At 45.0% G+C, this 1,153,433-nt stretch overlaps 4 protein-coding genes and 3 long non-coding RNA genes across 8 annotated transcripts; 2 read left to right on the top strand and 5 right to left on the bottom strand.

Moving 5' to 3' along the window:
- Positions 1–41,878: 41,878 nt before the first annotated feature.
- Positions 41,879–136,649, bottom strand: LOC146812950 (killer cell lectin-like receptor subfamily F member 2). The gene is made up of 6 exons (XM_085619988.1): positions 136,579–136,649; positions 64,238–64,336; positions 58,694–58,768; positions 46,828–46,988; positions 42,593–42,705; positions 41,879–42,343 (listed from the first exon to the last, which is right to left on the bottom strand). The coding sequence occupies exons 1-6, from the start codon at positions 136,640–136,642 to the stop codon at positions 42,190–42,192; spliced, it is 666 nt and encodes a 221-aa protein (XP_085476114.1). The 5' UTR covers positions 136,643–136,649; the 3' UTR covers positions 41,879–42,189.
- A 71,525-nt stretch (positions 136,650–208,174) lies between these two features.
- Positions 208,175–710,262, bottom strand: LOC146812949 (uncharacterized). Of its 2 annotated transcripts, none has more exons than XM_085619987.1 (8): positions 710,104–710,262; positions 581,284–581,391; positions 553,303–553,410; positions 549,555–549,662; positions 527,140–527,247; positions 370,593–370,813; positions 341,984–342,066; positions 208,175–208,608 (listed from the first exon to the last, which is right to left on the bottom strand). In XM_085619987.1, the coding sequence occupies exons 1-8, from the start codon at positions 710,210–710,212 to the stop codon at positions 208,470–208,472; spliced, it is 984 nt and encodes a 327-aa protein (XP_085476113.1). In that variant the 5' UTR covers positions 710,213–710,262; the 3' UTR covers positions 208,175–208,469. The 2 variants fall into 2 exon arrangements, with proteins under 2 accessions (XP_085476113.1, XP_085476112.1); XM_085619986.1 differs by lacking the exon at positions 710,104–710,262 and adding an exon at positions 625,085–625,411.
- A 33,023-nt stretch (positions 710,263–743,285) lies between these two features.
- Positions 743,286–744,831, top strand: LOC146812948 (uncharacterized). Its single transcript, XM_085615234.1, has 2 exons — positions 743,286–743,435; positions 743,989–744,831. The coding sequence occupies exons 1-2, from the start codon at positions 743,286–743,288 to the stop codon at positions 744,829–744,831; spliced, it is 993 nt and encodes a 330-aa protein (XP_085471360.1).
- Positions 744,832–886,739: 141,908 nt separating this feature from the next.
- On the bottom strand, positions 886,740–992,495 carry LOC146812944 (uncharacterized). The gene is made up of 7 exons (XM_085619985.1): positions 992,387–992,495; positions 986,773–986,980; positions 975,503–975,610; positions 967,212–967,319; positions 947,686–947,903; positions 927,573–927,676; positions 886,740–888,473 (listed from the first exon to the last, which is right to left on the bottom strand). The coding sequence occupies exons 1-7, from the start codon at positions 992,405–992,407 to the stop codon at positions 888,332–888,334; spliced, it is 909 nt and encodes a 302-aa protein (XP_085476111.1). The 5' UTR covers positions 992,408–992,495; the 3' UTR covers positions 886,740–888,331.
- LOC146812947 (uncharacterized) lies at positions 892,451–893,204 on the bottom strand. Its single transcript, XR_014965995.1, has 3 exons — positions 893,111–893,204; positions 892,950–893,006; positions 892,451–892,869 (listed from the first exon to the last, which is right to left on the bottom strand). It is a non-coding gene; the product is annotated as an uncharacterized LOC146812947 (long non-coding RNA).
- On the bottom strand, positions 897,833–898,586 carry LOC146812946 (uncharacterized). The gene is made up of 3 exons (XR_014965994.1): positions 898,493–898,586; positions 898,332–898,388; positions 897,833–898,251 (listed from the first exon to the last, which is right to left on the bottom strand). It is a non-coding gene; the product is annotated as an uncharacterized LOC146812946 (long non-coding RNA).
- Positions 903,909–904,662, top strand: LOC146812945 (uncharacterized). Its single transcript, XR_014965993.1, has 3 exons — positions 903,909–904,002; positions 904,107–904,163; positions 904,244–904,662. It is a non-coding gene; the product is annotated as an uncharacterized LOC146812945 (long non-coding RNA).
- Positions 992,496–1,153,433: the final 160,938 nt, after the last annotated feature.

Raw genomic sequence — 1,153,433 nt, 5'->3', positions numbered from 1 at the left:
CAATATATTCTTCCAACCACTCCGTCTCCATCTCCGACACTGGCGCAGTCCCCACCACAAGATATAGGAGGTTTCCATGATATCATGGAGAAAGCGTCAAAACGATTTGACCTTCCACTACCAGTTCAGGAAGCCGAATGTTTCCTCTATGACTTCAAGGAGGATTCACGCAAATCTATTCGGTCCATACCAATAATCGCTCACATTTGGGAGGAAGGATTAAAAATAATGAGGAACCCGGCTTCAGTGGCTGCTTCAGTTCCTCGAATAGAGAAGAAATATAGAGCCCCAGAATCCTCTCCGGCCTGTTTGATTGGTCATCCGCGACCGGAATCGGTGGTGATGCAGGCCGCCCAAAGGAACTCTAAAAATCCGGTTTCTACGTCAGCAGTTACCCCGGACAAAGAGGGAAGACGAATGGATGGTGCAGGGAAGCGTTTTGCGGTGATGGCAGCGTTTTCCATAAAGGCCTCGAATGCGTTAGCCCTCATCAGCAGATTCAATAGGCAGATGTGGTGTGATATAGCACCTTTACTAGCTCATCTGCCAGAGGATAAAAAAGAAGAAGCGGCTGCTATTCTAAAGGATGGGGCTAGGGCGGCCTCGGAATCCATAGACATCGCTATGGATTTGTCCTCAGTGGCATTCAGACAAATGGCAGGTGCAGTGGCCCTGCGAAGACAAGGATGGCTGAAGGACACTTCTTTTAGACCAGAAGTACAAGCTAAAATAGTGGACATGCCATTTGACGGAGAGAACCTATTCGGAAAGCATGTAGATGATGCCCTCCAAAGTATTAAAACTGACACGGATACAGCGCGGGCGCTAGGATCTCTTCAACAGGGCAGGTTCCAGTCCTTTCGGAGAAGAGGATCCAGAGGACAATTCACGCAAAGAGCTTCTTTTCAATCAAATAGATATCAGCCATACAATCAGCAGGGATATCGCCAATACTCAAATAATCAGCAATTTCGTTCAACAAACACTTATCAGCAACATTCCAGAGGGAGATCATCTGCGAGAGGTAAATCGCAGCAATCCAATCGACGACAAAGACTTGGTCAACGCACCCGCCACTTGTCCGAGAAACAGCATTCATTACCTGACTTCATTTTATCCAGCTTGGCTGTCGATAACAACAGACAGATGGGTTTTGGATGTGATTCAACATGGCCATACCCTGGGGTTAGTACAAAAGCCTCCAAATCAGCCTCCTCTGCACAGGAGACAAGAACATCTATCAGCCCTCAAGGCAGAAGTTTTAGCGCTACTACAAAAGGAGGCGATAGAAGAAGTTCCGCAGCTTCAACGAGGGAAAGGCTTTTATTCACATTTCTTTCTCATAAAGAAAAAAGACACATCTAAATGGAGGCAGGTAATGGACCTGAGAGGTCTCAACAAATTCATCCAAAAGAAATCATTTCGAATGCTATCCCTGCAGGAAATACTCCTTCTGATTGGCAGAGGAGATTATTTGGCACCCCTGGACCTCTTAGATGCTTATTTTCACGTCCCAATCCATATAAATCACAGAAAATTTCTGCGCTTCATGGTGGCGGGGCGCCATTATCAATTCAAAGTATTGCCTTTCGGCCTAAAGTCGGCGCCAAGAATCTTTACAGAGTGTATGGCGCCAATAGCGGCGCATCTAAGACTTCAAGGTGGCCAAATTTTCCCTTATCTAGACGATTGGCTCATAAAAGGTGGTTTGTTCAGGGAAGCCCAACACTCTCTTCATGTTTGCATGAACCTTTTCAATCGCCTAGGTCTCAGAGTCAACCTAGAAAAATCACATCTCAGACCATCGCAGTCCCTTCAATTTCTGGGAGCTCTAATTTGCACGGAGGAGGCGAAGGCTTATCCTTCAGAGGACCGTATTCAAAAGATCATAAAGCTGACAACTCAATTGCAAATAAAAAAGTCCATTTCAGTAAGAACCTACAAATCATTGTTGGGGATGATGTCCTCTTGTATCCCCCTACTTCCAAATTGCAGACTCCATATGAGACCTATACAAGAACTGCTAGACAAGCAATGGATTCAGTCGCAGGGATCCTTCGAAGATCGAATAGTTATCACTCCTCAGATCCGAAAGGCCCTGTCATGGTGGAAGATCAGAGATCATTTAGCGGAAGGACTGACTTTCGAATCACAGAGCTACAGTTTCGTAATGATGACGGATGCTTCACTTCAAGGTTGGGGAGCGCATCTGCAGGAGCTCGAAATTCAGGGGCACTGGTCAAAGTGCAAAACGCAGCTCCATATCAACTTGCTGGAACTAAGGGCCGTGTTCTTGGGCCTAAAAGCATTTCTTCCCAGGATTCGCGGGTCAACAGTACTTGTGAAGACAGACAGCTCAACGTCCATGTTTTACCTTCTAAAACAAGGGGGTACAAAATCAAAAATATTGTCGAAGCAAGCACAAGAAATTTGGAAATGGCTTCTAGATCACAACATCTCGCTTCAATTACAACATGTTGCAGGGGTAGACAACACAAGAGCAGATATTCTGAGCAGATCGTCCGAGATTTCTCACGAGTGGGAACTGAACCAAAAGCAACTTCTCAAAGTTTTCAAGAGATGGGGCACTCCAAAGTTAGACCTATTCGCGGATCGCCCCAATTCGAAATGCAAAAACTTTGCAAGCAGGTTTCCGCAGAAAGGGTCGTGGGGCAATGCGCTACAGATGTGCTGGACGGGGATGTTTGCCTATGCATTTTCCCCCCTTTCCTCCAATATTGAAGGTCTTAAGAAAGATGAAATCAGAGCCGTGCCATCTGTTTCTGATTGCCCCAGCGTGGCCGAGACAAGCGTGGTTCTCGGAACTTCTCAGACTCTCAGTGACGCCCAGGATACAGTTTCCATTAGTGCAGGATCTGATAACTATGAACGGTGGACAGATACTGCATCCAAATTTGAAATCACTGAACTTGTCAGCATGGAACCTCACGAACATGAGTTCCAACTGTTAAAGATCCATCAGGAGTGCAGAGAGATTCTGTCACGATCTTGAGCAATCTCTACAAACAAAACATATTCGGCTATATGGAAAAGATTTTGTCATTGGTGTGCATCTAAGGATCTACATCCATTTCGAGTCTCTTCTGATCAGATTCTTCCATATCTGTTAACGTTGGCCAAATCTGGACTCTCTCATATGTCTATAAAAGTACACTTGGCCGCTATTTCAAGATACACAAGAGTTCCTGACCGACCATCTCTTTGGTCCCAAAGAGTTATTAAAGAATTTCTCAAAGGGCTTTTCAGAATGTTCCCTCCAGTTCAAAGACCAGTGGTTCCTTGGCAGGTTAATACGGTTCTTGCAGAGCTAATGAAACCGCCATTTGAGCCAATACATGAGGGGGAATTGCAATTCATCTCATGGAAGACAGCGTTGCTATTAGCGCTGACGTCGGCAAGGAGGGTCAGCGAGATCCAAGCTTTCTCAATTGCAGAACCATTCCTTCAATTCAGGCAGGACAGAGTGATTCTGAGGACGAACCCCAAATATATTCCTAAGGTCCCCTCCAGCTTTCATCTGAATGAACCGGTGGTTTTGCCTACATTTTTTAAAGACCCGTCAACATCTGCAGAAAGAGCTTTACACTCTTTGGACATTAAACGATGTCTGAAATTTTACATCGATAAGACGAAATCGTTCAGAAAGACAAATCAACTCTTTCTAGCTTTTGCTGGCCCCAAGAAAGGTATGGCACTTTACAGATCTAGTATCTCAAGGTGGATATCTTCAGCAATCTCCTTGTGTCATGTTAAAGCTGGAAAGCCTTTACAAGACAAAGTACGTGCGCATTCCACAAGGAAGATGGCAACTTCTACGGCTCTATTCGCAGGGGAGTCATTGCCAGACATTTGTAGGGCTGCGACATGGAAAAAGGCGCACACCTTTACTAGACACTATTGTCTGGACACGGCATGGAATTTCATGTTCTGTAAGGACGAGTTTTACATCCATGTGACAAGAGCACGTCTCAGAAGGCAGCATAAGATCTTAGTGCTTGCAACTGATTTTCAAATGTACAAGGAATTGAAGTAGGTTGCACTATTTAGATCCACTTAAATTCCAGCCCAGTTCCCTAGCTCTCTACCTTAGGTGCCTCCTGGCATGCTACTATTTAATTGAAACGACCTTTTCTAAATACACAATTTCTCTACCTCTGCTTGTTTTTGCTCAGAAATGCTGCATTTTAAAGGGGCCTGTCAGTTGGCTTTACAGATGATGATGACATTTGTTTATGGGACTGGTTCTTGTGGTGCGGCGGTCAAATGTTAACAATATGCCAAGATCGGCATGGGATTTAGAATGCTTTTCTTTTTGTAATGTCTACTCTGTCGGCATTTTGTAAAGTGCAAATTACACCATACCAGGAAATACTTGCTGTGAAATTGTGCAGAAATGTTTATTAAATTGGTTCACTAGCAGAAACGTTGAAGTGGTAGATCACACTTACTGACGAGATTGATAATGTGCGTGCAGCGGGGTGGATTCAGATGTATGCTCGATATTGCAGCGCACACACACACTGCATCGCTTCTGCTTTGAAAGTTACTGTGTCAGGCACAGCGGTGCTCATATCTTTTGGAGCCTGTGCTGCCGTTCTGCTGTGCAGGCTCGGAGCGTGTCACACATGGCCCTCTCTCAGGAGAGCTCCGTTAACCAGTGGGAGGCTGTACAAAGGGAGCAGTGGGACGTTTCAAACGTGGAACATTTCTGCAACTGCAGAAACCATCCAGGAAGCAGTACGGCGATACGGTGTCCAGTGCTAGCAAAAGCCGACAGAACACCTGTCACAAGCTAAAACGTGCACAGCACTGCAAAGCCATGAGCAGTGAGACAAAGCACACGAAGGCAAAGGAAGCGGCGGAGGCTTACCTTCAGCTGCACAATTCCAGCCTGCCTTGCCCAGTTCAGACAAAACCCCACCCTCCGCAGTTCCCCAACGGAAATAAAAACATGTTCTTCGTGGAGGGCATTCACGATCTGCTGACGTGACATCACTAACGTGATGAACGTCATGATGTCAATCTTTCAACATGCCTGGACCAGGGGTCCTTCATAAGAGAACTACCAGACAGCAACAGAGGAAGAGCAGGAATTAATTTTTAATAAATACTGGGCCATCTGCTGGAGGAGAAAAATTGCATAGACCCGGCCCTGTGAAATAAGTGCCGGTGCTGAGCACCGGCACAAATTAAGCACTGCATCCGGTCGAAGAATAGAGGGAGGAGGAGGCTACCACTGGCGTAAATCTTAACGGCCAAGTACAGCCATGTCCAGGGCGCCCGCACCAGCCAAAGATTTTCTGCCAACCGAGCATTGCTTTGGCGTACGCGATCTGGGCCGGCACTGCGAGAGGTACAGGAGCAGCTGCAAGAAGCCTCACTTCGACCTGGGACACAGAGATAATACGAACAGCAGGAGGGGTGCCAAGTGTGGTTTCGCCCAGGACGCTACCTGGCCAAAGGCCAGCTCTGCTCGCGGTCCAGCTTTACCCATTCGAAACCTAGTCCAGATTTTATCAGTGCTGCTGGCTAAAAAGCCTTGGCGGTCAGATGCGGGTGATCATTACATAGCCACATTTGGTAGCCATGGCGACATGAGTGGGGTTGGGCGAACTCTGTTTCCATTACTTTTCTTACTTTGCTGAATGAGGGATAGGCAGCTCAGCTGTTCGTGGCTGCTGTGGATGGTTGGGTGGTGGGGGGGTGTTAGCTACACTATTGTATCGCCTCACCAGCCGCAATTGGGAATGGGTACTAGATGACTGAGTCCATGGCACCGGAACATTATGTCCGAGACTTGGGTTTCAAGTCAACATCATTTGGATTCTGGGAGTTGTAGTCTCATACATGCCAGGAGTGCCACAGGCAGGGCTCGAGTCGGGGTACCACGCGGGTGGACGGCGTCCCCCCACTTATTTTACTGGGTTGTTACCGGGTGGACGCCGTACCCCCTGCCCAAAAGATGTAGCCGGTATCCGAGTCTGCACCTACGTGCGAATGAATGCCTTTCAAATGCACCCGAGGCTCAGAATAATCTCCCCTTCCACCTCGCGCCCTCCCCTTGCCAGCCTTTCTCAGAGCCAAGCCGAGGCGCCAAGGCTTCAAGGAGCTGCGCTATCAACACGCCGAGCATGTCACTTCTAGGGACCCCGACAGATGCCCGTACTGCCTACGGCCCGAGTCTGTAATAACCGTGTAATCCGAGGAATGGGTCCTGTGTATAGTGTGTTCTTGTGTTTTGAGTGACTGCCACTTACTGAAGTATTATACTTCTACTTGTATCTTGTATGTATTCACGCATTTCAGACGGAGACCAGCAAATTTCGTGACAATTCCTGTTGTGACGTCACTTCCGTTGACACAACCTAACTCGAGCGTCCCCCCACTTCTTTTTTAGGACTTGTGCCCTGGCCACAGGTGACCAGTTCGAGCTAGTTAGTCAACGACTTTTCATTCTGGGTTTTGTAGTTTGCTTCCTGCCACTGGACTTATAGTCTAAATGCCATCTCTGGCGGAGTTTCATGCAGGGCACGGGACTATTTAACAGCTGTAGGATTTTGTTTAATTTGAAGTGTAAACAGAGTATGTCCAGTTTTGCATTTGTTTGTAAAATGCAGAGACATCAGGTAGCCACAAAAGTACATATGCGTGCAGGGCTGGCTTTAGCACTGGTGGCACCCAGTGCGACAATGTTTGTTGGCGCCCTCCAATGACCACCTCCACCATGGATTCCCTCACCACCACCTTTTAGCAGTGCCTCTCGAGGCTCCATAACCACTCTTTCAGATGCATTTCATTAGTTATACAGTGCCACTCATACCAGTGTAGGGTGTCAGAGCACTATACATCACACACACATTACACAGAGACAATAGATCACATGTGTAAGTCCGCATATAGGAGATGTCACATAAGCCAGAGGAGTACAGGATGTAGGAGTGACATCTCATCCATACTGGTAGGCAGTATAGTTTAAGAGTGCTTGGTCTGGATAAGAATAGATTTCTACCCAAATGAACCCTTTTTACAACATTAATCTATGCTCTAATCTATACTTTGCAGTGTGTATGCAGTTCTATGATGGCAGTTAATACTTCACTGTTCTACATTAGGATTTTAACTTAGAAAATTGCAAGTAACAAAAGGATGTCTCTTAAAAAAGCAGTAACCTTTGACCTGTTCACATTATATACACTTTGTGATCTGCATAGTACACGTTCTCTGCACAAGGCATATTAATCCTCTGTGCTATTTTAAGATCAGTCAAAACCTCAGCTAGTCAAAACTCCAATCTCTCTCCAGGAAGAACATTAATCACTGAAGTTATCTTGACATTTTTATTGTTGCCTGGAAATTGCTGGAAGCAAGGAACACAGCAGCAGGTGCTTTTAAAACCCAAATAAACTTGCAAACATGGCGCCCCCTGAAGTAATCACCTGGTGCGGTAGCACTGGTCGCGTTGCCCTTGAGCCGGCCCTAGTTGCATGATAGGATTTGTAGTTTTGTTTTTACCATCATAAGAATGGGATTAGAAAACCCAGAAATAAATGTGTTGTGGGCTGAAATGTGAGGCTTGTAAGAAAGTTTCACACTGGCTCGAGCCACTTGACTTTGCACGTACTTCACAAGGAGCAAAGACTCTTAAAAACAGATGAAAAATCCCACAGAAAGTGATGTTTGCTGGAGTAAACCATTTTTGCACGGCAAACAAGGAGAAAAAAAAAATCAGCAGCAAAGACTTTTTCCAAGGAAAATTTTGCCCGGAGGTGAACTACTGGAGAAGTGACAAAGTGAAATTTCGGAAATGTTTAATGTATCCTGCAGATTTTCCGTTTGTTTTTATTGTGGTTGAGTAAGTGGGTGAAAACAAGAATGAATCAGCGGGCAGAGCAATGAATTTATATGTGCAAGGATGAGCTAGAGGGCTTGTATAATGACCTATTTATTGTGTGTCTGAACTCATCAGTAATTAAGGGATTCACTTTAGTTTATGAGCCAGCCTTATAGGCATTGCCAACGCTGGTTTCTTTTTTCTGAAGCACTCATGTCATGTCAGAAAACTTTATTCGATTGTAAGCAAACAATCATAAAAGTATACATAAAAATACATGTTATGTTATGAAGCATAAAACAGTGGTTAAAAAATACATAATGGCCAGAAATTTACAGAAAAATTCATTATAATATCATACTTTTCCTGTTAATAATCAATTTTTTCAAATATAAATTAATCGTGGCAACACAAAGATGATTGTCCAGGCGTTGAATCTCATAAAAAGCACGGCGACATTGTCGATGACCAATCATTCTTAGAAACGGCAATAATATAATTCGCCTATCATGATTGTAAAATTTGCAAAATAATACGATATGCATAGTACTTTGAGGGGATATTTCTTCACAAGGGCAGGGAGACAAATCATGAGACCAATCATTGATTGTGGGAAAACTAACCAATCTGTGGAAAACACCGAATCTAAAATGACACAGTAAAAATCGATCATAATTACCAGGAACATATATCAAATAGGGTTGAATATTAAAAGAAGTTAAAATTAATTCATGTTGTGAAACAGTGGGTTTTAAGACCTCCACAGCACATCTTTTTGATTCTAGAAAAGACAAGCCCACTTTTTTAAGGTCCTTCCGTGAGATTGCAGAGATAGTCAGGGGATTTACAAAGTAATCCAATTGACCAATATCAGATAGAAATTTTTTAACATAGCTCAGCCATGGTATCCTCATATGACCATCAGATTTTAGTACATCTGAAAGAATATCTCGATTAAGCTTGGGTTCTTCATTTGACCATATCCTGTGCCACAGTAATATGGGTTCTAGCTTAATGAGATCTGTTATAAAAGAAAGTCCCAGTTCAGTATGACAGATATAATTAGAGGAACTCTTAGGGACCGCGAGGATAAACTTCAGGAAGGTATTCTCAACTACCTGTAGCGGGATAGGATCCAAAAAGCCCCATATCCCACTACCATACATAGCGCCAGATACGCATTTAGCTTTGTAAATTTTAATTAACTCTGCAGGAGGTCGAATGCCTAATTTCCCTGCGAAGGACCTAAGGGCAGCAGTCGAGCGAATCATCGCTTGTTTTTTTGCAATCAATGCCTCGCCCCAAGAATCCTTTTGAGTAAATAAAATACCAAGGTAGGAAAATTGTTGCGTAAAAACCAACCGTTGACCTTCAATAAATATAGGCTTCTTTGATTTTACAATTCTACCACAGTGCATGATAAATGTCTTTGCAATATTTACTTTTAAGCCCAATTCTTTCATAAAAAGGGCAAAACTAGCAACCACGCGCTGTAGTCCCAGTTGAGTACGTGACATCAATACAGCATCGTCCGCATACATTAATAGCGGAATCGGACGGCCAGCGATGCGCGGGGGGTCAAAATTGTTATTGCACAAAGCTTTCTCCAAACCATTTATATACAAGTTAAAAAGGAAGGGAGCGAGGACGCATCCTTGCCTTACCCCGCTCCTGATTGGTATTTTACCTGTGCATTCCCCATTTTGGCCATAGCGTACAGACGCTGAAGCTTCACTATAAAAACATTTAAGAAAATAAATAATATTGTCATCAACCCCAATTTGTTACAGAAATAACCACAGTTTGGAATGAATCACACAATCAAAGGCGGCTGAGAGATCAACAAAAGCCACAAACAGATTCTCCCTCCTTGCCCTGGTGTATTTCCCGGTCAACATTAGGAAATTTAAGCCCTGTTCCACTGTTCCTAGTCCAATACGAAAACCATATTGTAGGTCAGATAAAATTGAATTGTCCTCGGCCCATAAGAGTAGACGATCCAGAATTATTCGTCCAGCTACTTTGGTAAATGAATCTAAAAGGGAAATGGGTCTATAACAGGCTGGATCATGCCGGTCCCCTTTTTTAAATATAGGAACAATTATGGATTCCACCCAAGTGGGCAAGAATTTTGACGCACAACAGGCATTTAGCACCTGAACCAGAAGGGGAGCCCACAAAGATATATCTGACTTGAATATATCTATAGGTACACCGTCAGGACCCGGGGCCTTCCCACCCTTGCTAGCATAAATCGCCTTTTCAACCTCAGGGAGAGTGAACTGCATAGCTCTCAAAGATGGAAAGTTCGAGGGATTGCAAGGGGTAGAAAACATTCTATCCCCCTTGTACACTTTTGAAAAGTGGTCAATCCACTCATCCTCGGAGATTGCTATTTCAAGGGAGGGACAGGACTCTTCTCTGAATAAGGGATTCCTGATGATCTTCCAAAAACTAGCGCTGTCATTACATACTGACGCCTGGTGCAATGCATCCCAGGATTCCTTCCTTATCTCCTCTTTCCTATCTTTAACAGCAAGTTTGTACTGTATCCTAAATTTACGTACATCTTCTGAACACCTAGGCTGTTTATGTAGTGCCTTCTTTAAAAGAGAGTACGCCTTGGTGCATCTAGAATGAAACCAACCACCCTTCTGAACTTTATTATGTCTACGTAGTCTCGTTAGTGAGGATCTAATCTCTTTACAAATTGACAAATAGGATGCTAATATATTTTCTGGGATAGCATCCACAGTTAGGCACGTTGCAAAATCAAGGGCACAGTTGGTAAATATTCTTTTGAGCGTGTTGGTTTGATCCACCTTGTCCCATTTAAGCGTAAAGCCATTGATAGAACCAATGGCAAGGTTTTCCCAGAGTATATCTTTGTTTAAACCTTTTTTTGGGGCAGACCTCTTTGGGATAAAGATAGAAAAACAAAGTGGAAAGTGATCGCTTAGTACGATATCAGATACGTAAAAAGTGACAATGCCACTAGCATACCTATTTGTAATAAATACAAAGTCAATCGTGGAGGTACAGCCACGCCCACAAAAAGTTGGGGGAAGATGAAATGGTGTTGGGCAAACCTCATTAATAAGGCCCAAATCGAATTGACCAATAAATTCATTAAATTGTTCTCCCAATACTGAATGGCTAAAATGAGACAAAGTCAAACCGTCATCTCTACCTATAGTACATCTATTGTCTGCCATCATATTGCATAAAGTGCAATTAAAATCTCCCACAAGGAGTATAAGCATATTAAATCCAAAGATTTTTTCCTGTGAGAGAATTACTTTAGCCATCATCTTACAAACATTGGAAACTTCCTCAGGAATGATATTATTATAAAAATTAATTAAGACGATCGGAGTGGAAAAGTCTAGGATCATTGTTAATGCCTGAAAGTGGGTATCTTTAACTAGCTCCGTTATCTTAACAAATTGCAATTTATTAGATATGTAGGTCGTCAACCCCCCCTTGGCCCTGCCGTGGAGGGTATCCACAGCAGGAGTATGGAACGTTTTAAACCCATTAAGATGTACCGGGTCCTTGCTCCATGTTTCTTGCAGACAAATACGATCTTGAGATTTTATAAAGTCTTGCCAGAGTGGATTGCCAATTTTAGATCTAATACCGGCAATGTTCCAGGAGCAAATATTACAAGGTATAAATCCAAGGGGGGGACAGACTGACGGAACCATGATGGAATCTACCAAAGGGGATAAAGATCCATTCTCATTCCTTTCCACTAATCCCGCTTCGGGTACGACCTGGCGGTCTACATTACCGTCAAACTCTGGTAAGCAACTGACTACCTCCGATTCACCCATGTTATTATTCATAGAATCACACCTGGGCTCTATAGTGATATTGGGGGTAGTTTGGGAGGGATAAGTTTGTTGTCAGTCGTTATTGTCTAAACCACTTAAAATGTCAAAGTGATTAAAAGTTGGTATGTTGTATCTTTCTCCTTCAAAATATCCCTGGTTATGAGGTTGTGAGCCAAGGCCCTGTGGAAAAGTGGATTTCCCTGATCAGTTATGTCCCCTATCTTGGACCCCAACGGTTCTATATGCATGTTACAAGTACATGTATGTTCTCTCCAGTTCCAGTTTCGAAGACGCAAACACATGTGCGTCCACCGTCAACATGTTCTCTGTCAGATCCGCCATCAATGGGCTGGATATTCGCTTCCTAAGTATGAAAGGCCACCGACTTTATATGGCTCAGTTACTCCATTTTTACAGTTCAGGCGAAGTAGGCCCGATTCTGTCCTCTAAGCCTTTCCCTGCTCTCTGTCTCTGACAAGCGTCAGCTTGAGCTCGCATCTGTATCCATGAACTTTGTCCCATTTCCTGTGCAGCTAACGGTGCCTGCCTCGGCCAGTTTTCGCCGGCCTGCCAAGAAGCTGTATTTCACCTTCGAATTATCTCCTTTGCTTTTCAGCCGATGCATTCCTGTCTAGTGATTTTAGGTAAACATTTCCTTTAGCTTCCGAGCAAGGGGCTTGGCCTCTCTGGGCTCATGCAAGTAATTCATAGCCCAGTTGCCATGGAAAGTTTTCTGCCTCCTGCATCTCACATAGACATTTAAACGTTTGTGCACGCACACAGTCAGTATAGACTAGATTCTGCCCGAAAGTCCTTCCTTGTGGATAACATAGTTCTTTAAACATAGGATGTTAGATATGATTTGGGATTAGGTTGACTTGACCCCCTAGACTTTTCGTCTCCACATGTAGAGCTAAATGTCAAGTCCCCTTCACCCCCTAGTTGCACGTCAATTACACGTCATGCTGCTGCGCGCGCATCTATGCCAAGTATTATCTTATAGATCCACCTATATATGATAACTCCAACCAATTATGTTTCTTTTTATTCCTTATTACGCCTAGTTTCGTTTACGTAATTACTATGTCACTTTTCATATCAATTGTTACGCCTCCTACATTCATTTCATTGTAATGTACTTACTATAAAAATGCATGTCTGTCAATAAAATATCGTACTTCACTTCCTGAACCTTTTCGGTGACGGAACCTGAAGGCCGCGACTCGAGTCGGCCATTTTTTGGAATAAAGCTCATTCAGAAACCTCTTATACCACGGATTCTGCCTCTTATTATTCTGAGCTATTTTGATTAAAGTTCCAGTATGAAATTCAGTTCGGTAAAGAAGAATTTATTTACCACATAATGGCGCCCGAACAGGGACACTTTCTCATCTCACGCGCCGGCAGTGCGTTGCAGGCCCGGTCTCCTGCCACAGCTGGACGGACCATAAACGCGTACCAGCAGGATTTTCCTGTAAGCTCCCTCCGGTCTAGCGGGGGCGACTGAGGCTGCGATCAACCCAGACGAGGCGGTGAGAAGCGCGAAGTATCCCGACCAGAGCCTAGCTGAGAGAGCAAGATCCGAGGTATACAGAGGCCCACCAGGTTTCCGAAGTCCCGATGTCCAGAGGGTCCGATGTCCGAAATCGAGTTCAGTTCCCGAGGCCTTTCGTTGTGAGCTACTCGGTGAGTACCATCGCCGGGGAGGCGTGTTGACGTGCACATAGGTTGTGCCGGTCAAGACGGATTTGGGTACACAAATCCGGTCTGCACTGTTTAGCAGTGTATATGTACGGTTTAGCCGTATATCAAGTATTCCGAAGTATCTAGTTATTGTCAAGAATTCTGCTTGGTGATTAGTTATGCAGACTGTCATCATTGTTGGTCATTTTTAGAAGGTTTAGTGTTTTATTTTTAACGTGTTAAAATGTCCTGCATATTGTGGTATGAATGATTGTTTTATTGTGCTTTGTTCATTATTGTGTTTTTCGTACTAAGTGTGTTCAAGATTAAGTATCAGATCAGTTGTGTTCAAGAGTAAGTACCAGATTAGTTGTCAATATGCCGCTCTTTTCGAAGTTAAGACAGATCACTACTAGAAAAGGGGTGCTTGAAGAGGCAGTTCCTATTCCTCCCAGGGACACTCCAGGGCATTTTATGTACCACAAACATGGCTTAGACGCCATATTATTCCTAGATCTATGGGTGGACTACACCAAAGAGTTACCAGAGAATCAGAGATGGCCCGTAGCTGGGACCTGGGACGCAGACTGTATCATGAAAGTAGAAGAAGAGTTGTGGAAGAAGAAAGCTAGACAGTCACAGAAAGACGCTATTGAATTATGGCGTAAAGAATCGCATAGGCGCACCGAAAAGGCGCTAAGACAGGAAGAGAGAAGTAAAGAAAGTGCAAATAAGGTTCGAGAGAAGCAGTTGATTGAAGAAGGTACACGAGTACAAGCAGAACAAACAGAGAGACAAAGAAATGCCCTTATGAAAGGGATGTATCCCCTTCTGGCCGAAGGATTGCCTCAAGCCACTGCGGCCATACCAAAAGACTTGCCACCCCCATTGTTTCCAATAAAGGTACATCCTAAAGGACATCCCAGAACCGCAGAAGATATTTTTCTTTCCTCATATTTAGATGATACAGTTCCCGAATATGCTAACCCCGCAATACATAGACCGGCTGCTGGGGGGGTTCAACGTCAAGATCAAGTTCCTGTCCCGGTACCACAGCAAGCTCCGACACAAGTCACGACACAAGCTTCGGCAAGCACATCTGCTTCCGCGTCTGTCCCCGCGACTGATTCTGCAGCCGTGTCTACACCTATAGTGGCTGTAGCACGTTCAACGAATCCTTTCACGTCTGACACCTCAGAGGGGGCTACTGGAGGTGCTACTAGCCTTCATTTTACGCCACCCAGGGGGAGTAAATTTTCTTTCCAAGAATCAGTACATACACGTACGCCCAAACTTGTAAATACCCGTATGCTTAAGGATCTTATGGTAGATTGTAGATATGATCCAGTGCCCGGTAAAGAGGACGAAATGGTCCTGGCATCGTTACGAATTAGACGAGCTGCATCATTTTTAGGGAGGCTACCAGGAATGGCTATGCATTTAGATAGCATATATCATTTTGTCCAAACAGGAAAAGATCCTGAATGCATTAATAGAGCTATGGAATATCAGAAAGTAGAGATACAGGGAGAATTGTTACGTTTTTTTGTAAATTGTGTGATCAGAAATCAAGACCGACCGGGGGTAGACCCGGAAATAATGCAAACTCTTACTAAATGGAGTCAGAATATATCCGATGGAAAGCATGATAGACAAGGAAGTATAGTAGCCATGTGCCGAAAAATTAGGAAAGAAGTAGAACACATACATGCAGAGAGATTGGAAACAGACGAGTTCGAGCAGGATGAAGAGTCCGAATCAGGAGACACAGGAAGACAGCCAGACACCATAGCCTATGTGGGCAGAGGAAGGTCCTGTAATAATACCGGAGGTTTTTCTGATCCGATACACTCTACACGTCCAACTATAATAAATATGAAATCTCCCGAGCGTTTGTTTCAAGCCGCAGATAAAATACTCCGGGAACGAAGGGGTTACCACCTCCTCGATTCTATGGACGAACAAGAATTAGCAAGGGCAGCCGTTCATTGGATGGACAGTCCCGGTAAATATGGTGATGTGACAGTCGCACACGCGTTTTTGAACCTCAGTCCAGATGAACAACGTTTAGCTGGGATTTATATGATCCAGCAACTTCTTATACAATATAAGAGCCAACATGCTGATCCTGGTCCCTTACCAGATATATTAACAGAACTACTTGCGGATAGATGGAGAGGTTCTAGTAACAAGTTAATTAAAGAAATCCTAATGTCACGTAAACAGTACGTTCTTTTTGTAAGTCCAGATCCTTTCGCGATCCCCAACAAAGAAGGAACACCGTACTACATGGATAGACAGAATCCCTTGCGAGAAGTGCACCCAATAAAGGGTGAAGACAATCACTTTCACCGTGTATTTGTTTACACACCCATATCAAAAATGGAATTATTAGAAATGAAGAAAGTAGTGCCCAGTCATGACAAAGACCCAGCGGGTTTCCACCGAGAAATTAAAGACATGTTACTGATGGGAGAGTACACCTTTCCCGATATTATGACGATATTAAAGGTGCTTTTGCCTGCTGGCATTTATGAAAAACTGAAAGAAAAAGAGTGGGAAGTGGGAGACCAAAAGATAGACTGGACAGCATTAGCAGAGGAGGAAAGGGCCCGAGCTGCAGGTTCAGGGCTCGGGGATAAAGTTAAAGCATTACCAGGTTTACTAGTACAGGTACTGCCACGTTTATTAACTACGAAAAAGGAAGATTGGGGTGCAATCACAGCCTGCAAACAAAAGCAAGATGAAGACACAAGCGATTATTATGCACGATTTGAAAAATGTTTTGGTATAAACAGTGGTATAAAAGCAAGCAGTGACTCATATCCACATTTGTTTGTGACTAAACTGGTGGAAAATGCATTACCTCCAGTGAAGAATAGAATATTGAAATTCGAGAGTACCTGGCAAAGTAACACTCCGTCACAAATGCTACAAATGTTACAGTATCATCACAATAGAATTAGGGATGAACAAGAACACGAGCATAGACGCATGAAGGATACTAAAATGAAAATGCTAGTTTCTCAGACAGTACCAGCGGATGGTCACAAAAAGGGTGCGACACATTCTGGAGATTCTGCAGTTCTTGTAAAAGGAACCTGCAATTACTGTAAACAACCAGGCCATTATGTACACGATTGTCAAGTCCTGAAACGTAATATAGCCTCAGGTATTGCAAAAGAGAGACCACGATTAGTTAGACAGGATCAGAATGAACAAGGAGCTACGCAGCATGGACAGTCCATGCCAGCTCAGCAACAGTCAATGCCAGCCTCACAGCAGCCCATACAGTTTGTGCCAGCTGCACCACCGTTACCCGCCGCTGCCACACAAATAACGTCACGACAATTGTACCAGAACGCACAGTATGAATACCCTGAGTATCAACGTTATGCATGAACCAGCCTAGAGAGGGAAGTTGACTTACCCCTTATCGAGATTCCAGTAGACCAAGAAGGACCTTATGTACATAGCGAATTATTAGGTCAAGACAGAAAATTCCTACTCGATACAGGGGCAAGTCGAACAACCATAAAACGTAGTGAAGTTCCAGGGGCACCCCTCTCAGGCTCTCAAAATGTTTCCCTTGGTTTTTCAGGAAAGCCTATTGTTAATGAAGTAACACAGCCACTTCCGCTTACGATTGGTCCCTTGACACGAACTACTGATTTATTGCTTACCAAATCATGCCCAGAAAACTTGTTAGGTATAAAGACATTGAAAGCCCTAGGGGCTATTATCTGTTGTTCTCCAGAAGGAGTAAGATTGTTTTTACGTGATTTTAAAGGTCACTTTGTATCCAGAGACATGGATTCCCGTTTACGGAACTTACCAGCACATCTATGGGCACAAGGCCCTACTGATGTTGGTTGCATGAACATTACACCATATCGAGTCACATTAAAGGAAGGAGTGGTATTGCCACGAATGCGGCAATACAAGTTACCGCAAGATGCTGTAGCGGCTTTACTGAAAATTATTGACGAGCTAGTTGCGCAAGGAGTGGTTGTAGAAACCAACTCCAATGTGTGTAATTCACCGATAATTCCGATTCTTAAACGAACTGATCCTATGGCCCCGCCAGTATATCGATTAGTTATTGATTTGCGTGAATTAAACAAATGCATTGTGCCACAATTTCCTGTGGTCCCTGATATCTCATCATTATTGACAGCTATTGATTCTCAAGCCACATTCTTTACTGTAATTGATCTCAAGAATGCCTTTTTCAGCGTCCCAATAGATCCGGAAAGCCAATATTTATTCGGATTTAGTTTGAATGGACGAAGCTTTAAATTCACCCGCGCTCCTCAAGGATTTACAGAAAGCCCCAGCATCTATAGCCAAGCACTGAAGCGAGAACTTGACAGTATACACATGCCAGTTGACACTGCACTGCTTCAATATGTCGATGATCTGCTGATCACCGCCCGAAGCGAACCCGAATGTGAAAAAGCCTCACTGACAGTTTTACATTTTCTAGCCGACAAAGGGCACAAGGTGTCTCCTTCTAAGCTGCAATTCTGTGTCCAGCGAGTTATCTATCTCGGTCACTCGCTGTCCAAGGAGGGAAGGCAGCTTACACCTGACCGCATTCAGTTAATTGCAAACATGCCAATACCACAGACACAAAAGGAAGTACGGGCTTTCATAGGCCTCACTTCATACTGTAGGCAGTGGATTCCTCAATATGCATTTCTAGCGAAACCACTCATTCAGTTGACAACACAGGAGGTAGCCACGTCGACTGTCCTCCCTTGGACTCAGGAACACACACTAGCTTTTGAGAGCTTAAAGAAAGCTCTATGTCAAGCACCTGTTCTAGCGACACCATGTTACAGCAAACATTTTACACTTTTTGTTACAGAGCGTGCAGGTACTGCCTTGTCAGTACTCACTCAAGAACAAGCGGAATCATGTAAGCCTTGTGCTTATTTCTCCAGTACATTGGATCCCGTAGCTCAGGCTTTGCCTGCGTGTCTGAAATCAGTGGCAGCAACAGCTTTAGCAATCAGACAAAGCGATGCCATAGTGTTAGGACATCCATTGATAGTACAAGTACCACATGCAGTAGAGGTTCTTGTGAATCGGACGCAAACACAACACTTGACCATAGCAAGACTTACTGGTTATGAACTGACATTGTTTCAGCCGCACATAGAAATCAGACGTTGTAATACATTGAATCCTGCTACACTTTTACCCGTAAGTGGAACAGACCCACTAGCTCATGATTGTGTTGAAGTTATTGAGATAAAGACGAAACCCAGACAAGACTTAACAGATGTTCCATTGTTAGATCCAGACCTGACTTTGTATGTAGACGGCTCATGCATGAGAACAAGTACAGGAAGTTTAGTGGCCGCGTACGCAGTCACCACAGACACTGAAGTTATTGAAACAAACTGCATAGATACTTTGTCAGCCCAAGCAGCAGAGCTTGTTGCTCTAACACAAGCCTGTATTCAAGCCACAGACAAGAAAGTCAACATATATACTGATTCACGTTATGCATTCGGAGTTGTACATGACTTCGGGGTGCTTTGGAGAGAGAGAGGTTATTTAACTTCTCATGGAACCCATATTCAGCATGGGTCCCTCATTCATGCTCTGTTAGATGCAATTCATTTACCGACTGCAATATCGATTATGAAATGTAAAGCACACACGAAGGTCACTGATATCATTTCACAAGGCAATGATTTAGCTGACAGGACAGCTAAACAGACTGCTCAGACTCGTACATCCGACATGACAAAGCCAATAGTTCAGACACCAACACAGTGTATGACGATTAAGGATCCCACACTTGACGTAATCGACATACAGACACATGCCACAGCAGAAGAAATAAAGAAATGGACTGAACTAGGAGGGATCCAGACAGATCAAGGATGGATGACGAAGGAGAAATCTGTGTGGTTTCTCCCTGATTCCTTGGTTCAAGTCATTATAGCTACAGTTCACAGTCCAGCACATTTAGGAGAGAAGGCTATGTTAGACAGCATTCAGCACATTTGGTTTAACAAACATTTACGAGCAGCTGCTAAACAAAAAGTTCGTACCTGTATGATATGTTGTCAGTTTAATCCAGGAAAGAGTGTCCCCGTAGAGCAGGGTGGATTTCAGCCTCCTGATCATCCTTTTGAAGTCCTCCAGATGGATTATATTCAGATGGAACGTTGTCGAGGATTCAAATATGTTCTCGTAGTTGTCTGCGCTCTCTCCCGTTGGACAGAGGCGTACCCTGTATCAGATTACACTGCCCCGACTACTGCCAAGCAGCTAGTTCGAGAATTCTTCCCACGGTACGGTTTACCACGTGTTGTATATTCAGATAACGGCCAACCTTTCTCATCCGAATTAATGAAACATGTTTCACTCTTGCTAGGATATGAGTGGAAATTCCATTGTGTCCGACACCCCGAGGCAGCAGGTCTCGTGGAACGACATAATCAACTTTTGAAAATCAGATTGTCTAAAATATGTCAGGAAAAAGGTGTTGACTGGATAGTAGCCTTACCAGTTGCACTATTTTACATGAGAATGGTAGCACACTCTCGAACAGGGCTATCCCCGTATGAGGTGGTCTTTGGCAGACCACCGAATATGTGGGGGACGCCTATACCACGTAAAATAACTGATGTTGACTGTAATATGCTGACAGATTACCTGGCTTCCTTGATGTCTGCACTACAATCTTGTCGTTCGCAGGTAGTCGCAGCCTTTCCTGACAACACTGAGGTGAAACCCCATGACGTGGTTCCCGGTGATTTTGTGCTCGTCAGGAACTTTGATCGGAAAACCCAGCTGGAGCCCAGGTGGAAACTTCCTAAGCTGGTCCTGCTGACAACGAGAACAGCTGTGAAGATCGAAGGGAGAAAAGGCTGGGTGCATTCCAGCCATATCAAGAAATTTCATGGACTTCCTCCTGACATGAACAGTCCTCCCCGTGTGTCTTCCCCCATTGACTCAAAGCTACCTTTGGCTGAGGCCAGTAGCACCGAACTCTATAAGCAAAAACTCAGGTACAGACCTAAACTGTCAGACGATTTGATTGTTTAAGTCCTCTCCAAGGTGAAGCGGTTGAATCTGTCCCGACATGTATCCCTTAGGTCTGAATCATGCAGAGTCCAGAACCATAATGAAACGACATGCTTACTGTAAATCACTGCGTAGCCACTGTATTGTGACTTTATTAATTTTGTTTTTCTTAAGTTTTATAATAGTTACTGCAAGTATATTATTGCATATGTATTATCCTGTTTCTAGACGTGCTTTCAATATAACTGATGAACATTCTTTTAGTGACTTACCCCCACATGAGTTGTCCTATAGACTTGCGCTGCGTAATAACACTTTCATTAGTATGTTACATCATTCTCATCAGACTAGTAATGCCACAAATTGCTGGGTGTGTGGTCGACTCCCTCCCTATCAGAATAACAAAGGAGTTCTGCCTTTCTTTCCACATCCGTTCACATATAATGGCACCTGTGGAGCATGGTTTAGTTTATTGAATTCCATAGATTCAAACACAGCAGTTTATCAACACCATTGGATATGGGGAAATCTGAATATAGTGTTATACAAAGTCTGTCACCCTGACAAGGAGGGTCACCCCAGTAGAACAGGAACTGATCTAGAAAATGAAGTGTATAGATTAGGTAATTTTACACCTAATCTCATGATTCTGAATGTCGAATCCGAAGTTGAGCTAATTTTGCCCACCATGTCAGTATTCCCAGTTAAAGGTGAATTATGTGTAAGAAAAGTTGGTTCCATACATATGGGCCATAGCAAATGTGTTACTACAGTAGAATATAGTGATCAAGGTAAATCTTCATTTAGGGCTTCTCGCCATTCCTACTTTATATGTGGTCAGACGGCATATATGCGTCTACCTCTAGATTGGGATGGTACCTGTTACATAGCATTTCTTTTGCCACCTGTTTTCTTAGCTCCTCATGATTATTATCGAAATACTCATTTAGTACACAATAGAGAGCGAAGAGATCTCCCAGTTGTCGATTATACTGAGACGGCATGGGACAAGTATGTAGATTTTAATAAAGGTATTTTTCCATATATAGGTACAATTTCAAATAGTAAGCTGATACGTAGACTAACCAAGACTCTTGAAGCTGTAGTGAATGAGACTATAGCCGCCCTAGGCAATCTGACAGAGGAACAATCAGTGATGAGGATTGTTGTCCTTCAAAATCGTCTTGTCCTTGACGTCATCCTGGCCGATAGGGGCGGAGCTTGTAGGGTCATCGGATCCAGCTGCTGCGTATTCATACCAGAAAATTCGCCATCTGTATATAAAGCTATAACCCGCCTTCATAAGATTGTGAGCCAGATACACGAAGATCCAGGCACTTGGACTTGGTCCGGGTGGTTTTGGAGTGTGATATCAGCCTGGGGATGGAGAGTTCTATCTTTCCTAGGTATTGGCCTTCTTATACTATTCAGTTGCTGCTTATGCCTGCAATGTGGACCAGCGATTTGTGGTTTGTGTGCCACATCGTGTATTCCGCATCAAGGTTTTCGTTCAAAAACACGGAAGAAGAAAGAAGAAGAAATGATGCTCCATGAGCAAATCGATGGATTAATGAAGATTGATGTTTCTTGACGGGCAAGTAGGGGACAAGGAGGGAATGTGGAAAAGTGGATTTCCCTGATCAGTTATGTCCCCTATCTTGGACCCCAACGGTTCTATATGCATGTTACAAGTACATGTATGTTCTCTCCAGTTCCAGTTTCGAAGACGCAAACACATGTGCGTCCACCGTCAACATGTTCTCTGTCAGATCCGCCATCAATGGGCTGGATATTCGCTTCCTAAGTATGAAAGGCCACCGACTTTATATGGCTCAGTTACTCCATTTTTACAGTTCAGGCGAAGTAGGCCCGATTCTGTCCTCTAAGCCTTTCCCTGCTCTCTGTCTCTGACAAGCGTCAGCTTGAGCTCGCATCTGTATCCATGAACTTTGTCCCATTTCCTGTGCAGCTAACGGTGCCTGCCTCGGCCAGTTTTCGCCGGCCTGCCAAGAAGCTGTATTTCACCTTCGAATTATCTCCTTTGCTTTTCAGCCGATGCATTCCTGTCTAGTGATTTTAGGTAAACATTTCCTTTAGCTTCCGAGCAAGGGGCTTGGCCTCTCTGGGCTCATGCAAGTAATTCATAGCCCAGTTGCCATGGAAAGTTTTCTGCCTCCTGCATCTCACATAGACATTTAAACGTTTGTGCACGCACACAGTCAGTATAGACTAGATTCTGCCCGAAAGTCCTTCCTTGTGGATAACATAGTTCTTTAAACATAGGATGTTAGATATGATTTGGGATTAGGTTGACTTGACCCCCTAGACTTTTCGTCTCCACATGTAGAGCTAAATGTCAAGTCCCCTTCACCCCCTAGTTGCACGTCAATTACACGTCATGCTGCTGCGCGCGCATCTATGCCAAGTATTATCTTATAGATCCACCTATATATGATAACTCCAACCAATTATGTTTCTTTTTATTCCTTATTACGCCTAGTTTCGTTTACGTAATTACTATGTCACTTTTCATATCAATTGTTACGCCTCCTACATTCATTTCATTGTAATGTACTTACTATAAAAATGCATGTCTGTCAATAAAATATCGTACTTCACTTCCTGAACCTTTTCGGTGACGGAACCTGAAGGCCGCGACTCGAGTCGGCCATTTTTTGGAATAAAGCTCATTCAGAAACCTCTTATACCACGGATTCTGCCTCTTATTATTCTGAGCTATTTTGATTAAAGTTCCAGTATGAAATTCAGTTCGGTAAAGAAGAATTTATTTACCACAGCCCCACGACCTCGCTTGACGTGCAAGGGGATAAAAGAAATCAAGGGGAACGATATTGACATAATCAGCGGCTAAGTGGCCAGTGTAACATTTTTCGAGAATGTGGTTTACCAGCAAGGGGGACCGGAATGATACGATCACGCAGTCCCCTCTCAGTGTTTTGTTGACGAACCAAGCCAGCTAACTCTTCTGACCATCTTAAAGTTTGAAAAGAGGGCAGTGTTCGACCCAAATTTAATGGACAAATAGTGGAGGGCCTTATTCCTCAGAGTTGACCAATGTTCGAAAGTGCCTGGGGCAAGTGATGGAACATTTGCTAGCACCACAGTATAGGGTCTAGCCTCGGGGGGTAAATTCAGCGTGGGTAGTAGTTTTCTCCCTGGTCTCTACAGCAGATCTTACGGTGGTTGAAACTGCATTAGAAGCTAGAATAGGAGCTTCCACGGTGTTAATTCCGTCTGGGCCAATAACGGTGGTACCAATAGGCTCCTTCTGCGCACAACCACCAGACATCGCTGCTGTTTTCGTAAGATTGCTATGTGCATCAAGCGGGGCTAATTGGGGTACAACCGGCTGTAGGGTACAGGGTACATTAACATTTGATACTTTTGAATTCCCTACCACATAAGTTTCCATATTGTTGACCCTAGCTTCAATATTTACTAATTTTGTCATAATAGGTGCAATCATATTAGTCAACAAGTCCTCCATTTTCCCCCAAAAACTCTCTCCTATAGACAGGTCACTCGTGCAATTATTGGGAGGGGCGACTGAGGTTTTATTCTTTTCCTTTTGTCCTTGTTCCACGTTAGTTTTACTGACAATTTTACAAGGTTTATTAGTTCTCTTTTTTAACATTTATTGGCAACGACCCTTCCTTATTACAGTGGTTTTGCTTACTCTTCGCCTTCTGGCCTCTAGTTGTCATTTGCGGCATATCAGTAAAGATACTTTGCACTGAGCCAGTAGAACAAGTTGGGCTTAAGAGTAATTCTGGGCCCAACTGTACTGGAGGGCCCTCGTGCATGGGTGGAATCTCAGGCGAATCATTTATGGAAAATATGGCCGGGGACAGAGAAAGCCTAGAATGAGTAGGCAGCAAGTCATCGTCTGGCTGCTGCTGGGGGGTTGCTAATTCCCCGGCTTCTTGTCGTGATATTGGTAGGCCAATAAATGATGGTACTAATAAGGAATCCTGTGACATAGTAGTATAGATCGATGCATTACTTACAGGTAAAGGAGGGGGCAGGCCTGCGGGGAGTGAAAGGCGCCTTTCAGTGCTCTCAATCGCCGATGCAACCGCCCCAATTGTTTTTTGGAGCATACGATCAATAGCAGTCAGAGTTGGCAATGATGTGTTATTTTGCCTCAAGTCACTATGGACGTGTGGGACCTTACGCTTCCCCATATCTAACACAGTGTAACAATATCAAGGCTAGTTAACACCTAATACAATAAATGGATAGAGATGCCACACCTACACAGATAATAATCGCGATCAGCACAATACATAGGCAATACAATATTGGAATAGTGGGTACTTGAATCAAGGGATGTGGCCCAGCCCTGCCTCCTCCTGCCCCAGACGGCCACAGACGGCCCGCCCTTTGCCCGGGCTTCGCCCGGCGCCACCCGCGCGCGTCCCGCGACGCGGAGGGAGCCGTTCGAATTTAGCGCCTCCGGGCGCGGAAGTGCTGACGGGTGGGGGCGGAGTCACCTTGAATCCTGGGAGCCGTAGTCCTGTGCTCCCAACGTGTGGCGGCAAACCTGCAGCAGCAGCGGCGGCGGGAAAAGATGACAGCGTCCGCCCCAAGACGAAAAATAGAGCGTTTGCCCCCTCGAGCTCCCCAGCAGTGTTCGGGTAAGGAGCCAGCCACTCGTAGAATTTTTCACCAGAGTCTCTGAAGCACTCAATGAGAGTGTGTGTTATATCCATTTACATTACACAAGCTCACGTTCATTTACTGGGCAGTGGCAGACTTGCTCACAATCAGAGGATATTGAGCCGTCGTTGGGACTCGAACCTGGCTCCTCAGTTCCAAAGTCAGCAGATCTGGCTATAAGGCCATGTCCTTTCCCCTCACAACCACTCACCATATTGCTCGTTTGTGTCCGCTTGAAAGAAAGTGATTGGGGAGAAGGAACAGAGGCACCTTATTTTTAGGTCTCGACTAGGCAGTGCTTGCGCTGTCTCGTTGAGACATGCAGTATACACCATGGTGTGGAAGCTTCATGGAAGCTCCGCCCATCATTTTCATTGGCTTGTGTCTTAAATGCTGCCTTCCGATTGGTTGTAGGTTTGTTAGTCCCTCCTTATGATGGACATGTCTTTATTTGTGTCACTGCACAGACTACTTTCTTACCCTGTCTCCACCCCCTTTCTCCCGCAGTCTGATGCCTTCTCGCGCCCCCACGCCAAAGCTCAAACCCTGTTCTCCAGCTACAAAGTCAGCAGTGTTATATGTTGAGTCACCTCCTCCCTTCAAGTCTCTGTACTATTTGTTTCAGTTGGTTTCAGATGCTACATTTGACCGTTTTTTTATTTTTTATTTATCTGTCTCGGCCCTCCACATGTGTTGTGTGTTTTTTATTTGTCTCTCCCAACCCCCTCCGAGATCGCCATTTATTTATGATTAGGTGATACAGCCCAGCTGATGCTCGAACCCTGCTCTCCAGCTCCAAAGTCGGCAGCTTTATATGTTAAGCCACCTCCTCGTTTCAAGACAGGCTCGTTTTCACATTGGTCCTGAGCAGGCACATGTTGATGTGACGGGCCAGCTTTGTTGACGTTTGGTGTCCAGGTCTGCGCGGTGACGTTTAAGTGAAGAGAGTTTATCTGCACTACAAATCAGCCACATTCAGCACCAAGCAACAGCGCGCGCCGCCTCAGACGACAAAACTCAACAAATCTCTGAATAATAGAAGCAACAACCATTCTGTGCAGGAAGAAGTTTCTTGGGCGACATGTTATCTACGGCTCCTCCCAATGTGGTTCCAATCAGGGCTTGAATGAATCACGCCAGAGTGGGAAACAGGAACCGGGCTGTTATTAGGTCTCGCCTAGCGTTGCAGCGCACATGCGCAACCCGCTCGGCGAGATTTATTGCTAATGAGGACTTTTAGAAAAGGGCTTGAAGCCCCGCCCCTCATTTCCATTGGCTGGCGTCACTGTTTATGCTAAACGGTGGCCTGCCATTGTAAATTCGCTTTCTGGGTTGCCTCCCTTTGCAGCCACGGCCCATATAGGGCGTGCTTCCGGGGCGGTGACGTGAGGGAGGGGCAGGGTGGGGGGATATAAAATGCGGCATTTGGCCGATTTCAGGTAAGTAACGAAAAAATAAATAAAAAGAATTTAGTTGCGTGCGCTGCATCGCCAAATGCACAGTACAGTGACATAAAATGATTTCATAGGTTCACAAAACTTGTTTAACTAGGGAAGCCGGGATTCGCACACAGCCAGGTTTACCAGTTTCACATAGCGCGGAGGCAGTGGATGGACATAGGTCCTCCCCCTTTCAAGGTGAAACCCCAGGACAATGCTTTAGGTCCAACTCACAAACAAAATGTAACAAGCATTTCCAATGCAATAGGTCTCGCAGTTACACGAGTTAAAGCTTTTGGCATTGTAAATGACAATGCCTTTTATTTATGTTTTTAAAACGAAAACAAATGGCATTGTTATGCGCAATGTCAATAGCTCAAACTCGCGTAAATGCGAGACCTATTGCATTGCAAATGCTTGTTTTCCTTCACAGAGAGGCCGGCCCTGCCGCCAGCTGGACAAAGACACCCGCCCACCAGACCCCCGGAGTGGGACCACTGGGCGGCAGGGGATGGAGCCAGGAACAGCATGAGGTAGCCATCTGCAGTCTGAAGTAAAGGGGACGCCCTTTGTGTTCAGCGGGGACTGAAACACATTAGAAAGCCCTCTGAAACATAACCCGGGGAGCAGTGTCTCTTCCCAAGTCAAGCAGCAATCACTAAAACGTGTTCATTTGGTTATCGCGTGGGTATACTAATTTGTAGGCAATGTGTGGTTATGGTAACTACATGCCTGTTTATTACACAAAAACCCCAGGGGGCGCGAAAATGTGCTGTATATGGGCTCATACATAACTGAGGCTCAAGTACAAAAATCATTCCACAATGCATCGGTTACAAGTCTGTCTCTAGTGCCATAAGGCAACCGAGGCCTCTTGCTCCGCTAGATAAGACTGAACTAACCCAATAACCTTGACGAGTACGTCTCACATGCGGCGTGCGTTTTAATGTAGAGGTAAAGGAGACCGTTACAAATCACACACTTCGATGCGCCCTTGAGGGAATGAAGTGCTATATAAATGAAAGCACAATGCAACGCTTCCAGTATTTCACATGATGAGTGGTGCAGCTAACTAAACAACACTGATGCAAAGTATACCTATGAAAAAGACGGCGTGACTTAACGACAACTGACAGGGAAAAAATGAAACTAACTGACTAGGACACAGAGGAGCTGCGGGCTCAGCTACAAGTTTGAGTATTCCTTCTGTTGGAGAGCATGGACTGAAGCTACTGACGTGGGCAGAACAAGACCCCCTCCCCCAAAACACACACCTCTTCCCTGAACAGGTGTGGGTGATTCCCGAAGGGCGCAGCGCAGCTCCTTACTTTTATTCCAGGAAGACACAAGGGCGAGGGGTTGCACATGCCTGGGGGAGGGTCCCAACTAAACAAACCTACTAGATACACACTACCGCTCATCGGAAATGGGGACCTGCCACGAGCAGCCAGAGTTTACACTTTAGTGTCAGAGAAAATGGAAATACAGTGAGACGGCTCACGAGGGCCACAAGTGGTTCAATTGCACCCCAGGCTTGGACAACACCCTGCCTGCCCCCGCGGCCCCTTCCCGATAGAAGGCACTTGTACTAGCAGATGCGAACATTAAAAAAAACACCCAAAAGACCAAAGGGGACGGGGGCCACACCACATAAAGGAGTGCTGTTTTCCATATGTCTATGACTGATTGACAAACACAAACGTTAAAGCAGGAAAAGCAAGCACAGCCCGTATCATTCCCTGGCCCTTGTGTGCGTGAGCAACTTTCAATCCCAGCTGTCTGTATGAACGTGACACGCAGCGCCGCACGTCCCTGAATGTAAAGGGGGAAGAAACTGGACTGCATACCTACTCAGGCAGGGACAAAGGAAACGTGATTGAGGACTAAAGTTTGGACAGATCAAACACCGTAACCAAAACTTCGTTCTGTGCTATGGATTGGATGCCGGAAAGCCAAGGTAAAACATCTTAAACAATTACTTAATTTTTGGAGCACATATTTAGCACTGTTAGAATTTCTTGGGAATGTCTCAGGTGTTAAATGTACACATAGCAGTTGGCGTATTGCATGTGTTCAATCTGTAGTCCCAATTTTAATGTTGCAAAGTATAGGCCAGAAATGTGTTGCAGTGGTTATGATTTGTTACAAAATATAGGCATGTTTTAAAAGAAAAAAATTGAGTTTAATATAGTGCAAACTAGACCTGAAGATATTGGGTAACACAGCACTTTACATGAGCACCAGTTGCGTTACATAAGGATGCATTGATTTTTGGTCGGCACGGGGAGATTAAGTGATTTGCCCCAAATCACAGGATGGTGAGCTTTCGTTGCCGAGACTCAAACCCAGTTCCCCAGCTTCCGCGTGGACCAATCTAGCCGTAAGGCTACATCATCTCCCCCAAGTAGTGATGTGAAATTCCATTTCCATTACAACTGTGCATTCAAACTTCCACTAAAAAGGGTTTAACATAGTTGCTTTATTTACAGGGCACTGCAGTAAACTGCAGATGTGTTGGCATTGTAGCCAATGCTCACTGGCGCCCAGAACGTAAATGTGTGCTGTAAAATAATTTGTGTCTCTGCGTCTACAATATCTTAGTTTGGTATGACCACGCGTCTAAAGCTATTTATCTAAGAGAAAACCTTGATATAAAATCACATTACAGCTCTAGATCTGCTTTTAACAGAGGGTTCCATCTTTGCGGTCTGCCTGTAGTGTGGGCTTAGTAAATATCTTTGAACATATCAAAGTTAAGCTATTTTTCTTTTCCACCTCCTGACAAGTGTGTAGCTCATCGTGATGCAATGAGCATGTGCTCTTTCCGTTGCCTTTACATTTCTTAAACCTTAGAGTTCAGTAAAAGCAGAGAGCAAAAGCAATAGTTCAGACCTAGGTATCTGTACAGGGCTGAAATCTAAACTACTGAGACTTTTCGAATGAATGGAAATTTGGTATCTAATGAGATGAAACTGGAAGAATTAAAGTGCTGTTAAATGTAAATAGTCCTGTGCCATAAAAAGTATGGGTTAACAATCTCTGTGGTGAGACACTCTGCAAAATTTCAAGTAGGCATTTAAATTGAACTGCATGTACCAGGATGCAAAGGGGCGAACTGTGCTGGGAGGTAGCAGTGTGCTCCCATCCCCCTTCAATCTCTGTGGGGCACTAAGACATCCTGGACGCTGGGCCTCGGTACTGCAGTACAGTGAATCGTATACTGTTCAACAATGCCAGGTGGCCAGGGTCGGACTGCGACAAAAATAGTTCTGAGCGCCAACATAAAAGAGTCTCTCTTTGTAAATCAGTTAGTTAAAAACGTGACCCATATTTGAAAATTGGGGAGGTTTTGAACTTCTAAAGACACGCTTATAAGTGTTTTGCAATGTAGGGGACACTACATGAATTTCAGCTGCTTGCTGCTGATGTCTGTTTTAATATTAGGGAAATAACAGTAAAACCCGGCTCACTAGACCATAAAACATGCCTACTAAACATGTTGTTTTGCTCTCTATATAAAATATTGTCTTTCCCACTCAAATCACGCTGTGTAACTGTAGCCAAATTCACTCGCATGTTTTCCTTCTCTGGCAATAATACTCTGGGGCTTTCTGTTCATCAGAAGCAATTGTCACAGGACAACCAGTTCCAAAGTCTTGAATGTGTTGTGGTGATTACCATCATCTGTGAATGTCACTGTGCTACGAATACATTTTAAGCCACGCGGCACATCAGCCGCACTGCGATACAACATGGCTCAACATATCCACAAAGTCAATAGCTCTCACTTAAGTGACACCTACGGACTTTGCAAATATGGGATGGAATATTGGGGCCCCCAAGACAACGTAGTCCCTTACACTATCAAGGTCATTTTCACACATGGCGGAACCAACGCCACATTCTGAACATCAGGGTTCTTTGGCCTGGGCACATGAAAAGATCTGGATATCGAATGAGTGCCCTTTCAGCGCTTGTGGCATTTTAGCAAAATGTATGTGAAAACTGTGCTTTAAAATGCGCTATTTCACCCCTTTCTTTTTAAAAGAAGCACCCCCTAGAATAGGTTTGATTACTCGCTTTCCTCACCTGCTACAATTGAGTGCACGTATTATGTCCCAGAACGTTTAAAGTTCCCAATACCACCATAATGAAGGCGGTATCTAAAATAGACATTTGTCCAAGCTCTGTTGTTATGCTAGTCATGCAGTTATTACAGACCTTCAGCGATGTCAACTGTTGTGATGGTAGTCATGTGACATGCCTTCCTGGAAGGAATCCGGGTCAACGGTTATATCTTGCTTCCTGTGATGTGATTAAGGTCAAAGAGTATGTGATGTCACTTCTGCTACCTCTTTTAGTATTTTGGTGAATTGACACCCGTGCCAATTCTGAGATTGTCATCGTAAATCATTTCTTTTCTGAGGTATGTCTGGAAGTATCTATTCTTAAATGTAGAAACCAAAGGTGAAACTATACCATTTACTGTTTGGTTGCGCAAGGTTATCGATCTATGATGGTCCACGCTGCAGTCATGAGTGTTTTGTAGCGCTCCATGCAAACGGAAGAGTCTGTAGGCGCTTTATCATTGGTGACTTAATGACACTCCTACTGGCCTCAGAAGAGTGCAAAGCTTCCTTTATGATATGCCTCAAACTTCGATCCTGCAGATTCCCAGGGACTCCAGAACCCCGTGGCATCCTAAAGGCTTTGATGACGCAGCCTGAAAATGGGACGAGTGGGCATACTTGCATGGGAGCCTGTCGGGCACTGGGGGGCAACACGGTCATCAAGGCCACCACTGTCTCAGACCCGTTAGGTATTAAAATCAGGTATTGAAAAAGGTCTCTATCGGGTATATTCACGTCCTTGACTTTACTGGCAAATAACACTGATCGATTTCTGAACAATTCATGTAAGAAAACATTAGAGTAATCCATGTCAGACATTAGTTTCTGTTTATATTTAACATGTTCTACCTTGTACCAAAATACCAGTTGGTTAGCACACTATAGAGAGCACAGAAGTATCCCAGACCTTGTTTTCATAGGCCACGCCCCCTTTTAGAGCTCCCCACTCACCCAATGTTTGCTTCCCACTTAAACGCATATTAAAAGGTAAAGAGCCCCCGATGAGAAGTGCTGTTGCTCACTATTCTGTACAGGATAGTATCACCAGTACACAGAAAGCGCTGGGCTGATGCCGGACACGCTCGCCCCCACCTGCCCCCTTCTCACCTGTCCCCTGCAATCTGAGCAGCAGCCTGGCATGTTCAGCAGCTCTGGCGTCCACTGTGGATGCGGTCGGGGTCCCCTCTGGGGGTACTGTCCCGAGGGCAGGGGCCGCAGACAAGGGCATGGTCTCCTCGGAGGGCACTGCCCCATGCCCTAGTGATGCACCCGGCGGGGACTGTGGGTACAAGGGTGGTAGATCCATCATCGTACCCGCTGCTGCCCCGGGCCTCGCTGCGTCAGCGGAGAGGGTCCCCTCGGAGCGCTGTTCCACGACTCCGGACACCGCACTGCTGCACAGGTGGTGGGTGCTGATGGTGCCCGGTCCTCGTCCACTCTTCTGTCTTGCACTCCACGTGACGTGCCTCCTTTTATACTGCCGATGCCAGAACCTCTCCCCCCCCCTCGCGCTGCCACATTTAGCCACACTGAAATGTGCCAACCTTCCCGCGGCCACTGAGATAGGTCGGGAAGCCGGCCGGCCGGCACTCAGTGTTCGAGCCCTTGCTCTTTACCAGCATGGAGGGCGGGGCCTCATCAACATGCGCAGAACGACCCACTGTCAGCACGGCTCAGCGTGAGGCTCGTCTCCCTCCATGTCTAGCGGCAGGCAGCGTGGGATTGGTAACGCGAGCATTCGGCAATGCCCGAGGGGCCGGTGTCAAGTTCCAGCTGTGGGCTGCTTTTTAGGTCTTGGCTAGCGAAGGCTGCGCTTGCGCAGTCTCGCTTGCGAGATTTAATGTTTAGGAGTGGGGCTTTAACCCGCCCCTTTTTTTTACCTCTTCTCCATTGGCTGGCCTCTGAAATGCTGGTCAGCCATTGGAGAAGAGGTTTGTCTCTCCAAACAAGCCCCGTCCTTTTCGGATTCGGGGGCGTGTTTTTTCGATTCTTTATGTTTTCTGGAATGTAAACATTCCAGACAATGGCAAGAGGAGAGAAAGAAAAAACACGCCCCCGATTCCGAAAACGACACTGTGTTTCTCCGAGGCATTTCTGCTTGACCTCGGAAAAAAGGCGGTGGTGTAACATTGGGAACTCGTGTGTGCACCTCTATTATTATTTTTTTATTGTCTTAATTTGTTCAAACTAGGTCGAACAATTGCCCTGAATTTCTAGGACCAGCTCTTTATTTTTGGTACCAAAAAGGCCTTTTGACTTCCAAACTTTAAAAAAAAAAAAGGTATTCCAGTGAATTTTATCAGAGACATAGAATGCAGCCTGCCCGGCTCCTCCACTTAGACTGGGCACGGAAGTGCGCGCGCTGCTCGGCAGACCACCCGCTGCTTGGGTCACATAAACACAAATGCAACATGTCGGCTGCATGGTTCCACTTCGATCCGCGAAGCCCGGCTTCAGTTCTCCCTGGACGGTCATCTTCCCTTTTCAATGACGCATTGCTTTGGAATGTGAAAGAATACACAAGGTCACCGGATTCATAGCCCACAGAAGCCCGTGCGTTTATCAGTAGGCACACCGGCTTGGCGCACAGCTCTGCACTCTTGTGTGAATATCGTGGGGTACCTGGGTGTCCCCCCAAACCCACCCCTGCCATGAAGCGTTAAACCAGGGGACCGGGCAGGACCGGACTGTCTCAATTAACAGGCCGGCTCCGCAGCAGGCTGACCTCTTTTATTCCGGGTCAGCGCGGCGGCATTCACAGGGATCTCTGCGCTTTTGCTGAAACTGTTAAGTTTAGAAGATGAAACGCGCAAAGGCCTGCCTGAGATATAATGACCTCGGCGTTGTGTCTGCTGCTCAAGGAAGTGACCCTGCCGTTTCGTATGTGCGAAGAAGTCACCGTGGTGTCGTGTATGTTCAAAGACCGGGCCAAGGCGGTTTTACTGCTCCATAAAATGTTCCCGCTCTTTCGAATGCATGGCTACTCGCTGCATCCATGGCTCGCGTTTCTCATTATTATTATCCTTCCTAAGTGTCCCCCCCACCCCCCACCCCCCACCAGGAACAGTATCTGACACACCAGTTTTGGTGCAGAAAACAAAGCTCCCTGCGTCCTCTGCCCACCCCTGGTGCCAGAGGTGCTATCGAAACCCTCGGCTGCACGTAACAAGCGGCACTTTATCTAATGAAGGATGTGAGATTCTGAGTAGAAACATCAGACAAAGATCTGTTAAAATGAGTTTGGGTAAAGTTTCCAGACTGAGCATGTCTCCGAGCTGAGATACTGTAGAGGGGGTGGCACGCGCTTCAGACAGAAGAAGACCACCATGATGTGTCTGCTGATCCCTTACCTAGCATTATTTTTATGGAGGGGGTGACGATGCTGCGTTCTGCAGTGCTAAGATGGACTATCGGCCGCCCACTAGCGCTTAGTATGTAACACAAACATTCCATGTACCTGAAGTAGCGCCTCCGCAGGGTCGATGCGCTCATATAAGCCGCGCAGAATGGCGAAGCCGCCCCTGTGCCCGTCCCAGAAAGGTGCCCCCTGTGCCCTGTTTAGGCGCCGAGACGACTGTGCCATGGCCAACTCTAGGACCCCGGGGCGGCTGCAGCGCGAGGTCGCGTCAAAAAGCTCATACCGTGAGAACTCTAAACACAAAACAGAACTTCGATGAGAATTAAACGGTAGGGAGATGATTCAGTTTCGTTGCAATTGCAAAAATATGTCTACATGAGTGATTTACTAATGAAAATAACAAAAACATCAGTATAAAAAAACACTACTGCCACTGTGAGGCAGGATTTAAAGAAGTATTGCTCTTGTCTGACTTTTTTATTGCATCTATTTCATATCACAGTGCCCCCATCCCCAGATTGCCTTGATGTCTTACATACAAAGAAACAATTACCGCAAAGCTGTCATTAATGCGCGCAGCAACCCAAACAATGGGGAATAGCTTATCCTAGTGACGCCAGCACAAGCACATGGGACGTTACACTCACAAGCCAGCTGAGGGAGTGCAGATGGCTCTGTGTGTGTGTGGGTGGCTCTGTGTGTGTGTGGGTGGCTCTGTGTGCGTGTGGGAGGCTCTGTGTGTGTGGCTCTGTGTGGGTGGCTTTTTTTGTAGGTGGCTCTATGCGTGGTGGCTTTGTCTGTGTGTGGGTAACTCTGTGTGTGTAGGTAGCTATGTGAGTGGCTCTGTGTGTGTGGGTGGCTTTGTGTGTGTGGCTCTGTGTGTGGGTGCAAATGCAATATGTCTCGCATTTGAGAGTGATTAAGCTATTGACATTGTAAATAACAATGCCGTTTCTTTAAATGTTTTAAAAACAAAAACAAAAATAATGTCATGAGCAATGCCAATAGCTCTAACTTTAACAATGCTGAGACCATTGCATTGTAAATGCTTGTTAGGTCTCGGCTAGCGAAGGCTGCGCTTGCGCAGTCTCGCTCGCGAGATTTAACGTTTTTAGGTATGGGGCTTGTTAGGTCTCGGCTAGCGAAGGCTGCGCTTGCGCAGTCTCGCTAGCGAGATTTAGTGATTTTAGGTATGGGGCTTGAACCCGCCCCTCTTCTCCATTGGCTGGCTTCCTAAACGGAGGCCAGCCGTTGGAGGAGAGGGGCGTCTGTCCATTTAAGCCCCGTCTTTTTCGGATTCGGGGGCGTGTTTTTTACTTTCTTTCTCTCCTCTGGAATGTAAACATTCCAGCCAATGTCAAGAGGAGAGAAAGAAAAACACGCCCCCGAATCCGAAAATGCCGCTGCGTTTCTCCGAGGCATTTCTGCTTGACCTCGGAGAAAGGCGGTGGTGTTCATGGCTCTGTGTCTGGGGGAGGAGTTACACCTTATTCCTTTGTGTGGCCTTTATCGCTTCGGGCCCATGGGAGCCTGCTCTGGTCAATGTCCAGCCAAGTTCAATTGTTAAACACCCATGAGTTGTCAGGGCCAGGATACTTCGCCTTTTGGGGATTCCCCTGCCGTGTCTTCCCCCGGGCTCTCCCCACAGAATGCCAACCCCAGCACTCCCGGTTCTGATAAGCCCCGGGCTTCCTTCCCGCCAGGACCGGCGGTTACACGTACCGGTATGGTGGCAGCGCTTGTGAACCGACCTCCTGCTTTTGCATCTGAGGGGGTCGCCCTTCCACCCTCGTGCGGTTCCCCATTCTTGTCAGGCTTTCGGGCCGGAGTCAGTCGCAGCTCTCTGTACGCCTCGTCACTTTGGAGCCTTGGAGTGCTTGAGAATGCAGTCCCCGGCCCAGCCGTCAAAATGCTCTCGCCGGGGCCAGTTTGCACGCTCCTTCCCAGATCCAACAGCTCCTCGAATGAGAGGGCAGCTCTCCGTGCTCTGACTTCTCGGTGTGAGTCTTCACCGCCAGAGGGAACGGACTTGGGTATGACACACCTCGGGTCTATGGTTCATGGGCCGTATGTCAGCTCGCCTGTACGAGGTCCCGAGCCGTCCTTCCGACCCCCTGTGCCGCCGTGAGGGCCCCGGGATCCCCCAACAGGGCAGTATAGTGCCTCAGCAGGGTCCGACTCTGTATGGTGCAACTCTACCCAATGATCAACTCCCATCATGCAGTTGCCAGAGCTGTTAGGATCAACTATTATATTGAAATTGGCATACCTTAAAACAAAAGGAGAGAGAACCTCCACAAATGTTGCTTGCCAAATAGTTACAAAGCCAAGAGGCTGGTAGACAAGAGACGCCAAAAGCACAAAATTGTTTGAGACACTGACTTTGCAATAGGGAATATCAAGGTTCTCCATGAGGCTGGTGAACTGTGATTTGTAGATAATCGCTAACCTGCCTCCCATTTTGTTTCAACTATCGCATTTAACTATACCATGGCCATCCAGAGAGCCATGTCGGTATAAGGTGTAGGATAATAATCAAGCCATGTCTCCGTTAAAAGATTACATTAAGTTTGTAATCAAGTATGATTTTAAACACTTCCAGACTATGTTTGGCAAGTGAGCAACAGTATAAACTAATGATTCGAAAAGCACCCTGTCTGCGAGGAAATTGTTTAATGAGTGTCAGATAGCCAGGATCCATACTTTCAATAATAACAACAGACTTTGAGTATTGATAGTGACTCTCTAGATGTGACAGACCAAGGCTGTACCGACACTCATTGGAAACCAGTGCCTTGCATTCCCACAGCTGAGCAGAGGTATAGATCAGCCGTGCTAATGGGTGAGGACCAGGATCCCTAAACCCTCTGCAGGATTTGCAATAAGCTGTCCGATTCAGGCTAATCCCAATCCGCCATTTTAGGAGAGCCATGATACAGGCCGCTGCCGATCTCTCACAATCCTGGGCACCCCAAGCACCAGAATGCAGCTTTCAATGCTACTGCCCCTGTCAGAGTGTTGCAGCAGTTATTGACAATGCATGTAGGGCATGCCAGCACCCATGGGTGTGTGTGTGGGTGGGTGGTTGTGTGTGTGGGTGGTTGTGTGGGTGGTTGTGTGTGTGTGTGGGTGGTTGTGGGTGTGTGGGGGTGGTTGTGTGTGTGAGTGGTTGTGTGTGTGTGGGTGGTTGTGTGTGGGTGTGTGTGGGTGGTTGTGTGTGTGTGGGTGGTTGTGTGTGGGTGTGGTTTTGTGTGTGGGTGGGTGGCTCTGTGGGTGGGTGGCTCTGTGTGTGTGTGGGTGGGTGGCCCTGTGTGGGTGCAAATGCAATAGGTCTTGCATTTGAGTGATTAAGCTATTGACATTGTAAATAACAATGCTGTTTCTTTAAATGTTTTAAAAGCAAAAACATAAACAAAAATAATGTCATGAGCAATGCCAATAGCTCTAACTTTAACAATGCCGAGACCATTGCATTGTAAATGCTTGTTTGAGAAGGGGGGGGCGGGGGGGGGGGGGGTTGGCGATTTGGCGGTTTCTGCTTTGTTCCGAATTTGGGAAACAGTTAATCACAGCTTTTTCGAGGCGAAAAGAGAACCAGGCATTGATACGGTCATTCATTCTGAATCCTGGGTTGCCCATTTTACCAAGCTTTATGCTGACCCTTATTCAGGAACTCAAGAGATCCCTGATGACAATATCTTACTTTGGGCCCCTTTATTGACAACTGTCCTTAGCGAAGCTCTAGTGACCGGCCCCCCACAGAACTGGTCCCATGCGACCATTGTAGGTATTTTTAAAAAGGACTCGAAAAATGAACCCCACTGCTATCGCCCTATCTCACTGATTAATTCCACTGCAAAGATTATAGGTTAAATTCTTTTAGACCGTTTGCAGCTTTGGGCCAAGGAACGTAACATACTTTTGGACCTTCAATTCAGCTTCCGTTCCGGCCTTGGCACAGTCAAGCAGTCCTTAAATCTATATCTGCTAATTGCCAAATAGACTGTGGCGAAGTGTGGCAAGTTGTATCTTGCTTTTATGGACTTGAGTTCTGCGTTTGACTCTGTAAATAGATCCTAATTTTGGGACATCACGATTGATATGGGAGTCGGTCTCTATAGCATCAACTTTCTCAGAGATCAGCTCAATGATGTCACTGCCAGCGTAAGGTACGGCCCAGGTGGGGAAGCCACGCCATCTTTCATCCTGGCTAGTGGTGTATGCCAGGGCTGTGTACTGTCTCCTTTTCTCTTTCCATTTACATAAAGAGCCTGGGGGATAAGCTGGTCAATCTCAGGGTTGATTTCCCTCGTGTAGGTGCTCAGAGCATTCCCACTTTAATTTATGCAGACAATACAGTCCTAATTGCTAGGACTGCAATTGGTCTGCAACATCTGCTTGACGGTTTTTGTGACTTTATGGCCAGTTTAGATCTCACGGTCAACCAAAACAAGACCCACATAATGATATTAAGGAAGGAAGAAGAATAATGCTTCATTTGTAGTGAACAACAAGAAGGTTGGCTCTGGTTCCACCTTTACCTACCTTGGCATCCCGTTTGACACTCAACTCTCATGGGGACCGCTGAAGACTAGTAGAGCTGCTGCCTTCTCCAAATCAGTGGAGGCCTTCCTTAACTGTGCCCGAAAACCTGGTCAGAAACCAATAAAAGAACTCTAGAATGTATACAAAGCCAAATACTGTGCTATTGCTTCTTATGGGGCAGGGGTGTGGGGCACTGAAGATCAGGGGCCCCTGGAAAAAATCAAGAATAGGTTTAACAAGAGTTTGTTTGCTGTCCCCCAAAGCCTTAGTTCCTTTGTTTGCCACACTGAGATAAGGATTGGTTGTATCAATAGCCTTATTAAAATTCAACCCCTCCTTTTGCGGCTTAGAATCAGGACAAATTACCAGACATCTTTAGGGTCCTTTTTATTTATCTGCAAACCTTACCCATAATCAAGATCTGCTTCTCCGCTGCCACTTACATTGATCGAGCTATTAAGCAGAGGGCTACAGGGGTTAAATGATATTTTATGAATTTTATGTGGTTTTTATGGATTTTATTTTATTCTTATGATAGATCATCATGCTCTTGATTGTAGTATCGACTCTCCTCAATATGTTTGACTTTCTGCTTAAGATAACCCAGGGGGATATAGCAGACCCTTAAAGACTTTTTCTTATATTACTCTTTTGCAGGCTTTGGTTCCTTTGGTTTTACCTGAGATTTGTGATATTCCATTTGACGATTGTTGCTGTATGATGATTTATTGGTTGTTATGAACTAGGATGAGTATTTTAATGTTTTAATTATACATATTGCTCTGCACTGTGCACTTTTATGGTCCAAATGAGCCGAAATGAAGTTGTTTTGATGATGATGACTGCCTCACCGACTCAACAGTGCAGTCACAGTGAACTGGTTTCCTTTCTGAATACTATGGTCTTGTGCCAGTGAATATTAAAATGTTTGGATATCTTTCCTATGGCATTGACTGTGAGCCTTGTCAAATACTTAGCTATACTTGCTTTTAAACATATTTCATTATTAATATATTGATATCTGAATTACCCTTCCCCTGCACCGTTATGCCATGTGTTTACAGGATGCTGCATGAAAGTGCCAGCACAGGGTCAGCATCAACCTAGAATTCCTACCTTGAGCATCTTACCAAGGGCTAGAACTGATGGAGCCCTTTTTCACAGTTCTGTCTTAAACAGTAACAGTTTCAAGAGTTTTGCTGAACGTTTTGAGGCAAAATGCAGTCACTCATGATGACTGACATTACAGACACTGTGGCTGTTCTGTGGGCTGATCCAAAAAGTGAATGCCATTTCCAACAACCTATGACTGAAGTAGACTAATCCAAAGCCCCTCCGTAGCTTTTCTTTTTTTAGATCTCGCCTGAGACACCTTATGTGCAAGACATTTTTTCTACCTACAAGGGGCTTTGAGGCCGCCCAATGCTTACTATTGGTTGGCTTCATTGTTACTTACATTTGCTTGCTTCACTTTGGTCAGCATGTATCTGCTTCACTTCTCCTTCTTGTGTTTGTCCCTTCCCTGGAGCAAGGCTCATGTACTGCTTCCCTGCCCAGTTTCATACCATTGCTCGGCCTTTCAGAACAACTTTTTTCTTGTTGTGAAGGCACTCCATAAGCATGAAAGTGCTTGCACTGTCCGTAGTGTTGCTTGCTCCCTTCCACTGAGTGTTATGTTGAGTACCCCCACTGTCCTCCCACCGTCACTCATGTTGCTCCCCTCCCAACATCCTCCCACTTTCCATTGTGTTGCTTGCCCCCTCCCTTCCACCGCCTGCTGTCTTTTGTGTTACTTTCCCTCCACCGTCCTCCCTCTATTCATCATGTTGCTTGCCTACTTCTGGTGTCCATTGTGTTGCTTGTCTCCTCCCACTGTCCATCATGTTTCTTGCCTCCTCCATTCCTCCCTCTGACCACCGTATTGCTTGCTCCTTCAGCTGTCCATAATGTTGCTTACCCCCACCTTCCTCCCTCTGCCCATCATGTTGCTTGCCTCCTTCTGCTGTCCGTTGTGTTGCTGTCCCCTTCCCTCCCTTCTCCATCTGTCCATCGTGTTGCTTGTCTCCTTCTGCTGTCCGTGGTGTTGCTGTCCCCTTCCCTCCCTTCTCCATCTGTCCATCGTGTTGCTTGCCTCCTTCTGCTGTCCGTTGTGTTGCTGTCCCCTTCCCTCCCTTCTCCATCTGTCCATTGTGTTGCTTGCCTCATTCTGCTGTCCGTGGTGTTGCTTGTCTCCTCTCACCCTCCTCCTATTGTCCCACTGTCCATCATTTTGCTTACACCCTTCCATCCTCCCCAATGTCTGTTTTGCTCCTTATATCTATCATGCTGTAAGTCATGTTTCTTGCCCCCTACCACCCTCCTCCAGCTCTCTGTCATATTGCTTGCCTGCTCCTTTCCTCTCTCTGACCACCGTATTGCTTGCTCCTTCCTTCATCCTTCTGCTGTCCATAATGTTGCTTTTCCCACCTTCCTACCTCTGTCCATCATGTTGCTTGCTTCCTTTTGCTGTCCATTGTGTTGCTTTCCCCCTCCCTCCCTTCTCCATCTGTCCATTATGTTGCTTGCCTCCTTTTGCTGTCCGTTGTGTTGCTTGACTCCTCAGCCTCCTCCCACTGTCCATTATGTTGCTTGCCCCATTCCACCCTCCTCCCGATGTTTGTTTTGTTCCTTGTCCCATGCATGCTGTATGTCATGTTTGTTGTCCCCTACCACCCTCCTCCAGCTCTCTGTCATGTGGCTTGCCTGCTCCTTTCCTCCTCTTACTGTTGGTTGTGTTACTTGCCCTGCCCAACCTCCTCCCGCTGTCCATGCTGGCCTCATCCCTACCCACCATAACAAAAGGAAAAAAAACATTCTGACACGGCCAGCGCTGGCCACATCATAGTGCTTTTTTCAAGAACTTTCAGCCATGCTACACAACAGTGGCGCTGCTGTGCAACATGGCTAAAAATATTGACAAAGCCAATAGCTCGCATAGGCAAGGCCCAATTTGACTGTTTCTTTGTAACTTTAGCTCTATCACACAGGCACAACCGTCACATCAGACGTAAGCGGCCATATTTTGTTAGATTAGTGTTAAAAATCTTACTTAAAAACTCTTGCTTTGAAGTGTTCATTTTTCAGTGTCCACATCTTGAGCAAAGTGTCATATGTAACAAATGCACTTATTTATTCAGTTCCTGAAAGTTTTCATAGCCAGGAATCCGTGCATAAGTCTTACCATGCAATAGATTGTTGCTATGGCATGCACAAAAGATAAGATCCTTGTTTCACATTTCTCAGAAAATCTAATGTCTTTTTTACACGACTTATGTGAGGAAACAACTTTATTTCTACGATCTGTTTTTTTCCTTAGTGAAAAAAATAAGAGGTTAAAAAAATAGGAAAGTTGGGACAGAGAGGATAAATTTGCTGAATTTTGTGAATGGTAATATTGATTTCCTTAAATCCAACTATTTTTCCTTTCGCTGAAGGATGAGGCGGGCGGTCTTTCGCTGGCCATCACTCAGGGGTGTGTCGGACCAGGGCCACATCCCAGGACAAGGCTCTGATTACTGCACGGATGCAAGGCTTTTCTGAAAGTGGTACTGTGGGAGCGTCCATCTTAAGGACTTCCGGGTCAATCACCGATGGCTGTTGTCCATGGGGACTTGGAACACAACTGCATTTCGTTCTGACAGACCCAGTTTAGCCTCCTGGAACAACTCTCGGAGTCAATCAACTTCCCTTTCATCACTCCACAGGTATCTTCATCGGAATCTTTTACCCATTCCCTGTGTGAGTAGAGAAGGGAAAAGGTCAGACAGAGCACCTGTGGTGAGATGGACCACCTTACTGCATAGAAGTATACGTGGATGCATTCACTTGCCCCAGTCCTCCCAATTTTTAGTACATGTCTCACTATGAATGTTCCTAGGGTTACCTGAATATCCCCAGTTCATATCATTTTGTTATTTCACTTTGTTTACATTACTGATCCCTACCAGGCCCCCCAATGTAGGTCCAGGAGGTCAGGAACTTACAGCTTGGGGTTCAGAGCGGTTCCGTTCACCCAGGTCCAGCGCCATCCTGGGGGTGCGTTGAAAAGTCCAATCCAGGCGTAGTTCTTGATTGTGGTCACATTGGAAATCCAGTCCTGCACAAAAATAAAAAGAGGACACGTGCTTGCAAACAGGGGTCATATTGTTTTCTATATTTATGACACAAGCACAAGTTTTCATCTGAGGAAAAAGGGCCTGACTTACACCCTCCACCAAACAGCAAATCCTGGCATAAACACAAGATGTGCCCCTTTGGAGCAGGTGTGGTTTTAAAGGCAGATACTCATATTCACAGCCGTCTAATGTCCAGAATCCATCCAAGTTAACTAATAGTGGTGGCAAAACCTTAAAGTTCCTGCCACCTCACCAGAGGGAAAATGTATTAGAATAAAGTGATGGATGTGATGTATTGCAGCCATCACTGTACCTCTCAATGTGACACCCTAAGTGTGGCAGGTATGCCCAGACATGGGTTCTGTGTTCACTTGTCCACTGGAGCCAAGCTGCACCAAACGGAAGTTCCCCAACTGGGGTAAAACCTGCCTTGGTTTGGTTATGTTCCAATTCAGAGGGCATGGCCTGGCAGTTTGGGATGGACTGTTTCTATTGGAGCAGGATTAAGGCTGATTTGCATTTGCCTGCATCTAATCTGAGGTGGCATGGTGTGCAAGAAAAGGAGATACAATGATGCGGCCTGTGTAATTACCAGTGGCACCCAATCATAATTTGTTCTATTCCTCAGTGCAACGCCCGAGGTGTTGCTACCATGCTTACTGTGCCTCTGGAGCCAAGCTGCAGCTAACTGAAAAGCCCCAACTAGGATGAAACCAGCCTTGGGGTGCTTGTGTTCCAAGTGAGAGAAGGTTTGGCCTGGCAGTTTTGGGTATGCCTGTTCCTCTTGGAGTAGGATCAAGGCTGATTTCAAAATGACAGGTTCCTGTCTGAGGTGGCATGGTAGGTAAAAGAATGAGGGATTGGAATGCATCCTAGAATTATTACCAGTGGCTGAGATTAAATCAAGCATTTCCCCCATCACTTTTTTGTATTCCCAAGCGTAAACAGGACCCTTAACATTTAATTTCCTAATGGTCCCGTTTCCCCTATGTCTTTTAAAATATCTTTAAGGGAAATCCATCTTATAAATTCTCTACCTTGCCACCATTTTCCAGTCTTCTGGCAGGGAAACGTCCAACACATCACCACTGGTATTGGGAAGCGGAAGGGGAGCACGTCTCTGCTAACGGTGGTGAAGCAGCATCGATCCCTCCGATTGTCATTTAAAGGAGATGTGGTTTAAATGCATCACCAAGGATTTTGCTGATGTCTAACAGGTTTGTTGGGCAATCATTAGTTTGTTTACTGCTCCCTTTTTCCTCTCATTCTATTTTTTGTTTCTTTTTTTGGTTGTTCCTTGTACCTCTTCTCCAACCTACTTGTTTAGGCATTGGATCTTCCTCACAGCTTTCTGCGAGAAGGCAAGGGTCTGCTCTGTACTCTGGCTCGGTCTTGTCAGCCGCTCCCTTGCCAATGGGGGGAATTCTCAGAAGCACAGAGGGTCCTGTGGTGAGGTGGAAGATGCAGTAGGCGGTGTTCTCCTTTGAGCCAAAAGACTGCTCCATCAGCACTCTGTGATGAGTGGGCGAGAGGCAGGCCTTGCGTTAACCAACATCTTTGGCTTTCACTGGGGCAATTTGAGGGTTGCTTTTTGGCTTTTTTTCCTGTCCTCATTCTTTCACAGTGTCTGGGCTCCTCAGAGCTTTGAGTGTGAGGCCTTGTAAGCTGGTGCTTCATCCAACCCAGCAATGTATTTAAAAGGGAGTAGCTGTTGGATCTCCTGTTGTATGAGGTCTCCACAGATGAGACTTCAGGGCTGCAGCACGCACACCGTATATACACTTGCAAGAGTGGGGCCTCTCTCCTTCAGCAATGCTGGGAAGAATAAGGTGGCATGTTGTGAGTTTTTCAATGATCACCTTTGGCATGTAGGCCAGGCAACATGGAACCCTATGGAGCGCACCACTGGCACGCTCTACTCCCACAGTGCAGAACTTTCAGAGCCATGTGAGTCCAAACAATGCAGACCTTTCATCAGTGCTTGTGTGATGTGTCCTGACAAGCAATGCAGCAGGATTGACACGGCCAGTGACACGTCCTATCACCGCAAGCTCTGCGGTGGCAAGTGGGGTTGGAATTCCTGAGCAGATTTACTGGCCCACACACCAGTTCTCTGGAATGGATGCATCAGCACAAGCCCACAAACCCCCCATTATGACACCCATTTCCAAAGCCGAAACTAGCGACTGATGCGTGCGTGTTTCAGCTCTGGGCCTTCATCAGGTCAGTGCATATAAACATTGAACAGTGGAATGTTGGCAGCCATGATGCTGAGTGAAAATGAGAGATAAATGCATAATGATAATTCATTCATCCAGTGAGCACAAAATACTTTAAAAAAAATGTTTTTCTTTTTGTAGAATAGCAAAACAAATGCATATAGATATTCAAAACCCAATTTATCTTTCTAGGAGAGTGAAGAGGTCTGGGGAGCGTCTCCTGATGAGTCCTCTCCTGCAAAGTATTTTGTAAAATGGAATAATAGAATATTTGCCAACTGGCCCTTGTCATGAAACGCTCCCCCAGCCATGGGTGGCTTTTTAAACCAATAGACTTGATTTATTCTGAAACACATTATAAGAAAGGCCAACAAGCCTATGCAGCAAAATGTAGTTTGCTGAAGAAAACCCAGAAAAGGGACAAAATAAAAAATAAGCTAATCTGGTTTATACATGAGGAACTCGGGGAACATTAGAGCTCTCTCATTGCCCGTGAACCCCAGCTGTCAGACACAAGTTCCTGACTAAGAGCTGCCATTTTCTTTGTATTAAAAACATAAAATCCAAGCTACACCAGCTTGATACGGGACAGTTTGAGAGCTCTGGCTTAGGATAAGCTTTACTTCAAAGCTTTACACTTGACTAATAGTTTATATAGACCTCAGCTGAAGTCAAGAACAAAATAAATCATGTTACAATAATATAATAATACATGTGTGCATATCAACACCTTCCTTCGCAACTGGGTACCTAAAAAACAACAATATACACATTTTGGAAAACACTCTAGAAAAAATTACATATCACAAATTTGCAAAACGCATGTAATCCCTTAACACATTTAAATATCATATAACATACCTGTGAGAATGGAGGATGAGAAACAAAGTGCAATGGTCCATTATGTGTTAGAATATAAAATTCAAGCTTTACTACGTTGGGAGGTTTTTTTATCTAATCCCAAATCAGCTTTAATTTCATGATATGTCAATACGAGCTAACATGCTTTGCATCTTTGTAACAAATGAAAGTTGTGATAATATCCAGCGAAGTAATCTGTACAGTAAAAAAAGAACTTTGTTTTCCTCGGACATCCTGAAGATGTGTTCGTCCTATGACAGTGGAAGAAAATCAACTCTTGACGTGGATGACGCATCTGAACCATCAGGTGATGGTAATCCCAATGCACACTTGATCCCAACTGCGATGCTCTATCAGCTCTCGACAGCAACCTCCACACAGAAGAAACACAGAAAGGGCAAAAAAGCATAACCCGATCACCCCACACCCTAGAAGCTCCATTACATTTCCTTGCAAGCATGATAACTTTCAGGATCTGCTTCATCATAAAGGCTGCCCCCTCCGGCACACCACCCCACCCAGCAGACAAGATCAGGACCACCGGTGCCAAATCCAACACACAGCCACAACATCTCAAGGCTTGAAAGAAAGAAATGCAAGAAGGGAAACACCACTAAACATGTCTTCTACTACAATGTGCCAAGGATTGTGAAATCCACCCTAACACAACCCAGGCAAACGCCCTCACTACTCCACCTCAGGAAGAGAGGGAAACCCTCCATGTCAAAAAACACCTCTTGGAGAAGTAACAACACCTATTGCTAGTCTACTTGGCACCACCAAAAAGAACTTCCCAATTGTAAGCAGGTTTTTCTTGCTCCTACTTTGTACTCAGTTGTTTTACAGCTATGCTCTACCTAAACTCACATACAAACACGCAGACGCCTTACCAGCTCCACCCGTTCCTGTTATGCTGAACCCGTAAGCTTTGCCTGGCCTTGCATCATGCCTCGCCAGCAATGCTTTGCTCGGTATCACTGCACCTTCCCAGTTCTGCATTGTCCAGGATCACTAATGCCTTACCAGCTCTTCCTGGTCACGTATTACTAGCAGGCGGGAGTCCAGGGAGGAGCAATGTTCATGGCTCTCGTTCCATGTTCTTATGTCGGTGATATTTGAGAATAAATAGCAGGTTCCACCGTGTTGACGCCAGTCTGATGGGCATAAAGCATGTTCGGATTCTGCTGATAGATGGCATGGAAAGACAGGTTAGTATGAATTTGATGGATATTGGTGAAAAAATGAATTTACTTTTCAGAAAAATTCCCAGTTTAAGGTACATTTACTATTCCCTGATGAGGGAATTTGGTCACAACATGTTTTTTCATTGCATGGCTACTTCTGTTGTTCTAAGACCAGTGTCCACATCAGTTAAAGCTGGTAAATGAAACTCAAACAAGCAAAAATATAAAAGGACATGCTCATCTAAATTTAATCTAAATACCTTTTGACATTTTTAATTTTCCGGTGAAAACTATGCTGTGGACATATGTGGATTTTCTCCTTTCTAATTTTTTGTACATATGGCACTTTTTAATAAGACTACATTAAGACATAGCTACCTACCACACTGTCATTGTTGGAAGTTGTATACTGTACTTTAACAATCAAGACTTCAAGTAGAAAACTGATCATTCAGTCGAGAGCAGTGCATAAATCTTTCTCCAGGTCCTGAGGACAACAAGGGGTTCATGGCAGACCCTGTTGAGGGCCTGCAGGTCTTCCTGACACTCACAGACCCTTGACTACATAAGTCCACCATCCTAAACCAAGACACCTTCAGTTTCCTGGACTTCAACGCTGTTGACCATGGTCAAGAAGCCAAGGCTTAATCCTATAGGAGGTGTAAAATCTGTTTAATGTAAAGTAAGTCACAAAACGTAGCACAGATATTAACGGTCAATGTTCAGCCAGAGGTGTGTCTTGTATCAGGGATTGGTCTTTATTACTCCAATATTGAACTAGAGATTTCAAGATAGAAAGAAATAAACAAGTCATACGTGTCCTTCATTTGCAAGTGTTGCGGCAAGGCCAATCAAAGTTTGTGTAGTATTAGAAAATATAGCGTGGAAACCTTTATGAAGAATGTTCATGACCCTTGACAACATTAGACATATTTTGGTCCCTTAGTAACCCTCTGAGCTCTCAATGAGGAAATATTTTAGATTACTAGAGAGTAAAACAACACAAAAGGCTAATGTAGCTGAAACAAGCAGACCAGTGGGAGTTAAATAAAATATTTGACTTTGACCCTGAAGAAGACCATCCCTTCCTGATTTAGGAATTTAAATATATATACACAAAAACAACTAAGGATAGAGCATTAGAGTTCTGGTAATTTTGTTAAGGTTTCATTATATAAGTAGAAACCAGTCTCTAAGTCAATGAATAAAATATGGAAGTGATCATTATATGATTTTTTTTATCATGTGCAGACTTTCTTTACTTGTACTGTGTTTTAAATTGAACTTTCAAGACAATGAAATCTTCTCAAAATTCATTCCTTGGTACAGACGTGTGTTGGCATCTATTTAGACGTTTTGGAAAGAACTTTTGAGCAAAATCCTATCCATACTATAAATGATAATTATGTTATGTGCGGCCTCTCACAATTTTTGAAGTCCCACCTAACATTTATGCCTGTTTATGGTTGGAGAGAAGTGGTTTTTGTCTTGTGCCCCATCGGGACCCAATTACAAAAGGGGGTGGTTTGTTAATGTGTTGTGGGAACGCACTATGTCGCAGCTTTTCACTGTTTCTACGCAGGTGACCTCTGTGACCTCGAATGTGCTTCTCTGGATCCCTATGAGGGTGGGTGCCATCAAAGACTGCAACCACCCTCTACATGAGTCAGGGGCTTCCTCAGATGCAAGGGCGGAGTGTGTTTGTAGCTGAATTGGCACAGCCTCGGGGCTCCTCCCACACTGTCTCAGCATCAGCATCCGACGCTTCCTTTTAAAGGGGGTGGGCAACAGCATAACAGCATCAGCCCTGTCAGGGAATCCCTGCATATTTCCTGGTACTATTTATGTCCAACTCAAGAACACATTGGGGATGTGGGAACGCACTGTCAGTGCACCATTTCATCCAGGTTGCGCAGTTAGTGCATCCCCATGGGCCTTTTTGCTAATGTGTTGCATATATAATATGGTGCCTAAATCAAGCAAAATACTGCCCTCATTTGTATTTGTGTGTGTATATGTGTATATATATATATATATATATGTGTGTGTATGTGTATATATATATATATATATATATATTTAAAAAAAACACAGATTTGAGGGACATTATAGTTAGTCTGACATTTCACTCGTACAAAACAAGAGAAATTTGGCCGTTATAGTTAGTTTAGCTAACTATGCGCCCCTGCATGGTCAGTGACATCACTGATGACATCTCAATTGACATTTCTGATGACATCACTTATGACATCATCGAGTCACTGGGAGTGTTTCTAAAAAGTTTAAGAATGTGATATATATATATGATAATTCAGTCAGTGTGTGACTAACTGTATACGTGAGTGATTATACGTGTCTGGGTGAATGCATTGGTGAGTAACTAATCTGTGTGAATGTCTGTATCAGTCTGTCAGTTGGTGTGTAAGTGGCTACATGGGTTGGTGAGTAGCTACATGAGTGTCTATATAGGTTAATGATTGGTTATCTGAGTACCTGTATGGGTCCCTAAGTGTCTGTGTGAGTGGGTGGGGGGTGTAACTCCCTGCATGGATGTGTGAGTGGGTAATTCAGTGGGTGTATGGGTTCATGAGTGCATCTGCGAGGGACTGTATGGGTGAGTAAGTGTGTGTATGGCTGTGTTTGTGAGCGAATGGATGTCTCAGTGGTGTATGTGTAAGTAACTACATATATGTGAGTGTTGGAGTATATAACTGACTATATGTGAGAGTGAGTGATTGTGAGTGGCTGTATGGATGAGTGTGTGCTTGTGTCAGTGATTGTAGAAGAGAGTAGGTATGTGTTAGTATCTGTATAAATAAGTGAGGTGGTGTGTGTATAACTGTATAGGTGAGTAAAAGGTATTGTTATTCATTCTTTGGGTGACCGAATAGGTGAGTAAGTAACTATGGGTGAGTGGTGGAGTGTGAGTGTCTGTATGGGTGTATGAGTGCATATAATAGTGGCTGTATTGATGAGTGACTGCGTGTATGAGTGACTATGGGTTAGTGAGTGGAAGTGTGTGTAGACCTATGAATCAGTGATTGGGTATGTACTAACTGGTATTGGTGTGTCTATGGTTTTGAGAATGGTAGTCTGTATTTTAGAGTAGGTGTATGAAAGGGGTATATTGGATGTGAGGAGGTGCTTCAGATATTAAGTGCATGATGTAATCTGTTATGTCATTTGAGATGTCATCAGTGATGTCAACAGTGATGTCACTGACCAGGTCATGAGTGATGTAATATGTGACGTCATCGGCAGTGCATTGTGCGGGCACGAGTTATAGTTAGCTCAACTAAGTATAATGGCCGAATTTCTTTGGTTTTGTATGAGTGAAATGTCAGACTAACTAAAACGTCCCTGAAACCTGTAGTTTTTTCAGTGAATTTCTAAGGATTTTTAAATGCTAATTACTAACTATAACGTCTCTGAAACCTATGGTTTTTTCAATGAATTTCTAAGGTTTTTTAAATGCTAATTTATAATTATAACATAGTAGTCACATTTGCAGAGTGGTGCAGAAAGGGGGCTGGGCCTCCAACCAGCGATCAGCAGTTCCGCTGTGTTGGACTTACAAGAGGTACCAGGAGGGCTACTTGGCCCCCAAAGTTCCTTTGGAGTAAAGTGGACTTCATCCCCCAGCCCGTAGTGTGTCAGGAGGCGCATTTGCAGAGTGGTGGAGAGAGGGGGCGTGGCCTTCGAAGATCTCTTAGCAATACCACTGTGTGGGACTTACTGGAGGTAACAGGAGAGGTAGTTGGCCTCTTACTACCTCCAGTAAGTCCCATACAGCAGGTTTGCTAAGTTTTCAAAGCAGGCCACGTCCCCTTTGCCCACCAGTCTGCAACGCGGTCCGTGGCATGCTCTTGGATGGTGATTAAATTCCCCTTTGCTGCTTGGGGTCGTTAGGGGCTGACTAGCCTACCTGACACCACAAATAATTCCCAGATAGACCACCAGGTACCTCCATCAAGCCTCACACAGCTGGATTGCTGAGACTGGACACAGGCCATGCCCCCTTTCTCCACCACTCTACAAACGCACCACCTGGCACACTGCTGCTCGGGGAATGAAGTCCACTTTAGTCCTGAGGTCCTCTGAACACAAGAGGACCTCATCGCCCCACCAGCAATGCACCAAGAGGCACGTTTGCAGAGTGGTATAAAAAGGGGGAGTGGCCTTGGCTCAGTCTCAGCAATCTAGCCTTGTGGGGCTTGCTGGAGGTACCTGGTGGGCTATTTGGCCCCTAAGGACCCTCAATATTCTAGGGGACCTAATCCCCCAACCCAGAATGTGACAGGAGGCGCGTTTGCAGAGTGGTGCAGGGAGGGGGTGAGGCATCTGGTGAGATGCCAGCTTCTGTTTTCTATTATTGTAAGAAGGTGGGCTGTGTGGCCCCACCCTCTTAGTATTTTGTGGGCCCTGGGGACCCCTTCCCTCAGGGCCTGAGACATTTTATTTTTGGGAAGGGGGCTGCGGTCCACCTCCAGAGGCCGATTTTGGCCCAGGGGACTCGATCCACCGGGGCATGGCCACATATGTTTATAATTTATTTTGTCATTAGCAATAAAAGGAGGGGGCCACGGGGCCCCCTTCTGAGGCCGTTATTGGCCCCAGAGACCCCATCCCCCAGGCTTAGCCTCATTTTTACCTTTTAATAAAAAAGAAATTAAATACAGGAGGGACGCCGCGTGGCCCCCCCTTCCGTGGGCCACCTTTAGCCCCGGGGACCCCATCCCCCTGGGCTTGGCCTCAACATTAGAGACCACGTGAGCCGGCATTGATTTTGGGCGAAGGGAGCTGCTGACATGCAGCTCCATTTGCCCAAAAGCCAAGCAAAAGCAGAGCGGCCCCCCTCTCTTCATGATTAAAGCCCCCGGGGGGGTGGTGGTCCCCAGGGCTGGGGGTCCACAATATACCCCCGCCCTTAATTTAAGTTTGCCTCAGGGAGGTGGTGGTCCTCGGGGCAGTGTGTGGAGGGGCAGGAGCCCCCTAGCCACTTTTTCTACAAATTTAAGCCCCAGGGAGGTGGCGGTCCAAGGGGATAGGGGGGCCCGTGAGGCCAACCCGGACATAACAATTAAAGCCTTGGGAAGGTGGCAGTCCCCGGGGCTGCGGGGGGGGGGGCATACACCCCGCATCTTATTAATCATGCCGGGGATATGGCAGTCCCCTGGGCTGCATGAGCCCCTGCATATATGTTCCTCATTGCCCCAGGTAACTGGCCCACCTGGGGGCTTATTATTATTTTTTAAGCTGGATTTGCACACCATAAGCGAATACCGCATGAACAAAAAAAATGCTTTTTTTGGCCCTGGGTGTCCCTGTGGGACCCCCTAAGCAGGCCTAGGGGGTCAGGGTGTTTCTACCCTGCCCCCTTATCTTGTTTTGTCACCTTTTTTCTCGTGACTCGGTTCTACAGAGTCACAAGATGGCTGCCAACACTTCTTGGTTTGAAGTGTTGGCAGCCAATCGGAGACAAGCTTGTGATCGGGAGGGTTCAGGGATCCACCGGGGTCACCAGATATATAATCTTTTATTTTTTAATTTCTCAGGAACTACTGAACGGATTTACACCATTTAAAGCAGAGTGCACTCTGGAAAAAGAGCAACCTCTCTGCCAAATTTGGTGTAATTCCGTTCAGCAGTTCGGGCTGTAGCCGCGCCTAAAGTTTCCTATGGAAATTAACATGGAGAAAACGAGTTTTGGGACCACCCTTCTTTCTCGGCCCCAACTTGACAAATCACCCAAAAACTTTCAAGACAGGAACTGACCGGAGCACCCTATTAGTTTTGAAAATTTTGCAAAGATTCGTCAACAGGCGCCAAAGAAAAAACACTTTTTGTATAGAAACAAGCTCCAAACTATAACTACCTACTGGCGGCCGCCAGTAGGTAATATATATATTCTCTGCAGGTGTACTTTCACTGTGACGTGGCTTTTGGAGTAGGGCCTGCATAGGTTTCTCTGGATGATTCTATGATATGAAATGGCCCTGTAAATACACACTAAAAATGTGCCCAAATGCTTGTGGCCCTAAAGGACTTTCATGAAACTGCATCATGTACAATTATTACATTAGCACTTTTTCCTATATTTGGGACAGGTGAACCTCATTCATTAGAGCCCTTTTGTGATTAGTAAAATATCTGGGTTGAAGCTCACCGCCCATATTTGTGTAAAATAACATCTCTGCCTAGAGAATAGGCTTGCTCGGTCCTACCTAAAATGCCAAAATAAAATAAAGAAATAATATTTCTTGAAGGCTTGGATTGATGAAGCCATTGGATATCAGACATTTCAACGTAACCATAAACAACGAAAACCAGTACATTGTGTTTTTTTCCTGTGCAAACATTTCCATCGACATTTAATGCAATTTAAAGTAAATAACATTTCTGTTTTTACAGATACACTGCTACATTGTTTTTGTATCTATATTGATTTTTGAGGTGAAGCAGTACGTTTCAATAAATCTGTAAGTTGTTTATGAAAAGGATTTTACGAGGTCTGCACCATCTCTGATGGCAAGCTTCTATTTCGAAACCATGGAGCAGAACGACAACCCAAATCCAGATGCACAGCTTAATCTTCCTTGCATAACAGAGATGCCACAAAATTCACCATGTTTCACAAATTTTTATTTTTCTCATTTTTATCCAAGGTTTGTCATTTTTCATTGCTTTTCCTCATGGCACATGAGGCGCTTACATCTTCACTATAATCTTAATGCTGCAGAAATGCCCATGCAGGCCTTATTCTGGAGCACGAAAGTGTGCATAAGTTATCCACAATCGTTGATCTTAAATACCCAATGCATTTTGGGCCTTTTTCGGCCCTTCGTCAGGGGTATCTACAAATTCAAAACACATGAATTTGATGGTGTTTACACCACTATGGCTTATTCAATGTTGCTCATAACAGCAAAGGTCTCACTTTTCACGTCACCCCGTAATAAACGTTTTTCTGCTAGAATCGCAGCCTAACGCTACCTCTACATAAATACCCAAGTCCTCTTCTCCCAGACACTACCCACCTTCCCTTGTTTTACCCCTCGGATCCACCCTCTACATCCTTTCACTAATCACTCCTTGCATCTATTTTGGACATTCTGAGGTTACTTTCCCAATCAGAAAGCTGAGCATTGTGTGGATGTTTCCAGGAATTAACACTGCCATCAGTTGGTTGGGATTTTTAGGTAAAGGCAAAGTTAATCTTTAATATCTATTCTTCGAATGAGCTATATTTTTGATGTTAACCAAAAGAAAAGTTGAGACATATTAATGTTCTAATTAAATTATTGTCCCCTTTTAGAAATGTGGGGGCTCTAGTTGGCAGAGTTATGCACCTTGTCCAAGTAGGGACCCTTCCTTCTAGTCAGGATAAGGGGATTGCACTTCTAAAATAACCCCTGCTCATCCGAGCCGTCAGGCTTAACTCTGAGGCAATGTGTAAAGGACTTGCACATAACACACAGTAATACAATTAAAACACTACAAAAGGACACCACACCAGTTTAAAAAAACATATCCCATATTTATCTGTGTAAAACAAGACAAAGCGATAAAAAAAATCCAGCATACAGTAATCCAAATACAAATATTGCAAGAATAACCTTAAAATACAGTTCCTTGAAGGCGATAGCTCCGTCCAGGTCTATCACGGCATCATGAACAAACAAATCCAACAGTTCTGGCTGACCGTGGCATCATGGGCTGGCAACGGCGCCAGGAAGACCTGCAAACAGTACCTTGTAAAAGCAGGGTGTTGTGGACCCGGCGATGAACTCAGAAGAAGGGATAGCGTCAGTTCAGGAGGTCTGTGCAGGAGTCGTTGGGCACTGTAAGTCACATATGGTGCAGATCGAACTCTGTGAAGTTGAAGCTAGAAGTGCCGGTGTCGGCAGGCGTCGGGGCTGTGGGACGTAGTAAAGCGGTGCAGCGTGAGGTGCCTTCATGTCATGGAGCAGTCAGCAGCTCGGTAGCAGCATCAGTGAGACCAGGGCTACAGTGTGAAGTTGGATGGTGCTCGTCGTAGTGCTGGCAAGTCATGATGGAAGCAGCGGCCTTGTTGCTAAAATGCTGTCGTAGGAACACAATCTGGAGTTGATGGCATTGGTAGGCCAATGCTTCAATGTGAGATGGAGGAGTGCATCAAGAAACTTCCAAGCAGTGCCCCCAGTCCACCGTGCAGACAGCGGCATCAATGTTGGCGTGGAGCATCAGGGATGTCAGGGAAGCGATGTGAAGCGAGCCCGTACAAAGTACAGTGCCCTAAGGACATGGTGCAAGCAGCGGCCTGTTGGTAGCGTCAGTCGGCATCAGCGGTGAGACCAGAGTTACGGCACTAAGAGGGGCCGTACTCTCTGCGGTGCCAACAGGTCACGGATCCGGTAGCAGCGTCGTTGATGGCATCAAGTTGCTTTTCCTTCTGTATCAACTGAAACACTCAATTCCAGAAATGGGTACCCAGTGGATGGTGAAGTCTTTGCTGTTCCTGAGACTTCTTGAACAGGGGGCAAGCTCTACCTCAAGCCCTTGGAGAAACTTTGGAAGAAAAGTTGCAGAAAGTTCTGTCCAGTCCTTTCACTGCCCAAGACTGAAGCATACACTGCAGGCCAACACAGCAAAGCACGCAACAAAGTGGTAGTTCCTCCTCACAGCTTCTCCAGCTCCTCTTCTTTGGAGGTTCCTCAGTCCAAAAGTTCTGGGGTCAAGTACCCAAGATTTATACCACTTTTCCTTTTGAAGATTTTGAAGATTTTAGGCAAAAAGTCTCCGAGTTCAATAGAAACGAGGTCTGTCCTCTTTAGTCCAGCTTCACTACAGGAGTTGGTGAAAGCTCCTCCCACCACTTTAAATGCAGAAAGGTCTATTCGGCCTGCCTAAGAGTCACTCAGGAAAGGCAGGACACACCTCAACCCCCCCTTGAGACTGTCTGGCGTGAATGCACATCCCAGCAGCTGTCACTCCAAAACCAAGCGCCTAATCCACAAACAGGCAGAGGCACTCATGATGGTTAAGTGAGAAAATGCCCACTTTCTAAAAGTGGATATGAAAAGTTGGGGGAGATTCAGTATGGAATGACAGAGGCTGGAATCTGGACTAAATTTTAACAATAATTGGTATACCTCTGACACCATTAATCACACGTTTTTTGTATCAGCTAGTCTATTTAATGACTGCGATTGGGAACATTTGTTTCATTTGCTTAAATCGTTTTGACAGTATAAACACTACTTCATCTCATATGGCACGTTATTATGTACAGTGACAGATATATACATTTATACAGTGACTTCGTGAAGTATCAAAAATACCATTGCAATGAATTTGAAAATACACAAAAAAAATCAATTTTACATATGAAACAATCAGGAAATCAATTTTTCATTAGTTGTATGTCCGATATAGATTATCTATAAGGACTTTTGGCTGGTTGGCTCCTGTAGTCCCGGCTATAGTTGCGGTCCTGGGCAGAGTCAATTTCAAGGCTCAGAGAGTTTGTGTGGGCATACTTTATTTATTTTAATATGTATGCTCAGAGGGGCACTGTTATAAAATCTTCTCCCCCACTACTGCTATTGATCTCTGCTTTTTTCGCCGACGCGTTTCGACCTTTGACAATGGGGACCTATATCTTGGTTCTGAGGTCGTCTTCAGGGCTGTTCTATAGTTGGGGTTCGGACTTGTCTCAGCTCTTCGAACATGTGTGAAGGCTTGTTTGTCTTTATCTTGCCGTTCCGCTGATGGGCTGCCGGCTCAAATGGTTGATTTTTGTTTTTTGCTCAGACTTGTTTCTCTCTGTTGCAATGTCGAGTTGCTGCTTAGATCGCTGGAGACTGCGGCGTTGATTTCACGGTCTCTGCTGCTCTCGCATTTCCGGCATTTTCGAATTGCTATGTTTTTGCTCGAATTTTTTTTGTGTATTTTCAAATTCATTGCAATGGTATTTTTGATACTTCACGAAGTCACTGTATAAATGTATATATCTGTCACTGTACATAATAACGTGCCATATGAGATGAAGTAGTGTTTATACTGTCAAAACGATTTAAGCAAATGAAACAAATGTTCCCAATCGCAGTCATTAAATAGACTAGCTGATACAAAAAACGTGTGATTAATGGTGTCAGAGGTATACCACTTTCTAAAAGTGGCATTTCCAAACACACAATTTAAGAACCACCTTTACTAAAAAGTGTGCTATTAAATTCTAAGTTCAGAGAGCCTAAATTCCATTTCTCTATCTTGTCCCAACTGAATAGTTACATATGTAAAGTGTTAAAGTGCAGCTCCAATGCTAGCCTACAGCACAGACAGCCTTTCAACTGTAAAAAACGAAATACACTGTATTTCACTATCGGGACATGTAAAACACAACAGTACATGTGCTACCTTTTATGTACACTGCACCCTGCCCATGGGGGTACCTTGGGCCTACCTGATGGGTGCCTTACATGTAAGAAAAGGGAAGCTTTGGGCCTGGCAAGTGGATGCACTTGCCAAGTCGATATGGCAGTTAAAAACTGTGTGCAGACACCACAGAGGCAGGACTGAGAATCCCATTACAAGGCTTCTGGTGTGGGTGGCACAATCAGTGCTGCATGCCCACAAGTAGCATTTGATTTACAAGCCCTGGGCACACAGGTGCACATTACTAGGGACTTAGAAGTAAATCATATAAGCCAATCATGGGCACTTCAATGCATAAACACAATTTATAGGGAGAGCATATGCATTTTAGCAGTGAATAGCAGTGGTAAAGTGCCCAGAGTCCGAAAAAACCAACAAAACCAAGGTCAAAAACAGGAGGACAAAAAGCAAAAAGCCTGGGGGTGAACCCGCTAAAAAGGCCAAGTCTAAAAATGTTGTATAGGTTATGAAGGAGACTATTAATCCTCAGATTCGTATTAGGCCACTGATTATTGGTTGTTTCTAAGGTGATACAAATAGGACTTTGTAAGTCTGCTTTGAGTTAATGTAAGTTTGTGTGATCTCATCCTGTCTGGATTCAAGTGAGTTATGTAAGCAGGTTGTTGGGTCATGGAGCAAGGGGCGAGGAGGCCAGGGGGAGTTGATGTCAGAGGAGTTGGTTAGGGAGAGCCAGCAGGGGAGGATGGGCGGCAGGTGATGGTAAGCTCGAAGTAAGGTAGTGGAGAGCTCAATCGATTGTCACACACTTTTATAGGGTTCTAAAAAAAGGATTGCTTACATTTAATACAGTAGTACATGGTTACTTGGAGCTGAACCAACCAGAACAACGCAAAAGTAGCACTTTTGCAATTGAATACAGTTGACAGGTTTCTCATAATTCTACTACATGGGGCTTCTCATGAGCAATCGCCTACACATGGAACCGCAAACGTTACTTAATATGTAATTCTCCCAGAAACAACTAGATTTGGCCTTGAGTAAATGCAATTTATTCAGAACAGTCTGTGAAAGTTGAGGTCTCTCTGCAAGGCATGTTGATTTTTTTATTCTAGTAAGGCATGAAATGCAAGTTCAGTCATGTGGTTCAATGCAGTGTTACAGTCAAAGATGATTTTTGAGGCCTAGTTTGCCTAACGTTAGCACAAGTACAAATTCTTCATGAAAGCAAAGCTTTGAATTCAGGAAAACAGAGACATCAACAGCACTCCTTTACAAAAAAACAATAATATAAATAATAAACACTTTTAAGAAACTAATGTTAGGTTTACCTGATGTTCTGTTCAAGTCATACATCCCTTCAATCCTTGCGATTATTTGTTGTTTTTCATGATGTAGCTTCCAGACTGATGCAGAAGTTGAGTCAAGAGAGAAAAAAAGGTAAACATAAGAAAGTTTAACTATCGTGGATGAGTGTGGAAGATGCAAAGCAGAGCTGCTCACTCAACAACCTTCTAGCAAGTTGAAATCTGACATTTCCAGACAAACATACGTCCCCCTCTTTTTAGGTCTTGCCTATTCTATCCCGCAGGGATGGATATGCGAGATTATAGTAAGCAGTCCGAACAGTCTACCTAGCTGCGGATCGCGTACAGTTCATGTGAACACAATCACGCGCATTGTCGACAACTGCCACAACCACGCACATTTTTTACAGCTTCCATTTTCTACCAGACACTTCGTGTGTGTGCGCCGCGCTCTCCCTCTGTTGCCACACACATTCAGCTCACCAGGCTGCACACCCCCTCACTCTCCATATGGTCGCACGCCTTTTCTTTGATCTCTGCCGCGCGTTCTCACAGGCTCCTCTCTTCCCACGCCTCTCTCCCCTTCCGTGTAGTTCCGCCCCGCCTTCTCTTTCTCGCATTTTTTTTTAGGCTTTGTGTGACTGACTACTTGACCTCGTGCCTATGAGTTTTGCATGCGTCGATTATATTTATTTACTTTGAATGTTTTTTTTTTCTATCCGCCTATACGTCTCTCCTCTTCCATGTAGTTCCCCTCCGCCTTTACTTTCTTGCATCTTTTTCTGATTTTCGGCTTTGTGCGACTGACTACTTGACCTTGTGCTTATGAGTTTTGCATGCGTCTATTATATTTATTTACTTTGAATGTTTTTTTTTAAATTAACTTTACGCACCCAAACACGTTCATTGTTTCCTTTCCTTCTTACATTCTTATGCGGAAAAAAAATCACTCTCTCCACAAACAGCACTTTTATCCTGGCTCGCCTCTCTGTGTTTTGCTGTCTGCCCTCGTCTTCAATATTTTCCAGCCTCTGTGTTCTGCTTTACGCATCCAAACACGTATTCTTTTGTCTGAGTTTCCTGCTTACATTCTCATGCAAAACAAACAAAAAAACACTCTCTCTACAAACAGCATTTGTATCCTTTTATTCTGCTTTGCCTCACACAATGCCCTACACACATTAGACCACACAAAATGCCACCTCACACACTTCCCTACACACATTAGACCCCCCAAACTGCCACCTCACATACTACCCTACACACATTAGACCCCACAAAATGCCAACTCGCACACTGCCCTACACACATTATCCCCCTCACACTCTGCACCCCCTCACCCTCAAATAAAGAAGAATACAGTTTACTTCTAAGGCACTGCAGTCATTTTCGTGAGCCAGTGTCAGATTGTGTACTTTTTTTCAATACTAATACAGCCTTTAAAGAAAATAGAAATACAGTTTACTGACAAGTCACTAACCAACACTGCCCCCTCACACAGACCACACACAATACCCCCTCACACAGACCACTCTCACTTACCCCTCCACACAGACCACTCACACTTACCCCTCCACACAGACCACACACACTGTCCCCTCACACAGACTACACACACTGCCCCTCACACAGACCACACACACACTGCCCCCTCACACAGACCTCACACACTGCCCCCTCACACAGACTACACACACTGCCCCCTCACACAGACTACACACACTGCCCCCTCTCACACAAACCACACACACTCACCCCTCCTCACACACTGCCCCCCACATACACTGCTCTCACACATTACCCACTCACAGTACTTTAGGTCACACACACTGCACCCTAACACCCCGCACACACACACAGCCCGCACCCTTACTCACTCACACTGTGCCCTCATACAATTCCCCCTCACACACTGCCCTCTTCCACACTGCCCCCTAGTTTGTACGATGTCAGTAGGTGCCTTTTCTAAATTTGAACAAAAACACAAACGTTACAGGATCAAAGCGTTTCTAAAATGCATCAGTAGATTTTTGGTTTTATTCATCGGTTAATGTCTATTGGTGCTTGGTGTTTTGTGCTTAAATTAGAATTTTTGTTTAACTTTATTTAACAAATGAACAAAGTTCACACTTCACCCCTCTCACACAGACCACAAACACTGCCCCCTCACGCATACCACTCACACTTACCCCTCCACACAGACCACTCACACTTACCCCTCCACACAGACCACACACACTGCCCCCTCACACAGACTACACACACTGCCCCCTCACAGAGACCACACACACTGCCCCCTCACACAGACCACACACACTGCCCCCTCACACAGGCTACACACACTGCCCCCTCTCACACAGACTACACACACTGATCCCTCCTCACACAAACCACATACACTGACCCCTCCTCACACACTGACCCCTTGACACTGCCCCCACATACACTGCTCTCACACATTACCCACTCACAGTACTTTAGATCACACACACTGCACCCCTACACCCCGCACACACACACAGCCCGCGCCCTTACACACTTACACTGTGCCCTCATACAATTCCCCCTCACACACTGCCCTCTTACACACTGCCCCTAGTTCATATGATGTCAGTTGGTGCCTTTTCTAAATTTTAACAAACAAAAACGTTACAGGATCAAAGCGTTTCTAAAACGCATCAGTAGATTTTTTTTTTTTCGTCGGTTAATGTCGATTGGTGCTAGGTGTTTTGTGCTTAAATTAGAAATATTGTTCAACTTTATTTAACAAATGAACAAAGTTCACGTGGACGTTGCGGTCTGAAAATGTTGTGGTGCGCGCGCGCCGCGCTCTCCCTCTGTTGCCACACGCATTCAGCTCACCAGGCTGCACACCCCCTCACTCTCCATATGGTTGCAAACCTTTTCTTTCATCTCTGCAGCGCGTTCTCACATGCTCCTCTCCGCCCACGCGTCTCTCCCCTTCCGTGTAGTTCTGCCCCGCCTTCTCTTTCTCGCAACTTTTCCGGAATCTCGGCTCTGTGTGACTTACTACTTGACCTCCTGCCTCTGTGCTTTGCATTCATCTCTTATATTTATTTACTTTTGATTGTGTGTTTTATTATTTTACTTTACGCACCCAAACACGTATGCTTTTGTATGACTTTCATTCTTTGCTTTCCTACTTACATTCTGATGAAGATCACTCTCTCCACTAACAGCACTTTTAGTCTGTTGTGCCTCGCTGTGTCTTGAGGTCTGCTCTCGCAAGTCGCTTGCAACTGGTCCTTCACATACATTGGCCCCTCGCACACAAACCACACACACTGCCCCCTCACACATAGCCCACACACTGCCCCCTCTCACGCAGACCACACACACTGCCCCCTCTCACACAGACCACACACACTGCCCCCCTCTCATACAGACCACACATACTGCCCCACTCTCACACAGACCACACACACTGCCCCCTCACACTCTGCACCCCCCTCACACTATGCACCCCCTCACACTCTGCAGCCCCTCACACTCTGCACCCCCCTCACACTCTGCACCTCCTCACACTGCACCCCCCTCACACTGCCCCACTGACACACTGCCCCTATACACTCTGCACCCTCACACATTACCCACTTACACTACTTTAGGCCACACACACTGCACCCTTACACCCCACACACACACACGCAGCCCGCACCCTTACACACTCAGTCTTTGCCCTTATACAATGCCCCCTCACACACTGCCCCCTATGTTGCACGATGTCAGTAGGTGCATTTTCACTTTTTAAAAAAAGTCACAAACGTTACAGGAACAAAACGTTTCCAAAACGCATTTTAAGCATTTTTTTTTGTTTTCGGTCAATGTTTGTCAGTGCTAAGTATTTGGTGCGAAAGTTAAAACTATTGGAATTGTAAATGACAAAGCTATTAATTTAGCTATTTTCAAAACCAACACACAAATACAAAATTTGGCATTTACAATACCAATAGCTCAAACGTTCCTAATGCGAGACCTATTGCATTGCAAATGCTTGTTAAAGACTAGTGATGCTCGGATCTTCTGAAAATGTGATGGATCACAGGGCACTGCTCACTGAATTGAGAGACAATGACAACTGGAGGTGTTGAAAAGCTTTGAGATCCCTTTCCCATGCATTGTGGAAATTAACAAGTGCTGAAGAGTTCTCAAAATAATATTTTGATGGGAGCAAGGAGAGCTGTACATCCTGCCCTACAGAAGATTTGAATGATGGGCCTAGCACTGTGAATCTGAACAGGCTGGGCCACCCCTTTTGGCTTTTGGAGGGTACTAATGAACAGACAGAAGGTAGGCCTTTTACTATCAGCATGTTTGTGCATATCTGCTAAATTTAACACTAAAATATGGGGAAGAAAAAGCCAACCCAACCATCTAACCCTGGTGTAAAAGGGGTCTCTTAGTCTCCCCCGATTATTTCGTATCTATCATCTGCTATGGGGGCAATCACTAGAGAAATTGAACTAGTGGAGAACCGTATTGATGCTGTTCACAAGCTGATTAGCGATCCTACCATCCTCCTGGGAATTCCACAGATGAGCTCTGATAGGGTACTTTTAATGTCACTCCAAGAAGAGAACCTTTATATGGCCCGCTTAATTTTGTCCCTGCTCAAATTGTTAACCCCTGTGTAGCGCAAGACTCCTACAACGTTATCCCTGTTGTGGATTTAGGCAGTTCCTTTCCGAGGTCACATAAACCTCCAGCACAGAAACACAAGCAAGAAGACGGCAAAACCCCCAGGACTGAAGTAAAGTCAAATAAGTGAAGGACCAACCCTGCCCCCCAACACTAAACCCAGCTGCTCATGAAGCTACCTCAGGGGCCAACTTTAGCAAGTCCAGCCTCTTCTTTTACCGTGGCTGGATTCCATATTTTTATGTCATGTACTCCTCAGTTATATTCACCAAGTATTGAGAATTAGGATAAAATGGAATGTCTTGACTCCACCTGACATATAATTCTCTTGCTTCAGTAATTTTCAAGTTGATCTGTCCTTTCTTGGTCAAGTGTGGGTTTTTATCTATTCAATGTTTTAAAATTCTCTAATGTATTATATTTGGTAAAAACCCTTTTTCTTGTAAATGTCATACTTGTTTTGGCAACAGAGTTAGCACTTTAATCACTATTAGCACTTTATGAGTTTTCTTTTTATACAATCTAAACTTGTGTTCTGTAAAATGTATTTGTCTTTTTATGTCTAACCTAGCCCAATAAAAGTTTTTGACTGACTGAATCTGAACTCAGATGCCATAGAAGAAGAAGAGCTTAAGGAAATGACAATCAAGATTTCTTAGTAGATTTGGTGCTATTGCACACAATTGAAGATAAGCAAGGTGAGAGAATGAAAAGAATGCTTTTATACATTGTACAGCCTTGACAGTATTAATGTGCTATTTTAATATGCTGAATATAATTTAGTCTGATCCTCTGAAGTTCCTAAAGTCCATTACCACTATTTTCTAGTATATTTAAAAGAGCCTTTGTTCAGCGAGAATAGCTTTGTGACCGAGGTATCTGTAACCTTTGAGCAGAGTCAGCACTTACTCCAGAGACCCAATCCCACAACAGCCAGCAACAGAAGGATGTTCAGAGCTCCTAATATCCACAGCGCTCCTCTGTGTGAACTGGGACCACATGGGACAGCTAGAAAGATAAAAGGGAGAGAAGATAACAAAAGGATGAAGCCTGGACCCTGTAAGTATCTGCAAGTCCACCATATTATGCTGCAGTCAGTGTTTTCAGATCTAGCTCCAGAGCTAGCACTGCAGTGACACAGACTCCAAATACTTGTTACAGTTACTGTGAAATAAACTTTGTAAACAATATCCGTGGATATCCGTGGATCTTAGCTGTAGGGACTATTCACAAAAGTTATTATGAGTATGTGCAGTAGTACTAAAGGCGCATATTTTTTCAAACTTATTAGAAAGGAAATTAACAGATTTCTAAAATGTATTGTACATACATTTTCAGTTGCGAACAAAAGTCCTTAAAACATTTATGAAAAATAAATGTGCATGAGTATCCTTCTCTTATAGTCTCCATTTTACGTGCAGGAAGAAATGATGTGCAAAAACATGATGTTATGTAGTGCATTATCAGAATTATCGTTCTGGAGAAAAGATTGCATTCATAACAAATGTTTGCATATTGAAATGTATGCAGGTTGTTTATTTTTGTAACCATCCTTATACCAGTACTCTGGCTCTCCCAAAACTCTGCATGGACAAATGTATTTAGTCTGCGGAGGGGGTGTGTAGCAGTATGTACTGGCAACCATTCTAAAACTCTGGCTGTCATGTTGAACCAAGAAGTAAATAAATAAAAAAAATAAACTCCGAACCAGAGAGTTGGAAAAGCTTACTCCAACTAAGAAACTTACATGGCATAGGAGCCACAAAAGATCTGCCTTTAAGTGGAGGAATCATTTAAAGTTGTCTTTTTTATTTTCGTTATTTTAAAATTCACAACAACATTAAGATGTATATTTCTTGCCTTCCCTTCCAACCAACGTAATTCAAGCATAAACGGGCCCTTCCTCAGGATCTCATGAGATCGGAAGAAATAGTATATAGAGGCTTAATTTAGATCTTGGTAGGACTACTGCCATCCCACCGCTGCGGCGGTCCCGTGAACTCCGTCAAGTTAAAGGAGTGCCAACAACCGTATTTAGATGTATTGTGGTTGAGCCTCAGACGGCCACAACAGAGTGCGCTTCCTAACCGTCAGGCTAGCGGGCCGACTCTATTGAGATGTCAATCCTGCTGGTGGTGTTCTGCTGGCAGATTGCTGATGGAGGGAAACCATTGCTGGGGCCGATGCACATTGTACAATGCAGTGGCTATGGAATAGAAGCAAGTAACACACACCATGTACCTTAGCCATATTTGTCCACCTGCATAGCACATCACACAACAACTACATATACACTATCATCCTTTGCTTTCCACCACAACACAACACAACATTTACATGCCAAATACACACATTGCCATACATCCATAACACAACACACCTACACTATTGACATTGCACTCACATACAACACAACCACAACATCCAACACAATTTCACACTCATCTACACATACACACTGAGACAAAAGCACAACTACACACATCACAACAACAACCACAACCAAACAACAAAACAGACCTGATTGTTGCCCACAGCAACACATCACGCAACTACACATATACTGCAAAGATCAGACCTACATGCAAGTGGCACACATACAAACACATCACCCACTCTAGGTTCTTCCACCTGAAGCAGTCATTCCACTCCCACCCCACCCGAGTAAAAGCTGTTGGGTGCCAGATATGTGCCCAAAAGATGCCCATACATGAAGAGGACACCCCTGGACTATAGGCAGGACACAAATGAAGGGCAACACAGCCAGGATGAATAGTACCATCCAAACAATTTTCACTGTCACATATGAGCTACATTGCCACGGAAAAAATAAAACATGACAGTAGTAGCATATGTCTGAAGACGTGAGCCCAACTGTCACACAGAGTGTCCCACATTGTGTATTGCAGTACAAGTCATTGTGTCATTGGAATGGAATTGCCGCTCCAGTGATATACATGTACTGACTTACATTCACAACTGAAACATTACACTTACAGACCACATTGCAAAGTGCACAAATGGACACAGCTGATTATTATGATGTGCTGTTTAATGTGGTGCAAGCATATTGTTAATGAATACGTACACCAAAATAATATTTGTGTATATAAGTTTTTTTAAATTCAGATGTGTCTCCAATATTGTCCGACACAAATGTTATGCAGACACATGCATGTCACAAGTTGTTCAGAAAAACAACACTGTGACATGCATATTACTACACTAATTCAGAGCTACTGTTCAATGCTAAAACAGCATTCAGTAGTAATATGTAATGCTTACCTTTGTGTCTGGCAAAGGCGTGGTCAGGTTCCCTCGGTGGGGCGTGGACCGCCAAGGTGGCGGATGGGTTTGCAGACTGAAAACCGACGGCGGGATCATTACCGCCAACATCTGAATCAGATCTATAGTCAAGAGAGTAAAGGCGTGATTTGATCTCGGTGGATGGAATACTCTGTCACAAACGTGACGGATATCCCGTTCGCCATATTACGATCACCATGGGATTTAATGGCATCGTAATACAGCGGACGGGATATCCCATCACATTTGTGACAGAGTATTGCCCTCCACCAAGATCTAAATCAGGCCCTGAGTGCGTTGCTCTGTGATTTAAATAGCCATGTTTTTTAATGTTACAAATTAATTGATAGAGTGTTCAAAATTACAAGATTCCCCAATTTCTACTCATCTTTCAAACACTTGAATAAATTGGATTATGGAAAAGAACATGGCAAACGTTACACTGCAATCAACGATGTTAAATACTCATTAGAACCATGGAAAAAGTATAAACCATTGTTTCCTATGATAGTGTGTTGCAGTACCTATGAGTGGCCATGTGTGATACTTTACATGCTATAACGTGTACTACTTGAGTACATTTGACGCTGGTTTGCTACTTTTGAGATCCTAGTAACTTTAGAAGTGTATTTTTTTAATTGTGCTGCCACTTTTCTTTTGCAAGTGTGTGCAAGTGTGTGTTTGTATTAGCCTGTTCCCCCATGCCCCTTCCTCTTGTTTCCCCTGATTCTTCTTGAATTTACAACTACAATGTATTCTTATGTATGTGGAGATCTCCCCCATCATGGTGGCTCTAGTTTTGTGAATTGCATTTTGTTGTATATGAGTAGAACTACTTTATGTACTGCAAAATGCAGTTTGTGAATTGGAACCAAATACTTCAGACACACATACGGTGTATCGAACACAAATGGTTCTGCACTCAACTACATAAGTGACTTAATAAGCAATGGGTATCATCGTCCGTAGTCCATCACAAGAGAAAGCGAAATGATATCTCCCAAATAAACCATTGCATGAGTCGTTCTTTTCTTTGAAAACCATCAACATTGTCAAAAATCCTTATATTATGAAAAGCCCTGTCATATTATAAGACAGTATAGTCTAACTCCCCTCCCCTTCTACAGAGGCGAACTGATTATACAGAAAAAGATGTCTGGGTTTACCAGCAGGCCCTGTGCCTTAGCATACACACATGAACGTTCTACAGCTCAGATACAGCCGTGATCTCAGGAAATATCTGTCTCTCTCTGTGTGATACTTTACTGTGCGTACCTATATGACAAGGTTCACATGTTCATAACCAACAGCTGCTTTCTGTGATGTATCTAGGTGCGAGTGCCTGACCAGAACAAAATACAAGGGACATTGTTGTTGACATTATCTGCTGTTTAGACTAAATCCCAGGAAAGAACAGAACGAAAAAACAAATGCAGGTTACATGTGAAAATATAATGTGGCACAGAAGCAAACGCGATTATGTAGTAACGTGTGCAAAGCTAATGTGGCCCATGTCATGCACAGTTAGGCTAACATAGGGATAACTACAATTAGCCCTGTATAAAACACAACACCCTCCCCTTGGTCAGGAAAGAAGCACGTAAGTGAATGACAGAATTTGAGAGATTAGCAAACTCAATGATTAGCACTTTAAATCAACAGCTTTTATGAACCAATAAATGACAATTTGAAAACAAAAGTATCCAATTAACTCATGTCAGAGGGATCCAGTATGTATGCAGCCATGGTAGAGGCAAAGGACTCCATGATGGGGTCCGCATCCACGTAGATAGCCAAGTCTGCGGCCCGGTTTATAAGTTCCAACAAACAAACATGATCCTCAGCTCCAACAGATGCAGATACTATCATCGGGCAACCTGCGTTGGTTTCAGTGAAATTCTCATTCAGCAATCGCTGTGCCGATGCACAGGAACTCCCGTTAGCCATTTGCTCTAGATTTGGATTTTGTAGAGGTCGCAAACACAAGAAACAGTCCTGATAATGGACAACTAAGGAACTCATCAGCAGTTCAAGATCCAAGGCAGCAGGCGTTTGTAGAGCCAGACATATATCCAGTGCCCATTAAAATTGCCACCAGTTGAAGTGAAGTACAGGTTGCACACAGGTGAAGTAAGCAGGGTGGAATGTTCACTGCACTTACTTCACCAGTGAATCCAATGCCTGTAACAGAATCATGCCAAAGAGCTGAAGCATGCCCTCAAGGTAGTACTGGAGCGATGCCAGGTCCAGGGTGGCTGCGGAAGAAGCCTCAATTACGGAACAGCAATAATAGGACAAGACAGCTGCAATTGAGTAACAGCAGTACTGAGAACCCACCGAACACGCTGGAAAAAATAGAGTGTATAAAACCTGGAATTGTCCAAAGATAGTTTGAAAAGAAGTGACGAGACCAGAGCCTACATGTTTTAAAAAATGGGCTACACCTGCGGTTTCACAAGCATTAAATATTGAATGTATCAGTTCCCTGAAATGCAGGGGAATGTTCGTATTTAGCAATTACTGTATTTCAATAGTAGTCCTGGCCACCTGCATTTTGAAGGTCTTGCGGGCAGATGTAAAAGCCACTTCTTGTTGAAACAATAATGCTTTGTGTCTGCTTAGCTTGTTGAAATCAGCCTTTAAAGTCAGAATGGAAAGCCACAACAAGCTATCTACCACTCTGTGCATATATGGGACTCCTGCCCACATACCTCAACCGTCCTGATTATGAAGCATGAGATAGCTTTCATTTGATAGTATGGTTTGAAGGGAAGAATTGCAGGAGCTGGTGTTCCTTTTAAATAACAAGCCAAATTAGGTGCCAAAACATTACAAGCGCCGTGGATGTTAACATGTTGACAAACAAGTGAATGACAGGCATTGAAGTCACACTCCTCTCCCGTAAGAAAAACGTCTCCATCAGCATGTTCATACCATAGGTAAATGTCAGGGACCATAGCTCATGAATATAGCTATCTATTGGAAAATGTTTTATGCAAGCTGTAAATTGAAACATGGATATGGACAATGATATAGGCAATGAAATAACCCTGTGTATTAACCATACCACTGAAGGCGTTTCGGCTACAGTGAATGGGATTTTTTCTAATCTCTCTAGATTTAGCATTGTGTATGTGGCGTCTTTCATAGCCATTGGCTGTTGTGTGTGTTAAATTAAATGACAGAAACAAAGCAGTACAATTCAAATAATGCCAGGGAACACTTCCATTTTTGAGTCCAACTTAACTACATTAGATCTGAGATGACTCTGACCATGAAAAAATGTTGACATATCATTCTGTACAATTTCAATAACAGACAACACAATGCTGTTCAAACTATAAATGCGAGATGATGACAAATTAATACTATTGTCTGGGGAACAACCTTTACAACGCAACTTTTACAACGCACTACACTTACAACGCATTTTTTACAACGCACAATCCATTACAACGCATGACATTACAACGCATGACACTACAACGCATTTTTAAAAACTACCTTTACAACGCATTCCATTACAACGCATACTACCATTACAATGCATACCATTACAACGCATAATATAGTAATTTTTACCCCTATACTATCCAACACTTACCCTACTGTTGCACCCCCTGGAGTTAGAATAGTAATTTTTACCCCTATACTATCCAACACTTACCCTACTGTTGCACCCCCTGGAGTTAGAGTAGTAATTTTTACCCCTATACTATCCAACACTTTCCCTACTGTTGCACCCCCTGGAGTTAGAATAGTAATTTTTACCCCTATACTATCCAACACTTACCCTACTGTTGCACCCCCTGGAGTTAGAATAGTACTTTTTACCCCTATACTATCCAACACTTACCCTACTGTTGCACCCCCTGGAGTTAGAATAGTAATTTTTACCCCTATACTATCCAACACTTTCCCTACTGTTGCACCCCCTGGAGTTAGAATAGTAATTTTTACCCCTATACTATCCAACACTTTCCCTACTGTTGCACCGCCTGGAGTTAGAATATTAATTTTTACCCCTATACTATCCAACACTTACCCTACTGTTGCACCCCCTGGAGTTAGAATAGTAATTTTTACCCCTATACTATCCAACACTTACCCTACTGTTGCACCCCCTGGAGTTAGAATAGTAATTTTTACCCCTATACTATCCAACACTTACCCTACTGTTGCACCCCCTGGAGTTAGAATAGTAATTTTTACCCCTATACTATCCAACACTCATCCTACTGTTGCACCCCCTGGAGTTAGAATAGTAATTTTTACCCCTATACTATCCAACACTTACCCTACTGTTGCACCCCTTGGAGTTAGAATAGTAATTTTTACCCCTATACTATCTAATACTTACCTTAAATGCAATTTAATATTATGCGTTGTAATGGTATGCGGTGTAAAGGTAGTATGCGTTGTAATGGAAATGCGTTGTAAAGGTAGTTTTTAAAAATGCGTTGTAGTGTCCTGCGTTGTTATGTCATGCGTTGTAATGGATTGTGCGTTGTAAAAAATGCGTTGTAAGTGCATGCGTTGTAAAAGTGTGCGTTGTAACGACATACATCCCTATTGTCTACTACAGCAAGTACTTTATTAAAATTATCTTGATCAATTAGTCTCAAACACAGAGGAGCTTCGATCTGTTATAATTTCCATATTTCATTGTAGGCTGCATATAAGATTCTTTTTAAACTAGAGGACTTGGGACCTAATAAAACATCTGATAAATTCATGTCCTCGGACAGAAGAGAAAGATGTTGCTTCACTGCAGACAGTGTGGAATGTTCTAACCATTGCTGGCATAGTTTACCCATTGAATAGTTGGCAATAGTATTCAAATGGGTTGGTTGGTTGGTTTGGTATACTTCATTGGAAACCGGAGGTGGAATTGAGAAAACAAGAATGACAACCATTAGTGTCTACCGGCCACAATAACCACCCACCAGGAGATGCAAATGATGAGTTAAATGTGCCATTTTGTATCATACTATTTAACTGTATTATTTGCGCAAGATTGTCAATTATCAAAATTGACAATTGAGGGGATTTGCAGAGGATTCTGTTTCTTAATTTTAGCCAATCCCAGACAAGAAGTTTCTTGGTCCATTTCAGAAAAATGTTTTGTGTGGGAATCAAACAGACCCGAAATAGAGTTTTTGTGCCCTGGACCTGACAGTGTCTTGGACCCCAATGGATTTCAGATCAATATTGTCTTTCCAATAATCATAACCCTTAAGGGCCAGATGTTCAACAAAGGAAGCTGCATATATCAGCTCAGTCTGACTGAGCATATACTTTTCCAACTGGGTGGGAAGTAGCTTAAAATAGTATGATGTTGGGTTTAAAAGGTCATAACTTGTAAAATATGTGTATTCATCAGTCTGTTTTTTCAAACTTCCCTGCAGTGGAGTCAGACAATGTTCCCACTATGTATAATTATAATGGAGACACTGTCCACTTGCTCTATGCAAAAAATGAAGTCCATAATGGTGGTAACAGAACATCTCAGAGTAATTTGCGGCATTAGTATCAACATCACAATCATCTGCTTTTAACTCCATTGCTATTACATCACCGACAGAAACTTTGACCACATATGGAATCTGCAGGGTCTCTGTAGGACCATATATATCGAATGAAACTTTATCCCAAACAATTCCATCAGTCATTGCAATAGCTGAAATGTTGACTAGGAACATGTCTAGTTTCATTTTCTGGGAGAAGGAAGGAGGAGCAAGCACCCCACCAACCAGTTCTGCAGCAGAGTGTTCTGGAAGGTAATGCCCATTGATTAAAAGAAAAAAAGACAGTCGCAAAATTAACTCACTTGAATAAAATAACCAAAGAGAAAAATTATCCGAATGTATTCCCAAGGAGGGACTAGAAAAGTGCGTGTAAACCAAGAAATTAAAACACAAATCCACACTGGGGGTGGATGCAGAACCGAAGACAATGAGGAACTGTCTGATGAGAAATAGTTTTGATCCCTATAGTACCCAGAGGAACTGAAATGGAAGAGAGGTGGTAGCAATTCAGCAGTTAGAGTTGAAAACTGTAACTCAGAAGGTTTTTCCAATGACAAATCAGTATAAATGACATCCATTGTGGAAGATGGAGAAGTAGAAACAGGAACAGAATCAACAGAAATCTCGAACTCCCCCTTCTCCCGGCAGCCGGGGAGAAATAGCAATGGTGGTGTTCATGGGTTGCAAAGGCAAGTCTCATGAAGGGCCACTTCTGGGTATAATCTAGAGTATTGACCATATGGTGTATCTTGACATGTTCAATTGAAACAACGTGGTTTTCTTTATGTCCTGGAAGTGGATTACAGTTCTTGTACCTGGATACCAAGGACTGGAACAGGAGCACGATTCGTTGGGCTGAATTTCTTCTTGAGGGCCACTTTTTCACAAACAAGGTCTCCAACTTTGAGAAGCCAACCGGAAACAGGAATCTGAGTGTCTGGGCTGGAGAAGAGAGCTGCAGGCAAATGCTCGTGAGCTAGGTAATCACAGAATGTTTGTAGACCCAGCAAGACTGTACAGTGGATATCTACATCGAAGGTTGCTGCTGCCACCACAACGTCTGGTTCATCAAGGTCTGAAACAAACATCTTGATGCCAAAGAGCATTTTTCACAGGGTCTGCCCATCTAGAAATCTTTTAGGGAGATTATTAAGTGCCAGTGGAACCACATAGAGATGATTCAACCAACCACACCCTGTACTTAATACTTTAGCCATTAAGGATTGCTTTAAGTCATGGTGCATTCTCTCCACAACAGAATAGCACTCAGGCTTTTATGGAGAAGAATAATGCACTTCCACACCCATTGACTTTATTGAATCATGGTATGCCTTAGAGGCGAAAGCTGGACCGTGGTCCAAGTGGAATGCGTGACAGGCATAAGTTCAGACAAAGGCTTGCAAATCTTTAATAACAGTTTGAGTGTCAGCCGAGCACTGTGGCCAGACCCAGAGTAATCTAGAGCAAGAATCAACTACAACCAAAATGAATTTGAGTATCAGAAATTAAAGGACAGTAATGAACTAAGTAAACACAGCCAAATGGCTTAATAGAAATAAACAAATGCATCTGAGCAGACGAGACCCAGTAGAACTTTTAAATCGACCGCAATGATCTATGTAAACAGCCAAATGGATGGGTAGAAATAAAAAAAATGCATCTGCAGCAGACGAGACACAGTAGAAATTTTAATTTGTTGACAAATGTCACAAAGTAAAACATATTTTTTAGTCTGTTTATATAAACCTTGCCACCAAAAACGTTGCCCTAAAGTTGTAACTTCTTCATGCGCGGCAACTATTAAAGAATGTCTGCGGTCTAGGTTGGGAATACAACGATTACCAACCCCAGATATAGCCACAAAGAGAACATTGTGTTAATTTAGAAAAATAAGAGAATTTAATTGGAAAACCATTAGGTAAAGGGGTGCCGGCCTGCAAAATATGCACAGCAGCCAAGGTGTCATTGTCAATGTGTATTTTGGAATGAGTAACTGCTGCTATTTTACAAGTGGCTTCTGCAGATTTGGCTGCCTCATCAACCAGAGAGTTCCCTACTGCGTGTGCTCCTGCACATTGTGACCCAATGTATGAATTACATGTATATGTGGCAAATTGTCTTTAAAGTCTGCCCCATTAACCCAAACCATGTTAGGCTTGAATGTGCTACCTTTTAAATCCTTAAAACCATTTTGTCGCCAAAAATGCAAAATAACATTAAATTATTCTATACAATAAAACTAATCGCACATTATGAGTGGTGGTTATTCGGAATTCATATGTTCAAGATCGAAAATCAAAGCTTTTAGTTCAGCCAACTATGCGGTACAGTCTCCTAGAGACTGAGTGTGAATGATAGTTGGTTGAAAAATGCCATCCAGCATAGTTCCTACAACGATAGTGCACGCCGCATAATATTGCTGCTTAGAACCTATAGCAGGTTGCGCTGAACCGTTGGTGTAGATAATACACTTATATTCATGAAGTGGGAGAAACGAAGTAGGAACAGGATAAACATGTTCATTCTGTAACAATTCCTGTGTCTGTAAAGATGGGACAAAGACAAAGTTGACATCAACTGCTGTTAATGATGTAACCCATTGAATCCACCCGGGATGAAGGTGTTTTGAATTGGGAGTGCTAACTTTTGTGACAGCCTCTAAAGCGGGCACAGGGAAATGAGAATAATTTGTTTACTTTGAGCCACAGGTTTTTCTTTAAGGATGGCAATTTGAACTTCAGTTAGTATTTTTTCAAAAGAAGCAAACTGCATTTCCGCCTGGGAATATGAATGTGATTTATTTGCAATAGGAACTGTATCTCCTTCATTTAGTGTGACATAGGTAAATCCAACAGAATCCGTAACAATCCGGATTACCAGATTTGTAGTACTTTTCACGCTTCAAGCAAATCAGATAAGATCTGAAAACCTCAGTGTGTTAAGGCATCCAGTCGGATCCAAAAGGTCTGGTCTCCATCAAAGCATACAGCAGTTTAATACATTGTGCATAGTCTGGAATGTACGTTCTTCCAAAACGTAAAAGGTGAAGCAAAGATTTTAGCTTTTTGAGTGTATTTGGGGGGTGCATCTGTGCACAACTTTCTAAAAAGTGGGGAGCTAAACCTGTACCCTTATTGTTCATAACCAAGGAAACAAATACTGAGAAAAGCAATGTGAGATTAAAAAAAATGTAACTTGTAACCAAGTTCAGCAAATCGTGAAATTATGTGATCTAGCTAAATGATCATTTAATTCATCTTCTGTCACGTATATTTCATCAACATAGGAGGAAGCATCAGGGTCAATCTCATGGAGAATAGATACAATTCGAGCTGCAAAAACCCAAGGGCTATTTCTGTACTCCATAGGTAAATGGTAGTATCGCCGCTGAGAACCAAGTGCGGTAAATGTGGACCAATCACAGCTCTCATGAACCAAATTGTGACTGAAAAAAACATTTGAAAAATCAAGGGTGGTTTAAAAATGTTTACGAATATTGTTAATAAGAGCTGTACTGTGTGTATTTTGGACAGCGAACATGAGAGCATGACTATTTAGATGTCAATAGTCTAAAACAATACAGTGAGACTGATCAGGTTTAGCAAGCGGAAAAAGAGGATTATTCATCTCAATTACTCCTTGGTATTCCAATTGAGTTAGAATGTCTTTAAAAACCGCTTTGTCTTCACATTTAATAGGATATTGAGGTTGAGGTTGTGGACTGGAACATATTGGTATTACACGGAAAGGAGAATCTTTATCCCATTCAGCTTGGTTTCGATATAAAGCAGGAGCTATGGCAAGGGGCCATTCTGAAGCGTGAGCCTGTTTAACTGCATCTGGAAGCAGATGCGAATATGAGGGGAGGATGAATAATAGGGGGTGGCCAATCTACCTCAGTCGAAAGAATGTCATAAGAAGAAGTTCAATTGTCCTAAAAGATAGCTTTAGCGGTGCGTTTAATATCACCTTTGATTTGAATATCTAGGTGATGGAGTCTGTCAGAGGGTGCAACTTGAGTGTCAGCGGTCTCTTCCGTGACAAACATTTCAGTTGCTTTTGCCTCCATAAGCTGGCAGAGTGTCTTGTGCACTGTAGTGACTTCTACCGCACTGTCAACAGCCACTGCCCAACTCCTGTCCAGGAGAAGGGTTCTCACCATCTTGGGCACACTTAGCTGTTACGGCTGCAACTTTCTTTTTCTGGAAAGTGGGTTTATAAGGAGGTGGTTGATCCTTCTTCTTTAGTTTCACTTCAGAAGTACTTTGTGTGCCCCGTTTTTGTTGCACATACTATCCTTGTCTATGATCGGATCACCCTCCTTTGTCGGAATATAGATCAGATTAGTCCTGAAAGAAACCAGGAGAATGGGGATGAGGAACCTGAAAATGATCAGGAGTTTTAATTTTAGAGTGGTTACGAAAATTATAACGTTCTGAGTATTTCGGGGGCGGTGTACCACCACAACATCTGCCCTTTTGTTGTTGTTGTTTAGATTGATCCAATTTTTTCTTGGGAAATGCATGAGTAGAACATGCATCTTTGTCAGACACTGGTTTTACAAAGTTAGAGACTGGTCCTTAAACTAGCTTCACCTTTAACATTAGAAAGAATAATTTCGGAGACAAACAGAACATTTCCCAGCAGTTTCATCCCTAAATCTAGGGCCGGAACTGCTCCATGTTCATTCTGTATTTATTTGAAGATGTTTGGCAGAACACCCATTGAGGGAGTGCCATAACAGAGTGTATATACTGTGGCAAACACAGTTCCCGGTGTTGCAGTCAGCTAAAGGAGGAACCAGACCATTAGGCAAACACATGGTTAAAATTCGAGGTTTATCCTGTGGACCGGTAAGGGGAAACATGAATCAACATGATCAATTTTCTGGGTTATCCAAAATGGAATGTCCTCACAATTAGATGGGCGTTTGCCATTAACTGAATTCACAATCAATGGACTAATAGCCTGTCCCTGCTTGAGCTTGGTGAGCCTGAGCAGGGTTGTCAGCCCTAGCTGGACCTGCTAAAAAGGCCTGGGAAACTAATTGCATTAAGCGTCTATATAAAAGAACAATCTGGTTATATAACACGTGTCAGCCAAATTTAGAGCAGCCAAATTTGGGTAAGGTGTAAAGCCTGCAAGAGTAGGCCAGGTGGCCCCGTCTATGGTTAAGGGGCCCATACAAACAATGCCATGGACTTGGGGAAGGGTGCCATTAAACCAAGTCTGGTGTTCTCAGACAGTGAGAGGAATTTCAATTAGTGCATAAGGACGATAAATGATTGGTGCAACAGCAGCAGTATAAGTATGTCACGTTTTTTCATTAGAGTCGTCAGCCGGAAAATTGACCTAGGAATAAAAGACTTCAAAGTGGTATGCTGCGTCTGCTTCAATCACAAAGACTACAGGAGCTCTTGCATTAGGGACTCCATGTTCATTTGAGTATTGTGTAACTGCCGGGAGGCAATTAGCTGCAATGGCTACAGCCACAATTTATAAGCAAAGGATTAAAAAAGGCAGCACAAAAGTGGGTAGAAACCTTTTAATATTCAACTTCAAAAACCAACAGAACTAGGTGGTCCCTACAAATTGTGGAGGATAAATCCCCAACACCACGGATGTTTCTGCAAGACGGTGCAAGGGTATTGTAGGCAAGCACAAGCTCTACTCAGAGCTCCCGCTGGTTGGATCCAAACCAATAACTGTCTGCACCATGTTGCAGGGATTCTGCTCAGGAACAGAGCTATGCTTGGGACCATAGAAAATCAGTAGATAGGCAGTGAGTCACCATAACACCTCAGTACCATGAGCCCGAGTATATAGTGTCCCACTTGCCCTCCTACTCATAACCAGAGGAATAAGTGAATTGAAACCCCAGAGCACAACACTCTCGACCCTCTTAGGGATTGCCATGATAGGACACCTTATTTTGCTCATACACTCATACAATAAGATATGAAAGAGATACGAAGGTAGTTTGAAATGTTTAATTAAAATACCACGTTCTGAAATGAAGTATCCGTGCCACAATTAAAAACAACTGCCTAGCAAAAATACCAGCAGCATTGTCAATAAACCATATTTTATGAAAAGCCCTATCATATTGTAAGACAGTATAGCCTAACCCCCCTCCCCTTCAACAGAAGAAAACCGATTATATAGCAAAGATCTCTGGGTCTAGCAGTGAACCCCATACCTTAGCATACATAGATGAACATTCTACATCTCTGATACAGCCATGATCTTTTCTCAGGAAATATCTGTCCCTGTCTGTGTGTTACATTACTGTGCATAACTATATGACAAGGGATCACATGTTCATAAACAACAGCTGCATTTCTGTGTTGTGTTTAGGTGCGAGTGCCTGACCAGCACAAAATAACAAGAGAAATTGTTGTTTCACCTTGTCTGCTGTCCATACTGAATTCTAGGAAAGAAAAGAATGAGAAAAGAACTGCAGGTTCTGAGTGAGAGTATAATGTGGCACAGAAGCAAATGTGATTATAAAGTAATGTGTTCAAAGCTAAAGAAGCCCCAGTCGTGCACAGTTAGGCTAACATAGGGAAAACTACCATATGCCCTATATAAAAAAAAATAAAAGTGGTTGAGTACAGGTCATCAACAACCCTCATCTCGGTTATGCACAGCAACACAACAGCTATGGCACAATGGGTCACTTCTCTCATACCTGTGCTGTGATCAACAAGGTACATTATGGGAATATGATAAAGGAGTCATGGATTTTCTTGGGCAGGGCAGATAAGGTAGATCTTTCTGAGGTGTGTTGCAAGAGTGGTGGTATAAGAGTATCTGCCTGGCTTTACTCGCATGAGGGAAGCTCTTTGGTACACAGATCTCATTCACCACACATATGATTGAGGTGCTTGTGATGTACCTCATAATGGTTGCAGACAGAATGTTTTGGATGGCTGGAAGCCTCAGCCCTGGTGAACTCTGAATCCATAAAATCCCTTTCATTTGTCTTAAGTTCCGGATATCCCCTGGTCTGAAGGCAAGGCAAACATTCCAGCACTACAGTCAACTGTAGGAGGGAAAGCAAGGGATGTTGCATTGTCAGAAGAGTTGGTATGATAAAAAAAGGAAACAAACAATATTCATGCCAAAGTAATTTTTTTAACTTTGTCAAATGTATACTTGTGCAAAACCAAAAAACTGTGACGATGAGATTACATTTGAGTAATGTATACCTTTACAACATAAAATGCATGATCCTTGCAAATGGTTCACAAATATCACATTTGCTACAAGCTTGTAGGAAGATCAAAAACACTCCTAAAATCGCTATATGTACTGCACATGCACCTCAGTACATTATCATTACATAATACATTTGGTAAAAGTTGTTAAAAAATAAATATGAAATGCTAACAACAATTGGCAACACATACGTGGTTTGCACCAGAATTTTGCTCAGAGGATGAAGATAAAATCTTCAGCCTTGCAAATAAGCTCTTTGATTCACAAAGAACAAGAGAAAAAGCCAGAGAAACAGCAAGTAAGATCCACCAAATGTGACAGAGTGGTAATACAAGTTGAAGAATCAAAGATAAGAGGTGAAAGTACTTACTATGATAAAGAGTGTCTGGTATAATAAAAGAAGGCAGTACAGATATGTGGGGAAGAAATATGTAATAAATTCCAGCAGACAGAAACACTCCACGTCGTGTATTTATTAGCCACAGCCTCAGCAGTCTCAAAGTAACTGACATACAAGGAATCTCTCACCTGAGAACCCACATAGGACATTCTACATTCCAGTGATGTAATGCTGGAATGTAGTGAACATGAGATCACCACAATATCTCCCTTCTTTACAATACATAAATGCAAAACAAATAACATAGTAAAACATTACATAAATATACTAGTCAATTAAATACAAACAATATAAGTATATAAATATAAAAGAATTTCAATCCCGAAATCTCAAGGGTTTAACAATATTCCGTCTACTACTCCTTCGTTCAGACAAAGGAAGAACAGAACGCTTAGACTCTGAAACATCAATGTCAGAAGAAGAAGATGAAAAAGGAACAACACGAGAATGCAAAGACAAATTAGATGGAAAAGAAAGATCACAAGGAGGGACATCATGAGAATGCAGATTCACAACCCTTCCTTTATTCCACCATTCATTCCTGCTGGTTCTCACTGCATTCCTGATCACAACTACAATTCTGACAGGAGGTTTACATTTTGACATCCCCTTAAGGACATTAAATGGGATCTTCGACCCGAACCCAATCTCCCACACACAAATCTCTTTTTATAGACTTTACTCTATGCACAGTGTCGTAGTGAAATGTTTCCACATTAGGTCTCACAACTTTATCCACATTTAACATATGTTTATTCTTGTTCTGACACTCTCGTAACCATGCAGGACACAACCTAGAAGCAGGTGGACGTCCTTGTAGCATTTCAAATGGCGAGAGACCAGAAACAGCATTAGGACATGATCGATGCGACCACAGCATTTCTTCAACTGCTTTGGACACGTCTATCTTGTTTTGAATTGCCCACTGTATACACTATGCCAATGTACGGTTCATTTTTTCTACTAGACCGTTGACTTGAGGATGATATAAAGCAACACATTTATGTTTGATTGCATTTGATTCAAGAAAACATTTCATTTATTTTGAAATAAATTGGACACCCTTGTCTGAGACAATTTCCTTTGGAAAACCTCTCAAAATGTTTTTTTTTTTTAAACTTGATAACACTAACTATGTTTGCCTCTTCGACAAATGTTACTTCCTACCATTTACTATAGTAGTCAACGACCACAATAGCGAATTTGAACTTTCGTGGAAGAACACCAAATGGACCAATGAAGTCTATGGCAAGTTTGGACCACACAAAATCAGGTAATTTGACATGTTGAAGGGGAACAGCTTTGGTTTTGAGACCTTTATCACTAGTGGCACAAATAACACATGCCTGAACACCAGCTATAATGGCAGCATACATCCCATGCCACCAATAACTGTCTCTGATTTTCCTTCTGGTTATGGTCTGGCATAAGTGTCCTTCAAGACCATACGCAATGATCCTATCTCTCAAAGAGACAGGTGAAATAAATTTGTCTCCCCGTACCAACATTCCATTTTCTTCTATTGACAATTCATCAGAAACTTTAAAATGAAGTTGTAAATCCTTGGTTAAGACTTTTTCTTTTGGCCAGCCATTCATTACATACTTTCTTACACTATCCAACTCAACAACTTTTAAAGATTCCGACAACCACTCTTGTTCTGTAAATGTAGTGTTGTGGCAAACATTAACACAGGCGATTAACCCCTTCAGTGCCCATGACGAGATGGTCTCGTCATGGGCCGCGGTTGCGCTGTGCCCATGACGAGACCATCTCGTCATGAACCCCGCCCGCTAATAGAAAGCCCGGCACAGGGCAGGGAAAGGGCGGGGTACGCAAGAGGTTAAGCACTCTTCACCATTTTCATCATTATTTTCTGGATAGTCAGTAAAACTTAACGGTGAACGAGATAAGTAATCGGCTCTTATGTTCTTACTGCCTGGGATGTATTCAATAACAAAATTATATTGTAACAGTTTAGAGCTTGACCTTGAATGTCAATTACTGCCTGGCGCCAGATTTCACATACATGGAGGAGAGCTAATTTAGCGTACTTATGATGTCATCTATTCTAGGTAGAGGGTGGGAATCAATCTAAATAACTTTGTTTAGACTTCTTAAGTCCACACACACTCTCAGTTGGCCGTTCTTCTTCCTGGCGATAACCAGTGGACTTAACCATAAAGATGATTCAATTGGTTCCATAACACCATCATCACACATTTTTTAAGAATCTTTGCCAAGTCTTCACGCACACTAAAAGGCACATTCCTCAACTTATGTTTCACAGGTGTGACATCATCTCGTACTTTAATCCACGATGCTTTGCACGCGTGGGTTCGTATCCCATGCTCGTCGCCAAATTGTGGTGAAGTAATATGTAATAAATTCCAGCAGACAGAAATACTTCACGTTGTGTATTTATTAGCCACAGCCTCAGCAGTCTCAAAGTAACTGACATACAAGGAATCTCTCAACTGAGAACCCACAGAGGACATTCTACATTCCAGTGATGTAATGCTGGAATGTAGTGAACATGAGATCACCACAAGATAGTTATAACAAATAATGAATGTAATAATCTGATTAAATAGAGCTGTGTTTACACTTGGAAAATGAATGAATGCGCAGAATTTAAAACAAAATAACTTCACAAAAAATCCCAACGTTTGCTAATCGTTTGAATGTAATTTTTCTTTAAATTGAAACTAGTTACATATACATACATACAAGCATGTGCAACGTGTACTGAGCATTGCAAATACATTAAAAATATAACTTAGTGAAGATTGGAACATATGGTAGTACTTTTGAAGCAAGTTCCAATGTAAAATGGCCACAGTGAAAGGGTGCTCCTACACGTTTGGCAACAGTTGAAAACACATTTAAGGCATGATTCGAAAATTACCCTGATTTTGGGGGAAAGAAGTCTAGAATAGGATAGCCAGTCTATCAATCAATCAATAAATACTTTATTCAGCTTATTTAAAACCATCAAACTATAAAAGATACCGTAGCTGCAGGCGTGTGATGTCCGTCTAGGTGCAATTGCAGACCGGAGTTCTTGACAAATGTGTGACTATGGCACATCCTATGGGGCCTTAGCAAACCATGGGTGGGGGTGACCAATCAGTCCCCTTGGCAACTGTAAGTTTTAATGAGTGTCTTGCATGAAGTGTGCATGTGCAATACCTTTCATTAATGAATTAGGCAGTTATTAGCTGGTTTCCCTGTAGATTGTTTAGGGGCATTCATTCTGGTCCTGTTGAAGGACACATGACATGTACCACGTGGGCAACCTGACGTGGCCGTAACATTTAGATGTGGAGATAGGACATAGAGGCTGTCATTACCCTAAGAACATCTCTGTTTTTGTACTACCAGTACTTTCATTTTCAAGCTTCTCATGATGAACATTAATAAACGAATTCTTATATAGTTACATCCTAAATAATATTAGCCTTATTATTTTCCCTTAAGCCTAGAACATGTAAGCACGCCCAGAACTCTGGTCAAGCCCACCCTAATGGTGAGTCATTCATAGGGTGAGGGTCCGATGATGAAGCATGCCACCAAATCTCAAGGGTTAGGAACCTTTGTACAAACCAAAGGTTTTTTCCTTTAATAAGTAGGGCCTTAAAGATAAGAATTATCTACAGGACTTCCTTCTATACTACATTACCTTTTTTGTTCTATACATACATTTGACTGGGAGATGGTAATGCTCAACCTCACTTTCTCCTTGCTCCAGGTTTTGATTCTGAGATGATTTGAAAACACACTTAAATACAACACACGTGAGGGTGAATGATAACATAAAAAAGATAGTCAATCAATCAAATCATGTATTCAGCTTATTTAAAACCATTACAGATGTGCAAACAAATCAAGCTAGCATTGTTAAAACTGTTGTCATAAAAAAATATAATAGTACATAAACACACAGTCTATCATCTAAGAAAAGAAAGAAAAATCATGTACTCCACACCTCATAACTGGCCAAAGAAACAATAAGCTATACCTTCCTCCTAATTCTAAGAGCAATTTGTTCGAAATTCATTATAGCCAGGCAGATGGTATGAGCAGAAATCTGGTGTAAGAAGATAGATGCGGGTCTACTTTGCCACATTTTTAAGGTGCAAAGAATTGGAAACAAATACCATTGCCTCAGGCCTGAATACAATTAGCAAAATAGCATCAAATGATGTCTGCTCTGACAGGACTGATTATCACAATGGAAAACTCTGAATATCTGCTACCCACGAGCCACACTTAAGAAACTAACATATGTACAACATTAAATCTAAAAAGGTTAAGATAAAATCTATGTTGTGAGTTAAACGCAAAAGAGGAAGTGATAGGGTTCCATAGAAGTTGAAGTCAATAGGATAGAATGCTCTCTTATCCAGGATATACAAAACTCTTTGGGAGCCCTTACATCCTCAAAATGCTTAAATAATAAATGCCTGAGAGTAGCTCTGGTGCAGGGCATTAAAGCAATCAGGATTACAAAAAGTGAAAGCTTAATCTGTGATGAGTAAAAATTGTAAAACTTGTGCTTCAAATTTCACGTGACAATTTCAGTTTTGATTTCAGTTTCAATTTCAGTTCAGTTACTGTTAAAAAAACTGATAAGTGGAAGTCACTCAGGTGTACAATTGACATTAACATAAAAGCTGATAGAGTTAAAGGAATGCTATAGTTAAAGCATATCATATCATTATAATATCTGTTTAAATTCAAGGAAATTCGGCAGGGAACCTCCCACCTTGTATAAGGGCGAGTGAGAAAAAATTAGGCCTGGGAGGGCTCATTCGACTAGTTATGAATAATGTTATCTCTTTTTGTCTTTGTTTCTTGCATTACTTTCCCAATTTTCATGCAGGCTAGATGGGGCTCGTAAACTTGAAAAAACCAAAAGACAGACCTACTTTGACATGCGCACTGGTTGCTTACATTTTTGCTATGTATCTCAAAATGGTTGAACTGATTTTCGCCGAACCAAAGTAAGCCACTGAGTAACCCAAAGTCCTATTTGCAGTGACAAATTGGTGACCATCCATTAAGTGGCTGTATATTTGGGGGCCCCCAATACTTATTAGGTCTGAATCTCCAACATTATCGGCACAAGCAGCTGGCTCTCCTCGAGAGGTTTTGCTAAATATGTTTGGAGCAGAAGAAGTTATTTTGGGTACAGACATTAGATTTCTCATGAAGTAAAGTGTCTAAGTTATCTACAGATGGGCAACTGCACCTCACTTTTATGAATATTTGAAGCAAAGGAGTAGAGTATTGAAGGAACATTCTTGATCATGTGGTACAAAATGTTAGAAAAATTAATTCACTTGAAGAAAGAAAAAAGAATCAGAGACACAATGAAGCATGAAACATTGTAATAAACTCACTGAATCGGAGGAAGGATGCACAATTAAAATGTTAATGGATAAATGAGAATAGAACATCCATGGTAGAGGATAATTATGATTTTGAAGCAAAATCATAAAAAAAACAAGGCAACATATAGGCATAAAATGATCTCTCTTAAAAAATAAAAGCGTTATGGTGGTGAAGCAGCAGAAACTCTTTGGTCCACTAGAAGGTCTGCATTGTGTAAGCTAGGTCACTCACAAATACATGCAAAAAGGAATTCAGTGTCAAGCCTGTTCCAATAGACACTGACTTTGTAAGATAAAATTTGAATTCATTGAGGCACAGACCCAGTGGGTGACTCTGGGTAATATGGTGGCTAAGCGAGACATCGCGCGCCTGTGGGGCTCCGCGGGACCCCCCACATTGGCTGCGTGGAAGGAGAACATGGACTGGAGTATGTTTAGGGAAAAGACAGTATATTGCGCTAGAGGGCGCCCTCGGAAGTGGCATGCCATTTGGGGGCGGTGGAACCAATATAGGGGGGGCATATGTCTTGCCCCTGATCTGGATCCCCCCAAGGAGCAGCTCTCTCCTTAGCATTCTTTCCAGCTCTGTACATATTTTTGATTGTTAATTGACTTATTGGGTCTCTGCTTTTCCCCTTTTCCTCTTATCACAGCACTGTGACTGATAGACGAGGGGGGTCCGGTCTCCCCTGAGGGGCAATCACCAGGTGCATTCAGTGTTTTTCGCCTTGCTTGGGTTTGGTTTGTGTTTGTGTTTATTTAAAATAGAACCTTTTTGCTTCTCCTTTCTGTGCACTGTGGACGCTCATTTGTACTGCTCTCTTGAAGCTGCCGAACCTCCGGGTTGTCGGCTGAATAGCTGTGTCCCTGATTTTTGATGAATAAAGGTTTTAAAAAAAAAATTTAAAAAAAAAAATTGAATTCATAGATGACTGTCTTTAACAAAATAACTGAAGAAGAGCTGAAACTAGAAAATATAGAAAATGTATAAAGTGATTTTTTACAATGTTGGATATTAATTGGATGAAACTACTTGTCCAAGAGTCCTCTATCAGGGAACATGTAAAATACTTGTGTTAGGGGGCAGACAAAAATGAAAAAGACGCTTCTGAGCGAGGCCGAGAGGACAAAATTAATTTACTAATCTTAATACTCTATCAATCTCGAATAGTAATTGAAAAAGAATATCTATTAGGTGACGTCTGTTCTTCTCACTTAAAGTTCTCTGGTTGTTTATCTGTTGAAGATAGATGTGGCTCAATAACTCGTGGTATTTAGAGCAACTGAACTAATACACACACATTACACATTTATCGCTATGGTGCCCACAGTAGGAAGAAAATAACACGAGAAAAAGTGATTGTTTACTGCCTCAAAGATTGCAATCATTTTACACAAGGACACAACCATCTTAATACACATGAGGCCAATTCAATGTGAATAAACGTAACCGTCTTACATCCTAGTTTAGATTAAACACTTTAAAAAAAGCAATTATATGTGGAATAAGCCATGGCATGGCATAAAGCGTGCATGCAGATATACAGAATATAATATGTCACTTATTATTGTTATCAGGACGGGGAGTAGCATCATGACCCACTCAAGGCTTTGCCTCTCATAGCACATACCCGACGCACCATCTCAACAATGGTAATAAATGTAGAGATTATACCATGGCAGACACCAATGTGTAGTTATGGTTCAGACACAATGAAAGTACATTTTTCATTTGCATATAACTTCTGCCCTGTGGACATGTTTGCCAATTAGCACAGTCGGCTAATGTCCAGCATGCTAAATGCAATGCCAATCTGTGCTGGGGAAAAAAGCTAAAGGGGCAGCAATGAATTGCGTTTTTTCATTTTTGCACTCATTAGGTCTCGCCTGGCGTAAGACTGCGCAGACATGCGCAGTCTCGCTGGCGGGATTTCATGTTTTGGTTAGATTTCTCTAGTGGGCTTTAAGCCCCGCCCCTTCTTTTCATTGGCTGGCGTCACCGTTTATGCTAAACGGTGGCCAGCCATTGGAAAGGAGCGTCTCGTACACTTTTCGCTTTTAAAACCGTCCCAGTTGGACTGGCTGCCCCGATTTACTGCTGGCGCAAAACGTTTTCTTATCTTTATGGGGCCAAACACATGGCCCCATAAAGATAAGAAACCAGTCATGCGAGTCAGTCCAACTGGGACGGCTCGCGAGCCAGTCCAACTGGGACGGCTCTAAAAGATCTCTTGTGCTCACGCTCTCTCTCTCCCGCGTTCCCTCCCTGTGGTGCTCACACTCTACCCTGTCTTGCAGGCGCTTCCCTGCGCTGGCAGTTCTCGGCTCAGGAGTGTCTTGGCTGCCCCGTGCCGTACCCCACACCGGCCCAGAGCTTCTACCCACCTCCCGCCTCAGCATCTCTGCGCCCCCTCCTTGCTTCTGCCTCAGCCCCACCTGTCTTGCAGAGAGGCAAGGTGGCCATTTTACTGGCGCCATCCATCAACCACGCGTGCCTGTAGGACCCCTTGCCTGATCTGACTGACTGACCTTTCACGTCCACTGGCGCTTGCCTGAGATGTGACCCACTCTTTCACGCTTCTAGAAGAACCACCCACCCATGTGACTGACTAATTATTTATTGATGTATGAATATGTATGTAGCGCAAACATTACCCAAAGATGCTATAGCGCTTTAATATAAAAATATTTCTTACATAGCAGTCACATATGGTGCAAATCCTACCAACAATAGTTACATGCCAATGCTTTTTCCTCTGTTGCGGCGCTAAAAAAAGCCAGCGGCGTTGCTATAGAAACGAGAACCCTATGTTGCAGGCGCGGAGGGTTGGGGGCGGGGGGAAGGCGTCAAACGCTGAGGTGTGTAATGAGAGACGGAGGACGACAGAAAGGAGTGGTACCTCTCTACCTCAACATCTACCAGGCTAGGGTCAGAGAACGGAGTGGAGGCCATTCGGTATGGGCTCTAACTCTGAGGTATGTAATGAGAGAGGCACTGTAAAAGTACCTACTGTACCTTGCTACTTGCAAACCGGGGATGCGCTTACTCATTCCTGGCCCCCTTGTCCCAGACCGAGACTGAGCCCCCAACTCACTAAAAATTAACCCAAGCTTTCCAGACCCATTTCCTGGGTAGGTATGAGGCAGAATGCTGTCTGGGGAGGGAAGGACACTAGGAAAGAGGGAAGTAGCTGCTGCTACCGGTCTGCTCCTCCGCACTTTCCTCTCGGCCTCATCAGCTGATTTGCTAGGAGGAGGCGGTGTTGCTTAATGAAACTTTAATTTTTTTCCCTTTTCCCACCACTGATTTCAGCCTAGATGCCTTCTCATGATTCTGACCTTGTGGTTAAGTTGCACTTTAACCTGAAATATCACATTTTAGATCACTAATGACTTTGGCCATTATTGACAGTCGAAAGATGCCCAAACTAGGGTGCCATGGTGCTGAAGGAAAGGGCATGAGTGAGGGATTAGGTGACTAACCACGTTTTGATGGTTTTTGGGGGGGAGAAGACAAGTAATTCGAGTCTGGTCTAATATTCAAAGTTCGAGCCAAAGTTTGGCAGAATGATAGAACAAGCATTGAAAATGCAATAGGCCTCGCCTTTTATTAAGTTAAGGCCATTTGCTTTGCTATATGATACCATTAGCAAAGCAAATGGCTTTAACTTAATAAAAGGCAAGGCCTATTGCATTTTCAATGCTTGTGTGGAATTTTGCTCACACATACAGCGAAAACTACTGAATAGATTTATGCCACCCATGGTATGAAATTAGAACTTTATGCAGAAAACATGATTTTGTTGGATTGGTGCAACTTCTTACTGTAGTTTTTAAGAATAAGTATTTTTTTTTAAGTTGCTGGGGGGGGGGCTTCAAAGGGTTAACACTTTCATAAACCTGTCCTGTTAAAAGGTGTCATTTGGTGATTTGTGACTCCTGGCAATGACGGAACAAGACTTCTGCAATGGAGAAAAAAAGTTTTAATAGTATTCTGAGGCTGCCTGGAGAGGTGTCGGACCCCAGGGCAATACTGAAGGGTACCCAGAAGTGAGTAGTATTAGAATACTTTATTTCAGTTGAACCATCAAGGTGTGCATACAATAATACAGCAAAATGTTCTAAAAAATAAATAAGTTGGTAATAAGATAGCTCATACCCATCAGTTTAAAAGTTTCCCCACTATGGGCCTGATTTTGATGTCTTTAAGAAAGCCCTTCGGATGACTCGGATCCATAGTGCTTTCCGAACGAATCGCACTCCGGGAGTCTGAGTGACCGATTTCGATGTGTCCATATAGTGACGGACTCGATTCGGTCGGACTCCCATTGAACTCAAAGGGAGCCTGTGTACCAAACATGTACACAGGCTCCCATTGCAAAAAGGGGTGGGTAGGGAAAAGCATGCACCCTGTGGGTGCCCGACACACTGTGCATGCAGGGAAAGGGGGGACCCATGGGTACACCCCGCAAATGATCTGGAGGGCCCGGGTGAAATGGGGACTGCCACGGCCCCCCGAAGTCAGATTCCCACAGCCTTTTTGTCTCGGCAAAACAGAGTCGGTATGGCTGTCAGAATTGATTATCGTACTCGCTTGTTGGGAAGCCGTCACCATTGAGCTGTACAAATCAGCTCCGAACGACTCGGACTGACTGATTCAGGTTTGGAACCGATTCGGTCAGCTGGATGGCTTCCTTGTATCACACTTGGTCATTCGGAACGGGGGATGATTCAGTCGGAAACGTACGCTCCAAATCGGAATTGCTTCTTCCGAATCCCGTTTGGAGCCCTTCCGAACACGATCGAAATCGGGCCCTATGAGTGTAACTATAAAAACTCACCAAATACACATTCAATTCCTCCAAATAATCAATTGATACAATGTAAAATGAGAGATTGGGTACAAGTAGTTGTTAGGGTATTAAAACCTCAATCAGATCTAAAAACATTGTAAATATACAAATATATGTAATCAGAAAGGGAGTGGAATCATAAAGCATTAATATACAGCATAATTCAAAGTACTTTTTCCTTTGAAATTTCACTCCACCTATGCCAAACAGCTTGCAAAAACTTACTGACAGCAAAGACAATAGCTGGGGTCAGGTCACTTTTTAAAGTTCTATGGGCCACTAGATGTCTCAACAAGCCCAAGGACTGGCATATTGGATGAATCCATTTACGATGAAACCCATGATATGCTGGACAAAAAAAATCAATATATGCTTCTCAGTCTCTGTATCCAAAGCACAAGCAGGACTGAGGCTTGTGGACAGGTCATTGTTCTATTTATCAGTCAAGGATCTCAATGGAAGAATGCTAAGGCGAAAACAAACATATCAACGTTTTTGCTAGTGGAGGAGATATAAAATCCAAGTATTGTTCAAAACAAGAGGCCACTTGCCCAAAGAATATTTTCAGATTGGCAATATCAGCTTGAGATATGACATTTGGCGCATCCCAAAGCCTGTTAAGACCCAGCCTCTAAAACCATTGTGAAATAAATTTGCGCCAGGAAACTGATTTTGCGCCCGTCAAGTTAGGGCACATATCTATAAGCACTTTAATCCAGTGTAGACCACAGGCGAACCCAGTACATTAGCGGTTTAAGCGCTGCCTGATCGTTAATTCTCTTCCATCCCAGTTCATGATATAATGGAATTAAAGGGGTGCTTTTAGGGACAGGGATCAATTTTCATGCAAATGTATTTTCAGCTACAGATAGTGGGTGCCCCTCTGCGTAGCTCCAGATCTCTGCACCATAAAGTGCATCGCCCTGTGCTTTAGTGCGATAGACCTCTAGGGCTGGTGAAACAAGGCATGAGATTGTTTGCTTTTGTAGCCTAATATTAGCATTAGATCTCTGCTTTACTAACATGGCGCTCCTAGTAGTTTGTCCTGTTCATTTAAAACTCTCCATTAACTTAACCCCAAGATAGTCAAAACTATGCACCATCTCTAGTGCCTCCCCACCCACATGGATGACATGATTTTCTGGACACGCCCATTCCAAACACCATATATCTTGTTTTCTTTACTTTAAGCTCTAGGCCCCTTGACCTATAAAACCCTTGAAATTTGTTAATTAGAATTTTGAAGACCCATCGGTTTTTTAGAAATAAGTAAGAAGTAAGTAATCATCTGCAAATAACAGAATAGGAATCTTCCTCGGGGGAATTATTTTTACAGTTCGTCAGTACATCCACTATGTTGTTCATATATAAAGTTAATAGTGTGGGTCCAAGAATGCACGCTCGACAGGGATGCATTACGTTAATTCACCCTGGCTGCAATACTGAAATTGAGCAAAATCTTTAGTGTGAAGTATAGTCATAAGCCGAATAAGAATGGTAGAGACACCCATGGTTGAGAGAGGTGTGTAAAGGTTAAGTCGCATGAAAATAAAAAAAATGACCCACAATTAGCGACTGTGTCATCTTTATCATTTTAGGTAGTGGATTTCACTGTATTTTTGTGAAAGAAACAGCAAAGAAAGGAAAAAAATAAATGATAATAACGGAATGGTATTATCATTTTATTTTGTTCTCCTACTACGGCAGTGCGTGAAGGGAGTGGGGCGGAGTTGCATGCAGGGGAGGAGTGGTAGAACACTCCTGTGCGCAATGACTATTTGGTCTGCCCTCTCGGGCCGCCAAAACCAGTCATACACACTTCCTTGTTCTCAATGCCGGCTGCATCACAGCCTGCATGGGGTACATGCTCACCCCTCCAGCCCCAGGCTAAACGCTATGGCACGGCGCTCAGACCAATCACAATGCTGCATTGCAGCATTGTGATTGGCTTATGGGTGGGAGCCTGGCTGCCTACTTCCTGCTCCGACCTGGAGTTAGACACAGGCAAGCAGGAGAGAAGACAAGGGACCCGGCAGCGAGGGCAACAAGGTAAGTTTTATATATTTGTTATATTTTTTAAAAAGCAGCCCACGCCCTCCTGCATGCCCACTACCCCCACAAGCGAGCCATGCCGGCTACCCCTGAGTAAATTTTTGGTCGCATCATTCGATCTGTGGAAAAAAATCAGATTCTGTAGGTAAAGGGATACACTATAATGAGGTAGAAACCAAAGGCATTGGAATTGCAAATAACATGATGAAAAAAATGCTGAAAATTGTCTGCAATTCCCTCCTCAAAGTGCAATTGGAAGCCGCCATTTTAAGCAATGCATTTGCACATCATTTCATAGAAAAATTATGACTTCAATAAGAGTCACAACTTTTACAAATGCATAAAAGAAAGAGGTGACAGACTGTGTCTGCTGGTGACATTTTAAATTTGTGGGCCGTAAGCTTAGGTATTGAACTTCAAGAAACAAGCAACCCTCGATCATCCAAGTGGTTCAGAAGGGTCCTACTAGAGAAAAAGAATTTATAAAAAGATCTGAACCATCTAGGAAAAGATATTCTGGTGCTCCTGGTGGAACTACTTTGGCATTATAGTTGTCTACATAAATAAAGTACAAATATACATTTTTGCTGAAGCAAAACGATACTGACCAATGCAAAAGGAATTGGAGTAAAGTAACACACACTCCTTTGTGCATGGACCAACTATGTAACCACCATGAGGTCATGGCCACAATGTGGAACAACACCCTTCCTCTCATGACACAAAAGGGAGTTTTACTATTTCTTCACATAGTTGCTAATGCTGCACTGCGCTACGTGAAAAGGAGAGAGGAGGAGAGGGCCCTATTCACTAAAATAAGGCACTCTCTTCCCCTCTCACAAGCACTGGAGCTGAAATTAGCTGCTGTGAGCCACGGAGACTCCTTTTTGCTATGGTGCAAACATGTCTTCATGAGTCTAGCAAAGGTTTTGTACTGGAAGGAACCCTTCCAGTACAAAATACTATGCACAGACTCACTTTAATCCATTTTCCCACTTTGTATGTGTCCTGTAAAGTGCAGCACACATGCAAAGTCAGAAAAAGGAGAAATGAAAGCATTTCTCCTTTCTTGCACCTTCTTGAAAAGGGCGAAGTTTTCTCTCGCTAAACCCAATTAACTTTATTTAGCGCTGGAAAGTAAATTGGGAAAAAAAGATTTTGCGCCGACAGGCCTCACTTTTTTATGGAAACAAGGCGCAAAATCTTAGTAAATATCCCATACAATGCACAATATAAGAGCGTCATTCTTTCGAAGTAAGTAATTCATATAAAATTCAGCTTAATTCTTGGATCCAGTCCTCACCACCAGACTCCTTGATTTCATTCTTCAAAAATATCAGCATTACCCTGACCCTTTGAGATGTCTGTTGTGTAGTGTTATACCAACAATGCCAATTTTTGCCAGGAAAGAGTAAAATTGAGTGGTGCTAAACATGGACATTTCAAGAAGTGCACACATTTTTGTATCCAATGAAGTTGTAGGCAATTAATATTCAATCTTAGTTGCATTTTTTAAATTTCTATGGTGTGGATATAAAACTCAGCGTTACCCTGATTTACTTAAGTTGAGATATATGTTAACACTGAGCATTTTCAAAGAACTAACTAACTAACTTGATGACATCTTGATTCGTTCTTCTAACAGGTATGATCTGTGCGTTTAATAACAAATACCCTAGTATTTTCAGCTTTACGATAAACACACCAGGACAAACTGTGGAACATCTCTGTGGTACTGGCTGTGCACATGGACCCACAGCAGTCAAACACCCTGAAAGAGGTGGAAATGAGTGAAGACTGCATTGATTCGCTCTACAAATATATGTTTTTTTGTAGAGAGGCATTGGACGAAAAAAAAGAAATTGAAAGTCGGATACCTCATTTTATTTTATGATTACAATTATTTTAAACATGCTAAGTATAGTTTATATGAAGCAGCTCACAATTTTGCGTTATGGCTGCTTCATGGAAGGGAAAGTTTACAGATAGCTTTTAAGACTGTTCGATAAACAATGTATCAGCTCTGAACGTATGCGCTGCAGCGCTTATGAGGAATTGACTAACAAACAAACTCGCCTAGCAGGGAGCTGCAGAGCGCATGCACTGCACCTGCTCTTCTGAATGAAGCATGTACACAGAACTGTATTCTTTTGTATCATTTGCAACTTACTGTCCCTCGGTAGGGCACTGAATACCTCCCCACACTGATAGCAAGTTACACCATGTAGGAGAGAAGCCTTCAAAATGTTTGTTCTGAGCCCCCTCCAAAGGTTTAGGGCAGAGATTTGGCGAGCGCGAAGGGCGGGGCTGATCGCAAGGGGTGGGGATTTTGAGATTGCTTCAGGGGTGCTTTTCTGTATATCGCAATCCTCACTAAATGTGAGGCTTATAAAGGAGCAGCAGCATAACATTTTTTTTTACCAAAACCGCTAATCTCATAGCAGAGGTGGGATGAGCTCCATGCACTCACGAGGCCCTATGCAACTCCACCTGCTGCACTAATAATAGCTGTGGCCCTGAGGGGCTGGCCATCTCCTCTTCTTCGTTCACCTCTTTTACCACCATATGTGAACATCACGTCAATTGTAACTGGCTCTCTTTCCCTTTCTGAAAAATAATGAGCAAGAGTATGTTGCCCCCTTCTTGCAGCAAGGGTGACATCTGCCTTAATATTACCAAGAGAATTGAGCCCACAAGCCTCCTTTTCAAGTAAGGCCACTGCACATGCTCACTAATGATGGCCACTGCACATGAAGCAAGCATGAATCCAACACGTGGGTTGATTGTGTGAATCTTTATTGCAGAGCACTGGATGGTTGGATAACTGCTTACAAGGAGTTGTACAATCTGATTGGTTGGGAGCACTTGAGTAGTCTTTGTGTACCAGAGCTGTGCCAGCATCTGATGAATAGTAAACTGACTGACCCCAGAAAGCTTGCTCAGGAACCGGACCGCTCAAAAGTACCAGGGTCCACAAGAGGTATGTTGGAAACCCAGCCAAGGGGGGCAGGGTCCCCAGCAGAAGAGTGAGACGGACAAGGGTAACTAAAAGGAGTATTCTAAAGGGCCCCAACATAGTTCCCAGGGCGAAGATTACCAGACCCCCAGTGGCAAGAAGCCCTGGCCCCCTAAAGGGAGGCCAGACAACAGGGGTCCCCGCAAGTGTTATAAATGTAAATGTAAATTTGATACTTGTATAGCGCACTACTCACTCGCAAGGGTCTCAAGGCGCTTGTACGAATACCGCTGTGGAACCCATCCTGGCTTTCCCTGTGAGGCGCCCACTCCTGGGCACCCCCAAGGTGGAGGCCAGGCATCCTTAGCGTTGTGGGGGCCGTTGTGGAGATTAAGCAAGCTATTGCCCAGAGTTGCAGAGTGGGACTCCATGATTGGAATAAGCACCGAGGCGAGAATGATCAGGTCCGTGGAATTTTTGAGCCCAAGACCCGCCGAGGCGGGGAATTGAACCCTGGTCCCGGCTAGACCTCTGCATCAGGGTCTGCCGCTCTAATCATTGAGCCACACTTCTCCACTCCACTGCATGTGGTCAGGAGGGTCACATGCAGGGTATCCCAAGGGCCCCAAGGCAGCACCAGCATCCACTGGTGCACCGTCACCAGGGTTAGTTGGTATAGAATTTGGGGAGGAGTTGGTTCCTAGTGTGAGGGGGAAGCCAGCTGTGATAACCCTTATCTCATTAGGCTATGGAGAGATGGTCCAGAAAATCTGTCTGCCAGATAACACTAAGAAGTACCTGCAGTGGGTGACCATCAATGGGAGGATGGCGGAGGCTCTGAGAGACACAGGAGCCAGTGTGACATCTGTGAGGTGTCAGTGGGTGTCTGAGGAGCAGGCAATCCCCAACTCGTGAGGCCCGATGCAACTCGACCTGCGGCATTAATGATAGCTGCGGACCTGAGTAGATACCTATCTCCTCTTCTTCTTTCACCCCTTTCTCACCATGCCTAACCATCACATCAATCTTGTAATAGGCTCTCTCTTCCACTACAGGTTTTAATTCAAGTAGTCCCTTGAAGCTTCATGGTGACACATATGTATTCTTCTTGAGCGGTAATTAATATGTGTGTCCATTAAAAAGGTGTGCCCTTTTAATAGACACACATAAATATTTTGCACAAGATATAGGGGCTTATTTATGAGCCCTTGCGTCTCTTTGCGCTGCCGGTGTGTCACTTTTTGTGACGCACCATCAGGGTAAAAAATGCGCCCTGTTGCGTCATATTTACAAAGTGATGCATCTAGGTAGATGCTTCGCTTTGTAAACCCCTGCGCCACATTATACCTGCGCCAGGTATAGTGTATGCTGGGTGGGCGTTCTGACGCAAGTAAGCCTCGAAGAAGTGACGCAGTGAAATCTATGAGATTTCACTGCGTCACTTCTAGGACGCAAATGCGTCAATATCTCACCCCTGCCTCACAGCAGTCGTAACACTGATGCAGCCACATTTGAAATGGGACTTGCCCATGTGAAATGACCCATTAATGGAGTTGCTTCACTTTCGTGACACACTCCAGCAATGCGTCATTTTTGCGCTTACAGATATGTCAGAAATACTCACGTATTTGTAACTCCTTGCGACATGATGCATCATACTGTAAATATGACGCATCCAGCATGTTGCAAGGAGGGCGCAATGAAAAGTGATGCATCGCTGTTTTCACGCAGCGATCCGTCACTTTTCATAAATGAGTCCTATAGACTGGTTGCTTATTACTTACATTTGTGCTTTTAAGACACTATTTTGCAGCATCCTGCTGTACACGCGTAATACAATTTGAAAATAATGAAACTCGCAGGGCTTACTGTCACAGACTGGAACCTCATAGCCCTATAAATAAACAAGTCAACACTTTTTGGTTGAAGTGTTGGCAGTCATTCAAATCCCAGGACCAGACCAGGACTATTTGCAAACTAGTCACATTTGTAGATATAAAAGTTTAGATATCCTTTAACATCTCAAAAACTACTGAACAGATTTATAGCAAACAACAAAAGGCGTGATATTCTGACGTAAAACCACCTTTCTGACAAATTTGGTGTAATTCTGTCCAGCCGTTCGAGCTATGTATAAAGAGTCTATGGGAATTAACATGGGAAATGCACTTTTTTGCCCCCCATTTTTCTCAGCCCCCACCTAATGGATCACACCAAAACAACAAGACTCAACTTAACACTTTTTGGGGAAATTTTCATGAAGATTCATCAAACGGTGTGAAAGATATAGCCAAGTTAAAAAAAATCTTTAATGGCAACTAGATCCTAACTATAACTACCTACTGGTGAACACCAGTAGGTAAAATATCTATATATATATATATTCACTGAAAAAAACATAGGTTTTACAGACGTTATAGTTAGGAGTTAGCATTTAAAAAACCTTTGAAATTCACTAAAAAACCATAGGTTTCAGGGACGTTATAGTTAGTTGGACATTTGACTCATATAAAACCATAGAAATTGACCCGTTATAGTTAGTTGAGCTAACTATAACTCGCGCGCCCACAATGCACTGGTGATGACGTCACATATTACATCAATCATGACATGGTCAGTAGCATCACTGATGACATCACTGATGACATCTCAAATTACATCACTGATGACATCATCCAGTAAATGTGTCTTTCTGTAATGTTTAAATATTTTTCATATATATCTATGCCAAGGTGTATTGAAGAATGAGTGGATTTACAAGTGCCTGAAGGGATTATTTAGTAGGTGCATGACTGACTGTATAAGGGAGTGATTGAACGTGTCTTACTGAATGCATGGGTTAGTGACTAAACTGTGTGAAAGTCTGGATTAGTCTCTCAGTTGGTGTGTAAGCGGCTGCAGGGGTTGGTGAGTAGCTACATGAGTGTCTATATCAGTTATTGATTTGTTGGCTGAGTATCTGGCCAGAGTGTCTGTGTGGGTGGGTGGGGGGGTGTGACTCTGTGCATAGATGTCTGAGTGGGTGATTCACTGGTTGTATAGATTCAAAAGTGCATCTGGGAAGGGCTGTGTGGGTGAGTTAGTGTGTGTGGGTGTGATGGTGAGTGAATGAATGTCACAGTGGTATATGTGTGAGTAACTACATATGTTTTAAGGCAGTATATGTGAGTGTTGGAGTATATAAATGACTATACGTGAGAGTAAGTTATTTGAAGAGTGGGTGTATAAATGACTGTCTGCTTGTATAAGTGATTGCATAAGACAGTAAGTATGTGTTAGTATCAGCATAAATAAGTGATATGGTGTGTGTATAAATAAGGGAGTTGGTGTGTATAACTGTATACATGAGTAAATGGGTATGTGATTGATTCTTTGCATGACTGACTAGTGCTTGAGTAACTCTATGGATGAGTGGCAGAGTGTGATTGTATGTATTGGTGTATGAGTGCATATTATAGTACTGTATTGATGAGTAACTGCATGTATAAGTGACTGGATGTGTGTGTCGATCTAGGAAATAGTGGGTGGTATGTAGTATCTGGCATTGTTGTGTGTATGGTTTCAAAAATAGTAGTCTGTATTTTAAAGTGCGTGTATCAAAGTTTATATTAGGGCATCAGTATGTGCATCAGATTATCACGTGGATGATGTCATCAGTGATGCCATCAGTGATGTCATTTGAGTTGTCATCAGTGATGTCACTGACCATGTCATGAGTGATGTTATATTTGACGTCATCACCAGTGCATTGCGTGCGCGCGAGTTATAGTTAGCTCAACTAACTATAACGGGCGAATTTCTATGGTTTTATATGAGCTAAATGTCCCACTAACTATAACGTCCCTGAAACTTATGGTTTTTTAGTGAATTTGAAAGGTTTTTTAAATGCTAATTCCTAACTATAACGTCTGTAAAACCTATGGTTTTTTCAGTGAATTTCAAAAGTTTTTTAATTGTTAATGTCATATTTTAATATTTATAAAACCTGTATTTTTTCTAATTATTTTGTAATATTTTGGAACTCTATTATCCTTTTTTTAACTTACAAAATTATGTAATGTTTTATATCTTCCCCCAAAAATATGTATATCTTTTTTTTTTGAGAAACCTGGAGTCCTGTACCAGTAGTGTGCCAAGCTCCATCAGCACGCGAATCCTATCAGCCATATTGCTAAACTCGGAAATGATGCGCATTTCGTATCCGACGGGTTCGTGGCACCGCGTCCCACATAACATCATATACGTATGAGGTCACGCCAGCTGCTACTTTGGTATGCGACGGGTACGCAGTACCAAGCTGCGCGTTACTTCATGTACGTATGGGGTCATGCCCGCTGCACGTTGCGTATGCGACGAGTGCATGCTGCCAGGCCCCGTGTTACTTCATAGACATAAGGTGTCGCGCCGAGTACCCCATTCCCTCATTTTTTTTATGTCTCAAAACTATATCTAAATAAGTTTAAAGTGTATATGAGAGCAAGCGATAATCTAAAATATTTTAAACATTTATATATTCCTAACTGTAATAAACTTATATTATGGTAAACATATTTTCTCACAATCACGTCGGGTGCGGTCCCCTTGCGTGCTGGGTGTGCGATTGCCATGTGACCTTAAAAAAAAGCATTTGATTAGTTCATAACATTTCCCATTGTAGCAGTTGGAGAAAGCCACCCATTTTAGTCATTCTCTCTACAGCATTTGATGAGACACACCTCTTCTGCTTAGAGAGCTTTTTAGAAAACTTTTTGCTATGTACACATATCTTACACTACACACAACATGCAACCATCATCTTCGTCAATATTCATGGTCTGGGTCCCCAGCAGAAGAGTGAGGCGGACAAGGGTAACTAAAAGAAGATTTCTAAAGGGCCCCAACATAGTTCCCAGGGCGAAGATTACCAGACCCCCAGTGGCAAGAAGCCCTGGCCCCCTAATGGGAGGCCAGACAACAGGGGTCCCCGCAAGTGTTATGCATGTGGTCAGGAGGGTCACATGCAGGGTATCCCAAGGGCCCCAAGGCACCACCAGCACCCACTGGTGCACCGTCACCAGGGTTAGTTAGTATAGTATTTGGGGAGGAGTTGGTTCCTAGTGTGAGGGGGAAGCCAGCTGTGATAACCCTTATCTCATTAGGCTATGGAGAGATGGTCCAGAAAATCTGTCTGCCAGATAACACTAAGAAGCACCTGCAGTGGGTGACCATCAATGGGAGGATGGCGGAGGCTCTGAGAGACACAGGAGCCAGTGTGACATCTGTGAGGTGTCAGTGGGTGTCTGAGGAGCAGGCAATCCCCAACTCGTGAGGCCCGATGCAACTCCACCTGCGGCATTAATGATAGCTGCGGATCTGAGTAGATGCCTATCTCCTCTTCTTCTTTCAACCCTTTCTCACCATGCCTAACCATCACATCAATCTTGTAATAGGCTCTCTCTTCCACTACAGGTTTTAATTCAAGTAGTCCCTTGAAGCTTCATGGTGACATATATGTATTCTTCTTGAGCGGTAATTAATATGTGTGTCCATTAAAAAGGTGTGCCCTTTTAATGGACACACATAAATATTTTGCACATGATATAGGGGCTTATTTTTGAGCCCTTGCGTCTCTTTGCGCAGCTGGTGTGTCACTTTTTGTGACGCACCAGCAGGGTAAAAAATGCGCCCTGTTGCGTCATATTTACAAAGTGACGCATCTAGGTAGATGCTTCGCTTTGTAAACCCCTGCGCCACATTATACCTGCGCCAGGTATAATGTATGCTGGGTGGGCGTTCTGACGCAAGTAAGCCTCGGAGAAGTGACGCAGTGAAATCTATGAGATTTCACTGCGTCACTTCTAGGACGCAAATGCGTCAATATCTCACCCCTGCCTCACAGCAGTCGTAAGACTGATGCAGGCACATTTGAAATGGGACTTGCCCATGTGAAATGACCCATTAATGGAGTTGCTTCACTTTCGTGACACACTCCAGTAATGCGTCATTTTTGCGCTTCCAGATATGTCAGAAATACTTACGTATTTGTAACTCCTTGCGACATGATGCATCATACTGTAAATATGACGCATCCAGCATGTCGCAAGGAGGGCGCAATGAAAAGTGATGCATCGCTGTTTTCACGCAGCGATCCGTCACTTTTCATAAATGAGTCCCATAGTCTGGTTGCTTATTACTTAAATTTGTGCTTTTAAAACACTATTTTGCAGCATCCTGCTGTACACCGTGTAATACAATTTGAAAATAATGAAACTCGCAGTGCTTACTGTCACAGGCTGGAACTTCATAGCGCTATAAATAAACAAGTCTCTATTCTTCACTGCAACAACCAGGATTTAATGCTATGACTCTTTCATCACACACATCTCCAATGATCGCATTAGCCAAATAAGGTTTCATAACATGAAAGAGTACTTTACCCATTAATTACTTAACTTGCATTTAATTGGAGGTGTGTGTGTGTGTTATTTAATACACAGTTACCGAAATGCAGAAAAAAAGGCTTGGTTCCTATTTTTACGCTCATTAACCCTGACCCATGGCACTCAGTAGTAGGGTACCCAAACTCTTTTTATGCACTTTAACTGCTGCATGTAAATGTAGACAGCCATTCAACGCAATGTATGTATAAGAACCTCCTGCTACTTATACCTATTCCTAGGGCAGGGAAAATACTTGTCATTTTCCTCAAATGGACGAGAACTACAGGACATTACTACGATCACCAAAGTCTATGTGCAGAGATGTTTTTTCAACTCAGCAGTGCTGTGTTGCCCTACTCAAATTGAGAGTCATCATACTTCTCCTCAAGACCACATGTTCTTCACAATCAGGGACTCCTTCTCATTCCCGATCGTTTTCAAGACAGGTTGCCACATAGAACACTTCCCTCTGCCCCTCATTGAATAAGGTAGAGATTACAGTCCTAGATGGATGTGTATACCATCTACGTTACACATGAGCAACACATTTTTATCAGTGGACTATGTTTGCACTCCTTGCCTCCCTATATAAGTTGCCAGTTAGAATCATCAAAGCTTTTCAGTTGACACATTAATTGTGGCTTTCCTGATGAAGGTGCTGTAGTTGCTGTTATGTGCACAGAAATTACACAATAGGATCCATATATGATCAAAGCCACTTGCTTGTCTCCCATTTTTTAACATAAATGTTGCTTAAATTTTTTTCTTGACTTTTTGTACATTATTGATCTTTGTTCAATATTTAGACATTTATGATTTTTCGATGTAAACTTTATTGTAATTTTTTTTTTTGGGCCAAGTCAATTCATTCTGAATTATTATTTTGATATCAATCCCATTAATGCTGCAATATACATGAAATTAATGTGGATTTGGAATTGTTCATTGAGAGACTTGCATTTGATGGAGTTCATGCCTTGTTTCTTCTTGTTTTTAACTTTTGTTATGTAATACTACAGGCAGAATGTATCATATAAGAAACAATTCTTTCTGAATATTTTGTATTATTAAAAGTCTTTTTATACTGTCCATCAGTGATCACTTGGCTTTTTTCAGCATCATGTGACAATTATGCTATATAGTGTATATTAGAAGATTTATTGCCTAGGGAGTTATTATTCACAATTGGCAACCAGTCAACGCACCAGCCGCCCTTCCAGCCTAACTTCATTTACAAGTAACTAATTTGCGCCCTCCAGGGACAAACCAGCCACGGACACCCGGGAGTACACACCCAGAGTTTGATGCCCTCTGGTGTGATAGTTAGAAGGGTGTTGTGTATGTTATGAGCCTAAATTGGAAGTTTTTCAGATTGTGCATAAGGACCACTGGATTATTGTGTTATGAGATGTGGCGCAAGAGGGTGTGTTAGGATGAGGGTATGTGAGAGATGGATATGCAATGTATGATTACTAAGGACTGAAAGATATAGGCAGCTGCACAGAAACTCTGGTCATGAGGGCAGGTGGCTGTTCAATGTGCGTACACAAAAAAACTGGGGGTAATTAAAGAGAGCCCAGTAATCTATACAGAAACATGTGCCAGACAGTGATCATGTTGAATGAGTAAAATGATGACAAAAGGGTCTGAACGTGAATTGGGGACATGAGCATTAGCCATGCCCTTTTTTATAGGTGAGGGTACACTTTACTGTTGAACAAATGCATCCCACAAACAATGAAGATCAATTGAAGCTGGCAATCTGAGCGGAAAGCATGCAGTCTTTAAAAGGTCTGGAGTTAGGATTGGCTACAGGCCTTGTGTTGCTCGGTTGAGGCACCAGCATTGGGGTGGAGGAAGACCCTGCACCATGCCCCTATTCTCCACCACTCTCTGGGCTTCCTGGCACACTACTAGTTTTGGGATGACATCCCCTTGGATGCCGAGGGTCCTTGGGGGCAACAACTCCTTCTCTCACCTCCAATAAATCCCAAACAGCGGGATTGCTGGGAGGAATTGTAGGCCACGCCCCCTTTCTCGACCACTCTGCAAACCCATCCTCTGGAACACTACTGGTTGTGGGAAATAATCCATTTTAGTCCCAAGGCCTTCAGGAGTCTTCCCCAACCAGAAGCACACCAGGAGGCGTGGTTGCAGAGTGGTGGAGAAAGGGGGCTCGGCCTCCAAGTCCTCTCAGCAATCCCGCTGTCTGGGACTTACTGGAGGTAACAGAAGGGGTTCCTGGACCCCAAGGACCCTCAGCATCTAATTTGAATTGGCTCCCCAGCCACCACTGCGCCAGGAGGCGCATTTGCAGAATGGCGGTGGAGGGGTGCGGCCTCCAGCGACTTGCTGGAGTTTATTTTACAATTTATTTTCTACATTTTAAGGGACGGGGCTGCGTGACCCCCCTTCTCTGGCCCATTTTTGGCCCCGGGGGCCCCATCCCCCAGGGGCCAGCCTTTTGATTTACATATTATTATTTTATTTTAAAGGAGAAGGGTCAAGCGGCCCCCCTCCCAGGTCATTTACGGCCCCAGGGACCCCATACCCCGGGGCCTGCCCCTTTATTTATTTGAATAGAAAAAAAGAGGGAGGGGGGCTGCGCGGCTCCCTTCGTGGGCCTATTTCAGCCCTGGGACCCCATCCCCCAGGGAATAGCATTTCAGTTTTTAATTATGTATTTTTTCTCCTAAAGAGAGAGGGGCGGCGCAGCCCCCCTCCCTGGGCTGACTTCGGCCCTGGGAAACCCATCCGGGGACCCAGCCTTTTACAGATGGGGAGGGGGGCTGCAAGGCCCCCCTCCTTGGACCGAATTGGGCCCCCTGGACCCAGTGCCCAGGGGCCTGCCCATATAAAGTGGGTGCCTCCAGAACACCCACTCACCAATGGGATGCAGGGGGAGCCTGAAGACCCCTGCAGTCCCTGCCGGATCCCTGCCTCCTGCAAGAGGCAGCATTGCTTTTGAATCCAAAACAAAGTGTCTGTTTCCCGCTCCCTTCACAGCAGGCAGGGAAACAGACACTGCTCTGCTTTTAGCAAGCAAGAGCATTTTTGCACTTGCATGCTAAAATCAGAGAGCTTCCGCCAAGCCATTGCAAACTGCAATGTCCTGGGGTTGGAACCCCGGGAATTTGCTGGGTCGGCCCTGGGGGGATAGCGGTCCCCAGGGCCTTCTAGGGCTCCTCGAGTGTCAACTTTAGCCCCAGGAAGGTGGTGGTGCCCAGGGCTCTGGGGGTCGTGCACACCTAGAAGGGGGAAAAAGCCTCCCAGGATTGTTATGTGCAGAAAGGTGGCCCAGGTGCTCCCTGTATTTATTTGAAAAGACCTGCCTCGGGAAGTGGTGGTCCCCGGGGCTGCAGAAAAAGCCATAGGACCTCCCCCGCTTTATCTTAATTTCACATTTGTGCCCCGGGAAGGTTATTGTTTGTCGGATAGCACCGATTTGGTGAATGGCTGTTCGGGTCCACTCAGTAAACAAGAATTCTGGCTTTTGCCAGTTGGCGTCCATCTGGCTGCTGCATACAACATTGTGACAGGGCCCAGGGCCTGATTTTTATTGGAAGTCAGCGATGTGCATTGATGGGCCACTGTCAAAAGGACCCTAGTGAATTTCTACGTTTTTGTGAATGTTAAGTAATTTAAATTACTTTATGTTAATGCAACCACCGCTGCTCATGGCCTTTGGCTGTGTGCAGCAGAAGCTGGTTGCAGGGCCTGGCCTCAGACCAGGCCCTGCAGCATAACTCCTATAGGCAACCAAACCCACACCATGCATGGCCTTCATGCACCCCCCTCCTTATTTATAAAAATAACTATTCCCCTGGGGCCTGTCCCAACTGGGGTCAAAATTAGAAGCTTGTACGGCAGACTTCGGGTGCTAGATTTTTGCTTTTTTTTTTTTAAACATTCATGGCGAAATACACTAATATTTGCGAATTTCGCTGTGAATTGGAAAAAAGCCTTTTTGTCCTGGCAGGGCCCCAGGGGGATCCCTGGACCAAGGTTAGGGGCTCAGGTTATTCCTAACCTGCCACCTTTTCTTTTTTGTATGGTTTAAGCTGAGTTCCAAAATGGCTGCCAACACTTTTTGGTTGAAGTGTTGGCAGCTAATCAAATCCCAGGACCAGACCAGGACTATTTGCAAACTAGTCACATTTGTAGATATAAAAGTTTAGATATCCTTTAACATCTCAAAAACTGCTGAACAGATTTACAGCAAACAACAAAAGGCGTGATATTCTGACGTAAAACCACCTTTCTGACAAATTTGGTGTAATTCTGTCCAGCCGTTCGAGCTATGTATAAAGAGTCTATGGGAATTAACATGGGAAATGCACTTTTTTGCCCCCCATTTTTCTCAGCCCCCACCTAATGGATCACACCAAAACAACAAGTCTCAGCTTAACACTTTTTGGGGCTATTTTCATGAAGATTCATCAAACGGTGTGAAAGATATAGCCAAATTAAAATAAATCTTTAATGGCAACTAGATCCTAACTATAACTACCTACTGGTGAACGCCAGTAGGTAAAATATCTATATATATATATATTCACGGAAAAAAACATAGGTTTTACAGATGTTATAGTTAGGAATTAGCATTTAAAAAACCTTTGAAATTCACTAAAAAACCATAGGTTTCAGGGACGTTATAGTTAGTTGGACATTTGACTCATATAAAACCATAGAAATTGACCTGTTATAGTTAGTTGAGCTAACTATAACTCGCGCACCCACAATGCACCGGTGATGACGTCACATATTACATCACTCATGACATAGTCAGTAGCATCACTGATGACATCACTGATGACATCTCAAATTACATCACTGATGACATCATCCAGTAAATGTGTGTTTCTGTAATGTTTAAATATTTTTCATATATATCTATGCCAAGGTGTGTTGAAGAATGAGTGGACTTACAAGTGCCTGAAGGGATTATTTAGTAGGTGCATGACTGACTGTACAAGGGAGTGATTGAACGTGTCTTACTGAATGCATGGGTTAGTGACTAAACTGTGTGAAAGTCTGTATTAGTCTCTCAGTTGGTGTGTAAGCGGCTGCATGGGTTGGTGAGTAGCTACATGAGTGTCTATATCAGTTATTGATTTGTTGGCTGAGTATCTGGCCAGAGTGTCTGTGTGGGTGGGTGGGGGGGGTGACTCTGTGCATAGATGTCTGAGTGGGTGATTCACTGGTTGTATAGATTCAAAAGTGCATCTGGGAAGGGCTGTTTGGGTGAGTTAGTGTGTGTGGGTGTGTTGGTGAGTGAATGAATGTCTCAGTGGTATATGTGTGAGTAACTACATATGTTTTAAGGCAGTATATGTGAGTGTTGGAGTATATAAATGACTATACGTGAGAGTAAGTTATTTGAAGAGTGGGTGTATAAATGAGTGTCTGCTTGTATAAGTGATTGCATAAGACAGTAAGTATGTGTTAGTATCAGCATAAATAAGTGATGTGGTGTGTGTATAAATAAGGGAGTTGGTGTGTATAACTGTATACATGAGTAAATGGGTATGTGATTGATTCTTTGCATGACTTACTACGTGCATGAGAAACTCTATGGATGAGTGGTGGAGTGTGACTGTATGTATTGGTGTATGAGTGCATATTATAGTACTGTATTGATGAGTAACTGAATGTATAAGTGACTGGATGTGTGTGTAGACCTAGGAAATAGTGGGTGGTATGTAGTATCTGGCATTGTTGTGTGTATGGTTTCAAAAATAGTAGTCTGTATTTTAGAGTGCGTGTATCAAAGTTTATATTAGGGCATCAGTATGTGCATCAGATTATCACGTGGATGATGTCATCAGTGATGCCATCAGTGATGTCATTTGAGTTGTCATCAGTGATGTCACTGACCATGTCATGAGTGATGTTATATTTGACGTCATCACCAGTGCATTGCGTGCGCGCGAGTTATAGTTAGCTCAACTAACTATAACGGGCGAATTTCTATGGTTTTATTTGAGCTAAATGTCCCACTAACTATAACATCCCTGAAACCTATGTTTTTCTAGTGAATTTCAAAGGTTTTTTAAATGCTAATTCCTAACTATAACGTCTGTAAAACCTATGGTTTTTTCAGTGAATTTCAAAAGTTTTTTAATTGTTAATGTCATATTTTAATATTTATAAAACCTGTATTTTTTCTAATTATTTTGTAATATTTTGGAACTCTATTATCCTTTTTTTAACTTACAAAATTATGTAATGTTTTATATCTTCCCCCCAAAATATGTATATCTTTTTTTTTTTGTTGAAAAACCTGGAGTCCTGTATAGGTAGTGTGCCAAGCTCCATCAGCACGCGAATCCTATCAGCCATATTGCTAAACTCGTAAATGATGCGCATTTTGTATCCGCCGGGTTCGTGGCACCGCGTTCCGCATAACATCATATACGTATGAGGTCGCGCCAGCTGCTACTTTGGTATGCGACGGGTACGCAGTACCAAGCTGCGCATTACTTCATGTACATATGGGGTCGCGCCCGCTGCACGTTGCGTATGCGACGAGTGCATGCTGCCAGGCCCTGTGTTACGTCATAGACATATGGTGTCGCGCCGACTACTCCATTCCCTCATTTTTTTTATGTCTCAAAACTATATCTAAATAAGTTTAAAGTGTATATGAGAGCAAGCGATAATCTAAAACATTTTAAACATTTATATATTCCTAACTGTAATAAACTTATATTATGGTAAACATATTTTCTCAAAATCACGTCGGGTGCGGTCTCCTTGCGCGCTGGGTGCGCCATTGCCATGTGACCTTAAAAAAAAGCATTTGATTAGTTCATAACATTTCCCATTGTAGCAGTTGGAGAAAGCCACCCATTTTAGTCATTCTCTCTACAGCATTTGATGAGACACACCTCTTCTGCTTTGAGAGCTTTTTTGAAAACTTTTTGCTATGTACACATATCGTACACTACACACAACATGCAACCATCATCTTCGTCAATATTCATGGTCTGTAAAGTAGCCTTCCACCTGTGATAGCCATGCACCTAAAAGTTGCATAACCAAAATTTTCCCCACTGCCAGGTGTTACATGGTTGCATACACTGTCCACAGCACAATGTAATGTGGTACGGCCCAGGGGCAGAATTATGCATAGATAATGAACACACAGACACAGATAGATAGTGGAAGTGGGAACAGGCATGTGCGCTCGATTCCTTTTTATTGCCAGGGTCACATACCCAGTGACGTCTGTGCTGGATGCGTGTGGGATGAGTGTAAACCAGCATCAACTACAACAGTAATCATTGGATCACACACAGAGATTCAATAATAAAAGGGTCAATAGTTTGTGTTGCAGTAAGGTAGGGACAGTAGATGTGAAATAATACACAAAAGATTCTATCGTAAAAGAGCCATAACTTGTGGTATACTGAGATACAGGCAGTATATCTGAAATAATACACAAAAAGATTGTATAATAAAGGGTCCATCAGTTCTAGTGCACTCAGATAGCCACATCAAAAGCATTCAGCATGTGCACAGCCAGCGATGATGCGTGCTGCGGGCGGGCCGTACTAGGAGCAATGTCTGCTGCCTACAGGACTGCATCATCTGCAATAGTGACTCGATCTGAATTGTGAACGCTGCTGTCTACAGTGTAGGCCAGAGAGAGCGGTCAGCAAGGGCCCACAGCCACGTGGCGTTGACTTGAGCTGCCCAGTTTATAGTACACGAAGCAACAAAAAGCATATGCAGAGCCTGCGATGATGCGTATGCGTAGTGCGGACAGAGCGCACTGGAGCAATGTCTTTTGCCTACAGGACTGCGTCATCTACAATAGCGACTCAATCTGAATTGTGAACACTGCTGTCTGCAGTGTAGGCCAGAGAGAGCGGTCAACAAGGGCCCACAGCCACGTGGCGTTGACTTGAGCTGTCCTGTTTGTAGTACACGAAGCAACAAAAACCGTATGCGGAGCCTGCGATGATGTGTATGCGTAGTGCGGACAGAGCGCACTGGAGCAATGTCTTTTGCCTACAAGACTGTGTCATCTACAATAGCGACTCGATCTGAATTGTGAACACTGCTGTCTGCAGTGTAAATTGAAGGCAGTAGTCATCACAGACATCCATGAATACTTTTTCTCACTTCCTCTTCACAAAATACAACAACATAACTTACAAAAAATTCTGCAATAAATAAATCAAAACAATTCGAATTGCGATCCCTGCTGTCCACAGTATAGACTGTTACTCAGTGTTCTTTTCCACTACCAAGAAGAATTTGGTCATTGTACTAAACCTATAACTCATCTAAAAAAAAGTTCTTCAATACTAAAAGGATATTGTGTATATTTCAATAGACGTTGTAGTTAGTAGCCTACTGCATTCTGTAATTTAACAATCACCACTCGATCTGAATTGTGAGCCCTGCTGACCACAGTGTAGGCCAGAGGCAGTGGTCATTAACGCCTCACAGCCACGTGCCATTGGATTCGGAAGCACAGAGTTGGTTGCACCTGATCGGAGGGGGTACACAGAAATCATCACAGACTTCAACTTCTGACATCCTCAATCATAGAATCAAGACCCCATTTCACTGTTCGGACCTGCTGTACCGCAGTGTAATCCAGCGACTACAGTCAACCAAGCCCAATAATCATGTGCAGCAGTTAGCTACGGAAGCACAGAGTGTGATGCACCTCAACGGAGGGAGTTCTGTGAAAACAAAGCAGTAGGTAATATCAGACATCATCCATTGTGGGATCAAGACACCTTTCCACTGTTGGGACCCGGATTGGTTGCACCTGGTTGAAGGGAGTACCTTCATCTCCACTCTCAGATGCAGTTCTAACATTGTCCATTGTGGGATCAAGACACCGTTGGTACCTGTTGGACTATTGTGTTAGTAGTATACGGAGCACTCCACGGTGCTGAGCCTCTGGCTGGGTGCTGTCTGCCTGTGTTGCGGTAGCCAGCGTTGATCTCAGGAGCCTTCCCGGCTCGCAGACCTTGGCCCACGAGCTTCCGCCGGCATATGGTGGGCCCTCTTTAACATACGGCGGTGTCGAAAGGTGAACTGTGGGGCATATGTGCGTCGCAGCGTCCATGATGGTTTCTGGGTACCAGCAGGCTGAGAGCATCATTCACGCACCCACCTTCGCTCACGGCGTCAGCCTCGTGGCGGTGTAAGCTGCGCAGACCTGGCAGACACATTCGCCATTCCGGAAGAGAACCACACCCTGAGAAACTGGCCTTTTATTCATAGCCCTATGCTAGCCTTGCGTACGCCAAGCCAGCCCACTATGCTAAAGATTTGGGGGGGGGGGCTGGAGGGGGCACGTATGCGCTATGTTTTTGTAATCTTCCCTACTGACTGTACTATCATGGTTGCGCCCACTGTCCACTTCACTCAATAGACCATCAGTGTATGTTGACATGTACATCTCTGTGCTCTGCATACTCAAGTCTCTCCAGCACATCCCCTCAACACTTTGCATTGTATACTTTTATAATCGAGAATCACTTGCCACCTTCACACATGCTCCCCGCATTCTGCATTATGTGGCAGAGGTGCCATTCCATGTTTGGTTTGTGTACATGGCTAGCCACGGTTCCCACAGTACGTAGTGTTGTTGTGTCTGCTAAGTGTACATGTTGTTTGTCATGTTGTATGTGATTATATAAGGTAGCGCATTTATTCACGAGCAGTGGTTTCTCCCATTTACATATCGCTGTCTTAAGAGGATACAGACGTTTATCTCACAGGTGAAAATTGTGACAACAATGGCAGTCATTCATTACTATGCAAGAATGTCCAACTGCATGACGCTTCTAAGCTTACAGCCCCCAATCTTGCGTGCTTTCTTAAAAGCAATCCAACTCCCACCATCAGACCAACATTCACACAGCTTTCTAGCAACAGTTATCTGGTTCTTAATAACATGGACTGCTACGGCATGTTAGCTGGCATACCGTATGTCCTTACTGTTTCAAACCGAGTAACTTCCTGTGGCAATCTCTATTCCCACACACACAAAGTAACTCCCAAAGTTCAACTTGGTCTTCAATACCCACTTTGAGAACAGATTTCATTAAACTGAACAAACTGAAAGCACTTTTGTTTCAAACAGAAGTGTCCCTCACTTCTGCAAAAGAAATTTATCGACTGCAGATAGCACAAACTTCAAGTAAAATACAGTCCCTTTTAAATACGAACCTCCCATTACACTTTGTGAATTGTTACACAATTTTCAACACTTCTGACACTCAAGGTCTGGCACACCTTTTTAACATTATCTCCTTTCCAGGCTTTCAAACTGTTTTTGGTATAATACCAGACTTCATTCATTCGATCAACTCTGGAATAACAGGAACAGTGCCCATAATTCTCGCTCTGTTTGCAGCCATCCTACTACTATTTTTGCTTGTACAAAATGGCTGCGCTCCCTGTGATAACAATCATGTCCGACAGAATATGCCTCGACGCGAAGCTACATCAATACCGTGAATCAATGGAACAACTTTTCGGCTGCCTGCCTCTTTCTATTATGGGAGCCAATTACAACATGACATTTATTTACACATATGCACTCTGCGTGCAACCATCTTTTTATTGCAAAACTTGCCCATTCAACTGGCGAATGGATCTATGCCTTGCCAACATCCCAACAATCGCTCCCGATATCCAGCAGGTAATGGAGTATCTTGAAAACCATACACTTCATTGTTCAGGCAGTGGAGAAATTGCGGCTGCAACGCAAAAAGGTATCTTGGCGGAATGGGATTTCTGCGCAGCCGCAAAAGATCTCCTGCAACGTGCGACCTTTGACAACATCGCAGATTGCCTGCCAATTCAAATTGCCACTCCAACATTCGAGGAACATTACTGTCCCTTCAAGGATATAAATTGGATCGCTTTGCTTTTCTCACATGATGGCAACAATCGCCTCTTGGAACATTAGGCATCTCAAGCCGCTGAAGAACTTCCGGACTGCAATCTCCAAGACTTGTAAGAACTTCACATTATCCTTGGATTGATTTTTTCCAACTTTTTTTACTTTTTCTTATAAAATGTTTTAATACACTTCAATTGAACTATTTTTATATAATAACTTTCTAAGTATGCTCAGGCATTTGAACCCTGTTTTCATTATTGCCCCTTACGTCTCCAGCCTAACCAGGGATGGGTGATGTATGGCCTATGCAAATACGCTATTTACTTGCTAAATTAGCCTAAACCCGGCATCCATTTTGAAACCATGTCTATTCTTTGGGCACACGTCTCTCTGCCTGCCTGTTATCCACAAAGCCCTTTCACACAAACTAGCTCATCCTCAGCCTCTGCTCACGAGCTGGCGATCAAGATCAAAAAACACGATATTGTTTAGGAACTGGTTGGCACAGTGTGGTAATCGTGTCCTACCTTTACTTTCATTATAGAATTTACTCATTCATGTCGAATAGCTATTGTTTATGACACATGGAACTGTAACATGTAATGTGCAATTCACTGATGCAGGAGCTTAGGTTTGAATACAGCAGAAGCGGTTGAAGTTTGCCTCAGCTCAATGCCTTAGCTCTTGCACAAGAATGTTTTTTTGAAAGGGCTGAAGACAATAATGTATGGTTTGAAGAGAAGGGTACCAAATGTGCTTCTGAGAAGCACAATGTTTGTGTTCCTCCTCAAAGTTCCGATGTGAGTAGAACTATTACCAATTCTGACATGCACCAGATTGAATCTACTGTAGAAGAGATTGCTGACTGTTCTGCTGTTGATAATTTTGGGTTACAAAAAAGGAGTACCAGGGTACCTAAGATGTTTGATGACTACATTTTGGAATATTTTTGTTTTGTTTGTTTTCTTAAAGGATACATGTGGTAATCGTATCCTACCTTTATTTTCATTATAGAATTTAGAGTCATTCATGTCTAATAGGTACTGTTTATGTCACATGCAACTGTAACATGTAATGTGGAATTCACTGATGCAGGAGCTTTGGTTTGAATACAGCAGAAGCGGTTGGAGTTTGCCTCAGCTGGATGCCTTAGCTCTTGCACCAGTGGGTCCATTTATGGCACTTAGATAAAGACACTTTTTATATAACTTGCAGACTCCATTGCTTTATTACACACAGTCACTTTCTTAGACACACCTGATTTCACCATTTGTCTTCTATGGCATTGCAACATTCTGCATTATATTCTTCACAATTATGTCTTTATTCCTGCTCGCTAAAACACTGCATTCGAGTCTTCAGACCAGTAGGGGTGAGTAGTTCACTTCCCACTCCCTGCATAATATAAACGCCTACTAACACTACTTACACAGGTATGCTACAGCGGCCAGTATCCTACAGCACCCACAGCACATCACTTTACAGCAATCAGCTCATGGCTTAGGCTCACGGTATGATCCCCGAGTCTTCAGACTGGTAGGAGTGAGTAGTTTGCTTCCCACTCACACTAAAGTCTAAACGCATACTAACACCACTTGCACAGCTATGCTACAGAGGCCAGTATACTACAGTGCCCAGAGCACATCGGTTTACAGCAATCAGCTCCCGGTTTAGGCACACGGTTTCATCCCCAAGTGTACCGGCACCTCTCCTCACCTCACCTCAGCACCATCTCACTCTGCACAAAACAGTACTTTCACACCAATAGGGGTGAATACTTCGCTTCAAACTCCCTGTATAGCACACCCTAGCCACCCCACAGAGCTCACAGCACTCCTACCCTCCTCTTTCCTACTTTTTTCACCCTTTCTTCCCCTTACTCGCTTCAATTGAATCACAAAATGGCTGCCAAAACTTCCTAGTTGCAACCGTTCGCAGCCAATAACCAGCAAGCTTCTGCTTGTAACTTCTCAGCCAATCAGATGGCAGAATTCCCAAATATCGATATCTGTAAATTTCGATATATCTCCAAAACTACTGAACAGATTTACACCAAATAAAGAAAAGTGTGCTTTCTAGACTAAGACCCTTCTCCATGCCAAATTTGGGGTAATTCCGTTCACCCGTTCAACCTGTAGCCTTGTCTAAATTTTCCTATGGAAATTGCATGGAGAAAACACGTTTTGGGACCGCCCTTTTTTCTTTGCCCCCCCTTGACGAATCACCCCCAAACGTTCAACATAGAAGCTGATATGAACAAAGAATTAGTTTGGAAAATTTCATGAAGATTCATCAAACGACGCCATAGTTATAAGCAAAATAAAAAATGCTCTTCCTATGGAAACTTGGTCCTAACTATAACTACCTACTGGCGATCGCCACGTCCCGACACGTTTAGGGACCGCCCTTTTTTCTCAGCCCCCCCTTGACCAATCACTCCCAAACGTTCAGCATAGGAGCTGATATGAACAAAGAATTAGTTTGGAAAATTTCATGAAGATTCATCAAACGACGCCAAAGTTATAAGCAAAACAAAAAATGCTCTTCCTATGGAAACTTGGTCCTAACTATAACTACCTACTGGTGATCGGCAGTAAGTAATATAAATAAATATATAGGTAGTTATAGTTAGGACCTTGTTTCTATTCAAAAAGCATTTTTTCTTATGCCAATATCTTTGGCGCCGTTTGACGAATCTTTGCAAAATTTTCAAAACTAATGGTTCGCACAGGTCAGCTCCTGTCTTGAAAGTTTTGGGTTGGTTTGTAGAGTGTGGGCCGGGAAATGGTAATTTCCATAGGAACTTTAGACAAAACTACAGCCTGAACTGCTGAACGGAATTACATAAAATTTGGCAAAAAGGTAGGTCTTTGTTCAGAATACGTGCATCTTTTTAAATGGTGTAAATCCATTTAGTAGTTCCTGAGAAATTCAAAAAATAAAAATATCTATATCTGAGGGCCGAAGAGGATTCGCAAACCCTCCCGAGCACCAACTTGATTTTGATTTGCTGTCATTACTCCAAACCAAGAAGTGTTGGCAGCCATCTTGTGACTCGATAACACTTAGTCACAAGAAAACAATTTAAAAAAATAATAAAAAACAAGAAAAGGGGGCAGGTAAGAAATACCTTGACACCCTAGGCCTGCTCAGGGGGTCCCACAATGACACCCAGAGACAAGACAGCACTGGGTGTGCGAATAAGATCAAAAAAATAAAAAAAAACAAAGCACAGACTCCAGTGCTTTGTTTCTTTGAGCCCCCCGTGGGCCAGGACCCGGGGGCAATGAGAAAATTATGTGAGGGCCGGTGGCAGCCCTCCGCAGCCACGGGGACCACCACCTCCCCGGGGCTCTTTAATAAAACAATGCATGGGGAGGGCTCCTTCCCCCCCACTCTGCCCCGGGGAATGCCACCTCCCTCAGGGTTTACTTTAATAGGGCCTCCAATTAAATTATAGAAGTGTGAGGGGCTCCTGCCCTTTCCCACACTGCCACAGGACTGCCACCTCCTGGGGCACAAATTATGTTAATATGAGGTCCGTTACGGACCCCCGGCCCAGGGGACCCCCACCTCCCCGGGGCTGTGTCAATGTTGGAACCGGGGCTGCGCGGCCCCCCTCCTGGAGCCCTTCTTGGCCCTGGGGACCACCCCCCCCTAGGGCCGGCTCCTGCAATGTCCCGGCTATGGCAGCGATGAGGCCCTCTTGTGTCCTGAGGACCTCAGGACTAAAGTGGACTTCATCCTCCAAGCAGCAGTGCGCCAGGAGGTACGTTTGCAGAGTGGTGTAAAAAGGGGGCATGGCCTCAGACCGCTCTCAGCAATCCAGCTGTGTGGAGCTTACTAGAGTTAACAGGAGGGCTAGTTGTCCACCGGGGACCCTCAGGAGGCAAGGGGACTTCATCCCCTAATCAAGAGCGCGCCAGGAGGTGCGGTTGCAGAGTGGTTGAGAAAGGGGGTATGGCTTGTGTCCACCTCTCAGCAATCCCACTATCTGGGGCTTACTGGAGGTATTAGGTAGGCTAGTTGGTCCCTAAGGACTCCCATCAGCGAAGGGGACTTTAATCCCCATCAAAGAGCACACCAGGGGGCGCGTTTGCAGACTGGTGGTCATAATAGATGGGGCAGTTGGCCCCGAAGGTTGTCCTTTGGAGCCAACGACCCCTCCTGTTACCTCCAGTAAGTCCCACACAGTGCGATTGCTAAGAGGTCTTTGGAGGCCACGCCCTTCCTTTATCCACCATTCTGCAAATGCGCCTCCTGGCACACTACGGGTTGAGGGATTAAGTTCACTTTACTCCTGAGGGACTTTGGGGGCCAAGAAGCCCTCCTGGTACCTCCTGTAAGTCCTAACAGTGGAATTCCTGTGCGCTGGTTGAAGGCCCAGACCCCTTTCTCCACCACTCTGCAAACGCAACCAGTTGAAGAAGCATTTGCATTTGCGAGAGTTAGAGCTATTGGTGTTGTAAATGTAAAAGTGTTTTATTAATGTTTCTTCGTGTGGAGTGGATGTAGGTTGTGTGTACTGGAATTGTGTGGTATGCTATGCAGTGAAATTATCTGGATAGAAAGTATGTGGTATTTAGTGTATAGGAATTATGTAGAGTGGGATTATGTGTTATGGAGAGTAATTGTGTGGTATGATAGTCTGTGTTGTGGAGTTGTAAACTCAGGTTTAGTCTTCATCATTTCCATTGAAGCTAAACTATAAAATCAATGAGACAAAAAAAAAGAAGGAACCACTGACGAACACTTCTGGACCTAGTCAGAGGTATGAGCAGGGCCACTGGAATTATGCGACTGTTTGGCTGCACCGACTTTTGCACAATTATACATTTTCCATATTTGCTACATAATCCATCATCTGCTGCATAATCTGCAGATTTGAACAAAAAAAACCTTGTTTCTAGCTCAAATGGCTCAAATGTTACCAAAAATGCAGCAACAAGTGTTACAGCGTGGTGGAAGGCAAACCTAGAATACTCACCTGCTACTTATTGCTAAATGTGGGTATTAAATTGGTACTAATGGTGTGTAAACCACTCTTGCTTCTTTCTGCGCCTCTTTTGCCTCTTTCTGCATTTCTGTTGCTTCTTTCTGCACATTTTTTCTTTTTCTGTACTTCTTTTGCCTTGTTCTGCCCATCTCTTGCGCTTTCTGCACCTCTCTTGCCTCTTTCTGCAACTCTGTTGCCTCTTTCTGCACTTCACTTGCTTCTTTCTGTACCCTCTTACTTCTTTCTGCACCCTTCTTCCCTCTTTCTGCACCCCTATTGCCTCTTTCTGTACCCCTGTTCCCTCGTTCTGCACCTCTCCTGCCTGTGCCTGCACCTCTCTTGCCTCTTTCTGCACTTCTCTTGCCTCTTTCTGCACTTCTGTTGCTTCTTTCTGCACTTCTGTTGCCTCTTTCTGCACCACTCTTGCCTCTTTCTGCACCGCTGTTGCTTCTTTCTGCACTTATCTTGCTTCTTTCTGCACCCTTGTTGCTTCTTTCTGCAGCCCTCCTGCCTCTTTTTGTACCCTTCTTCCCTCTTTGGGCAACTCTCTTGCCTCTTTCTACACCTCTCTTCCCTCCTTCTGCACCCACTTGCCTCCTTGTGCACCTCTGTTCCTTCTTCGTGCACTTCACTTGCCTCTTTCTGCACTTCTCTTGCCTCTTTCTGCACCCCTCTTGTCTCTTTCTGCACTCCACTTGCCTCGTCCGGCACCTCTCTTGCCTCTTTCTGCACTTCTGTTGGTTCTTTTGCACTGCTTTTGCTTCTTTCCGCATCTCTCTTGCTTCTTTCTGCACCCCTCTTGCCTTTTTCTGCACCCTCTTCCCACTTTCTACACCTCTCTAGCCTCTTTCTGCACCCCGTTCCCCTCTTTCTGCAACTCTTTTGCCTGTTTCTGCAACTTTCTTGAATCTTTCTGCAGTTCTCTTGCTTCCTTCTATACCTCTCTTGCGTCTTTCTGCACCTCTCTTGCTTCTTTCTACACCTCACTTGCTCTTTTTTCACCCCTCTTGCCTCTTTCTGCACCTCTCTTTTTTCTTTCTGCACCTCTCTTGCCTCTTTCTTCACACCTGTTCCCTCTTGCTGCACCTTTCCTGTCTGTTTCTGCACCTCTCTTGTCGCTTTCTGTACCTCTGTTGTTTTTTCCGCACTTTTCTTGCCTATTTCTGTACCCTTTGCACCTCTTTCAGCACCTCTGTTGCTTATTTCCGCACTTCTGTTGGTTCTTTTGCACTGCTTTTGCTTCTTTCCGCATCTCTCTTGCTTCTTTCTGCACCCCTCTTGCCTTTTTCTGCACCCTCTTCCCACTTTCTACACCTCTCTAGCCTCTTTCTGCACCCCGTTCCCCTCTTTCTGCAACTCTTTTGCCTGTTTCTGCAACTTTCTTGAATCTTTCTGCAGTTCTCTTGCTTCCTTCTATACCTCTCTTGCGTCTTTCTGCACCTCTCTTGCTTCTTTCTACACCTCACTTGCTCTTTTTTCACCCCTCTTGCCTCTTTCTGCACCTCTCTTTTTTCTTTCTGCACCTCTCTTGCCTCTTTCTTCACACCTGTTCCCTCTTGCTGCACCTTTCCTGTCTGTTTCTGCACCTCTCTTGTCGCTTTCTGTACCTCTGTTGTTTTTTCCGCACTTTTCTTGCCTATTTCTGTACCCTTTGCACCTCTTTCAGCACCTCTGTTGCTTATTTCCGCACTTCTCTTCCTTCTTTCTGCACACCTCCTGCCTCTTTCTGTACTCCTCTAGCTTCTTTGTGCACCTCTCCTACCTCTTTCTGCACCCCTCTTTCCTCTTTTTGCACCTCTGTTGGTTCTTTCTGCACTGCTCTTGCTTCTTTATGCACCTCTTTTGCAAATTTCTACATCCCTCTTGCCTCTTTCTGTACACCTCTTCTGTATTTCTCCACCTCTCTTGCTTCTTTCTGTGCTTCTCTTGCTTCTTTATGCACTGTTCTAGCTTCTTTCTACATCTCTCTTGCAATTTTATGTATCCCTCTTACCTCTTTATGCAGCCCTGTTCTCTCTTTCTGCACCTTTCTTGCCTGTTTCTGCACTGCTCTTGCCTCTTTTGCCACCTCTGTTGCTTCTTTCTATATTTCTCTTACCTCTTTCTGCACCCCTTTTACCTCTGCACTTCTCTTGCTTCTTTCTACACCATTCTTCCCTTTTTCTGCACATCTCTTGCCTCTTTCTGCACATCTCTTGGTTCTTTCTGCACTGATCTTGACTCTTTCTGCACCATATTGCCTCCTTCTGCACCTCCTTTGCTTCTTTCTGCACTTCTCGCTCATCTTTCTGCACCCCTCTTGCTTCTTTCTGCACCTATGTTGTTTCTTTCTGCACTGCTCTTGCTTCTTTCTGCATTTCTCTAACCTCTTTCTGCACCTCTCTTGCCTTTTTCTGCAATTCTCTTGCCTCTTTCTGCACCCCTCTTGCCTCTTTCTGTACCTCTGTTGGTTCTTTCTGCACTGCACTTGCTTCTTTCTGTACCTCTGTTTAAAATGTCTGCAACCCTCTTGCCTCTTTCTTTACCTCTCTTGCCTCTGCACACCTGTTTCCTCTTTCTGCACCCCTTTTGCCCATTTCTGCAACTCTCTTGCCTCTTTCTGTACTTCTCTTGCTTCTTCCTACACCCTTCTTCCCTTTTTCTGCACATCTCTTGCCTCTTTCTGCACATCTCTTGGTTCTTTCTGCACTGCTCTTGCCTCTTTCTGCACCATCTTGCCTCCTTCTGCACCTCCTTTGCTTCTTTCTGCACCTCTCTCATCTTTCTGCACCCCTCTTGCCTCTTTCTGCACCTATGTTGCTTCTTTCTGCACTGCTCTTGCTTCTTTCTGCATTTCTCTAGCCTCTTTCTCCACCTTTCTTCCCTCTTTCTGCATTTCTCTTGCCTCTTTCTGCACCTCTGTTCCTTCTTTCTACACTTCTTTTGCTACTTTCTGTACCTATGTGGCATCCTTCTGCACTTCTTTTGCCTCTTTCTGCACCCCTCTTGCCTCTTTCTGCACCTCTGTTGCTTGTTTCTGCACTTCTATTGCTTATTTTTGCACCTCTCTTGCTTCTTTCTCCACCCCTGTTCCTTCTTTCTGCACCCTTATTCCCTCTTTCGTCACCTGTCTTGCCTCTTTCTGCACCCCTATTCCCTCTTTCTGAAACTCTCTTCTTTTTTCTGCAATTCTCTTGCTTTTTTCTGTACTTCTCTTGCCTGTTTCTATATTCAAATGGGAAGTGAAAGCTGTCAAGTTTAAAGGTCTGCATGCTCTTGTGACTGAGGAATATGTCTACCTGCACATGTATTCTCACATGTGTTATGCATCTGAAGATGGTAGCTTAAAAAGTGGGTAGCTTCTCTTATAGGTGGTCAAATCTTGCTAGTTCTGCTATGTCATTCGGTTGCACAGGCAGACATGTCTTATGTTTATATATGTTATAGAGTCCCTCAAATATACTATTGAACACCTATGTGCCTTGTATTGTGAGCAGAAAGAAATGCATATACCTTTTTTACACAAATTTACAGAGTATGCTGTTTGAAACACAGGTATTCAAGTGTTTTTATGTTTATTTTCATTTAACATGTCACTAGGTAAAAGCATACACGCATTCATACCTTGACAAACTTGGTCAGACTTGCAACAGTGATATGCTTAGGATTGTTGTTTTTTATTTGGTAGGCCTAACATTCTGAGCAGGTGATTAATAGTGAACCTTCAAGAAAAAAGTGAGGTTTAAGACATCTTTGGAGAAGGATTAGTGATTAGGGTACTTTGTATGAGTCTGTTGTAAGGTACAGTCAAGGTAGGCCTCTTTGTGCACCTATGTTGGTTCTTTCTGCACATCTCTTAGTTCTTTCTTCACCTTTCTTCCTCTTTCTGGACGTCTGTTGCCTCTTTCTACATTTCATTTGCTTCTTAATGCACATTTCTTCCTCTTTTTGCACCTCTCTTGCCTCTTTCTGCACTTGCTTCGTTCTGTGCCTTTCTTCCTCTTTCTGCACATGTCCTACCTATGTGGGCATAGTTAGAAATTAGCATTTAAAAAACCTTAGAAATTCACTAAAAAAAACATAGGTTTCAGGAACGTTATAGTTAGAAATGATCATTTTAAAAAAAACATAGAAATTCACTAGAAAAACCATGGGCTTCAGGGACGTTATAGTTAGAAATTAGGATTTAAAAAACCATAGAAATTCACTGAAAAAACCACAGTTTTCAGGGACGTTGTAGTTAGTTGGACATTTCACTTGTACAAAACCAGAGAAATTTGGCCGTTATAGTTAGCTGAGCTAAGTATAACTCACCACCCGCAATGCACTGCTGACAACATCACATATTACATCACTCATGACATGGTCAGTGACATCACTCATGACATCACCTTGGAACTTGTTATGATAAAACGTGCCCATATTCGTACCTACCGACTAATCTCTACTATGTCGCTCAGTGGTTTCTGATTCATTTATTGAGACAGTGTAATTTCTGTTTTCTCCTCATTTTCTTTGTTTTCTTTATTTAACTGAAAGCAATAAAAAGATTTTTTTTAAGCTAAAATGTATTCTAAGGAAAGTCAATATCAATTCTGTTGAGCTGGTTGTCAGTATCCTTCTGAGCTCGATTTACAACTCCATTTACATTAATAAACGTATGTTTACCAACAAAAATGGCACCATATATGCTTGCCAGGTATTCATATAAAGATACCCAGCAGGGGTAAACAGTTTTTCTCCTTCAGACTTATCTACTGCAATGCGTTCAATTCAGCAATAATAAACCCACCCAAGGGTGGGGAGTAGGTAGACCAGCATGGTTTACCTTGAGAGTCTTTTTATGGGCACACACAAATTCCTCTCTGAGTATTTCCCACTCTTGTAATGGTTGGCAATTTACTCCAATTAACTCCTCTGCCAGGATGAAAAGTGTACAGAACATCCCCAAGCTTCAAGGTGGTGGAAAGGAACAGGTTTCCATTTGGGAAAATTATTTCCCCCATTGAGATTTTATTTTTTCCAAAAAAAAGTATTTCCACAGAGGTCTTTGGAATTGTAACCTCTTTACATTTCCTCATTGGAGAAAGAGTCACCCTGAAAATGGTAGCTAAGATTCACATAACTGCGCCTCGAAACCTGGCAACACTTTTCAAATGTTCTACTGGTCACATTTGTAAATAACAAAAATTGGAAAATGTGCACCTGCTTGTAGGAATACTAATAGGAATGCAGAGTTACTTCCTTTTTGTGAATCAGGTCCTCTGACTTTTATCAATCACTGCCAGTCCCTGCGCCTGATTGATTTAATTATTTCTACGTAGGTATTAGGGGGGCATTAGAACCACACTCCCCGTGTTAAGTTTAGCACTCATCCTGTTTCAGTTACGAGTAACCCAGATAGTCTACTAACAAACAAGAAATTACCTAGTAAAATGTAATTTCCGGTTGGATTCTCCGAGAAATTCCTCATTTTGGGGCAGACCGTTTTTTACTTGCAGTTTTTTGTTTGTTGTAGCAGCTGTAACTCTCGGTGAAAGTAAAAAAAAACAATATAATTCAGATTAGAGATTGTAACTGTTGGGAAGCTGCTGGCAATCTGCCCAAACCACAAACTGCAGGAAGTCATCTTGCCGAGAATGTGAATATCACTTCTCAGTGTGGTTTTGGCCATTTTCACACTGTGATTTAGCGTGAACAAGCTGTGCTTTTTCTTTACACCCACACTGTCTGCCAACAGGTGAAATGCATTCTGTTCCTTTACATTTCAAAGTAGGTCAAGCATTTTTTGCTTGTGCCTTGTACTGCAAATCACTAAGAAATGTTTTATGGGAAAAAGTCACATTTTGTAGCTTCTTGTAAATTATTAGTCACTTGCAAAAAAGACTGCTATAATTTAGGTGGTTAAAATTGGAGTTCTTTGACCATATAGAGCATGGGTACTCACAAACATTTTCCCGGGGGCCGCAAAGTGTGCTCTTTGGTGTGACCGAGGGCTGCACTAATGCCAGCTGGAGTGGGGAAGCAGTGTAAACTGGGCGTAGTGGAAGCAAACAATGTATATCGAGTGGTTGAACTCAACTGCGCAAGTGAAACCCAAAAATCTTGGATGAATCCCGGCTTCTCCACTTGACCAAATTGTGTGACCCCGGGCAATTGTTTTATTTAATTTGAAATCTTAAATTTCGATCGTTTTTCTTCATTATCGCATATATGAGGACCTTAAAATACATGACTTCAGGATGTGTGCTGTGCAAAATCATCTCCTGTGCTTGGATGTAATCACTAATGGCAATGTTGTCAGGGTGGAGAAGGTGTGAAGGGAAAAGCATGAACGTTTTTAAATTCATGTATGAAAACCACTTAAAAAAATAGTTTTGAATGCACTGCTATAATTTGTTTTATTAAGTTGAAATTGTTCTACAGGTCAATGAAAAACACTTTTTGAATTTTGAAAAGACTCATATTTTTACATGTTTGCTGTCTTTAATAATGAAGGTGTTCCTAAATTTAAGGGCCTCGTTACTTTTGTCTAACTGACATTAACCATGAATGAATTCCTAAAAATGTTACCATTATTTTAATGTTAGTGCTGAGTCATGTAAACAGCAGCCCAGTGTTGCTGCTGCTCAGGGGGCCGCATGTAAAGGTCAGGAGGGCCACATGCAGCCCCCGGGCCGTACTTTGAGTATCATGGATATAGAGGAATATGGCAAAAGTACAAGTTAATTCATAAAGGCACAGAACTCGAAGGTGACTTGCAATATTTTGAAAATATACAGCACGGAGTACTTTATTGCTAATAATACATTGCCACACCATCATCCTTTCCACAAACAACTTAAATCATTGCTGCATGCACTTTAATATAAAAGTCATAGCATGTTTGCAAACATGAAGAATAAAAATAGAATCTCTAATGCAAAATAAAACATACCAAAAAATGTTTAGATATTTCTTGCTAAAATATATTAGAGTTAGCAGATTTAAGAATGTGCTGTAGCTCACAATGTGTGTAGAAACATACTGAGAGATTCTATTTTTTATATAATTACCTAAGGTGTATAAAAAAGAAACATGTTGCCATAACTATTTCTTTTCTGCCTATATAGAAAAATAGAGCAGAAAAAGGAAAATCCACTTTTCATTTTCGTTTTTTTTAAGGTGCACATTTAATTAAGCTCTATAAACTATTAGGCACATGCATCATCATAGGGTTTTGCGATTCCTTAATAGCGATTATTAAGGAATCGCAATTAAGGAATAGCAAAACCCTATGCATGTAGGAATCGCTAAAGAAATAGCGATTCCCACAAATTCCTTAATTGCGACTAGCAAATTGCGAGTCGCAATTAAGGAATGTCTTCCCATTCATTCCTATGGGCCTCCAGGCCCATAGGAATGAATTAGAGATTGCGGGAGCAATTTGCGAGTACCAGTAGGCACTCGCAAATTGCTCCCGCAATTTCGATGGTGCAAGGGTGTCCAAAGGACACCCTATTGCACCCATGTATGTTCACTCTGCACCAATGTTGCATACACACATGCTCTAAGGGCATGTGTGAGGGCAACATGAAACTTAGAAAAATGCAAATAAGTGCATTTTTCTAAGTTTTCGCAAATTACCATGAGGTCCAGCCTCATGGTAATTTGCTCACGCTAATAGCGTAATCGCTATTTTTTAAACTGTAATGCATTGCATTTAAGGAATCTCAATTAGGGATTCCTGAAATGCAATCGCTATTTAAGAAATCACAATAATTTGCGATTTCTTAAATTGCGAGTGGCAAGTTGTTTCATGCATCGCAAAAGCTATTTTTGCGATCGCAAACGGCCGATTTTTGCGATTCGCGCCGTTTGCGATCGCAAATAGCTTTGATGCATGTGCCTGAAAGTGCTTAAAAAGCAATGTATTAAATGTGTTCAATTTTTGTGTGATATTGGGAACTGTGCAATACTGGAAAATATTCACTTAGCAATTGGGCTTTTTAGTTGAAGACTGAAAGAGGTCACCTGGGGTTTTTAGAACCACAAAAGCAGCAAACAAGGATTTGTTTGTGGCCATTTTTCCTTCAGGGTTCCATTGCAGAGACACCATCCTTGGAGGTCAGCACTCTAGCAGTGGGACCACCAGTGACCCTCTCTAATTGGGATAACTACTTAAATCACACTATGCGGCTGTCCTGCAGTGGGTGCGGGCAGCAGGCGTGCAGCAGGCATGCCTAAGGTAAGACCGTCTGCGCTCGTCCGAACCTGGTTCACTCCTACCGCCAGGGAAACTGGCCCTCTTACCCCTTTCACTACTCATAGGAAGGTTTATGCACATGAGTTGCATGCTCGCCTTGAATCCTCAAGGTAGGAGCAATAAATGTAAATCCCTAAACCCTATCAGCATTACAGATTCTCAAGCCACGCTTTGTCAAGGTTCTAAGACTTTTTATTGAGAACCTAAACTTCTGACAAAACCCCCCAGCCCAGAGATAAACTCCAAAAACAACAGTATCTGTCACACAGAGATCAATGCAAGGTCCTTAATTAAAAATAAGGTACAATTCACCGAATTTCTTGACAATCATGGGATAGCTCTGTCATTTATCACAGAAACTTGGGCAGATGCCACACCAGGACCAGACCTGGTCACAGCTATACCTCAGGATACTCCCTGCTTAGACTTGACGTCAAACCAGGAAAGGGGGGCCGACTAATGGCCTGCCCCAGACTGTGAAGCACTTTCATCTAAAATAGAAATGTAAAAAAAATCAATCCTTCGATGCAATTCTTATTTATCATCCACCAGGCCAGAAGACCACTTTTAAGCAAACAATTTGCTCACTTTTAGAACCCTATCTCAAACTAACAGATATTATTATTCTAGGAGATTTTAAATTCCATTTGGATAAAGATACAGAACATTTAATTGACACAATGGCCAGCCTGAGTCTAACCCAACTGGTCCAAAAACCTACTCACAAAGCTGACCAGACCCTGGATGGGATTTTTTCTAATAATCAAGCTCTCTCCGCTATTGCCACACTTTCCCTGACTTGGTGAGATCGCAAGGTCGTCATGTTCAATTTTACAACTCGCAAACACACTACCCCTTCCCCCCAAAAAAAATTCCAGAATGAGCATGCAACTAACCGTAGCCTGGCACAAACTGGAATCATCATAGCTCAACCAGATCTTATCCAACACTCTTCCAAATGTGCTGGAGGACTTATAAAACACTACCACTGACTACACCAATTGACTGCTCTGCTATAGACCAATTAGCACCCCAAAGATCATTTAACTGCTACAGAAACAAGCGATCAGCCTCTTGGTTTTCGGGAGAGCTCAGGCAACAAAAACAACTCTGTCATACACTGATGACACACGAGTCATTGTTTCAATCTTCAGCATTTAGGTTTCACATGTGGAAAGAGGAAGTGGGGAGATGCATGAAGTAAAACTGCCTGAAATTAAATTCTGGCAAGATCGAGGTTGTACTTTTTTGTTAATGACCCCTCCTTCTGGTCCCTCATCTTGGGGCCGACACTTTTGACCCCTTTCAAGAAGGCCAGAAACCTGGGCGTCTTATTCAATGACAAACTGACGTTCGGAGCACAGGTGAATGCGCTCACTTCTTCACTTTAAGAACTGAAAAAAAGAAAATGCGTCCATTCATTCCCCTTGAACTCCAGAAAACAGTAAATATTACCCTGGTCTTGTAAAAAATGATTACTGTTCCACTCCTTATACTAACAGGCAACAAACATGGCTAAAAAAGCTGCGGACACTGCAGAATGCAGCCACTCGGGTGCCACTAGGGAGTCCCAGTCAGCCTCCCAGGCCCTACATAAACAACACTAGCTGCCCACCAAAAAACGTATCACCTTCAAAGCCCTGGCACAGGCCCTGAATATTTTAGAAAGAACCTTTAGTGGTTTACCCCCGCAGGATTCCCCAGTTTAAACTGGTCAACTGGGAAGGTACAAGTTTCACTGGTGGCACTGCTAAATTCTGGAACACCCTCCACTTTATCTAATATCACAGACCACCATGCTTACGTTTAGGAAAGACCTAAAAACTTGGCTTTTTACTGCTGAATCATACAACAATCTTGAATTATCTCCTTTCCTATTTATAACACTGTAACCTCCATGACTCCTCAGCACCAAGACATCTCATGGCATTTGTTGGTATGCTTGTACATTAACATTCAAATTAATCTGCCTTTCCCCTTGGCTGCTGGCTCCTTTCCCCTTGGCTGCTGGCTCCTTTCCCCTTGGCTGCTGGCTCTGGCAGCAGGCATTGTGACTCAGAACGTAACTGTCAACGGTTATTACTGCTGGAGAGCTGCAACATTTCTTTGAACAGGTGATTAGGTGTCTCACAAATTGCCTTGTGTGCAGCTTCCCATGTATTACTTTATAATGCTGTTAGTCTTTCTGTAGAAACATGTACATTAAATCCTCCACAAATAATGATTCAAGTTCTGGGCTTAGTTTTAGTGACATCCTTTGTATTAAGACAGTGGGGTTATCTACCTTCATCAATGTTTAGCATGTATTCCATGCATTAGTTTATTTTCTTCTTTATTTTTAGTCAGTTTTTGTGAGTGCTACACATCACTTTTGGCTGACTCAAAGCACTATAAGAAAAGAAGGTGGTACCATTGACTGTATAGGAGCTCAGGGAAGAGCAGGTCTGTGCTGCCCCTATGACAGAGTAAAGATACTGAATCCTGGGCAGTGGACGACCCGATGTGTCTCAAGAAACAGTTAGACTCGGATAGAAAACCCCAATATAGACATCCATCCATCAGATGAAGTGATAATAGTAACTTTTTTATATAGTGCCCACTATAAAAGTTTTATCATTTTAAAGCTCTGTGGTAAACAGTTATTGCCTGCTGACAGGGGTAAAGTAAGATTTCTAAGCACTGTGCCATCTAAGCAGCAGTGAACAGAGGCTACTTGAAACTTTCAGCAGAATCTCACAATTTCATTTAAATGCTAATTTATTCGATCTTGAACATTCATCTGGTTAGGTGTAGCTTTCGCTGTTTACATACTTATGGTGGACCTCACGCTTATCAGCATATTGTGTTGTACTCTGAATGAGGGCACATGTCCTTAAGGAGCATTGGCAAAGCCCATAGGTGTGGCCTTGCATAAGTATGCTGTTTTGAATTGCAAAGATTGTATTTATTTATTTTTTGGAAGCATATGCAACATCAAATAAAACAATAAAGTGTAAAACACAGGATAATAATGCCACCTAAATGTGGGAGAAATGGGCTTGCAATTCAAAATGGCAGGAGGTGGACATCTTCTGATGGAATTACACATAGTCTATCATTGTTTTACCAGGTGATCTCTTCTTCTTCACAACCTTCCCTGAAGCAGGACGCAACAGCTGCCAAACTAGACTCAACACATTCTCTGAAATCCATCATATTAGGGTTGTGTAAAATTTAGATTTGTGTAACTCCATTAAAGTTAGGTACCATTTTCAGAAATTCGCCTTGCAGTATATCTTATTTGAAAATTGAACGGGAGGACCTTCCTTGGCAAGTCACACGAAATCCCCACAAAGAGACTAGTTTGAGGAGAAAGTGTGTTGTTTTAATTTTTTTCTAGATCCTTATGAAATTGGGTTAGGTTTTTAAATTCAACCCCAGAACATTTCAAAGTCTGGGTCCTGGTGCAACCAGTTGTCTTTGCCTTTGTTTTGTCCTCCTGAATTATATGGGTTATCCAAAGCGATTTTTATGTAAATATGGTCCTTTCTCACTAAGAGCAAAATGGACAAATGCATGTTTCTGATGTGTAATTAAATATAAATTAAGGATGTATTTCTCTTAGAAGTTATTTAGGGCCCGATTCTGATTCTGTTTGGTAGGCCTCCAGATGGGTTCTGGAATGGGCAAATCCGATTCGGAGCCTATGTTTCTGACCGAATCATCCTCCGTTTCAAACGACCAAGTACGATGCGAAGATTTCAACTGAATCTTTTTTGAACCCAATCCTGTCAGTCTGAGATATTCGCAGACAAATCATGTCACACAATAGAGCCGGCTTCCGAACGAGCAAGTACGATTCACGATTCGGACAGCTGTATCGACTTGGTTTTGCCAAGACAAATTGGCTATGGGAACCAGACTTCGGGGGGATGTAGCAGGCCACCCTTCACCCAGGGCCCTCTGAATCCGTCCTGTGTCGGTGGGGTGCCCACCAAAGGGTGCAACCTTTTCCCCTCTCACTCCTTTTTGCTATGGGAGCCTGTGTACGCATTCAGTATACAGGCTCCCATAGAGTTCAATGGCAGTACGAGCGAACCGAGTCCGTCACTATACGGATGCATCGGAATCGGTTGCTCAGACTCCCGGAGCATGATTCGCTAGGTAAGCCCTCTTAATCCAAGTCATACAGAGGGCTTTCCTAACGAGATCCGAATCGGCCCCTTAGTCTTATCCTATTGCCTCACACCAACATATTAATGCAATTTAAGGCTTATTATCAATGACCACAGAATGACGTTTAGTAGAAATGTCCTTTTAACAATCTACCAATCTTCAGTGCGCCAGCCTGTGCTCCTGTTGACCTTCATCAGATGCCCTACATGACAACACAAATGTTTGAAATGTGCAATCTTGGAGTCAGGCAGCAGCTACAGTGGATCCTGGCACCAAAAGACCAAGTACTGCTTTAACAGGTCCCATCTTCTCAAAGCAGAACTGAAAGTAGCAACATTCCCCTTGACTTGAACATATGCAATGCTAAAACAATTTATAGTGCGCCAAACTAACCCCGAGGGAGACCCTTAATTTTAGTTAGGATATCACAGACGTAGTGAGCACTGAGAATCCTCCAAGGAACAGAAAGCTAGAACATCTAAGATTTTACATGCTTCTTAAACACAGGAAGGCTGAATGTTAACTGGAGATGCCGCGGGAGAGAATTTCTATGGTAGGTGGACAAGTTAAGAAAGGAATGGCCCCCCATTCTGGCGAGGGGAATGCACCTAGTATGCAGCAGGACTTGAATAGCAGCTCTTAAGGCACTAATTGTTCCATAAAAGAGATTTTACTCTGGAGGTAGGATGGACCAGAAGAGAAAAGGCCTTACGCACATTTAAAATAAGCTGGAAGTTGGTGCATTTACGTGCTGGCAATCAATGGATTATTCTCAATGTGGGACTTGATAGCGTTCTAGGGGGAAGGTTGCACATCATGTGGGCAGCAGTGTTATGGATAGTCTGCAGGTGAGTAAGAAGATAGCCAGCCTTTCCCGTGTCGAGGGCATTACCATAATGAAGACAGCTTGTGATCAGGACCTGCATAATGAATTGTGTGTGCGGCAGAATGCAATCCTGGGAGGCTCTTTCCTCTTTCTATGTGTGCAGCAGAATGCAATCCTGGGAGGCTTTTCCCTCTTTCTATTTGTGCGGCAGAATGCAATCCTGGGAGGCTTTTTCCTCTTTCTGTGTGTGCAGCAGAATGCAATCCTGGGAGGCTTAATCCTCTTTCCGTGTGTGCAGCAGAATGCAAACCTGGGAGGCTTTTTCCTCTTTCTGTGTGTGCTGCAGAATGCAATCCTGGGAGGCTTTTTCCTCTTTCTGTGTGTGCAGCAGAATGCAATCCTGGGAGGCTTTTTCCTCTTTCTGTGTGTGCAGCAGAATGCAATCCTGGGAGGCTTTTTCCTCTTTCTGTGTGTGCGGCAGAATGCAATCCTGGGAGGCTTTTTCCTCTTTCTGTGTGTGCGGCAGAATGCAATCCTGGGAGGCTTTTTCCTCTTTCTGTGTGTGCGGCAGAATGCAATCCTGGGAGGCTCTTTCCTCTTTCTATGTGTGCAGCAGAATGCAATCCTGGGAGGCTTTTTCCTCTTTCTGTGTGTGCAGCAGAATGCAATCCTGGGAGGCTTTTTCCTCTTTCTGTGTGTGCAGCAGAATGCAATCCTGGGAGGCTTAATCCTCTTTCCGTGTGTGCAGCAGAATGCAATCCTGGGAGGCTTTTTCCTCTTTCTGTGTGCGCAGTAGAATGCAATCCTGGGAGGCTTTTTCCTCTTTCTGTGTTTGCAGCAGAATGCAATCCTAGGAGGCTTTTTCCTCTTTCTGTGTGTGCAGCAGAATGCAATCCTGGGAGGCTTTTTCCTCTTTCTGTGTGCGCAGCAGAATGCAATCCTGGGAGGCTTTTTCCTCTTTCTGTGTGTGCAGCAGAATGCAATCCTGGGAGGCTTTTTCCTCTTTCTATGTGTGCAGCAGAATGAAATCCTAGGAGGCTTTTTCCTCTTTCTATTTGTGCAGCGGAATGCAATCCTGGGAGGCTTTTTCCTCTTTCTATGTGTGCAGCAGAATGCAATCCTGGGATGCTTTTCCCTCTTTCTATGTGTGCAGCAGAATGCAATCCTGGGAGGCTTTTTTCTCTTTCTATGTGTGCAGCAGAATGCAATCCTGGGAGGCTTTTTCCTCTTTCTATGAGTGCAGCAGAATGCAATCCTGGGAGGCTTTTTCCTCTTTCTATGTGTGCAGCAGAATGCAATCCTGGGAGGCTTTTTCCTCTTTCTATGTGTGCAGCAGAATGCAATCCTGGGATGCTTTTCCCTCTTTATATGTGTGCTGCAGAATGCAATCCCGGGAGGCTTTTCCCTCTTTCTATGTGTGCAGCAGAATGCAATCCTGGGAGGCTTTTTTCTCTTTCTATGTGTGCAGCAGAATGCAATCCTGGGAGGCTTTTTCCTCTTTCTATGTGTGCAGCAGAATGCAAGCCTGGGAGGCTTTTTCCTCTTTCTATGTGTTCAGCAGAATGCAATCCTGGGAGGCTTTTTCCTCTTTCTGTGTGCGCAGTAGAATGCAATCCTGGGAGGCTTTTTCCTCTTTCTGTGTGCGCAGCAGAATGCAATCCTGGGAGGCTTTTTCCTCTTTCTGTGTTTGCAGCAGAATGCAATCCTAGGAGGCTTTTTCCTCTTTCTGTGTGCGCAGCAGAATGCAATCCTGGGAGGCTTTTTCCTCTTTCTGTGTGTGCAGCAGAATGCAATCCTGGGAGGCTTTTTCCTCTTTCTGTGTGTGCAGCAGAATGCAATCCTGGGAGGCTTTTTCCTCTTTCCGTGTGTGCGGCAGAATGCAATCCTAGGAGGCTTTTTCCTCTTTCTGTGTGTGCGGCAGAATGCAATCCTGGGAGGCTTTTTCCTCTTTCTGTGTGTGCGGCAGAATGCAATCCTGGGAGGCTCTTTCCTCTTTCTATGTGTGCAGCAGAATGCAATCCTGGGAGGCTTTTTCCTCTTTCTGTGTGTGCAGCAGAATGCAATCCTGGGAGGCTTTTTCCTCTTTCTGTGTGTGCAGCAGAATGCAATCCTGGGAGGTTTAATCCTCTTTCCGTGTGTGCAGCAGAATGCAATCCTGGGAGGCTTTTTCCTCTTTCCGTGTGTGCAGCAGAATGCAATCCTGGAAGGCTTTTTGCTCTTTCTGTGTGTGCAGTAGAATGCAAACCTGGGAGGCTTTTTCCTCTTTCTGTGTGTGCTGCAGAATGCAATCCTGGGAGGCTTTTTCCTCTTTCTATGTGTGCTGCAGAATGCAATCCCGGGAGGCTTTTTCCTCTTTCTATGTGTGCAGCAGAATGCAATCCCGGGAGGCTTTTTCCTCTTTCTATGTGTGCAGCAGAATGCAATCCCGGGAGGCCTTTTCCTCTTTCTACGTGTGCAGCAGAATGCAATCCCAGGAGGATTTTAACTCTTTCTATGTGTGCAGCAGAATGCAATCCTGGGAGGCTTTTTCCTCTTTCTATGTGTGCAGCAGAATGCAATCCTAGGAGGCTTTTTCCTCTTTCTATGTGTGCAGCAGAATGCAATCCTGGGAGGCTTTTCCCTCTTTATATGTGTGCTGCAGAATGCAATCCCGGGAGGCTTTTCCCTCTTTCTATGTGTGCAGCAGAATGCAATCCTGGGAGGCTTTTTTCTCTTTCTATGTGTGCAGCAGAATGCAATCCTGGGAGGCTTTTTCCTCTTTCTATGTGTGCAGCAGAATGCAATCCTGGGAGGCTTTTTCCTCTTTCTGTGTGCGCAGTATAATGCAATCCTGGGAGGCTTTTTCCTCTTTCTGTGTGCGCAGTATAATGCAATCCTGGGAGGCTTTTTCCTCTTTCTGTGTGCGCAGCAGAATGCAATCCTGGGAGGCTTTTTCCTCTTTCTGTGTGTGCAGCAGAATGCAATCCTGGGAGGCTTTTTCCTCTTTCTGTGTGTGCAGCAGAATGCAATCCTGGGAGGCTTTTTCCTCTTTCCGTGTGTGCGGCAGAATGCAATCCTAGGAGGCTTTTTCCTCTTTCTGTGTGTGCGGCAGAATGCAATCCTGGGAGGCTCTTTCCTCTTTCCGTGTGTGCAGCAGAATGCAATCCTGGGAGGCTTTTTCCTCTTTCTGTGTGTGCGGCAGAATGCAATCCTGGGAGGCTTTTTCCTCTTTCTGTGTGTGCGGCAGAATGCAATCCTGGGAGGCTTAATCCTCTTTCCGTGTGTGCAGCAGAATGCAATCCTGGGAGGCTTTTTCCTCTTTCCGTGTGTGCAGCAGAAAGCAATCCTGGAAGGCTTTTTGCTCTTTCTGTGTGTGCAGTAGAATGCAAACCTGGGAGGCTTTTTCCTCTTTCTGTGTGTGCTGCAGAATGCAATCCTGGGAGGCTTTTTCCTCTTTCTGTGTGTGCAGCAGAATGCAATCCTGGGATGCTTTTTCCTCTTTCTGTGTGTGCAGCAGAATGTAATCCTGGGAGGCTTTTTCCTCTTTCTGTGTGTGCAGCAGAATGCAATCCTGGGAGGCTTTTTCCTCTTTCTATGTGTGCAGCAGAATGCAATCCTGGGAGGCTTTTTCCTCTTTCTGTGTGCGCAGCAGAATGTAATCCTGGGAGGCTTTTTCCTCTTTCTGTGTGCGCAGCAGAATGCAATCCTGGGAGGCTTTTTCCTCTTTCTGTGTTTGCAGCAGAATGCAATCCTAGGAGGCTTTTTCCTCTTTCTGTGTGTGCAGCAGAATGCAATCCTGGGAGGCTTTTTCCTCTTTCTGTGTGTGCAGCAGAATGCAATCCTGGGAGGCTTTTTCCTCTTTCTGTGTGTGCAGCAGAATGCAATCCTGGGAGGCTTTTTCCTCTTTCCGTGTGTGCGGCAGAATGCAATCCTAGGAGGCTTTTTCCTCTTTCTGTGTGTGCGGCAGAATGCAATCCTGGGAGGCTTTTTCCTCTTTCTGTGTGTGCGGCAGAATGCAATCCTGGGAGGCTCTTTCCTCTTTCTGTGTGTGCAGCAGAATGCAATCCTGGGAGGCTTTTTCCTCTTTCTGTGTGTGCAGTAGAATGCAATCCTGGGAGGCTTAATCCTCTTTCCGTGTGTGCAGCAGAATGCAATCCTGGGAGGCTTTTTCCTCTTTCCGTGTGTGCAGCAGAATGCAATCCTGGAAGGCTTTTTGCTCTTTCTGTGTGTGCAGTAGAATGCAAACCTGGGAGGCTTTTTCCTCTTTCTGTGTGTGCTGCAGAATGCAATCCTGGGAGGCTTTTTCCTCTTTCTGTGTGTGCAGCAGAATGCAATCCTGGGAGGCTTTTTCCTCTTTCTGTGTGTGCAGCAGAATGTAATCCTGGGAGGCTTTTTCCTCTTTCTGTGTGTGCAGCAGAATGCAATCCTGGGAGGCTTTTTCCTCTTTCTGTGTGTGCAGCAGAATGCAATCCTGGGAGGCTTTTTCCTGTGATTCAGGGAAGCACAGCAAGGTGACTCTCTGCACTGGCCTGCGACAAAAGCCCACAAATATGGGCCACAATGTTTGAGGAATAGGGCAGTATTCACACCTTAAAGTAGTCCTTCATTACTACCACAGCTACTACTCTTTGTGGTACTAGTAACACTTTATTATTTGTCGTAGCTCTACTATTCACATTGAATGCATGACTACTAGTTTTGCTATGACAGTACTGCTATGATGAGCATTATACAAGTAATACCTACTACATTTACAACTACTCCAGGTCACCGCCCCTCACTTAAGTACTCACATCCTCTGAAGAAACAAATGCCCAATTATAATAAATTTTTCAAGTTGAAATAAATAAATATTATTGGAGAATTTCAGAAGAATTTTCAAGGTTTCGGTTGTTTCCTAAATGTATACTTTACTAATCATGCACAAGGCTACATTTTGTTTGTTATATTTTTTCCCTGTAATATTTCTACACCTTACTTTGTCAAGTCTTTTTAAAGTTAAACTTTAAATGAGTCATTATAAAGCCTGTGGATTTGTTTCTCAAAGTCAGAAACAGGAAACCAGCGAAGCTAGTTCAATGATAAAGAAACATTTTACTTTGTAGTCTGTTAACATACACAGATCTGTCCTCTCGCACCGATAATACCCCTTCAAATTATTATGAGGATTCAATGTCCTCTCTAACCCCGAGTAAGATCCCTCCCCTCCTCCCCAAGATGTGCAGCCCTGCCTGATGTGAAGATGCAGCTCATGGAGATAAAGGGCCAGATTTTTAAAAAGGCGCGCAACGCAGCACAACCCCTAAAGAGGCTGCACTGCATTGCGTGACAGGGAGGGAGCAGGAGAGCGCCATATCTACAGAGATATGGCTTTATCCTCCCCTCTGCCTAGCGCTAGCGCTGATTTCAGCTGCCAAGAGCCACGCACACACCTCCGCACCATAGCACTAAGGTGTTTGTGTGAGTCTTGCAAAGGTTTTGTAAAGGAAGGGTATCCCTCCTGTACAAAATACCATGCATAGACAAGTTCAAACGTTTTTCCTATGTGTATGCATACAAAGTCGGAAAAGAAAGGAGACATAAAAACCTTTCTCCTGTTAGCTCCTCCTTGGAAGTGGAGTTAACTTCTAGTACTAAATCCTTTCTACAATTCTTTGTAGATAGGGTTTTGCATCAAAAGGCATGGGTGATTGCATGGGAATGCCCATGTACCACCCATGTAATGCCCTCTTGGCACTAAGTAAGGCAAAGCAGGCTTTGTGCTGCTTTGCGCTACTTTCAGGGTACTCTCCAGCTGAAAACAAGCTGTGTGCTATAAAGTAAATTCACACAAAACATGTGTGCCGGTTAGCATAAATTTTGTGACACTAACCCAGCGCAAAATGCTTGAAAATCTAACCCCTAAGTGTCTAAAAAACATCCTGCACCTTTCAGGCCACAGACAACACCTTGAATCAACATTGCAAGCAGTCACTGGCAGAGGCAGTAAAGGCACATTTAGCATCTGAAGAATAAAGGTGAGACGATAACAAGATCTCCTAGCACTGAGCACATCTTTACCTCCATCCCTTGGCCGCCTCCTCTCTTTGAAGTGCAGGCACGTGTACCCCTCCTCATCCTCCATGCTTGAAACTGACAGAGTTTGATGAAGGTCTGAGAGTAAATGGCTGCTGGGATCAGATAAACTATTTGAGTGTTGTTTGTGCAGGAAAGAGGAAACCACAGGTCTGATGGTGTAGGTGTCCAGCGCCTTCAGCCCTCTGACGTGCGGTGTCTCTTGGAGAGCTTTCACATGGGGGGTTATTAATAGCACCCCCACGCACTGCGGAAGTGCAGCATGACAGCCCCCTGCTGCTCCAATTATCACTTATGTGTAAGGGAGGCTTACCGCCCAATAACATTTGTGAAACTGGTGCAAGAAGTGATTTTTACCCAGAATTTTGCAATACTTTGTCTACAGCAACAAATTATGAACATAGGCAGCAGGAAATGGAAAGGATTAACAGATAAAACTGATCCACAGTAAACAAACATTTACACCACATCAGTTCCTGGTGCAGGATGCCAGCACCACCGGAAATATAAGGAACCCAGTGTGCCAGGAAACGCTGCCACAATTTAAAGTAGGTTGGCAGCTGACATAATGCATGTTATTAGTCCCTGGACAATTAGTATTTAATCTAAAACACATAGTAGGAAACAAACTGCAGACAGGATTGAGGATGCAAGTGCTTGTATCAGATACTGCAACACTTATCCTCCGAGTGTTGCTCTAAGTGTGCAACTAATAACTAATAACTCTGGAGATGGAACGTCTCGGTCACATTAACAGTGCAGATGAGGGTTCCTTAGGAGCCCCACTGAACTCACACACAGGGCTCGAGAGATGGACACCTAATGCCACCACAGAAGGGCAGTGCACAAGGGCCTAGGCAGAGACCACCCACACCATATTGGCAGTGGTGCCAGATGGACGGCAGGAAGAACAGCAGAGAGCGCAAGATGGGAGGCAGGAAGAACAGCAGAGTGCATGATGGGAGGCAGGCAGAGTAGCCGTGAGTGCAAGATGGGAGGCAAGAAGAACAGCAGAGAGTGCAAGATGGGAGGCAGGAAGAACAGCAGAGAGCGCAAGATGGGAGACAGGAAGAGTAGCCGAGAGTGCAAAATGGGAGGCAGGAAGAACAGCAGAGAGTGCAATATGGGATGCAGGAAGAACAGCAGAGAGTGTAAGATTGGAGGCAGGAAGAACAGAAGAGGGTGCAAGATGGGAGGCAGGAAGAATAGCAGAGAGTGAAAGATGGGAGGCAGGAAGAATAACAGAGAGTGCAAGATGGGAGGCGGGAGAGAGTGCAAGATGGAAGGCAGGAAGAATAATAGAGCGCAAGATGGGAGGCAGGAAGAAAAGCAAAGAGTGCAAGATGGGAGGCAGGAAGAACAGCAGAGAGTGCAAGATGGGAGGCAGGAAGAAAAGCAGAGAGTGCAAGATGGGAGGCAGGAAGAAAAGCAGAGAGTGCAAGATGGGAGGCAGGAAGAGTAGTCGAGAGTGAAAGATGGAAGGCAGGAAGAATAACAGAGTGCAAGATGGGAGGCAGGTAGAAAAGCAGAGAGTGCAAGATGGGAGGCAGGAAGAACAGCAGAGAGTGCAAGATGGGAGACAGGAAGAGTAGCCGAGAGTGCGAGATGGGAGGCAGGAAGAACAGCAGAGAGTGCAATATGGGATGCAGGAAGAACAGCAGAGAGTGTAAGATTGGAGGCAGGAAGAACAGAAGAGAGTGCAAGATGGGAGGCAGATAGAACAGCAGAGAGTGAAAGATGGGAGGCAGGAAGAAAATCAGAGAGCGCAAGATGGGAGGCAGGAAGAGTAGCCGAGAGTGAAAGATGGGAGGCAGGAAGAAAAGCAAAGAGCGTAAGATGGGAGGCAGGAAGAGTAGCCGAGATTGAAAGATGGGAGGCAGGAATAAAAGCAGAGAGTGCAAGATGGGAGGCAAGAAGAACAGCAGAGAGTGCAAGATGGGAGGCAGGAAGAAAAGCAGAGTGCAAGATGAGAGGCAGGAAGAATAGCAGAGAGTGCAAGATGGGAGGCAGGAAGAACAGCAGAGAGTGCAAGATGGGAAGCAGGAAGAAAAGCAGAGAGTGCAAGATGGGAGGCAAGAAGAACAGCAGAGAGTGCAATATGGGAGGCAGGAAGAAAAGCAGAGAGTGCAAGATGGGAGGCAGGAAGAACAGCAGAGAGTGCAAGATGGGAGGCAGGAAGGACAGCAGAGAGTGCAAGATGTGAGGCAGAAAAATAGCAGAGAGTGAAAGATGGGAGGCAGGAAGAATAACATAGAGTACAAGATGGGAGGCAGGAAGAGTAGCAGACATAGGAGGTGAACAGATCAAGATAAGGCGAAAGGGGGAAAGAGTGAAAAGGGCGGGATGATGCAGAATACTGAAATTTATTTTAGCAGAATCAGAAGAGAAAGGAATTTAATGGCCGAGAAAGATGTGGAGAAGCAAGACAAGTAAATAAAAAAACATTCACAAACTGTTTCAAAACAAAGGTTTCAATTATTTGCATCAGTGGGTCCTTTGGTACTTCATTAATTTGGCTACATGCTTTCCTTCTCAGCTGTTTGTAACCTGCAGAAATGTTTAAGGTGGCAAGTAAGTAATCAGGCTTGTCGTAATGGATGAGTTTGTTTGGCATACATATGGAAAGGAAGCACGGAGTCATTGGAACAAAACATTGCTTTACTGAAGAAGAAAAATGATAACATTAAATTTACGCACCAAATTCAAACACAGGTAATTGTATTCCTGAATGTCTTTTAATTACGATGAGTCCTACAAGTGTTAAGACTAACATGTTTATCAAAGCCACCGACAGAAACAACAGTTTACACTATCAAAGTTTCCACCAGCCAGCTCTGAAAAAGCACTTGCCATTTTCACAATTCCTAAGGCTGAAAAGAATCGTTTCTGACCCTCAAGACATGTCAACAATAAATCAGAAATCTAAAACTCGATCCAGACAAGTGGGTTATCAACCTGAAGTACTGGAACAGTCATTAAGCCGGGTAGATTGTTTGGAAAGGGATAACTTGCTAACCAAAATAACAAGCATTGGCATAGCCAATAGGTCTTGCCTTTGGGACCGTATAAGTGTTTAGCCGTGCAGCACATTATAGAGACAATAAACAAGACCGGCCATGCCTTAAATTTACAATGAATTTGCATTTATGTAGCACTGACGCCCCCTGACGAGGCGTTTAGGCGCTTTAGCATTAATCCAGAACCGGAAATTACTTGGTAATGCAGTAGTGAATGGTTATTCTTGTGCTGTCAAGGAAGCCGCTCCTTGCTCTTACTCCAGTTACTTGGTTGTAACATTAATGACTTCGGTATAATTAGTTGGGGGTATGTGCGAAGGAAATCATGGCTGGAGTGACTAAGCATATTGTTAGGATGTAGGGATTTATTTTCAGAGCGAGAGATTAAGGCATGCGGTGTACAGTGTACTCAGGGAGCATGCAGAAGGTGAAGGAGAGGGTCGTTGAAAAAAATAAAGGAGGGTTTAAATCAAGGTCAGATTATATACGTACATTGCGGACTGTGGTTATTGAGACGGTATGTGTTCTGTGGATGTATAAACAGAGTCCGATGTTTCCACCGTCCAGGTCGCAGGGGCCTCTTTTAGAACAAGGCGGGGGAGGGAAAAAGCGAAAGTCAACAAAAAAAAGTTGTCCGGTTCCAGCTGCACATGACCGCTCTGTGACCACTTTCCAGCCTTGCCAGGCAATTGATTTAGCTACATTTGTCTGAGAATTCATGGCAGAAAAACACGTTCTTTCTGTACAGCTGTGTTGTGCAGACGGACATCGCTTCCAGTGACGTAAAATGGCTTGTTGTGAAATGTCCCGGGTTTTGGCTTTAAAAGTCTGGGCACCCCACATACAGGATCTCAATGAATAACACTTATGAACTCCATGGTTATCATCAAAACCTGGCATGGATGTTACCCTCCTGGACCTAATCTGGATACAGACGTTAAGTTTGAGATTGCCAAGTCAAAACACGCATCTCTCAAAGAACTTCAACAATCACAGTAGAGGTTCACCCCTCCCCTCCTTGTTTTCTTTAATTACTAGCTGGACGGCCATTATTATCATTTACAGATGGCTATGAATGCTCCTCCCCTCCCTGAGCTCGGGGTGATGACAACAGTGGTACTTTTATGGTTTGTTTTAACAAAACCGAAATAAAGTTCTTATTGGTTGATTGATTGACAACAGTGGTCTGGTCTCAGTTCCAAGTTTTCAGCGGGAGAAACGGAATAAAAACTCCATTCGATTATTTCCAGGTGAGAATTCACAATCCAGAATGCACTGTCCCCTTGAGCAGCTCAGTGTTTAGTGTACGCAGTCTCCCTGAGTGATCACACATTCCGCAGATGCCGCCTCTGCATTTGGCAGGATGCTGATGAATTAATTGCTCGCCGCTGATATCTGTTCCGTTGTCCGTGCAGCATGTTTTGTGCCTTTTTATGGGACTGTTCCACCTGACAGGAAGAGACCAGAGAAACGCATTGAAGGCACCACAAAAATGCAGTGGCACACCATAACCCTGCATGAGCACGCGGACAGCACTGCACAAAAGAATGCACTGTAGTAGGCAAGCAGCACGCACTGACAGAAGCAGACCGAGTGTCACCTGCTTGCCGCTATCGGTGAGAGCCTAAATCAGGGCCACTGGAATTGTGCGACTGTGTGGCAGTGGCGTTTTTGCACTGCTAAGTCAAGAAGGTATGATGGGACGTCACCAGCAGGAGTCCCCTGCGTGATGCCACTGTGTATTATATGAGGCAGGTAACACAAATCCACACCATCGAGAAGTCTGTATACTTGATCTCAGAGAGTCTTTTAAGAGCTGACGGCACAACTACGTGTGGAATTAAAACAAGGTTTGCTCTTTAGCAGCACTAAAGAAAGGGAGAGATGGCGCTATACTTTTCGTACTAACGTGTGCATAATCAAGACTTTCAAGGACTGTAGTAGATTCACGCCTTGCCACAAACAGGCATTACAAACAGAAACAAGGCAATTAAAAATATATATATTTATCGCATCTGTGGCTTACAATACATGACAAACAGAGCATGAACAAGGCTGCGTCAACAACCGCACACAGCAACTGGAGGACAGACAGTCACTTGGCAGTAATAATATTAAACAAGCACCAGGAATGCAGCTGCAGCGTCCCGCGAGTGGTGCACGCGCGCTTGTGTGAAATCTGACACTTAACAGATGGCACACTGCGCTCCGCTGCTCATACCCGCAAGCCGTAGGCTGTGGGCGGATACATTCCCTGGGAAAGGTGGGACATGCGCCCGCCTTTGCCCAATTGCATGCTGTCTTTTTAGAAAGACGCATCCAAAGCCCAATACAAAAAATGCTTTAAAAAACACACACGCACTTAAAAACACATGCCCGAGTGTGTGAAAAGTTTAGAGTGATTCCAAGAGGTCGTTTTCCTAGAGCAACAGATGTGCACTGCCCTCGGCTCGACCTAGAAAGGAAGGAAAACAATAGAATGGTGTATGCTCTTAAATATTCTACCAAAGCTGGTGCCATTAAATCAATCGTCAATAAACGAAGGTAAATGTTGCAGAACAAACAGGATTTACAAGGATTATTCATGAACAAACCTTTGTTTTCCTACAGTAGCTCCAAAAACATTAAAGAGATTTTATCCAAAATACAAAACAGCGAGAACAAAAATATAAAGCAGCGCAGAGATGCTTTAATTGTGTACATTGCAACAATGTTATCCCAGGAAACGTGGTAACACAACACCCTAAAGGCACTACAATTTCCATTGAGACTTTCAGCGAACTGTGACATCAAGAACGTCATTTACGCACTAAATTAATGTCCATGTTGGAAAAACAGAGAGAAAAATCTAATTTCGTACCAGAGAGCACAAGAGTAACATCAGGAACATAACCAAAACTTCAAGTGTGGCCATGCATTGGGCAGAAGCTAACCACAAGGTGGCACAATCAAGGTTTCGAGTCCTTGAAGCCATCATATCAAAGGCGGGCATGGACAATCAAAAAACACTTTCACAGGCAGAGTTTTAAAGGATTAAGAAACTGGATACCATACAACCTGGTGGGATGAATGATAAGTTAGAATAAGCATGCTTCTTAAGATTACATTGCGTGCACAAGTATCCATAACGTTCCATTATTTAAATCTCAACAGGAGGGTATTTTGTTTATACAGGGTACGATTCAAATGTCTGATTTGATTTCACTGCTTACCTCACATGCTCATTTCATTTGTTTTAGTCATGTTTCAAGGTTCAATATAGATTTATACAGGTTATGGGTTGACTGGAAGCTCTTCTCGTAGTTTTTTACATTGTTAGGTGAAGGGACCTTTAAATTTCTCCAGGTTTTAAGGATGTATGCACGTGGTTCACGTCAATAGGTTTTAAATGAACACAGCAGCAAATTCTTCCACTTTCAAACAATGCAGCTGAGCAGCAGCAACAGAGCACACCATCCATGTCCACTCTCCACAGTATCAGTTTAGCACTCCGTTTGTCGCAATACGGTCACTATTCACTGTTTCTAGATACTCACACAGCTCTAGTAGCGGCGATATTCATCGCATGTGAAAATCATGAGGTTGTCACTGGATAGTAGGATTTTTTAACTTGACTAAAGCATGGCACGTATAACACGGGTGCTTGGGGTCTCTGTGAGATAGTAACTTTTTGACCAGCACACGCGGGCAAGATTGTTCCTAGGAGTTTGCACTAAATTATCATGCATAATATTTGGCACCAAAAGAATGGGGCTATGGTATTGTTTGCCCGCTCAGGAGGTATAATGCACAGACACAGTAATTTACATTTGCCGACATTCACTGGTATTGTGTATTGTAGCAATCTGCATTCATTGCGAAATAGATTTACAAAATTTCTTATTGTTTATTTGTACAGACCCCTGAAGAAAGATCTCATGGCCCAAAATGTATTGGGTCGAGTGAATAGTTTGGCATGACTGACAATGCTGGATATGTGGATGAAGACAAAAAACGTTAACATTTTCAAGTTGGAAGATGCCTAATACAAGGATGAATTAGGTTAAAAATTACCATAATCAAATAGAAAGATAAAGACAACAAAGTCTTGATATAATCGTTCTTGGAGTGATTTTACACATATAATGAAGGAAAGGTCAGAACCACAATGGCTCATAGTGAAGTGCAACCTGGGCAGGCAAGTGGGGATCCACTACCAGCATGGAGGACATATAGTTGAAAACCGGTGCAATATAGGGACACAACCTGGTCAGCACAGAGAGATAAGATTGGAGAAACTCATAAACACAAGAGTGGGCAGTTGGTACATTGTGTAGGATTATTGTTTGGCTTACAAGCTATTTTGAAATTAATTCTAGACTCCAGTGGAAGCAAATAAATGTTTCAGAACAGGGCAAGTGGTCAAACTTTCTGGACATGAGATGAGCCCTGGAATGTAGGATAGTGCGGACAGGCCAGAGTGTGGACAGACAGACACCCCTGAGGATGGCATTACCATAATTAATTCAAACTATAACTAGCACTTGTACCACTAGTCAGAATTCAAGTCTGGGGTTGTGTAAAGGAAGGTGTCACTGCAGGAGATTTTACAGTGTGATCGATCTCTGAGAACATAAAGATTGATTTATCCAAATTCCAGGTGACTTTCGTTCAATTTTTAGACGAGGTGGAAGCCATTGCATTTTAGTTCATTAAGCATTTCTTTGTTGAAGTTATGCTCTTGGGTTTTTCAAAGAAAAATGTATTTGGGTTTCTCAAGGTTTATTCTGAAGACATTTGATGCTGTCTAATCATACAGTCACTCTTGAGAATCTGTCAGGGTTTGGATATCTTTGTTGCAATTAGTTTCCAGGTCGATTTGGGTGTTGTGGGTGTATCTATGTATCATTAGAACCTTCAGTGACTCCATGTACAGACTGGACATCCTTTGTGCTGCTATAGAGCCCTGAGGGACACCATAAGTCACTGCAGTGGTTTGGAGATCAATGCACCCAGTCTAACCTGTTTACTTTTAGAGGAAATAAAAGTTGAACCATTTGTGGAAGTTGAGGGGACATGTGCCCTCCTTTGTCTAGTATGCTACACATATTGCCAAGTATTATAAGGCAGTAGTTTCTGTGCTGCATCCCCCATATTCGATCCATAAGTGAAGACGGTGCAAGAGACCTTCTCCAACTGAGTGGATGATTGAGACCCCTGTTTCTACGGGCGTCTCCGTGTTTTTAGGAAATAAAAGATCATGTGGCAAGTGATTTACCCATTAGCAGCTATATGCAATCAACCTTGAATTCTTGATGTGCTGTGCTAACAGTGTTACAACAAACAAATGATGGACGGAATGCTGACAATGCAGACATTCTCCCCCAGTCAAGAGATCTGGGTTAAATCCATCGTTCTTTTGCCCACTACGCCACCCCAGTTTAGACATGGCCATATGCAAATCAGTCTTGACCCTGTGCCTCATGGGAACAGTCCAGCCCAAACTGCCAAGCCATGTCTTCCCTGGACCGGAATCAAGCATCCTAGGACCGGTTTCTGGCTATCAGCCGTCATCAGCCAGGATAGCTTGACTCCAGTGGCGAAGTGAGCACGGGTCCCACGTCTGGGAATACCCATCCCACTTAGGGCGAAAAGCGTTACAACAAACAAATGATGGACGGAATGCTGACAATGCAGACATTCTCCCCCAGTCAAGAGATCTGGGTTAAATCCATTGTTCTTTTGCCCACTACACCACCCCAGTTTAGACATGGCCATATGCAAATCAGTCTTGACCCTGTGCCTCATGGGAACAGTCCAGCCCGAACTGCCAAGCCATGTCTTCCCTGGACCAGAATCAAGCATCCTAGGACCGGTTTCTGGCTATCAGCCGTCATCAGCCAGGATAGCTTGACTCCAGTGGCGTAGTGAGCACGGGTCCCACGTCTGGGAATACCCATCCCACTTAGGGCGAAAAGCGTTACAACAAACAAATGATGGACGGAATGCTGACAATGCAGACATTCTCCCCCAGTCAAGAGATCTGGGTTAAATCCATTGTTCTTTTGCCCACTACACCACCCCAGTTTAGATATGGCCATATGCAAATCAGTCTTGACCCTGTGCCTCATGGGAACAGTCCAGCCCGAACTGCCAAGCCATGTCTTCCCTGGACCGGAATCAAGCATCCTAGGACCGGTTTCTGGCTATCAGCCGTCATCAGCCAGGATAGCTTGACTCCAGTGGCGTAGTGAGCACGGGTCCCACGTCTGGGAATACCCATCCCACTTAGGGTGAAAAGCGTTACAACAAACAAATGATGGACGGAATGCTGACAATGCAGACATTCTCCCCCAGTCAAGAGATCTGGGTTAAATCCATTGTTCTTTTGCCCACTACACCACCCCAGTTTAGACATGGCCATATGCAAATCAGTCTTGACCCTGTGCCTCATGGGAACAGTCCAGCCCGAACTGCCAAGCCATGTCTTCCCTGGACCGGAATCAAGCATCCTAGGACCGGTTTCTGGCTATCAGCCGTCATCAGCCAGGATAGCTTGACTCCAGTGGCGTAGTGAGCACGGGTCCCACGTCTGGGAATACCCATCCCACTTAGGGCGAAAAGCGTTACAACAAACAAATGATGGACGGAATGCTGACAATGCAGACATTCTCCCCCAGTCAAGAGATCTGGGTTAAATCCATTGTTCTTTTGCCCACTACACCACCCCAGTTTAGACATGGCCATATGCAAATCAGTCTTAACCCTGTGCCTCATGGGAACAGTCCAGCCCGAACTGCCAAGCCATGTCTTCCCTGGACCGGAATTAAGCATCCTAGGACCGGTTTCTGGCTATCAGCCGTCATCAGCCAGGATAGCTTGACTCCAGTGGCGTAGTGAGCACGGGTCCCACGTCTGGGAATACCCATCCCACTTAGAGCGAAAAGCGTTACAACAAACAAATGATGGACGGAATGCTGACAATGCAGACATTCTCCCCCAGTCAAGAGATCTGGGTTAAATCCATTGTTCTTTTGCCCACTACACCACCCCAGTTTAGACATGGCCATATGCAAATCAGTCTTGACCCTGTGCCTCATGGGAACAGTCCAGCCCGAACTGCCAAGCCATGTCTTCCCTGGACCGGAATCAAGCATCCTAGGACCGGTTTCTGGCTATCAGCCGTCATCAGCCAGGATAGCTTGACTCCAGTGGCGTAGTGAGCACGGGTCCCACGTCTGGGAATACCCATCCCACTTAGGGCGAAAAGCGTTACAACAAACAAATGATGGACGCAATGCTGACAATGCAGACATTCTCCCCCAGTCAAGAGATCTGGGTTAAATCCATTGTTCTTTTGCCCACTACACCACCCCAGTTTAGACATGGCCATATGCAAATCAGTCTTGACTCTGTGCCTCATGGGAACAGTCCAGCCCGAACTGCCAAGCCATGTCTTCCCTGGACCGGAATCAAGCATCCTAGGACCGGTTTCTGGCTATCAGCCGTCATCAGCCAGGATAGCTTGACTCCAGTGGCGTAGTGAGCACGGGTCCCACGTCTGGGAATACCCATCCCACTTAGGGCGAAAAGCGTTGCAACAAACAAATGATGGACGGAATGCTGACAATGCAGACATTCTCCCCCAGTCAACAGATCTGGGTTAAATCCATTGTTCTTTTGCCCACTACACCACCCCAGTTTAGACATGGCCATATGCAAATCAGTCTTGACCCTGTGCCTCATGGGAACAGTCCAGCCCGAACTGCCAAGCCATGTCTTCCCTGGACCGGAATCAAGCATCCTAGGACCGGTTTCTGGCTATCAGCCGTCATCAGCCAGGATAGCTTGACTCCAGTGGCGTAGTGAGCACGGGTCCCACGTCTGGGAATACCCATCCCACTTAGGGCAAAAAGCGTTACAACAAATAAATGATGGACGGAATGCTGACAATGCAGACATTCTTCCCCAGTCAAGAGATCTGGGTTAAATCCATTGTTCTTTTGCCCACTGCACCACCCCAGTTTAGACATGGCCATATGCAAATCAGTCTTGATCCTGTGCCTCATGGGAACAGTCCAGCCCGAACTGCCAAGCCATGTCTTCCCTGGACCGGAATCAAGCATCCTAGGACCGGTTTCTGGCTATCAGCCGTCATCAGCCAGGATAGCTTGACTCCAGTGGCGTAGTGAGCACGGGTCCCACGTCTGGGAATACCCATCCCACTTAGGGCGAAAAGCGTTACAACAAACAAATGATGGACGGAATGCTGACAATGCAGACATTCTCCCCCAGTCAAGAGATCTGGGTTAAATCCATTGTTCTTTTGCCCACTACACCACCCCAGTTTAGACATGGCCATATGCAAATCAGTCTTGACCCTATGCCTCATGGGAACAGTCCAGCCCGAACTGCCAAGCCATGTCTTCCCTGGACCGGAATCAAGCATCCTAGGACCGGTTTCTGGCTATCAGCCGTCATCAGCCAGGATAGCTTGACCCCAGTGGCGTAGTGAGCACGGGTCCCACCTCTGGGAATACCCATCCCACTTAGGGCGAAAAGCGTTACAACAAACAAATGATGGACGGAATGCTGACAATGCAGACATTCTCCCCCAGTCAAGAGATCTGGGTTAAATCCATTGTTCTTTTGCCCACTACACCACCCCAGTTTAGACATGGCCATATGCAAATCAGTCTTGACCCTGTGCCTCATGGGAACAGTCCAGCCCGAACTGCCAAGCCATGTCTTCCCTGGACCGGAATCAAGCATCCTAGGACCGGTTTCTGGCTATCAGCCGTCATCAGCCAGGATAGCTTGACTCCAGTGGCGTAGTGAGCACGGGTCCCACGTCTGGGAATACCCATCCCACTTAGGGCGAAAAGCGTTACAACAAACAAATGATGGACGGAATGCTGACAATGCAGACATTCTCCCCCAGTCAAGAGATCTGGGTTTGTTAAATGGTAGCGGCAGTTTCAGTCGATAACCTTTCAAGTATTTGCCCGGCGGTAATTGCCTCTCATACCACTCGATAATTTACCAATGAAAGAGGCAGGCGCCGGAGACTGGAAGGCAGGAAACAGTTTTATTCCGTCAGAGCAGAACACATCAGATCAGACAGCAAGGTATCGTCACGAGGTGCTCTAACTGCATCTCTGAGACCTGGTCTCATACACCGGTTTATTGCTTTATTACATATGGTACATTCTTATTGAGGCTTTGATGTACGGAAAGACATTTCTTTGAACCCCCACTTCAAGCTCGTTCCCACACATATCTACAGTAGAAGATGGCTATCACGCAGCAGGGTATTTCGTCGATTCCCGGGGGTGTGTGCAACCGGCCGGGTCTCAGGGGGTAGGGGCTTTGATCTACTGTAATCCCTTTGGTGTGGGGTGTTTCCCTTACAGTAGGGGCAATAAACTGCACCCGCAGGGCTAGGTGATGGCCTGGGACCAGTTCGGACAATGGGGCGCAGAGGAAGGGGGTTATCAAAGGAGAGGCATGACCATGTATGGGTCGTCGGTCGGAAGTGGTTCCGTAGCAGGGTCGCGCAGAAGGAGAGGGTTTATGGCCTGTATGAGAGAGCGGGGGTGGCCGGCGCGCGGGGGATGCTTGCAGCGTCAGGGGAATGCGCTGGCGATTGACAATGAGCGGGGAGTGAGTGGGGTGCCTAAAATGGCTGCCGTGTGCTCGCTGTGCGTGGCGCTGAGGAGAGGCAAGATGGCGCAGATAATGTTCAGTTTGCAAGCTAAATTTCCACAGTCCTCCCTTTTAACATATCTCGCCAGCTTGCCTGGCCAATATTCACCTTTGTTAGCCTTTCAGTTATAGTATCGTCAATGTTCGTCATACATTTCTTAAAGATACAGAGTCTTTAGGGCAGGCAGGAGTAATCTGACACATTTGTACATTGTCTCATACAGTTTGATAAAGTAGGCGAGGAGGAAGTACATTCAAAATTACATTAGCTGCGCCGCATGTCAGGCCCAGGTGAGTTTGTTCGAGTATGAATAGGATACTGTCCCAGTGTATAGCCGGAAGTGATTGATGCAACATCATGAAAACTCAAATAGGAAGATAGTTAATAAAAAGGTGGTTGGGAGATGATTTTCAACTTAACATAGGTTCTTCTTTCCAGTGTCCTATTATAAAGAGCCATCACTGGTAAGCTCTTGTTGTTGTTCTTCTTTCGTTGGCACTGTTGAGCACCGGCGGTGGAGCTAAGGTCCAGCTCAAATCTGATTTCTCACGTGGCAGGGTGTGACCACTCACTGTTCTCTGATCACAGTCCTGTTCCTTAACACAGTTCACCATAGGTACTTTGAGACAGGGTACCTGCCTTTTGTTCTTCGGTAGTGGGTCAAAGTCATAATCCATATGAAAGAGGAAGAGAGAAGGGGGTGGCGTACTTCGGGATGCCGAGGGAAGAGGGGTGGCGTGGGATCGGATCAAAAATGCAGACCAAGGAGAGCAGAATCTTTCAGCACTGGGCCCATCAATCGGGCCCGACGGGTTGAGACTTCAGGCACGCTGGTTAGTGAGCAGGGGCCTCGATGTAGCCCCTCGCGCTTATCATTCTGATAATGGTGTCTCGTCTCACGCCCTTTTTTCTTTGCTTCGTAGCTTCCCCCTTGATCGATGTCATAGATGCTTTATGGTCCGCAGCTAGGCTGTGCGTCACGTCCGACCCTTCTCTTCCGATGGTTGCAGGTTATCTTTGAATGGGTTATAAGAAACGAAAGTCTTAGAGATTTTGGCAGGGAAGACATTTACATACTTCATCCTCTTTCCCAACCACCGAGTAGTTGCGGAATTGCTCTTATCTGTTACTGTATGATTGGTGTCTATTAACTCTGATGTTAATGTGCGTGTTACTAATCTATTAATTATTGCTGTGGTGCAGGTTTCTGTGGGTGTCCCTGTCCATCGTCTGGCCTTCTAGGTGTCGATTTCTGCGCCCTATAATCGTTGCAGGAAGCCTGACATCTGTCAACTTTCTGGTTTATTAAAAATTCGAACCGGCTTCTCCGGTAGAGACTCATTCATCTCAACACAAGGTTTGGTAATACACATCTTCCTCCGAGGACTACTAAGTTTGTGAAAAAGTAAGTGCGAGGTGCTACTGTCATGCGTTCACGAGTATCCTTTTCGGGGAGGAACATAAGCTAAGCATTATTTTTGCTGGGGACAATAGGTAACCCTGTATCAGTTTAGGCGATGGATTATTAGAAAATAGGGCCATCAGCCGTTTCGTTCGAAATACTCTGAGACGGCTAGTATAGGGCTGGGGTTATTTTTGGGAGAACAGGGTGCTTTAGACATTCTATTTCGGGCTAATTGGTCAGGGGTAATTCTGGGTGGTGGAGATGGTGTCCTTTAAAAACAAAAACCACTGACATATAGTACCCGTGTTGAGGGTCAGATTGGGGGACATCAGTCGTCTTACCTGTCCTTTCTTTCTCAGCCGATTAGGCTCAACATTTGCAAAAAGGAGAGGTAGTAAAGTGGTAAAGTATGGTCGTTTTGTTTCTGTCAATTTGTTCGAACACCACCGTGTTCAGGCCAATTATACACTTACCGAAGAGGTATGTGTCGTTAATTTATTCAAGAAGAAAGAGGGCAAGAAAGAGCCTTTTGTGAGGGAGGGGGAGAGAGAGAGAGAGAGAGAGAGAGAGACGTGTGCATCAAGTAGGCTATTTGGCATACATACGACACAAAACGAGAGAGAGAGACATGGGTAAGATAATAGGCCACTTGGTGCACACACAACATGGAGTAGCATGGGTTTGTTCCATGTAAGAAAACACAAGCGGGGAAAAGACATAAATTCGGTGATCACGTATACACAAATGCCGGATAGGGTGTGACAGTACATGCATCAAGACGGAGACTTAAGACGGAGACTCAGGGCTGCGTTGAGCATGGGGACCTCTCCTTTCCTGTCCTCTATTCCTATGCATGCTGCGTACCTTTAGTATTTTGTAGTTTATCTTAGGGGGTGTCTGACCCTTTATTCTCCTCCCTTTGATCGGTGGACGAGCACTTCAATCATACAGTGACGCTCTCTTCAAGTGACCCAAACATGAAATGCATACACATTCATGCCGTATAATCGTAGTACACACGCACAATCATATCATACAGTTTTTCATGTTCCCAATGGTGGTCTGTAATTTTACGCACTATCTCACAACGTTTGTCTATGTTTTCCCTGATATTGAACTCGGTGCGGTCCATGTCCACTCCACTCTTCAGTCGGAACTTCGTCGTGACCTATAGAGGGGAAAAAGAGGGGAGGGGAGGTGCAGTATTCAAAATACCCTAGCGCGTGCAGACACGAAAAGGTTCTACCTACCATGTACCAGGCTAGCCGCAGGAGTGGGTAATACCACAGACCTATTATTCTTTTTGTTCGAGGCAAAGATGCTCTAGTTCATTCATCTCCTAAATTCGGATTCCCTGGTCGTACATGCGTTTCTCAATCGGTCGTGTATTATGGTGCAAGATACCATACCTTGCGTGCGGCATATACCTTAAGTTTATAGTTGATTATTGATTTGACAATTCTTGGAAAAAGGACGGGCGTGATGGGTACAAATTCCGTTAAACAAAAAGATCTTAGGCAAATTGAGTCTGTAATATCTGTATTCTTTCGCTTGGGAGCAACAATCATTTATTCGAAAAGAAAAACCTTTAACAACCTAGATGATTAGTCATGACACTGATTCCGTAATTCCTTTTTAAGAAGCTCTTTATTTAAAACAATGTCAGTGTAGAAATACGGGCCTACAGCCGCTATAGGCCGGCCACGGTGTGAGAGGCGTCGAGCAACACGAGCAACATTATATTAACATAAAAATCGGTTCCCCCCCCCCCCCCATCATGTGTGCAAGCATCGCATATATATATATATGTATATTTCTTTTTAACAAAAATGTCACGTGACTGGAACGCCACAAGGAGTGGTAGGCCTTTCCTACATCGGCGCCATTTTGGGGCAGGGTCGGGCCAGTGTACAGTCTAAGTCTTTCCATGAATTAGCTGTTGAACCAGAATTCCTTTCGGTAGTTCGAGAACTTTCGTTAGCGTCAACTTTGCGTCAGCATGGCGTCACTGCAACCTTGTAGCAATGCCACGGTTCGTTCTTGGGGCGGGGCGGCAGGCGGGTTCTTCCGCCGACGCTTTACTTTCTCACTGCACCAAGCGGAGGCAAGGTGGCTGCCGCCCGGGGGCAAAGAGCAATGGCGGTGGTTTTGTCCTTACCGGAAGTCCGCGGGAGTCGAGTGTCAAATGACTCCAACCGATTCTGCAAGGCTGAGGGGAGCGTTCTGTCAAGGGTGGGGCCCATGCCCAAGCAAACAAGCTTTAGAGTCCAGAATTGTCTCACGGTGGGCCAGGCCTGGAACCGGAGGGGTCAACCGCCGGAGTCCAAGGGCAGCAGTAGCAGCAGCTCTTCGGTACGGCCATCGGAGAGGAGCCAACAGCAGCGACAGCAGCAGTTCAGATGGCATCGCCACCGGGGTGATTCCAGTAGCAGCGACGACAGCAGTTTGGATGGTATCGCCACCGGAGTGGGTCCCTGATTACTCGGCTGCGGGGGCCCACTCCCCGCGTCGGGTGCTAGCGGCAGTCCTGGTGAACCCTGTGCTTGGGTGGTTGCCTGGCGGCCGCGTGCAGGGGTGCCAGCTCAGCCGAACGGCGAATGAAGTGGCAGGGCGCAACTCAGCTGGCTGACGTGTGAAAGATGCGGTTGGGGTGCCCTCATCTTCTGGCGAGCCTCCACCTGGGGAGGCGGGGGAGGCCCGTCTGCGTCGCCTCCCCCTGCCAGGGCATCAGCCATTATTGAAGAAAGAAGAAGAGAACGAGAAGGATCCACACGATGTGGCAGGGTGCGACTCAGCAGGCTGATGAAAAAGACGGGTGGGGTGCCCTCATCTGCTGGTGAGCCTCCACTTGGGGAGGCGGGGGAGGCCCGTCCGCGTCGCCTCCCCCCCCCAGCAGGGCATCAGCCGTTATTAAGGAAAGAAGAAGAGAACGGGAAGGTCCGCACAGCGTGGCGGACCCTGCCTTGGCGCAGCCAGAACTTCGGCGCTTCGTGCAGCCTCCGGCCTATTCGCACAGTCATCCGTCACTGATGTAAATGGATTTTTGCATGGCTTTTATAGCCCAAAGTCAACTAAAAGGACCGCCCAAAACAGGCCAATGTTGCAACTTCGAGGAAGGAGAGGTGTGGATGGTGTCACGTGGACGTAAATGCTTTGGGATGCAGGTCGCAGCAGACTGTCATGTAAATAGTTGTTTAAAACATGTTTTAACCTGTTCATCGTTGTCGGAATGTTGTTATACCTATAAGTTATTAAAAATGTTTAACCATACTATTTTGTTGGAGCGTTGTACGTATCAGCGATCTAGTTAGTGTATTCGGAAAATGGCGTTGTTCGATTGCACGTGATCCTAATCAAGTTTGGTGACGTTGATGGTGGGTATCAACAAACTTCCGGTTGTGTCTATTGGGGTCCCTATTTTTGTTCAGTTCCAAAAGGGCCGGGCACTGGGATTTCCAGTGTCCGAACCCTTTACAGAACGCACATTGGTTCCCATCTAAGTCTCTCCGTCCGTTGTAGGGTGCAGGTGTATAGTCTCTAGGGGGTAGCTTTCTAGGGGCGGTTGGTTGGTAATTCTCTTTCGGGGGTTCCCTTCCTATGGTCACCCCTTGCAACTGTGCTATCATTACCCTCTCCTTTAGTTCCTTTTTCTTCTTCTCTGACGCCCTATCGTTCTCGTTCTTCTGGTTTTCGTAGTATTGGGCCATCTGGAGAATTGCTGCGGGTTTGGAGGCTGCCCAACTACTCTCGCTGGTCTGTAGTTTCTGGGAAACTTCTTGTGACAGACCCTTCACATAATTCTGGACAAAGAGGTGATGTCCGGTTGCGGTGGTCATGTCTTGGCCACTGTAATCGGAAAACACAGTCTCGAATCGGGAGAAGTATTCAGACACATCCTCCTGGGGTTTCTGGCGGCAAGCCGTCACTATCGACCAGTCTACCTTTCTTTCTGGGATTAGAGTCTTCAGCTTTTGTACAATCTTGTCTGGGAGCTCTAATATGGCTTTCGGGGGTTTCTGTCCTGGTTCTCGTTGTTTATCTATGGTATCGAGTTGTACCCAGGTATATCCGAACGGCTCAGCGTGGTCAACTTTCCGGATTTGTTTCCACACATCAGCCGGCAGGCATAGCCCAAAGAACAAGTCGATATCTGCTAACGTCATTATCGTTAAGCCTAAGGCTGTACCCAATTCAGTGTAGAAGGCAGTCGGGTTCTTTCTCAAGTCGGGTAGAGTCTTTCTAAAGGTCAAAATATCTTGCCGGTCCCACGGCTGGTAGACCCAGTTATATACAACCCTTCCCTTCGCATCTTGGTGGTTGATGTCGTCGTGTGTTCCCTGACCCCGTGGGGGGACCCAGTAGGGGGCAGCTTCTTTAATGGGCATCATGGCATCAGCCCTTCCTCCCTGGGGCTTAGTTGCTATGGGGGTTTCTGTTTTGGTGGTCTGTCCATGTTCTTTAAGGTGTCGGTAGACCTCGAGTGTACGAGTGAAGAGGTTCGTTACATCGCCCTCTCTTTCTTCCCCAATGTCTACCTTCCTATATAGGGCCGCTAAGCCTTCGGGACCTTTATCGTGGTATCTGTCCTCATATGCATTCAGGGCGTGATAACAGAGCCGTACGACGAAGTGTCGTCTGCGGCTGTCGGCATACGAGTTATACACGTCTGTTATATACTCCTCACTTTCTTTTCGCTCCACCAGCGTCCCTACTATCTTATCAATTCCTGCTCGTTCATCCTTAGTTAATCGATTCATTCTGGTGGACTCTTTCTTTCCCATCTCATGGTCATCTAGCGTTGTAGTCGACATTGGGTTCAGTACAAGAGGCTCAGCCGGCGCGGAGGCCGTGAGGGCCGAGGCCCCTGTACTGCTTTCGATCGTGTTCGGGGGTTGTGGGTGGTGCACTACTGACTGGGAGGGTGCATATGGAGGGGGCATGTAAATGATCGGGGGACCTAACAGTAATTCGTCATTCGTTCGCTGCTTGGAGGACAACTCAGGGTAGAGCAAAGAAGGGGTCCTAACAGCGTACTGGCCTGAGGTTTCGGGCTCCTGTCTTAGTTTAGTTTCCCTTCTCTCCTTTATGTCTTCTTCTAACCTTCTAGCGGCAAGGTGAGCTGCCTTTCGTAATTCCTTTTCTGCTTTTACTTCTTCCCTCTTTTTCCGTTGCGTTGCTTCTTTGCGCCACATGCCGATACTGTCAAGCATAGTAGGCGTAGTCTTATTGCTACGCAGAGCTATTTCTAGCGCTTCTATCTTATGGTCGTCGAAGGATCCCATCAGTGGCCACTGACTCTCGGGGTCCTTCTTGGTATATTTATGCCACAGCTTGCTATAAGCTACGGCGACTAGTCCATATTTAGTGAACATGTCCTTATTAGGGGTGCCTTCCAGTGGAGCCGGATGGTTCACCTCTAATAAGCGGTCCGGGCAGAACCAACTACCAATCAGTGGGGAGAAGATAGGCATGACGGGTTTCAACGGGGACAAAAGTCAGCACTACCTATCTTTTCACTGCTTGCAAAGACTAGACAGAATATCTCTATTTTCTTCGTTATTTGTAAGCAGAGAATACCTCCAAAGAACTATATAACTAGTGTTCGGACAATCAATCAATCAATCAATGGGGAGATAAAGATAGGCACGACGGGTTTCAACGGGGACAAAAGTCTGCGTTACCTACCCTTCACTATTTGCAAAGACTAGACAGAATATTCCTATTCTACGTTATTTGCAAACAGAGAATATCTCAAAAAGCACTATTCTTCAAAACAATCAATGTTCGGACAATCAATCAATGGGGAGATAAAGATAGGCACGACGGGTTTCAACGGGGACAAAAGTCTGCGTTACCTACCCTTCACTATCTGCAAAGGGAGAGAGAGAGAGAGTATTTCTACTCCTCCCCATTTGTAGACAGCGAATATCTCAAAGAGAACAATCAATGAGCAATACTAGTATTTCCAAAGCTTCAAACAATCAATCAATTATTTCGCAATTTGTCGTGTATCACGACCTTACCCGGACCGCGTGGACAGTTTCTCGTCTTCCGCCTCCAGCGCCCGATCGTCCTCTACTCTCCGTATTTGCCGCGGCACTCCTGATGTTTCCCAGTCAGGACCATAGATCACTCGAGAGAGGTCTGCTCGGAATCAGTGAAGTTCGGATGATCGGCTGCCAGACGAGGGTCTATTGGGCAGGAGCTCTCCCGATCGTTGCAGTCGTTCACTCTGTCGTCGGGACCTCTCCCACTGGATCCACGTGTCGCTGATGGGCCCCACGTTTGGGACGCCAATTGTTAAATGGTAGCGGCAGTTTCAGTCGATAACCTTTCAAGTATTTGCCCGGCGGTAATCGCCTCTCATACCACTCGATAATTTACCAATGAAAGAGGCAGGCGCCGGAGACTGGAAGGCAGGAAACAAAGTTTTATTCCGTCGGAGCAGAGCACATCAGATCAGACAGCAAGGTATCGTCACGAGGTGCTCTAACTGCATCTCTGAGACCTGGTCTCTTATACACCGGTTTATTGCTTTATTACATATGGTACATTCTTATTGAGGCTTTGATGTACGGAAAGACATTTCTTTGAACCCCCACTTCAAGCTCGTTCCCACACATATCTACAGTAGAAGATGGCTATCACGCAGCAGGGTATTTCGTCGATTCCCGGGGGTGTGTGCAACCGGCCGGGTCTCAGGGGGTAGGGGCTTTGATCTACTGTAATCCCTTTGGTGTGGGGTGTTTCCCTTACAGTAGGGGCAATAAACTGCACCCGCAGGGCTAGGTGATGGCCTGGGACCAGTTCGGACAATGGGGCGCAGAGGAAGGGGGTTATCAAAGGAGAGGCATGACCATGTATGGGTCGTCGGTCGGAAGTGGTTCCGTAGCAGGGTCGCGCAGAAGGAGAGGGTTTATGGCCTGTATGAGAGAGCGGGGGTGGCCGGCGCGCGGGGGATGCTTGCAGCGTCAGGGGAACGCGCTGGCAATTGACAATGAGCGGGGAGTGAGTGGGGTGCCTAAAATGGCTGCCGTGTGCTCGCTGTGCGTGGCGCTGAGGAGAGGCAAGATGGCGCCGATAATGTTCAGTTTGCAAGCTAAATTTCCACAGGTTAAATCCATTGTTCTTTTGCCCACTACACCACCCCAGTTTAGACATGGCCATATGCAAATCAGTCTTGACCCTGTGCCTCATGGGAACAGTCCAGCCCGAACTGCCAAGCCATGTCTTCCCTGGACCGGAATCAAGCATCCTAGGACCGGTTTCTGGCTATCAGCCGTCATCAGCCAGGATAGCTTGACTCTAGTGGCGTAGTGAGCACGGGTCACACGTCTGGGAATACCCATCCCACTTAGGGCGAAAAGCGTTACAACAAACAAATGATGGACGGAATGCTGACAATGCAGACATTCTCCCCCAGTCAAGAGATCTGGGTTAAATCCATTGTTCTTTTGCCCACTACACCACCCCAGTTTAGACATGGCCATATGCAAATCAGTCTTGACCCTGTGCCTCATGGGAACAGTCCAGCCCGAACTGCCAAGCCATGTCTTCCCTGGACCGGAATCAAGCTTCCTAGGACCGGTTTCTGGCTATCAGCCGTCATCAGCCAGGATAGCTTGACTCCAGTGGCGTAGTGAGCACGGGTCCCACATCTGGGAATACCCATCCCACTTAGGGCGAAAAGCGTTACAACAAACAAATGATGGACGGAATGCTGACAATGCAGACATTCTCCCCCAGTCAAGAGATCTGGGTTAAATCCATTGTTCTTTTGCCCACTACACCACCCCAGTTTAGACATGGCCATATGCAAATCAGTCTTGACCCTGTGCCTCATGGGAACAGTCCAGCCCGAACTGCCAAGCCATGTCTTCCCTGGACCGGAATCAAGCATCCTAGGACCGGTTTCTGGCTATCAGCCGTCATCAGCCAGGATAGCTTGACTCCAGTGGCGTAGTGAGCACGGGTCCCACGTCTGGGAATACCCATCCCACTTAGGGCGAAAAGCGTTACAACAAACAAATGATGGACGCAATGCTGACAATGCAGACATTCTCCCCCAGTCAAGAGATCTGGGTTAAATCCATTGTTCTTTTGCCCACTACACCACCCCAGTTTAGACATGGCCATATGCAAATCAGTCTTGACCCTGTGCCTCATGGGAACAGTCCAGCCCGAACTGCCAAGCCATGTCTTCCCTGGACCGGAATCAAGCATCCTAGGACCGGTTTCTGGCTATCAGCCGTCATCAGCCAGGATAGCTTGACTCCAGTGGCGTAGTGAGGCACAGGGTCAAGACTGATTTGCATATGGCCATGTCTAAACTGGGGTGGCGTAGTGGGCAAAAGAACGATGGATTTAACCCAGATCTCTTGACTGGGGGAGAATGTCTGCATTGTCAGCATTCCGTCCATCATTTGTTTGTTGTAACGCTTTTCGCCCTAAGTGGGATGGGTATTCCCAGACGTGGGACCCGTGCTCACTACGCCACTGGAGTCAAGCTATCCTGGCTGATGATGGCTGATAGCCAGAAACCGGTCCTAGGATGCTTGATTCCGGTCCAGGGAAGACATGGCTTGGCAGTTCGGGCTGGACTGTTCCCATGAGGCACAGGGTCAAGACTGATTTGCATATGGCCATGTCTAAACTGGGGTGGTGTAGTGGGCAAAAGAACAATTGATTTAACCCAGATCTCTTGACTGGGGGAGAATGTCTGCATTGTCAGCATTCCGTCCATCATTTGTTTGTTGTAGTGCTAACAGTGTTAGCTGCCACCCAACACAAGTCTGGAACTGAAGCTTAGGTTCCTGCATTTGCCATGGTCAACAGTACATATAAAAACCCATGTCCTGAAGATGATCTTACATATATCTTCACTATAAAGACCGAAACGTCGACTATTTGACCCATTTTCTTTGTAATTTGTGGCTTAGGAAAAGTTCTCTGTATAGCCAAATATGTTGTTCCTATCCAATATGAGAAATGGGTCATGGCAAAAGTATTCATGACAGAAAAAGAATTGCTTCGGTTTCTTTTGTCTTTTTGTGAACTGTAACAAATTCAATATAACTATTTACATAAAGCTCATTCTTTTTAAAGTATACACATTTGCATCATTTTTTGCTTGACTGAATATATTTCAGTTTATTGATTAAGTCCTTGGTTGAAGAATTAATTCATTTTCAACATTTATGTGTATTGAGCTACCATTTGGGTCTTAAGGTTAATTTATTTTGTTCAACTTTGTTTTGATACTCATTCCGAAAAGAATCACTTGCAGGCATCATTACCTGATCGTCTAGATTACTCAAGACTTCAAGGGTTTATTGGGTTGCCCATTTCTGTTTATAGCATCCCGAATGGAAGCTTGACTGGTCAGGGGCTAAAATATTGTTTTGTCAATGAGTGAGTATAAATATATTGTCACACGATTTCTCAAAGTTTATGTCCAGCATTGTGAGGTTAGTGATTGATCATAAATCTTTAAGACCGTTTGGTTCTGCCTTTGTGTTTTTAATAGCAGGGTGATGTGACCTGTCCTTAGTATGTCTGGGGTGATGCTCTCTTTGAATGATGTATATATTAGTTGGTCTCGAATCTTCAGTTGTGTAGCTTGGTCAGTAAGATTGGTGGGTGTTAGCTTCAAATTTTCTAACAAATATGACCAGCAGGGCACATGATAGAGACTAAAGAAGCAGTGGAAAGGGAGACAGATGTGGATTGGCAGGGGTAGTAAGTGAGAGAACACACAATGTTTTGTAAAATAACCAACATTTTTGTAGACTTTCAAATCAGAGAGAGAGAGAGAGAGTGTGTGTGAGATTTTGTCCATATGTATGTAAAACACCCTGGTGAAATCTGACACACACCTTACCATACCTGACTAAAAGCACCTGTACCGAACTATTTGCCAGAAAATAAATCTATTCGGGGGGTGGTGTAACACACCCAAACCCCCCCCCCCCGCACCCACACCCCTGCAAACCTTATGACAGAGATGAACTGTGCTCCACACAGCTGAATACATGAAACAATCCACCTAGAAATGGATTGTTTAGAGGTAGCTAGACCAGTTCGAACTGAGCCATAGTTTACAAATAGCTGGTCTCTTCTACGGATATCCTTAGTCTTGGCTAAAAAGAATTTCAAGACTCTCCTAACGTCAAGAGAATGCAGTGACCTCTCCGCAGGAGAAGATGGATTTTGAAAAAAATGTAGGTAATATAATAGTCTGGTTTACATGAAACTCCGACACAACTTTAGGAAGGAATTTAGGTTGCGTCCTCATAACTACCTTAGAGGAATGAAAGACTGTATAAGGTTCTTTACAACATAAAGCCTGAAGTTCGCTAACCCTGCGGGCAGACGTAATGGCCACAAGGAAAGCCATCTTCCAGGACAGATGCTGAAGAGTAGCCTTATGAATGGGTTCAAACGGTTCCTTCATTAGTCGTGAAAGGGCTACATTCAACTCCCAGGGAGGTGAGGGACGCCTGATGGGAGGAAAAACTTTCTTCAATCTTTCAAGAAAATCTCTGATGACTGGGATTTTAAAAAAGTTTGTGAAGGACATTTCCTATAGGCAGTCAAAGCTGTCAGATGAACTTTGATCACATAGAACTGAAGGCCAGATTGCGCCAAGTGTAACAAGTAAGGAAGGATGACATCTTCCTTACAGGAGGTAGGATCGAAGTCCTTAGAAGCACACCAGATGCAAAATTTCTTCCATTTATACACATAGGACGTGCGTGTAGATGGTGTCTTGGCCTCTTTCAGTATCTTCATACAGTCCTGATGGAGATTCAAATGTCCGTACTGTACTAGCTCAGGAGCCATGCCGCCAAATTCAACGACGAGAGGTTGGGGTGCACCATCTGTCCGCCGAACTTCGTTAGAAGGTCCGGCCTGCACAGCAGCTGGAGATGTGGCAGGAGAGACCGGCGGAGTAGGTCTGTGAACCACCACTGCCGGGGCCACTCTGGAGCAATGAGGATCATTTTGGCCAGTGATTGGGAGAGCTTGATCAGCACTGTCGGAATCGGTGGAATTGGCGGAAAGAAGTAGAGAAAGCCGCCTGATCAATTGATCCATGGGACATTCCCCAGAGTGCCTGGTTGGTAAAACATGGAGGCGAAGTCGCGGCATTTGCTGTTTTCTGCAGTAGCGAACAGATCGACTTCTGGAGTACCCCATCTGTCGAAAATGTCTTGCACCACTTCGTCATTTGAGACCCATTCGTGGTTTTCGTGAATGAGTCTGCTGAGCGAGTCGGCCTGAACATTCTGAACACCTGGAAGGTGAGTTGCCGTGATGGTCAGGTTTTCCTGAGACTGCACTCAAGATCTGGAGCCCCCCTGCTTGTTGAGGTAGAACATTGTTGTTGTTTTGTCCATCTGAACAAGCAGGGAGCTGAAGTGAAAAGACGGCTGGAATGCTTTCAGCGCCAAATGGACTGCTTGAAGTTCCAGGAAGTTGATGTGGTACTTGGTTTCTTTCAGAGTCCATGCACCCTGTATCTGCAGGTGGTCCAAATGCGCACCCCATCCGTGGAGAGAAGCATCTGTTACTATTGTTTGTGTGGGTATTGTGAGAAGTTGGCCTGATATGTAGTGCTCACTATTCTAGTGATCACTGTGTATCATTCCAAACGACCCTTATTGATGATTGGTTGTAAGTCAACCTTATAGACCAGCTATCCTAGTAGCATGGACAAGAGCAGTCTTTAGGCTAAACTCTAGAGGGCGTGTTAAGCCAGCTGTTCTACCACCACATTTACCCTTTGAACACCACGTGAAAGGACACCACACAAGTTGTTATGAAAATAAAGGATATTTATTTATAACAAGACTACCCTGGCTCTTTATGAGTCAGGGAGCTAAGCACACTACAAAACTCTTATGAAAATACTTCAAGTTGCACAATTTACACAAATGCCCGAGGGGCACGAGAAACCATATACGCTAACAGTGGAATGCGAATGGTTAGAGTCTAAAGTTACTGATTCCGGAAAGATCCGATCAGTGGGACTAAACGAAAAAGGAGCTGGACACTTGTAGGGCGAACCTGCGATGGAGCACCGAAATGCTCGAGTTACCTAGCCCAGAGGCTGCGGCTGCGTGAGGTTCAGCAAGATGTCGGGAGTCCTCGTTGTAGTCTCAGGAGCCTGAAAGAAGAAGTTGCTGGCAGGCGACCAGTGTCGATGTTCAGCGAGATCCAAGCCTGGATCGGTGATGAAGGAAACCTGAAAGCAGAGGGGACTCAGTTCTCAACCGCTAGCCAGCGATCGTGTGGGCCCCAGGATGGTACCGGATGAAGTCAACTCGACCAGGTGGGTGGATGACGTCGGACTCGGCTGTTCCTCGGACCAGGAGGCGCGGCGGCGACCAGGATGGAGGGCGAGCTGTCCCACGAAGGTGTCTGCTGTCGATGATGCTGGGCCCAGGAGTGGGGCCGCAGGTCTTGGCAGTGGCAAGCCCACGCGGTGGAGTCAAGATGGCGTCTGGAGTGGACCAGGAGGGTCCGAGGTACTCCTCTGTTGAAGGGGAGCAAGGGCCAGTCTGGAGCAACCAGACCAGTGATGAAAAACTGTCGGGGTGCGTCGTAAAGAGGGCCACAAGCCGGTCGGCGAGTGGCCGGACAACGCGGTGAACAGCAAGGAGCGGAAGGGCCCCCACGCAGATCTTGTGGATGCTGGGGAGGCAGGCTTCGGTGCTGGAGCTGCTCAGGGTTAGGGCTTCTCAAACCCTAGGTACACTCACTCGGGGGGTCCCTCGGTGGGCGTGCTAGATAAGCGGCGTGCAGGTTCTGAAGATGGCCGGTCCCGCAGGTCTCGTCACACCTACGAATCTCAGCTGGGCTGACGATGTAGGTAGAGGTCAGAGATGGCAGGGAAACCGGGTCTCGTCGAGCTGGGCAGTCTTGATCCGTGGGAGAGACGTACAGCAAACCGCAAGCGCTTAGGTGGTGCCTGCTGGTGCAGGGTGGCTACTCCTTAGCCACAAGGGAGAGTCTTCAGAAAACGTCAAGAGTTCCTTTCGTGGAAAGTAGTTCAAGATTCAGAATTATCCAATTTGGGAAGGGGACTCGCTCCTACCTTTATTCTAGGAAAAGGGCTTGGCAGTTCGGGCTGGACTGTTCCCATGAGGCACAGGGTCAAGACTGATTTGCATATGGCCATGTCTAAACTGGGGTGGTGTAGTGGGCAAAAGAACAATGGATGTAACCCAGATCTCTTGACTGGGGGAGAATGTCTGCATTGTCAGCATTCCGTCCATCATTTGTTTGTTGTAACGCTTTTCGCCCTAAGTGGGATGGGTATTCCCAGACATGGGACCCGTGCTCACTACGCCACTGGAGTCAAGCTATCCTGGCTGATGACGGCTGATAGCCAGAAACCGGTCCTAGGATGCTTGATTCCGGTCCAGGGAAGACATGGCTTGGCAGTTCGGGCTGGACTGTTCCCATGAGGCACAGGGTCAAGACTGATTTGCATACGGCCATGTCTAAACTGGGGTGGTGTAGTGGGCAAAAGAACAATGGATTTAACCCAGATCTCTTGACTGGGGGAGAATGTCTGCATTGTCAGCATTCCGTCCATCATTTGTTTGTTGTAGTGCTAACAGTGTTAGCTGCCACCCAACACAAGTCTGGAACTGAAGCTTAGGTTCCTGCATTTGCCATGGTCAACAGTACATATAAAAACCCATGTCCTGAAGATGATCTTACATATATCTTCACTATAAAGACCGAAACGTCGACTATTTGACCCATTTTCTTTGTAATTTGTGGCTTAGGAAAAGTTCTCTGTATAGCCAAATATGTTGTTCCTATCCAATATGAGAAATGGGTCATGGCAAAAGTATTCATGACAGAAAAAGAATTGCTTCGGTTTCTTTTGTCTTTTTGTGAACTGTAACAAATTCAATATAACTATTTACATAAAGCTCATTCTTTTTAAAGTATACACATTTGCATCATTTTTTGCTTGACTGAATATATTTCAGTTTATTGATTAAGTCCTTGGTTGAAGAATTAATTCATTTTCAACATTTATTTGTATTGAGCTACCATTTGGGTCTTAAGGTTAATTTATTTTGTTCAACTTTGTTTTGATACTCATTCCGAAAATAATCACTTGCAGGCATCATTACCTGATCGTCTAGATTACTCAAGACTTCAAGGGTTTATTGGGTTGCCCATTTCTGTTTATAGCATCCCGAATGGAAGCTTGACTGGTCAGGGGCTAAAATATTGTTTTGTCAATGAGTGAGTATAAATATATTGTCACACGATTTCTCAAAGTTTATGTCCAGCATTGTGAGGTTAGTGATTGATCATAAATCTTTAAGACCGTTTGGTTCTGCCTTTGTGTTTTTAATAGCAGGGTGATGTGACCTGTCCTTAGTATGACTGGGGTGATGCTCTCTTTGAATGATGTATATATTAGTTGGTCTCGAATCTTCAGTTGTGTAGCTTGGTCAGTAAGATTGGTGGGTGTTAGCTTCAAATTTTCTAACAAATATGACCAGCAGGGCACATGATAGAGACTAAAGAAGCAGTGGAAAGGGAGACAGATGTGGATTGGCAGGGGTAGTAAGTGAGAGAACACACAATGTTTTGTAAAATAACCAACATTTTTGTAGACTTTCAAATCAGAGAGAGAGAGAGAGTGTGTGTGAGATTTTGTCCATATGTATGTAAAACACCCTGGTGAAATCTGACACACACCTTACCATACCTGACTAAAAGCACCTGTACCGAACTATTTGCCAGAAAATAAATCTATTCGGGGGTGGTGTAACACACCCAAACCCCCCCCCCCCGCACCCACACCCCTGCAAACCTTATGACAGAGATGAACTGTGCTCCACACAGCTGAATACATGAAACAATCCACCTAGAAATGGATTGTTTAGAGGTGGCTAGACCAGTTCAAACTGAGCCATAGTTTACAAATAGCTGGTCTCTTCTACGGATATCCTTAGTCTTGGCTAAAAAGAATTTCAAGACTCTCCTAACGTCAAGAGAATGCAGTGACCTCTCCGCAGGAGAAGATGGATTTTGAAAAAAATGTAGGTAATATAATAGTCTGGTTTACATGAAACTCCGACACAACTTTAGGAAGGAATTTAGGTTGCGTCCTCATAACTACCTTAGAGGAATGAAAGACTGTATAAGGTTCTTTACAACATAAAGCCTGAAGTTCGCTAACCCTGCGGGCAGACGTAATGGCCACAAGGAAAGCCATCTTCCAGGACAGATCCTGAAGAGTAGCCTTATGAATGGGTTCAAACGGTTCCTTCATTAGTCGTGAAAGGACTACATTCAACTCCGAGGGAGGTGAGGGACGCCTGATGGGAGGAAAAACTTTCTTCAATCTTTCAAGAAAATCTCTGATGACTGGGATTTTAAAAAAGTTTGTGAAAGACATTTCCTATAGGCAGTCAAAGCTGTCAGATGAACTTTGATCACATAGAACTGAAGGCCAGATTGCGCTAAGTGTAACAAGTAAGGAAGGATGACATCTTCCTTACAGGAGGTAGGATCGAAGTCCTTAGAAGCACACCAGATGCAAAATTTCTTCCATTTATACACATAGGACGTGCGTGTAGATGGTGTCTTGGCCTCTTTCAGTATCTTCATACAGTCCTGATGGAGATTCAAATGTCCGTACTGTACTAGCTCAGGAGCCATGCCGCCAAATTCAACGACGAGAGGTTGGGGTGCACCATCTGTCCGCCGAACTTCGTCAGAAGGTCCGGTCTGCACAGCAGCTGGAGATGTGGCAGGAGAGACCGGCGGAGTAGGTCTGTGAACCACCACTGCCGGGGCCACTCTGGAGCAATGAGGATCATTTTGGCCAGTGATTGGGAGAGCTTGATCAGCACTGTCGGAATCGGTGGAATTGGCGGAAAGAAGTAGAGAAAGCCGCCTGACCAATTGATCCATGGGACATTCCCCAGAGTGCCTGGTTGGTAAAACATGGAGGCGAAGTCGCGGCATTTGCTGTTTTCTGCAGTAGCGAACAGATCGACTTCTGGAGTACCCCATCTGTCGAAAATGTCTTGCACCACTTCGTCATTTGAGACCCATTCGTGGTTTTCGTGAATGAGTCTGCTGAGCGAGTCGGCCTGAACATTCTGAACACCTGGAAGGTGAGTTGCCGTGATGGTCAGGTTTTCCTGAGACTGCACTCAAGATCTGGAGCCCCCCTGCTTGTTGAGGTAGAACATTGTTGTTGTTTTGTCCATCTGAACAAGCAGGGAGCTGAAGTGAAAAGACGGCTGGAATGCTTTCAGCGCCAAATGGACTGCTTGAAGTTCCAGGAAGTTGATGTGGTACTTGGTTTCTTTCAGAGTCCATGCACCCTGTATCTGCAGGTGGTCGAAATGCGCACCCCATCCGTGGAGAGAAGCATCTGTTACTATTGTTTGTGTGGGTATTGTGAGAAGTTGGCCTGATATGTAGTGCTCACTATTCTAGTGATCACTGTGTATCATTCCAAACGACCCTTATTGATGATTGGTTGTAAGTCAACCTTATAGACCAGCTATCCTAGTAGCATGGACAAGAGCAGTCTTTAGGCTAAACTCTAGAGGGCGTGTTAAGCCAGCTGTTCTACCACCACATTTACCCTTTGAACACCACGTGAAAGGACACCACACAAGTTGTTATGAAAATAAAGGATATTTATTTATAACAAGACTACCCTGGCTCTTTATGAGTCAGGGAGCTAAGCACACTACAAAACTCTTATGAAAATACTTCAAGTTGCACAATTTACACAAATGCCCGAGGGGCACGAGAAACCATATACGCTAACAGTGGAATGCGAATGGTTAGAGTCTAAAGTTACTGATTCCGGAAAGATCCGATCAGTGGGACTAAACGAAAAAGGAGCTGGACACTTGTAGGGCGAACCTGCGATGGAGCACCGAAATGCTCGAGTTACCTAGCCCAGAGGCTGCGGCTGCGTGAGGTTCAGCAAGATGTCGGGAGTCCTCGTTGTAGTCTCAGGAGCCTGAAAGAAGAAGTTGCTGGCAGGCGACCAGTGTCGATGTTCAGCGAGATCCAAGCCTGGATCGTTGATGAAGGAAACCTGAAAGCAGAGGGGACTCAGTTCTCAACCGCTAGCCAGCGATCGTGTGGGCCCCAGGATGGTACCGGATGAAGTCACCTCGACCAGGTGGGTGGATGACGTCGGACTCGGCTGTTCCTCGGACCAGGAGGCGCGGCGGCGACCAGGATGGAGGGCGAGCTGTCCCACGAAGGTGTCTGCTGTCGATGATGCTGGGCCCAGGAGTGGGGCCGCAGGTCTTGGCAGTGGCAAGCCCACGCGGTGGAGTCAAGATGGCGTCTGGAGTGGACCAGGAGGGTCCGAGGTACTCCTCTGTTGAAGGGGAGCAAGGGCCAGTCTGGAGCAACCAGACCAGTGATGAAAAACTGTCGGGGTGCGTCGTAAAGAGGGCCACAAGCCGGTCGGCGAGTGGCCGGACAACGCGGTGAACATCAAGGAGCGGAAGGGCCCCCACGCAGATCTCGTGGATGCTGGGGAGGCAGGCTTCGGTGCTGGAGCTGCTCAGGGTTAGGGCTTCTCAAACCCTAGGTACACTCACTCGGGGGGTCCCTCGGTGGGCGTGCTAGATAAGCGGCGTGCAGGTTCTGAAGATGGCCGGTCCCGCAGGTCTCGTCACACCTACGAATCTCAGCTGGGCTGACGATGTAGGTAGAGGTCAGAGATGGCAGGGAACCCGGGTCTTGTCGAGCTGGGCAGTCTTGATCCGTGGGAGAGACGTACAGCAAACCGCAAGCGCTTAGGTGGTGCCTGCTGGTGCAGGGTGGCTACTCCTTAGCCACAAGGGAGAGTCTTCAGAAAACGTCAAGAGTTCCTTTCGTGGAAAGTAGTTCAAGATTCAGAATTATCCAATTTGGGAAGGGGACTCGCTCCTACCTTTATTCTAGGAAAAGGGCTTGGCAGTTCGGGCTGGACTGTTCCCATGAGGCACAGGGTCAAGACTGATTTGCATATGGCCATGTCTAAACTGGGGTGGTGTAGTGGGCAAAAGAACAATGGATTTAACCCAGATCTCTTGACTGGGGGAGAATGTCTGCATTGTCAGCATTCCGTCCATCATTTGTTTGTTGTAACGCTTTTCGCCCTAAGTGGGATGGGTATTCCCAGACGTGGGACCCGTGCTCACTACGCCACTGGAGTCAAGCTATCCTGGCTGATGACGGCTGATAGCCAGAAACCGGTCCTAGGATGCTTGATTCCGGTCCAGGGAAGACATGGCTTGGCAGTTCGGGCTGGACTGTTCCCATGAGGCACAGGGTCAAGACTGATTTGCATACGGCCATGTCTAAACTGGGGTGGTGTAGTGGGCAAAAGAACAATGGATTTAACCCAGATCTCTTGACTGGGGGAGAATGTCTGCATTGTCAGCATTCCGTCCATCATTTGTTTGTTGTAGTGCTAACAGTGTTAGCTGCCACCCAACACAAGTCTGGAACTGAAGCTTAGGTTCCTGCATTTGCCATGGTCAACAGTACATATAAAAACCCATGTCCTGAAGATGATCTTACATATATCTTCACTATAAAGACCGAAACGTCGACTATTTGACCCATTTTCTTTGTAATTTGTGGCTTAGGAAAAGTTCTCTGTATAGCCAAATATGTTGTTCCTATCCAATATGAGAAATGGGTCATGGCAAAAGTATTCATGACAGAAAAAGAATTGCTTCGGTTTCTTTTGTCTTTTTGTGAACTGTAACAAATTCAATATAACTATTTACATAAAGCTCATTCTTTTTAAAGTATACACATTTGCATCATTTTTTGCTTGACTGAATATATTTCAGTTTATTGATTAAGTCATTGGTTGAAGAATTAATTCATTTTCAACATTTATTTGTATTGAGCTACCATTTGGGTCTTAAGGTTAATTTATTTTGTTCAACTTTGTTTTGATACTTATTCCGAAAAGAATCACTTGCAGGCATCATTACCTGATCGTCTAGATTACTCAAGACTTCAAGGGTTTATTGGGTTGCCCATTTCTGTTTATAGCATCCCGAATGGAAGCTTGACTGGTCAGGGGCTAAAATATTGTTTTGTCAATGAGTGAGTATAAATATATTGTCACACGATTTCTCAAAGTTTATGTCCAGCATTGTGAGGTTAGTGATTGATCATAAATCTTTAAGACCGTTTGGTTCTGCCTTTGTGTTTTTAATAGCAGGGTGATGTGACCTGTCCTTAGTATGTCTGGGGTGATGCTCTCTTTGAATGATGTATATATTAGTTGGTCTCGAATCTTCAGTTGTGTAGCTTGGTCAGTAAGATTGGTGGGTGTTAGCTTCAAATTTTCTAACAAATATGACCAGCAGGGCACATGATAGAGACTAAAGAAGCAGTGGAAAGGGAGACAGATGTGGATTGGCAGGGGTAGTAAGTGAGAGAACACACAATGTTTTGTAAAATAACCAACATTTTTGTAGACTTTCAAATCAGAGAGAGAGAGAGAGTGTGTGTGAGATTTTGTCCATATGTATGTAAAACACCCTGGTGAAATCTGACACACACCTTACCATACCTGACTAAAAGCACCTGTACCGAACTATTTGCCAGAAAATAAATCTATTCGGGGGGTGGTGTAACACACCCAAACCCCCCCCCCCCGCACCCACACCCCTGCAAACCTTATGACAGAGATGAACTGTGCTCCACACAGCTGAATACATGAAACAATCCACCTAGAAATGGATTGTTTAGAGGTGGCTAGACCAGTTCGAACTGAGCCATAGTTTACAAATAGCTGGTCTCTTCTATGGATATCCTTAGTCTTGGCTAAATAGAATTTCAAGACTCTCCTGACGCCAAGAGAATGCAGTGACCTCTCCGCAGGAGAAGATGGATTTTGAAAAAAATGTAGGTAATATAATAGTCTGGTTTACACGAAACTCCGACACAACTTTAGGAAGGAATTTAGGTTGCGTCCTCATAACTACCTTAGAGGAATGAAAGACTGTATAAGGTTCTTTACAACATAAAGCCTGAAGTTCGCTAACCCTGCGGGCAGACGTAATGGCCACAAGGAAAGCCATCTTCCAGGACAGATGCTGAAGAGTAGCCTTATGAATGGGTTCAAACGGTTCCTTCATTAGTCGTGAAAGGACTACATTCAACTCCCAGGGAGGTGAGGGACGCCTGATGGGAGGAAAAACTTTCTTCAATCTTTCAAGAAAATCTCTGATGACTGGGATTTTAAAAAAGTTTGTGAAGGACATTTCCTATAGGCAGTCAAAGCTGTCAGATGAACTTTGATCACATAGAACTGAAGGCCAGATTGCGCCAAGTGTAACAAGTAAGGAAGGATGACATCTTCCTTACAGGAGGTAGGATCGAAGTCCTTAGAAGCACACCAGATGCAAAATTTCTTCCATTTATACACATAGGGCGTGCGTGTAGATGGTGTCTTGGCCTCTTTCAGTATCTTCATACAGTCCTGATGGAGATTCAAATGTCCGTACTGTACTAGCTCAGGAGCCATGCCGCCAAATTCAACGACGAGAGGTTGGGGTGCACCATCTGTCCGCCGAACTTCGTCAGAAGGTCCGGCCTGCACAGCAGCTGGAGATGTGGCAGGAGAGACCGGCGGAGTAGGTCTGTGAACCACCACTGCCGGGGCCACTCTGGAGCAATGAGGATCATTTTGGCCAGTGATTGGGAGAGCTTGATCAGCACTGTCGGAATCGGTGGAATTGGCGGAAAGAAGTAGAGAAAGCCGCCTGATCAATTGATCCATGGGACATTCCCCAGAGTGCCTGGTTGGTAAAACATGGAGGCGAAGTCGCGGCATTTGCTGTTTTCTGCAGTAGCGAACAGATCGACTTCTGGAGTACCCCATCTGTCGAAAATGTCTTGCACCACTTCGTCATTTGAGACCCATTCGTGGTTTTCGTGAATGAGTCTGCTGAGCGAGTCGGCCTGAACATTCTGAACACCTGGAAGGTGAGTTGCCGTGATGGTCAGGTTTTCCTGAGACTGCACTCAAGATCTGGAGCCCCCCTGCTTGTTGAGGTAGAACATTGTTGTTGTTTTGTCCATCTGAACAAGCAGGGAGCTGAAGTGAAAAGACGGCTGGAATGCTTTCAGCGCCAAATGGACTGCTTGAAGTTCCAGGAAGTTGATGTGGTACTTGGTTTCTTTCAGAGTCCATGCACCCTGTATCTGCAGGTGGTCGAAATGCGCACCCCATCCGTGGAGAGAAGCATCTGTTACTATTGTTTGTGTGGGTATTGTGAGAAGTTGGCCTGATATGTAGTGCTCACTATTCTAGTGATCACTGTGTATCATTCCAAACGACCCTTATTGATGATTGGTTGTAAGTCAACCTTATAGACCAGCTATCCTAGTAGCATGGACAAGAGCAGTCTTTAGGCTAAACTCTAGAGGGCGTGTTAAGCCAGCTGTTCTACCACCACATTTACCCTTTGAACACCACGTGAAAGGACACCACACAAGTTGTTATGAAAATAAAGGATATTTATTTATAACAAGACTACCCTGGCTCTTTATGAGTCAGGGAGCTAAGCACACTACAAAACTCTTATGAAAATACTTCAAGTTGCACAATTTACACAAATGCCCGAGGGGCACGAGAAACCATATACGCTAACAGTGGAATGCGAATGGTTAGAGTCTAAAGTTACTGATTCCTGAAAGATCCGATCAGTGGGACTAAATGAAAAAGGAGCTGGACACTTGTAGGGCGAACCTGCGATGGAGCACCGAAATGCTCGAGTTACCTAGCCCAGAGGCTGCGGCTGCGTGAGGTTCAGCAAGATGTCGGGAGTCCTCGTTGTAGTCTCAGGAGCCTGAAAGAAGAAGTTGCTGGCAGGCGACCAGTGTCGATGTTCAGCGAGATCCAAGCCTGGATCGGTGATGAAGGAAACCTGAAAGCAGAGGGGACTCAGTTCTCAACCGCTAGCCAGCGATCATGTGGGCCCCAGGATGGTACCGGATGAAGTCACCTCGACCAGGTGGGTGGATGACGTCGGACTCGGCTGTACCTCGGACCAGGAGGCGCGGCGGCGACCAGGATGGAGGGCGAGCTGTCCCACGAAGGTGTCTGCTGTCGATGATGCTGGGCCCAGGAGTGGGGCCGCAGGTCTTGGCAGTGGCAAGCCCACGCGGTGGAGTCAAGATGGCGTCTGGAGTGGACCAGGAGGGTCCGAGGTACTCCTCTGTTGAAGGGGAGCAAGGGCCAGTCTGGAGCAACCAGACCAGTGATGAAAAACTGTCGGGGTGTGTCGTAAAGAGGGCCACAAGCCGGTCGGCGAGTGGCCGGACAATGCGGTGAACAGCAAGGAGCGGAAGGGCCCCCACGCAGATCTCGTGGATGCTGGGGAGGCAGGCTTCGGTGCTGGAGCTGCTCAGGGTTAGGGCTTCTCAAACCCTAGGTACACTCACTCGGGGGGTCCCTCGGTGGGCGTGCTAGATAAGCGGCGTGCAGGTTCTGAAGATGGCCGGTCCCGCAGGTCTCGTCACACCTACGAATCTCAGCTGGGCTGACGATGTAGGTAGAGGTCAGAGATGGCAGGGAACCCGGGTCTTGTCGAGCTGGGCAGTCTTGATCCGTGGGAGAGACGTACAGCAAACCGCAAGCGCTTAGGTGGTGCCTGCTGGTGCAGGGTGGCTACTCCTTAGCCACAAGGGAGAGTCTTCAGAAAACGTCAAGAGTTCCTTTCGTGGAAAGTAGTTCAAGATTCAGAATTATCCAATTTGGGAAGGGGACTCGCTCCTACCTTTATTCTAGGAAAAGGGGCTGGCCCGTGACTAGGTCCTACCTATGGGTGGGGCCAGGAGGGGGGTGGTTACACCCCTATCCTTTGTCCGGCTTCGCCCCAGCTCAGGGGCAGGGTTGCCCCCGAAACTGGTTTGAGCCGGGCTATGCACAGTGAGCACCGGGGTGCCACTTGCAATCACCTTCCTTTCAGCCCTGCCTACCTGGGATACACAAACCCTGTCTGGGATGGTGCTAACACCGCCCTTGACAGGAAACCCTTTGTCCAAGCTCCCCTCGCTGGAAGGTCTCCCAGCAGCAGGAGGTCAGACTTGTGTCTGGTGGCAGCATCCATTTTGTGATGCTGAGGCTTGAGTCAACTTTAACCGGGGTTTAAGGTTACTTCCATGTCGTGCCCCTCTAAAAGGGGGGAATGCTAACCCCGTCGCCAGAATTGGCGAGGGGTTCGTATTCCAATTCGTATGACACCGTACTCTACATGTGTGGGTGATGCGATGCCAGAGTTAGCAAATAACCGCAAGGATTATAATGCATTTTAAGGTAGTTGGCACGCGTCACCATGGAACGGCTATTAGGACTTGGTTCCGCAAGCCGTCGACGGGCTCAGCTCGCGCCAGAGCACCATCCCACATGATTCCCCGCACTCTGCCTTCAGGATTGATAAGGCCTGCCATAGGAGTGACTGATAGGAATCCATGTGTCCATTTTAGGGTTAGGTATAGGAATACTACACCTACAGCAACGGGTGATTACACCACCTTGCCCCAGCTGTCGTGCAGCCAGTTGTGTCAGATTTGGGCGGCCATCCAGGGGTGGAATAATACATGCTGCAGCCCCTGGTAGGCCCTGGGTACACCGATGCCCTGGATACCTGTGGTATGCTGGTACAGGGACTGATAAGGCGGCCCAGTTCCAATTAGTGGATGCACCTAATGTACATGTGTGTTAATTTCGAGAGAGAACAGCTAGGCTGTGGGTCTGATTGGCAGGCCCACAGCCAGGGAAAGTCGTAAACCAATGAAGCAAAAAGCAAAAAATCTGGGTGATCATAGGATTGCAGACCCTACTCTCCTACATGACCCCCCCCCAAACTTCGGGACAATAAGCTAACCTTGACCAGGTGAGTCTTCTTGCTCTAAGTGGAAATACCTGGAGAGCCCATCTGCATTGCCATGATCAGTGCCAGGTCTCTGCTCCACTGTGAAGTCCATCCCCTGTAGGGAAATGGACCACCTAAGTAGTTTGGGGTTTTCACCCTTCATTTGATTTAGCCACAAGAGGGGCTTATGGTCGGTCTGAATCTTGAAGTGAGTGACAAACAAGTATGGCCTCAACTTCTTCAGGGCCCAAACCACAGCAAAGGCCTCCCTCTCAATAGCTGACCAATTCTTCTCTCTGGGGGTCAGCCTCCTGCTAATGAAAGCTATGGGCTGGTCATGACCATCAAAATTCAGCTGAGATAGAACAGCTCCCACACCCAACTCCGAAGCGTCTGTTTGGACAATGAATGTTTTGGAGTAGTCTGGACTCTTTAGGATAGGCGCTGTGCACATGGCCTGCTTTAGGTCATCGAATGCCTTTTGACAGCTTGCTGTCCACTGAACTTTCTTTGGCATCTTTTAACTTGTCAGATCGTTTAGCGGGGTCACAATGGATCCATAATTTCTGACAAATTTCCGGTAATAACCAGTCAGGCCCAAGAAAGCTCGAACCTGAGTCTGGGTGGTTGGAGGAGCCCAGTCCTGGATGGCCTGTATTTTGCTCTCCAATGGCTGAACCTGGCCTCCACCTACAAGGTGGCCCAGGTATACAACCTGTGTCTGCCCTATCTGGCACTTAGTGGCCTTGATAGTGAGGCCTGCCTTTTGCAGGGCCTCTAACACTTTCCTCAGGTGGACCAGGTGATCCTCCCAGGTGGAGCTAAAGACAGCGATATCGTCCAGATACGCCGCACAGAAGTCGTCCAACCCAGTGAGAACTCGATTCACCAGCCTTTGGAAGGTGGCAGGTGCATTTTTCAAACCAAAGGGCATTACCACGAACTGATAATGCCCACCCGGGGTAGAAAATGCTGTTTTGGGCTTGGCCTCCTCAGCTAACCTAACTTGCCAATACCCAGCTGTCAGGTCAAATGTACTTAAGTAGTTGGCAGAAGCCAACCTGTCTATAAGTTCATCCGCTCTTGGTATTGGGTGGGCATCAGTCTTAGTGACTGCATTGAGGCCTCTGTAGTCCACGCAAAACCTCATCTCTTTCTTACCGCCCTGGGTGTGAGGTTTCGGCACGAGAACTACGGGACTAGCCCAGGGGCTGTCCGAGGGCTCAATGACTCCCAGCTCCAACATTTTCTGCACCTCTGTCTTGATGCAGTCTCTGACATGATCAGGCTCTCAATAGATTTTACTCTTTACGGGCAGACTGTCCCCAGTGTCGACCTCATGGGTACACCAATCGGTCTGACTGGGTGTCAGAGAGAACATATGTCGGAAGGATTGAAGAACCTGTTTACAATCCTTTTGTTGATGTCCAGAGAGGCTGCCACAAAAGACAACACCATCTACTGACCCATCGTCAGGGTTCTGAGAGAGCAGGTCCGGGAGAGGGTCACTCTCCTCCTCCTGTCCCTCATCTGTGGCCATGAGCAAGCCCATGCCCTCCCTGTCGACATATGCCTTGAGCCTGTTTACGTGGAGCACCCTGTGGGGGCTCCGGGGAGTTCCCAGGTCTACCAAGTAGGTGACCTCTCCCTTTTGCTCAATAATCGTGTGGGGCCCAGACCATTTGTCTTTGAGTGCTGCCGGGGCCACTGGCTCCAGCACCCACACCTTCTGTCCAGGCTGATACACAGTCAGGACAGCCTTTTGGTCGTGCCAAGCTTTTTGTAATTCTTGGCTCGCCTCAAGGTTTTTAGATGCCTTTTCCATGTACTCGGCCATCCGCGAGCGGAGACCGAGCACATAGTCCACTATTTCGATGCCGGCTTTCTGAGAGGTCTCTCCCATCCTTCCTTTACCAAACAACGGGGTCCCCTTACAGGATGTCCGAACAGAAGTTCAAAAGGGCTGTAGCCAACCCCCTTCTGCGGGACCTCTCTGTAGGCGAACAAGAGGCAGGGTATCAGAACATCCCATCTCTGCCGAAGCTTTTCAGGTAGTCCGTGAATCATCCCTTTTAGGGTCCTGTTGAATCTCTCAACAAGCCCATTGCATTGTGGGTGATAGGGTGTGGTGAATTTGTAGTTGACACCACACTCCTTCCACATTGAAGTCAGATATCCCGACATAAAGTTTGCACCTCTGTCTGAGACGACCTCCTTAGGGAAGCCCACCCTGGAGAACACTCCAACTAGGGCCCGTGCCACCACAGGTGCTGTAGTGGTCCTAAGGGGAATAGCTTCAGGATACCTGGTGGCGTGGTCCACCACCACCAGTATAAACTTGTGCCCTGATGCTGTCTGGGGTTCCATTGGTCCGACAATGTCGATCCCCACTCGTTCAAAGGGAACCCCCACCACCGGCAGTGGTATGAGGGGGGCCTTCGTCGTGCCACCTGACTTACCACTGGCTTGGCAAGTGACACAGGAGCGGCAAAACTCCTTCGTATCTTCGGACATGTGGGGCCAGTGAAAGTGTGGAACAATTCTGTCCCAAGTCTTATTCTGGCCTAAGTGACCTGCAAGGGGAATCTCGTGGGCCAAGGTGAGAAGGAAACCTCTCAGAGACAAGGGGATGACCAGCCTCCTGGTCGCGCCAGGTTTGGGGTCTCTTGCCTCGGAGTACAGGAGTCCATCGTCCCAGTACACTTTGTGGGTACCTGTGGCGTTCCCTGCAGCCTCAGCAGCCGCCTGCTGTCTGAGGGGTTCAAGTGAGGGGCAGTCTAACTGTGCCTTCCCCAGGTCTTCCCTGGAGGGTCCCCCTGAGCCCAGAAACTCAACCTGACCAGGTTCAAGCTCTTTTGGCTCAGTTTCCCTCAGTTCTTTAAGGTCAGCCTCCTCAGAGACTTGATCCACGACCTGGGGCAAGGGGGAAGGCGAGGCCTTACCCTTACTGCTCCTTTTCTTGGAAGGTGTCTGGTCCGTTCTTCCAGGATCCAGCACCTGTTCAGTGGGGCATCTTTTGGCCTGTGACCTGGTCACAGCAAGGACATGTGCTGGCAAGCCTAACATTTCCATGTGAGTCCTCTGCTCCACTTCTGACCATTGTGACGTTTCCAAATCATTGCCCAACAGACATTCTACGGGGAGGTCTGAACTAACCACAACTTTCTTTGGGCCACTTACCCCTCCCCAGGAGAAATCAACAACTGCCATACTGTGATTGGTAGTGACATTGCTGGCATTGGTCACTAGGTAATCGGTACCTAGCATGATCTGTCCGGGGTCCACAAAGTTAGGTGTCACCATCGTGACACTGGCACAAGTGTCCCTGTAGGCCTGAGCCACTTTTCCATTGATCAAAGGCGTCTGCCTGTATTTGCCCAAAGTATTGGGACTGGCATCAGGGGACATGTCCATATCCCCTGTACAGACAAGGACGGCCTGAGTGAGCATGCCGACTAAGTCGTCACCTCCCTCGGTTCCCAAGGTTAACCCAACTAATGCCTTGGGAGGCGCACTACCACTGCTGACTGTACTAGGGGGTGCAGGTGCCTTAGGGGCTGCAGTGGCAGGAGTTTGCCCTCCTTTCTTGGTGCACTCACTAAACCAGTGAGTCTTACTTTTACAGTATTGGCACCACCTTTTTGACTGGCCTTCTTGAGTCTTCTTCTTCTGTGAAGCCTGACCCCCACCCTCTTTGGTGTGTTGGGGACCTGTCGAAGACTTCTGGTCATTTTGTTCGTTCTTGTTACTACCCTTTTGGTCTGCTTTCTTCTGACCACCCTGGTTCTGAGCCTAGTTCTGCTTGACCCTTGTTCTGACCCATCTGTCTGCCTTCTTTCCCAATTCTTGGGGAGAGGTCAGATCCGAGTCGACAAGGTGCTGATGCAACAATTGGTTCTGACAGTTGTTTAAAATCTGTTCTCTCATGATAAGATTGTACAATCCTGTGTAATCAGTAACCTTGCTACCCAGCAACCAGCCTTCCAAAGCCTTAGTGGCACAATCGACAAAGTCAGTCCAATCCTGAGACTGAATTTTCTGGGTGTCCCTGAACAGCAACCTGTACTGTTCCGTGGTTAAGCCAAACCCATCAATCAGTGTATTCTTCAGGACTTGGTAGTTGTTTGCATCCTCAGCTCTAGTAGTGAGGAGCTTGTCTCGTCCTTTACCTTCAAAGGAGAGCCACAGTATAGCTGCCCACTGACTTGGGGGGACGCACTGGACAGTGCAGGCCCTCTCCAAAGCAGTTATCCACTTGTGGATGTCGTCCCCTTGTTTAAAGGGGGGCACTATTTTACTCAGGTGTCTAGTGTCTATACCCCTGTCTTTCTCTCTAATGATAATGCTGCCACCAGTGGGGTCTGACCCACTCAATTTCTGCTCTCGGGCAAAGGCAAGTCTTTCTTTGGCGAGGGCAAGTTCTTCCCGCTCGATCCTCAGATTGACTTCCCTCATCTTCGTTTCATGCTCCCTTCTCTGAGGGGACGTCATTCCTCTCTGAGAAGACGCCTGAGAGACATGTGTTCGAACAGATCTGTTAGAGCCTCTAGAGAGAGACCTAGCTCGTCCGTTCCCAAGGTTAGGCCTGCTTGAGCGTGGGCCCGGGGCTCCCCCAGTTCCATTCTCATGCCTGCTTAAGTTGGTCCTCGTTAGCCTGCTGACTACCACTGGACCTTTGTTTGCCTCGTCTCCTGATAATTCCTCCTCGTCTTCCTCCTCAGTATGGAGGTCGAGGTCTGGGTCACCAAGGGTTCCCTCTAAGGGAGGCATGTTCCCATCCTGATCAGGGGGGCCTGTGCTAGAGGCCCTCCTCGCATCATAAGTCTCTAAGAGACCTATCAGAAATGTGATGGTAGAGTTTGAACCCTGGTTTAGCTTCCTGGAGGCACACAGTTGTCTCATCTCCGTGAAGCTAAGAGCTGCATATCTTGACGTGACCTGTGGAGGGTCAACAACCACTAGGGGAGTCTCTGAAGACTCTCCGTGGTTAGACATGCTTTCTAGTGAGGTGTAAGTGATGCACCTACCTACACTATGTGTTTTCCTACTGATCCCTTGCTAAGAGTTGTAGTCAGGGTGTGCTAAGCCCTGTTACACTACAACAGCTGGTTCAGTAGAACTCAGAGTATTCTAAGTTAAGTTATATGTACCTGGGTACTTATGTGATCTTTCAACCGATGTTCTTAGGATACGTGGGTGGCAAAACACAGCAAGCTCAAATCCCAACCGCTGCTCACCAATGTGAGAAGTTGGCCTGATATGTAGTGCTCACTATTCTAGTGATCACTGTGTATCATTCCAAACGACCCTTATTGATGATTGGTTGTAAGTCAACCTTATAGACCAGCTATCCTAGTAGCATGGACAAGAGCAGTCTTTAGGCTAAACTCTAGAGGGCGTGTTAAGCCAGCTGTTCTACCACCACATTTACCCTTTGAACACCACGTGAAAGGACACCACACAAGTTGTTATGAAAATAAAGGATATTTATTTATAACAAGACTACCCTGGCTCTTTATGAGTCAGGGAGCTAAGCACACTACAAAACTCTTATGAAAATACTTCAAGTTGCACAATTTACACAAATGCCCGAGGGGCACGAGAAACCATATACGCTAACAGTGGAATGCGAATGGTTAGAGTCTAAAGTTACTGATTCCGGAAAGATCCGATCAGTGGGGCTAACCGCAAAAGGAGCTGGACACTTGTAGGGCGAACCTGCGATGGAGCACCGAAATGCTCGAGTTACCTAGCCCAGAGGCTGCGGCTGCGTGAGGTTCAGCAAGATGTCGGGAGTCCTCGTTGTAGTCTCATGAGCCTGAAAGAAGAAGTTGCTGGCAGGCGACCAGTGTCGATGTTCAGCGAGATCCAAGCCTGGATCGGTGATGAAGGAAACCTGAAAGCAGAGGGGACTCAGTTCTCAACCGCTAGCCAGCGATCGTGTGGGCCCCAGGATGGTACCGGATGAAGTCACCTCGACCAGGTGGGTGGATGACGTCGGACTCGGCTGTTCCTCGGACCAGGAGGCGCGGCGGCGACCAGGATGGAGGGCGAGCTGTCCCACGAAGGTGTCTGCTGTCGATGATGCTGGGCCCAGGAGTGGGGCCGCAGGTCTTGGCAGTGGCAAGCCCATGCGGTGGAGTCAAGATGGCGTCTGGAGTGGACCAGGAGGGTCCGAGGTACTCCTCTGTTGAAGGGGAGCAAGGGCCAGTCTGGAGCAACCAGACCAGTGATGAAAAACTGTCGGGGTGTGTCGTGAAGAGGGCCACAAGCCGGTCGGCGAGTGGCCGGACAACGCGGTGAACAGCAAGGAGCGGAAGGGCCCCCACGCAGATCTCGTGGATGCTGGGGAGGCAGGCTTCGGTGCTGGAGCTGCTCAGGGTTAGGGCTTCTCAAACCCTAGGTACACTCACTCGGGGGGTCCCTCGGTGGGCGTGCTAGATAAGCGGCGTGCAGGTTCTGAAGATGGCCGGTCCCGCAGGTCTCATCACACCTACGAATCTCAGCTGGGCTGACGATGTAGGTAGAGGTCAGAGATGGCAGGGAACCTGGGTCTCGTCGAGCTGGGCAGTCTTGATCCGTGGGAGAGACGTACAGCAAACCGCAAGCGCTTAGGTGGTGCCTGCTGGTGCAGGGTGGCTACTCCTTAGCCACAAGGAAGAGTCTTCAGAAAACGTCAAGAGTTCCTTTCGTGGAAAGTAGTTCAAGATTCAGAATTATCCAATTTGGGAAGGGGACTCGCTCCTACCTTTATTCTAGGAAAAGGGGCTGGCCCGTGACTAGGTCCTACCTATGGGTGGGGCCAGGAGGGGGGTGGTTACACCCCTATCCTTTGTCCGGCTTCGCCCCAGCTCAGGGGCAGGGTTGCCCCCGAAACTGGTTTGAGCCGGGCTATGCACAGTGAGCACCGGGGTGCCACTTGCAATCACCTTCCTTTCAGCCCTGCCTACCTGGGATACACAAACCCTGTCTGGGATGGTGCTAACACCGCCCTCGACAGGAAACCCTTTGTCCAAGCTCCCCTCGCTGGAAGGTCTCCCAGCAGCAGGAGGTCAGACTTGTGTCTGGTGGCAGCATCCATTTTGTGATGCTGAGGCTTGAGTCAACTTTAACCGGGGTTCAAGGTTACTTCCATGTCGTGCCCCTCTAAAAGGGGAGAATGCTAACCCCGTCGCCAGAATTGGCGAGGGGTTCGTATTCCAATTCGTATGACACCGTACTCGACATGTGTGGGTGATGCGATGCCAGAGTTAGCAAATAACCGCAAGGATTATAATGCATTTTAAGGTATTTGGCACGCGTCACCATGGAACGGCTATTAGGACTTGGTTCCGCAAGCCGTCGACGGGCTCAGCTCACGCCAGAGCACCATCCCACATGATTCCCCGCACTCTGCCTTCAGGATTGATAAGGCCTGCCATAGGAGTGACTGATAGGAATCCATGTGTCCATTTTAGGGTTAGGTATAGGAATACTACACCTACAGCAACGGGTGATTACACCACCTTGCCCCAGCTGTCGTGCAGCCAGTTGTGTCAGATTTGGGCGGCCATCCAGGGGTGGCATAATACATGCTGCAGCCCCTGGTAGGCCCTGGGTACACCGATGCCCTGGATACCTGTGGCATGCTGGTACAGGGACTGATAAGGCGGCCCAGTTCCAATTAGTGGATGCACCTAATGTACATGTGTGTTAATTTCGAGAGAGAACAGCTAGGCTGTGGGTCTGATTGGCAGGCCCACAGCCAGGGAAAGTCCTAAACCAATGAAGCAAAAAGCAAAAAATCTGGGTGATCATAGGATTGCAGACCCTACTCTCCTACAGGTATCTCCTTGTGGAAAGGAAACCCCCAGAGGAGATTGCGTGGAGAACACTACCATCGGATGGACTGACGAGCCTGCTGCGACAGTTGAATCCTGTCTTCCCAATCCCCCAGTGTCTGGTCCCACTGATCCTCCAGACATTCCTGCAGGGGTCTCATATGGAGGCAAGCATTTGGAGTAAGGAAGATGCATGACACCATCGAATCCAGGAGAGACGATGCTTTCCTCACCGTTGGTGTGGGCATGATCATAAGAGCTTGAGCCTTCCGAAGGATCGATAAGCGTCTCTCATCTGAAGGAGACACGTTTGCTGTGCGTGTGTTGATAGTAGCTCCTTGGTACTGAAGTTGAGACTTCGTGAGGTTGATGTGAAGTCCCAAACGAAGTAAGAGATTAGAAGTCCGATTGAAATGCAGTTGCGCTTCCTGAAACGTAGCTGCCTTGATCAACCAATCGTCCAGATATGGATAGACGAATATTTTGTTCCTCCTCAGATGCGCAGCCACCACTGCCATGTTCCTTTCTGATTTAGCGGGACGGGTTCTACAGCCCTTTTCTCTAGGAGGGTGTTGGCCTCCTTCTGCAACTCGCGCAGCATGTATCTTGATCGAGTTGGAGAGATTGATGGAGGACGGCTTATAAAACGTATCGAGTATCCACTGCGAACAATATTCAGAACCCAAATGTCCTGAGTTATTTTCTGCCACTCTGCCAGATGATCTTGAATACTGCCGCCCACCGGAGTGGACAACGGACGAGGGGGAAAAAACCCTTCAGGGCTTCGGACCAGCAGGAGCGTTGTTCCCCTGTCCAGACTGCTGGTCAGATCTTCCTCACTGTTGTCGTTTTTGAAATGGCTGAAAGGAGCACAGGAACTGCTGCTGTTGGTTGGACTGACCCTGAGACCGTTGGAACCTCTGAGAGGAATAACGCCTCTGGAAAGGACGGAAGGTCTTACGTTGTTCTTTAGGTTTCTCCAAACCTACAGCGTTCAACATCTCCTTTTCGGTCTTCATGCGGGCCATCTCGTGGTCCGCGTGGGAACCAAAGAGCGTTGTGCCAGAGAACGGGAGATTGGAGATTCGCTGCTGCGCCTCAGGCTTCAGTGATGTGAGACGAAGCTAAGCATGACGAGGTAGAGCGATACTATGGCAATACCCGTGGGCTGCCAGAAGTGAAGTATCCGCTGCAGCACTGATTACTTGGTTAGAGACCATCAGGCCCTCATTCACCATCTCCTGGAAATCTTCCCTCTTGTCCCTGGGTATGAGATCCACAAATTGCTGAAGGGACTCCCACAATGATCTATCGTAACGGCCCAGTAAAGGCCGTAGAGCTCGCTGCCTTCATGGAAGTTACAGCGGTGTTACAAACCTTTCTGCCCACTGTATCCAGCTTAAGGCTCTCTTTATCCGGTGGCACCGTGGAAGTCCGAGCTGTAGCATGCTGTTTCCGTGCAGCCACCACTATCACAGAGTCCGGAGTGGGGTCCAGTCGGAGGAAGGCAGGATCCGAATCAGGTGGACAATACTTCTTCTGCAACCTCGAGGATGCAGACTTTATAGAAGACTGCGTTAGGAACAGTTCCATAGCTGGTTCCTCCAGACCCAGCACCAACGGCAGCAACGGACGCGATGTCTGTCTCTTCTGCAGAGTCTCAAATATAACAGAGGTCGGCTGCACAGGGGTAGACAGGGGAATGCGGAGTTTAGTAGCCCCTCTGACCAGAACCTCCTGGAAGGTAGAAATGTCATCAACCGGTGACACCCTTTGGGGGGGAGAGTCCATAAGAGTAGGAGAGTACCTCCCTGTACTTATGGAAGATGTATTCCTTGTATGCCGGGACCGAGACCTCTCATAATGAGGACAACGTGATCTTGTGGAAGACCGGTGGTGTCTATGTGACCGATTTCTCGAACAAGACCATGTTCTTGCCGTCGAGGTTCCAGAGGGCGCGTGGGCCGAGGAACCACGGGCCCAGGTTGAGGCTGAGGTGGAGGAGGAGGCTGTGGTGGAGGAGGAATCACTGGTCGAAGCGGAGGAGGCGGAAGCGGAGGAGTAGCTGGAGGCGGATGTGGAGGAGGAGGACTTGGTGGTGACTGTGGTATTCCTGGTCGGACCACCGGTGGAAGCGGAGCAGGAGGCGACCTAGTTGGTGAGTAGGTATGTGAATTCTCCGAACTGGGAGACAAGACCAACCTCCTTCTTTTACGAGCGGACCGTGAGGAAGGGAGCCTGGATGCTCCATCAGTCCCCCTCGACATCGATCCACTGCTCAACGTCGAGCGTCGACATCGTCTGGAACGCAAAGTCCCTGTCGACGACAATAGGCTTACAACTGGGCCGGAACGGGACCTCGACGTAGAATGCAGGTATAGACGTCGACCTTCTTCTCTCCTCAATGTCAACTTTCTTGTAGAAGATTGCCTCCTTGACGTCGATCTTCGCGTTGTCGTCAATGGTGATCGGCGACGGCGCTTCGGCAGTGACCCCGCTTGTGAGACCCAGATCGACGCCGATGATGTCTCGACGGCGATGTTCGTTGTGTCGACGTCGAACGTGGGGAACCCCTCGGTGGCGATCTTGCCGTTTTTCTCCTCGACATTAATCGTCGGCATCGCTTCAATCCAGAGCCCTGGGTCGACAGAGAGCATATTGTAGTCATACCTGCTCTCGATGTCGTCCTCAACGTCGACCGGGAACGGCGTCGTTTTTCTTCCGTTTTTCCACTGGGGAGCCCCCCAGAGGTCGAAGCATGGGACTTGGTAGAGGACTTACCCTCTCCTTTCCCAGAGGCTGAAGAAGCTGCCTTCCGTCTCCTCTGCTCTATGCCTTGGAGCCAAATCTTCTCCCTGTCACGCAGGGTGTGCCTGGAAAAGGTCTAACAAATGGCACAGGTGTCAGGAACATGGGACACAGGCAAACACAGGATACAAACTCTGTGGGAATCCGACTTGGCCTTCTTCCTACCGCATTTAGGGCACTTTTCAAATAGAGATGGCATTTTGACAAAAAAACAGTAGGCATACTGCCAAAAAACCACAGCAGTAGTTAGCTAAAGGCCAAAGACGTCGAGTAAAACTGCTAAAGACCAGAAATAATCACAAATTTTTATGAAATACCAAAAAAGGTAGAGCTCAATGCTCCAGGGACCTGCTAGCAGGAGCCGGAAAAAAGAACTGAAAGTAAATGCCTCTAGCTGTGCCTCATGGGATACCTGGGGTCTCTGGAGACTCTTAAAGGCATGGGGCCCATTTGCAGACACATAATGGCAGCCTCTCGGGGCTTCTCTATCCATTCCTTTCATCTCTATCATGAAAAAGGAATGTTATGAAGGAGAAGTTTTCTATGTGTAAAACTCAGTAAATTACTAAACTTAAAGTTAAACTGGCTATCTTTTTCACTTCAAGATAAAGTACTGGCCAGTGTAGCCTAGTTTCTTAGGCAGCATTATTGTCTTTTTATCGCTTAAGTGTCCATGCAGGCCTTCCTGAAGAAAGGCAGAAGATGACAACTTAAGCAGATATATCTAATGAAGTGCTCCGGGGTCCACTTACATGGGCGGGACTATTCACATGATTATGACTATACACAGAAATCCCCTACAAGAGAATCATAGGTCCTCTTAATCTGTGGATTCTTCTGGAGTGGGAGGATCTGGCCTGCCTTGAGTGCTTCTGGGAAGATGTCTTAAATTAAGGAGGCATTAATAACGGTGAGCAGTGTAAGAGTTCTTTCTCAGAGGGTGCTTTGATGAAGGACAAGGTAAAGTCATCCTCTTTGTATGAGATGGTATTGAAGGAAACCAGTAGGTCAGTGAGATCTGTGGTTTTGTAGTATGACCAATGTAGGATGTTACACAAAGGCGTGAGTCCCACTTGGTGTTCCCTAATTGCTGTCTGAATATCTGTATTTTTTTCAGTGAAAGAATGGTTGATGGCATTGTACATGGCTCTTAAGTGTGAAATAGGAGGGTCAGGCATAGGGTTGATGCAGTGGTTGATTGATTGTCCTGAAGAAAGGAGCAGGTAGTTGGCAAGGTTAGCAGTGTAGAATGCTTTAGGAGTGGAGGGGGACCTGGTTTGTTTTGAGAACTTCTGGGAAGATGGGTTGAGTGAGGAAAGTGCTGACAATGGTGAATAGGTGTTAGAAAACATCCCTGGAGAGACTCTTGATGAAGAATGAGAGTGAGATTTCATCCTTATAGGAAGTGGCTTTGAGGGAGTTTAGTATGTCATGGAGATCTGCAAGAGATAGTACTTTAAAGGATGACCTTTGTCGGATTCTATGCACAGGAGGAAGTATAAAAGGAGAAGCATGCTGGTTGTTGTCTATGTGTTGTAGGTTAATGACCTTGCACTGATCCAGGCAGAGTGTTAATGCTGTGCTTTATGGCCTAGAATGGCCTAGAAGTGTACTGCTTCTGTTGGTGGCTTCCTAGATGGTGTTGGTATAATTGTTTGCTTAGGCTGATGTTGTTAGCTGGCTGTGTGTTACGTGCACAGGCTTCAATATCATGAGATCATTAAACATTCTTTTTTTGTTGTATTTTCTTTCCTGTTTGGGGATGAGCGTTTACGGTCTGTAAGGTCTTTTAAAGTAAAGGGCGTTGAAGACTTATAATAGCATTTGTGTGTTTTAGAAAGGATCAAACATTTTACAATAGGTTCATAATCATAAGAGAGCATACTCTAGTCAATATCCCTTGTACATCCTTCATTCGTTGCATCAGCAGCCACAGTCAAGAACAATAAATAACAATCGTCCCACTGTGCACAATCCTCATTCACCCTTAAACTCTCAATCAAGGAGTGCACAGTACTTCTCCACCATGAAGAATAGGGGCAAATTCGATACCTTACTTACTGCCCATCCTCCCACTTCATATACCCCCACCGCCACCCAACTCCATTCTGCTATTCAATGACTCTTCTTGGAGTTCATCGCAGATCTATAGACCATTCATATGCCCCTTATGAGATTTTCAGCCCACAAACAATTAAATCGTTGCCTCTGTTCAAAGAAACGTCTCTGCCTAATTAACCTAAGCAATCACTTCATTCCACCAGGAAATTTCCAATAATGTTTAAAACCTGCAGTCATTCTCGCTTTCCTGAGAAAATCAATCCAAACCCATCTTCCCCTTCTCTCATCCAGACACTTGCAGGTACTGAATTGCTCTTTGGTTTATTAGTTCCGGTTGATATTTGGAGGCGCGTGTACGCACAAGATCATGTTGCGGAATTGGGTGGTACATGGGATCAAATTAAAGGATGGGATCAGGAAAGAAAGCTAGGTGATAAGCCTATGGCAGAGATACTTGCTTTGCCAGGTCGCATTATCACGTATATGCATTCTCTTATTCGACCGAGGAAGGTTTATTGGGACAAGTTAACGGCTTGTCGCCAGAAGAAAGAGGTGTGTCTGATTTTTTCACTTGATTTGAAGATGTGTTTCTGGATTATAGTGGGCAGGATTTGTCGATTAAAGGAGGTGTCCGGTTGTTTGTTAATAGATCTGTTTCCAATTTGCTTCCGGAGGTTGCGATTCGATTGCAGGCTTCTGAAAGCACTTGGTCCACCTCTTCCCCTTCTGTCATTTTGAATATGGCGCAGTATTATGAGCATAGGGAAAATGAAGACAAGGAGAGGGCAGAGAAGAAGCACAAGGATTTGAAGACAAAGGTGTTGTTGCAGCAGGCTTCTAGAGGGAATGGTAGAGGACGTGGTGGTTGGCCCGTCAGCTTCCACGCACTAGCAGGCAACCGAATACTACGCCTTTAGGGACAAATCAGTGAGTGTATTGTAAAGAGGAGGGACACTGGCGTAGCGAGTGACTCATGTTGCTGCAGAAGGTGGTAGTCCATAGAGGACGAGGTTCTCGTGGACAGGGTCATGGAGCTAGTGGGGCAGACAGGGCTCAACATGCTGAGGCCTCACACGGTTGTTCTGATAATAATTACTTTGATGACCCTCGGGCGGACAGTATTAGCATGATGATTATGACACGGATGAGGTGACAGGAATGTCTTACAGTTCGGACAGCCAAGGACAGAATGAGGGACCAGTTCCGATGCTTGTAGATCAACGCGGTCCTTATGTTACTGCGTATTTGCATGGCTCAGCTAAGGAATGTTTAGTGGATAAAGGGGAAACAAACAGTTCTATTTCTCTTTTTTGATCCCTGGGGTGGCTCTGTCTGGCCATAATAATGTTTCAGTAGGTTTATCTGGTGTACCGGTTGTAAGCCCCATTTCAAGACCTCATGTATTGACAATTGGTCCTTTCACTGTGGATTCACCATTCTTGTTGACATCTTATTGTGGAGAAAATATGATGGGTTTGGATTTGTAGAAGAAATTGCATGCTACAATTTACTGTTCCCTGGCAGGTGTTTACATGACAATTGGTCCGGATGTGGTACGCGCTAACCGGTGTCTGTCCAAAGATGCGACCCTTCAGTTTCAATCCATGTTAAAGACAATGCTATTTTGCCTTGTATCCCAAAGTTTAAAATATCGCAGGCAGGAGAGCGAGCCTTATTGCAAATTGAACAGGATTTGATTGAGAAAGGAGTGGTTGAGGAGACGACTGATAATATTTGTAATATTCCTATTCTTCCCATTCTTAAAAGGACACCTTTGTGCTCCTCTGATGATCATAAAGATGTTTATCATTTTGTGATTGATTTGCGTGAAGTTAATTAAATAGTTGTTTCCCAGTTTCCTCTGGTCCCTGACATTACTACTCTTTTGACAATGATTCCTTCCACTGCCAAATTATTTTCTGTGATTGACTTGAAAAATGCATTCTTCAGTGTTCCTATCCATTCAGACAGCAGGTATTTTTTCGGTTTTACACTAGCTGGCAGAAGCTTTAGATTCTGTCGAGCTCCTCAGGGCTATACTGAGAGTCCAGGTAGCTATAGTGAAACTTGGACTCTCTTATGCTTCCTACAGGTAATATATTGCTTCAGTATGTTGACGATCTCCTTATCGATTCTGACACTGAACAAGGTTGCAGGGATAGTACAGTCAAATTGTTGTTGCATTTGGCACAGCACAGACATAAAGTTTCCTTTTCCAAATTTCAGTATTGTCGACAGGAGGACACCTATTTAGGTTACCTAATGTCGAAGGAGGGTAGGTGATTGACTACTGAGTGCATTAGTACCATTGTTAAAATGCCCATCCCGCAAACTCAGAAAGATGTGCATGCTTTCATAGGTATCACTTCCTACTGTCAGCAGTGGATACCTAGCTACTCGCTACTAATAAAACCCCTGCTTGCTGTAACATTAAAAGATGTGCATGAGCCGATGCCTGAATGTCAGCAGACTTTTGAGCAATTGAAAACTGCGCATTGTTCGGCTTCAGTACTTGGCACCCCAGCCTACACTAAACCATTGGTGTTATAGGTCCATGAGATGACCGTTTGCGCGCTTTCTGTTTTTACATAAAAATTTGGAGATAAGCAACAACCATGTGCTTATTTCTCTGCTGTTCTTCACCCCATCGCAAGAGCCCTTCCGAGCTGTCTAAGAGCAGTAGCAGCTGTCTCGATACGACAATCAGCTGGACTCTTGCTTGATACTGATCTCACAGTCATGGTGCCCCATCCTGTGGATACACTTTTGAATAAGACAAAGACACAGCACCTCACCAGTGCATGTCTGACGGGCTATGAATTAACATTGTTCGCTAAACATATCACGATCAAAAGATGTGCCACTCTGAATCCAGGCACGTTACTGCTCCTCCCTTCTGAAAAGAAAAAAATGAGAAACAGGATTGTATCTTCCGGACGGAAGAAGAGACGAAAAGACAGGTAAACTTGACTGATGTTCCCTTATTTGACCCGCAAGGGGAACTATATGTTGATGGCTCTTGATTCAAATTACCAGATGGCACTACAACTGCTTCTTATGCTATCACCACGTTGCGCACAGTCATAGATACATCACAAGTCCCTTATCAGTCAGCCCAAGCAGCTGAGTTAGCTGCCCTTATTCAAGCTTGTGAATTGAGCGATGGTCTGGTCATCAATAATTATAAGGACAGCCAGTATGCCTTCTGGGTCGCGCACAATTTTGGGCGACTCTGGGCTGAGAGAGGGTTGCTTACTTCCCATGGTACAAAGATCCAATATGGACACCTTATATTGAGGCTTTTGTCTACTTTGACAATCCCTAGCGCCCATAGGAAAATTACTGATGATGTAGGTAGGGGAAATGCTTTTGCTGATCACACAGCTAAGGAAATGGCACAGACTTAAATGAAGAGAATGTTTGTAGCAGGTCCCGCTAGGTGGGTGCGTGAAGTTACCATATTTGAGGATATGCTTGAGAACGTTAAAGAGATACAAAGTGAGGCTACAATAGCAGAATTAGCAATATGGCAAGAGAGTACGGCACAATTGAACGATGAGGGATGTTGGATTGATAAGTCAGGAAACAGATGGATGTTGCCAGACGCACATGTTCTCCCTGTGGTCACGATGGCCCATGCCCAGTCCATATCAGTGCTAAAGTTATTTGCAAGTTGTTAGACCATGTATGGCAGAATTATAACATTTCGTAAACAGCTGCACATTTAGTGAAATACGGTATGGTGTGCATGATGCACAATCCTGGAAAAGGTACCTCTACACCACCCAGTAATTTTGCACCACCCACTTTTCCTTTTGAGGTCCTTCTGATAGATTATATCAAATTAGTTGGGCTCAGATGTTTGCAACTTGTTTTTGTTCTTTGAGTCACAAGATCAGAGGGACTCTGCTTTTGGCTGTGAATGTTCATTGGAACTACCTCCCTTATTAGATTTTTTTCACCCAGCTAGTGAGAGCAGGTATAGATAGCGAGTAGGACAGAATAATTACCATGTGTGTAAAAAGTGAGAAATGTGAAGATAGCTGCAGCAAACACTAGATTCCTGAGAGGAGGGTGGGCACCTGAATCTACAGCACTACAAGCAACAAACAGATGCTTACAGGGTAAATAATATTTTATAGCATGAGTGGCTGTAAAAATACATGCTCTGCATCAAATGAAAAGCAGTAAGCCCCTAAGCAGTGAGTAGCCAGTGGATGGTTGAGGTCTGAAACAGTCTTGAGGACAGTATTACCAACTCTAACTTCCTGCCTTGCAAAAATGACCACACAATAATTCTTTGTAAATGTGTATGGAGTGGACCATTAGCGGTGCCCTGCATGCAGTTGGGAGTATGTCCTGGGGCAAGAAGGTAGGGTTCCTTTACATTTTAGTGTAACAGGTTTGGGTTCATTTAACAATCCACCTGGCAATGCCTGCTCTACAAATGGCTTGGCTTTTATGAGGCTGTGATAAGGCTAAAAAGAGTTGTTCAGTTTTGCGAAAGGACTTTGTCCTATATATATATATATAAAATACATGAGAGTATGCTTGACATCAAGTGTGTGGAGTGCTCTTTCAGCTTCGGAGTCAGGTCATGGAAAACAGACTGGGAGCTTGATTGTCTGGTTAAGGTAGAATGGGGAGACTTCCTTAGGTAAGAAAGTAGGATTGGTTATAAGAACCACACTGTTACTGTGGAGCTGGAAAAAAGGTTCCTGCAGTGAGGGTCAGTAGTTCAGTGATACGTCTAAGATGCATTATGGCTTATCAGAAAGGCATTTTATTCATTGATTGACAGGGCTCTGTTTTTTGCATAAAGTGCACTTATAGTGATTTTATATATGTACGATTTGATCCAACTGTATATACTTTAAATAAAACATTGTCTTAGCTATTCATTTGTCCCAACTAAGTTAATGTACAAACTAAAAAGAATAACGTAAATGTTTTCATTGTATCTTTAGGGTCAAAATGACCGAAATTGAGTATTTGATGATGATAAATGTATATCAGTGGAGGACGCCATTCAGCCATCAAGCAAACTATTCTTAGATAATGAAGTAAAAGCACAGATCCAACAGTCAACAATACATTATAAGATATTTCCAAAACAGATGTTTAGGGAATACTAGTATGCAATCTATAGGATATGTAGTTATTATTCAGTGAGATCAGGGGGGCTGCCATGAAACTGCTCAAAAAGAGACAACAGAACTGATAACACAATTCATTTAGGTGAGGAGACAATAACCTCTCTTGAATATTGTCACTCCGATATATTCTAGAACATGCACTTTCATGCTTAGTGTTATGCTTCATAATTAGGTTTCCTTTCTAGTTTGGCATTGCAGTGTGGGACACATACTTTGGTATGCATGACACAGAAAGGAGAACTATTCTAATGAGGAAAAGTAATAGATCTCATGTTACATGCAGCACCCTGCCTCCAATAGAAAATTGATGGAAGCATTGTAATAATTTTACTAGAACCTTAAACTGCATTCATCCTAAAGATCACAATGTACTCCAAGAAAGTGTGGCAACATCTACCTGCGTAAATGATAAGATGCTGACATGGCTTGCTCCCGCTTTCTGAAAAACACCTGATGGAGCAGGTAATACAAAATGTTGTATACCCCCCTATTTTGCATGTATATACTAATTAGAATAATCTATTAATTATAATACTATTAATGTGTTCGTGTGAAGTTTAATCAACATTACTAATGTACGAAATACACGTGGGATTTGCATTTTGCATGGCTAAAATGATTTGTAATTAACATATGTACGCATACTAATACTAGGAAAAATAGAATATCGCATGATGTATGTTGCTTTTGTGACGTTATCGTTATGTTGCACCCGATGACATCAATGGGTGAATATGAACGCTTTAAATGTCGCCATACGCTAGATAATTACAAGCACATAGGAGAATTAGTGAGGGTTTAACATTTTATTCATTATTTCTATGTATTAATTACTTTTTGTGTTTGTTTCACTTAAGTTGTCCTTTGGGCCTAAAACCAAGATGGCCGTTTAACGACACGACGAGATGGCCACCATTCCACGAGGTTTCGGGCAAAGTTCGCCTGCGCCAACCACATGTACCATTGGCCACGACATGACCTAGACTCGATGTGCCCAAGCAAGGTCACGACGGGAAGCCTGCCAAGTATCTCAACAAAAGACTTTTATAAAAACCGGATGGAACATGTAAAATGACAACCTCCTGAACTAAGTGAAACCTCACCGGACGATCCCAACCAACCAATGGGATAAGCCCAAATTCTCTAAAATGTATCTTTTAGACCTTCTTTTCATTATAAAAGTGACGTTAGAATAGAGGTCATCTCTCTTTCTCTGCTGCTTGCTCGTACTTCCACTTTTGCTGACGGAGACAACGGTGACACTACATGACGGCTGTGTTCCTGAATCTTTGACAGACTGAATTGCTGCCCAATTTCTTGATGAACTAAGGACTTCCTAAAATATATGGGCACTGATTGATACTTGCACGTCTCTGGTCCTTGAACAATTATTTGGGACTGTAGCGTGCTGACGACTAAAGTCGATGACTTAGAGGATGACTGATAGCCAGAATAGGTAAATATGGTGTTCTGTGATTTGTGTAATGATTAATAAATTTACTAGATGGAACTAAAATTCTTGCATTAATTAGATAAACAAAAATATTGATTAACAAGAAAATGTGTTTGGTCGTTTATTGAAAGAGGATAGATCAGGATCTTTGAATATGTTTTAGCTGGACTAAATCATCAATATCAATTCAACTAATTGATCCATTGGTCACGTGGGAGGAGTATCCTAATGTTTAGGTTTATGTGTAGTGATAAGGATATTAGTGCATAGAAGTGTAAATAATGTTCTCTATAGGTAATAAGTTATTCCTTTCATGTCAGTGCTTGGAACATTCATCTCTCCTGTAAGTGCAGACCAGTGAGAAGGGAAGTGTGAATGTTGGTGATATGGGCCCCACCAATGATTGTAAGAGTGAATGTGTTAATGTGATATTTGGTCTGTGACAAAGGGAGGATATTAGGTACGGGCTTTTATCCTGATTCCCGTTACCCAGGTTTCCGCGCTGCATCAGTTTTTCTGGTAGCAGGATGATGGTTATTATTGTTTTGGTTTGGTGATTATTGCTTGTACATTGCTTATTGATTATTGAATATTGATTGGTATTGGTTTATGTATTAACACTATGTGGAGTCGCGTCAGGTTCTATGTTGTTTTCACGACTTCTGGGATGTAAGAAGTCGGAAGTTTGTAACGGTTACGTAGCAGAGCAGACGTAAGCGCTGCTCTCGGGAAAGACGGAATTGTTGTTGCCCTGTAGGTACACGGGGAAAACATGTAACGATTGGAGTTGCACAACGCATTGTCTGGGTTCGATTTGGGGATATCGTCGTGTGTTGCCATTAGAAATACCTCTTGTATAAAAGAACTGTATGGTAGCGAAGGTCACCTGTGAAATTTTGGTCTAAGGTACCAGGAGTCCAGAAGGAGCTCTGATAACGCTTATCACTGGAAAGGTAATAGGTGTTCCCTAAGCTTGTTAGAAGGATAAAGTATAGGGAAGTGCTACTTTATTAACGTATGTCATAATTCTGTAGTAGGACAGACTGTTCGCTGTTGTCGGGAAAGACAGAATTCTGTGTGAATGTACTACATTTTCCGTATGAAAGTGCGTGAATGAAATAGCATTCGGATTAATTATGAAACTCTAGTTTTATTTCTCAGGAGCATTACGTCTCCAACTAGTTGTCTTATTTCTGGAGAAACAGTTAGCTGATGCTGGATAGAAGGGTGAAGTAGAGGGATGTGCTACTTTATCAACGGAAGTAATGATTCCGTAGTAGGGCAGAGGTAAGCGCTGCTCTCGGGAAAGACGGATTTCTTGTGAAAAAGGTCATTGACTGTTCTTTGGTTAGCGAAGCGGACAATGATGGTGTTTTTAGGTTGTTACTAACAGATTTGTGAATTGGAAGAACGTAAAAGCTTACCGAGATAATTTTGTAAAGGAGGGGTCAGCAGGAGCAGGAGCTGCGACAGCGAGAAAGGCGGACGTCAGAAAAGCCGCGCTGGGATTGGCTAGTCAGTGAGAAACGTAGACGTCCCTGATTACTGTGTTAGTGTATGCCGCACTAGGATTGGAGAAGTACAGGGTGACGTAGACGCTGCTGATTGGTGTGCAGGTGTGAGACGCGCTGGGATTGGAGAATTGCAAAAGTGACGTAGACGCTCCGGATTGGTGCGTTAGTGTGAGTCCCGCTACGATTGGTTAAAATAACAGAACAGTCATAAGGAAAAGTCTAGCGATACACGAAAGACGAAATTATGTATTATGATCCACCTGAAAAGGAGAAAAAGTCCTGGTTTGGGAAAAGCAAGAAATGGTTTAAAAAGGAAAAACCGATTGTGACTAGGGAAGGACAGTTGCTACCCCCGCCGAAATCGCCCGCATCCTTTATGGTTGCGAAATACGGATATCATACTTCTATTTGGTTAGAAAATTGGGTAAAATACACTAAGAACGACGGAGTTTTGGCATTTCCAGAGCATGGTTCATTTAATTTAGAGGTTTTGAGAAATTTGAGAGAAAGAATGATGAACCTAGAACCGAGACCTAGACCGACACAGTTTGAAGCATTGACCGAATGGGAAGATGAAATGCATGACAGAGAGAGACAGAGGAGTGGCGGAAGGTATAATTACCTGTTTGATAGATATGGTCATGACACTCATGATGAGAGAATGAGAAGGTGGCGGAATGCAAGTATGACTTTCAGTCTGTTTCCTGTGAGAACAGCTGAAGAAGTTGGAGGTAGAAAATGTACAGAAAAGAGACATAATATAGAATCAAGAGGGTATGGAGTGAATGAATCGGAGGATGATGTTCTTGATTACATGTTTTAAAAAAATCCACCTCCTTATCAACCAAGTGCCCCAATGAGAGAAACTTTATGAATCATTAAGACTGAACCAGATCCCCAAGAATTAGGGAAAAATAATGCCATCAGAGAGAGAGAAAATCAGATAATAAAATGAGTGGTGAAAATTCGGCAGAATTAGCAAAAACAACTTTAGAATTAACTGAAAAGATAAGAAAAATGACTATAAATGTAGAAGCTGTAACTATTCCAGTGACTATAGGCCCTGTGATGCCTATTTTTGATAAACAGAAAGATTGTGAACATTGTTTAACAGTTCCCTATAATAGCAATAAACAAACTGAGAAGCCGAAGAAGACTCTAAATGAAAATCCGTGGAGACAGACAATGAGCATGATCGAACCAAATGTTTCGAGTAACCCATTTATAGGTCCAAATGTCTCAGAAAGACATACAATAACAATGGAATCAGTATCAGAGACACAAAGGGACTCAGAACAAAGTAATTTAGAGAAACCAGTAGGTCCATCTTCAGAAGAATTGAGTGAATGGTTGAGAAGCTTGCAGAGAAAAGACAAAGAATCCCAATCAATAGATGTGGCCAAATTACGAATGGTACTGGAAGAGGTAATAGTAGGAACTATCCCTACAGAGAAATTAAAGACTTATCAGGATGAGGAGTTACTGTTTCTGTGCAAAAGTGTAATGTGGAGAGCAAAAAATCTGCGTGAAAGACTAGAACAAGAAGCAAATGAAATGGGTATAGAATAGATATTGAAAAGGTGAAGGCTTTACAAAAACCATATCGAATAGATTTTACTGAAAAAGATATTGAAAATTTGAGTACCACAGGACGGATAAGTCAGATTAAGGAGATATTTATTTTGTTGAGGAAATGGGGAGATGTAGATAAATGGAGAAGCAGGTGGTACCGAAAACGAGATGATGCCTCAGATAAAACATTTGCAGCATTCCCGGTGAGAAAAAAGGAAAAGGTAGTAACAGAATGCCCCATGAGAGAAATTCCAGGAGGAGGATATGTACACGTTCCATGGACTAGACAGGATATTTTGTCATTTACAAATGATTTCCCTCTACTACAAGAAAAGCCCGTCGAGTGGTATAGGCAAGTGGACAGATTTGTAAAGTTATCTAAAGTATTATGGATTGATCTGAATAGTCTATTTGACATAATAGTACCAGCAGATTTATGGACAGAGTGCAAACTTATGATAAATTGGCCAACACAGGAATACCCTAGGGATGCAAAGACAGGAGCCCCTGACCCAGACGTTATGAAGAAATATGAACAGGTTATTGCCTTTCTGAAAAATAAAGTACCTCCCAAAGAAACAGATTGGGTGAAAATTGACAGAACTCATCAGGAAAGTAAGGAGTCGGTACATGCCTATTACGAAAGGCTGATTTTAGCCTTTAAACAGTACAGTGGTGATGAAAATTTGAGTGAAAAGGATTTAAGTCATTTTGTATACAGATTTGTATATGGTCTACGTCCAGAAATTAGTGAGATGATCAAACAACATACTGTACACTGACAAAATAAGAAAATAGATGAAGTATTGAGACATGCAAAATATTTCAGTGATGCGATTGAAGCAAAACAGCGTAAATTAAAAGAGAAAGCTATGTGGGCACAAGTAAAAGTGGCAGAGAGGCAGGAAGGTCAGTTAGCGGAACAAGCGAATAATACAGGCCCCAGACGAAAATTAATTCCTGGGAAAGGTAGGGGAAATTTTAATATAGAAGAAGCTAAAAAGAAATTCCCATGTCATAATTGCGGTAGAGTAGGGCATTGGAAATCCAAGTGTAAATTTCCCCCAAGTACTAACAATGGAAATGCATCATTGAATCCACAGGTGCAGAATGAGGTGAGTGATCAACCGCAGCGACAGCAGCAGGTTGTTACCCAACAGAATCAGGCGCCAAAACCGCCTTTTCCACAAAGCAAAAACTCACAGAAATACAGTAATGAGACAGGATTCTACAACGAAGAACAGGTAACTAAGCTGCCGCGCGCAAGCGCTGTTTTGCAGTATTGGCTACAAAGCGATGAGAGCAATTCAGAAGAAGGTTATTGACGGTGCCGAGGGGAGGAAGAAGAGTGCGTACTTGGCGCAACTCTAGAAGTAGACCAGACAGGCCCATTTGTGGATGGGAAGATAAATAATGAAAATATTACTTTCCTAGTGATACTCGATCAACTGTTAGGTCAGCTGATGTTAAGAATCTTCCTCTCTCGGATGAAACGATCCAAGTAGTTGGTGTATCCAACAGACAGATTAAAACCTATCTTACAGAACCAGCGAAAGTTAGCATAGGGAAATTCTCTGAAATGCACCGCTTTGTTGTGTGCGACACAAGTCCTGTGAATTTGTTAGGTAGGGATTTGTTGTGCAAAATGAATTGCACTATATTCTGTACCCATGATGGGATAGCATTTGAAACCCCTGATGAAGTTGTGCTGTATAAAATGACTATGACAAACAGGGAAACTGAGATTACTGAAGCCTATTCTGTGTTTAACCCTGACGAATTACCTAAAGAATTAAAACAGACCATAAAAGCAGAAGTCTGGGATTTCACAGGAGAAGATGTGGGACTAATGAGAAATGTAGACCCAGTAAAAATAACAGTGAAGGAAGGAATAAGGTATCCAAATGTCCCTCAATATAAATTGACACCTGAGATAATTGAAGGAGTACTCCTGTGATTGAAAAGATGATCAAACAAGGCATTTTGAGAGAAATAATGAGTAGTCCATGTAATTCCCCGATTATGGGACTGAAAAAGCCTAATGGAAAGTTTAGGATAGTGCAAGATTTGAGAAAGATAAACTAAATTGTTGTATCATGTTGTCCCATTGTACCAAATCCATCTGTGATTTTGTATCAGATTCCCCATGATGCAGAATGGTGTACAGTGACTGATCTATGCCGTGCTTTCTTTTCCATTTCATTACACCATGACAGCCAGCAGATTTTTGCGTTTCATTTTGGCGAACGTATTTTGGCTTGGTGCCGAATTCCACAGGGGTATACAGAAAGCCCCTCAATATTTAATCAGATTTTGAAGAAATCCTTAGAGAGTCTAGAAATGCCCGAAAATTCAGTGTTAGTCCAATATATCGACTACCTTCTTGTGGCGTCGAAAACCCGTGAAGCTTGTGAAATAGACACTATAGCCTTGCTAAATCATCTGGCTGATGGAGGACTTAAAGTGTCACCATCAAAATGGCAATTTTGCAAGAAAGAAGTGCATTATTTGGGCCATAGTATTGAAAAAGGACTGAGAAAGATAACAATAGACAGAATCAGGATCATAAAAGGAATGAGAGCTCCCATGATCCAAAGAGTGGTGAGAATGTTTCTTGGAATGGTTGGATACTGTCGCCAATGGATAAGCAATTTCTCCCTGATTGCAAAGCCTTTGGTACGTTTGACGAGAAGTGATGTGAGAGATCCAATTGATTTGAACAAAGAGGAATTGGCAGCTTTTAAAAGATTGAGAGATGGTTTGTGTGAAGCGCCAGCATTAGGAATGCCTGATTATGAGAAGGAGTTTGAGTTGTATTGCAGTGAGAGAAATAGATGTGCACTTTCAGTGTTAATACAGAAGCATGGAAAGCTGAGGAGACCAATTGCATACTTCTCATCGATGCTAGACCCAGTAGCAGTAGTCTTACCTGGGTGCTTGAAAGCAGTGGCTGCTACCTGTCGGAGTTTGCAACAGAGTGAAGGAATTGTGATGGGATATCCTGTGAAAGTATTTGTACCTCATGATGTGGCAATCCTTTTAACAAGGAGTCGCACTCAGTACATGAGACATAGTCGGCTGACTAAGTATGAGAAAGTCATATTAGGTGCAACGAATGTGAGTCTTGTGAGATGCTTGAACGTGAATCCTTCAACGTTATTACCGGATGCTGAAAATGTCGAAGTCAGAGACGAAGCAGATCATGATTGTCTGGATGTACTCGATTTCTGTACCAAACCATGTCCTGACATAAAAGATGTACCATTACCAGAAAGTGATTTTGTGATGTTTGTAGATGGGTCTTGTTTGAGAACAGATGATGGAATGTTGAGTGCAGCATATGCAGTATGCACAATTGCAGCAGTAATGGAAGCATCCTACCTGAAATGAGTAAAATCGGCCCAAGTAGCTGAACTTGTTGCTTTGACTAGAGCATATAAGATTGGGAAGAGTGTGAGGGGGACCGTGATGACTGACAGCCAGTATGGATTTGGTGTGGTGCATGATTTCGGCCAAATATGGCTACAAAGAGGATTTTTGACATCAAGTGGAACTCCCATTAAGAATGCTGAGGTGGTTGGAAAATTGCTAGAGGCGATACAGCTGCCTAGGCAATTGGCGGTTGTGAAGTGTGCTGCACACAGTCAATCTGGCAATTACATTGCCATCGGCAACAGGTACGCCAATGACATGGCCCAATACTGTGCACGTAACCAGAATTTGATAAACAGGGCGAAGGAGAAAGAAGTGACTTCTTGCACCTTAATGTTTACTAACACTGTAGGTACCTGGGAAGAAGTAAGGCAATTGCAGGAAGAAGCAGGAGATGAGGAAATGAAACAGTGGGTAAAAGCAGGATGTGCACCAAGGGAAAAGGACAATGTGTGGGTCTATCGGGATGGAAGACCAGTTATGCCTGTTAGCATGATGTCTGCCATGGCACGGATGCATCATGGCCAGGGACACATAGGGAGAGATGCTATGATCAGGTCGTTCAAGCAGACCTTGTACAATGCAAAATTTAGACTTGTAGCAGAGAGTCTTTGTCAAAGATGCCTTATATGTCAGCAATACAACCCTGGAAGAAAGACAGTAGTGAGCCTGGGAACAATAGTTCGAGAAGGAGGGCCTTTTACCAGAATGCAAGTGGATTTCATTGAGATGCCTCCCTGCAACAGGTTGAGGTATGTTTTAGTTATGGTCTGTTTGTTTTCTATTTGGGCGGAAGCATTCCCAACAAGAAGAAATGATGGAATCACAGTGGCAAAATTACTTTTGAGGGAATTTATCCCTAGATTCGGGTTCCCAGTAACAATTGAATCAGACCGAGGAAGACATTTCCATAATAAGATCATAAAATTGATTTGTGAAGCATTGAATGTACGACAAAAACTACATTGTGCCTATAGCCCAGAGGCTTCTTGTGTGGTGGAACAAATGAATGGTACTATCAAAAACAGGATAGGGAAAATGTGTTTAGCCACAGATATGAAATGGCCTGATGTCTTGCCTCTAGTACTCATGACTATTAGATCAATTCCAGACAGAACTACAGGGTTGAGCCCCCATGAAATCATCACGGGTAGAGCAATGCGTCATGTGTTCATACCAGTCAACAAGCTGATGCCTATAACTGATGACATGGTGTTGGATTACTGTAAAAGCCTGGCTGACGCAGTTCATTCTGTGTTTCATCAGGTTGGAGCGGATGCCACCACCCTTGAAAAGAAGCAAGCCCATGATCTGAGCCCAGGGGGCAGGGTAAGAATCAAAGTACACAGAAGAAGAAACTGTCTGGGTCCAAGGTGGGGAAAACCACGACAAGTAATTTTGACCACAACAACAGCTGTGGAGTGTGCTGGACTGAAAAACTGGATTCATGCAAGTCATACATTGAGAATTCCAAATCCAGTGGATAGCCCAGAAAAAGTATATTTTGACGAATCAGAATCGAGTACTGAATCAGATGACGAAGAGACAAGAACAAATGAAAACCCTGAAAGGGGGGAATCAGAGTCAAATCTAACTTTCGTCCCCAGAAGTATTTGCTTGAGGAGAAGGCTACAGATTTCTGATAGCAGCTTAGACTCAGAGACTGAACAAGGAACTCAACGTTCAAGAAAAGAAAAAGACAGTGAAAAGGCAATTAAAGAAATTACTGAGAGAGCAGTTCCAGATGAAAGATTGAGAGAAATTCCACCTGAAATAACCAATTTAGATGGACAGGTGCCAGATACAGAGAGATGGAAAGCTTTCTGCGGAAGACCCCCGAGGAGGTGTAGGGAACTCCAACATCCAGATAGAGGTAGGGACAAGTAGTCTGCAGGAAGATTGCATGCTGGAGATTCGAGGAGGGACAGAAGTAGGGAAAACGAAAAAAAATGGTGGAAAAAAAAGCTGTTGAAAGTAAAAAGCAAGTTGAGACAGAGTCAGAGGAAAGCGAAGACGAAGTACCTGAAGGTCGAGTTCTAATAAAGAGAGCTTGGAGAAATGAAAAGAATGATAAAGGAAGTAAACTGAAAAGAGCAGCAAAAGACGAAGTTTGGCCGAATAAAATAAAAAGACTGAGATATCGACTGACACGAGTAAATTCACCAAGAGCTGAACAAGTAAATGAAGTAACAAGTCAAGAGAAATCCAAAGACGAAGAAATAGTTGTAATTAAAGAAAGCAAAAGAACGAGGAAACCTAACCAGAAGTATAAGTCGCCAGAATGGACTTATGTGGCCCTGCCTGAAGTAAAAGAAGAGGCGGATAGCCAAGGAAATCCAGAGGTGGCTGTACCGGAAGTGGTTGAGGAAGACGAGGAATCGGAAATCCTGAGAGTTATCTTATCCGATATTGGAGAAGAAACGGATGTTCAGGACATTCTGTACTCGGATCACAAAGGAAAGGTGAAAGATGATGAGATGTCAAACTGAATGAGACAAGAAAGCTGCTAATGGAAAGACAATAAAATACGGGAAAAAGACAAAACTGCTTAGAGCTTTGGGTTAGACAAACTAGTTGTGAAGTAGAAGAGGCTAAGTCAAAAGACACTGTTCATTTTAACAAAAATGGCAAACACATAGTAGAAAAGGTAGATGTATATTTTTGAAAAGATGGTGTAAAATGTGTTGTTGTACAGGATTACTAATGCTTCTGTGGAATATACTTGCTCTAATGATCTCATTTAAGGTTACTATAGATACCATAGAAGGACATAGTGAAAACAAAACTAATATAGAAAAGATTCAAAAGGTAGTTCCAACTAGAATAGATAGAAACTATTTGCATAAAGACAGGTCTATAACTGATTTTTCTAATAATGTATTTTCAAAATTATTGTATGAATATGTAAAGACAATGGATGTAAGGGACTGCTACCTTTGTATGCAGTTATCTGCATCGGAGGGAGTTACTTATCACCACCTTCCAGTAACTTATGGAATAACATGTAGTGTAATAGCTAGTTTATTTTACCAAACACGGAAGTTAGAATACTATTTTTCAGATGTAGATAACATATTTTCACAAGTACCATCAATTAACAAGCTAAACAAGGTAAAACCTGCAAAGGTATTAGGTGAATTTTTCTTAGAGACTAAAGAAGTAACATTAGAATATATATTTAGAAACAATTTGACATGCAGTTTAAAGAAAGGAGAAAAAACATTTTTGGATATGGTTGAAGAAAGGAGATTGAAAATGCAAAGGAAGGCATCTGAAGGAAAGGTGGAAAAGACAGTCTGGGATGTAGAAATGGAAAAACACTTGAAAGGAGAAGCTAGTCCAACTATGGCTTTAGATTGGCCTCAGAAAGGGAAATTGTGTATTAGAAGGAATCAAACTGTAATAATTACTTTGTAGGTAATAGTGAGTGCCATGATACATACCGAATCATGGGTGGATGGGGATTTAAAGGAGGAAATGATCCAGTTTTTCCTGGGTTATACTTTATTTGTGGGAACAAGGCGTATTTTCGTTTGCCAGACCATTGGTATGGTACATGTTATGAAGGCCTGGTTTTCCCGAAGATTTTTCATATGGGAAGAGGAGAGGATGGTGTACATAACTTAGGTAGTTATTTAGCACGTAGGAAGAGAGAATCTTGGTCAGAAATTGTGGGTGATATCTTTGGAGCATTGATACCAGCAGTGGGAATATCTCTGAATGCAAACAAAATTAGAAGACTATCAACAGTAGTGGATCGCTTGTCAACAAGCACCGCTGGAGGATTTTTATTGGTAAACACTGAAATGGTTGCCATGCGTGCCATGGTAATGCAAAATCGACTTGCCCTTGATATATTATTAGCAAAGGAGGGTGAAGTCTGTGGAATGCTGAAAGTTCAACATTGTTGTACTTACATTCCAGACGAAAGTAAAGATTTGAAAATTTATATTAAAAATATAACAACTGCATGACAAAATTGCACCACTGGAGGTTGAAGGTGTTTGGGAAAAAATTGTAAAGAAAATATCTGCTATCAAAAATTTCTTAGTAATGCTAGGTAGTACCTTTTTAGGTAACATTTTACTTCCATTAACATGTGTGATTTTCGTAGTGTTAATATTAAGATTAGGATGTCTTTGTCATAAAAAGAAGAAAATTCAGAAAAGGTTAAAAAAGAGAAAATCTAAGGAGAGAAGATAAGAAACAAGAGAGGGAATTTGAAGAAATAGAACTAGAAGAAGTTAAGGAAAATATGTATAAGACAGCAAAAAGAGAAGAGATTGGGGAGACCGAGTTGTGAATAAAAGCAAGAACTCACTTCGACTCCATGAAAAGTAATACAAAATTTTAATGGTGTGGTGATAAAATCACCAAAGGGGGGATTGATGGAGCGGGTAATACAAAATTTTGTATACCCCCCCTATTTTGCATGTTTATACTAATTAGAATAATCTATTAATTATAATAGTATTAATGTGTTTGAGTGAAGTTTAATCAACATTACTAATGTACGAAATACACGTGGGATTTGCATTTTGCATGGCTAAAATGATTTGTAATTAACATATGTACGCATACTAATACTAGGAAAAATAGAATATCGCATGATATATGTTGCTTTTGTGATGTTATCGTAATGTTGCACCCGATGACATCAATGGGTGAATATGAACGCTTTAAATGTCACCATACGCTAGATAATTACAACCACATAGGGGAATTAGTGAGGGTTTAAAATGTTATTCATTATTTTTATGTATTAATTACTTTTTGTGTTTGTTTCACTAAAGTTGTCCTTTGGGCCTAAAACCAAGATGGCCGCTTTAACGACACGACGAGATGGCCACCATTCCACGAGGTTTCGGGCAAAGTACGCCTGCGCCAACCACATGTACCATTGGCCTCGACATGACCTAGACTCGATGTGCCCAAGCAAGGTCACGACGGGAAGCCTGCCAAGTATCTCGACAAAAGACTTTTATAAAAACCGGATGGAACATGTAAAATGACTTAACCTCCTGAACTATGTGAAACCTCACCGGACGATCCCAACCAACCAATGGGATAAGCCCAAATTCTCTAAAATGCATCTTTTAGACCTTATTTTCATTATAAAAGTGACGTTAGACTAGAGAGGTCATCTCTCTTTCTCTGCTGCTTGCTCGTACTTTCACTTTTGCTGACAGACGACGGTGACGCTACATGACGGCTGTGTTCCTGAATCTTTGACAGACTGAATTACTGCCCAATTTCTTGATGAACTAAGGACTTCCTAGAATCTATGGGCACTGATCGATACTTGCACGTCTCTGGTCCTTGACCCAATCTTTGTGACTGTAGTGTGCTGATGACTTAAGTCGATGACTTCGAGGACGACTGATAGCCAGAATAGGTAAATATGGTGTTCTGTGATTTGCGTAATGATTAATAAATTTACTAGATGGAACTAAAATTCTTGCATTAATTAGATAAACAAAAATATTGATTAACAAGAAAATGTGTTTGGTCGTTTATTTAAAGAGGATAGATCAGGATCTTTGAGTATGTTTTAGCTGGACTAAATCATCAATATCAATTCAACTAATTGATCCATTGGTCACGTGGGAGGAGTATCTTAATGTTTAGGTTTATGATGTGCAGTGATAAGGATATTAGTGCATAGAAGTGTAAATAATTTTCTCTCTATAGGTAATAAGGTATTCCTTTCATGTCAGCGCTTGGAACATTCATCTCTCCTGTAAATGCAGACCAGTGAGAAGCGAAGTGTGAATGTTGGTGATATGGGCCCCACCAATGATTGTAAGACTGAATGTGTTCATGTGATATTTGGTTTGTGATGAAGGGAGGATATTAGGTACGGGGTTTTATCCTGATTCCCGTTACCCAGGTTTCCGCGCTGCATTACACCCATAAGTCAAGCTGGACCCTTCCTTTCCTGTAAAGGCCAATGTCATACAATAAATATCTCAAACACCTACACTTATAGGGCTCTGCTCCTCCAGAGTCTTGAAAACCCACAAAATTGTCTACCAAATGCATTGTGCTCAATTAATTACCAATCAATAAACAGGCAATCAATCAGACCTACTGGCATTGTTGCTAGTGTGTGTGAAGTGTTAATGCGGTCAGTATTGTAAGATTACTCCCATGTAAAGGATGAGTGCTGTCTGTATTGTGTGACTAATAGTGTGTCGTCGTTATTTTGCTCTTTCACTATGAGGGCTTTAAATGATCCAGTCGTGTTTTCACTGAAACCTTGGCTAAAAGCATGCTGTGTCTTTAGTCTAAGGCCTAATTTAGAGTTTGGCATCGGGGTTAGTCTGTCACAAACGTGACGGGTATTACAATTCCATTATAGCCTATGCAACTTCTAATTCGATGGACAGGATATCTGTTGAGTTTGTGATGGAGTAACCCCCTCCCCCAAACTCAAAATCAATCTCTTAATCTTGAAAACACTGCAGCAATTATTCACACTGGAGCCATCTTTGTCCCTTTGTGAGCTTTGATGGGCTGCTTTCTTAAATGAGGATGGCTAAATATTGGGGGTCCCTAGGGCCCAGCTATCCTTAAGGTTACTTTTTAGAACTTGTCCATTCACCAACGCTCTGCACAGTCAACGACCTCCATTTCCAGCAGCTGCTCTACCCTGCTGACGTCAGTTCCAGTTCACCAGCCAGGAGGCCACCCAAACTCTTGCACGTGGGCACACCTATACAGCATGTGCAGTAAGGTAACCATCACACACCAGGACATGTGTTATACAGTGAGCTGTACATGAGCACCTTGTTCACCACCAGGCTGGATCAATAAACATTGTACGCGCAGATGAGCAACTACTCATACATGCATCAAAAACTGCAATACTTGAGCACTAGACAAACCAGTGTAGCACAGCATACAGTACACCCACTGCTAGGTACGCTGTATCCTGTGTAACACTGACTGGGCGGATGGAAGACCAGTAGAGGTCAGAACAATACATAATGTGATGACCAGTTGGAAAGAGGCCAACAACCACCAACCACCAGAGTGCAATGGCCATTTGTTTACTGCAAAATGAACCATCCTTGAGTCCCTTCCATAAGCTGCCATGCCATTATATTTGGATGCAATAATAAGAAAATATGAGATGCAGGGCAAGGACTTTAAAGACAAATTCTTCAAACAAATGTCACTCAAATATATTTGTGAGACACAAACCTGTGTGTATGTAAACAATGTTTAGCATTTTTTTTTTAAACTAAATTAAGTTCTGCAACCGTGTAGCTTTGTATTCGACCTTACATTTATTTTCCTCAAAATAATTCAGAGTGCAGTTCGGGATCCCAACAAATTCTTTATTTTAAAATACCACTATATATACAAAACATCTCTGTGCAATATCATTTAAAAGAATAGAACTTTTATGAGAACAACATAACAAAATATGTGGATATAAATATAAAGCAATGACACTTGCAATTATTCACTTCTTGATTGGCTTCAGGTATCCGTTCTGTTGTAGACCGGAAAAAGTGCAGTCAAAGAGGTAAAATTGTTTATTAGACTTAATGTACATTAACAGTGACCGATACCTGCAGCTAAAACCATTCGTATTGCTTTTGGGAGCCTGGAATGGGCCTAATTGTCTCTCTTGTAGGAGTGTGGTGGTTAGTAGTTGTGCTGGTAACGTCATTGGCAGCGCATGCGGGGGCAATGGGTCGTGCAAGTTGCATCCACCCCCTGACCATGGGCCTGGCATTGTTTATTTTGTTACAAATTAAGCACTGGCCACGGCTAATGTGGGAGGTACTCCTCTGTAAGATTATTCCCAGCACTTGAAATAACATCTCTCACAAAGTCTTTCATGTTGCCTTTGGTTATGCGAGTCCTGGCTTTGCATAGTTGTTGTGTGGGATTGCGGTCATTTTTTTTTTGCAACTTTATTTTGCAACGATAACTGCTCTTTAACTGTTTCTTTCAGAGAAAGTCATTTTTAAACCCACGGTTCGATGTTAAAGCCAGAGTTGCAGCTCTTGCATGGCCGGATCAGGTGTTAGTCGCCCACTAAACGCGGTTTCTTCACAGGGAGCGCTGGTTTGGAGCAGATCCCGCGCCGTTTAAGTAAACACTTGCCCCAGCTTGGACCCTCGTGATTCAGATACGGGCAACTTGACTTTTCATTTACGTTATTCCTAAAACAAAAAAATAAAAAGTCAGATTTTTAGCTGAATATTCCAATTATTCACCAAACTTTATTCGTTTGCAGAAATAAATGAAATGTACATGTGCATTTGCAGCCTGAGGTTATACCTCCCTGTCGATGCCTGCGCGTCATGGCAGGTTCATGTGCATTTGCAGCCTGAGGTTATACCTCCCTGTCGATGCCTGCGCGTCATGGCAGGTTCATGTGCATTTGCAGCCTGAGGTTATACCTCCCTGTCGATGCCTGCGCGTCATGGCAGGTTCATGTGCATTTGCAGCCTGAGGTTATACCTCCCTGTCGATGCCTGCGCGTCATGGCAGGTTCATGTGCATTTGCAGCCTGAGGTTATACCTCCCTGTCGATGCCTGCGCGTCATGGCAGGTTCATGTGCATTTGCAGCCTGAGGTTATACCTCCCTGTCGATGCCTGCGCGTCATGGCAGGTTCATGTGCATTTGCAGCCTGAGGTTCTACCTCCCTGTCGATGCCTGCGCGTCATGGCAGGTTCATGTGCATTTGCAGCCTGAGGTTATACCTCCCTGTCGATGCCTGCGCGTCATGGCAGGTTCATGTGCATTTGCAGCCTGAGGTTATACCTCCCTGTCGATGCCTGCGCGTCATGGCAGGTTCATGTGCATTTGCAGCCTGAGGTTATACCTCCCTGTCGATGCCTGCGCGTCATGGCAGGTTCATGTGCATTTGCAGCCTGAGGTTCTACCTCCCTGTCGATGCCTGCGCGTCATGGCAGGTTCATGCGCATTTGCAGCCTGAGGTTCTACCTCCCTGACGATACCTGCGCGTCATGGCAGGTTCATGTGCATTTGCAGCCTGAGGTTCTACCTCCCTGTCGATGCCTGCGCGTCATGGCAGGTTCATGTGCATTTGCAGCCTGAGGTTCTACCTCCCTGACGATACCTGCGCGTCATGGCAGGTTCATGTGCATTTGCAGCCTGAGGTTATACCTCCCTGTCGATGCCTGCGCGTCATGGCAGGTTCATGCGCATTTGCAGCCTGAGGTTCTACCTCCCTGTCGATGCCTGCACGTCATGGCAGGTTCATGTGCATTTGCAGCCTGAGGTTATACCTCCCTGTCGATGCCTGCGCGTCATGGCAGGTTCATGTGCATTTGCAGCCTGAGGTTATACCTCCCTGTCGATGCCTGCGCGTCATGGCAGGTTCATGTGCATTTGCAGCCTGAGGTTATACCTCCCTGTCGATGCCTGCGCGTCATGGCAGGTTCATGCGCATTTGCAGCCTGAGGTTCTACCTCCCTGTCGATGCCTGCGCGTCATGGCAGGTTCATGCGCATTTGCAGCCTGAGGTTCTACCTCCCTGACGATACCTGCGCGTCATGGCAGGTTCATGTGCATTTGCAGCCTGAGGTTCTACCTCCCTGACGATACCTGCACGTCATGGCAGGTTCATGTGCATTTGCAGCCTGAGGTTCTACCTCCCTGTCGATGCCTGCGCGTCATGGCAGGTTCATGCGCATTTGCAGCCTGAGGTTATACCTCCCTGTCGATGCCTGCGCGTCATGGCAGGTTCATGTGCATTTGCAGCCTGAGGTTCTACCTCCCTGTCGATGCCTGCGCGTCATGGCAGGTTCATGCGCATTTGCAGCCTGAGGTTATACCTCCCTGTCGATGCCTGCGCGTCATGGCAGGTTCATGTGCATTTGCAGCCTGAGGTTCTACCTCCCTGACGATACCTGCACGTCATGGCAGGTTCATGTGCATTTGCAGCCTGAGGTTCTACCTCCCTGTCGATGCCTGCGCGTCATGGCAGGTTCATGCGCATTTGCAGCCTGAGGTTATACCTCCCTGTCGATGCCTGCGCGTCATGGCAGGTTCATGTGCATTTGCAGCCTGAGGTTCTACCTCCCTGTCGATGCCTGCGCGTCATGGCAGGTTCATGTGCATTTGCAGCCTGAGGTTATACCTCCCTGTCGATGCCTGCGCGTCATGGCAGGTTCATGCGGGGAATAAGAGACCCCGCAATACAGAGGATAATCAACATTAAACAGGGAATCAACCAGTGGCTGCGGGGACCCGGACTGTCCGACCGTGCCATGGGTGGCCATAGTCTGGGCACCAGAGGTCCATGGGTTCCCACACTGCACAGGCGGACCCGCAGAGGCCATCAGTTCCTGTAAAAGAGTCTTTCTTGGCTGTTCTTTGGAAGAAGGGCGGGGCATCAAGGCAGCCTTTTTGAACAAGCATTTGCAATGCAATAGGTCTCGCATTTACACGAGTTTAAGTTATTGGCATTGTAAATGACAATGTTTTATTTATGTTTCAAAAACCAAAACACAAATAAAAGGCATTGTCATTTACAATGCCTATAGCTCAAACTCCCATAAATGTGAGACCTGTTGCATTGCAAATGCTTTTTTAGAGATTATGACCAAGCTCCCTACAAAGCAGTCGCACGTCATCTTGTGTTTTGTTAATTCGTTCTTGAATGTTTATTAATTATAGTACACAAAATGGCAGCAAAGTTGATGTACAGATCTGTGTCATTGAGAACTTTCACTCGACTCCGGCCCACCAGCTGAATTCTCTGGATGGGGCAACCTGTCCTCTGCGGTCTTAATCCTTTTATACTCTTGGAATATATCTTGATGTAAACTTAAGCTTTCAAACACAGTTGGAATTTATTTCAAAGTCATTTTTGGTTCAACTTACAATTTTGTGGATAGTTTACCTCCTTTTCCTGATTTTATTCCAAAATAAATTACATCTCATTCATTTGAACTGTCGCACTTACAGGCGAGAGAGATGGTTAGTAGTTGTTTTGGCAGCAATGACAGGGGTGATGGATGGTGCAAGCTGCAGTGGCCTCCTGGTCAGGGCCCTTTACACATTAAGCACTGGAGGAAGGCCAAGAATTCTAGCGTCTGATACGAAATGTTTCTCTGACTCCCTTTTCGCTGCCCCTTGCCCGGACGTTGGCAGATGCTGCAATCCAGTTAATGTTTACTGCCACTCTCTGTGTGCCCTGGGTACAATCACTTCGGAGTCGGTTTACTAGCCTGCCTTACATTTTCCTTTGACACACTCTTGAGTGAAGGGCATTGATTTCCTGTCCATCTACAGATGGACCTCCCTGGCTAGTCTGTCTTCCCATCTTGCACAGGTTCCCTCTTACCCACTGATGTGAGAATGTCATGGATTTTGAGCAACGTGAACTCTACGATCTGGTCAAATGGATGGTGTGTGAAGAGTACAAGCCACAAAGTACCCGAGTTTAGGCCACCTTACCCTGCCCATGAGTAAACTGATCTGTAGGCTGTCATTGATCAACTGTAATATCAATATATGTCCTGAGAAATGGCCACACATTAGTAAGAGGATGAGCAGTGAGAGTGTAGTACACCTCGATAGGTAACTCTAGACATTGACCTTTTGGGGTCTCCAGACAGTGAAGTAGAAAAGAAAGACTCTCCATCACGGTTGTATACATCTTATAACCTATAGCGTTTGCTACCACACTTTACTGTTTCTAAGCACTTTGGATTACAAGTGTTGTTGCAGCTCAATCTGATGGTGCTCGGTTTTCCCATCTTGGGGAATATAGGCAATGGTTAGCCTTGCTGAGTTTTAAGCTCGTAACGTGAATTTGATGTCACGGCATATGCGAACAGCGAGCTCTCAGTTCACTCAGCCATATGTTCCTGGCAGTATGCATGTGCGATACTCGGACGCATTTGCGACCACGTCGGCACTTCCTAAATCCTCAAAAGCACATTTTAAAAAAAATGAATTCTTTCTCTTTCACGCTATCTGCGCATTCCACCATTACAATATTTTGACATGCCATTTTAGAACTGCCTGTCCATTGCAACATGCAGCAGACGAACGCTCACTTACCTCTGCTCTGTTTCTGCAGCTTGGTACGTACAACACAACACAGTGTGCACCGGCTCCATGCGTCCCTTATATATAGGGCCCTCGAAGCAGACAAAAGGCCTCCATTTCACCCGACGGGGTGAATAGACAGTTATTTCTATCTACAATGCGGTCAGCAGCAGCAGTCTTTGTTTCCAGGGCATGGTGGCTGTTTCTCTTTGGGACGCAGGTTGACTGTGTATTGTTAGCGCGCAGAAGATTCAGGCGACGTGGTGTCACACCGTCGTTCACATATGAAATGGAACATGGCTGTAAAAGTCGCAGAGAAAATGCGAGCACTGTGCCTTTGTATACATTTCACTCAGTGAGTGTCCTGTTACTGACATAAGCCGCGCCAGAGAAAAACAAGCATTGGCATAGCCAATAGGTCTCGCTTTTGGGACCTTATAAGTGTTTAGCCACGCAACAGTTCATGTTGTTGCACCAAGGATATTGTGCTGCATAACTAAATACTTAAAGGTCCCAAAAGCGAGACCTATTGGCTATGCCAATGCTTGTTCTGCTGATGGGGTCCTAGCTATTATTGTCGCCTGCACCACACCTGCTGCTGCATGTTGATGATATATGTTTGCAACAAACATACCAAATGTTTGAGTCAAGTTTACAGTTGTTTATGAGGTAGAGATGAACAAAGTGATATTGGAAATTTGGCAAACTATTTTGGGGTATATGAACATTACTACCCTGCTTACAGCACTTTCTTCAAGTTTCTACCACAAGATTTCTTGATTTTTGGACATCGCGTTACTATCATTAAGAGAAAGACCTACGGAAACGGAGTGGTCTCAGGTCATATGCGACGCCTTCAGTCAGTCCTGGTTTTCATCCTACAGCACTTCGGTTTTAAGACCATACCGGAGTAGAAGAATGGAAACGACATGTCCCAGGTGTAGTGTTCAGGGGCGGCAGGCCTGTACAGGGGGAGGCCTAGGGGCAGGGGGACTACTGGGACACAAAGGACACAACAGCCGGGGTTACTGTAGTGGGCCGAAGACCCCGAGCGGTCTCGCGCCCTTTTATTTATACCGTCGGGCGTGCCCGCCCTCCGGGTGCGTGGGTGCGTGAACAGCGTGCTGGAACGGGCCGGGTGGCTCCGTTACCACATCCCTCCAATCTTTCAGATACAGAGATTATTTATCGCCAAACCGTTCAGTTCTTGTGCACACCACGCAAAGACTCTAAGTCTCTTACTTGGGGCCGGGTTTGGCCTAAGTCCATACGGCCGACTCCGTGGAACATCTCCTCGGCCTGTTCCTCCTGCCCCACAGCCACTGGGCGCCTCGGCCTCGGCGGAGGGCCCGCTTTCTCGATCGCCCGCCCCGGGCAGTGAGGTTGCGCTCTGCGATGGGCTCGCCGGCGTTCCTGGTGAGCCGCACCCATCCGGGGCCTCAAACTCTTCGTCCTCCTGGTCGGTCTCAGGGGCGCCAGATGATATGCGTTTGAACCAGGACGCATTTCGCGTTACTGTCCGCGCCCCTCTCCTGGCGGACACCATGGTGCCCCGCACTCCCGTCACTTCCCACACCTCCGGTTCGAACGGGGTACGATACTTCCAATTCGGGTACCGGTCTTTCAGGATGACCCCGTCTCCCACCTGGAGACTCCTCGCCCGGGCTCTTCTCTTCTGACTGGCCTTCTCGTTGGAGGTCCGCCTTCTCCCTTGCGCCGCCTCTGGGTCTAGCGGCGTGGGCTGCCACACATGACTCGCCGGGATATTGTCTCTGGGGGCCTTCTTGAACAGGAGGTGTGCTGGCGCACACCTGGTCGTACAGTGGGGGGTCCGCCGGTAAGCACTTAGGAACTGTGAGAGGCACTGCTCCGCATCTTCTCCTTGCTCGACTCCGATTCTCAGTGCTCTGTTCATCGTGCGCATGAAGCGCTCCACCTCCCCATTCGCCTGGGGCCACTGCGGGGTAATCTTCCTGTGGCTGACCCCTCGAGCCGCGAGGTATTCCTGGAACTCTCGCCCTTGGAACGGGGGCCCGTTGTCCGACCGGACTTCCTCAGGTAGGCCCATCATGGCAAATATGCGATCCAGCGCCGCCCGCACCTGGTTGAATGCCGTCGATGACACCACTTCCACCCCCGGGAACTTGGAGTGTGAATCCACCACCACTAAGGTGTGTCGCCCATCCGGGAACGAACCAAAGTCTATACTCAACTTGGACCAGGGTTCCAGACAGGGGTCCTCCGTGACCACTGGGTGAGGCGTCGGCTCCCCCCCCGTGATGTTGCACGAGTGACAGTTGCGGATGGCCTCCTCAACCAGCACGTCCATCCGAGGGAACCACACCTTGCTCCGCAGCCTTGCCTTGGTCTTGGAGATGCCTTGATGCCCTTGATGCGCCAGCCTGACCACCTCTCCTTGGAGACTCCTCGGAATGACGAGCGTCGCACCTCGCAGGACCACGCCATGCGGCCCCTCGCTGAGTTCACTCCGCGCATTCCACACCTGCTGTCTATACACTTTCTCCTCTTCGGTGAGGGCTTGCACCCCATCCAGGAAGTTCCGCCAGTGGTGGGTCGCCAGCGTGCGCTTCACTTTCGCGAGGCAGTCGTCCAGCTCCGTGGCCTTGCCGATGTCTTCCAACGTGAGCGCCACAGGGCATGCAGCTTGCGACACCAGTCGGACGAACTCCTCCGTTTCCGCCTCATCCGCCTGATCAGGGTGCACCTGTTCCGGGTGGCGGGACAGGAAGTCCGCTGGGTTGCTGGCCCCGGGTCGAAACACGACCTCGAATCGGTACGCTTGTAACTGGACCGCCCATCTCTCGATCCTTGGGGGCCCTAGCCTCGCCGTGCCGGCAAAGAGCGGAACCAGGGGCTTGTGGTCGGTGACCACCCGGAAGTCGTGACCATAAAGGTAGAGATGGAAGTGTTGACAGGCCCACTTGATGGCCAGCGCCTCCCGCTCAATCTGCGCGTACCTCATCTCCGTAGCTGTCAGAGCCCTGCTGGCATACGCGGTCGGGACCCATTCCTTCGCCTCCGTCTCCGTCTCCTGCATCAGGACTGCGCCCAGCCCCACGGGGCTCGCGTCCACCACCACCTCTGTCCGCCGATGGGGTCTGAAATACGCCATCACCTTGTCATCGATCAGCGCATCCTTGACCGCCTGGAACGCCATATCTTCCTTAGCCGCCCAGGTCCACGGATGACCACTCTTTGTGAGAAGCCGGAGCGGCTCCGACAGGGACGCCAGATTGGGAATAAACCTCCCGCAGTAGGTTGCCATCCCTAGGAAGCTCCTGACCTCGGTGGCAGATGTGGGCCTCGGGGCAGCGCGGATCGCTACCGCTTTCTTCGGATCCACTCTCAGGCCTTCCCTCGAGAAGATGTAGCCGAAGAACTCGACCGACTCCTGGTAGAAGGAGCACTTGGCCTCATGCAGGGTGAGGCCACTATCCGCTAGCCGCTGCAGCGTGTCTCGCAGATGCCGATGGTGTTCTTCCAGAGTCCGCGAGAACACCAGGATGTCGTCACTTAGGTTGATGACTCCCTGGAGACCCGAGAGCGTCTCCCTTATGGCGTTTTGAAACACTTTGGCCGCCGACGAGATTCCGAAGCTCAAGCGTTTATACCTCCGCAGGCCAACGTGGGTGGAGAAGGTGGTTATGTTGCGGCTGTCGGGGTGGAGTTCAAGCTGGTGGTACCCCGCGTTGAGGTCCAGTTTCGTGAACCACTGCGCGCCGTTGAGGTCGGCCACAATATCGTCCATGGTGGGCGTGAGGTGCCTTTCGCGCTTGACTGCCTTGTTTGGGAGGCGCATGTCTACACACAGTCGGATGGCGCCCGGCTGCTTGGGTTTGGGCGCCACGACCAGGGGGGACACCCACGGGGTCGGACCCGATACCTTCTCAATCACCCCCAAGTCTTCCAATTTTTGTAACTCCTCTTCTACCCGTGGTCGCAGGAGGAACGGTATTCTCCGGTGACGCAGCGCCATGGGCCGGACTGTCGGGTCCACGTGTAGTTTGAACTGCTTCCCGCGTAGGCATCCTAGACCTTGAAACAACATCGGAAAGTCCTTCAGTATCTCCCTTGCATGCAGGTCATGCACCTGATTCGCGAAGAACACTAACGCCAGATCTTCGGCGGTGTGGCAGCTCAGCAGGGTGCCCCTCTTGCCTTCCGCCACGTGGAATGTCGTGGCCAGCTTCCGGCCTTCGCTGATGACTTCAACGTCGATCACCCCTCGCAGGGACAGTGGCCGGTCACTGTCATACGTGTAGATTTGGGCTTTAGAGGGTCTCAGGGGTGGGCGTGGCGACAACCTCTCATACTGGCAGCTGTCCATGACGTTCACCGACGCCCCCGTGTCGATGAGAGCACTCACCGGGGACCCGGCCACCATGATGTCACACATGGGCGGCGGTCTTCTCTTCGTGCCTTCCCGGCCTACGAACGACACGAAGAACACTTCCTCTTCTTCTTCCCCATCTCCATCGAACTGTGGCTTGGAGTTTTCGCGCAGGGCGGCGGATTCTTCCACTGTCAGTTGGTGTACGCGCGCCGCAGCCCCACGTGGGCCGGAAGCACCTCCGCGCCCCCTGCGGCCACTCCTGCAGACCTTCGCAAAGTGGTTCGCTCGGCCGCACTTCAGGCATGTTTGTCCCATTGCGACGCACCGGCCGCCAGGACCAGGATGTTGTCGAGGGAGATGCCTGGCTCCCGCAGGATGAGACGCCGCAGCGGGACCGACCTGCACCCTTGAATGAGTTGAGCCCGGATCTCTGCCCTCTGGTCTGGCAGCTCACAGGACAGGGAGAGTTTCCGCAGGCGTGCATAGAAGACGTCAATGCTTTCATTTTCTTCCTGTCGCGCCTGGCGAAGCTTAAACCACTCAAAATCGGGGTTCGTTTGGGGATCAAAATGGCGGTTCAGGGCCCTTATGGCGCCCGCATAGTCGTCGTCGTTCCCCCGGTCCGGTAGAGTTTCGAAGAGGTCATACAGTTCTTCACCCCCGTAGCACATGAGGAGAGATCTCTTGACCGTGTTGTCCGTTTCCCGCACTCCGACAAAGTAGTGCTCCAGCCGTCCGATCCATGATCGCCACCGCACCGCCGCCGTGGAGGGGTCTGACAGTTCGCTGAACGGCGGCAGCGGGGCCACCGCACTGTGTCCAGGCGCGGCGGCCGCGGGCTGCGCGGCGGCCGCGGGCTGCGCGGCTGCCTGCTGAGGCTGCTGCGCCGTGCTACTTCCGCTGGTGGCAGGGGTCGACATGCTCGTCACCTCTCACTGTGCTCCTCCCCCGATCGTGGCTGCTTGGCTGGTGTCCAGGCGAGACCTTTTCCCCTGCTGGTGCTGCGCGTGGGCGAGACCTGTGCTGCTGATGGTGCTGCGCGTGGGCGAGACCTGTGCTGCTGATGGTGCTGCCCGTAGGCGAGACCTGCTGGTGCTGCGCGTGGGCGAGACCTGCTGATGGTGCTGCTGTTCGTAGGCGAGACCTGCTTCTCCACCTCTTTTTTTTTTTTGACGCTTTATTGTCCTGGTTTCCCTCAGGCACCGCTGAGGACGCCCTCTGCAGCAACCGGCTGTCGGGGCCTTCACCGGCAGATCCAAAGCCAGCTACGACACCCGGACGCCCAGGCAGCTCACGAGGGTCGATTCCCCCCCTCCGACGGAGCTCACCTGCCGAGCACCGGCTTCGAGACCTCGAGCGCGAGGACGCGCGCGGCGAGGTCCTCCCTGTTCCGCCTCCGCGGAGAGCGCCGGGCACCCCCAGGCAAGTGTGTGGAGCGCCGGAGAGGCGAGGCGCGGGTAGGCTCCGCCCTCGTCGCCAATGTAGTGTTCAGGGGCGGCAGACCTGTACAGGGGGAGGCCTAGGGGCAGGGGGACTACTGGGACACAAAGGACACAACAGCCGGGGTTACTGTAGTGGGCCGAAGACCCCGAGCGGTCTCGCGCCCTTTTATTTATACCGTCGGGCGTGCCCGCCCTCCGGGTGCGTGAACAGCGTGCTGGAACGGGCCGGGTGGCTCCGTTACCACACCAGGATGCTGGGCGGCGGAAGCTAAATAGCCAGGACTGGATTGGCGAAGGTGCGACACGTGACTTGACAGCTAAGCTTTAAGTACTGTCGACCGAAACGTGTGGGGATTTGGATGTCAGTTGTTTGTAGGGACCTGGGAGAAACGGGGAACAACCTTTACAACGCAACTTTTACAACGCACTACCTTTACAACGCATTTTTTACAACGCACAATCCATTACAACGCATGACATTACAACGCAGGACACTACAACGCATTTCTATATACTACCTTTACAACACATTCCATTACAACGCATACTACCATTACAACGCATACCATTACAACGCATAATATAGTAATATACTATCCAACACTTACCCTACTGTTGCACCCCCTGGAGTTAGAATAGTAATTTTTACCCCTATACTATCCAACACTTACCCTACTGTTGCACCCCCTGGAGTTAGAATAGTAATTTTTACCCCTATACTATCCAACACTTACCCTACTGTTGCACCCCCTGGAGTTAGAATAGTAATTTTTACCCCTATACTATCCAACACTTTCCCTACTGTTGCACCCCCTGGAGTTAGAATAGTAATTTTTACCCCTATACTATCCAACACTTACCCTACTGTTGCACCCCCTGGAGTTAGAATAGTAATTTTTACCCCTATACTATCCAACACTTACCCTACTGTTGCACCCCCTGGAGTTAGAATAGTAATTTTTACCCCTATACTATCCAACACTTACCCTACTGTTGCACCCCCTGGAGTTAGAATAGTAATTTTTACCCCTATACTATCCAACACTTTCCCTACTGTTGCACCCCCTGGAGTTAGAATAGTAATTTTTACCCCTATACTATCCAACACTTACCCTACTGTTGCACCCCCTGGAGTTAGAATAGTAATTTTTACCCCTATACTATCCAACACTTTCCCTACTGTTGCACCCCCTGGAGTTACAATAGTAATTTTTACCCCTATACTATCCAACACTTACCCTACTGTTGCACCCCCTGGAGTTAGAATAGTAATTTTTACCCCTATACTCTCCAACACTTACCCTACTGTTGCACCCCCTGGAGTTAGAATAGTAATTTTTACCCCTATACTATCCAACACTTACCCTACTGTTGCACCCCCTGGAGTTAGAATAGTAATTTTTACCCCTATACTATCCAACACTTTCCCTACTGTTGCACCCCCTGGAGTTAGAATAGTAATTTTTACCCCTATACTATCCAACACTTTCCCTACTGTTGCACCCCCTGGAGTTAGATTAGTAATTTTTACCCCTATACTATCCAACACTTACCCTACTGTTGCACCCCCTGGAGTTAGAATAGTAATTTTTACCCCTATACTATCTAATACTTACCTTAAATGCAATTTAATATTATGCGTTGTAATGGTATGCGTTGTAAAGGTAGTATGCGTTGTAATGGATATGCGTTGTAAAGGTAGTTTTTAAAAATGCGTTGTAGTGTACTGCGTTGTAATGTCATGCGTTGTAATGGATTGTGCGTTGTAAAAAATGCGTTGTAAAGGTATGCGTTGTAATAGTATGCGTTGTAACGTCATACATCCGGGAGAAACACATAGTGGTAGAGCCAGGAAAATATGGAGAGAGTATAATACACTTCTTATTGTGGGAGTAAATGTTTATCCTTATTGTGGGAGTATATGCAACTCTTTATGGTGGGGATAAAAACTAATTTATTGTGGGAACAAATACACCGCTTTATCGTTGGAATAAGTGTATATATATCCTTATTCTGGGATTATACACTAGCCTTATCGCAGGAATAAATACATGTCTTTATTGTAGGAATAAATGTATGTCCTTATTCTGGTAGTAGATACAAGCCTTATTGCGGGAATAAACACGTCTTTGTAGTAGGAATAAACGCTTTCCCTCAATAAACACATTTATTGGGTGGCAAACTACTGTCCTACATAGAATCCAAAAATGCACTTCCAGTACCACTCCAAACTCTAAGAAATGTATTGTAGCAAGATCTTAAAGTGATACCCCGCAGCACTTGGAACCCCAAAGACGGAGGCACTCGGTAAAAACTAAAGAAATAAACATTTTATAATTCACAAAAAAACAGAGACGTCACCCATCCATACACCTATGACACTGCAAAGATCTCACAAGATGTAATTCGTTTTACTTTCACACATGCCTCCCCATATCAACTAAACACTGATCAGATGCCACAAATAAGGGCTTGTAAATACCCCCACAATTACGGTATTGCTTTGGGGTGAGCACACGCTGCCGAGGCATTGTAACATGGAATAAACGTGTTTTGCTTCAGATGGCGGTCATATTAATTTCAAATACATGCAAAAAATGTCACCTTTCCGGAAAAGCACTTTATAGTTTCTGGCTGGCTTGACCCTGGGGCGAACTATCTTCCTAATATATGGCGTCAGTTCACCAAAGTGCAGAGAGGGGGTGGGCGGGATGTCTGCCTCTCCGATCGGCAGCCGTCTGCCCTTTCTGTTCCTGCTGCTGTCGCCATGACTGCTGAGAACAAAGGGCGCAAGGGCAGTGCCAGCCAGGGGTACCCAAGAGCAAGCCAAGGGTAACAGCTACCACTAATTGTCACCCATGCCCCTGGTACCTGACTGGAGGAGGCTGGCACACGCTGCCCAGGAGCCTGGCACGAGGCCGCGCTCCATTTCGCCAGCCTGGTTTTAATCTCTTAATACCAAAGTGGATTACAGCGGATTAACTCTAATGAAAGTATTTTTTCGCTTTTCAAGGCTCGCCTTTAATCAGTAGGGCCTTGGCACTGCCAGGCAGCGAGTCTGCATGCTACTGTAACAACCACGCCTCGACTGGGTTTTCTATGCTTTATTTAGTAAGGGTATTTATAGCGCTGAGCCCTCGGGCATCGGAGCACTGTACGCACGTGGACCTCAATTTAAAGAAATGCCAGATGTAGTGAAAGTGAAACTAAACACCCTTCGACCAATGATGATATTATAAGGATGGCCCCTATGCCACCCGTAATTCCTTTTTGGCTGTCTGTTCATGAGTAGGCCTGGGCGGTAAATTCCGTTCCGCTCGCGGAATTTGCGTAATTTCGCGTTCCGCGGAGAACGCAAAATTGCTCAAAAGTCTGGTTTCCGCGATTTCGCGAAATTTTTGCCTGTTCGCGTTCTCAAAATGCGTGTTCGCAAGATATTTCTCCCCGAGCATGCAAACAGCAATTGTGAACAGGAAAAAAGCATCGCGAACAAGCAATTCCGCGTGTTCGCGGAATTACTGCGTGTTCGCGGAGATTTTTTACCGTTTCGCGGAGATTTGCGTAACGCAATTACGCAAATTCCGCCCACCCCTATTCATGAGCTCCCCCAAGACAAGGGATGGCAAAGACACTGGCACGGGTATTAAAAGACAAGCCGTAGTTATTACCAAGACTGCCCCTTATTGACAAACCGGTACCTAATAATACAGAAAAACACAGTATTGACAAAAAATCAGGTGTTCCATCAATTGCCTTTAAAAAAAACCTTTGGTGTTGGGGTGTCCAAAATTGGTGCAGGAGGGTTGGATCAATGCCAGATTATCAGAATAACCACTGACTTTGTCAAGGATTTACATTTTGGGTTCATTGCATGTAAATACACTTTATGTCGAGAGAGCCAGGAAAATATGGAGAGGTCTGTCGTTACACCTGTGGTGGAGAAAGAAACATACAGAAAGGTGGAGGGAAAGAGATCAAGACAGGAGACAGAAAAGGAAAAAAAGTAGTGGAGGTTAAACGGAGAAACTAACTTCGACACCTCGTCAGGGGTAGTAAGCCCGGCCTAGATAAATACAATTTACAACTCTCTCTGAATAAGAAGGGGAAGGGGGAAAGGGAAAGGATTCAGAGTGGTGCAAAAGGAGAGACGCCATCAGAAGGAAGATGGGTCATGGGGAGGCGATAGAGTGAATATAAGGGGGTGTGTAAGGACAAATGAAGTGGAGGTGAAGGGTAGGAAGATGGGTAGAACGGAAAAGATGGGGACGGTGGGGAATAAGGAAGAGAGAGTGCGAATATGAGAAGAAGCATAGAGACCTGGAGTATAGACAATGGAGGGATGAAGTAAGGACTGGGGTGCAGGGAGGGACAGACCGTGAAAATTAAAAGCGAGAAAGGCCGGAGAGAGGAGGGAAAGTAAGATGGCGAAAATATCGACGGGAAGTTAGCAGAGAATGACGTGTAGAAACAAATGGAAGGGATGGGAGCAGAGAAAGAAACGAGGAAGGAACCGGATGAGAATGCGGAAGGGGAAGAATAACCGAAGGGAAAGAAAATGAGGATAATGGGGGTGGAAAGAGTGGAGGTGGAAAGAACAAAACGTGATGAAGTAGAAAGGTGAGGAATAAGAATGGAGTGATTATTGAGGCAACTTTAATTGGTAAGGACACAGGGAACAAGCGGCCGCGAAAGTGAAAGTGATCGCGATCGCGATCAAACAACAAAGTGGCCATGTGGCCGGAAAGTGAAAGCAAATGGTGATCAGGCTGCCAAATGGTGCGCGCGCCCGGCGCACATGCACTGTATTTGGAGGCCTGAAATCACTCGTTTGCACTTCCAGATCCCCCATTTACAAAAGCTCTCGCGAGAGCAGCGCTAAAGCGCTGTCTCAGACGAGACCTAACTAGTCTTCAAGCCGGAAGTCAGGCACCCTTGCCCGGGACGTGGGCTGGGCCTGCTCCGGCAAAAACAGAAATCGGCGTGCCGTGCTAACGCGGGGCTCCCATGTTGAAGGGAGAGCCCCGCGGTGGCGGCCGGAGTGAAGAGAAGCCCCGGGTCCCAGGAGGGGGCCCGGGTGAAGAATGCGGTGGCAGAGGATGACCACAGCAGCGCGGGGCTCCCAGGAGTGCAGGGAAGCCCCGCAAAACAAGTACTGCAGCCGCAAGGAGGAGCCCCCATCCGGAAGAGCAGCTTACACCATCACTCCACACCCATCCATCACAGATGTCAGAGGACATGTGACCCTGTCAATAAAAGGGGCCGGGCGCACGTACCCTGAGCTAGTTCCACATACCAAGTCACAGTGTCTGTCTAATCATTATATGTGCATGAGGGCCTACACCACCCCTTTACATAGAGGACAGAAGCACACTACAAATTTGCACCAGTTTCATAAGTCTGCCTATCTAGGGGAACATTGTCAGGGCTTCAATATTTAAGCTGCACTCTAGCTGCTGAACTATTTTCCAACTTGTTGTGTACACTAGTCTTTTCAGAACTGGCTTTAGGATCCAGTCGTTAGATATATATATATATATATATACAGCTCCCAAAACTCTCGTTTATCGAACAGAGTTAAGCACTCACAGGAGGGTTTCCGTATCGATTATTCTTTTATTTCGGCAGAAATCAAATAGCAAGACAGACGCGTTTCGAATAAATCTTCATCAGTGTCTCATTGATGAGACCGCGCGCCTACTTTAAATACACATTACGTCATGTATTGCGCGACAGCGTGAACAGATTCACAAAACAACAACAGAAACAAAGGATGGCTAAAGTCCCACGCTCTCCATTACTAGTGGGGCGGCCATCTTGAAGTGATAGATTCACACATCTAATGTCCATACAATATAAGTCTCTTAATCCAAGGAGCCATTATGCAAGCAATAATCATGTTTGAAATACGTAATTTGGATCCTATCACACCAACCTTTTACCAATTGCCAAAAATCCACAAAAACATCAATGATCCGCCTGGGAGGCCCATTGTTTCCTCCAAAGGAAGCCTAACCGAGAATATGTCTGTGTACATTGATTCTTTCCTTTTCCCACTGGGTTTGAAGCTCAAATCATATATCAAGGACACTACTGACTTTATCATGCAGACTAATAAGATCAAGTGGGAACCTACCTACCAATTAATTGCTTTGGACATCACTAGCCTGTACACATGCATTGAACACAGTCAAGGGCTAGAGGCAGTAGCCCACTTTTTAGCTAAAAGACCTTTGAAATTTTCGGAGCACAACATCATGCTTTTGGAATTTATCCAATTTTGCCTGTCCAATAATATTTTTCTATTCCAAGAACAACTTTATAGACAGTTATCCGGGACTGCCATGGGGACCTGCTTCGCCCCCAGCTATGCGAACCTTTTTGTAGGCTGGTGGGAGGAGCAGGTCGCCCTTAGCAATCATATGAGCAAATGGACCAACTATGTGATAGCATGGTACAGGTACATAGACGACCTCTTTCTGGTATGGGGGGGGTCGCCAGAAGAGGCTCAGATCTTCATATCCGACCTTAACAATAATCAACTAAATCTCAGGTTCACATTCGAGATCAGCTCCCTAACGGTGAATTATTTGGACCTCAAGGTGTTTGCCAGGGATGGTGTCCTTGAAACTGAGCTATATAGGAAGCCTACTGCGGGTAATTCTATCTTGCACGCCCACAGTAATCATCCATCCACACTCATTCACAGTATCCCGTACGGCGAGCTTCTCCGCCTGAAACGCAATTGCTCAAGAGAAGCTGACTTTGAAAAAGCAGCAATTCAAAGTATAAAAAGATTCCAGGTTAGGGGCTATAACTATGAAGACTTGATCTCTACACTCAACAAAGTGAGAAAAATACCCAGAAAACAACTATTGACATATAAAAAACCAGTCAACAGGAATACAGCTGAGCATGATGGCAAATTCCGTTTAATAACCACCTTTTCGGATGATGCCAATAAACTGAGGAGGATATTCAGAAAAAGCTGGCATATCCTCCAAATTGACACAGTCATCGGGAAGGATATTCCGAAAGTACCAATGATCACTTTTCGGAAATCGAGATCACTCCGTGATAAATTGGTACAGAGTCATCTATTACCATTGTCACAACCTACAGGCACACTCAAGGCTCTGCACGGATTCTTCCCTTGTGGGAAGTGCAGAGCCTGCAGGAACTGTAAAAGAGTTTTCACATACAACATTCCAGGGGTCAGGCAACCAAGGCGTATAGATAAATTTATCACTTGCTCTACCACTCATGTAGTATATTGTCTCATTTGCCCGTGTGGGCTTAAATACATCGGCAGCACTATCAACAGCGTTAAAATGCGCATTTTAGAACATCAGCGCGCAATCAATAAGAATGACACCAATTACCCTGTAGCTAGGCATTTTGCCATTATGCACCACAGCAATAGGGACCTTCTACAGTACTTTGGTCTGGATCATGTACCCGCGAATATTAGGGGCGGTGATAGGGTCCAAAGATTACGTAGATTAGAATCCCGCTACATCATAGATCTGTACACAAAGGCCCCACACGGTCTTAATAGTGGGGAAGAATTGAATGTACACCTGGGCAGATGAGCATACTACAGGCCACTCGTGGTGGTATGATTCTGGTTTTATGAATACAGGCGATAACATACTTTGAATGATTATGAACTAAGCCGAAAACAAGAATGCATAAATGTGTGTGGTTGTCGAGCCATTCCTTGGCCAGTCAAAAATATTGGAGACCCCTGCAATTTCATAGCATTGATATTAGGAATTTTGGAAATCCGTTTAATTCCCTACATGTGATGCTCCCATTTGTTACACTGTCTCCACTTCTCTATTAGTTGTCTATCTCGCACCTTTTTTTCCCTTTCTTTTCTCTCCTTCCCCCTTTTTTTCTGTCCATTCTCCGTCTCTTTTAATAACAGGGAGCAATAGCCAATACATGGCGTTATACCGACTTCCACACATGTGAATGTTATATACTATTTACATGACGAATCGTTGATTACAATTTATTTCATTGTTCAGCAATATTTTATGAACTATTTCAAACATGATTATTGCTTGCATAATGGCTCCTTGGATTAAGAGACTTATATTGTATGGACATTAGATGTGTGAATCTATCACTTCAAGATGGCCGCCCCACTAGTAATGGAGAGCGTGGGACTTTAGCCATCCTTTGTTTCTGTTGTTGTTTTGTGAATCTGTTCATGCTGTCGCGCAATACATGACGTAATGTGTATTTAAAGTAGGCGCGCGGTCTCATCAATGAGACACTGATGAAGATTTATTCGAAACGCGTCTGTCTTGCTATTTGATTTCTGCCGAAATAAAAGAATAATCGATACGGAAACCCTCCTGTGAGTGCTTAACTCTGTTCGATAAACGAGTTTTGGGAGCTGCATTTTTACGTGGGGCACCGCCACGCTATAGCACCCGCCTGCGAGTGACCTGGCTGCTGGTGCAACTTTGGGAGCTTATATATATATATATATATATATATATATATATATAATCTTTTTTTTCTGGAGTTTTATATAGCGCAAACTCGACCGAAAGGTATCGGAGCATTTCACATGAGCTCCAGTTGCGTTACAGATGGACACATTAATTTTTGTTAGGCACAGGGAGATTCATTGATTTGCCAAGAATCACAGGAAGTTGAACGTCCCTGCTGAGACTCAAAACAGGTTGTCGAGCTTCGCGGTCGAGCGCTATAGCCATTAGGCCACATCCTCATTAATGACTTAAAGGGGGAGGGAGCACGCAGTCGCATATACCAGAACACAATTCACCCAGATGCATTGTGGTAAATGAAGTGCATGATAAAACTGATGTTAGCACAGCCACTGCTGGGTATTTCTAGACACGTTTTAAAGGATATTTACAGTTAAGAACACTTAAAATTTTGGGGTGCTGGCAAAGCTGCTCACATTCTTCACAGTTTGACTTTCCTGCACTAGAAATAAAAACAGAAGCCTCCCAAATATCCTCTTTAGAGGGATTCTTTCAAATTTTCCACATTTGCATGATGACAAAACTGTCTCAGATTTTAGGATTTTCAGTTTGTAAGAACTGTATAGGGAGACTTTATCTGTTGTGGGCAGTTTTAACAACCAGGTCTCCCTGCACAACTCTAAGGATCTCCAAAGTCCTTTCAGCAGCACGTCCGTTAACTGGACTGCAATGAAATGGCCGGTGGGCTCCTCTTGCTTGGCTATACTCAGGCTCTTCATCCCCTGTGACTTCTCGGGTGGCTTACAACTGCCCTAAACAAGGTAGATGCAATATGCCAGAATTTGAAAAAAATGTTGCTTGAAGTCTAGATATGCACCATATCTAGCCTTAAGTTTAATACAGAAAGAGCTCAATATTCATGCAGGCATGTGGAAACCCCAGAACACAATATTCAACCATTCAGCTATTTTTCCAGTGTCGTTGTCTAATTTTTGCTATGAAACCTACATCAGAGAAAAAAAGTGTTTGTGACACCCCTTTCTCTTGGCCCCCACTTGACTGATTACCTTGCACATTTCCAGGAAGGAGCTGAGGTGGATGAAAGTTTTCCCCCAAAGTTTCTTGAAGATTCGTCAAACATCACCTAAACATTGCCTTTGTTGTAAGCATTCCACATTATATCTAATTCATCATTCAAGACTTTAAAAATAGTATTAGTCAGCGAAAGTTTTGTGGTTCAATTTGTGCAAACGCAGCTAGACAATAAATATAAAATATTAATTTAGTCAATAAAACCATGTAAAATGCATCTAATACTCCCCAAGTGCCTACTCTGTGGTCTTCATTGTAGCACGGTTTCACTTTTCTAAAAAGTCTTAACTCTTCAGAATTAATAATGGAATGCATGTGCAAAACATTTTTTTATAACATTAGTAAAAGAGAAATTCATAAGAGATTATATATAAAAAAAAATCTGTCAATTCATTCATTCATTCATAAAACTTTATTTCGGCTATTACGGCCATAAAAGCACATACATATACACCACCACTTAAAACTAATATCAAGAAAGAATACAATGTCGTAGGAACCACTTATTATAAAATAGTACAAGCATAGATAGCAGTAATAATCACTCATTGGGAAACAGGGGAATAAAATGATAATCATCACTATAGGAAATATAATCAGTGCAACCCAATCATTAAAAATATAAATTAAACTAAAAAAGTTAAAAGGAAATTCACATCCTATGTTTTTATATAAAACCCAAGTCACAATAGCAGCCAATTAAAAGCAGGTCTTAATAGATCTTGCATCAGTTGTTTGATAAAGTATCTACGCTTACAGGCTAGGTTTTTGCCAAAACTAGGGTCACAATAGTTGTCAAGTGGGAGCGGGTAATACTAATTCTCACATCGATTTTTCAATAGATACCTTCGCTTACACCACATTGCAAAAAGAAACTTAGAAATTGCAACAACAAAAACCGGGTTAGTATCAGATTTTAAAACCCTGTAGGATTCCTTATAATTTCTAATTCCTAGGTTCCTACAAAAAAATCTGTTGATAATCCATCCTTCCCTGCTTGTTGATTGATGATATATCAAGAGCAATTCTAATATCCTATTATTATCCTATTATAAATTGTATACATACAAGGAAGATCTACATAGTATTTACTAATTTCTTTCGACAATTCCCCAGAGTTACTGTTTCTTACTCTTTTTTTCTCCCTTAATTTTTCAAATTTTTAACAATCCATCTTGACTCTGCTCTTCAGAGGATCAGTTCACGATCCCCTCCTTTTGGATTCAGCAAAATTTGCTGGATACCAAAGAAACATAACTTGCTCATATCTCCATTGTGCTTCTCCCAGATGTGTTTTGCAATCACATGTACTGCCAATATATTTTTTACCGCAAACAGTTCTATTGTACCCCACTTACAGGCTTTACATTTTTTACATTTATAGAAGCCAAATTTCTGTGGGGGGGTAACCAGTTTGATGTGCGTCTCCGATTGGTCATAAAACTCCAGACTGAAATATCTCCAAGCATTTAGATCTTTCAATATTTTATATTTGGTTGGCTCGAAAGGTGCAATTTAAGGTCTTTATCCTGTTCTAAAATCCTCCATTTATTTTTGATCAATGCCCCTACCAAGGTATTAAAGCATATTTTGTTTCATTTACGGCAAAATTCATGAGTATTTGCAAATTTTGCCAGGAAATTAAAAAACAATTCTCCCACGCTTGTTTTTTATGAAGCCCCCAAGTAGGCCAGGCACAATGGAATAAAAAAAAATGGAGGGGCGCATGGGACCCCCCAGGGCTTTTTTATGCCCTGGGGACCACCACCTCCCCGGGGCTACATATAAATATATGGGTGGCCCGTGTGGACTCCCCTCTGGCCTGGGGGACCACCACCTTCCACCTTCCAAGGAATTTTCCTGAAAAATCAGTATGAAGCCCTATGGACCACCACCTACCCTGGACAAAAACCAAAATAAGTGTGGGGGGCCGCACAGACCCTTAACAGTTCAGGGACCCTCACCTTCCTGAGGCCATTTAACTTTTTATAAAGGGGAGAGGGACTGCAGGCCCCCTCCTGGGCCATATATGGCCCCAGGTACCACCACATCCCCGGTGATGGCCCGTGCAAAAAAGAGGAGGGTGGTCAGTTGGCCCCCCCTTCTGGAGCCATTAATGGCCCTGCGTACCCTTGTCCCCCCCCACCACCCCCCAGGATTGCTCCTGCAATCTTCTGAGGTGGCCACCCTTGGAGATAGCTGTTTGCTTTTAAAACATAACGCCGCACCCAGCAAGCAGCATTAAAACTGCTCCTGCTTGATGGGAGCAGAGATTTAATCTCTTTCCCTGCCCACTGTCATGCGGGCAGGGAAAGAGATGAAAAGATTGCTCCTACAATCAGGGAGCTACATTTTTAGCAGCTCCCTATGTGCGGTAGCAATGCCGGCTCCCACAGGAGGTGGGGAGCCCTCTGGGAGTGCAGGGGTTTTGACGCACTCCCGTTACCCCTGGTTTAGGTTGACATGGAGTTTAGAGCTCATCAGTCGGTCAGTCATCAGTATGAAGTTTGGAAACATAAGGAATAATCTTGGTAGCATTAATAAATACATTGAACAATAAGCTAGCAAAAAAGTGTGTTCACGCCTCACCAAGAACCTGCTACCAAAACCAACTGGACAATAAATAAATAAATAATACACAATTGCATAAGCCAAGAACATGACACGGTGCCACTTTTTCAAAGTGGATCAATGCAATGCTACATTCACATGCTGGATACACACATGTATGTATAGAAGGTATGGGAAACTTTTTTGGGTAGCTGTCGCGCATTATAAATTTAAAAACTAAATTAAACTAAGGCAAGGCATTTTTCTATTTTGATACTATGTTGAGTGCTTGGCGATGGGGATTATATTTTGTGGGGGGGGTTTTAAGCTTGTTTCTTTAAAATGGATCAGTGTTTAAAAAATGTTCAATATGCAGTCAAAGGTCAAACAAATGTACAAGGCATTAGTAGGATCCAGATGTGTACCCAGGCAAACCTAAAGTTTGAACAAATTAAAAGTATACACATTTTGCAATCTCAGGCAGTACAGGAGGTCAATAATGCCCTTGAAACGTATTGAGGCAACATCAAAATTGCCTATCACAAAATGTTTTGGGCCCTTGCCTGTTGCGGGTACTTGGGCTTCCCACACGAGTGAAGCACCATTTTTATCGGGAGACCTGGGGGAACGTTGGGTGGTAGGAAATTTGTGTCAGCCCAGTGATGCCACAACTTTCCCACACAAAAACTGTGTGGAAAAAGTGATTTTTTTCAGCTAAATTTGAGGTTTGCAGGGGATTCTGGGTAAGAAAACGTTGGGGGATCCACGCAAGCCATACCTCCCTAGCATCCCCCCGGGTGTCTAGTTTTCAGAAATGTGTGGGTTTGGTAGATTTCCCTAGATAGCCGCCGAGCTCGGGGCCAAAAACTCATGGGATCCCCCCTTGAAAACCAGGTTGGTTTGTGATAGGTAATTTTGATGTCGCCTCACTAGATTTTGGGACCCTGCCCGTCGTGGGTCCTTAACCCACCCACGAGAGTGAGGTACCATTTCTATTGGGATACTTGGAGAAAGGCGGGGTAGTAAATTTTTTTTTTTTTTCGGCAGCGTGAACATTTTGGCACAAAAATGCAAGGAAAATGTAACAGACACATTTAGAGGTTTGCAGGACATTGTGGGTAAGATAACTTGTTGGGATCCACAAGAGAGACATCACCATGTACTCCCATGGGTGTTTAGTTTACGACGATATCTACAGTAGGTAGGTTATTCTTAGATGGAATGTACACCTTGGCAGAGAGACAAAAAAGACAAAGATTACTGCACAGCCATCTATTCCTCAAGCACACACACATACTGGTTGGATTTGGCATGAGGGCGAGTGATGGTTCAGTATATAAAATTTTAAGAACAAGAGATTTCACAAAAATGAAATGCACAGTCAATAATTGAAAGGACACAAAACTGAACCAGTGACTCGCAGCTCGTGAGCTGTAAAGCCACGTCAAGGCCCCAACCGCTTTACAGGCCATTCACACACCTTTCATACGTGGTACACACAAGACCATGCACACCACCAGGAACGAAACCAACACATTACAATATTCTCAAAAAGGGACAAAGTACACCCTGCTTGAGAAAGACCGAAACGACAAATATTTCTGCACAACCACCTATTCCTCAAGCACACAGACATACTGGTTGGATTTGGCACGAGGATGAGTGATGGTTCAGTATATACAGTTGTATTAACCGGAGATTTCACAAATATGAAATGCACTGTTAATAATTGGAAAGACGAGAAACTGAACCATTGACTCACAGCTCGTGAGCAGTAAAGCCACAACAAGGCACCAACCTCTTTACAGGCCATTCATACACCTTTCATATGTGTGACACATACAAAACCATTCACACAGCCAGCCGCAGGCCCAGCACATTACAACACTCCCACCAGCAGACAGCGCCATTCAAGGGACCATCACTTTCACACGCCCACATTCCTGACACAGCAACCACACCAGCTCACGGATTGCGTGGAGTGGTGTTTGGCTAGCAGTGTGTGTAGTGACCATCAGCAAGTCACTACTCACACACCGCCAGCCAAGCGCCAGTCAACGTACACCGCCACCGAGCGCTAGTCCATACACACCGCCAGTCAAGCGCCAGTCCAGGCATACCGCCAGCCAAGCACCAGTCCAGGCACACCGCCAGCCAAGCGCCAATCCAAGCACACTGCCAGCCAAGCACCAATCCAGGCACACAGCTAGCCAAGCGCCAGTCCACACACATTGCCAGCCAAGCGCCAGTCCACTCACACCGCCAGCCAAGCACCAGTCCACACACACCACTAGCCAAGCGCCAGTCCACACACACCGCCAGCCAAGCGCCAGTCCACGCACACCGCCAGCCAAGCGCCAGTCCAAACACACCACCAGACAAGCGCCAGTCCCCACACACCACCAGCCATGTTGCTTCCATTACACACAAAACAAAATCCCTGGTGCCTAGTGGGGTTTTCTGCACCCCCCTCCCGGGGGCAGAAAGGCCAAAGAAATGGGCAGATCTGCCCCCGGGGGGGAGGGGGGGGCAGAAAACACAAAATAAATATGCCCTGTGGAGACCCTTGCCCAAGAGGTCGCTTACATTTAAATTTTAAAGAACTCCCTGGTGTCTAGTGGGGAATCCTGCCCCTCCTGGGGGCAGAAAGGCCAAATAAACAGGCCGATCTGCCCCCAGGGGGGGCAGAATACACATTAAAAAAATATGCCCCCTGAAAGCGACCCTTGCCCAAGGGGTTACTTCCATATTATTTTTTTTAAATATCCCTGGCTCTAGTGGGTTTTCTGCCCCCCCTGGGGCCAGAAATGCCATAAAACCCGGGTGATCTGTCCCCAGGGGGGCAGCAGGAAAGTCTTTAAAATAATTTGCCCCTTGAGGAAGCGACCCTTGCCCAAGGGGTCGCTTCGTTTACATACAAAACACATCCCTGGTGTCTAGTGGGGACATTCCTGCTGCACGATCGTGACGCTGTGCGCGATCGTGCAGCAGGAATGCCCTGCATTGAGACATCAGGGGAGAGGAAACACACTTTCCTCTCCCCCGATGCCTCAATGTACAACAAATCCCCCCCCCCCACCGGAAAAGCAAACACTCACCTTGCTGTCTGGAAGAAAATGGCTTCCTGATGACGTCGGCGCGCGCTGTTCGCGCTGATGTTATGAGACTGCCCGGGGTGAGTCGGGGGTGGCAGCGGAAACTCTCCCGCTGCCATCCCCATCTGTGGGGGCTAGATCGGCTGCCCACGGGGGGAGCGCCAGCGCTTCCTCCATGGGTGGGTGCCATGACGGAGCGGTTCCGTCATGAGCACACGCAGACGGTGGCTCATGATGGAACCGCTCCGTCATGAGCATGCAAAGGGTTAAGAATCCTAGGAGACTTCAAACACCCTCAAAGCCCACCATGGGGACAATTTCAATCCTTAGACATGATGGAGGCAGGTAAAAGTACAATGTCACAGGATAGGAATTTTGTTGGAGTTTGAAAGGTCAAAAAGGAGTTATGGAAGTGTATGGTGAATGAGGTACATTTGCAAAAACAGTGTATAAAAATGTATGCACTCTAAATATACACTTGTACACACCTAAGTAGGGTGGATGGGACATTTGCCATTTTTTGCGAAGGTATTGCTCCGCCAAAAGCTAAAGAACCCTCAAGGTTTTTTATTTGTTGATGTTGGGAGCAAGCTCACCACAAGTAGACATATGTAGAGCACAGCACCTGTAGTTTTGTAAATAACTGCTGTCATTCTTCCCGGGATCACTGCATCAGCTCCAACGCCATCACTTTTCCTTGCATAGGCAGCTGCCAGCACACACAGCTCCCTAACTGGAGAAGTCATTCATGTAGCCATTCACGACTGACAAACTAACAGTTTTGCCAGTGCACTCAGTTATGAACGGCTGGGTGCTGTCACGGCCACTGTGACATATTAGACACAGGCACTCACACATTCACACACACATTCAAAGACAGTCATGTGCACACATATTGCCCATACACAAAATACATGCAATGTGTATTTGCAAATTTGCACAATCGCCGCTGGTTGTATCTTTGCGATGGATAACAGATGCTTGTTATTACCCAACTCAGTTTATCAACCTCAGAAGGATGTAAGGCTGAGTGGACACACCATGAATCAAACACTTATCTGTAAACACACAAACAAGTGCACATGTACACAATCTAATATTTATATACATAAGCACCCTCATTTGCGCAAATATGCACTTGTGTGCACACTCGTGCACACATACTTTGAAGCACACAGGTTCACATACACAGATGTACATCCATAGATGCACACTTAAGTGCCCACTCTCACATGTACACACACTCATACATACGTACACCTGTGTGAATATATCTAATTGCACCCATCCTCACCTGCACATACACTCACTCTTACACACACACACACCCTGAAGACTTTTTGCTTACTGTGGCAGTTATAATTTGTCTGTGGGAGCAGAGCCGCAGTCCCCACCATTGTCCTGAGGTACCACAAGGCAGGCCCAAGCACCACTGCAGGAGAGCAATAGTATACCCAAGTTGTGCTACCTGACTGATAATAAATATTGGGGAAGTTCCACCTCACACACTCCCCATAAAAATATACTCTTGTGTGTCTTGTGTATGAAGGTATATATTCACTGGAAAAAAACAAAGGTTACAGGGACGTTAAAGTTAGGTAATAGAATTTTTTAAAAACTGAAATTCTCTAAAAAAAAAAAAACTTTGGTTACGGGGACTTTATAGCTAGGCTTACACGTTAAAGTTACAAAATCACAGCAATTCACCTGTTATAGTTAGCTCAAGTAACTAACTTGTGCCTTAAGGTAACTATAACTCATTCCCCTTCTGTTCACAGTTCTCATCAAAAATTACACTGCAAATGTTAGTGATATTATGAATGATGTTATCAAAGATGTCATGAGTAATATAATATCTGGGGTAATTGGTAGTATGTGGCGAGGGCGCAAGTTATAGTTACCTTAGGGAACGAGTTAGTTACCTGAGCTATCCATAACTATAATAGGTGAATTTGTATGGTTTTGTACGTTTAAAATGTGAACCTAACTATAAAGTCGCTGTAACCTTTGATTTTTTAAGTGAATTTCTATGTTTTTTTAAATCCTATCTCCAAACTTTAACGTCTCTGTAACCTTTGGTTTAACCTTTTTTTTGTGTTAGTTTCTATGTTTTTTTAACGTAAAGTAATTTTAATTACTATAGGTTAATCCAACCACCACCACACTGAAGGCAGTGCACAGCAGGGGTTGGCCCCAGGGCCTGCGGCTCCCCACTATAACCACCGACCCCTGCTCATACATGACCTTTGGCCGTGCACAGGGGGCTTGGCTGCAGGGTCTGGCATGCACCCATGCCCAGTAGCAAACCCCCCTATAACCACCAAACCTTGTGACACTCACAGCCTTTTGTCATGCACATGTGGGTTGCCAACAGTGCCTGGCCTGCGGTGAACCCCTCTATAACCACTCGATCCCGCGCCACCCATGGCCTTGGGCCGTGCGTGGCAGAGGTTGGCCGCAGAGCCTGGCCATGGCCTTTTGCTGTGCATGGCAGATGTTGGCCTGCGTCTAAACCCCCTATAAGCAACCAACCGTCCTATAACCACCCAACCCAGGGCATCTGCTATGTTAATATGTGTAAATTAATTCCCTTGAGGTTTCATTTCTGTGAAACAAGCATCAGTGCCAGAATGGATCTTAACCTGCATATTTATCCAAAAAGAGTTCACAGTTTAGCACAAAATGTCTACCCAACTGCAGTATTTTCTACTAACTAATTAGTAAGTGCTACCTGGTGAGTAAATGTATAATGCACATTCTAAACTATCGCTGTGTAAAGAACCACCTTATTTGTCTGCAGTGACCATGTGTCGTGTAAATTTAACAATTTTACGTGCAACAAGTGTCTTCATATTGAAATCTGTGCCAACATGAATCCTCCTATAGAGATGACGGAAAAACTAGAACAAGTTTAATCTCCACCAAACAAGGGTACTTTCTATTAATTATATGAAGCAAGGGCTTCTTTGTTTGGCGGAGATGTGCTATCAATACATGGCCAAATGAGCATGCTTTGCGGTCATTTTGGCTATCTGCATACTCGCAGTAGTAAAAAAGATGAACTATGTATTTCAGATCAGGAGTTGAAGTTGGGAGGATCGGTTAACTGAGGCACTTTCTACATTGCCCTGGGGAAAACCACCTCCCAGTTGAAGCTCCTGTAGTTTACAGAAGCAGAGCTTCAACTGGGAAAATGTTTCTTTATACTGATTGGTCATTGCCCCGTAGAGGTGGGGGTCCCCAGGGTGGGGGGGGCCGCGCTGCCCCAGCATATCTAATAGACATTACCCCGGGAGGTCGGCAGGGACACTGGCCCCGGGGAAATGGCAGAGACATTGGCCCCGGTGAGGTGGCAGGGACATTGCCACAGGGAGATGGTGGTGCCCTGGGTGGTGGGGGACTAAGCAGCCCCGCATACCTAATGGACACTGCCCAAGGAGGTGGCGGTCCCGAGGGTGCAGGGGACTTCGGGTCCCGCATATCGAACAGACATTGCCCTGGGAAGATGCTGATCCAGAGGGCATGGAGGGCCATGCGGCTCCCCTGCATACCTAATGGACATTTCCCCAGGGAGTTGGTGGGGCCGTACACCCCTGCTCACTATATTAACATAGTCCTGGGGAGGTTGTGGTCTCTGGGGAAGGTCTACAGGATGCCCTCATATTTATTTAGAAGTTAGCACCAGGGAGGTGGTGTTCATGTGGCTTCATTAATCCCTATGAGTGTTGTAATATGTGAGGTCATAAGTACTGCATTCTGGGGGCATAAGCAATAGTTAGCTCAGGTTACTATAACTGAGGAATTTCACTGGTTTTGCATGAGTGAAATCTCAGCCCAACTATAATGTCCCTATAACCTTTGTTTTTTTGGTGAATTTCTAAGGTGTTTTTAATTCTATTAACTAACTACAACATCCCTGTAACCTCAGTTTTTTCTTTTGATTTCTAAGGTTTTTCAAATTCTATTTCCTAACTATAACATCACTGTAACCTTTGTTTTTTTAAAGTGAATTTGTATGGTTGTTTAACTAGTAGTCGCATTTGCAGCGTGGTGGAGAAAGGGGTCAGTACCTCTGACCAGCTGTAAGGGACTTACTGGAGGTAATAAAAAGGCTGCTTGGCCCCCAAGGTCCCTCAGCAGCCAAGGGAACTCCATCTCCCAAGCAATAGCGCACCAGCAGGTACGTTTGCAGAGTGGTGGAGAAAGGGGGCATGGCCTCTGAAATCCTTACAGCAATCCTGCTCTGTGGGACTTAATGGAGGTAACAGGAGGAGTAGTTGGCTCCCAAGGACCCTCTGAAGCAAGAGGACTTCATCCTTCAACCAGCAGTGCACCAGGATGTGAGTTTGCAGAGTGGTGGAGAAAGGGGACGTGGCCTCTGTTAACCTCTCAGCAATCCCACTGTGTGGGGCTTACTGGAGGTAACAGGAAGTCTTGTTGGACCTCACGGACCCTCCACATCCAATATGGCTTCATCCCCCTAACCAGTAGTGTGCTAGGAGGCGTGTTTCCAGAGTGGGAGAGACAGGGGACAGGGCCTCCAGTGACTTGCTTGGGGAAGAGGTTCTTTTTTAAATGTTTTTTAAGGGAGGTGGGCTGCATGGCCCCCTCACCAGGCCGATTGTGGACCCGGGACCCCATCCCCCTGAGCCCAGTCTCTAGTGTGAGTGCCCGGGATCCACCCAGGGCACCCAGACACTTTTTTGGGGACCGCTGTGGGAGCCTGAATGCCCCGGCAGTCTCTGCCAGCTCCCCACATCCTGCAGGAGCAGACACTGCTTTTGGACATAGGGCGCTGCTAGACATGCGGCTCCCTCTGTCCAAAAGCAATTCTGATCCGCTTCTAGTAAGCAAGAGAATTTTTTTATGCTCTTGCTTACTAGAAGAGGAGCAGACTTTGCTATGGTTTGGTGGGAGTGGTCTGGGCACCCCTCAAATCATTATAAAACATGCCCCCCAGATTGGCCCACCCAGGGGCTTAATGAAAAAGCTGTGCAGAAGCCTGTGCTTTTTTTTACATTTTGCAGTGAATTCATTGACCCGTCTGAATGTGTATATTTTTTTTTAAAATGCTTCCCTGTAGGACCCCTGGAAGGTCAAGGTATTACTACCCTGCCCCTTTTCTTTATTTTTTACTTTTTTTGTGGAACTCTGCTTCAAGCCGAGTCCCAAGATGGCTGCCAACAGTTCCTGGTTGTGTTTGCAGGCTGGGCTGGGATGTAGGACCTGCCCCTCCGACAGAGAAGAGGTTGCCCTGAGCAGCACCCAAAGAAGTGAAACACAGACTTAGAATGTCTGTATATCACCACTGACTCAGCCAGTCCTGTGCAACCACAATAATTTGATACTGGTCATGGTAGAGCTTCCCCAGTACTCAGGGAATCAAAGGGACACAGGGGAAAGCATAGTGTAGAGGAAAATGCCTTTTCAAAACAAAACACTTTCTCGAAAGATCCCTGCAATGGAAAGTGTAAAACAGCAGACACTGCACACTTTTGCATGTGGTAAAGAGGTCAGCCAGATTGGTGCCCCAAGTGCAAAGATGCTCTGTATCACCTTATGGAGGAGCTCCACTTGTAGTAAAACTGGCGCTGGAAGGAGGGGTGCTGCGGCACTCCTTAAATCACTATGCTGGAGATCAGGAGGTGAAAAAGCTATTAAGGAGACTTAAAAATGTGTTCCATCTTGTCACATGTGATGTGATTTCAAATCAGATGTCAAATGGAGTCCATTCTAATTGCTTCTAATTCTTTAACATGGAGATTAATGTTTCCTTTTCATTCTCTGAATGTAAAATTAAAGGAATTTCTAAAGTGAACTCTCTGGGGCACAGAGAGCAAAAAACAGAGGCAGAATGATGTCAGTTTTATTCTAACACAACAAAATTTAAATACCTGAAATGTAACTGTACAAATATTTCAAAATAAAATCAGGAGTTCGGAAAGCGCAAATAATTCTTAAGTGTGATGTAAACAGAGGATTTTATATAATCAAAACAAATGAAGATGCATTACTTGGTGATGTGCAAATGATAAATATTTGCAGAGAATAGATTTTCACACGTTGTTCGTGCACTATAAAACTTTATCAGTAAAACTGGCCTTCAGAGCATATTTTTGTCAATTGTAATGGCCAATATGCTGTCTGCAAATGAAAGTGAGCTACCACACTTTGCTTTCGTAGTATATATGCGACACTGTACTCCAGAGTTCATCTCCAGCAACATACCACAGCCTTACCACGTTTGTATGATGTTACAATGCATTCCGTTGCCACGCATGCCTTTACCATGCATGTGTTACAACTTTAATGCCATTACCTCACATAACCTTTACCATGAATATACCTTTACCATGCAAACCTATACAACAAATTTCATTTTAACATGACTGTTAAGGGCATATTCAGGGCAAGGGTTTCCCCTGACCCCTGCTGTGAATCCTAAAACCGGCCCCTTGTGCCCCTCCCCTCTTCGGCCCCCAGTCCTTTTTAAAACAAAAATACCCTTTCTCTGCTCTGAGCCCTAGAAGTGTAGCCTGTGCAACCCCCGGCTCCCTGCCCTTCTAAAAATAATACCCCTCCCCTGAGCCCTATCAGCGGATCATTACTTGACCTCCCCTGGTCCCCAGCCCTTCTAAAAACCACCCCTCCCCTGAGCCCTAGAAGTGGACCCCTGCACGACCCCCACCCTCTAGCCCTTCTAAGAACTACCCCTCTCCTTCCCTGAGCCCTGAAAGGAGACCCCTGACCAACTCCCCCTATAAAAAAGTTAATTAACTTAATAAAATAAAAAAATAAAAAATGAATAATAAATACAATTAATAAAAAATCCCCCTTACCTCTCCATGGCGTCATCTCGCCAGCTCTTCTGAGGCACGGCACACGTCGTAATGAGGAAGCGTAAGTGTCTTCCTTTTCCTCTAACGACACTGATAGCCTTCACCACCCTTACCACACATATACAATTACCACACATACCTTTACAACATAATTTGTTATAAAGGCATGTGTAGTAAAGGATATGTGTGGCAACTATACACCCCCCACACATATACCTCTACCATTCATACCTTTACAGCGTAATTCATTGTAAATGCATGCATTGTAAAGGCTATGCGTGGCAATGGTGCATGCATTGTAACACATTCATGGTTAAGAATATGTGTGGAAACCGCTGCATTTTAATGGCAGTTTCCCTTACCACTCTTCTGCTGAGTGGGCATGGTTTATTAGCTATATTTATTCTTTGCGACGCTTTAATTGGTCACAATTCCTGACTACAGTAAAGTCACACTGATGACAGCACGCCCACTCTAAAAATTGATGCTCGGCGAAATTACACAGAGTCTGCCCTCATATTCAGTTAGCCTGGCACATGGTTGACGACCAGTCAGATCTTGTGCACATGTGCCCTGGAACACAGTCTCAGTACTTCTTTGCAAAGGAGATAACCTATGCTGCTATGCTTGTCCACTCGCCAATCGCCTGCAGTTCAAGCATTTAAAAAAAAATGTTTTATCTGAAGTACATAATACTTGGAGTTCAAATATGTTGATATGTAATTCTTGTCCCTCCGAGAACAGAGGACTCTGATCACTAACTCCTCTAGATAGGCACCCCACTCAAAGGTGGCGGAATTCCATCACCCCTGTGCCGACTGCTGGTGGTTCTCTGAGATCAGTCACAGTGTCTTGGTGGACCCTGATAATGTTAGTCAAAATAGCTCTATACTCACACCATTGCAGATAGAGGCACCACTAGACAGCCATCATATGCCAGTGTGCTTGAATGACCAAAAGAATACAGGAAGCCGGTGGATCCAGCAAGTGGAGAACCTTTCCAACTGGAATAGGAGCTAGCTCTAGAAAAATCTGAATTATATCCCGTCCACGGGGTAGTAGGAAAGGCTCTGAGGGATGTAGTGTCCGGTACAGGTCTCAAAAACAGGAAGCCCTGGGGGCTTCAGCTGTGACTGAATATTGATGGAGAGTCCCAAGTCAAACAGGGAAGCTGTGGAGTTGAGCTGCTATAAGCTCAAATAGAGCAGGCAATCATTCTGGGACAGGAATACTGAAACCCCAACTTGTGCAGAAACCATTGCCATCACATTGGTGAAGACCATGGGTGGCAATATTAATCCGAACAGAAAGGCCACAAAGTAGTAATGGTTAGAACATTCAATATAATGCTGCTACCTATTGTGCAATTACAGGATCAGTATGTGGAAGTATGTGTCCTACAAGTTGAGGAATACCACTCAGTCTTCCAACAGCAGTGCCAGAAATACCTGAGGAACTAGGGACAGTATCTTCAATTTCGCCTTGCAAAGGAATAGATCAGAATCAGGCCACTTGAGCAAGAGGCAGTAACAACAAGAGTAATGTCCCTCTCCAATCTCCTACTTTGGGTCCAACTCCATTGTCCCCTTTTGCAGTAGCAGTGGCAAATCCTGCTGAAGAATGCGGGTATTTTCGCCTGACTGGAAGGTTGGAAGTGGTGAATAGCAGTTAACAAGAAATGCTCCTTTAGCTGTAATGGGAGCCCAGTATACATGATCAAGACTAATTTGTCTTGTCATATATTTACTATGTAATGTACCTCTGTCCATTTTCTAGAAATTTAACTCTGTTCAGCATCCTTCTTTATTCTCTGAATGAATATTGTGGAAGTCCTCTTTACGTAATCCCTTATATTTTTGATGTGGGGACTCACTGGATTGTTTTCTGACACAAGTTACAGTGAACAATACGTCACCAGTCATGTTTACTGTAGTAGGGAATCAATGCCCTCCATGTGGAACTGTATATGTGTGTGTATATATTACCTACTGGCGGTCGCCAGTAGGTAGTTATAGTTTGGACCTTGTTTCTATTCAAAAAGTGTTTTTTCTTTTGCCAATATCTTTGGCGCCGTTTGACGAATCTTCACAAAATTTCCCAAATTAATGACCAACTCAGGTCAGCTCCTGTCTTGAAAGTTTGGGGGGATTCATCAAGCGGGGCCCAGAGAAAAGGGGGGTCCCAAAACATGTTTTCCACATGTCAATTTCCATAGGAAACTTTAGACACAGCTACAGCCCAAACTGCTGAATGGAATTACACCAAATTTGGCAAAAAGGAAGCTCTTGGTTCAGAAAGCACCCCTTTTTTTAAGTGGTTTAAATCCGTTCAGTAGTTCCTGAGGAATTTAAAAAATATAAAAAATAGATATCTGAGCACCGAGGAGGATTCGCAAACCCTCCCGAGCACAAACTTAATTCTGATTGGCTGTCAACACTCCAAATCAGGAAGTGTTGGCAGCCATCTTGTGACTAGGTAACCGAGTCACAAGAAAACGGTTTAAAAATGATAGAAAACAAGAAAAGGGGGCAGGGTAGAAACACCTTGACAACTAGGCCTGCTCAAGGGGTCCCACAAGGACCCCTAGGGCCAAGAAAATATATATATATATCTTTTTTTTTTTTTAAGAATCGGCTGAATTCGCACTGGGTGCGCGACTCTGGGTGAAAAAATACAAAGAAAATCAAGCACGGGCTCCCGCGCTTCGCTTTCTATAAGCCCCCGGGGGCAATGTGCAATTAATTAGCGGGGGCCCGTGGGGGTCCCTGCAGCCCCGGGGACCACCATCTCCCTATGGCTTTTTATTTAAAATGCATGGGGACTCCTCCCCCACTCTGCCCCTGGGACCGCCACCTCCCAGGGGCATTGCTATTTTAAGGGGGGGCCTCGTGGGCCCCCCAAGCCCCGGGGACCACCACCTACCCGGGGCTACATGATTGAAATGAGGGGGGGCAAGCGGCCCCCTGCAACCCCTGGGACCACCACCTCCCCGGGGCACTGTTTATTAAAATGCTGGGGTCCGTAGCAGCCCCCCCCGGCCTCAGGGACCAAAACCTTCCCGGGCTTTAAACAGGTAGAAGGGGGCTGCACAGCCACCTCCTGGAGCCCTAAATGGCCCTGGGGACTGCCACCCCCCAGGGCTGGCTCCTGCAATGTCCCCGGATGCCTACCCCAGAGACATTGCCGTTTGGTATGGCAAACTCTGCTTCGCTTCATGGAAGCGAGAACAGAAAACCTGCTCTCGCTTTCATGAAGTGAAGCAGATTGCTTTTGGGCAAGGGGAGCTGCATGTCAGCAGCTCCCCTTGCCGAAAAGCGATGCCGGCTCCCGCAGGAGGCTGGGAGCTGGGTGGGACCGTGGGGGCATAGGGGCTAGCCCCGCAGTCCCCAGCTTGAGGGCTGGCCTCAGGGGATGGGGTACCAGGGGCCAGAAGTGGCCCGGCAGGGGGCTACTCGGCCCCCTTCCCTTTTAATTTAATTTTTATTAAAAAAATACGGAAGGCCTGCCCGGGGGATGGGGTCCTCGGGCCATAATTGGTCTCAGGAGGGGGGGCACAAAAAAGGAGGCTGGCATGGCCCTGGGGGATGGGGCACCCGGGGCCCAAGAAATACTAAAAGAAGGGGGGGCCACACAGCCCCCTCTTCTAAAAATATTTTTTTAAGGAAAAGCCAGAATCTTGCCAGAAGCCCCGCCTCCTCCCTGCACCACTCTGCAAAAGCGTCCCCTGGCACGTTCTAAGTTGGTTGATTAAGTCCCCTTAGATCCTGAGGGTCCCTGGGGGCCAACTAATCCACCAGGTATCTCCAGTAAGCCCCACACAGTGGGATTGCTGAGAAGTGGTCCGAGGCCACGCCCCTTTTTACATCACTCTGCAAATGTGCCTATTGGTGCACTGCTGGGGGGGTGATGAGGTCCTCTTGTGTCCAGAGGACCTCAGGACACAAGTGGAGTTCATCCCCCGAGCAGCAGTGCGCCAGGAAGTGTGTTTGCAGAGTGGTGTAGAAAGGGGGCATGGCCTCGGACCACTCTTAGCAATCCAGCTGTGTGGGGCTTACTGGAGGTACCTGGTAGACTAGCTGGCACCCAGGAACACTCAGGAATGAAGGGGACTTAATCCCTCAACTCAGAATGTACCAGGAGGCGTGTTTGCAGAGTGGTGGACAAAGGGGGCGTGGCCTGTGTCCACCTATCAGCAATCCCACTATCTGGGGCATACTGGAGGTATCAGGTAGGTTAGTTGGCCCCTAACAACCCCCAGCAACGAAGGGGACTTTAATCCCAACCACGAGCGCACCAGGGAGTGCGTTTGCAGAGTGGTGGGAAAGGGGGCATGGAATGCTATGACAACCTAGCAATCCCACTGTGTGGGACTTACTGGAGATACTAATAGGGGATTGCTGGCCCCCAAGGACGTCCTTTGGAGCCGACTACTCCTCCTCTTACCTCCAGTAAGTCCCACACAGTGGGATTGCTAAGAGGTCTTTGGAGGCCAAGTCCCCTTTCTCCACCACTCTGCAAATGCACCTCCTGGCACACTATGGGTTGGGGGATGACGCCCACATAACTCCTGAGGGACTTTGGGGGCCAAGAAGCCCTCCCGGTACCTCCTGTAAGTCCTAAGCAGCGGAATTTTTAAACATTGGTCAGAGGCCTAGTCCCCTTTCTGCACCATTCTGCAAATGCAACTACTACGTTATAGTTAGAAATTAGCATTTAAAAAACCTTGGAAATTCACTGAAGAAAACATAGGTTTCAGGGACGTTCTAGGTAGAAATCAGCATTTAAAAAACCTTTGAAATTCACTGAAAAAAAACATAGGTTTCAGGGACGTTATAGTTAGTTGTACATTTCACTTGTACAAAACCAGTGAAATTTCACTGTTAGTTCAGCTAACTATAACTTGCTCCCCCGCAATGCACTGCTGATGACATCACATATTACATCATTCATGACATGATCAGTGACATCCCTGATGACATCACTGATGACATCTCAAATGACATCATCCAGTGACTGTTTCTGTAAATTTTAAAAATGTTTATATATATATATATATATATATATATATATATATACACACACACCAAGGTGCAGTGAAGAATGAGTGGGTGTATAAGTGTCTGAATGAATGATTTAGTAGGTATGTGACTGCCTGTATAAGTGAGTGATTAAATGTGTCTTACTGAATGCATGGGTTAGTGACTAAACTATGTGAATGTCTGTATCAATCTGTCAGTTGGTGTGTAAGCAGCTGCATGGGTTGGGGAGTAGCTATATGAGTGTCTATATGGGTTATTGATTGGTCATCCGAGTATCTGTATGGATGCCCGAGTGTCTGTGTGGGTGGGTGGGGATTGTGTGACTGTGCATAGATGTGTGAGTGGGTGATTCACTGGGTATATGGGATCAAGAGTGCATCCGTGAAAGGCTTTATGGGTGGGTGAGTGTGTGTATGGGTGTGTTGGTAAGGGAATGGATGTCTCAGTGGTACATGTGTGAGTAACTACATATGTAAAAGGCAGTATATGGGAGTGTTGGAGTATATAAATGACTATATGTAAGAGTGAGTGTGTGTGAGAGTGGCTGTATGGATGAGTGTGTGCTTGTATCAGTGATAGTGTAGGAGAGTAAGTATGTGTTAGTATCTGTATGAATAAGTAATGTGGTGTGTGTATAACTGTATAGGTCAGTAAATGGGAGTGTGATTGATTCTTTGCATGACTGACTAGGTGTGTGTGAGTTACTCTATGGATGAGTGGTGGTATGAGAGTGTCTGTATAGGTGTATGAGTGCATATGATAGTGCTGTATTGATGAGTGACTGCATGCATGAATGACTGTATGGGTAAATGAGTGGATATGTGTGTAGACCTAGGAATCAATGAGTGGGTATGTAGTAATTGGTATTGGTGTGTCTATAATTTCGAAAATGGTAGTCTGTGTTTTAGAGTGGGTGTATCAAAGGTTATATTAGGGTGTGAGGAGGTGCATCAGATTATCACGTGGATGATGTCATCAGTGATGTCTCTGACCATGTCATGAGTGATGTAATATATGACGTCATCAGCAGTGCATTGCGGGGCCGCAAGTTATTGTTAGCTCAACTAACTAGAACGGCTGAATTTCTCTGGTTTTGTATGAGTGAAATGTCCAAATAACTACAACGTCCCTGAAATCTGTGTTTTTTCAGTGAATTTTTAAGGTTTTTTAAATGATAATTTGTAACTATAACGTCCCTGAAACCTATGTTTTTTTCAGTGAATTTCTAAGTTTTTTTAAATGATAATCTGTAACTATAACGTCCCTGAAACCTATGTTTTTTTCAGTGAATTTCAAAGGTTTTTTAAATGCTAATTTCTAACTATTCCTACAGAGGTAGGACATGTGTAGAAAGAGGAAGAAATGCACAGAAAGCAGCACGAGAATTGCAGAAAGAGGCAACAGAGGTGCAGAAAGAGGCCTTGTTGCAAAGTCATCCTGTGCCCCCAACTTTTTGCTGACTGGTACTGGTGTTAACTGACTGACTAACTAACCAGACCCGGAGCCAGTGCTATCCTGACACACTTAGAATACAGTGAAAACACCTATATACACTAGGGTACACTATGGGTTGGGGACACCTGTAATTGGCATGACCTCCCCTGTAAGGCCCTAGTACATAATAGGGGAGGGAGATTAAAATTACCTCAAACTCAGAGGTGCAGAAAGAGGTAAGAGAAGTGCAGAACGAAGCAACAGGGGTGCCGAAAGAGGCAAGAGAGGTGCAGAAACAGGCAAGAAAGGTACAGAAAGGGGAGGAGCCAAGATGGCGACCGAGACGGCTGCGTAGATTCCCGGCTCCGTGAGCCTCCGCACCCCGCACGGATATCCTGCAAGAGATCCTTATTCTGCGCCACGAGATTGTGTTCGTAAGCGAAAGTGGCAACCGATCGAGTGACTCTGAGGTTTCTGACTGCCATACAACCGGAGAAATCAGCGATCGAACTTGCGGCCCGTGCGGTCCCGAAGCCGGGACCTCGAGTGGGCACCTTGGCCGGGTGGCAGTGGAACAACAACGGCCTGTGGTGACTGGGTGGAGCCGGTCCACCGGAGTGGAGCTCCCCTCGGCCTGCGTTTTGCCGTGGCCGCTCCCCCCTACTGAGCACTGCGGATTGAGGGCATGCCCGGGTGTGCGATTTCCGGATTCTGTGGCGTTTGGCCCTGCCTTTGATGGTGAGCTGCCTGGGCGCCGTCCCTGGCCCGCCTTGATCCTTGCGGGCTGATCCCGGCTTTTCGCGGGAGATGGTCCGTGGCGGAGACGACTGTTGCCTGTGACCGCGCAACGACTGGATCTGTGTCTGTCCCGGGATCCCTGTTTTCAGCGACGTGGCCCCTGAGGCGTTGTTCCCTGGGTCCTGGCCCCTATGCGAGTCGGGCCTTCCCAGCGGCCATTTTGTCATCATGCAGCCGGCCATCCTGTCCGCTGGGACGCAGCGGGACTGGGGGTGTGAGACTTTCGGGAGTGTGGCGGAGCGATCGGAGAGAGCCGCTCTGGGGTATGGCGACCTCCTGGAGGCCCTGGGTGCCCTTCATTACTCCTTAGTCCATGGCGCCGGGGTCCTGGGGGGGAAGCTAGATGGTGTGGTAACAGCGTTGGGACAGTGGCGGCATGCTGGTCCACGGGTACGCAGTGACTCTCCACACTGCACCCGAGAGGAGGATGTTGCGGCCCCTTCCGCGATTAGTGCACAGCCGGACACTTCGGACAATATGCTACCGTGTGGTCGGTTAACTGTGAACTTCCTCTGTTCCGGAGGTATTGGACCTGTGCGGAAGATGGTGGCCTTGGCCCGTGCGAGGTCTCCGGCGGCCCAGGGACGCTTCCAACAACGTGTATCCCCTTTGGCTGCTCCAGCCTATCTGGTCCTTGTGGGCAGTGCATATCATGGGGCAGCACGGGAAAAGATGCCCCTCCATGAAGCGGTCCGTGCGGATGCTCAGAGACTCCCACCCCACCTGTGTGCGACGTTTCCCGACTGTTTTTGGACACTCCTGTACCTTGGGACATTGGACATGGTGCTGGGTCAAGGGGCAGGTATGGGCAGCTTCGCAAAAAGCGGTCAAGGCTGAGGCTGATCCTCTGAGGGTGGTCACTTCATGGATAGGCGGACTCATGGTTGTGCGCTCCTGGGGTCATTCGAACAGTTGGTGTGTAATGCTTCCCATTCCCCCCCCCCTCCCCTATGTTTGTTGATATGATCGGTTTGGTACCGCTAATTGTTTGTTGGGGGGAGACTTCACCGTGCGGGAGGGAGAAGCCGGGGTTATGTTTTGATGGCCCTCCTCCAATTTATTACATTTTCTCCGCTCACCCGTCTGGGGGGGCCCTTTCTTACTCTCTTTTTCCCTGTCTCTTCTATATTTCGGGTCTAGTTCCAGGGCGACAGGCACACTGCTGGGGGGTGGGGCCATACTCATTCGCAGAGGTGCAGGGTGGTGGGATGGGGGAGGGGACTCTTTCGTCTCTATCTTTTTTTCCATGGCCTCTTCTTTCTTCATTGTTTCCTTTTGCTTTCTTTTTCTGGGATCAGTGCGATACACCACCCTGATTGTGAATCGTTTGCTTTTCATGTGTGCCACAGTTTCTGGGGGGTTCGCTGGGCTTTAGGTACGGGGACCAGTAGGCGCAACTATTTTTGATGTTTCTCCCCATCCGTACTTTCTCGCGCCTGCGCCATCGCCTCACTGTATTGCTGCTTATTGTTTGTCTCTTATCCTGGCCCTTCTCGCTGTTGGCAAATTGTCTGGCACCTGATCCTACTCTTTTGTTTCATCATAAAATGAAAAACCCTTTCTCTCCTGGTGTCCTACCTACGCGGCTTTTTGGCCGGACTATATTGGACTGCAGACTTCGCTCTCCGAGGTGCCGCCTGTATTGACATTCGCTTTTATTATCCTGATTGTTTAGCGGCCGGCCCCGGGGGGTTGTAGGCCCATACGTGTAAATGACTGAATCATCAATAAAGGTTTTTCAAAAAAAAAAAAAAAAAAAAAAAAAAAAAAGAAAGGTACAGAAAGAACCAACAGAGGTGCAAAAAGAGGTAAGAGGTACAGAAAGAGGCTGGAGGGGTGCTGAAAAAAAGAAGAGAAGTGCAGAAAGAGGCAAGATAATGCAGAAAGAAGCAAAAAGGTGGAGAAATAGGGACGAGGGTGCAGAAAAAGGCAAGAGGGATACAGAAATTTGAAAAAGAGGTGCAGAAACAAGCAAGAGAAGTGCAGAAAGAAGCAAGAGAATTGCTGAAAGAAGCAGCAGAGGTGTAGAAAGAAGCAAGAGAAGTGCAGAAAGAGACAAGTGAGGTGCAGAAAGAACCGAGAGCATTGCAGAAAGAATGAACAGAGGTGCAAAAAGAGGCAAGAGGGGTGCAGAAAAAGGTAGGAGGGGTGCACAAAGAGGCAAGGAAGGTAAAGATAGAGGCCAGAGGGGTGCTAAAAGAAGGAAGAGAAGTGCAGAAAGAGGCAAGAGAATTGCTGAAAGAAGCAACAGAGGTGTAGAAAGAAGCAAGAGAAGTGCAGAAAGAAGTACGTGAGGTGCAGAAAAAAGCAAGAGCAGTGCAGAAAGAACCAACAGAGGTGCTGAAAGAGGCGTGAAGGGTGCAGAAAGAGCAAGAGAAGTCCAGAAAGAGTCCAGAGGCACAGAAAGAGGCAAGAGAGGTACAGAAAGAGGCAAAAGGGGTGCATAAAGTACCAACAGAGGTGCAGAAAGAGGAAGAAAGGTGCAGATAGATGCAACAGAAATGCAGAAAGAGGCAAAAGATGCACAGAAAGAGATGTTTGTGCACCATTAGTTCCAATTTAACACCCACGTTTAGCAAGAAGTAACACGTGACCATTCCAGCCTTGCAAAGGTCCTTCCACCATGCTGTAGCATGTAACACGTGAAGCTACATTTTTGGGAACATTTGAGCCGTTTGAGCTAGAAACAAGGCTTTTTTGTTCAAATCTGCAATTAGGCAGCAGATGATGGAATATTTGGCAAATGCGGAAAATGTTTAATTATGTGCCAATTCGTGCAGCCGAACAGTCACATAATTCCAGTGCCCTGCTCATACCTCAGACTAGGTCCAGAAGTGCTCCTCAGTGGTTCCTTCTTTTTTTGTGTCTCATTGAGTTTATACTTTAGCTTCTATAGAAACGAGGAAGACTAAACCTGAGGTTACCACTCTACAACACAGACTACAATAACACATAATTACTCTTCATAATACATATTCCCACTCTACATAATTCCTATACACTAAATACCACATACTTTCTATCCACATACTTTCTATCCACATAATTCCACTACACACAACATACATCCACTACACCAAAACACATTAGTAAAAACTTTCACATTTACAACGCCAATAGCTCTAACTCTCGCAAATGCAAAACCTATTACATTGCAAATGCTCCTTTCACTAGTAGTCACGTTTGCAGAGAGGTGGAGAAAGGGGGCTCGGCCTCCTACTAGCGCTCAGGAATTCATACATAGAACTTACTTGTCCGTTTTGCGCTCCACTGTTCCCCGACTAGAGGTTTCACGATGATGACGACCTGACAGCCCATTTGCATGGAGTCTGCCCTGCGGTCTTTGGTGCATATATATATTTTTTTCCGATTAGCGGGCGCCATTTGCTAACCACTATTTTGATTAGTTATCTGTTCGCAGCTATGCATTTATTGATTGACATCTAAGCGCTTCTTGCCCGCATCACTCTAGCAGTTACCATTGGAACTAGTTTGCTGCATAAAAGCACTAAACACCTATTCTTAGGCCTTTCCCTGTGGACTTGACTTATTGGCAATAGACTGCTGGTTGTTTACCTTATTCTGGCTTTAGACCAACATTTTTAATCTGAATGAAGCCCGGCATTGTTGATTAAATTATGGCCTTAAGTAAAATGTTGTTGTCTCTGAAGAAGGAGCTTTCAGAACTACATGGGATCTCCGAAACGCGCGTCGGCGCTTTTTCTTTTTTTGTTTATTGTTTTTGTTTTTTACTGTATTGTGTCATTCATTGTTCTGTTGAGTCCTCTTTTGTTAACTATTCATGTGGCTTGTCTCATGTATTGACTTGGATGAGTAATTACATTTCTTGACTGGCTCCCTTATCAATCTGCTTGCTGGGCCTAGAACATGTTTTTCTTTAAATGTTTGTGTTACATTTTGTGTTTTATGTATGAAAATGAACAAAAATTGGATATGTAAATATATTTTTGATAAATAAATGAAAAAAAAATATTTTATAAAACTTACTCTTGGTCTGTGGGTATATTTAATTTAATGGACTAATAGCCTTCAGTTGATGTATTAGTATGAGGGAAGTTCTTTTGTCTTTTTATTTGAACTTACAGGAGGAACCAGGAGGGCTTCTTGGCCCCCAAAGTCACTTAGGAGTAAACTGGACTTCATCCCCCATCCCGTAGTATGCCTGGAGCTGCATTTGCAGAGTGGTGAAGAAATGGGCCGTGGCCTCTGAAGAAGTCTTAGCAATCCTACTGCGTGGGACTTACTGGAAGTAACAAGAGGGGTAGTTGGCCCCAAAGGACATCCTTGGGGGCCACCTACCCCTCCTATTACCTCTAGAAAGTACCATACAGCTGGATTGTTAAGTTCTCATAACAGGCCACGCACCCTTTGCCCACTACTCTGCAAACGTTCTCCCTGGCGCACTCTTGGATGGGGATTGAAGCCCCTTTGCTGCTGGGGGTCCTTAGGGGCCAACTAGCCTACCTCTTACATCCAGTAAGCCCCACACAGTGGGATTGATGAGAGGTGGACACAGGCTACGCCCCCTTTCTCCACCACTCTGCAAACGCGCCTCCTGGCGTGCTCTTGGTTGGGGGATGAAGTCCCTTTTCTCATGAGGGTCCCTGGGGGCCAACTAGCCCACAAGGTACCTCTAGTAAGCCTCACACAGTGGGATTGCTGAGAGGTGGTCCTCTTTTTACAACACTCTGCAAACGTGGCTCCTGGCGCACTGCTGCTCGGGGGATAAAGTCCACTTGTATACTGAGGTCCTCAGGACACAAGAGGACCTCATCCGTCTAGGTCCACTCTCTCTCCGCAGCTCTGCTGCGCAGTCTCTTGCCTCCAGACCCGACCTCCTTCTTGGGAGGTTCGAGGCTGCTGTCCACTCCTGCGCCTGCTGCCCGCTCCAACTGTGACCAAACTGCCTGCAACCATCGTAACCTTTCTCAGCCATTTTTTTTCTTAATGTTCCCTGTTGTGCCACTGTTATTGTGTCCATCTGTGTCTTGCTCTAATTCCATTTATATATTCACTGAAAAAACCATAGGTTTCAGGGGCGTTATAGTTAGTTGGACATTTCACTCGTAGAAAACCAAAGAAATTCCCCCGTTATAGTTAGTTCAGCTAACTATAACTCGCGCCCCCGCAATGCACTGCTGATGACGTCACATATTACATCACTCATGACATGGTCAGTGATATCACTGATGACATCACTGATGACATCTCAAATGACATCACTGATGACATTACTAAAGACATCATCCATGTGATAATATGATGCATCGTCTCACACCCTAATATAACCTTTGATACACCCACTCTAAATTACAGACTGCTATTCTCAAAACCATAGACACTCCAACACCAATAACTACATACCCACGCACTGATTCTTAGGTTTGCATATACATCCACTTACTCACCTGTACAGTCACTCATACTTATGGTCACTCAGTACAGGACCATCATATACACTAATACACCTATATAGACACTCGCACACCGCCACTCATACAACTAGTCAGTCATGCAAATAATTAATCACACTGCCATTTACTCACCTATACAGTTATACACACACCAGCTCAATTACTCATACAAATACTAGCACATTCTTACGCTCTTATACAATCACTGATACAAGCACACACTCATCCATACAGTCACTCTCACAATCACACACTCACACTTATGGCCATTTATATATTCCAACACACATACATACTGCCTTTCACATATGTAGTTACTCACACATTTACCACTGAGATATACATTCACTCACTAACACCATACACACACTCACCCAACCATACAGTCCATCACAGATGCACTTTTGAAACCATGCACCCAGTGAATCACCCACTCACACATCTATGCACAGTCACACACACCCCCCACCCACACAAACACTCAGGCACCCATACAGATACTCAGACAATCAATAACCCATATAGAGACTCATGTAGCTATTCGCAAACCCATGCGGCCGCTTACACACCAACAGACAGACGGATACAGACATTCACACAGTTTAGCCACTAACCCATGCATTCAGTGAGATACATTTAATCACTCACTTATAGAGTCAGTCAAGCACCTACTAAATTATCCGTTCAGACATTTATACACCCACTCATTCTTCAATACGCCTTTCCCTATATATATTAGACATATTTGAAATTTTACAGAAACACAGTCACTGGATGATGTCATCAGTGATGCCATTTGAGATGTCATCAGTAATGTCACTGACTATGTCATGAGTGATGTAATATGTGACGTCATCAGTAGCGCATTGTGGGGGCGCGAGTTATAGTTAGCTGAACTAACTATAACGGGGGAATTTCTTTGGTTTTGTACGAGTGAAATGTCCAACTAACTATAACGCCCCTGAAACCTATTTTTTTTCAGTGTATGTCTAAGGTTTTTTAAATGCTAATTTCTAACTATAACATGCCTGAAACCTATGGTTTTTTCAGTGAATATATACCTACATACATACATATATATATACATACATATATATACACACACACACTTATACGTACATATATATGTATATTTATGTGAATATATACACACATATATACATACACACTATACACACACATATATCACATTAAAATAACAGCGATTATGTTATCGTCTTCATCTATGTTTTCTTATAGTGACAAAAGCTTTTCTCTATTGGACAGGACACTGCAACTAAGTGTGCTTTTATTAGCGTGTATTAATGTGTATTATTCATTGATTTTTTTTCTGTGTGTTGGTTTTTGTTACAATGTATTGCAATGTATTTCCTTGTCACAAGCCTTACAGTAGATATACACAAATCCTCACATAAGTGTGTGTGTGTGTGTATGTATAGACGGATAGACAGACAGATAGAAAGTTAGAAAGATAGATAGATAGACAGACAGACAGAAAGATTGGGATAGGCAGTTATACATATATTCCCACGTCGGTGTGCTGAATATATTTGATTTGGTTTGAAAAAAAATTTGTTTGCAAAGATAAAGATACCCACAAGGGCTGTTTATTGTATTGAAATAATTCGTCCAGTCCGTGCACATTTATGTGTGGGAAAAGTGGCGTGTTCTGCAAAAACAATGTCTGGTCTGTAATTTGAAGTAAGCGGCAGGCCTGGAATCAATAGTTCAGTGGACTCTGACCCCACCCTCTGAAACGGATCAGATTCAGCCAGAGCTGCTGGGCTCTGGTCTCGATTAATGTTTCAGCAAAGTGATGAATTCATTTCTTCCCATAGCGCTATCAGCAAACCGAATTAAAAGGCAAAAAATACCCCGCTGCACACAATGATGCCGATCATCAACTTATCTATTTCACTGATATTTCTTTTCAAACCTAGCTGCATTTCAAATGCCCGAAATGTTGCCAATGAAACCAAATGGATGCACAACAAGCATTTGCAATGCAATAGGTCTCGCATTTACTACAGTTGAGCTATTGGCATTGTAGATTACAATGCCTTTTATCAATGTGTTGGTTTTTTAAACAAATAAATAAAAGGCATTGTCATTTACAATGCCAATAGCATAAACTCTCGCAAATGCGAGACCTACTGCATTGTAAATGCTTGTTCAATGGGGAGCCAAACTCTGCAAACTATAAAGAGGACGACATGAGACAAAAAGGCATGCACATGTATTTCCCCAGTGAAAATGTTATTTAGTTTCATATGTGTACTCCTTTAGAGCTCCGTGGCAATTACGAGGACGGCGCCGAATCTCAAGTGCTTCTAAGGTACTAGTTATGACATTCTCTGTATTGCTACAGATGCCCTTCCAATACTCTCGAGCATTTGCGAGGGACTTCACCCAGAAATTAGACAAGCATAAGAACAGGTAATGGAGATTGTTAGAATGAACACGCATCCATCTGGCAAGAGACCTCGAAACAATGAACAGCTGCAAAGAAACACCAAGCATTCAGATATCTGACAAAATCCAAGGCAACCCTTCAAGCAGGCAAGTCATATCTCCAGAATGTAGATGAAGTAACTTATTGGAAAATTTAGGTTATTACTGCCATTTGCTTTAATAATAAAACAAAGACATCCTATTCAAGCACAAACACACAGTCTATTCAGAATAAAGGGCTTAGATTTATAAGTTAACAATTTGCAATAATGACATGGTTTTGCAGGCAAGTGTCCAGCAAACAGAAGTATTTGAGGTTGGTCTTTGAATTGAAAACAACCAAAGAGAGAACGAGCAATAAACTGATTTTCCGAATTGGAATCTATAATATAGCAATGTAAAAAAAAAAATGGCGAGGAACAGAGGACAAGCCTAGCCAAGTCGTTACAATTTTTTTTTTACTGCAAGAACCCTGTACAATTTTTTTTTTAAATGGTGCTGCCTACAGTTGCCATATGTTTGCAACACATTTTAAATTTAAAAAACATGAGCCACACCAAAAAGTTTTAATAGATCAGGTGATTGCCAAAAGGGAGGTGAGCTTAAAACGGGTATTGAGGCCCATTTTAATGCACATCACAGAAAAATAAGATACTTCTTGGCGAAAAGATACGGTAATATGGACTGTGATTTACTATAACCAGAAGACAGTTTAAACACACAAGGATGTCTAAAAATAAATGAACATGAAATAGAAAACAAAATTATTATTAAAGTAAAGTACTCGCACACTAGAGTTGGCACCGAAGTGCACACTTCAAATGGCCTCATAAAACAGGGATGTGGGCTGGCTCTAGCCCTATTTACTCTCTTTGTGATAGACCTCCCAGATTCCCTGAACAAATAAAATCAGATCCACTAAAGTTAGCTCAAATTCACCTACCTATAGTCAATCAATCAAAATCAGCTTTATTCGAATAAAATTCATGAAAGCATCCGAACAATAAGCATTCCATTAACGATACAAAAATGTATGCGCCTCAACAGTTGCAAATACAGATATCTCTCAGAACATTTAGACAAGATTAAAAATAATAAAATATAAAAATCATTTAAAAACTATATACAAAATTATTAGGGTAGAATATAGTCATATAAGATGCAGTCCAGTATGTTACACAGTACAATAATCAATAAAGTGCTAAATGCAAGTTACGCCTAGTACTACTGGTCCCAACAATCTTTTCTTCCACATTGTCCACGCCCAGCCCAAATATTTAGCAACAGTAATAGAAACAAATGGTAAAGTGCTAGTGAAAATTATTCTAAGTGCCACAGTGCTACTTTTTGTCCCCAGGGATTTACACATTGTACTTAACCAAACTCTTCTGGGAACTGAATACGCATGGGTGGCAAGATGGCCGCCGACTGCCCGTAGGAAGCGGCAGTCCCTAGACCTGCTCCCGATGATTTCTGTTTGAGAAACACTGATGTGATGGAATCTCAATTGGAAAGCTGGAGATTAAGGGGGAGTGAACTGAGTTAAAGAAACCGAGTGGACACTATAGAGAAGAGATGCTCTGGGAGCCAAATATCTTCACATCATGGCTGATTAAGAGATTGGGTGAGAAGCGAACTACACGAAGCAAGTTGACGGTGCTGATAAAGCTGGTGGCCAACTGTGTCTCAGAATATCACCCAAAGGGCAGAAGCGACCTCAGTCGTGACAGACGTAACATGGCTCCGAAATTACAGAGGGCTGTGAAGGAGGTTGTAGGAAGACAAGAGCTACAGGGGAGTGATTCTGATATACCAGCCGCAAACCTAAGAGCCAAAAATCACCGGAAGGGACAGGCGCGAAAAGAGGCTGCTAGACAGCGCGAGGAGGAGCGCTTGGCCGCAAGCGAGAGGCGAAGACAGGACCGGGAGGTCGAACACAGGAGGAAGGCGTTGCCTGGGAAAGGAGCAGCTAACAGAGTTACGAGTGGCGAGAGGCAGAAAGATAGCTCCTTTCGACAGTCGACACTATATGAATCTTTTACCTTGGTTCACCCGGAGTTAACTTTGGTAACTGCACCTGTCGACGAACTTGTAGAAGGGGAAGTTGCAGGAGAGATGTCGGCGGTAACGGCGGCTCAACTGGAGGCCCCAGCAGCGCCTGTAGCTGTGGAAGGTATGCCGGTGCCAGCAGTTGCTCCGTTACTGGCTGTAACAGAAGTTACAGAGCTGGTCAATAACACTCCTCTCATAGGAGGAGTAGGCGGGGGTGACGTGATCGACGTGCAAGCTGTCAACGCGCTGTCAGACTGGGTGGAGATCCAAACACCGGCACTGACAACAGCTGCTGCAGCGGATGTCAGGGGAGCAGGAGAATCGCCCGGTGAGGTCGATCTATTAGTGGCAACAAAATCTTCGGAGGTGGAAATAAACTTGCTGGAGGGTGGCCCCAGGCGGGATATCAGGCAAATAGATGGAAGTGAAGGACGGAAAGAGGAGACGGAGACGGAGGGCTGGAAGGATGGAGCGCCCGTCACAAATAATAATCAGTCTGGCTATGAAGAGAATGGGACAACTCCTAAGAATCAAGACACATTGTTTAATTCCCATGAGAAGCAAAGGAAAGAGGATGACGGTAAAAACGGTAAAAACGGTGGGAATAGTGGCGCTATGGCCACTACACAGAGAGATGTTCAAGCTGTGAGTAGTTCTACAATTCATGATAATTTAACTAACGGGGATTGCGTGATTAACCAGGCACAGTCAGCAAATGGTTGCGCATTAGTCGTAAGGAGTAAATCCACGAGAGACACCCATGCTGGAAAGAAAGGTTTTAGAGATACTCAGTTGAGATCTACGGGCTCACCTAGCGACGAGTGTTTTTACACAGGTGTTGATGAAAAGGATGGGGGACTAGAGGATACAGGTTCCAGTTCTGATTCATCTACAGACTTCTCAGTGGAGAGCTGCTCAGAGGAGTTAGACTCAGAGGCCTCGGAGATGTCAGAGGCAATGGTGGGCAAAAATTCTGCTTCAGGGAAGATTCACGCAGCGAAGTCAAAGTCAAAGGCAATTTCCAATAGATCAAGGGGGGGGCCACGAAGGAGAGCAAAAAAGTTGGGGTATCCGCCACAAGGAGGTATTGCAAAGAGGTTAGTGTGGGAGGCATCAGCTACCTCACAATCGATGTTGGAGGGGGCCTCAGGCGGGAAACAACTACACCCAATCCAGGAAAAAGCCGGAGGGCAAACTGCTGGTCAAATGGAGGGGCACACGGATAAGTTTGAGCTGTTACTTACAACTCTGAAACATATTCAGGGAGAGGCTCGTCTGGAGAGCAAAAGGGCAAAACATGCGAATAAAAAAATCCAGTCTTCGCTTTGCAAGGTCGATAAGCTATATGAAGAAGTAACTAATAGACTTGACGAGGTTGAAGAGAGAACTGGCAAAGTGGAGGAGGAGGTGGTGATGCTGCAAGAGTTTAGACAAAAACAGGAGAAAACAGCACTGGATGTCCTCTGGAAGCTAGAAGATCTTGAGAATAGGCAGAGGCGCAATAATATAAGAATTCTTGGTGTGGAGGAAGGGAGGGAAGAGGGATACATGCGGGCTTTTGTGGTGGAGTTGTTGAAAGGTGCATTCCCGGAGATGGATAATTGGGATTGGGACAAGGAGGTGCAGCGTGCACATAGATTCCCGCTGGTCCAGAGGAAGAATAATTCAGGAGCCAAATCGAGAGCCATATTAGTTTACGTGGGGAGCTACCTACTGAGGGAGGAGATAATCATGAAAGCCAAACCAATGAAGAAACGAACATATAAAGATATCTCCTTCTTTGCCCGCCCAGATTTTTGCCACAAAACAGTTGAGAGAAGATGGCAAATGAGGCAACTTATTACACCGTTTCAGAACATTGGGTGTGAAGCGTATTTGATGTTCCCATCACGCCTTAAAGTTATCATTAACGGTCAGACCAGGGTGTTCTTTTCAGAAATTGTGGCGCAGGAATATTTAACTTTTTTGAAGGAAGAGAAGGGGCGAAGGGGGGAAAGGGAACAAAACAGGCAAAGTGATCGAGTTGCAGCTATTAGGAACACAGAACGCCTGACATAGTGTCATTCTTTGTGGTATAGTAATATTCCCAAAAAATGGAATGGGGGAAAAAAAAAAAAAGTTGTTAAGAGCAAAAAGAAATGAAATGAAATGAAATGGAAAGAGGGGAGATTAGATTTGACTACAAAAAATGGGGTCATCACATCAGTAATATGAAGGTTTATGAGGCGTGGGCAGGTTGGGGGTGCTTCCTTGGAGGGCCGGCTGTCACATTTAGATCGGGATCGACCTAGTTGCCAGTAAGGGGGGGGGTGGGGAGGGGAGAGTGGGTTGGGGCACTTAGGGGGGAACAAGGCACGGTGCGCATCGAACAGGTAGAGCTAAAGAAAGTGAGGCAAAACAGGCAAGGAGGATATAATGAGAGGGTAAGAAAGTTATCAGTAGGTTCAGCAGGCTCAAGTAACTGGAAAAAGGCGGGTGTTTGCGTACAGAGGGAGGCTGATCTAGGGGGGGTGAGTCAGGAAGCAAAAAAAGATAATTCAAGGAAAGAGAAAGAAATGAGAGAGGATGCGAGTAACGATATCCATGGGTTCTCATGGGTTTTAGGTGTGTAACGTGGAATGTGTGTGGGCTAAATGAGGCGCAAAAAAGAATGAGAATTTCCATTGCTTTAAGGCAAATGAATGTTAATCTGGTTTTCATACAGGAGACACATATAATGGACACGCAGGTGTACCTGTTGAATCAGCTGGGATTTTACTTATTGGTGAGCTCCAAACAGGGGGTGAAGAAGAGAGGGGTAGCTATCCTTGCTAGGAATAGGAATACTGTGGTAAGGAAGAAAGCGCAGGATCAGTGGGGAAGGTGGGCTATGGTAGAGTGTCTTTTGGATGGGGTTTGGACCACGCTTATATCAGTATATGGGTCCACGGAAGATGATCCGGAAATCTTTCAATTTCTAGATGTAGAATTGGCTACTTGGGCCCCTAGAGTTATTATAGCAGGGGATTTTAATATTAACAGGTCAGATGGGTTAGGGCAAGGCTCCTTTGGTAAATATAAAGGAAGGAAGAAAAGAGTGAGTCGTGCATTGGAAAACTTAATTGTAAATAATGCCCTAATAGACGTTTGGGGGACTAAACGGATGGCTGACAAGGGGTACACATTTAATTCAGCCCCGCATCAAGTGTGTGTCAGGTTGGATTATTTTTTGGTCCCTAGCTCTGATGTTTCGAATGTACAGATAGGTAAATTACCAAGGCTATTTAGCGATCATAACCCATTAATACTCACTATTTTAAGTAAAACAAATGAGAGACAGCGCACTAATTGGACGTTTGAAAGGGGATTGTTAAAAGATGAGGGCTATGTAGGACACATGACTAGGTGGATTAAAGATTTCTTCCTGATTAATAGAGGTAGTGCGGCAGAGGGGGTGGTCTGGGATGCCTTTAAGGCAGGAATCCGAGGCGAGACAGCGAGTTTCAGCTCCTATAAACAGAAGCAAGAACGTTCTAGGGGCGAGGAGGCAAGGGTAAAAGTGATTGAGGCAGAGGCAGAACTAGAAAGTTGTCTCTTGAATGGTATTCAAATTGACAATGCATGGAATGAGCTACTCAAGGTTAAAGGGGAGGCTGAAAGGGATGTGGCTATCAAAGCGGCAGAATTGTTCACATCAAAAAGGGAGAAGTGTTATGAGTGTAGTGAATCCGTAGGCAGGCATCTTGCCGTTCGGGCAAGACAACAAGAGTCTGTGGGAATAATAAGGGAGATAAGGGATACTGCGGGCAGGCTACATACGGATTCGGAGGAAATTAGAGACGTATTCAGGAGCTTTTATGAGAAGCTATATACTGAGGATCTCGGGGGTTTTGATAAACGGGCTTTTAATGAGTATTTTGAAGGGATACCTGGGGCAGCATTGGAGGAGGAGGTTTCGGAGTGCTTGGAGGGGACATTGCAACTAGAAGAAATAAAAGAGGCAGTCTGGAATTTGCCGGCGGGTAAGGCAGCAGGACCGGATCAAATCCCGGTTGAGTTTTATCGGGTTTTCTGGGGGGCACTGAAGGAGGTTATAACAAATATAATGCAACAGGCGCAAGCAGGATCCTCAATCCCTGCATCATGGGGGGGTGCGGTGATTGTGTTAATACTTAAAGGGAAACCTCCGGAGGAGCCTGGGTCTTACAGACCAATCACTTTAATGAACTCCGATGCTAAAGTATTTTTTAAGGCACTGGCAACAAGACTAGCAGGAGTGATTGCGAACATTGTGAGCAGAATGCAACATGGCTTCATTCCAGGAAGGGGGACAACTCATCATATTCGTAAAGTGATTACGCTATTTGATGCGATGGAAGTTGCAGGAGACCCGATGGCTGTTATGCTTTTGGATGCGGAAAAAGCATTCGATCGGGTCTCCTGGGGCTATTTATGGGGGGCTTTGGAAAGGTCCGGTGTAAAGCAGGGATTTATCAAATTAATTAAGGCCTTGTATCTGAATCCTGTTGCCTCCGTTCGGGTTAATGCAGGGTGTACCAGGCAATTCCAAATAAGTCGCGGAACAAGGCAGGGGTGTCCTTGCTCGCCATTGTTGTTTGCCATCTACATTGATTCATTTATACGGCGAGTCGAGGCATGTGGTTTGGTTAGCGCTCTCCCTACTTTAACTGGGCAGTGTAAAGTTTTAGCCTATGCTGACGATGTTGCAGTGGTCACACCAACACCAACGGAGTCCATTAATCAAATTGAAATTGAGGCCACAAAATTTGGGTATATATCGGGGTATAGGTTGAACACGGGAAAAACTCAAATAATTAAAAATAGATTTGCTATCTGTACTGATAATCGTGTTACTCGCTCAGGAACATATTTAGGAATCTCAATATCGGCTGATTTGGATTCCTTAGTGGAAAGGAATATTGCTCCATTAATGGGAAAAGTAGAAAACGACCTGGACAGATTGGAGAATCTGCATTTGAGTTTAGTGGGGAGGACAAATATAATTAAAATGCTAATTCTCCCTAAATTTCTATATTTATTTAGGGCAATCCCCTTGCTGTTTGATGCTAGGTGGTTCAAAAAGATAGAACACATGCTTAATAGATTTATTTGGGGAAAAGGGAAGACACGAAGGGCACTTAGATTCATGACATTGCCAAAGGAAAGGGGAGGGTGGGCAGTACCCGATTTAAAACTGTATTATTGGGCTGCAACGTTCCAAAATATGCTAGGGCTGGTGGGGGGTGCGGAGGTTGAAGGGGGTAGCGATCTAGGCACGGTTGCAATATTTGGATTGGTTTTGGGTATGGAGGTAGAAACTGTGTTTCTAAAATTCACGGAGGCCAGCTATTACAAGCGAACAAAATTTAAGACTCTTATGGCAGCATTTGCAGTCTGGAAAGCATTTCGGAAAAGGGCAGGCCTGGGGAGGTTTAACCGCTACACTAGACTCAAAGATAACCCTAATATTCCTGAAGAGATCTTCGCGGACTCGGTGTTTACAGAGTGGGTAGGTAAGGGGGTGAAGAGCATAGGGGACGTTATGGGGGACTCAAGTGTTTGCCAATTTTTAGAAATCCAGAATAGGTACAATTTGCAAAATAATCACTTCTTTAAGTTTTTGCAAATCAGGAGTTTGATGAGTAAAGTGGGCGGATCTTTGGGGTTTGGTAAAGATTCGGTAATGGAATTGATACGAATAGGGAAAGAGTGCACGATTAAACGATTTTACTCTGAATTAATGAAAGGGAAGCAGGATGATTTAGTGAAATGGAGTGATAAGTGGAAGGATAGTCTGAGTGTTAGACAGGATTGTTTTGAGTTATCCCTGGAAGAGGGGCACAGACTTCTGTGTTCTGCATCACTGCAGGCACAGCATTATAAAACGCTGTATCATCTGTACTACACCCCATCTAAATTAGCTCAGTGGGGAGGAACTGTAGGAATAAATTGTTTCAGATGTGGAAGCGATGAGGCAGATTTAGAACATGTGTTTGCTACATGCCCTCATTTACACTCGTTAAAGAAGGACATTGGGAATTTCATAAAGACTGTACTAGGAATAAATAATTTTTCGTTAACTCCCGCAATTATTCTATTAGGCATAAATGAGGAGGAAGGAGGGATGCAGTCAGGGGGGGGGAGTTCTTGTTTGTAGCGGTAGCAGTCCTTAGATTGTGCTTAGCCACTGCATGGCTAGACCCTCTACCGCCTACATATCATCAATGGCTTGCTAAACTGCTCTCTATGTATCATCTGGAGAAAGAGAAATACGCTAGGAAAGGTAAAAATGGGAGGAAATTGGGCAGGGTAATTTGGGATCCCATCACTCGATGGAAGGAAGGGAATTTTTAATTTAGTTTAACGAATTAAATAGGTCTGGTAATATGTGTTTATATATTTTCTTTGCTGTCTAGAAGTTGTACAGATTGTACTCTGTTAGAGTGGGGGATACTGTTTACGGCAATTAATGAATTAAATATTTTTGCCCTTTTCGTATTTATTGTAGATGGGATATCTCACTGCTGTTATCTCTCTCTTTTGAAATAGCGCACTGTGCCTTGTACATAAATGTCAAAATATTTAATAAAAAGATTTAAAAAAAAAAAAAAAGGGGAACTGAATACGCGGAGCAGACAAAAAGAAAGTGTGGAATGGTTTCCTTTTGAGTCCCACATGCCAGGCAGATATCACCATCTCCACTGGCCCACCTGCTGGTGAGTGATCTTAGGGGCAGGGACCCAGCTCTCAACTGGAAATAGAGCTTGGAAGCGTCCTTCCATTGTGGAAGGATTTGCTTTAATCCATGTATGCTGTGCTATTAATTCCCAATATTTCCCCTTTAGTATCTCTTTAGCAGGGAATAAAGTTGTTTTGGGGTTTTCCCACAGCCCCTGCATTCCCATTTCCTTCAACATGTTGGCCAGTTCCCTGAGCCAGTGTACCTTATGGAATTAGTCTGCTTTTATGACATCCAAGAATCCTAGAGCATAATGGGCAAGCTCCGGAGTAGTCCAGAGCCTGCGCCAAATACAAAATGGGACGAAGTCTCGCCAAATCTGCAATGTCCTTTCTACCCAGATCGTATTTCAGCGGCTTCATGGGAGTGCTTTTCGGGAGACCTATGATATTGCGTAAAAACTTATTTTCAGCTATAGTAAGAGTGGTTAACTTCTCGAACCCCCCATAGCTCAGCGCCATAGAGAGCCGAGCTTAAAGCCTTAGCCTCGTAGACTTGGAGAACTGGCTTAATTGGCTTAGTCAATGAGTTCTTGTGCTCTAGGTGCAGAACCCCTGCATGTTGACAATGTTTTAATGCTGCCAGTTCAATGTGCTTTCCCCATTTAGCGCCCTTATCAACATGGATGCCCAGATAAGTAAAATCTCTGACCATTTCCACTCTTTGGCCATTCATAAAAAAGTTACCCCTAAAATGACAGTGCGGATTAAATGCCATAAGCTTGGTTTTTGCTACATTAACTTCCAGCCCGTAGTCCTCACAAAACCTCTCAAAAATCATCAGAGCATGCTGAAGTCCACTCGGGGTTTTTGATAAAATAAGCATGTCATCCGCAAACATTAAAATTGAGGTTTTTACACCTGCCAGAGTAGGAGCATCAGTACTAATCAGGTTCATTCGATCAATCATGCCATTAATATAGAGTGTGAAAAGTGTGGGGGCCAAGACACATCCTTGGCGCACTCCTCGTTCAACCGGGAATTTAGGTGTTACTTTTCCATACCCTCCCCACTGAATACTGGCGTAGTTTCCCTCGTGCAGCCTCATGACCAGAGTTAATATTTCAACCGGCATACCCAGCTTCTTTAGTACTGCTCATAACTGAGTCCTGGGTATGAGGTCGAAGGCAGCTCGTAGATCGATAAAGGCCGCATAAATGCTGCCTTTGCCCAGCAGCACTGTCTTCCAGTGTATGAGTGTAAATCGAAATACCTGATCAATTGTACTGGTTGATTTACGAAAGCCCGCCTGGAAGAGAGATAAGATGTTTTCCTCTTCTGCCCAATCTAATATTTTATTCAGAAGCATTCTCCCTATTACTTTTTGTATTGTATCTATCAGGCTAATGGGCCTATAGTTCCCCGGCTGAGTTCTATCCCCCTTCTTGAATACAGGAATTATCACTGCCCCTTTCCAAGACTTCGGGACTGGTGCAACTAATGCCACAGCGTTGGCTAACTTTTCAATATATTTTGCCCAGCATTTCTTATCATGGAAGAAGACATCTGCGGGGACACCATCAGGCCCTGGAGCTCTCCCATTAGCCACAGAATTAAGGGCCATCATTACATCGTTGTTATCAAAAGGGGGGCTCGCATATAAAATGTAATTAAGATCCTTAATAGTGGCAGCTAAGGGGGTGCGTGCATATTGGGGGCTGAAGTAGTCCAACCAGCCTTCTTGGGTCACATAATTTGCCGGGGATTCAGGGCGACCTCCCCCACCCCACTTAACAATGTCCCAAAACAGCCTTGTATCTTTTATCCCACTTGCTTCCTTTAGATCCTGCCAATGCTGCTCATCCCATGCTTTCTTGGCCTCTTGTATACATCTTTTATATTCCTGCCGAGCCAGTTTTACCACTTTAGGATCCCTACTTCTGATAGCAGTACCTAGGGCTATTCTTGTAGTTCTACATGCAACATTATACCACCCTGGCCTATGCACGGTGCGTTGTTTACCTTCTTTGTTAAATGTGGGCTTAAGAAAATGGGCCCTAATTGCAGCAAATAAGTTTACGTGCAGGTCAGTTATCTTATCCAATTCTCTGGGATTACCAGCTACAATATCTAGATTTAATGTGGCTCTGTCTAGTTCCTTGCTAATACTAGTTTCTGCCTTTATGTTAGTCATAACTTGTGGCCATTTAAGCCTCCTCATATCATTGGTGGATATACTTTCAGGAAGTGTCTGATCGTTTCTCCTAGGACCTGAATGCTTTTGACTCCACCAGTGGTGTACCACACAAAGGGGGTTATGATCACTCTCCAATTTAGCCTCCACCTTCATATCTACTACCATGCACCAGATGTTCATGCTACAAAGAACGTAATCAATCCTACTGTTGTGGCGCCCATTGTCAAATGTCTTTGCCCCATGGCCATCACCTGGAGTTCTTCCATTCAAGGCTCTCTGTCGTCTCTCAGAAAAGATTGCATTAATCTGGATTATACTATCGGACCATTTAGAGACTGGTTCAAGATCCAACTTTGGTATTCCCCCATTGGCTATCCTCATCACCCCCATAGTACCAGTCCGTGATTATGAGTGGTTCGAAGGTCATGTTTAGATCACCAGCAATTAACACGTTTTTATCGCTTGAATGTAGCCCAAGCAGAGAGTCCAAGGCGACTAGAACCTGCGATTTCCTACCCCCATAGCCTCTGTCACATAAGTTATAGATATTTAGACTACCCCCTTGGCCCAGGGTTAATCTAATTAGCTGGATATCACAGTTCTTGGTGGATATTTCTTTGGCCTCAGTAAAGAGCTCTTGCTTAACCCAAATGGTTAAGCCTCCTTTTGGACGCCCTTTGGTTCCCTTTAGTGCAGGGATTTAAAAATTCAAATACCCCAAAAGAAATTGGGGTTCACAAGACCAAGACTCTTGGAAGAGGCATACATCATAATTATTAATGTAGGTGACCCACTCGGGAGATTGCAATCTTGCACTAAGCCCTGCGATGTTCCATGAGATTAGTTCCCCCCCCCCCCCCCGAAGCCGAAGCCTGGGTCAGTTGTGTATTAATGTTAATGGGATCATATTCGAAAGTGAGGCCTTTTAACCCTTGCTCTAAGTTTTGATGTATATGCAGCAAGGAAGGTGTCATCCCTACTGGTGAAACTGTCAGACTACTGTTGAGGTGTTGACAGACCCCTTTCATTTCCCCACTAGCATTCCCCTCCTCGCAGATTGGTACAGCAATAGGCCCAGTTAATTCATTTTGAGTGTTAACATAAATCGTATCACAAACTCCTGCCTTCGGCACTGTAAGGAGTCAATCTACAGTTTCTAGCCCTGAAGCTTCCCATCTGAATCGATAGTTTTGTGGGGAGCAAAAGCGGGATTTAGTAAACAAAAATGGGGGAGTCTCTCAGTTGGATATTAGAATGCTTTGGCGGGCTAGATCTAAACTCTAATTGGAATAGGTTCTCTGCTAATTCTTCTGGCGATAGTGTTAGCTCGATAACATCAAATTTCTCTGAGGATATACCAAGCCTCACAGATTTAAGAATGTCCTCTCTTATGATTGACCGACACCCTCTTACATGGCATAACCAGTGAATAGCTTTATTCGTTAATGAGTCCACCCCCTCTCCTTTGCTAGTTCCCCCTATGTCTAACTTAGGGACATTAGTCAGATAGATTTTGTTAGAGGTGGGTATACAGATTTTTGACACATCTCCGCTTGGGGACATTCGGGTTGATTTGAACTTCTCCACACGAATGCCACTAGAGGATCCATGTTAAGACACCCCCCCCCTCTAGAATGGTCTATGACGTGGTTAGTTACCATTCCTTTGGTGTTTGTAGCTGATGTACCAACCCTGTTCTGATAAGCACAAGGTGGATTGCGTTTTAGAGTCATAGGCCGAGTGCCTTTCACAGTGTTTTGAGTAATAACTTTTTCCATGGTTGTGTGATTTATCCCTTCAGCTAAAATGGGAGGAGGGGGAGTCGTTGTAACTTCCACGTTGTTAAGTGCAGGAACCATGGATTTATTCCCAGTGGATATGGTTGGTGGAAAACTCATTTTCTTATTATGTGTAATACTTGGACAAGCCACTGGGTCATCCTCTAGTGTAGGTTTTACCAATAAAGTCAAGTTCATGATCATGTGTTTCATATCCACAATTTCGTCTCTCAATAGGGTGACTCATTTAATTAAGTCATTGGCTATTCCCTCACCAAGGGTGCTTGTGGGACTAAAGCTTTTGGGAACATGGCTCATCTCTGTGTTTTGCGATGTAATGCCACCTGAGCAATTGTTCTGCAATTCCAGGCCAACAGAATCTTCTCTCTCTAAGTCTGCCAACACTGTGAATCTGTTAGAGCATGGTATTAGATCAGTATCGATAGTAGTTTGATTGCTACTGCTACCACTTAATTGACTGTTGGCTTTATCAATAGTGCCACTTCGCTTAGGCCCTTGAATAGAGGACATAACCCCCCTTTGTTTGTTAGCAGATGTGACCAATACTTTTTGTTTGGAACGGAAGATTTCAGGAATAGTGGCGATTAAATAGGTCATATGTTCAGGAACCAGCCCTTTTACCTTTACTTGGGAAGTAAGCCCGTCCAGGTTTACACTTTTGTCACTGGTTAGAATCTCATAGCAATCGTCAACTATGTTGTCGATACGATCAAGAACACAATTTGATCCTGCATGCTTAAGAACCCTTTTGACTTTCTTCTTTTTGATTTGTTTGCAAGGGTTGACTAAATCAGACCCTTCCACACCCGCTTCCATGAATTTGCACTTACCCATCCTACAATGAATAACGCTACAGATATGATTGTAGATAACCTGATGGAGGGGGGAGTGCTGCACAGACCTAACTTAACACCTTGAATACTGTAATTTGTCAGCCATCAGAATTATATCACAAAATATATAAACAAAGTTATAAACAGTACTGGCTTTTCACTAGTGTACTTTTGTTTTCTACCATCCAACACAGTCTATAAAAGAGTCATAAAATGGGTATCATGAATTAATGAATCTGGGGCAAATTACCCCTCCGAGTTCGCTCTTCGCGTTTTGTTCCTGTAAACTCACCAACTAATGCCGCCTTCGATATTAATCCTCTTATTTAGGTGCGTAAATGTAGATAAAGTTAGGGGGATGGCCCAGCCCAGCCTGCTCCGGCCTCCGACGGCCACAGACGGCCCGCCCTTTGCCCGGGCTTCACTCGGTGCGTGCCCGCACGTGGTTCCCGCGAAGCGGGAGCCGCGTTTGAATTTAAGCGCCTCCGGGCGCGTTTGAAGTGGCGCCAGTTGTAGGCAGGGCAAGGCAGTATGGGAGCGGCAGTCTTCCCCAGGCACCAGCAGGTCCAACCAATGGCAGTTCCCGCGAAGCGGGAGCCGCGTTTGAATTTAAGCGCCTCCGGGTGCGTTTGAAGTGGCGGCAGGTGTAGGCAGGGCAAGGCAGTATGGGAGCGGCAGTCTTCCCCAGGCACCAGCAGGTCCAACCAATGGCGGTTCTCGCGAACCAGGAGCCGCGTTTGAATTTAAACGCCTCCGGGCACGTTTGAAGTGGCGGCAGGTGTAGGCAAGGCAAGGCAGTATGGGAGCGGCAGTCTCCCCCAGGCACCAGCAGGTCCAACCAATGGCAGATCAATAACAGATCATTGATGCTGGGCTTGATTTACATAGAGTCTGTATATGTTGTTGGAATGTGGTCACTTTAAGGGCGAAGGACACGCTCACCGGAAGAGGAGGCCCTGAAGGTAGCAGAGTCAACTTGCTCCATTGTGTCACATCTCATGAGCTTGGCATCATCCAAAACGTGTAAAATGCCCAATAGTCTACAGATAAGGGCAATCCACCTCTTTCTTGGAGTCCGATAATCTGAGTTGCGTTTAGTTTTCCCGCACTTGAACGAAGGTTAAGCTCAATTCTACCTATAGTAAAATAAGCGGATGACACCTTTCTAATAATAAAAACCCGATTAGCTTACAAAGATTAGTGAACAAACCTGGAGCCTACTTCATCAACAAAAAACTGGAAACTAATCGAGAGAATTCCAAAACTGTAGAAAATAGGTTAAAAAAAATAAAAGTGCCGCATGGTTCATCAACAATGAAAATGTTCAAAATGTAAGATGATACAAATACTCGGGCATCATGTTTGACCAAAAGACTTCTTGAAAGCAAAGGCCTTAATGCACGATTTTAAACAGCTATACTCCAAATCATATGGTCCTCCCTTTGAACCACTTATGAAAATCTGTATAAGCAAGTTAGAAAAAGCTTTACAATTATAGACTGGGCGCACTAACAAGTGGCAACCTGACAATCGCAAAAATCTACAGAAATATTTTATAATTACCACTAAACTCTTCCCAATGGCACATCAGGCTGGAATGTGTGCTTCAAAATCAGTCAATCAAAACAACTGACATTTGTCAAATTAATGCAGAAAATGAAAGAAATCCCAAAACCGAATCACTAGGCTACTACACCTGGTTGGAAATATCCAACACTACTAGCCTCCAAAACAAAATCCATGGGTTGAGTTACCATACACCTCATGAAGCCTTCTGGACTTTACAACCCATTAAAAAATGGTAAACAAAATGCCAAAAAAGAGTCTCTTCATTGAAGGCAGAATTTTATTAAGCAAACATTTCCATGTATGCTCTACTATAAATACACACAAGCTGCTTTTACCTCAGGGTTATCTGTGATAAACCTTTGCAGCCAGAGTAAAACTGAAATGTATGCTCCGTTGATTCAGTATATTTCCAACAAAGGACAAATCTTTACCATAGAAGTCTAAAGACCATGGCTCCAGTTGCTGATCCTGCAGTTACAAACTAGAATCAGTGTTAAATTTGTTATACACATGCGTCAAAATCAGAGATGACAGAATTTACATTCTTAAACCATTCTTTGACTGGATGTATATCAGAACTGGCCACCACGTTGTGACTGCATACCTAGATGGCACCAATATTCAGCTCAATTGCAAGTTTACTACATTTCTTACAACACTGGAAAAGAAAATATCCATAACTGATATTCTACCAGAATGAATTCTAGATTCCCGCTGCAGATCCTGCAGTAAACATTTAGACTCAGCATCACATCTTTCATGAACATGCCCCGAATGTAGGATCAACAGAATTATTCTTCTCAAAGTACTATCTCAATTTAGGACTGCACGCTTGGGTGGCTCTAACAAAGTTGAACTACAGGTTTCCTAAATTTATTATTGTATAGATAAAAGAATCAATACACACATTCCACCAGAACTAACTTTTTTATGCATTTAATTTATGCATGGTTTTAAAACACTAAAGATTTTGTTAATATAACAATAAATGCTTACTCCCTGCACCGCTCTTTAGGTGGTTATCCATACATGATCAGGCTAAATTGGCTTCAATCAGACTGAAGACCGCCAATGGCCACTGTATCATGTTTTATACTGTGGTAGACAAAAGCAAAAGGTGAATGGCAGCTGAACAGAACAATGGAGAGTGCCATATACAATTTTTTTTTTTTTTAGAAGACGCTTCTAGGCTAGCTATTAAAGGAAGCATCGGCAGAGCCGATAGGTCTGGCATTGGCTGCCAACTTTTGGTTTTGTCAATGCTTGTGAATGTTTTTGTACCACTGTACATGGGGACCACATTTTATGTTTTTAAGTGGATGTTTTAGTCAGCAGAATGCCATCACTTGCAGAAAGGTAAGTCAGTGCCTTAAGTGGAATGTACATGTGCCCAATGCTGCATGCTGAGGTGAGCAGAACACAAATGTTAAAGACACACTGATAGATCAATGGATGAAGGGAGCTGGCAGAAAGCTCCTATAAATAAGTATATTATATAAATAACCCTAATTAAAAACAAAAGGTCATGCCTTACATTGAACATAAAAAAAAAAAACAATCTTCTAAGATTCCCGACTACATTTTGTTCCATGACTTCTAACATTTTTGGCATTGAGGACACTTCTATAATGAAACATCACAAAAAACAGTATTTCCCCTTTGAATGACCCAATCCTCAGTGAGAGTTAAGTGAGATAGCGTCAAAGGTGCACATACAAGTTTTCCCTAAGATATCTGGGACTTCAATTGTCTTTTTAAAACAATCACTAAATCTCTTCTTTCAATAAGCAACTCAATTTTCAATGATTACTATCGAACGGGACCGCAAAGAATGGTATTTATACTGTGGAATTAAAGCGAGTGGGGACATGATTTTTACCGAGAGCTTACACGGTAGTCTGGTCCCCAAGAGAATATCTGAAAGAGGTTAACTGTTAGGCACTGCTTGCTTCACAATCATTTTATTTTAAACTTTCAACACCTTCAACAAAAATTGTATTGTTGGAAACAGGCTGTGAATACAACACTCAAACTCATCCAACCTTACAGGACGTCTGGACCACAAAGGTTTCTGAAAAATTATGTATTTACTGTATGTGCCCCACAAGCCGCTATACAAGCCATAAAATCGCAGAGCACAACATATGCATTAAGTCCTGAATGGGATGCGGGCTGGGCAGTAGTTCTCAGTACATGCGTGTGATCCTGCCATACTTCCATAGTCCTTTTATCAAATAGGTTGATGCGAGGAGAAAGCTCTTTAAAGAGAGGAGGTGGGCTTCTTGTAATTCAGTAAGATAAAACCCTGCCTCCTTTGAGGTGGGACAATAGGTCTTAATTTGTTAATGAGGCCTTCACTAGGGTGAACAGTGATAGCTGGTGCCAAATCGCCTTCATCTTTTGGGCAATATGTGTCTTGCAGACAAAATCGATGTCAACATGGAAGTCAAGGGGCTTGGCCACACAGAGGTGAGGAAAGCAGTCCGAGATTATATGTTGACAACCAATCATGTACTAGTTGATGCTTGGCCCTGTATGCAAAGAGGAAGAACTATTGAGCTACAGACACATTTTCTCCTTTAATTTAGAAGAGGTCTTCAATAGAGTGGGGCATTGACTATGCACTGGTGGATGCCGATGACTGTGTCGATTAGGAAGGTATCTCAAATACTTCCAGCTAACATTTCAAAAGTACTGGTGAGACGATCTACCAGTGTAGTATGCCACATGATATGGAGGTGGACTCTGAAGATAAAGTATGCCTGGACAAAAGTGTTCTTTATCAGCTAAAATGCAAACTTCTCTAGGACGTGGCTTTCGGAGCCCATCAAGATGAGAGGTTGTTGAACACAGCTGGGTAGCAGACAGTCTCATGTCCTCGAGCAGTCCAAAAGGATGACCAGACAGGAAATTCCTCAGTCAGGAAAGCTCTGTCAGTTACATAAAAGGTGGACATTTCTGTGCTGCCCTGTAGCCTGGCATGCTATTGATATCTGTGAAGGGGGTTGCTGGATTTGATTTTCATTTCCAGTTTGGTGATGTTGCTCTTTTTCATAATATTTTCAAAGACAGGGAGATAGGTGAGCGGGAGATAGTTTGATAGGTCATAGACATCCACGGTGAGGTTTTGTTTCCCATCAAGGTTAGGATCTGCCTTGATTGTCTGTGCAGAAGGCACTGATGATGCGGAGCACTGCCACCGATTCTGGATTCAGATGGGTCATCGTCATCGGTCATGACTTTTAGGGATTGGAGGATACTGCTGAAGGCATCAATAGAAAGGATGATGAAGATGGTCCAATCATGTAAATTGTGGAGGGGAGAGAAGCAGGTAACAGTATGGATGTTGAATAGTTCAAAATTTTCTATCTGCCACCTGATCTTCATTAACTCGCTGATGAAGAATTAGTTGACTGCTGTGAATTTTCTTTGGTGTGGATGGAAGTAGACCTCTGGTGGGATTCACAATGTATCTGAATGTCTTGCTCTGTTTTGACTGTGGTGTATGGAGAGGGTCAAGGGCAGTGCCCCATGCGGTCAACCAGTTGGGGGGTTGCAGATAATGTGCATCAGAGCAGTCGAACTAGAGGGTTTTTCCTCTGGAGTTTGATGGGAGAGCAGCAGGCTTGGAATTTTGGCATGTCTTAGAAGGGTTCTTCTTCGTTGATTCAGAGAGGAAGATGGTGCAGTCAGAAATAGTGGGGGTGTGGAACACCTCAGAAGGCAAAAGACTAGAAGGAGGTGTGGGCTCGAAGTCACAAACTGGTCCCTCACAATGCCTTGTGGAAAACTCATTGCTGCTCTTCTCTCTTAGGATGGACTGATTTTTAAGAGATACAACAAGAAAATGAAAGGCTTGTTACTTGAAGAGAAAGGCAGACTCAAGAATTTGACTCTGATGCCTAGCACTACCTTCTGTAGAGACAAACTGGTGCTCCATTCATTTTTTGATGATTAGGCGCTCCATCGTATGATTTATTACCACTGCAGGCAAATACAGTTTTAACTGTATACTTTGATCCCTTGAATGTTCTGTTGCACTATGTCCATTCCTGTCAGAAGCAGGTAGTATATTCTACACTGTCATCCGTTATGCCAATGTACCAATTATCGATCATACCCCCATTGGTGTGCACCAAAGCATGACAACCTTAGAAATGAAAACATACCATGAAGTTAAGAAATGGCTGCTGTCATTTAAAGGAAATTTAAGACCTATTATCATTGAAAAAGTCAAAGAGTGTGCATTCAGGCATTTTATTAGTTTATTAGCAGTTTTCTATGACATTTATAACACCCAATGGTTGCAGAGTGCTTTAAAAGATTAAGCGATAAAGTTCCACAACACAAATTTACTTCAAGAGAGATTAGATGACATGCAGTCAAATTTTTAGGGCCTGCTTCCAGTTGACTTGACTGCTGTTTTGAGAGAAGCTGAATGCAGTTTAGGAATTGCTAGAAGGGAGCTACCGGAGTCCAGTCTCTATAGCAAAAGGGATTTAATTATTTGATTGAAAGCTGGTTCTGTGAAACACTTGACTAGACAGCAGTTCAAATCATTTCTCAGCCACTGGGTGAACATGTGCCCTGAAAGTTATGTTTTATTTCGAGGAAGAGGCAGAAAGATTTGATGTACTCCAAAATTAGTGGGTTACAGTTTAATAACAAATGTTTTAGCCTTGTTTAGATGGAGCTAGAGCAATGGGGGAGAGAGTTTTAGAAACTCTTTTGAATGGATTAAGCTTAAAGGTGGAGGTGCAAAATCAAAGATTAAATGTCAAACAGAAAAGGAGCCACGAGTTCAACACAGTAGGGCCATGTTAGCATAAAAGTGATATGAGATGGTAAGAGCGACAGTGAGAACTGGAGCCTCCATGTATACAATGAATTGTGTGGGAGAGAGATAACAGAACAGGTGGTTGTCTTTCTTAGAGAACACATTTAAAAATCAAGAACCATGCTAAGAATACTATGTTGGCCCCAGGCCAATTTTGCCTGTCTTGGATATACTCTAAAGCCCCATAACTGAATTTATAGCATAACGGTACTTTCAGCCCCACTGCCTGCATTCATTGTGGACTCATCTCAAAATTAACTTCTAACCAGCCGTCTGTGTATGTATGCAGTATTGCCATAAATCAGGGGTGCTGGTTATGATAGATTTGTAAACAATGCAGTTGTTTAGAAAGTGATGCGGGCCGTAAAGGGGGCTTTGATCATATTTCTTCATGCCCTGGTTGAGATGTGCACAGGTATGCTGAATGCCCATAAGGGATACTAGTGTGGAGTCTGGGAGGCCATGAAGCAGGGTAATTCCAGGTGCAAGAGTACAAGGGCTTGAACAGCAGTCCTAAAGTCGCTGTGCGGAAGAAAAGGACTGATTTTCTTTAGAAGAGACAGCTGGTTCCAAGCCACCTTTTTTTCCCAGCAATTTGCTACTTGAGTGGGGAGGTTGATGCCCAGGAAGAATCCAAGTAACTTAGCATTCAGGTAAAGCTGGTGTTAGAGGCCACCATGGTTCATGTGATCGAGCCAGGTTTGCACTGTATCTAATTTATAAATGTTATCAAATACCAGGATTTCTGTCTTGGTTGGATTGACCTTTCGGTAGACTATGGACACCCAGTTCTGGATGCTGTGCAAGCAGTGCTTGAGGCGTGGGATGCCTGAAGCAGAGGTGACTTTCAAGAAGACTTATGCATCATCGGCATATTGGGGAATATTGAGGCGATCTGTGACAAAAACACCAAGCAGCCCAATGAGACAGTATGGATCCCTGGGTACTCCACAAGTGATAGGGAACTTTTGAGACCTGGATGTGCCCATAAGAGCAAACTGGTGTCTGTTACTGACATAACCACATGGATGCTGCCCTGATAGTGGCATTGGCGTTTTTTGTGGCAGATATGGTATCGGACTGTAAATATTATAGAATGTTTTACACAAAGTTTAATGAAAATTGTGTATATAGGCAATAAATAATTCCATAAAAAAATTCATACTTTGCAAATCAGTTACTACCACTAGCTTTTGGAGCCTAATGTTAATATATCATCATATTTCATCCCACTTGCAAATAATTTGTTTCTGGCGTTGCTGTACATGAAGTTTGGGCAACTCCCAGGGTCACCAAAAGGGTATCCCTAAAGAAATATTTTGAAGGCACTGTGCTGAAGTAATAGAAACAGGTGAAAATACCTTGTTAAGTTGACCAAAGCTAACTATGTTAGAAACTAAATATATGGATCTTTACCTGATTAGAGAAAAGACAGTGTTAAGTTAAAGTACTTATTAGAAAGGCATGTGCCTGAAAATCAAAGATATTATTTACCTCTTTTTGTATTATACAAATGAACTTTAAGATTTGTGTTCTTTAACTTGGCTATATGTTTCGTGGTTTGGATTTACTGTGTACTAAAACAGTTTAATCATTTATTTTTATTGTCAAATGGTCTTAAACAAATTCCATTGCATGTGGTACACATACTCCAGGTCGTCTGTGCACACACACAAGCCACACACACAAAGGCTTAGGTCCCTGCAGAAGACAGTGAATACCTTTCATAGAAAGACACACGTAACAGTGCTGATCACTCAAGCAAAGAGTTATATAGTGAAAATGAGAGATTCAAAAGTCCTATCTGGACATATATAATGCATTGGCTTTGCGTGCCATGAATAAGAACACCCTGTGAGTGGAATGATACTGCTCAAACACCAATGTATCTGTCACAATAGGCCTGCACTAGACTATAGGGATTAACACGACCTGTGGATGAGCTTAACAACGAGGGATGAATTTTAAAAAGAGGTTAGAAAAGTGTTCTCTTCTACATGAAGGTTTCCAGCCACTTTCTAAGCAAGACAATGACGTTTTGTAAATTACACTGAGCTCACCTCCAATGACAACCCGCACAACATGATTCAATTCCTCCGGGCTGCTCTTTATAGTACATGACTACATACTCCAAAGCTTATCTTAAATAGAATCCATACCTCACACTACAAGGAAAGTTAACACTACCTTCGCAGCTTTCAGCAACAACCAAGCTCTGGCATATAAAACGACTGCACCCATATTTCCGAAGTTTAAAACATTTTTCCACCCCCTCCCCTGCTAACTGCTGATCTTACAAATGCTACAAATGTTGGAAATTGTATTTGCTTCTACAAAGCAATAGTGAAAACATAGTGTTGTTATTTTGCTTGAAGTGCTCTCTCTCTCGCATAACCAACCTTATTTTTGCATTACTAAAACAGATTACTACAAAGTGTGCTTTATGGATTGCATTTGGAAATAGCATGTTCAACAATGTTCGAATTTAATAGACTACCGAAGTGATGAGCCTGATTTCTGCTGTTACTGTAAGAATGCAGTTCTGTTTAAATGCCAATAAATTTGATTACAAAAAAAAACCAATGTTCGAATTTAACTGCTTGGTGCAAAATTAAGAGGTTCCTAAACGTGTTGGTAGTAACACACTGGTGTCATTACATTAAATACCGCCATACTTCATCCAGTTTTTAACTGCCCCCGAAGATTGACGTCCAAAAGAGTGGTGATTAGGTTCTTTATTGCATGAAAGCATAGCCTCTCTGCACTCTCGCTGGCCATCCAAACCCAAAAACGTTCATACAGTTCCATCTACAAGCTGGCACTTGTTTTGCCATGCCTTACAAATAGCGCCCACCCACCGCCAATGATGGTGGCAGCATGTCTAACAAATATCCCACTCTCTCATTGGTGGCACTAAGTCCAAATTACCGTCTGCCTTCATCATATTGGACACCACAAGATAAGGGAATGAGGTGGTCTTGTGAAGCTACAGTGGTACCTGCAGTCCAGCCCTACAGGCAGATCCAGGCAACCACCAGTGAAAGCTGAAATAACTTGATGGATGCAGGAAAACCGTTTGCATATAAAACCTTTAGTGAACCTTAACATTGAATAATGGTATTGATTTTACACACATGACTGCTTCAAACCCACACGTTCACCCAAAGCCAAGTCACCTGAACACAAGCATCGTTCTCATAGAGTACACTGTATATTAAAAAACAAATGAGACGGCTGTGTACCAGCTCCTTCTAAACAAAGTGAAACTGCATCACCCACAAAGCGGGAACTGATGTTCAAGCAATCATACTATCGCTGCTGAATGATGGCAATGCCCTGTGGCCTCTTAACACTCCGCACTAGAGCCTGTCAAGGGAATCCTAGACACAGCAGCACATCTCCTTCGTGGTTTGAAAAAATATGATCACATCACGACCATCCTGGTGGAACTCCACTGCTTCTCTTACCGGCCCATACCATCTTTAAAACCAGCTGTATAATTTACAAAGCCATCATCTCTTTTGGTATTCTGCACACGTGCAGCCAGAACACCATAAACAAGTGACAGTTTATAAAGACATTAATATCTCCTACCTATAAGAAGGACTTTTCTTTTTTTAATTATGGTTATTGGTAGGGGGCTACCCCATGCCTAAGCGTTGTAACAGGGGCTACTATCTCGCTTTTTATTGCCACTGAATGTAACTGAATTGTGGCAGGATAGAACGCTGAAACAAAATTACCAGGACTCGAACTTGTGATCTAAAGTTCACCACCGACTTCAGCAGAGAGCGTTTAACTGAGATATCCTGCTGACATCTTGTTAGAGTGATGGGGCCCCGCTGGAAGGTGCGCTTATGAAGGGGACTAAAGGGCAGATTACACAAAAATTGCTAGGGACACAAAATCACACGTTATGTAGGATACGTGTGCAGACAATCCAGGATCGGGTGATCAAACGTGGCACATTAAAAACAAAGAACTAATAAAAAAAAAGTCGCTTAAAGCCAAAGCGGGAAAGGGAAGTGTACCGAACAGACACCCTTGTACCGCTTTGATGAAGTAAAAAAACGCTGGTGGAAAGCCATAGCGGGAGGGGGAATTGCACGGAAGACACAAGGCCGTCATTGCAAATAAAAATAAGCACAAGCGAAGCAGGCTGCCGGCAGCAGGGGGAGGAGTGCACGCTCGCCGCACAGGGGAAGAGCGCACGCGTGCCTCGCGGGGGAGGAGAGGGGGCTGCGCGATTCCCTTGCGAGAGCGATAATTGCTACCATATGTCGGCGCTCGCTCCCGCAAGGGAATCTCCACACGTATACGAGTTGCCATTGAAGGCGATGGAACGCATGCACGTTTTAGCCTGAAAAAGGCAATCGATGGCTTCAGGTCTCTTTCCTAAGCAGAGCATGCGCGCTGCGTAGGCGAGACCTAAAAAGGAGGGCTCCCGCATAAGGTAAGCTCACAGTAGCTACAAGGAGATAGATATTCAAGCCCCCCAGCATTGAGTTTGTGGGTTTGGGGTTGTCTCTTAGAGTTTAAACTTTATGCAGCTCCGTAACTGGAGTGATTTAGTTATTCATTAATACAATTTAAAAAACATAATATATTTTCGTGAATAAATGAATGCTGTGTATTGATACAGCAGTTTTTTTCATAATTAAAAACGAAGCGATTTCAATAGTTTTTAATTCCCCCTTTAAAGTAGCCCCTGACTCAGGTGAGGTGTAATGCATATACAGTATGCTGTATAGGTTTACTGCCGATTGCAGAGCTGAGACTAGGTTTTTTCTGGGTGTTTTGTATTTTTAAAGTCAGTTCAAAATCTGATTAAAAACAATGTTGTCAGCTAAACATCAGATATCCATATTCCTTGTGTCAAAACGTTGGTGGTTGTGTGTGGATCTGGGAGGCGTGTCTTTATACCGTGTCTTTCTTTGTGCTTTTGTGGGCTACAACATTCTTTATATGTTTTATTGATTATTTTTACAGCTCGTTTTCGCATCACTTATTCCCCTTCTTCATCTTGATAATAACACTACGACCATTTTAGTACCAATTAAATGAATTTTTTTTCTCCAGAAAGCTGACATTTCAGAGCTTAAAAGTTAATGTCTTGCTTCGAGGATGTCACATCTTGCCTTTTTAGGTCTCGCCTAGCTATTGCGTTTACGCAATCGCAATGCGAGACTATAGTAAGAGGGGCATTTCAAAGTGCTCCCAAAAGTAGATTGCATGGTGAGCATGCGCACAATCACATGCATCGTGCCGCCATGCAATCCGTTTGGGGAAGCGCTTCAGCCCACTGGCGCGTGCATGTGTAGCCACAGCCTCGGCATCATACTTCAAAGGGTCCGCTTCCCCGCCTGGAATGCGCTTCCCCGCCCCCGCCACAGCATGCCGAGAGCCTGCACTGATAATTAGCCTTTCCATGCAGGCTCTTCTTACTAGTTTACAATTCTTCAGAAATCACCGTAATAAATGACAATTCGAAACCATTATGCTTCCCTACACCGCCTGAAGGGGGCTTCCATCATTTATGTTCTTTTTAATTTTAACGTTTAACGCCACAAAGTTTACTAATAAATACTATTTTTCACCACCCAGAGCAAATTCAGCAGTGTTTTACCTCCTTTCAAATGATAGAATCTGTAGCACATTACCTTCAGGAAGCTTGAAGGACGACTTACTAAGTAACGATTTCTTGGTTTAAACAAAACATTTTTTTCTAAGCAATAGAACTCTTCTCTCTTGCCTAGCACACACACACACCCCTCAAGTAGACTTTTTGCATTTTTACCTGGAAATTAAAAACTTGTCGTCAAGCTGAAGTTTATGTGCTCTAGCAGCAGCGGAAATGTAAGAAAAAAAGCCCCATTTTGACTCAAAAAGAGATGTGCAGCATTCATGTAGGAGGCCAACTCATGATCTTAAACAAGTGTCATCTAGGCCACCCTGCAATCACACACTGTAGACTGTCAATGCAGGCGGTGATGAGGCACAAGTCAAAGAAAAAACTAAAAGCTCTGCAAGACACTAATGGTAGAGAAGTCAGTACCAACACTTGCCGCTCCGATAACGTCACAATTAGAAGATAAATCCTGTTAAATCGATCTGGCCTCCTCTTAAGCAGCATTCCGACCAATATTATTAAAGACTTGTATCTTAAAGATACTTTCGTGGAACAATGACTCATCTCATTTGTGAATAAATAAAACCATGAATGGTTACTTGACAGTACTACATTTAAAAAACAATGACGTCATTTGTAAGTGTACGGCTAATTAACTGCGTGTAGATTTTGAGCTCAATAGGTCTTACCAGAAACCTTATTCGATATCCCAAAATAATTTATCAATGTGCCGGGTATGTTACTGGCCACAGCAATGACTTTTTATACAGGGCAGACATAGCCACACAGAAGCAACACCTCATTAACTAGAATCTTGGGCGCACAGGTACAATCTTCTGCTCTATAATTCTCTTTGCTCAGGGTCTCAAACTCAGATGTACCATTTTTCCCATGCTCGCAGAGAAATGTGTGTGGGGGTAGGAGGATGCAGAGGACTGTAATTTTTCCCAGTCTTTCTCTCCAACTTTTGCCCGTAGTAATTCTGATCTCTTCAGGGACATGTAAGTCTTAATGAGAGGGAGGAGGGAACACACATCAGGAGGCAGAATAAACTAAACCGGGGAAGAGAAAGTTGCAATATGCCAAAGAATATTACAACATCATCCGGCAAAAAGATTGAATTGAGGCATAAGCAAGGTGCTAATAACCATCTTATGTGAGGTCAGGATATCTTGTGGCCGTGCCAAAGCTTTCCGATATGGGATTCAAGGTTAGTTAGCATAAAGCTCCAAATGCATGCATGTACCCTTGATGTACATAACTGGGCCAATGGTGAGCAACATCACTGGGCCTGGCTTTAAGGGCCACCAGTGGGACAACCTGAATGCAGATGGGAGGAGAGGGCATTCACTATCAACACAACAAAGTGTAAAAACAGCATATAAATGCTAGGTTATTAAAGGAAGAGACGGGAAATCCCAATTGCCCTGCAATGTTACAATTTACTTAAGTCACCATCCAAACTAAAATATTCCAAAATCCACAGTGCAAATATATGCGCTATGTTTGATGGAGAGCAGCATTTTAGTACAATGAATAATTGGTAACAGCACAAAGGGTCTGTACTGTGCTGTATCTTTATTTCAAACAGTTCTTGTAAAAAACTATTAAAACATTCCATAACATTTGTCCTAATAACACTGTCATTCAAATTATTCATAAGGTCAGTACGGATAGTTTAGTATTATTGCCATGCACTGTAGAGGGACAAACAGATCCTTTATGTCTACGACTGTAGTCAATATAGTTTATCACAAGTTCTTAATCTGATGGCAGAAATGGACACCCAGAGATATTGCTGCCTCCCACCTATTACACCAAAGGCTATGACATTTAGATATAGAGGTCCTCAACAGGATAAAATCCTTCATAGAAACAGGCCTCTAATTGTCTCCCTTTCACCATTCATGTTTTCAAAAGGTGTTCCAAGACCACACAATTGCACCTTTACAATACAATATTTAACATCTCAAAATCAACTTCTCAAAACACAAATACTCAAACGTGGATCATGGCAAAATTATAACTTCTTAGCCCAGGAAACGTGGCAGCCACCTACAACTTTGACTAGTGAAAAACTTTGAAGTGATTACGGACTCCTGTCTTTCTCTTCAATCCCAAACTAACTAGGTGACGAAAAATTAATTCTCCACAACGAAAAATCTATGACAAGTAAAAAACAATATAGGGATCTCACATTGGGCACTGACATCACAGGCAAATGTAATTGTCAAACTACAAAGAATATAGAACAATGAAGCTAGACAAGTCTACAACCAAAACAGACAGGACCATCTTACTATTTTAGACTTGTACACCACGGCCAGGCTAATATCTTTTGAAGCGCCAATGTATCATATGGTGTGAGATCAGGCTGTAAAATGGTTTTTACAACAAAAACAAACAAGAAACCTCAGATTAGGAATTGCTTCCAATGCGTTAATTCCTATATACCATAAAACCTGCATAGAAGGAAATGGTTTCTCAATACACATACAAATTATGGCATAAACTGCCATTGAGAAATATTCTCAATAATAGTCTTTAATCTTAAGAGCCATAAAATCCCAACTATTTCAATAAACTAGAGTCAAGGAGCACTAAGGTCACAATTTACACTACTTTCGTACCTATCCTCACATGGCTTTACTTTTCCAACAGATTTAAGACCAGCTTGCAAGCTGCAGAGTCATATTACAATCTATCCTTCCAAAGCACCAAAGTGCATTACAACACGTGGGAAATGCAGCAAACACACATTTACAACACACTACAACATGCAAAGGCCCAAAAAAAACTACTGCAGTCTGTCCTTTTTTGGACCTATATGCTATAAGGTATTGTATATGTAACACTGACAGCAACGCACTGAGGCACGCCACACACAGGTGCATGCTAAGCACTGCTGCACGCCAAACAATACTACACGCCATGCACTGCTGCACGGCATGCACAGCTCCAAAAAAACACACTAATGCATGCCACGCTCTGCCCCAACACTATAATTACACTGCACTAAATGTAACATACACTCCAAATAACTCAGTGCCACATAATTACACACCACATTGTTACACTTCACTAGAGGCAACATACACTCCAAATACAACTCATAATTACATGCCAAATAATTACACTGCACTCAATGCAACATACACTGCAAATGCCACTTACTGCCACATAATTACACGCCACATATTTACACGCCACTGAATTCAACATACACCCCAAATACCACTCAGGGCCACATAATTACACAACACATAATTGCATTGCACTCGATGCAACATACACTCCGAATGCCACTCAGAGCCACATAATTATATGCCACATAACTACAATGCACTCAATACAACAGACACTCCAAAAACCAATCAGTGCCACATAGTTACACACCACATTACACAGCGCTCAATGCCACATACACTTCAAATACCACTCAGCGCCAATTAATTACAATGCAAACAATGCAAGACACTCAAAATAACACTCAATGCCACATAATTACACGTCACTAAAATCAACATACACTCCACACAAAACCACTCAGTGCCACATAATTAGATTCTACATAATTACACTCTATCACCCTCACTCTCTATCTATCTATCTATCTTATCTATCTATCTTATCTATCGGACTATTGCACTCTATCTATCTATCGCATCACCACAGCATCACTCAAGGGCACCACTACATCACTGTGCGCTACCACAGCATCAATTAACGCCACAGCATCACTCGACACCACTACAACATCACTCACCGCCACCACAGTATCAATCTGTACAACCATTCAACAACAACTGGCTCTAATATGTTCTCTCAATATTTAGGCTTTATTACAAATGGCACAAAAAAAATGATAATATTTAACTTCTGTTCTTGGATTTTAGGCGCAATTAAATACACTAAACATAATCTTCACAAGAGTTATTAACAAACGTTTAAACGATTGCCATTATAATTTACATTAACTTTTATTTAAGTATTAATTATTTGCAAAAATTAAAAGGCATTGTTATTTGTAATATCAATACATCTAAGTCACGTAAATACAACACATATTGCATCACAAATTCTATAGGTGTCACATTTGCAACAGTTAAAACTATTGACAATGTACATGAGAAAGCTAGTAATTTCAATATTTTCAATACCAACACATAAATAAAAAATTAGTCAATTTACAATAGAAAAAGCTCAAACTTTCCTAATGCGAGACCTATTGCATTGCAAATGCTTGTTGTCAATTTACGCTTCTTGTATTTTTACTTTGTATTCCATCGTAAAGTGTCCGTAAGATTTGCTTTTGAGCACTTCCTTTAGATCTAACAAACTCGGCACACAGTCTGAAACCTTTTGGCATAAAGGATATATAGTCTTGTACGTGGAAGGGAGGCCAGAATTGTAACCAAGCTGCCCCAGAAGTTCCGAAAGTCAATGCGAAGCCGGAACTTAAATGCCTACATAATTTTATATTTGAAAGAAGAAATTGGAAGGTACTAGAACCAGAAAATAAAGGTTATATAAAGTATAGATAGGCGACTGTTTCCTGCTATTGAGGGAAGGCACTACAAATATATGAAGAGTCTTGGACACCTAAGTGCTTCTCTCTGGCTTATTTTTCTAGTGTAACAATCTATAAACACGTCATCATCCCTGTGCTGAGGTCTAGCGCCACTGTCTTTACCATAAATATTATTATTTTTTGTGCAGCCCTACACATGAAAATAGAAATGGTACTAGGTACGCCAGATCTAGAGGGAAGTGCACAAAGACGACGGAGGTCCTGGCAGTGGCGATAGTGGTGGACCCTATGCAGTGGTTCGTGGAGTCTGGGCGAGGGCGGCGTCCGCGCGACAAGAGGGGAGCCCGCTCTTGCGGCGACTTCGGAACCTGGGGCGGGCGAGTGACATGGCGCTACACTGTGCACTGCTGGAGTCGGTCTATTTAAAGGAGTTTTGGGTAATAAAAAGTCACAGTAATGAGCACTGCCAGATATCTTTGTCGGGCTAATACGAGTTAATTAAGCTGGTTAACATTTTAACAGCGACACTATTACAGCTGGGAGTAGAAAGTGATTAGCCGATGATGTGCGTGTCTCTGTGGAAGCAATCAATGTCGGATCTCCACTGAAACCCGTCCTGTGCGAGGCCACTGCTTCATACGCGGGAGCCCAGGTAACAACACACACCCCTGCCACTCTATGGCGCTCACTAAACCAGGAAGTTGATGCTCTATGAACTCCGTGGCAAGTTAACGCGGGGAATAGTTTCTAACGCTTCTGTTTACATCTCACATAAGTGCGCAAGGAAAGACACTAGCTCCAGCAACAGCGGGTTGCGGCGTGTTGCATTATTTGTAACTAGTGGGCCCCAGCAGGCTTTGTTTCAGCTGAGGCTGCCTGTCAAGATGGAATCTCTGGACACCTTTTGCCTTGGCTGCTCTGTCGTGCCCGAGATCACAGCCGTGTCAGGGTGTATGCCTCAGAGAGGGAACCGCTGCAGCGTGGCCAGGCTTGCAAGGCACGAGCAGAGCTCCCTTTCTGATGGTCCCCCACTGGCCAGAGCCCGGCCTGCGAGCGCTAAAGCTTCTAATCCTTCAATTGTGTGAATTTTTCAATAGATCTCTCGAAGCAATCTCAAGCCGCCTGACCCCTGACAGACGCCGATCCCTTCATGCTTGTGGCACCCTGCACTTCAGTTGTGGAGATAGATCTCTGCCTGCACCTCCAGATGATAACCTGGCTACTTATTATGTGTACACGGACCCGACTCTTTCATGGCCGAAAGGTAGAGGCGGACATAAAAGCATGCAATCCAATTCAGAGCAGCAAAGTCCAAGGCATCGCATTTTAATGATTTCCAATTGGTTTATTGTGGTGCCGCTGTGGTGGAGTGTTACCCGTCACGTGTGGCGTAAACAAAGCCCCCCATTACAATAAAAACATTGCCCCTGGGACTTGACCAACCTGGGGGCTAAATAATACCAAAGCGCACTTTTTTTTTTTTTTCGTAGCCGGATTCGCGCACCCACCGCAAATTCGGCCAATTTTTCTTTTTTTTTTTAAATGCTTTTTTGGGCCCTTGGGGTCCTTGTGGGACCCCCTGAGCAGGCCTTGGGGGTCAGGGTGTTTCTACCCTGCCCCCTTTTCTTGTTTTGCTCCTTTGTTTTTAGGTCTCGCTAGAGCCAGCGCGCATGCGCTGGTCTGCGAGACATTTAGTAACTGGCTTTTAAAAGTGCTACCAAAGCCTTTTGCCGGACACCAGCGTGCGGTCACGAACGTGAACGTGCACAGGCCATCTGGCTTTTGTAATGGCTCATTAAACCATGCTCCTCCACCCCCTCTCTCTCTGCCTTGCACTGCCCGTCTTTGCCTCTCTCGCCATCAGTCCCCACCCCCCCCTTCCTTCACCCGCTCTCATCCCAAGCAGCTGGATTCCGTCATGAGCATCGGTTGAGCTGTGCTCATGACGGAACCGCTCCGTCATGAGCACAGCCCCTGGGGGAAGCGCTGGCGCTCCCCCCCTGGGGCATCGATCTTGCCCCCACAGAGGGGGATGGCAGCAGAGGACTTTCCGCTGCCACCCCCGAGCCCCCCCACGCTTCCCCATGAAGTCAGCGCGCACAGCGCGCGCCGACGTCATCAGGAAGCGTTGGACGCGCTGGAATTCATTTCTTCCAGCGCGTCCAACGGAGGAGGAGGTAAGTTTTGCTGGCTGGTGGAGCCGCAGGGGTGATTTTGGTAACGATTGAGGCATCAGGGAGAGGAAAGAGTATTTTCTCTCCCCTGATGTCTCGATACAGGGCATTCCTGCAGCACGATCGCGCACAGCATCGCGATCGTGCTGCAGGAATGCCCCCACTAGGCACCAGCTATGCTTTTGTGTTGAAAAGGAAGAGACCCCTTGGGCAGATCGGTTTCATTTTGTTGCCGTTTCCGCTCCCAGGGGGGGCAGAAAAGTCCACTAGACACCAGGGATGTCTTTGTTGCGTGAAGGAAGCGACCCCTTGAGCAAGGGTCGCTTCCAGGGGCCCAATAATGTTGTTAAGACTTTTCTGCCCCCCCTGGGGGCAGATCAGTCGTTTATGTAGACGTTTCTGCTCCCAGGGTTGGCAGAAAAGCCCACTAGACACCTGGGATGTGTTTTTTGCGTAAAGAAAGCGACCCCTTGGGCAAGGGTTGCTTCCTGGGGGCCCAAATTTTTTTCAAGACTTTTTTGCCCCCCCTGGGGGCAGATCGGTCTTTTGTGTAGCCCTTTCTGGTCCCGGGGGGGGGGGCAGAAAAGCCCACTAGACACCAGGGAATTAGTTTAAATAAATATGGAAGTGACCCCTTGGGCAAGGGTCGCTTCCAGGGTGCAATTTTTTATAATATGTATTTGGCCCACCCGCCCCGGGACAGAGTAGCCCTTTTTTTTTCCTGCTGTTTTCTGCCCCACCTGGCACACAACCCGATTGACCATTTGGGTAGTAACATAGCATGTTATAATGTTTATAGTTATATTTTTTGTGAATTGCAATTGCAATGTTTTTTTTAAACTTTTTTGTTCTAGGTGAAGGCTTTTGCTCTTTCCAGTTTGCCGTTTTGTTACTGGTAGTTCTGCTGTTTGTGTAGTTAGGTAGGTTTTTTTTGTACAATGTAAATGTGTTTGATTTCTCTGCATGAATGTTTTTTGCAAATGGTGTAATAATAGCAGTATGTTTGGTTTTTGAGTGTCAAAAACTGTTTGCATTTGTGCTCGATGTGTATTTTGTTGTCTTGTGAGTAATTTGTTTTTTTTTCTTCTTTCTAGTTGGATATCGTTGGTTTTTGCTGTGTCACTGCAGAGTAGGTTCTGGTGAGTGTAGCTGTCTCTTGTAATTGAATTCTATAGTTTTTGAGTGCATTGATCTTTGTGATAAAGGTACACATTTCTTTACTTACTTGGTTTACACATTGTTGGTTGTTGTTGACTTGTTTGTGCAGTCTTCTATCTTAGTAAGTATAATGGCTAGCCGCAGGATTACTGCTCAGCAGGTTGTTGGTTTGCTTTTTGAGTCTTCCTCTGACCATGGTTCAGAGACTGACTCTGCATCCGAGGGAGAGGAGGCAGGGAACGATTCTGGCAGTGAGTTGTCTCTCCATATGGAGTCATCGGATGATGAAGATACTCTTAGTGCAGATGAAGTGCCTGTGTTAGAGGAGGAGACTGATGTGCCGATAGTGCGGCAAAAGGCATCTGGGCTGCAGCCTGGGGCTGCAAGGCTTCCCGTTGGTGTAGCGCGGCAAGAGGCTTCTGGGCTGCAGCCTGCGGCTGCAAGGCTTCCCGTTGGTGTAGTGCGGCAAGAGGCATCTGGGCTGCAGGCTGGGGCAGCAAGGTTTCCTTTTGAAATTGATGACCTCTGGGTTGCCGCTGGCATGGTGCAGCCGGCATTGCCAGACTTTACTGGTGTTCCAGGGTGTAGAGTGAATACTGAAATTTTTTTGCCAATAATTTTTTTTCAGATGTTTATGGATGATGTGTTTTTGGCAGAGATTGTTGAGCAGACTAATTTGTATGCCGAACAGTTTTTGAGGGACAACAGTGCCAGTCTTAAGCCACACTCTAGAGCTACCCGGTGGACTCCCAAAAATCTTGAAGAGATGAAGAAGTTCTTGGGTTTAACTTTTTTGATGGGCTTACTAAGGAAGCCATCAATGTCTTCATATTGGTCTACTAGTCCCTTGATGCCAACTGCTATTTTTCCGGCAGTCATGAGTTGTGACAGGTATTTGCTTCTGCTTCGGATGATGCATTTTGTTGATAATGGTTTAGCGTTGCCACGAGATCACCCTGAGTGTGACCGTCTTTTTAAGATTAGGCCTGTCCTTGATCACTTTGTTGATCGATTTTCTTAGATCTATGCTCCTGGGAAAGAAATTGCAGTGGATGAGTCTTTGGTGTTGTTCAAGGGCCGCTTGGTTTTTAGGCAATATATTCCTAGTAAGAGGGCACGCTATGGAATTAAGCTCTATATGCTGTGTGACAGTAGGACTGGATAGGTCTCTAATTTCAGGGTGTACACCGGTAAGGAATCCAGGATTAACCCCCCTGGTTGTCCGTCCAGGAGTGACTGAGAAAATTGTTTGGGAACTTGGTAGAGGAATTTTTAACAAAGGCCACCATTTATATGTAGATAAACTTCTACACTGGTGTGCGGTTGTTCAGGGAATTGGCCAAAGTGGACACTGTTGCTTGTGGCACAATCCGCTCTAACCGTAAAGGTTTCCCAAAAGAACTGGTTTGTCAAAAGCTTGTGCGGGGACAGTGCAGTGCGTTGCGTTGCGAGGAGCTTCTTGCTGTGAAGTTTTCAGACAGGAGAGATGTCTACATTATGACTACCATCCACGATGAAAGCACTGCACCTGTGACTGTTTGGGGTCAGGTCGCTGAAGTGCGCAAACCTGTGTGCATTTTAGAATATAATAGGCACATGGGTGGTGTTGACAGAGTAGATCAGAGGTTGGAACCTTACGCTGCTCTTCGTAAGGCTTACAATTGGTACAAGAAGTTGGCTATCCATCTTTTCCACTTGGCAATGTTTAATGCTTTTGTTGTGTTCCAGGATTCTTGCCCTGAGTCAAAGATGACTTTTGCTAAGTTTCAGGAGTCTGTAATAGGCAGCCTTGTTGTAGTGGAACAGGCAAGTGTTCCTAGAGTTGGAGTGGTGGAGGATGTTGCTAGATTGGGAGATCGCCACTTTCCTGATCACATTCCTCCCACACCCTCAAAAGATTTTCCCAGTAGGAGATGTAGAGTCTGTTGGCGAAGAGGTATGCGGAAGGAGATTCGTATGTACTGCCCCGACTGTCCTTCTAAACCTGGGCTGTGTGTCCCGGCTTGTTTTAGAGCGTACCACACGCAAAATAATTTTTGGGAGCATTCATGAGTGGTAAAGTGAACTGCCTAGTCTGTATTCTTTTGAAAATTTGATTCTGTTTCAAGGTTGGCGTTAGTGCAATGTATTTAGTTGGTGATTTTGTGTTTGTAGATTTGTATCTATTTGCGATTTGTTTGTGTTTTTATTTTTGTCTTTAAAAATCCTAAATGTGATGGCGGTGTGTGTAGGCTGGTGCTTGGCTGTTGGTGTGTGTGGACTGGCACTTGCTTGGCGGTGTGCGTGGAATGGTGCTTGGCTGGCGGTGTGCGTGGACTGGTACTTGGCTGGCGGTGTGCGTGGACTGGCGGTGTGCGTGGACTGGTGCTTGGCTGGTGGTGTGCGTGGACTGGAGCTTGGCTGGCGGTGTGCGTGGAATGGTGCTTGGCTGGCGTGTGCGTGGACTGGAGCTTGTCTGGTGGTGTGCGTGGACTGGTGCTTGCCTGGCGGTGTGCGTGGACTGGAGCTTGGCTGGCGGTGTGCGTGGATTGGCGATTGGCTGCCGGTGTGCCTGGACTGGCGATTGGCTGGCGGTGTGCCTGGACTGGCGATTGGCTAGCGGTGTGCCTGGACTGGCGATTGGCTAGCGGTGTGCCTGGACTGGCGATTGGCTAGCGGTGTGCATGGACTGGCGCTCGGCTAGCGGTGTGTGTGAACTGGCGCTCGGCTGGCTGTGTGTGAGTAGTGACTTGCTGCTGGTCACTATACACACTGCTAGCTGAGTGCCACTCCACGCAATCCATCAGCTTGTGTAGTTGCTGTGTCAGGAATGTGGGCGTGTGAAAGTGATGGGCCCTTGAATGGCGCTGTGTGCTGGTGTGAGTTTTGTTATGTGATGGGCCCGCGGCTGGCCGTGTGAATGGTTTTGTATGTCTCACACGTATGAAAGGTGTATGAATGGCCTGTAAAGAGGTTGGTGCCTTGTCGTGGGTTTACAGCTCACGAGCTGTGAGTCAATGGTTCAGTTTCTCGCCCTTTCAATTATTAACCGTGCTTTTCATTTTTGTGAAATCACTTGCTAATACAATTGTATATACTGAACCATCACTCACCCTCGTGCCAAATCCAACCAGTATGTGTGTGTGCTTGAGGATTAGATGGCTGTGCAGTAATATTTGTCTTTCTGAAGCAGGGTGTACCTTGTCCCTTTTTGTGAATTTTGTAATGTGTTTTGCTTTTGTGCCTGGTGGTGCGAATGGTCTTGTTTGTATCATGTATGAAAGGTGTGTGAATGGCCTGTAAAGTGGTTGGTGCCTTGACGTGGCTTTACAGCTCACAAGCTGCGAGTCATTGGTTTGTTTTTTTGTGAATTTAATTGACAGTGCATTTCATTTTTGTGAAATCTCTTGTTAATAAAATTTAATACACTGAACCATGACTCGCCCTCGTGCCAAATCCAACCAGTATGTGTCTGTTTGAGGAATAGAGGGTTGTGCAGGAATCTTTGTCTTTAGTTTCTCTGCCAAGGTGTACTTTCCATGCAAGAATAACCCACCAACTGTAGATATTGTTGAAAACCCTTGGGAGTTCATGGTGATGTCTCTTGTGAATTCAAAAAGTTTTTTTATCCCCAATGTCCTGCAAACCTCCAAATGTCTGCCACATTTTCATTGCAATATTGTTCCAAAATTCTCACGCTGTAGAAACAAACCAATAATTATGTCTAAACTATCTGGTTTTGGAAAGGGGGTCATTTGGGTTTTTGGCCCGGTGCTTGTCGGACATCTAGGGAAACCTACCAAACCCATGCATTTCTGAAAACTAGACACCCGGCGGCTTCCAGGGAGATATGGCTTGCGTGGATCCCCCAACGTTTCCTTACCCAGAATCCCCTGCAAACCTCAATTTCAGCTGAAAAAAAAAAATCACTTTTTTCACACATTTTGGTGTGGGAAAGTTGTGGCATCACCGGGCTCACACAAATTTACCACCACCCAGCGTTCCCCCAGGTCTCCCAGTAAAAATGGTGTCTCACTTGTGTGGGAGGCCCAAGTACCTGCGGCAGGCAAGGGCCCAAAACGTAGTGAGGCGACATCAAAATGGCCTATCGCAAAACCACCTGGTTTTGCAAGGGGGGGGGGGTCACTTGGGTTTTTGGCCCGGTGCTCGGCGGTCATCTAGGGAAACCTACCAAACCCATGCATTTCTGAAAACTAGACACCCGGCGGCTTCCAGGGAGATATGGCTTGCGTGGATCCCCCAACGTTTCCTTACCCAGAATCCCCTGCAAACCTCAATTTTAGCTGAAAAAATCACTTTTTTCACACATATTGGTGTGGGAAAGTTGTGGCATCACCGGGCTCACACAAATTTACCACCACCCCGCGTTCCCTCAGGTCTCCTGGTAAAAATGGTGCCTCACTTGTGTGGGAGGCCCAAGTACCAGTGGCAGGCAAGGGCCCAAAACGTAGTGAGGCGACATCAAAATGGCCTATCGCAAAACCACATGCTTTTGCAAGGGGGGTCACTTGGGTTTTTGGCCCGGTGCTCGGCGGCCATCTAGGGAAACCTACCAAACCCACACATTTCTGAAAACTAGACACCCGGCGGCTTCCAGGGATGTATGACTTGCATGGATCCCCCAATGTTTCCTTACCCAGAATCCCCTGCAAACCTCAATTTTAGCTGAAAAAAAATCACTTTTTTCACACATTTTGGTGTGGGAAAGTTGTGGCATCACTGGGCTCACACAAATTTACCACCACCCAGCGTTCCCCCAGATCTCCTGGTAAAAATGGTGCCTCACGTGTGTGGGAGGCCCAAGTACCCGCGGCAGGCAAGGGCCCAAAACGTTGTGAGGCGAAATCCACATTGCCTATCAAAAAATTGATAGGCCGACCCGCACAAGTGAGGTACCATTTTTCTCGTAGGACTTTGGGGAATGCGGGGTGGGTGGAAATGTATGGATCCACGCAGATTCCAGAACTTTCCACCACAGAAATGTGGGGAAAAAGTGTTTTTTTTGTCAATTTTTAGGTTTGCAAGGGATTCTGGGTAACAGATCATGGTGGGAGGCAGTCAAGTCACCCCATCCTGGATTCCCCTGGGTGTCTAGTTTTCAAAAATGTATAGGTTTGCTAGATTTCCCTAGGTGCCGGCAGAGCTAGGGTTCAAAAACTACAGCTAGACTCTTCGCAAAAAATGTGTAAATTTTCAGTGTGAAAATATGGTGTGTTCACCTTAGGTTTTGAGCCACTTCCTGTTGTGGGCACTAGGCCTACCCACACAAGTGAGGTACCATTTTTAATCGGGAGACTTAGTGTAGTTCAGATTTGTAAAGCAACTGTTATTACCTATTGATTTTTGATGCATTTCTCCCTTCCAAATGAAAGACATTGTGTAAAAAAAAAAGTCATTTTGAAAAAGGACCAATAATTGTCATGCAAGTATGAGTATTCCCAATTTCGAAAATGTGCAAATATGCACTGTTTCTAAACTCTGTAATTTGTTCCCATTTCAGAAATACATAGGTGTCTTTCATACCAATTTTTCCATGTATACATTTTCAAACTATAATTGCTATATACCCGGAACAAAAAAAAAAAACATTTCAAAATGCAGCTCAGTTTTTTACTCTGGGTTCGTTGGGCTCTTGGTGAACCTACAAGTCCTATATATCCCCACAACCAGGAAGGTCCAGCGGATGTAACGGTACATTGCTTTCAAAGAGATGTCATAATTAGAAGAAGTTACAGGTGAAAACGTTGACACGAAAGGCTGCTTTTTTCAACTAATTTTTCCTATATTTAACTGTTAGTTTCTATAAAGAAACCTTGATGGATCTACACAAATGACCCCTTGCTGAATTCAGAATTTTGTCTACTTTTCAAATATATAGCTTTCCAGGATACATTATTGCTTTTCTACCCATTTCTACCATTATCTGGAAGGAGGTTGAAAGCACAAAAAATTGCAAAAATAGGGGTTACTCCCTTTCCAGCCAGAAAAGAACAGTAGGAATAATGGCAAAACAGAATATTTGAAGAAACAAACTACAACTCCCAGCAGCCATTGGGCTGGAACTACTAAATACCACTGCACAGGTGTAAGTATGTTATCCGTCATCGTCCTTTCACAGGGGTACTTGATGATGCAAGTGCTTCGCCTTGCTTCGGAGCAACGTACCCACCAGCCTCAGCTGGGCTGGTGGGTACGTTGCTCCGAAGCAAGGCGAAGCACTTGCATCATCAAATACTTCATTTCAGGGTCTGTTTAGACAGACAGCCCCATTTCGGAAGCACCCCGTCCTTTTAAGATTTTCTAAAATCATTTTTTGAAATAGATATCTAAAAAACAGAGTGCCTTTCTTCCAATCACACAATAATCACAGGGGTACCCCAACGCATTGTGTTCCCTAGTGTATGTAGGTGTTTTAACTGTATTCTAAGTGTCTTTTAGCATAGCACTGGCTCTAGGACTGGTTAGAGTCAGTTACCACCAGTACCCATCGGAAAAAGTTCAGGTTACAGGGTGATTTTGCAACAAGGAGTCTTTCTGCTCCTCGGTTTGTTCTTTCTGCACGTCTTTCTTCTTCCTGCACTTTTCTTCATCTTTGAGGACTTCTGTTGCTTCTTTCTGAATTTGTTTTTCTTCTTTCTGTGTGTTGTTTCTTCTTTCTTCACATGTCCTACCTCTGTAGGCATAGTTAGAAACTGGCATTTAAGAACCCTTTGAAATTAACTGAAAAAAAAGGAATATGCTACTTACCAGTATGCATCTGTTCTTGGCATGTAGAGCTGCAGAGTTGTACACTTAGCATAGATCGCCATCTGGTGTTGGGCCCGGATGTTTGCAGTTTGTTTTTGTTCTTTGGAAGTCACGAGTTCGGTGACTCCTCCTTCGGTCCGTACTGCGCATGGGCTTCGGCTCCATCCTCAGATTGTTTTTCGCCAACAGGGAAATGATGGAGCGTAGTAATAACAGTGAGAAACCCATGTGTGTTGTATCTAAATAAGATGGACTGGAACGGATACAGGTAGCCGGGGAGGCGGGTGGGCATGTACAACTCTGCAGCTCTACATGCCAAGAACAGATGCATACTGGTAAGTAGCATATTCCGTTCGAGGCATATGAGCTGCAGATTGTACACTTAGCATAGATTATATAGCAGTACCCAACCTTAGCGGCGACCGTTGTATCCGTTGCAGCGGTTTGAAAAAGTGTCTTTAGTACAGCCTGGCCCACACTAGATTGTTGCTTGGAATGCACGTCTACACAGTAATGTTTTGTGAAGGTGTGCGGTGTTGACCATGTGGCTGCTTTGCAGATGTCATCTAAGGGTATGTTCCCTAGAAAAGCCATAGAAGCCCCTAATTTTCTACTAGAGTGGGCTTTAGGTGGAACAGATAATGTTCTTTTTGCCTTTTGATAGCAAATTTGTATGCACTTTACAATCCACCTAGCTATCCCTGATTTAGAGATGGGGTTGCCTTTATGTGGTGGAGAGAAGGAAACAAACAATTGTTTAGTTTTCCTGAAAGGTTGTGTTCTCTGTATGTAGTACAGTAAAGCCGACTTAACATTAAATGTGTGTAGGGCCCTTTCCGCAACAGATTGAGGTTGCGAGAAAAAGACAGGTAATTCCACCGATTGATTGAGATGGAAGGGGGAAATGATCTTGGGCAGAAACTTCGGATTTGTACGAAGTATGACCTTGCTGTGATGTATTTGTAAGAAGGGTTCCTGTATAGTGAACGCTTGTATTTCACCAACCCTTCTAAGGGAAGTGATAGCTACGAGGAAAGCTGTTTTCCAGGTGAGGAACTGTAGCTCACATTTATGCATTGGTTCGAAGGGCGGACCCATTAGCCTTGTAAGAACTACATTTAGATTCCATACAGGGGAAGGTGGTGCCCTGGGAGGAATTACTTGTTTAAGGCCTTCCATAAAGGCTTTAATAGCGGGCACTCTGAACAGTGATAAATGCTGTCTGTTTTGTAGATAAGCAGCAATCGCTGCTAGGTGTAGGCGTATGGATGAATATGCCAGGTTACACCTGTGAAGATGGAGCAGATAGCATATGATGTGCTGTATGGATGCATCTAAAGGGTTGATTGTATTGTTACGGCAGTAAACCACAAATCTCTTCCACTTTGCGGCATAGCATGCTCGAGTGGTAGGACGTCTGGCTTCCTTGATAATGTTCATGCAATCAGGGGGAAGGTTAAGGTACCCAAATTCTAAGATTTCAGGAGCCAGATCGCAAGGTTGAGCTGAGCTGGGTCCGGGTGCCTGATTTCTCCATGGTTCTGAGTTAGGAGGCATGGGGACAGGTGCAGTTTTTGATGTGGTACCACCGAGAGCTGTAGTAGTGTGGTGTACCACAGCTGCATGGCCCATGTTGGAGCTACCAGAATGAGTGTGAGGGAGTGCTGTTGTAGCTTCCTTACCACTAATGGAATTAGCGGGAGAGGTGGAAAGGCGTATGCAAATTTGCCTGACCAGTTCATCCATATCGCATTGCCTTTGGACAATGGGTGTGGGTATCTGGCGGCGAAGCTTGGGCATTTTTTGTTTTCGTGGGTGGCGAAGAGGTCTATCTGAGGATGCCCCCACTTTTGGAAGAATGGGCGAAGAACCTGTGGATGCAGTTCCCATTCGTGTAGTTGTTGCGTTTGTCTGCTGAGCAGATCTGCCATGGTGTTTTGTACGCCTGGAACATGCTGTGCCAGGAGAAAGATGTTTTGAGGAATTGCCCATCTCCATATGCTCTGGGCTAAGTGGGAGAGCTGGGGAGAGTGTGTCCCCCCCCTGTTTTTGGATATAATACATTGCAGTCATATTGTCTGTGCGAATGAGTACTGCTTTGGCCGAAATCTGTTTTTGAAAATATTTTAGGGCTAGAAAGATCGCCAAGAGCTCCAGATGGTTGATGTGGAGCGACTTTTGCTGTGGCGTCCATAGACCTTGCATTGTGAGGTGTAAGAGGTGCGCTCCCCAGTCGGAGAGCGATGCGTCCGCTGTTAGAATCACCTGAGGAACCGGGTCCAGGAACGGCCGCCCTTTGGAAAGGTTTGTGGTGTTCCACCACTGCAGAGAGTGATGGGTGCGGCCGTCCACCAACACCAGATCCGTCAGCTGTCCCTGGGCCTGGTTCCACTGTCGTGCTAGGCACTCTTGGAGTGGACGCATGTGGAGTCTTGCATGGGGCACTATGAAAATGCAAGATGCCATCATCCCTATGAGCTTCATAAACACTCTTGCTGGAAGAGAGTGTTGAGGAAGGAACGTTGGGCGCAAGGCTTGTATGCTTGCGATTTTGGCTGAGTTTGGATAGGCAATACCTTTGGAGGTCTCTATAGTGGCCCCGAGATATTGCTTTGTGAGAGATGGTAGGAGGTGGGACTTTTGGTAGTTCACCGTGAAGCCTAGCTGGTAGAGCAGTTGAATGGTGCTGTTGGTATGTTGCACACATTGGTTGTAGGACGCGGCTTTTATGAGCCAGTCGTCTAAGTAAGGGAAGACGTGAATATGTTGACGTCTGAGGTGTGCTGCTACAACTGCTAGGCATTTGGTAAACACCCGTGGTGCGGTGGTGACCCCGAAGGGGAGAACTGTGAACTGGTAATGTTGACCGTCCACCACAAACCTGAGGTACTTCCTGTGAGAAGGGTGTATTGGAATGTGAAAGTATGCGTCTTTCAGATCCAAGGTAGTGAGAAAGTCTCCCTGACAGAGGAGCGGGAGGACTTGTTGTAGGGTGACCATGTGGAAATGGTCGGAATGTATGTATGCATTTAGAGGCCGGAGGTCCAGAATGGGCCTCAGGGTCCCGTCTTTCTTCGGTATTAGGAAATACAGAGAGTAGACCCCTAGATTTTGCTGATTGATGGGGACCTGCTCTATAGCGTGTTTTTGGAGGAGGGAGAGCACCTCCTGTTTGAGCAGTGTGGAATGTTCTTGAGACATTGGACGGTGCCTTGGTGGGATATTGGGTGGGGTAGATGTTAGCTCGAGACAGTACCCTGACCGAATAATTTGGGTCACCCATTTGTCCGATGTTATGGATTCCCATGCGTGGATAAAGTTTTGTAGTCTGCCCCCGACCGGAGTGGGATGGTCTGGGGGGAGCGGAGGGAAGTCATTGTGCGGGCGGGGTGGCAGAACGGGTGGTGTTAGTTTTGCCCCTGCCCTTATTGTTGTTGCCTCTGTAACCACCCCTTTGGTAGCCCTTTGAAAAGGTATTTTGAGGAGGAGACTTGTAGGAGGTAGAGGCGCTATCGGTCGAGTAGCCTCTGCCTGTGCTACGAAAGGATGAGCGTCGAAAGGAGCGTTTAGGGGTCTGCGATTGTAATGCCCCCATAGACTTTGCTGTGTCTGTGTCCTTTTTCATTTTTTCTAATGCTTCGTCTACCTTTGGCCCGAACAGATTTTGTTGGTCAAAGGGGTGATTTAGTATGGATGCCTGGACTTCAGGCTTGAACCCGGAGATCCTGAGCCAGGCATGACGACGAAGCAGGACACTAGTATTTATGGCTCTAGAAGCAGTGTCGGCTGCATCGAGGGCACATTTAATGGAGGTGTTAGTAATTAGCTTACCCTCCTGTATCAGGTCATGAGCTTTGCGTTTGTGTTTTTCTGGGAGGTGCTGTATAAGAGCCTCAAGCTCATCCTAGTGTGCTCTGTCATAGCGCGCAAGCAGTGCTTGTGGATGTGCAATGCGCCAGATGTTCGCGGCTTGTGAGGCGGTGCGTTTGCCAGATGCATCTAGAAGTTTGGATTCCTTATCTGGCGGTGGGGCCTCTCCTGAGGACTGGGAGTTAGACCGCTTTCTAGCTGTGGACACAACTGGGGAATCTAAGGGAGCAGGGCCCTTAATGTATGTAGGGTCTGTGGGTGCCGCCTTATACTTTTTTCCTATTCTAGGGTTTAAGACCCTGGCCCTGACAGGGTCTTTGAACACCTCTGCAGCATGCTTGGTGACACCCTTAAGCATGGGCAAGATAGCTGTGGACTTATCCTGAATATCAAATGTATCCAGTAAGAAGTCATCTTCCACTGGTTCACTATGCATTTCCACCCCATGGTAGTGTGCTGCTCTCTGCACTAAGTGGTGAAAACCTAATGAGTCCTCTGGGGGAGACGGCCTGGATGGGTATAGGTCGTCCTGAGGCACATCCGGTAGGTCAGGGTTTTGGTAATCTTCCCATGGGTCTGGGGTCCCCAGTGGAGTGGGGTCCATTGGGGCGTCCGCCGGGTCATAATCTGGATCCCCGTAATCCGGATCTGGGGACGGGGTTGGGGAATGATGAGGCAAGGGTGGCGGGGACCTGGGAGGGAGAGGGGGTGGAAGAGGTGGAGGAGGGGGAGGGGGAGGTAGTGGGGAGGGCACTCTGAGAGGAGAAGTAGCAGAGTCCTTCCGCTTGGGCGGTGGAGGAGGAGCCGGTGTGTCAAGACGTCTTTTCTTGACAACTAAAGTCAATAGCCCAGTCTTTGGATCCTTAAATAAGGTCTTTTGTAAAGGATCTGGTGTAAAGAGGTCCAGTGGCACCGAATCGTCCACTGGCGCCGATGTTTTCGGAGCCGAGGATTTTGATGGTTTCTCTGCGCCATGCCTTTTTGGAACCTCCGTTTTTTTCGGCGTCGAAGTAGTTTTCGGCGCCAGAGCGTCAGTGCCGAGGGATTTGTGTTTGTGTTTTGTCGGCACCGAGAGTCCAGGCTTCGGCACCGATGGCTTCGGAGTCAGGCTGGGCGTCACTTTCTTCGGTGCCGGACGGTGTTTATCGGCACCAGGCGTCGGCTGGCTCGAGCCCGAGCTGCCGTGAGACTTGTGAGGCTTCGACACCGGGCCCGAAGGTGGGGTGATAGAAGCTGTGTGCTTGGTTTTACCCAGGCCTGCAGGCGAGGGTGTAACCTGAGTCTCTCTGGTTTTGGGCGCGGGGGTGGGAGGGGATAGAGTACTCACGACCCTCTGCGCCGGTGTGATGTCCTCCACGTCGGAGTCGTCGGCCTCGGAAGCGCTGACGACGTCTTCCTCCTGCTCGGTGTGTTGTTGCCCCGAAGCTCCGGTGCCGTCTCCGAAGATGTCCGGTGGAGCCGCGGTCGATGAGTGCGCCATGGTGCATCGAGCTCTTCGATCCCGGATGGTCTTTTTTGAGCGAAAAGACTTACAGGCGGGGCAGTCTGTAGCCTAGTGTTCTGGAGAGAGGCAAAGGTTACACACCTGATGGAGGTCGGTGTGGGGAAATTTAGACCCACATTTTGGGCACTTTTTGAACGGAGTCCTTTCCATCGGCCGGGACCGGAGTCGAGGAGGGCCCGAAGGCCGGTGCCGATGTGCGGAATGGAGAAAAGTGCCGCTTCGAGAGATGAAGATAGAGGAAGAAACTCGAAGAACGAGGATTTTCCGTCGAGGCTGGAACCGTACAAGTTCGAAGCCGGAGCACGAAGTATCACATCCGAGCCCGATGGCGGAAAAAAACAATCTGAGGATGGAGCCGAAGCCCATGCGCAGTACGGACCGAAGGAGGAGTCACCGAACTCGTGACTTCCAAAGACTGTCCAAAGAACAAAAACAAACTGCAAACATCCGGGCCCAACACCAGATGGCGATCTATGCTAAGTCTACAATCTGCAGCTCATATGCCTTGAACCATAGGTTTCAGGCACGTTATACTTAAAAATTTGCATTTAAACAACCTTTGAAATTCACAGAAAAAAACATAGGTTTCAGGCACGTTATAGTTAGAAATTAGCATTTAAAAAACCTTCGAAATTCTCACTGAAAAAAACAGGTTTCAGGGGCGTTATAGTTAGTTGGACATTTCACTCGTACAAAACCATAGAAATTCCCCCGTTATAATTAGTTCAGCTAACTATAATTTGCGCACCCGCAATGCACTGCTGATGACGTCACATATTACACATATTACATCACTCATGATATGGTCAGTGACATCACTCATGACATCTCAAATGAGATAACGCCCCTGAAACCTATATTTTTTCAGTGATATATATATATATATATATATTCACTGAAAAAACCATAGGTTTCACACATGTTATAGTTAGCGGAAATTTTACTGATAAAAAACCAATGAAATTGCCCCGTTATAGTTAGTGCTGGCAACTATAACTCACGCGACCGCAATCCTCTGCTGATGCTAATACTGTATTTAGACACTTATTTGCCCATGTCTTCTTCCATACATTTTTAGCTATACATATATTACAAATATTTTTTTTTATAAAGACACATATGTCATCAGCAGAAGATTGCGGTCGCGTGAGTTATAGTTGCCAGCACTAACTATAACGGGGCAATTTCATTGGTTTTTTATCAGTAAAATTTCCGCTAACTATAACATGTGTGAAACCTTTGGTTTTTTCAGTGAATTTGCAAGGTTTTTTAAATGCTAATTCCTAACTATAACGTGTGTGAAACCTATGGTTTTTTCAGTGAATTTGTACGGTTTTTTAAATGCTAAGTTACATTACGCCATTCGAGGCGTGCGCGCCCACTTAACGCAGTTCGTTCCGTGCACGGTTTTTATCAACTTTAATAAGCCCTGTACATTTGGTGGCCTTCGGCCACCAAAAGCACAGGGGGTGGGGGCAATGTGGATAGTGTTTTTTTTTTTTTCGATTTTATAATTTCAAGTTTTTTTTCAACAAAAATAAGCCCTGTACATTTGGTGGCCTGCCGCCACCAAAAGTACAGGGGGTGGGGAAAGTGTTGATAGTGTTTTGAGATTCTATAAGCACAGTTCATTTGGTGGCCTGCAGCCACCAAAAGCACAGGGGGTGGGGTAAGTGTGGATAGTGTTTTTTTTTTTCTATTTCATTACCGTACGCGTACGGTAAGCGTACGGTAAGCGTACTCGGCGAAATTGCCGAAAAAAAAATATAACCGTTTTTGCTCTTTGGGGATGTTTGGGGACTCCCTCAACATGACTGTGTGGGAGGGAGTTGTCAAAACTGCCCCGTAACATGTTTTTGGGCATCAAGTTTGATAAATAACTCTCAATGCGAGAGACAAAATGGCGGACGCCGCTTCCTGGTTTCGGCCGATTCGAATGTTTACTAAGATCTAAGAGCCAATCAGAATCGCGCTCGCGCACGCCACCGTACGCGTACGGTAAGCGTACGGTAAGCGTACCGTAAGCGGGCTCAGATATATATATTGATTTAAAGGCTATTTTCTCAGAATCTACTGAACAGATTTACACCAAACATACAAAAGGCACTTCCTTCACCTAGGGACTACCTCTCTGCCAAATTTCTAGTAATTCTGTTCAGCCGTTCGGGCTGTAGCTCATTCTAAAGGTCCTATGGAAAAATGCATGGGAAAAACGCGTTTTGGGACCCCCCTTTTATCTCAGCCCCCGCTTGACGAATCCCCGCGAGACTTTCAGGGTAGGAGCGGAGCGTAGCGCCCCACCTATTTTGAGAAATTCGCGAGGATTCGTCGACCGGCGCCAAAGTTATTCAAAATAGAATGTTGAGGTTTTCCTATGGAAACGTGGTCCTAACTATAACTACCTACTGGCGACCGCCAGTAGGTAATATATATATATATATATATATATATATATATATATATATATATATATTTATTACCTACTGGCAGTCGCCAGTAGGTAGTTAATAGTTAGGACCTATTTCCGATAGAAAATCCCCAACATTCTATTTGGAATAACGTTGGCGCCGATTGACGAATCTTCGGCAAATTTTCCAAACTTTTCGCCAGCTCCGGTCCGCTCCTATCCTGAAAATTTAACAGTGATTCGTCAATCGGGGGCTGAGAAAAAGGGGGGTCCCGTAACGCGTTTTCCCCATGCATTTTCCCATAGGACCTGTTGACGTAGCTACAGCCCAAACTGCTGAACGGAATTACACCAAATTTGGCAAAGAGGTAGTCCTGAGTAGTTCAGACTCATGCCTTTTGCTTAAACGGTGTAAATCCGTTCAGTAGTTCCTGAGAAAATTAGAGTTAAACAGATAGATATATCTGGGCGGAGCCTAACCACACATCTCATCGTGAGATCTGATTGGCTGTCAGTACTTCATCCAAGAAGTGTTGGCAGCCATCTTGGGACCAATATACATGATAGCACCTCATTAAAAAGCATTGCAGTTAATAGAAGGTTTTAAGACTTTAGTTACATTATAAATCATTTGTTGATGGTACCATATTCATTCTAGGAATTGTGGTGTGTTCTAAGGTGATTTTACCATGTGAAAAAGCCTTCTGCTGTGATATCATGAATCATGTTAGAGAGAAAACTATTTTCTCAAGCTTTTCCCACAGAGGTTTGGAAGGTGATCTATAAGCTAAACTGAGAGCATATTTTCTGTAAATTCACATTATCTTTCTCAGTCATGTGAGAATGAAGTCTGACTTTCTCAGTAAAACATGTACATCCAACAAGGGCAGAGACTGTCAATTGATTCCTTTGTGTTCTACTGCAGCTTCCCAGAGTGTTCTAAAGAACAACTATGTTGCCGTTACCACTTGTAAGGCCACTGCGCTCAATCCACAGGAGCGACGAGAATGCCCCACACTCCCAAAGCCCTTCCCTGGGTGAGCCCTAGGCAAAAGAAAACACACCCACAGGAGAACCCTCGGAGATGTGGGGCGGAAATGTGAAGGCAGCTACACTTCGGAACCCCCAGTTGGTTGTAGTCTGAAGGAACAGGATGGCACAACCTACAGAGACGTTAAAGATATCAGTCCCTCCCTACGTTAGAGACCCACCCACCTCGGTTAATTACTAAATGCTGGCGTTATGTCTGATACACAAAAACAATGTCCCTTACCAACTGACATCTCCTTTAGGCATAGGGTGATCTGGAGGACACAGCAGGCATCCGCAGGTAAGACTTCTAACAGCGTGCACAAAGGAACCACCAGCGTGGACTTGAAACAGGCATCAAAAGGTAAGCCTCTAACAGAGTGCACAAGGAACAACCAGCGTGAGTTTAAACAAAAAAGGCAACACTGCCCCACTAACAATATAACTGGATGCCTCTGAGGGTACTGCGCCACAACAGTGTTTAACAACAATAGAATCTAAGTAGGGCTAAGGGAAAATAGACCCTGCTGATTTCACACACAAGAGGGAAACATAAATACACAGGAAACTCCTGCAAATCTGGAGAGCACAACACTCGCTGTACTATTTCAGTGGCAAGGTCAAAAGAAACGCGACCACAATCTGGGTAAGATTACAGTCGGCTAATTTTTAGGCTAATTTTAGGAACAGTGAACACCAAAACTGCGCTCTCCTATGTCTGTACAGAGAACGGGGAGAAGACGCCGAAGCACGGCAGAGGGAGAGATCAAAGGCTCACCAGGAAGGCGGGGCGGCAGACAAACGCGGGTCTCCAAAGCAACCCGGTTCGTAAAGTCATCGCCGTAAATTCTCACTGAAGGGGAAAGCCTCACCCAATCATACACGGGACCAAACGAGGGCGAAGGCAGCACAAGAACCAACAGGAACAACAACTTCTCAGGAATCAGAGGGGGCCTGGACTAGGGTCGGAACTCCGAAAGCCAAGCACCGGCTTCGAGTTACATCCGGGTTTATATGGAGGCAACTAACGAGACTCCACCTCCTCAAGGGACCGTCATAAAATTATGTATCAGCAAAAGGCCAGCAACCGATTCTTTACTTGCCAGTCGATCCCCAAAAAAGAACCGCGCAAGAACCTCTACCTCTAACAGTTCTCCCACCCAAAGGCCGACTGACAGGGCGAGGTTTAGTAGGATGGAGGGCATGAAACCTTCGGACCAAAACAGGGGCATGTACATTTTCAGCCGGTTCCCAAGAGCGATCTTCAGGCGAATAGCCCACCCAGTCGATTAAATACTGTAATTTACCCCTATATCTACGGGAATCCAGGACTCGCTTTACTTCGTATTCCGTGTCCCCACCCACTAGGATAGGAGGAGGAGGCTGTTCAGGATTCAGAGAGGGTTTGTATGCTTTGAGTAAGGAGGTGTGGAATACAGGATGAATCTGCATGTCTTCGGGTAATTCAAGTTTAATGGACACAGGAGTGATAATCTTTATGATTTTATACGGACCCACATAACGAGGTTGTAATTTTTTAGGACCCGCTAACCTTAAATTCTTGGTGGACAACCAAACCTGATCGCCTACTTGATAATCGGGAGCAGGTTTGCGATGTTTGTCAGATTATGTCTTCATAGCTTCCTTGGTCTTTTGTAATTCTCTGGTGGCAGTTTCCCATATCTCCAATAGGGTGTCATGATGTTGTTGGACAGCAGGAATATGATCTAAATGACTGGGTACTGAGAAAGGAAGAATTCTAGGATGATGTGCATGTGCAAAAAAGAAGGGAGATATCCCTGTAGAGGAATGTGTAGAATTGTTGTATGCGAATTCAGCTAAGGACAGGGCCTGTACCCAATTGGACGTGATAGAGGCTAGTAAGCATCTAAGGAATTGTTCCAGTGTCTGATTGGTTCTCTCGGTTTGCCCATCAGTCTGGGGATGATAGGCTGTAGACAATCTGTGATCTATGCCTAATGTTGAACATAATCATTGCCAGAAACGGGAAATGATTTGTACTCCTCTATCAGTGATTATCACCGACGGTATTCCATGTAACTTCACTATGTGGTCAATAAACACTTGTGCTAATTCCTTGGAGGACGGCAATTTCCTTAAAGGAATAAAGTGAGCCATCTTGGTGAACAAGTCTACTACCACTAGAATAGTGGTGTAACCCTGCACAGGAGGCAAATCAGTAATAAAATCCATACTAAGGGTATGCCACGGAACTGAAAGTATGGGGATAGGCTGTAACAATCCTGCAGGAGCAGTGCGTGATGTTTTTTGTCTGGCACACACAGGACAGGGGGAAACATAAGCCAGCACATCTTGATTTAAACCTTTCCACCAAAACCACCTCTGACAAAGCTGTATGGTCTTTTCACCCCCAGGATGACCTGTTAATGAGTTATCATGACACCATTTGATGATTTGTTGTTGCAGAGGTGTTACAGGCACATAGATCTTACTATCGTGCAGATATAATCCATCTTTGATCGTGTTTTGAGGCTCTTTCATCCATTCTATTGGTGATATATTTTCATAAGCTGTCATCAAGTTAGTTAAAAAACAAGTGGTTGTGGGAACCCTATCACTGACTCCCACAATCTTATGGCAAGGAATGAGAGGAGGGGGTTCACAATTCACAATTCTTTTGTCAGCTCCCAAACGAGAAAGTGCATTCGCTTTCCCTTGTTGTGGTCCGGGACGATAGGTAATTACAAAATCATATTCACTGAAAAATAAAACCCATCTCATTTGTCTTGGTGTTAAGGCTTTAGCGGATTTGAAGAACTGTAAGTTACGATGATCTGTGTAAATTGTCACTGTATGTGGAGAACCCAATAAATAATGTCTCCATTCTTGAAAAGCAAGTTTTATAGCCAGGAGTTCCCTTTCTCCTATAGTATAATTCTGTTCCGCAGGGAGAAGGGTTTTAGAAAAATATGCAACAGGATGTAATCTACCTGTTGCGGGATTTCGTTGAGATAAGACACCACCTACTGCATATTGGGACGCGGCAGCCTCTACATAGTAAGGTTGTGTGCTGTCGGCATGCCTAATGATAGGCGCTATAGTGAACCTACTCTTTAGCTGAGAGAATTCCTCTTCCGCCTCAGCAGACCAATGAAAGATAGCACCTTTACGTAACAATTTGGTGATGGGAGCAATCAGGTCTGAAAAATGATCAATAAAGCGTCTATAAAAATTCGCAAATCCTATGAAGGATTGGACCTCCTTTACAGCAGAGGGACTAGGCCAATGGATCAATGCCTCTATCTTTTTGGGATCCATATGTATTCCTTCAGGGGAAATGACGAATCCTAAAAAGTCTACTTTCTTTGTGTGGAAGGTGCTTTTATCCAATTTCGCGAATAAATGGTTTTCCTTCAATTTTAGCAAGATCTTTTTCACATGTTCCTCATGTTCTTGTTCTGAATTAGAAAAAATCAGGATATCATCTATGTACACTATTACGAAGAGATCCAAATATTCACGCAGTATGTCGTTTATGAAAAATTGAAAGGCAGCGGGGGCATTGCAAAGACCAAAAGGCATGACGCAGTATTCGAAGAGACCGAATTTAGTTCTAAAAGCGGTCTTCCATTCATCTCCCTCCTTGACTCGTATCAAGTGATACGCCCCTCTTAGATCGAGTTTGGTAAATATTGTGGCTCCTCTCACTTGATCCAATAGGACCGAAATGAGGGGTAACGGATATTTATTTTTGATGGTTACTTTGTTTAAGGCGCGATAATCTAGGCACGCTCTTAACCCTCCTTCACGTTTAGGGATGAAGAAGAGAGGGGATGACACAGGAGAGGTGGAGTGTCTGATAAACCCCTTCTCTAACATCTCCGAGATGTATTGTTGGAGATATTCTGTCTCAGGTTCAGTTAAGGCATATACGCGACTCACTGGCAAATTGGCCCCAGGAATTAAATCAATTCTGCAATCATAACTCCTATGGGGAGGTAAGGCCGAAGCCTTTTCCACGTCAAAAACTTCACGAAATTCACTATACATGGTAGGGAGGCCCCTTTCGGCTGCTTCTATTACACAACACAAAGGGGTATCCCACTCCTGGGCTTCTTGATAGCAATGTAGCATGCAATATGCAGATTTCAAAGTGATTTTCCTTGCATTCCAATCAATATGTGGATTATGAACCTGTAACCAAGGCACCCCAAGGATTGCCCCGAAATTGGGGGTGGCAATTAGATCGAATACTATGTTCTCTGAATGCCCATTGTTACAAACCATGGTCAAAGCAGGAGTGTGGTACGCTATTAACCCAGAGGACAATTCAGTTCCATCCACCGCTCGAATGGGCTCCGGTTTGCTCTTAGGAATAAAAGGTATTTTCAATGTCTGAGCCAAATGTATGTCAAGAAAGTTACCTGTAGCGCCTGAGTCTAGCAGAATGGGTAGTGTCTTGCGACCCTGTGCAGAGACTATCAAAGTAACAGAGATAGTAAAATGGCGAGCTACAGGAGCCGTAACGCTAGCTATGTCAAAGGAGACCCTTGTTTGTGAACAACTTGGAAAAACGGTCTCTCTATTCTCCAAGTTCCCTAGTTTCCCTCATGGTACTCAGATTCCTGACAAAGGGCCACCACCTTAGAACTGGGACAGGTCTTGGCAGGACAACTTCTGGCATAATAACCACTTTTGCCACAATATAAACAAAGATTTTGCTTTTGTCGTCTCTCTTTTTCTTCGCTAGTCAATGGATTTCTCATACCGCCGATTTGCATCGGTTCACTTGTTTCTTTCTGGTCTTTAATTTCCTTTTTCTCTCCCCTAACCACCCAAAAGCGAGCTGGGGTTCCTCTACATTTATCTCCTTTCCGTTCTGATACCCTGTGATTCAGTTTGAAAACTAAATCTATGAAGGCATTACATTCTTCAGGTGGATCTACTATGTGGGAAAGAAGATCTTTCAGATCGTCATTTAATCCTCTATAGAATAAGGATGTCCTTTTGTCCTCTGGCCATTGTGTCTCAATTATTAGTCTATTGAACTCTGTTGCATAAGTGATTAGATCTTTGTTCCCTTGTTTCAAGTTAAGTAACTCACTGTCACTAGCTTGTACATAGGCATGCCGAGCAAATTACCTTTTCAACTTATCTTTAAACAGTGTAAAATTATACAAAAGAGGGTCATTACTCTCCACTAAAGGAACAGCCCAATTTGTCGCATTACCTCCTAAATAGGAAATCACAAAGGCTACTTTAGCAGCATCGTCGGGGAACGCCGAAGCCTTACAAAGAAAATGAAGTTGACATTGATTAAGAAAAACGTTAAATTTCGCGCTATCACCGTAAAACCTTTCAGGGACTGCCAACGGGACAGGAATCTGTGTCTGTACGGACACCTGAATAGCTTGGGGATTGACTGTACTAGTCCCTGGATTTTCTACTGAGGCAGAAGGAAGCGTAAAGCGAGCAGGTTGTATGTATGTGCGCTTATATGTTTGTGGTGTTTCTCCTACCACTCTATCGCCGTGCCGATACCTTTCTAACTCGGTGTGAAGATGTAGATTATCACCTCTAAGTCTCCCTACTTCTCTTTGGAGATCTATAATAGCTACCCCCAACTCCTCTACCGTGGGACTATGCAACTGAGTCTCTGGGGAGGGAGTAGCCCCTTCAGGATTCATCGTCGCTCGGGTGGAATGAATTCGTGGGCTTGGCTTTCTGTTGCCGTTACCACTTGTAAGGCCACTGCGCTCAATCCACAGGAGCGACGAGAATGCCCCACACTCCCAAAGCCCTTCCCTGGGTGAGCCCTAGGCAAAAGAAAACACACCCACAGGAGAACCCTCGGAGATGTGGGGCGGAAATGTGAAGGCAGCTACACTTCGGAACCCCCAGTTGGTTGTAGTCTGAAGGAACAGGATGGCACAACCTACAGAGGAAAGAATGAAGAGACGTTAAAGATATCAGTCCCTCCCTACGTTAGAGACCCACCCACCTCGGTTAATTACTAAATGCTGGCGTTATGTCTGATACACAAAAACAATGTCCCTTACCAACTGACATCTCTTTTAGCCATAGGGTGATCTGGAGGACACAGCAGGCATCCGCAGGTAAGACTTCTAACAGCGTGCACAAAGGAACCACCAGCGTGGACTTGAAACAGGCATCAAAAGGTAAGCCTCTAACAGAGTGCACAAGGAACAACCAGCGTGGGTTTAAACAAAAAAGGCAACACTGCCCCACTAACAATATAACTGGATGCCTCTGAGGGTACTGCGCCACAACAGTGTTTAACAACAATAGAATCTAAGTAGGGCTAAGGGAAAATAGACCCTGCTGATTTCACACACAAGAGGGAAACATAAATACACAGGAAACTCCTGCAAATCTGGAGAGCACAACACTCGCTGTACTATTTCAGTGGCAAGGTCAAAAGAAACGCGACCACAATCTGGGTAAGATTACAGTCGGCTAATTTTTAGGCTAATTTTAGGAACAGTGAACGCCAAAACTGCGCTCTCCTATGTCTGTACAGAGAACGGGGAGAAGATGCCGAAGCACGGCAGAGGGAGAGATCAAAGGCTCACCAGGAAGGCGGGGCGGCAGACAAACGCGGGTCTCCAAAGCAACCCGGTTCGTAAAGTCATCGCCGTAAATTCTCACTGAAGGGGAAAGCCTCACCCAATCATACACGGGACCAAACGAGGGCGAAGGCAGCACAAGAACCAACAGGAACAACAACTTCTCAGGAATCAAAGGGGGCGTGGACTAGGGTCGGAACTCCGAAAGCCAAGCACCGCCTTCGAGTTACATCCGGGTTTATATGGAGGCAACTAACGAGACTCCACCTCCTCAAGGGACCGTCATAAAATTATGTATCAGCAAAAGGCCAGCAACCGATTCTTTACTTGCCAGTCGATCCCCAAAAAAGAACCGCGCAAGAACCTCTACCTCTAACAAACTACAGCGCTAACAGTCCTACTTATGACAAACTTTTTGCACACCTGAAGCCATCTTGATTGGAATAAAGTGGTAACTCTTAACATTTTAATTAAAAAGGAACAAAATGAGGGGGTTCATTTTGCCATAGAAAGTATGATTAGTGCTGCAGAAAGAAAAATTAGGGCACATTGAGTGACTTCTCAAATCCTCTTCTATTTCATTAAAAAATTCTGACATGCAGACTGAAACATTGTTGTGTCTTTAGCTTAACTTAGTTGTGCTCTTCCTTCTCCCCTCCCTTCCTCCCCTCACCCGCGCGCTCCCTTCCTTGCATGTGGCTGTTCACCAGCTGGAATGTTGACAGCTGAACGTTCTATTATGACAGTTAAGACAGTTGCTGATGAGTTGGTAGGCACATTTGCCATTCGCACTGAGCCTCCTGGTTTGGTGTTTCGTCCTTGTAACTTATTAAATATCTTATCTTCAAGCTGTCATCTGATGAGTCTTCTTTACAATTTGGCGACGAGGTATTTGGACGGCACACAGAAGAACCCACGTGATTGAATATTTACACGGAACTTGGAAACAAATTTAAAAAAAATAAAGAACATTGAGAAGTAATAACGGGACTGTGAGATTTGAAGACCGTTTTGCTTTGAAACAAAGTTCAACAGTATTTACGGCAAGTTGAATTGATTTGAGGTGCGAAAGGAGGCGGTGCGTAAAAGATAAGTGCAGCGGATAAATGGATGTTACATTAGTTGTACTTATACTGGAGTCTGTGATGGTGAACTTGTAAAAGTAAAGTTAAAATCGAAATAAGAAGGAATCTTGGTTGTGGCGGCTTGGCGGAATTGGAAAATTAAATGAAGCGGGTAAAGCACTTCTAGCGAAGGTGAATCTAACGTCTAGTGTTGTACAGGAGTCGGATGTTATCGATGCCCAGCGGATTAAAATACGAGCCTTGCAGCCTGCCGCAATACCACAGGTGACTTTGTGTAATATTCTGAGGGTACTAACCTTGTCGAAGTGGAAAAAAAAGGGTTGACAGGATTCTTCCTCAGATGTTGTGGCACAGTCGTTTGGAAGCGTCGTTGACGTAATAGACTAGCGACGCCATCTTGTGGATGTGTCGTTCTAGTTTATTTGCCGCTTTCACGTACAGGAAGTGTGCGTGCGGCCATCTTTAAAAAAAAAAAAAAAGGTAAACAAAGCGCCGGCTGGCGTTAACTCAACGGAGCCTTTATTTTTAACTCTGGTGAAAGTATAAACAAACCCATCCTTGGACAAGGGATATTCAGGTACTCATGCTGACTTTTAGGAGGCGTTAATGAAAAAGAAGGTGAAGGTGAGAAGTGCATTGTGTTAAAAGTGATAACCCGGTTGGATTTATAACAAGGAATTGTGGAACTATTTAAGGTCCTTAGGCCTTGTGGCTTTTCAGTAAACACATATTCGTGCACACAGTTTTATGATGGCTTCTGGGAACATATACAATTTGCAGCCTCCACAAGCCTTTTTGAAAGGTACTGGGGTACCACCAGTGAAATGGGAGGAATGGAAAGAATATTTTTGTAACTACATTTCTACGTTTGATAAAGATGATGAACCACTCAAACAAGAGGAGAAGAAAAAAAATATTGTTACACTGTTTGGGTGCTGGAGGGCTTAAGGTGTACAACAATATTACGAAAAAAACGAGAGTTGGGGAAGAGAGAAATGTGTATGATGATGCAATGGAAGACTTGGATGGTTATTATAAACCAACGGTTTGTGTCGCAGTACACAGATATAAATTTTACAGAAGGAAACAAGGTAAGGATGAAAGCATAGATGACTACGTTTCTGCGTTAAAGAACTTGGCGCTCTCATGCAAATTTGAAAACATGCACGATGACTTAATTAGAGATCAGATAGTAATGTGTGCTGCCATTTCAAATATACAGGACGCTTTATGGGCTAAAGGAGAGAAACCTCTTCAACAGGTTATTGATATTGTTAAGAAGGCAGAACTGACTGGTTGTTGTGCTAAGGAGGTTATTAATGAGAGCAAGTGCAAAGCTGATGAAGCCAGTGTAGTGGCGAAAGTAAGTGGAACCAAGAAAGCTTACAAAAACAAAGTGAAGGACGTACAAAATTTCAAAGGGAACGTTAGTACGTATGAACAATTAAAATGCTGCCGTTGTGGTAGCAGTAAGCATTTGGCTAACGATTGGAAGTGCCCGGCAAGGAACAACAAATGTACTCAATGCGGTATCATTGGTCATTTTCAAAAAGCTTGCAAAAGGAAAATTAAAGAAAAGGTGAAATTTGTTGAGGATGAGGAGGAGAGTGAGCAAGACTCCTCGGATGACTCGGACTACAACTTGTGTGTACTAAATGTAACGGAGGTAACTGTAAGAGGAGGAAGAGAAATGCAAAAAAAAAGGAACCCATGTGCTTAGTTGAAATAGGAGGTGTTAATATTGAAATAGTTGCGGATTCTGGTTCGCCCTGCACGATAATTAATCAGGATGTGTGGAGAGAGAAATTTAGAGCAAAAGTTGGGAAGCATTTGGAAAAACCAGATATCTCACTTAAAACATTCACGGGCGAACCAATTGAGCTTATGGGTTTCAAGGAACTTATATTTACATTTAAGGAGAGGAAAACTGGCAGCAAGTAGTATGTCTCTGCCACTGGCCCTTCAGTGCTTGGATGGAGGGACCAGGGTAAACTAGGGATTACACTCAACCCGAACAGTGCTGAGCCTGTACTTGTCACGCAACAGGAGGTGTTGCCTGGTAGTAACCTTGTTAACAGGTTCCCAAAAGTTTTTAATGGGAAAATTGGTAAATTAAAGGGGTTTCAACACAAAATAAAACTCAAAGAGGATGCTGTCCCCTGTTTGCATAAAGTAAGACAAATCCCATTAACACTAAGGGAAGAGGTAAGATCAGAAATTAATAAGCTACTTGAGGCAAAGATAATTGAAAATAAAGAATCTTCTGAATGGGTCACACCTCTGGTGGTTGCTAGGAGGCCCAATGGAAAATTGAGATTGTGCATAGATTTGCGCGACCTCAATAAAAATATTCTTATTGACCAATACCCCCTACCAAGAATTAATGAGATGTTGTCTCTTACAAAAGGTATGACTGTATTTTTGACTATAGACCTTGCTGCTGCTTACCACCAGGTGCCTTTGCATCCCGAAAGCAAACACCTCACCACCTTTTTATCACCATTCGGTTGTTTCAGGTTCAAAAGGGTACCGTTTGGTTTAGCGTCGGCAGCGGCATTATTCCAGAGACTAATGCATGAAATATTCAAAGGGGTCAAAAAGTTACTCATCTTTCAGGATGACATTCTAATTATGGGTAAAGACCAAACTGACCATGACAACAGGTTGGTGCAGGTACTTAAGATTTTGGAAAAAAACGGCTTGACGGCAGAGTACAAGAAGTGCAAGTTCAGCAATAAAACTGTCACTTACCTGGGTCTTGAGATTACTCAAGAAGGAATAAAACCTAAGAAAGAATTGCTTAAAGCTATCAAGGATGCCCCAGTTCCACAAAATAAGGAAGAACTTCGAGTAGTACTCCCACTAGTCCCAAAAATGCTCTAAGTTCGTAAGGAATTTTTCAATGAAAACTTACAGCATTAGAACCCTTTTGAAAAATAACAAATTTGAATGGTCTCAAGACTACAAAGACAGTTTCAAGGGCCTTAAAAAGGAAATTTGTGACGCTCCACCTCTTAATGGGTTTGACACCAATCTTATATGTGTGGTCACTACAGATGCCAGTGGAAAGGGAATTGGTGCAGTCCTCACACAGGTCGAGAGCGATGGTAAGGAAGTCACCATTGCATTTTCTTACCGCTCTTTAACTTCAACTGAGGAGAAATACACAGTTATTGAGCGCGAAGCATTAGCTTGTTTGTGGGGGCTGGAACATTTCCGGCAGTACATTTGGGGAAAAGAGATCATTTTGCGTTGTGACCACAAACCATTAACAAAAGTACTTACAGTGAAAGGTTTATACAATGCTTCACCCAGGTTGGCAAGATTATCTATGAGACTGTTGGATTACAATTATGTGGTGCAATACTTGCCTGGAACCAAAAATGTGGTCGCGGATTTTCTAAGCAGGTTGCCTTTGCAGAATGTGGAAAAAAGGGTGAAGGAAGAATAACTCAGTGTTGCTAGCATCAACAAAGAATTCCCTAGCATACAAAAAGAAGAATGGGAAAAAAGAGTATCTGAAGGATGAAACGATGAAAGAGGTTAGTAAACTCAATGTTGTGGGATGGCCTAAGAAGAAATATCTTAAAAGAGAGCTAAGACCCTTCTGGGAATTGAGAAATGAGTTATCCGTGGAGAACGACCTTGTTTTAAGACAGGGAAAGGTAATACCTCCTATCACTTTAAGAGAAAGACTTGTCAATATTTGCCATGAGGGTCACTTAGGCATTAACAAAACAAAGAATTAAGAACTGGTATTGGTGGCCAGGGTGCAATATCCAAATTGAGAGAGCGGTGAGGAACTGTATACAATGCGAAAATTCAGATAAGACTCAAATGACTCTTAGACCCCCCTCTACAACCGTTGAAGTGTCCGAACATGCATTGGGAGAGAGTAGGAATTGATATAATGGGTCCTGTAAGATGGCAAGAGGAACATGTGCACGTACTGGTCTTAGTAGATCACTTTTCTAAATGGCCAGAAATAAAGATTTGCAGGAGGGTGGATGCTACGGACATAATCACATTTATGGACGGTATATTCACGAGAGAGGGTATACCGAAAACTATAGTAAGTGATAACGGAAGTCAATTCACGTCAGACATTTTCAAAAAATTCCTCGTCAGGAATGGTATTACGCACAAGACTACTTCCGTTTACCACCCTGCTGGCAATGGGGCCGTGGAAAGGCTTAATAGGGTGATAAAGGGCAACATCCAGTTAGCAAACAACAACGGAAAATGTTGGAGGAAGGAAGTGAACAAAATGATTTGGGGGTACAGGATCACTCCTGGGGAGAAGACTTTGATAAGTCCGTTTGAGATTATGAGAGGCAGGACACCCATCTCAAAAGATAATATAGGATGGCTCAAGGATGCAAAGAAATCTGAGTGGTCTGCGGAGACCGTTAGGAAGAGAATCCAAGAGGCACAAGATCTGAGTAAAGAAAAGTTTGACAGCAAGCATAATTGCAGAAAATCAACCTTAAAGAAGGTGCCAGAGTGAGAGTTAAAAGGAGTGGACACGTTGTCAAAGGTCAAAGTAGGTTTTCAGAGCCGTTACTAGTGGAAAAGGTGTTTTGTAACTCAGCGCTCCTCAGCGATGGCAAGGTTTGGCATGCCTCTGCGTTGTCGGTTTGTTCTAAGTTGGAAGTCGACCAAAAAGACACTATCGAAAGAAAAGAAAAGGATGTTGAGGATGAGAGGGTTGTGCTAGACAAGTACGGATGGCTGCGCCAAGAATCATCCGAATCTGACGGAGAAGGTGATAGCATATTTTCACCATCTATTAAGCACGGTACAAGGGGCCGTCAGGAACGTGACATCATTGAATCCATTGGTGAGATCAGTGAGCTGAGCACAAGTACCTCTGAGGAATCCCCTCGCAATAGTAGCGTTACTATTAACAAAAGAGGAGGACAGAAGGGCTTTTACAAGAGGTCCAGCATACATGCCCCGGATAGACTATAGTAGTGTTACCACATCGGTGGATGACCAAGACGTTGTGGAGCAAAGTGATGAGAAGAGTGATCCTGTCACAAGTGCTATAAGTAGCTCTTCAGAGTCAAGAGACGGCCAGGCATCTGGTGATGAACTGGTGTCGGAGAGAAACACCTTGGAGGAAGTGGCCAGCACCAGTAAATTTGGTCGTAGCTTGGTTAAACCCAGCACATACAAAGACTTTATATGCAACTAGTTACATATTCTTTTGGCTTGTATTCCATCCTTCCTTTCTTTCCCTTCTATCTGCTAATACATAAGGGAAGGAGATGTGTTGTGTCTTTAGCTTAACTTAGTTGTGCTCTTCCTTCTCCCCTCCCTTCCTCCACTCGCCCGCGCGCTCCCTTCCTTGCGCGTGGCTGTTCACCAGCTGGAATGTTGACAGCTGGACGTTCTATTATGACAGTTAAGACAGTTGCTGATGACAGTTGGTAGGCACATTTGCCATTCGCACTGAGCCTCCTGGTTTGGTGTGTCGTCCTTGTAACTTATTAAATATCTTATCTTCAAGCTGTCATCTGATGAGTCTTCTTTACAAACATGCATTTTCAATACCAGCAGCAGACTTCCCTGGTGAGCAGTAGCTTTACTACAGTGATCTAATGAGCAACTAGAGTGAAAGTATTTCCTACTGAGGAGACTGTAGTAAATGAGGAAATTAGGAAACTTCATAACAGATATGTCTCCCAAAATGGCCACCAGAGACAAAAGAGCCCAAATGTAGCACAAATATCACCCAGATGTAGCCCAAATATAGCCAAATGACAGAATGTCCCAGAGTGTTCTAACGAACTAGAGCGCCAACAGTCTTACTTATGACAAAAGTATGGCACACCTGAAGCCATCTTTTTTTTTTTTTTTTAAACTTTATTTATATTTTCCAGTGAAGAACATCACATTCATTAAATAAGCAAAACAGCATGCACATCATAGATTGGGCAAACATACAGCAAGTCATTACTATGAGAGTGGGCTTCGTTTCTCAATTGTTCAGAGATAGGGGCGAGCATATCCTGGGGGGTAATCCATCCATGTCAGTTATTCATATAGCATGTACATTCAAGGCGCAATGTACTCCCTGATCGCATTGAGGTTCCAAGTGTGCAGGTAGGTTGCCAACAAATACGCAGTGTAAGTCATATAGTGTTTTCCATCCCACTACCACAGTTAGATCCTGCCCACCTTATTGGGAGAGTATCTCACCATCCCCCGTCGACCCCTTAAGGCAGCATTATATGGGGGGAGTTCTACCATCATCTCCTGCAGCTATAGGGCTGTCCAAAGGGGAGCGTGTAGTGTGTGCCAATAAGTTATTCTTAAGAGGGCCCCATATATCTTTCGGTCTCGAGCTACGGGGCAGCGTCTCCGCATATATGGCGAGTTGGTCCTGACAATACACCATGTCCTCCATCCACTCCTTAAATTTAGGGGCCCGTCCTCTACCCCATCTGCATGCAACTCTGTGTTTTGCTAGCAATAATAAGAGTGTGACAAAACGGCGGCTCGCTTTGGGAATTTGCTTAGTATAACCAAGGAGCGCAATCAGGGGGTCACATACCATCGATAGGTCTACCATTTCAGAGAGTGCTGCAAAAACCTGTCCCCAATAGTCCATCACCCTCGGGCATTCCCAGGCCAAATGCAGGAACCCAGCTCCCTCCCCACCGCACCTGTCACAACCATCAGTGTCTCGCAGCCCATAGCGACACATCCTAGCCGGGATATAATACATACGCTGTAAATATTTGTGATGGATTATACGGAGCCTGGCACTAGCCAAGATTTCCGCAGTTTGTAGACAGCAGTATTGCCATTGTTCATTCGCAATATCCCTGCCCAAGTCAGCCACCCAGTGTACCCGTGCTTCACTACGAGGGCCCACACACTCCGTCCTGATCGTTCGATACATATTAGATACCAGGTGTCCAGGGCTCACGCCCTGTAGCATCTGGTGCAGCGGCTTGAGGGCCGCCGGCTCCCACGGGAAGCCGGGAATATGGCTCGCACCCCCTGTCGCAATCGTACGTATAAAAACAATTCCAAGGGAGTAGGTTGTATATCACCAAAAAATTGGGCTGACGTGCAAAAACTCCCATTGCAAAACAGATCACCCCAAGTTCGTCTGCGCACTCGGGTGCACAGTTGTCTAAACCCTTCTTCCTGTAGCAGTGAAAGCTGCGGATGATACGTCAGGGGAAGAGCTGTAGAGTATAAAGTCGAGACATCCAGAACCCTCATAATATATCGCCATGCGTCCACTGTGGTAGTAATGGTGGAGGGCTCAGTGCTTCGAGGGCAAATCTGTGCATATATCATTCCATCCAAAGGAATCGGGTCCGCTAGCCAGTGCTCCGCCGCAACCTGCGGCATGCACGCCGGCGGGTGTACCCAATAGTATGCATAGTGGGCTTGGGCACATGCATGATAAAGTTCAAAGTCCGGGATATCAAATCCCCCCTGCGCTGCAGGCCGCACAAGCACCGTCCATCGAACCCGCGCCCGTTTACCACCCCAAAATAGACGCATCAGCTCTGAGCGCAATGTTTTTTAAAAAACTCGCCACGGGTGATAAGGGAGGTTCAGAAAAAGGTATAAAAATTGCGGCAGTATCACCATTTTAATCAATGAGGCTCTGCCTGCCATGGAAAGGGGCAGGGCTATCCACTGCGTAATATTATCGGTGAGGCGATGTAGGGCGGTGCCATAATTAAGATGGATCATTTCTTCTCGATCTCCGGAAATTCAAATCCCCAAATATTTCAGCTCTGCATCACACCACGCAAGCGGGTAGTCCAGAGGGAACCTAACCACTGCCGGTGTCAGGGGAAAGAGTTGTGATTTTTCCCAGTTAATATGAATTCCAGAGAGTTTTCCAAAAGCTATGAATTCTCGCAATATAGGGTTCAGGTTATGCTGGGGGTCTCGTACATACAACATCAGGTCATCCGCATATAGCGAAATCAGTATTTGGCGCAGTGGGCAGCGGAGCACCCTGTCATTATGATGCTGTCAGAGCCTGCACGCCAGTGGTTCAATGGCAAGGGCAAATAACAGGGGGGACAGCGGGCATCCCTGTCTAGTCCCTCTAGTAATGCGGATAGCAGGCGACTTACGACCATTAATAAGTACCCTAGCAGTTGGCTGGTGATATAGCAGCTGCACCCAAGACACAAACCCCGGGGGAAAACCCATTCGGAACAGTATGGCAATAAGATAGTCCCATTCAACTGAGTCAAACGCTTTTGTAGCGTCTAAGAATATCGCTGCTAAGGGAACCTCAGGCGACACATTCTGGACTATTGAGAATAATGTACGGAGATTATGTGAGGTCGCCCTCCCAGGGATAAAACCTGCCTGATCTGGCAGTACCAGCTTATCAATCAAAAGGAGGACCCGGTTCGCTACGACTTTCACCAAGATTTTGGTGTCGCAGTTTAGAAGCGACATTGGCCTGTAGGAGGTACAGTACTGGGGCTCCTTGCCTGGCTTCAGAATAGACGTGCTCAAGGCCTCTCTCATAGAAGGGGGGAGCGTACCGCACTCCAAGGACTCTTCAAAGTTCTTTCAATATAGGGGCCATGATATCTATGCACCTGAAGCCATCTTGATTGGAATAAAGTGGTAACACTTAAAACATTTAATTTACATAGGAACAAAATGAGGGGGGTCCATTTTTCCATAGAAATTATGATTAGTGCTGCAGAAAGAAAAATTAGGGCACATTTTGACTTCTCAAATCTTCTTCTATTTCATAAAAAAATTCTGACATGCAGACTGAAACATGCACTTTGAATACCAGCAGCAGACTTCCCTGGTGAGCAGTAGCTTTACTACAGTGATCTAATGAGCAACTAGAGTGCTAACATTCAGAATTTATGGCAAATGTGTGACACACCTGAATGCTTTCTTGATGGAACCAAAGTAAAAAACTGAAAGTATTTCCTAATGAGGAGACTGCAGTAAATGAGGAAATTAGGAAACTTCATAACAAATAAATCTCCCAAGATGGCCACCAGAGACAAAAGAGCCCAAATGTAGCCCAAATATCACCCAGATGTAGCCCAATGACAGAAGTGTGCAAAACACTTACTTTTTTGTGTATTTGCACTTTTATATAGTGCAGACTTGTCAGGTATTGGAGTGCTTTACATGAGCATTGGTTACATCACACAAGATCAAATTCATTTTGGTTGTAGACATTTGACCAGAATCACAGAATGTTGAGCTGAAGCAGAAACTCCAACCTGGTTCCCCAGTTGCAAAGTTTGCAGCTCTGGAAGTAACACCACATCCTCTCCCCTAAGTGCAACATTTAATCAAGTGGTCAACTGGATAAAAAAACAAAGATTACAAATAATTTAAAAGTTCTTTGTCGCTATTTGAAAACTCTGAAAATATGTCCTCATTTTAGTTTTTAAGAGCACTAACCATAATTTTGATGTAAATAAGGCCCTCTCATATATGTAATTTCTAAAGGAAATGCTCTAGGTAATACAGTTTTGATTACATCAAGATGACGTCAGGCGTTCCACACTTTTGTAATAAATATAGAATGTTAGCAATCTAGTTGTTCATTGGGATACTGATGAGAGGCAGAGGCCAGAGGCATGGACTCTGAAAATTGAAGGCAGGTAGGAGAGTGCAGAGGCAACAATTTGACCACACTGGGCAGGCAGGAAGGGCAGTGGCAGCACAACAGACTATGGAGGGCAGTGGAAAGGGGGGCAGGGGCAACAAACCAACAATACAGGACTGGCAAGAGAGGCTGTGGCAATATAATAGACCATTGTGGGCAGACGGAAGAGGCAGTGGTAGTACAATCATACATGCCAACAGACCCATTTCAGCCAGGAAACATCCAGTATTTTTAAGCTCAAATGGGCTTTATTTGATCTGTCTCCTGTCTACAATCTCCTCTTTTTCAATGCAACTCAAAGGGGAAAATCAATATCCCAGGTTTTTTTTCAAAATCTGCCTCTTACCAAGTTCAAAATGTTTGCAAGTTTGGTACATTGGATCATGGTAGGCAGGAGGAATTGGGGTAGGGACATGGACTCGGATAACAGAGGACGGGAGGGACATGGAGAGGTGCACCAAACTGACCCTACAGGGCAGGCATCAGGGTTTGCAGCAGCACAATACACCACACAGGGCATGCGGGACAGGAGTGCAGCACAACACTCCATAGAAAGCAATAGGGATGGGACAGGACCATGCACATGGACAACAGAGAAAAGAGGGGAAAGAGGCAGTGGCAGCGAGCTGACCATAATGGACAGACAGGAGAGAAAGCTGCAGCATAACAGACCATAAAGTGCAGGAGGGACGGATCAGGGGCATTACAATGGAACAGACAAGCCAGCATGGAGGGAATAGGGGTTTGCACATGGAAACAGAGGGCTGGGGGCAAGGGGGCAGGAGTAGCAAGATGACCATGGAGGTCAGGCAGGATGGGCACTAGAAACAAGACACCATGGAGAGCAACAATGAGACTATGATGGCATACACACAGACCATGGAGGGAAGGTGGGAGGGGGTCAGGGGCAGCTAGCTGACCACACAGGGAAGGTGGGAGGGGCCATGGCAGCAAAGAAGACCATGCATGGCAAGCAGGAGGGTTAGTGGCAGAACAATGGCTATGATGGGCAAGAAGGAGGGTGCAGGGGCATGCACAAAAGACCATGGAGGATAGAAGGGAGGGTCAGGACCTGGGCACAGACAAGAGAGTTCAGGGGAAGGGGCCTCACAACCGCCCACGCGGGGCAGGAAGGAGGAGCAGTTGCAGCACAACAGACCAGGGAGGGCAGAAGGGTGTGGCAGTAAAATGGACCATGGAGGACAGGAGGAAGGGGATAGGGGCATGGCATGTGGACAGGCAGGGTGGAGGTGGCAGGGACAGGTTACAGTCATCTGACAATGCTAGGCAGGTGGGAGGGGAGTGGCAGCTCAACAGAACACTCAGAGTAGATAGGAGTGGCAGGTCCATGGAACATGGTGGGCAAAAAGGATGGAGCAGGGCATGCACAAAGACATCGGAGGGCAGGGGGAAGGAGAATAGGGGCGGCAAGCTGAGCACAGAGGCTAAGCAGGAGGTCAATGAAGGGCCATAGAATTGGGCAATGGAGGGCAGGAGGAGGGGACTGGTACATCATGCTAAATGGAGGGCAGTGGCAGCACATTAAACCATGCGTGGCACGAGGGAGGAGGCTAGTCCATGGATTCAGACAACAGAGGATAGGGAGGAGGTGGATGGGGCAGCAAGCTAACTGTTCAGAGAAGGTGGGTATTAGGAACTTTATTGTTTTTAAAATGTATGTCTGTGCAAACTAATTAAAATATGAACAAGTATGCAGCATAATCTCACTTTTATTCAGGAAGAAGAGGACGTTTGTGACTGTGACACTGGGCTCACTTGGCAGAAACACCCACTGACCCTCCACCCCCGATCGCAAAATGTAATGCCCATGAAAAGGGTAGGTGGACGCTGTTTTATATATAACATAGTCCTGAGAGCACTATTGAAAATGGAACTAGATATAGTATATGGTATAAACTATGCACCAAAAAGTGTGATATAAGATGAACCGGGGCGTGAAATATAATATGCAATACATTGTGCGCAATGACAGATTCATTGGAGAGCGCAAGATGGCACAGGCACTAGCGCGTGCTATGCGATATGCGCCTTCTAGTGTAATATGCACAGGGCAGTGTTGTGTAACCTAACTAGTCTCTAAAGTTGTAATATAAAATATGCGCTGGGGAGTGTAACATTGCATATGCACTGTGACAAAGATATGGATCCCAGATTGTAATATGTATGGCATAGCACTGTGCGTTATAACATAGGCATCGGCGAAGGCATGTTAGATGGGGCAATATAACCCGTGCGAAGGCAAGTGTTGCATAACATATTCACGGGGTGGTGTTACAGTGCACATTTGCTAGAGAGTGTCATAGCATACGCACTAGCTGGTGGAATACAACACAGAGGTGTGTGGCACTCGGGGGGCACTGGTGGGTGTAACACAGCATTGGGCTCAGCCAGGAGCACGCTGTGACTCTCAAGTGAGGTCCGTCTCCTTTCCAGAGAGTAAAATAAAAAAGTATTACACATCCGGTGGTGGATGTGTGTTTTATTAACGGTGAAGGGGGTTTCTTGCATAGTTTGGTCGAATTTTTATCGAATCCCCTTTGAATGGCTTGATGTGCGTGTGTATTAAATGTGCCCGTCAATAGCTACCCATGTTTGTATAAATAAATGACAAGGGTGTCTACTTGGAGAGTACCCACCGGCGGGGGCGCCGGGATTCGGCACGGTAGGGCGTCAGACACGTCAGAGCTTCACTAGTGGTGTAAATACATTCATTGTATGCATAGTCACCTTTTAATGAATATCACGCAAATCATCATGGTGATAGGTACATACGGTTTGTCCAGCATGTCCTAGGTGTTTATATAAATATATATATTTTTTAAAATAATAAAAAACAAAGGACGGCCTGGGGGATGGGGTCCCCGGGGCCATAAGTGGCCTGAGGAGGGGGGGGCAACGCAGCCCCCCTCCTAAAGAATAAAAAAAAAAAAAAAAAGCCCATGACCCTGGATTGGGGTCCCCGGGGCCGATTAAGGCCCTGGGAGGGAGCCACGCGGCCCCCTTCCAAATTTATTTTTTTCAACAAAAAAAATGAGGGTGCAGGCCCCGGGGGATGGGGTCCCCAGGACCAATAAATTAGAAAAAGAAGGGGGACCACACAGCCCTCCTTCTTAAAAAAATAAAATAACGGCATCGCGCCAGAGGCCACGCCCCCTACTTGCAGCACTCTGCAAACGCGCCCCCTGGCCAGTTGTAAGTTGGGGAATTCATTCCCCTTCAATACGGAGGGTCCCTGAGGGCCAACTAGCCCAACAGGTATCTCCAGTATGCGCCAGGGAACTGCGTTGCAGACAGGTGGTCTGAGGCCACGCCCCTTTTTACACCTCTATGCAACGCAGCTCTGTGGCACTTACTGGAGGTACCTAGTGGGCTAGTTTGACCCTAGGGACCCTTAGGATTCAAGGGAACTTAATCTCTCAACTTAGAGCGGTCTCAGGGCGTGTTTACACAGTGGTGAAGGGAGGGGACGGGGCCTGAGGTGACGTGTGCAAACACGCCCTGTGGCACGTTTTAAGTTGGGGAAATAATTCCCTTTCAATCCTGAGGGACCCTGGGGGCCAACTAGCCCACCAGGTGCTTCCAGTAAGCGCCACTGCTCTGCGTTGCAGAGAGGTGGTGCAGGCCGTGCCCCTTTTTACACCTCATTGCAATGGCGCTTACTGGACGTACCTAGTGGGCTATTTTGCCCCTAGGGACCCTCAGGATTCAAGGGAACTTAATCTCCCAACTTAAAACGGCCACAGGGTGTGTTTACACAGTGGGGAAGGGAGGGGACGGGGCCTGAGGTGACGTGTGCAAACACGCCCTGTGGCGCATTTTAAGAGGTAGTTTTTTTATCCCCTGCCCTATTTTATACTAGGGGCTTACAGAGGAGGTCATGCTAATCACAGAGGGACCCCAACACATAGTGTTCCCTAGTGTATGTAGGTGTTTTCACTGTATTCGGAGTGTCTTTTAACATAGCACTGGCTCTAGGACTGGTTAGTCAGACTCAGTTACCACTAGTATCGTCTGAAAAAGTTGAGGGTACAGGATGATTTTGCAACAAGGCTTCTTTCTGCTCTTCTGTTTGTTCTTTCTGCACGTTATCCTTCTTCCTGCACTTTTCTTCGTCTTTGAGGACTTCTGTTGCTTCTTTCTGCATTTCTTTTTTTCCCTTTCTGTGCGTTTTTTCTTCTTTCTTCACATGTCCCATCTCTGTAGACATAGTTAGAAATTAGCATTTAAAAAACCTTTGAAATTCACTGAAAAAACCATAGGTTTCAGGCACGTTATAGTTAGGAATTAGCATTTAAAAAACCTTAGAAATTCACTGAAGAAACCATAGGTTTCAGGGGTGTTCTAGTTAGCTGGACTTTTCACTAGTACAAAACCATTGAAATTCCCCCGTTATAGTTAGTTCAGCTAACTAGAACTCGCGTGCCCGCAATGCACTGCTGATGATGTCACATATTACATCACTCATGACATGGTCAGTGACATCACTGATGACATCATCTTTGTGATAGAGTGGCAGACCTCCTCTCCCCCTAATATAACCTTTGATACACACATTCAAAAATAGAAACTAAAATTTTCAAAACAATGGACATACCAATACCAGTTACAACAACCTATTCAGTAATTCTAAGATTCACATACATATCCACTCATTCACCAACAGTCCTATACAGTCACTCATACATGTACTCACTCATCATATGTACTCATACACCTATACATCCTGTTACACAACACCACTCATCCACAGAGTTACTCACACACAGTCACTCATGCTAATAAAGAATCAAACATCCATTTACTTGCATATACAGTTATACACACACCACCACAATTACTTCTACAGAAACTTACACATACTTAGGGGCATATCAACAAGGGCTTTATCTCTGTTTTTTGGCTTTAAAAGCCAAAAAAGCAGAAATAAAACTAGCACCCTATCAACAACAGGGTGCTAACACGCAAATTGTTAGCACCCTTTTACTCTACGCTTCCCCTTGCATCTCTAATGAGATGCAAAGGAGGCGTTCCAGAGTAAAATATTAGGAGAAATGTCGCTAAGCGACATTTCTCCTATTATCAAGAATATCGCTAACCCTGTTAGAGACAAAAAAAGCAGCGCTAACCGCGGTTAACGCTGCTTTTTTACGTCTGGTATTTTTCTGACTTAGCCATGATATCCTATGGAAGGAGGATATCATGGTTAAGTTTGTCTGTCCCTATCAACAAGCTAACGTGAGATTATCGCTGGGTTTCCAGCGATAATCTCACGTTAGCCACTTAGCGTGAGGATTTTTATCGCTATTGAGATAAGCGTTGCTAATAGCACGCTATCTCAGCGATAAAAAATCCACGCTAGCCGGCGATAATCATCCTAGCGCTAAGTGCGCTTAGCGATAATTATCGCCGGTTGTTGTTGATATGCCCCTTAGTCTTTTAAACTATCACTTATAGAAACACATACTTATTCATAAGGAACTCTTCCAATCTCTCACTCTCACATATACTCACTTATATACACCAATAGTCACATATACTAGTTTAAAACATATGTAGTTACTCATAAAGACACTATTGAGACAGTCATTCACTCACTAACACACCCATGTACACACTCATCCACCCATACAGTCCTGCACACATGCTGTCTTCAACACATACAGTGAGTGACTCATTCATGCACCTATGCACTACGTAATACCCCCCACCGAACCATACAGACACTCAGACACTCATACTGATAGTCAAAAAAACAACTAATAACCTATATAGACACTCATGTAGCTACTCACCAACCCATGCAGCAACTTATACACAAAGTGAGAGACTGATACAGATATTTACATATTTAAACATTACTCACTAAGCCATTTATTCACTAAGATACACTTAATCAGTCAGTTATACAATCAATTTTTCAAAAACAAATGATCCATTTAGACACTTATATACCCATTTACTCTTCCATCGACCTTGAGATATACATATATAAAACATGTGTAATTTTCAGAAAAACACATTCACTGGATGATGTCATCAGTGATGTCATCAGTGATGTCAGTGATGTCACTGACCATGTCATGAGTGATGTAATATGTGACGTCATCAGCAGTGTATTGTGGGCGCGCGAGTTATAGTTAGCTGAACTAACTATAACGGGGAATTTCAATGGTTTTGTACGAGTGAAAAGTCCAGCTAACTATAACGCCCCTGAAACCTATGGTTTCTTCAGTGAAATTCTAAGGTTTTTTAAATGCTAATTCCTAACTATAACGTGCCTGAAACCCATGTTTTTTTCAGTGAAAATATATATATATTATATATATACATACATACATACACACACACCTATATATACCCACTACATATGGGCAACTGCTGAAATACTTGACTGAGGTTTATTTCAAAGTTGCTTGGAGGGTCTGACTTAGGTTAGGTTAGGTTGGATATTGTCAGGTTTGAGTTTGTTCTTCAGGGTTACCTTTTTCTTGGATGGCTTTTATTTCCCTTATTGTATTTACAGATACACTACTTTTACTCAAATATCTTCAAACTCATTTGGAGTGATGACTGATTTATATTTGCTGGGGAGCATTGGACTTTATTTTCGTTGTTAGGGGATTTTCACTCTATTGAAGGTAACTGACCTACTCTAGTGTAGGTCACTCTGGTATTGGTGTTTTTGGAAAGGTTAGAGTCATGTACTGTTGTCGGGCTCTTCCTTTATTCTTCTACACAAGCTTCTTACATTGGGTTTTGTGATCATATTGTTTCTGTCTTTAGGTCTCTGGACATTGTAGTACTTGTGGAACTTAAAGTTATGGTTATTTACTCAACATAGTTGTACAATTCTAATTACTTTACTGGTATATGATTTATAATTTATGTTTGGTGTCTATCCCTGAGGAAGTCTGTAAAAGGCAAAAACACATGTTGGCTGGAGCAGAAAGTCAACTAAGTAAACAAACATCAATGGTGATCTATTCTTGGACTGTTGTTTTGAGGTACTAAAGGGTTTATTTCCATCAAAAGTCATGCCCATTAAACTTGCTTGAGCATCCTGCAAGACACCTGCTGATCAAAGCCAAGGGTGCCTTCTAAGCACAATGGAAAACCCCATAGCCCTGGCCACTGAACCCACTGTTTCGCAGTACACCCTCAGGTCCAGCTTTGCAGTGCAATGTCCACCCTGACCACCTCTGGAAAGTGGTGGTATGTTTTCCGGTAGGTACAATATCACGATCTATGCAATTTCCCACAAAGCAATAGTGTATCTTGTCAGCAAGCAAGTGTCATTCATAGATCATAATGCCATACTTCATGTGGAGGAAGACTTCTTCTCCATTGTTTCCAATTCTTTTTTGATTCGCTGTCAGGAAATGCATTAAGGAAAGAATCTGTATGCTACTTCATATATAATGAAACTTGCACTACCAAAGTTTCTAGCAAAGGATAAAAAGATAAGAAATCCAGATTCTCGGAGGTCGGCCAATGACTGAGTGATCGGTCTCTTCTGATGTGTCACCAAATTATGCCAAAATGGTACAATGATGCAGAGGCTTGATGGAGTCTGTCAAAAGACTGGATTTAGTTTCCTCCATTGCAAGAGGCAATCCCAGCATCTCTACAGACAGTTTAATGACTATGGTAAAAGAGGTCACCACTACAGAAAGTCATCGACTTGGGCATTCCATCTCAACCTTCAAAGAATTGTTGAGACCTCTAACATGGAGGGCAAAGAAAAAAGCTGGATCGGAGTTAGTGCGAGGAGGCAAATTGCCTGTTTTACTGCTCTTATTCTCATGTTCAAACTTGTTTTTTAAATGTGGTCAAGAGTCAGATCCAAAAAATATCATGCAACCTGTGCCAGTATTGACCTTTGGGTTAGAAAGCTCTCACTGGAGCAGTGTTAAGACTTCTATGTATATGGCCGAGGCCAAACAGAGGTGGCATAGTGAGCAAAAAAATGGATGCGGCCCCAAGTTATCAGTAGCTGAGATTAATTCAAGCATTTCATCCATCATTTTTTTTTGGGCAAGGGTGTGGGCTGAGAGTCCTCTCTGTACTGGGCCTTCTAGCTTAACCATTGCGTTTGGCGCCTCTAGCATTAGAACAGGCTCAGTCTGAAACATGGCTTATGAAACAGGGGATGGAGCTGGCATCTCAGTTGAAGTCACTGCTGGGACATGGGTGCCAGAGAAGTACCAACCAAGGCTAAAGGCATAACCTGAGGATGTCCACCGATAAATGGCTCTAGAGAAGGACCTACCAGCAGTATCTGAATCAGAGGCCTGAAGTGTCACAGAAAAGCATTATCAAAGCATGGACCGGTGTCAAACTGGTGCCCTGAACTCTAGATAAGCTGAACGAAAACTCTGCATTATAGTCAGGACCAGAGACTGTTCTGCTTGTGCAATGTCGACTAGCCCAGACTCAGAGGGAAACTCCAATTGGAGTGGGGAGGACCAGGGAGGGATTTTGCCTCTGAAGTGGGAACGGCATCCCGTTGTGGATTGGTTTTGCCTGTACCACTTCTTGCATTTCCTAATCTTGTCTTTTAAGAATATGGAGAAGGGTGATGACCTTGAATTTAGCCTCTATCTGGAAGTCAATTGGTGCCGAGCCTGGCACGTCATGTGCCATTTTGCCTACAGCTTCTCTACATTTGGAGTGTCCAAAATGAAAATCTGTCCATGATAACGGTGAAAGGGCCTAAACCCTGACTTTTTTGGTGTTGCCATCCTGCTTAAAATGACCCAAAAAAGAATTTCGTAAAAATACTTCAGGGAGAACAGCTCCGGAACTGCATCAAAGGACTTGGAGGAAAAAAGGGAGCTGATTAAAGGGCACTGGAGTCGACAATACAGATTGGGTGGAGTCATATCTAGGGTGGTAACTGATGGCAAGACCAACCACGGTGCGACCTGGAGATTAATTGGAAAATTTCTAGATCCAGTTTGGTGATAGGAAATATTCAAGAGTGGAAGAATTTCTCAGCATTAGTATATATCAGAAAGAAGACCAGGCTATAACAAGTAGTGCCAAGATACATAAAGGTGGCACTAGTATATCTGGAAGTAAAGAGGCAACTAAGGCTAAATGAAGGAGGGCCAACTGTACATTTTAGGGCATTTAATCATTGATTACATCTTCACCCTATTAGGAACCACTAAACATCAGGTTGTAGAATAAGTACTTATGAAGACAGAATCCATCAATTGTATAAAAATTGAATTGGTCTGAAGAATAAGGAAACATGTCAATAAGTGGGGGTATGGGATGCAGAAGAATCATAACATAACTACAAGATGTTACGCCGTTCTATTGGATCTGCTCATGCACGCAGGCACTGGCTCTGGAACCTTCAAAGGTGTGAACGGTGAACTTCAGTTGGAAATATAGCACATACCTGGCCAATCCCAGTGATTTATATGGACACAGCAATGCTACACCAGGGGGTGAAACATCAACACAAATGCATATACTGTATCAAATGTATAACCTAAAAGTGAATTGGATCAGAAACCAGAAATGTTATCTCTTGATGCAAGTCTGAACTATACTTGCCCATTTTGGAGCACACAAATGGAAAACATACCTAGTGTTCAAAGTACTGACATGAGGCGACACACCTTTGAATTGAATTGAGATTATATTTATAGATATGCTCGGACAGGCGATGGCTGCAGCGAATCCCGCTGGTCTGTAGCCACAGGTGACCAGGGAGCCCCTCCCCTCGGCTTGGAGGCAGCCGTTCGAGATGTCAGAGGTGGTTTCCCGCGCTTGGAGACAAGCCGTAATCAGCACTGCTCCCCCGATGTGCTTTTGAAATGGCTGTTTTGTCATTACGTGTCTGCAAAAAGATGTTCCTCCTTGATGCCTGTGAAAGTAAAGTCGGGGATGAATGAGTTATTTTTCTTTAGCGACTTGAAATGTCGCTTTAACGCTGGAACTTTTATCCTGAGACGGGCCAATTGAGCGTGCAGGAGCGAGGGGCTGCGAGGGGCAGCTTAGCCTAGCCAGTACTTATACCGCCTGTCTACTCCCTCTTCCCGGCGCATTTTCACCTGGAAGTCCGTTTTCTTCACTGTTTTCTCTGGCTTCATCGAGGAAAAGGAGTCTGCAAAGTTAAAGCTGCACATTGGTGAGTCTCCAGTCATCAATCTCCTAGCACTATGGTGCGCGTTCTTCTTGCTATTTGCTCTCTCCCTGTTTTCTGGGTACATTCTGTCAGGCATTGGGGGAAACAATCCACAGAAACCCCTCCCCCTTTTTTTTGGTAGAAAAATTAGAGACACAAAAGTAAGATCATTGCGTAATCTGGTAGGATGGGGAAAAACCTTAAATCTACGGTTACTGTCATTAGACCAGATGCAGCGACAAAAAGAAAGATGAAAACTCGCCTTGGGCAGACTAAGACAGCGCTAGCTGCAGCAAGACTTGAGAATAATCAGACTGCTACCATCTCCAGCCAAGAGAGTACCGATGAAGAGGGGCGTCTCTCAATAGAAGCCGACACACCCCCAAAAGGCTTAATATCTGCCACAGGCCTCGGCATTGGTTCCCCCTCTGAAAAGTCAGTTACCGCTTCAGTTTGTCAATCCCCACTGGGGGCCCCAGCCTAAAGAGTTCCCATTATTTAAAAAAAAAATTACACAGCATGTATCCGACATCCCAAGTGGGACATCTGGTAAAGACCAATATGCTGCAGGATCACCAGAGGTTGAGAGCACTCAGGCGACTGGATTGAATACCTCCACTCCTACATTAAAGCAAGGGAAGAGCGCGTCCCAAGCTCCTCTGCTGATTGCTGAACAATCTATCCTGAGACCCCCTAAACTAATGATGCCGTCTGCGTGTTTACCGGCAATAGCAGCCATCTCCCAGACCCCTGCCTCAACACTCCCCCTGCATGAAGGCTCAACTATTAATTTGGAAAGTGTGGGTGAAAACTCAACAGCAGCAAGTCCACGACTAACAATAGCCTTATTCGAGACTGTCACTGTGCGCCCAGTGGAAGTAGAAATGGGCAGCTGTTTGCCAGTTCCTGGCGAACAGGCAGGTCTCTTGTCTTCTTTGAATGATGCTCAACTTCCCTGTCAGCCTCCAGTTTCTGAAAATAAAGAAGCAAATATGTTTAAAATGGACATTAAGGTAATGCTCAATATGATTTTAGACGAAATCCGGGATTTAAAAAAATCACAAGAAACTGAGACGGCATCCATTCATCTTCGTCTGGATAAAATTGAAGAAGCAATGGCGGGTTTTCCAGCTAGAATTCAAGAGGCAGAGACAAGAATCTCTGATTTGGAAGATCAGATGAGTATTTTGTCCCTGAAAGTTAAAGATGGCGTCAAGGAAAAACGAGCTCTGGAAAATAAACTTGAGGAACTCGAAAATTATTCCAGGCGTACTAACCTCCGGTTCGTAGGGGTCCCGGAGGATAGCGAAGGAACACAACCTGTTCAGTGGGTAGAATCCTTCATTAAGCAGAAAATACTTCCAGGTTCTACGGACGATTTAACAATTACCAGGGCGCATAGGATACCATCCCATCCTCTTCCAAACTCTTTGACACCGCGTACCATTTTGATTAATTTTGCAGACTTCAGGGTCAAAGAGAGAATCCTGAGCAAGGCTATTGAACAAAGACAATTTTCGGTTAATGAGACATCAAAATGCCGAGTCTTCTCAGACATGTCAGCTCAAGCAGCCAGAAGACGAAAAGAGTTTGTTAAACTCCTTCATCTTTTTAAAGCTAAGGGGGCACAAGCCTCCATAGCACAACAATCTAAGCTAAAGGTTCTAGTAAGAGGAAGATTTCTTATGTTCTCATCGGTTGAAGAAGCACAGGAATTATTGAAAGAGCGTTCTCCCGGATAGAACACTTATTTGGTAGGGGGGGGGGATTTAAGAAATATAGGGGAAAGGCGGAGGGTAGGGCAGGTAGGGAACAGGAGGAATGGAAAAGAGGAGGAAGTAGGCATAGCAGGTGTAATAAGAAGAGTTAATTAAGGGGAAGGGGGTAAAAGGGAAGAATGAAAGGGAAACAAAAAGGGAAAAGGAACAGGGTGAAGAGAATGGTTGAAGGAAGAAAAAAAAAATAAAGGGGAAAGAGGGAATAAAGCAGTAGGAAAGAGAGGAAGAAGAAGAAGCAAAGGGAAAGAAAGAAAGGAAAATTAAATGGCTACTGTCTTCACTGGGGGGGGGTGCAAGGTCACACAGGGTGCATCAACTGGGCACCCCATGCGGTTTGGGAGGGAGAGATGTAGTAAGCGGGAATCTTCTACTTCTCTAGAGCGTAGGTGGGGGTCGGGTTGGCGGGGTTGGGTTAAAAATAATAAAATGAGCGGCAGCAGGGAAAATTGTATATTTGGTAAATTCAGGCAATTGAAAATCAGGAAAATCAGGAATGTTTTACAAAAGAATGGCTAATAAAGGTAATAAATGTACTATGATGTCAGTTAATGTAAACGGGATTTTAAATAAGCAGAAATATGGAGGACTGATAAGGTGGCTCACCTCCTTTCCCCCCATGTATTATTCCTACAAGAGACACATTTGAAAACAAACTCCCCTAAGTTATTTCTTCCCAGATGTTTCTCTCATGTGTTCTACGCTTCATCAGGCTTAGCAAAAAGAGGGGTTGCAGTTTATTTCTCCAGAAACTTCCCTTGGGAGTTTGGCCAGATTGAGAGAGACCCACAGGGAAGATGGATCTGGATTGTGGCTAAAATAAGCGGTACTATATTAAACTTTATAAATTATTATGGGCCCGTAGTAGATGAGATCTCCCAGATAATAAAAATAGCAGACTTAATAAGGGGCGTCCCAGGAAAAATAATCATGGGAGGTGATTTTAACTTTATTCAAGATATTAAGAAAGACACTTCCAACATAAATAAAAAAGAGCTAAAACCGCGTACTACGAAGGTGCTTGAAACTCTTAAAATGGAGCATCATCTTCATGACCCCTGGCGACATATGTATCCCTCTCATCTTAAATATACTTGCTATTCTCGTCAATTTCACTCCGCTTCTCGGATAGACTTTTTTCTGATATCCCAGTCTACAAAATGCCTTGGTTCAGAAATAGGGGCAAACTCCTTCTCTGATCACTCTTTTATTAAACTAGAGGTTGAAATCTTCGAACAAGCAACTTCTCGCTCCAGGTGGCAAATGGATCGGCGCTTAACGCAAGATCCCACTTGGGTTGCGAGTATGAGGATTTGGATATCTGAGTTTTTTACTCGTAATCAGGAGTCTGCAGGGGTTTTCGCAGTCTGGGGAGCATTTAAAGCAACATTGCGAGGCCAGCTAATAGCTTACTCTGCAGCCCAGAACAAACTACGCCGGGATAAAATTGATAAACTCCAATGGGCAGTAGAAAACACTCTTCAGCATCGAAATAATCCACAAGGCTCTACTAATGTGGAGTGTTTACTCGAGAGGGCTAAACAATCTCTTCGGGATTTTTTTCTAATGGAAGAGATCAATAGCAGCAAAACCTTTCAACAGAGGGTGTATGAGGAAAGCCAGATGGTAGGTAAATTGTTAGCTGGGGCGACGAAATTCAAACAGGAAGCGGCACTCGTGTCTGAGATTATTGATCCTCAAACTGGGAATATTACGGGTGAAAAGGAAGGAATAGATAAGGTTTTTATCGAGCATTATTTGAAACTGTATGCCACAAACTACGAGATACCCTCGGAGCAGATAAATAGATATTTTGAGGGAATTGTTTTGCCGTACCTTTCAGACGTTCGATTTGAGCAAATGGATCAACAGATTACGGAATTGGAGGTCTCGCAAGCAATAAAATCTATTGCAGGCGCCAAGGCGTGTGGAGCCGACGGCTTTCCTGCTGAACTCTATAAAATATTTTTAAATGAATTGACTCCCTTCCTGACAAAGCTGTTCAATGCTATTAAAAACGGTTCCGATGTTCCATCTGGTTTTAAAGAGTCCGTGATTGTCAGCTTTGTCAAGAAGGATAAAAATCCAAAGGACGTGAATTCCTACCGTCCCATTAGCTTGCTCAATGTGGACTATAAAATTCTGATGAAAATATGGCCTCAGCGGATTACACCAGCCGCTCAAGAGCTAGTTCACAGTGATCAATCTGGCTTTATAGCTGGCCGCTTCATGTCATCAAATACCGGATTTTTAATCCAAGCCCTTGATTATTTTACTTGCAATAAAATTCCGTCAATGTTTATGATGGTCGACGCCGAGAAGGCTTTTGACCTCGTAAACTGGGAGGCATTTACTGGGCTCAATAAATTTGGATTTCCGCTTTCTGTCATTCACATGCTAAGGAATATATATCAGGGGGCTGAAGCCAGAATCGTGGTGAATGCCGAACAGATTGGGACAGTATCCATCAGGCGGGGGACCAGGCAGGGTTGCCCCCTGTTCCCCCTATTGTTCACTTTTTTTATTGAGCCACTGGCAATTAGAATTCGTGGAAATCCCGAAATTAGACCGCCCATAGATGGGATGGAGAAACTGAAACTCTTCGCGGATGATATTATTCTTTATTTGCTTCCCGATAAATCTAATCTAGAGCGGCTTTTAGCCGAGTTCACTAGCTTTGAATCTATAGGGGGGTACAAAATTAATCAAAATAAAACAGAAATCATCACATTAAATATCAATGATAATTCTTTTTTACCACCCATTCTGCAAAAACAAGCATCTAAGTCAGCCCCCATACGATATTTGGGTATTTTCATCTCTAAATCAATAGATCAACTGTTTCTACTGAATTATACTGCCATGCTGATAAAAATAAAAAACCTGCTGGATAAATGGTCAGTACTTCCTTTGACAGTGATAGGACGTGTGGCACAGATAAAAATGTCCATCCTCCCTCTTCTGGTGTTTCTCTTCAGTAACGTCCCTCTAAAAATTAATGCAAGCTATTTTAAAGAAATAGACTCTTTATTTAGGAACTTTATATGGGCTAAGAAGGCTCCTAGGGTGAAACTTGAAGTGTTGCAATTGGAGGTTGATAAATGGGGGCTAGCACTTCCAAAAATCCGTACTTATTACGAGGCTGCGATCCTCGATATAGTAGCTCGTTTACTGGATCTTAATAACTTAGAAGATCATTTCTTTCTAAATCGGATGGTTCAGGAGGCAGGTGAACAACTTCCTACTTTCCTAAAAATTATTAAATTGCCAAAAAACACTAGATATAAGACACTACGTGATCTGTCATCTAGACTCCAATTGTTATTTAAACAGCATACTTTTCAAGGTTGGGTTTATTTAACGCTCCAGGAATGCAAGACCCTAGGTTTATTACTTCATCCCTCACGAATCTCGAAATGGAGGGAGATTGGTATTGAGGAACTGGGTCATTTCTATACGAATAATAAGGTAATCTCGTGGCAGGAGGTCCAAATCAAGCTTATAGATCAAACTATACCTAATTTCCTTGACTATTTGCAAGTCATCAATTTTCTGAAAAAGACCAATTTCCCCACCCCTTCTGCGACGATCAATTTGGCTTCCCTGCTCTACAAAACCAAAGTAACAGGCATAGGCAAATGGTACACTTTGCTCCGGAAGGATAGTGAGATCCCTATCCTACATCTGTTTTTGGGGAAGGTTGAGCGGGAAACGGGGTGTGCATTGTCCGGTCAAGAATGGCAACTTCAAGCCCGGCTTGGCCATAAGGCTCTGAGAGCGGCTAATTTTAAACGGATGGCTTTTTTAAATAGATGGCTAGCATACTATACCCCCAAGACCCTGAGTAAACGATATCCAGATGTGGAAAATAGATGCTTTCGTTGTCAGGCCGAGGAGGAAGGAAATTGGCTTTACATTTTTTACACCTGTCCTAATCTTAATGAATTCTGGAGAAATATCTTTACAGCTATAAGTCAGGCCCTCCAAAAGCCGGTAGATCCAGAAGTCGAAATTGCTTTATTCGGAATCTCCAGAGTTAAACCAGGATTGACCAAACATGTAGACGTATATGTAATGATTTGTTCAGTGATGGCACGTTCCTCAACTCTTCAAAATTGGAGGTCGCTAGAGATCCCCTCTTTTATGAAATGGGTCAATAAAATGAAGCGTACGAGGAGATTTGAGGAAGCGTATGCTATGAGGGTGGGAGCAACAAGTACATTTCTTAAGATCTGGCAGTTATTTGACAATGGTACTATGTACACTCTTTAAGTAGACTCCTTCCAGCATTCAATATTTTAAAACATTGCTTCACTGTAGTAAAAGAACTTCTATGTATAGGACTAGCATGAAAGAGGGTTTAAGGTTTTACGATAATGCAACTATGGATGTTATTTAGCACTGTGTATTGATTTAACAGGGAGTTTCTATTATGCAGCAAATATTGTTATAAAACTCATCTGTATTATATTGCGATATTCTTTGTAAGTATTACGTTTTATGGTCTCAGGTGGTAGATTATAAGGATTATGATTGATTTATATATGGAGAATTTTTTCCAGATTGTTTGTTACCATTCCTGTTCTGCTCAATAAAAAAAAAATTAAAAAAAGAGATTATATTTATAGAGCGCATCTATCACTCCGCGAGGAGTATCTTGGCGCTAATGTTGTACAGTGGTGAGAAAACAAGATGTAGGTTTGCTAAGAGTAATTAGATCAGAGAGAAACAATCATCCGAAATGCCATAGATCCAGGTTTTAAGATCTTTCCTGAATGATAGTTCAGTGTTGCAGAGTTTAATCTGGGCTGGCAGTGTATTCCATGCTCTGGCACCCAAAAAGACTAGGGTTCTTGCGCCCTTTAGTTTATATCTGAAGTTGGGCAGTTGAAGAAGATTTGCCGAAGAAGATCTGAGCGGCCTAGTAGTAGTATATGGAATAAAGCGTGCCGACAAAAATTTGGGGCCAACCCTCATCTTTGCCCTAAACGTAACAAGAAGAATCTTAAAGAGAATTCTTTTAGGGACCGGGAGCCAATGGAGTTTATTCAAGGCAGCGGAAGCTGAGGAGTTTCTGGGGAGTTTGAGTACCAGACGAGCTGCGGCATGTTGTACTACCTGGAGCTTCTTTAAAACTGACTTATTGACTCCAGCCAGTAGCCCATTACAGTAGTCAATACGCGAGAGTATCAGGGCCACAGCCACAGACTTTCTTGCAGATAGTGGAAGAAACCTGATTTTTTTTTTTAGGGTTTTGATTAAGCTAAAACACATTCCTGCAACCACCTTAGTATGGGGTAGAAAAGAGAGGGAGTTATCAAATTGGACTCCTAGGTTCCTGACAACCTTCACAACCTCAGTTGGTGGGGTTGCTCCATTGGGCCACCACTTAGACGGGTGAAAGGAAGTATCCGTGCCTATAGGAAGAATTTCCGTTTTATCAGTATTACACTTCAAATGATTAGTCGACATCCATTGAAGAACCTCAGTCAGACAGAGTTTGAAATTCATTTCAGCCTGCGTAGAATCGTTCTCCAAAGAAATAATTAATTGGGTGTCATCTGCATATGACAAAACCTCAATCCCGAAGGAATTAATCAGGGTAATGAGGGGAGCTATATAGACATTGAAGAGTAATGGACTTAGGGAAGATCCCTGAGGGACTCCTGCAGTGATCGGTCGTTCAGAAGAGAGGAAGGGGCCTAGAGTGACAGCCTGTCTCCGTGAGGTCAGGAAGGATTTAATCCACCTCAACACCATACCTGAGATGCCGCTGCATTCGAGACGCCTCAAAAGAATGTCATGGGAGATCGTGTCGAATGAAGCTGACAAATCCAACAAAATCAAGACTCCCTTCCTGCCTCTATCTGCAATCATTTTCAGGGAGTCGGAAACTTCAATAAGGGCTGACTCAGTGGAGTGTTTGGGCCGAAATCCAGCTTGGCATGGATGAAGAATATTTTGCTCTTCAAAAAATTTTGTAAGCTCCTTTAAGACAAAGGTTTCCGTAATTTTGCCCAAAATTGGAAGGAGTAAGATGGGACGAAGATTGGAGACCACTGCCGAGTCAATATGTCGTTTTTTTTTTAAGTTGTTTGACCAGTGCCAACTTCCAGTCAGCTGGGACAACGCCCGTACTAAGAGACGAATTAACAATCTGATTGATCATGGGATTTACTACCTCTGACAATTTGTGAAGGACTGATGGAGGGCAGGCATCCAATGGAGACCCTGATTTGATTTTTTCCATGGCCAAAAGAGTCATATCCAGCGAGACCAGTTCAAATATGGCGATGGAAGCTAGGCTATTCTTCAGAGGAGGGTCAGGGATGGGGTTGTGGCGTGGAAAATCTTTCTGGATTTTAAGGATTTTTTTCTCGAAAAACAGGGAGATCTGATCACATAGCGACTGAGAAGCAGGAAGCTCCCTTTGTTCCGCAATCGGTGTGGTAAAGGACTTCACAATTTGAAAAATCAATTTCTGATTGTCTTTGGCTGTGTTAATTTTTCTTGTAAAAAAAACCTTTTTTGCCAGTTGAACCTGGGAAAAGTACGCTTTTCTACCTTCCCTAAACATTTTTTCTTGTTTCTCCACATATCCCTTTCTCCACTGTCGCTCCAGTTGCCTGCAATGCAGTCGTGCTTGAGCCAATTGGGGCGTAAACCAGGGAGTATTTAGATTTTTAGGTTTTAGCGGCTTGCTCTTTGTGTCCGAGGGCGTGAGAGCCTTGCCGATGTTGGTTAGCCAGGGCTGAAAAAGGCGAGAGTCTATATCAGTTTTGCCTGTCAGAGTAGGAGCAAGATTTTTAGCCACCATCAATAGATTGGGATTTTTAACAATCTGTGCCCATAAAGGCCCCTGCCGCGGTTTGTTAATACTATCTGTGTCTTCGGAGGCATTGTGATTCTAAGGGGAATGAAGGAGTGATCAGACCAGATTAAGGGGAAGGGGTGTCCGCGGTAAGCCAAGATAAATTCGAGCAGACCCCATCAAGAGTAAGGCCTGCCCGATGTGTAGGACCATTCACTATTTGCTGTAGCGAAAATAAGTCTAGGATTTGAAAAAAAAATTCTATTCCAGGTTCAGAGTTATCCTCTAAGTGAAGGTTAAAGTACCTAAGAGCGTGAAATTAGCATATTTGAGCGTAAAGTGACTTAAGGAATCATTAGGTGAATTGATGAATTTAGTGCTTTAACCAGGAGGCCGGTAAATAAGGGCACCTGAAAAGCATGAGTTGGCATTCAAAGAGAGACAGAAACCTAGACTTTCAGCTTCTAACATCGCATCCAATTCAAAAAAGGTGCAGGTAAGTGAGTCACGTAAAATGATGGCCAACGCGCCACCCCTACCCACCGATCGGTCCTTCCTGTGTATAAGAAAACCTGGTGGGACGGCGTCCGCAATATCCGGTCTACTCCAGTCCTTAAGCCAGGTCTCCGTCACAAATAGAATATCTAGTTGAGAGTCTAAATATGAGGTCTCTGATGTCTTGACTGTTTGCCCATGGATCGTGCATTAATGAGACCTCCCATGATGAGACCCCCGTACTTAACATTGCCAGACCTGGGATATACGTTCTGATTCGAAACTCCAGTTGTGGGAGCAAACGGGAGGTCAGACAGGCATCTACAACAAGAGCAAGCTCCATGAATGAAGTCAGGGGATATAAGATGTTGGCAAGGAGAGTTCGAATTTAGGCTCTTTAAAACCTTCGCCTGATAGGTTCTCCCGCTAAGTAGGACAGTGCGTCCCGTCTTTGTCTCGTCCTTGGCGCGGACGGGCACAGACGGACTTGCCTTTGGTGCGCCACCGACGCGCCCGCTGCGCACGTCCACTGCGCGTCCTGCCCAGCATGTATTTAAGTAGCTGGCTGGCACGTAAATCCCCAGTCTCTGCCCTTCCTGGAGGGGCGACCAACAAAAACACTGGTTGGCTGAGACGTGGGAGGGAGTGTCCGCATCCCTCCAATCGAATGGCAGCAAGGCCGGCGTTGGACCGGGGAAGCGGAGGCAAGGTAAACTCAGAGGTAAAGTGACAGATTCGTCAAATTCACTTAGAACAGAACATTAAAAGTGGTTAAAAGAAAGAACATTCCAATTAAAAACGGCAGATGTACGAGTAGTTTTTCCTAATAAAAGTGCAAATTAACATCCCAATATGTGCAAAATAGCAAACGGACAGTGTCTCCTCAAGACTTGTTCCTCCCTGATCGGCAGCAAACGGCAAGCACAGTATTCAATTTTTAAAAGCCCACAGGATGAGGGATTTCCTCACCGTATACGACCACCTTCATAGTCGAATTCCTTCATCTGGCCAATCCAGAGATCATGTTCCCCTTTGTTAGCAAGTATGAAATCCTTAAAAAAAAACAAAAGAAAAAGTTGCAGTTTCATATAATAAGGGATACATTCTGTCTTTGTGTATTTATTTAGTGTATCTTTTTTTAATAATGTACTATGTCAAGCACTTGTATGCATGGTGGATTAAAGTTTTACAACATAGCATATTAGAAAACAAGTGGCAATGAAAAAGCAGATCGTAAAACGTGAATAAAGTCACCAAAGCAGTAGTAACTAGCCAGTTGTCAAGGTCCAGGCAGGTAAATGTACAATAGACATGGTCTGATCTGGTGAAGCCCTATAGAAGGGGGTCCTGGCGATCCCTTGTAAATAAATACCAGCATTTGTAAAGCGCACAGCTACCTCCAGAGAGGTGTGCCGGCGCTGTGGGCCGTCGGGATGATTAAGCGAGCTATTGCCCAGAGTCACAAGGTGCTGGGTTAACCTGCCACCGGCGCAGGGGACTGAACCGTGAGCCCCAGTGTTCCAGAGTCATTATAGAGATTGCTGTTACTTTTCAGATAATGCCATGGGGGAGCATTCCCCATACTTGGTGCACTGCAAGCGTATGACTGAGGGTGGAGGACTTTCTGCACCTTGTGGTGTGCAACCAACACCTAAACTACTGCAGAAAAAGCATCTGAACAATATGTGTGAAATGTTCAACTGTTCACACCGATTAGCTGAAACTTTGAACTGCCCAACTCAGTGTAAAAGTATGTTTGCTTAGGGGCTTATAAATCCTACTTATTGTGATGCTCATGAGACAAATGTAGTCAACTGTCATGCAGAGGCCAGTCACAGAATCCTCCACAGGTACCACCACAGGACCTTAATAAAGCTCGAATATACTTTGATGCAAACATCACTGATGATCCCACAAGCCTCCAAAAATGTACTGTTTCTAATTAGTTCTGTTTTATCACGTTTTAGGCGATCATGTCAAAGTTGCCAAGGCTAGTGCTGCCTTAAGTACCCTTTTATAGGCTTCATAAAAACATCACTTGACATTAAACTTGAAATGGCAGAAAGAGTCACTCTAAATTTAACTAAAACGCCCTAGACACATTTATCCCTAAGCGAGTAAACCTTTGCTCGCGGACAGAGAGAGACATCCTTTGACATTGGTCTCTAAAGACAACATGAGGGGCTCTTTCATAAAAGAGTTAAGAACCACCATGGGCAGATCATAAAAATAATGAACTTGCCTGCATAATGTGAACAACTAACATTGGGGAACTGGCTGTAGATACCCAGCTCGCCCTATAGGGGAATTTGTAAATCACTGAATTTAAAAATGAGATTTCTCAGGTGCCCATTTACCTCATAGGGTGCTCTAGCAGAAGCCATAATGAGATGGGGAAATTCAGAAGTTTTTTATTTTTTACAATTTATGGAATTGAATTACAGTCACACTAAGGTTATACAAGTCACAGTGCCATCAACGTAAGGGCACACTCCATCATACACTCTCAGACCATTCAAAATCAAAGCTATTTTAAAGTTTAAAATAGTAACCCTCAGCATAAATCAGGAAACTACATTGACACCTCCTGGATCGCAAGAAGAACTCCATGTATAGAAAAGAACATGCAGAGCTAAAAAAGCAAACCCTATAAATTAAATAATGTACAAAAACCAGTCCTCAAAAGACTCACTAGTTGACTCCTAGCAATCTGATGTTTCATTTCGAAGCACCCGAGCATCTGGCCTCAGCGACAATACAGGGAATGTTCAGCATACTAAAAGTACACTTGTTCACTCCACCTTATCCATCATTTACAAATATTGAATCAGCATTGCCACCACCTTCTTGGAAACTGTTTTTTACTTATTCTTAGAAATACCATCTTTCTTTTTAAACTCTCTGGGCGGACATCAGGAAATAAAAGCAAACATTGTTCTTCAAAACAACTTAAGTCTCTTGCTACATTGAGTCTCATCCTTGTGACCACATACATCAGTCCACACCATCACTCAAGATTAGACCCCTTTTATGGTAAGCACTCCTGAGCCCAGGGTGAGGCTTGGTCTTTGGCAGGCCACAGAGGAGTGAAAACACACCTCCAACTACCTTCACCAGCTCCTCTGGGAGGGATGGGCTCAGGAGACCAAATATTTACCAACTGGCTTCCTGTTTCAAGTTCTTTGGAGTCGCCATCCTTGCATCCATCTTGGTGATGTTTTCTAGCACACATACCCTGAACTAACCAGTTTCAATCATGACCTCCACCGTGATAGTCTTGAATTGCTCCACTACAGAATTGCTGTCCTTACCTTCTGTGCTCACCGTTCACACACCTGGAGTAAACCTACACTGTGTCTCAATGGCTGCAAAAACAGTTTTATTGATGCTGGTCTTGCAGGCAGGTGAGGAAACTTTTAATCAAATTGGAGAGCCCTCTATCTTACCCCTGGACTCTGAGGAGCCCCATCCTAGGTTAGCCAGTGTTTTGAGAAAGATTAAATTGTGTTCCTTCCAACATCCACCCGACCAAGGAGCTGTCCCTTACATCTGTTCATAAAGTCTTCATCCGCTCCCAGGCATAAGAGATAGTGTCAGGCCCCTGCCCCAGATCCCTGGACCACCCAAATCAGCAACATCTCCATGCTTGTAAAAGAAGCCTATGGCCCAGAAGGAACACAGGTCAGGAGAACATGAACACACCCATAGATCTCGGTATTCTAGGGTTGGAGCCGTTCCTGGTTCTCCAAGGTTCACTGTATTGCTGTTTGGCCTCTTGGATAGCTGCAGCATGTCAGGTCTGTGTTCTGCAAAGGAGATTTCATTGCAGCATCCAGAACCTGCAGGTCCAGCAGGAGGGCAGCGTGCAAGACCTCTGTCATCATGTGGCAATGGTTGCCCAGTACAAACTTGAGGCTAAATGGATATGTCCATCTTTATATGACTCCACTATGCTGAAGTTTCATGGAGATCACCCTGAATTCAGCTCAGCAATGAGTTACTGGTGTGAAATCTTAGTAGATGGTGCAAGACTGGTCCTGCCTTTTACAAGACTGCTTGTTTCTCTGAGTAAGAGAAGTTTAATAAGAACATCCCTGGGTCTCTGTTGGGATGATCTCCTGGGACCCTTGCAATTGATCACGTCTACAGAAACCTCCAGGTGATTGTCTACAAGCATGGAGGATAGCATTCACATAAATGCACCGAGATTGGCATCCAGGACCTAGTCGCTTAAGCTGCCAATAACTAGATTCTCTCGTCAAGTGATTTGTTAGGGCCACCAGCTTGCTGAAGGCTTCCTTCAGCTGCATTTTCAGCAATAAGCCTCTGGCTCTGGTAGACCGTCCACCCTGACTTCAGTATCCAGCACCCTCTGGTCCACTGATTTAATGCCTGTGGTGGTGCAGCCGCTAGGACCGACTCCCGTACAGCAAAAGCAGGCCCACTGCCTCACCTTGCAATGCGCTCTGTGGGACACTGGGATTCACTGCCCTCCTGTGGTTTCAATCCAGTGAGAGAGCCCTCATCTGTGCTCCATTTCAAACAGCATTACTTCAGGCCACACCATGCAATGCAGCCTCTGAGAAGCAGCCCCAGCCCGACTGCCAAAGAGCTGGAATCACCCAAGGAGGTCCCAGTAGCCCTCCAGGCGCTCAGTCCTATTATCATTCAATGGCAGCATATAGGTATAGGTTTTATTATGGAAATACCCGCTGGGTAGGACTAGCTCCTACTCCATCTTGGCTACACCAACCCCTTTTTAATAGAGTGAGGCTGAGCTTTGAATGTTGACACCGATATTGGGCTGACATCAAGTTCCAAGATCCATCATATCTGTAAAGGATAATTTTACAGAATTTATTGGACCACCTTAAGGATTCAAGACTGGACAATGACAGATATGTGGTACTGAATTTGTGACAACTGAAGTGAGAATTTGATGAAGTTTTAAAGTGCTTTTGTTGAGACCACTGGAACAGGCTGTGTCTTTGGATATGGTCTAGAAGATATCTGGATCACACTGTGTGATGATGTTTAGAACTGAATGTTCAAGTCATGATGCAATGGAGCTATGGTTAAGTCAATGTTCTAAATTGAACCAGTAATGGTGTAATGCTGGAGGTTGTTACATGAAGATTTAGGTCAGTAAAGATCCTGTTTCTAACTTTGGATTTGGACTTATTTACTACATATTGGCGACAAGCGATCTTGTGCAGGGAACAAGTAAGCAACCTTCATCCCTGGAACGACACTGATTTGGGAATTAGTGCTATCGAAACGATTTTTGCTATTTTACACAACTGTAAGTTATTAATGGCAAAGACAATTTATAATTGTTACTGGAACACTGCAGGCAACGTTTAATTAGAAGATTTGGTGGTAATTGATGCTTGTATGAAGCTATTGACATCCGAGAAGAAAGAAGTAAACCGACGTTTATGCAAGGTGAATATGCTGTCCTGTTCGTGCGTAAACACAAAACACGGCGATTGATAACTATACGCGGATTCACTTTCACTAAAGATATATATTTCAATTTGGAGAGTTATTGGAGAAATATAGAAAAGCTAACGAGTTTCATATGGCGGATGATGGTGCTGTCTTGTCCGTATACGATTTTGGGAACAAGTTTGGCGCTTGATGACTACACGCGTATGTACTCTTTAAATATATTTCAAATTTGAGGCGAAGAAAGTACAGTTCTGTGTCATTGAGGCAGGGAAGTTGCGGAGCAGTGCGATTCAGGCCGTATTTGAAAGTAAACACGGCGAGGAGTCACGGAGTAGCGCGATTCAAGCCGTGTTCGAAAGTAAACACGGCGCATGGTAACGGTGCGCGTGTTCGCTACAATATTGTCGATTTACTACGATACTTGGAGCTTTCATGCATATTGGCTAAAAATTGAATAATTTTAACCTAACCTTACCTTATCTTCGGAACTTCGAGCGCGACGTTGTGAAGGATCAGTGAAATTCAAGGAGAACTTGTTTGAGAGTGCAAGGTTCGTGGAAACAGCAAAAGGACTAACGCGAAGAACCAAAATAGTAGAGAAACTGAGAAAGGACTTACGTGCAAAGTGCAAAGTGGAAAGGAAACTAAAGAAAGCCTATAAAAGAAGTGGTGAAAACAGTTGGACAGAAATTCAAGTTGGAGTGGTTTCAGTGACTATTGTGGTTGGTTGTTTTAGTTAATTATTTTAATTAATTGCTTTAATTGATTGTTTTAGTTAATTATTTCAACCAATTACTTTAGTTATATTTTTGTTTCTGTTCAAATTTGGAAAATGTCTGACGATTCTATGTCAGCTCCACCGAAATTTTTGCCTGTGCCTGGTGAACCCATTATCCCATGGAAAAGATGGAAAAATATATTTTTCACTTATTTATTAGCCATTGGTGGAGATAAGTATGGGCCTGTCAGGAGGCAAGCCATATTATTGCATCATTTAGGCGTAGAGGGGAGGCGGATTTATGATGATTTGCCAGAAATTTATTTGGGGATGGGCAGCCAGTAAACATTTATGAAATGTCATTGCAGATGCTGGAAAAACACTTCATGCCAAAAATTAATGTTGTGTTTGAAAGACATAAGTTTTTTTCCAGAGGACACAAATCTGATGAGGGCGTTGTGTCTTATGTAGCAACTCTTCGAGGATTGGCTGTCACGTGTGAATTCCAAACATTGTGTGATTGGTTAATTAGAGATCAAATAGTCAGATGCACGAATAATAAGAGGGTTAAAGAAAAATTACTATCAAATCCTACTTTGGAAGAGGCCATCCAAATTGCTAGAAGCATGGAAGATACAGACCATTGGATTAAGGAGATAGATAGAGAAAAAAAAAATTCAGAGAGTTCATCAACAGTGATAGGAAAATAAATAGCAGCTGAAGTAAAAGATATGAAAAAAGAGGTTAAGAAAACAATATACAAGGGCTATGGAAATGTACCGATGAGACCGGTAGAGAGAAGGCCAGTAATCTGCTACAGGTGTGGGTGTCCTGGGAATATAAGTTCAAGTTTTGCATGCGGAGCTAGGAATGCTACGTGCAGGTCTTGTGGAAAAAGGGGTCATTTAGCTAAAGCATGTAGGTCTAAAGGGAGTGTTCCGACAACAAGTGTGAAAGAAATAGAAAACGAAGAGGAACATTGTGGAGAGATATTTTTAACTGTTGATGGAATTGAACTAGGTAATTGCCAATTGATGGAGACAGGTGAGAAAGATAATGTAGAAGTGGTTTCGAAAGTCAGTAAAAATCAAATGAACTTAAAAATGGAAAGTACAGAGAAACTGGAAAAACCACATTGTGAAATTGGGGAAAGGTATTGTGAAATTATTCGTGGAGTTTATTCACTCTTATTTTGAAAGATACTTTTTTTTTAGAGAACTTAGGTGGAGAAATGAGTGAACTTACAACTCCTGATGTGAAGGCAGTAGGATACGGGGGTTCTAAAATCAACATTTTGGGAATGCAGTGGACAAGCATTATTTTTGAGAAGAGAGGAGTGTATGGAAGGGTCTATGTCACGGAAGAGGGATCTAATTTGCTTGGGTGGAGACACCAGAAAGATTTGAGCATAATCTTAAATCCTAATGCGCCAGAACCGGTAATGACAGTGGAAAACAATGTTGGGGATGAGTCTCATAAAGGAAATGCAAAAGATGATTGGGGTGAAAAGATAATGAATAAGTACTCCAAAGTGTTTGCTGAAAATCTTGGAATGTTGAAGGGTTTCACGCACAAAATTGTTTTGAAAAATAATGCAAAACCTGTGGTACATAAAGTAAGGTCTGTACCTTATATGATGAAGGAAGCCTTGCAAAAAGAATTGGAAAAATTATTGCAAGCCAAGATTATTGAACCGATTGAGTCAGAGTGGTTATCTCTGATTGTCGTAGCCCCTAAGGAGGGAAATAATATTCGTTTGTGTATTGACTTACGAGACCTAAACAAAAACATATGGGTAGATAGGCAACCTTTGCCCAATATTGGAGAAATGTTAAGTATGATGGGTGGGGGTTGTGTTTTCAGTGTTCTGGATATGTCATCGGCGTACCATCAGATAAATTTACATCCAGATTCACGACATCTGACCTCATTTGTGACATCACTAGGGGCGTTTCGTTATCGGAGGATGCCATTTGGTTTGGCATCGGCTTCTGCAGTTTTTCAGAGGGTGATGCAGAACATATTTAAGGGTTTGGAGAGAGTGATGTGTTTCCAGGACGATATCTTGATAGTGGAGAGGTCACGCAAAGAACATGATGAGATTATGGAGGAGGTTTTACGTAGAGTTGAGAAGTGTGGATTGACGATAAAGAAAGAGAAATGTCAAGTCAGAATGGGAATGGTTAATTATCTTGGGCATCAAATATCGGCGGAAGGTATAAAACCTAAAAATAGTATTGTGAAAGCAGTTAAAGATGCACCTTCTCCGACCAATAAAGAGCAGTTGAAATCTTTTCTGGGATTGGCAGAATATTGCTCAAAGTTTGTTCCCAATTTTAGTGAGATAGTGGAACCTATGAGACTTTTGTTGAAAAAAGGAGTTGTTTTTGATTGGAACTTGGATTGTGAAAGAGCATTTGGGGATTTGAAGTCTTATCTCGCAGGTGCACCAGCATTGGGGCATTTTGATTATAAAAAAAGAACTATTTTGGTTAGTGATGCGAGTAATGTGGGGATTGGAGCTGTATTGTTACAGGTGTCTGATGGGGAAGAGAAGATTATAGGGTTTGCTTCCAGGAGATTGCAAGGTGCGGAGAGAAGTTATTCCACAATTGAGAAAGAAGCGCTTACTTGTTGTTGGGGTATAGCGCATTATAGGTATTATCTGTGGCGTATACCTTTTGTACTTAAGACAGACCACAAACCTTTAATTCACTTATTCAAGGGTGGTCGGGGTTTGGATGGTAGTGTGACTCCCCGCATTTCTAGGTGGTTGACATCGGTATCGGATTACAATTTTATTGTAGAGTATGTGCGGGGAAACAGGGATGTGTTGGCTGATTGTCTCTCCAGGATGCCAGTGGAAGATGATTCTGGTATTTTAGATGTGGGTGTGGAGGAATTGGTTGTAGAGGTTGATGGTGAATTTGCCATAAGCCAAGATGAATGGAAGGAAGCGGTGGAGAAAGATGAGGAATATAAAGGATTGAGAGAAGTCATCATGAATTGCTGGGGTGAGTCTGATGTGTTGCATAAGTACAAACAATATTTACAAGTCAAAGATGAATTGAGTCTGCAAGGTGATAGGATTTTGCGTAGAAGCAGGATTATTCCGCCAAATGTGTTGAGACTTAAAATACTAAAAATTGTACATGAGGGACATCTTGGAAGAAGTTTGACCAAGCGGAGATTGAGAGAGTCGTTTTGGTGGCCAGGAATGGACAAGGATGTGGAAGGTTTGGTGAAAGAATGCTATGTGTGCAGTAATAGTGACAAGATTAAGATTACTAGGAATCCTCCTTTGAAGTGCATGGAGCACCCAATGAAACCATGGGAAAAAGTAGGGTTAGATATTTTAGGCCCGGTTGATAGATTGGGTGGTAATAATCGATACTTGGTGGTGTTGGTAGATTACCATAGTAAATGGTTCACGTGTAAATCCATGAGTGATGTGACTTCAAGGAATGTAATAACATTTTTGAAGGAAGTTTTTTTTGAAGAAGGGGTGCCAAAGACGCTTCTGACTGATAATGGTGTTCAGTTGGTTTCATCAGAAATGGAGAACTATTTGAGTAATATTGGAGTCTGCCATAAAAAGGTTGCTTTGTTCCATCCTCAGGCGAATGGGTTGGTGGAGAGAGTAAATCGAACTATTATGGAATCTATTCAACTTTCATTGGCAAATGGTTTGTCTTGGAAAGATGAGTTGCGGAGAATGATGTGGGGTCATAGGATTACTCCTCACACAGTGACAGGAGTTTCTCCTTTTGTCGCATTAAGGGGAAGGGAGCCTGGAACAAAAGAGTCCCCAATGTGGTTGCAAGATAAAAAACAAATTTGGATTGATAGAGAAGGAATGAGGTTAAGGGTGCAAGAAAGTCAAAAGCGAAATAAAGTGGAGTATGATCAAAGAAAGGCGGTTAAGGAATTGGTCTTTAATAAAGGTGACTGGGGGGTGGTAAGGAAGTTTGGATTTATAAAGAAAGGTGAAAGCAAATTTTCTCAACCATGTAAAATAATATCGGTGGAAGGTTCTGTGGTTTTTCTTGATGATGGAAAGAAAAGGAGTGTGGGGGATTTATGTAAAGTATCCCATTTATGAAATCTTATGAATGTGGTTTTGTTATAGTATTTCAAATGTTAGCAAAGAAAAATATGTATGTTCATTTGTAAATTGCATTGTTTAATTGTCTATAGGGGGGAGATATGTGATGATGTTTAGAACTGAATGTTCAAGTCATGATGCAATGGAGCTATGGTTAAGTCAATGTTCTAAATTGAACCAGTAATGGTGTAATGCTGGAGGTTGTTACATGAAGATTTATGTCAGTAAAGATCCTGTTTCTAACTTTGGATTTGGACTTATTTACTACACACTGCTGTTGGGATCCAGGCAGGTGGGATAGAATGTGGAAGGCTGATTGGACGGTGGTGTGCTGTTGGTCACTAGTGGAGTACTACACCTGGAATAAATTTGTCATTGTGCTCCAATGATCTGCTGTTGTGGCTTCCTTTTAGAGGAGGCGAGGTGGTCCAGGACCTGCATGACCTGTGTGGACCACTAGCTTCCCGCTTTCCTCTCTGTTCTTCATGCTGTTCATCAATGCTGTCCCAGGGCGTTGAGGAACTTCGATTTCCGATCGCGATCGAAGCGACCCGCCATCTTGTGCTCCGCCGCCATTTTGTGTTGCCATCACTCAGGCAGCACGGCGAACAAAGTCTATTCTGCTTTTTCTGCAGTCTCGTGTCGCAATGGTCTCTCTGCCTCTATTTGCAAAGCTGGTGTTAGGTTTAGCCGAGTACACTAATCCCTGTCTGGTTTTTCTAATCCCCGTCTCAACTATCTGTTGGTTCACACTATTCTTTTCCGACTTTATCTTATCGTCTTGCCTTCACTGTCCTCTGCTAGCATTCTCTCGTTTCACAACTGTCCTCCAACACACACAAACGTATCTCATCACCTGCAAGTTTGTTACAAATCCGTTAATAAATTAGTTTGAGGGAGGGGCGACAAACACAGTTGGAGGAGAGGTTTCTTCGAGTCATCCAACACTTTTGTTTTCAAATCTCTCCTATTGGTTCTGTCCTATTTTCCAACTTTCCTTATTGGCTCTTTCTTGTATTTGCTGGGTGTATACTTGGTTAATGTATATGTTATCTATATGGTATAAAAGTTTGTGCGCCACAGAGTGAAGTGGCAGTCTCCTGAGAACCTACCTTGTGTACTTCTGGGACAACTGTACTAGCTGCAGCTAATAAATCTGATCTTCTAACGCCTAACAGAGTGTCCCGTGTCTCTGTGTAGCTGAGCAGGAGAAACCCAGGAGATTAAGGCGTACCCTGCGCCGCCAGGCCCAAAAGGTTCTTGTTCTTCAACTGGCGCCCAACGTCGGGCGGCTTCAGTGATACCGGTTCTGCCTGAAGGTCGTGAGGAACCCCGCAAGAAAATTCCAGAGGGTTCGCGAGCCACATCAAGCGACCCCTGTATGTCGAAAGTGGTCCGAAGGTCTTTGGCAGTGCGGTTACTCCTTTCTGACGGCTACTAACAACCGCTGCCCTGACTGCCGCCCTGCCTTGGCCCTTTCTTTGATGATGTATGGTAAGGCGAGACGATAGACGGGCCTCTGTTGGTGTAAGAAGACGTCCTTAGTTAAGTATCTTCGTGGGTCGCGCCCACAATTTTTGTCCTTTGTTTTCTTAGTATTTGTAGTCCTTAGTCTTCGACTATTGCAATAGACGAAACCGAGGGTAAGTGCATTTGTGCTGCGTAAACTGAGTTTTACTCCCTTGAAGTTTGTGAACAGTCAGGTAAAATCGTGAGACGCCTGGTCTGACTAAGTTTGGAAAATTTGGTTGCTTTGGTTTTAATAGGGATTCCCGACTTGAGGACTCGTCTGATTCCTTCGGTTGGAACTCCCACATATGAGCTCTACTCGAAACATGGTATTGGCCCCATTTCCTTTAACGAGGCATGGACCCGATACACGAAGAAAGATGGTGTTCTAAAATGGCCAGAAAATGGTAGCTTTGATCCCGATGTGCTAGATAATTTGGAAGCAGTCCTATTCAAAAGAAAAGCCCGGCCGGCAATATTTGACTCTTTCCGCCTTTGGCGTAAGGAAGCTAAACAGAAACAAATTAAGCAAGCAAAACGAGTTAGGAAAGCACAGGGTATGACAATTATACAGGCTGCTCAACAATTTAAAGATGATGAAATTGATAAAGTAACTGAAATTTCAAAGAGACAGCATCGCATGGCGATAGATAAATGCTATCCGGTGTTGCCTGTTTCCCCTTCTGAAAATAAGAAAGATATAGAAGAAGATCCCCTAATGTCCCATTAATTGAGGTTGCCTCCGCCCTATGCACAAAGTGCTAATGCACCCCAATTATTACATCCTGCTCAGCCGCCAGCGGTACCTCCGCCTGTTCCGGCTCTTCCGCATTTGCCTCCTCCAGTATTACTGCCTCTGCCAGTGTTACCAGTAACCTCAACTTCTTTACCCTCATCTGCTGATCTTAGACTTCCTTTGCCTTCTGCTCCTCCTCCAATTATCGATTCTCCTCCTGTCAGTTCTCCTAATACTTTGTCTCCAATTCTTATGTCTAATTCTCCGTCTGTGCGTAAACGTCTCACAGACACTGTCACGGGTATTCTATCTCCTTTCTTTGGAGCTTTAAGTGTGTCTCCGGCTTTTGTTCGAAGACAGTCTCGTAGTCAGTTCCCAGATTTTGAAGAACGAGAAAGGTTAGACTCTCTCGCACGTAAATGGATCAAGAAGGGTGCTCAATACAGCGTGTCCGATATTATGCCTACTTTCTCACAATGGAATGCGCCCACGCAGAGATATGTTTTTAATGCAATGTGCGATACTCATCAAAGAATGGGAAAATGGGAATTCGAGTTTGATCCCACAAGACCTGTTAGATGTTCAGGCTGATTCTGATAAAGGACTTGTTGTGGGATCTAAGGTTGAGAAAGCTGTAAGGACACTTATTTCTTATAGATCCATATTGTTCTCTCAAGCTTTTCTTGATTCTGATCCGTCGGTTAGGTTGACACTGAAAAACTATCCCATGAGAGAGGTTCCTCCAGTATGGAAGGATGAGGTTGCAGCAGTAGGTGCTAATGCAGCTTTTCCTGCTCATTTTCAGCGTATATGGGTACATGTTCCATGGAAACGATCTGAAGTCTTGGCCCTAAAGCAGACTTTACCAGATCCTCGTAAGAACCCTGCAGGTTATTACAAAGAACTATCACAGACAGTTGATGCTTGCATCATGAATTTAGCTGATATCGATATGTTAATGAGAAATGTAGTCCCACAGACAATATGGGCTAAGATTCATAAAGAGAATCACGTACAGGAATTAGGTGCCACTTGGGATGTTATAACTACCACAGATAGAGACCAAGTGGGTGGTGCAAAGCCTGAAGCTTTGATTTCGGAACTCCCTGGTAGGATTATTACATTAATGAAAACTATGATGCCTGCATTGAGAGTTAACTGGGATAAATTAGCAGCATGTAAGCAAAAGAAAGATGAAAGTGTCTCTGACTTCTTCACTCGTTTCGAGGAGACATTTATCGATCACAGTGGTCAAGATATGGCTACAGAACGTGGACAGCGATTATTTGTGGACAAATTCGTATTTAATTTGCTTCCCGAGCTGTCACACAAATTAAAAGACTCTGAAAGTTCATGGGCTGTTTCTTCTTCTGCTCAGATATTGGCTACTGCACAATATTACGAAAACAGAGATAAAGAAGAGAAGGAAAAGCAAGAGAAAAAGACGAAAGAATTAAAAACAAAGGTTCTCTTGCAACAAGCCTATCCTCCTCGCTATGTTCAGCCTCAGTTTCAACAGCCTCCGCAGTTTCAAAGGTTGTATCAAAAACCTGAGTCGTACATTCCGCGACCTTTGTTAGGACCTAATCAATGTGCCTATTGTAGAGAAGAAGGTCATTTTAAGAATAGTTGTCCGGTTTTATTGCAACGCAATGGAGCATTATCTGCTCCAGAGGTCGTGCTGGCCTCCAGTCAGCAAACAGAGGTAGAGGTCGAGGTGTGTTGACTCAAGAACAGCGTGCCCTTCCTTCTCCCAATTCTGTGAACTATTTAGATCAGCAAAATGTTAGGTCTACTCAGTATTATATTGAAGATCATTATATTGAAAACGGAAATGAGAGTCTTCACACTAACTAGGACAGCCATGGACAAAGTAAGGGAGTTGTGTCGTTTCCAGTAGATCAGAATGGACCTTATGTTAACGTCACTACGATGGGTGTTTCAGAGCCATTTCTTCTAGATACTGGGGCGATGAGAAGTTCTATCATTCATTCTAAACTCCCTGGGGCACCTTTGTCTGGCTTAACAAATGTTTCTGTAGGATTCTCTGGCGCCCCTGTTCGTAACCCAGTTTCTTGTCCTTTGCCTATTACAATTGGCCCTTATGACTTAGAAGCTCCACTTCTCTTGATGAATGGTTGCGGTGAGAATCTGTTGGTCTTAGATCTATTGAAAAGAATGTATGCTACGATATATTGTTCTCCTTCTGGTGTACATCTTACTTTAGGACAGAAACTGATTTCTCCAATGTATTTGTCCAAAGATCAGTTTCCACCTGAATTGCTTTCTCTTCCAGCAACGCTTTGGGCCACGGGTCCGAACGATGTGGGTTGTCTTGAGATTCCACCTTATGTTGTCAATCTTAAGCCTAATGTTGAATTGCCGCGTATCCCGCAGTACAAGATTTCCACTGAAGGTGAAAAAGCGCTTTTTGAAATCATTCATGACTTAATTCAGAAGGGTATGGTTGACGAAACAAGAGGTAACACATGCAATAGTCCTATTCTTCCTGTTCTTAAACGCACTGATCCTTCTCAGCCACCTGTATATCGTTTTGTGATTGATCTCCGGGAGGTAAACAAAATTGTCGTGCCACAGTTTCCCGTAGTATCGGATATCACTGCTTTGTTGACAATGATACCTTCTACAGCAACCTGGTTTTCTGTTATCGATCTAAAGAATGCCTTCTTTAGTATTCCCATTGCAGAAGAGAGTAGGGACATTTTTGGCTTCTCTCTTTGAGGTCGAAGCTTCCGGTTTAAGCGCGCACCTCAAGGCTATTGTGAAAGTCCCTCTATCTACAGCCAAGCTTTAAAAAGTTATCTTGATACTTTTCATTTGCCGTCTGGTGCTGCTCTCATCCAATATATGGATGACTTGTTAATAGCTGCTGATTCAGAAGAGATTTGCAAAAATGTCACTGTTGCATTGTTAAGCCATTTGTTTGATCTGAATCATAAGGTTTCACCCTCCAAACTACAGTATGTTCTTAGAGAGGTTACCTACTTGGGTCATCTCCTATCAAAGGAGGGACGACGATTAACGCCAGAACGAATTCAGGCGATTACGCAAATGTCTGTGCCATCCACACAAAGGGAGGTACGTGCCTTTCTGAGTATCAGCTCTTATTGTAGGCAATGGATCCCTAACATCTCTCTGATAGCTAAACCTCTGTTGGCCCTCACTTTAAAAGATACGCCTCACCCCCTTCCATGGACTGATGAGTGCCAAAAGAGTTTTGCCGATTTGCGTACTGCTCTGTGTTCCGCTCCTGTATTGGGTACCCCTATTTACAGTAAACCTTTTACGCTTTATGTTCGCGAGAGAGAAGGTTGTGCGTTGTCAGTTTTAACACAGCGATTCGGAGACAAGCAGCGACCATGTGCATATTTTTCGTCTACGTTAGACCCAGTAGCTAAAGCATTGCCCAGTTGCCTCAAAGCGACAGCAGCAGCAGCAATTTCTATTTGACAGTCTGCTGGAGTAGTGTTGGATAACACTCTCATTGTCATGGTACCACATGCAGTGGATACCTTACTAAATAGAACGAAAACGCAGCATCTTACGAGCGCTCGTCTAACTGGATACGAGCTGACACTGTTGACTAGTCACGTACACATCAAACGATGTAATACCCTAAATCCAGCCACTCTGTTGCCCCTTCCAGAAGAGAGAAGTATTGAGGAGCAACATGATTGTTTCTTTCGTACTGAAGAAGAGACGAAAGGAAGAATTGACCTAAAAGACACACCGTTGGAGAATCCGGATGGAACTCCATGGGTAGATGGTTCTTGTTTTAGAATGCCTAATGGAGATACAGTTTCAGCCTATGCTGTAACTACTTTGCATACAGTTGTGGAAACTGCACGTATTAGGCATAATTCAGCTCAAGCAGCAGAACTGATAGCTTTAACAAGAGCGTGTGTATTGTCGAAAGGGAAGAGAGTGAACGTGTACACCGACAGCTAATATGCCTTTGGTGTAGCGTTCAATTTTGGGCGTCTTTGGAAGGAAAGGGGATTTCTCACTTCACATGGCACCAAAATACAACATGGTCAGTTAGTGACTGAACTCTTTGAATCACTTGCCTTACCCACCCAAATAGCGATTGTGAAGTGTAGTGCACACAAAACGATTACAGATGATGTTGGTCGAGGAAATGCATTTGCAGACAAAGTAGCGAAAGAGACAGCGAGAGATGCAACAAGTCGAATGTATGTGGCGGGTCCTGCAAATTGGGTTAGAGAGAGAGGAATGTATGAGGATACAGTGGAAAGTGTACGAGCGATTCAGAAAGAGGCTTCAGAGAAAGAGTTGAGCATGTGGAGAGAAAGTACAGGAATGTTAGATGAGATGGGTTGTTGGGTAGAATTATCTGAACACCAACGTTGGCTGTTACCAGATGCCTATGTGCTCCCAGTGGTTACTATGGCTCCTGGTCCAGCCCACTTAAGTGCGAAAGGTATATGCAAACTTCTGGCTCCAGTGTGGCAAAAAGACGAAATCCCAAAATGTGCAGACAATGTAGTAAAACTTTGCTCCTCCAACATATCCATTTGAGGTGTTGCAGATCGATTATATTCATATGGAACGATGCAACAACCTCAAATATGTTCTGATGGTAGTATTTGCCTTTTCAAGATGGATAGAAGCATACCCTCTAAAAGACAACACAGCTTTATCCACAGCTAAAATCCTACTGAAAGAATTTTTCCCTAGGTTTGGTTTGCCGCGCATTGTCTGGAGTGACAATGGGAGCGAATTTGTTGGCCAAGTCATGCAAAAAGTTTGTGCGGGTCTTGGTATCAAACAAAAGTTCCATGCGGCAAATCATCCACAATCAGCGGGTTTAGTAGAATGCTACAACGGTACATTGAAGTTGAAGTTAGCAAAGGTTCAGGCTAGTACAGGACTCAATTGGCCCGATGCTTTACCATTAGCTCTACTGTCCACCAGAACTGCAGTACACTCTCGTTTGGGACTTAGCCCTTACGAAGTAGTTGTTGGACGCCCGGCTAACGTATGGGGAGTCCCTCGCCCTAAGAAATACTCAGACTTGCCATATCCAATGTTGATTGACTACCTGCATGATCTCACGACTAAATTGCGTATTCTCCATCAACAGGTTCAAAGTGCTTTACCAGAGACTTCCACAGACCCAGGTCATTCCATCCGACCAGGTGACTGGGTTTGCACCAAAAATTTCCAAAGAACGAGAAATTTGGAGCCCAGATGGAGGGAGCCCCGAATGGTTTTGCTCACCACGAGAACAGCAGTTAAAGTCGAGGGAAAGAAAAATTGAATTCACGGTGTCCATTGTGAGAAAGTGCCTTTGCCTCTACCCTTTGATCAGTGGGTTCGTAGGGGTGTTGGTGACACAAAGTGAAAAAGTTCCACGATTCATACCTTTCAGTGATGCACACCTGAAAGAGGACGACGACATTCTACAGGAAGCAATACCATCGCATCGTCGATTAGATACAACCAATCCACGAACATTGTTTCAAAATCAAAGCGCTCCTGGAAAGGAACGATACAACCTGAGACCTAGACAAAAGAACACTTAAGATTTTTTTCTCTCGTGTAGTATTCTGTCCCGGTTGCAGGGTCACGGTAGGAGTCTTAATTGTGACCTGAGTAGTGGCAATAGGCCTGCAGGACTTGCAGTGTCATAGGACGGCAGATAATCATAATTGAGTGATCGAGGAAAATTGCCGTGAGCATCCATTAGAAAGATGGAAACTACACTAGGCAAAAGAGAGAGAAAGAATGAAATGAAGAAAGAATCCTGTAAACTAATGTACAGTCATTTTAATATAACTTTATGTGTTATTATAATATTGTGTATTGTTTTGGCGTTTATAGGTTGGATTATTTATGCACTGCAGCAAAAAGTTGTCTCTCCTTCTTCCTCTTTGTCTTCTTCTACTGTCTCTCCATATCTCTTTCATACTCTTCCTCAACATGAACTCATTAGAAGAACTGAATACTACAACAATTCCTTTGTCCAGTTGTTACATCAACACCAGTTAGTGGTCAATACGACTGATTGTTGGGTGTGTGGACTTATGCCACATACCACAGAGAAAGGAATGCCATATTTAGTTCTCCCGTTCTCTTATGAGGGTTCTGCTTGGGCTTATTTTGTTATTTTCTCTAATGCCTACCAAAGTAAGTTCAAACGCTCCATTAATTCTCACATTGGTGGTCCAGACTTTAGTCATAGCTCATTAATTAAGGGAATGGTAGCTATGGCTAAAATCATGGAAAATAGTAAGATTTCCATTGATGAAAGAAAAGCGTATACAAACTGGAACGTTACCCATTATATCACTAGTCTTAGTGATAAAGTCAAACAAAGAAAATCTCCACCAATCTGGACGATTCCTCATCAGGGAAATTTCTGTCTGCAGATTAATGATCGCTCCTCTGACACCATACAAAGAAATAACTGTTCTCACACGTACGTTTATTCCTCTCAGAACTCGCCTCCTCTAGTGCCATCTCAGGGCACGTATTTTATCTGCCACAATAGAGCTTACACATGGTTACCCACGGATTTTTCTGGTACCTGCTATATAGCTTTCCTTCTTCCCCCAACGTACACCGCTTCTGCAAACTATCATTGAAACAGATATGGCAGAGGGATTATTGATTCGAAAGACACAGCAGGACAAGAGGGAGGAGATTTCCTCAAAGGATTTCTTCCTTTTTGGGGTCCAATGGCCAACAGCAGAAATATAAGGCAACTAGTCGGTGTCGTAGAGATCACAAGAGACGTCACTGTAGGAGCCTTAAGTAATATCACGGCAGAACTACAGGCGGACCGTCTTATGACCTTACAAAATCTAGTTGCCTTAGATTTTGTTCTTGCAGATCGTGGTGGAGTGTGCAAATTGATCGGGTCAAGTTGCTGTATTTTCATACCTAATGACGCTCTGACAGTATACCAAGCTATCTCCAAGTTGCATATAATCTCTGAGTCGATTCACCAGGACGAAGGAGATTGGTCCTTTTCGGATTGGTTTTGGGGACTACTGTCCAAATGGGGTTGGAAAGCATTGACATTTCTCAGAATAATTTTTACCATTATTTTCTCCTGTTGCCTTTGTATGCACTGTGGTCCCGCCATCTGTGACCTATGTGCTACTATGTGCATCCCCAAGCCCAAATCGCCAAGAACAGAAAACATAAGAATGATGTTACAGCAACAGCTCGATGACCTCATGGCTATCGACGTTGACTCAGATTAACATGAGTCTATCTTGCCTGAGTTCTGGCAAAAGGAGGGTCTGAGGAACTTCGATTCCCGATCGCAATCGAAGCGACCTGCCATCTTGTGCTCCGCCGCCATTTTGTGTTGCCATCACTCAGGCAGCACGGCGAACAAAGTCTATTCTGCTTTTTCTGCAGTCTCGTGTCGCAATGGTCTCTCTGCCTCTATTTGCAAAGCTGGTGTTAGGTTTAGCCGAGTACACTAATCCCTGTCTGGTTTTTCTAATCCCCGTCTCAACTATCTGTTGGTTCACACTATTCTTTACCGACTTTATCTTATCGTCTGGCCTTCACTGTCCTCTGCTAGCATTCTCTCGTTTCACAACTGTCCTCCAACACACACAAACGTATCTCGCCACCTGCAAGTTTGTTACAAATCCGTTAATAAATTAGTTTGAGGGAGGGGTGACAAACACAGTTGGAGGAGAGGTTTCTTCAAGTCATCTGACACTTTTGTTTTCAAATCTCTCCTATTGGTTCTGTCCTATTTTCCAACTTTCCTTATTGGCTCTTTCTTGTATTTGCTGGGTGTATACTTGGTTAATGTATATGTTAAGTATATGGTATCAAAGTTTGTGCGCCACAGAGTGAAGTGGCAGTCTCCTGAGAACCTACCTTGTGTACTTCTGGGACAACTGTACTAGCTGCAGCTAATAAATCTGATCATCTAACGCCTAATAGAGTGTCCCGTGTCTCTGTGTAGCTGAGCAGGAGAAACCCAGGAGATTAAGGCGTACCCTGCGCCGCCAGGCCCAAAAGGTTCTGGTTCTTCAACATATGACTGCAACTGGTGTCCTGCAGACAAGCCAGGGCAGTCTTATGTCTTCAGTAGAAATAGTGGACAAGTATACCTCAGTCATTAAACAACTTGGTAGCCTTGGTAAGGATCGAGTGGAGGGTCAACAAAGATGTTGTTCTTCTTAGGGTCATTTCGTGGAATGTGCATGGTTGGTCCAGTTCCAAAAAGTTGCTTCTGGATACAGCAGCATATGTTCAAGTAGCCCCAGAACTTACATGTGAGAAGGGTCTTTTACACAGGCTGAGACAATTGTTGGTGCCTTGTGCCATTAGGAAGGTGTTAGAGGTAGACCATAAAGGACACATAGGCATCTGAATGAGGAAAATGCAGAGAGCATGAGGACTTTTGGTGGCAAGAAGTGAATAAACATTAGAATGATTTGTGAAGGGTTATGCAGACTTGCAAAATGAGTGATAAAATCCATGTAACTCAACCTTTTCCTCTAGGTTCGATGGACGCACCTTCCTTGCCTTGGTCAAAGTTGGCTTTAGACATAGGTGGGTGAAGGTTCCAAATTTGCCAGTTAAAATTAATTATGTCATAGTGACCCAAATTCAGATTTGTTAGAAGCATAAACACCACTTCTATAATTCAGTTCCTGCAAAGAGTCTTAATAAGAAACAGTTTCCTTAACAAAATTGTAACTGGCAACTGTACCGATTTAGGGGCTCATTAGGATGGCGGACGGACTCAAGTCCGTCTGCCATCCTGTTGTAAACCTGGACCGTCTGTTATGCATGCGGCGGTCAAGCACACCGGATCAGGATGCGACCGCCACCATGGCAGTCAGATCCTGCATTTTAAAACTGCAGTGGTTGCTGCTAACAGCAGCACCTGCCGCGATGCTAAAATGCCATGTTTTGCATTTCACAGCACTACGTGGCAGGCACCACACGGTGCCTGCTACGTAGTGCTGTGAAATGTAGGGGGGTACCATGGGTACCCCCCAAGTGCACCCTTGCCTCCCCAACACAAGGGGTCCCTGCAATGTGCCTCCAAACCCAATCCCCACCAGTCTTTCCATGGCGGTGGAACCGCCAGGGAAAGGCTGTCTACAGCCAACATCGTATTCTGGCGGACGGCTCCTGCTAGGCACCGCCTCCATTTTACTGATGAAGACCGCTCCGCCAGGCAATCATAAGGATTGCTTGTGGCGGTTCCGTGGCAGACGGTCTTTGCGACTGCCACAGTCGCAGTGAGATTCCCCCCGCCATCCTAATTTCACGGAGGAAAATCGCGGTCGGGGGACGGAAAGACCACTACCGCATGGCTGGCGGTGGCGGTCCTTCCTCCATCCTAATGAGCCCCTTAGTGTCGGAGGAAATGAAGGAATTTTTTAGATGCACATGGTAACAAGCATCCCTTTCGCATTTCAAGAGAAACTGGTTCAGCTACCTAGCAAATTAAGTTGGAGGCCAGTTGTGGAAGATATCTTGTGGGCTTACAAGAAGACTTCCATGTGTCCACTTGGAACCAGCTACGTGTCACCAGCAGAAGTCAAAAAGTGATATCCGAGACTAGTAGAGTATGGAGGGAGCAAAGCACAGTTGACTCTTCATTTTTGTCTGGTGTGATTGATGTAAGAGAGTACAGAGCGAGTACGTGAGGCATCAGAGGAAAACTGATTTGAGAAATATTGAGGTGGGTGGTTAGGCCAGAATTAAGAAATAAAACCAAAACTGCGCATTTTATGGTGAAAGATGGCTCCATAAATTCTGGTCCTGTGAAGGTAGTATTATTAATGCTTTGTGTAGTACATTCTGAGGATGGCAGAGTCTGGAATAAAGACAGAATTGCACTCATACATCAGGGGTAAGTGTATTTTTTTCATGCTTGTTTTGGTGTGGCGCTCCCGCAAGGAAACATGTGCAAGTTACATGAATCACGCACACAAAGGAAAGATGGGTTCATGTACGGGCAGTTAGCAGCGTCTTGTTTATTAGTGTCTACTTTTGGATGTCCATGTTATTATTTCTTAGGATTTCATACTTGATTTGTGAATTGTTTTTTGTGCACTTTGTCTTGATTAAGTTGTTTCAAGACTAATTTATTTTGCTTTATTCATTAGGAAGAGGTGTTGGGATCCAGCCAGGTGGAGTAAAATGTGGAAGACTGGTTTCCCTGGGTTTCCAAGTGTCAGTTGGAGGGAGCTGCGCTTTTGGTCACTTGGAATAAACCCAGCACTTACCTTCAACTATCCGGTGTTGCGTCTTCCTTTTAATTTGTTTTAGAAAAACATATGGAAGTTGTTGCAAAGATTACCAGCTATGTGTGTAATGTCAAATCAGAAGACTATACATATTGTTCCATGAAACAGGTTGGAATTATCTGTGCAACTTAGTGAAAAAGTCCATGGTTTTGCATTATACAAGTTTGACAATGTACATACACCTACATTTGAATAAGAACTTTGTTGGGGAGGTCCAAAGATTTAACAATTGTATAATGTGTCTTGTACTCCATTGTGGAAGAAAATATGAAATGTGTATAGTAATTTTAGTTTTTTAAATATTGTATATGTTATTCATGAACAGATATCAGAAGGTACAGAAAATTACAAAATCTTACATCATCCACACAGAGGACCAGCACAGATTTGCGATTCCTGGAGAGGGAACACACATCACCTAAACTGTGTTTAACATACCTGCCATACTGCCACACCCTGAATTCAGCATGGCGCTGGGTGAGAAGCGGACCCAGAAAGGTAAACACAAATGGCGGGCTTATAGTGTACAGCTGGTGAGAGGGCAGTTGCCACAGCCAAGTCAAACATGTTAAGTCTGGCAGCAGTAGAGGTGTGCAAGACAGCACATTTATAGAGCCAGCTGACCTAGAGCTGAGCCACCTGTGTGGTTTGGTTATAAAAGCTAGGACATAACAACAAACAATGAAAAATATTGTTTGATTAAATTGGCACTACCCCAAAAACAAGCACGTCCCACCCAGTTTCAGACCTAGCCATTTCTGAGAGATACAAGGGGTGGGAAAGAGCAGTCTAACTGCTCCCATTATAGTTTTAAAGGCGGGAGACACTCGAGAATCCTGCATTTAAATTGGTGCAGTTTGGGCCTCATAAATTGGCTGCTCTCCCTCTATAGGTGAAGTTGCGGGGCCAATAGCAGAAGCTTAATTGAACAGCAGGCAACCTGTACACTGTACCCCCACTTCACTGAGGTGTTCAATTTACAAACAGATCCACAGGTAACTAGTCTTCTGGGACCAAAAATAATTAGTGCACGAGGATTCCCCCTCTGTACCTCATCAGTGTTGTGTTGGGATTGTTTCCATAACCAGGAGAAGGGGATTTCACTTTCCCATTGAGATGGAGGATCAGCAAACTGAATTCCTGTATATAGGCTTCAGCCTACCAGCGCCGGAAGGTTAATTTGTTCTCATTTGGGCCATCACTACTAGTTTCCCAAGGTACTCTTGAGTTTGATGTTTGGAGTCTCTAGTTAGCCTACAGGGTCTCCAAGAATGTTATTCCCACCATATTTGTGTCACATAATTAACAGTCAGAACAATGTCTACATAGTTTCTTACGGGTACACTGTGCATGGTCTTGTTATATTTGAACACAATTTGGATAGAGCTGACCCACAACTCCTGGTATTTTTCTCAATCATAGCTGTCAAATAATTGTGATACCAAAATTCCAAGAGCCTGAAGCAAGATTGACCACATTACTGTTCACAAAAGCTATAATGCAACCTGGAGCAGCTTGGGACATTGTGATAGTTTCCAGGAAGTCACACAGCTTGAATTGAATTTCCGTTGGCTCAGACATTTACCATTAGTGGTTTCCTGCTGGATGGGGGCCTACATGCACAGGTCACATTTATCCTTTTAACCTTCGGTTCCTTAGATTCTCATGTCTTCCAGGGTGAGCATTCATTTGTGTTCACTTAGTGTCTAATTCCAGGAGGGTTATTTCGCTCCAAGACCATTGTTCCCCACTCTGAACAGAGGATCCCATTTTGAGGCCTCTGTTAAATACCATCTGGAGTGCCCTATCCCATGTCTATTTTAGGCTACTTCCTCGGTCACCCTGTGGGGGTTCCTCGGTACGATACATTTAAACAAGCAGCTCAATCCCTGAACCCAGGCAAGGTTTTGTCAGCCACTTATAGCTTACTCTTTGTACCCTGAGTCCATATAACTGCATTCTGGCCATGTGGATGAAGCATGCAGCCACAGCTGCCTGAGCATTGAGGACCCCAGGGATGCAGGAGGAACTTAACGTTGCCATGATGTCAGCTGTGCATCTATCAACCTGCGCCTGTATTTCTTGTGGGTGAGGGATGTGCATTAGATTAACACTGAGAAAGAGGCACTGCTTGTAAAGTACACGGTTACCCATTGTTTACCCATAGTTTGTCCCGGTGCTACTATCACAAAGCCAGAGTGACAAAGTGAAACTGAGAAAAAGCAGATGTCAGTCAGTCATCTAAACAGAGGTGTATAGCAATATACTAAAAAGTAAATGATTCTGCATGAGGTGTATAGCAACGGGAATCAAGGGTCAGACAAGAAATAACGCTTAGTCCCCACCCCCAGTAAGTGTGCAACAGTATTGGAGTAGCTTGTAAAGAGGCAAGAGATGAGGAATAGAATACAGAAAGGGGTGCTTATACAGAACCTGCTTAGCACAAAAGTAGGGCCACCAGGCTAGAAAGTACAGGAAAAGAGGCAGGACTGCTTCTAGACCATATGTTATCCCTCCAACAGTCAGTGAGGCTTCAATGCATACGAACAGATGGGAGGAAGGAGACTTAAAGCAAGAAGATGTCTGGCAGCATAATTTCGAATGATATAAAGCCTTCCAAGAAGATTTTACAGAAGGACCAAATATGATGAGTTCTAGATAAGAACAGGTGGCTAACCAGAAAAAAAGAAATTCAAATAGGTTTAGAACTGTAGAAAACAGGTTCATGACACTTAGTTGACTTAAGGCAATATTAACAGGGAAGAGTCAAAAATAGGTCAAAGTGCGGCATCTGGCCTCAGGATCTAGACAGTCACCTAAGGATGGAGACCACAAAGACAATGACCAGATCCAAGACTGGCCACTCAGAACCAACACCTCACCATGCTCTACAAAACCCAGCCTGAGCAATATCCAGATACAGACAGTCTTTGATATGGCTAGAACTGAATACCTTTCACTATTTTTTACCCACCACAGTCAATAATGAACAGTAGATTCCAATTAAGACAAGAGGCACAGCAGAAGTGTTGTTTGTAATTAAAACACTAGAAGAGTGCATTAGAAACTTGCCAATACAGAACCAAGTAGAGGAGGAAAAAATCAGAGGCGAGGCAATGGAGTCGATAGCTATTTCTAGCTGGAAGATGCAGCAATTGTCAGCTCCAACACAAGTGTCATCTGCCTACCTCAGGTTTACTTCAAGTAGTCAGATAGTCTTGCAACAAAGACTACTTCTCTTAGGACAAGTAATGGCTACAGAGTGAAGAATTAAGAGTTTGAAGCTGTACCAGATTACATTAACTGTGTCAAAGACGTTTGAGGGTTTAACAACTCTAGGTTTGAGGTCCTTAAAATGACAGGATTTAAATGATGCTGCTTGTGGTCCTGAACGTCATTTGCAAAGAGCTTTGGGAGGTGGTAATGGACATTTTTGAGCTCACTAACATGGGTCTAATGCCAACTGTTTTGTACAGCTTTCTTAAAGCTTTCAGTGAGCTCCTGCAAGCACCAGGTGGCAGATCGATGAAGGAGCTTTGAAATACAAAATGTGGAAGGGGACAAGATATTAACAGCTGACAACGCCCAGTTACAGGACAGATGTGAGAATGTCGCCATGTCACATCCTGGTGTACAGTCAGACACCCACAGCAACAGGCTGAAGAAAACAGAAACCCTCCAGATAAGATAGAGATATCAATGTAGAAATATACAGGTAGTGTGGATGAGTAAAGAGTTGATCACTGATGACTGGGAGGAATCTTGGAATGGAGGTGCTTACAGTGATAGTGCGGGCAGTTGGTTAATAAATTAGTCTCTAAAATTATTCTGTGTTGACTGCGAGTGAATGCAAAGTTAAGTCTTGTTTCTGTTATGAGACATATACATTCATTTTGCCATTATTTGTGCAGTTAATTTATTATGTACACTTACTTGAAATTGGTGACTAGAGGAGAACCATCAGCTCCAAAGGAATATGGAAGAGGAATAGGCCAGCTTGGAGCCCTTATCTGCCTATCTCACAATGTGTACCACATCCTCTTCATGAAGTCAGAAGACGTGGGCTTGTACACAGAGGATTGATGCTGCCAAAGGCAGACATGACCCACATTTGTTTTCGTTTTTAGAGTTTTATATAGCGCAAACTCGACCCGAAGATATCAGGTATCAGAGCGCTTTACATGAGCACCAGTGTCATTAAATATTGACACGTTCATTTTTGTAACGCATGGGGAGATTGTGATTTGCCCAGAATCACAGGATGTTGTGTGCCTGCCAAGACTCGGACCCAGTTCCCTAGCTTCGAAGTCAACAGCTCTAGCCGAAAGGCTACATCCTCTCCCTCTGCTGCATTTGTGATCTCATGGCCACATGTTTAAAAGAAGAGGTGGGAGATTTACCTATTCAATCTGACACTGAGGTGTTCCAAAAGTATGGAGGAGAATTCTTCTGAAATCCCCCTTCTCAGCTACACACATTACTGCCGTGGTCTCTCCATGCTGGAGAAAAAGTCAATTTTATAAGCCCAGGGAGTTGAACTAACAATCATTTGTGTTGTCAAGGGAGAATCACAAATATAAAAAAGACATAAAAATAGCTGACTAAAAAAACACCCCCAATTCCATTCACCAAACTAATGATTTAATTATCAAAAGGTTAAATATAAATATTTGTGCTCGGCTTAAAGTCTACTTAGTAAGGCCTCAAAGTCTAAATAAAAGCAACTTGAAAAAGTCCAGCACTTCCTACACTTCACTTAGTGGAGGATGCAACAAATTAACAGGTGAACAAACTCTTTCAAAGAAAAGGCTGGCTCAGCAGCATAGCCATGTATAAAAGTAACAATTGTAAAAGCTTACATAGAGCGACAAAGGGATGCAACAAGCAAATCCAAGGTAGAAGCCACTTTCTAACCTACACGGATACAAAGTAACCTGAACACATAAATAACACCAGTGCCAAGCAGGCAACATGCTCTGCTAAAGCAAAACAAATTACCTAAACCAAATAACGCCAAACATTACAGAACACAGATATGCTTGACATACAATTTAGGCACAGAGCATTCATATTATAGATGCAAATCACAGAGTCAACAGTAACTTTTGATGATTGCAATGTTTACCATCCAAGTCTAGAGAGAGCCAGTTGAAGAGGGAAGAGCAAATGTGTCAGGAGATCTTAGAGTTTCTATGCTTGGTATCCATCTTTTAGAAAATGCAAAGGCTTTCAACTCCGATCTATTAGCACCACACTCTGATCCTCCTGCAAGGGTGTGAGAAGTTCTGATCATCACAGGGAAGGAGAAAGGGGAGGCAGCACACTTTATCAGCAGTAGCTCAACTCACTTGAGGACTAGGGAAATAACGGTGTATGGGGAGGAAAGAAACCATTTGTGTGCACCTAGTACTTTCAGAATCAGCAGCGGTACCCGATCTGTGGTTATAGACGGGTCACCACTGTCTTTGAAAGGAACCAGAAATGGAGGAGCAGGAAAAAAGGGTTGTGGAACTAAGTAGTTAAGAGACAAAGTAACTAAATGAGGCGAGGGGAAATCAAGAGAAGACCTCATTAAACATGTGCTGTGAGCCAAGGCAACTGTGTAGAAAGTGACATGGGGGACAAAGTCGTGGATGCCATCTAGCCATTTCAAGTCCATCAGAACAAGACTTCCATGATGATGACATACATGAAGTGAGGAGAAGTGTCCTGGCTCCGGACGGGAGTGTGCAGGAAAATCCTAATAGTGTCTGACATTACTTATTTGGACGTTCAAAAGGGTGGGAAGTGTCCTTGTCTGCATGGCCAGTCATCTGCAAAGATAACTTAAAGAAGAGCACCAAAAAGGGACAATTTCGGAAAGGGAAAGAAGAAGAAAGAAGCTCAAAGAGAAATATTACTCTTAGTTTGTCTCCCTAAGACTCTGATAGAGAGCTAAACAAGAAGGTTGAAAGTGTATTTTTCAAAAGAACCACTGGTAGCAACTCTGGTCACCTCTTTAAATTCACCTTCCTAAGCTATTCCTTCCTCCACAAGTTGTGAATGAGAAAGGAGCCTAGACACCAGTTATTGCAAGGAATCAAGAACACTCGAGACCCTGTTCAATAAGCGGATCCTCTGTAGACTGAGAAATGTCGTCTCATTGAGACAGATGGTCTCGCTCCAGTAGGCAGGATCCAAGAGTCACACCCCTCAAACATTTCATATATCACATAAGAGAAATGAGGAATTTTAAAAGTAAAGGTGCTTGGAATGAGCAAGAGCCTTATAATTCATTGAATATTCTTGAAGGGGTGAGAGGCGGGGGCAGGGTGGGTGTTAGAAGGTTTCATGCTTTCCCAAGGCCCTTGCACTAGCAGTACCACACTGTACCCACACTTTACCAAATAAAATAGCGAATCACGACTCTGGAAAAACATCTCTGTATCCCTCATGATAGTTTAAACCCTGCTCCAATTTAGGACAGAGGTGAAGACGCCTCTTTAATGAAGAAAACATCTTGGCGGTGTAACACTCCACCTCCTACCTCAGAACTAAGCTTTCCCTACAATCACTCAGTAGTCTTATTGATGGACTTGCCTTTGACGTTGTACAGTGCTCTGCTGATATTTGGCTAGTTGCTCTACATACAAAAGATGTCCTGCAACAAGATGCAGGTAATCTCATTGGAGAACGGAGCTAAACATATAAATCAGGAAGGGGGAAGAGAAAATGTATAAGCTATTCACAGGCGAAAGAACAGCATGAGACGGATGCTAGATTTCCTCACAACTTACCCTTTCTTTATTGTTTTCAATCTCAGCTAGAGTGGCATTCATAGACAAACACTTATTGTAGGCAGAACACCACGTCAGGTCATCCGTAATGTTGATGAAGCATTTGTCCTCATGTAAGAGATATCCATCGTCACACTTGTAGTGTACACTGTGGTTCTTCCCATGTTCTGCAGTAGAGTTGACTTTATCTGTTTCTGCAGTTTCATTAGACGCGTTTACACCTATTAAAATGAAATGCAAGGTAGTAGTGAACATACAAGTACAACTATTGTGATAACATTAATCCCTTTAATGTAGCACATGTAAATGGTAGGTGTGACGACAACCGAGCACAAGGGACCTAAAAACCTAGGAATTAGGGACAGAAACCAAATCATGTAATAAATCTAACTGCCCTGAATCCACATATGGGACAGAAGGTTTTGTGGTTAACATACACCAGATTAAAATGGATTCTGGCCTCTGATCAGCCAGTGGAGTGCTCTCTGGATGGTGATGATATGGTCAGACTACTTTCCAGCTTTGACTGGTTGAGCGCCACATGTTGAATGATTCAGCGAGAGGCTAGTAATGTTGTGGGAAGACCTGTGAGTGTAACCTTGCCTCCATTGAGGGGAGAGGTCTAAGCCCCAAAAAGTAGTCCGGAAGTCTATGAGGTGACTGGCGAGTGGTACGTTTTTTTTAGAAAAAAGAGCTGGATTGATACTGTTTTAGCTAATGTGACAATATGTGTAGTCAGGGACATATTTTGTTCAATGATGAATCCCAGGAAATTTACAGAAGGGCCAAGGTGGGAGTGATGCCCTGGTCAGTGAGCCATGAAAACATGATATGACTTGGTTAACAGTAAGAACAGGAATTCAACTGGGGTAAGTTGGAGAGAGAATATGTTCATTTTTTTTATGTTGATTTTTTCCAAACAAACAGGGCCCGAATATGTAATATATATGCCAAAAACTTAAGTATATCTTCTAAAAAAAAACGACATAGTCTTTGCTTTCTAAATAGAAGATGTAGCCTATCATGTGATATAAACACATAAAATTCCCGAATTTCCAAAAGTGACAAAGAAGAACAATAAAGTAATGCGAACAAGCTACTCAAAACATAACAGGAGGAAGGGCAGGGGGTGTAAAGGGATTTTAGGAGCAACGTGGATTATAACAGGGATGGGAATGAGTCCTTGATGGCAGGGCTTGTGTCAGAAAATGAGAACAATTCTTCATATGGGATGGATCAGACCAGGGCCGGACTGGGAACCAAAACCGGCCCTGTCAAAGTGCTCGTCCCCCCCCCCCCCCCCCCCGGGTTTGGGGTGCGGTCGAGCTCTTTGCGAGGGCCGGTTCTCGGCCGATTTTTTTACAGGGCCATTTTTGTAGCTATGCTGCAAAAACGGCCCTGTAACAAAAACGGCCCCCAGGGGCCCAAAACCGGCCCCCACCCGTGCGGCGCACCGGGGAATTGCCCGGTGCCCACTATGGCCAGTCTGGCCCTGGGTCAGACCTAGAGAATTGGCATGTACATTGATGAGAATCTGCATGTGGTACAGAGCAGGTCTCAAGTAGAATACAACAGAAATCTGGAATATAGTACAATTTTATATTAGGGCTTACGCAGTGTGAAATGCTTTAGTAGAGCGCCCTTATGATTCAGGGCCACACATCACTACCATTTTAAGAATGTCTACTTTGCTTGAAGTACTGGATCTGCATATTTTCGATCTTTGTTATATTACAGCTTAATTGGGGTGGGCAGCATCTTTTCATATATTTTTTACTATTTTCCATGAAAACCTTTAGGATAGTGAAGTTACATGGGCTTGATATTTCAAGGTACAGTTAGGTGTTGTTGGCATATTGATGTAGTGCCATCTCTTTAGCTTGTAACATAGAATGAAGAGGTTCCAAATAAAATTTGATTAGAAGGGAGAGCAAGTAGTACAGGGAGGACAGAACCTGTGGAATGTTTCATTAGAGTAGCTAAGGAATGTCACCTAAAAGTGTTAATTTTCATAAATTTAAATCTTCAGGAGAAGAAAACAATTGGAACCATTTTTGAACTACGCAATTTATTCCCATTATTGCCGATAGCTACAAGTTAACATTTTCCGTTACATGCTATGCGTTTGTAGCTGGAAATGCCTAGTGTCATGGGCTGTGCACACTCCTGCCATCTATTGTTTGGAGCAGACATATGCAAGTTATTTTTCTTCCCAGATGTTTCAGACTCAAGATATCTTGTGATTCTTCTCTGACGCCCCAAATGCACAGGACAACGACTTCACCTCAGATTGCACCCCTCCCCTCTTCATCACTGTAATGTAAATGAAACAGGGCAGTACATTTTTTATAAGTGCATTGTGAATGAATAGATAAATGAAATAATCCTCTGAAGCATAACCTCACATCCATGGAATCAGGAGGGCACATGGAAATGTACAGCACTATAAGCTACAATCTGATAGTTACGCGGTAACGTTTTCGGTTTCCAGCATGTCCAGTTATAGGTAACATGCTCTACATAAACTATTAAGCAGGGCACACACCCCTATTGTGGTGGTTGGTGGGGAGATGTTTGAAATAAAGGTCCAAGGACAGTTTGTGCAGGTTGAGCCTCTTGTAGAGCCTCTTGTAGAGCTTTAATGTCCACACAACATCTAGTGAAAGTGTGTGGTGTTAACAAAGCAACAGACTTATTAGGTCTCGTAAAGAGGAGGAAGGTGCACCAGAAACAAAGTCAATGAACTTCAAGTGCATCCCCCCAAAATTATTTTCCTTTATTGTAGTTGTTGTTAAAATTGGACATCAGCCAACGCGTTTCGTTCCGAATGGAACTTCGTCAGGGCTTAAGTATAGTAATCTCAATCCAATCGTTCTAAGTACGTGGGCCAATAATTCCCAAGGTCAACAACAGGTGAGCAGGGTCCGCTAGTTATAGAAGTGTTCGACTTGTCAATTGTTAAATCGACCAAGCTAGGTGGCCCAAAGCATTGGCCCAAGTTGCGATTCTTAAAAAGTCCCACAATCATTCACATTGCAAGGCCCAAAATATTGGCCAGATCCTCCACATCCACACGAACGTAGTAACGTGCAGGATGATAATTCTCAACGTCCTGTGTTTTCCAACGCCAATGTAGTGACTTATTAGGTCTACTAATTGTTTATTGCCTAGAAGCCATTGCAGCTCCTTTCTTTGTACTAGAATGTGCATACTTGTTTGCTTTAAAATGATATATTAGAATGCATTTAACTATCCAAACTGCAGGACCCAACTTTGAAATGGGATTTCCGAAGGAGGGTTTCACAAATGCACCAAAGAGCAGCTTTGTCTTATGAGTGGATTTTGTTGTATCAATGTAAAACGTTAGATCTCACTCAACATCTAATGTATGCAATGCTCTTTCCACTACTGTCTCTGGGTGTGGAAAGAAAACTGGCAACTCAATTTGGCGGTCAGGAAAACGGAAATCACCTTGGAAGGGAGACTGATATTTGCTCTAAGAACAATCCTATCCTTGTGTGCCTAATATACTAGTGATGCCTGCAACTTACTGACTGAAGTGCCTGCCACAAGGAATGCTACCTAGAATTAACGATATTGCATAGAGCAAGACTGCATTATGCATCTATAGCCCCATTAGTCTAGTCAGCTGGATATTTAGACCCCTTGTGGGGACCAGTGGTGTTTTGGGAAAAGTATTCTTTTTGGTCCGTAAATGAATGCTTTAGTGACTGGAATATTAGATAGAAAAATGTGCTCTCTGTTTTGCATGTAGGCAGCTACCGCTGCTAAATGTCGTTGAATGGTTTTCTATGCCAACTCTGCCATTTGAGGGTGCCACAAGTAAATTTTGCTATCTTGTACCAATGACTTTAGTGGCTCCGTTCGCCCGTGCAGTATTAAACAAATATCATCTTTTGTTGGTGGAGCCCTTGGGCCCATTGAACAATGTTGATGAAGGGTATGACCTCTTCTGCTCCTGGCTTACTAGGGCTCTGGACGCTCGGATACCTATTGTATCGACTAAGATCAATCCTCGTGAGTCGAGTCCCTGGTATGACGGGGCCTTACGCGCCTTGAAGGGAGCCAGTAGACGGGCGGAGAGGGCCTGGCGGAAGACATATGGGGCCGATTTAAAAGCCGCATATGCCGCGTCAGTCAAGCTCTATCATCGGGCCATATGTCGTGCTCGTGCGGCCTTCTATGCCGAAGAATTCCGGAACAGCACCAACCCGTCGAAGGCCATCTTCAAGGCGGTTAAAGATCTTATGGCCAAGCGGACTACCTATTTAGCCGAGAGCTCTGTCTCCCACTGTGAATCCCTTGCTTCCTATTTTTTGGGAAAGGTCCAAGCCATTTATCGGACTTTCCCTAGCATTGGGGTTTCGCTGGGAAGTTCCAATGAGACACCACGTCAGATCACCATGCCTTCAGTTCCCCCTCTCACCTCGGACGGGTTTGATAAACTTGCTTTGCAAGTTAAATCTGGATCTCCATCCGATCCAGTAAGGCCTGCTCTCTTTCGAGACCAGACCTTTATGGGACGCCCCGTTGTGCGTTCCCTTGTCAACCTCTCCTTGGAGTCGGGGGTAGTTCCAACTAAATGGAAGCAGGCGGTAGTGTCCCCGATCATCAAAAAACCCTCCTTAGACCCGTCTAAGCCTGAAAGTTTTCACCCCATTTCGCTGCTACCTTGGCCGGCAAAGTTGACAGAGGCCCATGTCAATCTGGCCCTGTCAGAACATCTAGCCCGGACCAACGCCCTTGATCCCACACAGAATGGTTTCCGTGCTGGTCACAGCACGGAGACCGCTCTCCTCGCAATGGTGGAATATCTGCGTGCAAGGTTGGATGCGGGTCAGACGGCGGCGCTGATATTGTTAGATCTCAGCGCCGCCTTCGACACTGTATCTCACAGCATCCTCCTGCATCGGCTTGAGGAGATCGGTGTCAGTGGTCTGGCGCTGCAGAGGTTCCGCTCCTTCCTGGACAACCGTTCCTTCTGTGTGGCCATTCCTCCCTTTTCGTCCAGTTTCCAGCCTCTGGCCATGGGGGTTCCGCAAGGGTCCTCGCTAAGTCCCACGTTGTTCAATCTTTACGTGAGACCGCTGGCTGATGTCGCGAGGCAGTGGGGCCTAACTTTGGTCTCATATGCCGATGACACTCAGCTGGCGGTTACTCTTAGCGGAGATGTTCAACAAGATGCCCCCAGGTTTCAGTCTGGACTGAAGGCGGTGGCTAGCTGGTTGACAGAAAACTGTCTCCTGCTCAATGCCACAAAAACGGAGGTAATGGTTGTTGGGAAGGGAGTGGAGCTTTGGGGCGGTCAGTGGTGGCCTTCTGAGCTGGGCCCTACTATGACCCCAGTGTCGGAGGTGAAAAATCTGGGGGTCTGGTTGGACGTTGGCCTTACCTTTATAGGACATACCAAAAAAACGGCAGCCTGTTGTTTTGGTCTGTTAAGAGGACTTAGACCAGTTCTTAAATATTTCGATGCCCCGACCAGACAGCTTGTAGTCCAGGCTACTATCATCTCTCGCCTGGACTACGCTAGCTCTCTTCTGGCTGGGGCTAATCAGGCTGAGTTAACCCGCCTACAGCGGGTTCAAAATGCTGCGGCTAGAGCCATTGTTGGCCTACCCAGATTTTGCCCGGTGGCGAATGTCCTCCACTCCCTGCATTGGCTCCCTGTAAGGAAGCGTATTCTTTTCAAGGTCCTTTGCTTGGCGTTTAAAATATTAAGAGGTATAGGCCCTGAAATCCTGTCCAATTTTATTTCCTTCTATGTCCCCACCCGTAGCCTCCGATCTCAGGGCCAGGCCCTTGCTGTGGTCCCTAGATTTAGACTCAGTCGGATGGGGGGTCGTTCCTTCAGCGTGAAAGCTGCACTAATTTGGAACACCCTCCCAGTTGAAGTCCGTCAGTTGGACGATCTGCTGTCTTTCCGGAGAGCCATTAAGACTTTTTTGTTTTAGCTGTCCATTTCAGGTTTTTTCTTTTCCTGTTGTGTTGTGTTTCTCCTTGTCTCTGCGCCGGGACGCTCCTTGGCTGGAGTAGCTGTGCGCATAATAAATCAATATAACATAACATAACATAACTTGCACTTTTCCGCAAAACATGAACCTGCGGTAGGTTTTACATGCCTCACGCAGAATCAGCATACAAGTCTCTGGCCTTTTTAAGTGTTCAAACTACATCCTTAGGTGCCAAATCACCAGGTTAATTCCCAGGAGGATTATATGCCTCAATTGGTCTTTGTTTGGAGATATGTCTGTTCTGATGGGCAGCTCTTAGTGCGGGTGGACAGACGCACAACAAGCACTGAGAACCAGGCTTCCTTGCCCAGGTTTATGCAACGAGAGTCATCAACGTCTGCTTGAGCTTCTCACTACATATGGAATCAGAGGTAGTGGTAGAAAAGTTTAAGCGAACATCCATGCCCAAATCATGCATTGTGCACTGCCCCTGCACTGTGGGTGAAGCTTGAGCAAATTGGGTTAAATGTAAATAAGAGAACCCAATTGGATTGGTCAGGGACCTTGGGTACGTGTATTTTATCTATATTAGGTTGTCTGTCCGGACATTAAAGTACTCATGTCCGGACAGACAACCTAATATAGATCTCGTATTTCTATATTGACTCTTTCTCCTTATCCTTCTTGTGAGGGACCACTGTTTATATAAAATTCAGCACATTGTGGCAAGTTGATCGACTGTGGGCACCTCCCATTGTTTGAAGTAATAGTGAAATGCTTGGGGATTTATTTCCCATTCATAGACTTGTTGCTGGATCCTGCTAAGCAGGTCCGCAGTCATTTTTCACCCTGGCAGAAGCTCTTTAATGAGCTGGGTCTGACTGAGAATAGCCCAGTACCAGATTGTGAGGTGTGCAAGTACATATAATACATTATGGCCATGTTGTTTGCCCTCAGTAGAATGGTTTTCTTCAGAATGAGTGTGCTAACTGCTTTGAGTGCCAACTGTATAGCTGTCAGCTCCAGAAAGTGAATGTGACACTTTGGTCTTGCATCCTGATACATGAGCAGTCATGTTTTCCAATAATCCCACCAGCACACTAGAAGTGAGGCATCTACATAAACTGTCATCTATGTCAGAGGGTCCTGAAATGGTCTGCCCAGAGACAATCACTGTTGTTCTACCACAACACAGTGCTGAACTCTGGGCTCCACCAACTCTAGATCTTCCTGTTGACCTGTTGCTTGTGAATTTTGCCTATGCACACACTCCTGTATGGGGTACACATGCAGCTGGGCATCTGGGACTAAGGCAATGCAGGAGACCATTATCCTTAGTAGTTTGCTTGCCATTCTCATAGTCTGAGAACTTCAGGTATGAAAAAGAGGTATCACCCTTTGCAATGGCATCACCTTTTGACTGCGGCATCCCGTAACAGACTTTAATCTCAAACTGTCTTGGGAGCTCTGTTAAAGTTTTGGGCTTTGATTGTGAACCCTAGCCTATGAGGAGTGACAGGGCTGCCTTAGTGTGTGCTAGGTGTTGCTGATGGCTGCTGCTTTCATCAACCAAAAATCTAGCACCTGAGGGCTGTTGTGACTCTGAAGGGAAGTGAACTGGTTGCATTGTCCATTCAACACACATCTGAAATAGTAATGATATGCTGGGTGCATGGGGAAGTTGGAATTGTGGAGGTAGAGGTAGAGGGTCACCATGAAGTCTCTTGTGCAGAGTGGAAGGATGACAGGCTGTCATTTTGAAATGCTCCAATAGGATGCAATGATTCAGTGGCCTGAGGTTGAGAACAGGCCACAGAGTAATGTCTTTATTTGGAATGGGGATTCCAGTGAATGCACTCGTTGGACCCCTTGTTGAGTGGGGAACTGCCAATACTCTCTCCTGCAGCATTTGTTTCAGGTCTCAATTGATTCCATGACCTGGTAGTAAGTTTGGCAGTTTGGTCATCCAGGCAGTTTCCTTGCTGTACAACAGAAAGGATCTATAGGTCATAGATTTTTTTCCTCTCACAAGGGAAGGAATTACCAGATACTGCCAACTGGTGTTGAGTGACAGAAAGTGTGTGTTGGTGAAGTCACGCTTTGATGGGGATTTGCCTTTTCCAGCGCAACCTCTACCACTTCCATAACCATTACTCTGGAATCCTTCCTGTTAAAAGGACTGATGCTGCTGGTAATCCAAAAGATGCAGTGGTGTGTCAGATTTAGCTTTTCAATGCTTCAGCTGATGCCGAATGACAGACTTAGCAGGTTGAGTCTGAAGTGCTCCCATGGCCTTTCATGTTTACGTTCTTTATGTTATTTTGGAGCATCCATACCCCAATCACAACATGCAAGTTAAAGCCAAAGCCTTCAGCACTGTGGTATTCTAAAGACCCTGATGACAAATGAAGAAAAACAGAACTCCAGAGAACTCTTGATATTGAAGTTTGTCCACTCAACACACGGCCAGCTCATCATATTAGCCAAAACAAAGCACTATACAACACCATCAATCAAGACACCAGCAGAAGCAGAACAGAGGTAAGGGGTGATATGGGTTTGTCTAGGGAGATCCAGGACAAGTCTGGCTGTGGCGTTCTGTAGTTGTCATCAGAGGTGAGCTGCGATCCCTGTGTAGAGACCATTGCCATAGTCCAGTCAGCTGGAGATGAGGGCCTGGATGATGGTGTGTCTTGAGCTTAGGGGTAGCCTACTGATTATCTTACATGCCTAGCCTGATTTCCAAAATGACTAGCGTGGTCAGTGGGGATAGGAGTAGGCCAGTGTTCTGAGGGCCACCAGGAGCCATCCCATGGAAAGCTTTTGTTTCCGAAGCTCAATACCTCTCTCTAGTCCGTGTTGAGTTTGAGGCAGTTTTCCTTCATCCAGTTGCCGATGTCTGTCATGCACTTGTGGAAGTTAATTGTTGCGTTGGTGGTATCTTCGGAGAGGGAGAGGATAATTTGTGTGTCATTGACATAGGATATGTTGTTGATTCCGTGGGTTTTGGCGATGTTGGCCAGAGGGGTCATATGTAGTGGGTAGGACTGAGTGAGGATCCTTGGGGAATCTGTCAAGTACCTAATATCTGTAACCCCACAGGAGCAGAAGATGGTCCCAACGCCCCCTCACCAGTGCCCAAGCCACAAGTAAATTTAGACTATGGGCTCTAGCAACAGTATGGGGGAAAGGGGAAGTGGATGAAAAAAAGAGTCTGTCTCTTGGGTTCTACTGCTTCTTCCGTTCTACTTCTATTCTTTCTAGGTAGGATCTTGCTACAGAACCTAATAACAGACAGCACCTTCAAGAAAATAAAAACATATGTCTGCCTTTACAATCATGCACAAGATAACTTATACTTTGTTAAATGACAACCTTAATGTTTTTTCTATTACCCAAAATAGTTAAGGCTTTAGCCCCTCTCTAGAAAGTGCTAAATGTTTTACTATTGAGATGCTTTTTCACTCGCTTGGTTCTAGAATGCCTTTCTGTCTTTTAAATTTTGGTTTCATAATCATGAAAAAATCTCTCTCTCGTCTTGTGACGAAATTGTCCTTTTCGAAATGTAGCAGAGCTCTGATCATGAAACCTGCTTGACGTGGAACTAGCGCCCGCAGCCTTGATATGATCTTTGAAAGGTCTGACTTGACAGTGGAGCGCCGCGCTCGCTGCCTTGTAAAATTAAAGAAATTACTGACTTGACGGTGGAGTGCCTTACCATCTGCCAGCAGATGTTCCGACTCTCTGCCGACTGCCCTCGTACTTACAAGATGTTGAAGACCTCTCTTTAGATGGTGTCTTTGAAGGGCTGCAGGACTACTCTCCGAAATCTCCTCTTCTCAGAAATGAGCATGCGCAAGGGTGATGCGCTGCTCTCACATGAATTTAAAAAAAAGTCTAGAATTTTCTCTGTTAAGAAAGCAAAAATTCACCAGGACTTAACACTTATTCTCAAAGTGCACTGAATGGCCAGCAAATGGCTTGAAGTTTACAGTTGAAGTGCACCGATCGCATAGTGCAATCGCACGTCATGCTGATTGTCTTCAGCATGCGCAGCCAAACAACTAAAGCGCTACCTTAGATGACTCCAAGATGGCGGCCGATATCTGACTCGCAGGATCGTGAAGCCCTTGCAAGCCTGCAAGAGAAGTTACAAAAGCATATTAGAAACCCTTCTGCACCTCTTCCAATGTGGATATATTGTAGCCCAAATTAACCTAAAGCCTTCCTTTCTGCAATGAGTAGCACAAGCAATGTTTCGGACAGCACTCCACAGATTATATCCTTTGGATCGGAGTTGAAGGAGGAGGAAGTTGGACTTTTTGCGCTCTTACAGTGAGGAATGAGTCGATTCATGTGAGAGCAGTTCCTTAGATGCCTATGTTGTGCAACTTTGTGATGTGTGTGGTGGGAGGTCATATCGAAGGCTCCCGAGAGGTCTAGGAGGATCAGAGCAGCAATCTCTCATCTGTTGAGTAGAGCTCGGATGTCGTTGGTAGCCGCAATGAGGGTGGTCTCGATGACGTGGTTTCTGCAGAATCCAGATTGGGAGAGGTTGAGTGGGAGGTTCCATTCCAGAAGTGAAGAGACTTGGAAATGATGGCTTTTTCCACTATTTTAGCCGGGAATGGGAGCAGGGAGATCGGTGGGTAGTTTGCTGGGGTCTGCCAATGATTCCTATAGTAGGGTGTTAACTTCTGCACGTTTCCTGTCCTCAGAGAAGGTGGCTGTGGCAATTGAGGTGTTGAACAAGGTGGTGAGTATGTGGCTGATTCTGGCTTCACCTAGGTTAAAGATGTTGTAGTGAGGGCATAGGTCAATTGAGGCCCATGAGTGGACCGAGTTCATGAAGGAGGTGTTGTATTTTGAGGCGAGCTATCATCATTCGCTTAGTCAGATGTCTGTGGTGGTAGCGGGGTCGTTGTGTTGCTTGAAGAAGTCAGTAGCCTTGGACTGGGGTTTGAAGTTTCTGTAGTAGTTGCCAATCTTGTAGTGGAAAAAGTTTACAAGGTTGTTGCAGAGTCCCTTTGAGAGTGTAAATGTTTTTATTGCAGCGGAGGGGTTGGAGAATCCTTTACGATGTTAAATAGTTCTTTGCTGTACTGGAGCTTGATTCGATGTTTGAGTTCAAGGCATTTTCCTTCGATTCTCTCAACTGTGTGGAGAGGTTGAGGGCTGTCTTGAAGGAGATCTGGTTGGTAGTGTCCTTGCTGGTGTACCATCTTCTATCCAGTTGTTTACAGTGTGGTTTAGCAGTTCTGAGATCTTCAGTGTACTAGCTAGCCTGTTTGGTGGACCTTCTGTTGGTGTTGTTGCAGATAGGAGTGATGTAGTTGGCACAGTTAGCGATACAATTGTTGAAGTTCCTGAAGTTCTGGTCTAGATTGTTGAAGGAGATGGGGTGGGTGGTTGAGGGCATTGATCCATATGTCCTTTGAGACTTGGTTCCAACTGTGGTGGGTGGCATTAGGCAGAATGGGGGATGGAGGTTTGTGAGCTGGTGATGTGGAAATGGACGATGGGGTGGTTGGTTTAGGTGAGTTCCGTGGTGTTACTGTACCTGATTTGGTCACTGGAGATGAAGATGGGGTCTAACGTGTCCTGCGGTGTGGGACATGGATGAGTTAGGTGAGTCTGATGTTGTTCATGCTGTCAAGGAGGTTGGTAGTGTTGATGTCATTGTGGTCCTTAGGATGGAAGTAGAGGTCGCCAAGGAAAATGCAGTTGCTGGAGTCTATGGGGGGCAGGAGATGAAATTGCATAAGGCCGGACGTTGCCCTGGAAGATGGTATGTGAGGGTACCCCTGATGGGGGTTTTGCTGACTGTTATAGTCAGAAGTTGGTGTTCCATGGCTGGGTTGATGTAATTTGTGGTGGTTGATTGGATCAATTCCTTGTGTATGACAGATCACACTTGCAGGCTTGTTGATTCGGTTGCAGTGGGTAATCTTCTACCCTTCAGGTATTGCGATGAAGATGTCATGATAACAAATCAGAAGTAACTGTCCCAAGTGTGTTTCTTATCGGTTAATAAAACATGTTTGAAAGGAACAGTAGAAAGGATAAGGTCTTTTTTTGCAAAGTCAACCACACCTGCTGTTTGCATTTGCAACATTGTGTGGTGAACTTGAAAATTTGGTGAACTTGTGACCTGTCAGTTAAGTTGAATTGTCCATGAAGTGTTACTATGGAAACTGGCATTAAGCAGAATGGGTGAAGGGTTGAAACTTGACTGTGGACTTAAAATGTGAAATTGTAATTTATATACAAGTGATATGTTATTAAAATGAGATTTCCCAAGTCAGTACTATCTTTAGAAGTGGTGCGTTCTTAAAAAATAGTGCTATTTTCATTTAGAATATATTTTTGAACTCCTGTATGGATTCAAAGCTCCAACGCGTTGGTGCATGGTGGAGTTGCGACTCCAAAATTTTCAGAACCAGTTTGGGTACTTTTAGAAGTCAGTTGCTAGGGGTTAATATGTCTAACCAATAGAAATGTGTTTTACAATTTGAAATTATGTAGGAAGCAATGTGATTTGTTACTTACATTTATTTGTGTAGAGAAAGAGAGGGAAAGTTTGCCATTACCTCTTTGAGAGCAGTGCATTACGATGATTGTGTGCATGGTTACAGCGCCACGCCACGCAGCAGTCCCTACTTGGTTCCTGGCTCAGGGGCAGAGTCTCCCTTACCTCCTGTACTGCCGCTGGTAGTCTTCCTCGCCGCCTCTTGTCGCTCTGAGGCCGCTGTAGAGGCGGACTACAGCCCCCATCAGCCATCCTCAGACCCGCCCACATCCGGCGGAAAGCGCGCCCGGAGGCGCTACTTGAATCCAGGCTCCCCCGGTGGAGCGGGGGGACGGAACCTGAACCGCAGCCCACATTTGCTTACAGCACCACGCCACGCAGCAGTCCCTACTTGGTTCCTGGCTCAGGGGCAGAGTCTCTCTTACCTCCTGAACTGCCGCTGGTAGTCTTCCTCGCCGCCTCTTGTCGCTCTGAGGCCGCTGTAGAGGCGGACTACAGCCCCCATCAGCCATCCTCAGACCCGCCCACATCCGGCGGAAAGCGCGCCCGGAGGCGCTACTTGAATCCAGGCTCCCCCGGTGGAGCGGGGGGACGGAACCTGAACCGCAGCCCACATTTGCTTACAGCGCCACGCCACGCAGCAGTCCCTACTTGGTTCCTGGCTCAGGGGCAGAGTCTCTCTTACCTCCTGAACTGCCGCTGGTAGTCTTCCTCGCCGCCTCTTGTCGCTCTGAGGCCGCTGTAGAGGTGGACTACAGCCCCCATCAGCCATCCTCAGACCCGCCCACATCCGGCAGAAAGCGCGCCCGGAGGCGCTACTTGAATCCAGGCTCCCCCCGCGTCGCGGGACGCGCGCGGGCGGCGCCGGGCTGAGCCCGGGCAGAGGGCGGGCCGTCCGGGGCCGAACGAGGCTGGGCCGGGCCATTCCTCTGACCAGGTCCTCCTGGGGTCCCGCACGTGAGTAATGCACTGAGTGACCTTAGTGTATAAAAGATCAGACATTAATTCACTCTCCTGCACTTGTATCAGCGGACTTGCTATCATTGCCGGGACAATTCGCTCGTATTAGAGACGTGGAAGCTTTGTATGCCAGCATTTTGATTTAGCTTGTGTGGTATAGTGTGATAGCGGGGGGTTCACAATACAGACCAAGACAGTGGCATAAGCAGTGACTTGTAAAAAGGGGAAGCATGGCAGGTAAAACACTGACACGTTCGGTGAGAGCGAAGCGTAACATTGCCGAGGCCTCACTGACACATAAAGAGGATGTTAGCTCTGCATTTCCCGTTATCATGCAGCCCACTGCTATTGATCGCATGTTAAAAAGAGCGTTAGGGGTTGTGTCGAGTGAAATTGAGCGTACCGAGCGGCGCTTGTCTTTAACCCCCGACTTTTGACCCCATTTTAACTACACCAGACCAAGAGCAGGAAGTCATGCTAATCTCACCCCCTAACTCCCCTGGAACTAGCGAGAAGGACATTTCATGTGCCCAATCGATCCCCAATAGTAACAAGGTGGAACGAGGCCCCATTAAACGTGTTACTATAAATAAAAAGAAGACATGCGTTCAAAGAAAGCGCAAGAACACAAGTCGCATTACTATGCACACTAATTCACCTAGAAGGAACTTAACCGGGGTTGACCGGGCCACACAAACGCCTTCTCAAGGGGAGCCCCCAATTTGGATTAACAAGATTATGTCAGACCTACAGGCCCAGTTAGAAATATTGGTAATTAACCAGTTGAAGCAGGTGACAAGTAGGCTGGACAAAATCTTAAGCGAATTAAAGAACAGAGTGATTAAAGATAGCAGATTAGGTCCTCCAAGTAATCCCAATAGCACCTCAGAGCCCAATCCAGTAATTCAAATCCCGAATAATTGTCGGGATAGCAGGAACGTACATTTAATAACTGCACAAATTCATAATACACCTGTTCCCCATGAAAACGTACCTAGTATAGACACCCGTGGGGTGGGTGAACTGTGCTCTAATAATAGAACAGGTAAACAGAAGCCGGATACACAACGTCAACCCCTTGTCGGCCCCACAAGTGACATAGGAGTCCACGAAGATAGGTCCACGTCAATAGACAAGAGGCTCCCCACTATAAATCTCCCCCCGGAAGCGTGCCCGTTGGTTGTTGTCTTTGCTGGGGTTCCTGAACTAAATGAGGCACAGAAAGAATCCCATCAGGAGCTAAAAAATAAACTCACCTTTTGGCTTAATCAAAATAGACCAATATCCAATAACCAGGATGGGGAAATCCTCCTAGTTAGACGAGTGAATTGGATAGGGAACGGGCCAAAAAACATTGAGGGAAATTGTATTATTGCCAATTTTAGGGATAGGAGGGTGGTCGAGCATATCTTGAGCTATGGTCCATCTGGACGCATGACAGCTATAAGGCCACTTCCTTTGAATTACTTTTATGCAAGTCAGCAGGCACTAAATAAAGAACAATACAAGGTAGGGAGAGGTGCGACGGGTTGGAACTCTGGTTTAAATGAAGGCTTAATTTCCCCGCGGCAAACGATAGGTTCCTGGGAAGGAAGGCACTCACGTTGGGCAAACAGATTTGCCCCATTAAGGTCACTAGAGGAGATTGACTGACTACCTAACCACCATCTATGCCTAGAACAGGTTGATAGAGAACAGAACATACCTGACCAGGCACTCCCGATAGAAGGAAATTCTCCCCGACATGGCCGGATTAATCAAATGGGGCAGACATCACCAGGAGAAGGAGGGTGTAGGATCTTATTATACACTGAAGGGGCCATAGACCCTCCGGTGGGGGGCAGTGCACACATACCTCCAGGGACATGTACCGCAGACATGGAATCAAGACATCAGGACAATGATAGGCACAAACCTCCCTACAGAAAGAGAGGGGGCGGGGTTAATTCCACTCAAGAAACGGAAGTGGTAGGGCCCGTTATTGCAGAGAAAGAGGGCCTGAAAATTATTTCATGGAACATAGCAGGGATTGCAGGGAAATTCCATAACAAGGAATGGCGACTGTATATGGCCCAGTTTCAGATCATCTGCCTACAAGAGACCTGGGCTCTGGATAATACCCATCTTCACATGGAGGGTTATAAATGTTTTTTTACGCCGGCTCAAAATACCGCTTCAGGTAGGGCCAAGGGTGGTCTGATCATATATATCGATTTAAACATAAAAGGCAAATGGTCCAAGGTGGACTGGTTCGCTTGGGACATTCAGGCCCTGAGATTTAGTAATAAAAGGTTGGGTCTTGTTTTGTTTAACGTGTATAATGCCACCCTTTCGGAAAATGATTTCACCACCATGAGGGAACTGGACGTTAGACTGAAACTTGAACTTGCCCCCATCCATGGGGTCGTGGCACCCCGGATACTTGTCATGGGGGACCTGAATTGTCATTTATGCCCAGGGTTGTTCCCGATCAATAGCAACTGGTCAAAATGCCCCGTAGAAAAAGGCCCCCACTTTAGTCATTCCTTAAGGGGTACTGAATGGGGCAAGTTAATTCATTCCTATGACCTTGAGCACACAGTGGATAGAATGCCCCTGGGCCCGGATGGAAGACTCCCCCCCACTTTCAAAGGGAGAGGGTGCTCGTCTTACATAGACTACTTTTTAGTTTCAAGAGTTCTAAAAAATCAGATTATAAAAGTAGAAATAGAGTGGTGCCCGTTTAGTGACCATAATCATCTTGTCATGGAGCTCCTGCATCCGGGTAAGCAAAAGACCAAGTCCAGGGTTGGCATCTTAGAAACTGTAACGGCCCAGGGCAGAAGACTTAAGTGGGCAAAAATAGATGGGGCTAGATTTTACAAATCCCTGATGGACGGAGGCAAGTCTCTTATTGATGAGTCCCTAGATCCCTTGGTGACAGAGGTTCGCCTTATAAAAGTGTTAGGACAAATAACGAATCTGGTCAATGAGTTATTGTCGGTCAAGGCCCCCACGAAAACTCACTCTAACGACCCAAAATGGTTTGATAGGGGTTGTACACTCGCACTAAAAACCTTAAAAATGGCCCTTAGTTGCACACCGAGGAATCAAGCTGAAGTTAAAACATGCAGATCCACATACAGGAAGGAGTTAAAAAGACGGAAAGCCACTCTTCAGGGGGAAGCATGGGCGGCCCTGAGGGAGGCCTCTGAAAACAGGAACATCACAGAATTTTGGAGACTAATAAACTCCCCTTGTTTTTTAGACAATAACGCCCCGGAGGTCGCATCAAATATCCTCCCAGAACAGTGGATTGCTCACTTCGAGGGCTTGTATAACCACGGGGAGGTGGGTCCCCCAAAAGAGAGGGAGACACACCCAGTGTGCAATCAGGTTGTATTTTCCCTGCAAGAGATTAGAATGGGCATCGAGGGACTCACCAAAAATAAAGCCCCAGGACCAGATGGGATTCCCCCAGACCTGTTTCTGAGCCAAGTGGATCTCTGGGCGCCCATTATTACCCGAGTAATAAATGCAACTATAACGGCCGGTTTACCACGGTCTTGGTCCACGGCCATTATAGTACCAATTTTTAAAAAGGGCAATAAAGACGACCCCCAATGTTACCGGCCCATTTCCCTGATAGATGTTACTGCCAAAATCTTGGGAAGAGCGATTCTGAACCGATTGACTGAGTGGGCTGAGGATAAAAATATTATCTCAGACGCCCAGTATGGTTTTCGGACCGGTAGATCTACCAGCGACCAATGCCTGAACCTATACATGCTGATAGCAAAATATACTAAAGCCAGCAATGAAACTATGTACCTGGGGTTCATGGACTTGGCCGCTGCGTTTGACCACGTCAATAGGAACAAGTTATGGGTAATGATGACCCAACTCGGAATCGACCCTGGGATAATCCACATATTGAGGGAATTGCACAGAGAAACCTCTGCACGGGTTCGTTATAACAAAGATGGGGGGCTGACAGAATCTTTTAACTGCACAAGTGGGGTGAGGCAGGGATGTATTTTAGCTCCTTTTTTGTTTTCGTTGTACATTAACAGCCTGGAACAATCCCTTATTAACCTAAACGCAGATTGCCCAAGGATAGGCTCACGTTACATCCCAGTGTTATTATACGCAGATGATGCGGTGCTTTTGGCACGGACCCAGAAAAGCTTGCAGATCCTCATCGACGGGTTCGTCAAATTCATGGAGGCAATAGACTTGTCTGTCAATTTAAAAAAATCATATGTAATGACAGCAGGCAACAAGCCAAGGTCCGGCTTTACCTATAGAATTGGTTCCCATATTCTTGAAAGGGTGCCAACATTTTCTTACCTAGGGGTGCTTTTTGATGAGTCTTTAAAATTCACGCCCCTTGTACAAGAAAGATCTGGGAAATTGGTGGCATCCTTTGGTGCAATTTCTGGTTATGGGAGAAAAGTCGGCCGTTGGGCCCCAGAACAAACCATGAATTTGTATGATTCAATGTGCCGCCCAAAAACCACGTACGGCTCAGAAGTATGGGGATTCGCAAATATGGATGGCTTGCAAATTGAAGAAAATAAGATATTTCGGTCAATACTGAAAGTCCCCAACAGCACATCAGCCTTCATTGCCCATAAAGAACTTGGAAGACCCTACCTAGAGGACTTGATCAACCTCCGACCAATTCTAGCCTGGATCAGAATCTGGTCAAACCCTGATGCGGCATTAAGTAGGATGATCATACAAGACTGTTTGGGTAGAGACAAACACTTGAAAATTCCCTGGATTCATTATGTAAAGACCACTCTAGAAAGTCTGGGTCACCATGAATTGTATTTAAATCCTTCACTGATCAATGCTCAGGACAAGTTTAAATTAAAGAGAATTTTCTTGGAATCAAAAGCATTAGCCAGGAGTACTCTAGAAGGAAGTAAATCCACTGTGAGCACATATAGAAGGCTTGAAACCACCGCTGGGATGGAACCTTACCTTTGTGTTCTTTTTAATGCTCAAGAGAGGTTTTTAATGACTCGTTTTAGGCTCAATCTTTTACCATATTTATTAGCTGAACCAGCAGGTTTTAGCAAATCAATTGAGCAGAAGGGTGCCTGCGGCTGCGACAATAAGTCTCCGCAGGACACCCTTCATTTTGTACTTTTATGTCCCCTTTATACCATCCCTAGACGTAGATTTATAAAAGACATCTTGAAAAAGGCAAGATATACCCGAGCCACGGAGGCACTGACCTTTTTACAAAGGGCGAGTGATCCTCTAACATTATGTGCAGTGATTAGTTTTTTGAAATTTGCATTTAGACTTAGGGTTTCTAGAGGTCAGTATTAATCACGTAAACTTCAGACTTGCAAAAGTGTTACACCCAGGAAGTGACCCATGTGGACTGTTTAAGAATAATGAAGTATTCGTTTGTACATAGAATCATTCAATGTTCTGCACACTGATTTAATATTGTCTTAATTGTATATATCTGTATTCTTTTATGATGATTTTTAACCATCGAATAAAGAACAATTGAATTGAATTGATTGTGTGCATAAGAAAATCTTTTATGAGTTTCTGATATTTCATATTCTGCAAATCAATTTGGAAGGTGAGATACATTTGTGAGGTGTATTATGTGTTAGCTTTATTTTTAAAGTTAAATTAATCAAGAACTGTGATGTTTGAAATATATTATTAAATGTAGAGATGTGTATTATAGTTTGTTTTATTGTAGTTAAATGTTGTTTGAAATAGATTCTGTATAGTAATATGTGTATATTGGAAGATGGATTAGTGATTATGGTAGTTTGTTTTAGTGTATGGATATGTACATTTGCAGTGTACCGCATCATTTTAGCTGTTGCTTTAAATTTGGAGGTGGAGTCTCAAGTTTTAAGGTGTGCATGCACTTCTGTCTCAAGTATGTTTCTACTTGTATAAGTATTTTCATATGTCTTATACATTTGAAGGTACATGATGTAACAAAGTGGTGTTGTTGCTTTTTACGTGGTAGGCTCAAGACCAAGTCCTTGTAGAATGGTGAAGATGCAGAAAAAAAGTGTGGTTTAAAAGATGCCGACATAAGGTGTTATTAATTAGGCTTCTTTTTTTAAGTTTCTAGAGAGGTACAGTTGAAATATGCAGCATCATTTTTGATGTTTGCCTGAAATTGAAAGTTTGCTCTGCACATTTTTAAGGTTTGGATAGTGTTATGGTACAGACATATTCATGTATGCTTTTAGTAATATGGTGGACTTTTACTAACGATATGTGAAGGGTTCCTACTTTGTATTTGGGTAGGTGTAATATTATAAGTCGTTGTAGAATGTCTAAGCAGTAGCCTGAAAGTGAGGTTTGAGATGTTTGTAGAGATGTTCTTTATTAAAGTAATTTGTATGATGTGAGGAAAGTTATATTTCATATATACCACATACCTTTCAGTGTCTATTTGAATATTCAAGTGTAGTCTGTGAAGTTTTCAGATGTGCACGGTGTTGTGACTGAGATATGTGTCTAATTGCTCATACACTTATAAAATCACCCAGGCACTACCTTTGCACTCCTGTAATCACTCAGGCAGTACCTTAGTACTTTTGTAATCACCCAAACAGTACCTATGGACTTATAAAATCACCCACTCACTTCTATATATTCCAGTTATCCCCCAGATATTATCCCTGCAATCATGCAATCACCCAGGCACTAGTTATGTACTACCCCTACAGTCATGCAATCATGCAGGCTGTACCTATGCACTCATGTAATAACCCACATGCTATCCTTGCAGTCATAGAATAACCCAGGCCCTATTGTTGCATTCATCTATTCATCTGGGCACTACACAATGACTCATCTATGCCTTCAGGTGCTAATTATACACAGATCCATGCACTCAATGTGTAGATCTGCACTCAAGCAATTAGCCAGTCACTATCCATCTTCTCCTGAAATTACCCAGTGACTACCCTTGCACTCATACAATCACCCAAGCACTACCCATGGAGGTATGCAATCACTCAGACAGATCTATTACATGTCTCAGTTTCTAGGTTTCACTATATTCCAGAAATATTGTATAAATATTTATTTTAGATATGATGATGATTTGAAAAGGTAGAGACGTATGTATGCAAGCATTTAACAAAATGGAGAGACTTATGGTTGAGTCATGTAATAGTGTGCTGCTTTATATTTGGCTAGGCCCAACACTCATGAAGTTATAAAAACACCCTAGTACTACCCATGCCGTCTTTGAACGATCCAGACACTACATATGCACTGCTGTAATCACTCACGCATTACTGCTGCACTCATGCAATTATCTAGACACTATTTATGCACTCATGCAATCACCAATGTATTACCCATGCACTCTTTCAATCATGTAGCCTAAACTCATGCACTTATATATTCACCCAGGTACTACTGTTGCACTCCTTTATTCACTCAGACACTACCTCAGTAGTCCTGCAATCACCCAAGAACTACTCATGAACTTATAAAATCACCCAGTCACTTCCTATGTAGTCATGTAAATCCCCAGATATTACCCCTGTAGTCTTACAATCACCCAGGTGTTACTTATGTACTCCTTTAATCCCGCAGACATTACTGCTGTACTCATGCAATCACCAATGCTTTAGCTATATAGTGCTTCGATCAACCAGGTACCATCTTTGCACTCTTTCAATCACGCAGGCACTACTCTTGTACTTATGTAATCACTCAGCCAGTAGTTATGCACTTATAAAATCACCCGGGCACTACCTTTGCACTCCTGTACTCACGCAGGCAGTACCTTAGTACTTCTGTAATCACCCAGGCAGTACTCATGGACTTATAAAACCACTCACTCACTTTTTATGTATTCCAGTAAGCCCCCAGATATTACCCCTGCAGTCATGGAATCACCCAGGCACTAGCTATGTACTACCCCTACAGTCATGCAATCATGCAGGCTGTATCTATGCACTCATGTAATAACCCACACACTACCCTTGCAGTCATAGAATCACCCAGGCCCTACTGTTGCATTTATCTATTTACCTAGGTACTACTCAATGACTCATCTATGCCTTCATATGCTATTTATACACTTATCCATGCACTGAACCTGTATGTGTGCACTCATCTAATTAGCCAGGCACTATCCTGGTTCTCATGCATTCACCCAGGCACTACTGCTGCATTCTTTCAATTTCTCAGCCAGTACCCCTGCAGTCCTTCAATCACCCGGCCAGTCTCTACTTGTATATATTTTTTTTATGTCTTATAGATTTGAAGGTGTATGATGTGTAACAAAGAGGTGGTGTTGCTTTTTATGTGTTAGGGTCAAGACTGAGTAGTAGTAGAATGGTGAAGATGCAGCACAAAAGTGTGGTTTTAAAGATGTTGAGATAAGGTATTAGTGATTAGGGTACTTTTTATAACTCTCTAGAGAGGTACAGTTGAAATATGCCACATAATTTTGTTTGCTTGAAATTCTAAGTTTGTTCTGTGAATTTTTGCGGTGTGCATAGTGTTGTGATACAGACATATGCATGGATGCTTTTAGGAATATGGTGATGCTTACAGCAGAGACTTGTGAAGGGTAGCTAATTTACATTTGTGTAGGTCCAATAGCATACTTTGTTGCAGAATGGTGAAGCAGCAGGACAAAAAAGTGGTCTAAAATATATTGTCAGAGGAATTAGTGGTTAGGGTATTTTTGTATGAGTCTGTTGAAAGGTATGGTTGAAGTATATCACATTATTTTAGGTGTCTATTTGAAATGACAAGTACAGCTTTAAGTGTTAAGACCTGCTTGGTTTTGTGACTGTGGTATGTCTGTATTTGCAGATGTATTTTCATACGTGTTATACATCTGAAGATGTTAGATTTATAAAATACAGGTACAGATCTATTTGTAGGTATCTTTTATATATGTGGATACTAGGTAAGGTACAGATATATGCATACATAATTTTAGAAATATGGGGAAACTTTCAACAAAGGTAAGTGAAGTGTTGCTTTGCTCTTGCCTATCCTCAATACCAGATTAGTAGTAGAATAGTGAAGCAGCAGTAGTAGAAAAGTGATGTTTAAGATATGTTGATAGAAGAATTGTTGATTATGGTACTTTATAAGAGTTTGTGTAGAGGTTCATTTGAAATTTGCTGTGTAAATCTAGGTGTGTGTTTGAAATATGAAGTGTACTCTGTCAAGTTATAAGACCTTTATAGTCTTGTAAGTGTGGTCATGTATCTACTTGCACATGTATTGTGATATGTGTCAGGCTTTTGGCAATAGGTACAGATAAAAGCATGCATGCTTTTAGTAATATGGTTAGAGTTATGATAGAGACATGTCATACGTTGCTGATTTATGTTTGGCTAGGCCCAATATTTGTAGAATGGTGAAGATGCAGAATAAACGTGAGTTTTAAGACAAGTTGGCAGAGGAATTACTGATTAAGCTACTTTCTACGAGTCGGAGAAAGGTACACTCAAAATACGCTGCAGAAATATGGGTGTGTCTTATAAATGTAAAGTGCAGTACATTTGTTTATTTCTTTAATATATGATGATGAATTCAAAAGGTAGACATATATGCATGCATGCTTTTAGGAATATGGTGAGATTTATAACAAACTCATATGTAGGTTTGATGCTATATTTTGGGTACGCTCAACACCCGGAGTAGTTACAGAATTGTGAAGCTGCAGTACGAAAGTGTACACCATGTCATAGAGATCGCTTTTGTGCTGCAATTTCACTATTGTGAACCTACTCAGAATGTTGCACTCCTCCAATCACTAAGGCACTACCATAATACTACTTGAATAACCAAGGCAGTATCCATGCTCTTATAAAATCACTCAGGCACTTCCTATGTACTCCTGTAATCCCCCAGACATTACCCTTGCACCCAATGCAATCACCAAGCATTACAAATGTACTCCTCTAATCCCCCAGACATTATCCCTGCACTCACGCAATCAACAGTAGATTACATGTACACTAGTTCAATAACCCAGGCACTAACCTTGCACTCCTCCAATCATCCTGTTAGTATGTATGCATTCCTCTAATCAATTAACCAGTATCCATGCACTTATAAAATCACTCAGGCACTGCGTATGCACTTATGTAATCACCCAGGCACTATTATAGTACTTCTCCAATCACCCAGGCACTACTCTTGTTCTTATACAATCACACATGGACTACCTCTACACTCATGCATTCACTGAGACACTACCCCTGCACTCATGCAATTGCCCAGGCATCATCCCTGCAGTCATGGAATCACCTAGGCATTATTGCTGTAGTCCTAAATCATCCGGCTAGTACACATGCACTTATGTAATGACCCAGGCACTACCCTTGCATTCTTCAAATCACCCAGGCACTAGTCCTGTACTTTTTCATTCACCCAACCAGTATCTATGCACTTATAAAATCGCCCAGACACTATCTATGTACTCCTCCAATCACCCAGGCACTACCACTACATTCATACAACCTCCCACACATTACCCCTGCACTCATGCAATCAGCCACGCTTTACTCATGTACTCCGCCAATTTTCCAGACATTACCCCTGCACTCTTTCAATTAGTTAGGCAATACCCATGGACTCTGCACCTCTGTTCCTTCTTTCTGCACTTCTTTTGTGTCTTTCAACACCTGTTGCTTCTTTCTGTACCCCTTTTGCATCTTTCTGCACCCCTATTCCCTCTTTCTGCATCCCCATTGCCTCTTTCTGCACCTCTGTTCTTTCTTTCTGCACTTTGCTTTTTTTGCACATCTCTTGCTTCTTTCTGCACCCCTCATCTCTCCTTTTGCACCCCACTTCTCTCTTTTTGCACCCCTCTTGCCTCTTTCTGCACCTCTGTTGCTTCTTTCTGAAGTCCTCCTGCTTCTTTGCACACCTCCATTGCTTCCTTATGCACCCCTTATGTCTCTTTCACACCTCTTCCCTCTTTCTGCACCCTTCTTGCCTGTTTTTGCACTTCTGTTCCTTTCTTTTTGCAATTATTTTGTTTCTTTCTGCACCTCTCGTTTCTTTCAGTATCCCTTTTGCCTCTTTCTCCACCCCACTTTCCCCTTTTTACATCTCTGCTTCTTTCTGCAGCTCTGTTGCTTCTTTCTGCACTGATCTTGCTTCTTTCTGCACTTATCTTGCTTCTTTCTGCACTTATCTTGCTTCTTTCTGCAGCTCGCTTGCCTCCTTCTGCACCTCGCTTGCCTCCTTCTGCACCTCGCTTGCCTCCTTCTGCACCTTGCTTGCCTCCTTCTGCACCTTGCTTGCCTCCTTCTGCACCTTGCTTGCCTCCTTCTGCACCTCGCTTGCCTCGTTCTCTACCCGTTTTGCCTTTTTCTGTACCCCTCTTGTACCCCTCTTCCCTCTTTGTGCAACGCTCTTGACTCTTTCTATACCTTTCCTCTTTCTGCACCACTCTTGCCTCTTTCTGTACCTCGGTTACTTCTTTCTTCACCCGTCTTGCCTCTTACTTCACTTTTCGTGCCTCTTTCAGGACCTCTGTTGCTTCTTTCTGTAGTTCTGTTCCTCTTTCTGTACCCCTCCTGCCTCTTTCTGTACTCCTCTTGCCTCTCCTATCCCTTTCTGTACCCCTCTTGCCTCTTTTTCCACCTCTGCTGGTTCTTTCTGCACCTCTTTTGCTTTGTTCTATATTTCACTTGCCTCTTTCTGTACCCTTTGTGCCTGTTTCTGTACCTCTCTTCCCTCTTTCTGTACTCCTCTTACCCATTTCTACACCTCTGTTCCTTCTTTCTGCACCTCTGTTCCTTCTTTTATCACCTCTTGCTTCTTCCTGCATCCCTCTTGCTTCTTTCTGCATCCCTCTTGCTTCTTTGTGCACCTCTCCTACCCCTTTCTGTACCCCTCTTGCCTCTTTTTCCACCTCTGTTGGTTCTTTGTGCACCTGTTTTGCTTCATTCTATATTTCACTTGCTTCTTTCTGTACCCTTCTTGCCTCTTTCTGCACCTCTGTTGGTTCTTTCTGCACTGCTCTGGCTTCTTCCTGCACCTCTATTCCAAATTTCCGCATTGCTCTTGCCCTTTTCTGCACCCCTATTCCCTCTTTCTGTACCTCAGTCTGTCCACTTGTTACCTCTTTCTGCACCCCTGTTGCCTCTTTCTCTACCCCTATTGCCTCTTTCTGCACCTCTGTTCCTTCTTTGTTTACTTTATTCTTTGTGCACATCTCTTGCTTCTTTCTGCACCCTTCTTCTTTTTCTGTACCCCTCTTTTTGCTCCTGTGTTCCTTCTTTCTGCACTTCTTTTGTTTCTTTCTGCACTCTTCCTTTTTTTGCATCCATCTTGCCTCTTTGTACAGTTCTCTTGTCACTTTTTGCATGTCTCTTGCCTCTTTCTGCACCTCACTTACCTTTTTCTGCACTTCTCTTGCTTCTTTCTACACCTCTGTTGCTTCTCTCAGCAATTCTGTTGCCTCTTTCTGTACTTTTTTTGGTTGTTTGTGCACCTCTTGCCTCTTTCTTCTCCTCTGTTGCCTCTTTCTGTACCCCTCTTGCCTCTTTCTGCAACCCTCTTGCCTCTTTCAGCACTTCACTTGCATCTTTCTGTACATTTCTTCCCTTTTTCTGCACATCTTTTGCCTTTTTCTGCACCCCTGTTGCCTCTTTCTGCATCCCTTTTTCTTCTTAATGCATTTCTTTTTCTGCACCCCTTTTGCCTTTTTCAGTACCTCTGTTGCTTCTTTCTGCACTTCTTTTTTTCTTTCTGCACCCCTCGTGCCTCTTTCTGCACCCTTTTTCCGTTTTCCTGCATGTGTATTGGTTCTTTCTGCAGTGCCCTTGCATCTTTCTGCACATCTCTTCCCTTCTTCTGTACCCCTGTTGTTTCTTACTGCACTGTTCTTGCTTCTTTCTGCATCTCTGTTGCAGTCCATTTCCTAACATGCCTTAAACGTCACTTTTGTCCTGCTGCTTTACCATTCTGGTAATGCTGAGAGTGTTTGTCCTGGGAAAACATAAAAAAACGCCTGTAATATGTCTCCCCAAATTCCAGAAACCATATATGCATATCTTTGTATCTTTTAAATTGAAGGTATTTATTTGGTAATAGATAACAATATTTGTATATAATTATTTTAACAATATTAAATAATTTTAAGATACTCTTCATTATTATTAAGAAAGATTGAGTATGACAAAAAAAGTTGAAAAGAAAAGACAACAAAAAAACAGTACTATTTAAAGGAGAGAGAAAATCAGAAATTAGATGAAGTACAACATGTGACATTGAAGAAAAAGTCTTCTGGTAAGAGAACTAAAGAATTTGTTAAAAGACTTTTGCAATGTAATGAATTTTGAAAATGGGAAAACAGGAAGAAAAGTTGTTGAACCAAGCAGAAGGAAATAAAAAAAGGACAAATGAATGGAAAATCAGGTTATGGAAAAACAATCTATGTTGAAAGAAGGAAGAAAGCATATAAGGACATTAGGAAACAAGTGTAAAAGTAGAGTACTACAAAATGTATTGAAAGATTGCAAAAAATATAAAAGAAGATCCGCATTTTACTAGAAAGAACAACAGATTGAAAGTGTAGTCGAAAACTATTTTGAATTGAAAAGAAGAATGTTTACATTAGTATTGAAGAGAATGAAAACATTGAATAAAACAATGCATTTTATGAAGGAGAAAAGTAAAAGAAAAAGACTGCTTAACAGAACTAACTTTTGAAAAAAAAAATTGGGTGAATAGAAGCACACTTCTAGTACTGAACCTTTTTTTAATGAAGAAATCTAATTTCAACAAAATACATTAGTTCACGCAGTTGTTACCAGTGGTCGTTCTTATGAGGTTAAAAACGGTTGCCCAATTGAAAAAGAAAAGATTGTTGTTAGAAATGTGGAAGTAGTAAAAGCTGAAGAAATTCAAGGGAGATGTTCACAAGCACCAGTGTATAGATGGGATTGTAGTAGTATTTGTAGTATATGACCGGAATCTAATGATATTTTACAAAATTTCTTATGAGACTATGGTAAAAAAAAGTGTTAACCAGAATAAGATGTTGTAAGGACTAGATCCTTGTAAAGTGAGAAAATATACTGGCTTGCAGGGTCATTCTCTGGCTTGTCTTTCTAGAAAAGTGTGTCAAAGTACTTTTCATCATTTGAGAATGTAAGCAGTACATCACTCAGAAATGGGAAAGTTAGTAAGAAGATTGTACTATGTAAAAAGTCCTGCATTATCTTTAAGTGAAATAAACACTACTCTTTTGCATGGTTCAGTATCGGATGTAAAAAGAGTTTGTGATGATATGCAGTTTTGTTTCTTTGGTCCTGAAGAGGGGTGTAGGGAAAGTGAGAGTTTCATAAGGGTAGGTGTTGAAGAAGAGGTGGAAGATAGTACTACTGAAGTTTGCAGAATAAATTACAAAGTTTAAGGTAGTTTGTTGTGAAAGACCAAACTATTTTTGTATTTGTTGTCGATGTACTCACTACAGAAGTCAAACTAGGAATGTTGATGTGTATTTAAAAAGTGACAAGGAAAACAATGATAAGTGGGAGCAATTTGGTGCTTATTTGCTGGTGGAAGGTCGTTTTGAGTTGGGTAGTGATCAAGGTATTTGTAAATATTATTACAACAAATAAGAAGAGAACGCAATGCCAGCTAGATATGTACATATTAACCTAGAGTTGGTAAGTATTCCTTCAGAAGTTGTAGATTTAAATACATACGAGTCCATTCTTATTCCATCTGTGCACCCGTTTCAGGCTATTGTTTGTATGGAGCCGAAAACAGGTAAGCTGTCTCCAACAGATTTACAAAAAGGTTTAAAAGGAAGAGTTGTGCATTTACCTTTAGATTTCAAGAAAAATATTGAAACTGTTGGTGTAGAGAGAGAGGAAAGTGAACCTATAGTTATTCTAGTTAATGGTGTACCAACAAAGAGTCGGAAAATATGGCAAGAGTTAGTAAATGTCAACAAACTTCAAAAAGCTACATTTTATCTTCTACAAAACAATATTTATTATAAAAATGTATATGTGGAAGAACAAGAAATATCTTTAGAAGATGATAGAGAAATTTCAACTGGCCAAATCGAAAAAGTAGACATGTCTAGGAGTGAAGAAATTTACGAACATTACAGTATACATCCTTAACATTCAAAAGAAGTGATTGGAAACACTATTGAATTATTCCAAATGAAGAAAGCGAAAGGAACTACCAGGAGGTTTTGAGAAAAAAGTTTAGAAGCTAGTTGTTTTCCATAGTTCTTCCCTACTGGAAAAGGTGGATGATATGATGAATGACCAGTTCAGATTCCAGCTTCAGAATACCATATAACAAGATGGTACTCAGAGGATCCAAGATTTTGAGAGTGTGTTCTATATTTATTTAATATTATGTTTGAAAGTGACTTGTCTGGACTTTCATATGCAGTGAACCACATATCAAAAACAGGAGTTCATCTTACACATATTTCTGCAAAGATATTTTTGGACAAAGTTGAACAAAGAGATGATCATTTAGAATCTCAGTTAATTAATTTGATGGCGTGTCAACGTGGTACTAATGAGTATTGGTTTTGTCATCACAGAGAACTTAAATGTATGTTAAGGAACTTAGGAACCCCTTAGGGAGCACTACGTGGTTTGTTATGCTTAGTTGTGATGAGTACGCATGGGACAATTTACTTGAATTTCTACAAGAAGCAAATTCAAATGTAAAAAACAGTGAATTGAAAACAGCTGGAGAACTGTGTTCCTTGGATCCCGTAAATGTGTGCAGATATTTTAATTATAGGTTTCAAGCTATGATGTCTTATCTGTAATAAAAAATAATCCACCTCTTGGAGTAGTTATCGACTTCTTTTGGAGAAAGGAGTACCAAGCCAGAGGTGCACTTCATATTCGCATTCAATGCACCAAAGTTGGAACTTATACTGATTAAAGTATTTTATCTTTCATTGAAGAATATTTTACCTGTGCCATACCAAAAGAAGGAGGAGAAAACAACTTGAGACAGCAAGTTTTACGGTTTCAAAGTCATTGATGTGGAAAGTATTGTCGACGGAAATACAAGTCAAAGGAAAAAATGTATACAAAATGTTGTTTTGGATTCCCACGTCCAGGAATTTCAAAAGGAAGAGTCAACAGTTTCATGTCAACAGTAAGGCATACTACAGCTCGAAAATCTCCAAAGAATACTTACAACATAAAAAGAACTAAAGAATCAAAGTATGTTAATGACTACAATCCAGTGATTTTGACGATGTGGAATGCAAATATGGATATCCAGTATGTTGCAGATAATTCGATTGCTGTTGCTCGCTATGTTACGTCATATATAACCAAATCTGAAAAGACAGAGTTGAAGGAAATGTGGGAAGAAATTTCACAAGAGAAGACTCTTAGTAACAAATTGTACAGCTGTAGTTTGAAGATGCTTTCCCATCGAGAGATTGGATCGTACGAAGTACGAATGTTCGGATTGGTTGACTTCTGCAAGTTTATATTCAAAATGTAGAGGAGTCATTTGGGTAAGTCCAGGTCTTGCTGCAACACGAAATTGAATATTGAAATCTGTACACGAAATTGAATATTTAGCATTGAATGAACCAGGAAGTACAGCTATTGTTAAAACAAATATGTTGGATACGTACTATCCTAAAAGAAGTCCACATCTGGAAAACCTATGTCTCTATGAAGTACTGCAACATTACAGCTTTAAGAGAAATGTTACAGAAAATATTAGGGGTGGGTGGAATTTGCGAAATTTCGGGGGCTGGGCTTCTTTGCGAGTTCACTTGCTTCTCGAAAGGTTCAGAGGCCGATCAAAGCAGCAGATGAGAGGAAAGCAGGAACTACACAGGGATTGCGCTTGAGAAACTCTTGGATGCAAAGACCTCCATGTCTATGTCTGTAAGTGCTTCCTGGTGAGGTTTAATTTTTGTGACAGGAGCACCGTGCCAGGATGAATCCAGCCCTGCGTATTTATCCACGAAGATGCCACCGTTTTGTGCAATACCTCTCTACTCGACTGGAGTACTTTCTACTGGCTAATCAGTAAGTGCTACCTCGTTGGGTAAATGTAAAGTGCTTTTCCTACACTACAGTTGCGTAAAGGGCCAGAAGAGTTTTCCAGTGACCATGTGTGTCTGTAAATTTGCCACCGCACCAAAAGGCGCCGAGGTCCCTTGAGTGAGCTGTCCATCCTAGTGGGGAAAGGGCGGGAAGACGTTGCATACCGTTAGTGTGTGTGGGGCGGGCCAGATGGGCGGGGCTTCTATGCAAGTTCACATGCCAACTCGGGCACCTGCTTTAGATTTATGTCTGTAAGTGCTTCCTGTTGTGGTTTAATTTTTGTGACAGGAGCACCGTGCCAGAATGAATCCTGCCCAGCATATTTATCCAGGAAGATGCCACCGTTTTGTGCAATACCTGTAATCAACTGGAGTACTTTCGACTGTCGTCATGCCCCCGAATTCCGTTCCGCCGCGGATCACGGAAGTTTTGAAATTGTCACATTCCGCACGGAACACGAAAATGCCGAAATTTCACAAGTTCCGCGAGCGGAACAGAATTTGCCGCCCACCCTTAGAAAATATAAATGAAGAAAAATATGCAGTAATTGGATGTGAAGGATGTTTGGTAAAACATGCCAAAGGTAATCTTATTAACCACAGGAAGCTCAGTTGCGAAACTCCAGAAAAAAGGGATTTTTTCTATGTAGTGCTTCTGCAACTTTTCAAGCCTTGGCATAGTGCACTGGAATTACTTGGAGGTTGTGACTCCTATGAAGATTCTTTTAATGCATGTACAAATAACATTCAATTCACAATTGTCCCTACTTATCTTCAAATGTTAAATGAAGAGATTGAACAGGAAACTGCTATTGCAGCTGAAATAGACCGAAAACAATCTCAAGAAAGTCAGAGTTCTGCTCCACAAAGTCAAGAACCACTAGGACAACCAATTCTTGAAAATGAAGCAGCAATAGCCATGAGTGAAGTAGAAACGGCAATGCAACAAGCACAACAGGATATTATTGATTTGAAAAAGTTGGAAGAACAACTGAATATTGAACAAAAAGAAATATATCAGCAAGTGACACTACAGATTCAGCATGGTTTGCTACATGAAAAAAAAAAGAATGCCAATGTACATCATTTAAACCTATTCAAATGTACATTAGTGGTGAAGCTGGAACAGGAGTTTTTTAAATTAAAGTTTTGACCAGTTATCTACACAAAACTACTGGATGTCATTTATTTTGTGTTGTAACAGCTCCAACTGGATTAGCAGCACACAACATTAAAGGGATTACTTTACAGCGATTACCCATGCTACCAGTTGAACATGAAAATAAATTGGAATATCATAAGCTATCTGGAGAAGCTTGTTGTGAAGTGTCAAGAGTACTGAAGAAAATGAAACTTCTAATCATTGATGAGTTAAGCATGGTCTCAATCTTAATGCCTGCCATTGTACATTTAAGAATGCAACAGATTTTAAAAACAGATTATGATGTTCTATTTGGAGGAAAACATGTAATTGTATGTGGCAACCTACTACAACTTACTCCTGTGAAAAGGCAACCTGTTTTTAAAACACTTGTCCATGAAGACACTATGAAATCTTTGGGAAGTATTGGAAATGTTAACATTTGGTCTCATTTTGAATATAAAGAACTTATTAGGAATATGCGACAAGCAAATTTGAACACTATGGAAAATATTGTGAAGATATCAGAATTGGTGTTTTGACAAAACATGGCAAAGAAGCTTTACAAAGTCGGCTACTAACAATCTTGTTTCCAAATGAAAACATTGTACCTTAAATAATGTACAAAGAAATTGAAGAAAAGTCTATAGTTTGCCTAATGCCAACACTGCAAGAGTGTTCTACATTCAATCAAGAACTTTTGAAAATGGAAAAACAACCAATAGTGAAAATGGAAGCCATTGATAAAATGGAACACGAAGAAATTACAGTTAACATTGAATTCTTTGGAGACGTCTGTATCTAAGACTGCAGGTTTAGAAAAGACTTTATATGTATGTGTAAACTGACGGGAAATTTTACTGCATTATTTGGATGTAGAAAGAGGTTTAGTAAAGGGAGAAATGGGAAAAGTTGTTGATTTTGTTAATTATGAGAAGAGAGATGGAATTGAATTTTTTAGAATTAAATTTGATCAGATTGAAGAGGTAAAACAGATTGGACGTTGTGCTGTTCATTTTTAGCTTGTAAAAGACTTGTATGTTCGTAGAAAATAGTTTAGAAAAGATTCATAAAACTCAAGGTTTAAGTGTAGACAGTGCTTTGGTAAATATCGGAACTACAGTATTTAAGGTTGGCATGGCATACGTTGCATGGTCTCGAGTAAGAACATGATCTGGTTTCTATTTCATTGATTTTGATGAGAAAAAGATTAGTGCTGATGCAAATTTTGTAAGAGTGTATAATCGGTTAAGAAGACTGTATGCTCCTAACTTAGGTGAATATCGCATACAAGAAAAATATGTAGTATGTCCAAAACAAAAATATGACAAACATTCTAGTGAGGTTGGAAAAAAGAAAACAATTCAAAAGAATGAGAAAGCTGAAAAGAAAATGGACACTGTTGATGATATTGTAGATTACCAGTTAGAAAATAGTTCAGGTATCAACTGCTATGCTAATGTAATTGTGAACGTTGTGTTTTCTCTAGAAGATCATCATCAAATTATGGAAAATTGAGAAAAAAGATTCTGTTTTTGTTACATTCTATTTTTGAAAAGTTGGAAACTGATAAAACTAAAATCCATACTGTTACTGGCATACGACATCTTTTGGATATATGTACTGGTTCGTCACAATTTACACTTAATGTACAACAAGATGCACAAGAATTTCCTATGTTTATGCTTACAGTATTGAAAGGTGAAGGGATAGAAATTGAAAATTTGTTTGATCTATGTTACAGATGGGATCATAAATGTGAAGAGCGTTTATTTTCTTCTACCACTGAAATAGACACTGAACGATTCATATTTAACAATTCCAGATTGCAAAACAGTGGCTTTTAACAAATTAGTAAAAACAGCTAATCAAGATATGAAATGTTCTCATTGCAAATCAGAAATGTTGTCAACATTATTTGTAGAGAGATTTGGACAATGTCATTTTAATGCTACAACGTTGTATGCAGATGAAGAAAATTGGAAACCAAAATTTAAATTCTTGTGGCAAGTCAAGTAACTATTTGAGGAAGAACTTTTAAAGCTGTGGCTATTATTTTTCATCAAGGACCTACCACAACATCTGGACAGTATACTGTGTATTTAAAGTGCAATAAAGGATTGACATATTACAATGATGCACATTTGTAATTCAAATCTAGGTTGCCTTAAGAATTACCAAGTTCTTATCTAATACTTTTGATACCAAAATTTTGAAAACATCATTCGGTCAATTGGGAACATGTGAACACGAATTAACAAGTTTATTTTTGGATATTTTCAATGCACATTTAACAGGAAACATTATTCGGCCTATTGGGAAGATGTGAACAATTTCTGTTTGGATTATTGTTTGTGTTATTTATTATTGCATTTGCAAAATTGTGTTTGAAGGAACTAGGAACTAGTTGATATATTTTATGCGATGTAAATGAGAGTGTATATGTCAGGTTCCATAGCGGCGCCTGCCTCGCAAGTACGAGAAACTACATATCCCATGAGCCTCCAGGGGAGGAAGTACTTCAGGTGAGGACGCGCATCGGCCGATGCGTGTAATTTTGGACTGGGAAACCATTTTCGGCACTCGCTGAGGGAGAGAGCGACCCGCCGGTCAGCAGTTCTTCCCTGCCTCCTTCGGTGTCCTCTCGGCGAGGAATCATTTGATGTTGTTGGACTCGGCGTCTCTGAAGTGCGGTAAGGCTGCTGTACGGAAGCAAAGCGGAGCACGGTGGTGGCGGCATCCACGCGTTGCCGTGTTCTGGCATTTATAATTTACAGATTGTGTATCAGGAGCGGAGCGCGGTGGTGGTCGAAGCCACGCTTTGCCGATTCCTTCCTTTTGTACCGGCAACTTCACTGGCAAGAGCGGAGCGCGGTGGTGGTCGAAACCACGCGTTGCCGTGTTCTTTATTTGCAAAAACTTTCGGATTAATCAGCAAGCGCGGAGCACAGTGGTGGTCGAAACCACGTGTTGCAGTGGATGATGGATTATTCTTAGACTCCCTGACAGAGCGGAATGCGGTGGTGAATTAACCACGCCTTACCGGATCTGTGGATTACAAATCCATTACTGTTGCCTGGTGTACCTTTTTTGGTTCTGTTTTGGGACTAAGGGGAAGAATGAACTCTAACTTTGTGATACTATTGGTTCTCTGAGCATAATGGAAAGGTCTTCTATTATTGGAGACTGGAATGTGTGAGACCACCTTCTTGCTCAGGTTTCGGCTTGCTTCATGTTTTAAGGCACAGCAAGAGGAAGGTCTTGGGAGTATTACAGAGTTAAGAGTGTGATCATTTCCCAAAACAGGTATATAAGAGTTTAGTGAGACCACATGAGAGTAGTTGTATATCACATGCTCTGTTTATATATTTGTCCTTTGTTGTTTCAGGTTCCTTTCCCTGCTGTCCCTTCCCCTTCTTCCTTTCCCTCGCCTGATGGTTCGAACACTCTGTGTAATACTTCAGGGTGTTGGTAACGTCAGGAGGTGGACCCTTACTTGCGGCAACTGAATCCTGCGGAGCAAAACCTGACAGTATATTTTAGAAAATGCACTTTGGAGAAATAAATGATTTAATGTAGTTGAACAATGTAGTTTACAAACTGTAGATAGGTAAACATAGTTGAATTTGTTCTAAATATTTTCAACGCATATTTGGTTTTTCTTTTAACAATCTCATTGATTGTATTTTTTTCCCGCTGTTATACGATGATCTGCTTTGAAATCACTGTGTATGGTGAAATTCAATAGAATCTGAGAATAGCAAAAAAGGGAAACGGTATATGTTATCTAATTGTAAAATTATGTTGTGTTCTTAAAACCATAATATTATATGTAATAACAGTGTTTCTTCTTTTATATTACAGAAAATAATAGTAAACCTCGAAAAGAATTTAAATTCAATTTACAACAAAACAACTGTAAAATAGTTTCACTGAGTTTGGTTGTACTTTAAAAAAGCAGGTAAGATGAAATAATGTAATAAGCATAATAATATGAAGTTATGTTTACAGTACGTTTTATTACACTCATCCATCTTTTCAAATACTACCCATGCATTGATGTATAGTATTAGGCACTATTCTCACAGTCTTGCCATCACCCAAGCACCATCCAAGCATTTGCTGCTTCACCTAGCCTGAATCCATATACTTCTAATATCACCCAGACACTACATATGTACTCTTTCAATCACCCAGGCACTACTGATGCACTCCTCGATCCACCTAGGCATTAGCTATGCACTCCTCAAATCAATCATGTGCTATCCATGTAGTCTTTTAATCAGCCAGTCTCTACCATTGCAGTCTTCCAATAATCCAGGCACTACTGCCTTATTCATATAATTACTTAGGCAGTATTCATACACTTATAAAAACATGCAGACACTACCAATGGGCTCATGCAATCACCCAAGCACTACCTATGTAGTCTTCGAATCCACGTACTACTCCTGCACCCATGTAATCACCCTCCTACTACTTATGCACTCCTTGAATCATGCAGGAACTACCCAGGCAGTCCTACGTGCAGGCACACATTATCCCTGCAATCATACAATCTCACAGGCATCCGCCATGCACTCCTTCAATCACTCAGGCAGTACCCCTGAGGTCATGCAATCACCCAGGTACTACTTATACACTCATGCATTAACCCATGCACTATCCTTGCACTATCCTTGCACTCATGATGCCAGTCATCTTGGCACTATCCATCCACTCCTCCAATCACCCAGCCACTACCTTTGTACTTATTAAATCACTAAGGCACTACATATACACTCATCTAATCACTCAGGCACTAGCCATGCACTCCTCCATTCACCAAGATATTAACCCTGCATTCACACAATCACCCAGGCATTGCCCATGCACTCCTTCAATAACTCGCACAGTGCCCATGCAGTCATACATGCACTCAGGCACTACTGCTGCACTCCTGTATTTAACCCAGGAAATATCCATGTAGGATTCCAATGATACAGGCACTACTACTGCACTCATGCAATCACTGTGCTAATACTCATGCCCTCCTCCAATCAGCCAGGACCTACCCATGCAGTCCTACATGCAGACAGGCACTACCCATACACTCAGGAACTACCCCTGCAGTGATACAATCAACCAGGTACTACTTATACACTCATGGAATAACCTAGGCACCACCCTTGCACTCCTTCAGTCATCCTGTCACTATCCATGCCCTCCTGAAATCATCCAGGCACTATCCATACACTTATAAAATCACCAAGGCATTACCTATACACCTGTCTAATCTAAAATCACAGAGGCACTTGTCAGGGGGGAACATGGCGGCTGCTAGCTAGTCGCTCGCAGGCGCCATTGCGGGGGAAGCGTTAAGGGAGGAGAAAGGCAGAACGGCAGCTACACGGCTGAAAGCGCGCATAAACTGTTTCTTTAAACTTACTTAATCCTTGGGTCCTGGCAGGATCCTGGAACGTGGCATCCATGAGCCTGAAAGAGACCGGAGGCTGATTTTTGGATCCCCGGGACGTGCTGAAGTGAGGCAGCGGGAGAGCTACGGCGAGCCCGGAAGGCTGGAATCAGGGCGGGTGGCAGAGACAGAAAAAGTCAAGCTTTCCTGCAGCATGCTGAGGAAGCGAGGAACGAGGAGAGGGCCCTGAGCAGAGCGGCAGGTGAATGGAAGCGGGAAGAGCTGAGAAGGCGAGGGGGCAGCACCTGCATATGGAGATAGGAGACATTAAGGAAGGTGAGGCACTCTCCAGGTACACATTGAGGACCAGGAAAATCGGAGGTAAGGCAAATTCCCTTCCTATCTCGCCGGATTCATTGCTAGAACAATTGCAAGGAGCAAAAATTATTGTAAAGGCAAAGCGGGGGCGACAAGGAGGGAGTCTCCAAAGCAGGGTATTAGGAAAGTCTCCAGTAGGGAAAATCAACGAGGGGAAAAGCACAAAAAACCTGGGATTTTACCCTCGGAGGTAAAAATTACCCCCTCACTTAAATCTTTTTTTCGAGTACTATTGAGCATGCAGAAAGATGGCGTAGGGGGGTCAAGCTCCAGTGCAGAAGAACACGCACCAGACACACCTGAAGTAGGACCAATTTTGAGGATACTGTAGGAAATACGGAAAACGGTGCAAACAGTGCCGGTGGTTTGTCAGAAATGAGTAAGTCAAGGGACGGCACCCAGGTACTCCAGGGAAATATTATAACAGTTCCTTGGAGTAATTTTTCAGTGCTTGCACCACCTGAAGATCTAGGAGCTTCGCCCCCAGTACCAAGTGGGGACAAACAGAGTAGTTCGGATATAGGAACGTCTGAAGTGAGAAAAGATACAGAAACCTCATTGGCAAGCATATTATTGGGCCTTAAGAATGATATAAAGAAGCGCTTTGAGGTCTCAGAAGCAAACCAGCTAGGCATACAAGCTTCTTGTTTAGAGCTAACACAGAAGCTGGATGTAGTAACTCTTCACAGAAAGAAGTTGGAGGAAGAGGTAGAAGAAGTGAAACAGGATGTGGAGAAGAATGCATATGAGATTTCTAAACTAGAAAGGCAAAAACAAAAGAGAAGATATGGAGAGAGTGGAGAACCATTCTCGCATGAATAACCTAAGGTTCTTGAATGTCCTCGAAACTGAGTAAGGATCGGATGTGAAGGCCTTTATAATCTTGCTGCTACGGAATACGATTTTGAAAGAAAGGGAAGAGATAAACCTCGAGCATGAAGTCCAGAGGGCGTATAGAGAGTCTTTCCGTCGTAACCTACAAAGAACTAAACTTAGAAAGATTCTGGTGAACTTTCTCTCATATACCACTAAAGAAGAGATACTCAGCAGGGCTCTAAAAAATTGTCCCTATCTGGTAAATGGTTACTCCCTGCTTGTCAGATCCGATTTGTGTAAGGCTACAGAACAGAGACAGTGGGAGCTAGGAGGCAAGATGGAGGAGCTCCGGAAGTTGGGAGCAAAGGTCTAGATAAAATTCCCTGCAATGGTGCCCATTACGTGGAAAAATCAAATGCATACTCTCCGGACAGTAGAAGATGTAGAATCGTTGATTGACAGGATCAGAAAGGGAGACACTGCAAAATGACCAATTTGGGTTATAGTATAGGTCGCTCTCTTAATTCTAAATACATTAGTGGAAAATTCCCCCAATGGTGCGCCCAAAGGCATTGTTATGCCTAAAAAGATACGGAGGATTCTCCAGGGTAGGTGTAGGTGTGTTGGATGGGCAGGTGGTGGGGGGCACGGGTGGGGAGTAGTGGAATAAAAAAAACTAAAAAAAGTCCTCAGAACCATTTATGCAGAAGAAACTCAAACAATGTAGTAAATTTGCACGGAATTGAGTATTTTAGTAAGCAACATGGCTAACACTCAGAGTATTGACATTCTCACATGGAATGTGAATAGTCTTAGGTCTAAACCTAGACAGAGGAAGTGATGGAGTATTTTAAAAATAGACAGGCACAAATTATGATTTTACAGGGGACACACTTATTAGCAAATGAAAGCAAGGAGCTGTTTGGTAGGTGTGGATGGGTTCAAAATGTCATTGCTTCTGATCAAGCCAATGTTGTAAGGGAGTCGCAATTCTAATTAGGAGTGGAAGCAGGATAGAACTTAAAGCATCAAGCATGGACAGTTCAGGCAGATGGGCTTTAGCTCGTTTAAAGTGGGCGGATAATGATTTTATATATATTGGGTTTTATGGACCCAACGAGGATGACCCACAGCATATTATAGATTTAGAATTGAGGCTGGTGGATATCTCTGCTCCTGCAATCGGGGGTGGGGACTTTAATGTATTGGTGGATCCTGTATTGGATCGCTCAACGAGGAGGAAGAGTACTTATGTACCCAGAATGAGGAATGCTTTGAAAATTATGATTAAGGATCTTGATTTATTAGATGTGTGTAGACACTTGAAAGGGAAGATAAGGGGGTATATGTATCACAGTAAAAAGCACCATCACTTTTCTGGATTAGATTATTTTTTAGTCGATAGATGCCTTGCAACTAATATTAAGAAAATAGAGCATCTCCCAGCTCATATTTCGGACCATTCAGCTGTAATGATAACTCTACAAGCTTTAGGACATCAGCCTCCTAAGAGATGGACCCTAAAGAGTGCCCTGCTTCTAGAAGAGGGGGGTTAGATAGCTTTGAAAAAAGCGGCAGCGGAGTATTTTGTTAATAATAAAGATACTGCCTCCCCAGGAATAGTGTGAGACGCCTTCAAGGCATATATGCGAGGGGTTACCTGTGCAAAAAAAAAAAAAATCGAGAAGATAAGGCAGAACTAATGAACATGGAAAGTAAGTTGGGATTCTCGAGGAGGCTTTGCATACTGTAAGTGCAGGAGAGGAAAAGGAGAGAATGGAAAGGAGGTTAGAAGAGATCCAACTAGAATTTAAAATCAGGCTAGAATTAAAGTGCAAGGAGAGATGGCAAGCAGCGAATATGAAGGAATTTGAGTATGGAGAGAAAGCAGGAGCATTGTTAGCCTGGAAAGCCAGAGTAGAAAGATCTAGAAATGAGATAAATGAGTTTGAGTGATTCAGGGGAAAAGCTGGACAGCTGGGAAAGTATGCAGGAACATATAGTGGCACTTTTGTCGCAGCTCTATAAGGAAGATACAGTTCCTGATCCCCAAAAGTTAAGAAGTTGGCTTAGCTCGCTTGGTCTCCCTGTAATGAATGAGGAAGGGGGGGAAAATGATGGAAGCTTCAATTACACAAGAAGAGATCAGGGGAGCAATTAATCAATCTAAAAATGGGAAGGCTGCGGGATTAGATGCTGTTCCCTCAGAAGTATATAAAATGGTAAGAGAGGAAGTTTAGCCTGTCTGGGAACGCCTGTTTAATATGATATATATGGGGGAGGCGCAGGTCCCAGAATCCTGGAGGGAGGCCTTTATAGTCCTGATACTAAAACCTGCTAAGGACCCGGTAAAAGCAGAATCGTATCGACCAATATCCCAGCTGAATGCAGATTATAAGATCTTTGTCAGCATTTTAGCAGGGAGGTTGTCCAGAGTTGCTCCTCAGTTTATACACGAAGATCAAAAGGGGTTTATTCCTGGGAGACATATGCACAAATTGACCCAGCAGTTAATAGGGTGCATCGACTTAGTTACATCAAGGTCGGTCCCCTTGGAGGCAGTCACATTGGATGCCACCAAGGCGTTTGACCGTGTCTGCTTGGAGTATTTATGGACAGTGTTGGAATTCATGGGGTTTGGGCCTACATTAAAAGCCCTATACCATCCTTCCACAACTAGGATTCTCCTTAACAGTGCTCTTACTAGGAGTTTTATGATCCTTAGAGGGACGAGACAGGGTTGTCCCATTTCCCCTTTACTGTTCAATATATATATTGAACCATTTGCCCAGATGCTACATCAAGATGAACAGGTCGTGGCTTTCCGTACAGGACCATTTGAAAAGAAAATTGCCCTATATGTGGACGACCTCAATCTATACAGCAGAACCTGCCATTACAATTCCAAGGGTAGAGATACTAGCGGAAGAATAAGAGGCCCTTTCAGGATATTCAGTGAATAAGGAGAAAAACGGGATTATGTGTTGGAATATCCCAGATTGGCTGGGGAATATCCAGTGAGAGATCAGATATCTGGGAATTTGCTTTGTCAACTCATTGCAGGATATCCCCCAGCATCATCTAGAGAGGGTTGCAAAGGATATTGAGAAATCACTAACTAGATGGAAGAACCTCCCACTAACATTATATGGAAGGGTAAATTTAATCAAAATGGTGCTACTGCCTAAGTTGACATTTCTTTTTAATTGCATACCCCTTACGTTCCCAAGAGGCCTGATTGATAAAATACAGGGCAAATTGGGCAGTTTTGTTTGGGTGGATAGGGGAGCATGTATGTCCTGGATGAAATTGCAGCGTAAATTGGCAGAAGACGGGCTGGCACTACCGGACTTAAGGCTATATTGTATGGCATTTCAGTTTAAGAACTGTAGAGCTCTTTTATGTACGCTATGGCACCGGTGTGGGGAGGGCTGTTAGAGGAGATGGTCAAGGAGTGGGGTGTGAAAGGGTTTTTATACAAATTTGGAGCAAAGAAATTCTTCAACAATTCAAATTGAAGACGCTAAAGGCAGTGCTGATTCTGTGCGTCGGAATAAGGCACATATTGGGAATAGGATACTATTCAGGGGGGGCCACCAATATGGGACTCACCAGGCACACCGGTATGCGTGCAAGACCAATTAAGTATCCCAATTAGGAGGGCAGGAATTGAGTTTTGGGTGGACCTCATGATGATGAAAGAGGTGGTGCCGTGGGAAATCTTATGGGTAAAGACAGGGGGTTCCCTCTCAAGTTTTAAATATCTGCAGCTATTATCCTGGGGGGAGGAAATAGGAATAAGACGGAGGATTTTGGGAATTTGAAAAAAGCTACAGAATGAAGCCCCAAAAAAGAAGGAAGTAAGTGACTGGTATCGAAATTTGGTGTTTATTGAAGAGAAGAAAATCAAAGCACCCTATAAGATCTGGGATGCTGTTATACCGATGTTGGAGCCACTGAGATTGTGGCAACTTTTGGAGAAGCAAGATGGCCGCCGTGGTGTAGGCTGTGCACAGCCCAGCTCCCTCTCCTCACTCTTGGAGAAAACCTCGGAACGGCGTTTAATTACCGAAAAAAGGACTGGAGGGATTTCCGTATGGGATTCCACATTTAAATAAACCTTCTATTTAAAACATCAGCATTTGAATGTTTCTCGGCGTTTTTAAACCCTCCTTTGCCGCCAAAATCTGCAATGGCTGGAGGGCGCCTACCGTTCGATACTGGAGAGAACTATATGTTTGTCTCCCTACGGTTCGTGTGTGGCGTCTTCGCTGGACCTCTGCTGGTGGACGTGACAGTAGCGCCTGGTTCAGGATGCCGCCAAAATCAACACGGAGTGCGAAGGCTCAGGCAGGAGCCATGGAGAACTCTCTGTCGGGAGAGCTCACGGATGGTGCGGCGGGCACCTAGCGCTCCAGCAATCCACCTCAGAGGAAAGGAGAACGAGGTGCAGGAAAGGAGAAAGCCCGAGCAGGAAAGCATGGAGGATTGACACTGCCGGAGCTGTTTGGCAAACAGATGGCCAAAGGGGATACTTTGTTGCAGACCGAACTGAACGAACAGGCAGGTGAGACACATTTGTCTTCTTTTGATTCTGGCAACATTGTGTCCGATAATACCTCATTGCTGGTTGAATCGGCTGTTTCATCTTTATCTATCCCGGAGAAAACAGCTTTAGCGGTCGAACAATCCACAGCTGAAAACCAGGCACTATCAGAACTTGGCAGGGGGGTTCTGGGAGTTGTAGGATCTGATATCCCTCCTTCTAAAGGCTCAACTGACGGCTCTGTCACTAGAATAGCTGAAACACCTGCAGCAGAGCAGAATAAGGAGGAATTATCACAGGCTAATACTGGCTCGCAAGAATTAACTGAGAATTTTTACTCCCTATCTGATTTATCATCAGACGAAAGCAGCAAGGAATGGTCTGAGGACGAGGCAGAATATAGCACGGATAAAGAAGCTGACTTAAGTAAGATTTCTCCGATTACCACGGTAAAAAAAACTAAAAAGGGGAAGGAAAGCCCTGCAAATGGCAATATGTCTATAGGATCTACAAAAACTGGCCCAATTTTGGAAGAAAGTGCCATACAATCATCTGAGCAAATATCTGAACATGGGATAACACTGTCAACAATTTATAACACCATGTTGGATCATAGGGCCGAGATTAAAGCAGAGAATGTTCGTATGCAAGCAACTTGCAGGAAAGTGCAAAACTCTGTGCGACGTGTAATTAAGATTTGTTCGGACACAGCGTTAAGAGTGACTGAAACAGAGTCAAGAATATCGGCGTTAGAAGACATAGTAGCGGCACAGAAAACTGAAATCAGTACTATATCTGGTCATAAGGATGATGTAGTATCAAAACTGGCAGAATTAGAAAATCAGGCCAGGAGAAAGAATCTCCGTATTTTGGGCATTCCAGAGAAAAAAGAAGAAGGAGCTGATGTCCGAAAATTTGTATGTGACTTATTTTCTGAAGCCTTTCCGGAACTCACCTCATGGGACTGGCCTATAGAGATCCAGAGGGCACATAGGGTTCCGTTTAATGTGAGGAAAGTGAGGCCGGGAGAGGCAGAGAAACCCCGTGCTATCCTGGTCCGTTTTAATAATTTTTTGGCTAGAGAGGCTGTCTTTGGCTTGGCTAGACCGGATAAGAAAAGATTGGCAAAAGACTGTTATTTTTTTGTCAGACCGGATTTTTGCAGAGAAACTGTGACAAGACGCTGGCATTTACGACAGTTGATATCTGGGTTTCAGGAGAAAGGTGCTGTCGTCTTTCTGCAAAACCCTGCTAAGCTTAAAGTTATGCATAAAGGCCAAACTAGGTTTTTTTTCTCTGAGGTTATGGCCAGTGAATTTTTACATTCCTTGTAAACATAGGATTTAATATGTGTGAGGGATTTGATTCCTATTAAGTTTCTCCTTGTAGCTGGGAGAGGGAAAGCGGTAGACCATCTTATTAGGGTTGCTTATCCCTATGCTTCATGTGGTGGTTTGGGTGGGATGGGTGGGAGGGGTGGTATGTGGGGGGCGGAGGGGAAGTGTGGGTTTTTTGAGTTGGGGGGGGGGGTGTTGAGTGTAGTGGGCACGGGGGGTGAAAAATCATCAATTGCCTGGTCACACGAATTCTTTGAGCTAGGAAACCTTAATTCTCATGTTAAGGATAATAAGAAAAAAAGGAATAAACAGTATATCATCTTAATCACTATGGCCAAGTATTATGTGAAGAGGTTGGTCCTTTTTTGGTCTCTCAAACTGGTCTCATGGCTAAGAAGATAAAAATGTGTTCACTCAATATTTGCGGGCTAAACGATGTGAAAAAAAGAGAGGTGTTCATTAAATTTATTCAGATTATCAATGTTGATTTACTTTGTTTGCAAGAAACTCACATTCCATGGGCTAAAAGGAACTGTCTAAAGAAACTTGGGCTAGAACTGATTGCATGCTCTAAACAAACTGGGGTGAAGAGGGGAGTCGCCATTCTCATGAAACGAGGCTTGGGGGTATGTGTTAAATCAGCAGAGGATAAAAGGGGGCGTTGGGTGATTAGCTTATGCCAGATTGGGCAATGCAGATTTACAGTTTGTAATCTTTATGGCCCTAATCTGGACGATACGGAACTTATATATTTTCTCAACCTTGAGCTAGCTCAATGGCCACAGCCTCTGGTGTTATGTGGGGACTTGAATATTCACCTCGATGCCAATTTTAATATCAGGACATCCTCATTATATAAGGGTAGGAAGCCCGGTTTGTTTACAGCACTAAGAGAGGTCATTATAGATCACGGCCTGTTTGATACTTGGAATGCAATTCATATGAATGATTTGGGATATACTTTTTATTCTGCTCCACACAGAAAATTTGTCAGACTAGATTATTTCTTTGTTTCTTTAGAATATCAAGGTAAAATTGAGTTAGAGATTTTACCTAAACTTATATCTGATCATAACCCACTAGTTCTGGGATTGTCACTTGATCCACAAACAGAGAATAGACAGCATTCATGGTCTTTTGAACGGAGCTTGATTGGGGATAAGGAATATCGTCAATTTATGGTTAAAGTGATACAGGAGTTTTTCTTGCTCAATAAAGGTACAGCTTCTATACAAACTATATGGGATGCTTTTAAAGCAGTAGTCCGAGGGGAAACCCTTAGCTTCTCTCTATCACGACGTAAACTATTGTTAAGTAAATATAAAGAAGATTTTAGGTCGGTTATGCTATCCGAGCAGAAATTGGCTGAGACAATTAGGCTGGGTAGGGATCTGGAAGGGGCCCAGAAAGAACTTGCTGTGAATAGGGCGAGAGTGTATTCTAATCTGGCGGATAAAATAGCCTTAAAATATAAGCAACACAAGGAGTTGGCATATGAATTTGGCGAAAAAACTGGAAAAATTTTGGCTAAAAGAATAAGGCAAAAAGCTGTATATAATGATATATCTAAAATTAGAGATGTAAATGGGGTTTTGCAAGAAACGAGAGAAGGGGTTCTGGGGGCTTTTCAAAGCTTTTACCAATCTCTTTACAAACCTCCGGCATCAGAGATTTTAGATCATGGGAAGGACTATCTGTTGGGAGTCCCTACCACAGGACTTACCGAGGCACAGGTAATAAGCTTAAAGGCCCTAATAACATGGGAGGAAGTTGAAAGAGCGATATTAGCTTTAGCTTTGGGTAAAGCTATGGGTCCAGATCAAATCCCCTTGGAGTTCTATCGTACGTTCAGGAACATGCTAAAAAATGACTTATTGTTAGTATGCCAACAAGCTTTTCTAGGCAATCCCCCGGCTTCTTGGTCAATGGCCACTATAGTAATTTTCTTGAAGAAAGGCAAGCTAGATACGGACATGGGATCTTATAGACCTATATCCCTCCTTAATGTGGATAGCAAAATTTATTCCAAAGTTATTGCAAACAGATTAAACAGTTTTATGTCTTCTTTGGTATCTAAGAGACAACATGGGTTTATTTCAGGTCGGGATACGACAGATCATATTAAGAGGATCATCTCCTGATTAGATTGGGCGCAGGCAACGAGCTCTTCTCTTGCAGTCGCTTTATTGGATGCTGAAAAAGCGTTTTATCGGGTATGCTGGAATTTTTTGTGGTCAACGCTAGTTTGGAAGGGCTTTCCGATGGAATTTATCGAGGCTATTCAGGCTTTATATAAAAACCCAAAAGCAACGCTTCGGATAGCAGGCCATCATTCTGGTAATATTATAATCACTAGGGGGACAGGGCAAGGTTGTCCTACATCGCCTTTGCTATTTGCGTTGTATATCGAGCCCTTCTTAAGTAGCTTGGATAATAATGTTGGAATAAAACCAGTCTGCATACATGACATAGCTTATAAAGTTTTTGCATACGCAGACGATATAGCTATTGTTACTTCAGATATTAAGTCTGCCCTTCCCAAGCTAATACAAGCTTCGGAGAATTTCGGTAAGCACTCTGGATATAAGCTTAACGTTGCTAAGACCCAATTGCTTCATTCAGAGTTCGGACGTCCACAAGACATGCATTTTGAGGTGGAATCTATGTATCTTGGGATCAAAATAACCGCGGATATTGATAAAATTGTTCAAATAAATACTGATACTGTAATAGTGTCTACTAATAAAATTTTGGAGAAATTGGATAACTTACATTTATCATTATATGGTCGTAGCAACGTCTTGAAAATGCTTATTTTTCCTAAGTTTTTGTATTTATTTAGAACTATTCCACTGCTATTCCCTATGTCTATATTCAATCGGATTGAAAGAATGTGCTCCAGGTTTCTCTGGAGCTATCATAGATCTAGAAGAGCTCTAAAAAAATGTACTTTATCTAGAGACAGAGGGGGCTGGGCAATTCCTAATTTCCAGTTATACTATTGGTCTATTTTTTTACAGAATATGGGTGCTTTATTGTTTAAAGAAGCTTATCTGGATGAGGCAATAAGACCTTCAATCTATGAGATGCTACTGGGACAGGAAGCTCGTCAATGTTTAGTTCGCATCATTGAACCAAGTTATTACAAGAAAACGAAATTTAAAATTGTTTTAACCGTCTTTGAGATCTGGAAGAAAATTAAAAAGAAAATTGGATTTACTACTAATTTAAACTATTATACACCTCTAAGTAATTGCCCTTTGTTACCTGACATTTTTAAAGACCCTATTATGTATAGATGGCATCGGGCTGGGATAACCCAAGTGGGTGATTTGATGGAGGGCCAACATATAGGGTCTTTTTCGTTTTTACAACATAAATATGGTCTTTTACGATCTGAATTCTTTAAGTTTTTACAAATTCGGAGTTTTCTAGATAGAAATTGTTCTGAAAGTCAAAATGTGCTTCAGAAGGTCAAAATCATTGAAGCACTTCGGAAACGACCAAGAATCGGCCATATTTACCAATTGCTGATGGAGCATTATCCAGATGATATATTGATGTTAGAAGACAAATGGACAAAGAAACTTAACGTGCCAAGTTTGGACATGCATAGAGTTATAGAAATTTCTGTTAAAACATTATATAATGGATCATTAATGAGCCAACATTTTATGTCTATATATGATTTATACTATACGCCTGCTAAATTGGCGAGATGGGCACCAGGCAAAGTGAACAAATGTAACCGTTGTGATTTAAATGCAGCAGATACGATACATATGTTTTTTCTGTGTCCAAAGCTAAGTCATTTCATTCGTGACATAGAGAATTTTCTGTCAACTTATTTAGGTGTCCAAACGCAAATTTCAGCAGAACTGGTTATTTTAGGTGTACAAACTAGTAGTGTTTGTTCAAGAACTGATTTGGAGGATAGATTCTTATTTATATGCATGTCTATCTTTCGTTGTTGTATTACTACACACTGGCTAGATGCTGAACCACCCGTTTTTAGCTATTGGCAAGCCAAATTATTGTCTGTTTATCATCTGGAAACTGCTGTTTATAAAACAAAGGGTAAGAATAGAAGGGCACTTGGGTTAAAATTATGGTCTCCAGTTCTCAATTGGCTATGAATGGAATTTTACGTTTTTGTATTGCTTATGTTGTGATTTATTTGATGATATTACTAATTAGTCTATATGCTATATAATGTTTGTGTCCTGGCTTTTTGATGATATAAAATCAATAAAGAAAATTTAAAAAAAAAAGAGATTGTGGCAACTTTCCTTTAAGCTGCTTTATAAAGTTGTCACGCCTTCAAATTTAAAAAGGAATCACTTCTTTACAGTCAATAGGCTATATTGGACACCATAATAAATTGGCAATATTCTTAACAGTGGTCGCCCCAAGATGTCATAGATGCGGTTTGCGGAGTGTAGACGATAGACATATGTTTTTTGAATGCCCTTTGTTACAAGACTATTGGTCTACAGTGGAGAAGGCAATAAATGAAATTCTCTGCGCCAACATAAAAATACGTTTTTTGTTAATTATGTTAGGGGTGGAAGACAAGCGGAGTTCGCCCCTTTCTAGAGATAAGAAGACTCTGCTCTTTTATCTGATTCTTCTCGCAAGACGAGAAATTTGCAAAAAGTGGATGGATGCTGTACCACCCCTAGGGATAGACTGGTTCCACGTGGCAAAAAGCACTTGTAAAAAGGATATAGGATCAGAGACTAATATGCATTTCAATATCTGGGAGGCTTTTCTGAATTGGGAGGGCACAATAATAATCTACGGGTAAAGGACAACAATTCTCAACTGGTATAATTATACAGGACAATTATAGATGCATGTACAACACATTTGTAGGGAGGGGAAGGGAGACTCAGACCAAAAAATTTTGAGTAGTGCACTTGGCATCATATATTTACTAAACGAAATAAAGTACAGTTGTAGCAGCACTGTAGGCATGAAATGCGAGAAAACAACCCGAATTGGACTTGGTGCTTAAATGTGTAAGTGACACACTAAGTGGCGACGCAAGTGACAATGTGTAATCAGCAGGAAACGGCGCAACATAAAGATGGTGAAAGGATATATACAGTGAGTGTTGGTGGTTCTAGTAATGAATAAACAAATTTTTCAATGAAGACAATTATTAGAAGGAACCACAGAGAGCGGTGCGCTATTATTTGCGCTAAACAGTCGACGTTGTTTCGATCCTTTGACTCCGGATCATCTTCAGGACCGGGTTGTCGAACTAAAAGCCCTGCTGTACAAGGGGGCAAAAAGGAAAGGGGTAAGGGGGATGCTCATGCAGCACGGGCAGTAGGCGGTCTAAATGGGGAGGCAGGCCGGCAGATGTGTGCAGGTAAAAGGAGGGTAAAGCACGCTGGACTGGGGGTGGGTGGTCCCTTGAGTGAACCAAAAAGACCAGTGGGGGGATGTGTAGAAAGAATTGGCCTGAAGGGGAATGGCGTGTGGACCAGGATAGTGAACGTACAAGGTCAGGGAAGGTGCCAGAGAGAGTATCACTGTGGTGGGTGTGGAGGCGGCTGGTGAGTGCGGGGTGTGGAGCATGTGGAGGAGAGCTGGTTCCAGAGGAGGGCACGGATTGAGGTCCATGGAGGGCATGATGGTGGTAGCCAAGGCTCAGAGGAACGGGCTCCCAGAAAGGAATCCTACAGGAGGGGGAAAGGAGAGTCAATCTACACAGCAGGGCGAGAGCACCAGGTGAATAAAACGCGCAATGGCAGGGGGGTACCTGGAAGGGGAGTGTGAAAGCCATGTCACAGTGGGAACATCGGTAGATCCAAAGGAGGGGATGGTGGAAACTCATCGTAGTGCCGAGGTACGGTACGGCAGCCGTGTCACAGGTGGAGCATCAGCAGCAACGAAGGCTGGGAAATCCTTCAAGGTACCGCGAGTCAGTACCGGTGGGCGATCCCTTGGGGGAAGAGGGAAAGGAAACGGGTCAAGGCAAGGCCAGCGGTCAGGGAACCAGTAGAATAAACAGAGGTCGGATCTAAAAGCATATCAAGGATCTTGTGCTGAATGGTGTGCGAAGGTGCTGGGACTTACTTGGTAGAGTTTAGGAGTGAATCCTAGGTGTTGCGAGGGCGTCGGGGAAGACTGCTCCTGGCTTCGCGCGTGAGTCGGTGGAAGCTGAGAGTGACCGCAAGAATAAATAAGGGGAAGGACCCGTACTACCGGGTAGCTAAACGTCAGAGGTCACGTGATCGCGGAAGAGGTCGGAGCTAGAAGATGCTGAACGGCATGGGGCGGGATTAGAAGGGGAGAGAAAACAACTGGACCACATAGGTAAAATCTATGGTAATCAATGCTAAAGAACGAAAGACTCACTCTTTTTGCGGACAGAGGTTATAAAGTAATATATTTGTGATCCACATGAAAAAAGATGGTTATTTCAAATATACAAACTGGAGTTCTGACATATCAAGTACTGAGGGGAACGGTGAAAAGCAGGGAAGGGGGGAAAACAATTAAATAGGGGGAGTGAAGGAATTCAGATCATAGCAATGTAGGGAGATTAGAGTGAGGCTATCCTAGTGAGTAATTATAGGACAAGGGAGTCATATTGTATCTGGTCAGCAGTGGTGTGGGGTTGGTAATTTGAAGCACAATGGTGCTATTCCATTCATCATTGGTGTTTAAACCTGTGTGGACAGAGTTACAGACAGAAATCCATTTGCATTTGCTGAGGAGTGCTTTTATGTCACCCCCTCTCATAGGTAGTGTGGGTTGGTCTATCACTTGCCAGGTGATATCTGTTTTGCTGTGATTTTGTTGAATGTAATGTGTAACCAGAGGTGCTGTAAGGACCTTGCAATGGATTCTACTTTTGTGTTGGACTACCCTTTGTTTGACCATTTGGGTGGTTTGTCCAATGTAAAGGAGGTCGCACGGACAACGGTTGGCATAGATGACGTTTTGAGACCTGCAGTTAGTGAGCGTCTTTAGTTTGTATGTTTGGTTGTTGGTTTTGGAGGCTTTGGTATGGACTGTAAGGTCACAAACAACACAGGCTTGGCATTTGGCATTGGCATTTGTAGTGTCCCATGGCAGGAGGTAGGCCCCAAGCGGCAGTGATCGTGTTTTAGCTTGGAGCTCCAGTCGGCCATGTAATGGCATGTACCAAGTGTGTGGCTAGATTGCTGCCTCGCTGGTAGGAGAAGAGTGGAGCTTCCCTGAATGTATCGAATGGTTGCAGCAGCTGCCAATTGTGTTTGATGGTCTTGCCAACTTTGTTGCTGCATGGACTGAATTTTGAGACAAAAGGGATCCTGGTCATAGTTTTTTGGGTTGTGGTGTCAGGAGATGTTCTCGGTGACAGTACCAGGTTCTTTTCTGGGCTTTGGTCACGAGATGTTTGGGATAACCTCTGTCAAGGAGTTTCTGGATTAAGAGGTCGGATTCTCTGAAATAGTCTTTGCCATTTACAGTTTCTGCGGATGCGTATGAATTGGCCGTAGGGAAGGCCCATCCCGGAGGCCGTGTGGGTGGTAACTTGAGTATTGGAGAAGGGTGTTCCTTTCAGTTGGTTTCCGGTATAGGCATGTACCAATTTTGTCATCTTCTGCGTGTATTATGACATCCAGGAAAGGAAGTTCGTTGGGTCTGGACTCATGGGTGAATTTGAGATGGGTCTGAGATTGGTTAATCCATTGGTTGAAGTGGTCAAGAGTTTGGGTAGGGCCTTTCCAAAGGAGGAGAACATCATCGATGTAATGTCGCTAGAGGGAGATGTGGTCGATGAAGGGGTTCTCGGTGGTGAGAATGTGGGTCATTTCCAGATTGTAGACAAAATAACCTAATCGTATTAGTCCACTGATTACGCCTACGTGGAACTAGCAATCAGGTTACTGAACGGGCTTGTGCGCAGGACTATTGAAATATTGCAAATAGCCTGGGGAGGTACAGGACGGTCGGCAGACTGTAATTTGCATACAATGGTGGTATGAGGAAAAAAAAAATCATTGAGGCACTATCTGTACACTCATGCAATCAGCTAAACATTACTAATACACTCATCCAATCACCCAGGGATTACATATATACTTCACCTATTCTTTACACATAAGCCCCTACACTCATACAATTACCTAGGCATTACCTATGCATTCCTGTAATCCTTAAACATTGCGTTTGCACAGTTTCAATGACTGAGGCAGTAATCATGGACTCCTCCAATCATGCAGACATTACTCCTGCACTCATGGATTCACCCAGGCAATAACCATACACTCATACATTCACTGAGGCAGTAGTCATGCACTATTCCAATTACCCAGGCACTACCCATGCACTTATAGAATTACCCACACATTATCTATGTACTCCTTCAATCACTTAGACAGTACCCATGCACTCCTCCAATCACACATGCATTACCTCTGCACTCATGCAGGCACTACCCATTCACTTCTTGAATCACTCAGGCAGTACACTTGCACTCCTCGAATCACCCAGACATTACTTCTCCACTCATGGAATGACCCAGGCATTACCCAATCACTCCTTCAATCACTCAGGCACTACCCCTGCAGTCATGCAATCACCCAGGCAAATACCTATGCAGTCATGCAATCACCCAAGCACTACCCATGCAATCTTCCAATCATCCAGGCAGTACTCCTGCATTCATGCAATCACCCAGGTATTACGCATGCACTACTTCAATCAAGCAGGCACTGACCATGCAGTCATACATGTGCTCAGGGACTTCTGCAGCACTCATGGAATCAACCAAGCACAAACCAAGCAGTCTTCCAATCATCCACACAGTACTCCTGCACTCATGCTATCACCCTGCTACTACTCATGCACTCCTCCAATCACCCACAAACTACCCAGGCATTCCTACATGCAGACATTACCTATACAGTCTTCCATGCACCTAGCATTATGCATGCACTCCTTCAATCCCCCAGACATTACTCCTGCACTCATACAATCACACAGACATTAGCCATGCACTCTTTCAAACACTCAGGCTCTACCTCTGCAGTTGTAAAATCACCCACGCACTACCTATGCACTTATAAAATCACCAAGGTACTACCTCTACACTCATTTAATCACTCAGGCACTGTCCATGCACTCCTTTATTCACCCAGACATTACTCTTGCATTCATGCAATCACCAAGGTATTACCCATGCACTACTTCAATCAATCAGGCACTGACCATGCAGTCATACATGTGCTCAGGCACTTCTACAGCACTCATGAAATCACGCAAGCACTACCCATGAAGTCTTCAAATTATCTATGCATTACTCCTGCACTCATGCAATCACCCTACCACTACTTGTGCACTCCTCCAATCACTCACAAACTACCCAGGCAGTCCTACATGCAGCTAGGCACTACCGATGCACTCTTTCAATCACCCATGCACTACCCATGCACTCTTCTAATCAGCTAGACACTACCCATGCACTCTTCCAATTACCCAGCCAGTAGCCATGCACTCCTCCAATCACCCATCCCCTAACCATGCACTTATAAAATCACCATGCACTATCCCTGCACCCCTCCAATCACTCCGGTATTACCCAAGCACTCCTTCAATCACTCAGGCACTATCCTTGCACTCTTGCACTCACTCAGGCATTAGGCAAGCAGTCCTCAAATCACCCACACATTACCTCTGCACTCATGCAATCACCCAGACATAACCCTTGCACTCATGCAATCGCCGAGGCATAAACCTTGCACTCATGCAATCACTCAGGCATTACCCATGCACTCCGCCAATCACTTACACATTACCTCTGCACTCATACAATTACCCAGGCATAACCCTTGCACTCATGCAATGAACCAGGCAAAACTCTTGCACTCATGCAATCACTGATGCATTACCCATGCACTCCTTCAATCACGTACACATTAGCTCTGCACTCATGCAATCACCCAGATGTAACCCATGCAGTTACAAAATCACCACGCACTACCCTTGCACTCCACCAATCACCCAGGCACTACTCTTGCAGTCATTCACTCAGACATTATCCATGCACTCCTCCATTCACCCACACATTACCTCTCCACTCATGCAATCAGTCACAAGCTATGCAGTCCTCCAATTACCCAAGCACTATGCCTGCAGTCAGCCAATCACTCAGGCAATCTTTTTGCACTCATCCATTCCCTTAAGGAAAACCCCTGCACTCATCTATGCACTCAGACTCTACCCAGGTACTCATTTAATCACTCAGACAGTACTCTTGCACTCATTCATTCCCTCAAACACTACTCATGTACTTATCCATGCACTCATGAACTACTGAAGCACTCTTCCAATCACACAGGCACTACCAAAGCACTCATGCAATAAGCCAAGCACTACCCATGCAATCACTCAGGCACTACTGCTACAGTCATTCATTTCCTCAAACACTATCCATGCACTCATTCAATGACTAAGGCAATAATGCTGCACTCATTCATTCACTCAGACAGTAGTTATTCACTCATACAATGACATTACACTTGCAGTCATTCATAGAACACATAGAAGTGTGTCTATTTTGAACCAAGTAGGCGGGTCTAACACAAACCATTTTTTTTCTTCTTTTGTTTTGAATTTTTTTATGTTTTTCTAACTCTTTTAAATTCTTTTGGTTTTTTTTAAACAAAAGATTAAAAAAAACAAAGAAATGAACAAAAAAACTTTTCAAAATATTTTGCAATTAGAAACTCATTGCAAAAACAAAAAATTAACATCGATGATTCTTCGCAGCAACAACAATAACTGCAACAGACTGCTCGCCTGCACAAAGAAGTCTCTTGCATTTTATACAGTGTTGTTCCAGCCCTCCAAACTCTGGAACAATTTGTGTAGATGTAGTGGATCCCGCAGAAGTACTATGACCTGCAACCTGGTCATCTTGCTGAGACTCTTGCATCTGGCGCCGATATTGTTCACGTGCAAATCGGTTTGGATGCATAGTCTGAAGATGTTTTAGCATTTACGAAGTCCCGCACGAATACTTCTTTTCAGATCCACGAGATAACACGTTCTTGCAAATAATGCAGGTGACTTTGCGAGCGTTGACTTTCTTCTCGCCTTCTGGGAAAGAGAAAAAAACCCACACGTTGCTTTCTTTCATTTTCTTTATGGGTTCTTCCAGGTCTTCTTCATCAGTAGGAATATCCTGTGCTGAATTTTGCGATGCCATTTCCTATCTTGGAAAAAAACACCAAAAAAAGAAGAAAAGAGCCACAGAAAACACAAGAGGTGTTTCTTGAAAAGATGCTCCAGGAAGAATGAAAAAAATGGGTGGGGTCCTTCAAGTTCTAGAATCAAATACCTCTAAACCAATGAAAGTCTTTGTTTTGAAGTCACATGGGATTCCTACGCCCGGCACGCAACCAGCGCACACCCGACGCAATTCTCGAAATATACATTTAACAATGATATATTTTTATTTCAGTTACAAATACATGATATTTACCAATTATCTTAAATCATGTCTTGGTATAATATATATAATAAAGTTATATACATATTCTTTTAAAAGTCAAAGATTTGCACAGCCGGCACGACCCCCAGAACTACGTATGTGACATTATGCGGGGCCAAGATCTGCACACCCATCGCTTACAGAACGCCCATCCTACACGACTTAACCAATATGGTGGCAAAATTATTGGATTTATGCACCCATCGAGACAGGTACGCGATCGGTACGCGAATCCACTTTGAAAAAATATATATATATTTAGATTTTAGAATAGAGAAAACATCATATTTTTATAACTATTAAAAAAACTTAATATATATTTTTGGGACGTTATACTTCGAAATTAGCCTTTAAAAAAACCTTAGAAATTCACTGAAAAAAGCATAGGTTTCAGGGACATTATAGTTAGTTGGACATTTCACTCGTACAAAACCAGAAAAATGTGGCCGTTATAGTTAGTTGAGCTAACTATAACTCGCGCCTTGCAATGCACTGCTAATGATGTCACATATTACATCATTCATGACATGGTCAGTGACATCACTGATGACATCACTGCTGTAACTTCAAATGCCAAGAACGAATACCAAAGCATTAACTTTTGATGCAACATTACCTGTTCATTTGCAGTGTTGAAACTAGATCTTTAGCTTTTACAATCAGAATGAATAAGTTAAAATTACTTTGTGTCCCCCTTAAAACAAATGTTTGATTTTAATTGGTGATTGTCAAAGGGGAGTGATTTCCCTTTACATTGACACTCTATATGACCCAGTAGAAGGATCCGTCCGAAACACATAGGTCAGTTTTTGTTTGTTATGCACCTCTGCACTTTGCTTGGTATGGCTCCATGATGTGTGGTTGCTGACTGAACTTCTAATTGAGCACCTCGTCACAAAGGATTTTTAGTGTGCCGTTCTTCTGTTTGGCCTGAGAAAATGGCGTACATCATGGGCACGTTCTTTCAGAGGTTGGAAGGAATATATATATATATATATTCACTGAAAAAACCATAGGTTTCACAAACGTTATAGTTGGGAATTAGCATTGCAAATTCACTGAAAAAACCATAGGTTTCACACACATTATAGTTAGCTGGAAATTTCACTCGTACAAAACCATTGAAATTCCACCGATTGTGTCCTCCAGGGGAAGTTCCTTGGAGAATACATCACGTTATGTAGATTTTTATCTACAGCCCCTGGTCCAAAAACTCCCATCCTTTATAAAGGACTCAAGCGACTTCGTGAGACTCATTGAACAGATAGTCTGGGAAGACAATTTTCTGTTACTGACTTTAGACGTAACAAGTCTCTACACGTGCATCCCTCATGAGGCAGGTATCAAGGCTTGCCGTCATTTTCTTAAACAAAGATCAGTCTCTCATCTTTTCCACACGGAGATGATTGTAGATATGATCTTCAGATGTCTCACACAAAACTTTTTTGTTTTTGATAAGATCATTTATCGCCAAGTGCTTGGAACGGCGATGGGGACCTGCTTCGCTCCCAGCTTTGCAGGACTGTACCTCGGCTGGTGGGAGGAGCAGGTCGTCATCTCGTTACCACTGTACAATGAATGTGTTGCTGTTTGTGCAAGATACATAGACGACATCTTTGTGGTGTGGAAGGGAAGTATTGAGCAGGCCAACCAATTTGTCGATATCCTTAACGAAAATGATTTCAATCTTCAATTCACCAGAAGAATTGAAAAAGAAACTATTGACTTTTTGGATCTCAAGATTTCAGTCTCGGGACAGCGACTAGAAAGTCAACTGTTCCGAAAAGAAACGGCTGGCAACAGCCTTTTACATGCGGAGAGTTGTCATCCCAACAATTTGATACGGAGCATTCCGCTAGGAGAGCTACTGCGAGCCAAAAGAAATTGCAGTAATGAGGCAGGCTTCGCAATAGAAAAAGAGATTATGATTAGACGCTTCCAGGAAAGAGGCTATAATATGAAAGATATTGCCAAAGCCAGCAACGAAGTCGATAATAGAACAAGACACACACTTCTCCAAATAAAGTCGGCTGAACCCGAGACAGATAATGGGGAGAGCAAAATCAGATTCATCACCACTTACTCAAACCAAGCACGTGAGGTCAAAGATTGTCTATTCAAGTTTTGGGATGTTCTCAAAACTGATAAAGACCTAGAACCTACAATTGAATTTTTCCCACAGGTGACATTCCGGAAAGCCAAGTCACTGAAAGACACATTGTGTCAAAGCACGATTAGGCAACCGATTATCAACAATCCTATTCAAGGGTTTTTTACTTGCCGCAAATGTAAAGCGTGCAAATACAGTAATAACTGTAAGGTGGTGACTTTATCTGAAAATACTAAACCCTTCCGGATAACCAAGCATGTCTCTTGCAATTCCGACCATGCAGTCTATGCACTCAAATGCCCGTGCAACAAATATTACATTGGCAGCACAATCCACCCCGCCAAAAAGAGGGTGCTTGAACATCTGCGAGCCATAACCAAAAACGATAGACAATATCCAATGGCCAGACACTTTAAGGCTGAACATCGCCAGAACACCAGTCTGCTCTCCTTCTGTGTTTTAGATACAGTCCCCTTGAGGGAAAAGGGGGGGGGGGGAAACAGAGTCCTTGAGTTGAGACGACTGGAATCGAGGACGATTATTCAATTTCAGACAGTAAAACCCTGGGGCCATAATATTGACGAGGAACTATCAGTCCATTTGGGCTAAGTGTAAACAGTTATACTCTAGGGCTCATGAATACATCTTCTTTTCTTCACACCTCTCCACACACCTCTCTCTATCTCTCTCTTTTTTCAATTATCTGGTATGCCGAGACTGAGATGTTTTGTATGTTGGTTTTAATCTAAATATGTCAACTTTAATTGTGACATTGTTTCTATTATATGTATTTTTGCAGACTGTCATCAGCTTGTGAAAACAAAGACCTAGAGTTGAAAGAACACAAGAAGAAGAAGGATCAGTATTGATGTTTATCTGTTTAAGATTATAACGGAGACCTATCGATTTAAATATATGGAGTCTAGGTCAATTGAACCCTTGGAGATATTCTGCCCACTGGGGCTATAAATAGTTGGTCATTAACTGTCATTATGTGATGTTGTGACGGGAGTATTCAATGTTAGTGGGCGATGGATACTTACTGACAGGCTGCCCACTTGGGCTAGAATGCATTGTTGCACGTTATTTCATAACAAAGTTAAATCAATTGTGAGGCATTTCGGGACAACAATTTAAATATCAAGTGTGATAAAAATATGAGGCGCAACATGCACGCGTTTTGTAGTATCCGTTTGCCTCTAATATAGCGTGCCAAGCAGGGCGATCAATAAAGTTTTTGCCTTGCCACTGGTTGAAAGTAAGATTAGATAATTGGACCCGTTCACACTTAAAATGCCAGGCAACTCAAAGGGTGTTATTTTGACTAGTAAAAAATGTTTGTCTCATTTTTTTAAACAGATTAAACAGAGAATAAGCAATTACTTGGTTTGAATAGGAATCTCCTAAACTAATTGTGTTTTAAAGGATAAGTCTGTCTTCACTCTTTCTCATTCGGGAAACCAAAGGTCACATGACAAGTGTTAGTTATTTGTATTTTTTTCACTATTCCTTTATGCTCGTGAACAAGGGACCAAGTTTTCCCGAAACGCGTAGAGTTTTGTGTTGCCAAATAAACTCTGCCTTAAAAGCACAGGGTGCCGTGAAGCGTTGTTTTTCCTGGTTGATTGGAGCTTTTTCAACGTATGTTTGGAATATTTTGGGTTTCGCTAACCCGTCACGGCCCGCAGTCACCAAGCGTCTTGAGTTGAAACGAATATGCATGCACTCATTACCAGCAGTGGTCCTCTCCATAAAGTTAGGTCGAAGCATTTCCTGGTACTTTACCATGATCTTGATAATTTTGTAAAAATACGTGACCACAACCTTTCTGACTTAGTCATCCATCACTGACCTTATAATACCAGATTACCCATTTGCAGAATCTACAATTGAATGTATTCAACTGATTAATGATAACAACGATGAATTAGTGCAATTACGGTCATGAACACCATGAATATGTACAATCATGTTTTATAAAATTGGCAATTTTGTCTGTATGTGGAGATACAGGAGTATGAATTTGCAATTTATTTAACTAGTCAAGTTGCTAATTTACGAATATTTGTTGAAGGACTCTTGTACCTCTGAGACCAAGTCTGTTTTCACTATTGTTTATGCACGCTGCGACGTGATCGGAACTTATTCCGATATGTACTTCCTGGTTCATGGGTGAGGTCATGTGACCAAGGCTGCTTGTCAGCCGAAACGCGTCTTCGTTTGGTGTGAATAAAGTTTATACCTTCCTGCAAACAACGGAGTGGCTCGTCTTCTTTCCTTGGATGAAGGGGGAGAATCTCAATGCAATTTGTTAACGGTGGCATCCGTTGACGAGCCCCGACCCGACAGGCTGGGCTTTCACGCTAACGCCACACCTTCATTTGCATTTCCGTGTAAGTGACGCCCGCCGATGCGGACCTTCAAAACCCTGTAAACAACCACAGGTAACAAAGAGAACAGAAACGGACGTCTCTTGATTCCTGGCCTGAACTAAGACGGACACCAGTGAAGAAACGGCATCAGGGTACGCCCCATGCGAGACTTGCAGTAAGGGCGCGGTTTGCAGGGGTAGTGTTTGCTCCGTAGAGCAAGCGAAGAAATTGCACACCGAGAATGGCATCGGAATATTTAAAGGGCCGGGAGGCTTCGGCGAACAGCATTTTTAAGAAGAAATCGAATGAAGATTCAAGCCAGACCACCGGAGAAACTGGACATCCGATAACGAGCTTGAATATCAGACAAAAGGGCAATGTGCTTGAAAAACTCAGGAAACGAGAGATAAGCAGATGGTGGGAAGCGACCTCGCTACAAAATTATATCGAGGTGAATAGGATTCCAAGAGGGCTACGAATTTTTACAGTACCTACCCTAAACAATCCTAAACCACAACTGCTCAAAGATTGGATGAGCAATTCACATAAATGCTCAAAAAACATGCTGAACATGCTTATAAAGAATGCATGGGAAGATCATGAGGATTTGATGACGCAAATACAGACCATATTGGATGACCTGAACAAAGAGAGTGATCAAGAGGAGGTACGCAAAACCTTGACAGCCATCGAAGAAAGAATGAAAAAATTTGAGTCTGACATTGTCAAGCGAAAACAGAATAAATTCGAACGTGACGAACGTGATTATATGATGGGAAGAATTCTCACCTTCGCGAGAAAGTTCGACAAAGCGAGGAATGAACTTTCAAAGGAGAAAACCATGGGGAGAGCGGAAAAAACGCTATATGCCTCTACTACGGACTTGAGTTCGGATTTAGAATCTGTGGACAGCAACGCATCAAACACACAAGAAGTGACTTCTTTTTCCGAGGAAATGCGCCTCATACAGATGAGTATAGAACACTCAGAAAGGGGACGACCAAGAGGAAGAGGTCGAGGAGGCTCAACCAGAGCACAAAAAGGAGACAACGGCGAAGGAAAAAAGAACTTGGTCAGCATGGGAACACGTGGGCAACTGACAAAGAAGCAGATATGAATAATACAGCATCACCATTAACGGTAATGAACCTGTCTAAAAAAGTGTTAACTGACATTGATAGAGATGTACTGAGTCTAGGTTTGTCTTTTTGCCCTGATAGTGCTCTTGACTATACACAAGTACGAATTGATTTGTACAAGTTTATTAGAAAACTTAAATTATGCAAAATCCATACTAGTAACAAAAAAGTGCAACAGGTTGATCCTTGTTCCAAGTTACCAAACATTACCACGACTGAGGACGCGTCCCATAAGAATAATGATCACTTACTTCTGAATACCTTATGTAGTTTGGCAAATAAAGACCCTGATTTGACACTTTCTCTCCCCATGACTAACAGCCCTTCAGAACTAGTGAATATAACACATAGTGAGGCTGGCACAGAACACGACCACGATCACAATCATTCCACGAAAACTAATTTTAGACCAAAGTCCAAATATATTCCACAAACACCTAAGGATAATATTGATGTCTTCCAGGATGCTGTTATTTGTGATCTGAATAAACTTACACAGATACACACACGTAGGAGAAATATTACCAAAGAACAGTGGGATGAGGTGATTGCTCTACAAAAGGATGAGAATATAGTGATTAAACCCTCTGATAAAGGGGGGAATGTGATCATTATGGACAGAGAAGCTTACATTAAAGAAGCTAACAGACAACTCTCTGACTGTATATGTTATGAGAGGGTAGATAAGGGTTATCTTGACAAATTGCAGAAAAGATATCAGATGGTTGACAAATGGGCCCAAGACGAGCTTTTGAATTGGGATGAAAGCAGGTTCCATATAAACACCACACCCACTACACCCACCTATTACCTACTGCCTAAAGTACACAAAAACCCCGTAAATCCACCTGGACGTCCGATTGTTTCTGCTAAAAACAGTCTGTTTGAGAACACGTCTATATATATTGATCACTTTCTCTTCCCTTTTGTCAAAGATCTCAGCTCCTACGTCAGGGATACAAAGGACTTCCTCCAGAAAATTGAGAATCTCCATTGGGGGCCTAATTGCTGGATGGTATGCCTTGACGTAGAAAGTCTATATACGAGCATACGTCATGGTGATGGGATAAGAGCCTGTCATGACTTCCTTAAAACTAGGAGGACACACCTATCTGACCACACGCACATGATTCTCCAAATGATTGAGATGTGCCTCACTGAGAATGTGTTTTTGTTCAATGGCAATCTGTACAAGCAAATACAGGGCACTTCTATGGGCACTTGCTTCGCTCCCAGCTACGCGAATCTTACCGTGGGCTGGTGGGAGAAGCAAGTGCTCTGGAATGAAGATATGGAAAGATGGACCCAAAAGATCAATCTATGGCTAAGATACATAGACGACATCTTTTTTATCTGGGAGGGATGCGAAAGTGAACTTCTGACTTTCTACGACACTCTTAATGAGAACAGTATGAATTTGAGATTCACTATGGCACACAGCCAACAAACTGTAAATTTTTTGGACATTACACTGATGGTCACTAATAATACCTTGACTACAACTCTCTTCAGAAAAGAGACCTCTGGAAATAGCATCCTTCATGCTACCAGCTGCCACCTGCCCAGCTTTAGGTGGAGTCTACCCTACGGTGAATTCCTCAGAGCTAAACGAAATTGTAGCACAGAAAAAGATTATCTAAACACCAAAAAACTGATGATCAACAGGCTGAGGGAGAGGGGCTATACTGACAAAATGCTTATGAAGGGGACAAAAAAGGTTGACAATATCAGCAGAACTGAGGCCCTTTTTAAAGCATCTACCATACCAACAAACGCCCCCACTGATTTGACACCTATCAGATTTGTAACCACCTTTTCTACACAAACTAATCAATTGAAAGAAATTTTGAAAAAGAGGTGGGATATCCTGACACAGGATAGTATGCTATCTGTCAGGATTGGAGCATGTCCTTCTTGCTCTTTTAGGAAAAGTCCATCCCTAAAAGACATACTGGTGAACAGCCATCTGAACCCTAAAAAAGGGACTTGGCTGGAACAGGGGAAGGGATTTAAGCGGTGTAAGAAATGTAAAGCCTGCAGCCATTCTGAAGATGTGAAAGAAGTTGTTCTACAAAAAACAGGCAAATTGTGGAGGATCCCCAAAATGATCCACTGCAATACCGACCATGTAGTGTATGCCATTACATGCCCCTGCTCCAAATGGTATGTAGGGTCCACTACATTCCCAGTCAAAAAACGCATTCTGGAGCACTGGCGGGCTATAACGAATCAAGATCTAAGCTATAGTACGGCCAGGCACTTTAAGGAATACCACTCCAGTGACTGGATGAAAGCGAAATTCTTTGCACTAGATAGTGTGCCCAAACATCCCAGAGGTGGGAATAGAATACAATCCCTGAGGCGATTGGAATCTCGTTTCATTCTACAAACAGGCAGTCTTTTTCCGATAGGTCTCAATAATGACGAGGAAATGTATTCTCATTTGTAAACATTATTAAATTGCTGTTCTCTGATTAGGCCTGAGGTGAATCTTCACCTTCCCCCCCCCCCCCCTTTTTTTGTTTCCCTCCCTGGGATTGCAACCAGTTTTATAGTCTGAATCTAATATTGTTGTTTTAATTTCCTGGTCTCAGTTTGGATTATTGTCGTATTCATGCCATTCGATTGTACTCTATGTCTTGATACAAGCATTGGTTGTTGTGTGTCCTTTTTTGTTTGAAACATGAACGGATACTAACTTTGTAATATTTTTTTTGTTGTTTCTGCAGCTTGGGGCCTATGAATAGATGAATTGATCACCAATAGTCACCGATATAATGTACTGGCTAAGTCCTTGGTATGCGCACGTTTTTTCACTTTAAATGTAAGGTTCAAAAACAAATTTGGGGTACTACACCTGTAGTTGCATGCACTCATTACCAGCAGTGGTCCTCTCCATAAAGTTAGGTCGAAGCATTTCCTGGTACTTTACCATGATCTTGATAATTTTGTAAAAATACGTGACCACAACCTTTCTGACTTAGTCATCCATCACTGACCTTATGATACCAGATTACCCATTTGCAGAATCTACAATTGAATGTATTCAACTGATTAATGATAACAACGATGAATTAGTGCAATTACGGTCATGAACACCATGAATATGTACAATCATGTATTATAAAATTGGCAATTTTGTCTGTATGTGGAGATACAGGAGTATGAATTTGCAATTTATTTAACTAGTCAAGTTGCTAATTTACGAATATTTGTTGAAGGACTCTTGTACCTCTGAGACCAAGTCTGTTTTCACTATTGTTTATGCACGCTGCGACGTGCTCGGAACTTATTCCGATATGTACTTCCTGGTTCACGGGTGAGGTCATGTGACCAAGGCTGCTTGTCAGCCAAAACGCGTCTTCGTTTGGTGTGAATAAAGTTTACACCTTCCTGCAAACAACTGAGTGGCTCGTCTTCTTTCCTTGGATGAAGGGGGAGAATCTCAATGCAATATATATATATATATATACACACTGAAAAAACCATAGGTTTCACAAACGTTATAGTTAGGAATTAGCATTGCAAATTCACTGAAAAAACCATAGGTTTCACACACGTTATAGTTAGCTGGAAATTTCACTCGTACAAAACCATTGAAATTCCACCGTTATAGTTAGTTCAGCTAACTATAACTCGCGCGCCCGCAATCCACTGCTGATGACGTCACATATTACATCACTCATGACGTGGTCGGTGACATCACTCATGACATCACTGATGACATCTCAAATGACATCACTGATGACATCATCCATGTGATAAATTAGTGCATCTTCTCACACCCTAATATAACCTTTGATACACCGGCTCAAAATTTCAGACGGCCATTTTGAAAACCATAGATACTCCAATACCAATAACTACATACCCACTCATCGACTCTTAGGTCTACATACATCTCCACTCAGTCACCTGTACAGTCACTCATACTTACAGTCACTCCGTACAAGACTATCATATGCATTTGTACACCTATATAGACACTCACACACCGCCAATCATCCATTGAGGTACTGACACACCTAGTCAGTCATGCAAATAATTAAACACAGTCCAATTTACTCACCTATACAGTTAAACACACTCAAGTTCACTTACTCATAAAATACTAACAAATTCTGACGCTCTTATTCAATTACTAATACAAGCACACACTCATCCATACAGCCACTCCCGCAATCACACACTCTCACATATAGATAGTTATATACTCTTACACACATATACACTGCGTTTCACATATGTAGTTACTGACACATGTACAACTGAGATATACATTCAATCACGAACACTCCCATACATACACTCACCCAACCATACAGTCCATCACAGTTGCACTCTTAAAACCATGCACCCATAGAATCACCCACTCACCTATCTATGCACAGAGTCACACAAACCCTACCCACGCAAACACTCAGGAACCCATACAGATACTGAGACAAGCAATCATTAACCCATATAGACACTCATATAGCTATTCACAAAACCATGCAGCCACTTATACACCAACACAGACATACAGACATTCACACAGTTAAGTCACTAGTCTGCAGTAAGATACATTTAATGACTCACTTATAGAGTCAGTTATGCACCTAGAAAATCATCCATTCACACACTTGTACACACACTCATTCTTCAACAGCCCTTTTCCTATGTATATTAAACATATTAAAACTGTACAGAAACACATACTCACTGGATGATGTCATCAGTGATGTCATTTGAGATGTCATCAGTGATGTCACTGACCATGTCATGAGTGATGTAATATGTGACGTCATCAGCAGTGGATTGCGGGCGCGCGAGTTATAGTTAGCTGAACTAACTAGAACGGTGGAATTTCAATGGTTTTGTACGAGTGAAATTTCCAGCTAACTATAACGTGTGTGAAACCTATGGTTTTTTCAGTGAATTTGCAAGGTTTTTTAAATGCTAATTCCTAACTATAACGTTTGTGAAACCTATGGTTTTTTCAGTGAATTTCAAAGGTTTTTTAAATGCTAATTTATGTATTTTATTATATTTTTTATAAATTTCTTTTACAAAAGTTACCTATGTATATAGTTATAGATTACCTCTATCCTGTAATTTGTAATGGCTCAGCTTTTAAAAAAAAATGTTTTGGTAAAGTTGAACAGCATAGTTAATATCTTCTATTAACTTATAAACACTTTAATTCTTTCTTTTTTTTTTTTTTAAAGGGTTTTTACCGTGCGCGCGCCGAGCGCGCACGGTGATTGCTACGTCATCGTACGTGCTCGGTGCTGTGTGCGTAGGTACGTTCTCCACGTACGCATGCGTACGTCGTGCGTACTCCGCGCGCTACGTTCGCGCATGCGCGCGTGCTTCGTACGCGCACTACGTACGCATGCATACGTTCTTTGTGTGCGCATGCGTACGTTCTCCACGTACGCATGCGTACGTAGTGTGTACTCCGCGCGCTACGTTCGCGCATGCGCACGCGTTTCGTACGCGCTCGGTGCGCGTACTACGTACGCATGCATACGTTCTTCGTGTGCACATGCGTACGTCGTGCGTGCTCCGCACGCTACGTTTGCGCATGCGCGCGTACTACGCACGCTAAGTTCGCGCATGCGTGGTACGTTCGTGCATGCGCGCGTGCTACGCGCGCTAAGTTAACGCATGCGCGCATGGTACGTTCGCGCATGCGCGCGTGCTCCGCGCATGCGCCGTGCACGCACGGAGCTCGCACAGTAAGTCATGAGATTCATTCATAGTACTTTCACTTCCAGATTCTTCCAACACCACACCCAGGCAAGTCATGTGATTAAGAAAGAACACTTTTCATTGGTTCATAGTACTTTCACTTCCAGATTCTTCCAACACCACACCCAGGCAAGTCATGTGATTAAGAAAGAACACTTTTCATTGGTTCATAGTACTTTCACTTCCAGATTCTTCCAACACCACACCCAGGCAAGTCATGTGATTAGGAAACAACACTTTTCATTGGTTCCTATTAGTTTCAGTTCCAGATTCTTCCAATACCACACCCACTCCCCTCATTATTACTTCTGATTCTCTGGGAGAAGGAGCTGATCTGTTTTTGAGATACAATGGCAGAGCAGCAGCCATCTTCTAGTAGTGATCAGGAGACTCTTGTGCCACAGAGGCAGAGGAAGCAGAAAGACTCTTTCATATGGCAGTTTTTCACTTTTCCTGAGGGGCAGAAGAAGGTAAATGCTCCCAAAGTCACCTGCATTATTTGTCAGCGGACCTTATCACGTGGAAAGGCTAATAAGAAATACTCTTTTAGTATTCACACGATGTTAAGGCACCTTGAAGGAGTGCATCCTGTGGCTTTTGCTCGAGCTGCTAGTGAAAACTCTCCAGCAGCTCAGCCGAGCACATCCGCAGCAGCTCAGCCGAGCACATCATTGGCAGCTCAGCCGAGCACATCATCTGCGGTGGCGCCTTCACCTACTTCTTTACCTCTGGATATACGCCCTGTTTTTCGGAGGCTGTATACACGGTGCATTGACTGTCATGCTCTTATTTCTATTGGTGAAACCAGTATTGATCTCATTGAGAGGAAGATAGAGCAGCACTCATGCACCGGGCCACAGTTTTTTTCATTTTTTCATTTTTCTGTTCCTCTGTCCCTACATTAACACAAGGGCTCTTTTTAGAGCCACCTAAAATCTAAACACAAAAACTTGTTTTTAAAATCTATTTTTCGATTTTTTTTACCGTGCGCGCACGGTTTAAAAAACACAAAACAATCGTTTTTTTCATCCTTTGTGATCCTTCGGGGACTCCCTGACAAAGACTAGGGGGTCAGGAAGTCTCTACCCTGCCCCCTTTCCATGTTCTCCACCTTTGTTTTAAATTGAAACACATTTTTAAATTTTTTTTTTTAATTGCAAGTAAAATGGATTACATTTCCTAAATTTTCTTTCAAGATCTGAAAAAAAGAAAAAAAAGTATTAATATTTAACAATACATTTTCTTTATCAGTACATGTGTTTTCATATTTAACAAAGCAATGTTTTGCCCTTTTTTTGCTGTTTTCAGAATGTATTGAATTTCACTGAAAATAGTGATATCAATTGTATTCATCATTTAACAGCGGGCAAAAAAAAAAACAATCTGAAAGATTGTTAAAAAAAGCCCTGAATGTATCCTCACTAAAACAGACCTTGATAGAAATGTCACAAATATAGTAAAAATACCTTCTAGGAACAATAACTATTTGCAATAAATAACATCTGTAATTCTTGCTGCTTAAGCACGTACACCAAAATAATATCTGTCAAAGAAGTCCACAATTGTTACCTTTACCTTTCCATGAGGCCAAATGGTAATTTCAAAATCCTTTTTAAGTGAAATATCCAATGTTCATCCTATAAAATTGAAATAATGGTTTCTGCAGATGCTGGAATTTGTATCTAAAATTTTGGTTTTTGAAAAATTAAGTAACAATTTGGTAAATCATAAGGCAAACGTTGCTTGAAAATCAATTGAGAATCATTACACAGTGTCCATCCTTTTTCACATTTAAGATAAACTGTGTAATGACCAGAAGTTATAGAAGGTCCATCATGAAAAATTATTGCAACTGCAACAAAAGTTTTACCTGATATTGATAATTGATTTCCTACAAACTTCTTTATTAAAGTTTCCAATTTAGTTCCATCTGCTCTACAACGTTGCATCATTAAAATTACATACTGTCCATATTTATTTAAAAATAACGTTGATAACATGTCTGATTTACATTGAGAACATTCCATGTTGTGATTAGCATCTTTAACTAGTTTACTAAAAGTCACTGATTTACTCTCTGGTAATGTTAAATATATGAACCTTTCAGAATCAACATTACTGCTGCATGTGTTCATACAGTTTTCACAACAATGTTCCCATTTATATGAGACACCAAATATATTTTCTATTTCTACCCCTTCATCTTCCAGTACCATAAGCATATACATTAAAAATTCCTGTGCATCTTGCTGGACATCTTGTGTAAACTGTACATCCAGAACATTCATCTAAAAGATTTCTAACATCAGAAGCACTTTCTATTTTAGTTTTATCATTACTCAGCTTCTCATAAAGGAGACTCAGCAGAGAACAGAATCTTTTTCCATGATTTATTATCTGCTCTTGCAAAATTTGAAGATAAAATACAACATTCAGCACTACATTTGCGTAGCAGTTGACACCAGAGCTATTTTCAAAATGACAACCAACAACCTCTTCAACACTGTCCTTTTTCTTTTTGCTTGCAGTCACATCACTCTTTTTGTTTTGTCTTCTGTACATCCTCATTACAGATATTCTCAAATCTCCTTTTTCAACAAACACGTTTCCTCAAAGTCTATCATGAATAAAAAAACGAGTGACAAAGCAACATATGCCATACCTTCTTTAAACACCGTAGATCCAATGTTTACAAATGCACTATCTACAGTTAATCCTTGAGATTTGTGAATAGTTACAGCATATGCTAGAGAAAACGGAAACTACTTCCTACGTACATATAAGTCTTTCGCAAGCAAGAAACTAACTGAACAACGACAAATGTCATTAACCTCTTCAATCTGATCAAAATTTATTTTTAAAAATTCAATTACAACTTTTTTCTGGTAATTAACAAAACCCACAACTTTACCCATAGCTCCGTTCACTAAACCTTTTTCTACATCCAAATTACGTCTTAAAATTACTCGACAGTTCATACATACATAAAGATTCTTTTCCAAACCAGCTGTTTGATATGTTTTTCTCTAGAGAATCCAATTTAGTTGTCAATTTGCTTGTCAATATAATAGTTATTCCTTCATGCTGTATTTTATCCACAGATTCCAGTTTTATAATCTCTTCATTTTCCAATTTCAAAAGTTCTTGATTGAATATAGAGCATTCATGTAGTGTTGGCATTAAGCAGATTACAGTATTTTTTTCAGCAATTTTCTTGTATATTTTCTCTGGAACTATTTGTACTGTTGGAAACACATTACATAGCAATCGACTCTGTAAAGCTTTTCTGCCATGTTCTGTGAGTAGTCCAATTCTGATATCTTTGAGAATACTTGCATAATCTTCATCATTGGCTTGCCTCATATTGGTAATGAGTTCTTTATACTCAAAGTATGTCCAAATATTCACATTACCTATACTTCCCAACGACTTTTTCGTGTCTTCATGTGTAAGTGTATGGAATACTGGTTGTCCTTTAACTGGAGTGAGCTGCAAAAGATCCCCAAAAACTATGACGTGTTTTCCTCCAAATAAGACGTCATAGTCTGTCTTTAGAATTTGCTGCATTCTTAATTGCACAAAGGCAAGCATTAAGTTTGATACCATGCTTACCTCATCAATAAGGAGTACTTTCATTTTCTTCAATACTCTTGAAACTTCAAAACATGCTTCTCCTGTTAGCTTGTGGTATTGTATTTTGTTCTCATGCTCTACTGGTAACATTAGCAAACGATGTAAGGTAACTCCTTTTATGTTATACGCTGCTAACCCAGTTGGAGCAGTAACAACACAAGACAAAGTTGAATCCATTTTGTTCTGTAGGTAGCTTCTAATTACTTTAATTAAGAAACTTTTTCCAGTTCCTGCTTGTCCACTCACATACATTCTGATTGGTTCAAATGATGTGCATGAGCACTCTTATTTTCATGTAGTAATCCGTGATCAATTTTTTTACTGACTTCCTCATAAATTTGTTGTTGTTCATCATTCAGTTGTTGTTCCATATTTGGTAAATGTATTAAATCTTCCTGAGCTTGATTCATAGCTGTTTCCACTTCAGTCATGGCTATTGCAGCTTCATTTTCTACGATTGGTTGTCCTAGAGGATCTTGACTGAACGTCCCAGAACTTTGACTGTCTTGAGAACTGTCTCTAGCTACTTCAGCTAGAATTGTTGCTTCTTGTTCAATTTCTTCATTTAACATTTGAACATAAGTTGTGAAAGTACTGCATTCTATGCTATCTTTGCAAGCATTAAAGGAATCTTCGTAGCTCTGAAAATCTCCAAGTAGTTAGTCCTCTGAACGCCATGGTTTAAACCGCTGTAAAAGTGCCAAGTAGTAAAATTCCTTTTTGTCAGTAGTGTCGCAACTCAGCTTCCGGTGATTAATCAAACTTCCGGTGATTAATCAAACTTCCTTTTGTTTGCTTCACCAAACATCCTTCCTCACCAGTGACTTTATATTTTCCATTGTTGAGGTCTTCTGTGGCATTCCGTTTAAAAATGTAGTTCTGCAGTACTTCATAGAGACACATGTTCTCAAGATGATGACTTCTTTGTGGGTAATATGTGTCCAACATGTTTGTTCTTAAAATGTCTGTACTTTCTGGTTCGTACTCAGCTAAATATTCAATTTCTCGAATAGATTTCAGTACCCGATTTCGCATTCCTGCAAGGCCTAAACTTACCCAAATTATTCTTCTGGATTTGGAGTACAGACTTGCAGATGATAACCTATCTGAGCATTCGTAGGATCCAATTTCTCGATGCAATAACATCTTTAAACTGAAACTGTATAGCTTTTTACTGACAGTCTTCTCGTGAGAAATCTCTTCCCACTTTTCTTTCAATTCCGTTTTCTCAGATTTTGTGATGTAAGATGTGACATACCGAGCAACAGCAATAGAATTGTCAGCTACATATTGAATATCCATGTTAGCATTCCACATGGATAAAATGACTGGGTTGTAGTCATTTATGTATTTCGATTCTTCTTAGGTTGTAGATATTTTTCGCCGATTTTCTCGTAATAGTAAGTTGCACAGCTGACATAAAACTGTTTACTCTTCCTTTTGAAAGAACAGGTCGTGGAAATCCAAATCGACATTTTGTGTAGAATTTAACTTTACTTTTGTCGACAGTATTTTCCACACCGATGACTTTGGAAACGTAAAACTTGCTCTTTTAAGTTTTTTTCTTCTGTGCTTTTAGGTATAGCACATGTTGCATATTCTTCAATGAAAGATAAAACTGCTTCATCAGCATCTGTTCCAAATTTGGGTGCATCCTTGATCCACAACAGCATATGAATATGTGGAGCACCTCTTGCTTGGTACTCTTTTCTCCAAAAGAAATCCACAACTTCTCCAAGGAGGTGGATATTTTTTATTGCAGATGAAGGACATCATAGCCTCAAATCTATGATTGAAATATCTGCAAACATTAACCGGATCCAATGAGCACAATTCTCCTGCTGTCTTGTATTGGATGTTTTCAATATTTGAATTTGCCTCTCGAAGAAAATCCAGTAAATCATCCCAAGCGTACTCAGCACAGCTTAGGGTAAGGAACCATGTAGGAGTTGATGAATACAAGCCCCAGCTAGGCCCGCAAGAGACAAGGGTTCGCTCTTCTGTAACGAAATCTATAAGGAAGTTGGCACGGAAACTGCAAAGTACAAAAACACCGTTTATTAACCCTTAAGGGTGGTCCTACAATCCACACAACACTCTTCAGTATTGCAAGGAGTAGCACACAGAACTTACGTACACAGTCCCCTTTTATACACGACAGAGGGGCTCATGAGTGGGTGGATAGCACATGAAGTCGAAGAACATTAACATTTAGGGTCATTCTCGATACTGAATCAATACATGGGCGGAGCTAACACACTCCTTGAGCCCGCAAAAACACATGGTCAAGCAAAGCTAATTATAACAGACGTGGTCAAGTCTGGGCATGCGCCAGATGGTCAAGAGGGCTATTTATAAACTGTTGCTAGGCAGATTACAAGAGCAACTAACACAGAGGTCGGACTCTCCTCGTAGCGAACACATGGCAGCGTGATGATACAAAATGGAGTCCGGACTTCGGCCAACATACTGAAGAGAACACGATAAAAGGGAAGCATTAATGTTTTCAGTAAATGCTTAATCACATTCTGCTTTAATTTACAACAGACGACCCTTTCAGCATTTACTGAAGACATCCGGCTTCCAAGAATAATCATCGTATATGTCAATTATCATCATTCCTTTAACCTCTTTAGCTAGACCCTTCTGGCGAGCAACATCGGCAATAGCTTTCTTATCTGGAATGCAGAATGAAATGCATACAGAACAGCATAATGGTCCACATTGAATACACATACAGAGAAAGAACAGAATTGCTATGATAATACAAAGACCAGTTAGAACCTTCCAACCCCAGGCAGTAACCAACGCCCAAAACCATCCAGAAAAGGACCAAGTGCCGTTTTCTGTATGGATTTCAGCTGCTATTTTGTGCAGCTTATTAATAGCGCTATAAACAGATGGCGTATGATCAGGGATAAACACACAGCAGCTGCTTCCAATAATTTTACAGGCTCCTCCTCGATCAGCTAGCATCACATCCAATACCATACGATTCTGCAATGCAACAATCCTGGTTATCTGTAATTCTTCCGTAAGATTCCCAAGAGCAGCAGCAGTCTGATTAGTCACAGCTTCTACCACTCTCGTTAATCTCCGGATCTTCCTACTATTCAAAGCAGCTCCAACAAAGAAAAACAGTCCTAAATTGAAATCAATATACTGTTGCAAGCTAGTATCTGTTTGATCCACATCATCAATTGATAAAGTACGTTTATATCTATTTACAGTCACATTATTCAGCAACTTCAAGTCCTTATGATACGACGCGGGTGCTAGGAATACAGGAGGTAATAGGAATGATACATAGCATACCCCGGACCACCCAGCCGGCAAACGGTAATAACCTTTATTTCCACATACAAAATAGGTATTATGGGATGCTAGGAAGGTGCTGTTGTTCAGCCCATCAATGTTTAATACTGTTATACAATCACTGACACCAACAGGGATAAAACCCACACTCTGGACACACAGGTCCGCTTGGGCTTGGGCCACTTGGATCACGAATTTTTCCTTCCCCACAGTGTCTCTGGTATTCGTGAAGATATAGGGAATGGATTCATTGTCCGGTCGGTACTCTTCCCATTCCCAAATTGTTCCATTTGCTTGTGGATATCCATTTCTGTCCTGATGACATTCTTTATTCAGTCTGAAAAGCAACCGTCCCACTGTCGGTTTCCGAGTAGCAAACAGCAAAGTGTACCATGCTCTACAAGAGCCATTATGAGAGAAAGGAAGTGGTATGAATGGCGTACCTCCTTTCTTCTGATGAGCTGGCATCATCCCACATATCCAACAGTTCGTAGCGTTCGTAGCAACGTGGGTATGATGCAGCATCTGAATGAAAGTGTTATTCAAGTAGGACTGTCGATGCTTCAACTCCTGATACGGCAATGTATAAAAGTAGTGCTCCGCAGGCACCGGAGTCGTCAACACAAGTGTTTTCCGAGCAGGTGTGACCTCCTCGACAAACCATGTTGTTATGCCAACAATAGTTATTGTTAGCATAAACCCCAACGCACAAAGGACTTTCTTCGTCTCCATGTCAAAAAGAAACAGTACCCTGATATCTTCCTGTAACTAAATAGGTCTGTCAGAACTCTTCCCCTTGGGCAGCGGTTGATTTCTTCACCAGCGGGCCAAGACGGGTGTCACTACACTAATGCAGGGCTGATCCCCCCCCCCTTGCCTCATCGGCTCTCCGTTTCACTAACCCAAGGGCCGTTCTGACAGCATGTCCTAGTACTGAAGATCTCACTTCCTTGGTCGCAGATGATATCGCCTTCCTCCCGAAGTCGTGTGGTCCGAAAAGAGCTCCTCAGTGTCGTTTGGCCTCGCAGCACGGCCTGTCTCTGCTGCTAGGACTTCTCGTTGATCGGTCAGCACGGCAGACTCCACCAATCCGGGCGGTACCTTCCGACAGTGCAAGGAATGGATCCAATTCTTCCTGTTCGAGACTCGCACTGCCGTCCTCGTTGCAAGAAGAACTTGCTCAGGTCCGACCCATCTCGGCTCCAAACTGTTCGATCTGTCGAAAACCTTTATCATCACATGATCTCCGGGCCGGAGACCATGTCCTTCGCCAGTAGACCGATCAGGGAGCGCCTCTCGGACCTGTTGATGAATAGAAACCAAGTTATCCGTTAACTGTGCCAGATAATCACTCATCATCACACAAGGTACATCATACACAGCCTTAGGCCTTGGTGGACCCCAAATATTCATTGGGCGTCCAAATACGATCTCATAGGGTGTAAGGCCGGTTCGAGAGTGTGGCACCGACCTGATGGACAATAACGCCAGTGGCAAGGCGTCTGGCCAAGTCAAAGATGTCGAAGCTTGGATTTTGGCGATCTTAAGCTTCAGCGTACCATTATACTTCTCGACTAGTCCTGCAGACTGGGGGTGGAACACAGCATGAAACTTCTGAGTGATGCCTAGGCCCTTCAAAACATACTTTATAACATCCGCTACAAAGTGAGGGCCATTATCACTCCACAGAAGTCTACAGACGCCGTATCGAGGGAAAAACTCTTTTAGCAGTAGCTTCGCCGTGGTCATTGCAGTATTATCTTTCGTAGGGTACGCCTCAACCCATTTACTGAAGGCGCAAACCACTACTAGAACATACTTCAAATTGTTACAGCGCTCAAGCTGAATGTAATCCATCTGCAGAACCTCAAAGGGTGCAGTGGGCGTCGCAAATCCTCCTGCTGGAGTTCGCGTGCCTTTCCCTGGGTTATACTTCAGACAGATCATACAGGTCTGTACCACCCTCTTTGCTGTGCTAGCAATCTCTGGATGCTCCCAGACTTGGGTAAGCAATTTTACAATTGCGGAAGCTCCAACATGTGCTAGCCCATGTGCCATTTGAACCATAGGTTGTACGAAAGCCGTGGGTAACTTCCATCTATCCATCTGTTTATTTCTCCAACAACCCTCGTCATCCAACTCTCCCTCGCTAGCCCATTGCTCCCGCTCCTTATCAGAAGCGGTTCTTTGTATTTCTCGCACTTCTTCCTTTGCATCACGCCATCTCTCCACCTGTGATTTCACTACATACATGGCAGTAGTACCGGGCTGCATCGCAGTCTCCCGTGCCACTCGGTCTGCTAACGCATTCCCTTCTCCAACTTTATCAACTACTTTCCTATGGGCACTACACTTAACAATGGCAATTTTCTTCGGGTATGTCAATGCAGTTAGAAGATTGTGGACTAACTCCCCATGCATTATCTGTACCCCATGTGACGTTAGAAACCCTCTCTCCTTCCAGAGTAGACCGAAATCGTGTGCTACTCCGAAGGCATAGCGGCTGTCTGTGTACACATTCACACACAATCCTGTACTGAGCTCACACGCTCGTGTTAACGCTATCAGTTCCGCTGCTTGAGCTGATTTCTGTGGTATGCGTGCTGTCTCCACTATCGTTTGTAATGTGGTAATTGCATATGCTGCTGAAGCCGTACCATCTGGTAGCTTCAGGCAGGATCCGTCCACCCACAGTTCTCCATCTACCTCTGAAAAGGGCGTATCCTGGAGATCAATACGACCCTTTGTTTGTTCCTCAGTCACAAGAATACAATCATGCGCTTTCTGTGCCTCCGGCTGGGTCTCGGGGTATGGCAACAATGTGGCCGGGTTTAATGTCACGCACCTTTTCAACGTAATATGAGGAGCCAAAAGCGTCAACTCATATCCCGTTAAACGGGCACTGGTCAAATGCTGCGTCTTTGTTTGATTAAGCAGGGCATCAACAGCATGGGGAACTAACACCAACAGTTTATGGGACAATACAATTCCTTCACTTTGGCGTATTGACACAGCTGTCGCCGCAACCGAGCGAAAACACCCTGGCAATGCGCGGGCGACAGGATCAAGTACAGCCGAAAAGTATGCACAAGGGCGTTGCTTATCACCATGCATCTGTACTAGAACTGACAATGCACATCCATCTTTCTCATGCACATACAACGAAAAGGGTTTCGCATAATCAAGGGTCCCTAACACTGGTGCTGAACAAAGGGCCTGTCGCAATTGCTGAAAAGCAGCATCACACTCATCTGACCAAGGGATTGGGATGGGCGTATCTTTTGTCAAGAGAGCTAGTAATGGCTTGGCCGTGTGTGAAAACCCCAGTATCCACTGTCTACAAAAAGAAACAAGGCCCAAAAATGCACGCACATCCTTCTGCGTGGATGGTCTCGGTGTGTCCAAGATTACTTGGATACGATCTGGTGTGAGTGCACGCCCCTCCTTAGACAAAAGGTGACCCAAATAAGTCACCTTTGGTCTACAGAATTGCAATTTCTTCCTAGAGACCTTGTGATTGTGGGAGGCTAAAAAGGAAAGTAAGGATAGCGTGCTTTTCTCGCACAACTCCAGGGTGTCAGCCGCCAACAAGATGTCATCGACATATTGAATGAGGGCGACCCCCTCGAGTAAAGCAAAGGAGTCCAACTGTCGTTTCAAAGCCTGACTGTAAATACTAGGGCTTTCTGTGTAGCCCTGGGGAATTCTACAAAAGCGATAAGATCTATTGTTTAATGTGAACCCAAAAAGAAATCGGCTATCAGGGTGAATGGGAATAGAAAAGAAGGCATTTTTCAAATCAATCACTGAGAACACGGTCGCCGTAGGCGGGACCAAGGTAAGCAACGTCGTGATATCGGAAACCACCGGGTACTGAGGTATCACGATCTTGTTTACCTCCCTCAAATCAATTATAAACCGATAGACCTTTGCATCCGTGTCCTTTTTCAGAATGGGGAGAATCGGACTGTTACAGATATTATAGGGAACTTCTTCCACTACTCCTACTGCGATCAAATCTTGCACAATCTGTATGAGAGCTTCCTCGCCCTCCTGTGAAATACGATACTGCGGGAGGCGTGGTAGCACCGCCCCCTTCTGGACACTAATGTGGACCGGAGGAATCACCATTTGTCCCACATCTGTGTCCGAAGTCGCCCATAAAGCGCGGGGGAGGGTTGCCAACAACGCATCCTCTGAGATCGTACACATCCGCCCAGATCGGGGGTAGTTGTCATTTAGAATCACCCTCACACCCTCAGGGGAACAGCGAATCGTAGCCCTAAAGTGTTTTAACATGTCAAGGCCCATAATGTTATCCGGTGTGTACGGGGCAAGCAGGAACGGACAGGGCGCAGAAAAACAATCAACCTTAAATGTAAGGGGCTGTGAAAGAGGGCTTCGGGAGAGTGTACCGTCAAACCCTACCGATGTAACCATTGAGCCGGATGGGGGAGCCCCCGGAACCAAGTACCTAGACAATGCACTACGTGTCGCTCCTGTATCCACTAGGAACTGATCAGTAGAACCTAAAACCTCAGCCGATACATAAGGACCCGTCTGATCGACCGGCACCTCAACTGATTCAGACCCCCATCCGACGCATTCCTATGCATGCTGAGAATCGTGATATCCCGAGTGATCGATATCCGATACATGATACTGGTGCTGGCGATCAAAAACATTCGAGCTATCTCGGTGCTGTCCTGCAGTATCAAAACGGACATTATCGTTAGAGTTCCCTCTAAAGTTCGAGAAGCCCCCTCTACCTCTCTGGCCACCCGGAGTGTGCCCCTGCCGCGAAGCACGCAACGCTGGGCACTCCCTGGCCCAATGGCCTAACTGCTTACAGTACGCACATTGGTTCCTATTCAAATCAGATCGGCCCGAAGGAGGACCATAAGATCCGCCCCTTCCCCTATTATTATTACCCCGGCGAGGCGGGCCATATACTTGTGCTAACATGACTTTTGTTTTGAGATCTTTCGATTTCTTCTCCTCCTGGCCCTTCGCCTCGTGCTCCTGACGCTCATAATACTGGGCGATGGTCAGAAGGGCCGTCGGTGTCGCGGAGGACCAAGAACTCTCACTCGCTTTTAACCGGGCCGCAACTGCCGGCAGCAGATTGGCCACATATTTGTCCGCGAAAAGGTGGCGGCCTGTGTCGTCGGTAAGCGACTGGCCACTAAAGTCATGGAACGTTTCTTCAAAGCGCGTGAAGAAATCTGCAACTGACTCATCAACTTTCTGCTTACATGCCGCTAACATATTCCAGTCAATCTTTTTAGGAGGGATTATTGTTTTCAATTTAGCCACAATAGCAGCAGGGAGATCTAGAATATTCTGGGGTGGTTTCTGTGCGGGTTTCCGCTCCCTATCCTCATCCTCAAGCTCAGACCACCGGGCCTTAAAAGCAACTGCATCATCCACCTTTCGGACAGACCGCCACGTGTCCGGTGGTAGAATAAGGCCAAAGAACAGATCTATATCCGCTAAGGTCATAATGCAAGAATTCAAGGCCCCCTCAACTTCTTCATAGAAGGCCGCTGGATTCTTGCGGGGGTCAGGCAATGCATTCTTTAACGCCATAACATCGGCCCTATGCCAAGGGGTATAAACCCAATTATACACAAAATATCCCCTAGCATCGGCGGAGTTAATGTCCGAGCTAGTCCCTGCTCCTTTCGGAGGGACATATAAGGGTGCCGCCTCTCGCATCGGTTTAGCATGCACTACATTATCCTTATCTGACTGGGAGGTAGATGGGTGGCCCCCTGTCGCGACTGAATCCGATCGCTTCTCCTCCTCCGCTTGTTGGCGTGCTTTCTCTCGAAGGGCCAGCACCTCGTCCCGCAAGGCGAACAGCCGCCGAGCCGCCTCAGGAGCCTTAGAGGGAGAAAAAGCACCGTTACGTATTGCTCTGGCATCCGAAGATACTTCGTCAGGCTCAAAAACATGAGAATATTTTCGGAAAGCATTAATCACTTCATCCGCGAAATGACCCAGAAAATACACTTTATCTCTCTCCTGCCATGGCCCCCAAATTTGAAATAATTCCTCCATGGATACCTTGCCTTTAAGCGCACGGAAGGAAATTTGCCGGAGCTCAGCCATTTGCTCGGCCGGCAGCATGGACCGTGTGTCTACCTTACCCGAAGCCGGGTCAGAATCCTGCGGCCGCGGAGCAGATGCGCCAACATAAGGGGGCGGAGAGCGATCTAGTAAATAAAAATCATCATCAGGATTATTAAGGACAGGATAAAGCGGCTGGCGAACAACATATTGACCCGAAACTTGTAGCCTACGCTCTTTCTCTTGTCTATCCGTCTGCTCTTTGTCCTCCCGACGCTTTGCGTCTTGTGCTCGCACATGATCATTCTTTCGTTGCTCTTTATCAAACAGCGCTTTCTCACGCTTCTCTCGCTCACGCACTTCCTTCACTCATAACCGCACACACTCAAACATATCCTGACGAGCACGTCGCTTACACATACACTGTTCCACATACTCAATCTTACGCATATCAAACGATCCATACAAAGGCCATCGCAACTCAGGATCCTTCTTGGTATATTTCCTCCACAACGTGCTGTACATTATGGAAGAAAGACCATGCTTCACGTACATATCCCTATTAGGAGTCCCCTCTGGGGGAGCTGGAGCAGATTCCTCGAGGTTCAACCGGTTCCCCAAACAGCAGCACCACTTACGGAGTGCGCTAAAAGCAGGCATGCTAGGAATAATGCAAAATATGCAGTATTATCAAGAAAAATGGCACTTAATCGTTGCGCCGTTCCAAGTTTACACAGCTCCGGAGAAATTTCTCCACATTACCTGCCTATATGTGTTGCAACGCATATATTTTCACAAAGACAAATTCAAAATATGACTAGTCACCATCAATCAAACTCAAATAGCCAGACCAGGCTTCAAAACTCGGAGCAAGTACCGTACAACGGTTCTTACCAATCAAGAGTCCAGGTTCCAACTGCCAAGCTCCACAATCGCCCAAACGGCTCTCACGGCAGGACCGACAGAAGAGGTCTCAGTCGATGACCGGCGCCACCCAGACGGTCAGCTCGGAAGGGAAGGAAGAAAAACCTCGGGATGCCAGGGCTAAGACGCCACTGGCAGTGATCACGTCCCCGGCCAAACTCCTCACCTTCGTCGCGACCAGTCCTTCGAGCATCCGAGTCGCCGATGAGCCCCACGTGACGGGCGCCAATTGATGAATACAAGCCCCAGCTAGGCCCGCAAGAGACAAGGGTTCGCTCTTCTGTAACGAAATCTATAAGGAAGTTGGCACGGAAACTGCAAAGTACAAAAACACCGTTTATTAACCCTTAAGGGTGGTCCTACAATCCACACAACACTCTTCAGTATTGCAAGGAGTAGCACACAGAACTTACGTACACAGTCCCCTTTTATACACGACAGAGGGGCTCATGAGTGGGTGGATAGCACATGAAGTCGAAGAACATTACCATTTAGGGTCATTCTCGATACTGAATCAATACATGGGCGGAGCTAACACACTCCTTGAGCCCGCAAAAACACATGGTCAAGCAAAGCTAATTATAACAGACGTGGTCAAGTCTGGGCATGCGCCAGATGGTCAAGAGGGCTATTTATAAACTGTTGCTAGGCAGATTACAAGAGCAACTAACACAGAGGTCGGACTCTCCTCGTAGCGAACACATGGCAGCGTGATGATACAAAATGGAGTCCGGACTTCGGCCAACATACTGAAGAGAACACGATAAAAGGGAAGCATTAATGTTTTCAGTAAATGCTTAATCACATTCTGCTTTAATTTACAACAGAGTTCCTAAATTCCGTAACATACATTTCAATTCTCCATGGCATTGGTACCAATATTCATTAGTTCCACGCTGACAAGCCATCAAATTAATCAATTGAGATTCCAAATGATCATCTCGCTGTTGCACTTTGTTCATAAAATCCTTTGCAGACACATTATGTAGATGTACTCCAGTTTTCAAAATGTGATTTACTGCAGAAGATAGTGCAGACAAGTCACTTTCAGACAAGTCACTTTCAAATAAAAGATGGAACAAATAAGGAATACTTTGACGAAATCTTGGATCTTCTGCATATAATCTTGTAGTCCAAAACTCCGAAGCAGGAATCTGTACTGGACGTTCATCATATCGTCCACCTTTTCCTGTAGGAAACAGCTGGGGAAAACAACGAGCTTCCAAGCTCTCCTCCCATACACTCACGGGAGTTCCTTGTGCTTTTTTCATCTGAAACAGATCAATAGTGTTTCCCATAACTTCTTTAGAATGAAGAGGATGTATGCTGAAATGATCATAAATTTCTTCTTCTTTTGACTTATCCACTTTTTCAATTTGCCCAGTTGGTATTCCTGTGTCTGCTAGTAATTCTTCTTCATCTTCATCCATATAAATTGTTTCATACCATTTATTATTTCTTTTCAAATATAAATTTGCTCTTTGTACTTTTCGTACATCTACCAGCACCTGCCAAATTTTCTTATTCTTTGTAGGTACACCATTAAACTGAATAACTAATTGTTCAGTTTCAAAACTATCTGCATCAATTGTTTCCATATTTTTTTTCAAATCCAATGGCAAATAGACAACTCTTCCTTTTAAACCTCTTTGTAAATCTGAAGGAGGTAATTTACCTGTTTTGGGCTCCATACGCACGATGGTCTGAAATGGATGGACACATTGAATGAGTATAGTCTCATTCGTATTTAAATCAGAAAGTTCTGCACGAATATCAACCAATTCTAAATTATGTACAGCTCTAGCTGGCATTCTATTTTCTTCTAACTTGTTATAACAGTATTTACAAATACGCTGATTTTCACCCAAATCAAAACAATTTTCCAGAAATATATATGTTGCAAAATCCTTCCACTTATAATTATCTTCATTTTCACTTTTTTTTATAGAGATCAACATTACTTGTTTGAATTTTATAATGGCTTCTCCGGCAACAAATACAAGTAATATTTGGTCTTTCATTAGAGATGATAGTAAATTTTGTCATTTCATCTTCAAAATTTTTACTAACAGTGAGTTCTACATTCTCTTCTACATTTTCCTCAATAACTGTGTCATTTCCAGCACTTTCTTGCTCTGGACCAAAGTAACAAAACTGAATATCATCAGTAACCTTCACTACATCTGATACAGATCCACGGAACAGAGCATTATTCAACTCATTTAACTTTAGTGCTGGACTTTTAGCAAAATACAATGTTCTCACAAACTTTCTCATTTCAGTATGATGTACAGCCAGCATCCTAAAATGGTGAAAAACACTTTGGCAAACTTTCCTAGATAGACAAGCCAGAGAATGTCCTTGCAAACCAGTATTCTCTCTCACTCTGCATGGATCTAGTCTTTGAAGCACCTTAATCTTCTGTTTAACACACTTTTTACTATATTCTCTTAGAAAGCCACGTAATTTATCAATAGATTCCTGTCGCACAGTACAAATACTACTACAATTCTAAGTGTACACTGGGGCTTTAGGACGTCTCCCCATAACCTCATCAGCTAACACTTCTTCCTCATTTCTTGGAACCATTTTCTCCTTTTCCATTACACAACCATCTTTAACTTCATAAGCTCGACCATTGGTGTCAACTGCATGCAACAAACTATTAGTTTGAAGATAACTCTCTTAATTAAAAAATGGTTCAGTACTCGAACTATGTTTCCATTCTCCTAAGAACACTTTACAAAAGTTATTTTTTTTCACTACTCTTTTCCTTTTGCTTTGTGACTTCATTGCTTTGACAAATTTTTCTAATCTACGCATCCTGTTCAAAATTAAAATGAATAGTTTTCTTTTTATTTCCAAAGCCTTTGCAACAATTGTTTCAATATATTTCTTTTTTTATAAAATTTGGTTTTCTTCTTATATTTTTTCACATCCTTTAGCAAATGTAACATCACTCTTCTCTGAAACATTTTTCGTTGAATGTTTTTAAAATCTATTTTTCGTGTTAAGTCACTCTTTCTTACTTCGGATTCTACATTAGCTTTTAGTATTTTCTGTCGACTCTGTTGTTGTTTTGTACTTGAAACACTATTTGCAGTGGACATGTTTAACATTTTTTCTTTGTTTGAAGATATTTTTTAAAAACATCCTTAGTCTGCTTACCAGAAGACTTTTTCTTTTTTCCAACATGAGGTTCTTCAACTAATTTTTTTTGTCCAGTTGTCTTCAAATATAGATGTTGTTGCTGTTCTTTTCTCTATCTTGACTTTATAGGCATCTTTAATTAATTTCACTGTTGTTCAGCAATACCTGAAAGAAACTAAAAAAAAATACCTTTATGTAATTTTAATACATTACGATTTTTTATTTGAGCTTTTCAAATCCTATCATATGAGCTGTCCCTTTCCTACAACTGCAAGTCTGACAGAACAATACCAACACGTATTAAATCTCTAACATCAATTCCTGTGTGCATACAGACTTATGGTGTGATTCTAGGCACAAAACGATTTTTTTTGTCAATTTCAAAGCACATTTACTACTGTGGTAGAGTAAGTGAAAATTACTATGGCAGCCTGACACATTTTCCTTATATTTTAGAGAGGCAAAAAAGGCAACATGTCCTAACAGCTACTTGAGACCATCAGCATGTGTTAGAGGATGAGTGATTAGAGTAGAGCAAATAAAATGAGCCTTGGTGACGTTGAATGTTTTAGCGTTACATACTGCTATCTAAAATACCACACAGTGCTGAATAGTAAGCATGGGAGTGCAGGAGAAGCAGCTGCCTGTGTGCTAAGAGTGTATTTCTGGAGACTGTGTATTGTCAGGTGCAAGAGAGATCTGCATGGACACTTGCACAACTGCATGAAGACTGCATAGATGTATGTAAGAGCACATGTGGTAAGGGTTAATTGGGCTTTTGAACATGTAGGAACTACCTCACCCATTGCGGGAGTGGAAGGAAAATCTACCATGTTGATTTCAAATGTGTTAGCATTTGCCTCTCATTTGTGAGATAGTGATTTCTGCTAAATGCTAACCATCACAGTTCAAGAAAACAAGCTGCCCCTTTCCTGCGAGTGCAAGTCTAACAGAGCAAGAGCAACACGTATTAAATCTCTGAGAAGAATTCCTGTGTGCAGACAGACTCATGGTGTGATTCTAGGCACAAAACAGTATTGCTGGGTGATACCTGAACACCTTAACTCATGGTAAAGACATACTCCATAATATCTGACAAGTTCAAGGCAGTGTGTGCAGACAGACTCATGGTGTGATTCTAGGCACAAAACAGTATTGCTGGGTGATACCTGAACACCTTAACTTATGGTGAAGACATACTCCATAATATCTGACAAGTTCAAGGCAGTTAAATATCTTCCTTAACATAAAATGTAAAACACAACTTTAAAAGTGGAAGGAAAATGTACCATGCTAATTTCAAATGTGTTAGCATTTGCCTCTCATTTGTGAGATTGTGATTTCTGCTAAATGCTAACCATCACAGTTCAAGAAAACAAGCTGCCCCTTTCCTGCAAGTGCAAGTCTAACAGAACAAGAGCAACACAAATTAAATCTCTGAGAAGAATTCCCGTGTGCAGACAGACTCATGGTGTGATTCTAGGCACAAAACAGTATTGCTGGGTGATACCAGAACACCTTAACTTATGGTGAAGACATACTCCATAATATCTGACAAGTTCAAGGCAGTTAAATATCTTCCTTAACATAAAATGTAAAACACAACTTTAAAAGAAGAATCACATTTCTATTATTTATATCAAAATACACCACATACATCCCCTCTCAAATTCCTAACTCCCCTTTAAAAGTAGTTAGTTGAGAAAGAAATGTGGCACTCACACAGCAGATTATCAGAGGCAGAATCTCTGAACTGTACACTTCTCAGCAGAACCAGTAAATGGCAATGTTTCCCTCTCTTTTTTCTCACATATACATGTTAACTTCAAATCACAGTGTTTCCCACATTTTTTCAAATGGAAACACACATTTCTATTGGTTGCAAATCCTTCCCCCAACATGACTTCTGACTGCTACCATAGCAACAGGTCATGGAACACTGGTGTGAGCAGAGAGGTCAGAAGTTCAGCACACAATGTTTCTATTCCAAAGAGCAAGAGTGCTTGACTTTTCAAACCTAACAGCAAATCCAAACTAATGTTCTGTTAGAACACATTTTTCACAACCAATACAAAACATGCTTTTATAAATGTAAACATACAGCCTAGTTTTTTGTGTAGAATGATCTGAAATAGCCAATGAGCTCTTTTTATTTAAAAAAAGTATGTAAGCCTCCATTTTACAACTATCTTTCATTTCAAATTGCCATTCAACTGAAAGACACCTTCTGAGTGCATCCAGATCTCCTTGGAAGATGTTCACAGTGTGGATTATAGGTCACAGCTATGTCTTCTGGAGTGAAAAGTTTGCAGAAAAAAAAGAGGTATTGTGAAAGACCTTGCTTTGCCAAATGTAGACATTAAATGGATTGGTCAGAGAGGGTTAAAGTGGCACCAATTAATGCCTTTGGTGAAAACCTTTCTACATCTCCCACAGCCTAACCTTGTTATTGTGCACTGTGGTGGAAATGACCTAGGCACTTTAACTGGGGTAGGTCTGGAAATGCTTATTAAGGACACCTTTGTGCAATTGATGTCACTTTTTCCACAAACTGCCTTTGTATATTCTAATATATACCAAAGGCAAAAGTGGAACTGGTCCAACCAACATTGTCCGCAGATTGACAAAGCAAGAAAGCACGTCAACAAGTCTGTTTCTGCTTTCCTCAGAGACTATGGTATGGGTTCTTTATACCACAACAGCTTGCGTTACAACATGCAAGACATTTATAGAAGAGACGGTGTACATTTCAATGATGAAGGGAACAGAGTCTTCCTCTTGAACTTTAGACTCTGCATCGGTACTTACTTGTAGGTACCAAAAAACACAACGGCTCTTTTTAGAGCCACTTAATATCTAAACACCTAATCTTCTTTTTCAAATCTTTTTTTTTTTTTAATTTCCATGCGCGCACGGTGCGCGCACCCCGCGAATTTTTTAAAAAAATTTAAATCTTTTTTTGGCCCTTCGGGGTCCCACTGTGACCCCCTGACAAAAGCTAGGGGGTCAGGAACTCCCTACCCTGCCCCCTGTTCACGTTATCCACCTTTCCTTTTCAGTGTGACAGACAAAATGGCGGCCGACACTTCCTGATTTCGACCGATTCGAATGTTTACAGACATGTAACAACCAATCAGAATTTCGCTCGCGCACGGTACGCGCTTATAGATATTTATATGCATTTAAATGCTATTTTCTCAGGAACTACTGAAAAGATTGACATCAGTTCTGCAAAAGGCACTTCCCTGACCTGAGGACTACCTCTCTGCCAAATTGCAAGTAATTCTGTTCAGCCGTTCGGGCTGTACCTTCGACTAAAGGTCCTATGGGAAAATGCATGGAGAAAACGCGTTTTGGGACCCCCCTTTTTTCTCGGCCCCCACTTGACGAATCACCCCAAGACTTTCAGGGTAGGAGCTGAGCGGAGCGCCCCATTAGTTTTGAAAATTTCGCGAGGATTCGGCAACCGGCGCCAAAGTTATTCAAAATAGAATTTTCAGATTTCCTATGGAAACACGGTCCTAACTATAACTATCTACTGGTGACCGCCAGTAGATTATATATATATATATCTATATCTATATCTATATTCACTTAAAAAACCATAGGTTTCACACATGTTATAGTTAGCTGGACATTTCCCTCGTAAGAAACCAATGAAATTCCCCCGTTATAGTTAGTGCAGGCAACTATAACTCACGCGACCGCAATCCTCTGCTGATGACGTCAGATATTACATCACTGATTACATATGTGCGTTTCTGAAAAATAAATATTTGTAATATATGTATAGCTAAAGATTAATGGAAGAAGACATGGGTAAATAGGTGTCTAAATACAGTGATGTAATATCTGACGTCATCAGCAGAGGACTGCGGTCGCGTGAGTTATAGTTGCCTGCACTAACTATAACGGGGGAATTTCATTGTTTTTTTACGAGGGAAATGTCCAGCTAACTATAACATGTGTGAAACCTATGGTTGTTTAAGTGAATTTGTATGGTTTTTTAAATGCTAAGTTATGTATTTATTAATATTTTTTATTTTCAGGTTTTTCACCGTGCGCGCACCGTGCGCCGTGCGCGCGCTGTGGGCATTCGGTGCGCTTCGCGCACCGAGCGCCCACGATGCGTTGTGCATGCTGTGCGTGCACGGTGCGCGCACCCCGCACTTTTTCGTAAAAAAAAAATGTTTTTTTCACCCTTGGGGGTCCTTCAGTGACACCCTGACAAAGGCTAGGGGGTCAGGAACTGTCCACCCTGCCCCCTTTTCACGTTCTCCACCTTTGTTTTTCACTGCCTCAAACTGCAAGAGACAAAATGGCGGACGACACTTCCTGATTTCGACCGATTCGAATGTTTACTGTCATCTAACAGCCAATCAGAATTGCGCTCGCGCACGTCACCGTGCACGCTTATAGATATATATGTACTTTTAACTGAAATTTTCTCAGGAACTACTGAACAGATTGACTCCAGATATTCAAAAGGCACATCCCTGACTTGAGGACTACCTCTCTGCCAAATTTCAAGTAATTCTGTTCAGCCATTCAGGCTGTACCTTGGACTAAAGGTCCCTATGGGAAAATGCATGGGGAAAACGCGTTTTGGGACCCCCCTTTTTTCTCGGCCCCCGCTTGACTAATCACCCCGAGACTTTCAGGGTAGGATCGGAGCGGAGCGCCCCACCTATTTTGAAAAATTTGCGAGGATTCGTCAACCGGCGCCAAAGTTATTCAAAATAGAATTTTCAGATTTCCTATGGAAACACGGCCCTAACTATAACTATCTACTGGCGACCGCCAGTAGATATATATATATATATATATCTCCAAATCCAAATGTTTGCCTGGAGAAAGGGGAGCCCACACAAGAAGGTAAGTAATTTTGCCGCTTTATTGTGTGGAGATTGCAGTGAGAGAACAGCAAACCACTTCACGTGGTATAGTCCAGTCCTGATGCGTTTCGTGCTTCAACAGCACTTTGTCAAAGGAAAACGGACTTGCGCAGGATACCTCCGGCAGTTTTCGCACATCTTATAGCTAATTACTTCGCCTCAGTGGGCTTGGCCACTCGTGTGGCCCGATGGTCTATGTAGTGCTGAGTTTTTCTTCAGTGAGTTGCCGGTTGCATCCTCGGTACTTAAAAATGATCCCAAGTGGGTTGTGAAGCCAGTTCCGCTTGTTCATACACCTCCGTTAATATCACCACAAGCCCCTCCTGCTCCTTTGCTGCCTCGTCGGTTGGCGCTGCAGCATGGACTGCTCCTGCAGCTGGGCTCACCTCGCGGCTCAGGCAAAAGCCGCAAAATATCCAAATCCAAATGTTTGCCTGGAGAAAGGGGAGCCCACACAAGAAGGTAAGTAATTTGCCGCTTTATTGTGTGGAGATTGCAGTGAGAGAACAGCAAACCACTTCACGCCCACTGAGGTGAAGTAATTAGCTATAAGATGTGCGAAAACTGCCGGAGGTATCCTGCGCAAGTCCGTTTTCCTTTGACAAAGTGCTGTTGAAGCACGAAACGCGTCAGGACTGGACTATACCACATGAAGTGGTTTGCTGTTCTCTCACTGCAATCTCCACACAATAAAGCGGCAAAATTACTTACCTTCTTGTGTGGGATCCCCTTTCTCCAGGCAAACATTTAGATTTGGATAGATATATATATAGCCTACTGGCGGTCGCCAGAGGTAGTTATAGCTAGAACCTAGTTTCCATAGGAAAAGCATTTTTTGATTTGCTAATAACATTGGCGTCGTTTGATGAATCTTTGCGAAAGTCTCTAATAAAGAGTCTATCCAGGTCAGCTCCTATCCTGAAAGTTTTGGGGTGATTCGTAAAGGGAGGGCTGAGATAAAAGGGGGGGTCCCAAAACGCGTTTTCCCCATGTTAATTTCCATAGGAAATTTTGCGACGAGCTACAGCCCGAAGTGCTGAACGGATTTACACCAAATTTGGCAAAAAGGTAGAGCTTGGTTGAGAAAGCGACCTTTTTTTTTTTTTTTTTTAAATGGTGTAAATCTGTTTAGTAGCTTTTGAGAAAATCAAAAAATAAGAGTAAAATAATCAATTTCCCATAGGAAACTGTGCAAGGCTACAGCCGAAACTACTCACCAGAATTACCCTAAATTTGGCAAAAAGGTAGTGCTTGGGTCAGAAAGTGACTTTTTTTTTAAATAGTGTAAATCCGTTCAGTAATTGCTGAGAAATTAGATAAATAAAAGTTTTGATATCTGGGCAGAGCCTTATTCCCGAGCACAAGCTTCACTCTGATTGGCTGCCAACACTCCAAACCAGGAAGTGTTGGCAGCCATCTTGTGACTCGGTAGAAGCGAGTCACCAGAAAACAGAGAAACAAAGATATAAAACAAGAGAAGGGGGCAGGGTAGAAACACCCTGACCCCCTAGGCCTGCTCAGGGGGTCCCAGAAGGCCCCCAGGGCCAAAAAACTGTTTAAATAAAAAAATATAAAAAAATCAGCGCAATTCACGCGGGTTCTCGCGTTTAATTTTAATGAGGCCTCTGGGTGGGCTAGGTTCCGGGGGCATTTCGTAAAAAAATAATAGCTGGAGTTCGCTGGGGTTGGGGGGGCCCACTGGGCCCCCGCAGCCCGGGGCTCCACTCATGTTGGGAGGGGGTTTGCACTGCCCCTGTCCTGGAGCCCTCCATGTGCTTATAACTTTGGCGTCATTTGACGAATCTTTACGAAATTTACCAAAAGTTTTTTTTTTTGATCAGTTCTTATCTTGAAAGTTTGGGGGTGATTGGTCAAGGGGGGCTGAGAAAAAAGGGGGGTACCAAAACTGCTGAACAGAATTACACCAAATTTGGATGGAAAAAAGGTCTTGGTCCAGAAAGTACACTTTTGTGTAAATCAGTTCAGTAGTTTTTGAGAAAAATCTAATTTGACAGATATCGATATTTGGGAATTGTGGCATGTGATTGGCTGAGGGGTTACAAGCACGAGCTTGCGGTTGATTGGCTGTGAATGGTTGAAACTAGGAAGTGTTGCTAACCATTTTGTGATTCAGTCTGTGAGCTGGCATCTCTCCCTCTATAAGCCATCAGGGCCGTAGTTCTACCTCTGTTAGGCAACACTCAAAATATACCACAGCTCTGTCTGTGCGAGATACCCCTTTCACGGTCCATCTCCCCACATCACCGGCTCGCGGCTCGCGGCTCGCTCCCCACGTCACAGGAAACCAGGACCTCGGTATGTTGCGGTGTACCAGAAACACGCCTCACTGCACAGAAACCCCTATCCGGCTACCTATAGTATGTCATTCGTTTTCCGTACTACAGCGGAGCTACCATTAATTAGATATCCTAGAACAATGCGACTCAGGTCCTCTCAGAATTCGTGGGAACAAGACACTCTTTCAGTTAGACACTCATACCTGTTCAGAATGTGAGTAACCAGAGAATTTGTATAGTTTAAAATATTTATTTCAACTAACGAGCTCTGTAATGTAGTACACATGCTAAGGTGAGCATAGAAATGCATGTAAACACTACAATCAGCATAGTTACAATTGCATAAAGTACGAATGGGGAAAGGATATTATAATGTGAGTGGATTAAGGGAAATAGCGCTTAACACCCTCCGTATGATTAAATATCCTAGAACAATGAGACTGAGGTTCTCTCAGAATTCGTGGGAACAAGACAGTCTTTCGCTTAGACACTGATACATGTTTTAAATGTGAGTAACTAGAGACTTTGTATAGTTTAATATGTTTATTTCAACTAATGAGCTCTGTAAAATAGTAGTACACGTGCTAGGGTGAGCAAAGAAATGCATGTAAACAATATAATCAGCATAGTTACAATTGCATAAAGTACGAATGGGGAAAGTATTATAATGTCAGTGGATGACGCCAAATAGCGCTTACCACCCTCCCGGTGCTGCAAGCCATGTTTATTATATCAGTGGAAGACCTCTGGGCTTGGACAGCGGAATCCCCTACCTCAAGTCTTATATGATAGGATTTAAATCTTCGGACAAGCACAGCTCTTTCTCAATAAAGATTGTTCTCTAAGTGTGTGTCATTTGCATCCTGTGCAATATTAAAAGCAGACCAAATTTCAGAAGCGGAGGTTTGTTCCATGTTATGTCTATATGTGCGTGGGACGGGACAAAGCTGAATAACCAGCAATGTTGTTTTCTGCTCTTGAATACGGCATACAGACGAGAACTCAGTGCACAGCAGAAATATTGAAAGGCAGACAGTTCCCATGCAAAGCAGCGGAAAAAAGTGTTTACGAGAAGCAATGCATTTACAGTTGTGTGGAAAAAGCGGCTAAAATGGCTGTGATGCAAGGTACGAACTCATGCTAACTTAGGAATGTTCGTTGGCACCTTGTAACTCCCATGACAAACTTATGTGGCATCGCCAAATTAATCCATCAGTGTGTCAGTGCAGTAAGCTGCAACTGCTCCCAAAAGGAAATCATTATTTTCGTCTGCAAAAGTAGACGCCATCCAGTTCAGTAATTTGAAGGAGCAAATGTGCTCATTGATTATCGGTGCTTCCAGCACCATAGCAGGGCAACTTGCGTGGCACTTGATGTAACTCCGTTGGAGAAAATCTTGTGCAGCCGTACATACATCCCACTGAGCGAGTACACCAAGTGCAGCAGCATATGCCATAAAACCAATACCGGAACATTCACGCTCATGATTCACCAAAGGGTTCATCAGTAAAGGAAAATCCGGTTCAGGCGACGCTGTGTTTGTGAGGCATAGATCCAACACCCATTGGGAGGGACAGCACATGCATGAGAACACTGGCTGGATGCAAGTATACCAGGGATAGAGGAAAGACAAATTATAAGCCACGCTGAGAGTGGCCAGCAGCAAGGTACCATAATAGTCAAGCATGCGGTTGTAAAGTAGCTGTAGAAGGGCTGGGTTGTGAACGAGCAAAAGTGGAGCAGCCATTTCTGAGCATGCAGATCAAGAGGAAAACTTCGGCAGCTAAAGCTAGTCACAGTGGCAACCTGCCGAAAACAGTCGAGAAAATAGAATGAATGAAAGCAAGGAATCACACCAAAAATAGTTTGAAAACACGATACAAGGCAAGATCTCAGAAGGTAAAAAAATGCACTAGCCTTGTTGTATGCGAAGCATTGAAAATTGAATGAATTTGTTCAGCAAAATGTTGTGGGGGATCAGTGTTTAAAAGATTATGAACTTCTGTTGTCGTGTTGGACACCTGCAGGACAGAAGTCTCAAGGTCAGAAGTGAAAGAAAATTCTTTCTGGGACAATAAGGCTCTTATTCGGCTCAGCTTGTAGAAGTCTGCCTTCAGGGTCGGAATGGAAGGCCAAATCTGTGTATCGAAACTGCCCTGTGAGGGAGGAAACAGTACATTTTTACAGCAAACTATACAGTCATAATTTATGGAATACCTTTTAAGATGCGGCAGCATCTTTCAATATTCCAGAGTAAATAAGTGCCATTACACAACATTGTTTTGAGTGCTGTTGATATTGTAGAGGATGATGTATGTGTGTTATATCATGGTCAGAATCAATTGCGGCTCGCAGCTATGCCTTTAGAAACCAGTGCATCGGCTCGCAGCTGTGCGCCAGAGAGCCGTTGGGCCGACTGCTCTACCTCTGTGATCCATCCGGTTAGCTTGTAGGTGTGTCTCTGCTAGCAGGCCCGACGGCCCGTAGCTCGCCCTCTGCGAGCCGATGTATATATATATATATTCAGTGAAAAAACCATAGGTTTCACACACGTTATAGTTAGCTGGACATTTTACTCGTAAAAAACCAGTGAAATTGCCCCGTTATAGTTAGTTCAGCTAACTATATCTCACCGCCCGCAATGCAACGTCACATATTACATCACTCATGACATGGTCAGTGACATCACTCATGACATCACTGATGACATCTCAAATGACATCACTGATGACATCATCCAGTGAATGTGTGTTTTTCAGAAAATTAAATATGTTTTATATATGTATATCTCAAGGTCGATGGAAGAATAAATGGGTATATAAGTGTCTAAATGGTTGTTTTTTTTTTGAAAAATTGATTGTGTAACTGACTGATTAAGTGTATCATAGTGAATACATGGTTTAGTGAGTAATGTTTAAACATATAAATATCTGTGATAGTCTCTCACTTTGTGTATAAGTGGCTGCATGGGTTGGTGAGTAGCTACATGGGTGTCTATATAGGTTATTAGTTGTTTTTTTGAGTATCAGTCTGAGTGTCTGCATGGTTCGGTGGGGGGTATTACGTAGTGCATAGGTGCATGAATGAGTGACTCACTGTTTGTATGTGTTGAACACAGCATGTCTGCAGGACTGTATGGGTGGATGAGTGTGTGTATGGGTGTGTTAGTGAGTGAATGACTGTCTCAATAGTGTCTTCAGGAGTAACTACATATGTTTTAAACTAGTATATGTGACTATTGTTGTATATAAGTGAGTATATGTGAGAGGGAGAGATTGAAAGTGTTCCTGTATGAATAAGTATGTGTTTCTATAAGTGATTGTTTAAAAGACTAAGTATGTGTAAGTTTCTGTAGAAGCAAGTGTGGTGGTGTGTGTATAACTGTATATGCAGGTGAATGCATGTTTGATTCTTTGTTAGCATGAGTGACTATGTGTGTGAGTAACTCTATGGATGAGTGGCATAATGTAACAGGATGTGTAGGTGTATGAGTACATATGATGAGTGAGTACATGTATGAGTGACTGTATAGGACTGTAGGTGAATGAGTGGATGTGTATGTGGACCTTAGAATTACTGAAGAGGTTGTTGTAACTGTTATTGGTATGTCCTTTTTTTTTGAAAATTTTAGTCTCTATTTTTGAATGTGTGTGTCAAAGGTTATATTAGGGTGAGAGGAGGTCTGCCACTTTATCACAAGGATGATGTCATCAGTGATGTCATCAGTGATGTCATTTGAGATGTCATCAGTGATGTCATGAGTGATGTCACTGACCATGTCATGAGTGATGTAATATGTGACGTCATCAGCAGTGCATTGCGGGCGCGCGAGTTATAGTTAGCTGAACTAACTATAACGGGGCAATTTCACTGGTTTTTTACGAGTAAAATGTCCAGCTAACTATAACGTGTGTGAAACCTATGGTTTTTTCACTGAATTTCTAAGGTTTTTTAAATGCTAATTCCTAACTATAACGTGTGTGAAACCTATGGTTTTTTCAGTGAATTTGCAAGGTTTTTTAAATGCTAATTCCTAACTATAACGTGTGTGAAACCTATGGTTTTTTCAGTGAATTTGCAAGGTTTTTTAAATGCTAATTCCTAACTATAACGTGTGTGAAACCCATGGTTTTTTCAGTGAATTTGCAAGGTTTTTTAAATGCTAATCTCTAAATATTTCGTTTTTGAAACCTATGTTTTTTTCAGAGAATTTGTATGGTAAGTTATGTATTTTTAATTAAAGATATTTTTTTTATTTAAATAAAATTACTTTATATTCATTTATATATTATCTGTATTTTTTTATAAATTATTTTTTTAAATAATTCAATTTGGATATTTATTTTTTATAATTTTTTAAATTATTTAATGTCCTCTTTTTTTTTTTATTTATAATTTCTTGGGGTGCGCGCTCTGGGCGCGCTCCTAGTACTATTTCGTATGTTTTTTATGAATTCCGGCGTACGTTATTTACGTACGCAAATATACTTGTTGGTGCGCGCTGGGAGCGCGCACCCAGTACGTATGCGTACGTACGTACGCATGCGTACGTACGTACGCATGCGTCCTACGCCCTCGACGCGGTTTACTTCCGCATACGCTGAAATTACGTGCAATAACGGTCGCGTATACGCGTGTTAAACGTATGCGCGCTAGGTGCGCGTATATGACGTATGCACCTGCGCGTTTACGCGTTCGTGCATACGTCATCACGGGGTGCGCGCTCGGAGCTTGCGCAGTGCGCGCACCTCGGGTTTATACATAATAAAACAACATTTCTTATTGGTTATCATTACTTTCAGTTTCTAATTGTTTCAATACCACACCCAATCCCCTCATGGCAAGTCATGTGATCAAGAATCATCACTTTTGATTGGTTTGAAGTACTTTCTGTTCCAGATTCTTCCCAAACCACACCTACTCCCCTCATTATTAGTTCTGATTCCTTTGGAGAAGGAGCTATTCTGTTGTTGAGAGACAATGGCTGAACAGCAACCTACTTCAGACAGTGAGCAGGACACTCTTGAGAGGCAGAGGAACAGGAAGCAGAAAGACAGCTTTATATGGCAGTTTTTCACTTTTCCCAAGAATGAGAAAAAGGTAAATGCACCAAAAGTTACTTGTGTACTTTGTGGCAAAGTCTTATCTCGTGGGAATCCTAATAAGAAGTATTCTTTTAGCATTCACACTATGTTAAGACATGTTGACAAAATGCACCCAGTATCTTTTCGTCGAGCTTCTGAAGAAAACTCTTCACCTGCTCAGCCGACGACCTCAGCAGCAGCTCAGCCGAGCACATCTTCGGCAGCTCAGGGGAGCACTTCAGCTGCGGTGGTGCCTTCACCTGTTTCTTTACCTCTTGTTGGTCCACCTTGTTTGGCGAGGTTGTCCACACGGTGCACTGATTGCGGTTCACTTATTTCTGTGGGGGAGACCAGTCTTGATCTCCTTCAGAGAAAATTTGATGCACATTCATGCACTAGGCCATAGATTTTTTTTTCATTTTTTGCGTTTTTCTCTTCCTGTTTCCCTCCATTAACTCAAGGGCTCTTTTAAGAGCCACTTATAAACTTAACCAAAAATTTTTTTTTTTTTAAATTTTTTTTTTAAATTTTTTTGAGGTGCGCGCACCCAGCGCGCACCCAAGGTTTTTTTTTTTTTTTTTTTTTTTGAGAGACTCCCCCTTTTTCCTACTAATGCAACTGTGAAATCACCAGAGCAAAACGCAACAAATCTCTTCCTGTAATTCCTATTTGCACACAGAGTCATGTTTTCACATTAGTCACAAAACGAAAAATCTTTGCCAATTTGAATGCACACTTACTGCTTTTTTTTGTTGGCAAGTGAAAATTACTTTTACAGACTGACACATTATGAATCCACTTTTCAGATTTTTTTAAATGCACATGTCCAGACTGCATTTTGAGACCACAAACCATGTGTATGCTGGGTGACTGCCTACACTCCAGCAAGGGCAACCAGCCTTAGTGATGCTGAATGTATTTGCATTACAGACTGAAACCTCAAAACCCCACAGCACATTATCAGAGCCAGGACCTTTGTTCTCTACACCTCTCTCCACTCAGCAGAACCAGATAATGGCAATCTTGCCCTCTATTGTTCCACACATATAGATGTTAATTTCAAATCACACTGCTTCCCCCTTTTTTACAAATGTAATCACACATTTCTATTGCTTGAAAACCAACCCTTTTCCAAAAGTACCCTTCCCCCAACTTGACTTCTGCCTAGTACCCTTCCCCCAACTTGACTTCTGCCTGCTACCATGGCAACAGCTCATGGAACACTGCTGTGTGGAGTTAGGTCAGAAGTTCGCCACACAATGTTTCAATTCCACAGAGCAAGAGTGCTTGACTTTTCAAACCTTACAGCAAATCCATAGTACTGTTCTTTGGTAACACATTTTTCTGAACCAATACAAAACATGCTTCTATTAATTTACACATACAGCCTAGTTTTTAGTGTAGAATGGTATGAAACAGCCAATCAGTTCTTTTTTTTAATAAAAAATATGTATGCCTCCCATTCCCAAACTGTCTTTCATTTCTTTTTACCATTCTACTGAATTACACCTCCTGAGTGCATCCAGATCTCCTTTGAAGATGTTCACAGTGTGGATTGTAGGACACAGCTATGTCTTCTGGAGTGAAAAATTTGCAGAGAAAAGAGGTATGGTGAGAGACCTTGCTTTGCCAAATGTAGACATCAAGTGGATTGGTCAGAGAGGGTTAAAGTGGCACCAATTAATGCCTTTGGTGAAAACCTTTCTACATCTCCCACAGCCTAACCTTATTATTGTGCACTGTGGTGGTAATGATCTAGGCACTTTAACTGGGGTAGGTTTGGAAATGCTTATTAAGGACACCTTTGTGCAATTGATGTCGCTTTTTCCTCAATCTGCCTTTGTATATTCTAACATATGCCAAAGGCAAAAGTGGAACTGGTCCAACCAATTTTGTCCGCAGATTGACAAAGCAAGGAAGCACGTCAACAAATCTGTTTCTGCTTTCCTCCGTGACTATGGTATGGGTTCCATTTACCACAACAACTTGCGTTACGACATGCAAGACATTTATAGAGGAGATGGTGTGCACTTCAATGATGAAGGGAACAGAGTCTTCCTCTTGAACCTCAGACTCTGCGTCGGTACTTACTTGTAGGTACCGAAAAACAAACAATAAACACAAGGGCTCTTTTTAGAGCCACCTTATATCTAAACACTTAAATGCAATTTTTTTTAAATTTCTTTTATTTTTATTTTCCGGGTGCGCGCAGGGTGCGCGCACTCGGCGATATTTTTTTACAAAATATTATTCTTTTTTTTTGCCCTACAAGGTCCTACTTTGACCCCCTTACAATGCCTACTGGGTCTATTTCTACCCACTCTGCCCCCTTTTCAAGTGCACCCCCTTTGTTTATCACCCCCTCTTTATGCGAGAGAGAAAATGGCGGACGCCGCTTCCTGGTTTCTGCCGATTCGAATGTTTACTAAGATCTAACAACCAATCAGAATTGCGCTCGCGCACGGCAAGGTGCGCGCACCCAGCGCGCACTCTGCGCGCATACAGATATATATATTGATTCAAAGGCTATTTTCTCAGAATCTACTGAATAGATTTACACCAAACCTACAAAAGGCACTTCCTTGACCTAGGGACTACCTCTCTGCCAAATTTTGAGTAATTCTGTTCAGCCGTTCGGGCTGTAGCTCGTTCTAAAGGTCCTATGGAAAAATGCATGGGAAAAACGCGTTTTGGGACCCCCCTTTTATCTCAGCCCCCGCTTGACGGATCCCCCCGAGACTTTCAGGGTAGGAGCGGAGCGTAGCGCCCCACCTATTTTGAGAAATTCGCGAGGATTCGTCGACCGGCGCCAAAGTTATTCAAAATAGAATGTTGAGGTTTTCCTATGGAAACGTGGTCCTAACTATAACTACCTACTGGCTATCGCCAGTAGGTAATATGTATATATATATATATATATATATTCACTGAAAAAAACATAGGTTTTACAGACGTTATAGTTAGAAATTAGCATTTGAAATACCATTCAAATTCACTGAAAAACCATAGGTTTCAGGGACGTTATAGTTAGTTGGACATTTCACTCGTACAAAACCAGAGAAATTCCCCCGTTATAGTCAGTTCAGCTAACTATAACTCGCGCCACTGCAATGCACTTCTGATGACGTGTCATATTACATCATTCATGGCATGGTCAGTGACATCACTGATGACATCATCCACGTGAAAATCTGATCAACCTCCTCACACTGTAATATAGCCTTTAATACACCCGCTGTACCAGTTACTACATACACACTCACTGATTCCTAAGTATACATACCCATACACTCATTCACCCATAGAATCACTCATAGATGTAGTCACTCATCAATACAACACTATCATAAGCCCTCATACATTTATACAGACACTCACACCACCACACAGACAGAGTTACTCACACACCTAGTCAGTCATGCAAAGAATCAATCACACTTCCATTTACTGACCTATACAGTTATACACACACCACATCAGTTATTCAAACAGAAACAAATGCATACTTACTCTTTTCTGCAATCACTGATACAAGTACACACTCATCCATGCAGCCACTTTCACAATCACAGACTCCTGTATAGTCATTTATATACTTCAACTTTCACATACACTGCCTTTTATATATGTAGTTACTTGGACATGTAACATTGAGATATCCATTCTCTCCCCAACACACCATACACACACTCACACCCATACAGCTGCTTCCACATGCACTCTTGAACCCATACACACAGTGAATCAACCACTCAAACATCTATGCACAGACTTGCACACCTCCCATGCACCCACACACACACCCAGGCACCCATACAGATACTCAGACAACCAATCAATAACCCATATAGATCCTCATTTAACTACTCACCAACCCATGCAACCGCTTACACACCAACTGACAAACTAAATGTGTGAATGTCTGTATCAGTCACTAACCCATGCATTCAGTAAGACACATGTAATCACTCACTTACACAGTCAGTCACACACCTACTAAATCCTCCATCAAGACACTTTTACACCCACTCATTCTTCAATAAACCTTGGCATATGTATAATACATATTTAAACGGTATAGAAACACACATTCACTGGATGATGTCATCAGTGATGTCACTGACCATGTCATGAATGATGTAATATGTGACGTCATCAGCAGTGCATTACGGGGGCTCGAGTTATAGTTAGCTGAACTAACTATAACAGAGGAATTTCTCTGGACTATAACGTCCTCATCTCCCTCTCCCTCTCCCCCCTCCCTCTCCCTCCCGCTCCCTCCCCTCCCCCCTCTCTCCCTCTACCCCCCTCTTCCTCTCCCTCTCCCTCTCTCCCTCCCTCCCTCTCCCCCTCCACCCCCCTTTCTAAATGTGAGCAAATGCCATTCTGGATAGTGCAGAAGATAACACAGCCAACCAGAGGCTGCATTTCCACACACAGGCCCACAAGAAAAACACAGAATACTAACAATCTACTTGCCAATGGGGATAGACCCCAAATAAAGGATTGTATCACTTGGGGTCCAGTCTTCGCTGCCATCTATGCCAGAACTCATGGCACCCCTTCTATAGCAGTGATACCAGAAGTATTAAGACAAATACAGAATGAGTACGGGCAGAACCTGACCTGAACCTTGGGATGAAATTAATAGGCCCACGATATCTGCAACCATTGATAATACCCTACACATCATGCCGGAACCTAAGATCCAAAGGTGGGTCATTGGTGACTGTGCCTAGAATATATAAAGCAAGAATAGGTGCATGCTCTTTCAGATATCTTGCAGCCAAAACGTGGAACACACTACCGGTGGACCTAAGACCAGAACCTTGCAAAACCAACTTCCGCAAACAGTTAAAGACATGGCTATTCCCAACAGCACACTAGAGTCACTGTCAGGGACCAGTAACTTTGCATAAGAATATTCGCTTCCTTACAGAGAGTCTGTTCTAGCGCGGGGATACACCGGTGGTGTAACCAAGCGCTTTATAAATGGATAAATAAATAAAATAGGCAGTTTTTCCCAGGTATCTACAATTATGTAAGCAAACATCTAAAATGAAATGGGATAATAAATAAAAAATAGACCGAATGCATCACAATCACGGGGTGGGTCTCCTCAACAGGAACCCTCCGATAGGAGGTATAACCTTAGAAGCCGTGAAAATGTTGAAAAACCTGACATGTATCAGGATACTGATACATGCTCCTCTTGTTACTTTCTGAGTTCATCCAAAAATGCCAAGAGGGAAGGATGGTTAGAACACAGATCAGAGAAGCGAGTCAAGCCAGAAGACACACATTGCACTTCAGACTACATTACCAAAAAAGAAGATAAACCAAGAGTAAACCTCAATTTAAAATGAAGAAAGTAGCTGGCCTTAGAATATGAACTGCCCAGGCTACTGAGGACTCAACTTCTGAACGGGAATGGGCTCTAACAATGCTTTGCATCAAAAGTAACAATAGTTCGGCAGCACCTGATGGAATTTCTCGTGACAGCAGCATTGAATGAACATATCACAGTGGAGACACCCGATACTAGGGTAAGTGTCCCTCATCAGTTATATGAAATAACACTCCATATGGAGGACAAACCCAGGAAAGCGAAAGGAATCTTTTGGGAGAACCTGGCATATGGATATGACATCCTTTTGGCTGAAAAAGATTGGCCACCTGAGTTCGTTATGGACTGCCCAAAAGGAGAAATAGTAATTTTACTGGCTTCTTCCGACCTTGTTCCAGAATCACCAACATTCATTCACGCAGGAGTGGGCGGTAGCACTAGCTCCTGCATTATACCGCAATCATGTAGGGTGATAGTCACTCCATCATGTTATTCCAGCAAAAACAACTACAACTCTACAGAGACATTACTGTAGTGAGGGTGGTGGATTCATTGCCGACATTGCTAAGTTAGCACCAGCTTGGCTGCCATGCTGCTGCTTTTGCGCACGTTACCAAATGACTTTGTTTTTGCAAAACTCTGCTTGTGCCTGTTCACATGAGAACCATCTACCTTTCGAGTTCCTTGCTGTTCTCTGTGGTATTCATCTGCACATGATGTTCAAGGTCGAAAAACAATGTCCCTTGTTATTCTGCTCTGGTCAGTCCCCCGCACCTGGACATAAGACGAAACACAGCTGCACTTCTGAAAATCTAGTGTTTTTAATATTGCATGCAGGCATGTTAGAGACACTTGGAGAAAAACATTTCCAGAGAGAAGAGCTGTGTTTGTCCGGAGATGTAAACCTTAGCATCTAGACTTTGAGATATGGGGCCCCCCTGATAAAGCCCAGAGGTCTTCTATTTTGATGATAAACTGGTTCCTAGCACGGGGAGGGTGGCAAGGCACAGTAGGCCGTTTTCCACTAGCTTTATAAAATGATACCCCCTATCATATAGGGGGTATCGCTATATTGTGTTTATGCATTCTGCTGTTAGGAATAGCATGTGTACTGCATTTTAGAGCACGTTAGTTAAAATAAACATTTTAAACGATACCGTGTCTCTGATTACTCATGTTGTGGACAAGTATGAGTGAGTGAGCGAAAGAGTGTTGTTGCTCCCGCGATTCCCGAGAGAGTCGGAGTGGCATGTTTTGGGTTGTCTAATCATTGGTAGCTTCGCTGTAGTATGGAGAATGAATGAGACAATAGCTAGTGGGATTGGGATTTTGGGCACTAAGGTGAGTAGTTGGTACACCACTTTATACCGAGGTCCTGGTTTACTGCGCATAGTTCTGTATATGTGCAGAATCCCTGCAACATGGCGCCGCCAACGTTTAGTCTGGCTGTTATCTACAAGACGCTTGAGTAGTGCTTGTCCACAATGCCCTCACTTCTGTTTCCGGAAACATCTGTGACGGTGTAACCTCCTATGTTGATGTTTTCATAAGTTATTTCAAGCTTGATATTATTAAAAGGTTTTTTCTCTTAATTGTTAACCCTTTATTGCGTTGCCGCACATTAGGCTGTTGAACCTTTTTTTGTCTTCATGGCTGTGGTGGATATTGCAGCACATAGCCGCATTGCACTCCGTCAACATTTGACCACATCTGGAGTGCCGGACGCTGGTGTCGATCTTATCTTTTTGGTAGAAGCTGATCCGGCTGTTGTACATTACATCACACGCAACGTTCAGGTGGGACCACCTGGAATTGCTGCACAACCCGCTGGACCTGGCGGTGTAACTATTAGTCCCATCATGGTTAATTCGGTTATGGGCAAGCGTCCTCAGGACAAGGATGATTTACCTTATTGGCTTGCTGAGAAATTTGACCAGCTGGAGGCGGTATTTCAGAATACGTCTCCTGTAGAGAAACACAGGATTTTGACTATAAGTTTGCAGAAAGACTTGATTCCCGAGTTAACTGATTGTAGCAATTGGAGTAAGGTGTTTGCAGCAGTTTATGCGAAGTGTTTCGGTGCTCCCTCAATGACTGTACTCCCCTCCGTGAATAAGAGTGTTCAGGATGAGCATGGCCCTAAAGCGGCTGTTGAGTTGGGGATGAGGTTAGTAGGAGTGTTCGACGTAGTTGCTGATCTAATACTGTTAAAGATGGCAGGAAACACTGTTAGGATGCGCTAAAAGCCATTTTGTTCCTGGCAGCCATTTTAGTTAGCCATGTGCTTGCCATGTGCTTTCTCCCTCTTCCAGAGCCTTGCACATGCTCAGAAAGAACTGTAGCTGCCAGAATGCACCTGCTCCTAGCGTAGAACTGTCAGGCTATTCTTACTGATGTAAGGAGAAATGTCTCCCCTCCCACTTTGTTGAACAAGCAAATTTTGTATACCCATATTTGTCAATAACCATGCTTTTATGTGCCAGGACCTCCCCTTGGTTTTATGCGGACTATGTAACAAATGCATATATAAGGCCCCTGTTCTCTGTACTCCTTAGACTGTCTCCCTCAGTGGCCTGAGGGTACTGTATGACGCAGTCAACCTCATGTGAGGTTAATAAATACATTGTTTTTATATTACAGCTTCCGTGCCAATCTCTTCTTTGTTGGTTTAAAGGATCAGGTGTATCAGTCAACCCCTAAAAAACGTTTCTATTTCTACAAAATGGCGCCCAGACGCAGAGCTCATCGGAGAAGCGGCTACCCATGGATGTGGTCTTGATGGGAGACAGGAATCTACTGAGGAGGTACCATGCGCACGGAGATTCTTTATCTTTGCAGACCCATATGTTTCTGGTTTCCCTAATCTGGTGCTCCAGGAGGTAGCCGCTCCTGACTGAGATCTTCTTTGGCGTGAGTATTCTAAACGACCGTTAGGTCATTCAGAACTTGGCAGTGGTAGGCTGGAGATTTGTCCTTGGTAAGGTCGCCGACATTTGATTTGTTTGTTTGGCCAAAGACTTTGGAATTTGGAAATATATGAATTGCAATTTGTATAGGTAGGTAATGAGGAGATTTTCTCTAAATTGTGAGAACTTGAACGGCACACTTTGAGTTAAGTGCTACTTTGTGTATAATATTTTATATCTTACAATATTTTTGGCATGCCCGTTTTTAGCACACTTCGTAGAAAGTGTTGCTGTCTTGGAGGTACCAATATGGATTTAGAAAGTACTCAGCTGATTCCCCTAGAGGGGATACCTAAATAGGTTTAGGCATTTTACAAAAGGCATTACTTCCATGGTGACTAAGTACCCCATGGAACTAAATATGTACATAAAAAGGATCCTAATCTGCGCACTTAGTAACATTCATAAGTGGTGATATGCAGAGCGCTTTGAGTGTTCTGCAAGCCAAACTTGCAAATTTGGTGTATTTTGGCTTCTTGAGCATGGAACAGTCTTTGGGCTGTTTTGTGCAGTCTTTTAAACTACTTTTGAGAGCTTTTCTTGTAAATATGACTTACGATTAGTATTTACAAATGGTTTGGTTAGAGTGCAGTCTGTGGGCTGTCTTTTATTTTTGTCCTAAATGTTGATTTGCGGGTTGATTGTGTGTTTGAATGTCTATGTGGTTTGTGGTTTGACACAGGTGGTACTTGTGTGAGTGAGTAGCAATTGCGCTCTTTGTGTAAGAATGGCTAGCCTTAAGCATGCAGTGTTGTGTGTTGTGAGTGTATGACCCCCTTTTGAAAATGTCTGGAATGCTCAATTTGTTTTTTGTCATCATTTTGTTATGCAAATGTCAGTGAAAGAATTACATAAAAAATTCCAGAAATGAATTATGTAACATATGCTAAATAGCTGCACGCTATCATTAAAATTGAAAGAGTAAGAAACTATACATGTGTGCAAATTGCCACAATGCTAAAGATAAAATTAGATTTCACATTCAATAGGAATAAAATAGGCCTCATAGAAAGGAAGAAAAAATGAAATTGTGTGCTTTGCAATAACTAGGACTAAAATACAAAATGTCACAGCATTCTCCTTAGATACATTGTATTAGATATTAAAAGGCATTCACATAATCTGAGTGAATTGGTTGTTGCTGAAATAAACACCACATTACAAAACGATAGATTTTGACTGGCTTGAAATGCCTGACTTTTAAATAGACTGACCGTGCTTATATTTCAGCACTAGAAAAAGAGCTTTCAAACAGCTGTGTTTAAGCTGTCTCACTAAGAAGAAGCTGTCTGACACAACAAACGGAGATTAAACTTTTCAGGACATTACAATACAGCAAAAACGTTTTTTCTCCTGAGAAAGGAGTGGAAATTGATGCCAAGTCAATAACACGTGGCTATTTATGGTCCCAAGCCACATAGGAAAAATGCTGGCTCAACTAGATCTTAAGTTAGCGCAAACCTGGTATAAAGGTGTGCATTATAGACTGCTGATTTTAAAAGGTAGAGAAGACAGTTTCATTATTTTGGATAACAGAGAAAATGATTAAAAGTAGGGATTTTCTTTCCTGTTGCCTTTTTACAGAAGCACTTCTGTGGTTCTGATGTTAAATTATTATCGCCCTTTAAAAAGTGGCGCAAGCTATTTTATGTTTTAGTAAAACTTCTGTGCTTATTGTTATAAATGAATGCATTTAAAGATGACAGGCTTGCTTTTCATATATGGAACCATCAAAAGGGTAGGTGATCACTATTAAAAAAAATTGATTATATGAGGAAATTTTTTTTAATTAAAAATAATTACACTATTAGGATGATAGCCCACTCGGAGTTCTCACCGGGTTCCAGAGGGGTAGGTATCCTAGTTCGAAAACAGTCGCCATTCATAATACATAAAACGAAGACGGATGTGGGCGGCCGCTTTGTGGCTCTTATCTGTCAGTGGGAAGGGCACCCTATCAATATAGTGTCTGTTTATGTTCCCCCGGCACTACATGCAGTCACGCTCCCGGCCCTCAGTGACTTCCTCCTCGACCTTCTGGAGGGGGAACTACTGATAGGGGGAGACTTCAATGCCACGGTGGATGGGACCTTGGACCAGAACCCTGCGAGGGAACGGGCCCTGGGGGTATCGCTCCTAGGGAGCTTTATGGATTCACTAGGGCTTGCAGACGTATGGTGGTACCGCCACCCCACGGCACGACAATTCACTTTTCATTCTGGGGTACATAACAGTTTATCCAGAATAGATCACTTTCTTGCATCCCCAGATAGTTTAAAAAATGTGGACAAGATTGAGATTAGACCCAGGGGCATTTCTGACCACTCTCCAATTCTTTTAACATACACATATTACCAAAGGGGATGGAAGCGAATTTTTCCCATACTCCCTGGATACTTAAGGGTTCCCAAGATCATGAAAACTATGGTCACCACAACACAACACTATTTCCAAGAAAATGCTTCAATGGTCCACTCTCCGACCAACCTGTGGGAGGCCTATAAGACCGTGCTAAGAGGGCAGGCCATCACTTCTGTTACAGGACATAAGCGAGAGCGGCAGCAGGAGCTCACTACTATAGAATCGGAGTTACAGAAGGCTGACACCCAACACTCTCACAATCCATCTCCGGCCACGGCCCTTCGCTTGCGCCTTCAACAACAACTGCATAGGGAATATCTTAGGGAGGTGACTAAACTCAGACTTTCGGCTACAAGACATAAGATATATGAGACCGGCGGTAAAGCCGGACAGCTTTTGGCATGGTTTGATAAAAGGGAGCGAGACAAAGTGGATAGCGCAGCTTCGAACAGAGGATAATCTAGTAGTGACCGACCCGCATGTAATAGTGCATATGTTAGCACAACACTTTCAACAGGTTTACACATTACGGTCGGAGATGTCCGTAGAAGAGGCGCTGACTTATATAAAAGATATTGCAATGCCCAAACTTACACCGGAGGTGGCCCTTACACTGGAAGCTGAGCTTACAACCGACGAGCTGCAGGCGGCGATTGATCATTACAATCTGGGAAAGCGATAGGACCTAATGGTATACCCATAGAACTTTATAAAAGGTTGGCGGGGACAGTGGCCCCGCACCTGCCCAATATGTACTGTGACAGTTTACAAACAGGCGAGCTCCCACCGGATCAGCGCCTAGCCGCTTTGGTGACTATCCCAAAGCCGGGGAAGCCCCCGGAGGAATGTACCTCCTATCGCCCCATTTCCTTAATTAATGCTGAGGCCAAAATTCTAGCAAAACACCTTGCGACCAGGCTGACCCCGCACCTCACAACCCTAATTCACCCGGACCAGGTCAGGGTACATGCCCAGTAGGAACACGGCATTGAACTTGAGGCATCTGCATGGAGTGATGGCCCGCATACGTTATCTTCAAGAGCCAGCCGTTGTTCTGTCACTGGACGCTCGTATGGCGTTTGATATGGTGGAGTGGCCCTTCTTGTTCACTGTGCTGACACACTTGGGCTTTGGCCCAAGGTTCTGTGCATGGGTACGTCTCTTACATGCAAAACCGCTGGCGCACGTGACGGCTAATGGTCATATATCCCATGACTTTTCACTGTCCCGGGGCACGCGTCGGTGCTTCCCGCTGTCGCCGCTGTTATTTGCCCTAGTCTTGGAACTTTTAGTGGCATGGATCAGGTGGGAGCCAATGATCCGAGGTCTTAGGGGGAAGGAAGGATGGGAAAACCGCATCTCGTATGCGGACGACTTTTTACTATACCTGACCTCCCCTAGACGATCCATTCTGGTACTCCTGAATATATGTGACCAGTTTGGTCGGGCGTCTGGGTACACTATAAACTGGTCCAAGTCGATACTCTTTGTGCTCCAGGGCCCACCACCGCAACTCCCAAATGACTGCCCACTGCAGATCTCTGGGTACACATTTAAGTATCTAGGTATCTATATCACGGCGGACCCGGGCGAATTTGTTAAAAGAAATCTCGCGCCTCCCCTAGAGCGTTTAAAAAGGGATGCAACTCATTGGGGTGCACTGCCTCTGACGCTGCTGGGAAAGGCGGCGCTTTTTAAATGATGGCGCTGCCTTGATTCCTGTACGCGTTGGAAAATACACCGTACCCAGTGCCACCGGACTACTTTAAAAAGATAGCGGCTTAGGTTTCCGGGCTGTTGTGGGGAAACAAACCTGCACGCATAGCCCAGCGCAAATTGACTAGAGGGTGGTACGATGGCGGCATTGCAGTCCCCGACATACAACTATATTACTGGGCGGCCCAGCTGAAGGTAATCAATCAGTGGATACACGCCCCGCAGACAGATCCCGCTTTCAAGGCAGATAGGAATGGACTGGGGGTTGAGGGCATGATGTATGCACTTAATAAAAGGGAAGCGTACACCAGCGGTAGTCGGACCCACAAGGCAGTCGGTCAACCTATGGAATGAAGCACACGCCAAATTAGGCTGGAGAGAAACAATAACCCAACTTACCCCTCTGTGGGACACACATTTGGGCAGCCTTAGGCATTACAAAGGATTTGATAAATGAGACGCAATTGGTATATCCACGGTGGGTGACATGTGGCACAAGGGGGAGGTGATTACATTTGAGCGTCTTCAAGAACAGTATGAATTAGCACCCTCTGAAATCTTTAGATCTGCAGATAAAACATGTATTACGGGCGATCTTGTCATCTGGCACTGAGGTTCCAGAGGCCACCCCCCCTACAGGATAGGCTGCTGACAGAAAATTAGTAAACAACTTACCTGACCCTCACGTGGCACTCAGAGAAAAGTGGTCCCGGGACATGGGTGACTTCGAGGATTCTCAATGGCGGGCCTCCCCGTGGGAGGTGGGAATACCCTCAAGACTTAAATTAGTGCAGCTCAAAATACTACATAAAACCTATTATACAAGACACTCTTCACAAAATAGGGTCAGCATCGCACCCATACTGCCTGAGACGATGTGGGGAGGAGGGTACATTCTTCCATACTGTGTGGGAGTGTCCAAAGATCATGGAGTATTGGGTAAAAGTAATGAGCACTATATCACAGACGGTGGAGGTGTCGTTCACGCCGGAACCCAGGAGATGCTTACTAAACATATGGGAACCGAACGATCTAACACAGGAATGGGCCACACTGGGGATAATGGTAGAGAAGCGCAACATCGCACAAAAATGGGGTGCGGGAGAGTCTCCAACACTCACTTCGTGTTGTGGGGATCTGGATACTGCCATGGTTGCCGAAAAAGCAGTGTTTATCAATCGAGGATGTCCTCAGAAGTGGAGTAGGGTCTGGGGGCCTGGAATAAATTCAGGGGATACATCTGTGAGCCACCAAGGGTACGGGCGGAGGGGGAGTCTGAAGATGAAAATGACGGGGAGATGTGAATTTAATGGACGGAGTATTGTCCTCTGTTGCGATGTATGTAATATCAATACGCCAATTGCCAAAAAAACGCTGATGTCTGGATATAATGCTTGTATGTACTATCTGTTTCACTTGTGCCTTGGTTATAATTACAATAAAAAGATATATTTTTTTTAAATAATAACAATTGCACTAAAATCGTTTTTGATCCTTATAATATCTAATAATCCTTCTGTGAATAATATATGAATCCTAGCATCAAAGTTGAAATTTTAGCAGCATGTTACTACAATGTGAGGAATAAAATGAGAAACTTCACCCAGGCGTACGAAACCTCATTTTATAAGGGTGTACCTTATACATTTCTGATCCCCCATCCCTGGGGTATTTAGGGGAGGCCCTGGGGGTCCCTAATATGCCAAAACATTTAAGTTTATCAATTTTAAGTGCCCCTACCACCAAAGTCGAATTTGGGCACAATTTACTTTTTAAAAGCAGTTCTGCCACTCAGGGCAGTTTTCAAACTGATCTCAGGCTTCAGTAATGCACGCATGCAAGAACATAACAAGCAGCTGACCTCTGAACTGCTAGAAAAGCACACCACACACTGCACACAAATGAAAATAAGTATAAAAACACCAGCAGAAGTTATTATCCTACCTTTAAATTATTGGCAAACAGGTACGGAACAAGACTGCCTTTCAGCTGTGAGTCTTCAGAGTTGCTTTGAATTGGAAAGACCGCATGGTATAGCCTTTTCTCAGACATAGGACAACAGGTTAAAGGGTCAAAGGCCAAGGTCTGTTTTTAGAACTGACCAACCCTACTGAACGTGTAATTCCAAAGCAGGGAGCCACTGTGACAGTATGTGATTTCTACATTACACTATGGAAGCTTGTAATGCTGAAGAGAAGTTTAATCAACTGATTTTTTTGTATTAATTAAATATCTTGACTCTCACACTGTAGGGTAAAGCATTATAAGTCATGTTTTAGGTAACATTAGCTAAAGGAAATATTGGATATTCTGTTAGGAGAACATGGGGATACCACTGTTTTCTTGAGACATAATACAAGTGTCGGAGATATGCAGGTGGGGTTATCCTATTGAATAACATTATCAAGGGATAGCAGCGTTTGTAGGTCATATGCAGAGAATAGCTCTGCCGTGTATATACCTCTAATGGTTTTAGTTTAAAGATTACTGTGCAAGGGCTGAGATAAGGACGCAATGGGATTCAGTTTGCATTCATTTGCCCTCGAGTTAAACTAGTACAATTGCTAAAGGAATTGGTTGTTGGTTATTAATGTTTTCTAGCTAGCTCAATGTGCTATTTACTTCCTACATGTTTGTTTGTGCCCAGCTGCCACAAATAGGGGTAGATAGTGTCGACAGAAGATAAACCGGTTTCAGATTTCCTACTGTCGAAATGGGGGAAGGAGGTTAGCTCCTGGGCAAATTAAGGGTAAGCAAATGTATGTTTTCTCTCTCTTTTTCCTCACTCTCTTTTGAGCCTGTCTAAATTGTCTAGGAAACAGCCATGAGACATTTAATTGGCTATTCAGTAATACTGTTTTGAAAACAAACTGTTAGCATTAATAAAATGAATGCCCATCCTGTCTGATGAAATTGTGAAAGGATGAGAAGTCTAGATTGCTGTTCCCTTAGTTGAACTTTAAGGGGAACTATATGTTATTCTCATACTACATAAAGTTTTGCAAGGGCATTGCTAGTCTTTTATTAGCTAGTCTGTGTAAATAAGCTGACAGCCCTTATTAGAGCTGGTAAATAGAGTTTTTTTTTCTTAAAAAATGATGTTGCATAGTCTAGATCGTGAAAAGTAGAATGCACAAGGGTCATAATGTCAGGAAAGACGCCAATGTGATCCTATGCAAACAATTTTGACGGAAAATATTGTTTTATAGGACTTTGTTTTGTCACAACATGTTCTGCTGGAGAAATTTATGTACCCACTATGTTGAGTTTTTTTAGTTCTTTTTGTAATAAGAATCCCTGTTAAATTAGCAGTTTTAGATTTTTCTGCTGCACCTATAACATCAGAGTATGGCCTTAAGCGTACAATGTAGGTGTCTTTAAGAAAGAAAAATCATTTTAGAAGTGTCTGCATTCCTGTACAAGTAATGCAAGGTTTAGGAGTAAAAGTGTAGAACATTTCCTTTTTTCTTGAGGGTTTTCAGATGTATAATATAGGAATACACAAATGTAAGGATTTAGAGTATGTCTGTATTGTTTTTCTTTTTTCTTCAGAATTTAGTAAATGAACACAGACTTCATTGGCTGCTTGGGATTAGGAGTAACAAATTAAATAATGTAACGCATTACTCTTGTCAGTTCACCCAAGAGTTCCTTTTATACTTGCCAATAGGTCCAGGCTGTTGTTTTTTTACTCTCAGATAGATGAAGTGATTCTCGGGGTGTCCTGCTAATGTATGGGGCACCCCTAGACTAAGGAAGTATTCTGAGACTATCCTCTGTTGATAGATTATTTGTATGCCTTGTCTAAAGACCTTTTGTTCTGTCCACCAATAGATATTTGCTGCCTTACAACCATTGCCAGAGGAGTCCGGACATCGGATCCAGCCGGGGAGTTAGCACCAGTCCAGCTTGAAGCAAAGGTGAAGGTAACGAGCGCAGGCGCTGCTGGCAACTAGGAACTCAGTGAAGGTAGCAGGCCGGAAGCACTGGGATGTGAAGTGTGTACCCCTGCCACTGTCTTGGGCGAAAGACGGGGTCACAAATCAGAAAGGAGAAGTCGTGGATCAAGTTTTTTTATGCCCAGCTGAGAGTCACAGACCGACCAGAACGGCAAGGAGGCTTTTGCTTGAGGTGACCCCCTTTGAAATAAGGGTTGCTACAGGTACTTCAGCATCACGCCCCTGAATCCTGGTCCCAAAGTGAATGCAAGTCTGCACCTTTGTTTGTTGATCAAGAGATAACTGGGCACACTGGGTACAATCTTTGGCCCCAACGAAAGAGCAGTGCGCCAGCGGAGCAATACAGGAGTTAGGGAATGACTTGAGTTCAGGGTACAGGTGCTGTGCCACTTGGTGCCTGTTAGATTAAAGTGAAGAAAACTGGTGCACTGCCTGAGACACTGGACAGGATCGTTGAGGGTATTTGCCCCGGAAGGTGATTACCTATCCTGAAAAATACTTTTTCTTCTCAAACTGGGCCATGATTATTTTCCTGAGTTGTGAGTTGTGCAGCTCCACTGTGGGAACAACAAGAGCCTGCCTGTGAGGCTCAAACGGACACAGGGAGAAGACTCTCCTCTGGCTGGTTGTACAGCAGCTTCAATTTCTCAAGGATTTCTTTATGTTAGCAATGTATCCCTTTGGTCGTCCCATTTTTGAGGAGGAGCAGCCCTTTTGAGTCTCCTCATCCTAATTCTCATGGCCCTGTGTGGTCCTCCTGGTCCCCTGCAGCCAGGATTGTTTTTGTAATATTATGTCTGGCTGCTTTAATATTTGCATTAGGAATAATGTTTATTCTGCAAGAGAAACATTCTTCTGAGCAGTTGACAAATGTTACTTTGCCCTTTCCTTGAGTATATTAATTGATACTCCAGCCCTCATAAAAGGAACACTGGAAAAGTCTATTGAAAATGTTTTTATTAGATATGTGCTGTTGGCTATTCTGAAATTGAAATAGATATTCACTGAAATACATCAGAGCCCTGAAACTTAGAATTGGACTAGATGGTTTTGGGATTTGCTTTCTGCTTAGAGTTGAAAAATATTGATAGTTCTGTTTGTAATAATAGTCATTACTCTCTCCTGCTATCTTGATTTAATTATGACCCAATGCTCTGTTCCCTTTGTGCTTCTGTCTATACCTTACATATGCCGGCTTAATATTTAGAATGAAAAATGCCCACCTAGCAATAGATCAGAATATTGATGAATTTCTGAGAATAAATGTGCAAAATATTTTCTATGTTCCTTCTAGATCATAGGGATGTCTTTAGCTCATGCTAAAAGGACCGTCTGTTAAAGATTGCAGGAAACGCTGTTAGCATGAGCTAAAAGCCATTTTGTTCCTCGCAGCCATTTTAGTTAGCCATGTGCTTGCCATGTGCTTTCTCCCTCTTCCAGAGTCTTGCACATGCTCAAAAAGACCTGTAGCTGCCGGAATGCACCTGCTCCTAGTGTAGAACTGTCAGGCTATTCTTACTGATGTAAGAAGAAATGTCTCCCCTCCCACTTTGTTGAGCAAGCACATTTTGTATACCCATATTTGTCAATAACAATGCTTGCATTGGGCCAGCACCTCACCTTGGTTTTATGCTGACTATGTAACAAATGCATATATAAGGCCCCTGTTCTCTGTACTCCTTAGACTGTCTCCTATAGTGGCCTGAGGGTACTTTATGATGCAGTCTCCCTCATGTGAGGTTAATAAATGTATTGCTTTTATATTGCAGCTTCCGTGCAAATCTCTTCTTTGTTGGTTTAAAGGACCAGGTGTATCAGGGAACCCCTAAAAAAGGTTTCTATTTCTACAATACTTGTAAACGTGAAGGGAGATGCAGTGAGCTTTCAAGTAGCTAATGCTTTGGCTCTTGTCTCAGAGGATGAAAAGCCACCGGAATTACTGAAAATTATTGCACAAGCTTATAAAACCATTGGGCGCAATAGTTTGGGTGATAAGCCTTTTGCTAAAATACCACCTCAAACGCAAACACCACAAAAGTCTCAGTCTGATAAAGATGAGTGTTCAATCTTTTCTAAAAAGAATTGTAGAACAAAAAAACAGGGAAAGCAACAACAGAAACAGGGGTTGCGTGCTGCGTCGCCGACACCCGAGTCTTCTGACCACACTTCTTATTTGTGCAACCACGCGAGAATTATGTCTCCTGACAGGTTTCAGGTTCCTGATCTGCGTTCTCCTCGTTCTTCACAGGAAACATCAGGCTCACAGGCCAGTGGAGGGGAACGTCAAGATCGCGGCAGAGGTTGAGGTGCACCACAAGGACGTGAGCAGCCTAGTCGGACTGACGGCAAGGGAAAACAAGACTATTTCCCTAGTCAGCGCCCTCAGTTTCAGAAGAAGAAAGTTGCAGCTTTAACAGCAAGATATGCCACGGTGAGAACCCGGCTACTGAATTTAACATGGGCGGTGACTCTGCTCGACAGCACAGCGTAAGTTACCATAGTGCGGCAGGCACTACGTCCATTTCTGAAGGTGACAGCAACTGGAACTTTAATTACAGCTGAGACTCGAGAGGCTCCCCCTGACAGACTATATGAAATAGTTCTTCTAATTGTAGGTGATATTCAACGCATTATTAAAGGGATTTTTTGGGACAATCTAACCTCTTCTAATGACATTTTGTTGGCGGAGGCAGATTGGCCCCCAACTTTTTTTCTGGCCGCTGTGAGAGGGGAGGAAGTGATACTTTTGAGTTTTTCATGTAACATCCCCAAGGAACATGCAGAGGCTTTTGCAGAAGAATGGGCTTTGGTGCTTGCACCGGCACTGTACTGTACTCATGTGGGCTGGGATAAAGATTCTCCACCCCATGAGATACCATTGCGGTCCATGCCACAGTCTCAACCCCAATATCCCCTCTGGCGGGAAATGAAAGGTCCCGTTTCTGAGATTCCAACATAGTTAGAGTATCAAGGAGCGATGGAGACGTGCGTCACAATGAATAACCCTCTTTTTACCGTTACCAAACCCGAAGGGTCGTACCGCAAAGTTTTGGATTACCGGCATTTGAACTCTCATTGTTGCAATTTTGCGGTACAGAATACCTATAGTTCTGCTCTTAAAACAGTCTATTTTGTAAAAAAATATAAAAACACTGGACATTTCCAATGGCTTCTTCAGTCACAATCTGTGCCCTGCATGCAGTCAATCGACAGCATTCACAGCCGGTGGAAAACAAAGACATTTCCAGCTATTAGCATTGGGCTATAAAAGCAGCCCCGGAGTTTTTTCCACCCGTGTTGTCTCTTTGTTAGACTGCATAGAACCAGATGCGTGCTCGTACGATGATGATATTTATCTCAAGGATGACGAATTATGGCTGCATCTTTGCCGAGTCGACCACATCATTATTTTGTTTGCAGACTACGGTTACAAATTTAACTTTGCTAAATCACACATCGCAGAGTATACAGTGTTGTTTTTGGGCTATGAGCTCAATAATGAAGGTAGGGGCTTTGCACCTCACTTCTTTGAAAAATGTGCACATTTGCGGTCTACGACAACACTGAAAAAACTGCAGTCTTTGCTGAGATTTTTGAACTTCGGGCATTCTTACATTCCCGAGTATGCCCAGCGTATCAAGCCTCTTTGTGCTTTGATCCAACCTACATTTTCAAAAGCCTCCTGGCTTCCGGAACATTTAGCTATCCTGCAATCTTTGCAGTCTGATCTTCTTGAATCTAAATACTTAACACGTGATAACCACACTAACCAGGTGATACGAGTCGTGCCAGGTGCAGTGGTTTTTTACTAGCTTACCGTTTAATGAAGGTGACAGCCCCTATTCACATTTGTACACTTCTGCCGAGTTACAGTTTTCCACTGTTGAAAGTCTTAACTGCTGTACAGATGGCGATCCTGAAGGAACGTGCACTGGCACAGGGGAAACCCATTTTGGTGGTGACAACGTACCCTGCACTTGAGGCAGTGACAAAGGCAAGTGTACCAAACTCTTAGGCTGTGCATCCCCATTGGATACAATGGGCTACCTCTTTGAAGTCTCTGGATGTCACGTTTATTTTTGACTCCTCTCTTCAGACACAGGAGTTCTTGCAGTATGAATTGGTTCATCCTCCTCCTTTGTCAATGCGCCCGCTTGAGGAGTACACTTGTATCATTTACACTGATGGTTCGGCGCAACCGGCCACCGGGTCAAAGCATGCTTATTCGGCGGCTTGTGCTATTGTGGCAGGTACCATGGTGAACAGGGAGTTAAAGCCCAGTGTTGTTCACATGCAGGCGCTAAGTGACTGTACCGCCCAATTGGCTGAGCTACGCGCGTTGGTACTTGCTCTTAAGTTTGTTGATTCTAATGTGACTACTCTCATTGTAAGTGATTCTTATTACTGTGTACAGTCTTTCAATGACAATTTATTCTTTTGGTCTCAGAATGACTTTCATGATTCCAAAGGCAGCGCAATTAAGCATAAAATGCTTTGGGCTCGAGTGGCAGATGTTAAACAGTGTCTGCCCCTCACACAGGTTATACATAATCTTGGCCACCAGCGTATGGGAGCACACGCTGTCAGTAACAGTTTGGCTGATGAAGCAGCCAAATCAGCAGTAGCTACATGTTCAGTTGCAGCTGTTACAAGATCCATGACTAAGATAGATGATTAAATGTTGACAGCTATTGCTGCTCCTGAGAAGGGTGGTAATTACCCGCAATGGTTCCCTTCAAAGTACTCATTTAAGTCCCAACCAAGTTCCTTCTGTAAGAATAAATGACGTTGGAGATCAGCTGATTCACAACACAGAACGCAGACTTTCTTTGATAACACCCATACACAAAGGCTTGGCTTCGGCACATGCTGGCATGTCTGCAACAGTTTCGATCTTGCAGCAACGTTCCTGGTGGCGTGGTTTATATAAACAGACTCGTAATTATGGATGGCCTTGTGACATTTGTCAGCAGATTAAACCATCTACAGTTACACGTCCACCACAAACACAGCTATGCATTTCTAATAAGCCTTCTGGTTGTGTATATCTTGATCACTGCGGTCCATTTTCTTCAGATACTGCTTATAAATACATTTTAGTTGCAGTTGATTCGTACACCCGTTTCATTTGGGTTTGGCCACAACGCAGTGCTGACGCTTGAAATGTCATCAGGGATTTGCGTGTCTTTGTGGGAATTTTTGCCTGTAGCACCTTCCATTCTGACCAAGGTCCAGCATTCGCCTCTAAGGTGTACAAGGATGCGATGAAGTCTTTGGGGGTGCTAGTGCAGTTTTGGTCTCCATAAAGGCCTGAGGGCAACTCAATTGTGGAGCGAATGAACCATGACTTGAAGCAATCCTTAACAGCTAGAGTCTTAGGTACTGGCAGGAACTGGCTGGCCCATTTGTATGGAATGCAACGTGCACTTAATAATCTCCCTAGAAGATCCCTGGGTGGGCAGACCCCATACGAAATGCTCTTTGGCATAAAAATGTTTGTGCCAGACCTTGATGGTCTAGACATGGTGGCAGCTGCCACAACCTTTGATAAAGATAATCATTCTACTATGTTACAAGACTTACAAGAGACCCGTGACAGTCTTGCAAATTAATATATACCCTCTGCCACTAATGCAGCACTGCAGATTCCGGTGGCTGGCTGGCTACCCAAAGTTGGAGATCTAGTCTGAGAGAAAGTGGAGAACAAAAAAGAATTTGGCCCCTCTTATCGTGCACCGGATCCAGTGCTTGGCGTGAAGGGTACTCGCACAGTCATTTTACCACCACTTCCTGGTTCCAAAGACAACAGATACATGTGAAGGGTACTCACACAGTCATTTTACCACCACTTCCTGGTTGCAAAGACAACAGATACATTTCAGTGGACAATGTCAAGGTACAACATCTGGATGATTCTGAACAGTGTAACACCTGCTGCATCATCTCCAGCAATTTCAAGGAATCCTGTGATTGACATATCTGACACCGCGCAAAATGACACTGCTATCGAGATGGACTCTGTTACTAATCACTTGCTAGTCCCCCCAGCTTCCCCTACAACGAGCAAACTGAATATGCTTATCCCAGAAGCGGGTCATTGCCTGGTTTGCAAACAACTACACTCAACCAATCACGTTTTTCTTTTGACTCAAACTCCACCTCTTCATTTGGCCCTAAAAAACTCAGTATTTTTGTCTCCTGATTTAAACAGACTTATTTGGTCCCCCCTTTGACATACAACTGGCTGGTGGTAATCCTGATTTTTCAGTTCATGTCCATTGAGTTTGTGACAGTTTTTTTCTTACTCAATGGTCACTACTTGCCAGAACGCTCTGCTGTTAAATTGGTAGATGGAACTTTGGCACCGCACTCGTCTTCCCACATCATGAAACGAGACCAGACTCTTGTTAACATTTCCCCCTTTCCAGTCGCTGATGGCATCGTCTGGGATGCAGTGGATTTCCAAATTCATGGTCCGACGGAGATAATCAATGTACCAAATGTACTTCGTGTTTCAATGGGAGATGTGGTGAAACAGAACATATGTTCAGATGATTGGGATGTGTAGGCGATACAATCTTTGTTTTCAGATTTGAAATATTATGCTGCCTTTGATGCTGAAGATTTGTATTTAAATATCTCTAATTATGCCGACTTATACTGTGACCAGCATTATGGACACCATTACCTGCATAAATCTAATACATTTAGAAATGTTTTTAATTACACACAGTGGGAACATTGCCCATCTCCATTGGTAGGGAAATCAAAAACTCTGTTAAAGAAATTTACATATTTTACAGATTTTGGTAGGTCCAAACCAGAATCCTATTATTTTAAATTACATACTTCATCTACCCACAAGGTAATGTTGACCCACACAAAACTATTGTATTCCAATTTATTTGCTACTAAATTGACAGTCAGTGGCTATGAACACTGGAAGGCCACCATTGATTTGAAATCTGTTTGGGGCTCTAGATCCTGGCAGGTTCGAGGCACTGAAGCTTTACATCGCACGTGCCTCATCCCAACGCAAATTCTATTTTTAAATGATACATGTTGGACATGGCCCTTTTTGCAGGGTCATCCCTAAACTTTTTGCCTTTCTCCTAGCCTTTTTTCTGACATGGTGTTGGTGGTTTTAGGACTCTGGGCACTTTCGCACTGCTGTTCAGTGTAAAGTACATGTGCTCTCTGTGGTAAACATGGTAAGATTGGTATACACCTGTTTGGCCTATTTAATTTACCTGTCAGTCCCTTGTAAAGTGCTATCTCATATACCCAGGGCTGGTAAATTAAATGCTACTGGTGGGCTTGCAGCGCTGATTGTGCCACCCACCAAAGTAGCCTTTCAAACCTATTCCAGGCCTCTGCCATTGCAGGGCCTGTGCGCGCAGAGTCACTGCCGCTGTGACACGGCACCTAAAGTGTGTGCCATATCCGTGACCCCCCCTTTTACTGCATGTCAGTCACCCCTAAGGTAAGCCCTAGCTAGCCCTATGGGCAGGATTATTGTAGGTAACAGATAGGACATGTACCTAAGTGTGTGACATGTCCTCGTAGTGACTAACAGCCATTTTGGTTTCTCACTACAGTGGGGCTGCCCTCCCATAGGAATGCATTGGGGATTCCCTGATAAGTGTTTCAGTGGTAATTCCTGATATGAGAGGCGCAGCGTGGTCAAGTTTGGTATGTTTGGAATAGTAATAATAAATGCTACACAATGGTGTGTGCAGATTTATTATAACTACTTTAGAAATGCCACTTTTAGAAGTTGGCATTTCTCTGTGCTATGTGTCTGCCTGCCTGATGTGAATTGCATGTCTGGCTTTTGAGTGACATGGGCTTGTGAGGTGTGTGTGGCTTCAGGAGGGGCAGGATGAGTCTGCGCTAGGCTGAATGGGACAACTGAATTTGGAGTGGTGGGAGGAGAAGTCTCTGGTCCCTGAATAGGTTTGTGCCTGCCTTAGTGAATGATGGCTCCGCCCCCATGTGGTGTGTCTGATGAGCCCCCACCTAACAATGAAGAAGAGGAGCTCTGTGTCAGGTACCCCACAAGGCTTACCTCTGCTTGTGGAGTGATTCCGCAGAGACGACAAGAGCGCCCACCCCTGTACCCACCTGACCCTCGTGGACAGTAGAACCCTGCAGGGATGAGATGGACGCAGGGAAGGGAGCCAGAAAGAAGGTAGGAGGTGGTGTGTTGGGTATCTTGAAGTCAACTGGAAAACAGGAAAAGACCTAGTTCAGTAAGGGACCCCAACTCCTACTCGTTATACAACCCGTAATCCACACACAGAAAAACCTGTGTCCCCAATTCTGAAGACTCACCAGTGCTCTGCAGACCACGGGTTTCAGTCCACTTGCAGCCCAGTTGAAGTAGCGTCTAAGCGAGGTGCTGCACTGCAAGCTCCTCAGTAAACCAAGGGGAAGCGCTCCTGCGCGTATAGTAGAACAAACTGCTTGGCAACAACAGAGGCACCTCTGGAAGGCACACGTCCTGATGTACGCTGCTTCAACACTGTGGTACTCTGTCCCACTTCAGCGCGGATGCGCGATGGGGCACTGAATCACTTACCAATAACCCCAAAGTAAAACACTCCTGGAATCGCGCTCCAGCGCAAGGAAAGCAAGTAGGAACTGACACGCGCTCGTGCTGTATCAATCAAGAGGACCCCTCAGCGCTCCTGCGCGGTGCTAACAAAATAACTATAAAGCGCTTCCAGCGCGGTGCTAACAAAATAACTATAAAGCGCTTCCAGCGCGGTGCAAACAAAAGACAAACCCCGCAACGCTCCTGCGTTTGCAAGGCTCAAGGTACGGTGTAGGAATGATACCTCGACTCGTTTCCAGCGTAGGGATGAAAAGCCCTCCAGCGTCTCTACAGCAGGTAAAGAGTCCGCTCGTGTCCGACGTTGCTTGGCTCCAGGACAATCCTCGCGACTCGGGGAACTTCCAAGAATTCGAAGCATTGAACCGGCGGGAAAACGCGATGTTTATGCGTTTCCCCCGGAAGTGTTTTTCCTGACCTTTCGTCTTTGGTGAAGGACTAGACCGGGACTCAACCTCTACCCGGAAGGGAGTCTCCCGATCGTTTCTGTGTGTGTGTTAGCGGGAGCACCGGCAAGCGCCGTGAACACGACACCCTGTCAACAGAGTGCTCCAAATCCCCCCCTGAACCAGTTGCATCTAGTTCTCCCAAAGCCCTGTCCTGCAGACAAAGGAAAAGGTGATATAAATATAGGGGCTGTGACCCCATGAGAGTGTACTGTTCCTGACTTGCTGGGGCTGGCTGCTGCCTGGGCCCAGGAGGAATCACCATGGGGGCTTGCCTCCCTGCTGGAGGCCCCTGTGTGCTGGCCTCCCTAGGCCCAGCTACGCCCCATGGACCCTTAGGGACCTGTGTGCCCTGTGAGCGCTATATTTAAATTTTCCCAGGAGAGAGGGGTACTGGAGCTTAGCAGCGCCGAGCTGCACACCGTTTCTGAGGGAATCTCCAGCGTATGGATTCCTCCAAATTGCTGGAAGCGAGCGGGAGCCTACCCCGCTTTATGCTGGTATTTTAGGACGGGTGCCCACCCCACAATTACTTGGTTCTAGGCGGCTGCCCACCCAGCATTGATGATTTTATTTTGGCCAGCGGGTGCCCACCCCATATTGCGGCCAAAGATGAGCCACCATGCCTGGAGAAACCGGAAGCAAGGCAAAAGCCACCTAACTGTGGGTGGAGCCTGTGGGGAAGAGGAAGTCCGGCCAAGCGGTGCCTATAGTCAAGCGGGGCTCCTGTGATCGAGAGAGAGAGAGCCCTGCATATGCAGCGAGAAGCAGTAGGGGCGGCCGGTTGGTGAGCGGGGCTCCCATGTGCGAGGGAGAGCCCCGCGGTGTCAGCAGAAATGAAGAGAGGCCCCAAGGAAGGCAGGACCACCGAGGCGCATTGTCGGTGCCTGGGGATTACCGAGTGACCAGCGAAGCCGACAGAATCATCCAGAGCCCCGGTGAGTGGGGGCTCAGTTGTAACCCTGTTGGGAGGGCCGGTCGGGGCACATCGTCAGTGCCCGCCCTCCGTGGCCACTCTGAGGGCCCGTGAGTGCCCATGTAGTTTTCACAGCTGCCCCGCCTGACAGTAGGCAGCTGCAGCATTTGGGGGCACTTTTGGTTGTATAGAGTCCCGGAGTGGGGCTCAGGCGGCACAGTAGTGCCAGTGCCTCTTTTTGTTTTTCAGTTGCGTTGCTGTAGTAGGCAACTGCAACGTGGGGGCACAGTTGTTCCAAGAGTCCCAGAGTGGGGGCTCAGGCCATTTTTCACAGCTGCCTCGCCTGATAGATGGGAGCTGCCACGATTGGGCTCATTTGTACAGAGGGCAAAGTGAGTCCCAGTGCCCCAGTATCTTCACAACTGCGCAGCAATTAGCGGTAGGTGCAACGTTTAGGCCAGCGCAAGTGCACACTTTGCACTTGAGCCCCGTAGGAAGGCCAGGTAATGCCCGCAGAGGTGGCATCATGCGGTTAGGCTTATATGGGTGTTTCATAATGTGTTTACGCCTAATATGATGATTGCATATTATACTTTATGCCTAATGTGAATTATGCTTGTGATGCCTATGATAATATGTTTATGTTTAGGATGTTTATGCATAATGTGTTTATGCTGGTGAGGTCTAGTGCGTAATGTGTTTATGCTAATGAGGTTTGGGCCTAATATGGATATGCCTAATGTCATGCTATGATATTTTAGGATGGTGTCCCATGTGACTGTGATAATGCTTGGGTCCTTATGGTACCAGTAGGTACTGGTTGTGTTTTAGATTTACTTACCTGATCTAATGGTTCCGACAGTGGCCCGATTGGCCCTGTCCTGTAATTATTCCCCTGTGACTATTGCCAGTGCCAGTTGGCACAGTGTATATTGTGTGATTATGTTTCTAGTGTGTTTATGATAATACAAAGGCTACTTTTGATATAAACTTGTGGAGTTTCTTTTGTAGTGTGCCTAGTGTGTTGCTGCTGTGTGTGTGTGTTGCGCAAACACTTTACACATTGCCTCTGGGATAAGCCTGACTGCTCGTGCCAAGCTACCAAGGGGGTGAGCAGGGGTTATCTTCAGTGTGTAACTCCCTTGCTCTGACTAGAGTGGTGGTTTCTGCCTGGCTGAGGCGCAAGCCTTAGCCAATTAGAAATCCCATTTCTAACAATACAATGTACCAAACTACTTGTTTTGGTTTGGCAAATGTATAACAAATGAATGCCCATGCAGTTCCTGCTCTTGGTGCCTATCATAACTGGCGCTTGCATACAAAGTATTCCATTGAGGACCTGCAAGCATTATTTCAAAATAACACATTCAATGTCTCTAGTTTAGATCCAGCAGGCTGGTTGGTTTGGCAGATGTCTTCTGATGCCTGCCAATTCCATAACCCAGTCCCTGATTACATACAGGATTAACCTGAGCCACGTTTTGCTAACACACATTCGGTCACTACCTATTCTGTGGGTAAATTATGCCAACAGTGGTTGCAACACTCAACACAATCGTCCGTGAAACATTTATTGTTGTTATCGGATAACATTGATTTGGTCAACTTTATCAAGGGCCCTCCTAGTCCTAGAATAAAAAGATTTATTTACGCAGCTTACAATGAAATAAGGAAGCTTTCTCAAATTGAAGCAGCGTCACGTTTCAGGGAAAAAGATCAGGCAAATCTAGAAAAGGTACTTGCTGTTGTTGACAATAGTATTAACACACTGTCATCCCGCATTTACACGTTAGATAATATTGTTTTGTCAGTTGTTAATATTGTACAAGATGATGTGTCTGTTATATCATGGTCAAAATCAATTGCGTTCTGTAATGCAGTTTGCATGGACTTTACAGACTCTAAAAAGGGGAAAAGTGCCATGGGTTTATTTAAACGCATCTGCTTTGTTTTTACCATTTAATTTGACAGACAAGCAGCAGTTTATGTCCATGAAAGATGCAACATACACTCTAATACATATAGAAAAGATAGACCCTTTACCCTTCTCCGTGGCTGAGACTGACTCTGCTGTCTGTCCCATACACGGTGTTATTACTTTACCATTCTCATTGTTTAAATTTAGCTCCTGTATGAAGAATTACCCGCTATGAACCCTTAGGTGGCCCTTTTCTGCATGAAGTGTGCTCCTTGACTTTCACATACAGATGCCTGCGGGATGACAAGGAGGTATACCTCACAGGGGAGGCCTGTAATTCTACAGTGGGTCTTTCCCTTGTTTGCAAAAACATACAATTACATGGGGCCTGCAGTGTTACCGCCCCTAACCTTGCATGTGTTTTGAAAGGCATTCCAGTTCCAGCTATAAAACCCACTTTCACCCTGCTTGCTAACGGTAGCCATCTTCTTTCAATTAACCACAAATGTTGCTGGCTGGCATACCATACATTGTGACAGTTTCTCCGCACCGTAGTTTGCTGTAAAAATGTGCTTTTTCCACCCCCGCATGGGAAGCTCGATAACTTGATTTGGCCTTCCATACCAACTTTGAAAGCAGACTTCAATAAGTTGAGCAGCATAAAAGCTCTATTATTCCAACAGGAAGTCCCCCTTACTTCTGCGTGCGAGACCTTCGTGCTGCAGGTGGCTAGGACCCATACTGAGATTCAGGCCCTTCTGAATACTAACTTCCCACTGCATTTCGGTGAATTAATTCGTCACATTTTCAATGCGTCTGATACACACGACCTGGCATAATTTTTTAAGGTCGTTAGCTCTGGCCTTGTGACCTCATTTCAGACTATATTTGGTGTAATACCCACATTTATTCATTCTATTTTTTCCAGCGTCTTTGGTGGCTTGCCCCCAACACTTGCCATAGCTGCGGGAATCCTACTATTGATTTGCCTGCTGCGCAATGGCTGCTCCTCTTGTGATCCTGCACAGCCCAGGCCGGCTGAAAATGCTCCGTAAACGTGTGCTTGAATGCTTTGGTACACTACCCCTGGCAACACTTAGCGTTGCTTATGGATTGTCTTTCCACTTTGCACACTACACTTGCATGCAACCCATCTTTTCATGTTTACGTTGTTCCTTTTCATGGGCGTTGGATATCTGCCTCTCCAATACATCATGTTCGGAGCCGGATTACGACCTGGTAATGGATCCCTTAGTGGCCCATGAGCAAGAATATTCCGGAGTTGCCCTCATGGCGCGTGCGGCTGCACTTGGAGTGTTGGCACAATGGGATGTCTGTGCAGCTGCGCAGAATCTCCTACAGCACAGCTACATCGAATATCACGCAAGTTGTCCTGCCATGCTCATAGAAGCACCGAATTGTGAAGAACATGAATGCTCATTCAGCTTGCTGAATTGGATGGCATCACTTTTTTCTACTGATGACAATGATTTCCTTTTTGACAGCTGTTGCGGTTTATTGCTCATACACTCGAATGGATTAAGATGGATGGCACACCATACACCTCTGACGGATTTTTTTATTGCATTTTTTGTGCAAAATATATTTTTCCTGGCCCCTATTTACATTTTTCTTCTTTTTCCTTTTTTGCAAAATTCACCCACATATGAACGCTCTCTAACTCTGCTCTCACTTCTTGAACTCTGTGTTCGTCCGTTGTCTAGATTCCATGGACTTACCAGGGGAGGGTGTAGCGAGGGTGGTGGATTCATTGCCGACATTGCTAAGTTAGCACAAGCTTGACTGCCATGCTGCTGCTTTTGAGCAAAGTTACTACATCACTTTGTTTGCTGTTCTCTGTGGTTTTTGTCTGCACAGGATGTTCAAGGTCGAAAAACAATGTCCCTTGTTATTCTGCTCTGGTCAGTCCCCCGCACCTAGACTTAACATGAAACACAGCTGCACTGCTGAAAATCGAGTGCTTTAATATTGCATGCAGGCATGTTAGAGACACTTGGAGAAAAACCTTTCCAGAGAGAAGAGCTGTGCTTGTCCGGAGATGTAAACCTTTGCATCTAGACTTTGAGGTATGGGGTCCCCCTGACAAAGCCCAGAGGTCTTCTATCTTGATAATAAACTAGTTCCTAGCAGGGGAGGGTGGCAAGGCACAGTAGGCCGTTTTCCACTAGCTTTATAAAATTATACCCCCTATCATATAGGGGTATCACTATATTGTGTTTATGCATTTTGCTGTTAGTAATAACATTTGTACTGCATTTTAGAGCACGTTAGTTAAAATAAACATTTTAAACGATACTGTGTCTCTGATTACTCATGTTGTGGACAAGTATGAGTGAATGAGCGAAAGAGTGTTCTTGCTCCCGTGATTCCCAAGAGATTCGGAGTGACATGTTTTGGGTTATCTAATCATTGGTAGCTTCACTGTAGTACAGAGAACGACTGAGACACTATAGCTAGTCGGATCGGGATTTTGGGCACTAAGATGGGTAGTTGGTACACCACTATACACCAAGGTCCTGGTTTCCTGTGCATAGTTCTGTATATGTGCAGAATCCCTGCAACTGTACCCAGTGATACCTGAGGCGAAAAAGCAAGTCAGGGAGATCTTAGATCAACTTGGATACATAGGTGTAATTGAGAATTGCACCTCTTCCATGAATAATCCTTTGTTTCCCATAATGAAACCCGACAATTTATACTGACATGTCGTAGATTACAGACATTGGAACACATTTGCAGAAGAAAATGCACGCAGTGCCGCATTAATGAATAACATTGTGCAGAAGAAATACAAAACACTAGGTATCTCAAATGGATACTTTTCAATATGGTGCTGAGAGCAGATATTTTACAGCATTTTTGGCCCCAGGCTCTCAGAGCCAATTCTGTAGCCTGCCCCAAGGGTTTAAGAATAGCCCTGGGTTATTCTCAGCAAGACTATTTTTATGAGGAGGCATTATCCTATGTAGCTGATATTTATCTGACGGATGATAAACTATTGGATCATTTGACCAGGGTGTAAAACATAATTCTCGGGTTCACCTCTGAGGGCTATAAAATTTACTTTAAAAAAAATCAAAAATTACCCACCGCAATGTCCTATTTTTAGCGTATGAGCTCTCAAGTGAAGGGAATATCCTAGCAGCTATTTTTTTTAGAAAAATGTGCACTAATCCAACCTCCAAAGACTGAAAAATCTACAATCCTTTTTAGATTTCCTACATTTTGGCAGAACATACATTTTAGATTACGTGGAAAAAGTAGAACCTTTCTACGACGTAATTAGACCGGACTTCAGTCCAACATTGGACACAGGAACATACAAAAATTCATTGTACCTTGCAAGCTGATATGACAGCTTCCAAACATTTACATACACGTGTGAATACCACAAATTTGGTGATCTGTAAAATCGGGGGTCAATCTGGGTATACCTAGCTGACCTTCAATGAAGGCGAAACTGTAACCATTGCATACAAATCACATTTGTACACGAATGCTGAGATGCGTTTTGCATCAACAGGAATCATTCTAACGGCAGTACAGACTGCTGCAGTGAGAGAAAGAGTAATAGCTCAAGAGAAACAAATAATTGTTGTGACTCCAGTACCAACTTTAGTGGCTGTTATAAAAGAGTGTTGTCAACGTGAAAGCACTGCATCCACGATGGATACAATGGGCTAATTTTCTCACTGCAACACATGTAGACTACAAATTTGATTCTACATTAAATACACAAGCATTCTTGCAGTACGAACAAGAATATCCTCTTCTGAATGAAATAATGCCTCTAGATCAGTATACATACATAATTTACACAGGATGTTCTGCTCAGCCTGCCATAGAAAGTAAACAGCAATACAGTGCAGCTTGTGCAATTGTAAATTGACGAATGCAGGACGGTAAGTTCCATCCCAGCAATACGCAGACACAGTCTTTAGGAGATTATAAGGCACAGCTAGCAGAACTAAAAGCACCGATACTGGCACTAAAAAATATGGGTTGAGAATTCCCAACACTTATTGAGTGAGATTAATTTTATTGTGTCTAGTCTTACAATTAATATTTTCACTACGGGTCAGAATGGATTTAAAGACTCAAAATGGTGCACAATAAAGCACAAGTTACCGTTGGAACAAGTGACAAACTTTAAAAAAAGGCTTGCCACGAGCACACGTGATTTATTCGTTGAGTCATCAGCGTGTTGGCGTGAATGTTCAAGGCAATTCATTGGCTGATGAAGCCGCTAAGGCAAAAATGCGAACTGCTGCCACTGCTGCATTCACTCGTTCTAGCATGAGAATAGACGGACAGATACTGGTTGCGGTTATCGCTTCGCATAAAAAAAGCACAGCCTTGCCAAAAGGTTTTACAGTCAAGTACTCCTACAAGTTAGATGTGCAAAACTTATATGCTCAGATTCCAGGAGTGGGGGAGAGAGTAATACAAACATGGATCGCAGATTAGGTTTAATTCTAGCTTCACGCGAGGGTCTGGGATAGGCACACAGGTATTACTGCGACAGTTTCACTACTACAACAATGGTATTGGTGGCCAGATCTGACGAAGCAGACCAAGGGCTTTATCCTTGAGTGCGTCAGTAGATGAAGGGTTCTACCGTAGCACGTCTGCCACAAACACCACTACTGATATCAGACAGACCTCTCATGTGTCTATTTGGACCACAAAATTGAAAAACGGGGGGTGAAAGAGGGAAATGCTAGGTCCACCCTCCTGTTTCAATCGTAAACCAAAAACATCCGAGATCTCAGATAAAGAACCTAGCTAGGGAAAAAGGTTTCTCGCTCAGTTAGAGTCAGAAAAACAGGACATGAAATGAAAAATGTCCTTTCTTGATTCCCCTCACTCACCAGGGTTTCCCCATGGTGACATGCTTCATCAAAGGGGCCATCCCAACACGCTGCGGGTTGGGGCGTTCTACGACTTGCGACACTACATAGGAGCACAGTTTTGTGAGTGACTATGTGTAGTGCAGTGGTGTAAGTGGAGTGGGTGAGTTAAAAATATCTAACTAGTGGGCAAAATAACTTTATTCGGCCCCTAGTTGTAAAAACGGGGTCCGTCTCTAGGGTCCCTGTCTACCATGGTTCAGGGGTCCCTAGTGGACGTCAACTAGTTTCGAGCATCCCCAGTGCTCTTTTTCAGGACAAACACAGGGTCCAGCCCTGTGTGTACCACTCCTTAAGTGACCTAAAATGAGGAAAAATGAGTCACGCTGCAATTAAGCAAGCGAGGTTAATACTTATGATACGATAATCATGTAGTATTAGTTAGTAAGCAATATTGTGCTCCATGGTCTGAGGGGCTCGGACTCGAATGTTGAAGGGAAAATACTCTCTGGTGTGTTTGCCTGCTGTCCCTCGAGACTGCAATCGGTCTCGAGGGACAGCAGGCGAACACGCCCGAGAGGATTTTCCCTTTAACGTTCGAGTCTGAACCTCTCAACCTCTCAGAGACCATGAAGCATAATATTGCTTACTAACTAATACTACATGATTATCGTATTGTATGTATTAACCTCACTTGCTTAATTGCAGCGCAACTCATTTTAGATCACATAAGGAGTGGTACACACAGGGCTGGACCCTGTGTTGGTCCTGAAGAAGAGCACTGGGGAAGCTCAAAACTAGTTGACGTCCACTAGGGACCCCTGAACCATGGTAGACAGGGACCCTAGAGACGGACCCCGTTTTTTACATATCAACTAGGGGCCCGAATAAAGTTATTTCGCCCACTAGTTAGATATTTTTAACTCACTCACTCCACTTACACCACTGCACTACACATAGTCACTCACAAAACTGTGCTCCTAAGTACTGTTGCAAGTCATAGCACGCCCCAGCGGGTTGGGATGGCCCCTATGATGAAGCATGTCACCGTGGGGAAACCCTGGTGAGTGAGGGGACTCAAGAAAAGACATTTTTCCTTTCATGCCATGTTTTTCTGACTCTAACTGAGCTAGAAACCTTTTTCCCTAGCTAGGTTCTTTATCCAAGATCTCTGATGTTTTCTATTTGGACCACTGCAGCCCCTTACAATCTGATGGGGTTACAAGTAGATCTTGTTGGCAATGGATTCATGCTCTAGTTTCCTGTGGGTTTGGCCTCAGCACTCGGCTGATGCCCGAACTGTTATAAAGGATTTGGGAGTCTTCATTGGAACATACGCAATGGGCACATTACATTTTGACCGTGGCCCTGCGTTTAGCTCTCAGGCTTACAAAGAAGCCATTGGAAGTTTGGGTGCACTGTGGTACTCCTTTCTGTATCATCGCAAGGGAAATTCGATGGTGGAGAGGAAAAACCAGGACTTAAAGAAATCCTTAACAGCAAGGGTATTAGGCTCGCGTGGAAGTAGGGCCAATCGCCTATATGGGGTCCAGAGAGCACTTAACATGCCAAGAGGTTCCCTAAGGCTGTACTACATAGGAGGTCATGTTTGGGATGAAAATGTGGGTACCCTACCTTGATTGTGGCAGCACAGTGGCGGATAAAAAAGCATTTTGACATCAATGATCGTTTGGCTGTTTTACAGGAACTCAATGAACTCCGGGCACTACAAAGCAACGTCCAAGTAAAAAGCACCGCCACTGGGGAAGAGAAAGCTGTTTTGGCAAGACCTGCCTGGGTCCCAAAGATTGGGGACCTGGTCAGAGAAAAGATTGTGGACAAGAGGAATTTGAGATATCATACAGAGCGCCTGTACTTGTCCTTGCTGTCGAAGGAACATGAACAGTACTTCTGCCGCCTCATGCCGGAAAGATAGAAAAGAGATTCATCTCTATTGATCTGATCAAACCACACCGCGTGGCCGATACTGAATAGCGGGCCGTGTGGGATCCTGGGTAGCCGCTGATCTCCTCTTGCTACCATACAGGAAGTTGTGGTGACATCCTACAGTGTTGGAAAGTTATGCCTAGAGTGGCTGAGAACCTCAACACTGTCCCAGGTTAAACAACTCTTGTCCTTACTCTTAGAAGACATGGATCTTAGGGATTTTTTGTTAGGTCCCCAGAAACCACGTAGTAAATGCTTTCTATATGCTATTTACAGCTAAGTATGGAAAATCTCTCAACAGGAGACTGTGGAGAGATTACATGAACTTGACGGGGTTTAACCTGGAAAAGGCTTTGGCAGTTGTCGACAATGGCATGACCACACTGACATCCAGGATTTATTCACTGGACAACATTGTGTCCTCTGCAATAGATATAATGGACCAGGATGTGTCCATTCTTCAACATAGGCAATCACAGTTATGATCCATTCTATTATTAAGCTGGCCGCTACACTCGTTTCGCTCCGGTCACATGCCCTGGAGGTGTATCAACAGTAGGTCTCTGTTTTCTGCTTTTAATCTAACAGTAAGGCATACAAAAATGGCACAAACGAATGCAAAGCATACAATGCTGCACGTTGAGAAATTGGACCACTTATGTTTCATCGTGGCTGAATCACCCTCCACAGGATGGTTAATCGATGGCAATATTATACTGCCAGTCAAAACATTCCAATTTCAATATTGTCTACAGTATCACCAGGTAGGCAGTTATGTGGCATTGGGTAAGGAATACATACATGAATCTTGGGAATTACCCTACATTTAGACGCAGGAATGGGGACACTGAAGTCTTTCTCAGCGGTTCAGACTATGGGAATTCATTAAGTAGGTCTCAAATTTGTCAGGATATTCTGCATCACGGAGCCTGTAATGCTTCGGTCGCAAACCTATCTTGTCACTTGAAAGGATCCCCAGCTGCTGTGATTTATCCAGTGTTCGAATTGCTCTTGAATGGGAGGTATTTGATGTTGAATGATCAAGGTTGTTGTGGGATGCTGCCAGGCATCGCATATCTGGTCACAGTAAGTTTCAGGATTACTTGTATGCAAGTATTGTTTCCACCGACACACACAGTCGGGGAGAAGCCGCTTTGGCCTTCATTGAATGTTACCCTTATACGGTTTGATCCCTGGAGTAGACTTAAAGCCATACTTTTACAGAAGGAGGTGGCTTTAACCTCAGCTCGACAGACTTTTGATCTCCAGATTGCAAAGTCTTCAGCTGAGATACAGGCACTAGTCCAAACTAACATCCCGCTCCATTTCTTGGAAATGGTACATCGAATCTTTAACATGTCTGATACGAGTGGGATAGTACACATATTTAGGAACATAGGTTCTGGGCTATTAAGCACCTTTCAGACGATCTTCAGAGTAATTCCATCTTTAATACACTCGGTGTTGGGAAGCATTTTTGGAGGGCTTCTGCTAGTCCTACTACTTGTAGTTATCATGGTTTTAATTATCCTGCAGGGCAATGGACGTCCCAACTTCCAAAGAGATGGAGCGAGCACTCCTAGCACAATGTTGCCCTGAGTGCATGGTGCTCCATCTAGGCACACCTCCACTTCAGGAGGTAAGCAAAGATTGGTTCCTATCATTCAGATCAGTCTGGGTTGTCTGCATCTTGCCTGTGCTACACTGCCTCTTTTGCAGACATGAATACGTGTTGGACTTGTGTCTGACCCTTCCATCGGTTGATCCGCCGGATATAGACGTACTACTGGACCCATTAAAGGCCCATGTATTACAGTGTCCACACCGTATTCCAATACTGATTCTTAGAGCCTCCACGGGATGCTTCAGCTCCTGTCAGAATGGACACTGGCTCTGCAGTGGGCTCACAGGTTTCGAATGTTTGGAATGCTTCCTCGGCGCTGCTGTGGGAAACAGAGAAGACTGCCTTTGCTCTACTGACTTGATCCAAGATGTGTGGCAGTGACAGTTGTCTGCGAAGGCTAGCAACAGTGAAGTTGCATCTCCCACACATGACATGCAAACATTTGGCTATCCGTGTGCTGGGAACGATTCTGCCATTTTTTCAAAACAACCCAAATTGGAATTTGACAACACAATTTGTTTTGTTTTTCTCTTCTGCTCTCACTGAGCACTATGGCTTTTGGCATACTCAGTTGGTCTAAACAGTATATTGATTATTAGAGGACTTATTGAGAATTTAAAATTTTGATTCACTTTTTAACACATACCATGTTTTTACACTCAATTTTTAGCAATGCTTTATGCTTTTTTAAACAGGCATATTTTAGTATTTGTTAGTTAGTTGTCCAGTCGGATGAGGAGTGGGTGTTATGAACTCCAATGTACCCCAATATAGGCTTAGGCAGTTGCATGACCGTTTACCTACATTTGTCCTACCTTACTCTACATAACATTTCTGGCACTGACCTTTTACCTAGTTAAGGGCTGAATAAATGTCATGTGGTTTTCTCCAAAAACTAGCCGAATTGATTATACATGAGGATTCTTAGTATCACAGCAGGATTACCATCTTCTGCATATTTACTCCGTATAAGGGTCATCATTATCGTCATCCTTGGCCGACATGCCCACAGTACAATGACAAAGCTATGGAAACCCCCAGAGGGTACCTTTTTGGGTATATAAATATCCTGGTTCACTGCGCAAACCAGAGGAGAAGCTTCCATGATGAAAAGCTGACACGAGACGCTGAAGTCCGTGCACACAGACACTCCAGCAGGCAGTGGTCTGACATCCCTCGTGGGGTGTCCAACTCGAGACCAAGAAGTGGTTCTTCATTCTCTCACATCAGGTAATGGGGTTGGTTTTATCCTAGAGGGATTCTTGGCTATACATCTACATACATGCTGGATAAACTTAGGCACATCTAGTTAGGGTTTACATATTAGGAGTACACATAATTACTGCCATGTATCTATATGCCTGCATATATGCAATGCTTTAGCACCATGGTAGAGTTCGACCTTTCATTGACCCTATTGGTGCTTATATTCGTATATATCTGTTTCTGCCTAATGGTTGTTGCAGCACACGTATTGTATACTAGAATGACGCTGGTTCGATAAATACTTATTGAAAACGTCCCCACTGTTTATTCTGTGTATCTCTCTGAGAACAAATGATCATGAGTAACTGAGTGAAAAGTACTGTACTGTTTCCACGATCCCTGAGGAGTCAGGGTTGTCATGTTTGATAGTTGCCAGAAACTATTCGCTCCTTAGTAAGGTTGTGGGGCTTAGTGGCACTGTGAGCTAGTTGGTCTACAGGCAAACATATTATTGGGGGTGTCTGGAATCAGTCTTGATACCAATCCTTGGTTTTTGTTATCTAAATGCCAGATTTGTGGGAACTACACAACAGAACGATTGCGTGCTAAAGAAGCATTCGTTCTGTTGCCAGTGCTGTGAAGGCACAGTGTGATACCGGCTTCATCCTAAAAGGACATTTCCCCATCCTACACACTGCAATAGGTCTCATCCAGGGCCTGACGAAATTTGATGACATCAACACCCCCATCCTGATGAAATTTCATCGACTCACCTTCCAGGCCTGCACTATCTTCAAAAACAGCTGCATCATTTACAAAACTACCATAACCAGCACCCCTGCTTATCTTTAAGACAACCTCACCACCTATGGAGGTTCCCGGCACACCCGCAGACAGGACACTTTCAGACTGCAGACTAAAAAGTGTATAATATTAAAAAATAAAAACAGCAGGCATTTTCGACCCATGCACCCAGGATCTGCAATAGAATCCCAGTATCCATTAGGACTGCAACATAGCTGCTCCAGTTTAGAAAAGAGTTGATAACTCATGTTGGAAAGGTATCTTTTTGCAGGGCTACCCCAAACTTTTTGCCCTTCTCCTATTTTTAGGTCAAGCCTGTGTCAGCGCGCAAGCGCTGCACTGGCAATCTGTTGTAGGTACTGTACGGAGGATAAGCCTCGCCCATATTTTTCATTGGTTTGTGTCTTTGTCCTTCTTTGTCCTTCGTAAATCCTGGCCTCTGATTCCTTAATAGGCTTAGTATGGTCAGTATGGTCATGTCATTTGTATCCTCCCATTGCTACTGGCCCCTTTACTGTGGTTCTTACATCGTAAGCACTATATTCTTTATTGAGTTTGTCCTACTTTAAGCAGGACGACGTGCTTTGGTTACTTTCAGCACTCTGTGCACGCTCTCACTTTCGGAGCTGCCGGGACACTCGCGACCGCTTGTTTTCATATCTTGGGAGCAGAGACAGCATGGGCTCCTTCAGCTCTTTGCTCCCACAGTGCTTGAAGGACCCACAACTGCTGTTTTGCTCGTTTCTAATTTGTTGATTCTAAACTGTTCACCAGTTTTCCGGGGGCACAATCATTTCAGGAATTCTTTAAAGTTCCAAGAGGGCAGTAGTGATACTGAAGAGGCTGTGCCCAATAGGCATGTAACGCAGGCCGTCATGTCGTGCTGCCACAGGCTGCAGTTAGGCTTGTGGGAGTCCAGCAAATCATGGCAGCACTGGCGATTCTAGGAGTTAAATTGAAATCAATGACCCTGCGACTGTGGGACTCAACCCCACGGACCCGGCGCCCGCTGGATCCCACATTGTGTAGCTCAGCTGTTCCTGAGTGAGTGTGATGGCTGTGGGGCTAATGCACGTTTGTAAGTGTCAGTGAGACCGTGCCACACTCAGTGTTTAAAAGTCAACCTAATTTGCTTTTAGGTGCTTAACGCGCTATCAGCTGCCTGCTGGTCCGTGTAGTTTTGCCCTTGTCACTGATACTAGTGTCGGCGGGGGGCTGTGACTTTGGAGTGTGTGCCTCAGCTGCCTGTCAGGCTGACTTTCCCACATCTAACTTGCATTATGGATAATCCGGACTAGTTCGCACTGAGCGTGTCCCTTTCACCAAAGCAATTATTGCACTGCATGAGGACGACACAGGGTGTGGTTTAGCAGCACCATAAAGAGCCTTGTGATTACTTTGCTGTGTCTCTCCCGGCTGACTGTCTCGCAGAAACTAAATTTCACCAGCCTGTTAACTAATTTTCTGTAGTAACTAGTTTCAGTAAGTTGTAGCTAGGGGGTGGGTGCTCTGGTCGGCACGGTGGCAGCCGGGCAAAGAGCACTCAATATTAAAAGTGCCACTGCTACCGGCCAGCCAGCATGGAAAAAACACTTTTGAGCGAAAATAGATGCTGTTTGGGAGTCTCCAACGTTTGCTCAGGCACACCCTTTAACTGTAGACTGATATTGCGGCCCATGCCCCCTCAGCCCCTGTGCCAGCCAAACACAGAGCTTCAGCCCCAAGACTCACCTCAAGAGAATCCAAGCGGTAAAGCACCTAGCCTGGTAGATACACTCCCAAAAGCACTTTACTGGCAGCAGGCAGGCAATCATTCACGCCTTCTCAGTCTACAGGCTCTATGTAGCATTTGCTTAACAATACTAGGCCGCAATGCCAGTTAGTTTACATCTGCATAGGAATCTTTCTTAAATTATAGTTCAGACTGAGCCCGGGAGTTTACTCTGTTCACACAGAGGATGAATTATATTAATGTTGTGAGTGTGATGAATGATGTCTGGCAATTTCCAGCTCAATGCAGCTGTAAACGCCAAGCTGTCGGCGTCACATATGCTACTCGGATGCCCTACTGTAAAGGCACTCTAAAATAGGTGGTCATATTTGAAACCGCACAGCTCATGTGGGGGTTCTAAATATATATTAATGTATGCCTTCGTTATCAAAGTTATATTCAACAGAATGCTATTTCTTTGCTGCAGCGACTGCTGCAAGCAATGAGCGGGGTGGCAGCCTCTGGTCAAAGCAGCGCGGCCCCAGCCTAATTGGAAGTACAGTGTTAGCCCTCCTAGACCTGTGGGCGCGCGTGACTGGCACGACATGTCGCACAAGCAGATCCCCATTGGATCCCCATTGATCGAGGCCCTAACAGGGTACTCCAAGCACTGCACAGAGTGAGAGCTCACTGACGCAGGACAACACTCAGCAGCCCTGAGCCTCAGTGGGAGCCTCAGCCCCTGCGTACAGTGCAAAACCAGCCAGCACTCAGTAGCACAGCAGGCCCTGCAGAGACCAGAGGCAGCTCCACACCTTTTCTGAGTGGGAAGTGAACCCGCAAGTGCTGGAGCTCAGGATCTGTGAACTACCGGAGTTTAGGCAATTATCAAAAAGCGCCAGTCCAGTAAACACGAGCTGCCTGAAAAATCAGGTGCAGGCACCAAGGAGATTGTACCTTCATAATCTACAGTTCATCTAATATCGGAGAAGTGAGGGTTATGTCAACATATAAAGCAGCGTGAAACAAAAGGCTAGGTGGGAATGAAGCCACATGGTTCTCAATGTTAACTTTTAACCCTTTTGTGTCATTACCCATCACAGACTGAGCAGGGATGGGAAGCACAAACTAATAATAAATTCAAGGTATTAAAAAAAAAGTGTGTATCCAAACCTCGAACAAATTCAGAGAGAAGTATAGAAAAAAGGTTGACTATCAGTTGAAGTTGTTAATTTCAACATAAAATTTATAATTGTGTACTTGTTAAGAGTAGCAAAAATCGAGAAAATGATTGCCTCCCCTGCAGCTGGATAGGAAAAGGCACATGTTATGAACTACTATAGTGACAAAAACAATGACATTTTTATAAATATCTGACATGATTTTAACATGCCTCTGGCTTCTTCAAACATGACGCTCTCATGGTAGATGTGGAAATCATGGGTAGATATTTTTAACGTGTGGAAATAAATGCCAGAGGCACTGGTTGAGATAAAATACAGTCCCATGACTCCTTGACTGCATGGCTTTTACAAAAAAGCAATAAGAGCAAAGCTAAAGATTATCCAGGGATTCTTTGTTGATACTAGGTAGAGTTTGGTGAGCCAACAAAGTAACAAAGCAACATATTAACATGGCATTACCATTACAAATGACAATGCCTTTTATATATGTGTTGCTTGAAAAACATAAATAAAAGGCTTTATCATTTACAATGCCAATAGCTTAAAATCTCGCCATTGTGAGACCTATTGCATTGCAAATGCTGGTTCTGACCTGGTTTTTGTAAGCTTTAGGATTTTGAGCCCTTTATCACTGCTAAGCATTGCTCAAGTGAATGTTCTCTCTTCTCCAAACGTGTGTAATTAGTGTATACCTACTTGAACTATTTAATGTATGTGTAAGTCCCTTGTAAGGTGGTATACCATATACCCAGGATCTGTAAGTTATGCTACTAGTGGGCTGCAGCACTAATTGTGCAGCCCACAGAAGTAGTCTTTCAAACCTGTGCCAGACCTGCCACTGCAGTGCCTGTGTGTGTGCAGTTTACTGCAACTTTAACTTGGCATTTAAAACTACTTGCCTAGCCTTAAACTCCCCTTTTATTACATGTAGGTCAATTAATCAATCAGGGTTTTATATAGCGCGCTACTCACCCGTGAAGGTCTCAAAGCGCGGGGCGGCAGCTCCAGATCAGTTGAAGAGCCAAGTCTTGAGGTCCTTCCTGAACGTGTGCAGGGTCACCCCTATGGTAGGCCCTAGGTAGCTCCGAGGGCAGGGTGCTATGCAAGTAAAAGGTAGGACATGTACCTGGTTGTTTTACAGGTCCTAGTAGTGACAAACACTCATATTAGTGTTTTAACTACTGTGAGGTCTGCTCCTCTCACAGGGGATTCCTTAAAATACCTTTACACTATAATTCCTGATTACAGAGGAGTAGCGGCTTTATGTTTTATATCTTTGGATTGGTAATGGCAAATCCTCTTTACTAGTAAAGTTGGCTTTGACATTACTAGTTTATTACTATTTTATAGGTACCACTTTTAGAAAGTGGACATTTCTCTGTACTTACCATTGTATGTGCCTAACAGTCTGTCTCCAGTATATGTCTGGGGTAAAGGGCCAGCTACACATTCTGCATCCCCTTTACACAGGCTCAAACACAGGATTCTTCAGGGCATCTGCATTCATCTGCATACTGGTGGGTCTTCCCGGGCAAGAGAGAAGAGAGGGACTGACACCTACACTTCAATAGGTAGGGCCGAGTCTTCACACAAATCACTGATCAAAAGGTAGGCTGGCTGTGCACTTCAAAGGCTTTGCGTTGAAGTCACCTCCATTTCAAAGGCACTTTTGCGTATAAGTGCTGGGACTCTGACCCCTAAAATTAGACACTACTGGACTTGTGACCAAGCTCTGTCAGAGGAACTGTTGTGCAGCCCAAAGGATTCGTCTGGGCTGCTTTTATGGGAGGACTACCTTTCTGCTTGCCGCCGACTGCTCTGCCGACTGCTCAGCCTCTGTTGAAGGAGTGCTGAACTCTGCCTTCTTCCAAGTGATCCCCAAGGGCTTGCTTGCTTCCCCCTGTTCCCGAAGTCTCAGCACCATCAAAGACTTCATTGTTCTACCCTCGCCGTGGAGCTTGCCTGCCTACGGATGGAGCGCTTTTGCTTGCTCAGGATCAGCACTACACATTTGAAACTGTGACCGGGAACAGAGTGTGCTGGATTGCCAGCAGTATTGTTGATCGACAAGCGTTCGGCTTTGTTCAAAGACCAGATCATCTTGTTCGACCCGCACTGCAACCCTTCAAGGCTGTTTGTGGCAATCACCGCCAAAGTTGCTACAGCGCCTCCTGCGCAGATCTTCAGCAATGTGTTGATCGGTAAAACCATGGACATGCCGGAGACACAGTACTTGTCAGCTCGACTCTGCTCCATTGGCAACACAGTGTGTTCTACGCTGGTGATTTCCCATCAGGGTGACGATGCGGGACCCACTTCCGACTCACTAACATCCCTGCAGAGGTACTTGGACTGAGCCACCAGGCGGCAACTTCTCAGGAGGGCCCCAGCTTGGATCTTGGTCATTTTGAAGCTGTCCAGTGAGACAGCCCATATTCATTGCAGCACGAACAGTGCGTTGAACACTATTTTTACCTGCAATCTCTGAAAGTAATGATTTGAAAAGTATTACTTGCATTTTTATTGTTTGGGTTTTGTTGATATTACAATAAAAGTATTTTTATAAAACTGCTTGGAGTCTTTTTGAGGTGTATTCATGTGGGGTGGGGTGGTGGGGTGTGTGGTGTGTGTGGTGTGTGGCGCACAAATACTTTACACTTCACCTCTTTAGGTTAGCCTGGCTGCTGTGTGCCAAGCTACCAGAGGGTGAGCACAGGTAAACTTTTAGTGTGTATCTTACTTACCATGACTACAGTGGCGGTTCCTGTCTGGCCCGAGTGCATAACTCAGCCAACCAGGAATTCCATTCCTAACAAGTCCCCTCTTTAAAGAATACTACAAATCGGTGCAATAACGAATATTCTATCCAGCTTCTTCTACTCTTATTCATTGACGTTATGCTTACCTTTGGTAAAAGGCAGCGGACTGCTGCACATGGTCAGTTAGCCCAATAGAAATACCATTGCTGGACCTGGCCTTTTTAGTAGGGTTCTCCCCAAACATTTTGCCTTCCTCCTATATTTTTTTCTGACCTGTTGTTGGTTTTAGAACTCTGGGCACTTTACCACTGCTGATTAGTGCTAAAGTACATGTGCTCTCTCTCCTGTTAACTTGGTAGGATTGGTCAACACTGGTTTGGCATATTTAATATCCGTGTAAACCCCTTGTGCAGTGGTATCCTATATACCGAGGGCCTGTAAATTAAATGCTACTAGTGGGCCTGCAGTTCTGCTTGTGCCACCCACAGTCATGGCCTTTAGGATAAGCACTGTTGTCTATACTCCATTTTACATACATTGTCCCATCTACACGACAAAAACGATTCAAAACGGGTGGCTTTTTACCTAATAGCTGGCTCCTGTCTGTTCGACACCAGGCTCTTAGTCTTCTATCAGAATCCCTGTCCCGTATATACATAAACATGTCCCCAGGCAGGTCTGTATAAGGGTCACCACTTTTTTTTAATCCTTGGCCAACAGCCAGCTGTGCATGATCGCACTTGTTTAGAAAAGCATCGGTGATTGTTTTCAAAACATCCATGCTTGTTTTAAAAACATATTGATTCTAGAAAAAACCCCGGAGTGACCACTTTAGTATAAAAGACCCTCACTACCCCCTACAAATTAGAGGAGAATCCCTTCCAAGCTGAGACAGGGTCCTGCATGCCAAATCTTCGACACACAGCGGTCTGACATCCCTTGTGGGTTGTCATCCTTGATGCAGAGCTGGGGTCCTTTGTCCTGAACCATCAGGTGAGGGGCTGGTTCTTCCCTGGGGTGACCTAGACCCTCGGTCTAGGTCCACTCTCTCCCGGTGATCTGCTGTGCCGTCTCTTGCCTCCAGACCCCAGCCTCCTCCTCCTTGGGAGGTTTGAATGCTGCCCGCTCCTGCGTCCCGCTCCAACTGGGACCAGACTGCCTTTCTCAGCCTTTTTCTTTTTTTCTTATTTTTTTCCCCGTTGTGCAACTGTTATTGTGCCCATTTGTGTCTTGCTCTAATTCCACCACTGTTTTTATTTTCTCGTGCCTGCCTGTTCCTTTCGCTGCTGCTGCCCCTGTGGCACCTTCCCCCTGGAATTTCTCCCCGGAGTTCTACCGCCTCCCAGCCTATCCTCCCTCCCACCTCCCATACTTAATGGCGGCTGCTGCGTGGACGCATGCAGTGGGCGTGCCACCGGCGTGCCGAAGGTGCGCCAAAGGCAAGCCCATCTGCCCCCGTCCGCGACCCGACTGCGGCCAGTGCCAGGAACCTTGGACATCCCACTACCCATCGCTACAACACCAACACCCTCCTCGCACTCAACCCTGGAGAACTTCGAGAATGCCAACAGGCCTCACCGCACATGACCCATGGCCAGTTTCCTGCCTCCACTGCCGCCAGACCCTCACCGCCACCCTGGCCTCCAACACCGCCAGCACCAGTGACACCCTAAAATGCAGCCTCCTCAATGTACGCTCCGCATACAAACACGCCATGGAAATCTGGAACCTACTCGACTCTCGCCCGACATTGCCTTCTTCACAGACACCTGGACCAACGCATCCTCTGCCCCCGACATCAGCACCTCCATCCCAGACAGATACAAGATCCAGAGGAATGACCGCCCCAACCACCCAGGTGGGGGCATCGCCATCGCCCACAAGAGCACCCTCCACCTCACCACCTCCGGCGAAACCTTCGCCTCAGCTGAACACCTGCACTTCCAGATCCGGACCACCCCCAAAGCCACACTCCGAGGAACCTAGTCTACAGACCCCCAGGCCCCCGAACACCCTTCGCCACCACCATCACCGACTTCATCGCACCCCATGCCATCGCCTCAACAAACTACATACTCATTGGAGGCCTCAACTTCCACCTCGACAACCCCAGCGACCCCAACTCCACTATCCTTCGTGACAACCTCGCCAGCATCGGACTTAAACAACTCGTCAACACACCGACCCACAGAGCAGGACACACCCTTGACCCCATCTTCGCGGCAAGAAACAGCCTCCAATTCAGCCATACAACGCAGCAGCCATGGACAGACCACCACTGCGTACACTTTGCTATCAACAAACCCAAGGCACCCAAACCAGCCCCACATCTACCACATAGGAACTGGAGAAAGGTTACCGATGAGCAACTTAACTCCACCCTCACCCAAGACAACCACACCTGGGAACCCGACACAAACGACGCAGCCAGAGAACTCCACACCTGGATCTCCCACTGCGCAGATGAGGTCGCCCGCTATGCAAACTTGACAGACAATGCCCCAGGAAAGCCGCCTGGTTTACCACTGCTCTCCAAGAAGCCAGACGCACCTGCAGACGCCTGGAGAAGAACTGGAGAAACACCAAGACAGCTGAAAATTACACCACCTACAAGGAACTTAATTCACAAAAGAATCCTGGCCAACTCCAAGGAACTTTCAGTGTCATTCAATAATTCACCAACCCAAACAGCAAAGCAACTAACTTCATCCCATCCCAAGACCTCTGCGACAAAGTTGGAACCTATTTCCACCTCAAGATCAAAAACCTCTACGGCAACTTCATCGACTATCCACCAGGTGCCACAGACAGCCCCCCGCCCCCAGAAACACCAGCCAGCCCACCATCTCCAACTGGACACTGATCACAGCCGCAGACACTGCCTCGACCACGAAAAGCATCCACTCGTGACCCTCCACAGACCCCTGCCCCCCCCTCACATCTACTAAAGAGTCACGGCCACCATCGCGCCCAAACTTCAACGCACCATCAACACCACCTTCAAAACAGGCACCTTCCCAGATGACTGGAATTGCGCAGAAGTCAGACCCCTGCTCAAGAAGCCAACAGCTGACCCCACTAACCTCAAGAACTATCAGCCCATCTCACTCCTCCCCATCACAGCCAAAGTTGCAGAGAAAACAGTCAACAGGAAACTGACAGGATTCATTGAAGAGAACGCCGTCCTCGACCCATCCCAATCTGGATTCCGAAGCAACCACAGCACAGAGACCGCCCTACTTGCTGCCACAGATGACATCCGCACCCTCCTGGACCAAGGCCACTCCGCAGCCCTCATCCTGCTCGACCTATCAGTGGCCTTCGACACCATCTCCCACCGCACACTAGTCGCCAGACTACAGGACACAGGTATACAAGGAACAGCCCTGAACTAGATCCGATCATTCCTCACCGCAAGAAGCCAAAGGATCAGACTCACACCCTTCCTCTCCGACCCCATGAATATCACCTGCGGAGTCCCACAGGGTTCATCACTGAGCCCCACCCTCTCCAACATCTACATGGCCCCCCTCGCAGCCATCGTCTGACAACAAGGCCTCAACATCGTATCCTATGCCGACGACACCCAGATCATCCTCTCCATCACCAAAGACACCACCACTGACAAACTCAACTTCCGGAAAGGAATACAAGATGTTGCAGCATGAATGACCAACAGCTGCCTGAAGCTCAACGCCGAGAAGACAGTAGTCCTTGTCCTCAGTACCACCCCTTCTGCATGGGACAGCACCTGGGGGCCGACCGCCCTCGGAAGCCCACCTACCGCCTCAGACCACGCCAAGAACCTTGGAATCATCATCGATTCATCACTCACCATGAACCGAAAGGTCAACGCCATCACCTCCAGCTGCTTCAACACCCTCTGCATCCCCAGCAAGACCTTCAAGTGGATCCCCCCTGATTCAAGGAAGACAGTCACCAACGCACTCATCACCAGCAGAATGGACTATGGAAACGCACTCTACGCCGGCATCAACAAGTCCCTACTCCGCAAACTGCAGACAAACTCCAGACTCGTCCTCAGCATCCCCAGACACGAACACATCAGCCAACACCTACGAAGTCTCCACTGGCTCCCCGTGGAGAAAAGAGTCACTTTCAAAATCATCGCTCACGCCTACAAATGCCTACACAACCGACCCAAATACCTCAACGACAGAATCAACTTCCAGGTACCCAGAAGAAACCTCCGATCTTCCAACCTCGCACTGGTCAAATCTCAGTGGATCCACAGAGCCAGAGCAGGCAGAAGATCCTTCTTCCACATTGCAGCCAAGACCTGGAGCGAGCTACCGACAGACATCAGACGTGCCCCCTCCCTGAACACCTCAGGAAGGCCCTGAAGACCTGGCTCTTTGGCTAAACAGATCTGCGGACCCCCCACTCAGTGCCATGAGATCCTCATGGGTGAGTAGCACACTTACAATTCCCTGATTGATTGATGGACTACAGATTCACATAGCTATACGCATATACACCTACATATCCAGGTTAGGCTAGATACATTGTAGCAAATTACTTAGGGCGCGCATTGTCAGGACTAGGCAAGTGCTACTGTTTTTATCTGAACTGTTTCTGTTCATCTTATTAGCACTATGGTAGAAGTGTATCTACTATTTACACTATTGGTACTAGCAATCTCTTTTGTATGGTTCTGTCTCCCGATTGTTGCAGCACATATGTTTTATGCCAGGCTGTTTCTGGACCAATAAATTCTTATTGAAACGTCCCAATTGCCATCCTGTGTGTTCTCTGAGAGAAAGCAAGCACTAGTGTCTGAGTGAAACATACTATACTGTTTTCCAGGATTCCTGCGGAATCAGGGTGGTCATGTTCAGTGGTTTCCAGAGACTAGCTACACCCCTGTAGAACACAGGAGGGTGTTCCTGGCACTGTAGAGGAAGCTGGTCTAACGGCTGACATATTCTGTGGGGGTGCCCAGAAGCGGTTGGAACACCAAGCCCTCATTTTAGGCCATCCAAAACGCACACGTCCTAGGGGGACTCCTAGGATCTAAATGACAATAGCATTTCCACCCGGTCTCAGGCCTCTGCCACTGCAAGGCCTGCATGTGCAGTTTACTGCCACAGTGACTTGGCATTTAAAGTGCTTGCTAAGTTTGATACTCCACATTTACTACATATAGGTAACGCCTAAGATAGGATCTGGTTAGCACTATGGGCAGGGTGCTGGGTAGGTAAAAGGTAGGACACGTGCCTTTGTTGTGTGGCATGTCCTGGTAGTGACAAATAGCCTATTTGGTTTCTCACATCTGTGAGGCTGTTCCTCTTAGAGGTTTGCATTGAGAATTCCCTGATATGTGTTTCAGTGGTAATTTCTGATATGAAAAGGGAAGCGTTGCCATGTTTGGTATGTTTGAAATAATACTGATCAATCCGGCTTATTAGTGTAAGCAGATTTTGTATTACTATTTTAGAAATGTCACTAAGTAGTGGGCATTTCTGTGCGCTTATGATTTTTTGTGCTTTGCAGCCTGACTCCAATGACTGGTTCAGACCGACAGAAACCTGTTTTGTGCATTCACCCTAGACAGTCACAGAGGGAGCAGAGGTGTGCCCCGCATATCCTGAGGAGTCTTCCTGGGCTAGAGTGGTGGGAGGAGTTGTCACATGCACCTGAACAGAGCTGTGCCTGCCTTTCACAATGCTGTCTCTGCCCTTCTGTAGTGTGTCTTGGGCCAGGGCTGGGAATTAAATGGGGGTGTTGTGCACCTCTAAAGTTTTTTAAATCACCTCAGAGGAAGGACTTTGAGTACAAGTACATGATTTTAGACACTGCGTGTCACAGCATATATGTTTTACACCAGGCTGTTTCTGGACCAATAAATTCTTATTGAAAAGTCCCAATTGCCATCCTGTGTGTTCTCTGTGAGAAAGCAAACACGAGTGTCGGAGTGAAACATACTGTACTGTTTTCCAAGATCCCAGAGAAATCAGGGTTGTCATGTTCAGTGGTTGCCAGAGACTACCTACACCACTGTAGAACACAGGGGGCTGAGAGTGGCACTGTAGAGCTAGCTGGTCTAACGGCTGACATATGCTGTGGGGGTGTCCGGAAGCGGTTGGGACACCAAGCCCTCATTTTAGGCCATCCAAAACGCACAAGTCCTGGGCGACTCCTAGGATCTACATAACAGTAGCCTTTCAACACGGTCTCAGGCCTCTGCCACTGCAGGGCCTGCATGTGCAGTTTACTGCCACAGTGACTTGGCATTTAAAGTGCTTGCCAAGTCTGAAACTCCACTTTTACTACATATAGGTCACCCCTAAGGTAGGATCTGGTTAGCACTATGGGCAGGGTGCTGGGTAGGTAACAGGTAGGACACCTGCCTTTGTTGTGTGGCATGTCCTGGTAGTGACAAATAGCCTATTTGAATTCTTACTTCTGTGAGGCTGTTCCTAGTTTCTGATATGAAACGGGTAGCGTTGCCATGTTTGGAATAATACTGATTAATCCGGCTTATTGGTGTAAGCAGATTTTGTATTACTATTTTAGAAATGTCACTTTAAGTAGTGGGCATTTCTGTGTGCTTATGACTCTTTGTGCTTTGCAGCCATCAAAGTCTGGTTTAGACTGACAGAAACCTGTTTTGTGCATTCACTCTAGACAGTCAGAGGGAGCAGAGGTGTGCCCGCATATCCTGATGAGTCTTCCTGGGCTAGAGTGGTGGGAGGAGTTGTCACATGCACCTGAACAGAGGTGTGCCTGTCTTTCACAATGCTGTCTCTGCCCCCCTATAGTGTATCTTGGGCCAGGGCTGGGGATTAAATAGGGGTGCTGTTCACCTCTAAAGTTTTTAAAGACACCACAGAGCAAGGACTTTGAGTATAAGTACAGGCGCCCTGAACCCATGATTTTAGACACTGTGTGGGACTTGTAACCAGATGCTGCTGTCTCTACATACTGCACCAGAGGATTGTTGTTCTGCTAGGAAGAACTGCCATTGGACTAACTTGCTTTGTTGTGCTAACCTGCTAGAGACTGCCACTTTGCTGAAAGAACCAGTGTGCTGGTTTACTGACTGCCTCTCTGCTCTTGTGCTCCCCAGTTGTTCTCCAAGGGCTGGATGTCTGCTTTCCCCACCCCGGTTTCTTTGGAAGCCTAGGGATTTTCCCCCAGTTGGTCCCAACCTGTACCAAGAAAGAAGTGCATGGTGAGCACTTTGGGTTTCTTCTGGCTCCTCTAGTGCCAAAAAAGAAGCGTGTGGTGAGTGCTGTAGGAGGCACTGTAGTATTGGGTCCCTCACCCAGTGAACCCGGGTCCAGAAGTGCATGGTGATAGCCATCTTCCCATTTTCTCCCTCACTTCAGTACCTGTAAAGTGTGGCAGCCCCGTGAGGGCAGACTCCTTCAAGAAGAAGGGGTCTCCTGACTACTGTCTATTTTCCCAGCTGCCTCTCCAGTGAGAGAGGGATCTGTCGTGGCAGCAGGGGAAAGGCCGGAAGGAGGGGTGATGACAGAGTCGAGGGACTCCGCCATTGCATGCGAGGGGGCGTGGGGTGGTGAAGGCGTGCTGGTCTTGCCTGCATGGGGGCCGTGAGACGATTATAGTCCCCGGTCTGGTAGTGGAGCAGACATCTGTATTGAAGCAATATAGGTAGTGTGGGGACTCGGAGGAAGATAACACTGCCCTCTGGCAGCTGAGGAGCCTGCTGCTTCTTCCTAACCTGGCCCCCATCCATGGCTGTGTATGTGAGCTTTCTATCACAAGGAGTGTGACTACTTACCGGTCCCGAGGGGCCCGTGATCAACACTGCATTGAGGAGGCGGTGCACGACGGGGGGGTGGGGGGCCTGGCAATCACTCCGGTAGGAAGACCGCAACAAGGCACCTACTCAAGAGTGCGTGCCCTCCACGCAGAGCACTACCATTGCAGACAAAGTGTGGGCATAAGTGAATCATTCGCCTCTTGGAGAGGCTGAGATTGGGTGTTCCTTTCATTGCAGAACATGTGCTGGCATTGGGACCCTGCGAGGACTCCTGTGTGACTCTAGAGTTTATGCACCTGCTTTTGGTTTATACTTGGGGTGCTTGCCCAGCATAACCACTGTAAACTTCGGGGTGAGACCTCAACAGCGGCCCCTGCCTCAGGGAGTTAGCGAAACTAAGAAATTTACGTGTTAACTGCCGCAGGTGCACAGGTGTTCTTGTGCTGTACGTTCTGGGTTTCTTTACCGTATACGATGTAAAAGAAGTGAAGATGCACTGTGGCTTTCTGGTTTATGGTGAAGATTGGCGATTCCAGTGCAGTTCTCATTGTTGCATTACCAGCACATATGTTATTTTATGGCTTGCCTGGTCAGGATAACAAGTAACATATACTGTGATGGTATAATATGTACAGCGATGGTGTAGGGTGTTTTCATGACGTGGGCAACCTATAATTATTTACTCTATTGCACTAACTGAGGTTATGACAATTGGCTAGTTGGCAAAGTGATTTATTATGTTTGTGACTATGGACTATATATAAAATATTTTAGATATTTTTATATACTACTGTGTGGAGTCTCTTTTGTGGTGTATTTATTGCATCACTGGTGTGGGTGTGTGTTATGCAAATGCTTTACATATTGCCTCTGTGATAAGCCTGATTGCTCTGCCAAGCTACCAAGGGGGTGAGCAGGGTTTATCTTGGGTGTGTAACTCCCCTACCCTGACTAGAGTGTTGGGTTCTTCCTAGCTTAGGTGCATACCCTAGACACACAGAAACCCCATTTCTAACAACCATATAAATACATCATATCCACTGTTGCCCAAAAAGGTGTTCACCATCAAAGGGAAAATTAATAAGGTGCTGCTAAACCTCAGAGTGGAACCAGATACTTAAACCACATTGACCTTGAAGAAGAATGCTGCGTGTGACCTTCCTAGTGGGGATATTAGGTGCACCATAGCACCACAGATGTTTGCACTAGAGATAGTCTTGCTGTCCTGGACTAAGTAAGTATCTCCTACTGTATGCCTTCGGATGGTATTTGATTTGCTAGTCCATCTCGTCCTAATAGTAATGGTCATACTTTGAGAGTAGACAAATGAAACTCATATTAAGACACTGTTTTCTTGCCTCCACAGAGACATGTTTTCCAGCTGCATGGATCTTTTGGCTTTCTTTGTAGGAAGGCTATCCATTTCCTGCGCCATATGCAATGCATTTGCAATATGTGTTTACCATCAGTGAGACTAGAAGAACATGGCCCCTTATTCAGAATGGGTCTTCCAGAGCACCTTTATATTTCTTTTGGACCCTGGGTGTTACCATCCTGGTCTTGACTGGCTCTTCAAAGTTCTCTGCTGCACACTTAGTGATGCTCTTAAGCATAGGCAGGAACTACACAGTCCTTTCTGTTTTGATAAGGTGTCAAGGCTTGCAGTTCTTGGGGATTGCAAAATGTACTCCAAAATAGAATCCACGCCTCATGCCTACTTCTTGAGGGTCATCTGAATCTACTCCTGATGTGATGGTTACACCAACATTTTCTAGATGTCTGGCAAAGAAAGCTGTACAGCCACCTGACCTCGACATTTCAGAACGCTTGATTATAGGTGTCTAGCCATTCAAGCAGAGGCTGGGAGAACAAGTTATTTTGTTTAATTAATACTAGCTTTGAAGTCGAAGGTGTAGGATTGCACCTCAGGACTTCCAGGCTGCAGTTTTAAGTGAAGGGTTGGTACTTGTGGCTCGAAGCATTCACAGTGCCATTGCCCTACGCCAGACTGCTTCAAAATCAGTACTCTAACCTAGGTTCCAGACTCCATTCGAGATCAAACACTGGAAGGTTGATCCGTGAGTGTGTGCGAGTCTGTCCTCAAAGTAGTCTTTGTCCTAGGACCAGTTTTTTGGGCCCCAGAGACTGTGTTCTGTAACACAGGAGCCATCTGAGGAAAGGATGTTGGTACTCTTCTCTGCCTTCCTGGTGATATGCCCAGAACAATGACCTTTGGGTCGAAAGACCGGCATCGACTCCAGTGTATCCTATCATTGCCTCGTATTACACGCCCAGTGATGGTGCTTTCTATGCTGTATTATATTTTTATTTTTGAAGGCCTTGCAGGCTGAAAAGTTTGTTTCTCCTGGTCTTGAGGTAGACAAAGGTTACACACTCCATGATAGTCGCAACACACGAATTTTGAATTGCATTCAAGGGAATATTCTGCATTACTACCCTCCCACCAATTCATGACTATGAACACAAAACAAATCTTTAAATGCCCTCTCTGGAAAAACAAGTGCCTGGAGTTGAACTGATTTCAGTTGTAGCAAGATGGTCCAAGAGCTTAAAATGAAAGTCCGAAGCCAATGGCAGGAACAAAAAAACAATCTAAGGTGGATTCTTTGTTCTTGGGTATTGTAAGCTTCAGGAAGGAAGCACAAGATAGTGATACTAAAAATTCAAACAAACATTTGCATCCAACACTAGATTGAAAAATGAGTGCAGAACATGTGATCTACAGCAGTATGGGCTACAAACAGTGTTCCATGGCCTACGGTGTTTAACGCCGCTTGTAGATCTAAAAGACACATAGGGGGGGGGAAGTTTCCTCCATACTACTAGTAGGGTGCTCATTCCTTTGGGGCCTTTAGGAAGAAATCCAGATTGGTACAGATTAGAAGATTGTTAAAGATGCAGGAAAGAAGCTCTAAGTGTGAAAATTGTCTAGAATTTAGCAAAAAAGGGCAATTTGGAAACTGGCCTCAGGTTTTTGAGGTCACTGTGGTGTGTCTTTTCCATATACAGCATATGAGTAAGTTGACTAGATTTGAGGGAGGGAAAGGTACCTTTAGTTAGTGAGGAGTCGATGAACATGATAAATGGGCAATATACTGAGTTCAGGACTTTATCATGTTTGCTGGGAACTGAATGTCTGTGTACAAAGCCTCAACTAAAATTTCTATAATCTGTAGGAAAGAAACCATGACCACTTGTTCAGAATTTGTCCATTTTGAGATGGTTCTATCATGGATGCAGTGTAATGCGGGTATAGGAAATTGTCGTAAATGTCACTTTGAATTTTTAAGATCTTTTGTAAGAAGATAGCAAGGATTAGTAGGGAGTACGTTGAGTTAAATGTTTTAGTAGAGTGTCTTCCAATGACTCAGGGTCTCACTAACCTCTTAAAGATTTTTTTCTTTGGCTGAAGTACTAGATATTGGTATTGGAGCTTTAAGAGTGGGGTTTGCCGGTTTTGCCAGTTTTCTAGGTGATCCTCAGTTTGCCAGGGTGCACAGTGTGTCCACTAATGGATTTAGGACAGTAGGTGACAGTTTTTTGAGAACCTATAGAGCAGTGTAGGAGAACGTAAGATCCTCTTTGCAGCAGTTGAGGATAGGGTTAGATTACTGAGCTCCTTAGAGAGTGGAAGGACATGTATTCTTAAATAGTCGAAACATAACTATTGTTTTTAGTTTGCCCTTATAGTGCAAAGCTGATGCACAAGGGGAAGGTTTAAAGTGTTGCCTCTATATATAAGAGAGACAGAGACAGAGAGAGAGAGAGAGAGAAGGGTTTTTCGTGATGTTACTAGAGATGCGGAATTGGTAACAGAGCAGTTTGGATGATGGAAATTATTAAAGTCTACTGTACAGGACATATTTTCCTATGAATTACACCCCCATTTTTGTTTGGGTCTGTCTTTGTATATGAAGGTGTAACTTTCAGGAACTAGGATGCTGAAAAGTAGTAAGGAAGTCAGCGAGAGCCATGTTTTGTTGATGAATAGGAGGTTTATGGAGTGAGATATAACAAGGTCCACAATTTCACATACATATGTCTCAGCAGTTTTGGTTCGAATATGAAATTTGAAGAGCATACGAAGGAGAGACTTACCATGGTCACCTAACTGTGACTCTCCAGATACCTCAAAGCTCCTCAGCGGAGGAAGTGCTGACCCGTCCTGCTTTGTCGATATTTTGAGGACAGCGGTGGCTTCAGGGGCGAGGGGGAGTGGCAGATTGAGTTTTTAGTCCTGTTCCAGGCCTCTACAACTTATTACAGACTACCACCCACCGCTCCTAGTGTCCTGTGGCTGCAGCTGCCATTGTCTCACACTCATTTTCCTTCTTCTTGGTGCCTCACCTAGATTTGTTTTCCCTCAAAATCGAATGGCTCTCTCAAGACAAGGGACACATTTCTGCAAGGGCTAAAATATTTTGTGACAATTTCTTTTACGCTTTGAAGACCTTCAGTCTGTGTCAAGCTGTCTGATAAATCATCTCAGCAGGCTGGAAAAGTTGCCAGTTCAACGGTTGCATCTCCTAATGTTTCCAAAAAATATCTTTGTTATTTTCAGGAAATGTGTCACCTCACCATGACCATGCAGTGTGGCCGATTGGCCCCAGAGCAGTTAAAGCAGCAGCCGGCATTTTTATTTTTTCCTTGCCACCCCACAGCCAGTGCAGTTCTGATGGGATATTGAACAGGTAAGATTGCATACCTGCCTCCTTACAAACTATTGTCACCATTTAAGGAGGGCCAGGACCTTTGAGGGGGCAGGGCCTGGTGGCGAGATGCACTCTGTACCTCACCAAGCTCCCCCTCCAAAACAAAAAGCAAAAAACAAAGGGTAATCAAGACGGTTGCCGATATTGGGTGTTTTTACACCTTTTATGGACATTTGCTGCTTACAGTCTCCAAAAATGGGCTAACAATCATCCACTATTTACAGTGGTTTTCAGCTTGTTTTCCCTACTTCAGTGTGATTTCCGCTACTCACCGGGTGACCGTGTGAAGAGAGCAGAAATCATTTAACACACTGTGGCACCATGTGTGTTCAAAGGTCTGAGATTGTGAGCGAATATTTTTGGGCCGTTTAGGGTTTGTTGTGTCCGGTGGGCAGTGCAGGATTTTACTGTGGATTTCCCTGACATTACAAAACCTTGCCGGGGCCTTCAATGCAAGGAGTCTGTACCTAGCACAACACCTATATTGGAGGTGGGGGGCTGCAGCTTTGGGTTTCCACCAGCACAGTCCCTTCTGAAATGGAGATGATATGTCAACATCACAGGTCAGTGAGTGGGCTGATTTTCTTCTGCGGTTTGAGGGCCTCTTAGTTGTGGTGAGCAGGGCAGAGTTTTTCTGTTGATTTCCTGGATTTAATTTAGAAACCTTGCCTGGAGCTTAAATTCAAGGAGTCTCTACCTTGCAAAACACCTATACAGCTGAGGTGTCGGGAGGCAGCTTTCTTTTTCCTTGACACACCAGCTGCCAGTGCAGTCCCCAAAGGGTAGATCCTGTGACAGATCAGTATGTGGGTTTATTTTTGGAGGGCTGATTGTGGGTTTGGTGCAGTGGATTTTAATGTGGATTTCCCGGATATTAGAAAAAACATTACAGCCAGCAAGCTTAATTGCATGCAGTCTCCAATACATTGCATAACACACATGGTGTCTTGACAAGTTCAAAATTGCCCTATCTTGCAAATGTGGGCCACCAGGACCAGTACTTGTTCATTCTAAGAGCTACAAGTAGCTCTAAGAAAGAATAGGGAGGAACTAAGCTTCAGGAAAAAGTTGAAGACCTTTTTTACTTATGGCATAAGGATCACTGCTATGAGTGTAGCCACGCACTTTAGAAGTGGCAAGAATGGAATAGTCCGATTTGCTAAGGGGGGGGGGTACTTAATTTGGGGCTAGGGCATATTTTCTGTCCCATTCTTGTCCTGGCGAGGAAGATATAACCCCTCCGGTCTGGCTAGCAGACACAGGTGGGATCTCTGACAGCTTCCGACTAGACCATGTGCAGCTCTACAGCCTGCATGAATCAGCACTTCCTGCTGTGGCAGCCTGCTGGCCCCCATTCATGCCAGTCTGAGAACTTGGAAGAGACTCAAGGCAAGCGCTTATCCTGGCAGACACTCCTCTGCACTTCTGGTAGCACAGTATAGTCAGAGGAGTCATAGAATTCCTACATGCTGCAGAGATGAGTGAACTTCAGTGCACATTAAACTACTCGGCCACCCTTCGATTTTTAGCTATACTGTACTGACAACCAGAGACATGCTTTTCTCAATCTTGCTATGTTTTCAGATGCACTGGCCTCTGTGCCTGTTGCATAGTTTTGATTCTCAATTGATATCTTGTCAGGTTAAGCAAGTGGTTCCAAAGGCCCCCTTCCAAACTGCCCCATAGTGTGTCTTCATTGCGATGAAGAGCTGTGCTACAATTGTTTTACAGTACTGTCATCTTAGAAAGAGGTTGTAGGTTAGGGACCTTTCATTTCAAGAGTTTTGCATTAGTTTCAAGATATGTTTAGAGCTTCTCATTGTTAAAAATGTAATTTCTAAGATTTAGTACTTTCAATGGACATTATTGAATGCTTTTACCCTATAAGCAACCTGATAACTTGACAACTTTGGTTTGCGCCCCACACATGGCTGATGAGGTTGGCGCTGCCCATCTGCGCTCCATCATAGAACACCACACCGTGCATTTCTTTTAATTATTTATTTTAGTACGTTCGAATTTAAATTTCCTCCTCCCACTCTTTGTACCGAGTACCTCTGCTCCTTGTGAAGACATCACTCACCAACAGCATTGATGTCTCAGTTCTTTACTCTGTGTCACCAGTCAGTGCAGCTCCTTCTTTTCTCTCCATCGATCCATCTCTGCTGGGACCTCCCCTTTTATCTGACCAGGATTGACACCACACTGCTGTGCATGGATCCATAGGTTGTGGCGCATGGTGCATGGGTGGCCAATATTAAGCATCACATTCATAGCACACTTTATATTGAGGTGTACATGCTTCTGTGTATTGTTTGCCTGCTCGTGTTGTCCTAGTTTGTAAGCAGGTCGGAGAACATGTGAAGCACAGTTGAATGTTTATCGTTCCATTGGTCCCTCACTCTCATTGCCTTGTAGGGGAGAAGGCAGCAGTCTCTTATCACAGCTGCTGTGAATGCTTGAAGGCAGACAAGGGGGTTCTCTTGGAAGGTTTGTGGCCGAGGCTGCTTCCCTACACACCCTCAGCTTATATTCTACTTTACTGAGGGAGAGGCCCTTTTCCACAATTGCAGCAGGCTGGTTCTGATTCTTTAAGAAGCTCATGCATATTTAGCTGTTTAATGCATTTGATCTGAGAACAACAAAAGATTCCTAAAGGCAGGAGCCTTGCACAACAAATAACCTGTCAGTTATTTATTTCGGTTATGCATTTCTTTTCTGCTTTTGAGTGGTAGAAGTGGAGCGAGGGAGTTTGGCATCAAAGCATCAGGGAGAAAAGGCTGAGCTAATAAACGTGCAAACAAACACAAACATTCAACTAGCCCACAGTTTATCACTGCATCCAAATTCAGAGGTGCCTTAGGAGCTGCCATGTACTACAGGGTCCCTTTAACACGTAACCACTTCTGAAGGCAACACTGGATCATTATAAGTGTTTATAAATGTTGCTAACTTAAATATATATATCCTGTTTGATTTAATTGATAAGAAATAATTTTAAGGAATGCACCTCATTCCCACACAACACTGGGCATGATCTTTTGTTGAACCAATTTTAGTAAGCCAAGTTCAACACTGTAGAGACCGAACTTGTTTTTTACTTCACTGTTTTGATAATGAGCTATAATTAACTAATCTCACATTGTGGAAATCAAATTGTCCTACTTTGCATATCTAAGTATGCAAGTATGTGCATCTCAGTATGTTAAGTGCTTACAGTTATGAAAAGGCCAGACATATTGGATGTGCCAATGCTTGTTTCTTTAGGTAACATTCTTGTCCTCACAGATTTGCAAACTTCAACCATTGACCATTAGCATTGCTTTCCTTTGTAACTGTGATTTGTAAAGATTAATGTCACTTAATGGAGGCTCCTTACCAGTTGATCCATGACGCTCCCCTCCGCTTGTGGCATGGACCGTCTCGTTAGCAGACGGGCCGTCAATGTCAGTAGTATTCGCTGGAGCAGCAGCAGTGCGATGATATCCTGTAAAACAAGGAGCAGAGGCGCTTCTAAAATACCAATCCATATTACTGGTGGAATAAAGTAACTCAACTCATCACCAGAATTCTCTGGGCTATTGTTAATTTTCAACAGCCTGTTAAAACTCCACCATGATGCATTGAGGTTAGCTGAAATTCTTCCAAATCTAACTATCTTAAATTTCTTTGCAAATGTGTTTATCTGTAAAGGACAACTTTATTTTTTATTAAATCTCCTGTACTCAAGATTCTCTGGGAGTAACTTACAGACAAGGTTTTTATCTTTTTCATCCTTTCTATTTGTCCATTTATGTGGAGAGCATATTAAGCAATTTTCCTTTGCGATATACCCTTTTTCTTAAAACATTCTTACAAACTGGAAGAAGCAAACTGAAACCCGTTATCAGTTATAATACTTTCCGGAAGTCCATCCCTCCAAAAATAGTCATCAAGAAACGGAATTACTGCTTCATTGTGGGTTGATTAATCTACTTTATTTGAGCCCACTTGGGAAAACAGTCTACCGATAACAAACTATACCCACAATAAGGTCCTAATAAAACCGATTTGTTAGACTTGGAGCAAATAGTACAATTGTTAACAAAACTGGAAATCTGTGAATCCAAAGGGAGTCAACAAAATGTTGACTCTTTTCTTGTTTACAGTCCCACTCTGTGCCCTGTGTGTGATAACTAGGCCTGGGTGGTAAATTCCGTTCCGCGGAACGCGGAATTTGGGTAATTTCGCGTTCCGCGGAGAACTCAGAATTGCCAAAAATTCCCTGATCCGCATCTTCGCAGAATCTTTTACTTGTTTGCCCTTTCAAAATGCGTGTTCCCAAGATATTTCCCCCCCGAGCACACAAACAGCATTCGCGAACAGGAAAAAAGCATTGCAAACGGGCGGAACAAGCAATTCCTTGTGTTCGCAGAACTCTGCGTGCTCGCAGAGATTTTTTACCGTTTCGCAGAGCTTTGCGTAGCGCGACTATGCAAATTCCGCCCACCCCTAGTGATAACCCAAAACACAAATGTGCATATCTTTAGCAGGAATGAAGCATATTTGCTTAAACACTAGATCTCTGCTGATTGAAGAAAAATGCTACTTACCAGTATGCATCTGTTCTTGGCATGTAGAGCGGCAGAGATTCACACCCTGTGCATAGATCACCATCTGGTGTTGAGCTCGGATGCTTGCACCTTGTTGTTGTCTTGGAAGAAGTATTTTGTAGTCACGAGATAGGTGACTCCTCCCTTGGATGATAGTGCGCATGGGCATCGACTCCATCCTCAGATTGTTTTTCGCCATGAAGGGAAATGGAGTTTGTAAGAACAGAAAGATTTCCATGAGAATGTATCTAAATAAGATAACACTGGAACAGATACAGGTTCGGGGAGGTGGGTAGGCGTGTGAATCTCTGCAGCTCTACATGCCAAGAACAAATGCATACTGGTAAGTAGCATTTTTGCGTTCGAGGCATATGAGCTGCAGAATTCACACTCTGTGCATAGACTGTACAGCAGTGTCTCCCCTAGAGGTGGTCGCCTGTATCGGTTGCAGCGGTTCGAAAAAGTGTCTTAAGAACAGCCTGGCCTACAGAAGCTTGTTCCTTTGCCTGCACATCTACACAATAGTGCTTGGTGAAGGTGTGTGTAGTAGACCATGTTGCTGCCTTACAAATGTCTTCTAGGGGAATGTTCCCTAGGAATGCCATGGAAGCCCGTGTTGAGTGCGCTCTAGGGGAAATTGTTAAGGCGCGCTTTGCTTTTTGATAGCATATCTGAATGCATTTGACTATCCACCTGGCAATTCCAGATTTGGAGATGGGGTTGCCTTTATGAGGTGGAGAAAAAGCTACAAACAGCTGTTTTATTTTTCTAAAAGGTTTAGTCCTGTCTATGTAGTAAAGTAAAGCTCTTTTGACGTCAAGCGTGTGAAGAGCTCTTTCTCCGACAGAATCAGGGTTTTGGAAAAACAGTAGTAACTATGGATTGGTTAAGATGGAATGGAGAAATTACCTTTGGCAGAAATTTTGGGTTTGTTCTAAGAATCACTTTGTTACGATGTAATTGTAAGAATGGTTCTTGTATAGTTAAAGCCTGGATCTCACTTACTCCCTTGAGAGAAGTGATTGCGACAAGGAAAGCTACTTTCCATGTAAGGAATTGTAATTCGCATTTGTGTAAAGGCTCAAATGGGGGACCCATGAGACTAGTAAGAACAATGTTTAGATTCCACACTGGAGATGGTGGCAGTCTGGGTGGAATTATCCTTTTAAGGCCTTCCATGAAGGTTTTGATATCAGGTACCCTAAACAATGACAAATGTTGTCTGTTTTGTAAGTAGGCCATGAGAGCAGCTAAATGTAATCTGATTGATGAGTAAGCAAGATTGCACCTTTGTAGATGTATTAAATAACGAATAATATTATGAGTTGAAGCATCTAATGGATCAATTTATTGGTGTTGCAGTAAATGATGAATCTTTTCCATTTAGCTGCATTGCAAGCTCTAGTAGTGGGGCGTCTGGCTTCCTTAATAATGTTCATACAGTCCGGTGGGAGGTTCAGGTAACCGAACTCTAAGATTTCAGGAGCCAGATTGCTAGATTCAGTTGTGCTGGATCGGGGTGCCAATGATTCTGCATTAGCAGTTATGGGGAGGGACGTAGTTTTTGGCGTGAGACTATTGAGAGTTTGAGGAGTGTTGTGAACCATGGTTGCCGTGCCCATGTGGGAGCAACCAGGATCATCTTGAGAGACTGCTGTTTGAGCTTGCGTACTACTAGTGGAATGATTGGGAGTGGCAGAAAAGTGTACGCAAATCTGCCTGACCAGTTCATCCATATCGCATTGCCCTTGGACAACGGGTGTGGAAACCTGGCGGCGAAGGTTGGCATTTTGCATTTGCGTGGGTAGCGAACAGATCTATGTCTGCTTGGCTCCCTATTTGGAAAAAGGGTTGAAGAACTTGTGGATGAAGTTCCCATTCGTGTATTTGTTGAGTCTGATGACTTTACAGATCCGCTATCTGATTGTTTACTCCTGGAAGATGTTCTGCCAGGAGATATATGTTTTGTGGAATGGCCTACCTCCATATACTTTGCGCTAGGTGAGACAGCTGCAAAGAATGTGTTCCTCCTTGCTTTTGTATGTAGTACATTGCTGTCATATTGTCCATCCGGACTAAGACAGCCTTGTTGAGAAGATGTACTTGGAATGACTTTAGGGCTAGAAATATTGCCAGTAGCTCTATGTGATTGATGTGGAGCGCTTTTTGTTGAGTGGTCCACCTGTCCTGAATTGTGTGATTTAGGAGATGTGCTCCCCAGCCGGTGAGTGATGCGTCTGTTGTTAGCACTATTTGTGGAACTGACTCTAGGAACGGCCGCCCTTCGGAAAGGTTTTGTGTGTTCCACCACTGCAGAGAGCGATGTGTGCGGCTGTCTACCAACACCACATCTGTAAGTTTTCCATGAGCCTGATTCCACTGACGTGCTAAACATTCCTGTAAGGAGCACATCTGAAGTCTTGCGTGAGGTACGATGAAAATGCAAGAGGCCATCATCCCTATTAATTGCATAAACACTCGTTCTGGAAGAGTGTTGATGCTCAAACTTGTTGATGAGGGTTTGCATGCTGGCTATCCTGGCTGGATTGGGGTATGCCAGAGCTTTGCTAGTGTCTATTGTGGCTCCTAGATACATTGTGGCTCCTAGATACTGATGTATGTAGGAGGGTTGTAGGTGTGACTTGGTGTAGTTTATTGTGAACCCCAAATTGTGTAACAGCTGGATCGTTTGATAAGTGTGATGAACACACTGGTTGTTGACTTGACTTTTATAAGCCAGTCGTCCAAGTATGGAAATACGTGGATTTGCTGCCTTCTTAAATGCAGGGCATTTTGTGAACACCCTGGGTGCTGTGGTCACCCCAAAGGGAAGGACCTTGAACTGATAAGGCTGTCCGTCTACTGTGAATCTTAGGTATTTCCTGTGAGCAGGGTGTATGGGAATGTGGAAGTAGGCGTCCTTGAGATCTAGTTTTGGCAAGGAAGTCGCCTCTTTGAAGCAGTGGAAGAACCTGCTGAAGAGTGATCATGTGAAAATGATCTGATTGAATGTAGAAATTCAGAGGTCTGAGATCCAGGATTGGTCTTAGGGTGCCGTCTTTTTTGGGGATTAGGAAATACAGGGAGTAAACCCCTGTTCCTTGATGTGGTATGGGAACTGGCTCTATTGCAAGCTTATGGAGCAGTGAAAGAACTTCTTGTTTTAGGAGTGTTAGATGTTCCCCGGACATTGAGCGCTGTTTGGGTGGGATATTGGGTGGAGTAGCAGTAAGTTCCAGGCAGTGACTAATCATACTGGATAATTTGTCTTAACCACTTGTCCGTAGTGATGGAATTCCAGACAGGTAGAAACTGTGATAGTCTCCCTCCGACCGGAGTGGAATGGTCTGGAGGGAGTGGAGGGAAGTCACTGCTTATTAGCGGGGGAGGTGCGTCTGACCCTGTGCCTCATGGGAGCAGTCCAGCCCGAACTGCCAAGCCATGTCTTCCCTGGACCAGAAACAAGCATCCTGGGACCAGTTTCTGGCTATTCAGCCGTCATCTGCCAGGCTAGCTTGAATCCAGTGGCAAAGTGAGCAAGGGACCCACTTCTGGGCATACCCTGCCAACTTAGGGCGAACAAAGCGATACCAAAGACTGGGGGTGTGTGTTTGATTTGCTCAAACGCTCCGTCCATCATCCCCTTTGGTATCGCTTTGTTCGCCCTAAGTTGGCAGGGTATGCCCAGTAGTGGGTCCCTTGCTCACTTTGCCACTGGATTCAAGCTAGCCTGGCTGAGGACGGCTGAATAGCCAGAAACTGGTCCCAGGATGCTTGTTTCTGGTCCAGGGAAGACATGGCTTGGCAGTTCGGGCTGGACTGCTCCCATGAGGCACAGGGTCAGACTGTTTTGCATATGGCCATGTCTGAACTGGGGTGGTGGAGTGAGCTAAAGAATGATGGATTAAACCCAGATCAGTTGACTGGGGGTGAGTGTTTGATTTGCTCAAATGCTCCGTTCATCATCACCTTTGGAAACATAAATCTTGACCCACATGAATGAGTGCCTGTGGGCACTACCTGCAACCACTGTCTTAAAGTAAGCACTCCCCAAGCCCACTTTAAGTAGTTATATAAGAATCGGTGTAACAATAGGTCTCCGAGACACAAGAGCTGCATCAATCTGTAGTAAGAGCTAAAAACAAAAACACAATTTAAGAATAATTTCATGCTTGGCAGGCAGAAGGATTGGATATTCTGTCCATGGACTTACGCAGCTGGATCTTGTAAAAACATGAAAGCTCTCCTGCTGTACTCTAAGTAGGCCTAAACTGTCTTGGGGTTGCTTGTGCTCCTGACAGAAAGGGTTTGGCCTAGCAGTTCAGGATGGATTGTTGCTACTGGAAGAAGGCTTACATCCACATGGCTGGTCTTTATCTAGAATGACAGTGGTTGAAAACAAATTCCTTCCATCACTTATTTCTTACAGTCTCTCAGCAGGACATGCAACCTGGAGGTAAACTAAGGCAACCTCGATGCAAAGTCTCTTCATCCTGCATGTACAGTGGTAGCAAATAAGTCAATGTACGGGGCTCCTTGTACTTTAGGGACTGCTTTAAAACACTATTATTCAGGACTCAGATGTGTTCTTTTGTGAGGTATCTGCTCAGTTCCTCCATGTTGGTGCTCTGACGCCCTAGAAGAGGAATGGGTGTAATGCTCATGTTCAGCAGAAGTAAGAAGTGCCAAATTGTGTAAACCTCACTTAAAAAGAAGCTTGCGTTTGTTAAGCTCCAATAGTATATTTTTGTAGAATTGCCCACCTGTATCAGGATGGAATCTAATACAAAACAAGAAAGGCAGCTCCAGAGCAAGGCGACGTGTGCCAGGATCCAATATGTTTACCTGATATTACTGTTCACCTTGAGACTGATGACCCATGTGCACACTCCAGACCCGAGTAATTTCCAAAGATACACTTTGGAGAAAGGTGCCTCCTGAATGCTTTTTTTCCTGGGACAATCTGGCCAAAACTGAAGCATTAGTTATCTGAGATAGTGTATCCAGTTTACGGGGGACGGGAATGGCAGACTCTCAATATATGTCCTTGACAACTGACACTCAGAACCATGAAATGCAAGAGTCCATTAGGGCCTAGAATGGAGGACACATGTCTCTAGGTTACTTCAACGAGTTTCTCATCCAGCAGACACCTGACAAATCTCACTCACTTGGGTCCAGAACCGCGGTTAGGATTTCTGGCATTGGCTGCAGATTCAAATTAATACTTTTTGGTGAACAGGGACCTGGGTCAGCCAAAATTATAGAAATGGAGAATATAATATGCCTCAACATGTTACGCTGCCACCATTCAAATAAAGAACACATTCAAAGCCCATTTCAAGCCACTAGACAAGATCTTGAACTTGGAGTGGTGAATGCTTGCTGTAAAGCAGAGAAGTTTTCTATGTTTCTCTATGAATTGAAAGTAAATATATGTCATGTAAGTATTTAGTGGCTGTTGTAGGGATTACACTTAGTGCTCCATGCTCCATTTTAGTGTTCCCTCTTATGTTAGCATCTTTTTAAGATGGGTGGTTTATACATGTTATTACAAACTCAACAAAATGCCAATAACGCATGTCTTTAGTCAGTCGTTGTTGTTCTGTAGGCCTCACAGTTAGTTTCAGGGATAAATACTGGAACACAATGCCCTTGTTTGTTTTGTGCTCGTAGAAGACAACACTTTTCTCCAGACTAACTAAGGTTGTTTTACACATCTCTTGTCAAATGTGATATGGTCATTGTTTTGTTTTTTAAATAATGCCTCCTCTGAACTCAGACGAGAGGCACTTCACACATGAATTATGGAGAGCTGTGAATGAGACTGCAACCCAGCAGGCCCTGTTTGCCCACGAGACAAGAGTGCATTAATTAATGCACGGAGGCTGGCTTCCTGAGACCGTCATGAATGCAAGTAAAGAAAACTAACTGTGCTTTGATTATATATGTATATTGTTCATGTTGTATGCTTTTGCATTACAGATAGCTACCTTTCATGGGTCTGTAAGTACAACATACCCACCACACTCACAGCACACTTTAGTACGTGTGCTGATATTTGCACTTTTTGTGGCTACTTCACCTTTTTAGCTACTTCACATTGGTCCTGATGAAAGCCTCATGAACCCGGTAGAAGGCTGAAACTAGTTGACCTCTATTCTAGGAATATTGAAGTACAATTTTTATCTTCACTATATCCCGCCTGTGTTATTAACAATGTCCTAAGACCCTTTTATTAAAGTTTTTCATAAGGGCACTTCTTAGATATTTTTGAACACGGTCTTATCACAGAGCACTCGCCTCACATTACAATACCTGCTCCACTGTAATCAGGCGTTGTAGCACAGCGTTGTGGGCAGATCTGAGGGGACCGATAATCGGCCTGCAAAGATGGTGTCTGATGAGAGAGGCTCGCACAATATTGAATGGCAAGGAGATTGAGGTGCTTCTTCATGAGCAGAGTGTAATGTAATAGTGTCTGACTTCACGCCTCTTCTCTGCTTGTAAACCCTGGGAGATGTGGGTGTTGCTCCTTATCCGGGGACAATGGAGGAAGCATTGGCCTTGAATAGCCTTACACCCCCAGGACTTGGACTACATAGCACAACTATTAATCAGACGAGAAGCACCAAGAGTGGTGTATGACCTTGCCATCTTTGCAGCTGGAAAGGGGATCCCCCTCATTGTGCCCAGACAAAGCTAGTAGACAGCAACTGGCAGGGAACAGCCATTACAACGCGGTTTTTACCACGCAGTGCAGTTACATCGCATGCGTTACAACGCATGCGATGTTACAACGCTATGCCATTACAACGCAAGTCTTTACATCGACTTGCGCTAGATGGCGTGCTAACATTACAAATAGTGTAGTTTACTATCCCAACACCTTCCCTACTGTTAAGTGGACTGGAGTTGGAATAGTAAATTACACTTTTGTAATGATAGCACGCCATCTAGCGCAATTCGATATAAAGACTTGCGTTGTAATGGCATAGCGTTGTAACATCGCATGCGTTGTAACGCACACGATGTAACTGCACGCGTTGTAAAAACCCGCGTTGTAATGTCATACATCCGCAACTGGCAGACCGGACCTCCTGCAAATATGGGTAAAGTCGATAAAACACAGCCTAAGTTGCAGTTCGAACAACGTAATTCACTCCATAGGGAGAAATTACGTGCCAGAGAGTTGAAGGAATTGTAGTAGGAGGGGTTATCCCTCTCCCTTTTCCCTGATTTCACCACGAATGTGCAGGAAGCGAGGAGGCAGTTTATTCCCTTGAAATGGAAGATGAGAGCCCTTGGCCTGGACTATGCGATGCTTTATCCGGCTAGACTTAGGGTCACGATGAATGGCACGTCGAAATCTTTGTGTGCCCTAAGTCACAACAAAAAGCCCTCAAGGACCGTAAAAAACCATGGGCGCGTAGGGATCCGACGCAGGAGCAGCCGAAGGCGACAGGAGGAGACTTGGAAGAGTAGACATACTGGGTCAATCAATCAATCATCGTATTTGTAAAGCGCAGTACATACCCGTGAGGGCCTCAAGGCGCTGAGCGGAGGGGGGTGCTGCTACTGCTCGAAGAGCCAGGTCTTGAGAAGTCTTCTGAAGGTGAGCAGGTCCTGGGTCTGCCGCAGGTGGGTAGGGAGGGTGTTCCAGGTCTTGGCTACGAGGAAGGAGAAGGATCTTCCTCCGGCGGTCATTCGTTGGATGCGGGGGGACAGTGGCGAGGGCAAGTCTGGCTGAGCGGAGCTGGCAGGTGGGGGTGTAGAAGCTGAGTCAGTCGTTGAGTTATGCTGGTCCGGTGTTGTGGAGGGCCTTGTGGGCGTGGATAAGTAGCTTGAAGGTGATCCTCTTTTCGACGGGGAGCAAGTGTAGGTCTCTCAGGTGGGGGGTGATGTGGCTGCAGCGAGGGATGTTGAGGATCAGTTGGGCGGAGGCGTTTTGGATACGTTGCAGTCGTCGCAGGTGTTTGGTCAGGATACCTGCGTAGAGTGCGTTGCCGTAGTCCAACCTGCTGCTGACGAGGGCCTGGGTCACCGTTCTTCTTGTTTCGGTGGGTATCCACTTGTAGATCCTGCGGAGGGTGTTGTAGCAAGAGGAGGAGACGGCGTTGACCTGCTTCGACATGGAGAGGGAGAAGTCGAGGATGATACCCAGGTTGCATGCGTGGTCCATGGGTGTCGGTGCTGTTCCTAGCATGGTCGGCCACCAGGAGTCATCCCAAGCTGAGGGGGTGGAACCGAGGATGAGGACCTCTGTCTTGTCCGAGTTCAGCTTCAGTTGGCTGTTCCTCATCCATTCTGCGACGGCCTTCCTTCCCTCGTGGAGGTTGGTTTTGGCGGTGTGTGGGTCCTTGGTGAGGGAGAGGATCAGCTGGGTGTCATCAGCATAGGAGATGATGCTGAGGTCGTACTGGCAGGCGACGTGGGCGAGGGGGGCCATGTAGATGTTGAACAGCGTCGGGCTGAGGGAGGATCCTTGGGGTACGCCGCAGATGACGGTGGCTTTGGAGCGGAAGGGGGGGGGGGATAGGCGGACGCTCTGGGTTCTGCCGGAGAGGAAAGATGTGGTCCATTCCAGGACCTTCTCTTGGATTCCGGCTTCTTGGAGGCGTGATTTTAGTGTGCGGTGGCAGACCGTGTCAAAGGCGGCTGACAGGTCCAGGAGGATGAGGACCGATGTTTCGCCGTTGTCCAGTTGGGCCATTATGTCGTCTGTGGCGGCGATGAGGGCTGTCTCAGTGCTGTGGTTTCTCCGGAATCCGGACTGGGACGGGTCCAGGATGTTGTGGTCTTCAAGGTATCGGGTCAGTTGCATGTTGACGATTTTCTCGATCACCTTTGCCGGGAACGGGAGCAGGGAGATGGGCCGGACGTTTGAGGTCTTTGGGGTCTGCCTTGGGTTTCTTGAGGAGGACGTTGATCTCGGCGTGCTTCCAGCTTTCCGGGAATGTGGCTGTCTCGAAGGAGGTGTTGATCACTTTCCGAAGTTGGGGTGCGATGGCTGCGTCAGCTTAGTTGAATATGTGGTGAGGACAGGGGTCTGACGGTGATCCTGAGTGGATGGAGTTCATGGTCTTGCGGGTTTAGTCGTCGTTGACGTTGGTCCAAGAGGTAAGGCTGTGGATGCGGGTGGGGTACGCGGGTGCGGTGGAGTTGTCGGGGTAGTCGGTGTGTTGAAGCTGTTGTGGATGTCAGTGATCTTGTGGTGGAAGAAGGTAGCCAGCGAGTCGCAGAGTTCTTGTGAGGGCGGGATGTCGTTGGCGCTGAGGTTGGAGAGTTCTTTCACGATGCTGAAGAGCTCTTTGCTGTCGTATGCGTTGTTGTCCAGGCGGGTTTTGAAGGCAGATCTCTTGGCGAGTCTAATGAGGTAGTGGTATCTGCGGGTGGCGTCCTTGTGGGTTGCATGGCTGTCTGATGTTTGTTCGTGGATTCACTTCTTCTGCAGTTTCCTGCAGGTGTGTTTGGAGATCTGGAGTACTTCAGTGAACCAGGTGGGTTTCTTGCTGTTGGAGGGTTTCTTGAGCGGGGCGAGGGTATTGGCGCAGTCACTGATCCACTGTCGGAGGTTGCGGGCGGCGGCGTCTGGGTCGGTGGGTTCGGTGGGTGGGTTCAGGGCGAGGGTGGCGGCCAGCTGACCCTCGGTGACTTTGCTCCAGCAGTGACGGGGCAGCTGTTGGGCATGGTGGTGCGTTGTGGTCTTGTTGTAGGTGAAGTGGATGCAGCGATGATCGGTCCAGTAAAGTTAGGTGGAGTGGACGAAGGAGACGTGGTTGCTTGTGGAGAAGATGGGGTCAAGCGTGTGGCCGGCGCCATGAGTGGGATTGGTGACGAGTTGTCTGAATCCGAGGTTGGCGACGTTGTCGATCAGGGTGGTGGAGTTAGCGTCGTTGTTGTTCTCGTGGTGGAAGTTCAAGTCCCCGAGGAGGATGTAGTCCGTGGAGGTGAGAGCGTGGGTGCTGACGAGGTCGACGATGGCGTCACTGAACTGTGGCCGGGGTCCGGTGGGTCTGTAGATGAGGGTTCCTCTGAGGGTGGTTTTGGGGTCGGTGTGAATCCGGAAGTGCAGGTGTTCGGCGGTAAGGAGGGTGTCATCTGAGTGGGTGGAGACCTTGAGGGTGGACTTGTGGACGACGGCTATTCCTCCTCCGATTCCGTTGGTGCGGTCTCTTCGGGCGATTTTGTAGTCGTCCGGGGTGGCGATGGCGATGTCGGGAGCCGAGGCGTCGTTCCACCAGGTCTCGATCAGAAAGGCGACGTCTGGGGCGGAGGTGTCGAGCAGGTCCCATAGTTCGATGGCGTGTTTGCGTGCGGAGCGGGTGTTGAGGAGTATGCAGCGGAGGTGGTTGGGTTCTGTCCTTGAAGATTTGGTGGCTCTGTCGCAGGTGAAGCTACAGGTGTGGCAGGAGAAGGGTCTGTGGGTGCGTTTCGGGGCAGCCTGGAAGCAGTTGCGGTCTCGGCCAGTGTTGAGTGCGTGGACGGTGCTGGCGTCGTAGCAGAGTCTGGCGTCGTGGCGTTCGCGGGGTCCAGGGGTTCTGGCACTGGGCGTGGTCCAGGCGCGGACGGGTGCAGACGGGCTTGCCTCAAGCGTGCCTCCGGCGCGCCAGCGGCCGCCATAAGTAGGGCGGAGGGAGGGAGGAGCAGCTGTGAGGAGGGTGGGAAAACAGCGAATGGGAGCAGGGGTCGGGCCGCAGGGGTGGGAAACGGCGAGGGAAACAGATGGAAAGGGGCGGGGCCGCAGGGGAGGCAGTGGCGGGAGAAGGGACGGCGAGAACGGAGCGGAGGGAAAGGGCAGTGAAAATACAATACAATTAGGGTACAATTACATTAAAATGTAACACGGTCAAAAACAAATGCCAGCAACACAGTCAACAACAAATACCAGCGGCAGCCCAGAGGGGCCTTGAACACTCGAAATACTCTGCAGCAGCGGGCACGGGAGACGGGCACAGACAGGTGGAGCTGCGCGGTGTGGGGAGCGACCTGCCTAAAGGAGGGTCAAGGGTCGCTCTCACTGCCGCACAGCGGCCGCCATAAGTAGGGAGGAGGGTGGGAGGAGCAGCTAAACAGCGAATGGGAGCGGGGGCAGGGCCGCAGGGGACTCAGCGGCGGGAAACGGCGAGGGAAACAGATGGCAAGGGGGCGGGGCCGCAGGTGAGGCAGCGGTGGGAGAAGGGATGGCGAGAACGGAGCGGAGGGAAAGGGCAGTGAAAATACAATACAATTAGGGTACAATTACATTAAAATGTAACACTGTCAAAAACGAATACCAGCAACACAGTCAACAACAGGTTGACTCCTGAGGCGGAAGCCGGGAGCCTTTTTAAAAGTCAGTGGTATTTCGTTTTATTTAATTATTTTCCTAATTTGCGCCGCTAATCCTTCACCCCCCAACCTGACCACCACCCAGGGCTCACCTGACTTAATGTGTACTGGCCATCCGGAACCTGCTTCGCTCCTATCCCACACGCGGAGCAGGCCGAAGGCGCGCTAAGGGCAAGCCCGTCTGCGCCCGTCCGCGCCCTTCCGGGCCCGGGGGCCAGTTGCCATGCCCAATTCCTCACCTACTACCCTGAAAAAGATGCACACTTTAAATTGGTGCCTTTCACAAGAGGCCTTGCCTCCTTTAGTCGCTCATAACCTCTTCCTCAAACGAGCAGGTTCCCTGAACTACAGACCGCAACTGTCCATAATCATAGACCCCGGAATCAGGTCAAACCTAGGGTTGCGCCTATATCAATTTATTATCTTAATACGCGCTCCCTGGTTAAGCATCAGTTGGATATCTTTCTAGTCTTGCTTACCGACAAACCTGACATCCTGCTGTTGACCGAAACATGGCTCACTGCTGACTCTGCCCCAGATATGCTGGCAGCACTCCCCCCTGACTATTACATCATCTATGCTGCCATTATTCATACTAATCTCAGGTTCTGCTCTTTGACATGTCTCTCTCTTACAGACACCGAGAACATAGTTATAAAATTGGAATCGGTTAACGACTCTTTTGTCTGTGTTTTACTATACAGACCACCCAAGCAGATGTCTCACTTTCCGCTATCACTTAGCGAACAGATAGCTAAACTTGTGATTGAGCATGCCAAGGTCCTCCTTGTGGGTGACTTTAATTATTGGTATGGTGACCCTCAGGAAGGGCCACAATCGGCAGAGATGTCAGACTTGCTCAGAAATCTAAACCTCACTCAGCAAGTTTCATCCCCCACACATTTGAAGGGTCGGATTTTGGATCAAATATGGGCAAGTGGCTTGACTACTTCTACGCCTCTAGCCACACCCTGCATCTGGTCCGATCACTATCTGCTAAAATTTAAGCTGATACGATTTTCCACTAAGAAAATCAATGCGACCGAAGGAGGCCTTGCCAGGAAGTGGAACTTCATTAATAAGGATGACTTTAACACATTAGCTGACACAGCCCCACTCCCTGGCTGTGATGTTAACACCTCGGAAATGAAGGTATCCAAATGGTTACTTGATGCTAGTAATAAGCACGCCCCATTAAAAAAAGTCTAATTAGCACGCCGTGCGAAGGCACAAAGAAGGTTCTCTAATGACCTCAAGGCCCAGAAATTGGCCTTACGCCAATTAGAAAGACAGTGGCGTCTGAGGTACTCTCAGGAAAAAAAACTATTATATACTTCTGCTTGGAAAGACTACAAGGAAAGCATCCTCACCGCCAAAGCAGCCCATTTCTCTAATCGTATTCTGAAATCCAATAAAAATTCTAAAGAAATATTCTCCATAATTGATGAACTATGCAATCCTGAGCGTATTCTTTTGAAGGCCATGCCCTCTCAAGTTCTATGTAACTCGCTAAATGATTACTTTATTGATAAGATTATTTCAATAAAGGCCAGCATCCCCACCCACCCTTCCTCACCAGACCCCCCTGTGGTACATTGTAACAACAGGACTCTTAGCTGTTTTCCTACTATTAGTAACAAGATTTTTCAAGACCTATTAGTGGAAATCAAATCAGGCGCTCCATCTGACTGCTGCCCCCCTCACATATTGAAAGACTGCCTCGCAATCCATTCTGGCCCCGCACTTACATTACTGAATGAATCCATTTCATCTGGCATAGTCCCCCTGGCTTTTAAAAAAGCAGTAGTGGTCCCCCTCTTAAAAAAGCCTGGAGCTGATCCCGGGCTCCTATCCAATTACCGCCCGATCTCTCTGCTACCCTTTTTGGCTAAGGTTCTAGAGGGCCACGTAGCTAAATGCCTCTAATTTTTTAGAGGCATCAAAATACTTGGACCCTCATCAGGCTGGCTTTCGGCCAGCCCATTTTACCGAATCTGTGATCCTGACAGTTGTGGACACCTTGCAGGATAACGCTGACAGAGGCTGTTCCCGGGCCCTGGTCTTGCTGGATCTTTCCGCAGCCTTTGACACGGTCGACCATATTACTGGCCAACCGTGTCAGGAGGGCTGGCGTTCGGGGCACTGTGGCTCGTTGGCTCACTTCCTTCCTGGAGGATCGTTCTCAGGCTGTCCATCTGGGTCAGTTTCTAGCACCCCCACGTAATACCACCTGTGGGGTCCCACAGGGTTCGGCCCTTTCTCCCCATCTATTCAACATCTATATGATGCCCCTGATCCAGTCTCTTAAAGACAGGAATGTGCTGGTCCTCAACTACGCAGATGATCTTCAGCTCATCCTCAGGGTCGACAGTTCACACAACTCTATCACTGAATTCCAGGACACCATGTTATATATCCAAAGCTGGATGGATCTTAATCATCTCAAACTAAACCCTGGCAAGACAGAGATAGTTCTCACTGGGGATAGCCATAAGCACTGGGGCCCCCACTATTGGCCCTCAGAGCTTGGCTCTCCTCCCGCTCCGTCCACGTTGGCCAAAACTTTAGGAATATTTCTGGACAGCGATCTTTCCCTGAAAACTCAGGTTGGAGATGTGGTTTCTAAGTGCTTCTTTCAAATGCGTAAAATCAGGAAAATACACCGTTTCCTCAGCCATGACGCCTTGAATCAGGTCATGATATCTACGGTTCTATCCCACCTGGACTAATCCAATTCTGTATACTTAGGCATGCCACACTACTTGCTTAAGCGCCTACTGATGGTCCAGAACCAGGCAGCACGACTGATATATCGTCAACCTAAATGGCATACAGCTACCCCTCTGTTGAGGAAACTACATTGGCTCCCAATATCACAGTGTTGTGCCTTCAAAACGGGGTGCCTCATTTTTAAATCCTTGCATGGCACCAGTCCTGAGTTCATTAACAGCATGATACTCAGACACATTCCCACACGCAATTTAAGGTCTGCCCATCTCTCACTTCTTTCTATCCCGGGTTTCAAACGGGTACGCCAAGGAGGTCGCAGATTTGCCACTCTCGCCCCCAAATTGTGGAATTCTTTTCCGCTAGAAATTCGGTCCTGCACAGACCTCTTCCAGTTTAGGAAGTCCCTGGAAACATGGCTATTAACACAGTGTTAGCTTCTGTCTTTTCTGACAGCCTTCTGAGCCTTAGCGCCATGAAGCCAATCGGCGTACGTGCGCTCTATAAATTTCTATTAACATTAACAACAAATACCAGCGGCAGCCCAGAGGGGCCTTGAACACTCGAAATACTCTGCAGCAGCGGGCACGGGAGACGGGCGCAGACAGGTGGAGCTGCGCGGCGTGGGGAGCGACCTGCCTAAACAAGGGTCGCAGTTGGTGAGCTGAACTGCTTACATACAATACAAGCAGGTATTTTGTAAATAAAGCTCTGATTAGGATATCTAAGTTTGAAGTGTAGTTGCCCAGTGGACAGGGTTGGCGCTGGACTGTCAGCAGTGATTATAGGCAGCACTACCTATTGCAAATCGGAACACTGATTGGGACTGAGTTGTCGCTGGCTGCTGCCGCAAAGTAATTCTGATCCAGATGTCGGACATATAGAACTGCTGGCTACAATTAGACTTGTGTTGGTGGTGCTAAATCCACTGGGCTGCATAGGAAATTTATAATATAATATGATGGCTAAGTTTATCCAATGCTTTACAAACGCACTTAAGGGTTCTGCCGGTAACATCCGCCCCTGTGTGTTACCCACTACCCAGTACAAGACTGAAAGCGATTGGTTCTTTAAACTCAAATTAGTTTTAGAATGTTACAGGGTCCTGGGAGGGAGGGATGGCGTTGATAATGTCCAGTTGGGGTTAGCATGGCGTGTGGGGGGGATATGTTATTTTCTATGACTGTGAGGTGTGTATGCAGTGTGTACTTGACGTTCAAAATCTGAGGATTTGCCTGGAGAAAGTGCCAGTACCTTTTTATATGTGGTCAATCCTGACATAACAACTGTAAAGGGCCAAGATGGAGGGTAGAGGCAGCAAAATCCGATTGCTCATTTGGAATATAAGGGAGCTAAATGACTTCAGAAAGTTACGTAGGGTTATTGCATACTTAGTGAGACATGAGGTTGTTGGTGCGTTGCTACAAGAGTCCCACCTTCCTGTTGGTAGTAGTATGCTAACACATAGGTGCCTGCATGGTAACTCGCATGCAGCTGGGTTTACATCCCATGCCAGGGGAGTACTTACATGGGTTAATCCCAAATCAGGTATTAAGCTACAGGCGCTAGAAGCTGAAACTGGTGGTAGATATGTGATTTCCAGATGCACTGGGAAGGGAATTGACTGGTATATAGTCAATGTGTATGGCCATAACTATGATTGCCCACAGTTTTATTAGGAACTGCCAGAGCGCATGAGAGCTAGGTTTGATTTGCCCATCCTTAAGGGTGGTGATCTAAACTGCGTGCTGGAGCCCTCGTTGGATCGTTCCAGAGGTCTGGTACGACGTCAACCTGCTGCGGTCATAGTTGTATGGGATATCGCTGTTGAACTGGATTTGCTGGATGCTTGGAGGGAGGGCTCTCCAGGTGCAGGGGGATTCACTCATTTGGCCCCGCATAATTTGCACACCAGAATTGATTACAGGTTTGTTCTGAGACCCCTGTTTTAATAGGTGCAGGATCGAAAGGTGCTACCCCAATCTCTTTCATATCACTCCCCAATACTGTTGGATATCGATAGTTTGAGAAAGAAGCCTGCGCTTTTCACATGGCGATTCCCCCATACACTTTGCTGGATAGCGTTTTTCGTTCTGAACTTGCTGAAGATATAGAATGCTTTTTTGATACCAATATTGGGTCTGTCCAGAGTTTCTCCACCATATGGGAATCGTTCAATGTATATATCAGGGGAGTGGCCATGTCTAAACACTCAGGGGTCCTACAAGCTATCCGACAGCGTCTGGTAAGCCTGCAAGGGCGGTTGGCAGAGTTAGAAAAGGGAGCGATAGAGAACTACAGCCCTCTGATCGCTGACTGCATAAAGGAGACATTGGCAGAATATAATGAGATTGCAGATCGTGAAATAAAAAACTTGGGGAAGTATGCTGTAGCTAGAACGTATGGTGAACGTGAGCGACCGGGTACAATGTTGGCAGCTCTACTGCGAGGCAAGAGTGAGGCGGGGAATGTGACAGGGATACGTGTTGCGGACGGGGTGCTACTGACTGATACTACAGAAATTGCAGATAGATTCAATCAATATGCTGATCTGTACAGTACGAAAGGGTCCACGGATGCGACAGCTATTTCAGATTACCTAGAACACATACAGATGCCTTGGCTCTCCACGAACATAGGGAACACCTTATGAAACCATTGGATGCACACGAAGGTCCTGCTAGCCTTGAATTCGATGAGAGTGGAACGCGCACCTGGATTAGACGGCTTTACCGTCGCATTCTATAACGAATTTAAGGATCTCTTAATCCTGCACTGTATGCTCTTTGAAGAGATGGGGGAGGAGGGGACAAAGCCACCCTCAATGAGAGAAGCACTTATTGTCACTATCTTAAATCCCGGAAAACCCCCAAACGAATTCGTTCTTCCGGCCTCTGGACAAAGCCACTCTCAATGAGAGAAGCACTTATTGTCAGTATCTTAAAACCCGGCAAACCCCCGAGCGTATGTTCATCCTTCCGGCCTCTATCGCTCCTCAATGTTGTCACCAAACCTTTTGCGAAGATCTTGGTGAACCAACTTGCCCCTTTGGTACCACTGATGGTGGGCCCGGAGCAATCTGAATGTAACTTGTCCAGAATGCAACTTGTCGTACAATCTAAGAACATTCTTTGGCGCCATACAACATATTAGACCCGAGGTTAAAGCTGTAGCAGTCTTTTTGGATGCCGAAAAGGCCTTCGATTCAGTAGAATGGAATTTCATGTACGTCATATTGAGGTCCATGGAAGTAGGAGACATATTCCTCAGGCTGGTGGGGGTCCTATATAGCTCTCCAGCTGCTCGAATACGAATTGGTGACATAGTCACGTCCCCTAGTACAGTATTGAGGGGCACGCGACAAGATTGCCCGCTGTGCCCTCTACTATATGCTTTAATTGCCGAGCCGCTTGCATGTGCCTTAAGAGAATACTATAGTCATAAAGGGCTTAGATTTCCTGACTATAACCTCAGTGTCGGCATATGCAGATGATACACTGTTGTATGTAAGGGACCCTGAGATAAACCTAACCCAGATCCTCGATGAGGTGGTGCGATATGGTGAAAGGTTTGACCTTAAAATCAACTGGGCTAAATTGTCAATTTTCTCTTTGACCCCGGCTACGCTACCAGTAGAACTGGGCTATCCCCTACAGTGGTCATCGGACACGATCCGGTATCTAGGCATATGCGTAAATACGGATTCAGCTTTGGTGCTAAACAAAAATTATGGCAGACTGATTACCAGATTAGAGGAAGAAGTGGATAGATGGATTCGCCTCCCTTTGTCATTGTTGGAACGTATATCCCTAATGAAGATGGTGGTGTTACCTAGATTCTTGTTTTTATTCCTAAACATCCCAATTGTGTTACCTATGTGTATCTTTAAGACACGTCACTCTCTACTGACGAGATTCGCCTGAGCAGGGAAGCAGCGGCGAGTCAGCTGAAATGTTCTTACACTTCCAAATTCTATGGGAGGGCTAGGGGCTCCAGAACTGGAGCTATACTATAGAGCGGCCCAGGAATCCCAGGTTTTCCACTGGCTTCCCGAGGAAAATGCACCCTCCACATTTATTAATAGAAATGGTGGCAGCAGCGCCTGAATCACTACCAGCAGTGTTGTTTCGGGTCATTATCAGAAGGAGTGGAGTCCTGGACTGTTAATTCAGTGGTGCATGTGTGGCACAATGAAAAGGCAGGCGGGCGCGATTCTTTATTCCCCCTTGACCACGATTGCGTGGTGTCACTAGATGCCATTGAGCCGAGAGAAGGGAGTGGTACAGGCACTTGAAAGACCTGGTGTCACCAAGATGGGCGATCTGTTTTCAGAGGGCAAGGCCCAGAGCTTGGATGAGTTAGCTGTGGAGGTGGGGGATACCACACAGCTTGCTCGCTTCCAGTTTCATAGAGTGAGACATGAGTTGCGCAAGCTGCTTGGTGATAAGATGTTGGAGCCTCCCGAGCAGAGGGCACTCTCCCACATATGGCATTGCAAGGCCCCTAGAAGGATAGTTTCAAATATTTATGATATAACACAAGATTATAGATGACATCACTATTCGAAGGCCAGACTAGAATGGCAAACAGAATTGGGGTGACACTAGAGGATACTGTATGGGGATATTGTTGCGAGTCCACACAGCAAGTTTCCCTGAATGGTTCACATCGTTTGCTCCACTTTAAATTCCTACAAAGAGTCTACTATACACCAGAACTGCTATTTAGGTATGGCCTGCGAGACTCAGCAGATTGCGAGAGGCGTGGGGCAGACTCAGCGGGGTTCCTGCATATAGCCTGGACATGCCAGAGGATAGTGAGGTTCTGGAAACAGATTTTCCAAATATTAAACGAAATTACTGGATTGAAACTTACACTAAACCCGCTGGTGGCATTGTTTGGGAAACACTGGGAAGCCGCCAAAAGATGTGCGAAAACTTATTGTTATGGGTCTGTTGCTTGCTAAACAAAGAATTGCTATACGGTGGGCGTGGGGACTTGCACCTACCATTACAGAATGGACCAGAGATATGATATATTGCGACACACATCCTGAATTATATAGCAATTTGCTATCACCGCAGAGCCTTGCTATGAGATTTTGGCAACTGTACCAGCAGTACTTGGTGGGAAAAGAAACAGAAGAGGCAGAGGGAGCAATATAAATAGGTGAACACTGAAATAATGATGGTCTGGCCTGCACATGCGGAAGTATTATGTCAGACAAGGTTTGTGCAGCTGCATGTCATGAAGGGAAGGTGCTGCTTGAGGGTGACCGTGGTAAGATCGAAGGGGCCATGTCCTGTTGAAAAAGTCATAAGTTTGTATGAGAGAGGAGGAGATTGCACTGTAATTGGCTATGATGACTACACACTGCAACTGTTAATGGTCAATGTATGTATTTGTTTTCCAATTTTCAATAAACATTAACAAAACAAAAAACACAATGTGTGAACATCAAGAAGGTCATCTGTCAAGTCCTCAACATTGCATTGTTCAACAATGACCTCTCACGAGACTGTCAGGCAACTCCTCTGGGGACTATCTTGATTGTCTAAGAGTCCTGTGAGTGTAGAATGAGTTTATCACTCAGTCCTTCAGCCTCCTAGACAGCATCAACTGACATGCTATATTTATTGATCGCATAGGAGCCTGAAGACAAATCACAACTGTTTTCACCTTTTAAGGACCTAAGAAAGAGCCCTCAACAATAACAGCCAGCATAGTCACGGAGAAGGCAGTTAAGGAAAGACTTACGCTGGCAAAAAGGTAAGCTAATAACCCAAATAACCTCATCCCGAGTCATTACGTGACAGCAAATAATTCTTCGATCAGTCTAATCTAGGGAAAAATAAGCCTTCAACAGCATTAGTACAACGAATGCTTGACCTGTACAGAGTGGATGTTATTTTGTTTAAATGTATAAACTTCCATACCACCTCATCATAAAAAATCCAGACAACAAAAATGTTAACTAAATGATACCCTTGCATGGTTATGCATAATAAAATGAGCAGACGGAGCCAGGGATTTTGGCCGATACATCTTTTGGAATCCTCAAAAGAGCAGGGTCACGTTTATTCATATAGAGTGGAATGCCAATGGACACAGTTATCTGCTGCAATTTATAAAAAAAGAAAGGAAAAAAAAAATCACCCATATGTCCTTAATACTAACGAAGATATTACAGTCGGATCTAAAAATAAAAAAAATAAAAAAAAACACATTTCAGGGTCACATTTTCTGTACAAACTCGTTTGGGGGTCCAAGGGGCAGACCGTGGCTTCTGGGCTGAAGCGGTTGTGCTGGTAGTCTGTTGCTACTCTTGTCCCAGGCTCCATCGAACTATCGATCCACAACTCTGGTCCGAGTGCCTTATTCATGGCTTCACTGTTTTTGTGAAATAGAAAACCGACTTAAAAGAAAAGTTCTAAATTGCTTTGAGTGAGCGCTAAGTGGCCTCGATCCATGGTTGTCGTCAATATGTTCACTTGTGGTTGCTCAATGCATGAAAAATTATAAGTGCCTATATGAAATTACTTTCTCAAATACATACAATATTGATTGTTCACAATCATGGATCACGCTCTAATGTAGGGGGCATTATAGATGCGCATGCATGCTTTCCATGTTATACTTTCCTGCTTCTGTAACCTGGAACAGGTGGTCCAGGTGACCAAGGCTTTGAATGATCTCGCTGCGGCAATGAGAATGCAACGCATTTGGTTTGTGTCTTGATTTGAAAGCTCCACAGAATGTTTTGATGACCATTAAATGCAGGACTAAGAGCACTGGATGGTAAACTCCAGGAGTCGGTGAGCTGCTTGTGCTAGACAGCCGAGCTCTGTCCATTCCCTAGATTTCATGAATTGGTTTTCCTGCATTTCAATTCAGACACCCACTATAGATTTAAAAATGTTTATTTCTCTGCCCTGCCCTCCGCCCCTTTGAAAAATGCTGCATCCATGCACACCATGATCCTGGCTCCCACTAGAAGAATATCCTATGGCTAGCAGTAAAACATAGCAGCAAAATCTAATGAACAAACAGTAATCCTTCTTCAGCATTGACACCGAGATACTACAGTTCAAGACATTGGAACAGCAGTCTTAAGAGGTTTGTGGATAAATTGAGAGCAACTCACTTGCAGCAACCACAGCAGTGGAAATGATGAGGTCTAAAACCACCACAGCAACAAGCCAGCATACAGGATTCTTGGCAATTTGTACCAACTTTCGATACCCACGGCGACCTAAAATAACAATAACAATATTAATGACTTTAGATTTATTCATAACTTTTAGCCGTGACCCTTCCCTCTCATCCTTTAGGTCTGGCCTGGAGACAATTTAGAGTTGTCCCGCAAGCCTCATGTAACCGCTCCCAAAAAAAAATCATAAAAGCTACATTTATACATTGGGGTGGTTTGGGTCACCCCACGACATAAATGAGTCTTTTCAACTCTCATTCACATTTTACTTCTGCCCACCACAGCATACAGCACGGAGCACCGTACTCCACACCAGACACTGCTTCTCTTACACTGCGAGTGAGGACATTTCACCTCATTACAAGTGCACGAGCACCTACAGTAAAGCGCACTTCAGAGCCAGGTCAATGCTTGTCCAATGTTCTTTTCTTTGCCCTTCTTTGTTATTTGTTGTCGTTCACTTGTGTTTAAACTGTCTTCGGGTTACAGTAAGACAAAGCCAATAGTACTTTTCATTTGCACCATTAACAGTACTAGTTTCCTGTGAGGTGCATTAAAACTAAAACGTTTCTTTGCCTTCTTCAGGAGAACTCATCCGTGTTAGGAGGAATATTACTAAATTAAAAATATATGGGGGTGGTCATTTTTTTATTTAATATTGTTATTGCAAGTATATGCTCACCACGAACAGCTGCAATCTGAAATGTTCATGCTCTCGCTTACAGAATACAAGACTGGTCCCTAGTAGATGCTGGGCATGCAGGAATGGACAACATGGAGAATACTCTTACTACTAGCATCCATATGGGCTGCATGTCAGATACAACTGAGTGGTATCCTCCCAGAGTCTACAAACCTATGTATTTCACATCACCTACTTAAGGAAGACACTCTCTTGCCACAAGCCACTACCAGTAGGACTTGCATGGGGCAGGCTTCCCCACCCCCATTCCAACTGGAGGCTGCAACCTAAGTCACAAGATGACTATGTGATCAGGCAAACAATGCAAGAAACATTGATACAATACATTTCAGATGAGGGCATGCCCTCCTCGCCATTCCTAGAATGGGAGGCTTTAAGTTAGTGGTCAGGGACACTTGCATTAAAACCATGATGGGGCCCAAAACATTGTCGGACCTTAATTGGCAAAAGTGGAGTCCTCGCTACAAGCTTCAGAGCTGGAAGATGTAGCAAATCCTGCCGGACACATTGAAAAGATGCTCGCCATCGGCATCCTGAATTGCTCGAGCACCTATGCCGTATAGACTGCAGAGCATATGCGGGCAAATCCCACACTGAAAGCGATAAGGCTGGCAAGTTACTCTTGTGGCTTATTAAGAGCTAGGTTCTCTGAGTGACTTGGTTTGGGGCCCTCAGAGAAAGCATGTGACATTGTCCAAACTGAAATTTCCAACTTCTGGGGATGGCCTGTGAGCACAGGACTTTTTGGGATATTATTTGTCTGCACATATCCCCCTGGATAGCTATCCAGAATTTCTGTGAAACAGGGTCTACATGTCAATAAATCCAAAGCAGAGAATAATGTAGGCTTCTCTTCCTGGGCACCAGGCACTGTGGGACACTCACTCCCTATGTAGTGCCTACAGTTGTTAGAAATACAATCTGACTTATCCAAACTGTGCCTCTTAAAGATTTTCTCATGCATTAAGGTACCTTCTAGCCCAAGAAATACCAGCATATGGAAAGGCTGAGCTCTGCACCTTAGGGGACCACTTCACTGTGGGGGTCATTGTAAAGTCCCCAGGATTTGGCAGACCAGTACAGGTTACACAAAGGCAGTGTTCTCCTTTATGCCAAAATAGAAGTGCGCTTAGAACATACTGCAACATCCAACACTCCAAGCCCAACTATAACAAAGACCAATCTCACGGCTATGTAAAGTCCTCCGCCATTATATGAAAGTGAGCCTTTAGCTCCTGAGAAACAAACGGGAGGCTATCACTGGCCAATGCTTTACTAAATGAGACTGGAACGAAAACTTGGAATACCCTCAGAAGATCTCCCAAAATGCCAATTTCAAATTAATTCAATTTCCATATACTCCACAGAGCATACAGTACCCTGCATTGAATCCACATTATCTACACCACAAAATCCAGTGGTTGTCCTCACTGTGACACTGCACATGCAGACATTGTCCGTATGTTTTGGATTTCTCAAAATACAACATTTTTGGGCAGAGATGATGTCGGACACAGCCCATGTTATGGGTCACAAAAATAAACAACTACAAAATTGCATATTGGGTAGTTTTTCTCATTTGAAAAATAAAGTAAAAACAAAGATTCCCAGATTTGACCTTCTTGGTTGCCAAGAGAGCCAGGACTGTGTATTAGAAGTCCTTCTGCTCAGCCCCCTTACACGCAACATGGAAGAGAGAGATCATAAAGTTGTTAGACGTGCACATACTACATCCCTGGCGACAGCAGCGAGTCCCTACAACAAATGGAAGAATTACAGAATGTACAAGGTTAGCATACAAAATCAAAAATGAGATGATAGCCTTTGAATGGATCTGGGGATCATCACATATATATATCTGGGATCACACCTTTCACCCATGAGATTTCATGGCAAACCCTCGAGGGACCCTTCTCCCTTCATCTTCTACCACCTTGCTTTCTTCATACCATGCGCAGCACGCATACCCAGGCTGACACATCTGGTTTTAGAATTCTTTAGACGCCCGTTTATTGCTCACAGTACATACATTTACGATCTTGAAATCACAGAATTATGTACTTTCACTTCTTTTCAAAATAAAGGAATGGCTACCAAAATGAATAAAGCAAAAACCAAAGGAAATGATGGACGGAGTGTTGAACATTGCAAGCACTCACCCCCAGTCAACTGATCTGGGTTTAATCCATCACCGTTCTTTAGCCCACTCTGCCACCCCAGTTCAGACATGGCCATATGCAAATCAGTCTGACCCTGTGCCTCATGGGAACAGTCCAGCCCGAACTGCCAAGCCAGGTCTTCCCTGGACCGGAAACAAGCTTCCTAGGACCGGTTTCTGGCATTTCAGCCGTCTTCAGCCAGGCTTGCTTGAATCCAGTGGCAAAGTGAGCAAGGGACTCACGTCTGAGCATACCCTGCCAACTTATGGCGAACAAAGCAAAAACCAAAGGAAATGATGGACGGAGTGTTGAACATTGCAAGCACTCACCCCCAGTTAACTGATCTGGGTTTAATCCATCACCGTTCTTTAGCCCACTCTGCCACCCCAGTTCAGACATGGCCATATGCAAATCAGTCTGACCCTGTACCATAGTAAACGTACCGCATTGTAAAGCCTACGTTGGAAAGGATGTTTCCCCTCCAGGAGTAGGTGAGCTGCTTTTGCTAGACAGCCGAGCTCTGTCCATTCCCTAGATTTCATGAATTGGTTTTCCTGCATTTCAATTCAGACACCCACTATAGCTTTAAAAAATTTTATTTCTCTGCCCTGCCCTCTGCCCCTTTGAAAAATGTTGCATCGATGCACACCATGCGACTGGCTCCCACTAGGAGAATATCCTATGGCTAGCAGTAAAACTTAGCAGCAAAATCTAATGAACAAACAGTATTCCTTCTTCAGTGTTGACACCGAGATACTACAGTTCAAGACACTGGAACATCAGGCTTCAGAGGTTTGTGGATAAATTGAGAGCAACTCACTTGCAGCAACCACAGCAGCGGAAATCATGAGGGCCAAAACCACCACAGCAACAAGCCAGCACCGAGGATTCTTGACAATTTGTACCAACTTTCGACACCCATGGCGACCTAAAATACGAACAATAAAAATATTAATGACTTTAGATGTATTCATAACTTTTAGCCGTGACCCTTCCCTCTCATCTTTTAGGTATGGCCTGGAGACAATGTATAGTTGTCCGGCAAGCCTCATGTAACACAAAAAAAAAAAAATCATAAAAGCTACATTTATACATTGGGGTGCTTTCAGGGCCGGACCGGCCGTAGCGGGCACCGGGCAATCTCCTGGTGCGCCGCACGGGTGGGGGCAGGTTTTGGGCCCCTCAGGGCCGTTTTTGTTACAGGGCCGTTTTTGCAACATAGCTGCAAAATCGGCCCTGTAACAAAATTGGCCGAAAACCGGCCCTGGTAAAGAGCTCGGCGGCACCCCCAACCCCCCTGGAGGGGGCCGGCCGAGCACTTTGCCAGGGCCGGTTTTGGTTCCCAGTCCGGCCCTGGGTGCTTTGAGTCACCCCATGACATAAAAGCCTTTTCAACTCTCATTCACATTTTACTTCTGCCCACCACAGCATACAGCACGGAGCACAGTTACTCCACACCAGACACTGCTTCTCTTACACTGTGAGTGACGACATTTCACCTCATTACAAGTGCACGAGCACCTACAGTAAAGCGCACTTCAGAGCCAGGACTTGTGGGTCAATACATGTTCTTTTCTTTGCTCTTTTGTTATTTGTTGTCATTCACTTGTGTTTAAACTGTCTTCGGGTTACGGTAAGACAAAGCCAATAGTACTTCATTTGCACCAATAAGAAGAATACTTTCCAGTGAGGTGCATTAAAGCTAAAACATTTATTTGCCTTTTTCACAGCACTCATCCGTGTTAGGAGGGATATTTTAAAATTCAAAATATATGGGGTGGTCATTTTTAAGTTTAATATTGGTATTGCAAGTACATGGCCACAAACAGCTGCAATCTGAAATGTTCATGCTCTCGCTTACAGAATACAAGACTGGTCCCTAGTAGATGCTGGGCATGCAGGAATGGACAACATGGAGAATACTCTTACTACTAGCATCCATATGTGCTGCATGTCAGATTCAACTGAGGAGTATCCTCCCAGAGTCTACAAACCTATGTATTTCACATCACCTACTTAAGGAAGACACTCTCTTGCCACAAGCCACTACCAGTAGGACTTGCATGGGGCAGGCTTCCCCACCCCCATTCTAACTGGAGGCTGCAACCTAAGTCACAAGATGACTATGTGATCAGGTAAACAATGCAAGAAACATTGATACAATACATTTCAGATGAGGGCATGCCCTCCTCGCCATTCCTAGAATGGGAGGCTTTAAGTTAGTGGTCAGGGACACTTGCATTAAAACCATGATGGGGCCCAAAACATTGTCGGACCTTAATTGGCAAAAGTGGAGTCCTCGCTACAAGCTTCAGAGCTGGAAGATGTAGCAAATCCTGCCGGACACATTGAAAAGATGCTCGCCATCGGCATCCTGAATTGCTCGAGCACCTATGCCGTATAGACTGCAGAGCATATGCGGGCAAATCCCACACTGAAAGCGATAAGGCTGGCAAGTTACTCTTAAGGCTTATTAAGAGCTAGGTTCTCTGAGTGACTTGGTTTGGGGCCCTCAGAGAAAGCATGTGACATTGTCCAAACTGAAACTTCCAACTTCTGGGGATGGCCTGTGAGCACAGGACTTTTTGGGATATTATTTGTCTGCACATATCGCCCTGGATAGCTATCCAGAATTTCTGTGAAACAGGGTCTACATGTCAATAAATCCAAAGCAGAGAATAATGTAGGCTTCTCTTCCTGGGCACCAGGCACTGTGGGACACTCACTCCCTATGTAGTGCCTACAGTTGTTAGAAATACAATCCGACTTATCCAAACTGTGCCTCTTAAAGATTTTCTCATGCATTAAGGTACCTTCTAGCCCAAGAAATACCAGCATATGGAAAGGCTGAGCTCTGCACCTTAGGGGACCACTTCACTGTGGGGGTCATTGTAAAGTCCCCAGGATTTGGCAGACCAGTACAGATTACACAAAGGCAGTGTTCTCCTTTATGCCAAAATAGAAGTGCGCTTAGAACATACTGCAACATCCAACACTCCAAGCCCAACTATAACAAAGACCAATCTCACGGCTATGTAAAGTCCTCCGCCATTATATGAAAGTGAGCCTTTAGCTCCTGAGAAATAAACGGGAGGCTATCACTGGCCAATGCTTTACTAAATGAGACTGAAACAAAAACTTGGAATACCCTCAGAAGATCTCCCAAAATGCCAATTTCAAATTAATTCAATTTCCATATACTCCACAGAGCATACAGTACCCTGCATTGAATCCACATTATCTACACCACAAAATCCAGTGGTTGTCCTCACTGTGACACTGCACATGCAGACATTGTCCGTATGTTTTGGATTTCTCAAAATACAACATTTTTGGGCAGAGATGATGTCGGACACAGCCCATGTTATGGGTCACAAAAATAAACAACTACAAAATTGCATATTGGGTAGTTTTTCTCATTTGAAAAATAAAGTAAAAACAAAGATTCCCAGATTTGACCTTCTTGGTTGCCAAGAGAGCCATGACTGTGTATTAGAAGTCCTTCTGCTCAGCCCCCTTACAAGCAACATGGAAGAGAGAGATCATAAAGTTGTTAGACGTGCACATACTACATCCCTGGCGACAGCAGCGAGTCCCTACAACAAATGGAAGAATTACAGAATGTACAAGGTTAGCTCAGGCGGAGGGTGTTGTATACAAAATCAAAAATGAGATGATAGCCTTTGAATGGATCTGGGGATACACACATATATATATCTGGGATCACACCTTTCACCCATGAGATTTCATGGCAAACCCTCGAGGGACCCTTCTCCCTTCATCTTTTACCACCTTGCTTTCTTCATACCATGCGCAGCATGCATACCCAGGCTGACACATCTGGTTTTAGAATTCTTTAGACGCCCGTTTATTGCTCACAGTACATACATTTACGATCTTGAAATCACAGAATTATGTACTTTCACTTCTTTTCAAAATAAAGGAATGGCTACCAAAATGAATATATAGTTTGAATAACTTACTGAAACACCCAGGAGTGGAAGAGTGACCGAAAGGAAGGGAAACAAAGTTGGAGGCCTGCTCAAGCCACAATAACTGCAGGTGCTGGACTATAAGCACTGTCAAGAAAACATCTCAAATCCAGATGCACCATCCAATCTCCTGGCAGCAGAATATTCCAGAGACGGATATCCATGTCAATCTTTAAATGCTGGTAGAGAACAGACTGATTTAAATACCTCAGACCTATTTCTAGCCTGAATTTCTTTTTATTCTGCACCAGAATAATATTGCTGACAAAACCCCTTGGGTGCAGCTCACAAGGCTCTAGTGCCCCTTTTTACCACAACTCCTGAACCATACCTGAAGTCAAATTTTTGTCCTCCAGAGAAAACCTCATAAGCAGTGGGGCAGGTTCCTTTATTTTGATGGATTAAAATACGATCTGAAACCATGCAATAGGTTCACACACTCATGAATCACCTGAAATCATATTCCAACCATGAGCAAATTGAACCAATCGGCCTCCCACCTGGAGATTGGGAGAGGAAAGCATGTTTATCTTGCATCCCACCTTCCTTGTATGGCCTGTGATAGTGTAGAAGTGTCCCTCTCTTATTTTGTGGGATGAAGGAGGACCTGGGGTAGGTGAATTGCTGTTGAAGTAATAGGGTCTGTAGATGGCTGCCCGAATGGCGAAGCGACCCGGAATCTGATGGCCCTGGGAGAGACCCATTCAAAAAATGTTGCCAAAGAAGAATGGGCCTTGTCCAAAAGTATAAAGATCTACACATACCCTCCAATCTTCCTTAACAGTCTGGGATTTATCTTAGCGGATGAGGGGTTACTAATCAAATCACAACTCAAAACAGCCCCCAAATTTGGGTATATGTGTAATAGCAGAGGCCTACGTCCTTCATAGGATAATCTTGTGTTAGCATTACTTAAAAAGAAAATTGCTCTCTGACCCAAACATACTTCATTCCCATTGAGATCCAAGGCCTCACTCAGTTTTTGGTTGCTCTGTTAAGCAGAGCATTTTGGCAACTGGACCAAACACAATAAACACCTTGGTCCATGACTTATCCGCTCACTCTGTGACCTTTACCCCAACCAATAAAGGCCACAATCTAGAACGGGTGCTATACCCGTCTTATCTGAGATTACAGGCTTAGGACATTCTTCCCTCACTTTCATCCTTGTAAACCTTTTAGCAGAGGAATTAATATTAGTGTATTCATCCAAATATAATGCTGAAGAATTCGGATGATGGATAAGCCCAGGCTCAAACATTTGGGGGGGACCCTCGAGTCAATAAACCCAACCTTAGGTTTTACCCCAGGCTTTAACTTCCATCATCATCGTAATAAGAGTCATTTTAGTACAAATCATCTGTAGCCCGGTCATGCAGCATTTCAAATGGCCTTTAACCTGGACGTCAGGTGTACTATGAATTGGTCTTGCTGACTGGACCATAAGTCACCGCCTTTGGAGCCCGTATTCACCCACATATTCTGGAGGGGGATCCATCATTATATACTTTGCTTTATTTACTCTCTTTTGCAACCTTGCGCACTTCCTTCCCCCGCTGCGGAAATTTACTCTCACCTGTAGGTGTAAAAAGAGTTTGATATTGGCAACTGTTTTTTTAGAGTTTTATAGAGTGCGAACTCGACCTGTAGATATCGGGTATCAGAGGGCTTTACATGAGCACCAGTTTCATTACTGATTGACACATTCATTTTTGTTAGACACAGGGAGATTAAGTGATTTGTCCAGAAACACAGGATGTTGAGCGTCCCTGACAAGACTCAAACCCAGGTCCCCGGCTTCGAGGTTGCCCGCTCTTGGCTACATCCTCTCCCGCTGTTGCATCTATCATCTCATGGCCACATTTTTAAAAGAAGAGGCGGCAGCTTTATCTATTGACTCAGACACCGAGGTGTTCCAAAAGTATTGTGGAGGTTGCTTCTAAAATCCCCCTTCTCAGCTACACACATTACTGCCGTGGTCTCTCCATGCTGGAGAAAAAGTCAATTCTATAAGCCCAGAGAGCTGAACCAACAGAATACGTTTGCGTTGTCAAGGAAGAATCAAAACTATAAAAAATAAATAAATAAAAATAAAAAAGACCAAAAACAGCTGAATAAAAAAATAAAAAACACACACACAATTGCAAACACCAAACTAATGATTACATTATCAAAAGGTTAAATACAAATATGTGTGCTCCGCTTCAAGTCTACATAATAAGGCCTCAAAGTCTAAATAAAAGCAACTAGAAAAAGTGCAGCACATCCTACACTTCGCTTAGGAGAGGCGCGCAACAAATTAACACGTGAACAAACTCCTTCAAAGAAAAGGCTGGCTCAGCAGCATAGCCATGTATATAAGAAACACATGTAAAAGTTTAAATAGGCCTGCCTCTGGGACAAGGGGATACAAACAAGCAAATCCAAGGTAGGAGCCACTTTCTAACCTTGCTCCACCTGCACGGATACAAAGTAACCTGAACACATCAATAAAACCAGTGCCGGCAGACAACATGCTCTGCTAAAGCAATACAAATTACCTAAACCAAATGAAGCCAAGCACTACAGAACACAGATATGCTTGACATACAATGTAGGCACCGAGCATACATATTATAGATGCAAAGCACAGTAACTTAACTAGCAAGCACCTTGAAAAGAAGAAGTTTGTTTTGGGCTTTGCCCATTTATAGTGTTGGTTGTATTTGATTTTGGTTACTATTTCTTGATGGATTGTAGAAAACAGTGTGTTTGAGAGTGTAAATAAAGCAGGAAAGAGATTGTATATTAGAGTCTAGTAATACAATTTGCTGGCTTGCCACTATTAGAAAGTCCCGGCCATCTGCCGAGCTCACCTTGGTGGTTTCTCATCATGCACGGCTGCTGCCCTCCGGAATGCGCTCCCTGCTCTCAATAGTCTTTCACCAGAATTAATGAATAATTGATCAGAAGGCCCTGTGCTCTGGGTTGGTGGTAGCTGAACTCTGCATCAAGACACCACAGGATAGCAGTTGTGCTCTAGAAACTCATGATCTATTTTAAAAGATAAATGAAGAGCGGATGTATTTGTAGTGTCTCCAGATATAGATAATCTTTCATCTTGGGCCACGGTACTAGCTCTGTAGGCAGTGAGGTTAAGAACATCTTAAATTGAGAACCGTGATGACTCGTACTAACCTACCCATCTGAAGCCACGACGCCATTATCGCACAAGTCCTGCAAAGTGCTCAGAGGGACGAAGAGAGGGATTTGCAGGTCTTCAGCTAGACCAGGAGTCGGGGTTACCTAGCCTTGCAAGTCAGAGGTTACCTAGCCTTGCAAGTCAGAGGAAGCAGGTAACCATTTAATCTCTGCAAAACACTTAAAGAAGAATCAAGGCAGACGTAAAATCAGCAGTCGTGAGCTCAAGTACATCCCAGAGTGATCTCTCCTGGACTCCACGATGACACCTGCAACTTCAATATGAAGGGTCCCTCAACCACGACAGGCTCTGGTAAGACTTCTGTGATGTCCAAAGACAGCCATGCACCTGCAGCCACCCAGGCAATCAGGAGCTTGACCTACTGTGCCCCAGAGTCCTTTGGGATCCCAACTTACCCCCAGAGCCACTGGTTCCCTTTCTCCAGCCTCCTGGTCCAAACCTGCAGCCTTCGTTCAAAATCTTCATTCTCTATTGATATGTACTGGCTGCCCAACGCTCTGTTGGGACTCTGCACCCGGCCACCTCTGAGCCACTGAGGGTGAGAGTTTGATGCTGCCTCGTGCACACCCCCTTGCTGGTCATAAACCCCAGAGATTGACCCCCAACTCCAATTTTACCTACCTGCAACTGGCAACTCTTTGCATGCCCCTAGTCTCCATGGACTAACATTGGGCCTCAGTGACAGAATTTGACCTTGGCACCCAGCCATTGTGGCCGCCTTCGATACGGTCTCTCACTACACCCTATGCACAAGACTCCATGACGCCGGCATCCGTGACAAAACCCTGGAATGGATCCGCTCCATCCTCACTGGCCAACCACAGAGTCAGACTACCTCCATTTCTCTCCGAAACCCACAGAGATCAGCTGCGGAGTGCCTCAGGGCTCCTCCCTAAGCCCAAGTCTTTTCAACATCTACATGGACCCACTTTCAGCCATTGTCAGTAACCACGGACTCAACATCATCTCCTACGCCGATGACACTCAGCCGATTCTTTCCCTCACCAACAAACTCTGTTGCCAAGAACAACTTTCAAAATGGGATGAAGGCTGTCTCCACCTGGATGAAGAACAGCTGCCACAAGCTCAATTTAGAGAAGACCAAAGTCCTCCTCATGGGCTCACATCTCCTCCTCATGGAACGACTCCTTGTGGACCGCAGCACTTGGAACTCCCCCCCCCCCCCACCACACCCGCAAACCAAGCACAGAACCTCAGCATCATCCTGGACTAGTCACTCACCACGAGTTGTCAGATCAATACAGTCTCATCATCCTGCTCCAAAAGAACTTCAACTGGATCCCCACCTAGTCCAGAAAGATGGTCACCCACGCTCTCTGCAGCAGCAGAATAGACTACAGCAATGCACTCCATGCCATCATCACCCAGAAACCCAAGAAGCTGTAGAACATTCAGAACACCACCACCACATTCCTCAACTTCCCCCACTGAAGCCACATCACCAGCCACCTGATTGACCTTCACTGGCTCCCAGTCACCAAAAGAATCACCCTCAAGCTCCTCGCACATGCCTATGAAGCCCTACACGACGCGGGACCTGTGTACCTCCACCACCTCCTCGCATTCCATGCACCCACCAGAGACCTCCGCCTTCCCCAACTGGCCCTGGCTACTGTCACATGTCCAAGACCACAGCCAGAGAAAGATACTACTTCTACCTCACAGGAAAGACCTGGAAAACCCTGCCTCACCACCTCAGGCAATCACTGTCACTGACTCAATTCAGGAAGGACCTCAAAATCTGGCTCTTCAACTGAACCACAGTGCCTTCCATGGACCAGCAGCCCCCCTCAAACCTTGAGGCCCTTACGGGGGAGTAGTCACGCTCTACAAGCCATCTGATTGCTCGATTGTAATAATTTCTTAGCTGAATGTGTACAACAAATGCTTAACACAGCCCTCTGATAAGCATGACTGCTGGACCGCAATACCTCAAAAAGAGGGCATTTCATATTATCTAATTTTGCCTCTGTAAAGCCTCTGGGGAGCCACTGGACTTCGTATATACTATACCAAAGTAAGGTATAGAGTGCACAGAGCCAGCTTCCTACAGCGAGCACTCACCAGGGACTTAAAAAAGGCGCAAGTCTTTGGGATCCATTCCTTTGGCCATGAGCATTCGGAGCAGAACGGAAACGCTGTATCACTCATGGAGGACAATATTATTATTATTATTATTAAGCTTATAAAGCGCCTGGTTAATCCAACCAGAGTGTCCCCACGCTAGAACACCACCTGTCCCTAACCCCAACCAAGCTAGCAACATTAACAATGCCCCCGACTTCCAAATCAGCCTGAGGCACTCCTCTGTCCTCCCAACGAACGTTGAAACAGCCAGGTTTTTAATTTTTCCTAAACAGCGTTTCAGATGAGTACATCCGTAGATCCAAAGGCAGATCATTCCATGCCTTAGCTGCCTGGAGGCCAAAGGACCTCCCTCCAGCTCGGGCCTTCGTACCCTGGGCACAATCACTTTGGCTGTGCCCAATGATCTCAGGTTACGAGCGGGTTGATACACAGTCATAAGAGGGAGCAAAAATGTAGGCCCCTTTTGATGGAGAACCCGGTGTCCAAAGCATAGGGCCTTAAAAGTCCCTCTGGCTTGTATGGGGAGCCAGTGGAGTTTCTTCAAGGCTTCCCCCACTGAAGCCCGCCTAGGAATATTCAGAATCAGCTGTGCTGCTGCATTCTGAACTTTCTGCATAATATTCAAGTTCCTGGCGGTCACCCCTGAATAGAGAATGTTACAATAATCAAGGCGTGAGGTAACAAGAGCCTGTACAATGGTTCGTTTAGCATCAATAGGAAGAAGGTCTAGGATTTTACGCAGCATCTTGAGAATGCTAAAGCAGGCTCCAGCTACAGTGGAAATCTGCTCAGAAAAGGACGGATTGCCATCGAACCAGACTCCTAAATTTTTGACCTTAGCTTTCGGGACAGGAATAGGTCCCAATGCCTCTGGACACCATAACTAGGACCAAAGTGAAGGCTGTTTACCGATTACCAACACCTCAGTCTTCCCAGCGTTCATTTGAAGACAGCTGTGTTTCATCCAAACAGCAAGCGCACCCAGACCGCTCTTAAAATCAGAGGCCCTTCCAGATTATGGTTGCTCCAGAGTGACAATCAATTGGGTGTCATCGGCATAAGTCACCAGTTTTACCCCATGCCTTAATACAATATCTGCCAGGGGGTGCATAAAGATATTAAATAAGGTCGGGCTGAGAGCCGAACCCTGCGGCACCCCCTGCGACAGAGGGCAAATACTGGATGTAAAAGGATGTTGAATAACCTGAAATGTTTTGTTCTGCAAAAAGTTTTTCAACCACTACCAAATACTGCCGCCGACCCCGGCCACCATCAGCCTCTCCAATAAAAGGCCGTGGGAGACAGTGTCAAACGCAGCACTCAGGTCAAGAAGGATCATTGTGGCTGTCCTACCTTCATCAACTGCGGTTCTCAAAGCTTCCGCAGCCAGAAGCAGGGCCGATTCCGTACTATGAAGTGGCCTAAAGCCGGACTGAGTGTCGTGAAGGACCTGGCTATCTTCCAAGAATATGGACAGTTGGTGGTTAAGGTGTTTCTCCGCAATTTTAGCAACAAAGGGGAGCAGAGAAATAGGTCTCAGATTTTCTGGAAGGGCAGGATCTAGGGAAGGTTTCTTCAGCAGGGGTACCACCATAGCATGTTTCCAGTTGCGGGGTACCAGCCCCAAGCTGAAGTAATAGTGCGGTGAGAACTAGTGCAATAGCCTTCTTCCCGAATTGCATACATTTAGGTGGCATGGGGTCCAAAGGGGACCCGGATTTGACCGCATCCATCAGTTGCAGGATCTCGCTTTCCACAGGGGGGAGGGGGGGTGAAAGACAAACCTACCCTTAATATCGTGATCAACTGCAGCAGGGACAGGAACAAAATCCCTACTGCTTTCTGGAAAAGTGGCATAGATCTGATCTATCTTGCCCAGAAAGAAATTTGCAACCCTGTTGCAGTGATCTGTAGACCCAGGAAGAGCTGTCATCACCCGTTTTAAAGAGGATACAATAATGAACGCGGAGTCAAGGGGACTCTTCTCCTCAACATGGACAGCTTGCGATGTTTCAAGGGCACGATGGATGCAGAACCATGGGACCGATGTGAGTACATTCCAAGCCTTATTTCAAGTCACAGAAGAATAACCAAAGAGAAAGAAAATATTGACTAACTCTCCACACTCTTCTGCTCAAAGGATTTTAAAATAATTCTGGTCAAACAACGAGGTAGAGAAAATAACTAAGTTATGTTGTGGAAACTATTCACGACCGTCCCATATACTTAAGAGTGGCTGGTGATAATATTTAAATGCTTTGATTCTGGGGCCAAGATAACATTAATTCACAGAGATTTCTACTTTAAAATGTTGGAAAGATTCACTAAATTGATTAAACCAAAAATTAGGCAGCCAACTTATGGGGGTATGCCTATTATGCTTGAACAATATATCCATGGTGAGCTAGAATTTAAGGGTAGACTCACTGCGGATAAAATGTGTGTCCAGTAAAGCCAACAAAATTGTTAGTTGATTTCACCAAAAAGAAATAGGTCTGATCATGGAACCCAACAGCGAACCTCCCATCAGATTGAGATTGGTCTTCTACATTGTTGGCATTTACCACTAAAGTGCAAACAACAAAATAATGAAAGAACTCCCTTAAGTTTTTGGTGGTCAACTTGTATGCCGGAGACGAAACACTGATGAAATTGCTTCAAAAGTCATAGTTAATTGAGTTGTGAGTAAAGTAAGGGATTCCTATAGCGATAAAGATGTCATGTGGGCAGATTTAGTAAAGCTCAAAACACTGGGTATATTTGAAAAAGCAAAAACCAAATGAGTTGGCACAGTAGTCATGACACAGGTGAAATTAGGTTGTTCATCGACCTCAGAGGTTTGAACAAGTGTGTAAAGGTAGACAGATAGTATTTCCAGGAAGTTATCCTCATTGATAAGAGGTAAGATTTTTTTCAGTATTAGACCTAACCTCTGCATACCCTCAGATCGAACTTCAAGAGCAATCTTACAATCTAACCGTATGTACCACTCCTTTTGGAGTATTCATTTACATAAGAATGCTCGTTGGTCTCTTTTCTGCATGAGTTGTATTTCAGAGAGCTATGGAACGAGTGTCGAAGAGTATTGCAGGTATTACATTATGTCAGGGTGATATTCTGATTTTGTGTGCCTCAGTCTCAGAACCCGACTGAGCTTTTTATGATCTCTAGCTGAACGGTTGTAAGTGTAGGTTTAGCAAGCATGAAATAAACTATCTTGGACATAAGATAACCGAGAAAGGGATCAAGCTAAAAGAATAAGTGGTATAGAATGTCTACAGAGTGATAAGGCACGTAAAACTAGAATACAACCAATGGTCTTCAGGATTTTACAAAACAAACCATGGCAGGATGCAGCAGTTGACATTTTGGGGCCGGTTACAGGAAAGTAGTGACAACAATATGTCATTGTACTGGTGAATATGGTTTCCAGATTTCCAGAAATGTGCATAGTTATCAGTATAGGAATAAGTGTATGGGTTACATTTCTAAAAGAAAGATGGAGGATTTCTTGAAAGAGTGTGCTATAGAGACATAAGAGAGCCCCTGTCACCCAGAGGTCAATGGGATGGTGGGGACATTAATTAGGGTACTTAAAGAGATCATACAGCTAGCCAAGGTCAATGGGAAGAACTGGATAGATTCCATTGAGACAGAGTTGCAGATTGACCCCCCCCCTTACTCAGTTACTAGCAAAGGCCCATTCAAACTATTTAGGGACTGAAACCCAATTCAATATTGTGTGCTTCAGGAGTGAGTAATAAGAGTGAAATTATTGATACAAATGATGATTGGAGAGATCAGAGATTATAAAATGGAAACAATGAATAGCTTGTTTGACAATAAACATGCTATGAAGACAATTACAGTACAATATGGGGATCTGGTTCAGATCAGGCGCCCCAAAGGCAAGAAAATGGCTTCAAATTTAAAAATCCAACTTCGGTAATCACATTTTTAATGATTGCAGTAAAGACAGTGTTGGGTCTGGCCCTTTTTTAATAGGGTCACCACCAGATGTTTGCCATCTGTTACTGATCTTGGTTTTGTTGGCACTTTTTCCCTCCTAACCAGTGGTAAAGTTCTTGTGCCCTCTCCTTTATGGTAAAATTGGTATACACTCAATTGAGTTATTTAATTTACCTGTAAGTCCCTAGTAAATACCACTACATGTCCCCAGGGCCTGTAAATAAGATACTACTAATGGGCCTGCAGCACTCATTGTGCCACCCACTAAAGGACCCTAGTAAAACATGTTTCAGGTATGTCACTGCAGCTTGTGTGCAGTTTTAAACTGCCATTCTGACCTTGCAAATTAAACCTTCTGCAGGCCTAAAGCTTCTTTTTTAATATTTATAAGTCACCCCTAAGGTAAGCCATAGAAATAACTAGGGCAGGATGCATTGTATATAAAAAGTGAGATATGTGGTTTTAAGTTATACTTGTTGGGACAGTGAAATCAGGCATACATTTTGAATGTGCAGAGTCGCTCATCAGATTACTCTTGGGCCAGTGAAAGATTCATAAGCAAGACTGCACCTCTCTCATGCTATTAGCAAGCATAAGAGAAGCGACAGGATTGGCCTGAGCAGGCTGGTTTGATGCTTGCTCGGGAACAGGAAGCCTTGCCTTTTCCCCACCCGGCCGTGCAAGACTTACTTTAGAAATGAAGACTTGTTTGTTTGTTTGGTATAACGAGAATATGTGTGAAACCTGGCATATGCCATGGAATTTGTACAGATAGATTGCCATCATGTGAAATAGTTCTAGATCTTATGACTAATGGAGCTAGTATCCTATGGAGCTGGTGAGATGCTGTCGGTGGATGGGCCACCTAGGAAATAATCCTATATCAAAAGAGAACTTGACAGAGCATCTTCTTTGCCACCCCGATGCAAACTAACATTTCAATAGCAAGGCTATACTTACACCAGTCTACCCAAAATGTGAAGAAAGTTATACTTGGTTTAGGTTCTGACAGTCCATAGGTTGTTACAGTCTCTATCTGATGTAAAAAGAACATTGATTGGGCCATCAGCTAAATAAAGAACGCCTTCGATCTCAGGACCTTTCTAAACACTTACCACATTATCTGAAATCTGGACAACATTGGAGATTACTTTTTAAACTTACATAAATCAGGATTTACCGCAACCAAAGGCCTAATGAGAAGGCCTAAAGGAGTCTAGTGCTATTAATTAAAAATAACGTGGGGCTGACTACATAGAGGACCACATACAAATCCTCAAATAGCATTGCACTGGTTACTTTCCACTGAAGGACAACAATCCTAAATCACATGTATAGAGATACACAGCACTGGCTGCAGCAGCAACTGTTAATAATAAAGACTTTCTTCTAAAGTGAATGTTATCATGCACTACATTTACCATAATGCATCTGGGATTAGTGTGTGCTGGTATGCCAGGCAGTGCGCTCTCTGCGTCTTTATCAATGCAGAATGGATTTAGTTTGGACCAATATTCAAATTCATCTAATCAAGGTTTACACGCCAGGCAAGAGACAGCAAACAACGCATACATGTATTGAACCAAATTTCATCTCTAGTAGGTCTAACAACAAACACAACTGTTCTATTGACCGAGGGCTTTAATAACAATGAGGATGGACACGAGGATATTTAAAAGGAAAAAAGCAAAACCGACCCAGCGGAATGGTCAGTTCCAGATTAGCTGACCTGAGGTTTCACCATCTAAACATCAGTCGCTCGAAGGGACTGACCAGCACAAGCAATGAGTATGAACTCTATCAATTACAACTGTGTGCATGCCACGGACTTCAGCAGCCTCCAGGAATTCAAAATAATATATACACCAGAGATCAACCGCAACACATAATTCCAATTAAAAGAATACGGGAACTTAAAGCGGATAAGCATGTCAAAAATGGAGATATTATAGTAATGTGGAAAAAGAATGGTCTGGAACTATGCCTTTAATCAGGAAGGACGCAAAATCTGGGAATAAACACACATTACCAACTTTATGGGTGCACAAAACTTACACTTGCAACCCCGATTTGAGACATTGGCACTTGCACACAGCTTCATTTTCCTGTCCATAACCGATATTTCAAAGCCGAGTAAGCATACATTACAGTGCTCAGTCTTCGAATTAAAAACCCAAAAAGAGATTTCCGAAAAATACTAAGACATCTCCTGAGGGCGGTGGTGACGTCATCAAAAGTTAGAAACATCAAAAATCATAAATCTGTCCCATTGTGGAATAGGAAACAGTAAAGGTATTTAAAGCTGGCAACAACTCACTTCTTAGGACCTGATTACGAGTCTGGCGCGGCGATGGCAGACTAGCCACTGCCCCCCCGGCGCTCCGACCGCCCTATTACAACTAGGGCGGGACCTACTCTATATAAACTCTGGTCAAATATTACCATCATTGAGAGGCTCCATTATGCAGCCGATTTACATAAAGCACCACAACACTCCCAGACACCTATCGGCTAATAAATAACATTGCTAGATGCAGACAGGAAATTTGCAAGGCTTCGGTTGCATCATAGACACACTGGGCAGAGCGATTTAAGAAAGTAACATTGCATAAGACTTCCTCCTCCCAAAAATGTTCAACAATGGATAATGCTGTGGTCCTAACAATCTTAGCGCATAAACCTTGCACAGGTGAGACAACTCGTTTCGCATGTTTTGTCAATATTTCAACCAGGGCGGTTGACTGCTTGTGGTGCCCAGTGAAACAATCTTTTTTGGTGTGCCCCCCATATGGCATCTTTCTCCACAGATTCTCTCACTACCACCCTCCAACTTGCACATGCATTTTACTTGTTTCACAGTGCTACTCAAACCAGTGTAGAGTGTGAGAGCACTTTACATCACACACACTTTATAGAGACAATGAAATAATATATGTGCAGATCAGTCTAGGAATTGTTGCATAAAACAATGAGAATTAAAAGGTGTAGGAATCAATCAATTAATATTTATAAAGCGTGGCTAATGACTCGATAGGGTATCCAGGTACTTGCAAGTCACGTAGGCAAATTCGAATAGCCAGATCTTGAGGGCCATTTGGAATTCCAGGAGTGAGGTGATGGCCCAGAGGTGCTTGGGGAGGCTGTTGCAGATCTTTGCTGTAATGTGGGAGAAGGAGTGTCATTCACTTCTGCTTCGGTAGATGCAGGGAGTATGGGCAAGTAAAAGGGAAGTGGAGCGTAGTCTTCAACATTGGGTGAAAGTTCAGGCAGTGGTTAACGTACACAGGTCCTTTTTTGTTTAGAGCCTTGTGTGCATAGATCAGCACCATGAATTGGCATCTCTTTTGTACGGTGAGCCAGTGGAATTGTGGGAGGTGGGGTGTGATGTGGGTTCGTCTGAGAAGGTCGAGGAGGAGTCGGTCTGCAGCGTTCTGTATGGTCTGAAGTCTCTATAGGTGGTGTGCAGCAATTCCTACATAGAGCGCGCTGCCATAGTCACAGTGCATCTCATGTGTAGGGGTAGCCACCTGATCTTACATAGCATGCGAAGAGTGAGGAAGCAGGTGGAGGAGACAATGTTGATCTATGATTTCATGGTGAGGTTGTCAATGATGACTCAGAGGTTTCGGGTGCGGGTCCTAGGTCTGATGGCCACCTGGAGCCGTTCCATGTGTTGCTGCTGTTGCCAAAGATCAGTAAGTACTTCCATCTTGTCTGTGTTCAGCTGCAGTCAGTTGCTCTTCATTCAGTCTGCGATGTTGGTCATGCATCTGTGGAAGTTGGTTCTGATGGTGGTGGTAGTCGGTGAGTGAGAGGGTGAGTTGGGTGTCATCTGCAAAAGAAATTATGTTGGGACCATGGGATCTGACGACGTAGGCCAGTGGTGGCAAACATGCGTTTAAGAGCATGGGGCTCCGGGATAAGCCCTGGGGTACACCATCAGTGATCTCCTTGGGTTAAGAGGAGAAATGTGGGAGGTGGATCCTCTGGTTTCTTCCGGTGAGGAAGGAGGTGATCCATCTGACCGCGTCTCCTTGGATGCAGATGTGGTGGAGTCTTTCGATCTGCGTGTGGTGGGATATGGTGATGAAGGCTGCCTAGAGACTGAAGTGGATCAAAGCTGCTGTTTCTCCTCAGTTGAGGAGAGTTCAGATGTCAGTGGCTGCGATCAGGGCGGTTTTGGTGCTGTGTTTGCTGCGGAAGCTGGATTGGAAGTCGTAGAGTGCTAGCTCTGCTTCAGGTGTGTCATGAGTTGCTTGTTGATTCTCTTTTTTAGTATCTTTGCTGGGAAAGGGAGATTGGCCTGTAGTTTCTAAGTTTGCTGGTATTGGCATGTTTGCTTTTTTTGTTTTTTTTTGAGTAGTGGTCTGGGTTCGGAATGTTTCCAGGCATCAGGAAATGTTGAGGTAATAGAGGAGTTGAGTAGGGTGGCGAGTTCCTGGTTGATCCTTTGGTTCCTGAGGTTGAAGATGTGGTGTTGGCATGGGTTTTTGGGAGCACTAGAGTGGATGGATTTCATAGTGGAGGTGATGTCCTGGTGAAGAGGATGCTCCAGGTGGTCAGTGTGTGGCTTGTATCAGTTACAGTGGTGGTGGATCTATCAAAGTCTGTAGGTGTGCGTTGGTGTTCGAACTTTCTGTATATGGTAGCAATCTTGTTGTGAAAGAAGTGGACGAGGTTGTCGCAGAGCTCCTGTGAGGGTAAGATGTTGTTTTCTCTGGCAGTCAGTTTGGAGAATTCCTTAACGATGTTGAAAGGTCCTCTGTGCTGTTGGCTTCCGGTTTTGATGCGTGTGGCAAAGGCTGTCTTCTTTGTTATCCTCAGCAGGCTGTGGTAGAGGTTGAAGGTTCAATCAATCAAGCATTTGTAGAGCGCACTACATACCCGTAGGGTCTCAAGGCGCTTGGGGGAGGGGGCCGCTACTGATCGAACAGCCAGGTCTTGAGTAGCCTCCTGAAGGTCAGCAGGTCTTGGGTCTGTCGTAGGCTCAGTGGGAGGGTGTTCCAGGTCTTGGTGGCAAGGTGGGAGAAGGATCTCCCGCCGGTGGTTGTTCTTCGGATGCGTGGGACGGTGGCCAGTGCGAGGTCGGCGGAGCGGAGCTGGCGGTTGGGGATGTAGAAGGAAAGTCGTTTGTTGAGGTAGGCTGGGCCGGTCTTGTGGAGTGCCTGGTGTGCATGGATGAGGAGCTTGAAGGATATCCTCTTGTTGATGGGCAGCCAGTGCAGGTTTCTCAGGTTGGGGGTGATGTGGCTGTGGCGTGGTACGTTGAGGATCAGTAGTGCTGAGGCATTTTGGATGCGTTGCAGTCGTTTGGATGTGCCCTTGCAAGCGCGCCCTTACCCCTCCAACTGTTTGCTGTTCCATTTCGCAGTTCTGAGTACTTGGGTGCACCGCCTGGCCTTTTTGGATGATTTTCTCTGGATGTTGCTCTTGATGGGGACAATGCTGTCTGTACAATTGTTTTTTACTACCTGTTCGAGGTTGGTGGCGGTAGCAGGGTTGGAGGTGTTGAAGACGTTCGACCAGCTAGAGTCTGAGATTTTGTTTCACCTCCGGTGGGGGACACTGGTAATCTTGGGGTGGCAGTGGGAGGGCTGGAGATGCTGAAGTGGATGGAGTGATCAGGCCATGTGATTTCTGTGACATGGCTGTATGTGGTGAGGTTGCTGGAGGTGAAAATTGTGTCCGGTGTGTGTAGGGAAGTGGATGATCTAGGTCAATCCAAGACTGCTCATACTGTCAAGAGGCGTGTGGTGTTTTTGCCATTTGGGTAGTCGATGTGGAAATTTAGGTCACCGTGGAAGATGTAGTCCTTGAAGTCTAAGGCTAGGAGTGCAATGAAGTCTGCAATGGTGTTGCAGAAGCTGGAGTTTGTGCCTGGGGGTCGGGATGCAAGGGTGCCTCTGATGGTGGTCTTGTTGTGCGTGTGGAGCTTGAAGTTGAGATATTCCATGGAGTGTTGGTGTTGCCAGGATGGTGGTACACTGTATGGTCTCTTTGTGGATGATGGCTGTTCCTCCTCCCGGCTTGTTGGTGTTGTCCTGGTGAGGGATTTTATATCTGTCAGGGATCGCTGTGGCAATGTCTGGGCCGGATGTGGGGTTGAGCCAGGTCTCAGTGAGGAGGATGATGCTGGGTGCGAGGGTGGCAAAACATGGCATCCATACTAGTAAGCAGTATATTTTAAGAGTGCTTGGTCTGGAGAAGCATAAACTCTAGATTTAACAGGCATTGGAATAGCCAATAGGTCTCATCTATGCAAGAGCTACTGACTTTGGCAATGTGTTTTAGCCATTATGTACACAAGTGTGGCTGCTGTTCAGCATGGCTAAAAGTTAGTGCTGTGGAATGGTAGATTGGAGTGGGGTAGATTGGAGTAAGGTAGATCGGGACAGTCTGGAGATAAGTGGAATGGGCTAAATTGGGGTAGAATGGAGTGACCTAGATTGAGGAAGAGTGAGGTAGATTGGGTGGATTATATTAGGGTACAATGGAATGAAGTGGGGTAGATTGGGGTCATTTGTAGTGAGGTAGATTGGGGTGGAGCAGATTGGGTACAGTGAAGTGGGATATATAGGGGGTAGAGTGGGAGATATTGGGGTAGAGTGGAGTGGGGTATGTTGGGGTAAAGTGGAGTAGATTGGAGTGGAGTAGATTGGAGTGGGATACATTGGGGTATAGTGGAGTGAGGTAGGTTGGGGTGGGGGAGGAAAAGTTGATTGGGTAGATTGGAGTGGGAAAGCATGGAGTGGGTTATGGTAGGGTAGATTTGAGTGTAGAGGGGTACACAGTACTGCTAGGATTGAACAAGACCTTGCTGAAGACACTGCAGGTTCTGCAGAATGCGGCAGCTAGACTCTTGTTGGATGTACCTAGGGACCAGTCTGTCGTTGAGGGAATGAAAGCATTGCACTGGCTCCCAGTTCAGCAGCGAATAGAGTTCAAGGCGCTATGCCTAGTCCATAAGGCTGTGTATGGGGGGGGAGCTAAGGAAGTCCAGAAGCTCTTCAGTCCCTACCTCCCGGGGCGGACACTCAGGTCATCTACTCAAAGCCTGCTGAAACTTAATCGTGTCTAAAAAGCCAGATGGGGTGGTAGAGCTTTTTCGTTTCATGCGGCCAGCCGGTGGAATGAGCTCCCTGGCTTTGTTAAACTTACCGAAAGTCACCAAGTTTTTAGAAAACTGATAAAAACACGGCTTTTTGATGTGACCCGGTGTTAGATGGAGTGGTTTCTCTCTATGGACTAGCGCCAAGGCGCCTCGGCATTTGTTCGCGCTATATAAGTGATGATCCTATCCTATCCTATCCTACATTGGAGTGATATAGATAGAAGTGGGATAGCCTGGAGTGGAGTGAGGTAAATTGGAGTGGAGTAGAATTGAATACAGCGGCATGGGGCAGATTGGGGTGGGGTAGAGTGGAGTGGGATGTATTGGGGTAGACTGGGGTGGGCTAGATTGGGAAAGAGTGGCATGGGGTGGATTGGTGCAGATTGAAGTGGGGTAGACTGGAGTGGAGGCAAGTAGATTGGAGTGGAGTTGTTTGGATTGGGGTAGATTGGGTTGAGTGGAATTGGGTAGATTGGAGTGGTGTACAGCAGATTGGAGTGGGGTGGGGGTAGAGTGGGGGCGAGGTAGATTGGAGTGGAGTGAAATAGATTGGGGAAGAGTGGAGTGGTAGATTAGGGTGGATTGAAGTAGGATAGATTGGAGTGGAGTGGGATAGATTGGAGTGGGGAAGATTGAAGAGGGATGATTGCAGTGGCGTGGTTTGGATTGGAGTGGTGTTGAGTGGGTTGGAGTAGATAGGTGGAGATTGAGGTACGGTAGATTGGAATTCAATCAATCTAAAGCAAAGTTATGAGGACCACTTTGTGTAGGGACAGAAGATAGTGTTACCAAATCTGTGCTGTTCTGGATAATGTAAAAATTCAAAAACTAGGTGCTAGGAAGCTGTGTGTCCAGAGTTACATCTTCAGCCAGTGTTGGCTTTAAAGTCAAACCCACTTTATATTTTGAGAGTGTTGAGCACATGACAGTATCAAAGGAAAAACTACAAGAGCCAGAATGCAGTGTGCTTCAGGATAAAAATACACTACTGCGTGGGAAAGCACACTGTAGGGTGTCTCTGCAGCCTTGTTAAAACAGGCATTTGCAATGCAATAGGTCTCGCATTTGTTCAAGTTAGAGCAGCTGATGTTGAAAATAACAATGTTTTGACTTTTATTTTTTTATTTTCAGTGGTGTTATATTTGCGTAGCACTAGTTTAAATGGTATTAAAAAAGCAAAAGTAAAAACCATTGTCATTTTCAACACCAACAGCTCTAACTTTAACAAACGTGGGATCTATTGCATTGGGAATGCAATCGGTCTCGCATTTGTTGGAGTTGTAGTTATTGACATTATAAATGCAAATGTTTTTTACTAAGCCATGTGGCAGGGTGCAGTACCATATGTTGCCAACGGAGGTCCCATGGGACCTCTTTTGGTCACATATAATACTGCACCCTGCAGAGTTGGAGTTCTTGGCATTATAAATGCAAATGTTTTTTACCTAGCTAAGTTCCATGGTGCAGTACCATATGTAGCCAAAAAAGGTCCCATGGGACCGGTTTTGGTCACATATGATACTACACCCTGCAGAAGATATGGTAAATCCACCCTACCCATAATGCGCTGCAGGGTAGACCGTACCACAAGTATATTCAAATAGCTATGTCCATAGGGGAGATGGCCCTGGTTGAGAGGTCGGAGGCTATTAGGGAATGCTTAGATTCAGGCGGCAGAGCAGCTCTGATTCTATTAGACCTCTCTGCCGCCTTCGACACGGTGCCGCATCGTCAACTTCTGACCCGTCTCTCCAATATTGGAATCTCCGGCTTGGTTTGGGATTGGATTGAATCCTTCCTAGAGAACAGGACACAGCAGTTATGGCGGACCCTGTTTTCTTCACCATCAAGAAAGGTGACTACAGGAGTCCCCCAGGGCTCAACTCTCAACCTCCCTTCTCTTCAATATATACGTTACGCCACTGATCTATCTAGCGGAAGAGCTGGCTGCAAAGATCATAGCATATGCAGACGATACCCAGCTCCTCTTCACGTGGAAGGAAAATGACTTGTCCCCTGCTTTAGCCAATAACTGTCTGGCAGCAGTTTTTAAGTGGCTGGCGGGAGCTCAGCTTAAATGCAATGAGGAGAAGTCTGAGGTTCTCCTCTATGGGTCTTTCCCTCTGCACTTCAGGGATGGCCTTTGACCTATGGGCTTCCCCATGCCCCAGTCAACCGGGTGCCCAGTGAAGAATTGGGGGTCTGATTCAGCGATTCTGTTGACTCGCGCTCTCATCCTGTCATGCCTAGATTACGCCAATGCTTTATACATAGGCCTCCCTGGTTAACAGCTATAAAAGTTACAGACCATCCAAAATGCAGCAGCAAGAGTGCTGTTGGGCGTTCCGGGCAGGGCCAGTACAAAGCAACGCATCCGGGATTTGCATTGGCTCCCAGTGGGACAGCGTGTCCTATTCAATGCGCTCACCCTTGCCCATGGTGCCTTATATAGATCTGCCCCCCCCTACCTCAGGAGACGTTTTGAGTTCTATGTGCCTCATAGACATCTACGCTCCGCAGGTCAATGCCTCGCTACTATTCCTCGCTACCGCCTTGCCAGAACTGGGGGTAGCTCCCTCTCTTTCAGGGTGCCCAAAGCTTGGAATGCCCTTCCCTATGAATTGTGCAGCACCCAAGACCTCAGGCTGTTAAAAAAGTAGCTAAAAACCTTGCTTTTCAATTAACATCCAGCCGTGTTCTACACCTTTCTGTCTCCTATCACTGGTTCACGCGCCGGGACACTCCGGAGTAGCCGTGAGCTCTATAAATATCTAATAACATAACATAGATCTCGAATTTGTTAAAGTTAAAGCTGTTGGCGTTGAAAATAACAATGTTTTTTACTTTTATTATTTGCAGTGGAGTTATTATATTTGCATAGCACTATTGCCAATAGTACAAAAAAGCAAAAGTAAAAAAAAAAATTTAAAAAATGTAATGCCAACAGCTCTACCTTACCACGAGTACATTCAAATAGCTAAGTCTATATACACAATTAGTAGCTTTGAAATGTGACAAAATAATTATTATATTGATTTCAGATTAATTTGTACTTTGCGCGGAGCTGATGAAGGGACATTTATAGACTGTCTCATATAAATGCGAGATGTGCTAGTGAGTACAGTAACCAGTGCCAGTCTTGCTTGAGGATGAGGCCTATGTCCTGCTTGAAGCCCTTTAAGAAAATAGTGCTCTGAGGCTGTAATTAAAACCTAGGGAATAACAACACATCTAACGGGGGCGGGGGTGTCCTCATGGGAGGTTACAAGAAGAGACAAGGTGGTACTAAGGAGGGACTACCAAGCCTATTGACCAATGAAAAGCCACCATTTAGAAAGGACAGAGGCCAATATAAAGATGGGTGGAAAGTGGGCGGAGCTTTAGGCGCATATCCTTAATACAGCACGTCTTGAAGACCTTAAAAAAAGTCAAATCAATGACTTACTGAATGTTTCTTTGGCGGGTATTATTAGTAAATCAGTCAAGAAGGGGTGATGGAGGAGATGGCCTTCACAGATGCAAGCATTATCAACCATCATAAACGGTAGGGTTCACTAGTAATACTTTTTGGCTAGAATAAAGAGTATATGGGGTTTGAGAACATAAAACCAGCTGCCATCCACACCCCGGAGGTAAATAGACTGTGCGCAAGAGGTACATATTCAACTGAAGCGGACAACAACCATTGGCAAAGCCAATATGTCTTGCCTATTCAAAAGCTATTGGTTTGACAATGTGCTTTAGCCATTGTATAACAGCGTGGCTGCTGTTCGGCATAGCTTAAAGTTAGTGGTTTGGAGTGTAGTAGATTGGAGCGAGAGACTAAAGTGCGGTAGATTGGGGTTGAGTGGAGTCTGGTAGAGTGAAGTAGATTGAATTGGGTTAGATTGGAGTAGGGTAGAGTAGACTGGAGGTGTGTGGGGTAGAGAAGAATAGGGTAGACTGATGTGGAGTAGATCGGAGTTAAGTCAGATATATTGTGGTGGGTGGGTTGTGGTAGAGTTGGATGAACTGGGGTAGAGTGGAGCAAATTGAGGTACAGTGGAGTAGGGTAGATTGAAATGACAGATTCGAATGAAGTGGGGTAGATTGGAATAGAGTTGGGTGTATTGAGGTAGGGTGCAGTGGGGTGGAGTGTAGTGGGGTAGATTAGGGTGGAGTGGGGTAGATTGGAGTGGTATGGGGTGGGAGAGATTGGAGTGGAATGGAATAGACAGAGTGGAGTAGAGTGGGGTATATTGGAGTTGGGTGGTGTAGAGTAGGTATATTTGAGTGTAATGGGATAGATTGGAGACGAGCGGGGTGGAGTAGGTATAGTGGAGTGTAATGGGGTAGATTGAGTATGAATAAGGTGTGGTAGAGGGGTGAGATTGATTGGTGTAGAGTGGATAAGACTGGAGGGTGTGGGGTAGACTGGAGTGGAGTAGATAAGTGTAGACTGAAGTGGATTGGGACAGTTTGGAGTTGCATGGGGTAGACTGGAGTTGAGTGGGATACACTGGGTAGATTGAACTGCAGTGGGGTAGAGTGCAGTTGGGTCGACTCGAGTGGGGTAGATTACGGTGGAGCAGAGTGGACTAGATTGGGTGTACTGGGCTGGGGTAGATTGGGGTCGATTCGAGTGGGATAGATTGGAGGGAGGTAGATTGGAATACAGAGGGGTAGATTAATGTATTTTCGGGTGGAGTGGGCCGTGTGGAGTAGGGTAGATTGGAGTGTGGTAGATTAGTGTAGAGGGGAGTGTTGTAGATTTAGTGGATTGGGGAAAGAGGAGTGGGGTAGATCAGAGTGGAATGAGCTAGACTGGGTCCATTGGAGTGGGGTAGATTGGAGTAGAGTGGGGTAGGTTGGACCCATTGGAGTGAGGTAGACTGGGGTAGGTGAGTGCGGAGTCATGTACATAGGGGTGAATTGGAGTGGGTTAGATAGGAGTGGTGTGAGAAGTTGGCCTGGCATATGCTGGTCACTAGTTATAGTGGCCACCTTGCACCAGTCCAATTCAACTCTTATGGTAGATAGGTTTAAGACAACCTTTTAAAGAAAGCTATCCTAGTGGTGGCTGTGGAGAGCAGCCTTCAGGCTAAGTCTCTGAGGAATGTAAAGCAGCTTGTTTTACCTTATAATATCTTGAATTATCAAATGAAAGGACACCACACAGGTATATACATCAAATATATATGTATTTATTTCTAGACACTCTACTAATCTCTTTATGAGATTAGAAGCCAGGAATACATTCAAATATCAATGTTTCACAATAAGTTAAGCACAAATATGGCTGGGGCCCTAGGGGCGTACCAGACCATATACTAAAAAAGAGGTTTAGGAAAGTCGACTTGCAGAATGACAAGGCCTAGGGCCTGGGGAATCGCTGGGGCTTCACTACTGCAGTGGAAGCAGGTAAGTAACAGACCCACGGGAGACGCATGCAGTGTGTGAACACAGCCGCTGGTTCCCTATTGATTACAAAGGAGCAAGTCGCGGTTTGGATTTTAAAGTTTTAGGGTACTTCGAGGAAGTCTACAAGCAAGCCACTTACAAGGTAAGTAATTCAAGGGCCAACACACACTAGGGCACCGGAGTGCACGAGTTACCTCACCCAGGGAAGCCGGGTGCATAGGTGTCTTTTGGTGTCGGGTCGCGTTGCTGTTTTCTATGGAGACCAAAGAAGATTTGCTGCTTGCGAAGACTGAAGAAGTGTCCGGTGGAATCCAAGGCTGGATTCAAGATGTAGATGACCTGAAAATTGAAGGGACAGTATTCACAGTCACTTGCCAGTGACCCGGGGCCAGGAAGATGGATGCCCACGGATGTCGGGTGATTTCAGGTGATCAAGGGTGTTTTGACTCTTTGCTCACGAGGTTCCGGAGAGAACGATGATGACCAGCAGCTGGATTCGGAGTGTCCCATGACGTCTGCAGCTGACTGCGGTGTTGGCAACCGGATTGGAGCTAACAAGACTTGGCAACAGCACGTCTTGTGAAGAGTGAAGAAAGCCGATGGTACAAGGTCTGAGGGACTCACCCAGCAAAGGTGAGTAAGCGCAGGCCTGGAGCAACCAGGGGAGCCCTTTGAGTTGATAAGAAAGTCTTCGGGGGACCCACAAGCCAACGGGCAAGGGATCGCGAAGACGCCTCTTGAGGAAATGCTTCACAGGAGCCCACGGTCACTCGCGACAGGGTAGGCCTCTGATTTTCGCTGCAAAACCTGCTGGAGGCTTGTGCCACAAGTGGTCCAAAGCACAAGTTCGTAGAATGTCGAAGGGGTTGCACTTGACAATAGTGCATGGTACCCGGGTATTGCTGTTCCTCGTCACTCGTGGGGTCCATTCGCCTCAGCTCTGCTGGGGACTCACAATGGCCGTCGAGAAGTCAGGAAATCCACTTCCGAGGCTGCAGGGACATCGGACTCTGCCGGGAGCGGTTAAGTTTGCAACCGTTGATTCAAGTTTTTGGTGCCTGCCAAGCAGGGGAGTCACTCCTTGACTCCAAGGGAGATTCTTCTGTCTTCCAAAGGTAGTAGAACGTCGAAGGGCCAGGATTCTTCTTTGTAGAGATTGCACCCACCCAGCCCCAATACACTAAATCCTGTCTGGAAGGTGGTGACACCTCCCTGTGACAGGATGCCTATTGTTGGGCCTCCTCCACTGCGAGTTTCAGTCAGCAACAGGAGGGCAGCCCAGTGTCTGTGCTGGTGGCATCCATCGTGTGATTCCAGGGCTCTTTCAGATTTCTACCGTGTTTCCACAGTGGGTACATGTCGCCCCCTCTAGAAGGGTGGGATCATAATCCCACACCAGTTACTGGTGTAGGGATATGATTCCAAGTTGTTTGACACCAAACACAACATGTTTTGATGCAGTCATTCCAAAGTTAGCATTTACCGGGAGGTTATAATGCACTTAAGAGTATATGGTTTAACCGCATCCACAAATAGCCACAAGGAATAGACCCCGCCAGCTGCAGAGGGGCCCTGCTCAGGCAGAGGCACCCCCTCACATTGTAAACCAAGCACCCTGCCCTCAGGATTGATAGGGCCTTCCATAGGGGTGGCGGATAGGTTTATATGTGTGTGTATGGTGAGATATAGGAACCTATACCTCAGTGAGGAGTGCTAACACTACCTCACCCAGGCTGCAGTAGCAGGCCTGTGGTGTCAGATTTAGTCTGCTTCCCAGGGGTGGCATAATACATGCTTCAGCCCCTGGTAGAATTACAGAATGTACAAGGTTAGCATACAAAATCAAAAATGAGATGATAGCCTTTGAATGGATCTGGGGATCATCACATATATATATCTGGGATCACACCTTTCACCCATGAGATTTCATGGCAAACCCTCGAGGGACCCTTCTCCCTTCATCTTCTACCACCTTGCTTTCTTCATACCATGCGCAGCACGCATACCCAGGCTGACACATCTGGTTTTAGAATTCTTTAGACGCCCGTTTATTGCTCACAGTACATACATTTACGATCTTGAAATCACAGAATTATGTACTTTCACTTCTTTTCAAAATAAAGGAATGGCTACCAAAATGAATAAAGCAAAAACCAAAGGAAATGATGGACGGAGTGTTGAACATTGCAAGCACTCACCCCCAGTCAACTGATCTGGGTTTAATCCATCACCGTTCTTTAGCCCACTCTGCCACCCCAGTTCAGACATGGCCATATGCAAATCAGTCTGACCCTGTGCCTCATGGGAACAGTCCAGCCCGAACTGCCAAGCCAGGTCTTCCCTGGACCGGAAACAAGCTTCCTAGGACCGGTTTCTGGCATTTCAGCCGTCTTCAGCCAGGCTTGCTTGAATCCAGTGGCAAAGTGAGCAAGGGACTCACGTCTGAGCATACCCTGCCAACTTATGGCGAACAAAGCAAAAACCAAAGGAAATGATGGACGGAGTGTTGAACATTGCAAGCACTCACCCCCAGTTAACTGATCTGGGTTTAATCCATCACCGTTCTTTAGCCCACTCTGCCACCCCAGTTCAGACATGGCCATATGCAAATCAGTCTGACCCTGTACCATAGTAAACGTACCGCATTGTAAAGCCTACGTTGGAAAGGATGTTTCCCCTCCAGGAGTAGGTGAGCTGCTTTTGCTAGACAGCCGAGCTCTGTCCATTCCCTAGATTTCATGAATTGGTTTTCCTGCATTTCAATTCAGACACCCACTATAGCTTTAAAAAATTTTATTTCTCTGCCCTGCCCTCTGCCCCTTTGAAAAATGTTGCATCGATGCACACCATGCGACTGGCTCCCACTAGGAGAATATCCTATGGCTAGCAGTAAAACTTAGCAGCAAAATCTAATGAACAAACAGTATTCCTTCTTCAGTGTTGACACCGAGATACTACAGTTCAAGACACTGGAACATCAGGCTTCAGAGGTTTGTGGATAAATTGAGAGCAACTCACTTGCAGCAACCACAGCAGCGGAAATCATGAGGGCCAAAACCACCACAGCAACAAGCCAGCACCGAGGATTCTTGACAATTTGTACCAACTTTCGACACCCATGGCGACCTAAAATACGAACAATAAAAATATTAATGACTTTAGATGTATTCATAACTTTTAGCCGTGACCCTTCCCTCTCATCTTTTAGGTATGGCCTGGAGACAATGTATAGTTGTCCGGCAAGCCTCATGTAACACAAAAAAAAAAAAATCATAAAAGCTACATTTATACATTGGGGTGCTTTCAGGGCCGGACCGGCCGTAGCGGGCACCGGGCAATCTCCTGGTGCGCCGCACGGGTGGGGGCAGGTTTTGGGCCCCTCAGGGCCGTTTTTGTTACAGGGCCGTTTTTGCAACATAGCTGCAAAATCGGCCCTGTAACAAAATTGGCCGAAAACCGGCCCTGGTAAAGAGCTCGGCGGCACCCCCAACCCCCCTGGAGGGGGCCGGCCGAGCACTTTGCCAGGGCCGGTTTTGGTTCCCAGTCCGGCCCTGGGTGCTTTGAGTCACCCCATGACATAAAAGCCTTTTCAACTCTCATTCACATTTTACTTCTGCCCACCACAGCATACAGCACGGAGCACAGTTACTCCACACCAGACACTGCTTCTCTTACACTGTGAGTGACGACATTTCACCTCATTACAAGTGCACGAGCACCTACAGTAAAGCGCACTTCAGAGCCAGGACTTGTGGGTCAATACATGTTCTTTTCTTTGCTCTTTTGTTATTTGTTGTCATTCACTTGTGTTTAAACTGTCTTCGGGTTACGGTAAGACAAAGCCAATAGTACTTCATTTGCACCAATAAGAAGAATACTTTCCAGTGAGGTGCATTAAAGCTAAAACATTTATTTGCCTTTTTCACAGCACTCATCCGTGTTAGGAGGGATATTTTAAAATTCAAAATATATGGGGTGGTCATTTTTAAGTTTAATATTGGTATTGCAAGTACATGGCCACAAACAGCTGCAATCTGAAATGTTCATGCTCTCGCTTACAGAATACAAGACTGGTCCCTAGTAGATGCTGGGCATGCAGGAATGGACAACATGGAGAATACTCTTACTACTAGCATCCATATGTGCTGCATGTCAGATTCAACTGAGGAGTATCCTCCCAGAGTCTACAAACCTATGTATTTCACATCACCTACTTAAGGAAGACACTCTCTTGCCACAAGCCACTACCAGTAGGACTTGCATGGGGCAGGCTTCCCCACCCCCATTCTAACTGGAGGCTGCAACCTAAGTCACAAGATGACTATGTGATCAGGTAAACAATGCAAGAAACATTGATACAATACATTTCAGATGAGGGCATGCCCTCCTCGCCATTCCTAGAATGGGAGGCTTTAAGTTAGTGGTCAGGGACACTTGCATTAAAACCATGATGGGGCCCAAAACATTGTCGGACCTTAATTGGCAAAAGTGGAGTCCTCGCTACAAGCTTCAGAGCTGGAAGATGTAGCAAATCCTGCCGGACACATTGAAAAGATGCTCGCCATCGGCATCCTGAATTGCTCGAGCACCTATGCCGTATAGACTGCAGAGCATATGCGGGCAAATCCCACACTGAAAGCGATAAGGCTGGCAAGTTACTCTTAAGGCTTATTAAGAGCTAGGTTCTCTGAGTGACTTGGTTTGGGGCCCTCAGAGAAAGCATGTGACATTGTCCAAACTGAAACTTCCAACTTCTGGGGATGGCCTGTGAGCACAGGACTTTTTGGGATATTATTTGTCTGCACATATCGCCCTGGATAGCTATCCAGAATTTCTGTGAAACAGGGTCTACATGTCAATAAATCCAAAGCAGAGAATAATGTAGGCTTCTCTTCCTGGGCACCAGGCACTGTGGGACACTCACTCCCTATGTAGTGCCTACAGTTGTTAGAAATACAATCCGACTTATCCAAACTGTGCCTCTTAAAGATTTTCTCATGCATTAAGGTACCTTCTAGCCCAAGAAATACCAGCATATGGAAAGGCTGAGCTCTGCACCTTAGGGGACCACTTCACTGTGGGGGTCATTGTAAAGTCCCCAGGATTTGGCAGACCAGTACAGATTACACAAAGGCAGTGTTCTCCTTTATGCCAAAATAGAAGTGCGCTTAGAACATACTGCAACATCCAACACTCCAAGCCCAACTATAACAAAGACCAATCTCACGGCTATGTAAAGTCCTCCGCCATTATATGAAAGTGAGCCTTTAGCTCCTGAGAAATAAACGGGAGGCTATCACTGGCCAATGCTTTACTAAATGAGACTGAAACAAAAACTTGGAATACCCTCAGAAGATCTCCCAAAATGCCAATTTCAAATTAATTCAATTTCCATATACTCCACAGAGCATACAGTACCCTGCATTGAATCCACATTATCTACACCACAAAATCCAGTGGTTGTCCTCACTGTGACACTGCACATGCAGACATTGTCCGTATGTTTTGGATTTCTCAAAATACAACATTTTTGGGCAGAGATGATGTCGGACACAGCCCATGTTATGGGTCACAAAAATAAACAACTACAAAATTGCATATTGGGTAGTTTTTCTCATTTGAAAAATAAAGTAAAAACAAAGATTCCCAGATTTGACCTTCTTGGTTGCCAAGAGAGCCATGACTGTGTATTAGAAGTCCTTCTGCTCAGCCCCCTTACAAGCAACATGGAAGAGAGAGATCATAAAGTTGTTAGACGTGCACATACTACATCCCTGGCGACAGCAGCGAGTCCCTACAACAAATGGAAGAATTACAGAATGTACAAGGTTAGCTCAGGCGGAGGGTGTTGTATACAAAATCAAAAATGAGATGATAGCCTTTGAATGGATCTGGGGATACACACATATATATATCTGGGATCACACCTTTCACCCATGAGATTTCATGGCAAACCCTCGAGGGACCCTTCTCCCTTCATCTTTTACCACCTTGCTTTCTTCATACCATGCGCAGCATGCATACCCAGGCTGACACATCTGGTTTTAGAATTCTTTAGACGCCCGTTTATTGCTCACAGTACATACATTTACGATCTTGAAATCACAGAATTATGTACTTTCACTTCTTTTCAAAATAAAGGAATGGCTACCAAAATGAATATATAGTTTGAATAACTTACTGAAACACCCAGGAGTGGAAGAGTGACCGAAAGGAAGGGAAACAAAGTTGGAGGCCTGCTCAAGCCACAATAACTGCAGGTGCTGGACTATAAGCACTGTCAAGAAAACATCTCAAATCCAGATGCACCATCCAATCTCCTGGCAGCAGAATATTCCAGAGACGGATATCCATGTCAATCTTTAAATGCTGGTAGAGAACAGACTGATTTAAATACCTCAGACCTATTTCTAGCCTGAATTTCTTTTTATTCTGCACCAGAATAATATTGCTGACAAAACCCCTTGGGTGCAGCTCACAAGGCTCTAGTGCCCCTTTTTACCACAACTCCTGAACCATACCTGAAGTCAAATTTTTGTCCTCCAGAGAAAACCTCATAAGCAGTGGGGCAGGTTCCTTTATTTTGATGGATTAAAATACGATCTGAAACCATGCAATAGGTTCACACACTCATGAATCACCTGAAATCATATTCCAACCATGAGCAAATTGAACCAATCGGCCTCCCACCTGGAGATTGGGAGAGGAAAGCATGTTTATCTTGCATCCCACCTTCCTTGTATGGCCTGTGATAGTGTAGAAGTGTCCCTCTCTTATTTTGTGGGATGAAGGAGGACCTGGGGTAGGTGAATTGCTGTTGAAGTAATAGGGTCTGTAGATGGCTGCCCGAATGGCGAAGCGACCCGGAATCTGATGGCCCTGGGAGAGACCCATTCAAAAAATGTTGCCAAAGAAGAATGGGCCTTGTCCAAAAGTATAAAGATCTACACATACCCTCCAATCTTCCTTAACAGTCTGGGATTTATCTTAGCGGATGAGGGGTTACTAATCAAATCACAACTCAAAACAGCCCCCAAATTTGGGTATATGTGTAATAGCAGAGGCCTACGTCCTTCATAGGATAATCTTGTGTTAGCATTACTTAAAAAGAAAATTGCTCTCTGACCCAAACATACTTCATTCCCATTGAGATCCAAGGCCTCACTCAGTTTTTGGTTGCTCTGTTAAGCAGAGCATTTTGGCAACTGGACCAAACACAATAAACACCTTGGTCCATGACTTATCCGCTCACTCTGTGACCTTTACCCCAACCAATAAAGGCCACAATCTAGAACGGGTGCTATACCCGTCTTATCTGAGATTACAGGCTTAGGACATTCTTCCCTCACTTTCATCCTTGTAAACCTTTTAGCAGAGGAATTAATATTAGTGTATTCATCCAAATATAATGCTGAAGAATTCGGATGATGGATAAGCCCAGGCTCAAACATTTGGGGGGGACCCTCGAGTCAATAAACCCAACCTTAGGTTTTACCCCAGGCTTTAACTTCCATCATCATCGTAATAAGAGTCATTTTAGTACAAATCATCTGTAGCCCGGTCATGCAGCATTTCAAATGGCCTTTAACCTGGACGTCAGGTGTACTATGAATTGGTCTTGCTGACTGGACCATAAGTCACCGCCTTTGGAGCCCGTATTCACCCACATATTCTGGAGGGGGATCCATCATTATATACTTTGCTTTATTTACTCTCTTTTGCAACCTTGCGCACTTCCTTCCCCCGCTGCGGAAATTTACTCTCACCTGTAGGTGTAAAAAGAGTTTGATATTGGCAACTGTTTTTTTAGAGTTTTATAGAGTGCGAACTCGACCTGTAGATATCGGGTATCAGAGGGCTTTACATGAGCACCAGTTTCATTACTGATTGACACATTCATTTTTGTTAGACACAGGGAGATTAAGTGATTTGTCCAGAAACACAGGATGTTGAGCGTCCCTGACAAGACTCAAACCCAGGTCCCCGGCTTCGAGGTTGCCCGCTCTTGGCTACATCCTCTCCCGCTGTTGCATCTATCATCTCATGGCCACATTTTTAAAAGAAGAGGCGGCAGCTTTATCTATTGACTCAGACACCGAGGTGTTCCAAAAGTATTGTGGAGGTTGCTTCTAAAATCCCCCTTCTCAGCTACACACATTACTGCCGTGGTCTCTCCATGCTGGAGAAAAAGTCAATTCTATAAGCCCAGAGAGCTGAACCAACAGAATACGTTTGCGTTGTCAAGGAAGAATCAAAACTATAAAAAATAAATAAATAAAAATAAAAAAGACCAAAAACAGCTGAATAAAAAAATAAAAAACACACACACAATTGCAAACACCAAACTAATGATTACATTATCAAAAGGTTAAATACAAATATGTGTGCTCCGCTTCAAGTCTACATAATAAGGCCTCAAAGTCTAAATAAAAGCAACTAGAAAAAGTGCAGCACATCCTACACTTCGCTTAGGAGAGGCGCGCAACAAATTAACACGTGAACAAACTCCTTCAAAGAAAAGGCTGGCTCAGCAGCATAGCCATGTATATAAGAAACACATGTAAAAGTTTAAATAGGCCTGCCTCTGGGACAAGGGGATACAAACAAGCAAATCCAAGGTAGGAGCCACTTTCTAACCTTGCTCCACCTGCACGGATACAAAGTAACCTGAACACATCAATAAAACCAGTGCCGGCAGACAACATGCTCTGCTAAAGCAATACAAATTACCTAAACCAAATGAAGCCAAGCACTACAGAACACAGATATGCTTGACATACAATGTAGGCACCGAGCATACATATTATAGATGCAAAGCACAGTAACTTAACTAGCAAGCACCTTGAAAAGAAGAAGTTTGTTTTGGGCTTTGCCCATTTATAGTGTTGGTTGTATTTGATTTTGGTTACTATTTCTTGATGGATTGTAGAAAACAGTGTGTTTGAGAGTGTAAATAAAGCAGGAAAGAGATTGTATATTAGAGTCTAGTAATACAATTTGCTGGCTTGCCACTATTAGAAAGTCCCGGCCATCTGCCGAGCTCACCTTGGTGGTTTCTCATCATGCACGGCTGCTGCCCTCCGGAATGCGCTCCCTGCTCTCAATAGTCTTTCACCAGAATTAATGAATAATTGATCAGAAGGCCCTGTGCTCTGGGTTGGTGGTAGCTGAACTCTGCATCAAGACACCACAGGATAGCAGTTGTGCTCTAGAAACTCATGATCTATTTTAAAAGATAAATGAAGAGCGGATGTATTTGTAGTGTCTCCAGATATAGATAATCTTTCATCTTGGGCCACGGTACTAGCTCTGTAGGCAGTGAGGTTAAGAACATCTTAAATTGAGAACCGTGATGACTCGTACTAACCTACCCATCTGAAGCCACGACGCCATTATCGCACAAGTCCTGCAAAGTGCTCAGAGGGACGAAGAGAGGGATTTGCAGGTCTTCAGCTAGACCAGGAGTCGGGGTTACCTAGCCTTGCAAGTCAGAGGTTACCTAGCCTTGCAAGTCAGAGGAAGCAGGTAACCATTTAATCTCTGCAAAACACTTAAAGAAGAATCAAGGCAGACGTAAAATCAGCAGTCGTGAGCTCAAGTACATCCCAGAGTGATCTCTCCTGGACTCCACGATGACACCTGCAACTTCAATATGAAGGGTCCCTCAACCACGACAGGCTCTGGTAAGACTTCTGTGATGTCCAAAGACAGCCATGCACCTGCAGCCACCCAGGCAATCAGGAGCTTGACCTACTGTGCCCCAGAGTCCTTTGGGATCCCAACTTACCCCCAGAGCCACTGGTTCCCTTTCTCCAGCCTCCTGGTCCAAACCTGCAGCCTTCGTTCAAAATCTTCATTCTCTATTGATATGTACTGGCTGCCCAACGCTCTGTTGGGACTCTGCACCCGGCCACCTCTGAGCCACTGAGGGTGAGAGTTTGATGCTGCCTCGTGCACACCCCCTTGCTGGTCATAAACCCCAGAGATTGACCCCCAACTCCAATTTTACCTACCTGCAACTGGCAACTCTTTGCATGCCCCTAGTCTCCATGGACTAACATTGGGCCTCAGTGACAGAATTTGACCTTGGCACCCAGCCATTGTGGCCGCCTTCGATACGGTCTCTCACTACACCCTATGCACAAGACTCCATGACGCCGGCATCCGTGACAAAACCCTGGAATGGATCCGCTCCATCCTCACTGGCCAACCACAGAGTCAGACTACCTCCATTTCTCTCCGAAACCCACAGAGATCAGCTGCGGAGTGCCTCAGGGCTCCTCCCTAAGCCCAAGTCTTTTCAACATCTACATGGACCCACTTTCAGCCATTGTCAGTAACCACGGACTCAACATCATCTCCTACGCCGATGACACTCAGCCGATTCTTTCCCTCACCAACAAACTCTGTTGCCAAGAACAACTTTCAAAATGGGATGAAGGCTGTCTCCACCTGGATGAAGAACAGCTGCCACAAGCTCAATTTAGAGAAGACCAAAGTCCTCCTCATGGGCTCACATCTCCTCCTCATGGAACGACTCCTTGTGGACCGCAGCACTTGGAACTCCCCCCCCCCCCCACCACACCCGCAAACCAAGCACAGAACCTCAGCATCATCCTGGACTAGTCACTCACCACGAGTTGTCAGATCAATACAGTCTCATCATCCTGCTCCAAAAGAACTTCAACTGGATCCCCACCTAGTCCAGAAAGATGGTCACCCACGCTCTCTGCAGCAGCAGAATAGACTACAGCAATGCACTCCATGCCATCATCACCCAGAAACCCAAGAAGCTGTAGAACATTCAGAACACCACCACCACATTCCTCAACTTCCCCCACTGAAGCCACATCACCAGCCACCTGATTGACCTTCACTGGCTCCCAGTCACCAAAAGAATCACCCTCAAGCTCCTCGCACATGCCTATGAAGCCCTACACGACGCGGGACCTGTGTACCTCCACCACCTCCTCGCATTCCATGCACCCACCAGAGACCTCCGCCTTCCCCAACTGGCCCTGGCTACTGTCACATGTCCAAGACCACAGCCAGAGAAAGATACTACTTCTACCTCACAGGAAAGACCTGGAAAACCCTGCCTCACCACCTCAGGCAATCACTGTCACTGACTCAATTCAGGAAGGACCTCAAAATCTGGCTCTTCAACTGAACCACAGTGCCTTCCATGGACCAGCAGCCCCCCTCAAACCTTGAGGCCCTTACGGGGGAGTAGTCACGCTCTACAAGCCATCTGATTGCTCGATTGTAATAATTTCTTAGCTGAATGTGTACAACAAATGCTTAACACAGCCCTCTGATAAGCATGACTGCTGGACCGCAATACCTCAAAAAGAGGGCATTTCATATTATCTAATTTTGCCTCTGTAAAGCCTCTGGGGAGCCACTGGACTTCGTATATACTATACCAAAGTAAGGTATAGAGTGCACAGAGCCAGCTTCCTACAGCGAGCACTCACCAGGGACTTAAAAAAGGCGCAAGTCTTTGGGATCCATTCCTTTGGCCATGAGCATTCGGAGCAGAACGGAAACGCTGTATCACTCATGGAGGACAATATTATTATTATTATTATTAAGCTTATAAAGCGCCTGGTTAATCCAACCAGAGTGTCCCCACGCTAGAACACCACCTGTCCCTAACCCCAACCAAGCTAGCAACATTAACAATGCCCCCGACTTCCAAATCAGCCTGAGGCACTCCTCTGTCCTCCCAACGAACGTTGAAACAGCCAGGTTTTTAATTTTTCCTAAACAGCGTTTCAGATGAGTACATCCGTAGATCCAAAGGCAGATCATTCCATGCCTTAGCTGCCTGGAGGCCAAAGGACCTCCCTCCAGCTCGGGCCTTCGTACCCTGGGCACAATCACTTTGGCTGTGCCCAATGATCTCAGGTTACGAGCGGGTTGATACACAGTCATAAGAGGGAGCAAAAATGTAGGCCCCTTTTGATGGAGAACCCGGTGTCCAAAGCATAGGGCCTTAAAAGTCCCTCTGGCTTGTATGGGGAGCCAGTGGAGTTTCTTCAAGGCTTCCCCCACTGAAGCCCGCCTAGGAATATTCAGAATCAGCTGTGCTGCTGCATTCTGAACTTTCTGCATAATATTCAAGTTCCTGGCGGTCACCCCTGAATAGAGAATGTTACAATAATCAAGGCGTGAGGTAACAAGAGCCTGTACAATGGTTCGTTTAGCATCAATAGGAAGAAGGTCTAGGATTTTACGCAGCATCTTGAGAATGCTAAAGCAGGCTCCAGCTACAGTGGAAATCTGCTCAGAAAAGGACGGATTGCCATCGAACCAGACTCCTAAATTTTTGACCTTAGCTTTCGGGACAGGAATAGGTCCCAATGCCTCTGGACACCATAACTAGGACCAAAGTGAAGGCTGTTTACCGATTACCAACACCTCAGTCTTCCCAGCGTTCATTTGAAGACAGCTGTGTTTCATCCAAACAGCAAGCGCACCCAGACCGCTCTTAAAATCAGAGGCCCTTCCAGATTATGGTTGCTCCAGAGTGACAATCAATTGGGTGTCATCGGCATAAGTCACCAGTTTTACCCCATGCCTTAATACAATATCTGCCAGGGGGTGCATAAAGATATTAAATAAGGTCGGGCTGAGAGCCGAACCCTGCGGCACCCCCTGCGACAGAGGGCAAATACTGGATGTAAAAGGATGTTGAATAACCTGAAATGTTTTGTTCTGCAAAAAGTTTTTCAACCACTACCAAATACTGCCGCCGACCCCGGCCACCATCAGCCTCTCCAATAAAAGGCCGTGGGAGACAGTGTCAAACGCAGCACTCAGGTCAAGAAGGATCATTGTGGCTGTCCTACCTTCATCAACTGCGGTTCTCAAAGCTTCCGCAGCCAGAAGCAGGGCCGATTCCGTACTATGAAGTGGCCTAAAGCCGGACTGAGTGTCGTGAAGGACCTGGCTATCTTCCAAGAATATGGACAGTTGGTGGTTAAGGTGTTTCTCCGCAATTTTAGCAACAAAGGGGAGCAGAGAAATAGGTCTCAGATTTTCTGGAAGGGCAGGATCTAGGGAAGGTTTCTTCAGCAGGGGTACCACCATAGCATGTTTCCAGTTGCGGGGTACCAGCCCCAAGCTGAAGTAATAGTGCGGTGAGAACTAGTGCAATAGCCTTCTTCCCGAATTGCATACATTTAGGTGGCATGGGGTCCAAAGGGGACCCGGATTTGACCGCATCCATCAGTTGCAGGATCTCGCTTTCCACAGGGGGGAGGGGGGGTGAAAGACAAACCTACCCTTAATATCGTGATCAACTGCAGCAGGGACAGGAACAAAATCCCTACTGCTTTCTGGAAAAGTGGCATAGATCTGATCTATCTTGCCCAGAAAGAAATTTGCAACCCTGTTGCAGTGATCTGTAGACCCAGGAAGAGCTGTCATCACCCGTTTTAAAGAGGATACAATAATGAACGCGGAGTCAAGGGGACTCTTCTCCTCAACATGGACAGCTTGCGATGTTTCAAGGGCACGATGGATGCAGAACCATGGGACCGATGTGAGTACATTCCAAGCCTTATTTCAAGTCACAGAAGAATAACCAAAGAGAAAGAAAATATTGACTAACTCTCCACACTCTTCTGCTCAAAGGATTTTAAAATAATTCTGGTCAAACAACGAGGTAGAGAAAATAACTAAGTTATGTTGTGGAAACTATTCACGACCGTCCCATATACTTAAGAGTGGCTGGTGATAATATTTAAATGCTTTGATTCTGGGGCCAAGATAACATTAATTCACAGAGATTTCTACTTTAAAATGTTGGAAAGATTCACTAAATTGATTAAACCAAAAATTAGGCAGCCAACTTATGGGGGTATGCCTATTATGCTTGAACAATATATCCATGGTGAGCTAGAATTTAAGGGTAGACTCACTGCGGATAAAATGTGTGTCCAGTAAAGCCAACAAAATTGTTAGTTGATTTCACCAAAAAGAAATAGGTCTGATCATGGAACCCAACAGCGAACCTCCCATCAGATTGAGATTGGTCTTCTACATTGTTGGCATTTACCACTAAAGTGCAAACAACAAAATAATGAAAGAACTCCCTTAAGTTTTTGGTGGTCAACTTGTATGCCGGAGACGAAACACTGATGAAATTGCTTCAAAAGTCATAGTTAATTGAGTTGTGAGTAAAGTAAGGGATTCCTATAGCGATAAAGATGTCATGTGGGCAGATTTAGTAAAGCTCAAAACACTGGGTATATTTGAAAAAGCAAAAACCAAATGAGTTGGCACAGTAGTCATGACACAGGTGAAATTAGGTTGTTCATCGACCTCAGAGGTTTGAACAAGTGTGTAAAGGTAGACAGATAGTATTTCCAGGAAGTTATCCTCATTGATAAGAGGTAAGATTTTTTTCAGTATTAGACCTAACCTCTGCATACCCTCAGATCGAACTTCAAGAGCAATCTTACAATCTAACCGTATGTACCACTCCTTTTGGAGTATTCATTTACATAAGAATGCTCGTTGGTCTCTTTTCTGCATGAGTTGTATTTCAGAGAGCTATGGAACGAGTGTCGAAGAGTATTGCAGGTATTACATTATGTCAGGGTGATATTCTGATTTTGTGTGCCTCAGTCTCAGAACCCGACTGAGCTTTTTATGATCTCTAGCTGAACGGTTGTAAGTGTAGGTTTAGCAAGCATGAAATAAACTATCTTGGACATAAGATAACCGAGAAAGGGATCAAGCTAAAAGAATAAGTGGTATAGAATGTCTACAGAGTGATAAGGCACGTAAAACTAGAATACAACCAATGGTCTTCAGGATTTTACAAAACAAACCATGGCAGGATGCAGCAGTTGACATTTTGGGGCCGGTTACAGGAAAGTAGTGACAACAATATGTCATTGTACTGGTGAATATGGTTTCCAGATTTCCAGAAATGTGCATAGTTATCAGTATAGGAATAAGTGTATGGGTTACATTTCTAAAAGAAAGATGGAGGATTTCTTGAAAGAGTGTGCTATAGAGACATAAGAGAGCCCCTGTCACCCAGAGGTCAATGGGATGGTGGGGACATTAATTAGGGTACTTAAAGAGATCATACAGCTAGCCAAGGTCAATGGGAAGAACTGGATAGATTCCATTGAGACAGAGTTGCAGATTGACCCCCCCCCTTACTCAGTTACTAGCAAAGGCCCATTCAAACTATTTAGGGACTGAAACCCAATTCAATATTGTGTGCTTCAGGAGTGAGTAATAAGAGTGAAATTATTGATACAAATGATGATTGGAGAGATCAGAGATTATAAAATGGAAACAATGAATAGCTTGTTTGACAATAAACATGCTATGAAGACAATTACAGTACAATATGGGGATCTGGTTCAGATCAGGCGCCCCAAAGGCAAGAAAATGGCTTCAAATTTAAAAATCCAACTTCGGTAATCACATTTTTAATGATTGCAGTAAAGACAGTGTTGGGTCTGGCCCTTTTTTAATAGGGTCACCACCAGATGTTTGCCATCTGTTACTGATCTTGGTTTTGTTGGCACTTTTTCCCTCCTAACCAGTGGTAAAGTTCTTGTGCCCTCTCCTTTATGGTAAAATTGGTATACACTCAATTGAGTTATTTAATTTACCTGTAAGTCCCTAGTAAATACCACTACATGTCCCCAGGGCCTGTAAATAAGATACTACTAATGGGCCTGCAGCACTCATTGTGCCACCCACTAAAGGACCCTAGTAAAACATGTTTCAGGTATGTCACTGCAGCTTGTGTGCAGTTTTAAACTGCCATTCTGACCTTGCAAATTAAACCTTCTGCAGGCCTAAAGCTTCTTTTTTAATATTTATAAGTCACCCCTAAGGTAAGCCATAGAAATAACTAGGGCAGGATGCATTGTATATAAAAAGTGAGATATGTGGTTTTAAGTTATACTTGTTGGGACAGTGAAATCAGGCATACATTTTGAATGTGCAGAGTCGCTCATCAGATTACTCTTGGGCCAGTGAAAGATTCATAAGCAAGACTGCACCTCTCTCATGCTATTAGCAAGCATAAGAGAAGCGACAGGATTGGCCTGAGCAGGCTGGTTTGATGCTTGCTCGGGAACAGGAAGCCTTGCCTTTTCCCCACCCGGCCGTGCAAGACTTACTTTAGAAATGAAGACTTGTTTGTTTGTTTGGTATAACGAGAATATGTGTGAAACCTGGCATATGCCATGGAATTTGTACAGATAGATTGCCATCATGTGAAATAGTTCTAGATCTTATGACTAATGGAGCTAGTATCCTATGGAGCTGGTGAGATGCTGTCGGTGGATGGGCCACCTAGGAAATAATCCTATATCAAAAGAGAACTTGACAGAGCATCTTCTTTGCCACCCCGATGCAAACTAACATTTCAATAGCAAGGCTATACTTACACCAGTCTACCCAAAATGTGAAGAAAGTTATACTTGGTTTAGGTTCTGACAGTCCATAGGTTGTTACAGTCTCTATCTGATGTAAAAAGAACATTGATTGGGCCATCAGCTAAATAAAGAACGCCTTCGATCTCAGGACCTTTCTAAACACTTACCACATTATCTGAAATCTGGACAACATTGGAGATTACTTTTTAAACTTACATAAATCAGGATTTACCGCAACCAAAGGCCTAATGAGAAGGCCTAAAGGAGTCTAGTGCTATTAATTAAAAATAACGTGGGGCTGACTACATAGAGGACCACATACAAATCCTCAAATAGCATTGCACTGGTTACTTTCCACTGAAGGACAACAATCCTAAATCACATGTATAGAGATACACAGCACTGGCTGCAGCAGCAACTGTTAATAATAAAGACTTTCTTCTAAAGTGAATGTTATCATGCACTACATTTACCATAATGCATCTGGGATTAGTGTGTGCTGGTATGCCAGGCAGTGCGCTCTCTGCGTCTTTATCAATGCAGAATGGATTTAGTTTGGACCAATATTCAAATTCATCTAATCAAGGTTTACACGCCAGGCAAGAGACAGCAAACAACGCATACATGTATTGAACCAAATTTCATCTCTAGTAGGTCTAACAACAAACACAACTGTTCTATTGACCGAGGGCTTTAATAACAATGAGGATGGACACGAGGATATTTAAAAGGAAAAAAGCAAAACCGACCCAGCGGAATGGTCAGTTCCAGATTAGCTGACCTGAGGTTTCACCATCTAAACATCAGTCGCTCGAAGGGACTGACCAGCACAAGCAATGAGTATGAACTCTATCAATTACAACTGTGTGCATGCCACGGACTTCAGCAGCCTCCAGGAATTCAAAATAATATATACACCAGAGATCAACCGCAACACATAATTCCAATTAAAAGAATACGGGAACTTAAAGCGGATAAGCATGTCAAAAATGGAGATATTATAGTAATGTGGAAAAAGAATGGTCTGGAACTATGCCTTTAATCAGGAAGGACGCAAAATCTGGGAATAAACACACATTACCAACTTTATGGGTGCACAAAACTTACACTTGCAACCCCGATTTGAGACATTGGCACTTGCACACAGCTTCATTTTCCTGTCCATAACCGATATTTCAAAGCCGAGTAAGCATACATTACAGTGCTCAGTCTTCGAATTAAAAACCCAAAAAGAGATTTCCGAAAAATACTAAGACATCTCCTGAGGGCGGTGGTGACGTCATCAAAAGTTAGAAACATCAAAAATCATAAATCTGTCCCATTGTGGAATAGGAAACAGTAAAGGTATTTAAAGCTGGCAACAACTCACTTCTTAGGACCTGATTACGAGTCTGGCGCGGCGATGGCAGACTAGCCACTGCCCCCCCGGCGCTCCGACCGCCCTATTACAACTAGGGCGGGACCTACTCTATATAAACTCTGGTCAAATATTACCATCATTGAGAGGCTCCATTATGCAGCCGATTTACATAAAGCACCACAACACTCCCAGACACCTATCGGCTAATAAATAACATTGCTAGATGCAGACAGGAAATTTGCAAGGCTTCGGTTGCATCATAGACACACTGGGCAGAGCGATTTAAGAAAGTAACATTGCATAAGACTTCCTCCTCCCAAAAATGTTCAACAATGGATAATGCTGTGGTCCTAACAATCTTAGCGCATAAACCTTGCACAGGTGAGACAACTCGTTTCGCATGTTTTGTCAATATTTCAACCAGGGCGGTTGACTGCTTGTGGTGCCCAGTGAAACAATCTTTTTTGGTGTGCCCCCCATATGGCATCTTTCTCCACAGATTCTCTCACTACCACCCTCCAACTTGCACATGCATTTTACTTGTTTCACAGTGCTACTCAAACCAGTGTAGAGTGTGAGAGCACTTTACATCACACACACTTTATAGAGACAATGAAATAATATATGTGCAGATCAGTCTAGGAATTGTTGCATAAAACAATGAGAATTAAAAGGTGTAGGAATCAATCAATTAATATTTATAAAGCGTGGCTAATGACTCGATAGGGTATCCAGGTACTTGCAAGTCACGTAGGCAAATTCGAATAGCCAGATCTTGAGGGCCATTTGGAATTCCAGGAGTGAGGTGATGGCCCAGAGGTGCTTGGGGAGGCTGTTGCAGATCTTTGCTGTAATGTGGGAGAAGGAGTGTCATTCACTTCTGCTTCGGTAGATGCAGGGAGTATGGGCAAGTAAAAGGGAAGTGGAGCGTAGTCTTCAACATTGGGTGAAAGTTCAGGCAGTGGTTAACGTACACAGGTCCTTTTTTGTTTAGAGCCTTGTGTGCATAGATCAGCACCATGAATTGGCATCTCTTTTGTACGGTGAGCCAGTGGAATTGTGGGAGGTGGGGTGTGATGTGGGTTCGTCTGAGAAGGTCGAGGAGGAGTCGGTCTGCAGCGTTCTGTATGGTCTGAAGTCTCTATAGGTGGTGTGCAGCAATTCCTACATAGAGCGCGCTGCCATAGTCACAGTGCATCTCATGTGTAGGGGTAGCCACCTGATCTTACATAGCATGCGAAGAGTGAGGAAGCAGGTGGAGGAGACAATGTTGATCTATGATTTCATGGTGAGGTTGTCAATGATGACTCAGAGGTTTCGGGTGCGGGTCCTAGGTCTGATGGCCACCTGGAGCCGTTCCATGTGTTGCTGCTGTTGCCAAAGATCAGTAAGTACTTCCATCTTGTCTGTGTTCAGCTGCAGTCAGTTGCTCTTCATTCAGTCTGCGATGTTGGTCATGCATCTGTGGAAGTTGGTTCTGATGGTGGTGGTAGTCGGTGAGTGAGAGGGTGAGTTGGGTGTCATCTGCAAAAGAAATTATGTTGGGACCATGGGATCTGACGACGTAGGCCAGTGGTGGCAAACATGCGTTTAAGAGCATGGGGCTCCGGGATAAGCCCTGGGGTACACCATCAGTGATCTCCTTGGGTTAAGAGGAGAAATGTGGGAGGTGGATCCTCTGGTTTCTTCCGGTGAGGAAGGAGGTGATCCATCTGACCGCGTCTCCTTGGATGCAGATGTGGTGGAGTCTTTCGATCTGCGTGTGGTGGGATATGGTGATGAAGGCTGCCTAGAGACTGAAGTGGATCAAAGCTGCTGTTTCTCCTCAGTTGAGGAGAGTTCAGATGTCAGTGGCTGCGATCAGGGCGGTTTTGGTGCTGTGTTTGCTGCGGAAGCTGGATTGGAAGTCGTAGAGTGCTAGCTCTGCTTCAGGTGTGTCATGAGTTGCTTGTTGATTCTCTTTTTTAGTATCTTTGCTGGGAAAGGGAGATTGGCCTGTAGTTTCTAAGTTTGCTGGTATTGGCATGTTTGCTTTTTTTGTTTTTTTTTGAGTAGTGGTCTGGGTTCGGAATGTTTCCAGGCATCAGGAAATGTTGAGGTAATAGAGGAGTTGAGTAGGGTGGCGAGTTCCTGGTTGATCCTTTGGTTCCTGAGGTTGAAGATGTGGTGTTGGCATGGGTTTTTGGGAGCACTAGAGTGGATGGATTTCATAGTGGAGGTGATGTCCTGGTGAAGAGGATGCTCCAGGTGGTCAGTGTGTGGCTTGTATCAGTTACAGTGGTGGTGGATCTATCAAAGTCTGTAGGTGTGCGTTGGTGTTCGAACTTTCTGTATATGGTAGCAATCTTGTTGTGAAAGAAGTGGACGAGGTTGTCGCAGAGCTCCTGTGAGGGTAAGATGTTGTTTTCTCTGGCAGTCAGTTTGGAGAATTCCTTAACGATGTTGAAAGGTCCTCTGTGCTGTTGGCTTCCGGTTTTGATGCGTGTGGCAAAGGCTGTCTTCTTTGTTATCCTCAGCAGGCTGTGGTAGAGGTTGAAGGTTCAATCAATCAAGCATTTGTAGAGCGCACTACATACCCGTAGGGTCTCAAGGCGCTTGGGGGAGGGGGCCGCTACTGATCGAACAGCCAGGTCTTGAGTAGCCTCCTGAAGGTCAGCAGGTCTTGGGTCTGTCGTAGGCTCAGTGGGAGGGTGTTCCAGGTCTTGGTGGCAAGGTGGGAGAAGGATCTCCCGCCGGTGGTTGTTCTTCGGATGCGTGGGACGGTGGCCAGTGCGAGGTCGGCGGAGCGGAGCTGGCGGTTGGGGATGTAGAAGGAAAGTCGTTTGTTGAGGTAGGCTGGGCCGGTCTTGTGGAGTGCCTGGTGTGCATGGATGAGGAGCTTGAAGGATATCCTCTTGTTGATGGGCAGCCAGTGCAGGTTTCTCAGGTTGGGGGTGATGTGGCTGTGGCGTGGTACGTTGAGGATCAGTAGTGCTGAGGCATTTTGGATGCGTTGCAGTCGTTTGGATGTGCCCTTGCAAGCGCGCCCTTACCCCTCCAACTGTTTGCTGTTCCATTTCGCAGTTCTGAGTACTTGGGTGCACCGCCTGGCCTTTTTGGATGATTTTCTCTGGATGTTGCTCTTGATGGGGACAATGCTGTCTGTACAATTGTTTTTTACTACCTGTTCGAGGTTGGTGGCGGTAGCAGGGTTGGAGGTGTTGAAGACGTTCGACCAGCTAGAGTCTGAGATTTTGTTTCACCTCCGGTGGGGGACACTGGTAATCTTGGGGTGGCAGTGGGAGGGCTGGAGATGCTGAAGTGGATGGAGTGATCAGGCCATGTGATTTCTGTGACATGGCTGTATGTGGTGAGGTTGCTGGAGGTGAAAATTGTGTCCGGTGTGTGTAGGGAAGTGGATGATCTAGGTCAATCCAAGACTGCTCATACTGTCAAGAGGCGTGTGGTGTTTTTGCCATTTGGGTAGTCGATGTGGAAATTTAGGTCACCGTGGAAGATGTAGTCCTTGAAGTCTAAGGCTAGGAGTGCAATGAAGTCTGCAATGGTGTTGCAGAAGCTGGAGTTTGTGCCTGGGGGTCGGGATGCAAGGGTGCCTCTGATGGTGGTCTTGTTGTGCGTGTGGAGCTTGAAGTTGAGATATTCCATGGAGTGTTGGTGTTGCCAGGATGGTGGTACACTGTATGGTCTCTTTGTGGATGATGGCTGTTCCTCCTCCCGGCTTGTTGGTGTTGTCCTGGTGAGGGATTTTATATCTGTCAGGGATCGCTGTGGCAATGTCTGGGCCGGATGTGGGGTTGAGCCAGGTCTCAGTGAGGAGGATGATGCTGGGTGCGAGGGTGGCAAAACATGGCATCCATACTAGTAAGCAGTATATTTTAAGAGTGCTTGGTCTGGAGAAGCATAAACTCTAGATTTAACAGGCATTGGAATAGCCAATAGGTCTCATCTATGCAAGAGCTACTGACTTTGGCAATGTGTTTTAGCCATTATGTACACAAGTGTGGCTGCTGTTCAGCATGGCTAAAAGTTAGTGCTGTGGAATGGTAGATTGGAGTGGGGTAGATTGGAGTAAGGTAGATCGGGACAGTCTGGAGATAAGTGGAATGGGCTAAATTGGGGTAGAATGGAGTGACCTAGATTGAGGAAGAGTGAGGTAGATTGGGTGGATTATATTAGGGTACAATGGAATGAAGTGGGGTAGATTGGGGTCATTTGTAGTGAGGTAGATTGGGGTGGAGCAGATTGGGTACAGTGAAGTGGGATATATAGGGGGTAGAGTGGGAGATATTGGGGTAGAGTGGAGTGGGGTATGTTGGGGTAAAGTGGAGTAGATTGGAGTGGAGTAGATTGGAGTGGGATACATTGGGGTATAGTGGAGTGAGGTAGGTTGGGGTGGGGGAGGAAAAGTTGATTGGGTAGATTGGAGTGGGAAAGCATGGAGTGGGTTATGGTAGGGTAGATTTGAGTGTAGAGGGGTACACAGTACTGCTAGGATTGAACAAGACCTTGCTGAAGACACTGCAGGTTCTGCAGAATGCGGCAGCTAGACTCTTGTTGGATGTACCTAGGGACCAGTCTGTCGTTGAGGGAATGAAAGCATTGCACTGGCTCCCAGTTCAGCAGCGAATAGAGTTCAAGGCGCTATGCCTAGTCCATAAGGCTGTGTATGGGGGGGGAGCTAAGGAAGTCCAGAAGCTCTTCAGTCCCTACCTCCCGGGGCGGACACTCAGGTCATCTACTCAAAGCCTGCTGAAACTTAATCGTGTCTAAAAAGCCAGATGGGGTGGTAGAGCTTTTTCGTTTCATGCGGCCAGCCGGTGGAATGAGCTCCCTGGCTTTGTTAAACTTACCGAAAGTCACCAAGTTTTTAGAAAACTGATAAAAACACGGCTTTTTGATGTGACCCGGTGTTAGATGGAGTGGTTTCTCTCTATGGACTAGCGCCAAGGCGCCTCGGCATTTGTTCGCGCTATATAAGTGATGATCCTATCCTATCCTATCCTACATTGGAGTGATATAGATAGAAGTGGGATAGCCTGGAGTGGAGTGAGGTAAATTGGAGTGGAGTAGAATTGAATACAGCGGCATGGGGCAGATTGGGGTGGGGTAGAGTGGAGTGGGATGTATTGGGGTAGACTGGGGTGGGCTAGATTGGGAAAGAGTGGCATGGGGTGGATTGGTGCAGATTGAAGTGGGGTAGACTGGAGTGGAGGCAAGTAGATTGGAGTGGAGTTGTTTGGATTGGGGTAGATTGGGTTGAGTGGAATTGGGTAGATTGGAGTGGTGTACAGCAGATTGGAGTGGGGTGGGGGTAGAGTGGGGGCGAGGTAGATTGGAGTGGAGTGAAATAGATTGGGGAAGAGTGGAGTGGTAGATTAGGGTGGATTGAAGTAGGATAGATTGGAGTGGAGTGGGATAGATTGGAGTGGGGAAGATTGAAGAGGGATGATTGCAGTGGCGTGGTTTGGATTGGAGTGGTGTTGAGTGGGTTGGAGTAGATAGGTGGAGATTGAGGTACGGTAGATTGGAATTCAATCAATCTAAAGCAAAGTTATGAGGACCACTTTGTGTAGGGACAGAAGATAGTGTTACCAAATCTGTGCTGTTCTGGATAATGTAAAAATTCAAAAACTAGGTGCTAGGAAGCTGTGTGTCCAGAGTTACATCTTCAGCCAGTGTTGGCTTTAAAGTCAAACCCACTTTATATTTTGAGAGTGTTGAGCACATGACAGTATCAAAGGAAAAACTACAAGAGCCAGAATGCAGTGTGCTTCAGGATAAAAATACACTACTGCGTGGGAAAGCACACTGTAGGGTGTCTCTGCAGCCTTGTTAAAACAGGCATTTGCAATGCAATAGGTCTCGCATTTGTTCAAGTTAGAGCAGCTGATGTTGAAAATAACAATGTTTTGACTTTTATTTTTTTATTTTCAGTGGTGTTATATTTGCGTAGCACTAGTTTAAATGGTATTAAAAAAGCAAAAGTAAAAACCATTGTCATTTTCAACACCAACAGCTCTAACTTTAACAAACGTGGGATCTATTGCATTGGGAATGCAATCGGTCTCGCATTTGTTGGAGTTGTAGTTATTGACATTATAAATGCAAATGTTTTTTACTAAGCCATGTGGCAGGGTGCAGTACCATATGTTGCCAACGGAGGTCCCATGGGACCTCTTTTGGTCACATATAATACTGCACCCTGCAGAGTTGGAGTTCTTGGCATTATAAATGCAAATGTTTTTTACCTAGCTAAGTTCCATGGTGCAGTACCATATGTAGCCAAAAAAGGTCCCATGGGACCGGTTTTGGTCACATATGATACTACACCCTGCAGAAGATATGGTAAATCCACCCTACCCATAATGCGCTGCAGGGTAGACCGTACCACAAGTATATTCAAATAGCTATGTCCATAGGGGAGATGGCCCTGGTTGAGAGGTCGGAGGCTATTAGGGAATGCTTAGATTCAGGCGGCAGAGCAGCTCTGATTCTATTAGACCTCTCTGCCGCCTTCGACACGGTGCCGCATCGTCAACTTCTGACCCGTCTCTCCAATATTGGAATCTCCGGCTTGGTTTGGGATTGGATTGAATCCTTCCTAGAGAACAGGACACAGCAGTTATGGCGGACCCTGTTTTCTTCACCATCAAGAAAGGTGACTACAGGAGTCCCCCAGGGCTCAACTCTCAACCTCCCTTCTCTTCAATATATACGTTACGCCACTGATCTATCTAGCGGAAGAGCTGGCTGCAAAGATCATAGCATATGCAGACGATACCCAGCTCCTCTTCACGTGGAAGGAAAATGACTTGTCCCCTGCTTTAGCCAATAACTGTCTGGCAGCAGTTTTTAAGTGGCTGGCGGGAGCTCAGCTTAAATGCAATGAGGAGAAGTCTGAGGTTCTCCTCTATGGGTCTTTCCCTCTGCACTTCAGGGATGGCCTTTGACCTATGGGCTTCCCCATGCCCCAGTCAACCGGGTGCCCAGTGAAGAATTGGGGGTCTGATTCAGCGATTCTGTTGACTCGCGCTCTCATCCTGTCATGCCTAGATTACGCCAATGCTTTATACATAGGCCTCCCTGGTTAACAGCTATAAAAGTTACAGACCATCCAAAATGCAGCAGCAAGAGTGCTGTTGGGCGTTCCGGGCAGGGCCAGTACAAAGCAACGCATCCGGGATTTGCATTGGCTCCCAGTGGGACAGCGTGTCCTATTCAATGCGCTCACCCTTGCCCATGGTGCCTTATATAGATCTGCCCCCCCCTACCTCAGGAGACGTTTTGAGTTCTATGTGCCTCATAGACATCTACGCTCCGCAGGTCAATGCCTCGCTACTATTCCTCGCTACCGCCTTGCCAGAACTGGGGGTAGCTCCCTCTCTTTCAGGGTGCCCAAAGCTTGGAATGCCCTTCCCTATGAATTGTGCAGCACCCAAGACCTCAGGCTGTTAAAAAAGTAGCTAAAAACCTTGCTTTTCAATTAACATCCAGCCGTGTTCTACACCTTTCTGTCTCCTATCACTGGTTCACGCGCCGGGACACTCCGGAGTAGCCGTGAGCTCTATAAATATCTAATAACATAACATAGATCTCGAATTTGTTAAAGTTAAAGCTGTTGGCGTTGAAAATAACAATGTTTTTTACTTTTATTATTTGCAGTGGAGTTATTATATTTGCATAGCACTATTGCCAATAGTACAAAAAAGCAAAAGTAAAAAAAAAAATTTAAAAAATGTAATGCCAACAGCTCTACCTTACCACGAGTACATTCAAATAGCTAAGTCTATATACACAATTAGTAGCTTTGAAATGTGACAAAATAATTATTATATTGATTTCAGATTAATTTGTACTTTGCGCGGAGCTGATGAAGGGACATTTATAGACTGTCTCATATAAATGCGAGATGTGCTAGTGAGTACAGTAACCAGTGCCAGTCTTGCTTGAGGATGAGGCCTATGTCCTGCTTGAAGCCCTTTAAGAAAATAGTGCTCTGAGGCTGTAATTAAAACCTAGGGAATAACAACACATCTAACGGGGGCGGGGGTGTCCTCATGGGAGGTTACAAGAAGAGACAAGGTGGTACTAAGGAGGGACTACCAAGCCTATTGACCAATGAAAAGCCACCATTTAGAAAGGACAGAGGCCAATATAAAGATGGGTGGAAAGTGGGCGGAGCTTTAGGCGCATATCCTTAATACAGCACGTCTTGAAGACCTTAAAAAAAGTCAAATCAATGACTTACTGAATGTTTCTTTGGCGGGTATTATTAGTAAATCAGTCAAGAAGGGGTGATGGAGGAGATGGCCTTCACAGATGCAAGCATTATCAACCATCATAAACGGTAGGGTTCACTAGTAATACTTTTTGGCTAGAATAAAGAGTATATGGGGTTTGAGAACATAAAACCAGCTGCCATCCACACCCCGGAGGTAAATAGACTGTGCGCAAGAGGTACATATTCAACTGAAGCGGACAACAACCATTGGCAAAGCCAATATGTCTTGCCTATTCAAAAGCTATTGGTTTGACAATGTGCTTTAGCCATTGTATAACAGCGTGGCTGCTGTTCGGCATAGCTTAAAGTTAGTGGTTTGGAGTGTAGTAGATTGGAGCGAGAGACTAAAGTGCGGTAGATTGGGGTTGAGTGGAGTCTGGTAGAGTGAAGTAGATTGAATTGGGTTAGATTGGAGTAGGGTAGAGTAGACTGGAGGTGTGTGGGGTAGAGAAGAATAGGGTAGACTGATGTGGAGTAGATCGGAGTTAAGTCAGATATATTGTGGTGGGTGGGTTGTGGTAGAGTTGGATGAACTGGGGTAGAGTGGAGCAAATTGAGGTACAGTGGAGTAGGGTAGATTGAAATGACAGATTCGAATGAAGTGGGGTAGATTGGAATAGAGTTGGGTGTATTGAGGTAGGGTGCAGTGGGGTGGAGTGTAGTGGGGTAGATTAGGGTGGAGTGGGGTAGATTGGAGTGGTATGGGGTGGGAGAGATTGGAGTGGAATGGAATAGACAGAGTGGAGTAGAGTGGGGTATATTGGAGTTGGGTGGTGTAGAGTAGGTATATTTGAGTGTAATGGGATAGATTGGAGACGAGCGGGGTGGAGTAGGTATAGTGGAGTGTAATGGGGTAGATTGAGTATGAATAAGGTGTGGTAGAGGGGTGAGATTGATTGGTGTAGAGTGGATAAGACTGGAGGGTGTGGGGTAGACTGGAGTGGAGTAGATAAGTGTAGACTGAAGTGGATTGGGACAGTTTGGAGTTGCATGGGGTAGACTGGAGTTGAGTGGGATACACTGGGTAGATTGAACTGCAGTGGGGTAGAGTGCAGTTGGGTCGACTCGAGTGGGGTAGATTACGGTGGAGCAGAGTGGACTAGATTGGGTGTACTGGGCTGGGGTAGATTGGGGTCGATTCGAGTGGGATAGATTGGAGGGAGGTAGATTGGAATACAGAGGGGTAGATTAATGTATTTTCGGGTGGAGTGGGCCGTGTGGAGTAGGGTAGATTGGAGTGTGGTAGATTAGTGTAGAGGGGAGTGTTGTAGATTTAGTGGATTGGGGAAAGAGGAGTGGGGTAGATCAGAGTGGAATGAGCTAGACTGGGTCCATTGGAGTGGGGTAGATTGGAGTAGAGTGGGGTAGGTTGGACCCATTGGAGTGAGGTAGACTGGGGTAGGTGAGTGCGGAGTCATGTACATAGGGGTGAATTGGAGTGGGTTAGATAGGAGTGGTGTGAGAAGTTGGCCTGGCATATGCTGGTCACTAGTTATAGTGGCCACCTTGCACCAGTCCAATTCAACTCTTATGGTAGATAGGTTTAAGACAACCTTTTAAAGAAAGCTATCCTAGTGGTGGCTGTGGAGAGCAGCCTTCAGGCTAAGTCTCTGAGGAATGTAAAGCAGCTTGTTTTACCTTATAATATCTTGAATTATCAAATGAAAGGACACCACACAGGTATATACATCAAATATATATGTATTTATTTCTAGACACTCTACTAATCTCTTTATGAGATTAGAAGCCAGGAATACATTCAAATATCAATGTTTCACAATAAGTTAAGCACAAATATGGCTGGGGCCCTAGGGGCGTACCAGACCATATACTAAAAAAGAGGTTTAGGAAAGTCGACTTGCAGAATGACAAGGCCTAGGGCCTGGGGAATCGCTGGGGCTTCACTACTGCAGTGGAAGCAGGTAAGTAACAGACCCACGGGAGACGCATGCAGTGTGTGAACACAGCCGCTGGTTCCCTATTGATTACAAAGGAGCAAGTCGCGGTTTGGATTTTAAAGTTTTAGGGTACTTCGAGGAAGTCTACAAGCAAGCCACTTACAAGGTAAGTAATTCAAGGGCCAACACACACTAGGGCACCGGAGTGCACGAGTTACCTCACCCAGGGAAGCCGGGTGCATAGGTGTCTTTTGGTGTCGGGTCGCGTTGCTGTTTTCTATGGAGACCAAAGAAGATTTGCTGCTTGCGAAGACTGAAGAAGTGTCCGGTGGAATCCAAGGCTGGATTCAAGATGTAGATGACCTGAAAATTGAAGGGACAGTATTCACAGTCACTTGCCAGTGACCCGGGGCCAGGAAGATGGATGCCCACGGATGTCGGGTGATTTCAGGTGATCAAGGGTGTTTTGACTCTTTGCTCACGAGGTTCCGGAGAGAACGATGATGACCAGCAGCTGGATTCGGAGTGTCCCATGACGTCTGCAGCTGACTGCGGTGTTGGCAACCGGATTGGAGCTAACAAGACTTGGCAACAGCACGTCTTGTGAAGAGTGAAGAAAGCCGATGGTACAAGGTCTGAGGGACTCACCCAGCAAAGGTGAGTAAGCGCAGGCCTGGAGCAACCAGGGGAGCCCTTTGAGTTGATAAGAAAGTCTTCGGGGGACCCACAAGCCAACGGGCAAGGGATCGCGAAGACGCCTCTTGAGGAAATGCTTCACAGGAGCCCACGGTCACTCGCGACAGGGTAGGCCTCTGATTTTCGCTGCAAAACCTGCTGGAGGCTTGTGCCACAAGTGGTCCAAAGCACAAGTTCGTAGAATGTCGAAGGGGTTGCACTTGACAATAGTGCATGGTACCCGGGTATTGCTGTTCCTCGTCACTCGTGGGGTCCATTCGCCTCAGCTCTGCTGGGGACTCACAATGGCCGTCGAGAAGTCAGGAAATCCACTTCCGAGGCTGCAGGGACATCGGACTCTGCCGGGAGCGGTTAAGTTTGCAACCGTTGATTCAAGTTTTTGGTGCCTGCCAAGCAGGGGAGTCACTCCTTGACTCCAAGGGAGATTCTTCTGTCTTCCAAAGGTAGTAGAACGTCGAAGGGCCAGGATTCTTCTTTGTAGAGATTGCACCCACCCAGCCCCAATACACTAAATCCTGTCTGGAAGGTGGTGACACCTCCCTGTGACAGGATGCCTATTGTTGGGCCTCCTCCACTGCGAGTTTCAGTCAGCAACAGGAGGGCAGCCCAGTGTCTGTGCTGGTGGCATCCATCGTGTGATTCCAGGGCTCTTTCAGATTTCTACCGTGTTTCCACAGTGGGTACATGTCGCCCCCTCTAGAAGGGTGGGATCATAATCCCACACCAGTTACTGGTGTAGGGATATGATTCCAAGTTGTTTGACACCAAACACAACATGTTTTGATGCAGTCATTCCAAAGTTAGCATTTACCGGGAGGTTATAATGCACTTAAGAGTATATGGTTTAACCGCATCCACAAATAGCCACAAGGAATAGACCCCGCCAGCTGCAGAGGGGCCCTGCTCAGGCAGAGGCACCCCCTCACATTGTAAACCAAGCACCCTGCCCTCAGGATTGATAGGGCCTTCCATAGGGGTGGCGGATAGGTTTATATGTGTGTGTATGGTGAGATATAGGAACCTATACCTCAGTGAGGAGTGCTAACACTACCTCACCCAGGCTGCAGTAGCAGGCCTGTGGTGTCAGATTTAGTCTGCTTCCCAGGGGTGGCATAATACATGCTTCAGCCCCTGGTAGGCCTGTGTAGTACCTATGCCCTGGGTACCTAGGGTACCATATACTAGGGGCTCATAAGGTACCACCGTATCCAATCACTAGTGCATCTAGTATGCACTCAAAGTTGTTTAGAGAGAACAGAGAGACTGGGGCCCTGATTAGCAGGGACCCAGCCAGACTATAGCCAGAAACCAGTGTATACATCAGAAAACAAGCATTTGCAATACAATAGGTCTCACATTTATGCGAGTTTGAGCTATTGAAGTAAATGACAATGCCTTTTATTTTTGTTTTCGTTTTTAAAACATAAATAAACGGCATTGTCATTTACAATGCCAATAGTTTAAACTCGAGTCAATGCGAGACCTATTGCATTGCAAATGCTTGTTTCGTTCTGGAACTACATAACTTTCGGTTACCTTTGTGAGGTAGAAAATTCCTGCAAGAGCCTGGAAGCTGTACCTAGAAATAGAATGAGTCCCACCAACAACAAATGGATCAGATTCAAAGCTAACAAGCAATTTGCTGAGTGATGTCACGAGAACTGTCCTAAATGGAGATTTCTTTGGGATTCAGAGGAATAGGAAAGACGACATAAAAGTTACAGGAAGCACAGGGAAGAGGGAGCTTGCCCCTAGAGGCAGGGGCATGTTGATTAATTCACAGGGACAGAAAACAAATGCTACTGATTTGGGGAGATCCCACTAGTTTCGGTGAGCATAAATCCACACAGATTGGAGGCAATGCCAAATAGATTGTCAACATCCACATTCATGCACTGGGAAAGAGATCAGTTCCACAGATTAGTAAATCACAGATACTAAAGCGGCCATGCACCACCTGCTTGTTCATGTAGGTCAATGAAGAACAACATTTTTGTCATACAACATGTGCAAAAAAAGCCTACAAGAGTAGCATAACTTTCATCTACGGCACACTCATCTGAAGCAGGGAGTAGGTTGCACACCAAACCTTGTGCAACAGAAATTGACTCACGGCCTAATAATTCGAACAACAAAGATTAATTGTGGGAAATTGTTTAGAAAAGGCTTTCTCAGTTTGATGGATATTCTCATTGTAAAAGGATTTGTTGAGTTCCAGAAGAGGGGTATAGACAGGGGCTGTCAGTGTTAATTTACATACATATTCACGGATAGATCACTCTCGGTTTTGGAAAACACAAATCAAAATCAACAGGAGAGATCGGTGGTGAAACTGGTGGGAATAGCTTTAATATTTTTTGTCAGTGAAGGGCACAAAACAAGCCTCTCCTGCTTAGAAAAATGTTGGTACGAGACCTCGCCATGGACAGACACAGATCTGGGTAAAAGCCAGGCAAGAAAAGCTTTTAGTCTGGCAATTGATGAACAGAGCAGTCAGATTTACATTGGACGTTTCATAATTTTCCAAAAAGTTAGTCAACCACCAAATCTCACACTTGCTTCATTTAACAAGATTGTTCAAATCCAAAATTCCATAACTGAACTTAGATATCGAAGATCTCCTTAACTTAACAAACATAAGCAACTATGAAGGGATCAGAAATTGACTGAAATAACAATAGAACCATGGAAATAGCTATAAACACCTTCACCTACACTGTTGTGTACACATTATTTTCCTACACGGTCGCACCACTAGAGAATCACCATCTCTATTCACACAAATGATTAATTTGTCATTACACAATCCCAAAACCTCTAATCCACCCATGGCATATTCACCACGTCTGAGCATACCCTGCCAACTTATGGCGAACAAAGCAAAAACCAAAGGAAATGATGGACGGATCCGTCCATCATTTGCTTTGGTTCACCATAAGTTGGCAGGGTATGCTCAGACGTGAGTCCCTTGCTCACTTTGCCACTGGATTCAAGCAAGCCTGGCTGAAGACGGCTGAAATGCTAGGAAGCTTGTTTCCGGTCCAGGGAAGACATGGCTTGGCAGTTCGGGCTGGACTGTTCCCATGACGCAAAGGGTCAGACTGATTTGCATATGGCCATGTCTGAACTGGGGTGGCAGAGTGGGCTAAAGAACGGTGATGGATTAAACTCAGATCAGTTGACTGGGGGTGAGTGCTTGCAATGTTCAACACTCCGTCCATCATTTCCTTTGGTTTTTGCAGGGTAGTTCTACCCCATTGTAAGCAAACCGGTGATAAGAGTACGTACAAATCTGCATAAGAGATGACATCATTATGCAATAAACCATAGGAAAAGGAATAAAAGTACAAATTATGTTTTAAGCCATAATTAAACCAGAGAATGGGTGCGGAAAGAAATGCAATGGGTATATAATTATATTTTTAAGTGCGTGGAAGACACAAATAGTATAATCAAGCACAGGAAGAAAGAGAGAAATCAGTGAAAACTGTTGGTTAAACGTGCTGAAAGTCAACAGAAATCAAGGCAGACAGATAATGTGAAAGGCTATTAACTCATTTGAATACTGTAATAAGGAAGCAAAATTAAAGAAAATAGTGAATCTCAAAGGTTGACTTAAGGGAGTTAGAAATGAGCTGAAATGGCTTCAAAGACTAAGCTGGTAGGCAGAAACAAGCGCTCGCCAGGCAGCCGCGGCACCCGAGCAATACTTTTAACATTAAAAGTAAAGCGTGGGTGCCGCGATTATACCAAAAGTAAAGAAATAGATGTTTTTTATATTTCTTTACTTTTGGTATAATCGCGGCACCCGTGCTTTACTTTTAACGTTAAAAGTAAAGCGCGGGTGCCGTGATTATACCCAAGGTTAAGGAAAACAAGCACTGGCCACGAAAGTCATCGTGATCACGATCGCTGTGAAAGCGAAAGTGATCACGATGACGCGCTAGTGCTGCTGGCTGGCCTAGTGCATGGCAGCGACGCTGCTCTGCGCGCGTGCACGCCTCGTGCACTGTAGCTCTATGCCAGCGGTAGCACTTTGAAAAGTCCCTTACAAAATGTCTCTCCGAGCCAGCGCATGCGCTGGGCTCAGCGAGACCTAAAAAGTGTGGGCAACATAAGTGCAGATCCTACTCTTCTACAAGTGGGGTAGGTTGGGTCCATTGGAGTGGGACTGACTGGGGTAGGTGGGTGTGGAGTTGTGTAGATTGGGGTGAATTGGAGTGGGTTAGGTTGGGTCCATTGGAGTGGGTGGAGTGAAGTGGGGTAGGTTGGGTCCATTGGAGTGGGGTAGGTTGGCATGGAGTCATATATGTTGGGGTAAATTGGAGTGGGTTAGGTTGGGTCCATTGGAGTGGGTGGAGTGAAGTGGGGTATGTTGGGTCCATTGGAGTGGGGTAGGTTGGTGTGGAGTCATATGTTGGGGTGAATTGGAGTGGGTTAGATTGGAGTGGGGTAGGTTGGGTCCATTAGAGTGGGATTGACTGGGGTAGGTGGTTGTGGAGTTGTGTAGATTGGGGTGAAATGGAGTGGGTTAGGTTGGGTCCATTGGAGTGGGTGGAGTGGGGTAGGTTGGGTCCATTGGAGTGGGGTAGGTTGGCGTGGAGTCGTATATGTTGGGGTGAATTTGAGTGGGTTAGATTGGAGTGGGATAGGTTGGGTCCTTTGGAGTGGGGTTGACTGGGGTAGGTGGGTGTGGAGTTGTGTAGATTGGGGTGAATGGGAGTGGGTTACGTTGGGTCCATTGGAGTAGGGTAGAGTGGAGTAGATTGGGGTAGGTTGGGTGCGGAGTCGTGTAGTTTGGGGTGAATTGGGGTGGATTGGAGTGGCGTGGAGTAACGAGGAGTGCTCGTGCTGGGAGGGACATTAAGAAGGTGGTGAGACCCGCGTGACGCAGGGCTAAGAGCGGCCGCGGGTGGGCACTAAAGCCAGTCTGAACTGGTAACATTAATGTACCCTCTTCCACAGAGCATCTGCTTCATGCTGCAAAGGGAAATAGGTTCAAGGTCAAAGTCCAGAGCCCCTGCTGACAAGTGCTGGACTACTTGCCCACTGAGAGCACGGGTCAGACACTAGCTACACCCGTGTAGGAGAGTAGGGTCTGCTATCCTATGGTCACCCCAAATTTTTGCTTTTTGCTTCACTGGTTTTTGACATATTGAGGCTGTGGGCCTGCCAATCAGACCCCCAGCCTGCTGTTCTCTCTACTAAATTTACACTATGCACCCTAGGTGCATAACCAATTGGAAGTGGATCACCCTGTGAGCCCCTGTACCAGTGTACACTAGGTACCCAGGGCATTGGTGTATCTAAGGCCTACCAGGGGCTGAAGCATGTATTATGCCACCCCTGGACTGGCCTAACAAATTTGACACAACTGGCTTATCACTCAGCTGGGGTAAGTTGGTGTAACCACCTCTTACTTAGGTGTAGTATACCTATACCTACCCTTAAATGGGACACATGTTAACCTATAAGTCACTCCTATGGCAGGCCTTAACAATCCTGAAGGCAGAGTGCTTGGTTCCATGTGAGATGGTGCTCTGGCATGAGCTGAGCCTGTCTGCAGTGGTCGGAACAACTTCCTTCTACTGTTTCCAGATATCGTCATACCATATACTCTTAAGTGCATTATGAACCTCGCGGTTAAATGCTATCTTTGGTTTGGCTTTATCAAAACATGTCGAGTAAGGTGTCATACGAATTGGAATACTAACCCCTCGCCAATTCTGGCGACGGGGTTAGCATTCCACCCTTCTAGAGGGACACGACATGTACAGTACCTGAAACCCGGGTAAAATCAGACATAGCCTCAGCTCCACAAAATGGATGCTGCCACCACAGACACAAGTCTGCCCTCCTGCTGCTGGGAGTCCTTCCAGCTTGGGAGACGTGGACAAAGGGTTTCCTGCCAGGGGAGGTGCGAGCACCACCCCAGACAGGATTTTGTGTATTGGTCAGGTAGGGCTTGAAAGAAACCAGACATGCCTGAGGCTCACAAGGAGCCTCGGTGCATATGCCAGTTCAATCTGGTCCTGGGGCACACCAGTCCCGGGCCTGGGGCGAGCTGGACAAAGGATTGGGGGACATAGCAGGTAGTCCGGCCCCTAGAATCCGCTTAAAGGTAGGAGCTGTGTCCTAAGACTTCAGACATCCTGGAATCAACTTGAAACTAAGAAGAAGACGGGAACTTCGACTCTCTGCCGCACAGAGGACTGAAGCCAATCTCCCCTGTGGTCAGGGACTGACCACCTTGCTAACGCAAGCACCATCCAGCGAATCAACGTCTGCTTTGCCGCCGCCTCCCGCCGGAGCCCGAGCCCAGAGACTGACAAGACCTGGACCTCCAGACCTCTCACCGCCCGATCCACAGTCCCTGAAAAGAGGAGACCCGTGGAGGCACCGAGACACGTGGAGCCAGCCATCTTGAAAAGACCACGACAAGCTGCAAGCGCAACAACCGAGGATCCCTCCAAGTTGTGCTTTGGGATCTGAGAAGCCCCACACCCGAACAGCATCTGCACCAAAGGTGAGCCCTCCAGCATCTCCACGATCTGCGTGGGGCCCTTCTGCATTTTGCCACTCGACGCGCCTAACCGGTTGCTGGCCCGCTGGCTAGTGGCCATCTTGGCGACGAACTTCAAGAAATACACCGCTGGTCTGGTTGCTCCAGACTGGCCCTTGCTCCCCTCCAAAGGAGCAATCCCTCTGACCTTGCTGGTCAGAACCATCAGCTTATTTCGTTTTACACAATTGCTTTTGCCAAGGCTTGTTTGCTTCGATTAAGTTGCCAACACCGCCGTCAGCGAGAGCCTGCGTGGGACAGCTCGTGAACCGACTCCTGGACGTCGTCGACCTTCAGGGACCACGTGGCTGCAGAGACAAGCTACACCTTCCTTCCTGTTTGCACCCGACATCGCCTGGTACCCACCTGGTGCCACGCTGGTCACTGGCTAGCGACTGTGAACACTGTCCCCTCTGCTTACAGGTCTTCAACAACTCCGATCCACTCTTGGATCCACCGCATCTCTTCCGGGCCGACCGCCTGCAGCATCTTTGTCTTCAGGCTCCATTGAACAGATAGAAGAAACCCGAAGCACTTCGACACCTACGCACCCGCTTCCTGTGGGTGAGGTAAAGCTGGCACTCCAGTGCCCAAGTGTAGAGTATCATCTCTAGTGTCTGTGTTTCCAATCTTGAGTTCATAGTCCACCCGGAAGATCCTTTTTGCAGTAACTTTGTAACTTTTACGCACCCATTGAAAACCTATGGGAGCTCGCGTGTGACTATTTGCTCTGCACACGCAACCCGTGGACCTCCTGGTCACTAACTGAAGTTAGCTCCTTGTAGGCCCAGCGATTCTAGAGGCCCTAGGCCTTTTCCCCTTTCTGTTTGTGGTACTTATACCACTATTTTAGTATATGGTTTGAGCGGCCACCAGGGCCTATCCATATAAAGTGCAACTTCTGTGTATTCTACTGTAATCTTGTTTGACGATTTGTGCTCCTGTGCTCATAAAGAGACTAGGGGTTACTTTGAGAAATAAATACATATATATTTTGAATATATATCTGTGTGGTGTCCTTTCATTGGTATAAAAGGGGGTTGCATTTGTTAAAACAGCTTGCTTAACACGCTTCACGAGTTTAGCCTCAAAGACTGCTTAGCCTACGCTACCACTAGGGCAGCTAGTCCGAAAAGGTTGACTTACAACCACACCATAAGGGTTGCTTGGCATGGTACAAGGTGGTCACTTTAACTAGTGAACATCATATACCAGGCCAACTTCTAACATTGGTGAGCAGCGGTTGGATTTGAGCTTGCTGTGTTTTACCATTGTAATCTCTTGGTTACCATTTGAAAGATCACATAGGTACCTGTAGGTACATATAAAACAAGATTAGATATACTTAAGTTCTACTGAACTTAGTTGTTGTAGAGCAGGGGTACTCACAAACTTTCTCTCGGGGGCCAAATTTACAGTGTGGTTTGTGGCCGAGGGCCGCACCTGTGGGGGCGGGGTCAGTGGTGGAGGGGGCGGGGCTAGAGCAACTAAAAAAAACTGACCATGAGGTTGAACACAGACCCCTGCAGCGGACGCATTCGTCCACTGAGCCACCAGACCCAGCATACACACACACACACATATGTATACAGTTCATTGGGGATTTGTCCATCAGAAGAACCGCACTTGAACACAAGCTGCTTTTCCCCACAAGCTTTTATTAGGTATGGTTCGTCGCGCTTGCCTATAATTATTCACACCTGACTGAGCCCGACGCGTTTCGATGACTCTCTTCCTCAGAGGCTCACACAGTCAGTAGTATGCGAATGTAAGTTCCCCGAGTCCTTGTTTGGCAGTATATCGTACGCAACGTGCTGTCTCATATAGAGCAGCCCATTTGGTCATACGACATACTGCCAAACAGGGACTCTCTCTCTCCCGGTCTCACTCTCTCTCTCCCGGTATCCCTCTCTCTCTCTGTCTCCCTCTGTCTGTGTCCCTTTGTCTCCCTCCCTCTCTGTCTCCCTCCCTCCCTGTCTCACTCCCTCACTCTCTGTCTCCCTCCCTCACTCTCTGTCTCCCTCTCTGTCTCCCCCTCTCTCTGTCTCCCCCTCTCTCTGTCTCCCCCTCTCTGTCTCCCCCTCTCTCTGTCTCCCCCTCCCTCTGTCTCCCTCCCTTTGTCTCCCTCCCTTTGTCTCCCTCTGTCTCCCTCCATCTCCCTCTGTCTCCCTCCATCTCCCTCTGTCTCCCTCTCTTTGTCTCCCTCTCTCTCTCTGTTTCCCTCTCTCTCTCCCTGTTTCCCTCTCTCTCTCCCTGTTTCCCTGTCTCCCTCTCTCTATCCCTGTCTCCCTCTCTCTCTCCCTGTCTCCCTCTCTCTCTCCCTGTCTCCCTCTCTCTCTCCCTGTCTCCCTCTCTCTCTCTCTGTCTCCCTCTCTCTCTCTCTGTCTCCCTCCCCCTCTCTCTCCCTCCCTCTGTCTCCCTCCCTCTCGGTCTCTCTCTCTCTCTGTCTCCCTCCCTCTCGCTGTCTCTCGCTGTCTCCCTCCCTCTCGCTGTGTGGCAGCTCGGGATGAGACAGCTTCCCGGGCTTGGGTGGGTTTGGGGAGGCCGCATTGTGAGGCCGCAGGTAGGGCAGCACCAGCGATGCTAGCCTGTTCGCCACAGAGGGGTAGGAGCAAATCGAGGCTCGTGGGCCCTGGTGAGAGGCATAAGAGATGCCTACGGTGGTGTGCGGCCCGCAGAGGAGAGACTGCTGAAAAAGCAGGTCCTTGCGCTGCTGTTCACTCGTCTTATCTCCCATCGAGTTTTAAGGGCAGAGGATCTGCGAGAGGTTGCTTGGGTAACACAGGCCATCAGGCGCGCAACACCCATTGGACTCAAAGGGCTTCAGCCCCCCCCCCCACCCCCGTCGCGTGTGGCAGCCGGGATGAGACAGCCTCGCTGCGCACACACAGCCGCACCCGAGCACTTCACAGGTCTTTAAAAGACCATTTGCATGTTAATGAGGCCTCGCTGTTTCACCCCTTCTAAGAGGCCCTGCAGCACCACTCTGCCTATTGCTTAAAGATTCAGGCCCCCCCCCCCTCCCCCGAAATCAGATCCACTCTGCCTAAAGCTTAAAAGATTCACCCCCCCCCCTCCCCCCGCCGCCGAAATTTAGCTCTAGTTGCGCCTCTGCTTGCGAGGCACTGGTTTTGCGGATGCTTCTTTACCCAGTGAATGCGGCCCCCGAGGAATAACAACAGGCGGAATTGCAGTTGATTGCCAACTGTCTGTTGTTTTACTCGAGGGCCGCATGGAAAGGGCTGGCGGGCCGCAACTGGCCTGCGGGCCGTACTTTGAGTACCGCTGTTGTAGAGCAAAGGGAGTAGCACACCCTGACTACAACTACTAGATAGGTTTAGTAGGTAAACCCAAGTGTAGGTAGATTGCAACACATCCACCCACACTTAAGAGCAATGGCTGGGGCAGAGGGGTCCACTGTACCCATCTCTGTTGAGAGTGACCCCCAGAGGGCACCATCCATCTTTGCTACCCTTAATCAAAATGAGCTCAGGCAGTTGGCAAATATCAGGGGCCTTAAACAGCCCAAGAATCCTACTTCTGCTGAACTCAGAGAGCTTTTACAGGCTGATGAAGATCAGAAAGCTCTCAGGAAAGCCTCCCAGTTAGCCCCCTTAGGGACAGGAACAGGAGGCCCCCCCTTCTGAAGATGCTACTGAAGTACCCCTTTCCAATAGCCATCCCTTAGATGAGAATCATACTACAGAGGAGGAAAGTGGTGGGGATACAGAAGGTAGTGAGGATGAAGGGAGAATTAGCCCAGTGCCAAGTGTTATACGTGGCCCAGCTAACATAAGGCTATTGGGGACTGACAATGGGATCACCCCATTGGATCTCCCCAGTGGACTTAACCAGGGGTCTGGGAGGCAAAGGAATCACTCAGGTGAATCTAATGCTTCTCATACCTCTAGAGGCTCTCAAGGTCACTCCAGGAGAAGGATGACCACCCCTCAGAGGAGGGAGCATGAGGCCAGAATGCAAGAAGCCCGGCTGAGGATCAGGAAGCAGGAGCTAGAAGTAGCCCTGATGGAAGAGAAACTGAGCAAGGCTAGGCAGCGTAAAGAGAGTGGGTCTATACCCACTGGTGGCAGCATTGTCCCTAAGGACAAAGATAGGGTCTTTGATAATAGGAACCTGTCCAAGGTTGTGCCCCCCTACAAAAGTGGGGATGACATCCACAAATGGATGACTGCTCTTGAGAGAGCCTGCAAAGTGCAGCAGGTTCCTGAAGACCAGTGGGCAGCAATCTTATGGCTCTCCTTTGAGGGGAGAGGCAGAGATAGACTCCTCACTGTTAGAGAAGAGGATGTCAGAAATTACAGAGTCCTGAAGAGTGTCCTAGTTGATGGGTTAGGCTTAACCACTGAACAGTACAGGTTAATTTTCAGAGACACCCAGAAGACACAGACTCAGGACTGGTCTGAATACATTGAATGTGCCACTAAGGCTTTGGAGGGTTGGTTGCTGGGAAGTAAGGTATCTGATTATACAGGATTGTACAATTTGATGATGAGAGAACAGATTTTAAATAACTGTCAAAACCAGCAACTGCATCAACACTTGGTTGACTCCGATCTGACCTCTCCCCAAGAATTGGGAAAGAAAGCAGACAAATGGGTCAGAACCAGGGTTAAGCAAAAGAACCAGAACCAGGGCCAAGGGGGTGATCAGAAGAAAACAGACCAAAAGGGTGGAGATCAGAAATCTAAAGACCAGAAGTCTTCAACAGGGCCCCAAACTAGTACTAAAGAGGGTGGGTCCCAGCCTAAAGGGAAGAAGAAAGAAGGTCAAAAGAAACCCTGGTGCAATTCTTGCAAGAATACAACTCACTGGACTAGTGATTGTAAAAAGGGTGGAGCCCCCAACACTCTTGCCCCTAAGGCACCTGCTCCCAGTACTACTGTTAGCAGTGTTGGTCCCCAGACAAAGGGTCTAGTGGGAATCACTATGGGAACTGAAGGAGATTCTGACTTAGACAGAACCCTGACACAGGCAGTCCTGATCTGCGATGGGGACATTGATTTGTCCCTGACTGTGAGCTCCAGTAACCTGGGCAAGTACAGACAGACTCCTTTAATTAATGAAAAAGTGGCTCAAGCCTACTGGGACACATGTGCCAGTGTCACTATGGTGACACCAGGCTTTGTGGACCCTGGACAGTACATACCAGGTGAGAACTACCTGGTGACCAATGCCAGCAATGCCACTACTTCACATAGTGTGGCAGTTGTTAACTTCTCATGGGAAGGGGTAACTGGCCTCAAAAGGGTTGTGGTTAGTGCAGACCTCCCAGTAGAATGTTTGTTGGGCAATGACCTAGAGAGTTCTCTATGGTCTGAAGTGGAGTACAGGACACATGCAGAGATGTTAGGTATATCACCACATGTCCTTGCTGTGACCAGGTCACAGGCCAAAAAGTGCCTTACTGAACCACAGGTCTTGGATCCTGGAACAATGGACCAAGCACCTACCAAGAAGAAGAACAGGAGGGTCAAGGATGTGCCTTCCCCCCTGCCTCAGAGTGATGATCAACCTTCCCAGGAAGCTGATCTAGAGAACCCTGAAGGAACTGTCCCTGAAGAGCTTGAACCTGATCAGGTTGAGTTTCTGGGGACAGGGGGACCTTCAAGGGCTGACTTGAGGCAGGCTCAGTTATCCTGTCCCTCTCTTGAACCCCTCAGACAGCTGGCTGCTGCTGAGGCTGCTGGGAATGCTCAAGGTACCCATAAAGTGTATTGGGATGATGGGCTCCTTTATTCAGAGGCTAGAGACCCCAAGCCTGGTGCAACCAGGAGGTTGGTTATACCTCTGCAATTTAGGGGCTTCCTTCTTACCTTGGCCCATGATATTCCTTTAGAAGGACACTTAGGCCAGAACAAGACTTGGGACAGGCTTGTCCCTCACTTTCACTGGCCTCACATGAATGAAGATACAAAGGAGTTGTGTCGCTCCTGTGTGACCTGCCAAGCCAGTGGCAAATCAGGTGGCACAACAAAGGCCCCCCTAATACCACTACCTGTGGTGGGGGTCCCCTTTGAAAGAGTGGGAATAGATATAGTGGGTCCCATGGATCCTCCCACTGCATCTGGGATGAGATTTATACTGGTGGTAGTGGATCATGACACCAGGTATCCAGAGGCAATTCCCCTTAGGACCACTACAGCACCTGTTGTGGCCAGGGCCCTGCTGGGAGTATTCTCCAGAGTGGGGTTTCCTAAGGAGGTAGTTTCTGACAGAGGTACCAACTTCATGTCAGGATACTTAACAGCTATGTGGAAGGAATGTGGTGTCAACTACAAGTTCACCACCCCGTATCACCCACAATGCAATGGGCTTGTTGAGAGATTCAACAAGACCCTAAAGGGTATGATCAAAGGATTACCTGAAAAGCTCAGGCGAAGATGGGACATCCTTCTACCCTGCCTTCTGTTTGCTTACAGAGAGGTCCCACAAAAGGGGGTTGGCTACAGCCCCTTTGAATTGTTGTTTGGGCACCCTGTAAGAGGCCCACTGTGTTTAGTGAAGGAAGGATGGGAGTTACCTCTCAAAAAGCCTAAACAAGACATAGTGGACTATGTACTTGGTCTCCGCTCCAGGATGGCTGAGTATATGGAGAAGGCATCCAAAAACCTTGAGGCAAGCCAGGCCTTACAGAAAGCTTGGCATGACCAAAAGGCTGTCTTGGTTGAGTTTCAGCCAGGACAGAAGGTATGGGTGTTGGAGCCAGTGGCCCCAGCAGCACTCCAAGACAAATGGTCTGGACCCCATACAATCCTGGAAAAGAAGGGAGAGGTCACCTACTTGGTGGACCTAGGAACTCCCCGGAGTCCCCACAGGGTACTCCATGTTAACAGGTTAAAAGCATATGTTGACAGGGCAGACATGGGCTTGCTCATGGCTACAGATGAGGGACAGGAGGAAGAGAGTGACCCTCTCCCAGACCTGTTGTCTCAGAACCCTGAAGATGGCTCAGTTGAAGGAGTGACCCTTGGAGGCAACCTCACTGCCCATCAGCAGACTGAATGTAGACAAGTTCTACAATCATTTCAACATCTGTTTTCCCCAATACCTAGCCAAACTGACTGGTGTACCCATGTGGTGGACACTGGTGACAGTCTGCCTGTAAAGAACAAGCTTTACAGACAACCTGACCACGTCAGGGACTGTATAAAGGCTGAGGTACGCAAAATTCTGGAATTAGGTGTCATTGAACCCTCAGAGAGCCCCTGGGCTAGCCCAGTGGTTCTGGTCCCCAAACCTCACACCAAAGATGGCAAGAGAGAGATGAGGTTCTGTGTGGACTACAGGGGTCTCAATGCTGTCACCAGGACAGATGCACACCCTATTCCAAGGGCAGATGAGCTCATAGACAAACTAGCTTCTGCTAAGTTTTTGAGCACATTTGACTTGACAGCTGGCTATTGGCAAATCAGATTAGCTGAGGAGTCTAAGGCCAAAACAGCATTCTCAACCCCAGGTGGGCACTACCAATTTGTGGTGATGCCCTTTGGTCTGAAGAATGCACCTGCCACCTTCCAAAGGCTGGTGAACCAAGTCCTTACTGGGTTGGATGACTTTTGTGCAGCATATCTTGATGACATTGCTGTCTTTAGCTCCACCTGGGAGGATCACCTGATCCACCTGAAGAAGGCTCTTGAGGCTCTGCAAAGGGCAGGCCTCACTATCAAGGCTACTAAGTGCCAGATAGGGCAGAGTAAGGTTGTGTATTTGGGCCACCTTGTAGGTGGAGGCCAAGTTCAACCACTGGAGAGTAAGATACAATCCATCAAGGACTGGTCCCCTCCAACCACCCAGACTCAAGTTCGAGCTTTCTTGGGCTTGACTGGGTACTACAGGAAGTTTGTTAAGAACTATGGGTCCATTGTGACTCCTCTTAATGATCTGACATCCAAGAAGATGCCCAAAAAGGTTCAGTGGACAGTAAGCTGTCAAAAGGCATTTGATGACCTGAAGGAGGCCATGTGCTCTGCACCTATCCTGAAAAGTCCTGACTACTCCAAAGAGTTTATTGTCCAAACAGATGCTTCTGAGTTGGGTGTGGGAGCTGTGCTGTCACAACTTAATGTAGATGGTCAAGACCAACCCATTGTTTTTATTAGCAGAAGGTTGACCCCCAGAGAGAAGAATTGGTCAGCTATTGAGAGGGAGGCCTTTGCTGTGGTGTGGGCCCTGAAGAAGCTGAGGCCATACTTGTTTGGCACTCACTTCAAGATTCAGACCGACCATAAGCCACTCTTGTGGCTAAATCAGATGAAGGGTGAAAACCCCAAACTGCTTAGGTGGTCCATTTCCCTACAGGGTATGGACTTTACAGTGGAGCACCGGCCAGGTACTGACCATGGGAATGCAGATGGTCTCTCCAGGTACTTCCACTTAGGACATGAAGACGAGACTGGTCAAGGCTAGTTTAATGTCCCTGCGTTTGGGGGGGGTTGTGTAGGAGAGTAGGGTCTGCTATCCTATGGTCACCCCAAATTTTTGCTTTTTGCTTCACTGGTTTTTGACATATTGAGGCTGTGGGCCTGCCAATCAGACCCCCAGCCTGCTGTTCTCTCTACTAAATTTACACTATGCACCCTAGGTGCATAACCAATTGGAAGTGGATCACCCTGTGAGCCCCTGTACCAGTGTACACTAGGTACCCAGGGCATTGGTGTATCTAAGGCCTACCAGGGGCTGAAGCATGTATTATGCCACCCCTGGACTGGCCTAACAAATTTGACATAACTGGCTGATCACTCAGCTGGGGTAAGTTGGTGTAACCACCTCTTACTTAGGTGTAGTATACCTATACCTACCCTTAAATGGGACACATGTTAACCTATAAGTCACTCCTATGGCAGGCCTTAACAATCCTGAAGGCAGAGTGCTTGGTTCCATGTGAGATGGTGCTCTGGCATGAGCTGGAACTTCCTTCTACTGTTTACAGATATCGTCATACCATATACTCTTAAGTGCATTATGAACCTCGCGGTTAAATGCAATCTTTGGTTTGGCTTTATCAAAACATGTCGAGTAAGGTGTCATACGAATTGGAATACTGACCCCTCGCCAATTCTGGCGATGGGGTTAGCATTCCACCCTTCTAGAGGGACACGACATGCACAGTACCTGAAACCCGGGTAAAATCAGACATAGCCTCAGCTCCACAAAATGGATGCTGCCACCACAGACACAAGTCTGCCCTCCTGCTGCTGGGAGTCCTTCCAGCTTGGGAGACGTGGACAAAGGGTTTCCTGCCAGGGGAGGTGCGAGCACCACCCCAGACAGGATTTTGTGTATTGGTCAGGTAGGGCTTGAAAGAAACCAGACATGCCTGAGGCTCACAAGGAGCCTCGGTGCATATGCCAGTTCAATCCGGTCCTGGGGCACACCAGTCCCGGGCCTGGGGCGAGCTGGACAAAGGATTGGGGGTGTAACCACCCCCCTTCCTGGTCCCACCCTTAGGGAGGGACCTAGCAGGTAGTCCGGCCCCTAGAATCCGCTTAAAGGTAGGAGCTGTGTCCTAAGACTTCAGACATCCTGGAATCAACTTGAAACTAAGAAGAAGACGGGAACTTCAACGCTCTGCCGCACAGAGGACTGAAGCCAATCTCCCCTGTGGTCAGGGAGTGACCACCTTGCTAACGCAAGCACCATCCAGCGAATCAACGTCTGCTTTGCCGCCGCCTCCCGCCGGAGCCCGAGCCCAGAGACTGACAAGACCTGGACCTCCAGACCTCTCACCGCCCGATCCACAGTCCCTGAAAAGAGGAGACCCGTGGAGGCACCGAGACACGTGGAGCCAGCCATCTTGAAAAGACCACGACAAGCTGCAAGCGCACAACCGAGGCTCCCTCCAAGTTGTGCTTTGGGATCTGAGAAGCCCAACACCCGAGCAGCATCTGCACCAAAGGTGAGCCCTCCAGCATCTCCACGATCTGCGTGGGGCCCTTCTGCATTTTGCCACTCGACGCGCCTAACCGGTTGCTGGCCCGCTGACTAGTGGCCATCTTGGCGACGAACTTCAAGAAATACACCACTGGTCTGGTTGCTCCAGACTGGCCCTTGCTCCCCTCCAAAGGAGCAATCCCTCTGACCTTGCTGGTCAGAACCATCAGCTTATTTCGTTTTCCACAACAATTGCTTTTGCCAAGGCTTGTTTGCTTCGATCAAGTCGCCGACACCGCCGACAGCGAGAGCCTGCGTGGGACAGCTCATGAACCGACTCCTGGACGTCGTCGACCTTCAGGGACCATGTGGCTGCAGAGACAAGCTACACCTTCCTTCCTGTTTGCACCAGACATCGCCTGGTACCCACCTGGTGCCAGGCTGGTCACTGGCTAGTGACTGTGAACACTGTCCCCTCTGCTTACAGGTCTTCAACAACTCCGATCCACTCTTGGATCCACCGCATCTCTTCCGGGCCGACCGCCTGCAGCATCTTTGTCTTCAGGCTCCATTGAACAGATAGAAGAAACCCGACGCACTTCGACACCTACGCACCCGCTTCCTGTGGGTGAGGTAAAGCTGGCACTCCAGTGCCCAAGTGTAGAGTATCCTCTCTAGTGTCTGTGTTTCCAATCTTGAGTTCATAGTCCACCCGGAAGATCCTTTTTGCAGTAACTTTGTAACTTTTACGCACCCATTGAAAACCTATGGGAGCTCGCGTGTGACTATTTGCTCTGCACATGCAACCCGTGGACCTCCTGGTCACTAACTGAAGTTAGCTCCTTGTAGGCCCAGCGATTCTAGAGGCCCTAGGCCTTTTCCCCTTTCTGTTCGTGGTACTTATACCACTATTTTAGTATATGGTTTGAGCGGCCACCAGGGCCTATCCATATAAAGTGCAACTTCTGTGTATTCTACTGTAATCTTGTTTGACGATTTGTGCTCCTGTGCTCATAAAGAGACTAGGGGTTACTTTGAGAAATAAATACATATATATTTTGAATATATATCTGTGTGGTGTCCTTTCATTGCTATAAAAGGGGGTTGCATTTGGTAAAACAGCTTGCTTAACACGCTTCACGAGTTTAGCCTCAAAGACTGCTTAGCCTACGCTACCACTAGGGCAGCTAGTCCGAAAAGGTTGACTTCCAACCACACCATAAGGGTTGCTTGGCATGGTACAAGGTGGTCACTTTAACTAGTGAACATCATATACCAGGCCAACTTCTCACAACCCGTGCCAGCAGTCCTGCCCCCAAACCTCACCTGTTCTCCCTTCTAATGCCCCAGTGCAGTTTTGTGGTCATCAGCGTAGAGCTGGCGCTCTACTGTGGCTGTGGGCAGGAGCATGGTCTTCTCGGAGGGCACTGCCACCGTCTCTGGTCCTACCTCGTGCCCGAGAGAGAGAGAGAGAGTCTCCTCGGAGGGCACTGCCCCAGTCTCTGATCCTACCCAGAGCCCTCTACCTACGTACAGGGAGGAGGTCTCCTCGGAGGGCACTGCCCCAGTCTCTGGTCCTACTACTTTGTGCCCTACAGTGCACCCGTCTCCTCGGACTCGGAGGGCTTTGCTACTGCTTCCAACACTGCCGTGGGCGCTCCGGCTGCGAACAGGGCGAGGGACGGGTCACCTCGGAGGGCACCCCAAACTCACCTGTCTTCCGATGCCCGAACCAGCTGAGTCTAGGGCCGGCTCTGGGCTCCTCATTGGGCGGCTGGAGCTCCACCGTGGCTGCGGAGAGGGGCCGCATCACTTTGGAGGGCACTACCGCCGTGTCTGGTCCTGATCCGTGCCCTCTGGCTGTGGGCAGAGAGAGGGTCTCCCCCGTGAGCTGTTCCATCGCTTCAGAAACTGCCCGAGAACTAGTTCGAAAGCAGCGGCACTGGAGCCGGGCGGGGCTTCTTCACCCTGGGCACCCAAGGCTGTGCTGACAGCGGCACAGTCAGATGTGACAACCTGCCAAAAATGCGCGAGAACGATAGAAAGGGAAAAGGAGGAGGGCGGGGGCTGTGTGAGGAGACCGGTGAGGAGAGCTGGAGGAGTGGTGGAGGAGAGGTGGAAGTGAGAGGAGGAGAGGTGGAGGAGTGGTGTGTGGAGGAGTGGTGTGTGGTGGAGGGGTGGCAGTGGGAGGAGAAAGAGTAGAAGTGGGGAGGGGTGGCATTGAGTGGAGAGGTAGCAGTGTGAGGAAATGAAGGAGAGGTGGGGAGGAGGGGTAGAAGTGAGAGGAGATGGAGGAGGAGAGGTGGGGGAGGAGTGGCAGTGTGAGGGGATGAGGAGAGGTGGGGAAAGGAGGGGTGGAAGTGAGAGGAGATGGAGGAGGAGAGGTGGGGAGGGGTGGCAGTGAGAGGAGAAGGAGTAGAGGTGGGGTAGGGGTAGAAGTGAGAGGAGAGGTGGGGGAAGGAGTGCAAGTGAGAGGAAATAGAGGAGGAGAGGTGGAGGAGGGTGGGCAGTGTGAGGAGAGGGAGGAAAGGAGGGGGAGGGGAGGAAGTGGGAGGAGATTAAGGAAAGGTGGAGGAGGGGTGGCAGTGAGAGGAGAGGTGGCAGTGAAAGAAGACAGGCGGAGAGGTGGAAGTGAGAAGAGATGGAGGAGGAGAGGTGGGGGAGGAGTGGCAGTGGGAGGGGATGAGGAGAGGTGGGGAAAGGAGGGGTGGAAGTGAGAGGAGATGGAGGAGGAGAGGTGGGGAGGGGTGGCAGTGAGAGGAGAAGGAGTAGAGGTGGGGTAGGGGTAGAAGTGAGAGGAGAGGTGGGGGAAGGGGTGCAAGTGAGAGGAAATAGAGGAGGAGAGGTGGAGGAGGGTGGGCAGTGTGAGGAGAGGGAGGAAAGGAGGGGGAGGGGAGGAAGTGGGGGGAGATGAAGGAAAGGTGGAGGAGGGGTGGCAGTGAAAGGAGAGGTGGCAGTGAAAGAAGACAGGCGGAGAGGTGGAAGTGAGAAGAGATGGAGGAGGAAAGGTGGGGGAGGGGTGGCAGGGAGAGGAGATGGAGGAGGAGAGGTGGGGGAGGGGTGGCAGTGGGAGGAGATGGAGGAAGGGTGGCAGTGAGAGGAGAAGGAGGAAGAGAGGTGGGGAAGGGGTGACAGTGGGAGGATATGAAGGAGGAGAGGCGGAGAAGGGGTGGAAGTGAGAGGAGGGGAGGTGAGGGTGGAGACAAGAAGAGGGGTGGAAGTGAGAGGAGAAGGAGGAGTGGCAGTGAGAGGAGAGGTGGGGGGTGGCACTGAGAGGAGATGAAGGATATGAAGGAGGAGAGGTGGAAAGGTGGGGAGGTGGAGGAGGGGTGGCAGTGGAGAGGAGGCAGAGGGGTGGAAGTGAGAGAAGATTGAGGAGAGGTGGGGAGGGCTGGCATTGTGAGGAGATGGAGTAGAGGTGGGGAGGAGACAGGAGGAGGGGTGGTAGTGAGAGAAAATGGAGAGGAGGGGTGGTAGTGAGATGAGATAGAGGAGAGGTGGAGGAGGGTGGCAGTGAGAGGAGATGGAAGAGGAGAGGAGCAGTGAGAGGAGAAGGAGAGGTAGAGGAGCAGTGAGAGGAGAAGGAGAGGTAGAGGAGCAGTGAGAGGAGAAGGAGAGGAGAGGTAGAGGAGCAGTGAGGAGAGGTAGAGGAGCAGTGAGAGGAGGAGGGCACCCCAAACTCACCTGTCTTCCGATGCCCGAACCAGCTGAGTCTAGGGCCGGCTCTGGGCTCCTCATTGGGCGGCTGGAGCTCCACCGTGGCTGCGGAGAGGGGCCGCATCACCTCGGAGGGCACTGCCGCCGTGTCTGGTCCTGATCCGTGCCCTCTGGCTGTGGGCAGAGAGAGGGTCTCCTCCGTGAGCTGTTCCATCGCTTCAGAAACTGCCCGAGAACTAGTTCGAAAGCAGCGGCACTGGAGCCGGGCGGGGCTTCTTCACCCTGGGCACCCAAGGCTGTGCTGACAGCGGCACAGTCAGATGAGACAACCTGCCAAAAATGCGCGAGAACGATAGAAAGGGAAAAGGAGGAGGGCGGGGGCTGTGTGAGGAGACCGGAGAGGAGAGCTGGAGGAGTGGTGGAGGAGAGGTGGAAGTGAGAGGAGGAGAGGTGGAGGAGTGGTGTGTGGAGGAGTGGTGTGTGGTGGAGGGGTGGCAGTGGGAGGAGAAAGAGTAGAAGTGGGGAGGGGTGGCATTGAGTGGAGAGGTAGCAGTGTGAGGAAATGGAGGAGAGGTGGGGAGGGGCAGTGCTTTAAATGGGGAAAAGTAAGTGCAGGTACTCATTAAAATGAGCTAGAGGTGTGGCAAGTGGGCGGGGATAGGGGCGGGGCTAAGGGCAAGACATGATCATACATAATGACTTCTATGCAAGTTGCAGCACATATTAAAACACGAGAAATGTGTTTATGTAAACAAAACAGGCTTAATCATTACACAAAATGAAAGCCAAACAGGATGATATTTTAACATTTACACATATATATATATATATATATATATATATATATATATATATATATTTATTAAAGTTAAGAAGAAATACAGCAGATTTTTAACTTTACACAAATTTGTGTCAAAATGCCATTTCTAAGCTCCGATTTCAGAACTGAACACCTATCTGGTATTTTTAGTCTGCAGAAGTGTCAATCCTAACTTCACCTGTCACATCACTTTTTTACATTCCTCCCTCCCCCTTCCTTCTATGTTCATCTCGGGTTCCCCCAACCAGACCCATTGTCAGTTGTAATGTGAGCTCATTCCTGGAGATGCAGCGTTCCCTGCTATTCATTGCTCTTTGGGCAGGGCTATCTTCACACCCATGGATCTCTCTCTGTTATGTAAATGCAGCCATTAGTGTTGGAGAAGCACACAAAGGGAAGCAGCTCCTGGGCTGAAAAAAAAATAACATGAAAAGAAAACCGGTTTTGAGGAAGGTGTAGGATTGTCCTGCACTGCCGCTCGCTTTTGTAGGTCTCTTCAATACCTCTTAATGGGACTGGATTACTGACCACAGCCCCAGCCTAGGCCATTTCACGCACCTGACAGGGGGGTGGCTAAAGCACTTTCACCTGAATGCTTGTTGCACGCCTAATTAACAGTGCAGGGTCTGCCTAGAGTCGACCTGGCACTGTTAATCACAGCGGGATGCAAGCCCTCTCAAACCCCTGCAGTGTGAGGAAATACAAAGGGGCGCCTCTAGACTTTAGCAGCGTCCCTGCAAAAGTCTACTTCAGACCCTCAGTGCGATTGCGAGATCCCCTGTGTTGGAGGACATACCGAACCTGAGCCTGCCGTGCCATCAATCAGGGTACCGGTACTCTCCCTGACAAAAGAAAAGTGCTGGTACTGACGGCTAGAACATTTGGAAGTGCCGGTACTCAGTACCGGCCCATTTAAAGCACTGGGGAGGGGTAGAAGTGAGAGGAGATGGAGGAGGAGAGGTGGGGGAGGAGTGGGAGGGGATGAGGAGAGGTGGGGAAAGGAGGGGTGGAAGTGAGAGGAGATGGAGGAGGAGAGGTGGGGAGGGGTGGCAGTGAGAGGAGAAGGAGTAGAGGTGGGGTAGGGGTAGAAGTGAGAGGAGAGATGGGGAAGGGGTGCAAGTGAGAGGAAATGGAGGAGGAGAGGTGGAGGAGGGTGGGCAGTGTGAGGAGAGGGAGGAAAGGAGGGGGAGGGGAGGAAGTGGGAGGAGATGAAGGAAAGGTGGAGGAGGGGTGGCAGTGAAAGAAGACAGGCGGAGAGGTGGAAGTGAGAAGAGATGGAGGAGGAGAGGTGGGGGAGGAGTGGCAGTGGGAGGGGATGAGGAGAGGTGGGGAAAGGAGGGGTGGAAGGGAGAGGAGATGGAGGAGGAGAGGTGGGGAGGGGTGGCAGTGAGAGGAGAAGGAGTAGAGGTGGGGTAGGGGTAGAAGTGAGAGGAGAGGTGGGGGAAGGGGTGCAAGTGAGAGGAAATAGAGGAGGAGAGGTGGAGGAGGGTGGGCAGTGTGAGGAGAGGGAGGAAAGGAGGGGGAGGGGAGGAAGTGGGAGGAGATGAAGGAAAGGTGGAGGAGGGGTGGCAGTGAGAGGAGAGGTGGCAGTGAAAGAAGACAGGCGGAGAGGTGGAAGTGAGAAGAGATGGAGGAGGAAAGGTGGGGGAGGGGTGGCAGGGAGAGGAGATGGAGGAGGAGAGGTGGGGGAGGGGTGGCAGTGGGAGGAGATGGAGGAAGGGTGGCAGTGAGAGGAGAAGGAGGAAGAGAGGTGGGGAAGGGGTGACAGTGGGAGGATATGAAGGAGGAGAGGCGGAGAAGGGGTGGAAGTGAGAGGAGGGGAGGTGAGGGTGGAGACAAGAAGAGGGGTGGAAGTGAGAGGAGAAGGAGGAGTGGCAGTGAGAGGAGAGGTGGGGGGTGGCAGTGAGAGGAGATGGAGGATATGAAGGAGGAGAGGTGGAAAGGTGGGGAGGTGGAGGAGGGGTGGCAGTGGAGAGGAGGCAGAGGGGTGGAAGTGAGAGAAGATTGAGGAGAGGTGGGGAGGGCTGGCATTGTGAGGAGATGGAGTAGAGGTGGGGAGGAGACAGGAGGAGGGGTGGTAGTGAGATGAGATAGAGGAGAGGTGGAGGAGGGTGGCAGTGAGAGGAGATGGAAGAGGAGAGGAGCAGTGAGAGGAGAAGGAGAGGTAGAGGAGCAGTGAGAGGAGAAGGAGACGTAGAGGAGCAGTGAGAGGAGAAGGAGAGGAGAGGTAGAGGAGAAGGAGAGGAGAGGTAGAGGAGCAGTGAGGAGAGGTAGAGTAGCAGTGAGAGGAGAAGGAGAGGTAGAGGAGTAGTGAGAGGAGAGGTAGAGTAGCAGTGAGAGGAGTGGTAGAGGAGCAGTGAGAGGAGAGGTAGAGGTAGAGGAGCAGTGAGAGGAGAGGTAGAGGAGTAGTGAGAGGAGAAGGAGAGGTAGAGGAGCAGTGAGGAGAAGAAGAGGAGAGGTAGAGGAGTAGTGAGAGGAGAGGTAGAGGAGCAGTGAGAGGAGTGGTAGAGGAGCAGTGAGAGGAGAGGTAGAGGGGCAGTGAGAGGAGAGGTAGAGGAGCAGTGAGAGGAGAAGGAGAGGTAGAGGAGCAGTGAGAGGAGAAGGAGAGGAGAGGTAGAGGGGCAGTGCGGAGAGGTAGAGGAGTAGTAAGAGGAGCAGGAGAGGAGAGGTAGAGGAGTAGTGAGAGGTAGAGGAGCAGTGAGAGGAAAAGGAGAGGTAGAGGAGCAGTGAGAGGAGAAGGAGAGGTAGAGGAGCAGTGAGAGGAGAAGGAGAGGAGTAGTGAGAGGAGAGGTAGAGGAGCAGTGAGAGGAGGGGTAGAGGAGCAGTGAGAGGAGGGGTAGAGGAGCAGTGAGAGGAGGGGTAGAGGAGCAGTGAGAGGAGGGGTAGAGGAGCAGTGAGAGGAGGGGTAGAGGAGCAGTGAGAGGAGAGGTAGAGGAGCAGTGAGAGGAGAAGGAGAGGTAGCGGAGCAGTGAGAGGAGAAGGAGAGGTAGCGGAGCAGTGAGAGGAGAAGGAGAGGTAGAGGAGCAGTGAGAAGAGAAGGAGATGAGAGGTAGAGGAGTAGTGAGAGGAGAGGTAGAGGAGCAGTGAGAGGAGAGGTAGAGGAGCAGTGAGAGGAGACAGAGGTAGAGGAGCAGTGAGAGGAGACAGAGAGGTAGAGGAGCAGTGAGAGGAGAAGGAGAGGAGAGGTAGAGGAGCAGTGAGAGGAGAAGGAGAGGGAGAGGTAGAGGAGCAGTAAGATGAGAAGGAGTGGAGAGGTAGAGGAGCAGTGAGATGAGAAGGAGTGGAGAGGTAGAGGAGCAGTGAGATGAGAAGGAGAGGAGAGGTAGAGGATCAGTGAGGAGAGGAGTAGTGAGAGGAGAGGGAGAGGTAGAGGAGCAGTGAGAGGAGGAGGGGAGAGAGAGGTAGAGGAGCAGTGAGATGAGAAGGAGAGGAGAGGTAGAGGAGCAGTGAGGATGGTAGAGGAGTAGTGAGAGGAGAAGGAGAGGTAGAGGAGCAGTGAGAGGAGAAGGAGAGGAGAGGTAGAGGAGTAGTGAGAGGAGAAGGAGAGATAGAGGAGCAGTGAGATGAGAAGGAGAGGAGAGGTAGAGGAGCAGTGAGAGGAGAAGGAGAGGTAGGAGTAGTGAGAGGAGAAGGAGAGGTAGAGGAGCAGTGAGAGGAGAAGGAGAGGTAGGAGTAGTGAGAGGAGAAGGAGCGGTAGAGGAGCAGTGAGGAGAAGGAGAGGAGAGGTAGAGGAGTAGTGAGAGGAGATGTAGAGGAGCAGTGAGAGGAGATGTAGAGGAGCAGTGAGAGGAGAGGGAGGGGTAGAGGAGCAGTGAGATGAGAAGGAGAGGAGAGGTAGAGGAGCAGTGAGGAGAGGTAGAGGAGTAGTGAGAGGAGAAGGATAGGTAGAGGAGCAGTGAGGATGGTAGAGGAGTAGTGAGAGGAGAAGGAGAGGTAGGAGCATTGAGAGGAGAAGGAGAAGGAGAGGTAGAGGAGTAGTGAGAGGAGAGGTAGAGGAGCAGTGAGAGGAGAAGGAGAGGTAGAGGATTAGTGAGATGAGAAGGAGAGGAGAGGTAGAGGATTAGTGAGAGGAGAGGTAGAGGAGCAGTGAGAGGAGAAGGAGAGGTGGAGGAGCAGTGAGGATGGTAGAGGAGTAGTGAGAGGAGAAGGAGAGGTAGATGAGAAGGAGAGGAGGGGTAGAGGATTAGTGAGAGGAGAGGTAGAGGAGCAGTGAGAGGAGAAGGAGAGGTAGAGGAGCAGTGAGGATGGTAGAGGAGTAGTGAGAGGAGAAGGAGAGGTAGAGGAGCAGTGAGAGGAGAAGGAGAGGTAGAGGAGTAGTGAGAGGAGAAGGAGAGGTAGAGGAGCAGTGAGAGGAGAAGGAGAGGTAGAGGAGCAGCGAGAAGGAGAAGGAGAGGTAGAGGAGCAATGAGAGGAGAAGGAGAGGAGAGGTAGAGGAGTAGTGAGAGGAGAGGTAGAGGAGCAGTGAGAGGAGAAGGAGAGGTAGGAGTAGTGAGAGGAGAAGGAGAGGTAGAGGAGCAGTGAGAGGAGAAGGAGAGGTAGGAGTAGTGAGAGGAGAAGGAGCGGTAGAGGACAAGTGAGGAGAAGGAGAGGAGAGGTAGAGGAGTAGTGAGAGGAGAAGGAGAGGTAGAGGAGCAGTGAGAGGAGAAGGAGAGGTAGAGGAGCAGCGAGAAGGAGAAGGAGAGGTAGAGGATCAATGAGAGGAGAAGGAGAGGTAGGTGTAGTGAGAGGAGAAGGAGAGGTAGAGGAGCAGTGAGGGGAGAAGGAGAGGTAGGAGTAGTGAGAGGAGAAGGAGAGGTAGGAACAGTGAGAGGAGAAGGTGAAGGAGAGGTAGAGGAGTAGTGAGAGGAGAGGTAGAGGAGCAGTGAGAGGAGAAGGAGAGGTAGAGGAGCAGGGAGATGAGAAGGAGAGGAGAGGTAGAGGATTAGTGAGAGGAGAGGTAGAGGAGCAGTGAGAGGAGAAGGAGAGGTAGAGGAGCAGTGAGGATGGTAGAGGAGTAGTGAGAGGAGAAGGAGAGGTAGAGGAGCAGTGAGAGGAGAAGGAGAGGTAGAGGAGTAGTGAGAGGAGAAGGAGAGGTAGAGGAGCAGTGAGAAGGAGAAGGAGAGGTAGAGGAGCAGTGAGAAGGAGAAGGAGAGGTAGAGGAGCAATGAGAGGAGAAGGAGAGGTAGGTGTAGTGAGAGGAGAATGAGAGGTAGGAGTAGTAAGAGGAGAAGGAGAGGTAGAGGAGCAGTGAGAGGAGAAGGAGAGGTAGGAGTAGTGAGAGGAGAAGGAGAGGTAGAGGAGTAGTGAGAGGAGAAGGAGAGTTAGAGGAGCAGTGAGAGGAGAAGGAGAGGTAGGTGTAGTGAGAGGAGAAGGAGAGGTAGGAGTAGTGAGAGGAGAAGGAGAGGTAGGAGCAGTGAAAGGAGAAGGAGAAGGAGAGGTAGAGGAGTAGTGAGAGGAGAAGGAGAGTTAGAGGAGCAGTGAGAAGGAGAAGGAGAGGTAGAGGAGCAGTGAGAAGGAGAAGGAGAGGTAGAGGAGCAATGAGAGGAGAAGGAGAGGTAGGTGTAGTGAGAGGAGAATGAGAGGTAGGAGTAGTGAGAGGAGAAGGAGAGGTAGGAGTAGTGAGAGGAGAAGGAGAGTTAGAGGAGCAGTGAGAAGGAGAAGGAGAGGTAGAGGAGCAATGAGAGGAGAAGGAGAGGTAGAGGTAGAGGAGCAGTGAGAGGAGAAGGAGAGGTAGAGGTAGAGGAGCAGTGAGGATGGTAGAGGAGTAGTGAGAGGAGAAGGAGAGGTAGAGGAGCAGTGAGAGGAAAAGGAGAGGTAGAGGAGCAGTGAGAGGAGAAGGAGAGGTAGAGGAGTAGTGAGAGGAGAAGGAGAGGTAGAGGAGCAGTGAGATGAGAAGGAGAGAAGAGGTAGAGGTGTAGTGAGAGGAGAGGTAGAGGAGCAGTGAGAGGAGAAGGAGAGGTAGGAGTAGTGAGAGGAGAAGGAGAGGTAGAGGAGCAGTGAGAGGAGAAGGAGAGGTAGGAGTAGTGAGAGGAGAAGGAGCGGTAGAGGAGCAGTGAGGAGAAGGAGAGGAGAGGTAGAGGAGTAGTGAGAGGAGTGGTAGAGGAGCAGTGAGAGGAGAGGGAGAGGTAGAGGAGCAGTGAGGAGAGGTAGAGGAGTAGTGAGAGGAGAAGGAGAGGAGAGGTAGAGGAGCAGTGAGGAGAGGTAGAGGAGTAGTGAGAGGAGAAGGAGAGGTAGAGGAGCAATGAGGATGGTAGAGGAGCACTGAGAGGAGAAGGAGAGGTAGAGGAGCAGTGAGAGGAGAAGGAGAGGAGAGGAGAGGTAGAGGAGTAGTGAGAGGAGAGGTAGAGGACCAGTGAGAGGAGAAGGAGAGGTAGAGGAGTAGTGAGAGGAGAGGTAGAGGAGCAGTGACAGGAGAAAGAGAGGTAGAGGAGCAGTGAGATGAAAAGGAGAGGAGAGGTAGAGGATTAGTGAGAGGTGAGGTAGAGGAACAGTGAGAGGAGAAGGAGAGGTAGAGGAGCAGTGAGGATGGTAGAGGAGTAGTGAGAGGAGAAGGAGAGGTAGAGGAGCAGTGAGAGGAGAAGGAGAGGTAGAGGAGCAGTGAGAAGGAGAAGGAGAGGTAGAGGAGCAGTGAGAAGGAGAAGGAGAGGTAGAGGAGCAATGAGAGGAGAAGGAGAGGTAGGTGTAGTGAGAGGAGAAGGAGAGGTAGGAGTAGTTAGAGGAGAAGGAGAGGTAGAGGAGCAGTGAGAGGAGAAGGAGAGGTAGGAGTAGTGAGAGGAGAAGGAGAGGTAGGAGCAGTGAGAGGAGAAGGAGAAGGAGAGGTAGAGGAGTAGTGAGAGGAGAAGGAGAGGTAGAGGTAGAGGAGCAGTGAGAGGAGAAGGAGAGGTAGAGGAGCATTGAGGATGGTAGAGGAGTACTGAGAGGAGAAGGAGAGGTAGAGGAGCAGTGAGAGGAGAAGGAGAGGTAGAGGAGTAGTGAGAGGAGAAGGAGAGGTAGAGGAGCAGTGAGGATGGTAGAGGAGTAGTGAGAGGAGAAGGAGAGGTAGAGAAGCAGTGAGAGGAGAAGGAGAGGATAGGTAGAGGAGCAGTGAGAGGAGAAGGAGAGGAGAGGTAGAGGAGCAGTAAGATGAGAAGGAGAGGAGAGGTCAGTAAGATGAGAAGGAGAGGAGAGGTAGAGGAACAGTGAGAGGAGAAGGAGAGGAGAGGTAGAGGAGCAGTAAGATGAGAAGGAGTGGAGAGGTAGAGGAGCAGTGAGATGAGAAGGAGTGGAGAGGTAGAGGAGCAGTGAGATGAGAAGGAGAGGAGAGGTAGAGGATCAGTGAGGAGAGGAGTAGTGAGAGGAGAGGGAGAGGTAGAGGAGCAGTGAGAGGAGGAGGAGAGAGAGAGGTAGAGGAGCAGTGAGATGAGAAGGAGAGGAGAGGTAGAGGAGCAGTGAGGATGGTAGAGGAGTAGTGAGAGGAGAAGGAGAGGTAGAGGAGCAGTAAGAGGAGAAGGAGAGGAGAGGTAGAGGAGTAGTGAGAGGAGAGGTAGAGGAGCAGTGAGAGGAGAAGGAGAGGTAGGGGCAGTGAGAGGAGAAGAAGGAGAGGTAGAGGAGTAGTGAGAGGAGAAGGAGAGATAGAGGAGCAGTGAGATGAGAAGGAGAGGAGAGGTAGAGGAGCAGTGAGAGGAGAAGGAGAGGTAGGAGTAGTGAGAGGAGAAGGAGAGGTAGAGGAGCAGTGAGAGGAGAAGGAGAGGTAGGAGTAGTGAGAGGAGAAGGAGCGGTAGAGGAGCAGTGAGGAGAAGGAGAGGAGAGGTAGAGGAGTAGTGAGAGGAGAAGGAGAGGTAGAGGAGCAGTGAGGATGGTAGAGGAGTAGTGAGAGGAGAAGGAGAGGTAGGAGCAGTGAGAGGAGAAGGAGAAGGAGAGGTAGAGGAGTAGTGAGAGGAGAGGTAGAGGAGCAGTGAGAGGAGAAGGAGAGGTAGAGGATTAGTGAGATGAGAAGGAGAGGAGAGGTAGAGGATTAGTGAGAGGAGAGGTAGAGGAGCAGTGAGAGGAGAAGGAGAGGTAGAGGAACAGTGAGGATGGTAGAGGAGTAGTGAGAGGAGAAGGAGAGGTAGATGAGAAGGAGAGGAGGGGTAGAGGATTAGTGAGAGGAGAGGTAGAGGAGCAGTGAGAGGAGAAGGAGAGGTAGAGGAGCAGTGAGGATGGTAGAGGAGTAGTGAGAGGAGAAGGAGAGGTAGAGGAGCAGTGAGAGGAGAAGGAGAGGTAGAGGAGTAGTGAGAGGAGAAGGAGAGGTAGAGGAGCAGTGAGAGGAGAAGGAGAGGTAGAGGAGCAGCGAGAAGGAGAGGGAGAGGTAGAGGAGCAATGAGAGGAGAAGGAGAGGAGAGGTAGAGGAGTAGTGAGAGGAGAGGTAGAGGAGCAGTGAGAGGAGAAGGAGAGGTAGGAGTAGTGAGAGGAGAAGGAGAGGTAGAGGAGCAGTGAGAGGAGAAGGAGAGGTAGGAGTAGTGAGAGGAGAAGGAGCGGTAGAGGACAAGTGAGGAGAAGGAGAGGAGAGGTAGAGGAGTAGTGAGAGGAGAAGGAGAGGTAGAGGAGCAATGAGAGGAGAAGGAGAGGTAGGTGTAGTGAGAGGAGAATGAGAGGTAGGAGTAGTGAGAGGAGAAGGAGAGGTAGAGGAGCAGTGAGAGGAGAAGGAGAGGTAGGAGTAGTGAGAGGAGAAGGAGAGGTAGGAGCAGTGAGAGGAGAAGGAGAAGGAGAGGTAGAGGAGTAGTGAGAGGAGAAGGAGAGGTAGAGGTAGAGGAGCAGTGAGAGGAGAAGGAGAGGTAGAGGAGCAGTGAGGATGGTAGAGGAGTAGTGAGAGGGGAAGGAGAGGTAGAGGAGCAGTGAGATGAGAAGGAGAGGTAGAGGAGTAGTGAGAGGGGAAGGAGAGGTAGAGGAGCAGTGAGATGAGAAGGAGAGGAGAGGTAGAGGTGTAGTGAGAGGAGAGGTAGAGGAGCAGTGAGAGGAGAAGGAGAGGTAGGAGTAGTGAGAGGAGAAGGAGAGGTAGAGGAGCAGTGAGAGGAGAAGGAGAGGTAGGAGTAGTGAGAGGAGAAGGAGCGGTAGAGGAGCAGTGAGGAGAAGGAGAGGAGAGGTAGAGGAGTAGTGAGAGGAGTGGTAGAGGAGCAGTGAGAGGAGAGGGAGAGGTAGAGGAGCAGTGAGGAGAGGTAGAGGAGTAGTGAGAGGAGAAGGAGAGGTAGAGGAGCAGTGAGAGGTAGGAGTAGTGAGAGGAGAAGGAGCGGTAGAGGAGCAATGAGGAGAAGGATAGGAGAGGTAGAGGAGTAGTGAGAGGAGAGGTAGAGGAGCAGTGAGGAGAGGTAGAGGAGTAGTGAGAGGAGAAGGAGAGGTAGAGGAGCAGTGAGGATGGTAGAGGAGCACTGAGAGGAGAAGGAGAGGTAGAGGAGCAGGGAGAGGAGAAGGAGAGGAGAGGTAGAGGAGTAGTGAGAGGAGAGGTAGAGGAGCAGTGAGAGGAGAAGGAGAGGTAGAGGAGTAGTGAGAGGAGAGGTAGAGGAGCAGTGACAGGAGAAGGAGAGGTAGAGGAGCAGTGAGATGAAAAGGAGAGGAGAGGTAGAGGATTAGTGAGAGGTGAGGTAGAGGAGCAGTGAGAGGAGAAGGAGAGGTAGAGGAACAGTGAGGATGGTAGAGGAGCAGTGAGAGGAGAAGGAGAGGTAGAGGAGCAGTGAGAGGAGAAGGAGAGGTAGAGGAGCAGTGAGAAGGAGAAGGAGAGGTAGAGGAGCAGTGAGAAGGAGAAGGAGAGGTAGAGGAGCAATGAGAGGAGAAGGAGAGGTAGGTGTAGTGAGAGGAGAAGGAGAGGTAGGAGTAGTTAGAGGAGAAGGAGAGGTAGAGGAGCAGTGAGAGGAGAAGGAGAGGTAGGAGTAGTGAGAGGAGAAGGAGAGGTAGGAGCAGTGAGAGGAGAAGGAGAAGGAGAGGTAGAGGAGTAGTGAGAGGAGAAGGAGAGGTAGAGGAAGAGGAGCAGTGAGAGGAGAAGGAGAGGTAGAGGAGCAGTGAGGATGGTAGAGGAGTACTGAGAGGAGAAGGAGAGGTAGAGGAGCAGTGAGAGGAGAAGGAGAGGTAGAGGAGTAGTGAGAGGAGAAGGAGAGGTAGAGGAGCAGTGAGGATGGTAGAGGAGTAGTGAGAGGAGAAGGAGAGGTAGAGGAGCAGTGAGAGGAGAAGGAGAGGATAGGTATAGGACTAGTGAGAGGAGAGGTAGAGGAGCAGTGACAGGAGAAGGAGAAGGAGAGGTAGAGGAGCAGTGAGAGGAGAAGGAGAGGTAGGAGTAGTGATAGGAGAAGGAGAGGTAGGAGCAGTGAGAGGGGAAGGAGAAGGAGAGGTAGAGGAGTAGTGAGAGGAGAGGTAGAGGAGCAGTGAGAAGGAGAAGGAGAGGTAGAGGATTAGTGAGAGGTGAGGTAGAGGAGCAGTGAGAGGAGAAGGAGAGGTAGAGGAGCAGTGAGGATGGTAGAGGAGTAGTGAGAGGAGAAGGAGAGGTAGAGGAGCAGTTAGAGGAGAAGGAGAGGTAGAGGAGCAATGAGAGGAGAAGGAGAGGTAGGTGTAGTGAGAGGAGAATGAGAGGTAGGAGTAGTTAGAGGAGAAGGAGAGGTAGAGGAGCAGTGAGAGGAGAAGGAGAGGTAGGAGTAGTGAGAGGAGAAGGAGAGGTAGGAGCAGTGAGAGGAGAAGGAGAAGGAGCGGTAGAGGAGTAGTGAGAGGAGAAGGAGAGGTAGAGGTAGAGGAGCAGTGAGAGGAGAAGGAGAGGTAGAGGAGCAGTGAGGATGGTAGAGGAGTACTGAGAGGAGAAGGAGAGGTAGAGGAGCAGTGAGAGGAGAAGGAGAGGTAGAGGAGTAGTGAGAGGAGAAGGAGAGGTAGAGGAGCAGTGAGAGGAGAAGGAGAGGTAGAGGAGTAGTGAGAGGAGAAGGAGAGGTAGAGGAGCAGTGAGGATGGTAGAGGAGTAGTGAGAGGAGAGGTAGAGGAGCAGTGAGAGGAGAAGGAGAGGTAGAGGAGCAGTGAGAGGAGAAGGAGAGGTAGGAGTAGTGATAGGAGAAGGAGAGGTAGGAGCAGTGAGAGGAGAAGGAGAAGGAGAGGTAGAGGAGTAGTGAGAGGAGAGGTAGAGGAGCAGTGACAGGAGAAGGAGAGGTAGAGGAGCAGTGAGATGAAAAGGAGAGGAGAGGTAGAGGATTAGTGAGAGGTGAGGTAGAGGAGCAGTGAGAGGAGAAGGAGAGGTAGAGGAGCGGTGAGGATGGTAGAGGAGTAGTGAGAGGAGAAGGAGAGGTAGAGGAGCAGTGAGAAGGAGAAGGAGAGGTAGAGGAGCAGTGAGAAGGAGAAGGAGAGGTAGAGGAGCAGTGAGAAGGAGAAGGAGAGGTAGAGGAGCAATGAGAGGAGAAGGAGAGGTAGGTGTAGTGAGAGGAGAATGAGAGGTAGGAGTAGTTAGAGGAGAAGGAGAGGTAGAGGAGCAGTGAGAGGAGAAGGAGAGGTAGGAGTAGTGAGAGGAGAAGGAGAGGTAGGAGCAGTGAGAGGAGAAGGAGAAGGAGAGGTAGAGGAGTAGTGAGAGGAGAAGGAGAGGTAGAGGTAGAGGAGCAGTGAGAGGAGAAGGAGAGGTAGAGGAGCAGTGAGGATGGTAGAGGAGTACTGAGAGGAGAAGGAGAGGTAGAGGAGCAGTGAGAGGAGAAGGAGAGGTAGAGGAGTAGTGAGAGGAGAAGGAGAGGTAGAGGAGCAGTGAGATTAGAAGGAGAGGAGAGGTAGAGGATTAGTGAGAGGAGAGGTAGAGGAGCAGTGAGAGGAGAAGGAGAGGTAGGAGTAGTGAGAGGAGAAGGAGAGGTAGGAGCAGTGAGAGGAGAAGGAGAGGTAGAGGAGTAGTGAGAGGAGAAGGAGGGGTAGAGGTAGAGGAGCAGTGAGAGGAGAAGGAGAGGTAGAGGAGCAGTGAGGATGGTAGAGGAGTAGTGAGAGGAGAAGGAGAGGTAGGAGCAGTGAGAGGAGAAGGAGAAGGAGAGGTAGGAGTAGTGAGAGGAGAAGGAGAGGTAGAGGAGCAGTGAGAGGAGAAGGAGAGGTAGGAGTAGTGAGAGGAGAAGGAGAGGTAGAGGAGCAGTAAGAGGAGAAGGAGAGGTAGAGGAGCAGTGAGAGGAGAAGGAGAGGTAGAGGAGCAGTGAGAAGGAGAAGGAGAGGTAGAGGAGCAGTGAGAAGGAGAAGGAGAGGTAGAGGAGCAGTGAGAAGGAGAAGGAGAGGTAGAGGAGCAATGAGAGGAGAAGGAGAGGTAGGTGTAGTGAGAGGAGAATGAGAGGTAGGAGTAGTTAGAGGAGAAGGAGAGGTAGAGGAGCAGTGAGAGGAGAAGGAGAGGTAGGAGTAGTGAGAGGAGAAGGAGAGGTAGGAGCAGTGAGAGGAGAAGGAGAAGGAGAGGTAGAGGAGTAGTGAGAGGAGAAGGAGAGGTAGAGGTAGAGGAGCAGTGAGAGGAGAAGGAGAGGTAGAGGAGCAGTGAGGATGGTAGAGGAGTACTGAGAGGAGAAGGAGAGGTAGAGGAGCAGTGAGAGGAGAAGGAGAGGTAGAGGAGTAGTGAGAGGAGAAGGAGAGGTAGAGGAGCAGTGAGATTAGAAGGAGAGGAGAGGTAGAGGATTAGTGAGAGGAGAGGTAGAGGAGCAGTGAGAGGAGAAGGAGAGGTAGGAGTAGTGAGAGGAGAAGGAGAGGTAGGAGCAGTGAGAGGAGAAGGAGAGGTAGAGGAGTAGTGAGAGGAGAAGGAGGGGTAGAGGTAGAGGAGCAGTGAGAGGAGAAGGAGAGGTAGAGGAGCAGTGAGGATGGTAGAGGAGTAGTGAGAGGAGAAGGAGAGGTAGGAGCAGTGAGAGGAGAAGGAGAAGGAGAGGTAGGAGTAGTGAGAGGAGAAGGAGAGGTAGAGGAGCAGTGAGAGGAGAAGGAGAGGTAGGAGTAGTGAGAGGAGAAGGAGAGGTAGAGGAGCAGTAAGAGGAGAAGGAGAGGTAGAGGAGCAGTGAGAGGAGAAGGAGAGGTAGGAGTAGTGAGAGGAGAAGGAGAGGTAGAGGAGCAGTGAGAGGAGAAGGAGAAGTAGATGAGTAGTGAGAGGAGAGGTAGAGGAGTAGTGAGAGGAGAAGGAGAGGTAGAGGAGCAGTGAGAGGAGAAGGAGAGGTAGAGGAGCAGTGAGAGGAGAAGGAGAAGGAGAGGTAGAGGAGCAGTGAGGGGAGAAGGAGAGGAGAGGTAGAGGAGTAGTGAGAGGAGAGGTAGAGGAGAGGTAGAGGAGTAGTGAGAGGAGAGGTACAGGAGTAGTGAGAGGAGCAGTGAGAGGAGAAGGAGAAGTAGAGGAGGGGAGGCAGTGAAAGGAGAAGGAGTAGAGTTGGAGGAAGGGTGGAAATGAGAGGCGATGGACGAGGAAAGGTAGAAGAGGGGTGGAAGTGAAAGGGGATGTAGGGGGAAAGGTGGAGGAGGGGTGGAAGTGAGAGGAGATGGAGTCCCAAACCATACATGAAGCATTAGAGCCAACTTTTACCATTGTAAACTCTCTCAGTAGGTTGGTTATTCTAGTTTTATAGTCTAAATTCAATAATAGTCACCTGGGAAATTTCCATCTACGCCTTTATTAACTAAAATCCAATAGCTGAAGCATAACAACTACAGGGTTGTGATCAGAAGTAATCTTAGGACAAACCTAAATTTTTCATTGTTGTATCATCTCACAAGCACCTCAGCAATCCTAGAGTATGGTTTGTGAGGTATGGAATAATAAGAATATCCCAGCACGTCTGGATCAAACGTCCTCCGAAGATTCACTAGCCCATGGACCCGGGCCATATCTACTATTGAATGCCCAGTTTTCACCCTGCAGGATGTAGCGGCTTGATTCATCGTATCAATTTTGTAACTTATTACACAAGTAATATCCCCAAGCAATATCAACTCTCCTGACTTGTGTGCTAGCTCAAGATTGAGCGTATCAAACACGCTGGGGTCATCAGTATTTGGGCCGTACAATGCGCAGATAGTATAAATGTCATGCTGCACCTTCATCTGTTCAATTTACCCACTTATCCTAGCACCTGATGCAGTTTTGAGAGCATAAAATGTCGAGACCTTAAAAGCACTACTCCCTGAATAGAAACTTGTCTGGCAGTACTTACAGCAATAGCATACCCTAATTGTTCAAAAAAAACACATGAGTTTCGAGTAAACACACTACTTCGGGTTTAGAAAATAAAATCTCCTCTCTAATGAATCTTCGATTCAGTGGGCTATTCAAGCCAGCCACGTTCCAGAACATCAGTTTAAACAGAGAAAACATACATTATTCCTCTCTCCCTGCAGCCTATGGTGCACAGGAAATGTAATCCTCTGGATTTGTTGGAAGAACCCTCACCCACCAACCTAGTTGGTGGCATGCTTCATCATTGGGTTCCACAGCTGGGCTGCAGAGTGCAACCCAAGCTGTGCTTCGACACCTGGATTACAGCAGAGCGATTTATTTGGGATTGGGAGTGTGAAAATGTGCTCAAAAAGTGGTGCAGTTTAAAAGTATCTCTAGGATGCCCAATCTGGTACTGATTTATTCAAAGGGTCCTAGAACATGTTTAAAAACAAGGTGAGATATTGTGAAGATAAAAATGCTCTTCTGTATCTCTTAAACACTGGTCCAAGTATCAAAGCCAATCTGGGAGCCCAATGATGAAGCATGCCACCAACTAGGTTAGTGGGGGAGGGGTCTTCTAACAAATCCAGTGGATGTTTGGGCTCTCATGCACTATATTAAGTCAGAAAATCAGAGTCCAAAACTACGGGTCCATCCACCTTGTTATATAAAGTACTTATTAGGGGAAGAGGATGCACCCCTCATTTCTTCTTCCTCGCTCTCTTTTGGTCCTTGCGCACTGGAAATACATCCACTTATTCAGAAAGACAAGATCTGTGACCCCGCCAACAAGCTTTGTCCCAGTCACCCACAGAAACCCACCTCTATGAGAATAGTACACCAATCGATTGCCTGCCCATGGCAAAAAGCAGCCCACCCATAGGCTGTCGGGCCTAGATGAAAGCCCTTAGTGTGACTCATCCCCTTCAACCCACTCCACCACCCTTGCTCTTTAACCAACCCCCCCCCCAAAAAACAAAATACACATTTCATATCTCAGTTTCAGCTGTGGCTCCTCTGCTGAGGCAGAGTAACGTTGCCCCACTGCTTTCTAGAAGTGGAAGAAGGGGACAAAGAATGACAGGTCGTTATTTTATTTTCCCTCACTCACCCTGCCACCCCCGTTGTGTACCAGCCGCCAATGCTAAGTTTAAAAAAAATCATTAAATATCTGTACATTCCTTATATATGAAATCAGAGTTCAGTATGAACATCAAAATTTGCATCAAAATTTACACACAAGATTGCTACCAGGATGCCATCCACCAGGGGCTGACATAGCTGATATCTAAGAGAAGGAAAGATATTTCATTAGATAGTACCATCAATCATTAGGTCTCACCGGAGCCACTTTTGACACTGCCAGAACGTAATGGAGGCTTCATTGTCCGTAAAGCAAACTCATGGGTTATACCGTTGTGCTGAATTTGTAAGCGAGCAGGCTCGTGGAGGAAAGCTTGTTGCGCCACTTTAAATGGGTCAATCATCTGACGCAACTTCCACCTACGGTCCACTGTTAGCTTACAAAAAATAAAATCAAACCTCATATTACAAAGAAATTGTCAACGTTTACCGGTGCGGTTGGCCAAGCATTTAATTAGATAGCTTGTTTCAGGAGGAAGCTGCCTATATAGATCAACACTGGTTGTGTCCTATTAATGCTATTATTTCTGGCCACCTGAATTGTGGGCAGTCAGTGTGCATGCTGTATCTGGCTATCTAAGTCCCAATCTGACAAATCAGGGAAGTGCATTGAAACAGTTGAATTATAAATAATACAGGATCACCGGCTTCTTTGTCTCTCGGAAACCACAAGTACCCTCAGATTGTTACGGTCTTGTTGATTCTTTAAATCCTCCAATTTAGATTGGACGAGCAGCAGCTGGGTTTCATGCTCTCTGACTGCTTTAGACACCACCATAGCCACTTTTTCTTTATCCACCATCCTTTGTTGGAGATCGAGCATTTGAGAAGTCAATGTAATAACTTTCTCAGTCACTTCTGATCGTGCCTGTTGCAATTGCATGCGATCTGCTGTCACCTCAGCGTAGTGTAATGAGGTCTACGATCAATGAGTTTGTAGAAGTTAAAAGGCAGCAGCTAACGATGGCTCTGGCATGTTGGGGGGGGGGCAGTCATCCACACAGGCTCAGTTCGCAGTGATTAAGATGATGGCTTGTAGCTATTTAGGCTGTTAACTACAGGTCTTTCCAATCAGGGGTGATTCTGGGGTACTCTGTATTTCAAAAGTGACCAAATTAACACCAGTCCGTAGCTTGCTCCTTAGCAGAACAGAGATTGGTACTGGACGAGAGATCCTTCTCATTTGTTACTCAGCCTTTCCAGGGCTTTTGTTGCCCATGGTCGTGTTGTATTTTCCTTAGGGTGGACTCCGGGCATCATACTACAGTTCACATTCTTCGGTGCGGAGGATTTGTCAGTATGGCTGTCAGTGGAGGGCAAACTAACGCTTGCACTACCCTGCCAGCTTAGGGAGCCAGAACCAGCTTTCAACTCACTAGATACCTCAGTCCAAAGAGCCCCGACCAGAACCCAAAGGAGTACTTTATTGCAAATACTGAGTGCAAAACCGGTGTCACTCCTACGGGCCGATTGCTCAGTAATACCAGGAACATTTGTAGCATTTACAGGAAGAATTTGATTATTAGCATAATAAGAAAGTGCAATGTCACTCCCAACATGAACCATTTTTCCTAAGTCCGGCAAATCCATAATCCGCATTTAATATCTGTGGAACCAATCAAGCTGCCTGTATAGAGGGATTGGTCCTATATGGACATTTTGATGGTAAAAAACCCCAGGTTACCAACTGCAGGCTTCGAATTGCTTGTTGCAGAATTACCTTGAGCGGCAGCGACACGGCTTCCCTCTCGGGCAAATTTGGGACGTTGTCTGAATCTCCTCGCGCACCCCTGCACCCGCAGAATTGCCGTGGGCCATAGCTGGTGCCTGGCATCCTCCCCAGCCAGCTTGAGATGTGGCGGTCTTAGTCGGTGCCATTCCAACCAGGCAGGCTGTGCACACTGCATACAATTCGAAAATCACCAGCTCTGTTGTAGGGCCCAGCGATACAGCAGCCTCATTGAAAACTTGATCTCCGGGCCCTCGGTGCTGTGCAGTTGGGAACAGAGTGGAGAAGGAGCAGGTACATACTTACAGCAGCCTCAGACTGCTGACACCAACTTTTTTCCCCTCCAGAGTACCACTAACTTTGCTTTGGCGTGACCTATTAGTTGTTTTTTCCAAGTGGCCTGAGGTTAAGATTATGAGCAAGGCAGACTCAGAGTAGGGTGACGTGTTTAGATGAGGTGTTTTTGCTGGAGGGGATCACCAATCCACTGCTCAGTGACAATCGTCCACAGTTAGTCTCTGACAGTAGGAAGAAAGTTTTGGTCTGCCATGGCATCAAGCCTAGGATCAAGTGTCTTTATCATCCCATAGGCAATGCAATCAAGGAACATTTCCACAGAGTTACCATAGTAAGCAGGCTGTTTCCAATGGGATGAATCAGGAGAAGAAACGGAAGAGAAAGATGTGGGACTGCAGAGTCACACCCACAGTAACTGGGTTCAGTCCTTTTAGGGTTTTGTGGGGGAAGAAATCTCTATACCAAAGATAATACTACTTAGATGTCCGCTGAGCATCAGGGTGAATGCGCTCCATCTATCTGGCTTCTCCGTCGAGTAGCTCGTGAGCTACTCGCAGCTCTCCAATTCCTTGGAGTGGCTCTCCTGTGTTCAGCCCACCATGCTAAATTATAAGCTTGGCTGATTTAATATGTTTATATCAAATCGAAAAGGGTTGGAGATAAACATGTATGCATTTTCAGAGCTCATAAGATGTTTGCAGAGAAATTGTTGCTTTTTCCTAAATTCAGTTAAAGACTAGTGATAAATCGTGTCATTATTACTAATATGACCCTGGTGCCATGAGTAGTTCAGCTACAGCTGTTTTATACTACCTATGTAAAGGGATTTTAAATGAACATGAACTTTAAGTTACTGCTGGCAACCCTGCCTGATGCACTGAGGTGGCCACTGTCAGTAATGTTGAATAGTGTGGCCACTAATTTAATCTTGTCTGGTGTGGTTGCTATTACAAGGCCAACAATATTAGTAGCTCAGGAAACTTTTCATTGAACATAAGTAACTGGTTACAGAAAAGGTTGGAGACCCCTGATCTACACTGTTAGAAAATGTCAGGAGAGCCCAAGGGATAGACAAGTATACTATGATCATAAGCATAGTCAGAAAGGTGATGTAGCTGTGGGATGATTGGGTACATGTGAAGTGTCTACATAGAGCAAGCAAGGGTGAATGCATGCTCTCAGAACCATTTAATATTGTGCAGATGTACTCTTACTTTGTCAAATTGAGTGATGGTCGCGTGGTGTTTGAGTATGTGAGTAAAATGTAACAAATATTATAATGAAAATAGGGGATGATGAGGAGAAACTGAGGAGGGTGATGGCAGGCAGGGTGATGAGCAGTGACCACCCGTCCTATCTGATGGTGATTGGTGGAGGCAAGAGGAGCTTCGATTCCAGATGTAAGTCAGAGATGCGGCTGGTAGTTGCAAAGTGAGCTGATCAGGAGGAAGGTTTCTGCAAAGAGGGTCCTCGTACTACGGTGAGCAGCGGCAGCTCCTCCGGTTGATACAGGGAACCAATGGTTTTCACCACAGGGATAGGGTCAGGGTATAAGTGTGGGAAACCTCTGATTCTAAATGTAATTCCACCACCTCATTTGATCGCATTGCACCTCTTAATGCGAAGTTAAAAGATGTTATACTATGTAATGATTTCCATGCAACTTATCTTTAATCTTTTCTATGTGAGGTTGTCTTTCCCTCTGTTCCCTTGCATTGTATTTGTTGGAGCGGTTTTTCCTGTGGTAACAATGTTTTGTTTAAGAGTAGATAAGTATGTAGTGTTGTATAAGCCTTTGATCGTGTTGGGTATGGTTCTTAAATCAGTGAGTTCCCAGATGGGGATATTAGGGACATTGGGTTCCACAGAAAGCAGCTACTGGTTGCACAAGGTTGGAGCGGTTGTAAATAAAAATAAAAAGCAGACTTACCTGCATCCTTGGTGATGCAGTTTGAACAACAGATTAGGTTCACGTTACATACTTCCGTATGTTGCTTGACTGGTATTGGGCATTGACCAGTATCCACGGGCCGGTATGTTCTTGAATAATTTGTGGTGGAGGTGGACTAATCCTAAATGTGACCAGTTGCCGATGATCCCTGCATGACCTTTTTGGCAACTCATACTGGTTGCCGATTGGTGGATGATGGCGACATTAAGCAATTAAATCTTCCATTCCCCTGGAGGTTACAGCTCACCCGTGCCACGAAGGAAGGGTATCCAACCTTTCAGCAGGTGAGGCTGGCTAGTACATGGATCGGTGGGGAGGGCAACTGAGTGGTGAGTGAGTGTATGTATGCAGGAAACGCGAGTGGAAAATATATTTTTAAAAATAAAGTCACTTACCTTACTTGCTGCACGTTGGACGTCCTCCTCGCCTGGTCCCTGTTCTGTCAGCTCTGCGGGTTCTAGCCTCCAGGCAATTCCCCCAATCATTCCTGGTGCTACTCTCGAGCTGGTAACCAGCAAGAGAGAAGCACCAGGATTGGATGGAGCTGGCTGGCTGCACGCTCCATCAGGCCTTATAGGCCGGTGCTTGGTCTCCACCCAGCTGTCTAAGACAGCTAGGTAAGAGAGCTTCAAAGTGTGCATGTCACTTTGGCCAGCACAAGAGAGCTGGCCAAACTGACATGCATACTGAAGTGTCCAGCCAGCCACGCTCCTCCAGTCCTCTATGCTACCAATTGGCATCAGGGGAGGACACGCCTCCATTGCTCCCGACTGGGGGCAGGCTGACATTTCATTGCAATTTTCCACATTTTATTATGGCTGCAGCAGGCGGAGGGGACGCTCCCAGCCCTCACGAAGTAGCCGCCGCTGCCTTTCATGCACTGTGTGACTTGAAAGTATCTATAAATTACTAAATGCCCATTTTTGAGAGAACATGGGACAATTCTTGGATTCTACTATGACCTGATAGCCACTTTTTGTTGCTGCGTATTGTTTTTAGTTTCTTGATTTTTTTGTTGCTGTGTATTGTTTAGTTTCTTGATTTTGGGGTTATATCATAAGCCATCACCTTCAACAAGCCGTTCTTCATACTCAGAAACTAACCATTAGCCTTTTGTTCCTAAGCTCAGAGTACTTGGAGTACATACTGTTAGAGGACTTTTGTATATTACTTGCTACCCTAATATGAGCTACTCTTCAGGTTAGAAACTATAGATTGAATTAACCACTCCTTGCTTTATATGCTGGAATTTATACATCTATATAATTAAGAAACACAACTGTAAGACAAGGAGCTTGAGGAGAACTAGGACTAGAAAGGTGAGGAGTGGTACTTCAGCACCAGGAAGACCAGGTCAGAAGAGCAGATGGAGCACGACCAGGAGCAAGACAAGGCAGGACCTGGAGAAAGTGCGAATATGGAAGGATCCTGGCCTAGAAGACGGTGGGAACGAGAATCTAAAGAGGAACAGGAGGATCAGGACTAGGAGAAACAGTAGGACGACTTCAAGATGAGCAGAGGAAGAGGAACAGGAGGCTGAGAAGTAGGACAATGACAGTGTAAGAATTGCCATCTTTTGCCACGGTTCCCCTGACATTTTGCTTTCAACTCCTGTTTGGACCTTGTTTTTGCTGGCTTACGACTGAGCGCTTTACCACTGCCATGCAGTGCTAAAGCATTTGCGTTCTTCATATAGACATACTGGTAATTGGTGTATTAATGATTAGCATTTTTACCCTATTTGATTTACCTGCAAGTCCCTCGTTCAGGGGTAGGAAATATATTAAGGGCATGTAATTCACCTGCTGCTAGTGGGCATGCAGCACAGGTTGTGCCACTCACAGAAGTAGCTTTTCAAACCTGGTGCCGGCATGCCCTGGCAGGGCCTGTATGCACCGTGTACTGTCACTCAGCTTGGCATTTAAAACTTGTTGCCAAGCTCTGCAAGGCCTTTTACCACAGCTGGAGTCACCCCTCAGAGCAGGGAGCTGTGTGCGTAAAAGGAAGGGCATGTACACAGGAGTGTGACATGCCATGGGAGTGAGTAACATGCCAGTTCATTTTCACTACTGTGAGGCCTGCTCCTCTCCTACGTTGTCCTGGAGGATGGCTGGGAATACTGTTAAGATGTAGTTCTTGATTGCGAAGGAGTAGCAGTATGATGTTGGATAACTTTGTATTAGTAATGACAAATTCTTTCTGATAGTAGAGATGGATTTGACATCACTAATGTAGAAATTGCACCTTGGGAAAGTGGGCATTTCTCAGCTCCTAGCTCTGTGTGCCTGTCAGCCTGTCACCAACCCACGTCTGCCTGCTGGGGGTACAGCTACATCTGTGCATTCCCCGTAGACTTTCATAAACAATGGACGCTCAGCTGGATCTGCAGACCTCTGCCTTTGAGGGGGGGCTTCTTGGGTAGGATAGGTGGGGTGGAGTTGGCATCTGCTCTCCACGAGGAAGGGTTTTACTCACTAAAGATGGTGATCAATCTCCCGGGGGAGCCTGGCAGACAGTACTGAATTTAGAGGGGCCCTGGACACTTTAAGGTGGCTTGCTGAGGAGACCCCTTCTTTAAAGGCATATTTGGGTATAAATAGTGGGGCTCTGTCCCTAGCAGGGTGGAGATGCTTTTAGAACTGAAACCATACTGTGCTGGTTCGACGCTGGGACAAAGACAGAAGGAACCATTGGGGCATAAGGGACTGCAACTGGATTATCTACTGGGCTTGTGGTGGCCTGGGGTGTGGTGTGCTCCAGGAGGGACAATCCCTTGGTGGATTTTGCCTGATGTTGATAGTAGGCAATTGACCGCAGGCTGTCATGGCTTGTGATCCAAGGCAAGCTCCAAGGGCTTGTTGACTTGCCTTTTGTCCACGAGATCCCAGGGATAGCAAGCGCCATGCTGGCACGCCAGGGACAGGTGAAAGTTAATCGTTGGTTGGGACAAGGACCATCCTATTGGCTGCAATTGGAGTGTGCTTGCAACAGTCAGCACGGGCCCCCCTGGCCACTGTAATGTATGGAGTTCGAGGTGTGCTGGGTGCGTCTGGCCTGAATCATCTGGGACCAGAGTTCAGGGTGGTCACTCTGGTCATCTGGATTAAACGGCAATCATTGCTCGGGTTGTCTAGTTCCTGTCTTTATGTGGAGGTCTCCGCCCCGACTGCAGAGTCTCTCCAGTCGTTTTTCATAAAATTACATTTGTAGATTACAAATACCAAAAAAGAGTGAACTTGCACAAAAGTGTAAGTTTACCTTTGTGAATCAGGCCAACAATGCCTGTTAGAAGTGAAATTAGAGAGTGAAGTGTTAGAGTAAAAATAAACTCTAGATTTCTCCTTCATCTTGGCAGCAATCACCATTGGTCAATTGTTGTTTACCACCGGTCTGCTGCTCCAAACAGCTATTTAGCTTTGTTTGTAAAAGGGGGAGGGAAGAAGAGAGAGGGAAAAAGGAGTGAGGGAGAGGGAAAAAGAGGGAGGGAGTGAGGGAGAGAAGAGGGGAGGCAAGAAGGGAGGAGGGAGGGAGAGGGGAGGAGGGAAGATGATTATTTTCATGTCTCTGCTTTAGGATTAATGTTCAGCAGTCCACGGTTGCTGCTTTGTTTACTTCGGCCTCTTTCCAACCACACATTCAACCTCACCCCCCAACCTCTTTCCAACCACACACTCCGCGGAACACTTGAATTCAGGAGTCATGCTGATACTGTATGAATACACTCTTTGAGCGTCGAATATTTGACCATTTGCCGATAGATGTGAATAACCTTTTGACCTGATATGGCTTTCATTTGATACACGAGCACAACGCGACATTGCAAAGATTTTCGACCACCCATTTAAACGCAAAGGAGACAACTGTTTACGTAAGCCCTGAGGAAGTCGCGGGTACTCCCAGGCGACGAAACACGTGTTGGCTGGAGCAAGAATCAATAAATGAAGACTTGATCTTATACTTCAAGAAATTGAATCACATCATTTTTACATACTACTGCATATTTATGGGTGTGCTCGGGTTTTGTGGCAACCACACATTCAACCTCACCCCCCAACCTCTTTCCAGCCACACATTCAACCTCACACCCCCAACCTCTTTCCAGCCACACATTCAACCTCACACCCCCAACCTCTCATTCAACCTCAAACCCCCAACCTCTTTCCAGCCACACATTCAACCTCACACCCCCAACCTCTTTCCAGCCATACATTCAACCTCACCCCCCCAACCACACATTCAACCTAACACTCCCAACCTCACCCCAACAACACATTCAACCTCACCCCCAACCTCTTACCAACCACACATTCAACCTCACACCTCCAACATCTTTCCAACCACACATTCAACCTCACACCTCTAATTTATTTCCAACCACATTTAAACTCACATTCCCAACTTCTTTCCTCGCTCCCTGATGTCGCTCATCAGATAATGTACTTTTGTGTCCTTGACCCTCTATGACCACACTTCACAGTGACCGCTTTAAAGCATCAGGAAGGGAGGCTGGTGTCTGGCTGAGGTAGCACTGTCTGGTCCCCTCGTCCTACTGCATGGTTCGGATGGGGACCCCCAGCCCCTACAGCAGTGTACATCTGCAGTTATCTCTGACCCTGGTGTTACTGGGACGAGAGCTTATGGAGCTGGTATGTTCACTCCCGGAGACACTCAGATGGTGAGAGTCTACCTGGAGTTATGGCTCAGAGAGACATTCTTCTGGCTCTCTGAGGTGACGGGAGGCAGGGAGATGGACAGATCCGACGAGAGACGAGCCTCGAGTGCCATCGGTGTCTGTGTACGTCACGATGTAAACAATAAGAGAGCGTGCAGAGCAAGGGCGCGAAGACGACTCCTGGCCTGAGGATATGTATATGAACCAACTCTTACTGCCAGCATTTGTCAATTACTGCTTTACAGACCTACGCATGCGGGGACGCGCTTCACGAATACTCATGATATTGGTGACGTGAACCCATCAGTAGTAGCTAGGTCTCCTCGTGTACGCCCTTAAAAACAATGAATTTCTAGCGACACCACTAGGGGTCTCCTGAGTAAGGTTTTGGCAACCTGCACTCACATGTTTTTTGTAAAATGAATCGATCCTGTGGTGAGGAGGCTTCATGGCACTATTTCCAAGGCCAGTGGAATTATGAGATTTTGCGCCAGTGGTGTTATCCACATAGTTACGGACTTGCCAACGTTTACGCACAATCCAGTATCTGCAGATTTTAACCCCCAAAAATATTTCTAGCTCAAACATATCAAAAGTTAGTAAAAATAAGGCTACCGCGGTTGCCACAAAGTGGAGGACCCTTTGAAAACGTTGACTGGTCGCCTTCCGTTGCTTATTGCAGTATCTGGGTGTTAAACTGATACTCGCGATGAGAGCTTTGCTCAGACAGGTGTAAAAATAATCAGACAGTTTTAGCATGTGTAGAAATAATTAAGCAATACTATCACAAAATGTGCTGCATTATGCTGAATAATGTGCCTTTTCTTGTTGCATAATTTAATTAACCCTGCCGCATAATTCCAGTGACCCTGCCTACATTACGCCCCTAGGCACACAGCACTCGGACACCACTCCTTGGTTTCACAGGTACAGTAAGGGTACTCCCAACGATTGTCCTGTGTGCTCGCCTGGGTATGTGGCATTTCTATTTCTGTGCCTCAAAAGGTTGTGTTGGCAGCGGCAGGACGCTTTGTGTCTGTCAAGGAAGTGAGATCAGCGAGCGGGGAACGCAGGTGCACACAGACAAGTGTTTGGACGAATCCAAGCTCGGCAGGGGAGGTGGCCGCATATATACATACCTTACAGCCTCCTTTAGATTATCTCCTAGCCTCCGAATCACTTGCAGTATTGTCTAAAGTCGCAGATTTGTGTTATGTAATAATTATTGATTTATTTTATGCGTTTTTATATAGCGCGGACTTTACCCGAAGGTGTCAAGAGTGCCAGTGGCGTAACGAACCTTGAGGGGGCCCCCCTGCAAAGAACATGGATGGGGCCCCCCCCGATGCTCCGGACTCAGCCAGGAGCTATCAGGCCAGGAGTCCGCTGCCCGTGCACCAGTGGCATCTGGTGGATCCTAAAAGTTGTGCGGCGAAAAGCTGAGATCTAAGTTGAAGGAGTTAGTGAATACAGCAAGCTCACCAAAATGAAAGAGGAGCGTTCGGGTGAGGGCATTCCAGAATGGGCCCTTGCCCAGCAAGAAATAACCCCAGCAAGAAAAAAAAAAAAGTTTCAAATGGTGCATTGCATTTACAACATACATTTCAAGAAATGTTGTAGTACAATTTTGAAAAACAGGAGTTTGAACGGTACATATTACAGCACAGAGTTCAAAAAATTTAATTAGAAACAAGTCGAAAGATACCCCTGGTATAATATCTAATAGCCTGGTTTGTAAAATCTTGTCCCTTCATGGCTCAGTACAGAGCTCATTAATCACCAGCCGTCCTGCTCAACACTACTAAGTAACAGAGCCTCTTACTCATGGAGCACCCTTCTAAATACAAATGTCCGTCCATACTTATTAGAGGACTCCCTATTGAGTGCAGAGCTCTAGTTAGGCATAAAGCCCACATCACAAGATATTCAGTATAGGTCTACTCTGCTAAGATGAATGAATGAAGGGGATTTATAAAGCGCAAAACAGCTGCTCCAGCATGAGCGTCCCGGCATTAAGTATAGTGCTAAGTGCAGATCTATCTGTTCAGTACATGCTATATGTTAAGTTCAGAGCTCTCAACACAGCAATTAACAGGGCTCATTGCTCAGCACAGAGCCTACTGAACAGTATAGGCCCCTCTCTTCTATAAAGACCCCCCTGCCCACTAAAGGGTTCATTGGTGAGTACAATGCTCCCCATCAACTCATATCTGAGCTCCAATCTCCATGCACAATCCTATCTATACATGTGCTAGTTGTTTCATCTCTTGAATGTACTACCTATTCATTAGGAAAGCTTCCAATATTTAGGAGAAATAGAGAAAAAACAATGAGACACTTCACACAAGTGACTTTTAACCTGACGAGAGACACACATGCACGATGACATACAGAGAATAGAATATCTGTATATGGAGTGAAGCAGCTTCCCAAAGGATGTAGGGGACTTCAGAGGCTGCATTTGGGGGGATTCTGGTTCTGGCACAAGGAATATCTGTCTAAGAATGAGGGAACATGTTCAGAAACATCCGAAGGTTTTAGGTGACTGAAGTGCAGGGACACAATGGCTCAGGTACAGGAGCATACAGAGAGTACCCGTCAAGATGCACTCTTGCAAAGAGAGGAAGGGAGAGTGTAGGTTCAATGGGAATGATCATGTCAAATCAGAATGAGGTTGTTCTAGTGGAGAAGAGATCCTGTGACATGCTTGAAATATCCAGGAAGGAGCATGTCCACATAAAAAGACAGGACAATCAGGCATAGAGAGAATATCCTGTGATAAAAGCTGGATCCATAGAGGCCATGCATTCTGGTACAGAGGAAGAATGTTCTGATGGACCTTTCAGGGAACATTTCCTTAGGGAGGGAATGGTTACAAGTAAAGTGAGCATATCTCGTGAATCCGGGCATGTCCAGTTAGTTCAACATTGGGAAGACACATGGATCAGATACAGTGAGATGCAATTTCAAGTATTACGGAACATGTCCAAGGAGAGGGAACGTGGCCAAATACATAAAAAGCATGTGTCTAGACACCTGTGGCATCTCTGAAGGCAACAGCGATGGGGTTTGTGTTTAAGCATGGTAGTCATTTGCCTAGAAAATACATAGATTGCAAAAATGGATTGGGAAGGGAGAGTACCAAACTGGATGAGGGCACAGAGGGTGGACAAGATTTCAAGCCCTAGTGTCTAGTTTCAACAGATAGCTGTATTCACATACTGCTCTTTAAAAAATGTGCTTCTCACAATACACAAAACTCTGCAAATGAACACACTCTATGCAAGTCTGTAAATATACCTCATCTTCACACATAGCTCTGTAAATCCACTGCTGTCATGCTCTGCATCAGTACCACTGTTGCTCAAGCACTGAAACACTGGCATAGCTCATGTAAAGTACCTCAAAAAGCCCAAGGTGCACCATGCGGTACTAAGGCCCAGGCAAAGCTCAAGCAATTCATCTAAGTTTTGGCCCGTTGCACCCACTGATTTCAGAAAAACTCCTCCCTTCACATATAGACCTCCCAACATCTGGGAGCTCCCTTGCTATGAAACACCTATTTTATTATACTTTTGGGAGTGAAGGTCACAGTTGTGCAGTGTGGGCCTTCACAGGAATGTGGTAGTGACTGTAAGTTACACATGTAGTGAAAGGAGAAGGATTGAGAGAGAAGCCGCTGAGGAGGTAAAGGAGTCACTGAAAATGGAAAGAGAAGTCAGGACGGTGAGGTAAAGGAGTTCTTTCTTTTACATATTTAGACAGCTACCCACAGACAGCTACACACGGACGGACATACCTCAGCCGTGACCACCTCATGTGTCACTAATCTTCTATTATTTGGTCACTCCTGATTTACATTGATGTTGGGACTCCTCTACGAATCTCAGTCAGCATAGCAGGTGTCACGAAGGAAATCTGTTGAGCCTGCTGTAATCCCAGAGTGGGAAAGGGGTCTAGGTATATGTCAGAACTATAATCAGGGACGGGGCTGTTTTGGTGGGGAGACCTAATATATAGAAAGCTGCCAACCAGCAGCAAATTGCAAAAAAATAATAATAATAACTTCTTTATTCTGCACTTCCTTCCAAACATGAAGCATATTGCTTTCTGGGACTCTTTGGCTCATGGTTATGAAAAAAATGAAATGCCAACCCCAGATATACAGAATGCTAACGGCTGAGCAGCCTGATACAGATAAGGTATTGCAGGTGTCATGAGATCAGTTTACATTTCTGATATAGAGATGGGTAGCTGCCTCTTGCAAATCTCATTTCAAACCTTCATACCTACTTGTAAAGTAAAAAGTGTGGGCTTTCGCCAACAGGATGTAACATTAGACCTCCTATTCTGTTTTTAACTGTGGACAATGAGGGTGGCCTTCACACAGACATGCACCTGGAGTTCAAGCTGCCACAGTGCCAGTTATGCACTGCTGCCAAGTTCCTAGTCAGTAAGTCACCCAGGCCTGGGGTCAGAGGGCAGGCTTCAGCAGCTCAAAAAGTGAGATAAGGTTCTTATGGCGCTCTCCTACGGCTTGATCATCGGGAGTAAGGGAATGAAGGAGGCGCAACACTGTAAATCTTTGCTGCTTAATAGGGAACTTGGATTAGACCAGCAAAGTCATGCACTTCCTAGGCAATTCGCCCACGATAAATAAAAGACACCAAAGTGCCGGTGCACATGCAAACGGCTCGGCTCTGATCAAGGGCCCCTACTACACGTGCACATAGAAGTGACTGCAGGACTCCTCCTTCAGCCTGCCCTCTCAAGAACTAAACCATAAGGTGGGTGGACACTGCACCAACATTGTGTCTGTGGTTGCCACACTTTACATTGACCTCCCTTGTCCTGCCTGTCGCTCTGCTGTATTTATCCCGCCCTGAGTCAAAACAGCCAATGCCCCAGTATGAGTCTTAGAATTTAGGGGCTGAAGGTGAGACGCCGCTGCGCATACAGAGGGCTGCAGGCCTCGCTCTTAATGGTTACTGCGCGCCAATAAAAGCCTTCATAGATGTTATCACACATTGGGTTATTCCTATGCGTCTGAAATGTCGAACAAACCATAACATTAATTTAGCATGATAAGTCTTTAATACAGTGAAGGCACCTTGAATGTGACATTGGAAAACGAGTGAAAGATTCCAGATTTAAACCGTAACTTCTAAATAGGGCACTTGGCTCGAAACGGTAAACTGTTAACCATTTATGGAATGTCCGGGCTCTTACATTGGTAATTTGTGCAAAAAACACACACAATATGTGAAGCAGATTCTTACCTTGTTTTGTGGGGAATTCGGTTTTGGAGCAGAGCCCGATGAGGTATCTCCTTTCTACTTTATGGAGCAGAATGGGGGCGGTAGAAGCCACGCTTAGAATGGCCATGCCTACGATCGTGAAGTCACTAAGGCGGCGTGTGCCTCAATGGCGAATCACTGCATACGCCTGCCACATGAGTAGTTGCCCCAGCCCCCCAAAATACTCGATAACACAGCTCTGTGATGAGCATCTCTTCACTGTATTTTATTTTCACTCCTGCTCACTCTCACGTAACTCGTAGAGCAACACCCCGTACGATTCTTATTACCAGACGTCCAGGCTGTGTACAATCAGGTGGGGACCCCTGGAGCTTGGGGGCCCCCCATTCTGCGGGGGCTGTGGGGGCCTGGGTTACGCCCCTGGGAAGCTCACTTGTGAGGCAGCTGGAAAACACACATACTCTCATGGAGTGCTTAAGACAAAACAAAGTAGTTCCCTAAAAGTGAGCAGCAGAAGGACGCAAGTAAATTGGAAGTGCTCCATAGGAGGGAGAGACACAAGATGGACAAGGCAGGACATCTAATAGGAAGCAGGCAAATGGGAGTCACAGTGGAGCCAACCAATGCTAAGCAATGTGCGGGCTGCGAGACCCTGTGTATTCTTGGTGAGTCCACAATATGTTTTTCACAACCAGTCAGTCCTGGTATCTGGCAAGCTCGAACTATAAATTAGATGCTCAAGAAAAGACACATGCATGACTGGTGTTCTATGGCCATACTTAGGTTTAAATTTGGTGCAAAACATCCTAAGGGGATTTAGATGTGTCCAACGCTCACAGTTTCCAAATGCAGGTGTGGGAGGATTCTTAGGGAGGAGCGTCCACATAGCTGAAAATCTTACGGTGTCAGGTTGGTAACTGAAATTCCACTAATCATTTTATTCCTTTTTCCTACACATGGAACACATGCATTCTGAAATTGAAGTCTATACTTTCCCACAAGCACTGTCTGTAATCTTAAGGGTGCCTCAGGCACGTTTCCACACACCACACACCATTTTCCTTTAGGTTTGAGTTTATAGTTGTGGATAAATGTGGGAAGGGCACTGCACATGCTTCTAAACACCATCACAGTAAACAAGTTCTACTTGTTCATGTCCATTGCACAGACCACGATAGACACCCACTAGGTGTCCATTGCGCCTGCTGAAGAAATGTCCACATCTGGACTTCCTGATGACCTACCACGTTCATAAATACAGCAATCCTGCCATTGTTGATTTGGAACAATTTTTGGGTGCAGAGAATTCCACTTTTTCACATGTAAGTCACTCTTTGAAAATGGGACCCAATGTGTCTCTGTAACTAACACATTATATGCTTAGCTACCACTTTCTGTACTCCAAAGCACACTGGTGTTAGTGTTTAATTAAAAAACTGTGTACAATACCAAAGGGAATCATTTAAATATGTGGTTGTGACTTCTTCCTTTAGCCTTCGAGGCTCCAGTGCAAGGCTCCCATGGCTAACAGATCCGTCATGGTGCAGGCGTAGCTTGGTCGCATCAGGCAGGCCAAGTTTTGATAAGCTTCTGGAAAACTGATATTATCCTGCTTAGAGGATAGACTTGTGCTTGATAACTATTTCTCACACATCTGGAGTCTTTTCGATCACTTCTACCAAATATAGGCGGGCTCTTCTTAGTTAGTTTTGCTTTATTAACCAATTCATGTTTCAATGTGTCAGTACATCAAGGCCCACACTGACTGACTGGGCCACATTCTACAAACCTGACTGACAAATACCTTGAGCAAACACTGAATGAGGCGAGCTGCAGTTACCAAGAAGCCTTGTTCGACCTCCATCCACAGGTGACCTTGGAGTTTTCCATATGGTCTTGTGGGTGCCAGTTATGCTGTGTTTCTACCCCAGCAAACTGTATATGTGCGGCATTCACGAGTGGAGTCGCTCAGACTCAGGGGTGATGATCATCGGACTACTGTGGGGCAACAGTGGCCAAAATGACCAATGACCCAGGAACATCTCTTAAAGTCTGACGAGGCACCCGCTCAGGGAAGTACGTGGCTCTTATTCCAGAGGCACCTTACAGAAGAAATGTCTCGCTCTGCCGAGTCTCGCGTGGAAATCACAAGAGCAAGGACGCCACGCTTTCTTTAACAGTTTGCCCGGGCATTAAAAACCGATCTCTGTCCAGTGTTTTGTGTATTGCTAATTCCCTTTCATCTGTGGTAACCACATTTCTAGCTCACGCTAGAATTCAGACCCCTTTGTTAGCATAAAAAGTCTGGCTCTTCTGTGCATAGGCGTCGATTGACTCCTATCACATTCACAGCGGGAGGGGGAGGGGCCTCGAGGCAGAGGCTGCTGCTTGCACGGCACGTTTGGGTACATCCAGCCTGATGAACGCCACTGTGACACCGAGCACTAGCAGAGTGCTCCATCACACGCTTCTTACTGCCAAAAACGTGTGTATATTACTTGTGAATTATTGTGTGAATTATGCATTCACAGATCAGAAAATCGCACGTAATGTACTTGCTACTGCAGGGCGTACAGGTGGGGTGGTTATGACTCTTATTATTAGACAGACGTCCAGGCTGTGTACAATCAGGTGGGGGCCCCCTGGAGCTTCGGTGCCCCCCCGCACTGCGGGGGCCTGTGTTACGCCCCTGCCACACTGAGTTGTTTTAGTCTCTACGTCATTGCTTTAAGACAGTGTTGTTTACTCCGTCCCTGCTGCTTCTTCACACTATGCCACACAATGCTGTTCGTGGTCCCTGCTGCTTCCTCATGTAATGCCACACCGTACTTACAGGTCCCTATGTTGAGGGGCGTAACACAGGCCCCCGCAGCCCCTGCGGTGCAGGGGGCCCCAAGCTCCAGGGCCCCCCTCGGCAATGCACTCTGGCCAGAGAGCTTCTAATTGAGCCTGGAGGGGGCCCCTCTTCGTACTGTGCAGGGTGGCCCCTCAATTTTCGTTACGCCACTGCCTATGTTTACTCACATAATGCCAACCTGTCCATTTCCAAGACTTGCTGCTTCTTGGTGACACTGCACGTTTCCAGGACCCTGTTTCCTCGCACTGTGTCACCAAGGTCCTCTGAAAGGACACGATATTCAGTGGTATGCAGGCTTAATTGACAAACAGGCATTAGTGCACAACAGCCACTGGCGGTCTATTCTCCTGCTCTAAAAAAAGAGCTATTTGTGAAGCTGTTTGTCTGCATGGATCCCTTAACCTATGTATTGCACCCTATGTTGATTAATAGTTTTTTTCTTGTATCCCCCCCCCCCCCCCCCACCAACTACGATATATATGAATACTGCGTAAGGTTTCCCCTTTTCTATTGCCTTCTTGTGATTTGTATGCTATACTGCTGCTACAAATGCCCTTCTGAGGTAGAATTACTGGATGCCTCTGCTTTTAATCTTGGACATGCATTGAAATTTCGAATTTGCACAGTACGTCTTCATTTGCAGCTCCTTGTGAGTTATGTATTTTTACTACTTAGTTTCGGTTTACTGTGGACACTAGTTTGAGCCTGGTATATGCTATAGAAAGTGGCAAAACTTTTCTGTGGACTTCATAAGACAGTGCAATATCTTTATAGATCAGTTGCTTCAATTCCTGCTCGATTACTTTCGGCAACAGAGGGGCGCAGTAGGTTTGCCCCCGTTAGATAAAAAAAGTATTCTTATGTAATCACGTATGTAGATCATTAAACTGTGCAACACTGGCTGCTTGTTGTTTCTAGGTAAGAGGCTAAGCCAGTCCCGCTTCTTTTGTACAGTGTACTAACACCCATTTGTTTGAGTTGCACTTTATTAAAAACAGGAAATATTATTTTTTTTTAATTTAATAAAATCAGTAAAATGTTACACAACGACTGTACATCAAGTCTTTTAACGTTAATACAAACGTTTTACAAAATAACCAAGAGCATAAATCAAAATCAATTTGTTTTAATTCAATTAGCGTCTGGAAACTAGACACATTGAGCAAGGATCATTTTAAAGTTAAGTGCAATGATATAAAACCTCTACATATTTAATTTATTGTTTAAAACGATACACAAGGTAATGCGAGTTATTGCAAAGCAAGTTCCGCGATCCATTTGCAAAGCAATGGGTCTCGCATTACTGAAAGGTTGAGCTATTGGCGCTGCATTATTATTAGCAATACCAACAGCTCAAATTGTTAGCAATGCGAGACCTATTGCAAATGCTAGTTTCCTTCTACTCCTGAATTTAACAGTACTTAGTTGTGACTGAGGCTCAACTTTGGAATGGCCTTGAAGTCGGTGTACAAGTTTGATGACAATTAGCTGCTAACGGAAGAATTCATATAATGACGTATAAGTCTGACACTGGAGACCAGAGATCAGGCATTTTAAAACCATGCATATTACTACATATATGTAGTATGTACAAAGATAGCGCAGCTTGTGTTCATCATACATGAAATTTTAAGATTTCAAATAGGTTATCTAAAATTAAAAGGTAAATGATAAAATGCAATTTCTAAACTATTTTGAAAATAATGCGTTTTAGGCGAAATGATCAGTTTTATCCTATATCGAAAGCACGCAAATGGCAAGGGCCGTCTGGAGAAGTGCAGTGGGCAAATGCTGCGTCTTCTCAATGTGTTTCAACGCCTTTCTACGGCCACGCCCACCAGCACACGTTTGAAGCGCTATATTGCGTCTCCGCTCGTATTCCTCAAACGTTGCACGTCCTGCAGTGAGTGTCAGCAGCGCCCTTTCGCTAATCTCTGCCTATTTTGCAAAGAAACGCTTTCTGAAGTCCCCAGGGGACTCTAAAAACCCTACAACAGCACATGAATTGAGACACCGCGGGTCAGTTCAGTGCTTTAAATGGGCTGGTACTCACCGGTACTAAGTACCGCCACTTCTAAATTTTCTGCTCTTGAGTACCGGAACCTTTGTCTAAAGAGAATACTAGTATTCATGGGACAGCAACACAGGTTAATTGTCATGCAAAAAAGAAGTACAACGCGCGGACAATGAGTCGGTCCTTTTTAGGTCTCGCCTGAGGCAGCGCTTTAGCGCTGCTCTGGCGAGACTTATAGTAAGCGAGTTTTGGAAGTGCAAACAGTGGCTTTTCAGGCCTCCAAGTACAGTGCATGTGCGTCGGCCGGGCGCGCGCACCATTTGGAGGCCTGAAAAGCCACTGTTTGCACTTCCAAAACTACTTTCACTTTCGCCTGCCACACGACCGCGCTTTGAAGTGTGATCGCGATTGCGATCACTTACATTTCGCGGGCGCTTTGATGTTCTCAGTGAGCCGCGCGGCCACTGAGGACATCAAAGTGCCCATGAACACCATTTGCCACCCCCTTCCTGTAAATAAGGCACATACTTTGAATTGCAGAATACTGCGTTAAAAATACTTCATGTGTTACTCTACTTTAATCCACTACAAAAGCTATGGAGAGGCCAAGACAAGGGCTTGAGCGGCAAGCAGAATTTACAGTGGCCAAAGCAGAAGAATGTATACTGATGGGGAAACTCGGCCGCTTGAAGATTTCACCTTAAATAGTTTGGAAGCACCGTTGGTTCGTTAAACTCACATGAGCCAGTGTTAAATGAGAAGCCACACAACCGGCACGGTCGCCCACGTAACAGCAGGTAAACGACAAGGCCAGACTCGTGCAAGACAGCGTTACACCATGTAACAAACCAGGCGTGGTCAGTAGGCACAATGACACCCAGCTGGACAGCCTTATGTTGCCGTTCTGTATGGATACAGCCTGCAGGCCATTCTCCGGATACTAATAAAACGTTCTGACGTGGCTCTGAAGTGTTGTTAGGCCGATACCTGTGGGCACAGGTGGGGTTTCTCGCCTTAACTGCTCTACAACGTCCACATGATAGAACTGCATATTTGCACTTCACTTCCCCCAGTCAAGGCTTCCATCGGGCGCTTACTTTCATTTGGGGGTGAAAATGCAATAACCCCATGTCTGACACCGAGCTTCCATTGAAAGTATACACATTATGAGCTCTAATACTCGTGAGGGCCAGAGGGCCTTCCTCGCTCCCCTGCGCTTTTGTGCTACAGCGCCCACTTCCAGGGGAGACAGGCACAGCAGCGCCTGTAGCAGGGACCTCATTAAGAGAGGCGTCCAGGGTGCCCCACGGCACCCACCATGCTGGCTAATAGGCAGCGTCCTCGCTGCTGCAGTGACAATATAGATCGCTGCCAATGTTTGCACTGCAAACACACACAGACGGACCTATAGAATATTAACAGCAGAGGACGTGTTTTTTTCAAAATGGCACCCGAGTCCTTTACAGACACGTGAGCTCGATGTCCATGGCAATATCTGGGCAATTTTTTTTTTTTTAATATCGTAAACCAAAATCACTTACTCATCTGCAGTTCACCACACTGGATGAAGTAATTGTTGCTTTTCATTTGCATGTACCCTTTCCTGTTTCATTCATGACTCGAAAGCTGGAGAGGCAGTCCATGCCCCCAACCCCCCTTTTTACGCTTCTCTTTCGCCAACCTGACTGACTCGTCAGTTCTCAGGGTGGAGAGGAAAGGGGGCCTCGGGGTCACAACCCTGGCAATCTGCAAAGGATCTGTCGCTTCCAGCAGCTGACCTAGCTCCCCACGGGGTCGGCAAGAAAATAAACAGGAGAGGGGGTTGGGGCGCAGAAGGCCTTGGAGGAGAAAAGGAAGGGATTTCTTTGCCTCGCCCTAAGAGGCCATTCTAGGCATAGCTGACACTCTAGAGACCCCTGTGAGATGCACAGCAAGTTAAGTCTGGCTTGCTCTACTAAACAAAACAAGCATTGGCATAGCCAATAGGTCTGCTTTTGGGACCTTATAAGTATTTAGTTATGCAACTGTTGCATAGTTAAACACTTATAAGGTCCCAAAAGCGAGACCTATTGGCTATGCCAATGCTTGTTCCTGAAGCGCTCTGAACCAGTGCTAATCTACCCCCCACATTGTGCTAATTGAGCGGCAGCCCGCAAGCATTCATTCAGAGCTGGCAGGAAGTTTGGGAGGGGCCCGACTCACACTGTAATCACGGACAGTGTCCACTCAAGTTCTGTGGAGCCACTAGCACTATAGCCGGGACATCTTAAGGATTTTGGAGGTCCAGTCCCGAACGTATTTTTGGGGCCTCTGTTGGAAACAGTTTTGAATTCCTGATTCAATTTCAGCTCGATCAAGCAGTCTTTGGCCAGATCACGAACGGGCACATTCGTCCAAATTCTAAATGTCTTTTACATCACATATTCAGGGATATTGATGTGCATTTTCAACGTTGTAACACAGCAGCAGCTCACTAATTATGCTGCAAATAATCTCTGACACCCTCCCATTACTCATATGTGAGGTCCTGTTTGGACATAAAAGAAAGTTTTTTGTATGGATGTTGCATGAAACAAACATTACATTTCTCTGCGAAATATCTGTAATAGTCTCACAAATCACACACAATAAAAATAAATTAAAGGAAACATGGTATTTAAAATAAATTGTTTAAGAATTAGTACACGTCATAAGGGCAAGACCCTGCAGATCAGAGCTGGCTTTGTCTGGGGGCCCCCTGAAAGACTGGAGCCCTGGGCCATAGCCCACTTTGCCCATGCCTGAATACCTCTCTGCACTCTAGGTGTGTGATCAGGGCCTGCTAACGGGCATCTCTCCTGACTCTAGGGAATTCGGAGAAGGCTTCCTGCTGGTACGGAAGAGTCGGGCAGCACTCGTTTGGAGCCAGACTGCGGAGGAAGGCAGTGATAGGGACGCTGTGCAGAGCCAGTGGGAATCAAGGTTTAGTAATGTGGGCAGAGGCGAATGTGTGCGCTTCTAAAGCGCATGCAGGCCTGCCAAGTTGGACAATTGCATTTCAGTGCGGTGATCCTCATCACCGCACTGAAATGCAAAGTCACGAATTATAGCGCCTCCTCAATTGATAAACTGGAGCGCTGCTATAATGCACAATGCTGACTGAAAGCTGCAGTGGCAGCGCGCTGCTTCGGTTAGGCTTGGGAGGCTGGCTGAGCAGCTCACAGCTCTAACTTCTACTCCGCTACAATATAATAGGACACCTTACACCACGTGGCACTACATTCACTGACATCGAATGTACCCTTTTGTACGTATAAGGGAAACTGAATACTCAAGTTATACCAGAAATGCTATGGTATCATTAAACACATCTGCACACCAATTCAATCACATTATATGTGTGCCCCTGGCTTGGGTCCCTTAGCAATGCAAATAGCTCCACCCCCAAAGCCACGCCCCCTAGCCCACATCTCAATTTGGTGAGTACCTGCACTTCTTTTTTTCCATTTAAAGCACTGGGTCAGTTTAAAGACGGTCAGTGGGTTGACAGCCTGGTCGGCTCTGCACTAGTGCTGCTGGGTGTCTCTGTACTGGTAGGTGTGAAAGGCTGGCACAGAGCGCGGGGGGGGGGGCTTACCGGTCCGCGTACAGAGGGTTCTTGCACTGTGTCCCACTGAGGTGGAGGCCCCAGGTCCGGAATGTGGGGGCCCCTGCATGTACTCTGCAGGGGGCGGGCTCTAGTTTAGATACGCCACTGGGAAGCCCCTTTCACCGCATACCCCAGCTCCGGGTCTCCATCAATGAGGGCACCCTGATCGGGGAGAGTTACTGCCAGAGGCGACGGTGGTCATTGTGAGACGGGGTAAACCCCGTGGCCTCGTCCGGTTACTGCATATGCACTTCACAACCATCATATGTCTGTACAAGTCTTAGGGAAAGTTTTATGTATTGTGTATCAAGTACGTTTTGCAAAGATGTTATTAATCGTGCAAATAAAGATCATTCACTCCTCGTCAGATAAATCATCCAACAGTGGGCCCGCCGCCACCCCAAGCGATCATCAAGGCCTCTTTTCCCTATAGGGTTTTCAACAGACCGATCAACCTCTCCCCACCTTCGGCTTCAGCAAAGAGGGCTTGGGCGACCACTTGTCCATACATTTTATAGACTGTCCGCCATTATCCCCTTGATGGACGGCTTCTGGGAGCTGCAGCGGCCTTTGAACAGCCATGTAGTGCCAATGCTTAGTGGAGTAAGAGGCGGGGCCGGACCAGGCCCATCTGCAGCAAGGCTTCTCTGCTGCAAGACCAGCAGCAAACTGTATGGGGGCTGTGACCCAGAGGACAGTGAAGGGCAGGGTTAGTGCTGGACTGAGAACAAAAGGCTGCCCTTGTAAAAAAAATGCTTATGCTAATAGCACCCCCTCTCCCTTCATCTCCTTGCAAATTCTCTTTCTATCCATCCACTCTTTTCTTCCACTATAATGGCTTCTACCTTCTCCCCCTCTCTAAGCCTCCTTGTGCCTGCTGCAGTTAACCTTGGGGAGCTGGGACAATGACAGGGCCACTGTCTGTGAGCACACCCGTCCTGCTCCAAAAACTGGCCTCCAGAGGCTCCAACCCATTGGGGAAGTGCTCGGTGGAATAAAAGGCTTGTCCGGCCCTGGTGGAGGTGGGTCAGAGGCCCAACTTTAAAGATGATATTATGTAAAGCTTCAGTTGGCCTTTTATTTAAATATAATGCATACACCTTAGGTGAGAAGTGAACTCAAGTTCATCTCTGGGAGATGCTTTTTTGCTGGGAATCCGTAGTTTGTAAGCATTGTCACTTAAGGTGTTCGTCTGTCTAGCCGGAGTGTCACCGATTTGAACCCCGTTTTGTGCACAGATATTTACACAACTATAGTGCTATGAAGTCTCAGGATGTGACAGAGACCACTTTGAATATGCAAGTCAATATTTTTAAAATGTATTGAACACAATATAATGCAGTTTGAAACAAGCATTGGCAAAGCCAATAGGGTTTGGCTTTTAGAGCCGATTGCTTTTCCTATGCCGTTAAGTGATGCTGCATAGCATCGAGTAGAAGCTGTGCAGCATGGCTAGAAGTAAATTTTGAAAAACACAAAAGGTGCGATGACACGGCTGCAGCAGATGTGCTATTTAGTACGCATGTAGGATGAGGGCACATACGTGTGTCATTACACATGGTACCTACAATATGGAGCAAATGCCAATGTTTCTATGTACCAATTCAAGATGGATCTGTAAAATGAAGGTGGAGGGGCCAGCAGCAATTTGCTGCCTGGTCCTCTAAAAAAATAAAATACAAACATTACACGTTTTTGAAGGGAGAAAAAAAAAAAAGACTGGGCATGGGGGCCAACAAAAGGGACTTATAGAGAAGCAAAAAGTAGTGGGCAGGGGAGAGAAAAAGCAGTACAAGATGTAGAGAAACAAGCGGGCCGAGGTATAATCACAGAGTGTCACGGAGACAGGGACTTTGCCGTGGCAAGAGCACGTAAAGGAGAGCTTAGATAACAAGGGTGATGGCAAGACAGAATAGGGAGGGTGGGTATTTTGGGGCAGAGAAGGGCACGAGGGAGAGAGTTTGAACATGTGAACTCTCATGGTGTACTTAAGCAAAAAGAAAAAAGGAGTTCCCCTAAACGTGAGCAGTGGAAGGATAGTACCAATGAGATGGAAGATTAAGAGACAATGCTCCTGGGAGGGACAAACATAAGCTGGATGCGCTTGGACAAAACCCATCAAAAAGCAAACACACAAGAGTGACAATAAAGGCAACCAATCGAAACCAATAGCCGAGCTGCAAGACGGTATATAAAATCTGGGTAAGTTCATAGCAGGTCTTTTGCAACCAGACAACTTCTGCGGTTTGGTAGACTTGACCCAAAATGGTTTTATGTTCAGTATAATATAGATTCAAATTTAAGACTTTGTGGATGAACTAGTTGAAGACATTATCATTTCGTTCAGGTAACGGTCACCCTAGGGAGAAGGCTTGCTTCTTTGGCTGATTGTTCCTCCTCTCGCTTCACTCTACAGGGGGCCCCTCTGTCCCTTTCAACCTCAGGCAACTCAAGATCAGCAGTAACTGTTCATAGTTCATTAAAAATGAACCACTGCTGAACAGGGTTTGTACGAACAAAGCTTGGAAACAATGGGCCAGATTTACGAACTGGTCGCAAGTTGCAATGTACTCATAGGCTGGTTGTTAAAATGTTAAAGCGCAGTGGGTCACAATCTGACCTACCTCAAATCTAAACGACGTGGGTTGGAAGTTGCATTCAATACAATTGGAGACCATCACTGGGATGGTGGCCTGCTGGGGTCAGCAAATACTTTAAATAAATCACTTTTTAAATGTGGTCCAGTTTCCTTAAAGGAAATGGGAATGCACTTCAAACATTTTTTTTTTTTGGTGTTCTTAAACGAGTTTGCCATGGCCCCCTGGACCACTGTCTACTCTTTAACAAGCTTGTTTTTTTACATTCACAGAAGGGAATGGTGCAGGAAGACCTATTCACTTTTAAAAATGCTTAACCACCTCCTTTGAGGTGTTGGTAAAGTTTCAATGTTTTGCAACTAGATTTTGGTTGCAAAAAATGGTATAATAAGATATTGATTTGGTATTTTGAAGGGACACCAACAAAAAACCCCCTCCAGGGACCAAGTCAGTATCTATTAGGAATGCCATTTGAGGAAATGTTGGACTCATGAAATGGGATTAGTATATATATTACCTACTGGCGGTCGCCAGTAGGTAGTTATAGTTAGGACCCCTTTTCCATAGGAAAACCTCAACATTCTATTTTGAATAACTTTGGCGCCGGTCGATGAATCCTCGCAAATTTCTCAAAATAGGTGGGGCGCTACGCTCCGCTCCTACTCTGAAAGTCTCGGGGGGATTCGTCAAGCGGGGGCTGAGATAAAAGGGGGGTCCCAAAACGCGTTTTTCCCATGCATTTTTCCATAGGACCTTTAGAACCAGCTACAGCCTGAACGGCTGAACAGAATTACTAGAAATTTGGCAGAGAGGTAGTCCCTAGGTCAAGGAAGTGCCTTTTGTAGGTTTGGTGTAAATCTGTTCAGTAGATTCTGAGAAAATAGCCTTTAAATCAATATATATATCTGAGCCCGCTTACGGTACGCTTACCGTACGCTTACCGTAAGCGTACGGTGGCGTGCGCGAGCGCGATTCTGATTGGCTCTTAGATCTTAGTAAACATTCGAATCGGCCGAAACCAGGAAGCGGCGTCCGCCATTTTGTCTCTCGCACTGAGTGTTATTTATCAAACATGATGGCCAAAAACATGTTACGGGGCTGTTTTGACAACTCCCTCCCACATAGTCATGTTGAGGGAGTCCCCAAACATCCCCCTAGAGCAAAAACGGTTTTATTTTTTTTTCGGCAATTTCGCCGAGTTCGCTTACCGTACGCTTACCGTAAGCGTACGGTAAAAAATAAAAAAAAATAAAAAAACTATCCACACTTACCCCACCCCCTGTGCCTTTGGTGGCCGCAGGCCACCAAATGTGCAGGGCTTATGAATTGTGAAAAAAAACTTAATTTTGGCAACATGAAATTATAAAATCGAAATAAAAAAAACACTATCCACATTGACCCCACCCCCTGTGCTTTTGGTGGGCGAAGGCCACCAAATGTACAGGGCTTATTAAAGTTGATAAAACCGTGCACGGAACGAACTGCGTTAAGTGGGCGCGCACGCCTCGAATGGCGTAAAGTAACTTAGCATTTAAAAAACCGTACAAACTCACTGAAAAAACCATAGGTTTCACACACGTTATAGTTAGGAATTAGCATTTAAAAAACCTTGCAAATTCACTGAAAAAACCATAGGTTTCACACATGTTATAGTTAGCGGAAATTTTACTGATAAAACCTGTGAAATTGCCCCGTTATAGTTAGTGCTGGCAACTATAACTCACGCGACCGCAATCTTCTGCTGATGACATATGTGTCTTTATGAAAAAAAAATATTTGTAATATATGTATAGCTAAAAATGTATGGAAGAAGACATGGGCAAATAAGTGTCTAAATACAGTATTAGCATCAGCAGAGGATTGCGGTCGCGTGAGTTATAGTTGCCAGCACTAACTATAACGGGGCAATTTCACAGGTTTTTTATCAGTAAAATTTCCGCTAACTATAACATGTGTGAAACCTATGGTTTTTTCAGTGAATTTGCAAGGTTTTTTAAATGCTAATTCCTAACTATAACGTGTGTGAAACCTATGGTTTTTTCAGTGAATATATATATATATATATATATATATATATATTCAATGAAAAAACCATAGGTTTCACACATGTTATAGTTAGCTGGAAATTTTACTGATAAAAAACCAATGAAATTCCCCCGTTATAGTTACTGTAGGCAACTATAACTCACGCGACCGTAATCCTCTGCTGATGCTAATACTGTATTTAGACCCTTTTTTTTGTCCATGTCTTCTTCCATTAAATTTTAGCTATACATATTTTACAAATTTTTTTTTTTCATAAAGACACATATGTCATCAGCAGAGGATTACGGTCACGTGAGTTATAGTTGCCTACAGTAACTATAACGGGGGAATTTCATTGGTTTTTTATCAGTAAAATTTCCAGCTAACTATAACATGTGTGAAACCTATGGTTTTTTCATTGAATTAGCAAGGTTTTTTAAATGCTAATTCCTAACTATAACGTGTGTGAAACCTATGGTTTTTTCAGTGAATTTGTACGGTTTTTTAAATGCTAAGTTACTTTACGCCATTCGTGGCGTGCACGCCCACTTAACGCAGTTCGTTCCGTGCGCGCACGGTGCGCTTCGCGCACCGTGCGCGCTCAGTGAGCACGTGGTGCGCTTCGCGCACCGCGCGCCCACTTTACGCAGTGAGAGCCGTACACGGCTGAACAGAATTACTAGAAATTTGGCAGAGAGGTAGTCCCTAGGTCAAGGAAGTGCCTTTTGTAGGTTTGGTGTAAATCTGTTCAGTAGATTCTGAGAAAATAGCCTTTAAATCAATATATATATCTGAGCCCGCTTACGGTACGCTTACCGTACGCTTACCGTACGTGTACGGTGGCGTGCGCGAGCGCGATTCTGTTTGGCTCTTAGATCTTAGTAAACATTCGAATCGGCCGAAACCAGGAAGCGGCGTCCGCCATTTTGTCTCTCGCATTGAGAGTTATTTATCAAACTTGATGCCCAAAAACATGTTACGGGGCAGTTTTGACAACTCCCTCCCACACAGTCATGTTGAGGGAGTCCCCAAACATCCCCAAAGTGCAAAAACGGTTATATATTTTTTTCGGCAATTTCGCCGAGTACGCTTACCGTACGCTTACCGTACGCGTACGGTAATTTAATAGAAAAAAAAAAAAACACTATCCACACTTACCCCACCCCCTGTGCTTTTGGTGGCTGCAGGCCACCAAATGAACTGGGCTTAGCGAATCTCCAAACACTATCAACACTTACCCCACCCCCTGTGCTTTTGGTGGCCGCAGGCCACCAAATGTACAGGGCTTATGTTTTTTGTGGGAAAAAACATGAAATTATAAAATCGAAATAAAAAAAAGACTATCCACAGTGACCCCACCCCCTGTGCTTTTGGTGGCCGAAGGCCACCAAATGTACAGCGCTTATTAAAGTTGATAAAAACCGTGCACGGAACGAACTGCGTTAAGTGGGCGCGCACGCCTCGAATGGCGTAAAGTAACTTAGCATTTAAAAAAACGTACAAATTCACTGAAAAAACCATAGGTTTCACACACGTTATAGTTAGCAATTAGCATTTAAAAAACCTTGCAAATTCACTGAAAAAACCATAGGTTTCACACATGTTATAGTTAGCGGAAATTTTACTGATAAAAAACCAGTGAAATTGCCCCGTTATAGTTAGTGCTGGCAACTATAACTCACGCGACCGCAATCTTCTGCTGATGACATATGTGTCTTTATGAAAAAAAAATATTTGTAATATATGTATAGCTAAAAATGTATGGAAGAAGACATGGGCAAATAAGTGTCTAAATACAGTATTAGCATCAGCAGAGGATTGCGGTCGCGTGAGTTATAGTTGCCAGCACTAACTATAACGGGGCAATTTCACTGGTTTTTTATCAGTAAAATTTCCGCTAACTATAACATGTGTGAAACCTATGGTTTTTTCAGTGAATTTGCAAGGTTTTTTAAATGCTAATTCCTAACTATAACGTGTGTGAAACCTATGGTTTTTTCAGTGAATATATATATACACATACATACATACCACACATATACATACATACACACATATATAAAACTTTATTCGGTTATTACAAATATCAAAGTTTCAACCAACAGCCCAAACATTAAAATTACATTAAAAATACACAGATATAGACACACAATAGTAGCAACAACACGTCCATGTTTAAAATGCAAACTGCCTCTAAAAATGTACTAACACCTACAACAGTTCTAGGGGAGAGGGCAGTTTTTAGAATCCTTCGTGCCATTTGATATTGTGCAATCCTCAGTTCGTGACAAATTGGAATAATCCACCTCCTTCGAGGGGAGGAACACACCGGACAGAAAAATAGCAAATGTGATTCATTTTCGTCACACTGATTACACTGGGGAGGTCAGTACTGGCTGTGCTTGATTCAATTTGTGGGTAAATTATCTTATAGGTGATATCCCCAAACGAAACCGTATGAAGAGACTTTTAGGGAAAGCAAAAAGGTATCAAATCTATGTAATCCTCTAGTAGTGGAGTAGATTTAAAATCAAGAGGTTTATAAGTCAAAGATCCTACAGACCTTTTTCTTAATATACATTCAGTAATAAAGTTCCAATAGGTAGTTTTGAGAAGGTGTATATCAATTTAGTAGGATCAGCCCAAAATCTGTGAAGACCTAACTTTCACAACCACGAGGACACGTGTTTAATCCATGGAAGTGATCTGGCACCTGGTATATTTACAACTTCACACAGGGAATCCCTATAATCAGCAAGCTTCGGTGTACACCAGAGACAAACCCAATAAGTCAATACTTTCAGGGCCACTAGATCCGTTACTCTTTTTAATCCCAGTTCTAAATACAGTGGAATAAGGGATGTACTATGGGGAAGGCATAACATTTTCCTAACAAAACTATTTCCTACCAGTGCCAGGGACTGGACATCAACATGACCCCAGACTTCAGCCCTGTAAAGGGCAGCCCCTTGCGCCTTAGCACAGCAAGTCTCCATGACGGGGGATACTACAGGAGATACCGTCCTTTTTTGTGTTCTCAAAATCGCATTTGACCTGTGCTCAATAAGTTTACTTTTCGTGATCTGATCTAGCCATTTAAAATGATCCATAAATCGTACTCCTAAGTAGTCAAAATGATCAACCCTCTCAAGGAGGTCTTTGCCAACCCGAATAGTCGTTTTACCTTTCTTGGTCCCCTTGCCTAAAATCATACATTTTGTTTTGTTAACATTTAGCTGGAGTCCCCTCATTGCAGAAGCCTAGGAATGTATTAACCAGGGTCGGGAGACTTTGAAATGAGTGGGGAGTTGTCCGCGAAAAGTAGGATCGGTACCTTCCTGTTATTTAGCATTGGAGAGTCATTTACTCAATTTTCCAAAACCTTGACCACATTGTTTAGATAAAGAGAAAACAAAGTGGGGGCAAGCACACAGCCTTGCCCGACACCCTGTTCAATTGGAATACACTTAGTCAGTTCTCCACGTGGTCCCCAACATACTTGGGCGTAATTATTCTCATGTAATTTACTCAATATATGTACAAGAGTACTGGGAACACCTATATTAAAAAGAACCTGCCACAAGTTGGAACGGGGGATAAGATCAAAAGCAACTCTAAGGTCAATAAATGCAATGTACAACATACTCTTACGTAAAAGCACAGTTTTCCAATACCATAGTATAAATCTAAAAATCTGATCTATGGTGCTAATTTTAGTTCTGAAGCCTGCTTGAAAGGGAGAAAAAAAAAAACTTTCTTCCATCCATTCTGTTAATTTGTTCACTATTTGGCGACTAAAAGCTTTTTGAGCATTGTCTAACAGGCTAATTGGCCTGTAATTAGCTGGGTTGTAAGCATCACCCTTTTTAAAAATAGTTATTATCTCGGCCCCCCCCTCCATGAATCAGGGATGGCTCCCCCGGGCGAGATGCATTCGGTAAAAGGTTAAAATAAGTTGACCAGATAAGTGGCTCCGACTTAAAAGGTCACCTGGAATTTTATCAGGCCCCGGTGCTTTAGCTAGTTTAAGAGACTGTATTGCACTTTGTCTCTTCAAGACTGAACTTGACAGGGCAGCTATACAGCTCTTGCACTATGGAAGGTAAAGTAGCTTGCTCTAGTCACACTATCAATGTTATATGGCTTCCTTAGCGAGTAAAGTGATGAGAAATGGCTACCCAATTTTCGGGAGATATATTAAAACTCTGGTACTTAACTCTTTCAAGGTGATTTTGTGCTACTAATTCCCAGAATGATCTACTGTCCTTGATTTTACTGGCTATGAGTAGGTCCTGCCAGAACTGGTCTTCCCAATCTCTTCTGGCCTGTCATAGTTGGGATTTGTAGATCCCTCAGGCGATGCGAATTTCACCTCTATCACCCTCAGCAATAGCAGACTTTAGTGACCTCCTAGCTACTTTACAACCAGAGTCAAACCAGACACCATACCTCGAATGTACCGTATTCGTAATAGTCACCTCTTTATAAAATATCTTTTGGAGATCATCAAACAGCTGAGTGTGGACTGATGAGATAGGTATTCTTGCTGGATCTATCCCCTCATATTGATCAAAAGAGGTAACAAACTAAAGTTGAGTAGACCTCTGGATTTGCCATATCTTTAGGCCATTTAACGGCTCGACGATTATTGGTTACTAGTGCTACAGGGACATTCGTGTTCATGACAGCCCACCCATGCACCAGAGGCTCTCCAACAAGTGTCACCTCGTGAGAGTTATGATCATTATCAGACCGAACATTAATTTTCATATCGGATAGTAGGGGCCACATTCTCACATCAATTAATACATAATCAATTATACTGGCACACATACCTCTCTTAAATGTTGGTGCACACAGAGGGTCAGAGATAGTACGACCATTGATGGCTCCAAGACCTCTGCCAATAACCAGTGAGGCTATTTGGAATGCATATGTTGTAAGGTTTTTCCTTGGGGGTGCGATCAATTTAGGAATTCCCCACTGCTTGTCTTCCTCCAGTGATCTCAGTTAAAAGAGAGCAGGGGTCAAAGGGGGTTTTAAAATCTCCCGCCACTATAATTCTTGTATACGGGGATAAGTTATCCAGTATAGTGTCTAATAGTGCTAGAGTCGTAGATGAGTCGTTAGACCGAGTTGACCTGACAAATATTAGATATTGCCAAAGAAAGACCAGAGGGTAGGGTAACTAAAGTTCCCATTAAATCTAAGCAGTCTATTTCTATAGCGGTAAAGGTGCTGAAGTGACCATTCTTAATCAAAGTTAAGAGCCCTCCACTAACTCTACCAAAGTGAAGTGCTGGTTTAGCATCTACATTTAGGGATGTATATCCATCTTTATAAACTCTCTGTAGCCCATTTCTCCTGTAGTAGACAAACATAACTGGCAACATAATTCAGCCAATCCTGGTCACATAGTTTCAGGCTAATACCTGCAACATTCCAGAACAATACATTTAGGCTCAGAAGATTAGAGCCATCAACTAGGTTAGTAATACTAGGCTCTGTCATACCTTGTGGTCTAATCTACTCCGAGGGGTCGTAATATATTACAATCACCATTCTCATGCATCCCAGGTGTACTATGGGCCTTGCCTTGTAAAGCAACCTTAATATTGATACAGTGTTCTACTGTGCACACATACAATTCGAAATGCGTAGATGCAACTTAAACACCAGCAATATATATAGAGTTCTTTAGTAATGATGGATATTCTTTATTCTTATGAAAAACGCAACCAGTCGACACATGTTTCGTCGGGGAAGAATGATCCCACAACTCTTCAGGGCTGTATTGAAACTTGTAAAAGTGGTCTATTCGGCGTGCCGGTGATAATTCCAACCCTGCAGCTAGCACACATCAAAGTACAAAAACCGAATGGCAGAACGCGATGGAATAGGTGCCGCCAGGACGCGCGTTCGTCTTTCCTCTTCATTACAAGCAAGGAGAACACACACCCGTGTTCTGACGTTTAGCTATTACCATTCTGACATGCACGGTGAACCGGATTTCGGTTGAATCGTCCGCATAGGATTTTAATGCACTACTATTGGATCTTTCATCACTTCTTACTCGCAGCATTTATACACAAGTGACTGTTTTAGCCAAGCCCTCCTACTCACTCGGTTTTTGTACTTTGATGTGTGCTAGCTGCAGGGTTGGAATTATCACGGGCACACTGTATAGACCACTTTTGCAAGTTTCAATACAGCCCTGAAGAGTTGTGGGATCATTCTTCCCCGACGAAACACATGTCGGCTGGTTGCATTTTTCATAATAATAAAGAATATCCAGCATTACTAAAGAACTCTATATATATTGCTGGTGTTTAAGTTGCATCTACGCATTTCGAATTGTATGTGTGCACAGGAGAACACTAATATTTAGCTGTAGGGTTTTCCCTACACATTTAAGAGGTTACAAGGGTTTCCCCTTCCTGTACAGCACCATACCTACTTGCTCATCCATACACACTATACGCATATCTGCTGAGCGCCATTACTTCCTATACACTAAAACCCTTACTATAGTTTTCTACTAACCTTAATATTGAGACCACCCAAAGAGAACGTTTGATCAACAGCATCGGTTAAGCCACAGTCAGTCTTTATAACCCCCATTACCCTGTAGTGTAGTTCCTATGTCCCCGATAGGCTCTGCGCATTGGAATAATGTACACTGTAGTTTTGACATAGGACTGAGGTCAGTAGGTCTATCGAGTACATTAAACTTAATTACTTGTGTGTGCCAGCTAACTCAGAGGTCACTAGAAATCTCGAATAAACAAGAAGGGGTTAGTTTCTGACAACCGCATAAAAGACAACTTTGTTTCCCTTAGAGTCGAAACAATCTCAGAACCGTTGAAACAATAGATAACAGTTTCACTCAGTCAATCGTGCATGCTTCGTTTTCTACAGAGTTGCATAGAAATAGAGAGACAGGCGTTCAATAAAAAGGGTTTATTGAACAGTCTTGAGGTACAGAGTTAGCAGTAAGATAAAATAATACTGCAATAGCATGGTTTGTAGCTGGCAATTAAAATACATACATAAATAACAGGCTAAAATGTAAATACTCATCTGATGCTTCTAAATTGTTCTACCCCAGTGTACCTAACCTAAGTGTAGTACGAGGTAAGAAGTAGGTGCTGTTTTCTAAAGTATAACTCGCTATAGTTTAATTTTGCCAAAAGTTTCTCCAAGTTCTAGTCTGCTCCATACCTTAGAAAGTGCGAGGTTGGAATCTCTTTCCAGGACTTTGTATCTAACACCCCGCAAGGGGAGTAAGAAACACTGCAGCTGGATTCTCTGCAAGGAGGATGACAGCGTCTGGTCAGTGCATCAGGCTGGAAAGTGATCTCCTTCCGAACTTGCCGTGGCGAACCGCAAGTAGGCATTCAAGCTGGACCGTACCAGAACTGTGGTTTGCCAGGGCAAGTGCAGGTATATTTGTACCTGGTAGGTGTTTAGGAATGCCTGTATTGACGTAAAAGTCGGGCATCAGAACGTCATGAATGAACTCCTAAGGAATAGATGTTCATGCATAATAATGAGTTCTTGGAGAAATCAATATCCAAGCAAGGGAAATTCCTAAAGGCTTAAGGGTCTGGTTTTCCAATAACTCGTGACGTGGATGGACGGATGTAGGAGACCATGTCTGTATTTGGTTAGCATGGAGAATGCCTAAATAAGAGCAATATGAATTGTAACTATACAAGGGCATAAATCGGGAAACCCATATACGGAATCTAAATCTACATACAACAACCCCAGGGCTCTTACTGGCCAAACTGTTTAAGCACACAGGCCTTTTATACAGTCAGTCCAGTGCGTCCATGGGAGACAGTAGGGATGAAGTGCCAGTATTAGGAACAGCTGCATTAACATAGCCCTCATTCTGTTGACCCCTCTGCAGTCGGGAGTTTGCTTTAAATTGTATTCCGGTTTGTTTTTCCCCCAGCTTAGTCACAAGTACGTAGTTCAAAATTGATTACATTGTCAACCAAATGATTAGTACATAGGACAATGTGGATATACTGCAAGAATGGAGATGGGCATCTTTTTGCAAATACAATATCAGATCTTATTATAGATAGACAATTCCGCTTGTGTTTTAACCAATAGATCACCTTATATATCAATGCTTCCGTATCCTCCCTGTCACCTACATTCAATTTTGGAACCCGTACCATGTAAATGGACCCATTAGATTCACACTTGTCCCTAGGTAATTGGTATTCAGACTTTAGGAAAAACTCCTTATAGGAGGAAAAGAAGCAGAGCCGGTTGACATAGTATGAGGGGGGACCACAGAAGAAGCAGAACGATGCAATAGTCTTCTGTTTGAAGATTCACGCACTGACATCTGGTTGGTAACCCACTTGGGTAATAATGCAGGGGGATTCGTAAATACAAAATTGGGGATCATGGCCAGAGAGAATGATTCCTTTCGCTGAATCTGTTTTACAGCCGTCAAGGAAGTGTTATTATTAAAAGGACTGGGACCAGTAGGGACCTCTATGCAACGTTTCTCCTCGTCTCTTCCAAGAACGGGGTCAGTAACCAACCCTACATCCCTGTCCACCCCAGAAGAAGAAATCGCCCTGCTAGGTGGTTTCCCAGAATTCATACAACTGCAGCAGCAACTATACATAAGCTTGGATTTTAGAGTCAATACATTTGCTGATAGTAGCCCAAGTGGAGCACAAAGCTCGTTCATTTTACTGTACAGCAGTTCATTATCCATCAGGGATAGCTTCATAGCTGCGTTTTCACCTTGTGGTCCTGGCAGAGAAGTAGTGAGGGACAGCCGTGGCCCGTGGAGGGAGTTCTGTGGGGCGGTAAGGCAGGGCTCCTCCCCCACCCCGCCTTACCGCCCCACGGAACTCCCTCCACGGGCCGCGGCTGGTGAGGGATGCAACCTGCGTTATAGCTTCCGAAGGTTTAACTCCTACAGGTTCATCCATAGGTTCAATAGGACCAAACTGGTTAGAGCAGGGGACATTCGGGATTACTGTGATAGTTGGATATAAAGGGCATGAGGTCTTAGCCAAGTAATCAGCAGATTGGGAAGGTGCAAGAGCCTGGTCTAGAGCAAGGGCAGGCTCAATAGTTTGGCTTCCAGACTGAGGCTCGTAGCAAACAAGAACTCTCAGACAAGGTTGAGGCCGAGTTAGTAGCCCTAGGAACACTTGGTGGTTTAAACATAGCAGGAACTTTCGCCGTTTTGATTTTACCTTTAGTATTACCTGATGTGGGCAACTACTCAACTTCGACGATTAATGTGTCAATGTTCACCAGATTGGTTTGATCATGAACTGTGGCCCCTAGTCTGACCCCATGCTTGATTGCACCCGATTTCTTAATGTTATGATCGTGGTTAACAACGTCCCCTGTCTTACGTTTCCCCATTCTTTGGCCAAAACAAGAATAAAACATACCTGTCACACAGTACCTTTAAGTAGTATTTCTCAATCCTCGCATATCAATTTTCAAGGGGGGGGGGGGGTAGTCCAGCCTCTGTCAGGCTCTGCCGGGAGCGGACGGCCCCGCCCTTGGTCCGGGTGCGGCCCGCGCTGCATCCCATGCTGCAGTGATCCTCCCTCAGCTTTATCCGCGTCAGTGGCGTCAGCTTTGCCGGTGAGATGCAGGGGATCCTGGGATAGTGAGTCCCGATGCCTGGCTGCAACCCCGGTTCCGTAGAAGCACCAACCCGGTGGGGTGTTCTCCAGACCCGGCCGGGATGGTTAGTTCCAGCCACGACCCTGCTCTTTCCTGTTTCTCTGATTCCGTGGAGTTCCTTTACCGCAACAGTAAATGCTAACAATTGTGACTCCTGCCGAGTTAACTAAAAGTTTAGGTGGCTCCTGCCACGGTGGAAACCGATTAGCGGCTTCTGCCGCGTTAGGGAATAGTTAGACTGGCTCCTACTGCTAAAAAAAAATAAAAAATAAAAATAGGCAAGCGGCTCCTGCCACGTTCTAACAAAGATACTGGCGACTCCGGCCGTTTAGGGAAATATTTTGGCGGCTCCTGCCGCGATAGTTATTGAATTGCGGATTCTACCGCTTTCAGGAATATAATAATAATAATGGCGGCTCTGGCTGTGTTTCTGCCGCTGACCGCGGCCCCCACAGGGGGCCAATCGGCGGTCGGCGCCTTAGTGGCCCCGGGGCACCCCTCCCCACCCCCTCCCACAGGGGGGGGCGGGGACGCAGACCGGAGCCCCCCTCCCTTGGCAGCGCCGGAAGTGACGCGCAATGCGTGTCACTTCCTGGCCCAGGTGTGAGGGGGAGGCTATTTAGCCTTCCCCCACCCTCACTGGCGACCTCTTTGTCGCCCACCTCGCCTCTTGACCTCACCTCGCAGCATCGGTCCGTCGTCCGCACTGTCCTCGTGTGACTCCGGCCCCCACGGCACTGTTGATCGTCGTCGCCTCTACGCTACTTATTGTGGTGAGTCTTGCAGCACCCACTCCGCCCCGGCCCTGTCCCTGGGCAGTACCAGGTTGACGGGGCCCTGTGGCGAGGATGGCCACGGGCGGAGGGGATGCAAGATAGGGGCATGGGGGGCTGGGGAGGCGGGCGTGGGCGGAAAATCACGCTGATTGGTTTTCGCACGGAGCCTTGCTGAGGTTGTGGGTGCGGGCCTCGCATGGGGCAGTTTCGTGAGGGCAGCTGCCATTAAACTGCGGTCCCGGCCCCCTCTGTCGTCGGATGGGCCCTACGGCCCGACTGCTACTGGGCGCTAGGGACCCTGCTGCGTGCTTCGGGTCGCGTCCTTTCCTTGTATCGAGGGAAACGGGGCACTGAGCACCCGTACTGGTACAGAGTAGATCTTGAGGCATGCAGCGTATTGCGCTCCCATAATGATCGAGCGCGCGCAGCACTGAACACCACCCCCCCCGTCCCGTAGGTGCAACGACTTGCTGTATTGGGGGATTAGTCCGGAACCGCCCTCGCGAGGGCGGCGCCGCCCACCGGTGGGTGTTGCATCAACAGAGCAGCTGATTTTATTGCCGGAACTTGGTGGGGAAGGGATGTGGTCCGTCGGCGGGGCTGCCACCTCCGGTGCACGAATACAGGGGGCGAGCCGAGAGGTCGCATCCACATTCTGTGATTCGGGGAAAATCACTTAATCCCCCCCTGCCTAAATATGCATGTAAATACGGTGCTGTGTGCTCCAATTCCTTCGGGTCGATTTCCCGCTAGATAAAGCTTATAGGCATAATGAGCAAATCATATGCAAGGACCGAGGCTCAGGTCCTCAATCGCAATCAGGTTGGCGTTTTATAGTCTCGGGGCCGCGTCCGCATTATGGGTTTCGGGGCAAATCACTTAATCTCCCCGTGCCTGCATATGTTTGTATATACGGTGCTGCGCGCTCCAATACCTTCGGGTCGAGTTCCCGCTAGATGAAGCATATAGGCATAGAGAGGAAATCGTATGCAAGGACCGAGGCTCAGGTCCTCAATCGCAATCTGGTTGGTGTTTGCGAGTCTCGGGGCCGCGTCCGCATGCTGTGATTCGGGGCAAAACACTTAATCTTCCCGCGCCTAAATATGTATGCAAATACGGTACTACGCGCTCCAATACCTTCCGGTCCAGTTCCCGCTACATAAAGAATATAAACAAAGAGCAGAACGTATAAAAGGGCCGAGGCTCAGGTCCTCAATCTCAATCCGTGTGCGGGCTTTTAGTGTCTCGGGTCCGCATCGCGCGACGATAGGCCACCCACTTATTCTACTCGTGGGGAGCGATTGGGGTCTGACGGCCAGATTTCCAACTTTGGTGCGGGAAACCAGGGTTCGAGCTTCGGGGTCGACTCCACATCATGTGATTCTGGGCGAATCACTTATTCTCCCCGTGCCTGAATGTAATCGGTGCTCAGGTAAAGCGCTCTAATACCCGCGCTATATAAATCTACATTAAATAAATAACATTTGAATGGTGCTTGGCCCTGACAATGATACAAGTTACCACAAGGTACGGGCGGCAGGCGGCGGCCCGCGCGGGTCGGTGTTGCCTCCCAGGTGCGGGGGATGCGGGCGCGAGCCCGGGTTATCACAGGGGGAGGAAGGCCCCCCGCACCCCCCCCGTGATTGGTCAGCCGGTTCCAGTTATGCGGGAAGATGGGGGAGGTTGCGTGCGTGCTCACGCGAGTCAGGCACACCGATCGCATGCAAATACATTTAACCTCCCGGTCCCAGGGACCTGCGCTAGAGCCGTGGTCGGGCACCCCCCCCCCCCCCAACCCCCCCCTTCTGGTGTTTTGGGCCAGAATTCCTCCTCTCTCGCCGCCGGAATAAGTAAGGGAAATACGGGGGTCATGTAAGCGCGGCGAAAACCGTGGGTCGAGTCTACACTATACGGAGATGCGAGGCTACATACAGTGTGGGTGCATCAACGTCACACGGGAGTGAATGATGTAATAAAGTTGGTCTAACGCTATGTAGAAAGGCGGCATTTGGTGGCTTGCGGCCTAGAAGGCTGGTGCTGGTCGCAGGGGCGGCACGGTTTAGAATTGGCGCCACCACATCTAGAGTTGCGCTCGCTAAAATCTGCAACCTCCACGGCCCTAGTGGCATCCCAAGTGCCATGGCTGAGGTGGGGTTGGAGGGGGAAGAGGCGGGCGAGGCGGTGAATTTTAAGAGTTATATGTATGACCGCCCGCAGGGCTTCCCGTCTCTGTGCTCCCTTCCCCCCCCCCCAAATTCCTCCCCCCCTCTTTTGTGTACAGTCGCGCGTGTGTTCTGGTTGCCCCGTTCGTGTTGTTTACGCTGGTTTCTCTTACAGTACGCACCGTCCGAATTCATTAAGAGGAGGCCCATTGAAGTGACAGCAGACAAACGCGAGCCAAACGCGCTCCGTACTCTGCACCTTGACGGGATTAAGTACGGGCAGGCGGGGAGGGGGAAATCGGTCCGGAAGTAGCATCCTGAGGCCAAGGAGCAGGGTAGCTGACTCGAAGGGGGCGAACAGGAATTTAATTCTCTCTCTTTCCCCTTGCAGACTAGAAAGTGTCGTCGCAATACGATGGACAGTCAAGGATCATCCCCCCCGCTGTTCACACCAGGGCCACAAGTTGAGGAGACTCAGAAAAGACACATCGGAAGAAGCCCGGATTGCCGCCGCCTTGGAGTTGACAAAGACCAAGGGTTTAGCTTGGGCAACGGAACTGTTGAAAGCCAGTAACCCCCCAGACTCCGGGATAACCAGTGACGTCCCGTCCGTGGACAGGGAGTTGGGAGATGACGCAGGCTCTTCGCGGTCTAAAAGGATTCGCCGCCCCACAATCAAGGACTTTCCGGCCGAACAACCGCCGGCACGGATCAGAGCCGCTGCCCCTCAGAAGGCCACAATGGCGCCCCAGGCAATCACTGGCTTGGGGATTGGGCCACTCCCCGCACTCCCGGGCCCATCCCAAGTGACATTTGCATCATCGGATGATCTGGGTAAGCTCTCAGATACTTTAAAAAACTTTATGGAGGAGGTCAGATCTGGCCTGTTGCTTGCCAGGTCACCCATAGGGGTCGGCCCGTCCGCCCCACCAGCACCGAGCGTAACTCCGGGGCCGGGGGCCTCCACCCAGGTCTGGGGCCAGCCTCCGGCTGTGGTGGTACCTCCACCGCTGCCCCCCCCCCCGACAGATGTAGTGGCTGATGCCGCGGCGAGTACCCTCAACCCCGCAGCAGGGGTCCCCCCGGTGGTACCCCTGCCGGCCCAGACTCTAGCGGTAGTACCCAAGCCGCTAGTTACCACGGCCCCGCTAGTGTCTGGCCACTGCTCCCTAGCTTGGATGGTTCCATTAGTGGCCAAGGAAGGGATTTGGCGCAGGGAATTTATAGATATCTTCACCCTTCTCATGCACGGGGCGGAGGGGGTAGATACTAGAAGGATGGGCACCAAGGAGGAGGACAGGAAGGTACGGTACCATTCATATCCTGCGAAGAACATTGGGACCTGGGGCCAGGCCATCATGGCAGCTGTGATAGTTGAGAAATTCCCGGATGAAGGGCCAGGTCTCTTTAACTACGCAAGCGTAATCACAGAAGAGGCTGCCAAGGGCGGGGGCATGGGGTGGTACCATTACGATTGTGACTTCCGGAAACAGAGGGCTATCTGCCCAGACCTTGAGTGGGATCAGTTGGAAGTCAGGTTATGGGTAAAGCACATGGGCAAGCACACAGAGGAGTCGACAACAAAGTCAGGCGCAGCGAGTAGCGTAAAGAGCAAAGAAGATAAACAGGAGGGGAAAGGGCAGGGCAGGAAGTCCTTTCGGGGCGGTCGTGGGGGGGGCCGCAAGCCGGGCTTTAGGGCACGGTCATCCGGCACCTGCAGGCTCTTTAATGCAGGGTCCTGCTTGTGGGGCAAAGCGTGCCGTTTCTCGCACAATTGCAGCAAGTGCGGGGCACCCCATGCCGCCACCACATGCTCCAAGCACGACACCCCCGACAAGCCCTCCACCAGCAAGTAACCGGGGGCGGGTACACCCACCTGCCCACTGGCCCCCTGCTAAGACAACTAACAGCGCGCTTGCCATCGCCCCACAAGATTTCTCGAAAGGCCCCTCCCCCATCAGCGTAAAGAACCTCCTTACTGCCCTCTGCGGATACAACAGCAGCGAGGGGTCTCTCATTGCAGAGGGTTTCATAGAGGGATTCCGCATACCTTACCAAGGCCCCTTAGTGAGTAGGGATGCGGAGAACCTTAAATCCGCCAGGGACCACCCGGAGATAGGGCAGGCAAAAATAGCAAAGGAGGTGTCTTTGGGCAGGGTGGCGGGCCCGTTTACCTCCCCCCCCCCCCCACTGCCCCACTTTGTGATTTCCCCCTTGGGGGTGGTACCAAAGAAGGAGCCCGGGGCGTTTCGCTTGATTCACAACTTATCACACCCTGAAGGGGACTCCGTGAATTCCTGGCTTGAGGAAGGGAGATGCTCAGTGTCCTACTGCTCTCTAGACCTGGCAGTAGACATGGTCAGGAGGGCAGGGGAGGGAGCCTGGTTGGCCAAGTCGGATATTGAATCGGCCTTCAGGCTGCTGCCAGTACATCCAGATAGCCAACACCTTTTGGGCTTCAGGTGGGGGGACAAAGTCTTTTCCGACAGATGTATGCCCATGGGTTGCTCGGTGTCATGTGCGTACTTCGAGGCGTTCAGCTCCTTCCTCCAGTGGGCCCTAACGAGCAGGTATGGCATTGAGGGAGTGACCCACTACCTGGACGATTTCCTGTTCGTTGGGGGTGCTGACTCGCAGGAATGCGCAAGGGCACTGCAGTGTTTCCAGGAATTGGCAGGACATCTAGGCGTGCCTTTAGCTCCTGGTCAGTCCGAAGGTCCGGCGCAGGTTTTGGTATTCTTGGGCATCGAGTTGGACACAGTGAAGGGCGAGTCCAGACTCCCTGCGGATAAGGTACAGGCCTTGCGTCAGGATATTCACAGACTGCTGGGTAGGGACAAGGCTACGCTGGGCGAAATCCAATGCCTGCTAGGGAAACTGAACTTTGCGGTAAAGGTCATACCCATGGGGAGGGTCTTCGCCCGCAGGTTAGCCAGGGCCACCGCGGGGATAAGGAAGAAACATCACTGGGTCAAGCTGGGGTCAGGGTTGAAACAGGACCTGGTTGTTTGCAGCGAGTTCCTAGCCTGCTTCAATGGGTCGGTAATTTGGAAGCAGCCTTGGGTGGACAGTCAGGAGCTTTGTCTGTTCACGGATGCCTCGGGCAGGGAAGGTTTCGGGGCTATCCTGGGTGAGGACTGGTGCGCGCAGGGATGGCCCAACGTTTGGCGCAGGCGCAGGGTCACCAAAAACGTTACTGTACTTGAGCTCTTCCCCATCGTGGTAGCACTGCACCTTTGGCCTGTTGCGTTGTCGGACGGAAAGGTCATATTCTGGTCTGACAACATGGCGGTCGTCCAGGCAATCAACAACCAGTCCACCAAGTGCCGGCTGGTGCTATGCTTGCTGAGGGAGTTGGTCCGGGCCTGGCTGCGCATCAATGTAGAGTTTAAAGCCAGGCACATCGAAGGCGTTAAAAATGTGGCAGCTGACGCTCTCTCGTTTTCAGTGGCTCCGATTCAGGGAGGCCTGGCCGCGGGCGAGAGCGCAGATGACCCCATTCCCGGACCATCTATGGAGGATCCTGCAGTGGGACTGAGCCTGAAGGCGATGGGAGAGAGAGCTCTGGCCCCAGGTACCAGGAAGCGTTACAGTGCGCACATGGCGAACTTCAAAGCAGCATCTTTGGCGCTGGGTACTTCAGGGGCTACGATGGTGACCCAAGTTCGAGCATGTCTTGTGTGGGCTAGGGGGCAGGGGAAAAGCCGGTCTTGGGTAGGTAGTCACTTGGCGGCTGTGAGCCACGACACCAGGTTGTCCGGCGGGGCGGACCCCACTAACTCCTTTGCCATTCGGGCCGCCATGAAGGGTTGGGCTAGGGAGGAGCCCAGTGTCCCTGACAAACGAGCCCCCATCGACTTGGAGATTCTGAAGGGCATGCTGGGGGTCCTCGGGCTGGTCACCCATTCTCCTTACGAGGCCATGCTGTTTTCAGTAGCATTCTGCTTAGCTTTTTTCGGGGCATTCAGAGTCAGCGAGCTAGTGGCCAGGTCTAAGGACGACTGTTCAGGGGATGCCCTGGCTATTTCGGATGTGTCTATCTCCGAATCCCTGTCCATTCACTTACGCAAGTCTAAGACTGATCAGGCAGGGCGTGGGGTTAGGGTGGTTCTTCAGCCCCTAGGCGACCCCAGGTTCTGCCCAGTACAGTGGGTAAAGGTGTTTTTGGAGTGCAGACCCCCCGCCCCTGGTTACCTACTGTTGCATACAGACGGTACCCCCGTAACTAGATACCAGTTTGAGAAGATGATCAGGGCCAGTCTGGCCAGAGCGGGGCTCGCCCAGCCAGAGAAAAGGTTTAGAGACTGCCCCGGTAAAGAAAGTAGGGCGTTGGGAATCTGATTGCTATAAGAGATATGTTCGCCCGTGAGGCAGGCTTCGCTTATTTGTGTGTTTGTTTACATATTATCGTGATTTGTATCATTGAAATGACCCTTTCTGATTAAAATAACCTTGTGTGCACACTATGTCTCCTGGTGTGGGTGATCGGGCATTCATTTGTCGCCCGGGCTGCCCAATGGGCTTCGCACCGAAACTGGATGCGGCACTTCCCACAGACTCGGGTGGAATGGATGGGTGTCCCGGGAATGAGATGGTTTGAGCTAAGGAACAAGATCGAGCAGAGACTAAGAGCACACGGCTCTACCCTTCCCCACTTGTTGGTGATCCACCTGGGGGGGGGGGGGGGGGGGGGACCTCATTACCCTAGGGAGAAGACTGCTGATGCTAGCCATGAAAAGGGACCTAGGGGAAATCTGCAAGCGTCTAGGGCAATGTGAGATCGTGTGGTCATAGATCATCCCCCGTAGGTCCTGGCGGGGGGCCAAATCAAAAGAAGCGGTAGAACATTCCAGAAGGCGTGTTAACGGAGCTATGCATAAGTTTACGGCACAAAGGGGATTAGGTTTCATTCGTCACGGGACGATTAGGGGGAATGTAAAGGGGTACTTCGACTTAGATGGGGTACACCTTTCCCAAGTAGGCATGGACCTGTTTCTATTAGATTTAAGCGAAGCATTGGAGTTGAGAGGGTGCAGGTAAGAGCTAGGTTGGTGGGGGGCCCTGGCGGCGACGGGTGCCGCCTCCAGGGCTGTGGCGGAGTTACAGGGCGATGTGGAAGCAGGCCAGTACAAAGAGTAACTCTGCGCGGCACCAGAGGGGGTGCCTGAGCCAAAACGAGGAGCCTCCAGAGATGTGCCGGAAGCCGTGTCGGCGCCCCGCTAGTCCTGCGGGCGGTTGTGGGCCTGAACAACCGGGGGCTTGCTATGCGACGCTCCGCCCCGAGAGGGGGGGGCGTGAGTAGAATTACCAACGGCAGGTGATCGTAGAAAGAATCACCTGGAGGGCAGCACCGGCGGACACCGCTCCCGCGCTGCCCGGCTAACAGGCGGGCAGGCGACCCAGTTGGTTGCCGGCCTTTGGATCGCCCGTAAGATAATCCACCCATTACATATCTTGGAATTATGTAATAAACCTGCAGCATTGTTACCCAACACCAACTGTCTCGTGTGTGTCTTTGGGTAACCTAATTTGGGGGAGGGGGGACAGCGGGGTGCCCCTGGGGGTACTATGAAACACTCGCGGTACCTGCCGCGATAACGCTCATGGCTCCTGCAGTGACGGAGAATACTCTTGGCTCACACCGCGCAGGGGAATGCTCGCGGCTCCTGCCGCGCAGAGGAATGCTCGGGAATGCTCACGGCTCCTGCCGCGCAGAGGAATGCTCGGGAATGCTCGTGGCTCCTGCCGCGCAGGGTGTTCTGAGCGCGCACGGGCCTAGCATGTGAGGCGCAGCGGCAGCGCTAATAACGGAGACCACATGCATAGACGGTGTCGGCGCCAATAACCCCGCAGGGCACGCCCCCTTTATTTATACAGCCGCGTACGCCACCGTCGTGGCGTACGCATATCGTCCTGAACTTGCGCGCTCTAGCGTCGGACGCTAGAGCGCTAACTGCAACATCCCTCTCCAACTCGGATGATGAAACCGGAATCGGATACCACCCGTCACTCACTTACTTGGCATGCGAAGTCTCTGAGGCGGCTACTCGGCGGGGGATTCTCCCTCAGTCCGTACCTGGCCATTGCCCGGGTGTTGGGGTTTGACGGACAATCATGCTCCGCACCACCGGCCCCTTGGTCACGGTGTTCTGGCTCGGTTGTCGACTCGTGCCTGCTCGGGGGAGAGTGGGGTGCCATTTCAGGAATCTGGGTTTTTTCTTCCTCATCTTCTGCGGTGCCGTGTCGGTGTTCCGTAGCCTCAGGAATCCGCTTGAACCACGAGATGTTGCGTGTGGCTGATTCCGTCCCTCTCCTTGCTGTTACCATTGTCCCATGTCTTTGCTCCACTGTCCAGCTCCCGGGCTCGTACCGGGACTTGAATTTTCCTCCGGGTCTTCGATTCCGTATGAGGACATTGTCTCCTGGTCTGAGGGCGCGTTCCCGACTGCCCCTCGACTGGCTCACTTGCTGGTTTCGGTGTGTCCTCCGTTGCAGCGCTTGTTCCTCCTCAAATGGTGGAGGGGCCCACCCTGGGGCTGCGGGTAGACCGTCGCGGCGAGTCCCTTTCAGCATGAGTGCCCAGGGAGCTTGCTTGGTGGAGCAGTGAGGTGTGCTCCGATATTCTCCTAGGAACCGTTGGATCTCTCGCTCAGGGCCTTGCTGCTCAGTGACCGCTATCCGTAGGACTTTATTCAGTGTTCGCATAAAGCGTTCGACCTCGCCGTTGGCTTGGGGCCATTGGGGGGTGATCCGCCTGTGTCGTATGCCTTGGAGCTCAAGGAACTCTCGGAATTCGTGGCCTTGGAAAGGTGGCCCATTGTCACTTTTCAGTTCCGAGGGGCACCAGAACATGTTGAACATCTTCTCTAAGGCTGGTCCTACAAACGTGAATGCCGTGGAGGGTAGCGCCTCTACCAGGGGATACTTGGAGAAACTGTCAAGGACTACCAGCATCACTCTTACGTCTGGGAGGCTCCCGAAGTCTACGCTGAGTTTGTCCCATGGGTGCCTCCCGGGTTCTTCCGTCATGATGGGGGCTGGAGGTTCGGGCCCGCTGGTTATCTGACACGCAGGGCAGCTCTTCACAATGTCTTCCACTAAGGTGTCCATCCCCGGGAACCACACCTTTTCCCTCATCCGGGCCTTCATTTTCTCTGTTCCCTGATGCCCTTTGTGGGCGAGGAGGGTGGCTTGGCGACGTAGCGCTGTTGGTATGACGATTCTGGCCCCTCTCAGAACGATTCCTTCCCTGGTCGCACTGAGCTCATTCCGTATCCGCCAGATCTGTTGTAGGTCTTTTCTTTCGTCGTCCGTCCATGTGTTGGCGGACTGTATGAAGTTGGTCCACGACCCCTTTTGGAGGGCCTCTCGGGTCCTGGTCATTACGGCGTCGTGTTCCGCCACCCGTAGGATCTCCTGGAGTGTCAGCACTTGGGGGCAGGTCAGTGCAGCTACTAGGTCGAGGTGCGCTTCGGCATCATCTTCTTCCCCTATCCCCGTCGGGGTGGGCTCACACCTGTCTGGGTGTCTGGACAGAAAATCGGCCGGATTTTTGGCGCCTGGTCGATAGGTGATGTCCATGTGGTATTGTTGTAGTCCGATGGCCCACCGCTCTATCCTCGGTGGGGGGTGTGGTGTGGTCCCTTTGAAGAGGGGCACTAACAGTTGGTGGTCCGTCACGACTGAACGGGTGCCCACAGACATATAGGTGAAAGTGTAGACAGCCCCACTTTATCGCTAGTGCCTCCCGCTCAATTTGAGAATACCTTTGTTCGGTTGCTGTGAGCGCCTTGCTCGCGTATGCTAGTGTCGCCCATCGCCCCGGCTCCTGTTCCTGGGTGAGAACCGCTCCGAGCCCCACCGGGCTGGCGTCGACTAACAGCTCGGTCTTTCTCGCTGGGTCGAAGTAGACGAGGGTGGCCTGGTCGAGGAGCGCGGTTTTGATGGCTTGAAATGCGTTGTCTTCGCAAGGCCCCCACTGCCACGGGATGTCCTTCTTTGTGAGGTGTCGGAGTGGCTCGGCGATCGTTGCCAGGTTTGGGATGAAACGTCCGCAGTAGGTGACCATTCCCAGGAAGCTGCGTACCTCAGAGGCGGATGCTGGCGCTGGGGCGTCCTTGATGGACTGGGACTTCCTTGGGTCTACCTGGATGCCGTGGCTGGTGAATGTGTAGCCGAAGAACTCGATTCGCTGCTGGAACAGTTGACACTTGTCTTTGTGGAGTGTGACTCCATATTCTTTGAGTCGTGCCAGTGTGGCTCGGACGCGCCGATAGTGCTCGTCCACTGTCTTGGAGTGGATCAATATGTCGTCACTTACATTCATGACTCCGGGTAGGCCTTGCAGGATGTCCCTGATAGTGTTCTGGAAGATTTCCGCCGCGGACGATATTCCAAAGTTGAGTCGCCGATATCTTCGCAGCCCGAGGTGGGTGCTGAAGGTGGTGATATATCTGCTTTCCTTGGCTAGTGTTAGCTGGTGGTAGCCGGCATTTAGGTCTAACTTGGAGAACCAGCGAGCCCCGTTGAGGTCGGCAACGATGTCGTCCATTGTGGGCGTGATGTGCCTTTCTCTCTTGATGGCTTTATTGGGTAGCCTCATGTCGATGCACACTCGGATTTTGCCTGGTTGACGGGGCTTTTCCGCGATCACCATTGGGGACACCCAGGGGGTGGGTCCAGTGACTGTCTCTATGACGCCTTGTTCTTCAAGTTTCTTAAGCTCCTCTTCCACTAGTGGGCGTAAGTGGAAAGGAATTTGCCTGTGTTTTAGCGCCGTGGGTGCGACTGAGCGGTCAATGTGGAGCTTGACTGGCGGGCGCTTGATGTTCCCCAGTCCGGTGAACAGTTCCGGGAATTGGTCCAGCAGGTTGCCTGTTTGGGTGTCTTGTACTTTGCGGAGGAATGCTAGTAGGCCTAGGTCTTCGGCGGCGTGTTCCCTCAGGAGTGTGTCCACTTCTTGATTGATGATGTGTATGTCGATCGTTATTTCCGCATCTTCTGTCCCCACTGGTACTGTCATTTTCCCTAAGAGGGGTAGGGGCACATCACTCCCATAGGCGTAGATTCGGGCCTGCCATGTCTTGAGCTCTGGCTTTGGCCGGAGGCAGTTATACTGGTGCACTCCCATGACTGTGACCGATGCGCCGGTATCGATCACGGCGTTGACTCTTGATCCCGCGACCATGATCTCACACCGAGGTTGTGGTCTTCTTGTGCTTTTGAGGGCACTGGTGAACGAGACGAGATATGTCTCCCCTTCATCATCGGACTCGGAGTCATCCTCCTGCAGGGCTTGCGTTTGTCGGCGCCCAGCATCGGTGTGGGACGACAGGGACAGCTGGGACAACTGTCTCACCATGTTCCATGTGGGCCTCTTCCCCCTTTGGTCTCTCCGTGTGGTGAGTTTCCTGCAGACGGAGGCAAAATGGTTCGGGATGCCACAGTTGGTGCACATCTTCCCTTTCGCCGGGCAAGTCCTCCCTGGATGCTCATCGTGCTCGCAGTATCCACACTGGGCTGCGAACTCCTGGCCGCCGGTCGGTGAGTCTTCTCCTTTGCCCGCACCGAGTCAGCTCGTTCTGTCTTGACGGTCACCCCTGACCCTGCGCTCCGTATTAGGGCCTGGTCCATCTCTTCTGCACGTGCGTCGGACAGGTCATGGGACCGTGCGAGCACCAGGATGTCGGCCATTGGAATGTTTGGTTGGCGAAGGATGAGACTCCGCAGTGTCTTGCTCCGGATGCCGTAGATTAGCTGCGCTCTGATCTCCTCTTTCGCCCTGTCTCCCACAAGATGCGTGTCTGCTAGCACCCTCAGTTGCGCATGAAAAGCGTCCACCGACTCCCCTTCCTTCTGCTTGGCTTGTCGGAGCTTAAAATGTTCGAAGTCAGGGTTCATCTGGGGGTCAAAGTGCGCGTTTAGGGCCGTGACGGCCGCGTCGTAGTCATCTGCACGCCCTGTGTTGGGGAGGTGTTTGAAGAGCAGGTACACCTCTTCCCCAGCATAATGAAGCAGGAGAGACCGCTTCACCGCACCATCCGTCTCCCTGGAGCCAATAAAGTAATTGTTGAGCCGGCCAATCCAAGTCTGCCAGCGTGGGGCGGCTGTGGCGGGGTCAGCAGTCTCGCTGAAAGGCGGCAGGACGCCGGTCGGCGGGTGAAATGGGGTGGCAGGCGCCGGACTGGCTTCGTCCCCCATGGCGTTGTGATTGCGCTGTGGCTCTAGACAGCAGGGGCGGTGGGCTGCGCGAGGCCTTGGCAGAGGAGGGTGCAGAAAGACGCGTGGTGACACACGCAGATGGAGGCAGAGAGTGCTACTGGAGAGGGTACAGGGAGCCCTGTCCGTGGAGGCCGATGGGAGGCAGGGGCGAGACCTCGCAAGCGGGAATATTCATCCGCTGGTTTCAGGCAGTGGTGTTGGTGCACACGTGCGCTCACCGTGTGGTGTCGGGTCCTGCGTTGTCCTTGGCTGCCGGTAGCAGCGGAGCAGACCGGAGGAGGTCCGGGGAAACGGCGGGTGCGGGGTCGCGGGACCGCCGCGAGCGGGCTGTCAGGAGGTGGCACGGCTGGATGTGCACACGGCGGTTCTGGCCGCCCTCGTCGCCAGTGTTCTGAGCGCGCACGGGCCTAGCATGTGAGGCGCAGCAGCAGCGCTAATAACGGAGACCACACGCATAGACGGTGTCGGCGCCAATAACCCCGCAGGGCACGCCCCCTTTTATTTATACAGCCGCGTACGCCACCATCGTGGCGTACGCATATCGTCCTGAACTTGTAGTTCAAAATGGATTACATTTTCAACTAAATGATTAGTACATAGGACAATGTGGATATACTGCAAGAATGGAGATGGACGTCTTTTTGCAAATACAATATCAGATCTTATTATAGACAATTCCGCTTGTGTTTTAACCAATAGATCACCTTATTGATCAATGCTTCCGTATCCTCCCTGTCACCTACATTCAATTTTGGAACCCCTACCATGTAAATGGACCCATTAGATTCACACTTGTCCCTAGGTAATTGGTATTCAGACTTTAGGAAAAACTCCTTATAGGAGGACAAGAAGCAGAGCCGGTTGACATTGTATGAAGGGTACCACAGAAGAAGCAGAACGATGCAATAGTCTTCTGTTTGAAGATTCACGCACTGACATCTGTTTGGTAACCCACTTGGGTAATAATGCAGGGGGATTCGTAAATACAAAATTGGGGATCATGGCCGGAGAGAATGATTCCTTTCACTGAATCTGTTTTACAGCCGTCAAGGAAGTGTTATTATTAAAAGGACTGGGACCAGTAAGGACCTCTATGCAACGTTTCTCCTCGTCTCTTCCAAGAACGGGGTCAGTAACCAACCCTACATCCCTGTCCACCCCAGAAGAAGAAATCGCCCTGCTAGGTGGTTTCCCAGAATTCATACAACTGAAGCAGCAACTATACATAAGCTTGGATTTTAGAGTCAATACATTTGCTGATAGTAGCCCAAGTGGAGTACAAAGCTCGTTCATTTTACTATACAGCAGTTCATTATCCATCAGGGATCTCTTCATAGCTGCGTTTTCACCTTGTGGTCCTGGCAGAGAAGTAGTGAGGGACAGCCGTGGCGGGAGTTCCGTGGGGCGGTAAGGCGGGGCTCCTCCCCCTGCTCCTCCCCCGCCCCACCGAACTCCCTCCACGGGCCGCGGCTGGTGAGGGATGCAACCTGCGTTATAGCTTCCGAAGGTTTAACTCCTACAGGTTCATCCATAGGTTCAATAGGACCAAACTGGTTAGAGCAGGGGACATTCGGGATTACTGTGATAGTTGGATATAAAGGGCATGAGGTCTTAGCCAAGTAATCAGCAGATTGGGAAGGTGCAAGAGCCTGGTCTAGAGCAAGGGCAGGCTCAATAGTTTGGCTTCCAGACTGAGGCTCGTAGCAAACAAGAACTCTCAGACAAGGTTGAGGCCGAGTTAGTAGCCCTAGGGACAATTGGTGGTTTAAACATAGCAAGAACTTTCGCCGTTTTGATTTTACCTTTAGTATTACCTGATGTGGGCAGCTACTCAACTTCGACGATTAATGTGTCAATGTTCACCAGAGTGGTTTGATCATGAGCTGTGGCCCCTAGTCTGACCCCATGCTTGATTGCACCCGATTTCTTAATGTTATGATCGTGGTTAACAACGTCCCCTGTCTTATGTTTCCCATTTCTTTGGCCAAAACAAGAATAAAACAAACCTGCCACACAGTACCTTTAAGTAGTATTTCTCAATCCTCGCATATCAATTTTCAAGAGGGGGGGGGGGGCTAGTCCAGCCTCTGTCAGGCTCTGCCGGGAGCGGACGGCCCCGTCCTTGGTCCGGGTGCGGCCCGCGCTGCGTCCCATGCTGCAGTGATCCTCCCTCCGCTTTATCCGCGTCAGTGGCGTCAGCTGTGCCGGTGAGATGCAGGGGATCCTGGGATAGTGAGTCCCGATGCCTGGCTGCAACCCCGGTTCCGTAGAAGCACCAACCCGGTAGGGTGTTCTCCAGACCTGGCCGGGATGGTTAGTTCCAGCCATGACCCTGCTCTTTCCTGTTCCTCTGATTCCGTGGAGTTCCTTTACCGCAACAGTAAATGCTAACAATTGTGACTCCTGCCGAGTTAACTAAAAGTTTAGGCGGCTCCTGCCACGGTGGAAACCGATTAGCGGCTTCTGCCGCGTTAGGGAATAGTTAGAGTGGCTCCTACTGCTAAAAAAAAAAAAATAGGCAAGCGGCTTCTGCCACGTTATAACAAAGATACTGGCGACTCCGGCCGTTTAGGGAAATGTTTTGGCGGCTCCTGCCGCGATAGTTATTGAATTGCGGATTCTACCGCTTTCAGGAATATAATAATAATGGCGGCTCTGGCTGTGTTTCTGAAACTGTACCTGCCGCGAGAACGCTCGTAGCTCCTGCAGTGACGGAGAATGCTCTTGGCTCACGCCGCGCAGGGGAATGCTCGCGGCTCCTGCTGCGCAGGGGAATGCTCGCGGCTCCTGCCGCGCAGGGGAAGGCTCGCGGCTCCTGCCGCGCAGGGGAAGGCTCGCGGCTCCTGCCGCGCAGGGGAAGGCTCGCGGCTCCTGCCGCGCAGGGGGAAGGCTCGCGGCTGCAGCCGCGCAGGGGAAGGCTCGCGGCTCCTGCCGCGCAGGGGAATGACCGGTTACTCACCGGTAATATTCATTACTCCGAGTCGTAGCCCTCCCCGTCCCAGTCCTAACCAGTTGAGCATAGCTCCTCCCACCAGACACTCCCAAGCAACTTGAAACCCATCCCTTCCCTCCAGGCCACACCCATACCCTGAGGCATATAGCACCGTGACCCGCCACTCCACATCCTGTATCAACCAAGCACAAGAAGCCGAACAGGGAGGGAGGGATGGGAACCTGGACTGGGACGGGGAGGGCTACGACTCGGAGTAATATATATAACCGGTGAGTAACCGGTCATTACCTCCTCGTCAGCCCTCCCCGTCCCAGTCCTAACCAGTTGAGCAGATACCAAAGCAATAATCGGCTTCACTCAGCAGAAAAACAGACTTTAATAGGCATATAAAGTCACACCACCGGAGCAGAACGCAACACAGCGTCCCCAAACCCAGCAGACTCAGTCCCCCCAACCACCAAACGATAATGGGACATAAACGTGTGAGGAGTACTCCAGGTAGCAGCTCTGCAGATCTCGGCCATGGAAGCCCCCTGAAAACAAGCCCAGGAAGCCGCCACCCCCCGAGTCGACCTTCCCTGAACAGAACCAGGAGCCAACGCCCCACAGGCCTCATACGCAGCACCCACAGCCCACCGCAGCCAACGACTGAGGGTAGCCCCAGAAGGCTTCAGACCTTGACCAGCCAGCCCAAAGGTCACAAAAAGGGATTCGACCTTACGAAAAGGCGCAGTACGCAACAAATAGACCTCCAGAGCCCTATGAACGTCCAAACAGTGCAGCCGCACCTCCACCTCCGAAAGAGGATCAGGACAGAAAACAGGCAACACCAGATCCGAAGAGCAGTGAAAAGAGGAAGGGATCTTGGGAACAAAGGAAGGATCAGGCCGAAGAACCACCCGATCAGGAAAAAAACGTAAAAAAGGGGCCGAACAAAGCAAGGAGCCCAACTCCCCAACCCGCCGAGCCGAGGTAATAGCCACAAGGAACAGAACCTTGATAGTCAGAAACCTCAAAGACACCTCATGCAGAGGCTCAAAGGGAGCCATCTGCAAAGCCCCCAAAACCAGAGGCAGATCCCAACTAGGAGCAAAGGTCCGAATGACAGGCTTCTGAAGGATACAACTCCGCAACAAGCGGGACACCAGGGGAACCACCGGGTCACAGACCGAACCCCGAAAGGCCCGGACAGCAGCCCACTGAGCCCTCAGGGAGGACACAGCGAGACCCAAGTCAAACCCGTCCTTCAAAAACTCCAAGACACGCACCGGATCCACCTCCAACGCGGACCACCCACGCGCCTCACACCAAGACCGAAAAGAAACCCAATGCCGGGCATAGGACTTGAGAGTCGAAGGGCGCCTGGACCTCTGAATAAATTCCGCCACAGAAGGAGAACACCCCAAAGCCACAAGGTTCATCCTCTCAACAGCCAACCCGCCAATCGCAGGCGGACCAGACACCCCCGAGACAGAGGGGGAAACGACAAGGGACAAGGGACCACCGGCAACCTCCAGCAGGGCCCCACCGCCAACTTCAATAACAGAGGGAACCAAGGCCTCCTGGACCAAACCGGAGCCACCAGGATCACAGAAGCCCGATCCCGCTTGACCTTCAGGAGAACACGCGGAAGCAGAGCAATAGGGGGAAAGGCATACAGCAGACCCCCCTCCCACCGGAAGGACAGGGCATCCACCCTCCAAACCTCCGCAGAGCGAACCAGAGAACAATACTTCTCCCTCAAGGCGTTCCCCGGAGCGGCAAACAGGTCCACCACCGGGATCCCGAACTGAGCCATTAGGCAACCAAACACCTCCCGAGTCAGGCACATGTCCGACAGGGAGGGAAACACCCTGCTCAGGCGATCCGCCTCCGTGTTCAAAATCCCCGGTAGATGCAAAGCCCTCAGAGACAGCAAGTGAGACTCCGCCCACAGGCCGATACTTCGTGCCAACAAATTGAGGGAAGCCACCTTCGCGCTCCCCTGGCGGTTGATATAACACACCACCACCGTGTTGTCTGACCGTACCATCACATCCCTCTGGAGGATCCAAGGCAGAAAATGAGTCAAAGCCAACAGAACCGCCTTCAACTCCCTCCAATTTGAGGACATGCCCGCCTCTGGCCCAGACCAGAGACCCTGCACCGACTCCTGACCCAAGACCGCACCCCAACCCAATTCGCTGGCATCGGTCGTCAGGACCAACCTCTCCTGGGACACAAAGGGCGAGCCCTGTAAGAGGTTCCAATCCACCAGCCACCAGGACAATTCTCGGGCGATGGACACCCCCCCCCCGGAATCAACTGTTCGTAATTCAGAGAGGCCGGATCCCAATGCGCCAGAAGATGATTCACCAGGGGGTACAAGTGGAGACGGGCCCAAGGAACAATCATAACAGTAGCTGACATTAGCCCCTGAACACGCAACCACTGGCGAGCCGTGGAAGACTGAGCCCCCAACACCTTCCACAGCTCGCGCATAAGAGTCAATCTGCGAGGTTCCGACAGGAAGACCTTTCCCAACCTGGTGTTGAACACCCCCCCAATGAACAGCAGATCCTGAGTGGGGTGAAGATGGGATTTCTCCAAGTTCAGAATCCACCCGAACCGTTGAAGGAGACTGCAAACCTCCATGGACTGAGCCTGAGCCTGAAGGAAAGAAGAGGAAGAAATCAACCAGTCGTCCAAGTAAGGGAACACCTGAATACCCCGAGCATGCAAGAAACCCACCAAGGGAGCCAACACCTTAGTAAACACCCTCGGAGAGGCCGACAGGCCAAACGGTAATACCTGGAACTGGAAATGATCCACCCCCACACAGAAACGCAGGAACCTCTGAGAATCCGCGTGCACTGGCACATGAAAATAAGCGTCCCGGAGATCGAGCGAAGTCAGGAAATCCCCCACCGACAGGAAGGGAAGAATCAACTGTAGAGTCACCATTTTGAAGGACCGATGAGGGATACATAAGTTCACTGCCTTCAGATCCAGCACAGGACGGAAGTCCCCATTTGGCTTCTGGATCAAGAACAGGATTGAGTAAACCCCCCGACCCCTTTGACTCACAGGCACCTTCACCACAGCCCCCTTGGACACCAAGTCCCGAACTCCGTCCAACAGAGCACGGCATTTCGCCGGAGACCTGGGAACAGGGGTAGACCTGAACACATCCACCGGAGGAGTTCCGAATTCTATTCTGTAGCCCAGCCGGACCACCTGCAGGACCCACTGGTCCCGAACGAACTCCTCCCAGACAGGAAAAAAAGAAGAGAGGCGACCCCCAACCGGCAACCCCATCATCACATAGTCACGACTTGGAGGGACCTGCCGAAGAGGAAGCACCCTGTTGACCCCGGGACTTGTGGAAGGAAGGGACACCCCGGCCACGTCCCCTACCACGAAAGGGCTGGGCCGCCATTTTAGACTGAAACGCCTGCCCAAAAGCCCGCTTGTAACCCGCAAACTTCCCTTTCTGAGAAGAGCGGACCGGAGCCAACAATTTCTTGTCCTCCGCAGTCTTTTTAATCAAAGCCTCCAACGGCTCACCAAACAGTTTAGAGCCCGTGAAGGGGATCTTCATCACGGCCGCCTTCTGAGCAGCCTCCGCCTTCCAAAACTTAAGCCACAACTGCCTCCTCGCAGCAACCGAGGCACCTGCAGCCGACGCAGCAGCGCTAAGGGAGTCAAAGGACAAATCTGTCAAGAAACGCAGCTGCTGTTCCAACATGGATAAAGACTCCGAGGGATCCTCATCCTGCATGAGCTGCGCAGAAATACTTTGACAGTCTTTAAGAAGTGACTGCACAAGATAGCTGGTGTAAGCTGCAGACCGAACTGCAAGATTAGAGGCAGCAAAGGACCGCTTCAAGGCCCCTTCCACACGCTTGTCCCCAGGATCAGAAGGAACCGCATCCTCAGACACCACCAGGCTCTGAGACGCCATGCCAGCAAGCAGGGAATCCACCTTCACCACGGCCGGGAATTCCTCCGAGAAACCCTGCAAGGGATACCTCCTAGCCAGAAACCGGGGAAAGGCATGTTTGTCCACATCCTTCCATTCCCCCTCCAGCACCCTCCGCACAGAAGCATGAATGGGGAGGCTTTCAGGGTCTCTCTTCAGGTAATTAGCGAAGAAGTCTTCAGACTCTCCACCCGGCACGGGACCAGGGAACCCCAAATTGTCCCGAACACGCTGTAGAACACAACTAAGGTCCGACCCTTGGACAAAACGACCCTTCACCTCCTCATCAGAGTCCATGTCAGGATCTACCTCCGCCGAGGCATCCAATTTCCGTTTCTTAGGCCCAATGGGATCACGAGCCACAAAGGCAGCCGCCACCGCCGCCTCAATCATCTTCTGAATATCTATTAAGGAAGGAGCAGTGGAAGACCCAGCGACCACCTCCTCATCCACACAGCCGAGCTCACGTACATCCGCACCTCTACCCTCCATGTTGTGAACATGAGAACAGAGAAACAGACCCCATTAAATACCCAGCCTAACCAGGGGAAAAAAAAAATATTCTCAAAGGCCAACCAGGGAAAGCCCCACCGATCCCCAGCCAATCCCCAACAGGACTGAAGGCCGGCCCCAAAACGGCCAATCAGAGACTTCCACCCATCCATAAAAGGAAAGGACAGGACAGGGCCCAACCATTAAGGATACCAAGTGTTGTATATGTATGAATTGCATTGTTAGTGTAGCGTGACCTTCACGAGCGTGTTGTTTGTGCTCGTGGAGATCACGCGGGGTTGTATTGATTCAAGAATGGAGGGTTGGTGAGGAAAACGTTAGAATCAGTTGTAGGGCATTGATAAGATGCACTGGTGGAGTAAGGACTGCGAATAAACTACTCCGTTGCTACAACTCTGTCGTTTCTCTATTAATTACTTCTGTGGGTGGATAAATCAGCACTTCTCAACACTTGTCTTGGGGGTTTTGGTTTGAAGGAGTTTGCAACACTTCCAGCCTTAATAAATCCTGGCAGAATAAATGCATACCAGTATGCTTCATCGCAATTGAATATTCGTTTTGGGAAGAAAAAGAATGTAGTAATGGAAAGATTCATCTTTTATTCACGGAAACAACGCCAAGATGAGTCAATTGAAGATTATGTATCTGCTTTAAGGTCATTGGCGAGTTCATGTGCTTTTGAACGAATCTCATATGAGCAAGTTTTAAGAGACCAAATATTAATGCGAACTAACAGTAAAAAAGTCCAAGAGAAGTTATGGTCTACCTCTGATTTATCGTTGAATGCTGCCATTGACATTGCGAAATCTATTGAACATTCAGAAGAATTTGTAAAGGAGATCAGAGGCAATGAAAAGGGAGATGTTTTCAGCATAAACAAAAATCAAAAAGAACATGTCAGGGAAAAAAAAGAAATAAGTCAAAGGCCAGTTAATACAAGTAAATATGAGAACAAGAATAAGAGTCAAGGCACCAGTCAAGAAAAAAGGAGCTATTCATTACTATGTTTTAGGTGTGGTAGCTCAAACCACTTAGCGAATTTTAAGGGGTGTCCAGCTTTTGACAAAGTGTGTTCAAAGTGTAATAAGAAGGGACATTTTAGTAAATATTGTAAAACTGTCATGAAGAAAGTAAACCATATACAGTGGTTAGATGATGAGTACAATAGTAATGATGAAAGTGAAAATGAGATAAATACTGTGATCAATATGTGTAATGAGGTCGGGAAATCAACATTTCCATCAGGTATAATTAAGGTTGATGGGAAAGATTTGAGATTTCTTGTGGACTCATGTGCTCTGTATTCGATTATTTCAGCTAAGGTTTTCAATGAGAATTGGCCCAACAGACCACTAATTAATCCTGATGTATCTCCAGGGGGTTACACCGGTCATAAAATCGACCTAATAGGTTACTTTAATGCTGACTTAGCGTTCTCTGGCCAAGGTACTGTAGGGAAGATTTATGTAGCAAAGTCAGGAGAGTCTTTACTAGGGTGGCCACATCAATATGAATTGGGCATTAAACTTGACCCGAGAGCAAATCCTCCTGTGTTTGCAATAGACTCTAGTTCCAGGCAAGGGTCAAATTTTGTAGATAAATTGATTAGTGAATTTCCAAGGGTTTTTAGTGGAAAACTGGGGAAATACGTGGGGTTTGAACACGTGATCAAACTCCATGAGAATACAGTTCCCATAAGACATAAGGTAAGGAATGTTCCTCTCTCTTACAGGAATAAATTGAGTGACATGTTGAAAAATTTATGTAATGAGGGTATTATAGAACCAATAGAGTCTTCTCCATGGGTTTCTCCCATAGTTATTTCGCTAAAATCTTCAGGAGAACTTCGTTTATGTGTTGACTTACGCAGTCTGAATCGTGTAATCTGGGTAGACGCTCATCCTCTTCCCAATTTACATGAAATGGTATCTAGTCTAGGCAATGCACAGGTTTTTTCATGCATTGACTTAGCAAGCGCGTACCATCAGGTAGTTCTGGCAGAGGACTCTAAGAATTTCACAGCCTTTATAACCCCAGATGGGTTATTTAGATACTGTCGCATGCCATTTGGACTTGCTAGTGCAGCCTCTGTATTTCAGAGATTAATGAAGGAAACCTTGGAGGGATTATCTGGGGCAATAGCTTTTCAGGATGATATCTTGGTTTATGGGAAGGACGATGAGGAGCATGATAGAAATCTTTACAATGTTATAGCAGCATTAGCTAAGAAGGGTCTTACTCTGCGATTGGACAAATGCAAATTGAAGGCCAAGGAAGTAGAGTACTTAGGGCATACGATAAGCAGTAAAGGGATTAAACCAAAGCAAAAACATATTCAAAGTGTTGTTAAGGCTCCAGTACCATCATCAAAAGAACAGTTAGTTGCTTTTCTGGGGCTCACCGAATTTTACGCTAAGTTCATTCCAAATTACTCAGTCAAGGTTGATCCTTTTAGATGTTTAATGAAAAAGAATGCAAAATTTGTGTGGACAGAGAACATAACTCAGGCTTTTGAGAACCTCAAGGAATTCATAGTAAATGCACCCTGTTTGAAACCGTTTGTTCCAGGGGCAAAGTGCATAGTCATGGTGGATGCCAGCAATCTGGGATTAGGAGGTGTGTTGATACAAAAGGACGATTGCAATGAGTGGATTGTAGCGTATGCATCTAGGGCATTAAGGGATGCAGAAAAAAACTACTCGGTGATTGAGAGAGAGCTTCTTGCCTGCGTATGGGGTGCAGAACATTTCAGAAGTTTTCTATGGGGGAACGAATTTATCATCAAAACTGACCATAAACCCCTTGTGTACTTAATGTCTCCTGGGGGTGGAAGATCAATGTCAGCACGATTAGCAAGATTATCATCAAGGTTACAATCATTTAGATTCAGCATTGAATATGTTCAAGGTAAAGCAAACATGCATGCGGACTGTATGTCAAGACTACCCATTGTTGGTGAGGAACATTACCAATGTGATGACTGTGAGGTAGCTTTCACTACACATGATTTAAATGTAATACACGGTACGGGGAAACATTTAAGAGAGGAAGATTGGATGATGGAAATGGGGAAAGATAACGAATTGAAGATGTTAAAGGAATACATTGTACAAGGTTGGCCAGAGATAAGGAAGGTGTCGGGTGATATGATGAGTTTTGCTAAAATTCAAGAAGACCTAGCGCTTGAAAACGGTTTGGTTATGAGGGGTGACAAAATAGTTCCTCCTTTTGGCCTCAGGAATGCAATTATGGAGATTGCTCATGAGGGACATCTCGGAATTTCATTCACTAGAAGAAGGGTTAGGGAAGCATTTTGGTGGCCTGGAATAGACTCTGCAATTGAGCAATATGTGAGTAAATGTAGTATTTGTGCTAGCAGTGATAAATCTGCTGTACCTTTACGGGTAGAGTCTCATCCTGTTCCTTATCCCAGTGGTCCGTGGAGGAAATTGGGTATTGATATCATTGGGCCTTTTCAAGTGTTGCCAAAGGATAAATGCTTTGGTATTGTACTCATTGATTATTTTTCTAAGTGGCCAGAAGTTAAGATGGTTAAGGAAGTCACTTCACAAAGTGTCATTGAATTCTTAGATGAGACATTTTGTAGGGAAGGAATTCCGCAGGAAATAGTCACAGATAATGGACCACAATTTATTAGTAAAGAGATGGAGGCATTTTTACAGAAATGTAATGTAAAACACAGAAGAATTGCTGTTTTCCATCCAGAGGCAAATGGTCAGGTGGAACGATTCAATCGTGTCGTGAAGGAAGCTATACAGTTGTCCCTTAAAGGGGGGTTGAATTGGAGCAACGCATTACAGTCTATGCTTTTATCTTATAGGACGTCACCAAATTCAGTAACTCTTGTCAGTCCTTTTGAGTTGTTGAGGGGACGTAAACCAAGTACTAGTTTGGTACCATGGTGGTTAAAGAAAAATTGGAGTGATAAGGAATTTAATGCTGTTGATTATGATGTTGTTAAGCAAAGAGTTAGTGAGCAGAAGGGGAAAATGAAATCTATAATGGACAAGAAAAGAGGCACTTGTAGCAAAGTAAGGATTAGTGTTGGTGATCTTGTTCGGGTGAAGAGGAAGGAATGTGTTCCCAAAGGTTCACAGTGCTGGTCGGATCCTAAGAGGGTAATAGAAGTGTTAAGTAATGCTGTACGTGTTGAGGGAGGAAGTGTTTGGAATTTGAACAGGATTTCATTGTTTAAAGGGATTGCTCATTTAGGAAAAAGTGTTGAAGTGAGTCCAAGTTCAACTGAAGATCACAATGAACAGCAACCCCACTGTTCAAAATGGGGTGGTGAATCAAGGGGGAAACGTGAACATCATTACCCAGGGAGATTCAAGGACTATGTTATGTGCTAAAAAAAAAAAAAAAAAAAAAAAAAAAAAGGGGGGGAAGATGTGTTGTATATGTATGAATTGCATTGTTAGTGTAGCGTGACCTTCACGAGCGTGTTGTTTGTGCTCGTGGAGATCACGCGGGGTTGTATTGATTCAAGAATGGAGGGTTGGTGAGGAAAACGTTAGAATCAGTTGTAGGGCATTGATAAGATGCACTGGTGGAGTAAGGACTGCGAATAAACTACTCCGTTGCTACAACTCTGTCGTTTCTCTATTAATTACTTCTGTGGGTGGATAAATCAGCACTTCTCAACACCAAGAACCCAGAAGCCCCCGCACCAGGAACCAGTGAACAAGGTAAGAAATACCCCCAAAGCCCACTGAAGAAAACCTGCCTAGACCGAATCAAAGGGATTAGAACCTGTAACCTTGAGAGTCAGAGCCCCAGACCTAAACCAGAAGGCCACAGTGACTCTTAAGAGCAGTAGGAGATTAGAGCCACAAAAAACCCCAGACGACCCCCATCCGAATAGAGACAGACATGAGGACAGTGGAAACTCCTCCCCAGGGCACCTACACTGCAGCAACCCCCAACCAGCAGGAGAATAACACCCCACTCCAAGATCCGAGGAAGCGCGAAGCGGACAGTCAAACAGTAATCAGTAAACCAATCTGTATGAACGCTAAACAAACAGGAGACATGCCCCCACTGACGAAAAAAAGACATAGAAGCCAAAACCGTCACGCCCTTGGCGCGCAGAAAGGCAAGCCGCGCCTCACACACCTCCTCTCCCCCCCGGGCGATCCCGCTAGAGCAGGGAACAAACTCGGAAGAGAGGAGGCCGCAGCAGGGAGTCACCACCCCACACCAGGTAGTCCTGACCCCCCAACCCCACGGTCCCGCTACAGCAGGGACTCAAAGTAAATGCCTCAATAATTCAAAAACGGCACCAAAGGGGTTTAAACGGGCGCTAAACAACCCGTTTCACACTCACCTGACAGGAGGCTTGAAGACCCAGCACCTCCTATCCCGACGAAGTTTGCCCGGAAGTGAATCAGCAGAAAAAACAAACAGGATGTGGAGTGGCGGGTCACGGTGCTATATGCCTCAGGGTATGGGTGTGGCCTGGAGGGAAGGGATGGGTTTCAAGTTGCTTGGGAGTGTCTGGTGGGAGGAGCTATGCTCAACTGGTTAGGACTGGGACGGGGAGGGCTGACGAGGAGGTAATGCTCGGGAAGGTTCGCGGCTCCTGCCGCGCAGGGGAATGCTCGGGGCTCCTGCCGCGCAGGGGAATGATCGGGAAGGCTCGCGGCTCCTGCAGCGCAGGGGAAGGCTCGCGGCTCCTGCCGCGCTGGGGTTAGTACATACGAAATCACGTTGTCTGTTACAAACCAAACTGCAGCATTTGCGACTGTTAAAATGCTTCGGACATCTGGCCTCTAGTTCCAGTTGTGCAGAACTCTTGAGTGTCCTGCACAAACTGCAGCTTGCGCATTACCCTCTCAGCTCACTGGGCAAAGTGTGCTATTGGGACTGAAAGCACTGGTGTGCAAGTTACAAACTGAACTCACATAAGCTCGCTCTTCACTTTTTCACCCTCCTCCTCTCACCTTCCCTTTTCACCATCTGTTCCCTCCTCTCCCCTACACTTCCCATTTGACTTTCTCCCTCAAGCTTCCTCTTTCACTCTGTTCCCTCTGTCTTTGGAATGCTCCCTCTACCTTTTATCTTTTCATCCTTCTATCACTCTACGCAGGGCTTTAAGTGGGACGGGGAAAAGGGCGTGGCCAATGTAATTAAGGGCGTGGCTTAACACATGATAAAAAATCTGTGCTTAGCATAGTGTGCCGCCCTACTTGTATTTTGTTGATTCTGTCATTGCATCCAGATATATGATACAAGTAACATCATCTACAAGTAGTCAGGGCTATTGGCTTTGTCAATGGCTGTTATTTGCATGAGATAAATAAGCAGCAACTACGGCTTGCATATAATATTGAAAAAGCTTCCACTTAAAGCCCTGGTGACAGCACGACGCTGTTGCTGCTCTTGAGTTTCAAAAAGAGAAGGAAAATCCAGAGAGGAAACGACTAAAGGATTTCCCTTCCCCTAAAACGCTCCCTTGGCATGACGTCATGCCCTAACTTCTCCACTAGTGAGTAGTAAGCAGTGTGAGCAGCGCACATCGATGTGCCTGCTGTCACTGCAGTCCGGGAAAAAAAGACGGACCGCATGTGCCAGGGCACAAAACGGAGCCCGATAGAGACCCGTTGCGAAGCTTCCTTTAAAAAAAAGTGCCGGTGCTCAGCCCCGGCGAGACCCGGCTCACTTAAAGCCTTGACTCTACGCTTCTTGCTGTCTTTTAACTTTTCTCTCCCCATCTGCCCTATGTGAACCTCTTACCTCATTCGTTCTCCCTCTCCCATCTGGTCAACGCTCGCTAGATTTCCTCTACTCTCAAAATCCACCCACAAGGTTCAAACTTCCATTACTCTTTGTACACCCCCCGCTCCTCCTTTCTCGTTATTTTTTTCTCCGTTTCACACTCTCCCTCCTGTGTCCCTTCACTCTCCTACGATTCTTTTCCGGCAATTACATTCACTTTTTCTCTGCCCTACTTTCCACTCCCTGCCCCAAGGTGGTAGGAGTGGCTGGCCGCAGGCAGAGAGGCTGGTGATGCTAAAGTGCCCTTTGGACTCTCGACCACCAGCCCCTCACCTCGCCCTGTCGCCTGAGCTTATCTAATTTTGAACATACCCTCTTGTTGACTGGAGAAACGAGGTACTCTTTACAGTAAATTCTCAACTTCCGCCTTCTACCAAGCAGACTGTGTGGAATTGTGTGGGGGTCAGAGGTCTTAGCTCCCCCAGCACATTCACGAGTAGACACCTGCACTTTTATACCCAACACGCTCATTCACACTGCTGGTGGTGGTGGTGGTCGCTTTATTGTTGCGTCATGTGTTGAGCATTCTCACACCCAACCTTGTCGCGCCACTCTGTGCTCTCACCACGAGCACTCTGAAGGAAAAGCATCGTTTCCCATCCAACATTCTCAGCATTGTAGCATCTGCACCCAACACTCGCCACGCTAGCCCTCTCCAGCTCCTGTACTTACTCGCACATTTGGACCAACTGCACTGCCTCACACCCAAGACTTTCACAACACCATCGCTCTCTTGCACAGAGCGCGCGCGCACGCACACACACACACACACCTCCCAACTTTGACAAAGGTTCACCTTTAGACAAACATTACAACTACTATTGCTACTGTAGTGTCTGGGAAGTCTAAATCCACAATCAGCACAGGCTCCACCTGAAAGCATCATTCATGGTATGGGGGTAGAATTCTGAAAACTGTCTGAGGCTGGCTGCCATTTTGTTTTCAATGTGTGCTTGCCACCGTCATCCTAAAATTCGTCAAAGTATATGGGAAGACTTACTCGATACTCTCATCAGCCGATCTTCGAATTGCACAACCCTTAAATGTCAATAAAATCTTCCGTTTCTCCTGAATTTTGACTTTTTGTTTTGAGTGTTTTCAGTCTCTGCCCAGAATCTTGCATCTTTCCAGGTGGTCGCTGAAACGTAGCTAGCTCGGTTATTGGCAGTCGTTTTATTAATATCCTTTGAATTCATTTTTTATTTAGGACGAAGTTAAAAACAAATACAAAATGAATATGGCAACAGCAAGTTTATTCAGAGCACCATGTGATTGGCCGCAATAACTATTCTGGCAGCAGGAGGGGCTGCGGCTGGGGCTCTTAGGAGGAGACAAGCAGCAGGGGCTGCGGTGGTTCTTAGGGAGAGACAAGCAGCAGGGGGCTGCTGCGGTTCTAATGGACAGACAAGTAACGGCTTTGGTTGGGCTAGGAGCTAGAAAGGGCTGTTTTATGCAAATTGCAGTAAACAATGGGAACTAGAAAGTTTGAGTTTTGTTTATTTTTCATGAATTAATTGTTCTTAAAACGACAATAGACAGGGCCAGTCGATTTCTGCAAATTTGTCACCTCAGCATTAACCACATAATTCTGAATGTAATGCATTTGCCACTTAGTTGAAACAAAAAGTTAATTTGCATTGTGTTTCTAGTTCAAATTAATTATATTTGTACTCCCAGAGAACATGATAATTTTGTGTTTTTTTATAGCCATTATTTAGATGGCCTTGCTGCAGAATATAGTCCTCAGCGCCTCGAGATGCCAGCAACCTTGACAATGGTAGAGCTTCGCTCAATGGGTTGAGACCAATCACGAGGAATGCATGTTCCACAGAGAAACAAGCTATTACCCATGTTTTAAAGTCTCTTGTGAAATATGGATTTATTCATACTTCTGCAAAAATAACTTAAACCGAATAGATGTCTCAACATACACTATATTATACACTATATTAGGCTGATTGTATGCGATATGTGCGTCCAACGACCTCTGTGTACCAATTAAATAAACAAAAGCATTGTTTTCGGTATAAGAATAAATGAGAACAACAACTATTTAGAGGCTAAATAACAAGATGCAACTATAAATCGTGGAATCGAATCCCAGCGTTTACGCTTGATTAAACTGCGTGACCCTCGGCATACCGCTTCTCGAACGTGCCTCGTTTTCCTTGACCGATGCGAGCGAGGGTTGAAGAAGTTCGGTCACTCGTGGTAAAGTCGCCGGTTATTCTTGAATGTGTCCAAGTTAAAGTTCACTTACAAATCTTGAAAACGCCGTTTTTTTTCCTAATACTAATATATGTTAAAAAGTATGTTTTTATATAAATACGTTTTTTGCGTGAATTACATTTAAAATTAACGGAAAAGGTCTTATGCCGACTCCAAATATATACGTACATAAGAATGTCTGGAATTATGGAAACTGCCTGAAGGGGCGAAATGGGAAAACCTGCCCGTGGAGCCCAGAAAGGGATCGGTGCAACGGAACACAGCGCCAGAAGATGATTTTACTGAAAACAAAAAGAAACAAAACAAAAAAAAAAAAAAAAAAACACACCCCACACCAGACCTGGCCCCTGGCCAAGGAGCACTGAAGCAGGTGCAAGTCCACAGCGCATTCTTTCTTCACGGTGCACCCAAGATTCACACCACCTCCCCGCACCCCATAAATACGGGGTACGACTGGAAAAAAAAAATACACACGTTTAAAAAAAAAAAAAAGAAAGTAAATATTTCATGACATGCAGACGGGAGCAGATGAATGTCCACCCACTTATTAGGTTGCGTTTCCGCGCCCATTAAGCACGGTTTGTTCACCAGCAGGGTGTGGATGAGAATCAGAGAGGGGGGTGGTGTGTGCGTATGTTTCTCCCCCTCGCCCTGGACAGGGGCAGCATGCGGAGACCGGTGCAGTCAGTCCTTACCCCCGGCTGCTCCCCCGCTGTTCTCCGGGTCCCGCAGCCCGACCATCTCCCCTTCAGAAGGTGTCCCAGGGTTTCCTACTCGGTCCGCCGTCGTCAGGTGCGCTGCCATGGCGAGGAGAGGCGATCACGGTGCGAGTATGGGGGGACACCTACCTCCCAGAGCCGACTGCTTCTACTGAGGACTTTCCGAGATTTGTTTTTCGCCTCTACTGTCACCTGCTGTCACTTTCAGCCAATAGGGCAGCTGAATCGAGCCACCAGTCTCTGATTCTATCAGAGCTGGACGCTCATTGGTGGATATTAATAGGGCGTAGCGCTGGATTCGGAAATAATCTTTAATAAAAGCACCGGAGTTGGCGCCGAAGCTATGGCAACAGTGGCAGGACAGCCCCGGCAGCTCCCTCTGGGCGGTGCCGAGGGTGAGTCAGGGAGGTCCCTGCAAGGCTTCTAAAACTAGCAATGGGAGCTAAAGTCAAGAAGCTTTCTGTGTGCTGTGTCACCACAAGGGCTAACAAGCATTGGAAATGCAATAGTTCTCGCATTTGTTGGGGGGGGGGGGGGGGTATTTGGCAATGTGAATGAAAAAGTGCATGCTAATACAAAAAGAACAAGATTGATTTTTAATGGTGCACAGTTTTGAAGAAGGTAACAACGTGCACCATGTTGTGTCAGGGGTTGGAATAGATACTTGCACACTGCGAACGAAATTACTGAATGGCCAGGTCAGAGAACAAGAGAAACACGAGGCAAACATTTATCAGAAGTAGAGGCCTCAGCTCCCCCACGTAGAGTGCCAACTTGATATTCTGTTTCCGCATGAGGACAACCAGGGGGTGAAACATTTTCCAATTAAGCTTTTTGTGTGGCATCCATCAAAGACAGCATGAGTTAATATCGCTGTTAAAAGTAATGTTCACGTGCAACACACTCACCAAGAATAAAAAGGCACGTGCATCCAAGCCCAAGTTGTATTTATGGCTTTGATGTTTACTATACCAAACACGGCCCAGTCACTGTGGACACGATAGCCTCCCTTATACAACTGCATAAGGGGAAGATCTTACCTGCAGAGGTTGGGCGGATTTTAATGTGAAGGCCCCTCACACTAGGGTGCGCGGTGCTAGTTGCAAAAGCATGCTTGCGTGTTAGGGTCCTGAGAGGCTAACTTGGTGAGATAAATGAAGGCAAGAAAACAGAAAAACACGCGAAGAAGAATACATAGTTTGCAGGGACACAGCAGGCGCAGAAGGGGTGATCACGGTGACGGTGTGCAGGGTAAAGTAAACAGCAGGTTCTACAGAACTGAGATTTCGAGGTACCAGAGCAGGCTCGCCATGTTTTAGTAAATTTGCAGGTGAGTGATATACAGTGGAACGTGGAATATGTTGTATTGGAGAGAAGATATGCACGGGCACAGGGTGAACGCTGGCTCTACTGGCTCTGGCTCAACCTTCTGTTGAAGGGTGTGGGATGTCATGAAAACGGAGCGGAAAGCACTGATATTTACACCTTTGAACAGGAGGGATGTTTTCCAATGAATTTACGTAGGTTTAGTGGGTTGTGTAATAAAACTGATCGCTTCATTCGGCTGCTCTTCGTGCACGGACAATATAGATTTTATCTCGAGCCTCAACGTGCGAGGCAGGAAGACTCCATCGGTTTGCGGGAGTGCAATGTATGGATTAATTCACATTGATTATTAAGAGTCGGATTAGCTCCGGCAGAATTAAGAGACAGATTTGCAGCATCTGAGTCTGCAATAAATGTGTTTAAAGATTCCAGGCTTCAGCGACAGCTAGAAGCTGTCTCAGGAAGAGACCTAAAACGTTATTCAAAACCATCTGTTTTCATGAAAAGACATATTTAAACGAGTTGATTTGTCAAATTTTAAATTATTAAGAATGTTTAAATGATCTAAGCGTTCCAGTGCATGAAAGTCGCACATAAACTTACACTTTCTCGGGGCACAAGAAGGTGGCCAGTTTAATGTTTAAGGTCTATTGGAGGGTAAGATGAACTGTCTGGCACTCTTAACTTTTGTTTGGGGCGCCACTAAAAAAGACAAATTTAAAGGTTTGGTTTTTCCTCTGCGTGTCGAGTTTGTTGTCCATGTCCCGCCGTCTGTCCCTAATAAAGTAAACCAGGAGCACTTACAATGAAACTGGCGACTTTGTGTAAGACACGTTCGACAGCTTCAACAAAACTCAGAGAAATCCTTTGGTGTCAGGATATGGGGGATACAAGGTTAAACCTGTAAAGCAGAGGCCTTAAGACATTGGTCTGTTTCAGGAAGTGATTATAGTGACATGGAAACCTATCTATCTCTCTATACATCTATACATCCATCTATAACGTATAATAGTTTTAAAAACAGCCATAGTTTTCTTTCCACTTACCTGAGGTTCCTAAATACACTTTAAAAATATCCATGTGTGCCACTGCAAAACATACAACTTTTAATTTAGCTAAATAGTTGTAGGAAATATTCATTTGTAGAAATGCCCCTTAGGACATTTTATCTACATAGAATGAATGTGCAACGCGCACGACCAGCTGAATCATTTAGAGGCGCTTTTATCAAATAAACTAACAGTACGCTTTTTATTAACCTAAAGAGTTGGTGGGGAGGGACCTGCCTGCGGGCTTGCAGATTACACATTGTCCACAAGCGCTCAACCTTGTGGGTTCTAGGTGGTGGAACAGCAGAGAAGTGGCCTGAGCCATGAGCAGCGTACTCCGTGTGCAGGGCCTGCCCCCAGGGCAGTGCAGTTACCTCCAGAGCGGCACAGCATTACAGGATGGGAGGGGAGAGCATAAGTAATCCAGCAGGCTCTGAATGTGCATACAAGGCATGGAGCGAACCGGGAACGCGCCTCGAAGCTGTCCAGGTTATCATGAACACAAAGCAGTCTCCTTCACTGCTAACGAACCTTCCGGAAGCTGCATATGACCCAACATGTCCTTGATATTGGCACAATCATATCAGCGCCACCTTTACATTAATTTACATTGTCCCACCATTGTCAGGTGGCCTTAAACACTAAGAAATGCATCACTGGGTCTGTTGGCTGAGTGGACTAATGCAGCCCGTCCAGGAGCGTGGTTTGATCTCACGGTCACACGTTCAAACCCTGCTAGGGCCACTCCGCTTTTCATCCTTCTGAGGCTGATAAAATAAGTGCGTCCGATCTGATCATGTCAATTACCGGCTGAATGAGTTTACCAGTGTACCTTGACTAAAGAATAATTTTCCCAAACCAGCGCTGCCTGTATGTGACCGACACTAGCGGGACTGATGAACGTACTGCTGGGTGACCAGAATTGTCCCCGCACCAGGGACACCGCGGTCCGTTTTTGCCAAAGTCCCTCAAGTTTTGTTTCTCTCAGGAGGGGGCGCGCGTGCCCCCCTCTGCGGTAGACAATGCACAGGAGTCAAGCCAGAAGTGGCAAAGCTATGACGGGGGATTCGCTTCCGTTGCACGTGTGCAGAACCTTACACACAAAATGGCGCACGTGTAATGCCCCTAACGGGGAAGGAGTGCAAAGCGTCCAAGTTTTTATAGGTGTCCAGGAAACTAAAGGATTAACCAGTTTCCGGATCTCAAGAGGGATTTTATTCCATAATCTGCAGGCAGTGATTTGTTTTTAGAAATGAAAGAGAAAAGGGTTGCGGGGGGGTTGTGAATGAATTCCAGCTACTTGGGCGCGGGCCTCTGAAGGGAGGGGTGCAGCCCCCTCCGCCCCCACTGTGTTCACTCATCCACTGTTCTGTGCAAGGCTTGGCCCCAAGAACAGTGCGGGCACTCCATTGCCTGCGCACTTAGTTCAAAGTCGCGTGCGGGGCTTGGGTGGGTTCCTTCTTGATAATGGCCACGGCGACTCAAGTCATGTCCAGAACGAACGGCGTGAACATTTTAAATAAGGGGGTACTGGGGAAACAGGGGCCCTGAACTGCAACATATCCAACCATCAGAGGAAGCATTCCTGCACGAATGCTAAACCTTGCGGCCACAACGAGAACAAGAAGTTCAAAGGGTGTGTTACGGCTCCTTGGACATGGGCACACCCAATACAAGATACATGCCTTTTATTTAGGTTTTAAAAACCAACACGTAAATAAAAGGCATTGCCATTTACAATGCCAATAGCTCAAACTCTCACAACTGCGAGACCTATTGCATTGCAAATGCTTGTTCTCTATTATACCTTCTGACAGGGCAAGAGGGCGTGTGATAGACAAGCCCTAAAGCCTTATTATCGGACATGCTGCACTGCATGACGCTAGTGCAGCATATCCGTTATGTTTTGTGTATGTGTGAGCCCGAACTATAACAACTCCCGCCTGATGCGTGCAAAACAGGCAGTGCAGCCCTCTTCTACTGTAAACCTGACAATACAGCTTCTATACGCTAACAATCGATCTGTGAGATCATTTATTTTCATATAAACGCTGTGCTATGCTGAGCAGTAGTGGCAGAGGGTCGGCGCCATGGTGCCCCTTGGAAGCAGCCGCTGCTGTGCCAGGGGAAGACTCTCATCTGCTTACAAAACCATGTGCATTCACACCAGTGGCTCACTTCTTTTTCCCTTTGCGCCCCTGGCCTGCGCAAGCAATAATAATGTAATTAAATGCATTTTACTACATTTTAATTTGCAAACACGTAATTCACCCAAAGCAAATCACTCGGGATCACTGTACCTTTTCAAATGAATTGTTTGCATTTCGAAGGTAAAATACTTCACAATTGGTGCTGCTTGTCTACTTGCAAGGAGGCTCGGGCAGGAATAACATCCGGGGCACAGGAAGGGCTGACAGATGCAGTGCTGCTGTCTTTGGAGCTGAACCCTGGCAGCAGGTCAAAAATCAATGCTGCCAGGCTTTGCATATTGTTGTTTACTTTACAGTAAACACATTCTTTGGTTTTATGTTTGGACGTTAGTTAACATATATTCCTTAGTTTCTTATTATAAAAAAGCAATGCCGAGCCCAATTCCTTTAAAGTGGATAAATCTTATTTATTTCATAAAGCAAAAAACGCCCGACGCCTTTCGGAGCAGCCGCTCCTTGAAACTCTAAAGTAATTAAGCTCGGCGTTGTTTTTTATAATAAGAAACTAAGGAGTGGATTACTGAGGTGCGTGACCTCACCATGAGCCCACCGCCGTTCTGAGGCAGGAAAACTCGCGAAACTGCTGCAATATATATTCACTGAAAAATTAAAGGTAACTGTGACATTACAGTTAGATATTGAAATGAGGTAGAAACGAAGATTAAAAATATAAAAAAACCTCACAAATTCACCAGGCATGGTTTATTGAGACAACTATAACTTGCCCCCCACCATGCTATGCTTCTGTCCTCACATATTACATCACTTAACATATTAAATGACATCACTGATGGCACTTGAGATGACATCACGGAGCACAGAATTGTGTTTTATTGAAATCTTCCTCGCAGTACTTGCTGAAAATAAGGAAGGCAGGATAGCCTTGTCAAGTTCTTAAAAAGACACAAGAAATGTTACATGAATAGCATCGCGCCCCTCAGAATAGGTTCCCTGTTGACCTCGCTATGGTAAAGTTAGCGAGCAGTGCAACAATAGCTGCTCGCTGGTTAAACATGGTTTTCGGATGGACCGGACTTTTCTTAGTTTTAACAGATAAAGTGTGGTCCATTTTAGTACCAACGACAAGGCCCAGGCTTAAAGTGAGTACAAACTTAGGCATCCAGTCAGTTCGCAATCAAAACTGTGGTAATTGCAGAAATGTGGGGTGACAAGAGATTTTGGCTGCTGCAACATTAACGAGGCTGTTAGACCGACACACAGGAAACTATCAATTAATGCAACTACCCGCATCTGTTCACCTTTGTTGTGCAAGCACGGTTAACAAGCACTTCTCGGAAAGGACGCGTTTTAATACTGCAGGCTCACAAGCCCCCCGACTGCCGAGCTACACTATCTTATCTCGAAAAGATGTACGGAATTCCGAGTGCTTGGAAGGCCGCTTTGGGCCATGGAGGCGCGCTCAAATCTGGCCTATGTACAGACATCCATACATGGGAAGGGAAGGCAGCGTGTGGAGGCGGGGCCGGATTCCCGCGTAGCTCGCCCCACGCAGAATATGCTCCTTTACTGCAAGCGGGGACACAGAGCTTTCATGGGGTCGCCGCACAGGTGACTGGCCTAACCTCTAACACTGGTGAATCACAGCACCAATCCTTCTGGCCGCCACACGGTGTGATAAGGTTTCTCCAGCTCCAGTAAGGCACAGAGTACGGAAATATCAGAGCCGCATTCCCTGTTGCGGAGGAGGTGCACAAAGAAAGAAGCAGTGCACGCATCACTCTCCCAGAGCAGATACAACAGCAAACTTGAGTTATTTAGAGGGTCTGCGCTGCTCGTTCTCTGACAGGATGGCGTACTGGGCTCCGCCGAGGGCTTATCTTCATTTTTACAGTGTCCTACAGAAGTATTGCCTGGAAAAACAAGATGCGTTAGCTGTTGATGTGCACGCGGTTGCGAGCAGCAGCATATGTTTCCAATTATCGTGCCGGTGTCTGGGCACGATAATTGGAAACATATGCTGCTGCTGCACGTAACTGACACCAATAGGCCATGGGCGGAGCAATCGCCCGCCTTTGGCCAATTGCGTGCTGTCTTTGTAAAAAAGACACACACAAAGGCCAATAGCGTGGCCGAAAAGGAAAAGCACGCGCTCGTGCTTGTGCGATTCCTAGGTCTGTTTTCAAACCCCCTACAAGAGGTCTCTCGCTGCGCGAGCAGTGTTGCGCACTGCAATGCTAGGCGCAAAGACCTAAAAAGGACACTGTTCAAGGCACTTTGCATTGTTCACAGAGCCTCCAAGAAAAAGCATAGTATAACTACAGCTAAATTCATGCAATATAAACAAATCAGGACACACTGCTTTCTCAGTACAAGCCACCAAGTTCTGGAACACACTACCGGCCAGCATTAGAATCATCCAGGAGCCTATACTCGCCAGAAGACAGTTAAAAATATTGCTATTACAAAGACAACTACATCACCACACACCCCGGCAACAGAACCTGGATAGACAGTCACACGCTCAATCTTTAGCTCACAATTCACAGATTGGAAACAACCCAACCATCAAACTAGTTTTGATAACTAAGTAGGTAAGGAGAGCTGACCTATGCTTTGGTGCATTCCCAGATTTACTAAAGCTAGTAAACCTGGGAATGCGTCAAAATGCTACACCTTTCCCAGTGAGGCACACTTTCTCCTTGTTATGTGCTGCATTCTGAAGCACTCATAAAAGAAGGAATATGCCTCTAAGAGTTGTTTTTGTGCAGGAAGTTGCCCCTTCATACTCAAAAACAATCCTGCCTGTAACACAGACACCCTTGCACCTTGGGGCAAGGGTGCCTGTGTTGGCGCAAGGCTGCACATAGTGTGCCAGCGCTGGAAGACAGCAGAAATGTGCCATCTCTTTGTAAATATGGCAAATTTCTGCTCTCAGTGTTTCACGCAATGCAGTGCAGCAAGTTGCCTTGCTGAGTTGCGAGAAATGTAAGTAAATCAGCCCCAAAACCCAGTCCAGTAACCGGCTATGCAGACTATAATCATAAGAAATACCATAAATGGGGCCTGCGGAGCTGTTTAAAGCTGCCAGCGACTGAAAAACCATAAACGATAGCTTGTGTCTGTGTCTCTCACACCTTATCAACCACTACACTGCTACAAGCTGCAACCCATAACACTATAACCGCACCTCGGTGGTCATAACCAACAACACGAAAACACTTCCTCTTAATCTTTGCCTTTTCAGTCCCATCGTTTTCTAGAGAAACTCATAGGAGAGTGTCACTTTCATTCTTCGATCCATCAGTTTTCCTCCAATTACCCTTTATCTTTTCCCATATTACCATTGGTTTGTGGGGAAGAGCTAGCCAAGTTGGCTACTCGGCAGAAATCATTTCTGCCTGGTATTATGGTTTACGCATTAATCATTGGATTTCTCATTTATGACCCAGAAGAGCAATTAATTGCTTTGGATGTAATTTTCCCAGATTTCCCAAAAATCTGATCTCTTTGTATGGCCTCTGCTTCTGTCGAGATTATTGATTTTTATAATGTGATTTAACCAATTCGTATAATTTGGAGCAATTGGTTTAACCCAGTTAATACAAATTTCTCTCCGGGCTAATAGCATTAATACAAAAAGTAGATTTTCCTGTTTTTTATTTAGCTTATTGCTATCCGTCTCTATACCACTATGGATCCCAAAAATAATAAGAGAGGTACTTACAGTTATGTTGGTTTTTAAGATCTTATTCACGGTCTTACCAATCTCCTCCCAGTAATTGTTTATTGCAGGACATTTTTGAAACATGTGGATGTCATCGGCACTTGCTTCTCCGCATTTGGGACAGGACTTGATACTGGAGCCTTTAAATTTAGACAGCTTCTTTGGGGACCAATATGCACGGTGTGTTGTAAACAGATGGTTTCTCCTTAATGGTGCTGATTTTATACAAGACCAACATTTCCCCATAGATTCCTGCCACGTCCTTTGTAGATCTATATCTTGGTCTGGTATATCACTTCTCCAAGTTTTCTCCGGAATTAAGAAATCTTCTTCCCCTGATTCAATTAGTGTCCAGTACCATTTTGATATTTCTTTTCTTATTAATGTGGTTCTTATCATTTCATTTTCAATAATCTCATTTCCGATATTACCTTCTTTTAGGGACTTGGCCCAGTTTAATAGTTGATAATATTTGAATTTTGATATCTTGCCTTCCGTTTGATCATATAGTAAATTCCAGGGGATTATCTCATTACCCTTTAGTAATTGTCCCCATAGCAATATTCCTGCTGTTTTAAGTGGTAATGCTAGAGAATCTTTTAAGCAATCCGGCAACCCTGGAGAATCCCATATTGGTGCTTTAGTGCTATAGTATGGTATATTTACTGAACTTCCTAATTGGAACCAAAGTCTAGCAGCATTGTATAGAATCTTTAATTTTATTTTTTTGAAAAATTTTGGGTGTCCAAATTTATACAAAGAGTGATCTGTATTCTCCGTCATACATTGCAGGAAACTTGGGTAGTATTGATGCTTCCTTAGTAGAGATCTAGAATTCTTAAATTGGAAGGACCTATAATATTCGAATAAATCAGGACTAGCTATCCCTCCTTGCTCTCTCTTCCTCCTTAGTTTGTTCCAGGCTATTCTCGTTCCTTTGGAGGCCCAAATGAAACTTGCAATTTCGCTTTGTATCTTCTTCATGGGTTCTTTTTTAAAATCTAATGGTATAGTGTTAAAAAGATATGTAAACTTTGGGATAATTGACATTTTTCTTACATTTGATCTTCCCAGAAAGGTTAATGATAAGCTTGACCATGTTTTAAATATTCTTCTCATTTCTTTAGCGATTATCATTAAATTTAATTGTGGGACTTTATCCAGTTCTTTGACTAAAGTGACTCCTAGGTATTTTAATTTATCCCTACTATAGGGTGAAGTTGGGTTGCAATTCCAGCTCATTGTTTCCGTTTTTTCTTTGTTTGTTAGGTAACCTGAAACTTTACCAAAATCGCTCATCATCTTGTCCAATACTTTATGTGTATTTTCGTAATCTGTTGTGAAGACCATTAAATCGTCCGCATATAATGCTATTTTTTTGGACCAGTTTTGGTCTTTGAAAGGGAAAATCTGTGAGTGACCTCTAATCAAAATAGCCAATGGTTCAATATATAGGTTAAAAAGTAACGGCGACAGTGGACACCCTTGCCGTGTGCCACGTTGTATTTGAATATTATTGGTAAGACTGCCATTAACTATTACTTTAGCTCTTGGATTCTTATATATTGCTTTTATAGCATGAGCAACACTATCCCCAAGATCATATTTTTCTATTACTGCGTTTAGAAAGGCCCAATTTACCCTGTCGAAGGCTTTGGCTGCATCGTAGGTGATTATAGTTAAAGGAAGTTTTTTGGAAGTGGCGATATCAATTGCCGCAAACAACTCATGGGTAATTTCATGGATTTGCCGCCCTTTTATAAAGCCCTTCTGATCTGGGTTAATCAATTTAGGCATGACCTTGGCGAGTCGTTTTGCAATAACCAATGTAAAGATTTTATAATCGCAGTTAAGCAGCGATATTGGTCTGTATGACTCGCAACTCTTTGGATTTTTCCCTGATTTTAAAATAATACTGATTATCGCATCATTCCAAGAATCTGGAATTTTTCATGATCTATATATATGCAGTTCATTAGGTCTGTTAGTTGGTCAACTAGATGCTCTTTTAATGTTATATAAAATTCGTTTGGTAGGGCATCTGGTCCAGCGGCTTTTCCTCTTTTTAAGTTGTTTATTACTTCATTAACTTCCTCCGATTTAATTCTTTGGGTTAATTCTGCCTTTTCTTCCTTTGTTAGTTTAGGGATAGAAATAGCTTCTAGGTATTTCCCTATTTGTTCTTCAGTTGGATTTGTATCTTCCTCATATATACCCGAGTAATATTTTAAAAACTCCTGTCTTATTTTATCATCTTCGAAGGTTTCTGTTGATTGATCTGGTATCTGGATGCAAGGTATATTATTCCTAGATTGTTCACTTTTGATTTTCCATGCCAATAATTTCCCGCAACCTTCCCCATATTCATAATCCGCTAATTTACTATTTTCCCATTTTTCTCTCACTATATTTTCTAAAAAACTTTCTAGTTTTTCTTTTGATCTTTGGAATTTTATCCCCAGTTCTTCTTTTCTTTCCGGAAACGTTTCGCTCTCTAATTCTACTTCCAATTTTTTGATATCCATTTCCATCTTATTGATTTCCAATCTCTTCGTTTTTAATTTATGTGCTCCTAGACCAAGCAGTATTCCCCTTATCACAGCTTTATAAGAATCCCAAGTTATTTGTTTTGAAGTATCCGTTGTATTTTCTTCAAAGTATTGTGATGTAGCCGTTTCTAGTTGATTGATATACTGCTGTTTATGTAGTAAAGAACGATCTACTGTCCATCTAACAGGGATTGTATATTTGGGTGCAAGCAGAGTTAATTTTACCGCTGAGTGATCGGAAATGTGAGCCGGAATATATACAATACTAATGACTCTATTCTGTAAAGATCTGTTTAAGAGATAAAAATCTATCTTAGATTTGGGACCTAGTTTTTTGTTGTGAAAGGTAAAAGGGTATAACTTATCTCCTTTTTGTGGCCACATATCTTCCAGATCTAGATCTTTTTTATATATACTTAGCCATTCCCTCATCTTGGGTAAGTTGAGTTGTTTAGTTGAGGGTGATCTATCCTTTTGTGGATTCATTATTATATTATAGTCTCCTCCTATTATAATGGGGTCAGATGTTAATAAAAGTTCCGAGTATAGATTTTGAAGATGTATCGGGTCATCCGAGTTTGGGCCATAGTAGCCTACTATGTTCAATGCATATTCTCCTATTCCTATTTTTGCTATGGCCCATCTTCCCTTATTGTCTACTTTCTTGCTTATCAGTTTTGCCTTCAAAGAGTTTTTTAGAATAATTGCTACTCCTTTCACATTACATTCTTGGGTAGTACATATACATGATCCGACCCAGTTAAGTCTTTTTATTATCTGATCCCATTCCGTGCTAACAAGGTGAGTTTCCTGTAATATAATAATCTCACTATCCGTCTCCTTTAAGAATTCCATAATTTTCCTCCTTCTGTTTGGGGTTCTTAGGCCATTGACATTCCATGATAATATATTTATTATTTTTTCTTTCTCCATTTCTTCATTTCTTTTTAGTGAGTTCTCCAGTAGGATCTATGTTGAGACACTTTTGTACATATTTTATTTGCCATCCTTTGACTCCGTTTGGTTTATGAGGAAGTTTTTTCTGGATTTTTTCCCTATTTTGCTCCCCACCCTTGTGTTTTCTATTTACATTGTAGTTTTCTGTGAAATTCGTTTTTCCCTCCCCTGAGGAAGCCTCCCTTCTTCTTTTGGGTGAAATTATCCACCCAGTTTGAGCTCCGACCAACCAGATTTTTTACTTATATATATTGTGAGAGTCTTCTTTCCTTCTCCTTTCTTTAGCAGGGTTTTTCTTGAGGGATATCTCTTAGTTTTTCAGTTAGTTTGAATTCTCCCTTCGGGGCTGATCTTTTATCTGTTTTATAAAATTTTCTACATCGTGAGGCTCTCTAAAATTATACATTTTATTTTGCCACATTATTCTTAATGCTGCTGGGAATTTCATCTGAACCGTTGCTCCCAATGTTTTCAGCTCCTGCATATATTGTCCCAACTCCCACTGTCTATCTTGAGTGGCTTTGCATATGTCGGAGCGTATTTTGAATGACCAATTATCTTTGTTCAAAGTTCCATTTTTTAAACCTTCACTCAGGATTTTCTCTTTAAGAGTGTAGGACATAAAATTGACTAGAATTTTCCTGGGTTTTTTCTTTTCTTTATTTTTCCTAAACGGATCTCTATGGACCCTCTGGATATTTTCCGTCAAGTTGTCACTTTTAGCCCACGGGAAAAATTCTTCGAGAAGTGCAACAATGAATGATTTTATGTCTGCTCCTTCCATGTTCTCTGGGACATTTAGTATCCTAAGATTATTTCTTCTTCCTTGGTTTTCCAACGATTCCAGCTTCTCTTTAATTATTTTCTCACTATCTTTTATTTTCAAAATTTCTTTTTGATTCATACTAACCTTTTCACTGAGAGATTCCACTACTGCTTCTACTGCAGTAACTCTCTGTCCCAGGACATTTAATTTTTGGCCTAATCCTTCGCATACTTCACGTATCTTATTCTGATTCTCTTCAGAGACCAAACATTTTTCATTCATTGCAGCCACTATTTTCTCAGCAAATACTTCCATGATTTTTTCAGTTGTCGTTACTTCTTGCCCTGTAGCTGCTATGGGGGAGCCTTGTTCTGAAGCTCTCTCTGTGAGTCTAACTTGAGATGACATTGCCTCCATTAAATGTGTGATTACTGGAATAGCGTTAGCCTGAAAAGTTAGTCTCTCCCCTCCAACACTTTTTGAGATCTCCTCCTCGATGCCACTCAGATTACCTGAGGTCTTGTTATCTATAAATGTTTTTCCTAGCAGTTCATCGGGATTAATTGAGAGCTCTGAGACCTCTCCCTGTGTTAAAAGGCTACTACTTCTTACTTGTAATGTCTCTTGAACCTTAAAGTAAGAACGTAGTGAAGGAGTAACTTTGACTTTTTGGTTTGTGTGAGATTTTGATCTTTCAGGTCTTGTTTTAACGTTGTCTGCCAGTTCTGCTAAATCAGGTAGCACTCTCTGTTTACGCTTAGTTATTCGTGGAGACACACCTTTTTTTACAAGTGTGAACTGTGATGCTAGTTTGTGGTTCCTTAGACAATAGGAGGATTTTCCCCCTCCTTCTAGGTCTTTGTTTTTCACTTCCTCTGTTATATCACTGGAAGCAGGGGCTCTCCCTCCTTTTCCCGACCGTGTATTGTACACCTTCGTTTTATGTTGTATAGGTGTATGGTTTTCTCCTGCGCACTTCCCGTGGCCCTCTTTGTTAGAACAGTTTACAATCAGATCCGGTTCCGTTATCCTCGATCTGTTTCCCCCAGAAAGAATACTTCTTGTGTTGTTATACTTATTAATTGTTAATTTTATAAAACTTCCTGAAGAAACCTGAGCTCTGTTACCCCGAGTAACTCGTGTAACTGAGGTGGGCACTCCCTCCTGAAAAAGTGGGGAATCCTTTTCAATATTCATTAGCCAGGAGTATGTTTGTACGTTAATATTACTGATGTACTCTCTATTCTCTTTATTTTCACTTTTTAATGCCCCCGCTGCCTGGAGTGCGATCTCCGTTCTGCCCTGTTGGCTCGTCTCGTTGCAATTCTGCCGTTCAGATTCTCCTCTGCTGATCCCGCTGATCCCGCCACTCCTGCCCCGGAACTGAAACGTAACTTTCTGGAACGCCCTCCGGCAATTCCGCGTTGCTCTCTGCGCACTCACCCAGACTCCGGCTATCGAGAGGCACCGCCGTGAGAGATCCTGCTTCAGAGGTGAGTCCCGGCTCCCATTTACCATTTCTTTCTTTGCTTTCTTTCTCTGAGTCCATTCACTGGAAGACTGCACCGCTTATCCCCTCTCAGAGCCTGCTAATACCATGGAAGAAAACTCTGCTATTTCATATGCTTTTCGCTGAACTGGTTTCTGTCGGAGCTCCCGACCGAGCGTGTTAGCCGGCCGCCATCTTCCTCCACTCTCCAGCCTTGAGGGTGTAGCTTGCTGCCAATGTAGGTAAGCTCTTCAGTGCCACACAGAGGGGTAATAAACTCTATACAAAGGGGCAATACAATACAATATTCTTCACTTTCATCACCAAGATTTGTTTTCATCCTGCAAAAATGTTTGCTTCCATCACACTTCAGAATTAATATACAAAAAATGTACTCCTGGTATATGTTAAATATGGGTACAGTTCATTTACAGGTATGGTATGTTTTTTGTGAATTAGAAACAAAGTGACATCCTACAGTGTTTCTTTTTGTGCTCCCTGTACATAATGCCACTGGAATCATGAGATTCTGCGTCCATGGCACTATGCGTTTTCAGCATAATTATGAATTTATCGCATTTGCTACATAATCCATCATCTGCTGCCTATTCTGCAGGTTGTAACAAAAACTAATTTTGTTTCTAGCTGAAACAGATCAAAATGTCCTACAAATGTTGCAACATGTGCTCCAGTGCAATGGAAGGTCCTTTGCAAACCTTGAATGGCCTCCTTGTAGCTATGCAGAGTTGTATTTGGATGTGGAACTGGTACTAATGAAGTAAAGCCTGTGTCCTGACAGTGCTAGAGTTTAAACAATTACAAAATAATGAAGTAATACAATGAAAAAATTGTCAGAAGACAGACTGAAATTTAATATATCTCTGAATATCCAGCAAATGTAACAAGATAAAAACAACACTTAGAGGGATTTTTATTGCTCATTCATCTTCTGAAATCCTGCACCTCTAAGGTGTGGCAGCTGCTTCGCTTGTTTGGGGGGGCAAAGATTATTCTGGGGTTGCCCGGCCCTCAAATGCCCCCCCCCACACCCCGTGGCTATGGCCCTGGGTGTCACATCATGATATTGTTTAGTGGGATACTTGTTACCTCATTCTTTCATTATTGTTGCTATCTTTGCCCTTAAAGTAGAAAGAATGAAGAAGACGGCAGTTTTGGCAAACTCTGCTCAGCTACTGGGGCCCTACTCTTCTTTTCATTTCATTTGCAGACTTTAATAAATCCTATTTGTAAAGCGCGCGAGCATATAACCTGTTACGGTTTAAAGGCGCTGGGGACTGTCGGGTAGATTAAGTGAGCTATTGCCCAGAATCACTTGATGCTGAGCTACGCCTTTCCTGCCTTTGTCAGCTAGGAAAACAGCCGCTGTGGCGTTAATCACTTCCAGGTTGGACTATTGCAACAGTTTATATGCCGGAGCAAACAAATCGGTTCTCCACAGATTGCAAATGGTCCAACATGCAGCGGCCCGCCTAGTACTAGGTTGGCCGCGTAGGTCATCAGCCTCAGCAGCACTGAATGCGCTTCATTGGCTTCCTATTGCCAAGAGGATTCTTTTTAATATCCTCTTAATTACTTTCAGGGCCTTCCACCATCAAGGACCCAAATACCTACGGAATGGCTTTAAACGTTACCATCCGGTACGCTGCCTAAGGTCTGTGGGGCAGAATTTGCTTGTAACCCCCAGATTCAAGCTAACAACTAAAGGTGGCAAATCCATTTTTGTGTTGGGTGCCAAGGCGTGGAACAAGCTTCCCCTTTTTTTACGTTCTATGTCTCATGAAATCCAGTACAGGAAGGCATTAAAAACTTGGTTATTTTCTATGACTGATGTTGCATGCATAGCAATGGTTTAAGTATGTAGTGTTTAGCGTGAAGTGTGTCTTCTCCCACCAATCTCGTCCATCTGGGTTGGGTGAGCGCCAAGATACTCCTTGGAGTGATAGTAGCGCTATAGAAATAAATTTTACATTACATTACGCTGCCACCGGGGATCAAACCGTGAGCCCTGCACTTATGATGGAGACCCTCTGGCCGCTGCGCCACACCTCTCCCTTTGAAATATGGGCAAACATTCATGAGGTTTTGCACCTGCTCAAATCGTGAACCAAATAACATTTTTACAATTGTTGCTGCTTGTTTAACAGGGTAACGATAAACAGTATGTGAGTCAGAGTGACAGGGAAACAAATAACGGAGAAATAAATTGTGTTCTTTGTTTACATTGTAATAAAAAGCATATATATTTTCCCTCCGTCGTGTTTTGAAGAATTGAGCCCAGGATGATGCAGAGTAGAGTGTGTTTAACTTCATTCTTGAAACTCATTATTATGAAGGTTTACTTCTTTTTGGAACAGTTGTGCTACAGCAAACCGAAACTGTTGTACAATGTCGAGGCAAGAATAACTATATAAATGTATATTAAACCAAGAGTCAAATCAGAGGCAGAAAGATGTAAGACTGCAGTGGTGCAAAGAACCAAATAAACAGTATTTTTGTTGATGATAGAATAGGAACAGGGCTAAGAACTTTCGCTTTAGTCGAATTTTACATAAATATTTTTGTTTATTAAACGTGTGCAGAGTATTTTTTTAACAAAGAAGTGCTGATGGATAAATCGTCCTTCATAAATAAAGGAGGCAGTCGGATTTTGCACCGTCTTTGCTGCTCGTGGATTTAGAAAGGGGCAACACTGTTTCTCATGTCAGTTTTACGGAATTTCAATAACAACTTGCTGGACGCCATACGAAGCGGGCTTTGACACAACAGACACCCCTCTTTCAATAGGAATTAGGTCTTGGGTTACAGCAGAACACAAACCCAAATAAAAAACAAGCGCGGGCGCCTCGCGCTGAAAGGAGGCAGCAGGGGGAGGGGAGAGAGGAGGGGGCCTGCGCTTCCCTTTGCGGGAGCGAGAAAACATATGTTGCCAGCGGGACCTAGCAAACATATGTTGCCAAAGCTCGCTCCCATAAGGGAATCACCACACGTGCACGCGTTGCCATTGAAGGCAATGGAACGCGTGCACGTTTTTGGCTATAAAGCTGTGCCGATGACTAAAGGTCTTTTGCCTATGCAGCGCATGCGTGCTGCGTAGGCGAGACCTAAAAATGACAGGAAACGTAGAGCAACTAGGGTGTAAACATGATGGGTGGGAGAGAGGCCAGGGAGGGGGTTTAACTAACGAGGCAGGAGGTTAGCTTTCAGAGCAAAGCGTGTGTTCTGCCGCAGCAGTCACCGTGCGCGTCCCTGCTTGCTCCCGTGGCCATTCTCCATGGGTGTGAACTTTTGAAAAAAGGTAGGACATGAACCCACCATAAGCCATTTGCAAGCTACCATTTTAAAATGACACATAAAAGCCAATCCAAAGCGTGGGAGGAGTCAGAACCCACAAAGCACTTACAACAGATGGCCTGACAGTGCATGCGCTGTGTAGGCTCGACCTAAAAATCAGAGCAGCTCCCGTGGCTCATACAGCTACCTTGATTTCAGAGTTGAGGTTCCTGAATGAGTAAACAGGCCTCCCAAGTGTGCAGGTGGCTTCAGGAGATTTATTAGACAGAAAGCGAAACATAACACCCAATGAAAGTGGTTTAAACATTTTATTTTTGAGTGGCACGTTTGGCCCAGATCAAGGTGCATTGGGACTATGGAGAAGGGATAATGAGACAGAATTATGTGGTGGTCCAGCCCAAAGAGATTTAGGGATGAAGGAACTGTGGCAGAAGAAAGTAAAAAGTGAGAATCCCTGGAAGAAAAAGAAGTATCGCGGCAGAACCTCGAGCGATAACGAAAGAGCAGATGGAAAATGAGACAGCGAGAGCCAAAAAGGACTATAGAGAAATCATGGAGGGAAGAAAGAGCAGCAGAGAGGAAAAAGAGTGGGTAAAATTATCAAAGGCAAAAGAAGAGGGCGTGAAGAAGGAACAAGAAGGAGTGATCTCAGGCAAATAAAACATCCTTTACAAAGCGGTTCAAAGACATCTCTGTGCAGTTATGCGCTACAGCGCATACAATGAATACTCTGAATGACATAAGAGCTGCAGGACATGGTTAAGTTCTTGGACCATCGAGGGTAAAATTTCACTAATACCCAAGTCAGTCAGTCAAAACATATCTTTATGTAGACCTTGGTCTTTCAAACAAACATTCTTAAAATATATAGTACGACATGACACTCAATAAAACTCAGGGTAAAATGAATTTAATTCGCAATCCATTCCATCAATAAAATTCTATCATCTAAAAGCCTCTTAAGAAATATAAAACTCCATACGATTCAATTAAGTGCCTCAGTTAACTGTAAGAGGGTATCCACAAACAATAGAAATCGCCCTATGGCACGTCACGTCAAGGAATCTAATTTCAACCAATAAATTAATTCCATGCCCCCTATCCTTAATATCCTATTTAATAAAAATGGGTTAAAAAAAAAAAAAGACTTCCATTGGGCTAAAAACCATAAACAATCCACGAGGGTAAGAATTAGATCCCCTTTCGAGTTGAGGACACAATGACATAGGTTTCCTTCATTTAACGAAGCACCATATCTTTCGGACAACAAAACTTGATTTATCCCACATCAAAATCTCAGAGGACTTCTCCGCGTTTTAATGTCGGGAAGTCTCTCCAAGTCTCACCTCCCAACCATGTGGGAAACAGATTTTCTTTTCCTCAGATATGAGATCCTCCGCCTGTGAGAACTGCTTAATTATTCTTCTTAGTCCCTCCTTACTCATGGCTATCGGGTTAATGCCATCTGCTGATTCTATTTTTAGTTCTCTACAATAAGTTAATATACTTCCTCTAACTTCACAGGCCCAGGCTAGCCCGCTTTGCAATCTCCTTTTTACAAAAGCGGACATTTTTTGAGACTTCTGCTCTATCTATTCGTAACCAAAATGTCTCTGCATGTGCTATATGCGTCCATGCTGTCAGGCCTGTTTCCATTCATACTGCCTGTACCATAGATGAGAATAGGAGACAAAGTAGCCTTTTCAGGCACCTACCGTCTTCAAGGTCCCATGTCTATTTGCACCTCAGCACCATTCCGAAATGAAGGCCTTATTGCCTGGTATGCCACCAGCACTGGCCGCAGGGCCCGCCCGCCCATAACAATTGTCAAATTTCTTCAATCCCCCTACAGATAAAAGCACTTTGGCTTGTGTTGACGCTAGCTGATCCTTCCATCCTCAATCATGGGAGAACCATACCCCTAAATATTTGTATTTTTGAACACTCTCAATCTTGGCTTTATTTATTGCCCAAACCAAGCTGTGTCTTTGTTTCCTTATCGGGAGCACTTTGGTCTTTTCCATATTTATTTTTAATTTCTTTTTCTTGCAGTAATCTGCAAATATATCTAATTTTCTCTGGAGCCCTATACCTATCAGATCAAAAAATCATGAAAGTGTCTGCATATAAAGGGTAACTAATATGCTGACCATTCATTTTAGGGCTAATCGTGTTCATTGACTGAGGATTTTTGCGAAGGCCAGCCAGAAACAGGGAAAATATCAATGGTGCCAATACGCACCATTGACTCAGGATATGTTTTATATTTATTCTTTTGGTAAGGGATCCGTCACTATCCAGTTTCACTTGGGCCCAATTATCTCTATGAAGTTCCTGCAAAATGAAAAGCAAATCTTTTGGGATCCCATATGTCAATAGTGCTTCCCATAGCAGGGTTTGATCAACAGAATCGAATGTAGAGCTGAAGTCTACAAAGCAACAATATAGGTCTCCACAAAGCTCCATAGACTTCTTGGCAATGGCTCAGTGGTCAATAGTTGAGTGGTTCCCCTTAAAACCACCCTGTTCCTGTGGAAAAATAGAATTTGCTTCAGATCACTCCTTTAACATCCCCACCAGTATTTTTGAGAATATCTTTCCACTAGCCTCTAACACGTTTATATGCCGGTAGTTTCCAGGGAAGGCATACTCGTCTTTTTATATATTAGTTTGATAACTGCTCCCTTCCAGCTATCCGGAAATATTCCTGTCGCAAGTATTTCCTGGAAGAGGGTATGAAAGAAGCTGGTCCACCATGCAGTTTTGACTTTATTACTACTGCCAGTAGATTATCGGGGCCTGCAGTCCATGTAAGTTTTAACGTTTCAATTATTTTCTTAATTTCTGGCTCTGCTAATCCATCTTTTGTGTACTTCCCAATAAGAAACCTATTGGGACGCTGGACAGTTGTGGCATCATTATTATAGGCCTCCTTTAAAAAAAATGGTTCCTATACATCTTTCCTCACAGAGCCAGTTGTTTGTCCCGGGGACATTCCCATTCCACTCTGTACCAACCTCCAAAACTTTCTAATGTTTTTAGTTTCTGTTGTCTCCATCATTGCTTCCCAACATTTTGCGTTTGCTTCCCTCTTCTTCCTTGAGACCAGATTTTTAAATTCTTTCTTTCTTTAAACTAAGCAGACGGAAACCCCCAACTTTATTTCTTGAGTTTCTAATGTGTCTTTCGAGCTTTCAAATATTACTTTTTAAGATTCCACATTCTTTATCGAACAAACTTTTTCTGGCCTGCTTCATGGATCTAAATTTCTTTTGTGTAGTATTAACGTTCGCCACTTACATTTTTGGGCAAGCAACAACCTTTTTTAGAACTTCGCAGTACCAGGATAAAAAAAATAAGACGGGACCATCCCATGTATTAGTCCTTCATACTTCTGTTGAAGTTTCTTCAATAATCTTAGATGCTTCTCTGAGAGTCTTGATCTCAGACGCTTTGATCAGTCAACCTTTAAATGGCGGTGTCTCATCTGCCTAGGTGCCGTATCTAATTTAAGAATTGTACTTAATGGGTAGTGATCACTAACCTCCACCAGGAGAACCTCATATTTTCTAATTAGTTCAAAGCCCATACTTGTACGAATACATAATCAATTGGGCAATTCTGATTACCGTGCTGGAACGTTTTCCTTTCCCAAATCAAAGGGGCACAGATTTTGAAGAGTTTTGTACCAGGCTTTAAACCTATTCACTAAGAGAGGTTTGCATTTGCCACATTTTGAATAGAAAAATAACCTTATTGATAGAGGTGGGCGGTAAATAATGTTCTCTCTCTGGGCCGCAACTTGTAAGTGCATGTAATGTAAGTATGTGTAAGGTAAGTATGTGTAATCTAATGAAAGTATGTGTAATGTAAGTGTGTGTGCAATGTAGGTATGTGTACGGTAAGTGTGTGGAATCTAATGCAAGTATGTGTGATGTAAGTATGTGTACGGTAAGTGTGTGGAATCTAATGCAAGTATGTGTAATGTAAGTATGTGTACGGTAAGTATGTGGAATCTAATACAAGTGTGTGTAATGTAAGTATGTATAAGGTAAGTATCTGGAATCTAATGAAAGTATGTGTAATGTAAGTGTTTGTGTAATGTAAGTATGTGTAAGGTAAGTGTGTGGAATATAATGCAAGTATGTGTAATATCAGTATGTGTACAGTAAGTGTGTGGAATCTAATGCAAGTATGTGTAATGTAAGTATGTGTACGGTAAGTGTGTGGAATCTAATGCAAGTATGTGTAATGTAAGTATGTGTACGGTAAGTATGTGGAATCTAATACAAGTGTGTGTAATGTAAGTATGTATAAGGTAAGTATCTGGAATCTAATGAAAGTATGTGTAATGTAAGTGTGTGTGCAATGTAGGTATGTGTACGGTAAGTGTGTGGAATCTAATGCAAGTATGTGTGATGTAAGTATGTGTACGGTAAGTGTGTGGAATCTAATGCAAGTATGTGTAATGTAAGTATGTGTACGGTAAGTGTGTGGAATCTAATGCAAGTATGTGTAATGTAAGTATGTGTACGGTAAGTTTGTGGAATCTAATACAAGTGTGTGTAATGTAACATAATTGTGTGTTATGTAAGCATGTGTAATGTAACAATGGGTAATGTAAGTGATTGGAATCTAATGTTAAAATATGCCACGTAAAAGCCAACAGTACAGAATGACCTTTACTGCTGTCCCTATTATATGATCTACTCCTGCCGCCCACATCATCTCTCACCACCACCCCACTCACTGTTCTATAGACTGGTCCGACGTTTGAGAATCTCCTGCTACAATAAAAGTATTTTCTGTAATTCACTCTGCCTGTCCAACGAGATAACCACATGATTCAGTGGAGTTGTCCCAGGCAGAGGTCTTGTTGACCACTTCACACTTGAAATTGCACGTGGTTGATCATCTAGCGCTCAGTGCTGCAGATGTACGGTTTCTTAGCGCTGCATATGACACCTGTTACTATTACCCAATGCAATGCTTCTTTTTATCACCTTCAGAAAGGTGAAGAGTTTAGTCGGTCCGTGCTAGATTCAGACCTGAGACCAGCATACTGACCGCACATTAGAGGCGTAGCTATCAATGGTGCAGCAGGTGCACCAGCACCAGTGTCAGTTGGGTCACTGGAAGCCAATGAATTCCTCTTACTGCATAACGTAAGGATGAGAGCCCATCGCCCAGCTATAATACTAGCTCACCCTCTGCAGTTTCCATGGCAGGGTGTCAGGTCAGTTTCTGCGCCCCTCTTTGGCTACAGGTACTGCTGGATTCATTCATTTCTCATTTACATAAATCATCAATACAAGAAAGTGTGGCAGACATATTACTTATTTTGCAAAACCCAGCACAGCAGCTGTGCAAGGGAGAGAAAGCAGCAAATCTATATAAATTAATTAAAAAATGGCTTGCTGCTGTCATTCCCTGCACTGGTGCTCTCAAAGGTGCAGAGGTGTGCGCGTACTGTGTACTGGAAGCCGACCTCTCCAGTGGAAATCCTAAGCTAGACAGATTCTGAAACATTCCACACATTGTAGGTGTGCAGTACAGTGCAATGTGTGGAATGTCGGGAGATATTAAAACATTTCTCCTTGGTAGCACCTGCTTCAAGAAGGTGCAGTGTTTTGGTGGGAAGTCCGGATTGGTTATCGGAGTAGATAAGGCGAGGTGATTGGCTGCACCCCAGAGGGAGCATGACGAAGAAGTGGTCTGTCTGGAGACCGAATGGTGGAGTGGAATGAGATGCTGCTCTCAAAGGGCCGCTGCTGGTTTGTAGTAAAAGTGTAGAGCCAGTAATGTACAGTTCCTAAAGGGCTGTGTTAAAAGTGATACATCCTTAAAATAGACGTTAAAAAAAGTGATCCACAAGAAATATCATCAAGTAGCGAGCAAAGGGAAAAATCAGAGCTGGTCACTTGAACACCCAGGCTAAGACGAATGGTGCGTGCGCGCGCGCCACAGCGAAACATCTGTTTTGAATTATTCCGCACATGTCTGGGCGCGATAATTCAAAACAGATGGTGCCTGTGTGGGTAACTGCAAGCAATAGGCCACACACGCATGAGCATGTGGTGAGCTTTTTGAAGCCCTCTTACAATAAGTCTCGCAGAGCAGCGCATGCGCGCTGCTAGGCAAGACGTAAAAACCACACAGGCATGCAGCCTCGCTATCAAAAGCCTAATAGCTGTGCATGTGTAAACAGAGGGAGTACCTCACTATGTCAAGACTGCAAGCTCAGTGACAGTAATTAGGAGATGAAAGTAATTATGTGGCAGAAACAGTGTGAACAATTTTACCATTGCAATAAAAGTAAGTGAAAATGTGCATACCATCAGGATATATATTTTAGTAGTGGTTTCTTTTATTATTTTCTTTCTCCTGTGATGCTATTCGTAATTATGGCGATTGTCACTGGAACTATGTGTCCGTGGAAAACCAAATGATGTGACAAGATATACTAAATTATGTGGCAAGTAAAGGAAAATCACCACAGTGTAATGTGGCATATTTTGTGATGGTTTTACATTGTTATTTCAACATTTTTACTTGTTAACATTGGCTTGCCAAAAGTTACAACTTGTTAATACCAATTTAACACCGAGATACTGAAATAAACGACTTTGCGTAGGGTCTTTCACTGTGCAGCAACATGCGTCGCAGTATTTTTAGTAACTTTTGATCCGTTTGAGCTGATACAAATCTTTTGTTATAATCTTCAAATTATGCAGCAGATGATGGATTATGTGACAAATGTAGCACATTCATATAAATATTGAATATGCAGCAGCAGAATCTCATAATTCCAGTGTCCCTACTTATAACACTATATTAAGCAAAAAAACACATCCTTGAAAATAGAGCCAAGTCCCGAGATGCTTTTGCTACAGGACCGTGTGTTTGGGGTGGAAAATACCCACCTGCTCGTTCACCTAAGAATTCTTCTGGTGCACATTGCTTGTCTTTGTTGTCGCCGGCCATCATACCGCACCGTCAAAGTTGTTTTTGGGACTGTAAAGGAGCCACCCTAAAGATGATTACGGATTATTTTGATTATACTAATACATGAAATAGTTAAGAAACACCAGTTATATTTGGTTACTGGACATCGGATAATCGCTTTCTTTTTTCAGTTATACTTAAAGGAAATACTATTGCCCTGAAGAAGTCCTAGTAGATCAGGACGAAACGCGTTGGCTGATGGCTTTTGATTGAAAAGAAAATAAATTATAAATCATCTGTTGGGACAATTGACATCTCTCGTACTAATTGGTTCGATTGGACTTATATGCACTATTAAGATTTCTTGCATATATGTGAAGAAAGGTGGTGCGGTTCTGATATATTGTTGTTTTGATTGTTTCCTGTTTAAGGTGGCGCCCTTGGACAGAGGGTGCTTTCAGGACCAGCACACAGATTCATAACATTTTTGGTCTAAATATGTTGACCTAATTTTCTAAACTGGTGCTGCACTTGTTCTATACCCAACTGTCCGGTTTGTGTGCATACATTCATATAAATACTGAATATGCAGCAGCAGAATCTCTTAATTCCAGTGTCCCTACTTATAAGATTATATTAAGCAATAAAAAAATACTGATAAAGACAACGTTTTGACTCTTCATAAGTGAAAAGGCTTATCGATTTTCACTAATACAGCACAGATAAAGAATAGGAAGGAAGGAGCAGTGCAATTACCCATTATACAAAGAAAAGCACTAGAAACAATTCCATAGCAGCGCAGGCAACATGTGCTACCGCATGTGCTACCGCTGTCCTTCCTACTCTCAATCTCCTAAGGTGCTCGCAGAAGTTGAGCTTGCTGATATAATTAGAAGTAACTTAAAGAACAGACCCCCTACTTTGGAGAACCGGTGACAATGCATTTATTCTCTCCCGACAACTTCCCTCATTTTGTAACATGAATAGACAAAAATGGATTGTGGGCAGAGCCACTAGAATGACATAATCTTTTACTGCAAAGTTTTACGCACTTGTCATATATGCCACTTAATCCACCATCCTCTGCATATTTTGCAGACTTTAACTAAAAGCCATCTTAAACAGATCAGAAGGTACTACAAGCATTTGCAGTGCAATAGGTCTCGCATTACTGAACGTTTGAGTTATTGGCATTGCAAATAATAATACAATGCCAATAGCTCAAACTTGTAGTATTGCAAGCCTTATTGCATTGCAAATGCTTCTTTTTACCGTTGTTTTTCAGCCTCCGACTTGACCAGTTGCCCCACCCTACCCTTTGTGCAGCCAATGATAAAAGCAGATTATGTAATAGAAAAAAAGATAGGCACACAGCTCACAACACAAGCATGAAACAAAAAACAAAAAAGACTGGAATTAAAGAGAATAAATACTAAAGATGGCCAGCATTTCCAGCAAATAACACTGCTAGATCACATTGTTATAAGACTGGTTCAGGAATAAAGGAATATTTTTTTCACAGAAAGTATTGTGAATGTGCCGAACTAACTTTCGGAGAAATGAAGGAGTCAAAATCAGTAAATGAAACAGCTGAGGAATTCACAATGCTAAGTCTGGAAACCTATGTGTGATCAAACAAGATGGTGGAAAGAGAAAGAGGGCAGCACATTACCAGTCTTTAACTTCTTTATATGCATCCTCAGAGGATTCCTAACAACGTTCCTTCTCCTACCCCTTCATAATAACATCTAACAAAGTTTGGTTAACATCAAACTGAAGCATTTCATAGTTATCCTTTGGAAAATAAGAGCAATACACATTTGTGTGTGCAAGACGTAGGCGACTGCACTTTTCACTGCATACATCAAAATCACCGTCTGCTCCACTTTTAGGTCTTTTACAGCAGCCATAAGCAAGCAGTCCTTTCTGGAAGGGTAGAAAATTAACAAAGAAGTGCCAGAAGCCCTAGCTGTCCAGATGGGTAAGAGAGACAACCCTAGTTCTTTTATTGAGTATATTGTACAGTAAAGTGCAATAGGACACAAGCTCTAAAGCCTACAGGATGCAAAAACCCGATGACGGAATCAAGGAAATAGCACAGCACATATGCAATTTTGCCACTTCGCTTCATTATGTATAGCAGAAGTAATTTGAACAGGAGGAGAATCAGGTTCCCCAGAGCTCAGCACAGCTGCACCTTTAGTCACTAACAGCAAACCACTGCTCACAAGTCGGTTCAGCATATGCAATGCTGAGTTTCAGAGAGCTTCTACTGACTTTTTTTGAACTAGTAGAATGCAAATGTGACACCGAGAGGAGTAGTTAGTGATAAAGGAGGCTAGGGGCAGGGGGTTGGGCACTTACCATCACATGCCGGATTTCCATCCCACGCTATGGCAGCAACAGCTCCATCGATATCTACGGATCCCACCAGTCTGTCGGATTTGACTCTTTGTGAAATCCGAGGCCTGAACAGGGTAATCCAGTGGTTTCCCGGAAGATCCATGGGTGCGTGAAAAGATTTAAAAAAAAAAAAAACATGAAACCAGTTGCCGTGCTAAAATATAAAGCGCGGCCCCCATGCAATTTAACATGTGAATGGAGTCCCATGAAGCAGGCGCCAAGAAGATAAAAAATGTTTTTAAATGAAACCGGCTGCTGTGCTAGGCTGCGCAGAAGCGGAGCTCATTAAATAAAAAAATAATGATGGAAGCGGGCGCCGTACTAAAATATAAAGCGCATACCTGTGCAATTTAACTTATGTGTATGGCGGCCCATGAAGCAGGCGCTAAGGTTGAAAAAAAATACATTAAGCAGGGTGCCGATCTAGGCGCCATGGTGTCACAAAATAAAACAAGTACTTCGTAAACATAACATATAAACACTTACAGCATAATAAAACTGTAGTTGGTCAGTGCTCTTTCTGATAAAACGGAAGTGATGTATCTGGAGCACCAACCAATCAGGAGATAGGCAACAAGAGTAACGCAGGAGTTAACCAATCGAAAGCAGCAGGCAGGATTACACTCGCTATACTGCTGACAGCAGGTTTTGCAGACAGCGCATGCGCGCTGCCTAAAATTGACCTAAAAAACATAGGAACATGTTGCTGCACAGGAAATGTCCTTTGTAGAGGTTTACTGGTGACCTTCCAGTGCTCATTGCTGTAGTTGTGTTTTAAATAGGTACTAATGAGGTGAAACATTTCTCTAGATCGTGTTAACATGTAAAAAATGACAAAGTAATAGATTAATTCCACCCCATGTTGCACTGCGTAATTTAGTCAACCCTGCTGCATAATTTCATCCTCCTCTTTTGTGGAATTCCGGTGACCCAGTTTATGATATTGCTGTTACTCCTCGGGTCTAAACTGATAAGATAATATTGCAGAGATGCTGATACAGTCTATCACTTAACAAGGTCAAGACTTGCTACTCGGCCTTACAATTATAGGAAAAAGAGTGATACCGTGCAGGAAATCTGCCTTTTCTGCATGGTCACCCCAGATTTTTTCCTGTTTTTTTGGACCCTATTTTTGCTGGTTTTTAAAGTCTGTACACTTTAACCCCTATTTTTGCTGGTTTTTAAAGTCTGTACTCTTTAACCCCTGCTAAGCATGATTAAAGTGCATGTGCTTCACCGTTAAACATGGTTAAATTGGCTTATTTCTAATTATACAATTAACTTGAGTAGAAGACCCTACTATATGGTGTAGGAAACGCACACATGGCCTGGAAGCTAAATGCCACTTGTGGACTGCAAATAAGTGAAGGGCAAACCCAATATACCCTTGAGGGCTTGGGCAGATATATTGAAAAGGTAAAAATGCCAACAAGGGATTTTGTTTAAAACAGACTATTTGTTTGTATATTTCAAAAACTTGATTGGTAGGTGTATTAAGACGAATTAGCACCAAAAAGAAATCAATCAACTGATCTAATCATCGAATATAGAAAAATGGAAAACACACACGGGGATTCTTGTTTGTGAATTAAACACAATTCTTTTTATATATCAATCAAAAAGTCAAAAAATAAACAGGAGTACAGGTAAACCATAGGTTTGAGCAATATTTCATGAAAAAAGGAGGGGTTACATCAGATTCACATTTCATCAAAAAAACATCTATTCCATTATTGTTTAGGCAGAGACCAATCTCATTGTTGAGAAAATAATCAACTGTGCATAACAAATAATCTGAAAATAGATGATATAGTCGACGTTTCGGTCTTGGGTGGTGTCAATCCGTCAGACCATCTTCAGGACAATTATTGCATAACAGAGACTCTTTCTAAATCTCAGAGTTTTCACTTGTGGACTGCAGCACCAATTGCGTGATTCACAGAGTGGGCTTGCAAACATGGCTATAAGCCCACCATTGCAACCTTACTGCGGCAGTATGCAATCTGCAGTGTAACCTGTTAAAATAACCATTTTGATAGGCATAAATCTCCCTTTTAAATATTACAAAGTCACCCTTATGTAGGACATGGAGTCCCCAGGGTAGGCTGCATTGTATTTAAAAGCGGGACATGTTGAAAATTAAAAATGAATGTCACCATGTCCTTACAGTGAAAAGGCCCCAAAGGGTATTTTCACTTTGGCAGGCCGGAAAGCCAGAGTACAGATTAAATATTAACACTGCTGTCTCAAGTTTTGGACCAGCAAAGAATATAATGAAACCACTATTTTTTTAAAAGTTATTACAAATCTAATTCAACTGTGCAGTTGGACTTTTGATAAGTATTAAGGAAAAGATCCTGGAAGCAGAAAGAGAGGAGGGGAGTTCACATATGTAACAAGCAGTTGCTATGCAATCGGTCTCGCCTTATACGTTTTTAGCGATGCAGCCCATTATCACATAGTACTGTTTATTAAAAGGTATATTTTAGGAGTTGGCACATGAATGGCGTCCCCATGCCATATACAACAGGGTGGAAATACATCTTTCATTGTTTCACCAATGGGGTGGGTCTGTGGAAGAAGGACTAGCAGAAAAACTCAGAATTTGGAGCCTAATGTTGGTCAACAAGATTGATGATTATAGGAACTTCCTATGAATATCCCAACCTCTCTGCCATTTTTGAAAGGTGGATGGCTGTATAAGAACTGTGTTCGTGTTTGGTAGACAAGTGGAGGCCCTGAAGCAGTCCTATACAGCATTTAACACCACTGCTTTCCAAATTGAAACTTGCCAATGCATATTTGGTTTTAAACATCAAAAGCAATCCAGCAACGAAATACATTTTATCTGGATTTGTCACTTGAGGGTCCCGAACTACCTCCCACTGCCTGCAGCTATTAGGTTGCTACTAGAAACCAAGCGTACCTCCACCAATCTCGGCTGGAGCCTATTTCGCACAGAAAGTAGCAGAGGGAACAGCATCTGTCAGCAATTTACGCATTAGTTTACACCACGCTGATAAGCGGTAACGTTAAGGTGGCTTACTACAAATAAGTTTGCTGCTGAAAACCTAAAAAGACTGCTGAATAAACACAGTGGATACATTTCTAGTCACCAGTGATGAAAGTGCACCCCACGAAACATCTTTGTAGAATTCGGTTTTTACTATTAATTCCAACAGTATAAAGTCATGTTTTATTAATTAAACTAAATGCATATCCGTGGTTCTGAAAGCACTTGGACGGGGGTGGAGATTAAGCAGGCCCTTCGTTTGCACTCCAGGATGAAATACAAAGGCCAGCAGTCTAGATCGGGGGTGGTTTGCCCGTCGAGTGTCCAGTTGTGTCCCTCTGTAGGTAACTCTTAGACTGCCATTACAATAAAAGGTTCTTCTTTCGCGAGGGCCTCTCGAAGAGCTTGGGAGGCACATTAACAGGAGGCCTAAGAGAGCGCGGCTGCGCCTTCCTTTGAACCCTCGGGTGCACCATAAACCAGCTAGGATTCTTTTCCAACTTCGACATTTTTTTAATTACATTTGCCAGAATAAACTCTGCAAAAATGAATGGATGGGAGGGACCGACACGGCAGCTGCTGCCAAGGAAAGCGTCTCGTTCAGAGCGAGACAACGCAGTAAAATAACATGTCGGTAAAACGGCGAGTTATTGAAGGAAAAAAGACAGGGATAAAGGCTACAGCAATGCTAATATTTTGCTGAATGATCTGTGGTAATGGCAGCCGGAGAATCAAGCAGACAAAAAGTGGGAAGCGTCAAACTAAGGAACCATGGACCGCTGCTGTGATCCACAACAGAGAGTTACAGTGATGACCACGTGAGTCAGTGGCGTAACGAGGGGGCCCCCTCCAAGGTAGTTGAGGGCCCCCCTCCGTACTCTAGTAGGAGCTCCCCGGCTGAAGTGTAGTGCTGAGGGCGCCCCCGCACTGCGGGAGATGCGGGGGCCTGTGTCACGCCCCTGACGTGAGAGAGGCTAAAGCCAGCGCGCAGCACTCAGGTGAGACTTTGAATGTGTGCGGCAGACAGTGCAGCTGAGCCCACAGGGATCAGATGCACTGAGACACCCCTGGCTGACCTGGAATGGATTCCAAAAGTCAGTGCTTTATTTAACTTTGCACAGTGAGTGTGGGTCAGCAGGGCCGGCTTTAGAACTGGTGGCGCCCTGTGCGAAAATGCTTGCTGGCGCCCCCCCCCCTCACCCGCCAATGACCACCTTGCCAAAGATTCCCTCACTACCGCCATTTAACAATGCCCCCCAAATCTCCATAACCACTGTCTCTTAGATTTATTTAGTTTTATAGCGCCACTCATACCAGTTTAAGGTGTCAGAACACTTTACATCACACATACGTTGCACGGAGACAATCATATGTGTATAAATCAGTGTATAGGATATGTTACATATGACAGAGGCCTACCAGGAGTAGGAGTCACATGGCATCCATACAGGTAGGCGCTATAGCTTAGGAGTCCTTGGGCTGATAAAGCACACATTCAGAATTTAAAATGTAACACCATTGTTAGGGGTTTTCTTTAATATTATGAATTGATTTCTACCCAAATGAACCCTTTTTGCAATATCAGGATAAGGAAAAACTGGGCAAAAAACATGTAGCTGTAATATATTCCTTGCAGTTGACAGTTAATGGCTCACTGCTCTATATTAGGATTTTAACTTTTAAACTGCAAGTAACATAAGGCTCTCTGTGACAAAAGCAGTAACCCATTGACCTATTTATATTGTATGCACTTTGTGATGTGAATGGGACACGTTCTTTGCAGCAGGCATATTAACCTTCTGCGCTATGATGAGTCAAAACTTCCACTCCCAGACAAAGCTCCGGTCTCTCTCCAGGAAGAACATTAATCACCGGAGGTATTGTGACATTTTTATTAAAGCTTGAAAATTGCTGGGACAAGGAATGTGACATCTGGTGCTTTTAAAACAATAAACATGATGGACTCACCCTATATCAGCGCCCGGTGCGGTGGCACCTATCGAACCGCCCTAGAGCCGGCCCGTGGGGCAGTCACACTCTCTGTCAGGCAGACAGCGCACTTCTACTTGCTCAGCAATGCTTGGGGACCCCTTCCTGCTTCTGTTTATGCCTCAGCGCGCCGGTGGTGTCAACACACAGGGGGTGGAGAGATGAGGTGGGGGTGTAGAGGCCTCGGAGCATGAATGTGCGGGCTGGGAGAGGGAGGGGGTGAGCACAGGAAGAAGGGAGGAGACTGCCAAGCGCGACCATCCGGAAGCGCGCCCTTAGGACCCGGCTCCCCCCCGCCCGTGCGACACACCCCCTTGGGGGCGTCAGCTTGGCCGGCAGCCTGATTGGTTGCCGGTCAGCGGTTGTCCTTCCGGGTTACAACAACGTTGGGCGAGCGCACACTTCCGGTCAAGATGGGTGGAGGTGGGGCGTAGGGGCTATTTAGGCCCGCTTCTCTCCTTCACCCATCCTCTCTTCCTGCTGGGACGACGACGTGTCTCCGGAATCTGTGGTGTAGGCGTTCGTTGGCAAGACGTCGGGTTTTGCGTGGATCTTTGTCGGTCGTCGGGACTGCTGCTCGTCGGTTGCCGTGCTGCTGGGTGCATGCTGGTTTGGTCTCGGAGCTACGACGGTGTCAGTGTTCGACGGTTGGGTCGGGTTGCAGCGGCCAGGTAAGGTGCTTTGGGGAGGTGGGGACTCGGGCTCAGCCGCCGGGGTTCTGCGGGCGGCAGTGTATCATTCTTGTGCTGCTCCCACGGGGCTCTGTGCGTGTTGTGGGTCCTGCTCCCCTGAGCATCTGTGTGGAGATCACGCGGGGTTTGTCCAGCGTACGGGGAAAAGCTTGGCATAAAAGTTTAAAAGTGTGGCGCGCTTCCTTTATCCTTCGAGTGCGGTAATCTGGGAGCGGGGGGAGTGCGCGGGCGATACGCGTTAGCTCGTGTGTTTGGACTGGGCGGGAGGATTATCGATCTGCTACCGTTTTGTGCCGCGCTACTTTTTATTGCGGAATTCCCGCGTTCGCTGGCTGATCGGGAGGGAGCTGACGGTTAAGCGCGTAAGGGGGGGCCGCGGCGGAGCGGGGGCTGGTGACCGGGTGTTGCGGCAGAGGGCAGGAGGCGTGCGGCGGGTGTGTCCGTGAATCCAGAAGGGCCCTTGATTCTAGAGACCTTGGACGGCGTGTGCACGAGGGGTGTGGGGGCGGTATCGTCTAGGGAGCTGTGAGCACAAGGGCACTGCGAGCAAGGGTTGTGTAGGCAGGACGCATTAAGTTTTACAGGGTTACAGTGGTAGGGGGGTAGTTTTGCAACCATCCGCACGAGGCCTTGAGAGGGGGCGAGTGACGTTGAGCTGCCAGGGTGATTAATCAGCCAGATCCGCTTGCTGCAATATGCCTCCCAAAAGGAATCAGAAGAGGAAGGGAGGGGATTCAGAAATAGCGCAATTGTTGAAATTGGTGCTAGCAAAGATGAGTAGAGAGGAGGACAGCGAGGCCGAAATACCGGAAGATGCGGGGGGCGAGGCCCCCGAGTCGGATAGCGAGGGGGTTGCAGAGCCAGTAGCGCCGGAACGCCCACGAAGGGCGATAGTACCACCGAAAGCGGCCTTTCTGCCATTGGTAAAGAAAGCAAAGGGTGGCAAGAGGAGGAAAGTGGTACAAGGGAGTGATGGGGCTGTTCCAAGGGAGCTGGATTTGCAGCCAGACGTGCCGCAGCTGCCGTTAGAACCTGCGCCAGCAATGCCCATTACACCTATAGCCCCCCCTGCCTTCACCTGCGCTCCCTGCTCCTGTAGTACCAATACTAGCACCTATACCACCACCTGCGGTCATTCCTGAGCCCATAGGGGCCCCAGCAGCGCCACAAGAGGGGTCAGGGTTAGCTAGGGAGGATATTGGTTTGATTCTGGCAGAAATTAGGGGTGCTTTCAAGGCCTTGGCGCCACCCCCGAGTATCCCGGTGCCCCCTGTGCCGGAGGTTCCGGTGGCGGTTTCACCACCAGCAGTGCTACCAGTCAGACAAGCTGAGGTAGTGGGGGAACAAGTGCCCAGTACGTCAGGGGGAGGTGGTCAGACTGCGCACTCTAGTATTTTGGCAACGGTGGCAACGTTGTTGGCACAGCTGGGAGCGCCAGCAACGACCGATACAGCGACTGCCCCATGGGTTCCACAGGCGGGGGGGGGCGTTCTGGCAGAACTGGGCAAGCAGGTAGCGCTATTAAGCAAAGCACAAGTGACAGCGACGAATGCGCCTGGACCAGCGGTGGGTCAAGCGGCCCCCACGCATGCAGTGCCTGAGGTGTCCTCTGCAGGTAAGGCAGTGGAAGGCTCAATTAATGGGGGAGGTAATGGACATAAGGTGCCAAGGGGTGTGGAAACGGTGCTGTCAAAGAGAGGTAACTTGGCGGCTCATGTGGCACAGGATGTGAAGGATAAGATTTGGAAGGGTGACTTTGTGGACATATTTTCACTGATTAGACCGAAGCAAAGGGATGAGAGCGCTGGAGAGAAAGACAAGAAGGAGGGTTCCTTTAGGGATAGAAAGCCAAAGATTGAGGAATCCATTTCCAATTGGCTGTTTGGCTTTAACGTGCTTTCCATCATAATGCTTGAAAAAAGGCCAGAGTTGGCAGTGCCCTTGATTTGTTATGCGAATAAAATCTTAAAGGTACAGGTGACATATGGGGGTGTTGCATGGTTAGATTACGACAGGGACTTTAGGTGGGCTAAAGTTGAAGATCCTGATATGGGGTGGGACCAGACAGAGGTGAACGTATGGCTAGAAAGTGTAAACAAGTTGCCTGTGAGGCAGCCCTTTCGGACATCCCAAGGAGGCCCTGGTGAGAAAAAAGGCACGTGTTGGGCGTTCAACAGAAAAACATGCACATGGGCCCCAGGGACATGCAAGTTCAAGCACGCATGTGGTTACTGTGGCCACCCTTCCCATCCCGAGTTTAAATGTATCAAAAAATCCAAAGAAAAAGGGAGAGAGGCTAAGCCTCCACCGGCACAATGAGTTACCGACGCCGGTCAACGTAGGGAAACTGATGCTCTGGCTAAATCGGTACCCTGACAGGAAGGCAGCCAGAATGTTGTTTGAAGGATTTTCAGTAGGTTTCCGCATTCCCACCGTGGGGGTCCCACCAGTGGGTTACTGTAAGAATCTAATGTCAGCGCGGATGCACTCAGACGTGGTGACAAGTAAGGTGAGCAAGGAATTGGCTCTGGGGCAGGTGGCGGGCCCTTTTGGGCTGCCTCCTTTGCCCGGGTTTGTGTGCTCTCCCCTGGGGGTGGTACCTAAAAAAGAGCCGGGGCAATTCAGGATGATTCATAATTTATCAGCCCCGCAGGGGGCATCGGTAAATGATGCAATAGATCCGGCATTGTGCTCGGTGACGTATGCTTCCTTTGATGCAGCATTACAGAAGCTGCGGGTTCTGGGGCCGCATGCTTTGTTGGCAAAGACTGATGTTGAGTCGGCGTTTCGGCTCTTGCCGGTGCATCCCGATGACTATCACCTATTAGGTTTTCAGGTTAACTCCCGTTATTACTTTGACAAATGCATGCCTATGGGGTGCGCGGTGTCTTGCAAATACTTTGAAATGTTCAGCACGATGCTACAATGGCTGTTTGTGGAAAAAAACGGACATAGGGAGATTGTGCATTACTTAGACGATTTCCTGATCATGGGCCCTCCAGAGTCTGAGAGCTGTGGGCGGGCTTTGGGCCAGCTAGTAGCTTTGTTGGATGAAATGGGAGTGCCCTTGGCTCCGGGGAAGACTGTAGGTCCGGTGACTAGCCTGTCCTTTCTGGGGATCGAAATAGATACCGTGGCAGGGGAGTGCAGACTGCCGTTGGACAAAGTGAGAGCATTCTCTCAGGCCATAGACGCAGCTTTGGCAGGCCCTAAAGTTACCCTACATCAACTCCAGGTTTTGGTGGGTCAGTTGAATTTTGCACTGCAAATTATTCCTATGGGCCGCCCGTTCTCAAGGTCCATTGCTCGAGCCATGACTTGTCTCACGCAGAAATACCATCATGTAAGATTATGGGCTGAGGTCAAGGAGGACCTGAGGTTGTGGCGTGATTTCCTGAAGGGATTCAATGGGAAGGTAATATGGCCGGAACCGGCACGGTCTTGCTCTGAATTGGGCTTATTTACGGACTCAGCGGGCAGCATTGGTTTTGGGGCAATTTTGGGGACCCAATGGTGTAGGGGCGATTGGCCATTGGCATGGCAGGAGAGCAGGGTGGCGAGAAACATTGCCTTTTTGGAACTGTTCCCGATAGTGGTGGCGGTAGAGATTTGGGCCCCCTTTTTCAGGAACAAAACTGTGGTCTTCTGGTCTGACAATATGGCGGTGGTAGAAGCCATCAATAGGCAGGGGGCTTCTTGTAAACACGTGTTGCGTTTATTGAAGCATCTGGTTTTGGCCTGTCTGAAATTGAATTTGGTGTTCAGGGCCGCACATATTCCAGGTGTACGTAATCAGGCCGCTGATGCTTTGTCTCGCCTCAAGTTGCAGGATTTCAGGAAGTACCATCCACTGGCGGACGAGCAGATGACGGCTTTCCCAGCTTCGCTATGGAGGATTGGAGTGCCGGATTAGCAGGGCTGGTAGGAGCATCTTTGAGCAGAAACACGAGGAGAACTTATCAGCAGCATTTCAGGGATTACAGGAATTTTGTGGGGCATGCAAGCCCAAGCCGCCCCTCCCTCTTTTCAGCTGTAACGCTCTGTGAATATTTAATGGTATTGAGGAATCAGGGCAGAGCAGCGTCTTATGCCAGGGTGCGCGTGACAGCGATAGGCTTCTTTGCAAAGTTGGCGGGGATCCAAGACCCTGGGGCTAGCTTCATGGTGAGGAGGGCATTGTCCGGTTGGGCCAGACTTGAGGGGTCGAGGAGGGATACACGGAGGCCCCTTAACGTACAGTTGTTAAGGGACATCCAGGGAGTGCTGCAGGCTGTCTGCGCATCACGGTATGAGTGCACTTTGTTCAGGGCTGTTTTTTCCTTAGCTTTTTATGGGGCCTTCCGCTTAGGGGAATTGGTGGGAGCCTCAAAGGAGGAACAGACAGGGGGATTGCAATGGCAGGACACAAAATTAGTCTCTGGTAGGTTAGAGGTGGTCCTGAGGCGTTCAAAGACTGACCCACTGGGGAAGGGATCCATTATTTATTTATCACCAGCCTCAGGCGACATGGCCTGTCCTATAGCCAATATGGAGGCTTATCTGTCAATACGCCCCAGCGGGGTTAGGCAGGCGCTGTTTATTCATGAGCAGGGCGCCTGCCTGTCAAAATTTCAGTTCAATGCCGTCTTTAAGCAGGCATTGAGCGCTTTGGGGCTGGAATCAACGGGTTATTCTTCGCATTCTTTCAGGATAGGGGCAGCAACTCTCGCAGCGGGAGCTGGTTTACCGGCTGAGGCGGTCAAGAAGGTGGGGCGCTGGTCCTCATCATGCTTCAAACGCTATGTGCGACCTGAGCTGCTGTGACGAAAATTTTTTGATTCAGGATTGTCTTATGCTGACATTGCTTTCTTTCCCCTCATTTATTAGTATGTCGACGAAGGTGATCTGGGTGCTGGGGCATTCATTCGTGCGGCGCGCCACGGTTCGGCTGCGGCAGAGGCGAGTGGTGAAACCAGCCGGTTTGAAGAGGGCATCCTTTTTGTGGCGAGGCGTCGGTGGCTTGAAGATCCGGCAGGTGCGCCAGCTGGTTCTGGAAACTCAGAAACGCGAGGGACTTCCGTCCCCGGATTTGATCATTTTGCACGTGGGAGGAAACGACATGGTGGATCTGGGTCGCATGGCTGTCAGAGAGGACTTACTGACGGAATTTGCTTGGCTAGGGAGGACATTCCCACAGGCCAGGATTGCTTGGTCGTGCATGATCCCCGCCGGGTATGGTCGGGAGGGGTCAGACCCCGAGCCCTGAACGTTTCAGTGAGACGCCTTAATGGGGAGTTGGCTAGGCTGTGCTCAGTATCGGGCCGTCTGTGTCACATTCCTCATAGACTAATTTCTGGCGAGCAGATGTTTCACTCGGACGGGGTGCACTTATCGGACATCGGCACGGACTTATGGATCAAAGGAATTTGGTCTTTTGTGCAGAACCTTTTCTTTGGTGGGGAGGGTGAAGGACCTATGGCCCCTGGTCACCCTAGTGGCGGAATAGAGGTCACAGGGTTGTGATTTGAAGAAAACGGGAGGCCTGTTGGCATACTCCTGAACCCAGCATTGAGGGGAGAGATGGTAAGCTCTCCGCAGGGAGAATGGGGACACCGGCTGTTGGGGAGGCAAGGGTGACAGGTCACACGAGCCTCCTTGAACAGCCTGGTGGCGAGGGGTGGGCCCCCGGTAATACACGGACAAGGATCAAGGGCTTGGGGGCTCACCACTCATGGACGCAGGTGGGTTGCGCCTTGCGTGGTTCTCAAACGGCGGGGACGCGAGCCTGGTGGCCCCTTGGTGCTGGAGGGTATTATGGTCTAGAAGAATATTTAGGTTGTGAAGTATGAACACTAAGTTTAAATGTGTGATGTTGTAAATTCATGACCTAAGAATTGTCAAATGATATTTGATTGTCATGTTTGTGAAGATTTATTGTATTAAACATGGCCTGTTTTCCCCACATCAGGAGTGAGGTTACTTTGTGGTTACATGGGGGGAGCAGGGGCGAGATGGGGGGTGTCCGGGTTCTAATGCAGGCGGAGCCTTAGCTTTCCAGTGCTCGGTTGTATGAAGCTTTAAAAAGCATTTAAATTTGATATTATTGCCATTTCGACAGCAGTCTGCGTGCCTGCGTGCTGCGGAGTGAGTTTAACCCTGCTGTTCACCCCTGCTGTCAGGTGTTTTCTGTTCTGCTTTGCCTTGCGGCAACAGTGTGGTCGTTGAGAATTGTTACAAAATTCAGAGGGGGACATGAATGTTTCTGAGGGTTGCAGCTGCCGAGGAGCTCATGCTTGGCTGCCTACAGTTCTGCTAGAGGTGGTTTTCCTGCAGCAAACAAGCACCAAACACCAGCACTAGTGTTCAGTCTAAAAACACAAGTTAAAAAAAGAGTGTACCAGGAGTATCACATGGCCTGAAGCGAAATGACAAAAGTAAGGGAGCCAGTCGTCATGGGCGTGACAAACACACCCATAGGAGGGACAAATGGCACCATTCACCAAACTAAAGAAAAGCATTTAGAAAAGCACAGGGAGGAGCCAATTACCAGTGGTGGGCGTGGCCAAATTACTACCGAATACAGTATGGAATACTGCATGCCTCGCAGTGCAGCGCATGCGCGCTGACTCTAGGCTTGACCTAAAAATAGGAGTGTGAAGAAGGGCAGAGCAGGGAAACAGGTGGATACAGAGGAGACAGAGAATGAGATAGAGTATGAGGTGATGAGAAAAGGGAGTGAGGTGGAAGGAAGAGAAGGGTGAAGTTAGCGGACAGCAGTTTAAGTGGAGACAAAGGAGGGTGAAGTCGGGAGAGAAGCGGGCGAGATACAGAGAAAGGATTTGAGGTAAAGAGAGGAGAAGAGGTCAAGCAGATGGGTTTAAACGTCTAGAAATAAATAGTAAGAACTAGTTGACAGAACCCGGCAGTAGCTATAATATACAGGTCACACCCGTACAAGACCATCCAGCTCTCATACACCTTCAAGACTCTGATAACCGCACTCATTTTGATTGCCTATCCAATCGTTTTCATGGCCCTCCAGATGCCAAATCCTGGAGCCAGGTTCGTTGCCGTGCACAAACCCTGGCCAAGTGACAGGGGCGATTTGTCCATTAGGGCATTGAGGCTGCCTTCCTTCTGAATTGGCAGTCTGAAATAAACATTTCCAATCCGTCATCCTTCAATTTAAACTTAAAAGTTCAAGTTGAAAAGTGACAGATTGGATCGTGATGGTCAAGGCCTGATTTTTCTGTCTTCCCCCAGGAGAATGTTAGGCAGGAAGGCAGCACAAATGTAAGAACGTACGTACTGCGCTCTGATAATGACGTCATGTCATAGGGATTATATGTTAGCACCCTTAGTGCAATGCAGGGCTGGCTTTAGGTCTGGTAGCGCCCAGTGCAACAATCATTTTTGGCGCCCCCACACCCTGTGACCACCTCCTTTGATTCTCTCACTACCACTGGGCAAAAGTGCCCCTATCTCTCCAGTCATAAGTTATTGCTAAACACAGCGCCCCACCTGAGGCCAGCACCCCCCTCCACAGGTCAGCGCCCAGTGCGGCTGCACCAGTCGCACAGCCCTAAAGTCAGTCCTGGTGCAATGTATAGGGAGCTTAAATGCTATTGGCGCCTTTGCGCTGCTGTAATATAGTTCCCAGGCGTTCGAGACGTGACCCTGCTGCCCGGGACGTCATAATCGAGTGCCCTGGCTCCTGAAGTTCACCTTTCTGCTAGTACTTGAAATACATGTATTTACTAGATAGCAGAGTTGGGTGTGCACCTGAGTCTGCAAGGCCGCTTGATCTGCAGTAGAGAGGCGTGTTTTCAAGCCTTACAGAAAACCTAATGCTGACCAGCACAAAAAAGGTAAGCAAGTTCTTATTCAGCCAGTCCCACAGAAATATTAAATGCTATGGTTGAATGGACAGTGAGGTGTGTGCTCTGTTCACAGATCTATTTGGAAGAAATTCAGTTACTAGAAGCAGTCCCTGCCCTCTTCTTAGGTACCACTATTGTTGCGTAGCGCTGGGAAACCCTTGGTTGGGTAAGCCATGCGCTGTACAAATCTGAATAATAATAATAAATAAGGTAATGAGGGGTATATTCCTTTCGTGCTAGCCAATATAAATAAGGAAAAGAACAGTAAGATATTTCCCGTCACTTCAATAACACCATTTAGCTGCAAACCCAGGGGTTGTCTGTCTTCTTGCTTATGTTTAATTTCTCGACCAGCGGCAAGTTAAATGTAGATCTGAAGTCTTGGGTGTTACTTTTGTAGAAATTTTTATAATTAGTTTTGCAGGGTTATAAGTGTGACATATTTCTTCAAGAGCTCTTTATACTGAAATAACTAGCTAATTAAAAAGTTGTGAATGCGTGTGGTGCTGGAGAAGCATCAGTTGGGTTGGCAGAGTCTGGTCTATTAACGCGGTGTGATTGGGTTACTTGACATGAGGACTATTCTCTTCCCCGGCACTCATTCCCCATCTCACTGCAATGTTTCCCCTTGGCTTTTTCCTCTCGTCTGTCCTCTCTCCCATGCTTCTCTTATCTCAATTTCTCCCCTCTCTCTTTGTTTTCCTCTTTTCTCTCTTTTCCTTGTCCACACGCTTTCTTCCCTCTGGTACCTTTTGAATTCTGCATAACGTGTTGCTTTTCCTGTCCCTCTCATCTATCCCTCTCTCCTCCGTTAAGTAACTTTCAACCTTCTTTTACCTACTTCTTCCCTCATATTACTATCACACAGCCCTCTCTGCTTTATCCAGTTACAGTTTTTGCAAATCTTCTCTCCAAATTTTCATTTCTAATCCTCTCTACTTTGCTAGAGTTGTCTCTTTAGGGTCGCCAGCTTTCCACGCTCCACTTCTGCCACTTTCTTCCTCTGTCACATTTTCCCATCTTACCTGTGTTGGTGCTCTTAATTATCAATTTATTGTACTGTAAGTTCTATTCTATATGTCACGCCAATGTCCTATATTCCAGCTCTATTTCCTTTCTGTACCACCTTTTTTATTTCTCAATTCTTTGTTATCCTTAAATCATTGGCTGGACTCTTCAAGCTGTGCTTCCATTTTTCTTGTGTACATCTGGCTTTGTGTCTTTTCTTTGTCCTTCATCTGTGTCACTCTACAGCAAGCCCCACCAGGAGCAGCCTACCAGCTGCTCAGCCCATCTTCCAACTGACAACACTCACACCAAGCACCCAAGCATTCAACTCATGTCAATCAGACTAACATTCTACTCGGAACACTCACACTGGCTGAGCAGCTAGTTGGAAGATGAAAGGGAACATAACAGCATAACATGAGAATACTACAGACTATCCATTCTCTACTCTAAGGCTATTCTATATTACTTTCTCCTTTCTGCTGTGTCTCACTGTCAGGTGGCCACACTCGGGGGAGGTTATGGCTTGCTTGGCAAAACCCTAAATTGGGTGGTTTCACTGAGAAAATATTCTGGAAAATGCAGTTTTTCCCATTACAAAAAAAAATGAAGTTACCTGCCTTTTCACTGCAAATGGGTAGGGGGTGCAATGTGCAGGCTCGCTCACTACACTCACTTTCGCCATACAGTTTGGGGCATGGATTTCTCACTCACCACTTTCAAAGTTCACCAGCCACCACTACCAAGTGATATCCTGCAATTCATTGTGTTCCAATAAGTACATATCTTGGCTGGTGGAACGCTTATTCAAAATGTTTCTTTTCATGCTTATTTGCTGGTCAGTTAATCTCTGATGATGGTGGACCACACTCGAGTTTAGGTGCTTTACTTATGTTGATGCTCAGTCTTATTCTCTGTCTCGTCACTTTAATTTTATTTTGTGAGTGTAGCAGTACGGATCACTGACCCCAGCACTGATGGACTACTAATGTGCCCACTATCAAGAGCCACCGATACGTGTAACGTAATGCCCCTTCTACGGACGCATGTATTTTGAGGGCACCACCGGTGCATGTACTGCCAGGTACCACTGATGCATGCACCGACTAAGGCCACTGATGGACCACTAATGTGTCTGCTATCAGGAGCCACGGACACATGTAATGCTTGGGGCTACGGATGCATGTACTGTGAGGGCAGCACCAGTGCATGTACTGCCAGATACCACTGAAGCATGCACTGCTTAAGGCCACTGATGGACCACAAATGTGTCTGCTATCAGGAGCCACGGATACGTGTAATGCAAGGGGCTACGGATGCATGTATTGCGAGGGCAGCACCGGTGCATGTACTGCCAGATACCACTGATGCATGCACTGCTTAAGGCCACTGATGGACCACTAATGTGTCTACTATCAGGAGCCACGGATATGTGTAATGCAAGGGGCTACGGATGCATGTATTGTGAGGGCAGCACTGGTGCATGCACTGCCAGTTACCACTGATGCATGCACTGACTAAGGCCACTGATGCAGGTCCAAGGTGGGACTATTGATGCAGCCGGACCAGGGTGAGGACACTATATCAGCTGGACCAGGATGGGGACAAGGATGGAGCAGGGCCTGGGTGAGAACCTTGATGCATCAAGGCCTGGATGGTTGCAAATTCGCTCCCCGGGGCCTTTACTGCATGCGACCTCTGAGACATGTAATGCTGTGCCAGTAGAAGACTCTTGCAACTGGGAACTGAGCTGTGCTACTGAAGGAAGGCAACCTGTCAATCAATCCTGGATGAGGCAACGCCCAGCAGAGCTTTTTTTGCTATGTTAGGTGTACTTGTAAAGCACACGATCACCAAACGAGGGTATCCTGCCACCGAGCAGGAGTTGACTTGATTTGAGTGCACGAATGCCCGAGGGCGTCTAGACGGTGAGCAGTAAGATGCCGAAGGAAGTGGAGTGGAGATTTAGTTGGCGAAGAGCCACGTTTTTAGTGCCTTTCTGAAGGAGAGCAGTATTGGACTATTTTTGTATGTCAATTGGAAGTGAGTCCCACGAATTCACTGACCCCAGAATAAAGCTTTTTCCGCCCCATCGAGCTTTGCTGGATTTGGGGGTTTAAGGAGTTTGCTCTGTGATGATCTTAGCATTCTAAAAGGCAAATACTAGGATAGATGTTGTTTCAGGTACTGAGGGCCATTTCCCTGCAGTGCTTTGAACGGTATGCATAAGGATTTAAATTTTATCTATTTATCCACTGGGAACCATTGCAACTTTCTCAATCCATGAGTAATCGATTGAGGAGTGTGTGCCTAGCCCTGGCAGGCTGGTTAATTGAAAAGCCAGATCTTCATCTTCTTAAAGAATTCAAGAAGAGAAGAGAAGGCTCTGATAGGGAAGCTGTTTCACGCTTTAGTAGTAATGTAACCATGCTTTACAAACATGTATGGAGCAAATATTCAAGAATTGGACTTAGAACAGCAAAATTGATCTTCATTGTACACCTGGGGTATTTCTCTGTCTCTCATCCTAGTTTCAACTAAATAATTTTCTTAGAACAAATTTGTATCTTTTCCTAGCTGACAGTAATAATAAACATAACATGTTGACCTTGTTATTATGACTTTGACTCTGCACCTAAGTAAACTGCTGGTGTGCAGTGTAATTCCTTACGTAAGCTCTCAAATGCCCCTACTGCCATGTTCATGCTCTATAAAACAGCACAAATAAAATTGAATAGTCGAAAGTCTGCACCGTTCAAGCCCTCTCTTACCCATCAGAATTCTGAACTCTGTTTACAGGGCAGCCGGTCCGAATCTACTGACAACTCCCACTTGTTTCTCCTCCCTACTGCTCCCAAGTTAAGAAGGACTCCTGCCTGCACCTTAGCCTCTGTCATTATCAGTCATTGCAATCATCTCTTTAGTAACAGAGGGCTTGGCATCCCATGAATCCCGGCAAATCTTCCTGTGCTGAAATTTTTTTTAAATATGTATCTTGAGAGGTGCTCTTCTGTTCTTAGGTAAGGTTTGTGCTTTGTAGAACTCCCAATAACAAAGCGTGGATCCTGCATGTAACCCACACACTAATCTCATCCTACAAGAATTAAGGATAAAGCATTCACTTTTGATGTCAGAAAGAGATACCCATCTAGTAGTGGAATGGCAGTGTGAAACTGGAAAATCTGGAACCAATCCCAACCAAACAATGTGATCATAGACAAATACTTTATTTCACCAAGCAGCGGTTTTTTATTTATGATCTCTGAAAGCACCTTCAAATACATACATTCAGAATGTGCACTGTACAAAAAACCTCTTTCTTGTTTGGATTAATAGTTTCTCCATTTATAATAGGAATTTAGGCCATATTTAGGGTACACATCACAACCAACTTTTCTCTTAGTTTACTAATAGCATTGTCATCAAGATGGGGGCAGGAATGTTTCTCATTTCATATTTAAAAGTTCTCACTTTTAATATATACTTCTCAATGCAGAGATATAATCTGATGTACTATGGTGACACTGTTAAAGAAATACGTTTTGAACATGTTTGTTGCATGATTTACATGGCAACTATTTAAAAACTCGGCTCATGCATTGGCTTGGCTCTCTGTGTTGTATTTCCATTTATATAGTAGTAAGTACTTTGAGACGTTGAAGCACTTTATACTGGCCAATGCGCTGCTCCAGAACCCAAAGTTTGTGATTAATTCAGTGTCATTGGTTATTGTCTGTTTTTGGTATTGGTCTTGTGTGCTCAGAAAACCATTCCATGGGTTTATTCCAGATTCTTTGTGTCAGATTATAGTAACAGGGGTTAGGTGGCATCGTCAGTGGTGTGGCATATGGGGTCGGAGGGGTTAATAGATGAGCCGGAGGTTTTAAGGTATTGTTAGGTTGCAGGAGTATGAGCTTGAAAGAAGGAGAGGTTGAGATCTTTTATATAAATTGTGTGCAGTTTTCAGAGATATAATCATAGAGATGAGAGGCAAACATGTAAGTGACTAAAACCAGGTTGTGCTCAGAGGGAAGAGGCATTCAGAGGATGAAAAGTAAGGAGAGGGCTATTTTGAAAGACAAAAAGAAGCGGGAACAGTCAGAAGTTAGGTCAGTTTTCATGTCTTATTTAGAAATATAGACTTTGCTTTTTGAGATGGCATTGGATTTGAGGATGCAAAGGTGAAGTAAGAAACAGCATACTTTGTATATGACAATAGTGATACATTAGCTACTTTTGATAGACATTAGAATTTTATTTATTTATTTATTTATTCATTGTTTTTTACAGCACGAGCATGACCCAAAGAAATGAGTGTCAGAGCGCTTTACAGCTAGATCGCACTATATTTTCAGATAAAATCCAGTTTTTTTGTTTGTTTTTTTATACACCTACTACTGGGAATATGAGACTTAATCCCGTTGCATGTTCTAATAGTTACTATAACACACACTTCATAGTAATAGGCAACCTTAAAACAAATTACATAACCCTTATTTACAAACCAATACTGTGCATTACTTGGAATACACAATGGTGACGTTTCGTATGACAAGACAGTAGAAGACCAGAACGACAATGGATTGGTCAAGGAACCTGCCGTAAGTCATATGAATTGACCTTATACCGCTCCATTATTAAGGGAGGAATTTACTCATCAGAAAGTACTTAGTCTCCTTCTTGAATCGGTTTTAGGGGTGGGTGGAATTTGCGTAGTCGTGCTACGCAAAGCTCCGCGAAGCGGTAAAAAATCTCCTCGAGCACGAAAAAGTTCCGCAAACACGTGGAATTGTTTATTCTGCCCGTTCACGATGCTTTTTTCCTGTTCGCGAACGCTGTTTACGTGCTCGGGGGGAAATATCTAGTGAACACGCATTTTGAAAGCGCGAACAAGCAAAAAAGTCTGCGAAGCTGTGGATCGCGGAATTTTGGGCAATTTCCCCGTAACGCAAAATTACTCAAATTCTGCAAATTCCACGAGCAGAACGGAATTTACCGCCCAGGCCTTATCGGTTTCCGTGGGTAATCCTTCTGATATTCGGCGGGAGTGAGTTCCAAATCCTAGGTGCAGCTTCCGTGAACGCTCTATGATATGATCTTTTGCTGGAAGAAAGCTGGTTTCAGTAAAAAATCTAGAGGATCTACTACCTCCAGACAATGTAATTTTCTGGGCCAGGTAACGAGGAGTTGAGTGATGAATAGCCTTGAGTGTTATACATGCAATCTTTAGCTGTATTCTCGCCTCAAATGGTAACTAATTGAGAGCTTTCAGGTAAGGAGTGATATGGTCAACTTTTTTGGATCCCGATATAAGTCTTGCTGCCGCATTGAGACAAGCGTTAAGGGGAGCTGTTGAAATCTTAGGAAGACCAGATAAAGTTGAGCAACCATACTCAATTCTAATAATGAACAACACCTGTACTGCCGATTTCAGGTCCTCTGAGTCAATGAATGGCTTTAACTTTCTAAGGTAGCTCAGATGGAAGCGGGCATTTTTTGCCATTGTGTTGATGTGGGTATGCATGTTTAGCTCCTTATCCAGCGTGATTCCTAGAGACTTAGTTGACTCTACTATAATCGGGGAGCTGTTTAGCACAGTAGTCATCTTGGTCCATTCCTTAATCCTGGTATAACTTTTGGGGGGGGAGATCAGAAGAAATTCTGTTTTTTGTGGGTTAAGCTTGAGATGATTGCCCGCAAGCCAATGAACAGTCTTCTGAAGAGCTTGGTTCATTATGATGATCTCTTCCAATGATGTAATCTTCATGTGCAGCTGAGTGTCGTCTGCATACATGTGGAAGGAAATGTTAGCCTGTTGTACTACTTCTGTTAATGGTTCAACGTATAGATTGAAAAGGGAAGGTGATAATGATGATTCTTGAAGAACTGCAATTTGAATCGGGGTAGGCGGAGATAGCCTGTGGTTCACCATGAATCTATGAGATCTGTTCTCTAGGAAGGAATAGAACCATTTTAAGACTGTTCCTGATGGGCCCATCCTGTTTTCCAGATGGTCTAAAAAAAGTTTGGTATAATTCACGGTGCCAAAAGCAGATGATAGGTCTAAAAGGACAAGGAGACAAGTTTCATTACGGTCAAGAGCGAGAAGAGCATTATCCACTATGTGCAGAATAGCAGTTTCCGTACTATGATCTGGTCTGAACCCCAATTGGCAATCGTTTAGTAACTTAAAGTCCTCAATGTGTTGTCCCTATTTATGATGAGCACATTTGTCAAGAACTTTGGCAAGTAATGGAATGGTTGTTACCGGTTGAAAATTGTTAGGCTCCGAAGGGTGCTGTGTGGGTTTTTTCAATAGAGGGATAACTTGGCCCATTTTTTATACATTCCAGATCAGATCCTGTCGTGAGGGTTTGGGGGTGCCAGCGGACGTTGCTAAGTTAGCATTAGTTTGTGTGTTGCATCACCACCATCTTGCCGATTATGCACACAACACTACATGCCTTGGTTCCCGTAAACACTTTTGCTTGTGCTGCTTCTCATGGGAACTGTCTGCCTTTCACTATTTCTGTTGTGCTCTGAGTTCTCGTCTGTACTCAGTGTTCAAGGCCAGAAAACAACTCCACTGGTTAATCGGCTTTGGTCCCTCCCACACACATATAGACATAAAATGGAACACAGCTGTGCTTCTGACTTTCTGGGTGTTTTTAATATTGCACGGGATGCAAGTTATCAACACTTTGAGAAAATCTTTCCAGAGGAAGAGCTGTGCTTGTCCGGAGATGTAAATCCTATCATCTAAAACTTGAGGTAGGGGGTTCCGCTGTCCAAGCCCAGAGGTCTTCCACAGATATAATAAACATAGCTTGTAGCACGGGGAGGGTGGTAAAGTGCTATAAGGCTTAATCCACTGCCATTATAATATGCTATCCCCGAAATTGAAACCATGCTGTTTATATTGTTTTTATGCATTTCTTTGCTAGTGTTAGCACGTGTACTGCATTACAGAGCATGTTAATTGAAATAAACGTTTTAAACTATACAGTGTCTCTGGTTACTCCCATTATGAACAGGTATGAGTATCTAAGTGAAAGACTATCTTGTTCCCACGAATTCTGAGGGGCCCTGAGTCGCATGTTCTAGGATATCCAATCATTGGTAGCTTCGCTGTAGTACAGAGAACAAATGGGATACTATAGCTAGCCGGTTAGGGGTTCTGGGCACTGAGGCGTGTTTTTGGTACACCACAATACACCGAAGTCCTGGTTTCCTGTGCATAGTTCTGTATATGTGCAGAATCCCTGCAACATGGCGCACCTAACTTTTGGTCTGGTACTTATTTATGAGGCACTTTAGTAGTTCTCAGTACTTGTTCACAATCCCCTCGCCTCTTTTTCCGGAAAACATTGGTGATGGTTTACCTGCCTATACTGTCGCTTTTATAGGTGATTCAAGCTTAAAATTTACAAAAGGTATAGTTCGTATTTTGAATTACGACCCGACATTGTCTTGCCGCCTTTTTCCTTAGTGTTTTCTTTTTCGAGTTTCTATATGGAAGTTGACATCGTGGCGCACAGCCGCTTGGCGGTCCGGCCGCATTTGCAAGCATGTGAAGTGTCGGATGCTGGTGTCAATCTGATCTTTGTGGTCCAAGCCGACCCAGTCTACACATATGAGGTGTTTTATTCCTGGGTGACATTTCCAGCAATTGAGGGGGCGGATAATTTATGGCATAAATACAGCCATTCCGCCCTTTCTGCTGTGTATCGGCCATATAGAACTCTAGAAGTTCTGTTGACGGCATGCAGCATCACATTTGGTTTGATGGCACCCTTCCCGTACCCCTGACACCTGTCATGTCTGGCCCGTTGTCGACTGATGGGGCCACTTGGCCCGTGTTGGCGGGTTTTACGCCACATCCACGGCATTTAACGTGCAATGTAGCGGCCCTCATTCATTCAGTATGTGAACTGCAACATCCAGGCGGAAGCACATGGAGTTGCACAGCAACCAGCTGGTGCTGGCAGTGTTACTATTAGCCCCGTAATGGTTAATTCAGTTATGGGCAGGCCTCCCCCAAATAAGGAAGATTTACCTTATTGGCTTACTGAGAACTTTGACCAGTTGGAAGCGGTGTTTCCACATACCACTCCTGTGGAGAAGCACCGAATTTTGATAATTAGTTTGCAGAAAGTCTTAGTACCTGAAGTCACTGATTGTGAGAGTTGGGGTAAAATATTTGCGGCAGTTTATGCAAAGTGTTTTGGCACACCATCCATGACAGTACTCCCCTCTGTAATAAAACGTGTTCAAGATGAACACGGACCAGAGGCGGCAGTCGAATTGGGGATGAGGTTAGTTGGAGCGTATGACGTGGTTGCTGATCTAATCCTTGCTAATGTTAAGGGTGATGCAGTCAACTTTCAGGTGTCTAATGCTTTGGCGCTTGTCCCAGAAGTGGACAAGCCCCGAATTACCTAAAATTATTGCCCAGGCATATAAAACAGTTGGGCATAATAGTTTGGGTGTTAAGCCATTTGCTAAAGTGCCTGCACAACCACAGGCACAGCGGACGTCTCAAAATGATCAAGGAGGCCGTCTACAATTCCCTAAAAATAATTGGAAGAATAACAAACAGGGGGAAACACAAAAAAGCAAGGGGGACGGGCACTGTCCCCTACGCCTTCAGTCTCAGAACGCACTTATGAACTGCGTGACCGCGCGAGAATTAAATCTCCTGATCGATTTCAGGTTCCTGATACACGTTCTCCTCGTTCTTCACGCCAGTGGAGGTGATCGCCAGGAGCGTGGACAAGGTCGAGGTGCCCTGCAGGGACGTGAGCAGCCATGGGCTGGTGACGGAAAGGGAAAACAAGAACACTTTCCTCGTCAGCGCCCCCCTTTTCAAAAGAAAAAAGTGGCCGCTTTAACTGCGAGGTATGCCACGGACGGTGAGGACCCAGCTCCGGAATCAAACATGGGCAGTAATGCTGCTAGATAGCGCAGCAGAGGTTACAGTAGTGCGGCAAGTACTGAGTCCATTTCTGGAGGCGACAGCAACTGATACTTTCATCACAGTTGAAACTGCTGACACCCGAGTGGCTCCCCCTGACAGACTTTATGACATTAGTATTCTCATTGAAGGTGAAATTAAACGCATTATCAAAGGGTTTTTTTGGGAAAATCTGACTTCTTCATATGACAACCTGTTAGCAGAGCCACACTGGCCCCCGCTTTTTGTTCTAGCAACTCCGAGAGGGGAGGAGGTAATCATCCCTAGTTTTTCACAGAGTGTCCTGAAGGAGCATGCGCAACATTTTGCAGAACAGTGGGCATCGGCGCTCGCGCCGGTTTTATACCGTACTCAGGTGGGTTGGGATACAACATCTCCTCATCACGAGATTCCCTTGCTGTCCATGCCACAGGCACAACCCCAATATCCCATCCATAGGGAAGCAAAAGCTTCTGTAGCGGAAATACTAGACCAATTGGAGTATCAAGGGGTGATTGGACATGCGTGTCACTGATGAATAACCCTCTTTTTACCGTGACCAAGCCAGACGGGTCGTACCGCATAATTTTGGATTACCGACATTTGAACTCTTATTGTTGGACGAATGCTGTACTGAGCACCCATAGTTCAGCCCTAGTGGACAGCCTAGTTCGGAAAAAATATATGATTCCTCGTTACAGACTCAGGAGTTGCTGCAATATGAATTTGTTCATCCAGCTCCTCTGTCTATCCGCCCGCTCGAGGAATTCCGTTGTATCATTTACACTGACGGTTTGGCACAACCGGCTATTGGATCTAAACATTCTTATTCTGCAGCCTGTGCAATTGTAGCTGGTTCCATAGTGAACAGTGAGTTTAAGTCCAGTGTGGTTCACACACAGGCGCTCAGCGTCTGTACCGCCCAATTGGCTGAGCTGCATGCTTTGGTGCTCGCACTGGAGTTTGCAGATCCTAATGTGACTACTTTGATTGTAAGCGATTCCTATTACTGTGTGCAATCTTTCAATGACAATTTATTCTTTTGGTCTCAAAATGACTACCGTGATTCCAAAGGCAAGACAATTAAGCATAAAATGCTATGGGTTCAAGTGGAAGAGCTAAAGGAACGCCTGCCGCTCACACAGGTAATTCATACTCTTGGCCACCAACGTGTAGGAGTACACGTGGTTGGTAACAGTTTAGCGGATGGAGCAGCTAAGTCAGCAGTGGACACGTGCTTAGTAGCAGCAGTTACAAGATCCATGAGTAAGATTGATGATGACATCTTGGCAGCAATAAGTGCTAAAAAGAAGGGAGGTAATTATCCAAAAGGATTCACTTCCAAATACTCTCATCATTTAAACCTTGATAACGTTACCTATGTGACAAGTAATAACGTTGGTGAGAGGTTGATTCCCAACGTGGGCCGCAGGCTTACACTGAAAATCAGAGCACACGAGGGCATGGCCTCAGCGCATGCTGGTGTGTCTGCTACAGTCAGTATCTTGCAACAACTTAACTGGTGGCATGGCTTATCTAAACAAACACATACTTATGTACTTTCTTGTGGCATTTGTCAGTAAATCAAGCCGTCTACTGTGACCCGGCCACCACAAACACCGTTACGCATATCCAATAGACCATTTGCATGTGTTTAATTGGATCACTGCGGTCCATTTTCTTCTGATACTGCATAGAAATACATTTTAGTTGCAGTTGATTCATGCACACGTTTTCTATGGGTCTGGCCACAACGCAGCGTGGACACTCGAACTGTAGTCAGGGATTTGCGCGTCTTTGTGGGAATTTTTGCAGTGGGCACCTTACATTCGGACCAGGGCCCGGCGTTCGCCTCTAAGGCATACAAAGAATCCACTGAGGTATTTGGGGGTGCAAGTCAAATTTTCGTCTCCATACCGGCCTGAGGGCAATTCCGTTGTGGAGCGAATGAACCGTAACTTAAAGCAATCCTTAACAGCTAGAGTGCTAGGCACTGGCAGGAACTGGCTTGCCCATTTGTATAGCGTACAACGTGTACTTAATAATCTCCCTAGAAGACCTCTGGGTGGGTGGACCCCTTACAAATTGCTCTTTGGCATGAAAATGTTTGTGCCAGACCTTGATGGCCTACACTTGGCGGCTGCTGCCGTCCCTTTTGACGTAGGTAAACATTGTGTTGTATTACAGACCCTACAAGACACAAGAGACAGTCTGGCAAAAGATCATTTACCTTCCGCCGCGGATGGTGCACTGCAGATTCCAGTGATCGGCTGGCTGCCTAAAGTTGGAGAACTGGTCAGAGAGAAAGTGGAAAACAAAAAAGAATTTGGTCCATCCTATTGAGCTCTGGTTCCAGTGCTGGGCGTGCAGGGAACTCGTACAGTTATTTTACCTCCACTTTCAGGACGCAAAGACAACAGATATGTCTCAATTGACAATGTCAAGCTACAACATCTGGCCGATTCTGAATAGTTTGCCTCCAGCTTCATCGTATGCCACTATCCCAGGAAATCCTGACACTGCCATAGAGATGGACTCTGTTGCTAATCCTTTGCTGGTCCAACAATCCTCAGATGCTAATGAGGAACCAGAATATACTTACCCTACCAGTGAATCTTTGCCTGGGTTGAATGCTGCAGCCAGGAACGAGTCGCGTTTTTCCTTTGACTCTCATTCAACATCTACTTTGACCCCATCAAAATTTGCTATTTTTAACTCCTGGTTTAAATGCACTTATTTGGTTCCCCCTTGGAAATATATTTGGCTGGTGCTCATCCTTATTTTTTTATTAATGTCCATTGGATTTGTGACAGTAGTTTTTCTTTTGATCAATGGACAATATCTTGAACGCTCTGCTGTAGAACTGGTAGGTGGATTCTTCTAAGCTTTAGCAGAGCTAAATTATCAATTAATTTCGACATCGAAAGTTGTAATGGTCCGTAAAATCACTAACGTTTTCCATTTCATAAGCCGGTATAAGTTCAATCTTGCACCGCGCTGACAGACTCTCCATGTTCAGGCCTTTAGTGTCTCTAATCCACTGCTTGGATTTGACAAATTGTGAAACTATTTTCTTCTTTCTGTAAGGTATTCGGAAATTGATGATGTGGTGATCTGACCAATCACAAGGTACAATTGAAATTGAATCCACCACTTTTTCTTTGGAGATGATCCAATCTAAAATCGAGCCTTTACAATAAGTTGGGAGGGCAGACACTTGCCTTAGCTCATGAACTGCTAGGAATTCTTTAGGAATATTGAGCTGATTGTCCTTGAGATCATTCCAATGCAGATTGAAGTCTCCAAGGAAAATGTCAATAGAGTGAGGATCAGAATTTGCTGTAATGATTTCCATTAGCTGGTCTATGAAGTTTATGTTTTTCCCTGGGGGGTGGTAGAACGTGTGTAATTTGTAGAGTTGATTGTCCAAAGATCTTAATGAGAGCATGAGATATTCACAAGATTCCATATGGTCTGCGAGCCCTTTGAAGATGACTATGTCCGATCTGTGGATATATGCCACCCCTCCACTCGTTTTGTTTAGCCTGTCTAGTCTTACAATGTTGGAGTTGGGGGCACAAGTACGTCAATGCTTGGTGAAGAGGATTCAGTGAGCCACGATTCCGTTAGAATAGCCACGTCTATGTCATAGTTCAAGATTAGGTCTGCGAGGTCAGCTGCATGTTTTACTGCTGAACGGCATTCAAGTACAAGGCAAGGAATTGATTTAAGAGGGTTGTCTCGGTTAGTGTCCTGGCCCACTGGGATTCTCTTTACTTCTATCAGGTTACTGGGGTTTAGCTTACTGCCATTTGATTGAGATGGTCTGTTAACATTAAATGGGAGGAGTGTGGCTCAATGGCTAGAGCGGCAGACTCTGAAGCAGAGTTCTGGTCAGGGACCAGGGTTCGATTCCCGCCTCGGCGGGGCTCGTGCTCAATTTCCTCGGACCTGTCTATTCTCGCCTCGGTGCCTATTCTAATCACAGGCCCCACGCTGCAACTCTGGGCATTAGCTTGCTTAGCCTCCACACCGGCCCCAACAGCGCTAAGGATGCCTGGCTTCACCCTGGGGGTGCCCAGGAGTGGACACTTCACAGGGAAAGCCAGGAGGGGTTCCACAGCGGTATGAGTATCAGCGCCAGGAAACCGCAAAGGCGACACCGCAAGGTGGCCGTCTGGTGACAGTGCGCTCTATAAGTACCTTGACATTTACAATGGGACAACTTTAATTTTCTGATCAATTATGTTGGCGGTGAAAGTGGGTGTCGTCTCATAGGATAGTAAGAATGCCTGTATTTCACTGTCCATCAGGTATCTCGGGAACATACGAGGATGATGAATCCTATTAGACAAAGGCAGGGGGGTCGAATTATGATGATTAATGAGGAGTGTATGAACTGAATTTTGGATGTGGATAGTTATGGAAAAATAGCTTTCCGAGAGAGTTAAAAAATTCTTCATGTTCTTAATAGCATTTTGTAAGTCCATAGCTAAACTATCTGTCTGGGCAATGAGACTTTCTAACTCCTTATCCCAAGGAGGAGAAGGATGAGGATTTTGTAGTGTGATCTCTGTACTGTGGAACAGTAAGATGGCTGTTTCAGGATCAACAAGCTTGTGTATAACATTAGTTCTATCTGTCGTTTTTTCTTTAGACTGAAGGGCTAGCCCTGAATTATTAGGGGTATTGCTCTTTATCCTCCTACGGTTCTGGTCAATGGATGCTTCATCACCAAGACCAGCAGATTGAACAGTTGTAAGGGTGTTCATTGCCGGTGTATGAAGAATGGACGTCACTCTAGGATATGCTTGGTTTGATTTTAGAGTATTAGTGCTAACTGTTTTGCGAATGCAAGGTAACAGATTCGTGGCTGTGTGGCCTGGCCTTGAATTGTGACTTGTACTGGGGTAGATGGGAGCTGCCAAGGTTGCTGACTCTCCTGATCACTAGTACTTGGGGTTGGTGTATGCTGAGTACCCTGATTAGTACCACTATCACTTATAGCCAGAGTACTCCGAGGGGAGTGGGTGATAGTGTCTGGCGGGTTGCCCTGGTGGTGGTTTAACTGAGGTATGTTATGAACATGATCTTTTAAGCTGGAAAAATAATCATCAAATACTTCCAGATCTTTTTTGGCCACTTGCACGAGTACCGTGCCATTTTTATAGAATGTTATATTCAGTGTAGCCATAGCAGTTTTAGATGGTGTTATAAGCAACTTAGTGCCGTATGGGATGTTTTTTGACTTCTAGCAGGTTAGAGATCGCAGTGCGCCAATTGGCCGGAGATCTCTAGTGAAGAAAATTAAGTTGTTAATGATTACCCCGTTTTTAGAATTAAAGGTGGGATCCGAGATGAGTGTTTCAGGATTCTTCTTGAGCAAGTTGTATTTAAAGGTTTTGGTTGCATTTCTAGAGAGCTTCGAAGGGTAGGATATAGAGTGAGAGTTGATACCTACAGGTAACGGTTCTGACCCTATCATTGTGTATTTAGAGTGTACTATTCTTGCTTAGAGTTTAACTCCCAAACCTTGACTGAGATTAATGTTCAAGGCCGGAGAATTGGGTGTAAGAACTACCTTGGGTGCGCAGCGGTTGGTGTTATTATCTTGGACGTTAATCACTGTCCTTAGCATTAAGCACAGCAGCCCTTAAAAAAGCATCAAATCATGACCGACTTATTATATTTTAAAAAACCTCCCAGATTTAATCAGTAATTGTACTCATTTGTGTTCCTATATATTTTTTTTTCATAATTCCCTGGTGATGCTATTCATTTGAGTTTATTTAATCTAATTATATAGTTCAATCAACTAGTGACGCTCTTCATAAATTCGTTATTTAATTATTTATGTGTCCAATTAATTATACTGGATCATCCTATCTTCGAAGCCCTAACAGATTATCTATTTCTATCCAATTCTATCTATATTTGCTTCCTGACCTCTTTCCATTTCTGTTCTCCTACCTCCCTTAAACTTAGTCCTCCTTCGATTTTTCTCACCCAACTTCACAATACACTTAGGAGCCGATTAGGATGGCGGGCGGACTTTAATCCGCCCGCCACCCAAGCGGTGCTCGGACCGGCTGCCAGTGGTGTGACGGCCCCGCACCTGCAATTAGGATGCCACCGCCACTGTGGCGGTGGCATCCTACCTTCTCAGCATTGTGGCGGGCGGTGCTCACAGCACCACCCTCCACAATGCTGGGAATGCACTGTTAGCATTGTCATGCACAAGGTGACCGCGAGGTGCCTGCCACCATGTCCATGACAATGCAGGGGGGTACCATAGGTACCCCCCATGTGCACCCCCCACCACCCCAATACCCTGGGGGCCGTTGCAGACTCTGCACGGCTTTCCATGGCGGAGTCTCCGCATTGGAAAGCCATGCTCTGCTGCCCATGCTAATATGGATGGCGGTGTCTAGCAGACACCGCCACCATATATAGCCCCTTTTCCATCCGGTCGACTAGTCGACCGGTGGAAAACCGGCGGACGGGCTTTCCGTCCGCCGGTGTGTCCACCGCTATACTAATATGGCGGGGGGAAATGGGTGGCCGGCGGGGAAGGATGTAGGGCGGACCGCCATGTGGGTGGTGGCGATCCACCCTACATCCTAATCAACCCCTTAGTCTTCTGTCTGTATCTATTGCAAGGTGGGGCCAGTTCTGATCATACCCGTCGACTGGAATCAGAAGAGTCTGTGCAGTGCTTGGGTGCTACTAGACGCCCGCTCTAGAAAGGCCAGGAAAGCTTAAAGTGAAGGCTGGGTGAAAATACTGGGAAATATCAACAGTTTTAGGCTGTGCTGAAAGAAAGCAGTAATCTCACATTAATAGCAGTGTGAGAAGATTTATGGGTAAATAGTGTTAACATTGAAGAGGAAATTTTGCAAATACTGGAGTGGATGTCTGGGGATGTTTATCCTCAACTGAGGCTCACAGAGAAGAAGCAAAGTAGGATCCCTTTGGGTTCCCCATGGTTGTAGCGTGGGCAGCTCCCCCAGACAGCGGAAGTCTATTGACTCCATTGCTGAGGCTGGGGGATGGTGACTGTGCTCCCTGTAGTCATTCAAAGAAGACTCTCTTAATAAAGGGCTGAGGATTAAACTTCCTGATGCACAACCCTTTGGTGATTAGTAGGGGGCCGGTTGGACTGCAGACTGTTGTACAGGGTGAAAGGTGTGCCTTTATCTGGGGTCCAGCCTTTCGTCTTTCTTGATCACATGCAAATACAGGACCTCACACCTCGTTGTGTGTTCTTTTAGGCAGGAGACTACTCTGCTGTGTGGTGTATCACTACACCACGGCTGTGTCTGGAGAACAGTGAGGAAAGGACATTTACTGTCCCATACCAACACCTACAATGTTTTGTGAAGTGTTCAGTCCCCTTGTTGTGTCCTGGATGAGTGTATTTGTAGTTTATTCATCTTGGTTGTATATTTTATGTGTGTTGTCTGTGGGGTAGAACTCTAGTGTTCTGGAATGTTGCCAGCCTCCCAGCATCTCATGGGGTTTGGATTCGAAGGGCCAGCAGGCCGTGCGGACAGTTCTCGGAGCGGATTATGCAGGGATGCCTACTGGTGGGCTCGTTATATTGTTCATCTTGAAATAAATAAGAGACAGAAAACTACCACAGTGATCGTGTCCATTGCCTATCACTTAGTAAGAAGCCACCACACTCCTCAAAGTCTCACTGAGCCTTTCTGTAACAATATTTGAAATTGTGTTCACTCCCCTGCATGAGTCCTATCCCGGTTATGAAGTTAATTCACTGCTGTCGCCTAGAAGTACGCACTGGCGCTGTGCTTTAGTAATATGACGTCATAGGCCATTACTTCCGGACTGCGGAGTGAGTGCAAGAGATGCCTCAGTGGCCTTAGTTGTTCGCAGCACACTCCAGGACCAGGGAAAGATCAGTCCTTCAAAGACCACTCACTCTCCTGCGCTCGTCCTGACGTCAGTTAGCATGCGAAAGGTTAGGACAGTCCCTCAGCCCGTAAAATACAAGTTCAATCACGTGATCCCTATAAACGGAGTTCGAGTACCAATTATTCTGAATAAAGGTAGAGGCTTTGCCATCATTAATTGTAAAAATAAGTCTCACTCGAGTTTTTAAATTAAAGTAAGTTGTTTTCCAACTCGGCAAACTCGAAAAGATGGTCACGGAGAGGGGTACGGGGGGAGGAGGGGGGGTTAAGTTGAGATACAAACGTTGTACAAAAAGGTAAGTTTATCCCAATTTGAAACACCAATTACACAGAGCAGTAAAAGTATGTCCTGCTTTGATCCTTCCACTACAACACCTCCCCTCAAGGTACCAAGCGCCCAGAGGATCTAGAACACTAAGAAGAGCCCGCTGATGGAATGGAAAAGGACCATAACAAAAGTAAACATTTATAATATGCTGAAAGAAAATACAAAGAGTAAATGCATTTTAAAAATAACAGTGCCGTTGAGAAGTGCACTGATGATGCTAACACACCATAATCACCTGCCCACACATACTGAGACAGGTACATATAATTGGCCCGGAACTCACTTTGCAGAAAAGAACAAGAGGGGGAATGGCGAACAATGGACATTAGGCATAAAAATACAGCTGAGCACTCGGTACAAAAAATAGTCCCCCGATCAAGTAGCAATTGAAAACAAAACAAAAGCCTGACACCAGCTGCGCAAGCAGTTTCTCTTTGACCCTAGAAATGACCTGATATTAGTTTGCAAGCGAGGCTCCCAGTGTTCTCAGGGAGAGATGGGATGGAAGGGATAGCATTTAGAGGGCAATTGCACTTTCAGCTGTACCCACCTAGTATTGTGAGCAGACAGTCAGCTAGAGATGTCACGGCTTTTCAGTTGCTAAGGGGTTCGTGTTATACTATTGGCCATGCAACATTGTGCTCAAGGCTCGGCATACCCGCAGAATGGAGTATATTGCGAATGCTTTGTCTCGTTTGCATTGGAGGAGATTCGGAGTGCTGGCACCGGAGGCGGACACCATGAAGATGGAGGTTCCGTAACACTTGAAGGACATAGCATGTTCCACGGAGCGGTCACTATAGAAGTCTGCCAGGAGAGCGCATCAACAGACTTGGACAGAATTTCTGGCTTATGGGGCAGTGAGAAGGTCTGTGAAAAATGTTTGGAATGGGAGGCAAGCTGATGTGGTGAATCTCACAATGGTAATGGCTGAAAAAGGTTTGTCTCTAATTACGGTATTGGGTAGGTTGTGGGAAGCTTTGTTGGGGGATTGAGCTGTCTTTGGGGAAAATGAGGAAAATAAATCTTGCAGATTAGTTGAGAGAATGGGGGAGGCCTTCAAGAATTCGGAAGCCTTTGATGCTTATGTCTCAGCATTCTTCAGAGCGTAATAAACGTGGATTAAAGGCAATCTATGAAGGAACATGATCATGGTTACTGGAGGACCATTCAGTCATGCCAGAGAGAATTCTATACTCTATCAAGAATGCCCCTTAAAGGAGATGGGATCTCAAAGCAGCCCCAAAAAGATGCAAGATGGAAGAGGGGCTGACAGACAGTGGTGGCCAGCACGGCTCACGGGTGGTGAGGTGCCGCGGGGAAGAGGTGCGGGGGTGGTGCAATGTAAAAACATTTTCTTGTTAAAATAAACACTTACTCCCTTTTCTCTGCTCCTGCTCTCCTCTATCGGACTACAGGAACAGGAAGCACAGCCAGGCTCCCCTGACCAATCACAATGTTGCAATGCAGCGTTATGATTGGTCAGAGCATCGTGGTTTGACACTCAGCCAGGAAATGGGGGCTGTATTGCAGCCTGAGTGGAGAACAGGGAAAGTGCGCATGACAGTCATGTGCACTTATGAGTGGGCAAACCACTCCTCCCCCGCCCTGCTCCGAAAGCAGAGCAGCCCCGCCCACCCACTAAGCAGCACAGAAACATAAAATGATAATACCTCAAAGTTATTATCATTTAATGTTTTCTTTATTTGCACTGCTTAAAAGCAGTGGGCCGACCTCCGCCATAGAGGAGGAGCCACCTCTGCATACAGATAGAGTAGTTCTACAGCTTAGCACAAGAGTGGCAAAAGGTTTGAAAATGGAGTGGGTGCACCTGAAGGAGGTGCTGGGGGATCATTCGAAGCGTGGGGGTGTGATACAGTAGAGAGAGCAAGAAAGAGCATAGAGATGAACAGGAGAAGTAAGATAAAGGGTGGAAGGGCAGACTGTGCACAACACATATAAAGACCATTCATAAGAAGCAGAATTGAAGAAGGGGAGAAAGGGAAAGAGTGAAGAAAGATTAGGTGATGGGAGAGTGAGCAGTGGGAAGGGAGGAGTGGGATAAAAAGAAGACATGACAGAGTTAAAGAGGGATGTTAGGGGAACGAGTGAATAGGCAGTAAGAGCAATCAGCATGGTGGATCAAAAGATAGTCAAGATGGGATGAAATAAGCATTGAAAAGAAGGCAGAGTCAGACAAAACTTGAATCAAAGATGATGCCAAGGTTTGGAGTGCGAGTCGAGAGAAAAGGTGTGCATGGGAAAAAATATGGAAAGGGAGAGGAACAGTGAGGTGAGGCTGTAAGGAACAAAATAATGTCTTGACTGGTCGAAGAGTAATATGTGAGAAGACTTCCAGGTAATTATTCCTGAATGAGGGGAGAAAATGGTATCCTGAAGCATGGATGTGAGAGTGGAAAAGGAGATGAAGAGCTGTGAGTGAACTAAATAAACAGAATATGAAAAAGTAAAAGAAGGGAAGTTGATTGAGGAGGTATCGCTCACAAAAAAAGTGTCCAAGAACTGACCCCACGTATCTAAAAGAAAAAGGAAAGCACCCGAGGTGAGAGAAAGATTAAAGTACCTGGAGAGGACTGGGTAAAGAAGGGGATGGAGCTCACAAATAGGAGAAGCTAGGGCGCTGTCACAATCCATACCTAGAGCTCACAGAACGCACTATGATGTCAAATGAAGGCCTAGAACCAGTACAAAGCGTGTCATGATGACACAGAGGAAGGTGAGACCCTTATAACGGAGAGAGAGCGGTTAAAGAGCAGGTTCCAAGGGACTGCGAAAGGCACCAAGGTTCCTAGACTGGCACACGTGGGCGCTACACGAGGCAGCCAAGGATTTTCGATGACCTGTAGATATGGCAGGGTGCTTGTTGAATACCAAACCCAGAAGCCTAGGGATGCCCCAAGCTCAACGAGGGATTTCCAGAAATTGATGGGGCACCTAGGAGCAGACAGAGAAGTGGAAGAGCTTGGAGCAGTTCCAAGATACCAAGACCGGCTCCAAGTATCACTGTCACTGTAGGGCACCTTACATTAAGAGGATCCGGGACAGTGGCTCCACCCCTGCAGAATGCGGAGAGGGGACCCCTAAGGCTCCCATACCTCACAGATATTCATTTGTCTTAGGCTGAATAGGGCCCCCCTGAAGGGTTGGAGGGCCCCAGGCAGCTTGGGGTCTCCCCTGCACTGCAGGGGCCTGTGATATGCACCTGGGGGGGCTGCACCCACTTGCAGAGAAGGTAGCAGAATGTTGATGGGGAAATCAGGGGGCAGTTGGGGAGCGGAGGGCTGAGCTAACGGGTAGGGAATGTGGGAAATGCTCCGTCCCCCCTCTCATAATCCATCTGTCTCTCCTCGCCCCTCCCAGCTGCACCTTTCGAACACCCGCATGCCGGATCACTTAACCCACCTTTCTATCCAAGCAGAGTCCTGTCTCTCCAACCCTGTACCCCAATACACACAGTTTCTAGCACCCCTTTCCCTAACTCACAGCAGGCAGAGCAGATGGAGCACTGGGAGCTTTAAATGGGCAGGTGCTGCCTGGTACTGAGTACCTGCACTTCTTTAATTTGAAAGGGAGAGTATCTGCACTTCTCAGCACTGCTCCAATACAGTTAATGCGAGAGTGCCGGCACTTCTCAGGAGCAAACAGGTACTCTAGAGAGTGAGTACCTGCACTTGTGTATTTCCATTTAAAACACTGGCTCTCGGCGAGGAAGAGACTGTCCTGAGTCTAGAAGGCATTATTCATCTGGTATATGCCCTTATTCAATGTATATATTTTAAGGCAACAAGGGGACCCAAGTTAAGTCAGCCAGGGACCTCGGGATTCAATTATTTTAAACAACAATGGCCCCTAGGGAAATTAAGAATGAAAACCACATGAATAAATATAGACCCGATCAGTCCAGCTGGACAGAGGTCTGGTATTTAATCGTTAACAATTTTAGGAAATATTTACATACGAAAAAACTAAAAGTGGGACACAAGCCTGTATCCTACTACACCAACAGAAACAAACAATTAGGAAATACACAGGGAGGTTCAGGCAAAGCTTACGGTTTGTTACAGAAACAATTCCACGATGTGAGAAACAAATCGCAAGGAACACCTTTACATATTCAATTTGTAAAATTTCTAGTGATGTATAAGGTGTATTAAGGTATCAACGGCGTTTCGATCAATGTGAACAATGCGTGGATCATCATCAGGACATTAAATACATGCTTTTGTGATATAGCCTTAAATAACTAGAGTAAATTGTAATTGGGAGGGAAGAAGAGGGAGGAAAAATTCAGAAATAAGGAGTTAGAAGAGGTATCTTCAGGATTACACAACCTCAACATTTAAGCTAGTCAGAAAAACTTTTGACGCACCATGCAGAATATAGGCGACATATAATTCAACAAGCTATGATTTAAGAATAATCTTGGTGACATGTTATTCAGGATAACTTATGGCGTAGTGACAAGGTGGTCATAAAAACTGTATAGAGCCTGAAAACATTATGGTTGAGAGTTATGGTTGAGAGTAATCAAGGTGACATGCTAGTCAGGACAACTTTTTTTGGCGCAGTGACAAGGTGGTCATAAGGAACTGTTTGAAGCCTGTTGGCACTTTTTTTTAAAAAAACATGCTGCCGCATTTAGCAAGTGGATAGGAGGATAGAAAGTTATAGGTGCACGAAGGACAGAAGTGATAGTCCGAGGTGAGGTGACGCATAAGTACCAAGGGGTCAATTGGGGAAGTAAACATGAGTGACATGTGAAAAACTCGGTGGTGAAACCGGATACTTCTGATGCCGTGAGTAGAGAGTACGGCAGAACCATGCGTCACTAGAGCTAGGAAACCCTTACTCATAAGTTTCACGTATGATGATGCGGGTGAAATGTGAGGTCAGCAAAGCGAGCCACGTTCTTCTAAAATTGGGTCCTAAAATAAGGGAGAGAGATTGTGAGGAGATCGTCCCGGTCAGGAGCTATTGATGGTTCTCAGAAAATTGGACGTGAAGGGTGCTTATCCGTAGCACCTGGGAGATGAGGAATGAGGTGGGGGCTCCGTATAAGCCCACAGGAGCGTTTATAAAGGAAGGACATGAAGGTGAAGTCCCAGTGGATGCAATTAGGAGAGCATGTGAGGCTTACCAACAAGGGGCCGAAAAACTAACCTAGGTGCAGTAGATATGATAACCCGTCGGGTACGTAAATTGTAGAAATGGGGGACAGGGTAAGAGCCACAGTCGTGTGCATGTTCGGCGTGATGGCCTGGAATTAAAACGGAGGGTCACTATGGAGGACAAAGGTATGATTGCAGTTTAGTTTGTGCATGGATCGGCGGAGCTTCTTACCCAAGTGTGGTGGCCTCACACTGCTAAGCTGGGGGTCTGCTTCCGACAATGCGGGAGAGGGAGCAGTGTGGTGGTTACGTCTATGTAACAGGAAGAGAGAGGCAATTGGAAGGGGCCTGTCATGTGATAGAGGGAGGGTTATGGAAGGAGAGGAGGGACCAGAACGTAATAGTCATGGCCATATTAGAATAGGTTAATAACAAGGAAGTGAAAGCCAGATGGTCGAAAGTGTGGTGGCCATTTTGGGTAAGTGATAGGAAAGAAAGATGCATCGTGCAGCAGCACTCCTCCTATTAGACATGTACATTGGACAAGCAGAAACCAAAAGTGTCTGAAAGCATATAAATTGAGGAAGAAATAAAAGCAGTTCATATATTTACACGAGGTAGCATTAGGTGATTACATAGTAAGGAGACAGTTATATATTCAAACAAGGCAGAGTTTGAGACAGAACCAGTGACACATGGTAAGGGGACAGTCGATGGAGAACCCGTACAGTTGGGCAAACTAGCTGAGGGTAGTCCAATCCTCCAGGCGATTCAGCCCGGTTTTTAGACTGTTAGTTTTCAAAATCCACTAGAGTTCTTCCTTGTTTAGTTACTTGGAAATGTCACCCCCTCTAGGGGGCAGTTTGATCACAGTTATAACAGTCCAGCAGAAGTCGTTCTCAGAGTGTCCAGTCTCTAGAAAGTGTTCCACAAGGGGGGCATTAGGTGTCTTGCATCTTATTCTGCTCTGATGTTGACATATTCTAATGCAGATTTTTTGGGTAGTTTGTCCGATGTATATTCTGTTGCATGGCCAAAAAATTGCACAGACAACATTGCATGTATTACAGTTTGTGAATGATTTCAATTCAGTTTTTATATTTTCAAAGTTGAATTATTTGCATTCTATTGTGAAGTCACAGACAATACAGTTTCCACATTTTGAGTGTCCCTTTAGCGGTGGCAAAGACCAGTAATCATTCAGGGTACTGGGGGATTTTTTACTAGGCGCAGCCTTACCTAGTAAAAAATCCCTGGACAAACTACCCAAAAAATCCGCAATCGAATATGTCAACATCGGAGCAGAAATCAGGTTGTTTTGGGATAGGCAATTTTGATGTTGCATCAATACGTTTTGGGCCCTTGCGTGTTGCGGGTACTTGGGCCTCCCACACGAGTGAGGCACCATTGTTATCGGGAGACCTGGGGGAACGCTGGGTGGTAGGAAATTTGTGTCAGCCCGGTGATGCCACAACTTTCCCACACAAAAATTTGTGAAAAAAGTGATTTTTTTTCAGCAAAATTTCAGGTCTGCTGGGGATTCTGGGTAAGAAACAGTTGGGGGATCCATGCAAGCCATACCTCCCTGGAATCCCCATGGTGTCTAGTTTTCAGAAATGTGTGGGCTTGGTAGGTTTCCCTAGGTGGCCGCAGAGCCTTGGGCCAAAAAGTCAAGGGAACCCCCTTGCAAAACCAGGTTGGTTTGTGATAGGTAATTTTGATGTCGCCTCAGTAGGTTTTGAGCACATGCCTGTCGCGGGTACTTGACCCACCCATGTACGTAAGGTACCATTTTTCTGGAAAGACTTTGGGGAATTCGGGGTGGGTGGACATTTGTGGATCCACGCAGATTCCAGAACTTTCCACCACAGAAATGTGAGGAATATGTGTTTATTTTGAAATTTTTTAGGTTTGTAAGGGATTCTGGGTAACAGACCCTGGTGAGAGCCAGTCAAGTCACCCCATCCTGGATTCCCCTGGGTGTCTAGTTAAAAAAAATGTATAGGTTTGCTAGGTTTCCCCATGTGCGGGCAGAGCTAGGGTTAAAAAAAGGGTCATTTTTCACTGTGAAATTGTGGTGTGTCCACGTTGCGTTTTGCACCGTTTCCTGTCGTGGGCACTAGGCCTACCCACACAAGTGAGGTGCTATTTTTCTTGGAAGACTTTGGGAAACGCGGGGTGGGTAGAAATTTGTGGATTCACGTAGATTCCATAACTTTCCACCACACAAATGTGAGGAAAATGTGCGTTTTTTGACATTTCTTTAGGTTTGCAAGGGATTCTGGATAACAGAATCTGGTGAGAGGCAGTCAAGTCACCCCATCCTAGATTTTCCTGGGTGTCTAGTTTTCAAAAATGTATAGGTTTGCTAGGTTTCCCTAGGTGCTGGCAGAGCTAGGGTTCAAAAACTACAGCTAGGCACTTTGCAAAAAAAGGGTAATTTTTCATTGTGAAAATGTGGTGTGTTCACATTGCGTTTTAAGCCGTTTCCTGTCATGGGCACTATGCCTACCCACAAACATGAGGTACCATTTTTATCGGGAGACTTAGGGTAATTCAGATTTGTAAAGCAACTGTTATTACCTATTGACTTTCGATGCATTTCTGCCTTCCAAATGAAAGACAATGTGTAAAAAATAAGTAATTTTGAAAAACGATCTATAATTCTCATGCTAGTATGAGTATTCCCAATTTCGGAAATGTGCAATTATCTACTGTTTCTAAACTCTATATGTTTTTCCCATTTCAGAAATACATAGGTGTATTTCATACCGATTTTTCCATGTATACATTTTCCCAGAATAATTGCAATATACTGGGTACATAATAAAAAACCATTGCAAGTCACTGCTCAGTTTTTGGCTCTGGGTTCGTCGGGTTCTTGGTGAACCTACAAGTCCTATATATCCCCACAATCAGTAAGGTCCAGTGGCTGTAACGGTATATTGCTTTCAAAGAGCTGTCATAATTAGACGAAGTTACAGGTGAAAACGTTGACACAAAAGGATGTTTTTTTCAACTAATTTTCAATTTTTTGCTATATTTAACTGTTAGTTTCTAAAAAGAAATCTTGAAGGATCTACACAAATGACCCCTTGCTGAATTCAGAATTTTGTCTACTTTTCATAAATGTATAGCGTTCCCGGATCCATTATTGCTTTCACACCCATGTCTACCATTAACTGGAAGGAGTTTGAAAGCAAAGAAAATAGCAAAAATAGGCAGTGTCCCAGAAAAATTCCAAATCTGTGTAAAATATTTTGGTTTTCTGACAAAAGTCTGTCATTCCCTGAAAGCTGGGAAAATTGTGATTTCAGCCCCACAAACCCTTTTTTGATACCATTGGTAGGGAAAAACCCAGACGCTTTCATTTGCAGCACTTTTTTCCCATTTTTCCCCCCAAAAAAACAGAATTCAGCACTATTATGGATACTTTCTGGATCCCCTCCAGAGGAATCCAAAAACCCTGGGTATCTTTAGAATCCCCGGGATGTTGGAAGAAAAGGACACAAATTTGGCATGGATACCTTATTTGGTCAAAAAGTTACAGGGGCCTAAGCACGAACTCCCCCAAATAGCCCAAAAAAGGCTAGCACGGGGGGATGGAGGCCTAGCAGCGAAGGGGTTAAAAACAATAGATTTAAGACAAAACCTAATAACAAGAACAGCCCAAGTTCTGTGCAGGCGAAACCTAAAAAGGAGGATTCTGGCTCCCTCAGCAGAGAGGGGACCACGGAGGAAACCTTTGTGTATTTCTAGACGTCTTTTGTGAACCGAGCAAGTGTTTATTCAGGATCGTTCGGAGATTTGTGATCATTCTGCCACAAATAAATGTTTTTTCATCTAAAGACGGCTCTGAAGGTCATGTCACAAAATAATACGACTAACATAGTGTACTGCTCGATTTTCCCGGCCTTTTTGTGTTGAAGGGTGACTAGTGTGACTTCAGTCTCTTACCATCCAAGTCTAAGGGTTAGAGTAGTGAATGGAGCCTATTTACTAGGCACCTTGATATGATCCTGTGCTCTTCCTCATAGATCAGGGCTTGCACACATAGCCTAGGGGATAGATTCGTTAGTATTAGGGATAACCTGTCCTGTAGTGAGGGTATTTCATGGAGCCGTGCTGAATTCAGGCCTGGTAGGCCTCAAACGGGAGAGACTCCATCTTTCTTTCTGCTCTGACAGCTTGGGATGCTTCTAGGTCAAATGTAATGTTTTAGTTATGAGGTGTTATTCGCTTGGAGAGAACCGGTTCAGGCCGGCCCTTATCGAAGGATTGTATTTTTCTTCATGCCGAAGACACTACATCAGGCCGGCCGGCTGGGAACGTGTCCTTGGTACGGGGAGGTACAAGAATTTGGTGGGCGGCAGGTTACGGGCCGGAATTTTCCATGAGGAAATGCACCTCTATATTAGTGAAAGTCCGAGGCAGATACTTGGCACTTACTTCAGTCCGTAGGCGGCATCTAGCCGTTAGCAGTAAAGCTACTACTTATTCCAGGGAAGACAGATGACAAACTTGAAGGCGGAGAAAAACCGAGAGACAGATACTCTTCTAGCAGAATAGCCAGAGAGGAGAGAGTAGCCGATGAGGAAGAGGTCCCAGTGACTCGGAGAAGGGAACAGATCCGTGACTGCGGAGGTGTGACTTCCAGGCGAGCCGAGGCACAGACGAGAAGGGAACCTAGATGACCATTGAGTGCAGGCTACACACTACTAAGGTGATGTCGACCCCTTTCTTATTAGAGTGTACAACCTAATCTTTCACTTTTCTTTGCAGGTTATGTGTTATATAGTAATGTTATGTGATTGCGTATGTAATGAGTAATAAAGTACCCAGTCTGTAGTGAACCAACATGTGCTGCGTGTTCTTGTATAAGAGGGTAGCCTATTCTTCTAGTCAGCTGTGACTTGACATGAACAGATGTTAACCCTGATCAGGTAAGTGGTAATTGAATAAGGGAGAGAGGAGCCCCTCGAACCAGAGAACAGCCTGTGCTCGAACTAGCAATCCTTGTGTGATCTGATGAATAGTGAGACTGATTCCCTTCCTGTATGTTATGGTGATCATAGGATGAACTTGTGCTGAGGCTGCCGTCTGGGTAGGAAGTCCTGGGTCCGTGTGGGATCGCGAGGCTGAGGCTGCCGTCTGGGTAGGAAGTCCTGGATCCGTATGGGATCGCGAGGCTGAGGCTGCCGTCTGGGTAGGAAGTCCTGGGTCCGTGTGGGATCGCGAGGCTGAGGCTGCCGTCTGGGTAGGAAGTCCTGGGTCCGTGTGGGATCGCGAGGCTGAGGCTGCCGTCTGGGTAGGAAGTCCTGGATCCGTATGGGATCGCGAGGCTGAGGCTGCCGTCTGGGTAGGAAGTCCTGGGTCCGTGTGGGATCGCGAGGCTGAGGCTGCCGTCTGGGTAGGAAGTCCTGGGTCCGTGTGGGATCGCGAGGCTGAGGCTGCCGTCTGGGTAGGAAGTCCTGGGTCCGTGTGGGATCGCGAGGCTGAGGCTGCCGTCTGGGTAGGAAGTCCTGGATCCGTATGGGATCGCGAGGCTGAGGCTGCCGTCTGGGTAGGAAGTCCTGGGTCCGTGTGGGATCGCGAGGCCGCCACTTGTGTCTGAGGCTGCCGTCTGGGTAGGAAGTCCTGGATCCGTATGGGATCGCGAGGCCGCCGATTATAAGAGGTCTTGGTATATATATGAGTAGGAATTCCCTGTCCTTAGGTGGTATATACATGTGGTTACTTAGTGTGAATAGGCCCTAGGGAGGGGGTAACGTTCTGGCTGGGTTAGAGAGGCTCTGATGAGCGGGTTCTATCTGATCCGAAGACTCAAGCAGAACATTTGGCGTCACGAACCGTTTTCGAAACCTGTGTGCGTTGTGTTGTATCGTGTTTGCTTTCGGCGCGTGCGTGCTTTTGTTTGTATATTCTTTGTGGTATAATTGTGTGTATAGTTTTTCCTCTTCTTTCTTTTCTTTTTCTTTCTCTTCTTCTTTCTTTTTCAAGATGTTTTCTAGAAAGTCAAAATCTACTTTTAAGTTGCCCGTTGACATTCCCGGCTGGGATTCAACGCCTTATGAAGCCTTAGCCCGTGAGTGGGCTGATTCCACTGGTTTGAGTGAGAATTGGAATTCTTCTTTGGAGCTGGCGGAGCCGGCTAATGTGATTACTTGTTTACAGAAGGCACCCGTATCGAAGGGTGAGGAGATTCCCATTTTGGGGCGCAGAGGTTGGATTGTTCTGTCTGCGTACAGGATTCTGCATGAGAGGTTGTTGAAGTTACAGATATCTCTTAAGGATGTGGAAGCGCACTTTGTTGAGATTCAGAATTCTCATACTCTGTTGCGGTGTCAAAATAAGTTGCTTGCTGACAAACTTGAGACTTACCAAACTATTGCCGAGAGGGCGGCTGTGCGAATTGCTCGTTATAAATACAAGAATCGGCGTGGTCGGGTTTCGACGCGAAAGGTGCGTCTGGTCGTGGCGAAAGCCGGACTAGATTGGAATCCTGATGAATGGGATGGTAATATCTGGAACTCGAGTGATTCTTGTTCCTCGGGTGAGGAGTCTGCCAAGCGCGAGTCCTCTCGCTCCGGCCATGATTGTAAGTCTGCTTCTCGCACCTCTGATGGTGCACCCCGTGATTGCGCTCGTTCTTCGAGTGGGGTCGATGCCTCTTACACTGATTGTCCCTCTACGAGTACTGATCAGGCTCCTTGTGATGCTCGTCCCCCGGTCTCAGTGCATCCAGTTTTTCGACGGAAGTTGCAGCAGTCTCCCACTGCTCCGCAGGGTGTTTCTTTAGACTCTTTGGAGGATTTTACTCAACAAGAAATTAGTGATATTTTGCAGCGATTTCGGCAGCGAGCTGGTGAGACCTTGCTCACATGGATGGTGCGCCTTTATGAACTGGGCGCTGCTGGCATTATGTTGGATAATGGCGATTGTTTGAAGTTTTGTTCCTTGAGTTCGGATTCTACTGTACAAGATCATTTTCGTAACTTTAATGGTGGTGGTCAAATTTCTTTGCTTCAATTGGCGACTGAGGGTTGTAATCAAAAGTATCCTACTGAGTCTGATTGGCCTGTGAATGACAAACCGTGGTATACTTTGCGCGACGCTGCACAACGTCTCAAAGAGGAGGTGATGAAAACGGCAATTTTTCTGGGTACTGCTGACAGGTTGCTTGATGGTTCGTTGACATCTTCTGTGCGGAATCGTATTATTCGTTCCTCCCCTGTTGCCTATAAGCAGGTCATGATGACTTTATTGATTAATCAGACTGGTAACGTGTTATCTACGGTACTGGAATCGGTACGCCAACTCGGTGAGTTGGGTGAGTGGTTTAAACCTGAACGTCAGTCCCGGCCTGACACTCGTACTCCTGGTGACAATAAACTTACTAGACGTGATATCTTTTCTGGTCTTCTGGCCGATGGTGTGCGGAGGGAGGACATTGACGGTGAGACTACTGCTCGTTTGTGGGAAATGTTTCGCAAACGTGGCTTGGATCGAAAGGAGGGTGCCCGGCGTGTTCGGACGACTGAGTGTGATCGTGGTTGTTCTGACGGTAGCGGTGATGACGACCGCCGTGGGCGCTCTGATCGTCGTGATGATCGACGTTATGTACGTGATATGTCCCCCCCGTCGTGAGAGAGACAGGGAGAGAGAGGGGGAAAGAGAAAGGGGGAGAAATGATTATGTTAACAGCAGACGTAGAGATGATAGGGATCAATCCCCTGAGTTGAGGAGGAGAGAGGATCGTCACCGTTTGGCCGATCGAAACCCGCAGTACAATACAGAAGACACGAATCCATTTCGTACTGGGAATGGATATGAACAGGAGGTATCGATACCTAAGAAACGTGAGAGTCTTTATCCTGATTTATCCTGGTACACAGAATGCAGTAAGAATGACTAGGAAATAGGTCAAGCTCCAGTACACAGATGGGCTCACAGAGATAATAGACCCTATGTAGATATTGATATTTATTGGAGACATCGTAATATCCAAAGGGCCCGAGCATTGGTAGATACAGGAGCGGAGGCCACTCTTATTCATGGAAATTCAAAGAAGTTTAAAGGTCAGCCTTTTACAATTACCGGATTAGGTGGAAAGGAAACTCCCGCAGTTCAAACTTTACTTGAAATGAGAATAGGTAGAATCCCTAGAAAAGAATACTCTGTACTAGTGGTGCCACTCTTAGAATTCATAATTGGAATTGATATTTTGAAAGGAATGACTTTGCATTTAGATGATGGATGTTACCAATTTGGAACTACGCATTATATATCGTCTAGGCCTGTACGGGTTGGTCGTTTAAGAATGCCCCCCATAAAAGTTCCTCAGGCGACAAAAGTGGTTTGTCAGAAGCAGTATCGTATTCCAGGTGGTCATGAGGAGATTAGTACCACTATTCAGGAGTTGGTGGATGCAGGTGTTATAACCCCAGTTACTTCTGCTTGGAATAATCCTGTTTGGCCTGTACGTAAGAGTGATAATTCTTGGTGCATGACTGTTGATTATCGAGAATTGAACAAACACACACCCTCTTTGACTGTTGCAGTACCGGATGTTATTACTCTAATTGAAAGAATCCAATAACATCCAGGTACATGGTATGCGTCCATTGATATTGCTAATGCTTTCTTTTCGATTCCGATTGCCCCTGAGTGTCAGGAACAGTTCAGTTTTACATGGAATGGGCGTCAGATGACGTTTAGAAGTCTTCCTCAGGGCTATGTGCATAGTCCTACGATATGTCACCGGCTGGTGGCAGAGCATTTGGCTGAGGTACCGGTTCACCCACAAATTCAGATATGTCACTATATTGATGATGTTTTGATCCAAGGCGAAACACAAGAGGAAGTTCAGACCCAATTGGACAGAGTCATTGAGTGCCTGCGTGAGAAAGGTTGGGAAATCAACCCGGATAAATTACAAGGTCCGTCCCAGGCTGTAACATTTTTGGGTATTAATTGGCATGAAGGGCACCGAGAAGTGATCCCTCAGGTTAAACAGAAAATTCTTGATTTTGCAGTTCCGAGGAATAGGAAAGAAGCCCAAAGCTTCATTGGTTTGTTTGGTTTTTGGCGTCAGCATATTCCTCATTTGAGTCAAATATTGGCCCCTTTGTACCGTGTCACTCGTAAAAAGAATGCATTTGAATGGGATAAACCACAGCAAGATGCGTTCAGTCTAGCAAAAGAGGCAATTCAGCATGCTCTGGATTTATGGCCCGTACGTGATGGTGATGTGGATTTAAATGTGTCTGTACAAGGCCTTTATGCGAATTGGAGTTTGTGGCAGAAACAAGGCAGGAGTAGAGTACCGTTAGGTTTCTGGACCAAAAAGTTACCTGATGCTGGTGAGCGTTATACACCTTTTGAGAAACAGTTACTTGCATGTTATTGGGCTCTGGTGGATACCGAGCAATTAACTTTGGGACATGATATAGTTTTGCGACCTGAAATTCCTATCATGCAGTGGGTTATGAGTTCGCCGAAAACTCACCGAATTGGACACGCTCAAGAGGCGAGTGTGATTAAATGGAAATGGTATATACAAGACAGGGCACGTGTGGGACAAAAAGGAGTTGCATCTTTACATGAGCAGGTGGCGCGAGCGCCATCGACTGAGACTGAGAGTGAATGTTCCGTACCTTTAGTACAGGAGTCTCCTGTCAAGTGGGGTAGACCTTTTGATGATTTGTCCGCAGAGGACAGAAACCATGTCTGGTTTACGGATGGTTCAGCAAGGTTCATAGGGACGAAACGGCACTGGAAGGCGGTGTCCTATAATCCGATCACACAAAAATTGCTGAGCACAACTGGTGAGGGTAAGAGCAGTCAATTTGCTGAACTTTATGCTGTTTATCAAGTTCTGAAACAAGAGTTACCTGGCACATGTCATATTTTCACCGATTCTTGGTCTACTGCCAATGAACTGGCAGTTTGGTTACCGACTTGGCATTCCCATAGTTGGAAATTGCATTCAAAAGAATTGTGGGGAAAAGAATTATGGCAGGAGATTTGGGAGATGCTCCCACAGAGTACTGTTACAATCTTCCATGTGGATGCTCACACCCCGATAGATTCTCTTGACAAATTTTTTCATAACATTGCAGATGAGAAATCTAAAATTGCTGAGGCAGTGGTGGACAGGCAAGATTCTGATATTGCGGGATTGGCGAAATGGGCCCACCAGAAGGCAGGACATTTTGGAGAGAAAGCCACTAGCAGGTGGGCTGCTGATCGAGGAATTTATATTCCCCTAGATTTAATCAAAAATGTTATTTTACATTGTCCCGTTTGTCAGCATATCAGACAGCGCAAAGTGCCCCAAATTGTTAAAGGTCATTTACATCGCGGGAAACTGCCCGCTCAAATTTGGCAGATTGATTACATCGGTCCACTTCCCATGAGTAGGAATTGTCAATATGTTTGCACCATTGTTGATACATACAGTGGCCTGTTGGTGGCCCTTCCCTGTAAGCAAGCTACCCAATTGAATACCATTAAAACCTTGGAATTGATTATGATGTATTATGGTGTGCCATTCCAAATTCAATCTGATAATGCATCCCATTTTCGTGGAAGATTGGTACAGGAATTCTGTGTGGAAAACAATATTGAATGGGTATTTCATATACCATATTATCCACAGGCCTCGGGTCTTGTGGAGAGGTTGAATGGCCTGCTGAAGGATCAACTGCGCAAATTAACAGATGACAAGTATAAGAATTGGCGAGACTTTTTGCCCCAAGCGCTATTGATTTTGAATAACCGTCCTTTTCTAAATGCTGAATCCCCACTTATGCGTTTGTTTCCTCCGAACGTTAATGCTAAACCTAATGAAATCAGAGAGACTATGATGTACTGGGAAATTACTCCCGGAGCTTTGGCTCCATGTAGAGCGACCCCAGGGTCGGCAGGTTTAGACTTGCATGCCATGGATGACACCGTTATAAAAAGTAAAGATCGGGTCATCATTGAAACCGGTGTTGGTGTTCATATACCAACTGGGAATTTCGGATTAATCGCCCCTAGATCGGGGCTGGCTGTAAAAGGCATTCACGTGCTTGGAGGAATCATTGACAGTGATTATCAGGGAGAGATTAAGGTGCTCCTGCTGAATAGCAGTGAGGTTGACTTACTGATACATCAAACTGACCGAGTGGCTCAATTACTCATAATGCCTGTTTTCAGTGGTGAGATAACGAAAGGCACTGCCCCAACGTTGCTAACTGTACGAGGCCAGAAAGGTTTTGGCTCCACAGATAATCCTGGGGCCAGAGTTTGGGTGCAGTCGCCTAAGAATCCCCCCGAACAAGCAGAGGTCATTGCCACCGGTCAAGACAATACCATTTTAGTCATGAGACCAGGGAAAGATAGCTGGGAAGCAGTCCCGGCTGACAAATGTTACTTACGAGAATGAATAATGCCTGTATTTGATTCTCTTTCAGATCATTCTTTGGACTGTTGCTGCAGGATGTGTCGGCGTCGGACTATTTTTGGGTTGGTACGACGAGAGAGGAGGGATCCCGTCAACCCGGGATGAGTTGAGAACCCGAGTGTCGCGTTCCTTCGCTGCGTGGGATTCGTCGTCGAACTTTTGGACCTCACTGGCAAAACGGGTGACTAACGCCCCTCACTTCTGTTTGACACCGATGAGATCTGTGCACGACATTTTGGCGACCTGTTTGGTTGCTGTCCCTGCTTCGCTAGAGACTTTGACTCATATTTTCAATATATCGAATACTCGCCCCAATGTTCTTCTGGGCGATTTTGCTACCCATGAGTATTGCCCCTTGTGTACTGAACTATCAGACCAGATACCACCCATCCAGTCCCAAATAGTTACCTATAATATCACGCAGGGTGATTTGTGTTTTTTCCTTACGTGTAATCCTAGTGCAATTTCTGAATGTCTGCGTTTAAAATTGAAAGGTGCCACTTCCTTTACCTCTCATGAACGAACTTTGTGCTTTCAAAGGACACCGAAAACATGTGCTTCTGTTCAGAATAACATGACTTGCAAGAGTTTGGTAGTTACCCCCAGTCATTATCGCACGATGTTACTACCTGCCGGATGGCTTTTCTCATGTGGTAATACTTCCTGGCCATATGTCCCCGCAAATATTTCTGGAGGCCCTTGTGCCATTACTAGACTCAGTTTGCTGATGTTTTCCTCACATCCGAATGCCAACTCTCGTGTGAATCGAGATACAGTGAGGTTACAGGAGGATTGTGACTCGTCTTTGCATTTATATTCCAAGTCTGAATACCTTAGCCTGGCTATTTCAATTATTGGTGTTCCTGCTTTGGCAGTTTATAATGCCAAATCTATTGAGAAAATGGCCTGCTGGATGGTGAAATCCATTAATCATACTTCTACAGTCCTGTCTGACATGCTATTAGACGCCCAGGGTGAACGCAGAGCTATCTTGCAAAATCGAGCGGCCATTGATTATCTTTTGCTTAAACATGGACACGATTGTTCTGATTTTGAGGGTCTTTGTTGTTTTAACTTGTCTGATCATACACAATCCATTCGAGCTCATATTAACAAGCTACATGACTTGACGGAAGAAGTTAGAAAACACATTGACCAGGGCTGGTTTGACTGGCTCTTTAATTGGTTGCCTAATTTGTATATGTTACGCCAAATATTAGGAGGTATTCTGATTACTATCGCTGTTTTGATTTCTATCTGTTGCTTTATTCAGTGTATTCCTTCACTACTTCAATTCTGCACGCTTAGTACTAGACATAGATCAGTTAGCTTTGTTTCATATTATTATTCCACCGATGTTAGTTCTGTTTAATGAATGTATTATTATTAAGGGGCATTTATAGAGCGCCTGGTTACGCAAAATGCGTGTCCCCGCGCTGAACTGAAGCACTCAGAGAGAGAAGTGGGGGAGGAGCCCACTTATTTTGAAAAGAGGTAAGTTTTTAATTTCCTCCGGAAACTAGATTCGGAGGGGTCCAGACGGAGATTAAGAGGCAAATTATTCCAGCTTTTTGCCGCCAGGTATCGGAAGGAACTTCCTCCCATACGGGCCTTTTTCACCCTAGGGACCTTAAGTAAGCCTCCATGCGAGGAGCGCAGTGCACGAGTTGGTGCATACCTTGTAATAAGGTTCTGGAGTGGTGCTGGCGCCTTTTTAGCGAGGATACGGTGGCAGGTACAGAGGGACTTAAATTCAGCTCTGCTCCTCACTGGCAGCCAATGGAGTGACTGGAGGGCGGCCTTGGAGTTCGATCTTTTTGGGAGGTTTAAAATGAGGCGAGCTGCAGCATTCTGTAGCACCTGAAGTCGATTAATCGCTTTACAGGTAGCTCCCAAGTAGAGTAGGTTGCCAAAGTCCAAGCGTGAGGTGACTAGAGCATGCACCAGCGTTCTGCGGGCGGCCGTGGGGAGGAGAATTAGGACTTTCCGCAGAGTTTTTAAAATGCTGAAGCACATGCCCGTCACCCTGTTGATCTGTGGTCCGAAAGACAGATCAGTATCTAGCCAGACCCCGAGATTTCTGACTTCTTTCCGAGGTGTAGGGGCCTCGCCTAGGCATGGTGGCCACCATGCCGACGTCCAGACAGATGGACTGCCTCCCACCACGAGCACCTCAGTCTTGTTGCCATTTAATTTCAGGCAATTAGTGGACATCCAGGTTGCAAGATCTTGCATGCAAGCCCTGAAACTGTCCATAGCAAGACCGGGTGCACGCGAGAGGGAGACAACCAGCTGAGTGTCGTCGGCATAGGTAACAATTTGTAGTCCGTGTCCCACTACAATTGGAGCCACTGGGGAGACATAGAGATTGAAAAGAGTTGGGCTCAGGGACGAACCCTGAGGAACGCCCTGACCCAATTCTATGTCTCGGGAATAGTGGTCCCCTTGGCGGACCTGGAAACTTCTCCCCGTTAGGAAGGATTGGATCCATTGGAGTGCGGCTCCAGTTATACCTCCATCATTCAGACACTGTAGCAAGATGGAGTGAGCTACAGTGTCGAATGCCGCACTCAGGTCCAATAGGATAAGGGCCATAGTGTGACCTTCATCCACCCCCTGCCGTAGGGATTCCACAGCCGTCAATAATGCCGATTCCGTAGAATGGCGGGGGCGGAAGCCAAATTGTGTGTCGTGGAGTAAGGCAGCTTTGTCTATGAAATCCATTAGTTGGAGATTGACCGTTTTTTCTGCTACCTTGGCCAGATATGGTAAAAGAGAGATGGGCCGCAAGTTGTCTAATTTATCAAAGCTGATGGTAGGTTTTTTTCTAAGAGGAAGGACCACCGCTTTTTTCCATTCTTTAGGCACAGTCTTTGTCATAATAGACTGAAGTCAAGGGTGAAATGTACTGCTCGATTTTCCCGGCCTTTTTGTGTTGAAGGGTGACTAGTGTGACTTCAGTCTCTTACCATCCAAGTCTAAGGGTTAGAGTAGTGAATGGAGCCTATTTACTAGGCACCTTGATATGATCCTCATAGATCAGGGCTTGCACACATAGCCTAGGGGATAGATTCGTTAGTATTAGGGATAACCTGTCCTGTAGTGAGGGTATTTCATGGAGCCGTGCTGAATTCAGGCCTGGTAGGCCTCAAACGGGAGAGACTCCATCTTTCTTTCTGCTCCGACAGCTTGGGATGCTTCTAGGTCAAATGTAATGTTTTAGTTATGAGGTGTTATTCGCTTGGAGAGAACCGATTCAGGCCGGCCCTTATCGAAGGATTGTATTTTTCTTCATGCCGAAGACACTACATCAGGCCGGCCGGCTGGGAACGTGTCCTTGGTACGGGGAGGTACAAGAATTTGGTGGGCGGCAGGTTATGGGCCGGAATTTTCCATGAGGAAATGCACCTCTATATTAGTGAAAGTCCGAGGCAGATACTTGGCACTTACTTCAGTCCGTAGGCGGCATCTAGCCGTTAGCAGTAAAGCTACTACTTATTTCAGGGAAGACAGATGACAAACTTGAAGGCGGAGAAAAACCGAGAGACAGATACTCTTCTAGCAGAATAGCCAGAGAGGAGAGAGTAGCCGATGAGGAAGAGGTCCCAGTGACTCGGAGAAGGGAGAAGGGAACAGATCCGTGACTGCGGAGGTGTGACTTCCAGGCGAGCCGAGGCACAGACGAGAAGGGAACCTAGATGACCATTGAGTGCAGGCTACACACTACTAAGGTGATGTCGACCCCTTTCTTATTAGAGTGTACAACCTAATCTTTCACTTTTCTTTGCAGGTTATGTGTTATATAGTAATGTTATGTGATTGCGTATGTAATGAGTAATAAAGTACCCAGTCTGTAGTGAACCAACATGTGCTGCGTGTTCTTGTATAAGAGGGTAGCCTATTCTTCTAGTCAGCTGTGACTTGACATGAACAGATGTTAACCCTGATCAGGTAAGTGGTAATTGAATAAGGGAGAGAGGAGCCCCTCGAACCAGAGAACAGCCTGTGCTCGAACTAGCAATCCTTGTGTGATCTGATGAATAGTGATACTGATTCCCTTCCTGTATGTTATGGTGAACATAGGATGAACTTGTGCTGAGGCTGCCGTCTGGGTAGGAAGTCCTGGGTCCGTGTGGGATCGCGAGGCTGAGGCTGCCGTCTGGGTAGGAAGTCCTGGATCCGTATGGGATCGCGAGGCTGAGGCTGCCGTCTGGGTAGGAAGTCCTGGGTCCGTGTGGGATCGCGAGGCTGAGGCTGCCGTCTGGGTAGGAAGTCCTGGGTCCGTGTGGGATCGCGAGGCTGAGGCTGCCGTCTGGGTAGGAAGTCCTGGATCCGTATGGGATCGCGAGGCTGAGGCTGCCGTCTGGGTAGGAAGTCCTGGGTCCGTGTGGGATCGCGAGGCTGAGGCTGCCGTCTGGGTAGGAAGTCCTGGGTCCGTGTGGGATCGCGAGGCTGAGGCTGCCGTCTGGGTAGGAAGTCCTGGGTCCGTGTGGGATCGCGAGGCTGAGGCTGCCGTCTGGGTAGGAAGTCCTGGATCCGTATGGGATCGCGAGGCTGAGGCTGCCGTCTGGGTAGGAAGTCCTGGGTCCGTGTGGGATCGCGAGGCCGCCACTTGTGTCTGAGGCTGCCGTCTGGGTAGGAAGTCCTGGATCCGTATGGGATCGCGAGGCCGCCGATTATAAGAGGTCTTGGTATATATATGAGTAGGAATTCCCTGTCCTTAGGTGGTATATACATGTGGTTACTTAGTGTGAATAGGCCCTAGGGAGGGGGTAACGTTCTGGCTGGGTTAGAGAGGCTCTGATGAGCGGGTTCTATCTGATCCGAAGACCCAAGCAGAACACATAGGTTTCACATTCAATTCAAGTCAAAAGTAACGTTTATTTAGACCATTGGTCTTTAAACAGCATAAAAACATATCACCCTATATAATTATCCTAAAAATTAATCACAACTTCCGTTACAAAAATCCAATTTCCATGTGCTTACTTCCGAATCTACACAATATTCAATATGTAATTCATAAACACCCCTATATATGAACATAAATATTTTTTAAAACAATATATATTCCTATTATACAGTATGTTCCTAAAAGATGTATATTGAATAAAACTTATCTAAAAACTATCATCATTTCATCATAACTTTTAACCATCCATTTCGGTTTCCATGAAGAACCTTTTTACGGCCCCCATGTACTTCGCAATGGCTATTGCAATTTCAAGGTTTGGCATATCTGTAAGACGTTTGACAGCTTGTGCATGAAAAACGGTACCATATTTTAAAAAGGTGAGGCGTAAAAACTGTTTCCGCAGGGCTAGCACTTTTAGGCAGTATTTTGTACCCAGCCTGCATGTACATTTACCATTGGGTTGCCTCATTTCTGTTTTTATTCTCCCATTAATCACACCACAGTTAATACCAATTCTCATTCTTAGTACTTCTGATCTAAGCCATTAATTAGGTAATGGATCCAAATAGGGGTACCAGATTTCTTTCACCCAACTATTTTATCATGAATTTCACTGATTCTTTCTTTATCGGGTACTCCATGTCTTCCATCCTAGACAATTCCTTCCCTAGAGTTCTGAGTTCACTCTTTGTTCCTTCTATTTGTAGGGTCTGCCAGTCAATTCTCACATTTAGGTTTTCACAGACAAGATACAATTTCTTTCTGACCTCTTTAGTCCACTTTAGGTTGCTAAGCTTTGTCTCGTTCTTACACCACTGTGACACTTTCATTGCCTCTCCTGTACCCAATCTTTTCCAAAATCTTAATAAGGCCACTTGCGCCTGTACCTTCTACGATGTCATACCCAGCTCTACTCTAATTGCTTGGATCATGGATGAGCCTGGTAGTGACATTAGGGATTGTATGCATTTCCCTCCCTAAGCATCTCAGCTGCTTTTGCCACGTAAGCAGATTACTTCTGCTCCATATTGTAGCTGAGGTGGTATCATAGCGTTATAGGCCTTTATCACAGGTCTGTGAGACATGTCCCCATAGATACGATTGCATTTTTTCAGCCCACACACCGATGTATATGCTTTGGCTTTCTGGGCCTCCAGGTGCGTGTACCTCTTTAAAACTGGCAAACCAGGCCCCAAGATATTAGTACTTATTCACAATTTCCAGTTTGGTTGGGCCCAGTATCAATTTAACCTCTGATCTCTCTTCCCAAACCACAAAATCTTGTTTTTGGCCATATTTACAGTTAAATGCTTTGCCCCACAATATTCACTAAATGAATTTAACTTCCTCTGTAGGCCCATCTCTGTCTGGTCAAAGATTACTAGGTCATCGGCATAAAGTAAACAGGATGATTGTTTCCCATTCATTTTAGGGCGTGCACTTCTATCTACCTCCAAATCGTTGGCACATCTGCTGAAAATATAGCAAAATGTAAGATGGCCAATACGCAGCCCTTTCTTAGGCCTTTATTGATCGCTAATTTTGGAGTCAAGGACCCCGCTGAATCCTTAATAACTTGGGCCCAGTTCTGACAGTGTAACTCCTGAATTACAACCAGGAGCCCTTCTGGGATGTCAATTTTTTAAAGTTCTCCCAAAGACATCTCCTGTCAACCAGGTCAAAAGCTGCACGGAAGTCTACAAAGCAGCAATACGGCTTCCCTCTTGGCTGCATAGACTTCCGTGCCACCGCCCAAAGAGCGAAACAGTGGTCAATTGTTGAGTGCCCTTCCTTAAAGCCTCCTTGTTCCACCGGCACAATCGACCGCTGTTTCACCCAATCCTTCAAGCTATCCAGGATTATCTTGGCAAAGACTTTCTCACCGATATCCAACAAATTAATCAGTCTATAATTCTTTGGGGCTCTCCTGTCCCGCTTCTTGTGTATTGGTCTAATTACTGCCCCCTCAAGTTTTTAGGGATATGACCAGAGTCTAATATGGCTAAAAACATATGAGATAGGAATTTAGCCCCCCAATTTAACTGTGTCTTTATTATGATTGTGGGGAGGTTGTCAGGACCTGCTGCACGGGTTAATGTTAGCTTTCTTACAATATCCTTTACATTTTCTACTGTAAAGAAAATTTTTAAGTCTTGGACCTCCCCACCCCAATGTATTTTTTTACTTGCTACTTACGCTTCACTTATCCCATACAGTTCGCCTAGGAACTCTTCCCATGCTACTCCTTCCACTACACAACTCAAGACCCCAGGGGTCTGTCCAGAGGCTTCCTGTATTAGCTTCCAAAACTGTCTTACATTTTTGTTTCAATTGTTTCTAGTAGATTTTACCAGCATTTCCCACTAAAAATCCTCTTCTGGTTCATAGCTACCATTTTATATTCCCTTTTCAGTTTAATCAAATCTAACAGCCTGCTCTGGTCATACCTTATTCTTAGGTTTCTCTCTTATCTCCTTATTAACCGTTTCTTATTCATACATTCCAAATGTAACCAATTAGATCGTCTTCCTTGTGTTATTTGTTTGTCAATATGGCAAACTTTCTTATTTTTTAGTTCTACTCTGAGGCATTGTACAACATGTTCCATTGTTTCTTCAAACCAGGTCACGTTCAGCCCCCTAACATTTTCCATGTTTAATGTTTGTTGGAAGTAAGCCAATTTTTCAAAATATTCATCAGTTAGTCTTGTTGTCAGGCGTTTAGGGTACTCCACTTGTTGGGGAAGTACTATTTCACGGTGGCTCATTGGCCCCCTAAATAATTCGACGTGCAGGGGATTATGATCACTGCCTTCTCTTTGGGTTACCCGAAAGCCTTTTACTGCTGCGAAATTCTAAGCATCAATAAACACGTAGTCAATGGGGCAGTGCTGAATGCCTATCTTAAAGGTTTGTTTTGCTGGGCAATCAGTTTTCAACCTAACATTTAGACTAAACAAACCCCTTTGACCCCAAATACTTCCCTAATGTTAGATCTTGTCTAGTAGGAGCACAATTGGGGCATTCCGCTGGCACTATATTGTATGAGCACAATATTTCTTTAAACCATTGGCATTCTGGACCCGTCACAGTCTGGATTTAGATCCAACCATTCTACAGAGACAACCCTTATTGGGGTTACGGATTATATTAAAATGGCCCTAGATGAGAATAAAGGAGTGATGCTGGTCCTGTTGGACTTAACTGCGGCCTTTGACATGGTCTGTCATCAGAAATTGATACTTCGGTTAAGAGAGACCGGTCTACAGGATTTGGCGCTTAAATGGCTTATTAGTTTTTTGGACCAGCGTTCTCAAACTATTAATCTGGGCCCACTCCGCTCACGTACTGTGAAGCTTAGTAAGGGGGTGCCCCAGGGCTCATGCTTAAGCCCGACTTTATTTAATGTCTATGTGGCCCCCCTTGCTAAGATTATTCGAAAGTTTGGCTTTGTGCCATTTTCTTATGCAGACGATACCCAATTACTCCTATCTTTTGATAAAGATAGGGAGTTAGTTGATCAGTGTTTTGCGGAAGGCATGACTGCCATAGCAGAATGGATGACGGATCACTTCCTGCAGTTGAATGCGGCCAAAACTGAAATCTTGTTATTTGGTCCTGCACTTACCTCCTGGTCGCCTGCATGGTGGCCGGCGGTATTGGGCCCCGCCCCCTCTCCTACTTTGGTGGCAAAAAAGTCAGGGGTAATCATGCCAAGACATGCCAGGTCTATCACTATCTGTAACCAATAGGTATACTTTAGAAACAAGCAACCATTTACATGTTATGTTTATTGACATCACCTTGTTTGCAATCCTCGTTTATATAAGTGTCACAATCCTCCCCGATATCGACCACACATTTTTCTCGTAGCTGGCCTGTGAAGTTGGACGAAGCCTTCAATTTCAGTGGTTTTGTCGCGTAGCCAAGTTTCCTCTAAACATATAATCTCTGCATACTGGGCTAGTTGTTTTACATTTTCGACCATAGTCTGTCCTCCTAACCCATTTATGTTCCATGATGTAATTATCAAGCTATGCGGCAACCCATATTCCTCCTCGATTTCACTGACACAGTCAGTCTCGTTCTGATTCCACTGAGGTAGGCCTAAATAACTATTTTCTAGACACCACTTACCCCAAGAATTACTACGCTCTGAAGTCTCAACCACTATTTTGATGTTTTCTTTTTCCCCACACTCTCTGGCTATCAACCTTACCTGCCTTTTCCATAACCCTGCATGGCATTTCCGAAAGTCACTTCTTGTTGATTACCCCCCTGCCCCCTTCCACTTCTGGGATTAGCCTTATCCCTTCTTTCAGTACCTCCATTCTGCTTTTACGATAGCTGCCTTTACCAGGCTTGAATACACCAAAACCTTGGTGATTTCCTTCCCTTTATTAGTGTGGCTGAAGCCCACCTGCGCCTCAGATCCTTTTTCTCAATTCCCCTCAAGCTTGGGCATTTAGAGAAAGAAAATAGGATCTGGGACCGATTTAGGGGTATGATTTTCCTTGTTTTTTTCCTCTCCTTTTCCATTTCGGATGGCTCAAAGTATAACCACATATTACCACTTCTTTCTACTACTGTGGTACCGATATTCTCTCTTCCCTGCTTATTCTTCTTACTTGTTATTACTTTGGGTAATCTTCCGCCTTCACCCATATTCCTGGCATTTTCCTTTTGCCGCTGGGGTATTTCATGTGTTTTATCTGCTTTATCCTCCCTACTATTCTTTGCAGTGGTTTTTGGTGTGCCCTTTTTTTCCCCCACTTCAGCATTTACCCCTCTTGATAAGCTCTTAACTCCCATCCTTGCCCTACTGCTCCTGACTGTAGTTCTCCTCTCTTGGGGGTTGCACATTGCAGACCCCTTTTACCCCTTCCTTTTCTTACGACCATTAGCTTTTCCTGTTGTTGCACTAACCTTCTTATTTTCCTTCATGGGTTAAAGTGCCTATACCAAGTGTGTTCTCCCCATCTTTTAATCAGCATCTGACATCTAGAAATATAAACCTCCTGCACTTTATTGGTTTGCTCAATGTCCCTGGCACAACCCTGATTCTGGGTTTCGGGAACCAGCCTTCCTACTGAAGGCATTAGACCCCTAATTCCTTGCAGTTCCCCCACAATTATCTGGAATTGGATTTCATGGGTTTCTAGCATAATATTATTTAACATAGTTACTTCTTAGCAACCCTTGCAGGGTTTTTTGCAACATCAAAATGATGTCCTGCATTGAAGCAGATGGTGTTGCGGAAATGCCTATGTCCAATGTAGTGTTGCGCCCTGATCCTGGTCTCAGTTCCTTGGTTTACTGACTGACCCAAACACTTATCTGGGCTAGGCTTTATGGCCAGGACAAGATCATCTCTCTGATCACTCCTTATTACGTCTGAGCTATTCCCCTCCCGTTCCAGTTCTTCATCGTCGATTACATAGAAGATTTGTGGAGATGAAGACAATCTAGGTTCCAAGTTGGGTTCAACTTGGCTTAAGTTAGTTTGGTTGAAGAATGAAACATCTGGATTTGGGGCACTGTGTCAGGTAACCTCATGTTCGTTTAACTGTTCTTTGTTAATGTCCGGGGTTCTCACTGGGGTATGCATCCTCTTAAAGTCCTTGCCCACAAAGTCCTTCATTGATTTCGACACTAGCGCCCCCTTTCGCTCCCGGTTGGGTATTGTCAATTTCAACTTTCTTCCTTGTATTTTCCTTGATGACATCTTTTCATTTCCCTTGGAACTTCCCATAGACTCTGCTAATGACCCATTTTCATTTGAAGACTCATTGAACAATGTGGGGGGATCTTTTTGCGCTTTAAATACTTTAGGCTTACTTGGTGCCATGCTTCGGGACTCCTTCCGTATCCCGTGTATTCTATATAGTTCTTTATAATTGAATTGTAAATTGAGTTTGGAGTGTGGATCTCTGTCTTCCTTCCTACCAAAATGTTGCTCCGCTATTAGCCTCCACCGCCCTTTTACAGGTTTTCGGGCTAATACCTGGTGTTAGTATTGCGACAACAGAAGAGAAAACAAGCATTTGCAATGGATGTATATGGTGTGGAGTCAAATTATGTGGGTTACATTGGAATTGTTAATTGTGGAATTGTGTGGCGTGTAGTGTATTTGTATAGTTGAATTATGTGGTGGATAGATGGATTGAGAGCTGCAGAGAATAGATAGAAAGGAAGATAGAGAGGTATAGGAAGTTTGTGCACGAAGTGGTGAATGAGCTTGAAATAGACAGGGGAGCACAAAGACTGTGTGAGAAAGAGAAAGAGGTGAAGAGCAGGTCACAGACGCATAAAGAGGGAGCGCAAAATCAATTTCACGTAAAAATCAAACCAATATTCTGATTTACCAGCCAAGTGAGGTTTTGCAACACTGCATACCTTCAGATGTGTTATTTGAGTTTTAATAAAGGTTAAACCCTCTACAATCCTTGTCAAATTAAAGTTCACAGAAAAAAACAGATTCCATATCCTCCAGTAGTTTGCGCCCGTCCCATGCTTTGAACTGAGAACATAAATGAATTGCCGTTTACATGGTGTGGGACACTGGCTCCCCGATGTTAGCTTTTGACACACGTTGTCGTTTTCTGCAGGGAGCGCCCTCCACTATCAACAATAATGAGGAAAAACAGCACGGAGCAGCCGGCACAGCAGTGCCTTCACTGCTGTGCCGGCTGCAGTATGCAATAATCAGCCCCTTACGAGGTCTGTCAGCCTGAGACGCACGTCTCACATCTGGCTACTTACATGCCTTACAGCTGCTGACCAACTTCTAAAAAGAAAAGTAATGGCGTTGTAAATGACAATGTCTTTTTACCCCCTGTTGACCCCCGCAGACAGACATACATAGAAACTGCACTACAAACTGGCACACATGCATGCACATGCTGAGAAACACACGCACCCCGTGTGACAGACACTAATACATAGAGGCACACGGGTGCACCGAAGCACATGATCACACACGCAGGCACACTGAGTCAAAGGCACACTGAAGCTTTGGGTCTGAATGGCTGAAGCCCGGTTCCGCTACAGACATGACAGTCTACTTCTTGAAAATGCGAGTTATATAAGTATATTAAAAGAAAGTTGTAAGTATTTAAAAAAAAATTTTTTTAAAGTGTCTAAAGTGACCCACGGATTTTTACTGGAGCGCTCTATTGAGACAGCGTTTTCCTTGCTTGACTTTTCAGGACAGCAAGCTTGGTCACCTTGGCTTTGATGGAATTAATGTGGAATTGATCCTCAGCTGGCTTGTATTCGCGTTTTGTTTTCTTGATTGTTTCACTTTAAAAGCATTGCGCTTTCCCTCAAGGCAGCAATTTCCTAGTAACAGCGTGCTGCTGCGTTTTCGTCCTCGAGAGATCATCTTCGGTGCTTGGAAATAAAAATGTGCTTTGAGTGGGAGAATCAAAACAGTGCTTTTAAAATGCAAACGTATCACAACAAAAATTGTAAGACGCGTAGTTATAAAATATATTATTTTTCACCAGATTTAATTTGAAATGGAAAGTACCTGCACCTCACAGCACTATGGAAGTATATTTAATGGGAGACTACAGGCACTTTTCAGGAAATCGGTACTCTAAAAAGTGAGTACCTGAATATATATATATAAGCTCTGCAGAACACTGAATGCCATACGAGGTAACCCATGCTGGGCTATACAAGAGAAGCTGCAGGGAGGCAGAGGCTTGCACGCATGCGTATGCAAATGACTAATGTGCAATGATATGGTAGTGACGTTATTTCAAAGAATACTTCTATTGAAGGGTGAGGGAAGACGGAGGTAAGAGGGTGGGGAGGGGTTGTCAAGCTTGAACTAGGGGAGAAAGAGCAACATTCAGAGGCAGGTGCAAGCGGGGAGCGACTATATGGATGTGGCATAATAACCAAAGCTGCCAACTCTGGAACTGGGTATCCTGGTTCGAATCTTGACGTCGGCTCCACATCCTGGGATTCTGGGCAAATCATTTAAAATAATCTCCACATGAATGAATGTGCCCTTGTGTAATGTAACTGGTGCTCATGTAAAGCATTTCAATATGCACTCTTAGTTACTGTTTCCACAGGTAAACAGTAACCAAGTTACCCAAGTAACTAGGTACGTTCTAATCTTACTGACCTAGTTGTGTCATTCAGCAGTTTAAACAAATCCTCGGTTAAAGATTTCACGCCCCAGTTTTCTTATAGTTAAGAAGTTGTTAGAATCAAGTAATCTGCAGTAAGCGCTAACACCTTCCTTTAAAGGAGCCTTACAGTGAATGACGTCACAATAGATCTCTAAACCTCAGATGACATCACGAAACAATAGAACATTCCAGAAGCCTATTGTTGCTGTTCATTTTTTTAATCTAAACTCGAGGGCCCCTTTAACCAATATTTCACAGATGTATGCAGCGCAGCCGTCTCTGCAAATAAACATGCTTGCCTTCTTTCCAAACTCACTTTTGCTCTTTTTATTCGCATCAGAAAGATGAAAGGGTGCGTTGGCTTTGTTGGGATTCAAAATGGCTACACCACAGATGAGAGTACTGCCCTGGGCGCTTAATTCAACACGGGCTGACGGCCGACAGATCAAAGCACTTCACAGCAGTAAAACACTGCGCACCAAGTTGGAAAAGTACCGGTGTTTAGTTGTAAACTCGGGAAACGGGTAATCTGATGTCATGGAGTGGGGCGGAAGACCGACCTTCCCCCTTACCCCCCTAAAAAAAAAAGCTGGGATTTGCAATGCAATAGGTCTCGGAATTGCGAGATTTTGAGCTATTGGCAATGTAAATGAAATAACTAGTTGCGGCATAACTAGTTGCGGCAGTTAATGTTCAATGATAACCTCAACGGGTGAGCTGCCGAAGGATGTTTTTCTTTGGCTTACTGCCGCTATGGATTCTAAGTGGTAGTACAATGCGTGACTCCTCTCTACGCTAAATACATACAAGTTAATATTAAATTAGTCCATCCATGAGTCGATACGAGAGCGTAACTAACGCTAGACAAGCTAATTGTTTCAAATTACAGATGCAGCCACCTTCTAAACAAGCATTTACAATGCAATAGGTTTCGCATTTGCGAGAGTCTGACCTATTGGCATTGTAAAGAACAATGCCTTTTATTCATTGTCATTTACAATGGCAATAGCTCAGAGTGTCGCAAATGCAAGACCTATTGCATTGCAAATGCTTGATACTACAGTGGCAGCGGAGAGTCCCGGGCAGATCATATCCTAGTCCTGGGACCGGTGAAATAAGCCGCTGCTGCTGTCTGCTCTCAAAGGAAGTGAGCTCGGGTCTGGGCGCTGTGCCAGGCCCAGCTCTGCTGCTCAGCACCGGGGTAAAACATTTATTTCCTGGAATGTAAAGAAGAGATATGGGCGAGGGCTCTCCACAAGCAGTGGTTGGGGGTGGTGGGGGAGGAGTTGGGCTATTTGTATTCTGTTCCGCAACTGCAGAAATACGCAGATTAACCTTATGAGGCCAGGGAGACCTCTCACCCCAAAGCAGCCAGGATAAAAGCAGCGTCCTTGTATGCCCCCACTTCCCATCGCAGCATTTCCCGAGCTTACGTTAGTGAAGCTTATGTTAGTGCAGACTAATAACACCTCATGAGCTTGAAGACAAACAAGTCAGCAGAAAGAAGAATGAATAAACGGCAATGCAGCAGAAGAAACAGAAGAACAAGCATTGGCCGCACGCGCGCCTCGCGCTTAAAGTTTAAAAAAATGAAAAACAAGACAAGCCTGGCGGAGCGTGGCGCGCGCGCGCTTGGGGGCGGGGGAGCGGACCCTTTGAAGTGCTCCCAAAAGGCGGATTTTACGGCGGCACGATGCGCGTGATTGTGCGCGTGCTAGCCATGCAATCCGCTTTTTGGGAGCACTTTTCAAACCCGCTTTCTATAGTCTTGCTTTGCGATCGCTTACGCGATAGCAAGGTCGAGACCTAATAACGTTTTATAATTCAAAAGTACCCTACTATTGGATACAAAAAGCACTTCGCTCTGCTGTGTGATGACTGGCTGACTGAGACTCATGCTGACACACTGAATATACCTCGAGCCTCCCTTCTTTTTCTTTTCCTTTCGCTTTTCAGGCGCCTGATAGGCTCCAATGTTGTTGGGCCTCCTACGTTTACATAGCTTCCCTTTGCTTTATCACAGCTGCTGCCTGCAGCCAGTTACTTTCACTTTAAGCTCCACTTTAGACCAGAGGCACAACTAGAGCCAAATTTCGGGGGGGTGCTAAGCAAAAATTTCGGGGGGGGCTGAATCTTTAAACAGTAGGCAGAGTGGCGCTGATTTCGGGGGTGGGGGGGCTGAATCTAGGCAGAGTGGAGTTGCAGGGGCTCTTAGAAGGGGTGAAACAACAGCGAGGCCTCATTAACATGCAAATGGTCTTTTTAAAGACCTGTGAAGTGCTCGGCGCGGCTGTGTGCCTGCCCGGGAAGCTGTCTCATCCCTGGCTCCCACACACGACGGGGGGGGGGGGATGAAGCCCTTTGAGTCCAATGGGTGTTGCGTGCCTGCTTTAGACTCTGATGCACTCCGATTCACTCCGATGCACTTAGGGTGACCAACTGGCATGGTTGCAAATTCAGGACGGTGAATGTAAAAATTCAGGACAAAGGGTCAAAATTCAGGACAAAACTTCAGGACTGAAGGTCAACATTCAGGACAAAAATTCAAGACAAAAGGTAAGTTTTACAGACACATCAGTGGAGGTTGCGCATTATTACATAAGTAAATAGACAACCAACACAAGTACAAATCAAAAATAGTTTATTTTAGGTTGAGACAATCGTGCATTTCATGGTTTTTTAGTAGGCATGCAGATTTGATCAACTGTGCAGGTCTTTTTGAGGTATTTGATATGATCATGATATATTTATATGGTTACTGCACTGGGTTGTCCAGTCTGATATTTTGTTTACAGTTCGTGGTCCTGAGCAGGCATGTTTGGTGAGGGAAGTGGTCAGGAAGATCTGCTCGGGTGGACTTAGTTACTAGCATCTCATATCTGAGTGCCATTGTGAGATGTAAAGCAGCATGCATAGAATGTAGCTAATTGGGACCGGCAGTGGTGGACTAGAGTGCAGTTCTCCAAGTGGCCAGCCAGAAGAAACTGGGTTTCTGGTGCAGTACCCCACCCCCCCCTACATTTTGCCTGGCTTTTGATGCAGGTGTACAGGGTCCCTGCTGTCCAGGATCCCAGTACCTGTGTTCTTTCCCTACAGTCATGGCTTAAGGTCAATAACAGCTATAAACTACCTTCCCTTTTTGTCCACAGTTGATCATAAATGTGTCCGCCTACTCTATGTCATCACTTGATGAGTGCAGTCTGCGGTAGTGCACAGATGCTGTACAGCACCTGCACCCAGCTGCACACGGAGGCCCACCTTAAGAAGCACAGACACGATAATTTTAAGATCTATAACAGTCAACCTCTCTTGCCGCACCCACACCACCTCTCACCGCAGGGAACTACTCTGGCTCTCAATCAACAAACGAACCTGATTCAAACTGCTCACACACGTACACAAAGCACTGCACAAAACCAGTTCTACATACCTGAATATCAACACACACTTCTACACACCTCCCAGGAACCTCCACTCAGCCAGACTCTCACTAGCAAGCCGGAGGCCTTGCCTTCTCCCATGTAACCTCCAAAGCGTGGAACAACCTCCCTTTCCACGTTGGAGCCTCCTCTTCAATACTCGTGTTCTGCAAGAAGCTGAAAACCTGGCTCTTAAATGTCTTTGCTGTTTTTTCTTAACATCCTGGTATCTGTAGTTCACCATTCATAATAGAAAATAAATCTCAAATATCAGATTTAAATGAAAACATGTATAAATGGATTGTTTACTTGTCTGCCCTGGTTTATCTTGAGTAGTCCCTTTGGTTTTTACTGTGCTTCTACATCTATATCTGGCCACATCAACAGGACTGGACTGGGACTGAAAAGAGGCCCAGGCATCAAGAATAAAAGTGGCTCCCATCAGTGAAGCAGATAGCCAAAAACCAGTGGTCCATATTTACAAAGCGGGACAGTTTTGATCCTCTGAAGACACATCAGAAGAACAACATGCCCACCAGACATTAAAACAGGCCAAAAAGCAGACAAAACACTGACCTGTCAGGCCAGCCCTTCTCCACTGCCAGATTGCCCTAGTTTGACCCTGCACACCAATCAATGCCGGTCAGTCAGAATGCTTCAGCAAAAAGTGTGCGGCTAAGAGAGTGCTGACCTAGCCCACCCTGATTGAAATCAGCCAATGGAGAGTGAGTGTCTCTTCCTGCTAGGAGAGTGCTGACCTAGCCCACCCTGATTGAAATCAGCCATTAGAGAGTTAGTGTCTCTTCCTGCTAGGAGAGTGGTGGCCTAGCCCACCCTGATTGAAATCAGCCAATAGAGAGTTAGTGTCTCTTCCTGCTAGGAGAGTGCTGGCCTAGCCCACCCTGATTGAAATCTGCCAATAGAGAGTGAGTGTCTCTTCCTGCTAGGAGAGTGCTGGCCTAGCCCACCCTGATTGAAATCTGCCAATAGAGAGTGAGTGTCTCTTCCTGCTAGGAGAGTGCTGGCCTAGCCCACCCTGATTGAAATCTGCCAATAGAGAGTTAGTGTCTCTTCCTGCTAGGAGAGTGGTGGCCTAGCCCACCCTGATTGAAATCAGCCAATGGAGAGTTAGTGTCTCTTCCTGCTTGCGAGTATGGGGCGCCGGGGGGATTTGCTCGTGTGGCATTATTGCTGCACCTTTACTGTAGTAATAGTGACATTCTTGAAATACACTGAAGTAGCACTCACAATAAGCAATACTACTGCCTCAGCAGTCCTTTCATGCAACATGTATGACTGTATGGCCTTTCACAATCATCAGGGCATCATGAAGGCACATTTTTATTTGAAGAACAGGTGATCTATTAAATTTCTGGTCCCGAACTGTGGGAAAATCTCAAATTCAGCATTGCAAAGAGGTCTGTGAACTCTGAAAGTAGAAGATGCCAAAGATTGTAGGAAATGGACTTCCAACACTCATTTTAATAGCTGTATGTATTGCCTTTTTATGCTTTGTTTGACATGCTGTATTGCTTTAACAAAGTTTGGTTTCGGAATTTTTACGCATATACAGCCACGTGCCAAGGAAAAAATCCCCTTTCAGCTGGGCTGTTTTCAACCTGTCACTTGAAACATCCAGGAGGTTTGTCAAAAGCCGATTTGAAATTACTTTCACTAAACAAACTCTTCCTTAAACTTCCCTCTTCGGCACGGACCAGGGTGTATTAAGGGCATACTAATGTACAAAACACAAGCAAGTGGTGTGATGAACCTAACACACCTCTTACAACCGACATGTGCCTGTTTATCATTTCAAAATGCTTCTACAGCTCGCGCTGTTTCATAAATGTTGCTAAAATATTCCCCTTTTTTTAATTAATTTGTTCTTCACTTATCCGCTTTATTTTAAAATGTTTCTTTACCCATTTTCAACAAGATTTATAAAGTATGGCTTATTTTTTTATTCAACTCGCTTTACAATTGGCACCAGCCACTAAACAAAAGAAAAATGCCATGCCCTCGGCTGGGGCAGGAGGAGACACAGCAAATGCGTCACTGCAGAGAGGCCCAGTATCATTCTGTATGTGCTAATTAGGCCGACATACAGATGATAATGGGCCGATAGTAATCTGTGTCAGGTTGGCGAGGGGGCGCTGCAGGACACTGATCACAGCAGGAGGGAAACTGGCCCCTGCAGTGAGTTACAGAACTCTAAGGCTGCTTGCAGGGGGGCAGCCAGATCACTCTGATGTCCGAAATTACGGACAAAAGGCGTCCGTAAAGGAATTCCTCACGGACAAGAGGCCCAAATAACGGGCGGTCCGTGAAATTTACGGACGGTTGGTCACCCTAGATGCACTGAGCAACAGAGAATGACAGAGCGAGTGAGATGTCAACAGGTAAAGAGAGAACGGAGCGGGAAAGAGAAGGGGGCGCTTTTTGCAAGGCGGTGCTCTGTTCAATTCCTCGCTAATAGGTGTGCATTGAAACATGTTATGAAACGGGCCCGTTGTGATCACCGTTAGACCCCCTCCCAGCCCAGATTCCTTTCATCACTGTCTGGCATGGCGTCCTTCTTTCAAAGTTTAACAAAACAAGAATGTCTCAACTGGATATCATTCAAAGGCAAATTTCAAAACAATAATGAAATCACAAGGGAAAGGACGGGAGACCACCATGAGAGTAGAAAAAGGGTATATATTGTAGGTAGTTATAACAGCACTACGGTACAATAAAGGTACAAATGACCAAAACCACACAATGTGTCAATGAAGGATCAGCATCAAGGAGGTATGTAGCCAGAAAAACCAGAATCCTCTGGACGGACGAGTCAAACGTCCATGACCGGCATGGACGTTTGACTCGTCCGTCCAGAGGATTTGTTCCTGCCCTTCGAGTCATGCGACCCCCAGCGATTTAGCCCCCTGTTATTCCCCCCCGAGGCTTTTTGAATTGATGCCCACGCCAGGCTCCCGAATTCTGGTTTTTCTGGCTACATACCTCCTTGATGCTGATCCTTCATTGACACATTGATTGTACGTTGATTCACACCCGGGTCAACCCCTACCCTTGGAATTCTTGCACTGAATTTTTACGCCCAGCACACGTTTATTTATGACCATTGTCCTGATGATGGCCTGGAATCAATCAGGCTGAAACGCCGTCGACAACCCTCAGCAAAGAACTTTGGCCTTTTCTGTGGTCACTTATAAATTCGTTCAAATTTGATTGTACATAATCATATCTTGACCATATTGTCATTATCATTTTATCGCCGTTCACGCTGTCTTCACCTATTGTGTTCACTGCGCCGTTCACTATCACTAGCACGCCCAGTGCTCACTTGTGTGGTTTTGGTCATTTGTACCTTTATTGTACCGTAGTGCTGTTATAACTACCTACAATATATACCCTTTTTCTACTCTCATGGTGGTCTCCCGTCCTTTCCCTTGTGATTTCATTATTGTTTTGAAATTTGCCTTTGAATGATATCCAGTTGAGACATTGTTGTTTTGTTAAACATTATTGCCCGGTCTCTGCTGGGATAACAGGTACACTCCTGTTGTTTGTTTCTTTGTCCTTCTTTCAAAAGCAGCGTCATCCCAAGGTCACCCTGGCTCTCAGGACGCATCGATGCCTGCAAACGGGATACCGGGCCAGCCCTAAGTTTGTTACTGACTGTTTTGCACTATCCTTCCTTCCTTCCGAGTGGCGGGATATCGGGTGACACCTGAGTTCGAGATCTAGAATCGTTTCCTGCTACTATCAAAAGAACTGCACGCTTTAAAAATCTTTTCAGATTTGTGTTAGAAAAGTTTTATATGAACTCAGTTCATGTAAATCTTTCATATCACAAAAGTGAAAAGATTTGTGAAACGTGATTGAGTGAACTGCGTCCACTTCTTTTGGAAGTAGCAGTAAACGCTTCTAGAACTTTCCAACAGCTACGGTCAAAAATAGACGGTGGCGGGACAAGGCTCGGCAGATAAAGCGCTGCAATGATGTTGCCAGGGCACCTAGGGTCGCCTTTTCAGTGTAAAGAGGAGCAAGGCTGATATAGGAGTGGGCGGTAGCGTGGTGAGGATTGGTGAATGGGAAGTGACTGCAGAGACCCGTGACCCTGGGCAGGGAGGGCAGCAAAGCATGAGTGGTGAGAATCAAATGTATGTTTGTAAAGGCAGAGGCGTGTGTGTCTGTTTGGATTCAGTTATTTCCCGGACATCGGTAGCCACCTCTAGGTGTCTATACTGTAAATGCATAGAATGGCTCATGCATCTGAACGGGTGCGAGGGCTGGGGTAGGATCAGTCACGACCTGGCCTGCAAACTTCATTCCTTCGTTGTTCTCAGTGATCTTTTCCCACATAGTGTCCCATCTCAAGCACTAGAGAAGCCCCATATAGATGTATACTTGCAGTATGACTGATGGTGCCCCAGCCCTCTCGCGATCGCCCTTTCGGATTCATCTGTTTGTGAGCCTTACAAGCGGCACGCTCTGCCCCAGTGCTCCTTTCATAACCATCAGCCTCCCTAACCTGGCCACAGGCTGTCTTCCTCAGCCGCCTTGCCTCAGAGGCTGAAGGCTTCTGTGGGAACCTGCATCTTTCCCTAGACCAGTGCCCAGTTGTGTCGGGGGCGGGGAAGCTGCTACAGCTATCTTACTGCAGCTCCGAGGAGGGAGCAGCTAACACCAGGCTCTCCAAGGGCTGGAAATATTTTTTCTAGGGCTGCCTTTTCAGTGTTAAGAGGGGCGAGGCTGATATGACAGCGCAGAGTAAGAACACTATACCATTGTTTTCCCGCTTAATGAAGTGATCTTGGGTTTGTAGTTTCCTGCTTTTCTGGTCTTTGACACTACAGGTATTTGGCATGATAGGCACAGGCTAAGATGAATTGTAATAGAATGTAGTGTAAGGAAGTACAAGTAATACATTAAAAACTACTGGGGTTCGAAGTTAGTTGAATATAGTGTTTGTTATTGATGCCTTTGCAGAAGAGATGCTGTCTAGCCTGGTTTCTCATATGGTCTGGTACGGCCTACCGCCCCCTTCTCCCTTCTATTGGGACAGACACCAATACAATCAAATTGTTTTTGGAATAGGGGGTCGTTGACCCCCGATCGTATTTATTAACAAACACACATATTTGCACACAAATATATAATTACGCAGTAATGAAATGATAAGACAGGATTCGGTACATTTGATTCATTCCTAGCTTTAACAAAGTTCTAATACATAATGTTCCTATCCTAGTCTAACATATTGCTGATCACATTTCTGCGTATTACTTTTGAGCCTACGGCAAGGTCAACACGCTGGCCCCTCCCCCTTTTAATCCAAATTGTCCTGCGCACCCTAACCAGAGTGCGCATGCGCAGGAGGCCCAGCTGACCCGGAAGTAGTTCTCTCCATATTTGTCCCGCGCCCCCCAACCAGGGTGCGCATGCGCAGGGGGCCCAGCTGACCCGGAAGTAGTTCCTTCCAGGCAACCCCCATACGTTCAAGACTTACTCCATAAAGGGGCCATGCAGACAGCGCAGCTTACTTACGCCCGCGTGCGGGGTGGCCAACCAGCCAATGGAAAGCGTAACCCCCGTTTGTCCCCGCACCGTTGCAACCAACCGGTTGTAACTGCCCCTGGAGTCGGGTGAGAGCCACATGTCCCTCCCCTCTGGGCGCCCCATTTAATAAGGCGCCCCAAAAGATTAGTCAATTTAGTCTGTCCAACCGATGACCTTACCGCCTGACAAGCAATACCGCCTAAAACACGACAAAAAGGCATTTACATACAAATTGTCTTCGTAATTGACATCCTGTGGAAAAAACACACTAACATATTTCACTTCATAATTGACATCCTGTGGAAAAAACACACTAACATATTTCACTTCAACAAACATCTATCTCAGGGATGGTGGGTGGGGAAAAAAGGTTAAAGGTCCTCCCGCGGGAGGAGGCACACGCGACGGGTGTGCTGCCGAGGGGGGGCGGAGAGCAAAGAGACTGCTCTTCGCGCTCCCCCCGGCTTTATACTAATGCACATCCACCAGCCCAAACCGGTTCTTGTGGAGGGGGTCACCCGCGCCCCGGAAGTGATCCGATCACTTCCGGGGCGCAGTGGAGTCTCCCAGGACCCGGAAGCGATCCGATCGCTTCCGGGGCACGGCCCCCAGCCAATGCGGGGGCCAACGGAACAGGCAAGGATACGGGGGCACGGTCCGACCACCATAATGGCGGCGGGGCCTATGCTGGCCCCGCCTTCCTCTATGGTCTGGTACGGCCTACCGCCCCCTTCTCCCTTCTATTGGGACAGACACCAATACAATCAAATTGTTTTTGGAATAGGGGGTCGTTGACCCCCGATCGTATTTATTAACAAACACACATATTTGCACACAAATATATAATTACGCAGTAATGAAATGATAAGACAGGATTCGGTACATTTGATTCATTCCTAGCTTTAACAAAGTTCTAATACATAATGTTCCTATCCTAGTCTAACATATTGCTGATCACATTTCTGCGTATTACTTTTGGGCCTACGGCAAGGTCAACACGCTGGCCCCTCCCCCTTTTAATCCAAATTGTCCTGCGCACCCTAACCAGAGTGCGCATGCGCAGGAGGCCCAGCTGACCCGGAAGTAGTTCTCTCCATATTTGTCCCGCGCCCCCCAACCAGGGTGCGCATGCGCAGGGGGCCCAGCTGACCCGGAAGTAGTTCCTTCCAGGCAACCCCCATACGTTCAAGACTTACTCCATGAAGGGGCCATGCAGACAGCGCAGCTTACTTACGCCCGCGTGCGGGGTGGCCAACCAGCCAATGGAAAGCGTAACCCCCGTTTGTCCCCGCACCGTTGCAACCAACCGGTTGTAACTGCCCCTGGAGTCAGGTGAGAGCCACATGTCCCTCCCCTCTGGGCGCCCCATTTAATAAGGCGCCCCAAAAGATTAGTCAATTTAGTCTGTCCAACCGATGACCTTACCGCACAGGCCTGCATAGTCGACCGATTATCAGGCCCCCCACAAAAACCCAAGGTCATACTCACCACTGAAAAATGGTCCAGCCAAGCTAAAATGTTGCCCAGGAATATCTCGCTCTCCCACCCAGAGAGGTGAACCCAGTCGCGCAAGTAGCAGACATCCCCTTTTATGCACCCATGAGCAATAACTCTTAATCTGAGGAGTCCTAAACAAACCTGTCTATTTTACTATTGATTCTCCGAACCGAGTGACTGCGAGCCCTCACTGATTCCCCTCCCTGCCACTGAACCCTTTGGCAGCATGTGCAACCGCACAATAATCACACCTGGGCAGCGCCTGGCCAGCCATGCTGACCCTAACAGCACTGATCCACTCAGGATCCTCTGATTTAGGTGCACCAAGTTGTGACATGACACTGTCGGGTGAACTTGTCGAAACGTCACCCCGAGCCCCCAAAAAGGAGACCCTGCAACCCAACTTCTTTGCACGCGCTGCCCCATTTCCTGCAATAAAAGTTACTTAGACAGGAGACATACGAATGGCCACAGATACACGCATGACACTCCACCTTGGCATCCAGAGAATTGACTTTCATCGCGGTTGTGTCTTCTTGGTGAGGTGTCGCTGTCTCTTCCTGCGTGACAGGCCGAGGGAACTCATGAGCTTCTCCATTGATCGCCCAAAAAACCTTGACTCTGCTGCTTACCATTGCCGTCCTGGACCCACTGGTCCATGCCCGCCCCCATCTTGCAGACCTTGCGATGTGGAGCGCCTCCCATGCAACAGTCATGGATCCAGCCATACATAAATGAGAATCAAAACAGATGATTAGTGTTTTTGTATTTTTGATAAATAATATAGCATGTGTGACACAAACGAAATGCAAGATATCATATGCACCCAACGCACAATAAATGCACACACACGCACAGGCCATGAGCGGTAGGTACAGTGCATCGCAGAAAACCGAGTGCAGAGATACTGCTTGACAAACAAATCTCTAATGCTTGATCTGGTATATAGCGTGGACCGGTAGCGAGTGCCACCATGCCCATATCCCATGAACCGGTGCGCTGGCACCTGGGCACAGAGCTATTGTCTAACACCATAACCTAGCAGAATGCATACCTACAGGTAGAGGACATGGGTGCACCGGTACCATGTTAACCAACGGCATATATTGGTGCACCCTCCTTGTGACCTAACAGGTTTCTAAATTATAGGTGTCGTTGTAATGGTGTCTGAGCTCTTTGGGCCGTCCCCTACTTTGTATGTGTAACTGCACTGACGTGCTTAAGTATTTAATAATGCGTGACAGCAAGGCATGGGACGTACAGATAATACATACCATGTGGCGGCATCTCTCACTTGTATTTTGTAAAGCGGCCCAACTCCTACCCACGCCGATTCCCTACTTGTATTCCCTTTTGAAGCGGCCAAAGCCCATTTTTCACTCATGATGTCACAATCCATCTGGGAGCGCCAAACTTTGGCTCCTGGTTTCCTATTCCCAAAATTGAGTAATGTGCAGAACCCTGCAATCAGACTTTACAATGAGGCCTAGCACAGCCCTAAGTGCAATAACATAGGACTGTCCGCTGAGAGTGCTTAGCATAGCACCAGTTGTGTTAAAGGACGTGCTCAGTTAAAGTTTTGTATGACCACAGCTCATGGAATGCCAGAATCTGTGCATAGCGCTGCTAAATAATTAGGACCATCTGGGAAACATAAATTCAATAATTGCGTCAAAACGCATTCCCTCTGAAGCGTAACAGTAGCATGACAACGTGAGGGATCTACGCCTATCACTGTGTTTGTAGTCACAAGGAATACAGCTAAGGCACAGGCCAGAGAATTTCTCAGAGGTAGGAAGTGTGATTGCTGGCTGAATGCACTCATTCTCTCCCTCTCTGAATGAGACACGACTGGATGGGCTCACAGGGATCGGAAACTGTGGCCATGAGGTCAACACAGGACCGTATTTTCTAAAACTAATGTGTAGTAAAACTGCGGCCCTTTCCCTGAGTAACTGTGAGTGTTGGTACAAACATTATACACATTGCCTTTGATAGCCTAAACTGCTCAGGCCAAGCTACCTAGAGGGTGAGCAGGGGTTAAGTTAACCTAACTGTGTATCTCCCTTTCCCTGACTAGAGGCAAGCGTCCCAACTTGGACAGCAGTACCTCCCCCCCAACCAGAACCCCCCCCCCAATCTAACATCGGTCAGCCCGTTGAACCAGACCTCTGTCTAGCTTAATACCCAAACATATATAAAGTAAAAGGATGCAAAAACCCTGCCATTTATGACAAAAGGCAACAGTGACCAGAAAACAGGCCTGAATAACAAAACGGTCTGGCGAGGAACCTCCCGCAATTGCTTACATGTTACGGCGAGAATCAGTAGGTCTCACGACGCACCCCCCAGAGATGAATTGTACATATCCTTTGAATCACAAGCGTGAAATATTGGTGAAAAGATCGCCCTTTGTTCGAGGTGCTCCAAGTTCACTGTGAACTAATCTTTAAAACAATCAATGCATCAATGCCCATGTAATCTAGTGCCATAATACCCCGTACCCACGAGCTATAGATCCCCAAAACCGCTTCCGATGGTGCAAGTGCATTGTTGATAATAGCTAATTTCGTTTCGAGAGCGCACCACCGCTGCTGCCCAGCAGCAGCGCACAAAATGCACTAATAATAGCTTTAGAAAGAAAGGTGGGTGCTCCTCATTGTACCTTAGTGGACCCTGTCAAACACCGCCTGCTGAATGGTTCTAACCCTTCGAAACAGAGTCTGGAACATGACCATTTGCTTCAGTCCTATGTCCACAGAGCAGAGCCACCCAGATGGAAAGAACTGAGCTGTGCCGCGTTAGTCTACCCATAGACTAGGTTGGCCATGCCTGGAGGAGCGCAGCCAACTATGGGCCTTCTGCACCCGGAGACCACCCCCACTCGCCCCACTGCTGCCAGATGCTACTACACTGGTCGGTAACGCCATAACCAGTCCTTGAAGAAGAGAAAAATAAGGTGTTTATTCACCCTACCTAAAACGAGCAAGACAACAGACCTTTTAAGGACCTGAGGATCTTGAACCGGGATGGCTTTAGCACAGGTGGCGCCCAGTGCGACAATGCTTGCTGGCGCTTCCCAAAGACCACCTCTGCCACGGATTCCCTCACTACCACCCTTTAAAAAGGGGGCACTCAAGTCTCCGTAACCACTTCCCCTCAGATGCATGTAATTAGTTTTATAGCGCCATTCATTCCAGTGTAGGGTGTCAGAGCACTCTACATCCCTCACACTATACAGACTCAATCCAGCATAGGTGCGTAAATCAGTCTATAGGGAATGTTACGGAAAGACAGAGGACTACGAGGTGTAGGAGTCGCATGTCATCCATACTGATTGGCAGAACAGTTTGAGAGTGCTTGGTCTGAAGAGGCACCAACTCAGAATTTTAAAACGCAACACCCTAGTTTAGGTTGTCTTTAATAATCAGAGTTCATTTCTATCAAAATAAACCCATTTCCAACACAGGATAATGAAAACCCGTAACGCTCTAATCTGTACTTTGCTGTTTGCATGCAGTCCTTTGATGACAGTTAATAGCTGTTAGGATTCTAAACTGCAAGTAGCAAAAGGATCTCTGACAAAAATCGCAACCCATTGACCTATTTACTTTATGTGCACTTCTTTGCAGCAGGCACATTAACCCTCTGCGCTACATTACCATGAGCCAAAAAACTCCCACTCGACAAACCTCCAATCTCTTTCTAGGCAGAACATTAATCACCTGAGTTATCTTGACAGTTTATTTGCTGGAGGACAGAAACGCGGCAGCAGGTGCTTTTCAAACCATAATACACTTCCAAATACGCCGCTCCCACCGTAAGTCAGTGCCGGGTGCGGTCACACCGCCCTGATCGTGAAAATATATATCAGAAAGTGTTCCCTTAAACATTCAAAACCGATACTGTAAACCACGCAGAAGAAAGGAACAAGTTGTGACCCGCAAACATTTGTCAATTCAGCATACAGGCCTCGATCCCTCCAGCACGGTAGCATCCGCAGCACACAAAAGCTTGCCAGGAAAACTATGGTGTGCCATGGAACAAATTCCAGGGCTAGAAGCGGAGTGCATGACAAGTATGCCACACAATTATGGGCGAGAATTCAGCGTCCTTGCACAGTGTCGCATGGAATGTACAACAATTCGCAGTAACATAATCCACCCAAATGTAACTGAAACTGACACCCTTCTTTTGACTGGAAAGCCTTTCGTATCCTGATTATTTGGTGGTCAGCTTCATCCCCCGAGAGTCCAGAGAAATCAGAGACCCCCAGATCAGAGACATCCTCCCTAGCCCCAGCCTTGCTGGATGAAGGAGCAGTCAACGGGCAGCACGGCCCAGAAGAGGTTTTTTGGCAGCTGGCCACGGGTACTGATGGTGCGCCGAACCACTGCTCCCAGAAGAGGAAGGCAGGACTACAACCCGGTCCTACCTTTACCCCACTGTAAATGATGCCCCACTCCCTATGTGCAACATCATACTCGCGCGGCAGCGGGACCTGCTCTAAATCTTTCATTAGCTCGCAACAATCAGGGAGCTCAAGCATTACTGCACAACCTTACACCCCATTGCTCTCCGCCGCCCCTGCACTCTAAAATTATGCCCAAAAGCATACGATCAACATGATATCGGTCCGGCGGCGGGACGTGAGCGGGGATACTTACACTCCACTCCCCCGCTATCCAGGTGCAGCCTGCGAGTTCCGACAAAAACGCTCCCCTCGGGCACCGCAAAACGCCTTTCCCGCCGATCATCGCCACGATTTTCAGCGTCCCCTACGATGCGTGCACCCAGCCAGGCACCCGACTGGATCCGTTCCCTGTTCATCTATGTCCAACAGCAGCCTGCAGGGAAACAAAAGGAAACAAGCATTTACAATGCAATGGTCTCGGCATTGTTAAAGTTAGAGCTATTGGCATTGCTCATGACATTATTTTTGTTTATGTTTTTGTTTTTAAAACATTTAAAGAAACAGCATTGTTATTTACACTGTCAATAGCTTAATCACTCTCAAATGCGAGACCTATTCCATTTGCACCCGCACACAGAGCCACACACACAGAGCCACCCACAGAGAGCCACTCACATAGAGCAACCCACACACAAATAGAGCCACCCACAGAGCCACCTACACACACACACACACACACACACACACACACACAGAGTTATTAAAAGGTGTTTATGATGGCGTGACAATCGTCTGCTCTAAATACACAAACACAACCGGTATAGCCATTCGCCGCAAAGCACGGATACACATTAGGGTTTTTATTATCTTTAATAAAGTTTTATTTTCTTACAGCCTCACAAGCACGCACAAGAAAGGCACACAAACTTCAACAAACACACATTTGTGCATATGAGTGCACCTTCGTTGGCATAAGGAACAGTGCTCAACGCTTAAACGCATTTCTATATCCAAAATCATCCTAACACAATAGTTAACACAACCACAACGCATGCGTGCATTTCGCAGCACACATAACGGCATAACACTGACACCACACACACACTGGTAAATGTGAACCGGTGGTTGCAGGTGGCACTCACCGGCACTAATTTTTTATTTGTAGTTCTGCCCTGACTGCCCAGCAGGACACGCTCTTTCCAGGGCAAAAGTAAACTGGCCAGTGTGCAAAACTGTGCTCCGGGGAAGATCGCGCAACGTCTAATAGTTATCGAGACTTTTAATGGACGAGCAAAACGGTTCCAACTTGGGGGGTGAGCGAGCACTACTCAATACAGCCTTCTATAAAGCAGGAACGGTCATAAGAAACATTCCCATAATGCATTCATCTGAATGTGAGAGCGGATGTGACGTAACAGGCAGAGCTACAGACTTTGGACTTGGGGAACATGACATCGGCGTCAGCACCACATCCTGTGATCCTGGGCAAATCACTTTAATTTTCCCGTGCCTAAAAAAATGAGCGTGACTTTATGTAAGGTAATTGATGCTCATCTAAACCGTTTCAATACCTTCGGGTCGAATTCGCGCTATATAAAACTACTACAGTAAAAATAAATAGACAGCACATTAGCACGACTTTCCTTTGTCCTTAAAGTCGTACAAACACTACATTTGATGCTTATGACACCCACTCCCATGCTAGTGCGAAAAAGTTACATCTAGGAAACAGAGCAAGTATTTGGAAAAAAAGTATATTGGATTAATTCATTTAACGACAATATATATTAATTCACTGCTGAAATATTCTTAAACAGAGTCGATCAAATATCAAAAAAGCAACTTCCATTAAACAGATTGATCAGACTAAAGGATAATTATCGCATAATAAATATTTTGCCTATGATAAATTAAGCCAGGATTACAGAGCGGTCATATCCGAATACCCACACCTAGGGTGACAGGTCTAACAGTAATAATATCTAAAGTTCGGGTAGGCCCAACCACCTTACCCAAGGGGCAAGGGCTGTCCTTGGCCTCTTATATTCCCATAAGAAACGATTACAAATGGAATCTATTTTATTAAACCATTTCGTGAGGACTACAAAGGGGGTTGCCCGGTGAAAGTACAGTATTTTCAGGAGGAAACCTCAAATGTGTACTCTCATTTAGGGCTTGCTAAGTTCTATTTCAGGTAGATGGGTTTTTGGGTGGAAACGTCAACACTATCTCAGGGATAGCATTTTTTAAAAAAATGTATGATTAAGTAACAATACTCATATTGGACTTATAGTCATGTCTAAACAGTAGACACTTTTGCTTCCATATATGTGCATCATACTGTACACTCCATATCACACTTCTGAGCACCGTTTGCACTATTGTTGCACTACCTAAGGTGCAAACAAGAATATAATGGATTTGCAACTTGAAACGCCTCTGTTTTTAAATCACTGAATGAAAAGTGTGTCATTTGCACGTTCTCACACTTGGAGAAGTCCTGGAAAAAAAATAGACCAACGGAACCGTTGTTCTAAAATTCCACACACACACTGAACATCGCTGTCTCTTCTCTGCACAGCAGTTACCTAAACGACTTAAAAGTACCTTCTAATTAGAAAACCTACATTACCAAAACCACAACTGTTCCGCAGCACCACGGTGTCTTTCGTTTGCATCAAAAAAAGCCAGACTTGTTATTTCCAAGCTCTAATTTCATGGCAAGAATACTTATTTGAAGGGAGACAAAAGAATTTGTACAGAGACAAGATAAAACTACAGTCGAAGCAATGATTCATTTCTGCGCACATTAGTAATACGTCATTATTCACAGTAATAAGCCTCCCAGATAAGTATTCCAGTAATGCTAACGGACTCATGTCTGCAGAATGTCTTACACCTACAAAATGCTGCTACACTGCCAACGACAAAACCAATGAGAGGCAATGCCAAGTCGACCCAATATAATTGAATCCGACGGGTATGGCCACGAATCCAAACAGACTTGCACATTTTCTCAAGCAGTCAATACAATGTATAATGAACTAGGCACCTACAATTCCTAGTTGAATACATTTGTTAAAAAGGTTTGCTGTGAGAGTAATTAACACTAAATAGAATATGCGATCACCACACCGAATAGTCCTGAAGATGACAATGGCGGTATCTGCAATACAGAGAGGAATGGAAAACTAGCTCACTACGCATGCGGATCTGTTTGGTAATGCCATTTTCTAATTGCACATCCCTGAAAACTTTGTAATGCCCATGTTCTCAGAAAACAAGCTTGTCATCCAAGTCAAATTTACAAGCTCAGTGAGGGCGATTTTCCTCGCTTCCTGCGCAGAGCAACTTTAAACACCGACGGTAGGGAAAGCTCGTCTCAAGTAACTGACCGGAAGCTGGAAAACGAAACATTCACTCTGGAAGAAATTAAATCGGAAGTTCACTCCACAGTTGCAGTAAAAACAAGGGGGAAAGGCGTCCAAGGCACGGTGCGGATCCCTGCTCATCGAAGGGCAGCGCCGCCAACTATACTCACAACAGCACGAAGATCCTCACGGCCAGAGGACAGCAAAACAATGGCGGATGGAAGCTCCGAAACTTTTTCGGATTCGGGGGCGTGTTCCTGCTGTTCTAAAAGGGCATGGCTAAAAAGTGGAAAGAACAGCAAGGAACACGCCCCCGATTCTGAAAAAGACGGAGCCTATTTGGAGGGACGGCTCTCTCCTCCAATGGCGGGCCTCCGTTTAGGAAGCCAGCCAATGGAGGAGAGGCAAAAAGAGAGGCGGGCTAAGGAGCCACTCTAGGAAACATTAAATCTCGACTTCCGGTTCTGCCTTCGGCAGACCGGTAGTCCTCGACCTAAAAAGGTTAAAGGTCCTCCCGCGGGAGGAGGCACACGCGACGGGTGTGCTGCCGAGGGGGGGGCGGAGAGCAAAGAGACTGCTCTTCGCGCTCCCCCCGGCTTTATACTAATGCACATCCACCAGCCAAAACCGGTTCTTGTGGAGGGGGTCACCCGCGCCCCGGAAGTGATCCGATCACTTCCGGGGCGCAGTGGAGTCTCCCAGGACCCGGAAGCGATCCGATCGCTTCCGGGGCACGGCCCCCAGCCAATGCGGGGGCCAACGGAACAGGCAAGGATACGGGGGCACGGTCCGACCACCATAATGGCGGCGGGGCCTATGCTGGCCCCGCCTTCCTCTACTGAGCAGAAGGATTTTAGGGATGCTGAGTAGATACTGGAGGTGCTGGCACAATTTTCAGGGTGGGGGTGCTGTCCTCAATGTTGCGTGACTGACTGAAGTCATAGGGATTGTACAAACCTTCTTGCTTTCTCAAATTTGTTTGAAAATGCACCCTTTGCCCACTCTTTTTTCAACATTTTCTCGGGGGGAGGGGGAGTACCCCCTCACCCGAACCCTTCTTGTGCCAGTTGGGCTCGCTCGCTAGCCACAGGGCACTCACCCCAAAGGTTTACGCCCCACTTCTTTCAAATGCCACCAGCTGCCACTGACAGCAGAGGTAAGAATAGGACGTTTTACCAGAGAATGGGTAGCTCTTACATTCATAGGTTCATTCAGGGATACATAAACCCCATCAGAGCACAGGCAAGGTCTTTTTAAATGGAAATACAAAAGTGCTGGAAGAGAGTGCCTGTTTGCTCCTGAAAACTGCCGGTACTCTTCCATGAAATGTATTGCAGCAGAGCTAAAAGCAAGGTGCTCTCGCTTTCACTTTAAAGAAGTGCAGCTCCTCAGTACGGACAGCACTTCCGATTCACAGCACTACTTACTGTTAACTAACTTGGCTGGACGCATTGGCTTTTATGGAACTTCCACTCTCGCACGCGCCTCTGAGTTGTAATGCTGCCTGAGCACCCTCCAGGCTTGCGATGCACGCTTTTTAAAATGTTCTAGCCCAGAGCAGAGAAGGAACGAGAAGTCTTCCCGGAAAACACATTAGTGCCATCCCATTTTAAAACATGCAAGCACACCCCACTTCGCGCCCAGGAAGTTTGGACAGGGCCTCGCCTCTTTTTAGGTCTCGCCTGACCCAGCGCATGTGCTGGTCTGGTAAGACTTATTGAGAGGGCTCCAAAAAGTGCTACCCGGCCAGCCTAGAGCTACAGTGCATGTGCACGCGCGCGCGCCACGCTTTTCCCCGATTACTTTCACTTTAGCGGCCGCACGGCCGCTTTCATGTTTGATCGTGATCGCGATCGCCATCACTTTCGCGGCCGCACAGCCGCTTTGCATAGCCAATAGGTCTCGCTTTTGGAACCTTATAAGTATTTAGTTATGCAACTGTTGCATAGCTAAACACTTATAAGGTCCCAAAGGGGAGAACTATTGGCTATGCCAATGCTTGTTAATGTTTTCAAACAATTCACTTTTCTGCAACAGCAAATCACTCCGATAACCACTGTATCGCTTCCTCAGATGGCTCCCAGGTCCTTATAGGCTGAGCGTGTTTGTGCCACTGTATGCCAGGTTTTCCTTTGTGCAGCCCAGTCAGTCCTGCTTGAGCATTGTGGAAAGTGAGGTTCAACCATTGGTTAGCCCAGTGCTTAGGAGTATATTATTGGAAGGTGTTCACAGCAACTCGGATCTCTTAGTCAGATGTCTCAAGTTTCACAGATCCATTTGTGAATAGGGCATCCAATTAAGGTCTTTTTGGTATTCTGGGACTTTCAGTGCTAATTTTATAAGGTACTAGCATGACTACAACTCCTACAATATTCAGTAAAAACCTGGAGGATGAGGTACTTGGGCATGGATTTCGAACATTTGAGAGCTTTAATTAATGAGAGGTCCATGGGTGTGATATTTCAGGGTTTAGTGGCAAACATATTTTATTATGAAATGAAACCATGTCGTTTTGTTGAGCCATGCAGGTTTCCATTTCCAGCAAGCAGCACTCGAGGGTTCAGCCACTTCAGATTTCAAGTACTCTTTTCCTGTGTGTGAGAAGTTCACCCTGTCCTGTTTTTGCCGTTGCATAGTAGTGCCTATGCTCTACTATTCATGATGGTAACAGCAAAAGTACAAAGTACAAAAATGCAAAGACAGCACTCAAGCTGCACCCCTCAGCAGCCACACAGCCTCTTTCCACCGTACTGCACAAACTATTAAATTGTATTTACCCGCGGTGGTGATGGTGTGTGAGTATGCTGGTGACCAGTGGTATTGAAACACATTCAAACAATGTTGTTTCCTCCACAGTATTCCTAAAAACCCTGCATTAAACATAACTTTGATTTAAAACTTCTGATTGTCGGCTCACCTTTCTTTCAAATACATTTCTACTTCCTTTCCATTCTGTGCATGCCTCCTCTCTCTGAGCATGGCCTACTCTACGCTACATGTATGTTTTGCCTTCCAGGGACATCTTAAGGATTTGGGGGGCCCTGGGCCAAACGTATTTTCGGGGCCTTTGTACAGAACAGCTTTGAATTTATGATACAGTTTCACCTCTTTCTTGCGCTCTCTGGCCAGGTCACTGACAGTGTACAGGCACACTCCTCCAAATTCGAAAAGATTTTCGGTCTAATAGTCAGGGATAGAGAGGTGTTTTCAATGTTGTAACACAGCAGCAGCTCACTAAGTTTACTGCAAATAATCTCTGAGACGCCCTCCCATTTCTCATATGCGAGGTCCTCTTTTGATCTAAAAGAAGCTTTTTTATGGATTTTGCATTTTTACCTAAACATATTTCTTTTCAAAATGTGGGTAATACATTCCCACATTAAAAATAAATTCAAGGAAAATGGTATTTAAAACAATTTGGAATTATTCAAGATCATCGGGGGCAATGCTCTCTGCAGAACAGAGCTGGCAGGGGGCCCCCTGAAAGGCTGGGACCCTGGGCCAGAGTCCACTTTGCCCATGCCTTAAAACATCTCTGTTGCCTTCACCCCTTTTATTGTACTGCTGCAGATTCCCCACTCTTAAATTCAAATACCACACGCTCTGCTTTAAGAGTCATACTCCTGTGTTCTAACAGTACATAATTTTCTGTAGTTCTTCTATTAAAACCAGCAACCAGTGCATGAATTCACATTTCCCTCCCGCACTAAAGATCATACCTTAATCCTATTAATTTAATCTACCTCAAAGAAACTGGATAAAAGCGTGGCATGCTTTACCTAGGTATCAAACAACGTCTCAACAGGTATTGTTTCTAGACAGATTGACAAACTGTAAAATTAATTACAAAAGAACAGAAACGGGGAGAAAGCAATGATTTTTTGAAAAAGCGGTCTGTATTAACAGTTGTATTTGTTGTAACAGCACTAATACATAGTTTAACAGTGTAATCCAAAAATTAGTGCACACTGTGCTCGTGAAAAAGGTGACCGGTGCAAGTGAGACATGTGACAGGTGTGAAAAACTGCATGAAAGGCGCAAACTTTTTTCTTTTTTTTTAAATGGACACAAAACATACGCAGTGAAGCCGTAATTAAAAAATAACATGTTAAGAACCAAAGAACAGGATTAAACTTTAATCAGATGGTGCTGTGATTAAAGAAACAGTACTGCAGTCATGAAGGAAACAATACATTGTTTGTATTGTTTGCAGCGCGACATAATGCATGCCTTGCTATGGGAGTCACACCACATGGCGTTTTTCATATTGAAGAGCTCCGATGCCCATATCACCTTATTTGAGAAATTCAAAATGGAGGCACCTTTGCGCAAATTTACCTGTAATTTGCACTCCTATACCCACCCTGGGACGTACTTTCAAGTTGAGTGATGCAAACAATGTATTGTTTTCTTCATGACTGCAGTACTGTTTCTTTAATCTCAGCACCGCCTGATTAAAGTGTAATCCTGTCCTGACGATGACCTTAATTTGAATAGGTCGAAACGCCATCACCTACTCAGCATACATCCTGTCGCCCTTTGTTAATACAGACCGCTTTTTCAAAAAAATCATTGCTTTTCCCCTGTTTCTGTTCCTTTGTGATTGATTTTACATTTTGTCAATCTGTCTAGAAACAATTCGGGAATAATACTAAAAAGCAAAGTCTTTCCGTAGGTCTGTCTGTATAGATAACACACTAAAACGACTTTTAAGAGGATCACATGAATTTCACTTTTACAATAACTAGCACAGCTAATCTATACATTTCAGAAATCTCTAGTAACTGTATACAACCAAACAGAATCATTTAGAACATTAAGAACCAGTGCACAAGAGTCCTAAAAGGCTGCCCAGATAAGAAGGCACTGCAGTACCAAACCAAGGGGACAAATGCTCAGAACATAATGATAAAACCACATGTACTCTCCATGAGCTAAAAGTGACGATTAACCTATGGTTCCCCACCTAGTACCCCTTCTCTTGCTTTCCTGGCAAACTAGGTTCACTTGCTCTGGGTCTTTCATAAAGAAGTAGGCTCGCTCCCACTTCAACAGTACCATGAGGGATCTTAATGTATTGTGTGCTTCTCTCTGCTTAGGGGAAAACAACACAGTCCCCATATAAAGAAAATAAGCATTTGCAATGCAATAGGTCTCGCATTATTAAAGTTTGAGCTATTGGCATTGCTAATAATAATGCAAGATCAATAGCTCAAACATTCAGTAATGTGAGACCTTTTGCATGGTAAATTCTTTTTTTTTTTGTTTGCAGAGGTTTATATAGCGCAAACTTGACCCGAATCGGGTATCAAAGCGCTTTACATAGCACCAGTTACATTACATTAGGACCCACATTCATTTTGGTTAGGCACGGGGAAATTAAGTGATCTTCCCAGAATCACAGGATGTTCAGCGTCATTGCCGAGACTCACTCCCAGTTCCCCAGATTCGAGGTCGACCGCCCTCCCCTTTACCCCGCGACCCCACCAGTGTGTTCCCCGGTTAACAGTTGATTGCTCTCTCCCAATAGGAGTTACTCCCTCCTAACGATCCTCTCCTATTGTAAACTACTACAGGCCAATATTGCCACGTGGAGACAGACTCACACACAAAGTGGAACCAGCCCTATATGAAATAGCCCAACGTCAATAGGATATCCACACATAATAAGACTCTCCATACACCACATGTAATGCAATGTGAATCCCACATCAAGCTGTATCACTCTTAAAAGGATTAAAATCAAGTAAAAGGGTTTTAAAATGCAAGGGCTAGTACCGGACAGGCGAGTGGTCTGAGGCCACTGGGGTTGGTTTGGGAGAGCGGAGTTGGCAGGGGGAGGACAGTTGGGGAGCGTGAACTGGGGCGGTTGTTTGCTGGGGGAGGAGGATTGACACGAGGCAAAGGATTACACGACACCAGCACGTGGGGGGGGGGGGAGGAGAGGGGGGGCAGAAAAAAGGAACAAGAAGCGGCCTCTCAGCAGCGGCACACAACTTCTGCCCATCAAATGCTGTACTCAAGGAAACAACACGTGGGTGCAGCCAAGACCCTCACAGTTCTGCTTCTTAAAGCTCTTCTCTGTTGATCACACAAAATCCAGAGACAGCATGCTGTCAGGCCAGACGTAAAAAGTAAAACTCAAAAGCACTGAAACATATCCATACAAGTGCTTAAAAGCACATCATAGCACTATAAAGTAACTTAAGTACATTAACTCTTTAATAATTACGCACAGATTTATGTCATGTGTTGAGGTTCACTGGTGATATTAGCCAAAAGCAGTGACTTTTTTTTAACATTCGTTTTATTCAAAATCACCTTGTTTTTATTCCTGTGTTTTAATAACTTTATTGTCAATGACCCTTCATAGTTCCTGTCTGCACCCACTGTACCATTGAATCCCATTGAAAACTTAGTATTATGTAGATGACAGCGATTATATAGAGTTAGGTGGCCCACAGTGCATAGCTGGTGAGCCTGAATACGTGCCCTTTCTAGTAGAGGGCATGTGTCAGACCTTGTAGGCTGTCTTCCAGGCATCGCAGGTCAGTGGAACAGCTCTTGTTTCCAGGTCAGACTCTAGGTGATTGGGAAGCTGGCCGTCAGGCAGAAACTAGCTTTGGTTGCACAGCAGTTCCCTGAGTCCTCTGCGGAGCACTGCTTTTGTCGGTCACAGAGAACTTGGAACTGGAACAATAAGTGGATCAGCAGACGGGGGGTGTGGATTATCCATCGGCCTCCCAGAAAGGTTTTGAGTGCCTCTTCTTTCAAGTATACTCTAGGCTGCTCTTCAGACACAGCCTTTGTGTAGAATGATGCTCCTCACAGTAGGGTACTCTCCAGCCGGGAGTACCCACAACAGAGGCAAAAAGAAGTGTGATCCTTCTGCACCAGGCACTGATCATGGAGAAGATAAAAAGATGCCTCACCTATAAGATCCCTTGCTCCCTCTGCATTGACTGACGTCCCACCCTTCACCTCCACTATCTAGCAAATAGCGGAACTCACTGTAATCAGTCTGCAGCTTTCCTCAACAAAGTGCCTCAATACATTTATAATACAGCCTATGCCCCCACTTCAGTCCCTAGATTTCCCTCTAGCTCAATGAATATCAACATTAAACTTCCGCTGTCTGGGAAAACAACTGCACCTCCATCTTGTGCAGAGGAGCAGCCTAGAGGCGTCCAGAATGGAACCCATGACCCTACATTACTCTGGCTCCCTCTTACACACTGTATGCACCAAAAAGGCCGCATACATGCACATGTATAACATGCACTACGGATGTTGGTGCACATATCTCGCACTTTGAAGGGGAATTTTACACAAGTGGGGCCGGAAGGTTTCCGTTTCAGTGACACAGATAACAGGCATTGGTAAAACCAATAACCCTATCCTTTCTAATGCAAGTGGCATGCTACTGGATTTGCCGATGTTTGTTAAGTATTGTTGCAAAAAAATCTAAAGAAAAAAACATTTCCCAAATACTGGAGTAAAAGCAAACATATCTTTCGGCATTACTAAACTGCACATTGAATTCAATGTTTTCAACTTTTATAAGTGGTATGATTTACTTTTTAAATTCTTTTCCCCCAGGAAACTCTGAACAGAATTTATAAAGAATAGGGACGTGTCAGAATGTAAAGGGCCTCTGCTTACCAAGGTCTAATTTATTTCCCATAAAATAAAAAATAAAAATCCTCTGTGGTAGCCCTGGGAGCAGATGTATGGGCCCAGAAGAGAAGCATCATCCTAAGTACACCTTCTGCCTCACACACCAGCTGAGTGAGTGCAGTAAACGGCTGTTCCCTCAGCACTACAAAAGCCTTTGTGTGGCATAGCTTGTGCTTTCATACAATATATAAAATGCAGTAGATAAAACAGAAACAACTCTTAATCATAGCCAATCAAAAATACCCAGTTTGGTGCTATTTCAGACAACCTAGAAGGGTTGGGAGCCACACAGAGCAGCGCGGGGCGGAAGGGAGCACTACACGGGGTAGAAAAGAAAAAAAAATGCATGAGCTCTCATGGAGTGCTGAATGAAAAATAAAAAAAGTAGTTACCTGAATGTGAGCAGTGGAAGAATACAAGTCTGCCAATCAAAATGATCGTAAAGAGGCCGTGGCCAAGGGGAGGGACAAACACAAGAAGAGGAAAGCAAGCCATCAAATAATAAGTAAGCAAATGAAACATTTTTAGTTCTTTCCTAAATTTACACAAATTAGACTGAGCTCTGAGATGGATGGGCAGAGAATTCCACTATTTAGAGATGGAATAAGAAAAACTCCTCCCCCCTCAAGTTGCTTTTTTGATTTTGGGGATGATCACCTGCATGGCTGTGCTTGATCGGAGAGTCGGAGAGAGGGCATACCATTTAAAAACGCTTTGAAGGAAAGAGAGAGAGTAATGCAATGCTGTGTAAGCCAAACACAAAGCCTTAAACAGAACTCTTGCTCTGATACGCAGCCAGTATAGTGCTTTCATAGTTTGTGAGGTTGAACACAATTTGGGCACGTTCTTCAACACTCAAGCTGCCGAATTATGCAGGGTCTGCAATGGAATGAGGCATCTCCACTAAGATCCTACATATCGAGCATTACAGTTATCTAATTTGGAAATAACTAAAGCTAGGACAACTGTTGTCCACAACTCAAAGGGGAGGAAGAGCGAAACGTTCCGAAGTATTCTTAGAATAAGGAAGCAGGAGGGTGTAACCTGTTTGGTATGGGCCATGAAAGGAAGTTTGTTATCAAACAGAACACCCAGATATCTTACTTTCTGGACTGGCATGGGAAGGGGGCCTAAATTAGGTGACCACCAGGTCGCGTTGCAATAAAACTTTTCCTTACCAAACAGTAGAACTTTGGTGTTGTCCAAATGTAGCTCTAAGCAGTTTTTCTGCATCCAGTGTGCAAAGCAGCCATTGAATGGTTTGGCCACTTTTTCAGACGTTGAGGACACCAACACCACAATTTTGATGTTGTGAGCGTAGGAGAATACTGTGAACCCACAAGCTTGAATAAGTTCAACCAGGGGTGTGATGTATGCATTAAATAAAGTTGGGTTAGGCGAAGACCCCTGAGGGACCCCGCATGGAAGAGAAAAGGGGCAGAAGTACAATCCTCAAGAGCCACAAGTTGCTCTCTATCTGACAGAAAGGATCTCATTAATTTCAAAGCCGGGCCTTTAATTCCCCTTCTTTCAAGATGGTTGACCAAAAGTGGATGGTCAACCGTGTCAAATGCAGCCGGCAAATCCAATAGGATCAGGACCATATTACCACTGCTATCCGCAATGGCTCCGATCTCTTCAGTGGCCGTCACTAAGGTGGATTATGTGCACTGTTTCGGTCTGAACCCATGCTGAGCAGGATCAGGACAGTTGGAAGCTTCAAGAAAGGATACGCTCTCACAATTCACAGCCTCTTAGCAATCTTAGCGGTTAGGGAAAGGCGTGAGATAGGTCTATAATTCTGCACCTCAAGAGGATCCTGCGAAGGCTTTACCAAGAGGGGCAAAATAGATGCTTTTTCCCAAGCAGCAAGAAAACAGCCAGATGTAAGAATTCTATTTAGGAGCAAGGAAAGATAAACTGAAATACTCTTTGCTACCGGATGAAGCACCCGTTGAGGGCATGGTTCCGTGGGGTCACCGGACTTCATAGTTTCAAAAAGTGTGGCTACTCTTTCCTCAGTGAATGGGGAGAATGTGCCCAGTACAGGAGAATCATGACATAGGTCACCAAGGATAAAATCCTCAGCTATTTCTTTGTTGAAGATGGAACTATTACGTCAGTTGTTACAGTGAACTCAGAATATATTTTCTTCACTCTGGGGAAAAATAAATCATCTATTGTATCACGTAGCCGTTGATCTGGTATGACGGCGTTTTTATTACCAAAGTTAGATAGCAACTTTACACTTTTAAAGAGTTCCTTGGTGGAGTTAGAGGCTGCCCTGATTTTTTCTGTAAAACAATTTGGATTTAGTGGCATGGATTTGCACTTTACATCCTTTATCGCGGATTTGTACTTGATTATAACATATAGGAAGGTGCACCGGAAAGAAGTCCAATTCCAATATAAATTCACAATATCCCCTTTATTATCTTTCTTTAATGCGCACAGGTTAAAGTCCAGGTAAGGTGCTTTGTTTAAAAACGTCCTGGAACTTAGTCGGAGCTGAAAACAATTACACAAAAAACAAAAACATAAAAGACTATAATAGACAAACAATATATATATATATATATATATATATATATATATATATATATATATATATATATATATTCACTGAAAAAAACATAGGTTTCAGAGACGTTATAGTTAGAAATTAGCATTTTAAAAAACCTTTGAAATTCACTGAAAAAAACATAGGTTTCAGGGACTATATAGTTAGAAATTAGCATTTAAAAAACCTTAGAAATTCATTGAAAAAAACATAGGTTTCAGGGGCGTTATAGTTAGATGGACATTTCACTAGTACAAAACCAGAGAAATTCAGCCGTTATAGTTAGTTCAGCTAACTATAACTCGCGCCCCCGCAATGGACTGCTGATGACGTCACTTATTACATCATTCATGACATGATCAGTGAAATCACAGATTACATCACTGAAGACATCTCAAATGACATCACTGATTACATCACTGATGACATCATCCACGTGATAATCTGATATACCTCCTCATACCCTAATATAACCTTTGATACACCCACTCTAAAATACAGACTACCATTTTTTAAACCATAGACCCACTCACTAATTCCTAGGTCCACACACACATCCACTCATTCACCCATACAGTCACTCATACATGCAGTCAACCATCAATACGGCATTATCATTTGCACTCAAATATCTATACAGACACTCACACACCGCCACTCATCCATAGAGTTACTCACATACCTAGTCAGTCATGCAAACAATCAATCACACTCCCATTTACTCACCTATACAGTTATACACACATCACCTCACTTATTCAAACATATACTAACACATACTTGCACTCTTATACAATAACTAATACAAACACACACTGATCCATACAGCCACTCTCACAATCACTCACTCTCACATATACTCATGTATACACTCCAACACTTACATATACTGCCTTTCACATATGCAGTTACTCACACATGTGCCACTGTGACATCCACTCACTCACCAACACACCCATACACATACTCACCCACCCATACAGCCCTTCACAGATGCACTCTTGAACCCATACACCCAGTGAATCATCCACTCATAGATCTATGCACAGAGTCACACCCCCCACCCACCCACACAGACAGTTAGGCACCCATACAGATACTCAGACACCCAATCAATAACTCATATAGATCTTCATTTAGCTACTCACCAACCCATGCAACCGCTTACACACCAAATGACAAAATAAACTGTGTGAATGTCTGTAACAGTCACTAACCCATGCATTTAGTAAGACACATTTAATCACTCACTTATACAGTCAGTCACTCAGCTACTAAATCATCTATCCAGACACTTATACACCCACTCATTCTTCAATACACCTTTACAGATATAAAACATATTTAAACTTTATAGAAACACACAGTCACTGGATGATGTCATCAGTGATGTCATTTGAGATGTCATCAGTGATGTCATCAGTGATGTCACTGACCGTGTCATGAATGATGTAATATGTGATGTCATCAGCAGTGCATTGCAGGGGAGCGAGTTATAGTTAGCTGAACTAACTATAATAGCCAAATTTCTCTGGTTTTGTATGAGTGAAATGTCCAACTAACTATAATGTCCCAGAAACCTGTTGTTTTTTCAGTGAATTTCAATTTTTTTTAAAATGCTAATTTCTAACTATAACGTGCCTGAAACCTATGTTTTTTTCAGTGAATATATATATATGTATATATATATTCACTGAAAAAACCATAGGTTTCAGGGGTGTTATAGTTAGCTGGACTTTTCACTTGTACAAAACCATTGAAATTCCCCCGTTATAGTTAGTTCAGCTAACTATAACTCGCGCGCCCGCAATGCACTGCTGATGACGTCACATATTACATCACTCATGACATGGTCAGTGACATCACTCATGACATCACAGATGACATCTCAAATGACATCACTGATGACATCACTGATGACATCATCCAGTGAATGTGTGTTTTTCTGAAAATTAAATGTTTTATATATGTATATCTCAAGGTCGATGGAAGAATAAATGGGTATATAAGTGTCTAAATGGATGATTTGTTTTTGAAAAATTGATTGTGTAACTGACTGATTAAGTGTATCATAGTGAATACATGGCTTAGTGAGTAATGTTTAAATATGTAAATATCTGTATCAGTCTCTCACTTTGTGTATAAGTGGCTGCATGGGTTGGTGAGTAGCTACATGGGTGTCTATATAGGTTATTAGTTGGTTTTTTGAGTATCAGTCTGAGTGTCTGCATGGTTCGGTGGGGGGTATTACGTAGTGCATAGGTGCGTGAATGAGTGACTCACTGTTTGTATGTGTTGAACACAGCATGTGTGCAGGACTGTATGGGTGGATGAGTGTGTGTATGGGTGTGTTAGTGAGTGAATGACTGTCTCAATAGTGTCTTTATGAGTAACTACATATGTTTTAAACTAGTATATGTGACTATTGGTGTATATATGTGAGTATATGTGAGAGTGAGAGATTGAAAGAGTTCCTGTATGAATAAGTATGTGTTTCTATAAGTGATTGTTTAAAAGACTAAGTATGTGTAAGTTTCCGTAGAAGTAAGTATGGTGGTGTGTGTATAACTGTATATGCAAGTAAATGTATGTTTGATTCTTTATTAGCATGAGTGACTATGTGTGTGAGTAACTCTATGGATGAGTGGCATTGTGTAACAGGATGTATAGGTGTATGAGTACATATGATGAGTGAGTACATGTATGAGTGACTGTATAGGACTGTTGGTGAATGAGTGGATGTGTATGTGGATCTTAGAATTACTGAAGAGGTTGTTGTAACTGGTATTGGTATGTCCATTGTTTTGAATATTTTAGTCTCTATTTTTGAATGTGTGTATCAAAGGTTATATTAGGGTGAGAGGAGGTCTGCCACTCTATCACAAGGATGATGTCATCAGTGATGTCATCAGTGATGTCATTTGAGATGTCATCAGTGATGTCATGAGTGATGTCACTGACCATGTCATGAGTGATGTAATATGTGACGTCATCAGCAGTGCATTGCGGGCGCGCGAGTTATAGTTAGCTGAACTAACTATAACGGGGGAATTTCAATGGTTTTGTACAAGTGAAAAGTCCAGCTAACTATAACACCCCTGAAACCTATGGTTTTTTCAGTGAATTTCGGAGGTTTTTTAAATGCTAATTCCTAACTATAACGTGCCTGAAACCTATGGTTTTTTCTGTGAATTTCAAAGGTTTTTTAAATGCTAATTTCTAACTATGCCTACAGAGATAGGACATGTGAAGAAAGAAGAAAAAATGCACAGAAAGAAACAAAAGAAGTGCAGAAAGAAGCAACAGAAGTCCTCAAATACGAAGATAAGTGCAGGAAGAAGGATAACGTGCAGAAAGAACAAAAAGAAGAGCAGAAAGAAGCCTTGTTGCAAAATCATCCTGTACCCTCAACTTTTTCAGACGGATACTGGTGGTAACTGAGTCTGACTAACCAGTCCTAGAGCCAGTGCTATGTTAAAAGACACTTAGAATACAGTGAAAACACCTACATACACTAGTGAACATTATGCGTTGGGGTCCCCCTGTGATTAGCATGACCTCCTCTGTAAGCCCCTAGTGTATAATAGGGCATGGGGATTAAAACTACCTCTTAAAACAGGCCACAGGGCGTTTTTGCACACGTTAACTCAGGCCCCGTCCCCTCCCTTCACCACTGTGTAAACACGCCCTGTGTCCATTTTTAGTTGGGAGATTAAGTTCATTTGAATCCTGAGGGTCCCTAGGGTCCAACTAGCCCACTAGGTACTTCCAGTAAGTGCCACAGAGCTGCATTGCAGAGAGGTGTAAAAAGTGGCACGGCCTGGACCACCTCTCTGCAATGCAGCTCAGTGGCGCTTACTGGAAGCACTTGGTGGGCTAGTTAGCCCCCAGGGGCCCTCAGTATTGAAGGGAAATTATATCCCCAATTTAAAACGTGCCATAGTGCGTGTTTGCACACGTCACCTCAGGCCCCGTCCCCTCCCTTCACCACTGTGTAAACGCGCCCTGTGGCTGTTCTAAGTTGAGAGATTAAGTCCCCTTGAATCCTAAGGGTCCCTAGGGTCAAACTAGACCACTAGGTACCTCCAGTAAGCGCCACAGAGCTGCGTTGCAGAGAGGTGTAAAAAGGGGCTTGGCCTCAGAACACCTGGCTGCAGCGCAGCTCCCTGGCGCATACTGGAGATGCCTGTTGGGGGCGCGTTTGCAGAGTGCTGCACGGAGGGGGCATGGCCTCCGGCACGATGCCAGTCTTTTATTTATTTTAGTTTTTTAAGAAGGGGGGCTGTTTGGTTCCCCTTCTTATTCTAATTTATTGGCCCTGATGACCCCATCCCCCAGGGCCGGTCTCCTAATTATATTTTTTTGACCCCAATCCCCAGGGCCGGCCACTGTTTTTTATTATTTTTAAAAAATATATATTTATAGACACACCTAGGACATGCTGGACAAACCGTACGTACCTATCACCATCACGATTTGCGTGATATTCATTAAAAGGCGACTATGCATGCAATGAATCCACGTGGAATGTATTTACACCACTAGTGAAGCTCTGACATGTCTGATGCCCTACCGTGCCTAATCCTGGTAGACACCCTTGTCGTTTATTTATACAAACATGGGTAGCTATTGACGGGCACATTTAATACACATGCACACCAAGCCATTCAAAGGGGATTCGACAAAAATTCGACCAAAACTATGCAAGAAACCCCCCTCACGGTTAATAAAACACACATCCACTGCCGGATGTGTAATACTTTTTATTTTACTCTCTGGAAAGGGGACGAACATCACTTGAGAGTCACAGCGTGCTCCTGACAGAGCCCAATGCTGTGTTACACCCACCATTGCCTGCCGAGTGCCACACACCTCTGTGTTGTATTCCACTAGCTAGTGCATATGCTATGACACTCTCTAGCCCATGTGCACTGTAACACCACCCCGTGAATATGTCATGCCACACTTGTCTTCGCACGGGTTATATTGCCCCATCTAACGTGCCTTTCTCGATGCCTATGTTATAACGCACAGTGCTATGCCATACATATTACAATCTGGGATCCATATCTTTGTCACAGTGCATATGCAACGTTACACTCCCCAGCACATATTTTATATTACAACTTTAGAGACTAGTTAGGTTACACAACACTGCCCTGTGCATATTACACTCCAAGGCGCATATCGCATAGCACGCGCTTGTGCCTGTGCTGTCTCGCGCTCTCCAATGAATCTGTCATTGCGCACAATGTATTGCATATTATATTTCACGCCCGGTTCATCTTATATCACACTTTTTGGTGCATAGTTTATACCATACACTATATCTAGTTTTCATTTTCAATCGTGCTCTCAGGACTATGTTCTATATAACACTGTGTTCACCTACCCTTTTCACGGGCATTACATTTTGCGATAGGGGGTGGAGGGTCAAGGGGGTGTTTCTGCCAAGTGAGCCCGGAGTCACAGTCACAAACGTCCTCTTCTTCCTGAATAAAAGTGAGATTATGCTGCATACTTGTTCATATTTTAAGTAGTTCGCACAGACACAATGTTTTAAAAACAATAAAGTTCCTAATACCCGCCTTCTCTGAACAGTTAGCTTGCTGCCCCATCCCCTTCCTCCCTATCCTCTGTTGTGTGAATCCATGGACTAGCCTCCTCCCTCCTGCCATGCATGGTCTGATGTGCTGCCACTGCCCTCAATTTAGTATGATGTACCAGTCCACTCCTCCTGCCCTCCATTGCCCAATTCTATGCCCCATCATTGACCTCCTGCTTAAACTCTGTGCTTAGCTTGCTGCCCCTATTCTCCTTCCCCCTGCCCTTCGATGTCTTTGTGCATGCCCCTGCTCCATCCTTTTTGCCCACCATGTCCCATGGACCTGCCACTCCTATCTACTCTGAGTGTTCTGTTGAAATGCCACTCCCCTCCCACCTGCCTAGCATTGTCAGATGACTGTAACCTGTCCCTGCCACCTCCACCCTGCCTGTCCACATGCCATGCCCCTATCCTCTTCCTCCTGTCCTACATGGTCCATTGTACTGCCACACCCTTCTGCCCTCCCTGGTCTGTTGTGCTGCAACTGCTCCTCCTGCCTGCCCCATGTGGTCTGTTGTGAGGTCCCTTCCCCTGAACTTTCTTGTCTGTGCACAGGTCCTGACCCTCCCTTCTATCCTCCATCGTCCTTTGTGCATGCCCCTCCACCCTCCTTCTTGCCCATCATAGCCATTGTGCTGCCACTAACCCTCCCACTTGCCATGCATGGTCTTCTGTGCTGCCATGGCCCCTCCCACCTTCCCTGTGTGGTCAGTTAGCTGCCCCTGACCCCCTCCCACCTTCCCTCCATGGTCTGTGTGTATGCCATCACAGTCTCACTGTTGCTCTTCATGGTGTGTCTTGCTTCTAGTGCCCATCCTGCCTGACCTCCATGGCTATCTTGCTGCTCCTGCCCTGCCCCCTTGCCCCCAGCCCTACTCCCTCCCTCCTGGCTTGTCTGTTCCATTGTAATGCCCCTGATCCGTCCCTCCTGCCCTTTATGGTCTGTTATGCTGCAGCTTTCTCTCCTGTCTGTCCATTATGGTCAGCTAGCTACCATTGCCTCTTGCCCCTCTGTTCTCTGTTGTCCATGTGCATGGTCCTGTCCCCTCCCTCTTGCTTTCTATGGATTGTTGTGCTGCACTCCCGTCCTGCATGCCCTGTGTGGTGTATTGTGCTGGTGCAAACCCTGATGCCTGCCCTGCAGGGTCAGTTTGGTGCACCTCTCCATGTCCCTCCTGTCCTCTGTTATCCAAGTCCATGTCCCTATCCCATTTCCTTCCATGATCCAATGTACCATACTTGCGAACATTTTGAACTTGGTAAGAGGGAGATTTTGAAAAAAAACTGGGGTATTGATTTTCCCCTTTGAGTTACATTGAAAAAGAGGATATTGTAGACAGGAGACAGATCAAATAAAGCCCATTTGAGCTTAAAAACATTGGACGTTTCCTGGCTGAATCGGGTCTGTTGGCATGTATGGTTGTACTACCATTGCCTCTTCCTTCTGCCCATAATGGTCTATTACATTGCCACAGCCTTGAAGGAGGGTAGATTTTGTATCACAGGGGGCCCCTGGCCCGTTCTGTCCACACCTGAAGTATGAGACCCTTGTCCTTGCCCTGCCAGCTGCATTTGTAGGCCGTATTAAATTGACCAGCGGGTCCTGTGTTGCTATATAATTATCCTGAGACATCCTTACCACTCAGCCAGCATAAAACCCCTGTGTAGGCCCTTCTGTTCAATATGTAGGCCTCTTTGTTAAATTGACCATAGCTCTGCAATTTTAGTGTATAGCAGTCTGAAGGCAGGTCTGCGAGCCCTTCTGATCCAAACTAGTAGCCCCCACCCTACCCGAGTGCTCCGTGCTCGGTATCAAAGTTCAACATCCCCCTGAAGCTGTCGACATACAGTAGGCTGCATCCTGGACTGGTACTTGCTTCCTGGGCAGGTTTCCCGCTTTTAAGGAAGTGGCAACCGCAGAGCGTCAAGTTAGGAGAACTGAGGAGATTTTATACATGAATATATTGAATTCCCGTACAATACCCATTATTTTCTGCTTGCTCTATGGAACTTACGATAAGCGATTGGCCTGAGAGACTGACCTTTTCACCCAGTCCATTGTCAGCATTAAGTGGGTAAATGACGAAATGTCTGGTAAAATCTGCAGACGAAGCTTTTGGGTAGCATACGTAGGTAGATGTAGCGTGCAAAGGAGCCCACAAAAGGATATAAAAAGGGAGCACCCACAGATATTGACGGACTACCTCGCCGTCTGTATGTAGGTTAACAGGCAGTGCAGGTTTTCCCCAAGAGCTGGGAGCTCTTGTCTTCCTTTGCTTAAAATGTCTTGCTCTGCTTTGCTTGAAGTATCTTATTCTATTTTACCTATATGAAATGTCATGTTATGTTTAACCATTGTTCTCTTTACTTTTGCATTTAAAAGATTTTGTATTGTAATTGCAGGAATGCTTGCTCTAAGAGTAAACGTGAGTGTTCCTAGGTAACATTTTCCTTGGTGTAACTTGTTTCTCATGATGCATTTATAGATGTGTTTTCTCTCTCTCTCTGTCAGTACATTAATTGAGATACAGAGAATATTATGACAGCTGTATGATTATCTGGATTCTGTATTTTGTACTTTATGTCTCTATTCTGCGGTTTCTTTGAAGTTGCATCTTCTCATTAAACTGCCATTGTATTCTGCCTCCAATTCCATGTCTCATATGTCTGTTTTCTTCATTTTTGGAGCAAGCGTTCCTAGGCACCCCGACTCAAATTAAGGTGCCCCTTTTGTCCCTGACTCACTTTCCTGCTCAGTTCTGTGGTGGCTCCCGGGGATCTGGGGACCGCCCCTAGCTTCCTTGACCCGTAATAGATCTTCCCTCCAACAGCCTCTCTTGCAAGTCCTGTATTGTTGGTTTGTTGCCCCTGCCCCCCTTTCCACTGCCCTCCATAGTCTGTTGTGCTTCCACGGCCCTTCCTGCCTGCTCAGTGTGGTTAAATTGTTGCCTTTGCACCCTCCTACCTGCCTTCAATTTTCAGAGTCCGTGCCCCTGGCCTCTGCCTCTCAACAGTATCCTAATGAACAACTAGATTGCTAACATTCTATATTTATTACAAAAGTGTGGAACGCCTGACATCATCTTGATGTAATCAAAACTGTAATACCTAGAGCATTTCCTTTAGAAATTACATATATGAGAGGGTCTTATTGGCATCAAAATTATGGTTAGTGCTCTAAAAGACTAAAATAAGGACATATTTTCTGAGTTTTCAAATAGCGACAAAGCACTTTTAAATTATTTGTTATCTTTATGTTTTTTTATCCAGTTGACCACTTGATTAAATGTTGCACTTAGGGGAGAGGATGTGGTGTTACTTCCAGAACTGCAGACTTTGCAACTGGGGAACCAGGTTGAAGTTTCTGCTTCAGCTCGACATTCTGTGATTCTGGTCAAATCACTTAGTCTCCCCATGTCTACAACCAAAATGAATTTGTTCTTGTGTGATGTAACCAATGCTCATGTAAAGCACTCCAATACCTGACAAGTCTGCACTATATAACACTGCAAAAACACAAAATAATAAGTGTTTTGCACACTTCTGTCATTGGGCTATATTTGGGCTACATCTGGGTGATTTTGGGCTACATTTGGGCTCTTTTGTCTCCGGTAGCCATCTTGGGAGATTTATTTGTTATGAAGTTTCCTAATTTCCTCATGTACTGCAGTCTCCTCAGTAGGAAATGCTTTCAGTTTTTTACTTTGATTCCATCATGAAGGTATTCAGATATGTCACACATTTGCCATAAATTCTGAATGTTAGCACTCTAGTTGCTCATTAGATCACTGTAGTAAAACTACTGCACCATGGAAGTCTGCTCCTGGTATTAAAAGTGCATGTTTCAGTCTGCATGTCAGAATTTTTTAATGAAATAGAAGAGGATTTGAGAAGTCACTCAAAATGTGCTCTCATTTTCTTTCTTCAGCATTAATCATAATTTCTATGGCAAAATGAACCTCCTCATTGTGTTCCTTTTTAAATTAAATGTTTTAAGTGTTACCAGTTTATTCCAATCAAGATGGCTTCAGGTGTGCCATACTTTTGTCATAATGAAGAAAGTAAGCGCTCTAGTTGTTTTTAAGAACATTCTGGGACATTCTGTCATTGGGCTATACTTGGGCTACATCTGGGTGATATTTGGGCTACATTTGGGCTCTTTTGTCTCTGGTGGCCATCTTGGGAGACTTATTTGTTATGAAGTTTCCTAATTTCCTCATTTACTGCAGTCTCCTCAGTAGGAAATACTTTCAGTTTTTTACTTTGATTCCATCAAGAAGGCATTCAGATGTGTCACACATTTGCCATAAATTCAGAATGTTAGCACTCTTTTTGCTCATTAGATCACTGTAGTAAAGCTACTGCTCACCAGGGAAAACTGCTGCTGGTATTGAAAGTGCATGTTTCAGTCTGCATGTCAGAATTTTTTAATGAAATAGAAGAGGATTTGAGAAGTCACTCAAAATGTGCCCTAATTTTTCTTTCTGCAGCACTAATCATACTTTTTATGGAAAAATGAACCCCCTCATTTTGTTCCTTTTTAAATTAAATGTTTTAAGAGTTACCACTTTAATCCAAGCAAGATGGCTTCAGGTGTGCCATACGTTTATCATAAGTAGGACTGTTAGCGCTCTAGTAGTTCTTTGGAACACTCTGGGAAGCTGCAGTAGAACACAAAGGAATCAACTGACAGTCTCTGCCCTTGTTGGATGTACATGTTTTACTGAGAATGTCAGACTTCATTCTCACGACTGAGAAAGATAATGTGAATTTACAGAAAATAAGCTCTCAGTTTAGCCTATAGATCACCTTCCAAACCTCTGTGGTAAAAGCATGAGAAAATATTTTTCTCTCAATCATGATATCCCAGCAGAAGGCTTTTTCACATGGTGAAATCACCTTAGAACATACCACAATTCCTAAAATGAGTATGGTACCATCAACAAATGATTTATAATGTAACTAAAGTCTTAAAACCTTCTATTAACTGCAATGCTTTTTAATGAGGTGCTATCATGTATATTGGTCCCAAGATGGCTGCCAACACTTCTTGGATGAAGTGCTGACAGCCAATCAGATCTCAGGATGAGATGTGTGGTTAGGCTCCGCCCACATATATATATGCTTTTAAATGCTATTTTCTCAGGAAATACTGAACAGATTTACACCAGACCTGCAAAAGGCACTTCCTTGACCTTATGGCTACCTCTCTGCCAAATTTCAAGTAATTCTGTTCAGCCGTTCGGGCTGTAGCTGTGTCTAAAGGTCCTATGGAAAAATGCATGGGGAAAACGCGTTTTGGGACCCCCCTTTTTTCTCGGCCCCTGCTTGACGAATCCCCCCGAGACTTTCAGGGTAGGAGTGGAGCGTAGCGCCCCACCTATTTTGAAAATTTCGCGAGGATTCGTCGACCGGCGCCAAAGTTATTCCAAATAGAATGTTGCGGATTTCCTATGGAAACAGGGTCCTAACTATAACTACCTACTGGCGACCGCCAGTAGGTAATATATATATATATATATATATATAAATAGACATACATAATGCAGACATTATTCGAAAATCAAATACACAGGTAAGTATATAAGTAATACAAAGACAAAGGTTCCACGAACATTAATCAAGACATGGAGCTACCCCCTATTATATAAATTAGCACATCAATTTATAACATGATATTTTACAGGAACATACGCACCTTAATCTCAATCTCCTCATAAAATCTCAACATGTACAAATGACACTGTGAGACTAACATATATACAGTAATGCAAAACAAATGTCAACCTACACACCAACAGAGAAAAAAACGTATAAACCGAAAACGGATGAATATATTCTTTTGTGTCGCAACTCAATTAATACCCGTAATAGACTGCCTATGAATGGGCTGCAAACTTTTATTTCCTTCAATATCCGGCGCTCACGCCCATCTCTCTACAATTTTTAATGAATTTCTCACCTGAAAATCGTGTCAGGCGAATGTTTTCCTCAAATTGTACGACTTGAACGTCCATCCATATATGGAGGACTTTCATTCTTGATTAGATGGATGGACGGTCAAGTTAAAGAAGTACACTTTGAAATTTGAAGAGATGTTATAATATGTTTAGTTATTTGTGGCTCGATGTCTGTTGCAAACATGTCCATTGCTCGGCTCGTGCGAATGTTCTTAGAGCCAAGCAAGACACTGGACTCTGGTCTGGCTCGGATCTTCCCTTTGATGTTGCCTCGCCCACCTCTAAACTGCACTCTGGACTACTTCCGGCATCAACACACACCACACCAAGCACTCTCGTTGTTGCTTTCTTCTCCTGGTGCACGCGCATCACATACAGTGCCTCTGGCGCGCGCGACCCATCTATGCCAACTCGGCTCATTTCCGGTTATATTACTGTAAGTGTAAGATAACTCAGATGGTTCCAAGATCTCTGAGGACTTGCAGGTTAGAAACAAAGCATCAGCCTGGCTTTTCATCCTTCCAAGATCGATGTGTATCAAGCAGGCGCGCAACTCCCACTGGGCTCAAAGGGCTTCAGTCGCCCCCCCCCCCAACCCCCCCCTGTTTCAGCCGGGCTGAGGCAGTTTCCCAGGCACACACACAGCCGCACCCGAGTACGTATCAGGTCTCTAAAATACGATTTACTTGGTACTGAGGCTTAGTTGTTTTTTCTCCACCTTTTCAGAGCCCCTGCAGCTCCAATCTGCCTATTGCTTGAAGAATCCCCCCCCCCCCCCCCAAATCTCAGTGCTTAATTTGTGCCGGTGTTTTCCAGTGCTTAGCACCGGCACTTTTATTTTAGGGCCGGGTCTACACACGCGATCTGCTCACTAGTGCACACGGTCTCCCGGTGAAGAGCTGATAGCGGCGCATGGTAAATCCATACCTGGCTTTCAGTGTTGCCTGGATAAGTACGTAAAATATGTAAATTTGAATGCCGTTACCACCCACCTTATACGGAGGCTCACGGAGGGCATAAACACCTCCAGAAACTGTCTGGGCAAGGTCCTTGCCTCAGTCTAACTAACGGCAATTATAGCGCTAGTGCACTACCAATGAGTTCTTGAAATGGATTATTAGCCCGGCCCCCTCCCTCCTTGGAGAATTGTCAAGTGTTTACACCCAAGTCGGACCAATGCGATTACTGTCTCCACTTTCCGCCCGCCCGAGCGCACTGCAGCAGTAGTCAGTCAACTCAAGAAAGCAGCGTGTCACGCAGAAGCAAGCCTATGATTAAAAGTGTTAAACACGAAAGGCAGTAGGTAATGAACGAATTCTCCTAACGTGCACAAGTATGTCTTGTTTAATGTTTGAGGTAGGCGCCTAATACCATAGCGCCTAGCCACACTTCAGTTTGAGATGCGCCCAATAAAAACACTGATTACTATGACACTGTGAAGCTTAACCGAAAACACCCTGGTACCAAATATTAAACGAGGCCCGCCCTTGCGTCGGAAATGAAAAGTGGGTAGTTCGAGGCTTACATCAAAAAGAGAGATAGGTGGTTTACATAGACGGTCTCAGGAGCTTTCACAGATAATCGAAAAGAAAAAAAACTGTGCATGCTGGATTTATAATAATAATCACTTATTTACAGGAATATACCAAGATACAACAAATATCAGACATGGGTTTGTTGTATTTTAAATAAATATGGGTCATTTTCACCAATATAACAATGTATATAAAACGTGATATCACCATTATGGGGTGACCCTGAAGCACGATAGACGTCATGGCGCGTCACTCTTACCACAGCCTCCTGTCCTGGCTCTGCGGGGCCCTCCTCCCTCGGCGATGACAGCGAGAGGCACGTGACGTCACCGTCCTTCACAGGAGCACGAGCACTTCAGCCACCAGAGCCACAGAAGGGCGGGACGACCCCCCTTCTAGACATCCTTTGCTGCTCTTTCGTCACCACCTGCCTCGTTCCCACCTATCTTCCGTTGCCCTTTCACACTCATTCATCTGCACACTTCCCCCGTTTCCCCTATTCCATAGTCCCTTTTTACCTCCTTCTCCGACACCTCTCTCCTTTTTTTTTCTCAGCCCTTTGCCCGTCCAATTCCCCCCTACCAGCCTATCTCTGTACCCCCAGTCCTGAGTTTCACCATTTCCTTTCTCCAGGAGCGTTGTTGTCGTTGGCGCAGCAGGTGCCCTGAGCGGCACTTTCTGACCATTGCTGTATTTTCTACCCCAGCCGCAGTGAAAGGGGCCCTTTCCTCACACAGAGAAGAGCCCATGGCCACGGCCTCCTTGCTACGCTGCTGTCTCTCTCACTTCTCCTTTCAGCCTCTTCTCGTCCTCGCCCCCACCTCACCCCCTCTTTCTCTTGCCTACCGTCTCCCTCACAGACCCTGCTCTTCGAGGACCTTTTCTGGGGGGTGATCGCCCACCCGATGGCCCACGGCGAGTGGAGGCCACGGTGACGGTTCGGTTCCACCAGTCCCGGGGTGTGGACTGCACTTCCGCGTTTTTATGTTGTTTGCGAAACCGGCTCGGCCGGCTCGGTTCCTTGCGGCACATTTACACATAACTGCCGAGTTTTCTGCAGGCTCATGTGTGACATTTCCATTGTTTTCGGGTGCTTATATGGGACGTTACAATAGTTTAAGTGTGCCATTTAGAGTGACACTTTATCTCGAGTTGAACAAAGCTGGCATCTCGCACCGGTAACTGCCCCCTGTGTGCATTGGAATGAATTAGAAATGGCTTCAAACTACCGTCATTTTCAGAAGGCTGATGCAAAACCACAGAGCTGCTTCCTGTTTCTAATGCTCCTCTTGGAAATGTTTGAGGTGCCCTAGTTCACCACAGTTATACTCCTAATAACGAGGGATGTGATCACACCCGGTGAAACAGCCCCGAGCCAGGAGGTGACAAACCACAAACCCTTCAATGCAGCCGCCGGAAGATGCCATCAACTAAAGGTAGCCTCACCTTGTCCCTAATCCCAGAATGCAAAGTGCTCGCGGCTAAAACTCCAGGCCTTGTAAAATGTTTCTCCGCTAGTCCAAACTGTGTGATCCTTAGCCAATCATCTATTCTCCCTTATTCAGTGTGCCTACAAGCAACTTATTTTAGAGCACATATTGCATAATGCCATATTTACGCTCGTAAAAGCAGGACTGAGAGGCAACACTAGTCTACAGGTTGATTAACCTGTTGTTAAACATAGCAGGTTTTCTAAGTGCTTACTTTTAAGGCATGTACATGCCACTGATGAGATTAAAACATGCTATTGGTACAATGGTGAACTGTTTTCTGGGTGAGACAGACTGCCATCCTGCCTTTCCGCTCTCGTCCCACCAAACCTACTACACAAGCCAGCTAAGTGTAATTTGGTGCAGGATTGAAAGGCACGCGTTCACCATTAAAACTGCATTTTTCTTAAATACATATCCTCTGCTCACAGCGCCCCCTCTCTGTCATGTTCATGTCGTGCCACTTTACCTCACTGGTATGGGCTTGTGACTGTGGTTACGGTGAGAGGAGTTAGGTGACACTCGTGTGCAAATGAAACAAGATCATACATGGGCGTGACAGCTATGGAGAGGAACACACAACTGATTTGCATGACTCATCCCCGACCCTGCCAGGATGTGGACATTTAGCCAGTTTGCGTTACTATCACCTGTGATGCGTGGTACTCGGCAGATCTGTATTTAACACGAATGTCAAAGGGCTATAATAGCAACTTGTGATTTTTGCAAAAAAAATATATATAAAAAAAAATATATATATATATATATTCACTTAAAAAACCATAGGTTTCACACATGTTATAGTTAGCTGTACATTTCACTCGTAAAACACCAATGAAATTCCACGTTATAGTTAGATCAGGTAACTATAACTTGCGCGCCCACAATAAACTGCTGATGACGTCACATATTACATCACTCATGACATGGTCAGTGACATCACTCATGACATGGTCAGTGACATCACTCATGACATCAATGATAACATCTGAAATGACACATTGTGGATTGCGGTCGCGCAAGTTATAGTTACCTGATCTAACTATAACGTGGAATTTCATTGGTTTTTTACGAGTGAAATGTACAGCTAACTATAACATGTGTGAAACCTATGGTTTTTTAAGTGAATTTGCAAGGTTTTTTAAATGCTAATTCCTAACTATAACGTGTGTGAAACCTATGGTTTTTTCAGTGAATTTGTACGTTTTTTTAAATGCTAAGTTATGTATTTATTTTTTATTTTTTTTTCAGTTTTTTCACCGTGCGCACACCCTGCGCGCACGGTGCACTTCGCGCACGGTGCGCGCGCTGTGGTCACTTGGTGCGCTTCGCGCACCGAGCACCCACGTTGCGCATTTCGTGCCGTGCGCGCCTCGCCATTTTTTACAAAATAACAATTGTTTTTTTCTCCCTTGGGGGTCCTTCAATTTATATATTAAATGTGATTGTTATTTCTTTTTTTTTTTTGTTATTTTTTTTTGCCGTGCGCGTACGGTAAGCTTACCGTACGCGCACTCCGCGATTTTTTTTAAAAATTATTAAATGTATTTTTCTTACTTTTGGGTCCTTCTCGGACCCCCTGACAAACACTAGGGGGTCTGCAACTCTCTTCGTTGCCCCCTTTTCACGTTCTCCACCTTTGTTTATTGAATGTGAGAGACAGAAAATGGCGGCCGACACTTTCTGATTTCGACCGATTCAAATGTTTACAGTCATGTAACCACCAATCAGAATTGAGCTCGCGCACGGCACCGTACGCGTACGGTAAGCTTACCGTACGCGCACGGAGCGCGCTTACAGATATATATATGCTTTTAAATGCTATTTTCTCAGGAACTACTGAACAGATTTACACCAGACCTGCAAAAGGCACATCCCTGACCAGAGGACTACCTCTCTGCCAAATTTCAAGTAATTCTGTTCAGCCGTTCGGGCTGTAGCTCGGACTAAAGGTCCTATGGGAAAATGCATGGGGAAAACGCGTTTTGGGACCCCCCTTTTTTCTCAGCCCCCGCTTGACGAATCCCCCCGAGACTTTCAGGGTAGGAGCGGAGCGGAGCGCCCCACCTATTTTGAAAATTTCGCGAGGATTCGTCAACCGACGCAAAAGTTATTCCAAATAGAATGTTGCGGATTTCCTATGGAAACACGGTCCTAACTATAACTATCTACTGGCGACCGCCAGTAGATAATATATATATATATATACATATATATTACCTACTGGCGGTCGCCAGTAGGTAGTTATAGTTAAGACCTAGTTACTATAGGAAAATGGCAACATTCTATTCGCAATAACTTTGGCGGCGTTTGATGAATCTTCGTGAAATGTTCAAAACTAATTCTTTGTTGAGATCAGCTTCTATGTTTAAAGTTTGGGGGTCATTTGTCAAGGGGGGGGCCGAGAAAAAAGGGGGGTCCCAAAACGTGTTTTTTCAATGTTAATTTCCATAGGAAACTTTAGACAAGGCTACAGGTTGAACGGGTGAACGGAATTACCCCAAATTTGGCAGGGAGAAGGGTCTTGGTCTAGAAAGCACGCTTTTGTTTATTTAGTGTAAATCCGTTAAGTCGTTTTTGAGAAATATCGAAATTCACAGATATTGATATTTGGGAATTCTGCCATCTGATTGGCTGAGGCGTTACGAGCACGAGCTTGCTGCTGATTGGCTGCGAGCGCTGTGAGGGTTTGCAACTAGGAAGTGTTGGCCGCCATTTTGGGATTCCGTTGAAGTGAGTAAGGGGGGAAAAAGGGCAAAAAATGTGGGAAAGAGGAGGGTAGGAGCACTGTAACCTTTGTGGGGTGTTAAGGGTGTGCTATAGAGGAGGTGCGAAGTGAACTAATCATACCTACCGGTGTGAAAGTTCTAGGCTACGAAAATTAAGTGAGGTATTGGCTAGTGTGTGATGTTTCTAAGGTGAGCTTGTGCGCGTCTCGAGGATTAAAGCGTGAGTCCACACTGTGTGTCTTATGCTGTGAAATCATGTGCCCTGGCCGCTGCAGTACAGTTCTGGAAGTAGTGTCAGCATGTGTTTATACCTACTAGGATGAACCACTGACCCGCAGTGGTCTGAAAGTCCTGGGTACGGAAAATATGTGAGGTATTGTCTATAGTCTCATGGAAGGAGGAAGTGTTGGCCACCATTTTGTTATTCCGTTAAAGCGAGTAAGGAGAAAAAAGGGCGAAAAAAGTGGGAAATAGGAGGGTAGGAGCACTGTAACCTCTGTGGGGTGTTTAGGGTGTGCTATGGAGGGGGTGCAAAGTGAACTAATCATACGTACTGGTGTGAAAGTTCTAGGCTACGAAAATTAAGTGAGGTATTGCCTAGAGTGTGATGCTGCTAAGGTGAAGTGGTGCGGGACTCTGGGATTAGAGCGTGAGTCTAAAGTGTATGTCTTATGCTGTGAAGTCATGTGCCGTGGCCGCTGCAGTACAGCTGTGGAAGTAGTGTCAGCATGTGTTTATAACTACTAGGACGAACTACTGACCCGTACTGTTCTGAAAGTTCTGGGGTACGGAAAATATGTGAGGTAGTGTGTAGAGTCTCATGCTGCTAAGGAGCTGCTGCCGGACTCGGGGATGAAAGCGTGAGCCCAAATTGTGTGTCATATGCTGTGAAGTCATGTGCTCTGGCCGCTGTGCCACATCTGTGCAAGTAGTTTCAGCATGTAGTTATAGCTACTTGGAGGAATTTTTGTTTCGAACATTGTAACTTGTATATGGTGCTTAGGGGGTGTTATATAGGGAGTGCAAAGGTAAATTTGTGTGTATGAAATGAATTTGGTATTTGGAAAGTGGAAAGCCCTGACTCCTATGGGTCTGATGGCGCTGGGGGCGTAAGGTGAGGTGCTGCTGGAGTTGGGAATAAGGCTGATGAACTACTGACCCCTATTGTGAACTTTTAACGTGCACATGCCGTTTAATGTTCGATAAAATGTTGTAAAAGTATATCGTTAGGTTAAAAAAAAAAGATGAACTTTTAACCTGCAGGTGCCGTAGAAGGTTCCAGAAAGTGTGGTGATAAAATAGGTTGAACTTGTGACCAGTATGTGGCGCGTAATAATAAGTAGCTTTTCAGAAGGAAAATTCTAAATTAATCAATGGAGGGAAGTTTTGGAATGTCGCTGAAGGAATGAAGAATTCTGATTTGTTCTTTACATGTATTTATGTGTGGAGCGACAGAGAAATTGTGCCATTCCTGGTTTCATTCTTGATGCAGTCAGAGCTTTACATGTACTATGTGAGAAAGAGAGAATTGTATGCGTGTGTCATTTGAAATCTGGATAACAACTACAAAGGTGAGTTAGAAATGAACAAGGTGTGTTATGTGTTTTATAGTATTGATTGAGTATTTTAGGTGATGTTTTTAATTTTGAAAGTATTTTTTATTTCAACGTAATATAGTGTTAGTAAAGTGTGGTGTTTGATATTGGTTATGAAATATGCATAACATTTGAGCTGTTATAGAAGTATTATATATATGTTTAGGAATTTTTCACAGAGAAGAAGTGTAATTTATCATCTTTATAGGACTGTATTGTTTTGAAAATGAGGTACAGCGTTAATTTGAGTTTGTAATGTATTTGGGGAGATAAAGAAAATGTTGCACGTTTGCAACTGATACTTTTTGTGGAACTAGCGGAGTGGGAGAGTGGTGGTAGGAGACGTATGTGTTATTAAGTTAAAAGCGATAAAACGAAATGCAGAAATGTTATGTGGGCAGGTTTTGTTCTTATTTTTGACACTGAGAGGTAGGTTTGAATGTAAGTGAGGGTAGGTTGTTGTACAGTGGGGCCGTGTACAGTGTTTGGAGATTACATGGAGAGGAGATGGAGATAGGAAAAGAGATACGTTCCTTTCATATGTATGCATAGTTTGAATCATGTGATCCTAAGTTGAGATAAATATGAATATGGTTTCTGGCTTGCATTTGGGTATAGTGAATAGTTTTTGTAGTTTCTGACTCGTGAATAATAAAAATGTAGGTATACTAAAATATATGGTAGTAAATGTATTAATTATTGTCTGTTCTTATGGAATAGCAGTAGTTGGGGAGTGCTTCTTTAGAAAGAGATGTTTTATAAATGTGTGAGAGATAAAAAAAATATGTAAATGTGCTGTATATTTTCTGTATGAGTTTGTTGACATTAGAGAACTACATGTGATTATAAGTGATACTATTTGTCAGGCAGTGTCGCTGTGGCGGATATATGTAGGTGTTGAAGTGGTTCGTGTTTTACTGATGGTGAGCTTCACTATCCCTTTTGAAACACTCATCAACTTATTCATTCCATATAATATCTTTAATATAGATACAGTAAAGGGACTGTATATCAAAAGTTTGGGAATTAGAACTTTGTTTACTCTCCCCATGCCCTGCTATACACTCTACAGAGTGTTTAAACAACTTTCGTAACATATAGATGTCTAGCTAGTAAAGGTGGTGTAGTTCGACTGGGCCCATTTATAAACCATGCTATGGGATGGTTTGATAAGTGTTCCGGCAGACACTTGTTAAAATTAACGTCGTATATGGGTATAGTGGTGCTACTAGGAATGGTGGGGGTTTCTGTTTGATTTCGTACGGTTAAGCAGGCACGGGGGTGGGTGTGGGGGAGATGGTTATGTTGCTGATTGAAACACAGAATATAGTAACGTGCAAATGTCGAGCTACTAAAGGTGATCTAGAACCACAGGGAGCACTTATAAAGCACCCTATGGCATGGGATATGTTTTAGTCGCAAATTTACATGTTTTAATATGTTTTGCTGGTGAGCGTTTCGGGAGACATATGTTGAAATTAAGCCTCTGTTTGGCTATAGTGGTGCTTCTACGTTTGCTGGGGCTCTTTCTTCTATTGCGTAAAGTTAAGCAAGGGCGGGTGTTGAGGTGGTGTAGTGGTACTGTGACTATTTATAAACCGTCTTATGGTATGGTGTATGTTTGAGTTGCAAAATTGCAGGTTTTAATAGGTTTTGCTGATGAGCGTTCCGGCAGACACATGTTGACATTAAGTCCATGTATGGCTATAGTGGCGGTAACGGGAGTGCTGGGGCTTGTTGTTTGATTTTGTAAGGTTAAGCACGGGATGGGTGGGGGTGGGGGATGTGTGTATGTTGCTGATTATAAGACGGACATTTGTAATGTGGGCATGTGTAGTTACTAAAGGTAATGCAGTTTCACTGGGCACATTTATAAACAGTGCTATGGGATAGTTTATGTTTTACCTGCCAATTTGCATGTTTGAATAGTTTTTGCTGATAAGTGTTCCGGTAGACACATGCTAAAATTAAGCCTGTTTATGGGTATAGTGGCGCTACTAGGAATGGGGGGTTTCTGTTTGATTTTGTACTGTTAACCAAGGGCGGGGGAGGTAGTTATGTTGCTATTTGAAATACAGAATATAGTAACATGGAGATGTGGAGCTACTAAAGGTGATGTAGTACCACTGGGAGCACTTATAAAGCGCCCTATGGCATGGTGTATGTTTTACCCGCAAAATTGCATGTTTTAATACGGTTTGCTGATGAGCTTTTCAGGAGACATCTGTTGAAGTTAAGGCTGTGTATGGCTACAGTGGCACTTCTACGTTTGCTTGGGCTCTTTCTTTTATTGCGTAAAGTTAAGCAAGGACTATTTATAAACCGTCTTATGGTATGATGTATGTTTGAGTTGCAAAATTGTAAGTTTTAATAGCTTTTGCTCATGAGCGTTCCGGCAGACACCTGTTGACATTAAGTCTATCTATGGCTATAGTAGCGGTAACGGGAGTGCAGGGGCTCGTTGTTTGATTTCGTAAGGTTAAGCATGGGTATGGGTGGGGGTGGGGGATGTGTGTATGTTGCTGATTATAAGACGGACATTTGTAACGTGGGCATGTGTAGTTAGTAAAGGTAATGTATTTTGAGTGGGCCTATTTATAAACCGTGCTATGGTATTGTTTATGTTTTTCCCGCGAATTAGCATGTTTTAATACTTTTTGTTGATAAGTGTTCCAGCACACACCTGTTAAAATTAAGCCTATGTATGGGTATAGTGGCGCTACTAGGAATGGTGGGGGTTTCTGTATGGTTAAGGAAATCCCGGGGTGGGTGGGTATATTTCTGATTAAAATACAGAATTTAGTAACGTGCAGATGTTGAGCTACTGAAGGTGATGTAGTACCACTGGGAGCACTTATAAAGTGCCCTATGGCTTGGTATATGTTTTATCCGCAAATTTGTATGTTTTAATACGCTTTGCTCATGAGTGTTCCGGTAGACGGTTGTTGAAATTAAGTTCTTGTATTGGTATAGTGTGTTTCCTAGGTTTGGTGTGGCTCTTTCTTTAATTTTGTGAAGTTAAGCAGGGATGGGGAAGAGGGTGGTGCAGTGGCAGTGTGCCCATTTATGAATCGCTTTATGGTATGGTATATGTTTTTCTGGGAAATTCCCATGTTTTAATACGTTTTGGTGATGAGTGTTCCAGAAGACAGGTACAGAAATTACACAACATTTCTGTGGATAAGACATCTTCGTGCTGATAGACACTCTTGTACTGTGGTAGAAGGCTGATAGCGTTGATGGAAAATTATGAAACTTGGTGCCATTGTAGATTTTAATGGAAGGTTACACTGTGTTGGTTACTATGGTGTAGTTAGGGTTCTAAGTGGGACAAAAAAAAGTGGGGGTGCTCTAAAAGGGGGGGCAAAGCTTTTAAAGGGGTGTGGGATATGCAAGTTGGGGCGTGGTCTAAATAAAGATAAGTATCATTGTGTGCTTTAGAAAATCCTCTCCAATTATCGTAGGTTCATAAAAAAACATTGTTTAAAGGATTTCCCTTTCTTCTACAACGTGGGTAACCTAGCGTGATGTCTCCAGTTCTCAGTAGTGAGCAAAATAAGCATGTGTACATCGATGTGCATGCTGTCACTGCAGTGTAATAAAAAAATTAATACATTGACTATCTTTGAGAGGGCCAAAAATAGAGCCTGGTAGAGAGTTGTTTGGAGACTGCCTGAAAATAAGTGCCGGTCCCCAGACCCGGCCCAATTAAAGCACAGTATCCATGCATCCTAAGCACTGCGCCATTCAACCATCTTTTAATTGGTGGATATATTCCTACTTATATATATACATAAATCTGTTTGTCCGCTTATCTTAAGCATCTATGAGCGCACTCGCCTATAGTAAGCACTGTGCCATTCATGCAGTGATACGCCTATATATGCATAGATATATCTGTCCCAGAATCAATCCTAAGTATTTATCAGCCCACCCGTCGATCGTAAGTACTGGTCTTTGCATTCATTCATCCTTCCATACATTGATACATTGATCTATGTATCTATCCATTGATGCATCTAGCCATGCATCCACTCGCCCTTTATTCAACTTTACATTCTTATTTCCGTGCATCGTCTGCCCCGATCTTAAGTACGATGTATTATACTCATCCAGCTACCCTCTTAAGGCATTGAAAAGGCTTGCGAAAAGCATTGACAGGCAGATGTTTTAATAAAGAATAACAAAGCTTTGAGTTACTCTTTGTGGAGCAAACTTCAACACCCTTCTCTGGTGGTGTTTTAAACAAAGGTACATCTAGCGAAAGAAATGTAAAGGAGCTTTTAAGTGTAATACGTTAATTTAGAAACATAACGTTTTGTCGAGATGTTTATATGTACACTGTTTTAAAGTGGCCGTGACTGACAGATGTTGAATACTTGTACTTCTTATATTTGAGAAAGTATACCAGAGAGCTAATTTGGGGTGGTGAGAACCTTGAGTTCTATATTTCCATGTGAAGTACAGTATAGGAATATAAAAGTAATTGGAAAGCTTTTATGTTCATATTAAAGAGGGGGTGTGAGAACTTAGTGAGGCAGGCAAAGTGTGTGTTTTCGTAGCACTAAAACAAGACCGTGTGTAAGGTTCATGCTGGAGTTGCCTTGTTGCAGTCGTTTGCAGAGGCGCAACCAGAGGGAAATTTTGGAGGAGCCTAATTCTTTCAGCAATAGGCACAATGGGCATGTAGGGGTTGTAAAAAGGGGTGAAAAAGAACAGAGTCTCCTTTACAAAAAAATGATGTTTTGAAGACCGGTGAAGTAATCGGGTGTGGCTCTGTGTGTGCACCCGGGAAGCTGTGTCAGAGAGTCCGGGGCAATGGGCGTTACGCGCCTGGTGGTCTGTCTGCTAATCAGCCCACGATGATGTTGCTGGTGCGTTGCAAAAAGAGAAGGGAAATACAGAGAGAAAATGGCTCTCTTTAAAGGATTTCCCTTCTCCTACAATGCAAGTCACTTGGCATGATGTCTGCACTTCTAAGTAGTGAGCAATGTGCATGCTCTCACAGTGTCGCTGCAGTGCAATAAAGAAAACAAATGGATTACGTTTGTGAGGTCGGAAAATAGAGCCCTATAAAGACCCATTTCGAGGCTCCCAAAAATAAAGTGCTTGTGGTCACATCCCCACAGACACCCCCTCCAGTTAAAGCCCTGGGTGCAGTGTTATGTTTGCAAAGTTGTTGATAAAATTGTTAGGTAATAATGGAAATTTGTATGTGTGCTGTTTGGTTGATAATATCATTCTAAGTACATAGATAAAAAAAATTAAAAATACTATTTATAAAGTTGTGTGCGGTGGGTTGCAGAGAAAGTGGTGTGGGGTGGTGGGGTGTGGCGGAGAGGTGAAAGTATGAGGTAGTGCAGTTATATATAAATTGTAAAGGAGTATGCAAATAATTAAATAAATACTTGCTGTATGTTCTATGGCACTACTTGTCATCCTAGTGCTCATCTGTCCTGCTCCATCACGTTGCAGCACTGGGTCTGGAAGTTGTTAGTGGAAGTTTTACAATTGTATGTTATTATTTTAACATAGTGAAGAAATGTGAAAAAGAATTGAATCTATTTTTTGTTTTTCAGAAAATTATTTTGTTTGGATTGAAATTTGGAAATGCCTAGAAGAAGTGAAAAAAAACAAAAGAGAAGAAAAATATATATTTGACGAAAAGGAAAGATCTTGAAGTAGTAAAAATGCGAGTAGTAGAGAAACTGTTTGTTTGAGTAAAAGCAAAAGACAAGTTTTGTGAAAAATATTACGAACATTTAATGATAAAAACATCACACAAAGCAAAAAGAAGAATTTTTCAAGTAAGGTGAAGCAGAGTTCAATTTCAAATACGAGGAAAAGGAAATATGATAAAGAAATAGTATCTGGTACTCGGAGACAAAAACAATTTCAAGAAATTCGTCAGACTTTTTCGATCTAGAGTGATTCAGAATTTATTGAAAACATGCTACAAATATAAAGAAGAATGTTCCAATTCAAAGAGAAGCATCGTAATGAAAGTATAGTGGATATTGCTTTCAATTTGAAACAGAAGTTGTTCATTTTGATTTTAAAGAGATTGAAAGTATTGGATAAAATAGTCAAAGTATTGTAAGACAAAAGTAGAAAAAAAAGACTTGTGAACAGAACCAACTTTTGTAAAATCTTTAGTGGACATTGGAGACATACTTCTAGCACTGATCCTATTATTAATTATGAAAGTTACTTCCAGGAAAATAGTTTATCATTTGCAGTTGATACTGGAGGTCATTGCTACGAAGTTCAGGATGGTGTTCCTCTTCCAAAGGAGGAAATGGTTGGTAAAAGTGCAGAAGAGTTAATAGCTCAAGAAGTGCAAGGGAAACGTCCACGAGCTCCTGTGTATAAGTGGAGTTGTAGTAGCATTTGTAGTATTCGACAGGAATCCATTGATATAATGAGAAATTTGCTACGAGAATATACTCAGAAAAGTATAAAACAGAAGATTAAGTTGTTACAAGGACTAGATCCATGTAATGTAAGAAAATATACTGAGAAGTATGGGCATTCTCTGGCTTGTCTTTCAAGAAAAGTTTGTAAAAGTGTTTTTCATCATTTGAGGATGTTAACAGTACACAATTCAGAAATGCTGAACTTTGTAAAGAAACTGTACTATGTAACAAGTTCTGCATTAAGTTTAAGTGAACTGAATGGAAGTCTTTTATATGGTTCTTTATCAGATGTTCAAAAAAAGTGTGATAATATTGAAATGCGATATTTTGGCTCAGAAGAGCAGTTCATAGAAAGTGAAGTTTGACAATTACAGATGTTGGCGGAGATGAGAAAGTGATTAGCACTGATCAGTTTGAAAAAGAAATTCGAAAGTTTAATGTAGTGTGCTCTGAAATACCAAACTATGTTTGTGTTTGTTGTCAACGTACTCATTATAAAAGTCAAAGTAGGAATGTTGATTTGTATTTGAAAAGTGAAAAGGAGAACAATGGTAAATGGGAAGAATTTGCAACTTACTTGTTTGTTGAAGGTTGATTTGAGTTAGGCAGTGATCAACGTATATGTAAATATTGTTACAACAAATTAGAAGAGAACAAAATGCCTGCTAGAGCAGTGCATAATAAGTTGGAGTTAGTAGCTATTATGCAGGAGCTGGCTAAATTGAATACATATGAGTCAATTCTAATTCAATCTGTTCATCCTTTTCAAACTATAATTCGGATGGAGCCTAAAACAGGTAAACTGCCACCAACAGACTTGCAAAGAGGGCTGAAAGGAAGAGTGGTGTACTTACCTTTGGATTTTAAGAAAAACATTGAAACTATTGCTGGAGAGAAAGAGGAAGATGAGGCAGTAGTTATTTTAGTAAATGGTGTAGCCACAAAGAGTAGCAAAATATGGCAAGAATTTGTGGATGTTAATAAAGTTGAAAAGGCTACCTTATATCTTATAGAGAACAATATTTATTACAAAAATGTAAATGTGGATGAACAGGTAATATGTTTAGAAGATGATTTTGAAATTTCAAATGGTCAAATAGAGAAAGTGAACAAGTCAAGGACTGAAGAGATTTATGAACATAATACAATATGTCCTTTACATTCAAAAGAAGTGGTAGGAAGTAGCATTGAGTTATTTCAAATGAAAAAAGCACAGGGCACTCCAATGAGTGTATGGGAGAAAAGCTTGGAAGCTCGTTGTTTTCCACAGTTGTTTCCTACTGGAGAAGGTGAACGATATGATGACCGACCCGTACGGATTCCAGCTTCAGAATATCGGTCAACAAGATTATATTCTGAAGATCCTAGATTTCAACAGTGCATTCCATACATATTTCACCTTTTGATTGAAAGTGATCTGTCTTCTCTCTCGTATGCAGTGAATCATATACTTAAAACTGGAGTTCATGAATCACTTCCTTCTGCGAAAGAATTTGTGGAGAAAGTTCAAGAAACAGATGAAAATTTAGAAGCACAGTTAATCAATTTGATGGCATGTCAACGTGGAACAAATGAGTATTGGTATCGTCGTCATGGAGAACTCAAGTGTATGTTACGGAACTTAGGTACACCAACATGGTTTGTCACACTTAGCTGTGCAGAGTATGCATGGGAAGATTTGCTTGAGTTTTTTCAAGAGAAGCGAATTCTAATATAAAAAATGTTGAAATAAAGACTCCTGGTGAACTGTGTTCATTGGATCCTGTAAATGTGTGCAGATATTTTAAACATAAGTTTCAAGGTATGATGTCTTTTATCTGTAATAAAAAGAATCCACCTCTTGGAGAAGTTACCGATTTCTTTTGGAGAAAGGAGTACAAAGCAAGAGGTGCACCTCATATACATATGCTACTATGGGTCAAGGATCCACCTACATTTGGAACTGATTCTGATGAAACAGTATTGTCTTTCATCGAACAGTATGTGACATGTGACATGTGAGATTCCAAGAGAAGGAGGAGATAGAAGCTTGAGACAGCAAGTTTTATGTTTCCAAAGTCACCGTTGTGGAAAGTAATGCAGAAGAAAATACAAGTCTAAAGCAAAATTTTACACCAAATGTAGGTTTGGTTTTCCCGTCCAGTCATTTGTAAAGGAAGAGTAAATTCTTTTTTTTCTTCTGTGAGGCACACAACAACTCGGAAATCTCCAAAGAATACCTACAACTTAAAAAGAACAGAAGTGTCAAAGTATATCAATGACTACAATCCAGTCATTTAAAAAATGTGGAATGCGAACATGGACATCCAGTATGTTGCGGATAACTCAATTGCTGTTGCAGGTGTATGTTACATCGTACAAAACAAAATCTGAAAAAACAGAGATGAAACAAATGTGGGAAGAAATTGCACAAGAGAATAGTCTTAGAGCTTTAGTTTGAAAATGCTTTCCCACCGAGAAATTGGATCGTATGAATGTTCAGACCGCTTGTGTTCTTCAAGTTTATATTCAAAGTCACAAGGGATCATTTGGGCAAGTTTAGGTCCTGCCTGCAAACGAAATAGAGTGTTGAAATCATTGGAAGAAATTGAACAATTAGCAGCAAATGAGCCAGATAGTACAGACATTCTTAAAACTAATATGTTGGACACATACTATCTGAAAAGGAGTCAACATCTGGAACAGGTATGTCTGTATGAAGTACATTACAGCTTCAAAAGAAATTTTAAAGAGAATTTAAAAGAAGGAAAGTTTGCAGTAGTTGGATGTCATGGTTGTTTAGTAAAACATGCAAAGGTTAATCTTATAAACCACAAGAAACTTAGTTGTGAAACTCCAGATAAGCGAGAATTTTTTAGCACTTCTGCAGCTGTTTAAACCATGGCGTAGCGAAAGTGAATTACTTGGAGAGTTTGACTGCTACGAAGATTCTTTTAATGCTTGTAAAGATAGCATTCGATGTCCAATTTTCCCTACATATTAAAAAATGTTGAATGATGAAGTTGAACAGGAAAAGACTATTATAGCTGAAATAGCTCATGAAAGTTCTCAAGATAGTCAAAGTAGTGGTCCATGTAGTCAAGATCCTCTTGGACAACCAATGATGGAAAATGAAGCAGCGATTGCTATGCATGAAGTTGACATTGCAATGCAACAAGCACACGAGGAGAATAAAACATTGGAAAAGTTAGAAGAACAAGTAGATGTTGGAACAGAAAGAAATATATGTGCAAGTGAGAGAACGGATACAACATGGTTTGTTGCATGAAAAAAAAGAATGTCTGTGTTCATCTTTTAAAACTCTTCTGATGTACATCAGTGGTCAAGCTGGGACAGGTAAAAGTTTTTTAATTAAAGTTTTGACCAGTTATCTTCAAAAAACTACTGGTTCACATTTATGTTGTGTGGTAACAGCTCAAACTGGATTAGCTGCACACAATGTTAAAGGAGTTACTTTGCATAGATTATTGATGATACCAGTGGAGCATGATAATAAATTACAATATCGGAAGTTGTCTGGAGAAGCTTCTTATGAAGTGTCAAGAGTGCTGAAGAAAACGAAACTTTTAATTATTGATGAGGTGAGCATGGTCTCAAACTTAATGCTTGCTTTTGTACACTTAAGAATGCAACAGGAATTAAAAACAGATTACGACGTTCTCTTTGGGGGGAAAACATTTAATTGTATTTGGAGATCTGCTACAACTAAGCCCTGTAAAAGGAGAACCAGTGTTTAAAACTCTTCTACATGAAGATACTAAGAAATCGTTGGTAAGTATTGGAAATGTGAATCTGTGGTTACATTTTGAATATAAAGAACTCACTCAGAATATGGGACAAGCAAGAGATGAAGATTATGGAAATATTCTAAAAGATGTAAGAATTGGTGTTCTAAGCAAACATGGTAAACAAGCTTTTCAAGACCACGTGATTCATCGACCTCGGCCCGACAAGAATGCCAGGTTTAATAGAAGAGCGCGTCTTTTTCTTTTTATTAGTGCCGGTTATCATGCTTTTTAAATGAGCAGTTGCTACAGGTAACTTGTACTCTGTTATGGTTATATTTTTGGCAAAATTCTATATATTTATCGACCATCTCAAGATGGCCGCGATGTTATCGGGTTAAGGCTACCTCTATTTTGGCAGCATTTTACCCATTGGTCTGTTTTCTGCCCACGTGACTCGTCGTTTTTAGTCCAACACGGTTGTTGGGTTTAAAAGAAGAGCGCGTCCTCTTCCACTCATTACTGCCGGTTATCACGCCGTTTTGAACTACCAGTTGCTACAGGTAAATGATATTTTATTATATGTTTGGCCAACCATACATATTTATTGGCCGCCCTGTCAGTTTGCGCACTTCGACTTTCTCCTCCCCTTTATTTCTAAATAGTTTTGAACATTATGTTCGTTTACTCGTTTCTCAATATTACTTTCGATTTCCTATTTTGATGGACTATTTTTTAACAGTTTTCTATATTTGAGAGCTTTCTGTTATCTAATGTTTTATGAACATATTGTTCGATATTTCTACGCGTATCTAATGGTCGCTGTGCTTTAATTCACAACACTCTTTATGCTTTTTACAAAGCGCTATGGTCGACGTATCATGCCCGTCAATTTCTAGCTACTCATGTGACAGTTATTTATGCTTGTTACGAAGCACTATGGTCGACGTATTGTGCCCATCAATTTCTAGCTACTTATGTGACAGTTAGGAACTGAATATTATTGTCAATGACTAAATTTCTTGGTATTAATTTTAGAGCTAGGTTAACGATAGCCTTGCATTGTTTGAAGCACATGCTATGTCTTACTATAACTCCTGCTCACTATGCTCCTTTCTTAAAACCATTATAGATAGGCCATTAGATTCTCTATTCAATTTAGATTTATCACCAGCATGCCCGTCAATTTTAGAAACAAACGCGTTAGTTGAGGAAATATTATTACTGCTTATGACCATCTTAGGGCCTTTGATAGCCTTTAATACTTGCAGTTATTTTACGCCACTCGCTGATTACGCCTCTTTTTTTAAATAACTTGACAGTTAAGTTTATAGAATTACTGTTTACTAAAGACACATTTCGACATGTCATGCTTGAGAGTGGCCACTTTAATGAATTTATGATATTGTGGTTAGTAAATCAGGCTTGCCAATAGGCACAGATATATTTCTTTATATGCTCAACGTGGTTGGTGTATATTCTCTTTCTCACTCAATATAAGTGGGTTATTCTTATTTATTCCGACTACACCTTTCCAGACTGAAAATTTATTGTATTCATTGCGGACCTAGGACGTAATAGGTGAGAATATGGGCCTTTTTATTAGTGACCCTATGTCTTCTTTTTAGAAAAGACCATTCTTCACCAATCTTTAGTGTCTTATGGTTTATATTTGTTTCCTGGTTTTAGACAATTGGCCTCCCATATTATGGTGAATTACTAGGTCAACATATACAACTTGTTTGGGATTTGTCCATTTGGAAACAGCTGGCTTATTATTGCTTCACAATTGATACCAACTTTGGATTTAAAATCTCCATTGAGGTGAGAACCCTTTGAAATAACCTAGCGAACTCTTGGTAAATTTAAGAGTTATTTCCTTTTCTTTCTTACCTGTTTTCCATTGCTGGTGATATGCTTGTTGGAATCTAATATTCGCTTTTAGAAAACTTCATGTTGTTTTGAGTTTTGTCCCACATGGTATTTAGAGTATGTTAAATTACTTAATATTGTTTAAATTGGTCACATTGCTTGCACATGAGCACCTATCAACTTTTTGAATCAATTCTTTATGTTTTTATGTAAATATGATTGTAAATTGGTTTGAATTATTCTTTATTTGTCACTTGTTATATGTTTGTCTTAAATGCTCTGTTACACAAGTTATACATACTATTCGACTCTACAGGTATAAGATACAAAATTGTTCTTTGTGCTGTTTTGTTGTTGGGTCATCTATATGTAGGATATTCATGTTATATTTTTGTGGTATTTATTCATATTTGTGTTGTGAATTGTTATGTGATATTTATGTCGTCTTTTATTTTATTTTATAATATTGCAGCCCTGACGAAGTTCCCACTGGCAGTTTAATGGGAACGAAACGCGTTGGCTGTGTGCCAGTTTTTTAACCGAATTGTTGAATAAAAGGACTTTTATGAAGAATAAGCGACTTATTTTACCTAATTGACTCCGAATTGAGTGCACCTTCCAACTTTCCTTTCCTTGGTCTCTATATAACACCCCTGGACGGCGGGTGTGTGAAGAGTTTGCACCACTTCATAAAACATAACGTTACACGGATTGGAAGTGCTTGACCTTGGTTTGTCGATTGTTCTTTTCTGTTTAAGCTTTTCAAAGTCGTCTACTAAAGAACTTGTTTACAAATGAAAAACACACCAGCAGAAGCAATGTACAAGAAAATGAAAGAAAAAAAGTCTATGGTTTGCTTAATGCCTACAGTGGAAGAGTGTTATACATTTAATAGAGAGCTTATGAAATTGGAAAATCAAGAAATAGTTCACATTGAAGCTATTGATAAAATAGAGCATCAAGGAATAACAATTGTTCTTTCAGAAAAACTACAGACTAAATTGGATTCTTTGGAAAAGTCCGTATCAAAAACTGCTGGCTTAGAAAATGTTTTAGATGTATGTTTAAACTGTCGGGTAATTTTGAAGCGAAATCTGAATGTAGAAGAAGGTTTAGAGAACGGAGTAATGGGGACAGTTGATGATTTTATGAAATATCAAAATAGAAATGGAATTGAATTTTTGAAAGTTGAATTTGATCAGATTGCAGAGGTAAGACAGATTGCACGTTCTGCTGCACGTTTTTGGCTTGTAAAAGACTTGTATGTTCGTAGAAAACAGTTTCCCTTTTGCTTAGCATATGCATTAACTATTCACAAATCACAAGGTTTAAGTGTAGATAATGCTTTGGTAAATGTTGGAAAAACTGTGTTTAAAGAGGGAATGGTATATGTTACATTATCTCTAGTTAGAACGTTGTCTGGTTTGTATTTAATGGATTTTGATGAGAACAAGGTTAGTGCTGATGTTAATTGTGTAAGAGAATATAATCGTTTGAGAAGGCTTTATGCTCCCCATTTAGGTGAATATCCTATTTATGAGAAACGTGTCATGTGTTCAAAACTCAAATATGTTGAAGAGTTAACTATGGTTGAAAAGCAGAAAGAAAATCAACAGAAAAGAAAAGATGTAAAGAAGCAGAAAATACAAACAAGTGATGATGTTGTTGGATATCAATTAGAAAATGCTTCTGGTGTCCATTGCTATGGTAATGTTATTCTAAATGTTATATTTTATCTTGAAGATGTTTGTGGTTAAATTATGGAAAGTCCGGAAAAAACTTTATGTTAAACACTCTACACTTTATTTCAAGAGTTGAGAACTGATAGAAGTAAGATTCATTCTGCTTCTGGTATTCGCCAACTGTTGGATACATGTACTGGATCTTTAACGTTCAGTGCTAATATACAGCAAGATGCACAAGAATTTCTGATGGTTATGTATGGAGTACTAGAAGATGAAGGAATTCAGATTGAGAGTTTATTTGGACTCAGTTACAAATGGGAACATAAATGTGAAGAGTATTCGTTAACTTCAAGCATTATAGTTGACAGAGAACGATTTTTATATTTAACAATACCTGACTGCAAATCTGTACCATTTTCCAAATTAGTAAAAGAAGCTGATCATGAGATGATGTGTTCTCGTTGTAAATCAAGAATGCTATCTGCATTATGCCTACAAAGATATGGAAAATATTTGATTATAATGCTGCAATGCTGTCGACCAAATGAAAGAAAAGTGGAAACCAAAATTTAAAATGTTGTTGCTAATCAAGTATCTATTTCTGGAAGAACTTTGGCAACAGTTGCTATTTTTTTCCATGCTGGAAGTACTGCTACAAGTGGACATTATACAGTTTATTTAAAGTGTAATAATGGTTGGAGTCACTGTAATGATACACACTTGGAAATGAAACCGAGATTGCCTTATGAATTACCCAACTCATACTTAATTTTTCTGAAACAAAAATTTTAGATACACTATTCGGCTTTAATAGGAAGGTGTATAGATCTTTAAGGAATTCATACTGGATGCTTTCAAAGCAAAATTTTTCATACATTATGTGGTGTATTGGAAAAAGTGTGCAGAGAAACTATGTAAGATCTTTAAGGAATTCATTCTGGATGCTTTCAAAGCGAAATGTTTGATATATTATCTGGCGTATTGGGAAAATGTGCAGAGAAACTACGTAAGATCGTGAAGGAATTCATACTGGATGCTTTCAAAGCAAATTTTTTGATACATTATCTGGCGAATTGGGTACATTTGCAGACAATCTACGAAGTATAGGTAAGCTTTGAACATTTGAAGTACTATTGGATGTGTTATTTGTGTTGATTTTGTATTATATATGAGAGAATTAGTTTGTTTTTTTTAACAATCTAGTTGATTGTTTTTTTTCCCCCTGCTGTTTATGATGAAACTACACTGGCATCACTGTGAATAGTGAAGTTAAGTAGTAGCTGATGACAGCAAAAAAAGGGAGAAAAAATGTTATCTGAATGTTAAAATGTTATGTATTATTTAAAAACTCATTGTAATTTGTGAAATGTATAACGTTACAAAGTACTTTTGCAGTTTATTTTATGTAGTTGAAAAGTTAGAAAAAATAGTATTAATGACAAATACACAATAGTAGTTCGATATTTAAAAAACCTTTGAAATTCATTGAAAAAAACATAGGATTCAGAGACGTTATACTTAGAAATTAGCATTTAAAAAACTTTCGAAATTCACTGAAAAAACAATAGGTTTCAGGCATGTTATAGTTAGAAATTAGCATTTAAAAAAACCTTAGAAATTCACTGAAAAAACCATAGGTTTCAGGGACGTTATAGTTAGGAATTAGCATTTAAAAAACCTTAGAAATTCACTGAAAAAAAACCATAGGTTTTAGGGACGTTATAGTTAGTTGGACATTTGACTTATATAAAACCAGAGAAATTCACCTGTTATAGTTAGTTGAGCTAACTATTACTCGCGCCCCCGCAATGCGCTGCTTATAACGTCACATATTACATCACTCATGACATGGTCAGTGACATCACTGATGACATCTCAAATGAAATCACTGATCACATCACTGATGACATCATCCACGTGAAAATCAGATGCACCTGATCCGACCCTAATATAACACTTGATACACCCGGTCTAAAATACAGACTATAATTTTCAAAACTGTGAACATACCAATACCAATTAGTGCATATCCACTCTCTAATTTGTAGGTATACACACATCCATTCATTCACCTATACACTCACTCATACATACAGTCAGCCATCAATACAGCATTATCATATTCAGTCACATATCTATACAGACACTCACACACTGCCTCTCATTATTAGAGTTATTCACACACCTATTCAGTAATGGAAATAATCAATAACACTTTCATTTACTCACCTGTACAGTTATACACATACCACGTCACTTATTTAAACATATACTAACACATACTTACCCTCTAATACAATAACTAATACATGGACACACTGATCCATACAGGCACTCTCACAATCACTCATTCTCACATATAGTCATTTATATCGTCCAACACTCATATATACTGCCTTTCACATATGCAGTTACTCACATGTACCACTGAGGCATCCATTCACTCACCGAAACACTCATACACACACTTACTCAGCCATACAGACCTTCACAGATACAGGCTTGAACACATATACCGAGTGAATTAGCCACTCACACATCTCTGCAGAGAGTCACACCCCCCCACTTACCCACGCAGACACTCAGGTACTCATACAGGTACTCAGACAAGCAATGAATAGCTCATATAGATCCTCATTTAGTTGCTAACCAAACCATGGAACTGCTTACACACCAACTAACAACCTAAACTGTGTGAATGTCTATATCAGTCGCTAACACATGCATTAAGCAAGACACAATTAATTAGTCACTTATACAGTTAGTCACACACCTACTTAATCATCCATCCTGAGTCTTATACACTCATTCATTCTTCAATACACCTTGGCATCTATATATTTATAAAACATATTTAAACTTTACAGAAACACACATTCACTGGATGATGTCATCAGTGATGTCATCAGTGATGTCATTTGAGATGTCATCAGTGATGACATCAGTAATGTCACTGACCATGTCATGAGTGATGTAATATGTGACGTCATCAGTAGTGCATTACGGGGGCGCGAGTTATAGTTAGCTCAACTAACTATAACAGGTGAATTTCTCTGGCTTTATATAAGTCAAATGTCCAACTAACTATAACGTCCCTGAAACCTATGGTTTTTTTCAGTGAATTTCTAAGGTTTTTTTAAATGCTAATTCCTAACTATAATGTCCCTGAAACCTATGTTTTTTTTCAGTGAATATATATAAAGCACCACATTGTCCAACAAACGGAACTGCACTTGAATGTAGGCGGGTCCAGCAGTCTCACGCAGGGTCCTTCATTCATATAGCACCAGTGTGTTCAATTGGACATTCCCAAAGCCCAACACATTTCGGGGATTCCTCCCCTTGATCACGGGCAGATGGTAGCTGGATCACGTGTGCACGCAAAGTCCCACGTAATTTATACATCATGCCCACAGATGGGCATCCTGGGACTTGTAGTGCCCATATTTCCCAGCAAATGGGTTCCACTACCTCAGGCAAGAATATTGTTCTTTATCAAAGCTCAAATGAGCCACCAATCAGTATTGCCAGTAATCTTTGAGAGAGACCTACATTCTGCCTCGCTTTCTGAGATCCTGAAAGCAGCAGTCTGCACCCTTATGGCGGCGGTCCAGTCCCCCCGACCTTGGACGGGCCGGTAATACACAAAGCTCCACGTTGTCCAGCAAACGGAACTGCACTCAAATGTAGGCAGGTCCAGCAGTCTCCCGCAGGGTCCTGTATTCATATAGCACCAGCGTGTTCAATTGGACATTCCCAAAGCCCAACGCGTTTTGGGGATTTCTCCCCTTGATCACGGGCAGATGGTAGCTGGATCACGTGTGCACGCAAAGTCCCATGGATTTTCTACATCACGCCCGCAGAGGGGCATCCTGGGACTTGTAGTGCCACTAATTGCCCCGCAAATGGGTTCCACTACCTCAGGCAAGAATATTGTCCTTTATCAAAGCTCAAATGAGCCACCAATTAGTATCGCCAGTAGTCTTTGAAAGAGACCTACATTCTGTCTCGCTTTCCGAGATCCTGAAAGCAGCAGTCCTCCCCCTTATGGCGGTGGTGCAGTCCCCCGACCTTGGACGGGCCGGTAATACACAAAGCTCCACGTTGTCCAACAAACGGAACTGCACTCGATTGTAGGCAGGTCCAGCAGTCTCCCGCAGGGTCCTTTATTTATAAAGCACCAGCGTGTTCAATTGGACGTTCCCAAAGCCCAACGCGTTTTGGGGATTCCTCCCCTTGATCACGGGCAGATGGTAACTGGATCACGTGTGCACGCAAAGTCCCACGGAATTTCTGCATCACGCCCGCAGATGGGCATCCTGGGACTTGTAGTGCCACTAATTTCCCCTCAGATGGGTTCCACTACCTCAGGCAAGAATATTGTCCTTTATCAAAGCTCAAATGAGCCAACAATTAGTATTGCCAGTAGTCTTTGAGAGAGACCTATATTCTGCCTCGTTTTCCGAGATCCTGAAAGCAGCAGTCCGCCCCCTTATGGCGACGGTGCAGTCCCTTGACCTTGGACGGGACGGTAATACACAAAGCTCCACGTTGTCCAACAAACGGAACTGCACTCAAATGTAGGCAGGTCCAGCAGTCTTCCGCAGGGTCCTTTATTCATATAGCACCAGCGTGTTCAATTGGACATTCCCAAAGCCCAACGCATTTCGGAGATTCCTCCCCTTGATCGCAGGCAAATGGTAGCTGGATCACGTGTGCATGTAAAGTCCCACGGAATTTATACATCACGCCCACAGATGGGCATCTTGGGACTTGTAGTGCCACTAATTTCCCCGCAGATGGGTTCCACTACCTCAGGCAAGAATATTGTCCTTTATCAAAGCTCAAATGAGCCACCAATTAGTATCGTCAGCAGTCTTTGAGAGAGACCTACATTCTGCCTCGCTTTCCGAGATCCTGAAAGCAGCAGTCCGCCCCCTTATGGTGGCGGTGCAGTCCCCAGACCTTGCACGGGCCGGTAATACACAAAGCTCCACGTTGTCCAACAAACGGAACTGCACTCGAATGTAGGCGGGTCCAGCAGTCTCCCGCAGGGTCCTTTATTCATATAGCACCAGCGTGTTCAATTGGACATTCCCAAAGCCCAACACATTTCGGGGATTCCTCCCCTTGATCGCAGGCAAATGGTAGCTGGATCACGTGTGCACGCAAAGTCCCACGGAATTTATACATCACGTCCACAGATGGGCATCCTGGGACTTGTAGTGCCACTAATTTCCCCGCAGATGGGTTCCACTACCTCAGGCAAGAATATTGTCCTTTATCAAAGCTCAAATGAGCCACCAATTAGTATCGCCAGTAGTCTTTGAGAGAGACCTACATTCTGCCTCGCTTTCTGAGATCCTGAAAGCAAAGGTCCGTCCCCTTATGGCGGCGGTGCAGTCTCCCGACCTTGGACGTGGTAGCAGTTTCTCAGGCTGCCTCACCGGAATCGAACCCTGATTCCCCGTTACCCATGGTCACCATGGTAGACACAGAAAATACCATCTCAAGTTGATAGGGCAGACATCCGAATGTATTGTTGCCGTCACGGGGATGTGCGATCGGCCAGAGGTTATCTAGAGTCACCAAAGCGGCTGGGCGAGCCCGGATTGGTCTTGGTCTGATAAATGCATGCATCCCGGGAGGTCAGCACTCGTCGGCATGTATTAGCTCCAGAATTACCACAGTTATCCAAGTAACAGATGGAGCGATAAAAGGAACCATAACTGATTTAATGAGCTATTCGCAGTTTCACTGTACCGGCCATGTGTACTTACACGTGCATGGCTTAATCTTTGAGACAAGCATATGCTACTGGCAGGATCAACCAGGTAGCCGCACCTGCTGACAGGGTGGGGCCACGTGCCCATCTCCCCGACGGCAACCTTCACGCACCCCTCACTCTCAGGAGCCTGCCGGGGGAAGGAGCCCACCCGCCTGGGTGGGAGGGCTCACTGGAGGGGTGTGGAGAGGTGCAGTCGCATGGGCACCGTCAGGCCCAGACATCTCCCCCAGGAGGGAGAGGCAGGCCGAGGCGCAGCCTGAGTGAGATGCAGCGTTCCCGAAGCCTGGCAGCAGTGGCACCCCTCGGAACGGTCATTCCGAGCTGCTTTGGAAATGTACTGGGCAGAGAGGGGTGATGGCATGGTGCGTGGGGCCTTTGGACCTGCTGGGCAGCAGCATCCAAGAGCCTGGCACCACCAGACCCCTTCCGCTCGGGTCAGACTACTGGGGGGCACCAGCTGCCGGGGCAGCTCGGCCTTCACTCTGCTGGGTAGGGTGAAGGGCCTCCCACCAGGCGGCAGGCCCTCGAGTCGGACGGTCCATGCGGAGTGGAAGCACTTTGCTTCAAACAACAGCCGAGGCTGGCCAAGCAGTCCATCCCTAAATGGACCATGAGTGCCCAATCAATCAGAGTATGGCTGGGACATCCCCTGACAGGCCACCCTGCACAGGGGGGATGCTGGCTTAGTGTCCCTGCCTTCTCCCGGGCAAGCAGACTCAGAGAAAAAGGACCATCGGGAAGGGGCTGAGAGGCAGGTGCGTACCCGGGGCCCTGGGCGCCCCGGCGGGCAGGCCCAGGTGCTGCCTTCCCACGTCTCAGCATCGCCGGACCTTGCAGAGGTCTGACTGAGCAAACTCGGAGAAAAAGGATCATCTGAAAGGGGCTGAGAGGCAGGTGCATACCCGGGCCCCGGAGGAAGGCTGCCCCCCTTTCTGGTAACCTGTGCACACCGCAAGACTGAGGGGACCATAGGCGCAGACGTGCCCGACCTCCTGGAGCCCTGGCTTAGATCGGGGAGGCAAATGAGCCCTCATCTGTCTGTCCCGAACATTCGCGGTAGGGCTGCCACCTGCCCATGCAGGGCTCAGGGGCTCTGCATCAAGCGGGGCTCGGGGACCCCGGCTGGGCCTCAGGCACGGGGAGGACCACCGGAGATCTCGGGCCCAGACGCCCGGGGGAGGACTGCCCGGGACCCATGGAGCCCATCCTGGGCACTTTGTCACACCGTGGGCTGGAGGAGGGAGCCCCCAGATGGAGGGGAGGTGGCAAGAAAACACCAGCCCGGGAGGGGAGTTCCGGCATACCCTGCCCCTAGTAATACAGAGGAAGGCTACCCCTCCTTCTGGGAACCCGTGTGCACCGAGAGACTCAGGGGACCCTAGGCCCGGACGGGCCCGACCTCCTGGAGCCCTGGCTGGGATCAGGGAGGCGAATGAGCCCTCATCGGGACTTCTAGGGCAGGCGGGCCATCTGGTCGCCCCATTGGAAAGCATTGCGTGTGACCAGATGGCAGAGGGGAAAGGTATGACCAGATGGCTGGGACCGAAAGGACACCCATCTGCCCACCCTGAGCCTACGCGGTAGGGCTCCCGCCTGCCCATGCAGGGCTTGAAGGCTCCGCTTCCAGGGGAGATTGGGGACCCCGGCTGGGCCTCAGGCATGGGGAGGACCACCAGAGCTCTTGGGCCCGGATGCCCGGGGGAGGACTGCCCGGGACCCATGGAGCCCGTCCCGGGCACTTTGCCACACCTTGGGCTGGAGGAGGAAGGCCCGGATACCTGGGAGGTTTTGCCCGGGCATAGCCCTTCTGGTGCCCGGCAGACAAAAACCAGCCCAGTAGGGGTGTTCTGGCAAACCCTGCCATTAGTAATCCGGAGGAAAGCTACCCTTCTTTCTAGTAACCCGTGCGCACCGAGTGACGGAGGGGACACAGGGTGCGGAGGCGTCCAGCCTCCTGGAGCCCTGTGTGGGATCGGGGAGGCGAATGAACCCCCATCGGGACTTCCAGGGCAGCCCGGCCATCTGGTCTCCCCATTGGAAAGCATTGCGTGCAACAAGATGGCCAAGGAGAAAGGTGCGACCAGATGGCCGGGACCGAAAGGACTCCCATCTGCCTGCCCAGAGCCAAGCCTTCCCGGTAGGGCTCCCGCCTGCCCTAGCAGGGCTCGGGGGCTCGGCTTCCCAGGGGCACAGAGACCCCGGCTGGGCCTCAGGCATGGGGAGGCCCGCGGGAGCTCTCGGTGCCGGCACGCCTGGGGGAGGACTGTCCAGGACCCATGGAGCCCGTCCCGGCCACTTTGCCATGACACAGGAGGAGGGAGCCCGGGACGCCTGGGAGGTTTTGCCCGGTCATAGTCGACATGGTCCCCGGCAGAGAATCGCCAGCCCTGGAGTGGTGTTCTGGCATACCCTGCCCTTAGTAATCCGGAGGAAAGCTACCCTTCTTTCTGGGAACCCATGCGCACCGAGTGACAGAGGGGACCCAGAGCGCGGAGGCGCCTGACCTCTGGAGCCCTGGCTGGGATTGGGGAGGTGAATGAGCCCCCATCAGGACTTCCAGGGCAGCCCGGCCATCTGTTCGCCCCATTGGAAAGCATTGCGTGCGACCAGATGGCTGGGACCAAAGGGACTCCCATCTGCCCACCCAAGCTGAGCCATAGCGGTAGGGCTCCTGCCTGCCCTTGCAGGGCTCTGGGGCTCTGCACCAGGAACCCTTGTCCTGGGCAGATGGACACTTGGCAGGCCGCAGGACGGGCGCTCCCACACCCCAGGGCCTGACCGAAACCCAGGCCCCGGGGCCGGTCCCTGCTTCTCAACCCAGCCAGGCCGGGGAGATCGGGGAGCCTGCCCGGGCACGAGGGAACCCTGTATCGGGTACACGGACCCTCAGGACGTGCGCTCGTTTTCCACAATTCCGCGTAGTGGCGTAACAAAATTTACGCCCAGTCCTAGTATCAATGGGCCAGTCTGTATTCGTAATCCATGTGATGTTAAGAACCCTCTCTCCACCTAGAGGCGTCCAAAATCATGGGCGACCCTAAAGGCGTACTGGCCGTCAGTATAAATATTGACAGTCAGTCCCTCACTCAACTCACAAGCCCGAAGAAGGGTAACCAGCTGTGCAGCTTGGGCTGATTGGTATGGGACACGGGATGTCTCAACTATCATGTGTTACGTTGGAATTGCATATGCTGCAGTGGTGGTGCCATCTGATAGTTTGAAACAAGCCCCATCGACATATAGTTCCCCTTGGGGTTCTGATAAGGGAACATCAGTCAGGTCTACCCGTCCTTTCGTCTCCTCTTCCGTTCTGTACACACAAACATGTGCATCTGTGTTCTTACTCGTCGAAGGGAGGGGTAGTAACGTGGCTGGGCTCAGAGTGGCACATCTTTTGATGGTAATGTGTGGGCCAAACAAGGTTAGTTCATATCCAGTCAGACGTCTACTAGTAAGGTGCTGTGTCTTTGTCATATTCAAAAGCATATCCACATCATGAGGTACCATTACCGTGAGATCAGTATCAAGAACGAGCCCCGCCGATTGTTTGATAGAAACTGCCACCACCGCGGCAGCTCTTATGCAGCTCGGGAGGGTTCTGGCGACGTTATCTAGTATAGCAGAAAAATAAGCGCATGGGCTTTGCTTACCACGAAAACCCTGTGTTGAAACAAAAAAGCGCACAACCGTCCGCCTCATGTACGTAAAGTACAAAAGGCTTCTGGTAATCAGGAGTACCCAGCACAGGAGCAGAGCAAAGCACAACCTTTAATTGCTCAAAAGCTTGCTGGCATGCAGAAGTCCGAGGTAGAGGTTCATGCACTTCTTTGGTTGTCAGGTAATGGAGGGGTTTTGTTAGTAAGAAAACTTTTGGGGATCCAGTGTTGACAATACGAGGTAATACCAATAAATGCACGTACTTCACGTTGGGTCTTAGGAACAGGCATTTTAGTGATAGCAGCTATGTGCTCAGGTGTAAGGCTGCGACCGACCTTTGACAGTAGGTGACCTAAGTAGGTGACCTCCTCTCGACAATATTGAACTTTGGAAAGGGACACCTTATGGCCATGACGCGTCAAATGCAACAGCAATTTAACTGTGTCATCTTTATAGCCATCCTCAGTATCGGAGGCCACAAGGAGGTTGTCAACGTACTGCAATAGCACATTACCAGTGGGAAGTAACAAAGAATCCCAATTGAGTTTTTAAAGCTTGACTATAGATACTAGGACTTTCTGTATAGCCTTGAGGAGCACAACAGAATCTAAAGCTCTTGCCGGAAAGGGCAAATCCAAACAGATATCTGCTATCTGTATGAATTGAAATACTAAAGAAAGTATTCTTCAATTCAATCACGGAAAATAAATTTGCTGATGGGAGAATCATTGTCAATATCATGGTAATGTCTGGGATTCCAGGATATTGGGGCACAACTATTTTATTGACCTCTCTGAGGTCAATTACAAAGCGATAAACATCAGGATGCACATCAGAAGAGTCCAAGGGTGTCTTCTTAAGAATCGGAAGGAAAGGGCTATTACACACATTCACCACTGTCTCCTCAACCATACCAGACTTAATCAAATCCTGTATTATTTGCAACAAGGCCTTTTCTCCTGCTTGTGAAATCTTATACTGGGGAATACGTGGCAATACAGCATTGTCTTTGATCTGAATAGAGACCAGCAGGATCTGGAGTAACCCCACATCCGTGTCTCCTGCTGCCCATAAGCTACGGGGCACCTCTTTGAATTCAGCGAGGAGTGGTGCATCCTTTGCAAAGCATTATTTTGCACGAGCCACTTGTGGCCCAACGGTCATGTAAACACCAACTGAAGAACAAAAGATGGTGGCATGTAATTTCTTCAACAAATCCAATCCCATCAAATTCTCCCCACAATTAGTCGTAAACAGGAACGGCAAATTCACCGTAAAGGGACCAATAGTCAGAGCAAGAGGTTTGGAAATGTGGCTCTCAACCAGCATGCCTGAGAAACCTACCAAAACATTGTTTTGGCCAGACAGAGCTGTCCCTGAGACCAGTGAACGAGAAACAGAGCTATTCATAGCACCTGTGTCAAGCAAGAATGTTTTGGGCGTGCCTTGCAAATCCGCAGTGACATAAGATCCCCGCTCATCTACAGGAACCGGTCCCTTACCCTGTCCCTGGCTATCCTAGCTGTGGGACATCCCCGTCACTTCGTCCATGTCATTGTCGTCATGATAGTAGTGCCTTTCCCGGGGTTCATCGAAATAGTTCTTGTTCCAATGAGCATACGATGTATCCTCAGACTGTCCCTCTCCTCGGCCTCCTCCCCCTTTACCACGTCCTCTAAAACCCCTACCTCTCGAAGCCTCAACTTTCTGCAGCAACTCTGAACACTCCACGGTCCCCCAAATATGCTACAATATCTCCTTGAGTGGAATGTTGTGTCCCCTTCCTCACTGCCTGGGTTTGTGACAAGTGCAGCACGCACTACTCGTGGTAGGATAGATCCAGTGAACTGTAACGGCTCACAGTTCTCCAGGATTGTCAAACAGCAACATCTCACTCTCCTACACTCCTCCAAACTGCCCATCCCATGGTGCAGTTGGCTCCCCTATAGGGATGACAAATCATTAATGGGTATACTAATGAAGTTAAATATTCACTATTTGGGTGATCTGTTTCACGAAGTGGGGGTCAAAACCTGGGAACAGGTGTCATGTCAAATGGCAGGGGTCACAAATTTAGACATGTTCCAATACCATAGACTCCACTGCTCTCTACGTGAATTGTTGACAGGTGGCATGGTAGAACCGGCAGAGATGCCCTCATTGACGTATCTATTACAAACCCCTACTACATAGCATGGTATAACTCGATTGTATGCATCATTTTACAAGTCTTGTGAGTACCCCAAATTAAAATTTCAAGCAGATTGGGAAGCTGAGCTAAACATGACACTAACTGATGAACAATGGGCATGGTGTTTTGCCTCTGTGAGGTCCATTTCTTTAAACAGCCGACATCGGCTAATACAATTTAAATATATACATAGAACATACTATACACCAGTTAGATTGCATGAATATGGACTACATAAGGACGACACCTGCCCAAGATGCTCCACTAGCCATGCTACCTTTCTACATCTGGCGTGGACTTGTCCGGGTATTAGTACCTTTTGGTGCAAGGTATACCAGATCCTTTTCAGAAATGTTGTCTGTGGAGTTGCCTGGGTGCCTCTTGTAGCTCTGTTGGGGTATGTGAAGGAGGCCCCAAAGGGGATACGAAAACTCGCAGCCTATTGCTAGCAAAGAGAAGAGTTGCCGTGAGATGGATGAGGGCTCCTTTGCCCACGATCGACGATTGGGTAAAAGATTTGGCATATTGCTCTACTCAGTCTGACAATTATAATACACTCATGCCTGCACGATGCACACCTAAAGACAGGCCTGTACAGACAATATTTGTTGAACAAAGCTGGGACCACAGATCCCCAGGAAGAGTTGGATAGAACTGGAGTGGGGTGAATTTAAGCAGAACTAATTGTTTGCTGATCTACATCTCAACGCTATATCAGCCTGCTGGATTATAGTCACGTGGAAAGTCTGCCGATTTGTGAACTACTTAGGGCCTTACTTATGTTGCTATTATTCTTTTTGCTTTTTTCCTTCTCTGGTGTCATGACAATAATGTATGATCTCTTTCCACGGTTGCATAGTGTCACAAGGCAAAAAGGGAAATTGCTGCTACCAAATGTTGAATATATGCCGCATTTGTCTTCCAAATGTGATCATGTGAACAATCTGAATGTAACTGAAATTGCTGTTGTAAAAATGAAAATAAAGTTAACAAAAACAAAATAAACAGACACTCACTTTGCCAATGCCCCTCCATTTTACAGTACGCACATTGGTTGTACCCCATGGGCACACCTGGTACTGTTCTGGTCAGACCGGTACCCCCACTGGGCCGAACCCGACCCCTTTACTATTCCATTCCCCCTCGCCACTTGCTGCATCAACACCCTCGTCTTCAACTCCTTTGACTTTTTCTCCACCTTCTCCTTGTCCTCATTCTCTCTATGCTTGTAGTATTGGGCCATACTCAAGATTACTGATGGGAATGAGGCAACCTAGTCATAACCTAGTCGCAATCTCGGGAAGCAAATTGATGACAAACCTGTTGACGAACAAACGAACCCCACCCTCCAGCGACAGATCTTGGCCACTAAAATCCAGAAACACCTCTTCAAACCTAGTAAAGAAATCAGACACACTTTCATCCTTCTTCTGACGACACACAGTCATCTTGTCCCAATCCACTTGTCTCAGCGGGATAAGGGAATGCATGTAAGTGATAATACGCCCCGGCAAGGCTAATACCTCCCCCTTCGGTTTCTGACTGGGCTTGCGCTCCTTATCCCATGTCCTGATCTCATCCCATGTTCCACCCAATTTCACCACATGATCCTGCGTATGCACCTGTCTCCATATATCTACTGGTACCAACGGACCGAAAAACATCTCTATATCAGCTAATGTCATCACTGTGGAGGAGGCCGCCTCCGTCAATTGTTTATAATACGCTGTTGGATTGTTCTGAGGGTCCGGCAACTGTCCTTTGAGGGATATTACCTCACTCCTCTTCCAAGGAGTGTAGATCCACTGTTCCTGGAAATGGGCTGCCACTCGTGGGCGAGTAACAATATATTTCCCATCTCGCAACTCCGGGGTGGTAAATGGGATGAACTTCCCTCATGGGGAACTGTGACGCTGTCGTCTGGACCTTCTGAAGCAATCTACCCCGATAACCCACCAATGTTGTCACATTACTGAAAACCTCATTGGGGGCCATATCTGTAGTATATACCCTATCCTGAATATCATAAATTACTTGAGGTGCAATACCCTTGAAACGCTGTTCCCACAATCCTATCAGCTTAGTCGACATATGCTTAAGAGCATGTTGCTGTATTAACGGCTCATTATCTTTCATCACGCTCCACACATCTTCCACACTATAAATTGGAATCCGGGCTCACTGTGCAGCCTGGTCAGCCTCCATTCTCTTTTCCTCATCACCCACTGCAGAGCGCACCAGCACTTTATCCATGTGTTTACGTGCTGCTGCCCAATTCACTTTATGCACTCTACGCACAGGCGTCTCGGCATTTTGCAGTGCCTGAGGTAACGCACTCAAAGGCGTAAGGGCAGAAGAAGAAACAGGTACCATCGTGCACAAAGACTGTGTTGTAGGAGTAAGAGAAGGCGTGACCACAGGTGCGGAGTCGGGAGACAGAATAGGTGGACTGACTGCTCCAGCCCCTGTAACTTGCGAAACTGGGGAAGAAACAGGCAAGGCCGGGGCCAAAGCAGTAGAACTAGAAACAGGAAGAGTAGGAATAGCAGAACCAGAGGCCGAAGACTGAGGTGTTTGTATCATGGTATATATTCGTTCGGGGGCATAAGGAGGTGGGGGTCAAGAATACAATAGCTCCTCAATGAAAACATCACCTTCCTCTCTAGCAACATAACATTTGTCACTCTGCAATCAAAACGTTCTATCCGCATACTCTATGCCTTTCTCGATCTCTTCTCTTTCATAGGCTATTGCTTTCTGTGTTATAGTTTGCATCTGTCCCCTCCGGGCTTGCTTATCTGCTCTCATACGTCATTGCTTCGGTTCCTTCTGCCATGTTCTCAGAGAATCAAACATTGACTACCTGCTCTTTTTGGAGAACAATTTGTCCTGCAAGTAATTCAACTTTTGTTCATCAAATGAGCCAGTAAGCAGCCACTGTAACTCAGCATTGTCCCTCGTATATTTATTCCACAACGTGCTAAACATAATAGGGCCAATGCCATGCTTGACGTATACATCAAAATGTGGGGTACCCTCTGGAGGCGCAGGCTGCCTCTCTTCCAATTGAGCTTCCGTGGAACACCACCGACATCCAGACACCCTAACGTGCTTAGACAAGGCATCTTAATATAAGACGCATACACTGTCCCCAATGGACAAATATTACACCAACCAACAAAATGGTCCAAAACAAAATCGAAGCAGTCTGAAAACCGCACCCTACAGTCCGCAGACTGTACCAAGACAAGACAGTCCAGAGACTGTTCCAAAACAAGAAGACAGGTTCCAGCCCCTGACCTTTTAAGAATGGGCCAAATTTCCAGTTGGCCTGGTAGACCATTCACAAACACTCTGTGCCTATTAAGGATCCGCAAACCCACCAAGATCAAGACAAGACAGTCCAGAGACTGTACCAGACACAGCCCTTAGACTCGTGCCATTCAACCATGGCGCCACATTTTCCAAGAATGCAAATCACTCACCTGATGCACTCAGGTCGAGCAATATTACTCTCCACTGCTGACTCTTCGGACCAAATGGTCAAATCCAAGGTTCTGCCTTCTCAGGACCCCAGCCGGTGACCACTAGACGAGGAGTCGCCCGATCAGACGGGTGGGGCAGCCAAGAGAATTGGGCTCTTATTGTGTGGGGATCCCTGATCCGCCCGACCGACCGGACGCAACCCCGACCCTACAACCCGATTACGAGCGAGTTGGGTCACCTTGTGGAGTCCCTGTTCGGGCACCAACTGAAGGAAGCGACCCGAAAAGGGCCACCCAGGTTATCTACAACCTCCTAATTGCCTTCCACAAAATGAAGAGTCGGTCAGACAGTAGAAACTATAAACAGATGTTTATTAGCAATACTCTGCAGAGGAGTCCAATCCGACCTGCACCCTAAGATGTCTGCCGAGGAACTGGCCCCCCAACAGTCTGCAATGCATAATCATTCCTCCCAAGGGCCTCACAACCACTCCCACAATGGAAAGTTACCAGCCTAGGCAGGACATGAACAAAGGAGGCACAGAAGGATGGGCTGCCACCTGCTAGATGGGTACATGCTATCATTATCTCATTGTTGCCATGCTGGGTTACGTGGGAGCAGAGCTACACACAAGGTAAGGTATGCGAGGACAGAATGGCCTATTCATCAGCAAGTCAGAAGGCAACCTTGGACAGAAAAGAAAATAACTGAATACAGTGTTCTGCTGAGGCAAGCAAAACGAATAATGAGGCCTAGTACAGACACAGCCCAATAGGGATTACGAAATTCAAAATGGAGTCACACTCGCAAACTGAATCTCGCACACTGCAGGGATAACTCAGTGGGTTGCATAACGTAAATACGAATGGTGTCTAATTTAGCCGCACACTGCTAACCTAATATAACGTAGAACAAGTGTATAGCGAGAATGGAATTCAAACCGAACAACTGTTTCATTTCACCATTGTTGATGGGCGGTCCTTAACTCCGTTCTTCTTTCGATCCTTTTGTTGTTTTTGCTACTGTGTCGTCTCAGAGGCCTGCGATAGCTTGAGATGCGGCTGGCTCATGTGGTGAATGTGATATTTCGCGGTACTCTTTCTCTGATTCCGCTTCTGTGGTGACCTTGACGATACAGTGACGATACAGTGGGTGCTTTTGTCTTGACGTCGTGGATGAGATGTTACTCCGTTGTAAGTACCTCTATCGGGGTGACCTCGGTGTCTCCGTTTTCATTTCTGCCATTGTTGGTGGGCCCCGATTCAAACTGGTGGTGTAGCTCGATACCTCGATGTCTTCATGTCGATTCGGGATTCTGTACTTGATTCCGAATCTCGCGTAAGGTATCGGGTTTGTTTTGCTCTTTGCGCTTCTGGTCAGGTTTGCCGCTCTGGAGGATGTATGTTTGTCGAGCGGAGATCAGGTTACTCCGTTTGGTCTCTGGGCCCCGCTACTGGTATCTCTGGATCAGCTTCCAGTTTAACCCGAAGGCATCGAGTTTCATGCTCTAGTTGATGGGATCATATCTTCTGACACAGACAGCATCTCACGGTGCATTGGTCAGATTTCTCGATACGTAGGATCACAGTGGATCGTTAAGGCGTTCCTTTGAGGCAGAGCTGCTTGCTCACACCTTTCACGTCAACCCAACCAGGGAGTTCTCTTACATGCTCCTAGGACCCCTAGACCCCAATTTACAAAATCACAATGAGCGTGACCTGCTGGACCTACTGCTGACTCTGGCATGCAAAATCATTTTATGTAACTGGAAGAACTCCAAAGTCATATCATTCAAGATGTGGCAGGAGTGGCTAACTTTTCTAAGAGGTGCACACAACTTAACTCAACAACTCACCCTATGGCGCTCCCTCCATACTAAACTATGGACCTCTTTAGACTCTTCAACCTTCGTTTTCAAACCCCCATGAACTATGGAGAAATTGCTCATGTATAATACCCATTTTACCACCAAAGAAATCGCTAAAGATGTCAGGAGACTGTTTAAGGATATCCCCAAGGGGGTAACTGACCACTGTGATGCTTCAATGGCTTTCCTTCCTCTGTTTTCCCTGTTTACTTTCATTTCTTCTTAATTTCTTTCTTTCCTTCACTTTTTATTTCAGAGGGACAACTATTAACTCCCACAATAAATATGGATGAGACTATCAAAATCAAGCCAGGTAATAGCTAGGCGATAAGGAAGGCTTGTTCTCAAGTTCTCAGATGCTCCCGAATCATCGACTTGGAAGTTATACTTGGGTATCTGCCACTGTCTGGTTATTCTAACAAGGTTTTGTGATCTTTTAAAAAAAAGACGTGATGAATGTACATGTTGCGGCTGCCCAGATGATATCCATGTTAATGGGAGATGTAATACCCAATGTCATTTTCATTTTTGTTGTATTTTCTTTTAAAAACCCGAATAAAAATGATTTGAAATGAAAAAAATAGCAAAGACTTGTACTTTTAATCAGAATTCAGAAGAGTTTGGGTTTTGTAAGGAAAGATGTCACCACAGCAGACTTTAAAGTGTGATTGATCTCTGAGAACACAAAGATTTATTTATCCTAATTCCAAAAGACTTTCCTACAATTTTTAGATGAGGTGGAAGCCAGTGGATTTTAGTTCAGTAAGCAATTCTTTGTTGAATTTATGCCCTTGGTTTTTATAAAGAAAAATTAATTAGGATTTCTCAGGATTGACTCAGAAGACATTTGATGCTCTTGAGAATCTTTCAGGGTTGGATATCTTTATTAGAGTTAGTTTCCATGTTGATCTGGGTGTCGTTGGCGTATTGATGCATCGTTAGGTCCTTCGGTGATATCATGTGTAGACTGAATAGCATTTGTGCTACTACAGAGCCCTGAGGGACACCACAAGTCACTGCAGTTGGTTTGTAGGTGGATGCGCCCATACTAATCAGTTTACTTTTAGCGAGGGAAAACGTTGAACCATTTGTGGAAGATGTGGGGACAGGTGCCTCCTTTGTCTATGACACTGCACATATTGTCAAGGATTATAAAGAAGTAGTGTCTGTGCTGAATTCCTAGTGAAAGCTTGAATGATAGGGAGCTAAAGAGTGTTTTGTCAATGTGTGAGTATAGATGTTATGTCACACATTTCTCAATGTCTTTGTCCAGCCATGTAAGGTTAGCGATTGATCAGAAAATTGCATGATCGTCTGGTTCTGCCTCTGTGTTTTGTAGTAGCAGGGTGATGTGACCTGTTCTTAGTATGTCTGGGGTGATACCCTCGTTGAAGGATGTTTATTAGTTGGGACCGAATGTTATTGAAGAGATGAACGTCCTTTGACGAGCGAGACTAGGATGGGATAGCAAGGGTTTGAGGTTAGCATTACATTTTTGATGATGGTGAGTGAGTTACCTTCAGAGATTACTTCTAATGACTGCGCCAACGCCCTCGCCCCATCAAAAAACCCTCAAACAGACCCACTAACAGTAGGGCCATCTGGTTCACCGCCGACCTCCAGGCATACAAGCAGACCTGCCAAAGACTCGAGAAGAAATGATGCCACAAACAGACACAGGACAACCACACAGCCCTCAAGAACGTCAGCCGCAGGCACCACCAACTCATCCGAACAGCCAAAAGGACCTCCTTCAAGGAACGCATCGAAAACAATGCACACAACTGCAAAGAGCTCTTCAATATCGTAAAGGAACTCGCCAACCCCAGCTCCAATAACATCCCGCCGTCGCAGGACCTCTGCGACTCCCTAGCCACCTTCTTCCATCGCAAGATAATAGACATCCATGACAGCTTGAACACTCAGACCCCCCTCCCCCCCCCGACAGCCACCAACACCTTAGACTTCCCGCCCTCCAGTCACACCGGCCTCCTGCTCTCCTGGAACCATGTCAATGACAAAGACACCATCAAAACCATGAACACCATCGACACCTGTTCACCGTCAGACCCCTGCCCTCACCACATTTTCAACAAAGCAAGCTCTATCATCGCACCCCAACTCCAAAAGGTCTTCAACAGCTCATTCGAGACCACAACCTTCCCGGAGACCTGGAAACATGCAGAGCTCAACGCTCGACTCAAGGAACCCAAGGCAGACCCAACGGACCTCAAGAACTTCCGGCCCATATCCCTGCTCCCGTTCCCGGCGAAAGTCATTGAGAAGATCGTTAACAGACAACTGATCCGCTTCCTCGAAGAAAACAACACCTTGGACTCATCCCAGTCCGGATTCCGCAGCAACCACAGTACCGAAAGCGCCCTCATCGCCGCCACCGATGACATCAGGACCCTGCTGGACAACGGCGAAACCGCAGCCCTAATCCTCCTAGACCTGGACTGGATCACCTCCTTCCTCACCAACAGAATCCAGAGAGTCCGCCTCCCTCCATTCTGATCCGAAGCCACCAAGATCACCTGCGGTGTACCTCAAGGATCATCCCACAGCCTGACCCTAATCAACATGTACATGACACCGCTCGCCAACATCATCCGATCGCACAACCTCAACATCATCTCATATGCCGAAGACACTCAGCTGATCCTCTCCCTCACCAAAGACCCCGCCACCGCCAAAATCAACTTCCACGAAAGAATGAAGGCCGTCGCCAAATGGTTGAAGAACAGTCGCCTGAAACTGAACTCAGACAAGACGGAGGTCCTAATCCTCAGCTCCACCCCCTCCACCTGGGACAACTCCTGGTGGCCGGCCTCGCTAGGAGCTGCGCCGACACCCACCAACCACGCACGCAACCTGGGTTTCATCCTGGACACATCACTGTCAATGCCTGAGCAAGTCAACGCAGTCTCCTCCACCTACTTCAACACCCTCTGTATGCTCCGCAAGATCTACAGATGGATCCCCACTGGAACTAGAAGGACGGTCACCCAGGTCCTCGTCACCAGCAGGCTGGACTACGGCAACGCCCTCTACACGGAAACCATGGCCAAACTCCAGAAGAGACTTCAACGCATACGGAACGCCTCCACGCGCCTCGTCCTCAACATCCCCCGCCAGAGCCACATCACTGCCCACCTGAGGGACCTGCACTGGCTCCCCGTTAACAAGATCACATTCAAGCTAGTCACCCATGCTCACAAAGCACTCCACAACGCCGAACCAACATACCCCAACAAACTACTCACCTTCTACATCCCCAACCGCCAGCTTCGCTCCGCTGACCTCGCCCTTGCCACCGTTCCACATATCCACCGAATGACCACCGGCAGTAAATCCTTCTCCCACCTCGCCGTCAAGACATGGAACACCCTCCCCTTCCACCTGCGACAGACCCAGGACCTGCTGACCTTCAGGAGACTTCTCAAGACCTGGTTGTTCGAACAGTAGCATCCCCCCCACCCCCACCCCCGCCGCCAGCGCCTTGAGAACCTCACGGGTGAGTAGTACGCTCTACAAATGTCTGATTGATTGATTGAATTCAGATGAATTGCTGCATAATTGTTAATTCCCATGATTTTTGGATGTAATCTGGATTGAATGTCTTAGTATTTAGACTTTAATGTGGAAGAAACATTTGCTTGTCTTAACATTTTAAATTGGTTTCAAAACTTTAGGTTAATGTTTCAGCCAGACTTCACCCACTAGTCTGTGGTTTGCGTCATTCACATTTTTCTTCCACCCTCTCCATTGTGCATTAAGGGGCAATGCATCAGCTAGTTTCAGCCATTGGCTGGCCTCACTATGAGTTACGGCATGTTGCCCTTTCACAAGAAACACATTTATGCACAATGTAGTTCCCTTCAGTCACAGGAAATAGAGTGTAATGTGTGTTTTAAGGAGAGCACTTACTGGTCAACTCTTGCTCCAGCAGAGTTTTATAACTGGTTCCAGTTCAGGTGCAGTTGCAACTGGTCAGGTGTGTACTTTACGGGAAAAGTCCTTTTGCTGCTTGTTGTGTCCCTGTAGCCCCTTGGAGTCAATTTATGTGTCCTGGTTACAAGTGGGAGCCCGCTAGGTCTCAATCAGCACGAACAGTCCCTTTTCTGTTATGTCACAGGTCCAAAAGTATTCTGAGAAGGGTGCCTTTCGATGCCATATTTACAGCTGTCACTAGTTAATGGGAAGGGGTGACTGCTGACTCCCTCCTCACCAATGGGGCAAAAGTTCAAAGGAGCAATACAGACCACTTTTGCAGCAGTTCCTGTTTGCAGTACTGTAAACAAACCCACAGTGCACCTTGCTCCCAAAATCCTAAATGAAGGTATCCTTTCACCTTTTTGCAAAACCTGTGAGCCCAACCAGAGTTCTTGCCAGAGAAATGAACAGTCCCCGTTGTGGTTACTCAAAGCTGCTTCTAGGGGTAGTTCCATACTACTTGATTTGCAGCAAGTTTTGCTGCAGGGACAAAGGGTTGTTCTCTGCAAGTCTCACTTTACATTTCCTTGTGAAAGGAGAGGGCACTTTACTTCTTAATGAATTTCCTAGGTCCACACTAACTGGTCTTCCTGCAAGTGAAAGAAAAACACCCTCCACATGTGGGCCACTATCTCTGATCTGGGAGCACTTTTCACATCTCTTAATGATCAAGCACTAGCAGAGCAGCTCCCGGTGAGATAATGCAAATTAGCCTCCAAAAGCTTCAGGTAGGGAGAAGGTAACTTTAAAAAAATACTTTCCCTAAATATTTATGAAAATATGAATTCTGTTATCACAGGCTTAGTACCAGCTAGAAAAATGATTCACAATATTAATTATTAAAACTCCATCTAATGATAAAGGTATTACCATTAGATGGAGTTTTAATAATTATTAGTGTGAACCATTTTTCTAGTTGTTAGTAAACCTGTGATAACAGAATTCATATTTTAATTTTTAATAGGCCAGAGCTTCCACAGTGAAAGTAGCTTCTGTGGTCTTATCACTGAAGAGACATAGTAAAATTAAAACTCTAAATGTCCTATTTTTTAAAAGTACCATTCATTCTACCTTGTGACTTCCTGGCATTCTAAAGTGTGACTTCTCAATATTTCAAAGGAAGGGTTTGTTTTCCCTTGTCAAAAGGGTTATTTTGTCCAGTCAGGTTTCAATTACAGGCATCAGGCTGCATTGGTAGCGCGGAAGTCATGTTTTCATTGTGAAACTAGTGGATGGCACAATACGTGAAGCATTTCACTTTCATGCTATGGGTTTAGTTCTTACACCATATGCTATGGCCTTACAGGAGAGTTAAATATGCTATTCAGGATTTGCCAATTTCTGCATCTTTTAGGGGCTGACCACATACACTGGACACAGGACAGCAGTGCTTTAGTGTGCAGAGTAAAAAAGAAAAAGCAATACAACTCAGTAAATAATGGAGGTGACCACACACAAGGATATTACTTAATGTGTAAGCATTTGTTTTCTGTATGAAGTGTTGTAGATTCACATGCTCTGTATACTCCTCCCATCTAGTGTTCGGCTCAGATGTTTGCAAATTGTTTTTCTTCAAAGAAGTCTTGAGTCACAAGATCTTAGTGACTTCTTTTCTGGCTGTGAATGGTCATCAGCACTAACTCCCTTATTAGATGGTTTTTCGCCCAGTGAGTGAGAGTAGCCATGTTTAGTGAAGAGGATAGAATAATGACATGCATGTAGAAAGTGAGAAATGTGAAGATACCTGCAGCAAACACTGGCTTCCAGGGAGGATGGTGGGCATGTGAATCTACAGCACTATATGCAATGATCAGATGCTTACAAGGTAAGTAACAATACATACATAGCATGAGTGGCTGTACATCTACATGCTCTACTTTGACTATAAGGAGGTACCCCCTAAGTGGTGAGGAGCCAGTGGATGGCGCAGAGATCTGAAACCGAGTCTTGAGGACAGCATGACCAATTCTAGATTCCTGCCTTGTAAAAATGACAACAAAATAATGCTTTGTAAATTTGTGTGAAGTAGACCAATGGCAGCTTTACAAATGTCTGCTATGGGTGTGTTCTCCAAAAATTCCTTAGTGGTGCTCTACTTGCAGGTGAGCTATGGTATTTTAGAGTATCAGGTTTAGATGCATTTAACAATCCACCTGGTGATGCCTGCATTAGAAATGGCATGACCTTTATGAGGCTATGAGAAGGCTAAAAAGCGGTGTTGGTCTTTGCGAAAGGACTTGGTCCCATCTATAAAATGCACTAGAGCATGCTTGACAGCTCGTATGTGAAGTGATCTTTCAGCTTCTGAATCAGGTTGTGTAAAAAAAAAGACTGGGAGCTTGATTGTCTGGTTAAAGTAGAATGGGGAGATATCCTAAGGTAAGAAAGTAAGATTGTTCGTAAGAAACACTTGGTCACTATGGGGGCTGGAATAATGGGTCCTGCAGTGTGAGGGTAAGTAGTACATTGATACGTCTAAGAGACATTATTGCTTACCTGAAAAGCATAAACTGCAAAACACTCCTGAAGTGGGCACATGTGGATCCGTATGTGGGGCACTATGGAAATACACAAGGGAATCCTTCCCAGAAGGTGCATTACCATGCAAACTCGAAGTAAACAGAGTAGCTGAAAAGGGACAAAAGCTGTTTGAATGCCTGCACTCTTATCACGCTGGGGTAAACTTTGCCTACGAATGTAATTAGGCCTCACCATAGCAACGATTGGATTTGGAGAAGCTCAAAGTGTGACTTGGTGGCATTCACTGTGAATTCCAGGATGTGCATAAGGGAAATTTCAAATTAGGAGTGGGTCAGGCTTTCTTGTCTGCTTGTTTTCTTGATCAGCTAATCTAGATTGAGGAAACCATGGGCCCCCTCCTGAGGTGAGCAGTACCACTGCTAAGCACTTAGGGGCAGATTTACAAGAAAGTGACACATCTGTAGAGATGCGTCACTTTCCCTGCGCCAACATGCCAAATCCTTGCGTCACCATGGATGCGCCATATTTACAATACGGCGCACCATGGCGCAAGGATTGACAGATGCGTCAGAAATTCTGACGCATCTGTTGATGGAAAAGTCATGCATTGCTGGAGTCATGTCGCAAGCACGACGCAACTCCAGCAATGCTCAGGGCCGCCCTATGCCTAACATGCTGCGTCAATTCTTACGCCTGCTTCAAGCAGGCGCAGGGTTTTGACGCAGCATGGACATAAAAGTGACTCAGTGAAATCTTGTAGATTTCACTGCGTCACTTTTATGGGGCTTCCTGCGACGGAATGCCCACCCTGCATACATTAAACCTGACGCAGGTTTAATGTGGCGCAGGTCTTTACAACGTGACGCATCTCCCTAGATGCGTCACGTTGTAAATGGGCCACAACTTTTACGCTGCCACTGCGTCACAAAAGTGACGCACCGACGGTGCCAATGTGACATAAGGGGCTTGTAAATCTGCCCCTTAGTGAAGACCGTTGGGGAGCTGGTGACACCAAAGGATAGAACCTTTGATTGATAGTGTTGACCACTAAACATCAAGCATAGGCAGCGCCAATGAGCGGGATGAATAGGGATGCAAAAGTAGGCCTCCCTCAAATCTAGATATAAAGTCTCCTGGCTGCATCAGGGGGGTGACATCCGGTTGAGCGACCATGTGAAAATGTTCAGAGAAGATGAATCTTTTGAAAGGGCAGAGGGCGAGGATTAGTATGAGGGAGCTGTCCTTTTTGAGAAGTAGGCAGTATAAGGAGTAGATGCCTTAGGCCTGGTGTGGAACTGGCTCTAAGGCTCCCTTTGATTAAGAGCACCTGAACCTCTTGTAGTGATATGAGATCATCTGGGCTGAGTGTGTGTGCGTGGGGAGGGAAGTTTGGTAGGGTGGAAATGTTCTTCAGGTAGTAGCTGTGCTCAATGATGACTAGAACCCATCGATCTGGGGTGATCTAACGGGGAAGATCCACCTGAACTCTCCCCCCTCGACAGGTGTAGTGTGATCATGGGGGGACATGTGACAAGCCAATTTTGGAGGTAGAAGCTCCCTTACTGGGAAGGCCTCTTCTCCGGCACTTGGAGCTGTTCCTTCTAAAGGAGCCCCGTGCATAACCCCTGCCCCCCTGCTGCTGCCGCAGGTAGGACTGCCTCTGGGGTAAGTGGCTTTGGACTCAGCTCCTGTCTGCTGCTTTCGAAAGGAGACGCTCTCAGATGGAGCTTGGAAGGCTCCCATTCCATTGCCTTGGTGGTTTAAGTATCAGTTTTTTACATTTTCTCCGGCATATTGTCAAACTGCAGTCTAAACAGGTGCTCCTCATCAAATGACAGGTTGGCCAGGTATTTGTGCACCTCGGCTTGAAGCCGGCCAAAGGAAGCCAGGAGTGGCGCCAAATCACCAATGTGTGAACCTCTCTGGTTCCCGATCTGCCAAATCTAGGCACACCTGATGGTAGCGTTCGAAGCGGATCACCCCTTCTCAGCTAATTCTTCCCCTCTTGCGGTACTAATCAGGGGGGAGATGCAATGCTATGTTGAGTGTTATGCTTCGTAATTCGTTTTTCCTTTCTAGTTGGGCACAGCAGTGTGGAACACACACAGGGATGCATGGCACAGAAAGGAGAACTGTTCTATGGAGGAAAAGTAATAGATCTCATTTTGCTTGCAGCACCCTGCCTGCAAAAGCAGATGTGCTGTACACATTTTATTAATTCTAGAAGAGCCTTAAACTGCATTCATCCGAAAGACCACAATATACTCCAAGAAAGTGCGGCACTGGCTACCTGCGTTATTGATGAGATGCGGACATGGCTTGCTCCCGCTTTCTGAATAATACCTGCAAGTCAAGCTGGGCCCTTCCTTTCCTGTGAGGCCAATCTCATACAATAAATATCTCAAACCTCTACACTTATGGTGATCTGCTCCTCCAGAGTCTTGAAAACCCACACAATTGTCTCCCAAATGCACAACACACAATCACCAATCAATAAACAGGCAATCGGTTAGACCTACTGGCTTTGGTGCCAGCTTGTCAGGGGTGTCAATGCTGTCAGTATGGTCAGATTGTGCCCATGGAAAGGGTGAGTGCTGTTTGTAGTGAGAGTCTGATTGTCTGGTCGTTATTTTGCTTTTTCACCCTGAGGTCTTTAAAAGTTCCCCTCGTGTTTTCATGGAAACCTTGGTTGAAAACAAGCTGTGGATTTAGTTGGTCTTAATCTTGAAAGAACGCTGCAGCAGCAGGTTACAGTGGAGCCACCTGTGTCCCCTTCTGAGCATTGATGGGCTGCTTTCTTCAATGAGGATGGCTAAATATTGCGGTCCCTAAGGCCCCAGGCTATCATTAGTTACTTTTCAGAATTCTTGTCCACCCACCCACACTCTGCACAATCAGTGACCCCCACTTCCAGCAGCTGCTCTACCCTGCTGACGTCAGTCCCAAACTCACCAACCAGGAAGCCACTTCAGCTCCTGCACATGTGCACACTGATAGAGCATGTGCAGTAAGGTGACAATCACACACCGGGTATATGCACCTCAGTAAGCGTGACATGGGGACTTTGTCCACCACCAGGCTGGATCAATAAATACGTATGTGCAGAAGAGTAACTACTCGTGCATGCATCAAAAGTGCCTTACTTGAGCTCTACACAAACCAGTACAGCACAGTATCCAGTACTCCCACGGCAGGAGGCGCTGTATGCTGTGCAACACTGATTGGGGGGGGGGGGACCGGGGGGACCAGTAGAGGTACAAACACAATGTGATGACCACTTGGGGAGACACCCACAACCACCAGAGTGTAATGGCCCCTTGTTTACCTCAAAATGTACCATCCTCCAGTCCTTGGTTTCCATACGCTGCCATGTGATTATGTTTGGATGCAGCAGCGTCCTACGGATCCACCGTGCTCCTGCTGGCGCGTGCCATATTGTCTTTTCAGCGGCGACCGGTACTGCAGCGGTTTCAGCTAGTGGTAACACTGGAAGGGATGCTGGGCAAAGCAAACACAAGGAGATGATGGACGGAGCGCTGAAACTTTTCAGACAAGCACCCCAAGTCACAGACCGGAGTTGAATTCATCATCGTTATTTAGCTCACTTCGTCACCCCAGTTCAGACACAGCTATATGCAAATCAGTCTTGACCCTGTGCTGATGGACAGCAGAAGGGCTGGCTTCTTCAGGACTGACAGGACCAATGTACCTCCATTGCAGTTTTGAGAGAACTGGTCTGGTGGGGTGGGCGTGATCTCAGGGTAGGTAGGGACTACCCGGCTTCAATTTGACACCTGCAGACTTTGACCTCTAATACTAGGGAGAACACTTACTATTTGAGCCAAACCACAGCACAAGCACACTCCTTTACATCAGACCCTTAAGTTAGCAAGTCAAAGTACTCCAAAGCTTATTTAATTTTTTATTTCAGGTATCCGATAAAGTGCAAATTCAGAAAACATTTAATAGCAGCAGAACCATCTCTAGGGGAGAGAAAGGCACATTCGGCATTTGATGCAAATCTACAATTTAAGGAGAATATGGATCTGCTATGCTATTACCAGTCATTTGGCCCAAGTAGCCAGAATGGGCTCAGACACATCTCTATCGATTTTGTAATTCAAGTTATATTCAAATACATCATGTAAAATATAACAAAATACATACAAAGAATTCTGTATAAAATGTTTCTACAAGTAGCAGCTAGCAACAAAAAAAAGGATACATTTAAATTTTTTTATACAAGATAAGAGGAACCTTTAAAAAAACATGCCAAGTTGTTAGAAATGTCAAATACTGTTTTAACTGTACAGCTCATTTTCGCCAGATAATTTTTTTGCCTCCATGGGAACTATTCGACTCAGATTTTCCACCTTTTACATCCACATCGGAAAAGCAAAAACACTTTTTATTAAAAACATCCTTTGTTCTGGCAAACAGTAATTTGGAATTTCAGCAAAGTCTTATAAATGTAAAACAATTCAAAGAAATTGTGCAGTTAAAGAAAACGTCCAATGATAATGTTTGACCCACACAGGCTAGGGTTTCATTTGTTTAGTTCCTGATTGTCTTTGTTTTCTTGCAGCAGGGGCTTGTGCATTTGTTCTTGCCATTCAGCTGTCTGACAGGGGGAGTAAAGAGACCCCTCCATGCTGGGATCCACCCAATTACATTTTGCCATTCAATTTCTTTCCTAATGGGTGTTCTTTCTCTTGATCCTTTTTCCATGAGAGCAATTTTCCCCTTCAAATATACTGTGGCAGAAGAAGCTAACCTGAGAACTGAAAATGCACCTCAATGCGTGTGCCAATCAACAACACCTACAAGCACAAGGTTATTAAACAATACTAACTCAATGCAGTAAAAAAAAACATTCACAGTCCTCTCTTTTACAGTGTTAAGGTCAGTGCTTAATTTGAACTAGTGGTTTCCAGTGCTCATACTTAATTGTCAACACCAGCACTTATGACACATAGTGGCGCGGGATGTCTACTTTTGAGATCAGTATAGAAATAGAGGTTTATTAATTCAATATACATTAAAAGTGACTAATACCTGCAGCCCAAGTCATTCTTCTAGCTTTGGGGGTCTGGAATGGGCTGAATTGTCACACTTGTAGGAGCGTGGTGGTCAGTAGTTGTGCTGGTATAGTTATTGGCAGTGTGGGCTGAGGCAATGGGTTGTGTAAGCGGGGTCCTGGCACTTTTCTTTTTTTATACAAATTAAGCACCGGTAAGGCTGACATGAGAGGTAAACTCATCCGTAAGATTATTCCTAATATTTGTAAGAGCACCTGTCACAGTCATTAATGTTGCATTTGGTTAAGTGAGTTAGGGATGTGCATAGTTGTGTGGGTTACAGATTGTGGTCCTGACCATAACTTGCAAGTTGTAGTGTTTTTTTTGCCATTTCAATCTGTAACAATAACTGCTCTGTAACTGTTTTTTTTGTGAAACTGATTTAAAACCCCGTTTAGATGTTAAAACCAAAGTTGCAGGTCTTGAATGGCCAGATCTGGTGTTAGTTGCTCTTTAAATGCAGTTTCTTCTTTACGCAGCGTGCAGGTCTGGTGCAGATCCATCGCCGTTCAAGGGAACACTTTGCCTTGGCGAAAGCCTTGTGATTTAGATACCAGCAATTTGAGCCTTCATTTCTGCCAGTCCTAAAAAAATAAATAAAAAAAAAAGCCAAAGTTTCAGCAGAATGTTCCAAATAAATCGCAATTCTTTTTCTTTTACACAAATAATTAACATGTTCATGCGCATTTGCAGCCTGAGGTTCTACCTCCCTGTCGATGCCTGCACGCCATGGCAGGTTCTTGTGGGGAATAAGAGACCCTGCAATGCAGAGGATAATCGACATTAAACAGGGAATCAACCAGTGGCTGCAGGGACCCGGACTGTCCGACCGTGCCATGGGGGGCCATAGTCTGGGCACCAGAGGTCCATGGGTTCCCACACTGCACAGGCGGACCCGCAGAGGCCATCAGTTCCTGTAAAGGAGTCCTTCCTGGCTCTTCTTTGGAAGAAGGGCGGGGCATCAAGGCACCCTTATTGAAAAATGGAGGAGGCATGTGTATACAAGCTACCAATCAGCAGTCCCAAGCAAAACAAAACAAAAACTACAAAGCCAACACCAAGATAAAAAAATAATAATAATGGATTCAAATATATACTTTAAAAGAATGGGAAGAAGGTAATAAGCACAAATATGGACGTAGTACTTGTTGAGTGGGCAATTATAGCACAAGTTACTTACTTGTTTAACAATATATCTGTAAGAGACATTAATTAGTGATAGATTCCTTACCTTAGAATATCCCCAGGCGTCAGACTGGATCCGGAACATTTGTCAGCAGTACCCCTGCGCTCGGTAGGCGTCGTTGTGCGGCTCTGTGTACGTCGCTGGCATCGTAGTCGCCGAGATGACGTCGTCGGAGCTACCTAGACATGCCCACGCATGCTGAAGTCAGTTCTGTACACGATTTTCTGCACCAGGAACGCAGAGCCATGCCAGAGACCGACTACTGGTGCAATAGAACTAGGGCCCTGAAAGGGATGACCTGAGTCCTAGAAAACCGTTCGCAGAACGGGGAGGATGGGCGGTCGGTAAGGAATCTATCACTAACTAACGTCTTACAGATATATCGTTACACAAGTAAGCAACTTGTGCATCTGAAAGAGACAGATTCCTTACCTTAGAATACATACCCAAGCAATACCAACCCCGGTGGTGGGTCTGCGAAGTGAGATGACACCAGAAAGTCACGGAGAACTGAATGGCCAAAGAAGTCGTCTCTCCGGACTGGACTGTCAAGGCAATAGTGCTTAGTGACCGTGTGCAGCGAGGCCCACGTGGGCGCCTGACAGATGTCTTGCAGTGGGACACCGCGTCCCAATGCTGTAGTAGCCACCATCGCCCTGGTCGGATGGGCGCGCAACCCTACTGGAGGCTCCTTTTTAGCCAAAGTGAAACAGGCTGGAATACACAAGACAAGCAAACGGGAGATAGTTCTCTTGTGCACAGCCCGGCCTTTCCTGGCGCCAATGTGGCCAACAAAGAGGTGGTCATCCACCCGGAACGGTTGTGTGCGGTTGAGGTAGAATGAACGCGCACATTTAGGGTCCAGACTGTGGAGCCTCTCCCTTTCTGGAAGGGTTCGGAGGCGGAAAGTGGGCAGAGTGACAGTTTGCCCCAGATGAAAGGCAGGGACTACTTTTGGTAGAAAGGAGGGACGTGGCCGAAGCACAACCTTGTCCGGATGAACCGCCAGAAAAGGAGGTTTACATGAAAGTGCCTGGAGCTCACTTCCACGGCTAGCGGAGGTGATAGACACCAGGAAGACAGTGTGCAAAGTTAATACCCGTAAAGGACAGTTATGAAGAGGCTCAAAGGGAGCGCACATTAAGTATGTGAGAACCAGGTTCACCACTGAGGCATCAAAAAAGGAATAGGAGGGAAAAGGTGAGTAATGTCTTTGAGAAATCTATTGAGCACAGGGGACTTGAAAAGAGGGTTGATCAGGCAGCCGGAGAAAGGCTGAAATAGCAGAAAGGTAGCCCTGAATAGTGCCCGGAGCAGAGCCCTGCAGGGCCAAAGAGAGAAGAACCAATAGGACCTCAAAAAGAGGGGCAGAAACGGGATTTACAGCTTTCGCTGTGCACCATGCCACAAATTTGTTCCACCTGTAGGCGTATACAGTCTTAGTTGAGGGACGCCTGGCTGCCAGAACAACATCACAGACTTCCGGAGGAAAGTCAAATGGAATCAACTGTTGCCGCACAATCTCCACGCAAGGAGGGGAGGCTGGACAGGTTCGGGCGGAGGACCGTTCCCTGCTGCTGCGACAGAAGAGGCAGACGTATCGGGGGAATCTACGCTCATACGGAGTAGCTCGGGATACCAAACTCCTCGAGCCCAGGCCGATGGCACAAGAATGACCTGGGCCCGGATGCATCTGATCTTCGTCAGCACTCTGGGTAGAAGTGGTATAGGTGGAAAGGCATACAACAGACCGCAACTCCACTCGCGTAAAAAAGCGTCACCGAGCGAGTGCCGCCTTGGAAACTCAAACGTGCAGAACTGCGGACATTGCGCGGTCTCTTCGACGGCAAATCGATCTAACCAAGGTCCTCCCCACTGTTGAAAAAGACCCTGCGCCACCTCCGATTGAAGACGCCATTCATAATCCATCATGCACAGACGGCTGAGTGCATCCGCCCTGGTGTTCAAAGAACCTGCCAAGTGTTGAACCACCAGGAGAATGCCCTGGCGTTCCAGCCATGTCCAAAGGCGCAGAGCTTCCTGATCGAGGGTCCACGACCCCACCCCGCCTTGCTTGTTGCAGTACCACATGGCGGTGGTGTCGTCTGTGAACAGCTGCACTACTCTCCCCTTGACAGAGGGAAGGAGTGCTTTCAGTGCAAGTAGGATCGCCCTAAGCTCCAAAAGATAGATATGGAGCTTGGACTCTGCCTCAGACCAGAGACCTCTGATCTCTGCCTCTCCCATGTGGCCGCCCCATCCCAGGAGGGCCGCGCCCGTCACCACTGTGTGCTCCGGTTGAGGAAGGGAGAGGGATCTGCCGCTGACCCAACGCTGGCCAGTGAACCACCACTGCAAGTCTTGTGCAGTGCCCTCCGAGATCTGGACGTAGTCGGACTAGTGTCCCTGATGCTGCGCCCACTGGAACTTCAGGTCCCACTGCAGAGCCTGCTTATGCCATCTGGCATGATTGATCAGCAGGATGCAGGAGGCCATGGGGCCCTGCAGCCTCCGTGTCTTCCTGACCAAAACCCAGGACAAGGGCTGAAAGATCAGAATCATAGCCTGAATGTCCCGGACTCGCTGTTCGGGAGGATAAACCCGAAATTGCGCCGTGTCCAGAACCGCTCCGATGAAGAGGAGCTTCTGAGAGGGACCCAGATGCGACAGCGGAACGTTTACAGAGAACCCCAGGAAATGCAGGAGGTCGGCCGTAGTCTGGAGGTGGGAGAGGACTGCCTGGTGCAAGCCCGCCTTCAACAACCAGTCGTCAAGATAGGGGGAAGACAAACCCCTGATCTGCGCAGACGAGCTGCGACCACTGCCATTACTTTAGTGAACACCCGAGGGTGCTGGTAAGGCCCAAAGGGGGTCCCGGTGAACTGAAAATGCTAGTGACCAACCGTGAACCTCAGGTAACGCCGGTGGGCTGGCAGGACGTGGAAGTAGGCGTCCTGCAACTGGAACGCTACCCTGTGCCTTTCGGGTCTAGGAAACAATTGACGTTCCGAAGGCCTAAAACACGCTTGATTGCCCCCCTAGGCCAAGGGTGCCGCAACTTTGTTTGAAAAGCATCAAGTGATCCTCTGATAGCGGTGGTACTGACGTGGCATAGCAGGAGAGGTAGTCTCGAAGGGGAGGAGTAGCCCCTTCGGACTGTTTGCAGAACCAACCAGTCCAAAGCAATGGGGCACCAGTGGGGGAGGTGATGGCGAATCCTGACGCCCACTGGCGTGTGGTGGGCCTGAAACAGTGGACTGAAACAGCAGACTAGGAAGGTCTTGATTGGTATATGAAAAAACAGTCACAGTGGAGCAGTTTATCTTAATAAAAACACAAGTATGTGAGTATACACTTAAATCGAGTTATGACAACACCTTATTGAGATACACAAATGACCTCATTTAATCATATTCAGCATAGAAAAGGGTCAACATTTCAACCTATTAAATAGACAAATGCATGTCACAATCATCATTTTCAATTACTACGGGTGTAAGTGAAGTGAAAAGTGCAACATAAATCGGGATAAGTGCAGACAAAGTGAAGGGGAAGGTCGTGTGTTTTAGAACATCCAAAATGAATTTGAAGACCTAACCTGCCACTCGAATGGCAATAACACAAATGCAATAACATTAGCAAGAAAAGCAGTTGTACAATCACTGTCAGTCTTGTGTATTAAACAAAGGGAAAAGTCGTCGACGTTTCGACCCCTAATCGAGCCAGCAATTAGGAAATCTTGGAAGCGGGGTCTTCTTCAGGACCAGCGGGGGGTAGGGAAGAAGGACTTACACCTAGAGATAATGAGTAGTATTAATACGGTGTGTCTCTAGGATCATTAATCGTCATGAGGTAGAAATAAGATGATATTTACCAGCAACAGCAAGGAAAACTCATGCTGGATTATTTGTGGAGTGGGCCCGAACGGCTCCTAAAACAAAACAAAAACAAAAAGACGGAACAAGGGGAGATTGTACATCTGTATGAGGTCTCAATTGGGGCCTGTTGGCCAAAGCAAGATGGTGTATAACTCACCATTCAATGTTGAACAACCGGTGCTATTGATGGCAATATTCTTGTCGGTATGTGATGAATCACAGTGGGCAGTGGTTCAAAAGTAACCAACGCTGGGGGGGTAAAGAAATTGAATTTCAAATCACCACTTAGTTTGAAGATGTACCAAAACCAAATAAGGTACAAACATCAAAGGACCCACACAAGTGACGGGAAAACTATGGGGGCAAATGTATCTAAAAATGTCTAAAAAGGGAGTCACCGTGAGGGGACATCAAGGGTAACTATGGGCAGCGCTGCGGGGTTTGGAGGATATGAATCCGCTAAATTTAAGAAGAACATCCAGCGTGTTATGGACTTAACACGTAACAAGCCCCAACCTCTGAAAGCCCGGACAATAAGTATGAGGCAGGCGAAGATGAGAGATTAAGCTCGCAGCGTTTCACAAAATCAAAACTTGAAAAAATATATAAAACCGCCTAACGGCTCTAAAGCATGGAAACTAATTACATATGGTTCTTATTATAACTCAACCCAACTACGATGTGGCCAACAACGGAAGAATAGCAAATGGAGAGGTGAAGAGGGGCAGCTTTTAATCTCTTAGTGGAGCAAAAAGAAAGTGAGAAGCGCGGTGAATTGCAATCTCTTGGAAGACGCGCGCTTGCTCCGCGGCATGACATACCTCCCAGGTAGCGTCGACAACATCTGACAGCTAACCCTGGGAAGTGTCAGGTCGCTCATTAAGTAACTGACGAAAACAAGTACGTCAGCAAGAGGCACGTGACGAGCCCATTGGACCGGGGCAGGGGGTGTGTCTGTAACAACGCAGCTGAAAGCTCAGATGCTGCAAAACTGAAAGTGTTAACCCGTGATCGACAGACAGCGTTCAAAGGCGCGCGAAGGGCACTTAAATGTGTCAATTGAAACTGCTGTGTTACAGCTTACACTCTAAGTTTCTTGTTTACAACATTGAAGCATAATATTTTCAGCGTTGTGCGTTAATGCAAAAAATAGGTAAAGCCACTTAGTCAAATGTACGTCAGCTTGGAAACCATGAACATGAAAAACAAATCATAGAGCAGCATATAAAATAGAGGCAAGCATTAACGTATCCTATTTAAAATGTATGCAACGAGGTAGTGACCTGACTGCAAAAGCAGCTTACATTCTGAAGCAGAGATAAATCGCCCTCAACAAGATAACAATATATGTCTAGATAGAGTGTAGTTCAGATTTTGAAAGGGAATCAAGGCAATAGTAGGTTCCAGGGGCGGAAAAAATGTGTCATGCAGCAAATGATTATGGATGGTCAAGATTACCCCATATTTTAGGCTAGGTGTTATTCAACAGGGATAATTGTGCATACGTAGCGTCAAGTTCGTTAAGGCCATTGAGGACAGAGTCAAACCTGTCCATCCATTTACATTCACGAGTGTTGAGGATTGCTCCCAGGTCGCCTCCCCTGATACCCAGAGTGATGGCCTCCAGAACTAGCCATTTCATCGATTCAGGGGGGTGATTAAATGCTGAAAAATGTTCAACCATGGGGGCCCCCGTGGTATTGCATCTTATTCTGCTACAGTGTTGTAGGATACGGCATTTAATCCTCTGAGTGGTCTGACCCACATATATCTTATTGCAGGGACAGACAATGGCGTAAATCACATTCTTAGTGTTACAATTTGTCAATGTTTTTAGGGGCACCGTGCAATTGTTCAATTGAAACACTTTAGTTTCAATAGTGAGACCACAGGCTTTACATTGTCCACATTTGACATGGCCTACTGGTGCCGGTAGTTGCCACATTGATTCGATTGTTGGCTTAGGCGGTGTGTCCAAAAAGTATTTTACTACTTGATCACGGACATTTCTACCTTTCTTAAAAGAGTGCATGGGTGGTTCGGGAAGATGTAGTTCCGATGATACCAAATGCCAGTGTTTGTTAATGATATGCCGAATTTCGTTACTCCTGGTGTTGAAGGTGGTAACGCATATTAGCCTGTTGGGGTCCTCGGTACGATTCTTTGGAGTTAAAAGCGTGTCCCTATGGTTGAACCACGCTCTCTTGCGAGCTCTCTTAACCAACCGTCTGGGGTAGCCACGTTCAATCAGTCTGGCAATCAAATCATCAGATTCATTGAAGAAATCCTCCTTCCGTGTACAATTTCTCCTGATCCTTAGGAACTGGCCAAAGGGTAGATTATCACGCAGGCCTCTTGGGTGGTGACTCCCATATCTGAGTAGCGTGTTTCTCTCAGTAGGTTTACGGTAAAGAGTCGTATATAGGCACTCATCCGCGGTTTTGATAGAAATGTCCAGAAAGTCAATGGTGGACTTGTCTTTGTGAATTGTGAACTGGATGTCGCCTGTTCTCTCATTGAGCCATTTGAAAAAATTGTTGAGTTCTGAATCACTGCCTGTCCAAATCATGAGGACATCATCGATGTACCGCTTCCAGTACGCAACTTGCCTCTTAAATGGATTAGTAATGTTGTTCACAAAGGTCTGCTCAAAATCGTCCATGTACAGGATCGCCAGGTCCGGTGCAAAGCTGGCCCCCATCGCAACACCTTTAGTCTGCATAAAATACTCATTCTGGAAGAGGAAAAAGTTTTGTGTCATCGCTATAGTGAGCAACTGAATTATGAACTCGGATGGAACATGTGTGGGTTGTGTTCTTGTGTCCAAATATTTTGACATCACATCTAGAGCATGTTGTTGTGGTATGCTGGTATATAGTGACACAATATCCAGCGTGACAAGAATCTGGGTATCTGGATTGAAAGACATACCATCAATTAAATTGATGACCTGCATTGTGTCTCGTACATATGACCTGGTTTGTTCAGCCAAAGGTTTTAGAAAGAAGTCCACGTATTTACACAATGGTTCAAGGATAGACCCACATCCAGACACTATGGGGCGCCCAGGCGGTCGTTGTTGATTCTTATGAACTTTCGGTAAGGTGTAAATCGTTGGAACGCGTGGATGAGTCTGGTTCAAGTAGGCAAATTCCAAATTCGAAAGGAAACCTTGGGCAAGGCCATCTTGAGTTGTCCGCAAAATCATGCTGCTGATTTTCTTGGAAGGATTGGAATTTAATCTGGTGTAACTGACACCGTCATTCAGTTGAGAGTAAATCTCGTCCTTGTAATCCTCCACATTCTGAAGCACAATGGCACCACCCTTATCCGCAGGTTTGATGACAATGGAGCGATTGTTTTTTAAGTCATCAAGGGCTTTCCTTTCACCACTAGTAACGTTATGAGTTACATATTTCTTGATGGAACACGTGTTGAGGGCCTCCTTGAGCACAATACTCTCATAAGTTAACAGGTGATGTGAAACCATTTGTGAGGTTGGAGTAAAGGAGGATGGAGTCCGGAGTCCAGTGCAAGATGTCGTAGATTGACTTGGGGACTGACGGAAAAAATAGCGTAACCTCATCTTACGAAAAAAACGGTGTAATTCAGTTTGTAGATTGAATTTATTAGGGTATGCGGTAGGGACGTACGATAGCCCTTTACTGAGAACCTTATGTTCATCATTAGTCAATACATGGTTGGACAAGTTCATAATAGGGTCCTTGATGGTGCTCACCAGCGATAGACTCGGCGTCTCGTTTGAATTTCCCCATGCTGTTCCTGGGGGAAATGTACTTGTTTCTGGGCAGGGGTCATTCCTTGGGGTAGGCCTCGGCCCCATCCTTGTTGTAGGTGGCCGCGTCCCCGGCCTCTGTTCCAGTTCCAGTTCGTATTCCTTCCTCTTGGTGGTCGCCATTGTCTGTCCTCTAAAAAAGAAGGACCCGATGGTGGATAATATGCCGTGTCCTGGCCTTGGTAGTTAACACTACTACCTGCTTGTTCACTGTCGCTTCCAGTGGATCCTGTCGATTCAGAAAAAGTTGTGAAACGACGGGTACCTCTGAATCCACCCCTTCCTCTATTGAAAAAACGACCTTGTTGATCCTGTTTGTAGTAGTCGTCGTGTAAATATGGGTAGGTCAACTTCTTGTCATAGACACGTACGTCTTTGGAGAGTTTGTCGAGCTTCTTTGCTTGAGTATTAATATCGAATTCTTTGATTGTTTTCTCAAGGCGCTCCAAGGCTTCTTTGGCGTTCGTTAAAGCGTTGTCAGTAGAGATATCGCGTTTAAGATCTGCGATTTCTTTCATAAGTTTCTCGACCTGTTCAAGGGCTGTTTCTACCCCCAGCACCATCCAGTGCCGCGAGCAGTTATTGGCAACAAAACTGAAGCCCTCCTTGAACTTGGGCTGATCCACAAAGATCGCAGGTTCGTTCTTGACTTGTAATCCTACCGGGATGACATTAGCCTGTAAGTATTTGGTCAGGACGTGTCCGTGTAATCTTGTACGGATTAGCTTTTTCTCCAGTCTTTCCAATTTGTTAATCTTCTCGTTGAGAGATACATCTATGTTGGGAGTGTTGGAGGTTATGAAAAGGTTAGTGGGGTCCTGAATGAGATTGGCGATGTACTCCTCAGTATATGATAAAGTTTCACTTGCCGTCATAATGTGAGAAAATAAATTAAATGAGCTAAAAGCAAAAACCTTCGCAGGAAAACCTGCACTAGGATATGTTATGTTTCAATGGGGTAACCCGATAGACCACTGGACTCGGGTGTATAGATTGGTATATGAAAAAACAGTCACAGTGGAGCAGTTTATCTTAATAAAAACACAAGTATGTGAGTATACACTTAAATCGAGTTATGACAACACCTTATTGAGATACACAAATGACCTCATTTAATCATATTCAGCATAGAAAAGGGTCAACATTTCAACCTATTAAATAGACAAATGCATGTCACAATCATCATTTTCAATTACTACGGGTGTAAGTGAAGTGAAAAGTGCAACATAAATCGGGATAAGTGCAGACAAAGTGAAGGGGAAGGTCGTGTGTTTTAGAACATCCAAAATGAATTTGAAGACCTAACCTGCCACTCGAATGGCAATAACACAAATGCAATAACATTAGCAAGAAAAGCAGTTGTACAATCACTGTCAGTCTTGTGTATTAAACAAAGGGAAAAGTCGTCGACGTTTCGACCCCTAATCGAGCCAGCAATTAGGAAATCTTGGAAGCGGGGTCTTCTTCAGGACCAGCGGGGGGTAGGGAAGAAGGACTTACACCTAGAGATAATGAGTAGTATTAATACGGTGTGTCTCTAGGATCATTAATCGTCATGAGGTAGAAATAAGATGATATTTACCAGCAACAGCAAGGAAAACTCATGCTGGATTATTTGTGGAGTGGGCCCGAACGGCTCCTAAAACAAAACAAAAACAAAAAGACGGAACAAGGGGAGATTGTACATCTGTATGAGGTCTCAATTGGGGCCTGTTGGCCAAAGCAAGATGGTGTATAACTCACCATTCAATGTTGAACAACCGGTGCTATTGATGGCAATATTCTTGTCGGTATGTGATGAATCACAGTGGGCAGTGGTTCAAAAGTAACCAACGCTGGGGGGGTAAAGAAATTGAATTTCAAATCACCACTTAGTTTGAAGATGTACCAAAACCAAATAAGGTACAAACATCAAAGGACCCACACAAGTGACGGGAAAACTATGGGGGCAAATGTATCTAAAAATGTCTAAAAAGGGAGTCACCGTGAGGGGACATCAAGGGTAACTATGGGCAGCGCTGCGGGGTTTGGAGGATATGAATCCGCTAAATTTAAGAAGAACATCCAGCGTGTTATGGACTTAACACGTAACAAGCCCCAACCTCTGAAAGCCCGGACAATAAGTATGAGGCAGGCGAAGATGAGAGATTAAGCTCGCAGCGTTTCACAAAATCAAAACTTGAAAAAATATAGGGGTCGAAACGTCGACGACTTTTCCCTTTGTTTAATACACAAGACTGACAGTGATTGTACAACTGCTTTTCTTGCTAATGTTATTGCATTTGTGTTATTGCCATTCGAGTGGCAGGTTAGGTCTTCAAATTCATTTTGGATGTTCTAAAACACACGACCTTCCCCTTCACTTTGTCTGCACTTATCCCGATTTATGTTGCACTTTTCACTTCACTTACACCCGTAGTAATTGAAAATGATGATTGTGACATGCATTTGTCTATTTAATAGGTTGAAATGTTGACCCTTTTCTATGCTGAATATGATTAAATGAGGTCATTTGTGTATCTCAATAAGGTGTTGTCATAACTCGATTTAAGTGTATACTCACATACTTGTGTTTTTATTAAGATAAACTGCTCCACTGTGACTGTTTTTTCATATACCAATCTATACACCCGAGTCCAGTGGTCTATCGGGTTACCCCATTGAAACATAACATATCCTAGTGCAGGTTTTCCTGCGAGGGTTTTTGCTTTTAGCTCATTTAATTTATTTTCTCACATTATGACGGCAAGTGAAACTTTATCATATACTGAGGAGTACATCGCCAATCTCATTCAGGACCCCACTAACCTTTTCATAACCTCCAACACTCCCAACATAGATGTATCTCTCAACGAGAAGATTAACAAATTGGAAAGACTGGAGAAAAAGCTAATCCGTACAAGATTACACGGACACGTCCTGACCAAATACTTACAGGCTAATGTCATCCCGGTAGGATTACAAGTCAAGAACGAACCTGCGATCTTTGTGGATCAGCCCAAGTTCAAGGAGGGCTTCAGTTTTGTTGCCAATAACTGCTCGCGGCACTGGATGGTGCTGGGGGTAGAAACAGCCCTTGAACAGGTCGAGAAACTTATGAAAGAAATCGCAGATCTTAAACGCGATATCTCTACTGACAACGCTTTAACGAACGCCAAAGAAGCCTTGGAGCGCCTTGAGAAAACAATCAAAGAATTCGATATTAATACTCAAGCAAAGAAGCTCGACAAACTCTCCAAAGACGTACGTGTCTATGACAAGAAGTTGACCTACCCATATTTACACGACGACTACTACAAACAGGATCAACAAGGTCGTTTTTTCAATAGAGGAAGGGGTGGATTCAGAGGTACCCGTCGTTTCACAACTTTTTCTGAATCGACAGGATCCACTGGAAGCGACAGTGAACAAGCAGGTAGTAGTGTTAACTACCAAGGCCAGGACACGGCATATTATCCACCATCGGGTCCTTCTTTTTTAGAGGACAGACAATGGCGACCACCAAGAGGAAGGAATACGAACTGGAACTGGAACAGAGGCCGGGGACGCGGCCACCTACAACAAGGATGGGGCCGAGGCCTACCCCAAGGAATGACCCCTGCCCAGAAACAAGTACATTTCCCCCAGGAACAGCATGGGGAAATTCAAACGAGACGCCGAGTCTATCGCTGGTGAGCACCATCAAGGACCCTATTATGAACTTGTCCAACCATGTATTGACTAATGATGAACATAAGGTTCTCAGTAAAGGGCTATCGTACGTCCCTACCGCATACCCTAATAAATTCAATCTACAAACTGAATTACACCGTTTTTTTCGTAAGATGAGGTTACGCTATTTTTTCCGTCAGTCCCCAAGTCAATCTACGACATCTTGCACTGGACTCCGGACTCCATCCTCCTTTACTCCAACCTCACAAATGGTTTCACATCACCTGTTAACTTATGAGAGTATTGTGCTCAAGGAGGCCCTCAACACGTGTTCCATCAAGAAATATGTAACTCATAACGTTACTAGTGGTGAAAGGAAAGCCCTTGATGACTTAAAAAACAATCGCTCCATTGTCATCAAACCTGCGGATAAGGGTGGTGCCATTGTGCTTCAGAATGTGGAGGATTACAAGGACGAGATTTACTCTCAACTGAATGACGGTGTCAGTTACACCAGATTAAATTCCAATCCTTCCAAGAAAATCAGCAGCATGATTTTGCGGACAACTCAAGATGGCCTTGCCCAAGGTTTCCTTTCGAATTTGGAATTTGCCTACTTGAACCAGACTCATCCACGCGTTCCAACGATTTACACCTTACCGAAAGTTCATAAGAATCAACAACGACCGCCTGGGCGCCCCATAGTGTCTGGATGTGGGTCTATCCTTGAACCATTGTGTAAATACGTGGACTTCTTTCTAAAACCTTTGGCTGAACAAACCAGGTCATATGTACGAGACACAATGCAGGTCATCAATTTAATTGATGGTATGTCTTTCAATCCAGATACCCAGATTCTTGTCACGCTGGATATTGTGTCACTATATACCAGCATACCACAACAACATTTTCTAGATGTGATGTCAAAATATTTGGACACAAGAACACAACCCACACATGTTCCATCCGAGTTCATAATTCAGTTGCTCACTATAGCGATGACACAAAACTTTTTCCTCTTCCAGAATGAGTATTTTATGCAGACTAAAGGTGTTGCGATGGGGGCCAGCTTTGCACCGGACCTGGCGATCCTGTACATGGACGATTTTGAGCAGACCTTTGTGAACAACATTACTAATCCATTTAAGAGGCAAGTTGCGTACTGGAAGCGGTACATCGATGATGTCCTCATGATTTGGACAGGCAGTGATTCAGAACTCAACAATTTTTTCAAATGGCTCAATGAGAGAACAGGCGACATCCAGTTCACAATTCACAAAGACAAGTCCACCATTGACTTTCTGGACATTTCTATCAAAACCGCGGATGAGTGCCTATATACGACTCTTTACCGTAAACCTACTGAGAGAAACACGCTACTCAGATATGGGAGTCACCACCCAAGAGGCCTGCGTGATAATCTACCCTTTGGCCAGTTCCTAAGGATCAGGAGAAATTGTACACGGAAGGAGGATTTCTTCAATGAATCTGATGATTTGATTGCCAGACTGATTGAACGTGGCTACCCCAGACGGTTGGTTAAGAGAGCTCGCAAGAGAGCGTGGTTCAACCATAGGGACACGCTTTTAACTCCAAAGAATCGTACCGAGGACCCCAACAGGCTAATATGCGTTACCACCTTCAACACCAGGAGTAACGAAATTCGGCATATCATTAACAAACACTGGCATTTGGTATCATCGGAACTACATCTTCCCGAACCACCCATGCACTCTTTTAAGAAAGGTAGAAATGTCCGTGATCAAGTAGTAAAATCCTTTTTGGACACACCGCCTAAGCCAACAATCGAATCAATGTGGCAACTACCGGCACCAGTAGGCCATGTCAAATGTGGACAATGTAAAGCCTGTGGTCTCACTATTGAAACTAAAGTGTTTCAATTGAACAATTGCACGGTGCCCCTAAAAACATTGACAAATTGTAACACTAAGAATGTGATTTACGCCATTGTCTGTCCCTGCAATAAGATATATGTGGGTCAGACCACTCAGAGGATTAAATGCCGTATCCTACAACACTGTAGCAGAATAAGATGCAATACCACGGGGGCCCCCATGGTTGAACATTTTTCAGCATTTAATCACCCCCCTGAATCGATGAAATGGCTAGTTCTGGAGGCCATCACTCTGGGTATCAGGGGAGGCGACCTGGGAGCAATCCTCAACACTCGTGAATGTAAATGGATGGACAGGTTTGACTCTGTCCTCAATGGCCTTAACGAACTTGACGCTACGTATGCACAATTATCCCTGTTGAATAACACCTAGCCTAAAATATGGGGTAATCTTGACCATCCATAATCATTTGCTGCATGACACATTTTTTCCGCCCCTGGAACCTACTATTGCCTTGATTCCCTTTCAAAATCTGAACTACACTCTATCTAGACATATATTGTTATCTTGTTGAGGGCGATTTATCTCTGCTTCAGAATGTAAGCTGCTTTTGCAGTCAGGTCACTACCTCGTTGCATACATTTTAAATAGGATACGTTAATGCTTGCCTCTATTTTATATGCTGCTCTATGATTTGTTTTTCATGTTCATGGTTTCCAAGCTGACGTACATTTGACTAAGTGGCTTTACCTATTTTTTGCATTAACGCACAACGCTGAAAATATTATGCTTCAATGTTGTAAACAAGAAACTTAGAGTGTAAGCTGTAACACAGCAGTTTCAATTGACACATTTAAGTGCCCTTCGCGCGCCTTTGAACGCTGTCTGTCGATCACGGGTTAACACTTTCAGTTTTGCAGCATCTGAGCTTTCAGCTGCGTTGTTACAGACACACCCCCTGCCCCGGTCCAATGGGCTCGTCACGTGCCTCTTGCTGACGTACTTGTTTTCGTCAGTTACTTAATGAGCGACCTGACACTTCCCAGGGTTAGCTGTCAGATGTTGTCGACGCTACCTGGGAGGTATGTCATGCCGCGGAGCAAGCGCGCGTCTTCCAAGAGATTGCAATTCACCGCGCTTCTCACTTTCTTTTTGCTCCACTAAGAGATTAAAAGCTGCCCCTCTTCACCTCTCCATTTGCTATTCTTCCGTTGTTGGCCACATCGTAGTTGGGTTGAGTTATAATAAGAACCATATGTAATTAGTTTCCATGCTTTAGAGCCGTTAGGCGGTTTTATATATTTTTTCAAGTTTTGATTTTGTGAAACGCTGCGAGCTTAATCTCTCATCTTCGCCTGCCTCATACTTATTGTCCGGGCTTTCAGAGGTTGGGGCTTGTTACGTGTTAAGTCCATAACACGCTGGATGTTCTTCTTAAATTTAGCGGATTCATATCCTCCAAACCCCGCAGCGCTGCCCATAGTTACCCTTGATGTCCCCTCACGGTGACTCCCTTTTTAGACATTTTTAGATACATTTGCCCCCATAGTTTTCCCGTCACTTGTGTGGGTCCTTTGATGTTTGTACCTTATTTGGTTTTGGTACATCTTCAAACTAAGTGGTGATTTGAAATTCAATTTCTTTACCCCCCCAGCGTTGGTTACTTTTGAACCACTGCCCACTGTGATTCATCACATACCGACAAGAATATTGCCATCAATAGCACCGGTTGTTCAACATTGAATGGTGAGTTATACACCATCTTGCTTTGGCCAACAGGCCCCAATTGAGACCTCATACAGATGTACAATCTCCCCTTGTTCCGTCTTTTTGTTTTTGTTTTGTTTTAGGAGCCGTTCGGGCCCACTCCACAAATAATCCAGCATGAGTTTTCCTTGCTGTTGCTGGTAAATATCATCTTATTTCTACCTCATGACGATTAATGATCCTAGAGACACACCGTATTAATACTACTCATTATCTCTAGGTGTAAGTCCTTCTTCCCTACCCCCCGCTGGTCCTGAAGAAGACCCCGCTTCCAAGATTTCCTAATTGCTGGCTCGATTAGGGGTCGAAACGTCGACGACTTTTCCCTTTGTTTAATACACAAGACTGACAGTGATTGTACAACTGCTTTTCTTGCTAATGTTATTGCATTTGTGTTATTGCCATTCGAGTGGCAGGTTAGGTCTTCAAATTCATTTTGGATGTTCTAAAACACACGACCTTCCCCTTCACTTTGTCTGCACTTATCCCGATTTATGTTGCACTTTTCACTTCACTTACACCCGTAGTAATTGAAAATGATGATTGTGACATGCATTTGTCTATTTAATAGGTTGAAATGTTGACCCTTTTCTATGCTGAATATGATTAAATGAGGTCATTTGTGTATCTCAATAAGGTGTTGTCATAACTCGATTTAAGTGTATACTCACATACTTGTGTTTTTATTAAGATAAACTGCTCCACTGTGACTGTTTTTTCATATACCAATCTATACACCCGAGTCCAGTGGTCTATCGGGTTACCCCATTGAAACATAACATATCCTAGTGCAGGTTTTCCTGCGAGGGTTTTTGCTTTTAGCTCATTTAATTTATTTTCTCACATTATGACGGCAAGTGAAACTTTATCATATACTGAGGAGTACATCGCCAATCTCATTCAGGACCCCACTAACCTTTTCATAACCTCCAACACTCCCAACATAGATGTATCTCTCAACGAGAAGATTAACAAATTGGAAAGACTGGAGAAAAAGCTAATCCGTACAAGATTACACGGACACGTCCTGACCAAATACTTACAGGCTAATGTCATCCCGGTAGGATTACAAGTCAAGAACGAACCTGCGATCTTTGTGGATCAGCCCAAGTTCAAGGAGGGCTTCAGTTTTGTTGCCAATAACTGCTCGCGGCACTGGATGGTGCTGGGGGTAGAAACAGCCCTTGAACAGGTCGAGAAACTTATGAAAGAAATCGCAGATCTTAAACGCGATATCTCTACTGACAACGCTTTAACGAACGCCAAAGAAGCCTTGGAGCGCCTTGAGAAAACAATCAAAGAATTCGATATTAATACTCAAGCAAAGAAGCTCGACAAACTCTCCAAAGACGTACGTGTCTATGACAAGAAGTTGACCTACCCATATTTACACGACGACTACTACAAACAGGATCAACAAGGTCGTTTTTTCAATAGAGGAAGGGGTGGATTCAGAGGTACCCGTCGTTTCACAACTTTTTCTGAATCGACAGGATCCACTGGAAGCGACAGTGAACAAGCAGGTAGTAGTGTTAACTACCAAGGCCAGGACACGGCATATTATCCACCATCGGGTCCTTCTTTTTTAGAGGACAGACAATGGCGACCACCAAGAGGAAGGAATACGAACTGGAACTGGAACAGAGGCCGGGGACGCGGCCACCTACAACAAGGATGGGGCCGAGGCCTACCCCAAGGAATGACCCCTGCCCAGAAACAAGTACATTTCCCCCAGGAACAGCATGGGGAAATTCAAACGAGACGCCGAGTCTATCGCTGGTGAGCACCATCAAGGACCCTATTATGAACTTGTCCAACCATGTATTGACTAATGATGAACATAAGGTTCTCAGTAAAGGGCTATCGTACGTCCCTACCGCATACCCTAATAAATTCAATCTACAAACTGAATTACACCGTTTTTTTCGTAAGATGAGGTTACGCTATTTTTTCCGTCAGTCCCCAAGTCAATCTACGACATCTTGCACTGGACTCCGGACTCCATCCTCCTTTACTCCAACCTCACAAATGGTTTCACATCACCTGTTAACTTATGAGAGTATTGTGCTCAAGGAGGCCCTCAACACGTGTTCCATCAAGAAATATGTAACTCATAACGTTACTAGTGGTGAAAGGAAAGCCCTTGATGACTTAAAAAACAATCGCTCCATTGTCATCAAACCTGCGGATAAGGGTGGTGCCATTGTGCTTCAGAATGTGGAGGATTACAAGGACGAGATTTACTCTCAACTGAATGACGGTGTCAGTTACACCAGATTAAATTCCAATCCTTCCAAGAAAATCAGCAGCATGATTTTGCGGACAACTCAAGATGGCCTTGCCCAAGGTTTCCTTTCGAATTTGGAATTTGCCTACTTGAACCAGACTCATCCACGCGTTCCAACGATTTACACCTTACCGAAAGTTCATAAGAATCAACAACGACCGCCTGGGCGCCCCATAGTGTCTGGATGTGGGTCTATCCTTGAACCATTGTGTAAATACGTGGACTTCTTTCTAAAACCTTTGGCTGAACAAACCAGGTCATATGTACGAGACACAATGCAGGTCATCAATTTAATTGATGGTATGTCTTTCAATCCAGATACCCAGATTCTTGTCACGCTGGATATTGTGTCACTATATACCAGCATACCACAACAACATGCTCTAGATGTGATGTCAAAATATTTGGACACAAGAACACAACCCACACATGTTCCATCCGAGTTCATAATTCAGTTGCTCACTATAGCGATGACACAAAACTTTTTCCTCTTCCAGAATGAGTATTTTATGCAGACTAAAGGTGTTGCGATGGGGGCCAGCTTTGCACCGGACCTGGCGATCCTGTACATGGACGATTTTGAGCAGACCTTTGTGAACAACATTACTAATCCATTTAAGAGGCAAGTTGCGTACTGGAAGCGGTACATCGATGATGTCCTCATGATTTGGACAGGCAGTGATTCAGAACTCAACAATTTTTTCAAATGGCTCAATGAGAGAACAGGCGACATCCAGGTCACAATTCACAAAGACAAGTCCACCATTGACTTTCTGGACATTTCTATCAAAACCGCGGATGAGTGCCTATATACGACTCTTTACCGTAAACCTACTGAGAGAAACACGCTACTCAGATATGGGAGTCACCACCCAAGAGGCCTGCGTGATAATCTACCCTTTGGCCAGTTCCTAAGGATCAGGAGAAATTGTACACGGAAGGAGGATTTCTTCAATGAATCTGATGATTTGATTGCCAGACTGATTGAACGTGGCTACCCCAGACGGTTGGTTAAGAGAGCTCGCAAGAGAGCGTGGTTCAACCATAGGGACACGCTTTTAACTCCAAAGAATCGTACCGAGGACCCCAACAGGCTAATATGCGTTACCACCTTCAACACCAGGAGTAACGAAATTCGGCATATCATTAACAAACACTGGCATTTGGTATCATCGGAACTACATCTTCCCGAACCACCCATGCACTCTTTTAAGAAAGGTAGAAATGTCCGTGATCAAGTAGTAAAATCCTTTTTGGACACACCGCCTAAGCCAACAATCGAATCAATGTGGCAACTACCGGCACCAGTAGGCCATGTCAAATGTGGACAATGTAAAGCCTGTGGTCTCACTATTGAAACTAAAGTGTTTCAATTGAACAATTGCACGGTGCCCCTAAAAACATTGACAAATTGTAACACTAAGAATGTGATTTACGCCATTGTCTGTCCCTGCAATAAGATATATGTGGGTCAGACCACTCAGAGGATTAAATGCCGTATCCTACAACACTGTAGCAGAATAAGATGCAATACCACGGGGGCCCCCATGGTTGAACATTTTTCAGCATTTAATCACCCCCCTGAATCGATGAAATGGCTAGTTCTGGAGGCCATCACTCTGGGTATCAGGGGAGGCGACCTGGGAGCAATCCTCAACACTCGTGAATGTAAATGGATGGACAGGTTTGACTCTGTCCTCAATGGCCTTAACGAACTTGACGCTACGTATGCACAATTATCCCTGTTGAATAACACCTAGCCTAAAATATGGGGTAATCTTGACCATCCATAATCATTTGCTGCATGACACATTTTTTCCGCCCCTGGAACCTACTATTGCCTTGATTCCCTTTCAAAATCTGAACTACACTCTATCTAGACATATATTGTTATCTTGTTGAGGGCGATTTATCTCTGCTTCAGAATGTAAGCTGCTTTTGCAGTCAGGTCACTACCTCGTTGCATACATTTTAAATAGGATACGTTAATGCTTGCCTCTATTTTATATGCTGCTCTATGATTTGTTTTTCATGTTCATGGTTTCCAAGCTGACGTACATTTGACTAAGTGGCTTTACCTATTTTTTGCATTAACGCACAACGCTGAAAATATTATGCTTCAATGTTGTAAACAAGAAACTTAGAGTGTAAGCTGTAACACAGCAGTTTCAATTGACACATTTAAGTGCCCTTCGCGCGCCTTTGAACGCTGTCTGTCGATCACGGGTTAACACTTTCAGTTTTGCAGCATCTGAGCTTTCAGCTGCGTTGTTACAGACACACCCCCTGCCCCGGTCCAATGGGCTCGTCACGTGCCTCTTGCTGACGTACTTGTTTTCGTCAGTTACTTAATGAGCGACCTGACACTTCCCAGGGTTAGCTGTCAGATGTTGTCGACGCTACCTGGGAGGTATGTCATGCCGCGGAGCAAGCGCGCGTCTTCCAAGAGATTGCAATTCACCGCGCTTCTCACTTTCTTTTTGCTCCACTAAGAGATTAAAAGCTGCCCCTCTTCACCTCTCCATTTGCTATTCTTCCGTTGTTGGCCACATCGTAGTTGGGTTGAGTTATAATAAGAACCATATGTAATTAGTTTCCATGCTTTAGAGCCGTTAGGCGGTTTTATATATTTTTTCAAGTTTTGATTTTGTGAAACGCTGCGAGCTTAATCTCTCATCTTCGCCTGCCTCATACTTATTGTCCGGGCTTTCAGAGGTTGGGGCTTGTTACGTGTTAAGTCCATAACACGCTGGATGTTCTTCTTAAATTTAGCGGATTCATATCCTCCAAACCCCGCAGCGCTGCCCATAGTTACCCTTGATGTCCCCTCACGGTGACTCCCTTTTTAGACATTTTTAGATACATTTGCCCCCATAGTTTTCCCGTCACTTGTGTGGGTCCTTTGATGTTTGTACCTTATTTGGTTTTGGTACATCTTCAAACTAAGTGGTGATTTGAAATTCAATTTCTTTACCCCCCCAGCGTTGGTTACTTTTGAACCACTGCCCACTGTGATTCATCACATACCGACAAGAATATTGCCATCAATAGCACCGGTTGTTCAACATTGAATGGTGAGTTATACACCATCTTGCTTTGGCCAACAGGCCCCAATTGAGACCTCATACAGATGTACAATCTCCCCTTGTTCCGTCTTTTTGTTTTTGTTTTGTTTTAGGAGCCGTTCGGGCCCACTCCACAAATAATCCAGCATGAGTTTTCCTTGCTGTTGCTGGTAAATATCATCTTATTTCTACCTCATGACGATTAATGATCCTAGAGACACACCGTATTAATACTACTCATTATCTCTAGGTGTAAGTCCTTCTTCCCTACCCCCCACTGGTCCTGAAGAAGACCCCGCTTCCAAGATTTCCTAATTGCTGGCTCGATTAGGGGTCGAAACGTCGACGACTTTTCCCTTTGTTTAATACACAAGACTGACAGTGATTGTACAACTGCTTTTCTTGCTAATGTTATTGCATTTGTGTTATTGCCATTCGAGTGGCAGGTTAGGTCTTCAAATTCATTTTGGATGTTCTAAAACACACGACCTTCCCCTTCACTTTGTCTGCACTTATCCCGATTTATGTTGCACTTTTCACTTCACTTACACCCGTAGTAATTGAAAATGATGATTGTGACATGCATTTGTCTATTTAATAGGTTGAAATGTTGACCCTTTTCTATGCTGAATATGATTAAATGAGGTCATTTGTGTATCTCAATAAGGTGTTGTCATAACTCGATTTAAGTGTATACTCACATACTTGTGTTTTTATTAAGATAAACTGCTCCACTGTGACTGTTTTTTCATATACCAATCTATACACCCGAGTCCAGTGGTCTATCGGGTTACCCCATTGAAACATAACATAGGAAGGTCTTGAGGCAGCGGTGGTAGGGGTGGCGGTGGACTGATCTGCCCGCTAGCCCTGGGACCCACCCTGCCGTTATACAAATTGCTCTGCCTATGGAGGATGCGGGGAATCCCGCTGCATCTTTACCCTCGGCAATTGCTTGGGAGAGCACCTTCCAACCATCTGCTAGACACTGTGGCAGCACCCTTCGCCACCAGTCCCACACAGAGTTGGAATAGAGGGCCAAAAGGCCCTTTGAGAAGCAGAGCCCTGGACCACTAGACATTCTGGTGGTAGGTGCTGTGCGATGAAACTGGGGATGACTTGTATGCACAGGCGCCCCGTGTTACGTTTAAAGGGCGTTATTGAAGGGTAGCAGTGGTTCTGTAGAGGAGGCCGCTGCTGAAGCAATGCGGTGAGGAGATTGCCCTGATAGGCACTGTAGGGAATTTGAGATTAGGAGCCTCCCCTACGCCATATCACATAATGTACCCACCACCTCCGTAGCTACAGAGGGGGACAGTGTAGCAGGGTGTGGAGAGAATTCCAGCTTGCTGGGATTCTCCATATTGTAAGGAATATGCTACTTACCAGTATGCATCTGTTCTTGGCATGTAGAGCTGCAGATCTATACACTGTGCATAGATTGCCATCTGGTGTTGGGCCCGGATGTTTGCAGTTTGTTTTTCCTCTTGGAAAGTCTTTGGGAGTCACGAGGTCGGTGACTCCTCCTCTGGTTAGTATTGCCCATGGGCTTCGGCTCCATCCTCAGATTGTTTTTCGCCAGCTGGGAAAGATGGAGCGTAGTAGTAACAGTAAAGAAACCCATGTGTATTGTATCTAAATAAGATAAGACTGGAGCGGATACCGGTAGCCGGGGAGGCGGGTGGGAGTGTATAGATCTGCAGCTCTAAATGCCAAGAACAGATGCATACTGGTAAGTATCATATTCCGTTCAAAGCATATGAGCTGCAGATTATACACTGTGCATAGATTATATAGCAGTACACAACCCTAGCGGCGACCACCGGTATCCGTTGCAGTTGTCTGAAACAGTGTTTTAGTACAGCTTGGCCCACACTAGCTTGTTGCTTGGTTTGCACATCTACACAATGTTTTGTGAAGGTGTGTGGTGTCGACCATGTCGCTGCTTTGCAGATGTCATCTAGTGGTATGTTCCCTAGGAAAGCCATAGAAGCCCCTATCTTCCTTGTAGAGTGGGCTTTAGGGGGAACTGATAGCGTTCGTTTTGCTTTGTGGTAGCAAATCTGTATGCATTTTACAATCCACCTAGCTATCCCTGATTTAGAAATAGGGTTGCCTTTGTGTGGTGGGGAGAAGGAAACAGATAGCTGTTTGGTTTTCCTGAAAGGTTATGTTCTCTGGATGTAGTAATGTAAAGCCCTTTTAACATCCAGTGTGTGTAAGGCTCTTTCCGCAACTGTTTGGGGTTGCGAGAAAAAGACTGGTAATTCTACCGACTGGTTTAGATGGAATGGAGAAATGACTTTGGGTAGAAACTTGGGATTGGTGCGCAGTACAACCTTGTTGTGATGCATCTGAAGAAAAGGTTCCTGTATTGTGAGTGCTTGTATTTCACTAACTCTTCTGAGGGAAGTGATGGCCACTAGAAAAGCTGTTTTCCATGTGAGGAATTGCAGCTCGCACTTATGTAAGGGTTCGAAAGGGGGTCCCATTAACCGTGTAAGGACTATATTCAAGTTCCAAACAGGTGAGGGTGGCACTCTGGGTGGAATTACTCTTTTGAGGCCTTCCATAAAGGCTTTGATGGCAGGCAGTTTGAAAAGGGAGAGGTGCTGCCTGTTTTGTAAATAGGCAGCAATTGCTGCAAGGTGTAACCGAATGGAGGTATATGCTAGGTTACACCTTTGTAAATGGAGTAAATAACATATAATGTGTTGTATGGATACATTTAAGGGATTTATTGTGTTGCTGTGGCAATAAACAACAAATCTTTTCCACTCTGCCGCATAGCACGCCCTAGTAGTAGGGCGTCTAGCTTCCTTGATAATGTTCATGCAATCAGGGGGAAGGTTAAGGTATCCAAATTCTAAGACCTCAGGAGCCAGATCGCAAGGTTGAGTTGAGCTGGGTCCGGGTGCCTGATCTCTCCATGGTTCTGGGTTAGGAGGCATGGTGAGAGGTGTAGCTTTTGGTGTGGTACTACTGAGAGTTCTAGCAGCGTGGTGTACCACGGTTGTCTGGCCCATGTTGGAGCTACTAGGATTAGAGTCAGGGAATGCTGCTGTAGCTTTCGCACCCCTAATGGAATTAGTGGGAGAGGTGGAAAAGCGTATGCAAATTTGTGTGACCAGTTCATCCATATCGCATTGCCTTTGGACAATGGGTGTGGATATCTGGCGGCGAAGCTTGGGCATTTTTTGTTTTCGTGGGTGGCGAATAGGTCTATGTGTGGATGCCCCCACTTCTGAAAGAACGGGTGAAGAACCTGTGGGTGAAGTTCCCACTCGTGGATCTGCTGTGTCTGTCTGCTCAGCAGATCTGCCACGGTGTTCAGTACTCCTGGGACGTGTTGGGCTAGGAGAAAAATCTTTTGTGGAATTGCCCATCTCCATATGCTCTGTGCTAACAGAGAGCTGTGGAGAGTGTGTGCCCCCTGTTTTTGAATGCAGTACATGGCAGTCATGTTGTCTGTGCGAATGAGGACTGCCTTGCCTGAAATCTGCGCCTGGAAGGATTTTAGGGCGAGGAAGATCGCCAGTAACTCCAGATGGTTTATGTGGAGTAACTTCTGTTGTGGCGTCCATGTGCCCTGTGCTGTGAGATGTAACAGATGAGCTCCCCAGCCGGAGAGCGATGCATCTGCTGTTAGGATTATTTGTGGTACCGGGTCCAGGAACGGTCGACCTCTGGAAAGGTTTGTGGTGTTCCACCACTGCAGAGAGCGATGGGTGCGACCGTCTACCAACACCAGATCTGTCAGTTGCCCCTGGGCCTTGTTCCACTGGCGCGCCAAACACTCTTGGAGTGGGCGCATTTGGAGTCTTGCATGTGGCACTATAAAGATGCAAGAGGCCATCATCCCTATGAGCTGCATAAACACTCTTGCTGGGAGAGAGTGTTGGGATAAGAACTTTTGATGCAGCGCCTGTATTTTTGCAATCCCGGCAGGGTTGGGATAGGCTATGGCCTTTGAGGTGTCTATGGTGGCACCGAGATATTGTTTTGTGTTTGATGGTACCAGGTGGGATTTTTGATGGTTCACCGTGAAGCCTAGCTGGTGAAGTAGTTGGACTGTAGCGGCGGTATGGTGCACACACTGTTGGTAGGACGTGGCCTTTATGAGCCAATCGTCCAGATAGGGGAAGACGTGAATGTGCTGTCTTCTGAGGTGTGCAGCCACTACTGCCAGGCACTTGGTGAACACCCTTGGTGCTGTTACCCCGAATGGGAGCACCTTGAACTGGTAGTGTTGTCCGTCTTCCACAAACCTGAGGTACTTTGTGAGATTGGTGTACTGGGATGTGAAAGTACGCGTCTTTCAAGTCCAGAGTGGTGAGAAAGTCGTTCTGGGAGAGAAGTGGAAGAACCTGTTGGAGGGTTACCATGTGAAAACGGTCCGAATGAATGTAAGTGTTTAGAGGTCTGAGATCTAAGATAGGTCGTAGGGTCTCGTCCGTCTTTGGAATTAGAAAGTACAGGGATACATTTCGTTGATTTATGGGGACCTGCTCTATTGCTCCTTTTTGGAGGAGGGAGATCACCTCTTGTGTCAGTAGCGCAGTATGTTCTTGCGACATAGGGCGGTGCCTGGGTGGAATGTTGGGGGGTGTAGATGTTAATTCTAGGCAATACCCTGACTGAATAATTTGTGTCACCCATTTGTCTGAGGTGATTGTCTCCCAGACGTGAAGGAAATGTCGTAGTCTGCCTCCGACCGGAGTGGAATGGTCTGGAGGGAGCGGGGGAAAGTCATTGGGCAGGAGGTGTGGCAGAGCGGGCGGTATTTGTTTTGCCTCTGCCCTTATTGTTATTGCCTCTGTATCCGCCTCTTTGATAACCTTTTGTGAAGGTAGACTGAGGGGGGGATTTATAGGACGTGGATGCACGGTCCGATGAGTAGCCTCTGCCCGTGCCCCGAAAGGAAGAACGGCGAAAGGGCCGCCTGAGAGTCTGTGTTTGTAGGGCTCCCATAGATTTCGCCGGGTCTGTATCTTTTTTCTTTTTTTCCAGGGCTTCATCTACTTTAGGGCCAAATAGATGATCTTGGTCGAATGGGTGATTTAGTATAGAGGCTGGAACCTCTGGTTTAAACCCTGAAACCCTGAGCCAGGCATGGCGACGGAGAAGGACACTGGTGTTTATGGCCCTGGAGGCTGTATCTGCCGCATCTACGGCACATCGTATCGAGGTATTGGTTATTGTTTTTACCTCTTGAATAAGTTCATTAGCCCTAGTCTTGTACTTTTCAGGGAGATGGTGCATGATGGTCTCTAGCTCATCATAGTGCGCCCTGTCGTATCGGGCCAACAGTGCTTGCGTATTGGCAATACGCCATATATTGGCCGCTTGTGACGCAGTGCGCTTCCCTGACGCATCTAGGAGCTTGGACTCTTTGTCAGGTGGGGGCGCTTCGCCTGACGCCTGAGAATTTGAGCGCTTCCTGGCTGTAGATACCACTAGGGAATCTAATGCTGCAGGGCCCTTAATGTAAGAAGGGTCTGTAGGGGCGGCTTTGTACTTCTTTTCTATCCGAGGGTTTAGGACCCTGGCCCTGACTGGGTCTTTAAAAACCTCAGGGGCATGTTTAATTACGCCCTTTAACATAGGTAGAATGGCAGTGGACCTATGTGTATCATCGAAGGTGTCTAGGAGGAAGTCCTCCTCCACTGGGTCGGTATGTAACTCCACCCCGTGGTAGTGTGCCGCCCTTTGTAACAAGTGGTGAAAACCCAAGGAATCTTCAGGAGGGGATGGCCTAGATGGATAAAGGTCATCATGTGGGACATCTGGGATGTCCGGATTGTTATAATCATCCCATGGGTCTGGGGATCCAGTAGGGGTGGGATCTTGTGGCACATCTGCTGGATCATAGTAAGGGTCCCCCAAATCGTCCGGGTCAGGGGACAAGGTGGGGGAATGATGAGGTGGAGGGGGTAAAGGAGGTGGGGAAGGCACCCTGAAAGGAGAGGTAGCAATGTCCTTTCTCTTTTGAGGTGGAGGTGGAGCCGGCTTGTCCAAGTGTCTCTTTTTTTAAGACAATGTCAAGTGTCCGGTCTTTGGATCCTTGGTGAGGGTTTTCTGCAAAGGATCTGGTGTGAAGAGCTCCTGTGACACTGGTTGATCGGTCGGCGCCGACTGTTTCGGGGCAGACGGCTTCTTAGGTTTGTCGAAGCCGTGCTTCCTGGGAACCTCCGGTTTGTTGGTCGGTGCCGAAGGGGGTCTCGGCATGGGAGTGTCGGTGCAGAGGGTCTTGTGATGTTTGGTTGGCACCGGAGCAGGTTTCGGCACCGAAGACTTTGGTGCCGGGTTTGGTGTGGAGGTGGAGGCCGATTTTTTCTTCGGTGCCGAAGGGCGTTTGTCGGCACCGGTGGCTGGCTCGAGCCCGAGCTGCCGGAAGGCTTAAAAGGCTTCTTTACCGGGCCCGAAGGTGGGGTGTGAGAAGCAGTGGCCTTGGTCTTGCCTAGGCCCGGAGGCGAAGGTGTGACCGAAGCCTTTTTCGGGATCGGCGTGGGCAGGGGAGGGGGAATTGTACTCACGATCCGCTGTGCCGGGGTGATGTCCTCCACATCTGAGTCGTCTGCCTCGGAAGCGCTGACGAGGTAGTCGTCCTCCTGTTCGATGTCCTGCTGTCCCGGAGCTTCGATGTCGCCCCCGAAGATGTCGACTGGAGTGGAGGTCGAGGAGGGCACCATGTTGCGTCTAGCCCGTCGATCTCGAATGGTCTTTTTTGAGCTAAAAAACTTGCAGGCGGGACTGTCTCGGGCCTCGTGTTCTGGGGAGAGGCAGAGGTTGCACACCTCATGGAGATCGGTGTGGGGAAACTTGAACCCACATCGAGGGCACTTCTTGAAGGGAGTTCTTTCCATCAGCCGAGACCGGAGCCGGAATAGGCCCAAAGGCCGCCGTCGACCACCGGAATCGAAGAAGTGGCGAAGAGAAGATGAATAAGATGATTTAGGTCGTTGAAGAAGCTCGATGAGCGAGGATTTGTGCGTCGATCGGTGAACTGGGAAGTTCGGGACCGGAGCGCGAAGTTTTATATATCCGAGCCCGATGGCGGAAAAAAACAATCTGAAGATGGAGCCGAAGCCCATGCGCAATACTAACCAGAGGAGGATTCACCGACCTCGTGACTCCCAAAGACTTTCCAAGAGAAAAAACAAACTGCAAACATCCGGGCCCAACACCAGATGGCGATCTATGCACAGTGTATAATCTGCAGCTCATATGCCTCGAACATCTAGTTTAGTTCATCCTCACAGCGAGCAGGTCCTCAGACCCCTCCTTGTACCCCCCTTTGATAAGGAATAGGGATTGGAGGCAGGACAAGGCAGGCTCAATATAAACCGGCCCTGAAGGTAACTAAACTGTTGCCGGCGCCAATGCCGCAGGCTGCGCCGAAGCCAGAGCCCATGCCGGATCCGAAGGCGGCGCCGAGGCCAGAGCCGATGCCGGATCCGAAGGCGGCACCGAGGCCAGAGCCGATGCCGGATCCGAAGGCAGCGCCGAGGCCGGAGCAAACTGCCGCGCAGAGGCCAACTGCAGTGTCGCGGCCGGAGCCTGTGCCGAGGCCGGAGCCAATGGCGGCGCCGAGGTCGGAGCCAATGGCAGCACCGAGGACGGAGCCAACGGCAGTGCCGAGGACGGAGCCAACGGCAGTGCCGAGGACGGAGCCAACGGCGGCACGGCGACGAGGCAGGAGCCAACGGCGCCACAGGGTATCTTGCCAGCGTAACCGGGGCCAAAGGCGGCAGCACGGGGGCAGAACCAACCAAGGGGTCCGCGGGGCCCAAAGGCACTCCGGAGGGACCCGATGGGACAAAGAAATTGCCCATGTTGCTGACAGAAGTAACTATACTTCTTCCGGAGGCACGTACGGTCCACAAGAATGCGGGTAAGCCACAGGCAATAGAGGCCCCGAAGGAGCCGTGGGGGAGTGACCCCCCCCCCCTCCACCGAGTCCCACGATCAGTGAGGGGTAGATGAAGAGCGACCCCGCTCCTTCGACCTTTTATGGCGCTTGGACTTATCTGTCCTCAATTCCGATGGTGTCGGCTGCGCCAGCGATCCCTCGACCTCCCTATGGGAGCGGGACCTTCAGCGGCACGGTACCGAGTGTCGGGCCCCCAACAACTTCCGGGAACACTCCTGCAAGCCTTCTGTGCCATGGCCCGACAATCTGGGAACGTCTCGGGGAGATGGCATGCCCCAAGCAGAAGAGACACGTCAAAATTCGACAAAACCAAGAAACACGTCTCATAAACAAGTCAAATTTATTGACTAGGAGTACTGCTCTCTCTCGGATCTGCGCTTGCTGGCGCAGAAAAAGAAAGAACTGACGTCCGCACGCGTGGACATGTCTAAGTGGCTTCGATGACATCTCGGCGACTACGACGCCAGCGACGTACGCGGAGCCGTAAAGCGACGCCTACCGACACGCAGGGGTACTGCTGACGAAAACTTTCCTGATCCAGTCTGATGCCTGGGGACATTCTAAGGTAAGGAATCTATCACTAACGTGTCACTTTCAGATCCTCAGTTTGTTGCCTACAAACACGTTTAAAAAAGAGATAATTTATAAAAACTGGTCAAATGAGTTGCTTTAAAGTAAAGCTTTCTGAAGTTTAGAACCTTCTGCACCAATAATAGCAACAAGAGGACAAAAGCACACTAAAAATGCGCACTAATATCATAATAAGACAATTGAACAGTCAGGGTTTCGATGTTTAGGCTGCACACCACCTGCTGAACTGTTTTCTAGGAGGTCGTGCCCACTAGTCTTTTCAGAACTAGCTTTAAGATCCAGTAGTTGTTTGCAATATTAATGCCTTAAAAAAGGGGAAGGGAGCACTTAGTGGCATATCAGCACACAACTCACCAAGATGCATTGTGATAAATGTAGTGCAGAATAAAACTCAATTTGTAGGTACAGCCACTGCTGGGAATTTCTAGACACGTTTTAAAGGATGAAAGGATGAAGCGGATGAAAGACCCTGGTGAATAAAGGCGCCCACCCTTATCCGTATATATTCCAGTGAAAATATCTTGTAGGTGCTCAAAAGGAGAGGAGTCATCCACCCTTCTCAATAGTGATCCCAGCAGGTCATATTCATAAATAATTCAGCACCCGAGCACACTAAGTTGAGTCAGTCACAATGTGAAAATATGGTAAACAATATAATAATTGCAAGTAGAACAAATGTGAATATCTTCTCTTTTATTCTTTCATACGTTGGTCCAGCCAACACGTGTTTCGTCGCCCGGGAGTACCCACGATTTCCTCAGGCCAGTTGAAGATACAAGATGTTCGCGGTGTCTCAAGCCAGTATTCCTTCCGTCCTGGGTAATATATTGATAATTATAGATGCGCACGTATTAGTGCCAATATTATAGGTGATTGTAGAGAGTGATATGTAAATGATCGAGTGACTTCAGTGTCCCGTATCTGGAAACTGAAAAGCACTGACTGGAGTAGCAGTCCGACTCGCGGTGGTAGAAGAGAAGATATTCACATATGTTCTACTTGCAATTATTATATTGTTTACCATATTTTCACATTGTGACTGACTCAACTTAGCGTGCTCGGGTGCTGAATTAACGTTTTAAAGGATATGTAATTCTTGCTCCTCTGACATCAGAAGACTCTGATCTTCAACGTCACTAGATGGGCAGTCCACACTAAGGTTGAGGCATCCATCACCACTGTGACGACTGCTGGTGGTTCTCCTCTACAGATCACCAATGGAGATCAGTCGCAGTGTCTTGCGGGACCCCAATAATGTTCGTCAAAATAGCTCCATGCTGACACCACTGCAGATAGAGGCACTACTGGACAGCCCTCATGTGCCAGTGTCCGTGAGTGGTCAACAGAATACAGGAAACCTGTGGCTCCAGAAAACAGAGAACCTTTCAGACTGGAATCTAGAAAATCTGAATCATATCCCGAATCCTCTGGGTTGTAGGAAAGGCTCAAAGAGGTGTTTGTGTCCAGTACTGGCCTGGTGAACAGAGTCACTTGGTGCTCCAGCTATGACTGGATAATATTGATGGAGAAATCCTAGTCGAAGAACTGCGATTCTGTGGCGTTCAGGTGGTCGGACACAAGCCGCGGCTTGTTCGAATAGAGCAGCCAATCATCCTGGTACAGGAACACTGAAATCCCCAACTTGTGCAGATATGCAGCAACCATTGCCATGACCGTGGTGAAGGCCTTTGGTGCCAATGTTAATCCGAACGGGAAGGCTGTAAAGTAGTAATGGTTAGAACCTTCCACAAAACGCTCCTACCTATTGTGCGATTGCTGGATCGGTATTAGGAAGTATGCATCCTACAAGTTGAGGGATACCATTTAGTCTTCCAATACAAGTGTCAGAAACACTTGAGGAGCTAGGGGCAGCATATTGAATTTCTCCTTGCGAAGAAAGAGATAAGAATCAGACCACGTCCTTCATGGGCACGAGGAAGTAACAAGAGTAAAATCCCTCTCCAATCTCCTAATTTGGGTCCAACACCATTGGCCCCTTTTCTGTTGCATTGGCACATCCTGCTGAACAATGCAGGTGTATTAATCTGACAGGGAGTTTGGAAGTGGGTGAATGGGTGGGAGGTTTTTCATGAAAGGAAGGGCAAAGCCATCCTACCCACCAATCCCCCAGGTCTTGAGTGCTTCCCGGAGCAGAAATAAAAAATGCTTTCCTGGATGCACTAGGGAGAGAGCAGGCAGAAGATGTTGTGCCTACCTGGCTGCCACTAGATCTGCTACAGCCTCAAGCAAACTGGTTCTAATGCGGAACCGCTAGGCAAGTTTTGAAATGGCAAACCAGAGTAGCTGCTAAACCTGTGGAACTGTTTGTGGCAATCATGGGCAGGAGATGCCAATCCCATGGAACAGGCCTTCGCCTGACCTGCTTTAAACCTATTGAAGGCTGAGTCAGCCTTGTAGACAAGGAGGCCCATCAAAAGGCATTAACACAATTTTGATGGCTAGGCAGATCACTTACCTGAAGCAACCAAAAATAATTATGATATATGGATATATTGGAACAACTAATGAAGCATCAGGAGGGGATCAAAATACACAAGGCAAGGAAAATAAAAATGTATGATCAAGATTACTCGAGTGGACGTAATCTAGTCAAGAATAAAGCTAGCGGAACACCAGGAACTAATGCAACGGGAACAAGTGATCGTTCACCAAGTATTTCCTCCAGTAGTGAAGATGAGGAGATAAATGAGCCCAGGGAAGGCTCATCTGGGAAGACAGGTAGCAACAGTGTTTTTTAGAAAAAATGACAAGAATCAGTATTGGCGACAGAAACAGAACCAAGAGAATAGCTACCAATACCCAAAGAAAACTAGATGGGGTAAGGGAGGAGTAAGAGCAGGTAAAAAAAGGAAAGGAATAAATAGTGAATGCACAGGGTACCATTAGGACTATCCAGGCAGCAGATTGTAAAGAATGTAATACTCAGGATGTCTCTATGATTAACTTATCTAGTAGAATTCTTACAGATGATATGCTTTGTGTTATAAGCAAAGGCATGAAGTTCTGCTCTACTGTACAACGTGATGTGTACCAGTTGAAAGTTGATTTGTTAACAAATTTAAATGAAAACAAAATGTCAGCATGCATAACGTGTCAGAAATTAGTTGTGCCTTAATATTCACAAGTTTTAGTAAACTACACTTTAAGGTGTTTGTAAAATGACAATGTTATCGTCTATTTCTGCAAACACAAGTAGATGATGGACGGAGCACTGAAACTTTTCAGACACTCACCCCCAGTCACAGATCTGGGTTGAATCAATCATCGTTCTTTAGCTCACTTCACCACCCCAGTTCAGACACAGCTATATGCAAATCAGTCTTGACCCTGTGCCTGGGAGCTTGATTAGGCTGCGTTACTTAAAAATGACAACAAGAAAAACAAGCATAAAAAGAATCATTTAAGATTAAATATGGCAGCAATGTGGATAGATTGAGCTGTATACTTGAACAGTGGTATATGCACCTACAGGATTTGAAGATTGGAGAGTTCATTGTATTACATCCAAGTGTCACTTCCCACAGAGGCACAACTTTAAAAAATATCACCAGTCCTACCTTCCCATGACCATTGAAACCGCTCCATTTTTTGGACTCAATCTCTAATGTTGGTTTCAGCTGTGGATTTTATTTTGTATGCAGAATGGCATCTGACATGAAGTGCTCCTTCAGCTATAATGGGAGCTCAGAATACATGCTCAAGACCACATTGATTTGTCAGACAAAATAGGTTGTAGTATGCACTTGTGGTAAAATGTATGTAGGCAGCATGCTTTGACACTTTAAGGAGAGTATTTCAGGACACTTTATAACGGTGAAAATAAATATTGATAAATATCCTTTTGCAGTACATGCGACTACCTGTGTTCCTATAAAACCACTCTGTGATTTTAAATTCCATGTAATTGGCAATGTATGTGTTGATCCAAGGGGTGGTAATAGGGAATTATGTTTAAGATGCCTAGAGGTGGAGTGGATTATGAAACTAAAAGCCGTAGTCTGGGGCTTGAATGTGCACCATGAACTACTGTACTTTCTTGGAGACTGATGCTTTATCTAATCTGAGGTACTATTTATTTCTCAGTGTACATTTTATTTTTCTACTTTCTTGTCCATGGGTGGCTCTTCCACTCACTCTTTTTATGCTTTCTTTCATAACTATCCTGTTTTTCCTCTGTTTACTTTACTATATGAATGGCAGTTAAGGGGGCTTTATTAAGGGGGCTTTTCCTTTTGACCTGTTTTACTTTAGTGTACAACAGGATAGTACTGACTACTTACTGTGTACCCATCAGGCTTGTAATAAACACATCAAGATGGGACCCCTTCTACATGCTGCTTGCCCAGGTTCCCGTATTATAGTGCTCGTTTGCTTCTCTTCTGTATATTATATGAATGGTGGAATTAATGTTCCTATGTTCACTGAGGGGTACGTTCCTTCAGACTTGTTTTTATCACAGTGCACATCAAGATAATACTGACAAATTAGCATGTACGTATTTCTCAGGGGATGTTTCTCTTTTATTAAGGGCTTGTAGTACACACCGAAATTGCAGCCCTTTTCACACAGTGCACATCCAAGTTTCAGGATTATAGTCCTTTTATTTTATGTATTTATACATGATACGTTATTGGGTTCTTAGTGTATCGTTTCAAATGACCAGGAGTTAATTACAATAACATGTGGCTTTACATAAGCAACTTTCTGGATCATAGCTTACAACAAAACAAAGCTGACCACTTGTGTGTACCTACATTTGTTTAGAGTGTATTTGAAACCATGATATTCAGATATCTATCTTTTATTATTAGTTTTTATGTTGATATTATGTGTTTGGGGGGTGCTTACTTTTTGTAATATATTCACCCTTTTGATTATGAGTTTCTCACACTACACACATTAAGAAGGCACCCTATTTTATGCATTTGTTTTACACATTGTATGCCCAGGTTTCAGGATTATAGTCCTTTTATTGTATGGATTTATACAAGTGTCCAGGATGGTGCCCGTGCAATATGACGGGAACTCGAAGCCCTACTGATTTATTTTGAAGTTGCTTGGAGGGTTTGACTTGAGTTGGATGCGGTCGGGATTGAGTATGTCCTTCCGGATTTCCAGTTTCTTGGATGGCTTTCATTCCCGTTATTTTATGTGCAGATCAGATACACTACATTTACTCAAATAACAAAAAGCTCATTGCGAGTGATGACGGATTTATATTAGTTGGGTGAGCCTTTGACTTTATTTTTGTTATTATGGGTTTTTCACACTCTTATGGATAACTGGCCCTACCTCTGCTCTGATGTATGTCACTCTGGTATTGGTGTTTTTGGAACAGGTGAGAGTCTGAATATTTTCAAGCTCTGTTTTTATTCTTCTACACAAGCCATTTAAATTAGATGTTGTGGTAATACTGTTTCAGCTTTTAAGTCTCTGAACATATTAGTACTTAAAAAAATTTAAGTTAGGGGTATTTACTGTACATAGTTGTAAAAGTGTACTTACTTTATTGGTATAGGATTTCTAATTTATGTATTGTATGACTTCTAGCCCAGAGGAAGGCTGTAAAAGACTAAACTTATGTTGGGTGGAGCAGAAAGTTCATTAAATAAACAAACATCAACGCTGACCAATGCTTGGACTGTTTTGAGGCACTTAAGGGTTTAATTTCATCAAAAGGCATATCCATTAAACGTCATAGATCACAGCGACAGACTTCCTGTGGAGAAAGATTTTACCCATTTTTCTGATTTTTTTGTCAGGAGGTGCACTGAGGAAAAAGAACCTGTGTCCTACTTTGTATATCATGAAGCATGCACGAACAGCGTTTCTGGTAAATGATGAGAAGATGAGAAATCTAAATCCTTGGAGTTTGGTCAATAACTGTGAGCGATCCGTCTGTTTACTGATAGTACTGAAGTAGGCCTAAATTCTACAAGGATGCAGTGGCTGGAGGATCTCTGTGTAGAGACTGGATTTAGTTTCCTCCACTGCAAGAGGCAATTCCAGCATCCCTGCAGACTTTTTAATGACTACGGTATAAGCAGTCACCTCTGCAAAAGGCCATCCGAAAGGGAATTCCAAAGAACTGTTGAGAGCACTAACATGGAAGGCAAAGTAACAAGATGGGTCTGAGTTAGTAGGAGGGGCACATTGGCTACATCACAGCTGTTCTTATCATGTTCAATCATCTGCAGTATTTTTTAAATGTGGTCAGAGTCATATGCCAAATATCATGCAACTTGTGTCAGTATTCCCCTTCGGGCTGGACTGTTTCCATTGGAGCAGGATCAAGACTGATGTGCACATGGCTGGGTCCAAACTGAGGTGGCATGAAGTGCAAAGCAACGATGGACTGGGATGCGCCCCCAGTAATGGTCAGTGACTGAGATTAATTCAAGCATTTCATCCATAACTTTTTTTGTATACTTAAATATTCACCCTTGGGCAAGGGTGTGGGATGAAAGTGCTCTCTGTATTGGGCCTCCTTTGTTATCCTTCGCGTTTGACACTAACACATCAGAGCAGCCTCGGTTTGAAACATGGCTTATGAATCTGGGGGATAGAGCTGTCGTCTGAGGTGGAGCCAACTGCCTAAAACTTTGGTTCCAGAGGAGTATGCACCTGGGCTGAAGGCATGACCTGAGAACATCCAGGAATGATTGGATCTTGGGAAGAACCTACCAGCAGTATCCGAATGGGTGCCGAGAAGTGCCATGGAAAAGCAGTAGCAAAGCTAGGACCGGAGTCACACTGGTGCCCTGAATGCTAGAAATGCTCTAAGAAGACTCTGCATTAGCACCAGAGTCAGAGTCTGTCCTTCTGCCGGTGCAATGTTGACTAACTCAGACTCATGGGAAAACTTCAATTGGAGTGGTGGGCACTGGGGGGATTATTTACCACTAGAGCAGACACGGAAGATGGATGTGGATTGGTTTTGTCTACACCACTTCTTGCATTTCCTAATCTTGTCTTTCAAGATTTGGATGAGGGTGATGACCTTGACTTAAACCTTGATCTGCAGTGTAATTGGTGCCAAACCTGGCACGCAATTAGCAATTTTGCCTCCTGGTCCTTTATGTCTGGGAGTGCACGAGACCACAATTATTGCACAATGCGAAGCGTGCTAAGGCCGGAATCACCAAAAGATGACCTCTTGAGGGTCCAAAATGAATATCTGTCCATGGCAGGTGTGACAGGGCTTAAACCCGGAGTTTTTTGGTGTGGACATCCTGCTTAGAATTACAGAAACCTTTTTTCGTAAAAATACAAAAAAGGAGAACAGCTCCAGACCTGCATCAAAGCACTTAGGGAATTTTTTTTAAGGATACTGTCGTGGACTATACAGATCTTGTGGTGTCATATTTGGGTTGGTAATTGATTCCAAGACCAAGCATGGTGCCACCTGGAGAGTTATCGGAAATTTTGAGATTCAGTATAGTGAAGGTAGAGATTCAAGAGGGGAAGAATCTCCAAGTACAAGTATCCATCAGAAAGAAGACCAGGCTATGGCAGGTGGTGTCAAGATACAGTAAAAGGGGCACTGGCATTTCTGGAGGTAATGAGGCAACTAAGACTGAATGAATGAAAGGCAGCTGTACATTTGGAGACATTAATTAATTAGATCTCCATCCTATTATGAACCATCATGTAGAAGAGAAAATACATATGTAGGACGACTGTATACATGGTATAAAAATTGGTTGAAGAATAACGATACATGTTAATAAGTGGAGGTATGGGATGTAGGAGGAGACATGCAGAAGAAAGATGGTGACATAACTACAAGGGAACAAGCAATTCTATTGAATCTACTCATGCACGCAGACAGTGGTTGAGGAACCTTCAAAAGGTGAGAATGCTGAAATACAGTTGCAAATATAGCACATTCCTGGACAGAAGTGCTATACCGATGGAGCATGATTATTTATGGATAATTCTGCTTGGTCAAATCCTGCTCTTGTGTGAAATTACTAAACATACTTAAAATAAAACATTACTAACATTGTGTATCGTTGAATACTAAGTTCTAAAACTGCGCCGTTAGCATGCAGAAGGGTCGCAAACTGGTGAAGCTGAGAGATTTAGGAGAGAAAAAGAAAAACTACCTATGTGTTATGGTAATAATGAAAAAGATAAGAATGCAGTGATTAATTTCTAGTAGAATATTATTCGAAAAGATTTCTCTATTGAAATGTGTTTTGCTACGTTTATTTCACATGTAAATCTGGAGCTGCAAAGAGAAACTTTGTTTATTAATGAAATATGATTAGACTAGGTATATGAAAATAGCATAAAGGTAGTTATATTAGATACTTATGAATTTACATTTGTCAAGTTTTTTAACGTTAACACTCTTGATTTTCCATGTAAGCCTCAAAATGTATTATGTTTTTCCATTGCAGGCCTTAGAGAAATGTATTTTGTCCTTCATTATTTTCTTCGAAACAGAATAAAATGCTGACTTAATTTGTTTAGTTACAAGTGTTATCACTAAAGTTCCTTCTTACAGTCTGAATATTCTCTCTCTCTGAGTAATCATGTCAAAATTGTTGCAAGTCAACTCGGATGCGAGAGCGTGGACATGAGTTGCAAATGTATTTCCTACTTCCAAGGTGAAACCAGATATTGGAGGAATAGAGAACAAAAGTATTGTGTAGGTTGCAGATGATTTGGGCTGGAGAATGATCATTCCATGATCACACCATGGAACCCAATCAATAGAATATTGAAAACTGTGCAAAAGGCTACATTTGTGGGCTGAAGTTGTGAACATTTTGAGGTATAAAAATTCTGGGGAAAAAGTACATGTGCGACTATTTCCTTACAATTCTTGGTCATGACATGCTGTCGGTGAACTGAACTCTCCCGATTTGCCCTGCACTTCTTTGGTTGGTGAAGTTGAGCAGGATAAACCCGTCTGCTGAAGGGTTAATTATTCCAGACTACTGCACGTTGTGCACTAGTCTATCTTGCGTCTCTGCTCTGATTCTACAACTGAACTTTGATATTATTCCTGAAATTGCAATTGTTTATTTCTCTCTCTTCTCACGCCAGTTAAATGAGATATGATGTATTTTGTTTTGAACTGTGATTATATTGTGTTTTTAACTGAATTTCGAATGAAACCTATGTACTAAAAGTTCCAATGCGTTATTGTGTTTTCACCACTCATATTTTGAAGATTAGATAAAAGTGCCTTGATAAATCCACTGAGTTAACTTATCGCTGAATAATATTGACAATTATTGATTTATTCGTTGTTAGATAGGCAATTCTTTATTACAGGTCCTCATGAAGGAATGGCTTCTGTCTCGAATTATCTGAGTCCCTATTAGCTCTTTCAAAGATCTATCGGAGGACCTCATGTTTTGTAAGTGGTTGTAGAGTTTCTTTGGGCCCGCTATATTCTTGTGAATTAAATTTCCGAGGTTGGAGTTTATTGAGTGGTGGGTAATCTGGGTCTATGCCCGCAAAAATGTACAATGCTTCTGCTGGATCAATACCAAGGAGAAAAAAGTCAACACAAATGCATATACTGTATGAAATGTATAACCTAAAATGGATTTGGATGAGTAACCGGAAATGTTACCTCTAGACATAAGTCTGAACTTTACTTGCTCATTTTGGAGCACACAAATATAAAACATACCAGTTGTCCAAAGTACTGCCATCAGGCCAGATCGGTTCACCATTTGGTCCATTTCTTGGGCCAATCCACCGATCGTATTCCCCTTTCTTAGAAAGCGCAAAAGCCTTAAACAAACAAAAGAAAAAGGAAAAGGTTTCAGTTTCACATAAGGGTCACACTTGGTCTGTGCATATTTATTACATTTATTTTTGGTTAATGGTGTACCACATGAAGGCCCTGGATCCATGGTGGAAGAAAGCTTTACAACATAGCATAGTAGAGAACAAGTGACAATGAAAAGACAGATTGTAAAATGTGAATTAAGTTATCAGAGTTGTAGTAAGAAGCCAGTCCTCAAGGTTTGGGCAGGTAATGTACAAGTAGCATGGACTGATCAGGTAAAGCCTTTTAGGACCGGTATCTGGAGGTCCCTTGTAAAGATGGAGATTTCTGTTGCTTTTCGGATAATGCCATGGGGGAGCCTCCCCCGTAGTTGGTGCTTTGCAAGTGTATGATTGTGGGGGGAGGACTTTCTGAACCTTGTAGTGTACAACTTGAAAACACACAAACTACTGCAGAAAAAGTATGAACGCATCCAAACGAATGTGTGAAATGTTCAACTGTTCACACTGATTGGATGAAACGGACTGACCAACTGAGTGTAAAATATATGTTTGCTTAAGGGCTTTTAAATCCTACTTATTATGATTCTCATGGGACAAATGCAGTCATCTGTCATGTAGAGGCTAGTAGTGGTGGTATCTTCCACAAGGTCCACCACAGGACCTTGATAAAGTTCACATACACTTTGATGCAAACATCAGTGATGATCCCACAAGCCTCCGAAAATGTACCATTTTCAATGAGTTCTGTTTTATCACGTTTTAGGCTATCGTGTCAAAGTTGCCAAGGCTAGTGCTGCCTTAAGTACCTTTTTATTGGCTTAACAAAAACATCACTTGACTTTAAACTGGACATGGCAGAAGGAGTCACTTTAAATTGAACTAAAACGCCCTAACCACATTTATCCCTAAGCGAGTAAACCTTTGCTCGAGGACAGAGAGAGACATCCTTTGACTTGGTGTGTGAAGCAAGCACGTCTATGTAACTGGCTCTTCCCTAAAAGAGGCAAGATAACTGCCATGGGTATATAGTTTGCTGGCAGGGGTAGATGATACAGTGGCGCTAACTCTTTTAGACGGCAAACCCCCCTCTTCCATGATAAGACCCAGGCTCTCCTAGTCACACAGGTTATAGTTTGCCCATCAATTGATGGCAACTGTGTTGGCAAGATAAGCAAAACAGTTGGGAGGTCGGAATTCGTGGGGAGCTGGGCTCAGGCGATGGATTGTTGATGTTTGAAGGGACTGGCAATTGCTGGCTGCTTCCTGACTGGGATGTTGGATGGGATTCTTTCCTCCAAATAAAGCTACTTGCTTTTACCTAATGTGGATCTCCACCTCCTCATTTCATCAAGAACCTGCATTCTCACACTGGCGTAGACGGCAGTAAAGATGGAGTGAGAGAATCCCAACAGATTCTGTTGAGCAGAGCGTCAGACTAAGGGAGGTGTTGAGGAGGCTATCTGATTGGAATCTTACTGTGAAAGCTGAAAAATGCAAATTTGGTACCAATTCCATAACATCTCTTGGTCACATCGTGTCCAGTGAGGGCATTGTTCCCAAAGAGGAGTTGGTTGGCACTATCATGCACATGAGTTCTCCTACCTCGAGAGGAGTTAATGACATTTTTAGGAATGATTGAGTTTTATTCCAAAGTCATTAAATGTTTTGCTGAACTCAATGCCAACATGAGATTACGCTTGAGGAAAGGTTCTGTGTTTTCTTGAGATTCCTTGTGCGAAAAAGAATTCCAGTCTCTCAAGCTTCATCTCAGCATGGCTCCAAAACTAAAGAACTTTGATCCCAAAAGAAGGTCAATAGTAACTACTGATGCTAGTCTCAGGGGTTTGGGTGCGGTCTTACACCAGGAGGGAGAGTTTGGAATAGAGACCAACATGTTTCAGTCTAGAGCATTAAAGGATACAGAGGTAAACTACTCTGTTATTGAAATGGAGGCATTAGCTGTGTTCTGGGCAGTGAAGAAACGTACATTTTTTTGTGGGGGTCTTTTGTCATACAAACTGACCACAAACCTCTTGTTCAGACTTTCACAAAGAAATGTGTGGACTTAATATCAAGTCGAATTATCAAGTGTGTCATTGCTCTACAAGTGTATAATTTTGTAGTTGAGTAACTGCCTGGTGTTTTTAATACTATTACTCTTTCTAGGTTGGTCCCTAGTGTTGAATGTGGTTCGGATTCTGATGAACTTACAGAAGATGACTCCATCGATGTTTGTGCGGTCAGCACATTTTCTGAGGATAGGTGGCATGAGGAGTTAGCTAAGGATGTTGTGCTCATTGAGGTGAGGAGGTGCATGACTGAGGGTTGGAGCAAGAAAAAGCAAGCCTCTGATGTGTGTCGAAATTACTGGCCTCTACATGATGAATTGTCAGTTAACAATAGTTTGTTATTCAGGGGCACTAAGCTCATCCCTACATCTAAACTTAGGTGAGAAATCATGGATCTCACCCCTGAGACTCATCAAGGTACGATCAAATGCAAAGAGCATGTGCGAATGTCGTATTGGTGGCCTGGCATGGACAAACACATGAAGTGTTTCGTGCGTGACTGTTCCATGTGTGCTTGGAGTGACAAATCAAAGCAACCAAGGGTTCAACCCATGGTGGCGAGAAACTTGCCTTCCAGGCCTTGGCAAGATATCGCTCTAGATATTGTGGGCCCCATTTATGATCAAGGAAGGTCATCGTTCCTCATTGTGGTACTTGATATGTTCTCCAGATGGTGTGAGGTTTTCTTTACAAGCTCTATAGAAAGTAGCGAGGTAATTAAGTCTCAACTGTTTGTTTGCCAGGGAAGGGTTTCCTCAACTCTATCCTTACTGATAATGGGGTACAGTTGACGTTTAAGGAGATGGTTGATTTTCTTCAACTAAGAGGAGTAACTCACAAAAAGTGTGCTTTGTACCATCCAGAATCCAATGGTATGGGTGAACGCTTCAAACAGGGACATTAAGGAAACGGTTTCTTTGGCGAAATCCAATGCTATGGATTGGAAGGCGGAAATTTATAAAATGATTGAAATGTACAGAGTTACTCCACATTGTACTACAGGAAAGACCCCATTTGAGCTGTTTCGTCATAGGCTTCCCAACACCTTCATTGAACCTTCTTGGGTGAATGCGTATACATTACAATCTGGTCGGTGTGTGGGTGATCTTGATTGGTGTAAACGTGAGGAACAGAAGATTTGATCAAGAAAGACTAACTTGGATTCCAGAAAGGCTGTGAAAGTAACTAAGATGTGTGGGGGGGGGATCTTGTCATGATTAAAAATCCCAGCAAGAACAGCCATCCCAAGTTTTCTAAATCTATTCGGGTCATGACAATTTTTACAAATGCTGTGAATACCCAAGACCACAAAATATGGATTTTGAATCGTGTGGTGGTTTGTTGTGGTAACACGGTTGGAAGTGAAACTGTACCTGCGGTTCTCATCGGAGCTTCTAGTGACAAAAATAGAGGTGACGGTTGCAGCAAATCTTCTGGTGCATCACGTTGTGTGGTCTAAAGACCTGGTTATTTGAAGAACTAGGTTTAACGTATGTTGCAAATGTTTTTTTTTCTCTTAGTATTAAGGGAGGGAGGTGTGTGGCATTCCAGCTGTTGCCCTTGGTTACTTTGCCTGAGCCTGGAACTCTGTGATGTCACAGGGGTGCTTGGGCTCAGGCGATGGAATGTTGTTTAAAGGGACTGGCAGTTGCTGGCTGCCTCCTGACTGGGATGTTGGATGGGAATCTTTCCTCCTAATGAAGCTACTTGCGTTTACCTAATGTGGATCTCCACCTCTTCATTTCGTCAAGAACCTGCATTCTCATATCACTCTACGCACCAACAGAATACCATTGTAACAATAGCTGGTAAACTTGACAGTGTTTCAACCAATGTAACGCTCGATTTTTAGCTGCTCTATTGTTTCAGTCACTCCAGTGGCTAAGGATGGAACGTTGGTTAAACTATAACATAAGGGCCTACATATGGGCAGATGGACCGCCACATGTGTGCCACTTGCCGTATCACTGGCAAGTGGGGGACACTTCCGCAATGGGCAATAAACACTGGGGCTTCTTGGGAGACATGATTTGGTGCAAACTCCACTGGCTTAGTAGCTAATTTTGACAGGGCAAAGCAATGGCATTGTGATGTCCAAATATGGGGTGAGGGCTTTCTGTCAGAAGATATTTAAATTTGGTGCCCAACTAGTCAGTTATTCAATTAAGATAAGAAGGGGTCGTTTGCGGCTCAACTACATTGAATTCAGGTCCATGAACTTGAGCCAGCTTACTCCGTGTATTAGGATTTTTTTAAACATGGGGTGGGGGGGCTTAGTTGGAGGCATGAGAGAATGGGAGACAAATTAAGTTTGGCGGATTAGGAGGAAGCTCCGCTATTGAGTTTTGGTTCAAAGAATCATAGATTTGAGCTTCCACAAATATCATGTTAGACCCCAAATGAACGGAGGAAAGGGTCTGGGTGGAAACAGATGATTCTTGATATAGAGATAAAGGTCTTTAAAGTATTTGGATTTCCTTGGAAATGAATCCCACAACAGGAGATACAAATCCTTCAATAGGAGTTCTACGTCTTACCTCCTTAAGGCAGCCCACAGGCAGCTTATGCTTCACCATAATTATGCACAGAAAATAACAAAACAAAGAGACAGCCAAGCCTCAGAAGAGCCTGCTCTTGGCCCGGTCTGTGCTCAGACGCATTCCCTCACTGCGATCTTCAGGCGCCCTCAAGTGTGCTAAAGCACCTCCTGCAGGGATTACGGGTCTTGTAATCCAGGTACCCAACAGAGGAACAGCAGGCGGAAAACACACACTGTACGTCCACACCAGATATTCAAGATCAAACCCCTTCTAGGCAGTTGGTAATCCCTCACGAGCCCTCGGCCAGGCTCGGTCTTTGACCACAAAAAAAAGTGGGGAAAAAAACACCTCCAGTTACCATCATCAGCTGCTTTGTAAATATTTTGTCTCCTGAGCTCATCCCTCCCAAACTGGCTTCAAGGTATTTGGAGTCCCCATTCTTGAATCCATCTTTGTGATGCTTTCAGTCACACATACCTTGAACAAACCAGGTCCATACACAATCACCAGGGTGATATTCTTGAATTGCTCCAGTACAGGATTGCAGTCCTCACCTTCTGTCCTCACAATTTCACACACCTGGAGAAAGTCTACACTGTGTCTCAATGGGTTTCAAAAACTGTTTTATTGAGTCTGATTTTGCAGCCAGGTGTGGCGAGTGTTGATAGATTTGGAAATCCCGCTACCCTGCCCCCTGCCTCTGAAAGTGTCCCATACTAGGCTATCCTGTGTGTTGAGAGAGATCAAATTGGGTTCCCTTCCAAATCCGCCCGACCAAGGAGATGTTCCATTCACCTGTTCATCATGTATTTATCTGCCCCCAGTTATGAGAGATTACGCCTGGCCACTTCCCAGAACCCTGAACTACCCAAAAGAGCCCCATTTCAATACCAGGAAAAGGGAGCCCCAGGGGACAGAAGGAGCACTGGTTGGAGAACATGAATCATCTTCTAGTGTCCATCAGATCAAGAACGTCCGTAGGTCTTTGTAGTTTAGGGCGGGATCCGTTCTTGGCTCCCTGAGCTCTGCTGGGTTGCAGTTCAGCCCCTTCAGCAGCTGGAGCGAATCAAGTCTACATTCTGCTAAGGAGATTGCATTGAAGCATCCAGGGCCAGCAGGCAGGCAGCATGCAAGGCCTCCATCACCATGCAGCACTTGTTACCCAATTCAGATTTAAGGCCAAATGGATATGTCCATCTCTATCGGACTCCTTTATCCCAAAGTTTCTTGGTGATCACCCTGAATTCAGCCAGGCGATGAAGAGTCACTAGTATGGTATCTTGGTAGATGGTACAAAACTGTTCCTGCTTTTCTCAGGACTGCTGCTTTCTCCAAGTATTAGTGGAACTTCATGAGAAAACCCCTAGGTCTCTGTTGGGCTGGTCTAATGGGACCGGTGTGATGGATCATGTCCACGCAAACCTCTAGTTGAACATCTACAAACCTGGAGGATAGCAGTCCCATAACAAATGCACCGAGACTGGGATCCAAGACCTCCTCGCCTAGGGCTTTGAATTCATAGATTCTCTCTTCAGTGATTCTTGAGAACCTCCAGTTTTTTGAGGGCTCCTTTCAACTGCATCTCAAGCATGCAGCCTCTGGCTGGGGTGGTTGTGTGTCCCATCTCGAGTCGCCCAGCATGGCTTCAACATCCAGCACATTCTGGCCCACCAATTCAATGTATGTGGTGCTGCGGTCAGTGCGTTAGCCACCTCACCTGTATGTTCATGTCCCGGCCTTAAAATACTGTTTTTGTACATTTAACCCTGGCTGTATATCTGTGTTAATCATGGATGGAATCAGTGCTCCTCCTCCTGTCCTGTCTTCAACCAATATGCTCCCCTTAAACTGGCCTCCGTGGAAACAGGCATTTGAGGCAAACCTGGATGACTTAGATAGGGATACTTTTATGGATTAAAAAGAGCTTTACTAATACATCATCTAAGTCCCGCAGGGAGATCTATCTTGAAAACATTTCCTACGGATGTCATAAGGACATTGTTGCACACTCAGACGGGAGAATAAAGAGAAATGGTTTAGTAGAATTGCTGAAGGAGTATCCCTCAGTCATGAAGACACTTGATAAGCTTGGTAGGAAATCAGTGAAGGAACGAATTGGACAAAGATGTTCTTTTTAAGGTCATGTTGTGAATTGTGCATGGTTGGCCCTGTTCTAAAAAGATGGTTCAGCATGCGGACAACTGGTGGTATCTTGTGCCATGAGGAAGAAGGTGTTGAAGTTAGCATTAGCTAATGAGGACACACAGGCATCCGAAAGATGAAATGCAGAGCGCATGAGGACGTTTGGTGTCAAGGCATGGATAAAGCCATAGAATGCTTTGTGAGTGATTTTGGGAACTTTCATAAGGAGTTCTAAAACCCATGTTCCTCAACCTTCTCCTATGGATTCAGTGAACTGGACACACCTTCCTTGCCTTGGTCAAAGCTGGTTTACAATTTTTTGACTGATTATATGTCAAAGTGGCCCTAATTCACATTTGTTTATAGCATATATACCACTTCAACAAATCAGTTCCTGCAAAGAGTATTAATGAGAAAGGGTTTCCCTAACAAAAATGTGCCAGAGGAGATGAAGACTTCTGCACATGGTTTAAAGCATGTTAGATCATTCCTATGCCATCCCAGAAGAAACTGTTTAGTCGGGTGCTTTAACAGCATATTGTAAGATCAGCAACAGTTAGCACTGGCTCGAAAATTAAGTTGGAAGCCAGTTGTGTAACAAATCTTGTTGGCTTATAAGACAATTTCCAATGGGTCAACTGAGGTTTCACTTTTTGTACTTCTGCACGGACATGCACCTGGTTCCAAGCTTAATAGAGAATGAATGGAGCAACACATAGTTGACTTCACATTTGCCTGTGTGATCCATGTAAGATGCAGGTTACAGAGGGAGTATGTGAGGGGACACAGGAAAAATATTTTGCAAAATCTTGAGGAGGGTAGTTCGGTCAGAGTGAGAAAAAAAATAAGACTTCTAAGTTTCTGCTTTTGTGCAAGTAGTATGATCGACGCATTGTGTAGTGCATTTAGAGGATGGCAGAATCTGGAATAAAGACATTGGGGGAAGTGGATTTTGTACACTCGTTTTGTTGCGGTGCTCCCGCAAGGAAATGGGTGCACACCACACAAAACACATACACAAAGTGAAAGATGGGTTCCTGTGCGGTACAAAGATTAGGTTGTGGGTCCGCAGCGTCACATTCATTACGGTCTACTTTTGTTTGTCTATATTATTTAGTAGAATTTTTTTGCTTGATTTCTTGGTGAACTATATTTGGGCAACTTGTCTCGGCTATGTTGGTTTGAGACTATTTTATTTTGTTTTATTAAGGAGGAGGAACTTTTGGCATACAGCCAGATGGAGAAGAATGTGGAAGTCTGTTTTCCCTGGATTAACAAGTGTCAGCTAGAGGGAGCTGCGCTGATGGTCACTTGTGGAGTCACCTGGAATAAACTCAGCACTTACCTCCAACTAAGCGGTGTCGTGTCTTCCTTTTAATTGGTTTAAGAAAAATATATGGAGGTTGTTGCGAAGATTACAAGCAATATGTAAAATTTAAAACCAGAAGATTATATATATTGTTTCATAAAATTTAAATCCATTACCAGTTTTACACTATAAAAGTATGACAATGAACATTCACTTACATTTGTATAAGAACCCTGTTGGTGGGATAGATAAAAATGTAAAGATGTTATAATGTATCTTTTATTCTTTTGTTGAAGTAAATATGAAATGTGTAGAGTGGATTTACTTTTGATAAATAATTTTGCTATGAAAGGATAATGGCTATGATGTGAGCATTTTACACTTTTTGGAACTTTCTACTCAAGTTTTCACTCATTAACATCACAAAAATGGGCCATCAGAAGGTACAGATTACAAAATATGAGATAATCCACAAAGAGGTTCAGCACCCTTTGGGGTCCCCTGGAGAGGGAGCACGCACCTCGGCATGAGGCTCGGCAGGAGCAGCTGACCCGGAAAGGTAAAAACAAATGGGCGGGCTTTCTGTCCAGCCAAGTCAACCATGTCAACTCTGGCAGCAGTAGAGGTGTGCAAGACAGCAAATGTAAATGAACAGCTGACCTAGAGCAGACTAAACTAAGGGCCATATGTATGAACAGATGTTCCCATAGATACAGAATGGGTAAAACCCTTTGATACATCAGGCCCTAACACACAACAACAAATATGATGAAAAACATTGTTTCCCATTGAGTCACCCTCACTACCACTTACTCAGCCACAGAATCATTGAGCACTGCCCCAAAATTAAGATCTCTCGGCCAATTTCAGGCCTTGTCATTTCTGAGAGATACGAGGGGAGGGACAGAGCAGTCTTCTTGCTTGTATTACAGTTTCCCAGGCTGGAGACACAAGAAAATCTGATTTGTCAGAGAGCGCTCCCTCCTGCATTTAAATGGGCTCAGTGTGTGCCTCATAAAATGGCTGCTCATCCTCTACAGGTGAAGGCGCAAGGCCAATAGCAGCATCTTCATGGAACTGCAGGCAACCTGAACACTGTGCACCCACTTCACTGAGGTGTTCTGTTTATAACCAGATGTCTTTTTTTCAGGGACCAAAAACAATCAGTGCACAGTGATCCACCCTAATACCTCGTCTGGGCACTGTGTTGGGCATTGTACCCGAAACCAGAAGAAGGAAATTGCCCTTTCCCATTGAGGCGGAGGATCAGAAAACTGAAACCTTGATTATGGACTTCCGCCTTCCAGTATAGGAAGATGATGTATTCACATTTGGGCAATCCTGATGAGTTTTCTAAGTTACTCTCAAGTTTGCTGTTTAAAGTCTCTAGTTTGCCTACAGGGTGTCCAAGAATGGGCAAAGTCAATCCCACCATTTTCGTGTCACATAATTAACAGATGGCAAAGAACAAGGTCTTCATAGCTTCTTGCGTGTCATGGTCTTGGTGTAATTGAAAACAGTTTGGATACTGATGGCCCGCCACTTCTGGTTATTTTCCCAATCACACTTGTCAAGTTATTGGGATACCAAATTTCTAAGAACCTGGAGCAAGATTGACCTCATCACAATACATTACAGTTCACAAAGGATACAACACAACCTGGAGCAGCTTGGAACATTGTGGATCTAGTTTCCGGGGAGTCACACCGGCTTCAATTGCATTTCCTTCTCCGTTGGCTCAGACATTTACCACTAGTAGCTTACTGCTGGATGAGGGCCTGCATGTGCAGGTCACATTAACCGTTTTACACTTTGGTTCCTTAGACTCTCATGGATTCCTAGGTGAGCATTTGTGTTCCCTTTACATTTCTGATTCCAGGGGGTTATTTCACTCCCCAAGACGGTTACGCAATACTCTGAATTGGGGATCCCATTTAGGGACCGTCTCTTTAAATACACATAGCACCCTCCGGCGTGCTGTATCCCATGTCACTTACAGCTTCCTCTTTGTACCCTTAGTTTCTATAACTGCATCATGGCCACATGGATGAAGCATGCAGCCACACATGCCTGTGCACGGAGGACCCTAGAAAGGCAGTAGGAACTTATCAATGACAGGAAGTCAGCTGTGCATCTGTCAACTTGTGCCTGTATTCCTTGTGGGTTGAGGGATGTGCATTAGATTACAGTCCGAAATAGGCACTGCTTGTAAAGTACACGGTTACCCACAGTTTGTCCTGTTGCTACTATCACAAAGCCAGAGTGATGGAACGCGAAACTGAGAAACAGTTCTCTAGACAGACAGCAAACCGGTTTGCTGCAATTTACTAAAAGGTAAGGGATTCAGTATGAGGTGTATATAGCAACCGGAATCAAGTGTCAGACAAGAAATAAAGTTCAGCCCCAGTAAGTGTGCAACAGTATTTGAGTAGCCTGTAAAGAGGCAAGAGGTGAGGAATAGAATACAGAAAGGAGTACTTTTACAGAGCCTGCTTAGCACAAAAGGGCCACCAGGCTAGAAAGTACAGTAGAAGAGGCAGGACTTCAAGACCATGTGTTTTCCAACCAACAGTCAGTGAGGCTTCAATGCAAATGACCAGATGGAAGAATGGAGACTTAAAGTAAGAAGATTTTGAATGATATGACGCCTTCCAAAGATAATTTTGTGGAAGGACCAAATATAATAAGTTCTAGATAAGAATTGGTGGTTAATCAGAAAACAAAAATTTAAATAGGTTTAGAACTGTAGCAAACCGGTTGAAGCCACTTAGATGATTTAGGCAATATTAATGGGGAAAGTCTCAAAAATAGGCCAACATGCAAATTGACTACAGACACCAGTCGGTCACCTAAGGATGGAGTCCACAAGGCCAAGGACCAGATCCAGGACTGGCCACTCAGAGCCGATACCTCAGTTTGACCACAATTGCATTTAAAAGCGTTTTCTGTTGGAGAGCGACAGTATTCAGACATAGAACTGAGTGGTCGAGTCGACCAGCTTACCACCTAAGCAGGTTATGATCTGTACACTTTAAGCATTGTCCAATCATGCTTCAAGGATAAACTCCATACCATGCTCTCCAAAACCCAGTCTGCGCAGTATCCAGGTAAAGACAGTCTTTGATATGGCAAGAACTGAATACATTTCAATATTTTTCACCCACTGCATTAAAAAACAAATAGATGACACTTAAGAGCCGAACTTACCTGGTGCCTCGTTCTTGTTGCTGCCGCCACCGCCAAGAGAGTCACTTGGGCATTTCCAATGTCCCGGTCCCGGCTGCGAGTGACGCCACCAGCCAGGGACTACAAGCCCCAGCAGCCACAGCGGCGCACACGCTGGTTTAGAGCGCCGGGAGGCGCATAAGAAGAGTGCAGGGCTCCTGCAGTGCGGGAGCCGAACTTACCTGGTGCCTTGTTCTTGTTGCTGCTGCCACCGCCAAGAGTGTCACTTGGGCATTTCCAAAGTTCCAGTCCCGGCCGCGAGTGACGACGCCGGCCAGGGACTACAAGCCCCAGCAGCGCACACGCCGGTTTCGAGCACCAGGCAGTGCTTAAACGCGCAGGGCTCCCGCAGCACGGGACGCACGCGGGCATGCCTGGGCCACGCACGGGCCAAGTCCAGGCCAAGGGCAGGCCCATCCACGCCCGGAGGAGGCTGGGCTAGGCCACCCCTCTGTTATCTACTCTCTGGCATTTGACCTCTTCAAGTCCCCACGTAACGTGAAGCTTATTGCCATTCCTGGTCTGCCACTTGTGTTGTATCTTACCTTTGTATCTGGGCCACTTGAGTTCGTTATCACAACATGAATAAATGTAGAGGAGTAGCCGGGACCTTAGATGCATTCATCGTTCGGGCGGAATCCTTGTTGCCCCACGAAATTGAAATAACTGAGTGTCACCTTTCCTTGGATCCCGCCTCGCTACAGACTCGCTTATCATTAGGTGGTCCCAATTCAGACAGCACACCACATCCAACTCCACTAAAGTATCCATCTATTACGACTTGTTCTGCTTCCCTGAGCCCCTCTCCATCAAATCAGGATGTACCCATTATGACTGCCCCAGTTGTGTCTTGCATTGATACTAGAGCACAGGTTGCTAAGTCCCAAAGAAATGTTAAGATGAAAGCACCACCGAATAAACAGAAGCAGACCGTAGGTACTTCTATAACAATAAGTACAAAATGCTCCCAATTTGTCAATCCCACAACTGATCCTGTAGTCATTTCAACTAACTATGGGTACCCAGACAGACACCGTTATTAATCTACCAGGACACGACGTGGGTGCAGAGACTGTTGGGGACGCCGCTCTTGTAAACTGTTGCAAAAGCTCTGGAAACCGCGTTGGTCCATATTAAGGAGGTGATTGATAGGAATTTTGATCTCCTTTGGGGAAAGTTAAAAAGGATGGACTCTGTAATGGGCAATTTAAGTGGCAGTAAGGTGAATTGTGTTTCCGATAATGCTTGTGAGGGGGTATCTTCAATGCCGGTACTTAATAACCATGGGTCCAATTTACAATTGTTAAGTTCCACTATGCATAAAGACATTCCATCTGCTAATTCTTATCTAAAATGCCGTAATCAAAATAAACTTCCTGTGTTAGACTCTAGTCTTGAGCAGAGGAATATACAAGATATGCCTGGAGTGTCCAATGTAAATATCCCAGACCCAGGTAGCAGTCATCACAAGCATCCACACTTTGGAACTAATTTAAGTGATCCAAGTGTGGGTGCCACGGCCATGGAGTGCCCTAGGAATAGCTGCCCGAGACCCAATGCCGATGTTTTGAGCCTACCCCCAGCTTCTTGCCTTTATGTGTTGGTTTTGGCTGGTGTCCCAAATCTTATTGGGGATCAGACTGAGTCTTGGGTGGACTTACGTAACAAGTCTGTGGACTGGTTAAGTAAACACAAAAGATTCCACCCCTCTGATATGAATGAGATTCTCAAGGCCAGGCGAGTAGGGTGGGTTGGTCATTCTCCCAAGAACATAAACGGTGACTGCATGGTCATTAATTTTCGTAGGCCTCACATGGTTCGCCGCCTATTAAGCACCCGTGATGAGCAACCATTCACACAAACCTCTAGTATTTGTACGCTCCCCTTAGGTTATTTCTACAAACCACAATATACACCCGTTAGGAATGTCTATGCTCTGCCTTCGGTAACCAATAGGTTTCAGGCTTTTTCTAATTTGGATGCCCAGGATTGACAACCACCTTCATTGGTAAACCAACCATATCACGTAGAAAATCCCTTAGGCACCGCACCAGTAGCCCATACTGACATGCCGGTTGATCAGCAACCTATAAATAGACATTCATCTTCATAGGTAGATCAACCACATCATGCAGAAAATGTATTAGGTACTGCACCTGCAGCCTACACGGACATGCCCGTTGTCCAGCAACCTGTAAATAAGGCCAAAGTTGACACTGATTTGAGTGTCTGAAGCTGGAACGTAGCAGGTCTACAGTCAAGGCTTGGTGATCAGGATTGGCTGCGTTTAATATCGGACCAAGACGTAGTTATGTTCCAAGAGACCTGGGCCACCCATGAATTACATATTGAGGGGCTTCATTGTTTTAGCATAGTAGCCCCCACCCCCAAATTTGGCCGACCATCGGAGGGCCTATTTATTGGGATTAATGTTGATGCTGGAGGGAGTTAAGGTTTTATCAACCAACAGCCGCAACTTCCAAATCTTGATTTACAAAAGGAGAGTTTTTTTATTTGATAAACTCTTATAATAAGGATTTTCATTCTATTCCCAATAGGAATTTTATTAAGCTTTTTGGTTTTATTTCCAATTTAGACTGCCAGCAAGACTTAGATGGGATTACCGGGATTCTCTTGGGTGACAATTTTAATGCGAAACTTATAGATATGCCACAGGGTGTAGGTATACACAACCCAGGCTACGCTTCATTCAGGGCACGCTCCTGAGTTTGTATAATCTTGTTAATGTTATGATGCCGTGGGTGCATCACAAGCTATTAACCACCAAGCACCAACATTCTGAGGAAGGGATTGTTCCACAACCATAGATTTAATTTTTATTTCCCCTCTTCTTGTGTATTGCTTCAAGGCTGCAGAAGTTATTGTTACGAGCCATGGGGACCACAATCCAATTAAAATAGCTTTGAGATTGGCGCCTTGGCCCGTGTTCTCTATCCAATGTGGGGCCAGGAATGTATAGCCCACAACTGATAAATTAAGATTAACATGGAGGGGTGTTGATAGTGGTGAATTGTTCAAGTCACTAGTGAAGGACAATATGCACCTTATTAATTCATGTTTATCGACTCACAAAACCGCATCCAGAGGCAGTCCAGGATTTTATAAAACTCTGTTAGGCAACTAAAACCCTTTTGTCGAAACCTATTCCTCTGGCAAAACATGGCCCGAGATGGTTCGACCATGAGTGTTCTGAGGCGAACAGGAATCTGCGTAGGGTTTTATCATCCAACCCAAGGTGCACCGCAGACGTGAAAATGGCTAGGCGGAGGTACAATACAGCAATCGCCATTCGGAAAGGAGCACTCCTAAATGATCGCTGGGAAGCTTTATCTAAGGCTGCCACTATAAAACAGGATAATATTTTTTGGTCTGCTGCGAGGGATATGCGATCTATGGGTCAGCTATTAACACCTGTCAGCTGCACCATTTCGAGTGAGTCATAGGAAAACCACTTCTGAAAAACCACTTCTGAAAAAATGTGTGCTACTCCCCCAAAAGAGTCAGACCAGTATGAACTTGGCCCACTGTCTAGCATACAAATAACTCTGTCTGAGGTGGAAGAAGCTATCCATCAGAGCCTCGGGAACAAAGCCCCAGGCCCGGATGGGTTACCTATAGATCTAATCAAATGGAAACCAGATTTTTGGACACCGCTCCTTTTGAATGTTTTTAATAATTTAACGCATGCTCCGATACCTAGCACCTGGGCTACGAGTATTTTCGTTCTAATTTTAAAAAAGGGGGACCGGTCTCAACCTATTAACTACAGGGCTATATCCCTGATCGATAACACTTTAAAAATATTGGGCAGAGTTGTATACAATAAGATTTTAGAGTGGTCAGAGGAAAGTGGCATCTTAGAGCCTTGACAGCTGGGTTTCCGAAGTAAGGTTGGCACCAATGAACCGTGTTTAAATCTTAATCTGGTCATTGGGAAATAGACCATTGCGCGGTCCTCCCCAGTCTATTTGGCCTTTATGGATTTGTCCTCCGCTTTTGAACTTATCAATACGTCAAACCTCTGGTCTATCCTCCTGGCCTATGGACTGGATGAGCCTTTGGTACATTTTTTTAGTGCATCTCCATAAAGATCTTCAGGCCCAGGTGAGGATTGGTTGCAGGGGCGAGGTCTCTGGAGCCATCAGGGTGGGAAGGGAGGGGGGTCAGACAGGGATGTGTTCTGGCCCCCCTCCTTTTTATTATCTACATTAATGGATTGAATAAATCGTTAAAATCTACGACACAAGACGTCCCCAAAATTAATGGGAAAACACTTCCTGTACTATTATACGCAGATGATGCGGTCCTTCTAGGCTGCACTCCGCACTCTCTGCGCATCTTAATACAGACCTTTGTTACCCACATGGGTAGCCTAGAACTATGCGTCAATTTAAAAAAAAAATCTTTTATAATGTCATGTGGCCCTGGGAAACGCTAGCTCAGCTCTATTACTGCAGGCAGTCAAAAATTGACGAGCGCTAGTACCTTCCCCTATTTGGAGTGGTCTTCGCTGCGAAAGGCTCATGGACTGAGCATATGGCAAACTCCAGGAACAAGTTCTCAAAGGCCATCCCTTCCATTCTTAGCCTTCCCCACCCAAAGAGCACAGGTGCTATTTGAATTTTTTTGTTTTAAATCACAATGCGTCCCAGTAGCCACGTCTGGAGCTGAGATTTGGGGTAATGTCAACAGCTCCTATATTCAGCAGGAAAAGAATAGGTTTTGCAGGAAACTGTTGGGTGTCCCAATCTCTACCCCACAATACATTTGCTACATGGAACTTCATTTAAATTGCTCTTTTTGGTTATTGGACTGGAAGAATCAGGCTGCTTCTTTAACTTAAGAGATTATCAGTGACTGTGTTAAATGTGAGAAAGGAATGTATATCCCTTGGCTGTCTGGAGTGTACCAAAGTCTATGTAGTGTTAATATAGGTTGCATTTTCTTAAATCCCTGTACAGCCAAAACATTGCATAAAAATGAGCTCAAAAGTGCACTCTATTATACAACACAGAAAGGATTGGCATGGAATCTAGAAAATCTTTTGCCTTCAGCTATACGACTACAGAACAGCATAGACACCCCCTACCTAGCTCTCCTTACCTATGAGCCACTGGGAAAGGAGCCTTCTATTTCGCCTAAGAGCAGGTACTCTTAAATTTGCGTTATGTTTTCTGCTTGGCTACCACTCCAATCTTGACTATGTACCCTGCCCAGGTGATGGTGTGAACGGACAATCTACTTTACATTTTTTGTTTCTTTGTAAATACTATTTAAAATACACCAAGTGGCTTTGAGCTCCATTTTTTAAAAAGCAGAGGCCTATTAGCTTTGATAATGCTTATTTGTGGTTACTCACTCTGGCCAATGAAGAGTTAGTCTTTCGTACTAGCACGTTTTTGAAAATTGCCACTTGAACACGTAAGATGATGTCTAACCCCTGAGCTCTTATATTTATATATGATTATCTTGCATAAACTGATGTATGAACTGGTATTTTATATAATTACAAACTGTTTATTGCTAATGAATTTTATTATTACTCTCCATTTGTAAAATAATGTGTTATGCTGCTGTCCTGTTATGGATACCAAGTTATCCGAATAAAGTTTTCTGAACTAGAACTATTAAGACAAGAAGCACTTCAGAAGTGTTTTTTTAAGACTACTAGAAGAGTAACTTTAAAACTTTCTAATACAGAACTAAGTAGCGGAGGAAAATCAGAGACGTGGGAATGGAGTCAACAGATACTTTTAGCTGGAAGATGTTGCAATTGTCAACTGGGATACAAGTGTCATCTGCCTACCTCAGGTAGTCACAGTCTTGCAAAGAAGAATACTTCTCTTGTCGACAAGTAATGGCTACAGAGTGAAGAATGAAGACTTTGAAGCTGTACCGGATTACAATAACTATGTCAAAGAAGTTTGAGGGTTGCTAAAAATATACCTGTGAGGGCCTTAAAAGGAAAAGGTTATGCCAACTGCGTTGTACGGCTTTCTTAAAGCTTTCCGTGAGCTCCTGCAGGTACCAGGGGTAGATCGCTGAATGACCTTTGAAATCAAAAATCAAAAATTTGGAAAGGGATATTAACATCTGACAGAGTCCAGTCACAGAACAGCTGTGAGAATATTGCCAGGTCACATCCTGTTGTACAGTTAGACACCCACAGCAACAGGCTGAAGAAAGCCTTGAGAGACGATAGAGCGGTCAGTGTCGAAAACGGCGGCTATGTGGATGAGTAAAGAGTTGATCTCTGACGACTGGGAGGAATCTTGGAATAGAGATGCTTAAAGGGAGAGTGCGGGCAGATAGTTAATAAATTAGTCTTTGAAATTATTCAGGGTGGACTGCGAGTGAATGCAAAAGGTAAGTCTTGTTTGGGTTATGAGACCTACACAGTGATTATGCAGCTACTTTTTAATGTACACTTACCTGAAATCAGTGACTAGAGGGGAGCCATCATCTCCAATGGAACACTGCAATGGAAAAGGCCAGCCTGGAGCCCTCATCTGCCTATCTAACATTGTGTAATACATCCTCTTCATGGAGTCAGCAGACGTGGGTTTGTTCACAGAGAATTGATGCTGGCAATGGCAGACACAAGCCACATTGATGGCTATGGATACCATCTATGACTGGACACGGTCAGTTAAAGAGGAAACAGCAAATGAGTAGAGAGATCTTATTGGGGTTCAATGCTTAGTATCCAACTTTGGGACATACAAAAAGACTTGGGCATCTGGTCCATTGCCACTAGAATCCCTTCCTCCTACAAGAGTTCAAGAATTCTGAGCATCACTGGGAAGGAAAGTGAGGAGACTGGAAATCCTTCATCCAAAATAGCTTGACTCACTTGAGGCACAAGGAGACAATGGTGTATAGGGAGGAGAGAAATAATTTGTGCACACCTAGTACTTTCCGAATCTTCAGCTGTACCTGATCTGTGGTTATAGATGGGTCATCACTGTCTTTGTAAGGAACCAGAAACAAAAGGGCAGGAGAAAGGGCAGTAGAACTTAACAATTGAGAGAGGAACGAACTAAATGAGGTGAGGGGAAATCAAGAGAGGACCTCAAACAATGTGCTCAGAGTCAAAGCAACTGTGGAGGGAGAGAAATGACTCCAATGTCGTGGATGCCATCTAGCTATTTCAAGACCACCAGAATCAAGACCTCCATGATGACGACATACATGAAGCAAGGAGGTGTGTCCCAGCTCTTAACTGGACATGAAGGAAAAGCCTAAATGTGTCCGACATGACTTAGCCTGACATGATTTAGTTGGACGTCAAAAAGGGTGGAAAGAGCCCTTGTCGGAATGGCCAGTGATCTGCATCGATCACTTAAACAAGAGCACCCAGAGGTGGGGAGGGGGAAGGGGAAAGAGAAAGAGAAAGAGAAAATTCTTACTCATGCAGTGATTGAATGTTTTTTTTGTTTTTACACATTGTGTCAGGGCACAATGCTCCAGCTAAGCTGCCAATGATATAAACAGCAGAACTACTAACCATCAGACTCCTACAAGTGTAATCATTCAGAATGACTATTCTAGGCCCCCAAAGCTAAAAGAATAGCCTGGGAAACAGGTAGCAGTCATTTTAAATGCATATTGAATTAAATAATTAACTGTTGTTGTGGTCAGCTCTAAATTAGCCAGGCAGCGCCACCTTGGGGCAGACTCGCACAAGAGCCGGTGTTGACAATGCCAGTGCTGAGCACCAGAAACCCTTAGGCTCAAATTAAGCACTGTGCTCATGCTATTTCTCCCAAGCTAAGACTCTAATAGAGAGCTAAACAGGAAGGATGAAAGTGCATTTCTCGAAAGAACCACTCGTAGCAACTACGATTACCCCTTTAAATTAACCTTACTCAACTATTCCTTCTTCACAAGTTCTGCCACAAGTTATGAATGAGAAAGAAGCCAAAACACCCCTCATGGCAAGGAATCAAGTGCACCAAAGACCTGGTAAATAGGTGGATCCTCTGAGGACCGAGGAATGTAATCTCATTGAGAGATGGTCCCACTCCAGGAGGCAGGACCCATGCTGGTCTGCAATACAGTAAAGTAATCAGAAGATTCACACTCCCACAACCATTTCATATATCACTAAGAAAAATGAGGAATTATAAATAATCCCCGGGAATCTCAAACTGAATATTCAAGAAGAAAAAGGCAAAGTTGGAATGAGCAAGAGCCATATAATTAATTCAATATTCCTAAAGAGGTGAGAAGCAGGGGAGGGGTGGGTGTTAGAAAGTGTCATGCTGTCCCAAGGCCCCCGCACCGGCAGTGTCACGCAGTAACCACACTTTAAAACTTTAAATACCAAATCATGACCCTGGAAAAACAATTCTGTATCCATTATGACAGTCCCAATCCCGCTCCAATGTAGGATAGAGATGAAGATACACCTCTTTAAAGAAGAATACACCTGGGTGATGTAACACCCCGCTTCCTATCTCAGAGCCCAGCTTTACTCGTAATCACTCAGTAATAGACTTGCTTTGACCCTGTACAGTGCTCTGCTGTCATTTGGCGAGCTGCTCTACATACACAAGTTGTCCTCAACAACATGCAGGAAATCTCATAAATATGGAGAAAGATTGGTGCATACCAATCAGGGAGGGGAGATGAGAAAATGTATAAGCTATTCACAGGCAGAAGAATGGCAAGAGACGGGCGGAATACTTCCTTACAACTTACCTTTTCTTCATCGTTTTCAATCACCGCCAAAGTGGAATTCAGAGACACGCACTTATTGTAGGCAAAATACCAGCTTCCTTCATCGGTAGAGATTAAGAAGCATTTATCCAGGTTTAAGAGCCATCCATCGTCACACTGGTAGTGTACACTGTGGTTCTTTGCCTGTGCTGCAGTACAGTCATCATTGGTTTCTGATCTTTCATTAGACATCTTCACACCTATTAAAGTGAAACGTGAGGTAGTAGTTAACATACAAACACAACTATCGCGATAACATTCATCCCTATAATAAGACACATCTAAATGGTAGGTGTGATGACTAACCAAGCACAAAGGGGCTCTCGTGACAGACTTAAAAGCCCAGGAATTTGGGCAAAGTTTGCGCTCTATAAGATAATCATTCAGGAGTTAGGGTCAGAAACCAAGTCATGTAATAAATCTAACTGCCCTGACTCCACATATGGGACAGTAGGCTTTGTGGTTGACACCAACTTAAAATGGATTCTGGCCTCTGATCAGCCAGTGGAGGGCTTTCAGAATGGGGATCATATGTTCAGACTACTTTCCAGCTTTGGCTGGCTGGCCGCCACATGTTGGATGATTTGGCGAGAGGCTAGTAATGTTTTGGGAATAACTGAGGACTGAACACGAAAAAGCAGTCCAGAAGTTTATGGGGTGACTGGAAGGTTTTACATTTTAAAATTTTGTTTTTTTTTAGAAAGACGAGCTGGATTGAAGTCGTTTTAGCTAATGTGACATGTGTAGACAGGGAGACATTTTGCACAATTACGAATCCCAGGAAGTTTGCAGAAGGGACAAGGTGGGAGTGATGCCCTCGCTTGTGAGTTAATTACCCTTGTAAACTTGAGATGCCCGGTTTAAAAGTAAATGAAGGAATTCAACTGGGGTACGTTTGAGATATGTTCATTTGTTTTAAAGCACAAGAGGAATTAAGCAATTTTTATGCCAGGTTCACAATTATATCTTCTAACAAAATGACAGTCTCCATTTTCTAAACACAAGATGTAGCGTGTCATGTCATATAAACACATGAAATTTCACAATTTCCAAAAGGTGACAAAGAAGAACAATAAAACTAATGCGAACAAGCTACTCAACATACAGCTACACAAAACATAACAGGAGGGAGGACTGGGAGCATTAAGGTGATTTCAGGAGGAACATGTATTATAACAGGGAATACAATTTGTCCTTGATGACGGGGATTAAAGCAGGACATGAGGGAAATGCTTTATATGGGTTGGACCAGGCTTGGGAGAATTGGCATGTACTTTGAAGAGAATCTGCATGGGGTACAGAGCCGGTCTCAAGTAGAATCCTGCCGAAATCTGGAATATTGTACATTTCTCTAGTACGGCTTATGCAGCGAGTAATGATTTAGTAGAGCGTCCTTATGATTCAGGGCAACACATCACTGCCTTTTTAAGGGTTTCACCCTTGCCTTAAAGTACTTGTTCCACCCAATTTTCAGTCTTTTTTATATTACAGCTTGATTGAGAGCAGGAGTGGGCAGGTTCTATTCCTATATTTTCAACAATTTCCCATGAGTACGTTTACGGTAGTGAAGTTACATGGGCTTGATATTTCAAAGTATAGTTGGGTGTTGGTGGCATATTGATGCAGTACCATCTCTTTAGGGTCAAGCGGTTCCACATACAAGTTGATTAGAAGGAGGAGAAAGTAGTACAGGGAGGACAGAGCCTGTGGACTTTATCCGAGTACGTGGGGATTGTCACCCAAAATGGTCCATTTACATACATTTAAATCTTCAAAAGATGAGGAATTGGAACCATTTTAGAATTAAGCCATTTATTCACATTTTTGCCGATAGTTACAAGGTAGTCATGATAAACAATGGAGTAAGGACGTCGAACACATAGTCTCCAGTTGTAAAAGTTACGCTCATTCAGCCAACTTTTGCCACAAATACAGATCTGAATATTACGTTCCATGGATGGTTTGGGCACCACCGCCATGGTCTATATCTACTGAATAACGGGAATTGTCCTTAGCTGGCACTTGCCACGTTACGGGCATTGGTGTAACCAGGTTTTGGACTCCAATTTAGCATTGCTAGAGTGAGGAGGGTCACTTCATCCATCCCCTTGTCCTGAGGAAGATCCGCATAGCTGAGGTATTAAAGTCCCTCTTTAGTCGATAAGCCGCATCGAAACATCGACGCTACCCCCAACAGCACATGGACCAACTTCCCCTTCCCCATTACCCCTGTTTACAGCCTTAAGGAACCTCTCCTTAGAATTTCAAATGAATAATTTGCATGTGGCCAGGTTGCATCTAACAGTTTATTGATTATCAGATTTGTACAGTCTTGTAAATATATGCCCTTTACTTTTCTACACCCTTTGAGCTCTCCTGACTCCTATATATTCACACTTGAGCACTCCTTACACGTTCCCTAGAACATTTTCCTATCTTCTTGACCTGCTGATTGTTCCTTTAAATGACTAAATAAATATATTGTAATAATACTTAGTGGTTTTTTCTGCACATTTATTTTCACAATACAGACATTTGGGAGCCGATTAATGTAAGCTCAAATAAGTTGTTAATTCTGTTAATCTAACTCTTCCTTGAATAAGTGGTCCAGGACCATTGTTTCTTTATAATGATAGTTACAAGGTAACATTTTCCATTACATACTATTCGTTTGTAGCTTGTAGTGTTTCACGTTATGTGCTCTGCACACTCCTGCCATCTGTTGCTCAGTGCAGACAACTGCAAGTTGTTTTTCTTCTCAGAGGTTTCAGACTTGAAATCTCATGAATTGTCTATGTAGACCCCAATGCACCAGGACAAAGGCTACACCTCAGATTGCACCCTTCACCACCGTAATGTAAACAAAGCAGGACAGTAAATCTTTTCTAGGTGCATTGTGAATGAATAGATAAATGAAATAATCCTTTGAAGCATAAGCTTGCATCCATGGAAACAGGAGGGCACATGGAAACCTACAGCACTATAAGCTACAATCCGATAGTTACGAGGTAACATCTTCTGGTTGCAGCGTGTGCTGTCGTATTTCTCATGCTCTGTGTTACAACTGGGGGTCACTAGTAGGTCCCTTAGTCCAAATAGGGAGCCTTGCTTCTAGTCAGGGAAAGGAGGGACACCCTCTTAGATAACCCCTGCTCACCCCCCAGTAGCTTGGCACGAACAGCAAGGCTTATCTCCAAGGCAATGTGTAAAGTATTTGCAACTTCACTCCCAGTAACAGTGATAACACCACAAATAGACACCACACTGGTTTTTATAAACATAGCTGTATCTTTATTAAAAGGAATACGATGAGACCAAACGATAGAAATCCAACATATGCGTATTCGTAATCTTTCACTTTGCCGGTTATTAGGCCAGCAATCACTTATAGGTTCTTGTGGTATTAACGAGCAGTTCAAAATGATCTAATGCAGTCCTAATGCAATGCTATGCAGTACGTAATGCAGTTTGTAATGTAGTAATAACAGTCCTTAATGCACATACTAATGCAATTCGTAACGCAGGAATAATGCAGGTCGTAATGCAAGAATAATGCGATTTATAATGCGATTCGTAATGTAAGAATAATGCGATTCGTAATGTAAGAATAATGCGATTCGTAATTAAAGAATCAGGCAGTTCGTAATGCAAGAAATAATGCTGTACGCCAAACTGCGCGGTCAACTCGGGCCCCCACTAGGCCCCAACACCAGAGACAACGGACATAAGCTCAAAGGGGTGGCCCTGGTACTGCTGGGCAAGTACAGGCCACTTGGGGACTCAGCGTGTCTAACGCGGTGCAGCGGGAGAGAGCTCAGAGCACTCCTGTACTCCTCCTGCATGCCTCCCCAGGCCACACACGCTTGCGGCTCCCGAGCGGAGTCCAAGCCTTACCTGAGGGGGTCCGATGCCTCGCTCGCTCTCCCTGCTCGTCGGACGTCCTGCTTGGCAGCCCCGATGACGTTGCAGCTCCGTTGTTATGCGACGCTGTAGCCGTTGACAATCTTGGGCAGATTCCTCTCGGTGAACAACGATCACAATCCCTTTCACCTTGCAGCTTTCTTAGCTTCAAGAAATCCTTTAGCACGTTGTGGCTCGGGCCAGCGGTGGTGATACTTACTCACAGCCTCAGCTACGATGACTGCTCGGGCCACAAACAGCAATATGGACGATGTTTCACACTGCAGGGGCAATGCGATCACGGGGCACCTCGTAAACAGTACCACAGACCACACAGCAGTCTTCCAGAAATCCTGTAGCACATTGCGGCTCGGGCCGGCGGCGGTGATTCTTACTCATGGCCTCAGTTACAGTGACTTATAAACAACAAGGGCAACCATAGACCAAGAACCTGGGGTAATAAATTCTCTAATCCAAACAATGGTTCATGAGCCAAACTAAGAATTAATGTTTGTTTTAAAATTTAGGAAGGAACCTAAAAAAAGATAAACAACTGCTATCTAAATTCCACATTACCCATGTACCAGTAATTGTATCAAAAAAGCTAATATTTAATGTAAATTAAACAAAAAATAAAACTTATTACAAATATATACACATTAATAATGGCACTCATACAGTTACACAAACAGTGTTAAGATTGTGAACAATAACAGGTGTAAACTGAATAAACAGTGGCTGAGGAAGGAATACAAAAAACAGGTTTCAAAATAAAACAAAAATACACAATACAACAATTGTGTCCGCTTTCATTTAGGCCCCATTACAAGCTTCAACGACGTTTCGACCCAGGGGTACTTTGAGGGTCATCCTCAGGACAAAAGCATCACCTGTAGGAGCGTCCACTGTATTTTCTCTACGCATGGAGAAGAGTTCACCATAAGTCGTGCATCGGGCACCTGCACTTGAAATATGTAGACACTGAATCTGTAGGTATGTCTGAAGGATTCAGAAATAGATCCTCAATTTCAAATTGATGAAGATGTGTGCCAAAAATGGCTATTGGATCCAAATAGGTTTCCAATAGCCGGTGGTACCAAACGTCAAGTGAATACGAAAGATCAAGGTCAGTACAAGCAATTAACGTTGGGTCCTAACTTTCAAGTTAACCGCGTCTGATCGGCATGTCGGCTCAGCAAGAAGTCACGGTCGATGCAGTTACAATGACGGCTCGGGCCACAAACAGCAATACAGCAGCAAGGACGATGTTTCACGTTGTGGGGGCAATGCGAACACCGGGCATCTAGTAAACGGTTCCACGGACCACATGGCAGTCTCAGGCGTGCAGCAGCACCACGCCCCGCTGAGACACAGTTGGAAACCTATGTTCCCGAGATTCCACAACAGGGGACCAGCTCTCCTCAGGCCCTTGGAGACACGCTACTTCAGGACACAGCAAAGTCCCTTGTCCTCTCCTTAGTCAAATCAGCAAACTGCAGGCCAGCCCCATAACACACAGTCCTTCTCTTCAGTCTCTTCAGCTGTTCTTTGTTGGCAGAGGTTCTACTTGATCACAAAGTAGGCACAATCCTTTTTCAGTCTGGATTTCAGTATTGAGTTCAGGGGTTTCAGCTCTCACATTTATACCACTAAATGTCTTTGAAGTCTTTGTGTTCAGGGGGCTCGGAGCCCAGTCCAAACCAGACCTGGGTTTATTCCTGTCAGTGCACACCCTCTTCCTTGGATAGTCTGGGTCTTGGGCCCAGACGCTCAGCAGGAGGTGGAGCCATCCTTTTGTGGCAGCAACACAGCCCTCTTCACATCCAGGGGGGATACTCCTCCCCCCCATATCAAATGCAGGCCAGTCTGTTGCTGTCTCACCTTCTCCCTGGGGTCAGGACACACATGATGGTTTAAGACAAGAAACCAGCCACTTTTAAAAACGTGGTTTCTAAGCACACAGTTTAAAAACCATCTTCACAAAAAGATGTGTTATTCAATTCTGAGTTCAGACACACTAAATTCCATCCCTCCATCTTATGCCCATGGGAAGATATGCTGGAAACATGGGACACAGCATTCTCCCTTCTGTCCTTTGGGCAAGATGGCCTTGCACCAGTGAAAAACGAATTTGGCAGTATTTCACTGTCAGGACATGGTAAACACACTCAGTACATGTCCTAACTTTCAAATACACTGCACCCTGCCCAGGGGAGTACCTTGGGCCTACTATAGGGATGTCTGAGGTGCATAAAAAGGGAAGGTGAGGCCTGGCAAGTGGGTGCACTTGTCAGAACAACAAGGCAGTTAACAAACTGCGTGCAGCACTGCAGTGGCAGGGCTGAGATCTCTTTTTAGGGCTACTTGTGTGTGGTGGCACAATTAGTGCTGCAGGTCCACAAGTAGCATTTGCATTACCAGCCCGGGTACACATAGTGCACTTTACTAGGAACTTTACTAGTAAGACAAACATACCAATTATGGACAACCAATCACCATTACACTTTACACAGAGAGCATATGCACTTTATCACTGATCAGCAGTAGTAAAGTGCCCAGAGTCCTAAAACCAACAAAAACAGGTCAGAAACAATACAGGAAGGCAAAAGGTTCAGGGATGACCCTGCAAAAAGGGCCAAGTCCAACACTCGGCATAGAATATTAAGCAGGACACAACCCCAAAGCTGTGGTTGGTCGGGGAGATGTTTGAAATAAAGTTCCAAGCTTTAACCTCCTCAACCTTGGGCCCAGCTCGAGCCTCCTGTCGAGCTTCAATGTCCACACAACCTCTAATGAAAGTGTGTGGTGTTGACAAAGCAACATGCTTAATATGTCTATGAAGGATATATTGCCTAGAAACCATTTGTGAGAAGTTGGCCTGGTATATGCTGTCCACTAATTAAAGTGGGCACCTTGCACCAGTTCAAACGACCCTTATGATGTATGAGGTCGAAGAGAATCATTAGAAAGCTATCCTAGTGGTAGCTTTGGAGAGCAGCCTTCAGGCTTAGTCTTGACGGAATGTAAAGCAGCTTGTTTTACCAGAATAACACATTTAGTAATAATTAAATGAAAGGAAAACCACACAGTAGTTATAAAATATTTATTTATTTTTATAACACTCTCTAGTACCCTCTACATGAGGATGCAACACAATGCACACAATACTTTAACACAGAAACGATAGTAAGTAGCAATAATACCCAGTGGGCCCAAAGGGGGACCAAATCATATACTAAAATATTGGTACAAGAACCACGACTCGAGTCAAGACAAAGTCTAGAGGATGGAAAATTGCTGGGACTCCAAGGAACCAACCAAGGGGAGTACGTAGGGACCCCCCGAGGAGGATGAGTGCAGTGTGTGTATACGACCGCGTGCGCCATACAATTCAATGGGAGAGTTGCGGTTGCAATTTTGCAGTTTAAGGATCCTTCCTAAGGACTAGGAAGAAACCCCATGCAAATAAGTAAGTTGGAAAGCCACCCCACCCGTGGATACCAAAGTACCCATGTTACCTATCCCAGGGAAGCCGGTTGCATAGGTCTAAAGTGGCGTCGGAAACCGCCGTCTTTCTCAATGGGAGTCTTCAATCAAGAGTCAGTGCAGTGAAGGAGAAAAGTGTCCAGTGGAATGCAAATGTGGATTCAGGATGAAGAGTACCTCAAAGCTGAGGGGACAGAGTCTGGGTCACCAGGAGTACCCAGAGGCTCAGTAAGTAAATGCCCACCGATGTCTGATGCCTCAGATGTGATGAAGGGTTTCTTGACTCTGTAGCCACGGGGACCAGGCAACATTGAAGACGACCAGGAGCCAGATGCGAGCTGTCCCAGGAAGGATGTCGATTGCTGAGGGGGTCGGTGTCTGGCATGAGCACCAACAAGCTTTGGCAACGGCAACCCACGCAGAAGGTCAAGAAGGGTTACGGTTCGGACCAGCAAGGTCCAGGAGACTCACCAAAGCAGAGGGAGTCAAGTCAAGCCTGGCACAACAAGGGAAGCCACAAGAAATCAAAGTTGACCCTCACAGGGACCCACACACCGGAGCCACAGGAGTCGCTAGGGGACCTCAGGCAGTTTCGAAGAACAGCTTGCAGGGCACATAGTGCGTGGAGGCCAAAGTTCATGGTCGAAAATGTGCACAGAGATGGGGGCTATCGACAGCCCAGTGTACAAAGTTGGGGAACGCCAACAAGCATATGCACTTGCAAATGTACACAGTGCACAGGGGTTTGGGTTATGCAGTCCCCACAAGGAATACTGGCCTCAAACTTGGTGAGAGGGCAGCTCATCCTCAAGGAACATCAGAACCCACCTCCTGTATTGCTGGAGTGGTCGGAGTCCTCAGGGGCAGCATACAGGTCAGATGCGCTGCAGTGCCTGCAGATGCAGAGGAGTGACTCCTTCACTCCAAGGGAGATACTTCAGTTGTTTTTGATGCTCCACAGGTCCTGCACGGAGCCTGTTAGGTGCACGGGCACAGACACAGCTTTGGACGGAGAGGGAGGCAAAGTCGGGTCCAGTCGAAGTCCAGCAAAGTCCAGAGTGTCCAGACGGTCGAAACTCAGTGGTTTCTTCTTGTAGAATCTGATCCACGTTGAACCTAATGTCTTACAACCAGGTAAGCCCTTTTGTACCAACGGGAGAGGGTTGGACAGATTCAGGGGACCCACCCAGAGGAGGGTCTGGAAAATGGGGAGGATACTCCCCTGTCCTTTGTCTAGTTTCGTGCCAGAGCAGGAGCCAACGGCTCCCAGAACTCATTTGAACTGGACTATGCACAAGGACACCAAGTGTGCCCCTCGTGCAGACTTCCAGGCACTTTGGAAGTGCACCCACCCAGCCCCAATACACTAAATCCTGTCTAGGAGGTGGTCACACCTTCCTGTGACAGGATGTCTATTGTGCTTCCTTCCCCTGCCCAGATATTGCCTCAGCAGCAGGAGGGCAGAAATGTGTCTTTGGTCGGCAGCATCCATTTTGTGCTGACCGGGTCGAGAAGGCTGGTACCGAGAAGACCAAGGACCCCACGGAGCTTGCTTCAGAAGGGTGGAATCATACCTACCACACAGATTACCGGTTCCAAGGTGTTTGATACCAAACACGACATGTTTTGTTGCAGTCGTTTGAGATAACATTTACTACAAGGTTATAATGCACCTCTACCTATATGTCTGGCTACATCACAGACATCCCGAGAGAATGGCCTCCGAAAGCTAGAGAGGGGCCTTGTTCATGCATGGGTACCCTCTCACTTAAAACCCAGCACCCTGCCTTTAGGATTGTTAAGGCCTGCTATAGGGGTGACTTATAAGTTTGAAGTGTAGTGACCTATAGATATAGTGAACCTCTATCTTTCATAAGTGGTGCAAGCCACAACTTACACAAGCTGCAGTAGCAGGCCTGTAGTTCCATTTTGGATGGCCTCTCATGGGTGGCATAATACATGGGAGGCCTCTGGGGTACCTATGCCCTGGGTACATTTGTACCATATACTAGCGCCAAGATGCTCCTTGGAGTGATAGTAGCGCTATACATTTTACATATACTAGGGACTGACAAGGGTACCCCAGTATCCAATCTAGAGTGTACCTAGTAAACGACAACCAATTAATAGCGTGGACTACTCTGAAGCCATTAATGATTGTTCCGATCAGTTTCAAGATATGGTAGTTTCTATTGAATGCAATTCTGTTTTTACTCTTCATTTTATGAAAGGACCTTTAGGAACGGCATTCTTTGGTGATATAGAAATTCCCATTATGGCAGACTCTGGTTCGCCCATAACCATTTTATCAGATGTCATATTTCACAATAAATGGAAAGGATCCATCACTTTGTGTTAAACTGACATTAACCCCAAGGCTTTCGGTGAGTTTGACATAGACATGTTGGGATATTTCAATTATTGACTGGAATGCTTAGGGAGATCCATATTCACAAAGGTGTATGTTGCAGTTAGAGGACTCAATATCATTGGTTGGCAGGCTGGCAAAAATGGGTTTACATCGTATTCCAGGTTCTGATCATCCAATTGCTCTTGGTGATCCCGCTCAAGGTTACAGTCCTGCTGGCTCTAGAAATGATTTGCATCCCAAAACAGATTGTTTATGTCTCACAGATCATACTTCTGATATCAAAAAGGTCTTGGATACATTTCCAAATGTATTTTCTGAAAAATTAGGAACTGTCAAAGGTTTCCAAAACCAAATTAGGTTGAAATCTGACGCTCAACCTTTTGTTCATAAGGTACGTCCTTTGCCTCTTAGTACAAAGGATGAACTTAAATCTGTCCTTAAAAGATTGTGTGATGATGACGTCATTGCTCCTTGTGACTCCTCAGAGTGGGTTTCTCCCATTGTTATTGTCCGTAAACAATCTGGTGAGGTCAGATGATGTGCGGATTTATGCACCTTAAATATTAACATACTTATTGACTGCCACCCCCTTCCTAAAATTTGGGAGGGGCGAAATTTCTCACTCATTGATCTGTGTTCAGCTTATAATCAGGTTCCCTTAACAGTTGATTCTCAGGAGTTCACTACTTTTGTCACACCATTTGGAGTCTTTAAATACCTTAAACTACCTTTTGACTTGGTCTCGGCAGCCAGCGTATTTTAAAAAATCATGGACAATCTCTTTAAGAACATTCCAGGAGTCCAAGCCTACAAAGACGATATTTTAGACCATGCTAATGACTGGGAGATTCATTTGAGCAACTTATCTTCTGTTTTAAGCAAATTAGATGAGGCAGGCATGACCATCAGGGCTGAAAAATGTAGATTTGCCACACAGCAATGGGAATACTTGGGTCATACACTTTCTCCGGAGGGTATCAAGCCCAAAATGTCTCTCATTAAAGCTATTAGTCATGCCACTCCTCCCAAAGACAAAGACGCACTTCACTCTTTCTTAGGCTTAGCAGAGTACTACGCCAATTTTGTTAAAGGGTATACACAAACAGTTGAGCCATTGCGTTCTCTCCTCCGTAAAGGTTCAAAATTTGAGTGGTCTGAAGAAGTTTCAGCTTCCTTTATTCAAGTTAAGAAACTTATTGTGGATGCACCTGCTCTTCACCCTTTTCACGACTCCTCAAAATGTTTCATTATGGTAGACGCTATCCTCAATGGGTTGGGTGCTGTTCTTGGTCAATGGGTCTCAGGTAAAGAACACACCATAGCCTTCTCCTCAAGTATGTGAAAACCTTCTGAAACTCATTACAACACTTTTGAACGCGAGGCTCTTATCTGCGTTTGGGTCATAGAAAAGTTCAAGAATTACATTTGGGGACATCGATTTGAACTGTTCACGGATCACAAGCCTCTTACGCAGTTATTAACTGGTAACGGACTTGGCAAAGCATCAGCTAGATTAGTTAGACGGCTGTCTAAGTTACAAGAATTCCATTTCTCCATTAAACATATTTCTGGAGGGAGAAACTTCAGAGCTGATTGTCTTTCTCGCATGGCTTTTCATGACCCCTCAGAGGTCGAGAATTTAGAGGATACAGAATGTGTCATTGCTACTCTTGATGCTGTTAACTCTTGTCCTAATATCACTGAAGAATCCTGGTTAGAAGCACAGCACAAAGATGAAAACCTTAAACTTGCATCTGAGTATATTGTTAAAGGTTGGCCAGAAAATAGGAAACTTTCCAATGAGTTGAAAGCTTTTGCCATGGTTGCATCTGAGTTATCTTTAGTCAATAACATGAGTCACCATGAGACACGATTGGTTTGTTCCCCCCTCCAGTCTCAGGAATGACATCATTAAGTTTGCTCACAAAGGACATTTAGGAATTTCGAAGACTTCTCAGCACATTAAGTTATACTATTGATGGCCATCCTTAGAATCCCAAGTCAAATTTTTTATCAATTCATGCCCTGAATGTCTATTATCGGATAAGAAATGGAAAGTCATGAATACACCACTACACCCTGTTCCTTTTCCTACCAAACCGTCTATTATCGGATAAGAAATGGAAAGTCATGAATACACCACTACACCCTGTTCCTTTTCCTACCAAACCTTGGGACAAAGTTGGTTTAGATTTTTCTGGACCTTATGATCTTTTGCCACATGATCAAGTATATCATTTTGTTGATTGATTATCACTCTAAGTGGATTTATCATGTTTTGTGACTCACCCAATTCTACTAATGCCATAGAATTTTTGAAGAAAATATTTTCTGTTGAAGGGTCGCCTTCTGTTTTAGTTTCAGATAATGGCACTCATATTATTTCTCAAAAATTCAGTTCTTTTCTTACTGATTGTGATGTCAAACACTTTAAAAGTTGCTCTTTACTCACCAACCTCTAACGGTTTGGTTGAAAGAGCAAATAGACTAGTTAATGATGCTATTCAAACAGCTCTTTCCTCCCAACAAGATGTTCAAGACTTTCTTGAAGCAAAATTATGGGCTTACAACATTTCTCCTCATTACACCACAGGTGTTTCACCATTTTCACTTCTAAGAGGTAAGGCTGCTCACACTAATTTGTTTCCAAAGTGGTTGATTAACAAACATGACAAAAACTCTCATTGCTACAAGGAGGTAGCTTCTAGAGTTTCTCAAAAACAATTCTCATGAAATCTATTCATGATGGTAAACATTTCAATCCTCCACATCTGAAAGTTGGTAGTTGGGTCCTCATTAAGAATCCTAAAAAGTATCAAAGGGGTCTTCAAGATTTTCTACCCCAGTGCAGGTTACTGGTGTCAGTAAAGGCTCAGCCCTTCTTGGTCAGAAGGGTTGGTGGAATCCAAGATCGCTTGTCCATCTGTCTGATTCTCAAGCTGATTCTTTACTCAAATTATCTAGACAAGAACTAGATGATTCTGATTGGATTCATTTAATTCATGATTCAGTTGCTGGTCTTGGAACTTCCGCTTCAACTTTTGTTCCTGCGTTACATTCCAGCCCGGAACATGTTTCTGATACTAGTCCTGATGCGACCACGCTTAATGCAGATTCTTCTTCATCGGATTTGAGAGTTCGATGTAGAAGGTTGCCTTCAAAATTTAATGACTATGTTTTGTCATGAAAATATAATTTTCTATTTTGAGGTTAGTTTGCTTACTTTGAACTCAATTCAAAACTGCTATATACATTTGTTATGTTTTATTTTTATTGTTAATTACATTTTGTTTCTTGTGAGGAGGGATAAGTTGTAGTGTTTGTTATGATTGGCATCCTCGTTCCAGTAACCTGGCTCGAGGATGCTTACTGATGTAATGTATTCTTTTAAAGTATGTCTCGCGATCTGATTCTGAACGTTGTGTGCCAGGATTCCGACAACTGTATTCAGTTGTCTGAAATCTTGGTATGCGACGGGAGCGTCTGGCCGTGGGTGTATTTGAACTATAATTAAAGAAGCACTTACTCTACTAAACGGCCTCCTGGATATCCTTCACTACAAGAACCCATGGCCGGACTGCAGCACGTGATGCGTTGGGTGTTGCTGGCAACTCAAACACATTTCATCCTTGAGCACGGATCCGTTTGGAGAAATATAAATGGAGCCCTGAGCCAAACTGGCGATTGGGCAGCGCTAGCTTTCCCACACCCATAGTCCCTGGTCGTCATGGAGCGGGTCGGCTTCCTTCGGCGCTGCGGCATTCATTTCGCCATTCAGGCTGCTCGGTCTTGATGAAATTGCACATGCCTCATTGCTCCTCAAAACATGCTAGGACTGTCAGCACGAAGTGCTGTCCTCAAGCAAGATAAAGAATGAGTTTGTTTGAAGGTTTCTTTAATTGCCAGACTCGGAATCCCACAGCAATCACGCTGGTGCAGAGTCTTTTATGGCCCAAAGACTCTGAGAGAACAGGGGGGCAAGGCAACAAGCCTTTTGAGAGCACTTTGGGTCCACTAAGGCAGACAGTCAGCAGCAGGCCAGCACATCCAGTCAAAGTGCAGAATGGCAGTCCCTCCTGTAGCCCAGCATTCAGCAGGCAAACACAACAAAGCAGTTAACAGGAATGGTGGTTCCTCCTGGCAATGTGCAGTTTTAGAGCCGGCAGCGTCTGGTTACACGTCCCACCCAGTGTCTGGTTAGACCAAAGTCAGTGAGTAGCAGGCAGCAGGGCAACAAGCAGAAACACAATCCAGTGGGGCTTTTAAGCAGCACATCAGTTCTTCTGAAAGAGATTCAGTTCCAGATCCAAAAGTGCTTCTCCAGCATGGGGTCAGAGACCCAGTAATTATACTCAAATGCCTTTGATGTACGGGATGACTTCAAAGGACACTTTAAAAGTGCACAACAACCCCTTTCAACCCGGTCCTAGCAGTAGGAGGTAAATCAGTCATTTGTGTAAGGGCAGGACACAACGTATACAAATGTAAAGGGTGAACAAACACTCCCAGCCCGGGAAGACTATGCAGATGAATGCCCGGTCACACACAGCTCTTTCTGTGTAGTGGCTGTCTGGAAACTATGCAGCAAGTGCTGCTGTCACGCTAGCTCAGACGTGTATTGGAGTCAGGCTGCAAACCACAAAGAGACTTAAATACAGATAAATGTCAACTTTCTAAAAGTGGCATTTCTAAAATAGTAATGTCAAGTCCAACTTCACTAGACAACAGGATTTATCGCCACTATACTAAACATACCAAACAAGGCAATGCCACCAGTTTCTGATAGAGAATTACCACTAAAAAGTATGTAAGGGAATTCCCAATGCTAGCCTATGAGATGAGTTGGCTTCACAGCAGTGAGAAACAAAACAGGCTGTTTGTCACTACCAGGACATGCCACATGCTCTATCTGTCACATACACAGGACCATGCCCATAGAGGTACCTAGGGCCTATCTGAGGGCTGACCCATGTGTAATAAAAGTGGAGTTTAAGGCTTCAGAAGGAGCTTTAAATGCCAATTCAAAGTGGCAGTAAAATGCACACGCAGACACTGCGGTGTCAGGCCTGAGACAGGTTTGAAAGGCTACATCTGTAGGTGGCACAAGCAGTGCTCCAGTCCCACTAGTAGCATTCAATTTGCAGGCCCTGAGTATATGGGATACCACTTTACAAGGGACTTACACGTAAATCAAATATGCCAAACAGGTTTAATTCAATCATACTATGTGTAGAGGAGAGAGTACATTCATTTTAGCACTGATTAGCATTGGTAAAGTGCCAAAAGTCCTAAAGTGTAGCGATTCTCCACAGTTACAGGAATGCCCGAGTGCGCCATCACCCGTATAAAGTTATTCGTACCAGTGGAAAAAGACGGGAGCAATGCACAATCCAGAAGCACTACAACTCCCATAATACCATGGGGCCCGGCCGAAAGAAACGAGCGGGAACATGAAACGACCCGCCCCTATATAAGCTCCACCTCAATCACTGGTGGGCGCTTGACAATCCTACCGGAACCAGGAACTTCGCAGAGGCTTCGTTACCGCTGTCCTGGCCACCGTACTTCGATCCTCAGTTCCGCAGACGCTTGCCTTCCCGCTAGGACCGGATTCAGAGCCATTCTCACCCCCCAACGCCTCCGCTGTGCGCGGACGCTTGCCTTCCCGCTAGGACCGGATTCAGAGCCCTTCTCACCCCCTGACGCCTCCGCTGTGTGCAAACGCTTGCCTTCCCGCTAGGACCGGATTCAGAGCCATTCTCACCCCCCCCCACGACGCCTTCGCTGTGCGCGGATGCTTTCTTTCCCACTGGAGCAGCGGGAGGCGTGACCATGGTATTTCGAGCGCGGACATTTTCCTTCCCGCCTCGAAATACAGAACACTCACCATTCTCAGTTTACAAGTGGTCCATCCTCAGGGAGACAGGTAAGGGGCGCAGAGTGCGTGATATTTAAACGCACTTATAGACGCTCAGATAGTTTACCTTACAACCCTCTACGAGCCTGAGCACACGCTGTGCGTTATACACTTGTCGCATCAGGGTCACAAACTCATTGACATAGAGGTAGTGGATGGGTAAAAGCGGACCTGACATTTACTCTCATGAAGCTGGCTGTGGTGTGAACAGCCCGAAGGTTTACAACCGACCACGCATGAACTACCTTGGTTTCCTTGGCACTTACTATACCCCTGACATTTGGCACATGCAACCCAGGAAGGGAGTGGAACCCCAGACACCCTAGCGATCTCATACTAAGGCCTTGTGAGTAGACTTGAGTGAACCCTACCAGGGAAAGTCATATCCATGTGTAGTGTATTCCATGTATGGTATTAATGCGTATGTTCTACCCCCTCTGCAGCCTACTCCAAGCAGTGTGGTACCAAGACCTTCTCCCACCACATACCTCAGCACTTCCCAAGCGGCTACTCTCTTCCTTGTTCCCCGAGGTGCTGCCCTCCATACCAGAGTCCACTACTGGGTGGGAGGTAGTATCTGGGCGAATAGGGAGGCCTCTCTACAGGCTGTCGTCCCTGCTGGCTGTTCCTTAAGGTTGGTGGCCTACATGTTTACCTTGTGCTGCTTACAAACCTGACATAAAGCCAACAAAAAGGTCAGAAAATAGGCAGAGCACAGCACAGCGTTTAGGGATAACTTGTTTGACCTGGCCACTTTTTGAAGCGTTATCCACAAACTTTTTGCCTTCTTCCTCCTATTTTTCTGACCCTCTTTTCATTGGCTTTCGAACTGTGAGCACTTTACCACTGCTAATCAGTGCGAATCACTCACTCCTACTCTAATTTAGTAAATCTTGAGTGTTCCCTTTCTGGTATATTAACCATATCCAAATAAACAGAGTCCTATTTTAGAAAGATTATATACATAAACTGAGTATAAATGTATGCCAGTTTTCTTTTTTGATGGGGCCCCTCTTGAATTTCAAGAACTACAACACAAATTTGGAATTCCCTCGCATTACTGTGCCCAATATGAATGTCTAAAGGGGATTTTTACAACTTTCGTCTTCGCCCTCACTCCTGCAATCCAACACTCAAACTTCATTCTCTACCTTTACTTTCTTCTCTGAAGTATGTGCTTCCTGCCTTTAAGACCTTAGACAAATCCTTTGATGACAGATGAAAGTCTACAGTTGAATTACAATGGGAAAATTATATTCAACAAGATCTCTCTTCAAATCTGGGACACAATTATTCTAAATTCCACTCTACCTCTTGCTCATGTAACACAGACATTAATATTTTTATTTATATTAGACTATTCTTAACTCCTATGTCTCTTTACAGGTTCAAACTCTCCACAGGTAACAAATAAAGGTTAAATCCATCATTCTTTTGCTCGCTACGCCACCCCAGTTTAGACCCAGCCATATGCAAATCAGTCTTGACCCTCCTCCTCATGGGAACCGTTCAGCCTGAACTGCCAAGCTGGTTCCTCCCTGGACTGGAAAAAAGCATACTGGGACCAGTTTTGGGTTAACACCCCTCATCAGCCAGGCTAGCTTGAATCCAGTGGCATGGAGAGCAAGAGAGCCATGTCTTCACCTCTGTCAATTCTGATCCTCCAAGGAGGCCTAAAGCCCCCACAGCAGTGACAAACACTTGACTGACCCTCCCCCCTCATCATAACACACGCTCTACGTTCATATTTCACTCACACATATTCTTTGGAGTTTTTATCTAGGGGTGGGCGGGATTTGCGTAGTAGCGCTACACAAAGCTCCACGAAACAGTAACAAATCTCCACGAACACGCGGAATTGCTTGTTCCGCCCGTTCACGATGCTTTCCTGTTTGCGAACGCTGTTGGCGTCATCGAGGGAAATATCTCAGGAACACGCATTTTGAAAGCGCGAACAAGCAAAAAATTCTGCAAAGCCGTGGAATTTTTGGCAAATCCGCGTTCTCCACGGAATGCGAAATTATCCAAATTAAAAACAAAAGACGGTTTTCAGCCTTCAGAGGGACGGCAGCCCGAGATCAAAGACGCAAAGTCTATCCGGATAAAGCCGGCGCAGCCATTGGCATGAATAGCAGGATGGGAGGCGGGCTGCCAAGACTCCGCTTCTCACAGCGCGCTTTGGTGAACCTCACCTCCTGCTGAGAGGGATGCCAGAGCTTCCTTGCCAATATGTAGAAACAGGGACACCGGTAAGCTGAGGTTCTCACGTGTCTTGGTCTTGGTATGAAGCTTACTAGCCATTCATTGTACCTTGAGCCACAATATACATCATTTCACTCTTTACATTATTTCAGTACTGCAACCATGGCTTTTTAACCCTGTAGTGCCAAACCTTCCATAATCTATTTCCACAGACAAAACGTTCCAGGAATGGTGGCACCCGCGTGTATTTCAAGCCACTGGTGCAGAGGCCGAACGGTGTGTCCTGGACAAATCCAGACACTGCTCACTAACTGAGCAGAAGAGGAGACGCATTTAGTGCGCATGTCGGGCTGGTCACTGAAAAGCAGCCGTCCAACCCAACATGCGCACTTTGAAGTTAATGCTGCAACCCAGTTGAGCTGCCCTGAAGTGCAGGCAACCATTTTAAACCACACCCTCACACCCTGCCCTCCTCACTAGTCATCGAGCAGGAACCCAGCCCACAGCTAAAAGAAAACAAAATGCACAGGCGCGGCTGAAAAAATATTCAATATATAGGTTTAACACTAGGGATCAGGGGGGCAACAAACACGGGGGCAACGCCGTGGCACTCTAATAGAGGGGCCGGCCCTGTTTATTGCCTTGTAGGTGCGAGGGCAGCAATATCCCAATATCACAGCTGCTGTGAATGCTTCACCACTGCCTCTACATGCCTTATTGAAACTTCGAGACAGACAAGGGGGTTCTCTTGGAAGGTTTGTGGCTGAGGCTGTTTCCCTGTGCACCTTCGGCTTCTATTCTACTTTGATGGCGAGGCTCTTTTCCACAATTTTAACATGTTAGTCCCGTTTGTTTATGAAGATCCATACATCTTTAGCTGCTTCATGCACTTGATCTGAGAACAAAAGATTCCTAAACACTTCAGCTGTGCACATTATGTGATTGGGCAAATAATTATTTCAGCTATGCATTTCTTTTCTGCTTTTGAGTGCTAGAAGTGGAGCTAGGGAGTCCAGTAGCAAAGCACCAGGGAGAAAATGCTGAGCTAATGAACCTGCAAACAAACATTCAACGAGACCCACACTTTAATCACTGCACCCAAATACAGAGGGGCCCGGCTAATCTGTAGGTGCAAACCCTTAGGAGCTGCCATGTACTACAGGGTCCCTTTAACTCGTAACCACTTCTGAAGGTAACACTGGATCATTATAAGTGTTCATACATCTTGGTAACTTGAATATATAAAACCGGTTTGATTTATTTGAGAAGAAAGAATTTTAAGGAATACACCCCCCCTCATAACCGCACAACACGGGGCACAAACCCATTTTATTTTAGTAGCCAGAGATCAGCATTGCAGTGACCACACTTTGTTTTCACTTTACTGTTTTGCTAATGAGCTATATTTAATTAAACTCACATTGTGCGACTCGGACTGTCTTAGCATATCTCAGTATGTTAGGTGCTTACAGATATGAAAAGGCCAGACATATTGGGTGTGCCAATGCTTGTTTCTTTAGGTAACTTTCTTCTCCTCAGATTTGCAAACCTCAACCTTTGACCCATTAGCATTGCTTTCTTTTGTATCTGTATCTTTGTAAAGATACATGTCACTTATTAGAAGCGGATTACCAGTCGATCCATGACGCTCCCCTCCACTTGCGGCATGGACCGTCTCGTTAGTGGACCGGCCGTCGATGCCAGTAGTATTCGCTGAAGCGGCAGCAGTACGATGAGATCCTGTAAAACAAGGAGCAGAGGAGCTTCTAAAATACCAATCCACATTACTGGGGGAATATAACACTTTCAAATCATCACCAGAACGCTCATTGACCAGGTTCATTTTCACCAGCCTATTTAAACCATGATGCACTGAGATTAGCTGAAATTCTTCCAGTACTAATGATCTTAAATTTCTCCGATTTTTTTTTTTTTTTTTTTTTTAACCTGCAAGGACAACTGTACTTTTACTAAATCTAGTCTACTCAACTTCCTGTGGGAGTTACCTACAAGAAAGGTTTTATCTTTTTTAGACTTATCCTTGACATAACTATTGGCTTTATTATACACTGAATTTAGGTCTTTGACTGATCACTCAAATTTAGGCCACGACAAATTTAACTGTGTGAGGCCCCCCTAGCATTTCAACACCTGAAATGGAGAAAACCCTAAAGCAGACGGATGATCAAGGACACCCATATTTTAAAAAAAACAACAAAAGGAAGCATTTACAATGCAATGGTCTCGGCATTGTTAAAGTTAGAGCTATTGGCATTGCTCATGACATTATTTTTGTTTTTAAAACATTTAACGAAACGGCATTGTTATTTACAATGTCAATAGCTTAATCACTCTCAAATGCGAGACATATTGCATTTGCACGCACACACAGAGCCACACACACAAAGCCACCACACACACAGAGCCACTCACTTAGCCACCTACACACACTCAGAGTTACCCACACAGAGAAAGCCACCACGCATAGAGCCACCTACAAAAAAAGCCACCCACACAGAGCCTCCCACACGCACACAGAGCCACCCGCACACACACACACAGCCATCTGCGCTCCGTCAGCCGGCTTGTGAGTGTAATGTCCCATGTGCTTGTGCTGGCATCACTAGGATAAGCTAGTCCCCATTGTTTGGTTTGCTGCGCGCGTTAATGACAGCTTTGCGGTAATTGTTCATTATATGTAAGACATCAGGCCAATCTGAGCTGTTAGCCGAGACCTAAAAAACAGCTAAACGTAATATATCACTTGTAAGCCATCTCCAGACAGATTTTACACCTTCTGATGGAGTAGGGATCATTCTAAGATTTCTTACCTCCACACAAGGAGCACCTGTCAAGTTCCTGAAAGAAGAGAAAAATCAGGAGGAAAAGGCACTTCCTGCAAAATAATGCAAGAATGTGTAGGACTTGGAATGAAGCCAAAAAGCCCCCCCAAAAAGCATGTTTTAGCCAAAAAAAACCTAGAAGGCAGCACTGTGGATCCTCCCGACAGAAACAAAATGCCTCACTGACCCTTCCCTGCATTGTGGATGGTCTGGATGACTCTGGAGTTCCTTAAAGGGGCAGTGTAGTAAATTGTGGGGATTTACAAAAGGAGGACGTTCAGTGATGTTTTCAAGCAAATGTATTTACGTTCATTTTGCAAACTGGATTTACTTTTTAACCCTCTGCCCCTGGCAAAAAATGAATAAGTAGAAAATGGTGCTTTGACTAAAGAAATGGAGTCCTAGGGCATCCCACATGTGTGCGGACATTCTGATGATTACGGATATCCGAGAGAATCTCATGGTAGAGAACTGGCCTTCATCTCGCCATGGATGGAGTGCAGAAGGCCCCTCGCTCCATCAGGCTGCTGCTCCTGCTGTGCTCATGAGAATGCCCCCGCTACAGTCAATGGCACATTGGCAGAGGTAAATGCGTCTTAGGATGGCTGGGCTTCGAGTGCATGGAGGCACAGAAGCCTCATCAGGCTACCACTAACTGGGTGGAGTAAAGGAGACTACATTTGAAAGGATCTCCGAGAGTCCTTCCATCTGGCATTGCTTGGTCAGTTTTGGCGACGACCCAGGTCTGCATCACGACCCAGACATTAGGTTGGGTGACGGGATGCTAAACGATTTCCAGATTTTTAATGTCTATGAGGGAAAAGTTTGAATTCAGTAAACCCTCAAAATCTTTGCACATGGTTCAGGGGGAAAGTCATTTTCCTTCTTAAGAACCCAATACTGCAGAAGGCTGGAGAGCCCATATTCTACTGTTGGCGAGTGCAGCGACGGAACAAACACCATGTTAAATTGCCCCCCCCACCACCACCCCCTCCCCCAAGTCCTACATCCTACCTTCTAATCTGACAAATAACTTATCGTCATATTTAACATACTAGTCTTGCCTTGAAACCTGCAGACCTGGACCCGAATTCTGGCAGTGGAATCGGACCAGAAACTGTGCGATGGTGGCAAACCCCTGTACCTCCGTTTGTAAACAAGAGTTACGTAAAACAAGTATGTAATGTAAAGACTAGCAGTGTACTGTAAAGTACAATTCCAAACATGCTGTCAGACCCCTGCCATCGCCACATTGTTCTTGTGAATAGAGCGCTGAGAGAACTCTGCGTTCATGACAGCGTTGCCAGTGTACGACTCAAGATGGCGGAGCCCACATACTTTCTTCAGTCGAGTGGAGTCTCCAAGATGGCGGCCCCCCACATCCATCTGCGGGGGTGAACGGGCTTTACTACTCGACTTGGAGTGAAGAAGTGAGAGTTTAGCATGGATATCCAAGAGATCTGATCATATCTGGCTGGTAAAAGAGGGCGGTCTTGGCCAACACAATTGTTAAACGAGAGGAGCACCAAGGGAGCCGAGAGAGTGGTGGACGGGGATGACGCACCACCGCCTTTCTTCGAGGTCAAGCAGAAATGCCTCGGAGAAACGCAGTGACGTTTTCGGATTCGGGGGCGTGTTTTTCTTTCTCTCCTCTTGCCATTGGCTGGAAGGTTTACATTCCAGAGGAGAGAAAGAATCGAAAAAACACGCCCCCGAATCCGAAAAAGACGGTGCTTGTTTGGAGAGACAATGCTCTTCTCCAATGGCTGACCAGTATTTCAGAGGCCAGCCAATGGAGAAGAGGTTAAAAAAAGGGGCGGGTTAAAGCCCCACTCCTAACATTAAATCTCGGAGCGAGACTGCGCAAGTGCAGCCTTCGAGCCGAGACCTAAAAACGGTGTCACTTATAAAAAAAATTATAGGTTTACCCTATAATATAAATTGGTTCCATCACATCGAATTTGATTTGTAGTCAATTCAAAGCCTGTTCATTTATAGGCTGTATGTCATGTATCTAAGAAGGAATATGCCTCAAAATTCAAAGATGAATGAACCTAGGATTGCAAAAGTACATGTTGCAAAACCCAGCACAAAACTGAAATCAAAAGTCAATTCTCATCTAGTGATTCTGTTAGCCTCATTCCAAACTTTATTTACTTCTTTAAATATGTAACTCTCCGGAAAATAGAACGTGGAATCCCCTAACCCAGTATTGTGGTTTAAAACATTTGGTTAGAATTATTCTGTCTTCCAGAAAAGTGGGAATATTTGTAAAGTTGGAAACATCCTATTGTTTCACTTCCAAGAATTAAAATAGCTCCAAACATCTTGTCCTGACCTTGGAGGTTAGCGCGCGCTCTCATGCATTCATTTACATGCAGCCTTGTGAAACCGGAGCAGAGGCCAGCCGAGTGTCCCTGTGCTTGTGCATTGTTCTCTTCTTTGCATTAATAGGGAGAGACATGCGGTCCCAGTATGACACTTTCACTGAATCACTCATAGCATGGGCGGTATCTATATAAAACCGCAACGCTAGGGCTTTTTCCCTCCAAATTCCGGCCAAAGTATTAGGTATTCCAGAAGTAATGCATGCCTTTCTCGACAGAAGAAGAAGAAGACGAAAAAAGCTTGCCATCATTTTTGTTTACTTCAGACAGGAAAACATCTCGCAAAAGCGCTCGAATGCTGTTTTGGGCATTTCATACATTTTCTGGCATTGCCAGTCAGTCGCTCGAGCCCCATTTACCGCAGGGCCCAGCACAGATCAGAGACAGAGGTGACTTCTATGCTGGAAATGCCACTGCAAAATGATACATAACAATGAAAGAAGTCTGGGGAAGCGAGCCCGGGTTGCGAGTACCGTATTGTGCACCCTCGCAGCCCTGTGTCACGGTTTAACACGGTTAAAAGGGTCAGGTTTCAATTCTTAGCTTGTTTCCCAGATACAACGTAAACATCCGCGCGGCCCCTTCTATGAATCGAGACTCACTCCCGCCGGTCTGTGGTACACAGCAGTTAAATGCAGTGTTTCTGTGCAATCAAGCACCTTTATCTCGGATTACTTAGCAAGAATACAACTGAAGCACATTTGTCACTTACTACTCGACTTGGAGTGAAGAAGTGTGAGTTTAGCACGGATATCCAAGTGGACGGGGATGACGCACCACCGCCTTTCTCAGAGGTGAAGCAGAAATGCCTCGGAGAAACGCAGCGGCGGTTTCAGATTCGGGGGCGTGGTTTTCTATCTCTCCTCTTGCCATTGGCTGGAATGTGTACATTCCAGAAGAGAGAAAGAATCAAAGAAACACGCCCCCGAATCGCAAAAAGACAGGGCTTGTTTGGAGCGACAATGCTCTTCTCCAATGGCTGACCAGTATTTCAGAGGCCAGCCAATGGAGAAGAGGTTAAAAAAAGGGGCGGGTTAAAGCCCCACTCCTAACATTAAATCTCGGAGCGAGACTGCGCAAGCGCAGCCTTCGAGCCGAGACCTAAAAACCACACATTTCTTCATGTCAGGTTTGTTAACAATGGCAGCTTCTACAGCTTCAAAAATTACCATATTAAATCTATTTGGTCATTGTAGAGCGCATATAAGGCAATTTTCCTGTGCATGTATGTACCCTTTTTGTAAAAATAATAATATAAACTGGTAGATGCAAATTTAAATGCGTTATCAGTTATAATATTTATAGGAAAAGCATCCTTCATAAAATAGTCATCAAGAAACAGAATTATTGCTTCATTGTGGGTTGATGAATCCACTTTATTACAGCCCTATGAAACCTGGAGCAACGCCAAGGCAAACACGATGCAAAGTCTGTTATTCCACATTGCTGTGGTGACAAATAAGTTGATGCAAAGGGTCCCAGTTGTGAAGGGCACTTTTTTTTTGTTTAAAAGCAATTGAGGACTTCGATGTGTTCCTTTGTGAAGTATCTGCTCAGCTCCTCCTGTTGGTGCTCTGAAGCCCTAGAACGTGAATGGGTGTAACGCTCATGTTCAGCGACAATAAGTGGCAAATTGTGCAAGTTTCATTTGAAACAACACTTGCGTTTGTTCCGTCCAATAATGTAGAATTGCCCACCTGGATCAGGGTGGAAACTAATAAAATGCATGAAAAGCGGCTTCAGGGCACGTTGAGGTGTGCCGTGATCCAACATGTTTACTGGATATGATTGTTCATCTTGAGACTGATCACCCGTCTGTAAACTCCAACCCTGCACGGAGTATTGTCCAATGAGATATTGTGGAAGAAGGTCCCTTCTGAATGCTTTCTTCCAGGGACCACCAAGTAGAAAACCGGAGTTATCAGATAATGAGAGCCTGCCATTCCAGCAAGAATTAGATTAATTTTACTGGTGATCTGCTAGTCTGTTAACTTGTGCGCAAAAGGTTCCATATATATATATCAAAGAGAAGGGGGGACAGGGGAGACCCCTGCCTCACCCCCCTATTTATTTTAAAACTCCCTGTCAGTTTGCCATTTAACAGAATTTTGGCCATGGGCTGCTCGTATAGTTTTTGTACTGCCTGGATAAAATTGGTACTGAAACCCATTGTGCCCAAGACCACCCAAAGAAATAACCAGCTGACACGATCGAAAGCCTTGGCGGCGTCAATAGTGATCACCGCCAACGGGATCGATCTCGCAACCGCTAGGTCTATAGTCCCTATTAATGAGCGTGTAAGTTCTTGTATTTGTCTTTTAGGGACAAACCCTTTTTGGTCCGTATGTATCAACTGAGGGGCCATCCTAGCCAGTCTCCCTGCAAGTATACCTGCAAGTATACCTGTATTCATTTCGAGATCCCCATTTAATAAGGAGATTGGTCGATATGAATCTGCATTTCTCGGATCCTTAGCCGGTTTTAAAATTAACGTAATTATGGCCTAATTCCACGAATACGGAATCTGACCTTCCTCCTTATATAAAGAATTAAAGAGAATAACCATTTCCGGTACGATCTCCTCTATTATCAACTTATAAACCTCAACCGGTACTGAATCAGGGCCTGCCGCCTTACCGTTCTTCAATGTGTTTAAATTGTTCTCTTCTTTCCTCTTCCGTAATTGGGGCGTCCACCCTGTTCCTCCCTTCTGTTGTTAAAACCGGGAGACCAATGTTAATTAACCAGCCCTTTAAGGCCTCTTCATCCGGCCTCTCTGAGGCTTTAAAAGTGTCCCAAATAACACCAATTAGAGCTGAATGAGCATTGATCCGAAAAAATTCTACAGTCTTTCAACAGGGTAGCCACACCTAAATTCGATAGTATGGCTCTCTTCAGCATCCATCTAACATTGTTCCTAACATTGATCTCCCCCAATGTGATACTGACCATATTATGATCCGAAATGTGTCCTGGATATATATGCACCTCTTATTTTCCCAGCCCGCTCTGTCTACTAATATATAGTCCAGACGTGAAAAATTGAGATACTTTTTACTATGAAAAGTGCAAGCTGTTTTAACTCTCATTAGATGCCTCCAAGAATCAACCATACCCAGCTCATTTAACATGTTTAAAGGCCTGCCTTGTTTTTGGTGCTTGGGCCTGAACCCCCACCCTCCCCTCCTACTTGTGGATCCATCCAATATTGGGTCTAGAAGAGTATTAAAGTCACCACCTATTATGGGTGATGTTGCTCCTGCTAATCTTAATGGCATATCCACTATATACTGGAGGTCGTCCGTATTCGGGCCGTAAAAACTAGTGCACACAAACTCAGAAATGTAAGACTGGCCATGACCGATCTACCTGAATTATCAGTGTTGGAAGTAATCATTTCTACACCTGACCCCTTCCTGACGATTATTGCAGCACATTTTAGAGTATTCTGATTGATCAGATGCCAAGTGGCTCCCCATCCATCTTTGTTTGGAATATAGTCCCCTGCTCTCACATGCCGTTAAGTGGGTTTCTAGTATGATACATACTTGGGCTTTAGATTCTGCTAAGTACCTCATTACTAACCTCTGTCTGTTTTTTTTACCTTAATCCATTTACGTTCCACGTTACAACTCTAACTTTATTATCTCTCTCTGCCATTTATTTCAGTATTTTAGTATGTCCCAGCCGCTTGGGCTCGAGGATCTCTGGTTCTTTATATTAAAAATGAGCCAAGATAAGATAAAGAAAATGAAAAAATAAGTCCTCAATCCAATATTGATTGTTGACAATCAGCGGTCACGTCCCAATATAGGGGGCCTTGTATATGCACATGTTATACTTTTCTGCATCTGTAACCTGAAGCAGGTGGTGGTCTAGATGGCCAAGGCTTGGAATGACCGCGCTGTGGCAATGTGAACACAACACAGTGCTTAATTTGAGCCGGTGGTTTCCGGTGCTCATCACCGGCACTTAATCAACACCGGCGCTTGAGCACCAGTTAAGGACACATTCATTTGTCCTTAGGTACAGGGAGAGTAAGTGATTCGCCCAGAATCACAGGATGTCGAGCCAACGCCGAGACTCGAACCTGGGTCTCCAGCTCGGCAGCTCTGGCCACTGCGCCACATCCCCTCCCCACTTGTAGGGTTTGTTGGTTCTGTGTTAGGCTAAAGCTAACAGGAAAAATGGACTGGTGTAAGCTGCCTCCTGACGAGAGCCCCGGCACTTATTTTTTTTTACAAATTAGGCATGGACAGAACACATTTGCTTTGTGTCTTGAGGTGAAAGTGCTACAGAATGTACTGATGACAAGTAAATGTGGGACTATGAGCACTAGAAGGCAAACGTAAATCGAGGAGTAGGTGAGCTGCTGGTGCTAGACAGCTGAGCTGTGTCCATTCACTAAAGTTAATGCATTGATTTTCCTGCATTTCAGTTCAGACATACATACACTATAGTTTTAAACATGTTTATTTCTCTGCCCAGCCCTCCAACCATTTGAAAAATGTTGCATCCATGCACACCATGATCCTGGCTCCCACTAGGAGAATATCCTAGGGTAGCAGTAAAACATAGTAGCAAATCTAATGAACAAACAGTATTCCTTCTTCAGTGTTGACACAGACACTAGAGTTCAAGACACTGGAACATCAGGCTTCAGAGGTTTTTTGACAAATTGAAAGCAACTCACGTGCAGCAACCACAGCAGCGGAAAAGATGACGACCAAAACCGTCACAGTAACAAGCCAGCACCGAGGATACGTGGCAACGTCGACCAACTTTCGACACCCACTGCTCTCTAAAATAACAACAAAAATAATTAAGTCTCTAAAATAACAATAACAAAATAATGAAGTTATGTTTATGGAGACTTCGTAACTTTTAGCCATGACCCTTCCCTGTATAGATCTCCCATGAGCCTCATGCAATCGGGGTATGGGGTGGGAGGGGCCTCATAAAAGCTACATTTATACATTGGGGTGCTTTGGGTCACCCCATGACATAAATGAGTCTTTTCAACTCTCATTCACATTTTACTTCTGCCCACCACAGCATACAGCACGGAGCACCGTACTCCACACCAGACACTGGTTCTCTTACACTGTGAGTGACGACATTTCACTCATTACAAGTGCACGAGCACCTACAGTGAAGAACACTTTAGAGCCAGGACTGGTGGGTCAATGCTTGACCAATGTTCTTTTCTGTGCTCTTTTGTAATTTGTTGTCATTCACTTGTGTTTAAACGGTCTTCGGGTTACGGGTAAGACAAAGCCAATAGTACTTCTCATTTGCACCATTAACAGTACTACTTTCCTGTGAGTTGCATTAAAACTAGAACGTTCTTTGCCTTCTTCAGAGGACTCATCCATGTTAGGAAGAATATTATTACATTTAAATTATATGGGGTGGTCACATTTTAATGTAATATTGTTATTGCAAGTTTATGGCCACCACGAACAGTTGCAACCTGAACTGCTCATGCTCGCGCTTACAGGATACAGGGCTGGTCCCTAGTAGATGCCGGGCATGCAGGAATGGACAACAGACTACTAGCATCCATATGGGCTGCATGTCAGATTCAAGTGAGTGGTATCCTCCCAGAGTCTACAAACCTATGTATTTCACATCACCTACTTAAGGAGGACATTCTCTTGCCACAAGCCACTGCAAGTAGGACTTGCAAGGGCAGGACCCCCACACCATTCCAACTGGAGGCTGCAACCCAAGTCACAAGATGATTATGTTGTCAGGCAAACACTGCAAGAAACATGGCATGCCCTCCTCGCCATTCCTAGAATAATAATATTAAGGTAGTATTCAGGGGGCCTCGTATTAAAAACCCATGATGGGGCCCAAAACATTGTCGTATCTTAATTGGCAGAAGTGGAAACCTCGCTACAAGCACTAGAGCTGGAACTTATAGCAAATCCTGCCTGAATGAATCATTGTTAAGAGGCTCATGATCGATGGAGGAAAGTAGGATCTCCTTTCATGGTTACCCCCCACTTTTTGCTTAGTCTCAATTTATTTTTTACCAGTCTCACTGGGATCCTGCTAATCAGGACCCCAGTCACTGTGCTTTCTCCCTAAATTGACCATAGTGAGCACTTATGTACATCCATTATTGGCGAGTGGTGTACCTTTGTATGTCCCCAGTATATGGTAGCAAGGTTGTCATGGAAACCAGCATGTATTATGCCATCCATGGGAGGCCACTTAAACCGTGACTACAGGCCTGCCATTGCAGCCTGTGTGAGTTGGTGCTTGCACCTCTCAGGACAGCTAGGTTTCCTTATATCTGAGGTCACTGCATTTTAAACCTATAAGTCACTCCTATGGCAGGCTCTTCAGTCCTAAGGGCAGGGTGCTGGGTTGTAAGTGTGAGGGTGCCCCTGCATGAGCAGGACACCCCTACAAACCCCAGAGTCAATTTACAGGCTTTGCAAGTGCGGTCAGCATTTTGATAATTATAGTGGACACCAGTCATTACGAGATAGTGGCTGCACCGAACCCGATCATGTTTGGTATCAAACATTTTGGAATCATACCCCAAACCCAATTCCAGTGCTGCAAGTATGATCCCATGTACTGGAGGCTCCTTAGGGTACCCCCTGTAACAGACTTTCAGTCTGCCAGCAACCTAGTGCTGCTGCCGACCAGATACGATTCTGCCCTCCTGCTGCTGAGCCAAGCTCGAGCAGAGGAAGGTAGAACAATAGGTTTCCTGTCACAGGGAGGTGTGACCACCTCCCAGACAGGATGTAGTGTATTGGGCTGGGGTGCTTGCCAGCACCATTAGACTGCTTTGAAGGGCACTTTTGGAGCCCTCCTTGCATACTCCAGATTGAGCCAGTTCAGGGAGCCCTTGGTTCCTGCTCTGGCATGAAACTGGACAAAGGACATGGGAGTATCCTCCCCTTTGTCCAGCCCCTCCTCTGGGAGGGAACCCAGAGTTGTTCCAAACCTTTCCTTAGGGTGTTTAAAGGCTTAACTATGGGTGGGTCATCGGATTCGTTGTGGAACAAGACTCAACCCTGAAACGTTGTCACTCTTCGATCGTCTGGGCACTTGAACTTTGCCGGACTTTACCTGGAACCAAGACTGCACCAACGAAACTCCTGCTGCTCCTGGTCACACGGTGCTGCAACTTTTATTCATTGTCTGCGTCTCTGCCAGGTTCTTCCACAGGCCTGTGGGCACTAAGGACACCCAAAATATTATCCCTTGGAATGAAGGAGTCACTCCCCTGCATCTGCAGGCACCGCAAGCAAGCTGACCGGTCTGCTGCTCCTATCGTCCCACACATTTCCTGAGGCACAGCAATACAGGTGGTGGTTCTTCAACTCCCTCAAGGCCTGCCCTGTAATCGCTGCAATTTTGAGGCCAGTATCCCTCGTCAGAACCGGTGGAACCGAACCCCTGTGTACTGCGTCGACTTGCCATTGCCAAGGCTTGTTGACTCTGTACTCCAGAGATCTTCATGCTACAAAAAGCTCCAGCCTCTATCTCTTACCCTCCAAGATCAGCACCCTCACCACATCGTCAGCACAGTGCGCCTTCATCTTTGATGAGTTGCTCGAGGTCCTCCTGAGACTCCTGTGCCTCTGGCCTGTGGGTCCTCCTGAGGGTCTTCTCCTACTTCAGTGGGCTCCCCTGCTTGCTCAAGGTCTGTTCTGACACTCCTGCTGTTGGCGAGTCCCTTGGATCTTGCTGGTCCCAACGTTGATCCTTCTTTGTTTTCCACACCAGTTGCGGGTACCAAGGCTTGTTGGTGCTCCTGATGGACACCAACCACCTAGTCACAGACATCTGACATGGGATAGCTTGTGAAAAGCTCCTGGTCTTCCTCAGTGTCGCCTGGTCCCCACAGCTGCAGCAACAAGGTCACCAGAAACTGCAGAATCTCCCGACAAGGTGGCATAGACTCTGTTCTATCTGCTTGCAGGTTAAATACTCACCCTACTCGTAGTCTAGATTACTGACTTTCTCCTATAAATCGCTGCTAAATTACGCTCTAACTTCTCTTAAATTCATGTGTTACTTGACCTTTCGGCACATTTGGATATGATCACATATAATATGTAACTACACACTTGTATACCTAGCAATAGGGTCTGGACTATTATTTATATGTGTCCTTGTGTCTAATGTTTAAAAGAATGGAGCCTTTTGAATGGTTTTATTTGTACAACATGTAGGGATCAAAACAGTTTTTTAAATTGCCCGTTTCTCCTCATTTGCAGATTCAGCTTGCTCACCTTATATGTCCTGATGATGATCTCAAACAATTGAGATCGAATTGCCGTTGACCTCTTACAACATAAACTCTTCCTATTGTATAAAAAGTTTTTTGAAGAGTTTTCTACAATTGTTGTCAATGCGATGCCGTAATTTTAAACTACACTATCACTCTGCGCGTCACGCTTTTTTCACTTATTGTGTGAGCACCTCAATACTATTATTGTGGAAATAAATGTTTCACATGAACTGTCTTATGTCCCTATGTACATTGTTTTTGCTCCCTTAAAGAAAATGATTTTTCATCTCTTTAGTCATAGTGCTCTCCCTAGGATCACTTTGCAATTGGACCTTTTTGGCCACACCAGAACCATTGTTCTTCCACCGCATCTTCAAAATTGAGGCGCTCCAGTTTTTAACAGAGAAAATATAAAAAAAATAAAAAAATAAGGCTAACAAACAAATTGAGCGAAAAGGAAACTTTGACAACTCAAAAGAATTGTTTTTTGACAACATTATTGTGAAAAACATTCACCCTGGCACAAATATGATAAAGGAAAGGCAGTAACAAAATGGAACGAGCACAGTTTGGAGACAAAATGAAAAGTGAGATGTGCAAAGTCGAGAAGAAATACAAAAAGAAGGGAAGAGAAAAGGAAAATAACTCCCCTGATTCTAACTAAGCAACATTTTATGAACAGTTATTATCCACAAGTGGGGGATACTTTTAGTTTGGTGCCCGGGCCTAATTATATTCCCAATCGGACTCTGCTCCCAGGGCCCGCCCCATGGTCAGCACTCCTCTGCTCTGTAACTAGGTCTGCGCTTCACAAGTCCACTTACACACGTGTGAGCTAAAAGCACTTTACTGCCGCCGAAGTCTCATGATTGTGAAATGTGCAGACATTCTGGAAGTGGGAAAAGACATTAACAAAACATCCCGATACTATCACATTCCCCAAGTATTTCGAAGAATTCCATGGGACTAGTACATATACTACACTTACAAAGTTTGTTATATAAACCTGCCAATCAGCAATACACCTGGTTACTAATTCAAATGTACACGTAGATGAGAGCAGTGCCTGGCAAACACATATCAGTCATTATTACTGGGACATTTGGCTGAACTCCCAGATTGCTAGTATATCTTCAAAGGAGTCCAAAATAAGCATGAAAGCTCTCTGTACACACAAACGTAACCCAAAACACATGGGGTTTAACAAGCGGTGGTGAAGCCAATAGCTCCAGCCTATGTTAGAGTTATTGGATGTGGCAATCTGCTTTTAGGCCCGATTTAGCCCACGCCCCCAATTGGATAGGCCACGCCCATTTTGAATGCCTCCTCTTTCCCCACACTTAAAGCCCCGACACACAACCCAGACTACCTATTTCTACTGAGAAGTGCTGCTACTATCAGTGCTTTAAATGGGCTGGTACTCACCGGTACGGAGTACCGGCATTTCTTAGATTTATCACTGAGTACCAGCACTTCTCTTCTGCCGAGGAGAGTACCAGTACTCATGAAAAGGTAGGCTTTTTGGCTGTGATTGCTGGTGAGCCGGAGTTGAAGGTGTCTCTGGCAGCCACGGCGCCACTTCTGTATCCCCGATCTGAGCCCCAACTTAGCTATTCAGCAGGGCTCATTTGAATAATTGCCGGGTGCTCACCATCACGCTGTGTTTGACAGAGCAGGGTCCGTTCAGGCCCTGTGTTGTCAATCACAGTCACACTATCCTGTGCATTTGCCAAAGCACTCCCTCTCCCCTTTTTAGATCTCGGCTAGCGAAGGCTGCGCTTGCGCAGTCTCGCTTGCGAGATTTAATGACTTGGAGAAGAGGGGCTTGCACCCGCCCCTCTTCTCCCCTGTTCTCCATTGGCTGGCCTCTTGAATGCTGGCCAGCCATTGGAGAAGAGGTTCGTCACTCCAAACAGGCCCCGTCCTTTTCGGATTCGGGGCGTGTTTTTTCCAACTTTTCTGATTATCTCCTCCAGCCAATGGCAAGAGGAGATAACAGCAAAACACGCCCCCGAATCCGAAAAGGACACTGCGTTTCTCCGAGGCATTTCTGCTCTGCCTCGGAGAAAGGCAGTGGTGTGCTTGTCTTCTCCCCCTGCTCTCGGCTCCCTCTGCCGCTCACCTGAATAGATTTCCTGCACGATCGGTAAATATTCTGTTTTCTCTCTGCCCACGTTGGGAAGGAAGTGTCCGTGCATCGTAAACGAGGCGGTTTCCCCAAGTCCGCACATGTGCACGGCCGGCTTATCACTTTTACAACGTAACTGAAGAGGAGATGCAGCGTAGTGGCTACAGCTGTTGACCTTCGAGCACGGTGAAGCGGGTTTGGATCCCTGCATCGGTCGAACATTCTACAGTTCAGAGCTCTATGGGAGTGGCTTAAAAATCGCCACTTCCCAACATGGCTGACTCGAAGGAGGCCGTAAAAGGTTCTTTAATGAACATTTGAAAGGCGGCGGCCATCTTCAAGTGATTGATTTTTATTTTGAATTTAACTTGCATGTACTGTGTATTGACAAATATGAGTTGACACATAGTAACAAGTAGCGGAAATTTTGAATTTAACTTGCATGTACTGTGTATTGACAAATATGAGTTGACACATAGTAACAAGTAGCGGAAATATAACATATTTGCATCAGACTTCCTATTTTAACTTGCATAGTTCCGACCTGTTGTCAGACTAGAATCAGGATATCCGTGGTAGTCTTTCTTCTATGTCAGTAGCCTTCCTGCCTGCCGGTTTCTGTTCTGGTTTCCTGGTTCCACTGAGGCCGGGTGTACCGCCCCTCCCTCGGGTGTGTCCTGCGCCGCCTTTCACCAGCCTCTGCATGTTGTACAGTATCCTCGGCTCGCTGTCCCGCATTCCTCCCAGTCTTCGCTGTATCCTAAGCTCTGTCATGAAGCCTTTGGTGGTGTTCGTCCTCGGCGGGCCCGGTGCCGGCAAAGGCACACAGTGTGAGAAGATAATGGAGGTGAGTCTGAGAGGTACGTTTTTCACCCAATCCTAGGACAGTTCCATTCTCTGGCACACAGTAGAGCAGCACAGACGTCCAAAAAGGCACTTCTCCGGGCCTAGTGCCTCTTTCCCACCTACTAACCGCTGTGGCTGACTTGTCTTATCTTAATTGTTGGGCATCGCACCCCACCTCGCTATCCAGCCCATACCTCTCCCCTAACCCTCTATTATACGTAGAACATCCATACCCGGCGCCTCTTTTTTTTTTTATTTAAATTTCTAAGGGATAAGACCAATACCTCCATCTTTTCAATAAGACACATATTTTCCATCTGTCTTCAGACACGTATTAATTGAGCCCCCTCACCACGTTTCCGATGCCTCTCTATCAAGACGACTCCCTCTTCCACTCCTCTCCGTTGACCCGTGCTCTTCCTCTTCCACCCCCTTCTCTAGCCAGGCACATTCCTCTCTCGCACCTCGCCCTCATGCTTGCCCAGTATTTTCACCCTCTCCACTCCATGCACCCCTCGGCCCCCTCACGCCTCTTCCTGGTGACTGCTCTCTACTGTCCCCCCCCCACCATGTATCTCTCTAACGTCCTTTCCCCTTCCCCCTCTCTGCTCTCCACCTCCTCGTGCCCTCTTTCACACCGTCCTTTCTTCCACCTTACCTCGCCCACCCGTCTCCGCTTCCTTTTCCCTCTCTCCTGCAGTCTCATATCTTTCGCCCCCCGTGCCTCAACCGCCCCTGCCTTTCTCTTTTTTTTTTAACGTTTCCTGGTAAAATCTTCCCGTCTCCTTTTTACACCCCCCTCCCCCTCATCCTCTCACCTTACCTGTCTGCCCTTCCCCGCCTCCCTCGAGCGCTTTTTCTCACCCGCCCCCTAAATCTACCACCCCTAATCTCCCCACACATACTTGCAGTGCAGTGAAAGGCTTCAGATCAGCCAGTGTGCCCGCCGCGAGGCGCTGGGGTAGATGACGTGTCCTGCGTGAGGCTCCAGAGTAGCCAGTGTGCCCAGTGAGAGGATTAGCCGTAGACTGTGTGTGCAGGGAGGTTCGCGGGATTAAACGATGTATGCTGTGAGAGCCGCAGGAGTAAACCGTGTGCGGCTGAGAAGTAGGCAGTGCGCAGGTAGAAGTTCAGGAGTTGCCAGTGCGTGCAGTGAGAGTGCGTTATAGCACAGGGAGGGCTCCGATTCAGGAGTAGATCATGTGTGCAGTGATGGGCTCCTGAGTAGATCGATGGGCTCCTACGTAGATCGTGTGTGCAGTGAGGGGTTCCTGCGTAAATTGTGTGTGCAGTGAGGGGCCTCCAGAGTACATTGTGTGTGCAGTGAGGGACCCATGAGTACCTAGTGTGCAGTGAGGGGCCCAGGGGCAGTTAGTGTGTGCAGTGAGGGGCTCAGGAGTAGCCACTGGTTGCAGTGAGGGGCTCAGGAGTAGCAATTGGTTGCAGTGAGGGGCTCACGAGTAACCACTGGTTGCAGTGAGGGGCTCAGGAGTAGCCACTGATTGCAGTGAGGGGCTCAGGAGTAAACCGTGTGCAGTGAGGCCCTTGTGAGTTAACCGTGTGTACAGTGAGACGCTCAGGAGTAGCCAGTGTGTGCAGTGGGAGGCTCAGGAGTAAACCGTGCGTGCAGTGGGAGGCTCAGGAGTAAACCGTGCTGCAGTGAGGGGCTCGGAAATAACCAGTGTGTGCAGTGAGACGCTCGGGAGTAGCCAGTGTGTGTGCAGTGAGGGGCTGGGGAGTGCCCAGTGCGTGCAGTGAGGGGCTGGGGAGAACCCAGTGCGTGCAGTGAGGGGCTGGGGAGTACCCAGTGCGTGCGGTGAGGGGCTGGGGAGTACCCAGTGCGTGCAGTAACGGGCTGGGGAGTACCCAGTGCGTGCAGTGAGGGGCTGGGGAGTACCCAGTGCGTGCAGTGAGGGGCTGGGGAGTACCCAGTGCGTGCAGTTTGTTGTGCATTCTCGGCCGAGAAGAGCACAGGAATGTGGGTGTTCGGAGACACGCACCTGCTCAAACCATTATTTATACTTCCAATTGTTAAATAACTGATGCACCTGAGTATGGATTTACGACACTGTCTCTTTGTCTAACACAATTACAACAAGCATTTACAATGCAATGGTCTCGGCATTGGTAAAGTTAGAGCTATTGGCATTGCTCATGACAATGCAGTTTCTTTAAATGTTTTAAAAACATAAACAAAAATAATGTCATGAGCAATGCCAATAGCTCTAACATTACCAATGCCGAGACCATTGCATTGTAAATGCTTGTTGGGGAAGGATCCAGTATGTAGGCCTTGGAGTCTCAGAGACCCCTTTGAGAGAGTCCACTGTGTAAAGGGAACCTCTCGCTACAGAGATGGGGAAATGAACCACTTCCCCTGGGATCACAGCTTACTGGACTTTGGACGCAGCTATGACTCGTCTACCGGTTTGTGTCCCCGTCACCCCCCTCCTCTTTCCATGCTGTGTCTCTCACCCTCCCCTCCTCTTTCCCTCATTCGTTCTCTGTCTACTTCCCCTGCTCCTACCCCCCCCACTGAATCTCTCCCCTTGCCTGCTTTTTCCCTTATGTATATGTCCTCATTGTTTGTTTCGACCTTACATATAACTATGTTGCCATGCTCTAATAACTGTGTAACCTTTATAACGATGTAACCTGCAACTGTGGTTTGATACTCATGTAAAGCGCTCTGATACCTCCGGGTCTAGCCAGCGCTATATAAAACCTTTAAAATAAATAAATAAGTGTCAGATGACAGAGGTTTCCAAGGGAGTAGTCAAAAAGAACATGATACAACGAGTCACAACTTTCATGGAGAACCCGATGAGTCAATGAACATTTTATAATCATTAGAAAATGTAGTTTGTAGTACGATAGCAGCCGCGGAGAGAGTTACAATTTGTGACGAACCACATTGGATGGTGCTCCCTACCTCAGGCCCAAAAATACTTTCCAAATCTTGCTCTCTATTCTTAGAAGTTTCATGTAAGCAGATGGAAGCCATACCTCTGCACTGTATATTACCGAAAACACAGCCTTCACTTGATGGTACTCTAGCCTTGTATACATTTCAACACCACCACATATAGTTAGCGTATTTTTCCACCAACATTTTTCTTAAAACATCACAGTTTTACAAAAAGTGTGTATGCACATGCCCCTGTTTGTGTGTGTGTGTGTGTGTGTGTGTGTGTGTGTGTGTGTGTGGGTGAACATGCTGGTTTCACATGAGGCTATCAGATAAATGTAATTGAGAATGAACTATGCCAAGGTAATTATGATATTCTCTTGTAAGGACCTACAACAGAGCTTGTTTTTTGCTGTAGTTGGTTTTACATTTAAGAACAACTGTGAGCCATTTCTATAGACCACTTGGATTGCAGTGTACTAACAGAGTAAAGCAAGTGCAGCTCAAAGGTCAGGTGCAGCTTTAACCATTTTGGAAAAAATTATATAATTTAATATGAATTCTTTTTGTGAAAATACTGATACGCATTTATCTGCCTGCTGATAAGTTGGTATGGCAAAACGTCCTTGTCGTAGGACAAACGGAGGTATCAACGTTGCTCTCGCCTTGTGTAACATGGCATCTGTGAGCTGCACTGGGTACACTGCGGCGAGGGGAAGAGGTGTCTTATGTTAATTGTTCCTCCCAGCATTACTGTATTGATAGTGCAAATGTTAAATGAGTGCCAGAGGTGCCTCACCCTAATTTAGTAGAGAAACGGTTCTAAAGCAGAACAATTTTGATTGCATTAAATATTGAGACAACATTTCCTGAACGTTTGCAAAGATTCTAAATATGACAGACATTCGTGTAAGCTGCAAAAAAGGCTTTACACGCACATAGAAATAATGAGACATTGGCCCAATGTTATGAATTACTCATAAGTGAAAGTCACTGATAAATGCACGGGTTCTGGAGCTGAAACGTTTTCAGTTCTTAACTCCTTCACTTCTGCAGCAAGCACTTTCGAAAACTCCCAAGAATGGTGGATGGAATAAAGAAATGAAAGGGTTGATGGATAGATGAGCGAAAGGATTGATGAATGAGCGAAAGGGTGGATAAAGAGATGGATGAGTGAAAGGATGAATGGATAGGTTTTGAGTTGGATGGATGGATAGGTTTGTATATGAAGGGTGGACAGACGGAATGGTGAAAAACTGAATGATGGATGAAAGACTGAATAGACAACAGAATGTAAAGGTGAAACGGTGGACATCAGAAGGTAAATGTTAGGTGAAAGGATGAATGGATAGATCATGGAAGAGACAAGAGATATCTACTGGAGAGGGTCACAATGATTTTTTTCACTTGCTTTGTGCCAAAAGAGCTTTGGGTCGAAGTGGGGGTATTTTCAGTTTCTTCCTACTCATGTGCTGAAAAATATATGGTTGTGTGCCAAACAACATCAATTAACAGTATGGCATTAAGAAGGTGCGTCTATTGCAAAAAAAAAAGGAAATGTTAACATATTATAGCAGTTCTCTTTCATTTTGTGTACTGAGTTAACTTGCTTTGTTTATATGAACACATTTCTCTTGTGTTTTGGTATGTCTTGCCTTTAGCCCCGCCCCCTCACTACACATCTAGCTCATTTTAATGAGTACCTGCACTTATTTTTTCCAATTTAAAGCACTGGCTACTATCAAGGGCATAGTGCCGAGCCTCTGCTGGGAAGTGCTTGCTCGGACGCCGCCTACACCCGTACCCCGACCCCCTCACCTGTTCTCGAGACCCCGAGCGAGAGCCGTGTATGTTGGACAGTTGAGGGGTCCTCGGTGCGAGGCTGGAGCTCCGCCGGGACTGCAGACAGGGTCACGGTCTCCTGCCCCAGCTGTGCACCTGACCGGTGAGGGGTGTCCACGGATGGTTCTTCTATCGGATTCCCTCCTACTGCCCCGTGCCCGGGTGCTGCGGACAGGAAGAGGGTTGTAGTATATAGCTTTAAGATGTATAAGAGTCATACAGTTCTAGATTGTAGAATGTATTGTGTGTGTGAGTTCTGTAGTAAGACAGTTCTGCTGTGGAGACTGTCAGCGTTGGTGGTGTTATTCCCGTGTGCGGGGGGCTGTAATAAAGAACTCATCTTATACCATACTTCTTGAGTTGGACTTCATTTATGAGTATACTACATTGAATTGGCGACAAGGATGCTCAGCCCCCTGCCAACGTTTGGAACGAGTGCGTGATTTCAGACTCAATTTGGGAAATTTATGGATTATACGACGAAAGGAATCACAACGGAAGTTACAACTTGTGCGTGAGTCCAATTGCGCTTGCTAGCAATCCGTGAGATAGTTTTCTTTTTGTTTGTTTATCCATTTAGTCAACCCTGCCAACGCTAGTGCTGCGTATATTTGAAAGTGCGGCAGTTATTTTAAGACTTCAGTATTGCTTACCTCGCGCGAGTGACGACGTCCATTCTTCAGCGCGTAAGCTTGCTTTGAAAGACGCTTCTAGCTGGTGGCAGAGCAACGCGCAATACGTCAGTCTACGTGTGTTACGAGGTCACGCAACGTGACCCTGGCGGCCATCTTGGTTATCTGATCAGTGCTAGAAATGCAATACAAGTGAAGCATTTCGATCGGAACATCGTTTCAGACAGTTTTCAGTTCAAGAAATTTACCGTTTTGCATAGAAATTCCTCCATTACCATTTTATTATTTGCCATACTTATTTATAGTAGACATTTAAAGTTAAGTGAACATGGATGGTGAATCTAGCACAGTCTCCACTGCAAGCAAGAACTCACAAAGTACAAATGTCAGCATAACTCTCAGCAATCCAAAAGAATTCTTAGTTAATCCTGGAGAACCCGTTATTAAATGGCAAGAATGGAAAGAGTATTTCATTAATTACATTGCTACCTTGGAGGATAATGGTAGTATTATGTCTCCTGAAAGGAAAAAAAGAATTTTAATGCATTGTTTAGGACCTGAAGGTCTCAGGGTATATAATCAGATGCAGAAAAATGAGAGGAGCGCAGATGTTGACGTGTTCAAGTGCGCAATTGCTGATCTTGATGAGCATTACTCACCTATTGTGTGTGCGGCAGTATCTAGACGCACATTTTATAAACGGAAACAGGAGACTAATGAATCAATCGAAGATTATGTCTCCGCTTTAAAGAATCTTGCCATAAAGTGCAAATTTGGGGCTTTACATGACGACATGATTAGAGACCAAATAGTCATGTGTACAAAGAATAAAAGTATCCAAGACAAACTCTGGATTGAAGGTGACTCTAGCCTTAAAGACATCATTACATTAGTTAAGAAGGCGGAATTGTCAGAAAGGTGTGCTAAAGCTGTTTCTCATTCAACTGAGACAGTCACTGTTAATAAAGTTACTGACACCAGAAAAGACAAAAGTGTTACGTACAAACAATCTAAATCGTATCAAAGCAATTGGAAACCACCTTACACCAAGAAAGAGGAAAATTCTTCTTCTCAGTCCGGCTTTGTATGTTACAGATGCGGAAGTACTGCGCATACTGCGAGATTTGAAAAATGTCCTGCTAAATCTACAAAATGTTCTGTATGCGGAATCGTGGGACATTTTTCTAAAGTTTGTAGAAGGAAGCGTTATAAAAAATCACATGTAAGTTGCATCACTAACAGCAATTCAGATTTGTCAGACAACAATGAAGATGAAGACTCTCCAGAGAACTCGAGTATTTCCAGCGGCATTACAAAACATGTTGTGGTCAATATTACGAGCAATGATAGCAACAAACCTTTATGTATGATTTCCTTTGGAGGTGTGGTGTTACAGGTTGCAGCGGACTCTGGGTCTCCTTTCACTATCATTGCTAAATCAGTTTGGAATGACAAATTTGTTAATGCCATTGGTCCACAATTGCAACCCACTGATGTGAATCCAGAAAGTTTCACGGGGCAAAAAATTGATATGTTGGGTTTCAGATCTTTAATTTTTGAGTTCAAGGGTAGAAGAGCACTATGTAAATTGTATGTAGCTCAAGATGGGCCTTCAGTTTTAGGTTGGAGAGACCAACGTTCTTTAAGTATCATTTTGAATCCGAATAGTCCTGAGCAAGTGCTTGTCATGTGTGAAGCGGAGAATACTAAGAAATGGGTTTTAGAAGAGTTTCCAAAATTGTTTAGTGGCAACATTGGAAACCTTAAAGGTTTTTCGCACCAAATTTTGACCAAACCCAATGCAGTTCCTAGAGTTCATAAAGTACGACACATTCCATTAATTGTTCGAGATGAGGTTAAAAATGAATTAAAGAAATTATTAGATGCAAATATTATTGAACCAATTGAGGCATCTGAATGGATTTCTCCCATAGTGATTGCTAGACGGTCTAATGGGAAAATTCGCATGTGCATAGATTTGAGATATTTGAATGAGAATATAATTGTTGATCAGTTTCCTCTCCCGAGAATCGATGAAATGCTTGCACTCACCAAAGGGGCTAAATGGTTTTCAACAATTGATTTGTCATGTGCATATCATCAAGTTTCGTTACATCCATTGAGTAAACACCTTACAGCCTTTTGTACCCCTTTTGGTTGTTACCAATTTCGTCGCATGCCATTTGGGTTAGCATCCGCGGCTGCGGTATTTCAAAGGCTTATGTACGAACTTCTGGGTGATATGCAAGGTATAATTTTCTTTCAGGACGATATTCTTATAATGGGTCCTAATAAGAAGGTTCATGATGAGCGTTTAAGGAAAGTCATGAATATCTTACAAAATAAAGGGGTTACGGCGGAGCTTTCAAAATGTAAATTTGCAGAAAATAGTGTAACTTACCTAGGCCATGAAGTAAGTTCTTTAGGTATTAGACCCAAGGCCAGCTTAGTAAGAGCCATTAAAGATGCTCCCCCTCCCAAATCTAAAGAAGACCTTAGATCCTTTTTGGGACTAGCAGAGTTTTACTCTAAATTTGTGGACAAGTTTTCAGAAAAAACTTGTGTAATGAGGTCTCTTCTCAAAAATAAGGCACAATTTATTTGGTGTAATTCATGTCAAAAGTCTTTTGAAGAAATAAAAAAAGCTGTAGCGCAAGCACCTAGTCTCCAAGGATTTGACCCTGGTGCACGAACTATTGTCACCACTGATGCCAGTAGCAAGGGGTTAGGGAGTGTGCTTACACAATTGGGTGAGAATAATGCAGAAGTTATTATTGCCTTTGCTTCAAGATCCCTTACCCCTACTGAGGAACGTTATTCAGTTGTTGAAAGAGAGACCCTGGCTTGTGTGTGGGCCCTAGAACATTTTAGAAAATTTCTTTGGGGTAGGAAGTTTATTTTACGGTGTGATCATAAGCCTTTGACTAAGTTACTAACCACTGAAGGGTTAACCAGTGCCACAGCCAGGATAGCGAGGTTATCAATGAGATTGCAAGATTTCATGTACGAGGTGCAATACGTTCCTGGGGCTAAAAATTTTACTGCAGATTTTTTGAGTCGCATGTCTTTACCTTTAGTTGAGCTCGATATGAATCCTTGGAATGAATTCTCAGTAGCTCACATTTCGTCAAAAGTCCAGTGCAGTTTTAGTAAAGAGGAATGGCTTGAAGCAGAGAATTCAGATCAAATTCTACTTGTTCTTAAACAATTAATTATGAAAGGATGGAATGGAATTGATAAAAAATTTGTGAATGATGACTTGCGTGGTTTTTGGGAAGTTCGGAATGAACTGAGTCTTTCAGACGAGTTTGTTTTACGGGGTGACAAAATTGTACCACCGAAAAACTTAAGGAATAAAATAATTAGTTTAGGCCACGAGGGGCATTCAGGAATCACTCGCACCAAATTGCGTCTAAAAGAACTGTATTGGTGGCCTAAGATTGACTTAGATGTAGAAAGGTGTGTAAGATCGTGTGTTAAGTGCGAAGTTTCGGATAAAACATTGAAAACTTTCAATCCACCTTTAGCTTCTCCTAGTTGCCCCAATTTTCCTTGGGAAGTTGTAGCTATTGACTGCATGGGACCAATTTGTTGGCATGATAATTCGCAGAAATACATTTTGGTACTCGTCGATACCTTTTCACGATGGTTAGAAATGTGTGTTGTGGATACCATCACTACCAAAACAGTGATAACATTCTTAGATGATATCTTTTTAAGAGAAGGTTTCCCTAAGTTTATCTTATCTGATAATGGTGTACAGTTCAAATCCTGTGAGATGAAAAATTATCTGAGTGCTTCTGGGGTTCAACAGAGATTCACAGCATTATATCATCCTAGTGGCAATGGTATTGTTGAGAGAGCTAACCGCAGTATTAAGGGTGTCATACAACTTGCTAACAAAGGTGACCTATCTTGGGAAGAAGAATTAAAAAAACTCCTTTGGGCCTATAGAAGTACTATTCATGGTACTACTGGTAAAAGTCCTTTTTCCTTAATGAGAGGGAGGATTCCCCATTCAAAGATTAATCCAGGATGGTTGAATAAAAGTGGGATGGTTTTGTGTGATATTCCTGTTGTAAGAGAGAATATCAAAGATTCTCAAATGAGAAACAAGTCCTATTATGATTTAAAACATGGTACTAAACAAGTTAATTTACAGAGTGGTCAATGGGTTAGAATTAAAAGTGCTAGGAAAGTGTCTAAGACTGAAAGCAAGTTTAGTGAGCCCAAATTGGTTGTCAAAGTTATGAATAACACAGCTTTACTTCAAAATGGTGAGGTTTGGCATTGTAGTCGTCTGGCACCAGTTTCATATAGTTCTGAATCTGAAGAGCGGAACAAATGCAAGAATTTTTGGTGGCTAGATACATGTAAATTGTCACAACATATTGATGATTCTAATCCAAATGATGAAAATGTTAATCAAAGGATATCTTCTGATGTTAATTTGGAGGTTTCACAAGATTGTAGTGTTGTTCCAGATAGTGTTCCTGTTCCAGAGGTTCCATGTGATGAAAATGTTTCTCTGGGGGGCAATCATCAAAATGTTCAGGATCCTGTTTTACCACAAGTGTCTTGCGATGAAAACATTGTTAAAACGTCTAGTGGTAGAATTGTCAAGAAACCAAAATTGCTAGAAATTTTTGATTGTACTTAATAATATGTAGATTTTAAGTTACATTTATTTATTTATTTATTCATTTTTTTTTTTTTTTTTTTTTTTGTTTTCATTAAAGAAGGGGGATTGTGTAGTATATAGCTTTAAGATGTATAAGAGTCATACAGTTCTAGATTGTAGAATGTATTGTGTGTGTGAGTTCTGTAGTAAGACAGTTCTGCTGTGGAGACTGTCAGCGTTGGTGGTGTTATTCCCGTGTGCGGGGGGCTGTAATAAAGAACTCATCTTATACCATACTTCTTGAGTTGGACTTCATTTATGAGTATACTACATTGAACTCTTCGGAGCGTTGGTCCATCGGTCCGGAGTCTGACACTGCCCCAATAAACCTCCTGCAGCGTCGCACAGATGTGCCAGTGCCCGACCACGCGATCTAGTGCTGATTAGAGACGAGTTTGACATGGGGGGGGGCGGAGCTATTGACGTCACCGGCTGATCCAAGCCACTGGAGAAGTACGAGGAGAAGGAATGATGACGAAAGACGTGGTGGGAGGAGAACGAGTGAGGGGGCGGAGCTTCAACGTCACCGGCTTAGCTAAGCCACTGGAGAAGCACGAGAGGGGAAGGAGGGATGACGGAGAAGGCGGTGGGAGGGAGGAGACCGGGGGAGGAGCTTCTTGATAATGGGTGTGTCTCTTTCTACGGAGCCACGCGCAGACACCTGCTTACAAACATTTGTGAACAAGGTCTCGCGCACGTGGTTATACCCTAGCATACTAACGAGGGCGCTCTGTACTCTGTGCCACACCCCCGGGTTGGTCGACCCGACTCTCACTGACCACCGTGAAGGCAAAAAAGCTCACGCCACTTTCATAACGGATGAAGAAAGGTAACACGAACCATGTAAATTAAAAATTTGCTAACATTCGTGACAAGAATTTTCAATTCTATTAAGGACAAGGAGGCGAGGATTATGCTTTCTCATTTCTTTACTAGAAATGCTCAGCAGCCAAAACACAGTATAAGAAAAAACTACAATACCCATGAACACCAGGGTATGACGTATAACCATAGAGTCCATTGTCTATATAAACCAACATAGCAAGTACAACATCCTCTTTCTTTGGTGAGGAGAACAGTTCCAAAAGTAGAAGAAACAGATGAAGAGTCACAACGACCAACAGGAGGGATCACCAGCAAAGATCGCAGGAGACTGTAAGGCAGAACGCACATCCCTGGAGGGCGACAGGATTCTGGTAGCCAGACGCCATCGGATGCAGAGGAAACCAAAAGATGCAGTAAGAGTGTCACTTCGGGTCAGAACCTGAAAAGAGACAGACTGCCGTAAAATACATCCAATATAAGAAAAAATGTAACAAGGGGGGGGAGAATATCAGAGAAATATATAACAGCAGAAGGTACATAATACATATGCGAACATCTGTGCAAATGCAAATTAATACATGAGAAGGAACATAATGGGTGGGATAATCCTCGCCTCCTTGTCCTTAATAGAATTGAAAATTCTTGTCACGAATGTTAGCAAATTTTTAATTCTATGTCAGGACAGGAGGCTCCGATTATGCTTGTTCAAAGCTTATCCACCACTACTGAAGCAACATGATCAATAGGTTTATAATAAAAAGCCTTAAACATGGAATCAGAAGACCAATCTGCGGCCTTCATAATGTCAGACAAAGTCACACCCAAGGAAAAAGCTTTAGAAGCCATAGCTCCCCGTGCAGAATGCGCCCCAAAAATAGATACATCAATGCCTGCTTCTGACATAAGCCAGCGCACCCAACGAGCTAACGTAGCCGGGGTAACAGGACGAAAGGGCTTCTGCAAAGCAATCAACAGTTGACCCTGTAAATCAGAACGTAAAGAAGCAGTACTTACCTCATAATCTTTGAGACATTGGACCACACAAAGATTGGGACGGAGAGGAAAAGAAGGATAAGATATCACTGAAGTATTCGTCTTGGTACGACGAGAAATGCGAAAAGTAACACCCTCAGGGGTAAAACAACGACCAGCCAAATCTAAGGCCCGAACATCAGAGACTCGTCTGCACGAGACCAGGCAAAGTAACATGGTCAGTTTGGCTGACAGCTGTTTGCGGGAAAGCAAAGGGTTGGGAGGCCAAGCGTCCAAAAAGTTCAGGACAATGGAAACGTCCCATAAAGATGAATATTTAGGACACGGGGGAGTCGTTAGGCGAATACCCTTGAGCAATTTAGTAATCAAAGGGTGCTCCCCAGCAGGTTTACCGTCAAGAGGAGAATGGCCTGCCGAAATGGCCGAACGGAAATTGTTAACGGTCCGATAAGCTAAGCCTGAAGAGGCAAGAGACGCCAAAAAATTAATAATTAGAGAGACATCCGCTGAAGCGGGATCAGCTTCCCGTTGAACACACCAATCACACCATCGCTTCCAAGAACCTGCGTAGCGTTTGTGAGTGTTGGGTGCCCAGGACTCGCTGATAAATTTGCAAGCGTCGCTTGAAAGGCCTGGGACCGACCAACGGTCCCCGAAAGTCGCCAAGCCAGAAGACGGAGAGAGCCTGACTGGATTAGGGGATGCGGATTCCCTAGAGGGTCCAGCAACAAATTCCACTTCTGGGAAAGAAGGATCGGCACCGCACAACACATTTCCAGAAGAACCGGGAACCAAGCCTGAGCCCTCCACAGAGGAGCAATCAGAATCAGCTCTGATTGAAATCGCTTTGTTCGAGCTAGGACTCTCGGAATCATCATGAATGGAGGAAAGGCATAGCACAGCTGGGCAGGCCAGGTCTGGAGAAATGCGTCCGTGGCCAGAGCCTCCGGATCCGGTCTCCAACTGAAGAATCGGGGAAGTTGCGCGTTGAGGCGAGAGGCAAAGAGATCTATGTGACTCTGCCCCCAAAATCGACTGAGGGAACGAAAGATGCGGGGGTGAAGTCTCCAATCGCTGAAATCCCGAAGGTGACGTGAATGCCAATCCGCAATCAGATTGTTGCGGCCCGGAAGATATTCTGCAATAACAGTGATCTTCCTTTGCAGACAATAGTGCCAAAAATCTTTGGCGATCTCCGCTAACAATTTGGACCTCGTGCCGCCCAACTTGTTGACATAACGAACCGCGGACACATTGTCCATGCGGAGAAGAATGCAACAATTGGCCTGAATAGGTGTGAGACAACGAATCGCAAAGGAACCCGCCAGGAGTTCCAGACAATTGATGTGAAGAGACAATTCCTGCGGCGACCAACGACCCCCCGTTGAAATCGGGCCGCACCGGGCTCCCCAGCCCCACCGACTGGCATCTGACTCTATCACTATCTCCGGAGAGGATCCGAACAGGGCTCGACCATTCCAGGCCTCCATGTGGTCCAGCCACCACTGCATCTCGCATCTGGCCTCGTCTGATAGAGGAATCTGATCGGAATAGCGAAGACCCTGCTGAAGATGACGGATCTTCAGCCGTTGTAATGCCCTGTAATGCAGAGGACCTGGAAAGATCGCTTGAATTGAGGACGCTAATAGACCGACTACACGAGCTATAGATCTCAATGACACAATCCGTTTGGAGATAATCGACACCAACTCCCGTTTGATATAACGAATCTTCTGAGAGGGCAACAGAAGTTGACAGGTGAGTGAATTGACCTGGAAACCCAGAAACTCCATCACCTGTGAAGGAAGGAGGACAGATTTTTGAGGATTCACTAGAAACCCTAATGATTGGAGAAGATCGATCGTCCAATCGAGTTGCAGGGTCAATTTGTGAGGACAGTCCGCCAAGATCAGAATGTCGTCCAGATAAACAATCAGGCGGAGACCCCGCGCGCGTAAATGTTCCACCACTGGCTTCAGAAGTTTTGTGAAGCACCATGGGGCCGACGAGAGGCCGAACGGAAGGACCTGGTATTCGAACCAGCTCCCTTGCCACTGGAACTGAAGAAAACGCCGATGTGGCTTGAAGATTGGGACTGACAGATAGGCGTCTTTGAGATCGAGACGAACCATCCAATCTCCCGCTCGGAGAAGATCTCGCAAAAGATGGATCCCTTCCATCTTGAAATGTCGGTAAACCACTCCGCCGTTGAACTCCTTTAGATTGAGGACGAGGCGAGAACCGAGGAGATGATCTCCTGATCCTGAAGAGAAAAGGTCAACGGGGTAGGAAGGAGAAGTTGAGGTACGGGCTGATAAAATTCTATTTTGTAGCCCTGAACAGTTTCGAGAATCCAGGCATCGCTGGAGATTAGTTGCCAATTGTGTAGAAAAAACTGGAGCCTTCCCCCCAAAACCACATTGGAAAAAGGAATCACTCTCACCTGACGTATTGGAGTCGTGATGACCTCCTTGTTGTCCTCCGAAGCGACCCTTCCGGAATTGTCCCCTTCCCTTGCGGGAAGGATAGAAGTTTGAACGGGTGGAGAAACCGGGATCCTGTCCGCCTCCACTGTGGGACTGAAATCCTCGTTGAGAATTTTGCTGTGATCCGCGGCCGAACGAACGTCCCCTGAGACGTCCGGCCTTAGCGAAAACCGGCCGAAACGCTCGCTTCAGCGAAGCCTGGGCTTTGTCAAGGCCACTGAAAGTGGCCACAAAACTTGAAAGTTCTTTGAGGAATGGTTGTCCAAATAAAAGCCCCTGAGCCAAGGGACCGGCCTCAGAAGAGGAGAGCTCCGCTAACCTGGGATCCAGGCGAAGAAGGATGGAGCGGCGTCTTTCGCAAGAAAGCGCACAATTGGCATTACCCAATTGACATATGGCTCTCTGAGCCCATTGAATGAGTTCATCTGGGTTGACCAGAGCCGATGATTCCTTGGCCAGAACACCCAAATCCAACATCTTCGTGAGTGGGCCCAATAAATCTAGAAGTTTATCCTGGCAGGACCGCCAAGATCTATCCAAACCCTTTTTAGGGTCTCGTGCATACTTTTTCAGGTAGGTGACCATGGTAGGGTCAACCTCCGGAGTGTCGGCCAAATGATCTGCTAGATCAGGACGGGGACATTCAGATCTCATACGTGCCCGGGCATCTTGAGGAAAGGGCTGGCGAATGTGGGATTGGACGTAATCCGCCACCGCTGGGGAAGGTAGCCAGGAAGTGGAATGGGGATGCATAATCTCTAAAGGTTCAAATGTAAGAATGGGTGGAGTGGAAGGCGCGTCAACAAAATGCTCTTTGCGAGCCCTCTTCCGAGGAGGTGGTTCAAATTCAGGTGAGGAAGCATCATCACCGTCGGGATCATGGAAGGACGAAAAAGAAGAAGAAGTCCCAGCCGCCCCTGCAATAGAAGACGTGTCCGAAGACAGCGACTTAGCCAATCGTTGAAAATCAACCTTGTGAGGATTGACAGGGGACTTTGACGCACGGGACGGTAACCAACCTTGTTGCTGTGCATACAGAGACAAATGTCGCTTCAGAGGATTTATTGCGCGCACAAGCGCCTTATTCACGGAGTGCTGGACCCCTTGATCAAGAGCTTCCACCAAGTCCTGCTCTAAAGATTCTGAAGGATCTTCCTCATAATAATATTCCTCTTCATCATAGTATTCTGCCATACTGACACAAAGTGTAACAGTAGTCAAAGCCCACACAAACAAATCAATAGTGGCCAAAGGCACAATGCAAGGGGGAGTGAAAAACCCCACAGCAAGCCGAAGTGTAGATAAAACTAAACACTTCAAGTAAATAAAATTCAAATGTGGAGGGAGGGCTTGCTGTAAACAAAAGCTAGCACTCTAGGCAAAGCCTATGCACAATTATACAGCCCAAAACCTCTGAATTTGCAAGAAATGGGCGTAATTAGGGGAGAAATACTGAAGCAGTGGGCTCTCGGCGCGTAGCGTCGATTCTGACAGGCGAGACACCTGTTGTCAACAACAAATATGGCCGCCGCGCATGCGCGGTAACGGCCGTCCAGTATTTACACAAAACGGAGCTCTCGCAGCACCAGCGCGAGTCTCCGAGCCCCTTACTCCCTCTCCACAGAAACAAATACGCAGGCGCAACGCGCCCGGTAACGGGAGGTGAACCACACGCTCCCCGCACTCGTAATTATACACGCGGCGAGCGAAGGACACAAAAACAACAGCGCCGATAACGGTGACAGCGTCACCATGACAACAATGCGCGCTGAAACATAAGCGTGGCAGCGTATAAGAAATAAAACAAAGCTGCAACAATGTAACAATAAAAACGTAATAAACAAAGTCAAAAGCACTTAACTGGCTGCGGAGCAGCAAAGAAAGAGGATGTTGTACTTGCTATGTTGGTTTATATAGACAATGGACTCTATGGTTATACGTCATACCCTGGTGTTCATGGGTATTGTAGTTTTTTCTTATACTGTGTTTTGGCTGCTGAGCATTTCTAGTAAAGAAATGAGAAAGCATAATCGGAGCCTCCTGTCCTGACATAGAATTATATACCCCCCCTCAAGTCCGTGCTAGACTTCCCTAGCAGTCATCAAAAATAGTTTAAGGCTCCTAAACGTTGAGAGGGGCCAGGGCGGTTCATTAATTAGAGCGACAGGGCTGAGCCCGCTTCAATACCTGCCTGTATTGCTACATCGTATTTAAAAAAAAAAAGAAAAAGTTTAATGCACTTAATCTTCAGAGAGTGTGACACGCTGCGGGAAGGTCAGGCAAAACCAGGCAATTTTAACAGGCACAGTTCCGGTGTTGGGTAATATTTGGTATCCCCAGGGGATCGCGTAACCCTTGCTTCGGCAGACTCAGAAGGTCCTGCCTATTGGATAGCTCGGACGAGCCCACGGCAAGCCCCGCCCCCCTCAGGAGAGGCGAGCATCGCTCTAGCAGGCAGAAGCAGCAGCGCTCCGAGCAAAGCTGCTTTTGGAAATGCACCTTTCTGGCCCAAAGCCTCAGAGCCATCTCATTCATACAGGGTTAAGAGACACCGTATGTTGATTCCCTCATGACAAATTGCTAAACTAAATCACCGAATCTGTTCATTGCAATGTAGTTACAAATGAAAAGAAATGGTATGATCGGATTCGAAGTGGCAGTCCTTAAGTAGGATGATTAAACAACAGTGCACGTGACCTGTAATGCTTGGTGGCATGTCTACTATTTTCATATTATTTTACAATGAGCCCTTGTTGTACGAACTGTTTTTCCTCAAACTCTTATTTAGGACAGGCTTATCACTCAATTCAAAAATTCAAAAAGTACTTTATCCGGTTAAAAGACAATAGCCATGAAAGCAACAGCATCAATTTACAATTTACACAGGGAAAATATAAAAAGAACAAATCTATTATATTTCATCATTACCCATTGTTTTTCGTAATTTAAAAACATTTTTAAAAAAGCTTAAAACTACAGCGACAGTCAAAACAGTGTCCATTCTCTGAAATTCTAAGAAAGCTGGGCGGCATTTATTTAACTTCATTTCTTTGAGGAGTGGGATAATGAATTTCCTACGTGGTGAAATATAAAATGTACAGAAAAATAAAATATGGATGTCAGATTGGGACGAGGAGTCATCACACGGGCACATAGGCAAATTTCGCAACCATGAGTTCATTTCTGGGAAGGACAAGAGTCTAAAAACAATATTTAATCTAAAACGGGTCAAAAGAAAACGATCATAATTTGACATCGGCAGGGTTAAGTATGGCTGTACTTTATTGCCAGTTAACAACAAGAGATGCGAGGTTACTGTCTTTTTCTTCATTTCCTCTCGCCTTCTCTTTTCCTCGAGGTATTCCATACATAGCTTTTTCAACATTTTTCTGGATATGTTACCCATTGAAAGTGGGTCATCAAAATATAGTTGGCAGCCAATTTCAATAAGGAAATGTTCAACATAATTTAGCCAATCAGATCTACCCACATTTTCCAATTTTAATACATCCTGCAATATAGCCTGATTCATGACACACTCATTTGTTATCCATACCGTATGCCACAAGAGGATGGGTTGTATTCTAATTAAGTCTGATATATGAGGTTGTCCAAATTCATTATGACAGATGTAGGTGGCAACACTTTGTGGTACTGTCAGGACATCCCTCATAAACGTATTCTCGGCTATTTGAATTGAATCTATGTTGGAATACCCCCAGAGACCCGAGCCATACAGAGCTACTGATGTACACGTGGCGTTATACATTGTTAAAATTTCTTTTATCGGTTTCTTGCCCAGCTTTTTAATAAAATTCTTTAAGGCCATTATTGTTTTTAAGAACAAAAGGGTTCTGGCCTTAACAGCACTTGTCCACACCCCAGATTCATGGAACAAAATACCAAGATAAGGGAAAGTAGGAGTGTTTTCCAACGGAACAGTATTTATAAACATTCTTTTTGTCTGCTTTCCAGATCTTGTGCCACAGTTCATGGAGAAGGTTTTGCTACAATTAACTTTTAAATCTAAACTCGACATGAACTTCTCAAAAGATATTATCAAGTTTTGTAGGGCCAAGGGAGTGCGAGCCATGAGGACTGCATCGTCCGCATACAAGAGTGCAGGGATAGATCTCTTCCCAACCCTAGGCATATCCCTGCACTCCTGCAGCAGGTCGATGCTCAAGTCCATTTATGTACACCAGAAATAAGAATGGGGCCAGGACGCACCCTTGGCGTACACCACGACCCACCCCAAATTTTCTGGTACATTGGCCCCCCCTACCATAACGGACCGATGCTGTGGCTCCTGACTATAATTCTCTCAGAAAACAAATGATGGAATCTTCCACACCCAGCCCTCTCAGGATTGCCCATAATTTAACATGTGACACACAATCGAAGGCCGACGTGAGATCAACAAACGTGAGATACAGACGTTCACCTTTTATCCTCGTGTACTTAGATTGCAAAATCATTAAGTTTAAACATTGTTCGACAGTACCAATGCCCTTTTGATATCCATACTGTAGGTCACTCATTATCTCGTTCTCCTCAGCCCAGCTTTGTAGTCTTGCCAGAATGATTCTCCCAAGGATTTTTACAGATGAGTCTAGAAGGGAGATTGGTCTGTAACATCTGCAGCTTTGTCTATCTCCCTTCTTATATATAGGTACAATGACTGAGGTAGACCAGGACGGGTTTAAACCCCTTGCCAGTGCTGCATTAAAGAGTTGTACCAGCATGGGTCCCCAGATCTCCATGTTTGCTTTGTACAAGTCTGCTGGGATCCCATCAGGCCCTGCGGCCTTGCCACCCTTCGTTGCTTTCAGACCCATCATAACTTCCTCCAGGGTTATTACCAATTTTCCAGCCCCTGCACCTATATTACCCATTGTAACAGGATCTATAATATGGCTTTCATCTTGGGAAGAGAATGTGGCGTCACAGTCTGAGCTACCAACTTTGTAACCGGTGAACCAGGTGCGAATTTCAGCATCGGCTCAACATCCTGTGATTCTGGGCAAATCACGTAACCTCCTCGTGCCTCCCAAAAAAACAAATGAAAGTGGCCTTGTGTAATGTAATTAGTGCATATATAAAGAGCCGCACCTTCGGGCCGAGTTCGCGCTATTGTAAAACTGCGTTTTTACTGTGGACATCTCCGGTACTTCAACATCTCGACTGGTAAATTCACTAATATAATTATCTGTTTAGTTAAGCGGGTCTTACATCTGCCACCTCTTGTTCCATAGCTAGTTATCTCACCCCGAAGTGCGAGGGCCCATCTCATTTTACCAAACCGATGCACACATTTATCGACAAAAAACTAACCTTAAAATAAGTAGAGACATTCACCCATAGAGTTCAAAGATGCAAAATGTATTCACAAGCAATGACCTGCACACAGCTTTTGCAGTTCATAGATAGTGCCAGTCAAACATGCCTGCTGGCCTCCACTGACCGCACGCTTCTGGATTTGGTAAGGAAGGGTGTTATATAGGTGACTGTTGCATTATCTGCAGGATGCACTACGTAAGCACATAGCCTGGGGGAGTACAAATATGTGAATGCCCTAAACTAGCCAAATGGCCGTACCTCACGGTAGGTGCCCCACCCGCCGGTGAGCAAACAGTAGCAAGGACTTCTTCTCTTGTTGTTATCAGTCTCACCACCCACAATGCACTGGGGATTGCTAGTCAAGTCGCTTGGTAGTCCCAGGAAGCCATGTTGTGCGTGACTTGGTTTCACGTTCTCACCTTGGTAGAGGTGCGGGAGCTTGGGGGCCCCACCCTGGCGGCCATGTTGGAGGTGGCAGCAGGCTGCTATTGGATGCCGAAGATAGAGGGTTAGGTTTGGCCGCTTCTCATTCTTTGTCATGACGCTGCACCCGCACCGTGGCTATGGGACAGCAGGAGTCGGTGGGCGGGGCAACACCACTTACATCGCAGCAGAAATATGCTTGTCAACAGGGGGAGGGGGTGCGTGTGTTCTTGTGGTAAATAAAACAGGGGAAAATAATGAGGACAATGTGCCAGTCAGAGATGCGCGAACGCTCTACCAGCACCTTTTGTGGGTCGGGTAGGAGGATCTGCTTGCCACCCGTCTCCAAAGGTGAGAGGGTATGGCCTTAACGACCAGAGCTGCAGACCTAGGAGCTCGGGAACTAGGTTGGAGCGTCGGCTCAGCAATCATCCTGTGATACTGGGCAAATCACCACCAACAAGCTTGCTGGGAGAGGAAATGGGGGTTGGGACGGGAGGAGGACGGGCAGGGAGGGCGCAACAGGCGGGCTGCTCTGCAAGCTGCAGGGAGAGAGCTCTCCACCCCGCGCGTGCTGCAACGCCAACAAGAACTCTTTTAGAGCGTCCCTGTTGGACTGGGTCGCATGACTGGTTTCTTATCTTTATGGGGCCATGTGTTTGACCCCATAAAGATAAAAAAACCTTTTACGCCAGCAGTAAGTCGGGGCAGCCAGTCCAACTGGGACGGCTCTAAAAGAGAACGTCACTGGACGCTCTTTTCCAATGGCTGGCCACCGTTTAGCATAAACGGTGACGCAAGCCAATGGAAAAGAGGGACGGGGCTTAAAGCCCACTAGAGAAATCTCTTCAAATCATTAAATCTCGCCAGTGAGATTGCGCATGTCTGCGCAGTCTTACGCCAGGCGAGACCTAAAGTAGCAACAGAGGAAATGCCGCATTAGTACTGTGAATTGCGTACCTTGCTCCAGTTTTGTAACTCTCTGGCAGGCATTTGTTTTTTTATTTTCTCATATGTAGAATTATATTTTATTAGTTTATTTTAATAGGGGCTTTTGTAAAGCGCTACTAGGCAGCAAACCTCTTCTCCAGTACGCTATTTAAACTCTGAGCTCCGTGGAGTGCGAAAAACTTCGCAAACTCCACGAACAGAACGGAGTTCACTGCCCAGGTCTAGATAAGACACGTAAAACTAGAATACAACCAATAGTCTACAGGATTTACGGAACAAACCATGGCAGAATGTGGCAGATAACATTTTGGGACCTGTCACCGGAAAGTAAGGATAACACTATTTCTTTGTGTTGGTGGATATGTTTCCCAGATTACCACACATTTGCATATGTATCAGTGTACAAAAATGTGTAGGGATTACATTTCTAAAAGACAGATTGAGGATTTCTTTAAGAGTGTTTTGTAAAACATAAGACAAGAGTCCAATATCATCCAGATCCGGATTATGTTTTACCCATTACCAATCACGATGCATCATGTTCACCACCAGCTTTGGCCTCTGATTCTCAAATGCTCCAGCCAAGGACTTGTGCAAAGGTATGCGATTTGGGCATCTAAGGCAGGAAGGGGAGAGGGTGAGTGCTGTCCGAAAGAGAGGAGTTGAAAGCGACGGATGGCATGGGGCTCTTATCAACTAACTTTTGCCTGATTTATCCCAAGAGTGCTTACAGGCATTCAATTGTCAACTGTGGGTGACCTTATAATCCCCCATACTTGACCACTCTGCTGCTAGCAATGGCTTAACGCCAATGGGGGTAGAGACTATCAGTCCACTCCCACAAGATCATGGCACATTAATGTCTGGTGACAAGTCTCAAATCCCAGACAACTGTGCAGACCCTTCTAGGCTGCAGGTACTTTCAGGGAACGTTGCAGGTCTCACTACCAAATTGGATAACCCGGGGTGGGGGGGGTCGGGGGTTGGGACTTCATAGAACACTACGAGATCTGCATGTTCCAAGAGACCTGTGCCAGGGTGGACACCCATAGATTAGGCTATGCGTCATTTAGCTTAGCAGCCATTTCTGGAGATAGGGTAAGGTCCTCAGGGGACTCTGTACCTGGATCGGTGTACATCTGGGCTGTGTAGTGAAACAGATAGAGACTTCTTCATGTGACATTCTTTAAATTTTTCTCATCTTTCCCAAAAAGGTCAGAATTGCCCTGATAAATGTCTAGTCCCGTCCGGTTGGCTATAACCAAGAGTCAACAACTCTTGATCAACTGACCGCCTTTCTGCTCTTGATTCCCGATTATTCTTGGGTGATCCTAGGTGGTGATTCAGTTGCCAGTTTGAGCCACTGAATAGTCTGATTGCAGGTAACCTCAGTGACTAGGATCTACATTCGGCCATTCCAGAGCCCAACATTCCACCAACTCGGGCATGGACTCCACTGGTGTTGCAGATGAACACCCTCACATTGAATCACTCATTAAGAGCGTGTAATGGCCGCACAAAAGCTGGCACTCCGGGGATTCACACTTTTAATAGACCGGGACATGCCTCTATTATAGACTACATTCTGGTCGATACAAAATCTTGGCATAGGGTGTTAGATTTCAAGATCGTGCCCGGTTATAATAGGGACCATAATGCTCTTATCATAGAGGGGATCTTGCCCTATGCTAAGAGTGTATCTCAAAAGCAACCACCACTCGACTTTAACACTGACACATGGCAGGAGGAGAGTTTGATGGGGGGGGGGGGGGGGGGAACTCTGCCAATCTCAAGAAAAGCTGGCTTTGCTATACCAAACCATCATCCCATTTATCATGACCACAAACCAATTTACTTTGACCGACGGCATCCCTACTTCTCTTTCTAAAATCTTTGATAATCACCAAGATCTAGTATTTAGAATGGCTAATATTTCTTTCCCCGCAAAAGAATAAGGGGGAATAGAAGATCATGTCACCGTTGGTATAGTGATAGTTTCTGTATGGCCAAGTCAGATCTTATCGCTGCTATAAAACTTAAGGATAGGCTGTTAATAAGAGAAAAAAGGGTAGCCCACAAAAGTACCATCAATAAGGCAAAAATAAAATGGGAATGTCATAAATGGGACACCCTGAGAAGCACCTTAAGTACCCATTGTTAGACCCGGCCCTCGTACCATAGCTAGACCTGACCCCTGCACCTCACACCAGCCCCCAAACCCACGGCCTAGCCGATCCTCCCCACCAGAACTCACACGCACCCAAACCGGACTTCCCCGTCCATGGCCTTCCTCCCTTCGGCCACACCGGGCCCGCGTGCCCACTTCATGCACCAAGATGGCCGCCCGGCCCCAGCGCGACCCTGGCCTAGAGGCGCCACTCCGGCTGGAGGACATCGCGCTCCCCTTGGGATGAGAGAGGGAGGAGCAGTTTCTATTACACCTCTGCGCTTCCCTGGGACGGTGGGTTTCGATCGACCTGCCGGCCTCCCCGAGGGCTGGCTTCACGCCTGCTGGGTGTCTGGGACTCCTCCCGACCCGGCCCTGGAAGGATCAAAAGACAATAGCAGGAAACCCCAACAAGCAACCCCCCAGGTGACAAGACCCCTGCCTGCACAGACTCCGGACATCAAAGAGGGGTCGCCCTATAACAAGGGGTGCTCGGGGACTGTCCGGCAGATTTTCGCCTTGGAACACCTGAGCCCTGCTGAGTGACTCGCGGCTCCCTGAAGATCGTAAGACCTCCGAACTGGTACCTGAGCCCTGCTGAGTGACTCGCGGCTCCCTGAAGATCGTAAGACCTCCGAACTTGTGCTTGAGCCCTGCTGAGTGACTCGCGGCTCCCTGAAGATCGTAAGACCTCCGAACTTGTGCTTGAGCCTTGCTGAGTGACTCGCGGCTCCTGCAGACTCTCTTGGTCCCGCCGGACCCCCCCGACGACAAGCGTATCCCCCAGCTCGAGGATTGTGAGCTGTGCGCCGGGTACGCTCCTGCATTTGATCCATATCCCCAAAGACTGTCCCGCTACCTCCTACCCCCCCTCCAAGACTCTGAGAGCCCACGCTCTGCTTGTATATATTTGCCGTGCGGATCATAAAGATCCTACTACTCTAACTTGATAAAGATTTGCTCGTAAGAACTCCTCGTGTGGTGTCCCTCTGTCGTGTGGTGCCGAGTGTACGATCCTAGATACGAGGTTCCTCCCGGAGGAATCTCCCGCCAGTGCCCGGCTACGATACTTCGAGGGTGGGTCTCAGGGCAGTCAGGGCCCCCTCCGGGCCCCTCTGAGGTCGCCTTCTAACACCCATGATATGAGTTCCTTTTGGAATGTGGTAAACTCAAGCTCCTCAGAAGGAAAACCGGCCATAGAACCCAATATAGGGGTGAATGTTTGCAAGGCTCACTTTGAATCCTTATACTTAAGGGTAGAGGAGGATGGGCCAGCTGTTAATGAGCTCACCCCTTTCCCCCGAGCCAATTTGTCTTGATGCCCCTATGATCTCCCTTAAGGAGATAACTGATGCATTGAGCAGGGTAGCACCATCCAAGGCTCCAGGGCTAAATAAGATCCCCAGGGAACTCTTCCGTAGTGAACCCACTATTTGGGCCCCCTACCTGTGGTCTTTGTTTAATGCTATCCTGCAAGGGATGTCGATTCCCACCACTTGGGCGGCGGCCGAAATTAAACCAATTTATAAAAAGGGATCGCCATTCCTCCCCGTCAACTATCGACCTACCAGCCTTATCGACGTAAGCCAAAACATATTTTCTCGCGTACTGCTGAGGCACTCCATAGCTGGATGGAGGAGCACAATGCCCTTAGTCCTTCCAAACCGGGTTCAGAGTTAAGATGTCTACAATAGACCACATTTTTAGGTTACAATTACTACATTGGAAATCAGCATGTATAGAGGGTATCAATCTCTATTTAATATTTGTGGACCTAAAATCCGCATTCGACTTGGTACCGAGGGCCAAATTGTGGGCAATTTGACTGGATATGGGGCTCCCAGCATATCTTTGCCACCAGCTGAAACAATTACACAAGGGCAATTTTGCCCAAATCAGTTATGGCAAAAATGATGAACTCACTGCCCCCATACCTGTAGAAAGAGGTGTACGCCAAGGCTGTGTCCTGGCCCGACCTTTTTTTGCCTTTTTATTAATCGTTGAGTTGTTGATTGCAGGGAAGGATATTGATGCCCCTAAGCTGGCAGACCATAAAGTACCTGTTATGATGTTCGCCGACGACACCCTCCTGCTCTCAAAGTCACCCTTGGAAATTCAGAGGGCCCTAGACATTTTCCATGTTTTTTGTAAAAATAGAGGGCTGAGATCAACCTACAGAAGACTAAATATATGGTATTTAATGCAAGTAATAGTACCCAGCCAAATCCCTGCCTGGATGGGAAACCCCAGGAGAGGGTGTCAGTAAAATGGTAAAATGGACTGGGGTGCGCAAACTTAGAAAGCAAGTTTAAAGCTGGGCCAGACCAGGGGGCGGGGGTGCTGACAAAGGTATATAGGAGCTGTATCCATAAATTTGTTGGCCTGGCGGTGGAAATTTATAAAGCCCAAGCCAGGGGTGCCGCCCTGTATGGAGCTCAAATCTGGGGTCACTGTCCATCTGCTTCCATATCGAGAATTGAAAACTCTTTGGATAGGCAATTAGGTGGTCTTCACCCAAGTTGATAAAGTAAATCACCGAATCTGTTCATTGGGATGTAGCTACAAATGAAAAGAAATTATACGATTGGATTCGAAGTTGCAGTCCTTGAACAGGATGATTTAAACAGTGCACGTGGCTTGGTGGCATGTCTACTATTTTCATATTATTTTACTATGAGCCCATGTTGTACGAGTTGCTTTTCCACAAACTTGTGTTTAGGACCGGCTTATCACTCATTTAAAAAGACGCAACAGAGGAAATGCCGCATTAGTACTGTGAATTGCGTTCCTTGCTCCAGTTTTGAAAAACTCTGGCAGGAATTTGTTTTTTAATTATTTATCTTGAGGGTTTTACATCTGTGTAGCACAGCGCTAGGTTGTATTTTGGCATAAGTAGAATCATATTTTAATAGTTTATGTTAATAGGGGCTTTTGTAGTGCGCTACTAGGCACCAGACCTCTTTCCCAGTACGCTATTTAAACTCTGAGCTCTGCGGAGTACGAAAAACTTCGCAAACTCCACGAACAGAGCGGAGTTCACTGCCCAGGTCTACATAGGACACGTAAATCTAGAATACAACCAATGGTCTACAGGATTTACGGAACAAACCTTGGCAGGATGTGGCAGATAGCATTTTGGGACCTGTCACAGGAAAGTAAGGATAACACTTTTTGTGTTGGTGAATAGGTTTCCCAGATTACCACACATTTGCATATGTATCAGTGTAGAAAAATGTGTAGGGATTACATTTCTATAAGACAGATGGAGGATTTCTTTGAGAGTGTTTTGTAAAACATAAGACAAGAGTCCTCTATCATCCAGAGGCCAATGGAATGGTGACAAGATTAATCAGGGTACTCACTGAGACCATACATCAAGCCAAGTTCAATGGGAACAATTAGAGAGATTCCCAATCAGTGAGAACTGAAAGTTACAGATTGACTCCTCACTCAGTTACTGGCAAAGACCCAATAAAACTAATTAGAGAATGAATCCCAAATACATATTGTGTCCTTCGTGAGTGAGTAATAATTATCCTTAAAAATGGAGAAGCAAACCTACTATGGGGAAAAAGCAAATGCCACTCATGCAACAACTTTTCAACCAACTTCGATTCACAGGATGCTCCGGAGGGCTATAGGCGTAGTGGCCACTGAAATTGAACTAACAGAGGCGTTAATTGCTAACCCTGGATTTAGTCTTACCCATTATCAACCTCGATGCATCATGTTCACCACCAGCTTTGGCCTCTGATTCTCAAATGCTCCGGCCAAGGACTTGAGCAAAGGTATGCGATTTGGGCATCTAAGGCAGGAAGGGGAGCAGGTGAAGGTGAGTGCTGTCCGAAAGAGAGGAGTTGAAAGCGACGGATGGCATGGGGCTCTTATCAACTAACTTTTGCCTGATTTATCGAAAGAGTGCTTATAGGCATTCAATTGTCAACTGTGGGTGACCTTAAAATCCCCATCCCCCATACTTGACCACTCTGCTGCTAGCAATGGCTTAATGCCAATGGGGGTGGAGACTATCAGTCCACTCCCACAAGATCATGGCACATTAATGTCGGTGACAAGTCTCAAATCCCAGAAAACTGTGCAGACCCTTCTTGGCTGCAGGTACTTTCATGGAACATTGCAGGTCTCACTACCAAATTGGATAACTGTCACGAGGCGAGCGGGGACACCGGACTGCATGGGGCGGACTGGTGGGAGGTGCCGGAGGTCACGGACAGTGTTGTTTATGATTTACAGGAAGACGACTGGAGAGTGACAGCCACGGAAGAAACATCCTCAGACGTCTTCCCCTTTAACTGGGATCAGCTCCCTGGTGCGCACGCCCACAACTGTGACGTGGTCGACGAACATCCAATAAGATCGGAGGCAGACAGACCCGTGGTGTGTGGCTACACCGGAGCGGAAGCAGGAGAGCGAAGGAGAACAGAGTCGAGAGAGACTACAGCAACGGAGAGGTCGGAGACGAGAGAGGCTACAGCGACGGAGAGGTCGGAGACGGGAGAGACTACGTCGAAGGAGAAGTCGGAGAAGGGAGGACTCCGCACCCACGTTTCGCCGAGCCACGCCCACGGAGGAGCGTGGCTGACCCAGGTGCGTGAACGTTTCACGGGCTGGGTCGGGAGGAGGGAGAAGGCTGAAAAAGAACCTAAATGCCTCTCGCCGCCGCACTTGTAAATACTTCAAGCACTTGATCCTTTCTGCCCCCCCCCCTTCACTTGCACTACCTTTTCTGAGCACCCCGGTCGTCTACAGAGGTTAGGAGATTGACACGAGAGCACCGGAGTGTACCCTTCACGTCCTGGGCCCTGTTCTGTCCTTAGCATAACCACCCTACTGATCACAGTCTTTGTTGGTTTTGTCTCCCCTATATCGGTGAGGTCGGCATCGGGAGTCCTCTGACGTCCACCACCGGGACCCGTCCTTTGGCCACTCCACGCCTAGACGAACTGGAAAGCCGACCCCTTGGGGAAGAGACGCCAGAACCTGGATAGAAAGCACAGAATCGTACTTCCGCAAATAAAACCCTCTCTAACTAGACGCCATGTCCTGAGTCGTCTGTCCGAACCGTCCACAGTGGTGGAGAATGCGGGCACTGACCCGACCATCTGTACGGTGAAGATGGATGCGTTGATTCAACATATGATCAAAGGACAAGAGAAGTTAGAATGGGCGGTGGAACGACAAATGGCCTCCGCTACTGCGGATCGTGAGGTGTTCAAGGACACAATATCAGCCCAGATTGAAGGACTGCAAAAAGCGATAACCGAACCTCAGGCAGGTGTTGTACGGGAACCCAGGGGTCCTAGCCACCAAACCCCTTCCGGGATGTCATTGCAGAAATACATTCCCGGCGAGGACCCTGATGCCTTCCTCACTAACTTTGAGAGGGTGGCCCGTGCATGTAGTTGGCCCCTGGAAAAATGGCCTTTCTTCCTGGCTCCGCTCCTGATAGGTGAAGCCCAGTCGGCATATCAGGTGGCTAACGCCAACGGGGACACACCTTATGGGACCATTAAGGGTATCATATTGGATCATCTGGGACTGGATGCGGAGGCGTATAGGGTGCGATTCCGGAAGGAGAAAGGGGCTCCCGGGGAAAATCCCAAAACGCTCTTCTTCCGGCTCAAAATGGCGGCCGATAAATGGTTGACACCCGGAGGAGGAGATCATGGAAAAGATCTACTTGGAACAATATCTCGAGGCCCTACCGTATCACACCCAAAGGTGGTGAAGGCAACATAGCCACCTGACCATACAACAGGCAGTGGAAATGGCTACCACCTTTTCCAGAGCGCAACCCAAGGGATTCGGAACAGAAGGGGAAAAGACTCGTAGTAGTCCCTACCGAATGGAACGGAGACCAAAATCCCTGGATCCGCCGAAGACCCGACAGCTACGGCTCGAAATGCCCGGGTTGAAGGGTCCTCAATGCTTCGAGTGCGGGGAGTGGGGTCATATAGCCCGGGCGTGCCAAAAAAAGAGACCAACGGAAGAACCGATGGAGGTGGGGTACATACCCAAGTCCATTCTCTATACGGCGGAGATGGGGACGGCTTTCCACGTGAGTGTGCAGGTAAACGGTAACCCCCTAAAGGCCCTCTTAGACTCAGGCTGTAAGCAATCGGTGATACAGGGAACATGGGTATCTCCTAAACAACTAGTCCCCGAGGCAACAGTGCACATTAGGTGTGTGCATGGCGATGTAAAGCCTTACCCAGTCGCTGTTATCTCCCTCGTACATCCAGGGAAGGGGTGGAAAACACACATAAGGGTGGGGGTTATGGACAACCTTCCCGAAGACCTCATTATAGGCACTGACAACCCCGATTTTCTGGAGATGTTCCGACGGGTCCTCCATACCCCAGGGCAAGGCAGACCAAAAAGCGAAGAGCAGTCCCCACCATCATCGGCCTTGTTAACCCCCGAACCATGGCTTACGGACCGTAGTTTTAAGTTCGCCCAAGCAAATGACGCTACTCTATACAATGCATGGGAACAAGCCCACAGCTCAGCAGATATAGATTCTCCGGGGTACCCCAGATTCATCATTAAGTCAGGGCTCTTATACAGACAGGCATCTCCATCAGACACCCACCAGCTACTGGTGCCTATTCCCTTTAGGGAACAGATAATGTTCTTTTCCCATGCACATCTTCTGGCAGGACACACAGGGACAGAAAAGACCACCCAAACCATACTACGTCATTTTTACTGGCCAGGGATATACCAGGACGTTAAAAACCATTGTCAGGCGTGTGAGATTTGCCAAAGAAGGAACACCCACAGGCCACCGGGTGTGCCCTTACAGCCCTTACCCATAATAGGGACTCCATTTGAGAGGGTCGGGATGGATCTCATCGGCCCTCTACCCCGGACAAAAAAGGGCCACTTATACGTGTTGGTGATAGTGGATTACGCCACTCGCTTCCCCGAGGCCTTCCCCTTAAGGACCCCCAACACTCGCAACATCGCCGACTGTTTCTTGGAGCTGTTTTCCAGAGTGGGGTTCCCAAAAGAAATATTGACGGATCAGGGAACCCCTTTCATCTCTAGACTCATGAAAGAGGTATGTCGCCTACTAGATCTACGCCATATCCGTACGTCAGTTTACCACCCCCAGACGGACGGACTAGTCGAGCGGTATAACGGCACTCTGAAGAACACGCTCAAGAAAATGTTGGAGGTGGAAGGTCCAGAGTGGGACAGGCTATTACCCTTGGCCTTATACGTCATCCGAAGCCAGGTACAGAGTAGCCTTGGATGCTCTGCCTTTGAGCTGTTGTACGGACGTAGACCTCGCAGTCTCCTAGAGATGACCAAGGAGGCCTGGGAAAAGGAGGAGATGCTGGATACAAGAGAGATGTTAGAGTATACCCAAACCTTAAAAACAAAACTCGGGAAACTCAGAGATTTGGCATATTCAAACCTGGCCAAAAGTCAAGAAAAACAGGCCGCCTATTACAATTGAGGGAAGAAGTGGCGGACCTTGACAGTGAACGATTGGGCCCTGGTCTTACTTCCCAACAGCATGAACAAATTGAAGAATGAATGGAAAGGTCCATTCCGAGTCATTGAAGCCATTGGGAAGACTACTTACAAGTTACAGCTGTCACCCAGTCGGACTCAGGTGTATCATATGAACATGTTGAAGAAGTGGATAGGACCTCCTCCGAAGACCGCCTCCCTATCCCTTCCCACCAAGGGAAAAGAAGGGGATACTTTACAACAGCTCCCGATCAGCGACGAATTAAGCCCAAAGGAGAAGACCGAGCTCATGAAGGTCCTACAAACCCACGCTCCCATTTTTTCGGACCTACCGGGTCGCACCCATCTTGCTGAACATAAAATAGAGACCACCCCGGGAAAGGTCGTCAAACTACGTCCTTATAGGATTCCCGCGGCAAGAAGACAAGCAGTACAGCAGGAAATCCAGGAGATGCTGCGGTTGGGTGTGGTCAGACCCTCCAGGAGTGAGTGGTCCTCACCCATAGTGATGGTGCCTAAACCCGATGGCAGCATAAGATTCTGCATGGACTTCCGTGCACTGAATAATATCTCCTCATTCGACGCCTATCCCATTCCTCGCATCGATGAGCTGATTGAGAAACTCGGAAACGCCAGGTACATCTCGACCATCGACCTAACGAAAGGGTACTGGCAAGTACCCTTAAGAGAGGAGGATCGGAAAAAAACGGCGCTCGACACCCGATGGCTTGTTTGAATTTACGGTTCTACCCTTCGGGTTGCATGGCGCCCCGGCCACCTTTCAGAGACTCATGAATACCGTCCTGCAAAATTACCAGACCTTTTCGTCAGCCTACCTTGACGACATTGTGATATTCAGCCCGGACTGGAACACACATCTCAAACATCTACACACCATCTTTTTGGCACTACGAAACGCCGGACTACATATCAATGCCAAAAAGTCCCGGATGGCGTTCCACAAAGTGAAGTATTTAGGGTACGTCTTAGGTCATGGCCTTATAGCCCCACAAAGCGAAAAGGTTAAAGCCATCACGGACACCCCCTTCCCTTCCACAAAAAAGGAGATGAGAGCCTTTCTGGGGTTGATAGGGTATTATCGGCGCTTTATACCCAGCTTCGCTGAAGTGGCTAGCCCTCTTACAGATACCCTGCAGAAACATGTAAGCCCCCAGGTCTTTCACCGACCCACCACCCGGATGGTACAGGCCTTTGACTCACTGAAGCAGACCATCACCTCGAGTCCAGTGTTAGCCTCCCCTGACTTCTCTCGCCCCTTTATTTTGCACACTGATGCGTCGGATCACGGGGTGGGAGCAGTGTTATCTCAGGAAACGGAGGAGGGGGTAGAGCATCCAGTGTTTTTTATCAGCAGGAAACTATTCCCTAGGGAGGTTCGGTACCCCACCATTGAACGCGAATGTCTGGCGATCAAGTGGGCTACCGACAAGTTGCGTTACTACTTAGAGGGCCGTCCCTTCCTCCTCTATTCTGACCATGCACCCCTCCAGTGGATGAGCCGGAACCTCTCCAACAATCCCAGGGTTCTCCGTTGGTTTCTATCCCTCCAGCCCTTTTCCTTCACCTTGAAACATCGAAAGGGGAAGGAGAACGCTAGTGCGGACTACTTGTCCCGGACCTTTCCTCTCCCCGATCGGGAGAATCCGGTGGTGGAGGAGTGTCACGAGGCGAGCGGGGACACCGGACTGCATGGGGCGGACTGGTGGGAGGTGCCGGAGGTCACGGACAGTGTTGTTTATGATTTACAGGAAGACGACTGGAGAGTGACAGCCACGGAAGAAACATCCTCAGACGTCTTCCCCTTTAACTGGGATCAGCTCCCTGGTGCGCACGCCCACAACTGTGACGTGGTCGACGAATATCCAATAAGATCGGAGGCAGACAGACCCGTGGTGTGTGGCTACACCGGAGCGGAAGCAGGAGAGCGAAGGAGAACAGAGTCGAGAGAGACTACTGCAACGGAGAGGTCGGAGACGAGAGAGGCTACAGCGACGGAGAGGTCAGAGACGGGAGAGACTACGTCGAAGGAGAAGTCGGAGAAGGGAGGACTCCGCACCCACGTTTCGCCGAGCCGCGCCCACGGAGGAGCGTGGCTGACCCAGGTGCGTGAACGTTTCACGGGCTGGGTCGGGAGGAGGGAGAAGGCTGAAAAAGAACCTAAATGCCTCTCGCCACCGCACTTGTAAATACTTCAAGCACTTGATCCTTTCTGCCCCCCCCCTTCACTTGCACTACCTTTTCTGAGCACCCCGGTCGTCTACAGAGGTTAGGAGATTGACACGAGAGCACCGGAGTGTACCCTTCACGTCCTGGGCCCTGTTCTGTCCTTAGCATAACCACCCTACTGATCACAGTCTTTGTTGGTTTTGTCTCCCCTATATCGGTGAGGGCGGCATCGGGAGTCCTCTGACGTCCACCACCGGGACCCGTCCTTTGGCCACTCCACGCCTAGACGAACTGGAAAGCCGACCCCTTGGGGAAGAGACGTCAGAATCTGGATAGAAAGCACAGAATCGTACTTCCGCAAATAAAACCCTCTCTAACTAGACGCCGTGTCCTGAGTCGTCTGTCCGAACCGTCCACAATAACCCAGAGTGGGGGGACTTCATAGAACACTACGAGAACTGCATGTTCCAAGAGACCTGTGCCAGGGTGGACACCCATAGATTAGGCTATGCGTCATTTAGCTTAGCAGCCATTTCTGGACGTAGGGTAAGGCCCTCAGGGGGACTCTGTACCTGGATCAGTGTGCATCTGGGCTGTGTAGTGAAACAGATAGAGACTTCTTCACGTGACATTCTTTGTATTTTTCTCATCTTTCACACAAAAGTCAGATTTGCCCTGATAAATGTCTATTCCCGTCCGGTTGGCTATAACCAAGAGTCAACAACTCTTGATCAACTGACCGCCTTTCTGCTCTCGATTCCTGATAATTTTTGGGTGATCCTAGGTGGTGATTCAATTGCCAGTTTGAGCCACTGAATGGTCTGATTGCAGGTAACCTCAGTGACGAGGATCTACATTGGGCCATTCCAGAGCCCAACATTCCACCAACCCGGGGATGGACTCCACTGGTGTTGCAGATGAACACCCTCACATTGAATCACTCATTAAGAGCGTGTAATGGCCGCACAAAATCTGACACTCCAGGGAATCCCACTTTTAATAGACCGGGACATGCCTCTATTATAGACTACATTCTGGTAGATACAAAATCTTGGCATAGGGTGTTTGATTTCAAGATCGTGCCCCGATATGATAGGGACCATAATGCTCTTATCATTGAGGGGATCTCACCCTATCTGAAATGCAACCACCACTCGACTCCAGTTTAACACTGACAAATGGCAGGAGGAGAGTTCGATGTGGGGAGGAGGGGAGGGGGAGACTCTGCCAATCTCAAGAAAAGCTGGCCTTACTATACCAAACCATCATCCCATTTATCATGACCACAAACCAATTTTCTTTGACCAACAGCATTCTTAGTTTTCTTTCTAAAATCTTTGATAATCACCAAGATCTAGGATTTAGAATGGCTAATATTTCTATCCCCGCAAAAGAATAAGGGGGAATAGAAGATCATGTCACCGTTGGTATAGTGATAGTTACCGTATGGCCAAGTCAGATCTTATCGCTGCTATAAAACTTAAGGATAGGCTGTTAATAAGAGAAAAAAAGGGTAGCCCACAAAAATACCATTGATAAGACAAAAAGAAAATGGGAATGTCATAAATCGGACATCCTGAGAAGCACCTTAAGTACCCATGATAGAAGGTCCTTTTGGAATGTGGTAAACTCAAGCTCCCCAGAAGGGAAACCGGCCATAGAACCCAATATAGATAAGATCCCCGGGGACCTCTTCCGTAGTGAACCGTGAACCCACTATTTGTGCCCCCTAGCTGTGGTCTTGGTTTAATGCTATCCTGCTAGGAATGTCGATTCCCTCCACCTGGGTGGGGGACGAAATTATACCAATTTATAAAAAGGAATCGCCACTCCTCCCCATAAACTATCTATCTACCAGCCTCATCTACGTAAGCCAAAACATATTTGCACGCATACTTCTGGGTCACTCCAGATCTGGATGAAGGAGCACCATGCCCTTAGTCCCTTCAAAGCCGGGTTCAGAGTGAAGATGTCTACAATAGACCAAATTTTTAGGTTACAATTACTACATTGGAAATCAGTGTGTATAGAGGGTGGCAGTCTCTATTTAATATTTGTGGACCTAAAATCTGCATTCGACCTGGTACTGGGGACCAAACTGTGGGCAATTTTACTGGATATGGGTGTCCCAGCATATCTTTGCCACCAGCTGAAACGAGGGCGATTTTGCCCAAATCAGGTATGGCAAAAATGATTAACTCACTGCCCCCATACCTGTAGAAAGAGGCATATGCCAAGGCTGCGTCCTGGCCCAGACTCTTTTTTGCCTTTTTATTAATGGTTTAGTTGAGTCGTTGATTGCAGGGAAGGATATTGATGCCCCTAAGTTGGCGAACCGTAAAGTACCTCCTGCTCTCAAAGTCACCCTTGGGAATTCAGAGGGCACTACACATTTTTCATGTTTTTTGTAAAAATAGGGGGCTGGAGATCAACCTACAGAAAACTAAATACATGGTATTTAATGCAGGTAGTAGTACCTGGCCATTTCCCCGCCTGGATGGGAAACCCCTGGAGAGGGTGTCAGTTGTTGAATACCTTGGCATCACGCTCAACGAAAAAATGGACCGGGGTGCACAAACTAAGAAAGCAAGTTTAAAGCTGGGCCAGACAACAGGGGGGGGGGGGTGCTGTCAAAGGTATATAGGAGCTGTATCCATAAATTTGTTGACCCGGTGGTGGACATTTATAAATCCTAAGCCAGGGGTGCCGTCTTGTATGGAGCTAAAGTCTGGGGTCACTGTCCATCTGGTTCTATATCGAGAATTGAGAACTCTTTGGATAGGCAATTAGTGGGTCTTCACCCAAGTTACCCGCTTCGCATGGACCTAGGGATTAGGCCAATCGCAGACGCTCTTAGACCTCTTCTATTTTGGCGACGTCTGTGGTACCCCGGAATTGGCTGCAAACAGGGAAGAGCTAAGTGAAGTATTGAGTCAATAGGGTGCATGCAAACTACCATGGCTGCCTTTCATTAAGAACACTCTTGTGGCCATGGGTAGGGGTAACTTGTGGAACAATGCAGAAGAAATCTGCTCTACAACATCAAGGAAGGACCTGATAGAGAGCTATAGGGAGCATACACTTCCACGGATACTGGGGAGGTCTATGTCTGGTTCACTGACTACAGGGTTTTTAAAAAGTAAAAGATTACTGACTAGAGCCTGCCCTGGATGACATCCAGCCGGTCCTTGCCAAGAAGTTATCTTTGCAGTTTCCGCATGGGGTGCTCCCGGTGCGTGCCTTTACAAATAAATGGGCGGGTTCATCCAATCTGGGTCGTCCGGCCTGTAGCAATGCAGCGGAGACAGAATATCATGTAATATTTTTCTGCCAAGGATACAAGAAGGCAAGATATCAATGGCTTTTACAGCTATGCAGAAATAGAGGAACCAGCCACCGCACTGAGGTTTTTTGGATATTGGAATATGACACCCACATTCCCATAGTGTTTTCAATATCACATTTTTTATTCTCTATGTGGTGTGCAAATAGAGCCATCCTAAAGATGAGCCTATAGGTTTTGCCGGACTATTACTATATACTTTATAAACCGGGCCTCAGTCTGTTTTTAACCTGAATGAAAGTATTTTATTATTTTTAAATGAGTATTTTTAATCATAATGTGCTTTTATATTCTTCTATTTGTATATACTTTCGAACGCTACCAGGCGAGGGCCGCCAAGTCAGCATTATGAAACCCGGCTTTTGGAAACTGTAAAGACATTTGGCTGCTCATGTATTGCACATGCACTTTACTGAATCTTATATCTATAGATTAATTTTAGGACCCTTTAGGCTGGTATGCGGGATAGCCGGGTGATTCATGTAACACTACTGTAATGTACATGCTCTTTTTGTGTAATTCTGCCCTTCACTTAGAGCAAGGATTGTTTTTACTCCATGGAATGAAATGTACTGTATTTTTATTTGTGCTTTTCTGGCCATACTGGCCGAAATAAAGACTTTTGATGATGATGATGAATGTTTAAATACACACATATTTGTATATATATTTAAAAAAAATATATAATTTTTTTTAACCCCATACCTCCTTAAACCCTAAAATTACCCTTCCCACCCAAAAAACAAAAAAGTTTCCTAAGTTCATCCCATGCACATTGTACAGTCTCTATTGTGTTGATTTCTACCTTAGGTGCCTTATAGGGTTGGAATAGCACTGTTGTAAGCAGTCAGGGGGGGTCCCGTCTCGTTCTGTGGCTAGGTGTGGCTGGAAAGGGGTGGGATGTAGCCGGTGGAGTAGGAATTGGGCCTGTGAACAGAGCCTATAATTGCAAGTCTGGTGCACCCCCAGCTCACCCCACGCAAGTGGCAGCATGAGAAGTTCGTATGAGGCTCGCAGCGGTTTTCCAGCCAATACCAGCGTGATCATGTTAGACCGGAGGCGTTTAAAGAATGGACCGTTAGTGGGAGGGGGGCACTAACAAAAAGATACAAGAACTTATGGAGCACAACCATTTTTGCAAATGCGATGCGACCTACCAAAGACAATGGAAGTCTGATCCATGCCTGGATAAGGGTCTCCAGCCAATCGATCGCCTGTTCGTAGTGTGCCTGCCAGAGCTCCGCTGGAACTCTGCTCAGCCATATTCCTAGATATCTAATCGGGTCGGTTGCCCCTTTTAGCAGGTATTTGGAGGTGAAAGGTGTTGTGGCAGTCGTGAGGGGGAATAGGACAGACTTGGACCAGTTTATATGAATTACGGCGTATACCCCATATCGCACAATTCCAGCGTTAATGGAGCCAGATTAGTGTGTGAATCGTGTATATAAAAGGTAATGTCATCAGTATAAATTGATACAACCAAGCCCCGAGATGTAAAGCCTATGCCCCCATCTGCGTAATGCTGCCATAGTCTGGCCGTCAATGGTTCCATGACTATGGCAAACAAAAGCGGGACAGCCGGTTCCCCTGCCTTGTGCTGTGTGGGATTTGTATAGTGTCAGATGTGTCCATTAAGTTGCACGTGAGTAGGGGGGGTATGGGAGCTGACTTTGATTAATAAAATTGGAGCTTAGTACCAATCGTTGGGGCAGTGGGAAAAAGAACGTCCATTCTAATGAATCCAAGGCCTTGGTGGCATCAAAGAGCGCGGCGTCTGCAGGAATGCTGGGATTTATGTGATGCATCACAGCAAAGATGGTGCGGAGGTTGTGCGAGGTAGCTTGTCCAGGGACAAAGCCCGATTGGTCTGGCCTCACTATTAAGATCAACAGCGGCAGCAAGCTTTTTGCGATGACCTTGGCATAAATCTTCTTGTCTATATTTATTAAGGACAGGAGCGATAGGAGTTGCAGTATTCTGCTGGTTCCTCAGGCTTCAGTATTGTTATAATAACTGGTTCTCTCGGGGGAGGGGAGGGGTAGAGATCCCGCTGTCAATGAGTCCTGGTACATTCCAAACAAATGGGGGACTAGAAGTGGGGCATACTCCTTGGAAAAAAACTGGTGTTAGCCCATCTAGGCCTGGGACTTTATCTCCGGGAAGGCTCTTGATTACCCGGGAGATCTCCTCCTGCGTTATAGGTGAATCCAAAAATTGCCTGTTGGCCTGGTCCAGCCATAGTAACTATATAGAATCAAGATATGATTTGAGCTTATCTGGGCCCAATACTGTGATGGCTGAGTATAGCTGGGCGTGGAGGAGGGTATAACGTTTAGCAATTCCAGTGGAGAGGAAGTGAGCTGGGACTGATCGTTCCGGAGCTCTGCCACATATGTGGATGTGTGCGGTTTGTGTAACAGCCCTGTAAGCGTTATTCCAGGGCCATCCCCTTCACCATAGCGGTGTGCCCGAGCCTCCTTAGTCAACTTTCTTGATATTCCAATAGCTTGTCTCAGATGTTCCCTAAAATGGAGGAGTCGTGTGCACGAGAAAATTCTAGTTCTAGGGCTCGGATATCTGCTTCCAATTTGCACAATGTCCCACGAATCACCCCCCAGCACTCCTGATTGATTAACGATACATACCCCCCATATAACTGCCATAAAGGTCTACCATAGGGTATAGGGCGAGGACAACGAACCCTTGTTGTGCTCTTGGTAATTGACAATAGCAGTTTAGATCTCTTCTTTAAATACAGCGTCTCGAAGGGTGTGCTGTGGCAGGCACCAGGTAAATGCACGGGGTAGAGTCTGGAGGATCTGTAAAGTGAGCTTCACCAGTGCATGATCTGATAGCGTTCGCAGCAAGTGTGCCACGGACCTGGACCAGGTGAGAGCATCCTTGGATACCAGCCAAAATGTCGGTTCGGGACCAGGTGTTGTGATAGGACAAGAAACAAGTGCCCTGAAGTACGTATTGGGTGTGTAAGGCGCCAGACGTCTTGTAAGTGGTTAGCTAAAATCAATGTGTTTAGGGTACTTGAATCTTGAGGGTGGCGGCATTTCGGATCACTTGAATGGTCCATGGTGACCTCAAGCGTAACATTGAAGTCACACCCCCCCATAGCACCGTCGGAGGTCCATACTCCGCAATTTGCCTCCAGATCTGCAGATAGAACTCGGATTGTCTACGTTCGAGCCATAGACAGCCACCATGGTCATGGGCTGCTTGTATAGTGTGCCTACGAGATTGATTAAACAGCCTTCCTTGTTGCAAAGGCAGTAATTTGTGCGCCAAGGGAGGCCTCTTCTTAGTAATATTGTGATACTCCGGGCATAGAGAACACTGAAGAATAGGTTTCTCCACTCCAGCAGCCACAGAGCCCGGGTGCAGAGTTGGTGGCCAGATGGGTCTCCTGCAGGAAGCAAACATACATAAGATGTGTGTGTGCCAATTGCAACTTCCTACAGGTGTTTAAGTCACTTATGTTTCATGTTAGATAACATATCCAGGCCAGGTAATCTGTATGAGTCTGGGGCTAACATAGGGTAAGACTGCCTCTTGCAGTGTGTACTGAGTTTACAGTGGCTGTGTACATTACATATGATAAAAGGGACGTTAGCAAGAGCAACAAAGCAGGACTGAACTGCCAGTGTTGTGGGAGGTCCAAACTCCCCCCCCCCCCCCTTGCAAAAGAGGCAAAACGTTAAAAACGTTAAACACAAAAAAAACTCTTCTCCCACCAAGACACCCAAACCAATATATGAAAGGAGCGATTGGAGTCCCTTGGCCCTTGACAGACTGGCCCCGTAATGTGTACATTGCTACACCAGGAGCAAGTCTCCAGGTCTTCGTTTTTAGCATTAATAATCTGCTGAACTTTACACATCAATTGAATTTAAGGAATCCACCTCGCAGACACTACCGGACCCTATCAAGGGAGCGATCAGATCCCTGATTTGGGACGTTCGTATCTTCACCACCTTTGGTGTATAAAAAAGAAAAAAATTCTTTTAAAGAGATCTTCTTAGAGAGTGACTGGTGATTCTCTTTGAAGCAAGATAGACACAGCTGGAATATACAAAATTCATCCTCACCAAGCACATAATTGGTACCGTATCCCTATAAAACTGACTTCCATGAGGACACCAACTGAATAATATTTATGAGGTGCTACGATTTAAGCAAGCCTAAGAAATACATGAGACCTTTGGTGATGTTCATGTGCTGAGGGGCGGACCAGGTTCTTACAAGAGGAATCGTGATCCAATGATTCTGCATAATTATTTTAAATATATAGAAATTGGGATCTGCAATTAATCCTGAGGAAGGTGTTGGCTATATTCTGTGGCCTACCGAAACGCGTCGATGCTCTAGTAAAAGGAAATCGTATTAAAATCTGCGATGACAATGGTTATGTGACATGTATATTGTGATTGAGTCTCATTGTGGTCACGACCGATGTATCTTTGATTTGGCGATTTCCTATCGTGACTAGGATTATCTGTCCTTTTCTTTTTCCCAATTTTATGTTTTTAATATTGATGGTGACTCGTTACATTATTTGTTTATGAATTATACTAAGAAGTTTTTAATTGATTTTTATCTTTTAGGATTTAAAATTTGGAAAACTGTTTGTCCTTTTATTGTATGTATGAAACATCTTATATATTTTTTGTGACTTATGTGATTAACTTGAATAAATTTGTTAACAAGTAATTTGATTGCTTCTTTGATGCCTAATCTCATCCTGCTAATGTGAGACCTGTGTGTTTGTATGATTGTTGATACATATAGATCCAAGGGAGGTCTTTCTTTTTTACTAAGAACTTTACACATCCGCAATAAATTCTGCTTAGTTTCCGCCTGCGTATAATCTACATCTGAGGCACTGGTTTCTAAAAGATCAAGTCTCTAGTCATGTTTATCCACTCGCTGTTTCACTTGGTCCGGCCGAGCCGTAAGGTGGTCTAGTTTGGAGTCTATGGTTTTCAGGCTAGACGTAATGTCTAGTAGTATCATGGAAATGTGGTCTTGAATCTCTGCCCACCTGTTCAATTAAGGTCCAACCTGGGGGGAAAATATATCTACAATTTGATGGTGCAGAGGCCCCGCACACCCAGTCACCTTCTCACCTGCGGAGGGCACATGCAGGCCTCGTAATGCGGTTCAATGAACAGTAGGCGTAGAGTCCTGAGGTATCACGGTTGAAGCAAATGATTGCAACTAATATCCGCTTCCAGTACACGCATCTGTCCCATCTGGCGAGATCAGGGTGCACAACAGCACAGCGTCAGGACAGCAAGGGCGATCCCCCCCACAGAGCCTCAAAAACATACAGGTCTGGTGCCAAGTTGCTCCATATGCCCATGAATAGAAGGCAGATCACCGGACTGCACCTCAGCAGCAGTGCAAATAATGTACAGGGCAGTAATGAAGTGGCCGCGTGCAGCCACTGAAAGAGTATGCCTGCCTCTACATGAGTTTTATTCAGTGCAGGCAATAAGCGGGTTGCAGCAAATGTCCTTGCTCACCAATATATACTTCCATGGGCGCCCTGTGTTAGTGGTAATCTCCTATGCAGGAGAACGGGGAAGACACAGCTGCAGTCGGGTACCACGTTGCATATGTATGCCAGGGTATGAGCCTGCGAGCTCTCCAGCAGCCCATGTATTTTCTCAGCCATGGCTGGCAGCCAGCAAGTCAAGCCAGGGGGGAGGGGCAGCCGCAAACTCAGAGACCTACAATCGGCCCGTGGAACAGTCATTGGTCATAGCAGCAGCCGCACCCTACAGCGCTCCTTACCTCCCCTAATGCAGTCTAGCAATGTAAGACGTGCAGGCCGGCCATCTCAGGCATCACCTCAGACCCTCGGTGCGGGTCCAAACTGCTTTGATTCTGGACCCAGTCCCGAGACCTCCGGATGATGTTACACACAGTCACCTGCCTGCCGATGGTACACAGTCCCAGGGGACCCGAAGAGCAGGTCCGTCCATCAGGCCACGCAGAGCTGATGGATGGACTTGCCAGAGTTTTTTTTTTTTTTAATATATGAACGATGGGGGTAACCTGTCTACTTTTGAGGGAGTTCAGGTAAGTAGCGCGATTAGGATGTCCCTACTCAGAGCCGACATAGCGAGTAGGTGAATGTTGCGGGTGTCACAGCCCCAATGTTTCGCTGTCACTGGTTGGCTCTTAGAGATAATGGCTTTTCCTGAGATCAGGAAGGTGATGCAGTGATGGTCAGTCCAGCTGCACGGTAAGGTAGATTCAATCTTATGGTGTCTTTTGCAATGGTTAAGTCTGGCGTGGCCCCTTTGTTGTGGGTCAGGCTTTTACAAGCTTAGATAAGATTGAGGTCCTAGAGGAAGGATGTAAAACTGTTCATGAGAGGGTTGCTAGGGTTGTTCCAATGGATATTGAAATCATCAAGAAAAATATGGTTGCTATGTCCTATATCGTTAGAGGAGATCGTCTCCATGAGCTGTTTGATAAACGTGTGATTATCTCTGGGTGGGTGGTAGAGCATCTGAAGAGAGCACCTTGAGTTGTCATTGGAGGTGATATTGATCATCAGGTACTCGCAGGAGGGCATTGGTGAAGTGAGTGACTGGTTTATACATAGTGTGGACCTGTATATACAAGCTAGGCCACCACCCGATCTGCCCGAGCGGTCTAGTCTGATAAGGTCATAACTGCGGGGATGGGGGGGGGGGGGACTAGTATGTGCAGATGGGAGCAGATGATTCAGTCAAGTTTCAATGAGCATGAGAATGTCCAGGTGGGGGTTAAGTACAAAGTCAGCTATGTTGGCTGCATGTTTCACAGCTGGACGGTGGCTGTATAATGGCCATATCAGTGATGTTTTGGAGGGGGTCGAGGGTGTATGTGATATGGGCACTTGTTTAAGGTTCGTTTTATTTATGTGCCTAGTTTTGGGGTGAGATATTCTGGCAGGGTGAATGATCTTGATTTTTGTAGCCAGTGTAGTGAGATCAGCCAAGGCTTGTGTATAGGTGTCTAGGAGGGCAAGTAGATCATTGTGAGATAGTTGTCTAACTAGCCTATTGGGTCTGGTGGAGTGATTATGGATAGGTCTGGATCTCCAGCAAGGATGGGTGGCCCATTTGTATGCAGGGATTGAGGCAGAGTGGGGTTTAGAAGTTAGAGTGATGTTTCACTGGAGAAAGGTTGGAGGGGATATTGACTAGTTTGAGAGAATGTCAGCCTAATCAATTGCAATTCACATTTTATGGTATCTAGCACAGAATCAGTGAAGCGACTCTTAAGAGGGTCATGGGTGGGGGGAGCACTGTGGAGTAGGGAATTAGCAGAGAACGTGCAGTTATGAGGGCCAAAGTTGATTAGGTTCACAAAAGGGATCTTGGTAGTGGTTGGTTGAGAAGTGGTGGTGAATGAATTGATCACATTGATGTGAGAGTAGGGGGCTATGGGAGAATGGGAAGAAACGATGTTGAAGCGACGTAGACGAGGGGATGTGCTAGAAATGTCGCTGGGGGAAGGGGTGTGATGGCCTGCAATATTGTCCGTGTATAGGTGGGTGACCACCAAAGTAGAGAGGTGGATGTACAGTAAGGGGGGTGGTAGAGACGGGATGTCATAAGGAGAGGCATCAAAGGGGAGCTGTAAGGGGGCAGGTGGGGGAATGACTGTCTAGTTTGAAGTAGTTAAAAAGATCAGCAAAGAGTTCCAGAGTTTGATCTGCACATTGAATGAGCATGGATCCGTGATTATAGATGAAGGCATCAGAATTTTAGAGGGCCCAATAGTAAGTTTATGGCTGTGAGGAATTTGGTGTAGAGTGAGGAGGATAGGACTTTGCTCCATTTAGCAAGCCGATTGGTTGTGAAAATGATGTCATTCATTAGGGTACCCTTGGTGTGGCAGAAGTAGGGGTCAGTTTGAAGAGTTTCTTGTTTAAAGTTGAGGATTTTATGTTTGAGAGTGCTCGTGGTGTTTTTGGGTAGATTGGGAGGGTTGTCTATTACAAACCAGTCATAGCTGGGTAAGGGTAAAGCTGTCAGACGGAGGGGATGGCTCCAAAAATAATAAACTACAATGGCTTGAAACAAGGGTGCATATTGGCTACTTTACTTTTGAGCCCATACATAGCCGATCTTTGACATGCTACAACAGAGCATGGATGATGCCCTGAAACTAGCCCGCACCAAGGTTCTGTATCTAGTCTACGCAGAAGATCCAGTTATCCTTTTACCACTCAGGTGCTTTACAACAGAAATTGTCCAGAATACATGCCTTTAAAGCAAAAAATAATGTACAATTACAAGACAAAGGTGCTGTAAATCTGATGGCAGAGGCCAAAGTTATCTTGGACAATGGTGCCCATCAGCATCGAGTATATGCAACATTTTACACACCTTGGAGTCAGGTTGGATAAAAACCTAAACTGGAATCTCCAGACAGAATATATACGTATCAGAGCCCCTATCATCACTGGTGCAGAAAAAAGGTTTGCTGCTAATTATTGGGGGGAGGAAGGAAAGCGGGACAGACTAGAAAGGATTTTTCTGATCCGCATGAGGACTCAATTTAATCTATGATAATGGACAATGTCGTATAAGACTCAAGATAGGTTTCACATCCCAGAATTCCCGGTCTGCATCAATCAAATCAAGTATTACATGGACTGTAAGTTTGCAGAGAAACATACTAGAGTCTTGTATCAAGCATTAACAGATTAGAAAAGTTCTTCAGGTATCGTTGTCTGAGCTGTGCATTACAAAGATCCTGACCATTTATAACCTGCCGAACTGAACCAACAACTATGACTAGAGCATCCGGGACGGTGATATCAAAGCATATCAAAGTACATATAACAGACATAGAGATGTCAAAAAAACATAAAAGAACAATTACATCAGCAGACCATATACTCTGACAAGACAACTCTATCTTGATTTGAACATGAATCCTCAAGGCAAGAAGCTATATTTGTATTTCAGACTTCTATTCTTTCCTTTCAGGAATGTTGACAGTGACACCCCCTAAAAACTAAGCACAAGTGACTGCAACTTGTGCTAAATGTTCAAGATGGACCAGGAATCGAATGAACATAGATTCTGCCTGTGTCTAGGTCTGCTTGATGTACAAAGGAAATTTGAAATCCATTTTTAGGACAGAAAGGACAATACCAATCTCCAAAGCCATTTAATTCTGCTTCAAGCGACCATACAAAACATTATTGGACACATTATAAAATACTTGAGCTGGGCCATTAAGCCATGGGAGAACAGGACATCCAGCATCAGGACGTGGGAATGGACTTGAATGAGGCTTCACCGTATTAGGAGAGACATCAATTTTTTGTTATGAATAGCAAATCAGATTATGTGAATTATAATAGCAATTCAGATTATGTGAATTATAATAGCAATTCATAGTATGTTGAATTATAACGATATTCATAGTAGACTTCCTATAGCGATATTTATCACATTTATTGTACAACCTTTTCCATGCACCGCTCACTTTAGTTAAATCAGATAATTTTCTGTTAATGAATAGCTTTTTTGGGATTTTAGCTTAAAGCAGTAGCTGGACTGAGTGTATTAAAAGCTCTGTGAAGGAATATTTTATAACCTTGGCATCGCCAGACCCAGTATTTGATCCCACCCTGAAGCTGATCAGATGGGAAGAAAAAATAAATCGCCACTTTTCTGTTTTAGGGCCAGCACAGGGTGGAGACATGTTTTAAGGAGGAGATCTCTCAAGGGAAAACTAGATTGCCTGCCCTCCCATGTGACGATTTCTTCAGTCCTCGCAGCATTTCCTGTTTTTCTATAAATTCTGCAGAAAATAATTTATTCAATTGCTTCAACCAATTCTAACTGACTCCTTTATGAAGAAATGTAGTGAAGAAATATTGCATTTGCAGCTCTTAGGTAGCCAGAAAGTGTGCTTTAGAGTATGTACCTTTTTTAAAACCGCAGTAAATCAATGGAGGGTTGCTATGCAGAAGAGAAAAGTGGTACCCAGTACCCGTGGAGCTGAGCGCCTAATCTTAGGCCGGATGTATTCATATTTAAGACGTATTTTATGATGGATGGTTTACCATGCGGCTTTGGACTGATTTTAACTATTTATTATCTTTTAGGAGTTATGTATGAACTATTTATCTTTTGTGGTTTGATGTTATCTGAATAAAGATTTTTTATTTGGGTATTGTATACGGTTTTAAAGAAAAATTAAACAATAAAAGGCATCAATTTGATCTAAAGCACAGTGATGGGGAGCACTCTGTGTATGAACAGAAGATAGTTTTACCAGAACCTGGTAAAGTAAAACTTTAAAACATGAGAGCTAGAAACTGCATGTCCAGAGTTACATCTTCAGTCAAAGTTGGCTTTACAGTCAAACTCACTTTGTATTTAGGAGATTGTTGAGCACATGGTGACAGTATTAAAGGAAAAACTATAAGACCCAGAAGGCACCACACTTCATGATAAAAACACAGGAATGGCTGGCAGAATATATTGTAGAGTCTGTTGGAAGTCTTGTAGAAAATAAAAAAGTCAATTGGATTACTTTTTTCTGGTTTACTTGGAGGGTATTAATGGTTAAGCAGTCATGAAGGGTCAATGGAGAAGTTGGCCTTTCAAACAAATGCGAGAATCAACAACCAACTTCAATCAATCAATCAGGGTTGGTAAAGCGCAACTACTCACCCGTGAGGTGAGGGTCTCGGGGTGCGGGGGCTACTCTGTTGAGTGCAGGGGTCATCCGAAGAGCCAGGTCTTGAGGTCCTTCCTGAACTGGGGCAATGTAGGAGATTAGGTAGGAGAAGGACTTTCCTCCCACTCTGGTCTTGCTGATATGCGGGACGGTGGCCAGAGAGACCTGGGCTAATATGAGGTGTCTTTTGGGTGCGTGGAAGGAGAGGCGGCTCTTTGGGTATGTGGGTCCAGTGTTTTGAAGGGCCTTGTATGCGTGGGTGAGGAGTTTGAAGGTCATTTTTCTTTCGACTGGAAGCCATAGGAAATTGCGGACATGATGGGTGATGTGACTGACTGGGGACGTCGAGGATCAGTCTGGCTGCAGCGTTCTGGACAGTCTGGAGTTTGCAAAGGAGTTTCTTGTTGATTCCAGCGTTGAGAGTGTTGCCATAGCCCAGTCTGTTGCCGATGAGTGCGTGAGTTTTTCAGGATTCGGTTGGAATCCATCTGAAAGTCTTTTGAAGCATGCGGAGGGTGTTAAAGACGGTCGAGGATACGGCATTGATCTGGTGGTTCATTATTAGCGACGAGTCTAGTATTATGCCAGGGTTTTGTGCGTGGTATGTCGGGGATTACCGAGGGCAGAAGGCCACCTCCAGTCATCTCATGCAGAAGGGGTGAAGCCATGGATAAGATCTTCTGTCTTTTGAGTTGTTTCAGGCAGCTGTTCTTCATCCAGGTGGTGACGGCTTTTATGCCTTCTTAGAAGTTGTGTTTGGTGAGGTTGGGTTTGTTGGTGAGGAAAGAGGATAAGCTGGGTGTTGTCAGCGTAAGAGACTATGTTGAGCCCGTGGTTCCTGACAATGGTTGCGAAGGGGGCCATGTAGATGTTGTTTCTGTCAGTTCCTAGAGGTAGGGAGGGAGTCTGACCCGCTGGGTTCTTCCGGTGAGGAAGGAGCGTATCCATTTGAGGGCGTTGCCGCCAATGCCGGCGTTAAGGAGTCTGGTGGGTAGGGTGCGGTGGGAGATGGTGTTGAATGCAGTCGAGAGGTCCAGGAGGATGAGGGCTGCCCTTTTGCCCTGGTTGAGGAGGGAACGGATGTCGTCGGTGGCGGCGAGCAGGGCGGTCTCAGTAGACATTGCTAATATGACCTGGTGTTGTAAATAATAATGTTTTTTGTTTATGTTTACAGTGGAGTGCTTATTCAGCAGGTTTTTGTTGTATAGTTGTTCTACTGGATAAAACATGTCAGAATGAGTTGAGTAGAGTGGCTCGCTTCATCATCTGGGAACCAGGAACTGTCAATGAACCACCTACTACTAAGGATATGTAGATAGTGGTTACAAATGAGTCCCAGATTGGATAACAGTATACTTTTTCGTAAGAGAAGCGTTTATTGTTTGATGGGGTGATGGTTGCAGTGCTAGTGATAATGTGAAAAAAGAAAGTGCTATTAAGATTGACTATCAAGGCACAAAAACATTTTAATTAGGCGCTGCCCTGATGCCAATATAAAAACAGTGCTTATACAGCTTTAACAAATAACTGTATGGAAACCAGGTCTACATGTTTCAGCCTATGGATATTCGAATCCAGGCTTTCGTCAGGACCATGAGAAAAGCTACTGCATTAGAACTAGTGCTATTGTGCAAACAGAACAAGAAAGTTGGTAACGGTACAACCTGAACACTTCTGTGAGTCCAAAGGGAGGTTACAGATAGTGATTCCGGAAAGTTACCTAGTAAAATCCAAACAAAACAGACTCACAGAAAATCCAGTCCATAAATACTGAAGCGTCACAAATGGGTCATATAGAAAATTTTACCATTTATGCAAATACTCACGATGTATCTTAACACCTAGAAGTGTCACATAATTATTGTAAAGGTATAGGCACTTACCCGATATGCTGCGGGTGTGCACCTCGCCTGGCATCCGCTCAGGCTATGAGGCACCGCTCTAAAATACAAGTGTAAAACATACATTGCATCAACAATCAGAACACATACATCAAAATGCGGACTTTTTAACACTTGTTTTCAAAGTGCACACGTTAAAAAACCAAAGCAGAACATCTACAGGAGCCCCTGTTTAAATGTATTCGAGCTGTGAAATACATATGCGCGTTACCTCAATCAAACATTAAGTAATTCTGTAACTCAGCGACATACATGCCTCTTAAATAGACCTTAAATTGTCACGAAGAGATGGATCAGAGTAATGTGAAGAGATCTGTTTAACCATCAATGTGGGGCAAGCATTCCCTGGTGCTTGGACTATTCGGTCAACAAGGCATCAGTTGTCAAGCCACATATATAATGCGGGACCATTGTCGGAATGATACGCAGCTCATAATGTGTATTAACCATGATATAGTGCCTCTATGCAATCAAGGAGGTCAAAATATCGAGCAAAGAGACACTCAAGACCAACCTCAAATGCCGAGTAATACAATCATTAGACCGGACCCAGTGGTCAAAAATTCCGGCCTCACTCACCTATCTGTCGGTACCCCTCACTGGTTCTGAGCTGGAAGGGGAGGTATCCGGCATAGGGGAGGGCGAGTTTATACATAAATGGCTGCACCATCTCGCTTGTAGCATCACTGGCGTTGCAAGCGTCAAACACCGGAGCGCTTGAAAATGACATCGCGTTTTTGCGTACCTAACAATCTTTCTGGGAATTGTAGTACATGCAACCTGGATGCGTGTTGATGACAATAACGTAATGCGGTGAATAAACCATATGGTGCTTCTTAGAAATAGTTAACGAGCAGCCCGATGTATAGGGGGTGAACTTATGTCAAAAATAATTATTTTCAAATTAGTGGAAAACGTTGCGTGCGATCTGTATCGACTTCTTGATACGAAAGTTTTGGAGTCAAAACAAAAGCTTCAGCACAATGTGCTGATGTACAATAGTTCTTAAAGCAACAGAGAATATCAAAACCACATCTCGGAGTATGGGCAATCATTATTGGTTAAAAACCGCGACCGTAAGAATATACTGTCATAAGTAATTGCGTTATAGGCTGAATGTGCTGACATAGATAACTGCAAAACACACAAGATGATGGACGGCATGTTGCACAATGGCAAAACATTCACCCCCAGTCACAGATCTGGGTTTAATCCATCGTTATTTTGCTCGCCACCCCAGTTCAGACATGGCCATATGCAAATCAGTCTTGACCCTGTGCCTCATGCCAGACCACAAAGATATCATCTATACAGGCCAGGCTAGTATTTTTGCGCCGAGCCTGGCCAATCTGTATGTTCATCTTTTTGAACAAAATAGTGTGCTGAATCATTGTAACCCGTTCTTGGAACAAATCCTGGTGTGGAAGAGATATATAGATGATATCTTTGTGGTCTGGCATGGGACAGTTGCTACACTTTTAGAATTCCATTCTTGGCTGAACCATTTCCAGTAACCTGGTTACAGACATTTGTGAATGAACAAGGTCTCGGGCACGCGGTTATAATCTAGTAAGTAACAGGAAGGAAGGCAATTAGAGGGCGCACTGCACTCTGAGCCTCACCCCAGGGTTAGGGTGACCAAGTGCCATGGTTGTAAATTCAGGACAAAGGGTCAAAATTCAGGACACAGGGTAAGTTTTACAGACACTAGGAAGGTTGCCACGTAATAGTACACTACAGGCAGGGCACCAAAACGGCATGAACCCCGACCACTCAGCCCTAAAGTGTCTCGTTTGTGCAAGCTCAAAAGACTCTCCATTCTTAAGAATGGCTATCTGGCTCTACTGTACTCTGGTCTCCACATCTCTGCTCATGATTAGATCAGATAGTGGAGAACGGAGAAAAAGTATTAATCAGACGTTCCGTGGGACTGTCATATTTCTGTGGGTAGCCACACCCAAGAGAGTTCTGACAACCTTTGCCCACAGTTCTCAACCAGAAACACAACCTTATTTGACTTGCACCCGGCCTAAATGATAAAACCGTGATGTTGTTGAAGGAAATAGCTGTGAGATCAACACTCCCACCCACAGTACTGGGAAACCTGGAGCGCAAATCGCTTGACATAGAATTTCCCCCAGAAGTGTTCTTGAACTCCCTTGACATAACATTTCCCAGAGAAGTGTTCTTGAACATTCAAGATTTTACATTGGCATCATTTATGGGTGCAACGGTGACCCCCCTGGTCTCGGCGGAGTAAGGGCGGTGTCAGAAACAATGATACAATGAGCCTGGTTTACTTTCTGTACCTCTGAGCTACATCATTTGAAAGCAAAGTCATGAAAGTTCTAACCAGTAGCCGGTTGTAAGCTAAGCTACACACTTGCAAAACAACTATTTATTTCTGAAAGTGGAACCAACCCTGGTAAATGTTAGTCTCTGTCACTCCTCCACCCCCTGAGCACGTGAAGGGAGCAAGAACCAAGAAGTACATCAGAGGGGGAGAAATGGGTAAAAGAGAAAAACTATGCGGGGAAAATAAGGAAGGAAGAGAATGAAGAGGACACTAAAGAGAGACAGGTGAGAGACAGAACGATAGGGGTGTGATGGAGAGATGGATTAGATACATAAGAGAAGGGCAACAGGTGCGAGTGAAATATAGTCGCGTGAAAAAGAATGAGGCAGGCGACAGCGATATGTGATATGCACATAGACAGGTGACAAAAAGACAGCCAAGAATTAGAGAGAGGAAAACTGGCAATATGGGATGACAGTATGAGAGTTGTGATATACATAGAGGCAGATGCCAAAGAGAGACAGGAAGAGAGGAGAGACAGATGTGAGTGAGATGCGATAGAGACAGGGTATAAAGGCTGCTGAAAGGGTGGGGTGGTAGACAGGTGAGAAAGTACAGATGAAAGAAGGGAAGACAATTGAGAGTGTGGTGATAACGTGACAAACAGGTTATGTCGTTTATAGTGAGAGAGAGAAAAAGAGAAACTGTTGATAAGACGACAACTACAGGTTAGAAAAAAACAGCTGGGGGAGGGGCAGGGAGGAGGAAAGGTGAGAGGTATGGACCTGATATTAAGACTGGTGCGAAAGAGACAGACAAGGGGTATAGGAGGAGAGGTGGAAGACAGGTGAAAGAGGTGAAAAGGTCAGAAAAGGTAAGAAAGTCAGTTGAGACTCCTACAGATACAGATCTGCAAAACCGCATCAAATATTTTTGCCCAACCACATCCAAGTGACAGGAAATTCTACTAGAGCCGAGTGGTGCCCACTGGAACAGGTGTTTTTAAATCCAGACAAACTAACTTCCACTCAATAGCTAATAAATGACAAACCGAGGCAGGATGAACATGCAACATTTATTCACAGCTAGGCTGAACATCTTCGCCTTTAGAGACAAAACCATTGATGAGGTTTCTTGAATCCTAAACAACATATACCGAAAAACACGCTGCGATACTGATGTGATATGTTGCTCCTGCTCCCAGGAAGACTAAGGGGCCCATTTCATGTTGGACGGGATATTGTTCCAGATTCCAGCTTTACTGGGTGCAGAAATGCAAACAGTAAGGACAAATGTCTTTCTGTTGAACGTGCAGGCACAAGACCTCGAATCGGGAGACACATGTAAAATTGAACTTGGTAATTTCATATCAAGTATGATTGTCCCGATTTTTGGCCCAATAACAAGTGACTCCTTGCAATTGGGGAAGCCAGTGACTGAATCATTAACTTCGGCCCAGTATCCCCTGATCCCCTTAAGAAGCATTCCTCTTATCTAAAGATTGAGGCATAGTTTGAAGGGGAAAGGGGTGAGAGAAAGCTAGAGAGAGCCTAGGAGCGAGTACACTAGTGGAAACAGGGAAAACAGCAGGCAAACTTCGATCAACTTAAAATAAACTCACACACATGTAAACGAAAGATGAAAAGCACTTTTATTGAATTTACCAACCGTTTGAGAAGTTTTGTAAGGGGTAACGGAGCTCATGGCTGACTCTGTGGATCAGAGACTGGGGCTGAGAGAGTCTGCAGGCCTGGCAAACGACGTTACTCTCCCAACAAGCATTGGCATAGCCAATAGGTCTCGCTTTTGGGACCTTATAAGTATTTAGTTTTACAGCACAATATCCTTGGTGCAACAACATCAGCTGTTGCATGGCTAAACCGTGTACCTTATAAGTGTTTAGCCATGCAACAGTTGATGTTGTTGCATTAAACATATTGTGCTGCATAACTAAAGACTTATAAGGTCCCAAAAGCGAGACCTATTGGCTATGCCAATGCTTATTCTTAGTTCGTTTTTAGCACAACTGAGATGGTGTCTCTAAAAAGAAATACAAGAATTGTAGACGGTAAGAATCAATGGAGTTCCCAACAAAAACGAACGGTGTTCCAAGTCTCTCAGCTGACCACTCATCAACATTCTAACGTCCAGGGGTTCTCAAGAGTTCTATGGGACAAGGGACTTTGATACAAAGGAGGGGAAAAAGTTGAGGAAGATACCCACTCTATAAAACAAAGTCAATGACTAAGGATGGCGATAATAAATATATAAATACATACAGAAAAGGAAATTACAACAACTCATCCCAGAATAGGATATCAGAGCACTTTATATCACACACAGACGCAATAAATCATACGTGTGTAAAACAATATACAGGAAATGTTATACAAGACAATGAGGGTTATGTAGTGTAGCAATCACATACCGTTCATACTTGTAGGCATTATATGTTAAGAGTGAATGGTTGGGAGAAACAAAAGGTGAGGATATAAAATGTAAAACAGTGATTGGGGTGGACTGTGCTGACAAAGCCTTAGTAATTCCCAGAGGAGCCCTTCCTTGCAATCTTAGAATAACAGAGAAAAAACAATAAGGATCTAAACCCATGACCTACAGTTTGCATGCAGCTGCTTGATACCAATAAATAGATCACTGCGCTATATTAGGACTGCAACTTATGAATTGGGAGTAACAAAATGATCTCAGTGTCAAACACAGTAGCCCACTTAACTTTCTACATAAAATCTGGGTTCTGCATGCTACCGAATGTGCTTTCCAGTAGGCACATTAACACTCTATGCTACTTTGTGGGTTAAAACTGTGATTGAACAAAACACAGAATTCTTCCTGAACTGCATTAAAACACCAGAGTTATTTTACCAGTAGAATAAACCCATCAAAATTGCTTGGAACACAAAGATAGCAGCAGGTGTTTTAACCCTGTAAGATATTTTATAATGCACCCTCTTTGTGACCACTTAAGTAACGTTTGCCCTTGTTGTCAATTTCCTTGCATCAGGTTTCTGTTTTAAATACATGTTTAGTTGACGGTCAATTCTGCTTTTCGAGCTCCGTCCCTGGTGACTCCACCCGCTTTCTTCTGCCACACTTATAGGTTATGATAGTTAGCGTTTACAAATTGCAACACTGCCTCGGCTCCGACCTACCCCGCTGGCGAAGTTTCTGCCAGGGACTGCATTGTTTGACAGCATGCTAAACATAACATGCCTAGTAGTTTCCGTGTTTGCATTATAAGCAGGGTCTGCCTCTTCCCAGTCCCCGCCTGGGTTCTGCAATTATCTGAGAGCAGTTGACCGGTTGTCCTCACAGCTGCCCCTACAAAGCCCAGAAAACAACTAGTCTGGTCAAACACTAATTACAACTGCCTAGTCTCGCCTTTTTGACTGTGCCTCTTTATGTTTTTGGGGGAATGTCGCCCCAAGTTAGTTGTGTGTGGTTAGGGTTAGCAGCCTCTGCCCCTCGGGCTTGTGATTGAACTTTACGAAGACCCGCCCGTGGTCCGTGTCTTAGCTCCGACCCTGGCTGATGCAGCCGTCACCTTCATACGATGTGGCTTTCAGCACAGACGTCCCCAGCGCTTCTTTCAGCTGCAGCTCCATGTCCGTGGGGCGCTCTAGATTAGATACAGTCTGCTGAGGTGGTGTGGGCTAGTTAATACCCGCACGTGTCTGACAAATTTGTAGCCATCTTGTAATGTTCTAGACCAAGCATTCTGCAAAGATGCAGCGTAGCAATTTTATTTTAGGGAATAGTCTTGTCATTGTGTCGTAATCGTATTGATATAGCGCTTACTATCCCTGAAAATGTATACATAAGACAAATTATGGCAACGATATTTTAAAACTTTCGCTTTCCCTTCAGAGTAAAATATGCTCTCTCAAAGAGGACCATTATTAAAATGATATCACGATGCAATTAAACTATAAACTTGTGGGTGTTCTCTTGATGTGCCCTTTTACTGAAATATGAATTTCTCTTTGATACCTGTCGTGCGTTTGAATGATGCTGAATTTCCTTTCCATTCATTGAAAACTTTTAACTATGTCGCAATTGTAAGTTGTGTCCAATGAATAAACAGCGTGCAAATATTTTGCTGGGGCGGTCTTCGAGATCACAAAAGTGCGACGAAAACACATGCCACGCTGCTGGTCTGGAAGCTATGGAATCAGCAAAATAATTTAGGTCCACTTTTGGGCCCCGGACGTTGCCATCTAGAACGGTACTTTCGTCAACATTCCAAGAGACAAGACGACTATAAAATTAATAATACTGTACACTAAGTTATAAACTAGCTAAACATGGCGCTGTCATTTTGAAGTAAATAGAATACATCTAAATATTAAAGTTTTATGCGATTTAAAAAATACGCTCCTATTTCCATAGCCTCAATTGATATTTCTCTGTAAATGTAACCATATTACAAGCGTTCCAAGATGGCTACCTCGATTCCTTATGTCTGGGATGGGCCTCGTCTCGCAGTGTCTTTTGAAGAACTCCTACTGGCTAAAGCGAGGCACGCAGGTTGTCGGGGTAATACGACTTACAGCTTGAACTGTCATTTCCTGCATGGCCAAGCAGAGCACTTGCTCTAGTGGTTGATACAGAGTTATGGGTACCGGGAAGGTCCAAACGTAGCGAGTGTACCCCGTAAGAGGTGGAGCCCGATCAGCGCTTTCTTTAGGTAAGTTCGTAAGAGGAAACACGCCCTGGCGGTTCCTAAACTGCTGTTAGGGAATACAGAGGATGGAGTCCACAATATACATTAGAAACAAGCATTGTGGCACAGGCGCTGTACTTTTAGCATTAAAAGTAAAGCGCGGGTGCTGCGATTATAGCAAAAGTAAAGAAAGATGTTTTTTTCTATTTCTTTACTTTTGCGAAAGTGAAAGTCATCACTGTGCTAATGACCCCTGAAAGAAAGCTGGCGGCTGGCTGCGCGCGTGCAAGCTCGGGTGAAACGCAAGCGCTAGGCCAGCCAGCAGCACTTTGACAACTCATCTACTAAATTTCTCTCCGAGCAGCGCATGCGCGATGACTCAGCGAGACCTAAAAATGCCTATATACATGTGAGAGAGAGACCGGGGCTAGCGAAGCGGAGGCACTGAAGGAGTTAATTCCCTTCGGTCCTTCTCCTCTACAGGACAAGGAACTGCCCCTTCGACGCCAGAACCAATGGGAGAAAGCCACGCAGAGACCAGGGGCGGAGCCTAAACCAGAAAGAGAAATCCCGGAAGACGCCGGGGTGTGCGTGTTCGAGAGACTGGAGGAGGTGGAGGGAACAGACCAGAGCACCCAGGAGGAACGAGGAACGAGGACGAGAAGTAGACGAAGGAGCTGGGGAACGAGGACGAGAAGCAGACGAAGGAGCAGAGGAGCGAGGACGAGAAGTAGACGAAGGAGCTGAGGAGCGAGGACGAGAAGTAGACGAAGGAGCTGAGGAGCGAGGACGAGAAGTAGACGAAGGAGCTGAGGAGCGAGGACAAGAAGTAGACGAAGGAGCCAAGGGTCGAGGACGAGAAGCAGACGAGACTTACCATCACCGGGCAGAGAAAGACGCCACCGGGTAGGAGGTGTGGACGGAAGACTGGTGGACACCCCCGGAAGACGCTACAACGCCGCCGTAGCTCTGGAGAGTTGTGGCCCTCGCGGTACGTGGGTCGGGGCAAGGGCCATAAACAAGGAGAGGGAGGGGGCGGGAATTCACGAATCAGTCGCAGAAGGGGAGGGAAAGGAAGGAAATTCACAATCCGTGTTCATTATCTCCCCTCACTACCCTCACAACCCCTCACTACTTTTCTGTTTCTTGGTTCTTTAAGTCGTATACCCTCCTTACCCGAACCGGCACTACAGGAGCGGGGGAAAGCCTCTTGTGGGGTTTTGTTGGTCGTTGATACCATCACTCCTCTCGTGTCCTACGCCTCTATCTGGGCACAAACAGGGAAACACCCTTCATATAATTTTTGGATGCACTAAACGGTGACGGCACCTTTGTATAGGGTGATAAGAATGTACAGCATATAGGACATATGCAGTAACCGCCTTTTCTTCTTTCTTTTGTTGTTTCCGGTCGCCGGGGTTGTACCATCACTGTCCGAAGAAGACGACGATCCAAGTCCCTGCCGTTAAATTGCCTGGACGCACCCCAAACCGCCATTTATCACCGTCACCTACCTTGACATACTGTCACAAGTTCCATATTGACCTGACTAAATAAAGGAAGCCATCATTCAACCCTCTTTACGGCCTCCTCGCTTTATTTTCCGCCCATCCCTCTCACAATACACACACAAAAAACCGAAAGCGGGCTTCTGCACTACTAAAGTAATGTAAGGCTGGTGCCCTAAAGCTGTTCTCATTAGCCCTGAAGCATCGGTGCCAATGAGAACAGTCCATCAGTGGAGACTGGAGCACTAGGATTGGCTGAAGGCTTTCAAGCCAATCCTAGGTTCTCCACACAATGTCTTGGGCACCTTTGGAGAGTGAAAGCTACAAAATTATTGGCAGTCTCCCAAAATCAGCAGAATTATGGACAAATGGCATCCGTTAAAGATATTGTCATGGACAACGGACAGAATGCGAAAATTAAGGACCGTCCGTGAAATTTACGGACGATTGGTCACCCTACCCAGGGTTGGTCGACCCAACTCTGTCATTTCACTTAACACCATGAAGGCGAAAGAGCTCACGACCTATTTCATAACTGATGAAGTCCAGTAACACGAACAATGTAAACTATATATCCACCTCAAGTCCATGCTAGACTTCGCTAGCAGTGATCAGAAATAGTTTAAAGCTCTTAAACCTTGATAGGGGACTTGCTTCTTATAAGTGGGAGTACTGCATTTAATTTGGAACCTGCTGGGTCTCATTTTTGAACTCCTTTGGTCTAATGTCTTCATGTGAAATGCAAAAGAAACGTTTAACTTTAAGCTCTGACCTCAGAGATTTAGCTCCAGCTATCTGTGTGCCCGAGTATTATATATGGGATAAAGTACCCCCTGCTGTACACTATAAGGATGTTGCAAGAAATTGAGGCGTCCAGGTCCACGTGTTTAATGAGTAGAAGGCAGAGGTTTTATAAGTTCTATATGAATTTGTCCTTGTGTAATGTAACTGATGTTTATGTAAAGCGCTGCAATACCTTCGGGTCGAGATCACGCTAAATAAAATCTGCCAAAAAAAAGGTCCTAGAATTATACGGTTATAATGTACGGCTGGGGATACTTTATTTTTTATAATACATAGTCATACCATAACTACTTGAAACATTGGTATATTGCTCTTTCTTATAAACGGGAAAGGGGGTTTGTAAACATGAAGAATACAAATTTGAATGTCTAGTGCCTAATTCAATTCATCAAAAAGCAAACATTTGTTGCAAAAATATATTAGAAGAATCAGTGTACCTCAGAATGTGTGTAAACACGTAGAAAGATCAATTACCTAAAGGGTGGAAAAAAACATATTGCAACAAATATTTCCTTTTTGCAGATCACTGTTCATGTAGAAAAACAAAACATAAAAAGGAAAAGCCATGTTTCAGTTTAGTTTTTAAAATGCAGCTTTAATTATATTCCCTGACATGCCGTTCTCTTTGGGTGCTGGCCCTTGCAACAGGGATTGAACTATCAGAATGTATCTGTAACTTATCATTATTATCTGTAATAAGTTATTACAGTCCTGTGGCTATGTAATTTATTACAGACAACTAAAGACATTCGAGTCGCCTGTAATAAGGGAATGATAAACAGGATTTTACACAGGGATTCAAGACTTCCATGTATTATATATTTGTAATATTAACCGCAACGCAAACAGATAAAGGACAACAGACAAAGAGATTCATAGGCAAGGTAAGAAACAAATGTTACCAGTCTGCCTTTATTCTCTAGTAAAAACCTTCTGCACACGAATAAGATATTTTAGGAGCTGGTTAGTGTTTGTATGTGTGCGCGTGCAATTTTACGAAAATAGAGTATTTGTGTGTTTTTTGTTTTCTTATTTCTTTACTATCATTTCAAGTGACCAACAATCACGGTCAATATACGACAGGTGCACTGTATTACAAACTTCAGCTCAAGATGCAGTGTTAGGGCCCAAGCTATATAACTAAATGGGCAACACACAGCCACCCCACTCAAGGTGGGTCATGAGAGATGACTAGAGAGGCAGCCTGTGTTACATTTCTGCACAAACTTTCCCCATTTATCTGGCCGATAAATCTGGTGTATTGTCTTAGTTAGTGTGAAATCCTGGTTTGTAATCTTGACTTTTAAATTTGACAAATGGGTGATCCTGGGCTGGTCATTTCATCCACTTCATAGGTTACCGGATATTTTTATTTAAATTGTTGACATTTTCAGAAGAGAAATTAAAAAACAACAACGGATTCTCAAATTCCCAATTACCATCTTTTTTCTTGAGCCCACGTGAATATATGACGTTACAATGCAAATAATTACAATGCATGCCCTTACAACGCGGTTTTTACATCGCAACTACCATTACAATGCATGGTTTTACAACGCATACCACTACAACACAACCATTGCAATGCATAATACTTTTGGGGTGACAGTGTTGGATAGTGTAGGGGTAACAATTACTATTCCCACTCCAGTGAGTGCAACAGTAGGGTAGGTGGTGGATAGTGTAGGGGTAAAAAAAACTTTCCCCATGTACCCAAAACCCATACCCACCCTAAAACTAAAAAATACCTATTACTTACCTTATAATGCATTGTAATGACATGCGTTGTAATAGTATGCGTTGTAATGGCATGCGTTACAGTGACATGCGTTGCAGTGACATGCGTTGTAATGGCATGCGATGTAAAGGCAGTTGCATTGTAATGACTGCGTTGAAAAGGTAGTGCGTTGTAATGACTGCATTGTAATGGTTGTTTCCCACACACGCAGTCCACTCTGTTAGGTAGAGCAGATCCAAGGGAAGCCTAGCCTATCCTAGCACGGTTTCTAAACCTGTATAGGTAGGACGAGCCCTTTTAGCAAGGCCAAAATTGTAATCTAGGATTTGTACAGCACTTTATACCCCAAAGTCCAAAAGCACTTCAAGCTAGTGCCTATGAGGCCCTCTCATTTGTTGTGCATGGTTACTAACTGTAAGACTTTATCATGGCTTATGTAATAAGTGTTTGAGGGGTGCAAGAGTTTTAGAGGAAATATTTGATCCTGTCAAAGCAAAGACGTGGCTTAACTTGAGCACTGAGTGAGGCCGTGACATGTAAGAGATCGATTTGTTTAAGATACGCAGGTGATGCATATTCTTGTTGGGAGCAAGCTCCAAATCTTGGCTCTTTGGATCAAGTGGGAAGCTCAATTGATGCAAGACTTTCTAAAGGAAGTGGGGCTCAGAGGAATTGGAGTGTTCTTCTTTAGGGGGGTTTTCAAAGTTTTAGAAGGACGAAGAGTAGTTCAACACAAAGGTCAGCCCCAATGAACGATAAATGGAGAGAATGAAAGGCTCCCAGCCGCAGTCTAGATTGGATAGAGTTGGTGTAGTAAGCAGAGAGAAGCCACAGTTCTGCAGGAAAGATGGAGATGGGGTGATACCCTTCATGTTCCGCATGTGACAATCTCTGCTTTGGAGAAGTAGAGCTGGAGGTACTCGAGTAGCAACCAGTGGTGCACTGCATGCATACACTGGCCTAGAGTCCACAGGTTTGCCTATGAGGGATTTTCAAGATATAGGGCGCTGCAAATGCCATTGTTGCAGGAATGATTGAAGGATAGGATTGGGGTTTTCAGTTAAAAATTGATATACCCAATAAAAACCCAACAGAGCAAATATTTGATTTTCAGTGGCAACAGGAAAACAACAATGTGGGCTGTATTTATGATACTTTGTCACCCTTTGTAGCCAAAGCAATATGAGTGCAGTCAATATTTTAAAACCTTTTTCAATGAACTATGTCGCACTCGCTGACCATGGTAACCCACCAGATATGTCCTTGTGCCGGTCCCTAGGGTACTCCGGCCCACAGAACCGGCTTCCAACTCCCTGCCATTTTTGTGAGCTCAGCTCGATTCACCTGGATTTCGCGGTTGTTTTCTGTACGCTGCATTTAGAGGCATCACACATCAAGCTGTGCTTGTTATTGCTGCGCAAGAAGGACAACGCGCCAGAACTGTACATGTGGGACAGCAACTGCACACAAAAAAAAGATAAAATAGCTGGTGTGACATATAAACAGCAGGAGCGCAGCCCTTACTTTACTACCTGGAAATAAACACCGGCCAACATTATTTAGACCCCGATGCTTAGCAGTCCTCAGACAGTCTTCCAAAGAAATGCAATACACGGGGGGTGCAGGACAACAATGAAAGAAGAACTTTTTAAAAAACTATATAAACCGTGGGTTGTGGCTTTCCTGTATTCAGTAGTTCACCTCCTATTTCGCGCTAGTGGACTTCATTCACACCATGACCTACACAGTCAAGGAACTCGGTCCACCTCTGTGGTCCAAGACGCTCCTTTATTACCTGCACAGCTTTCTGATATCAAAGGTCATGTAGCCAACAATATCCATACTATTTCCCCTGCAGGCTTTGCCCTTGTGATGAGGGAGAGCAGAAAAAGGCACAGATAAAACAAAAATTGTGTCCCCATTCGTTCTACGGTTTCTTGAGACAATAAACATGACAACGTAACAGGGAGCCCGGAATACCCCATAACCTGTACCTCATGCCTAAAGTAGAAAGGCAACCCACTGCTATTTGAAATAATAACAGACCATCAAGAGTGTTGTTAGTAATGGGGGTCTCTAGTTGGCAATGGTTTGCACCTTTTGTCCAAATAGGGACCCTTGCTTATAGTCAGGGTAAGGGGTATACACTCCTAAAATAACCCCTGCTCACCCCCTTGGTAGCTTGGCACGAGCAGACAGGCTTATCTCAGAGGTAGTGTGTAAAGCATTTGTGAATACATACAGTAATACAGTGAAAACACTACAAATGGACACCACACAAGTTTCGAAAAATAAGTAATCTTTATGTACACAAGACCAAACGACAAAAATCCACAATACAGTAAAAAAATAAGACTTTCATATGGTAGAAATAGATCAGTTCAATGCAAGTTGTAAATGCGACACTTTTCCAACAAAGTACCTTAGATGCGTCTCGCAAAACAAACAAAAGGGTTGCAGGGAAGGTGATGCATCAGTTCCTTGCATCAGGGAAGGTGATGAGTCGGTTCCTTGCTTCAGGGGAGGTGATGAGTCGGTTCCTTGCTTCATGGGAGGTGATGCGTCAGTTCCTTACTGCAGCGCAGGGGAGGTGATGCGTCGGTTCCTTACAAGAGAGGAGGGGATGCGTTGGTTTCTTATTGCGTTCTGGTTACGATACGACTAGATGGTGCCCGATGCGATGCGACAAAATTGCTCGATGAGATGCGACGATCCGGTACGATGCGTGCACGTCTGCAGCCGCACAGCAGGTGCTGCGATGGTCTTCTCGGCGATGCGTCGGGACCCGGTGTGGATGTGGCACCCTTCTTCCTGGTTGCTCGGCCAGGCCAGGCGTCGGATTTAAGTGCGGATGCAGCATGTTTTTTCCCCGTGACTCGGTGATGCGCCGGGAATCTGAGGATGCGACATGCTTCTTCTCATTGCATCGATCTTCCAGCTCCCAACAACAAACCGTCTCTAGAGGTCCTAAACAGCAGCAGGCACCGCTTTGCAGGATAGAATTCCCAGCAAGGAAATTCAGGAGAGCTGGTGGTGCCGTCTTTGTGTCCCTAAGACTTCAGACAGGAGGCTGGCTCAGTTTCAAGCCCTTGGAGACCTTTTTCTTCAAGCAGGTGACAAAGCAAACAGCAAAGTCCTTCTTCTCCTTTCCATGGCAGCAAACAGCCACTGCAGGCCAACCCCAGACAGCAAACAGCACAGAGGCAGTATTCCTCCTCAGCTTCTCCGGCTCTTCTCCTTGGCAAAGGTTTCCTCTTGATTTCCCAGAACTGATCTAAAAGTCTGGAGTCTAGGCCCCTCTTTTTATACATCAAAATCCTTTGTTCCCTGAAGGCAGAGTGTGTCTGTACCCAGCCAAAAACAGTACTGTTCTCACTGGCGCAGCTCCCTGGCAGGAGGTGGAGACAGCACTGTTGAAGGCAGACCAGGTCCATTGCGGTGAAAGGAAATCTCCCCTACTCTAAATTCAACCCAGGTCCCATTCAGCCCAGCGCAGACTCATCAGACGTCTGAAGCCACAACTCTCTCCCAGCTCCTGTCACTCACAAGCCAGAAATGCAATACACAAACCTAGCAGAGGCATACTGGATGGTTAGGCAAGAAAATACCCACTTTCTAAAAGTGTTATTTTCAAACCCAGAATGTAAAAATCACCCTCACTAAAAGATGCACTTTAACATTCCGAGTTCAGGCATACTAAACTTTAATTTACCATCTTGTTCCTAGGGCCAGTTGTGTCTATAGGATGTTATACACTAACTGCCCATTCTGGCCTATGGGAACAGATAGCCTTGCAATAGTGAAAAACGAAATGCACAGTTTTTCACTATCAGGGCATCCCACACACCCGCTACAGGTGGCCATAGCTCGCAGATGCATGATGCGAGTACACCGCATGTCCAAGGATCAACCACTATACTCTCCCTTGCTTCCCTTGGTGGGACTGCCCCGTAACGGCGGATACTACACCGCGGGAGCCCTTCGCGTGTGGGCCGACCACGACATCACAGAGGTGGGGGCGTTGTTCCAGGAGGGGCAACTGAAGACATTTGCCCAAATGGTCGAATGGCATGATCTCCCTCCTGGACAATTCCTACGTCACAGACAAGTGTTAGAAAGCGGTGGTCAACTCTGGAACCTACGGGAGGGTGAGCCCCCGACACATCCGGTGCTGCACACACTGTTGCGCATGGGGTCCGGCAGTCACCTAATCACGTGGCACTACAAAGCGATACGGGAACTGACGGATGTTTCCTTGGACGGGCTCCGGGGCGCGTGGGAGGAGGATGCGGGCTGAGCGTTTCACGACTCAGAGTGGAGCAAAGCGCTGGAATTCCCAAAAAAGGTGTCCAGAAACGCTCGGTTCAAAAATATACAGTTCAACATCCTACACCGTGCGTACCTGACACCGTACAAGCTCCACCGATTCTACCCCTAAACGCAATTTCGCTGCCCCCGCTGCCAATTGTTGGACGCAGACTTCAAGCACATATTTTGGGCCTGCCCATCCATACAACGATACTGGGGCGCAGTGCACCACACGCTCCAAGCGACGACTGATCTCCCGGTCGCCTCCACGTGGGAGGCATGTGGTCTGGGGTTATCCCCGAAAAAGAAAACCGCAAAAGTGCAATGGAAATTTGCTTCTCTGGCTCTCCTCTTAGCGAAAAGGAACATAGCTATGCACTGGAGGGCCCCAGCGGGACCCTCGGAAGCGGCATGGACAGGAGCGTTACTAAAATGGGGCGCGGCAGAGGAGGAGACAATCAGAGAGGAAGAGGCGAGGGGCATCCGCAAACACCCCATATCCATGGAGTGGGCCCAACTCCTCATACAGTTCAAACAACAATGTACAGAAGGAGAAGCACAGAACGCGACACAGCCTAACCCCGGCACTCCTCCCGCTCCTCCTGCCATCCGAGACCCAGGGATGATGGCGGAGGTAGAATAGACAAGTAAAGGGCTTTGTTAGGAGAGGCGAGCGGAGGCCCCGTCCCCTCTCACGCGCCCACGCACCAACCCCTTTTCTTCCCCACTGGCTTACCCTAGAACGAGTCCGACACACCTACTTTTAATCAGCGCGCAGATTACCGCGGCAGCCCTTCCCAACCCGCCCTACCCCCACCCACCCCCCTTATGATCCTTTCACTAGTTTCCCCTCTACCCCCCCCCCCCCTTATACGTTTCCTCTTCTTTTCTCACGGCTTTTTCCCCTTCTCCCCACTGTTAACAGTTGAACCCATCAGCAGTTCAAATACCGATGCCCTAGTTACTGAAACAATTGAATACATTCGTTATCAGGGAGGAGCTACACAGATAGTAAGAGGGAAAACCATGTAGACGGCGGAGATTCAGTGACACATTAGCACCACCGGGATGACATAAGTGACGATCTACTGGAACGTACTGGTGGGAAACGTGTGGACTTAGTACTAACAGCAAGTCCCAGAGACACAACAACCAATGTAACTACCCTGGGAAAAAAAGCAATATTAAGTCACGCTGATGTGCAAAATGGATTCATATGTAATATGGTTGACATGCATTGTGTTCATTTGTATGCAAAACCCTAATAAAAAAATGTAAACAAAAAATCAGGGCATCCCACACACATCAGGGCATGCCCCACCTTTCACATACAATGCACCCTGCCCACAGGGGTACCTTGGGCCTACCTTAGGGGTGACTAACATGTAGAAAAGGGAAGGTTTGGGGAGTGGCAAGTGTGTGCCACAGGCTGCTTCTGTGGGTGGCACAATCAGTGCTGCAAGCCCACCAGCAGCATTTGATTTACAGGCCCTGGGCACTCATGGTGCACTGTACTAGGGTCTGACAAGTAAATCAAATCAGCCAATCATGGAATCACTAATCCATAACAACAATTTACACAGGGAGCACTTGCACTTTGGCACTGAACAGCAGTGACAAAGTGCCCAAAGCATCTAGACCAGCAATAACATAGGAGGCAGCAGCAAAAAAAAATGGAAGGGAGACCCACGCCAATGGTGCCAGGTCTAACAAGGGTGCATTAAATGCCACCATTAACCTTACAGCAAATCTTAATTAGGTGCAAACTGATCTCCAGCCATGCTCACCCTTGACATGGCCTGTAAGAAAGAGAAGTTTGAGTGCTGGAAAACAAGATGGGCAGGATGGGCAGAGAACTAATGAAAAGTTACACAAAGAGCAATATGAAGAAAAAGTTAGGCTGAGAACTAGAAACGATTTAAGAACGGAGAATTGGAAAGAATGAACAAAGGAAGTAAATAAAACGAGAAATCTTATGAGCACAGGAAAAACATTGTTATTGCACGTACAATGTAAACATGGATAGCCACCAATTTTAACAAGTTTTTAAAACAACAAAAAAATACGAGTAGTCAACAAACAGATACAAACTGAAAACAAGAAAGCCTAGGTTAGATGATGTTCAGTAGAGGGCTGAAGCATACACTGAATAGAAGAGGGGAAATGGTGGAAATCTTGTAGAACTCATTTGACAGAGGTGAAAAGAGCAGAGGAGAAGGGTGGAATTGAGACAATATTTTGCCTTTTGGTGAGATGGGAAGAAATCTAGTGCAGGATGGCTTATTGAACTTCACTATGGTTCTGCAGCAGGGTTGATCTTGCTGGAAGAGTTAGATGGAGAAATGTCCGTGTCTGAGGTCTCATTTCTATAGAATGATTTTGAAGCAACAGATCTTGAAATCTCTGGAGAGCTTACAATACATTAAGGATTAGTCGCTAATTGTGACAGGCTGTACAGCATGAGGGGCTGGGCGGCAAGATGATCTTAAGTGCATGGCGTTGGCATAGATCTGCCAGTGAGTTGGAAGATCCACAGACTTAAATAACCTCTTCGTCATTGTCAGACAGCGAGAGGAAGGAAAAGTATACTAGGTTGCTGGACAGAGAACCTTCTTGCATAATGGAGGCTGATGTGTGCTTTTGGATTTGCTAACGAGGTAACTTTAAAAATGCTTAGCTTTCAAGATTTAGTGTGTCAGCATAACTGTTGCAAAGTGGATTATTAGTAATATGTTGTGTCCTAATTATGTACTGAATTGGTGTTTTTAAATGTTTTACACACTGCCTTTGAAGTTAAGCCTGCCTGCTCACAGTCAAGCTACCAAGGACTGAGCATGGGAATAATTTACAAGACCTATTCTGAGCCCCATATCGTGTCAGTGGTATTATTACCAGTGGTAAATGCATATCTGCCACTACTAATAATCCACTTTCCAACATTTAGTGCTCAGCGGTGAGGATGAGGACTTGCATTTAAAAAGTACACCTTTCAGTAAAGTGAATTAAGATTTTAAAAATACTCTAAATTGCCTTAGAACAAAACTTTTGAGTTTGATTTTTGGAATTTGGACTAAAACTGTTTTTAATCCATTGTTTTGATTTTTTCCAAATTGTTCTAAATCTGTGTGCCTAGCTGTTGTGACTCAAAACTAGGTAACCATGGAGTTAGACCTGACTAAACTGTCCCAGTTCAGGATAGCTGATCTTAGGGAACAGTGTAGGCTGAGGAGGCTGCCGGCTGCCCACAAGATTAGGAAGGCAAGGATGCTTAAGTCACTAAAGACCTGGGCTGGGATGGCTGTGGAGACTCGGGGGGGGGATGGGTAGTGTTCCCCCACCCTCAACAGGAGGGGGTGGGTGAGGATGTTTCCTCTTCCATCTTTTCCGTTGTTAGCCAGGCGATTCCAGGTGGTGGCGGGAGGCAGGGTCCACTACTCAGGAACCATCACTGTCCCTTGCAGAAAGACAGCTTGAGGCCCAACTAGCTTCCATTGCCTTGGAAAGGGAGGAAATGGAATTAGCTAAGAGATGGGGGAGGGAGAAGGAGAAAATAAATTCTGGCAGTGAACATGATGAAGAGTTTGAGATGTCCGGGGAGGGTGGATTTGATCACAAACTTCCCAAGGGTATTGTACCCAGGTACACAGAAGGGGATGACATTGACAAATGGTTGACTGCATTTGAAAGGACCCTTGAGATATAAGGTGCTCACTCCAAGCATTAGGGTTTACTCTTGTGGGGACTGATTCCAGTGGCTTGAAGGGATAGACTGCTGACCTTGCAGGGAGAGGAGGTAAAGTCCTACACTCACATGAGACAAGGCTTTCTGAGAAATTTGGTTTAACCCCAGAGCAGTACAGGGTGAAGTTTAGAGACACACCGAAAGTGAGTTTAAAGTCAAGGGTAGACTTTTTGGACATCTCACAGAAAGCACTAGAAGGCTGGATTGTTGGAAACAACGTTGGCACATATGAGGGATTGTATAATTTGTTTTTGAAAGAACATATTTTGACTCATTGTGCGGAAGAGAAGTAACGCCAGTACCTAGTGGACTCACAGCTGTCTAATCCTAGAAACCTAGTCAAGGCAGCTGATGAGTGGGTGAGAACCCTGGCTTCCACTCAGCACCAGGGGGTGACCAGAAGAAAGGAGGAAAGGTCCCTCCCCAAGGGAAAGCCCAGGGAAAAGAAGGTAGAGTACGAAGTTTATTGTGTAGTTAATTAAAACCATGACAATATAAGACATTTAAAAGACAGTATACAAAGAACAAAAGAGTCAGTGGGTCCTTGTGATGCCCTATAACATGACTGACACATAGTACCTAAAGATAAAACTCACGATGTGTAGTCGGCTTTAGTTAGCTTTAAAGTAATTTGGCTGTTAAAAATGTATTATAGATAAACCATGATAAAAGATATGTAAAAACAGTAAAAATAGTTTTAATCCACTATATTTAGGTTGAATACATAGCAATTGTTAATACTCGATTACAAAAAGGTCAGACTTTACAATGCTTAATTTCATTAGTACAGGAAGTAGGAGTTATCAATCGGCAGAAATCTCTGCGCTTTGTTGTGTATTTTGAAGAAGGTCCTTCACTGCTTTAAGAAAATTGCCAATTCTTGCCAGTTCAAGGGGAACCATGGTGCTAAAAATCCAGAAGCCTTTTCTGCACTTGCATGTGTGCAGTGCTGGAGCCTGAGGTCAGTTTAAAAGTGGCTCTGTTGCAGGACTGCTTTCAAAATGCAAATTGTGCCCAAACTCGACGTTTGTGTTTGTGGCACTTACAAATGAATAAACTACAATGTTTGGGCATGGTAGGTACCCCCAGGATCTCCCCTAGATGTTGAAGAGTGGGGGGTCAGGTACTTGTAAGGAGAATCCTTATTAAAAGGTTTTTATATGCCCTGGGGTTAGGGAATTTGCACATTTCACTCCCCACATTGTTGTAAAGTGTTTCCCCAAATCGACGTTTGTGCTAGGAGCACTGTGAAATGAGGATCTGCAATATTTTGATATATTCTGAACCCCTAAAGTATTTCCTAGGTGTTCCAGTGGTGGGGGACCTGTAGGTATAAGCAGGGTCCTTATAAAAACCTGTTTTGTACGCCCTAGTATTGGAGAAATTGCCCAGTTCATTTTTCCATTGCAGATTCCCAGACCATAGGTTAACATTGGAAGAGGTTATTAGTTAACAGCTGGAGAAAGAAAAGCCCTAACACTAGGATTAAAGGACTCAGAAGCATGGTAATGATAAATCCAACAATATGGTATTGTTGATTTTCATAGAAAATTTACAGACAAGAAGTTATAAGACTTTTTTGTCTGTAAGCCAAAATTCTATCCTGTAGTGCTCCTCCCTGATTGGTCGAGAAAAGTGGGTGAGATTGGCTGCTATGAAGAGGTGATAAATGACCCCTGGGGTTAGGAAGCCTTTCGGGAGGAGAGGTTGCTGGGCATGGGAATGCGAGAGCCAGGGAGAGGGCTAGTAAATAATGCTCTTCAAGGGAAGGGGGAGGAAAGCTAAATACATCAGTTTCATTTACTCGCGTCTTTGAACCCAGCAGATGCTAGGCTTAAGAAAGGAATGAGGAGATAGTGGGGTAGACAATGGAGATGAGCCATCCTAGGGGTGTGTTTAGCCAGCTCTTCTCACACTGCTGAAAAATCTGACATATTGAATTTTGGAAGAATAGTGCTTTCTGAGAGACCACTGTGCCACACTTTGGAGGAAGTGGTCATGCTCTGGTGTGTTGCCCTACACCTCATTGGATAGGAGTTCCCTCCTGCTTGACCCTAGAGAACACTGAATAAGTATTTGAGAGGGGCAGTGCCTCTCAGATCTGCTTTTTGAAACAGAAGGGCCCACACTGAAGAGTTTGATGTGCATTCACCAGGCCCTGAACTCTGAAGATTGCGCCTTTTGCACCATTTGAAACTACAGCCATGTGGATCAAACCTGATTCAAAAGGACTAAAGAGTGGACTCCCTGCAAGCTACAGGTTAACAGAGTTCACCTGGACCATCACACAAAGAATCCTCAGCCTGGGGGGCGCTAGGTGGCGCAAGTGCGGAATGGCTGCCTCTAGGTGAAGCTCCCACAGCCCGGTGCCCGATATCCGATAAATGATCCTTCCTATATGCTAATGCGGAGTCGAGACGGAGTGAGAAGGAAAGCTTGAGTGTCCCTGAATAGTCAGTGACAGTTGGGGCAGTGGCGAAGTAACGGACGAGCAGAAAGAGGCGATTGAATCCGGACCGGAGAGGAGGCGGGTCCTGCGGCTGGGGACAGCGGACTCACGCGAGGGCGCAGCGCTCACGTGGAGAGAAGGCCCTGCTGGCTCCAGAGCTGCTGCGGCGGAGGGAGGGGGATGTGATCCCGAGCCTCACACAGCCTGTCTCCACGAGTGAGGGTGCTGAAGGAGATAGCGATCCCACACGATATCGAGGTGGGACCTGAAGGAGATCGTGGACGGTCTGGAGACGGCTAAAGCAGGGGGCTGAGCTGTGACCCGGGCGCGGGCCCTGGAGAGTCAGGCGGGACGTGCAGTAGGCGCCTGGCGGCCTGAAAGGCCTGCAAGCGGATCCGCGAGAGGAACGGATCGGAGGACGCCCGTTGGGGGAGCGATCAACACTGCGCCCCCAATACTGCCCAATACTGCCGGGGAGCTCCTGGCGGTGCTGATTGGGGCAACGAGGCCTGCAGGAAAGAGGCGACTCGCCCGAGTGGTGAAGCACCTCAGCAATAGCGGTAAGACTATCCTGGCGGGTGGCGCTGCGCTGTGTGGCCTGAGACTGTGAGGGAGCCTGGATGTAGAGCTGGAGTACACCTAGGGCATGGAAAGACTGGGGGAGCCCGACCTAGAGGGATAGCCTGGAACTTCACTCGAGAGCGCCTGGCTTGGCAAGGTACGAGAGAGCTGGATGCTGGGAGCAGCGAGAGTGTAGGGCGGCTCTTCCCATTAACTACTTCCAACGAAGGCCCGAGCTGGAACGCTGGTGACTGGAGGAGAGGGGCCACTGAGACGGGTGGAAGGCTGCTGAGGATCCTTGCGAGGATAGCGATGCTGTGGGGACGCGACGCGGCGTGGTTGGCTGGACACCTAGCTGCGACCTGCTAAGGAGGAGGCGAACTGCCAGAGGCCACAGAGCGTGGAAGACAGGGAGCACCGTGCACCTTGGGTGTGGGGGCTGAGCCAGGCTGGGGCTGACTCGGGAGAGTTGGAGGCAACAGAGAAAACTAGCTGCAGGCAGCGCAGGATGGGGAAGACGGACGCGCGGCAATCGCGGCTCCCATTTGAGGCCAAGAAGAGCTCCAAGGCGGTCTCGGAGGGCGATGACGGAGCCGCTGCGTCAGGAACTCGGGAGACGCAAAATGAGTCTGACTCAGATATGAAACTTATCCTTTTGGAAGTGCGACAGGGCATAGCGTCAATCGCAGCCAAGATGGACGATATGAATACGAGGATGGACAACATAGTGCGCAAAATAGACGGTCATGAAGATAGACTCAAGGAAGCAGAAAAACGTATCTCGGATTCGGAAGATACCGTCGCGCAGGTGCAAACAACAATAACCCAGATGGACAAGCTGCTGAAAGTGATTGCCGCCAAGAGCGAGGACATGGAGGCGCGGAGTCGACGCAACAACATCCGCCTCATAGGTATACCGGAGTGTACAAATATGGGCAAGATGGAATTGTACGTAGAAAAATTGCTGTTGGCTGTGGTGGGGACGGAATTACTGTCCCCTCAGTTTGTGGTGGAAAGAGTGTCCCGCTCTCTGGGACCCAGGCCCCCAGTTGGGGGAGTGCCCCGACCTATAATAGCTCGCCTCCTTAACTACAGAGACCGAGACGTAGCTCTTAAGGTAGCGAGAGAGAAGAAACAACTAAACTATGATGGCGTAAGTTTTACTATTTATCCGGACTTCACCGCAGCGGTGCAGGAGGACAGGCGGCAATTCCTTCCCGTAAAACAGAAACTGAGACAGGCGCACATTGACTACGCTCTACTCTATCCGGCACGCTTGAGAATCACCCATCAAGGGCGACAGATGTTTTTTACCAGACCACAACAAGCGGAGGATACCTGAATCAGGTGAAACGCCGTAGTAAACTGGACCACTCTGCTGCGGATTCTTGGACGCCCACCACATTGGACGTTGGATGACTGCGAAATACGGAAGTGGCAATGGTGGACGTGGGAGTGATCCTAGAAAAGATTGTGAACCCTCTGTCAACAGGACATATAGATACATGTGATAGTATGTAATTGGCATAGTGGAGTAGATATGGAGCGCACCGGGCACCCTTGCTTCCTCTGGGGGACGCAGAGAGTTGCCTCGCACCCCTAGGGGAGGTAGGTGTTCCTTGTAGCCGCCTGGTGGTAAGCCCCCACTTGGGAGAACCCCTGCTCTGTTTTTGTTTGGTTAGTCTCAATATGGGCGGTCTACTGGCCAAGTTGAAGAGGCATAGAGGAGCTGGGGAGGGGGATGGACGTTACAGTACTGGCATGATTGGGATGTTTCAGTGGGAGGAGGGAGGGGGGAGAGTTGAGGGGACTACGTTTCAATATATAGCACAGATAAGACACGCAAGGTCAGTCTACACGACAACAAACACCGAAGGCACGTTGGCGGTTACACGGATAGAACGCTACAACACTTATACCCAGATAGGGCAACATGACGCAGGCTAAATGTATGGAGATTATGTCCTGGAATGTATGAGGGCTGGGGGACCCCAGAAAAAGAAGACCGATATTATCGTATTTGGATCGCCACCATATTAGTGTGGCGTTTTGCAGGAGACTCACTTCACCCCACAACGCCCTACACTATTTGCTAGTAAGTGGGCCACATACCGTCTATTTGCTTCCTATTCCACTTATGCCAGAGGGGTGGCCATCCTTATTAAACGCCATGTGCCCTTCCAGCCCCAGGGGGAGGTGATTGACTCACAAGGGAGGTACGCCATAGTGTGGGGGAGGTTGGGAAATGATACGATTACATTAGTTAGCTGCTATGGACCGAATGTAGATGCGCCAGACTTTTTCTCAGTCCTTTGGGGGAAGGTGATGGCATTGGATACCACACACGTCATCTGGGGGGGAGATTTTAATGTGGCCCTGGATCCCCAGATGGATAGGTCCAGGGCACAGCCACGACACTACACTCGCTCGCAGGCAATGTTGCGAGACATTTTGGCGGAGGGAGGGCTCATAGATGCATGGAGACACAGACACCCACAGCACAGGGAAGGTACTCATTTTACGGCGGGAGCAGCGGCCTGGACTCGAATTGACTACTGCCTCACGTCGAGGGGGCTGGGCCCGTGCATTGAGGGGGTGAGCCACTTAGCGCGCACATACTCTGATCACTCGCCGGTGCACTTAACCATAGATATACTAGGAGGTGGAGGATCGCCGCCTCTCTGGCAATTACAGCCTACGGCATTGCTGGATGAGGTGTTCCGAGCGGAACTGGAACAGGAGATGCAAGGTTTCTTTCAGAGAAACAGGGGCTCAGAGTCGATAGCGACAATATGGGAGGCCTTTAAGGTCACAATTAGAGGGGTGTGTATCTCCAAAAGTTTCGGAGTGCTTCGGGATATCAGGAGACGACTCCATAAACTGGAAGAGGAACTGAGGGCGTTGGAGATGCGCAAGTCGGAGGGTGATGGAGGACAGGCTTCGACCAAATTTAGAGTGCAACTATCGGAGTATATAGCTGAGGCGAATCGGGAGGCAAAGTTTATGGGAAAATACTGGCAGGCCCGGAGATACGGAGAAGGGGAACGACCAGGGAGAATACTTGCCAATTTGGTAAGAAAACCCAAGAGCGCTACCGCTATTTTAGAGATCAGGGGCGAGACAGGAGATGCCCATAGGAACACAGCAGACATACAGGCTGACTTCAGGGACCACTATACCAACTTGTACGCTACACAGCGCGGGGATAGTCTAGAACTTGATCCGTTCTTAGGAGACGTTGCACTGGGATGGTTGGAGGACCATCACCGGGAGTTCTTGTGTGCCCCGTTTGAAATGGACGAAATACGGGAGGCTATTATGCAGCAGAAGTCGGGCAAGTCGCCGGGACTCGACGGACTTCCTCCCGAGTTCTATAAAGAATATATAGACATCATGGCCCCGGCTCTACGAGAGGTGTACGGGGAATCCTTGGAGGCAGGGCTGCTCCCCCCCTCGATGAGAGAAGCATTGATTATATCCATCCTGAAACCGGGCAAGGAGCCCACGCTTTGTGATTCTTATAGACCCTTGTCGCTCCTGAACTGTGACACTAAAATATTGGCGAAACTCATTGCAAATCGAGTACTCCTTTTGATAGACAAACTGGTGCTGCCAGACCAGGCGGGTTTTATCCCTGGGAGGGCGACGTCTCATAACCTCCGTACACTGCTCTCAATAGTACAGAATGTGTCGCCTGAGCTACCGATGGCCGCAATCTTTCTAGACGCCACGAAGGCCTTCGATTCGGTAGAATGGGATTACCTATTTAGTATCTTGGGTCGTATGGGGTTCCCTTTGGGATTCATCTCCTGGATAAGGCTACTGTATGAACAACCCATGGCTAGAGTGTCCATTAATGGCGGAGTTTCAGCTGCAGTCCCCATCACTAGAGGGACCAGACAGGGATGCCCCTTGTCCCCCCTTCTTTTCGCGCTGGCGGTTGAGCCCCTGGCGTGTCGGCTGCGACAACGACATAACGATAAAGCACTTCGATGCCCTCTGAGACCAATACTAATTTCGCTTTATGCGGACGACCTGACACTGTATGTTAGAGACCCTCAAAGTAATCTGAACACGCTGCTGCGCGAATTCATAGTATTTGGGAAACTCTCTGGAATCCCCATAAACTGGGAGAAGTCACAGCTCTGGCTCCTGACGCCGGCGGTGCGCAGATTCTCCCTTGATTACCCGCTCACATGGTGTGACACGGATCTGAGATATTTGGGGATCCGCCTAAACTATGGAATGGCCATGTGCCGGCTCACTTCTAATATTACACGGTGGATCACCCTGCCGCTATCAATGACGGGCAGGACTTCGTTGATTAAGATGGTGATACTGCCGCAATTTTTATATTTGTTTCTAAACATCCCTTACTATCCAGGCCGTTTTTTTTTTCGAACGTTGCAATCTGAACTTACGCGCTTATTCTGGGGCGGCAAGCAGCCGAGAGTCCAGTGGAAGACACTTACGAGGCCTGTAGCGCAGGGGGGGCTTTGATATCCCGGACTTTGAATTGTACTAAGCATGCGCCCAGGCTCATTATATATACTACTGGGTGAACCCGCCAGCTTGTATGCCGCAGGTGGCGGCGGAGCACTGGCTGGCTGACCCGATACCCCTGAATGGGGTGATTTCTGAACAGCCCCGCCCTCGTAGTGTAGAGCTCTCCACAATAGCGAGTACGATAAGGGCGTGGCACTACATTAGGAAAATCGTAGGAGTGCCGTATATCTATTCAGCGGCCTTGCCCCTGACGTACCACCCTGACTTATCGCTGCTGCAGGAGACAGGATTTCGGCAGCTCTGAGCCCGTGTCCACAAACAGACTTGGGGGGATTTGTTCTGTAGGGGGACCTTGTGCACACCCACTCAGTTCTTTGGGGTCGTACAGCCTACACCACTAGAGATGTTCCTTTACGTGCGACTGCGGCAGGGATTATGGGCTATTTTCCCGAGGTTTCCACGGGAGCAGGACTCCCTCAAGCCGTTGTAACACATGCTGCAGAGCACAAGCCCTGGACACTTGGTGTCTAACCTGTATCGGACGATTCGAACAGAAGAGGATCACCCCTGTAGCGCCGCATGAGCTCAATGGGGAAACGACATGGGCAGGGAAATAACAGATGACCAATGGCATTATTGCTGCCTACAACTGCAGAAATATCGGGAAGTGCCCTTCTCCTTATTATTCATTACAAATACTTACAGCGTATGTATTATACACCGGCTAGGCTGTGTCGCCTTGGGTTACGAGACTCGGACAGCTGCGATAGATGCGGCGCACTGGGGGCTGGATTCCTACATCTGGCCTGGGAATGCCTGACAGTGCTGGAGTACTGGACAAGGATCTTTAAGGCGCTCGCTGAGATGATAGAGCGGCCATTGGAGAAGGACCCTTTAATCGCGCTGCTGGGTTACACAAAGCACATTCCCAAAGGGAGACGCAGATATGTTACGATATCCTTGTTGCTAGCTAAGCGCAGAGTAGCGTGTAGATGGGGGCGAGGGCGGGCCCCCAAGTTTAAGGAATGGCTGAAAGACATGACATATTGCCAGGACCAGCTTACAAGATATGCGGAGACATTGCCCAGGGCCTCGAGACCTTTTGATATATGGGATCCCCTCAAACGCTACCTGCTGGCCCATACAGAGGATCCTCAACTAGAAGGTGGGGACACTGCTCCCCCACTCCCCTCCCCCGAGCTACCACCGCCTTGAATCCTAGACAGGGGACAAAGTTTTCTAGATGACACATGGGTTGACCTCGGCCTTCCTTCGCATGGCGGAGACTTGCACGACACACTATAATGGCACGCTTTAGCACGCAGAGGCGAAGGGCATGACATACCCCAGGATGAGATGAAAGCCGTCTGGGTCTGTTTCTTAGTCATGGCAGAGAAACTTGAGTTTGTGGGTGTAACTGTGATGTGCATGTACCCAAAGGAATTATATACGTGTTGAGCTGTACCTCTATTGACCGAAATGCAAATACTTTTTCTCTTTTTGTCTTTGTGTGCAAAAAAAAAAGCATAAATAAAGAATCCTCAGCCTGGAGTTTGTAAGGGTTTTGTCCAAGTGGATTGTGAGAATTGAAGTCCCAAACTTTCAAGGACCCTCTTGGAGATTCCAGACCCTTGGATTGTGTTTTGGACACTTCAGACCCCCAAGAAAAACTTCAGAAAGGTGTTTCTAACAGGATCAATCCTACTGGAGGAGGCTGCAGAAGTCTGGTGAGAAATCTTGCAGAACTATTGCTAAATGTGAATGTGTTCCTGTCAGAGGCTACAAAATGTCCAAAAGTGACACGTTTGGTTTCTAAACACTAGAAAGTGACTAATCTTTAATAATTCATAGCTCTGGTTCCCTACAGTGGATCTTTTTCGTTTTGGTGTCAGTTTAAAGATAAAAATATTTCCCATTTGTATAAAATGGTATTGGATTTTTATTATGTCTTGTGTCTTAATATTTACTGAATTGGTGTTTTTAAATGCTTTACATACCCGTCTTTGAAGTTAAGCCTGCCTGCTCGCAGCCAAGCGAACAAGAATTGAGCATGGGAATAATTTTCTGAAACCTATTCTGAGCACTATATCGTGTCAGTGGTATTATTGCCAGTGGTAAATGCATATCTGCCACCACTAATAATCCACTTTCCAACAACAATGCAAGGGTCTCATGAAAGAATGACAACGGAGGATGTGCTTGCCGGACTATGAAATTAGGCAATGCTTGTGTGTGGTTTCCTACCTCGGCATGTTCCGTCTGAGACTTATATTGTGAGATTCCAATTGGGGGCGAGGGGACGTAAGGGGTATGTGGCAATGACTCACTACTGGACCTGAATCCCAGGAGTTCAAGGTAGTTTGCCTCAGATAGCCCAGGGTCCATGCTATTGTTGCTGCAAAAAACTGGGTCAAGTACACCCCCCTCCCGCACTGGACTATTTCAGAACCTAGGACCTCCACCCCTCAATTAATGCCAGTCACAGGGAGATTTCTAGTCTTTTCGCTGTAAACCCAAGTGGGAAAAATCTGATGTCCTCACTGATAAACAAACGTATCCTATCTGCAGTGATCAGCAGTTCAAGATTTAAATGGACACCAACTACATATTGGTATATTAACAGACAGAGGTTTCAGGCAAGTTAATCGGTTCCTCTGATGGCCAAGACTGACTTCTGTTTGTCTGATGGGCCAAACTACATAACACACCCTCTCTGGGGCAGGGTACAAATAATCAGAATTGCATTTAAGAGTTTCACCAGAAGGCATTGCACAATATGGATATATGAATTGGGTCGCTTCCATGGGCATACACCAGACCAAGTTTCAAGGCTACCAACCTGCATGCAGCCACGATGCCTAGTGGCCTCCAACTGCACATCATAGCAACATATTATTTTGGACAACAACTATCTGTACTGGTGCATTTCTATTCTTTATCTTCCACCTGCACACACTCATTTTGACCTTAGGTGAGGAGTCAATCCTCTGGAGGTCTTTTAGGCCTACATCTATTATACTCTCCACAAACACCACCCTCCACAAACTAGCAAGGCTATTCAGAGAGGTAACTAACACCTGTGTTTAATTCACAAGTGTCTGTTTACTCTTTCAATTTTGAATAATTGTATTATTTTGGGCTGGTCTGCGTTTACAAGTGCAATGTTACTCAAAAGTGTAGGCGTACATGTCTTCAACCCTTAAACAGGAAATGAAACAAAATTTATGAGCATATGTTACAATAGTCAAAAAGGAGCAGTAGTAAGTTCAGAACCACACATTACCAACCACTGGCAATGCAACAACCTCCCATGTAAAATAACTGGGGTAGAGACTTAAAATTAGAACCCCCTAAGCAATAAGGTGAAATTACAATAATGTATTTAGAGGTTAAAAAAAAATTGAATATATTTATGTATTACCTGGTGGCAGATGCCAGTAGGTAGGTATAGTTAGGTCCTAGTTTCTATAGGAAAAGCGTTTTTTGGTTTGCTTTTAACTGTGGCGATGTATGACGAATCTTCATGAAATATTCACAAATAATTGACCTCCTGTTTCTAGTTGTGCATGGAAATGTTTGGGTTGATCCGTCAAGCAAGGCCAAAGAAAGAGGGGGGTAAAAATGTGCATTTCCCATGGAATTTCCCGTAGCGATTTGAGACTCAACTACAACCCGAACTGCTAGACTGAATTCCACCAAATTTGGCAGAGCGGTAGCTCTTGGCCCAGAAATAGTCCTTTTTATGATTTGGTGTAATCCATTCAGTACTTTTAGAGATATTAAAGGAAAAATAAATATATTTAAAAAAAAAATATATATATATATATATATATATATATATATATATATATATATATATATATATTCACTGAAAAAACCATGGGTTTCATACACGTTATAGTTAGGAATTAGCATTTAAAAAACCTTAGAAATTCAATGAAAAAACCAAAGGTTTCACACATGTTATAGTTAGCTGGACATTTCACTCGTAAAAAACCAATGAAATTCCCCCGTTATAGTTAGTTCAGCTAACTATAACTCGCGCGCCCGCAATGCACTACTGATGACGTCACATATTACATCACTCATGACATGGTCACTGACATCACTCATGACATCACTGATGACATCTCAAATGACATCACTGATGACATCACTGATGACATCATCCAGTGAATGTGTGTTTTTCTGAAAATTAAATATGTTTTATATATGTATATCTCAAGGTCAATGGAAGAATAAATGGGTATATAAGTGTCTAAATGGATGCTTTGTTTTTGAAAAATTGATTGTATAACTGACTGATTAAGTGTATCATAGTGAATACATGGCTTACTGAGTAATGTTTAAATATGAAAATATCTGTATCAGTCTCTCACTTTGTGTATAAGTGGCTGCATGGGTTGGTGAGTAGCTTCATGGGTGTCTATATAGGTTATTAGTAGTTTTTTTGAGTATCAGTCTGAGTGTCTGTATGGTTCGGTGGGGGGTATTATGTAGTGCATAGGTGCATGAATGAGTGATTCACTCTTTGTATGTGTTGAAGACCGCATGTGTGCAGGACTGTATGGGTGGATGAGTGTGTGTATGGGTGTGTTAGTGAGTGAATGACTGTCTCAATAGTGTCTTTATGAGTAACTACATATCTATTAAACTAGTATATGTGACTATTGGTGTATATAAGTGAGTATATGTGAGAGTGAGAGATTGAAAGAGTTCCTGTATGAATAAGTATGTGTTTCTATAAGTGATTGTTTATAAGACTAAGTATGTGTAAGTTTCCGTAGAAGTAAGTGTGGTGGTGTGTGTATAACTGTATAAGCTAATAAATGTATGTTTGTTTCTTTATTAGCATGAGTGAGTATGTGTGAGTAACTCTATGGATGAGTGGCATTGTGTAACAGGATGTATAGGTGTATGAGTACATATGATGAGTGAGTGCATGTATGAGTGACTGTATAGGACTGTTGGTGAATGAGTGGATGTGTATGTGGTTCTTAGAATTACTTAAGAGGTTCTTGTAACTGGTATTGGTATGTCCATTGTTTTGAAAATTTTAGTCTATTTTTGAATGTGTGTATCAAAGGTTATATTAGGGTGAGAGGAGGTCTGCCACTCTATCACAAGGATGATGTCATCAGTGATGTCATCAGTGATGTCATTTGAGATGTCATCAGTGATGTCATGAGTGATGTCAGTGACCATGTCATGAGTGATGTAATATGTGACGTCATCAGTAGTGCATTGCGGGCGCGCGAGTTATAGTTAGCTGAACTAACTATAACGGGGGAATTTCATTGGTTTTTTACGAGTGAAATGTCCAGCTAACTATAACATGTGTGAAACCTTTGGTTTTTTCATTGAATTTCTAAGGTTTTTTTAAATGCTAATTCCTAACTATAACGTGTATGAAACCCATGGTTTTTTCAGTGAATTTGCAAGGTTTTTTAAATGCTAATTCCTAACTATAACGTGAGTGAAACCCATGGTTTTTTCAGTGAATTTGCAAGGTTTTTTAAATGCTATTTTGTTTTTGTTTTTTATTTTTTTTTTTCAATTTTTTTAACATTTATTTTAATTTTCTATCCTTTTTTAAAGACTATGGTTACATTTTTAAAAATTCTACAATATATATATATTTTTTTACCATTTTTTTAAACTAAACAGGTAAGATTTATTAGTATAACATAGTGGTTTTTTTTTTCCCCCTTTTTTTTTTTATTATTTTTTTAACGTGCGCGTACGGTAAGCGCACGTCTTGCTTTCATAACGTTAGATTTCTACGCTGTTTGCGTTCATTTACGCAATTTGCGTAGACTTGCGTCACGCGCGCGCAGCTCGTAACGCGTACGCTGCACGCGCATGTTACGCGGAAGTGAAGGGGCGTGCCTGTTTTGCGCATGTGCGTGTCTTTTTTACGCGCATGCGTACTTTTACCGTAAGCGCTCCGTAAGCGTAACGTACGCGCACGGTGGGTCATGTGATCATGAAACACAACTTTTGATTGGTTGAAACTACTTTCAGTTCTAGAACTCTCCTACACCACACCCATTCCCCTCATTTCTGTGATCCCTTAGGAGAAGGAGCTGAGTTGTCTTTGTGATACGATGGCAGAACAGCAGAACTCTTCTGAGAGTGAGGCTAGCAGCACTACCTTGAGGCAGAGAAGGAGGAAACAAAAGAGCTCTTTCATATGGGAGTATTTTTCTTTTCCAGAGGGCAAGAAAAAGGTAAATGCACCCTTAGTGACTTGTAAGCTTTGTGGCCGTGTACTTTCAAGAGGGAATCCCAACAAGAAGTATTCCTTCGGGAATCACACCATGTTGAGACACCTTCAAGATGTACACGGTAGGACATTTGCTCGACATACTGAAGGTAACCCTTCAGTAAGTCAACCAAGCACATCCACAGCAGCTCAGCCTGGTCCATCATCTGCAGGGCCGAGTCCATCTTCGGCAGGTCAGCTGAGCCCTTCATCTGTGGGGGGAGCATCTCCTTTTTCTCGTCCTCTGGAAATCAACCATCGGTTTGCGAGGGTTTTAGTTCGGTGCGCCACTTGTCATGATCTAATTGCTCATAGGGAGACCAGTGTTGCCCTAGTGAACAATTTAATAGATCAGCACATTTGTCGTAACGACTAATATTCCCATTCTTTCTTTCCTCTGTCCCTGCATGAACACAACGGCTCTTTTAAGAGCCAACCTTACCTTTCAACTTTTTTTTATATATTTTTTTAAACTTTTTTTTATTTTATTTTTACGGTACGCGTAATTTTTTTTTTTTTTTTTTTAAAACACTAAAAATCAATTATCACATTACAAGGTCCTTGAGAGACTACAATGAAAAACTGAAAATGTGATTGTGGAGAAGTGGAAAAAAGGGACCATGAAATTTTTGACTTACCATACCCACTCAAAAAATTATTTATTAATTTAAATTTAATTTTAATTGCTTTAAAAATGGTTCAAGTTTTCAAAAATTTTCTATCTCAATCTGAAAAAAAAGAAAAAAGTATTAATATTTAATAAAACATGTTATAATACAGTACACATATTTACATATTTTTCAAAAAAAAAAATTGCCTTTTTTTTGCTGTTTTCAGAATATATTGCATTTCACTATAAATTGTGAAAGCAATTGCATTCATCATTTAACAGCGGGCAAAAAAAAAATAACAATCTCAAAGATTGTTTTAAAAAAGCCCAGAATCTCTTTTTACTTAAACATAACATTATAGAAATGCATAATATTCTTAAAAAATATCATCTAATATCAATACTTATTTCTTTAAAATACCGTCTGACATTTTTGTTTCAGAAGTATAATCACAAAAATATATCTCAAATAACTCCACAATACATCTGGTTCCATTTCCTTTAGGCCAAATAGTAATTTTAAAATTCTTTTTTGATTAAATTTCCAATGTTAATCCAATAAAATTCTAAAGTTTAAATTGTACAGATCTCACCGATTCTCTAACATTTTGGTTTCCGAAAGATTAATTAATAATTAAATAAGTCCACAATACAATTGTTTACCTTTCCTCGTGGCCAAATAGTAATTTTAAAAATCTTTTTTGAATAAATTTCCAATGGCAATCCAATAACATTCCAAAATTTAAATTGTGCAGATGTTACCGATTTTGTCTAAATTTTTGGTTTTCCAAAGTTTCATTAAAAATTTAAAAAGTCCACATTACAATTGGTTACCTTTCCATTAGGCCAAATGATAATTTGTAAAATCATTTTTTTGAAAATTCCAATGGTAATCCAATAAAATGGTAAAATTGTTTTGTACAGATCTTGCCAAGTCTCTCTAAAATTTAGGTTTCAGGAAGATTAGATAGGAATTTGCTAAATCAAAAGACAAACGTTGCTTGAAAATCAATTGGGAATCATTACACAGTGTCCAGCCTTTTTCACATTTAAGATAACTGTGTAATGTCCAGAAGTAACAGTAGGTCCTTCATGGAAAATTATTGCAACTGTTACAAAAGTTTTTCCTGAAATTGATAATTGCTGTCCTGTAAACTTCTTTATTAAAGTATCCAATTTTGAACCATCAGCTTTACATCGTTGCATCATTAAAATTACATACTGTCCGTATTCCTTTAAAATTAACGTTGAAAACATTTCAGATTGACACTCACCGCATTCCATGCTATGATTAGCATCTTTAACTAATTTAGCAAAAGTGACTGTTTTTCTTTCTGGCAATGTTAAATAAATAAACCTTTCAGGATCAACATTAGAGCCACATGTATTGTAACAGTTTTCACAACTATGTTCCCATTTATAAAAGACACCAAATATATTTTCAATGGGAACCCCTTCTTCTTCCAGTACCTGAAGAAAAAACATCAAGAATTCCTGTGCGTCTTGCTGTACATTTTGAGAAAACTGTGTTCGTCCTGAACATACATCTAAAAGTTTTCTAATTTCAGTAGCACTTTCTATTTGAGTTTTATCATTACTCAGCTTTTGAAAAAGGAGACTTAACTCAGAACAGAATCTTTTTCTCTGATTTACTATTATCTGCTCTTGCACACTTTCCAGATAAAATGCAACATTCAGCACTACATTAGCGTAGCAGTTGACACCAGAGCTATTTTCAAAATGACATCCTACAACCTCTTCTTCATTTTCCTTTTTCTTTTTGCTTGCAATTACATCACTCCTCTTTTTTTTCCTCCTCTCTACATCTTCATTACAGATATTCTCATTTCTCCTTTTACGAGAAACTACACGTTTCTCCAACACAGGATACTGACCTAAATGAGGAGCATAGGTTCTTCTTAATCTATTATACTCCTTTACACAATTTGTATCAGCACTAACTTTTGAGTCATCAAAGTCTATCATGAATAAACCAGATAATGTTTTCACTCGTGACAAAGCTACATAAGCCATACCTTCTTTGAACACAGTTGAACCAATGTTCACAAAAGCACAATCTACAGTCAATCCTTGAGACTTGTGAATAGTTACAGCATATGCTAGAGAAAACGGAAACTGCTTCCTACGTACATATAAGTCTTTCACAAGCATGAAACAAACTGAACAACGACAAATATCTTTAACTTCTTCTATCTGATCAAATTTTATTTTTAAACATTCAATTCCATCTTTTTTCTGATAATTAATAAAACCCACAACTCTTCCCATAGCTCCATTAACTAAACATTTTTCAACATCCAAATTTCTCCTTAAAAATACTCTACAGTTCATGCAAACATATAGATTTTTTTCTAATCCAGCTGTTTTGGAAATGTTCTTCTCTAGTGAATCCAATTTATTTTTCAGTGTGCCTGTTAATGTGATAGTAATTCTTCCATCCTCAATTTTGTCCACTGCTTCCAATTTCCTGATATCTTCCTTTTCCAATTTTAAAAGCTCCTCATTGAATATTGAGCATTCACGTAGAGTTGGCATTAAGCAGATGACACTTTTCTTTTCTGCAATGTTCTTGTATATCTTCTCTGCAACTATTTCTTCCTTTGGAAATAAATTATGTAGCAGCCGACTCTGTAATACTTTTTTGCCAACTTCTGTGAGTAGTCCAATCCTGATATCTTTCAGAATACTTCCATATTCTTCATCGTTTGCTTGCCTCATATTAGTAGTAAGTTCCTTGTACTCAAAGAAGGACCAAATATTTGCATTACCGATGCTTCCCAATGACTTCTTTGTGTCTTCATGTGTCACAGTATTAAACACTGGTTGTCCTTTAACTGGAGTAAGCTGTAGAAGATCCCCAAAAACTATGACATGTTTTCCACCAAATAACACGTCATAGTCTGTCCTTAGAATTTGCTGCATTCTTAAATGCACAAAGGCAAGCATTAAGTTTGATACCATGCTCACCTCATCAATAATGAGAACTTGCATCTTCTTCAATACTCTTGAAACTTCCAAGCATGCTTCTCCAGTTAGCTTGTTGTATTGTATTTTGTTCTCATGCTCCACTGGTAACATTAGCAAACGATGTAAGGTGATTCCTTTTATGTTATATGCTGCTAACCCAGTTGGAGCAGTAACCACACAAGACAAAGTAGAATCCGTTTTTTGCTGTAGGTAGCTTCTGATGACTTTTATTAGGAAACTTTTTCCAGTTCCAGCTTGTCCGCTTACATACATCCTGATTGGATGAAATGATGTGCATGAGCACTCTTTTTTTTCATGTAGAAATCCGTGATCAATTTTGTTTCTGATCTCTTCATAAATTTGTTGCTGCTCTTCATTCAGTTGTCTTTCCAAATTTTGTAAGTCTATAAATTCTTCTTGAGCTTGATTCATAGCCGTTTCCACTTCATTCATGGCTATTGATGCTTCATTTTCAACGATTGGTTGTCCTAGGGGATCTTGACTGAGTGTTCCTGAACTTTGGCTGTCTTGAGAACTGTCTCTAGCTACTTCTGCTGCAATTGTAGTTTCCTGTTCAATTTCTTCATTTAACATTTGCAGATAAGTTGTGAATGTACTGCATTGTATGCTGTCTTTGCAAGCATTAAATGAATCTTCATAGCTTTGAAATTCTCCCAGTATTTCATCCTCTGTACGCCATGGTTTAAACAGCTGTAAAAGAGCCAAGTAGTAAAATTCCTTTTTGTCAGTAGTGTCGCAACTCAGCTTACTGTGATTTATCAAACTTCCTTTTGTTTGCTTCACCAAACATCCTTCCTCACCAATGACTTTATATTTTCCATTGTTGATGTCTTCTGCGGCTTTCCGTGAATAAATATAGTTCTGCAGCACTTCATAGAGACACATGTTCTCCAGATGATGACTTCTCTTGGGATAATATGTGTCCAACATGTTTGATTTCAAAATATCTGTACTTTCTGGGTCATTCTCGGCCAAATATTCAATTTCTCCAACAGATTTCAGTACCCGATTTCTCATTGCTGCAAGGCCTAAACTTGCCCAAATTATTCTTCTTGATTTCGAGTAGAGACTTGCAGAAGATAACCTATCTGAACATTCGTAGGATCCAATTTCTCGATGCGATAAAATCTTTAAACAAACTGTACAGCTTCTTACTGACAGTCTTCTCGTGAGAAATCTCTTCCAACATTTCTTTCAATTCAGTTTTTTCAGATTTAGTAATGTAAGACGTTACATATCGAGCAACAGCAATGGAATTGTCAGCTACATACTGTATATCCATGTTAGCGTTCCACATAGATAAAATCACTGGGTTGTAGTCATTTATATTTTTTGATTCTTCTTTTCTTTTTAGGTTGTAGGTATTCTTAGGTGATTTTCTTGTGACAGTATGTCTCACAGATGACATAAAACTGTTTACTCTTCCATTTGAAAGAACAGGTCTAGGAAATCCAAATCGACATTTAGTGTAGTATTTATCTTTGCTCTTGTATTTCCGTCGACAGTATTTTCCACACCGATGACTTTGGAAACGTAAAACTTGCTCCTTTAACTTTTTCTCTTCTGTGCTTTTTGGTATAGCACATGTTGCATATTCTTCAATGTAAGATAACACTGCTTCATCAGTATCTGTTCCAAACTTTGGGGCATCCTTGATCCACAACAGCATATGAATATGAGGAGCACCTCTTGCCTGGTACTCTTTTCTCCAAAAGAAATCCACTACTTCTCCTAGAGGTGGATTTTTTTTATTGCAGATGAAGGACATCATAGCCTCAAATCTATGATTGAAATATCTGCAAACATTAACCGGATCCAATGAGCACAGTTCTCCTGCTGTCTTGTATTCGATGTTTTTAATGTTTGAATTTGCCTCTCGTAGAAAATCCAGTAAATCATCCCAAGCGTACTCAGCACAGCTTAAGGTAAGGAACCATGTTGGTGTTCCTAAATTTCGTAACATGCATTTTAATTCACCATGACGTCGGTACCAATATTCATTTGTCCCACGCTGACAAGCCATCAGATTGATCAGTTGTGTTTCCAAATGATCATCTCGGTGCTGCACTTTCTCCATAAAATCCTTAGCAGACACATTTTGTAAATGTACTCCACTTTTTAAAATGTGATTTACTGCATAAGATAGTGCAGACAAGTCGCTTTCAAAAAAAAGATGGAACAAATAAGGATTACTTTGTCGAAATCTGGGATCTTCTGCATATAGTCTTGTAGTCCGATACTCAGAAGCTGGAATCTGTTCTGGACGTTCATCGTATCGTCCTCCTTTTCCTTTAGGAAACAGCTGGGGAAAACATCGAGCTTCCAAGCTCTCCTCCCATACACTCACGGGAGTTCCTTTTGCTTTCTTCATCTGAAACAGATCAATATTGTCTCCCATAACTTCTTTTGAATGAAGAGGATGTATGCTAAAATGTTCATAAATTTCTTATTCCTTTGACTTGTCCACTTTTTCAATTTGTCCAGTTGGTGTTTCTGTGTCTTCTTGTAAATCTTCTTCTTCTTCTATATAAATTGATTCATACCATTTGTTATTCCTTTTCAAATACAAATTTGCTCTTTGTACTTTCCGTACATCTACCAGCTCCTGCCAAATCTTCTTATTCTTTGTAGGTACACCATTAACCAGAATAACTAATGGTTCAGTTTCCAAAGTATCTGCATCAATAGTTTCCATATTTTTTTTCAAATCCAAGGGCAAATACACCACTCTACCTTTTAAACCTCTCAGTAAATCTGAAGGAGGTAATTGACCAGTTTTGGGCTCCATACGTACTATGGTCTGGAACGGATGAACACATTGAATAAGTATAGACTCATATGTATTTAATTCAGAAAGTTCGGCAGGAATAACATCCAATTCTAAATTATTATGTACAGCTCTGGTTGGCATTCTATTTTCCTCTAACTTGTTGTAACAGTATTTACAAATACGCTGATCTTCACCCAATTCAAAACAATTTTCAAGAAATATATATGTGGCAAAATCCTTCCACTTATAATTATCTTCATTTTCACTCTTTCTGTAGAGATCAACATTCCTAGTTTGTTTTCTATAATGAGTTCTGCGGCAACAAATACAAGTTATATTTGGTCTTTCATTAGAGATTATTGCAAATTTTGTTATGTGATCATTAAATGTTTTACTTACAGAGGGTTCTACATTCTCTTCCACTTCTTCCTCATTTACTGTGCCCTTTTCTGCACTGTCTTGTTCAGGACCAAAGTAACAAAACTGAATTTCATCAACAACCTTCTCTACATCTGATACCGATCCACGGAACAGAGCCCTATTCAATTAATCTAACTTTATTGCTGGACTTTTAGCAAAATACAACCGTCTCACAAACTTTCTCATTTCAGTATGATGAACAGCCAGCATCCTAAAATGATGGAAAACACTATTACACACTTTTCTAGATAGACAAGCCAGAGAATGACCCTGCAAACCAGTATTCTCTCTCACTCTGCATGGATCTAGACTTTGAAGTACCTTAATCTTCTGTTTTACACTTTTTTTACTATATTCTCTTAGAAACTCACGAAATTTATCAATAGATTCCTGACGCACAGTGCAAATACTACTACAATTCCAAGTGTACACTGGGGCTTTAGGACGTCTCCCCATAGCCTCATCCGCCATCACTTGTACCTCATCTCTTGGAACCATTATCTCCTTCTCCATTATGCAACCATTTTTCACTTCATAAGCACGACCTCTGGTGTCAACTGCATGCAGCAAACTATTACTTTGAAAATAACTCTCTTCATTAAAAAAAGGTTCACTACTTGAACTATGCATCCATTCTCCTAAAAACACTTTACAAAAGTTTGTTCTGTTCACTACTCTTTTCCTTTTGCTTTGTGATTTCAGTACATTAACCATTTTATCTAATGTACGCATCCTATTCAAAATTAAAATGAATAGTTTCCTTTTTAATTCTAATGCCTTTGCTGCAATGGCTTCAATTTCTTTTTTTCTCTTGTAATATTTTGCCTTTTGCTTATATTTCTTCACATCCTTTATCAAATTGGACATAACTCTTCTCTGAAACATTTTTCTACGTATCTCTTTAAACGCTGTTTTTCTGTTTAAGTTAATCTTTATTGTTGCAGAAGGTATATTTGCATTAACTAAATTCTCAATTTTTTCCTGTTCTTTTCTATTGAAAACATTCTTTCCAGTACAGACATTTTGTACATTTTTCCTTTTTTTGAAGATGTTCTTTAAAAAATCTTTTGTCTGCTTACCAGAAGATTTTCTCTTTTTCCCAACATGAGCATCTCCAACTAACTTAGGTCCTCCAGTTGTCTTCAAATATAGGTTTTTTTTGTGGTCTTTCTTTAGTCTGGATTTTGTAGGCATCTTAAATTTTGTTCACTGCTCTTCAGCAATACCTGAAAAAAACTAAAAAAAAATTCCTTTATTTTATTTAAATATATTACTACATTTTTTATGATCTTTTCAAATCTTGAAATACTATAAACCCCTTTCCTATAAATGAAAATCACAATAACACCTTCACAAATTAAATATCTAAAAACAATTCCTGTGTGCACACAGAGTCATGCTTTGAAATTAGGCAGAAAACGAAATCTCTTTGCCAATTGCAAAGCATACTTTCTACTACTTTTTTGGCAAGTGATAAGTACTTTTACAGTCTGACACATTATGAATCCACTTTTTAGATTCTTAAAAAAGCACATGTCCAAACAACATTTTCAGACCAGCAACATGTGTAACCTGGGTGACTGACTACACTCCAGCAAGGGCAACCAGCGTTAGTGATGCTGAATATATTTGCATTACTAAGTGCAACCTCAAACCCCACTCGGTTGTGAATACTGCGCATGATTCCACAGGATAAGCAGCTGGGTGTGTGCTAAGTCTGCTTCTGCATAAAGAATAGCTCCCCCTTTCCATCTAATGCAAATGTAAAATCACCAGAGCAATACCAAACACCTTTCTGAGACCAGCAACATGTGTAACCTGGGTGACTGACTACACTCCAGCAAGGGCAACCAGCCTTACTGATGCTGAATGTATTTGCATTACTGACTGAAACCTCAAACCCCACTCAGTTGTCATTACTATGCATGATTCCACAGGATAAGCAGCTGGGTGTGTGCTAAGAGTCTGCTTCTGCACAAAAAAATGGCTCCCCCTTTCCATCTAATGCAAATGTAAAATCACCAGAGCAATACGCAATAAATCTCTGCCTGTAATTCCTATTTACACACAGTCATGTTTTCACATTAGTCACAAAACGAAATTTCTTTGCCAATTTGAAAGCACACTTACTACTCTTTTTTTTGGCAAGTGATAAACACTTTTACAGACTGACACATTATGAATCCACTTTTCAGATTCTGATAAAAGCACATGTCCAAACTGCTTTTTCAGACCAGCACCATGTGTAACCTGGGTGACTGACTACACTCCAGCAAGGGCAACCAGCCTTAGTGATGCTGAATGTATTTGCATTACTGACTGAAACCTCAAACCCCACTCGGTTGTGAATACTATGCATGATTCCACAGGATAAGCAGCTGGCTGTGTACTAAGAGTCTGCTTCTGCATAAAAAAATACCTCCCCCTTTCCATCTAATGCAAATGTAAAATCACCAGAGCAATACGCAATAAATCTCTGCCTGTAATTCCTATTTACACACAGAGTCATGTTTTCACATTAGTCACAAAACGAAATTTCTTTGCCAATTTGAAAGTACACTTACTACTCTTATTTTTGGCAAGTGATAAACACTTTTACAGACTGACACATTATGAATCCACTTTTCAGATTCTGATAAAAGCACATGTCCAAACTGCTTTTTGAGACCAGCACCATGTGTAACCTGGGTGACTAACTACACTCCAGCAAGGGCAACCAGCCTTAGTGATGCTGAATGTATTTGCATTACTGACTGAAACCTCAAACCCCACTCGGTTGTGAATACTGTGCATGATTCCACAGGATAAGCAGCTGGGTGTGTGCTAAGAGTCTGCTTCTGCACAAAAAAATGGCTCCCCCTTTACATCTAATGCAAATGTAAAATCACCAGAGCAATACGCAATAAATCTCTGCCTGTAATTCCTATTTGCACACAGAGTCATGTTTTCATATTAGTCACAAAACGAAATTTCTTTGCCAATTTGAAAGCACACTTACTACTCTTTTTTTTGGCAAGTGATAAGTACTTTTACAGTCTGACACATTATGAATCCACTTTTCAGATTCTGATAAAAGCACATGTCCAAACTGCTTTTTGAGACCAGCACCATGTGTAACCTGGGTGACTGACTACACTCCAGCAAGGGCAACCAGCCTTACTGATGCTGAATGTATTTGCATTACTGAGTGCAACCTCAAACCCTTAAAGCATTCCTTATTTTTACCAGTACACCTTAATTTATCGTGAAAACATAGTCCATATTATTTTACATGTTCCTCACATTTAAATTTCTCCCAAAACAGAAAATAATAAACACAACTTCAACAAAAGGAATTCCAATTCTATTATTCATTTCTTAATTTACCATATACATCCCCTCTCAAACTCTAAACTCACCTTTAAAATTAGTTAGTTGTGAAAGAAATGTGGCACTCAAACAGCAGATTATCAGAGCCAGGATCTCTGTTCTGTACACCTCTCTCCTCTCAGCAGAACCAGATAATGGCAAACTTTCCCTCTCTTTTTCCACACATATACATGTTAATTTCAAATCTCAGTGCTTCCCCCTTTTTTTCAAATGTAATCACACATTTCTATTGGTTGAAAACCAACCCTTTTCCAAAAGTACCCTTCCCCCAACTTGACTTCTGCCTAGTACCCTTCCCCCAACTTGACTTCTGCCTGCTACCATAGCAACAGCTCATGGAACACTGCTGTGTGGAGTTAGGTCAGAAGTTCGCCACACAATGTTTCATTTCCAAAGAGCAGGAGTGCTTGACTTTTCAAACCTAACAGCAAATCCATAGTACTGTTCTTTGGTAACACATTCTGTACCAATACAAAACATGCTTCTATAAATTTACACATACAGCCTAGTTTTTATTCTAGAATGGTATGAAACAGCCAATCAGTTCTTTTTTTTATAAAAAAAATATGTATGCCTCCATTTCCAAACTGTCTCATTTCTTTTTACCATTCTACTGAATTACACCTCCTGAGTGCATCCAGTTCTCCTTTGAAGATATTCACAGTGTGGATTGTAGGGCACAGCTATGTCTTCTGGAGTGAAAAGTATGCAGAGAAAACAGATATGGTGAGAGACCTTGCTTTGCCAAATGTAGACATTAAATGGATTGGTCAGAGAGGGTTAAAGTGGCACCAATTGATGCCATTGGTGAAATCCTTCATGCAAATCCAACACCCTGACCTCATAATAGTGCACTGTGGTGGCAATGACCTAGGCACTTTGACTGGGGTAGGTCTGGAAATGCTTATGAAGGAGACCTTTGCACAACTGTTTTCACTTTTCCCTAAAACTGCCTTTGTGTTTTCTAACATATGCCAAAGGCAAAAATGGAACTGGTCCAATCATTTTTGTCCACAGATTGACAAAGCAAGAAAGCACGTCAACAAATCTGTTTCTGCTTTCCTCCGTGACTATGGTATGGGTTCCATTTACCACAACAACTTGCGTTACGACATGCAAGACATTTATAGAGGAGATGGTGTACACTTCACTGATGAAGGGAACAGAGTCTTCCTCTTGAACCTTAGACTCTGCATCGGTACTTACTTGTAGGTACCACTAAAAAAACACTTCATAAACACAACGGCTCTTTTTAGAGCCCCCTAATATCTAAACACTTAAATCTGCATTTCATTTCTTTTTTTATTTTTTTTTTACCGTACGCGTACGGTGAGCTTACCGTACGCGTACCCCGCGATTTTTTTTAAAAATCAATAAATGTTTTTTTTGTACTTTTCTGTCCTTCTTTGACCCCCTTACAAATGTTAGGGGGTCTGTAAATCTCTTCCTTGCCCCCTTTTCAAGTTATCACCCTTTTTTTTCTGAGTGAAATACACAAAATGGCGGCCGCCGCATCCTGGTTTCGACCGATTCGAATGTTTACTAAGATCTAACAGCCAATCAGAATCGCGCTCGCGCACGCCACCGTACGCGTACGGTAAGCGCACCGTAAGCGCACCGTAAGCTGGCTCAGATATATATATTGATTTAAAGGCTATTTTCTCAGGAACTACTGAACAGATTTACCCCAGACCTACAAAAGGCACTTCCTTGACCCGAGGACTACCTCTCTGCCAAATTTCAAGTAACTCTGTTCAGCCGTTCGGGCTGTAGCTGTGTCTAAAGGTCCTATGGAAAAATGCATGGGAAAAACGCGTTTTGGGACCCCCCTTTTATCTCAGCCCCCGCTTGACGAATCCCCCCCGAGACTTTCAGGGTAGGAGCGGAGCGTAGCGCCCCACCTATTTTGAAAATTTCGCGAGGATTCGTCGACCGGCGCCAAAGTTATTCCAAATAGAATGTTGCGGATTTCCTATGGAAACAGGGTCCTAACTATAACTACCTACTGGCGACCGCCAGTAGGTAATATATATATATATATATATATATATATATCAAACACCATGTTGTCCCCAACTGACAAAGCCACAACTTGGCGTGGTATTCCATATACACAGGTAAGTAGCAGCCCAGCGATGTGCACATTTCTGCCATACGCGTTTCGAGCTAGGTTCAGCTCTTGTTCACTGGCGGCAAGGAGACAGGAAACGGGATGCAAGAACATGTGGTTTATTTAAATAAAAAGTCCCGCCCTAATAGGCACAGTGGAATGCTGGTCAAGGTAGTCTCTGTTCATTAACCAAGTGGCTCGGTGCCTGTCTCCCAATTAAAAATAAACACCCGATTGGGCATGCGCTCATTGCCAGGTTTGCAAAATTCATCTTGCCTGCGTCGGCCACACCGTCCCTCCAGTGCCTCTGAGTATCCTGCAGAGAGGTCCCGCATGTGTAGCGGTGGGGCTTCGTCGCGGCTGGAACTGCCGCTAAACATCAAACACCATGTTGTCCCCAACTGACAAAGCCACAACTCGGCGTGGTATTCCATATACACAGGTAAGTAGCAGCCCAGCGATGTGCACATTTCTGCCATACGCGTTTCGAGCTAGGTTCAGCTCTTGTTCACTGGCGGCAAGGAGACAGGAAACGGGATGCAAGAACATGTGGTTTATTTAAATAAAAAGTCCCGCCCTAATAGGCACAGTGGAATGCTGGTCAAGGTAGTCTCTGTTCATTAACCAAGTGGCTCCGTGCCTGTCTCCCAATTAAAAATAAACACCCGATTGGGCATGCGCTCATTGCCAGGTTTGCAAAATTCATCTTGCCTGCGTCGGCCACGCCGTCCCTCCAGTGCCTCTGAGTATCCTGCAGAGAGGTCCCGCATGTGTAGCGGTGGGGCTCCGTCGCGGCTGGAACTGCCGCTAAACATCAAACACCATGTTGTCCCCAACTGACAAAGCCACAACTCGGCGTGGTATTCCATATACACAGGTAAGTAGCAGCCCAGCGATGTGCACATTTCTGCCATACGCGTTTCGAGCTAGGTTCAGCTCTTGTTCACTGGCGGCAAGGAGACAGGAAACGGGTTGCAAGAACATGTGGTTTATTTAAATAAAAAGTCCCGCCCTAATAGGCACAGTGGAATGCTGGTCAAGGTAGTCTCTGTTCATTAACCAAGTGGCTCCGTGCCTGTCTCCCAATTAAAAATAAACACCCGATTGGGCATGCGCTCATTCCACTGTGCCTATTAGGGCGGGACTTTTTATTTAAATAAACCACATGTTCTTGCATCCCGTTTCCTGTCTCCTTGCCGCCAGTGAACAAGAGCTGAACCTAGCTCGAAACGCGTATGGCAGAAATGTGCACATCGCTGGGCTGCTACTTACCTGTGTATATGGAATACCACGCCGAGTTGTGGCTTTGTCAGTTGGGGACAACATGGTGTTTGATATATATATATATATATATATATATATATATATATATATTTCACTGAAGAAACCATAGGTTTCAGGGGCGTTATAGTTAGCTGGACTTTTCACTCATACAAAACCATTGAAATTCCCCCGTTATAGTTAGTTCAGCTAACTATAACTCGCGCGCCCGCAATGCACTGCTGATGACGTCACATATTACATCACTCATGACATGGTCAGTGACCTCACTGATGACATCTCAAATGACATCACTGATGACATCATCCAGTGAATGTGTGTTTTTCTGAAAATTACATATGTTTTATAGATGTATATCTCAAGGTCGATGGAAGAATAAATGGGTATATAAGTGTCTAAATGGATGATTTGTTTTTGAAAAATTGATTGTATAACTGACTGATTAAGTGTAACTTAGTGAATACATGGCTTAGTGAGTAATGTTAAAATATGTAAATATCTGTATCAGTCTCTCCCTTTGTGTACAACTGGCTGCATGGGTTGGTGAGTAGCTACATGAGTGTCTATATAGGTTATTAGTTGGTTTTTTGAGTATCAGTATGAGTGTCTGAGTGTCTGTATGGTTCGGCGGGGGGTATTACGTAGTGCATAGGTGCATGAATGAGTGACTCACTGTTTGTATGTGTTGAAGACAGCATGCGTGATGGACTGTATGGGTGGATCAGTGTGTGCATGGGTGTGTTAGTGAGTGAATGACTGTCTCAATAGTGTCTTTATGAGTAACTACATATGTTTTAAACTAGTATATGTGACTATTGGTGTATATAAGTGAGTATATGTGAGAGTGAGAGATTGGAAGAGTTCCTGTATGAATAAGTATGTGTTTCTAGAAGGGATTGTTTAAAAGACTAAGTATGTGTAAGTTTCTGTAGAAGTAAGTGTGGTGGTGTGTGTATAACTGTATATGCAAGTAAATGGATGTTTGATTCTTTATTAGCATGAGTGACTGTGTGAGTAACTCTATGGATGAGTGGCATTGTGTAACAGGATTTATAGGTGTATGAGTACATATGAGTGAGTACATGTATGAGTGACTGTATAGGACTGTTGGTGAATGAGTGGATGTGTATGTGGATCTTAGAATTACTGAATAGGTTGTTGTAACTGGTATTGGTATGTCCATTGTTTTGAAAATTTTAGTTTCTATTTTTGAATGTGTGTATCAAAGGTTATATTAGGGGGAGAGGAGGTCTGCCACTATCACAAGGATGATGTCATCAGTGATGTCATTTGAGATGTCATCAGTGATGTCATGAGTGATGTCACTGACCATGTCATGAGTGATGTAATATGTGACGTCATCAGCAGTGCATTGCAGGCACGCGAGTTATAGTTAGCTGAACTAACTATAACCGGGGAATTTCAATGGTTTTGTACGAGTGAAAAGTCCAGCTAACTATAACGCCCCTGAAACCTATGGTTTCTTCAGTGAATTTCTAAGGTTTTTTAAATGCTAATTCCTAACTATACGTGCCTGAAACCTATGGTTTTTTTCAGGGAATTTCAAAGGTTTTTTAAATGCTAATTTCTAACTATGCCTACAGAGATAGGACATGTGAATAAAGAAGAAAAAACGCACAGAAAGAAAAAAAAGAAATGCAGAAAGAAGCGACAGAAGTCCTCAAAGACGAAGAAAAGTGCAGGAAGAAGGATAACGTGCAGAAAGAACAAACAGAAGAGCAGAAAGAAGCCTTGTTGCAAAATCATCCTGTACCCTCAACTTTTTCAGACGAATACTGGTGGTAACGGAGTCTGACTAACCAGTCCTAGAGCCAGTGCTATGTTAAAAGACACTGATAATACAGTGAAAACACCTACATACACTAGGGAACACTATGCGTTGGGGTCCCCCTGTGATTAGTATGACCTCCTCTGTAAGCCCCTAGTATATAATAGGGCAGGGGATTAAAACTACCTCTTAAAACGTGCCACAGGGCGTGTTTGCACATGTCACCTCAGGCCCTGTTCCCTCCCTTCCCCACTGTGTAAACACGCCCTGTGGGCGTTTTTAGTTGGGAGATTAAGTTCATTTGAATCCTGAGGGTCCCTAAGGTCCAACTAGCCCACTAGGTACCTCCAGTAAGCGCCACAGAGCTGCGTTGCAGAGAGGTGTAAAAAGTGGCACGGCCTGGACCACCTCTCTGCAACGCAGCTCAGTGGCGCTTACTGGAAGCACCTGGTGGGCTAGTTAGCCACCAGGGGCCCTCCGGATTGAAGGGGAATTATTCGCCAATGTAAAACGCGCCATAGGGTGTGTTTGCACACGTCACCTCAGGCCCCGTCCCCTCCCTTCCCCACTGTGTAAACACGCCCTGTGGCCGTTTTAAGTCGGGAGATTAAGTCCCCTTGAATCCTGAGGGTCCCTAGGGGCAAAATAGCCCAGTAGGTACCTCCAGTAAGCGCCACAGAGCTGCATTGCATAGAGGTGTAAAAAGGGGCGTGGCCTCAGAACACCTGTCTGCACCGCAGCTCCCTGGCGCATACTGGAGATACCTGTTGGGCTAGTTGGCCCTCAGGGACCCTCAGTATTGAAGGGGAATTAATTCCCCAACTTACAACTGGCCAGGGGGCGCGTTTGCATAGTGCTGCAAGGAGGGGGCGTGGCCTCCGGCGCGATGCCGGTCTTTTTTTTTTTTTTTTTTTTAAGAAGGAGGGCTGTGTGGCCCCCCTTCTTTTTTCTAATTTATTGGCCCTGGGGACCCCATCCCCAGGGCCTGCACCCTAATTTATTTTGTTGAAAAAAATAAATTTGGAAGGGGGCCGTGTGGCCCCCCTCCCAAGGCCTTAATCGGCCCTGGGGACCCCAACCCCCAGGTCATGGCCTTTTTTTTTTTTTTAATTCTTTAGGAGGGGGCTGCGTTGCCCCCCTCCGCAGGCCACTTATGGCCACGGGGACCCCATCCCCCGGGCCGGCCTTTGTTTTTTATTATTTTAAAAAAATATATATTTATAGAAACACCTAGGACATGCTGGACAAACCGTATGTACCTAGCACCATGACGATTTGCGTGATATTCATTAAAAGCCGACTATGCATACAATGAATCCACGTGGAATGTATTTACACCGCTAGTGAAGCTCTGACGTGTCTGACGCCCTACCGTGCCTAATCCCGGTGCCCCCGCCGGTGGGTACTCTCCAAGTAGACACCCTTGTCGTTTATTTATACAAACATGGGTAGCTATTGATGGGCACATTTAATACACATGCACACCAAGCCATTCAAAGGGGATTCGACAAAAATTCGACTAAACTATGCAAGACACCCCCCTCACGGTTAATAAAACACACATCCACTGCTGGATGTTTAATACTTTTTATTTTACTCTCTGGAAAGGAGACGAACCTCACTTGAGAGTCACAGCGTGCTCCTGGCTGAGCCCAATGCTGTGTTACACCCACCAGTGCCCGCCGAGTGCCACACACCTCTGTGTTGTATTCCACCAGTTAGTGCGTATGCTATGACACTCTCTAGCCCATGTGCACTGTAACACCACCCCGTGAATATGTCATGCCACACTTGCCTTCGCACGGGTTACATTGCCCCATCTAACGTGCCTTCCTCGATGCCTATGTTATAACGCACAGCGCTATGCCATACATATTACAATCTGGTATCCATATCTTTGCCACAGTGCATATGCAATGTTACACTCCCCAGCACATATTTTATATTACACTCCAAGGCGCATATCGCATAGCACGCGCTAGTGCCTGTGCTATCTCGCGCTCTCCAATGAATCTGTCATTGCACACAATGTATTGCATATTATATTTCACGCCCCAGTTCATCTTATATCACACTTTTTGGTGCATAGTTTATACCATATACTATATCTAGTTTTCATTTTCAATCGTGCTCTCAGGACTATGTTCTATATAACACTGCGTCCACCTACCCTTTTCACAGGCATTACATTTTGCGATGGGGGGTGGAGTGTCAGGGGGGTGTTTCTGCCAAGTGAGCCCGGAGTCACAGTAACAAACGTCTTTTTCTTCCTGGATAAAAGTGAGATTATGCTGCATACTTGTTCATATTTTAAGTAGTTCGCACAGACACACATTTTAAAAACAATAACATTCGTAATACCCACCTTCTCTGAACAGTTAGCTTGCTGCCCCATCCACCTCCTCCCTATCCTCTGCTGTCTGAATCCATGGACTAGCCTCCTCCCTCCTGCCATGCATGGTCTGATGTGCTGCCACTGCCCTCCATTTAGCATGATGTACCAGTCCACTCCTCCTGCCCTCCATTGCTCAATTCTATGGCCCATCATTGACCTCCTCCTTAACCTCTGTGCTTAGCTTGTGGCGCCTATTCTCCTTCCCCCTGCCCTCCGATGTCTTTGTGCATGCCCCTGCTCCATCCTTTTTGCCCACCATGTTCCATGGATCTGCCACTCCTATCTACTCTGAGTGTTCTGTTGAGCTGCCACTCCCCTACCACCTGCCTAGCATTGTCAGATGACTGTAACCTGTCCCTGCCACCTCCACCCTGCCTGTCCACATGCCATGCCCCTATCCCCTTCCTCCTGTCCTCCATGGTCCATTTTACTGCCACACCCTTCTGCCCTCCCTGGTCTGTTGTGCTGCAACTGCTTCTCCTGCCTGCCCCGCGCGGTCTGTTGTGAGGCCCCTTCCCCTGAACTCTCTTGTCTGTGCCCAGGTCCTGACCCTCCGTTCTATACTCCACGGTCCTTTGTGCATGCCCCTGCACCCTCCTTCTTGCCCATCATAGCCATTGTGCTGCCACTAACCCTCCCGCTTGCCATGCATGGTCTTCTGTGCTGCCATGGCCCCTCCCACCTTCCCTGTGTGGTCAGCTAGCTGCCCCTGACCCCCTCCCACCTTCCCTCCATGGTCTGTGTGTGTGCCATCATAGTCTCACTGTTGCTCTCCATGGTGTGTCTTGTTTCTAGTGCCCATCCTGCCTGACTCCATGGTCATCTTGCTGCTCCTGCCTGCCCCCTTGCCCCCAGCCCTCTGTTTCCATGTGCAGACCCCTATTCCCTCCCTCCTGGCTTGTCTGTTCCATTGTAATGCCCCTGATCCGTCCCTCCTGCCCTTTATGGTCTGTTATGCTGCAGCTTTCTCTCCTGTCTGTCCATTATGGTCAGCTAGCTACCATTGCCTCTTTCCCCTCTGTTCTCTGTTGTCCATGTGCATGGTCCTGTCCCCTCCCTATTGCTTTCTATGGATTGTTGTGCTGCACTCCCGTCCCACATGCCCTGTGTGGTGTATTGTGCTGCTGCTAACCCTGATGCCTGCCCTGTAGGGTCAGTTTGGTGCACCTCTCCATGTCCCTCCTGCCCTCTGTTATCCGAGTCCATGTCCCTATCCCAATTCCTCCTGCCTACCATCATCCAATGTACCATACTTGCGAACATTTTGAACTTGGTAAGAGGGAGATTTTGAAAAAAAACTGGGGTATTGATTTTCCCCTTTGAGTTACATTGAAAAAGAGGAGATTGTAGACAGGAGACAGATCAAATAAAGCCCATTTGAGCTTAAAAACATTGGACGTTTCCTGGCTGAAACGGGTCTGTTGGCATATATGGTTGTACTATCACTGCCTCTGCCTTCTGCCCACAATGGTCTATTATATTGCCACAGCCTCTCTTGCCAGTCCTGTATTGTTGGTTTCTTGCCCCTGCCCCCCTTTCCACTGCCCTCCATAGTCTGTTGTGCTGCCACTACCCTTCCTGCCTGCCCAGTGTGGTCAAATTGTTGCCTCTGCACTCTCCTACCTGCCTTCAATTTTCAGAGTCAGTGCCCCTGGCCTCTGCCTCTCAACAGTATCCCAATGAACAACTAGATTGCTAACATTCTATATTTATTACAAAAGTGTGGAACGCCTGACGTCATCTTGATGTATTCAAAACTGTAATACCTAGAGCATTTCCTTTAGAAATTACACATATGAGAGAGTCTTATTTGCATCAAAATTATGGTTAGTGCTCTAAAAAACTAAAATGAGGACATATTTTCTGAGTTTTCAAATAGCAACAAAGAACTTTTAAATTATTTGTAACCTTTATGTTTTTTTATCCAGTTGACCACTTGATTAAATGTTGCACCTAGGGGAGAGGATGTGGTGTTACTTCCAGAGCTGCAGACTTTGCAACTGGGGAACCAGGTTGGAGTTTCTGCTTCAGCTCAACATTCTGGTCAAATCACTTAATCTCCCCATGTCTACTACCAAAATGAATTTGATCTTGTGTGATGTAACCAATGCTCATGTAAAGCACTCCAATACCTGACAAGTCTGCACTATATAAAACTGCAAATACACAAAAATAAGTGTTTTGCACACTTCTGTCATTGGGCTACATGTGGGCTACATCTGGGTGATATTTGAGCTACATTTGGGCTCTTTTGTCTCTGGTGGCCATTTTGGGAGACTTATTTGTTATGAAGTTTCCTAATTTCCTCATTTACTACAGTCTCCTCAGTAGGAAATACTTTCAGTTTTTTACTTTGATTCCATCAAGAAGGCATTCAGATGTGTCACACATTTGCCATAAATTCAGAATGTTAGCACTCTAGTTGCTCATTAGATCACTGTAGTAAAGCTACTGCTCACCAGGGAAGGTTGCTGCTGGTATTGAAAGTGCATGTTTGTCTGCATGTCAGAATCTTTTAATGAAATAGAAGAGGATTTGAGAAGTCACTCAAAATGTGCCCTAATTTTTCTTTCTGCAGCACTAATCATACTTTCTATGGCAAAATGAACCCTCATTTTGTTCCTTTTTAAATGAAATGTTTTAAGAGTTACCGCTTTATTCCAATCAAGATGGCTTCAGGTGTGCAATACGTTTGTCATAAGTAGGACTGTTAGCGCTCTAGTTGTTATTTAGAACACTCTGGGAAGCTGCAGTAGAACACAAAGGAATCAACTGACAGTCTCTGCCCTTGTTGGATGTACATGTTTTACTGAGAATGTCAGACTTCATTCTCTCATGACTGAGAAAGATAATGTGAATGTACAGAAAATATGCTCTCGGTTTAGCTTATAGCTTATAATTCAATTTTTCAATTTTATTTATTATGTTTTGGCACTCCGAAGAGGGCCATATAAACAAAATACACAAATACAAATACATATTCCCAAAGAATGAAATAACAATTACAACACTCTCCGCTGAAAAAGACAGACTACGACACAGACCTCCATATTTCATCAATAAATAGCTAAAAAACCTTTAAAAAAGTTAAAAATATTGAAGCAAAACATTTCATTTGGAGGAGTATATAAAGCCTGCAGAAAAGAGTTCATATCCAGGATACCCAATTGCAAACATGTTGATCTTAACCACTTTAAGCGAAGTGGACGCAATACCGGACATATAAACAATACATGATTACGATCCTGTGCAGACATATTACATAAGTTGCATAAAGGAGAGGACCCATACCATTTTGCCAAAAGAGTATTAAGTGGCAATAGATCCTGCCTCAAGAGGAACCAAAATCTCCGAATACCATGAGGTAAATTCCAAATGACATAGGGTTGGACAAACTTCCTTAGGTATGTATTAGTCAGAAGAACACCTCCCTTCTTAGCTACCATGGACTTTTTGTCCAACATAAAACAAAGAGTCCAGGAAGCCTGTTTCAAAAGAGATTTTAGCTGGCAGGGAGATATAACAAAAATTGTGCTCATCTAATTCAAGAAGAGCCACAGCCTTTCTGAAATTTTTAACAATTTGAGAGTACTCTCTAAAACTTCCCAACAATTCCCCCTTGAGAAGGAATCTCAGAGTCCCCATTTCACCTCTAGCGAGGCTGGCAACCCATCGTACTAAGGCAGATAGGCCCTGCACCCAACTGCTACGGAGACCAAACTCAAGTCTGCAGGAAGCTACAGAACAAGCAGAATTAAGAGAGGTTATAGACCTTAATAATTTTCCTTCGACCGTCTGTAGAAAACCCCAATGCTTTAGATCGACCACTTCTATTCCATACAGGAGGGTTGATGGAATTTTTGCCCTATAAACCTCGAGTAAACAAGCAAAGTGTCTTCTCCCTGTGGCGGAATAAAGAGCACTCAAACTTTTACCTTGGGACAGGGCTTTACGAGAATTGTTATCGATATGAGGTTTCTCACTCAGGTTTGCAGAAATTATTTTTCCTAAAAAGGTATATGTTTTAACCACCTCCAATTTCTGACCACCGACTGACCAGCCAAAATTCTCAGATTTAGATTTTTTCCTCCCTGTAATGCACATAATTTTACTTTTTGTGGCATTTATCCTCATGAAGTGGGTCTCTGCAAAATGATGTAAAGCCTGCAGACGATTAGCTAAACCTTTAGGAGTTAAATCAAAGATAAGAATATCGTCTGCATATAAAAGGCAGGAAATAGAAGAGCCCCCCACTACCGGGGCTATGCCAACACAAGATGCAAGCGAAGCTGGAAGCTCAGCAATATACAGGGAGAACAGTAGTGGTGCCAGAAGACAACCCTGTTTTAATCCATTAATAGATGGTATAGCCCGTGATAAGCCCCTTTCTCCACCCTGTAGCACTCGACACCAAGTGTCTGTATGTAAGGATCGAACTAGATCTAATAGAGGTGGGGGCATACCCAAAGCTGCTAACTTTCTCCACAGCAAAAGGCGATCTACTTTGTCGAATGCTGTTGAGAAATCAATAAAAGCCGCATACACTCCTCCTCCCCGAACTCTTACATATTTATCCAAAATAACCTGCAGGGCTGTAAGGTTATCCAAAGTGCCATGCCCCTTACGGAAACCAGTTTGTTCGAGGGGTAATATCTGATTCACCTCAACCCAATCAGTAATTAGAGATAGAAGACATTTGGAAAAAACTTTTCCAATAGCATCAAGAAGGGCTATCTGGCGATAGTTCATTGGCTTATCCCTATCGCCTTTCTTGAATAAAGGAACCAAAATGCTCCCTTTCCAAGAAGAAGGCACAGTTTTACTAAGGAAGCACGCTCTAAATAAAGGAAAAAGTATCTTGCTCCATAAAACAGGATCTAACTTCAATATCGAGATAGGAAGTTCGTCAGGCCCCATTGCTCCAGAGGAACGCATATCTTTAATAGCCATTTCAATGGTTTTCTCTGAAGGAACTTCAATGGAAAACTCAACGTCTCTAATGGCTCTAATGGGCCGCTCACTTTCCAACACTACGCCGTTCCCAGCATATAGGCTGGAAATAAAGGAGATCCATGACGATTCAGCAATAGGAATAGGGAGAGGACTAACTCTGACTCCACAACCCTCTCCAATAAGGGACCAAAATTGTCTGACTTTGCCATGAGCGACAGCCTCCCGTAAACTTATCCAAAGAGAGTCCTCTTTTTCTTTTTTAAGTTTCTTCCTAATTCTGCTTCTCCTTCTTTTTAACAAATATATTTTGTTTTTTATTTCAATGGATCTGCACAGGAATTGCTCCCGCACTAATCTATTTATTTCCTTATTTAAAGGGATAATTGAACTAGGAACATGGATCCTTTTTACGGAAGAGGTGGATCTTTTAGCAGAACGAATAACCTCCTTCATAAAATTCTCAAAATAAATCAATTCAAAACCCTGCCAATCATTCAATTCTAAAATAGTTTTGCCTAAAATACACTCCAGGCCCTTCTTGGCTTTAAAATTCCAAAAACATCTTCCAGAGTCCCTATGAAAATTAACTATATCACTATTAAGGGACCATGAATCGGAATTTGGAAAAAATAGAGAAAAATTTATAGTAATCACATTATGGTCACTAAAAGTTGTCGGTGAAACCACCAAATCTTTCACTAAGGAAAAAATACCATAATCAGTGATTACATAGTCCAGGATTGACTGGCTTTGAGAGGTTCTATGAGTGTATTTTGCAGGGACGTCAGAAGGGAGTCTACCGTTCACTATTAACCCCTCAGCTGCAGAAAGTTCTTCCAGCAACAACTTCCCTCTCTTATTAGTTTTAATTTTAATTAGGGAAGAGAATCTGAGGAATATAATATGCTTCTTCTTTGCATTTGTTGCTAAATACCTCTAAACTAGAGTTAGAAACCTTACAATTAAAGTCACCTACTAATAACACATGGGGGGGGGGGCAATTCTACCTCTTTAATCTGTTTAATATATGAAAAAACTTGCTTCAATAGGGAATTAAAACATTCATCCGGGGGAATATATGCATTTATTATTACCAAAGAATTATTGTTTCCCCTGCTAATAGAAGAGCAAAGGGTCACTGCCTGGAAAAGGTTACTTGGGTCAACATAATGGGTAAAATTCCATTTGAATCTATTCGACAAAAGGCACGCAATTCCCCCTTTTGCGTGCCCTTTCTTTGAAGGCAAGGCCATTGCCTCAAGAACGAAATAATCTCTCCCTCCGCACAATCTGCTGACACACCAAGTCTCTTGGATGCAAATAATGCTAGCTTTCAAAGAAAACAAGTATTGTAATTTCTCGGGACTATTGTTGATCCCGGCAGCATTCCAAGAGATAACTTTTAAATTATTGCTAAAGGTGTCGAAAGAGCTTATAGCTTATAGATCACCTTCCAAACCTCTGTGGGAAAAGCATGAGAAAATAGTTCTCTCAAACATGATTCATGATATCCCAGCAGAAGGCTTTTTCACATGGTAAAATCACCTTAGAACACACCACAATTCCTAAAATGAGTATGTTACCATCAACAAATGATTTATAATGTAACTAAAGTCTTAAAACCTTCTGTTAACTGCAATGCTTTTTAATGAGGTGCGATCATGTATATTGGTCCCAAGATGGCTGCCAACACTTCTTGGATGAAGTACTGACAGCCAATCAGATCTCACGATGAGATGTGTGGTTAGGCTCCGCCCAGATATATCTATCTTTTTAACTCTAATTTTCTCAGGAACTACTGAACGCATTTACACCATTTAGGCAAAAGGCACGAGTCTGAACTGAGGACTACCTCTTTGCCAAATTTGGTGTAATTCCGTTCAGCAGTTCGGGCTGTAGCTGCATCAACATGTCCTATGGGAAAATGCATGGGCAAAACGCATTTTGGGACCCCCCTTTTTTATCGGCCCCCGCTTGACGAATCACCGTGAAATTTTCTGGATAGGAGCGGACCGGAGCTTGCCAAAAGTTTGGAAAATTTCACGAAGATTCGTCAATCGGCGCCAACGTTATTCCAAATAGAATGTTGCGGATTTCCTATGGAAAATAGGTCCTAACAACAACTACCTACTGGCGATTGCCAGTAGGTTAGATAGATAGATAGATAGATATATATATATATATATATATATTCACTGAAAAAACCATAGGTTTCACACATGTTATAGGTAGCGGAAATTTTACTGATAAAAAACCAATGAAATTCCCCCGTTATAGTTAGTGCAGGAAACTATAACTCACGCGACCGCAATCTTCTGCTGATGCTAATACTGTATTTAGACACTTATTTGCCCATGTCTTCTTCCATAAATTTTTAGCTATACATATATTACAAATATTTTTTTTTCATAAAGACACATATGTCATCAGCAGAAGATTGCGGTCGCGTGAGTTATAGTTTCCTGCACTAACTATAACGGGGGAATTTCATTGGTTTTTTATCAGTAAAATTTCCGCTAACTATAACATGTGTGAAACCTATGGTTTTTTCAGTGAATTTGCAAGGTTTTTTAAATGCTAATTCCTAACTATAACGTGTGTGAAACCTATGGTTTTTTCAGTGAATTTGTACGTTTTTTTAAATGCTAAGTGACTTTACGCCATTCGTGGCGTGTGCGCCCACTTAACGCAGTTCGTTCCGTGCGCGCACGGTGCGCTTCGCGCACCACGCGCGCACAGTGAGCACGCGGTGCGCTTCGCGCACCACGCGCCCACTTTACGCAGTTAGTGCCGTGCACGCACGGTGGGCACGTGGTGCGCTACGCGCACCGCGTGCCCACGTTACGCTAGATGGGCCATGTACGCACGATGCGCTTCGCGCACCGTGCGCACATGGAGGACATATTATGCGCTTCCTTGTGATAGGTAATCTGTTGAAATTTTTGGGGGAAATGCTGTGCTCTTATATGCCATGCACAAATGGTGCCCTTCAGCCACCATTTGCACACGGGGTGGAGAGAGTGTGGATTTTTTTGTTTTTTAATTTTTTACCGTACGCGTACGGTAAGCGTACGGTAAGCGTAATCGGCGAAATTTTCGAAAAATAAAAAATTACCGTTTTTTGCCTTGGGGGATCTTTGAAGACTCAACTAACATGGTTATGTGCATGGGCGCTGTCTAAACAGCCCCTTTATATGTTTTTGGCATTTGTTTATCAGCTCCCCCCTCAGAGTGCGAGAGAGAAAATGGCGGTCGCTGCTTCCTGGTTTCGACCGATTCGAATGTTTACTTAGATCTAAGGGCCAATCAGAATCGCGCTCGCGCACGCCACCGTACGCGTACGGTAAGCGCACCGTAAGCGCACCGTAAGCTGGCTCAGATATATATATTGATTTAAAGGCTATTTTCTCAGAATCTACTGAACAGATTTACACCAAACCTACAAAAGGCACTTCCTTGACCTGAGGACTACCTCTCTGCCAACTTTCAAGTAATTCTGTTCAGCCGTTCGGGCTGTAGCTGTGTCTAAAGGTCCTATGGAAAAATGCATGGGAAAAACGCGTTTTGGGACCCCCCTTTTATCTCAGCCCCCGCTTGACGAATCCTCCCGAGACTTTCAGGGTAGGAGCGGAGCGTAGCGCCCCACCTATTTTAAAAATTCGCAAGGATTCGTCGACCGGCGCCAAAGTTATTCAAAATAGAATGTTGCGGATTTCCTATGGAAACAGGGTCCTAACTATAACTACCTACTGGCGACCGCCAGTAGGTAATATATATAGAGATATATATATATATATATATATATCTATATATATTACCTACTGGCGGTCGCCAGTAGGTAGTTATAGTTAGGACCACGTTTCCATAGGAAATCCGCAACATTCTATTTTGAATAACTTTTGCGCCGGTCGACGAATCCTCGCGAATTTTTCAAAATAGGTGGGGCGCTACGCTCCGCTCCTACCCTGAAAGTCTCGGGGGGATTCGTCAAGTGGGGGCTGAGATAAAAGGGGGGTCCCAAAACGCGTTTTTCCCATGCATTTTTCCATAGGACCTTTAGACACAGCTACAGCCCGAACGGCTGAACAGAATTACTTGAAATTTGGCAGAGAGGTAGTCCTCAGGTCAAGGAAGTGCCTTTTGTAGGTTTGGTGTAAATCTGTTCAGTAGATTCTGAGAAAATAGCCTTTAAATCAATATATATATCTGAGCCAGCTTACGGTGCGCTTACGGTGCGCTTACGGTGCGCTTACCGTACGCGTACGGTGGCGTGCGCGAGCGCGATTCTGATTGGCTCTTAGATCTTAGTAAACATTCGAATCGGCTGAAACCAAGAAGCGGCGGCCGCCATTTTCTCTCTCGCACTGTGAGTGTGGATTTCAAAACAAAAGACAAAAACATGTACACGGGCTGTTTGGACAGCTCCAAAGCACCTAGCCATGTTGAGGGAGTCCCCAAAGATCCCCCAATGCCAAAAACGGAATTTATATTTTTTCGCAAATTTCGCCGATTACGCTTACCGTACGCGTACGGTAAAAAAATATTTAAAAAAAAAAATTATCCACACTCTCCTCACCCCGTGTGCAAATGGTGCCTGAAGTGCACCATTTGTGCATGGCTTAACACAGGTGTGAAAAATTAAAATATTACCTTTCAAAACGAAGTGCATCATATGTCCTCCATGTACATGGCCCATCTAGCGTAACGTGGGCACGCGGTGCGCTACGCGCACCGCGTGCCCACTGTGCGTGCACGGCACTAACTGCGTAAAGTGGGCGCGCGGTGCGCGAAGTGCACCGCGTGCTCACTGTGCGCGCACGGTGCGCGAAGCGCACCGTGCGCGCACAGAACGAACTGCGTTAAGTGGGCGCGCACGCCACGAATGGCGTAAAGTAACTTAGCATTTAAAAAAACGTACTAATTCACTGAAAAAACCATAGGTTTCACACACGTTATAGTTAGGAATTAGCATTTAAAAAACCTTGCAAATTCACTGAAAAAACCATAGGTTTCACACATGTTATAGTTAGCGGAAATTTTACTGATAAAAAACCAATGAAATTCCCCCGTTATAGTTAGTGCAGGCAACTATAACTCACGCGACCGCAATCTTCTGCTGATGACATATGTGTCTTTATGAAAAAAAAATATTTGTAATATATGTATAGCTAAAAATTTATGGAAGAAGACATGGGCAAATAAGTGTCTAAATACAGTATTAGCATCAGCAGAGGATTGTGGTCGCGTGAGTTATAGTTGCCTGCACTAACTATAACGGGGGAATTTCATTGGTTTTTTATCAGTAAAATTTCCGCTAACTATAAAATGTGTGAAACCTATGGTTTTTTCAGTGAATATATATATATATATATATATATATATATATATATATATATATATATGACTTGTGAGCAAGGGCTCAGGTTCGAGGTTCTGCAATAAATACCTTTTGACCTCACTTTGCTGGGTTCGCGTCTCTGTTCGCCATTTGCTTGGAGGTGCAGAGAATCAGGATCTATCTATATATATATATGAGGAAAAAAGGGAGCCACACCGACACCTTGTTCTGCAAAGTATTTTTATTGTCAGCAAAGCAGAGAAAAACAACGCATTTCAACAAAACTCGGTCTTGATCACGTCTTCTCTGTGATATATATATATATATATATATATATAAATATATATATATATAAAAATAAATAACTTTTTGGCCGCCACTTTAGGACTCAACCAAGTCTCAAACAAAAAGGTAAAGAGAGAGAAGAGGCAGGGTAGGAATACCCTAAACCCCTAGGCCTGGTGGTGTTGCAGGGAAAATAGAAGCGGATTTGTGAATTTGAATGAAAATAAAAAATGTAAAACATATATAAATCAAGCGTGGTCTCCCGTGCTCCTTTGTTGTTTAGCCCCTGGGTGGGCCAGGTCCTGGAGGCATATTTAAATATATATTATGGGGAGAGTTGGGTGCATGTGATATACCGAAATGGGCCCCAACCCCATGCCAATGTGCTAACATGAGGGTGGCTGTGCAGCCCCTCTCTGTAGGCCTTTTATGGCTCTTGAGGCCAACACCACCCTGGGGCCAGGCCAATCGAACATAAAGAGGAAGGGGGCCATTCACAGCCTCGGGGACCACCACCTCCCCAGGGCTAGGCCATATATTTGTAAAGGTGAGGGGAAACGTGCGGACCCTCCCAGGGCGTTTTCGGGCCCTGTGGACCACCACCACCTCCCTGGGCAGGCCCTAAAATAACAAAGGAGGAGGGGTGCGTGGACCCTCTTCTGAAGCCATCAATGGCCCTGGGGTTCACCACCCTCCAGGGCCGGCTCCCCATGTCCCGGGGTACCCACCCCTGGGACATAGCTGTTTGCTCCCACTTGGCAGGAGCTGTGAGAGCAAACAGTAAGTCCGCTCCCAGCGGGCGGGAACAGGAAAACTGCTCCTGCTCACTGGGAGCGGACTTTTCAACTGGCAGCAGACAGGAAAACAGATAAAATGATTGCGCCCACGGTCAGGGAGCAGTATTTTTGGGCGCTTCCTGTGTGCGAAAGAAGTGCTGTCTCCCACTGTAGGTGGGGAGCTGGGAGGGACTGCAGGGCCATTAAGGCTCCCCCGATCACCAACACTGCACACTCGGTGCAGCCAAGGCACCTAGCATTAAGTGGCTGGGCCTCAGGGAATAGGGCCCCCCTTCACCATGAATTCATTATTAATCAACTGGAACGCAATCTGTAGTGACTGTGACAATTGGGTTTTTTCTTGGCCTATCGTGGTGAAAGCAGAGTCCATGGTTCTCCCTTTAAATTACTACGAGTATGCAAATGTGCAAAATCACCTGTAAGCCCCGCCTACTTGGCCTTACCGAGCCACATTAGTTGTATGAAAGGTCATCCCGCCTTTTACCAGTATGATGGGCGGCTTACCAAAAGGCCCCCAGCGCGTTTCGTGCCAATTTGGGTGACAACTTCTTGATGCCAGAAGAATATGAGGACATCTCCACCAAACAAAGAAGCACTTACTTTATATACTTAAGAGGAAACACCCTTGTTTGGTGGAGATTCACCTCTTTGTCACCTCATCAACTTCTCCATAGGAGAAATCATGTTATCACAGTTTTCTGGAAGAAGACACATGAGGAACAATCACATTGCCGAAAGTAAATGCACAGAAGGTCACTGGAGCCATTTCCTCCTGGTCCATTATAGAGCTGTAGTGTCGAATTTGCACTAGACATTTACCCAACGAGTTAGCACTTAACCAGCAAGAAGTACTCCAGTTGGGTAGATATTTTGTGCATAACTCTTGCTGGATAAAAAGGCAGGTGAGGTTCCATTCTGGTCCAGTCACTCGTACAGCTACTGACACAGACACTCAGACACCTACTCACACACCCATTCTGCTACTCTCACATCCACTCACAGACCCACACAGCCATTCACACACCCTCCCACATACCCATACAGTTACTTCCACACACATTTGCACTCCATATAGCCCCACACAACCACTCACAAACCCACTCAGACCCATACAGCCATTCGCACACCCACAACTCATATCCACTAACACACACTCAAAACTACTCACACATTCTATCATATACCCACACAGACATCCATACCACTCACAGACCCATACGGCCACTCACACACCCACTCACATACCCATACAGACACTCACACACCCACTCACCGACCTATACAGCCACTCACACAGCCGCTCTAGAAGATTACAGGTTACAGTTAAGAAATAAAAAAAACCTTTGAAATTCACAAAAAAAAATAAAGGTTACAGGGCGTCATAGTTAAGAAATAACATTTTAAAAAACATTGAAATTCACTGTAAAAACCAAAAGGTTACAGGGACGTTCTAGTTAGGAAATAGAATTTTAAAAAACCTTAGAAATTCACTGGAAACAAATGGTTACAGGAATGTTATAGTTAGGCTCAGTTTTCAGAGACACAAAACCATAGAAATTCAGCAGTTATAGTTACCTGAGCTAACTGTAATTTATACTCCCGCAATGCACTGCTTATGACATCATGTATTACATCACTCATGGCATGGCCAGTGACATCACTGATGACATCATCCAGTGAGTGCGTTTCATAAACATTTCTGCGAATTAAAGATACTCAGCTACTGCATAGGTTAAATTGCTTTCTGTACTACTGAGTGATACTATTTCTAACATGTGTCAACTGGGTGGCTGTGTGACTGTATCAGTGCAGGAGTGGTTGATTAGCTGTATGGGTATGTCATTGGGTATATGAGTGGCTGTATGGGTCTGTGTATGGGTTTGTGAGTGTGTGGTAAATAAAATATTACGCTCTCAGAATTTTTAGTATATAAATAAGATCATGCATAAAGCAAGAGGCTGAGTCTGTGGTATCAGGTTCATAAAGGGCTTTATTCCAATAACCCGAGTCAAAGGGAGAATATTACCATCACCAAAAAGGATCTGGAAAGGGACTCAAAAGTATTCTCAATATTCTCAAAACATTATTCACAGAGTACAGTATATATACATTTCTCAATTGTACGTAAGCAAAAGAGCAAAAGAGAATGAGATAAGAGCATGTGGGCGTGTAAGTAGGCGTGAAGGTGGGCGTCCATGTGGGCGTCCACTTGATGATAATGGGTAATTTGTCATGTGTGGGTGGATACCTGGAGGGGGTTGCGTGATCTGCTGGAATTGTACTGGAACTTTGCCTTACTTGTGCTCAACTCGAGCATGACGTGTAACTGACGTGGGGAGGGTTGCTATGCAACCGGACAAGTCTGGAACTGAGGCCTTCAATGAGTGAGGCCTTCAGTGTCAGGACGACCAGCACATCTTGTATTATCTGATATCCGATGTCTGGAGCAGGGACTGATTTGTGACATAGGTTGCTCATCACCAAGAGCCGATGTGGCATCTATTTCTTCATTTACTTCATTTACTGCAGAGGCCTTACATGGGGGCTATGGGCTTTTTACTGACGTGAGCTTTGCAATCTCACAAAGAGAGACAGTAAGGCTGGGCTCCCTCCTTGCAGATGGGTCGCGTTCATTCCTCCTTCACCAGGCAAGAATGCGGCTCTGTAGGAGTAAGCAGATAACCGTGCTCAATACTGTCTCGGCACCTCGGTCGGGGCCCCTTTGGCTGAGGCCCAAGTGTGCAAGGCCAAGGATACGTAGCTGCAGCTTTCAGAGCGTTCTGAGGCATGAAACCTCTTTTCGGCTCTGGCTGAGCCATAAACATGGGCTTCATGAAAATGCAGGAAAACATGATGAAAAACGTGTAGGCCTCAATACAGATTTGTCGTTTCTCTCATGGGAGACTGGATGATGGCAGGCCACGTTATAGCATAAGCATCATGATAGAAAGGCCATGGAGGGGAAATACATAGGTTACATGTATGTGCACATAAGCGTTGGGGGGGCACATGGGGACACATAGGCCTCATAGATTTTTATTTTCCTCATTCCCTCCTTGTACCCTAGTGAACCCCCTATGTAACGTCTATTTTCATGAGACAGTCGATCTGTTCTTGCAGCATTATTTTTCCATTTTCAATGCTTTGTAAATAGGGATGTGGAACACATGCAGTAGCACACAGGCCACAAATAAAGTAGGTGTGTCGTGATGCTCTGAAATAGGACTTTCCTTTGTCTTTGAATACTATTATAGTATCACACTCACTGTGCCCCAAATGTACTGAGCCTTCTTTTCTGACACACAAGTTCCCTTTTACTGGCAGGACTGTAATTGATGGCGGACCTGACATGTGTTGGGGCTTTACGTTCAACACTATGAAATCGAGGGTCGCATTTCCTTGCAGATACTCTTCATTTTCTAGATCTGTACCTTTCATTTGGGGAAGTCCCTCTTCATCTGGGAAACATGCTTTGTTCATGACTTTATTCAAGTTACCCCATACCCACTCGCCCCTACACTCCTTGTCTTGACATTCATTGGCATCACCGTTGATGGATGTCATTAAGGCAAACCATGCTCCGCAAGAACCATTATGGGAAAACGGAAAAGGAAAAAGAGGCAACACTCCCTTTACCTTCTGATACGGGGGAAATCGGCCACAGACCCAGCAGTCTGTAGCATTGCTAACCTGATGTGAATGGTGCAGCATCTGAATAAAGGTATTGCTGCGTAAGGCAAGTCGATATGATAGCTCATGCGATGGCAGATCACTAAATGTGTGCTTTATGGTATCATTAGTGGAGGAGTATAAGAGTGAGGCAATAGGAGGAAAAATAGCATGTAGTATTAAGCTGATACATATTATCGTGATGCACAGAAGAGATAGAAAAATTACAGTCACTATACATCTACCACGTAATATTTTACAGTATTTGCTTTTTATCTTGCTCTTTTTATCAATGTTATTGTCCAAGATCTTATGCAAGCCAGAATACATGTTCAACCGCTTCACCACCTAGTGGACTTAATTGATCAAACAGGTTCTGACTTTTTTTAGATCTGAGTTTAACTCCTGCTGGGGAGTCTCCTCTAGAAAAGGGGGCTCAAAGTCCAAGCAGTCAGTGTTCTTTTGGAAAGTACCGTTATTCCCAAAGTAACCTTTGCAATGATGTATCCATCCTTTTCCGTCCCTCGACTTTAACGGCGGTCCTTGTTGTTAGCAACACCAATTTCGGCGTCTTCCACCTTGGCTTAAGAGGGCTTGATCTATCAAAGTTCCGGATCAGCGATGGAGTGTCCCTTGACCTGGGTGTTGTCAGGGAAGGCGGCAGCAACCTGCGAACAACAAGAGAGTAGTGCAGACATCAAGGAAGCCAGGTAATCTGTCAGCATGTTACTATCAACATCAGTAATCTTTTAGGCATTGGAGTGCCCCACATATTTGGTGGTCTACCAAAGACCACTTCATAGGGAGATAAGCCTGTTCTAGAATGAGCTACCATTCGCATGTAAAAGAGGGCAACCGGCAGGGCTACCATCCAATCTACACCTTTGTCTGCGCAAATTTTTAATGTCCGATTATGTCTTTCTACAAGGCCTGCTGCTTCAGGATGTCGCACACAATGGAATTTCCAGGTATACCCTAACACAAGGGACACCTGCTTCATGAGTACCAGGACATATTTGTAACCTCTACATCTGTTTATTTGGATATAATCCATTTGGAGCACTTCAAAAGGGTGGTCAGGTGGATGGAATCCACCTTGTTCCATCGGAATGCCTTTACCTGGATTGAATTGGCAACAGATCATACATGTTCTGACCTTTTGTTTCGCTGCTGCACGCAGGTGCTTGTTGAACCATATATTCTGTAAGCTATCTATCATTGCTTTCTCTCCTAAGTGTGCAGGACTATGTGCGGTATTTATAATCACTTGTACCATCGAATCAGGAAGAAACCATGTGGATTTGCCCTTATTCATCCAACCCTGATCAGTCAGTACCCCTCCTTGTTCCGACCATTTCTTTAATTCGTCTAGAGTAGCATGTGTCTGAATGTCTTGTACATCCCTGGAAGGATCCCTAACTGTCATGGCTTTGGACAGTGATAGTATCTGTGATTTTGTCATGTCTAGTGGGGTCTGAGCTGTCTGTTTAGCTGTTCGGTCTGCCAGATCATTGCCTTGGGAAATGGTATCTGTGGCTCTAGTATGTGCTTTACATTTTAGGATAGCTATGGCTGTTGGTAAATGTATTGCTTCCAGTAGGGCTTGAATAAGGGGGCCATGCTGTATCTTGGCCCCATGAGAGGTCAAGAAACCTCTTTCTCGCCACAGAATCGGTGTAAATGTTTACTCTCAGGTGCTTTAGCTCTTATGCACGCTTGTGTCAGGGCGATGAGCTCTGCTGCTTGTGCTGACAATATGTCTATTCTTTTAGTCTCTATTATTACAGTATCAGTAGTCACTGCATATGCTGCCACTAATTCTCCCGCCCCTGTCCTCATGCATGAGCCGTCAACTTATAGTGTTAGGTCGGGGTCTGGGAGTGCAACGTCTGTCAAGTCTTGTCTGGGTTTAGTCACGGTATGTATTACTTCAACACAGTCGTGTGGTGAAACGCTTTCTGTACTGGAGGGCAAAAGGGTAGCGGGATTCAGTATGTTGCATCGTCTGATCTCTATGTGTGGTTGAAATAACGTTAGTTCGTAGCCTGTCAGTCTAGCTACAGTCAGGTGTTGTGTTTGTGTCCGGTTCAAGAGAACCTCTACTGCGTGTGGTACTTGTACTGTCAGAGGGTGGCCCAGCACTATCGAGTCACTTTGTCTTATGGCTAAGGCCGTTGCTGCAACTGATTTTAGGCACGCAGGCAAAGCCTGTGCTACTGGGTCTAATGTACTAGAAAAATAAGCACAGGGCTTGTGTTTTCCTGCATGATCTTGTATTAGGACAGATAGTGCTGTTCCATCCCGCTCTGTCACAAAAAGCATAAACGATTTGTTGTAGTCAGGGTTTGCTAAAACTGGTGCTTGACATAAAGCTCTCTTTAATTCTTCAAATGCCACAGTGTGTTCTTGTGTCCAAGGGAGGACTTTAGTAGAAACTGCCTCCTGTGTCGTCAACTGTATCAGGGGCTTGGCTATGTAAGCATACTGGGGAATCCACTGCCTGCAATATGAAGTGAGGCCAATGAATGCACGTACCTCCTTTTGTGTCTTGGGCTGTGAAAAAACCAGAAATCAATTGAATACGTTCTGGTGCCCACAACTAATTCCCCTGAAAGATCACAATAAAACATGAGAAAAAGGGGAAAGCACCATACCTATTTCCTCGGCTTAATTTCTAAGGGGGCTAATTTCTATGGGGCTTAATTTCTAAGGGGCTAGCGGGAAGCGAACCTCCTCAGGGGCCAGCAGAAAGCCAATATTCTCCTCCTTACCCCCTTTTTGACAGGAGGAAATCTGAAACAGATTCCACTGCTGTCAAACACTATCAAACCCTGTGTGTAGCAACTGGGCGTAAGCAAAATTATAGGAGATACACAGCGTATTTGAAACGGCGAGAAATCCTTCAAATTAATGTACAAACCTCATTGTGTTAGCTCATAAGCTGGCCAAATGACATCTCATATGCAAATGTCCCTATTACATGAACCTACACCAACCTGAAGTCAATATTAATGCTAGGAGGCCCTAATAGGAATGCTAAATTACCTAAATATTCGGAAAACCAAGTTTAAGAACATTTGTTAATGTTGATAATTAATAATTTATCTGCTAAAGAAATCAGTCATTTTGCAATAATTTCCACCTATACAATAAATAGCCTAATTTAAAAACAAGTCAACTTTTGGGGCCACCACTTACAAGAATGAGCTTACTAAAGCAAACTTTAAAAAGGAAATCCTGTCAGACATTTTCTCATTACCCTAAATACCGAGCCTCATTTGTCACTCTGGGGTGGCAATCCTTATTTAAAACAGGCCTTTCAAGAGTTAAGATGCGAGTGCACAGATCATAATGGTTCCTTAATGTCCAATCTGGAAACATATGACCGAGGCTGCCTGTCTATAAGAGAAAGGCAGTCATGTGAAACATATTTTAGTCTTGCATAGCCTTCTTTCTTTTGTTTTATTCATCTCCAATACCAATTAGACATACACTTATAACGTGTTGTCTGCTATTTTGACAGCATGATAATGGTAATATCATGTCTGTGAAATTTAGTAATTGTGAACAAGTTCCAGCCAAGCGCTGTGCAAAGATCGCCGTCGTCACGACCATCTCTGTACTGAACAGGAGAATTTTGTATTAAACGCTAAACAGACTGGTCAATACAACACAAAAACAAAACATATATAAAATACATATGCCAAGCCATCAGTATACCAAGCACAGAAAGCATAAACAAATTGCACTAACATATATAAATGAGCAGCGATGCGCAATTACAGTACCTACAGCTCAGAGGCGAACATTCTGGCCTGCTTAATTTGTCAGGCTTATAATCAATAATTGATTTACCTGCCCTATACACCCCCAACTGACAGTGGGTCATCCCAATGATGACCAGCTGGCAGCTGAAATCACCGTGTCAAGTCTGACACACAGGATCAGCAACAATAATCAAAAATGAAGAACACACGGACCTGTCTTTTTTTTATAAAAATGAGCTATGCATCTTTGTACACAATGTACCCTCATGTCCTAGTCGAAGATGCATCTCCCATCTTTCCTCACAGACTTTTAACCACCGGATCAGTCATTCAATTCAACTGGTGGCAGCATGTGGCCACAATTTAAAAATGTCTGAATTATATAGGCATATAGCCCTTAAAATTCCAAGCAAGAGCAACATTTTACTTTCTGGCCAGAAGCAATATAACATTTGCTAAAAAATAAAACAAATCTTCTCCATAGACATTTCCTCGGGGCACTGGTTTTGCACAGAATAGAACAAGGGAATCCTTCTCGACTTACATTTCTCAGCTGCCCTGTCTTATCAGAGAAGCTAAAAATAGCCCCTCAGCGCGGCTTGAGCCTGGGCTGCCAGCCATCTTTTTTTTTTCTTACTCCTGGCCCCCAAGGCTCTCCGGCTGCAGGCATTACACAGATGCGATGTCAGAGAAGCTTTCTAAGCAGTGCCTCTGTTCTGCTCCTCTCACCGGCCCCCACCTACACTGGCTACAAGGTCAGAATCTGTCTCCGATGTCTGTATCACATTCTGCTCTACACAGCCCCCACCTTCTCCTCACTCTGAAGCTGTCAAAGACAAAAAGACTACTCGATTCCATAAAAACTGCAATAATTCGCCCAATTGAAAAATTATTTTTATATACAATTTGCTCTCAGGGGGTCATAATCTTACCGTCTTGACCCAGCACATTGGCTCACTGGACCACCAAGAACACAAACCTGTATTCTTGAAAAATTTGCAAATTCGAAATACCCACAATTCTTTTTCTCAAGCTAAACCCTTAATGGATCACTAATTATTTTTCGTTAACACTTCGTACATTAGGGGTGTCATCAAATCACAGGTGGTGCTCTTTCTCTAGCTACACCCCTCTCAATTCCCTTTTAACAACGTAAACAATCGTTGGACCATGTAAACACCAGCCATGCGCCGATCTTTTGGCGGGAGGCTCAAGAACACTTGAGCTACTATATCATTATCATATGTATCGGGGTACTTGCGGTGGCACTCTAACTGGTCTTTCTACTGGGGCCACTCTTGCTAGGTCCTCTGAAAGGACGGGATAAATACCAGCAACGTCAGTATTTCTTTCTCTGTCAGCCTGCGCTCATTTTACCTGCTCCACTTCCTCCTGTAACATCTTTTCCTTGGCTTTTCCAGACTCCAGTCTACTTCTCTCTGCTTCGTGAAACACTTACTCTGTCCTCCTATGTGACTCCTTGCGCCAAAACTCAATGGCATCCTTCCAAGCTGGTCTACATTTTCTCTTTCATAAGAGTGTTTCGTTGTCTGTCTACTTGTTCTGCTTTTACTCGGATACCTTCCTCAACTAATACGTTTTCTCGGGCTTTGTCTGAATCCTCCCTACTTTTCTCTTCTTTTCTGAGCGCTTTCTCTGTGCGTCTATGCCATTCTTTACGCCATAATTCAATGGCATTTTTCTGTGACTGTCTGGCTTTCTTTTTCCATAATGCTTCTTCTACTCTCATGATGCAACTGCATCCCATGTCCCAACAGCGGGCCATCTCTGACTCTCTGCTAAATCCTTGGTGTAGTCCACCCATAAATCAAGATATAATACGGCATCTAGGCCATGTTTGTGGTACATAAAGTACCCTGGAGTGTCCCTAGGGGAATGGGAACGGCTTCCTCGAGTATTCCTTTTCTAGTTTTTATCTGTCTTAATTTTGAGAATAGCGGCATCTTTAAACCTTGCTGCTTGATTCTTACTCTTAATACCTGGACTTGAACACAATTAAATACGATAAACATAATAATGAACACTCATTCATACCACAATTTTTAAAACATATTAAAACATTTAACATTTAACATTTAACGAACAATGATGATTAGAAGAAAACCAGTTACTGACATAATACTTAATACTAGATAATACTGGATTATATACAAGACATACTAGATATACTGCTAAACAGTACAGATACACTGCTGAAACAGTGCAGACCGGATCTGTGTACCCAAACCCGTCTTGACCGGCACAAACTAATGTGCACGTCTAAACGCCTCCCCGGCAACGGTACTCACCGGGTAGCACGGAACGGAAGGCCTCGGAACTGAACTGGACTGGACCAACCTGGACTGGACTCGACTCGTGACTTAGTTACTTCGGAACTTCGGAATCTGGTGGGCCTCTGTATACCTCGGACACAGCTCTCTCGCAGGTGGGCTCTGGGTAGGACAACCTGCGTTCCTCACCGCCTCGTCTGGATGCCTGGTCGCAGTCCGTCCCCTTTGTTGGCCTGAGGGAGTTGGCGGGAAGACCCGCGACGTGCGCGCTTGAAGTCCGTCACGGCTATGGAAGGGGGCAACACTGGACCTTCATCTCCGGCGTGTGGGGAAAGAGATTAAACTGTTCGGGCGCCATTATGTGGTAAATAAAATATTACGCTCTCAGAATTTTTAGTATATAAATAAGATCATGCATAAAGCAAGAGGCTGAGTCTGTGGTATCAGGTTCATAAAGGGCTTTATTCCAATAACTCGAGTCAAAAGGAGAATATTACCATCACCAAAAAGGATCTGGAAAGGGACTCAAAAGTATTCTCAATATTCTCAAAACATTATTCACAGAGTACAGTATATATACATTTCTCAATTGTACGTAAGCAAAAGAGCAAGAGAGAATGAGATAAGAGCATGTGGGCGTGTAAGTAGGCGTGAAGGTGGGCGTCCATGTGGGCGTCCACTTGATGATAATGGGTAATTTGTCATGTGTGGGTGGATACCTGGAGGGGGTTGCGTGATCTGCTGGAATTGTACTGGAACTTTGCCTTACTTGTGCTCAACTCGAGCATGACGTGTAACTGACGTGGGGAGGGTTGCTATGCAACCGGACAAGTCTGGAAGTGAGGCCTTCAATGAGTGAGGCCTTCAGTGTCAGGACGACCAGCACATCTTGTATTATCTGATATCCGATGTCTGGAGCAGGGACTGATTTGTGACATAGGTTGCTCATCACCAAGAGCCGATGTGGCATCTATTTCTTCATTTACTTCATTTACTGCAGAGGCCTTACATGGGGGCTATGGGCTTTTTACTGACGTGAGCTTTGCAATCTCACAAAGAGAGACAGTAAGGCTGGGCTCCCTCCTTGCAGATGGGTCGCGTTCATTCCTCCTTCACCAGGCAAGAATGCGGCTCTGTAGGAGTAAGCAGATAACCGTGCTCAATACTGTCTCGGCACCTCGGTCGGGGCCCCTTTGGCTGAGGCCCAAGTGTGCAAGGCCAAGGATACGTAGCTGCAGCTTTCAGAGCGTTCTGAGGCATGAAACCTCTTTTCGGCTCTGGCTGAGCCATAAACATGGGCTTCATGAAAATGCAGGAAAACATGATGAAAAACGTGTAGGCCTCAATACAGATTTGTCGTTTCTCTCATGGGAGACTGGATGATGGCAGGCCACGTTATAGCATAAGCATCATGATAGAAAGGCCATGGAGGGGAAATACATAGGTTACATGTATGTGCACATAAGCGTTGGGGGGGCACATGGGGACACATAGGCCTCATAGATTTTTATTTTCCTCAAGTGGGTGGTTTTCTGGGTGCAAGTAGCTGTGTGAGTGGTTGTATGGGTGTGGGAGTGGTTGAGTGGGAGTGGTATATGGACCTGTCAATGGGTATGAGAGTGGCTGTATGGGTCTGTCAAGGAGTTTGTGAGTGCTCTTCTGGGTGTATGAGTGGTTGTATGGGTGTGTGAGTGGTTGTATGGGTGTGTGAGTGGTTGTATGGGTGTGTGAGAGGTGTCAGAGTAGATGTGTGGGTGTATGAGTGGTTGGATGGGTATGTGAGTGGGTCTGAGTGGTTTGTGGACGTGTGAGTGGTTGTATAGGTATATGATTGGGAGTGTGATTGGTTGTATGGATCTGTGTGTGAGTCGTATGGATGTGTTTGGGTAGGTGTAGTGAGGGGTTGTGGGCCTACTCAAAACCCGATATCTGGAACAAGCAGGATTCTAAATTGAAGGGAAAGCTATAATTGGACTGAATAGTTGACCAAAAGCCTGATGACACTGGATGATTTATTTAAAGATGATCTACTCTATATATTTATCAACCTACAGACCAGACTTTCTTCATCATCATAATGCCCAAGTATGGAAGTACAGAGAGTTGCTATTTTGCCTAATCAGGTGCCTGGCTGCAGCACCCTATTACTTCACTATGTCTGTCCAATACTATTTATCACTGAGAAATGGAGTCAACTAAGGGGTTTAATATCAGGCATTTACAATATTTTAATCCTCGACTGTACTCCAGGACTACTAGCCATATCACTAAACTCTACTGGTAAACAGAGCTATTTTAGCAATACTGAAGACTTGGCTTCTCATGACCCATGTAGGAAGGTGGATATCTGACTATGGTTACCCCCAAATTTTTGCCTAGTGTCTAGCTGGTTTTTCGACTTAGTTGGCCTGAGATCCTGCCATTCAGGCTCTCAGGCTATCTGCTCTCTCTGTAAAATGGACTCCATGTACCCTAGGTACATACCCAATTGGTTGGATCACCCTGTCAGCCCCTGTACCAGTGTACACTAGGTACCCAGGGCATTGGTGTACCCAAGGCCTGCCAAGGGCTGCAGCATGTATTATGCCACCCCAGGCTTGGCCTAACAATTTGACACAACTGGCTGATCACTCAGCTGGGGTAAGTTGGTGTAATCACCTCTTACTTAGGTGTAGTATACCTATACCTAACCTTAAATGGGACACCTGGTAACCTATAAGTCACTCCTATGGCAGGCCTTAACAATCCTGAAGGCAGAGTGCTTGGTTCCATGTGAGATGGTGCTCTGGCATGAGCTGAGCCTGTCTGCAGTGGTCGGAACAACTTCCTTCTACTGTTTCCAGATATCGTCATACCATATACTCTTAAGTGCATTATGAACCTCGCGGTTAAATGCTATCTTTGGTTTGGCTTTATCAAAACATGTCGAGTAAGGTGTCATACGAATTGGAATACTAACCCCTCGCCAATTCTGGCGACGGGGTTAGCATTCCACCCTTCTAGAGGGACACGACATGTACAGTACCTGAAACCCGGGTAAAATCAGACATAGCCTCAGCTCCACAAAATGGATGCTGCCACCACAGACACAAGTCTGCCCTCCTGCTGCTGGGAGTCCTTCCAGCTTGGGAGGTGTGGACAAAGGGTTTCCTGCCAGGGGAGGTGCGTGCACCACCCCAGACAGGATTTTGTGTATTGGTCAGGTAGGGCTTGAAAGAAACCAGACATGCCTGTGGCTCACAAGGAGCCTCGGTGCATATGCCAGTTCAAACCGGTCCTGGGGCACACCAGTCCCGGGCCTGGGGCGAGCTGGACAAAGGATTGGGGGTGTAACCACCCCCCTTCCTGGTCCCACCCATAGGGAGGGACCTAGCAGGTAGTCCGGCCCCTAGAATCCGAATAAAGGTAGGAGCTGTGTCCTAAGACTTCAGACATCCTGGAATCAACTTGAAACTAAGAAGAAGACGGGAACTTCGACATTCTGCTGCACAGAAGACTGAAGAAAATCTCCCCTGTGGTCAGGGAGTGACCACCTTGCTAACGCAAGCACCATCCAGCGAATCACCGTCTGCTTTGCCGCCGCCTCCCGCCGGAGCCCGAGCCCAGAGACTGACAAGACCTGGACCTCCAGACCTCTCACCGCCCGATCCACAGTCCCTGCAAAGAGGAGACCCGTGGAGGCACCGAGACACGTGGAGCCAGCCATCTTGGAACGACTACGACAAGCTGACCAGTGCAACAACCGAGGCTCCCTCCAAGTTGTGCTTTGGGTCCTGAGAAGCCCAACCCTCGAGCAGCATCTGCACCAAAGGTGAGCCCTCCAGCATCTCCACGATCTGCGTGGGGCCCTTCTGCATTTTGCCACTCGACGCGCCTAACCGGTTGCTGGCCCGCTGGCTAGTGGCCATCTTGGCGACGAAATCTACGACAAACACCGCTGGTCTGGTTGCTCCAGACTGGCCCTTGCTCCCCTCCAAAGGAGCAATCCCTCTGACCTTGCTGGTCAGAACCAACAGCTGATTTCCGAATCCTCCTGCAATTGCTTTTGCCAAGGCTTGTTTGCTTCGATCAAGTCGCCGACACCGCCGACAGCGAGAGCCTGCGTGGGACAGCTCGTGAGCCGACTCCTGGACGTCGTCGACCTTCAGGGACCACGTGGCTGCGGAGACAAGCTACCCCTCATCACCTGTTTGCACCCGACATCGCCTGGTACCCACCTGGTGCCACGCTGGTCACTGGCTAGTGACTGTGAACACTGTCCCCTCTGCTTACAGGTCTTCAACATCTCCGATCCACTCTTGGATCCACTGCATCCCTTCCCGACCGACCGCCTGCAGCATCTTTGTCCCAGGCTCAACGGAACAGATAGAAGAAACCCGACGCACTTTGAGGCCTATGCACCCGCTTCCTGTGGGTGAGGTAAAGCTGGTACTCCGGTGCCCATGTGTAGTAATACATCTCTAGTGCCTGTGTTCCAAATCTTAAGTTCCTAGGTCATCCGGAAGATTCCTTTTGCAGTAACTTTGTACTTTTTACGCACCCATTGAAACCTATGGGAGCACGCGTGTGACTATTTGCTCTGCACACGCCACCCGTGGACCTCCTGGTCACTAACTGACGTTAGCTCCTTGTAGGCCCAGCGATTCTAGAGGCCCTAGGCCTTTTCCCTTTTCTGTTCGTGGTACTTATACCACTATTTTAGTATATGGTTCGAGTGGCCACCAGGGCCTATCCATATAAAGTGCAACTTCTGTGTATTCTGTGATAATCTTGTTTGACGATTTGTGCTCCTGTGCTCATAAAGAGACTAGGGGTTACTTTGAGAAATAAATACATATATATTTTGAATATATATCTGTGTGGTGTCCTTTCATTGGTATAAAAGGGGGTTACTATTGGTAAAACAGCTTGCTTAACACGCTTCACGAGTTTAGCCTCAAAGACTGCTTAGCCTACGCTACCACTAGGGCAGCTAGTCCGAAAAGGTTGACTTACAACCACACCATAAGGGTTGCTTGGCATGGTACAAGGTGGTCACTAGAACTAGTGAACAGCATATACCAGGCCAACTTCTCACATTGGTGAGCAGCGGTTGGATTTGAGCTTGCTGTGTTTTACCATTGTAATCTCTTGGTTACCAATTGAAAGATCACATAGGTACCTGTAGGTACATATAAAACAAGATTAGATATACATAAGTTCTACTGAACTTAGTTGTTGTAGAGCAAAGGGAGTAGCACACCCTGACTACAACTACTAGATAGGTTTAGTAGGTAAACCCAAGTGTAGGTAGATTGCAACACATCCACCCACACTTAAGAGCAATGGCCGGGGCAGAGGGGTCCACTGTACCCATCTCTGTCGAGAGTGACCCCCAGAGGGCACCAACCAGCTTTGCTACCCTTAATCAGAATGAGCTCAGGCATTTGGCAACTCTTAGAGGCCTTAAACAGCCCAAGAACCCAAACTCTGCTGAGCTCAGAGAGCTCTTACAGAATGATGAGAATCAGAGAGCACTCAAGAAAGCTTCCCAGTTAGCCCCCTTAGGGACAGGAACAGGAGGCCCCCCTTCTGAAGATGCCACTGAAGTACCCCTTCCCAATAGTCACCCCTTAGATGGGATGCCTACCACAGAGGAAGAAAGTGATGGGGATACAGATGTGAGTGGGGATGAAGGGAGAACTAGCCCAGTGCCAAGTGTTATACTTGGCCCAGCTAAACTAAGGCTATTGGGGACTGACAGTGGGTTCACCCCATTGGATCTCCCCAGTGGACTTAACACAGGGCTTGGAAGGCAAAGGAATCGCTCAGGTGACTCCAATGCTTCCCATGGCTCTAGAGGCTCTCAAGGTCACTCCAGAAGGAGACTGACCACCCCTCAGAGGAGGGAACATGAGGCCAGAATGCAGGAAGCCCAGCTGAGGATCAGGAAGCAGGAGCTAGAAGTAGCCCTGATGGAAGAAAAACTGAGCAAGGCTAGGCAGCATAGAGAGAGTGGGTCTATACCCACTGGTGGCAGCAATGTCCCTAGGGACAAAGATAGGGTCTTTGACAATAGGAACCTGTCCAAGATTGTGCCCCCCTACAAAAGTGGGGATGACATCCACAAATGGATGACTGCTCTTGAGAGAGCCTGCAAAGTGCAGCAGGTTCCTGAAGACCAGTGGGCAGCAATCTTATGGCTCTCCTTTGAGGGGAGAGGCAGAGATAGACTCCTCACTGTTAGAGAAGAGGATGTCAGAAATTACAGAGTCCTGAAGAGTGTCCTAGTTGATGGGTTAGGCTTAACCACTGAACAGTACAGGTTAATGTTCAGAGACACCCAGAAGACACAGACTCAGGACTGGTCTGAATATGTGGAATGTGCCACTAAGGCTTTGGAGGGTTGGTTGCTGGGAAGTAAGGTGTCTGATTATACAGGATTGTACAATTTGATGATGAGAGAGCAGATTTTAAGTAATTGTCAAAACCAGCTTCTCCATCAACACCTGGTAGACTCAGATTTGACCTCTCCCCAAGAATTGGGAAAGAGGGCAGATAAATGGGTCAGGACCAGGATCAGGCCTAAAAACCAGGGTGGTGACCAAAAGAAAGATACCACCAAGCCTCAAGAGAAGGGTGGGGATAAAGAAAAAGAGAAACCTTCCTCAGGGCCCCAAAACTCCACACAGGGTGGTGGGTCCCAAGCTCCCTCCTCTACCACAGCTAAAAAGCCCTACTGCCATGAGTGTAAAACTCCTGGGCATTGGAAAACTGACAGCGGTTGCCCAAGGGCTAAAAACAAAACTGTTCCTCCAATTACTCCTGTCACACCACCTATTACTGTCAGCAGTAATCCCCCAGGTGGTGGGAGTGCCCCCAGAAATCTGGGTGGGTTTACTTGGGGAACACAGGGGGACCCTGGCTTAGCCAATTCCCCTACAGCAACCACTCTTGTCTGTGATGGTGGCATGGGGTTTGCCAACTTCACTGCCTGTCCCAACACTTTGGGTAGGTACAGACAGGAGCCCTACATCAATGGTACAAAAGCTGAGGCCTACAGAGACACTGGGGCTAGCATCACAATGGTGGCCCATTGGCTAGTTCCCTCTGAGCAGCTTTTGCCCGGTTTCTCCTACCAGGTGACTAACATTGATGGCAAACAGAACAGTCATCCCATGGCAGAGGTATGTCTCAGCTGGGGAGGGGTCACTGGCCCTAAAAGGGTAGCAGTGTCCCCAACCTTGCCTGTAGACTGCTTACTGGGGAATGACTTAGAACTCTCAGCTTGGGCTGGAGTTGAACAAGACACCCATTCTAAAATGGTAGGCCTTTCACAAAAGGGTAGGGGGGTTGTGCCATTCACAACCCCTGTCCAAATAGATTTCCTCCCTGAAAAGGTTGGAAGGGCAGTGGTAGCCACAGCCCAGGCACAGACAGACTTCCCTGTAGGGACTGGCAGAGCTGTGACAGTCACAGCTCAAACACAAACTGAGTGCCCCCCTGAAAAGGTTGGCAAGGCTGTAATGGTCTCAGCCTATACTCAGACTGACATAGGTGTAGTGAAGCCTGAAACAATGGATCACTCCACACAAACTGAGAGTAGTGGGGAGGAAGAAAAGTCTCCCTCTCCCCAGACATTAGGAAAAGGTCAGCCTCCTCAGGGATCTGACCTCACCCCTTGTGAAGGAACTGCCCCAGAGGTAGCCAGGCCTGGCCTGGCAGAGCCTCTGATGTCAGTGGCCCCTTCCAAGGTGGGATCCAGTCTGGTGCAGGTAGCCTGCCTCTCTCTACCCTGCCTCAGTCAGCCCAGGGCTGCAGAGGTCAGGGAGGCCAGTGGACCCCCAGAGGGCCCCTGTCCACAAGAACCCCCCCATCAAAAGAATGAGGATTGCCTGGCTAGTAGCCCTAGTCAGGTGATGGGTAAAAACATTCCTGAGGGATCTCCTTTACAGGTAGTTAGGGACCTCCCCCAGGGGGATTCTGTTGGGCACAGGCAAACATGGGACCTTAGGGCCCCAAACCTGACCTGTCCCTCCAGTAAGCCCACAAAAGGGACCCAGCCTCCAGCTTTAGGTAGCCAGAGGCTGACCCTGAGAGCACAGTGCAACTCAGTTAAAGAAAGAAAGGCATCCATGGTGGAGGATGATTGGAGGAAGCTGAGGCCTCACTTTGAGGGCACTCACTTCAGTACTCCATCTCAACACCAGCCTTTTACTTTGCCAAGACACACCACAGGTAGAGATTCCCTATGGTGGAGACCCTCTGATACCCTTAGGGTGAGGGATTGCTTAGTGGACCATGAGACAGGGGGTAACCATGCCAGTGCTGGTTCCTCCTTATATGGCCACTTGGGCAATATAGGCTTACCTGGTCAAGGTCAGCCTTATCTCCCTTCGTTTGGGGGGGGGTTGTGTAGGAAGGTGGATATCTGACTATGGTTACCCCCAAATTTTTGCCTAGTGTCTAGCTGGTTTTTCGACTTAGTTGGCCTGAGATCCTGCCATTCAGGCTCTCAGGCTATCTGCTCTCTCTGTAAAATGGACTCCATGTACCCTAGGTACATACCCAATTGGTTGGATCACCCTGTCAGCCCCTGTACCAGTGTACACTAGGTACCCAGGGCATTGGTGTACCCAAGGCCTGCCAAGGGCTGCAGCATGTATTATGCCACCCCAGGCTTGGCCTAACAATTTGACACAACTGGCTGATCACTCAGCTGGGGTAAGTTGGTGTAATCACCTCTTACTTAGGTGTAGTATACCTATACCTAACCTTAAATGGGACACCTGGTAACCTATAAGTCACTCCTATGGCAGGCCTTAACAATCCTGAAGGCAGAGTGCTTGGTTCCATGTGAGATGGTGCTCTGGCATGAGCTGAGCCTGTCTGCAGTGGTCGGAACAACTTCCTTCTACTGTTTCCAGATATCGTCATACCATATACTCTTAAGTGCATTATGAACCTCGCGGTTAAATGCTATCTTTGGTTTGGCTTTATCAAAACATGTCGAGTAAGGTGTCATACGAATTGGAATACTAACCCCTCGCCAATTCTGGCGACGGGGTTAGCATTCCACCCTTCTAGAGGGACACGACATGTACAGTACCTGAAACCCGGGTAAAATCAGACATAGCCTCAGCTCCACAAAATGGATGCTGCCACCACAGACACAAGTCTGCCCTCCTGCTGCTGGGAGTCCTTCCAGCTTGGGAGGTGTGGACAAAGGGTTTCCTGCCAGGGGAGGTGCGTGCACCACCCCAGACAGGATTTTGTGTATTGGTCAGGTAGGGCTTGAAAGAAACCAGACATGCCTGTGGCTCACAAGGAGCCTCGGTGCATATGCCAGTTCAAACCGGTCCTGGGGCACACCAGTCCCGGGCCTGGGGCGAGCTGGACAAAGGATTGGGGGTGTAACCACCCCCCTTCCTGGTCCCACCCATAGGGAGGGACCTAGCAGGTAGTCCGGCCCCTAGAATCCGAATAAAGGTAGGAGCTGTGTCCTAAGACTTCAGACATCCTGGAATCAACTTGAAACTAAGAAGAAGACGGGAACTTCGACATTCTGCTGCACAGAAGACTGAAGAAAATCTCCCCTGTGGTCAGGGAGTGACCACCTTGCTAACGCAAGCACCATCCAGCGAATCACCGTCTGCTTTGCCGCCGCCTCCCGCCGGAGCCCGAGCCCAGAGACTGACAAGACCTGGACCTCCAGACCTCTCACCGCCCGATCCACAGTCCCTGCAAAGAGGAGACCCGTGGAGGCACCGAGACACGTGGAGCCAGCCATCTTGGAACGACTACGACAAGCTGACCAGTGCAACAACCGAGGCTCCCTCCAAGTTGTGCTTTGGGTCCTGAGAAGCCCAACCCTCGAGCAGCATCTGCACCAAAGGTGAGCCCTCCAGCATCTCCACGATCTGCGTGGGGCCCTTCTGCATTTTGCCACTCGACGCGCCTAACCGGTTGCTGGCCCGCTGGCTAGTGGCCATCTTGGCGACGAAATCTACGACAAACACCGCTGGTCTGGTTGCTCCAGACTGGCCCTTGCTCCCCTCCAAAGGAGCAATCCCTCTGACCTTGCTGGTCAGAACCAACAGCTGATTTCCGAATCCTCCTGCAATTGCTTTTGCCAAGGCTTGTTTGCTTCGATCAAGTCGCCGACACCGCCGACAGCGAGAGCCTGCGTGGGACAGCTCGTGAGCCGACTCCTGGACGTCGTCGACCTTCAGGGACCACGTGGCTGCGGAGACAAGCTACCCCTCATCACCTGTTTGCACCCGACATCGCCTGGTACCCACCTGGTGCCACGCTGGTCACTGGCTAGTGACTGTGAACACTGTCCCCTCTGCTTACAGGTCTTCAACATCTCCGATCCACTCTTGGATCCACTGCATCCCTTCCCGACCGACCGCCTGCAGCATCTTTGTCCCAGGCTCAACGGAACAGATAGAAGAAACCCGACGCACTTTGAGGCCTATGCACCCGCTTCCTGTGGGTGAGGTAAAGCTGGTACTCCGGTGCCCATGTGTAGTAATACATCTCTAGTGCCTGTGTTCCAAATCTTAAGTTCCTAGGTCATCCGGAAGATTCCTTTTGCAGTAACTTTGTACTTTTTACGCACCCATTGAAACCTATGGGAGCACGCGTGTGACTATTTGCTCTGCACACGCCACCCGTGGACCTCCTGGTCACTAACTGACGTTAGCTCCTTGTAGGCCCAGCGATTCTAGAGGCCCTAGGCCTTTTCCCTTTTCTGTTCGTGGTACTTATACCACTATTTTAGTATATGGTTCGAGTGGCCACCAGGGCCTATCCATATAAAGTGCAACTTCTGTGTATTCTGTGATAATCTTGTTTGACGATTTGTGCTCCTGTGCTCATAAAGAGACTAGGGGTTACTTTGAGAAATAAATACATATATATTTTGAATATATATCTGTGTGGTGTCCTTTCATTGGTATAAAAGGGGGTTACTATTGGTAAAACAGCTTGCTTAACACGCTTCACGAGTTTAGCCTCAAAGACTGCTTAGCCTACGCTACCACTAGGGCAGCTAGTCCGAAAAGGTTGACTTACAACCACACCATAAGGGTTGCTTGGCATGGTACAAGGTGGTCACTAGAACTAGTGAACAGCATATACCAGGCCAACTTCTCACAACCCACAACAAAAGGCTGGAAGAGATGTAGGGTTGAATATGCCTTTGACTGCTATCTATCGGTGTTAAGTCATCTTGTTGCAAGCTGGGGTGTTAGGGGATGGACATGTTTGTAATATCTTCTTTATTTACAGCAAATCCAAAGTGGTGACAAGCACAACTCTGTTGAATCCACACACATAAAAAAGAGAAAGCAGGAACAACACTTTGTGGTACTTCAAAGAACATGGGCTATTGTGATTGAATTGAGGTGGTGTGCCCATATCTGCAACTTAAGGAAGCTTGGAGTGGTTCTGTTTGGTGGCACTCAGTTTTCTTTGCTTCAACGCTCCTGCATCTTCTGTGAGCCTAAAATGCAAGGCTTGTGCTACAGGTCACCACTTCAAGAAGCACACACGTGAAAGCAGTCAAACGCCAACGGTCACTGAATCCATGCCTGAGCACGAGAACATTCATAGAGAGAAGAACTCAAAACATGAACATAACTTTGGTCAGAGAGGAAGAGATCACTGAACTGGATAGACTGGAAAAGAATGGAATTATTAAGACTGTGGAAGGCCCTGACTTGTTGGATCCTATGGTGGTTTCACTCAAGGCAAACAGCTGTGTGAGATTGTACATAGACCTACATCATGTAGACAAGTTCCCTCTTCCAAGAATCTGTGAGTTGTTGGCAAAGACTAAGGGGTTCAAATGGTTCTCAACCATGGATCTAACTTCCGGACACTACAGGGTGCCCTAGCAAATGGATAGCAGGAAGAGTGTTCATCATGCCATTTGGCTGTTGCAGATTTAAACGCATGCCTTTGGGCTTGCGTCTTCCACTGAATTGTTTTCATGCCTAATCTATAATAATTTCAAGGATCTTGGTGGAGTCATTTTTTTTTACATAGCAACATATTAGTCATGAGTGTAGGAAGTTGGCTCTTTATACAGTAAACCAGAAAGAGGTATACTGGCCACAGAGTTCAGGTATCCCTTACTAGTGGACTCATCTTCTAACAGACTAACATCTTCCTCTAAACACAGTTTTTGTGTTAAGCTCAAACGAGGTATTCCTGCCCTCTGCAAGTAGTCTAGCTCATTCTGCTGGGGCGTTACTGCACTGCCATTTATTTCCTTATAGAAATCTCCAAAATGATCCACTATATCTTGCGTGTCATAATGCAGTTTCTCTACCTTATCCCTAATAACTTAACCATATTCTGCTCAGTGGTGGCTGCTCCCAGGAATCAGTAGTGGGGCGGGGGAGAGGGTTAAAAGAAATGGGTAAAAAAAAAGAAATCCCTTACCTGCCGGTTGGCTGGCCGGCCGCCCCTGCCTCTCCTCCGTCCTCTCAGGCCTCTTCCTGGCTTCTTCTGTGGGAACAGGAAGCAGAAAGCACCTGGACTCCCTATAGCCAATCACAACACCGCAATGTAGCATTGTGATTGGCCTGAGCGCCGTGGTCTGGCGCTCAGCTAGGGAATGAGGGCCTGGGCATGTTCTCCACGCAGGCTGTAATGCAGCATGCATGGAGAACATTCATGCACACTTACATAGTGCCCACCACTCCTCCCTCTGCTCTGAGAGAAGAACAGATCTGCTCGCCAAGATGCCGTAGCAGGGACAAATAAAATTATTATAACGTAGAGTTATTTTATTTTTCCCTTTTTACTGCGAAAAGCAGTGGGGCAACACTGCTTCACCTTAGCGAAGGAGCCACCACTGATTCTGCGGTCTTCTTTCCAAAGCCGTGTATGCCAAACCTTTCCCAATCTGCTACCTATACTCCAATTGAAGCCCCTTAGCCCTATAGTCAGTCACAATTTTCTCTCTGCAGACTTAGTCAATTCCACTACGGTATTTCAACAATTCACGAGGTCTCTTGCTCACCAATATATGTATCCAAAAGTGCTTGAGCTTTGTTGCTCCCATTTTTGTAGTTTAAAAAGTGCTTCATGAGCTCTATGATTCAGAATTTTGTTTTGTTCCAAGATATACTGTGTGGCCAGACATCCTATATAGGCCTTCATGGAGTCCCAAACCATAACCGAAGCATTAGAGCGAACGTTTACCATTGTAAACTTTCAGTATGTTGGTTATTCTAGTTTTATAATCCAAATTCAATAGTAGCAATCTGGGAAACGTCCATTTACGCCCTTCCTTACCTAAATCTGATAGCTGAAAATGTAACAAGTATGGGGTTGTGAACAGAAGTGATCTCAGAAAAGATCTCTATTTTTGATTGTTGCATCTTCCCCAGTTTCACAAATACCATATCAACCCTGGAGTAACGTTTGTGAGGTATGGAATAAGAAGTATATACTGGTATGTTTAGATTAAGCATCCTCCAAAGCTTGGCTAGCCCATGGACCCTGGCCATATCTCTTATTGATTGCCTAGTTTTCACCATGCAAGATGCAGCAGCTTGGTTCATCGTATCAATTTAACGTGTTACACAAGTAATATCCCCAGGCAATATCAACTCCCCAGACCAATGTGCTAGTTCAGGATTGAGCATATAAAACATGCTGGGGTCATCAGCATTAGGGCTGTACATGTGCATATAGTATAGATGTTGCTGTACCTTCGTCTGTTCAATTAACCCATCTACTCTTAGCATTTGATGCAGTTTGAGTATTCCATTTAAAATGTGGAGAACTTAATATGGCTACTACCCGAATATAAACTTGTTGGGCAGTACTTACAAGAATATCAGACTCGGGCTATCACCATAATTTTAAATGGTCTAGGGGAACATGGCGGCCAGCTAACAAGCAGACTGCGAGCTGCTCGACTCTTTGGGAGAACACTTAATTTACCTATAATCCTGGCTTGAAGGACCCTTTTAGGAAGGAAGGGGTTGGTTCACTGTGGCGGGGAGCTGCTTGGTAGTTGAGCCGCGCAGTCCGGCTTCACAGGAGACGCAGACGGTTTACCACGGGAATCCGTGGTCCCTGGCTGCCGCACAGCTATGTCAAGATCGGGGGGGCAGTGACACGGATTCACCTCCGGGGGAGAGGTGGAGGCGCCAGCACAAGCGGGCCGCTACAGCTTGCGAAGCAGTGCAAAACGCTGGAATTTTGACCTATGAGCCCCAAAAAGATACCCGGATCCGGAGCATAAGTTAAAGTGCAGGGGAAATCCTCCTTCACAAAAAGAGCCCAGAGGAACAAGTCAGACAGCACGGAGGCTACCTTTATCACAGAAGTCAGACCACAAGGTAAAAATAGATCTACTTTTAGAAACTCTAGTGGATTTAGACTCTTTGCTGTTTAGAGGGGGGGGGGTTGTAAACAGGGAGCCGGTCCCCTCCAATAATTGTTTCAATGCCAGCACTGAGTGGGCCTAATAGAGGTCAACTCTCCGCTTGTAAAAAAAAAAAAAAAATGAGATAGCTTCAGGAATAAAACAAACTCTGTGAGTGGGAAAGCAAAAATTACCTCGTCATTAAGTTCTTTCTTTAAAGTGCGGCAGATGGAATACCTCCGAACGAGATAAATTCTGGGCCAACTTCTAGCACCCACAAGTTGAATTACCGTGAGGGTGGGGGGAATACATGATTCTCCTCAAGCAAATAGATTCCAGGTTTTTTCAGGAGAGGAAGCAAACCAGACAGATATATTGGACTCAAGGGTGACCCCACCTCAAGTAGCATTTGGCGCACTAACACTGCCCACGATCCAGGAAGATACAGGGGGGTCTTCTAATTACGTTCTCAGAAGAAATTAAGAACAAATTCGCAAAATCAGAAGCAAATCAAACTAAAATTTGTTAAGTCTGAGAGTCATTGAACTTAATTTAACGGATTTGACTGAAAGAATCAGCAATATAGAAACATCTACAGAAGTTATGAAAGCTGAAGTTGTTGATAATAGAGTGGAGATTCAGAATCTTAAAATAGGGAAGAGGACACTTAAGGAGAAGATAGAAACTCTAGAAAACCACTCTAAAAGGAACAAATTAAGGGTCCTTAATATTCCAGAGGGAAAAGGAGGAAATTTGAAGGAATTCATAGTAAATCTGTTAAAGGAAACTATATCGGCAGCTCACACATTGGATCTCCATCAAGATATTCAGCAAGTACACAGAGGCCCTTTGATGAGAAATCCCTTAAGAGATAAGCCTAGAAAAATCCTCATAAATTTAAACACCTATCATTAAATAAACTGATACTTACTGAAGCCCCGAAGGCAGGCTCATACACAAAAGATGACTGGGCTTTACTCATTCGATCAGACTTAGCGAAAGATACTCAACACCGACAATAGGAGTTAGGTAAGCACATGCAAGAGCTTAAGTCTTTAGGAGCCACTGTCCAACAGAAATTCCCTGCCACACCAAGAATTATGTGGAACAATAAAATGCATAATATAAAAAAGCCAACCGATGTTGAGAGCTGAAATAGGCAAATAAAAATGCAACATTAGACTAAGTTGTCCAGTAATAAATTAAGGACATATATTGATCCAGGAGAGAGCTGATGGGCATGCAGAACTGCCCAGTTTGGTTAAAGGGAGGGTTCCTCGGGGTGGGGGAGGTTTGCGTTGGGGGAAGGGGTCACACTAGATATAAATAGTAGAAAAGATGTCCACTGGGTGGGGAGCAAGTGGGAGAAAACTAAAAAAATATATACACTGCTCATTTGTGACAAATAAAATTAGAATCAAGATATTTGAAGTTGGATGGGTCCTGAAATAATAACTAGTAAGACGAACAGCCTGAAGATTTTAACATGGAACATGAATGGCTTAAGGGTACCAGGTAGAAGGAGAGTTCTTCAATATTTAAAACAGTCAAACAATGGCATCATTTTATTGCAAGAGACACACTTACGTCAGGAAGAATGGGAAGGGATAATAAAGGGGCACAGATGGATAAGTCAATTTGCATGCACAAATCAAGCTTGCAATATGAAAGGGGTGGCAATTAAATATTAAAAGTAATAGCAGATCCCAAAGGAAGATGGTTAATTGCTATGGTTAAAATTAATCGTATATTATATTCCATAATAAGCTATTATCGGTCGAATATTGATGATCCACCCCTGTTACAAGAGCTCTTCCAACAGTTTTTAGAAAATGAAAATGTTATTATAATGGTTAGAGATTTAATATAGTAATGGACATTATACTTGATAAATCCTCCCTTAGACCAAAGGTTAATGCTCTAAAAATGAGGGAGTCTCTTCAGAATTTAATTAAAAATATGGGTTTGTTTGATCCTTGGCGTTATAAGGCGGGCAAGAATAAAGATTATACTCACAACAATTGAAAATATGGACACACATAGATTATTTCCTGATAGACACTAGACGGAGTGACAGGATTAAGGAAGTTACCCACATTCCAGAGTATCTTTCAGACCATTCTGCAGTAAAATTGGTGCTCTCTAGATAGTGGCATTGGCCGGTCTAGATGGACGTTGGATAGGTCCCCATTAGAGGAGCAGGAGATAAAGAATAAGCTGAAGAGGGATACTTTAGAATTTTTTTTAGATATATTGGTACTCTGCCTCTAAAGATAATATGGGAAGCCTACTAAGCATTTATCCATGGGAGGCTGATTAACTATGCAGCTCACAGGCGGAGAGAACACAACAACAAAGTGAAGGAGATAGAGATGAAAAAGGCTGCACTATATAGAGACCTGCATGAGACAGATAATATTGATATAAGAACAAAGGTACAAATGCAGATTGATAAAGTGAAAAATGAGTTAACTGAACATTTGGTAGAGATAGTACAAAAAAATAGAAGGCCAGTAAATTGGCACATTATGAATATGGCGAGGGCTGCGGTAGATTGCTGGCCTGGAAGACAAGGGCTGATAGGATTAGGAGTTCAATCAAAGAGGTAGTGTCTAATGAAATGGGTGAACCGTGTCAGGACGATCAAGATATTGGGAATGCGTTTACCTGCTTTTTCCAAAATCTATATAGGGAAGATTCCTTAGCCACAAAAGATTAGATTCATGATGGACTACAAAAGGATCCCTTACCGAGGTTAGCTCAGGATAAGGAAGAGTATCTGAATTAGCAAATCAGTCCCGAAGGTGTCTAAAGCAATTAAAAGCTTAAAAAAGGGAAATCACCAAGGCCAGACGGAATACCAAATGAGCTAAATAAAGTGCTGGCAGAGGAAATTACCCCGGTATTGACAGCGTTATTTAATACCATATACATAGATGAAGCCCTTGCCCCAGAAACTTGGAATGATGCTATTATAACCATGATTTTAAAACCAAATAAAAACCCTAAAAAATGAGAATCATATAGGCCTATGTCGTTCCTCAATGATTATAAACTATACACAAACGTTTTGGCCAAAAGATTGGATAAAGTAATGAGAGGCTTGATTAATGTTTCTCAAAAAGGGTTTATGAAAAATAGACAGCTACTCTGAGAGATAGATTTAGCAACAGCTAAAAATCTCCCACTAGCAATTAAAACCAGTCGATGCTGCAAAGGCCTTTGATAGGGTGAGTTGGTCCTTTTTATACGCAGTCATAGAAGAAAATAGGCTTGGGCAAAATTTTCAAAATGCAATCAAAAACATATATAGGTTATCACTCTGCGAGGATTTTAGTCAATGGCTTAATCATCCCCCAACTAAATACAGGTAGAGGTACCCACCAGGGATGCCCCCTATCCCCTTTATTATTCAATATTCATATTGAGCCCTTTGCAAGAAAAATTAGGGGCAAGCAGAAGATTTCACCAGTTCAACATCAGGACTGGATCAAGAAAGTGGCTTTATATGCAGATGATTTGCTTATCTACACAAAATCTCAAAATTGCCCTCCCCATTATTCTGAAACACTTTGGGAATATAGCAGGATACCTGGTTAGTGAAGAAAAGATGGAGGTAATGTCCTGGAAAACACCGGTAGATGCGGACTTGGAAAGAGCAGAAAAAAGGAGATTAGGTATCAAGAGTTCAAGTGGTCAAAAAACTAGAAGATATGGCTCAAGTGACCTGCACAAGACTCATGAGAGAAACTAAGAGGTCATTAAAATTATGGTTTCATCTCCCCCTGTCCATTATAGGTAGGATGAACTTGGTCAAGATGATGATCCTACCTAAGTTCACTGTTCTATTTTATACACCACCCTTACACGTTGAAACTAGGTGGCTTAAAAGATACAAGGGGAAGTGAGCAGCTTTATATGGGCTAATAAAGGCGTAGGAATTGCCTGGAAAAAATTACCCAAGAAAAAACTTGATGGTGGATACCCCTTCCAGACTTTCAGTTTTACTGTTGGGCCTTTCAATAAAAAAATGTTAGATCACTACTAACGAAGAACTACCAACATGTCTACCCCTGTTATAGTGCTTTAAAGAGGATCTAAAAGCGTTACAACAAACAATTGATGGACGGAATGCTGACAATGCAGACATTCTCCCCCAGTCAAGAGATCTGGGTTAAATCCATCGTTCTTTTGCCCACTACACCACCCCAGTTTAGACATGGCCATATGCAAATCAGTCTTGACCCTGTGCCTCATGGGAACAGTCCAGCCCGAACTGACGTCATTTCAATTTACACGGGTGAGTCTCCTTATCCCTTGTCGCCCTTCTTTTCCCTTGTGTTCCTTTCCATATCCACTCCTCATTCCCCCCCCCCCCCGTTTCCACAGAACCCCGAGGGAGAGTATTTCCCTCCCTTCGCACGTCACTGTGGAATCCACTCACAGCTGAATTCCCCGTTCTCTCGCCAGCGCCTTCTCTTCGTGCGCAAGGTAGGCTTCTAGTCATTGCCTGCCCTACCATGACTCCTTCCTTCTCTTCCTTTTCTCCGTCTTTTTTCCCCCCGTGCCCCCTAACCAACCGCCGCCCCCTCAATAAAATAAAACCCCCCCTTTTCTTCCCCACTCCCTTTTTTCCCCCTTCCCCCAACAACCCCCCCCTTCCTATTTTTCCGTTTCTCTTCTACCCCCCCTTTCTTTTCCGCCCCAGGCTTCTTTTTCTTTTCCCCTTCTGTCCGCCGCTCTGATCTGGAAATTGTTTTTTACAGAGCACTCCCAAATTAGGCGACCCAGGTCCTGATGATGATCCTAAATTGACAGGATCGAAACACCGTCAACCACTATCCACCAGCCCAAACGTCTTTGGCGCATACAAACCTGGTTCATTGAAATAATGAAAAATACCAATTATACCATAGAGTAAATTGTTATATGAACCTTTTATTGTATATATTGCTTCTTCTGCGCCGCTTGCTGTGGTTTTTTCACGTTGTCACTTACGCCGTTGTTTCACTAGCACGAGCACTTTGTACACCTTCTCCACTAGGGTTGCCTGAGTATTTATACCCTGTTGTGCTCTTACTACTACTATTTGAAATTCTTTTGATTTCCTAAATATATGATGCCTATTGGCGCCTTGAAAAGAACAACCTTAAAGTCTCCTCTCTTTTGTTTTTTGTAATGTCTTGTACATACCATTTTAAATAATTCCAATATATCCTGCTGAGATATTGTCGAATTTACACAGTATTTACCCAATCTCAGTTGGGTCTACGGGTATTACTCCTGTGATTGTTCCTCGCCCTCATGGAGGCGCGCTCTCCCCCACACCCTCATGGAACCGCGCTCTCCCCCACGCCCTCATGGAGCCGTGCTCTCGCCCTCATGCAGCCGTGCTCTCGCCCATTTTGCAGCAAATAGGAGAGAGAGAAAATATAAGTGTGTGTGAAAATATATATATTAAATATATATATTTTCATACACACTTATACATACATGCATATAGGGCTTTGCGTTAGCCCCCTTCATATTGGTCTGTTCAACTGCCCTCCACGTTTTGCTTCTACCCGCCGAAGCATACAACAGGGGGGCAGTGGCGCAGCCCACTTAATTGTACAGCTGCCTGAAGAGAAGGGACGTCTGGTCAGTGGTCACCCTAGGCTACAACACCTACGAGGGCCTCCCCGTCAGAAGCTCAGCGCCCCTGACATCAATACCCCATAACTTACGCAGATACTTGCCACCTATCTAAGCAGCCGGTAGATATAGCCTTCTATCCTGCAGGATTTTTTTATGCACAGTCAATCGATCCCCACACGAGAGCGAGGGCAGTGCGGCGCCTCGTGGCACACAGCGTGGTTCAAAGCCTCCACTCGTCGGGAGTCGGGCAATGTCCTCTTCCTTTTTGTGCTGGTAGCTGTCCCCCCTCTTCCGATTATTCCCTTTCTTTCTGTCTTGCTCCTCACTTACTGAAAACCGTAACTTGAAGAAACGGTTCACAACCTCCTTCCTTCTTTCATTTAGTTGCTTCCCTGTGAAATGGATCCAAAAAAGAAAAACACTCTTGCGGGAAATGCCCTTTTTCTGACATTTTTCTATTCCAAAGTGCAGCGGGATGGAGAGAAATAGAAGGTTTTAAATATGAAAAATAAATACATAACTAAATAAAGCAAGACGCATTGGTTGCAAAGTGGCCAGATTGGTTTTATTTACATTCCAATACATCAGCATCACTTTACAGAGTTTGCCAGTGAAGCTCTACTTTTGTTTTCTCGTCTTTCTTTGAACGGCATTGTTGTCCCCTGGTGGGGAAGTGTACCATTCCTGGAGGTACTGCATAGCCATGGTACACATTTTGTTTTCTAATCCATCCATCAAAAAGGTATTGCAGTTACTGCAATACCTGGTTGATGTATGGATTGGAAAACAAAATGCGTACCATGGCTCTGTTTATGGATGTGGTCTTTTTAAACCATACTGCTTACGTTTATTACGGATATAAGCAATGGACATTGAAACGGTTCCCTTCAGGGCCCTGTAGTCATGTCCTTAACTTTTCAGGTAAAATCACTTGCTGATTTCTGAATAGTGAGTGAGAGATCGTTAAGGTAACCATGTTGTTTCTGCTTATATTTCACATGCTTTACCTAATCTTGCATTCCCTATGAGTGTTTGCTTTTACTTTTTTTTTTTTAGGCAGCATATTATTCTTATCAAGTGCATAATTTGAATTGAGCCACATCTAAGTGTTTATAGCGGGCACAATTAGGTTGTAGCTGAAGGCAGTGCGAGTTTCTCTCAGTAGGGCAGTATGGTGTTCAGTGGGGGAGAGGATGTGGCACTATGGCCAGTGCTGTCGAATTTGGAAATGGAGAACTGGGTTCAGCCTTCATGACCAGTCCACCAGACCACTCTACTGAGGGAGCATATTCCCATGCTAGACCTTAGAAGGCCCCAATAGACCTTAGAAGGCTTGATGTCTTGGCACAAGCAGGTGTACCCTAGTGGCGTCAATTGTGAGTTAACCTTGAAGGCCTGTCCACCACAATCCATACTGAAGTTAATCTCCAGTCTTGCGGGCAGGCCTACGAAGCAGCACATCCTGGAGCAACAGTGATCCAGTCACTGTGACTCGGTCACTGAAGTCACATGAACCTTGAGCAGGTTAGGGCGGTGCAAACGGTGTGACCGCACTGGATACCTATTTCGGGTGGGTGCGTAGTGTTTGCAAGTATATTATGCTTTTAAAAAAACTTGCTGCCACCTTCCTGGCCTCCAGCAATTTTCAGAAACAATAAAAATGTCATGATAACTTCGGTGATTAATGTTCTTCCTAGAGAGAGATCCGAGGTTTGTCTAGTGGAAGGGTTGACTCATGGAAAGGTAGCACAGAGGGTTAATATGCCTGCTGCAAAGAACATGCACCATGCAGATCACAAAGTGCACTGCTTTAATGGGGGGACCATGATGAATGGTCATTTAATGTCAGCTGTAGATGATAGATCCCTGAACAGTGTCATGTATGTGCAGGTTTGCATTGTGCTGAGGGGATTACCAGGTAATTATTCACGCAGCTCTCTGATGGATGTCACATGTGGTTTTTCTGAGCCCCCAGATAGATCATGCAGTCTGTGTGTTCTCTTTTGTACTGCCAGTCACCGGTGTATTCAACTGTGTAGCCTTGGACCGTGTCATGTATGTGCATGTAACTTGCATGATCGAGGTAACTATTAGCGGCGATAGTACGTGTCTCTCGGTCCTCTTTCAAGTGCTTGCCGTCCCTTTTCCCCAGCAACCCCTCCCCCCCAGGGGCGTCAATCTGAGGGCACCACAAGCTCTAGATACGCCTCTGATGGGGTCTATGCTGTTAACGATCAGGCAAGATTTCCATATTTGTGCACACTTTATTTGTGCATGAGGTATGTTCTTAGGCATGGGTTGCAAGCAGCATTTTTCCAAGGGCTATAAAGTCTGGTCTTTGACCTCATACTAAAACATCTGTGCCGAACCTCTGAAGACTGTTTAAAATGAAAAACAACATTTAAACAGTTAAACTGTTTAAGTGTTGTTTTTCATTTTGTCACTGCGCGATAATTTATTTTACTGACGCCTTTGGGGCCCGGCCGGCAGGGTGACTTTGATTCCATGGTGGGTAGCTGCGGGGTGGGGTGGTGGTGTTGGGGGGGCGGGGTGGTGGTGGGGGGGTGGAGGGTGGCTTTGAGGCCTGCTGCCTTGCCCTGGTGGCGTACGCACATTGTGCAATTTGTTGGTAACTTTTGGTTTCGTTAGTTGGATAGCAGACATTTTGAGGCCCTGTGCGCCTTTTTGTGCCATTTTTAACAATTTCATTCATAAAGATACTAGGACGACTTATCAACTTAACAACTTCAAACAATGCCACTCTAATACCAACTCAAACCCTGCATTTATGGCACTGTGATATGAAAAACGGGTAGCGATTGTAGGTTTAAATTCAGCAAACCATGCTAAGTTTAATAGTTAATATTAAGGAGGTGGTGGTATATGAATCTTTTTAGGCAGCATGAAAGTATGAAGGGGAGAAAATCAATTGAGTCAACAAACCAATTCAAGGTAACACACCTCAATACTTAACTCACAGACAACTGGAACAGGTTAGTTAGATTTATTACAATGCCAAAACAAGCATTTGCAATGCAATAGGTCTCGCAGTTACGCAAGTTTGAGTTATTGGCATTGTAAATGGCTATGCCTTTTATTTTGGTATTGGTTTTTAAAACATAAATACAAGACATTGTCATTTATAACGGCAATAGCTTAAACTCGCGTAAATGCGAGACCTATTGCATTGCAAATGCTTGTTTTGTTCTACCACTAAAATTCAATGGGGTGGCGTCAGGACTGTCCACGACATTTACTCTGGGGACATCAAACTACGGGGTGTCTTAAGTGAAGCGGTGTTGTTTCAAGGTCTGTGTGGGCGTCGCCACGTCCCGACCCCTGGGTGGGCTCGGGGTCACTGTACTGGGGCATAAGCTGTACATTTGCAGACTAGGGGTCGCGTGTTGCACATGTTCCCGGTTGATCTGACTGTGGGTGTGAGAGGACTACTGCACTCACCTCACCTGTATCCCCATGGGGGTCCCACTCGAGGAGGGGCGCTGCTCCCTCCGTGCCCGCTGAAAAAGACAGTCTGTGAGGCGCACACAAAAAACGTGACACGGGGGTAAACTAACGGAAACACGGTGCAGGGGTACAGTGCGCGAGCTTCTAAATCCCATGAATTATTTCCGATCGGCTGTTCATTTCATACTTAGTATTAAATTAAAGTGCAGCGACATGCAAGGGAACCCCGCCAAAAGGGCTGCTAAAATACTCCCCCCGTAAGACTGGTTTATCGGCCATACTAACATTGTAGTATTTAATCACTGAAATTCCTTAAACATGCAGTAAGTGCTCACATTGTAATTAAGTCATTTATAGAGGTAAGAAGACTACAGTAAAAAAAACCAGTTTCAACGAAGTTAAAAGGTGGGGGCGGCGGAGTTCCGCGTGCACTGGGCGAACCTCCGATGAGGATTAGGGTCTGCGCGGGGCAGATCCCCGGGCACAGCACAGACACCGGCTCATTCTCCCGGAGCGTGAGTCTGCATCACGGCGAGGACCTAAACATCCATAGCGCCAAGACGCAGCTCTGGTGTGTAGCGCCTATGTCGAGCTCCACAGCACGCATTTGGAATGCACTCACGAGTGTGGCGCCTAACAAAAAGAACACACAGAATACATAGATATGTATATAGCTAACACATTGGATTCGAGTGCAACTATGATGCTTTCTTGTGAATTCCTGATTGAGCCCAAAACTAACAGAAATGGTTTATTATACCAAATGCCAACAGAATACACGCTGCTGTACTCTACTGCCGAGATTTCACTGACAAAATAATAGGCTTCCATTGGTTTAAATCAGAAATTCGCCGGAATTAAATTAGGACCCATAAATTGTATGACGTTATTCGTGTGGATTGAATAAACAGGCAGGCAGACAGACAGACAGACAGATAGACAGACAGACAGACAGACAGACAGACAGACAGACAGACAGACAGACAGACAGACAGTGTAATATCGTCCTATACTTCAGTCAAGCGAATCTGATGAAATCATAAACCACAAGACCAGAGTAGATTCGAATCTTCAACAGACATTTTCATTTTGGGCAGTTGGTTTGAAAATGTGTTTGGTTGCCTTTAGTAAACAGAAAGGAAGGGTACATTTAAGAATATATAGTTTCAGATAAAAACACCCTTTAGTTTATTTTAAAAATCACATTCTGTCTTTACATTGGAGAGATTGTTAAGGCTGTTCTCTGCAGGGCGCTTGAATGAAAAAATTCGGGCTGTGTTTGCATTTCACAAATATATAGTTGATTAAACAACGGACAAAGGACTGTAGAAGGGTTTCAGGATTCCATTTGAAATGGTGAAACTCACATTTCACACAATTTCGTACAATAAAATCAAATAAGCATGCAATATGTTTGTGGGTGGCGTAGATACATCCATCCAATATTTCCTGTTTTAAAAGTTATGAATAAATATGCATGTCTGATGAATGTAATTAATTTGACGAGCAATATCTGCAGGTCATGTTCAGCATTGTAGATAGTTCCCTTACATGGGTATGAACTCAGTGTCATGATTTGGTACGAACCTGTGATACGTGGTGCGTGTGTACACATATGATGGAATCTGAAAGATCCGTTCGCAAATGAGCAGAGGGCGGCGAGAGGAAACTAAACCTGCTTCTAATAACGTCCCTTGGCTTTGAGCTGTGAGCTGTACACGCAGGCTGCCAAATGGTGCGCGCGCCGCATGCACTGTGTGAAAGTGATCGCGATCGCGATCACATCAAAGCGGCCGTGCGGCCCGCGAAAGTGAAAGCAAACGAGTGCTTTCAGGCCTCCAAATGGTGCGGGCGCCCGGCGCACATGCACTGTATTTGGAGGCCTGAAAGCACTCGTTTGCACTTCCAGATCCCCCATTTACAAAAGCTCTCGCGACTGCCAAATGGTGCGCGCGCCGCATGCACTGTGTGAAAGTGATCGCGATCACATCAAAGCGGCCGTGCGGCCCGCGAAAGTGAAAGCAAACTAGTGCTTTCAGGCCTCCAAATGGTGCGCGCGCCCGGCGCACATGCACTGTATTTGGAGGCCTGAAAGCACTCGTTTGCACTTCTAGATCCCCCATTTACAAAAGCTCTCGCGACTGCCAAATGGTGCGCGCGCCGCATGCACTGTGTGAAAGTGATCGCGATCACATCAAAGCGGCCGTGCAGCCCGCGAAAGTGAAAGCAAACGAGTGCTTTCAGGCCTCCAAATGGTGCGCGCGCCCGGCGCACATGCACTGTATTTGGAGGCCTGAAAGCACTCGTTTGCACTTCCAGATCCCCCATTTACAAAAGCTCTCGCGAGTGCAGCGCTAAAGCGCTGTCTCAGGCGAGACCTAAACAGTAGGACATAAACCACATTACAAGGGTTTAAAGGTACAGAGGAAAAAAAAAAAACTTTCCCATAATTCCCTTCATTCACGTACTCCAATGATGGTCACACAGCCTAGGATGGACTTTTCCACGGTGTTCTCCAGGTTGCTCTTCGGCATCATTTATTTTGCCCTTGTTTCCCATGCCTTTTTCTGTGCGAAACTGACTCCCGAGTATTGTCCCATATCACCTTACAGCATACAATTCTAACCTCTCCTTTCCTTGACTAGCTGCTAAAACAAAAACATTACTATTCCTACGAGAAAGCTTCTCCACCTGCAAAGAAAACATGAGATAGTACAAATTCACAGTGCACATGAAATTTAAAGTTCATTCAGAAAGAGAACTACCAAGGACTGGTATTTCAGGCCTACAACTTGAGGTAACATAAGAATGTATTTCAAGCATTCATGTTACATAAATTGAGTTTAGCACAACTACATTATAATTCTCCTAATGCAGATTATCAAACTAAAATGAAGCATTAGTTTAAACCACAACTAAAACATTATGAATGTAACACAGGTTTCTTCAGATGAGTAATTCCAGACGTCATGTCTATTTCCTATGTTATTTTGCTCATCGTCTAGATAATTGCTAAAATATTGCATGTAAATGCATTAACATGGTTTACATTTCTAACACATGTGTTTGCATGAAACATGCGGGGCCGGAGACTCGACTGCAAGTCTAACAAGTGCTCTGTGGTGGAGCACTGGTTTCTAGGTGAGATGGGGTGAGGAGATGTGGTGTTTGGAGTCTCGGCATCGGCTCCAACATCCTGTGATTCTAGGCAAATCAGGAGAGGGGGAGTGAGTGCGGCAGCATGGTGAACGCGCTATTTAGAAGAAGATGGCGCCGGACACGCGCATGCCGTCTGCTTTGGACAGATGGCGAGAGTAGCCATCTTTGTCCATGCAGACGCGTGCATGTAAGCCCACGTGGAGAATTGATTCCAAAAGGTCCTCGCCATGGTGAGGGCAGCGCATGCGCTGCTTTCACACAGAAGTGTAAGTTTACGTTTGTGAATCAGGCCCATAATGCCTGTTAGAGCTAAAATTAAAGAGTGTCATGTTAGAGTAAAAATAAAGTCTAGATTTCTCCTTCTTCTTGGCAGCAATCAACATTGGTCAGTTGTTTTTTACCACCGGTCTGCTTCTTCAAATTTGTACTAGGCTTATTTTGTGAAAAGGGGGAGAGGGATGAAGAGGGAGAGAGAAAAAGAGGGAGAGAGAAAAAGAGGGAGAGGGGAAAAGAGGATGGTAGAAGAGGGAGGGGGGGAGAAGGAGGGAGGGAGAGGGAAGAGAGGGAGGAGGGGGAGAAGGAGGGAGGGAGAGGGAAGAGAGGGAGGCGGGGGAGAAAGAGGGAGAGGGAAGAAGGAGAAAGAGAAGAAGAGGGAGGAGAGAAAGAGGAGAAGAAGAGGGAGGAGGAGGCGAGAAAGAGGGAGGAGGAGGCGAGAAAGAGGGAGGAGAGAAGAGAGGAGAAGTGAGGCAGGAGGGAAAGGGAAGAAGAGGGAGGAGGAAAAAAAAGGAGAGGGGAAAAAGAGGAAGGAGGGGAGAAGAAGGACAGGAAGGAGTAAGGGAGAGGGAAGATTATTTTTGGGTCTCTGTTTAAGGTTTAACATTCACCAGTTCATGGATGCTGCTCCGTTTACCTAGGCCTCAACCTGAAACCCCCAACTTCTTTCAAACCTCACATTCAACCTCACACCCCCAACTTATTTACAACCTCACACCCCCAACTTCTTTACAACCCTCACGCACCCAACTTCTTCTCAGCCTCACGCCCCCAACTTCTTCTCAGCCTCACGCCCCCAACTTCTTCCCAGCCTCACGCCCCCAACTTCTTCCCAGCCTCACGCCCCCAACTTCTTTCCAACCTCACGCCTCCAACTTCTTCCCAGCCTCACGCCCCCAACTTCTTCTCAGCCTCACGCCCCCAACTTCTTCCCAGCCTCACGCCCCCAACTTCTTCCCAGCCTCACGCCCCCAACTTCTTCTCAGCCTCACGCCTCCAACTTCTTTCCAACCACACATTCAACCTCACACCCCTAACTTCTTCCCACGCTCTCTGATGCCGCTCATCGAACAATGTATTTTTGTGTGCTTGGTCCCTCTATAAACACTACACATTGGCTGCCTTAAAGCATCTGGAAGGGAGGCTGGTGTCTGCCTGAGGTAGCACTGTCTGGTCCCCTCGTTCTGCTGCCTGGGTGGGATGGGGACCCCCAGCCCCTGCAGCAGTGTACATCTGTAGTGATCTCTGACCCTGGTGTTACTTGGCTGAGAGCCTATGGAGCTGGTATGTTCACCCCCGGAGACACTCGGGACTGCAGGTGGTGTGAGTCTACCTGGAGTTATGGCTCGGAGTGACATTCCTCCGGGTCTCTGAGGTGACGGGAGGCAGGGAGATGGGCAGATCCGACGAGAGAGACGAGCCTCGAGTGCCATCGGTGTCTGTGTAAGTCACGATGTAAACAATAAGAGCGCGTGCAGAGCAAGGGTGAAAGCCGACTCCTGGCCTGAGGATATGTTAACGAACCAACTCTTATTGCCAGCATGTGTCAATCAATCAATAAAAGCTTTATTAGGAAGCAGAACACATCCATAAAAGCAAGGTACAAATACAACGATTTTAGCAAGTTAATAAAAATTCATGTAATAGCAATGCATACAAGAAAAAATCTGACAGATCAAAGTCTTTTTGAAAACGAGAATAGTTGATCCTCAAGACATATCGAAGGTAAATAATAACTTAATTATCTGCAAAAATGTATGTAATAATATAAATAATAATGTATGGCATTCATTTTTGTAGGATTTTGATAGTATACAGCTATTGATCAGAACAACTAAATAATTAATGATTAAAGATTTGATCTGTGCCTTATGCATAATTTTCAGAACATGGCAATATTAAAACAAATTGCAGGAGACTCTAACATTTGTAGTACCAGTAATGCTGGACGACATTTGCGGATTGACAATTGTTTCAGAACAGGTTTCAGCCACCGTTTTCTAGGTTCAATAAAATATTTACAAAAGAAAGTAACGTGCAGAAGGGACTGTAAAGAAAGATCATCGCAGGGACATGTAGAGAGAACCTTTGACCAGTCATTTGGGTTCGGAAAAGTAATTAATCGGTGGAAGTTGTTAAATCTGAATCTGGTAAGTAGAAAGACGTCATAAATTGGAAAGCAGGAGGACAGATAAGGCTCAATTTTGAAAGAAGTTTGGATTAGTAGTGAGTGCTGGACAGAAGGTTTGTTGGCTTCTGTTGTTAACCGAAGATTGTCAAGATGTTTTAGACATTCCATTTTGAGTGATTTGCGGGATATTCTTAGCATATCGTATAGTGAAGAATAGAAATTCGGATAGCCCAAGTCATTAAAGAAATTACGGACAAAGTTTAGCCAAGAAACTTTTTCAGAATGATCCAGTTTTTGACAGTCGGTGATGATTTCTTTGGTTAATGACGTCTTGTCTGAAGTCCAGATACGGTGCCAGAGGAGAATTGGTTGCAAACGGATGAGATCGGTTATAAATGGCATGCCCAGTTCTTGGTGGCAGGCGTAGGTAGATGTGGATTGAGGGAGTGAAAGTAGATATCTCAAGAAGGAGTTTTCTGTTTTTTGGATGGAATCTACTCGGGTATGACCCCAGATACCCGCACCATAGATGGCAGTTGAGACGCATTTTGGGCGATAGATTTCCAGGATTTCCTTCGAGGATCTCTTTCCAAGTCTCTGGGTAAAGGACATTAGTGCCATGGTGGCCTTTAGAAACTGATGGTTTCTCGACTCAATTGCCCTTTTCCAGGTTTCCTTGTTATCTATCACCACACCTAAGTAGGGGTAGGTTGTTGTATTTTCTATCTTGGTAGTGGTGATAAAAATGCCTGGGCCCTTTAGTGATGTTTTACCGGAGGACATAATGAAAGTTTTGTGCAGATTGATTTTTAAATCAAGATTGGACATGAAATTGTGATAACGGATCAGGGAACGTTGGAGTTCAAGTGGGGTGCGGGCGAGGATTACCGCATCATCGGCATATAGTAATGCGGGGATTGGTCGATTTTTGATCAGGGGTAGGTCCTGGCTCCCCTCCAACATGGCTGCCTCCAGGCCATTGGTGTAGATGGTAAAAAGGAAGGGGGCCAGGACGCATCCCTGTCTTACTCCCCGTTCTACTTTAAAAGGTGATGAAAGTTGGCCCCCTGTGCCGAATCTTACTTTGGTAGTAGCGCCAGAGTAAAGTTCTCGGATGTAATTAACTATAGTCTTATCCACCCCTATGTCCGACATGATTGACCATAGTTTTGTGTGAGAAACGCAGTCAAACGCTGCGGAAAGATCGACATAGGCCATATGGAAATTGCCTCCCTTTGCGTTCACGTATTTTCCTCTAATCAGTATTAGATTCAGGACCTGGTCAGTTGTTCCCAGACCCTCTCTAAAGCCATATTGTAGATCTGAGATGATGTTGTTGTGGTCTGCCCAGCACTGAAGTCGGTCAAGTAAAACACGACCCACCACTTTGCCGAGAGAGTCAAGCAAAGAGATGGGTCGGTAACAAGTCGGGCTGTTGCGATCCCCTTTTTTAAATATTGGAACCAATATGGACTCAGACCATGAGTCCATTGGTCCTGTCTCTCTGGATGCATTCAGTACTCTGAGTAGAAGGGGGGTCCACAGGTCAGTGTTGGACTTATATATATCTACAGGAACCCCATCCGGTCCTGGAGCCTTTCCCCCCTTACTAGCTTTCAGGGCTAAAGTGATGTCATCCAAGGTGAATTCAAGGTGGGTGGGGTGCGGATCGTAGGTAGAAGATTGGGTAACCTGGAGAGGGAAGTTTGGAGATAATGGAGAAGGGTGAGTTAAGCTAAATATCTGGGAAAAATGATTAATCCATTCTTGCTCCGATATGGCCACCTCCAAAGAGTTTTGCTTTTTTGGAGCTGAGAGGAAGGATGAGTTGATTACCTCCCAAAAAGCTATAGGATCCTTCACTTTAGAGCTATTATGGAGGGCAGACCAGAGTTCTTCTTTTAATTCTAATTTACGATTCTTTAAGGAGTCGTAATAGAATTTTCTGGTTTGAGCAACCTCAATTTTATTTCGCGGAACTTTCTTTAGTGCTAGTTTTGTAGAGTTAAACCAGCTGAATGTAGGTGTATTTTGGGTTTGAGGGGGAGGGTTAGGGCCTTATTGATTTCTGTTATGATAATCTGGAAATTTGCTAATATCTCAGAGGGAGAGGAGGAGTCTGCTAGACAAGATGAAAAGGCTGCCCTATTCCCTGTAATAAGCTCTTTCAAAATTATTTCGGGGTTGATACAAGACCACTTTAGGGCGTAGCCATTTGGCCGGTTCATTATGAGGTTATTCTGATGCAAGGGCGAAAGCCGACTCCTGGCCTGAGGATATGTTAATGAACCAACTCTTACTGCCAGCATGTGTCAATTACTGCTTTAGAGACCGGCGCATGCGTGGACGCGCTTCACAAATATTCAGGATATTGGTGACTTGACCCCCGTCAGTAGTGGCGAGGTCCCCTTGAGTGCGCACTTAGAACAAAACAATTAATTTCTAGCGACACCGCTAGGGGTCTCTTAAATAAGGGTTTGGCAACCTGCACTCGCGTGTTTTGTAAATGAATGCCTCCTGAGGCGAGGAGGCTTCAGGGCGCTATATTCAAGGTCGGTGGAATTATGAGATTTTGCGCCCGTAGTGTTTTCCACATAGTTATGGACTTGCCGCATTTGACAGACATCTATTATCTGCTGCATAATCTGCAGATTTTAACAAGAGAATGCATTTCTAGTTCAAAGTATCAAAAGTTAATAATAACGGGGCTACCTCTGTGGCCACGAAGTGTTGACTCTTTTCAAAAGGTTGACTGGTCTCCTTCCAGTTGCTTATTGCAGTATCTGGATACTCAACCGGTACTAATGAGGTGAAAACTTTGCCTAGACAGTGTTAGCAGGTGTGAACATAAGTAATACTATCACAAAATGTGCTGCATAATTTGCCTTTTTTTGTCGCATAATTTAGTCAATCAACCCTGCCGCATATTTCCAGTGACCCCGCCTACTTTACGCCCTACGCACACAATATTCAGACCCACTCTTTGGATTCTCAGGCACAGTAAGGTTACCTCTACTCGCCCTACGAATGTCCTGGCTTGCTCACCCCGGTTGTGTTGGGAGCGGCACGTCCTATAGTGTTTGTCACGAGCTGGGAACGCAGGTTCACAGAGACACAAGTGTTTGGGCGAATCCAAGCTCGGCCGGGGAGGCGGCCCATACATATATATACATACCTTACAGTCTCTTTCTGATTATCTCATGGCCCTCCGAATCACTTGCAATATTTGCCAGAGTCGCAGGTTTGTAATGCCACTAACTGGAGATCTGTGCCAAAGTGGCACGATCCTCGAACCCCACGCATTGAATGGTATGAGCCGAGCTGCACCTGAGGAGTGACTCACCCTATGAGAAACACGGAAGTTGCAGCAGCGCGGACCTGTGTACCCGTGGTGGATGGAACCCAGCCCCACTCTCACTAGGGTCCCGCGGGTGGGCATTCAGACCCCCCAAGGCTAGCTAGCGGAGCAGTGTGCTTTGGGGGTAGTGGGCCGAGACGAGAGGAGGGAGGTGAAGTAAAGGTGAGAGAAGGAGTAGGTGGGGGGATTCACCTGTCGGGTCGTGGTGCACCGTCGCCTGGGAGAGTGGAGGCCAATGCACGGGGGTGGAGGGGTTTGAAGAAAGTAAGGAGGGAGAGGTCTGAGGGAGAATCATTAAAGGAAGCAAAAGTTGATGGAGAAAAAAAATATGGAATAAGAGGAACCGTGGGGCAAAGGAATTGGGGTGAGGTCAGACCTAAACTGATAGATAGTGAAAATAGGTTTCACCGTTTCGGAGGTCAGAAAAAGGCATGATACAAGGGGAGTGCAATAGCGTAAGAGTGGAGGGGGAAACGGGGAAGACCAGAAGATAGACAATGTGTGAAGGGACAGGAGAGCGGCGGCTGGAGGGAGAAGGGACTGGAAAGAAGAAAGGGGAGAGGGTCCATGAAGGCAGGCTAGGGCTCGCCTTCCCCTGCGCGGCCGCAGGCCTTACTGGTAGCCCAATAGCGCCTTGAAGACCGACTGGCATTTCTTCTGCTGCAGGACACGGAGGAGCGAGGCGGGGCAGGAGCCTCAACGCGACCTGTGGTAAGAGGAGCGCAGCGGCGCGCGCTCACTGTTTACAGCGATCTTCTTTACTTTAAAATAGAGGCCTCCGATATAGCTCCTAAATGTCAATGCACACTGCGTAAATAAACATCTGGGAGGTCAATTTTAAATACATCCCCACCAACAAGCGAACGTTGCACGACTCCTTAATGTTGATACACAGTTTGGTATATATTATGTTACTGCAAATAACTACATTTAATTTAAATCCAACAAATTCAAGTGCGGGTTAAAGTGTGACGGATCTCCTGCAAATAATTGCTTGTATTTTTAAAATCCGAAACTCGCACTGCAATTTTAAATAAAAGCTTGCCTCAAAACTTGATCCCTCCTAATCATGAACATAATGAAGGGGTCGCCGCTGCGACCTCTGGCACTCCCTTTCCGACCCCCTGCTCTCAGAGGTGGCAAAATGAGTGCCAGGACACAGGAAGGGGGGGGGGGGCGGGGGCTACGCAGTCTTTATTTTCTGCCCGTTTTAGGTTATATTAATAGAGAATAATATGACATTCGCATTTAGTGTAAAAGAAAGATGGAGCACACTCAGCTGGAACTGAGCCTTTGGTGGCAGCTGTGGGAGGTAAAATGGGTTTAAATGTAAGTTGTGTGTGTGCGGAGGCGAGGGCAGTGCGCTTGTGAGACGGCAGCGTAAGTGTGAGCACATGTGTGAGGGAGAGTCAGGCCTAGATTAACCATTCTGTGTGACGCGGCACCAGAGTTGCTGCCCTGTCTTGCGTCAAAGGGAGAGAGACAACATCTACTAACACGTGGAGTATTGAGCGGGTGCACTTGTAGCAGCCGTGCGTCGAGGCACACACCCTTGAGCCATAGCCGCGGCAGTGTGTGTGTTCTCTACAGCACAGGCTTTGTACTGTAAGAGGGGCCTTCCAGTACAAACACTGTGCTTTAAGGTGTTTTTCCACCCCACTTTGTGTGTGTTGTGCAATGCAACAAACATGCAAAATTAGAAAAATGTTACACCTGCCTCGAGAATATGCAGTATTTTGGCACAAATTCCAATCAATGGTTGTAGAGCAGACCCCATGGATGGTTGCATGGGAACGCCCCTGCTTCATCCACAGAAAGTCAGTTGACGCAAAGTAGCACACAACACAAACTGACATTTCTTTCAGATACTAACGACCCCAAAGCCGGATTTGCATTGGATTGCCAATACCGCTTGCCTTAATAGTCAGGCCTGCCTGTTGCATGGCCTGAAGCACTTCCCTTAGGTGGCTTAAGTGATCCCCCAGGTAGAACTGTATACAGCTATATCATCCAGATACGCTGCACTAAAATGTTCCAACCCGGACAAGACCCTGTTCACCAACCTTTGGAAGGTGGCAGGTGCATTCTTTAAGGCAAAGGGCATTACCGTGAACTGATAATGTCCCTCTGGTGTGGAGAATGCTGACATCTTTTGCTCCATCAGTGAGGGCAATCTGCCAGTAACCTGAAGTCAAATCGAAAGTACTCAGGTACTTAGCAGCCCCTAACCTGTCAATCAGCTCATCATCTCTAGGTATAGGGTGAGCATCAGACTTTGTGACTGAATTCAATCCTCTGTAGTCCACACAGAAGCTGAACTCCTTGGGTCCCTACTGGAGATTAGGGTTGGGCACCAGCATCACTGGACTGGCCCGTGGACTCAGACGGTTCAATTACCCCCCAATTCCAGCATTTTAGCAACCTCAGTTTTAATGCTGGCACTGACAAGGTCAGACAACCTGTACAGCTTATGTTTGACAGGTAGGCTGTCACCAGTGTCAATGTGGTGCACACACCACTCCGTGATGCCTGGGATCAAAGAGAACATGCCAGCAAATTGCTCCAGCACCTGCTTACAGTTTCTGTGATGCTGGTGTGTCAACTTGGGAGAGAGCACAACTCCTTCCACTGACCCATCTTGCACATTAGTGGAAAGGAGGGTGGGCACCGGCTCAGTTTCCTCCTCCGCTCCCTCATCATGGACCAGTAACAAGACCATATCTGCCCCCTCATGGGAGGGTTTCAATCTATTCACATGCAGGACCCTATGAGGGTTCCTGGGGGTGCCAAGGTCAACCAAATAGGTAACCTCACCCTTCTTTTCTAAGATTGGACAGGGCCCACTCCACTTGTCATGGAGGGCCCTGGGAGCCACAGGCTCCAACACCCACACCTATTGTCCTGGACTATACTCAGGCATAGTAGCCTTTTGATCATACCAGTGCTTCATGAGCTCCTGGCTGGCCTCCAGTTCCCTGTTTGCCTTGTACATGTACTCTGCCACTCTAGATCTCAGGCCTCGCACATAGTCAATCCCATTGTCCTTTGCTTCTTTAAGAGGCTTCTCTAAAGACTCTCTCAGCAGACTCAATGGCCCCCTCACCGGGTGTCCAAACAACTCAAAGGCTCTGAAACCAACCCTTTTCCGTTGCACCTCCCTGTAGGCAAACAGTAGGCATGGGAGGAGAACATCCCTTCTCCTCCTGAGTTTCTCTGACAACCCATTTATCATGCCCTTCAGGGTTTTGTTTAATCTCTCAACTAGACCATTTGCTTTTGGGTGATAGAGGGTGGTGAACTTGTAGTTGACACTGCACTCATCCCACATAGCAGTCAGATAGCTGGACAGAAAGTTTGTGCCCCTATCTGACACCACCTCTTTCGGAAAACCCACTCTGGTGAACACACTAAGCAGTGCTCTAGGCACTGCAGGAGTATCAATGGTTCTCACAGCGATTGCTTCAGGGTACCTAGTGGTATGGTCCACTAGCACTAAGATATACCTATTCCCTGATGCTGTAGGGGGGTCCAGGGGACCAACATTGTCCATCCCCACCCTCTCAAAAGGAACCCCAACCACTGGCAGTGGTATTAAGGGAGCCTTTGTCTTGCCCCCTGCCTTGCCGCTGGCCTGACAGGTGACACAGGAGCTGCAAAACTCCAATACCTTTTCAGACATATGAGACCAGCAGAAATGGTTCACCAACCGGTTCCATGTCTTTGTCTGTCCCAAATGTCCTGCTAAGGGGATATCATGACCCAAAGTCGGGATGAACTCTGTACTTCTGAGGCACCACCAGCCTCCTGGTGGCCCCCTGCTTGAGGTTTCTGGCCTCAGTGCATCTTCCCAGTAGATTTTGTGAAACCCACTGTCACCCCCCCTCCTCTTGCTTAGAGGCAATCTGCCTCTAGCCCTCAAGGCTGGGACAGTCTTTTGGCCCCTGACAAAACTGCTTTCTGGAGGGTCCATCAGCTCCTGTCAGTTCTGCCAAGTCTGACAGATCTGGCAGGGATGGAGTCCCTCCCTCAGAGGCCAGATCCTCCCAAACAGGGTTAGATTCTTCCTGCACCTCTTGGAGTTCCCTGTGCTGTCTCACCAGGCCCAATACCCTTGTCCTTGGATGCTTGGCCCTTTGTTTCAGGGTCCAAGTGTCCAGCCCCTCCTTTCTGGCTAGTCTGTGACCTAGTCACAGCACATACCCACTCAGGGAGCTACAATATTTTCATATGGAGTCCTCTCTCCACCTCTGACCATGCAGAGACTTCAGGATCATTGCTCAGAAAAACACTAGACTAGGAGCACCGTAGATACAGCTACCTTCATAGGGCCCAACACCCCACCCCCCATTCCAAATCCGGCATAGGATAGAGTTTGGTAGTGCGGTCTGTATAAGTCACCTGGTAGCAAACTCACTGGAGGCACCAGCTCATCCATGACCATAGTAACACCAGCCCCTTTGTTTCTGATAGCTTCAACCTCAGTCCCATTTACTTAAGGCCTCTGTCTGCACTTGTCCATGTTTGTAGGTAAGGCAGCAAGGGTTGCAATATTCACCCCACCCTGGGACACTAAGGTTGTTTCCACCACCTGACTACCCCTCTCTGGGGCACCAGTCTCCACCCTTTCACTGACACTGGCAATCCCTGTGGATGGCCCCTTAGGGGGGAGCTTCTTGGCGCAGACAGCATCTCCCTGTTTGTTCCCTGGCTGGTTACAGTCAAAGCACTTACCCACTTTTGAGGGATCAAAGAACCTTCCATTCTTTCCCTGATACCCCCTCCCTTTGAATTTGGGTTGGCTCGGGCCCCCCCCTCCTTGTGCAGGTTTTTGTGAGTCTTTGGAGGACTCCTTCTGGTTTTGACCCCCCTTTCCCTGGGCTTTCCCCTGGGGAGGGGACCTGTCCTCCTTTCTTCTGGTCACCCCCTGGTGCTGAATGGAATCCCGGGTTCTCACCCACTCATCAGCTGATTACCCCAACTCTCTGGGGTCTGTCAGCTTAGAGCCCACTAGATACTGGCGTAACTTCTCTTCTGCACAATGAGTCAAAATAAAAACAAATTATACAATCCCTCATATGTCAACTTTGTTACCAACACTCCAGCCTTTCAGTGCCTTCTCTGAAACATCCACAAACTCTACCCAGGACTTTGAACTCAATTTCTGGGTGCCTGTAAACTTTACCATGTACTGCTCTGGAGTCGACCAAATCTCTTGACTAAGCAGGCCTTCATCTGCTGGTATGATTCTGCATCCTCTCCCTTCAGGGTCAGGAGCCTATCCCTCCCAGCTACTTGAATCAACTCCCACAGGAGTGCACCCCAATACTTATTCTAAGGGCCCTCCCAAAGGCTGCTAGCCACCTGTCAATGTCATCCCCCTCAGTGTACTTGGGTAGTATACCCTTGGGAAGTTTCTGATCAAGACCACCACCCCTGGATGTCTGAAAATAGTCCTCATTTTTACAATCTTAATTCACTTCACTGAAAGGTGTACTTTTTAAACACAAGTCCTCATCCACACCGCTGAGCACCAAAGTCTTTTTTGGGCAGCACTTTATCACAATGTGGGGAGTGAAATGTGCAATTTGACTTAACCCAGGGCATATAAAACTAATTTTATAAGGGTACTCCTTATAACTACTTGACCCCCTATCCCTGGGACACCTAGGGTAGACCTTTGGGGTACCTAATATGCCCACATATTGTAGGTTATCCATTTTAAGTGCCCCAAACACATAAGCCGAGTTTGGGCACAATTTACTTTTTAAAAGCAGCCCTGCAACACAGAGCCACTTTTAAACTGACCTCAGGCTTCAGCAGTGCACACATGCAAGTGCAGAAAGGGCTGCTGGCCTCTGAATTACCATGCCCTATTATCAGGGCTTTAAGTGGGCCGGGTCTCACCGGGTCTGAGCACCGGCGGTTTTTTTAAGGATGCGTCGAAACGGGTCTCTATCGGGCTCTGTTTTGTGCCCTTGCACAGGCGGTCCGTTTTTTCGAGCGTTAAATGGGAAGGGAAATCCTTTAAAGAGAGTCATTTTCTCTGAATTTCTCTTCTCGGAACTCAGGAGGAGCAACATTGTTGTGGTGTCACCAGGGCTTTATGTGAAAGCTTTGTTAATATTATTTACAAGCCACAGTTGCTGCTTATTTATCTTGTGCAACTAACAACCATTGACAAAGCCAAGAGTCCTGACTTGTAGGTATGTTACTTGTTGTATCATATATCAGGACGCAATGACAGAAACAGAAAAATACCAGTCGGGCGGCACACTATGCTAAGCACAAATTTTTAGCTTGCGTGTTTTTAAGCCATGCCCTTAATTACATTGGCCATGCCCCCTTGAGAGACCCCCCCCCCACCACGTTTTCATCCCACTTAAAGCCCTGCCTATTATATAGTAGGGACTGCTAAGTAGTTTCAATTCCGTACCTCATTATGTACTAGGGCCTTATAGGGTAGGTCATGCCAATCACAGGTGTACCCCAACCCATAGAATACAGTGAAAACACCTACATACACTAGAGTATACTAAGTGTCTCCTTCAGCATAGCACTGGCCCTGGCCCTGGTTAGGCAGAGCCCAGGGTCAGTCATAGTCAGTTACCACCAGTACCAGTCAGCAAAAAGTTGGGGGGTGCCCAGGGCACAGGATGACTTTCCAACAGTTAGGGACAGATCTCAAAAGCAGTCTCACCAACCTCCTAAACTAGCTCTGCCCATCGAAGAGAACTTGCAGACCTGGCTTATATTGTTTACAAGTGCAGCTGTGACTAACCGGCAGAAATTCTGGAAGATCAGCGCACGCACATCTTCTGGAAATCAAAAGTTGTACAACTCTCCCCCTATCCGCCTCACTCCACTCTGGTGGCAATGGTACTGGGGAGCAATGCTGCTCAACGCAGTTAAAGGTGCCACTGCAGGGAGAACACAACTGTCATGTAAATCTACTGTCCCAGGACCGTGGCCTGTAATCCTCTGTTCATTCAGGCTCAGCACTCCAATCGCAATGTCCCTTAAGGCTCACCCCTCCAATCTGCAACAGTTTAACATTTGCCGGCTCTTCTGTTGCCCTCTTGCATGGGTCGGATTTCAGAAGCAGGTCTTGGATCTTGCTAGTTTGATTTTAGGTGTACACATGTATTCAGTGTGATTTGGACAGAGAGGGATTATTACCATGTGTAGCTGCTTTACACAGTATCATTTTTACTTTCACTTCTGAAACAAACTCGCTTTATTACTGCATTATGAAGCAGTATAACTGCTATGGGAATAGCCCTTCCCAGAATTGCACATTTCACACCTCATCGGGTCAGTGTACCGATTAAACGGTATCAGGGAGTCATAGATTTTCATTAGCTGGGGGCTCAGAGCACAAAAACATGTATTTTTACACTTAGGTCCTTGAACTAACAAACATTGGCAAAGCCAGTAGGTCTCGCATATGTGAGATCCATTAACTTTGACAATGGTTTTGGAAGCCATGTGGTACAGCAGTATGGATCAATGTAAAAAAAAAAAGTCCACTATATAGCATGGTTAGTGCGGTCCATGGCATATAACTTTATCTTTACTTTTAAGCCATGCGGCATACAACATGGCTACAACATATCCACAAAGCCGATAGGACTCACTTAAGTGACACCCACGGACTTTGCAAATACGGGATGGAATATTGGGGCCCCCAAGACAAAATGTAGTTCCTTGCCCTATCAAGGTCATTTTCACACATGGCGGAACCCACGCCACATTCTGAACATCGGGGTCCATTGGCCTGGCGCCCATGAAAGGATCTGGATATTGACGAGGGCCCTTTCAGCAAATTTATGTGAAAACTGCACAATTTCACCCCTTGTTTTTTTTTTTTAAGAATTCTCGGTGGGGGCACTGCCTAAAATAGGTCTGACTTACTAGTTTCCTCGCTTACTGCAATTGAGTGCAGGTATCATGTCCAAGAACGTTCAACGATCACGACGCCACCATAATGAAGGCGGAATCTAAAATAGACGTCAGTCCAGGCTCTGTTCTACTAATCATGCAGTTATGACGGTCCTTCAGCGATCTCAAATGTTGTGATGTTAGTCATGTGACTTCCTTCCTAGAAGGAATCCGGGTAAAGGGTTATATGTTTCTTCCTGTGATGTGATTAAGGTCAAAGAGTACGTGATGTCACTTCTGCAACCCTTGGCGTTTTGGTAAATCGACACCCACACTCATACTGAGATTGTCCACGTAAATAAGTTCTTTTCTGAGGTATGTCTGGAAGTATGTACCCTTACATTTAGGAAGCAAAGGTGAGCTTACGCCATTTAGTAGCACGAAGTTATCGATCTATGACGATCCACGCTACAGTCATGAGTGTTTTGTAGCGTTTCATACAAACGGAAGTGTCGGTGGGCGCTTTATCGTTGTCACAAAATGATACTCCGACTGACCCGAGAAGAGTGAAAGCTTCCTTTATGATATGTCTCAAACTTCGACCCTGCAGATTCCCGGGGACTCCAAAGCCCCGTGGCATCCTAAAGGCCTCGATGACAGAGTCTGGAAATGGGACGAGTGGGCATACTTGCACGGGAGTCTGTCGCGCACGGGGGGCGGGGGGTGGGGCAACACGGTCATCAAGGCATCATTGTCTCGCGCTCGTTAATTATTATAAAACGAACCCTGTCGGGTCCTGTATTCATCACATACTTGACTTTACAGGCAAATAACGCTGATCAGTTTCTGAACAATTCATATGAAAAACCATTAGGGTATTCCATGTCAGACATTTAGTTTATGTTTATATTTCACATATTTTAATTAATCTTTTACCAAGATATCAGTTGGTGGTACGCAATAGAGGTCACAGAGGTGCCCCACGCCCTCATTTTCATAGGCCACGACCCTTTTAGAGGCCCCCTCATCCGGTTTTGCACCCCAGTTAAACTCGTGTTAAACAGCGCAGAGCCCCTGCTGAGAAGTGCTGTGCTCATTTGAAGCGCAAAGAGCCCCCGCTGAGCGGCACGGCCTGGTGCTGCCCCCGGTTCCGTACAGTATGGTACTGCTGGGCCACTGAAAGCGCTGGGCGGACGCCGGCTACACCCGCCCCCTCCTCACCTGTCCCCTGCAGCCCGAGCAGCGGCCCGACATGTTAAGCAGCTCTGGGGTCCACGGAGGCTGTCGACATGGTCGGGGACCCCTCGGAGGGCACTGCCCCTCGGACAGGGGCCGCAGACGGGGGCACGGCCTCCTCGGGCAGCACGGCCCCGTGCCCTAGTGATGCACCCGGCGGGGGCTGTGTCCAGGGGTGGTAGATCCATCCTGCCCCCTGCTGCCCCGTATAACCCCCCGTATGTGGTAGTATATATTGTTATGTATGACGATCCACGCTGCAGTCATAAGTGTTTTGTAGCGCTCTATGCAAACGGAAGTGTCTGTGGGCGCTTTCGCTTTGGTGACTCAATGATACTCCTATTGACCCCAGAAGAGTGAAAAGCTTCCTTTATGATATGTCTCAAACTTCGATCCTGCAGATTCCCAGGGAGTCCAAAGCCCCGTGGCATCCTAAAGGCCTCGATGACGCAGTCGGGAAATGGGACGAGTGGGCATACATGCATGGGAGCCTGTCGGGCAGTGTGTGTGTGTGTGTGTGTGGGGGGGGGGGGGGGGGGGGTTGTAACACGTTCATCAAAGCCATCCCTATCTCAGACCCGTTAGGTATTAAAATCAGGCATTGAAAAAGGTCTATATCGGGTCCTATATTCACGTCCATGACTTTGCTGGCAAATAACACTGATCGACATGACTTTGCTGGCAAATAACACTGATCGATTTCTGAAGAATTCATGTAAGAAAACGTTAGAGTAATCCATGTCAGACATTAGTTTCTGTTTATATTTAACATGCTTTACTTCATCTTGTACCAAAATACCAGTTGGTTAGCACACTATAGAGAGCACAGAAGTATCCCAGCCCTTCTTTTCATAGGCCACGCCCCTTTTTAGAGCTCCCCCTCACCCAATGTTTGCTTCCCACTTAAACTCATATTAAAAGTGCAGCGCCGTGCTCAGAGGTCCTTTATTCCATCTTAAAGGTATAGAGCCCCTGCTGAGAAGTGCAGGTGCTGCTCACTACAGGACACCAGTGCACCGAATGAGCTGCGGCGGACACCGGCTACACCCGCCCCCACCATAGCCCCTCCTCACCTGTCCGCCGCAGCCGGGCATGTTCAGCAGCTCTGGGGTCCACTGCGGCTGTGGACGGGGTAGCGGCGCCCTCGGAGGGCACTGCCCCGAGGGCAGGGCCCGCAGACAAGGGCACGGTCTCTTCGGAGGGCACTGCCCCGAGTGCAGGAGCCCTAGACAGGGGCACGGTCTCCTTGGAGGGCACTTCCCCGCGCCCCAGTAGTGCCCCCGGCGGGGGCTGTGGGTGCAAGGGTGGTAGTTCCATCCTACCCCCTGCTGCCCGGGCCCCGCGGCGGCGGAAAGGCAGAGAGTCTCCTGGGAGCGATGTTCCACTGCTTCGGACACCGCACTGCTGCACAGGTGACTGACTGACTACCCGCTGCTACTCCTGCACCTCTGCCGTGCACGTGCTCACTTCTGCCCTTTCTGTGGGTGTGACGCGCCTTTTATAGTGCCGGTGGAAAGAGGTGCCAGCCAGGCTCGTTAGACCAAAGACCGAAGACTTCCAGCTGTGTACGGCCCGGGATAGGGCACTGTGGTCCATGGTCATGGCCAGAGCAGGGGTGGGCCGAGGAGTCACTGTACAATAGTACACGGTTCTTGCCCAAAGCAAAGTTGAAACTTATGGTCCTAGGCGCCCTTGTGCATTAATACAGACCATGCAGCTTTCATTGGTGCCGCTGGTGCAGTGGCACCGGGGCTTGTCAACCCCAGGTTATGACTGTATTTCATAATTTAAACAGAAGCCAGGGGAGGAATTATCATCTTTGCTCTGGGGACCATGACACACTAAACATGGTACTAGTTTTACAGGCAACAGGAAGGGGCACTGTGATCCAGGGGTCCTTGCACATTAATGCAAGGACCCTGCTCGGTAAGTGCTGGGCCCTATGTTCCAAGGGGCCAGTGTGCGTTCATACAAGACGGGAGCTGGACCCTATGATGCAGGGGCCCTTGTACATTAGTACAAGGTTCCTGTTCAGGTCGAGGTTTGACAGTATGGTCCAGGGGTCCCAGCGCATTAGTACAGACAGGGTTCTTGCCCACAGCAGGGGTTGAACACTGCGGTCCTTGTACATAAGTGGGGCTGCGGTGCCTGCACAAAGCAGGAGGTGGGTGGGCACGGGGGTCCTGGGGATTCTCTGTTTATTGGTAAAGTGCCGGTTCCTGCACACAGTGGAGTGTGAACCCTATTCAGGGTCGGATTGGTAAAGCGGGCACTCGGACAATGGCCGAGGGGCCGGTATCCGAGTTCCAGCTACGGGACGCTTTTTGGGGCAGCCTGGGGGCTGATTTGGGTGTATCTGTGCTGTTCGCATGCCTCCAGTGGGTGCCCGAGGGACCTTTCTGGATCCAGATGGGCCTCTATTACTCCTCTTTACCAACGGGCGGAGGTGTCACCCCCTTTCTCTCGCTGCCTGCCCATTAATGTATGCATATTGAGCTGGGACAGGGGGGCCTGAGCAAAAGTTGGCCTCACTTGTATTCAGGTGTGTTTCACCAGTGTGAACTAATCCGTGCCTTTTTTCTTATCTACGTGAATTCAGCAAAACATGCATGTGTCGGAGACCTCCCACCTTCTTTTCATTAACTTCCTAGAAGCAGTGTTTGGCGGAAAGGCAATCCGCAAATGTGGGCCACCTTTTTCTAGCGTGCCCGGGCTCATTAGGTCTCGCATAGGGCAGCGCATGCGCTGCCTCTCCGAGGCATTAAGTAATTTGTAAATGTGTTGAATCTCCGCCTACTGCAGCTCTTTGTCAGTAATTGGTTCCTGAGCTTGTCTGTTTTAGTGTGTTGGTTTCTGACAGGCTAATGCCCTTTGTCGATCAGCCTTTACTTTTTTAAGAACGCCCACGCAGCACCGCCTAACTACAGTAAACATGCTTTATGTGGCATGAAGTGTTTCAGTTGGAACTCTTTTGTTTCTTTTCGTGGCTATTGCTGAAAGAGTTTAGCTGTGTTTAGTTTGAGGCATTGGAATGAAGTGAATTGGGTCAGTAGCGTGTTTTATTATTATAGCTGTGTTTACTTTGAATTGGGTCCATAGCGTGTTTTATTAGCTGTGTTTTCTTTGAGGCATTGGAATGGAGTGAATTGGTTCCGTACTTTTAGTGTACGATGGTCCGTTTCTGCTATTTATTTTGTTTTCATTTTTTTTTTCAGAACAATTACACTGTTATTTAGCGCGTTTTACTTATGTAACTAGAAGGGTTTAGCTGTGTTATTTTGCTGCATTGGAATGGAGTGATTTGGCTCGTAATTTTAGTGTACGATGTTCCTTTTTCTGCTTTTTTGCTTATGTTTATTTATTTTCCCGGGAGAGTTGCATTGCTATTTAGCGCGTTTTGATTTATTTTCCCGGGAGTTTGGCTGTCTTTACTTTGTGGCATTGGAATGGAAAAGACCTTTCGCATCACTCTGTGTCTTCATTTGCATCTCTTTGAGGCTGGGAACGAAGAGATTACAATCTATACTGCCCATTTTAATGTACTTCATTATCTTGGCCTGGTTTCGGTTCTCAGCTGTCACAAACAAGTTGACGCTTCACACCATACCAGACTTTCTGTCTTCCGATTTTTTTACCCTTTTCACACATTATTCCCAATTGAAGGGCACTGCGAAGTGGCTGTGTGCGCGTAGCGTGGATGCGGGTAGGAAACCCTTGAATAATAGTGTACATGGGCGCAATGCTTCAGGCTCTTTTATAATTGTCCCTTGTGCCTTTATGAATATATAGCAAATGGCACACCATGTACTGACTTCGTAAGGATAGCAGGATGATTTGATGTGTGAATGAAGTCCCGTAAATATACGATCATACTTGATATCAGCAGCGAGCGTGAAGCGTGTTGATGTGTAAAATGGTATACATTTGCCCAAAACAAACGTTTCTTATTTACAACTGTGCTCGTGTTATAAGGAACATCAGTTTAGCCTTTGGTGCTGTTTTGTTGTTGTAACCACATGGGCTCACTGTTTTCGGGTGTTTTATACTTGCAAGCTCTAACTTTATTAATCCCTCTCGAATCTCATCCCATGTTCTAAGTATGTAAAGACGGCAGGATGATTTCATGTTACAATTTCGTGCTGTAACTATACTATCGCAGCTGATGTTAGCAGTGAGCGTGAAAATTCATCATTTTGTAGACAAGCACGCCGTCGTGCATAAAACTAAACATTTGTATTTGAAACTATGCTTGTTTTATAGTGTATATGGGCTCAGTGCTGCAGGCATTTTTTTTAGTTGTAACTTCTGCCCTTATTAATTCACAATAAATGTCACATTATATTCCGAGTGTGTAAGGATAGCAGGATGAGCTGAGATAACAATTACGTGCTGACATTATACTATCACACCTGCTGTAATCTGCCAGTTTTGCGAGCATTGGAATGGAGTGATTTGGCTCGTAATTACTATCGCAGCTGATGTTAGCAGCGAGCGTGAAAATTCCTGATTTTGTAGACAAGCACGCCGTTGTGCTTAAAACTCAGCATTTGTATTTGAAAATATGCTCGTCTTATTGTGTATATGTGCTCACTGCTGCAGGCAGTTTTTTTAGTTGTAACTTGTGCCCTTATTAATTCTCAATAAATGTCACATTATATTCCAAGTGTGTAAGGATAGCAGGATGAGCTGAGATAACAATTACGTGCTGACATTATACTATCACACCTGATGTAATCTGCGAGTTTTGCGAGCATTGGAATGGAGTGATTTGGGTCGTAATTACTATCGCAGCTGATGTTAGCAGCGAGCGTGAAAATTCCTGATTTTGTAGACAAGCACGGCGTCGTGCTTAAAACTCAGCATTTGTATTTGCAAATATGCTCGTCTTATAGTGTATATGGGCTCAGTGCTGCAGGCAGTTTTTTTAGTTGTAACTTCTGCCCTTATTAATTCTCAATAAATGTCACATTATATTCCAAGTGTGTAAGGATAGCAGGATGAGCTGAGATAACAATTACGTGCTGACATTATACTATCACACCTGATGTAATCTGCGAGTTTTGCGTGCATTGGAATGGAGTGATTTGGGTCAGAATTACTATCGCAGCTGATGTTAGCAGCGAGCGTGAAAATTCCTGATTTTGTAGACAAGCACGGCGTCGTGCTTAAAACTCAGCATTTGTATTTGGGAATATGCTCGTCTTATAGTGTATATGGGCTCAGTGCTGCAGGCAGTTTTTTTAGTTGTAACTTCTGCCCGTATTAATTCTGAATAAATGTCACATTATATTCCAAGTGTGTAAGTATAGCAGGATGAGCTAAGATAACAAGTACGTGCTGACATTACACTATCACACCTGATGTAATCTTGGAGTTTTGCGAGCATTGGAATGGAGTGATTTGGGTCCGTAGTTTTAGTGTACGATGGTCCATTTCTGCTATATTTATTTTGTTTTAATTTATTTTTCCGGAAGAGTTGTACTGCTATTTAGGTCGTTGTATTTATTTTACTAGAAGGGTTTAGCTGTCTTCATTTTGCGGCATTGGAATGGAGTGATTTGGCTCGTAATTACTATCGCAGCTGATGTTAGCAGCGAGCGTGAAAATTCCTGATTTTGTAGAGAAGCACGCCGTCGTGCTTAAAACTCAGCATTTGTATTTGAAAATATGCTCGTCTTATAGTGTATATGGGCTCACTGCTGCAGGCAGTTTTTTTAGTTGTAACTTGTGCCCTTATTAATTCTCAATAAATGTCACATTATATTCCAAGTGTGTAAGGATAGCAGGATGAGCTGAGATAACAATTACGTGCTGACATTATACTATCACACCTGATGTAATCTGGGAGTTTTGCGAGCATTGGAATGGAGTGATTTGGGTCGTATTTACTATTGCAGCTGATGTTAGCAGCGAGCGTGAAATTTCCTGATTTTGTAGACAAGCACGCCGTCGTGCTTAAAACTCAGCATTTGTATTTGAAAATATGCTCGTCTTATAGTGTATATGGGCTCAGTGCTGCAGGCAGTTTTTTTTAGTTGTAACTTCTGCCCTTATTAATTATCAATAAATGTCACATTATATTCCAAGTGTGTAAGGATAGCAGGATGAGCTGAGATAACAATTACGTGCTGACATTATACTATCACACCTGATGTAATCTGCGAGTTTTGCGAGCATTGGGATGGAGTGATTTGGGTCAGAATTACTATCGCAGCTGATGTTAGCGGCGAGCGTGAAAATTCCTGATTTTGTAGACAAGCACGGCGTCGTGCTTAAAACTCAGCATTTGTATTTGGGAATATGCTCGTCTTATAGTGTATATGGGCTCAGTGCTGCAGGCAGTTTTTTTAGTTCTAACTTCTGCCCGTATTAATTCTGAATAAATGTCACATTATACTCCAAGTGTGTAAGCATAGCAGGATGAGCTAAGATAACAAATACGTGCTGACATTACACTATCACACCTGATGTAATCTTGGAGTTTTGCGAGCATTGGAATGGAGTGATTTGGGTCCGTAGTTTTAGTGTACGATGGTCCATTTCTGCTATTTATTTTGTTTTAATTTATTTTTTCGGAAGAGTTGTACTGCTATTTAGGTCGTTGTATTTATTTTACTAGAAGGGTTTAGCTGTCTTCATTTTGCGGCATTGGAATGGAGTGATTTGGCTCGTAATTACTATCGCAGCTGATGTTAGCAGCGAGCGTGAAAATTCCTGATTTTGTAGAGAAGCACGCCGTCGTGCTTAAAACTCAGCATTTGTATTCGAAAATATGCTCGTCTTATAGTGTATATGGGCTCACTGCTGCAGGCAGCTTTTTTAGTTGTAACTTGTGCCCTTATTAATTCTCAATAAATGTCACATTATATTCCAAGTGTGTAAGGATAGCAGGATGAGCTGAGATAACAATTACGTGCTGACATTATACTATCACACCTGATGTAATCTGGGAGTTTTGCGAGCATTGGAATGGAGTGATTTGGGTCGTAATTACTATTGCAGCTGATGTTAGCAGCGAGCGTGAAATTTCCTGATTTTGTAGACAAGCACGCCGTCATGCTTAAAACTCAGCATTTGTATTTGAAAATATGCTCATCTTATAGTGTATATGTGCTCAGTGCTGCAGGCAGTGTTTTTAGTTGTAACTTCTGCCCTTATTAAATGTCACATTATATTCCAAGTGTGTAAGGATAGCAGGATGAGCTAAGATAACAAATACGTGCTGACATTACATTATCACACCTGATGTAATCTTGGAGTCTTGCGAGCATTGGAATGGAGTGATTTGGGTCCGTAGTTTTAGTGTACGATGGTCCATTTCTGCTATTTATTTTGTTTTAATTTATTTTTCCGGAAGAGTTGTACTGCTATTTAGGTCGTTGTATTTATTTTACTAGAAGGGTTTAGCTGTCTTTATTTTGCGGCATTGGATTGGAGTGATTTGGCTCGTAATTACTATCGCAGCTGATGTTAGCAGCGAGCGTGAAAATTCCTGATTTTGTAGACAAGCACGCCGTCGTACTTAAAACTCAGCATTTGTATTTGAAAATATGCTCGTCTTATAGTGTATATGGGCTCAGTGCTGCAGGCAGTTTTTTTAGTTGTAACTTCTGCCCTTATTAATTTGAAATAAATGACACATTATATTCCAAGTGTGTAAGGATAGCAGGATGAGCTGAGATAACAATTACGTGCTGACATTATACTATCACATCTGATGTAATCTGCGAGTTTTGCGAGCATTGGAATGGAGTGATTTGGGTAGTAATTACTATCGCAGCTGATGTTAGCAGCGAGCGTGAAAATTCCTGATTTTGTAGACAAGCACGCCGTCGTGCTTAAAACTCAGCATTTGTATTTGAAAATATGCTCGTCTTATAGTGTATATGGGCTCAATGCTGCAGGCAGTTTCTTTAGTTGTAACTTGTGCTCTTATTAATTTGAAATAAATGACACATTATATTCCAAGCGTGTAAGGATAGCAGGATGAGCTGAGATCACAATTACGTGCTGACATTACACTATCACACCTGCTGTAATCTGCGAGTCTTGCGAGCATTGGAATGGAGTCATTTGGGTCCGTAGTTTTAGTGTGCGATGGTCCGTTTCTGCTATTTATTTTGTTTTAATTTATTTTTCCGGAAGAGTTGTACTGCTATTCAGGTCGTTGTATTTATTTTACTGGAAGGGTTTAGCTGTCTTTATTTTGCGGCATTGGAATGGAGTGATTTGGGTCGTAATTTTAGTGTACGATGGTCCGTTTCTGCTTTTGGGCTTATTTTTATTTATTTTCCCGGGAGTTTGGCTGTTTTTACTTTGCGGCATTAGAATGGAAAAGACCTTTCGCATCACTCTGTGTCTTCATTTGCATGTCTTTGAAGCTGGGAACGAAGAGATTATAATCTATACTGCCCATCTCAATGTACTTAATTATCTTGGCCTGGTTTCGGTTCTCAGCTGTCACAAACAAGCTGACACTTCACACCATACCAGACTTTCTGTCTTCCGATTTTTTTACCCTTTTCACACATTATTCCCAATTGAAGGGGACTGCGAAGTGGCTGTGTGCGCGTAGCGTGGATGCGGGTAGGAAACCCTTGAATAATAGTGTACATGGGCGCAATGCTTCAGGCTCTTTTATAGTTGTCCCTTGTGCCTTTATGAATATATAGCAAATGGCACACCATGTACTGACTTCGTAAGGATAGCAGGATGATTTGATGTGTGAATGAAGTCCCGTAAATATACGATCATACTTGATATCAGCAGCGAGCGTGAAGCGTGTTGATGTGTAAAATGGTATACATTTGCCCAAAACAAACGTTTCTTATTTACAACTGTGCTTGTGTTATAAGGAACATCACTTTAGCCTTTGGTGCTGTTTTGTTGTTGTAACCACATGGGCTCACTGTTTTCGGGTGTTTTATACTTGCAAGCTCTAACTTTATCAATCCCTCTCGAATCTCATCCCATGTTCTAAGTATGTAAAGACGGCAGGATGATTTCATGTTACAATTTCGTGCTGTAACTATACTATCGCAGCTGATGTTAGCAGTGAGCGTGAAAATTCATCATTTTGTAGACAAGCACGCCGTCGTGCATAAAACTAAACATTTGTATTTGAAACTATGCTTGTCTTATAGTGTATATGGGCTCAGTGCTGCAGGCATTTTTTTTTAGTTGTAACTTCTGCCCTTATTAATTCTCAATAAATTTCACATTATATTCCAAGTGTGTAAGGATAGCAGGATGAGCTGAGATAACAATTACGTGCTG

The sequence above is a fragment of the Triturus cristatus genome, chromosome 7, assembly GCF_964204655.1.
Source record: "Triturus cristatus chromosome 7, aTriCri1.1, whole genome shotgun sequence".
Lineage (NCBI taxonomy): Eukaryota > Metazoa > Chordata > Amphibia > Caudata > Salamandridae > Triturus > Triturus cristatus.
Note: the sequence above shows the minus strand (reverse complement) of the source record. Positions and strands in the feature narration are given on the sequence as shown.

Coding starts and splice junctions, on each gene's coding strand:
- LOC146812944 (XM_085619985.1), bottom strand. CDS start 992,407: ATGGACCAACGCTCCGAAGAG. Junction 927,677..947,685: donor TTGAAAACGATGAAGAAAAG/GTAAGTTGTAAG, acceptor TGTTTGTTTAAG/GCTTTTGCGCTTTCTAAGAA. Junction 888,474..927,572: donor GGCAGTACTTTGGACAACTG/GTATGTTTTATA, acceptor TTATTTTTTTAG/GACTGGCAGAAATGAAGGCT.
- LOC146812949 (XM_085619986.1), bottom strand. CDS start 625,271: ATGGAACAGCTCACGGGGGAGACCCTCTCTCTGCCCACAGCCAGAGGG. Junction 581,392..625,084: donor GTTCGGGCATCGGAAGACAG/GTGAGTTTGGGG, acceptor TTCGTATTTTAG/GTCGCCATGGGTGTCGAAAG. Junction 549,663..553,302: donor CGCTGCTGTGGTTGCTGCAA/GTGAGTTGCTCT, acceptor TTGTTATTTTAG/GTCGCCGTGGGTATCGAAAG.
- LOC146812948 (XM_085615234.1), top strand. CDS start 743,286: ATGAGTAGAGAGGAGGACAGCGAGGCCGAAATACCGGAAGATGCGGGG. Junction 743,436..743,988: donor AAGCGGCCTTTCTGCCATTG/GTAAAGAAAGCA, acceptor TGGGTTCCACAG/GCGGGGGGGGGCGTTCTGGC.
- LOC146812950 (XM_085619988.1), bottom strand. CDS start 136,642: ATGGAGGATGAGGAGGGGTACACGTGCCTGCACTTCAAAGAGAGGAGG. Junction 46,989..58,693: donor TGACTTGAACAGAACATCAG/GTAAACCTAACA, acceptor GCCATCTATCAG/CAGAATCCGAACATGCTTTA. Junction 42,344..42,592: donor ACCGCTCTGAACCCCAAGCT/GTAAGTTCCTGA, acceptor CTACTCACACAG/GGAATGGGTAAAAGATTCCG.